Raw genomic sequence first — 1,153,433 nt, 5'->3', positions numbered from 1 at the left:
TTGGATAGCTTCACTAAGCGTAGAGTTAATTATTGACCAATTGTTTAAATGTTTAGCCATTTGCTTTGTCATTCCAATATTATCCAGGCTCCATAATTTCTAAGGAGAAGTTAGAAGTCAATCAAAGCCTTCTTCTCCTGTAATTAATGTGTATGTTTTCTCTAGCTGAGTTAAAGATTTTTTTTTTTTTTGGCTTTCAGCAGTTTAATTACAATGTGCTTAGGAATAGTTTTGTTTTAGTTCTGTTTGACATTCATTAAGTTTTCTGATTCTGAATTAAATGTTATATGCCAAATTTGGGGGAAATTCTGTAACTATTTTTTCAAAACATTTTCATGCTTGTTTCTGTCTCTTTTCCTTTGGGAATTGCAATTGCATATTGGATAGCCTGAGTGATACTCTTCCACAAGCCTCTCAGGCTGTATTATTTTTCTATCAATGTGTATCCTCTTTATTCTTCAAATTGGGTAATTTGTATTGATTTATCTTCAAGTTTACTCAACTTTACTCTGCCATCTCCAATCTGCTGAGTTGCTCTGGTAAATTATTAAAATTTATCAAATTTTTTGTTCTCAAATTTATAATTTTTCTATAAATTTATTTCTCTGGAGGTTCTCTTTGTATTGATTACATATTACTTTTTAAAATTATTTGAACACACTTATAATTGCTGCTGTTAACGTTTTGTCTGCTAAATCCAACATCTGTATCCATTGTGAATCAGTTTCTATTTATTGTTTGCTCCTGTATATGGCCTATACTATCCTGTTTCTCTACATGTCTAGTAATTTTGGGTTGTAAACTAGACATTGAAGATAATCCATTGTCATGACACTGAATTCTGTAATCATCTGAGAATTATTGCTCTGTTATTACAGTGTTTAATTAATTTGCCTGGACATTAATGCAATGTTTGTCTTCTCATTGGTGTGCAGCTGCTAATATATCTGGTCTGTTCATATAGCTCACAAATGCTACTTTTATTAGTCTGGCCTCCTAGAGGTTTCCCCTACACCCACGTAATTTGGCAACTGAGAATTTAGGCGAGAGTTTACTCCTATTTTGGGGTTCTCCCTTTCTATGGGTTCTTCTATGAATTTTCTTCTATATCCAGATGCTATGGACATAGCTGCAGGATCTCACTTCTGACACGGCAAAGTCCTGAAGCTTCAGCTTTGTGCTGCCTGAAGTTATGAGTACTGTTGTGGATTGAATTGTGCCTCCCCTCAAAAAAAAGTTGAAGTCATAATTTCCATTGTCTAACAATGTGAGCTTATTTGAAAATAAGGTCATTGCTGATGTAGTTAGTTAAGATTAGATCATACAGGAGTAAGCTGGGCCCCTAATCCAATCAGACTGGTGTTTTAAAGATGATAGCCATGTGAAGACAGAGACACACAGGGAGATGCATTGTGACAGTGAAGGCAGAGACCAGAGTTACATGCCACTGCAAGTCAAGGAAAGACAAAGATTTCCAGGAAACCACCAATATCTAGGAAAAGGTAAGAAAGAGTTTCTTTATAGGCTTCAGAAGAAATGTGCCCTGCTAAGCCCCTTATTTTGAACTTCTGGTCTGTAGAACTGTGCTGTGATATATTTGTTATTTTAAGCCATCCAATTTGTGGTACTTTTTTCAACAGCCCTAGGAAACTAATATAAGTACTATTGTTACATATACCCTTAGCAGGTTTTTTGTAAAGACAGTCATGCCTTTTAAAAAGTCTGGGATTTAAGAATGTAAAATGAAATCCTGGTGAGAATGATACATGCTTAAAATGTTCTAGGGATGTTTGGTTTTTCTTGCTATTTTCATTGAGTCATTTGTTTCATGTAATGGTTATGCCTATGGTTAACCATCATATTTACTATGAAGATAAATGGAAATAATTATTCAATCATTGAAAGAAAAAGTGAGGCTTAATTATACCAAATTATTGGTCCAGAGTCACATACTAAGCTCTTGGAAGAACTGGGGAAAAGAGAATCGTGTCATTTTCCACTCCTAGTTCATCCTCTAAACTACATCTGAGCTATTGACTATTAAATATCTGATATTTAACACTGATTCTTACCAATGAAAAAGTTCAGCATCTAAATAGGAATGGTTTGAATTCAGACAAGCCAGGGATTATATTTTAGAAACAAGCTACTTGTGTCCTATTCTTATTTTTGTAACAGTGCTATTTCCTATAGGTGGTCAAGGAAGCCCTCCCTCAGAAAGGTAACAATTAAATTCTAGAGTAATGTGAGGAAAGAAGTCCTGGGATATTCAGGGAAATAGTATCCAAGGGCAAAAGGAAACAACATATAAAATAGTACCGTAGGCCACATGCAGTGGCTCATGCTTGTAATCCTAGTTCTCTAGTTCTTAAGGAGGCAGAGGTGGGAGAACAGCTTGAGCCCAGTAGTTCGAGACTTGCCTAGGCAATATGGCAAGACCCCATTCTCCACAAAAAGGGGGAAAAAAAGACAAAATAATACCGTAGCAAGAACAAGCTTGACAAAGTAAGTTAGCATGGTGGGAGCAGAGTAACAATGAGAATGGTAGAAAAAGAGAAGTCACACCTTCTGAGCAGAAGTTGACAAACTGTAAAAAGCCAAAAAGTTAAACATAGTGTAGACTTTGCAGACCATAACGTCTGTGGATCAACAACTCAATTCTGTGTTTTAGTGTGAATGAAAGCAGCAACACACAATATATAAATGAGTAAACACGACAGTTTGGCAGTAAAACTTATTTATGCACACTGAAATTTGAATCCAATATAATTTTTGTGTGACAACACTGTAAAATTGGAAAAATTATTCCTAACCTGCAGGCCATACAGAAAAGGTAATTTGTCACCCCCTGCTGTGGGGGTTATTAGTACATAGGATACAATTATCTGCAGGAGAGGAAGTCACCAGTCAAGGTTTGAACTGAAGACTTTTTTTAAAAAAAAAAAGGATTGTTGTGACTGTTCTACGGAGAGTAGACTGTAGGGAAGAAACATGTGGCAGCAAGGAGAACAGTCAGGTGACTCCTATCAGATGTGATGAGGTCAGGACTAAGACTTTAGCTGTGGAAATAATGGGAAGAGGACAGACTTAGGGCATACTTTAGTAGTAGATCTGAAAGGTTCACTGGTGAATTGGGAATGATGTTTTTAACACACAGGTCAATAGGATAATGCTTTCTTTGGAAAAGATGGAGAGCAGGCAGACTGAGAAGATGCCAAGTTCAGAATGCCCAAAGTAGTATTCCAAGAAACATTTCAGGAATTGTTTTTATTGGAAAAGATTCTTATAAGTCACATGTGGAACAATTCCCTACTTTTATATTTCTAGAGCACTTTTTTTGTGAACACATTTGATGACATCCAGGTACATTATCCTGTATGTCTCTGATTTTGGGAGGGCAGTTGCTATATGCTCGCTCAAAACGAAGCAGATAGATGGAAAGAGATTACAGAATTTTCTCAGTAGCATTTCAGTGGGTTCCTGATGGTCTAATCTTATATCTCATGTCCCCTGAAACTTTGACCCAGGACCCTTTCTAACACACCAATCTGCCCATGTCTCACTCATATGGAAGGAGATATGTAAAACTGGTGAAGGTACTCACTTACCAAGGTCGCAATTATTGGCAGAATTGTTTGAGCTCATGTGTTGGACACTCAAAAAAAAAAAAAAAAAGTAATTTTCTATCCTCAGATCAAGTTTTCATGGTAGCATCATTATTTGGGAAGACAGGAATATTCAATTATATAATTTGAGGGCCTCTTTGTAGAAAACAAATATAATCAATCCTTCAGTAGGAGGACAAAGAACACGTCGTGCAGTAATTAAAACATTTTCCCCCAATTGTGTTCAATATACATCATCCTCATAGGTAATTTGAGGCTAAGAAGTGCTTCTAGTTACTTGTTAACACTTTGCTCAGGCCTTCTCTGTATTTTTTTTACACACAAACGGCTTAACTTTTAAGTAATGAACGCTTAAACTCTCAATTGTAAACAATTAAGATCATGGAGTGCATTTTTCTTTGAGTGGGCAGACATTTTCTTCCTTTTATTATTTTCTGTACTCCACTTTTAAGCTGTGTAACTCTTTCTTTTGTAATGGTTATTGACAACACCTTTTTATTTTGTATACCATCGCTTCCGAGCCATTTTGGCACCTGGTTCTGCTAAAGTTAACTGGAGACTGCTGCTTTCCACTGCAGAGACTGCTGGGTTTTTGTTCTCTTGAATACACATTCCAAGGCAAAGAGTTGGTTAGCACAGCTTAGTTAGGAGTAATTGACAGATATTCTGGGAAATTTCCTCAAACTCAAGAACATTCTGGGCAAATACCAGATAATTTCAACGTGTTTCAGTGTAATGCCATTTGTGTTTACAAGGAAAGATTATTTATCATTTTATATCTCTAATTTCTGATTTAACTTTAATCATAGAGCTCTTCCCCTCTGTGTCACCCCAAGTAGGTTCAGTCACATGGTATGAATTATTCAACATTATGTTTACTGTCGAGAAGATATTTGAGAGCTAAGTTTGCAGAGGCGAAGGGCTACTTGAATTTCAAGGCTGTCTTTTATTACCAAGCTGAGAATCTTAACAGTATTGTGATGTCTATTCACATCTGCTGGGAAAGGAGGATTTAATCCAAAAATCAGGAAAGGAGGTATCAAAGTAATGCCATCTGGCTGGGACCCTGACATCTGCATTTGGGTGGTAGTTATGTCCTTACCTTACTCTCCAATATCTTTAACCCAAAGATATTCAGGGTAAGTTAAAATCTGCACTAAATATACTTGTTGGCATGCAAGTTAAAAAAAAAAAAAATAGCATCAAATGCCCTAACAGATATCCAACTTCTTGGTGGGAAAATGTAAATTTATTTCTTATGGCATTTTCTGAATGTATAATATTTTTTAAATGAGAACCTTTGCATATTCTTCAATCATACTTTTTTTTTAATTTTTCAATACTGTGATTTTTCTATATTCCTTGTGTTCTTTCCTACAGAGTTAGCAAACTCTCAGTGTTGGCCCCATTCTGGCCTTTAATGTTTGGCTTCAAGGAACTTAACTGTTCTTCATTTTGTGAATGGTTCACTTAGTGACTAATACTGCTTTAAAAAGTGATCCTTTGGTAAGTCAGGTATTATAAGGACAAATAATGTAATTGAAATTATTCTTACGTAAAAAAATTCCAGAAATATAGGTAACTTAAAGCTATTATGTCTTTATTTCTATCACAGCCAACTCAGATATCTGTACAAATGCAGAAGGAGACGTAATTCAAACTAGTTAACCTACACATCATTTCTGTTGTTCTTCAAAATGGACAAATATATCATGAATAAAACCATGAGGCTGAGAACAGTGACCAGTCCACATTCTTAGCCTGGCCTCTGATTAGAAGTTTCAGCTACATGTCTGTAGCACATTCCATAAGATGGGGTTGCGGAGGAGGCATAAATGTATCATATTTTTAAATTAAGGTTATTGGAAAGAATGGAGAACTGAGAATACAATTCTGCCCACTCCAATACTGGTGTTGCCTTTGATTCAGAGAGTTTTTGCATGACAGCAAAAATACAATGGGTGGGGCCCAGAAGCGTTTCATCTCTCTGGTTTGCCTAAGTCATAGTCACAGCTAAGTAGGTAGAGAAAATAGAAACATCTGGTGGGCATTCAGTCACCCAGAATTTTGAAGCTAATCCCCTCTTAATTATAAACCTCATCAATAACATTTGCATCCTCACCCTGTCTTAGTTTTTTGACTGAGCAGTTTTCTAGGCCGAGTGCTGTTATGACCTAAGTACCCCTAAAAAATAAATAGGATTAAGAGCTCCACAGACTGTTTCTATATGACCCTTGAGCTAAGAATGATTTCACATTTTTAAGAGGGAAGAAAGGAAGGAAAGGAGAAAAAGAGAGAAAGATCAGATAAAAACTGTATGTGGCCTGAAACACCAAAAAAAAAAAAAAGTCATCATCTGGCCCTTTATAAAAAGAATTTGCCAGTTCATAAATGACATAGAAACTGGCGTTTAAAACAATGTAGCATAGGAATCTTTTCATTCCTGATGTTCCCCAAGGAAAATGGATCCCTCATATAATGGGGCAGTATATTATTTCTGTCCTCGGAATATCTGTAATACAATTTAGTGCTCTAGACATGAGATTATCCCTGAGGTGGTTTTGAGTCTCACTTCTTACTGTTGAGTCATTGGCAAGTATCAGTTGAAAACGTTGCCAGACACCAGATTCTATATAAACAGTTTTCTTACATACCCTTCCAGGAAAAAAGTTAGCCATCAGATTTGCTGTCTTTGTTTGAGAAAAATTAGGTTATGTGGCACAAAAATTGACTGTCAGTGGGAAAGCCAAGACTTGAATGGGAAAAAGCCATAGATTCCAATACTATTTAGTTCTCAGTTACATTACGAGTGTCCACCCACTGAAGGCTGGAATCTGGCCAATGAAAAGCTATATTTATTTGCTGAAGCTCACAACCCCAGTTAGGTATTTTCATCATTAAGTATATTACATATTTTAGATATTTGATTTGTGCCGATTGAAATTCAAACAAACATGTACCAGAAAATTCCTATTTCCAAAGGAAGAAGATAATGTACACGTTCCCCTTGATAGCATCTGACGCAGTTAGGGCATTAGTACATTTAATTTTGGATTGGAGAAAAAAATCAGTAATACATGATAAAACTCTCTCTAAATGTGCCTAAATCTAAAAATACAGTTATATAGTCATTAGAGGAAAATGATGTTTTGGTTGTATTTGGACTCACCATGACTATAGTATATGAGATCGTCCTAAATAAATTATTAAGTCAGAATGAAAGATGAAGCTACCCTTGCAGGGATTGTGGCTGTAAGAAGTCAGAAACTCATGGACACCCTTGAATGGGTCTTTATTTGGCCCCAGACATTTTTGGAAGCAGACCTCCATCATTTCTGGCTAGGAAAGTTTCAGTTTTAAAAGAATTCACAGCAAAGTCTAAATCACTGGAAGCAACTGAATATTTTTTCTGGTTTAGGAGCAATAACAAGGTAAAAACACAAAGAATAGGTTAAATTAATTGGTTTGGTTTGGTATGGCTTGGTAAAATTGGAAGGACTTCTAAATCTTTGACTTGTTCATGCTTCAATGTGCCCATCCCCACTCTTCTCCTGGCATGATCTTGCTAACAGGTCACTTGTCTGCTCTGATTTTTTTATATTGCTTCCTTTTTCCTCAAGTAAGGAATGCCTCGTAGAATCTGAGATAGATGGAGAATAAAGAAGTACCCTCTTTCTCCACCTTCTCATCTTTAATAGAGATGGTTCATCTAAACTAATTTTTTTTTGTTATTTTTTTGAGACGAAGTCTTGCTCTGTTGCCCAAGATGGAGTACAGAGGCACAATCTCAGGTCACTGCAACCTCCACCTCTCAGGTTCAAGTGATTCTCCTGCCTCAGCTTCCTGAGTAACGGGGACTACAGCTATACACCACCATGCCGGTTAATTTTTGTATTTTTAGTAGAGACGGGGTTTCACCATGTTGGCCTGGATGCTCCCGATCTCTTGACCTCGTGATCCACCCGCCTTGACCTCCCAGAGTGCTGGGATTACAGGCGTGAGCCACTGCGCCCAGCCCATCTAGACTAATTTTCAAAATACACAGAAGTTATGATGGAAATGAGATAAGTATCATGATGGTTTCATCACCTTTTCTATAATTCTCACCACTGAAAACAGGCAAAGAGCTCTGTTTTTTTCTAAAGTAGGGTCTGATTAAAAGCTGTGATTAAGAATATGAGCTCCGGAACCACACAGACCTCAGTTTAGGTTCTAGATCTACCAGGAGACTTTGAACAAGTCATTTAATATTTTAAAACTCAAGTTTATAGTCTTGGAAAGTGAAAATATTAATATCTTCCTCAATCATTCGTTATGTGGGATAAATTGCATAAAGTGTGCAATCCTGAAATGTGATGGTTTCTTCATAAATGGGAATTACTATTACTATTAGTCACAGTTTTACCCTTTTTACCTTTTTCTGTGCAAAGAAAACATAACTGTGCATTCAGTGTCTTAACCAAGCATCATCAAGCCTGACCTAGAGATTTAGCCTGATCACTCCTCCACATTTTGGCTAAGACCAAGTGGCAATTTAGCCTGGATCCCGGGATCTCACCTATGATTTCTGGTACTTAGAATCTTATTTATGAATGTGGACCTCACTGGGTCTTTGGAAATAATCATTCCTGGTTCTTTCTTCACCACATAGCTCAATGGTGTTTAATCTATTTAGAAGCAGAATCTTTCACTTAGTTAAGTCATATATGTAACCACAAAATACAAAACAGTCAAAAGAAGAGTGTTTCTATGAAAGCATGGGAGCCCAAAGCCTCATCCAACAGGCCTCTGAGTCATGTCTGAAGGACCTACGACCTCCATTAATCCCTCTAGAGGAGGACTGAAGCAGTGGATCCCCCTTAACTTAGCACAATAACCAGGTTTATTTGAGAGCCGGCTCCCTCTATCTAACAGAATCCCTTTCTCTGCACACAGCTACCCATAGCCCAAGCTCTCCTGACCCCCTGTGCAGCTCTCTCAATTTGAGGGTAATTCAGAGAAACATAGCAAACAATCTCTTAGTAAAAGCCTGGAGTTCTATGCACTGAAATACAGTCCTTAGTAGAATCACGGGGGGTTCACATGAGCTGTTCATATTTTCACAAATTTCCTAAGTGAGCAAGATGCTACCTAATTTGAGAATCATTGCTATAAAGGACATAGATGGTCACAGATTCCTAAACTCCCAAACTGAAGGAAACAAACTCACTCTTAAGCATTTGAAGATGGGTATGTAACAACTACCGTTGAAAGTGAGAATGGAAAAGGATAATTAAAAACTGTGTTATACAGAAAACTCAAAGTGCAAAGGGAATCATCAACATCCCAATAAATTGTTCTTGTGGAGATTGTTTTCTAAACATCACATTAGCTTGGTTTTCATCTCCAAACACCATAAATTTTATTTTAATTATTGTTTGCACCTCACTATCATTCACATGATAAAGAATCTTGCCCAGTGGTGGCAGGCACCTGTAATCCCAGCTACTCAGGAGGCTGAGGCAGGAGAATCACTTGAACCTGGGAGACGGAGGTTGCATTGAGCCGAGATCGCACCACTGCACTCCAGCTTGGTTGACAAGAGTGAGACTTCATCTCAGGAAAAAAAAAAAAAAAAAAAAGAATCTTGCCCAGTGTTTGTACTTTGAAAAAAGATTCGAGTGGACTGTTCTTCCCAGTTCCTTCTTATCGTTCAGACTAAGTAATCATATCCTTATAGAGACTTTCCTCAACCGCTGAAACTGGAGTAACTAACAAGTCACTTGCCGTCACATCAACGTGCTTTCTGTGTGCCATTTATTCCTATATGTTTTCATGTTTATTTGCATGCTTCATTTTTTGTTTATTACTTGTCTCCACTTCAAAATGTATTCCATAGCACAGGGAATTTCTTTGTCTTCTATCATGCACCTAGTATATGTTGGCCCCTAACAAATATTTATTAAATGAGTACATGAGCTAATTAAGTGAGCCCTCACTTTTATCTACCATAAAGAGACTTCTTTGGGGAAAGGCATGACAAGAAGAAAGTTCTCTCAACTCCAATTTAACTCCAAATCTCAGGTAATCAACTTCCCCACACTCCATTTCCCCCTTGAAGCTGGATTATTTTAGATTTGAAGATGGCATCCCACTCCCTGATAGTCTGAAAGAACTAAAAGTTGTGCCAGTAACTTGCCGTTTGAATGACATATGACACTATTGGAAAATTAAAAATTGGGTCAGCAAGACTTGGGAAGAAGAGAAAAGGAAACAATATCATTTCTTTGTCTTCACATCTCAATATTGTGTGTGATGACTTTTTTCCCTTTTAATTGTAAATTGTCGACTCAATTCTGTAGTTTGAGGGAAATCATGCAAATGTTACGCTTCATTTTCCCTCTAATAAGTCAAAATAATTATTCATTGGCAGAAACACAGGCTTAGCAGTACATGAAATAATACAGAATCAGGTCTCATTGCATATGTAGAAGGTCCAATTTAGGCAAAAGTTATTTCTAGCAATGCACGATTGTGAATCCTCAGTGGTCACATTTTGGATGTTCTTAAACTTAAGAATCATTTTCCTATCTCTTTAAGCAGATATAGGAGTTAGCGTGATAGAAATTGCTATAAGTAAGCGAACAATACTGATTTGCACGTACTCTCTGTGTCTGTGAGAAAGAGTGGTTTGCATCGTAAATGTCTTCCAGAAGATTCCATTTTAGAAATTGTTGATTATGTATTCATGCATTTCATTGCATGGGGAAAGATTCTATTAGGAGAATGGTTCAGAAATATCCCAATACATATGGTGTGATTTTTGCAACGTTATAGATTATTTTCAATGCATAAAATGTATAGGGTGTATATTTTGCTTAATGTTCAATCACAGATTTATATAAATCACTAATTTAAAATATGTGAAAAGTTGGTTAAGGAAGGTATTTACCAATCTAGGCTTTTATAACATGAATGTTCTGCTAATGTCAATAGGAGTTGGCTGCAAATGGTCAAATCAAGACAAGAAAGTCTGGGTTAAAGTGTTAAAAAGTTTCCTTCACTGTAAGACTTTCATGCAACCTTAACTATGCTAATAGGTATTGTAAATATTCAAGCCAAGTACAAAGTTTGCAACATTTATCAAACTTAAACCAAAGACAATTTTCTTTTTCAAACAATAGTGTATTGATTATGCTTTTTATTTTCTGTATTTTATGAGGCTTTGACATTTTGGATCATCTTACTGATCCTGGAGAGACTGTCCCTCCCAGAGCTAATTCCTACAGATAGTAAACAACTCGCCTGTGAACACACGTGCCTTACACAAACCAACCACTCCCAAGCTCACACCACCAGCCACTTCCTTCATCTAACTCACACAGCAAGGCAATATTTCCCTGCCCTAAATCGCTCCAGTGCCAGGTACTGGATGGCAAGGACACCTCCCCTGTCACTGTTTGATAGTTCAGAGTTCACTGAAATTATTCAAACTAGCCAGTTTTAAACCTGCTCAGCTGCTTCACCTGCCTGGCCCCTTCCTTCCCAAGAAAACACAATAAAGCCTCTGGACCCTGCTTTCTCCTCCCTTTTTCTGCCTCCTTAACGAGCCTGGTGCTTCCTCATGTGGCCAGTGTGTCCCCTTCTCTTGGAAACCATAAGTGGTAAAAACTTCGCTCAACGGCTTTTGCTTCTCCATGTTGCCTCTGTCACCTTTACAAGTTACAGTCTCACACATACAATCTAAACAAATGTTTGGTAAACAGTTCAGTCCACACTGGTAGAATACCAAAAAATAAAATAAATAAAATAAAGCACAAACTTGGGTTCAAATCGAACTCTGTTACTTAGGACCTAAAATATCTTGGGATGACCTCTCCAAGTATCTATGTCCTCATTTATTAAATGGAGAGAAAAACAATTCCTCTGAAAGCACTTTGACGATTTAACAGTAAGTTGGGCTAAGAGTAACACAGCTCCTGGTAGCACATAGGAGTCCACTGTGTATGTAAACACATGTTTAGTCTACAAATTGAGGAATGCACAAACCTAAGTGTGGGTGAAATGTCCTATTAGCCAATTATTATCCCCAAGATCTGAAAATGTCTCCTTTCTTTACCTATAATATAAAATTAACCAGTTTATTTAAGACAATTTTAAGATTGGTATCTGTGTTCTTACTTTTGCTTAACCTTAATTTAGCAGTGAAATAAAGACAGATCTCTCTATGATCAATTTTATTTTCTAAACTTTCTGTCAACCAGGCTGGTGTCCAGTCCAGTGAGAGACTGAAAGGAGGACTCTGAAAATGCAGCAAATTGAACAATGCAAAATATTCTATAAAGACGATCAGTTTACTCCTTAACGCTACAAGTTAAAAAATTGTACTCCTCTTGCAGAAAGTTTTCCTTCCTTCCTCCCTTCCTCTCTCATTTCTCTCTCTCTCATCTCTCTGTCATCTCGTCTGTCTCTCATCTCTCTCTCATCTCTCTCTCTCCTCTCTCTCTCTCATCTCTCTCTCCTCTCTCTCATCTCTCTCTCTCTCTCCCCGCTCACTTCCTCCCTCTCCTGTCTGTCTCTCTCCCCCTCTCTCCCTCTCCGGTGTATCTCTCGTCTGTCTTGTCTCTCTTTCTCTCTGTGTTGTCTCTCTATCTCATCTCTCTTGTCTCTCTCTCTCTCATCTCTCTCTCCTCTCTCACATCTCTCTCTCTCCCCCTCCCTCCCTCTCCCGTCTCTCTCTCTCTCTCCCCCTCTCTCGTGTCTCTCTCTCTCTCGTCTCTCTCTCTCCTCTCTCTCACATCTCTCTCTCTCCCCCTCCCTCTCTCGTCTCTCTCTCTCTCTCTCATCTCTCTCTCGTCTCTCTCTCATCTCTCTCTTTCGCTCTCTCCTCTCTCTCCTCTCCTCTCTCTCTCCTTGCTCTCTCATCTCCACTCTTGTCTTGCTCTGTCGCCCAGGCTGGAGTGCAGTGTTGCGATCTTGGCTCACTGCAACATCTGCCCCCTGGGTTCAAGCTATTCTCCTGCCTCAGCACCCCAAGTAGCTGGGACTACAGGCGCATGCCACCATGCCTAGTCAATTTTTGTATTTTTAGTAGAGATGGGGTTTCACCGTGTTAGCCAGGCTAGTCTTCAACTCCTGGCCTTAAGTGATCCACCTACCTCAGTCTCCCAAAGTGCTGGGATTACAGGCATGAGCCACCGCGCCCGGCCAGAGAGCTTTTCAACTAATGTACTGGTGACTTTTCACAAGTAGTGGGTGAGGAATACAAGCCTAGCCCCAGTCTGTGTGCAGCTGGTCATGTGTGCACATTTTAATAACCAAAAATGTTGATGTGACTTTCAATAGATGATGAACCTAAAAATTAAACATACCAAATAAAATACTATCAAATCACACAATGACATTCTTAATTAGCACATCTGATAAGTAGCCAGCATCTCCACCTTCCTGGGTATGGACTTTATTTTAAAATCCTGCATTCCATATCAACCCTGAAGAAGAGGGTATTTTCCAATGAAAATATCCCTTTTGTTGAATTTCTCTTTTCAGATGGCTTCTTGATAATGCTTTCTGAGCAGCCTGTACTTTATATCTCTTTATGTACTCTTTCTGATGCTACCAGGAATTGCCCTCTAGGGATGCTCTGACATTTTGCCGGGGCAGCCCAGTAATATTTTTTACATGATCTGCCAAGGGGATTGGCCTTACAGAAGAGTCAACTCCTCATTCATTGATTGATAATAGGTTCAATGACATTGCCTACCATTTCTGATCATTATTGCTAAGATAAAATTCATGTTGTTACAGTATAATCTTCATTAAAATGTTTAAGGCAGTGATGAGTAATGCCAAGGACCCGCAATTAGAAGGTGTGATCGTCCAGAGGTAACAGGTGTTCATAGCATTGTTCAACAGATGCTCTTCTCTAATAAACAGTTTTATCCATTTTTATTTTGGCATCCCATGTTAACCTTTTCCAATGTGGTTTGCAGTGGGAAGCACCTGTACATGTATAGACTTTTAAGCCCAGGATATTGCTTTTTGTCTCAAACAAGTCTTTAGGTAACATGTGTGAACAATCAGACAAATACATGCAAGGTTGGCATTCACAAAGCAATCCAATGGATAATTCCTCTTAAGAAATGTGAGGAAAGTGGTGTCATTTCTCATGCAGGGAGAGAAAATCATCTCTGTTCTATTTATGGCACTAGCAGCTTTATATTAACAATGTTCACAGAGCATCCACCTCATGAGATGTTATGAGGGTGAATACAACCATTTTTGCAGAATGCTTTGTGTTTATATAGCACCTCTTCCCAGAACACTCCGGGGAGGATTGCAGTGATTGTCACTGGGTTTAACTGTCTCTATCCTATGCGTTCCCAGAATAGGCATGAAAGTGCAAAACAGAGCCCTATAACATCATTATAATCAGGATAAATAGGAAGCTTACTTGTGTTAAAAATAATAACTGACAATTGCAATGTGGAGAAATACAGGAGAGGAAGTGACATCATCCCTGTATTCATCAAAGTTTGTGATCAGAAACTTTTACATTCTATCCTCAGCAGTCAGGTCAAGAAAGACCATTTTCCAGTGAGTTAATTGCATGCATCAGAACATGGAGTAGAATTAGAATCATGGAAACATAGAATAATGGCATTCAGATATTGAAGAAATGCTACAGCCTCTCCAGTAGTATGCTCTTTATTCTCCTGGAAATGTCAATGAGGCTCCAAGAGCCTGTGATAGACATGGAAGTGGTGGTCCTCATTCTCGAGCTTCCAAATCTGGACTGGAAAAAGCACTCAGGAAAACAATCAACAGATAATACAAACACCAGTAAAGAACTCCAACCTTTTCCTTTTCCTTTTCTCATTGATTAATTAAACCCACACAGGAACGCGAGTGCACACAGAAAGGCTTAGAAACTGGCCCCGTAATGATTTTAATACTGTGATTTAATTTATGATCTAGAGACAGCAACTGCTAAACATCAGAGCTCAAATGAGTCTTCTCTAATAACTTGTATTTTTTTGTCTTCATACAAAAGTAACTTTTACATTTTACACTATTGCATGCTATTTACTATTCGTTATACGGCAGGTTGAGTATTCCTTATCTGAAAAGCTTGGGACCCAATGTGCTTCAGATTTTTGGCCTTTTATTGTGGGGAGAGTTTTGGCATAATTGCATTATACTTTCCTGATTGAGCCCTCCAAACCTGAAAATTTGAAATCTGAAAAGCTCCAATGGGCATTTCCTTTGAGCGTCATGTCAGTAGTGATCAAAAACATTTTGAATTGTGGAGCATTTTGGATTTTCAGATTTGAAATGCTCAACCTGTATTGCATTTTGAAACGTAATCTAGATAAACATTCTGGGGTTTGTTGTTCTGGAGTTTGTACCCTAACTTAGGAAGCCATTGACATGGATTAAAAGCAAAAGGATCTAACAATGATGGAGAAGACTCAGTCCACTAAAGGCCAGGAAAGGCAAAAAGGGAGCAGAGAGGAATTACTATAAAAACCTCAAAGCAACAATTTGATATTTATGTTCCTATCCCATCTCTTCATTCCCCTAGTATAAAATTAAATGTCCCTGTTCATCGTATATGCCCAGGGATGTGTTTCATTTGCATAGAGAATGTAGAAGCATTTTATGCTGAAAGGCATCAGGACAAGTAGACAGGTTTCAGAACAGACATCTTGCTGGCTTCCCGTGATTTCTGTGATGCTCTCAGCAAATGGGGATGCTGCGATGTCTTTTGTCCTTTCAAGACAGCTCTTCTTGGATTGTATATTCTATTTTGTTACTATTATTATTAGATATTGGTTGCCAATGTTTTACTTATAGCACAGATGTAAAATTTAAATTATAGAATGGCCAAGTGGCCATGTCAGAGGTCAGAGCAGCATGAAGGCTGGGAGGTTATTTACAATCAAAAGCTTCCCTCTGTTAAGTTACGTCTCAGCCATTTACAAAGCCAGTGCAGCCTGGTTGATTTCGTCTTGCGTGGATTGGACTGGTTCTAAAGCTTTGTACCTTAGAACCCAGGAATTTTAAATCGAACACACTACAGTATGTTCTTCTGCGTTGTTAACTGTGGATAGTTTTACCCTGGCTTTTTCATGATTTCCATGACCCCATCCTTCCACTGGGTCTTACAACATCCCCTGTGAAAAGAAAGAAATGTTTTGGCTCTTTCCTCGCCTTTGGAAGTTTCATAACCAAAACCTTATACCTTGATGCATATTTGAGAAGATTGTGAAATAATACTAGACAATGTAGCTGGTAAATTCCAATGGAATTGTAAAGAAATAATATATCCACATTTAGACCAAATTAATGCATCATGATCAATGGTCTTAAAATGAATACCAAATGAATTAGTCATGGTGGTCTTTATGCTTAACCCTTTAAATGGTATAAAACTATATCTGTATCAAATAGTAGAACATAAGAATGACAAATTGAAGTTAGTAAGTGGTATTTGTAATACAAAGATTGCAAACTTTATCATTTTAGGGTTCTTTTGTTTAATAATGCATAATCATTACATAATCATTATGTGATCATTACATGATTGTTACATAAAAACGTAACAATGAAAGCCAATATATTACCCATTGAATGAGCTAATTTCAAGTCTGTGAGAAAACACAAATCCCCAAAGTAAAAATAAAACTGTCATGTTCTATCACCATAAAACATTAATTTTGATAAATCAAATGTAATCAACTTGATTTATAATTTATTTTGAAGTATTAGTTAAGGGTACATCCTTATCATATTGCCTTTTCAGTGCCATGTAATGGAGGTAGTAATCCCAATCCTTATTTGGAAATCAATATAGCAATGAAAACAAAGGACTGAACTAGGAAAGAGTTGAAAACATGAGTCAGAAAAATCAAACTTCAAATTCTAGGAAAGTTACTTGTTCTGTGACCTCATCAGATTCTTTAATTTCCCTATGTGTCAGTTTCCTCATGTGCAACAAATAAACTGAAAATACTTGCCTGATAGACTTGTGTTCAGGGACAGAGGAGTTGATTTGTGGAGAATGCTTAGCATACCTGGTACCTAGATGTATTGAATCTTTACTGAGTATTAGCTATAGCGTTTAAGCTACATAAACACTTTATGTGTCTTTGCTCACTTAGTCATATAGTTACTAATATCTTCCTCATTTTATAGACAAGAAACTAATGCACAAGGAGGCTAATTGCTCAAGAAATGGCAGGTATTATTAGTACTGTATGTCTACACTTTTATTCTCTTTTCTACTCTTTCTCAATGGAGATTTGTTTATATAATAATAGTATTAAGAAACATAACAGGTATATCCTCAAAAACTGATAATATTAATTTGACTTAGCAAATTAATGTAGATGTTAAACTGAAGTACATTCATTATCAAATCTTTCCATTCTTTTCCTTCAAGGTTTGAAAAACCATATAACCAAAGCAGGAAAGAGCTTGGGATCAAAATCCTGACTCCAAAACCCCCAACGGAGACACAAAGACAACATATCTAAACGTCCTCCTCTCCTGAAAGTGGCCAAATCTAGGATAGGGAATGGTGACGGTGGTCAGCTAAATTTCCCCCAAGCAAGGCTATGGAAAATCTTCCATCAAATATCAATGTAATCTCAGGGAACGCAGTTCCGATATGCCTCTCAAACACTCAGCCCTGTAAAGGGCCATCAAGAAGCTCCAGACATCTCACTGATGAATGTTTTCGCACCAGCTTTTCCACCAAAAAAAAGCACTTCCCATAACCCACACCCTACAGAACTTAATACTGAAGGATAATAATGATTCAACCTATCAAAAATGAAACCTCACTTCTCTAAAGGATTTTTCTTGGTCCAGATATGTTAGTCCTGTCATCATCTTCATCCAGAATGACAAACAGCCCTGGGATTTCCAAATTGTAACTGGAAGAGTGCAGGTATATTTGTAGCATAATGAGACTCTTCATCACTGATAATTTTAAAACTAGACCACATTTTTCAGTGTCAGCTCAGTCTAGTATTGATTGTTTTGGCAGTGTCTGATCATATTGTATTTTTCATGTTTCTTCATTTCTTAGTGTTATTTAATCATTTCAATTTGCTCTCCCATTTGTTCACATAACTCAATGAGTATACAGCGTATATTAGAAATGAATTCAATTTTGATTTTTAAATGTCAAAAATAGCAACTGCAGCTAAAGATGATTGCTTAGGCATGAGAGACCTATACTTTGGGGCAATGCTTTGGATTTTTAATATTCTGGAGCAATTTTATCATAAAGTAGTCCATTAATTATTTGAGAATGATGTGTGCCAATACATCCTGCATGGCCTGTCCTTAAAACAAAACGTGAGGAAAGTCAGCAAAATGGTAAGATTTTGGGTAGAGTTGACAATCTCAAGCAAACAACCTGATGAACTCTAGAATTTCAGAAAAGTAACTTTTCCATTCACGTTTTTAAATTAAAAATCTACAGGATTTTTACAGATTTAGGGGGAGGGTGGGTGGATTTATATGCATCATGCAGAAGGAACACCTATTTGTGTAACTTACAGAGATTCAGATGTCAGAGGGAAAGATCCAGAGTACTTCATGGCATGACTAACATAAACCTTTATTATTTATCTGAAACATCGTATTTGATTATTCTTCCAATAAAATTATCTGGGATGTCATGAGGAAAAATCACTCCTATCATGTCATAAACTAAAGGCTACTGAAATACTTTGAGTTGTTTATCATTTCTGAGACTGATGTCCATTTGTAACAGTAACAGGACTCTTTAGGCTTACCTAATTACCAGATGATAGAGTAGGCCAATTTTGCCTAAATTAGAAATAATCCTATTATTCAAAGAGATGGGAAATGAAAAACTACAGCTGGAAATTTGGTTTTAGGGCTTGCAAAATTGTCATGAGCAGAAATCACTGTTTTCCTTTATCACGTCACATCTGCCAAGTCTCCCTAATGTGATCCTGTGGAAAATGCCTTTGTCTGCACTGGAATGTCTTACTGTGGTTACTTTTTTGGACTTCATTCAGCCAAATGTACTAATGGGTATTCATTGCAGAGTCAAACCTGTCTGTGATGATTTTGGAGGAAAAGGGGTGTTTTTAAAGAAACAAAAGTGCCCTCTCTGTCATCCCAGAGATTATCATTTATAATCTAATCTGTCTGGTGGAGGTGGGGTGGAGCATGTGCACAGTAGGCTGGAAATTATTCACAGATATTAATGTAAACACAGGTACACACACATAAAATAGAGTAGGAAAAAAAGGGAAGAACATAGGGATATGTGAATACGTTACAAATTAGCATAAGGCCCTAGACTGGGAGTGGTCATTTCTTTCCCCACGTCTAAACCCTGTTAAGTAAACAGCCTTCTTCCCACGTGAATACCAAGATACAAAAAGTTGACCCAAATTGCCCAAGGGAATTAATAATGACTACTTGGGATTAAAGACAAGCTTCTATACAAATGGAAGAGTTTTACAGCCAGAGATATTTCACCTCCAAAAGATGATCAGTCAAACTACAAATGAGAAGGTCACATAAAAAAATACAGCATTAGAGGAGCAAATGGTATGAAGTTTTCACAAAATCAGTTACTGTTTCCCAGTGACTGTTGTAAGAAAACCACTACTGTTTAAATGTCTGTAGGGAAAGGGCTAAAGAAAACTTCAATCTGATCACAGCGAGAAAACCACTGATTCCTCCTCCTCTGAAGCAGCTTAGCTTCCTCAAGGTCAAGGTTAGAGGAACTCACTTGGCAAAGAGGTTTCCCTAGCAAAGCACACAAATGAGTCTAGGTACTTCAATCCAGCCCCTTTCACTGACATTAAAATCTATTCAATATATTTTATTCAGTGTGTTTCAAAAACTTCATCCAGACACACTGAATAGATGCAGAATCGTCTTGCACAGAAATTATACTTGTTTGCATAGCATATCCATTCTAAAATATGACTAAATGAGGTTTCCTGCCGCGTGTGCACTAGAAATAGTTTTGAATTCATTTGGTGCTCTTTGCCTCTTGCTCTTCAGTATCTTCAGGAAGATAATCTTCATTCTAACTGCTCTTACAAACATAAGCTGACAGCCTTGTGTTTTCCTAAATATGGGTGACTCCTGGACTGTATAGCTAATCTTAGGGTTTCCTCAGCTCAACTGCATGAAGTCCATTGTTCCAAACTGTTGGTATTGATTTTCTTACATTCGTGATGGAGCATTCATGAATCCTTTTAGAATGTGAATTCCTATCTCTAATCTCTGAAACAAAAAGTTTGTGTTGCCATTGTGCACATGTACCCTAGAACTTAAAGTATAATTTAAATAATAATAATAATAATAAAGACTTTGTCCCTCCATTGCTTACCCCACTGGCAAAACAAACGAGGGAGGCAAGAGGGAAGAAACAGATCTCACACCCCCCATTGGTCTAGTGCTGTGTTTCATAAAAAAAAAAAAAAAAAAAAAGTGTGTGTTGCATTCACTCCCAAAACCAGTGAAATCTTTGTGCTCACTTAAACAGCCAATTCAGTTAAGCCACATTGACAAAAGTGGTTCAACTAGCTGGTGCTAGTAACCAGTTAGTTGTCTATGTCTTTCTTGTCCTTACTTTCTCCACCACATCTAAAGAACATCTTTTTAAATGCATTTGTTGTTACATACAAGCCCAAATGATCATCTTTTCATAAACACTATCTTTTCATATACATGGGATCATTTTTTGCCAGGTCTTTTTTTCCTTTCTTCTTGAATCCCCCATCCTTCTCTTTCCCAATACTCTTCTTACCCCCTCTCCCTCCCTTCCTCTCACTTCTTGTGCTATTCCATTCTCCATCCCTTCCCAGTTAACACGATAATTTAGGATTCATTCTATTTTTAATTTTCCTCCATGTCAGAGACTAGTTATTGGTGATGACATATCACCAACATCATTAAGCACTTGACTGTACTTCTCTAAAAATCTCTGCAATTCATCCTCTGTCCTCTCCCACAACAGACATCCTCTGATCACATCTTCATCTCTAATCTGTTTGCACAACAGCTCAAATCTAGCCTTGCCCCTCTTTTCCATTCTCCTCAGAGCAGGAAATGAGTTCTTTAAACCAAGGTGATTAGTCTGTCTCTCCTTAAAACTCTTTAAAAAGCAAGCTGCAGTTGGAAAGCAGACAAAAGTATGGCAGTTCCTCCAAAAAATAAACCGTGGAACTACCATATGATCTAGCAGTTTCACTTCTGGTTACATAGCTAAAGGAATCGAAAGCAAGAAAGTGAAGAGAGATTTGTCCACCTGTGTTTACAGCAGCGTTATTCACAGTAACAAAAAGGTAGAAGCAACCCACGGGACCACCATAAACAAATTGTGATTTATCAATACAATGAAGTGTTAGTTACTGATATGGTTTGGCCGTGTCCCCACCCAAATCTCATCTTGAATTGTGGCTTCCATAATTCCCACATGTTGTGGGAAGGACCTGGTGGGAGATAATTGAATCATGGGGGCGGTTTCCCTCATACTGTTCTCATGGTAGTGAACAAGTCTCACAGGATCTGATGGTTTTATCAGGAGAAACCCCTTTTGCTTGGCACTCATTCTCTGTCTTGCCTGCAGCCACGTAAGACGTGCCTTTCACCTTCTGCCATGATTGAGGCCTCCCCAGCCACGTGGAACTGCAAGTCCATGAAACCTCTTTTTCTTTTCCTTTTCTTTTCTTTAAGTTCTAGGGTACATGTGCACAACATGCAGGTTTGTTATATATGTATACATGCGCCATGTTCGTGTGCTGCACCCATTAACTCGTCATTTACATTAGGTATATCTCCTCTTTTTCTTTATAAATTAGCCAGTCTCAGGTATGTCTTTATCAGCATCATGAGAATGAACTGATACCGTCACCCTCTAAAGGAACGACATTCTCACACATTATGAGAGGACATTATGCTAAGTGGAATAAGCCAATTACAAAATAACAAATACTGTATGATTTTTCTTAAATGAGGTACTAGAGTAGTCAAATTCATAGAAACAGAAAAGTAGAATGGTGATTGCCAGGGCCTGGGGAGAGGGAGAATGGATGGTTATGGGCAAATAGGTGCAGAGTTTCAGTTTTGCAAGACGGAAAAAGTTCTGGAGATGGATGGTGGAGGCCGCTCCTCAAAAGTGAGTGTACTTCATGTCACTAAACTGTATATACCTAAAAATGATTCAGATGGTAAATTTTATGTATACTTTAGCAAAATAAATAAATAAATAAATAAGTTTCATAGCCTTTAGCAAAAGCCCAAATTCTTTTTTTGTCTGTTTGGGTTTTGGGGGGGTTTCTGTTTATCTTTTTCTTGAGATGGAGTCTCACTCTGTTGCCCAGGCTGGAGTCCTGTGGCATGATCTAGGCTCACTGCAGCCTCCACTTCCCGGATTCAAGCAATTCTCCCACCTCAGCCTCCTGAGTAGCTGGGATTACAGATGCCTGACACCACATACAGCTAATTTTTATATTTTTTGTAGAGACAGGGTTTCACCATATTGGCCAGGCTGGTCTCAAACTCCTGACCTCAAGTGATCCACCCACCTCGGCCTCCCAAAGTGCTTGGATTACAGGCCTGAGCCACCACGCCCAGCTGCAAAAGCCCAAATTGTTTAACAAGCCATAGGCTGCTCTGTGCCCATCCCTTTGAGTCTGGATCATAATGTTGTTCTCTGCCTAGAAAGTACAATTTTGCCAATCTGCCTCTAACCTTCCCCTGACCATCCAAAGCAGAAGATGTGCTGTCTCCCTGGAGACTCCATGGTTCTTTGTTCTCAGGGCCCTGAAGTGTTTCCAAGGTAAAATCCCTGAGAAGTTTACACTAATGTCTCTCCCAAGAGAGGTTGACTGCCTCCAAAGCACAGCAGTCCTTGCCTGGCACGGAATGAATGCTTCACAAACATTGAATTAATGAATAAATTTCAGCCTGAACCATGTAGACCATGCCGCAGGAATCACTCTCTCTCCAGTTTACGATGTTGCCTTTTAAAGGAAGGGATGAAAAGGTAGCGGCCTCAAGATCAATGGAGCAGGATTTTCAAATACTGGAATTCAGAATGTTTTCCTGTAAAGTTGAATTTCTAATAACACATGGACATTTTCTTCTAGCAAGCTTTGTTACTGAATGGTAGAATATGAAGGATAACTCAACATCTTTGACTATTCCCACTCAGAGAAATGGCCATTCCGAGAAATACCAGGGCACATTACAAGTTCCCTTAATATTGTATAGCCAGTTGCTTTCCAATAAATCGTATTTTACACATGGGAAGAACAAGGCATAGGAAAACTGATTGATTTGTTCTAATTAACAAAAAGGAAAGCAATAAGTATATGATAGGGAGATTTGACATTTTCTTCCTCAGATCATTATTTTATACACATGTCAGACGCCCTCAGCATAATCTTCTATGGTGAAGCTCTTAAACCAATCGCAGAGGGTTTTTTTCAACATCTGTTCTGTGTTCCTCACTGTACCTGATCTTAGAGTTTCTCATCTAAATGCCATATTCACTATCAGAGGCCTCTATAAAAAAAAATATGATTAGACTCTGGGATTTGATGTCTCAGATAAAAATTAATAGGAATCCAACAAAAGATCCAAATTAAGCTAAACGACAGTAGAGAAAATCAAGCTAGGGTGGATTGGGATACCACTGCTTGGGCTATTTTAAGTTAATATTAACCTATAAGCAATTGAAGACTGAATTGAAAGTCCACTGTGTCCCATCAAAAATTTACCTCTTTGAGACCAGGCGTGGTGGCTCACGCCTGTAATCCCAGCACTTTGGGAGACTGAGGCAGGCGGATCACGAGGTCAGGAGATCGAGTCCATCCTGGCTAACACGGTGAAACGCTGTCTCTACTAAAAAAAAATGCAAACATCTAGCCAGGCGTGGTGGTGGGCACCTGTAGTCCCAGCTACTCAGGAGGCTGAGGCAGGAGAATGGCGTGAACCCGGGAGGCTGAGCTTGTAGTGAACCAAGATGATGTCACTGCACTCCAGCCTGGGCGACAGAGCGAGACTCCATCTCAAAAAAAAAAAAAAAAAAAAAAGACCCCTTTGTGAACAAGAACATCAGAAAGAGTTCATATTATGTATGAACATAATATGAACTGTCAGCCATATCTTTGAACAGTTCTCGGGCCTTACCATGGTGTATGTGGACAGGAGAATCGCTATTTGACATTGCCCCTTTACTAAGAACTAATGGAGAGCTTAAGGTTACTAAAGAAGACTCACGTAGAGGACCTCAAGGGTGCCTTAAGCATCATCCACACTTTCGTCCCTGTCCTCTGTACCTGAGCAGCCACAGGGTCCGCAGACAACCAGAATGCTCCACTGAATGCCTCTTGCTTTTTCCCTTCCTCAAAAGATAAAAATATCTGGCAGAATAAATAGTTACTTGCTGCCATCCATCAGCACTGCAATTAACGTGACTCTAATTGACCATTTTGTCCAACATTTAATGCACTGTGGACTGTGCCCAGGGAGACCTGGGCATTTCTCTTGCTTTGTTCTACAATGCTCCCTTCTGTTCCAGCAGCGTGAGCTCACTGGTGGTCATACTCTCTGAGGGCTGTAGGCGTTGTCACTCTATATCCATACGTACCAGAAAACATGGATGTAATTTAATTTAAAAGTGTATTTCTACTTATTAGAGTGATACTCCAACCTGTGTGGAAATATCCATTTGCCACTCTTTAAAGAGTGGCATTTAACATTTATTATAATGTAAGTAGTAGCGTTTTAGAGTCAGTTAGTGCCAGACTTCATGCTGATCACTTTACAGGCATTGATTCATTCTGTCCGTGGAAACTCTATCCCAATTTTGCTCATGTCCCCATTTGATGGCAAAGGAAACTAAAGCTTAGAGAGGTTAAGTGAGATTCCTAACGTCATGCAGGTCTTAAGCAGAAGAGCTTGAAGGAGACAAACTCAGATCTGTACAATCCTGATTGAACTTTTTTCTTTTTTTTAATTTAAGTTCTAGGGTACATGTGCACAACATGCAGATTTGTTACATATGTATACTTGTGCCATGTTGGTGTGCTGCACCCATCAACTCGTCAGCACCCATCAACTTGTCATTACATCAGGTATAACTCCCAATGCCATCCCTCCCCTCTCCCCACTCCCCATAATAGGCCCTGGTGTGTGATGTTCCCCTTCCAGAGTCCAAGTGATCTCATTGATCAATTCCCACCTATGAGTGAGAACATGCGGTGTCTGGTTTTCTGTTCTTGTGATAGTTTGCTGAGAATGATGGTTTCCAGCTGCATCCATGTGCCTACAAAGGACACAAACTCATCCTTTTTTATGGCTGCATAGTATTCCATGGTGTAATGTGCCACATTTTCTTAATCCAGTCTGTCACTGATGGACATTTGGGTTGATTCCAAGTCTTTGCTATTGTGAATAGTGCCGCAATAAACATACGTGTGCATGTGTCTTTATAGCAGCATGATTTATAATGCTTTGGGTATATACCCAGTAATGGGATGGCTGGGTCATATGGTACTTCTAGTTCTAGATCCTTGAGGAATCGCCATACTGTTTTCCACAATGGTTGAACTAGTTTACAATCCCACCAACAGTGTAAAAGTGTTCCTATTTCTCCACATCCTCTCCAAAACCACAATGAGACACAAACTCTTATAAGCCACCCTGTCTTTCTATGACAAGTCAAGTTACTTCATTCAGTAAATACTGTTGAAAGACCATTACATCTAAGCCTTCTTTTAGATGTCTCTCACATTTGTCTACTCATATCTATCATAAACACCTCCTTTAGAAGCTACCTTAATTTCTTGCCTGTACTACCATAGTAGTCGCCTTTTCTTGCTGCACACCTGATCTTCATAACTGGAAACGATCAAATCTTCCGATTGCTCTTAAAACCTCTCTGTTTTCATCTAACCTCCACATTCGCAGAGTCCTAGCGTGGAACCTGGCACACAATAGGTGCTTGACAGATACCTGTTGATAAATGCATAGGCATGAATGAAAAGATGGAGGGGCAGATGAATACAAATAAATAATGCGCAGTTCTTGCCCCTGAGGAGGTCACCAGACAGAAGAAAAGAAGACATACACACTTAGTCCTATAACATAAGCTAGAACCTGAAGTCCTTATGATAAACTGTATTGAAATTGTCTCTGTGTGAATATACACTGTACCCTTGCATCTCTTGCCCTATAGGACCTGGGGTGCTTAACACTCCTAACTACAGTCTCGGAAACCCATGACAAGTTTTAGGGCTGGAGAGGTTCATTGGAGGCAGGGTCAATAATGAAGGGAAGGAAGGTGGTGGAAGAAAGGATGGAGGAAAGGTATGTAAAAACAAGATGATCAGCTGGACGAAGTGGTTCATGCCTGTAATCCCAGCACTTTGGGAGGCCAAGGCGGGCAGATCACTTCAAGCCAGGAGTTTGAGATCAGCCTGGACAACATGGCAAAACTCTTTCTCTACTAAAAAATAAAAAAAATAGCTGAGTGAGGTGGCACACGCCTATAATCCCAAGGGAGGCTGAGGCAGGAGAATCACTTGAACTCAGGAGGCAGAGGTTGCAGCGAGCCGAGATCACTTTACTGCACTCCAGCTTGGGTGACAGAGCAACTGAACAAGACTCCGTCTTAAAAAAAAAAAAAAAAAAGACAGCACCAAGGTGAAACTTTAGGGAGATATCTATATTCATGAAGCCGAGGAAGAAAAAAGATCCAAGAAAGGAGAGGACACAACAGAGGAACAGAGGAACAGCAAAAATATTTACTGCATGTCGATTATGTGCCAGGCACTAGGTGCTGAAAATACAGCAATAGAACAACAGGAAAGACATGATTATCTGCCTACTGAACTCACAGCCTAGTGGAAGAGAAAGGCACTACCCAATGTATACCATATATGCTATCCCATAGACACCAATGAAAAGTGCTACGGGTTAAAAAGAAAACAGAAAAGGGAGAGATGAAGGGTCGGGGGTGAGGGTTTTTTGTGTCTAGATGGGTGGCCAGGGAAGGAGGAGCCAGCCACACGGCTGTCTGCAAGAGAGCGTTTTAGCCAGTGGGAAGCAAGGGCAAGGCCATGGAGCAGGGGTCTGCTGGGCATGTTCTACAAGGGCAAGGAGGCTGGTGTGACTGGGTCAGAGAAAAGGACGATGAATCATGACCAGAGGGCACCAATGCTATAAGCATTCTAAGGGCTGGTTTTTACTTCAGTGAGACAGGAAGCTGTGGGAGGGTTTTGAGCGAGGACATGACTGGACTGCCTTATCATTTAACATCTTCACTCTGGATTTTCTTTTGAGAATAAATAGACGAGGAGCGAAAGGAGAAACTGATGAGTAGAAACAGACTAGAAAGGAGACTATTGTAGCAACTCAGGCCAGAGGTGAAGGAGGGTCCCCAGAGAGTCGTGATGAGAGGTGGTAAGAAGTGCTCTAATTCTAGATCTATTTTGTGGAAGAGCAAGCAGGGTGCTTATGGACCAGTTGTGAAGAGGGAGAGAAAGAAGAGTCAAGGCCTACACCAAAGCATCTGGCCTGAACAAAAAGGAGATGAGGATGGCCGTGAATTGTGGAGAGGAAAGAGGCAGAAGGAGCCCATTTCAGGAGAATGTCAGCTCAGAAACGTGCCATCTGAAAAGCCAGTGCCCTATGCAGAGGCAGGTGACAAGTTAGACATTATGCAGACTCGGAGTAAGGAGAACCAGGAAGGGGAGGCTCAGAGATACTGGGGGAGGAGAGTTATACAAGGAAGGAAGTAGGTGATGGGGCCAAAACCTGCAGAATGGCTAACAGTGGTGAAAGTTGGTCAAGTCTCTTGGGTTTGATTAAGAGACAGCATTTTGAACTTGGCTCCTGGAGGCAGAACTCTGCCAGTGGTTAAGAAGATAGTAAGAGATGAGGTGGAAAGCATAGTGTAAGGAGACGAGTTAAATAAATGGGACCAGGTAAATAGAGCGCATCATGCCTTCCGAGATCACGACGTGGTGCCTTTTCAGCAAGTGTTATCTTGCAGGAACAGTCAAGCTTCGCCTTCCTCTAGCCTCTTCCCCATCATGGAGCTAACACAGAGTCACATTGCTGACAAACACAATGTAACAAGTCAAGCAAGTGTGTGCATTAAATCCACAGAAAATGAGGAAGTAGGGATTTGCAGCTAAAATGTGATTAACTCATTTCATGAAAAAGGACATTGACATGCAAAATAATGGAAAACAATTAATGGTCTCATTAAGATCTTTACAAATTAAAGAAGGACCACAGGGAGGTGGGGGAGAGTTGGAGACAGGAGAAAGGGGAGGACAAGCACACACTTGGGCATTTTTCCAGCTCTGTCTCATTCTCCTTCTGTAAAATCCAGATGGGAGAAGTCAAAGAGAGTCTGCATGGTCCCTGCCTGGCTCATTTACAACTACAGTCATCCACTGCTTATGAAATACTAGATCTTTCCCAAGCATTCTTTTTTTTCTTTTTTTGAGACAGAGTCTCACTGTGTTGCCCCGGCTGGAGTAAAATGGCATGATCTTGGCTCACTGCAACCTCTGTCTCCTGGGTTCAGGCGCGTGCCTCAGCCTCCCAAGTAGCTGGGAATACAGACATTTGCCACCTGCCAGGCTAATTTTTGTATTTTTACTAGAGATGAGGTTTCACCATGTTGGCCAGGCTGGTCTCAAACTTCTGGCTTCAAGTGATTCTTCTGTGTCAGCCGCCCAAAGTGCTGGGATTACAGGCCACCATGCCCAGTCATTCTACCAACGGGAGACTAATTATGTGTGAATTATTTTTGTTTTTATTGAATACAAGACATTCAAAAGGAGGGCTAAACTTACTGGTAATTCACATGTGATTATGTGATTATACACTGCTATGTTAAGTTTGCTTAGGAGTTAGTAGTGCAGTTTAAGTTGGGGCAGAGGAGGGAAAGAATGGCCATGTGGAGCTTTTAATGGGAAACAAGCTGAGATGATGTGCAGAAATAAGAATTCCTGGCCGGGTGCAGTGGCTCAGGCCTGTAATCCCAGCACTTTGGGAGGCCGAGGCGGGCAGATCACGAGGTCTAGAGTTCAAGACCAGCCTGGCCAACATAGTGAAACCCTATCTCTACTAAGAATACCAAAATTAGCCGGGCGTAGTGGTGCATGCCTGTAATCCCAACTACTCAGGAGTCTGAGGCAGGAGAATCGCTTGAACCCAGGAGATGGAGGTTGCAGTGAGCTGAGATCATGCTACTGCACTCCAGCCTGGGCAACAGAGCAAGACTCCATCTTGGGGAGAAAAAAACAAAGTCTGAAAACCATGGCCTAGGACAACAGAGACATATATAAAGTAAAGTCAGTCTTTTCACTTTTGCTAAGTATAAGCTCCATTAGAGCCTCACCACGTAAACTAGAACAGGGAACAGCATTTCAATAACATTTAAGTGAGTCATAGTAACTACACCCTGTATATCGAAGCTTCTAACTGTCTTAAGTCTCATTTGGGCACAAAATAAAAATGATGTGGCATTTTGAGGTAGGATCCATTTTACTTTATTCTTTGGAGAATTATTACTTACAATATTCCCATTTTTTAAGTTAAACTTTTTATTTAGAGATCATTGTAGATTCACAGACAGTTACAAGACATAATAGAGATGCCATATATTGCTACTAATTTTCCCCTAATAGTCACATCTCTCAAAACTATCATATCGTTTCAAAACTATATGATATGGTTTGGCTGTGTTTCCACCCAAATCTCATCCTCAGTCGTAGCTCCTACAATTCTCATGTGTTGTGGGAGGGACCTGGTGGGAGGTAATTGAATCATGGGGGAGGGTGTTGCCTGTGCTGTTCTCATGATTGTGAATAAGTCTCATGAGATCTGATGGTTTCATAAAGGGGAATTTCCCTGCACAAATTCTCTCTTGTCTGCAGCCACGTAACACATGTCTTTTGCCTTCCAACATGATGTGAGGCCTCCCCAGCCACGTGGAACTGTGAATCCGTTAAACTTCTTTTTCCTTATAAATCGCCTGGTATCAGGTAGGTCTTTATCAGCAGCATGAAAACGGACGAATACACTAGAGTACATCACCACAACTGGGATACTGACGTTGATACTGTCAAGATGTACATTTCCATCATCCACAAGACCCCTTATGTTGCCTTTTATTGTCCTACCCACTTGCCTCCTGCTCCGGCCTGCTTCTTAAGCCATGGCAGTCAGCAATCTGTTCTCCATTTCTATAATTTTGTCCTTTTTAGAGTCTTTTATAAGTGCCATCACGTAGTGTGTAACCTTTCAAGAAAGATAATTCTCTGGAGATTCTTCTAGGTTGTAGTGTGTTTCAATAGCTATTACTTATTGCTGTGTAGTATTCCATGGTACGGATGTGCCATAGTTGGTTTAACCATTTATGCATGGACAAACATCTGAGTGGTTTCTGGGTTGGAGCTATGATGAATTAAGCTGCTGTCAACATTCCTGTACAGTTTTTTGCATGAACATAGTTTTCATGTCTCTGGAGTGCAGTTGTTGAGTTACAGGGTATTTGCATGTTTAGTTTTTTAACAGTTTAGTTTTTCAGACTGTACCGTTTTACATTCCCCCAGCAATGTATGAGTGATCTAGTTTCTTTGAATCCTTACCAATATTTGAATTTGTCACTGCGTTTTACTTTAATTTTTCTGATAGTGTGTGTATTGGTAGTTCTTTGTGGTTTTAATTTGCGCTTTGCTATTTGCTAATGATGTTGCAAGTATTTTCAGGTGCTTACTTGCCACCTGTGTATCCTCTTTCATTAAATATCTTGTGCCTTTTGCCCACTTTATAATTAGATTTTGTTTCTTTTGTGTTTTTCCTGTTATGTTTTGAGAGTTTTGAATATGCTTTTTAGATGTATTTGAGTAGTATTTAAAGAGTTTTTTAGCAATTGAAAATGGTATTGTATTTTTAATTTTAATTTCCATGTGTTCATTGTTAGTATATACAAGTACAATTGATTTTTATATGTTTATCTTGTATCCTGCAGCTTTGCTGAACTCACTAATTCTAGCAGTTTTCCATAGGGTTTTGTATGTAGGCAGTCATATCACTGACAAATAGAACACTTTTATTTCTTTCATTCTGATTTGCAAGACTTTATTTCCTTTACTTAATGAACTGGCTAGAACTTTGAGTACTATGTTGAATAAGAGTGGTGAGAGCAGACATTTTTACCTTGTCCTTGATATTACAGTGAAAGCATTAAGACTTTCATGATGAAATACAATGTTTGCTGTAGGTTTTCTGTAATGTTTCAGCAAGCAAAGAAATTGTCCCCTATTCCTGTTTTTTTTCAAGAATTTTTATCATAAGTGATGGGCAAATGCTTTTTCTGTATCAACTGGTATTATCATTTGATTTTTCTTTTTTATTCTGCTGATATGGGAGATTGCATTAATTGATTTTTCAGTATTGAACCAGGTTGGCATCCTTGGAATAAACCCTGTTTAGTCTTGATATAAATTATTCATATATATTACTGAATTCTATTTGTAATGTTTTATTAAGGATTTTTGTGTCTGTTTCCCTGAGGGATATTGATTTGCAGTTTTTTGCTGTCAATGTGCTTGTTTGGTTTTGATATCATGGTAATATTAGCTTCATAAAAAGTATTGGTAGGTGTTTTCTCCTGTTTTGCGTTTTGGAAGAGATTGTGTAGAATTGGTGTTAGTTCTTATTAGATATTTAGTCTCGGTATTAGGGTCCCAAATTCCCCAGTGAAACCATCTGGGCCTGGATATTTCTTTTGAGTTTTTAAATTATGAATTTATTTTCTGAATGGTTACAGAGCTATGCAAACCATTTATTTCACATTGAGGGAATTGTGGTAGCTTTGTGTTTTTTGAGGAAGTGATTCATTTCATCAAATATGTCAAATATATGTGTACATGAATTTTCATAGTACATTATTTCCTTATTGCACTTTTGATATCTAGGGTCTGTAATAAGATACTTCATTTTATTCCCAGTAATGGCAATTTGCATATTCTTTTTTTCTTTGTCAGTCTTACTAGATGCTTGTCAGTTTTATTGAATTTAAATTTTTTTTTCAGGTGCTTATTTGACCTCCTTATTATTATTTGACCTGCTTATTTGACCTTGCTTATTATTGGAAATAGTTTTTCTTTTTCCAATTTTAATGATTTCTGCTCTTTATGATTTCTTTCCTTTTGCTTGCTTTGACTTTATTTTGCTCTGCTATTTTGAGGTTGTTGAGATGAGAAGTGACATTATTGATTTGAGACATTTCTTCATTTCTAATGTATTTAGTGCTTTCAGTTTCCTTCAGAATTGCGTTATCTGTATGCCCCAAAATTGTATTACATTATATATTCCTTATCATTCAGTTTAATGTTTTCTATTTCCCTTGAGACTTGCATTTTAACCCAAAGATTATGTAGAAGTGGGCTGTTTAGTTTCAATAGCTTAGAATATTTCCCTATCATTCTGAATTGATTTTAGTTGGATTGCATTGTGATTAGAGGACACACTACGCATGATTTCAGTTTTTTACATTTATTGAGATTTGTTTTATCCATGGGATATTAACTATCTTGGTAGGTGTTTTATGGGTACTTGACAGTAATTCATATTCTGCTCTTGCTGAGTGGGTTATTCTATAAATATTTGTTAGATCCTGTTGTTTGATGGTGGTAGTGTTGAGTTCTTGTGTATCCTTGCTAATTTTCTGTCTAGTTATTCTATTAATTGCAGAAAGCAGAATGTTAAAGTCTATAACTCTAATTGTGAATTTTTCTACATTTTTTCCAGTTCTAATTTTTGCAACTCTGTGCTTGATGTATACATACTTAGGATTGTTATATCTTCTTGGTAGATCTTTTGTCATCATGTAACCTCCATCTCTGCCTCTGATGTATTTATTTGCTTGGAAATCAGATATTAATATAGCCACTCCAGCTTTCCCTTGATTAATGTTTGTATGATATATCTTTTTCCATTATTTTACTTTCAAGCTGCTTATGTCATTATGTTTTAAGTGATTTTATGATGGATAGAATATAATTGGAATAGTTTTAAATTCACTCTGCCAATCTCTGTTTGTTACTGGAATATTTAGATCATTTACATTTAATTTAATTTACATTTAATGTAATAATATGTTATGACTTAAGTCTAACATTTCATTGTTTTATTGTATGTTTATACTCTGTTTTGCATTTCTGTTTTCTTTTTCTTTTCTTCCTGTGGATTACTTGAACAATTGTTAGATTTCCCTTTTGGTAAAAAAATCTATAGCATTTTCAAGTGTATCTCTGTGCATAGCATTTATAGTAGTCACTCTAAGTATTACATTATGTATTAAAAGCTTATCACAATCTGCTGGTATCATCATTTTACCAGTTTAGGTGAAGTATAGAAACCTTATCTTCCTCTATGTCCTCTTACAACACCCCTGTTTATAATATAATTGTCTTAAATATTTTCCTATATATATATTTAGATACACATAACGCATAATTTTCGCTTCAACCGTCCAACATGATTTTTAAAACTTAAGGAAATCCAGCTGTATTGTTGCTTACTGTGTAGTTGTTCCTTCTTGGTGTCCTGATGCGTATTCTTTTATGGTTTTCTTCCGTTTAGAAAACTTCCTTTAGCCGTTCTTTTAGGGTAAGTCTGCATGTGACAAATTCTCTTAGTTTCCCTTCAGTGAAGACTGTTCTCATTTTCCCCTTCATTCCTGAAGAATATTTTTATTGGATATAGGATTCTTGTTGACAGTTGTTTTCAGCATCTGAAAAATATTTTGTCACTTCCTTCTGGCTTCCATAGTTGCTGATGAGAAATTGATAGTCATTCTAATTGTTTTCACTATAGGTAAAGCATCATTTTTACTCTGGCTGCTTTCAAGATGTTTATCTGTCATTTTCAGAAGCTTAATTATGTGCCTTGGCAGAACTTTATTTGGATTTATCCTGTAGGTTTATGTCTCTTAATAGATTTGGGGTATTTTCCAGCATTATTTCTTTGAGTACTTTTTTACCACTACCCACCTCCTTCTTTCCATCTGAAATTCAAATGACATGAGAGTTAGATGTTTTTATTATAGCCCCATATGTCCCTGATACATTTCTGAATCCATGTTTTTGTTTCTTTTATCAGTGTATTTCTGTTGTTCAGAATATGTCATTTCTGTCATTCTGTATTTCAGTTCACTGATTTTTCTTCTGATCCCTTCATTCTGCTGAACACATGCACTGAGCTTTTTATTTTGGTTATCATATTTCTCATTTCCAAAGTTACCATTTGCTTCTTCTCTGTAACTTCTATTTCCTTGCTGAAGCTTTATTTTCTTTCCATTTGCTTCAAGTGTGTTTGTAATTGCTTGTTGAAGTATTTTTATCATGGCTGCTTTTAAAACCTTTGTCAGATAAGTCAAACATGTCTGTCATCAAGGTGTTGGCATCTATTGAATTTTTTCCTTCATTTTGAGATCTTCCTGGTTCTTTTTATGATGACTTGTTTTTTTAAATTAAAACCTAGATGTTTTTGTCTTATTATGAGACTACGAACCTTAATTAAAACTTTGGTTTCACTGGCTTTCTCTGACATGCCTATGTCAAGGAAACAAGAGATTTCCTAACAGGGGGTACTGCTTCATTAGTGCCAGGTAGAGATAGAGGTCCATGTTAACCACTTAACCTTCTTTAACACATAAATTGGGAGAGGGCTCCTTTTTTATTATAGGGCTAGGATATGATTTCTGCATCCTCAGGTAACCTCCACTGACACCATGGTGAGGGTCACTTTGTTACCACTGGATGAAAGTTCTGACTCTCCACCAGGCTACTTCTGATCCCAGCCCAGCAGAGCTGAGAAAAGACACCTTATTACTGCAAGTACACTTGGAAGTTCAGGCTCCTCAACATAGAGACCACTAACACCAAAGAGAAGAGGCAAAGGGAAAGGCGGACCTCATTACTGGTCAGTGGGGATTAAAGTTCTAGCTCTCTACTTGGCCTTCTTTGACACCACCCCACTGGGGCCTTGGAATACCTTGTCACAGCTTGGTGAGGGTAAAATTCTAGGTTCCCCACTCAGCCTCTGCTTCTATGAATATGACTGAAGTCATGAACTCATCTGTCATGATCCTCAGAAGTACAGCAGATAGTACCTGTTAGAACACTGCATAGAAGATAGTTTTATGTCTTGCTAGGCTCTTGCTTTTCTGGTCATTTGGGTAGGATAAAGAGAACAAACTTTTGTTGGGCTTTTAAAAATGTGCCTGTTGGTATTTCTGAATTGGCAAAGACTTCAGCTCTATATTTGGGAACTCATCACCATGTTATTTTCAGATGGCAAGTTCCCTAGATGCTCTACCACCTTCTTTCCACCTTTCAAAGTCTTGTGTTTGGTTTATATGTAATGTCCAGAGATTTGAGTTGTATGTAGACAAAGGAATAAGGGAAAGTGTGTCTACTCCATTTGCCCAGAAGCAGAAGTCGGTATTCTCTCATTATTTTTTAAAAGTTTTACTTATCCGCAAATTGTTATCTGCAACAGCAAAATGAAGAAAAATAATTTCCTCAGATTGTCCTGTTTCCTACTGAAAGTAGAAAAAAAAATCATTGGCGCTTATCTCTTGAGTCTCATGCTTTTGTTGGTTTGTTTGTTTGTTTTCACCAGTTCTCATCAAATCGTTAAGATGCTCCTGTGTGCGTGCGTGTGTGTGTCTGTGTCTGTGTCTGTGTCTATATATGTATGTGCTGATAAATTATTCCAACTCATTCTGAATTTCTGTTACCAGCTGGTTCTGGAATGAGTGAGGGTCCTAAAAAGGCTAATATTTAATGATCTTCAAGTATTATCAAATGACCACCAGAAAGATTGATGGAAATCAGTCTTCCCTGTCAAGGTACAACCACCATATCCACCTGCCCCATTCCACCCGTTGCCTACCCCAATCTGTTTTCCATTAAGAAAGAGCAGAGGCTCTAGAACTTGTAGGAATATAAACTTGAAAAGCAGGAGTTACAATCCTGGGCTCTGGAAGAATGCATAAACAATGCAGCTACTATCTACCACAGTTGTCCCACCTCCTGTGAATTTTTTTTTTTTTTTGAGACGGAGTCTCTTTTGTCCAGGCTGGAGTGCAGTGGTGCAATCTTGACTCACTGCAACCTCTTCTTCCTGGATTCTGCCTAAGCCTCCTGAGTAGCTGGGATTACAAGCAGGTACCACCACACCCAGCTAATTTTTGTATTTTTAGTAAAGACGGGGTTTCCCCATGTTGGCCAGGCTAATCTCAAACTCCTGACCTGAAGTGATCTGCCTGCCTCAGCCTCCCAAAGTGCTGGGATTACAGGTGTGAGCCACCGTGCCTGGCTACCTCCTGTGCATATTAAAGTCACGTTCCACAGTGGAGATCCAGGCAAAGGGTGTACTTTGTAGACCACATGATGGAGATTTGGGGCGTTTAGTTCTCAGTTCATAGGAATGGCCAGAAACCAATTCACTTCGTCATTTCAGCTGTGGCTGTCTTAGGTTTCAGGCACTTCAATGTAACGTTGACATGAGCCCTTCCTTTTCTTTCTTTTTTTTTTTTTTTTTTTTTTTTTTTTTTTTTTTTGAGGCGGAGTCTCGCTCTGTCGCCCGGACTGGAGTGCAGTGGCCAGATCTCAGCTCACTGCAAGCTCCGCCTCCTGGGTTTCCGCCATTCTCCTGCCTCAGCCTCCCAAGTAGCTGGGACTACAGGCGCCCGCCACCTCGCCGGCTAGTTTTTGTATTTTTAGTAGAGACGGGGTTTCACCGTATTAGCCAGGATGGTCTCGATCTCCTGACCTCGTGATCCGCCCGTCTCGGCCTCCCAAAGTGCTGGATTACAGGCTTGAGCCACCGCGCCCGGCCCCTTTTCTTTCTTTTTCATTTTTAATGAGTAGCCAGTTTTACTGAAAAACTGGCTGTTGTTACTTCCTTATTCTATGGAACTCTAAGTCAAAAGCATGAAAGACAGCATCTAAGCATATTTCATACTAACATCCGGAAATACTCATAGTACCTACATTTTGCGAAACAAAACGTCCACCGGCTTTTCGCTGATACTACCACCCGTGTCACAGGATTATTTGGTTTAGATTTTTTTTTCTTTCCAAGCAGCCCTGGAGGTAAATGAGCTACCTGGAAAAGATTGTTCTCAGAGGCTCAACAGGTCAGATACAAATGCAAAAAATCTACAAAATACTAAGGATTGAGACTGGGAGTTAGAAGCCCTAATAACTGTATATGTAGTCCAGAGGATAGTAGGGATTAGCATGATCCCACTAGCTACCTAGAAGGTAGAAAGGGGAGATACAAAATTTCCCAATCAGCACATCCTCAAACATGCATGGAAAAATTATGGTCAACTGAGAGACCAGGGTGGAAAGGAGAGGAATTTGTGGGAAGAGAGAGGGTGTGTTATATGGATGTGAAATTCTTCTGAATGTCTTTAAATTCAGTTTTTCTCCATCCAAATGAAAGCCGACTTTATAAAATAGCACTTTGGGGAGGAAGGTAGAGGGAGGAATCATGCTAAAAATGTTAGCACATTCTAAGAGATCAGATGTGATCTTTAATATTGAGAGCCCTCAAATTTAGTCATTGGAAAGAGTCAAGCCCTGTTCCAGGGCTAGCATCTAATTAGTTTACAGCTTCCTGAATCAATACCAAAAAAAGTGATGAAATAAAGTAGATAGACTAGCTTTCCATAGCATTTACCTTTATTTTCTGTGTGCTACCTAAGGTACCAGAGGAAAGAACATTTGCTAAAAATAAAATCAAAAATGAATAAGCCCAGAACAACTTGGGGATAGTATCTCCATCTTGGACTGGTTTATACTGGAACTCCTGGTAGGTGTCTGTGCTGTCTCTCACAGACAAAAAAAAATTCATGCTCCTTGCAACAGGCAGTCAAATTGTGCATCCTGCCTCCCACAGATAAGCCTTCATGGTTGTACCATGCTGTCTTGCAGGTAAAAGGAAAACCACTGACCCCACTGACCAACTCGCAGTACTACTTGAACATGGAAATACCAGATGGATTGAAAGTGACAGACCTAATAAGCAACTTCCAGAATCTGCATGAATCTAATTGCAGAAAATCCTTAGTGCAGCTGCTTCTATTTGCATCCTCAAATCCTTAAGCCAAACAACCTAGATCACAGTGTGTCAGCATGCTCTTGAATGGCCCAAGCCATCTGAAATGTCCTGTCGGATTTATCTAAATCCTGACTCCAATTAGGAATTATTCAGGGACTTTTCCCAATAGTTCACAGGGATAAATGTCAGTTAGGTATATTGGTTGTGTGTATGTCTTATTGATTAGATTTTCAATACTTCCCTCACCCAGATTTCTTAAACAGATGTATGTGAGTGTGCATGTGCATGTGTGTGTGTGTGTGTGTGTATATATATATATATATATTTTTTTTTTTTTTTTGAGATGGAGTCTCACTCTCTCACCAAGGCTATAGTGCAGTAGTGTGACCTTGGCTCACTGCAACCTCCACCTCCCAGGTTCAAGCAATTCTCTGTCTCAGCCTTTTGAGTAACTGGGATTGCAGGCACCCACCACCATGCCCAGCTAATTTTTGTATTTTTAGTAGAGACAGGTTTTCACCATCTTGGCCAGGCTGGTCTTGAACTCCTGACCTCATGATCCACTCACCTTGGCCTCCCAAAGTGCTGGGATTACAGGTGTGAGCCACCGTGCCTGGCCCAGATAAAACATCTTGAATCGCAAAGTAGCTAGATGGTTGGGTAAAGCTGAAACATACTTTTATTGAGAAATGTGTAATTCCTAAGAATCTGATGCAATCTAGGGTTGAAGGTTCTGTTTAACTTTATTTCCCATTGTTTTGCTTGCGTGCTGAATTTTCCTTCCGGTACTGGAAGAATCCGAATATGGATGTAAAGAGTTTCAAAGGACTGGATATTACTCTGTTGTCTCTGAGTAAACTGTCATGGCTCTGTTATACCTGCTTGTGATGCCGATATAGACTGAATGTTTATTTCCCCACAATATTTACGTGAAAATCCTCACCCCCAATGTAACAATATTAGGAAGTGGGAACTTCAGGAGGTGACAAAGTCATAAAGGTGGGACCCTTATGAATGGGATTAGTGCCCCAATCCCCAGACAGTCCATTTGCTCTTTCCACCAAATGAGACTACAGTGAGAACATAGGAATCTGACCTCATCAGGCACCAAATCTGTCAGCTTCTGAATCTTAAAATTCCCAGCATTCAGAACTGTGAGATTTACTTTTTTATTGTCTGTAAGCCACCTAATCTATTGTATTTTGTGATATCAGCCACAATGGACCAAGACATTATTCTACAGAATAAATCCCAGCCTGCGCCAGGAAGAAAGCCTATGACTCTGGAAAATAATCTGTGTCTCTGCTGCCATCCTTTGTCAAAGAGGCCCTTTGAGATTAGCCACACATACTGCAAACTCACTGCTTCAGTTTTGGTACGGTTTTGGAAAACTGAACAAGTGACCACTGTAGTCACTTTGCAGAAAACCTCTATAATACCTTGAGGGTGAATTCCTAGAGAACTCAAAGGATTAAGCATTTTCATTTTCCCCATCAACAAGCACAAGCATGAGTCAGGGGTGGAGGGGCCACCAGTGACCCTACATTGACCTTGCCAATGAACTGAATTGTGCTGTTTCTACAACCAAGGCCCAGTACCTGCAAAGGCACTTCTTCATGGCTGGGAGGGATTCTGGCTTCTGAACCTATCTGTTCTTGCCTGTGCATTGCATTGCTAGCCCTGCTCCTTTTTCCTTGGAAACAAATTATACTTATCCAACCCATAATTGGCTTTAATATTAATTTATTAGATCTCTCTTGGTTGAGGCTTCATTTTAGTGATGATCCCTCTGGATGGACATTTTATCATTAGATTCACTTCCTATTCACAAACGTCTAAGTGCTATTATCCTGAATGAAAATTAGATATTTTCACTAATGAAAAGTCATCTCTGTAATACTTGATTCAGAATGTGAGTGGCTTTTAGCCCCCTGCACAACTAGCTTCCTAGTAATAGAAGCATTTCATAACACTTCTTTTAGGTTGTGCTGTTTTTGTGGTCCGATCTAGTAAGTAAAAAACTGAACAGTGGGGGAATGAGAGGAGAGATGGCATAAAATAGCAATATCTTCTTGCATTTATCTTTGTCTTGCCAAAAGTTGAATCTCCCCCCAGGTAATATTTCATCAATATAGTTGTTCTCTCATTCATTCACTCATTCATTCATTCATCAATTACTTATTGGCATTGACAGTGTGCTTCAGGCTATGTTCTTATCACTGGGGTGCTGGCAGTGAACAAAATGGGTAATGCCCCTGTCCTCTTGGAGCTTATATTCTAATAGCTGTAGTGAAAACCAGCACATAGATAATTTGGTGTCAGATAGTGATAAGTGTCACGAAGAAAATAACTCAGGGAAGACGAGTGCTGGGCAGTGGATGGACCCTTCTGGATGATATCCACAAAGGTGATCTCTGAGCAGAAATCTAAATTTAAAACGGAATGAGCCTTACAAAGATCTGGGGTAAGAGTCTTCTAGATAGAGGGCATAGCAAATGCAAAAGGCTTGAAGGGAGAAGGAGCAAAGGTTGGTCCCAGAATATCAAGACCAGTGGCACTAAAGGGAAAAGGATAACGGAGTAAGGTGAGAGAGGAGCTCAGAGAGGTGGCAACAGCAGGCTGTGTGGGCCCCAGAGGCCTGCCTGGAGCTCGGATTTGGTTCTGCATGAGATGGAATGAGTGCCAGGGTTTTGAACTAGAGAGTTATATGATCTCTTTTACTTTCAAATATATGTATACAGGCTGGGCGTGGTGGCTCATATCTGTAATCCCAGCACTTTGGGAGGCCGAGGGGGATGGATCACCTGAGGTCAGGAGTTCAAGACCAGTCTGACCAACACGGCAAAACCCCGCCTCTACTAAAAAATATAAAAATTAGCTAGGCATGGTGGTGGGCACCTGTAATCCCAGCCACTGGGGAGGCTGAGGCAGGGAGAATTGCTTGAACCTGGGAGGTAGAGGTTTCAGTGAGCTGAGATCATGCCACTGCATTCCATCCTAGGTGACAGAGCAGGACTCCATCACAAAACTAACTAAATAAATAAATGCTGTATATATGTATCACACACACATATTTTTAATGTGTATATATATTTACATATGTGTGTGTGGATTATATTGACTGCTGTTTGGTGAATAAACTGTAAAGGAGAAAAGCAAAAATAAGAACAGGCAATGATAGTTAAGTAAATAAACTCAGCAGAGACCCTGGGACCTTTTGTCTTGAAGGCAGTACATGTCGTGGGTATCAGTACAGCTTCACAGCTGCCCACAGTTTGAATGTCACTTCTATTCTGAGATCTCGGATAAATTGTTTCAATCTATCTGCATCTCAGTTTCCTCAACTGTAAAATGTGAATAATATTACCTACTTCAGGAGTTGTTGTAAGAATCAGATGAATAAATACACACAAGCCACTTCAAACCACTGGCAGCACAGTAAGAACCATCAAGTCCTGCTACTCTTGTTTTCTTTATTGAGGCTAAAAATTTGCACTCATAGTCCTCCTTTTCAAATTGATTAAAAGATTTTTGAAATGCAAGAATGACATCTGTTTCTTCTTAGTAGTTAAAGAGCCAACACAAGATTGCAAATGTCAGACCTTCAACTGATATCTGTTGAATTGAATTATTGTAACCCCGGAACACAGGGATGTCAAAATCAGTCTATTGCAGAAGGACTATGAGAATCGGGCAAAGTATCCTTATTTTTCTCTCTGGGTATTTAATTTTTTATCAACTAATCAGCTCCTTGCTCCAGGGTATAAAGGAAACAAGTAAGTGAAGAGTTTGCTGTGGGTGAAATAGCATGCCTCCTCTTCACTCTGAAGCCTAGAGTGGGAACTCAGTCGATATCTGTGCTGCTAATGGCAGCATCTGTTGAGACAGGATTTGGAAGGCATGGCACCACATGTCAACAGTACCATACCATCACAACAGACAAGAATGAATTCTCTACTGCAGACGTACATGGAACACAAGACCTTGCTTCTGAGAAGCCCAGTCTAGGTACCTTTGGAACCCCTTTTTTTTTTTTTTTTTTGACACAGTCTTGCTTTGTCCCCTAGGCTGGAGTGCAGTGGCATGATGACTACATGACTGCTCACTGCAACCTCCGCCTTCCAGGTCAAGTGATTTTCCTGCCTCAGCCTCCTGAGGTTACAGGCATGTGCCACTAAGCCCGGCTAACTTTTTTTTTGTATTTTTAGTAGGGGCGGGGTTTCTCCATGTTGGCCAGGCCGGTCTGTAACTCCTGACCTCAAATGATCTGCCCACCTTAGCCTCCAAAAGTGCTGGGATTACAGGCATGAGCCACCACTCCTGGTCTAGAACTCTTAACAGGATCAGTTAAAGACTTTTTGGTTTCTGCTGTTTGGTCAGTTCCTCCCCTCCTGTTAAGCCACAGTTGTCTCTTTAGTTTCTCTACTGAATTTCCTTTGGCATCATCAGATTGAAAAATTAGCTATTAGGCCTAGTGGGTGGTCAAATCAATACCCTGGCCTCCACCCCAGGCTTAAAAGAAATGCTCTTGTGATGATTTTAACCCACTGCTTTATAAGAAGCTGCCTGTCCCCAGGTCAAGGTCCACAGTTCACTGATTCATTCAGTACCACAAAAAGGTGCCATGGTGGCTGTTTGCTGGTGACGCACAAGGCTGTTCGGATCACCTGCTCTTTCATTTAATGTTCTTGGTTATGCACAATGATAATAATCAGTGTCATTAAAGGATTCAATGTAAGCGTTAATAATGCACCAACTTCTGTGTATCTCAGTAGTTCACAGGACACTGGAGATTTTTTTCCCTTTTTTGCTGTCTTTTTCATTGTTATGAACATGCTGTGACATACTTAAGAAGTCATCTAACCCTATCAAATCTAGTAATCAAAGGGTGACAGCTGTCACAGCCACAGCCTCCTCCCATCTGGTTCGGCTAGACCTGATTTGTTGAAAGAGTAGCACTTCTTTTATCCTGATATGATCAGCTTACCAGGATCAGAAGATTTCCTTCTTTGATTTTCTATTTTAAGGCTTTTTAAAAAGGAAAATGAAGGCTATGAATCCATGAGAGTAACTACTTCTGTCCAGTTAAATATAACCCTCCTTCTTCATCCAATATAAACTGGGGAAGAGAAAAAATAACATAAACACCAAAAATAAGAGTAACAAGGAAACCTCATTTTATCCCAGGGCATATATATATATATATTTTTTAGTAGGGTTGCCCACATATAGTAGAAAGTTCAAATTACAGTAAAATATCCAAGATGATAAAATAATCCAAAAGCTGTATCTTAAATCTCTAAATTATAAAGCATTGACTTTTTTTAAAAAAAAGACTTTTAACTTTTGAAAATATAAACTCGCAGATTTCACTTACCATGTCGCATTCTGCATTAGACCCAAAGAAGGGACAAAAGCAATATATGTTAGCAAAGCCTGGTTCCCTCTCTAAGCAGAGTCTAGATCCCTCTCTTTTTTTTTTTTTTTTTTTTTTGAGACGGAGTCTCGCTCTGCCGCCCAGGCTGGAGTGCAGTGGCCGGATCTCAGCTCACTGCAAGCTCCGCCTCCTGGGTTTACGCCATTCTCCTGCCTCAGCCTCCCAAGCAGCTGGGACTACAGGCGCCCGCCATGTCGCCCGGCTAGTTTTTTGTATTTTTTAGTAGAGACGGGGTTTCACCATGTTAGCCAGGATGGTCTCGATCTCCTGACCTCGTGATCCGCCCGTCTCGGCCTCCCAAAGTGCTGGGATTACAGGCTTGAGCCACCGCGCCCGGCCAGATCCCTCTCTAAGCAAAGCCTAGATCACTCTCTGAGCAAAGCCTAGACCCTTCCTCTTGCCAGCAGTGGAAGAGAGCCTTCCACTTGCTCTTACTTACTCAACACCCTGGAGCTGTCCACTCTGGATAGATTGCTGACAGGTTTATTCATATTCTTTGCTAAGCACACAGAACTCCTGGGAGCTTTCCAAGATGTTATTCCCAGACCCTCAGGGAATATATGCTAATATGAAGTTCTTGATTTCAAATACTGTAGAATGAGAGATGGTATAACTCGGTTTAGAATATTATAAGTGAAGAAGTTTGCAGAGAGAATTGGTTGTAGAATGTAGCTAGTTATCCTAACTGATTGATTCATGGAATTTTATTTTTTAAATCAGTTGGCCAAGTATGTAACTGATCTACTGAGATGAATCCACTTAGTCGAATACTCCTTTTGATATGCATTAATAGTTATTAGGGAACATCTGTGGACTCAGCATAATTGAGGTGAGGTACAGAGTAAAGAAAATGAAAGCATGGTCCCTGATCAGCAGGAACTTACTTGAAGGATGTTAACACGTGAAACAGCAAGCACACAGCAGAATGTGATGAAGGGCTGGAAGCTTCCTGGCACTTCCTGAGGAAGGGCTTTGAGCCCTGGCCGAGAGCAGGAGCCTACAGGATAAGCCTGGGAGAGAGTGGGATGAGAACGTGGATTCAGATGTGGCAAGAGGAACGATTTTGTTATAGTGGCTGGTGTGGTTGGAAATAGTCGGTGGTGGATGGGGGTGTACCTTAAATCTCTAAAGATTTAAGAGATTTAAGGCATTGACAACAGAGGTGCTTTTAGGGACTCTTCTGAAGAAAATGAATAGCCAGAGATTGTTTAATCCATGGGTTAAACAGAGAACGAACAAATCAAGAGCATGAGTGTTAATTCCTAAAACCGCTATTGTGTCTCCATGTGGCATGATTCAAATTATTGCTCCCAGATCAATCTTACCATTCATCTCCTCATCAGCAAAATTGGAATAACCTCTGGATGCCTTGCAAAGCACAGCTAATTAACATTTATGACAAGTAAGGAGTTATATAACAGGTTATGTAAATGCATAATAGCAGCAAGGACTGAAATGTTTTGCCTGTGGCATTTGGATTTGAAAGGAGATCTCCAAATACAAGAACAAAGCTCCACCAAATAGGCAAAGAGCTACTAGGGACAGAGGGTCCTGAGCAGGTGACACACCCTCAGAGCTAACTCTGGGAACACTGAACTCTACAATGGCACCTGATCACCTTTTATCAACTTTATGCCAAGTTCTCACAATCAATTCTGTATGTGTAACGAAGCCAGAAGACACTAGCTGTGTAAACTCATGAAATCACACAATTCAGTTATGTGCTAAAACTGATCGTGTTCGTACAATGACATCTTCCCAAATCTACCACTGGAGTCATATCACGTGTCTTAATCATGTTGACTAAAGCTCATCCATTGGAGCTGAAATCTTTTCCATTACTATATAGTTTTCAAGCACTGGTATATAGTAGTTGAATATTTATATTTAATAATGAGGAAAAACAAACAAGATGCAGTCTGGTAAAAGACCGAGTGACCCTGAGAGAGCGAAAAGGATCATTTGAACTCAAAAGAATCCTTTTTAGCTCAGTGTCCCACTGCGACTCACTGATACTGTGTTATTAGCCCCATTAATGTCACTTGAAAGAAAGAAGGAAAAAAGTGTAGCCCAGAGGGAATCCATGACTCAAGGTCACAATGGAAGACAAGCCAAGTTGGAAAGATCAGGAGTCAGAAATAAGAGGTTGCCTCCTATATCGCCATTTAGTAGGCATGCAAACTTGGGTCAGGTGCTAAACCAGTTTCCTTCTCTGAGAAGTTGAGATGCCATATTTTATGGATCCTAAGATGCACATTATTTTTTGCATTGAATATCTCTGAAATGTGGAAACATCTTAATGATGGATGATGTCATTTAATTGGCAGGATTTTTCTTGCTTAGTCAAATGGTGCATTTAAAATTCACCGATTTTGGATTTGATAAGAGACGGTAGTAATAAACAGCTCAGGTGAGACGATGTCAGCGTACTACAATCATGGAAAGCAGACGCTGGACTGAGGAAATGATTCCAAGCAAAGAAACTCATTTGGTGACTGGTATTTGCTAGGCTGATAAAAAGCTAATTTGTTAAAAACAAAAAACAAACAAAAAAACCCTAGTCCTAACTTTTGGAATGCATGACAATCTTAAAATACCAGACTAGGGGTAGGCAATAGGCATCACTAAAAGTTAACTTGTTAAAAAAAAAAAAAAAAGAAAAAAAAAAACCCTAGTCCTAGCTTTTGGAATTTCTGACAATCTTAAAATACCAGACTAGGGATAGGCAGTAGGCATCGCTTGGTCAGTGCAAACAAAACAACCGGAAGGTTCGTGGAATGTATCTGAGAAGTCTATTATTTAAATCTGAATTCCATATTAGCTTGTCATCTTGATATTTTTGACAAGTGCATGTAAGGATTTTTGACACTAAGGAAGTTTCCAATACACTTTTACTATATAAAAAAAATGTAAAATACGTAACTATGTTGCTAAATTGCTACTGTTTATTTTAAGAAATAAAACATTCATCATCTTAAAATTCTGCACTTCTGTACACTGATTGCTATGTGGTAAGGGTGAGGGTAGCAGCAAATTATAGTCAATTCGGCAGCACAGATAAACTGCAGCTGTTTTTAGTTCTGTTTCTGCAACATCCATAGTGAAATTCAGAATTTACTGAGAGCTGGTTTTTCTCATTTTACTGGCAAAAGAATTGCTGGCTTAATTACCCTCGGGGGTCCTGTGTAAATTATGTCCATAGATCTGGAGAGAGAAGATGGCAGAAAATAAATATTCAGCATCATAAAAAAAAAAAAAAGCAAAAATCACCTTGGCTGAGTTTGAGTTCTCTCCCCACCCCTTGCCACCCAGGAAGTCTGGAAGGGGGAGACAAGTCCCTTTCAGTTCTTCTGGAAACTTACTCTTCTCAGACAATCCCTGTCAGCCTGGTGTCTTCCTTTCTCCATGGGCAAACCAGCCTGGCCTTAGAGGGCGGCACTCACCTCTTTTTTCTCCTTCTACAGCACAGCATGTACCCTCTTGAAGAAAACCATAGGATCCCACACATCACCCTCACTCGTTACTGGATGTTGAAGCTACTAGAAGAGCTGTGTGGAAATAGCAGTGCTTGAATTTATTAACTTTTTCCCATGAAAGAAGGACCAGCCACATATAATAATAACATTATTATTATTACTTTATGCAATTTATCTCATTGAGGCCCCTTACAATTACTGGAATCATAGACAGGCATGATTAGGGCTATTCTGAATTCAATCGCTATAGCTTGAGGAGGACTGAACTTTGACAAGAAGCTTTCCAAGCTGAGGGGGAACTGGCCTGAAGTGGTAAGAGGTGGCCTCAGTTTCCAACCAAACCCAGGCAGTCTGATCCTGGAGCCCACACTTCTAATCAGCATCCTTATGTTCCCCTTCCTGGTGTAAGAATTCTCAGTACAAGGGAGGAAAGGAAAACAGGGAGTTTGCCAACCCTTCACTGCCCTGACCCTGGTCAGCTCCGTTCATAACAAATAACAAATAACATCATCACAAATAGGATGTTTTAACATGTGTCTGTCTCCTGTCTCCTGTTCAGGGTGACACTCAGGGCCCATGTTCTATAACTGAAGCTTGGATCCCTTAGGGAAGTTCACTGGAGACATCTGCCCAGACTGATATCGGGTCTTAGGCGATTTTCCCTGCAGCATATGGGAAAGGTAGGCAGACAGTAGCGATCCGGGTGTAGCCTCACTAGGTGCCCAGATGCTGCCATAACTCTCAACAGGAGCTCTGAAGCTTGTCCAAAAGCAATCCCACTATGGCAATTATGTGGGAGAGATTTGCTCTTTGCAAAGAGCTGGCGATCCTGCTGAGGAATTATGTGGTTAATGTGCTAGAAAATCCTTTATAAAATGGCACTTCCTTTTCCGGCTTTCCAGTCTCCCACACCTGGGGCTTGCCAGTTTCTTATATAAATACAACGGCCTCCCTGGCACTGCTGGATTTCATTTCCATTGAAAAGGTGACAAACCACGTTACAACCACCCACCATCTTCTTGAAACCCACCCAGCTGTCTGGATGCCTCAGTCAGGCTTAGCATTTCCTGCGTGGCGCTAAGTCACCAGCTGGCTTCCTCAACAATAACCCTCAGCCCAACTTCTACCGTCAATCCACCAGTGATGTCGGCCTTTGCTGTACCTTCTTCATCTTTGTGTATTTCTCTAATGTAATTGAAGCTCTTCTGAGTTCAACTGTCCTAAGCCCTGCACTCTATCTGAAAATGGACTTGAGACAAATACTGAGCTTTCTTCAGCCCGAGCTCCACACAGTTGCATGTCTGCATTTTGTGTGGGACACTGAAATGGTGATAGAGGAAATAGACAGTAGATGGCCCGAGATTGTATTTCACCTTCCTGATTTGCCACTGTGTGGCATTTAACAAGCTGCTTAACCTGTCTGGGTTCTGGGTTCCTCATGGAGAGTGGAATGGGCCCTTTAGTATTATGATTCTGTAATCTCAAACACTACAAGAGTAGGAATTCTCTCTGATCATCTTAGCTGCAAAGTATTAACCAACATGCAGTAAAATTCTCAATTAAATACTAAGTGCCGATGCACCAAATCTGAAAGAAGCTAATGTTCTCAGGTAATAGTGGCACCAATTTTTTAATGGTGGACATCAGAGTAGACACAACGTACCACAAAATGATTTTTAAAAATGGCTTCATAGTCAAAGAAATACAAAGGGGCCACTTGTGAGGACATCCTATTGGTGACCCAGCTTCCGAAAGTGCAGAGGAGGATAAGTTGGCTGACGCCACCATCTAAGAAAATCAATTTATTCATATAATTGGGGCAGCACATTGCTGGGAGCTGAGGTGAGTCCAGTGGAGCTTTCTAAGCAGACAACAATTTGTCAGGACCTCAGACCAAAAAGAATCAGGAAGGGAATGAGTAAGAGCCAAATTTTAGGAAGAATAAACAGAATACCAGGAAGCCAATCAAAAAATAATGTAGGATGATCTGAGTCTCGATATGAATAACAATCTGAGGACAGACCAGTATGGATTTTCGGGGAGGTGATCCAAGCCGTAAGCTAGGAACAGAGTTTAGCAAAATGGAATGTGCTAAAGTGTCAGAACAGGAGTCGGGCAAGATGCTTGCCTGTCTGGGGCCAGGTTCTATGTGTTCACAAAGGGGAGTCCAAGCCGATCTCTGGAAATGATTGCTTTTCAAAGGGCCGGTCTCGGGAAGTTCCATTACAACAGTGACCTATAAATACTTTGAATACATCCTTTATGCAAATGATATGCCTAATATTAGGCTAAATCAAAGAAAGAATCCAGAATTTTAAAAAATGACATGACCCATGACGTTGTTTTTGACAGTTTTTGTGATGGCATAGAAGATGTGCGTGTGCTACTAACATTAAAGATAACATTACAGAAGCTTTGGAACCTCACAAGTCAACAACTAACTTGACTTCCTAGTGGTAGAAAAAGAAAAGAAAAATAGTCCTGACAGATGTATCCTGTGAAAGCCTAAATGCTGAAAATGGAAGAATGCCTGCAACGTCCCTGTCGGGTACCATTCTCCTCAAAGCTTTCTTAGAAGGAAACAGTTTCAGGTTGTTGTGTTTATGAAAACCGCCTCTGAGATGCTGAGCTAGGCCAAACCACAAGACTGGTCATGGGTTGAAAGACAAATGAAAATGGTGAGTTGGACCCTGTGAAGGTTGCTTTTACCTGCGTTTACCATTAAATCAGCCAACACTCAATTCAAGAGGCACATGACACGGGGAAGTGGTGAGGCTGTCTGTCTCCCTTGTTATTCAAAGAGTGCCAGAGGTGGTCTCACAGTTTTAGGAGACTAAGAAATCTCTCTGTTTAGATGAGCCCCAGACCTCCGGATGTTTATTCCATGTTGTAAGGTTCAGCTACAGAGAGGATGGCTGTCCTCCTGCCCAGCCTCCCTTATTGCCAGCCAAGGAAATCTGCGCCATGGTTCCTGACCTCAGTTTTCCATCTTCTTCTTCATAATGGGGTCTACTAAATCTTGCAATGCATCTGACCAGATAGTAGACTACCATGGAAGAATAAAACCTGCTTTGCATTTTTTAAGTGAAACATTAGATTGGGCCCTAGAACATTTTATAAAGATTTGTTAAAAGACCTATGGAGAAACTCAAAATTCTATAAATTTTTATGGATGCAAGAAAGGACAAGAAGAGCTGCTATGAAAGACCCTTTTATACCTGACCCTGGTTGAACATTCAATGATGTCAACAAAGGATACCACTGAAGACCCAAGGATGTCCAGAGCAAGAGGGCACCATGGCAAGCTGTCCAGCCTCCTGGGTTAGGGGTAGGTAGACTCTCCAGAAAATACTGTCATGCTTTAAATTTTGGGCTAAGCGTTGGATACCAGAAGAGCCAAATATTCCTGTTCTCCCAACACTTAAGAGCATGTCCTCGAGCTTCTACTCAGCTAGTGATTCAATGGAGAGCAAAACCCACGCTGAGCTTTGAGCTGCCAGAATGAAATGACATGTAAAGGGAAATGAGGGCACGCTGCTGAAGGCAAGGGCAAGAGAATAGGGCAGGCGTAATAGGGGAACAGCAGCCGGAAAGCCAAAGCACAATATGAGATGCAACCAGCGAGAGAAACAAAGGGCAGCCAGACGATATTTCACAAATACATTAGGAACAAGACAAAGGAGAGTGTAGACCCACTAATTAGTAGGGAGGGAAAACAAATAGCAGATGCATCAGAAGGCTTGAGCTTTTAATACCTATTATGCTCTAGGCTTCACAGAAATGGTTAGCTATCATCAGAAGCTGAATAGAAACCACAGTAATGAGCATATGGGGGGGAAAAAGGGGGAAGTTTAAATGGAAACCAAACAGATTAGTAACTACTTAGTCAAGCTGGATGGTTTCAAATCAGGTCCTGAGAAGACTCACAGTGCTATGGTAACCAAACTAGCTTATGAAATGCAAGTCCCTGTTAAAATTTCTGTTAAAGGAGTGGAAAGATTTCAGGTTGCTGAATCTGAGACAAGCAGGGTCAGCACTGAGCAAGAGGAAACAGAAGGTGGCTCGAAACAAGAGTGTTGACCATCAGAGGAGAAGCACAGGTATCCCCTGCTGTGTGATAGTAAAGGTGAATTAAAGAGAGGGAGTCGTTTGTCCCAGACTACAACCAGAGCTATGATGACTCAGTGAGCAAGGGTACCGCAGATCGACAAGGGTATGACATCCTGGAACTACCATATTCCAAAACAGAGCCACAATGTCTCAGTAAATATGTCAGGCACTTGACCAAAGAGGGCAGAATTGGGAGCCTCAGGATGCCTGGGAAGCTATTGAGGCACAGTCTTGGAAAGCTAAGTCAAGGTTCTGTGCCTTCGGTTTTCAGATTAATCATAGCAATTATTCTTTATTAATAGTAATTCAGATTAATAGCTAAAACAGTTTTCATCCCTCCCCCATGTCAAGCACTAGGCTAAGTACTTTAAATGCATGTTTGATTTAATTTTCTCGGTAAACTGCTGGATCCTATTATTACCTGTGTTTTTTAAGCTTTTAACTCCCTTGAGCCTCAGATCTTTCATGTAACTGGTCTGAAGAGGCAGAGCCAAAATGGTGAAAGAAAGGGGAGAGACTGCGTTGATCTGCTTGTTCACTTGCCAACGCTGAGCTGTAAAAATTGATACAACTTACTTGAGTTGTTAGCTAAAGCAAAGGACGTGACAGTTAATTTATTATTTGATTATTTTCACCAATGTGTAACTCCAAGGATTCTGTCAAAATGTCTGTGCTACTTTTTTTAAAGCCATAAGCAGATGTGTTACTTTAACAACTAAAAAGCGGGGAGCTCTACATACTCATCATAGCCTTCTCTAACTACCAGATAATGAGGATGGAATGAATGGGGGTAGCGGGGCTCTGCTGGGCCACACCTGGCTGCAGCTTATTAGCAGGGATGGCCATGGTCTAGCTGGGGTTTCAAGAAGTGGCATCTCCTGGTGAAGTCACCTTTATCGGGGGCAGGGATGACAACACCTTGCAACTTCCTCACATTTCCTGCACCCATGGCAAGTATTTCTAAATAATCCCAGTAATCTTTCACTTGGGGCCAAAATGGGACCCAAGAGCCCTTCTCCACATTTTGTTTGCAAAGATACTTAGAAGTATTCTATGAAGTAATTCTTCCTGTTATCAAGGTATCTAAAATAGCAGCCGACTGACCTTCCTGTTTTAAATTTTTATATCCATTCATCCAACCAACATGAGGAAATGTTGAACCTAAACAGACAAACGAGATGTCTCTGCCATCTCTTCTCAATCTTTGACATGCCGATTGGAATCGTGTTCATGAATACATGAAGTGTACACGAACATGGATTTCATATGCAATATTTTCTAAATGTAGGAATCACTGGAACCATATTCTCACAGAGCACGTGCCATCTACAGGGCACTCCAAGGTACATATTTTTGAAAAGTCAAGAGCACGTTCCTGGTTAAGAAACCAGAATGTGGTGGTGGTGGTGGTGATTGTTGTTGTCGTTTTTATTTGAGATGGAGTTTCACTCTTATTGCCCAGGCTGGAATACAGTGGCACAATCTTGGCTTACCGAGACCTCTACCTCCTGGGTTCAAGTAATTCTCTTGTCTCAGTCTCTTGAGTAGCTGGGATTACAGGCACATGCCACCACGCCTGGCTGATTTTTGTATTTTTAGTAGAAATGGGGTTTCATCATATTGCTCTGGCTGGCCTCAAACTCCTGACCTTAAGTGATCCACCTGTCTCAGCCTCCCAAAGTGCTGGGATTACAGGCATGAGTCACTGTGTCCGGCCATCAGAAAGTTACTATTTATCATATGTAATGTGCTTCATTGGAAGGCATTTAGCATGTGATCAGCCCTGGATTAAGTTCAGGACAGAGCCAAGCAAACAGAAAAGGTACTCAGAGTTGAGGTCCAGACCACAGAATTGGAACTCTTCCAGTTTCCCCTGCTACAAGTAAGGTTTGATTCTGGGACTTGGGCAGAATGGAGCCCACCTGTGGACTGTCAAATGTGCCTACCTCTGGAGAGATGAGTCAGGGAAGAGCTGGCAGTCTAAGATGACCCTACAGATCAACCTACCAGATTCTTATGATCTGAATTGAATTTCTCTCAATTCCTCTTGATAAGCTCCACACAGTGACTTCAAGCCATCGAGTTTCAATGTAAGTTAGGAGGTTGTGAGTTTCTTTAGCAACACTCTAGGCTTGACTATACCTATATCTTTCAATAGATGTAGATACTTCAGCTAAATTTATTTAAATGATTTTTTGAATGGGATATTATACAGATAGATGTTTACATTCATTGTACTTCAACTTTTATTGTATTAACAGTCAGGAGGTGACCTGTCACCAGAATTTGGAAGTATCTTACTATAGTGCCGTATACACTTACGGACATTATGACTGGGGAGGTGGTGAAACCTTGTAAGCTTACTATAAAACCAGAATGGAAGGATCCCTTAGACTCTCACTGAGGCTGAAATTTCCCAGAATCTAAATTAGAAGTTGATCCTTGCAACCGGGCTGGGGATGTCATGAAACCTTTCAAACTTCATTCAGCTCACTCCTTCCCTTAATAAATACTTATTGAACACATTTTCCATTACAACTAGGGATGAAACAACAAAAGCAGAGCATGGTTCTTGCCCTCACAGAGCTCATGATGAAGTGCAACGTCAGTGGTTGGGTTGTGCATGGGTGGGGAGAGCCTTCCATGTTGCAGCTGAAGAGTTACCAAGAGGGTTCATGTATTAAATGGAAGACCACATACTTTAGTCTGCTTGATCACTCAAAACAACGAGAGCATCTTACACCTGTGAATGGCACCATCCGCCTTCCAGTTCAAGTTCTTCAGCCAGCAACATTGCTACAACCTCAAATTTCTATGGATAAACTGTATGTGTTAATGATTTAGGCAGATTTAACGTCAATTAAACACAGAAGAATAGAAGTTGTACACAGAGATATGTAACCTGTGTGCTCCCACTTAGTAGGAAAGATTTTCAATGAAGTCTTCTATAGACAGGTGGTACCTAAAATAATAAGAAATAGGGAAAGATAAAAATCATAGCAAATGGAAGGAATAAGAAAGAAAACTAGGGTGGCAATGTCTAGTGAGTAGCATCAAGAGACATTTTCTCCTGAGGTAAACATGTTTCTAAGAGGGCAAATTTCATAGAAGTTTAAAAGATTATGTTCCTTCTGGGTTTATACACATGTGCACGTATCTCTTCATATTTGCGTACATACGTTTCACAGAAGAATCTAGGAGATTGATAGATCTTAAGGCTATAGTTAGGCCCTATCTAGTATGAACACAGGTGCACAGGCCTCTGAATAAGCATACAATCATTATTAACATAGGATTGAGGTAAGGGGACTGTGGCCATTTGTATGCTATTGCCACATGAAAACGGCCAAGTGCATTGAAAGCATTCCATGACCTTAATTTTAAGTTGCTTGAAAGGAGAGTTCACTTTCATAAATGAAAATTTGGAAGATAGGCTTTAGAATTGATGGAATTTCTCTCTCCAATACCTTCAAGAATGGGTAAGCACTTTTTAAAGGTTTTAAGCACTATCTTCTATTTTTATTTTATCACAGCAGTATTCAAATGATGCCTCACACTCTGATTGAACATGTTCTTTTGAGTGGATAAATTACCAAGGTCATTTTCAAACTTTGGATGAAATGAGTTTTTGTTTAGAAATATAGCACGTGTATTTCTGGAGGAGAGGGGCCCTATTCACCCTTTATTTCATGCCTGGAAGCCAAGAAAAGTCTCACGGAGACAGCAATTAAGTAAATGTGCATGTATGTATATATGTTTTCGATAATACTGCTCTGGCCCTAATGTAGAGGGTTCTTAGATGATAGTGTATACAGGTGTGTATATATAGGCATACACTGTCATCTTTCATTTTACTGTAGGTACTTTTGGGATACAATGCAATGTTTTGATATTTGCATACATTGTGGAATGATTAAATCAATCTAATTGGCATCACTTCACAAAGGTATCAGTTTTTTCGGTGAGAACAATTAAAATCTATGCTCTTAGCAATTTCAAGTATACCATACGTTATCATTAACTATAGTCACCATGCCATACAGTAGAGCTCGGCAACTCATTTCTCCTGCCTGACAGAAACGTTGTACCCCAAGCTTGTCCAACCCATGACCCACAGAAAGCACAGAACAGCTTTGAAGGCAGCTGACATAAGTTCATTAACTGTCTTAAAACCTGATGAGATTTGTTTGCAATTTTTTTAGCTCATCATCTATAGTCGGTGTATTTAATGTGTTGCCCGAGACAATTCTTCTTCCATTGTGGCTCAGGGAAGCCAAAAGATTGAACACCCCTGCCCTAGAGCAACATCGTTCTAATTCCCCTCTCCTTCTGACCCCTTGTAACCACCATTCTACCCTCTGCTTCTATGATTTCAACATTTTTTAGATTCTACTTGTAAGGGAGACCATGCAAAATTTGTCCTTCTGTGCCTGGCTTATTTTAGTTAATGTCCTCCAAGTTCCCCCGTGTTGTCACAAATGGAAGAATTTCCCTCTTCTTTGAGGCTGAATAGTATTGGATTTTGCATATAGACAACATTTTCTTTATGCATCCTCTGGTGGTCACTTAGGTTGATGGATTCCATATCTTGCCTGTTGTCTAAAATGATGCAGTAAACATGAGAATGCAGATAGAGCTCTTCCACATACTGATTGCATTTTCTTTGGATATATACCCAGTGGTGGATCATACTGGATCATATGATAGCTCTATTTTTAATTTTTTGACAAACTTCCATCCTGTTTTCCATAATGGCTGTACTAGTTTACATCCCCACCAACGATATACAATGGTTCTCTTTATTCTACATTCTGCCAACGTGTGTTGTCTTTTTGATTAGAGCCATTCTAACGGGTGCGAGGTGATAGCTCATTGTGGTTTTAATTTGCATCTCCCTGATGATTAGTGATGCTGGCATGTTTTTTTCACATACAGATGATGATGTATTTTTAAGTTGCTTAGCACTTTTAGAAAGTTAAAAACACTAGCTCAGTAGACCTGTTAGATTTTTATTCCAGTTTTCAACCAAGTGTCTATGCTTTTCTGCTCAAACTATCACTGCGAAGATATTATAGAATCAGAAATAATAGGCTGTCACATGAAAAACAATGTTCTAATAAAAAATTATGGATTTATTGCATAAACATTTCCCTGAAGATCTCTTTTCTAGAATTAAAACTTCAGATAAAGTCACATGGAATAACATCACAAGGAATGTTACAAAAGAGTGAGAGGGACCGGCTTTCTCACCTTTCTGGCGACTACTCAGCTTCTTCCAGACACCTTTGATTGTTGTCATTTAATAGGCTGCCCTCTGTCTTCCTTTGCCACCCCCTATAACCTGCCTGGGTGACCTTATACGCATCAGGTACTGATGGCTGTAAACCAGCCCTTAGGTCCAGACACGTAAACTCAACTCCCTGCTGGACTTCTCCAAGTCAACAGCCAACAGGCATCTCAAAGTCCACCTCATGCCCGTACTGAGCTCATCACCCACCAACTCCACCCTCTGCCACTTGCAACTCTTTTTCACTCAACAAATGTTTGTTGAATACACAAATAGATGATCTTCAAAAAGTGCTACAAAAGGAATGTCATGTAGAAGACAGCATTGATTTCTGTATCTAATGGCACTTAAAGAGGATGGGTCCTTTCTATAGAATGTTGATCCTTCTCTTTCTGGAGGTCACAGGCTGAACAACCACTCAGAGCTGGACTTCTGGACACTTAAGCAAAGAAGGAAGTCCTACCCTTGAACCACAGGAGGCTGCATTAAACTTGCACCACAGTTGTTTATAAATCAGCAGCAGCATTTTGAGCTACTCAAGCAAAATGTTATGGTTTTATTACAAGTGAAAATAATCCAGATGTTTTGATTTTTCTTTTTTCTTTTTTTTTTTTTTTTGCATAAACACATGAAAGAGGGTTAATATTCGGTTGATCTTCTTTCAGCACTGCAGTACTCGGATGTCACACCCTGTTTGAGGCTGAGGAGTTGACCTGCTCTTAATTAACCAGGCTGCCTGTGTGCAGTGGCTCACGCCTGTTATCCCAGCACTTTGGGAGGCCAAGGCAGGTGGATCACTTGAGGGCAGGAGTTCAAGACCAGTACGGCCAACATGACGAAACCCCGTCTCTAGTGAAAATACAGAAAAATTAATTGGGCATGGTGGCATGCACCTATAGTCCAAGCTACTCGGGAGGCTGAGGCAGGAGAATCATGCTTGAACCTGGGAGGTCGAGGTTGCAGTGAGCTAAGATCATGCCACTGCACTCCAGCCTAGATGACAGAGCAAAACTGTGTCTCCAAAAAAAAAAAAAATTAACCAGGCTATAGAGTTTAAAAATGAAAGTATTAATCATGGTGTTCCATTTAAAGATAACATACACCATGGAATATATTTGACTCTTCCAAATCAATCCAGTACTTGAGTTTTTCTAAGTGACGCTTGAATTCTGGTTGGAGGTCTTTACCTTATAACATGGCCTGGGCATTAGAGGATACACTGGAGACTCCAAGCCATCTCTAGCAGCAATTGAAGAACCAGTCATTGACTTCAATAGGTGACAATAGTTCTTTACATAGAAGAAAATACTGTTGCTTACATAGTTGTTCTCCTCTGGGGCTTTGACACCTTTGGAAGAAAGCACATAGACAGGGCCAAGCTTCAGTGAGGGACTCTCTAGATGCAATCATAAGAGACTGACACTTGTGTGTAATTCTAACTCAAGAAAGCTTTCATCTCAGGGAAACTAGCAGATTCATTGACATTTACACAGAGCTTTTCATTTCATTTTGAAAGGGCTTTTCCACACATTATCTCATTCAGTCCTCAGAGCATTGAAATGACCTGCCCAAGATCACACAGTTAGTAACTGGATGCCCTCAGATTAGAGCCCAAGCCTACAGATGTCTAACTCATCCTGCAGCATTCTTAACCAAACCAGCTCACCAGATGTGCTTTCAATTTACAGATGCCTGAATTTCCACAGTTGAAGATAGATTCCTGCTTTTTTTTTTTTTTTTGTAATTGTCATAAAGTTAATACAGTAGAAAGAAGTAGGTAAATTCTCCAAGCTTTCTGGGAGTAGATGAGAATAAGTCTGGAACACAGGAAGAACAAAAGGGACAGATTGCTGGGAGGGCAGAAAGAAGGCGAGTGTGAAGGCAGAGAAAGGGGATCTTGTTGCTGCAGACAACTTGGCCTTCTTGGACATCACCCTGGGGGCTGGTTGCTGTTGACATTTAATGCTATTGTGGAAGGTTTCCTGCAAAACAAACAGCATCTACATAACAAGAGGGAAGTCTCAAGCTTAGAGAACTGCCTCTTGACCCTAAAACATTAATATGTTAATCTACTCCCCCTAAATTAGCTGAAGACCACAGGGGTGAGCATGTACCCCACTTAAGAGTCTGCCTGCAGTGCTGACCTGCCTCTTTGCTCAACAGATCCCCAGCCCACACTTTGTGGTTCTTCCTCTTGCATTTACTGAGTGGTGATCATTTCTAGGACTGCTCATCCTCCGGAAGTGGTGTTGTGTCATTGTGTGCAGCAATACTTCTTTAAGATCTTTTATCACCAAGTAAGTGAAAGGAGAATGCAGATAATTCACTCATGACTCATTGTTATGGAAGGGACTTAAAGAAAAAAAGAGTTTATTTTGATCTTCAAAAGAAGAATTTGTCCTCTAAAACTTTATTATTATTAATATTAGTTTTATTTTGACATGAGTATTTACCAGGAGTCGCTATCATAGCACAGCCAAGAATGGTAATTGAATGAAGAATTGATTTTTATTTCAGCTATATAAAAGCAGTTCTTATGATTTTTTACAAATGACCGATAATTACAGTTGTCTGGAGAATGTCTTAGCCAGAGTGGGATAGAAATAAGCTAGATGTGCAATAGCACTTCCTTGTCTACAATTTAAATGTGTATGATTATTAATGGCAATTTAAATTAGCATTATAGCAAATGTAGTTTATATCGCTCTCCTGGGCAGAGTCTAGCAATGCAGACATGGCCTGTATTTCTGCACTGTAAAATTCAGAGGAACCTAGTGTGTTCTTTTTAGTCGATGGAGATTCTGTCACTCTTACCACACCAGTATTTGGCTAATAAACTCTTAAGCAGCTGTCGTGCAGCAGGAAGGAATGAGAATATCCTCCAAGCTTTCTGGGAGTAGATGATAATAAGCAACAAGACATAAAGAATGAAAGACACAGATTGCCAGGGCAGAAAGAAGGTGAGTGTGTTGGCCGGGCACGGTGGCTCACACCTATAATCCCAGCACTTTGGGAGGCCGAGGTGGGCAGATCACGAGGTTAGGAGTTGAAGACCAGCCTGGCCAACATGGTGAACCCCATCTCTACTAACATTACAAAAATTAGCTGGGTGTGGTGGTGCATGCCTGTAATCCCAGCTACTCGGGAGGCTGAGACAGAGAATTGCTTGAACCTGGGAGGTGGAGGTTGCAGTGAGCCAAGATCACACTACGGCACTATAGCCTTGGTGAGAGAGCAAGACTCCATCTAAAAAAAAAAAAAAGGCGAGTGTGAAGCACTCTTAAAGATTAGTCAATTATTTGCTAAAAGAAGATGAAACCTACCCCTGTCTTAGTCAGAACACTAAATAATTTTGGTATAAGGATGACAAAGATGTTCTACCCCAGAATCCACATCAGTGGCTCTGAACAGACTCCAAGGCAGTGCCAACGTCTTCAGGCTGTGGCTTAGCAAGAATTTAAGAACATTCCTTTGTTCTCAAGAGAATGCCCACGGCTTGCAGAAGATAAACAGTTTCTGCGGTTGCTCTGATGCCCAGATGGGAGATGAGAGGGGTGCTCATTGCCTTTCCCCGCTCATCATTCCCCTCCACACACCAATGTCACAGGAAAGGAGTTACAACCCAGACCCCAAAAGAGGGATCTGGATCTCATGCAAGAAAGAATTCAGGGCCAGGCGCGGTGGCTCACGCCTGTAATCCCAGCACTTTGGGAGGCTGAGACGGGCGGATCACGAGGTCAGGAGATCAAGACCATCCTGACTAACATGGTGAAACGCCGTCTCTACTAAAAAATAAAAAATACAAAAATCAGCCGGGCGCGGTGGTGGGCGCCTGTAGTCCCAGCTACACGGGAGGCTGAGGCAGGAGAATGGTGTGAACCCGGGAGGCGGAGCTTGCCCACTGCACTCCAGCCTGGGCAAGAGAGCGAGACTCCGTCTCGAAAAAAAAAAAAAAAAAAGAATTCAGGGTGAGTCTGCAGTGCAAAGCAAAAGGAAGGTTATTCAGCAAGTAAAGTGGTGAAAGAACAGCCACTCCATAGACAGAGTAGGACGTTCCCAAAAGTAAGAGGAGCAACGAGTCCACCCTAGGTACAATGCTTGTTTTTATACAGGATAAAAAGATCATGGGGAGATGTGCTCTGCTACAAGGGTTTGTGATAAAGGATTAATTTCTTAATTACTATAGTTTGCAAGAATCAATATTATTTTTTAAGCAAACTTAGGAATGCTTTTGTTGTCAAGATACTGAAATATTAGGCCACTCCCAAGTCTGGGTCTGTTTAGTAAATATTATCAATCTGTTCCCTTAACTATAAACATCTAGAAGATAGGAATGCCTAACTTTCTGGGAATACAGCCCAGCAAGTCGCAGCCTCATTTTCATAGCCCTCACCCAAGATGGAGTTGCTCTGGTTTGAATGCCTCTGACACAAATACACACGTGCAATCCAGGAGGACTCTTCCTCTGAGTGTCTGGAAGCCCTCTTTACTCTGGAGATTAAGAATTCAGGGAAGGAGAGGGGAAAGGAAGAGGAAATTATTCTGAGTTAACATAAAACTATCACGTATTGATACCTGGTTACCTACAAAGGTGTTTGAAAACAGTGAGGGCAGAGATGGGTCCTTTGAAAGAAGAAAGATTTCTAAAGCGGCCAATATGGCATGCTCTTCACTAATTCTTCTTAAAAATTATTTTCAATGTCATATCGGTACTTTTTAAATTTTAGATGCACAATAGAATGGTCTTTTTAATGCCGTGTCTTCAAATTACATAGGAGTAAACCAGAGGGTGGACCTCCACCTGCAGCTGGTGACTGCTTGTAATATTCATAATGCAAAATAGCTAATTAAGATGATGGTCAAGTGGTAGTTTTCTGCTGATATTAGCACAAAAAATCATGGTTGTGTCTCTCTGTGTTTTCACCCTGTTACAGTACCAGCAAGCTAAAAACCAATGCTTGATGTGAACGCTAGATCTTTCCAAAATAAACTAGCCACATCTTCTAAAGAAATATATTTGAATTGGCATTCACTTGTGGTCATACATCATTGCAATCTAAACTGATATTCCTTTAAAACCACAGTTTCTCAGGTGGGCCCTGGGGAGCACCTGTGTTGGAAACAAGTTCAGACATTTTTTAAGGTACAGATAACTTGACTGAACTCTGGACGTACTGAGTTAGGTTAGAGAACTCTGTATTGTAACAGCATTCCCCAGGTGATTTTAATCATGCTCTAAAACAAAATTGAGTAACTTGACCAAGGTCTTGTAGTATCCTTATGATAATAAAATAACCAATGATTTTATTAAACCATTCATAGGACAAACAGTTCTATGAAAGGAAAATAACGTTATGAGACTCGGATACCTGACCATATCCTCCAGTTCCTGACTTCACATCCCATTCTGAATCGCTCTCTTTGGACTCCAACATCAGCCCCTCTTGTATCTCCCACACTGAGCTGCTCTGCCCAGGTCAAGAGGTACTTCCTAAGCCAGGTGCACTCTTCACTTAGCATCCTGATCTGTGTGTGAATTCCACAGGAGGAAGAGGTGGGTGGTAAAGTCCGCAAGTTCACTTTCTCTTCTCACTTCTATTTTAGAACTTTTGAATCAGAATTAATCATCTTCACTAAAGTTACCTTTTAGACATTGTTTAATTGGAAACTCATTTTTAGAAAGAAAAGGCAATATCAATCCTGATGATAGTCAGCACTCTGTGGTCCCACAGACAGGAACAAATGGTATTGGGAGGAGGCTCTGGCCTGCCCTGGTGCTCCAGTCCCCCTCATGGTACTGCAGGTGCATTAATGGCTATATTGACTCTACCTTATAAGAAAAACAATAAGTAGAGGATTGACTGGGTGCTCAGACAGACTTAAACAATGGTGGCTGAGAGTGAGGAAAGTAGACATCATTTTAAGCCTCAAGTATTCCATATTTGACTAATGGCAATGCAGTGAAAGGTACTCAAGATCTTTCAAAAGACAGGCAAGCCTTTCTGTTACCATTAGGTTTGAGAAGTGCTCAAGTGGACAAAGTCTACTTAATAAAATTCATTTGGTGCTACTGTAAAACTCCTTGGCCACAAATTTGGAAAGTTTTTAGTAATCATTTGTTCCCAAGATTTAATTAAAATTTAAGCCACACATCTGTTTAAAAACATATCGGCAGAGATTGAGATGCTTATTCCTGGGATGATGATTGACAGGGAGGAACAGATTGAGTTGGCATATATGTAGAACTCATTAATCTTCTTCAAGTACATTCTGGGGAAACATGGAGTTCTCTCAACAAGCTGTTACCAAAGCAGCACTTTCCTTTGCACAGTTGGAACCCTAACAGTTTAAGTGGAAGTCACAAGTTCAGGGAGGAAGGCACAGTGTATTGTGATAAAGTTTTCTGTGATTATGTAATCTAATATTGAGAGCAGGAGAATATTAGTTAAATAATATCACAGCCTTGCTCCAGCTCCTATAGTCTTAATATCTAAATAGGATACAGCCGACTCTAAGGTCAATCTTAGATATCACTTGTTAAATGAGGATCATTGCCTGCTTGCGAATTTTGTATCTCTTTTAGGTATTATGTCTTTGTATTTCAAAAAGAATGCTAATTTATTCACTAGAGACCAGGGAGCCTTCTAAGCTACCTTGGTTTATCATTGGAAGATTAGATGTAAAATAATACAAGAAAAAAAAATAAAGGTGAAGCTATCATCTTCTCAAAAAAAGATAAATGAAAACAAAGCAAAAATGTAGAGCAGCCCCGCTCAAGAAGACACCTTGCAAATATTGGCGGGACAGTTGGGTTGATGGGAATTTTCATGAACTTAGCATTTCTGGCTTCGTGCTTTCTCTGAGTGCTGTCTCTGCAAATTTAAATCCATCTTATTTCAGAATGCTGGGTTTGTAACTGAGAAGAAATAGTGCAGATGGCTAAATTATGCTCACTTGTTCAAAACCATGACAACTTACCATAAGATAGATGTAAACACCTGAAATTAATTAGAGTACATTTAAATGTGGAGAGTATGATTTACAGTATGGGCTTAAATACAGAGATGTATTTTGGTTTCAAGTCATCACTTCTTATTTTACCTACAAATGTTGATCAAACAGACTTTGTTTTGTCTTTTAATGAAGATGATTTTGTAAGGGTCAAGGGGAGGAGCAGAGCCCAATATTCAGAGCACGTACATTTTAGAAGAACGAGTGTAAAATTTTCTTAACATTGTGATACAAACTTTTAATGATCGTTATGGGGACATAGGAAGGTACACTAATAGTTTTTAAATATCTACTATGGGTCACTAATTTTTTTACAAAAGTGCCTCCTGAACTTTATGGTAGGACTTTCAAGAGCTAAAACTAGGTCTTGTTTAATCTCTTTACCTCAGAGTAACTTGCAGAGGAAATAACCCAGTGTATGAGAGTCAGAGAAACTCCAATTTGAATCTGGACTTTGCAGCTGTCTGTATGTCCTTGGGCGAATGGCTTAATCACTTTGACAGAGAAGGAATCCTCGCACATGAGGGAGAAAGAATAAGAGAAAATGGACAAAGGCTTTGTCCAGACAAGGAGATCTCTTTTGGGGAAACAATAAGTTAAGGTCAAAGTATGTTGAATCTGAGATGCTAATGGGCCATCCAGGAAAAGATCGAAGGCAAGTAGTAGAGACCTGGAGTCCAGGAGAGAGCTGGGGCACGCAGATATCTACTTGGAAGTCACTGGCGGATAATATTTGAATTTCTGAAATTAAATGAGATCACTGAAGAAGAGAGTAGGAAGAAAACAAAATACCTCTAAGTAAATTCTTGAAAAACTTAAAGATCAATCAGCAATAAAAGAAACCAAGAAAGGAAAACCTGGAAATAGGAAGAAAATTAAGATACTACCTTGTCACAGGGTATTTTGAATAGGAGAAAATAGACCACAAGATCAAAAGCTTGAGAGTAATCAAAGAAGATAAGGAATAGAAAAAAATGAAAGGCAACTGTATTTGATTCTTCACGGGCATTCTCAGTAACATGGTAGAGACAGAAGCCAGATTCAAAGAGGTGAGGAGTAGTAAAAAAAAAAAAAAAAAAAAAAAAAAAAAACAGAGAGAGAGAGAAAGCAGGCATTAAGTAAAGAAAAAACACTTAAAAGAAGTTTGGGGTAAAAGGAGAGGTGAAAATAGCAAAATAATTTGAGGCAACTCAGAGAACGGCTTTGAAAGTGGGAAGACCAGAGTATGTTTGTTGATGGGGACAAAGAGGGCAGAGAGAGAAAGAAATTGATCAAGTGAGTTTCCGAGGAACCTAGGAGGAATAAGATGAGGAACACACAGAGTTGGGTTAACCTTGAAAAAGAGAGAATCTTCTTCCTCTGAGCCAGAGGGAGAAAGGATAAAGGGAGATACAGATAAATCTTATGATGGCTTACTAAATTGAAAATATGGACCTCATGCTCCAACTCAATTTCTCTTTCCTCACTTATCTGTAGTTCTACTCCTGCCTTCCCCCACTTATGAGATATCAAGTAAAATCCTATCTTGGAGAAGAAAAGGATGGATTCATTTTTAAGAAATAGTTAACTTGAGGCCACTGAGGTATTTCTTAGAATGAATCAAGAGGTCATCCTGATATATTATTATAGTCTAAAAGAATTGATGTGCTTTGAAAAAGGGAGCAGCTTAATCCTTTTCCCTAGTAGGATTAAGCATAAAGTAGACTACTTAATACTTGAAGAGACCTTTAAGGATCTTCTTTACAAACAGGATAATGTTAAATCTGTCTTTGTAAATATAATGAACTAATTAGATTAATACCACATAACTTTACTTCAAGTAAGAAAAAAATGAATTTTCTGTCATTAAAATCCCATTACCTCAGCCTTAGTATATATATGGAGGGATCTTATTTTACCTCCTGTTTTAATCATCTCTATTTACTCCATTGGAAAGACAGGAACCCCTTCCCTGGGGTGTTAGAGAAGTCGAAGCACACAATACACAATACTGGCAGACGAAATCAACACCACTTGATGAGTCATATGGACTCAGAGCCTGGGAGAGGAGAGCATGTCAGAATACACAGGACCACACAGTATGATTGCACTTGGGAACAGGATGAACACCCACAGCTGTGGAAGTCAGAACATGTAGTATCAAAAGGGTGAGATGCCCTCTGGTTCCCATAGCAGGCTGTGACTGGCTTGTTGGGATAATCCCACCGTTCAGCAGAGAACTGAAACCCACCACTTGGGGGAGCAGGAACTGTACCTTGTCCCTTCGATTAGGACGGTTTGTGCCGGGCACAGTGGCTCACGCCTGTAATCCCAGCACTTTGGGAGGCCAAGGTGGGTGGATCAGGATGTCAGGAGTTCAAGACCACCCTGGCCAAGATGGTGAAACCCCATCTCTACTAAAAATACAAAAGAGTTAGCTGGGCATGGTGGCAGGCACCTGTAATCCCAGCAACTCAGGAGGTTGAGGCAGAGAATCACTTCAACCCCGGAGGCAGAGGCTGCAGTGAGCCGAGATAGCGCCACTGCACTCCAACCTGGGCAACAGAGCGAGACTCTTTGTCTCCAAAAACAAACAACAACAAGAACAAAAATGAAGGTTTGGCTGGGGGGACTTTATCCACGGGAGCAGAATGGGGAGGGAACTTGTGGTTAGAACATTAGAGGCCCTCCCACTTTACTAAATATCAAGGTGGCACATAATGATGAGCCATAATTTTGGACTTCACACCACACAAAATGAGCAAATCTGTGGGATCAATAGCCATGATTCAATGGGACTGAGCTGTAACTAGTGTTAGCGTAAGCATTTTGCTGGTGTTCATAAGGGCAGGGGCTTCAAGAAAGCTTTTGGATTTTTTTTTTTTTTGAGACGGAATCTTGCTCTGTCACCAGGCTGGAGTGCAGTGGTGTGATCTCAGCTCATTGCAGTCTCCACCTCCCAACTTCAAGCGATCCTACTGCCTCAGCCTCTTGAGTAGCTGGGACTACAGGCACCTGCTACCACACCCAGCTAATTTTTGTATTTTTAGTAGAGAAGGGGTTTTGCCATGTTGGCCAGGATGGTATCAATCTCCTGAGCTTGTGATCTGCCCACCTCGGCCTCCCAAAGTGTTGGGATTACAGGCGTGAGCCACCGTGCCTAGAGAGCTTTTGGAATCTTACTGGAGTAATTCGCATTGTTACTTGATGTACTTTCCGCAAACACAGTTTGATGTAAATGAAAACACTGGTCACATAAATATCCCTAGTGCTTTTGATCTATTTTGAAATGGCATATGCTCTGTCAGCAAATATTCCTTCCCTAAGTGAAGTGTTTCTCGTGGAGGAAAATTGAACAAATCTCAAGACACTGATGAAGTATGTCCATTTTGTGGCTGGCAACTCTAGACCTTATAGTTGTATTTAATTGTGACCCCAAACAGGGTTTCTGGTTTGACTCTTGGTCCAGAATACCAACAAGTGTCCCAACAGGTAACAGATGTCACCATGAAGCAGAGTCTGTGAAAAGAGCTTGATGAGGATGCAGAGAGGGGCAGAAAAACACCAGTTATTTTAACAGAGAGAATTTAATACAAGGAAGTATTTACTGGGTAACTGAAAAGGTGAAGATAAATTCTTAATAATCACAGAGGACAAATGAGCTGCATGAAGCAGCTCAGGCTGGAGGAGCTATAGGCATCAGTCAGGATTATTAAAATGCAGAAGATGACAGATAGGACCTCGTGGACAAGAAGCAGACCTCTGAGGAGGGACTCCACTGGCTGGCGCTGCTGTTGTATGAGGAGACTTGTTTTGAAAGTTTTGGAAAACAAACAGCAATTTGGACAAGCTGGATTCACCTGCTGCTGCTGCTGCTGCTGCTGCTGCTTGAACAAAATGCCACTGCCGGAGTAAAATGGTAAGCTGCCATGATACACATAGGAACAAGAGGCAAACAAGAGGGAGAAAGCCTCCTCTTCCTCCAGCCTTGAAGTCTCCTTCTAGCATGGAAGGAGACTTAAGACTTAGCTCTTAAGAGACTTAAGACTTAGCTCTTAACCAAGAGCTCGTTGGCCATGCAAAGATAGAAACCAGCCCCAGAAACACAAAGGGATGGATAAGAGGTGAGTTTTGAAACTGACAGTCAGTAGCTTTATAATCAGCCCAGGAATATTTAGAAAACTGGAGACAGCATTAAGGGAAACTTGAAGAAACAATGTGAAGAATCCAGGGATATCAACCATGGGGTAGGGGATGCGGGAGTATCCTCAGGCCTGTTTCTAGCATTTGTTGGGCCCAGGGCAGGAGCCCAAATGGAGAACCACCTACCATAGGTCCATCTATTTAAAAGTTATAAGTAAAACTGTGAAATGAAGTACATTCCACCCACTTACCTTAACAAGTATTTCATAATGACCTGGAGGCTTGCTTTGAATTTGGAATACTAGGACTCCTTGGGGTGATCCTGGAAGTTTTTGGTGTTAGGAGAGGCAGCCCTCCTTGCCACTCAGCCACTGGCCCACACCCTCATGCCTGCTCCCACCTCCAGCCCTGTACCACCCCATGAGTGGGTCTCACATGAGTCTAGATAACCTAGCTCATGTATCCTAACTCAGATCCCAACACCCATAAACAGCTGACCTTTTCTTACCCCTTGAGCCTATGACTGAAAACATTATAGGTACATAATCGACCCAGCGTAAAGACAGACCTGACAGAAGCTGCAAGTAGGCTTGGAGCCATTTGGACAGAAGACTGGGGGATCTGTGGCCCTCGGAGCCTGATTAGGAAGGAGGCAGTGCATGTAGTCCAAGTGTGATGAACCCTTGTCCCCAAGGACTCTTCATGGAATGAGGAGGGTTATGGGCAAAAGGGGGAAAGCAGAGCCCACCAAAGCACAAGTCCTAAAGGCAGTGCAGCAGCCACCGTCACCCTCAGGCATAAAAGGGAAGGCAGTGGTCACCAGAGCATCCTGAGAGTTGCTGCAGGAGAGGTGCCCTGACAGACGCCATGGCCTTCAGTAGCGGAGTACTACAACTGCCAGTCCCCATTTGCCCAGTTGGGAGATAAGCTGACAATGACCGCCCCCACATCTCCTTCCTCCCTCTCTCTGGTCTGCCAGCATCTGCCATTGGCTGAACTCAACTGGAAACCAAAGGGCAAGAGAGCCCCAGTGCTGCATTCAATGGAACTCAGCCTCCTGGTCTGAGAGAGAGATGGAGAAGGGTGGACAGAGGATTGAAAGGGCCAACTAGAGGCTACACGGCGCACCTGCTGACCAAACTTGAATCTTTGCCACTCCCTATGCTTCATCTCAAGTGTCTGATTAAATCTCCTGCAGCTCCCTCTCTGTCTGCCCTCCTGGCTTGAAGCCATCATCTGTCCCTACAGTCTCCTGGTGTCAGCCTCATGTGTCCTCCCACCCCTACCCCCTGCCCAAACAACCCACCCTATTAGTATGGTCAGCTAGTCAATTTCCAGCCCCAAACATACTACAGAATGTGAGATGGGTAGCAGTTTGGTATTGAGACTGGAATAACTTTGGAACCGTGATGAGTGCTGAGCATGGAGAAATTACTGAAGGAAAGAAGAAATGTCAAGGAAAGGAGGCCACCGTACTGACCATATGTGACTGTTCTTTGTTACACCCATATGGTCTTATCTGCTAGAAGGAACCACGTTTTTCTCTTGCCCTCCTTACTAGTTCTGATTTTGATTAGTATTTTTTTCTTTATCTTTTTGTTTGAGTGGCATCCTTTGTTTAATCTTCCCCCAATTCTCTTAAGAGGGAAGTAGGACATAAATATATGTAGTAAAGAGCAGAAAAGTGAAAAGTGATACAGCTCAAAACTTCTCAGTGGTGGCCGGGTGCGGTTGCTCAAGCCTGTAATCCCAGCACTTTGGGAGGCGGAGACGGGCGGATCATGAGGTCAGGAGATAGAGACCATCCTGGCTAACACGGTAAAACCCCGTCTCTACTAAAAAATACAAAAAACTAGCCGGGCGAGGTGGTGGGCGCCTGTAGTCCCAGCTAGTCGGGAGGCTGAGGCAGGAGAATGGCGTAAACCTGGGAGGCAGAGCTTGCAGTGAGCTGAGATCCGGCCACTGCACTCCAGCCTGGGCGACAGAGCGAGACTCCGTCTCAAAAACAAAACAAAACAAAACAAAACAACAAAGAAAAAACTTCTCAGTGGTTAGATGGCCACCAACAGCAGAAACATCCAGATGCTTTATGAAATGCTGATTTCTGATCCACAATCTAGGCTTCTGGGCGTCAGCCCTAAAGAAATTCTTGAGAATCACTGATGAACTGGTTAAGAGTACAGATCTGGTTTTTTTTGTTGTTTTGTTATTTGAAACATGTATAGAGAAACATATTAGAAAATAATACAATCTTTTAACAATAGGTCTTTTAAGAGTCACTGGTTAAACCTAAAACAATTTCTTGAATGTCATTTAAAAATTAATAATTGAATGTTTTTCCATATCCTGAAGGAGAACTAAGTCTACATTAACCATAGTCAACAGGAACATCTATTATTTATCAGGTGTATTGGATGTTCCTATCAATCTTAAGAGTTATCGAGTAACTATGAGATTTAGAGAAGGTTTTGTCATCTGAGACTTATTTTCTTATCTGTACAAAGAAAAAGTAGCAGTACATATTCTATGGGCTTTCAGTCAGCAAAAGGGATAATTTAGGTGGGAGGACTTTGCACAATCTTTGTCTGTTACCATCAGAGACAACTGTTTCGTTTTTGCCCTTGGACTTTTGGGGATTGGCCCTTTGCTTAATTAAACTTAGGGAGAATCTCAAAGGCTTCCAAAGAACCAGCCCTCAACCCCCACCCCTGCCCCCACCTCTGTGCTGCTTTAGGAGTTTATTTGCCCATTAGGTTTTCACCCATCACTGATGCAGCTCACCCCACCCTACAGATGGCAAAAGTAAGGCACAGAAGGCCACATTGCCTGAACCAGGGTCCTGTGATACTTGGCTGCTGAAGCTAAACAGAAAACTCTAAAACTCCAACTCTTGAGATTACATTTATTCCTAAACGGTATTGCCACTGCTTTTACTCAGCTTACATTGAGAACGCCTCCCACTTAGAAATTGTACCACCAGGTATTAGGACTATGTGCAAAGTCCATCATTGAAAAAGGCTGAGGCATAATAGAACACATTTGAAATAGCACAGGAAATACACATGTTCAGTTACAGAGGCTTTCAAAGTAAATGACTTGGCTACTTGAAGCAGAAAGTAAGAAAATAAGCCAGGCAACATAGGGCATCTTTTCTAGATTTTTATTTCTTTTTCTCTTGGGTCCTCAGGGAAGACTGCCAGGGGTAGTTCTAGCGAATATTCAGGAACAAATTATTTCCATCGAGGTAAAGGGAGAATTGGACTTTGCTGGCTCCCTTATTTTTTAAACCCCACCTCTTTCCAAGAAAATACTTGAGGCACCTAATAACTCCTCTCACTCCAGTGTCTTGATTTTGAGTTCGTAGGAAGAACCTTGCACCCCCTCCTGCTAGGGACAGCCTTCTTCAGATGAAAAGGGACTTCAAGATGAAGTTTTAACAATGTCACACTCCAAGTTGTTTTATCGCAAAGTTTGAAAGGATGCATGTCAGCACACAGCATCATCCATCCATTCACAAACTAAAACCTCAAGGAATAGATTCGATTGAGCATGAAACACAGGTCCCTGGCTCCTAGCACCCTCATTATCCTTATCTCCTGCGCAGTCCTGGGCTCCAGGCTGCAAAATGAAGATCCTCTCAGGAACCTTTTGCTTTGGAGGCTGTTGCAACAGTCAGCAAGAGAAATCTCCTGGCTAGCCTACTTTCCAGTAGAAACATCTAAGCTGGGTCTGCCTTTTCACAGAGCAAAGGGGCTTTTTAAATTTTTAAGCTCCAGGTGACCTGGCTGCCCACGCGGTGGTTCATGACTACACAGGAGGTTGCAGAACAGCAGGGAGTGAAAGGTTCACTCTCCCAGGCCAAATCGGTGACTGTTACAAGTGATGAGATCATCAGATAACTTTCTGATGATCAGAAATAAGAACATCTGTGCAGGGAGCCCTGGATTGTTCAGGGAAAGTGAGGTCCCATCTACTTCTACCAATAATTAAAACCTATAAGGCTACCCAAACCATATCCACTGTGAACATTCCAGGTTCTTTAAGAGGATGGATTTTGTGGCGGCTGTGTTCTCTACACTCATGCCTTCTCCACAACTGCATGCCAATCCGAAGGAATTCAGTATCCTGACTGTCAACCCCCAGAAAGACCCACATACGCCCGGCGTGGTGGCTTAACGCCTGTAATCCCAGCACTTTGGGAGGCCGAGGAGGGCGGATCATGAGGTCGGGAGATCGAGACCATCCTGGCCAACACGGCGAAACCCCGTCTCTACTAAAAATACAAAAAATTAGCTGAACGTGGTGACAGGCACCTGTAGTCCCAGCTACTCCGGAGACTGAGGCAGGAGAATGGCGGGAACCCAGGAGGCAGAGCTTGCAGTGAGCCAAGATCCCACCACTGCACTTCAGCTTGGGTGACAGAGGGAGACCCCGCCTCAAAAAAAAAAAAAAAAAAGACCCCCCCACACATAAAGCCTTTCTGAAAGATTGCAAATGTCGTATTGTTACTGGAAAGGGGTTCCACATCTAGGCTTCAAGAGAGGGTTCTTGGACCTCATGCAAGAAGGAATTCAAGGCGAATCCATAGAGTAATGTGAAAGCAAGTTTATTAAGAAAGTAAAGGAAAAAGAATGGATACTCCACAGGCAGAGCAGCCCCAAAGGCTCTTGGTTGACGATTTTATGGCTATTTCTTGATTACATGCTAAACAAGGGGTGGGTTATTCATAAGTTTTCCAGGAAAGGGGTGGGCAATTCCCAGAACTGAGGGTTCCTCCCGCTTTTAGACCATATAGGGCAACTTCCTAATGTTGCCATGGTGTCTGTAAACTGGCATGGTGCTGATGGGAGTGTCTCTTAGCATGCTAATGCATTAGAATTAGTGTATAATGAGCAGTGAGAACAACCAGAGGTCACTTTCATTGCCATCTTGGTTTTGGTGGGTTTTCGGCGGTTTCTTTCCTGCATCCTGTTTCATCAGCAAGGTCTTGGTGACCTGTATCTTGTGCCAACCTATCTCATCCTATTACTTAGAATACCTAACCTCCTGGGAATGCAGCTCAATAGGTCTCAGCCTCCTTTGACCCAACTCCTATTCAAGATGGACTTGCTCTGGTTCAAACACCTATGATAATAGTTCCATGAATCTTCTTAGGCTAAGAAATTTTACTTGCTAATTGAAGTTCATTTGTGAGTAAATGCCAAGAGTTTCATGTACTGCCTCTCCCAGACAGAATTTGCATCTTAATAGGATATACACCTGATGATGCAGGTCAGCAGAGATGGTAATGGAACAATGAGCTTCATTCTGAAAAAGCTGATATAAATAGCTACCATCAGCATGCCAGTGTTCTAAATGCTTTGACGGGTATCACGTCACCTAACTCTCACATAGCTCTTGTGAGTCAAATCCAGTTATCCAGTGTTACAAATGGGAAAACTGAGAGATAGAGGGTTGAGTAACTCATCAAAGGCCACACAAGTGTTGATGCTTGTATTCAAACACAAGTTAGCATCCTTCTGGAGCCCACATAATTAACCCCCATACCACATGATAAGGAAAGAAAAAAAAACCACCAGGGCAAGTAGAAATAAATGAAAACCAACCAAAATGAAGACAGACAATGGGTACTCATTCAGAGCATGAAACTGCAAGGAAGGCAGCCACCATCTCTTGCTTTTTGGCAGAGACTCAAAGACGAGCAGAGGAGAGGGAAAGCTTTTCCACTGTAACACATAAAAAAGGGAAGGTATCAGATGTGTCCTGATTGGAGGCTGTTGGAATAGAGAAGCCTCACCGGAGAAGGGTACTTCCTGGATGATTAGTTAGAGGTACTGTATTTGGCTTTCTCTCATCTGTTTCTCAGGTTTCTTCCTAAGTGGGAAGCAAGGAAAAAAATTAGGGAAGCTGTGAGTCATTGATCAAGCCCTAGCCATTTTAGTCCAATTGTTACAGGGGTTATGATTTGACTTCCTGGATAATAATGCAAGATAGTATTCTGACTTCCTCCCAGTGAGATAAGTCTGAGTTATGGATAGCTGGCTTCTCTAGAGAATGTGTTGGTCTCCTGGGCTGGACGCTACAGACTGTGGGTCAGAGTTCTATTTTTATGTTAATATATGGCCTGGCCATTATCAGTCTGTATTTTCAGTCTCTCAGGCAAAAGAGTCCTTTGGAATCATTCAGCTACCCCTGTATGTTCAAAGGCATCCCTCTGGAGAAGAGTCCTCCCAGCTGACCGTGGATTCTTTTACTGGGTTCCAGCAGGTTTGTGAATTAGGTTGAAGACTTAGCTTCTAGCAAACAGATGTCTGTTGGGTCCCCTGGTGCTTATCTCTCCTATACTACTTAATATTTGCCTGGTGGTGGGGGGGGCAAGGGGTAGAGAAATGGTTGGTCTCATTCCTCATTGTGCCCCCAGAGTAACTTCAAAGATTGGCCAAGGTCACAGCTGCTAAAGAAGTGAAGAATGTTCTCTTTCCATTTCTCTGTCTAAACTAAAAAACCCAAGTCTCAAAATTCCCTCCTAAGTGAGCTGAAGGTTAACCTACCTGGTCAGCCTGCTTGATCCCATAGACTGAGGTCCTTTATAGGAGCTAGCGACCTGCACAGGGGCCTGTCAACTTTGATAAAGCTAACAGAAGTTTCTGCGTTTGAGAGGACCAGGTAAATCACAGAGAAACTCAGATATAAACAACACAGCTGGCTGTGCACCAGCTCTGTGCACATTATGATAAAAGTAGTAGAATAGGCTGGGTGCGTGCGGTGGGTCACACCGGTAATCTCAGCATTTTGGGTGGTCGAGGTGGGTGGACACCTGAGGTCAGGAGTTCGAGACCAGCCTGGCCAACGTGGAGAAATCCCATCTCTACTAAAAATACACAAATTAGCTGGGCGTGGTGGCGGGTGCCTGTAGTCCCAGCTACGTGGGAGGCTGAAGCTGGAGAATCCTTGAACCTGTGCAGTGAGCCGAGATCACGCCACTGCACACCAGCCTGGACAACAAGAGTGAAACTCCTTCTCAAAAAAAAAAAAAAGGCCGGGCGCGGTGGCTCAAGCCTGTAATCCCAGCACTTTGGGAGGCCGAGACGGGCGGATCACGAGGTCAGGAGATCGAGACCATCCTGGCTAACACGGTGAAACCCCGTCTCTACTAAAAAAATACAAAAAATTAGCCGGGCGAGATGGCGGGCGCCTGTAGTCCCAGCTACTCGGGAGGCTGAGGCGAGAGAATGGCGTAAACCCGGGAGGCGGAGCTTGCAGTGAGCTGAGATCTGGCCACTGCACTCCAGCCTGGGCGACAGAGCGAGACTCCGTCTCAAAAAAAAAAAAAAAAAAAAAGCAGTAGACTATAATGCCCCCTCTCCCACTTCGGAGGGTCCTATAGTCTTCTGTGTCAGGTACCATCTTGCATTGACTCTGGAGGATGATAAACAAATTCAGCGCTAAGTATCCAGTGAGTCTTGCCTTGAGAAATGCATGTGCCCCTAATGAGATATGGCTGAAGCTGTGATTGTATTGCCTCTTTCTAACACGCAGTTAACGTGAAAGCGCTTGCTTTGGGGGACCTGAATCAATTACGTCCCTAAAACAACTAAAGGCATATGTTCTAAAGATGTTAAGGGAGTAGAACACAGAATTAGAGGGATGCCAACATTCCACCTATGAACATTCTGTTGTAACAAATGCTGGTGACCTGTGTTGAAATTGGAATCTAACGTAAAATGAAACAGTGTCTCCTTTTGGCCACCAGGTGGGCACAAGCAGAGAGGCAAATTCCCTGTTGGCCATCCAGGTGAAACTCATAGAGTGGTTGGCCAAGGACTTGATCTTACTCCTCCCAGCAGGGAGCAATTGAAGACCAGAGAGAGTCACAGCAGGGCCGCTAGATTGGAGGAATATTTTGTCATGCACCACACAGCAAGAGTAAGGGTGCATTTGGGTGAACCTGGGTTCTAGCCTCAGTTACTACTTAGAGAAGTGACTTTGAACAAACAGCTTTTCTCTCTGCGCTTCAGTGGAAATAATACCTGCATATCTACATCGGTATTATATGTGATATTTTTGTATAAATTTGTCTATAGCCATATACAAGTGTTTTCAAGTAAAATTTTTCCATGTATAAAGCTATGAGTATACTACTACTAGCATTATCCATTAAAACGATGGCTGAATATAAGAAAAAGTGAGTGGAAGATTAAGAAAAGAATAAGCCTAAAATTTTGTGAGACATCATTATTATCAAGAAACATTCTTACCACTATTACCAACTTCCCACCGCAGAGTGTGGAGAGAGAGATGAGAGAGAATAGCATATTCCTCCAGGAAGCCACAAACGTAACAGAGAAGTGTGAGACATTGCTCGCTGATGAGAACTGAAAAGCGATCCGAACAACCCTCCAATAGCATATGTAAAAATCACTCCCTAATTTGATATTCTATTGGCAAAATAAACTCAGAAGTCTTTCTGGGACCCTTGAAGGAATGTCTGGGTTTCTACATCTAAAAGAAAATATTTTGTCCAAAGTCATCATTAAGATTCTTAAGCCTGAAGTGCCTGAATTCCTAATCACTGTAATACACACTTCTCAGTGGGTTTTCTGTTACACTTTGATACACGCGTAGGACTGAGCAATCAGCCCACGCAACTCCTCAGCTCTTACAGAACACTGATGAGTAAGACGAGGGACCACAATAAAACCCGTAAGATTACGCTTTCTATTTTTAATGTAAAGATGCCCATTTTTACCTTAAAGTATTCTTTTGTGATTTATTTTGAAAGCAAGACATGCTCTGTGGAGATGCGTGGAGGCAGTTGTATGTATGCGTGGAGGCAGTTGTATGTATGCGTGGAGGCAGTTGTATGTATGCGTGGAGGCAGTTGTATGTATGTATGCGTGGAGGCAGTTGTATGTATGTATGCGTGGAGGCAGTTGTATGTATGTATGCGTGGAGGCAGTTGTATGTATGTATGCATGGAGGCAGTTGTATGTATGTATGCGTGGAGGCACTTGTATGTATGTATGCGTGGAGGCAGTTGTATGTATGCGTGGAGGCAGTTGTATGTATGCGTGGAGGCAGTTGTATGTATGCGTGCTGGTATGTTGTCAGGAAGTGTAAGTCACATCCCCACTCGGGTTCCAACAGTTGCCCTGAGACATCAACATTCTATTTAACCTAGTATGGCTAATAATCCCGTCACTGGATTAACTGAATTTCTGCCTACAATCAAAAGAAACCCAAACAAGGCCTGCTTCAAAAGAAAGGACACCATGTACATTTCTCTAAGCAAGGAAAAGGACGTTTTAATTAATGAAAAAGATGCCCCTTCCATTAACAGTCGGTTAATTACCTACCACATTATTCTGGAAAATGCAGCCACAAGGCCACAAATAAAATGGTGCTTTATTCCATTTCCTGACTTCTAATAGTCTACCATAATATCTTATTGGGTTGCTCTTATCCTCAGAATAAATATCTAAAATACCTATAGGCACACACATACTAAAATATACTATACACACACATACGCAAATCTTTTTATGTTAAGAAAGAGTTAACCTTCAAATAGGAGATTATTTTTAAGAACAAAGAAGTTCAACACTTTCGGGATGAACGAGAGAGCAAAGCCACTCAGCGATATTTTGCAGTGAACTGAAAAATAATAGCAGCAACGTGAGTTCTGGCAGAAGCAGCCTTTAGATAAAGAGCATATCAAAATAAGGCCACGTCTATGCGTAAAAGCACCAAGACACGTGGGGATAGCTCCTCCTCAGAGGTGTTTAATTTTGGCTGTGTTCCTGGAGAAAGAGAACAATCAGGAGGGTGGTTCAGAGAACAGCCTTGTGCTAAAACCCCTCAGGATATAGGACGACACTGACAGCAATCAGGAAAAGAAATGTGACAAGCACTTAAAAAAAATTATTCCTATCTGAAACACCTGGCACCAGTAACCCGTTCAAAAGAGGTTTAGAAGCGCTGGGGTTACATATGCCTCAGTTATCTGCAATCAACACTGAAACCCTTCCTGCCGATAACCATACTGTGGGTGTGATGTTAATTCACGGTGCAGGATAATGTGGCAGTCATCACCAAATAATCTCTATGTTGCTCATTAAGCCCATTGAATTTTGATAAGGCATCTATAAATATCTTCACAGATGCTTTTGTTTAGAGTTCAGGTTGATCTCCTTTTCCAAAAAATAAAGCTGATTCTGATTTTGGTTAACTGGAACTAGTTAGTGCGGGTTTCCGGGAGACAGTTTTCATGGTCGTTGGTGAGTTTAAGTCTGGGACAGTCAGGTAGATTTACCCTGTGTCTTTCACATAAACCAACTGTATTATAAGGAGACTGGCTGTAGCTGCTTTCCTGAGTCAAAGCACAGGCCATTTCTACTCTGCGTGGACTTGTACTAAGTGTAATGAGCCAGCTCATTTGGACAATTACAGGTCATAGTTACTCTCTGGTCAAGAACACAATACTTTAGAATGGGTTTTATATGTTGTAGATGAATTATTTTCATGACTTTGGTGACGAAAGGACACTTGACACAATTCTCCCAAAAAAGTCAGGGAAAGGGAGAGAAAAATACCTGATAGACATTTTTTGTTTTCTGAACGATTTCTTAAAACTTCATATTTGGCCAGGTGCGGTGGCTCATGCCTGTAATCCCAGCACTTTAAGAGAATGAGGCAGGAGGATCATCTAAGGTCTGGAGTTCAAGACCAGCCTGACCAACATGGCGAAACCCCATCTCTACTAAAAATACAAAAATTAGCTGGGCATGGTGGCATGCACGTGTAATCCCAACTGTTTGTGGAGGATGACGCAGGAGAATCGCTTAAACCTGGGAGGCGGAGGTTGCAGTGAGTCAAGATCACACCACTGCACTCTAGCCTGTGCAACAGAGTGAGACTCTGTTTTTTAAAAAAAAAAAAAAAGACGAAATTGTTATTCAAGGAACTGTCTATTTAAAAAAATGACTGTGTAGGGAGGTCAGCATCTTGGGGAGACAACTGTTTTGAATCCTGGCCCTACCCAAAGACTTGCTTATCAAGAACTATCCATGACAAATTCCTCACTATTGTGCCCAAGCTGCAGCCCCCACTAGCCAGCCACCTGATCCGCGGTGCTGAACCCTCATTCCCACACCACATGGTAATGGCCTTAATTGGTTCTACACCTGTCAGAAATATGTTTGGAACAACAGGATTTTATTTCCACTGACTTTTCCTGTGACACAGTGAACAAGAGATGAATATTGGAATGCCTCTCAAATGGATAGCACAGGACATAGAAAGCAAAGCACAGAAACAAGAATTTCTGAACCTCGTATCTCAGTGCTGCCTTAATGTACATTTGATCATTCTTACATAGTCCAGTTGCCTCCAGGATCACCAGGTGTCACCTACCCACATGTGAGCCACTTGGTCTGTGTGGCAACATCACCACAACTCATTCCCTCCTCCACTAAATGTCACGGTCTTGTTCTTACAACACCAAAGAGTGCGTGTGTCTGTGTGTGTCAGCAATAAACTTGTAAATATCCATTTTACTGAAGACTTGACTCATCAAATAGGTAAAAGTATTGGGCTGGTTTTTATTCTCTAACTTCCATTGCTGAGCAAGATTTGCTCTGTTCTGTATCAAACATCAATCATCCTACCTTCTCAGAGCTAATGTTTTCCTTTGATATGGAATACGAGTCCAATGCACAGGTGAATACCATCACATCATGTGGAGAGGCATGCCATTCATAAAAGGTGTGGCTCTTTTAAAATGATTTTTAGATTTCATGTTATTTAGTTACCTTTTTATAAGCTCAGCTTCTAGAGAGAGACAAGGCAGCAAGTCAAAGGGGAAAGAGCCCTGAATTAACAGCCAGGGACCATTGGTTTCAGTCCTGGCTCTGGCACTAATGAGAATATGACCATGAACATATCGCTTAATCTTTCTTGGCCCCAGTTCCCTTGTCTCTTAAATGAAGGGGGTGCACCAGGGATATCCTGTGGTCCCTCCTAGCTCTACCAATCCTAAATCATTCATTGTCAAGCTCCCAACTTATAATTACTACAGCAAGCATGTATTCGATTGTTGTGTTGTTTCTTCCTGGAGGGCATTTGTCACAGTCTCAGCTTTAAAATCAACCTTATGCTCCCTAAACCCAAAGATATCCATACCGTGTAGAGAGGAATGAGTCTAGAGAGACGGATCTTAAGCTACTCTAAAAGGGTTTAGTTTTTATTTTAATTATGACTATATTCAACTAAATATCCTAATAGCAGGAATCATTTAGTATGTTTGACATTTTTGAACTCTGAAGACTCAAACTAGTTTATGGTTCTAGGAGTCACAGTATTTTACAAAATTAAATAGAAATAAAAATCTTCCAAGGTAGATCAATAATTTTCCCTTGGCTGAGATTAGATCATGATTTTATGGGTTTTTTTTTTTTTAGAAAATGCTTCAAGGTTTTCTTAATCTCTCTTTTGAGCTTTGTTTTAAGTTATATAATAGTTTTCATAAATAAATGTGTATTTTATATCCCATAATTATTTTTCATAAGTATTTTGCCTTGGATTTTAAAAGAATGTTTGGGGTGAGAAGAATATGCTATGTTTAATGATTGGTAGAGCAATAAATAGCAGTGTATGGCTAGCTCCTCTTGACCAACCCCAATTAAAAGGAGCCCTCATTCTAGACAAGGGTTAAATTATATTGAATATTAATTCAGTTCTCAGTATCTGGAGCGAGGGTTAATAGTGGCTGCAAAGGGCCGATCAGGCAGCAAAATCAAGTTTAGATTTCATCAGAAAGATCAGCTTTAGATCACAATTCTTTTCTTGCTGGCTCTCTGATCTTATGCAGATTACTTAACCTCTCTGGTTCTCATGTTCTCATTTACGAAATGCAGAGACACAGGTAGCTAGATAAGACGTCTTTGTGGTAAACTAGTTTGCTTGGGCTGCCATAATAAAATACCACCAACTGGATGGCTTAAACCATAGAGATTAATTTCCTCACCATTCTGGAGGCAGGAAGTCTGAGATCAAGGTGTCAGTAGGGTTGGCTTCTTCTTTTTGTTGTTGTTGTTTTTTTGAGACAGAGTCTTGCTCTGTCACCCAGGCTGGAGTGCAGTGGTGCAATCTTGGCCCATTGCAACCTCCGCCTCCTGTGCTCACGTGACTCTCCTGCCTTAGTCTCCCAAGTAGCTGAGACTACAGGCACCCACCACCACACCCAGCTAATTTTTGTATTTTTAGTAGAGACAGGGTTTTGCTATGTTGGCCAGGTTGGTCTCGAGCTCCAGACCTCAGGTAATCTGCTTGCCTTGGCCTCACAAAGTGCTGGGATTACAGGCATGAGACACCAAGCCCGGCCCCGGTTGGTCTCTTCTGCGGCCTCTTTTCGTGGCCTGCAAATGGTTGCCTTCTCACTATGTCTTCAAATATTCTTCCCTCTGTGCTTGTCTGTGTTCTCATCAACTCTTAAGATGGTGCCGGTCAAACTAGATTAGGGCCCACCCTAAAGACCTCACTTTAATGACCTCCCAGAAGAATGTATTTCTAAATACATCACATTCTGAGGTACTGAGGGTTAAGACTTCAACCTGTGAATTTTGAGGTGACACAATCCAGCTCATAAAAGTTTCCCCAGGAAACAGTCTGAGATGACTATTTGCACGCAGAAGACTTATTGTGCGGGGAAAGGAACGTGTCAGCGCTAAACCAATAAAGGGGTGAGGGAGGCAGGATTTGTCATGGGAGAACTTGAAACGCTATACACATTTGACCTTTGAACAATGTGGGGGTTAAGGTCACTGACTCCCTGCACAATTGAAAATCCATGTATAACTTGATGCTCCAAAGGCTATTAACAGCCTACTATTGACCAGAAGTCTTACCAATAACATAAACAGTGGATTAACACATATTTTAGGTTTTATGTATTATATAGTATATTCTAACAATAAAGTTAGTTAGAGAAAAGAAAATGTTACTGAACAAATCCTAAGGAAGGGAAAAATATATTCACTCATCTTTAAGTGGAAGCAGATCATCATAAAGGTCTTCATCCTCATCATCTTCACATTGAGTAGGCTGAGGATGCGGAGGAGGAAGAGAGGGGTTGGTCCTGCTGTCTCTGGGGTGGCAGAGAAGGAAGAAAATCTATGTATAAGTGGACCCACATGTTACAGAGTCATCAGTGGGCTCGCTGTCCAGGGTGCATGGAAACCACTACCATGGATAGCACAGGCTTTTGAGAAAATATAAGCTTTATTGCAAGTTGACTAGCAAGGAGACAGGAAGAAATGCTCACATCTGTCTCCCAGAGCTGAGGTTTGGGTTAGGTTTTAAAAGCACAGGGTAATGAGGCATGATCTCTGATTGGATCTTGCAGTGAAGTGATGCTGGAAAGCATGATCTGGCTGGATCCTGCCATATGGTGATGCCAAGACTCCATCTGATTGGATCCTGCATTCTGTCATGTGATATCTTTTTTTTTTTTTTTTTTTTTTCTGAGACGGAGTTTTGCTCTTGTCTCGGCTGGAGTGCAATGGTGCCATCTCAGCTCACTGCAACCTCTGCCTCCTGGGTTCAAGTGATTCTCGTGCCTCAGCCTCCCGAGTGGCTGGGATTACAGGCATTCATCACCATGCCTGGCTAATTTTGTATTTTTAGTAGAGATGAGGTTTCTCCATGTAAGTCAGGCTGGTCTCTAACTCCCGACCTCAGGTGATCCACCTGCCTTGGTGTCTCAAAGTGCTGGGATTATAGGCATGAGTCACCACTCCCAGCCATCTACTTCTTAATTCAGTCTGAATTCCTGGGTCTGAGCACTTTATTTCCACCCATGGTTACAGGCTTCATTGATCTGGGCATGCTCAGGTTATGTGACTGTCAATGTGGAGATCTGTGACAGTGGAAAAACAGCTCACAACTTAGTTACATTAAATTGGAACCAGATTAGTCTGGTGCTGTTACTCATGCAGCTCAAACCAGTGTTCTTCAAGGGTTAACTGTAGTCTTAAGAGGCCTCTATGACCCCACAGAGACCCCTGGAGCTAGGATGGCATTTTAGAGTTGTCCCTGATTAAGGCAAGAGGGACTGGATCAGTGCAGCTCAACACTAACCAGGCGTACCCCGGGGAGAGAAGGAAGCATATCCTTGGGCCAGGAGACTGTGCAGCTGAAGGAGACTCCCACGTAATGGTTCTGCTGTGAGCCTTTGGCCTGGCAGCTGGGGAGTTAAGTGCCCTGTCTTGAAGGGGAAACCAAGCAGAGCTGGACCCTCTACGCCACGTCTCCACTGGAGAAGTAAATGTCAATTTCACAATTTCATAGGATTTTTATACGGACTGGCTGAGAGAAGCAAATGTACTAATACTTAGGAGCTGGGATGTAGTGGGGGCTCTATTGATTTTAATTCCCTTGCACAGCCCCACTCTGCGCGTGTCCACTGAGGCCTTCGTTAGAGCGTTGTCCTTAGTCAGTGATCCAGGGCTCCCCGACAACTGTATTTTCGCTTAATGTATTTCCTCTGAAAAGGAGCAGGGTCCAGGAGCGCGGGTTTTCAGGTGCTTTCCAATGTTGATATTTAACTTCCCTGCCCTCTGACCCCTTCCTCTGTCATCCAGCTCACTCTGATCAGCAATACGGAGACCATCTGAACTCTTGATAAACAGAGCTCTTTCGGGAGCCGCATGCTGCTTCCCTACAAAGCTCTGTAATTTTCAGGGTGCTTTTTTCCCCCTATATTCCTTATGATTTTTAAATACCCTGCATTTAAAGTTTCACATCTGCAGCGCCCCAGAGAGGAGCACGTGGAACAGAATGCACAGTGTTTTGTGGAAGAAAACAAAAGAGGAGTGGGTGGTTTCAGACAAAGCGGTTGCCTTGTACCTCTGACACGAGGCTTTTGTTGTTCTTGTTGATCAGCGCAAATGAAAGTCCATTTGGAAGAGCCAGGTGCTTCTCCACACTGTAAAATAATGCTTCATGGCAGTGAGTCCTTGGGTTGAGGAACAGTTAGGCTTACAGGAGAGAAATTAAATGGCAGCCCATTGTTACAGAAAATTGTAACCTAGCAATGAATGGATGGGCAGAAAGAAAGAATTTTAAGTAAAGACAGGCAGTGTGTGGAGGTGAAAAAACACATACTATCCGTCTTGACTGCAGCTTTTCCTAATGGAGACTAGCAGAAAATAAATGGAAATTTGCCTGGTATATTTGTTCTCCCAAGGACAAAACCTCCTGTGGCTTGTCCTTCAGTACCTCCTGTGGGTGGATCCTATCTCCAGGTATAAACTCACATCCACCAGGCCAGGAAGGATAAAAAAAAGCTAAATGTTTCCTGCCATGAAATGAAACCATTCATTCTGACCTCAGGAGAACCTTCTGAGTGTTTTTGCGGGGGGCGGTGTGAAACAGGTTCATAGTCTGCATCATGGCTAGAGAGGAGAAAAGGTATTCCATAGAAAGTGGGTCAGAGATCAGAGAGATCCCATGGGGAGCATTTGGTATTGAGCTGCTGTTTCCTTTCTGATGTTGTTCATTCTTTAATTCTTCGTTTACTGAGTGCCTTCTATCTTAACTTTGGCTGCTACAGCAAAACACTGCAGACGGGGTGGCTTAAACAGACATTTATTTCTCATTGTTCTGGAGGTTGGAATGCTGCGAGGGCAGGGTCCCAGACAGTCAGACTCCTGATGAGGGTTCCCTTCCTGGCTTATAGATGGCTGCCTTCTTGCTGTGTTCTCTCAGCAAGGGGGCATGGGGAGATGAGGAGAGAGGGAGCGGAAGCTCTCTGGTGCCTTATATCAGTATGTTCTCATGCTGCTAATAAAGACATACCAAAGACGGGGTAATTTATAAGGGAAAGAGGTTTAATTGACTCTCAGTTCTGCAGGGCTCAGTAGGCCTCGGCAAACTTAAAATCATGGTGAAAGGGGAAGCAAACATGCTTTACATGGTGACAGGCAAGACAGCTTGGTTCAGGGGAACTCCCCTTTATAAGACCATCAGATCTCGTGAGACTTTACTATCACAAGAACAGCACAGGAAGACCTGGATTCAATTACCTGCCAGCGAGTCCCTCCCATGACACATGGGAATTACAGGGGCTGCAATTCAAGATGAGATTTGGAGACACAGCCAAACCATATAAAGCCTCTTCTTATAAGGGCACTATCTCATTATGAAGGCTCCCTCTTCCTGACCTCAATTAAAACCTAATCACTGCTCAAAGGCCCCATCTCCAAATATCATTGCATGGGGAGTTAGGGTTTTAACATATGTATTTGAGGAGCACAACTCATTCCACAGCACCTTCTATGCCAGAGACAGACAGACAAAGAGACAAAGGGAGACAGAGTCTCACACAGAGAGAGGAGATCTGGTCTCTGCTTTCCAGGATCAAGATGAGAGAGGGGTGACCTAGTCGGAAGTCAAAGAGGTCTTTCTCTGCAGAAGTGATGACTGAGCCAGTGTCTGAGTGATGAGCTGAAGTCAACTGTGAAAGAGGATGCACGGCTGTGAACACTGAGCAGAGGCCCTACAGCAGGAGGCAGACAAGTTCAAGGAGGTCACTATGAAGGAGGTCCCTGCTGGAGCAGAAAGAGCTTGGGGAAGCTCAGTGGTCAGGGTGGGTCAGACCAGACAGGGCCTCGCCAGCCCTGGGAGGAGCTGTGGTCACACCCAATGCCAAGTGAACCCTCAGAAGGAATTTACACAAAGTGGCAGCATGATCATAGTGACAATTTGAGAAGGCTGTCTTGGCCCTGAGGTGAAGAATAGACTAGAAAGTGGCAGGAATAGATGCAGATGGAGAATTGGGAGCCACTGTGTGATCCCAGCAGGAGAGGCCATGGCTTGGACTAATTGGTGATGTAGGAATGAGCATGTGTGAGCTGATTTAAGGTGGTGAGGGGGGAAAGTCAACAGGATTCAGCAATAGGTTAGATACTGGGGACAAAGAAGAGGGAATTCGTGACTTCCATTATCCTCAACACCTGGAAGAAGCATCCGGCCCAGATATATGCATAGCACATTTCAGATCTCATACTCCTCGCCCTTCACCCGAGCCACCCAGGTGTGCCTCCTGTATCAGCAGAGAGCATGCGTTCCTGTGGCCTTGGCGGGTCCTTGGCCTGCTTGCACTCAGATCTGATCATGTCCTTGTGTTCTGTTGTAATGACAGAAGTTGACGCCTGCCGTCTCTGTTTCCCAGGCCTACTTCCAGCTGTGTTTCATCATGGGGAGGCACTGTCAGTCATGGGGAGGCACTGTCAGTCATGGGGAGGCACTGTCTGTCATGGGGAGGCACTGTCAGTCATGGGGAGGCACTGTCAGTCATGGGGAGGCACTGTCAGTCATGGGGAGGCACTGTCAGTCATGGGGAGGCACTGTCTGTCAGTCAAGCGAGTACAGGGCAGAGAGAAGAGAGGAACCATCTTTCTTTTTGTTTCAGTTTGCAGCAGGAGCTCTGTCCTCTGTGGCTCCAGCTCCTCCTGCACAGGTCAGTCTTTGCTTCCAGCCTCCCTCTGGTGACCCTGGCTGCTGGTCCCAGGTGCATTATTTCTCCCAGTGGTCCCTCCATCCTTTTGAGTTCTCTCACTCTACCCTATTTGGCTTTTCAGCTCTTCCATCGTCTATGTAAATATTTCCCTGAATTAAGTTCACTGTGTTTGCCTGGATTGACCTTGTCTCATACAGTTTTCAAATTCATTAACTCCAGAAATGCATCCCTTCCAACCACGTTGCAATGCTTGAAACTCATTTCTTTCCCTCTACAGTGAAATATAAGGTGTAAGATGCAAATAATCCTAGAGATGTTACAAATTGCATTATACATAGAACGTGGTTTTTCCTCTAGAAAGCAGAGTGTCTATATTTGGTACAGGAAAAGAAGCATGATGCTGTGGGGTGGAGTTCCAGGGGCACTAAAAAGACTTACAAAGAGAAAGTCAAGTCACGAAGGGGTTAGAAAAAGAAAGGGAAATACACTAAAGATCAACTTCAAAAACTTGCCAAGGGCAAGCCATAGGGTGACACCATGGTTTTTTACAGACACATGAAAGAATGCCACCCAAAAGACAGAGGTGAGTCACCCCAAAGGATTATAAACAATGAGGCAACCAAGAGGAGAATCTTAAGAGGAATCACTGTAAAACTGCATTAGCAGAGAGAAACCTGTGAGGCCAGAAAGTCTTTTTTTTCTTTGTTTGTTTTAACTTTATCCACGGTAAAGTTAAAATAATGTCCACCTAAAGTCTATGGTAAGGCGTGGTGGCTGTTCAGTCTCCATTCTGTATCGAATACCATTTACAAGAAGAAACTGTGTCTGTATAATCTATATATCATTGCTAAAAACAGGCCTGGTGTACTAGGGCAGTAAATAAGATATTGGCAAACCCAAGTTATGTTTCTTTTTCAGAACTGGGACCCTTTTTATGCTCGTGAGGATAATTCTCATGTAAAACAAAATTGGATTTGCTCTGTTATAAACCTAACCTATACATTAACATTTTGTGCTGTGAATGACCCAGGTCGTGGCTTTGGTAAATAGTTGCATTTTTTGGTATTGCATACCAAAAATTGCATACCATACCTATTGCATACCCTGTACCATTTAGGACATTGAAGAAGTTGCAATCTACAGCCCCTTCACTTTCTCTTATGTGTACAACACATGCATACACACATGTGCACTTACACTCACAAACTCCTGCATCCCTCTTGCAAACACTCTTAAGATTTTAAAGTAAAGTTCAGTAAACTATGAAGAATGTCCTGCACATCAGAAGAGTCTCATCGGGCTCTTCACAGTTGCCCAGGCCCTAATTGTTTCTTTTCCAGACTTGCCAGAATTTAGGTGACTGTATGCAATCTTTTCTCTGGATAGATATGTATGTTACACACATATATATATGTAGTTTCCTATGTGTATATATAATACTTTACTGAACTTCAGTAATAGCCTGGATTTTTTCCACATTTTAAAACATTTTAATTATTATGGATACCTAATAGTTACCTATTTGTGGGATACATGTGATATTTTGATACAAGCACGCAATATGTAATGATCAATTCAGGGTAACTGGGATATCCATGGCCTCAAGTATTTGTCATTTCTTTGTGTTAGGAGCATTCCAATTCCACTCTTTTAGTTTAGTTTTGATGTTGTTGTTTATTTGTTTGTTTTGAGACGGAGTCTTGCTCTGTCACCAGGCTGGAGTGCAGTGGCAAGATCTCAGCTCACTGCAACCTCCACTTCTGGGGTTCAAGCGATTCTCCTGCCTCAGCCTCCCAAGTAGCTGGGATTATGGGTGTTCACCATCACGCCCAGCTAATTTTTGTATTATTAGTAGAGACAGGGTTTTACCATGTTGGCCAGGATGGTCTCAATCTCTTGACCTTGTGATCTGCCCACCTCGGCCTCCCAAAATGCTGGGATTACAGGTGTGAGCCACCACATCCAGCCTCTTTTAGTTATTTTTAGGTGTACAGCAAATTATTGTTAATTATTGTTGTCCTATTGTGCTGTTGAACATTAGATCTTATTTATTCTATATGACTGTATTTTTGTACTTGTTAACCATCCCCTCTTTATCCCCCTCATCCCACTACCCTTCCCAGTCTCTGGTAACCATCATTCGACTCTCTATTTCTATGAATTTAATTCTTTTTTAACTTTCATATATGAATGAGGACATGTGATGTTTTTCTTTCCATGCCAGGTTTATTTCTTTAAACATGATGTCTTCCAGTTCCATCCATGTTGTGGCAAATGACAGGAATGCATTCTTTTTGATGGCTGACTAATATTCCATTGTGTATATATTTTCTTATTCATCCATTGATGGACACATAAGTTGATTCTATATCTTGGTTGTTTTGAATAGTGGTGCAATAAAAATAGGAATGCAGATAAGTCTTTGATATACCGATTTCCTTTCTGTTGGATATATACCCAGCAGTGGGATTGCTGGAGCATATGGTAGTTATACTTTTAGTTTTTTGGAGAACTTCCATAATGATTCCCACAGTGGCTGCACTAATTTATATTCCCACCAGCAGCGTATGAGGGTTCCTCTCACTGCCTCCTCACCAGTATTCCTCATTGCCTGTCTTGTTTTATAAAAACCATTTTAACCAGGGTGACATGACATCTCCGTGTAATTGTGACTTGGATTTCTCTGATGATTAGTGATTTGGGCCTTTTTTTAAATTTTAATATACCTGTTGGCCTTGTGTGTGTTTTGAGCAATTTTTGTTTAGATCTGTTGCCTACTTTTTAATCCGGTTTTTTTTCTTTTTTTTTTTTTTCCTTGCCAGTTCTTTGAGCTCCTTATATATTCTGGTTATTAATCTTTTGTCATATGTGTGGTTGGAAAATATTTTCTCCCATTCTGTGGGTTGTCTCTTCATTTTGCTGCTTATTTATTTCTCTGTGCAGACACTTTTTGGCTTGATAGAATTCCATTTGTCCATTTTTGCTTTGGTTGCCTGTGCTTTTGAGGTCTTACACAAGAAATCTTTGCCCACACAGTGTCCTGAAGAGTTTCCCTAAAGTTTTCTTCTAGTATTTTCATAGGTTTGGATCTTAGATTTAAGTCTTTAATCTACTTTGATTTGATTTTTTTAATATGGTGAAATAGAGGGGTCTAGTTTCAGTCTTCTGCATATGAACATCCAATTTTCTCAGCATCATTTATTAGAGAGACTGTTGCTTCCCCAAAATATGTTCTTGCCACCTTTGTCAGTAAATGTGTGGATTTATTTCTGGGTTCTATTCTATTCCATTGGTCTATGTGTCTGTTTTTATGCCAGTACCGTGCTGTTTTGGGTCACTATAGATCTGTAGTATAATTTGAAGTCAGATAGTGTGATGCCTCCAGCTTTGTTCTTTCTGCTGAGAATGGTTTTGGCTATCCTGAGTCCTTTGTAGTTCCATATGAATTTTAGGATCATTTTAAAATTTCTGTGAAAAATGTCATTGGCTTTTGATAGGATTGTTTTGGGCAGTAGGAACATTTTTAGCAATATTCTTCCAATCCATGAACATGTAATATGTTTTTATTTTTTGTGTCCTCTTCAATTTTTTCATCAATGTTTCATAGTTTTCCTTATAAAGATCTCCCACTTATTTGATTAAGTATACTCCTAGGTATTTTACTTTACTTGCAGCTGTTGTAAATGAAATTACTTTCTCTTTTTCAGGTTGTTTGCTGTTGGCATATAGAAATGCTACTGATTTTTGTATGTTGCTTTTGTATCCTGCAATTTTACTGGTCAAATAGCTTTGTTGGTGTAATCTTTAGATTTTTATCAATACAAGACCATATTGTCTGCAAACAAGGATAATTTGACTTCTTCCTTTCCAGTTTGGAAGGGAATTTTTTCTTTTATCTAATTGCTGTAGCTAGGACTTCCAGTACTGTGTTGAATAAAATTGGTGAAAGTGTCCATCCTTGTCTTATTCCAGATCTTAAAGGAAAGGTTTTCAATTTTTCCCCATTCAGTAAGACAATAGCTGTGGGTAATAATCTGTACTTTAGTTAGTCCTTAAATGTACTAAATAAAATACTATGGTAAATAATCTTAAAACCATAAATTTTTTTCATAGATCATATCATTAGTGATGCAAATTTTCAAATCTTCATTCTTTTTCAGTTTTTAAGTTTTCATTTACTCATTCATACAGAAAGTATTCACATGCCAAATACTGAGAACCTACCATGTCATTTTGCTAGGTGCAAATCCTCACTTCATAACAGTGTATCCTGTGCTAAGACTTTTGTCACTGGGCACATGTGACTGAGTATGTTAAATGCGGCTAGTCTGAACAGAGATGTGCTAAAATTATAAAATGTACACTGGATTTCCAAGACATAGCATAAGAATAATATAAGAAGATCTCATTAATAATTTTTATATTAATGTTAAAGTGATCATATTTTAGATATATTAAATATACTTTAGAATTAATTTTAACTATTTCTTTTAAAAGTTTTATGTGGCTACTAGAAGATTTAAAAATACATGTGTTGCTGGTGTTTGTAGTTTTTATTGAGGGCATAGAGTGAGCAAATTTAAATAACCACCTGTCTTACAACAAACTGTAGTAAGTATCATAAAATTCAAATATTCTTCCTTCATCAGTATTAAGTATGTCTGATCTATGTTACTGGTGATGCGAAGAATTCCATGTTTTCTCCAGAATCATAAAATGTTGCAAAATAAAATGAATTTGGTACCCTTCTAGTTTTGAATCTCGTGCTCACTAGCCATGTGATCATAGGCAAGTTGTTAAACTCTCTTAATCTTAATTTCCTCATTAGTTCAACATCCCACAGAATATTACAAGGGTTCTGGGTAATCGATGTAAAGTGCCTAGCACAGCATTTGACATACACTAGCTGTTCAAAACATCAGCAAAGGTCTTCTTTTCATCATGTATGTATGGGCACAGGTGGGTAAGATAGTGCTGATGTTGCTGTGAGTGTCACCGTATTGACTTACGCACCAGCGGTGATACTAATTACATGGTAGAAATAATACACTGAAACAGACAGAAGAGAGGACATTACTATTTGGAAAGGGCCTTCTTGACCCTTTGATAATTGTAAGTCATCTACATCTCCAGTGCATTTAAATGGCCCATCTGAGAATTATAAGGTAGTGTTCATAGCAAATAACAAGAAAATGAGCAAAGCCCAATTCCCTTCATGCACATGTGGGCTGCTGTGCACCGCCTGCTGCATTCTCCCCATGTGACTGTGGCCTCCACAACCTTAGCCATGATTTTTACTAAGCAGCTCTAGGAGTATGAAAGTTGGCACTAAAATTGTTATTGAATGCAAATTTACCATTTGATGAAGATTTGGAAGTCTCTGATGACTCCCTGTACTTCTGTAGCATATATGGCAAAGCTGACTGTGCAGGGCTGGAGGCTGGCTTACCAACCAATTAGACTCAGTAAAAGAGGAAATTTGGAATGAGGGCTCAACGTCTCGAAATCCTCAGTCTGATTTAAATCTATTATGGCTCTGGACAGGCTTCCCAAACATAGATCAGCTTCCCAAGTATAGCTGCCCCTTAATAGTAGCCTACAGTCAAGTCGAAAAGGAAACTTGACTCTGAATTCATTCTTTCTAAGGTGTGTACGCCTCCTCTTCACTTTTCTTTCCCAAAAGGAAATACAGGTAAGCATAGATCAAATGCAGGCATATGAAAACATACATGCTTATTGTTGTTTGAAATGTAGAATGTAAGTTTTCATCTTGTGACAGTATTATGGATGGCTCCTGAAATATAATGAACTATTACTAACAGATTACCTAACCATCTAATGTTTCCATGGGAAAATAAGTCCAGAATGTGACTTTAGTATAGCTTTCTACCCTGGTAGGGTGAGGGGTAATATTCTCAGACCCATCCTACCCTGTATTTAATTCACTCACCTGTTCCTTCCACTTGTAATGATGTGCTGATCAGAGAGCACTTCTACATTGCTGGTGTGAATGTAAACTAGTACAGCCACTATGGAAAACAGTATGGAGATTCCTTAAAGAAATAAAAGTAGAACTACCATTTGATCCAGCAATCTCACTACGGGGTATCTACCCAGAGGGGAAAAAAAAGTCATTATTTGAAAAAGATACTTGTACACGCATGTTTATAGCAGCATAAGTCATGACTGCAAAATCGTGGAGCCAACCCAAATGCCCATCAATCAATGCGTGGATAAAGAAACTCTGGTATGTATATATGATGGAATACTACTCAGCCGTAAAAAGGAATGAATTAACAGCATTTTCAATGACCTGGATGAAATTAGATACTATTATTATAAGGGAAGTAACTCAGGAATGGAAAACTAAACATCATATGTTCTCCTGGATATGTAGGAGCTAAGCTATGAGGATGCAAAGTCATAAGAATGATACAATGGACTTTGGGACTTTGGGTGGCAAGAACAGGAGGGGGATGACAGATACAAACACAATAAATATGGTGCAGGGTATACTGCTCAGGTGACAGGTACACCAGGCTCTCAAAAATATCCACTAAGGTACTTATGTAACCAAATACTACCTCTACCTCTAAAAAAAAAAATTTCCTCATCTATTGAAAAAACACAAAAAGAATTTTTCAGCCTCATCTCCCTCTGCCAGACCCATGACTACTTACCCCCTCCCCTTTCTGGCCACACTGACCCAGCCCCAGGAGAAGACTAGTGGATATGACTGCTGAGCACTCCAGGACATTGACTGGGCTGGGCTTACTAGTTGCCTAAGCTCCTATGTGTTGGGACATACACAGTCATGCTCCACGTCCTTTCTTCCACTCCCTTCACTCAACAAATAGGTGTTAAGTACTTCAGTTGCTGAGATAGAGCAGTAAACAAAACAGAACAAAATCCCTTTCTTCATGGAGCTTACATTTTAGTCCTGAGTGATCCTCAATAAACAAGAGAATTAAGACATTAAGTATCTCGGATTTTGATGAGTGCTAAGGAGAAAAATAAGGAAGAGAAATGGAATGGGGAATTGTAGGTGTTGTATTTTAATGTGGGACAGATGGGGACAACATCACTGAGAAGGTGGCATTATAGCCACTCACCTCAGCCTCCCAAAGTGCTGGGGTTGGAGGTGGGAGCCACTGTGCCCAGTCTCAATCCTCCCTTTCCTTCATACACATCTGAGATCCTCCCACCCTACCCCTCGCCCAGGATCCTTCCAGGCTGGGTGTCTTCTAGGCAGGAGAGTGGTGGCAGCAACATCAGGAGAGGCAGAGAACAAGGTGAAATTTGGGAAGGTAAGCCTTTCTTTCTCCCCCAGGGTCTAGCTGCAGGTTCAGCCCCCCTGCTCCCACCTTCTCCTTGACTTCATTTCTTCATAAGACTGGCTAGAGGGTGGTGCAATACCAGGATTAAATTCTGCAAGGAAAATGTAAGCTTTGAGCTTCAATTCCATCCCTTGCCAGAGGGCTCCAACCCTACCAAGGTGACCAATCAACACTGCTGTTGGTTGCCTAGAGTTCCCTTAAGAACTTCCTTCAGTGGAGAGGTTATTAGGACAAGATTTTAGAATTGCTGGGTTTCCAGCTGTAATCACTCCAAAATAGCACGAAAACAACACACTCACCCTCTGGCATCACTTTTCTCTCCATCTCCACTAATCTCCTTGTGGAGATGAGAGGGAGGGCAGATTCTCCACATAAAACTGTGAATTATGACTTCTGCAGACAGGCTGGGTTTCCAGCTCAATGAAGAGCCAAAGGGATAGTTATGCACAATGAGCGGTGAATAATCCTAATCGCTTACATGTATTGATCATTTACTACGATATCTAAGAAATGTATGTGTATTGTCGTATTAATCTTCCCAATCGTTCTACGGCATTTGTGCTATAATTATCCACTTTTTAAACAGGATAAGAGTGAAGCATGAAGAGGTTAAGTAATTTGCAGAGAGTAGTGGCAGACTAAGCAGCCCGGCTCCGGAGAGTTTATGCTGTCCTTTCTAGCCACCTCACTGTGTCTCCCCTGAAAAACAGGAATGAAAGGACTTAGAAGGGAAGGTTCTCATTCCTGAAGTTACCCACACAAGCTTTGACCCCTCACAGTTCCTACTGCACTAGTCCTTTCCCTCCTCTGTCTTCCCGTCTTCTTCCGATTCCTTCCCTTTTACTTCCTTTCACTTCCGGGTCAGACACAGAGCCCACCTCCCTGCCTTCTACAGCCACATGCTCCGTCCAGCCAAGGACAATCTTTCTCAGGCTTGCCATGGGGCAGTAACTATTTCTAAGACAGCACAGAAACTTCAGGAAGTCTGAGGCATTTAAAAAAAAAAAAAAAAAAAAAAAACTAGGAACAAAGATAAAGGGACAGAATATGAAGACCTGGTCCTCGGGTCCTTCCTCCTCCCCGCCTTCTCCCTTCTTTTATTAAAACCTCTGGAGAATGACATGGCTGCCACGTAAATGTTCAGGAAGCAGCTTCCCTCTAGCCCCGTGAATGCCGTGGAATCTCTGCAGGAGAGGAAAGAGTCAGACAGAAGTCTTGAAGCCACTGGGGGAGAAAGAAAGGCTTGCCTTCCAAAATTTCACCCCTTGTTCTCTGTCTCTAGTGATGCTGCTGCCACCACTGTCCTGCCTAGAAGACACCCAGCCTGGAAGGATCCTGGGCAAGGGGTAGGGTGGGAGGATCTCAGATGTGTACGAAGGAAAGGGAGGATAGAGACTGGGTACAGTGGCTCCCACCTCAAATCCGAGCACTTTGGGAGGCCAAGGTGAGTGGATCACTTGAGGTCAGGAGTTCAAGACCAGCCTGGCCAACATGGCAAAACCCCGTCTCTACTAAAACTACAAAAATTGGCCAGGCATGGTGGTGCATGCCTGTAATCCCAGAATTGGAAGGTTGAGGCAGGAGAATCACTTGAACCCGGGAGACAGAGGTTGCAGTGAGCCAAGACTGCGCCACTGCACTCCAGCCTGGGCGCCATAGGGAGACTGTGTCTCAAAACAAACAAACAAACAAAAACAAAAAGAGTTGGGGGAGAGGACAGAGATTCTAAGAAACTGCTGATGGCAGGGAGGGATTCCTGTACTCACTGGTCATTTCTCATCACGCTTCAAATGGAAGAAACCTGAGGCTGTGTGTTATGTGAAGGCTCAGTCTACGTAATGTGTTTTCTGTGGACCTGCAGAAACACAAAGAACAAAACAGAGCCTCGCCTGCAGGGATCTCGCCATCTAAATAAGCCTCAGAATAAATTGCCCTAAAAATAGTTAACACTCACATTTGTTGAGATTTGTGAGAGATGAACTGAGAAGTGTTGATTTAAGTGAAATGTATCAAAGTGACACTTGGTTCAACAGGCAAGAGTGTGGCTCAGAGTTTGGGGCTTGATGCTATGCATCTTTGGTGTTTCTTTTCTCATTAAAAAGTGCAAGTAGAAGCATAATGTGTTAGGTTATTGTATTTGCATTAAAAAAAAAAAAAAAAAAACTTCCTCTCTCCCGTCCTTTGCTCCCTACCTTTTGCCTCTAGTGCCTCTGTGTGAAGTGTAAACCACTTCCAACACTTCCAAGCAAGTTAAACTTGAAGACCTACTTAGGTTCTCAGGCTCATTACCAAGGATTTAAAACCTCTCTATTCATTCGACGACAATGGTTTCCATGGCAATTACCGCAACACATGACATCCCCTGCAGCTCAGCTCAGAAATGCACCAGCAGAAATGGCGACACATCAACACATTTGCCCGGAAGAGCTGGGTGGAGTCCTTACTGGGATTTGGCATAAGGAATTAATTTGTATTTTTTAGCAAGCAAACATTTTGATTTCTTGGTGCACAATTGATTTTTCTCCTCCTTTTATTTCAACCCATCACACCTGTGAAGCTACGTTTTACAGCAAATCGCTGGAATTGTGACTATGTAAAAGTGACCAGGGACAGAAACAAAAGTGTTGATGACCATTTTCATCACCTCGTTACCCTTTTCATCTGTTTCTGACTCATTACACCTTGCCCTTTCCTCTTCTAAGACCAATATGTCTTGTTAATAGAATACACACAAGCACACACACATGCATACTCATTTTCTCCACAAAGGCAGCCAAGTGCCAAAATGCAAGCCCAGGCTGGGGTTCCACACTGCTGTAAACAATCTGCCCTTCCTACCTCCACCAAGAAAAGCAAATGGAAGGCACACTTAAACCACCTCCACAAGAAATCACTAGTCAAATAAATACACGGATAAAAGGGGTCCCCATTAATAAGCAACCTACAGTGTGCCAGGCACTGTGGTAAGAGCGCTGCATAAATCATTTCGTTATGACTCCATGAGATCAGGATTTTCACCTTTGTACAAATGAAGAAATGCATGCTCAAAGAAAAGTGTCCAGGATTATACAGCCAAGTGTGTCAGAAATGGAATTTTTAACCCAAATTGGCCTGGCTCCAGAGCCCACATTCTTTAATTAATTGATAAAGGGGCTTATTTTCTCACTCAGGTTCGAGAGAAGGTAGAGTGAGGAGAGGCATTCAGTCAAGTGGCCCAGGCTATTATCTGAGCACTTGAAGTCCCTGTACACTGGCTGGGACAACACTGAACAAGTCCCTTGCAGCCTTTTCTCCTTAATTTTTCCAGAAAATGTTAAGAGCAATGTTGACCTGCTTTCCTGGTTATGTAACAAGTGACTGAAATAATAAGTCAGAGTTCTGAAATACCAACCAGTGATGATGGCTCTCATAAACCCACAGGGATAGACCCCTGCAAAGGGGAGGCAGAGAGGAAACATGCAGAATAAAAATGCTTTCAAATGAATAGGAAGAGGGGCTTCCCCAAAAGAGAATGACTGGAAACTCTCATTATCCTTAATGTGTCTAGCCCTAAGCAGATGTGTTGGATGAGCAATGCAGCTCCTTATCCTAACTTTCGTAAGACTTGGCTCTAGAGGGTCAAAAGGCCTCCATGAGAAGATTCTCTGGGTCATTCCTGGATGCTTCTGGTGTAAGAATACGTAAGACTTTGGAAGACTTTGTGTGCGTTCATTAATTTCTCTGCAAGGAAGAATTTTGGACTTACAGACTTCCTTTTAATAAGCACAGTAATGCAAATATCTATTATCTTCAGCCTGAGAGCCTATTTGTATAATCATTAAATAAGGAGCTACATTAGCTTCATATTAAGGTAATAGCTATGCTTATCTAATTTTGCATTTACTTTATTTAGGCTCAGTCCTTAATGATGTATGATACCTTTAATTAAGGGTCAGCAATTAATGAGGCAGTGGAGGTTACCATACTTGACTTTATGCTTTAGTTAGCAGAAATTAAATCTGCTTCTAACTTTGCATCATTTTATCCTTTTCTTGCACTTCAGAAGCTATATAAAAGAGAACTTTGGAAATTACATGGAACTCTATTCCAAAGCATTCTAACCTCTATGTGTATTTATGTGGCTTTTATCCAACTCATGAGGACACAAAACAGAACCATGTATGGTCTTTACCCTCAAGGAACTCAGAGTCCAGGGATAAGCATATTAGGCTTTAATAGATGTCATTTTAAAAGAAGGCTCGGCCGGGCGCGGTGGCTCAAGCCTGTAATCCCAGCACTTTGGGAGGCCGAGACGGGCGGATCACGAGGTCAGGAGATCGAGACCATCCTGGCGAACACTGTGAAACCCCGTCTCTACTAAAAAATACAAAAAAACTAGCCGGGCGAGGTGGCGGGCGCCTGTAGTCCCAGCTACTCGGGAGGCTGAGGCAGGAGAATGGCATGAACCCGGGAGGCGGAGCTTGCAGTGAGCTGAGATCCGGCCACTGCACTCCAGCCCCGGCGACAGAGTGAGACTCCGTCTCAAAAAAAAAAAAAAAAAAAAAAGAAGGCTCTAGGGAAAATGCGAACCATAATCTCTCTAGATGGGATCAAACTGAGGTCCAAGGACCTCAGCACTTTGCAGGGCTTCCCATTCACTTATATGGCAAACATGCAGGAAAAAAATAATAATAATGTCTCAGTTGCCAGTGACTGTGCTGCTCTAGGTTCTTGCAAGGACCTTGCACGATAGCACAACAGAAAGGCACTTACGGATTTTAACTTTGAGGAAAAGATGAAACAGCCACCTTTTATAAACTCTCAGGTTGCCATCTTTTGTTCACAACATATGTAAATAGATTAGACCTGAATTCTATGTTGAGTCCAAAAGACTTCAGATTTTTTCAAGGCTATTATATTGCGATCTTATCAAAACACTGCTAGAGACTGTTTTGGCTTCTTGAAAATAAGTAACTATCCTAGAATGGGCCTCTTCCACCAATCTCTACTTAAATTTTTATATTTACTCAGATTATACAAACTGTAGCCAAAGAACATGCTTGGCATTTGGCTTTTAGAGACACACATATTTACCTCCACATATGCATAAATATACATATTTAAGTATTGGTCACATCTGTGAAGATAAAAGTGAAGTGGATGGTTATGCAGAAAAGGACAGTGTTCATTTAAGAAAAGACAGTCTGAATAAAATAAGAGCAAAATTTCCAGATAGACTTCTTTTAAATAATAGATATGAATAGATTCCGTGACTAAACATTTCCTTTATTGTTAAGTCAGTTTTAATGGTAGAGACACCTGAAGAAGGAATAGAAATAAAAGGAGTTTATTTTAAAACTAGAGAATCGTGTTACACTTCCAACAAACAGATCAGGAAAAGTGCATTGACTTTGAAATTCAAGTAGAGGTTAGTTTCAATCCTATGTTGCCATTTATAGATCAATTAAACTTCAGCAAGTGTCACAGGTTGGAGTCCTTGGGGAAGCTAGCTCTAAACTAGAGATTCAAGTATAGGAGGTTTATCTGGGAGTGCGCTTGGGATCAATACCCAAGGGAAGGGCAGGGAAGGAAGGGAGAGAAGCAGAATTGGGCAGGAAAATAAGCCAAGCTTTTATACAGTGAACAGAGGCTTCACCAGGCTACTAGGAGCTCTGAAGGTGGAGTGACCCTTCACAATTGGCCTGAGATGAGGCAAAGGGGGTCAAGCCTGTATATCTCCTACATTGATACCAAAATCCCAGAAAATGCTCAGGCATCGATGCCTGAGTCTTGACCAGTAATTAGCAACCTCCTACACTGGTCTTTCGCTGGATGGAGGCCTCCCCAGGAAGGGGCCATGACTTTGGGTGATGTGACCCCCTTGAGCAGAAATACTTCCAAAAAAGTCTACCTTCTGGCAGGACTCCCAGCAGCTGGGGAAATAAATCCTGGAGAGTAGATCTAGGCAGCATACCACAGTGTCTAAAACAGCATTTTGGATTCCTTCATTCATTCAACAGATATTTATAAAACTCCTACAATCCATATTAGGGTACCCAGTGATTAAGCAATGAACAAAGCTGACCACATCCTTACCCTCCTGGAACTCTCACTCTGGGGGAATAAGGTAGAGGGTATACAAAAAGGAAAAAAACAAAATAATTACAGGGTGTAAGTACTATAAAGCAAAAAGAGTGATAAGATAGGAATTAAAAGAAGGCAAAGCTGCTTTAAATAAAGTCCTTTCAAGTAGAAAGGATTAAAGAATAAATGAAGAAATTGAGAGAATGAGAGCAAACAACTCATTTGAAAGCATGGTATGGTAACTGCAGGCAGACATGATTCCAAAAAGATACTTGATATAGGTGTAAGATTATTTACAAGGCAGGTGATTAGAGAGGAAGGGGAGGATGAGTCAGGAGAAAAAAAAAGGTAAGTGAAGAGGAAAGGTCCCAGATCAGGGATCAGCAAATTACTGCCCGCAATTCGAGGGAGCATCCGTTTTGTAAATGAAGTTTACAGAAGCATAACCTCTTGGTTGCTTATTGCCTATGGCTACTTTCATGCCACATCTGCAGATTTGAGTCGTTGTGACGAAGAGCCTAACATTTTTGTTACTACCTGGACCTTTACCAGAAGAGTTTGCTCAACCTTCGTTTAGAGGAACCAAGATGTAATGGAATCTGGTGCAGATCAGGAGTTGTCTTTGCCTACAGCAATACTGGTACCCTTCTTGGATGTAACAGGAAGGCAAGCAAAAAAGTTCTGCACAGAGGCAGAGAAGTTTGTCGATGTGATGATAGAGAAAGAAAGGAGTTTCATTTTATTGCCTTTTATTTTCTTAGTGATAAATGTGAGTGATGAGGACTAGGGAGGGTTTAAAAAAGAAGGGAAAGGTTTTGAAGTTCTCAATTTGGAGAAAGAAAAAGCTGATTTACTACGGAAGTACAGTGGAACTGAAAGAGGTGGTCTTGAGTACCTATCGGAGCCTATGGCCCATAAATCTGAACTACACTCAATTTAAAGAAGCGACTACTAGTTACAATGTTGTAATAAATTTATGCTTTCATGCCATTCCTTCTCCTCCAACCTGTAGCAAGGAGAAATAAAATAGAAAGAAAGGCTAGATCGATGTTAGAAGATATCACTGTCATTTACTTGAAACAGAAGAGAAAACTATGGCAGTGGAAGAAAGGGAGCTGCTAATTATCAGTTCAAAAATCAGGCTTGATAACTGAGAATTTTCTGGGATTTGGTAAGTTTATTAGTCTGTTTTCCTGCTGCTGATAAAGGCATATCTGAGACTGGGTAATTTATAAAGAAAAAGAGGTTTAATGGACTCACAGTTCCACCTGGCTGGGGAGGCCTCGTCATCATGGGGGAAGGCAAGGGAAGGAGAAAGGCATGTCTAACCTGGCAGGAGGCAAAGAGAGAAAATGAGAACCAAGAGAAAGGGGTTTTCCCTTATTCCACCGTAAGATCTCATGAGACTTACTCACTACCACGAGAAAAGTGTGGAGGAAACCATCCTCATAATTTAATTATCTCCAACTGGGTCCCTCCCACAACACATGGGAATTATGGGAGCTACAATTCAAGATGAGATTTGGGTAGAGACACAGCCAAACCATATCAGTAAAGGATAAAGTATATTTTATCCCAGGCCCATTTGTGAAGCTAGGGTTAAGATGTGTATATCAGTTGGGTTGTGCAGAAGAAACAAAAAGCATCCTATACATTTTAAAGAGAGAGGAATTCAATGCAAAGAATCAGGTGCTTGCGGAAATCATTGGGAAGACTGAAGAAGCCGGTTCCAGGTAGACTTCTTGGAATGACTCCTGAAACACCATGAACCAGACACTGGGGAGCCACAACCTCAGTGGCTTTGGGAGCTATGTTGTCTTAGACTGATAGCTGCTGCCACAGTCATGGCAAACTCTGGACATCAGGAGAATGCTCACCAGAAACTGCTTCAGGAGAACTATGACCTTGCTACCAAGCAGAAACAAACAGAATCCTCAGGAAGATTGCCTCTGTCTTACTTGCTCCCAAATCTAATATGGATGTACCTCATTGGCAGAATGTAAATTATAACTGAAAGAGAGTGCATTGGCTTCCCGACCTCTCTAGATAACAGGAAGAAGAAAAGGTAGTTGAGAAACCAATCTAGTGCCTCCCACATTGCGGTATCACAACATGAGGCAGTTGCTCACCTGATACCTGGGGTCTTGCATATAGGGAGCTGTGGGTCTATAAGGGCATTGAGAGGAGCAGAGCAGCAATGCCTCAGGGTGAGAAGCCAAGTCAAACCCACCTCCTGGATCAGTCAGTGGCCTGAGGAGCCCTGAAGCACAATTGTAAGATTTGGTTCCACACTGTGCATCCCAGGAGCAGGGTGGAGGCAAGGAATGAGTTGAGATTAACAAAACGCAAGTGAGAGACAGAGAAAACAGAAAACCTCAGCTCAAGATGATCCTAACAACCAATATTGATTCTCAAGAAGCTAGCATTTAAGTCAACAAGCAAAACACAAATTCACCCCAGGTGAAAGGAATTTTATGTAAATATTTAGGATGTTCAAAGAGATAAATGAAAGAATAATATCAATTTTAAAAGATTACTAAAATGTAAAGAACAAGGCTAAAATGGGTGTATATGAAAGAGACCCACTTAGAAACCTAATAATTAAAGATGCTAAAATTTAAAATATCTGTATAAAACACATAAATATGTATATATTTGCCACAATATAAGATGCCATGATATAAAAGTAGCATAGCTAAGGAAAGAATTAGTAAGTGGGAAGACAGTACTGAGAAATTTACCTGGAACATTGATAAAGATATTAAAAGCGTGAATGAGAAGTTAGGAGATGTGGAGGATAGCTCAAGAAGCTTCAGCATATGTCTAAAGAGAGTTTCAGAAGAAGAGCATGCAGGAAATGGTTGGAAAACAATATTTGAAGACATTTCTGAGATTTTTGCAGGAAAAAAAAGATGAGTAGTTTTTTCGAGATTGAAAGTGCACTCTGAATACTAAGCTGGTTAAATAAAATCAAAGGCTCACTGAGATGAGTTGTAATTAAATAAAAGTACATCAAGGTTAATATTAAAATCTTAAGAGCTTCTAGAGAGAAAAGAAAGGTGACTTGAAAGAAACAGACAATTACATAACCATCAGCCTTTTCATCAGTCATAATTTAATACTTTCAGAAGCAAATGGCAGGCTAGCATCAGAGGACTGGAAAAACATTAAAAAGTGCGAGAATTAGATTGACTGGAATTTTGCAAAATGACAGAAAAGCAAAATATTCAGACAGTCGAAGACATTAGAGCATTTACCACCCACAGACATTTACTAAACCTATTAGTAAAGGATGTACTCCAGTCAGTAAAAAGCAGACACATTTGGTTGGTTGGCTGGCCTGGGATAAAGGAAGGCACTGCAAGAAAGATATTGATTAAAATGGTAAATATTATGGACTGTTGACAGTAATAAAATAAAGTGTATCCAGTCACCCAAATAATATGATATTTCTCCAGAACCTATGTATATTAAGCTGCTGAAGTATTGGCAAGTAGGCTTTCACCACATGAATTCAGGAGCAGGAGAGAAAGTCAAGTTTGGTGACAGTTTGTATCAAGCAGTAATAATACAAGCGACCATGGGTTGTAAATTGAACTATAAAGAAAGTGAAGGCATCTGAGCAGTTGTTAATAATGTGAAAATGACTGGAAGGGTACATGGGGCATCATTAGGAGGTCTTATGAGATCAAGGAAAGGTTGCTATCAGGATGCTTGTAAGGCTGAGTCAGACAGCAGATTCTTGCAGTAGATTTCAGGGGTATCTGATGGAGTGACTGTGGGTCATGAGATAAGCCAGAGCATAAAAATCTAGAAGTGAAGTATAGGCACGGTTAGAATTCTATCATTTCTCAGGATGAAATGAGAGTAGGAATGGGAGAGGACAGAGGGTCTGGAACTCAAGACTTTAATAAATAAAGAGAGGGAGGACATAGTCCGTCAGTGACAGGAATAAGAGGAGAGGGAGGTAGAACCAGCTGATGGGATTCACCTCAATGGGGAAGAGCATCTTATAAGAATGTGGCCGTGGCCGTGGCCGTGGAGAATAGCTTTAGAAAGTGTAACATTCTTTTCTACGCCTAATTAATGGCAACACGTGTGGTATTAGTCCCTGAGAGAGAGTCTGGGTCCATGACCTGCACTGCAGAATGGTTCTTTAAGAAGTCCCATTTGCAAGGTTTAAATTAAATACAAAGGGAATTCAGACTTTTTTTTTAAATCATTAAGAGCAGTGTATTGTCTATTGAAGTCCCTTGTTCTTTCTGGATATCTCTGTATTAAATCTTCTGACTTAATCCCAGGATTCAGGAAAGAGTTTTTGTTTGATTGGTTTTTTTCTTTTTTTAATTTTTCTTTTTATTTTAAGTTCTGGGGCACGTGTACAGGAGATGCAGGTTTGTTACATAGGTAAATGTGTGCCATGGTGGTTTGCTGCACCTATCAACCCGTCACCTGGGTATGAAACCAGCATGCATTAGCTGTTTTCCCTAATGCTCTCCTTCCCCCTTCCCACCTCTCCTGACAAACCCCAGTGTGTGTTGTTCCCTTCCCTGTGTCTATGTGTTCTCATTGTTCAGCTCCCACTTATAAGTCAGAACATGTGGTGTTTGGTTTTCCGTTCCTGCATTAGTTTGATGAGGATAATGCCATCCAGCTCCATCTGTGTCCCTGCAAAGAACATGGTATCATTCCTTTTTATGGCTGCATAGTATTCCATGGTATATATGTACCATATTTTCTTTATCCAGTCTATCATCGATGGGCAGTTGGGTTGTTTCCATGTCTTTGCTATTGTGAATAGCGCTGCAATGAATATACACATGCATGTATCTTTGTAATAGAATGATCTATATTCTTTTGGATATATACCCAGTAATGGGATTGCTGGGTCAAATGGTATTTCTGGTTTTAGGTCTTTGAGGAACCACCACACCATCTTCCACAATGGTTGAACTAATTTACATTCCCACCAGCAGTGTAAAAGCATTTCTGTTTCCCCACAACCTTGCCAGTATCTCTTGTTTCTTTTTAATCACCATTCTGACTGGTATAGCTCATTGTGATTTTGATTTGAATTTCTCTAATAATCAGTGTTGCTGAGTTTTTTTTAATGTGTTTGTTGGCTGCCTGAATGTCTTTTTAGAAGTGTAGGTTTATGTCCTTTGCTCACTTTCTAATGGGGTTGTTTGTTTTTATTTATGGTAACTGTGTTTAAGTTCCTTGTAGATTCTGGATATTGAACCTTTGTCAGATGGATAGATTGTAAAAAAATTTTTCCCATTCTGGTGGTTGCCTATTTACTCTGAGTGCAGAAGCTCTTTAATTAGATCCTGTTTGTCAATTTTTGCTTTTGTTGCAATTGCTTCTGGTGATTTCATCATGAAATCTTTGCCCTTACAGAAGAGTTTTTATACCTTGACTGCACTGACTTACAATTCCGTTCTGTGTCCAAGGGTTGAGTGGGACTGTATATTTTTCTTTGGGGTGGTAATCTGTACCAAAGAGATGCAGAATTCTTTCTCTCAAGAAGTTTCCAGTTTGATGAAATAAGAGCAGGAAATAGATCTTGTGAGTAGATGTACTCACAATGTTATTGCTTTTATTGATTATGTATTGGTTATAAATAAAATATGTAAACATCTTACATCTTATATCTATTTTTCTATAAATTAAAATCTGTAAATAAAGCTCAGATTAAATGAGAAATAGAATATTTTATTTGATCAAGTTTCAACATAGTCAAGTGTTTCAGCTTTTATGTGATTAAAAATAGTCAAACAAAAATATTCATTGAGATCCTTACACATTTAAAGTGATGATTTCAGTGTCACAGGTGATGCAAAGAAATATAAGACCAAGCCCCTACTTTTTAGAGTTTTCATTTGCTTATTTTTATTTATATATTATTCTGTGAAAGCCAATAAGTATTAAATGCCAAAGAGAAGTATTCTTCTGATTTAAAAAAAAAAAATTGTTCAGCATGTTCACAGTCAAGAAGGATCAATGTGATCTGATCTGGTCACAGAGGACCTCAGAAATTTTGTATTTTAAAGAGAAATCGGGAAGTTAAAAATGGCCTGAATACAAATTTGGGACTCGGAAGACATATTTCATAAAATCCACTCTCTTAAATAAAGGAGGGTTCTATGGGAATCATGGGAAATAAAGAGTAGATGGTAAAGAACTTTGAAAGCCAAGGACATTATCCCACAGGCACTGCAGACCAATAGAAGGCTTTTGAGCAGGTAAATGATATAGTGAAGGCAGCAGGACTGTCATCAGTAGGACCGACTGATGACAAAGTGGAAGAAGGATTGTGCAAGAAGCACACTGAAGACATGAAACTCTGCTAGTGGGGGCCGTACCATGCTGGGCAGGAGGAGATAAATGTCTACTCCACAGGTTAAGGAAAAAAGCGAAGAAGAAAAAGCTAAATGAAAAACGTGTTACCATCAACCAACCAACTTGTTTCGAATGATTAGTGGTGAGCTGGCAACAAGGGATAAATCAGGAATTCAAAGAGGTTTAACAAGAGTTCCATTTCGTTTACAAATTATGGGTCTTCTCATGAAAATAGTGGCAAATAGGAGAGAAAGCTGCTTTCGTTCAAAATAAGTATTCTTGTATTTGTGAATTATAATATGTTCAAACAACCCAAACATTGTAGCTGGCAGTATGTATGTTAATGTTTTTTGTTTGTTTGTTTTTGTTTTTGAGATGGAGTTTTACTCTTGTTACCCAGGCTGGAGTGCAATGGCGCGATCTCGGCTCACTGCAACCTCCGCCTTCTGGGCTCAAGCGATTCTTCTGCTTCAGCCTCCCGACTAGGATTACAGATGCCCGCCACCATGCCCAGCTAATTTTTTTTTCTCTTTGTATTTTTAGTAGAGACGGGGTTTCACCATGTTGGCCAGGCTGGTCTTGAACTCCTGACCTCAGGTGATCGACCTGCCTTGGCCTCTGAAAGTGCTGGCATTACAGCCATGAGCCACCGTGCCTGACCTGTGTTAATGTTTTTATTCAAGCAAATGACTTTTTATTTAGTTGTTCTTATTAAAAATGCTGGGTATACCTAATAACTTCAAGAAAAATAACCCAGCCTTCACAATGTAATAATAAATTTAAGCACAATTGATCACCATCCCATACATAAGGTGTTTCACTGAGCCTGTTTCTCCTAATAGCCACCAAAACATGAATGAAAGAATACAAGAGAACACATTACTTATTAACCCATTCTTGAAGGGTGTTAGATGTAGAATAAGGTCTAACTCATGGAAGGAGCCTGAGCTAATCCATGCTTTGCATTTAGGTTATCCGTTTTCCTTTATCAACCAAAGTTGTCCTTTGTCAATTGATGTTCTATATAAAGTGCCACAAAACTTGCTCTATGTTGCACATTTATCCTCCTAGAAATGTAAGAACTTTTCATTTGCAAAATACCTAATCCAGACAGGTTTTTCTTTTGTTGAGTGTGTTTTATGCAACATGTCAGGGTTTGAGTTTTTTGTTTTTCCAATTCATAACCTTTTCCACCACCACGTAAAAAGACGACTCTCTCACCATGTGGTTTCTCTGTCTGACTTAACATCAAATATGTGCAGTCTGTTCCAAGAATTGAAAGCTTAGCTTCCCTCTGGCTACTGAGGTCATGTGTTTAAATTTTTAGGTCAACACATCCAATTAAAACAGCTTCGGTGCAGAATAGACTATAAAAGGTAGAAGTGTTACAAAGAACAAGATATTCACTCAAGGAACATATAAATTAGGGGAAAAATGGAAATATACTATTGGTTCATGCTCAGAGTGTTGGACACTCTAGGTGAAATTCAACAACTGAAAAAAAACATTTTTAAAGATCGCATTAGAGGAATCCTTGACCCCTGGCAAGGTCCCAAATCATGAGCAGACATCATCTCTGGATTTGGAGGAGTAAATCATATCAAAGTAGATTTTAAATCAAATCAAAGTAGACATTTTAGCAGTCTCATGCACTAACATAAAAGATTTTGCATTCAGAATCTTTTGCAGAAGCTGTAAAACAGAACATTTCAGGCATCTGGCTGCTGCTTTATCTGGCTGGGCCTTTAGCCCCAGAGCTTTTCTGTTTCTCGTATGGCCAGGACTACAAGAGTTCTGCTTCATCCCTTTAGGGAGCTAGAGACCAAACTGGGGGGTACAGGTGTAAGAGAAGTTAAAGGACTAAGGGTCAAAGAACTGCAAAGAGCTGAGAGCTTCCTACCCATTACTCCTATGTAAAGTTAGTAGTTAATATGAAATAAAAGTCTGCCTAGATTAATTTTGGAGTTCTTTTTTTTAAATAAGATGCAGCCCAATGAGCATAAATACTCACTTTCTGAGGCACGTGTTTTGACATGTGATGAGCTCATGAAAGAAGAAATCAACCCCAGAGAAGGCTTGCAATGCTTCTAACTTAGTTCATATAGGAAGACTTCCCAGTGGATAGGTAAAGAAAGAGGAGCCTACTTTAACTTGCATTAAGAAGCCAATGGTTTTGCAACAATAAGTCTACTTTTGTGCAATTGCCTTAATTTTTCTTGGATGACTTGGATATTCCCACCATTGTACCTTTACCCATGCTATTTCTCTTATTTCAAATATCCGTTAACCATCTCTCTACCAAACTATAAAATGTAGCACAAAATTCACCTCTTTCAGGGTGCTTTCTCTGCCTCCCACAATTCTATCCATTCTGATCTTCTTTCATTCTTCATCCACTTCCCATTCACTTGTACAGTGTGTGGTACACTATCCAGAGTAACTGGCATAAAGTAAATAAACTAACAATGGGGTTATTCTTACCAGTGTAACGTTTAATTGTGTTGTACCAGAAATATGGTGCTGCTGAGGCCTATGTGAGTGAGAGATTTGCTTTCATTTAGGAAACCAAAGAGGAAGAGGCTATTCCAACCCCAGAGGGGTTTACATATCCACTCCCATTACCGCAGCAAGAAGGAAAACACTAATTACACAAAAGGGAATGCGGTCATCAAAATAGTGGGCTCAGAGCACAGCAGAGAAACTGACAGGCAGAATCTGTATCTTGAGAAAGTCCATAAGCAAAGACTAAGATAGGGACCCTGAAGCAAGAAGCAAACTGCATTGGACCCAGAGTAAATGATGAGAAAATCTCAGGACACACAGAAATAAATCTAGGCGGGACAAGAGCTGTTGACAGAGCTTCCATGGCCATGGGTTATTTGTTCCTCAGTAGGGAGGAATCAAAGGTTGGTAAATCACTTGATCACCTCTTCAGTTCCTGATAGGACTGAAAATCTGTGTATTCTAATTGTGGAATTTGGGCCCAGTTGTTCTCAACAAATCTTTTTATCAGCTTTCATGAGGTCCTCAGTTATTGTATATCAGAGGAATAATCTAAAGGAAGAACAGATTGGAATATTGATTTCCAAAGTGGGAAAAGGACCATGCAAGCATACCCCAGCCCCAAAATCTAATTATCTTACCCAAACTTGCATTTCTCAGGATATTCTACTTTCATTACATTGGCACTTTTCAACAGGATGACTTAGTTGCTTGTGTTTCATGGGTAGATTCAGTCCTTCCATGGGTCCACACCCTCTCTAGGCATTCACATCTTGACATTAATTCTTCCTATAAGAGCTAAGACTAATTTCCTTTTGCACCAATCATCCCAATGCTTGATACGCTTAAGTTTTTGATGCTAATATTAACTTTCATGTCTAATAGCTTCTTAGCTCATGCATGTTGGGACTCTTCAACTACATCATAAACTCCTGATCTAAGACACAGGAACTCTATTTCCTGCTTTTAAAATCTTCCAAAGCCTGATAGTTCTCTACACATAGTGTCTGTTTTTGTTTAGTAGCAAAACATATTTTTGTTCTCTACACAAGAACATGTTTTTGTTTAATTAATGCTTGAAGAAAAAAGGGTATAAAAGAACAAGTAAGTGCTGTAAAGGAATAACAAGTTCCTTTCAAGTTCTGATTTCTTGGAATTTCCAAATGGAGAAATAGTAAAATTCAAATCCCAATGAACTGCTTCAGGGGAGTGTTATGGATTTGCATCTTGGGGTTTACGAAGCCTGAAAATGCAGGATTGACGTTAATGGAGAAACATGTATGTATGAGCATCTTACTGTCTTTAGATGGTCTTCATGGTACTCATTGCCTTTCTCCAGAGGATGGAGGTTCTGTGATAAATAGGAACTGGATGCCTCACTTTGGTTTGGTCTGGATAGTTCCTCAAGGATTAATATAGGTTGTTAGCTCATTGTTTAAGACACATTTTTCACTGAGTTGCATTTGTTATTGGTCTTAGACCCTCGGGCTGTTATACACCATTGGAGTTAGGATATAGATAGATACAGATGTATAAATGTATATTTGTGGCCTAAAATAAAGTCTTCCCTCCACCTTGAAAATACAGCAAGAGGATAAACATAGAAAGTCTCATAATAGAGGCAATGTTATCCCAGAATAGTAAGCATATTCATCTTTTGGTACCATATTGTTACTTCAAAACACTTCGAAGAAATGTTTAATCTCCTCTAGGAAATATTAACTATTTGATATTATAGAATGCATAAAATTTCCAAATATCTGAGAAAGAAACAAAATTGTTTTAGAGTAGGAGCTGCAGAGCAAAAATAAATACACACACATACACACACACACACACACACACACACACGCATACACTCCCAAAACACAATGAAGTATTGATGTAATAGTTTATAAATAGAATGCTGATGGGGAAAAAATGAGATTTGACTTACAGGAACTGATAACAAAGAGTGTGAAATCTGGACTGGTGGGAATTCAAGAACACATCAAAAAAGATTACCATAAATTATCTTTTCCTTCTGCATAGCAATAATAGTGATGATGCAAGGAAAATGTATTTAAAGAAAGTTTTCCCCTTAAAATAATATTTTACAAAATATGTTTTCATATGAACACTAAAATGAGACCATGAGTTGGAAAGGTCAGACCATTCAAAAAGCTTATAATCACTTTTGGATTAATCAAGATGGGGGCAACCTTCTAAAGTACAACCTTTAGAAGAAAAGAGAAACTAGGGCAGGGGATCTATTCTCTCCCCCAATTCATACGTGCACTTTGCAAGAGAGAGTTTATTAAACTTTGCTATTAATCTCTTAACCATGCTGGCATCTAGAATTGTTCATTGAAAAGAAGACTCCAGATCCTATTTCTTCCATAGATTGACCCAGGAATGACTCTAAGAAATCCTTTTTTTACTCTTCTAAGCTCACAACCTATTCCTGTTTGCACCCTTAAATGATAGTATGGTTTACCAAGACCACTGGGCTAAGCATTCTGATCCCATACTAACCAACTGTGTGACCTTCGGCAAGCTCCTTAATTTTTCTGGGCCTCAGTTTCTTCATATTTAAAACAGAATGATTGAAACCCACAATTTTTAAAGTTCATGGCAGTTCTTTAATTATGATTTTAAGAAACAAATCCATGACATAGATTATGAAACATTAGAGAAAATAGAATCTAGATCATTGTATTTCCGTTTCAAGCTTTCTCCTCTTGGCAGTTCTGTCTCCTGAGAATCAGAGAAAAGGGAATCAAAGTGGCTTAACAAACTGTATTACATTGGATCAATAAATATTTACTATATGATTGAGTCAATGGGTGAATTGATCTCCTAGTGACTGTAAAATCCCTAAAGAAGCTAATAGAATTATCTGAAAATAAAGTGTGAGTGGTAAGGAATGATTTACATTTATAAATTTCTCTTTCTTGTCCATGAAAAGGTTACAATTGTAGAAAAATAGATCTATTTGGATCACAATTCCACTCTGTAGTGGAAGTGTAGTGTAGTCATTATTGCCTGTATGTTAGAGATAATGTGTTTTTATGTTTTAAATGTTGGTGAATTGCACATATGTGGATTCTCCTGACAAAGATAGGATGTCAGTGTTTGCACATAATAATTGATGTGAAATATATGTGTTGTTTACAAGCTAACAAATGAGTAGTATTCACAACTGAACAAAAGATGTGGCCCTATTCATTCAATTTGCTACTAGTTGCTCCCCAGATATTAGTTTAAGTACAACCTTTAGCTATAATTTGTATATTTAATTTTAGAAATAGCTGAATATTTGAATCAAGGAGCAATCTATGAAAGCTGCCGATTTCGATCCATTTTACTGTCAAGAGGGTATCTTTATGGGGAAGTCCAGAGTGCTAGAACTTGGATTGACCATTGCAAATAGGAGATGACAGTCCAAATGAGAGATGAGGAGAACTCTCTGGCAGGGTGGAGATTGTGTCAGTAGCACTCAGGAAAGCTGACAAACCGACACAAGTAACAGAAAAACAGTACAGCCTCTCCCACTCACATTCAGGTAAACCAGGGTAGTCACATGAGGCTCCAACAAGAAGAAAGAGTGAGCAGGAAACAAAATAATCCAGAGACTCATTCTATAAAGCCAGCTCCAAATTATTTTGAAAATCAAATAACTAATGTGATGATTTGGTAACCATTAAGATATCCACAAATACTTACATTAAGGTTAAAAGGGTCACATAGACCAGGCACAGTGGTTCACGCCTGTAATCCCAGCACTTTGGGAGGCCAAGATGGGTTAATCATGAGGTCAGGTATTTGAGACCATCCTGGCCAAAGTGGTAAAACCCCATGTCTACTAAAAATACAAAAATTAGCTGGGCATGATGGTGGGTGCCTGTAATCCCACTACTCAGGAAGCTGAGGCAGAATTGCTTGAACTCAGGAGGCACAGGTTGCAGTGAGCTGAGATCATGCCACTGCACTCCAGTCTGGGTGACAGAGCAAGACTCCATCTAAAAAAAAAAGGAGGGGAGGTCACATATTCTAACGGAAGCAAGATTTCCAAGATGTCCTTGTTCCTGTGAAAATTTGTCTGACTATGTATAATCTCACTAAGGACCCTTTCCTATCGTACTTTCCACTTGACCCAATTTTCCTGTATACTGGCCCACACTTGTGAATCCCTGCTCAGGGATATTTTAACTAGTTTATGTCACTATTTCTATAGCAAGCCCCTTACATTTTAAATGTTCTTTTTCAAAATTTAAATACACTGACGAAATCCATTGTTAGATACCTTTTGGATATGGGTCCTTTGTGAGGGTCTCATATTCCTAGATGGCTGAGATAGTTTTCTGAGATTATTTTTTTTGTAGAAATATGTAAGTTAAGAATAAAAAGGAAACTTAGCGATTATACAGTCAAGGCTTCTCACTTTATAGTTGAGCAAATTGTTCATCATCTAGATATTTTATTCTTACCAACCAGTTCTCCCAATCCTTTCCAATTTCAGTTAACAACCTTGTTATTGCATGTAATGTGTAATTTCCTCAGTCCTGCGTATTCTTTCTTAGACTTCCAATCAATCAATAAACATTTTTGAGTACTCTTCATAGTCTCTGAGCTATACTAGCTGGTCTAGGGAGCTCCTCTTATTTCATGATGTTTTTCCCTAAAAGCATAAAAATAATATAAAAATAAGGTGAAATAAAGGGAAGAATGGGAGCTCCCAGGTCATGACCTTCTTCTGTATTCTGCCAGTCTTTGCTTTCAATGGAAAAAAGTGGTGAAATCTCAAATTTGCGTCAGTACAAATACTATATGGAATTTAGAAAGGAGGAAGTGATGGTTTCTTTCTTTTCAAGGGCAGTCAACTCACATCTGGAATAAAACATTCAGTCTTGGACTTCTCAATTGAAGAGGAGTTGGATAAGCTGAAGTCCGTGCAGTAGATAATGAACGATTTCAAGACCACGTAGCATAAAGAAAGATGGAAGAAATAGTATAGACTTAAACCTAAAGAAGAAAGGGCATACGGGATAGTGAAATCTGTCTTCAAATATTCAAAGGCCTTGCACTGAAAGAGGATTATGATTGATATATAACGGTTTGTCTCTAGAATCACCAAACCAAGGGTACCAATGAGGTCCCATCAATACCTGGAATTTATTTATCTGCTCTTCCCCACTTTTATAACTGTAGGATTTGACACTTTATCAGGTTTATCCTTGTTTATGTCTGTGTGTCCTCAGGGCATTTTCTAGTTACTCATGATTTATCCCTCACATTTTTTTCTGTTCTCACCTACATTGTCCATGAGCCCCGTGGGGAAAGTAATTCAGGCTTCCCTGTGCTGTTGGCAAAAACATTATTTTCTACCAAGGAAGTGGTCTCAGTGCCCCAAAGCTTCAAAACCATTTTAATGCAAAAATCTATGGGTCCTCTAGGGTTAGCCTGAAGTTGCTGCCTGTATTTTGCTCTAGCTGGGGAGACAATCCTTTCTCCCAATAAAGCTTAAGACCAGTTTGCCGGGGGCAGGACTGGAGACCAGTTTCTCTCCCGTCACACCCAAAGCAGCTCACCAAAGTTTATTCTTTTCCAAAAGCCCTTTCCTTCTGTAGAATACACTTAGAGAACATGACATCTAGGAAAGAAAGACTGAGACTGGCACTATCCTCACACATCCGAAGTCGGAATTGAGCTGTGATCACACAAAACTAGAATCCAGGAGTAGAAGATACCAGGAGATGTTTCAACATAAGGAAAGATGAGGATCTAACTGGGGCTTTTATAAGATCAAATGTACAACCTTGAGTTTTGTCTCCATCACTGTTCCTGTTAGAGTATGTAGTCCAAGAGCCCTAGGTTGGAAAGGTGTCTAGAAAGGGTCCAAGCAGCAAATGAGTGGACTATATAACCCCAAAGATTCCTTCCAACCCCAAGACCAGAGGAGTCTAAGGCTGCCTACTCCCCTGGATAGAGACTTAGGATGTTGATAGAGCAATCAGCAGGTCTGTGATAACACAGTTATCACCACATACCTAAAAACAAGTGGGAAATAAGAGGTCAGGATGTCTTTAGCTCCTCTTCTATGTGTAGACTTTGCCCTGCTAAAAGAAAAACTTTGGCTGAATTAAATTTAGAGGAGTTTAGTTGAGCAATGAACGATTTGCGAACCAGGGAGTCCCCAGAATCATAGCAGATCCATAGAGACTCCAGCACAGCTACACAGTGGAAGAAGATTTACAGACAATAAAGGGGAAATGACGTACGGAAATTGAAGTGAGGTACAGAACTGCTGGATTGGTTACAGCTTGGCGTATGCCTTATTTGCACACAGTTTAAACACTCAGCAGTGTATGAATGGTTGAAGTGTGGCTGCTGGCATTGGCCAAGACTTAACTGTTGTTACAGGTGCATACTACTAAGTTAGATTTTCAGTTTTGTCTGCCTATTAAGCTGGTTACAGTTCATCCACAAGGACTCAAATATAGAAGTAGAGAGTCCTCCTCAGGACATATTTGTTAAAGCAAACATGCTTTAACAGCCCTGTTTCTCCAAGTTTAATGCATAGACACTGCATCTGAATCACTTGGGGAGCTTACTGAAAATATTGATTCTTGTAAGGAGAGCATTGGAACCATTGTCTTTAACACCATGTTTTCTAATAGAACTTTGTGAGATGATGAAAATATTCCTTGTCTGTGCTGTCCAATGCAGCAGCCACAAGAAAGCCACAGGAGCCTGTTGATCATTTCAAATGTGGCTTGTGAGACTAAGGAAATGAATTTTTAAGTTTTAGTGTTAAATTTACATAGCCCTAGGTGCCTGGAGGCTGCGATGTTGAACCAGGGCAGTTCTAAAGTCTGAGAAGGAGGAAACTTTGAGAGAAGTAAGTTTGATTTGCACAGGAGAAAGGGTGGATCACTAAAGAAAAATTACAGCAAGGATAGAGCAAGAATTAAAGAGAATTTTAACAGGAAGGGATCTTGGAGGTCATCTAGTAAAATAGCCATTAACCTTTCTGAGGTTTTGGAACCCTTTGAGAATGGCTGGAAGCAAATGAATATTCTCAGTAAGATGCTCCTACTAATTCATATATAATCAATTCATATGAGGTTTTAGTGGTGGAGGGTTAGAGAATTCCCAAAACCCATCCATGGTCTTCTTGCCAAACCACAAATCCCTGACTGGGAATTCTCAATAGAGCAAAATACCCCTAAGTGTGTGGATGAGAAAAATAAAACACAGAGTTTCAGGATTGGCCCACTGCCATTCATTTGTCATCAAACTTGGCTTCCATTATCTTCCCCTCCTGTCCTCTGTACACCTTTCTCTACTTCGGGTTATGGAGAAAGGAAACTTCATGACGTATATGGAGAGAAGAACCAGCTAAGCGCTAAGATTTATACACAAAAGTTGGGGTTTCAGCTGAGTGTGTTGGAATGAACACACTTGGATTTGTTTGGAAGTGCAGTATTCGTGCAACATTTAACCTTGTTCTGTTTTTGGAAATAAAGGCTCCATATTCCAAGTGCAGGAAGAACAACGAAGTGTTTTGGATTACCCTTCCTTTGTCATATAAGAATAAAATGTGGTTTAAATGAGTCAATAAAGAGAAGTCTCTCTCTTTGCCATTTGATTAGGGAATCTTTTAGGTAATTGATTTTCCAAGCTCTCAGTCATTTTGCAGAAGGATCCCAATACGTTTCAAGAGTATTAACTGTTAAAAACAGTTTTCAGTTGCTGGGTAAATACCAATTTGCAGCAACTGGGAAGAAAAATTTAGCATGACTGTTTACATACATTGTAGAGAGAATATTAACGTCACCTTGAGATATCTGTTGTTTGCCTGTATGTGTGAAGAGAGAAAAGAAAAGCCAATGCTTAATACAACATTTGGAACTCACATTTACTATTGTATGTTCATAAATATTAATCTGGAGAGATAATTAGCTCTATAAATTTTACAATTAGCCTTTCAGAAGAGAAGTGGATGCTAATAAAATAAGGCGTACTTTTAAGCTGCTCCACTGCAAATGTTTTTACTCTCACAACTCTGAGGCAGGGCCTGTCTTTGTTTAATCTTTTCCTGAAATAGGCTTGCTTTACACTTATTCTCTTTCTCCCTTGAGATGGGAACTTGCAATAGGGAAAATAGGTTTCTATTCTTAAAATTTGGTTACCATCTAGATTTTAATTTTTTTCTTTTTTCTCTGGAATATCCTGGAATAACACAAAGGCCATGTTCGACCCTCTAGGAGACTGTTCCAATTCAGGCCAAATGAAACTTACATGTTGCAGAGATTGCTTGGGTGAAATCAAAATGTTTATATTTGTATGCTCTTCTGTATGCATTGATTTTAAACACATACTCTAGTCCTTAAATCTGAGACTTATATCCTACAATTAATGTCATTTACAAATTAAAAAGATGTTCATGAAAAAGTGTATCATTTTCCCCTTTCAAGCTTGTCATTTTGGAAAGTTCAAGGGAAGCTAGGCTGTGTAGTGGGAATACTACTGGAAGCCAGCAATGCTGAGTTCTAATCTAATTATGCTCACTACCTGGGTGAACCTGGGCACACCACCTAATTTCTTTTTCCTTGATATTAGAAGGATCAGTTTGATCATTGGGTTCCTAACCTGAATATACATTAGAATTTGCTAAAATACTGATCTTGGGACCCCTCTCCAGCATTACTAAATCAGAATTTCTAAGGAGCAGGGCCAATGAATGTGCATTTTGAACACGTTTTCCTGGTGGTTCTCATAGTCAGGAGGAACCAAGTGGATTGTATATGGCAGCTAGTATACATAATGGCCTTTACTGTTTCTTCCTGCTCGGAAATGTCTAAGATCTAAACGTGCCAGTGGATTGATGCAGGGTGTAGGGAGGAGGCCTTTGGAAGAAAGGGGTTGCTAGGCTGGTTTCTGCAAACAAAGCACAAGACATGAGCAGAACCAGAGGTGCCCCTTTACAAACAATCAAAACTGAGGCCCAGAGACGGTTTGTCCTGGTATCCATGCTTTTAACCACTTTGTCATGCTACTATTTGGCGAAGGGAGAGAAAAAGGAACGAAAAGGAGTTCACATCGCCAAGTAGAAGAGAAAGCAACAGACCATCCTTGGGCAAAGTCCACATATTGTGTAGCCCGCATGAGGATTTATTAAAAATTCCATGCAACAAAATGTCAACAGGACATGCGTAATCCACTTGCTCCGTTGAATGATAACCATCCTGCTTCACTTATTTCACTCCTATATATTTTCCTGCTTGACCCCAAACGCATTTGCATTTGAAATCACCCTTAGCGCAACTAGGGAGGATCCCTTGAAACCTCTGCCAAACAACTTCAGGTGAACAGAAGAGGTGAGTCCTTGCTGCACAATTAAAGTGTTCAGAAGCCTTCCCAATTATTTTTACTCATCTGTCGTGGCAAAATAAACATCTTTCACATAGCAATAAACATAAAAATAGAATAACATAAAATAAACATCTTTAACATAACAATAAACATAAAAATACTTTTTTTTCGTAAGTAAATTGTAGGGATTTATCTATCCTTGTCCCTTTTCAAGTTAAGTCCTAGGAGCTAGAAGTACCAGAACCATCCAGGTTAGCCCTAAGGTTGCATTCTGAGAATTCCAGCTCAACTCTTTCCTTGTTCTTTGTTTGAATTCCCCTGGTGATTTTACTACTAAAGAACCTCACTTAGCCAAATTCAAGAGGAGAAATGAGGGCTTGACTACTATGTAAAACTAGCTTATGACTCTGTGGGCTTTATGAGGAAGATCCCAGGGCATGTTATAAATAGATACCTGCAGATTTGGGAAAAGGTTTACAAGACTTTCCGGCCCAAGCACATGTTAACTGCTCCCCCTCCGCCCACTCACCCAGAAGGAGGAAGTGGGAGAAAAGGTGAAGATGTAAATTTTTTTTTTTTTTACATAACATTTTAGCTGTCTTGAAGATGAAGACATGATCCCTTCTAACAGAATATGTGTTAAAGAAGCATAAATGTTTCCACCAACTGAGCCAGCAGGCCTAAAATTGTGCATGTTTGGCAAATGGCAATCTCTCAGATGCTGATGGCCCTGTGACCCATTACCCCAAATCCCAGGGCAACTTGAGACACCGTGGTGTCTTCAGGGGATTGGAATTTGGAATTTGGGGCCACAGGAGAGAAACTGCTTCCAGCTTGAAGAAAACTATTCCCTAACAGGAAGAAACAGGTCAATGAGACCAGTGACCCTTGCTCCAACCTTGTCCCACACTGGCTGAGAGACCCTAAAGCTGTCACTTACTCCCCTGAGCCTCAGATGAACCTGGCAGCTCTGGCATTCTGTGAACTTGAGGTTGGTCCAAAGGGCTGCTAAAAGGCATGTTGGGATTGTTCCACCCTGGGATACCCAGAAGCCTCTGGGGGCGCTCTCGCTGTCACCTCAGGATTTACCTCAGAGCAGCCATGCTCAATATGATGGTGGGGTGGGTCAGACTAGCAAGGAATCCCTCTTTGAGGGATTGTAGATGACCCAAGTTTGTTCCTGATAGTTAATGTACTCTGATATTTCAAGTAGCATTAAAGAAGCATATGAGATTTCCATTTTTACCAAAATGGATCATGGGTTTAAAAGGCTAAACAACGTTACAGCAAAGCTGTTAATAGAACAATGAACCCTAGAGCTATTCTCAAGGTATTCCAGAGTTGGAGCACTTGATTCAGAAACAGACTCCTCTATCCTATTCTGGTGTGGATGCCAGTATTCACAGAGTACCACCCACTTATGTTGAAATGTCAATTTAAACTCTCCGTGATGTTTTCATGCACATCAACTTACTCAGTCCTATAAACCAAAGAGTATCTGGGACAAATCTCAATTCACTTAGAAGTTTATTTTCCCAACATACCTGTGACACAGTCCCAGGGAGTACTAACGACATCTGCCCAAGCTGGTCAGGCAGCAACTTGGTTTTATACATTTTAGGGAGATGTGAGACATCAATTAATAGATGTAAGATGTACATTGGTTTGGTCCAGAAAGGCAGGAAAATTGGAAATGGGGGTCATAAGCAGATTCAAAGATTTTCTGATGGGCAATTTGTTGAGTTATTAGCTAAAGACCTGGAATCAATAGAAAGGAATGTCTGGATTAAGATACGGGTTTATGGAGACCAGGGTTATGGAGAGCAAGGCTGTATCATGCAGATGAAGCTTCCTACTTAAGAGAGAATAGATGGCAAATGTTTCTTATCAGAGTTAAAGGATCTGTTCTACCAGCCTTAAGGTCTGTGTTGATGTTAATGGTAATGAGGCATATCCAACTCTCCCTTTCCATTGTGGCCTCAACTAGTTTTTCAGGTTAACTTTGGAATGCCCTGGGCAGAGAGGAGACATCCATTCAGATGGCTGGGGGGCTTAGAATTTTAATTTTTGTTTACAATTCCTACACCTTTCCCCAGTCTGTGCTAGGTAGCTGTGGCTGGTGCTGTTAACCCCACTTGAGAGAATATGAAAATGAGACTTGCAGGGGCTTAGTGATTCATTCTAGTCCACCAAGTGAGTGCCTGGCCAAGCTGGGGGGCATGGACATGCATCCTTTCCATCACAAGAAAAGACATGAGTCACTGTCTTCACTGTTGGCATGAAAAAGTCACAAGACCCACAGAAATCAGGCAAATTCTCACACGTCATTCAGTGAGTGAATTGCAGAAAGGCTGGCTAGGATCCAGGTTATCTGACTCGGAGGTTTATAATCTTTCTTCTACATCATGCTGCTTCTAAAACCCTGGCTAAGGTCCTAGACTTCCTCAGATACCAGGAGCAGTGTCCTTAAAACAACCCTAAAGTAGTGATTCTGGGGTACCTACCTCTGCATAGCCCATTTTTCAGTCCTGGCAGGAAATCTGGGAAAGGCAGATGCAAGTCTCTGCCTGGGGAGCTCAGGAATCCTTCCATGGCTTTGTAAAGGTGAGGCCACTGTCTGGGGGTTTTATTTGCCTCCAGGGCTATAGAAACATGTGCTTCCCTAAGGTATGACATAGCAGGCATGTGAGTACATGCACATGCATACACACACACACACACACACACACACACACAAACACACAGGCTTTTATAATCTCCCTCTATTTGGGGTGCAGAGATGGGAAGAAACATCTTCTTAAAGTTAATTTGTTATTTTCTGTGGCAATGGGGTCAAGAAAAGATTGGCTATTTGAAATCCACAGATAATCCCCAGCCCTCCATTTTAGCCATTATTTTTTAACATTTCACAGAGGTGCTTATGAGCAAGGAAATGTGTAAAATACACCCTGAAGCCAGAAAAACAGGAGCCAGAACAATTCACAAACTGAATTATCAGCCCCAACTGGAGAGTAAGTTGTATAATAAAAGGCACAATTTTCAGTCCCAAATTGAGAGTAAGTGGTGTAATCAAAGGTGGAATCACACTGGCTATTTTATCTCTAATTCCCTTCTGATAACTTTCCTGCCCTTTACTACCACCAGCTGCAAAGGTACCCAGTGCCTCTGTGTTCCACCCTCAACAGCTCTGGACAGCCCACCTTGGCAGCCCAACAGGCCAAGCTCTGTCTTAGGTGTTCTCAGCTCAGTTTCATGTTAGATCTACCTGCAAAGCTTATAGAAAATGCCAAGGACTGGCCCCTCCCTCATCAGTTAAGTCAGAAACTTTATAAATTCCTCAACTGAAGCTTTTGCTACAACCTAGGCTCTGGGCATTTCTTTTTTTCTGCCCTTTGTCCATCAAAACTTACTTGTCTCTGTCTCATTCTTTTAAACCCTATTCCTCCAGGGCAAAATGCATGTGTTAAATTGCTATGGTAGATAAATAAAATTGTCTATCCCTACTAAGCACAAAATAAATGCAAATTAAAACAATAAAGTAGATCTTTTCACTTATCACATTGATGATATTTTAAAATATTTAATTCCTGGTGTTCACAAGACTATAAAACATATAGTTCTATTACCACTGAGTGATCATAAACTGATAGAATATATCCAAAAAAGTGATTTCATCATCTATGTTAAGACATAAAAGAGCTCAAACCCCATAACCTAGGAATTTCATTTAATTCATTCAAAGGAAATAGAAGATATATAGAAAATTAATTATGGGAACATTCAATATTGCATTATTTATAATATCAAAAAAGATTTTTTAATGAAATATTTAATAATGGGATGGTTAAAGATATAACAGTGTAACCACTCTGGAATAATATCAAAAGTTACATTTACAAATGTAGATAACATGGGTATATGCTTTCAATACATTAATATTAGTGAGAAAAATCACAAAGTTGGGCATATAGTAAGTATATATATATACAGATACATAAATATAGATATATACATTTAAAGAAAATGTGACATATTGAATGTTTATCTCTTGGTGGTGGGATTAAAGGCAATGTTTATTCTTTTCTTTTTTAGATTTCTTTAATTTGTAAGTGTTGTAACAGATGGTGTTACTTTTATAATCAGGAAAATCCAATGTATATTTTATTAAAAATTACTGTAGAAATGGAGGTTTGATCTGTTTCCCTTCCCTGGTAAGACGTTTGCACTTTTTCAGGAACCTGACTTTGATTAGAACAAAGGTTTTCAATGAATGGGAATCTGTGGCAATTAAGTTCCCAGCCACTCAGCACCCACCGCCAGGAGTGGCTTTGTCACCAGTAGCTCTGCTGTGCCCCATTCCCTGTGTATTTAGAATCCAAAGTCTCTCCTGCACTCACTGCAAGGCATATTATCCTGGCATAGTGTGTGTTTGCTACCTGGGAGTCTGTGTGTGTTCTCTCTCTCTCTCTCTCTCTCACACACACACACACACACACACACACACACACACACCGTCTTGTAATTGGATATATATTTGTTTCATTAAACTCACTCAGTCAGCAGTTTCTACACTAAACAGTCCCTGAGGCCAAAAGACAAAAAAAAAAAATCCGTAATCAACATACTACTTTCAAGTACGGAGTACCGACCTATTTATAAAAGGAAATTAAGTAAAACCGGTAATTATAACTAGCGTACAACCTTTCAACATAGTCAATGAGAAATTCAATTTGCTTAAAATAATGAGATACTCTGGCAGGAACAATCTGTTCATATGCTGTTCCCAAGAGCCTCAGGATGGAAACGAAGCCCTGGCTGACATTTGATACTATCTGTCAGTTTATCAACTCTGTCTCAGGGTGAGTTTTACGATGGCGCTAGGAGGTTTAGGATGGAAAAAGGAAAGAGGAAAATCTCTTTTTCTTTTTTCTACCCAGTTACAGGAAACCTGTTAGAAAATGGATTCCGATTTCTATTTTGAACGCTTGAACAAGTAAAATAATCGCCCTCAGATCTTACTTTCTGTGGTTTGCATTTAGCACCTTCCACTCCACAGTCAGCCAACCCAAAATGTTAAAGTCTCTGACGCACTGCTTTGCGGGCTACTCACGACTTCCTTTGACTAAAGCTCATCTGCATTTGTCTTTCAGAGTTCATATCTTATAAGATAAGACAAATATACTTAAAAGTTGAATTAAAGAGTGTCAAAACCAACTAATATCTACTGATTTGGGTGGGGGTGCTTTCCCTTACCTAGTTACAGACAACCTCCTCCTGATTTCATTCATTCACTCATTCATTTCCTCAGTCACTTAGCACATTTCATTGGCTACTGCTAAGTGCCAGCCACTCTGCTAAAGGTTGGGGGTGAAAGGGAAGAAAGCAGGAGGGTGCTGCGGTGTCCTTAAAACCCCCAGATCCTAGCAGGGGACTAGACCCATGAACAAGCCATTTGGAAGCGTGGTGATAGGGATTTTGAAAATGTTTAGAAAGGATACCTACCTAACCCAACATGAAGGGCCATAGGGAAAGGTTAGAAGAGAAGTGTCAAAGAAGAAATATAAGACAAAATCTAAACCAAGTAGCAAAGGATGAGTTCATGTTAACCAGGCTGAGATAAAGGGCATTCCCAGTGGATGGCTCAACGTGAGTAAAAGTAAAGAAGCCAGATCCACAGCCAACAAACGGAGTGCTATTGTTAGGAACTGAAGTGGTGAGCAAGGAGTGGAGAGACGTGATGGTAGGAGGGCCAGCTGATATATCAGTTGGATTTTGCTGTGTAACAAATCACCCCAAAACTTAGTGGCTTAACATAACCATTTTATTTACTTATGATAATATGAGTGATCTGGGGTATCTTTTTTGGTCTGGGCCGGGTTGGCCAAAGATGGAAGATCTAGAATGGCTTTGCTCATGCATCCAAGGTCTCTGGTAGAATGACTTGAGTGATTTCACTTGGTCTCTCATCCTCGGGAAAGTTCACCTCGGATTCATCATATGGAGATCAAAGGTTCTCAGAGAGCCATGAGAGTACAAACCCCAATGCCCAAGCATCTCCCAAGTCTTTTCTTGCTTTATACTTCCAAATGTCCCATTAGCCACAGCAAGTCACCAGGCCAAGCCCACACTCAATATGAGAGAAGACCTCAAGGGGTGGGCACAGGGAGGTGTGATAATACCACAGGCCAGTATTCTACCACAAAAGGGAAGACCACTGAGGGCCCTGAGCGATACACTAAGGAAACAGGACACTATTTAGGGCTTTTAAACATGAAGATTTGTATTTTAAATGGACCACCTAGGCAACTCTGATTTTCAGATAAATCATTGATTCTGTAATGAAAGCTCTGGAGATGGACAGAGCTGGATTTGAATCTTGGCTTCACCACATTCCACACATGAGACTTCGAGCAAGTTCTTTGACCTCTGCAAGCCTCAGTTTTCCCATCTGTCAAGTGTATACAATAACACCAAATGCATACCCCGTAGGGTTATAGTGAGAATTACATACGAGGAGGCACATAAAACACTTACACATAGTATAAAGCTGTGATGAGCACCCATGATGCGTTAGCCATCATGACTTCATTGTGATCATTATTATGGATTTGCAGATGATGGGCTGGGAGCAGTTAGGATCCAGATAAATAAATCCAAGTGAGAGATGATAAAGACCTGAAATGGGCAATAACCATGGAGGCAGAGAAGAGGCGATAGGTTTGAGAAATATTTTGAGGTTAGCATTGGCAAAACAGGAAAACTGATTGTACATGGAACTAAGAACAAAAGAGATGCAAGAGAAATCTCCAGATTTTCTAGCTTAGGTGACTGGGTGGACTATTTGCTTTCAACTGGTACAGTTAATGCAGGAGGAAAAGTTCATTTGGAAGGAAAAAATGATTATTTCTATGAGAGGTAAGTTTGAGATGCCTATAGGAATACAGGCTTATGGGCACCCATTGGACAGACACTGTGCATCCAGTTTGAGCCAACCTGTGCCCAGGCATGAGCTTGCACAATGCAAAACTCTGGCCATTCCATAAGAGGCCTCCATTAGAAGGGGCTAAGCTCAGAGAAGCGTTCAGAAGCAGAGAAAACCAAAATTAGCCAAACAAGGGAAAGAAGAACAGAATTCTGCTTCCTCTAGGAAGAAGCAGCAATTCAAGACTGATCCACACAAGGATATGTCAGAATCCCAATCATTACAAGAATCAAAGGTCATCAGGTAGGAAGAAAACAGAACCAAGAATTTGCTCAAGAGCCATAGAACTGTGACTGGGGGAGCGTTGGGTACTAAGTCAGTGCTTTTAGGAATTCTCTCAATCCTTAATTCTTAGGACTCTGGGGTCACCAAAAGAATTCATCTCTCTCCTTAGAAGAGGTCAGAAAGTCTTCCAGGCAGACGAGTTTCCAAAGGGTGGGCTGGTTAGGTTCTAAGTCAGTTCTTTCAGGACTTCTCTCAACCCTAACTCTCAGGACTCTGGGGTCACTAGAAGAGTTCATCTCTCTCCTTAGAAGAGGTCAGAAAGTCTTCCAGGCAGAAGAGATTCCAGAGGGTGGGCTGGTTGCTCATGCTAGGACATTTGAGGGACTGCCCCAAGACAACATAAACGTAGCTGCAACCTCTGACTTTGACCTTAGCCCATATAGAATAGACACACTAGTGTACAGGGCAAAGGATCTTGAAATAATGACCAACTAGGTCATTAATTCTTAAACTGATACCACAGACCATCTTGCCATGAAAATGTATGTTACATAAAATTATCTGTACAATTTCAGGACATGCACAGGCCTCTTAAAGGTGATCCATGGAAATCTAAAGGCCTGAAGACTCAAAGCTAAGAATGTGATATACAAAGGGAGTAGGAAGGAGTACCACAGTCACTAGGTAATAGAATCCTCACTCTGTAAGGCTGTGCTGGGACCAGGTCAGGGCAAGGATATACAAGGTACACACAATGTAACCATGGTGGTAGCCAGAATGACTCAGATTTGATAAGGACACACTGAAAGTGAGGTGGGAGGCAGGACTCGACTCCAGAGGTAGGGCTTAAACAGTGGACCAAATTGAGGACGTGCTGAAACAAGGATGGGGTGGAAGCAGCTTTCCGTAAGACAGAACTACTTGTGTGCCATGTCGGTTTACTACCGCCACAGCAACACCTGGGGGTTACTGTTCCTTTCCATGGCAGTGACCCAAGGACCCAGAAGTGACTACATTTTCCCTACAAATACCTACATAAACTGACCCTTAATCTTCGTGCAGTTAAAAGTAGGTATAATGGTGAAACCCCCATCTCTACAAAAAAATACAAAAATTAGCCAGGTATAGTAGCATGCACCTGTAGTCCCAGCTACTCAGGAGGCTGAGGTAGGCAAAGTGCTTGAGCCCAGGAGGCGGAGGTTGCAGTGAGGTGAGATGGCGCCACTGCACTCCAGCCTGGGTGACAGAGTGAGATTCCATCTTTACAAAAAGGTAAAAGAAAAAATAAATAAATAAAAAGATAGTAAACATATTACTGCAGAACAGCCCTGAGCTGCTATGCGCTGCCTATGGGGTCGCTGTGATCTGCAGAAGCAGTCGTGGAGCTGTAACAGTACTGCTTCAATAAAGCTGTTTTCTTCTACCCTGTCACTGGCTAGCTCACCCTTGAATTCTTTCCTGGGAGAAGCCAAGAACCCTTGTGGGCTAAGTCCCAGTTTGGGACTCACCTGTCCTATATCAAAAGTCGTTCTGAAAAATGATCATTACTGCTCCATTTTGGTGTAGTGGGTACTGAGATGAAGAGGGTTGAACATGGTGAGAAAACAAGGCTTTTGGAATTTGAAAAAGGATTCTAACTTCTACCTGTAAATTAAAAAAATAGCACAGCAGTACCACATTCAAGTCTTCATTATAATGTTTGCTTTGAAAAGGGGATTTAAGAAAGTTAATTTTCGCTTCCCTGGGTTTAGAATATGGTTGCAGAGCCATCCACCCACTCTCCACTTTGTCTCAGAATTGCACATGTGGCTTGGTGCCCTTTCAGAGAACACTACGTGCGTGGGCCTTGGGTCTGCTTTGCCATGGTGGGTGGATAGCAATCTGCAGGAGGAGACCCAGTTGCTACTGCAAAAACCATAGGTGGCCTAGGAGTAGCAGACAATTCTGCATTACAGAGCATGCAGGAACGTAGAGGATGGAGTTTGTGGTCTTCTGGAAACACTGAACAACCTCCTGCTTTAAACAACTGGAAGTCCTCTGGGGTGACTGCCTGCAGGGCACCTCTGGGCCCAGGCATTTGTCCTCTTGTCCTTCACCCAGTTCTCAGAAAGAAGGAAAGCCATGGCCTCAGCTGTCCTTTCTTCCTCCTCTTGAGTATTCTCCACCTTTTTCTCTTTCCAAGTTGAAACACGGCTCTGAAATCTGGGGGGGTGGCATGGAATTTGGGGATGTGGGTTTTCACCCTTGCTGTGAATGGAGATAGATTCTTCCTGTACTAACTCCCACTTCTCCTCAGACTCTTCTTTCTGACATTTCTTCCTCCTCCACCCAGAAAGCTATGGTGGTTCCTCAAGGGTCACTCAAGAGACCAACTTCTCTCATCTGCCAACCACTACCAAAACACCAGAGTGACACATGAGCCTTCCTTGTGACAGTCACCTGTGTGCTTACCCACAGGACACCCTCTATTCAGATGGGAGTCTTAAAAATAAAACTCCGTCCTCCCAACCTCAAGCCAAATATGAGTTTTCTAAGTGTGTTCATCAGGGATAGAAGATCTGTCTCCAGATACTTACATTTTGGAAGGAGACAGATGACTCAACCCAAGACACCCAATGAGTTAGAGAATTCACTCGTGTAAATTAAGCGTCTTGGAATCGGCCACATTAAACTGATTGATAGTACATTAGAAATGCCATTATGAGCAATAAGAATACTATAAGCCTTGAGAATATTGAGAATATTGTTCGCTTGTTTTTATGTCTCATGCACCACAACTTCTCAGACAGTAAATTCAAGTAGCACATTTCAGCATGCTGTAGACAGAGTCCTCGAAGTTTTGTGTTTCTTGAATAACAATGACAAGCCACCCTTCCAAGTCATTTCCAGGCAAGCGCAAATGTGGCATGAAAAAAAAATCAACTCTAATGACTAAGAGAACATTTTGAATAAATGACCTTTTGATATCACATAGGAATTATAACTAACTTTAAAGGACCGGCATCTGATACATAGTCTTGTAAAAAATCCTTATAGTTGATTCCAAGTTAATGGTAAGACTGGACAAATGAGCGCAGTAAAGTACAGCAACTTTAACAAAATCATGTTTCAAGTGCCTTGATCCCTTGGCCTCTCCTGCCGCTGCTCAAGGTTTTGCAATCTTTCTCAAGTGCTTTTTCTAATGACCCTAACACGTGACTATAGATAAAGCAACACATTTGTCCAATTAAATATTTTGTCTTAAATATTCCCCAGTGTATCCCAAAACAAAATGGTATCTAGGATTAACACATAAATACTACTTTTCAATAAGACCTAGGCATGAGCCCTTTAGTTTAATGAATCGAGTCTAAGGACACTACCTCTTTGTGCAAAAGGGATATCATTTATCAATGCAGTGTTTTCTAGTTAAAAAGGAATCCTTTGGTAACTGGGTTAAAAAGCATTTGAAATAATACTTTCTCCTATATTTATATGAATTGGTGTCCAGAAAGAGTTGGGGTCCTTCCTAAGGAGATAGAACACTTAGAAAATATTTCATTTCAGATCTTATGTTTCACCAAAATATTTCAGATGAGATGCTGTGATGGCCAAAGACTGTGCTCTGGAAACTCAGGTAGGCATGAATAAAGTACGAACATATTTATTACACGGGGACTCATTTCCTCCTCAGAAAAGGCTCTTGATAGATGTATGTCAGTCATCCTTCTTCTAGAGGGTCTTTGTTTTTTTTTTTCTTTTACCACAGTTGTTCAGGGAATGGGCAGTGGGTTCTGTACAAGGGCTGTGATCCATGCTGGGCAGCCGTATTAATCAGCATGGAAACCCAGAAGCCCCGCCACTGCAGCAGAAGTCTCACATTCTGCAACGGGGCGTGGCCAAGTCACCTGGGTTTCCGAACACGTAGTGCATTGATTGGTTAAGAGCCACCTTGTTCCGGTTACAGAGACAAAATATATATGCATGTAGTTATGAAGCTACCCATATCTGTGCAAACTATTGTGTGCATATTCAGAGAACACTATTTAGATTGGATAACTGAAACTAAAGAATTCAGACCTACTGAACAATCTATAGGATTTCACCAACATTTGAAAAAAAATCAAGGGCTGATTTTCTTCTTCTTCTTCTTCTTCTTTCTTTTTTTGAGACAGAGTCTCCCTCTGTCCCCAGGCTGGATTTCGGGATCTCGGCTCAAGGCAACTTGCGCCTCCCAGGTTCAAGCAATTCTCTGCCTCAGTCTCCTGACTAGCTGGGATTATAGGCAGGCACCACCACGCCTGGCTAATTTTTGTATTTTTAGTAGAGACGGGGTTTCACCATGTTGACCAGGCTGACTCAAACTCCTGACCTCATGATCCACCTGCCTCAGCCTCCCAAAGTGCTGGGATTACAGACGTGAGCCACCGCGCCCGACCAGGGCTGATTTTCTAATTTTTTAATAATTCAGCATTTTGTTTATCTTTCTTCCCTCATGCCCAATTGGGGGACAGATTTTTAAGCTTCCTGGTATATTGATGAGTATTATTAATTGGCATAAATTGAAAGAATACTATAGAGAAGTCATTGAGAGCAATGACTTTGAATGAGACTTAAATTGAAATTTTGGCTCTGCTTCTTATAAACTGTAACTAGAGCCTGTCACTTAATTGCCTTGAGATTCAAGTTCCTTGCCTGTAAAATGAAGATTAAAAGAACTATATTCCTCTAGATTTACTGAGAAGACTAAATGAGGGGATGCATTAAAAGGAACCAGCAAAATGCTTGGCTCAGAATAGGTACTCGGTAAATATTAACAATTTTTATACTTACTAGCAGTAGGCAAAGTCATATTAAAAAGAATTTATTCTCTTCCTGAATTCCAGTTGATAGCATAAAATGTGCCCATCAAGACTGTAAAAGTACAAGGAGTTGACAGTCAGAGAAACATTAGCTTTGAAGCTGATGAGCCTACAAAGGAGATAATGGAAAAATACGCCTTAAAAGGGTGAAAAGGTTATCACTGTGCTCTTTGCTGCCAAACCACCTGTGACGTGTTTTTTATTTTTTTTCTGTTGTCTTTATTGTTTCATTTCTGCCCCCTTTCTTTCTTTCTTCTTTTTTTTTTTAAGAGGGAATCTCACTCTGTCACCCAGGCTGGAGTGCAGTGGCGCGATCTCGGCTCACTGCAACCTCCTGGGTTCATGCCATTCTCCTGCCTCAGCCTCCTGAGTAGCTGGGACTACAGGTGCCCACCACCACACCCAGCTAATTTGTTATATTTTTAGCAGAGACGGGGTTTTACCATATTAGCCAGGATGGTCTCCATCTCCTGACCTCGTGATACGCCCACCTCAGCCTCCCAAAGTGCTGGGACCGCGCCCGGCCTCTGTTCCCTTTCTTTATATGTCTTAATGCTGACCTTCTGCACCAATGCACCACTATACCCTTACCAGTTATTACCAGCTAATAGGGTGGGAGCTAATGAACACTTACAACTCTGTCCAATCAGGCAAGTGCAGAGTAATTCATGCATCCCAGGAGGGAATGCTCCGACAGAGGAAGCTGGTGTGTGATTGGACAGTGTGGGCTTTTGCAAAGTAAGGTTTCATGGAAAAGAAGTGTTTTCTTGTCGGGTCTTTGAGTCAATTACCAAAGTCTATTTTTAAAACTTCTCCATATGAGCCCAATCCATCTCTGAAGTTGTTTTGGAGACCACAGGACTACTTGTAACATGTGCCACTGCCATTCTGCTTTTTATTCTTTTGATTGGAAGGACAAAAATGATTTTCACTTATAGTGTTTTTTAAAGATACAATTTGGATCAAAATAGAGACATGGAAGTTACCTTCATGGTGGTGATATTTGTAGCCACGGAAACAGAAGCCCAGAGTGGCAGAGGAAGCACAAAATCTGAGTATAGAACGTTGGGAAAAAGCTTTTATTCAGATGATGAATATAGGAAGAGAAGATAAATGTAATCATCTGAAATGTAGAGAAACCGATACATGTATTTAACAGGTGAAGCAAGGAGTGGGGAGGACAAAAGTTGAGCAGAAGTTTTTCAGTTTTTAAAAACACGGATCATCCTTTTCCAAAGAATTTTATGCCAAGCTCAATACATAAACTAATGAGCAAATGAGCGGAACATACTATATGGCACCACTGTGAACAATCTATTTAGAGTTGCTCATTTAAATCTTGTTCAACCCTGTGAAATGGGCACTATGTACTCATCCCATCTTACAGATGAGCAAACTGAGGCACAGAGAGGTGCAGTCATCTGCCCATGCCACATAGCCAGCAGGGATGTAACCAACATTTTCATCCAGAACGTCTGATTCCAGAGTTAGCAAGGTCTAAGGAAGACATCTTAGAGCAGGAAGAATAGGCCTTCCACAGGCGAGGGCAACAGCCAGACCAGAAGAAAGCAGAACCATAGCTTTTCCATAAAGAGATCTGTTGGCTCCAGAAAGCTCGACTAATATCCTAGCTCTTAGAACTCCTCTCATTCATTCTTCAGGACTGAATGGGGTTTTAACTTCCCTGCTAAAATCCTGAGAAAGATTATCTCAGCCCCTCCATACTGCTTCAACCCGGATATCAAAAGCCTTAAGGGGAGATGGAGGGGAAATAGAGAGAAAGTCACTTAAAGTCATTGTTGCAGTGGCAGAGAGAACACGGATGGGGACAGCAGCAAGAGGAGGTTAGAGGAAGATTTTAATGGTGTCATAAACATTGTCGTGGATCTCCAGTGAGGTTTTCAGGATTTAATCTGGAGACCTAAAGTACTTTTGATAACTTAAACCTAGAGCAGCACAAAATGTGGTTAAGTGGAAAAGAGATGCCATCCCTATAACTTTGGGCCAGGAAACTCCTTCTGAAATGGGGCACATTTAAACTGCAGTTGATTTTACTTCAAAACATCCTGCCTCTAACCTTTTAAATGGTAATTGACTGCATTATAAATTTAGAGAATGGCCCATCTGTGTTCTATTCTGTCTGAAAACAAACAAAAACAAACGTAGCAGCTATATTTGCATACCCTCAATCGCAGTTTAGCATAAGCATTTGGGGTCATTCTTTTTTTTTGTTTTTTTAATGTTAAGTTCCAGGGTACATGTGCAGGATGTGAAGGTTTGTTACACAGTTAAATGTGTGCCTTGGTGGATCTGCTGCACCTATCAACCCATCACCTAGGTATTAAGGCTAGCTTCCATTAGCTATGTTTCCTAATGCTTTCCCTCCCTCCCCCAACCCCACTCCTCAGCAGGCCCCAGTGTGTGTTATTCCCCTCCCTGTGTCCATGTGATCTCATTGTTCAGCTCCCACTTTTAAGTGAGAACATGCAGTGTTTGGTTTTTTTGTTCCAGTGTTAGTTTGCTGAGGATAATGGCTTCCAGCTTCATCCATGTCCCTGCAAACAACATGATCTCGTTCCTTTGTATGGCTGCATAGTATTCCATGGTATAAATGTACCACATTTTCTTTATCTAGTCTGTCATTGATGGGCATTTGGGTTGATTCCATGTCTTTGCTATTTGAATAGTGCTGAAGTGAACATATGTGTGCTTGTATCATTTTAATAGCATTTGGGTTCTTTCTTCCTATAAGTGACAGCTGCACCTACTGAGATAGGCTATGTACCTGGGCCTTCCTTGAATGTCTCAGACCCTTGCTGACCTTGTGCAATTTTGCAGTCTTTGAACCCTGGTTTCAAGTCTGGGGTCCTGAAATACTGGGGTTCACTCTTACTCATGTGTAGTCCCCCAAAACCATCAAATTTGTGCAAACAGTAGGGACTAGAACACTTTTTAATAGAATAGAACTGAATTGCCTGGAGTAGTAGCATGTTCTAGATAAGCTAATGAAAGCAGATTCTGTGATGTGACAATCCTTTATATTTAGGCAAAGTCATTTTCATTTCACAGATACTCATTGAGTGTCAACTGTGTACCAAACTCAGACGTGGTGATCAGATTTTTTAATATTAATAAATTTATTAAACTTTTGGCAGTGAGTCTCCCACTCCAAAGCTAGAGGGAGATATTTTTATCTTATTACCTATTTTTTATCTACTTTTCAACTGATCAAGACTTGATGAGCATACATGCATTTGTAAAAAGCGAGCAGGTTTTTAGAAATGCATGTATGCTTACCAAGTGCCACAGAACTTGAAAGCAACAGGAGCCGGTCTTCTGTTTTCAACAACTTGTCACGAATGAGCCACAAAATGGGTAAATCATGGGTGTATAATTCACAGATCCCTTTGTCTATCTTTTCCTAACTGGCATTCGTTGGGGTATTTGGAGTTGTCTCTAATACATGTGACTGTGCGTAGCAAGGCCCAAGGAAAGCACAAAGAGGGAAACTACATTATGTTTAGAAATATTTTGGATTTCATTTATATCTTTACCAACTAGTCATAAAACTGTTCTTAGACCAGTATTTTCAGCAAATCACACTGCAACCGTAAATCTTCAATTTCATTTTCTATTATTTCTAAGGAAAAGAAGAGTCAGATAAATGTGTGCATATTGAAACATCTGGTAGAGCTTTAATAGTGTACTGCTCTGTCGGATCGAGAATTGGAAATTCATTCGTGTAGGGAGACTTAAATCTGTTTTAAAGCAATGTTAAGTGCACCGAGAAGGCCCAAAATAGCTCCATGCAGCTTCAAAATGAGAAAAATAGCCATAAGGACAATGAACTGGAGGTAGAATTATTTTCCATATATTTTGCATTTCTAGGCAATGCATTCCTCGTTCAAACCACAAAATGAATGAACAGCTGAGGAAGCAGCCTGAGATGAAGGCTCAAATTGCTTTTACCTTGAGGCCACTGTCTTCTGCCTCTTGGGAAGCATTTCAATCTAAACTCTCTTCTTATTTTAGGACAGTGGAGAGAAAAGGGGGCTAATGATCACAAAAGTAGACTTTATCACTAATCTTATCACCAGAACTGCACCACTAACTTAAACAAGAATTTGGAATATTTTACATGAAAAAACTCATTCTCTCTCTGAATAAAATAAGGATAAATGCCTTTTCTATATTAGTCAGCTATTGAACCTGTAGGTCTCTAGTGTTATTACAGAAAGTAGTGAGATCTCTAAACAGAGACAGAGTAGGGAAGCAAAGTCTAGGATATTTACACATACACACACCCAGTACTTGAAAAGTAAACTGTAACTTACAAAATTCATACTATTCATAATATAAATGATAAAGGTTGGAATTCTTCAGAGATATAACTAAAACGCTGGTTAGAAGATTTACAAATAATAGCCAGGCATGGTGGCTCATGCCTGTAATCCCAGCATTTTGGGAGGCCAAGGTTGGAGGATCACTTGAGGTCAGGAGTTCAAGACCAGCCTGGCTAACACTGACGAAACCCATTCTCTACTAATAATGCAAAAAATTGCCAGGTGTAGTGATGGGTGCCTGTCGTCCCAGCTACCAGGGAGGCTGAGGCACAAGAATCGCTTGAACCTGGGAGGTGGAGGTTGCAGTGAGACAAGATGGCACTACTGTGTTCCAACCTGGGTGACAGAGTGAAACTGTGTCTCAAAAACAAAAAGAAGATTTACAAATAATAACTCATTCTCATAAGGGAACACAAATTAGCCTAAGGTATGATAGATTTTGCATTGTTGCTGTGGTTCACTGGGAATTAATGAATCACAGGTTCTAGTCAAAAAGAAGTTTGGTATTTACAAAGTATTGACCAAAAGGATAAAACCTGTTGAAGTCATTAGGTTCCATGGTTTGCCTCCTGGATATGGAGTAAAATGAATCTCTAAGATTCCTCATGGTAGTAGAAGTAATAATTCTCTGAATTATCATATAGGCTATGGTGAATAAGCCAAGAAACAAACATGAGTTTGTTAAAATATGTTGTTCAACATGAGTACTTAGGAAAACAAAATGTATGGAATTTACTTAGCTGTTTTTCCCATAGATTTTGCTAGAATTACCTACCTGTTCTAGCCAGCATCTAATCAGTGAGCAGCCCAGAGTCTCAATCAGATAATGGGAAAAAATAGTCAAATAAGCATGTCTTGCTTCTTCATTATTAATACAAACATTTTGTCCAAGTTAATTCTTCATGTGAATAACTTTACCCTTATATAAAAATTGAAATTTTTTGATGTCTATCCTTTGAATAAGTATATTCCATATCACTATTTTATTTCTATCTTCTTAAAAATAGTTACAAATAAAAATGCATAGCTCTGACCAAAGAAGCCCATTACTGGGTATGTACTCGAAGGAATGTGAATCATTCTGTTATAAAGATAGATGCACGTGTATGTTCATTGTAGCCCTATTCACAATAGCAAAGACATGGAATCAACCCAAATGTCCATCAGCGATAGACTGGATAAAGAACATGTGGTACATGTACACCATGGAATACTATGCAGCCATAAAAAAGAACTAGATCATGTCCTTTGCAAGGATATGGATGAAGCTGGAAGGCATCATCCTCATGAAACTAATGCAGGAAAAGAAAACCAAACACTGCATGTTCTCACTTATAAGTGGGACCTGAACAATGAGAACACATGGACACAGGGAGGGAAACAACACACGCTGGGGCTTGTTGGGGAGTGGGGTTGGGGGAGGAAGAGCATTAGGGAAAAGAGCTAATAGATGCTGGGCTTAATGCCTAGGTGATGGGTTGATCTGTGCAGCAAAGCACTAGGGCACACGTTTACATATGTAACAAACCTGCACATCCTACACGTGTACCCTGAAACTTAAAAATAGGAAATAATAAAAGAAAAAAATACATAACTCCTACTATCGAATAAGGCTGTAGATTTTCCATACTGTCAAGAAAACCTCTGTTGTTACAGCTGAATCACCACAAATACGATTACTCTTTTGGTTGACTTATTGGGCAAATCCGAGTGCATGGTTGAACCTGTGGTTTACCGCATAGTCAAACATGAAATCAGCTTAGAGCGTTGACTGGGCCTCGCCCTGGCCAATTTGATCATATTGTATATGCATGCTTAAGCTGCGAAGAGTCCAGGAAATGAAGATCATGTGTGTTTGCACAAATAGTCTGCGAAACCCTAGGCGAGAACAGAGGGTCACATCCGTCCTGTGAGAAACAGCGAAGTCATATATGCCCAGTGGCAGGCATGCTTTTGGGAAGCTTCGTTTAATCAGTCCAAAAAACTTAATTCGGAAAGCAAATACAATGAATTACTTGGAACTGTGATAGGGCCTAGGAAATTGCTAGTCTGTAATCACGAGCCAAAAACTATTTGCATCATGTGCCTGTAATGCATGATCTATGCTGAATGTTCTGCCAACATTTTCAGGGTGGTAAGTCATTTTACAACCCTGAATGTGACTCAGAACGTCGGAAAGCACTGGTGTTTTGTTTTGTTCTGTGTTCCTCCCCATTCCCTTCAGTCCCAACCCTTCTGTCTCCATTAATCCAAGTAAATACGGCCTTGGTTTTCAGAGGTAAACAAAGGGGCTAGAAGGATTCAGTGACTGCCTCCTGTAAGTCCTACGGCAAGTTAGAAACACATTTAATGCAGTATCTGCAGCACGAAGGTATCTGTGTTTTACTCAGAAAAACGTGATTGAGGAGGCTTGGCCAATTTCACTCCTCCAGGAGTCCTTAGAAGGATTTAGGCTGTAATGGAAAATTCACTGGACAGAGAATAAAAGACCTAAATCTTAATCGCAGTCCTGAAACTAAAGACAATTACATAAATTCCTTGAGAATGAACTTAAATTTAATTAATTAAAGTGGTGGGGCTGACTCATGGTTAGTTGAGGCTGAGCTTTAAATTGAAGATGGCTTAGTAGTGATAAACTGAGGAGAGGCAGTCACCACTGCCACTCTCGAGGCCCTTAGCGCATATTTTCACCAGTTACCAGTAGCTGTTATGGTCACAAAACTAGAAAATTAACTAGCATTGTGTGGGATTCAAATCAACAAACTTGGATCCTTGGAACATGTTCTAACCAACTGAGAGTTTTGCGAAACAAATTATGCTGGTCCGTTGAAGAGTTCTACCGTAAAGTTCTCTGGAGTCACTAGAGTAAAATTAGAATATTAAAATAATAATTGACTGTATGAAATTGGATGGGCCAACTACAGTAAAAGCAATTTCTTAAAAGGTCTGGGAAGGACTGCTTTCTCATTTATCTTGAAAAGTGTGGTTTTCTAGAAAGATGGAACGACTCAAAGATGGCAGATTAGGACTTAGACTAGGTATGTTAAGAACAGACTGTGTACCCTGTGTACCCTGCGGTAAGGTTACCCTCACCGTGTTCTGAAGTTCTTTCTAGAACTTTACAATTCCATGGCTATTATAATTAAAGGGAAAAAACAAAGAAAAATGTTGCTGAGACATTTAAACATCATTGTGGTATTATGTGCTCTCCATAAATATTCCAAAGCTATTTAATGCTAAAAGCTGATCCTTGACCAAGAACAATTTTGTTTCCTTACTCAGTTTATAACCTCAGTAATACTCCTAACACTGAAATATTCAATGAAGATTCCACATCAACCACTTGAAATGAATAATGTGAGTGCTCTTTGGTGCACCTCATCATGTGGTTTTCATTCAGGAATTTCATTTTTCACAGTGTTACATTTTATTTATGTTAAGAAAATGTTTTAAAAAAATAGGAAACAGCAACTAAATAAACTACCTGACAGCCTAACAAAACGCCTGCCATAGGAATTGTGACTCCCATTTGTTACCTGTAGGTTCAAACTACAAGTAGTTGAAATTACAGGTTTATTCTTTGATAGATCTCAAAGCCAAGTGTGTATAGAAACCCATTCTAAAAAAGCATCAGGTATTTTTCATTCATCCTGATTTCCCCCAAAACACAGTGGTATCAAAAGAAAAATACTGTAAGAACGGGATGGGAGGGGATAAGTCACTTTTTCTCTGTGAATTTTGGAACAAGGCCATAGATAAATATTCTTCTTCAAATGCAAGACTTCAGGAGAGAAATATAAAATGTAAAATCCTTCAAAACTAGTGAGTGAATCGTTTTCAATTAGATTCAGTGTTTGCCCAAGATCACTAAAAATGAGAATCCAGGTATTAAAGCAATACATGACTCTGTTTTGGGGCGATGTCTCCAAACAGAACTTCTAAATATGAGGCCAGGCATGGTGGTTCAGGCCTGTAATCCCAGTACTTTGGGAAGCAGAGGCAGGAGAATCACTTGAACCCGGAAGGTGGCAGGTGGATCACCTGAGGTTAGGAGTTTGAGACCAGCCTGACCAGCATAGTAAAACCCTCTCTTCTAAAACTACAAAAATTAGCCTGGTGTAATGGTGGGCACCTGTAATTCCAGCTACTTGGGAGGCTGAGGCAGGAGAATCACTTGAACCCAGGAGGTGGAGGTTGCAGTGAGCTGAGATCATGCTATTGCACTCCAGCCTGGGCAAATAAGAGCAAAACTCTTGTCAAAAAAAAAAGAGAGAGAAAAAGAAAAAAAAAAAACCTTCTAAATATCAATTGAGTGAGGCCAATCACATGTTGCAACCTTGGTTATATCATCCTGGAAAGCAATGGAATTACCCAGAAGATACCTGGTTTGGGGTTTCCAGCTTCAAGGAGCTACTTGATTGAGAAGAGAGAAAGCATTTTTGAACATCAGAAGTGTTTACCTGAAGACAACCAGATTAATACTGGCCTGAGGACCCAAAATCATTGATTCTTAGTGACTGTCCATTCCTTTAGGCGAAATAACATCCTGGACTGAGTGCGTCCCACAAGATCCTTAATTAGCTCCAAAGACAAGATTGGATGCTGCAGATGTCTCTGTTGTTTCCTTATAGAACCTGTGGGCTTGGACAGCTCTGGGAGCCAGACTGTTTTTTCATCTTTAATGGTTGTTCTTTAAGGAAAGATTTAAAACTCGATCCAGGTTGAATTACAGGCAAGGGACAAAGATATGGATGAAATGAAAGCAAATGAGGCCAGACCTCACAGACAGCATTCCACTCGTGTCCTATAATCAATACATTCCCAGCTCTCCGAGGTTCTCCCCAGCCCGGTCACTGAGACCAAACAGATGATGTTATTCAAGGAGTCTGAGGAAAGCTTCTACTCCGCCACTTATCTTTCTGTATTGTCTGGAATTCCTCTGTAAAGAGTAGTGATTCTTAATTAGAACTAGATATCTTAACTAGAACTACCTAGAACTAGAAGTACTTGTAAAAATATGGCATAGGGACCCCATGAATCAGTAGGCATAGTATTGGAAATTATAAATGCCCTGGAAATGGGGGCATGTGTCTGTGATTTGTGGCCAGGGTTGAGAACACTGGCCTCCATGGGCCAGAATGAAAAGCAACTTCCTCGCAAAAGTAATCTTCTCTGGGAGAACCATTGCTCTTTCCTGCCTTGATTGTCATGTCAATGACATTATTTTATTATTTTAGTGTAAGCAGTCTTAGTGTTCATCTAGTATACTGTGTCATGCCTATATTCCAGGTGAGAGAACTAAGTTCAGAGAGAAAAATTATATGTTAGCCAAGGCCACATGGGTTTGCTGGCCAAGTCTAAAGCTAGAATCCAGTTATTTTATTTCTGACTCAGTAAACATTCTGCTTTGCCGCCACCAGCACTACCATCATCAATTTGCTTATTTGGCATCTGATAGCATGTACATTATGACATAGCCTCCCATCCAATACGTCGTAGTGAGGCTGGAATAAGAAAATGGTGTGCAAAGTACCCAGAGTTATGCTTGCAACATAGAAAATGGTTAATAAATGTTTCTTTCATCAAGATTTCCCTAATGCCACCATGCACGCACAACACACATCTCCTTAGGAGCTGCACAGTAAAAGGTTTTGAACAGCTGATGAGAATGTCATGGATGGAAGCAAATGTGAAGGATAAGAGGGAGGGGAGGTGCTGAGAATAAGAAGTGCAGGGGTGGAAAAGTCAAGGCAAACTTTGCTGGGGCCAACTCTATTCCTCCTAATAGAATCAATAGATTCTTCTCACAAAGGAACAGATAATTGGCTTCCTAAGTCTCTTTAAGGAACAGATGGGATGTAGGAGTTGAGAACTCTATTTGGGGATTGCTGTAATCACATTAGATGCTATGGTTTTAGCCAACTCACCCAACTGGCTTGTGACTCAGTTCTCTCCATCTGCTAATGTGCTAAAATAATGGGCTGTGCCGTCGTCTGCATCTACTTGCCTCACAGATATGCTTGGAAGAGCAATATACAAACCCTCAAAGATAGTTTGTGTTGATTCAGAACTGCTCAAGGTACAAGAAATCCACTAATCACTGTGGTTAAGGAGAAATTAATTTTAACTTTTGTATTCAATGAATTTCTGAGGCCCATTCTAAATGTAAACATTATTTTCAAAAGGAAAATTGATCTGAAACCTATTTATATGAATCAATATATTTTGCTATGCATCATATCAATTAAGATAACTAGTTCAGGCTGAAATACCCTTTGATATTTTGATCAAACTTAACAGACAGCAACACATTGAGCCTTGCTTTTCTTCAGTCAGTTAAGTAAGATCTATCAAAATGAATATGCTACCAGCTTGATGGAATGTGCCCCAACCTCCAGCATTACTAATTGGGGCTGTATCCTTAAGATATTCATGGTTTGAAGAATTAAAATCCTCTTCCTACACAAGCAGAGAGTCATCTTCACATGCTCTCTCCCTCACTACTTCCTTAAAATGATGCCAACTCAAAAAATAAAATTTTTCATTCTGAATTTTAGAACATGTGTGAATATCATTTTATTCCATGAGTTACTTTAGAAAGTTTATGTAAGTTATAATTTGAGGCTGGTATTTTTTTTAGAAGTGACATGTTTGACGGTTCATTTAAAATGATTATTGCTCCAAGTTGTTTTTGCTAATGTGAGAGAACTTTAAAATCTTACATTTATCTTTAGACAGAGTTAGAAACTCTTGGAGATTGAAAGTCAGAAGTTTAAAGAAAGCAGATTTTCTTTAATTCAACTGCAGTTAACTCACAGGAAACTGTCCTTCCACGCTAATAAATGCTTTTGTCTCTATGATGCCCAGAAAGTCAACAGTGGATTCAGCACAGTCAATAAAAGTGGTCAAACTTGTTATTGACCAGGTATAAAGCAAACAACTTAATTGGCTCATTGTCTCACTTTTAGACCAGTAATAGTGGTTAGGGGGAGAAAATGACATAATTCTAAGTTGAGAAAAGAAAGATAAATCTGATAACAGTCAAAATGCATACTTTGCAAATCATTATTGTCCAAATAAAGACAGTTGGAAGTAAAATGACCCCATGTGGCCTGAGGACTGCATTACTTTCTGTCTTTTAGGATTGGAAAATGGGGATGAGGGTGACGAGTTTGGAGGAGGTGTTCTGTACGTTTTACTGTGACCCGACTATGATGTGAGTTGGAAGGGACTGACTGGAGAGCAACCCTGTAGTGGGCCATGTCACGTGTATTCCTCGGTATCTCCTGAGTTACTGTGTGGGTGGGAAAGAACTGCTGACCTTATGCAGATGCGGCCGGAAGCAAGCCGGCAACTGACTGTATGGAGTGACTTGGAGAGGAGCTCTGCAGCAGGTAAGCCCCTCTAAGGGCCAACGTGTCACAGGTCATAAAGAGCCATTGAAACCCAACACAGCAAGCACTGGACTTACCCTTTCTTCCCTATCTTACTTTATGAAAATTTTATATACCTCTTCATCATTCTATTTGACTTTTTCATTTTCAAGCTGCAAACCTGCCACCTCAGATAAATTTACCTTGGCAAAGCCCTTGAAAAGGTGGCCTCCTTTTTGCATTAGTTATGCCTTTTAGAACCCATAGGTCACCAACATGTTGAAATGACTACACAGTCGTAATATGCCATATTTGTAACAAAACATAACTGAGATCACTTCAAATTACTGCTAACAACCCTACAAATCCAACGTGATTGAAAATGCCCTTCCCTGAAAAGTCAATGTCATCTCTGTCCTTGTCTAATTTGATGTCCTGGTTTAGCTAGAGATTAATGAGTGAGGCAGAGACATATGAGGCCTGTTAATTACATACATATACTCAAATACGCACACACACCTCTCTCTATATGGAGAGACAGACAGATAGATACACGTATCAATATTGACGTATAAAATCTCATTTTATCTTTTTATTTTACAATGTGCTCAGGTAAGCTATTTGTCAAAAAGCAAAAGAGGCAAGAACTTAGCAGGGTCCATTATTACTAGGGAGAAGGAGGAGGCAGTGATTCATATCGATCCATACCATTGTCTAAACATTTAACAAGACTCCAAGGAGATCCATGATTTCAGCCTAATATGTAGTTAAATTTAGGAGAAAGAGGATCACCCTCTCTACTGGTTATGGTATTATGTGGCTCACACAATCATTTGGCAAAAGGAACATTTCCCTTCAAGTCTACTTATTGAAATATTTGGTAGACCCACCCATAGAAGTATGACAGTGGCTTTTATCCAAACAATGGTCAGTAGTATTTCCACTGGGTGGGGGAACTATGAAAAAATCTCATTGAGGAAAAAAAGAAAAGCCAGTTTGCTTTATGGGAAAACCAAATCCAATCATACATTCCATCTTTTGCTTTTGGTCAATTTCCCCAGGCAATGGTGAAATTATAAGCTTCACTATAGATTGTGTGGAAAGCAGGAAACCTGAAGTATAAAAGTGGAAAAACCACACACACAAATAAATCTTAGATCTGTTACTCATTAACTGTGAGCTTAAGCATCCCTTCACCAAATAATTGTTAAGAATTCTGTGCGTCAAGAATTCTGCTAGATACAGAAACATACAGGCCAGAGAAAATGAACCATTCTGATTAGCAGAGACACATTCTGGATGGAGGGAATAATATGTGCAAAGATACAGATGTTCTTTAGCAGAAGATGTTACAGGGAGTTAGAAGGAGGTTGAGTCATGACAGTATGCCTCTCAATTCCTCCAGGCGTGCATCACATCTTCAAAGTAATGGGTTTGTACTGGATACCCTTCTTTCTGCTAATCCTGTGATGCCCTTTGCTGTATTCCTTTGGGAGCTCCCGAGCTCCCGTTTGGAGCCACCACATCTGACCAATTTGCATGTCCCTTCAGAGCCAGATTCTTGAATATCAGACCCACCTAATTTAGCTAAGATGACTGATCACTTCATCCTGATGAGAAGCCAAGTTTTCTCCAAATTAAAGCATTCCACACAGTAAGAAAGATCTTACTTGGTGTCTGAATTGTAAGAATAGAGTCTTAGCTGGACATTTCAACCCATGGTTAGATGAGTGCAGTTGTTTTATTCATCCAGTTAGCATGAAGTGCCAGATTTTAAAAAGAGAAAATAAAGCTAGCATTAGAAGAAGTCAAGTAGTCTGAAGAAATGTTCAGCAGACACCCATTCAAGGTGTGAGCATTGGAAATCAAACTTTAATGGCTTTGAAACTCTTAGGTCAGTAACTTTTAAAAGTAGAGGTTTTTTTTCCCCCCAGTATTTTCTTTCCCACAAATCATGAAATAAATGTCAAGTGGAATTACAAAGGGAGTTTTTTCTCTTCGTCCTCAAAGAAAGGGTAAGCCATGTGGGGGAACGGAATATTACTGTTGCTTGACAACATTATGCCCAGAAAATACCAAAAAGCAGAGAGAGTTTAAAATGGGTATTTACATATAATATCCATGCATGTTTACATTTAATATCATATTGGATTTAATTTTATTACTTTCCGGAAGGCAATTGGGAGAAAAATAAACACAGTGGAATGTTATCTCATTGGCATGCGGAATCAATGTGATGATCGTATGGCTGATATAAACTCATAAGAGAATGCTTCTGACAGTTCATCGGGGCTTCTTAATTTAGTATTTACAATGTCTGTGTGAAATGTTATAGTAGTTTTATTGTTTAATTATGGAGATGGCAGAATGTAACAGATTCCTGACTTTTCCCCCTTCATTACAATTAACTTCCTCTCAAATTGTTGCATGCAAACACGTATCATCAGCTGGCCCTCTGTTAGGGTTGCCATGGTTTGTATTTGAAATAACTTCTAATCCCTCCTGAAAATGCTTTAAAAGAAAAAAGCTTTTCGTCTCCAATATGTGGACTTTTTTTATGTGTAATAATGTAACACAGGGGTATGATTATGGTGAGATAATCACAGTGTAAACTACAAACGGCACTTTGGAGTACCATAACCTCCCCAAAATTATTATTCATCTTACTGATGTCCCTTGGATTTATTGCTCCTTCCTGGAAGGTGATAAGCATTTTGGAAACAACGGTTGGATTTCTTTTTATTGCCCTCAATGTCTGTAATTTTTAAATGGCATTATTTGGACTAGCAAGTGTAGAATAAAGAGGATGAGTCAGAATGAGGAAATAAACAAATGCTTTGGCCCTCTCCCCAGCTAGTGGAGAATTCATGAGCGTGGGCAATAACCCAAGTAATGTTTGTGCAAAGGAGACTGGGCTTGTGTTTCTCGAATAATTTGGATTCCAGGATCTAGATTAGCCAATCTCGAAGGTTGATGAGGTTGACCAGATGTCTCCTTCCTCCCCCATTTTCCTTTTGGTAATTTTAGCCATTTTTATTATGCTCTTACATTGAACACCAATTAGATGTCTGCTAGCATTCCCGCTCTACCAGAGTGGTGGCAGACTGTCTCCCTCTCCCCACTTCCACCTCATTTTCCTCCACACAAGCAATTCTCCCAATCCCTATAAGGCCGCCTCTCACCCAGCCGCCACATCCAGAAGGCAGTTCTCTAAAGGAGTTGTTTTTCTGACTTTAAAGGTAGATTTATCTTATGGCAAATGGCTCCATTTAAACAAAACAAAACTAAACAAAAGTTATAAAATTCCACTGTCTTCAGACCTGATAGCGAGTGATTCACATTCCCTACCACTCCGCAGAGGCTGCCACCAGAAACTCGGCAAGAGAGGATTGATGGAGTCGCTTATTCACAAATAAAAATGAACAAGGTGCTAGACCTGTTGACAGGGAGAGAGATGGGCCCAGCCTTATCTTCATGTCACTGCCCTTGCCAATTGTTATCACGCGATTAAGATAAAACAGGTTATCCAGGTTTACAGGCCACTGATTGGAGGCTGGATAGTGAATTCAGGACTTTTTTTCTCTGCAAGTACTGTCCAGAGCCCAGGCGAAGGTGAGTTGGTAAATGAAAAATCTGTTCTTCAGGAAACAGACACAGGAAGGAGCAAAGCACTTAGGTACCAAGACACAGCTTGTCTACACATAACTCTTTTACAATGGTGGGAAGCAATCAAGTCATGGGAATTGACCAAGAGGCAAACTCTCAAGAGCATGATGGTGTCCTTGGGCTTAGTTTAGTAAAGGTACAATTTGGTCGGCCTGGCTTCCATCTCCCAATTCCCAGGAGCTGTCTTCCCATCAACCAAGGAGGCCTACTAAATTCTAGTCCCTGATACATAACTGAGCAACCTACTCACTGGTCTCTAATTTATAAAGCCATGAAGTAAGGCACAAATACTTAATCAAACTAGCGGGGAGATAAGATACGTATGAAAGTCCAGTTCATCTTCATTATTTGTGTCTTCCATATTTGCCAATTCACCTACTGTTTAAAATTTGTCACTGCAAAATCAATACTTGCAGCCCATTTGCTATCATTTATGGACATGCACAAAGCAGCAAAAAATTTGGGTCGTCAGATGGACGTATCCCCGCTGAGGTCCAGGAGGCCACACTCTGCCTTCCTGTTGCAGCTGTCAGGCTGTGAGCAGGTATCCTCTTCGCAGATTATTTACTGCCATGTTTTCCACATTTCTGCACTTCATGTTGGTGAAGAAGTTGCTATTTAAAATGGTCCCTAAGTGTCATGTTGGTATGGTTTGAATTTGTGTCCCTGTCCAAATATCATGTCGAATTGTAATCCCCAATGTTGGAGGAGGGACCTGGTGGCAGGTGATTGGATCACGGGGTTGGATTTCCCCTTTGCTGTTCTCAAGGTAGTGAATGAGTTCTCACAAGATCTGGTTGTTTAAAAGTGTGACACCTCCCCACTCTCTCTCTTCCTCCTGCTCCCACCATGTAAGATGTGCTTGCTTCCCCTTCACCTTCCACCTTCCATGATTGTAAGTTTCCTGAGGCCTCCCCAGAAGCCTGTACAGCCAGGCAGAAGCATGAGCCCAATTAAACTTCTTTTCTTTAAAAATTACCCAGTCCCAAATATGTATTTATAGCAGTGCAAGAATGAACTAATATAACTGGTGAAGGAAGTCTAATGTTCCTAAGAACAAGAAAGCTATGGTATGCATTATCAGGAAAATCTGTGTATTACATAAACCTCTTGCAAGCATGTGTTAGGATGCTGTTGGCTGGAGTTCAGTGTTAATACATCAACATTACATGTTTAATGAAGTTTAAACAGAAACATAAGATAAGGTGATTGGCGTATAAGATGACTGATGTATTGGCTGATTGATGTGTGACCAGAGGCTCACAGGAACCTAAGTTTGTATTTTTCCTAGCAGAAGTGGTTCAATGTTCCCTAGTTCAGTGTTTGTAGTGACTTTTACAGATTACAGCTACCACAAATAACAATAATTGACTATATTTTGGAAAATGAAAGCACTAGTACTCTCCAAGGTTTTGTTTGGGGTGTGTGTGTGTGTGTGTGTGTGTTTTGTTATCTAAAAGTTTTACAAAGCAAATTCAGAACCTGTTGGTTGGAGGAAGTGGCCTCCTGTTACAGAAAGAATTCTCTCAATTTTCCTGGGCATTGCTTTGTGTAGAGAATCAAGGGGTTATATGAAGACAGATTTCAGGTTCTGTATAAAATGCTTAACAAATAACCACTGGATGTATAAATGGGATTCTATAGAAATCGTAACATAAGAAATACTGCCATGTCAGTCTTGGCATTATGCACTCAAGACACTTTCATTTAGGCAGAGATGGGCTCTTACCTACTCACTGCCTCAAGAGTATGAGGGCAAGACATTGCCTCCTCCTTGCCCAAATTAGTGCGCGCGCGCGCGCGTGTGTGTGTGTGTGTGTGTGACAGAGAGAGAGAGAGAGAGAGAGAGAGAGAGAGAGAGAGAAGATCTTACTCTATCACTCAGGCTGGAGTGCAGTGGCATAATAATCATAGCTCACTGCAGCCTCAAACTCCTGGGCTCAAGCGATCCTCCCACCTAAGCCTCCCATGTAACTAGGACCACAGGCATGCACCATTACGCCCAGCTAAATCTTTTATTTTTTGTAGAGATGGAGTCTCACTATGTTGCCCAGGCTGGTCTCAAACTCCTAGGCTCAAGCAATTCTCCCACCTCAGCCTCCCAAAGTGCTGGGATTACAGGCATGAGCCACTGAACCCGATCCCCAAATTCTCTTTCTAAACTGAAAAAATTCCTGGATTGGCTAATATCAATTTTACCTACAGCAAATAGTTTCTCAGATCCCTGCCAGATACATCTCAAAGAATGAGAGTTGTAACAGAATGAAATGACAGCTTTGGGAATATGAGTTCACAAAATAGGGACAAGGGAAAGTCAGGCTTGTGTGGAATACCAGAATAATGGCTAACATGTATTGATCCCTCACCAGGGGCTAGACACCCTTCTTGGGGTGAGTCATGTAATATTCACAATACCACATTGTGAACCCCATTTTAAAGTGAAGCCAGCCGGGCACAAGAGGTTAGGTAACTTCCAAATGCTACGTGGCTATTAAGTGCTAACCTGAGGTTCACAGCTCAGGTTCAGCAGAGGAGTGACAGTATCAAATTTAGACTTTGAAAAGATCCTTCAAGCTGGATTCTAGATATTGGATTGGAAAGAGGCAGGCTTAGAGAGGGTGCCTAGCCCATTGTGAGGGATCAATACATCCTCACTCCCCTGCTTACCCTGGGCTCTGAACCCAGGTCATCTGACTGCAGATTCTTGGCTGTAACCCCTGGATACAGCAGCCCCCTGACTTTCCTCTTGGGGAGAATGAACATGGCAGAGACTCTAAAGGGCCTTAGGCTTTGAAAAGGGGGGAAATAAGTCCAAAAGAGAGAGAAGAAAATACAGGAAAGGGAAGCCAGAGAGAACCAAAGCATAAAGCTTTACTGGAAGTAAGTAACCACGCACCAGAGTACAGAGGCATTGCCAGAAAGGATGCACATCTAATTTACATTGACATTCCAATTCTATAGCACCTTATTTATTTTCCTAATCGGTACAACATTTTTATGCTGGAACCGGAAAGCACACGGTTCTGAAAAGCCCCCGGCCATCACTCTTGACTTCTTCCCTTCCCTCATTCCTTCCCTAAATCAGAGCAACCTTGAACTCTTATCAGCTTAATACTTCTCGACTCCGAGCAGCTCTCTCCACCCCCAGGGCTGTGACCTTCACTTAGCCCTCCATCATCTCATGCCTGGATTGCCGACACAGACAGCTTTTGCTTTCAAGCCTGCCTCTTTCCAATCCAGTATCTGGAATCCAGCCTGAAGGATCTTTTCAAAGTCTGAATTTGAGACCGTTGCTCCCCTGCTTAAAGTCAGTTGTTGGTTCCCTGACATCATAGGAATGAGCCCATTTCAAGGTGCACAGGGACCTGGCTGCTTCTTGCCACCCAGCCTCTTCCCTATTCTCCCCCTTCATCTCAATCCTCCATGCCTCTCCTTGAAAGAGCCTTGCTCCTTTATACCTCAGGGCCTTTGCACTTGCCAGATCCTCATACTAGCTTCAATATGAAATTTTTTCTGATGAAATCACACTTTTCTTCAGAGCATCAAAGTTATCATGTCATCCAGGAGATCAACTCCAGCCCATATAATTGAGTTCAGTGATCATACTGCAACTCAAAGCACCCCAACCTTCTCATGGCAGCTCTAACCGTGGGGCACTGAAATGGCCTCTCACTTGTCTCTTGGCCTCATGAGACTAAGTTCCCTGAGGGCAGAAACTCTGCCTTGTCTGTCATAGGATGACCAAGTCCTACTGAAGCAGCATCGTTTGTCTGGAGTAAATACCTGAAGGTCATTGCCTCATGCCAATGAAATCAAGGACATGGACACATACAAAGAGTGAGTTTAAAAGTAGAGGTTTAATAGGTGAGAGAAAGAGAAATGCTCTCTGTCTTGCAGAGAGAGAGTGGTTCCCAAATGGATCTTCTGGTTCCATGGTGAAATGCATGGGGTTCTATAGCTGAACTTGAGGAGATAGTGTCTGATTTACTTAGGGCACTAGAGATTCGTTGAACTAGGTGTGCTATTTGCATAGCATGTGAAGAAGCTGGCCATTTCACCCTAAACTTTTATTATGCAGATGGGGTCTCTCCCTGGCTGGTGCCATGTTGCCTGCCTTTTTACTGCACACATGGCAACAAAGAAGGAAGGGGGAACCTCCGTATTGAACATGCCTGTAGCCTTTTCCTATTGGTAGAGCTGCCAGCATTTACCTATGCGAGCTTCCAGCTTGCTTATTTATGTCTGCAGCTTGATTTTCAGGCTGCTCTTTGTTAGAAAAAGAAAGGATTTGGGGGCTGTTTTTATTAAAAGGGAGAGTCCTTACCAAGGACTCTCTTACCCTCACTAACTGCCTAGATAATTTCTTTTTAGCTCTGGTATCACTACCACAGGCATATAGTAGGTAGTGGTAGGTATTTGTTAAAGTGCTCTCCCACTTAGAGGCTATGTAAAAACCACTTGGACCTTGAGTCTTAGTTTAAATGTGTAGAAATAGAGCATAGAAATCTTTACAGAACAGCTCACACGTTGGTAGTCATTGGGCTGACTTTAGTCCACTGGTTTGTTGCGTTGGCAAACACACCATTGTTTCCAAAGATGGACGTGATGGTCTTTGGGTAGAGCTCTCCTCTTCAACCCCCTCAGGCTTCCATATTCCCTATGGTCTTACCCACCTGGTCTTTGCCTGCCCTGGAAGGCATTAGCATTTATGACTACTGAGTTACGGGGCTGTGTGGTGACAGGAATTTAGTGAGGCAGAAAACGTTGTGTTATCAACACAGTTGGTGCCAGAATCCTGAAGATAGGAGAACCTTGTTTGGAAAAACATCTTCCTATGGGTTTGAGGGTAGAAATTGAGACCCCATAGACTTATGTACATTTGGTGCCAAGGTTCTGGAGAAAAAGAATTGCTTTACATAGGAAGAAGGGGGTTTTGGCTTGTTGTGATGACAGGGATGGGGTACAGGGTTGAAGAAGAGACAAACCAAAGAGAAAGAACCCACTTGCCCTAAGAGGTAAAATGGCTTCTATGGCTAAACCTTATATGTAAGCACCCTTTAGCCAGGTATCATGAAAAATAAGGTATATTGCATAAGCTTCTCTAGGAGATGAAAGCAAATGGATTCTATATTAGAAAAAAAATGTTTCTAATACTTCCTATCAGATAGTTTTCTCTAAGGCAAGGTTGCCCATCTTGGACCCACAGGCCAAATTTGGCCCACTACCTGTTTTTGTTAATAAAGTTTTATTGGAATATAACCATACTCATTTATTTACATACAATCTAAGACGGCCTTCACAACAGCAGAGTTCAGCCAGGTGTGGTGGCTCATGCCTGGAACTCCAGCTACACAGGAGGCTGAGGTAGAGGAATCACCACCTCAGTTAAAAAGAGCACCTGAGGCTAAGGCAGGAGAATCGCTTGAACCCAGGAGGCCGAGGTTGCAGTGAGCCTAGGTGGCATCACTGCACTCCAGCCTGGGCGACAGAGCAAGGCTCCATCTCAAAACAAAACAAAAAAAAAATAAAGCAAAAAAAAAAAAAAAAAAAGGAAAGATTAGTACGTTTACCAGAAACCATATGGCCCACAAAGTGTAAAATAATTACTATCTGGCCCTATACAGAAAAAGTTTGCTGACCCCTGATCTAGGGAAATGGCCGGTGGACAATACCCTTCCCTTGTTAAATTGGCTCAGTCAAGGCCGGGCGCGGTGGCTCAGGCCTGTAATCCCAGCACTTTGGGAGGCTGAGGCGGGCGGATCACAAGGTCAGGAGATGGAGACCATCCTGGCTAACTCGGTGAAACCCCGTCTCTACTAAAAATACAAAAGCAAAGTTAGCCGGGCGAGGTGGTGGACGCCTGTAGTCCCCGCTACTGGGGAGGCTGAGGCAGAATGGCCTGAACCCGGGAGGCGGAGCTTGCAGTGAGCTGAGATCGCACCACCGCACTCCAGCCTGGGTGACAGAGCGAGACTCTATCTCAAAAAAGAAAAAAAGAAAAAAGAAAAAAAAAAAAAAAGAATGGCTCAATAGAATGATTCCGATCCAAAAACCTAATATGCAATTTAATGTGCAGTGTAAACATCAGAGCCTCCTTAATTCTTTGGGAAGAGCTAGTTTGTTCATGAAGCTTTTTTTGAGAATATTCCCTATGGCACATTTGAAGAACAGTTGAATTACATCCAGGACAAAGAAGCATAGCATAGGTCGCCACCCACAGAACTAGAGTTGAGACCGCTGTGAGAGCCTCAGCAGGCACAGAAATCCCTGAGAGGAATTGGTGAGGCTCTACACCTTGGTGGGGGGAGCTGAATCCAAAGTTACCCCCTTTCTGAAGGGTACCCACGTAAGTCACCTACCACGGTGCCTAGCACATAAGACATTCAGGAAACAGGAATTATTGTTATTCTCCGTTTCACTCTTCCTTTTAGAGTTGGGAAAACGAAGGAGCAGAGACAAGAAGCAACTCTGCCAATAATTTGAAGAAACAAGGAGATCTAGAACAAATGTATTTATTAAGAGATAGCAAACTCAAATCAAAAAAGAGAGGCTAGAAGATACTTGCCCTAAGAGGTAAAATGGCTTCTATGGCTGAACCTTACATGTGAGCGCCCTTCCGCCAGGTATCATGAAAAATAAGGAATATTGCATAAGTTTCTCTAGGAGATGAAAGCAAATGAATTCCATATTAGAAAAAAAATGTTTCCTTCAGCCCTAAATTCTAAAAGGAGTTTCTCACATAGGGCCTTGAGAATGTTTGGATTGGCAAGATGGAAAACGAAGTAATTCACAGCCCGAGGACACTTTGTCAAACCTGTGTGGGTTTTCAAAAGTAGCCACACCTAAGCCTTGTCCTCTCGTCCTGGCGGTCACTAGGGCTGAACCCCTGGGACCCTGTAAAAACATTGCTGGTGATTCTGAGACGCTGCCAGGGTAAAAGCACCACAAGGCCTGTGCAGTCAATGTTTTAGGTAATTTTAGAAGCAGGTCTCAAATGAGTGCTTTGGTTTTGAGACGGACTGTTAATGTAAGTCAGTGGAGGATTCATCACCTGCAAGGGTGGAGTGATTCTTCTAAGATGCCAAGGTTAGGCCAGGTGTGGTGGCTCATACTTGTCATCTCAGAACTTTTGGAGGCCAAGATGAGTGGATCACTTGAGCCCAGGAGTTCAAGACCAGTCTGGGTAACATAGTGAGACCCCATCACTATATATATATATATATATATATATAAAATATATGTGTATAGTGTATTTATAGTATATGTGTATATATGTATAGTATATATATGTATATATGTAGTGTGTATATATGTATATATGTAGTGTGTATATATGTATGTATGTGTATATATATAGAAAATAAAATAGGTCAGGAGCTGTGGTATGTACCCATAGTCCCAGCTACTCAGGAGACTGAGGTGGCAGGATTGCTTGAGCCCAGGAGGTCGAAGCTGCAGTGAGCCATGATTATACCATTGTACTCCAGCCTGGGTGACAGAATGAGACCCTGTGTCCAAAAAAAAAAAAAAATCACCGAGGTTATTGTCATCAATTGATCAATTGGAAAAAGAACTGAGATAAATATTAGTAACGAGGTGAAGGAGAGGAGTGCAGACAGGATGTGTGTTTGTGGACCTCGTTTTGGAAGCAGGTGATGTGGAGGCCTCCTTGAGGCCACACGATGCTTACCTTAAACCATACAATTGGATAAAATGCTGTCAGTTACACAGGACAGGCAGCCTGTGGAATCTGTGCCTGGGACTGGCAGTACAGCTGCCTCTCTTTGCTAGAATTTGAAACCTGTCTGCAGAGAGTTCCCAAAGGAGGCTCTTCTTGTTCTCCAGAGAGCAGCAAATGTGGGTCATCTGTGTAATAAACACGCATCCAAAAAGTGCTCCATAGTTTACTAAAAGTAAAAGAGCAGTTGGCAAGTTGATTGCAGAATTGCAGAATAATCATTTAATTTACTCCGAATTATCTCTCTTCATACTATATTCTGATTCTGCAAAGATGCTAATCTTAACAGTGGGAATTATATCACGCTGTCAGTATTTGAATGGCATGAAGTCTCTTTCCCTTAGGCAGAGTGGACTGTCACTCCATTTTCCCCAGTTATAGCAGTCCCCAAAGCCACTGCAGCAGGAGCTACTGTGGGGAAACAAGTTACTTGCATTAGTAGCTTCCAGTACTTAGGGGAAAGGATCGAAGAAGTATGTCTGAGCCTAGGCATTAAGAAGCAGCAGATGGCCCCACGATGGTTCAGAGACAGTGGAGGGGGAAGACACAGTGAAGTAATGACCATGATGAGGATGTTAAAAAGAGCTCACATTCACTGAACATTGATAAGGTGCCATTTACTTTCTCAGTGCTTTATATAATCTTATCTCATTTAATTCTTACCACAAATCTTTGAAGTAGGGTTTATTATACCCAACTTACAGATCAAGAAGTTGAGATGCAGAAGTGAACTGCCAGCCAATGGGTTAAATTGGTGAGCCTGGCCCAGAACCCAGGTAGTCTGACTGCAAAGATGATGTGCTCAGCCCTACACCCAAAAGGGGAGGGACCATCTGATAAGACTCTGATAAAACTGGATTCTGCAAGGCTTTCTGGATTGGCTCTTGTCTCTGCATTTCCAATTTTTTAAAAATTTATCTCTGTGGCTTGGAATGAGAAAGAACAGGATGTACCAGGCAGTGTGCACTAGGAAGAATATTCCCAAGGATGACAAACAGCTCCTTGTCTCCATGGCCTCCGCTTCATTCTTATCATCCCCCCTGCTTTAGTGACAGTTGACATGGATCATAGCTGAGTTTATGTACAAATTTCCACAATCCACGCCAGAAATCTGGTCTGTATCAATTTTTACAATCCTCAACTAGAAATGCCTTTCAGTATATTTAGCCTTTTGCCTTTGTTTCAGAACACGTGAGCCATACTAACAAGTACAATCATGCTTCCATAGCATCATCTGAGTCACTTAAAAAAACAAACAAACAAAATTTGGTCTGCGTCTACACAGTCAAAACGAATCAGGCTTTCAGTACAATCAGTAAGTCTAGCTACCTTCATCTGTTCACAGTTCACATCACATTTGGCCAATTTGGCTCACTGATGCATCATGGATTGTAAAAATGACCGAAATGAATGCTGCATCATTACAGGCGTGAGCCACCACACCCAGCATCATGTTTTCCGCACAGAAACCTAGTCCTGATGCTATTATATATGTTGATTGCAGAAAACCCTGGGAGATACAGTCTCAGATACCAACAGATCGAAAAATCTATAAATAGCACACTCTATTCAGATGTTTTCCTGGGATTTGACAAATTAAGACAGTCATCCCAGGTTCCAAGATTTTTGAGAGAAAGTCTGCACTGCTGAAATAACTCATGGATAATCATCTCTCTCCAGGGAATGAGGGGACAAGGAACAGATTCACAGGGACACAAAGAGGCAGATGGCAGGAGGAAAGGTCCTCGTGCTGCCACTTTTGCTGTTAACAATAAAATAAGATGTCACACGAAGCTGCTCGGCTCACACCTTTTATCACCGGTGTCACTGCCAAGCCTAAGTGGGCGGGAACATTTCTTCATGTTTACCAACACAATCAAATGCAAATTAAAATGAAAAACTCAGTCTTCACGCTGCCCTTTTGTGACTTATTTTTCCCTTAAAGTTTTTCCTGACTCGTTCTCAGTTTAATTAGATAGGAACTGTGTAAAAACGTAGGGAAGGTGGGAAATTTTCCCTAACCCTGCAGGTAGGGTGTTGATAGAAAAGACAAATTAAAGATAACCCCCATTTGGCTCTTAATCCACTCGCTCTACGATCTGAGGGCAATTCTCACTTTGGAAATACAGCAATCGTAACCACAAGGACAGCAGTAGCAACAGTCACTGACCTTGTACTACGGGCAGCTGCCATTATGTATTAATGCATTTGATGCTCATGGCAACCTTTTATAAGGTGCTTTAGTGGGTACTCATATTAATCCCATTTTGCACGGAAGGCAACATTGTGTATCTCTGAAGCACAGTCATAATGCCTTCTATTTTCGTGGAACAAAAGCCTCATGCCCTGCTGGATCAGCCGGGAACGTAGAAAAGTTTCAAAACTTCAAATCTCAAAGCCCTGAACAGCAAGGTTTTCCCCATAATGAAATAGCCTCAGGGCCAAAGTGAAAACTTCTTACTTGATCATTTATAACTCAGACTGGGTTTAGAAAGGAGCCTTGTAGGGCCAGCTTCCTTGAACTTCTCTTTCTTCACTGCATCCTTTCCCTTCAATCCTTAGCTGCAGCTCTCCATTCACGCTTCTTATCCATTCCTCATTGAAGAGGGGCAAAGGGCACAAGGACCCCATCACATGATCCAAAGCCCCAAAGGGACAGGGTCGATCTGAATGTTTGGGTCTCTCTGCACCGGCGTGATTGCTTCATTATCTTCAGTACGTTCCTTTGAATGCTGTGGTCATTGCATCTATTTCATGTGATTTTTTTTTTTTTCTAAAAATACCAAGTTGTCTGCTAACAACAGTCAAAAAATCTCGTGCGGTGCAGTGGAGTGTAACAACCCCACAGCCAGTTTCTCCTGCCACTTGTGGGCTTATGATGTGAAGAATTCTGCTTTGACCTAGAAAGAGAAAGACATTTTGGGATTTGCTCCCAACTTGCATCAAAATAAAAAGCGAATGGGGCCTTTTTCGCCTTGAACTTACTTTCATTAAGTTGGTATTCTTGAGGGCCTACGTCCAAGGCTGAAGCACATTCCATGCTTTACTGATTTTTAGTACATGGCAGGTCGGGAGCTACAGAATCACACATTTTCAAAACAACTGGGGAACTACACCTTCGAAAGGAAAGTGTTCCTTCCTTTGAAAGGAAAGAGTTATTTTCATGTCAAGACCTCCCCATGTATTCATGTTGGAATGAATTCGTGTTAGTGCTAGGTATGGAGTAAATGAGATAAGATGGATCTAAGGGGGTAAATCCGCCCATCCTAAATGAGTTTCTTATGCAGTTAACAGCATGTACATTTCCTAAACGTGATTAACAGTTTCTTGCATGTGAAACCTATCAGCTACTGATAAAGCTTTCATAAGGGAAAGAAAAAAAAAATTACAAATAAGCAGAGCTTGAATTCTCCCTCTAGCCTCTAGTCTTTTTGCTATAGGCTTTTATTCTAATTTTTCCCCTCATTTTAGAGCTTGATATTTAATACTTTTAAGTGTTCCCATATTATTGAATCGAAACAGAATTGTCCTTCAGTTGGCTGGCCCTGATCACAGGTTGCAGTGTGTTGTCTATTTGGTGTACTTCATTGACACCTTATTCAATGTGCTTTCTTCTGTGTATTAATTGTGGAGTCCTCAAATCCTGAAAATCAATCCTTAATCACGTGTTTACAATAGAATTTTAAGATGCTGAGTATTGTTCTCTGTTAGCACCTTAGCAACACTGACAACATTTCAAGTGTTACAGGGCTCAGAGGATTTTTGTTTCCAGCATTCCTTAAATCCTAGCATCAGGCAGGCCACGAGGCTTTGTGAAATAAGAACACATTGTTGGAGAATGTCTCCAATTCCAAACTCGATGTCTCTGGCACTTAAGAAGCCACTTCTAAGTGGCTGCCGTGAAAAAAGAAGAAATTTGCCAAAGAAATCAAAGTTCGTGGGCCATGTGATTAAAAATGTATAGTGAGGCTCTTGCATTGTGTAGCCCTCCAAAATACCCTCATTGTATTTATCCCTAAAAGGAGGTGAGCAAACGTCAGAGAGGTTCATAAGAGTTTATGTCTCAGACCCTCAAAATTTCCAGTAAGACCTCTGAATAAACGGATATACCTTCAAGAGGGAAGGGGTAAAGTGTAAAATTTTTGGCTCTCTAGAAATGATTAGAATTAAGGTGGCTATGTTTCAATGTTAATGACATTTTTAGCTACTTGTTGGCTAATATGAAATACCAAGTGGTCTCAGAACTGCCTCCTGGAGTCCTCCTGTACCAGGTCAGTTTACATCTGAGATCAGGGCAAGGAGAAAGACTTCAGGAGGTCACCTCTCTAGAATGCAGAGGGCTGAGGCAAAGCCCTAAAAACTAGGCGTCCCATTTCTTTCCAGCACCTTGTAGACAGTGCAGAACATGAGGAGGGAAAGAATCTATGGGGTCAGCTGAAGACACCACCTTGAACCCAGCAGACCCTCCTGGCTCTTTTGAGCACATTGAACACTGAAGCTTCTACACTTTTCATTAAACTTTCTACATAGCCTCTTAAAAATGAAACTCTTTTTCACTTTCTACCAGAAGATAAGCTCCATGAGAGGAGAAACATGCACATGTGGTTTGTTATGTTCCCAGTGTTTAACATGTTATTTGGAACCATGCAGATGCCTAATTCTTTTTTTTTTTTTTTTTTGAGATGGAGTCTCACTCTGTCGCCCAGGCTGCAGTGCAGTGGCATGATCTCAGCACACTGCAGCCTCTGCCTCCTGGGTTCAGGCAGTTCTCCTGCCTCAGCATCCCAAGTATCTGGGATTACAGGTGCCCGCCACCACACCCGGCTAATTTTTGTATTTTTAGTAGAGATGGGGATTTGCCATGTTGGCCAGGCTGGTCTCGAACTCCTGGCCTCAGGTGATCTACCTGCCTTGGCCTCCCAAAGTGCTGAGGTTACAGACGTGAGCCACCATGCCTGGCCCAGGTGCTTAATTCTTATCTAACCTCTTAAAAACAGTAAACCCTGAAAGGCAGAGTCAAAAAAATGTTATCAGGATCCTCTTGTCTCTAGATCCAAACATTTTATTATCATACAAACTTAGCTTCTCCCATTCAAGAAAAAGGAGACAGAAGGAGGGGAGAGAAAGAACTCATTTGTGGAACACCGACCATATGCCAATCGCGCTACTAGATCCTTCCTGTGTGTTTCCCTGATTCTCCCCCAAAATGTATGAAGTGGGGAGCAGGATCTCCATTTGGGAGATGAATGCATCAATTCCATGAAACATTAAGGATCCTATCTGCTGCCACGGGGTCAAGAGTGGCTGCAGGTATACTTACGTGTCTGATTATGAGACTTTCCTGCTTCCTCCATGTCCCCACAAAGGACATTAACTCATCCTTTTTTTATGGCTGCAGAGTATTCCATGGTGTACATGTGCCACATTTTCTTAATCCAGTCTATCATTGATGGACATTTGGGTTGGTTCCAAGTCTTTGCTATTGTGAATAGTGCTGCAATAAATGCAGCACACCAACATGGTACATGTATACATACGTAACAAACCTGCATGTTGTGCGCATGTACCCTAAAACTTAAAAGTATAATAAAAAATTTTTTTTAATTAAAAAAATTTAAAAATAAATAAATTTTAAAAAGACGTTCCTGTTGATCAGGCTGCCTTCCCATCAATTTGTGGCTAGAAAGAAAAGGATCCTGACTATAAATAAGGGGCACTTTCTAATTTTAACACCTCAAAGCTTCTGAAGAGCAGAGAGGACCCACATGGTTAATCCCATTGCATTAATAGACTGTGATAGAAAGACAGGGTATTCCATTCTCCCTAGAGAGTTCATTCATGTAGAGTCTCCTGGTTCCTGGATGAGGAGATTCCCAAACTTCTGTGTCCTAACTTTGGGCCTCTGCCCTGAATACTCCTTGGTGCTGTACTTCTAGGAGGTACAGATTTTTCCGTAATAAAACATCAGGTAAAACTTACTCATCCTGAGTATAAAGTTAGGAATTGCCCCAAACTTCTGCACCCCAACTTTGGGCCTCTGCTCTGAACATTCCCTGCTGTACTTGTCTGTTCTGTTGCTCAGGTTCACTTTCCTATCCCCTGAAAATAGCTTCAAGTTAAGAATTTTTTCCCATAGTTTGGAGGAAAATTGTGCTCACAAAATGCACGCCTATTCTGGAAGCCCGGCTTACTGGATGAGTGGTTCCATTTGCTTTACTGTGTTGGGATGTTACATTCTGTAGAAAATTGGCAAACTATATTTAACCTATTTTTAAAATTTTCACTTGCTTAAATTTTGTTAAGCCTCCCTTTACATCGTCTTAGATAAAGTCTATCATGCTTTCTTCAACATAAACTGCAAAATCATTATTACTTGAGCTACATTCTTTTTGGATTACATAAACTGAGATACTTCGGGAATAACAGTCTCTCTGACAAAAGACCCAGTGTGCTTAAAGATAGCGGGACTCTTCCAGTGAACTGTTTTCCGGCAAGAATGTTGGAGGGCCCAGTGTACTCCATTTCAAAATACTAATTGGAGGCATTTGGTTTAGGAATCTGGACACATTGCACATGATGTCATGTTATGTAGTAGTTTATGCCTAAGCAAACCATGCAAAGCACAGCTGAAGACCAAAAAAAAAAAAAAAAAAAAAAAAAAGAAGCATGCTTTTGTGAAGCTGTTAAACAATAGCCTATTAGATGTCTCACTCCTAAAGGAGTTTTACCTGATGTTTTATTACGGAAAAATCTGTACCTCCTATTATTCTGTGTTCTCCCACTTCAGAAGTTAGATAATAAAAGAATAATGGAGTAATATCTTGCCAAGCAAGACACTCCATCTGCTTTTGTTTGTTATTTTTTTTCCTCAACCCATCGCCCACTTTCCCCAAATGCTTCCTCTAATGCAATAATTTTCCTTTAACACAGACCTATGATTTTAATCAGCCCATCTGTGTGGCTTTGTCTGAGGGAAGGGATTAAGGAACGAATGTTTGTTCAGTTCACATTTAGAATGGAAGGGCATTTGCAAGCACAGAGCTACTTTCTGAAACTCAGAGTTAGCAATTGTGAAGACCGTCCAACAGTCCACAATCTTTACCGACTTTTTCTTTTTTACAGTGGGGGTTGTGTTAAGTCTTAGGCAAAGAATGCTGTGCCATCTGAGCAGACAGGCAATCCTTACACCCTCCATCTGGATCGGAGGCCACCGGGATCTCTATCTAATCTCTATCTGTAGTCCCCTTGCTGCAGAAAGGAGGCAAAATCATGAAGCGCCTTTCCTCGTTAGATTAACAGGACTCTAGTGACTACAGTTGAAACCAGACCCACTGGGTAGAGATTGTCACTAGATGCTGTAAAACATTTTGTAGCCACTAAACCAACAGCTCATAAAATCAGTGCATTTTGGACAAGCATAAACATAGTTACTATTAATAGCCCCAGAAGTTCTTAGCAATTGGAACAGAAATTAACGGCAATGGGAAGGATGAAATAGGAGGAGGAATTAACCAATTATCTGTATGGCCCTTATAGGGTCTGCAAATGCCTTAGAATTGCTGAATTATGAGAAGCGGAAAATATAGCTGCAAATAAAGAAAACTCCATAGGTGAAACATTACAGCTAAGAATTCAAAGAGATGGCTCCCAATCTCCCCTTAACTCTCATTCCCCATGCACATGAAGGAGCTGCAGAGTGCACAATGTACATTTTTATGCCTCATTAGATAAAATGTGATGTCACAGAGTGACAGTTGCCAGGGGAGCTCTAATTTGGAATTGCCAATGTTATACACCTTAAGATTCTCAACTACAGTGCGGCGTTAAAACTCTTCGCACTGAATTTCTTTAATAAAAAACACAGCTGTGAACATTCATTCAAACGCACCGATCGTGTTTTATTCCTATGAGTAATCACTTCCAGACTCAGCCTGACATGTGGAACTCTGTTTCTAAATGGAAGACTTTAGAATTAACAGAGGTACCTTTCCTCATTAGAAACAAAGCCAAACTCATGGTGAGTCTGAACAAACTAAACCAGGGCTAAAGAAAACGCTAGTTCAAAACCATGCCCATGTATTTGGAAATTGTCATATGGACCTCAAACTCTTCTCTGCATGCATGGGGGTGACCTCAAGGGCTTGAAACTAACTTTCCATCTCCAACCCAGAAACTACACTTCAAAGCTGTCTTTAGAGGTCATGAGAGTTTGAAAAATATTAGCTTGAGAAATTTCTAGAAGTTCTCAAAGAGCAGGGATAAAGAACATTTCATCCCACCACCAGCCATTGTGTTGAGAAATGACTTAAAACTTGACAGTAACACTACTTCCGGTATTTAATAAATAGGAAACATAAAACCTTATTGTATTTGAGGAAAAGATGAGGAAGCTGTTAATTCCTAAAATGTGAACGAGCGGTAATTTTAGCGGCCCACCCACTGGACATTTTCTTCTTTGGAAGAGCGTCCACATTTGACTTTGAGCTCCTTTTCTGAATTCTTAGCAGGAAAAATTTCCCTAGCATAGGTGAGATTATACTCACAATGGAAAAATAATATTCTAAAAAATGTGAGATAAGACAATGGGAAAAGTATTGAGTGGAGATACCAGTTAATGACCAAACCTCTGGTGCAGGGCAATTTACCAGAGGTAGGCTGGGAACTTGGTTCACCTCTAACCAGCTGCAAGGCTATATTTTTTGGAGTTGCAGTTTCTTCAAGCATAAAGTGGTATGAATAATGCATACTAATTAGTGTTGTGAAAAATAAACGTGAGGCCTGTGAAAGGCTTAGCCCAATGGCCAGCACACAGCAGGTGTCCCAATTTGCTCTCTTTGCTCCCACAAAGTGACCCATCTCCATCCCAAGCCTCCTCTTCCACTTTATTTTCAAATGCCAAAGTGCTTTAGGCTATAGTCTCATCACTAAAACTAGAGAAGCTGTGATTTCTGAATTCATTTCTAGATGTAAATCTGATCTAAAACTTTCACACACTGGAGTAAGGAATCCCTCATAGAGACACAGATGCAAAGGGTTGGGGAGCCGGAAGGGTGGCACTGGTTTTAAATCCATTGCCTCACCTCGTATGTAGTCACTTGAGTCATGCAGTGATTCCTTTGATGTTCACAGCTGACTATTTCTAGAAGCCTCATATTGCCAATACTATGCAAGCATAGCTCTGTTTCTAACTTCGTGCAGACACACACACACATACACACACACATACACACGTATAAGCTTCTACTTGAAAGAGTAGATAATCTAGACCTACTAGGAAAGGTGAAAGCAGAGGAGTGCTCTGTCATCTGACAGTTAGATCATTGTGAACAATAAACCCTCAAGGTCCAGTTTTTTTTTGTAGTTGTTAGAATTGTTAACACACTTAGGAAACCAGCCCGCTTCATAACATCTCAAAATCTTCTTTTGGTTTGTCTGTGTTTGCTAGTCTTTCTTTTAGAAAATATTTAAGTTATTTTAGTAGATGATAAAAACACATAGTATAAAATTAAGAAGGTAGAAAGGTATGTCCTCTTCTTTTCTCTGAACCTAGTATTCCAATTCCTATCCCTGGAGGCAATGGTGATCACCAAGGCTGTAGGATAAATTTCCAAAATAAGTGCACACACACACAGCTTCGAATATATACATCAATATTAGCATAAAGTGGCAACTGTTCTGAATCTGGGCTTTACATTTCACAGTTAACAGTACACCTTGTAGCTCACTTCGTATCAGTAAATACAGAGATGCCTCATTTTCTATAAAGACTGCATAGCATTCCATTGTATGAATGTCCATACCTTTCCTTAAACCAGCATTCTCTTGATGGGCATTGAAGTTATTTTTCAATATTATTACTATGATCATTATCGTCATCATTATTATTCATTATTATGGAAATGGGTTTTTGGACTACACTTAGACCTAACTCATTTCACCGTCCTGTGAGTGTATCTGTAAGACAGATTTATAAAAGTTAAACTAATAGTTCAAAAAATATGACATGGACATTGCCAAATTGTCCTCAAAAAGGTTTAATCAGTTGCACCATCAGAAATTCAAACAAATCCTTCTTTCCCTACATTCTCATCAACACTGCTTACAGGCTCTGGTTCTGATCTCTGCTAGTCTGTGGAAGTAATATCTCAGTGTGGTGTTTGTTTGCATTTCTCTTGTGTGGTATCTTTTTGGGTGTTTCCATTTCCAACTGTTTGTATCCATTGCTCATGTGCCTATTGGATTGTTGGTGTTTATATTGATTTATACAGATTTTTATGTTAAATGTAACTGACATGAGTTGCAAATATTTTTATAGTTTGTCATTGACTTTTTTATTTTGTCACTTTGTTGTCACATAGAAAATGAATATTTTTATGTGAATAAAATATCTTTTAAATCTCCTGAGCTTTGTATCACCTTAGAAAGACCTTTTGTACTTTGAGATTATTGAGTATATCTGTTTATTATAGTATTTTAATGATTTTACTTTAACCTTAAAAAATAAGACCCTTCTACTATTTATATTCCTGTAACGAGTGAGGTACAGATATATTTTTTGTGATAATTATTATTTATTGAAACTTTTCAAATTAATATATATTAAATCTTTGTTTGTATTTGGGTTTATGTCTAAATTTCTAACCTGTTGTAATTATATCGTGCCTATTCAACTACTGGAATTACTTATGTTAAATTATTATAGTTTTATTATATATTTTATTACATGTTAGAGCTTACTTGTTTCCAAGTAGTCTGCTTTCTTAGATTTTCCTGGAATTATTACTTTTACTTTACATATGTGCTCTAGAATAAGCTTTTCTTGATACTTTGAGTTACATGAAATTTACAAGTTCATTTAAGATTCTTAAATCTATATGATGCTATGTTTTTCTATCCATGAACATAGTACATTCTTTATTTCTTCAAGTTTTCTTTGAGTTACTTATTCATGTTTTAACATTTTCTTTATATATATTATGCAAATATCTCATGAATCTTTTTCCTGGGTATATTCTAAATTGGGGTTATGCCTAGAAATAGGCCCTTCTCTTCTATCACACCTTCATACTAACTGTTGGTTATATACATACGAGATTTATTTTGTATATTAATTTCCCACTAGGCATCTTACACCGTGTTTAGCAGTGTTTCAGCTGATTCTCATGTTTTGCAAGTAGCTAACACATCAGTTGCAGATATGCCTTTATTTAAATTAGCTCATATACAGTTGGCAAATAAATATTGTATATATTTTTGGTGTACAATGCAATATTCCTTTGTATTTTGCTTTCTAATCAGGGTAAGCTAGGTTGTGCAATAATGCTAAACATCCCCAAATTCTTAGAGGTTTAACACAATAGAAGTTCATTTCTTTTCATCTTTTTTTTTTTTTTTTTTGAAATGGAGTCTCGTGGCCAGGCGTGGTGGCTCACACCTGTAATCCCAGCACTTTGGGAGGCCGAGGTGGGCAGATCACGAGGTCAAGAGATCGAGACCATTCTGGCCTACGTGGTGAAACCCCGTCTCTACTAAAACAACTACAAAAATCAGCCGGGCGAGGTGGCGGGGGCCTGTAGTCCCAGCTACTCGGGAGCTGAGGCAGGAGAATCGGTTGAACCCGGGAGGCGGAGCTTGCAGTGAGCCAAGATCGCGCCACTACACTCCAGCCCGGGCGACAGAGCGAGACTCCGTCTCAAAAAAAAAAAAAGAGAGAGAGAAAAAAGAAATGGAGTCGCGCTCTGTAGCCCAGGCTGGAGTGCAGTGGCCGGATCTCCGCTCACTGCAAGCTCCGCCTCCCGGGTTCCTGCCGTTCTCCTGCCTCAGCCTCCCGAGTAGCTGGGACTACAGGCACGTGCCACCATGCCTGGCTAATTTTTTGTATATTTAGTAGAGATGGGGTCTCACCATGTTCACCAGGATGGCCGGAAGTTCATTTCTTATTGGCCAAAGTCTGCTGCGGGTCACGGTGATTTTGCAGGGCAGCGGTCCTCCCTGTGTTGGCTCAGCCCTCCAGGTTACATGACCCATACAGCGTAGACTGCCTGGAGGCCACACAGCAGAAGAGATGGACAAAGAGTGGCAAAACAGCAATTAAATCCCACAAGTGCTATGCATCACCTCTGCTTACATTTCATTTCTTAAAGCAAGTGACAGAGCCACCCTCAAACTCAAGGGGCAGGGACAGATAATTCTACTGCATCCCTGGAAGTAGGGATGACTCAGCCCACGACTGAGTTAGCACATCATTTTCCGGTTGCCCCCTAAGAAATTAGTTCTTTAATTCATTTATTATCCTGTACATTTTTAACAACTTACATATAAACAATTTAAAAATCATCTCACTTCTTGCAAAAAGAAACCCCTGATAAAGTCTAGTTCTCAAACATATCAGATAAATGGTTCCAAGCCCACTTTCCTTTTTCTGTGGAAGGTTCCATGCACCAGTTTAGCAGTTATTTTTATAGGCGGTCATTCCACTTTCTGATCATATCTCATTGTGGGGTTACCTCCTTGAATTTCTCTTTCATGTTTTATGACTTTAGATTAATTCTACGCCTCTTGGGTAGGGGGTGGCTATCTTTAATTAAGCCCCAAAGGTTATGTAAAATCTTTGTGTTTAAAAAATATATGTAGAAGGGGAAGGAATGTATGTAAATTCATGTATAAAAATACATGTTTCTTTACTTTTTCCATCAGCTCTCCTCAAGTAACAACATCAAAAATAAACATGTTCAGGTTGTCGCTAAATAATTATCAGAATTTAAAATAATGGCTGTAAGGGAAGTGATCCTGCATGCCTATGAAAAGATTTTTAGGCATTATTTCAAATTCTCTCCAAAACAAGGTAGTCACTTAATTATTAAAGAGACACTGTTCCTGTGATCTCCAAATGCTATTTCCTTAGTGCTTGGTGTGGCAACTGTGATAATGTAATTACTGACAACCCATGTTTTCTAAAGAATGCCTCTTACCCATTTACAAAAATCTTTCCTTCTTTCCCTGAACCTATTTGGTTCTATCTAAACAGAAATATATGCGATAAATATCATAAAGAAAAGATTATTAGGCAGAAATGAAATATATCAAATAACTTAAGGAATGAATTTTGAACTCTTCCAAAATGCCATTTTAATAGCCATGTAGTCAAAAGTTTTTATTTGAATTATTCCCTTCTGATCAATAATACATACACAAGAAATTATCTGTTTTAAATAATTCTCTGCATGATCAAAACAGTATGTAATTGCTGCTTCATTTGACTTACTTTGTAACAAAGCTAATATTTGGCTTTTCAACCCACAATAAATACTTTCCTCTCTATTCTCTTCTGATTGTGCCATAATTAACGTGAGTTTAACTATATATGACAGCTATTTATTTAAAATACCTTCTGCTGCATGTATTAACATTTTTCTCTCTACTTGTAAAGTAGCCTGGAGTTCAGCAATAAAATCAGATTCACATTTCTGTTATGTTAATGCTCTGTGCTAGAGCAGAATATATCATTTCAGAAGAAGTCAGTGAGCTACATCACAATAATTGTATGTTGACTGCATTGTGGAATTGAAATGGGGAAAATACTATGGAAATACACGGCATCTTCAATTTCCCCAGCCATCTCCAGATACAAACATAGGAGTCATCCAGGTAGACTAGCAAGAATCCCTCCCATGCATGCCTAATAGTCAGTTTCTCTCTAATTTCTGAGAACGTGGAAATCCTTATCACTTACCAGTTTTACCCTAGCATCATGGAGTCAATAATGTAAGTATTTCCGCTGTCAATGAGACCCTTCCATGTGAAGATGATCTGTAAGGGAGATTATGAAGGGGAGGGGTTCACCAAATTCTGGAAACCTAGAATTATAAAACATTTGCAAGTGTGTTAATGAAATTATTAGGATTAACAGAAACAAAAACTATTTTCATATTAAGATACAAGTTTTTAAATGTATCTCTTCCTAGGGATTATGTGAATGAAACACATAAATAAAATCAGCAAGCCAGATTTTCCAGGTAGAAAGTACTTGAGACATTTAGATTTCATGGTAATTATATATATGAGGGACCTTGAATTCAGAGAAATCTAACAGTCACGCAGCTCTTAGGTGATTGTGCTTGCCTTAGTAACTAGTCTTCCAACCCAGCTAGACTTGTTTTCCATTACATCATGTGAGTAATTGATTCTGGTACATTATCAAGAGAGAGCAAAAGTGTTGGAGTAAAATCCCCAAATATTTTGCAATCTACATCCTGAAGAGATTTACTATGTCCCCCACAAAACATACTTTAGTGTCCCAGACTCCCCAGACAGAGACATTCAGCTGAAAGCAACAAATTTATCTAGTAACAAGATTAGAACTCAAACCTCCACCTCTCTAGACCCTAGAACTCAGGCCACTGCAATTTGCTCTGCACTGTACTGTCTTCCGTAGCCTCCCAGGCAGAACTGCATCTTGCAGCCATCGTATTTGAGCTTGTGCCTTGCTCAGAGGCAGGGGAAACTTTTCACATCGGCACTGGCTCTGGTAACAGGAGATGAGGAAAGAGCCGGGTAGCCAGCATTCAAAAATTAGAGAATACGATGCTTTTCAAACTCTGGTACGCCATCACTTCCATACCTCAAAATGGGGAATTCCCAGCAAATGTGACTGTGCTAAAACCATATTCTTCCTTGGCAGGCACAGGATCCCAGTGGTCACCTGAAAAATTCTGAACTCACCTTTCAATGGGACACTGGGTCGCAGGTGATTTGAACTTGCTGTAGGATCTGTGCTCTGCTCAAGTTAACATGAATTGAGCATTGTCAGCCCTGTTTGGTTCTTCTCATCAAAATCTTACTTGTTGCAGCTGCACTAAATTCCACATCCAAATAGGGTTTAAGTAGAATTTCTGAGGTCCTTAAAAACAAGCATTATATTTACAATGTTCAGTGATAGTTTGAAATTGTACTTATTTAACAGAAGAAAAGAAAAATCATAAGGTTATTATATCCACAGAACTCAAGGCTATATATCTCTCCTTGAGTTCTGTGGATGAATAGTTCATCAAAAAAGAATCTTGAGAAATACTCACTTCAGTTGGGCATGCTGACATGGACAAAGTGGAGCATCATTTCATATTGTGAACAATGCTGCCAGTGTCTCTTTGGTACAGGAAATAAAACAGCACCCACAATGCTGTCATTTGTGCATATACATTAATGTCCCCAGGTGAGCATCCTTGACAATACTAAAAGGCATGGATTTAAAAAAATTCATGAGTCCTTTTGGTTTCTGTATCCCAAGTTCTGCTGAAGTATCCTCAGCTTGCTCCAAGCTCATGCTTATCCTCACCAACATGTCATTTATTAGTGAATTCCTACATGAACCCATTCATTCACTTATCCATCTATCCATCCGTCCATTCATTCATTCATTCATTCATGAACAGTGGGGAAATGGTCACATTGTGGGATAATCGGAGTGTGGAACTATGAACTAGTCCATACAGTATCTACTGGAAGATCACAGCTCTTATGAATAAATGAGTTGCAGATTCTTTTTTTGAGACATGAATGAAAAGGAAACATTGTAAAGAAACACCTATGTGGAGACAAATCCTGTTGTGTGATTTATTTTGGAAGGCACCCACTGGTAGCATGAAACATCTTGTTTTAGACGTGGGTGCTTACTAAAGAATGTGCTATTCTAAGTGTATAAGGAGCACAGGTCGTTAGCCACAGGTGCCTAAATCATGAAATCTGACTCAGGGCAAGGCCATAACTGTAGGCAAAGGACTTAAGTTTTCTACTCTTTTTAGACCAAATGTCTTCTCCAAATGCAGAACTCCCTTCCAGACCATGAAGAGTGGATTCCTATGTGGATTGAAATGAAATGTCAGTTTCCTATCAAACTTTTCCACCTCACCCTGACTGGCAAAGCAGAAATCTCATTCTAAAAGTCAATGAAACAGAGCTCCAGTAGATCCCCAGTCAGAGGAACCCTGCACAGACCACATTTTCTGTTCAATCACTACCCAATTGTCACATTCGTTTAATTAATATTTCTTCCTCTGTGACTCAATATTATTGTTGGTTTTGTTCTTTCTTAAAAAAAAAAAAAAAAAAAAACCCAGAGCTTTTAATATAAGATTCTGGCAACCACTTTATAATCATAAGAAAATAAAATATGTCCTAGAAATAAGTGCAATTGTTCTGCATTGTGTGATTGGCATTCACATGGTGAAATTTTTTCTAAGTAATTAAATACCCTGAGTGTCTTGAGTATTTTTAATAGCTAGTATTATTGTCAGCTTATGGCTTATGGTGCTATCAATTATGACAAAAGAAACTATTTTTCCAATCTGGATTATGCTGCAAACTGCACTGGAGCCCTTGAGATTTTCCTCTTTGAATATTAAAATAGTGGTTGCAATTTGCAGGACTTATGCCTCTTTGAAAATGTTTCTATCTTTTAAAATATTAAGTATAAGAATTAACAAGGAAATTTTATAAATGTTGGTGGAGATATCTGTCCTCACAAGGCACTGATGCAAATATTAAATTCACTTGTTTTAACCATCTCTACTTGGACTTTGTTCCAACTATACTTCCTAAATGACTCTGGTATAAGTAAATTTTAATTGCCCTGATATATATCTTTAAAATCCTTCAAACACATTACTGAAATGATGAAAGAGCTCTGGGAAGTCCCTGATCAACATCTAATAACGTCCTTTTTATGTTTTGTGTGGGCTCTTATGGGGGCAGATAATTACCAAATTTTAAAATAATTCTGTTTTATTTTGGCAATTAATTTTCCAAGAATTATATTTCATTGTGACACCCTGCCTGTCATCTTACCAAGCGAATAAGACTCACTAGGGACCGTCAATGAAAGAGAGACTGAAGGAAGAGATGCAATTCACATGGCCAGCACCATTCATTATTACTCTTTCTCTTCATGCTATGCTCCAACCCACAGAAACAGTCTCCACTCCTGGAGGAGGTCACACCTTCCTGTCCTTGTGTGTCCCTTGCTACCTGCAATGCCTTCCTCTAATACTACCTGTTGACAAAAGCTGGCACATGGTTCAAGCTCCATTTCAAATGTCACCTCCAAGAAGCCTTTCCCAATCCCTTCATGAATTCCCCTTTCTTCAGGACTCTCAGTGTGCTACATCCAGTCCTACTTAACACTGTTTTCTTTATGTCTTTAATTATGTATATATCTGTCTCACCAGTGAGATATTAAACACACCAAGGATGAAAACCCTGTCCTGTCTTTGCATCTGTGAGCCTCTAATAATGTTTTGACAAAATTGGATGTTGAGTGAAGACTTGGCTTCATTCAGTTTTGCAATACTGTGAAAACATTATTCTCCTTCTCTGCCTTTTTCATGTTGTCGTTCCTGCTATCTGGGATCCTTCCCCCAAGCACTACTCCCTTCTCTACTCAAATCTCTTAATCATGCATCAAGACTTTCCCAATTGTTATGCCCTCCTTGTGAGCCTTTTCCAATATCCTCTTTCCCCTCCTCCCACCACCAGGTGAGATGTGGGTCTTTGCTCTGTCCTTCCTTTGAAATCTTTATCTTCTTCAATAATGGTCTGATTCTGTAATGGTTTGTTGGCACAGTCGTCCTACTCTGTAGTCTTGTGAGTTTCTTGAAGGCAGAAATCATTTCTTGTATCTCTGAATTTCTAAGACCAGCATGTAGGCACTCAGTAAATATTTGTTGGATGGAGGGATGGATGTTAAAATGAAATTTGACATCTAAATCTGTGCACCTTGTTAGCATTCTCATACTATTTTCAAAAAAGAACAAAGAAAGAAAAAATATTTCTGTGACTTAACATGACAAAATCCTTGGTTTTATTTCTCGTCGTCCACTGCTCTTCATCACATGGCTGCACTGGCCCAGTTACAACAATGGATGGAAACTCCATTGGCCATCTTTGTTTCCCTCCACATTGCCTGTCACCTCATCTCATCTGCTTGGTTTTGAGGGCCAAAGAGATCCCTACCGGCTATGAGTCAATGAAATGAGTATGATAAACTCTCTTTAAGGAAGAAAAAAAGTTGACAAATCTCTGAACAGCATAACCTATGCTGTTGAGAGCGTGTGGCATGTCAGTCAGTCCTATCTTACTGACCATTCTGGATAACTCTAAAATTTCATCAGCTTCCTACAGTCTGAACTTGTCAACAACAATAACCATATTTTTATTTAGAAGGCAGCAAATGGTTGTGGGAATAATTATGGCCATGTACAGGCAAACCTCGGTTTACATTCTGTGGCTCCACTTCCTAATGCAACCTTCAGCACTTAACTTAGTCTCTGCTTCTGTATCTGTAAAGTGGAAATCACGCAGTACTTTGGCTGTGATCAGGAAGTAAACTTCATAATGTAGCTCTTTACTCGGCAAGGTATCTAGAATGTACTAAGTATTGTTTTTCTTCCCCTTATAGGTGTATTGCTACACAGGTTGTTTTGTTTTGTTTGTTTATATATTTATTTTGAGACGAGGTTTTGCTCTTCTTGCCCAGGCTAGAGTGCAATGGCGGGGTCTCTGCTCACTGCAATTTCTTGGGTTCAAGTGATTCTCCTGTCTCAGCCTCCCGAGTAGCTGGGATTACAGGCACCTGCCACCACACCCAGCTAATTTTTGTGTTTTTAATAGAGACGGGGTTTCACCAAGTTGGCCAGGCTGGTCTTGAACTCCTGACCTCAAGCAATCTGCCCACCTCAGCCTCCCAAAGTGCTGGGATTACAGGCGTGATCCACTGTGCCCAGGCTACGGAGGTTTTAAAACAAATTTATCATTGATTAACTCAGTTTGCTCTTGTGTTTCTCATCCCACACCCCATCATGTTTACATTAAAAATGGACAAAAATAAACATGAAAATTCAACTGGGTAACTCTTAGATTGCATTAATTCCCCCTCCTTTTCCTCTCCATGCACTCTTCATCTTTTGCTATTATATCATTCTTATGCTGAGTTTAATAAGCTTCCAAACTAGATCATGGACCCTTGAGATGAAGCGTACTGCTTCTATTCCTGATTCTGAGTGCCTAGTGAGTGAAGACCTGGTGGAAGCTAGTCAAGAAATGGATTCATTCACTCATTCAAAAAACAAGGCCATCCTGGGGGAAAGGAAGACAGGAAGCTTGCTGGATACAGCATGAAGAGCAGAGAGGGCCAGGTCCTTTTGCTTTTGCAAGGATATTTATAACAGTACCAAGACTGTTGGATTTTCTGTTATCTGAGGCAAATTCTTCCCCACTTTACACATTTATTGCCCACCCACTAGTTTGTCACTGTAGTGGTAAATCAAAAGGGATTCCAGACACGTCGCACCAACCATCACGCTCTCTCTGAATCACTTCTCCAGCAGAGTCCCAAAGCCAGGCTGGTTAGCTTAAAGTTCGTATTATCCAGCAGGCACAGAGTGTGGCAAGGTCACCTGCATTAAATAGTGATGTCACAGCCTGACGAGGAGGATGTCTTTTTAGCAAGGAGCAAGAGGAAAAATAAAGCAACTCCAGAGAGAAAATGTTTATTGAAATGCAAATGAATCTTGCATGCATGTGCTTTAGCTCTTTTGAAACAGAAAATCTGTAAGAAGATAGCTGCATTTTCCTTGCCCCCTTCCCTCCTTGCTTATCTCTGCAAATGTTACAGGGCACTCATAATATGAAAATATGGAGGAATTTTGGAGAGAAAACACTTATTTTAAAAATGCATGCTTCCCCTAAAAATAGCAAAAGGAATGAATAGTAAAAGTTCCCAGAAGAGTACACTGACATTGGCTCAAAATGATTCTTTTTCCCAATGGATCTGTGGACAGCAGTGAGTGCAGGTGGAGCCCTGCCCACTCCTTGGGTTGCACCAGCAGCCAGTGGTGGAGGCTGTGTGTTGATATCTGCAGGCCTGGCCTACCATCTGACCCTGATGTTGCCACTCCACATGGATTGCCTCTCAGCTAGCCTCTTCTCAGAGAACAAGGACATTCCTCATCTGTGTCCGTGGTAAACAGCAGTTGGGAGAATTGCAGCTGGCTCAGCCCTTTGAGTTCTGCAGATAAGAAAGTTCTGTTGAAATGTGAAATATTTTTAAACATTTTAACTGTCACATGGCTACACTCCCCATCATGCTGAACAGAGCCAGGAGAGGACAAACACACATTTAAACATTTTGCTGGAGTGAGCCCTTGGCAGGGTCAGGCTTCTGGCAATGATGTAGTTCTTGTAAAGGTAGTGATAGGGTTTGGCTGTGTCCCTGCACAAATCTCATCTTGAATTGTAGCTCCTATAACCCCTACATATCATGGGAGGGACCCAAGGGGAGGTAGTTGAGTTATTGAGACATGTTTTTCTCATGCTGTTCTCTTGGCAGTGAATGTGTCTCATGAGATCTTTATAAAGGGCAGTTCCCCTACACAGGCGCTCTCGCCTGCCTCCATGTAAGACATGGCTTTGCTCCACCTTTGCCTTCCACCATGATTGTGAGGCCTCCCCAGCCTTGTGGAACTGTGAGTCCGTTAAGCCTCTTTCCTTTCTAAATTACCCAGTCTCAGGTATATCCTTATAACAGTGTGAGAATGGATTAATAAAGGTAAATTTTTGAAAAGTTGGACCACAGAATTGTAAATATTTCCCAGGTTTAGATCTGATTCTTTTGTCTAACACTCTTTCATTTACAATGGATGTTATCGAACAACATCTAAATATTGACCTCTATAAGAGTTCTTCCTAGGTAAGAGGACAACAGGAGTTTCCTATAAATCTACCCAGCCTTCTCCTCAACCTGAAAGTGAACACCACTATTTTACTTTATGTCTTAACATAGCCTCTGAAAATTTTAAATTGTGTCAGTCTTAAGTGACAATTTCTTAACATCCATTTGCATGTTGAACCTTTGACACAGTTACAATTTAATGGGTTATAAATTGTAACCCATTAAATTAGTCAGTCAGAAATCATCTCTTTCTCCCCTGTCTTCCAAAAGTTAATTTCTTGGATGTTATCATAGCCCTAAAGTAAAAATGCAAGATTAAGGGCATCATCCTATCCTGGATCCTGAGCACCCCCCAAACCCTGACCTTGCCTTTGTTTTCTACCAGTTGACAAAAGAAGTTTACCTGTGGCTGAAAATATGAGGCTGCAGTTGAATCTTTCTTTACAGAATCATGTCTCCTGTCTGCTACCACGTGATAAATAGAATCTGTACTGCCTGACACTGGTGAACAATGGGTGAAATGGATATTAGAAAAATCTCATTTATCTTCTGCTTTATTTCTTGATAGGGGTCCTTGTCACTAGGACTATTGTGTGACCAGCTCTGGAAAGGGCATCTCATTAGTTTTTCTTATCAAGATAGCAAGGTCCTTTTAAACAGCAAAGCACTTACATTTTAGATTCAATTAGGAAACTGCATAGTGTGTGTTCTTCCGTGTGTGTGTGTGTGTGTGTGTGTTTTCACTTCAGAGCTTCTTCCTGGAGACAGAGTAGTGTCAGCTCAATTCTTATAGGTCTAGTTTTTACCATAGTTGAGCCCAGCAGCCACATCACAGTGAACCAAGCCCTGTGACTCAATATCCTCTGGCACAAAGGCAGCTGATAAACTCATCTTCATCTGCTTCCATGATTTTGTCTGAGACAGGATCAGTCTGGGCGAGGTATGGGAAGCTGCCAGGCATCTGTGTAGCAAGGGATGTCCGTGGATCTCTTTTCTGAGGTGGTTTGCTTCAAAAATGAAACAAAAGCCCTATTTTTGCCCCACTCGTGTCCAAAGTGTCTCCCCCCACATCCTGGGCTTCCTTGCACACAGCAGGCTCTTCTGGCAAATGCACTTTGGAGCAGTTCACAGTTGCCACCCAGACAACTGGGAGAATGTCAGCAAATCAGCGATGACTTAGAAAATGTCAGGTGGGGTTCAACTTTTCCACATCATCTTGAAAATCTCAGTGACAGGCGGATGAAGTGGGACAACTGTACGTCAGGGCACTGTGTGGAAAATTTCGCTGCTACACTGAAAGAAAGCGCCTCTCTCCCAGCAGCTGTGAAAACAAACCAAAAACGAAAATATCCTGCCAGGGTTCTGAATGGTCTCCTGGGGATATTGGCTTCTTTTGAAAGAACATGGATGCTTTCAGGACAGTAGGGCGCCATGTAGTTTGCTTGTTCAGGGGAGATGAGATGCCGTCGGTTGGCAAGATTGAATCCCCCCTTGTTGAGTTCTGTGGAATCCCCCCTTGTTGAATACACATTTCAGGGAGAAGTACCCTTCACTTTTAGTGGATGGCTGAGTTGTTGGCAATTCTGTACTCCACCCTGCTTACATAGACCAGTCTTAGAAGAGAGCCACTGCTCCTGATGTACTTTTAAACCCCTGTCACTATTGTGATTAAGAAAGTATTTGTGGCTGGGCGCAGGGACTCACGCCTGTAATCCCAGCACTTTGTGAGACTGAGGTGGGAAGATCACTTGAGCCTAGGAGTTTGCAACCGGCCTTGGCGACATAGTAAGACCTAGTCTCTACCAAAAAATAGAAAAATTAGCCAGGTATGGTAGCATGCACCTGTAGTCCCAGCTACTCAGCAGGCTGAGGCAGGAAAATCACTTGAGCCCAGAAGTTCAAGGCTGTAGTGAGCCATCATTGCACCACTGCACTTCAGCCTAGGTGACAGAGCAAGACTTTGTCTCAAAAAAATAAATATAAAAAATAAATTCGCTTGGTTAGTGGATGGATGACAAGCTTCCAGAGTGCAGGGAGAGTGTCCTGTTCACTGTACATCTCCTGTGCCTACAAAGTGCCTCGTGGGGAACAGGCACTCAAGTTTCTTTTCATATTGACAAATGATTGAATGCAAATAAGATATTCCTATCTAAAACCCTAGTCCCTGCATAGAAGCAACTCCAGTTTGTGATTCCATGAAAGCATGACATAGGGTAACTGGTTCTGGTTTTGTGCCTGGCTGGCTGAGACTGACATCAGGATGCTAACTTCCTGTGGCCTCAGTTTACTCTGAAGTGATGAAGAGTATTAACTAAGACCTTTCCAGATGCACTAATCCTAATCTTTTGGGTTAGGACACTGGAGAACTTGACATCTCCTTCTCCATTGAAGTTTCAGATAAGGTCTAATATGGGCTGATGCTAGGCAGTTAGGCATGTGTTGGTCTGTTTTTCTCATGGGCATCTGAGATCATCTAAGTGCTCTGAGCACCTACAGATAAAAAGCTACAAAGAGTGGAGTCTGGAATGGGGACAGAAAGGAAGGTAGAAAACCATCAAAACCAAAGTTCACCTACTTCACAGTTTCCTCAAGGACCAATCAGTAAACATCCATGAACAAAGGCAGAGTTATGTGTCTGGGAAAAATGGAAATCAACAAATCCATTTCAATGAAAGCCGCGGCTAATTGATGCTCATCCACAAATCTCTCATTAAACATTAGTTCATCAATTGTCACATCCTTCAAGCTTCGCTTGGTTTTTTGCACATCGTTTCTCAGCCCCTCACTTTGCCCCCTCACTGGTTAACCAAGTCTCATTCTGTTCCATTGCTACAACACTTGGTAGTGTTAAATATGATGGCAGTTACATCCACCTTCAGGCATAATTAAGAAATGGATTACATGTTTTGAAAATGACTGCAAAGATTTCTGAGGCTGGAATATCTATCCAAATCTAGTATTACTTCCTGAGTTTTGTTTCATGGAATATTTATGACAAGCTGTGAAGAAATACTGACCCAGGATGTTCTGACTAAGAACAGGTGCCACTGAGGTGCCACATCATTCTATGGAACTTGCATGGCATTTTATTTGCCAAGAGCCTTTCTCTAATACTTCAGCTTGGCTTGGCATTAACTTTGTCAGCTCCACAATTTTGTGCTAAGAGTGAAGAAATGAAGCCCAGAAGGGTGAACGATGTGCCTCATGCTAAATGATCTCTCCCTGCCCTTTGATGAGCATTGGACCACACAGCCTGGTCATGCCACTCCCCTGCAAGCCTACTTGGTGGCATGAGTGGATGATGAACTGAAGGATACATTGCATTTCCTGCCATCTAATATCTCTGTGACATTATAAACAGGGTCACATACTCCTCCTTTCCTTGGACTTAATTCTGATTTCTGAACATGATAACCAGAGTCTAAGTTAACTGCTCTGCCTTACATAACTCACAGCCTAGCCTTTGCCCCTGTCCTCCTGGTTCCCGTTTCCTTGACTCTCTTTTTATGTCAAACTCCTGTTTCCCCATTCCTCCTCCAGTCTCAACCCTATACCGGCTTCAGGACTTTGCTGAAGCATCACCTACTGCAAGAAAACTTTCTGATCCTTGTGATTTCCTGTCCTTTGAACCCACTGCCCACCTGTTCCACATGTGTGTATGCACACCCTCCCTGCCTTTACATAAAAGCCATTTTAGATTTGATCTCAACTCTCCCGGGTCTTTCTGACAAATGAAAGACAATTTGCAAATGCAAACATAAATGCAGATAACATATAGTCACCAAATTAAAGAGCCGTTGTTCCACAGCCAAAGGGCAGCTCTTGCTTAATAAGGACTTAGATGATTTATCAATAAATGATGAGGACAGATCATTAAGAGCACCATTTGGACAGCACTCTGCATTTTATATGGTGCCTCTGTGGACATCACTTTTCAAACTTTTCCTCTGTGATGTGATGGAGCATATCCCTGGGCCTTGGAGAAATAGTCCCCAACATCAGGCAAGCAAAAAATATTTTAAGTCTTGCTTTCTTTTAAAACTTCGTATGTATTTTTGTCTTCCATGATAAACATCATCATTTACAGTTTTAAAATGTTTTAATGGGCTTACCACTAAATAAACCTGCTATTCCAAAAAGATTCCATGGGCCTGTCACTGCAGTTTAGAAAACACTAGTTTGCCATTTAGCTGAATCCTGGTCACTGCTCTATGAGCTGCTTAGGACCAATCCATCGTTATGGGAGAGAAAATTACCTGCATCTTGATCCACTTCCTTCAGACACTGAATTAGTGATGGGGTTAGGATTCAGCTACAGGTGTGTTTAACTCCAAACTTCATGTACACATTTTTTTACCCTTCAAGAAATTTCCAGCTGTGCTATCCTCAGGATATATGAAAGTGTAAGATTTTATCTACTACCCACCACCTTGCAGCAATGTAAAGCAAAAACCCACTGCTCAGGCACAGTAGCACCTCATCCCCATGTTGACTTCATCTACCTGAAGCCCAGGACTCAGCTCTTGGATATGGCCTCTTCTATATCAACATCTAGCATCCATCCTAAAAACCCCAGGGAACCTATATCGGTATCCCTAGATAGTCATAAACCTAATTCCCTGAAGCACTTCCTTTCATCATATGTCTGTCTGTCTTTAGCAGGCTATAAAGTCCTTGAAGTAAAAGATCATCTTTGATACATCCCAGTCCATATGCCAGACTCAGCTCAGCGTCTGGTATCAAAAATACTCTTTCATACATACCTATCACTCACTGGTTTCCTAAAAGTGGACAGGAAGGGTTGCAGTAGGTAAAAGAAAGTACACTTTCCCCATCAGCCAAAGCAAAAGAATAACAGCAACAACTATTACATGGCATCACATTGAACCGTGTGAGTATATAGCCTTTCCTCTCGGCTCTGTGCCAAGATAGATCGTGTTCTGGAAGCAATGGTCTGTAGCTTAAATGGGTCGGGTGTATATTTTGATTTTCTCTTACTGCTTGTTGAAGAATATTTTATGGTTTGGTAATTTTGTTTCTTAATATCCAAAATGATTGACTGTGGTACCCAGCAGCCCAAAGGAAGACATCCTTAAATGTCATGATTATCCCAAAATATTAGAGCAAGCTTACTTGAAATTTGATCTTCTCAAAAGTATTACTATAACTGCATTCCATTGGGTTCAATAAGTGAAATGATGGGGAGGGGCACATCGCTTACAGACCATGCTGTTGGCTATTACCGCTCTTCTCCCCTCCTGAGAGCCACTGCATTGAAATGTTATGTGTTGCTCACCTTTCCTTATGATATATTGTAACTTCACAAGGCTGAAGATTTCAGTCCTGGATTTTCAGCTGCTAGAAGAAAACTGATTTCCCATCTATTCCCTTTTGAAACAGGTACTGTGTCTAAAGAAACCATTATCCTCTCATTTCTTCATGCTGGTGAAAGTCGCGATTCTCATAGATTATCCAGCAGACATTTACTTTCTCTTCATAGCCAAAAATGGTATGGTTTTTGTTATCTAAATGATCTAATAAAGAAAAGGCAACTACATTTTCTTAATGCATTTGCCTTGACCATCTCAGGGTGAAAACATAGGTCTGTTATTCTGTTGCAGAGGTCAAAAGTGGTGCTTAGATAGTGGGCTATGTTTTCTCTTTTATATATACTCAGGTCAATATTACCAAACTCAGGTCAACATTACCATACACAGGTCAGTATTATAATACTCAAGTTAATATTGCCAAACTGTTTCCTCTGAGGAAAAAAAAAAGTGGGTTGGATCATTCCCAAAACTGTTGTTCTATGTTTTACACAGAGATATATCTTAGGGATACATCTCATAGAAAGGGATGTGGTACCAGAAACAACACAGCTTATCTTAGTCAACGGCTTAAATTCACTGACATTACGTCTGTGTCATAGTAGACTTGCACAGCAGGTTTTAAGTTGAGTCTGGAGGTGTAAAAATTCCCTCATGCATCTAGAAGAGGCAAGTGAATTCCCATGACCCCAGATGTCTCTGGAGTTCCCAAAATACTGGTTCCTTGGGACAGGTGTCCCAACACTGCAGAAGGATGCACGTGCAGTGTAGGTAAACTGAAAACATCCAATTGTGCCCACTCGCTTTCGAGGACAGAGTGATGCCTGAGAGGCTGCACTCGGATTCCCCTGGAGTGTGGCTGTTCCTCTGCTCACTTCTGCCACCTTCACATCGATCTCTGCAGGGGAATGATTTAAGTGGCCGTTTAGATCAGTTCCCGAGACAGCGCAGCCAAGATATCCACCCGCCATAATCTGCTCATTCTGTAGGGACGGACTAGGGCTTTGCTCCAGGAATGCCAATCACATTGCAACCAGCAGAAAACGTTCAGACCATCTGATGCTCCGTGAATGCCTGTCTCACATCCAGGGAACGATAGAGGACAGTGCAAAGTCCGACCCGTCCCTTTGTAGTATTTCATTACAGCCCCATTTGAGATAATCGAGGGAAATTAAAAAGAAAAATAAAACAAAGCAGAACAAAAAGGCCCCAGTTGAAAGTATCATGAGGGTTGACTTGGATAGAAATGGCATGCAAAGCATAAGACATCTTAATAAAAGAATCAAAGTTATTTCAATGAAGCACATTTAAACTTTTGTTCTTGATCTTGCTTCCAAAGTAGTAAATCTTCCCATTTTACTTAAAATGTTAGTTAAAAAATGTTTTCCATAATTTTTCATAAAATTAAAGATATGCATACTCTATAACCCAGAAATTCCAATTCTAATTCTGTAGTTTAGAGAGACCCATGTAAAAGTGTACATCTTGAATTATTTATAAGAGCAAAAAAATGGAAACAGCCTAAGCATTTATTAATAAGAATAAATTTTTCACAAAATGAAATAATACACAGCATGAAAAAATGAAATAGCACCGCAATGAGATCCAACTTCATACCCTCTAGGATGGCTATCATGAAAAAGACAGAAAATAAGAAATGTGTGCAAGAATGTGGGGAAGATAGAACTGTCATATATTGCTTATTTTAAAAAAAGTAAAATGATCCAACCACTTTGGAAAAAGTTTTGGCATTCCTCAAAATATTTAACACAGAGTCACCATCTGACCCAGCAAGTCCACTCCTAAGTATATATCTAAGAGAAATGAAAACATGTGTCCACACAAAATAACTTATACCTGAATGTTAATAGCAGCATTGTTCATAATGGCCAGCAAGTGGAAACCATCCAAATATTCATCAGTGGATGAATGGATAAATTAAATGTTATGCATTCATATGGCAGAATATTATTCAGCAGATTGATAGAGGTTACAGCATGGTTGAACCTTGAAAAAATTCGGTTAAGTTAAAGAAGAAGTCAGACACAAAAGGCCAAATAATGTATGTGTCCATTTATTTGAAATGTTCTCAATACACATACGACACAGACAAAAAGTAGATGAGTGGCTGATTGCTTATGATTTGCTGGAGGAAGGGGACAGTGAGAGTAATTGTTGCTCGGTACCTGTTTTCTTTTTGGGAGTAATGAAGATGTTCTAAAATTAAATTGTGATGATGGCTGTGTAACCTTATGTATACAGTAAAAGTATATATTTTTAAAAGTATATATATATTTTTGCCATTAAAAGTAATGGCAAAAACCACAATTGATTTTGCACCAACCCAATACTTTAAATGGGTGAATTATATGGTACATGAATTGTATCTCAATAAAGCTTTTTTTTAAGTTACAAAATAACAAAATGAAGTAGAGGCAAAGTTAGCAACATAACTGATTCCCACAACATAATGTTGAATAAGAAAAAAGAATACATGTAATATGAATCCAATTATATAAAGTATATACCAAACAATACTACACATGCATTAAGGATCTACATACATATGTATTATATGTATTAAGGATCTACATACATATATTATTAAGGATCTACATACATATGTTATTAAGGAGGGGCCCAAGGATACGGGAAGGAGAGTATACTCCAGGACCATCCCACAGGGTTTTCCATTGTATTCGTGATATTTTATTTCTTAAGTTCAGTTAGGGATACAAGATGTTCATTATAATATGCTTTATGTCTTTTTAATATGTTGAGCTATTTCATAATCAAATAATAATCACCAAGAAGTACATGTATCCAGAAGTATCTGTTGAATTTTATTAAGGCTTGCTTTGCCCTATTATTAACTTTTACTTTTATTCAGGTTTATGCCGAGTTGTAAAATGAAAGAAAAGTTACAGTTCCTATGATTTTTGGTTGCAACCTTAACATCCCTCTATAAAACAGAGAGGAAAGTAGCAAACATGATTCCACACTTGGCCCATAAAACATCAAAGCTTGAAGCTATTGTCACTATTCCCGTTGAGAATGGTTACTTAAAAATTCCTGTCTGATGCAGTCTTTTCTAAAATGCAAATATTGAGTCTTTAAAAAACCCTAATACATTGGTTAGCTTGTGGACCATTAGGATTATTGTGATCCCTTCTTGCCCATTTATTTGTCCCAGTCCCTTGCTGTTCACGGCCTTGCGAGTGTTGAAATATTTGTTCTGTCTTAAACTGTCATACAATCACTTCATCATTTCTGTTCTAACCACATTCCCACTTTTGTAGATTACCTTACATTTCATATCTGAAATCCAAAGATAGTATTGACACTTTTATGGGTATTATCATCCATTAAGCAATGTAATGAGTATGCTTTGTCTACATTAAGATAAGTCAACATAAATCTATACATGCTGGATCTAAAACCAGATCTGCAGAATTTCTAAACAACCTCCTGCATCCATCTTCTAGGAAACCAAAATCTTGGCCAATTTGCTAACTTTTATAAATATGTTTTATCATCAAAGTATTTTAAGCCTGTTTTTCTGCACGTTTTTCCTAATTTTCTGGCATACAGAAAGACATCTTCTTTACCTAATAAAATACATTCTATGTTGTTGAACTGAATGTGTGAGTCTGTTCTGTGTAGCTCTTGTCTCTTCTGTTTTGAGTTAAGTCTTTAACATTTTAATTGGCCTGATAGAATTTGATCTTCACGCTCTTGGTGGTTATTATCTGGAATTTATCTTCTAAGACCGTGGACATCTTGCCTGGATAACACAGAGAAAATGCCTAGGTCTTTTTGAGAATGATGGAAACTCCAAGTGTGATGAAAGAGCTTTCTCTTTGGTGTGAAGGGCATTTGTCATCACTTACCCAGGGTTGAACTCATAAACAGATCTGCATAACTGGGGTGGTTAAAATAATAAATGTTCACCAGAAAAATGTTTAATAATTATTTGACTTCTGATTATTGGAAGAATCAAACAGAAGCTACCTAGGCCCTTGTAGAAATGCTGTTCAAATTACTTAATATAATACTAGCGACCTCAAGAGCCTGATAAAAATGGTTTTTGCTCCTTCGTTTTTCTTGATCCAACGAATCCCTCAATTTCATAAAGAAACAGGAGCATAAAGAGATCGTGACCTGTATACAAATAATTTGTCACTGTTTCCATAATGAGGGAATCTTCTTCCAATAAGGTTAGTCAGTGAATTGTTTGCTCTTTAATAAAATATTTATGTTATCAAGTCTAAAATGCCCTCAGTATTGCAATATTTAAAGGAATTTCAAAGTGAGTAATTGCCAGTGAGTGCCATGTAGGTTATTTTCCTTTAGCAATTACCTATTCTGTCAAAACTCTCTGAAAGCAAGAATCTCATGCTTCTCCCTCCCCTCCGCATCTTCTTGCTTCAAATCTCTTCTCTCATTATGGTGACAGAGGATGGACTCCATCTTGGGCATTGGTGAATTTTCTAGTTCATACCTTACCTGTCCTATCGCAATGGCGTCCTGGGTTCTCTGGCCTCACCTCCATTTCCCAGACCCTTCAAACCACGCTGCCTACCCTAAGCAGAATTGACTTCCAGATCTCAGCACAGATCTCAGGCTGTCAGCATGAGGACCCTTTAGTACCTTTGGTTCCAGCTCCCTCAGTGACAGGCAAGGCATTTCCCCAGCCCTACCTGGCCTCTCCTTCATTCAACAACTGTATCCTTCAGCTACTCAGATCCACCAGAATGGCTTCAAGATAACTAATATACATATTCTGGGTTTTGTTTTTGTTTTTGTTTGCATACGCTATTTTTTTGGTGGGGGAGGGGGGATTCCTTTTTTTTTTTTTTTTTTTTTAGAAATGGGATCTCACAAGTTGCCAAGTCTGGTCTTGAACTCCTGGTCCCAAGTGATCCTCCCTCCTGAGCCTCCTGAGCTGCTGGGATTATAGGCATGCCATCACACCTGGCTTACATTCTGTTGTAGTCTGAATTATGCTCCCTCCCCCAAAAATTTTCGTATCTAATCCCCAGAACTTGGAATGCATTACTCTCCATGTTAAAAGAGACTTAGCAGGGTTGATTAAGAGTCTTGAGATTGGGAGATTTTCTGGGATTATCCAGGTGCCCTCACTGTGATCACAGGGTTGTTGAGAGAGGCACAAGGGTCAGAGAGAGAGAGGTGGTGTGATGACAAAAGCAGAGAGTAAGTAGGAGATGTGACAGTAGAAGTTCAGAGAGAGCCGAATATGCTGCTGGCTTTGAAGACAGAGGAAGGGGCCATGAGCCAAGGAAGCCAGGCAACCTCTAGAAGCAGGAAATGGCAATAAAATGGAATATACCTTTAATTCCCCCAAATGAATTTCATCAGGAACCTTTTCTTGCTATTAAATTGGGTGGCTAATTGATAAACTGTTCATGGATGATCATGACTTAAATATGTCACCTTTCACAGAATAATAACAACAATAGCTATATATGATGTCATAGTAACATTGCAAGGTATGTTTTATCCCAGAGTAGAAATAGTAAAGTAGAGGCACAAAAAGGATAAGCAAATTGCCCAGGTGATAGTGTGTGTTGGAGCAAAGGTCTTAATTTTGGTGTACCTAAGTCTAGAGTGCATCTTTCAGCAAAACCATGCTGTCTCTGTGGCTGACTGATGCTGTGAGTGTTTATTCTAACCACCACTTCCTTTAGGAAGCTTTTCCTAGCACCCCCAGATGGATTTCTTCACCCGCTCCATTCAGCAGCTGCTGTGCCCAGTACAGCACTTCTGTTAGGCACTCCCAGTATTTTATTGCTGTAATAGTTACAATCAATTCCTTCACCTCATTCTTCAAGGCTGAGACAGCATTTATTTTTTCTTTATATTCCCTAGCCTCTAATTCAGTACCTGCAATGCCATAAGCAGAATAAAATGTGTGCTACAAGAAAAATGAATGATAGAACATTTTACATTTTTGCAAAGTGTCATCCAAAAGCATGACCTATATGACATTCATTTTATAAAGGAACCTGGAGAATCAACAATCTTTCTCTATCCCTTTCTCTAATCCAAAGTAAACTTAAAGTAAATTGAACCCAAATGGAAAAGTCTACACAACGATCACGCAGGGAGGCTAACATATTGCCACCAGTCACTGTCATCTGTGTCTGGGACTCTGAGATAACTTAGTCATAGTCCCTGTTCAACACAAGTGTGTGATCAAAATAAACAAAACTCAGAAAAAGATATTTTTTTACATCTGCTTTTTTTAAATTAAGGTATAATTTACATACAGTGAGATGATCAGCTCTTAAATGTGTTCTTCAATAAGTTTTGATGAATGCAAATCAAGACAGAATATTTCTCGAGTCCCAGAAACTCCTTCCTGCCCCTTTCCAGCCATTTCCACATCCTCTTGCAAAGTAATCACTGATTTGATTTTTATCACCGTGGATTACTCGTCTATGGTAGACTTTCATTTAAATTGAATCATATAGTGTCTCCTTTTTGCATCTGGTCTCAGCGAGATATCATTGAGATTCAACTATGGTTGCATGTATTCATAGCTCATGCTCTTTATTGCTGAGTTGGATTTGGTTTTATAAACACACCACAGTTTATGTTTATATTCTTCTGCTGATAGACACATCTACGTGGTTTCCAGGTTCTGGCTTGTATGAATAAAGGTGCTATCAACATTCTTGTCCAAGGCCTTTTGAGGATATATGTCCAAGGCCTTTTGAGTTCGTTTATCTTGGATGATATATACCTAGGAGTGGAATTGCTGGCAAATGTTGTAAACACCTGTCTGCATTTTAACAGATGAGGTATATACTTTTAAATTTTCAAATGTTAAATAGATATATAAGTGATGATAACTGTACTGTGAAAGTTAGAATGTCATCATAGTAGATTTAGTTACCACGTTTCTAGGGTCAAGTTCCCTTGAAGCAGAGGCTGAGACACTAATTCTTATGCAAGGAGTGAATTGAGGGAGTGCCCCAGCAGGAACATGTTAGGCAGAAAGGCAAGCAAGTAAAGCAAGGAATAGTTATGTAAGGAGGTGGTTACCTGAAATTCAGGTGAATTTCAGCCTCATTCTCATCCCACAGAAAGTTCTAGAGCATCTCATCTTAGGTAAGAGATCCAGGCCTTTGTATCTAAACATCAGTCAATCATTTGTTGAGGATAGCCTTGCTCCAGGGCTGTGGGGTTTGCAAGTAAGAAGTAACCTCCCAGGTACCTCTGGGATGAGGAGGCTCCTGGAGACTTGGGGGTGGAGGTCCAGGGAAAGTCCCTGGAGAGGAGAACAGCTGTGAGCCATTAACAGCCAGCACGCAGCACCAGGTACATGGGAACACCCGCTTGGTAAAAGGGTCTGAGTGGCCTCCAACCACATCCACTGTACCAGCTCAGCCACTAGGAGACATAAATTCTCTTCATATCACAATTTACCTGCATATGTCCAAGGTAGAACAATCTGTGCAAAGAAATGCACTCAGCAGACTTTACGCAGAAAGGTTCACCCTTCAGGGCCCAGATCCAGTGACTCCAGTAGACAGTTAGATATTTGCCCAGGCTTAAGATAAGACTAAAACTTGCATGACTTCTCAGTAAAGTTAAAAACCCAGCACTAGCTGCCACCATTGAACATCTGCCCGGTGACTCTGCACCTCAGAGACAATGCAAGCTGAGATCCTCCAGCACTGACCTGGTTCCCTGTAATGGCTTCTCACCCTGTATCCTGGCAGGTCAGTCACTACTGAATACAGAGATTTGCAGGCATAGTAGGCAGATGAGGAAGCACATGACAAAAGAGAAATTTAAGTGCCTAAGAAGTCTCATTCTGTAGTAAAACTGATCCCCTTCTCCATGACCCTGGTCTCTTTGGAGCAAGCAATGTCTTTTTTTGAGGAACATTTTAATGCTAAATTGACCAAAAAAAAAAAAAAATGCAGACAAACCAGCAATGGTGAAGGGAGAAATAGGCAAGAGCCTTGGAATCTACCAGATGATCTTTTGACATAGTAGCTTTGCTTTCTGATGTGTTAATTGGAGAGCATATTAACCACTTGCCGAAAAAGAGAAGTGTCACTACAACATCAAATGCTTCCATGGCAACTCAATGTCAAGATGTCTTTCCATGACCCCCGCAGCACTTGGCACGAACAAAGCCCCATTCCAGCTTCTTGGTCTGAACTCCACTGTTCTGAAGGGTCTTATTCACAGCAGTACAAGGAGCTATTGTTCCACTTCTAAGAAATAAGATGGTGGTGGAATGGAGAGCTGTTATTGCAAACTCATCATACTTTATGATTTCCATCAAAGGAAGAGAGGAAGTCCTCAGGCAGGCTTAGCTGAAATATTACAGGGGCTAAGAGGTGAACGTGAAAAACCTTTCATTTGAAGCATGCAGCAGCTGCTGTGTACACTCAAAATATTGTGAGGAGGAACTTGCCCAAGAACAACCATGAAATTGAGCAACATTTATTAATCTCTGGTTATTTCTCTGTGGTTGTTCAGAAGCAAGCTGCTACAAGTTAATATTTAGGATCGTTCAAGGGCAATCGCCTTGTAAGTTGCAGTTCCTCCCTAGTTTCCCCCAAAGAATAAAAGCACAAGAAAAATCCAGGATATTCATACACTGATAGAGAACGAGTTTCAAGAACTCTTAACTCGTTAAATTTTGATCATTCTCAAACTACTATGACATTGGTTTTGGCTATAAAAGCTATTCAATCCATTTGAAAACAGGTTCAAAGAATGTTTATGTCAGTAGCTAAACCAAGGTGAAAACAGGAAGAAATACTGAAAGTTCACTATTTCTCACATAATGCTCAGAAAAGAGAGTAAAACTATTTGTGGATGCTGGAAAATACAGGGTAAGATGATAAGAAGTGCTTCCATTGGCTGACCCATTGAAAAACGTGTTATGGCTGACTTTTTGTTTGTAGTTATTTATCACTGATATCAGGCTTTCATATCCCTGGCCCTGAATATCCACCTATTCTCTGCAAGATGAATCACAGCATGCAACAGAAATATTATTACATTTCTGACTCAACAGTAGCCACATGTTATGTAATTAAAGCCCAAATAGATTCTTCAGTGTGTCATCCTCAGTTTACTACCGGTAGTTAACCTATTGCAACAAAAGAAATCCACTTTGTTGTAAGTGACATTTTGAAAGAGAAATTGACTTTGAAAACAGATTTATTTAGCCTGCTAGAGCTTATCTTCAAGAACTTTGAACTCCCAAAATAAATTAGTTTAAGAATATAAACCACGGAGGATAAATGCATGTTAACATTCTCAGAGTCAAAAACCTATAAGCCTCTTCAAAACCTGGGTGAAAGATAGGTAGGCAAAAACACAAAAACACAGTTTTGGTGGTTCTGGCACATCATAAGCTGAAGATAGATTTTTTCAGCAACTAAAAATAATAGGCATATCAATATAATAATGGTTACAACAATATTTCTCTCTTCAGAATAATGTGGGATGATGCAAGAAGCAAAACCACTACTCCGTTCAAATATTCTTTGTATCATTCCTTTACCGCAATCACTTCAGGGCTCCAGTTTTTAAAAATGAATATAGAAATATAAACACAAAGTGATATTTTTAGAAACTTCTGTGCTGAAAGATTAATGATGATAGAGGTGTTTTCACCTGGAAAAGTGAAGCTAGAAAAATGCCCTCCTAGCCACCCTTGGATGTTTGAAGCAGTATCACAAAGAAGACACCATGTGAATTTCCTCTATACTTGCAAAGAAACAAACAAAAGAGAAAATGTGAAAGTAGAGTTTGGGTAGAAATTATGCATATACTTTTTAATTTCAACAACTAGGGTGGGCTATTAAGGAAGAGGGTGGGATCCTAGAGATCTTTAAAAATGGCTAGATAGAAATCAAGCTGGATAGAAAACCATTTGAACCATCTTCCTTCAGTTCTGCTAAACATACAAAAAAAAGTAAGAGAATTTTTGTGTTTGCCTTTACATTAGTAGCCCCGGCGTGTGGTTTAGGGGAATCTATCTTTGTGGGTGGATCTTCCATTTCCATTCCTTTTCCTCACAAAGACAGAAATGGGAAGTTTAAAAGATTACTGAAATAGTTAAGACATTTTTGCAATCACAGAGAGAGATTCACATTTACTGTTCGAATGAAAATTATCATTGCAACGAATCAAATATAACCAAGAAAAATAACAATACCAACAAATGAAGGCAGTGTGAAGCCACTCAACACCTTGCTACTGGATTAATCATGTTGCTCTTTGAGAATGCAAAGCTTTTAATCATGTAGTGTTGCCTTCTTTGGTTTAAAATTCGTGGGCACTTTACAGGTTTATTTGGACCCCAGAGCCCCTTCATTGTTCAATAAGTACAATGAAAACCAGTTGAGAATAAAGAAGAAAAATTAATGTCAAACTGAATAAAGGAGCTGAAAAGGTCAAATTGTGTTCCTACGGTCAAAGAATAGGCCCACAGGTGGAGAAGACCATGGAAATCAAAATCAAATACAGTGCTTATGCCCGCAAATTTGTGGAAGTAGCGAAATTGTCGGCAAATTGAGTTTCCAATAGTTCTGCATTACAAATCCATGATATGCATAAAGAATATTATGAATATATGTAAATGTATTCTTAAGCCAGAATTTATTTATTTTTTTCTTGCAATCTAAACATCTTGAATAACCTATTCAATGATCTCTTCTCACAATCGTGCAGGGTAGGCTGCCTCAGAGACTCGTTGTCCACCCTGGACATAGAAACCTACCAGCAGGTATTAAAATGTTGCTATTTCATGAGCACCCATTTTGTAGTTGAAAATAAAGTTAACAGAGTCCTAATAAAGAAAATATCCTGTTTATTGAAACCTGATTTCCATGCATCACAAATTAGTTTTAAAAGAAGGGTGATGCTACAATTTTACAAGTCGCTTATTAATAAACGCTAGGATGTAGGAATGCTTCAGGAGACGGAATTAGAAACACCAGATTCTGGGTATTCTTAAATGTTAAGGTCCACAAAGAATCATTTGGTAGAAGAAGGGCATAATGTTCTAAGAAAATGTTCCACAGAAACTACTATGCAAGCCTATCCCATACAATCGTCAGAAGTGGAAGGTCCAGGAATGAAGCCAAGGTCCCTGAAGCTTATAATAGGGTTTCACCTGCCATGCCAGGGCCCGGTGAATATGAAGAGTCAGAGACTTCCTCAGCAGGCTTCATCATTCTCACTGCTTGCAAAGCAGAGAAAATCCTTCTGTTGGCTCTGTTGCAGCCCTGGCTGGGTTTCCAGGTGTCTTAGCTTTTCTTTCTTTCATACTCATTTACTGGGTTTCCAAACCTACTCAACCTGAGAGTGCAAATTTCATTCTTTCCATTCATTGCCCCCAACAACTTTAACCTCTCCCTGTTCCAGATGAAAAGTCTCAGTCAAGAAACAGCTACTGAATGTGCAGCATTTGTCAGATTCCACTAGTCAGCTCAGTTCAGGTCGGGGAGCTGTGTTGGCTCCGTGTCTCTCAAGAGGAAGTAAGTCCGTGGGGGCAGGTTGTGGGTCAGTGCCTAGCATAGCATCAGGTGACCACATGCTGCTCCAGCTCCAACCTATTAATGATCTCAAGCACTTCACACCATTTCTGCCCTTAAGCTTAGTTGAAGAATCAAAGATGAGTCTCAAATTGGTAGGGGAAGTAGCAAACAAGGAAGGACAGAAGGCCCTGAAATCACTTATCTCAGAAACCAGCAAGATTCTTATCTAAGGAGGATGGTTGTGTGCCTGTAAGAAAGAAGCTGGTTTAACATTTAGCCTATTTTCAGGGTTTGGCTTGGTTTTGCATGCACATTCACACACACATACACGTACGTTCATGCACACACCTCAGCATACATTTACAAGCCAAAGGCCCTCCAAAATAAGTCAGTTGGGAATCATGATGGAGATGTGAATAATAGAAGAAAAAATGAATATGCATCTCGGGCAATCCAAAAGGTCCCTCTTCATTTGAAAATGTTTTAAGATGTCAGGGCTGAAAGGCACCATGCTCTTTGAATAAATGAATTGGTCTCCTGGCATTGTGTCTATGGAAGCTATAGTTATTACTACTCAAACAGCTGACTTTTTGTTTTAATTATGCAATAGAAACTGGAAAAATGTTTGGGGTCAACTTTCTATTTTAGTGACTGCCCATGTCAGTCGATGCTGTGAAAATCGACCACACGTTTGTTTTGGAAAAAATAATCTATTCAAAATGCATCCCTGCATTTAGCTCTTTCCAAATAAAAGAAAGCATGTATGTGACTGTGCGAGAGTGCTCTCAGGTGTCAACACATGGAAATGGAGATGTTTTTAAGCACAAAAGGCCACAGGAATAGCTGCCAGGCTGATCACGACTATAAATCGGTGTTGAAATATTTCCTATAACTTAAAGAGTAAGTAAACTGGAGTTTCTGAATTGGTCTCCCAAATTGCAAGGAGCTCCTTTATTTTTATCTGCAGGAGCAATATTATTCCCACTTTTGGATCTTGGAAATGTTCTCCCGTGTGTGGGCTTATGCAAATGAGATTTTGCAAAGGTACCTCTCTGTGCGCACAAATACCAGTCCCCAATCTGCTGGAACACAGGGAATAAAAGCACAATTTGGAATCAGAAGAAGATCAGATAGAAATAAACCGAGCCTTTCCACTCGCTAGGAGCATACTCCATGCCATTTTCCAGCCAGTATTATCCTGAGCTTCTCAGAATGGCAGTGCATTGTAGCTTTTTACCATGAAAACAAACCCCATGATTCTTTGCACATCCTCATCACTAGCAAAATTCCTTTGACTAAATTGACTGCTCAAATTTTGTGCCCCAAAGAGGCACAGATTCAAACAAGCACCCGTGCCAGCCCTGTAGTCTTCTCTACCATTAAAGAGTATGAAATGGATAAATCAGGCAAAACACCAGCCTAGAGGGAAAGACTTAGAGATCCAGAAATTTACAATGAGCATCCCTGTAGTTCTACGAATTGCTTTCACCATTGACATTTTTAACAGTTTTATGGCAATATAATTGACATGCAATAAACTGTACATATTTACAGTGTACAATGTAGTACTTTTTATCATGTGTAATCATCTATGAAATCATCACAAGTTATCATCCCAAATTCTCCTCAGGTCCCCTTTTAGTCTTCCCTCCCACTGCTCTGCATTCCCGGCCCCATCCTATAATTTAGGACATTGATCTGTAAAGCAGGCCAAGCAAGTCGTTCTGCCAGATGCCCCACCTTATGGATTTGACTGGCTGCTGCTTCATGGACCCTGTTAGCTTATTCCTCTGTCTTGCATGTTTGCATGAAAGGTACATTTCCATGATACAAGTTTCTGATGGATTCATGGTAAGGACTTTGGGCTAAATACAGCATACATATCTCACATTGCATCATGTCAAAGACACTTAATATCTTATTGACCCAACTGTCTCTGTTTTTACTCTCTCTGACACTAGGTTTTATTTGCTGTTTTATTATTCTTTGCTTTTATTTTGTTCTTAAAAGTTACATGTAGGCCAAGTGCAGTGGCTCATGCCTGTAATCCCAGCACTTTGGGAGGCCAAGATGAGGGGGATCATTTGAGGTCAGGAGTTCGAGACCAGCCTAGCCAACATGGTGAAACCTTGTCTCTACCAAAAATACAAAAATTAGTCGGGCATGGTGGTGTGTACCTGTAATCCCACCTACTCAGGAGGCTGAGGCAGGAAAATCGCTTGAACCCAAGAGACAGAGGTTGCAGTGAGCTGAGATCATGCCACTACACTCCAGCCTGGGCAACAGAGTAAGACCTTGACACAAAAAACAAACAAAAAGTTACATATAAAAAAAAAAATCTAGTTACACGACTGTGAATATCAGTTGGTTTGTCCTCAAGGGGGTTTTAACTTTATCACAAAATATTTTTATACCCACCCTTATTCACACCTTGCTGTGGAGAGAGGCAGCTCAGTAGTGGTTTGGTGGCAGGTGAGATTCTCAGGTTGAAAGCAGTGTGACCCTAGCTAATTGACTGTTCTTCTCTGAACTTCCATTTCTATGCCTACAAAACAGAGATTAAAATGTCAGCCAAAACATCTGAAAGGCTGGTTGTATAAATCAAAGAGAGAATATATGGGTTGATATTTTATGAAGAGTAAAGTCCTAGTCAAATAAAATGTTTTATTACGCTGATGTTTTTTGTGATAAGAAAGAACTCTAGCATTATACTGCACAGGTGGAAGAATTGAGACAGAGAGAGACCAGGTGACACTACAGAACTGGAGAGCAGATCATCAGCTTGGTTCCCACCTGACTGCATTGTCAAAAGCTAACTGGCATCATTTTATTCCCAAACTATTCATAGCACATTCTTTCTAAAGAAGATGTGCAGATTCGGATTCTAATATGTAATTTGCCATGACTTCCTGGGAGCCAGGACCCAAATGCATAAGGGGATAAAAGCCTACAGGTCTATCATCTGCTATCACTCCCTAAATGCAATCTACAGACCACCCCAGGTGGATTAGTCATTTTCACAAAACATCCTGTGCTTTACTGACACTGTTTATGCTCCCTCTTCACAACATCTTCGTTTATATTCACAAGATATTATTCTCTATCCCTCTGAATCCTGGAGAATTTTAATTTCTTAAAGAGCTTACATACTTTTCATAGCATTATTGCTTCTTGTGTTTGATTGCATGCTTCTTGTAGGAAGGGACTGAGTCTCTTATATGCCTGTTTTTATTTTTTTAATATTTATTTATTTATTTATTTTGAGATGGAGTTTTGCTCTTGTCACTCAGGTTGGAAGGCAATGGCATAATCTTGGCTCACTGCAATGTCTGCCTCCCAGGTTCAAGTGATTCTCCTGCCTCAGCCTCCCAAGTAGCTGGGATTACAAGCAAGCACCACCACGCCTGGCTAATTTTTGTATTTTTAGTAGAGACAGGGTTTCGCCATGTTGGTCTGGCTGGTCTCAAACTCCTGACCTCAGGTGACCCACCGGCCACCTTGGCCTCCCCAAGTGCCAACATTACAGGTGTGAGCCATCGCGCCTGGCCTCTTACATGCTTTAAACATAGCATATGCTCAACATATATTTGTTGAATTAAATTCAACTGACTTTCAGCCCCAATCTGAGTTTCTAACAAGAGTCATAACACTTTTATTGATGGTCCAGTCCAGGTGCAAACATCAAACAAAACATAACACTTAACAGTTGATCAAGTTCTGTTAAAAAATTGACGAAATGAAAATAAGGTTATTCGTACTTAACAATTAGACTTTTTTGAGATTTTATTTTTAGACCAGTTTTAGATTCACAACGCAATTGACAAAAAGGTACAAACAGTTCTCATATATCCCTGCCCCCCACATTTGCATAGCCTCCCACATTATCAGCACCCCCAACCCAAGTGGGACATTAATTACGCTCAGTGAACCTGGATTGACACATCATTATCACCCAGAGTTCGTAGTTTACATAAGGACTCACTCTTGGTATTGTACATTCTATGGATGTGGACACATGTATAATGACATGTACTCATCATTATAATATAAGTGGTTTCACTGGCCTAAAAATCTGTGATCTGCCTATTCATCTGTCCCTCCCCTCTAACCCTTGACAACCACGCTAATCTTTTTACTGTCTCCATAGTTTTGCCTTTTGCAGAATGTCATAGTTGAAATCATGCAGTCTGTAGCCTTTTCAAATTGGCTCCTTTCACTTAGAATTATACACTTATACCAGTGCAGTGGCTCATGCCTGTAACCCCAACATTGTCGGAGGCTGAGGCAGGTGGATCACTAGAGCTCAGAGTTTGAGACCAGCCTAGGCAACATAGCAAAACCCCATCTCGACAAAAAATAGAAACATTAGCCAGGCATGTACCTGCGCGCCCAGCCACTTGGGGGAGTAAGGTGGGAGGATTACCTGAGCCTGGGAGATTGGGGCCACAGTGAGCTGTGATTGCACCACTGCACTCCAGCCTGGGTGATACAGTGAGACCCTGTCTCAAAAGAAAAGAAAAAGAAAAGAATTATTTGTCTCGAAAAAACAAAAAAAAGAATTATGCACTTAGATTTGCTCCATCTCCTTCCATGGCTTGATAGCTCATTTTAGTACTAAATAGTTCTAAATAATTGTCTGGATGTCTCACAGTTTATTTATCCATTCACCTGCTGAAGGACATCTTGTTGCTTTTTGACAATTGTGAATAAAGCTACTATAAACATTTGTGTGCAAGTTTCTGTGTAGACAAGTTTTCAGCTCCTTTGAGTAAATTCCAAGGACTGTGATAGCTGGATCACATAGAAAGAATGTGTGTAGTTTTGCAGGAAACTGCCAAAATGTCTTCCCAAAAAAGCTATATTATGCTGCTTTCCCACTGGCAGTGAATGAGAGTTCCTGTTATTCACATCCTCACCAGCATTTGTGTGGTCGGTATTCCGAATTTTGGCCATTCTAATAGGTGTACAGTCCTATCTCCTTGTTGGTTTAATTTACATTTTTCTGATGACTTATGATGTGGTGAATCTTTTCAAATGCTTATTTGCCATCTGTATGTCTTTTTTTTTTTTTTTTAAATTGAGACAGAGTCTTGCTCTGTGGCCCAGGCTGGAGTGCAGTGGTGCAATCTCAGCTCACTGCAACCTCTGCCTCCTGGGTTCCAGTGATTCTCCTGCCTTAGCCTCCTGAGTAGCTGGGATTGCAGGCACACACTGCCACACTCGGCTAATTTTTGTATTTTTGGTAGAGATGGGCTTTCCCCATGTTGGCCAGGCTGGTCTTGAACTCCTGACCTTAAGTAATCCACCCACCTTGGCCTCCCGCAGTACTGGGATTACAGGCATGAGCCACCGCTCCCGGCCTGTATGTCTTCTTAAGTGAGGTGTCCATTCAGGCATTTGGCCTGCTTTTTAATTGGATTGTTTTCTTACTGTTTAGTTTTAAGAGTTCTTTATATATTTTATATAGTAATCCCTTATCAGATGTGTCTTTCGCAAATATTTATCGCCGTTCTGTGACTTGCCTTTTTATTATCTTTACAGTGTCATTTACAGAGCAGAAATATTTAATTTCAACGAAGTTCAGTTCATCTAGTATTTCATGGTTCCTGCCATTTGTGTCATACTCAAAAGGTCATTGTCAAATCCACGGTTATCTAGATTTTCTGCTATGTTATCTTCTGGGAGTTTTATAGTCATCTAGATTTTCTTCTATATTATCTTCTAGGAGTTTTATAATTTTGCATTTTGCATTTAGGTCTTTGATCCATTTTGAGTTTTTTTCTGTGAAGGGTATAAGGTCTGTATCTACATTCCTCTTTTTTTTTTCTTTTTTATTGCATATGGATGTCTAGTTGATCCAGCACAATTTGTTAAAAAGATTATGTCTTCTCCACCACATTGCCTTTGCTCCATTGTCAAAAATCAGTTGGCTATGTTTATGTAGGTCTATTTATGGAATCTGTCTTCTGGTCTATTGATCTCTTTGTTTATTATTTTACCAATACCATAGTCTTCTTTATTGTAGCTTTATAGTAAGTCTTGAAGTTTGTAGTGTCAGTCTCCAAACTTCGTTCTCGTTCTTCAATAATGTGTTGGCAATTCTGGGCATTTTTCCTATGTGTATAAACTTCAGAATCAGTTTGTCAATATCTATAAAATAACTTGCTGAGATTTTCATCATGTTTGCATTGAACCTATAAATCAAATTGGGAATAACTGACTTGCCAATATTGAGTCTTCCTATCCATGAATATGGAATATCTCTTCATGTATTTTATTATTATTTGATTTCTTTCAACAGTTTTGTAGTTTTCCTCATAAAGATCTTGTATGTATTTTGTTCGATTTATTCCTAAGCATGTTTTTTTTTGAGGGCCCTAATTTAAATGGTATTGTGTTTCTAATTTAAAATTCCACTTATTCATTGCCAGTATATAGGAAAATGATTGACTCCTCTCTATTCACTTTATATAACCTTGCCATAATAATCACTTACTAGTTTCAGGAGTTTGGGGTTCTGTTTTTGTTAATGTTTCAGATTTTGTACATAGACTACCATGTAATGTCCAAACAAAGTTGTCTTTGTTTCTCCTTTCTCAATCTGAATATATTTTTTTTCTTATTACACTAGCTGATATTTCCAGTACAATGTTGAAAAGCAGTGGTGACAGGGAATATCCTTGCCTTGTTCGTGATCTTAGTGAGATCTGCAGTAATAAACCCTTTTTCATTTCTGATACTGTAATTCGTGTTTTCTCTCTTTTTTTCCTTGGTTGGACTTACTAGGACCTTACCAATTTTATTATCTCTTCAGAGAAACAGCTTTTGGTTTTGTTGATTTTCTTTATTGAGTTTCTATTTTCAATTTCATTGACTTCTGCTCTAATTTTTATTATTTCTTTTATTCTAGTTACTTTGGATTTAATTTCCTCTTGTTTTCTTAGTTTCCTACAGTAGAAGCTGAGATAATTGATTTTAGATCTTTCTTCTTCTCTAACATATGCATTCAATGCTATAAATTCCCCTCATCAAAGAGTTGATTTCACTGCATCCCACACATTTTGATAAGCTGTGTTTCCATTTTCATTTGGCTCAAAATATTTTTTAAATTTCTCTTGGACCTATGTGTTTTACAGAAGTCTATTGTTTAATCTCCACATAGCTCATGATTTTCCAGCTCTCTTTTGTCATTGATTACTAATTTAACTCCACTGTGGCCTGACAGTAGACATTATGTGATTTCTGTCTTTGGATAATTGCTAAGCAGTGTTTTATCGCTCAGAATATTGTGTGTCTTCGTGAGTCTTCCATGTCAGCTTGAGAAGAATGTGTATTCTGCTGCTCTTGGATCAAGAAATTGATAGATGTCCATTATATCCAGTTGATTGACAGTATTGTTGAATTCAGCTTGTCCCTACTGATTGTATGCCTGCTGGATCTGTGAATTGCTTATAGAGGGGTATTAAAGTCTTTAACTATAATCATGGATTAATGTATTTCTCCTTGCAGTGCTATTGGTTTTGCCTGGTATATTTTCATGCCCTGATTTTAGGCACCTACACTTTAAGAACAATTGTCTTCTTAGAGAATTGATCCCTTTTCTGTTAGTTAATGTCCTTCATTGTCCTTGATAATCTTCCTTTGAAGTCTGTTCTTTTTGAAATTAATATAGGAACCCCTGCTTTCTTTTGATGAGTGGTAGCATGGTATATTGTTCTTTATCTGCTTACTTTTAATCTGTATATATCTTTATGTTTAAAGTGAGATTCTTATAGAAAACATGCAATTGAGTCTTGTTTTTTGATCCACTATAACAGTCTCTGTTTTCATCGCTGCATTTGGATCACTGGCATTCTAAATCATTATCAATATAATTGGATTGCTATCTACCATATTTGTTACTATTTCCTATTTGTTGCTGTTGTTCTTTGTTCCTACTTTTTCTTCCACTTCTTTTCTGTATTTTGTGGGTTTAATTGAGGATTTGACATGACTCTATTTTCTCTCCTTTCTTAGAATATTATACTTTTTTTCTTACTTTCTTAGTGGTTGCCTTAGAGTCATTAATTTCAAAAAGAACAACTAATTCAAACCCGCTTTCAAATAACACTATGCCACCTCAAAGGCAGTGAGATTACCTTATAATAACAAAATAATTCTAATTCCTTTCTCCCATTCCTTGTACCATTGCTGACGTTTATTTCACTTATATGTATATAGAAGCATACACACACAGAGGTACATACATACACACAAACACACACACAAGCATACATAGCTGAAATCATTGTTGCTGTGATTTTGAACATACTGTTACCTGTTAGATAAAAAAATAAGAATAATGTTTTTATTTTACCTTCTTCTTTTCTGATGTGTTCCCTGTTCCCTTTATGTATGCAGATCTGAGTTCTGACTTACGTTATTTTCTTTCTTTCTAAAGTAGTTCTTTTAATATCTCTTGCCCCTTGCAAGAGAGATCTACTAGCAACAAATTCCCTTAATTTTTGTTTTCCTGAGAAAGTCCTTATTTCTCCCTCACTACTGAAAAATAACTTCATAGGGTATAGGAGTCTAGGCTGCCAGTTTCTTTCTCTCAACGCCTTAGCTATTTCACTCCCCTCTTTTTTTGCTTGCACGGTTTCTGAGAAGTCAGAGGTGAGTCGTTTTCCTTCCATAGATAAGCTGGGTTTTTTTCCCCCCCTTTGACTTTCAGAATTTTCTTCTTTATCTTTGATTTTCTTTTGTTTGAAAATGAAAGGCCTAGGTGTAGTTCTCCTGGCATTTTTGTTGTTTAGTGTTCTCCGAGCTTCCCGGATCTGTGGTTTGGTGTCTGACATTAATTTAGGGAATTTTTTAGCTATTGTTTCAAGTATTTCTTTTTCTCTTTCTTCCCCTTCTTATATTCTCGTTACACATTTTATGTCTTTTTTTTTTTTAGTTTTCCTAGAGTTCTTGAATCTTCTGTTTTTATCAGTCTTTGTTCTCTTTGCTTTCAGTTCTGGAGGTTTTTATTAAGATATCCTCAAACTCAGAGATTGTTTCCTCAGCCATGTCGTGTCCACCAACAAGCCCATTAAAAGCATTCTTCCATTTCTGTTACTGTGTTTTTGATCTGTGGCATGTCTTTCAACTTCCTTCTTAGGATTTCCATCTCTTTTCTTACATTTTCCATCTGTCCTGGCATGCTATTTACTTTCTTACATAGCTTCGTTAGCATATTAATCACAGTTGTTTTAAATTCTCTCCCTGATAATTCCACCTTCCCAGTATGTTTGGTTCTAATGCTTACTGTATCTCTTCAAACTGTGATTTTGCCTTTTAGTATGACTTGTAATCTTTTCTTGGTAGCTACAGATAATGTACTGGGAAGAGGAACTGCTGTTGGTAGGCCTTTAATAATGTAGTGGTAAGGTGTGGGGGGAAGCGGAAGCATTCTGTGGCCTTATAATTAGGTCTCAGTCTTTCAGTGAGTTTGTGCCTCTGGACTGTGAACTTTCCAAGTGTTTCTCTTTTTATTTTTCCTTCCTTAGGTGAGACAGGATGACTGGAGTGGGCTAGAGTTGAGTTTTTCCCTTCTCCCACCGGAATGCCAGAGTGGGCTGGAACTGGGTATTTCCCTGTCCCATGGGGAAGGCCACACAGCTAGGTAGAGTTGAACTCTTTCCCTTTTCCTTTGTCAGTGAGGCTCTGATAAAACTCTAGCGTGTTAGACCGTGGTTAACTAGCTTTTCGTAAGGGTAGACTTTGTTTGAAAGAATAGAGTGATCTGGTGTGTTTCAAAAATGGTTCCTTGGCCCCTCCCCATGCCAGAAGCACTAAGAGATTTTTCTCTTATATGCACTGTGAGGACCTGGTCAAGCTCCTGCAGGTAAAATTCACAAAAGTGTGATGGGGTTCCCCTGGAGATTTTGGTTCTCAGGCTTGTTCACATCAAGCCTCCAGAGCATTGTCAATTACAGCTCCAGTTTTCCTACCCCAGCACTGGTTCCCATGGAGGTTTCTGCTCCTGTATGTTCTGATTTTTTTGTGTGTCTGCCTATGATGTGTTTCCAATTAGGAGGGCAGAGGTTTGTCCTGTGAACTTACTTCTTTTACACATCTAAGAAGAGCTGTTGTCCTGCATTGTTTTACTTGTTATTAGGATGCAGTGGCAGCTTCCAAGTTGCCTAAGTATGGAACCAGAAACAGAAAGTACTCTTAGACTCTTAATAACTAGGAATGCCAAATTTAAATTTGGGGAATTAAATTAAACCTGTCTTTACAATCGTTCATTATTCTAAGGGCTAGATGAACTAAATACTTAACCTTTAATTGCTTCCATTTATTAACAATATAAAGTCTTTTAATATGGTCCAAAAAAGCAGACCAGTTCAGCCCAGCTGCTCATGGTTTTACTTGACAGCTATAAAATAATGAGGGCTATAGCAATGTATAGTCTGCAGAGAGAGATCAGCCAAGATTACTCTCTGGGGACGTTAGAATATATAGTTACAGGATGTTAATAAAATACTTTGGAGGTTCACATCATTTACATAGAAACCAAGTAAGTACAATTTATACACTGGCCGAGTGGGTCTTATGGCTTGTGGACAGAGCCTTTGGCTACAACCTTTTCTACTGGGTCATAGAATTTATGGCTGGTAAAAGGTCCTCGCATAAGCCCATGAATTGAATGGTGACAGTAGAAACCAATGGCTTCTTTCGGAAACGTAAAAGCAGTTCTGACTGTTGAGGTTTGGACTACAGGGCAACTAAAGCTTTTGTATTTCTCTAAGATTCTCTGAGACTATCACAATCAAAATTATTTGGGCACTTATTGAAAAATGCACATCCCTGGGGCCCCAACACAGAATATTGAACCAGTATCTCTGGCATGGGACCCAGAAATCAGAGTACCTGCAAATTTCACTGAATGATTGTCGACACACATTAAGATTTGAGATCCTCCATTAGTGTAGCCAAGCTCTCCTTGAAACAACATGCGGTAGTGCCACCCAGTGGTTTGTTCTCTACAACTGTGCTCTTTGCTTGGAAGCAGCCTCATGTTATTGCTTTTATGTGCTCAAAGATGGCTGACTCAGGCTTTGGGGGAATCCCAGCTGTTATCTGCTAAGCAACGAAACAAGTTACCACAGGGTCAATTTGATTGAGTTGTTCAGTTGGCCAGAACAAGCCACTAATCAATGAGACTAGCCTGATTATTTAGGGCCATATGAACAATGGAATCAGATGAAGGCAGGTAATGCAATTGCCAGGAATTGACTTGTGACAGTCAATCTGGGTGACTTTTAAAAGACAATCACTTTATAACATGACCTAGTAAGTTACCGTCTTTAGTGTATACGTATGACTCTGTCTGAGCAAACTACTGGTGCAAGCCTGTGGCAAAACTCTCTGCTTCTTTGGCATGTTCTGACTTCTCTACTCAGTTAGCTATCTAGCCATCTTTATAATCTTTTTCTCTTTATTGCCTGTAAAATTACTTTATAGGAGGTACTTATGGATCCCAACATCTAGCAAAAATTGTTTCCAAATTGTGTTTTAGGTTTGTTTGATTGTTTTGAGGTCAAGAAATTATATCTGATATTTTAAGAAGTAAAACGAACATTTAAAATTGTTTTTGCCTTACTGTGGCTATATTACAGCATCTGTATTTCAGGCTGTAATCAGATTTGTCAGACAGTAAGCACTGGTGACTGCTAAAGTTCAATGATCTGGCTCTAAAGAATTATGCTATTTTGCTGCTGATCTTTCCTACCTGAAAGATGATGGTGGTATTTCCATGGAACAGCACTGCACATAGTACACATAGGGGGCTTGGTTACATCGTTGACCATCTGCAGGGCTGATCTTTGATTCCAGCCCCACCAAAGTCGATGTGTTAGTGCATAATCCAAGGTCCCCACAATGTAGATATGCAGTGGCAGCCGGAAGGCCAGAAACTGCACCAAATGCATCTCTGTGAGTGAAGGAGACTGACTGTTGATAGCATTGAATTTTGCTTGTGATCAATCCGTTAAAAACTGTTTACCTAAGCATACAGTATTCCCAGACCTTGGATAGGTGATTAAATACAGGGAGAGATCCCAGTTCCTGTTGATGGAGGAAGGTACAGGTCTCTGTTAGGATCCTTTTGGGATCTACTAGGGATCTGAGCATTTGAAGTCATTTAACCTGCACAGATGGGGTTTATGCTGCTACAATTAGGTCAAAATAAGATGAATCAAATACTCCATTCTAGGATACACATATAAGCAGTAGAACAGAATGTCTAAGTACCTAGCAAAGAGCAAATAAATCAAAACCAATATCCCCTCACATGACCAGGGGAATTGTGATTATGGTCCTTGAACAACTAAGCTAAAATAAAGGGATTTCAGAAGAGTTTTGTTTATCTCCACCCCCTACTTTAGCATGTTGTTGTAAACAGCTGAAACAATACTTGTTTACTTAAAAACTGATGGCTGTGATTTATCGAGAATGGTGGGAGATGGTGCAGGATGATATATCTCCAATTTGAATACATCTTACTGACTGCTCTCTTCACAAAAAAATAGGCAGTAGCCCCTGAGTAATGAGACTAAGGACAAAATGGTAAATTATTTTGTGTTTTGTTTTCTGTTTTTGTTTTTGTGACAAAGTCTCGATCTGTCTCCCAAGCTGGCGTGCAGTGGTGTGATCTTGGCTCACTGCAACATCCACCTCCCGGGTTCAAGCCATTCTCCCACCTCAGCCTCCCGAGTAGCTGGGACTACAGGTGCCCACCACCATGCCCAGCTAATTTTTGTATTTTTAGAAGACATGGGGTTTCACCATGATGGTCAGCCTGGTCTCAAACTCCTGACCTCAAGTGATCCGCCCACCTCAGCTTCCCAAAGTGCTGGGATTACAGGTGTGAGCCACCATGCCTGGCCCTATGTATTACTTTTAAAAACATTTTTATCATGAAAAAATTTGAACATACCCTAAAAGCACACCAGGATAATGAACCCTCATACATCCATCATTTAGTTTCCACAATTATCAGCACAATATTGACATTTGAAAATAAAACTGTTACTTATATTACTCTTTTAAAAGTATTCAGCAGATACACGGTACATGGTGATACACATCACTGTCCATTGAAAATTACAGGCTAAATACATGAATGTTACATTATTCCTTTTTCTCCTTCATCTTAGAATGGTAATCTCTGGTATAGTTGAATGCTTTAGTCGCTGCACTGAACATTGTGTGAATGTGTGTGAATATCTTGTTCCATGGAGAGCTTTTCCCTCTTTATTAAAATACTGACATATTATACATACAGAAGAGTATATAAAATGTATAGTTACGGTTAAGGAATAATGATACGTTAATACTCATTTAACCACCACCAGATCAAGAATTATTAGCATTCTAGAATCCACATGCTATCCAACCCCCCAAAAAATCTGCAAAACCCTGGTATCATGATTTCTATGTGTGTGTGTGTAAACAAATCAAAAAATGTATATATACTGCAGAGTTTTGGGGGTCCCCAAGACCACCCCCACTTCTGACATCAGTTGCAAGTTTAGGGATCCCCGAGACTACCTTCAGGTTTGACAATTTTCTAGAAAGATGACAAAACTCACAAAAGGGCTCATACTCAACAGTTTTGGTTTATCAAAGCGAAAGGACGCAGATTAAAATGAGCCAAGGGGAGGGGCACATGGGGCAAGATCCAGGACTGTTCTAAGTGCCAGGCTTCTAGTAATCCTCTCGCACTGGAGTTTTGCAGACAGTGCTTTCTTCTGCTAGAAACATGATGTATGACAATTTGTATGCTGTGGGCCAACCACAGAAGCCCACCAAGCTTGTTGTCCAGAGTTCTTATTGGGGCTCAGTTACATAAACACGGTTGACCATATGCAAGGCTGACCTTTGTCTCCAGCTTCACAAAAAATCAACCAAGGCCCCTAACATAAATCACAGTGTTAGCATAGCCTATCTGGTGCAGTCCAAGGGACCTGGGTGAACAGTGACACTCATATCAAAAAAGACACTCCAGGATGGTCTCGATCTCCTGACCTCGTGATCCGCCCGTCTCGGGCGCCTGTAGTCCCAGCTACTCGGGAGGCTGAGACAGGAGAATGGCGGGAACCCGGGAGGCGGAGCTTGCAGTGAGCTGAGATCCGGCCACTGCACTCCAGCCTGGGCGGCAGAGTAAGACTCCGTCTCAAAAAAAAAGACACTCCAAGGACTTAGCCATGATTTCCCAGGGCCAAGGGAAAAGATCAGAGCTCTCTTTTAGCAAGGTTAATTGTTCACTACGTATATATGAATAGGTATGTTTACGTGTTTATATCTTTTCGTTAAAAATACAGTTTGGTTGTGTCAATTTTTGAATTTCATATAAATGCGTAAGTATCATTTGTATAAGTCACACAAATATGTAGACCTTTTTAGCTTCATGTAAATTCCTCATGCAAATAATAATTAGATATATACTTAAATATTTTGATTTGCTTCTCTCAAGAGTTTTATTTATTCTGTATTGAATTAATGATCTAGATATTCTTATCAAATATTAAGAATAAAGTCTTATTATCAGGTAAAGAGTAGAAATGATGATTATCTAAAGTACAGCAATGAGTTCAGCCTAGGCCTTCCAGCACAGACAGCTAAGGACTCCATTTATTCATGTTTATACCCCTCGTAGTCTGCTCTGAGTGACCTACGGGCCCCAGGACAAAATATAGTTATTTTTATTTTAATGGTCTGAAGAGTTAGCGTTCACCTATCTTATTGATCAGCATCAGTTGTTAGGATCTAATCACATTATCTGCCCCAAACCTCCAACCGAGATGAAATCAGTGACTGCCCAGGTCAGGGGTTAGAACACTTTTCTAAAAGGACCAGATTGTAAATATTTTAAGATGTGCGGGTCATACCCTCTCCATTCCAAGTACTCACCTGCTGCCCTCATAGCATGGAAGAAGCCACAGACTTAAGTGCACATGGCTGTGCTCCAGAAAACCTTCATTGGTGCACAATGAAATTTTAATGTCATATAATTTTCACATGCCATGAAGTCGTGCTGTTCTTTTCTTTTCATGTGTGTTTTTTTTTTTTTTTTGAGACAGTCTTGCTCTGTCCCCCAGGCTGGAGTGCAGTGGTGCGATCTCGGCTCACTGCAAGCTCCGCCTCCCGGGTTCACGCCATTCTCCTGCCTCAGCCTCCCGAGTAGCTGGGACTACAGGCACCCGCCACCACACCTGGCTAATTTTTTTGTATTTTTAGTAGAGACGGGGTTTCACTGTGTTAGCCAGGATGGTCTTGATCTCCTGACCTCGTGATCCGCCTGCCTCAGCCTCCCAAAATCTTTTGATTTTTTTTAACCATTTAAAAAAGTAAAAATGATTCTTAGCTCACAAGTCATACGCTAACAGGCCAGATTTGGCCCATGGGCTACAGTTTGCCAAACCCTGGTCTAGGTTCATGAATTCAAGGATTCTAGAATGAAGTTCGGGTTTTTCATTTATAATAGAATATTCCTCACAGCTCCTAATTCATCAGTCTTACACCACTGACAACCATGAAAATGAATTATAACTCATTTAAAATCCATTTTGGAACCAAGTTTGTTTGTATTGCTTAGCTAAAAAATAAAAAAGGTTACATGTAGTAAATGGATTTCAGTAAACATCTGACCCAAACAACTGGCTAATGGTCTAGATCTTACCATCAAAGTAAAACAGATTAAGAGATTTCCATAATAATCCTCTGACATTAAGTCTGTAGACAGAATTTCTGTGACAGAAGAAGGGCTAGAAGTTTCTTCTTTATCTCTCATTCAGTTCATATGGTAAAATAGAAGGTAGCCAACAGGTATCAGAATCCTCAAGGTAATATGGACCAACCCAAGTAAAATCTTATTTGTGTAGATGTAGTAGAAATCAAAAAATCAATTAATGCAGCAATATTATTTTACTCTGATGGGGAACAGCAAGTCTTCCACAAGTAAATTTCACTTCTACGTTCACTGTAGGTCAGTGACCACAACGAAAAATTTACAAGAGCAAATGACACAAAATTAATCTCAGCTAGTTGTTACACATTGTTTCACCATTTTTCTTAAAGAACAATTTTTTTAAAATTACATGTTAGCATAGAGCATGTTTCACAAATTAGAGAACTTTGCTTCATGACTTCTATTTTCTTCATATTTAGGTCTACAGAGCTACACAAAGGAGTGATCCGGCCCATCAGGTAAGAGCTTGCTTCTTGCACAGACATAAGGTGTTCCGTTTGAAGAGTACCTGCTAGACAAGTACTGAGGTTGGTTGATTCGCTTGGCTTTAATTTTCTGCTTTTTGTCATTCCTGGAATATAAACATTTCTGTCGTTTCTCTTTGCGTTTTTTTTTCTTCTGGATTCAGTTTACCGTTGAATCTGATCCATTGTCTCTTTGGATCACATTTACATAACAGCCTACCTGTGGTTGGATATCAGCATTCCTGGATGACTGTTTGATTGCACATTTCTGTATTACGATTGCTTTTGTTCTATTGCTAGGTGTTTTCTTGTGTTTCCCCCAAGCGTCAGTTTCTTTGTAAAAAGTCTTTTGAATAACAGTTATCAGGAGACTGTTCAGAAACTGAATTCTATGGGTCTATTTTGAGAATGGAAGCAGCCGCTGTATATGAACTCCATCACTCCTGGATTGACAACATGGCCCAGCAAGCCCCCAGTGCCACCCTCACAGCACGCAGCAAGACCCTGTGAAAAGAGATCACACTTGCTTTGTCTTTTCTCTAGTTTCGAGTATCAAAATAGCACCCAAATTTAAGAGAATAATCAATTTGCCCTCTCAAATAATTTAACACAAGACATTTTGCCTACTATAGTATTTCAATATCCAGGGGCAAGAAGACTTATGAACAGCATGAAGGCAGCCAGAAGATACACAGAAACTGATCATCCATTTTCAAAACATTCTCACAGAAAGTCTGTTCAAAAGTTATTTTCCTCCTCCACTTCAGGTTTTAAATGTCATTGCAATTGAATGTTGAGCACTGCAAAATCCAGGGCATTGTTACTGATAAATAACTCCTATTAATAGCGATTTCATTCATTGGAGCTTTTAATTCATTTTGGTTTTGTTGATTTTCATGCTTATGTTTTCCATTCTTTTCAATACAGTCCATCTTTCTGTTTCTTTTCAATGTTTTCATCCAATTACCAGCCCCATAAACTCGTATTTGCCACATCTACAGTAGGTGCACTGAGCTGTGAGAGGAAGTGATTTCTGATTACAGACAGGCTCATTTTCAAGGGGCAAGAGGAATAACATGCAGTGAACTGAATAAAAGAATAATGGAAAATACCTTGTTAGGTGACATATGGCACAGTTTTAGAGCACAGATGGGAAAGAAAAAGTTACTTAATCCTAAAATGCATATGCATTGCGTGGATAGCAGTTGTAATGTAGATAATATACAATGGGCTTGGTTATGAAAGAAAAAAACCTTACAATTTCATTGCTCAAGAGTGTTCATTAATATTAGGATTAGCCTCTCTAACTGAGAAGGTGACAAAAAGCAATTTAGATTCTTTAAAACCCTAGAGTTTTGTCAACAGGAGGACCAAAGGCAAAAGTCATCAGGTAAGAGGGTCCCCAGGATCTCTGGATTTTCTATTTCTTCTCCTTTTCCCCTTTACTGATTCTCTTTCATTCCACTCCTTTTCAGAATTTCTACCTTTAGGGACCCCTACTGCCCCCAATACACAAAACAATCACACATACTTCCTGTACCTTTAGTTATTATTAATAACACCTTGGGGAATTACCTATGTTACAACTTTTACATATCAGAGGGATCCCTACCTCCGGATGAAGGGATGAAGCACGGATGATGGAGGACCGTGGTTATTTCAGTAGGAGTCAACAGATGGGCAGACATTCTAGGGAGTAATAGGACCTTCACAAATCCTCTAGCATCATCATCAGATTGCACCATGAATTGCATTGTTCCTCTATCAGTGTGCAAGTTGACATACGATTATCTAATTGTAGTCAGAGCCCAAACAAAGTGAGTTTGGAAACCAGATATTGCTGTTCTGCATCCCGCCTTCTTACCAGGCATTTGAGCAATGACTTTGGGGGAGGGGTCAGGATATGGAAAATGATTTCCATTGCCAGAAGGCTCAGTAAAACAAAGTTTTAATAGTAATAAATAATGAGCCAGGCACAGTGGCTCATGCCTGTAATCCCAGGACTTTGAGAGGTCAAGGCGGGTGGATAGCTTGAGTCCAGGAATTCAAGACCTAGCCTAGGCAACATTATGTGACCCGCGTGTTTACAAAACATAAACAAAATAAGCTGGGCATGAGGCAGGTGCCTGTGGTCCCAGCTACTCAGGAGGCTGAGGTGGGAGGGTCGCCTGAGTCCAGGAGGTTGAGCCTGCAGTGAGCCGAGATTACATGACTGCACTCCAACCTGGGTGACAGAGCAAGACCCTGTCTCAAAAAAAAAAAAAAAGCAATAAGAGCTTTGTCAAACTAGGACAGCTCCTATCCCAAGAATAGAACATCCTATTTTGAATCTCCTAAATCTGAAAAACAGGTGGACAGGCAACAAGGTTTTCAGAAAACCCTGCAGGCACATCCTATTCACAGCACTAGGAGCTAGTTCATTGAGCCTTTAAGCATTGAGAGTTAAGATTTCCCACATCTCAGTGGATTCTCTTTGTTGGAGCAAAACCAACAAAGACAGGAGGCTAAGTACAAACAATCACCAGAGACCAAAATATCAATTTCTTAGGCGTAATGAAGGGCTTCAAACGGTTGTCAGGGCAAGTTAAGTGCAGTGGTAACAAAGCAGGTAAACCCTATGCTTATTCTGTGCATGGTGTGGTTTTGATGATCCTCTAGGGACCAGGAGGCCAGAAGTATACAGAGTGGGTCAGATTTTGGTCTTTCTCTTCTTGGAGGCCAAAATGAACTAGACCGTCAATCTGCTTTCCAGTGGTTTTACGCAGCATCATTCAACTGTACTTAGTGACACAGCTTTACCCATTTCTTTCCGTTCTTTAGACAAACATTAAATCATAAAACTTTCCACAGTACTTAAGAGACATTTAGCTGCCAAATGATGAATCAAATGTGTGATTTAAACACTGAAATTCAAAGTTTAATGTCACTTTTATCATTTCATTTTATGATATACTATAAAATACAGAGCCGTAACCTACAATGACAATGGCAATTCTGTAGATTCACTTCTAATACTACCAGAATGTGTTTTAGACAGATTGCAAAGTCCATACACAACTAACACACAGGGCTTTTGACTTTGGTTTCGGAGGTTTTATACGGTGTCTCAAAGGTCAAGCCCTAAAAATTTGGGAGATGTTCTTTTGAATTCCACCTTAATATGAGGCTGATTTTATAGCCCAGGGCTCCTACTGAGAAAGAAGCCAGTTCCTTCTTTGCTGTGGGTTGAGACAAGTGTGAAAGAGTCTGTTTTCTAAGTAGACCACAGCCACTTTCATGAGCTAAATAGAGAGAAGAAACACACATAAGACTGTTAGTAGGGCGAAACTGACATTTAGAAGGTGTCTAATCTAGTTTTGTTTTCTGCATTGATCAAATTCACCAAGTAATTGTTTCCTAGTCCTCTTCCTTTATCTGAAGAATCGGGGAAAGAGGCCAGTTCAGAATGGTCATGGTGGCCTGGGAGTGGCTTGCCCTCCTTGATCTTTCATTGAGGGTAATCATAGCTACGCAAACTGCAGCTAATTTTTCAGGACCGTGCTGCTTAACATGACATGACATTTTATTTACAATTCAACAGCGTCAACATGGTGGTAATAATGTGAGGAGATGATTTCATTGTTGGCAAACAGATCCTTTCAACTGGTTGATAAAATTGGGAGAGTGTTGATAGGATTGCAGATTACCTGGGAAAAATGTTTGAAGTTATAACCTTGGAAGTCTAAACCAGGTAGCTTTACCTGGAAAGTTAACTGCTAAAATCTTTAATTTTATATGGGTTTGGGTTTTTGGATATTTTTTCGGGGGGTTGTGTTGTTTTTTTGTTTTTGTTTTTGTTTTGTTTTTTGGCAATCTCTTTTTTACTTGTTTTTTTCCAGTCAAACTGGGCAAAGTCCCCATTACGTTGGCAGGGTTGTGATCAACGCATCCCTGAGATCTTCCCTTCTGGAGCAGTGATATTGTTTGGCTTTGTGTCCCCACCCAAATCTCACCTTGAGTTGTAATAATCCCCAGGTGTCAAGGGTGGGGTGGGACCAGGTGGACATAACTGAATCATAGGATAGTTTCCCCTATACTGTCCTTGTGATAGTGAGTGAGTTCTCACGAGATCTTATGGTTTTGTAAGGGGCTCACCTCTTCACTTGGTTCTTGCTTCTCTTACCTGCCGCCATGTATGACATGCCTGTTTCACCTTCTGCCATGATTGTAAGTTTCCTGAGGCCTCCCTAGCCGTATGGAACTGTGAGTAAATTAAACATCTTTTCTTTATAAATTACCCAGTCTCAGATGTGTCTTCACAGCAGCATGAAAATAGACTGCTACCAGCAGGAAGTCAGATTTCTGCTACAAAAGACTCATTCCACTCTACTGGGTTGACTGGTCTCATGCCCAGTCTTACCTTGTTATATGTGGAACTCTGAGTCTGCCCTGGTCCCACCTTCTTGACGAAGTCTTACCTAGTGGTTTTCCTACCTAAATTCCTGATCTCTGGTCATTGTATGCTCCCTAACCCTCGTCTCAGGAACCAGCAGCACACGTTCGCTACCTGTTTCGATTCTGCTTTTCTATGCCCATGAAAACACCCTACACTTAAACTGTGGGGCTGGTTTTTCATTTCAGTATTTCACCAAGGAGTCCCTTGTGGAAGTGCTACACAGATGGGCACATGCAAAGTGCTGATACAGTGGACCTGAATTGTTTTTAATGGATACCGGTCACCTCTGCCCAAACAGGGTGCTATAGAAATACTAAAGGTTAACTTTCCTCCACCTCAGATTTGCTACTGACATTAACAGAACTCACTTGAGAGATGAATTTGCTCTTTAAAAATGTATTTCCTATGCATTTTCTCTTCCTGTAAATGGGAACCTGGGATCTCATAAAACTGAATTAAAATTATCAAATACTATTGAAGCAACCGAATGAAAATTTTAACCAAAAGTCATTGTAAATTAGGTATGTTCTATGCTGAGAACACAAGCCTTTGAAAAGTAGGTATTGTTCTTATGTAAACTCATGAATGGAGACTTCCTCGAATAAATTACTTCTTAATAACATCAGAGAGTCATTGGCTGGGTAAATATTTCCCTGGGGCACTCACTGAGATTCCTGAATTTAAATGTTCAATAGAACTTCATATTTGTCACCTTTACTAACGAATTTTTCTTTATGAAATCATTATTAGCGTGAAAAAGTTAAATTTTGTATCTAATTTCTAGAATTAATGCTGTTTAAAAGACCTCAAGGGGTTGAAAGTTTTCTTGCCGGGATGCAACATTTACATAATTTCTATTGCCCCGACGTTTACACTCTCCTACCCACTGTCAATTTGCTACCTGAGGCACGAGAAAGAAAAATGATCAGAACAGCCAGAATGTCTGGGAATTTCTGCAAATAGGAACAATGGATCTTCTCAAAAGAGCAGATAGCAAAATGATGTCTCCTAGTCTAACTTGTGATTCAAACATACAAAGCCTTACCATTGTTCTTTCTGCAGAACAGACTCGCAGCAAGGGCTACTACTGCTGCTACATTTATGATATTCGTGAACAAGTTTATCACCATGGTTAAACAATTCCCCAAGTTACAAGAAATCTGTTTTGTTATAGTCAGTCTGGAGTTTTTATTTTTGAATTTAGGATTTTACCTGCATTTCTTTCATTTGAACATGACAGCAGATGGACTACGTTCTCTCTTATCAAAGCAAGAACTGTAGGTCCTGTAACTGCAGCTTGAAACTATCAGTATATCTCACATTGCAGAACACTTTAAGGTAGGAGATATAGTGCTTGTTTATAAACAGATCTGGACTGCTTTTCCACATAGGGGATAGTGAAGCAATGCTATGACATTTCCAAGATGCCACTGCCTTGACCACAGTCAGAAAGAAAGACGCTAACAAATGATAACCACTGCCTTCCAGTGCTTCCCAGACCTGACCCAGCCCCCTTCAGTTTGTTTGTTTAACTAGACTCCCAAATTGATAAGTATCATTATGCACAATAGAGTAAGCCAATTGAATAGCTGATGCATGTCCAGTACAGAGACAGTCCTGGGTACAACAGAGGGACCTCAATGTAGTATATTCAAATACTAGTTTTCATTTTTCATGTTATGATTTTGTGAAATGATGATAGGATTGGTTGTATGAAAATAAATAGTACCAGTCACTTTTTTGGGGGGAGGCTGGGCTCAGTGGCTCACGCCTGTAATCCAAACACTTTGAGATGAGAGTGTCACTTGAAGCCAGGAGTTTGAGGCCAGCCTGAGCAACAAAACCAAACCCTGTGTATACCAAAAAACATGAATTAATTAATTGGGTGTGGTGATGCATGCCTGTAGTCCCAGCTACCTGGGAGGCTAAGGCAGGAGAATTGCTTGAGCCCAGGAATTCGAGGCATCAGTGAACGATGCTCACACCACTGCACCCCAGGATGGGCAACAGAACAAGACCCTATCGCTCTCTTAAAAAAAAAAAGTAGTAAAATTTAAATTTTAAAGAAGAAAAAAGGTACCATTTCTAAGTACCATAATTTTTGTTACCTTTTATATTAGGCCATCCTCATACTGCTCTAAAGAACTACCTGAGACTGGCTAACTTGTGAAGAAAAGAGGTTTAATTGGCTCACAGCTGCACAGGCGTAACAGGAAGCATTACCAGGAGACCTCAAGAAACTGACAATCATGATGGAGGGGGAGGGGGAAGAAAGAACCTTCTTCACATGGTGGCAGAAGAGAGAAAGAGTGAAGAGGGAAGTGCCACACGCTTCTAAACCATCAGATCTTGTGAGGACTCACTCACTATCATGAGAACAGCAAGGGGGAATATCTGCCCCCATGATCCAGTCACCTCCACAAGGTCCCTCTCCAATACTGAGGATTACAAATCAACATGAGATTTGGGTGGGGACACAGAGCTATACCATATCACCTTTGCAGTGTATCAGATTAAAAAGCACATTTCACAAAATCATAACATGAAAAATGAAAACTAGTATTTGAATATACTTCATAGCATTGTGAAATACTTTCAACATGCAGGCTAAAGACATGAACAGGAGTTACTCATGGATAGTTTATGACAATGAATTTACTCCTAAGCTAACACCAGAAAAGGCATTCAAATCACACGAACCAAAACAGATTCACTGAAGAACCTGGATTAGCAAATAACTGAGAGTGTACACCAACTTCCTCAAACAAAGCCCTCTATTTAGCCAAGGAATTTCAATAGAATTGAAAGTTCATTCCACATTATGCAACAAATTTAATGAAATATATACATGTGAACAAAATTCAATATCTGTACATAACATGTTCCTATTGCATTTGAGTAGAAATCAAACATGAAATCCCATAGAAGGCATTTCATTCAACAAGTATAGGTGGAGGACATTCCAAGCGCCAGTCAGATCTACATGCAGAGACTCCAGTGGCAGGTTTCAGGATATACAAGATTGAGAATGAGGTTAAAATGATGACCATCTCTGTGGAACAAAAGCTGTAATGTCCATATATGGGTGCTAGGAGCTATAGTCTCCAGTAATAGTGTTTCTCTTTGTATCACTTTTCTGAATTCTGACCCCTCTCCTCTTCTTCATTGGCTTCCAATACTATATAGGTTTCCTCCTTGCCAGAAGATTCTCTACCTCACATTAGAAATTCCCAGAACTTTGCACCTTTCTCTTTGTGACTGGTTCATTATGACACCTGAATTGCAAGTGTTACCCTCTGTCATATGATGTTCTCCAGACTGTAGCTTCCTTGAGTTAAAGGATTGAGTTTGCTTGAGCAAATCAAGCATGTTTCCTAGTCTATCAGCCTAGATGATTAAGATTATCTGTACATCTTACTAAGCGTTATCTTGTGTATGTGTGTGTATGCAAAAACATAGATTAAAATAATACACTGTATATGATACAGTGAGGGCTAAAATAAAAGTAGAGAATGAAGGCAAAAATGCCTACCACTCCCATCAAGCATCCCATCAGAACACAATCGTTGACAACATGCAGGACCAGAAGACAGACCACCTGCATGCAAAATGCCAGCTCATGGTGCACGCCTATAATCTCAGCACTTTGGGAGACTGAGGTGGGCAGATCACTTGAGGTCAGGGATTCAAGAACAGCGTGACCATGATGGTGAAATCCCATCTCTACTAAAAATACAAAAATTAACTGAGTGTGGTGATGCACGCCTATAATGCCGGCTACTCCGGAGGCTGAGGCAGGAGAATCACTTGATCCAGGGAGGCAGAGGTTACAATGAGCCAAGATCATGCCACTGCACTCCAGCATGGGTTACAGTGAGATTTTGTCTCACAAAAACAAACAAATACCAGCTCAACCTCCTTCAAGCTCTATGACCTTGAGAAACTTATTTTTCTTTCATTGTCTCAGTTTTCTTTTCAGAGAAATGGGAAATCACCATATTCCTAGGATTATGATGATTTTTAAGGTACATGTTTAAGGATTAGAAAAGAAAATATGTTTAAGATATTTGGTATCCTAATTAGCACATGTTATTATGATGATGTCCTGCTTTAGAAGGAGACCAAAAAAAGTGGGTGTCCTCCCATAGCAAACATCTGACCTGAGTTTGGGGTATGTTGAGCATAAAGCCTGAATATAGAGGGTAATAAATGAGAAGATGGAGACATGAACAAGGCTAGACGTTTGCAGTGGGACAGATGAATGGAGAATTAGTGATATGTTACCAAAGCAACTCTTGAATAACAAGCTGTTCATTGTCAATAAAGAGGGCCCCAGAAAACCCAGCTCATGAAGTAGGCACAAAAGCATTGCTTAAGGCCAGTGTGTAAGTTGGAAGCTGGACGGAGACCAGTCTGTGGGCATCGGTACGGTTGATATCTTAGTCTGTTCGGGCTGCTGTAACAAAATATGCTAGACTCGGGGTCTCCTAAGCTACAGAAATTGATTGCTCACAGTTCTTGAGGCTGGGAAGTCTGAGGTCAAGACACTGGCAGATGCGGCTCCTGGTGAGGAACCTCTTTCAGGTTGCAGACCCCCAATCAGTAGCTGCATCCTCACTTGGCAAAAGGATGCTAGCTCTCTCAGGTTTCTTTTATAAAGACATGAATCTCATTCTTGAGGGCCTCACCCTCATGACCTCATCACATTCCAAAGGATCCACCCCTAATACCATCACCTTGGATATTAGGTTTTTGGTTTGGTTTGGTTTGAGACAGGGTCTTGCTCTGTCACCCAGGCTGGAGTCCAGTGGCACAATCGGATCTCAGCTCACTGCAGCCTGCATCCCCTGGCTTCAGGGAATTCCCCCACCTCAGCCTCCTGAGTAGCTGGGATTACAGGTGCACGCCACCATGCCCAGCTAATTTTTGTATTTTTAGTAGAGACGGAGTTTCACCATGTTTGTCCAGGCTGGTCTCAAACTCCTGACCTCAGGTGATCTGCCTACTTCAGCCTCCTAAAGAAGAATATGTTTTAAACATATAAATTGGGGGGTGGGGCACACGCCTTCAGACCTTAGCAGTTGGTGTGTGATAACATCAAGCCCTATCTAAATAGCAGTCAGTTTATTTCATAGATCCTAAAAACGTGTCCAATATGACAGTAAATCTATGACAGAATATTCAATTTCACTATAAAATGGCTCCAGGAAAAGATCTGAAGCCAGTGGAATTGATTAATTGAGCTCAGATTGGTAGAACAGTCCCATAAATCAGGTGGTTCCTGTGACTTTATGCAGACGAATCTCCGCTTTGATTCCTCCATCTGAAACAAGTAAATAACAAAACCAACATCGCTCAGGATGCAGGGAGGATTAATAAGAAAGACAAAACCTATGAAAGTGCTTAGCAAAGTATTTGATATACATATGTAACGTTCTTTTCTTTGCTCTTCCTAATTTCATCTACAAAATTACATACCCATGTGTTTTCAGAATAATTCATCCAAGCCACAGACCAGCTGCCTTCTCAGTAAACTGCAGGTCTGGGTGAGGTGTGTATTTAATAGCTTGCTTGTGCAACCAACATGTTTTGGTCTCAGCTACTTCCCGGCTGACTTCTGCTTTATTCTCTCTCACTTTACAGAAAAGTCAGCAATGAAAGACTTCTCATAGCGGTCATCGATTTGCTATCACAAACAAATCATGAAAGACAGTACAAAAATTAAAGACCCATCTTTACATGCCAACACAAAAGGAAGGGTGTCTAGCAGCAGTCTTTTCAAAAACACCCACACACTGTCATCACCATCTTAATCATCACTCTTGATTATAAAATTCAGTAATGAATTCTGTCTTTGAAACTAGCTTGCAGTGTGGCTTTAGGTAAATATATAATATACTCGTAAGTGTGTACATATAATACATAATTATATAATATACTAGTAAATTAGTGTATATAAAAATACTTGTATAATATATAGTATCCATATACTAGTGTGTTACCTATGTATATTTATATAACATATATATTTGAATTTTCTCACAATAAAATACCTCAGCTTCCTCACAGAATTTTTTTGATGAACAAGTATAATAGTAGATGCAAAAGATGCTTTAAAAAATGAAATATTTCCCCAATTCTGTGCATTCATATCTGTATATATACACATACATATCAAATTTACAAAAGAAAATAATACACATTTTTGAGGACACCTCTAACTTACTTTCTTTCTGATAGTAAAGTAACAATCATGACAGTAATTATTCAATCAGGATTTCAATATAATCTGTGGGTCCCATAAGGACTTCTTTTTGTGCTTCCTGGGTCTGGCAGGTGGTAGAGATGGGGATATCAATGGTGAGGAATTCATATGCAGTTTTTGTCCTCATAGAGATGGATACTTAGACAGTTAGCAAATTATTGCAAATTGTCTCAGCACTGTATGGATAAGAACAGAGCAAATAAGCTATCATGAAAGCATTCCAGGAGGAAGTGACATTTGATCTGTCTGCATGGTGATTTGCAGTTATCTAGGTAGACAGATAGTGCGGGGGAATGGGGAGGAGGTGACTGGTGAGGACGCACCTCCCAGACAGAGGGGGTTGCCTGACTGCAGATGGCTTGTACATTTGAGGAACTGAAAGAAGACTGGAAAAGTGAGAGAGGCCAGGATTGCCAGAGAAGGCCGGACTTTGTTGGGGCCTTGCTGATCATTGTAAAGATTTCGGTCTTTCAGAGCCATGAAACCACTTCTGGCTTTTTAGTTGGAGTGAAGGGATTTGTGTTTCCTGAATGGTGTCTCTGGTGGCCTGTTGGGAAGAATAGAACAGCATCGTCGTGGTTTCCAGTTCTCACAGCCTTTTCCCTCCATCTTTATGGAGACTGCTCTGATCTGTGTAGCAGCCGCAGAGGCCCAGATACTGAAATGCTGGTATTTCAGCATTTCCGGAAAAAGCCTCGCCTCCACCTTAAGCTGCGAATTTCACCCCTACTAGGTAGCTGGAATTCCCAGACAAAAGGTTTACCCCTTTGGATTTCAGCCTTGTCCTTGTTCAAATGCTAAAAACATGCTGAGAAGTAACACAGAAACTCTGTACTTGCATTGCACCTCGATATGGATAAATCATTGAATTGTTGCCTGGGAAGAGGTTTTATTCAGGAAGAGGCGGAATGAGAGACCCAGTGCAGGAAGGCTGATCAGGAACATGAGCAACCCCAGGGAAGAGGGAAAAGAAGAAAGGGAAGCCCGAGGCTGGGTTCACAGACTCTGCAGTTCATTCCAGTCACTTCCTTTTGGGAGAACTGTTTGCATGCGGCCTCTGAAAGAGTGAAGGATGTGCCATCCCAGTATACACCAGATTGTTATATTGATTATTTTGAGTTGACCGCCTTCTAGAAATTGTAGAAATACAGGAAGGACCCGTCTCTTCCTGCATGCAGTATAGCATAAAGATTCCTCTGGGAGGGGCCTCATGCCTGTACCAAGGCGAGAAAACAACCCTCATCACCAGATACTGAGCACTGGGACCTCCAATGGACCTGAATTAATAGACTTCTCAAAGTAACGCTTACTTCTATTACTTTCACACTCCCTGCTCCCATATATCTCCTAGTGACTCCTGTAGAAATTGACTGCCCCTAGCCACATATTCTTTGTCCCATAATTTCTTCTCAAATTGATCATTCTTTGCCTAAAAAGTATAAAAGCAACTTCCTTTGGCTACTTCTTCATCTCTCTCTCTCTCGAGATCTCTATGTATGTGTAAAGCTAATACAATTTATATGCTTCTTTCTCGTTCATCAGCCTGGTGCCAGTTTGGTTGCTAGTTTCAGCCAAAGGGCTCACATAAGAGTTTCAGGGAGATTGGAGGTGACCTCTGACTCTCCTACACCTCCACCTACCAAGTTCTGGCTTTATCTTTTATTCTGCTGCACTTCAACTCAAGGACCCAACCTTGATGTCTCTCTCTGTCCTACTATAATAAGTATGAACAATAAAACCTGATTTATCAGTGGCCCTCAGGTATGGCAACTCACAACAACTCAAGGTGGCATTTGCATTTGTGCTGAAATGAAACATCCTGCATGCCCAGCCAGAGACAATGGCAGGAGGCTGCAGGGAGCTGGGAGGAAGAAGAACATCTTCCCCGAGTCCTGAGCCTAGGCAGAGGCTAATGTTTTCCCAACCTGCTCAGAAGGATTAGACAGAAAACACAGAAAGAGATGCAAATATCTCCAGGAACTAGGACAAGTATGAGCTCAGCTCCAAATGTCAATTACTGGAAGTCTCCAGAGCCTGGTTAAAAATAGATATGCAAGTTTCTTTGTTCACTTGTCAGAAAGGGTCATCCCATCACATCAGATTTCCATCACTCTGTTATCACCCAATAGCTGAGTTGTCAACCATTTGCAACTGTAAGTCTTGGTTACATTGCTGTCACAGGGTCCAAATTAGCACACGTCCTTTCTACTTTATCCAAATACCCCGGGCTCCAGGTTTCACAGGAAATGCGTGGAGAGGCTCATGAACATAATATGTGTAAGCATTACTATAACCAGGCTGTCGTTGTTGTTGTTTTTCAAATGCCTCTGTATGTTTGTGCAAAGACAGAGAAAGGATGGAAGCAGAGACCAGTGACAAATCGCCCATAAGCGAGATGGGTAACCAAGAGGTAGTGCAGGGTACAGCTGGGGAGAACCACATCCCATTTTCCATTTCTGCTGTTACCTCGCTTAGAGACGGTGAGAAAGTCCCTCATGCTGCAGCTTTCCTCTTCCCTGTAGTGAGATGAATCCCTAGCTACCCACCTTTGCCCAAGAAATACTGTACAAATGAATTAGATTTAGTCTGGATGTCTCATGAACTTCTCTTGCAAAAAGTGCTTAAATTTGCAGTCAACTCCAAATTAGACTTGGTAATTGAAGGAGCAGCGGTACCGATATTCCCAAATAACAGACAGTCTAAAAGTCATTTTGACTTGATTCTGGTATGCAGTGTCTGATTTTGGAGGGAGCAGTGGATTTGCTTCCCTAATTAGTTTTAGCTTAAGCTGGTATTAAACTTATATTCTATTCCATTCCGTGAGCCCCGCCTGGCTTGAAATAAAAAGAGGAGGAACAGGAAGGAGAGGGCCAAAATGTAAATGTTATCACTAAAAATGGGGAGAAGGGGGAAACAGTCACAAAACAAATGATTTACAAAATCTCAATCAATCTAGATTTAACTTTAGAAAGAGGAAGGTATGCTGAACTTCTGGTGGTACGCATACCTTCTTTCTTTTGGCTAGAGATTTCCTTTTCGCTTGACTGGCCCCTTTATGTCTCTGATCTATGAGTTTTGAAATTTAACCTTGCTAAAGAACTCCTCCCAGCCCGCCAGTCCAAATAAATCACTGTAGTTGTATCAACGTTTGGGCCACCTTAACCAAGCTTATTACATCTCTACAGTAAGTCCTCCCACAAATAAACAAGGATTTTAAGAATTTGCTGTCTCTCTAAAAACTATTGCAGACCCATTTTAGTTAACAAAATTTTATTAGAACTCAGGTGGACTTTTGAGACAGAGTCTCGCTCTGTCACCTGGGCTGGAGTGCCGTGGCACAATCTTGGCTCGCTGCAACCTCTGCCTCCCAGGTTTAAGTGATACTCCTGCCTCAGCCTCCTCAGTAGCTGGGATTACAGGTACCCGCCACTAGTCCCAGCTAATTTTTTGTATTTTTAGTAGAGACGGGTTTTTGCCATGTTGGCCACGCTGGTCTTGAACTCATGACCTTGTGGTTCACCCACCTAGGCCTCCCAAAGTGCTGGGATTACAGGCATAAGCCACCGTGCCAACCCCTTTTTAAAAATATAACAATTTTATTTCTCTGGCCCTTTCTTTATTTACGTTTTTCCCCCCAAAATAGCTACAAAAGCAGAGATCCTGCAGAATTGACTCTTTTAAAACCATTTACAGGGTTTACCCAAAGGGTCATCCCGTTCTCCTTGACAGCATCAGCAATTCCGTTATCTCTTCCAGACCCAACCCGACCTCTTCAGAACCTGCAGGCGTTGGAAAGCAGAACCTTCTGTTGGCTTTGACCTACAGATTCTATAAAATAGCAACTGACATTTATAGTTCTTACCATGTGCGGCGAACTGTTCTTCTAAGCACTTCATATGTATTAATTCCTTTAGTTACAACTCTACAGAGAGTTGTAATTGTCTGCTTTTTACAGATGAGGAAACCCGAGTAGGGAGATATTAAATAAATTTCAGAACATGACTCAGCTAGTCCGTGTTCGTGTGAGAATTCGCAGCCAGGCATGCTGATTCCAGGGCACAGGTTTCTACTCCACACCTCCCCCTAAATGGTGCAGGCCTGACTTAACCAACAGTGAGACTGTCTTTCTGTCCTGCCCAGGATCCAGATAGATCCTCCCCACTGGGGCTCTACGAAGGATACAGGATATAATACTGAGGATTGAACCTGAAAACATAACCCTTTCAACTATCAATGGTCTCGCACTGGCTCTCAATCATCAATTAAAGCAGAATGTCTAGAGATGCGGCACGATGTTTTAAAATAGCTCCCTAGATGGTTCTAATGTACAGCTAGGGTTGAGAACCATCCATCAACATGAATAGAAGGGAGAGGAGGAGAAGAGAATATAAAATGATGGCTAATAATAAAAATCGAGGTACATTACATTCTCAATCCCAACATTATCCCTGAGTATGAATCCCATTCAGCACACAAAAATGTGTAGCATTCTCTCAGACAAGGGAGAATTGCGTGCAACTAAGTTAGACCTCCTTGTTTCCCGAAGGTAGGATCACAGAACCCTAATCAATACAGCAGTGTAGTAGGCTGGGATACTAACTTATAACAATCTCTTCTGCCTTGAAAGATCTGTGATTTTATAGACAAAATATTCCAATATTGCTGAATGGCAGCCATACAATGGATTAAAATATCCTTTTACCTCTGTTTTTTCACTTTGCATTGACCGTGGAACTTCTATCATTCTCACTTCAGTACTCTGTAAGCCAGATAATTATTTGAAACCCCTGCAGTCCCCATGCCATGTCTGAGCAAAGATTTAATGTCTGAGTCCTAGAGTGAGATTTCTGATTACCAAGACTTCATTATCTTTATGAAACAAGCGACAGTACACTGACTGATGTACAGGGAAGTTTTATCATAGACTGTTAAGTCTGAACGACCATTGTCAAAACAAATAGAGGAAGCATATTGTGTGATTTACCTTCCTTGATTTTTTTTCCCTGTCTGTTTGCATACCCACTCATCTGCAAGACTGTAAGTCACAATGGGGCTCTCTGTCATTAGTCTGAATTAGGAAGTTTCTACTGTATTTTGGAAATCAAATTGAAGTCCTCAGGAGGTTGAAATGCTCGAAATTACCTAAATGATTTTCATTATTGTAGCTCAGATTTTTATTAAACATGTTACTGCTTTCCAGAAATAATGAACAGTAATATAATAATGAATAATCAAACATACATCAAGGAGTACTTCATTTCAAACTAAAAAATTAAAAGGCTGGTGATCAGCATCCCTGGCAGTCGAGTGGAGTCTCCCGTTTCGCTAGGAGACACATTAGCTGGGTAGTTAGGGCCTAGTTAACTCACAGGCAGGCACACTGCTTCCTCCCTCATCATGCTGTCTGAACATCTGTCTCCTGCATCATGTCTGTTCAGTCCTAGCACATGCTTCAGCCATGGAACTAGAAGTTTTAATTCCGTTCATAGTATTTGATAGCAAGAGAATGCCATCCCTGTTAAAATGCTCACCCACCCCAGCCCCAGATCAGGCAAGCAGGAATGCAAGAGATTATATAAGAATTTTTTTTTCCTTTTTTTTAATTTTTTTGGTTGGGCATGGTGGCTCATGCCTATAATCCAAACAAGTTGAGAAGCCAAGGTGGAAGAATCCCTTAAGACCAGGAATTCAAGATCAGCTTGGGCAATAAGGCGAGACCTGCTTTTTGCAGAAAATTTTAAAAGTAGCCAGCAGTGGTGGCACAAGCCTGTAATCCTAGCTACTCGGGCGTCTGAGGTCGGAAGACCGCTTGAGCCCAGGTGTGTGAGGCCACAGTGACCTGTGATCGTGCCACTGCACTCCAGCCTGGGCAACAGAGCTAGACCTTCACTCTAAAAGAAAAAAATAAGGAATTTTCTTCTCTCCTATTCATCCTACCCTACTTTTCTTCTAGATTATTCCACACATGAACATAGCCACAAAATAAATTTATGACGCTCTCAAACTCTGTGCATGTGTGAGTCCCATTTTCTTCTTTCTTCCCCCTCTCTCAGAAGTCAGCCTCCTTTCCTATTGAAAAAAAAAAACTCAGGGTGAGACTTTTCCTTAGCCATGGAGTAACTCTCAAAGTATTTGTGTTTAAATATTTAATTTCCTATGATGGGATGAAAGGCTGTGATTGAACTACAGGGAGAGAGAGGGAGTGGTGGAAGTGCAGGGTAAAGAAACTCCACCTAAAGTTATACGTAAAAATCTAGAGTGGAGCCTACAACTTGGTGTTTACTCATTTAACACTTAGGAGATCAGAAAAGAGCATAATGAGTTTGGGTTTGTATCATTCCCCCAAAAGCTTCTTGAATGTCCCCGTCACTGCGCTGCTAAAATCACGATAGAGTCCAGATTCTTTTTAACCCACTTAGATGATTGGATGTCCCCAGGTCCTAGTTCATGTATAACGTTTGGCAACCTCGTAACACAGGAGGCCCATTCACCTGTAGAAGCCTGTGTGGCCCAGTGTGACATGAACAATTCTAAATTATGCCACTCGGCCAGTGTAATCAGTCTTTGTGTTGCCCATTGCTCTCTAGAATGCACCAGATGATAAATCAGATGGTCATCTACTTATGATGTCCTTCACGGTCAGGCCCAGCCTCCACCCTGGTCTTCCTTCACTCACTGGTGCCACACTCTACATCCCAGCCAGACTAAGCTAACTTTGAACTATTTAAAATGTCTTTAACTTGCCAGTTACACAAGGTGTTCTCTGAGTCTGCAGCAGGTGTCTCGCCTTCCTCCCTCCCTTCCCACTCCATCCTTGACTATTTTAGTCTCATCTTTCAAGTTTCAGAGTATATGACGCTTCTTTCGGGAAGCCAAGACTAGCCAGGAGTCCCTTCTGCATGTACTTTTCTCAGTAGTACTTGATACATCATGTTGCTTTGATGAGATCCTCAAAGGATAGATCCTTATTCATCTAGCACCTAGGACAGCACTTGGCACTAAGTAGACACTCACCAAAACTTGCATTTCTTGAGTGAGTGGGTGAATAAATGAGTGAATGGCTGTCAGTGGTGCAGGGGAAGTTTGCATTAATTCATCTCCCTGTTCATATGACTACTCCTGGCCTGAATGTTCCTCCAGCCCAGAACCATGAGCATCCGCCATCAACATCCTCCACTTACGGTGTCTTAAGCCAGAGTGTCTCCAGAGTAAAGAAAGGCCTATGACCCTCAGGACACTCAAGGATGGGAAGAAAAGGGGTGAAAAGAAGTGAAATCCTCCAAATAGGAAAACATGATAGAATTCATGAGGTTTCACCCCATAAAATGGACAGCAAGGGCTCAAGTTTTCCAAAAAGCCAGCTATGAGCAGCATAGGGTATTAGAAAACGAAGACTTGAAGAACTCAAGTGAATTGTCAACAGTTACAGAGGGGTTAGTGGCAGAGTCAAGAAAAATACTCAGATTTCCAGATACAAAGTCCAGTGACCTTTCTTTGCCTAGATTTTACAACTTTAAACCCTTCCATTTTACCAAAACCTTAGGCAGATAGATTTACAAGCCATGCAAAGATATTACCATCTCTGTGCTCCTGCTGCTGCTTTGAAGAAGAGAAGATAAAGCCAATGAAAATATCAAACAGCTCAGAAGGCCTTTAATGTTACAAGCATGAACGTAACTATTCCAACAAGACTAGCCTACTACTCAGATTTCATCTTCCCAACGCCATCCCGACTCAGGAGTTTTTCAGTCCTAGGGGGTCATTGCTGAAGTCCTGAGCTCTGGCATTTGGGGGTTACTGGTTTTCCTTCAATGTATCAATCTGGGTTAAATATTCAAATTCATTTGAAATGCTGGCTCTTTGAGTGTGAGTACTCGAGTAAAACTATAAATAGCAAGTCAATTTTAGGGTGCTATTTTCAGATGCCAGATTTTACAATCACACAGTTTGACTTAGAAATTCTCCAGTTGGGACTATATCCTCAATCTCCAGATAATTTCTTAAATATCAGCAAAATCCTGGACACCTGATGCTCTGAGGAACTTTTTATTATGTCAAGCAGGGTAAAATATATATATATGTATATTTAGTTTGGGGTAGGAAAAATTGTGCACCCAAATGAAGTAAATGTCAGGTCGTGGTGAAACGATAGTTGTCACTAAATATTTGAATGGTGATGATGTTAGATGCCTTCCTTACTCATCTAGATGGCAAAATTAGAAAAATTGAATGAAGTATACGAAGACAGAAATTTGGTTCACATGAAGGAAACCATCCTTCCCTATCAGAGGTGGTCAACAATAAAAGAACCTGCCACAAGGATCTGTGATCAACTTGTCAGTGCTGAAGCAGAAGCAGACGAGGTGACCATCTGTCAAGGATGCTGAAGACAAGATTCCTGCATTGGGTGGCAGGCTCAACAAGATAATCTCCTTTTTGATAATTTACTTCTTACAGCAGGCATTGCACTACTGAGATCCTATAAACTGATTTTAATAAGGTTTGGATTATTCTTTTAAATCAACTATTACTAAGCATCTAAATTCACCCTTTGCTAAATTTTAATGTAGAGAGGACTTCAGGGACATTGGCCTAATCCCTACAAGGTGAAACACAAGCAGAAAAAAAAAGGAATAAATATAATTTTACGCATTAGATACTTCTTTAACATATATTATTAATGCAAGTTAAAATGGAACAACTTCAGAGAAGAGTGACATTTCACCAATTATTGGCAGTTATTATCGTCATATAAACAAAGGCTTTAGGAGCTGATTTGGGAGAGAATAGCCATAAAAACACCAAACATTTGAGGCAGGGAGCAAATTCAAAGGGCATAAAAGAAAAACATGAATACATTGTTAAATTAGTGTTTCCCATTGCGCAGTATTTCATTGCACTGGCCTAGTCCACAAGGTCAGAAACTCAGGATCATGTTTAGAAACTGTAAGCTCACAACCAGAAGACACTCTAGAATGCTACTGTCTGGCTTTACAGACAAGGAAATTGAGACCCAAGAAGGTGAATGGCTTCCCTGTAGTTCCTGAGATTCCACAGTGCTGAGAGACATTCGTACTCTTTCTGGTCAAAGTAATCAATTTATGTATGACTGGTACCTTGGAACACAGGACAATTACATTAAATGACCCTGAAAAAAACAAAAGCAAAAAAATTGGCTTGGCATGTATAAAATACCTCCAAATTAAAACTTAACAAATATAGCATCAGTGTGCAAAATGAATGGAAGGCAAGATAGTATTACAGTGCTTCATGATAAGAAAAGTCAGTGACTCAAGAAAGAAGACGAAATCATAGGTAAAGGGTTATAGATTTTTATAATTTAGAGCTATTTCTCTTCTCTTCCTCTCTTTTTATTAACAATAGCTCATGGTGAGATCTTGCCTTGGAATCTGATGGAAATAGCAGTATTGAGTGAAGGACAAAGTCTTCATATGTAATTGAAATAATATACTGGGAATGGTTGAAAATTATATGTAAGAAATAATAGCCTGGCCGGGCATGGTGGCTCACGCCTGTAATTCCAACACTTTTGGGAGGCCAAGATGAGTGGATCACGATGTCAGGAGATTGAGACCATCCTGGCTAACAAGGTGAAACCCCATTTCTTTTTTTTTTTTCTTTTTATTATACTTTAAGTTCTAGGGTACATGTGCATAACGTGCAGGTTTGTTACATATCTATACTTGTGCCATGTTGGTGTGCTGCACCCATCAACTCGTCAGCACCCATCAATTCGTCATTTATATCAGGTATAACTCCCAATGCAATCCCTCCCCCCCCCCCCCCCCATGATAGGCCCCGATGTGTGATGTTCCCCTTCCCGAGTCCAAGTGATCTCATTGTTCAGTTCCCACCTATGAGTGAGAACATGCGGTGTTTGGTTTTCTGTTCTTGTGATAGTTTGCTAAGAATGATGGTTTCCAGCTGCATCCATGTCCCTACAAAGGACGCAAACTCATCCTTTTTTATGGCTGCATAATATTCCATGGTGTATATGTGCCACATTTTCTTTTTTTTTTTTTTTTTTGAGACGGAGTCTCGCTCTGTCGTCCAGGCTAGAGTGCAGTGGCCGGATCTCAGCTCACTGCAAGCTCCGCCTCCCGGGTTTACGCCATTCTCCTGCCTCAGCCTCCCGAGTAGCTGGGACTACAGGCGCCCACCACCACGCCCGGCTAGCTTTTTGTATTTTTCAGTAGAGACGGGGTTTCACCGTGTTAGCCAGGATGGTCTCAAACTCCTGACCTCGTGATCCGCCCATCTCGGCCTCCCAAAGTGCTGGGATTACAGGCTTGAGCCACCGTGCCTGGCCGATGTGCCACATTTTCTTAATCCAGTCTGTCACAGATGGACATTTGGGTTGATTTCAAGTCTTTGCTATTGTGAATAGTGCCGCAATAAACATACGTGTGCATGTGTCTTTATAGCAGCATGATTTATAATCCTTTGGGTATATACCCAGTAATGGGATGGCTGGGTCATATGGTACATCTAGTTCTAGATCCTTGAGGAATCGCCATACTGTTTTCCATAATGATTGAACTAGTTTACAATCCCACCAACAGTGTAAAAGTGTTCCTATTTCTCCACATCCTCTCCAGCACCTGTTGTGAAACCCCATTTCTACTAAAAATATAAAAAATTAGCCAGGCGTGGTGGCGGGCACCTGTGGTCCCAGTTACTCGGGAAGCTGAGGCAAGAGAATGACGTGAACCCGGGAGGCAGAGCTTGCAGTGAGCTGAGATCGCGCCACTGCACTCCAGCCTGGGTGACAGAGCAAGACTCTGTCTCAAAAAAAAAAAAAGAAAAAAAATAATAACCCTCCGAGCGTGTTGTTAATCATCCTGACCCTTCCAAGTACACACACACACACACACACACACACACACGCACACACCATACGGGAACATGTACATACATCCAAACGGGCTAAATTTGTATCTAGAAAAATGAATGCATCATTATATAACCTACATAAAGGCAAATGCTATTTCTGGCCTGTGGTCTTTAAGCTGCCTGCCCTTGCAAGGTGTTATGTATGCAATATATGCTTAATAAATACTCATATATGAGAAGGATGATGATGATAACAACCTTTGCCAAATGCCAATTACAGGACATCCAGTCAACGCTTCATGGGTCAATACATCAGCAGAAAGGAAGCGGCAAATGGAATTAAAATAATGTATCTGTTTGTTCATTGTTAATGGCTGCTATGAATTTGAATTAGGCCAGTAATTGCTTCCCTGATATGAGGAGCAAAATGCCAAGGTAAAGACTGTAATTAACATTCAGAAGGAATGGAGGCCCGGAGAATGGGGACTTCTTTCAAAAGAAATCTCCAGTTTCTTCTTTCCTTCTTTCAAACCTCTTCCTAACTTCTTAGCATTCTTTTATTTCAAAATTGTTTTTGTTGTTGGTTTTTTATCTCCCTCCTGCCTCCCCACCCCCACCCTGCTTTTAACTGTTGTTCCCAACTTTGAAGCTAGCAAAATTCATGTTTTTAAAATAGCACTTCTTTTCTACGAAAGATTAGGGACTAGGAAGTAAACCAGCCAGCAATAATGGAAGTCCTGATGAGGAGAATATGTGAATTTGGATGAGACACAGAATTTTTCAAATAACATCGATTTTCCAAGCTACTCAGGATCCAAGGGGAAGTCTAAATGTTTCCTTTTTGTTATTTCTGATCATTGTTTAACAGGAAAAGGGTGAGGCAGTGGTCTAACATGTCCAAAAAAGACAACTTGTCTCGGTTACGTCCGTTAACAAATGAATAATGACAATTACGATCGATTTTGAAAATCCAGCACTCAGGTTTCTTTGATTTCCCTCGGCTGGCATCAATGCGCAATCTGTTACTTCTTTTACTGGCTTGGTATGTGAAATCGTAGCATGTGTTTGACCAACCAAAATCTCCCTACCAAGTAACACTGTTGTAGAAAGGGGAGCCATCTCCCCCAGGGCAGCTGATGGCTTGGTGCTTGTGCGAATAACACGGCGAAAAATATATGCTTCATTCTTTCCCTGGTGGTTCCTGGATCTGCCTGGATTCCAGGACCTCTAAAAAGATGTTTTGACTCAGGAGTCCACAATACAGTCATGAAAACTCACAGAACCCTGACTGCCACTTTGCAAGGACTCAAACTCCTATGGCACTAAAGGAATGCTTTAAATAGCAAACAAAACCCAATTTTCCCCACTAGAGCATGGGGCACACTGATAGTATGCTTGAAGCAAAATAAAGGGAGAAAAATGCATTTCTCAAAATAGGCAGGCTGTTGCCATCATAAAGTTGTTACCATGATAAAGTAGGGTAAAGAAGTGGACTTGAGACTCCATTTCTGGGGATAATTAGTATCCAGGCAAAAATTTCCTTACCAGAACTTCGTATCTCGAAGTAGGAATAATTACAGGGAAACCAGAAGCAGTTTAATCAGTGGGCATCGCTTTTTCAAGAAACGTGTATTAAGCACATGCTCCGTGAATGGTACCATTTTATAAGCATAACGAAATACGGCAGAAGTAGATTTTGATCCAGTAATATGATTAAGGAACAAATAGTTTGGTTGAAAATCAATTGCCCTGGCTATCCACTACCTGGTGAGCTTGAAATCTGATTTTTTTTTCAACTGTTGTTTCTCCCTTAGAATGACTTTAAAATGTCAGATTTTGTCTCAGAAGCAGTGGGGGTTCCATCTGCAATTCAGTGACACATAAAAACTTCACGAGAAATACTAAAATGCATTAATGGAATCAGTAGAAAGCTATGGGCATTTTTATGTACTTAAAATGTAATACCCTCCTCATTTTCTTTTTTAAAAGTGAAAGAAATGGCATACAACTGAGACGTTGATACTGGTTAGAGAAATGGCCTAACAGAAAAATAAACTAACAAGATTGTACTCTCAGCCCATTTTAAAATTAAAGTAAGTGCTAAGAATTAACTGTGGTTTTTAGAGTTTTTCTTTAGTTTTTCCTTTCTTCTTAATCAGAGTTTCTTAACCTTGATTGACACTGTTGATATTTTGGCCCAAAGAATTGTTTGCTGGGCTGTCCTGAGTGTCTGGGAAGGGTTGCAGTGGTCCTGGCCTCTACCTTCTGGATGCAACAGCAGCATCGTCCCAGTGTTAAAAGCAAAACTCTATCTCTAGACGTTGCCAAATCACCCCCTCCGTATAGAGAGCCATTGCTTTATATTGACACCTAAAACATAGTCAATTGTGTGACTTGCTATTGGCCATAAGAGTAAATTTGGAATTCAGTATATGACAGTTGCTGTCAGTTAAACCAAAAAACCACATAGGCCAGGAGCTATGATATTATAGAATTAATATTTGTATTGTGTTTCTTATGGGTTTCCTTTCTTAAGAAAAAAATGACAGGCTTTGTGATTGGCTGGTGTCAGGTTTGCATATCTGAGTCACAAGGATACTGGTTGCATTTGAGTCCCTGGGATACTGTGTTCATTGTCCAGTCTCCAAAGTCCATTCCTGACCTGCACAGGGCAGAGGTGACCTAGAGCAATTGCCCCAGTTTGTACATCTGGAGGTTAGTTATAAAAACTAACCATGTGCACCATGAAAATGGAGGTGGGGGTGAGCAGGCACGGAGGCTCACACCTGTAATCCTAGCATTTGGGGAGGCCGAGGCAGGCAGATCACTTGAGGTCAAGACTTTAAGACCAGCTTGGCCAATACGGTGAAACTCTGTCTCTGCTAAAAATACAAAAATTAGTCAGGTGTGGTGGTGCATCCCTGTAGTCCCAGGTACTCGGGAGGCTGAGGCAGCAGAATCACTTGAACCTGGAAGGTGGAGGTTGCAGTGAGCCGAGATCATGCCACTGCACTCCAGCCTGGGCCACAGAGTAAGACTCCATCTCAAAAAAAGAAAAAAGAGAAAATAGTGGGCAGAAGTGAATGTATTTGTTTCACTACCAGTTCACCTATTGGGAGGATGACTGTTTATGTCTGAATGTGCAAGGAAAAGGCTGAGCAGTTCACAGCATCCCAAGGCCATCATTTTCCTGTTTATAGAACAGTTTAGGGGCCCCTTTTTCCCTGACTTTCCTCATCTCAGAAGATTTTAGCATGTCTCCACAGATTCACTCTATACAGTCCCTTGGAAATTGGTAGGATAGAGACAAAAAAGAACTGGAATCTGTCAGAAAAGGGCAAGTTCATGGCCTTTGAATGGCAGGTCATCTGAGGCTTACAAGATAGATCACCACCCACGTCCATTTGTCAGAAAAGCTTTGGCTCCTCACAAGACACAGGAATGTTCAGCGTGTGCAGTTCTTACTTAGCATTTCAGTAGCACTTGTCATGGTTGACTACACGCTTTTCTAATCACTTTATTCTGTTGACTTCCATGATTTATATTTGCCTAGTTTCCCTACTACATCACGGGTTGTAGGCCATTTTTTTCTAAGCTCCTCTAATGGGCCCTCTGTTTTTAACCAAAGCTCTAAATATTGCAAGGTTTATAGGCCCTCCTTTCCTACCCTCTTCTGAGTGATGACATCTAGCCCTGTGACTTCAAATACAACCAGCAACAAAATATTTTCACAGCCTAGACCATTCTACTGAGACCTGTATTCAGACATCCAACTCCTACCTGGCATCTTCATCTGAAATGGGTATTTCAAACTTAACATGACCAAAGTACAGACTTTTGATTCTCCATATTCACTTCTACCCATTAGTTCACTCATGACCCCATCATCTCTCAGGCTATGAGTCATCCTTTCTTCACTTTGCTCTCCAAAATATATTCCAACTTCCACCACCACTCACCTTCTCCACTGTTAGTTACACCCTAGTGCACACCACCAGTATCTCTCTACTGGATGAATCCAATTGTCTTCCAAGTGTTGATCTGTCAACTGAGCAATCTTTCAAAAGCTTGAAATCATCTGCTCCCATGATACTTGAGCTAAGCTCCAGCTCTTGGTAAAATAGGCAAGGCCTCCAAACCCTGGCCCTCACCTCCACCATCCTTCCTGTCCCTCCCAACAAAACGGTCCCGATGGACCTTACTTCTGTTCTACAATACATTGTTTGCTTCCGTTGGAAAGCCTTTGCCTACTGTTCCTTTTATTTGTGACACCCTTTCCTAAATCCTTCCCGTATCCCCAATGGTCTTTCCTCAAGAGGCCTTCGTAACCTGCTAGAGCAGCCGCACCTCCTGTCACTCTAGTAGAACATTAACCTTTCTCTTACTCATAATGTATATTCCTGAAATTATCTTATTTGTTATGTATGCATTGCTTGTTCCTGTCACTGGAAGGCATGTCCCTTGTCAGTAGTGACTCTACGGTGTTCATTGCTGTGTCCCCAGAGCCTAGAACAGTGCCTGACACAGAGAACTTCAATAAACACTTGGGGCTGACTGTCTAAATGTCATCTAAACAATGGAAGAACCCCTCACAAGTTACATGCCACTGAGTAAGCCAATTGTCTGATTGTATCATGTGCCTGTCTACCCGCAGAGTGCTTTTATCCATCTTAAGAATTGCAGATAATCCCCTACAACCCTTCAGTGATTTTGATGTATTAACTATTCGGGTGAACTACTGTTCTGAGACAGCTTCAAATTCTGGTATGTCATGTAATTCTGCTTTCACATTTTTGATTACCTCTAAGACCTATTCACATGCAATTGAGTCAAGGACAGGGTAAACTGTTGTGAATGACGAACTAGCAACAAAAGAAAATATGGGGATAGGCCGGGCCCGGTGGTTCATGCCTGTATTCCCAGCACTTCAGGAGGTTGAGGCAGGTGGATCACTTGAGATCAGGAGTTCATGACCAGCCTGGCCAACATGGAGAAACCCCATCTCTACTAAAAATATGAAAATTAGCTGGGTGTGGTGGCGTGTGTGTGTACTCCTAGCTTCTCAGGAGACTGAAGCAGGAGAATAGCTTGAACCTGGGAGGCGAAGATTCCAGTGAGTGGAGATTGCATCACTGTGCTCCAGCCTGGGCAACAGTGTGAGACTCCATCTCAAAAAAAGAAAAGAAAAAGAAAAGATGGATATAGGTGGGCTTTGAGAGCAATAAGATCAACACGAAGACCCTACTTTCAGGTCGTCTTTAGATGGTGATTAAAAACATAGCCCCCCAAAATATCAAACAACTTTTGGCCACTAGAAAATGTGAAATTTCCCTCAAGAAAAGCCTTTAAATTTTGGCAACTTTCTGAAGCTCATTTTTTGCATCTATACCACTGTTATTTTGTCGGTAATTGCATGGTTGTTGCCAACATCATCAGCCTTTTCTTTGGTAAAAGAAATTTTCGTCTGAAAAAGTAAAGAAAGAATGCAATGCAATTACTAGTATTGACCTGGAATATAAAACAGGATGGTAGCTGAATTATAACTAATTAGAGGCTAGCCATCAGAATTAGGGAGCTCTGCCGGCTAGACATGTTCAGCTTCAAGAGGAAAAGAAAGTGTGAACTAGGGGGAAAAAATCACAGACTATCTTGCATCTTTCCACAGTTCAGCAATTAAATGAGATTCACACCAATTGAGATCAAGAGTGCCTGCAGGCCGACATAATAAAAGAAGGTTATATATGCCCCTACGACATGTTGACAGAATTACAATCATCTCAGTGTTAGGAGGTATGGGGGATTTTTGATGAGTTCTTTATAAAGGATACCGTTTCATCATAGGGAAAATAACTTCTCCAAAATGTAAAAGTGGGCATGCATCTTTTGGCATCCACATGCTTATCTCTGAATTGACAAATAATTATGTTAGCTAAGTTTGAAGAATGTATCCTCTGTCTTCTCATCCCTGCCCCAAACAAACTTGACACATTTAAGAAGCCCTATTTAAAAAATAATAATAATAATCTGACTTATTAGAAAGAGTTGTTATTACAAAGGCATTTTATTTCCACCATACAAAAGATTCATCACAGGGTGACTTTATTAAAGAGTTCTCCTGTGTTTTTAAGTGTTTGCTTAGAGATTATTATCAGACCTAGGTGACAGAAAGAAGGAGATTTAAAGTTCAAATTCTAGCAGCCATAACCAACTGAAGAGCTCCCAGAAATAAAAATAAAGCATCTCTGAAATCATTACATGAGTCAATAGCAAAGTATGTTAACATTTTAAGAACTTCATGGATCGTTTTAAAGCACAAAACCATGATATAAAATAAGGCGTTAGTAGTTAATATAGTTAATCAAAGGCCATGAAGGAGAGAAAATGCACCCTTTGCTTTTTCAGTAACTGGGGAAAAAAATTGTGTTTCTTACTAGCTCCATAGAATTTTCAACAGTCCATCTTCCTACCCCTAAGCTAGACAATCAAATTGTATAAATGAAATGTTTTAATTATAGTTCCTTTGTTTAGCATTCAGTATGTCCTTCTGCTTTCAAGTTGCTGAATCTTTGATCTTGGTCAAAAGTTATTTCCTATTCTTTCATGAGAGCATCTTTTTCCTTATTTACTGTTTACTACCTTTATAATTAAAAGAAAAAACTTAAATTATGATTCCTTTTATTGATTTATTTTACATAACATTGTGGGTTCAAATAACACAGATAGAATCATTGTAGGATTGTTCTACGAAATAAAACATTCCTAAGGCATTATCCGAAACCTCTTTGGTAGAAGAGTTGGTGACCAAGGATTTAGTTTTATTCCCCTTACACAACCATCATTTTCCCGGAGACTAAAATAACTCTTCTCTCTGCCTGCCATATAGGGTTGCTGTAAGGATAAGTTATCTGAAAACTCTCCGGGAAGCATAAATAGCTATGCACAAAGTTGCTAGAAATAGTGATATTTAAACTGGTATATCCTTTGCATTTATAAGGAACACATGACTAGGAAGTTCATTCCTGGCATCCGTGAAATATTGAACCTTTCTGCATATGCCCTCATTTGGGGCGACTTGTTCTTTTGACATCACCTGAGTTGAAGTAGTCCCAGTACAGTTCTCTCTGCATTTTAAAAACAAACTTCATTCCTCCTTAGTTAGAAAAATTCTATTTGAACATCAATGGAAACAATGTAGGAGAGAAGAATGGATGAATCCAACTGGCTTTCCTAGGTGGCCCCTGGATATACAATCATCCATGTAAATCCTGATACCATCAGCAATTGAGATCATTTTGATCAATGATACTCTTCTGTTAATATCCTAAACATACAAGTCAAATAGTTCATGAAAGTTCTAACATATAATACATACTTATTGTTTGTTAAAATCATTGAGGCTGGGCACAATGGCTCATGCCCATAATCCCAATACTTTGGGAGGCAGAAGCCAGCAGATGAGCCCAGGAGTTCGAGACCAGCCCAGGCAACATGGCAAAACCCTGCCTCTACTAAAACTATAAAAATTAGCCAGGCATGGTGGCACACGCCTGTAGTCCCAGCTACTGGGGAGGCTGAGGTGGGAGGATAGCTTGAGCCCAAGAGGTCGAGGCCGCAGTGAGCTGAGATCACACCATTGTACTCCAGCCTGGGTGACAAAGCAAAACTCAGTCTCAAAAAGGAAAAAAAAAAAAAATCATTGAGACTGAACGTTTAAACCTATTTCCTTTTTTGTTAGTTTGGCTTTTTGGAAGTGTAGATATAAAATTGAGTTAGTTAATGCTACTATCAGTTTATGGTCATGCTCCTTCCTTTGTTTTCATTCCAACCCCCGGTGCACACCATGTCTAAGTATCAGAGACCGAGATGATCAGTTTCAACACAAGCACTGGCAACCAAACTTTCCACCAAAGCAAAGATAACCTGCTATTGGAACATTCCAATACTTTCACTGCAATATTTTCAGTTTTTTTTTCTGCTTTTATTTCCATGCCCAAGTTTGTGCCTAAATTTCATGACCCAGATGCTTTAATTAAGCCTAACATAACTAATCAATACCAGTGAAATGCTCCTGTAATTTAATAGAGCAGATAAAGCCCAGATATCTAACAGTTAAGGATAAAGCATGTGGGCATGTGAATCAGTTTTTATCAGGGACTCAGTGGGATCATAATGTATTCTTTCAATCTGTACCAAAGGTAGTAGCAGGAAGCTATTTTATAGATTTCTTGGTAATCTGAGCTGATGTTATACCTGTTACAGGACTTTTCCAATAAAATAGAAACACAGCAGGATAAAAAAGATACAAATGGTGATTTTATAACAGTCAATAAAAGCATGACTCTATAGTAATGGAAAATTTGTTCATGAATCGTGAAGTAGCAGTGGCTCAGTTGGTGTGGTAGTAAAATAATTTGTACCCTGGCTTTGGAACTTTTTTTAATGTGCTAGCATGTATCTTTAATTTACTAGTTTTTTCTTTTCTTCAAGGAGTCACCAAAGGCAATGAAACTTATTAAAACAATAATGTATCTTAGTCAAATACAGACAACTAATCAAAACAGTCTCTTGAATGTCTTTTTAAACTACTTTATAGGCCATTCCTTTTATTCATGAAAGAATATTTCAGCGCATTATGTGAAAAAATAAATTGATATTTAGTTCTCTCTTCTCGCATAAATGGAAATGAAACATTTTATGTTTAAAATAGTTAACCTCATGCCTCCCAAATGAGTTATAGCTTTTCACTACCTTTTAAGTCACACGTTGGCTTATAGGAAGTATAATGCAGGAAGAATGTTTCACCATTGTATGTGGTAATATAAATGAACAACAAATCAAAAGCAAAGAAAAAAGAATTGGGGTCCTTTGGAGGAAGATGGCAGGAATTATGTGATGTTCTAATTGATTCAGAAAAATGTATCCTGTCCGGAATACTTCTCCCTACTTCTTTCAAAGGAAGATGCTATCCTCTAGGCTTCTGTTAGTGTCTTTGTGGGTATCAATTTTCTGGGAAAATTGTCTTTGTTCCTACCTTTTCCCCAGGATTCTTAAATTATTATAAATAATTAAAATAATGGCAGAATTCTGTTTCCTAGGGAGCATATACTGTCATATTCATGATCTAGAATTGTTTCACTCCAATGACAAGAGGCATTCATGTAGATTATATAACTTCATCTTTGGTGTTAAAAACAAAGAAGATAATTATTATCTCTGGAATATGGAACATGAAATCTTGAAAGGATGAAGCTACCTATAAAGGCTGTCTTGCCCAACAAACCAATTCAGTTTTCTTTAAACTTCTAAAATTTTGAATAAACACATCTTAGAGCCTTATTTCAAAGTGAGTGCCATCTTGCTCTTAATAGGAAAGCAAAGACCACTAGTAAGTTTGAACCAACAAGGCTTCTATTCTGTGCATTCCTTTACCCTTTCATAGACTTCCTCAATTCCCCACATACAAATACAAATCTATGATTTCTTGGCCAGGCACGGTGGCTCATGCCTGTATTCCCAGCACTTTGGGAGGCCAAGGCGGGTGGATCACCTGAGGTCAGGAGTTCAATTAGAACATGGTGAAATCCCCTCTCTACTAAAAATACAAAAATTAGCCGGGTGTGGTGGCAGGCCCCTGGGATTCCAGCTACTCGGGAGGCTGAGACAGGAGAATTGCTTGACCCCGGGAGGCAGTGGTTGCAGTGAACCAAGATCGCACCACTGCACTCTAGCCTGAGTGACAGAGTGAGACTCCGTCTCAAAAAAATGTTTGGCTGAAACCTAGGTGTCACTGTGGTGTCTCCTCCAGGAAACCAACCCAAGTTAAGCTACCAGACACCATGCTCTGTGCAGTTGTTGCTGCTGCATCCTCATCACACCCAGGGAAAGAGAAGAACCAGCAGGTTTCCTATAAATGGTGAGTGAACTTGTCACCTGCTGATAGGAAACCTGATTATCCTCTACACCAATTCCCCAGAGTTCTTGAGCCCAGATATTTTAAGCAGCAAAGATAAATAATTATTCAACTATTTCCATTGATTGTAAGAAAGCCAGACTATTTTTCTAAAATAGTTACTGGAAGCTTTATATTGCTTTATTATTCTCTCTTTTTTCATTTATTTATTATTTTTTTAAGACAGAGTCTCACTCTGTCACCCAGGCTGGAGTACAGGGGCACAATCCCAGGTTCAAGCAATTCTTCTGCCTCAGCTTCCTCAGTAGCTGGAATTACAGGCATGTACCTCCGCGCCCAGCCTATTATTGTTCTTTTTAATGAAACAGGGTCTCACTCTCTGGTCCAGGCTGGAGTAAAGTGGCGCAATCATAACTCACTGCAGCCTCAAAGTTCTGGGCTGAAGTGATTCTCTCACGTCGGCCTCCCAAGTAGCTGGGACTACAAGAATGTTCCACCAGACCTGGTTAATTTTTTTGCTGTTGTTTTTTGTAGAGGTGGGGTCTTGGTATACTGCACAGGCTGGTCTCTAACTCCTGGCCTCAAGCCATCTTCCCACCTAGGCCCCCCAAAGCACTGTCATTGTAAGAGTCAGCCACTGTGCACCCAGCCTACATTGATTGCTTTTGTATGTTGCATGATACCCTAGCCAAGCACTTTCCTCAGTTTCATGAACTGCATAATCACACTAGAGCCAATTACTCTTTGCTCCATTCCTGACCCTTCCAGTTCACCTTGCTGTGTGACCCTAACCTCTCTGTGCCTCATCTAATCTGTAGAGTAGGAATAAAAATGGGACCTGTCTACCCAATAGAGTTATTATAAAGCTCGAGAGGGGTAAAACCATTAGCAAAGCCTTCAGCACATAGTAAGCACTCAGCAAATGTTAGCTATTGATTCTGATTTTGGTGGTGGGGTTTAGAGCAATCCATAACCTAGTCTGAAGGAGACAAAAGCAGCTGTTTTCAGTTCAATGACAGCCATCCACGAAGTGTCAGGTTACAGACTTGTTAGTAACCATTTCATCTTTCTGAATATCATTTCTTCCTAATTTGGTCCTAAGTGAACAGAACTTAGCCCTATCTTGTGGATCCACTTGGGCTGCGTGTCATGAGGAGAGGAAGGACGGACAGTGGGGTGGTGGGAACTGAGTTGTCATCAGAAGCTCTGGGGCTCTACCCTTGGCGGGGCAGAATACATGGCAGGCAACTCATCTGTAAATAGGGACATTAAATCTACTTATCTCATAGGCTCATTGAATTAAATAAGTTTTTAAAATATGATAACATTTACTACAGAATACCAGGCAAAGGTAAAGGATTGTGGTCATCTTCAATAGCATGTTTCCTACCTACCATTGATCTGCTTCCTTTATACTTGCTCTTGAAGCTGCCCTTAGGTGGCTCTCACTGCCAGCACCGCCTTTGGGTGATCGTGTAAATGATTACATGTGATCACTTAGGAAAAGCAGCTACAAACAACAGGACAGTTTCTTCAGATGTGAGACCCCTCCCTAACTTATTTCTCCACCTTTATCTGTTGCCCTATGTTGGGAGACCCAATGGTACAGATTCTGGGGAGCAAGGATTTTTAGAAGAAAGCTGCCATGCCAAAGATTATATCATCACAGCCTGCAGCGAACGCTGACTAGATATTCTCCGTTTAAAAACATGAGAGAAATTTTAAGATAATACGACACTCTACAAAGTATCATTTAGGTCTGCCTATTTAATCCTCTGTATCCAAATCAACCCCAGTTAATCATGAGTCCAGTTTCTTGGTTTGGACCCAAGTCATCTTGATGAGCAACTGTTGCATGTAACCTAGCTGGGCTTGGCTGGGCTTTTGCCTGCGGTCAGGTCGCAAGCCTATTTTTGCCCTCTCCTTCCGCAATTGAATTCAGCCTATAAAGCACAATAAAGTAAGCAGAAATAAAATCTTAGGAAAGCCAGTTGGGGGAAAAATATGAATGCAAATCCTAGAACTATCATTTAAAACCCCACTGGATGTGAAACAAAATGTTCTGCCTAGTAACACAGATTAATAAAATAATTAAGCCACGTTAGACAGGTGATGTTTTAGTCAATTTCATGTGGGTAAAGCACTCTCACACAGATTGCAGCTTCTGCTCAGAAACTATAAACATTTGCATTTTATGAGTTTTAAAAAGCATATCTTATTTTAAATTCAAAACCTTAATGTCACATGCAACTGCTTTTGATGAAAAGTTATTCCTACACTATGTGGGGAGAGAAGCCAAATGCTGGGTTTGGGCAAGGGTTTTGAAGTAGGCTGAGGTCAATCTTTAAAAGTAGCCAAATAGATCTAGCTTGAAATATTAATCATTTGTTTACATATACTTAATGCATTTTACCCCTGTTCATCTACACGGAGATACCACTTGGAATTTAGAAGCATCGCTTCTCGGCCTTTTGGCTAAGATCAAGTGTGGAATTTAGAAGCAATCTATACCCAACCATCAAATATTGAGTGTCTCTTTAGGAAAAGTAATTGGTAAAATGCAAAGCTACTATTTGTTCTCTTTGATTAATGTTTACCAAGTGGAAGTTTTGGAACAAAATAATACTTTAGTGTTCAATACCTACTAATGCTTCCTTTCCTCATCAACACCTCAGCCCTTTCTTATGCTCTTTCCTACAGTCTTTTGAAAGTGGAGTGCAATGAACATTTTCTTGAATTAAATTTTAATTTTTAGGGAGGATTTGCATTTCCCCTGGACTATAGACATATCACCTCTTAAAAGTTCCCTCTAGGTAAACCACTGATATATCCACTACCCATCCCATACATGGCTTCTCTTCAGAATCACTAACCACAGTCAGTTACAGCACACAGGAGGTCTATGGAGCAGCATTTCTCCCCCTCTCGGCTCCTTTTGATCACATTACTCCAGAGGAATGCTTTCATCTCTGGGTAGATCCCAGAGCCTAGCATGTGCAATGGGTTCTGGGTTTGAGGAATGAATTAATGAGCATCTTCATCTGTAAATTGAGGGTCGTGAAGTCTATTACGCCCACTTAACAGGTTGTTTGAATGATTAGACAAGGCATAGTTCAGGAAAGCTTTTTAAATATAGTAAAATGGTATATAAACATAAAGTGTTGGCCAGGCATGGTGGCTCATGCCTGTAATCCCAGCACTTTGGGAGACGAAGGCAGGAGGATTGCTTGAGGCCAGGAGTGGGACCAGCCTGGGCAACAAAGTAAGATCCCAACTCTACAAAAAATAGCCAGGCCTGGTGGCACAAACCTGTAGTCCCAGCTACTTGGAGGCCAAGGCAGGAGGATTGGTTGAGCCGAGGAGTTGGAGGCTGTAGAGAGCTATGATTGTACCTGTGAATAGTCATAGAACTCCAGTCTGGGCAACAGAGCAAAACCCTCTTTCTAAAAAAAAACTTAAAACTTAAAAAATACACTCTTATTAAAATTACGTGTCTTTGAATACTGCCTGTTAAAAAATGTTTGAAAGAATTTCAGAGGTAAGAAATACCTGTAGACCCATAAGAATTTGCACTGCTTAAATAGCCTTGTTCCCTAAAATAAATTAAATAAGGGCAGTCTCCTTAAAGCCTGAATTGAAAAATTGAAAACACAACTGTCCTTTTTTCTTTTCTCCTCTCAACTCTTTGTCTGACAGCCAAACCCTTAGAACATTATTTTTATAATTAAAAACTTCTGCTGTTTTTCAGAATAGAATGTTACAGCTTATTGCTTAAAAAGCAGCAACATGTGACTTTCCACAGAGAAAGAGACTGCTGTGTATGAACCAGCAAAGACACTTGATTTTCTATGACCAGCCAGCCAGGAGTGATGGGAAAAACTAAGAATGACTCCTGTGAGTGATCTGAAAGTTCTCACTGTATTTCCAGAAGCTGACTTTAGCATTTCTTTTTAAAATAACCACCTTGATTATGTTGACAGGGGCGGAGTGACAGCAATACTGAGATTTGGGAAATGGGCAGGCTAAGAGAAAATAGAGCAAGGCCCTCCCTCTTATGACAAGGAAATGGCACCTCTCTTCCTTCATGTTGGATGTTGATATTAATCTTATTTGATTAAAAGGAAGTGTTAACATCTGCAAAATTGATTCCCCCCTCATCCATCATTAGGTACTATAATATTCATATGTTTTATATTTTCTCTGAGTTTTAATTCATTGGTGTCTATGAGAAACAAGGATTTTTGACCCAGTTGTAGTCAATCAGAAACATGAAATGTTCCCTAAATTCATCTTTTTTATGTACATGGCTGGAGTTCCCTCAGAACAGGTGGTGGTGTCGTTGTTGTTTTAATGGGAAGCATTGCGTTGTAAGTATATAAAAATGAGTCTAGCTGTGTAAAGTAAAGGTCAACTATTTCTTGACTTTTCATCATCTGAAATGGAAATTCTTTTGGTCTGAATTGTTTCTAAGCAATGTCTCCAGCATCCTGGAGAGGAAATTCTCAGGGTCTTCTAAAACAGATGCATTAACAGAGAGCTACCCTATTGAAGCCTAGTAAGGACTCATGAGTGTTTTGCAAATGTATCTTCAGTTCTTAGTTAATTTGAACAGTGTTTGAGAGGTTCTTCCAAAAATTCCAAATGCTTTACCAATTAGCTTTCGCCTTAAAATGTGAATCCATTTTTTGAATCTTGACCAAGACGTCCAAGGTACCCAGTGTACACAGTTCCTCATTTTTTAAAGCACAAAACTCCACTACTTGTATGGAAAAGGGAGTTGGTGATGTTTGAGAACAAAGGACTGAAGCATAGAGAATTTCTGGAAGTATCCTTGAGCCATTCTGGGAGGAAGAGAAAGGGGATTTTAGAGGAGGTGAAAATTTAAAGCACAATATGTGTTCCAAGAACAGCCAATGCATTTTGAAAATGATTTGTGAGCTTTATTTGAAGTCACATCTCACTGACAACATTCTTCACCTCTTTGATGGATGAGTGCCCCAAATATTACTGTAAGGGTAGTAAGAAGGCTAAGGGTTTAAAAAAAAAAAAATGCAACTATGATTATTTGATCTCCAATGGACCAGTAATCTTTCATATCAATCTGTTAAAGCACTTTAGAATCAATACACTGATATATTCAATAATGAAAAGTTGAATTCTTCACATTTATGTATCAAGCCTAGCTGACTTCAAGAAGCAGAAAGAGAGGCCCCCCTCTTGAACTCTGTAACTATTGTAAATCACCTCATCTCTGTACATTTTCCATACAAATTTCATTCTTTTATTTTGAGTGAAAACCAAAAAAAAAATAAAACTTTTGCATATTAACTGTGTCACATTTTTGTCCCGGAGCCTTCTCTTCTAGGATGGACAAATTTGGGATATTCATTTCACCTCCCTTGGTCTCAATTTCCTCATTGATAAAGTGAAGGCCTCTGGACTGTTAGAATCTTTTTGCTTTAAAAGTACAAGACTAGGCTGGGTGCAGTGACTCATGCCTGTAATCCCAGTATGGTGGCTCATGCCTGTAATTCCAGCATTTTCAGAGGCAGAGGCGGATGGATCATGAGGTCAGGAGTTCAAGACCAGCCTGGCCAACATGATGAAACCCCATCTCTACTAAAAATACAAAAAATTAGCCAGGCATGTTGGCAGGTGCCTGTAATCCCAGCTACTTGGGAGGCCGAGACAGGAGAATCACTTGAACCCAGGAGGCAGGGGCTGCAGTGAGCCAAGACCATGCTATTGCTCTCCAGCCTGGGCATCAGAGCAAGACTCCATCTCAAAAAAAAAAAAAAGTGCGAGATTATTCAGCAGACTAAGTATGTGGGTGTGATCACTTACACTCATCGGGCTTCAAACTGAAAAGGCACTAATAGTTCCTTTCTCTCGGGTCCTTACCTCCTGTAAATGATTCTGGCTCCTGCATTTCTTTAAAAATGGCTCAAAAAGGCTTTGTGGAATTGATTTAATTATTGTATCTGTTGAGATATTTACAAGTGATGGCGAATTTGACATAAATTCAGAAAGCTCTGAAGGGGGCATGATTTTTAGTTGAGTCGTAGAACCTAGAAGGTGGCAGCTACATAAAACATTTCATTCTGATTAGTATAACCATTTTTCAACACCTCTTTTATTCTGTTTTGAAAATGTGTTCAATGTTAGCACTAACTTTTGTGAATTACTTTGGGGTTTACTTTACCTTTTTACCAGTATTCCAATTCTTAGCTCCATTCTTGACTCTAATTTCCCTAAGGGTGGCTTGCTTTCTGTATTACTGACAAATCAATTTTTTTGTTTGTTTTTGGATACGAATTGAAAAGTGACTCTAATTAGCTAATAGTAATAATATAACTACATCAGTAAATGTTGATCTCTATACAGGGTATTCTTTCTGTCAAAGGAGGAGAGAGCACCTCTCTAGTTGGGCAGGGTGATAAACAGACTGAATCCAGGTCGTCGATTCCATCACCTGGGGTGAAATATAGTAGCTATTAAATAGTCCGCAGCAGTACGGGACTGTGACGGGTGAAGAACAAAAAGGATTTCTTCATTTATTGCCTGATGTGATATACACCCACGGCTGGTGCTCCTCCTTAGACTGCCAGAGAGAATCCTGACTTCCTTGTAATACATTTCAACTCTAGTAACTTGAGTTTCTACCTTGGATGTAGCCTTCAAGCCACATGTGGAAATGGAACAAACAGAGGCTGAGAGCCAGATGGACTTGTTTTCTAACCCCGTTTCTTCCTCATGGGAGCTTGTCAGCTTGGGCCAATAATACCAGCTTTGTGAGCAGCATTTTCTAGGTGTGGTAAATACAGGCTGTAGTAATGACTCTCTTGGTGAGATGTTATCGTCCCTAAATGAAGAACAATATTTGGGTGGCCTGGTATACTATTCAGTGCTCCACTTTGCTTCCTTCCTTCCTTTATTTATTATTTATTTTGCCATACCAATAGCTGGTTTTAGTTTTTTTTTTTTAAGAGAAAATACTGTAATTTAAAAAAAGAGTTCCAAAACATTTAACAGAATTTCCAGCAATGATTATTTCTGAAATGTAAAGATTTGAAACGTAATGTATACAAAACTAAAAGCCAGAAGGATTCATTCTGGCTTTTTCCTTTTTTAAAAAAAATCTGGACCATTTGTCACAAGAAAGTTCAGCATGTTATAGCAGCTGCAGCCTCAGTCACCCTCAGAATCGCTGTCCCTCCTCCTGGGGACACAGCGCCCCACTGAGGACACCAACACACCTTCAATTGGCTTCTTAGGGTTTTCCTCCAGGTCCATCTTAATGGCTCCAGATTCAGAATTTACTCCATGCCTAGGGGTGAAGCAGCGGGTTGGCATCCAGGGCTAAGAGGGTGGCACAGTTTTTTCCACTGTGTTTGACTGGTGTCCAGGGGTCATTGTCCACGTGTTTTCTGTCTTTCTAGATTGTGCTTCTCTTGGTCCTCTGGCTACACCGTGCAGCCGTTTCTGCTGACATGTTTTGTCTGCTCTCATTGGAGTTTCTAGGTTATCAGCTTCTAGAGTTCCCAATCAGGGAAATTTACTTAAGTCAAAAGGAAAACCCACAATATCGTTCACTGAGTCCCAAGGTACCTCACCGACCTGGCTTTGTCTCTCCCACTTTTAGAATCTTTCTGTGTTTGTTTCACTGTGTAGCGTTCAGGGTGCTTGGCTGCACTGAACAGGAGGAACAGGGAGAAATGTGTTGGCTCCACCTTCGTCGTGAACTGGGACTCAGATTTTCTGTAGTAATGTTTACTTCGGGGGGAAAATGTTTAAATATTGTCCTAGTTTCCTACCTTTATAAGCACCTACCTCAATTTAATCCTTTAGAATTAAGAATGATGCTATATGTACCATGATTACTATGTAGTACAGTAAGTGTATTAGTTCATTCTCACATTGCTATCAAGAAATGCGTGAGACTGGCTAATTTATAGAGAAAAGAGGTGTAATTGGCTCACGGTTCTGCAGGCTGTACAGAAAGCGTGGCTGGGAGGGCCTCAGGAAACTTTGACTCATGGCGGAAGGCAAAGCTGAAGCAGGTGCCTTCTCATAGCTGGAGTAGGAGGAAGAGAGAGGGGGAAGGCAGCACGCACTTTTAAACAACCAGATCTCAGGGGAACTCTGTCATGAGGACAGCACTGGGGGACGGTGCTAAACCGTTAGAAATCACCCATCATCATCTGGTCACCTCCTGCCAGGCCCCGCCTCTAATACTGGGATTACAGTTTAACATGAGATTTGTGTAGGGACACAGATCCAAACCCTATCAGGAGGTGTAAATGCTATTGGGGATGCTTTCCCATCATATGTCAAATTCTAGCAATCCCTTTCAGGGAAAAATAAGATCCCTCTAAGAGTTTCATCTGTTTGCTTCCATTTTCCTATGCTACTTTCTTTATGAAGCCATCTGTCCTAACTTTCTTAGATATTTTTTAAGTTCCTCCCAATATTTCCCACGTCATTTCTAAACCACTCCACCTTGTATTGATACTGAGCTAAACTCCAGACTGGCTTTATGTATCATCATCATCCACAACACAGAACATCTGCCCTTGATTGCATTATAAAGAAAGACAGGGTGCCATCTTAAAGATTCCTTTATGGTATACAATAACTTTGTCAAATAGAAAATATTTTATCTTTAATCCAATTCATTTTTATTGAGTGCTACAATAAGCCTGGTTCGGAGCTGCTGGGGACACAAAGATGAATAAGGTTCTCCCCGTGTTGCTTAGGGAAGAGTGAAGAGGCGGCCACATGCACTAGCCACACAGAGGTGTCATGACTCACGCTGACTTGGGTTGGGAGAAGACGGTTGGGGAAGTCTCTGTCTAGAGATGACCTTTGAGCTGGACTTTGAAAAATGAGAAGGACTTTTTTTTTTTTTTTCTGATAAGTATGGAGTAAAGAAAAAAAAAATGTGTCTGGGCACGGGGGCTCACACCCGTAATCCTAGCACTTTAGGAGACTGAGGTGGGTGGATCACGATGTCAGGAGTTTGAGACCAGCCTGACCAACATGGCAAAACCCCATCTCTACTAAAATTAAAAAAAAAAAAAAAATTAGCCAGGTGTGGTGGTGATCGCCTGTAATCCCAGCTACTCGGGAGGTTGAGGCAGGAGAATTGCTTGAACTCAGGAGGCAGAGGTTGCAGTGAGCCAAGATCATGCCACTGCCCTCCAGCCTGGGTGACAGAGTGAGACTCTATCTCAAAAAAAAAAAAAAAAGAGAGAGAGAGAAAATGTAAGCAAGGAAACAGGGGCAGGAAGGCACCCAGGAAAGCCTGGCATTTGGCACTGTGCCGGCTGCTCTGGAGGTTCTCAGAAGATGAATTTGCAGAGCTGATGATTATGATTACATGGTGAATAGGAGAGGGTGGGGGACAGCAGGAGGACTTCTGTAAAGCATTTCTTCTGTGTCATTTGCTATTTTATTGAATGTGTGCTCTGTTTTGTTTCTTTTCACCTGTCTCTGGTACACAGTGGTAATATGTGCACATTGTAAACTGCAGAGTGAGAATGTATTCTTTTAGGAAAGTATCCTAAAGGTAGGTTTCTGTCTCTCTCTCTCTGTTTAAGCCACAAGAACATGAACTGGTTAAATGATTTTACCGCCTCTAAATGTGGAATATACTTGAGTTCTGGAAGGGAAAAGAATTGATTGCCTTAACAAGGTCTACTGCTAAACTGAACATATGTTGCTCATAATGTCACTTTCTAAATCAATGAAATTATCATTGTAGAACATGTCGACAAATTAGACATGTAAAGTGCTGGCTGTATGTGGGAGAGATGTAATTTGGCTCCATAAAAAGAAAATTAAACAATAAAATATCAATGACAGATGTAGTTAGCTAAAGGTTTTGAGGTTTAAATACCAATTTGTGGGGGAAAACATTATGCAGACAAACTGAGAGGACCAGATAAAAATACCAGTTTTCACGGGAGAGGAAGGTTCAGTCTTTTGACCAGATGTTCTCAGACCTTAGCTGTGCCCTTTATTAAACAGGCAAATGCGCTAACAAGTTTCTAACTTTTCAAAATCCAAACAAAGTAGGTTAGTCATGGTAAGAGAAATACAGCCAATCAAATATTAATTCATGTCTTTTATTGGAAAGAGTATAGTAGATGAGGTGAGAATTGGTAAAGACATGTTTTTCCTCGCAGGGGCTCCTTCAAGGAGAATTTGTGTTATGTTTCTCAGAAGGCAACATGCTAAAAGCCACAAATTCCAAGATATTCCTAATTGTGGTTAATTATTCCTAATAATAACATCATGGCATTACATGAGACAAAGATAAGATAAGAAAAAGATTGCGCCACTACACTCCAGCCTGGGCAACAGAGCAAGACTCCATTTCCAAAACAAACAAAAAAATTAGCCGGTCCTGGTGGTGTGCACCTATAGTCCCAGCTACTTGGGAGACTGAGGCACAAGAATTGCTTGAATCTGGGAGGTGGAGGTTGCAGTGAGCCGAGATTGTGCCACTGAACTCCACCCTGGGCAACAAAGGGAGACTCTCTCAAAAAAAGAAAAAAAATGGGTCTTTTCATCATTGTGCCTCCTAGCATGTGGCACAGTAACTTGCACAACAAAATTATTGATGATATGCTTATTACTCTTGCAATGAAACCTATGTATGACTCCTAAGATATAAAATAAATGAAAATTAATCTTGTTCTGTACTTTAACTCTACCAGGTATTCTTAGTGGGTCTCAGGAATAACTGGTGAAGTAGTGAATTCTCTTCAGTTTTTAATTCTCTTTATAAATCTTCAGCATCTGTAGATTAATATAGAGAAAATGACACTATCCCGAGATTACAGAAGTTCTGGATAATCTCAACATCAATAAAATTTACTAGGGGACTTTTCCAATCTCTTGTAAATCCTCTAATTTTTTTTTTTCCTCCACTATGCTTACCAACATTGGGAATAAAAAGTAGGTCTTTTGGCTGGGCACAGTGGCTCACACCTGTAATCCCAGCTCTTTGGGAGGCCGAGTGGGTGGATCACTTGAGACCAGGAGTTTGAGACCATCCTGACCAAGATGGTGAAACCCTGTCTCTACTAAAAATACAAAAATTAGCTGGGCATGGTGCCACACATCCCTGCTACTCGGGAGGCTGAGGCAGGAGAATCGCTTGAACCTGGGAGGCAGAGGTTGCAGTGAGCCAAGATCGCGCCACTGCACTCCACCCTGGGTGACAGAGCAAGACTCTGTCTCAAAAAAAAAGTGGGTCTTTTCATCATTGTGTCTTCTAGCATGCAGCACAGTAACTTGCACCTACTAGTAACTGAAAACACCCATGTGGGAACATTGCACAGATGGATAGATGCAGAGATGAAAGAAGGAAAGCTAAAATATTCGCCATGTGAAAACCATGCATCCTGTTCAGAAACTAACTTTGCCTTCACGCCTTCCAGGAGCATGGGACGGGTGTCGTCCTGGCCCTTTTGTGGATGGGCGGGGGGGGGGGGTGGCCACGTGGTATTTCTACTGAGGAGTTGTGAGGGGAAGCACCCAGGTCACTTCCACGCTGGGCCAGCTCACTGCTAGTGGGAGATCCGGCAGAGTGTCCATCCCTCTCTCAGTGCTGACACCAGCTGCCCAGTTGGTCTCACTTCCAGGCTGATCATAATGAGCAGAGTCTACTGGGAGCTTGTGATAAAAATGCACGAGAGAGAAATAACCTATTGATATTGTCCTGAGTGGTGCTATAGGAGCAGATAGAGTGGCTACTAATATTTCCCAGGGAGCCTTGCTTTGTCTGTTAAAATGCCACATGTTATACCCAATGATCTTAACCTTCACAACCATCTTAACCTCTCTCCCAATCACCATCCCTTTCCCAAAGAGGTAAGTTTGATTGAACATTAAATATTACAGTAGTCCACATCTGAAGCTTTTCCTCCAGTCAAATCACTTTTTCCAAATTGGACTTATATGTTAAGGAAGCAAAGATCCTGCAGAAAACACACACAAACACACACACACACATACAAAGTAATTTTATTCATTGCCCATTTAGCCAAAATAGAAAAACATGGCTTGCTATAAGTAGCTGGATTACCATGGTCATTCAGGTAGAGTATTTTTTCTTGAATTTCCACGTCTAGTATTATTGAATTGATAATTTCATTGTATTGCACACAACATAATTAACAAAAAGAAATGACAATTGTATAAAATGGAAAGAAGCAAGAATCTAAATGAAATGACATTCCTTTCTGAAAGTTGTAGATAGAAAACTTCTCCAGCATCTGTTATGGGAATATGGAAACTGGTATTTTTAAATGCAGTGTGAAATGTAAAATAAGAGACAAAATGTGGTTAGTCCATATTTGAGGAGCCTTGCCTGTCAAAATAACACTTCTAGAAAGAAAATCATTTTGAAAGGGTACCCCTCAGAATACTGCTACTTTCAATCAATAGCATATTTAGTATCCATACAACCTTCAACACCACAACCCTACAACCCTAAGAGCACCAAATAGAAACAGAAGAAGGAATGTTCTGTTCAGTTTGAGATTGGGAAGGCCCATAGCAAACAAACAGGTAACCTCCAGTCTGTTGAAAAGCGAGGCAGGATAAGTAAGGTGAGGAGGCCCTATTGACTTGCCCCCCTGTGCAAAGCCCCGCGTGCTCCTTTCTCACCAGGCTCCTCATCCTTTGCACCCTCTTGAGTCAACACCTAACTCTTTTGCAAGATAAGCAACCCTACAAGATACTAGTAGACCACCAGATGGTTACAAGTTCCTGATACCCCATATGTCCTGGCCTGGAAAAGGGAACGAAAACCTCTAACTCATGATGTAGCTTCCCCAATCCCCAGCCAGTCAGCACCAAAACCCCAAGAAGCTGTTAGCTACAAACTCTTGACTTGGCAGGGAGGGCTGGGGACTTCTCTGTGGTCCCGCATGCACAGTTAGGCTCAAGGTTTAGCTTATCGTGACCTTTTTCTCATTTTAATAGTAAAAAAACACACCCCTAGACAGAGATTGTATATGCTAGTGATACATGCAATGCGTGTTAGAGCATGTGGACACTGAGCACACAAGCTCATTGCAGGTCCATGTTGCATCCTTGACCTCAGCAGTATTTTATGAATACGTTTGTGCAGTTTCCGTAAAGGGAATTCCTCTTAAAGCTCTAGGAGCTGCTTCTCCCTCTGAGCAACCCACTTTGCCTCTCAGAGTGGACGTTCACTTTGCAATAAAGTTCTTTGCCTACTCTTACTTTGGACTCACTCTCCATTTTTTTTTTTTTTTTTTTGAGATGAAGTCTCACTCTATTGCCCAGGCCAGAGTGTGGTGGTATATTCTCGACTCACTGCAACCTCTGTCTCCCGGGTTCAAGCACTTCTCCTGCCTCAGCCTCCCGAGTAACTGGGATTACAGGCACCCGCCACCACACCTGGCTAGTTTTTGTATTTTTAGTAGAGACAGGGTTTCACCATGCTGGCCAGGCTGGTCTTGAACTCCTGACCTCAAGTGACCTGCCTGCCTTAGCCTTCCAAAGTGCTGGGATTACAGGCCTGAGCCACTGCGCCCAGCCTCCAATTCTTTTTTGTGGAAAAGTCAGGAATCTGAACCTGTTCACCAACACACGAGGAGCCAGGTTTCAGCAGGCAGACTGGGACTGAGGAGCCCACCCTGAAACTCCCCAGGAAGATGAATCTCACTACTAACAGCTGCTGATGTGAACTTAAGAAGAAATCATCAAGCAGTGAGGAATGGGCTTCACATGGAGTACCTGTTCCCTGGGAGTAACTGCAGGACCATATTTTTAAAAATAACATCAGGGCACAATCTACTAACAGTCAATCAAGCAATGAAGACCACCCTTTTCAGGGAGAAGGAGTGTGCCTGCAGCTAACTTCGGCCCCCACATTCTACTTGTGTAGACAAGTAGAGTCTACACCTGCGCCATTGAAGTGCCCTCCTCTACCTGTCAGTTTCTCTAAGAGATGTGCTCTTCTTGTTTGAATCACATGGCTCAGACCCATAATCACATTGTATGAAGGTGCAGAAGATTACATTTTATTCTTCAAACTTTCCTTCTTTCTACCTGCCAGCAGCGATAAATGTTCCCACTGCAGTCATCAAAGAAACAAGCTTTAAGTATGTGGGAAATGGCAAGTGTGCCAGGAGGAGGTAGTGAAAAAAAAATGCTAAGGAACCAGCCTCAGCTGAGACTTTAAGGCCATCCAGGGACAGGCTCAAGTTTCATGGGGCCTTTATTAGTCTGTTTTCACACTGCTGATGAAGACATACGCGAGACTGAACAATTTACCAAAGAAAGAGGTTAAATGGACTCATAGTTCAGCGTGGCTGGGGAAGCCTCACAATTGTGGTGGATGGTGAAAGGCACATCTTACATGGTGGCAGACAAGAGAGAATGAGAACCAAGTGGAAGGAATTTCCCCTTATAAAACCATCAGATCTTGTGAGATGTATTCACTCCCATGAGAATAGTATGAGGGAACCGCCCCCATGATGCAATCATCTCCTACTGGGTCCCTCCCACAACATGAGGGAATTATGGGAACTACAATTCAAGATGAAATTTGGGTGGGGACACGGCCAAAGCCAAACCATATCAGGGCCTAAAACTTAAATTTAGCAGACCCTCTTTAAGAACGTAATACAAATTTACAAAAATGAAATCAGATTAAAAGTGAACACCTATTTAAAATGGGAAATAACAGGAAATTAAGCTTTTTATAAAACCTCAATAATCCTGAAATAGCATACATATATCAATTACTAATTGTTCAACAAACCTCAGTAAGACCCTTACTTCTACATGTTCTTATATTTTGGCTGCACAGTCTTTCATCACCTTTTAATACAACAATATTCTCTTCTTTTTTTTTTTTTTTTTTTTTTTGAGGCAGAGTCTTGCTCTGTCACCCGGACTGGAGTGCAGTGGCCGGATCTCAGCTCACTGCAAGCTCCGCCTCCCGGGTTCACGCCATTTTCCTGCCTCAGCCTCCCGAGTAGCTGGGACTACAGGCGCCCGCCACCTCGCCCAGCTAGTTTTTGTATTTTTAGTAGAGACGGGGTTTCACTGTGTTAGCCAGGATGGTCTCGATCTCCTGACCTCGTGATCCACCCGTCTCGGCCTCTCAAAGTGCTGGGATTACAGGCTTGAGCCACCGCGCCCGGCCTATTCTCTTCTTTTTTATGTGAAAAATGGAAAGGTAATTCAGCCTTCCAGAATGGTTGACCAGAAACTGACAGTTATAAATATTATTATTATGAGTTCTTCCAACTTCACAACATGCTATTGGTAATAGCATATATATTGAGGATTGTTGTTAAATTTGGGAAAACCTTTGCAAGTTTCATTTATGGGCTGTGAGAATTGGAAGATTTTTCTGCAGTAGGCCTCCTTGATTCACATATTTCACATCTTGTTTTCTCTCCACTGTCCATACACATCTGGTGCTGGGTTCTGTTAGGACGTATGTGTGACCTGATTGGACCCCTGCCCCCACATCTTCCTGTCACAGTGCTAGAGGGGTTGACCCTGTGGGCATAGGCAGAAGCCTGGATATCCTCTCTAACCCAGGACAGCTGGCAAACACTCAACTGTGCACAGAAGTAGCTATGAAACAACTAATTGCAACTCAAGCTTGCCTAGGCTGGAACCCAAGAATGTGTAGGGTTATTCCAGTAACCCTAGAGGAGGTAAGACAAAAGGGAAGGAAATAAGAGTGGAGAGAGGCGGCTGTCTTAATCTATTGTGGTCATAATACTTCACTTTAAATTTTTTTATAAGCATATGACCCTTTCTAATAGGCTGGCTAATTATCCCAGTTTGCCCAGGACAGTCCCAGTTTCAGCACTGAAAGCTCTGCATCCTGATAAACCTCTAAGTGGCCGGTAAACTGGGACAACTGGGTTCCCTGCTCTGTAAACAAATTTCAAGGGCATTTCCCAGGGCCTTAGAAGGGGACTCTGTGGATGAAGAGTCCTGAAGCTCAGACTTCTTCCGATTCTTGCCAAATCAAACTCTAGTTCCAAACCTTTTCCTGCCAGTTGTTAGGGTGGTATTTTGAGACATTTATCTTCTGCATTTCCTTCTCCTTTTACAGATATAAAATAGGGTTACTTGAAAGGATTCTATGGATTTGTAACTATAAAATGTCTTGCGCCAGATGAGAATGCAACCCTGAGGAATTATTGTTATAGGCCATTATTAACATCAGGACCCAAATGATTTCCTCAGGTACCTTGCTTCAATATTTTAATGTGAAGTTAGTGACAAAAATTTTTTAAAGCTAAATTCAGAATTTAATTCTGCAGTCAACTTTTAAGAAGTTAAATTCTGAATTTCACTTTGCAGTCAGCTTTTAAGAATCTCATCCGTGCCATATTTCATGGGCTATTCCTAGGCATCAGTATGTTGTGAAAAAAACTTCAGCATAAACACAGAAGCACAACAGCTAAATTAAGTTTTTATTAATTTTAGCACCTCAGAGACAGTAGCAATGATATGCTTTATACCAAAAGCAACCTTGGAACTAAAACTCTTAGAATTACTTGTTTAAAACAGGACGTTGAGAAACAAAAGGAATAAATTTGGGGGGAAACTAGAGTTGAAGACAGATGAATATCTATTTCAATGTATAATGCCAACGAATTTCCTCAATAATTTATTTTATTTTATTTTATTTTTTTTATTATACTTTAAGTTCTAGGGTACATGTGCATAACGTTTATATCATGTATAACTCCCCAATGCAATCCCTCCCTCCTCCCCCCTCCCCATGATAGGCCCCAGTGTGTGATGTTCCCCTTCCCGAGTCCAAGTGATCTCATTGTTCAGTTCCCACCTATGAGTGAGAACATGCGGTGTTTGGTTTCTCTTCTTGTGATAGTTTGCTAAGAATGATGGTTTCCAGCTGCATCCATGTCCCTACAAAGGATGCAAACTCATCCTTTTTTTATGGCTGCATAGTATTCCATGGTGTATATGTGCCACATTTTCTTAATCCAGTCTGTCACAGATGGACATTTGGGTTGATTCCAAGTCTTTGCTATTGTGAATAGTGCCGCAATAAACATACGTGTGCATGTGTCTTTATAGTAGCATGATTTATAATCCTTTGGGTATATACCCAGTAGTGGGATGGCTGGGTCATATGGTACATCTAGTTCTAGATCCTTGAGGAATCGCCATACTGTTTTCCATAATGGTTGAACTAGTTTACAATCCCACCAACAGTGTAAAAGTGTTCCTATTTCTCCACATCCTCTCCAACACCTGTTGTTTCCTGACTTCTTAATGATTGCCATTCTAACTGGTGTGAGATGGTATCTCATTGTGGTTTTGATTTGCATTTCTCTGATGGCGAGTGATGATGAGCATTTCTTCATGTGTCTGTTGGCTGTATGGATGTCTTCTTTTGAGAAATGTCTGTTCATATCCTTTCCCCACTTTTTGATGGGGTTGTTTGTTTTTTTCTTGTATATTTGTTTGAGTTCTTTGTAGATTCTGGATATTAGCCCTTTGTCAGATGAGTAGGTTGCAAAATTTTTCTCCCATTCTGTAGGTTGCCTGTTCACTCTGATGGTAGTTTCTTTAGCTGTGCAAAAGCTCTTTAGTTTAATTAGATCCCATGTGTCAATTTTGCTTTTGCTGCCGTTGCTTTTGGTGTTTTAGACATGAAGTCCTTGCCCATGCCTATGTCCTGAATGGTACTACCTAGATTTTCTTCTAGGGTTTTTATGGTATTAGGTCTAACATTTAAGTCTCTAATCCATCTTGAATTAATTTTCGTATAAGGGGTAAGGAAAGGATCCAGTTTCAGCTTTCTACTTATGGCTAGCCAATTTTCCCAGCACCATTTATTAAATAGGGAATCCTTTCCCCATTTCTTGTTTCTCTCAGGTTGTCAAAGATCAGATGGCTGTAGATGTGTGGTATTATTTCTGAGGACTCTGTTCTGTTCCATTGGTCTATATCTCTGTTGTGGTACCAGTACCATGCTGTTTTGGTTACTGTAGCCTTGTAGTATAGTTTGAAGTCAGGTAGCGTGACGCCTCCAGCTTTGTCCTTTTGACTTAGGATTGTCTTGGCAATGCGGGCTCTTTTTTGGTTCCATATGAACTTTAAAGCCGTTTTTTCCAATTCTGTGAAGAAACTCATTGGTAGCTTGATGGGGATGGCATTGAATCTATAAATAACCTTGGGCAGTATGGCCATTTTCACGATATTGATTCTTCCTATCCATGAGCATGGTATGTTCTTCCATTTGTTTGTGTCCTCTTTGATTTCACTGAGCAGTGGTTTGTAGTTCTCCTTGAAGAGGTCCTTTACATCCCTTGTAAGCTGGATTCCTAGGTATTTTATTCTCTTTGAAGCAATTGTGAATGGAAGTTCATTCCTGATTTGGCTCTCTGTTTGTCTGTTACTGGTGTATAAGAATGCTTGTGATTTTTGCACATTAATTTTGTATCCTGAGACTTTGCTGAAGTTGCTTATCAGCTTAAGGAGATTTTGGGCTGAGACGATGGGGTTTTCTAAATATACCATCATGTCATCTGCAAACAGGGACAATTTGACTTCTTCTTTTCCTAACTGGATACCCTTGATTTCTTTCTCTTGCCTGATTGCCCTAGCCAGAACTTCCAACACTATGTTGAATAGGAGTGGTGAGAGAGGGCATCCCTGTCTTGTGCCAGTTTTCAAAGGGAATTTTTCCAGTTTTTGCCCATTCAGTATGATATTAGCTGTGGGTTTGTCATAAATAGCTCTTATTATTTTGAGGTACGTTCCATCAATACCGAATTTATTGAGCGTTTTTAGCATAAAGGGCTGTTGAATTTTGTCAAAAGCCTTTTCTGCATCTATTGAGATAATCATGTGGTTCTTGTCTTTGGTTCTGTTTATATGCTGGATTACGTTTATTGATTTGCGAATGTTGAACCAGCCTTGCATCCCAGGGATGAAGCCCACTTGATCATGGTGGATAAGCTTTTTGATGTGCTGCTGAATCCGGTTTGCCAGTATTTTATTGAGAATTTTTGCATCGATGTTCATCAGGGATATTGGTCTAAAATTCTCTTTTTTTGTTGTGTCTCTGCCAGGCTTTGGTATCAGGATGATGTTGGCCTCATAAAAAGAGTTAGGGAGGATTCCCTCTTTTTCTATTGATTGGAATAGTTTCAGAAGGAATGGTACCAGCTCCTCCTTGTACCTCTGGTAGAATTCAGCTGTGAATCCATCTGGTCCTGGACTTTTTTGGTGGGTAGGCTATTAATTGTTGCCTCAATTTCAGAGCCTGCTATTGGTCTATTCAGGGATTCAACTTCTTCCTGGTTTAGTCTTGGAAGAGTGTAAGTGTCCAGGAAATTATCCATTTCTTCTAGATTTTCTAGTTGACTTGCGTAGAGGCATTTATAGTATTCTCTGATGGTTGTTTGTATTTCTGTGGGGTCGGTGGTGATATCCCCTTTATCATTTTTTATTGCATCTATTTGATTCCTCTCTCTTTTCTTCTTTATTAGTCTAGCTAGCGGTCTGTCAATTTTGTTGATCTTTTCAAAAAACCAACTCCTGGATTCATTGATTTTTTGGAGGGTTTTTTGTGTCTCTATCTCCTTCAGTTCTGCTCTGATCTTAGTTATTTCTTGCCTTCTGCTAGCTTTTGAATGTGTTTGCTCTTGCCTCTCTAGTTCTTTTAATTGTGATGTTAGAGTGTCAATTTAGATCTTTCCTGCTTTCTCTTGTGGGCATTTAGTGCTATAAATTTCCCTCTACACACTGCTTTAAATGTGTCCCAGAGATTCTGGTATGTTGTATCTTTGTTCTCATGGTTTCAAAGAACATCTTTATTTCTGCTTTCATTTCATTATGTACCCAGTAGTCATTCAGGAGCAGGTTGTTCAGTTTCCATGTAGTTGAGCGGTTTTGATTGAGTTTCTTAGTCCTGAGTTCTAGTTTGATTGCACTGTGGTCTGAGAGACAGTTTGTTATCATTTCTGTTCTTGTACATTTGCTGAGGAGTGCTTTACTTCCAATTATGTGGTCAATTTGGAATAAGTGCGATGTGGTGCTGAGAAGAATGTATATTCTGTTGATTTGGGGTGGAGAGTTCTATAGATGTCTATTAGGTCCGCTTGGTGCAGAGCTGAGTTCAATTCCTGGATATCCTTGTTAACTTTCTGTCTCGTTGATCTGTCTAATGTTGACAGTGGAGTGTTGAAGTCTCCCATTATTATTGTATGGGAGTCTAAGTCTCTTTGTAGGTCTCTAAGGACTTGTTTTATGAATCTGGGTGCTCCTGTATTGGGTGCATATATATTTAGGAGAGTTAGCTCTTCCTGTTGAATTGATCCCTTTACCATTATGTAATGGCCTTCTTTGTCTCTTTTGATCTTTGATGGTTTAAAGTCTGTTTTATCAGAGACTAGGATTGCAACCCCTGCTTTTTTTTGTTCTCCATTTGCTTGGTAGATCTTCCTCCATCCCTTTATTTTGAGCCTATGTATGTCTCTGCATGTGAGATGGGTCTCCTGAATACAGCAGACTGATGGGTCTTGACTCTTTATCCAGTTTGCCAGTCTGTGTCTTTTAATTGGAGCATTTAGTCCATTTACATTGAAGGTTAATATTGTTATGTGTGAACTTGATCCTGTCATTATGATATTAACTGGTTATTTTGCTCGTTAGTTGATGCAGTTTCTTCCTAGCCTCGATGGTCTTTACATTTTGGCATGTTTTTGCAATGGCTGGTACCGGTTGTTCCTTTCCATGTTTAGGGCTTCCTTCAGGGTCTCTTGTAAGGCAGGCCTGGTGGTGACAAAATCTCTAAGCATTTGCTTATCTGTAAAGTATTTTATTTCTCCTTCACTTATGAAACTTAGTTTGGCTGGATATGAAATTCTGGGTTGAAAATTCTTTTCTTTAAGAATGTTGAATATTGGCCCCCACTCTCTTCTGGCTTGTAGAGTTTCTGCTGAGAGATCTGCTGTTAGTCTGATGGGCTTCCCTTTGTGGGTAACCCGACCTTTCTCTCTGGCTGCCCTTAAGATTTTTTCCTTCATTTCAACTTTGGTGAATCTGGCAATTATGTGTCTTGGAGTTGCTCTTCTGGAGGAGTATCTTTGTGGCGTTCTCTGTATTTCCTGAATTTGAATGTTGGCCTGCCCTACTAGGTTGGGGAAGTTCTCCTGGATGATATCCTGAAGAGTGTTTTCCAACTTGGTTCCATTTTCCCCCTCACTTTCAGGCACCCCAATCAGACGTAGATTTGGTCTTTTTACATAATCCCATACTTCTTGCAGGCTTTGTTCATTTCTTTTTCTTCTTTTTTCTTTTGGTTTCTCTTCTCACTTCATTTCATTCATTTGATCCTCAATCGCTGATACTCTTTCTTCCAGTTGATCGAGTCGGTTACTGAAGCTTGTGCATTTGTCACGTATTTCTCGTGTCATGGTTTTCATCTCTGTCATTTCATTTATGATCTTCTCTGCATTAATTAGTCTAGCTGTCAATTCTTCCACTCTTTTTCAAGATTTTTAGTTTCTTTGCGCTGGGTACGTAATTCCTCCTTTAGCTCTGAGAGGTTGGATGGACTGAAGCCTTCTTCTCTCATCTCGTCAAAGTCATTCTCTGACCAGCTTAGATCCGTTGCTGGCGATGGGCTGTGCTCCTTTGCAGGGGGAGATGTGCTCTTATTTTTTGAATTTCCAGCTTTTCTGCCCTGCTTCTTCCCCATCTTTGTGGTTTTATCTGTCTCTGGTCTTTGATGATGGTGACGTACTGATGGGGTTTTGGTATAGGTGTCCTTCCTGTTTGATAGTTTTCCGTCTGACAGTCAGAAGGACTGTCTGTTGGTCTGTTGGAGATTGCTTGAGGTCCACTCCAGAACCTGTTTGCCTGGGTATCAGCAGCAGAGGTTGCCGAAGATAGAATATTGCTGAACAGCGAGTGTACCTGTCTGATTCTTCCTTTGGAAGTTTCCTCTCAGGGGTGACTCCACCCTGTGAGGTGTGGGGTGTCAGACTGCCCCTAGTGGGGGATGTCTCCCAGCTAGGCTACTCAGGGGTCAGGGACCCACCTGAGCAGGCAGTCTGTCTGTTCTCAGATCTCAACCTCCACGTTAGGAGATCCACGGCTCTCCCCAAAGCTGTCAGACAGAGACGTTCGCATCTGCACCGCCCCGCTGCTTCCCCTGTTGGGCTGCAGCTGTGCGCTGTCTGCAGAGGTAGAGTCTACAGAGACAGGCAGGCTTCCTTGAGCTGCTGTGAGCTCCACCCAGTTCGAGCTTCCCAGCGGCTTTGTTTACCTACTTAAGCCTCAGCAATGGCGGGCGCCCCTCCCCCAGCCTCGCTGCTGCCTTGCGGATGGATCGCGGCAGACTGCTGTGTTAGCAGTGAGGGAGCCTCCATGGGCGTGGGACCCTCCTGGCCACGTGTGGGATATATTCTCCTGGTGTGCCTGTTTCCTTAAAGCGCAGTATTGGGGTGGGAGTTACCCGATTTTCCAGGTGTTGTGTGTCTCAGTTCCCCTGGCTAGGAAAACGGATTTCCTTCCCCCTTGCGCTTCCAGGTGAGGCGATGCCTCGCCCTGCTTCAGCTCTCGCTGGTCAGGCTGCAGCAGCTGACCAGCACCGATTGTCCGGCACTCCCTAGAGAGATGACTCCAGTACCTCAGTTGAAAATGCAGAAATCACCGGTGTTCTGTGTCGCTCGCGCTGGGAGTTGGAGACTGGAGCTGTTCCTATTCGGCCATCTTGCTCCACCCCTTCCTCAATAATTTAAATGCATCATCCCCATGACATTAAAGGAGTAGCTTCTTATTTTTGCCTTAATTCTATTTTTCTGTAAAAGAGACCCATTTGTTCCTTTTTGCATGGCTATGGTGATAATAAGTGGTCAGGATCTTCCTAGGATATTTAATATATTTGTGAGCAATTATTCCCCCTAACCCTTCCTAGAGTAAGTTAAACAACATTGTGTATTTTCAGCATTTATTAGAGCAGCAAGGGGACATTCTGAATATGAGCACCATGACAGATTACTAGCCACTGTGTCTTCGGCACCTAAAATTCAGGAACACTCAGTATATAGCCAGTGAACACCTGCTCAATGAATCACCCTGTACTAACTCGATGTATGAATTTGGATAAGTCACCAAACCTCAATGGATTTAATTCTTTCCATCTTTAAAATAAGGAAATGGGACTAGATCTTATTGAGTACCCAGTCTAGTTCTGAAAATTCTCTCAAAATAGAACTTATTTTTCATGCTTTACCCTAGATTCTTTCTGGGCAGCCAAAGCAAGATACAAACCCTGAGAAGAGCTTGGTCCCATATATTCTCATGTCTTTTGTTATTGTCTTACAATTGCTCATTAAAGTCTTCTTGCTTTTAAAACGAAGGTGCTAGGAATGTGGCCAACTCTCCAGTTTAGGTGTTTTTGTTTCGGTTTGTTTTTGGCTTGTAGGGTTTGTTTGTTTTTCTGCTAAACTTATTTCTATTCTTTCTTTCTTTCTTTTCTTTTCTTTTTTTTTTTTTTTTTTTTGCCCATTTCCTCGTTGGTTTGTATACTTGATTACAGAGAGGTATCACATATGTCAGATAGGCAAAATATTGGATATTTGTAGATCAACATCTCCTAAAATACCCTTTATATTGTTATGAATGAATAAGACAACTTAAGAGAAGTATGTTGGGAATTTTTGTTTGTTTGCCTGTTTGTTTGTTGACATGTTTGTTTGCTTGCTGGGTTGGTTGTTTTGATTCACAAAACAGTTCTTTTATGGCAAGATGATTGAGTTAAGAGGAAAATAAAGAAAAAAAATGTCAGAGCTAATGTTTGTAGCCTTCCTAGTAGCTAAAATGTGTTGACCATCAATTTTGCAGGACTCAGATACCAAGAGCTTTTACAAATAACACACAGAAATGAGAGCACCAATGCCAATCTGTTTAAGAAGTTTCATATAAATATTGATTGTTTGGATCATGATGATTGGTACCCTGACATACAAGTTCCTCATACTATAGGGATTGAAAGAGTCAATATGCCTCCCAAATGGCGCAACTTAATCTCACAGAAAATTACTCAAGCAGGATGAGCTGGCCCTATCTGCGTAATTATAAATTATAAATAAGTAATTAAAGATTAATTCTAAATCTCAGCAGGCCCTGTGACGGATGAGCCATCTGGTAGTTTCTGAGATATTTCAGGAACCTTGGTACTTATATGTCCTAATCAATGGCAAGAGGAAAACAGTGTAAGTCTTGGCAATTTCTACTTTAATGTGTTTGTTGGTCTCATCTAATTATCCGTTAAATGTTTGAAATGTTATCTGGTAGGTCTGTTTAATGGTTCGTATACTGTCCCTATAATTCTCTTTAATTCCTATTTTTGAAAAGCTATGAAGTTTTAGGGGATTCTAGTACTTTATATCAGCCTTTTATCATCCCAAGTGTGATCAACATCTTTGCATGAGGAATTACTAAGTCATACCAGAAGATATATCTAGTATCTCATAGAGAATAATCTCTAAACAGCTCTTTCCTGGGCTACCTTATGTTCTCCTTATCTTGGGTAATACATTTTTTCTGCCAAGATTCAAAACTAGCAGAAAATTGCCTGGGAATTATGACTTTCCTCTCCTGGTTGCTTCTCAATGCCCATACTATGGACAGCAGGCAAGATGGAATTCATTTGCAAAGTCATTTGGAAAGCCTTCAGCAAGTGGGGAGGCTTTTCCTATTTTCTTCCTTGTTCTATCCCCTGCCTGAAACCCCTTTGCTCTGAATAAATCATCTTGTCTCTTCCTCTTCTGTTTCCAGCCCCACCTTCTGGGTTTCCTCACTTGATGGCATGCTAGATTGGCATAAGAAAGCTTGGCAGTTTCCTTGCCATACTGCCTTCTTATTTTGACAACCTCTGAGTCAAGGTCAAAAGAAACACCCAGCTATGATCTAAGGGATTATTTTAAGAAGTGAAGACACAGTGCAAATCCCAGAAAGTAGGTCAGACCTCTCCCCAGCTAATGGACTTCCAATGGCCTCCCACGATACTGAGAAGAAAAGGCAAACTCTTTGCACACCTGGCTCTCTGCCCATCACTGCAACATCATATGACATCATGCTCAACTGCTCCAACCACACACAGGGGATATAAAGAAATAGAATACTCTCATCCAGGTCTGCCACAGGTGGGAATGGGTTTGCATGGAGTTCCTGGGGGTCCATTTGACACTACAGGTCAAATTCCCTGCTTTACGTATACTGTGACCCAAAGGTTTCACTTTTGCTTTTTATCCTAAAGAAATAATCAGTGGTTTGTGAAGAGATAGATAAACTAGGTTCATCTATCAGTTTAAAACCATCTACCAGTTTAAAACCCTCTAGATGTTTAACAAAAAAGAAATTTGTTAAATACACTGCCATACATTCATATTTCTGTAGCCATTAAAATAGTGTCTTTAAATGCAGGATTATGGTATGAACAAAATGGCGAAAGAGTGACTTTACAGCAGAGTAACCTGACAAACACTCCCTTGCAGGTGGTCAACATCAGTATCAGCACTGATGAGTCATGCCAGGGCATGTACCCTTAGTAAGACATGATGAGAATGCCACTTTATCTTTGTGCTCTCTCTCTGCAAGCCTCACCACCCCAGTCTTTTCTTTCCAGCTTTATTGACCAATAAAAGTCGTATATATTTAAGACATACAACCTGAGGTTTTAAGCCATTCTCTTAGTCTTACCTTGAGAAAGACATCAGACAAATTCCAATAGGGGACCATCCTACAAAATGCCTGACTAGTTCTTCTTAAAATCGTCAAGGTCATCAAACATAGGTGAAGTCCAAGAAACTGTCAAAGTCTAGAGGAGTTTAGGGAGACATGATGACTAAATGTGACATCTTGGATGGGATCCTGGAAGGGAAAAAGGACATTTGATGAAAACTAAGGAAATCTGAACAAACTGTGGACTTTAGTTAATAATAATGTATCAACATTTATTCACTAATTACAACAAATGTACCATACTAGTGTAAGATTGTAACAGGAGAGACTGGGCATGGGGCATATGGGAATTCTGTGACATATGGCTATACTGTCAACTTTTCTGTAAATCTACAACTCTTCTAAAAATTAAAGTCTATTTAAAATCACAGAATCGAGACTATAGGTGTATATGTATTTATACAAAATATGTTACCAACTTATTTTTAAGTGAAACACATCACCAAATAGAATCTGACAATAACAAAAATGATATATGTTTATATGTATTCATATTACATATTAATAGATGCATATATATGTCTATAGAAAACTCAGGACAAATGAATATTAACAAAACAGTGAGATTATAAGGTTTTTATGCTTATTTTATAACGTTTGACAATGATTATTTACATAATAAAATTTGTTTAATTGGTTTTTGGTTGATGTTTCATTGAAATCTTCCAAATGTTTAAGTATATGAGTGCTAATCAAGGATCAGTTGGAGACATGGAAATTGCAACAGACATTATTGCACCATATATTCCATTTTTTGGCATTTTAATGTTGAAATAATTTTAGACTTACAGAAAAGTTGCAAAAAATGGTAGAGTTCCCATATACCCATCATCTAGCTTCCCATAATGTTAGTATCTTACATAATTATAGTGAAATGATCAAAGCTGGAAAATTAACATTGATAAAATACTATCATTCAAACTATCATCCAAAAAAATACTCGTATTTCACCCATTTTTCCACTGTTGACCTTTTCTCCTCCAGAAAGCAATCCAGGATCCCACACTGCATTTAGCTCTTACATCTCCTTAGTTTCCCCCAATTTTTGTAACAGTTCCTTAGCCTTTCCTTGTCTTTTAAGAACTTGACAATTTCAATCATAGCTACCCTAACAGTTGTGAGGTGGTATCTCGTTGTGGTTTTCAGTTGCATTTCCGTGATGATTAGCAATGTTGAGCACCTTTTCTAGACTGTTGGTCATTTTTATGTCTTCTTTGGAAGTATGTCTATTTAGGTCCTTTGCCCCCTTTTAATCAGGTTATTTGTTTTTGTTACTTTTTATTTGTTGTTTGTTTATTTGCTATTTAGCTGTGTGAGTTCCTGACATATTTTGGATATTAAGCACTTATCAGATACATGGTTTGCAAATATTTTCTCTCAACCCATAGGCTGTCTTTTCATTGTGTTGATTGTTTCCTTTGCTCTGCAGAAGTTTCTTTAGTTTAATGTGTTCCCATTTGTTTCTTTTTGCTTTTGTTGACTGTGGGTTTTTTGTTTTTGTTTTTTTGTTTTGTTTTGTTTTATTTGCCTATCCAAAAAGTCATTGCCAAGGCCAATATCAAGGAGCTCTTCCCCTGTGTTTCCTTCTAGTAGTTCTGCAATTTCAAGTCTTATCTTTAGGTCTTTAATTTATTTCCAAATGATTTTTGTATAAGATATAAGACAAAGGTCCAGTTTCATTCTTTTGCATGTGGCCATCCAGTTTTCCCAACACCACTTACTGAACAGTCCCTCACTCAAGAAGAAAGGAAATAACAAGTGTTGACCAGGGTGTAGATAAAGGGGGCCCTCATATGCAGTTGGTAGGAGTGTAAATTGGTATAGCCATTATGGAAAATGATATGGAGGTTCCTCAAAAAATTGAAAACAGAACTGTCATGGTCATCCAGCAATACCACTTCCGGTACATCCCCACTCCATGCACCTGCCCTCCCAAACAAAAGAAGTCAGCATCTTGCAGAGATATATGTATTCCTTTGTTCTTTGTTACATGATTTACAATAGTCAAGATGTGGCAACAACCTAGAGGCCCACTGTTGAATAAATGGATAAAGAAATACATGTATGTATATATCATACACACGCAATGGAGTATTCATCAACCTTTAAAAAGAGATACTGCCATTTGTGAGAACATAGATGAAACTGGAAGACATTATGCTAAGTGGAATAAGCCACAGAAAGAAAAATACTGCATGATCTCACTTAAATATGCAGGATTCTTTTTAAAGTCAATTACGTAGAAACAGAGTAGAACACTGATGACCAGGGTTGGAGAAGGCAGGTAATGAAGGGACATTGGTCACCAGGTACAAAGGTTTACTAAGGTAGAATTAATAATTCTAGAGATCTAATACACAGCAGGAGGGCTATAGTTAATAATGCTGTATTGCATACTAATAATTTTTGCTAAGAATACTGTATTGCATACTAATAATTTTTGCTAATAATACTGTATTGCATATTAATAATTTGATAAGAAACTAGATTTTAGATGCTCTTACCACTAAAAAAAAGTTAGCTATACAAAGTAACAGATATGTTCATTTGTTTACCTGTAGGAACATTTCACTGTGCATATGTATACGAGAACATCATGTTGTATACCTTAAATACAAACAATAAAATCAATTATGTAAAAAAAGAGGCCAGGTGCGGTGGCTTACACCTGTCACCCCAGCACTTTGGAAGGCCAAAGCAGGTAGATCATGAGGTCAAGAGATCGAGACCATCCTGGCCAACATGGTGAAACCCCATCTCTACTAAAAATACAAAAATTAGCCGGGCGTGGGTGGCAGGCACCTGTAGTCCCAGCTACTCAGGATGCTGAGGAAGGAGAATCGCTTGAACCTGGGAGCCAGAGGTGCACCACTGCACTCCAGCCTGGCAACAGAGCGAGACTCCATCTCAGAAAAAAAAAAAAAAAAAGAACTTGACATTTTTGGAGAATACTCATCAGTTGTTTTGTAGTATGACCCTAATTTAGAGTTTGTCTGATGTGCTCTCCTGATTAGAAGAAAGCTATGTGTTTTGGCAAGAATAGCATAGAAAGGATGCTGCCTTCTCAGTGCTTGAAATCAGTGTTCAACAGGCCAATATGTCTTATTATTAGTGAAGTTAACTTTGGTCACTTGGCTAAGGCCTTATCCACTCAGTATCTCCACTTAGAAAGTTACTATTTTTCTCTTGAAATTATTTGTCATAGGGAAAATAGACTATGCAAGTATCCTGATTCCTCCTCACAGTTTTGCCAACTAATTTTAGCAACCATTGGGTGCTCCTGTCCACAACAATTGTTACTGTGTTGTCTAATGGTGATTTTTCTATTTCATTCTTTCTATAGTTATTAATTGAAATTCTTAAAAGATGTTCCTTCTCCCTTTTCAATGCATTTATGACAGTATGAACCCATGCTGTTCTGTGTATTATCTAATACTACCATTATTTATTTTATTGCTGAAACTATTCCAGCCTTCCCCTGAACAATTTCCTCATTTAAGGTAATTGATAGGTTCTTGGGAACAGCAACTTGAAGTGAAATGTCACGTCCTTAGACGATAACTTAGTTTCATTCAATGTCATTTCATTATACTTTTAATGAGAAAAAAAATTGGTTTCGTTATACAGTGTTTCACATAAAGTCATAGTTTCCAAGAACCTATTAACAAGGTTAAATGAGGACTTGGCCGGGCGCGGTGGCTCAAGCCTGTAATCCCAGCACTTTGGGAGGCCGAGACGGGTGGATTGCGAGGTCAGGAGATCGAGACCAACCTAGCTAACACGGCGAAACCCCGTCTCTACTAAAAAAATACAAAAAACTAGCCGGGCGAGGTGGCGGCGCCTGTAGTCCCAGCTACTTGGGAGGCTGAGGCAGGAGAATGGCATAAACCCGGGAGGCGGAGCTTGCAGTGAGCTGAGATTCGGCCACTGCACTCCAGCCTGGGCGACAGAGTGAGACTCCGTCTCAAAAAAAAAAAAAAAAAAAAAAAAAATGAGGACTTACTGTGTAGTCAAATTTGTCCACACACCCTTTTCTCCACCATCTCCTTACAAGACTCTTTTAGGTGAGTGCTGTGGTTCATGCCTATAATCCCAGTATTTTGGGAGGCTTAAGTGGGCAGACTGCTTGAGCTCAGGAGTTCAAGAACAGCCTCAGCAACATGGCAAAACCTCGTCTTTACAAAAAATACAAAAGTTGGCCAGGCATGGTGATACATGCTGGTGGTTCCAGCTGCTCAGGAGGTTAAGGTGAGATGATCTAAGATAGCACCACAACACTACAGCTGAGCAACAGAGCAAGACCTTGTCTCAAAAAAAATAAATAAATAAAAATAAAAAATAAAAAATTTGACTCAGGTGAAATTAACTTGGAATAAATCAAATTAGAAGAAAGGTGATAAACGTTTTCAACTTGAAATTGTTAGAGGTAAGGCCAGTGCCAGTGCTTACTGTGGCTCACGGCATGGTTTGGTCTCTGCCTGGCTGGCTAGCCTCACCTTTTGACAATCAGGGCAATTTTCTCCACCCTAGCTAGGACCTTGTACCTCACTGGAAATGTGCATTAAGGGAGGATTTACGATTTCTACTAACAGAAGAAGAGAGTGGCATCTCCTTGAGATGGAGAAATTCATATTCTTTGAACTGAGGTTGGATTCTCAAGTTCATGGAGAAACCTTTTGTAAGTTACATATAGGCATTTCTGTCTTTGATTTCCTGGTATATTTCCTCATTGCTATATTCATTTATTCATTGACTTAACACTTTCTCAGCATCTACTATGTGCCTAAGACTGTTCCCATTTGTGGGTAAATGATGAAGAAAATGATATCAGATCCCACAGAGTTTACTTTATTGTACCAAAGTTATTTCCCCACTGCAGATACTCCTCTGATCTCATAGTGTGTTCTTTTTTATCCAAAAGAAAGTCTACCTGATTTTGGAAATCATCCATGGATGCTCACTATGATTTAGTGTGTGAAATATAGCTGGTGGTCTCTACTGAAATGAGAGGTGGTCTTTAGAAGTGAAGCAAGTTTCTTTGGACTGAAAGACATCATAGCAGTTTTGACAAGAAGCAGAAATGACAAGTTACAGATACACACAATAATACAGTTTTCTGAAAAGTGTTTCATGCTATGCAGCTAGATCAAGGATTGCCCTTTGAGAAACTGAGAATAGCTCTAATCTCTGAATGGCTGCATTTAGAATTGGGCCATGATCATCCCTGATGAGAAGACACCATCTGGCCAAACTCATATTTGAGGATTCCCTCACTGATAGGCAACTTCTGAGTGCAAGAACATTTTAATTGGAAAAGACAATGTTCCATTTTGTCTATTTCCCACTCATTTATTTAACACGTGGGCAGCATCTTGGTTTTAGTGATATTTTGTTTTTGTTGTTTATTCCACACTCGATGTCATAATCCTCTTTGTGACACCTTCATAAGTGGTTGCTATACAAATTATTAGAATATCACTCAGCAAGGATGATTACCTTTAGAGGCTACCATCAGACCACATGAACTCTTAAAGACACTACTTTAGGCAATTGTTCCTAAACAAAATAGGAATCCAAAATCCAAAAACAGACTTCTGGAAACACATATTGATACAAGTAAAATGATTCTTGTAGGCCACTCTAGTCCAGCAAACTTGCTCATCTTTGATAACTCCTGGGTATGGTATATAAACATAAAATATTCTTAGTAACTTCTTTTTCTTCTTTATGTTAACTGTGTTCTACCTGGATATTTTAAACATTGAATTGTTTTTAAGCTAATTTTTTCCTCCAAACACTCAGATAAGACTGTTTTTACGAAGATCTAAAATGGTGAAGTTAATCCAAAGTTGCTCAAAGAAGCTCTGAAATCTCAAGCCCATATATACGAGTGCAAATATTATCAGCCCACCTATATGTTGGGAATAACATTAGAAGCCACACTGTCTTCTGCACACGAATTTCTCCTCTCTGAGTTTAAAAAAATACCAGTGTTATTTCGCATCCTAAATCACTCAAATGCATATAATTTCAGTGCCTGGAGATATTAGGTGTAATTATTATCTTTAGGTCATAAATTAACAGTAATGGTACATGTAATTTAGTACTTATTTGTATTTAGTACATTTCCAAAGTGTTTAAAGAGTGCTTTTATAAGCAATTTCCTATGACATCTAATTCCCCAGTAAGAATAAGTTAGCTCCAGTGATGGTTTCTATGTCATGCCAACCATTTCCAGCTACTCTGGGTAGTACACAAACCTCATCCCATCCAGCCCAGTGTGTCCTGCCCAACATTCAAAGCAATTAGAATACGTTGGCAAATCCCAACATTCAAAGCAATTAGAATACGTTGCTTTTTGTCTTAAATATGCATTTGCATCTGTGATTCTTATACTAGCAAAAATGATTCTGCTTTTTTTTTTTCCAGCAAGCACCCATTGAGTATGTACTGTGAGATGAGCCCTTTCTAGTGTGACATTTAATTGGTCAGTTGTTACTAATTTTGTTTTACCCTCAGACTCTGACTACAGGATCAAAATTTGCAAGTCAGAAAGAGGCTCTCCAGGAGGAGGGAGATTTTCCTACCCAGATCCCCTCTACACCGAAAATGGAAGCCAATTACCAACTCTCCATTTTACCAATCTTTCCTGGTGGATGGGGTTTGTATACGGAGTTCTCAAAACAGCACACATAGCCAGCCTTCCAGTATATAACCAGAGCTTTAAGGCTCAGGAAGCCTGACTCGAAGGCATGAATATGAGTTTATTCCTGCTGGAAACATTTCTTCCATGAAAGATAGGCAGAAAGTGGCTGCCATCAAATCCATCAAAACCATGCCACGTTAAAAAAAAATTTTTTAATTTGTATATATATAAAAATAAATAAATAAACTATAATAAAAACTGAAGAGACATTTGAAAAGAGGCCTGTTTCGTGGACATGGCCTACTTGTGATTTTCTGCTTCTTCCATCATCGCTCGGCAAGCAAGCAGAAAAGTTACAGAACTGGGGTCAGACCTCGTGCAAAATAACATGTATTGGTCACAGCTGCTGCTTCATCACCTTGATTTCTTACTAAATTATTTTCCTTTCATTACTCGTATCTCCTTTTATAGTTTTCAAGGCAATTTTCTAGTCCATGTGAATTTGTTCAATCTCTCTTCCTAGATTCATGTAAACATTTTCACATATTCATCCAAATTCTTCTCTCCTTCCACACCCCTGGTGAGCTCTCTTTGAAGTCGAGAGCTTGGCAGATCCTTCCCAACAGAGCAGCCTGTCTCCTCCTGGGGCTTCGAGTTGTGTGTTGTGTTTAACCTCCTCCTAACTGGCCTGCTTGCCAAGAGTTAGTATAATTTTAAACCAGTTCCATTTCCCTCCATTGGGTACAACCATCCCTACAAACACTGCCTATCTTCGTTCTGCCTCCCTAGTGATGGATTTTTTCCTGCCGGTCTCTGCCTAATGGAGGGTGACCCCTCTAAAATGACCATGGAACCAGCTGACCATCAAGCCTCCCTATCTTTAACCTTAACGTAGGTATCTTTGGGTAAGTCGTATCACTGTTGGGAATTTCTCAGTATCTCTGTACTTGAGCAGGGATGATAATCGGGTCTTCCCATCTGCGTTATGCAATGTGCAGGCAAAACATTTTTGATGCTACCTGGATCATGTTGATATTATTTCCTGCCTGTCATTTGGTTTTGATGGCATAGGGATGGAAATGAACACTTAGTGTCCTTATTTTGCATTTTTGCCTGGTTATTAATATCTCCAACTGCTTAGCTTCTGCCTTTGTCATTTCTCATTTTAATTAGATGGCCAGTCTAGGGCATGAATTCTCCAGTCCCCTGAATCTTAACCATTCATCTAACACAGATCAGCTGCCTCACCTCCTTGCTTTTCACAGCTTTCTTTCACTGCTTTCTGCTTTTAAATCTTGTAGCAGGATTTGTTATTATGAAGATGGAATAGTCTGCATTCTTTGACAGCAACAAGTAATATCTGCAGAAAACCCGGATAACAGACAACATAGACAATATTGACACAGACATTAAAAGTCAGATATTTAATATTCAATTATGCATTCATTCACCAAAATTTGTTACAGTCATCCCGTTTGCTTACAGGGAATGTAAGAATTTGATTAGTGCTGTCAGCCTCTTGGAGAGATGCTATGTCAAATGAGCTTAGACGAAAAAGAGACCCGGATTTCAGATTGATTAGCCATTTTATACAGAGTTTGAATTCAAAATTTTTAGAAGCTTAAGGAAATCATTTTAACTTTAACTTCTGAAGGAGGCCAAGCCTGAAAATTGAGTTCTAATACATGTTGTAAAAGAATTCTCATTATCCTTTTGACCTCCCTCTGCTTAAGACTGAACAGAAACCAACACTGTGAAGCCATTTCTTGATTTTATGGGAACCTGTTACTAGTCTCATAGACCTCAAATTGGAGGTTTTGGTGGTATTGATTTTAGAGTTGCTATTCTTAATAACTATTAATATAATAAAATCATTATACTTTTAAATTATTAAATTAGAAATGTAAATATCTTGAATGTACCAAAAATAGATAACTGTTTAGGTTGGTTTTGCACCAACCTAATACCACATCACTGCTAAATCATATGCCTTAACAGTTTTCCAAAGCATCACCTTTGCTGCCTGGTATCACCATGTGTTAGACAGAGAAGTATGGGAGATAGAAACTGTTACCTTAATTTCTAACTGAGAGCTGGATGGTATCTGAGAAAAGCATCTACCTAGGCTCTGGCTTCCTTGAAGTAAGTCCTTAGGAAATATTGGTTGAATTTATTAAACAGCCATCAAGATTTGTTCAAGGATAGGATTCTCTTGGGGAGTTTAGAAAAATATTAAAATTGAGCCTGATGTTGTCTAGGTAAGAGGTCCATCCTTTAAAAGTCTGCAAGTTGGTGGAGCTGGAAATGGAGACTGTTCTAAAAAAAATCATCCCTGCCCACCCTGGGTCAATAGAATTTAAGGACTCTTTCAATAAATATTTCTCCAAGGTTTCTTGTGTGCCGAGCATTGTCCTAGACACTGTGTGTAAAACCCACAAAAAATTAAATAGGTAGGATGGCCATTGCTTTCTTGGAATTTTCAGTCTAGTGAAGGAGACAAATAATAAGCTAATAAAGAAATGCACTTGCAAATTGTGTCAAGTGCAATGAAGGAAAGGGGAAGGGTGCATTGCTAGATGGTGTCTGGAGGCTGATGGAAGGCGGCAGGCACTTGAACCTGGAGTGTAAGAAAGATTCTGTTTCAGAAGAGCAGCTGAGGGAAAGGGGGGATCATCAGGGATACAGAGCTAAAAAGGACAGCCTCAGAGGATGCTCTGAGAATGGAAAATACTGGCAAAATTACAGGATGTAAAAAAGGGCTAATGGCAGGGGCCAGCACCTTTTAAGCCATGCTAATAGTCTGGTTTTTTTGTTTTGTTTTATTTTGTTTGTTTTGAGACAGAGTCTCATTCTGTCGCCCAGGCTGGAGTGCAATGGCATGATCTCAGCTCACTGCAAGCTCCACCTCCCAGATTCATGTCATTCTCCTGCCTCAGCCTCCCAAGTAGCTGGGACTACAGGTCCCCGCCACCACGTCCGGCTAATTTTTTTTATTATTATTATTTTAGTAGAGATGGAGTTTCACTGTGTTAGCCAGGATAATCTTGATGTCCTGACCTCATGATCCACCTGCCTCAGCCTCCCAAAGTTCTGGGATTACAGGCATGAGTCATGCACCCAGCTGGGTTTGCATTTTATTAGAAGTGCCAAATGCATGGAAAGACAAATACTGCATATTCTCACCCACAGGTGGAAGCTTAAAACGTTGGTCTCATGCAGGAAGAGTGTAGAGTGATACCAGAGGCTGGGAAGGCTGGCTGTGTGGGGTGGGGGGAATAAACAGAGGTTGGTTAATGGGTATGAACATATAGTGAAATAGAAGAAATAAGTTCCAATGTTCAACAGCAGAGTAGGGTGACTATAATTAACAACGTGTTGTATATTTCAAAACAGCTAAAACAGAGGACTTGAAATGTTCCCAACACAAAGAAATGATAAATAGTTGAGGTGATGGATACCTTAAATACCCTGACTGGATCATTGCACAGTCTATGCGTGGAACAAAATATCATGTGTACCCCCAAAATATGCACAAATATGATTTGTCTCTAAATAATATTTAAAAGTGCTAAGTGCAAATTATGTTGCTTTCAAGAGAGGAGGGACAGGATCCCATGTATATATTCAACAACTCTCTGGGGCCGGGTGCAGTGGCTCACGCCTGTAATCCTAGCACTTTGGGAGGCCAAGGCTGGCAGATCACAAGGTCAGGATATCGAGACCATCCGGGCTAGCACAGTGAAACCCTGTCTCTACTGAAAATACAAAAAATTAGCCGGGCATGGTGGCAGGTGCCTGTAGTCCCAGCTGCTCAGGAGGCTGAGGCAGGAGAATGGCGTGAACCCAGGAGGCAGAGCTGACAGTGAGCCGAGATCATGCCACTGCACTCCATCCTGGGTGACAGAGCGAGACTCCATCTCAAAAAAATTTTAAAAAAATAAAAAAATAAAGAATTTTCGTGAAACCCCGTCTCTACTAAAAATACAAAAAAAACTAGCTGGGCGAGGTGGCGGGCGCCTGTAGTCCCAGCTACTCGGGAGGCTGAGGCAGGAGAATGGCGTAAACCCGGGAGGCGGAGCTTGCAGTGAGCTGAGATCCGGCCACTGCACTCCAGTCCGGGAGACATAGCGAGACTCCGCCTCAAAAAAAAAAAAAAGAATTTTCTCTGGAAGAGGTCGATGGCAGGACAGGGGAGTCCAGGGAAAAGGATAGCAATGAGCTGGTGGTGACTTGGATCAGGTGGTGGTTGTGGAGATAAATAGATGTGGGCGAATTGGAAGCAGAGTCTGTAAAGGAAGCAATCGGGTTTGCTGTGTTCAGTAAGGGACATGAGAATGTCAAAGATGATTCATCCTTCCAGTTTGCCAAACCAGTATGATTGGTTCAGTTTACTGAGATGGGGAGAAGGGAGAGAGTCAGGTAGTATTTTTGCTTTATGGGAGATTCATAGCAGGAATTAAGAGTTCACTGTACAAAAGTGTTGAGTTTGAAATGCTTGCAAGACAACAGAGTGAAATGTCAACTGGATACTTGTATTATTCATGTAGAAATGCTTATTTAATGTCTACCATGTGTCACGTATTGTTGTGCTGTTATAGAAGACTCATGGTTCTGGATCTAGGGGATATTTGGGCAGGATATAAAATCAACTTAAAGCTGCTATGAGCATGGGCTTCATTACAGAAGGCGTATCACCTTCTATTTCCTCTATAATAGGCCACGGCATGGGAAACAAGCTGAGAGGTACTAAGTGTGTCTAGAGATCTAAATTACAGCTTTATGTGCTAGCCATCAAAATTGTGGATTAAATGGCACCTGAGTGACAGAAATCTGCCAACAATGTTTACTAAGCATCATGTGCAAACATTATTATTTATTTAAAATAACAAAATACTGATACAATCTGAATGTCTCACACAGGAGGAAGGGTGAATAGTATAGAGTCATAAAATGGAATGTTAAGCACCATTGCAAATTATATTTTTAAAATATTTAATGGCATAAGATACTATTTTAAATGTATACATGAAAAGAAGACTACTCAGATGCATTTGTAGTGTGATCCCAACTTTATTTGAAGACTGTGAGTAATATTTGTCAAGACAAAAAGACTGGAAGCAACATAGTAAAAATGTTCATGATTGTTATCGATAAATGATAGGATTTAAGGTAATTTTCATATTTCTCTGTGCTTTTAAGCATTTTCAGAATGTTTTATGATGAACCAATCTGACTGTTCTAAATTGAGGCTAGTGGTAATTAGCAAAGAGAAAAGGACACCTTGGTAAGAACCTAGGGGAAATAAGAGGAACAAGTGGATAGGATCCCTATCCTCAATTCAAATGTATAGAATGGATTTATGAACAGCAATGCCACTAATTCTCTATCACTGAAAGGATCAGTACTACTATTTTTTATAGCGAATGTAGCATTTGGTTAGGGCTATTGGGGAAAATGCAAAAAATCAGAGAAAGATTCTCAACCAGGAAAGGCAAATGAAATTGTTATGGTTAACTAACATTTATTGTGAACTGATAAGGTCAGGCACTCTTTTAAGTATTTTAACATTTAAGAAAGACAACTGAAGCATGTGAAATTGACACCCAATTAATTTGGGTTAAATACTGTCCATTTCCCTGTCAGATGCTCTGATATAAAACCAGAAACTGAAAAAATTTAACAAATAGATTTATTCATGCAAATACATATGTGTGTATATGTGTGTTCCATCTTAAAGTTAATTAAGCAAGAGAAAGCTAAAGTTTAATTAAAACTTTTGTCACTAGTTCTAGCCCTAGTGATAAGGTGGAAGAATAGAACGACTGTCACCTCTTGATTTCTCATTAATTAAATCCCAGCTGACAAAGGCATCCTGGAAACTCAAGTTGTGAGACCCTGCTGAAATGTAGTTGCCGTGGGTGCAGATTGAGGTCCCTGGAGTCACTAAATGTATTCCATTCTTATTCCAACTTAGACACTAGCATCTATGAAATCCAAATCCCTTTGTTAAAGATGGTATAAAGACCTACAGAAATAACAAACATTCCTTCTTAAAATAATTGTTTGAGGATTTTGAACGTGTATCATCATGTCTAGAAACCACTGAATATTCCTGTGCTCTTTTTAGAATCCAGCAGGCTTAAGAAGATCATAGTGTGCTAACAATAGCTCCTTTTCTGAGAAATATTGGAGTGTTGAGCCTGTGGGAGCGAAATCTTTCCATGATCTTGGTTTGGGGGTGCATTTCTAAATCATATTTTCTGGTATCTCTTTGTCCTTTTCTGAAAAATAAGTATCACTGCCCTACAAGCCTTTATGCCAAATGGAGAGAGAATTCACTGTGTTCCATGAGGAAGTTTGCTTTCCAAACAGTCAGCTGACTGTAGTCTGGAAGTAGAGACATAAATGTCCTGGAAAGTAAAAGAACGTAGTCCCAATTCAGCTATAATTCCAAGTCTGACAAAGAATCATGTCTGTATCTGAAGGGCACAGAATGATAACTCCTTAAGGGGCAAAATAGACAGCCATAGATAGTTGTTACATATGCCAGCCATATTGTGATTCCATTAATTTCACCCAGATGGTGTTTTTTGCCTTTTTTCTCATAGTTCCATTAAGGAGAACTTCATGCTGATGAGGTAGGGCATTGCATTGAGTCTCAATGTTGACCGGTCATGTTACCTTCCTTCTATGGCTATAAACTCAATGACTAAACTTTGTTCATTGCTAACCCCTGGTCACAAAAGATTAAGTTGATGGTGGAGGTGGATCGGCACAAATCTCGTACTGCTTAGGGAAAAAAAATAAGATTAATATTATGATTTAACGAGTAGTTAAATTAGGTGTGTTTCTGAAATACATCATATTTCCAATTTGCGAATGGAAGTTTTTACATTGAGAAATTAAACAATCGAGTGTGGTTTCTGCTACTAATGATTCTCATGTTGCATAGCTCTCCTGACCTGGCTCTTTGATTAGAGTTTAAAATATATCCACAGATATAACAGACCCATGAACTCAAATATTCTTGCTGAGAAAAGATGTGTTAGTAACAACAAGTTATGACCTGCTTCGGTCACTGAATTGACGAAGGGGAGGTTTTACCTAATCCACTGGTGTTCTCACTGAAAACACGCAAGAGGTCACAGACACGAAGGTCGTTTCTCAGCATTCACAGCAGGGCATGGGCCAAACCCAGAGGGTGGTTCCATTTGGCTTGTACTCCTCCCAGGAGAGAGTCAGGCCTGGGATCTTGCCCGTGGACACTACCTGGAGGGTTTCTGTCATTGTCACTATTAACCATGGCTAAAGTACCCATCACATTGCAGAACCCTCCTTATGTCTAAGATGCCACTAGTAGCAAGTAGATAGCTGTGGCTTTTAAATAAAGCTGGCTCTAGAAATATGACAGAGCACTGTGACTTGGCAGGACATGACGTTTTGTTACATTTCAAGATATTCCAGGCCGGGCGTGGTGGCTCACGCCTGTAATCCCAGCACTTTGGGGGACCAAGGCAGGCAGATCATGAGGTCAGGAGATCGAGACCATCCTGACCAACATGGTGAAACCCCATCTCTACTAAAATACAAAAAAATTAGCCAGGTGTGGTGGTGCACGCCTGTAATCCCAGCTACTCGGGAGGCTGAGGCAGGGGAATCTGTTGAATCCGGGAGGTGGAGGTTGCAGTGAGCCGAGATTACACCACTGCACTCCAGCCTGGTAACAGAGCAAGACTCCGTCTCAAAAAAAAAAAAAAAAAAGATATTCCAGAATTCAGGCAAAATAATTTACTGGTATTACACATGGGAGCAAAACACTGGTAGTTAAAAAAAAAAAAAAATTCTACCGTGATAGGCATTAAGAGTGGGATTCTGAGTCTCAGATTTATTCTCTTTCTGATCCCTGGTTCAGGAGAATCTTAGTTCAAACATTCACAAACCAATATTGTGCGTGTTTACATACATTACCTTTGTTTCCAAACATCACATAATGTACTTAAAGACAGTGTTTTCCAACTGACGTGACCCCTTGGTGAATTGTAAAATCAACGTTGTGGGTTGCAACTTCCCTTTTTCATTTTTAAATGAAAGACATAGAATAAATAATTCTCTGAGTGCATTGAATATTAAAAAGGTAAGCAATGCTTAGTGAAATGTTTGTTTTAGTTTGTGTGTATTTGGTGGGTGTATATCTTAAGTCACACCGTGAAACAGAATTTAAGGCCAATATCATAGGAAGTTTATGTCTCTTTAATTATCAAGGGTCACATTTTTGAAAAATTCTTCTCTAAAAATGAAATCCAGTTCCAAAGCTCTGTGTGTGTATGTGTGTGTAAGATCAAGAGTGTGTATGGGATTTTACTTATCTATGTGTGCGTGTGTGTAGCTCTGCAACAGAGTAATTCACAAAAAAATACATACTTTAGCTCAAAGTTGCAATGCCTTCTGCCATCACTTCCAATCCGATCCACTTAAAAAGAGAACATCCTCTTGTGCTCACTGGTGTCATTATGGGTATGAATGGTGTCATGAAAAGTGAGCCCCGTCCCAGACAAGAAAAGTATCCGAGGATCGGAAAACACACTACCATGTTCATCAGTTGATTATATAGCTTTCTTCTTGGACAACTTAACTAAAATAGCATTTCTCTTTCTTATATAAAAAAAAATCGCAAGCCTTTTGAGAGAATTTATAAGATGAACAGTTGACTTTTGAAACAGTAAAATTCTTCCTAATTTTCCTACCTTAGGGATTTGGTCACATGCACCTGACTTTGCCAACTAAAACTAAAGTTTATGCATTGAACTATACAGCAAACATGGCCCCTTCTTGAGGTTATACAGGTAATTCCGGAGCAAAACCTATGACATCTAGAAAACAGGCCACATTGCTTAATGTGGATGCTTTTAATTTGTCTTTTCAATGTGTGTTCATAGTTGAGGGTTTATTAGGAACACGATGTTCAACAGATCAAATGCATTGATGCAATTAGGTTGCTGCTTGTGGAGACATGTTTTATAGCTCTTATTAAAAGTAAATATAAATAAAGGTTGTTTGGAGATTTGTACATGCTGAGGTGGGTTTTTGTTTTTTTTTTTAGAATTTGATTAGAAAAGCATTTGAAATTACTTAAGTGATGAAGCACAGCACACTTTTTTTCTTTTTCTTTTTCTTTTCTTTCTTTTTTTTTTTTTTGAGACAAGGTCTTGCTCTGTTACTCAGGCTAGAGTGCAGCAGCACAATCATGGCTCACTGCAGCCTCCAACTCTTAGGCTAAAATGATCCTCCCACCTCTGCCTCCCAAGTAGCTGGCACCGTAAGCACGTGCCTCGATGCCTGGCCAGTATTTTTTTATTTTATTTTTTGTAGAAATTGATTTTTGCCAGGTTTCCCAGGCTTGTCTCAAACTCCAGGATTCGAGCAGTCCTCCTGCCTCACCTTCCAAAGTGCTGGGATTCCAGGCATGAGCAACCACGCTGACCAAACAGAAACACTCCTAATTGTGTTCTTTAAGAAACTAGAGGAGACACTAGACAGCTTCAAATGATGAATGCAAGGAAGCATGATCAGGAAGAAGTGGCTTCTAAGTGAACTCTGCTGTCTTAGAATTTGATGATATAAAGGTGTTTAGCCCCAGGTCTATTTTTGTTGTTCACAGTTTAAGTCTAGATTATTTAGATCTCTTTGATTAGGTTTCAACCATTTGGCCAAACTTAAAACACCAGTAATATGGTACCAAAAATACCAATAACTTGACCGCTAGCTCTCTAGCCTCAGCTCTTTTTCATAGGTTTGAATTCTACGTGTTCTCTGAAGCCCAGAGCAAGTCTCCATGCTCCATGGCCTCTCCTAATTACCCAAACCTTAAGTAGCAACTCCTTATGATAACACCTGCATGAATTTCTCAGCCGCAAGCCATCAGCATCCATCAATAGACAAGGAGAATATACTTTGTGAATTATTATTGCTTTTTAAAACTTAGATGTTTTGTTTCCCTCAATAAGTAGATCGTTTGCTTCCTGTGGGCAGAAACCATCTTCACTGGCTTCCAAGGTGATACAAATTGGTAACTTTAAATATATTCCAAGGTTATGCTTATGAAAGACAAATGCCAGGATGAAACTTAAAAGGGAAAGGGAGGAAAAATAAGAGGTGGTAAAATGCAGGCTTGTAATCTCAGAATGTCATAAAAATCTCTATCTTAGTTAGATGCAAAGAATTCCTAGGTAATTAACAGATAATTGACATAACCTCGTATCGTTTTACACCAGATATTTGGAATGACAGAGTGAGAACTTGAGTTTCTTCCTCTCTCATATTCATATTTATCTTCTACTGGCTCTTCTTTACAGTGCATTAAAATTCTAACCATATCGTTCTGGGCAGTTTGGGTGGCAAGTAACAGAAAACCCAGTTCAAATTGACTTCAACAATAAGGGCATTTACTTGCCAGACACAGGGGAAATTCAGGGCTGAGACAGTCTTCAGGATCGCCTCCATCTACTGGCTCTGCTCCGTTTTCACACAGTCTCTGTGGCTCTGACCTCCTGCGTCTGCTGCTTCATCCTCAGATTGGTTTTGACACAGCACCAGTCACTCTATGACAGGTGCACAGGACAAACAGTCCAAAGGGAAAAGAGGAAGAGATGTCTTTGTAACCCTTCTCAGAAGAGTGAGGAACATCTTTCCTAAAAAGACCCTGCCTGTGATGGCCATGCTCCCTCATACCACGTTATATCACGTGATCCTTCCTATGCTGGATCTTAGCACGTTCACTCTTCAACCACAGGTGGGATCAGATTCACAAGACACCTAAACTGAGTGGAAAATCAGCCAGTACATTAATACGACTGGCATTTTCTTGGGAAGAAGAAATGAGAGAATAGATATCAGACACACAACCAAAAACAACCCAAATTGCAACTTGCCAAAAATTCTTTTTTACCCAAATAGAGCCAAAGCATACCATCCTAATGACCATCGCTCTGTTGTTCAGTATTTACTCATGTTGGTTTTATTAAATATAAAATACTGCCTGGTCGAGGAATCTATGTTTTTCACAATAATTTAATAGACATAGTGTTAGGGGGAAATGTAAATAATTATTTATTTTGAAAGAATCCGTTTCATGTAACACCAAGATTCATATTCTTCTGTATTCTGCACACCTGAAATAGTACAGGAACCATGGTGGCTTGCCAAAAATACTGATACTATTTCTTTCCATTTCTATATATTTTCCTTTGGCAGATGACTATTAGACTTTTCAGGACATTTAATATTCTCATGCAGCAGACCTTTCAATAGTTCTGTCTGTATTTAAATGTGTTTAAGAAAATTTATATTGCTGATTATTAAAAGTAATGGTAAAAAACACAATTACTTTTGCACCAACCTAATAAATATTTGGATAGTCATTCTGTTTGGGATAGAGTTGGGATTTTTACTTGAAAATAAAACACTCTCATAGTTTTCAACTGGCATTTTTATTTTTACTTTTTCTAAAGTAAAGCTGCATTAAATGTTAATTTATAAAATCTATGCCATATCGTTTATTTTATTTCATATTTGTTGAGTAATTTTTCACTGAGCATCAGGAACCCCTTAGATTCCCATTGACTAGGTCTCTGATATGTTGACTTTTAATGATGCAATTGTATTTAAACTAACTTTTGATAATAATTTTATTGATTCCTTTATTTTTCTTTTCTTGAACTACCATTCTATTCCATTCATTTGTGATCAGTAATTTTCTAGGAACCATTGTCTTAGAACAGTGCAAATATAAAGATTAAAAATCAGATTGACTTAAAGAAGTAGTAATTTTTGCTATTTACTGGACAAAAATGGCAATATCCATTAAAAAATAACTATGGGGGCCAGGCGCAGTGGCTCACACCTGTAATCTCAGCACTTTGTGAGGCTGAGGCAGGCGGATCATGAGGTCAGGAGTTCAAGACCAGCCTGACCAATATGGTGAAACCCTGTCTCTACTAGAAATGCAAAAATTAGCTGGCCGTGGTGGCAGGCACCTGTAGTCCCAGCTACTCGGGAGGCTGAGGCAGGAGAATTACTTGAACCCTGGAGGCGGAGGTTGCATATGCCAAGATCACATCACTGCATTCCAGCCTGGGTGACAGAGGAGGACTCTGTCTCAAAAACAAAACAAACAAAAAACTAGGGGCCAGATGCAATGGCTCACACCTGTAATCTCAGTACTTTGGGAGGTCGAGGTAGGAAGATCACTTGAGGCCAGGATTCCAAGACCAGCCTGGGCAACAAAGCGAGAACTCTTCTCCACAAAAAATAAAATAATTCGATGGGTGTGGTGGTGTGCACCTGTAGTCCCAGCTACTCGGGAGACTGAGATAGGAGGATCACTTGAGCCCAGGAGTTAGAGGCTGCAATGGGAATTATCACACCATTGCACTGTCTCTGTCTCTTAAAACAGTAAAATAAAAAATAAAATAGGATAAAATAGACTAATTCTGTGAATTCTTGGAATTCAACAATGACAATGACACACATGCACACACACATGTATGTATGTATACAATCTAAAAGGCAAATTACTAAAAGAGAAACTTTTAAGAAACATATGAAAAGATACCAGCCTAAATATAAAAAGAGATACAAATGAAATCAACTACAGACTTTCTCCCAAAAATATAAGAATAAACTACTTGTCTTTAAATACATAGTTTGAAGAAGTTGGATCTACACCTGTGACTTAATAAAACATTATGGGAAAAACTTCCCTTTCTTTAGCAATGTAGAGTAAGAGGGGGGAAAAGGAAGATACAGTTTCTGCCCTTGTTATCCGGCTACTGAATTTGTTACGAGAGAGTTGAATTTAATAGTTTAAAACTTGTAAAGAGTCTTTCAATAATGAAGAAGCAGAGTTTGTAAACTCGGCCCCTACAGAACCACATTATTTGAGCCCCGGGACCTTCTCTCTGTTTGTGGTTGGGTTCAGGGCCCTACACTCTGTCTACAGGTATCACAGATAAAATGTTAGCAGCTGAATGATATTGACAGAGCTATCAGCAATCTGCAGATTTTCATTTTGAACGGTGGCATCCTGAAATAAGTTGAAGCAGAAATAACATCTCTGTATTGAGAGATTTCAAATTCATTTTATTGATAGGTGAACTACAGCACTAGATATAACTAAGTGAAGCATGCCTGGAGAGGGCAGAAATAACACGTGGACTGATGACGGCCATTGTGGAAGGGCAAAACAAGAGGACAGAAAGGCGTCCAGCTATTCTCTGTGCTGCTTGGTGTAACAGATTAAGCTTCAGTGCGTCTTGGGCTCTTTTCATCGGGTTTGCCTGTCACCTTTACACGCTTCAGCATTCTAGAAGGAATTATCAGCACTACAACTCTTTGGCAGTCTTAGTGGGAAACCCTGGGAGGTCAGGAATATGGCCAGTGAACTGACATCTTCCTGCCTGGTTCAAAGATAGCATTCATCATCATTTAGGCAGATGCACGATGCTGCTAGGCAAAATGCCAGCCATGGATCCCATCGGTGTCCTATTACAGAGCCCACGCTGTCCCAGTGTCTACATGGAGTAGAAATCTCAAGGCTGGATACTGAGAGCCTTCCTGGAACTTCAGGGAAAATGAATGTACTCAATCAGTTGGCTAATTATCTGTATCATTGACCTTGGTGCCTTAATGGAAAAATATGGTTCAGACATTACATGGCTAAAAACAAAGAATTATAGGTAGCATCCAGTGCATAATTGACAGATTTGAGTGCATTTAATAGCGTGCAATGAAATAAGCCATCCCGACCAAAACAAATGCCTTTTTTCTTGGTTCCATACATTTCTTGTTTGCCTGACATATGCCTCACTGTGTTTCTTTAAGATCAATACTATGTGTCTTCTAACTTCATTTGTCTTTTGATTAAAACTGCCTGTTGAACGAAGCTGCTAGGAGAGCTTCCCTATCCCCTCATTGTCAGAGAGTCCTCTCAATTTTTTTAACCTTCCCAAAAGCTGATGTTCAGCTTCATTGGCACAGATCCTTGCTTCACAGAGATATGAGATATCGAATATCGAATCAATGATGGCTTTGTAACACGGTTTGCCATCCATTCCGTGGCCCCGAGCATAGCATGCAAATTCATCACTGAACAAATCCCAAAGGCATAAGACTGTATGAAAGGAAGGTAAAATAGGAACACATAGATGGAGATGCCAGGCCTAACTCATCCACCCTACATAAAGGAGGCATCTGTGAGTATTGGCTGGATTCACTAGAAGTTCAGTGCCCATTTTTCTTTCTTTTTTTTTTTTGAGATGAAGTCTCACTCTTGTCCCCCAGGCTGGAGCACAATGGCGCGATCTTGGCTCACTGCAACCTCCACCTCCTGAGTTCAAGCGATTCTCCTACCTCAGCCTCCTGAGTAGCTGGGATTACAGGCACCAGACATGGTGGCAGGTGTATTTTTCTATTTTTAGTAGAGATGGGGTTTCACCATGTTGGCCAGGTTGGTCTCGAACTCCTGATCTCAGGTGATCCCCCACCTTGGCCTCCCAAAGTGCTGGGATTACAGGTGTGAGCTACCGCGCCCAACCTAGTGCCCATTTCTCGAATCAGCCAACCATGGCTCACTTTGGGCCCAATGCTTGAGGCTTCGTGGCCCAAACAACACATAGAAGAATCACCATTGTCATAGAAGTTTCTCCCAGCAGTTTTATAAGTCTGAATTCTCATCCTCCTCTCCCTGCCAGAAGATAAGAGAACCAGACTCCAAGTATTTCCTGAATATGTAGGCTTGTTGCAAAATCATACAGAGAAGACAAATTATATTCTTGAAAAGACGGTGCTATTCCTATACAGAAATAGTAGTTAAGATAGCCAGGTTCTTAAAATCTTTTTCTCTCTCTCTCTCTCTTTTTTTTTTTTTTAGACAGATTTTCGCTCTTGTTCCCCAGGCTGGAGTGCAGTGATACGAACTTGGCTCACTCCAACCTCCGCCTCCCAGGTTCAAGCGATTCTCCTGCCTCCGTCTCCTGCGTAGCTGGGAATATAGTCATGTGCCACCATGTCTGGCTAATTTTTAGTAGAGTCAGGGTTTCATCATGTTGGCCAGGCTGGTCTCAAACTCCTGACCTCAGCTGATCCACCCACCTCAGGCTCCCAAAGTGCTGGGATTATAGAAGTGAGCCACCATGTCCAGCTAAAATCATTTTTACCACTGTTGTCTTGACTCTTACCTTTCCTGCCTGGTATACCTAGACCTCTCTGTCCTACCCCAGTCCCCCTCTTTATCCTGAGAATGCCTGAGTCTAGTAGTGTTCTGCTGTTGCTCTCGAATGCTCCATGTGACCCAGATTGGCACCTGGAAGGAAGAGAGACTCTGCTACTGTGACTTGGTTGTAGCAATAGCCAGCTATCTCAGCAGTTCTTTGATCGCATTCATTCATTTATTCTCTGAATTATTATTCATGTATTTACTTAACTCAGAAGATGCAAGCAAGTCACATGGATACAGTTGACCATCTTGTGTGGGAGACGGGCAATAAATAGAATTCCAGAAGCAGTGAATGGGTGATGTGTATAATGAGAGATGTGATAGAGGGGAGGAAGGAGATCAGCATGCAAGGAGGACACATGCGCCTAAGCAGGAGACTTGGGAAGATTTCCCAGTGAAATGACATGTCCGCTGAAGCCTAGAGGTCAAATAGAACATGTCCAAGCAAACGAGGAAAAAAGGCCAACAGTGTTTCTCATAGAAAGGAAAGGATTTGTAAAAGTGTTGTGGAAAGAGAGCGCTCTATGAGTGGGAGGAACTAAGAAAAAACTCCTGGCAGGGCTCAGGGAAGGAGAGAGATCGACAAGGCTAATGATGTCAGCAAAGGTCACATCACGCAAGGCTTTGTAGGCCTCATTAAGGAGTTTGGACTTTATCTTAGCAGCAATGGGAAGTCACAGAAGGATTTTAAGCTGGGTGGTGACATGGTCTAAGTGTATTTTAAAAGGTCACTCACTGCTTTTTGGAGCATAGATATGGTATTGTTCCATGGACATCTATAGAACATAGAAGTCTACAGATTATTGTGGTCAACAATTCCAGGAAAAAAAAAAAATCTTAACAACTTGAATTAAGTAACAACAGAAATCAAAGGAAATCAACAGCTTCAGCAAATACCTCAAAATGGGTGTTGGCTGGAATTGATGACTTGAGGGGCGGTAGGAGGAGGAGTATAAAAGATGTCTCTCAGGTTCTCACATAAGAAGTTGAATGGGTTGTGTCATTTTATAGTTTTCAGGAATACCTGAGGAAGAAATAAATTTGAAGAAAAAGATTATACAATGAGTTTGTGACAGGTTAAATTTGAGGGACCTGTAAGAAATCAAGGTAGACATGGTTGAATAGGTTGGTAGAGGTGTAAGTGCATGAAAAATGTATGTTGATTAAGTTTATGTGTCAACTCCACTGGGCCACAGGGTACCCAGATATTTGGTCAAATATTATTCTGGGTGTTCCTGTGAGTGTTTTGGAATGAGATTAATGTCTGAATCAGTAGACTGAATAAAGCAGTCGCTCTCTCAAATGTGGGTGGACCTCACCCAATCAGTTGAAGGACTGAATACAACACAAAGGCCAACCTCCCCCAACACAAGAGAGAACCTCCTGCCTGACTGATTGGGCTGGGACACTGGTCTTTTCCTAGCTTCAGATGCAAACTGAAACATTAGCTCTGGGTCTTGAACCTGCTGGCTTCCAGACTAGAACTCACACCATCAGCACTACTGGTTTTCAGGCCTTCAGACTTGGACTGGAGGTAAACCACGGGCTCCTGGGTCTCCAGCTTGCCACCTACAGATCTTGGGACTTCTCAACTTCTCTAATTACATGAGACAATTCCTTATAATAAACCGTGTGTGTGTGTGTGTGTGTATGTGTGTGTGTAGACAGATAGGTAGATTATCTCCTATTGGTTCTGTTTCTCTGGAGAGCCCTGACTTAGACGAAAAGTATTTAATTGATAACATGAGTTTGAAAACCTGAGCATATACATTACAAATGAATTCATTAGAACAGATGAGATGTTCTAAACTTGGGAGAGAGAGAGAAGAGATCCTAAAACTGAGCCCTTATGCATTCCAACATCAGAGATGAAGGAGAGAAGGATGACCCAACAAACAAGACAGACAAGAAATGACCAGAGAGGTAAGAGGCAACCCAGGAGACTTTGGTAGGAGGAGAGTGCTGCAGGAAGAATGGATGTCCACTCTGGGAAATGTAAGAAGAGGACAGGGCAGTACTCAGGGACCTGAGTAACAGGAAATTCAGTGCTGTAGCAGCATTTAATTATGGATTGTGCTAGCAGAAGCTAAATGGAAGTCATTTGAGGCATGACTTGGAGGTGAAGTAGAGATCTGAGTAGGAAAATCATCTGAGAATTTGGTGGAAGAGGGAAAAAGAGTAGATTACAGAGACACCCGTGGTCCTGGAAGGGGAGTCACCTATGCCAGATGTTTACACGTAGATTGAATTCAAACTAACACTCAGGAACTGAGACAACATTCCATTTGGGGGTAGTTCTCAGGTCTCAGGCTTCTGGGACTCACACTCAATATCTATGCCAGTGTGCTTTAATATGAGTACAAGCACTTACCCTCTATGGCGAGCAGTTCCAGAAGGATACAGCAAAGAAAGATTTGAAAAAAAATGAGGCCAGCTGTGGTGGCTCACGCCTATAATTGCAGCATGTTGAGAGGCCAAGGCAGGTGGATTGCTTCAGCCCAGGAGTTCGAGACCAGCCTGGGAAACATAGCAAGACCCCGTCTCTACAAAATATTTAAAAATTGCCCACTGCACTCCAGCCTGGGTGACAGAGCAAGACTCTGTTCATAAAATAAAATAAATTATAAAAGATTTGAGAAAAGCCAACCACATTTTGAGAGTTGTAGCCTCTAGTTAGTACTAGAAGTTCATGTTAGCAGTCCTAGGTTGTAATCCAAGATTTCTACATGCGATCCCTGCTTAGCCTGTCTGAGCTTCAATTTGCTCATTTTACAAAACATACATGATGATGCTTGACTTTTGGAACTTGGACAGTAGCTGTGGGAATAAATGAGATAACGTGTGTGAAAAGTATCACTAAGTGCAAAATGCTGGTCCAATTTGTATTGATGGAGCACCTGTTTTTCCTTTATGCAAAAGAGGTCATTTGAGCAGTTCCAACATTAGGCGGAAGCTTTTTCACCCCCGACTCATTGCACACGAGAGCAACCGTATCCCTCGTCATGAGCCTTGTGATGTGGCTTGTGACATCCATTTGATAATGGACTTGGAAGTTGAGATCCCTAAGTCTGTAATTACGAGACGGAGGCCCTCCAACTCACACAACCTGGAAACACTGCACCGGTCAGGAAAACCCACCCTGGATGGTCATGGAACTAACCAGCCCATTGATAAAGGGTCTGTACCTTCCGCGGAGCTGCCCTGAGTATGTGAGAGGAGGAAGATGCAGAAACGTGGAAAATGGCAGGTAAAACCAACATATAAACCATGTTTCTCTTGTGGCTTGTTTTTGCCATCGCGTGGTTATTCAAACAGTGCTGTTTGAAATAGAATGAGGCATGAACACGGGAACAGAGGGCCCATGTATTTTCACTAGACAAAAACACAACATCCACCTGGAAAGACAATGTCAGAACATGGAGAGGGATGGGGGGAGATTCAAAATGCAAAACCGGAAGAGCCTGTCTCCTGTAGTATTTGTTTGTGACAAGTAAAGCCATTCATCATATCACCTGAACCGTGGAGAATTGTGCTATTGTATTAATTACTCTCTTTAGTGACTCTCTGAGCTTTGGACTATTTAAATTCCAGGATGAGAAAGTGCTAATGGATATGGTATTGTAGATGGAGTGAATTAGTATTTCACGCTGTGCGGCTGTCTGAAAGAGTTTTAAATGGTAACCCACAGACTAGCAGCGTTCCACGCTTTTGGTGTTCATTCAGCCATTTGTTCTTCTTAGTAACAGAGCCACTCTGGGGTCACGCAAAAATTCAGATGGGAAGAAAAGGAAAGGAGATGTCAGTTGGGATACTTTGGGGAGACTAATGTGTTTCTCTGTGAGGCTGTTTATGATACACTTTATTGTGTGCATTGACAAAACCCCGATAATTCATATTTGAAAGGGAAATCATATGTCCTTTAAAATTTTCAGATCAAAGCTGCTGTGAATGAAATTGTTTACAAAAAAGCATACTTTCCACAAAAATTCCGTCTGGGAACCTGGCACCGATCTCATGCTATGCCTTCACCCTTAGCCATTTTTATCTGCCTCACCTGAGTTTCCACATGCAGAAGAGGTATAAAGAAATACGATGGAGCACTTCAGAATTCTACACGACCGCCCATGCAAACTGAATCAGACAACAGAGAGGCTCTGCATGCCACACAAGGTGTCTTCTGAGAAGAGACAGAGCCAAGTTCTCCAAGAGGAATGGGCCTGGAGGATCAGTGTGTCTGGAAGAGTAAGCTCCAAGGCAGGTGTTAATGTCACATATAAAACACATTTAAAGGGTCACCCTTTGACCCTGTCATGTCTCAGAATCTTAATTTCCCATTCCTTCTAATGCCTTTTTAATAATCTTATAAATCATCCTGCCAATACTTTACTTTGACAATTGGAAGCCAATACTTTGACCACTGGAAGTAACAGAATGAAGATGAAAAGAAGTCTCCCTCGCTTTCCAGGCTCTTGTACCCCACCTCCACTCTCTGCTAAGCATCTGCCTGTACATCTTCTGCAGCAGTTAAACCTCTCCACTTCACATCTCTGCATTCTTACATGAATTCTGCCTTGGCCAGCCTCCCCAGAAAGCAAAGCCTGAGGCAAAACTCATGTGCAGTATTTTATTAGGGAGTGCACTCCCAGGAAAGCAGGATTAAGGGAAAAGAGGAATGAAAAGAGAGAGAAGCTAGAGCCAACGCAAGGGCAGGCTACTAGTATCACCTTTGGGGGTGGAGGGTCACCCATGGCTTGATCTTGTGGGGCTGACGTCCAAGGATCCAGACAAATGACTGTGAACTTCAGACAGTGTGTCCAGGGCAGGAAGACCTTATCTGCCAGCTCCCATTTCCCATTGGTCCCATTTTTCACTTTGTGGAAAAATTGCCCCACGCTTCTGAATTGCACAAGGGTGGCCTTGAACCAGTCCCGAGGTACCTCTTGCTTCAATTCTTACAAAAGTAGAAGGCGCAGGGCACGAGGTGAGAGATGTTTGGTGTGACGGCATTAGATGCTATTGAGTTCTGCCTGCAGGAAGCTGGCCAGAATCCAAGCAGAGCCGGCCCTACAGCAGGGGCCAGGCCAGAGCAAGGAGCCCTGGACCAGGAGGTGAATGAGGCTGAGAGGACCTGAAGACCCATCTGCCACCCTTACCTGTGCCCTTGCATTGTATTGACTCTCTGAGCACAACTGGGCTTTACTGCTGTGAGAACAACGAGAACAACATGCCCTAAGAGGAAATATGAAACCAATCAGTCACAGAGTGCCCCCTTCAAAGCGACGGCCAGGCTCGATCTCTGAGAAAGCCTTAAGTTAAAAGGTTGAGGAAACAACCGACCGCAGCTGGTCTTGAGGTCAGGATGGATGCTCATCCTCCACTACCTGTTCTAGAGTTTGAACATGCTCAGCCAGCACCCTGGCTTGTCCATTGCTCATCTGAAGGGCGGATCCAGACCTCTCTCCATGAAGACTGAGTGTCTTTTCTTTGTTGGGCTGCAGTTGGTGCAATTTCCATCTCTCATCATCATCAGTCATCTCAGAAGCACCAAGAGACTGCAGAGGAAATGCCCTGGATCCCAGACACAAGCTCACTGGGCCAGATACAAGCGCACTGGCCCAAGGCGCAAGCGCACTGGCCCAGACACAAGTGTACTGGGCCAGGCACAAGTGCACTGGCCAAAACACAAGCACACTGGCCCAGGCACAAGCACACTGGGCCAGACATAAGTGCACTGGGCTGCCCTCCCAGCTCCTTGGGAGAGTCAGGACCAAGCTACCAATTTACAAAAGCTGCTGTCTTGGCCTCTGGTGCCCCAACCTGAGAAACCAAGTGGAAGTGTCCCATCCACCCAGCCTGGAAACCAGAACTTCTAACTTGGTGGAAACTAAGATTGCATAGACAGGAAGTGCAAATGCCGTTATTTGGTGATTGGGTGATGGATGGTGAGAGGAGCCAATCCTAATTCTCTCCCCTTGGTTCCTAGACTCATACATCCTGGCTGAGATTTTCCCTGAGCTGTGCCTTAGCTGAATCCTTCACAGGCCAGCTGTTCTGGGTGATGAGGCACATGGAATAATGAGGAAATTATGTTGCTATCTGCCTGCCACTGTTACACTTCCTTTGTCATAAAATGTGTCTGAGATGACTTTATATGGAGTAGATCAGTAGGTAGAGATCCGCAGACAAGGAAAGGAGAGCCATATTTGGAGAAGATGTGTGTTCCGGAAAGACACATTGCTGTCTCCATCAGGAGGGAAGGGTCTGGTGTAAGGTAGCTGCCACGAGTGTCTGAGTGGACCCTGGGAAATGGAGCCAGGGGAGGTCTCAGCCTTGGTCTCCACTGCTGGAGGCTGGGTATTCAGCAGCAGCAGGGGCTAGATGAGCCTTGGGGAGAGGGAACCTGTGCTGTTGGGCTCAGGTTTAACTTTCACCCCTGCGGCCATGGCCACTCTATTCATGAGCCTGCTATGTGTGCACTAGGGTTGCCCAAAGCAGAGGCTGAGTGACATGCACAGAATGTGACCCCTGCCCCTGTGGGGTTTTAGAGCTGCTACTTCAATGGTGATTCCTCGGTGGGCACGACCATAAGACACGGAAGTCTGCATGCTTTGCACCCACTCGCACATGTCTTCCTTGGATGAACTTGTCCCTGATCTTCCAAACTTTCTCCTTCTAAGCCCCTAGTGGAGCAGCAATTCATTTCCCACTGCCAACAGTCCATATATATTCATACCTCAAGCCACTTCTCTGTCAGTGGAACAGGACAGGTGAATGTGTGGCTGGAAGTTCTGTGGAGTTAGGACATTTTCCTTCATCACCATCTTTTGGGGCTATCCTGGAACTGAAATGCAGCAATAACCCAATTTCTGCTAGTACCCGTGTATCATGCCGACCGGTCTTTGAACCATAAACCAGTCCCAAGTCATTTGGTTGATCATAAATCACCCCAACACCAACAGTACCATCACCGCCACCGCCACTGCCATGATGCCATAACTGTGAGCTCAAGGACAGTTTTCACTACCTCCAAAGTAGATGACAAGGTACACTGGGCCTCCTGTTCATGTGCTGATTTATGTCTTCCAGATCTGCTGAGGCCTGAGTCAAATTAGGTGCCTCCAGCATGTCATCCTGAGAGTATGTTTTCAAGAGCCTGATACCAACGGTGTCAGCCTAAGTCCCTCAGGAAATGGAGCCTGGAACTTAAAAAATAATAAAATGAATAAAATCTATATGTTACTCCTGTATTAGGGAGTCCGTTAGAAGGGAAGCAGGGTAAGGGAAAGGGTGTGAGCAGAGAAAGAGAGGGAGAGTTTGCAGAGGGTGTTGGTAAAGAGACCAATGCTTGGTATACAATGGGGTTCATTACTCAGTCTCATGGGATTATCTCCCAAGGGGCCATATGAATCACTTCACCTTCAGACAAGCCAACTGTGGAACGTAGGCGGTAAAAATATATTTGCCAGCCCCTGCATCCAATTGGTCAAAGATTTGCCCCATGCCGTGGTTACTGACCTATCTTTCTGAGTTGTATAGATGTGAGTCCTTGAATGTATCTAAATAGCATCTCAGACGCCAGCATTACGAGCAAAGCCCAGTGTGGGATGAGTGATAATGTGGCAGGAGCACAAGGCAAAGTGTTCACAGGTTACAGCTCCATGAGTTTGGTTGGAGCCCAGGCAGAGTTGGTTTCTACAGTAGCTACTGGGCAGAAATAAGTATCCCAAGGCCCTGGAAAGAGCTAAGGTCAAGAAGATTTGAAGAAGGTGACTGCCTGAAACAGACTTTCCACCTCTGTCACTTTCCTTCTCCAGATCCCACTTTTTCTTTCTTTTTCTATTTTTTTTCTTCTTTTTTGAGATGGAGTGTCACTCTGTTGCCCAGACTAGAGTGCAGTGATGTGATCTCAGCTCACTGCAACTTCCGCCTGCTGGGTTCAAGCGACTCTCCTGCCTCAGGCTCCCAAGTACCGGGGCATGCAGGTGCCCACCACCATGCCTGGCTAATTTTTGTATTTTTTGTAGATACGAGGTTTCACCATGTTTTCAAGGCTGGTCTCGAACTCCTGACCTCAAGTGATCCACCTGCCTAGGCCTCCCAAAGTGCTGAGATTACAGGCGTGAGCCACCGCACCCAGGCTTCTTTCTTAATTTTTATTGTTCTACTAGAGTATGTAGCTAGTAGCTGTTATTTGCAGTGCTGGTAATGCATGCTCCCTCTGTCCTTCCTTCTACCTGCCAAATATATTATCTACCAAAAACAAAATTATAAGCGAAGAGAGTTTTTGTTCTCTTCTCATTTCCTATTTTTCTTTCTTCTCTTCGTCGTTTTGAGATTGTCTCCCCAAGATAGGTCTCAGCTCAGTACAACAGATATTTATTATATGCTTTTTATGAACTTGGTACTGTGCTACAGAATAAGAATGCAGAGATTAAAGATGTGGCCCTTTTCCTGATAAACTCAAAGTCTATCAGGAGAGAGAAAACAAAAGTGGGCATTTCTCCCATCCATGTTTTCCTGTCTTAAAGAATGAGTAGAGATTGGTCCATCAATGAATGATGGGAAAGGCCTTCCAAGTAGAGAGAATCACCTGATGGAGGGACAGGGGCTAGAGCAGTGAATGGAGAGAACTGCAGTCAGTTCTGGGTTACTTGCATAAAACGTTCTGCAGCGAGAGGTTAGTGGCTGGTAGATCACATGGGATTTTTCATATCATAATAAGAAATCAGCTCTGTAGGCCAGACATGGCGACTCATGCCTATAATCCCAGCACTTTGGGAGGCTGAGGCGGGCCACCTGAGGTCTGGAGTTCAAGACCAGCCTGGCCAACATAGTGAAACCCCATCTCTACTAAAAAATACACAAATTAGCCAGGCAGTGGTGCATGCCTGTAGTCCCAGATACTCGGGGGGCTGAGGCAGGAGAATCGCTTCAACCCAGGAGGTGGAGGTTACAGTGAGCTGAGATCACACCACTGCACTCCAGCCTGGGCAACAAAGCAAGACTCCAACTCCAAAAAAAAAAAAAAAAAAATCATCTCTTTATTCAGTAGGTGATGCTAATTCACTTTAAAATTTTAAACAGAAAGGATAAGTTAGAATTACCTCCTAAATACATGACTCTGGCTAAAAAGTAGAAGATCAGTTTATAGCAGTAGAGAGACTAGACTTAATTGCTGTACCACTGGAGTTGTCCAACCAAAGGATGATGAAGGTCTGAACAAGTTACATGGTGATGAGGGGTAGAAAGAAATAGTTTAGAGATATTGTAAGTACATGGGGACATAAGTAGGATTTCGTAGTCAATTGGATATAGAGATTGATGTCAACAGGGGTTTATTAGAAAACTGGAAGGTTTCTGATGAGAGCTTCTAGGTGAATGTGGTGTGATTAGCTGGCATTGAGGATACAAGAGGAGGTATAGAGCCTTGGCAGAAAAGATGGCATGATTAGTTTTGGATATTCAAGTGGACCTGGAAGGCGGAAGGTGCAGTGAGCCCAGGTCGTACCACTGCCACTCCAGCCTGGGCGACAGAGCGAGACTCCATCTCTTTTTCTTTTTTTTTTTTTGCCTCAATTTCGTTTTTTTGTTATTATTATTATACTTTAAGTTCTAGGGTACATGTGCACAATGTGCAGGTTTTTTACATATGTATACATGTGCCATGTTGGTGTGCTGCACCCATTAACTCATCATTTACATTAGATATATCTCCTAATGCTATCCCTTCCCGCCCCTCCCCACAATAGGACCCGATGTGTGATGATCCCTTTCCTGTGTCCAAGTGATCTCATTGTTCAGTTCCCACCTATGAGTGAGAACATGCGGTATTTGGTTTTCTGTTCTTGTGATAGTTTGCTGAGAATGATGGTTTCCAGCTGAATCCATAACCCTACAAAGGACATGAATTCCTCCTTTTTGTGGCTGCATAGTATTCCATGGTGTATATGTGCCACATTTCTTAATCTAGTCTGTCACTGATGGACATTTGGGTTGATTCCAAGTCTTTGCTATTGTGAATAGTGCCACAATAAACATACGTGTGCATGTGTCTTTATAGCACTATGACTTATAATCCTTTGGGTATATCCCCAGTAATGGGATGGCTGGGTCAAATGGTATTTCTAGTTCTAGATCCTTGAGGAATCGCCACATTGTTTTCCACAGTGGTTGTACTAGTTTACAGTCCCACCAACAGTGTAAAAGTGTTCCTATTTCTCCACATCCTCTCCAGCACCTGTTGTTTCCTGATTTTTTAGTGATTGCCATTCTAACTGGTGTGAGATGGTATCTCATTGTGGTTTTGATTTGCATATCTCTGATGGCGAGTGATGATGAGCATTTTTTCATGTGTCTGTTGGCTGTATGAATGTCTTCTTTTAAGAAGTGTCTGTTCATATCCTTTGCCCACTTTTTGATGGGGTTGTTTTTTTCTTGTAAATTTGACTGAGTTCTTTATAGGTTCTGGATATTAGCCCTGTGTCAGATGAGTAGATGGCAAAAATTTTCTCCCATTCTGTAGGTTGCCTGTTCACTCTGATGGTAGTTTCTTTTGCTGTGCAGAAGCTCTTTAGTTTAATTAGATCCCATTTGTCAATTTTGGCTTTTGTTGCCATTGCTTTTGGTGTTTTAGACATGAAGTCCTTGCCCATGCCTATGTCCTGAATGGTATTACCTAGATTTTCTTCTAGGGTTTTTATGGTTTTAGGTCTAATATTTAAGGCGAGACTCCATCTCAATCAATCAATCAATCAAACAGCCAGCAAGCAGGAGGGGAGAAGGCCAACTGTCGGACTGACCTGGGCTGAGGTCTGCTGGAGTGGAGGCACTGGGAGAATGAGGTTGCAGGGTATTTGAAGCAGCTGGGGGAGAGGGCCAGCAGAAAATTAGAGCAAACTCAGGAATCATGAACTAGTAGTATGAGACTGAAGGGAAATTATTAAATAGGAAGGAGGAATCTGAGAGAGGTGGAATCATAGATTGTGGCCAGAAAGTAAAATATGAGGTTCAGATTACTCTTAACTGCACAGAGCCCTCACTGCAATGCCACCCCACCCCCCACTCCCTACCCCAGAGCCCATTTAGTACCAGCCCCAATTCCTCTTTTCTTCCTCATCAAATTGTATTCATTCTATATCTCATGATTTTAAAATCCTGCTAAGTGAATTCGGCTAATCTGTTTAATTCCCAAGATGTTGATGACTGATGAATGCTTGATATGTTATCCATCCCAGAAAATAGACTCCTAATGATAATTACTTAAAACAGTTTTCTTATCTAGGGATGTGTCAGAGTCACCTGTGGTGCTGTTTAAATACTAAGCCTCTCTGGGCTTCACCTTATGAAATCCTGATTCAGAGACCCTGGAATGAGCACTGGGCATTTGTATTTTTGCAGATTCTTCCGTTAAAGAGACAGCTCCATGGGAAAGAGATGAGGGAGTAGATGAGTGTTCTTCCAGTTGCTCAAATCAATAACTTCCATATATAATTGACGTTGGCAATTACTGCTTTTGCCTGTCCCTGAAGCTTTTCCACTCCCCATATTTTGATTTTGCATCCATCCCTGACCCAACTTGCAATATCCCTAGGCAGCCAAGGTGACCTTTCCCTCTGGACCCAGTGGGAGACATGACCTAAGCAGAGTCAACTGGAGACTTTCTCTGAGATTGAGAAATAGATCTGGAAGCCATAGTTTACGGTGATATTGCCAGTGTGATGTAAAGCTCAGGTTAGTGGTGCCATCTTCCCAGATGCTGGTAGAAGCCTGTCTGCAGAACAAAGCCAAGCAGAGGTAAGCAAGCATGGCATAAGTGCCTGGTTGAGTCCCTGTCCCTGATTCTGGTTTCTGAGGTTCTTCCTTCAATCCTGCTGATACAGTTTGGCTGTGTCCCCACCCAAATTTTGAATTGTGCTCCCATAATTCCTATGTATTGTGGGAGGGACCTGGTGAGAGATAATTGAATCATTGGGGCAGTTTCTCCCATACTGTTCTCGTGGTAGTGAATAAGTCTCACGAGATTTGAAGGTTTTATCAGGGGTTTCTGCTTTTGCGTCTTCCTCATTCTCTCTTTGCCTGCTGCCTTCCACATGAGAAGGGACTTGCTCCTCCTTGCCTTCCACCATGACTTCCACCATGACTGTGAGGTTTCTCCAGCCACATGGAAACTATAAGTCCAATTAAACCTCTTTCTTTTGTAAATTGCCAGGAGTTGGGTATGTCTTTATCAGCAGTGTGAAAACGGACTAATACACCTGCACACTGTCCCAGTATCCTTTCCAGCTATCAGAGGCAACAACATAGATTTCAGTCACAACTGAAAAAGTTCTGATTAATATAAAGACATCAGGCAAGTTTTTCCTGAGTACATCAACCTGCTATTCATTTCTCTAGGTTCATTCATCTGAATGTATATGAAAACCTTAGGCAATTCCATGCCTTAGACGATAGTAGAATGGAGTAGAGCTTCATTACCATGCCTATTGTACAGAAAGACCAGTTTGATTTAGAGAAAAAATGTAGATTATAGAATGTACCTTAGCAGAAGTATTATATTCAAGGAAAAAAAATGAACTGGCTTAAGACTGTTCTGAGGACCTGTTTTTCTTGTTTGTTTGTTTTTTTTTTTTTTCTTTTCTTTTTTTTTTTTTTTTTGATTCAGAGTCTCGCTCTCTCACCCAGGCTGGAGTGAGTGCAGTGGCACAATCTCGGTTCACTGCAAGCTCCACCTCCCGGGTTCACACCATTCTCCTGCCTCAGTCTCCTGAGTAGCTGGGACTACAGGCGCCCGCCACCATGCCCAGCTAATTTTTTGTATTTTTAGTAGAGACAGGGTTTCATCATGTCTGCCAGGATGGTCTCAATCTCCTGACCTTGTGATCCACCCTCCTCGGCCTCCCAAAGGGCTGGGATTACAGGTGTGAGCCACCGCACCTGACCAAGGACCTGTTTTTAATAGAGTTCAGAAGGTAGAGGCACACGGGAGGGAATTTGGACTTGCAGTCTAACCGTAGTCTTGACACTGTTCAGCTATATGATCTTGAGGTGAATCTTTTGAGCTCTCTAAGCCTAGTTTCAACTGTAAAGTGTAGATTTTGTGACTCTAGATTTTTAAAAATCAACTTTCAGTTGTTCAGCGTAAGTGGATACTTTTTCAAATGTTTCAAGTTACCTAAAGTTTGTTGGTTTCCATTTAAACGCTGTGTCTTCTACTTTTTCATAATTTTTAAGTTGCTAAGCAAACCTTTTCGATAAACACTGCTGCCTAGTTGCAAGGTGAATATTTGCAAGTTAGGGTCTGAGTCACTGAGCTTGGGATGTGCCCAAGTGAACAGGTGGGCTTGGTGCTATCACAGAGCGAACGGTGAGAAAGCTCCATCAACAGCCAAAAGCTGTAGGTTCACCATTTCTTCTTATTCCTCCTTAAGGCAGAGCTATGGAGGAGAAACTCAAGATTTCCCTTTAAATTGTCCCCATGAGATAATGAAATACAGATCCTTTATTTCCTAGGCGGCTCCCATGTGGGTAAAAGATGTGAAAGATCAAGGCAACATATGTGAAAATGTGTCAAGTAAAAAGAAAACTCACTTATTTGAACATCTTTAAAAATCACCATAAAAAAGAGAATACCATGGGAGTCATAAAATCTGAGCTCTAGGCCAGAGAAATGTTGCTTTTAATTTCTATACAGTAGAAGAAAATTTAGTGCATGAATAACACTTCATTTAAATGTATACCTTTAAAGATGTATGTTGTCACATTTGAATTGGGGGGACAGCATAAGTTAATTTCAACTCCCTGACATGCTGATGTAGCACTTACTCAGTAAACAGGATCTGCCACTTGGAGTAAAAATATATAGGACATCTCTTTAAACACAAATATGGTGTTGATTTCTAAGGAGGGGTATGAAACAGGGGAGGGAAAAATAACCCCCCACCTTTTATATGGACCCACCTTTTAAGATTTTTCAAGGGGATTATTGTGTTACATGTGCCCAAGCATGACTGTCTAAATATCCCATCACTGTAGGCATCGATATAGACACAAACAAAAAGCTTTGAAAACTGAAAATGAGAAATTCTTCTGTAACTTTTCAAACCTAAACACGTCAACTGAAATCCTTTTGCTTCAGGTTGTGGTTTAGGCTCCAACATTATTTGCAGTGGTTTGATTTAATTATAACGTTCAAAATTCCTATAGGCATTTATACGTATATTAGCACAGTCCTTTGATTTAAAGCTTAGCATGTTGTATGGGTAAAAATAAGCCACTGGAAAAGAATATAAGACTGACTATTTGACACACATGCTGAGCTTTAACTGGGTATATCTGACTACATTTGTTCTTTGATTTGAGTGGTATTTCAACCCTGGCTGTAAGTTAGAATTACCTGCGGGACTTTTCTAGAAATGCAAATCCTTTAGACCAGATAAACTGGAAACTCTGGGGGTATTTTTCAAAGCCCAGTCCTCCTTGCTCCACAGTTCTGGGATTTTTTAATCTCTCAACCTTGACCTTTTCCCTGTCTCTGAAGGTTCTCCCTTCCCTTCCTTCTTCCCATGGCCCAGACCCACTGCTCCTTCCTTTTAATTTGCTAAGCAAACCTTTGCGATAAACACTGCTGCCTAGTTGCAATGTGAATATTTGCAAGTTAGGGTCTGAGTCAATGAGTGAGAGGTTCGTCATTATCCTCCCATCATTATCTTCCCAATATTCACAGCAAAACAATCCCCCACCACTTCCATACTTGATATTTTCTACTGTCATGGAGAGAAAAGGCCAGGATTGTTGCTGCTGGAGACTCGTCCCAAATCTGAATCAGGCCCTTTATGCTGCCTGGTGACTTCCTTAAGAGATTTCTGTAAAGGATTTCTTTCCATCAGCAGAGAAATATGTATTGAGCATTCACTCATCAGTGTTCTAGGTACTGGAAATACAATTCCAAACACGAGAGATGGGGCCCTTGACTTCAAGGAGCCTTCATGGATAGAGGGAAGCACATGGCAAACAGAGACAAATCAGTGAATGTGCACATGTATGGGCAGCCGTGCACTATGAAGAAGCTAAAACAGGGTGGTATGGGGGATATGGTTTGGATCTGCGTTTCCACCCAAACCTCATGTTCAGTTGTAATCCCCAATGTTGGAGGTGGGACCTGGTGGGAGGTGAATGGATCATGGGGGTGGATCCTTCGTGAATGGTTCAGCACCATCCCTTTGGTGCCATTCTCATGATAGAGTTCTCATGAGATCTGGCTGTTTAAAAGTGTGTGGCACCTTCCTTCCCCCCTGCCCTGCTCGCTCCTGCCTTATGAGATGTGCTGGCTTCCCCTTGCCTTCCGCGATGATTGTAAGTTTCCCGTGGCCTCCCCAGAAGCCAAGCAGATGGCCCAGTGCTTCCCGCACAGCCTGAGGAACCCTGAGCCAATTAAACTTCTTTTATTTATAAACGGTGCAGCCTCAGGTATTTCGTTATGGCAGTGTGAGAATGAACTAATACAAATAGGATGGTGTGGTGAGAAGGGACCAGCAGGTTTAGGGCACTGGTAGCATTTTCTCTAGAATGCCCAGGGAAGGCCTCTCTCAGAAGAGGTGATATTTATTTATTTATTTTATTAATTTAAATTTAATTTAATTTCTTTTTTCTTTTTTTTTTTTTTTTTTTTTGAGTCAGAGTCTCACTCTGTTACCCAAGCTGGAGTGCAGTGGTGCCATCTTGGCTAACTGCAACCTCCACCTACCAGGTTCAAGCAATTCTCCTGCCTCAGCCTTCTGAGTAGCTGGGATCACAGGTGTGCACCACCATGCCAGCTAATTTTTGTATTTTTAGTAGAGACAGGTTTCACCATGTTGGCTAGGCTAGGCTGTTCTTGGTCTCCTGATCTCAGGTGACCCACCTGCCTCGGCCTCCCAAAGTACTGGGATTACAGGTGTGAGCCACTGTGCCCAGGGTGAGGTTTTTGTTTGTTTGTTTGTTTGAGATAGAGTCTCGCTCTGTCACCCAAGCTGGAGTGCAGTGCAGTGCAATGGCGCGATCTTGGCTCACTGCAAGCTCCGCCTCCCAGGTTCACGCCATTTTCCAGCCTCAGCCTCCCAAGTATCTGGGACTACAGGCACTCGCCACCACACCTGGCTATTTTTTGTATTTTTAGTAGAGATGGGGTTTCACCATGTTAGACAGGATGGTCTTGATCTCCGGACCTCATGGTCTGCCTGCCTCGGCCTCCCAAAGGAGGTCATTTTTTAGTTAAGACCTGGAATATGAGGAGAGGGTCTTGGAAATATCTGGGGAAAGGAACAGCCACTGCAAAGTCCCTGACAGAGGAACAACCTTGGCCTGTCTGAGGCACAGCAAGAAGGCACTGGGGCTCTGGGATGGTACAGAGAGAAAGTAGGAGATAGAGGCCAGGTGCGGCGGCTCACACCTGTAATCCCAGCAGTTTGCAAGGCCGAGGCAGGTGATCACTGGAGATCAGGAATTTATGACCAGCCTGGCCAAGATGGTAAAACCCAGTCTCTACTAAAAATACAAAAATTAGCTGGGCATGTGCACACCTGTAAATCCCAACTTGGAAGACTGAGACAGGAGAATCGCTTGAACCCAGCAGGCAGAGGCTGCAGTGAGCTGAGATGGTGCCACTGCATGACAGGGAGAGACTCTGTCTCAAAAAAAAAAAAAAAAAAAAAAAAAAAAAGGAGGGGACAGAGACATAGAAACAGACCGGGGGCAGAGTATCTGGGGCCTCCTAGGGCATGGTAAGAATTCCTAATTAGATTCTAAACATCGAATCGGAGATAGGAGAACAATGAGGAGTGTTTTTATGCTAATAAAAACAATCTTTAATAACCTTGTAAAGAGATCATTCTGCTTTCCATGTACGTCTGCTTTAACTGATGGTGACTGAAGGATGGAAATGTTCTTTTTCTAACCTGATACCCATTCATTATAACTTAAGCTAGTCCTAGTTTCTTACAAATCCCTTATTTCCTTGGATTTCTCCACTGCGCCCTCACTGTGTTGCCTTGTCACTTATAAACTGGGCCTGCCCAGTGTGTTTACAAAGCGTCTCTTCAGAAATATACCAGATGTGCTCGACAGAGGCATCATTAATAGAGACCTGCACTTCAAAACATCATATGAAGAGCCAGCAATCGGCCCTCCAATGTAAATACCTCCCATTTCACAGTATTACAGAAAGAGTGCAGTTTACTAACCATGCCTTCCTTACAGGAAATTCAGTAGCTATAAAAATTTTTGTTCAGTGTCAAATGTTTCACTGCTTATTAATTCCAAAGATCAGAGCACCATGTCATTGTGGCATTTGGGGAGCTTAGCATACTCAGGAGAGAAGCTGTGCTTATGATGGAGTGAGTTGGATCATACTTCTATAGAAACTTGCTGGAAAATGCAGAATGATTGGAGAAACGGTGAAAAACTTCCGTGAAGATGTAAATGGTACTCCGTCACCCAGTTGTTCTCAGTGTGTTAGGAGCCTTGCTTTACCCTGGTCAGGGGTTTCCAAAGGCGTTCCTTTCAAGCGTGGAAAAATCCATTCATCCCCAGATTACGTATAATATTTGTTAAGGTCTAAGCAATGAGAACACGGAAGAAGGAATGCTGAGTAAGACAATAGGAGCCCAACGCATGTGTCAGCCACAGGCTCTGGCTGTTCACTACATGGGTGTTTGGATTCACTTCACTGCAGGCCACCCCAGCATTCACGTTTACTCCATGTCCTCACTCCCAGCTGCATGCATAGAGCAAGACCACCCTGGCAGCAACAGCTCCCATTGCCTCATGCCCTTGGCCTTCTAGCCCTCAGCTTGTGGAAGCCCAGGGAGGAGTTCTAAGCAGGGACACTAAATGATCTGAAGGCAGCTTCTTCAGGCCTTATTTTACCTGTTGGCCAGCAGCCACCTGGCTTCCTGCTGTCACTCTTGACCTACAAAGGTCAACATGTCCTCTGGGAGGCCACGCCCTCTGCATTCTCTTCACACCTCATCTATGCCATGTGGCCCACTCACTCACTCCCTTCTTTTATAAATATTCTCTTTCCTGGAGTTCCATGGTCTCCATCTCTCCAGGTTTTCATTCACATGCCCCACCCACTTCCCGATTGCAGCATCTCTTGTGTGGCCTTTCTTGTCCATGCACCCCCTGTGGTCAGCGTATCTCTCAGCATTGTGTTCTTGGAGCTAACTTCTCCTGACTTTACACTCTGACCACACCAGGGAAACCTCTTCCACTCCACTGGCTTTAGATACACCTCTGCCCGATTGATCCCCACATTGTCACCTCCGTCCAGATCTCTGTCCCATGCTCTGGGCCTATGTATAACCTTGGCCCTGGTGCATCCTCACACGCATGTCCCAGGTGCTACAAATTCAACAAATACTTTCCAGACTGAATTCATAATCATCTTGTGAAAGCAGCTTCCCCTTATCTGCTTTCTGTTTTGAACGATGCAATCACATGTTACAAGCTATCCAAGCTGGAATCCTAGCTAGCATGCCTCACCCCTCTCTCTCCTTCATCCTCAACATCCCATCAGCCACTCAGTCCAGCCTTTGCGATATCTTTCTGTTCACTCTTCTCTCCTCTTCTCCTGCCCCTGCCTTGACTCAGATCCTTTCTCCTCTGCTGCTTGGGTCAAAGCCTTGGTCAACTTGTCTCCCCACCTCCAGTTTTTCTTCATTCTAGTCTATGTTTCCAGTGCAGCCAGGGTGATGTTTCTACACTGCAAATAATTATTTGCTCCTCTGCTGAAATCTGTATGTGGTCCTCTATGCTAGCCCCCTTTGCTTTGAGGATGAACTGAAATCCCAAACCTGACTCCATAGCTCTTCACGATCTGGCCCTTACCTACCTCTCTCTCCAAACGGATTTCTTATCACTACCTGGCCCTTACCCTAAACCCAACCCTAATAAACTCTCAGCAGCTTCTTACCCACCTTGCTCTCACTTCCTGCAGAGCTGTTCTCTCTGCCTCTGCAGCAGTTCTTCAGCCGCACCCCTTTTCTACTTGACAACTTCAAGTCTCATCCTAGAGTTACCTCCTGCAAGAACTCTTAAAAACAAACAAACAAATCATGTCTCCTGTTAAGTACAGACACTGGTTCAGTTTGGTTCAGGAGATGGGGGCCCTGTACACCATATTTTGGAAAGAGTCCAGTGTCATGACAACAAAACTGTAGTTGAATTTAAAAGTCCAGAAATGGAACGAAGGATGTTGGAAGGCCCACTTTCTTGGGCATAGTGAAGGTGGGGAAGATTTGACAGGGATCTTAATACAGATCTGATGACCCAAGAGAGGGACCTTTATAACCTGGAGGGGCCAGATTAGCAAGGATATGAAGCATCTCAGTGCCTTTCTGCATGGATGTCTAAGCAGATGCATGCATTGTGCAGAGGGCTCAAATATCCATTGACTCTCCTGCCTACAAAACCTTGGCAAATTGATATGTTCCCAGAACTTAGGCCAAGCCATGGAAAAGAGAGAAAAATGATGACTTAACTGAGAAATAACTGAACTTCCCTGGTGACATGGGAGCTAAATAAAGTCAAACTGAAGAAAAATAGAGATGTATTACTTAGACTTCAGAGTTGTGAACTGAGATTTATATTGCCCCGCTTATTACCCTGAAGAGTCATCACCTGTTTACCTGTCTGCCTCTAAGGAGACTCTCTAAGTGCCTTATGGTGATATACTTTCTGCTGGCTAATAGCATTGATTCTGGTTAATAATGAATGATCGATAAATATATGTAAAAAATGAATACATTTTTAAGACCAAAAATTTGCCATAATTAAGGACTCTGAGAATCTCAGTCTGCTGGGCACAGGTAATTAGGGAATAGTGGGTTGCAGTCCAGGTACATATATGGTGCAACGGGACTGCAGGAAGAAACAACTAAAATTTGCAGTGGGAGTCTAGGAAGGCATGGAGGATGTGACATTTGAACTTAGATGTGGAGGTAGACAGCAGGTCGTGACACCCATTTGGATCCCGCAATCGGGCGTAACTAATGAATTGATGCACGATCTCCGCTGAAGGCCAACAGAAAAAGAACAAAAATGGGGACCTTCGGGGAAGGTATTTACAAAGAACCTAACAGGTAGTGGGCATTTGACCAAGTGTGAGTTGGTCTTTTCCCATTCGCCCTTTCCCGCCTCCTTATCATCTCTCCATGACTTACGTTTGCAGAATGGATTACAGCTCACACACTGTGTTCATTTGACCCTCTTACGTAACAGCATATCTCCAAGGTTTAAAGAATAGTTTCAAGACTCAGGAGCCAGAAATTTCAAGCTAGCTTTACCCTACTTTCCCTAACACAGGCTTGTTGTGCACCATCACTTAATGCAACATATGGTTGGTGTGGTGTAAGGGCAAAATATGAGGACCCTGCACTTTGCACATGTAAAATCCTTACTCAAGCCAGGGCCTGATCAGAGGAGCAGCAAATGTCTTCTTTCTTGGGCCACAATGATTGCACCTTGACAAACCTTCCTGATTCTCCACCCTTCCTTCTCCTTCCTCTTTTTTTTTTTTCTCTTCCTTTTCTCCTTTCTCCTGGCTCCATCTCCCTCACTCTCTATGGCTGTGGAAAACTTTCTAGCTATCGAACATTAGCTCTAGTTCTGATGACCATGAACACCCAGCAAAGGGTTTTTCTGCCTCGATCTGCATCATATTCATCTGAGGAGATATTTTTTAAAGGAGACGCTCATGGCCTCATCTCAAGAGATCTGAAATCAAATATTCTGGGATGCAGCCCAGGCACTGGTATTTTTAAAATGCTTCCCCAAGAAATTCTAAAGTGCAGTCAGTATTGAGAATCACAGATCTAAATATCCCCTCCATATCTTAATTTCTTTTTCTATAAAATGAACTCATTGGCCTGAAAGCTATTTAAAAAAAAAAAAAAACTTTCTAGGTATGAAATGTCTCCCAGAGACCTAAAGACATATCAGATCAGTGGATGGATCACTGTAGAAAGGTTTGGGTGGGACTGGGAGTTCAAAGTGATGGGGGTTAGGGATGTATTGCAGGTAACATGGAAAGGGAGAGATAGACTAGTAGGTTCTAATAACTCTTCTGTTCACTTTAAGTTCTGATATTTCTGACAGTAGAGAGTTTTGTGTTGTGTATTATTGTGTTTTTCCTAACAGGAATAGCCCACACTTTCTTTGAAAAAAGTACATTTTCAATCATATACTTGGACATCTGATATGATTCGAATTCTCTGGTTGTTTTGTATTGTTTTAATATGCAGTCAGAGCTAAATAACCATTTTATAGAGCTTCCCAATCTCCCTCAATTCTGTGCATATGACTATTTGGCAAGAATAAGAATTAAGGATTCCTGGAGGCACTTAATCTAGGCATTTTAAAGAAGAAGATAAGTGCTCAGTGCTTCTTGGTGTTGCCAGATTAGCAGTACATCCTGGTAAATTCAAGAGACCCCTTTCCATCCTAATCTGTGACAGTGATAACAGAGGGAAACACTTCTTTGTTTGTTTGTTTGTTTGTTTGTTTTGAGACGGAGCCTCGCTCTGTCTCCAGGCTGGAGTGCAGTGGCACTATCTCAGCTCACTGCAACCTCCACCTCCTGGGTTCAAGCGATTCTCCTGCCTCAGCCTCCCGAGTAGCTGGGATTACAGGCACCTGCCACCACGCCCAGCTAATTTTTGTATTTTTAGTAGAGACGGAGTTTCACCACGTTGTCCAGGATGGTCTCGATTGCTTGACCTTGTGATCCACCTGCCTTGGCCTCCCAAAGCACTGGGATTACAGGCATGAACCACCGCGCCTGGCAAACAGAGGAAAACACTTCTAAAGCCAAGGGGCTTGTATAGTTACAGCCTCTGGTATTTGCAGGGGTTTGTATTTGACATCATTGTCTAGAATCCTACACATCAGCACAAGTCTAATTAGCATGCCAATGAGTATTAAGTTGGGAAGTTGGGTTTATTACAGACTGAGCAACTACTTCACTTGGGGCTCAGTGGGTTTCAAAAAGCAACATGCCTTGTTGATAAAACATTCTACTCTTTTTAAGTCATCGCAGAAATGCTAAGAAAGCAAATAATTGCACAACGAAAGCACGTTGTAAAAATGAACCCACTTACCAACAAAGCAGTAGTCTTCAGCGTCTGTATTAATCAGTGATATCCAGTGAAAGAGAAGCGGTAGTACATACAGTCATGCACCACATAATAGCATTTTGGTCAACAACAGACCACATATATGAGTGACCCCAACACATTAAAATGCCGTGTTTTTACCTTTTCTATGTTTAAATACATTTAGATACACATATACTTAGCATTGTGTTACAGTTGCCTATAGTATTTGGTACAGTAACATTTTATACAGGTTGTAGCTGTATTAGTCTGTTCTCATGCAGCAAATAAAGACATACCCAAGACTGGGTAATTTATAAAAGAAAGAAGGTTTTATGGACTCACAGTTCCACATGGCTGGAGAGGCCTCACAATCATGGCAGAAGGTGAAGGAGGAGCAAAGGCACATCTTACATGGAGGCATGGAGGCTGGAGAGTGTGTGCAGGGGAACTGCCCTTTATAAAACCATCAGATCTCATGAGACTTACTCACTATCATGAGAACAGCACAAGAAAAAGCTGCCTCCATGATTCAGTTACCTCCCACCAGGCCCCTCCCATGACACATGGGGATTATGGGAACTACAATTCAAGATGAGATTTGGGTGGGGACACAACCAAACCATATCAGTAGCCTAGGTGTGTATTAGGCTCTACCATCTAGGTTTGTGTAAGTATTCTCTGTGCTGGTCCCACAGTGATGAAATCACGTACAGACACCCTTCTCAGAACGTATCCCCATCATTAAGTGACACATGCCTGTATACAGTCACCTCTCTGTATGCATACTACAACTGTGGATTCAACCAACCATGAATCAAAAACATTCTAATGATTAAAATAAAAAGTAATAACACAGCAATAAAAATAATATACATTTTAAAAGCAATAGTTTAGCAACTATTTACATAGCATTTACATTGTATTCAGTATTTTAAGTAATTGAGAGATGATTTAAAGTATAAGGGAGGATTACGTAACTTATATGAAAATATTATGCCATTTTACGGAAGGAATTTCAGCATCCTCCAGTTTTGGTATTCATGGGGGTCCTGGAACTAATCCCCCGTGGATCCCAAGGGACAACTGTATATAGGAAGAGATTTATTATGAGAAATTGGTTAATGCAATTACAAAGACAGAAAAGTCCCAAGATCTGCCAGCAGTGAGCTGGCATCCCAGGAATGCTGGTGGTTTTGAGGAAAGTTAAATTCAGTTTGAGGACAGAGAACCTGGGAGAGCTGTTGGTATAAATCCCAGTGTGTGGCAGAAGAGGAGATGAGATGTCCCAGCTCAATCAGTGAGGCAGAAAGAAAGGAGGCAAATTCCTCCTTCCTCTGCCTTTTTGTTCTAGTCGGGCCTTCGATGGACTGGATGATGAGCATATACATTGGGGAGGGCCATCTGCTTTGAATCAAGTTTACTCATTCAAATGCTAAGCTCATCTGGAAACACCTTCACAAATGTACCCAAAACAACGTTTAAGCTGGGCGCCCCATAGCCCAGTCTAGTTAACACAAAATTAACCCTCACAGTGTCCTTTCCCCACTTGCCAATAAACAATCTTTATGGGAAGCCCACCAAGTGGTAGCATTGCGTTTTCCTTTCTTCCTCAGCATCTCATCCTGAATGTGCCACTTTCTGAAGGAGGATTTATTCACCTTCCTTTGCTTTCTTGTGAGCAGACCTTTCAGGTTCTTTGTGATGTCAGCTAGGTTAGTCTGAGGTTTCTCAGCCATCGTGCCCCCTGGTCTGTGATGAGTCAGACTGGACTGCTCATTTATTTGGGAAGAGCAGTAAACATGAATGGGATTGTATGACTAAAGTTCAGCCATGGACTCACCCTTATGAATGTGACCTCAAAGTGTCCAATTAAACGTTCTGACTATAAATGTATTTAGTAGATTTGAAAGGCTACTATGAGGATCATGAATGTGTTTTATAGTCTGTAAAATCCTATATAGGTTTAAGGTAGGATGTATCTCTTTTATCAGAAACCTTAAGAAAGTTCCTCTCATGAGGAAGGGTTTTCACTCTTCCTGGTTAGTCCTGAATTCTTTCGAGTGGCAGAAAAGATTTGTTATGGGCTGAAATGAGTACTCCAGGATGCTATTGAGTCCTAACTCACAGTATCTGTGAATGTGACCTTATTTGAAATAGAGTCTTTGCAGATGCACGAGTTGAGGTTATTAGGATGAGCCCTAATCCAATATGACTGTGTCCTTAGCAAAAGGGAGAATTTGAACACAGAGGCAGGTACAGGCACAGGAAGATACAAAGGGAAAGTACAGAGGGAGAACCCATGGAGGAGATGACCATCTACAAACCAAGGGATGTTTGAGGCTACCGGAAGCTCAGAGAATGGCAGAACAGATTCTCCCTCACAGCCTCAGAAGGAACCGATCTTGCCAATACCGACACCTTGATCTTAGACTTCCAGCCTCCAGAACTATGAGACAGTAAAATTCAGTTTTCAAGGCAATCAGTTTGTGGGACTTTGTGACAGCGGCCCCAGGAAATGAATGCAATATTATTTCCAGAAATCCTGAATGTTCTGCAGTTGAAGTTCTAAGCAACAATCTTCAGGCTCCAAGCAGGGGTGCTCTCAAACAAAATAAGAACTGCAGGTCATGGGGCTGGGCGCAGTGGCTCATGCCTGTCATCCCAGCACTTTGGGAGGCCGAAGTGGGCGGATCACGGCGTCAAGAGATTGAGACCATCCTGGCAACATGGTGAAACCCTGTCTCTACTAAAAATATGAAAAAAAAGTAGCTGGGCATGGTGGCACACACCTCTAGTCCCAGCTACTCAGGTTGCTGAGGCAGGAGAATCGCTTAAACCCAGGAGGCGGAGCTTGTAGTGTGCCAAGATTGGGCCACTGCACTCCAGCCTGGCAACACAGCAAGACTCCGTCTCAAAAAAAAAAAAAAAAAAAAAAAAGAACTGGAGGTCATGACCTCTAATTTGCTGACTTTGAGTCAATTGGAGTTTTATTTCTTAAGTTTAGATGGCTCTAGATAGATTCAACTAAACACATTTCAACCCATCTCACTGAAACGGGAGAGTTCCCTGAACCCTCTTGCAGGATGAGCAACGGATGTGGCTCATTTGTTCTGGCGCTGTGTGTGCTTAAACGCCTTGCAGGTTCGGGAGCACACGGATGGGCAGGTGTAAGAGCCGGGATGAGCACCCCTGGTTCCAGCCCCAGGGCAGCATCTAGGGGTGGGTGTCTATGACTCCCGAAGCCCCAGTGGGTGTGTTACAGTGCTAGCCGTGTTGTCCATGAACAGCTTAAGTGTTAACCAGCTCAGTGCCCTCTTGATACCCAAGTCCTTGTCCAGCATCCAGGAAGAATCAGGTCACACACAGACTTGATGAACAATGAATATAAGGTTTTATTGAGTGGTGGAGTTGGCTCTTGGTGAGATGGATGGGGAGCTGGAAGGGGGATGGAGTGGGAAAACAATCTTTCCCTCCAGTGTGACCGTCTAGCAGCTAATCTCCTTTCTGCCCATCCCCAGCCAAACTCTTGTCAACATTCAGACACTCCTTCTCTTCTCTCTGCCACATGACTGTGCTGTTATTCTGCTCTTTTTTTGGTGTCTCCTAGTGGAACCAGCAGTTTGGGGTTTATATAAGGACAGGATAGGGAGGTGTGGTGGGTCAAAAGGCAACTTTTGGGCACAAAAACAGGAATGCCTGTTCCCATTTAGGGCCACAGGATTCCTGTTTTGAGGGTGGGGCCTTTGCTGGGTAACTGCCCTCTTCTACCTGGTATTTCCCTATCTCCTGTCCATATCATCACCTGTACAGGAGGCTGACAGAGTTTGCAACCTGCCTTCCACATGGCCTCACCTCTACTGCCAGACTTCACATAGGTAGGCTTGGATCCATGAATATCTACAATCAAAGTGCTCACTTACAATAGAAAATGCTACAGTTGAAAGTGCCTAATTATATAGTTTTACCTTTTACAAGTCAAATTCCACTACATTTGCATTATGAAAGATTACTGTCAAATGTAAGATGAATATGTATAAAATTCCATCCATATGCATTTCACCCAAGTTTGAGTTACAGCCAATCCTCATCTTGATTCTTCATGGTGATCAATAAGGAATAAGGAATGCATGTAATGCGGTGGCACTCAACCCACCCTTTACATCAGCATCACCTGGAAGTTTTAAATAATACTGATGTCTGGGTGCCAGCCTCTGAGATTGATTCCCAATATTGTCTGGAGTGTGCCATGGATATTGGAATTTTAAAAGCTCCCAGCCCAGACAGCATTATGATATGATCCAGCAATCCCACTACTGGGTATATATCCAAAGGAAATAAAATCAATATGTTGAAGAGAGATCTGCTCTCCCATGTTCATTTCAGCTCAATGCACAATAGTCAAGATAAGGAGTCAACCTCAATGTCAGACAGCAGATAAATGGATTTTTAAAATGTGGCATACACACACACACACACACACACACACACACACGGGAATACTATTTAATGTTAAAAAAAGAAGGAGATCCTGTCCTTTGTGACAACATGGATGAACCTGGAGGACATTATGTTAAGTGAAGTAAGCCAGCACAGAAAGACACTGCATGGTCTCCCTTATATGTGGAACCCACAGAAAGAAGCAGAGAGTAGAAGGGTGGTTACTAGAGAATGGGAGGGATGGGGGAAGAAATTGGAGAGAAGTTCGTCAAAGGACACAAAACTGCAGTTAGGAGAAAGAAGTTCAAGAGGTTCATTGCACAACGTGGTGACTATAGTAAATGTATTCAATGTACCTTACACTTGAAAATTTCAGAGAGTGTAGGATTTAAGTGTTCTCACCATAAAAGAATGCAAAGCATGTGAGGCAATAGATATGTTAATGGGCTTGATTTAGCCATTCCACAATGCATACATATATCAAAACATCAGGATGTACGTCATAAATATATATCATGTTTATTTGTCAATTAGAAAAAAAAACTAATATAAAAAGAAATGTTTTCTGCAAGTGGAACCTCCAAAACTGGAAAAATAAATAAATAAAACAAAAGCTCTAGACCAAGATTGAAAACCTCTGGTAAAGCACTGGCTCTGGAGCGAGCCACACAGGAGCTGGAATTGCTCACAATTGCGCCGCCGCCTACCAGCAGGGCTACTTTAGCTATGTGTTCATTTCCTCAGTGACAATACATGCCTCATCGTGCTTCTGCGAGCATTACATGAGATAATGCCCGCGTTAAGGGTTATCATGAAGAGAAATCTCCTTTGGACTCTCTATACCTATAGATTTCTGGTCTTGAGTATCTACAGGAGGCAATAAAAAATGACCCTGGGCTACCATATCAGAAAGGCACCCAATAGGCCAATCATAATACAGATCAGGATCACCTTGTGATCCATTGGAAAAAAAAAAGAATTCCTAGAAAGGGTTAATTCTTTCAAAAGGAAGTTATAAACCAGAAACCCTTGAAATAGTTCCATATTTCTCAATCTGCTATTACAAGTTTGCTACATTCTGTGATTCAACTCAAAGAAGGGAAATCAAGGGAGAAAATAAACAGCCTCACCTTATTTGCAGGAGGTCACAGGGAAGAAGAGAAAGGGGTGAAGAAATACATTTCCATCCTGAGGTGGTCTGCCATCTCACTGGAAGAGGTGCCACAGGAATAAGAAGTGTTCTAGAATTAAGCAAAGTGAAAATTTGAAAGACAGTGAATTTAACCATTCTCTACCTCCTGCCTCTACAGGAAATATTTACCGTCTACTCCTTTTGATCTTTATTTGCCTATAAGGATTATGTTATGAAAACACACACGTAGACATACACACACACACACACACATACACACAGGAGTGGAGGGAAGGAAAAGCTACAGGACAGCGGGTCATATCCCTGTTTTCATAGTGAACTCATCTCAGAAAATTATATTGAGTTTTCACATGAATGATTTGAGATACCCACTTCAGAGACAATCTCAGACAAAAATTACGTGGCGTGTGTTAGAACTTTAATACGTGTTAAATATTCAGTTACAAAAAGTTCCTCCTTTGCATTTGTAATTATAAAGTGACATATTCATTGAAACATTGTCAACTAGAAATCAGAATTCTCACTTTTTAATGCTTCAGTGGGAAGAAAGCCCTTAAGGTTTGATATCACACACACATACACACACACACACACACACAAATTCTTATTTTAAAGGCTATATCAAGCCTTTTTTGAAACTGAATTATAATGTTTTCTGGTCCAGTAATGCTGGCCTAATAGCTAGGATACAGTTGTTTTTGTGCTATCATCACCCATTTTTGTTTTTAATTTAATACTTTTAAAAACAGAACATGCTTAGAGTAAAACAGAGAAATTAGAAAAAACAACGGCTAGTTAAAAGTGAACTCAGGCTTTTCTCTCTGGTTTCCCAAATTTCATGAAATGCAAGCTTTATAAACAGGAGAGAAATGGTCAGAACAAGCTTGTTTTTCAGGAAACCTTAGCCTTTAAATAGAAGACACCCGGAGGCGGAGGTATATAAAGATTATTGTCCACGTACAGCAGTGCTTCTGTAATTAATTCATTTTGAGCTTTGTGAAAAGCATTCTTTGTCCCTACATAAAGACAGGGCTCTGCAGTTTGTCCCAGTTATTTTATCATTACCCTCAATCAGCTGAGCTTGTTACATTCTTTTTTCCTAGATGGAGTACTGCACTGGTTGGCTACATTCTATATTCCCCTTTCTTTTCTTAATCCCCATTTGTAAGGTGACTATCCAGAGGAGCATGTGTCCCAGAGATGGCATGGCAGTGCTAGCGTAAACCTTAAAGCCTTCTTTTCTGCTTCTAAAGCCATGCTGGTTCAAATCATTATGGGATGTCCTAATATTTTATATAATAAAAAACACTTTGGCCAGTGAACTGTCAAAATCATATCATCAATATACTCTACCACTAGATTAGAAAGTTGCTTAACATCACCTGGAAATACTTGAGGACAGTAGATATGATTTGCTGAAAACGAGGCCAAAAATGATTAGTGCAAGCCATAAGGGAGAAAAATTAGACACATGTTTGAAGCCCTGCTTTTCAAAGAACCTTCAGGCGAGTAAGAAATGTTTGTACAAATAACAGCAGTCTATAAGAATGTAGCTGTGTGGATATATTTCAAAATAGAAGGTCAAAGGCAAACTTCAAAATAGGAACTTTTTTTTTCTAAAACTACTTTGTACCTCCTAAAAGGGTGACTAAATAGAATATGAGGATGGTCCTGGTTTTCTGATTATAGAAAGAAATATATGGAAAGAACTTAGTAAATAAGGAAAGGTATAAAGAAAATAAAATTAAATGATTGACATTGTACCAATCATTGTATCACTTTTGTATATTTCTTTCCATCTTTTTTTTTTTTTTTTTTTTTAGACAGATTCTCACTTTGTCACCCGGGCTGGAGTGCAATGCTGCAGTCTTGGCTCACTGCAACCTCTGCCTCGAAGATTTAAGCGATTCTCGTGCCTCACCTTCCCGAGTAGCTGGGATCACAGGCACACACCACCACGCCCGGCTAATTTTTCTATTTTTAGTACAGATGGGGTTTCCCCACGTTGGCCAGGCTGATCTCGAACTCCTGACCTCAGGTGATCTGCCCGCCTTAGCCTCCCAAGTGCTAGGATTACAGGCATGAGCCATGCCGCCCGGCCTCTTTCCAGTATTTTTTTCCATTTGCACATATAAGTATGAATGTTGGAAGTCAAAAACTGCGTTTTGTCTGGGCTCCGGTCTGCGGTGGCATGGAAAAATTGGAGCTGGGTTAGGGCCCCTATCTTCGGAGAGCTCCTCTCTCCTCTTGCCACACCCACCCCTACTTGCCCTTTGTTGGTACTGAGTTGTCTTGCCAGTTATTATGCTGTCTTACCCTAGAGATTTTCCTGTGGCTGGTCTTCAATTAGAGTGAGAGGAAAGAAATATGGGTGGTGTGGGGAGGAAAGATCATTGCAAAAGAGAAAGCTAGACCAAGAAGGCTGAATGTTTCTAGAAAAGCAAGAGAAAAAAATACTGTTGCATTTTAATAGACAACTTCCCTGTCCACAGTACCTCTATGGTTCCTCCCCGGGGACTATGGGCAGTTGAGTTTGCAGTCCTGGTAGCAATACAAAATATTGATACCACATTCTGTGTACCATTTTGTGCCCTTTGATCAGTTATTTCATTTCAAAAGTCTTTTAAAGTCATTCCACCAAAACATGTTTTTGATTGTTCCATAATATCCAGTTTTATGGATATGTCATATGCATATATATTTAACCCACATTAAATTATTTGACATTAAGTCGCTTCTGATAGGTTATTAATATAATTAATACTACTATGAATATCTTGCACATAAACCTTTAAGAAGAAAACTTTTAGAAATAAAAATCCTGTGTCAAATATAACGTTGCCTTTAATTTTTGATACATGCTACCAAACTGCTTTCTGGACAGCAATTGAAACATACACCAGCCACATATGAGTGGGCCTATTTCATTGTACCTCATTGTGTCATTACATATAATCAGTTAAAGGCATTTACCAGTTTGATGGGTAAAATGCTATATTGCGTTTTGTTTTAACTTACATTTCTTGATTCTTACAGAGATAGTTTTTATATGCATTGTTTCATTTGAATTTCTTCCTCCATACATTTTCTGACTTGGGCTTTTGCATACATATTATCCATTATTGTATCCACAGGGTTTTGCTCGTTAACAGATCCATATATATTTCTTAATTTGTCTTTCATTTTTACTGTTATATATGATGTTTTTGATAAACGGATTTTTATGAACTCAAATATGAACTTTTCTTTATATTTTTAATAATTGCATTTTATTTAAAATTGTAATTTATAAATGCTTTCACATAAAAAAAGCAAGAAAAGAAATTATCAAGACAAAAATTTGCCTTCCTTATGTTTTTCTCTAATTGTCTATGGCTTCACTTTGTCTATTTAACTTTTCTGTCTGTTATTTATTTTGGTTTTGAATATGAATTGAAGATCTAATCCTTTTACCTCCACAGCATTCTCATAATATTTCATATGACATTAGTTGACTACTTATTCCAGTTTCTCTGTTAGAGTTTTTTAAAATCATCGATTAGATTTTATATTCAAGAATATATTTTATATTCAAGTTTTTATATTCCCGTTATGTATTTGTTAAAGTTTATGCTAACAGAACCCTACTACAATTATTGTGGTCTAGCTCTGTCCTTTACCCCTTGGGAATGTCTCCCTCATAATAGTACTTATATGTATGTAGGCTTTGATTTATATATGACAATACTCATCCTTCTCTAGATTCTGGAAATGCTTGCATAGTTTCTTTTGCCTACACCTGAAAAACCATTGATCTTTTTATAAATTCTGATAGAGTATATTACATGATGCATATATGAGAGCTAAAGTGGGAATTATTTTCCTTTATAAAGGACAAATTAGGGATGGACGTTTACAAAGCACAGTATGACGGCAAACAAGTGGTCATGATATTACTATAGCTGTCTTGCTCAAAGGACAGAGATTTGGTTTTTAAAAGGAGGGGTGAATGGTGAAAGGATTACCAATGAATCTTCAGTGATCTAAGGTTAAACCTATAGTTTCTGCCGTCTACCATGTTCTATGAATTAAATATGTTCGTGGAAAATATTTATTTAAATCACAGTGTTCATTCAATTGTCCAACTGAATGATCCGTATGATTCTAAAGATGCTTTCTTTATCCTTCTTTCTGATTGTCAGTTAGAAGATGCCCTTTCTGTAAAGAATTAAGTAGGACTCTCAAGCTAGATCTCCTGGCTTCAAATTTGGCCTCTGACACCCACAAACTACAATCATCCTTTACCCTCTCTGTGCTTAGTTTCCTCACCTATAAAATGAAGATTAAAATAGAGCATACCTCAGAGATTGTTATGAGTATTTAATGGGCTAGTTTTTGTAAAGCCTTTAGAACACACCCTGATACATACTAAATTTTGTGTGTTCATTTAATAAAATTCTCTATTTTCATTTTAGATCCTTCTACTTACAACTCCATCTCAATTGTTTAGTGATCTAAAAAAACGTTGAAGTACAATAGCAGAAATTATGTTAGAAACACTCTGAAATATTTTATAGTCTACATAGCTTTCTGGGGGAGGTCATTGAGATTTTTACAGATTGAGATACCTTAAAGTGTGGTTAACTAGCAGGTGAGATTTGCTTTCCTCTCTTTAATGTGGCAAAAAAAAAAAAAAAAAATAGGAATTCAAGAAACCAGTTGGAGCCGGAGCACAGCTACCAATTTCCAACTTTGCCGGTAAACAAAGATGTATTTTCAATGGACTCATGTCCCAACTTTTAAATCATTCATGTAATTATGAATGAGTTTTAAATTTCTCATTAAGTTATGACTTTAGAAATGTTTGGTATCAAGTGACTACTGAGATCATTGAGGTAAACTTTTCATTTTTTACTAGAATAGTGTATTTTTTTCTTTTCATCAATAGTATAAATGGATATAGTTTCTGTTCACCTTAGATTATAAAGCTTCTAGTTCAGTATAGATCCTAAAAGTACTCTTTAAACATCTCTGTGAATTGTTTTCTTATTGTTGGGGAATACGTTTTATCAGGGCTCCCCAGGGTGTCGAAAGGAGACCAGCGCTGGTCTGTGGATTGTTTGTTACAGTTTACGATGATTAGGAGTAAGAATTTGGAAATGCATAGCAATTTGACAGTAATTTTATGGCTGTTAATCCAATACTTTTCTTAATGGGGTTTGTATTGTTTTTCTAATAGCTCGATTTTATTTGTATTTAACAAAAGTACTGGTCTACAATGAATCAAAAACTTTGAAGGAAAGAAGGAAGGAGAGAAGGAGGAAGGGAAGGGAGAAGGAAAGGAGAAGGAAGGGAGAAGGAAAGGAGGAAGGGAGAAGGAAGGAGGGAAAGGGAGGAAGGAGGGAGGAAGGAAGGAGGGAGGGAGAGAGGGAGGGAAGAAGGAAGGAAGAAAGGAAGGAAGGAAGGAGGAAGGCAGGGAAGAAGGAAGGAAGAAAGGAAAGAAGGGAGGGAGGGAGGAAGGAGGGAGGGAAGAAGGAAGGAAGAAAGGAAGGAAGGGAGGGAGACAGGGAGGGAGGAAGGAGAGAGGGAGGGAAGAAGGAAGGAAGAAAGGAAGTAAGGGAGGGAGGAAGGATGGAGGGAGGGAGGGAAGAAAGAAGGAAGAAAGGAAGTAAGGGAGGGAGGAAGGACGGAGAGAGGGAGGGAAGAAGGAAGGAAGAAAGGAAGGAAGGGAGGGAGGAAGGAGGGAGCGGGGGAGAGAGGTTTCTCACCACAGTGGGAAGTACTGCCTTACCTGTAGCCAAGTCGGAAAATGTTTTGACATGCTAAATGGATCATTTGATTGCTCAACAAATGCTTTATGTAATCAATCAATAATCAATCAATATTTGTGTGCAGCAGTTACCACCTTGAATTAAATTAACAAGTGAGTTTTTAGATCTGTCTTCAAGGGAATTTGTCGTACATTTTAACTTTACTTAGGTCTGCTGGAGTTTTTGCGGGGGAGTGGGGAGTGGGTAATAATAGAAGGCTTACATTTTTCTCATAGTAATTCAAGGGCAATATTCCGGGTTAGGAATTCCATCCTATAAGCAGGTGTTGACATTGTTTCTTTGACTGGCAACTTGGCAACTGTATTTGGCTTTCCTTGAAAACTCAGATTTCCCTCTTAAAAACAGATGAGGAGTCTTGTTTGTAAGCATACAAAAACCAGAACTGTCTGAAGCTGCCATTCAAAGAAAAACAAAACCAAAAAAGACTGTAAGATCAATGTTTCAGGTTTGATTCCCTGGCCTATGATATGGAGACTATCTGAGCCACACATTTTTCCTTTGGGCATTTCCTTTGTCCCTGTGGGTGTGAGCCCTGTGTGCTAACAAAGGCAGACTGGAAATTAAAAGAAGAACATGATGCAGCTTTGAAAATCTCATCTCCCATGGCAGTATAGGAGTTAAAGCTCTTCCCCCCACCCCCCCCAACTGTAGGTACCAAATTTGGCCTGTGATTCCTTTGAATGGTATGAAAAGCAGCTGGCTGGGTGTGAGTCTCCTTCCTCTCTTCCTTTCTCACTTTAAAATATGCCTGGCAGAGATCCAACATTCCCCTTCCCCTGGCTTTAATCCATTTTACCCTCCTGTTCAGCTGACCAAGATTCCAAATGAAAAAAGCATTCCTTCCCAATTGTTAGGAGAGCCTTAGCACCAGCAGAATGTCAGACACGTATGTGGACCCCGAATAATGCATTTGGCCTTTCGCATGTATGTAGCATGTTTTGAAGCTGTCTCTTTAGAGGCCCTTCAGAATATTTTTTTTTAAGCTTACCAAATGACACATAATAGCAATTCCTAAGTCATTGATGAAGGACCAAAACACATATCTTTGTTCATAGACTTTTCATTGTATCAGGTTTTGTGAGCAAAACATGAAAGCACTTGAAATTCCATTAAAGTTACATTCATTTTTCTAAAAAAGAGAAAGAAAAAAGCCATCTTTGGAAGTCTGTCTCTATAGACATCATTAAAGTAAGGATATGTACAAAACATATTTTACGTAACTCAAGATTAATGGCTTACTATTCAGGTGCAGATTTTTTACAGTGGGAGCTGATGCTTGGGAAAAAAGAATAAGAAAACATAGCCACTACATTAACTGCCAAGTTACTGTGCATAAAATAAATATAATATAGACATGCCCCCATGTTTGACAAAACATCAGTTTCAATGCTTCTCAACACATCAATATTACCAACACTTAAAAATGCGTTCAACTAGCCAATCTTAGGACAAGAAGACTGTGGAATTCCCTAATTTTCAATATTTGAAGAAACAGACATATTTTGATCCTATCACTGCTTTGTTCAAAAAGCAACCTCAAAAAGGCCTGTTTTATGTTTGGCTTATAATAACTAAAACAATATAAAGCTTGAAGAACAAATAAATTTATTTTGATGTCTAGTCAATAAAGTCAAAGGTACCATTACCCACCTGCATAAATAAAAAATAATCACCACAGTGATGTTGGTAATTTTTATTTAAAAGTCCATTTAGCAGAGGATTGCCAGATTTAGAAAATAAAAACAGAGGAACACAAAGTAGACTTGCAGATAAAAAGACAATGATTTTTTTTATTTTTATTTTTATTTATTTATTTTTTTGGTATAAGTATATCCCATGCAATGGTTAGGGCCATACTTATACTAAAAAATTATTTGTCGTTTCTCTGAAATCTGATGTACACTGGGTGTGCTGTATTTTATCTTGGAACCCTTGCCTATCATTGTTGCCACACTGTGGTTTGCTATGAAAAGCGTGGAAAGCCGGGTCCTATTTCTGGGGTCCAGGGCAAGTGCTGGGGTTTCTTAGCTCACTCCATCTGCTAACCTTAAAATTTTGGCATGTTGACAAGATCGGGAAATCTTCTTTTGCAGCAGTAGAATGCATTTATTAGTCATTTCACTTTCTTCAGAGAGAGAGAGAGAGCCTACCCACCTGAGAAGACAGTAAGAGCCGGCAAAAATAAGAAGAGGAAAAAAAAAAAAAAAAAAAAACTAAGAAAACCAGAAAGGAAAAGAATTTTAACCAGGAAGTAACATAATTACAAATAAATAAGTTTAAAGCAAGCTTCTCCAAAACAACAACAAAAACAAAAAATGTTTAGGATAATCAGATCCTTAGCAAGAAAACTGTAGTTTATAAGAAACGGAGACACCCATAGAAAGACAAATGAAAAAAATGACAAAGAAAATGTTGTATTTCTTCCCTAACAAACCAGTTGTTGTTTTTGATATAAGTCCCTATCAGGAAGTTAGACATTTTGTGGGACAGCAACTTACTAAGACACCACGTCTGTCTTTCCAGAGCCTGATTAAATGGTTGGCTTTACCTACAGTTGATGGTGAATGCCTTTTTCCTTGTTTGGCTTACTCATGCCACGAGGCCCATCCTACTCTTCTGCTAAAATAAGATGAGCTTCCATGGTTTTTCACCTTTGGTGCTAATGATATTATCCTCAACCACATGAACACCCACCTGAGATACTGTATAACCAGGAGAGACGTTCTCCTGACCTTCTATATCTGCATTTCCCAGGGCACTCTCTGCCAAGGTCTGATAGAAATGCAGATTCCTCGGCTCCTAGTGTTGCTTCCTGACTGATACTCCACATTTTCCCACACTTCCCTCATGGCTCTAACCTCAGTACATGTGGAAACCACAGGCTCAGAGGGTTGGGCTTGCTTGGATGAAGGAGGTACAAACAGTGGGCTTTATTTTTGTTTGGAATTGGGTTGTGGTTTTGGCTTCTCTACTGAAGAAACCAAAGGAAGGGGGAAGGAGATCACAGAAATGTTAGCTCTATGAAAAGGAAAGTGACGAGCCTTGTTGCTGGTACTATCAGGACAATCATGAATGTTGCGTTACATGGATTAAACTTTTTTTTTTTTAACAGATAGGGAACTCTCAGGAGAGGTGACTCTAAGAATCATTACGAAAGCAAAAAAAAAAAAAAATTTTTTTGATGTAAAGGAGTAACTGTATCAAAATTGTGAAAAAGAAGACAAAGAGAATGAACTCTTACAGTTGATAGACTGACGTGGTGGAGACCTATAATTGAGGGCCAAAGTTGATTAAGGCTGAACTTAACTCTTATTTTTATAAGTAGAAAATGTACTGTTGCCTTTCTGTGTTACAGATAAATAGTTGGCCCAGTTTTGAACAAGATGACATTTCTGTTTGTTTGTTTGTTTTTAGGAAGCACCCTCATTGTTGAAGATGAATTAATCATCTTGATGGCCTATTTCTTAGTAGGAAACAGATCCATTAGGTGTGTGATCCATTGAAATCAGGAATGAAATACTTAGGGAAAAGGAAAAAAGAAATTTGCAGCATGTGATAGCATGGAATTAATCTCCAGTATATGTAAACATAAACACACACCTGGACCTTGAAATTAAGAAAAAGAAAAAGGCAAAATATTCTGCCCTTCTTGGACTCAACACATCCTTTAAAAGTTAATTTTGGCCGGGTGTGGTGTCTCTAACCTGTAATCCCAGCACTTTGGGAGGCCGAGAAGGGCGGATCACGAGGTCAGGAGATCGAGACCATCCTGGCTAAAACGGTGAAACCCCGTCTCTACTAAAAAAAAATACAAAAAACTAGCTGGGCGAGGTGGCGGGCGCCTGTAGTCCCAGCTACTCAGGAGGCTGAGGCAGGAGAATGGCGGGAACCCGGGAGGTGGAGCTTGCAGTGAGCTGAGATCCAGCCACTGTACTCCAGCCTGGGCGACAGAGCAAGACTCCGTCTCAGAAAAAAAAAAAAAAAAAAAGTTAATTTCTCTCCTTCCTCTCTAAATACTTTTGGGAAGTGGGTTCCAAACGTTATCCTCCTAAACTCTAGGGTTTCTCTATAGGGTCTTAGGAGTGAATCTGTGAGACTCAGGGGATTCCTCTTACCCATCCCTATCCTGAGTCTAACCCCAATCCCATCCCCACCCATGTCTGGACATAACAATAATTGTTTTATTTTAGTTGTTCCCTGCAGTTGCCTTCTACCAAAGACCAGTGAAGCTGATTTTCCATTTATGGAAATGACTTTAAAAATCCCTTTGAAGAAAGAAGTGCTGTGTGGCGGTTACTCGCCAGGTCCACAGGCATCCCTCCTAAGTTCAGTGCCCTGAGAGCTCTGACCATTTCCTTAATTTCTCCACACCTAAATGTCTTCATTTACATTAACAAATGGGGAGTACAACTCATAACTTACCTCGTAAACAGGTTGGTTATGAGGAGTGAATGAGTCAACACACCTAATGAAATTAGAACTGTTCCTAGTCCCTAATAATGAACTTTAGCTACTACTGTATCTGTTTCTGTACTTGGGCTTGGTACAAGATTTTATTTGAGGGAACATTCTACTGACTACCTTTAAAAAGTTTTTGAAAAGACAACTGCTTTAAAATGGTATTTCATAATTTACGAAAATGGGTTTCTCCTTTTGTCCTTTGGCCAGAAGTCAAATCCCACCCCCTTTCCTCCATTAACCCTGAACTCTAAGCGTTAAGAACTCATTTCCCTCCCTTCCCCAGACCTGAATCTCCATGGTGCCAAGGGATAAGGATGAGGATGATGTCATTATAGTTGTAGAAACTATTTCATTATTATCTTTTGTTACTCTCTTGCTAATTTCTAAAGGGTAAAACATTTCATTAATTATCAAAGCGCCCGGAACCCTTTGGGAGGTACAACTCCATATAAATTGAGTTATTATCACCCACATTTGGTGAAGTATTTGGGGATTAAAAGTGTTATGTAAATGTTTACACATGATTATGCTGTGGTCTAAGATTCATGGTGGGACAACATAGACAGCCCAGGAAGAAGCTTGAAGTCCCAGAAAGGCAATGATTTTTCTACAAGGTATGAAATTCTCTTTTAATTTTAGTCTAAAGACAGTTGCACTTCTCAAGAAAGTCATTCACAGCCATTAAGGAACGTGTCCATGACTGCTAAAGAGAAAACAAATCTAAACAGAGAGTTAGCTGCATATTTTAAGATCCACGGGTCCATGGAGAACAGGGTGGTAAGAAAGGGATTTAAAATGCTGGGATAGGCGTTTGGAGTGGCAAAAACTTTCTGACAGTAAAAGCAACCTGCTTCCAAAAGCTGTGGGAGCATCTTCCCCTCAGGAAAGAACAGAGACTCCCTTTCTTAGAAGGCTCTGCTTGAAGGGACGAAGTTGGGACCCTTCCTCCGGGCTGATGCTTTCAAGTAACAAGGACATGACAAAGCACTGAACCACAACATGTTTCCTTGCAGTCTTCCCTCTTCCTTCTCAGAGAAGTCTTTGGCTGGAGCAGGTATGTTCTTAACACTCTTAACATTGCATAAACTCTCTTTGCAACACAGAGGGAAAAAAAAAGACCTAAATCAGAGCCTTTAGCTGGTCTTAGTGTCTGGGCATAATAGTAATTGTTTTATTTTACTTATTCCCTGCATTTGCCTTCTACCAAAGACCAGTGAAGCTGATTTTCCATTTATGGGAATGACTTTAAAAATCCCTTTTAAAATAAGTGTAAGAAAAAGAGGAATTTCATATAAAGAAAGACGATCAAGTAAAGCTCGTGTTGCAGGCAGCTGCAGTAGAAATCTTGACGGACTGGCCAGCCAAGGTCCGGAAGCCACTGGACCAGATGATTTCAAGGGCGGCTCCTTCCAGGATCCTGAGGACAGGAGGAAGAGCTTCAGCTGCAGAGGTCTTAGTTCCAACCAGGACCCTCCAAGCCTAGAAGCCTCTGCTTAAGAGGCAATACTTATGAAAATAAGAAATCAGTACAGTCCCAAAGAACCCATAGAAGAGAAGAGGGATAAGGAGACAAACTATGAACAAACAGTACAGGAAAGCAATACTGCCCAGATATTTTAAAACATCTCTCATGTACAATTTCAAATAATTATTGGAAGGATGTTTGGTTTTCAATAAATGACAAAAGATACACAAGGTGGTGGGGGGTGGGTTGGGGGAAGCCCCTACCCTTTTCTCTTCATGTTTAAAGAGATTCTGCATTTCCTCCTTCATGTTATTTAAAAACACAAGAAAGCCAGCAAAGGGTGGGGGAGCAGTGTAGCAAAAAATCTCTGCCAGAAAACACACAGTAAAGTCTAGCTTGTTAGCAGCCCTGTTCCAAATTATTTTTAAAAAACAAATCCTAACAGTAACGTAGTTACAGCCTCTGAGGGTAGCTCTAAGCCCAATGTCAGAGTCCCAGAGCCTAAGCCACGAAAAAAGGAGGAAAGAAACCTAACCAGTCTCCTGCCAGGAATAAGAAAAGCAAAATCTCCGAGGCAGGAGAAATACCCCCAAGGAGGCGAAGGCTGCAGCTTGCAGTAATCTGTGAATGATTGCTGGTAAAGTCCAGAGGCTTCAGGCTTGATCTGTGTTTGTTCCCAGAGAAAGCCGAGGAGGACGGTGTTAATAAAGAGAGATTTAAGTGAGAGCTGTGCTTGGAATAAAGTGGGCTACAAAAAGGTCAAATTTGATCAGTTGGAGCAGATTACCGGGGCTTTAAAAGGTGGTGTGGAGCTGGGGTGTGGAGCTGGGAGTCGGGTGTGGGACGGAGGAGAGCGCAGGATTGATTTGCGGGGTGGAGAGAAGTCAGGAAAAGTGCGTGTCAGCCCGGGAAGGAGGGAGCCGCGGGGCGCCAGGGCCCGGCCTGGGTCCAGAATCCTCCGTCTATTCCCCAGCACCCCATCCCCGCCTCCTCCTCTCCGGACTCTCCCTCAGCCGGCTCCTAGACAATGGTTTCCTTGGTCTCTGACTTGGATCCTCTGAAAAACTGGAAAGTTTTAAGGTAGGCCTGCTTTGCTTTCTCTCGCATCCTGGTTTGAGTTCATAGCCAAGGCCCTGCCCCCGCCCTACCCCGTGCAGAAGTGGTTGGGATTGCTTGAAGTGCACCTTGTGGGGTTCAGGCATGAGCAGATCTGCTAGTGGGAAGACTGTTCGGAGGCAGATGTGTAAGGAGTGGCCTGTGAACGTGAGGTCCTCCAGTTTCACCCCAGGAGGGAGGTGGGGATGCCTTGGCAATGAGGGAGGACAGTCTTATTTAAATGACACCCGCCAACTCACTGGAAGGAGTCCTCATATTGAATTTTGGGGTTTCAGAGGGGCATTAAAGGTGTGAGATGGAATGTGGTCAACTTTCTGGGACTTCAGATAGAAAAGTGAAATTTGGCCAGGTGTGGTGGCTCACGTCTATAATCCCAGCACTTTGGGAGGCCGAGGTGGATGGATCCCTTTGAGGTCAGGAGTTCGAGACCAGCCTGGCCAACATGGCAAAAACCCTGTCTCTACTAAGAATACAGAAATTAGCCAGGCGTGGTGGTGGGTGCCTATAGTCCCAGCTACTTGGGAGGCTGAGTCAGAAGAATCGCTTGAACCTGGGAAGTGGAGGTTGCAATGAGCAGAGATCACACCAGTGCACTCCAGCCTGGGCAACAGAGTAAGACTCCATCTCAAAAAATTTAAAAAAAGAAAAAAAGAAAAGAAAAGAAAACTTTTCCAGAAAGCCTTATTAGGGTCCTTGAAGGGTCAAGGGAAACTTGGTCTCCTCCTCTGACCTCTCCCCTACCCCCACCCCCACCCCCAGTCCTCACCTAATGGTGAAACTGAATGGGCAGAATGTGTGACATAAACTCTTTCTCTGAATGCTCCTAAAAAAAGTGAACTCTGACCTCCTCATCTCTCAGAGGCCCAGAAAAATTAGAACACAAGGAACTAGAAAGGGCAAAGTTCATGCATCTTCTCTAAACTGACACCCTTGGCAGAGTTAATTCTTGGGCTTCACTGACTCTAAATGGTATTTCCTAGCAAAAGCATTTTTGGCAATTTTTGAAATATGAAAATGTTCAATTGAGGGATTTTTTTACAAAGTGGTTCTGCACAGTGTCATGTCTTCCAAATACCTACCCCAAAACATGGCTTCATAGGAGCTAGATCCGAACCCAAATAAGAAATACAAATGAGGAGAAATGTGCAGATGTTACTGGAACTTCTTTTTCCTGACATTTATGTTGTATTAATTTGCTAAGCTTTTATTTCCTATTCATGACTTCTGTCTTCATGTTTGTCTGATTCTGTTACTTTTAAGAACAATTATAGAAAAGAGCAAATTTAAAATTGCCAATATCCATCTTAATTATTCTGTTTTTAAAAAGTACTGCATGTCATTTTCTAGAACTTTCCACGGATGCTTTTTGCACATCAGGTAGTATGTGCTACTTTATAATCTGCTGTTTCCAGCTAACATATCAAACATGTTTTCATGTTTCCGCCTAACTTTCATAACCACCATTTTAATGGCTAAATAAAGCACCATAATATTAATGTAAAATTTTTTTGAGATGGAGTCCCGCTCTGTTGCCCAGGCTGAAGTGCAATGGCATGATCTCTGCTCACTGCAACCTCCACCTCCCAGGTTCAAGCAATTCTCCTACCTCAGCCTCCCAAGTAACTGGGATTACGGGTGCACACCATCACACCTGGCTAATTTTTTGTATTTTTAGTAGAGATGGGGTTTCACCATGTTTCCCAGGCTGGTCTCAAACTCCTGACCTCAGGTGATACACCCTCTTTGTTGAAAATTTAGATTGTTTCCACTCCTTAATTCGTACTAACAACAACATAATGAACATCTTTGTGTACCCAGCTTTTTACTTTCATTAAATAATTGCCAGGATTTCTTGATGAAAGTTACCTTTTCATGAGTCCTACAGTGATTTTTTTTCTGTTTGCATTTTTAAACTTTAATTATTGAAAAATGGTAAAGTACTTCTGTAAGTGTTCTTAGGATACATCTATTATAATAAATTATGCTTTCCTTTTTTTTTTTTTAACTGGATTACTAACCTGTCTCTAAAACTGAAACACTTCCTACAAGTGCTTTCAAACAATTTTTCTCAGGCGATTAACTGAATATTATTACACCAGTGGATAAGGCAGGCTCTAGCTCTAAGAATGTATATGACTATGGTTATAGACTTTGAAACATGTATCCCCCCAAAGGCCTTTTTAGATAATGATCTCAAGTCTTAACTCATTTTTAAAAAATCAGTGAGAATGTTGTCTTTCCCCTAAACGTGCCCCAAATTTAAGTGAAGCTTAGTTAAGTGAAGAGTAAGTGAACTTTCAGAAACTTGGACTGGCGAGACCTGGAAAAGAGAAACATTTTTACATTGACTCCTTTGGCTATACCAAGTTCATTCTGTCCACACCTCTTCTTGGCAAGCATTATCCCACTGGCTTTTTAACTGTGTGTAATCCTTTTCTAAAGTCAGGAACCATAAAGGGATAGAATTTATAAATTGCATTTTAAATTCCTTAATTGTTTACAACAAGGCATCCTTTTGGCTAATTTTGCTTCACTGAACGGTTTACGCACCATCAATAAGTCTCTGCCTATAATATGTGGAAGAAGCAAAAATAAAACACAACCTGATAAATGGGTGATCTAGCAGGAGAATGAGGTGTGTACTCTAACGCCACATAGCAGGATTGTCTGTGATCTGAGTTATGTCAATAAAATGCTTTAGAAATCCAGAGAATAAAGTGAGAGGCCACGTTCTGGTAAAGAGAAAGAGCAGTCACTGTCCTCATCTGATTAACAAATGAGAAGAACATTTGATATGTAAAGCATATTACGAGGCAAAAAGGCCTTTAAACCTGCATAACCCAGAATATCTTCATGTGTTTGGTCCAGGAGCTCAGCCTAGAGTTCTGCCAAACTTGTTGCTCCTAAAAAGTCATCACAAGGCACGATTTTAAAACCTGCTTACACCACAATATAGTGTTTTAGGAGATGGTCTGTTTGCAGGGCACAATTTCAGGTTATAAGTGTTTTTCAAGAACTTTCTATTTGAAATCACTCCATCCTTATTCCATTTTGTTACATGGAGAAACCAAGGGTGGTCGTAGTGCTACTGCCTGTGTTTTAATGACTATCTAACCCGAGGGACATAAAAGAAACCTAATTTTCACCAAAAGACATGCCAATAATTTTCAACATTCTCCCATTTGACCCCTGGGAAAGTACAAACACTCCAGCTGCATTCAAAGAAAAAAATGCAAAAGTTAAATAAAGTATTCTTGGTACACAGAAGAAAAAAGTGGACACTGTATTAGACCTATGACTAAAAGAATAAAATAGGCCGGGTGCGGTGGCTCATGCCTTAATCTCAGCACTTTGGGAGGCCGAGGCGGGCGGATCATGAGGTCAAGAGATCGAGGCCATCCTGGCTAACATGGGGGAACCCTGTCTCTACTAAAAATGCAAAAGTTAGCTGGGTGTGGTGGCACGCACCTGTAGTCCCAGCTACTCGGGAGGCTAAGGTAGGAGAATTGCTTGAACCTGGGAGACAGAGGTTGCAGTGAGCTGAGATCGTGTCACTACACTCCAGCCTGGGTGACACAGTGAGACTGCGTCTCAAAAAAAAAAAAAAAAAAACAAGAATAAACTTGAAAATATGCTGAGTGCAAGATGAGATGTTTATAGGTATGACTTGAGAGTAAAAAAGTTGATAGGAAGATTAAGCAGGGAGTGGGATCCAGAATATCTGTTGTCTCCTTTACCCATGCATAAGCCCTAAGTCACCTCTGGGGAAGGATTAAAAACCCCCAAATCGAGTTTAACTCTTCCATTTAGAGATAAGAGAATCGACGAATTGACTAAAAGAAGTCACAGAACTCATTAGCCGTGCAAGCTATTGCCAACTCCTCTTCCAACTCTGTCCTCTCTCCTGAGGAATGTCCTTCCCCACCTCCACTTCTGTTTCCCTTTCTCCTTCAGCTTTCAGACAGCTCAGCCCAGTTGCATGCCTTAAAGATGTCAAAAGCTCAACGGGTTGTAAACTCTATCTATAATGTCCCCCCAAGAACTCATTGGTCTCCAGCTCTAGTAGGTTTATGAATCACAGTGATCTAGCCAGGTACTCAAACTGGAAAGATAGTCTCCCTAATCCCCCATTTTCCCTCTTAATTTACATTCAAACTATTGCCAGCTCCTACTGAGTTCGACTCCTAAGCACCTAGGGACTCTCTCTCCACTTTTTTCCACCTTCCATTGATAACATCTCGTTTTGCTAAGAATGCTACCCCCTAACCAGTCTCCCTGCTTCACTCTTGCTCTCTTAAACAATTTCGCATGTGGAGGAATGAAAGCATTACAAATGCCATAAATCAGATCCTGTGACTTCCCTACTAAAACTTCCCCTTTACTCTCAGAGTCAAAGCCGGTATCCTTATTTTAACCTGCAAGGCCCCATCTGGCCTGACCCTTATGAACCTCTCCGCCTGAATCTCCTCCCTCTCTCCCCACAGCTCACATTGCTCCAGCCCTGCTGGTCTTTCTCTTTCTCAGTTATGCAGCCAGGCTATTTTGGCTTGATTTTCATTAGCTACTCCCTCTCCCTGCCTGGCAATCTTTCCTTAGCTATTGGCGGGGCAGAGGCTGCTCCTCATTCAAGCCTTAGCTCCCATGTCATCTCCTCAGTGAGCCCTTCCCTGACCTCCTAGTTTAAAGCCAAAAATCAATCTCTAGCACATCTCCCTGATAGACTGAATCATAGGCAACAGCCAGTATTCAACTATGTTTGACTTATAAAAACGTTCACTTCATATGGTTCAGCTAATATTCTCATCACAGCATTGCTAGTATCTGCCATCTGCATATATATTTGTTTACTGATTATCTCTCTCTCGTATTAGAATGCATGGTTTGTGTATTTAACTGTTATATACCCAGTATCTAAAAGATTTCCTAGCACATGACAATGAATGAATGAATGAATGAGTGAAGGAGTCACTCTTTGTCTCTCTTATCCTACTTTATACTCACTCCATGGGGCCAGGGGCTTTGTATATTTCATTCACATCCCACCCCTAGTATTTACCACTGTGATACTATGTTATTATGTGGAATGAATGAATTAACTGATGAATTAATGACTCCTAACACCTAGTTGAGTAATTCTATCTTCAGTTGCTTATTTCTGTGCCAATCAGAAAAGTGTTTAATATGGTAACATGGAAAATTCTAAAATCCTCTCTGAGAATCTGATCTATATGTAGTATTCAGGTGGAATTTATTCTTTCTAAACAAGAGAATGATCCAGAACAGATGTTGACAAATTTCTTCATCAAGGGCCAGATGAGGAATATATCAGGTTTTGCTAACCATATAGTTTCTGTCACAACTCTACAACTTTGCTATGTTAGCCTGAGAGCAGCCATAGATGGTGTGTGAACAGCTTGGCTGTGACATAATAAGACTTTATTTAAACAGACTTTCTTTAAACAGTGGGCTGGATATGGCCCAGGGCCCATAGTCTAACGTGGTCCATGATCTCGACTAATGATCTGAGCAGCAGGAAAAAAGAAGTGGCTTTCACAGATAGTCAGAGGGATGCTTTCAAATCTCGTATGACAAGGCAAATATCAAAAACTAGTCTTGCTATTAGGAAAAAACTTCAGAGGAGCCTTGGTGATATTTCAAAGGTCAGAGATGTTTTGGGTTATGAGCACTTGATCTCACAAAGATGATGAATGTCTGGGGAAAATGTATGGTTTACTGCATCCCTTAAACGTTCGAATGAGCCTTAAAGCTATAACAAACTACACGTTTGCCTGTTCCCTTACGAAGTATGTGAGAACCTCCCATTAATTAAAACAGCACACGTTGACGGGAAACATAGAACAGACCCTGAAATGTAAGTCACTGCTTGGCCTTGGTTCTTTCTTTTTCATTGCTGTCTCTAGCTCATTTAGTGTATGTTTCTCTTGCACATGCCTGGGACATCTCCTAAGACACATCCCAGATTCACAGAGGAGAGCATGCTGTGTAAGTTTGGAGGAATGTCATGTGTAGATACCCTTCGGTTCATGTCACACGACGTCTTAAAGATGTATAGAGCCAGAAAAGGTTGCATGGATGCTCTGCTGGTATTTCTTGTGGGCAGTCTGGCCATCTGAAGATCAGAAATTTATATTCTTAGATGATAATATAGAAGAATTATTAGTGCTTTCTACAGGCCATGCATTATGCTAAGTGTTTTTCATATAATTTCTCATTTTATCTTTGTAATAGCCCTGTGAAGTAGGTAGTGGTTCTTTCGCCTTTATTTAGAAGAAAGCGATACTTAAAAAGTTCCAGTCACTTATCCAAACACACACATACAGTAGGTGTGGAACCCCAGTGTGGATTTGGGTATTGCTAACCCTGAGCTAGAGCAATTAAACAGTGACGCCACATACTTTTCTGATCTAGTTACTACTTTTCCTTGATAAATTGATAAGCATCGCAAAGTGTGTTATCTTTACTACACCTCTGAGAGGAAAAATTTGCACCACGTAATTTTTCTTTTTCCCTTAGGGATGTTTGAAGAATCATGACTCAGTTACTACTCAGTACTTAAAAAATTTTTTTTGCAAAGCAGCAGGAAGAGGTGTTGGCTGGAATGCATTGTCAATTCTTTTGGCAGCCTGGAGCTTTCCAAAACAGGCACTTGAAGGGGAATGGAATGGGGTTACCCTAGGGATGTGGCCTTGAGCTGTTAGAAACTATGTCAGTGTTTCTTCAAGTTTTTTAATGAGGGGGGAGATGGATGGATGAAATCATTTGTGTTGAGTTTGTAAGTTTTATAGCTCAAGGTAGAGGCCTAGTTGAGAAGAACTCAGAGGAGCCGGCTGGAGTTTGATCATAGAGTCTTTATGAGTCCTCTTCTTGCTCAAGGAAAAAAGAGACAGTGTACATTGCTTTGAACAATCTAAGTCCATTTTCCATTTGATCGCCTTGTGTTCATTAAGGACCAGCTAAACCATCTGTTGAGACTTGGTAGTCGAGGACATCTGCTGGATGGGGGAGCCATCAGGCATTTAATGAGGGGCCTTTCTATGGAAACAAAAAGAAAAATCAAAAGTAACGGTTGGAGCTGACTATAAACTCAGTGTCTGAGGCCAGAGGACAGTCACTTGAGAAGATCTCTGGACACTGAGCTCTAAGCATCTTTAGATGGTGAAGCGAGAAGGGCAATGGCAGTCAGACAGATTTCCTGGTTTATGGTCTGGCTTTTTGTCATGATGGTCTAGACATTAATGTCACCACCAAGAGTATTTCCTGGAGGAGAGCATGGGAGACACAGGGGTTCAAGTGTTTCTTCTTCTTCTTCTTCTTCTTCTTCTTTCTTCTTTCTTCTTTCTTCTTTCTTCTTCTTTCTTCTTCTTCCTCTCCTCCTCCTCCTCCTCCTCCTCCTTCTTCTTCTTCTTCTTCTCTTCTTCTTCCTCCTCCTCCTCCTCCTCCTCTCCTCCTCCTTCTTCTTCTTCTTCTCCTTCTTCTTCCTCCTTCTTCTTCCTCCTTCTTCTTCTTCTTCCCCTTCTCCCTTCTCCCTTCTTCTCCCTTCTTCTCTCTTCTTCTCCCTTCTTCTCCTTTCCTCTTCTTTCCTCTTCTTTCCTCTTCTCCCTCCTCTTCCTCTTCTTCTTCTTCTTCTTTCTTCAGATGGAGTCTCACTCTGTTGCTAGGCTGGAGTGCAGTAGCATGATCTTGGTTCACTGCAACCTCTGACTCCCTGATTCAAGCGATTCTCCTGCCTCAGCTTCCCAAGTAGCTGGGATTACAGGCATGTGTCACCACGCCCAGCTAATTTTTGTAGTTTTAGTAGAAACAGGCTTCACCACTTTGGCCAGGATGGTCTCGATCTCTCTGATCTCGTCATCCATCTGCCTTGGCCCCCCAAAGTTTTGGGATTACAGGCATAAGCCACCACGCCCAGCCTCCAGTGGACTTTCTGAGTGGCCCTGATAGCAGCAGCTCTGGGTGTAATGGTTGCTCCTACATGATTTATTGTGGTAATGACTTTCTTGACGTGTAGATCCACTTGTCTGGCTTCAGTGTGCAGGACTGTATCAGATCATGGGGCCAAACAGCAGCTACAAGACAACACTGAGTCACGATAAGGATCTTGGCCATCAGGTTTTAGTTCTCATTGATGACAAGCCAGGTGGAAGGGAGAAAAAAATGAAAACATTAACTTGGAGAGTTACAGTCACCCATTGAGGAAAACTAGAAGAGTATTTGGTAAGGGGTGACCGTATGTGTAAGATGGAAGGATCCAGTCCAGTTTATAGGTAAATGATATAAATCCCCCAAAACAAGGAACAGGACTAGAATCTGATCACCCACAAGGATATGTTACAGTTTTCTATTGAAACCTAAGATTTCTGTCCACAGTTATCCCCCTTTTTGATCAAACTTTTTGATCAAAGACTATTCTTGTTTGAAAAATGTTTCTTGTCTCATTAAACTGGGCCAGATGATATTTATATAAGTACAGCAAAAATACTAATTGAGCACATAGACCTTTTTAAGTTTGCTTTGCTAGAAAATGAAGAATCTCCTGTTGAACTTTTAAAAGCCTCCACATTTCTAGCAAGCCAAGCCAAGCCAAGAATTTGCCATCAGACTTCACCTTCAATACCTGTAGGTTTGGGTAAATTCCTTTTCTTTTGAGGTCCCCAAAATATTTTAATGTTCTTAGGCTTGCCAGGACATGACCATTCTTACTCACCTATATGTCTGGAAATCCTGTAAGCCAGGTATCAGCCTAGTTCTTCCAAGAGGGATTTGTACACATTTACTCCATAATGTCCACCTTGGATCCTTAAACATGTCTGGTCATATCAGATTTTATGTGTCATTCTCAAATAGGCCATTCCATTCAAAGCCTTAAACATATAAACCAATGTTTCCAATTATGTTCTATTATAATGGAGACAGAATTTTTTTGCACCTGTGCAAATAACTATTGTCATGCAAATAAGAATACCCAAGAACAAATTCTGAATTCTCAAGAGATCAGGTAGGGAAAAAAAGATAAATGTTTCTGTTTTGTTTACGAAAGTATAATTTAGTAGATTTTTTTGGATGGTAGATGGCTTAAGACGAAAGGAAAAGGAATTTCCTGCTATCCAGAAAATAGAGTATTAAAGAGCCAGCAATATTCCAAACAAAAGCCACAAAACATAATAATCATTCCTTATCACTTTACCAAGTCCACTATATTAAATAATTAATTTTGTTCTGCTTGATCTTGAGTTAGCAGTTTTGTAAAGCTGTCAGCTTCTCTGCTAGAGTTACGGAAAACCTGACTCAGTTCATTAGGACGGTATCAAGGTTATGTAAGCAATGACATCAGAAGCTTGCACCCCAGAGTACCTGTCACAGACAGTTTTTTCCATAGGTCTCTGAGACAGTTTCTTTTTGTTAAAGACAAAGTTATTTGGCTTGAGCTGTTTGCATGAGCAGAGTAAAACAGTCACTATTTCTGGATGACAAAATACTGAAGATGGCCGTGGTTAACGATCTGATGGGCGTTCATGATAAAAATAACACCATTGACAAGAAAATGTGGTTGTTTCTGTGACATAAAACATTTTAAAATAATTGCTGGGATTATGACTGATGACATTACACTATTGTTGTCTAATATCAGGCAAAGCAGCATTGAGATAGATCCTGGACACTAAGGGCATTGACAAATTTCTAGGAACTTCTGTAACTTTTGAAATATCGCATTTACCTGTACAAATATAACCTGGGGAAGGTTCAAGATTTCTTTTTATTAAATAATGCTTTTCATGAATTTCCACCTCGCAAGTAAATTCAGTGATTTTAACATCTCTTTTTTTAACCAGGTGAAAGAACAAACCCTTTGAGATTTTTCAGAGGCCCTTGGGAAATCTCAAAGTCAGTTTGAGATCATGAAGGCTTCATTTAGAGTTTGATTTTAGGAAGGCAAAGCTGTCAAATATGTCAAAAGGTTTGATTACTTGACAAAATAGGATCACAGGTCACTGTGAAACAATCCTTAGTTAAGTATCTAACCAATGTGACAATGAAAGAATTTAAAGTAAATATAGGAGGTAAGATCATTGTTTTAAAAACCTGAGTTCTTTTTAAAGTGAGAAGACATGGTTCTCTTGACAAATCAGAGACATGGTAAAGGCAACACAAAACACAGAAAATTATTTTTATGAGATGCAGAATCTTTCTCTCCTAGGAAGATTACTAAAAAGTAGAGAAAAACCTTTTACAGTCTCTTATCAAGAGCATACCACTAATTCAAGAAACATTCTCATTTTCAGAAAGAGAAAACCAAACCAAACTAGTTTTGAATCAATACACTATTGATATTGAAACTCATTTTTTAAAATTTTATGCATAAATCCATTTAATCTTAGCAAGTCTTGACATTTACTGTGAACTGAAATGTGTCTCTCCGAAATTCACATGTTGAGGCCCTAACCCCCAATATGGTGGTATTTGGAGATGAGCCATGGGGAAATAATTAGGTTTAGATGAATTTACGGAAGTGAGGCCAACGTGATGGGATTAGTGTCCTTAAAAAGAAGAGATGCCATAGCTCACTCATGCTTGTGCATTCTCTTTCTCTCCCTCTCTGCCTCACTCTCTTTCTCTCTGTCTCTCTGTCTCTGTCTCTATCATGTAAGGGCACAGCAAGAAGGTGCTCACTGCAAGCCAGGAAGAAAGCCCTCATTAGAACCATGCTGGGACTTTGTTCTCAGACTTCTAGCTTCCAGAATTGTGAGAAAATACATTTCTACTGTTTAAGCCATTCAGTCTGTGGTATTTCATTACGGTGGTCTGAGCAGACTAATCACAACATAATATTCCTTTCCTTAAACTTTCTATGACTTTCTACTTCCATTCAGGTTTCATCTTATACTTTCCATCTTTCTCATTCTGGAACAACCAGTCACTTTAGGACAAAATTACTCTTCTCTTTTCCTTAGCAGACCCTAACAATCTTCAGCCACTCTGCACCATATGACAATAAGTCAAACGTATATAAACTTAAGCTAACGTTTAATAATTAATGTTTTAGTAATTTATCTTATTTGAAAATTATTTAGATATTTAATGAATATCAATTATTTAATTTAGCATACTTCTAAGTTTGCAAGTAACTGAAAAGATTTTGGAAGCTCTTCTTAGGCAAACATTATGAAACAATTATTGTTGAACTAAGGTTTGTCAAAATAATGATTTAATTTACTTCAAATCAAATTATCATTTTTATAATCTTAAATATCTAGAAAATATTAGTTTATGTGACTAGTAAACTCAAGAAAAACAAAAATTTATTCTCACATTATATTTAATGTTGACAATTCTGAAAATGTACCTTTTTTATTAAACCGACAATATTAAACTAATCTTACCAAGAATTTGTTCAAATTACATAAACATTTGAGTTGGTTTCTATATTTCTGACAGTTTTAGAAATATTTAATTTACATAAGTGCATATTTCTCTCTAAGCCAATTAGGATAGAACCCTTTTAAAGGATTTGGTAAATTAATTTGGCAATGCCATCTGGAGGGAGGGTATCTAACATACATACATAAACACACAGATAGACATAAATAGAAACCTATGGCTTTCATTTTTAATATTAGCCATGAGTCAGGCATAAATACAATAATACAAAATTCAATCGTGTATGGAAGAGTTAGTTCTCATCTTTACTCCATTTGTTTTTTTTAATCCAATTTGTGTTTCTGGCAGATGGAGCAGCTAACATTCACCTGCTGAATGTGAAAGCTAAAATTTACCACTAATATTTGTGGACGAGGCCTTTGAGAATGTTTTACCTTGATAGATCATCTCATGGGGGAGGTGAACTGAATATCTGTTTCCAATTAGTTTTTCTTTTCGGCCTCAGGTAGCTGCTTTTGGGATCCCTAAGTCCCTTAAGAGTCCCCCAGCAGGGGCAGCTGGCCTCAGGTTTCAGTAACTGTCAGTAATTGAGGGGCTGGAATGGGAAGGGAAGGTTTCAGCAGAGGTGAAGAGAGAAGAGGAGGAGCCAGGGGCTGAAAGGGGCTTATATCAAAGAATGCGGGGGAGTGGAAGGGAAGATGGAGACTGGTGGAAGGAGGAAGGAGGTAAAGGAGGGGAGAAGTCTTAGAGGAGCCAGTTTAGGGAGACCCTGTTTCCCAAACAAACCACTAAAGTTCCCAATCATCTTTCATCAAGTCATGCCAACAAGAAGTGGGCAGAGTGAGTGCCATCATGGTGGAACTCACAGTCAGCAGGAGTTCGAAAAGGGGCTTTCAGATGACTGAGAAGTTCCTATGGGATGGGCAGGAAGAAAAATGATTTCCAACTCAGGCATCAGGGAGTGAATCCCCACTCAGAATAAGGATCTCAGTGGATCAACACTCAGAAGAAACACTTGCAGCCCAGAAGGTCTCCTTTGAAAGAAGCCTGGGACTCTCTTCCAGCTTCAGAGAGTATGTGCAGAGCCATCAGTATCAAAGTGTCTCCTCGCTGTGCTCCCACTGACATGCATTCGGAGCCTTGGATCAGGAGAGTCAGGCTCACACCAAAGACCCAGAGGACACAAAAGTCTCTGTGCAGGCAGAGTTGTCCTGTTCAAGGGTCTCATGGCAGCAGATCCAGATCTGAGTCACAGCACCAGATAGTGGTCAAATATAAAGTTTTCTTTTTCTATAAATTAAGTGGTCAGGACAGATTTTAATTACCAATAAATTATTGCAGTAGGGATGCACTTCCAGCATCCACAGGGCTCAGCTTTATAGAGATGACCAGGTTTTTCAAAGGGAGAATGGAGTGGAAGGCCAGAAAGCAGGGGCGCCAGGGAGTCAGGAAGTGAAAAATTGCAAATGTGGGCAATGTGATTAGGCAGCTGGGTGTGTGCACTGCCGGCTGTAGATGTTAGGACTCAGTTATTCCACAGAGATGGGAGGACAGGGGCCCTGGTCTTCCTCGTGGTCACATTGTAAAGAAACAGCTTTCAGGTCCTTGAGAAAGACCATCCTGAGTTGTAGGGGATACATGCACATCTCAAAGAGATGGAGGAAGGGATCACCATTATAAGCTCTATGTGTTCAATGACCTAATAAAGGGAGGGCAGGGGCCTGTGTCAGCTGTTGGCTGGAACACGGGGTCAATTCTTTTAGCAGCCTGGAGCTTTCTGAGGCAGGCACTTTAAGGAGAATGGGATCACCCTGGGGATATGGCCTTGAGCTGTTAGAAACTATGTCTTCAATGGCTCAAGCCTGTAATCCCAGCACTTTGGGAGGCCGAGACGGGCGGATCACGAGGTCAGGAGATCGAGACCATCCTGGCTAACACGGTGAAACCCCGTCTCTACTAAAAAATACAAAAAACTAGCCGGGCGAGGTAGCGGGCGCCTGTAGTCCCAGCTACTCGGGAGGCTGAGGCAGGAGAATGGCGTAAACCCGGGAGGCGGAGCTTGCAGTGAGCTGAGATCCGGCCACTGCACTCCAGCCCGGGCGACAGAGCTAGACTCCGTCTCAAAAAAAAAAAAAAAAAAAAAGAAACTATGTCTTCAAATGTGTCATGAGGGACTGATGAAATCATTTGTGTTAAGTCTGTGGTTTTTATAGCTCAAGGTGGAGACCTGGTTGAGAAGAGGGCTGTAAGGAGTTTGGTCCCAGAGAGAGTGTTGTTAGGAAACAGAAAATCACCATGTGCCGCTCATCTCCCCTCCTGTCCCCAGATAATGTGTTTTGGCTAAAAGTCCCAGAATCCTAGGATCATATACTGTCCAGTCCACAGTAAAGAGAATAATCCGCAGGCAGGGTCCTGTCTGTTCTCATGCAGAGCTGCTGTATTTCCCACCTGTATTAGTCCATTCTCATGCTGCTGACCAAGACGTACCTGAGACTGGGTGAGTTATAAAGAAAAATAGGTTTAATGAACTCACAGTTCCATGGGGCTGAGAAGGCCTCACAATCATGGCAGAAGGCAAAAGCATGTCTTACATGGTGGCAGGCAAGAGAGAATGAGAGCCAAGCAAAAGGGGAATCTCCTTATAAAACCATCGGATCTCTTGAGACTTACACACTATCATGAGAACAGTGTGGGTGAAACTGCCCCCATGATTCAATTACCTCCCACTGAGTCCTTCCCACAACATGTGGGAATTATGGGAGCTACACATGAAGATGAGATTTGGGTAAGGACACAACCAAACCTATCACCACCACTCTCGACTTTAGTGTAACAGAGAGCGCACCTGAGAGATCAATTTTTTGGTGATCTCTTCATGTCTATGTAAAAATAAGTCTCCACTCCCCAAACATCATATTATTTAGGAGGATAGGGACTGTCTGTTCAGCACTGTGTCCTCAGCAGTGCCTGGTCCTATATTCAGAACCCAGGTTTCATGCTTTCTAATTTTACCTGAGAACTTCTCACTAAGCCCCCTCCCTGCCTGTCCACCCTCAAGTGGAAATAAGATTTTCTTCTTCTGAATGTTCATAGCACTGAATCTAAACCTCAGATCCACAAATGCATATTTTCTACCTTGTAGTGTTTGTGTAGTAATTCCATTAAAAGGGTGTCAATGTCTGGAAGATAGGTAGGGTCACTGTCTGATTAAACCTGATGTCCTCTTGTATCCCTTATATCATCAGGCACTGCGTTTATCTGAGTGTTTGGATGGAAACCCACATATTCCTCATTTCTATGATGAGATATTGAACCAGGATTGCCCACCTATAAAACTGTATGATTGATGTAAGATAGAACAGGGAAGTACCTTCCCATCGGATCCCGAATCCCACCTCTGAGTGATATCATGAATCCATCTCCTATACTGCCAAGTTTTTCTCACAGCAAAGCAATTCTCTTTATATTGATCCTCACTTTCTTTCAAGGCTCTTTTATTCCCACTCCTTCTGTAGAGCTGATGGACGAAACTACAAATCTGTTTTCAGATGTGCTGTCTCTGAGCTGGAGCTCTAATGTGAATCAGCTGTTCAGGGATGAGTTCTGCTGACACAGACTGACATTAGCGATCATGTGACTGGTCCTGCAGGGCTGAAGATTGCAGTCCATCCAGGGTGCAGGTGTTTCAGTTAACCATGCTGTAGAACTCCATTCTGGTTTTGCGTTGTACTAGCTTTTCATTCTTACAGATGCAAATGTCCAAGCCAGAAAGAATTGTAAGAGGACTGTGGAAATGGCAGTTTTATACATTTGATCATATTTCCTGGTGGCTAAAGTGAAAGATTTTGTGCACTGGAAAGATGTGGCCCTCACTGAGGTTTGTTATTTGTAAATAGCATGTAATGACAGCTCTGAGACTTTGCACGTGTCCTTCATTGGCTGCCATTATTATTGTCGTTATTGAACATAACATATATTATCGAGTTCTCCAAACCTGGGATGCTTTTCCCTTTCTCCATCGTAGCACATGGTCTTTATTTAAAAGGTTTATTCCAGTAAATCTTCCTTTAAACTCTATTTAAACAGTTTATTCCAAATGGCTGTATTCCAATAAAACTTACAGTTTTATAAAAACAGGCGTTGGGCTGGATTTGGGCCATGGGCCATGGTTTACTAACTCCATTGAGTTTTAGAAACTTTGAGATCCACGGTAACTTTGATAGCAACAGGGAGACTGAACCACAAGAAGGATCAAGAGAGAATATGCTTCCCCTGGCACTGTGTGCTGAGCTAAGCTGTCCTGGGCTTTAGCTCCTGGGAAAAAGAGTGTACAAGAGATGAGAGAGAGTGAGCTGGGTTTTTTCAGACCCAGGATCTCCTTTCAGTTTGGCTATATGGAGGCAAAACAGCAATGCACACTTTGTCTTTTAAGGAAGGCTCAGCACCTCTACTCTCTAGCAAATATACATTTCAATGACCTGGAGCCACATCCTTCCATAGCAGGCACTTATCCCTTTGGAGAAGGACGACAGATCATGAAATATGAAATGGGACCAAGAGAAGGAAGAAAGGGAAAGAAGATTCCTTAAAAAAAAAAAAACAAAAAACAGTTGCCCTAAAGGGACTGTAGGACTCTGGGAAGAAAGGCAGCTGGGATCATTTGTTGCCCAAAAGAGCCAGAAGATGACTTGAGAAGAAAGAGAACTTGACTCTATTTGCCTTGGTCTGTGTCCACGATTGCTGTCTTCATCGCCACAAAATCCAACCTCTTCTTTTGGATGTGGCCACCCCACATTTTATTTTTAAACAAAAATAAAGTTCACTCATGGCTTGGATGCTAGATTGAATGCAGGCATGATCAGGCCTTCAGGCAAGCACAGCAGCACCGTAGCATCCCAGAGAAGCCCACATTTCCCACTTCCAACTCGTGCCTCTTGGGCCCCTCCAGGACAGGCCATGCATCTCCAACACTAGAGAATGAGAACACTGTTTTTGAAGAGATTTAAGATTTTGAGCTGGCCCTGGGCCAAATGAGGTAACATGGCCCTCCAGTTTCCTCCTGTAGTGAGGCTCTTCAGAGAGCTCAATCAGTTACAGCTTACCTTGAAGTTAAATCCAGGTATTATGATGTCAGGGGATTTGCATTTTAGGAACTATCTCCAATTATGCAACATGAGATGGGAGGTGGGAACAGAAGAACTCAGGAATTCGAAGTTTGGTGAGGCTTTCAGTATCCCTGAAATCAAACACCATAGGTTCCGTCTAGAGCGCCTGGGGCGTGGAGACCTGAGTTGGGTTGAGTTCCTTCCTGATTAGGATAGCTCTCTCCCCTCTTCCTTAATAAATTACCACTTCACAATCAATTGCCCTTCAATTACTAGATTGAAAGTGTCAGTCTGCCTTGTCAAAGAGCGAGAATTATACAAGAATGGGGCTTTGAGAAGATCACTGGAGAAGGAAGCGGTTTGAGGCAGAATTTCTCTTAAAGATTTAATTGCATTTATGACTTCTTCCTGGTGGGTGTAAAACCCTCTGGAGCCCCTGCCCTGGCCCAGATTCTAATCGGGTTTCCTCCCAGCGTGTCACCAGTGTACTCTTCTTTGCTCCTCTCTCCCCGTATAGAGCAGGAGGTAGATTTTACCTTTGGGCAACTGGCCTCATGCCGACGGTGGCAGGAAAGAACAGTGCTGCTTAAGGCATAATTTGCTCCATTAATATTTCTGCAGGAAACGAGGAAAGGGTATTATTTATATCGTTGAAAGAGGGGAGCGTTTGAGAAAATCAGCCCCTGAGAACTTGGGTTTTGTTTCCTAAAAACTAGTAACTGAGTTAGAGAATAAAACCTGTTTGCCTAGTTCCCAGACTAGCCCTGTTCTGCTACTTCCCTCATTACAGAAGACAGTCAGCAAATGTGGTTTTCCATTTATTGAGCATATCTTGGGCAAAGCCCTTCTAACAAAACTAGTTTGTTGTGCTTTGCAATCCTGGTTTTAAGCTCTGTCTGCAATCAAGCAGCTCTCTCCAGAGGATAAAACTATATTAAGCTGTAATTCTCTAGTTAATTTTTTTGGTAGCCATGAAATTAGCTTCCTTGTCTTTTGCATACTCTCTGTGGCTCACCATTCAGTAAATGAGCAGACCCAGAACACCCTCAGTCAGCCTGTTAGTTAGATGGGAAACAGAGCTAAACATTTTGCATATAAACTTCAAACACCATAGAGAAAGTGAGAGTAAGAGGATTTGCAGTCCTTGACTCTACTTGACACTATATTTCATAGCTTGGGGTTTGGTGTGGTCTTTTTTTTGCCCCATAAATTGGCCTAAATCCCTTTTGATCATCGTTTCTTATTTTTTGGCAATGTTTTCTCTTTGTGAGAACAGTGAATGTTTTCTAACTTGTGGTAACACCATCCTCCCACGTAGACCTTTTACTTTTATTGACCCTTGCAATTGTATTTGGTCTCAACTTTAATCTCCAACCTGTAACATGTAAGTTTAAATCACATCTTGAGACCATAAGTTTCTATATTTGTCGTTGGTAAGCACAGAAGATTTTAGTAAAGAGAGTTCAGACAAGAGTCAAATCAGCTAGTCCTGGAAAGTGGCTGAAGAGACCCTGTGTTCCATCAATCCATTGATTTACATTTTTATTTCTCTTTATATCTGATTTTTAAAAAATAATCAAAGGCACATTCAGTTAACTTTGTGTTACAGGGTGATTCTAGGAGCTGCCTTCTGCTTCTGACTTTAGATAAACCTCTGTAAAAAAGTATTTGCTGATAATCTAATCTACCTGATTACAGCAATCAAGATGTTTTGGGTATATTGAGTGTATTTTGCTAATGCATAGTTTAATTGTGACATTCTCTGTGTCCTTTTTCCTATAATTATTTTTATCTGTATTATGTACATACTGAATAGCCATAGAGCTGTAAGAAGAAAGATGAATACGTGGAAAATTAAATGTCCGGTTAACTGGAGACATGCTTCTGTGCAGATATGGAAAACAAGTCATATCTTAAAAATACAATCCATTCTTCAGAGGTAAACAAATTTAGTATTACTCAAGCTAATCATGTGGTACTAATTTGCTTCCTTGCTTTGCCATTAAATTCTCCACAGGTGATTCCAACTAACAATTTGGTTTAGTATGGTCCAGGTTCAGGTAATGGATTAAAGTTAAGCAGATACTCTTTTAAAAAGACAGCTTGTAACCGTAGGCTGTACTGGAGTCTTCAACATGAAAACCTCTTGTATATGAAAGATAAAATATGCAAATATGCACTACTCTGATCCTTCCTTAAGAAAGAAAATTACTGGAAGTTGGAAAAGAAAATTAGGAACCTACAGGTCAGATGATGGGGTGTCAGCTATTCCGACAGCTGACTTGGAAGCTGAGCCTGGAAGTTTCTAGATGATACACAACCAACATGGCAGGCAGTGGAGGATGAGAGAGTGTGCGAGAGACTTGATGCTTTACATGGAATCAAAGTGAGAAGAAAAGGAATAGACACATCTGTCTATATTAGGCTTTCATTGTCCTGAGTTTAGGGCATTAACATTTTTTTTTTCTGTTTTAAATTTTGTGGGTACATAGTAGGTGTACATATTTATGAGGTACATGAGATGATCTGATACAGGCATGCAATGTATAATCACATCCCCTCAAACATTTACCCTTTGAGTTACAAACAAGCCAATAGCACTCTTTAAATTATTTTAAAATGTACAATTCAGTTATTGTTGACTCTAGTCATTCTCGCTGTGCTACCAAGTAGTAGGTCTTACTCATTCTTTCTATTTTTTGGTGACATTAACCATCCCCACCTTCCCCCTATCCCCCTATTATGCTTCTCAGCCTCTGGTAACCATCCTTCTACTCTCTTTGTCCATGAGTTCAATTGTTTTGATTTTTAGATCCCACCAGTAAGTGAGAATATATGGTGTTTGTCTTCCTGTGCCTGGCTTACTTCACTTAACGTTATCTTACTTCACTTATCTCCAGTTCCATCCATGTTGTTGCAAACAACAGGATCTCAGTTTTTATGGCTGAATAGTACTCCATCGTGTATACGTACCACGTTTTCTTTTTTTTTTTTTTATGAGACGGAGTCTCACTCTGTCGCCCAGGCTGGAGTGCAGCGGCCAGATCTCAGCTCACTGCAAGCTCCGCCTCCTGGGTTTACGCCATTCTCCTGCCTCAGCCTCCCGAGTAGCTGGGACTACAGGTGCCCGCCACCTCGCCCGGCTAGTTTTACGTATTTTTTAGTAGAGATGGGGTTTCACCGTGTTAGCCAGGATGGTCTTGCTCTCCTGACCTCGTGATCCGCCCGTCTCGGCCTCCCACGTACCACATTTTCTTTATCCATTCACCTGTTGATGAACAGTTAGGTGGCTTCCAAATCTTAGCTATTGTAAACAGTGCTGCAACAAACACAGAGGCAATAACATTATTACGTGGTAAAGTAATAAGGTTACTGAACTCGCTCCCTTACTACCATTGCTTGATCTAATTTGTGTTTGAGGCCCAGTGAATAGTAAGACAGTTGGCTTTTGTGCAAAATAGACCTGAATTCAAATCCAGTCTGCCACTTCATAACTGTAGGACCTTAGGTAAGTATTGGATCTCTGAGGTAGCCGACCTTGCAAAGCACCTAGCACATAGTACTCACCACCCACTCATTAAACAAACTGATGTTGCTGCTAATATCACTTGTACATAAAGCCAAATATTTCTGATCCCCGAGGGTATTTAATTGGGGTCAATAAAATTATCTAGGCAGCATCTATTCAGAAACTATATTTTGGGGCTATAATCTCTAAGAGGTACTATATGCCCTTGGTTTTTGTGTCAGTACACATTCACGAGACCTCCAGGAACTCCTCTGGTGATCTACCCATCTTTTCTGCCAGGACAAGATAGCTCTGTGGCTGGCATGAGTGTATCAGTCACATGCACCAAACTCCAAAAGCAGAGGACCCAAGCAGATCCAGCTATCTAGCCACTGAAGTAGTAAAATCCAAAATAAAGTTTTTTTTCATTAGATGACGTTCTGCTTCCATTAGAGAAGTGATCATAATTACAGATCCCGGTTGTATGACCTCACTTACAGAAGCTGATAAGGAAAAAGCAGACAGCCTCATTTCTGGGGGCCAAAGCTCTCAGCCTTCAGTGGTTCCAACAAGCAGCATTAAATATTTCCTTTTTTTTTTTTTTTTTTCTTGAGACAGAGTCTCACTCTCTGTCACCCAGGCTGGAGTGCAGTGGTGCAGTCTCAGCTCACTGCAGCCTCCACCTCCCAGGTTCAAGTGATTGTCATGCCTCAACCTCCTGAGTAGCTGGGATTACAGGTGCACGCCATTATGCCTTGCCAATTTTTGTATTTTTTAGTAGAGATGGGGTTTCACCATATTGGCCAGGCTGGTCTCAAACTCCTAACCTCAAATAATCTGCCTGCCTTGGCCTCCCAAAGGGGTGGGATTACAGGCGTGAGTCACCATGCCCAGACAGCGTGGCATACTTCCTACAGAAAGTTGAATGTCTGAGCCACTCTTAACTGGGCTTCTTGGGTGTGTGTGTCCTGTAGCAGAGGTATGGGCAGCTGAAACTGAATAGTATCTCACCAAGTAGACTAACCAGGAAGCACTTGGCACAGACATGGGATGAGCCCAGACTTGGGCTGATTGTAATTGCATTTACCTGGTTATTAATTCTGGGTCAATTCTTGACCCGCCTGAGTTTCTGTAGTCTCGTCTCTATAATGGGAATGATAGCTGTTCAGTATACCTCTCACGGTGTTGGGTATTTGAATTATGAAACTATAAAGCCTATGCTAAGTTATCCTTGCTTTAATGTAGTTTTAGTTATGTTTTAATTTTATTTTAATTAAAAAGATAACATTTAAGGGGAATGTGAGATACTGATATTGATGGAAAGGGAACCTGAGTCAACTAAGGTCAGACACAGTGCTCTGGAATAACCCTAGTTGAAGAGGAAGCGCTGAAATCAACCTGGTTTTAGAGCCAGAAACTACGAATTTTAGCATGAGTTTAGTGTGAAACTGCTTTTGCCAAGGTTACCAATGCCAAATCTTAATAACCAGATCCAGTGGCCTACTTTTAACCCTCATTGTTCTGAAACTCTCAAAACATTGACATTGTTGACTCACCCCTTTCTCTTTGAGAAGCTTCCTCTCATAGCTTTCATGAGACTGGAGAGAGAACGTCCACCGGTTCTCTCCTACATCTGTGCTCACTCCTCCTTCCCCTCTGCCACCTCCCCCTCTCATATCTAGGCCTTTATCTTTGACCTTCTTTTCCTCTGCTCTCCAAGATGTCAAGCATCTCTCCTAGAGGGCTGACTGTAGCTTGCAGAAGTGTTTTGTTTTGCTAATAGAATGTCTTGGGTTGGGTCTGATTTTGCACGCACCTTCAGTTCTCACCTATTGTCAACTGCCTCAGACTTTACCATTTCACGGCCTCCCTTATTGTACCTTATCTGGGTGGTCCCTATAGGCATTTGAGCTTGCATCCCTTCTCTGTACCTGATACTGTTTGGCTTTGTCCCCACCAAATCTCAACTTGAATTATATCTCCCAGAATTCCCATGTATTGTGGGAGGGATCCAGGGGAGGGCAGTAATTGAATCATGGGAGCCAGTCTTTCCTGTGCTATTCTTGTGATAGCAAATAAGTGTCATGGAATCTGATGGGTTTCTAGGGGGTTTCCACTTTTGCTTCCTCCTCATTTTTCTCTTGCCACCGCCATGTAAGAAGTGCCTTTCGCCTCCTGCGGTGATTCTGAGGCCTCGCCAGCCATGTGGAACTCTAAGTTCAATTAAATCTCTTTTTGTTCCCAGTTTTGGGTATGTCTTTATCAGCAGCATTCAAATGAACTAATACAGTACACTTTTCTATGGGTATCCTCTAGAAATCATTTTAAAGGGGAAAAAGCTGTAACTTGTCCTGAACAGAATTCATTGCTCCAACTCTCTGCATCGTCCAACTCTTCTCAACTTTGATCAGTGACTTCCTCCATCTCCCCGTTCTTCCATGTTAGAAACCATGGACTTATTCCATCTGTTGTTATTCAAGTATTTATTGAGTATCTAATATGTGCCAGGAGGAGAATTCATTGGTGAGTATAAACAGGCATGGCCCCTGCCTCATGGAATTTACTGCCTAGTCAGAAAAACATTAGTGAAATAACACAAAAATAAATACAAAATCACACCTGTGCTAAGGGGTGGACAGAGAGGTACCGAGTGCTGTGAGGACAACACACAGATCTCTCATTCAGGGAAATCAAGAAAGGAGCTGCTGAGGAATCGCTGATCACACTGAGATCAGAGCACCATATGGGAGTCAACCAGTGAGGACGGGAAAGAGGATTAAGCCACATTCAAGGCCGCATTGAAGATTTGGTTCTCTCATTGTAAGAGCATTGGAAACTGTTTATACCTTCAATCAGAAGGAGCACCACTAAGACATCTGCGTTTCTGGAGACAAAGCACCGCTAAGACATCTGCGTTTCTGGAGACAGAGCACCGCTAAGACGTCTGCGTTTCTGGAGACAGAGCACCGCTAAGACGTCTGCGTTTCTGGAGACAGAGCACCGCTAAGACGTCTGCGTTTCTGGAGACAGAGCACCGCTAAGACGTCTGCGTTTCTGGAGACAGAGCACCGCTAAGACGTCTGCGTTTCTGGAGACAGAGCACCGCTAAGACGTCTGCGTTTCTGGAGACAGAGCACCGCTAAGACATCTGCATTTCTGGAAGTTCATTCTGACAACAGTAGGGAGGATGCCTTTGAAGGGAAGCAGAGTGACTGTGGGGGAGCATTCTGGGGGTGATTGAAGATGTCCCGGCCAGAGATGACAGTAGTTTGGGTTGCGACAAGAGCAATAAGGCTAGAGAAAGTGGACAGAATCAAATGATATCAAGGAAGGCAAACCTAAGTGACTGGAGTGACTGGTTGTGGGGCTGCGGGGAAAGAAAGTGTCCAGGAGGCTGCCGAGATTTCTGATATAGCGGGGGTGGGGGGGACGGTGTCATTTACTTGGATTGAATCCTGCCAGGCAACCAGGTTTGGGGTTGACTTTGGACATCTTGTGTCCAGGCTACCTCGAATATGTCAAAGAGAGCTTCCAGGTGACTGTCTGGCTCTGGAATTCCAAGGGAATGGCTGGAGAAATCTTTCTAGACCTCACGTGTGTAGAGGAGGCTGCTGTAGGCACACTTGGAAGCTGGGTGCATGTGTGTGGGCGGGCACGGAGCCGAGCCACTGGTTCTTGGCATGGAAAAGGGCAGAGTACCAGGGACAGAGGTGTGAAGTCACCAATGGGTCAGCACCTCTCCCTGCCATGGGTATTTAATTATCATTAAGTTATTTCATGTTCTCCTTGGAAACCCCTCCAGGGTTAAAGTCCGTCTTGTCTTCCTGCTTACGCCTGGCTTGAGGCCTCCATCATTCCACTGCAATGTCCTGAAAGCCTCTAACAGGGCTTCCCGACCCTCTCTTCCAGCTCCAGGGCCTACCACAGTTGCTACAGGGGTTTCCTTATTTTTTTTGTTTGTTTTTTTAAGGATTGGGTCTTGCTCTGTTGCCCAGGCTGGAGTGGCACGATCATAGCTCACTGCAGCCTCATGCTGCCAGACTCAAGCAATCCTCTTGCCTCAGCCTCCTGAGTAGGTGGGACTACGTGGTGATGCACCATGCCCAGCTAATTTTTTATTTATTTTTTTTGTAGAAATGAGGTCTTGCTTTGTGGACCAGGCTGATCTCAAATTCTGGGGCTCAAGCAATCCTCCTGCCTTGGCCTTCCAAAGTGTTGGGAGCCACCATGCCCTGCTGGGGATTACTTTATTAAAAGGCAAGGATGATTTTGTTTCTCCCTTACTGAGAAGACTTGGGGCATCTGTGGCCAGTGGGAAGTGGACAGTTTGAGCTGGCACACAGACTACACACAATACAGCCACTCCTTCCCTTTCTGTTCTATCACAACTACCTGTTGATGTGGACGCCTGGCAGGTAGCACGTTGTGCTGTGGCTGCTTGTTCTGGAGCCTGTGTTTCCTCTGCAGCTGTGACGCAGTGTGCTCTGGACTGGATGTTGCCACCTCTGCGTCCCCAAAGCCTGGAAGGGGACCAGTCTGCAGGGGCCATGCCGCCCTGTGACCTCAGCTGCTATCTGGCTGTTTCTGCCTTCCTTTGCTTCTGTACAAATGTATTAATAGACAGAAAGTCATTGCCTCTTGGCTATCTCAGAGGCAATTTCTGCAGTAAAGGGAGAGATTTCCCTGCACCAAGGAGAGGAGTTACTTAAACAGTGCTTAGAAGAAATAATAGTAATGCATATGCAGTCATGTGTTTATAAGTCGGCAAAGCTGCTTCACTAGTTGAGGCATGATATTATTTTTACTCAAAATAAAATGCCCTCAAAACCCCTTGGATTGCATTCCACAGATTAATTATATGTGTTCAGCCAGAAGTTCAACCTTCAGTTTGAAGAACCTCCAGGGAAAAGATGTCTTTTTAAGCAATTAACTACCTGCACTTTTAATATATAGACCTGATTTTCTATTTTTCTCCTACTTAGGTTCTTTGCTTACTTTCTTTTCATATGTCAGAAACAGAGAGAAAGAGGGGGGAGAAAAGGAGAGAGAGAACATGTTTTTGAACATGTTTCAAAACCTAGACATTTGGAGTAAAGAAAATTGGATTATTTACTTATTATAGATTTTATACTTCTTGTCTTGATTGGAAAGCAGCTGGCTGGCCCTAACAGCTTACCCAGGACTAGTGCATTCCAAAGAATCTACTTATAAAGACCATTTCTGTACAGATCTAAAATTTTCACTTGTGAGGCAAGGTTAAATTGATCAGATTAAGTCCAAAATCGATTTTGTAGAAATAGTTTACTTATTTTATTAGGTGTTTGGATATATGTGGGTTATTGAGAATACAATATTTTCTTGAAATGGAGCAAAAAAGACCCTTAAAATGGCATATGTAATTTAATTCTTCTGTAGTTCTCTTTTTGAAAAAAATCACGATTAGAAAGGACTTTTTAAGAAGCTTTTTTATGTGCATAGAAAGAAACAGAGAAAAAATATAGGTATGGCCTGTACCTTCTAGTGCTCTAGTTATAAATGCATAGTGAGTCTGTAGTTGAATATCACATATTAATTAAGTAAAAATTCAGTATCTGAACACTGTCTCACAGCATCTTGGTTGCTGACTCTGCATTTGCAGGCATTCCCAGGGTTATGGGATGAGCTGAGAGTAAAGATCTGGGCACTCGCAGGAATGGAAATTGGGATCTGGCTGTAGGAATGGCAATTCCTTACACACTGTGTGACCTTTCAAGTTCAAGGATTCCCTCAAATTGGCATACAATGCTTTTTAAACTGTAGCAGAGAGAAAAAACATAAGGGCTTTTGTTATCTGAGCTGTGTCTGTATGTGTATCTGTGTATGCATGTTTTTCTACAGACAAAAAAAAATGGAATGACTGAATTATGTTAAATGTAAAAACCATCAAAATAATTTTTATTCATTTAAAATACTAAGCTAAATGTGGCAGAGATAATAGTATTAATAAATTTTTATAAGTATGATCTCACCTGCTATTTAAATAATCATTGCAAGCCAAGCAATGTTCTAAACATTTGACATCCATGAGCTTAATTCTTGCAACAACCCTGCAAAGCAAGTATTGTGCTTATACCCATTTTATATATGAGAAAAAGCACAAAGCTTGTTTAAACACACCATTAATGTTTATGTATGATTGTTTCAGATCATGTGTGTGTGTGTGTAGATAGATGGGTAGATAGCTGAATGGACGAATGGATAGATAGATCTAGCAGATGATAGAGAGAGAGAGAGACATAGATAGACAGATAGATAGATGGATAGATAGATAGATAGATAGATGATAGATAAGAGAGAGAGATGTTTGTTTTACAGGAGGTAGAATCAAAGCTAGCCACAACTGAGAGATAAAAGTTCATTTTCCCTTCTAATACCATTCGGAATTTGTTTCTATTATACAACAAATTTTAGCCATTAAAGTTTAAGAATAGAAAGTCTGGTATATTAAAATCTATGCAAGAACTTTACGAAAGCCCTCTGTTTTCTCTTCCAAATAATGAGCTGTGTTGTCTGAGCCAACCATACCCAAGAATGCTATTAATAGTGTGTGATTTTTAAAATTTATTTATTTATTTGGCCAGCAAAGACAGAGTTTCCTAGAATTTTCCATTTGTCTCATCTCACAGTACCTCTCGCCTCTCAGTTTTATCCAAAAAAAATCCCCCCAAATTCAAATGCATATCTGGAACCTGACATCTTCAACCAAGACTCTGCAGAGAAAAGAATAAAATGAAATAAAACTTGACGATGTTTGAGATCTTTGTCAAACCATCCTTCAGTGCCCACCTGAGATTTTCCCCTTTCCTTACCCCCATGGCTCTTGGATCATAATTATGCACATTCTCTAACTGGAGCTTTAACCCTATCAGTGTTGAGCCATACTTTTGGTAAGAATGCAAAGTGTAAACCCACTTAAAGTGACTCCTTTCTTTTTTTTTTTTTTTTGTTTTATATTTTTTTATAAAGTGACTCCTTTCTTAAGCAATGTCAGAAATATTTAGTCTCTGTTGCCGCACAGACTGTGCATGAATTGCAGCCAGAGGTCAGCTCAGATATGCACTTGCACGCTCAAGCTGCCAAAAAACATAAGAAATATTTAGAACAACGAATTGTTAAGTTGAAGCTTTCAACTCTCATGGAACGTTAACTCTCCAGCACTCATTGACACCTCTTTTAGCCTCTGATTAAGAAGGAAAACCAGGGAAATAACATGGACCTGGGCCACCTAATGGAAATATTTCATCAGGCAGTGACCTTTATGTTTGTCATTGTTTGTCCTCTCTGTTTCCCGGGGCATACTGTTTTAATAAGCGTTTGTAATTATAATCTACACAAGCATCTTAATAGTTTCCAAAGATATTTGGAGACTCATTGGGGCTGTTTCACAATGGGAAATTGTTGTTTATTTGGAGATGACTATAGTAGGATCCTGGGCTCCAGCCTCCCTGTCTGATTTGAGTGGGGTTTTGGAGGGAAGGATACCAATTTTTTTTTTTTTTTTGGACGGAGTCTCGCTCTATCACCCAGGCTGGAGTGCAGTGGTGCGATCTCAGCTCACTGCAAGCTCCACCTCCCAGGTTCATGCCGTTTTCCTGCTTCAGCCTCCCGAGGAGCTGGGAATACAGGAGCCCACAACCACGCCCGGCTAATTTTTTGTATTTTTTAGTAGAGACAGGGTTTCATCATGTTATCCAGGATGGTCTCGATCTCCTGACCTTGTGATCCATCCACCTCATCCTCCCAAAGTGCTGGGATTATAGGAATGAGCCACCGCACCCAACTGGATACCGGTATTTTAAGTGTCCAATGGTGATAGCAAGATTCCTGTGTTCCCATAAACTTTCATAGTGGTAAAGCTAATATTTGCACACATGCTTAAATGTGCCTGGCATTTTTGCTTTGTTGGGGTCAGTCTTTTCTGGATTGGGTCAGCAGCCATCTAGGTATCTGGAGTGTTGGTGGACTTCTTTGCAAAGTAATACAGCAGCAAAGAGCCCTGAGCCTCCCAGGCTGTGTCCCCACCTGCCTAGAGGACTCTGAGTAAATTCCTTTCTCTCCCAAGGCCTCAGTTTCCTTATCTGTAAAATGATAAAATTAGACCAGATTGTCTCTCAGATCTGAAGCTGTGATTAAAAGATGCTTGTGAAGCCATCTCCAAAGATTATCTTCATGAGTGGGTTACTCAGACATAGATCTTTAAAGAATAACAATAATATTATCTGTATCCAATGCGTGTATACTCTCTGCCAGGAGCTGTACTAAGACTTTAAATCTCTGATATTAATCCTTACAGCGGGACTAGGAACAGAGTCAGATAAAGGGGCTGTAGAGCCAAACAAATGCCAGGGTAATCAAACCATCAGAAGGTTGAATTCTAATATATTATTCCTATTTTCGCTAAATAAATATCATGCCAATATTTGGCTAATAATGATTAGACGGGGCAAAAAACAAAAATCCTTAGTTTTTCCAGGATGCCCATTTCTCTGGATATGGCTCTCCTTTGAATATTATTCGCATTCAGCTGATGAGTAAATCAAGGATCATGGAGGCTGTGTAACCTGCTGTTATTCATCTAGCTGTGGTCAAGACGGACTTCACATTCACATATACCAGTGTCCATGACTCATAGTCTCAGACACAATGGTCTATCACTAGGGTTCTGGGATTTATCAAATAAAAATACAGGACATCCAGTTAAATTTGAATTTCAGATAAACAATGAATAATTATTGAGTGTAAGTATGTCTCAAATATTGCATGGGCCAGGCTTATACTAAAAAAAAAAAAAAAAAAATTACTTGTCATTTATCTGAAACTCAAATGTAACTGGGCATCCTGTATTTTTATCTAACAGTACTGTCTATGACAGAACCCAGTGATGGAAGCTGCATCTCTGTGCTTTACTAAATACTGTGAGTGGGCAGAAGGTCCTATCTCTGAGAAGTTTGAAATCCAGATGATGAAATTGAAACAGTAGATACAGTGAAAATGGAAGTACCCATGAGAACGCCTGAGTCGCCTTTGAAGTTAAAGAATGCTTTGTTCTAGGGACTCTATTTTGCATTTTTGTCTCTGGGGTCCAGAATTTGCATTGCTGTTTGTGCAAAGTAATCAAGAGAAGCAGAATTATAGAATTTCCATGTAGGGCAGTGGGTGGACTTTAGAATCTAGAGATGTAGATGTCTTAATATACAGATGAGGAGATGAGGATGTGAACTGTGCACAGAGTCATGATTGGTTGGGACTAAAATTTAGTGATGTGACTTCCTTCCCTGGGATCTTTCAGGGAATGAGGTGTGAAGGAATGCTCTAGATAGGATAGAATTAATCAGGTAGGACTAAGTAATCCTGGAAATTTTATTGAGATCAAAGAGTTTTTGGGGGTTTTTTGTTGTTGTTGTTGTTGTTTTTGCAGTAGTTAAGAAGGAAATTCTGATATTTTGACCCAGATCGCTGGGGTACTGAAGGACTTATTCTTCTGCATTTTACAAATATTTTCACGTCCCCATGAGCACATGATAGTCTCCACCCAAGAGTATGCAGAAGGTAAACATCTCAATAATGGGTTACTCAGGAATTTTTGTCTGTCCTCTTTCATTTTATTAACTCTGTTAAGAATTATTTCACTGCTAACACTCTCACCTCTTCATCATGTCTCCTTCTGAGGATAGGTAGGGAAAATAGGAAAAATATAAAATGCAAATAATTTATCTTTGCAACCTGAGAACAGACTACTTCGGAAAAGCATCAGGGAAGAAAAAAGAGTGTAAAGACATAGCGAAACAGGGTTCATCCATCGACTTTCAGTAATTGATCATATACTTCACCCTAGCTACCAAGGATGACCTAGAGTAGACTAATTATATTAGTCCCTCCTCTAGCCTTGGAAAGTATTCATATTCCCTAAGGTGTCACCAGGGAGCTGAATTATGCTTGTGATTCAGGTGTCCAGGATAGTTACTCCCTACAACACTTCTTAAAAGTACTTGTGTGTCATATCTGGCATTGACTTGATTTTTCTCTATGCAAAGAATATCGTTAGACAGACATGTATGTGTAGGAGAGAGAAAGCATGTGTGTTTCATTACAAAAATAAAATAAAGCAAATAATGCAAATCTTGAGTGGAGAAGTGTAAGTTATAAATCTCATTTTTCACTAGAGAGTAGAATAAAACACCTTCTTTAAAAATGAAACTAATTTGGATTAGGGAATCAATCAAAACCACAAATGAATGCAAATCAAAACTGCAAGATACCACCTCACACCCATCAAGATGGCTAGTCTTAAAAAAAAAGAAAAAAAGCAGAAAATAACAAGTTTTGGTACAGTGTTGGTGGGAATGTGAAACAGTGCAGTTGCTATAGAAAACAGTATGATGGTTTCTCAAAAAACTGCGAACAGAATTACCATGTGATCCAGCAATTCTACTTCTGGGTACGTACCCAGAGGAATTAAAAGCTGGGTCTCAAAGAGGTGTTTGTACACCAGTGTTCACAGCAGCATTATTCACGACAGCCAAAAGTCAGAGGCAACTCAAGTAGCCATTGACAACTGAATAGATAAACAAAATGGGGAATATACGTATAATGGAATATTATTCAACCTCAAAAAAGAGGAGAATTCTCACTCATGCCACAGCATGGATGGACCTTGTGAGCATTATAGTAAGTGAAAGGAGCCAGTCAATAAAAAGACAAACACTGTATCATTGCACTTATGTGAGGTACTCGGGATAGTCAGATTCTTAAAGACAGAAAGTAGAGTGGTGACGGTCAGGCACTGTGTGTGGGGAGAATGGGGAGCTGTTTAATGGGGACAGAATTTCAGTTTGGGATGAAAAGAGTTCTGAAGATTAGTTACACAACAGTGTGAATGTACTTAATGATACTGAACTATGCACTTAAAATGGTTTCAATGGTCATTTTTATGTTATGTTTATTATCATAATTACAAAGAAATCAACAGATAAAATTGATTTGATCACTCATTTATAAAACCAATATTTATGTTCCAAATAGTATGTTACACCAAGAATGTCCAGGGCTAAGACTGATATTCTGAAATACTTTAGTAGGCATTCAAAAAATATTCGTGGAAGGACAGGAATGAATTGAATAAGGAATGGGTGAAGGAATGCATGATCCCACTGAAAGTGACGCTGAGGCTGGTTGGTCATTTCTGTCACAGGCAAAAGGAGAAGTAGCGACACTTGCTGCAAATTGACCTTCCAAAATTGTCCACCAAAACACAAAATGAAAAACAGCACATGTGTCCAAGATCAGAGTTTAGAAGAGGGGATCAAATGGAAAAGAGAAAATGTGTAATATAGATTTAGAAGTTATAATACGCAGAATAAACCCACAAAGATGATCTCCTGTGTTGAGGAATGGTTTATTATCATCAATCTTGTCCTCTCACCATTGTTACCTTGTCTGTGTCCTATGGACTGATATGTTTCTTGAATTTTGACTTGCACACCTGTCCCTCTTGTCCACTTTTGGTCCCTTTCTGGTGAAAGCTGAAATAGGCAAAGCATGATATGATACAGGAAAACACGCACAATTATTCATATATTAAAAACAGAATAGCTTAAAAGTACTTTTGATTAGAAATCAATCCATAATCCAGGAGTTAGGAACCCTGCATCTTTCTTCCAACCCAACCTAAATTGTTAACAAGCTGTGGACCTTGACTGGCTATATCAGCCCCTGAGACTCATGATCTATTATGTATCTAGACTTCAGAGAAGGGTCTTTCCAAGGATGACTTCCTATAAATTTATGAATTTGAGATTCTGATCAATTCAATCAATTTGTGCCATAATTTTATGGAATCATTCTATGGAATTTGGACTTAAATATCTTTATTCCTTCCCAGGCGTTATTCCAAGGGAATTGCTCTATCAGATTTGTAGGCACAGCAGGCTTTGGGACATAAGGTGCAAGGTTTTCTTTCTGAGTTCCTTTCTAGTGAAAGCTTTAGCATGTTCTTCTCCCTCTAGGCCTCAAGCCAGCCAACACCCCCAGAGATAAGAAGCAAAACAGGATGGGGTGACTGGGACACACCCAGTGGCCTGGCCGAACTGAGATGGTGACTCTCAGCTCGTCCAGGGGTTGACTTCTGTGTTACGGGGTGCATATGTTCTAAGGGAGCTTCTCAATGTTTCAGCAGTTTGCTAATTTTTAGAACTCATGTCATCTCATTTTTAGCACACAACTACCTTTTCTAAAATCCAGGCAGGAGCAACCTATAACCCCCTGGCCAAGTTCCCCCACCAACCCCACCATCACCATTTCTTCAATCCTCTGTGATATTTACCTCTTTGCCTACCTGGCATGACTGTATCCATGTAGAAAGGTTAAACAATAGCCAGTCAAGGGTCAAGAGGCAGCAATTTCTGTTGAAAAGTTTTATAAGACTCCTCTTTGAAAGTGCCTGGCTGGTGTACTGTAATGAAAGTTTCCCCACTTAGCTCTCTATAAGCAATTGTTTAGGCTGTGAAAAGATTTCCAAAGGGCAATACAAACCGTGAGCTATTGAATGCCATGGAGTTCCTTTAAAAAAAAAAAAAAAAAAGAAGCCAACAGAAGGATACTGTAGAATTATAGTAATAATTCAAACAGTATTTATAGCAGATTGTTAGAATCTGAGTTGCAATGTAATCATAGCTATTTCATAGCAATAGTCTTTACCTTAATACCAGTCTATTTCCTAAAAGCTTAAAAAATATAACGTAGTTCGTATAATATGTCACCTCATAATGAAGCCAAGTTTGATTCCTCTTTTTGTGTTACTCTTCCTTAGGTCCTTGGAGGATTTAAAAAAAATTAATAACTTACAATTCACTCCCTTCTTTTCCTTTTGCAAATCTTCCTACTCCTTACCCTGTGGGAAAGACTAAGGAAAGAAAATGAAAGGGCTGTGGGAGAGAAGTCAGTCAAAAACAAGCCCACGAAACTCAAGGGGCTGTATTTCTTTATTTTTTTTTTTTCCTTTTACACAGAGAGCATTCATGTAAAGAAAATAAGAGATTTATAATTTCCATAATTTGGCTGGAAGAAGCACACAACTGCATACTTCTCGTGTGTTAGTCATGTTTGGTTGCCTAGCTGCAAAACACAAATATATTGCAAAACTGTGTTTTTATCACAGTGGTACACATCTGTCAATGAATCCACTCTTGTAACTTTTTGTCCAATGCATTAAAAACAATAGATGTCACCATATCCAATGCCCCATTTCTGATTACTTCAGCCTTGCTTAACTCTGCATTTGATCTTCACACACAAACCCATTCTTGAATGTTGGGTTTGTGTGAGACTGGAAGAGAGAGTTGCCTACATTAAACCAAAAAGTGCTGGAAATGGGAAATGGTGGAATCATAGAACTTTTTGTTTTCTTCCTGAAGCCCGTAGAACAAAGAAAGGAGTGCTCTTACATTCTGAAGTGAATTGGATTTCCAGTTGGGCGTTTCAAGTATGTTAGCATTAAATAACCACGAGTCACCCAGTGTTGACTTCAGATGGTGTCATGAGTGTTCTGAGACACTTGAATATGACCCCAGATTTCCTGGTGTTTACTCCCTCAGGGTTGGCTGAAGGTTGTGACTCACACTAAGGGCAGCTAGGACACTTCTGGAACAAGGTTTCCAAAGCCACGCTTCCCTTCCTACATCAGACTGTTGTGTATCAGCTTCCTATGAAGGCCCTCAGCCTAAACAGGTGAGCCAATAGATCCTCAGGGAATGTGTTGAGAACAGGGATGAGAATGTGATAGCAAGATCAATGTTTCTGGACTTGTCCCCAGAGACATGAGACAGCCATCATTCTACTATGGACAAGGGGGCCCCTGACATCAACTTGCAGCCTTATCTCTACCTGATCAACCTGTTCCCAACTCAATGTTCCCCTAAGGGAAACCAGTACAATGTCTGGTACATGGTAGGCATTTAATAAATATTTACTACAGTCGAGCAAGGTGGCTCATGCCTATAAACCCAGCACTTTGGGAGGCCAAGATGGGTGGATCACTTGAGGTTAGGAGTTTGAGACCAGCCTGGCCAACATGGTGAAACCCTGTCTCTACTAAAAATATTAAAATTACCCAGGTGTGGTGGTATGCACCTGTAATCCCAGCTACTGGGGAGGCTGAGGCATGAGAATCGCTTGAACCTGGGAGGCAGAGGTTGCAGTGAACTGAGATTGCACTAGTGCACTCCAGCCTGGGTGACAGAGCGAGACTCCATCTCAAAAAAATAAGGCCAGACGTGGTGGCTCACACCTATAATTTCAGCACTTTGAGAGGCTGAGGCAGGCGGATTGCCTGAGGTCAGGAGTTCGAGACTATCCTGGCCAATGTGGTAAAACCCTGTATCTATTAAAAATACAAAAATTAGCCGAGAGTGGTGGTGGGTGCCTGTAGTCCCAGCCAATCGGGAGGCTGAGGCAGGAGAATCACTTGGACCCAGGAGGCAGAGGTTCCAGTGAGCCAAGATCATGCCACTGCACTCCAGCCTGAGCAACAGAGTGAGACTCCATCTCAAAAAAATAAAAATAAAAATAAATAAATAAGAAAATAAGTAAATATTTGCCAAGAGAACAATTTGGAGAACTTTGTGGAAATGGTCTTAACACAGATATTCTAGAGCTACTCACAGGTAGAACTGAATATCCCCAGGGCCTGTCTGAAGATCCCAGATATAGAAACAAGTAGGATCACCCACAGTACAAGAATCACTTTTAAAAGCCAGGAAATAGTCCAGGTTCTGCTGCATTTCACACTGGACCTCAACTTCTGGACAAGTGCCATGTTTATAGTAGCACAAAGGAGAGAATAACCCTTTCGAAGAGTGATTATAGCTTTGTGAAGGGTGTGCAGGTGAGTTGGTTCAATAAAACATTGATGATCAAATCAATTGACTAAACCGTCATGATTCAGGGTGGAAATCCCATCCTGGATCCATTTACAGGACCTTTTCCCTAGGGTCCTTAGTGGTAGTCTCAAAGTTGCTTCTCTCTTCCCCAGTGTCTTGTTTTTAAAATGGAAATACTTGCATAAATAACCCCTGAGAACATGCATTCATTACACTGGAATCGGAGGGGAGAGAAGATAAAATGCAAAATTGGCCTATCGCTACAAGCAGTAGAGAATAAGATGCTTCTGCTATGAAAACCGGCTTTCTCAGATATCCAGGAATCACCCTAGGACAGCGTTTTAGAGCTCTGAATGCCAGGTGTACTAACCGGCAATTTTTGAAGTTTTCTGAACCTCCTGCAGACACAGAAGACTGTGTGTGTATGTGTGTGTGATTGTGTGCACACATGTGTATGTTTGTGTATTTTTAAAGTGAGCTCTATGAAGGAAAAAATGTAGCACAGAGAAAGGAGGTCATTTCTTACCTTTCAGACTTTTGAGGATTCATTCTCATGCATACAACTTTTGTGACAACGCCTTGTGTTTATGGCTTATCGTTTCTCCAAAGAGCTTTATGCCCTGTTAGCATTATGGCACATAGCCCATTCTCATCAACCTGGTTAATGTAAATGGAGCAATAGCAGGTTCAGTTCAAAACCACAGGTAATGTTCAAAGGCACCTATGCTTGATTTGGGAATGTACCTGGTATTTTTCCTTACCAATTGTGTTCATTAAACTGATGCTTAAGGTGAACTCCTTTTCTATAGCACACACTAATTGACAGTACAGAGAAGCTGTCTGATATCTCCTTGGGTCAGGGTGAGGCCAGGCCAAGAGTAAGACCTTACCACAAATCATCTAGAAAGTAGATAATTAGCGGCAGACAGCATTATCTCATTTATTCCCACGCTGTGCCTTGAAACTAGGTTGGAATATAATCAAGGATTGTGAATCGTGGTGATAAGAACAGTGTGTGCACAGCCCCATGTTAGAAATGATGAGGAATTTAAAAGTGGACATGAACACGAGCTTTTCAAAAGAAGACATACATGCAGCCAACAAGCATATGGGAAAAAAAGCTCAGCATCGCTGATCACTAGAGAAATGCAAATCAAAATCACAGTGAGATACCATCTCGCACCAGTCAGAATGGCTATTATTAAAAAGTCAAAAAATAACAGATGCTGGTGAGGTTGCAGAGAAAAGGGAATGTCTGTACACTTTTGGTGGAAGTATAAATTAGCTCAATCATTGTGGAAAACAGTGTGGAAATTCCTAAAAGACTTAAAAACAGAACTACCATTCAACCTAGCAATCCCATTCCTGGGTATATACCCAAAAGAATGTAAATCATTCTACCATGAAGACACTTCCACGTGTATGTTCATCGCAGCACTGTTCACAATAGCAAAGACATGGAATCAACCTAAATGTCCATCAGGGGTGGACTGGATAAAGAAAATGTGGTACGTATACACCGTGGAATACTATGCAGCCATAAAAAATGAGATGGTGTCCTTTGCAGGGACATAGGTGGAGCTGGAGGCCATCATCCTTAGTGAACTAACTCAGAAACAGAAAACCAAATACTGCATGTTCTCATGTATAAGTGGGAGCTAAATGATGAGAACACAAGGACACATAGAGGGGAACAGCACACACTGGGGCCTGTCGGAGGGTGGAAGGTGGGAGGAGAGAGAGCCTCGGGAAAAATAACTAATGGGTACTAGGCTTAACACCTGGATGATGAAATAATCTGTACAATAAACCCCCATAACACAAGTTTACCTATATAGCAAACCTGCACAGGTACCCCTGAACTGAAAAAAAAAAAGAATGAGGGGTGAGCTGGGCTCAAAAACACAGGACAGACACCAGCCCAGACCAGACCATGTGTATTCCCTAGAATTCTCACAACTGCGTGAAGTAGTTATTCCCATTTTACAGGAGATTCCAAGATTGCAGAGGTTAATGACCATTGTTATGAGAGATGCCTAGCAGGGACCATCCTGCATGTCAAACCCAATTTTTCACCTGACCCCAAAAGCCTTTCCTCTGCATAACAATGAGGAACCTCACCAGAAATCAACATCCCACTTCAGACAAAACTTTGATTTGATGTGATAGAAAATAAAATTATAAAAGTCATTAACAGCACGAGAGGAAGCCAGACTCATGTATGGCACAGGCTCCCAGCAGGCAGCCTTCATGGTGCTTGTCCGATGCTGCCTCTCCCGGCTCGCCTTTCTCAGTGATTTGTGGATCTGTCTCCCCAAGCTCCACACCTTTGAACCATCTTTGTTCCCTCTCCTCTCCCCTCTCCTTTCTTATCAAAGCAGTAACAAAATACTGTCTCTCCTACCTTCTTAATGTCTCTCACATTTGTGCCCTTTCTACCTCCCATTTTTCTTACATAGGAGGCTGGAGTATAAATTAGGGACATGGTGCCTGACTGGACCATTAGCCTCCTCACTAAGCTTTGCATCTTGAAACTGCCAGTACACCTTGTGGCCAGATGGAATTTTTTAATGTATTGTTATTTTTAGAGACAAGGATCTCCCTCTGTCTTACAGGACGGAGTGTGGTAGTGCAATCCTAGCTCACTTCAGCCTCTGTGCTCGGCTAATTATTTTTTATTATTATTGTAAAGATGTGGTCTTGCCATGTTGCGCTGGCTGACCTCGAACTCCTGGCCTCAAGTAGCCCTGTGGCCTCAGTCTTCCGAGTAGCTGGGATTACAGGCTCCAGCAGATTGATTTTTTTTTTTTTTTTTTTTCCTGATACGAAATTTTACTCTGTCACGCAGGCTAGAGTGCAGTGGTGCGATCTCGGTATACTACAACCTCTCCTCCCAGGTTCGAGTGATTCTCCTCCCTCAGCCTTCTCAGTAGCTGGGACTACAGATGCCCATCACCACACACAGCTAATTTTTGTATTTTTAGCAGACATAGGGGGTTTCACCATGTTGGCCAGACTGGTCTCAAACTCCTGACCTCAGGTGATCCGCCCCCTTCAGCCTCCTATACTGCTGGGATTACAGGTGTGAGCCACCACGCCCAGCCCAGCAGATTGATTTTTAAATGTCCACATGGTTATTGTGTATCAGCCCCTGAGTTTGTGTGCCACAGTAGGAAAAGAGGCATAGCTTATCCTTCTGGAGTTGATGATCTCGTGGGAGACATAGATGAAAATGTGTGAAGAAATGCATAACGGTCAGACCACAGAGCTGGATTGGATGGTGGGGTGTGGGGACAGTAAGGCCAAGGGCAGAATCAAGGATGACTTTTAGTTTTCTGTACGGAACTAAGTAGCACCATTTAGGAAAAATGTGAAAGATTAGGGGATGATTTGAAGTGGAGGGAGGGGAAGTTGAAAGTCCAATTTTGGACATGTCAGCGTTGAGATAGTTCTTCCATAATTCTTAGACATCCAAGAATAGGTGTCCCGTAGACATCTGTATCTGTAAGAGTGGAACTTAGAGAAGAATTCTGGGCTTGACATATAAATTGTGGAATAAAAAAATCAAACTGATGGAAATAGACCAAGCCATGGGGATAAATGAGGTCAACTAGGGAGAAACATAGGAAAAGAAAAGGAGAAAGGAGGAGGAGGGACCTGAAGAACCACATCACCTAGAGGGTGGAGAGAGAAAGAAGAACCAGCCAAAAGAAGAGTAGCCAGAGAGAGAAGGGGAAAATCCAGGAAGGGTGGTGTTACAGACACTGATAGAAAACATTGTTTCAAGGGAAAGCAATCGATAGCAGTGTTAAATTCAGCTGAGAGACTAGAGATAAAACTACAAGTGTATCTATTTGATATGACAACACTGAAGTAGATAACAATAACAACCAATGCATTGGTGGCCAGGCTGATGAAGCCTTTCTGGATTGGACTGAAAGGGAGAGAGGCAATGTATGCAGGCAAATCACTACTCGAAATTTTTATTTAATTCTGTGATTTTCTTACTGAGAAATTATAGAAGACTCCCTTTTGCCTGTCACATAGAATCTAGCCTTATTTTCATTTTTATTTATTTGTTTATTTATTTATTTATTTATTTATTTGAGCTGGAGTCTCTCTGTTGCCCAGGCTGGAGTGCAATGACATGATCTTGGCTCACTGCAGCCTCCGCCTCCCAGGTTCAATTGATCTCCTGCTTCAGCTTCCCGAGTAACTGGGACTACAGGCATGTGTCACCATGCTTGGCTAATTTTTTTGTATTTTTAATAGAGATGGGTTTCACCGTGTTAGGATGGTCTTGACCTCCTGACCTCGTGATTCACCTGCCTTGTCCTCCCAAAGTGCTGATATTACAGGCTTCAGCCACCACGTCTGGCCTGTAGCCTCAATTTTAACTTGACCATATGAATACACTGGTTTGGTTAAATTGAACTAATCCTAAATATTTCTTACCTCTGCACCTTTGCCTACAAGAACCGTTACACCAGGAATTCTCCACTCACTCGTTTGTGCCCCACTCCTACATTGTCATTCATGACTGCTGATATGGCTTGGCTGTGTCCCCACCCAAATCTCATTTTGAATTATAGCTCCCATCATTCCCACATGTTGTGGGAGGGACCTGGTGGGAGATAATTGAATCATGGGTGTGGTTTCCTCCATACTGTTCTGGTGGTTGTGAACAAGTCTCATGAGATCTAATGATATTTTTAAAGGGTTTCCCCTTTCACTTGGCTCTCATTTTCTCTCTTGCCTGTTGCCATGTAAGACATGCCTTTCACCTTTTGCATGATTGTGAGGCCTCCCCAGCCTTGTGGAACCATGAGTCCATTAAACCTCTTTTTCTTTATAAATGACCCAGTCTCAGGTGTATCTTTATCAGCAGTGTGAAAACAGACTAATACAACTGCTGTGATCTTTTCATCCTCAAAATTTTTATTGTACCTTCCATCACCCCTGTAGTGGCATTTATGAGATACTGCTTTTATTCGTGTATCTTTCATGTCTCAATGAAGGTTAGACTATAACGGACCTTATACTTGGCATTTTCCCAACACGAAATCTTATGCATATTAGTTCAAAGTATTAACGTCTGACTAGTGGTGACATTCTCTGCTCAATTATTCCCAGCTTCGGAGTCATTGTCAAGGAAAACAGACCCCTCAGACACCTCCCTAAATGCCATCCCCAGGAAAAGTACTGGCAGAGTGCAAGATCCTGACCCAATGGTCATGTTTTGTTTTGCTTTTAGACTTTTTTTTTCCACTTTAGAATAGTTGTAGATTTACAGAAAAGTGGAAAAGATAGCAGAGAGAATTTCTATCAACCCCACATCCAATTTCCCCTATTGCTAATATCTTGTGTTAGTATAGTATATTTATCACAATTAATGAACCAATATTGATACAATATTAATTACCCAATATCTATACAGTATTCTGTTTTCCTTACTTTTTACCTGATGTCCTTTTTCCATTCCCGATCCCATCCAGGATGTCACACTACATTTAGTGTCATATTTCCTTAGGTTCTTCTTGGTTGGGACAGTTGCTTATATCTCCCTTGCTTTTGATGACCTTGATAGTTTTGAGCAGGACTGCTTAGATATTTTGTCAAATGCTCCTCAATTGGGATTTGTCTGATGTTTCTCTCATGACTAGACTGGGATTATGGGTTTAGGGGAGGAAGAGCACAGAGGTGAAGGACCACCATTCCCATCCCATTATATCGAGTGTACATACTATCAACATGGCTTCTCATGGTTGACATCCACCTTGGTCATCTGGTATTGATCACATTTCTCCACTGCAAAGTTATTCTTTCTCCCACCTCTTCCCATACTGCACTTTTTGGGAAGAAGTCACAATGTGCAGCCAACACTTAAGGACTGGGGAATTATGCTCCACCTACTTAAAGGCAGGATATCTACAAGAAGTATTTGGAATTCTTCTGCATGGAAGCTTTGTCTCTTATTTCCCATTTGTTTTGGTATTAAATTATTTATTTATATCAGATGGACTCACAAATTTATATTAATTTCATACTTTGGATTGTAATTCATTACTCCTTAATTGTGTTGCTTGAATTGTTCTGTCGTTGGCCATGGGATGCTCTCGTTCAGTTGTCTCCTATGTATGTGTCCTTTGACACATTCTCATGTGAATTTTATTTGTTTTGTTATATTTTGACTACTTACCTGCTCAAAAACAAGATGTTTGATGCACATCTTGTATTTTTCTTTCCCCTGTCCTAGAATCAGCCATTTCTCTAGGGAGTCTTGGTTCTATTTATTAGAAAATAGGCCAGGCGTGGTGGCTCATGCCTGTAATCCCAGCACTTTGGGAGGCCAAGGCAGGCAGATCACGAGGTCAGGAGATCGAGATCATCCTGACTAACACAGTGAAAACTCGTCTCTACTAAAAAAAAAAAAAAAATACAAAAATACAAAAATATTAGCTGGGTGTGGTGGTGGGTGCCTGTAGTCCCAGCTACTCAGTAGGCTGAGGCAGGATAATTGCTTAAACCGGGAGGCAGATGTTGCAGTGAGCCGACGTCATGCCACTGCACTCCAGCATGGGCAACAGAGCAAGACTTGTCTCAAAAAACAAAAATTATGTTAGAAACCAAGACCTGGACACGAGGTGTGCTCATTGCTACTGGGTTGTCATTGCATCTAGGCCCTCTCAGCTGACAGAGCAAGGAAATATTTGTATATATTAACCCATGCGTATACATGTATCCCTAAATATCTCTACATGTAACCCTCTGTATCAATAGTAAGCTAACATAAGTCCATACTGATGTCTTCTGCTCTATTCCATTACCTTCTCTCCCTGTTATCTGGAAACTCCCACTCTAACAGTGAGACACCTGGCTCTCACTTTATGCCATCCATTTACGTAGACATTCAATTTCACATGTATAGTGGTTTCAGAATGTTAAGTCATACCTACACCCCACTGAGAAACAACTTTATCAACTAGAGTGCAGTGCTAGGTGCAGCGTCTTTAGTCCTTGGTCTTACATGTTTCACTTGTTTCAAAAGTTACTTGAGTAAGAGTACTTTTCCTTCATACGCTTTGGTGAGGTTGTTTCAAATGTTTGTAATAGAGTCAGACTTTTCTTTTGACATTCTGAAATCCACCCTGGGATTCCTAGACCTTATGAATTATGTTTTTTGAAATTTGCACAAATTAAGGTTCACTCTTTGTGCTACAAGGCTCTAAGGGTTTGAATGACAAATGCAATGGCACATGTCCACCATTATATTATCACAGAGAATAGTTTCACTGCCCTAAAAATTCCTCTGTGCTTTACCTATTCAAGCTCTTTGCCCTAAACTCTGGCAACCACTGATATATTTAACTGTTGTTGTAATTTTGGTTTATGCAGAATGTGATATATGTGGAATCATCTAGTATGTAGCCTTTTCAGGGTGGCTTCTACTTCACGGAGTTTTATCTATGTATTTGCATGGCTAGATAGTTCATTCCTTTCTACCACTGAATAGTGTTCCTTTGTCTGGATGTACTAGTTTGTTGGTTCCTTCATTCACCTATTGAAGGACATCTTGGTTGCTTCCAGTTTTGGCAATTATGAATAAATCTGCTATAAATATTCATGCACAGGTTTTTGTGTGGGCATAAGTTTTCAAATCAGTTGGGTAAATAACCCAGGAGCCTGATTGCTGTGGCATAAGTTAAGACTCTGTTTAGCTTTGTGAGAAACTGGCAAACTATCTTCCAAAGTGGGTATATTATTTTGTGTTTCACCAGCAGTGAATGAGAGTTTTTGTTGCTCTGCATCCTCACCAGCAATTAGCATTGCCAATTTTTTTATGTAAGTCATTCTGGTAGATATTTAGTGGTATCTCATTGTTGTTTAAATAGTCATTTCCCAAGTGACAAATGATATTGGATATCTTTTTATATACTTACTTGCCATGCATGTATCTTCTTTTATATCATTCAGATATTTTGCCTATTTTTTAATTGGCTTGTTTTATTGCTGAGTTGTAAGAGTTCTTTGTATATTTTGGATCCAAGTTCTTTATCAGATACATATTTTGCAAATGTATTTTTTCCAGACTGTGGCTTATCTTTTTGATTCTCTCTCTTTTTTAAAATTTTACTTTAAGTTCCGGAATACACATGCAAAACATAGAGATTTGTTACATAGGTATACATGTGCCATGGTGGTTTGCTGCATCCATCAACCTGTCATATAGGTTTTAAGCCCTGCATGCATTAGGTATTTGTCCTAATTCTCTCCCTCCCCTTGTCCCTCAACCCCCAACAGGCCCCGGCGTGTGATGTTCCCCTCCCTGTGTCCATATGTTCTCATTGTTCAGTGCCCACTTATGAGTGGGAACATGCTTAGTTTGGTTTTCTGTTCCTGTGTTAGTTTGCTGAGAATGATGGCTTCCAGCTTCATCCATGTCCCTGCAAGGGACATGAACTCATTCTTTTTTATGACTGCATAGTATTCCATGTTGTATATATGCCACATTTTCTTTATCCAGTCTATCATTGATGGGCATTTGGGTTGATTCCAAGTCTTTGATACTGTAAATAGTGCTGCAATAAACATACATGTGCATGTGTCTTTATAGTAGCATGATTTATAATCTTTTATATATATATCCAGTAATGGGATTGCTGGGTCAAATGGTATTTCTGGTTCTGATTCTCTTAAAAGTGTCTTTCTCAAAACTAAGCTTTTAATTCTAAAAGGTCCAAATTGTCAATTTTTTTCTTTCACATATCATGTTCTTTCCCTATTGAATTGCCTTTGCACCTTTTTTTTTTTTTGATACAGTATAAAAATCCTCTTCATCACCAAACCCAAAGTTATATATAGATTTTCTTTGGAAGTTTCATAGTTTTATATTTGAGTTAATTTTATGGAAGGTGTAAGTCTGTGTCTAGGTTCATTTTTATGTATATGGATATCCAATTGTTAGAGCACTGTTTGTTGAAAAGACCATTCTTTCCCTATTGAATTGCCTTTGCACCTTTTTTTTTCTTTTTTGATCTATGGCCTCTATTTGTGTTTCTCCATATTTGTGCTTTGTATTCTGATACGTTGATCTTTATGTCTATTCTTTGACTGTCTTGATCATTATGAGTATAGCTTAATAGTAAGTCTTGAATTTAGGTAGTGTGAATCCTCCACATTTGTTTTTCCTCTTCAGTATTGTTTTGGCTCTTCTTGGTCTCTTGTGTTTACATTTAAATTTGAGAATCAGTTTGCTGATATCCACAAAATAACTTTGCTGATACCCACAAAATAACTTGCTGGGATTCTTACCGAGATTGCATTGAATCTATAAATCAAATTGGGAACAACTGACATTTTAACAATATTAAGACTTTCGAAATGAGCCCAGACTATTTCCCGTATCTATTTCTCATTTTTTCTGATACGATTGTAAATGGTATTTTTCATTTCAAATGGGAAGATTCCAATTGTTCATTGCTGTATATGGTGAAAAATTAACTTGTATATTGACTTTGTGTCTTGTAATCTTGCTACAGTTACTGATTAGTTCCAGCATATTTTTGTAGATTCTTTATTATTTCTACATTGCCAATGATGTCATCTAAAATAAAGACAGTTGTATTTCTTTTGCTCCACTCTGTATAGCTTTTACTTCTTTTTCTTGTATTTTTTTTCTATTAAGTAGGACTTCCAGTATGATGCTGAATCAGAGTGATAAGAAAGGACATCTTTGCCTTATTCGTGATCTTAGGGGGAAAGTGTTCAAGATTATCACTAATAAGAATGGTAATAGCAATAGATTTTAAAATATATGTTCTTTATCAAATTGAGGACGTTTCTGTGCATTCCTTTTTTGAGAGTTTTTTTTTCTTATGAATGGGTGTTAGAATTTTTCAAATGCCTTTTCTGCATCAATTGATATGGTCATATGAGTTTCCTGCTTTAGCCTGTTGATGTGGTAGATTACATTAATTCATTTTTTAATGTCAAACTAGCCTTGCATACTTGGAATAAATCCTACTTGATCATAGTATATAATATTTTTTTACAGATTATTGAATTGTATTTGCTAATATTTTGTTGAGGATTTTTACATATATGTTCATGAGAGATATTAGACTGTCATTTTCCTTTCTTATAATGTGTTCATTTGGCTTTGATATTAGAATAATGCTGGCCTCATAGAATGATTTAGGAAGCACTCCTTTTGCTTCTATTTTCTGGAAGAAAATGTGGAGAACTGGCATTATTCCTTTAGTAAATTGTTGGTGGATTCACCAGCGGAACCATCTCTGCCTGGTACACTTCTCTGGGAGGTGGGGGGAGAAAGGTTAATTATTAATTTCTATAATAAATATAGGGCTATTCAGATTATCTTTTTCTCCTGTAAGTTTTGGTAGTTTGTGTTTTTTAAGGAGTCAGTCCATTTCATCTAAGTAATCCAGTTTGTAGTTATAAGGTTGTTCATGTCCTTTCAACGTCCGTAGGATTAGTAATAATGACCCAGGTTTCATATCTGGTATCAGCAATTTGTGTCTCCACAAAGAAAAACAACAGGAAAACAACAAAGAAAATCAATACAACAAAAAGGTAGTTATTCATGTTTTCAAATAACCGGCTTTTTGTTTTATTGATTTTTTTTGTTGTTTTTCTGTTTTCAATCATTGGCTTCTCCTCTAATTCTTTATTTCTTTCTTCTACCTGTATCAGGTTGAAATTGTTCTTTTTTAAGTTTAATTTCATAAGCTACAATCAGATTATTGATCTTTCTTCTTTTCTAATATATGCAGATAATGCTACGTATTTCCCTCTAAGCACTGCTTTTGCTGCATGTCACAGATTTTTCCAGCTATCTTTCTGTTATTGACCTACAATTATTTTATGGCCTGAAAACATACTTTGTATGGTCTCCATTTGTTGAAATTTTTGAAGTGTGTTTTATGGCTCATAATGGGGTCCATCTTGGGAGTGTTCAATGGGATCTTGAGAAAAATGTATATTCTGCTGTGTTTGGGTGAAGTATTCTATATATTCAGTTACATAAAGTTGACCATGCTGTTCAGATCATTGATATCCTTACTGATGTTCTGCCTACTTGATCTACTGATAGAAGGGTATTAAAGCAGTGGCGACATTTTGACCTTTGAAACAAAATCACCCCCCAACACCGAATACGTTCTGGATCTGCCCCAGCTGTCCTTTTGCAAATTATGAAAGTGGGTATCCTTGAAAACTGACGGTAGTAAATGTCTTAGAATTACTAAGAGTTTTTTTTCATTAGTGGTATGAAAAAGATTGAGAAACCACTTATGTAAGATATTATGGAAGGGAATCATGAATAAGGGGAAAATGAGTTAAATGATTCCTAAGATCCTTTGACCTCTGGGAATCTGTCCTACCTCGGTTGCTTCTGAATTCTCTTGGTGATATTTTTTACTTGACTTTTCTACTTCCTTGCTCCTGTCTTTGTTACCGCCTCACAGTCCTGCTATTTTTGTCCTCACAAATAGAGCTTATCTGTTAAATAAGACCTAATTTGTGACCTCTGACCAATATATAAGAGTATACTTAATGGGGAACCTATTGTGTCAAATGTCTTTCCTGAAATCATCCTGTCCCATGAAGTTCCTTTCTCAAAACATTCAGACCAAGGGGAAAGCAATCTCTACCCCTTGTGAGCCAGATAAAGTACTGAGTCTGAAAAAGCTGGAGAAAAATAAGGAGTATTTATTAATACTTCTGGCCAAAACAGTGATTCTTTTGCTGCCTTCCCCTGGAATAAAATCGTAAGGAAAAAAAAAAATGAACTCTTTAAGACACATGAACTTGGATAGTACTGAAGATTCCTCTAAGTGGGGAGAGAGAGTCCAGGAAGGGCTTGCTGTCCTGCTATTTGCCGTCTTATCCCAGAAAAATGAAGAGTGTGGGGAAACTAACAAAGGGCTCTTTTCTGACGTTTGTAAATCCATCATGCAAATTAACAAATGCCTTATGCTAATACTAAAGAAATTACTTAAGCCTTTTCTCTCTAGTGAGTCTTTGAGTTTTCTTGGGATTCTCTAACTTCAGGAGGTTTTAACTGTGTCTGAGGACCATGAGAAAGGGGTTTTGATTGGGATTAGCAGAGAAACCTGGCAAAAAGATTGACATACGCCCTGGGAAAGGAACAGAAAATTTGAAATCAGAATTATCAGGGAAAACTCAGGAAAGAATATCTGCTGTTTATTCCTCACCTCTTCCACAAGGATCTCCCTTCATCTGCTGTTTATTCCTCACCTCTTCCACAAGGATCTCCCTTTATCTGCTGTTTATTCCTCACCTCTTCCACAAGGATCTCCCTTTATCTGCTGTTTATTCCTCACCTCTTCCACAAGGATCTCCCTTTATCTGCTGTTTATTCCTCACCTCTTCCACAAGGATCTCCCTTTGAGAAAGAACCTTGTAACTATTCATGCGCTCTCAGAGCTTCGTGTGAGATGGATGAATGACCAGCATTTTCATTCCATTTTTGTAGAAAAGTGTGAGAAACAGCAAAGTTTTAATTATTTGCTCAAGGACAGGAATGGGCTTCTAATTCCGGTTCCTATTCACTGCCTGAGCAGTTTCACAGCCTGTAATATTTAAATTACTGCTTAAATGTTGTATTTAATGATGAATGGCTTTTGCCATCATAGATGAGAAATTGCTGTGGCCATTTTCTTGCTTGAGTAATCAGTGTCTCTGAGATGGTAGGCTTATTCTTCGAGGGCCTCAAATGGGAGATCTGTATTAAGCATGTTTCCAAAGGCAAATTTCTTAAAGGGAGAAATAAAGAAAATACAGTCTGTTTCCTGTCCGTTAGGCTTCAGTTCATTGCTCCAAAAAAAAAAAAAAAAAAACTAGGAGCTGTTTTGGCAAATAACCCTATGTCCCTATGTTCTTGGGATAGTATCTGTGGAAACTCCCTAAAACTTTACAATAAAACAGAAAATGTAATAAAACAATAAAGCAAAACAAAACACATACACACACTCTCTGTGTGTGTCTTCTAGTCATAGCTAGAAGTCTGCAAGGCATTTCTGAGCTATCTCTTCCAAGAAAAAGACAGTATCTGTGCAAAGACATCAAAGAGAGATTCTGAAAGCAGAAGATAAAATTCAGTATTATCTGGTTAGGATAATTAGCTTAATTTAATCATTTCACATTGCATACATGTCTCAGAATATCACATGTATATCACATGCATCTACAATTTTTATGTATCAGTTATACGAAAAAATAAGATTCATTACCAAACTGTTGTACATGCTGTTTAAATAAGATCTGAGCACTTTCATGTGACAGCAGGTTTGGGTTTTCTGTCTGGAATGCCCTCTTTCAATTCCCCATACCTGCTGGATTAAGATTAAGAAAGATAGATATATCTGATATGATTTCTTTTATTAAAGCTGAAAAACAAAAGGAAACTAAGAAAAAAACTCAGTATTATGTAACTATTTGGTTCCATAATGAGCAAATTATTAATTCAGTTACAAATTATTAATATATAATGAGCACATTATTAATTCAATTACATCAAGACGTAAGTGCGTCTGTGTGTCTCAGCTTCAGCATCTATAAAATGACTCATTCACCTGTGAACCCCCTTTCATTGTAGACTTTTGTGATTTGATCAGATCCTTCTGTACTCCCAGAGTTCAAACAGGAACAAGCATTTCCTTTGATGATATTTGGGAACCTAACTATTCGCAGTAAGGAATCCATCCCTTCCTCCCCTTCTGCTAAGACTTGGCATTTTTGTGATTAATTATATACGATATGGCATTCTCATATGCTAGGTTTCAGTGTTTTTTCCAAGCTCCTTCATGCTTCCCAGGGCCTGGTTTTTCCTAAAGCTTTATTTTTGCTGACAATGAAACCTTCCCCGTCACTGCCCAGAATCTTTCACAGATGTTCCCTCTATCAACAGAGCAGCAGCTGCTGCCTGGACACTGAGAGCCTGAGGAATCCACTGGTGTCTTTTCATCTTGACAAACAATATTGAAATAAGCAAATAACTTTCAAAAAAAATCCCAGAAGAATCTATGTATGTGATCCTTTCCCTGTCACTTTCTTTTCAAGAACTTGTCTTCATTTTGATGTTTTTATCACCAGGGATAAAGATTTAGAAGGGTTCCATAAATTGCAAGAGAAAGCAGTAATTGCCTTTTGAGTTGAGCACACCATGCAAAGCCAATGTGAAGCATGGAATGGCTCAGATCTGTAAGGGATGCTTTCTACCTAGAGTTCACATTTAACGCTGAGCGGAACGATGCCCTTGCTGGTATGCCTGCAAGCAGAGTGCAGCACATCTGAATCTGGAAATCGAGCTCCATTTTGCTGAAATGAGGTCAGAAAACCATCTAAGGAAAAGTTATGTTTTCCAAAAATAAAAATTGAGTTTGGTACCAATCTATTGTACATGCTGTTTAAATAAGATTTGAACACTTTCATGTGATTGCAGGTTTTGGTTTTCTGTTTGTAATTCCTTTTTGCAATTTTCTCATACCTGTCGGCCTAAGGTTAAGAAAGATAGATGTCTCTGATGTGATGTCTTTTATTACTTACAGACTTGATATGTAATTTTGATAGAGCTAAGCCCATTATTAACCTTGAAGAGGGTACTGTAAAATAAGTTAAGCAGTAGCTTAATATTTTTATTTGCAGGAAACACACATAAAATTAGAGGATATAGTAACATCTATTTATATTAGGTATATATATATACAATAGGTAATGTATAATATGTAAGTTTTATATATATGCATATATATACACACACATCTATAAACAAAAGTGGAGGATGAAATGGCCTACATTAGGTGCAAAGAAACCTGTATTCTTGTCCTGTATCAAAGATAATTTTAGAATGTCATTTCCATTCTCCCTGTTTCTTTGTCAATCTGTAAAACAGTGATGATATCATCTGACCTACTTCCTTTATAGCTTCAAATGTGAAAATGCTATAGGAAGAAGAATTTAAATATAAAGTCCGGGTGGCTCCCGTGCGATGCACATGCATGAAAAAATGCATGCTCGTTCTGCATCAGACCTCCTCACTCTGTAAACATTCACACGATTGGAGGCAAGCACAATGCATAACAATTCAGATTCATGTCCTCCCATGAGGAAGGGTGGCTTTCTTGCCTGAAAAGCATCATTACAGAATGACTTTCAATAGCAAGTTCTAGTGTATTTTAAAAGGTTTCTGTTTGCAAGAACATGTTTATTGTGCAGAGCAGAGTGTCTGTTTTAAAGCAGTGGCTCTCAGCTCTCATTGTTCTGCAGAATCACCTGGGCCCTACCCCAGAGCTTCTGATTCATTTGGTCTGAGATGAGGCTTAGCTGCGGTTTTGGTTTTAAGCTCCCTGGAGATTCTAATGGACAGCCAGATTTTAGAACATTATCTGTAAATGTGAAGGTACAACATTGGCTGCACACACAGCAAAAATGACTGTATTTGAATGACTACATCCAAGAACATACTGTGAGTTAAAGTACATTTAATTTCACCATACAGGAGATTATCAAAGCACACATAGAAGATGGTCTCCCTTCTCTTTTTTTCCCCTCCCTCTTCCCCTCTCTCCTTTCTCTTCCCCTCAAGGTCTACAAGTCCATCAGATAACTGGAGATGACAATTTCCCGCTATATTGTGCATATCAGTTCAGACTAAATCCTCTGGAGGAAATTTCATTTCCTTTTCCTATAAGAAATTGGCCTTTAAACAAGTACATTTTAGGTAAAAGCTCTTCTAGTTGATGTGTTCAGTACCCCTTTATCGCAATAAAAATTGTGTGGTCTTGAATAAGTTTGAAAGCTCTTGACTTAGGGAGTAGAGCTGTTTTACCCATCTAAAGTTTATGCTGGCTGCTTTCCCCTGTTTGTACTTTAGCCTTGAAAAATGGCAACAGTGCCTTGAACATGGGCGTGGCATCATTTTATGGATCCCACTCTTTAAAAGCATGACCCGTGAAACTTAAAAAACTGCTAAAGCTTAGGAACATTGCTTTTGACCAGAAGACCACTTCTTGGGAAATTAAAGATGGGTTTATGTTTATGAATGGAATTAAGACAGAACTCTTTAAAGTAGTTCAGAGCCACCCATAACAGAAGGCTCGTGCCCCTGAGGGCTCTCATGATTTTGTGGAGTTGTGCTGATATCTTCCCTTTCAGCTTCAGAGGGGAAATGTTTGTTTTGGCTCTTGTGGGGCCCTGGATCTTTCTCCCAGGTCAGGGTGGGATGTGAAGAAGGGACATCAACAGAAGGGGTTCCGATCGCTGCCTCTAACCATGAAATATGGTAACGTTTCTTCAACCATCTAGAAAACGGATATTAGAGCACAGGGTTGTAAGGGGAGTCTGCTAGGGGATGCTGCCATGTTTTAGGTGGGATTGGAGTCCCATGTTGAAGGAACATCTCCCTTCTAAAGCCCATGACTATTGGCTGTTCTCACATGGTCCAGGTACCAGGGTGAAGGGGAAAAAAAATCAGACAACAGCCTCTCTCACTATCCTGGACTCCCCTATCCTTCTTCTGAAATCATAAGCTTCTTAATTACAAATAATAAAATCCATTTTGGCTAATTTTCTTTATCTTTCTTTTTTTTAGTTATTTCAAACTTGTAGAAAAACTGTAAGAACAGGTTGGGCACGGTGGCTCACGTCTGTAATTCTAGCAGTTTGGAAGGCTGTGGCAGGCAGATCACTTGAAGTCAGGAGTTCGAGACCAGCCTGGCCAAAATGGTGAAACCCTCTCTCTACTACTAAAAATACAAAAAAAAAAAAAAAATTAGCTAGGCATGGCAGCAGCTGTAGTCCCTGTACTACAGGCAGGACCTGTAGTCCCAGCTACTTTGGAGGACAAGGCAGAAGAATCACGAACCAGGAGGTGGAGGTTGCAGCGAGCAGAGATCATGCCACTGCACTCCAGACTGGGCGACAGAGCAAGACTCCATATCCAAAAAGAAAAAGAAAAGAAAAGAAAAGATAAGGAAACTGTAAGAGCAATGCAACGAAAAGAATACTATATACTCTTTCCCCAGATTTCCTGTTCTCAACATTTTGCCATGTTTGCTTCATCATTCTTTCCATACATATTACCTTCTGAATCATTTGAGACTAAGTTACAGATCTGATGCCCCTTTATTTATGCCTAAGTTCTTAGGTGTATGTTTCCTAAAAACAAGGATATTCCCTTACATAATGACAGTACAATTATCAAAATCAGGAAATTAACATGTTATGGTATTATGACACAATCTAGCTCGCTCTCCAATTGTCTTGATAATGTATTTTATCATACATGTGTGTGTACATATCATGACAAAATAGTTTCTATATGTGTGCACGTGTATATGATTATGGATAAAAATTTATTCAGTTAGGATATACACAAGCAATTGCTTTTAAAAACAATTGGCTGGCCAGGTGTGGTGGCTCATGCCTGTAATCCCAGTACTTTGGGAGGCCAAGGTGGGCGGATTACAAGGTCAGGAGTTGGAGACCAGCCTGACTAAAATAGTAAAACCCCATCTCTATTAAAAATACAAAAAAAAAAAAAATTAGCCAGGAATGGTGGTGGGTGCCTGTAGTCTCAGCTACTTGGCAGGCTGAGGCAAGGAGTATTGCTTGAACCTGGGAGGCGGAGGTTGCAGTGAGCTGAGATCGTGCCACTGCACTCCAACCAGGTAACAGTGGGAGACTCCCTCTCAAACATAAAAAATAAATTGGCCAATATAAGTGGCACAGGAAATTATTAAATTATATTTGGTAGTTTAATAATCTCCAGAAAGGCTAGACAGCAACACAACACTCTGAAGCTACACAACTAGAAAAAATGCCCAAACATGTGGCAGGATTTTCTCCAGTAAGAAGGTGATATCACTGCATGGTACCTATGTCAGCTGGGACCAAATCCTAACACTCGACCACTGCTGAGTCTCACAGTTCTTTGGAAGAATGAATTGCCGAGACATGGCCCTCAAGTATTGCTCATTTCTGAATCCAAGGCTTTCAGAGCTATGCCGATTGGGAACCTAGGACACACATGCCTCTACTTTAACTACAAAGAATCTGGAAATGCAAGTGTTCCAGCTTCCTCCTTGGATCTCATAATACGAGAAATTATCAGACTGTAGGAAGGCTGTTTGAATATGTTGGAGAGCCACAAAAGATAATAGTAGCAACATCAGTTGCAAACAGTAACAGATAACATTTATTGATCACGCCTTATGCGTTAGGCATTCTTTTAAATACTTTTATTAATGCTTTTAATCTTCACAATAACCTAATGGGGTGCACAATATTGTTGTCCCAAGTTTACCAATAAGGAAACTGAGACATAGATATTTATTTATTTATTTTTAGTTTTAGTTTTTGAGATACAGTCTCCGCTCTGTCACCCAGGCTAGAGTGCAGTGGCGTGATCTCGGCTCACTGCTACCTCTGCCTCCTGGGTTCAAGTGATTCTCCTGCCTCATCCTCCTGAAGAGCTGGGATTACAGGTGCCCACCACCATGCCTGGCTAATTTTTGTATTTTTAGTAGAGACGGGGTTTCGCCATGTTGGCCAGGCTGGTCTCAAACTCCTGACTTCAAGTGATTCACCTGCCTTGGCCTCCCAAAGTGCTGGGATTACAGGTGTGAACCACTGTGCCCGGCAAGAAACTGAGACATAGATATTTTGTAAGTTGTCCACGATGACTAACAAGGAAGAAGCAGAGGCAGAATCCATATGAGTTCTTAACTCTTACGTCTTTCTTTTTCAAAACACATGTTGGAAAATAGTTTGGCCATTTCTTATGAAATTAAGCAATTACATTCTTGGGCATTTATCCCAGAGAACACTTCATTTCTCACAACAAATGTTCGGAGCAGCTTTTTGGTACTAGACTTGCCCTCCCACCATAAACAACAAATGATGATGGAACAATTAGACATCCATCTGCAAAAACATTAACTTCGATTCTCACACCATCTTTTAAAAATTAACTCGGCAAGATTACAGACCTAAATATAAAACTTAAAACTATAAAACTTTTAGAAGAAAGCACAAGAGAAAATGTTTGTGACCTTGTGTAGGCAAAGATTTCATAGCTATGAAGCTAATACTGTGATCCAAAAGTTGGTAAATTGGACCTCATGGAAACAAAACATCAAACAAAAAAAATGTGTTTTCTCTGTGAAAGACATCATTAAAAGAATGAAAAGACAACCCACAGACTGGGAGAAAATAGTTATAAATCCTATCTGTGATCAATGAATTGTATCCAGAATACATACAAAGAAGCCTCATAACTCAATAATAGGAAAGCAAACTAGCCAATTTTCTTTAAGTGAGCAACAGATTTGAGCAGGCTTATTACCAAAGAAGGCATCTAGATGACCAATAAGTGTATAAAGAGATTCCTAACCACATCAGTCATTACAGAAATGAAAATGGAAACTAGAGCGAGCTATTCCTGCACACCTATTACAATGGCTAAAATTAAACAACTGACTATATCAAGTGTTGACAAGCATGGGGAGGGACTGGAAAGCTCATACACTGCTGGTGGGAATGTAAAATGCTGCAGTTACTTTAGAAAACAGTTTTACAATTTCTCAAAAAGTTAAATAGGTGTCTATCATATGATGTAACCGTTTAACTACTTGGTGTCTACTCAAGACAGAAGAATTTGTATTTCTATACAAATATGTGTATAGTATGTCCATAGAGCGTTATCTCTATTAGCCCAAACTGGAAGCAACCCGGATGTCCTTCAGCAGGTGGATGGTTACACCAGTGTGGTACATCCATACAATGGATTACTACTCAGCAACGAGGAAACAAAGTACTGATTTATGCGACAGTAGTCTTGGATGGATCTCAGGGGGATTATACTGAATGAAGAAAAGCCAATTCCAAAAGCTTATGTGCTATATGACTTCATTCATAGAAAATTGTTGAAATGACAAAGTTATTTATTAAAACAGAGAATGGATCAGTAGTTGCTGGAGTTGGGGATGGAAGGGGCATGGGAGAAAGGTGTGTGGTTACACAAGGACAGCATGAGGAATGCTTGTGGTAGTAGAATTGTTGCGTATCTTGACTGGGTGGTAGATACACAACCCTACACATGTGATAAAATTGCAAGGATGTAAACACACACAGGCACCACTGAAAGCATACAAAACTGGGGAGATCTGAATAAGATCCATGGATTGAATCAATGTTAACATCATGGTTGTGATATCATACTGGAACACTTTTGCAAGATGTTACCCTTAGGAGAGATGGGCAAAGCATTCACATGATCTGTCTGTGTTATCTCCTTTAATTCAATGTGAATATACAGTTGTCTCAAAAAGAAAACTTTAAACACACACACACCAAGACAACAGCGTGAGATAAGATGCCCTTATTAATTTTCAGAAGCTGAATTTGGAGGCAGAACAGGAGAATCATAATTTATTTTTATGTGTGCCTTTTAGAACACAGGATTAACATTCAATCTTCCTTGAGCGTGGTAGGATTTCTGTATATATTATTCAACTATTAGTCATTATTATTATTATTATTGACACAGAGTCTTGCTCTGTCACTTAGGCTGGAGTGCAGTGGTGCAGTCTCGGCTCACTACAGCCTCCACCTCCTGGGTTTAAGTGAGTTTCCTGCCTCTGCCTCCCGAGTCACTGAAACTACAGGTGCACACCACCATGCCTGGCTAATTTTTTTGTATTTTTATTAGAGATAGGGTTTCACCATGTTGGCCAGGCTGGTCCTGAACTCCTGACCTGAGTCAATCTGCCCACCGTGGCCTCCGAAAGTGCTGGGATTATAGGTGTGAGCCACTGCACCCAGCCTATTAATCATTATTTTAACTTTGTCTTTTCCAAGTTTGTCTGTCCAGGATTCTTGGTTGCTATAATAACTGGCTCAATTAGCAGGCTACTATAAGAAAAAAAAAAAAAGATGGGGGCGGTTGGGGAGGAGTGGTGCACTTAGTGAAAAAATCTAGGAAATTCAGAGAATCCTCTGGAAGGTTAGAAACCAGTTTTGGAAATGAACATAAAGAAGAGCATCTCTTGAGGTCTAGGAAACATTAGTAGAATGGTCTCCTGGTAGGAACAGGAGGCTGGGGAAACATGGTGGCTGGGAATAATGTACACCAACCATTTTTTGGTGTTAATGTCACTTGCTCATGAGTGAAAGTCCAATAGAAAAAAAAAAGCCCTCTCATTGCGAGACTTAGGTCACCTGCCTTCCTCCTGGCCACATGGAGATCTTGAGAGTGAGGAGCTGGCCTCTTGGTTCTTCTCGGTGTGAGGCAGATGCCAGATGTGAGCATCACACTGAACTACACGCAGTGTAGGAGGGGTGGGCTCCTCCAGGAAAATCAGGAAGCCACTAGAAAGGGGCAGTGGATGTCGGCTGGCCAGGTGACGATGAATGTCCACCTAAACAAGGAAATTAAAAGGGAGAGCAAGACTTTGCAAGTACAAAAGTCAAGGAGTGTGGTGTTTAAAGAGTGCTCCGGACTCAACTTTTCTACCCCCATATACCTTCTTTGTGTAGTTTCTCCAATTCCATCGTCTAGAAATATTTTCCTGTTAAACATGAACTCTCATTGGAGAGTCCATTTAAAATGCACATTTTCCTGGTGTAAATATGTATATTACACCTTACTTGCAAAATGCCAAGTCATGAATACCTAAATATGAATATCAGATATGTCTGGAGGACACTCATGAGGACTCTGTGTCAACATAAGAATCGAACCTGGAATATGGAAGGAGCCTGTGTCTGCTCTAGTTTTTCCTAGAGCTGAACCAACCTAAGGAACGATTTGGGGGTAGGGTGTTTATTGCAGTTGTTGTCGGCCCCAAGCTGTGAAAAGTGGCAAAGGCAGGCAGAATGAGAAGTCAAGTTATGTATGTGGTGTGACCACAAGCAAGAGGTTTCGCCAAACCTACCAAGGTCTCCTTCTGAATGGCCGTTTATTCTCAAAGTGAGTTTACAGGCATCTGTCAGCTCAGTGGTCACAGATAAGACAGTGATTCTATTCCGCCATGACCTGACCCGAGGAACCCAGTCCAGGATCCAAAAATAATTTCTGGCACAAATGATTCCAGCTTTATTGGTATTTCCCAAAACAGGATTAACTGAACTGTGTTCAGTTCACAACCCACAGCATTCCCCCAAATCTCTCTTTCCCCATTTCTCTGCTTACTGCCTCTCCAGCACACAGCAAAACTGTAAGCTCCCTCTGTCTTCCTCCAAATTCCAACTCGCAATCCAAAATTCTCACCCCTGTCTTGTGGTAAACTAATTGTTTTCACTTATATGTATAAATATTAAAATATCTGAATGCAGGGACCCCTCTCCAAGTCGCCATCGTTCTCCCCCCCCCTGTTCTAACCCCCTAGCTGATTGAGTCATACCAGGATTGAATCCACCCAAGCGAGCAGAAAGTGGGCTCCAGGGGAGGAAAATCTGAGCCAGCATCCACCTGTCAAGCCTGGATGAGCAAGTTCAGATTTCCAACACGATGAGGGTGTAACTCTGCCCAACACACAGAAGTCAGTCAAAGTCAATCTTCACCTGCTGGGAACTTCATCTTTGGGTCACTGCCAAGCACTGGGTCCACCTGCCTCTCTCTGGTTCCTGGATTGTCACCACTTTGTGCCATTGGGTTCCAGTCCCATTGAGAATCTGCATGGGACACACAAGCTTGGTCAGTCTTCTCAGTGCTCACACTGGGGGTCTGCAGGCCCCTCTGCATGTCAAGATGTCCATCTGGCACCTCATCCTGCTGTCACTCCCTCCAGTCTTGCAACTCAGAGGTGCTTCTGGCATTCCCATCCGCAAGTGTGATCAGGTGTAAAAGAGGATGTGGTACCAAAGTGACACTGCTGTCACCTAGGATGGGCTTCCTGCAGCTGACATGTGTACACACAACAGTGAGGCCCAGCCTGCATGTCTAAATCCATTGGCACTGGTGTGAAAACCAAGGACAGAGGCTCTGATAACAGAAATACAGTGCCCTGTCACCAAAGGCTAGCGGAGCATAGACAGATTTAATCCTTTCATATCACTGGCACATAAATCCTACACAGATTGTGACTTTAAAAGGCTTAGCTACCAGACTTATTTTACAGCCTGTTTCTGACATCTACAAAGAAAGAGTTTCCCATTCACTCTGCTGCAGAAGGTCTCAACAGTGAAGAAGAGGATCAGGGTAGTGAACTTAAACCAATTTTTTCTCCATGATAGCAGTTCCCAAAATGTGTGCTATGGAATACGAGGATCCTTGGAGGTATTCATAGGTACTCATAGTCAGCATTAATTCCAACATAAGTAATATTTATTGGGTATCTACTATGTGCCAGTAAAACCGGCACTGGTTTTGCAACCTTCCAGCACGTAGTGGATGTTAGGTATGTAACATAGTAGATACTCGGTATCTACTATGTGCTATGATTCTAGGCCCGAGAGACCCCACAATGACAAAAGAAATAAAAAGCAAGAAAGGCAGCAAAGAGATGTCAGTTTGGGGAAACCAGATCTAAGATCTAGGAAAGGTATTTGGGAAAAAAAGAACTAAATTTATTATACTTTTCATGGATGGTGTCTTATGTTTTCTTCCTAGTTGATCTTTCCAGAGAACTTAAAAATGTGTAAGTGGAAGACTGAATGAGCCAGAGCTTCTACTTCCTTGGAAGGAGAAAATAAGGAAGTTGGTATTTCAGTCACAACCGTGGCTGGCATATTAACTATATTTTACTTTAATCCTGACACTAACTCTGTTATGTAGTTACTAATTGCATTTTCAGACAAGATTGCTTTGTTTTCCTGAGTGGAAAACAATATAATGCAAATGTTTAATTTTTAAAAACTTGACCAGCACCAAAACCCAGAATTCATCCACAATGACTCACTCACATGTAATATTTTTTAAAATGTTTGATCTCTCTGGATATGGAAATCCTCAAATAAAACCTCTGCAAAGTAGAACGGAGAGATCAAATATTTAAAGACTTGTAATTTTGGAGGAAAAAAATGACTGCATTTTGGCCAAAGGTAACGAACAAATGCTTTATCATATTCTTCTGCTTACTGAAATCATTTGATCAGATAATAAACAATGGAAGAAATAGTCTTCCCATTGCATAATAGTTTTTACTTTATTATTCTGTCTTCATTAGCATCTTTGTTAAATGCTGAGTCACTAGACACAATTCCCATTCTCCTAAATAATGCCAAGCCTTCTACTCATGCACTCATTTACATCCGTTCTCATGTTCTCAAAGGATTTACTTCCAAAATATCATTTCTCATAAGCGTCACCAGACTTATCTAGTTGATTGGGTGATTCCCATTGGCTTTTAACATTGCTGTAGTATCTTCCATCTTCAAACAAACAGAAATTAATCTTCTGAACTTTCACTTTCATACTTGATAGGGAAATTAGTACCGGTCTTTCTTTCCCACCATTAACGACTAGGCAGTTGGACAAAATGCATGAAACAAGTTTGTTGGGACATAGGACAACAAGGAAGCATAGAATTCTGATCTTTTAGAGAAAGGAAATAAGTGAGGTAAGTTCCATAATCGTCCCAGCTTTCTGATACTTTCTGGACAATAGCAAAGGAAGGGGAAACCCAAGCAGAGAACAATAGTTTGCTAATGAGTTGAGTAGATCAAGATTTGAGTTTGGAGAAGCTGGAGTAGCTTTGCAGAGAAAGAGCTCCAGAAATTTATGACATTGCCTTGGTCATTGACTGACGGCTTAGCTTCTCATGCACTGGGTGCATCTTCACAAGTGCGGGAAAAGAACAACCAGGGATTCTACAAGCTAAAAAGCTTCCAGAGCTTTCAGAGAGGTGGGAGAAGATTCACTTCCAACCAGATGCAGTGAAAAGATCTTATCGAACAGCAGACCAGTTAGTAGAGACCGCAAAAGAGTTACTTCTCAGTAGTGGGACTAAACTAGCCTTGGAGTAAAGGCTAATGTAGAATCACCCCAACAAAGCTTAAAAATAAATCTCAGAAGGCTCAAGCTGCCCCACAAGTAACTTAACTGCCTGCCAAAGCACTCATTAAAGGAAGGCAACAATGTGATATTTAAAATGTCAAATACTCAGCCAAACATTACTGGATGTACTGAACTGTACATTTTAAAATTATAAAGATGGTGAACTATCTATATATATGGTAAACTACATGTATATAGTGTCCGTGTGTGTGTATGTGTGTGTGTGTGTGTGTGTGTATGTCGTTACCTCAATAAAACAAAAAAAATGCTAGATGTACAAAGAAGCAGGAAAATGTAATCCATATCCAAAAGAAAAATCAGTCAATAGAAAAAGACCCAGTAATGAGTCATGATGAAATTAGTAAAAAAAAAATGACTTTAAAACAGCAATTAGAAATATACACAAGCATTTAAAGGTAAACATGAACACACAATGAAGTAATAGAAATATAAAACAAAACCATAGGGAATTTGTAAAATTTGTACATACCCTAAATTTTAGTCACTAGATGGGCTTAACAGCAGTTTAGAAACTGCAGAGTGAATATCAATGAATAGAAATTATCTAAATTATCTGAAGTCAGAAATTCAGAGATAATAAAAGTGGAAAAAGAAATGAACACAGCTCCAATAAGCAATAGGCTAAATTTTAGTGGCTTTAAACGTGATTTAGAGTCCCAGAAAGGTTTAAGGACAGAATAAATAGTTACTGAAATAATGACCAAAGTTTATCAAAATATGATGAAAACTACAAACCCACAGGTCCAAGAATTTCACAAACACCAAGCAGGGATGGAAAACGTTGCCTGAGGGATGCCTGAGGCCTCTCTGTGGCCTCTCATCACCCAGTGTAGTAGTCCTGCTTTATTTACATGTTAAAAGGAGTACCGAGAGAGAATACCCCAATGTCTAACTACTTTTCATGACTGCTTCTGTCCTATTTTCTTTTTTTTTTTTTTTTTTTTTGAGGCAGAGTCTCGCTCTGTCGCCCAGGCTGGAGTGCAGTGACCGGATCTTGGCTCACTGCAAGCTCCGCCTGCCGGGTTTACGCCATTCTCCTGCCTCAGCCTCCGGAGTAGCTGGGACTACAGGCGCCCGCCACCTCGGCCGGCTAGTTTTTTGCATTTTTTAGTAGATACAGAGTTTCACCGTGTTAGCCAGGATGGTCTCGATCTCCTGACCTCGTGATCCGCCCGTCTCGGCCTCCCAAAGTGCTGGGATTACAGGCTTGAGCCACCGCGCCCGGCCCTGTCCTATTTTCTAATGTTCCAGTGGCATAGCACGTCACATGACCTAGGCCAGATTCAGAGAGACAGGCATAATGAGATAGAAAGAATGTGTGACCATTTGTAACCTACCCATCAGAGAAGTCTTATTGATCATCCTATCTAAATACCCCTTTCCACATCCCATCACACTTTATATTCTTGTTTTATTTTTCTTCCTACCTTCAATAAGTACTTGAGTTCTATTAAATGTTAATGTATCTACTCCATTAGAATATAAAATTCATGAAATTCTCCCTTTTGCAGTCCATTCATTATTCAGTGCCAGCACATAGTACTTGATCAGTAAATTGTTGAATGAATGAAAGTATGTTGTTGAATGAATGAAAGTATCCAGGAATAGATGAATTTCCTAAAAAAAAAATCTAGGAAACATGCACATTTTCAGTAGAACAATTAAATAACATTATTCCTTTGGTGTATTCAGAAGATTCGGAAAGTCAGAAGAGTTTGAAAAGTAAGGAGGATTTTAACTTTTCTCACAACTCTTGATAAAGCACTATGTACACAGGTATAAATTAACACTAGGACAATGTGGTCTCTTTATCTTTTGTACAATTTTTAGATACCCACAATTGGTTCAACAACTAGAAGATGATAATAAGTACATATTTTTCTTTGAAGGACTGACTTTCAGAGGACAAATTCGAAATGATTAGTAGCTGCTGTAAGAACTAAACTTTTTCAAAGTATTCGTATTAATGATTTTTGGTTTTGTTTTCCTTTCTTGCATTCTTATTCACTTGTTTCTGGTTAATGATGTAATTATAAAGACCTGAAAACAAGTCATTAAACAATAAAAAAAAAAAAAGTGCTCATTCCCTCAAAACTTAATCAGACCAAGGCTTGGTTGAAGGCTCAGGTTGATCAAGATAGTTAATTTTTATTATCCTAATTAGAATCTAATTTCAGGACTTCTTAATCAAAAGTGATTCATTTTGTTGGTTAAGAAGAGGCTAAATGAAGTGAGTCTTAACAATCCTTCAGAACAGAAAGATCTGATTTTTTTCTTGTATTGCTTATTTTCCTAAGCAAACAAAGTAATGGGAAATAGCCACCACAGTATGACTGTTAACTGGTGAAAAGAGGGGAGAAGAGAGATTTAGATAGAACATAACTGGATTTTCAATTAATAGTATTTCACGTAGAAAAAAAGTTTTCCTGTTAATCTGTCATCGTATTAAATAATCACACACACACATGCACACAAACCTTTTTATAGTAGCTGGAGTTTTGATTCAAAGAGTTTCAAATAACTGATTTATTCGAAGATATAGCAGTCAGGCCACACATTATGCCACTAGGTTTTCTGACTCTTACTAGAATTTTTGAGATTTGAAGCAAAATGTAGATTTAGAAGCTTTAGTTTTCAGTGTACCTAGGAACACCTACTTATATCAATATAAATGATATAGTTATCATCAGTAAAATAAAGTTTATTTCCTCAGATAAATTCCTAGCCTGGCAGTTCTCCAATGTTTTGGTGTTGGTCCTCTTTTACATTTTTTTTTTTAAATTGGGGATATCAAAGAGTGTTTGTTTATATGTTTTAGGTCTATCAATATTTGCCTTAGAAAATAAAACTGGGAAAAATACATATTAATTCACTAAATGTAATAAATCCATTATATGTTAACGTACCTTTTTATGAAAGTGTATCATTTATTAATAATTTTATAAGATAGCTACATAGAACCAAAAAATAGAGAAGTGCCATTAGTTTACACTTTTGTAAATCATTTTAATATCTCATATAATGGGAGAGCTGGGTTCTCACGTATACTTGTGCATTGGATCTGTGCAATATCTCACACCATCCAGCCTCTAGAAAACTCCACAGTGCCTTCGAGAGAACAGGATTAAAAATGGTGAATAATGTCATAACGTCATTTGAAAATAGTTTTGACTTCACAGACCTCCTGAAAGGGTCTCTGGGACTCACAGGCGTCCACAGGCCACCAATGTGCCCCAGATGTCCTCAGGCCACCTGTGGGTCAGAATTCCTGTCCTAACTTGTGTGAATAACTCTCTCTGACTAGAGTCATCTGATGGAAATTCTATGACTCATTAAAATGCAAAGTTATCATAAGTATAAGAGAAAAAAGTCAATGTCACTTCATTTTTTCCCATGGCAAAACTCAATTTTAATTCAGTCAATAACTTTTTATACAATGATATTCGATGCTGCTAAAAGGAAAACGTTAGACAAATTAACTTTAGCAGAGTTTGTTTAAGCAAAGAACAATTTATGAATCGAGCAGCACTCACAACCAGGAGAGGGTTACAGAGCTTCACCCAACAACATGGCAGGCAGTATTTATAGACAAGAAAAGGAAGTGACGTACAGAGACAGCTTGATTGGTTACAGCTATGAGTTTGCCTTATTTGGTTATGGTATGATGAGGTATTTGCCGTATATGATCATGGTCTGATTAGTTGACAGCCTGTGATTTGCTAAAAGCTTGGCTGCTGTGATTGCCTGAGACTCAGCTACTTGTTACAAGAATGTATTATATATGTATGTATATATATATGTATATATGTGTGTGTATATATGTATATATATGTGTGTGTATATATGTGTCTATATATACACACACACACACACATATATATATATATGACTGTAATCTCACTATGTTACCCAGCCTGGAGGACAGTGGCTCTTCATTGCACACTACAGCCTTGAACTCCTGGGCTCAAGCAGTCTTCCTGCCTCAGCCCCTTGAGAAGATGGGACTCCAGGTGTACCCTACCATACCCAGCTAAGAATGGTTGTTTGTTTGTTTGTTTGTTTGAGACAAGATCTCACTCTGTCACCCAGGCTGGAGTAGCACAATCTCAGCTCACTGCAACCTCTGCCTCGGGCTCAAGTGATCCTCCCATCTCAATATCCCAAGTAGCTTGGACTACAGGTGCATCCCAGCACACTCAGCTAGTTTTTTTAACTTCTTGTAGAGATGGAATCTCACTATATTGCCCAGGCTTGTCTCAAACTCCTGGGCTCAAGTGATCCTCCTGCCTCAACTTCCCAAAGCACTAAGATTACAGGCATGAACCACGGTGCCTGGCCAAAAATATATTCTTAAATTAGGTTGCAGTGGATTTACTTACTAAGTTAGGTTGCATTTTGCTACATAGAAACTCGTAGGATGGAGGCAGCCTCAGAAAAATTAGTTTAACAACACATTTCTTTTAAGTGAAAATATATTTACATTGTTTTATAAAAATGAATGATCCCTAGACAATTTCTCATCTGTGAAAGGGGCTTTCGGTAAATCCAGCAGAGGAGTTAACTTCCAGCCATTTTAACCACCACCCAACAACTCTATGCCTTTCCAACCCCACTCCTAAATTGTACATTTTAAATGTCTTTCAAGAATTGGATATTCCTGTTTTAGAAATCATTTTAAATTTTTTTAAGTAAAAGTGTTCAAAGTTTATCTCTTAAAAATTCTGATTCCCCTAGATGATATGATTAAGGCAGATAAAAATTATTCACATCCTTGAGTTTGTGAAACTAAGACAGAAGATAATTAATATGCTCAAAGTTAGACGAAGGCCCTTGACTTTCTAACCATTATATAATTAGAAATAATCTTTTAAAAACAATAGTTCTAATAAAAGGCAATGGCAGAGTCAACCTATTTTCTTTTTTATTCCCATTGTGTCCAGCTCTCCAAAATGCTTACAGGCAAGGTTCTTGGGGGCATTTAAATGGAAATGAATCTAGCTCTTTGTATTAACATATGACTGTTACCTCTGAAAGTAAACTTCTTTAGAAATATTAATGTATCATTTGCAAGGCTGTAAGTTAAACCAGATGGTAATGAATAGAAGACATTACAGTATGTAGAGGCCCTAATGTCCATGTGTCGTGGTTACTGGCTGTGTAACAAATTATCACCAAGCCCAGTGGCTTAAAACAGTCCTTTTATTTTGCTTACACTTTTGTAGGTCAGGCATTCAATAAGGACGTGGCTGGGCGGTTGTCACTTAGGGTCTCTCATGTAGTTGCAGTCACATGTGGGCTGGGCTGCAATGATCTGAAGGCTCTACTGGGGTGTGTTTTCAATTTGGCTCACTCTCCTGGTTGGTGGTTGATGCTGGTTGTCAGCTGGAACTCAGTTGGGCTGTCAATCATAATGCCTGTATGTGGACTTTCCAATATGACCACTTCAAGCTTCTTAGGTGGCACCTGATTTGTCCACCCCAGAATAAACATTGTAGCAGAGTTAGGCAGAAGCTACTTGGCCACTTTTGAGCCAGCCTCAGAAGTTATTCAACATCACTTCCATTGTAATCTGATGGTTACAAGTGTGTCATTATGGTCAGCCCAGATTCAAGAGGAAGGCACATGGGACCTGCCTTTCAAAAGGAGCCGTGTTCAATCATTTGCAGACATGCTTTAAAATCAACATACCATGTAATGTTGAGAATACCTGCTTTTATATTTTCAAATGCAGAAAAACTGTTTTCCGTGAAGACTATGGAATATCAGTAAAATTCATTATATCTCTATTCTAATTAAAAATATTCATGATGACACAAAAACAGTTTATATTCAAAATTCTTCTTTTAATTCTCTCAGTAGGGTTCTGCTCTCTGTGGGAATAGGAATAAAGGCAGAGTGAGTGGCAACATGGAGTAAAGGAGGTGATCAGACAAGATCTGCAGAGCCAGGGGGTTGGATGTGTCATCTACAGAGACGTCACATTTCCTTAAAATGATGGCAACAGTTGAAGAACCAAAACATGATTCCACCAGTTGTGCTAAGAGGCTGGTGTAGCCAGAGGCTGCAAGCCTCATGGAAGCAAAAAGCTTACAGTGGTCTGGAGGAAGCAGGGATGAACAGGAAAGACCCCTAGTCCTCCTCCCCGCTACGCTGCCCAGGCTAAGAGAGATCATTTTCTTTATTAGAGTCCCTAGGAGCATTCATTCCATTATCACATTAATCCTCAAATTAACCCTATGAGAAAGGTATCATTAAAATTATACAAGGTGTATGTTTTCATATGTGTGTGTAGCACGTGAGAAGGCACTAGAGATCCTACCAATCAACACTCATTTACTATTTAATTTCTTCCAAGCGCTTTTACATTTGTTATCTATCAAAAACATTGTTTCAAGTTTCTGGGTCCAAAACCCAGCTCTGCTGTTGACGAGCTATATGACCTTGGGCAAAGTTAGCAAATCTCTCTAAACCTTGGTTGTCTCATCTATCAAATGGGACTAGGGTGTTGAAAGGATAAAATAATTCATGGAAACGCTTTTAAAGTATTAGGTTGATGCAAAAGAAATTGCAGATTTTGCTGTTACTTCTAATGGCAAAAACCGCAGTTACTTTTGCACCCAATCTCTCTAAACCTTGGTTGTCTCATCTATCAAATGGGACTAGGGGGTTGTAAGGATAAAATAATTCATAGAAACATTTTCAAAGTATTAGGTTGATGCAAAAATAATTGCAGTTTTTTGCCGTTACTTTTAATGGAGACCAGGCCTGAAGATTCCCTGGTTGACAAAGCCAATCAGTCCTCATAAGTGTCTTAAACCTTTCGTTATATGCAAACGTAAGTGAAACTTAGCTTGAGCCATTTCTTATAAGCGCCTGTATTGAAGAAAAACAGGACTTACCCTCTGGTTGAAAGCAGCCAACTAACTTACTTAACTAGGACTTTCCAGCAGGACAAACCAAATAAGGCAAATTTATAACCGTAACCAATCAAATACTTTGTTTGTATTACTTTCACATTAGCTCTATAAAAGCTTGTCCCTTAAGCTGCTTTGATAGAACCCCAAACCACTTCTAGTTTGGAGCTTCCTAATTCATGAAGTGCTGCTTGTTCGAACAAACTTTTTAAAATTTATTGTGCCTCAGTTTATGGTTTTACCATGATTATTATAATTAGCATATAATAGGGGCTTAGTAAAAATGCACTGAGTGAATGACTTAAAAATATACATATATGGACATACACACATAAAATGTCAGTTAATATCCCAGCTCTGCCACCAAACAACTTTTGACCCTAAGCAAATCACTTTAACATCAGGCCTTTTTTTTTTTTTTTTTTTCGTCTCTTCACCTATTGAATCTCAGGAAAAAAACTACATTATTTCTCCAGTGCATGCCATTAGCAACCCAGGCATATCCCTGTGATAGTACTTATCTTACCAAAATCTTCAGTATATTTCTTTGCCACTCTTGACTGAGCTCTTTGAAGGCAGGGACTATGTATTAATTAGCTCAGGCTGCCATAACAAAATACCACAGGCTAAGTGGCTTAAACAGCGGACAGTTATCTCTCACAGTTCTGGAAGTCCAAGATCAAGGTATCTATTGATTCAGTTCCAGGTGAGGGCTCTCTTGCTGGTTTGCAGAAGGCTACCTTCTGGGGGAAGCATTCTGGCTCAGATCTCTCTTCTTATAAGGGCACTGATTCCATCGTAAGAACTCCACTCTCCTTACCTCTTCTAAACCTAATCATCTCTCAAAGGATCCATCTCCAAATATAATTGTCTTAGATGTTAGAGCTCCAAGATATGAATGTTAGAGAGACACAAACATTCAGTTCATAACTGACCAGCTTTCATCCCCATATTCACACTACTTCATGTGTCATTTTTCCTTCAGGAAAGGCTTGTTGAAATTGTAAAACCCCTTGTCCCCAAATACTATCATCTAGAGATAATGAAATATATATATATATATATCTCCACAATATAAGAGTTTCACCTCATATGAAAGAAAAGAACCTTGGGTATTTTCAAAATCTTGTGGTATGTTGTTGTTTGGATACAGCAGACTTAATTTGCTGTATCACTGTATATTCATTTAAAAATCTATCTTAGTGCCCTTGGAAGGAAAAATGAGGAAAATTATTTTTTCCAGTTAGATAAGTTTCATTCACTAAACAGAATCACCGTTAAACAGAATTCACCACTCGCGTCACTTTTCTCCTGCTCTCAGTAGGAAATATGGTCTGCTTCCTATTGTATTTAATGAAAAGTATGGAAGGAAACCATCTAGTGACTACCATAACACCTGCAAATGCCTAATGGGATTATCTCTGAAGCCACCAGGATAAAAAATGTCACAAAACAGAGTTCAAGTGGTGTGGAGGTTTCGTTAGTGCTTTTTCTTCTCGTAAAAATATCAACCTGTGTTTCAACACTAGTTATTACATATTCATCTTTTAGAATTTTCCCCAAAATAAAATACATGAATGTGCTCCTGTTTAATAAAAACAGACCAAGCCAATATGCTTCTAATTATAATGAAGCCTTTTAAGTCTATGTTGTAATTCTGAGAGTGAGTCACAACGAGTTTTATTAGCCTTATAGTCACATCTAAGTCATTCTCAGTTTTTATTGCCTGAATGGAAAAAAAATTAATATAGTTCATTATACTAAGTAACAGCTTCAAATTCTCAGATTTGCTCTGCCTAGCAGGTAAAAATTGTGTGTCTTATTTCAAACCCACTAGGTTGAAATCCTCTGAGGATTAGATTTTCATTCATATTCCCAGTAACCTTCCCTTTCTGTTGTGCTGTTCATCCATTTTTGTTACTATTCAAAGCAAAATGAGAGAGAAAGAAGAATGCAGGCACTATGTGAACACTTAACTGGAAAAAAAAAAAAAAGATTTTTTTTCTTGAAGTGGCAGGATAAACCTGTCTGAGCCCTAGATCATTAATAAAGCAGTTACATCATTGGGCAAATTGGGGAGGTTAAATAATTTTGTTCTAAGTGATCAATTATTTAGCACCATTTCCAGTGACAGTGTTATACTGTTTGTAAAGTAACAGCAGAAGGGAGGTGTGTGTTTTGGGGTAGATTCCTGGTCCTTGGGCTTTCATGCGTTGTTGGTAGGCGTATTCACACTGGTCCAGGAAGAGCTGCGGCCTGTCTTCCATTTCTCTTTCCCTCAAGCTCACCAAGAAGCGAGGTCAAAGTGCACCCGCTTTTCCCTCTCAGAATAATCAATTCACTTGTACTCCTTTCTTCCATTCCATACGTCTGGACAAGGCCTACATCTTCACACCACTGACTTCAGCTTGTTTTGTTGCCTTTTTCCTTCTGTCTTGGAATGCCCTGGTGTAGGGAAAGGGGAGCTATGAGTCTTTACAAGTAAGAAATCACTTACTGTGCCAGGTGCAATGGCTTATGCCTGTAATCTCAGCACTTTGGGAGGCTGAGGCAGGCGGATCTCTTGAGGCCAGGAGTTTGAGACCAGCCGGGCCAACATGGTGAAACCCCATCCCTACTAAAAATACAAAAATTAGCCAGGCGTAGTGACACATGCCTGTAGTCCCAATTATGCTGGACACTGAGGGAGCAGAATCGCTTGAACCCAGGAGGTGGAAATTGCAGTGAGCCGAAATCATGCCACTGCACTCCAGCCTGGGCGATGGAGCAAGACTCTTTTGTCTCAAAAAAAAAAAAAAGAAAAGAAATCACTTACTGTGAATCCAGCAAATCAGGTTTTATGCAGCTAATAAAAGTGTGGTGAGGGCGGGGCATGGTGGCTCATGCCTGTAATTCCAGCACTTTGGGAGGCCAAGCTGGGCAGATCACCTGAGGTCAGGAGTTTGAGACCAGCCTGGCCAACATGGTAAAACCCCATCTCTACTAAAAAGACAAAAAATTAGCTGGGCATGATGGCAAGCACCTGTAATCCCAGCTATCCGGGAGGCTGAGGCAGGAGAATTGCTTGAACCCGTGAGGCAGAGGTTGCAGTGAGCTGAGATCGCACCATTGCACTCCAACCTGGTTGACAAGAGCGAAACTCCTTCTCAAAAAAAAAAAAAAAAGTGTGGTAAAATACTCTTCTTTTGTGTCCTTTGGATGTAATTATGCAGATTAAGGCATAAGTAAATACATCTATATTGATAAGAAATGGACAAAATTAAATTATCTTACTGATTGTAAATAAAGTATAGGGAGATTGTAGGTGGTGGTGTGCTGATAAATGTTCAACAACCTACTCTCTGGGAAACAAAGGCTCTGATTTATACTGTCTGCATATTTCTGTGGCGTAAGTATTTCTACCATGGCCAACTTCCAGTTACCAACATAACGTCACTGAGTGCAGATATGGAAAAAGGTGCGCACAGTGGGCTCCCTCAGGTGGGTGTGAGCCAGCTCCAACACACCAATGAGTGTGGACAGATACTCAGTCTCACCCTCCATTGTGAACCATCTTCCCAACCAGAGATTTCACAAATTACTGGCAAGTGGAAATACTAACTGATTTATTAAATTAGGTTTTAAATATTTTCTAGGTAAAACTCTTAATTACTAGTGATGTCATAAAAAGATGCAAACACATCAACGGATTCTGTAATATTCTGTTTTTGGAGCACAACCTATCTCTCCAGCTTTCTCATTCTCTTTTTTCATATTGCTAATCTTATTGGCCTCAAACTTCTGCATCTATTTTTTCTTTCATTTCTTTCATTTCTATTATCACACCTCTCCCAGCTTTACTTTCTTTCCCTGCACAGGCCAAAACCCATGGGCCATGCCTTCAGCTCCAGTCTACCAGAACCCACAGCTATCTCATTCTCTCTTCCTTCCTCATCTACTCTTTAAACCTGCAATGCAAGATCAATCCATTCATATTCTTTGTCTTCTCTTGACTTGCATAACCGAGCACAGATGGAGAAAATCCCAGCCCCAGGCAGATGGTATTCTTCAGATTTACAGCTTAAGCATCAGCATGGCCTTCAAGTATGTAGTGACCTTTTTACTGGATTCTGTCTTCATTTCCACATATCCGATAGTCCCAATATTTGTCCCTTTCTTAAACCTACTCTCCCATCCTTCTTTCTTTCTTACCAAATGATATTGTATCCAGATTCTCACCTATAATTTCCCACCCATACAATCTGAAAATATATCTACTATCTTGCTTATTCTTGTATCTTTTCTGCCTTCCTCCTCTATCCAAAAGTCACATTCCTAGATCTCTGTTTTGGTACCTGTCCCAGTTATCTGTTCCTGTTTAGCGTACCACCCCCAGAATCAGTGGCTGTAAAATGATAATTGATGATCTCTCATGGTTCTGTGCATTGACTGGGCTCAGGTGGACATTTCTTACTGGGCTCTCTTGAGCACTTGAAGTCAGATGTTGGCTAGGGCTGTAGTTATGGCCTTGACTGGACCAGAGATACAAGATGGCTCACACGCAAGGTTGGAAGTTGATGCTGGCTGGGAGCTCAGGTGGGTGTGACTAGAATACCTACACAAGGCCCCTCAGTGTGGCTTGGGTTTATTAAAGGGCATACTGAGAACAAATACTCCAAGAGGCAGGAAGAAGGTCCCAAGCCAGTTAAAGATTTGTGCCAAGAAATGGCAAGGTTTCATGTCTGCTATATTCTATGGTCAAAGCAATTACAGAGCCTAACCAGGTGCCAGTGGGTAAAGAAATAAACTCTAGCCCTGGGTGGGGGAGTAGAAAGGTCACATGGCAGAAGAGCAGATGGGATGGGAGATATTGCAGCTGTCTTTGGGATCTACCGTCTGCCACCGACATGCGGAAACTCTCCTAGTTTTCATCTCCTTCCTTCCTACTGGCTGCTCTCTTGCTTTAACCTGTGAGCATGTTCTTGTCACTGTGTTGTTCAAAGAAAAAGGTATAGAAATCAGTGGATGTATCATTTGTGATATGTATACTTTTTTCTATGTATATTATAGTTCAATAAAAAGTTTAAACGTGGTAGAAAAAGGGAAGAATTTGTGGCTCACTGCTACCAAATATGTAGGTCTTCATAGAATTTATTTTTGATGCTAATTTCAATGGTAGGTATGTCCCCAATCCTAGCACATTTCTTTCTCGACTAGAGAACTAATTAATGTGTACCACACATGTAAAAGAATGTTATAGTAACACGTGCTAATATTAGGACAAACCGAACTAATGCGTATATCTATTTCTATCTATCTGTCTAGAAAGCAAAAACTTGTTTTTCCATGTCTTACTTTTTTTAATAGCAAAATGATGTAATAAACTGGGCTCTTAACTTGGATACTGGAGGGATTAGATAGGTCTAAAAAAAGTCTTGAGTTGTCAGAAGAGAAAAAGTCCATGTAAATATCACGTATTTGATTTCTATTATCCTTCCAATGAAGTTAGGTTAAATAATATCTCTTAGAAACTAAAATAACAGGTGGGGCGCATGGCTCATGTCTGTAATCCCAGCACTTTGGGAGGCCAAGGTGGGCAGATCACAAAGTCAGGAGTTCGAGACCAGCCTGGCCAACATGGTAAAATCCCACCTCTACTAAAAATACAAAAATTAGCTGGGTGTGGTGGCGCATGTCTGTAATCCCAGCTACTTGGGAGGCTGAGGCAGGAGAATCCCTTGAACCCAGAAGGTGGAGGTTGCAGTGAACCAAGATCACCATGCCACCACACTCCAGCCTGGGTGACAGAGTGAGACTTCGTTTGGGGGAAAAAAAAAAAATGGAAACAACGAAAGTCCTGCATGTATATTTTAGGATAGGATTTCTGCTCTGTCCCAACAACTAAGACACAACATTTTCTAATCCCTGGTTTTATGAAAAATTACAAAATAGGCAGCCTTTGAGATCCTCCAACTTCACTTTCGTATGGTGTCTACTTCCTCTGCACCCCTCTGCCGTGTTGCATTCTCTCCTCACACCTTATCAACATAAGGAGTCATTTAGAAAATCAGCCATGAGTCATTACAAAAATTAAATAACTGAGTGCAGTGGCGTGCTTCTTTGGTCCCAGCTACTCTAGAGGCTGAGAGGATTGCTTGAGCCCGGGAGTCTGAGGATCAGTCACAGCGACAGTGAGACCTTATCTCAAAAAAAAAGCAATGCCCAATTGTAAATGGTTTATTATATTGCCATTGTGATTACCTATATCTTATATTATGCCAGACCTCAGCCCTATCTACTATGTTAAAATCTAAAATTTAAGAACTTACTTGCCGAGAAATAGGAGATGGTTAACATAATATTAACCAAGAAACCACAATATTCATGTATTTTTATGAATTCTTAAGAAAAATCAGGAATGACATCTATCTTTAACGTTTTTATTAAAGGTTACTTCAAGAAAAGGAATAGAATTTAATAAATATACTTTAAAAGATACGTACATTAAATTTAGGGACATTTGGTATATTAAAAGGCCATAAGTCATTGAAATTATTTCACTTTGACATGTAAATGTATTGCGTATCTCGGGGTATATGTATTTAAATCTTCTCAATAATTATACAGTAGTTTTATTTATTTTTTTTCCATGTTGAACCAATTTGGACAGCAGGGACAGGGGCTGAGTCTCCACAGCAAATACTCACCCTCATAGAAATACCGGTGTGGCTCTCCAAGTGACTCTGTGCTCCAGTGATTTCCAAAATGCCAGTAAATAGCAAAACCTTTCAGGAAGTCAGCCCTCTGAGACCCAGAGCTGGGTCTTCTGACTCTCAACGTGAAGCTATTATGACACTGAGTCTGTGAATTAGGACCAAAAATGGGAAGCAGAAGTCTCCAATTAGTAAAATCCCTAGTTACACATTCTTGCGTTTCTTCTTATTTCCATTTTTAAAACATCAACCTTAAATCCGTGTGGTCTTTAACCCACTGCCCACCCAGCCTTCTGCGGTCAGGCATCAGTGCACATCTGCCACGTTCCAGGCAGTACCAGAGCACGGTGGCAGTCGCACTGGCCTGAGCACAGTCTCCAAACAGTAAAAAGTGATTTACTGCCTCTTTTTCGTTAATATATCTTGGTTGCCTCCAGCCTTGTTATTTTCTCTAGACATTACTGGACTCACTAACACAGTGGCCTGAAGTAGACAAGAGGCAGTGTACACTCCCACCCCCACCCCCCAACTTGCAGAGAAGAGCAACTCCCTGCTATTGCGCCATAAATAATTGAACAGTCTCTTCCAGGCAACACAGTCAAGATGCAGATTTAATTTATTCCCTGGGAGAACTAAAGGTGGCTATGTAGACCCGGTTCACAGTCAAGCTGAGCTGGGGACACTGGTACTTTCAAAATGTGTCAAACTTACAGAGCGCATGCCCCGGGGTCCAGTGTCAAATGCCATTGCAAAGAAGGATTCTTTTCTTTTTAGCTTTGTTCTGTTTCCCTGAGCATTCCTCATTAGGAAAAGAAACTTCATTCCACAACAGAAAGGGAAGTGATACTGGTGTAACTGGCTGGCATTTTGCATATCTCTAAATTCACTAAAAATCTATGTGCCAAATCTAATGTCATGGTTTCTACCTTGTTTATTTTCTTCAGAAGATTTCTTTTTTAAAGCCACCTGTGACTTGATGTCTGGAGTTGTTTTGCATCACACAGTCTGTAAAGGAAACCTCGTAGACGCTACCACTTCTTTGCTTGTGCTAGAAACTTAGCAGGGAAACAGAATGGAAAAAGGGGAAGGAGGAAAAGGAGGAGGGAAGGAAGGAAGAAAAGAAAGAAATCCCAAATCGGGTGCTTCAAAAGACTTCTAGGAAGAACTTTCCGGGTGGAACTAGGGGATGTAAAAGAACCTGAGACCACCAGCAGCACGAGGATCCAGGAGCAAGGGGAGAAATGGGCTTTCCAGCGGCCACTGATAGCTGAAGGAGAGAGGAAGTAGTGAAAAGAGGCAAACATCGCCAGAAACTTGGTAACTCAGCCCACACCAATACAGTGCTGAAACACGCAAACACATACTCAGGTCCCTAAGTCTCCTATTATAGGAACTTTGATATTGAGTACATTGATTTTCACATATTATCTTCCATTGTCTATTTGACAAAAATTTCTATTTTGCATTTCAAAGAAGCTTATATCTTAAAATTATTCCATTCTGTCTTTTATTACTCATTTAACAAAATGCTTGATGTTTTCCATGTGAAATATTTCCTTTGGAAAGCTCCTCTCCTTCCCTTTCTCTCTCCCTCAATTTTCCCTACATGGGTATTTGCAAACTATGTAGACTATGGCTGGAATCTCTTTGGCAAGTGCTTAATCAGACTCCAGCTTTGTTTTCAAGTCTGAGTTGCTATGATTGTATCCCTAAGGAAGTTGGTTACGTTTTGGAAAGACTATGTAATGCAGAGGCCAGAGCTGTCTTTCTGACCTGGGAGGTGATCTGAGGAAATGACCTCAACAAATTAACTTCTCACTTGTTTCTAAATGACTTTGAGATACAAAGGAGGAAAAAAAAAATCAGCCACTGCTGAAGTTCAAAGAAACGACATTCTACTGAGTGCTTTACGGACTTTTTTAAGTACAATTTTCCAAATAATAGAAAAACATTCCAAATCATGGTGTTGCCTGATTCACTGCACACAGCTGTTAGCTGATCCCAAACATTTATGCTTCCCATTAAAAGCTTGGAGACATTATCCTGAAGATCTTTTTATCCTGATGTCACCTGATGTCCAGTATCTTATTTCACTCATTATTTTTACTGGAACTTCTGGCCAAGAACCCCGATTTTAGTGGAAGGAACCTAAACAGGTAAGTCTGCTTAACCTGGCTCTAAATCTTAGCTTTGCCATTTATTCGCTGCATAACTTTACATTTATTTTGTTGTGGGTCCATATTGCTTATATAAGTAAATTTGATTTTCAGAATTTCACACAGCACTGGAAGAAATTGGACATTGACTTATTTTACCAATGTATTAAGACACCGCACATTACCACTTTTGTAGTCCTTAATAGATTGTAATGTCATACATTGTTTTTAAGGTACCCTTTTCCCATTCTTCTCTAGAACAAAGATCATGTCTTGTTCATCTTTGTAACCACCTTAGTGCCTCATGCATGGTTCCTAATACATCATGACTGTGCAATAAATGTCAGAATGAAAAAAAAAAAAAAAGCCTGGAGAAAATCAGGTAAGGGTGACCTCTAGTCCATCTAGATAGATAACAACGCAAGGCTATGCAGACTGTAATATAAACATGTAAAATAACACAGAAGCAAAACAAAACAAAACACACAAACAAACAAAACTGCAAAAATGTTAAAGGCTCTCCCGTAGCCTGGTGACTTTTATTGAATTTTTTTCTTTTTCTTTTTTTTTTTTTTTTGCACCCGTGGGGTGAGGAAGAGGAGAATTTTGTCCTTCTGGTGAAACCTCTTGCCATAGACTTGAAACCTGTAAAATTGTCTGGTTTATGGAGCAGTGTTTTGTGCCTTGAATTCCATATGCAGAATCTGGGGAAAGGACACACGTGGTGAGGGTCTGAGGTCTTGTCTCATGGGACACTGGTTCCACGACTTTTTTTCTGGGTGACCTTTCTTGGTGGTTAAAATAAAACATGAACTTTCACCGTTCAAGTTTCTCCCTTGCATGCCTTATATCAGCTTTCCTCACTCACTCACATTTGGGTAAATGTACACACATCCTTGTATCGGCTTATGTACGCACATATATCGTACCAAGCTGGCCAATGCAATATTTATGTTTGTACTTTGAGCTACCTAAGATTTTGTCGTGAAATCTAAGGCTGCTGTAGGGGAAAGAGTGCATAAAACTTTCATGACTAGTATAAAAAATACAAAATGTTATCATTAATATTTAATAAAATTTGCAGCAGTCAATGAGCAAAATCAATGTTTTTTAATTAAGTTGTTCATTTGTAACACAAGCTGTACCTTGTTGTGCATTAGGGTGGAATTTAGAATGTTGAACTTAAAATAAATAAATAAACCTAATTTTAGCCCTCGGGGTTATAGTATTAGTGATAAAACTATTAATTGATTGCCTTTGTTTTGATAAGCAAACAGGGTTTCTTTAGTGACAACATCTTTTATCCCAAAGAGCTTTCTGAGTCTCAAGCTGGATTCTGTCCAAGGTGTTTAGTAAGATGAATTGCGGTTCATACTGTTGATAACAGGCACATCAGTGCCCCGAGCATATCGTTAGCTCCTACCAAGGCTCTCCTATTCGAAATTGGGGCTGTTGAAGGGCGGAAGTTTACACAACTTGAATGGGTTTTTAACCAAGGTTGCAGAGTCATCCTATATTAATGAAATTAGCAATAAATCGAAGGTCTGTTCATCTCTCCAACTCATCTTTGTTCTGGAATTTATTTTTCCAACCCGTCCTCACTATCTGGTTCTCCCTGTCCCTTCTCTGAGTCCTCCTTGTCGGTTTCCAGACCTTCACCCCTTTGTCCAGTCTTCTTTCTGGGGGTGTGGAGGAAACAGCTTCCTGTAAGCAAAGCTGATGTGGACAGGTGGCACATTGCTCTTCCTTAGAGCCATTTAAAAATACAGCTTTGATTGGGATGCTGCTAACTTAGTCTCTGTATTTGCCCTAAATCTAGTTGATGTAAATAATGTGCTGAAATTGTGTATTAAAATGATTCTGGTCAGGTGCAGCGGCTCACGCCTATAATCCCAGCACTTCAGGAGGCAGAGGCAGCCAGGCTCGCTTGAGCCCGGGAGTTTGACATCAGCCAGGCCAATGTAGCAAGACCCTGCCTCTCAAAAAAAAATGTTTTTGTAAATTAGCCAGACATGGCGGCACATGCCTTAATCCTAACTACTTGGGAGGCTGAGGCAGGAGAAGTGCTTGAGCCCAGGAGTTCAAGATTGCAGTGGGCCATGATTGCACCACTGCACTTCAGCCTGAGTGACCTGAGTAGTGACAAAGTGACTCTGTCTCTTAAAGAGTAGTGACAAAGAGACTCTGTCTCAAGGAAGAAAGGAAAGGGAAGGGAAGGGAAGGGAAGGAAAGGGAAGGAAAGGGAAGGAAGAGAACCCACTATATTTACAAAACACTTTACCCAGATTCCAGGGAAAATGGTAAAAAAGAAAAACATTGATTGTACTGTACAGGGTGTCCATACTAGCTGATAACTGTAAGTTAAAAATTTATAAATAGATCTCTAAGGACTTCTGATGCAAGATATTCAAAGTTGAGAGAAGAAAGCCGTTTTTCTCATCAACCCTAATTATCAAACAAATTGTTAGTGTGATTCGTAAATGCAAAAAATGTAAGCACATTTCATTATATATATTGATGCTGGTTAAATTTACCTAATGCGGAGTCGTGAAATTCCTGAAGTCTCAACTCAAACAAAATAATTTAATACAAATAATATATATTGGAAAAATGGAGTATGTAGAATCCAGGATTAAGTTGGTCACTTCTGAGGGATATGCAGAATGACACAAGCATTTCAATACCTGGTCTAGATTCACTAATAGTATGAAGTTGAAGGTATAAGGGAAACAGTCTATTCAGCAGGGCGACCACAGGAAAAGGATTTAATTTTGATCTGTTTTAAGAATCTCTAGAAATAAATATAAATGTAAACCAGATTTAATTAAAATTGGCCAAAGATGATTTCCTTATCCAAATTATCAAGAATAGTTAATATAGACCCTTTGGGGGTTTAGGAGAATGTAGGAAAAAGCTGTACTAGCTTATATTATGCTCAGCTTCTTTTAGTTGTTTATTGAAATGTGTCAACTTTATTGTTAATATCTCACTGATGGTCCGTTCTTCATCTCTCCAATATGGAATTCAATTTAAAATACAATCCGATATTCCGTCTGAAAATTTCAATTCCCACCAGAAGGATAATTCAATTAAGTTCCAAATATTTCTTTTAAAAAATACAAAATAAAATCATTCTCTCTACATATGCTATTTCTGCTCAGTTCCAAAAGGATAAAAAACTGCATTTGTTTAGTTTTGGTTCATCTATCACTTTGTACATTTTTATGGATTTTTACGTGTAATCACATTTTCAGAGGGGATTTTATATAGTCTGCTCCATTTCTGCAGAGTTATTATCTTTCAGCCTTAAAATTATAAAAATTGATACACAATCTTGGGTTTCTCTCTCCCTAGGAAAGTGATGGGTAGCCATTCATCATTCACTGTGACGGGCTGAACTCGCTTTGTTTACTGGAGTGGAGGAAGATTGTTTCTCCTCTTCCCCCTTTCTTACTAACAATGGTGGTGGTGATCACAGTGGCTTTCCTGCCTGTGCTGGGGTGGGAGGATGAGGGATAAGCACCTTACTTGTAAGCCTAGAAAAGAATCTGCATTTTTTTTTTCTCTAAAAGCTTGATAAGGTACAGTATGTTATTTCAAAGGAACTTGCAACTTCCGTCTCCCTCTCCTGTTGAGGTTACTCTCCATATATCTCTTCCCCCTGCCTCTCTCTACCAATGTGCTGTTTGCAAGATGACTGCTCTATCAGACATAAAATGCTGCCTTTTCTCTTAACTATGCAACAACTGCTCTCTGTACTTCTAGGGCAGCCTTAATGGTGCATTTATATTCCATTCAAACTTGAACACAGCAAGAGAAAACCTGCCTACAGGGATCGTAAGTACTGATGGCATTTGCCACCATCTGAAAGCCTTGCATATGGCGTTATATGTACCTGAGCCATTCCAAAGTGTTATCTTTAAAACACAATTGTGCCTTACAGGTGTCAGCTGGGCAGAGGTGACGTTTAGAATCATTTTTTATGCTCCTTCCCTATGGCTTATGTTGAGGCTTATTCTAATCCCTGGGTTTGTGCAAAGGACCACATAAAAACGCTACAAACCCAATGTCAGCTTCCATTTGAATACCAACTGGGGAAATACCTTCTCCTGTAAATATGTTAGGAAAATGAGAGGTGGGAAGAAGCAGAGTTGTGTTTAGGAGGAAGAGAGCTTTCCCATTGTTCTATGCTCTTGTCAGGGAGCATTCCACTCTCACAGTTAAGTTTGGGTTAACCTTATGTTTAACCTGCACTTCTGTGCTAAACTGCCATTGTCTTCTCAGACACAAAGAATCCAAAAATGCCCTGCCACTGATCAGAATTATGTACATAATATATGACCTCTTTGCCTCTTTACTCTCACCTGCCAGAGACTCTCACACACTTGGACAAGTGTGTCTTCTAATGAGATGTAGTGAACAGTGCTGCATTTTAGGAGGCCGATTACTTTTAATGCAGTGTGACGGCTCTGATTTTTTGATGTCTGCAGGACAAAGATGTGCAACGTGGAAATGCCTCTTCACTGACCCCTACTCTCCCTATATGTGTTGGTTTTCCTGCTCTCCAGAATGCCTCTCCACTTATGGGATTATGTCTCTTATGTTCTCCTTTCTCCTGTCTTTAAAACCAAGACAGCATCATCATGCTCTCCTTCAGATGAGAGTGACATTTCAGATAAAAATTAAGAGATGCTTGTTTAAATGGAGCAACGTTTGTGCACATGCAATGTGTGTGGTCTGTGTGTGTGTGTGTGCGCACATATGGTTGCATGTATGTAGGATGGAGATTCAGATCCATACCTGGAATTCCTAAGCTCACATTTCCTCAGCTGAATGCCACCCAGAAGGCTTATTTGTACTCCTCTAGAGTACTGGCAGTGTTAGCTTCCTTCTACAAGAGTCCCATTGCAGGAGGCATCTAAAGATGTGGCTCCATAAAGGTAAGCAACTAATGTAGACTTGCCTTAAACAAGTAGAGGCCACTGCGGTGATCTGGGCAAGCAGTAATTCAACTTTCCTTCAACTTAATCATCAGGGCATTATGACTGACAGTTTCCTGTGTGAACCCCAAATATCTGAGACAGCTCTCAGTTGATTTAGATAATTTGTTTTGCCAACGTCGAAGACACACACCTGTGACACAGCCTCAGGAGGCCCTGATGACACGTGCCCAAGGTGGTCAGAGCACAGTTTGGTTTTATACATTTTAGGGAGGCATGAGACATCAATCATCATAGGTAAGATGAACATTGGTTCAGCCCGGAAAGGCGGGACAACTAGAAATGGGGAGAGCGCTTCCAGCTCATAGGTAGATTCAAGACAAATGGTTGCATTCTTTTGTTTCCAATGAGCCTCTCCAAAGGAGGCAATCAGATATGCATTTATGCCAGTGAGCAGGGGAGTGACTTTGAGTAGAATGAAAGGCAGTTTTGCCCTGAGCAGTTCCCTGCTTGACTTTTTTCTTTAGCTTAGTGATTTGGGGTCCCCAAGATTTATTTTCCTTTCACAATTGAATCGATGAAAGATTTTTCTCAGCAACCTGAAATTTGGAGAAAGAATTGATAAGGCTGCAAGATAATGAGTGAGTAGGACGAGTTGGGTGGGAGGGAACCATTTTACTGCCATCCTTAGAGGAGGCTGAATACATTCCTTCTTTCCTTCCTTTCTTCCTTCCTTTATTTATTCAATAATTCTACTTCTTGCATATTATATTCAGCAGGCCTGGCGTAGCCTCTGACCTCCTGTAGTTGACAGCATACATCTCTTTTATTCATTCATCCAGGTAGGATCTAATTTTCTAGCAGCCTAACCCAGAACAAGCCAATGAAGACGCACTCTTCCAACTCTTCCAAAAAAGAAAGTTCATAAACCAAGTGGGAGACGGCTGATAGAAAAAAGACCAATGGAGGGGGCAAGTGGACCTCCCTGCCTCTACCAGAAGCTGAGGCAATTAAAAAGCTTGGGATTGCTCACCTGCCAGCAGGAATTTCCCAGCTAGACCAGGAAATGAGCACCACCCACTACACCTTCCAACGTGAGGATCCCAGAGGCCACAATATGACTCTAATAGAATCCTTCACTCTCCACTAGAAGGAAAGGTATTGATTCCAGTGTCAACTAGCTTGGACCCAAGGGCCACTCTTTCCTTTGCTCGGTTGAGGGGCCATCTCCCTGAGTGAATCTGGTGACCAACCTCAGATGGGAAAAAACAAACAGGCCTTTCTGTGAGTCTCTGAGCACAGGGGGTTACTTTCCTGAACAAGACACAGAGCAAACACTTGCTTTGTGTGTGAACCCTGTTTTCTTCCATGAAACCTTGGGTTTAACCTGCGCTTCTGTGCCACGATGCCACTGTCTGCTCACTTCCTCAAGCCTGAGACTGGGGGGCTTCTGTCTGCTCTTTGAATAAGATGGTAGGTAAAGATCTGGTATACGCATGTCCAAGTGGGCAAGCCTAGACAAGGGGTCATACAAATGCCCTCCACTTCAGCCCCAGTCCTCTCAAGTTGGTCATTTGTGCTGAGAAATCTGTCCTCATCTTAGTGGGTGGAGGATTTTCTGAGTGACAATGCATCACTGCTTGTGAAGGAGACAGTGTTTGTTTCCAATTCAAATTGAGATCACATAATTGTTTGCGACAGAAACATGATTTTCTTTTCCACAAACACACAGAAGAAAGCAGCTGTCCTCATGACAGCGTTGTTCCAGCATCTTCTCGTCTCCGCCACGCTCTGGGTGAAGATCAGGGTCAGGGGAAATGAAGAACTATGACTGCTTTGCGGTTGACTCTCTCCCACCTCCCTCAGATGCATTGTCTAGAAAATTAAACTAAGATTTTATCCTTTACTTTTCACACTCCTCACTCCCAGGGCCGTTCCTGTTCCTTTTTTGTCTTTGCTGGGATGCACAAGGGGCCATTAATTACCTGTCTCTTTGTATCCAGGAGAATAACTGGGATGACTATACTCACATCCCAGGGAGTTATACTTTAGGTAATCAAATGAAAACAGTTAATTCCAAGCCTGCACGGCAATGTACTTTCTCATAATGGAAAGTAAACACTGTGTCACTTTCATAACACATTTAAACAAGGGGCCTGGTGAATGCAATTCATTGCATTTGACAAAGACAGAAAACCTCCCTGGCTGCTCCTGTGTCTCCCAGAGCGCCCACTCCTGGACATTTCTCCAACGTATACAATGTGCAGTGCCACGCACTGGCTAGTATTTTCAAACGCAACCTGGTTAAATCCACACTAAAGACTTGATACAGAACTTGACTCCAGCCAATGTATTTTTTAAATACAAGAAAATCAAATTGTTCAGAGTTGTTGCAAAGCTCACGTTTGATGTTGTTCATACCACACATTCTCAGAATTACAAATAAAATACAGTGTTGAATTTACGCATACCTTCCCAGAAAGCCCTATGATTAAAACATTTGGAAGGGATAGATAGAAATTTCATTTTGAAAGCTCTCTAGAAAAAGAGTCTACAGGGCCCCTGTCTAAATCGTTTAACACTGAATTAAGAAATCCTTCCTTCGGCCCCATCAAATGTAATTGTTACCTAGTATGATTGTGCCTTCCACGTGAAATAAATGCTTTCTCTCTCCAGCGCACCTTGCTATCCCGCCATCCTGTTCTTAATCCTTCTCTTCCTTGGGTGGAATAATTCCAGTATTTTCAAATAGTTTCGCTGCTCCCCCAACTCCACACCTGCCACTCACCACATACACTTTCTGAATCTTCTTGTCTAGTCTGACGGTAATGGCATCACGGAGGTGACCATCTTCCTAATTATAAAACCTGACATCTACCCTCTTGAGTAATCTACAGGGTGAACTCAAGCAGTTCAATTTTCAAGTTTAAATCCATTTAGCAAATATTTATTCAACCTTCTAAGTAGAAGAAAATGTGCCCAATCTAATGGGAATCAGGAACGGTAAGAAATGGTTTCTGTCTTCACGGAGCATAAATCTTAACTCTGGAATTCACTAAATAAAAGAACACAGCCATGATTTGAGAGATAGCACAAGAGGAGACTGTTCCTTGTTTCTTGACAAAAGATTGGTTCCTGCAAATCCTACAGAAACTGTGAGGGGCTGGGTCTACCAGGGAGGAGAAACATGAAATTTGGGCTTGGGAAGACTTAGATATTTTTCCCATGCCTGCTGTTATGAGGCCTATGTTATAGTTTCTGCTGTCTTTGAACTTACAAGTTGCTGAAAAGATAAATGTATCATGATTTGGAGGCCTGAATATTCTGAGCAGAAAGAAAATAGGAGTGATCAGTGTACTCTGAAATTCTCTGACTTCGTTCCTTAGGATAGTCAAACAGGGAAGGGTGCTAAGGAGCCTTAACCACATCCTTTTAGGACTGACTCTCACCTGAGAATCCTTCAAGTGAGATTTGGGGTGTTAAGGATACTGGCTTCAGCCTCTATGACTAAAATATGTTGAGCATATGGATTTTACAGGAAGACATAATTTCTGAAGCTAAGAAGCGAACAGACTGGGAAACACAAAAAGGAAAGACCAAGTAACTAGGCCAAAGCCAGCGGAAGTAGAATAAGCGTCTCTGTTTAGACAGAGTGAAGTGGAAGCAAATTTCTTGAAAGAGGACATTTTTTGTCTTAACCAAAATAGTTGAGCTAATTTCTGCCATATTTTGTACATTCTATGTTTGTGCCTTTTTCCAGAATTCTTTGTCTTATTTTCTGCTTTTATTTTTCCCGGTGATGAGGAAGGTATACTTCTGAAAGGTAAAAAAGTAGTCTTGTGTACTCAAATGACTTGATTCAAGGACCACCATTTTTTATTCTTCCTTATTTTTAGTGAGAAATTTAGGGCATTTTATTTTCCCCACCCACCTTCTGACTAATCTTTGTGTCACATAGAATTCCAGACCCTGATGATTGCTACAGTAAATAGATTCTTCCAAAAACTATTGTTTAACATGCATGTTTAACTTTGCAACTTCACTTACAACTGTTACTAGGACGTGATTCTGTGGGCTCACCTTGGTCAGTTGCTCACCATTGTCCTTTTGTCCTTAGACTTGCCTGCCATGCGTAAGTTCTTGCCTTTGATTCATCTCACTTATCACTGGAATATATTTACATACATTTTCAGAACTAGCACATGGATGGTATATTTTGAGAGACCTCGCATGTCCAAGCAAGACTTACAGTTGCCTTAAAATCTGAAAGCCATCTGGCTGCGTACGGAATTCATGAGTAACTACCTATTTCCTTCAGAATAAAAAGAAATTTTTAACTTCATTTTTTTCTGAAGTTTAAAGCTGTGAAAGAGAGTCTGGCTAGGGAAACCAGCTGTTAGTAAAATATGACATATTTCAAACTTAATGCCTCTGTCCAAAGATTGGGAGCATTAGACAAAGGTAAACCCACCATCAAGATTTAGCATCATGAAACATTTTTCATATGTAACTCAGATCACTTTTCTTTTTTTTTCTAAGAAATGAAATGTTACAAGTCAGCTAAATTCCCAATCTGACTTTTGATGAGAATATTTTGCTTTAGTCTTGACGTTTTTAAAGTCTTGATATGTGTATAGGTATGTGTCTTATACTGAAAGAGTCATCTCTCAGAGTCCACCCGGTGCTGCTAGAATCCCTTTTTTCAGATGTGGAACTTAAGAGCAAGTTGTTATGCAGATGCCAGACAAAACTGCTGCTGCCTAACAGTCATTCACCCAACATTATTCCACTTGTCAAGTTTCCGAAGTCTAGGCATGACTGGATATTATTCCGTCTTCAATATGATACATCTTGTTTTGAGATGGGGGCAATTTCTCTCAAATATTAGTAATATTTCAACTGACACTTTCTTATGTAGTATTACTGCCCTTTGGCATCTTTTAACATGTTTTTAAGGACACTTCAGGAGAAATGGGCAGAAAGTGAATCTGGCAAAGCCAGCAGATTGCCATCGTAACTCTGAAAATGCCATCATTACCATATCCATGTATTTGGCTGGTTTTCCCATTTCCCACAGAATGCTTATCAACACTGTTTAGATGGCTATTGGCTTGCATCTTGTGACTCATGATTTCATTCTTATAACATGATGCAATTGACAAGAAAAGTGAAGTCGAAAGACCTCAATGAAGAAAGGAAGTAAGGGAAGAAGAAAGCAAGCAGGGAATCCCCAGAGTGGCCTCCTCTGGCTTAAATTGCCATCCAAGAGCAGAAGTGAAATGTGGTTTCCCTCATAGTTTGTTTTCTTAAATGTATCTCCATTCTGTCATGACTTGGCCACAAAGGGAAAGTGTTCTGTTGTCACTATATTACTTGTCTGAACAGGGAAGGAAGTTTCTGTTGGTTTAATCCTCATTCATAGCTATGAAAATGTAGCCTGTCTTTCTCATGAAACTCAATTCATTATTGGAAAATCCCTCTGCTAACATGAACAAATGAATTATTCCATGGGGTTTTATTGCTCTAAAAAGCAATTCCTTCATTGATGAGAGAAACTCTATATTAAGAGAGGGAAAATATCATACTTAATGACAATTTGCCTCGTGTGAATTTTCTCCCTTAAGGTTTTCTTGTGATTTGGGCCCTTGATAAATAAGGTGCATTTTATTATTTTACTCCTATTATTTTATCCTATTATTCCAAAATTTAAAATATCATATTTTAAAAAATCAACTTCTGGGTACATTGGTAACCTTTGATCTCTTTGCCTGTCCCCATAAAGCACCCTCAGACTAGGAGTCTTCTGTTATAATAATATGATCTTGTCATGACTAAATAGTAAAGTTCACTTTCCCCTGGTTTATAAGCTCTGGGCATGATAAGATGGCAAAGGGGCTTATTGTCATTCTTCCTGTCTCTTGAAATGTTAGTTCCACACTTATTAATTAAGATAAGGTAGCACCAAGAGCAAGACTAATAGTTTACTTTCATTGCTATTGTATTTTAACAGGCCATTACACAATACTCAACAGTACTCTGTCATTCTGCTAATCTAGTAACAGACCCATGTATATCCATTTTACTTTTCAAGAGAAATATCTTTATAGATCTTGGCAAATTAACACATTGACTAGAGGAGCAAATATGTACATGTTTAAAAACCTACAGAAAAATAATGAGGCTAAATGTTAACTGAGCTGCATTGTATTTACTTTTAGCTTTAAAATTCCTTACATAAATTGAGCATTTAAGCAATAACATTTGAGAAGTACAGCATTTTTCATGTTCCAAAATTTTCTATCCTGTATAAGGAAAAGAATGTTTTATTCAAGCAGTCATGTTGCAATCCAATAGCAGCTCTAACAGATTCTTCATTTAAATGTGTGTTCTCTACAGAAACTGCCCTCTTGATTTTTTCGCTCTATGATCCCAACAGTCATCATGGATGCTGCCACCCGGAATGGCATTTTTAGGTTATGGGGAGTGTAGCTGTGTGCTCCTCATGCTGTCCCTGGCCAAAGTGATGTTGTGAAGGGGACAGGATCCACGGCCAGTGCTCTTGTTGGACTCATCTGCTGTACCAAGATGGTGCGGAGTCCTGCAGTTATGAGGAGAAACTCATCTCAAGCATGGAAAGAGGGGGAGAAAGACGGGTACCAAGGCCACTTGCTAATATTTGACCATATTTACCCACAGAAATGGCAGTTTCATATGGTTTTGCCTAATGCGTTTCCCTCCTGCTACTAGTATTGAACAGATGATGAGGGCTAGGCATTCTCGTAATTTCTTTTTTCCTCCTTCCCTTCTTCCTCTTCCTCCTCCTTCTCCTCCTCCTCCTCATCCTCTTTATCTCCTCCTTCTTACTCTTGTCCTTCTCTCTCTACACCTCTTCCTTCTCCTCCCCTCCCTCCTACTCTTCCTCTTTGTCTTCCTCCTCCTTGTCAGGAGCTGTTTGGGAATATGATTTAGGAATCCACAAGGAACCTCGCAATCTTCTTTCTTGCTCTCCTTTTGTTTGCATTTAAATGGAAAGAAAAAAGAACACTACCACCACTAAATAAAAACAGCCAAGAGTGAGTAAACAATCATCTTGAAGGTCTTTTTCCAGTTTCAAAGCCCTGTAACAGTGACTCTTTGAAGAACAGCTGTAACTAAATGGGGTTTTCCTAAATGAGGGAGCTGTGTATTTTCTAGAGCCTGGCTTTGGGAAAGTAGAACCTGTGCCTGCCAGCCACTGTCAGAAGTGGTTTGGACAATCTGGAAGGTATTGTGTGATGTTTCTCACCCCAATTTTGAACTTAACCATTTCCCATTGCTAAGCCTGCTTTTAAATGTCAAAAGTCAAAGTATTAGTTCACACAAACCTGAATGACAATGCACTCCTAGATTTCCCTAATTTTTTATTTCATTATATACAAAAGAAAGTCCACATTCTTTAACAGGACTTTTAAAACTATGAACAGAACTTATCCTACCCTTTATGTGTTTCATGTGTACTGCTCTTTTGCCTACCCATACATTCAAGACCCAGACACACTCATACACTGTGCTTGAACCATCCTTGACTTCTTGCCATTTCTAGAATATGTCTTATACTTACATGACCACAATTCCTTACTCATACTGTTTTCCTGAACTTGAGGAAATCTGAACAAACTAGGGCCCAGATGAAATTCTGTTTTATTTATTGAGAAGGATTTCTCAATAAATATCATCTGTCCAAGCCTTTGCACTTCTATACAGTGCCACTGTGTATGACTTTGGGCCACTTGGTCTTTTTGTGTTGAGTGATTATTCTGTGTACATGCATGCTCATTATGGCATGTTTAGTGTGGCCTTCTCTGCAATGGCACTTATCTAGCACATGCTAAGCACTTCGTAAGTGATTTTTAAGATTAAATGATAGGTTGGCTGGGCATGGTGGCTCACGCCTGTAATCCTAGCACTTTGGGAGGCTGAGGACGGTGCATCGTGAGGTCAGGAGTTTGAGACTAGCCTAGCCAACATGGTGAAACCCTGTCTCTACTAAAGATACAAAAAATTAGCTGAGCTTGGTGGTGTTTGTCTGTAATCCCAGCTACTCGGGAGGCTGAGGCAGGAGAATCGCTTGGTGAAGGTTGCAGTGAGCCAACATTGTGCCATTGTACTCCAACCTGGGTGACAGGGTGAGACTCTGTCTCAAAAAAAAAAAAAAAAAGATAAAACGATAAGTCTTTACAGACTGTATGTAGGTATGTGCTTCACACTAGTGTATATGCTGGAGAAATATGCTTTCTAGAAGAAAAGTTATCAAATGGTAGATGGTTGTTCTTAAAAATTGCATGAGAAATATAAGTGCAGTTCTAGTCTAAATCTAGAATCTAGGCTTGTAGATTAACAGGAAACAAGCAGAAGACAAGAATTTTATCTTGATGAACTGTATAACAAACCTCCTCTGACTTCCTGAAGTTTATAAAAATGCTTACATGAAGCAAGCTCACAGAACAGTTTTTTTAAAAATTACACAAAAATGTCTCCATAGGCCCCTGGTAAACAAAATGGAAATCTTATGTAATACTTTCCTGTTGCTGCTGTAACCAATTGCTGCAAATGTAGTGACATGAAACAGCATAAATTTATTATCTTATGGTTCAGGATTTCTTCCAGAAGTCCTAGAAAGAATTCATTGATGTGTCTCTCCCAGCTTCCACAGGTCACCTGCACTCCTTGGCTCCCAGCCTCTTCTTCCATCTTCAAAGCCAGCAGTGTAACATTCAGATCTCTTCTTTTTGACCTCTGCTTCCCATCTCCTGTCTCCCAGTCTCCTCCACTGACCCTCACTCTCCTGCCTCCCTCTTTCTCTTATAAAGATTTTTGTGCATACATTGGGTTCACCTGGATAATGCAGGATATTCTCTCCAGTTTAAGATCCTTAATTTAATCACATCTGCAAACCCCTTTGGCCATATAAAATAATATTTTCACAAGTTCCAGGGATTAAACTGTGGATGTTTTTGGAAGAACATGAGTCTGCCTACCACATCTCATGATAGCAGAAAGAACTCATCTTTCCCAGGTATTCTAATAATCTGGATGGGTGGTCTTTTATATTTTAAATTAATGTTCTATCCAGGGTCATTTTCTTTCCTTGCTTCATTCTTGCCTTCCTTCATTCCTACCCTTCCCTCCTTCCTTCCCTCCTTCCTTCCCTCCTTCCTTCCCTCCCTCCTTCCTTCCTTCCTTCCTTCCTTCCTTCCTTCCTTCCTTCCTTCCTCTCTTTTTGTAAGTTTTTACTGAGTCTGTGTATCAGGCACTGTTTTTAGCCCGTTAGTTATACCTGCATAACTCACTTGACCATCTATTACCCCTTTAGCTGTTGCTTCAAGACAAAGCTATTGGGAGAAGACCGTCACCCAAAATGATAATATAATATAATATAACAGCCTTTCAAGTATAAACAAGTTTGAGCCTCATTATTTTAGAACTCTCACCGAACACTGAGACATGCAGAATATAGGCAACATGCCAACAGAGGGGCTGCCCTCCAGATATTTACGTTTTTGACAAATGAGACTGTTGCACAGATACACGAAGAAGAGTCTAACAACTGAACAACAGCCTGAACGTGTATGTGCATTAAAAAAGGAAATGAAGCTGGGCATGGTGACTCATGCCTGTAATCGCAGCCCTTTAGGAGGCCAAAGCAGGAGGATGGCTTGAGCCCAGAAGTTCAAGACCAGCCTAGGCAATATAGTGAGACACCATCTGTGCAAAAAATAAAAAATTAGCCAAGCATGTGGGTGCACGCCTGTGGTCCCAGCTACCTGGAAAGCTGAGGTAAGAAGATTTCTTGAGCCTGGGAGGTCAAGGTGGCAGGGAGCTGTGATCACACCACTGCACTCCAACCTGGATGACAGAGTGAGACCATGTCTCAGAAAAAAACAAAAAACAAAATTAATGAGCGAGATGCTGACATTTATAAGCTGTTTTTGGTATGCCAAGCAAGGGACTCTCACAGAAATTGCATTTCTAGATGCGGCGAGGTTTGGGGAGTAGGGTGGGAGGGGGAGACAGATTTTTGCCTGGGTGTCACAGCCTCCTGAATTTGCAGTTTCAAATGGCTGCCTTGGCAGTCTCTCATACATTCACTCCCTGTCGCCAGGTCTAAAATAACCAGGGACTGGCAGAAGCCTGGAGCTATTCCTTCCCAGATTTGTAGCATTGTTATTTTTTTTTTCCTAAGCTCCACTTGTAGAATGTTGAATGCCAATCCAACTTGCAAAGCCATCTGATACAGGCACATCATCCCGTAAGCATTTCTGACAGTCAGTGTCACTATGCATCTTTTTTATCACCCTCCTTTTTACAAGGTATCACAGATAGCACGCGAAGTTCAACTATGATTAATAGGACTCTTTCACCATTGACTTCACTGGGCTGCAGCCTACTAAGAAAAATGCAGTCGCTGATAAATCTCATGTGATAAGAACCATGTTATGTAAGCAGTTCGGGCAGGCGTTTCAGTGCATATTATTATGACAGGGTGATAGTTTGCAAAGTTCATTTGAATCGACTAGGCCGCTTGTCCAATTGATTTTGCTTCTGTTGAGTGGGGAAAACAAATACTAATAGTACCAAAACCCATGTTTGCATGATAGAGATTATCTGTTTGGTTGTTGGTCTATTTTTTATAACCACTTTTAGAATATTATGCATACTTGGAAAAAAATTGTCTAGTTGTCTTTTCTTTCCTTAGAAATTCATACATCAAAGCTTCTGGTGGAACACTGAAACAAAACACTTAAAATTGTCTGGGAAACTTTGAAGAGGGAAGAGGAAAATGCAATTGTTCCATGTAGACCTTTTTTTTTTTTTTTTTTTTTTGAGACAGATTCTCACTCTGTCACCAGGCTGGAGTGCAATGCCACAATCTCGGCTCACTGCAACCTCTGCCTCCCAAGTTCAAGCGATTCTCCTGCCTCAATCTCCTGAGTAGCTGGAATTACTGGCATACGCCACCATGTCTGGGTAATTTTTTGTATTTTTAGTAGAGATGGGGTTTCACTATGTTGGCAAGGCTGGTCTCAAACCCCTGACCTCTGGTTGCCTTGGCTTTTTAAAGTGCTGTGCTGGGATTACAGGCGTGAGCCACCACACCCAGCCTTTGTAGACTTTTGATGCACAAACTGTACGTGGGGAAGGGTTTAGGATGTCAAGATGTACATGTGCATAAGATTTATGAATAACATAGCAAATGATTTACATTACTGAATTTCTAAATGACAGGAGATGTAAATGGTGAAAAATCACCTTGGGTTAGATGGGAGCAGAAAGAACGTAGACATTCCTTCCAGGTATGACTTGCTTACTGGACACATTCCGAAGGAAATTTAAATGTGTGCGCACGTGGGAAGAGCATGGCGCAGGCACCCCTGTAGACTGAATTCTCTTGGGGGATGAGTTGGGGGAACAGTTTCATCTCACACCATAACTTTAAGCATAGCTAAAAATTACCATGTGGTTATAGAGCAGTATTCAATTATAAGGACCCGTGAGATCAGTGAATTTGGATATTTCTGAAACTAACAAATGGAAAACAGAGACTCTGTTTTACATAAAAGATTGTTTGTGGGTAAAGAAAAAAGCAAGACATACCTTGTCCAGCCTCATTCAGAAACTCTGTGTTCCGTGAGCCTAGGGCTGAAGCCTTCTGGGAAAGTCTGCATGCCCCAGGCTTGAGCAATGTTTTCATACCTCCATGCCTTCACCTGATCTATTCTCTCTACCTCAAACACTCTTTTTTTCTAGTAACCTCGGGCTTGCCCTTCAAGACCCAGAGCAAACAGTTGTTACCATCTCTCACCAAAATTAGTGAGTGACTTCTTTTCTGAAACCTTTCAGCACCTTGTACATGTATCTTTTATAACTGATTCGTTATTTATCTACAACGCGGTCTGTCTCCTCCAGTAGATAAGAGGCTTCTTGGAGTGGGGACCATATCCCTCTCATCTTTGTCTTCCTGCCCTACCCAAGCAAATCATAGATTCTTAGTGCTTATTAAATAATTGAATGAATTTGTGCCCAGAGAAGGGACACCAACCAGTCCAAGAGACACCCACCACCCTCCTTTTCTTTCTTCTCTTGTCAAACATGCAAAACTCTTAATGCAAAACCTTCTGTGATGAAGAAAGCAGAAGAGGTTGTGAAACTTAAAATCCTGTAATATAAAATGGTCTTGTGGGTAGATCCAACAGAGAAGAAACTAAGCCTAAGGGATTTTCACTCTGAAATCCATGGATTTGCTTTCTTGTTGTTTTCACCTCTTCCCAGTAATGCCATGTGATGGAGGCATTTCACAGGGGTTAACCTACACCTAATGAAGTTTCAAAGAAATCATATACTGTACTCCACTTATGGGGCTCTGAGGTTTTTCTTTTCTAGGCAGCATGATACAAAACAGTGATAAATAGGCTGATGTTTGTCACTGAAGGTAATACCTTTTAAAATAAAATTTTTTTGCTGTCCCTAAGCAAGTATATATTATTGTGAGTAGTTTCTTCATTAAAATCAGAGGTTTTGCACATACTCTATCAGAACTGGAGAATGTCTGATCACCAGAAACATGCAAGATTCAGGTGATACATTTTCTCTCAAAAGACCTCTAGCAGTCTCTGGCCCATGTCAGTCTGACTTTTGCTTTGTAACAAAACTCATGAGCAAATGTGCAGATCTAGCCTGGCTTGAGCACTGATATTAAGAACTTAATTCTGCCACCTCCAAGCATATACGTGCTGGTCAAGAAAACATAAAGTATCCTTCCTCCTGCCCCGGCCCTAGGAGGGGAGCATTACACAAGAGTATTGCATAGGAGAGTCTTCCAAAGTAGCACTCTGATTCTAAGAAAAGTCATAGCCCATCTGGAATCTTCAGGGACCATTTCTCTTCCTGGAAGAGTGTACAGTCTTTCCTGTGCATGATAAATGTGGGGAATGTACACGAGGAGAGTCCTATACCAATGTGGATCACCATTCATCTTTATCTTCTATGCTAAAATCAAAAGTATACAGTTTCCTGAGATGGAAACAATGGGGTCAGGGTCACAAGGAGGAGGGTTTTTTTCCCCCAAACTGCAACTGATAGAATTTTAGTGGCACGTGGATATGGTGAGTTCTCATGACTTTTTTCTCTTTAGTTCAAAGTAAGAGTAAAATCAACAGCCAAAGAGAAGGAGAATAATGACCTGTCAGGTTTGAAGGTGATCTACACAGGTATTGGCCAGCTTTCTGGAAATCAGGGGTATTTCCATATAGCTTTATATCTAGGCATGGATTGCTCAAGGGTGAATTGTCTACATCACGGACAGTAAGGTAGAAAGGAAGGTCCACAGACTCGGAATTAAGGACATGGGAATGCGTGCCCCCTCCACCCCTCACCAGCCGCTGGTCTAGACCAACTTACAAGAGTGACTGAGCTTTGCAAAATGTCATGGCAAAAAAATCCTTTGTCAACTACAAAGCATAGTATAAAATTCAGTTGTGCGTTATTACAATTATTGAAATGATTACTTTATAATTTTACTGATTTTCCCCATAGTCTGATGGACATGGATGAAATTTAGGGTTGTTTAGGATTTGCCCATTTCTTGAAAGTAAACTTTGTGTGAACCACTAAGCACCTCTCTGCCTTGGAAGGTAGCACTTTCGCTGAGAGGTGAAGCTGGTTTTAGTTGTTCTCCATATCTGTGTGCAAAGTGTTTCTTCCATTTCCACAACAGAGAAGAGATGGGAAAGTGATTAAAGAGACCAGCATAGGCTGGGCACTGTGGCTCACACCTGTAATCCCAGCACTTTGGGAGGCCAAAGTGGGCAGATCGCCTGAGGTCAGGAGTTCAAGACTAGCCTGACCAACATGGTGAAACCCCTTCTTTACTAAAAATACAAAAATCAGCTGGGCATGATGGCAGTGCCTGTAATTCCAGCTACTCGGGAGGCTGAGGCAGAAGAATCGCTTGAACCTGGGAGGTAGAGATTGCAGTGAGACGAAATTGCGGCATTGTACTCCAGCCTGGGAGACAAGAAGGAGACTTCATCTCAAAAAAACAGCATAGTATTCAGTGTAATTTTTTTCATATGTTTAAAGTTATTTCCAGATGATTAGACATATAGACTCCAGGTGAGAACAAATGTAAGTAATTTTTGGATTATCTGTTTAGGATTATTTGTACTGCCTTCCCGTATATTAATGTAAGCAACTGGGAATAGACTGCTGTTCACTCTCTCTCATATAAATCCTTAGCCAAATAAGGGCATCTGGGGAGCAAGCAACACTAACTTACCCTGATAGGCAAACTCTATGGAAGAAATGCTGTTCCTTCCTCCAAGACAAAGTTGAAAGAATAGCTCTTATTATTGTACATACCAAAATCGCAAAGATTTCTCTGTCATCATCATCATTATTGTCATCATCAGTAGCAGCACCTTTTACTGAATTTCTTCTCTGTGCCAGATGGAACACTAAATACTTACAAACATTAGAGCTTATAATTTCATCCTTGCAAAAACCCTGAGAGGTATGTGTCATATTTCTCATTTTTCAAATGAACAAACAGCTGCTCAGATGTTGACATGACTCAGACATGAGCTTTTAAGAGGCAGAGCTGGACTTCAACCCAGACTTGACTTCAGGCCTTGGTTCATTCCGTGACTCAATGTAGCTGCTTCACTGTTTATTAGCTGCACGGGCAGACAGGATGGATTTACAGAGCAACAGGCCTCAAGGTCAGATCACCTCTGGCTTCTGGTCTCAATTCTGTCACTTATTACCTCTGTGATCTTGGAAGAGTCTGTTAATCACTCTAAGTCTGTTGTCTCATCTGTAAAGTGTTAAATTGGGCCGTCAATCCTCGCAGGATCATTGGGAGGAGCAAATGACACAGTATATATTGAGTGCTAGAAAAATCTAACGTCTGACAACCATTCCCTCTTGAGCGGCACTGCTTGCAAGGCTTATTCTTTAAAATATGTTTGCCTTAATGATTTTCTATTATTTCAAGACATAAACATTCATCAAGTAGCACAAGCAATGATATGCAAAAAAAAAAAAAAAAACCTTTATATAATTAGAGCCCACATAAATAGAAACTCTTGTTTCAGGTTGCTTTCTTGAACTCCACTTTTGAGAGCAAGAAATAATTAAGAAAGTAAGACATAAGTAAGAAAAGAAGCATAGAGGTAAGCATAGATTTGCTAAAAACCCAAACATTGTCTAGAATATTTTAGGGTCACAATCAGGTTTAGGCAGGAAGCTTCCTTAGAGACTAGAGATGTCCAGTTACTTAGCCAAGGTCACTCACCCACCCGGGCCCAAGTTCCGATGCTCTACCCTGTGGTTGGTCTTTCTACCTCATCCCCCAGAGCTCCTCATCTCCTTGGCCTGATCTGGAGCACACATTCATGTTAAGCAAAAGAGTTCTTCAGATTGCCTCCATCCACAAACGGAAGGCACCTTTTTTTGTTCCTGTAGACTGAGCCGACTCAGTGAATTGCTTCACACATAAGAGTTTCAACCACAAAGGCTACAAATAGAAATCTCCGTTTATCAAAATGTCCCATTCTGCATTCATTCTCATTAGGGAAGCTTTCATTGTTGTTATTTGCCTTCTGTAGTAATGGAAAATAAGTTCCCATTGTGATTTGAACTATCTGGGACATGCAGTGAACTTGGACAATGTGTCAGGTCTACTGCCAGGCTCTACATGTTGTTCCAATTCACTGGAAAACTTCCAGCCTCACTCCTAAGTTTTGTAAATCTACCATGGAGGAAGACATTGGGTATTGACACAGAGGAGAAAAAGCACATAGAGATGATTTTTGTTGTTATTGTGTAAAGCTAACTCAGGAAAATGTGTTTGTCAAGGAGGATGGAGCTTGGTTATTCCTTACATTTGGGTGGAGGTGATAGGACTTGAAAGTCAAACGAAGAAAGAGGAAAATGTTGATATCTTTTTTTTTGTCATCCTTCTTTTCTTACGGTTGTTTTCTCTTCATTTATCCTTCCTAACACTGGCTCCTTGTGGACTCCCTGGATAACTTTAGAGCAGAACGTTCTAACACTTTGCTTTGAAGCGAGAATTGGAATTAACTGCCCTTTAAAATACAGCAAGAAATTAATCCAGCCCAAATCCCAATGAGGGCGGTCAATAAAATTCTTCTTATTTTACAGAGGCAGGGCATTTCACACAGAGACACAAGAGAGGGTGGATTACTCACTCAAGGCCACACAGCAAGTTACTAAGCAGCTGGACTGTAATTACACATAGAGAAAGAACTTAATTATCTGAGCCCTAAGATTATCGAAGTGCCATTATACATGAGGCTTCCAACAGTTCCTTTGCCATCCAAGTGGTTCCCAGATCAACTCTCATGAGGTCAACAGCTTAAACCCAGGAGTCAGGCAGGAGTAGGATGCAAGATTTACAAGTCACCACTGTGGACTTGCGTGGGGCTGCAGGACCTAAAACTATGGCCTTGTCTACTGTACAAGGTTCCCAGAGCAAACCCAGTCTAGGAAGGTGTATTCATCCGTACCCACATTGCTATAAAGAAATACCTGAGACTGGGTAATTTATAAAGAAAAGTGGTATAATTGGCTCATGGTTCTCCAGGCTGTATGGGAATCATAGTGGCTTCTGCTTCCGAGAAGACCTTAGGAAGCTTTCAATCATGGCAGAAGGCAAAAAGGGAGCGGGACACCTCACAAGGTGGAAGCAGGAGCAAGAGATAGATGAGGGAGGTGGTATACACTTTTAAACAACCAGATCTCATGAGAGCTCACTCACTATCACAAGAACAGCAGCAAGGGGATGGTGCTAAACCATTCATGAGAAACCTCCCCCATGATCTAATCACCTCCCACCAGGCCCCACCTCCAACACTGGGGATTACAACTGAACATGAGATTTGGGTGGGGACACGGATCCAAACCATATCAGAAGGCAAGCACTGGGTGCTCTTCATGGTTTCTGGAATCAGAGTTCTTGAAGCAGAATGACTGTGTTAACCATAACAGAAATGAACGTGAGACATTTTTAATGACAACAGACAATTACAATAACAAAAAAAGTTTTTAACCTGATTCTTATAGGCCAAAAAAAAAAAAAAAAAAAAAAAAAAAAAAAAGCCAAGTGATAGATTTTTCATTTTGGGCAAAAAAAGAGTTGGAAGTAATCTCAGAAGTTTACCACTTTGGGCAAGAGGCCAACATTTGAAGTGCAGAGAGGAGGTATAATGTGAACTTTAAAATGAATTATAAAGAGTCAAATAGAATAAAATTGGGGTCTGGGAGTTGGTAACATGTTACTGGATTTCTGATGATGAATCCTCTCACCAGCTCAAGGGCACCAACTTGATGGTTTTAATGTAATGTCTAAAATGACTAAGCTTTGATATTGTAAGTAGCCTGACCACATCGTGAGATGAGATTCTGAGTAACTTGATTTGTCTGACATTGTTCTGAAGTGGATCCACTTTATCAAAGCCACAGATACAAGGCACAGTTGAAAAGATAATGTGAAAATTCCTTTAGCACACAGACATTCCAGGCCCTGGTTTCAATCACACCAGTAAGATGGAATTTTAGGCAGTTGATAATAAAATTTGTCTGAACTTAGGAAATGTACAATTAACTGGAAAGAGGGGTCTACTATGATTGACTATAAAATGTGCCACCTGAAAGAAAAAAAAATGAATTGAGCACAGGCAGCCTGTCAGGCATCATATTTATAAATGGTGCTAATCCCATTCGCAAACTTAGAGCGCAGGGCAGTAGGTTTCTACCTTGTGGTGAATTCACTCTGTTGATGGGCACACCAGAAATCTAATATGATTTCATACTCTGTTTATAAACTGGAAAATGTCCTTTTAAAACTCCCAGTACTGTGTTTGCAAATACTTTCTCTTACATTGCTCCACTTGTGGTCTCCAGGTAATATTATGAAGTGAAACTTATAATAATATGAGTCCGTATTCAATAAGAATCAAATGTGCTAGCTACTATATGCCTGGCACTGTACTGAGTGATATCACATTAAATCCTTACAAGAGTCCAGATTTATCTGCATTTCACAGAGGAGATACTGAGATGCAAAGGTGACATAACCTGGCTGAAGTTGCACAGCTGATTGATGTGTTAGAGAACCAAGATTTGGACCCAGGATATCAAACCCCTGAGCCCAGCTGCCTCCTGATGTCCTTTATGGACTTACTCCATAAAGATATTTTCCCAAGAAAGAAATATTCACCATCTTGATGTGAATTTGACTGTATTATCCACCCTATACATTTTTGACCTTACCTGGAATTGAGCAGAAGATGTAGCTTAAATGCATTCTAGGGTTTGGTGGAAAGTAGAAATTGTGAGCAACAAACCTGAGAATCTAGCTGAAGAGATTTCCGAGAAAAAATGTAGAAAGTATGGCCTGTTTTCACCTTGTTGCTTATAACAAAATGAGAGCAGAAACAGAAAAAATGAGGAAGAACTATGAAACAAAGAAGGACCAGTAGTTGATTTGGAAAATTTTCAACCTATTCAGATAATATGCTCCAGACAATGTGGCCAAGGGTGTGGCTGGACAAATCTTTTCCAGTTCAAGAAAATTTCAATTTCACAATTTATTTTCCAGTCCCAAAAAATTCAACTGCAGGGTATCTGCTTCTGACCTAGATGGAGTATCATGGACTAGATTTATTCTCCTGTCTGATGAAAAACCAAAAACATGAGCAAAATATATTAAATACATTTTTAACATATATTAATAAATTATGCTTTTGGGAAAAAAATTGTTTGCAAGGCACTCGATGACAGGCAATGAAGGGCAGTGATCTTTCAGAGATGGGAAACAAATGGGATGAACTCTAAGCTCCCCAGGCTTGCTGCTTTGGGAGAATTTCCAGGCTATGGCTTAAGGTATTTGGAAGGGGAAGAAGGAAGCTGGTAGACTCCATTAGTTAAGGAAACAAAGCAGAGAGTGCAAGAAGATTAAGGTGGCTAGAATTCACAGGAGAGTACTAGAGAGCTGAGAGCTATGTAGTGTGAAAACTTCAGAGATCTGTAGAAAGTCCCCCTTTAGGACTTAGCTTCGTACTGACTGATGTATGTATGTAAAGAAACTACTGGAAGCTGGGGAGATAACCACTTGAAAGGATTAAAGTTAACAGTGACTGCTAGTCACACAGGGCTGAAAATAGTGCCCATTCCCATCAGTGAGACAGGAGCACCTCGATATCCACAGGGCAGTGGGTACAGCACATAGAAGGGTCTTGTGTCCACAATGGAGGTCATAAGCCATTAATTAAGCAAGATCCAATTATATGCTGCTTGCAAGAAGTGCACTGCCAATATAAAAATATAAACAGATTACAAGGGAAAGGATAAAAAAAGATATACTATGTGTACTGGGTTGAATAGTGTCTGTGAAGAATTCATGTCTACCCAGAATCTCGAATATGACCTTATTTGGAAATAGGGTCTTTGGAGATATAATTAGTTAAGATAGGGGCACACTAGATTAGGATGGGCCCTAAATCCAATATGGCTGGTATTCTTATAAGAAGAAAAGAGGAGACACAGAGGCACAGACAACACACATAAAAGGACAGGTGACAACAGAGGCAGAGACTCTAGAGATGAAGCTGCCAGCCAAGGAATACCAAGGGTTCTCAGCAAACACCAGAAGGAAGGAAGAGGCAAGATGTTACTCCCTGGAATCTTCAGACCAGAGGATGACCCTACCAACATTCAATCTCAAACTTTAAGCTTCTAGAATTGTGAGGGAATAAATTTCTGTTGTTTAAAGGCACTTTGTTTCTGGTACAGATGCCCCTTGACTTAGGACAGGGTTCCATCCTGATTAACCCATTCTGAAGTTGAACAATTGTAAGTTGAACCACCATCAGACTGGGACCATCTGTAATTAGCAATGATAGTCTTAGGAAACTAATGTTGATTTTTGTACTGGGAAATGGGGTGCTATTGTGCAAATACCTCATAATGTGAAAGTGGCTGTGAAATTGGGTAATGGGTAAAGGCTGGAAGAATTTTAAGATACCATGAGAGAAAAAGACCAGAATTCCTTGAAGAGATTGTTGGTAGAAATACAGGCACTAAAAATGTTTCTGGTGAAGGCTCAGTAAGAAGTGAAGACCATGGTAGAGAAAGCATCTGTCATTTTAGAGAATGCCTATATCATCATGAACAGATTGTTGGTAGAAATTAGAATATTTCAGGTGCTTCTGGTGAGGTCTCAAAAGAAATATGTTATCAGGCATGAGAGGAAAGGAGATGCTTTTTAGAAAGTGATAGAAAATGTAGCTGAATTGCCTTCTAGGGTCTGGTGGAAAGTAGAAATTGTAGCAACAAACTTGGGAATTTAGCTGAAGAGATTTCCAAGAAAAATGTAGAAAATGTGGGCTGTTTTCTCCTTATTGCTTATGGCAGAATGAGAGAGAATGGAAAAAATTATTGAGGGAGTAACTATTAAACAAAGAAGGACGGCACTTGATTTGGAAAATTCTCAACCTATCCAGAAAATATGCTCGAGACAATGTGGCCAAGGGTGTGGCTGGACAAACCTTTGCTGAGGAGATGAGGCCTATGACTCATGGACCTAAGCAACCATCTCAGCAGAGGCCAGCAATAGAGATGGGTCATCCAGGAAGGATCCGTGCAGAATCTTCTTGTGTAATGGTATGGATCTCACAGCAGGCACAGGAGAGCAACAAGCTTTGAGAACATTATATCAGCAGAAACACTGACTGCTTGTACTGAAGGGAACAGAGCAGAATGAAATGAAAGAAGGAGGTTGAACTTGTAGGTTTCTACAGGCAGAAAACAGGCTGATAGAACTGCTCAACTACAAACATGTTCTACCTTTCTAGAAAAAGAAAAGAAAGACATCCAGAGGCAGAGGCCAGAAAAGTGGACATAGATGAGAGGCCAATGTAGTCTCCATAGGTCCAGAAACAGTGACTGGTTCAGTCTTCGTGGGCTTAGAGGGTGGATCAAGCCGCAAAGAATATTATCTGGCCCTAAAGATTAATGGAACCTTCTCTGTTGGGTTTCAAACCTACTTTAGACCAGTAACCCCTTATTTCTTCAATTTTCTCCCTTTTAGAATGGGAAAGTCTATTGTATGCCTGACCCACCATTGTATGTTGGAAGCAGATAACTTGTTTTCTAGTATCACAGGTCCACAGACAGACAAGAATTTTCCCACTTTGGATCATACACATTGTCTCACCAAAACTTATTTATGTGAATTATATGATGCTATTTGGAACCTTTTGAGCTGATGCTCTTCAGAGGGAGCATGTGTAGGCCAATAGCTTGATTTTGGACTTCTGGCCTCCAGAAATTTGAGAGAATAAATTCATATTGCTTAAGCCACCTATTTTCTGATAATTTCTTATATCAGTCTTAAGAAACTAATACCCAAATCAAAAGTAAGCTTGAGTGGCTCTATTAGTAGTAGACAAAGTTAATTTCAGAGCAAAGACTATTTCCAGGGATAAAGAGGGTCATCTGATAATCATAAAATGGTCAGTTCATCAGCTAATCAAGAATATATCATCATTCTAAATTATAGTGCCTCTAATAACATATTTTCAAAATACGTGAAACAAACACTGATAGGAGAAACAGAAAAATCCACAATAGTCAGAGTTTTCAACATTCCTCTTCAATAATTGATAGAACAAATAGACAGGAAATCAGTAAGGATATAAAAGATTTGAACAACCCGTGAAACAACCTGACCTAATTGACATTTATAAAGCATCACACCCAACAACAGAATTCACATTCTTTTTAAGTGCACATAGAACATTTAGCAGAATAGTTCATACCCTGGCCCGTAAAACAAGTCTCAATGAATTTAAAAATATTAAAGTGATGCAAGATATGTAAATGATAAAAATATTGAATTATAAATCACTAGGACGTCTCCAAATATTTGAAGCTAAAATAAAACATTTCTGCATAATGAATGGGTCAAATACATCAAATGGTCATTAGAAATTATTTTAACTGAATAGATAAAGAAATACAGCACAGCCAAAGAATGCCCCTAAAGCAGTATTGTGGGGGACCTGTTAGCTCTAAACCTCTATGGTTAGAAACAAAAAGTCTCAAATCAATTACTTCAGCTTCCACATTAAGAAACTACAAAAAGAAGAGCTAATTAAACAGAAAATAAGTGAAAGAAAGGATATAATGAAAGTCAAAGTGGAACTGAAAACAGAAAACCAACAAAGAAAATTGATGAAACTAAATGCTGATTCTTTGAGAAGACTGATAAAATTGCCAAACAGATTTATGGGTGGGGTGGGGGGAAAAAAGCACAGTTTATGAATATAGAAAATGAAAGAGGTGATATCATTAGAGATTATACGGGCATTAAAAAGATAATCATGGGTATTATGACAACTTTATGCCAATAGATTTGACAGCCTAGATCAGGGATGAATAAGCTTTGTCTGTAGAGGACTAGATAGTATTTTTGGCTTTTACGACCACAAGTGGTCTATGTCGTGTTTTTTTTCTCCCAACCTTTAAAAATGTAAAAAACATTCTTAGCTTACAGACTGTACTAGTCCTTTCTCACACTGCTGTAAAGAAATACCTGAGACTGGGTAATTTATAAAGAAAAGAGGTTTAATTGGCTCATGCTTCTGCAGACTGTACAGGAAGCATAGCTGGGGAGGCCCCAGCTAACTTATGGTTATGGTAGAAAGTGACCGGGAAGCTAGAGCAGGAGGAAGAGGAGGTGGGGAGGTGCTACACACTTTTAAAGAACCAAATCTCACAATAACCCACTCACTATCACGAGAACAGCACTAAAGGGAAATCTGCCCCTGTGATCCAGTCACCTCCCACCAGGCTCTACCTCCAACATTGGGGATTACAATTTGATGTGAGATTTGGGTGGGGACACAGACCAAAACCATGTCCCGGACTAAGAGCCAACCCTTGTCTTAAATGAAATAGACAAATTCCTTGTAAGATACAAGTTTTCAGAACTCACTCAACAAGAAATATATAACCTGACTTTCCATATCTAATAAGAAATTGAATTTTAAATTTTCTCACAAAGGAAACTACAAACCAGAGTATTTCACTGATAAATTCTACAAATATTTGAAAAAAGAAATGATACCAATTCTACACAAACTCCTCCAGAAAATTAAAAGAGAGAATGCTTTCCAATTCATTCTATGAGATAAGCATCACCCTGTTAGCACAAGCAAAGGTGCTACAAGAAAAGAAAGCTAAAGATCAGTATCCCTGGTGAACATAGATGTAAAATTCTAAACAAAAGTTTAGTAAATTGAATCCAACAATTTATAGAAAGTGACATTCATCATAATCATTAGAGGTCTGATTTGTATAACATTCCAAAAGCAATTTATATAATTTATCACATTAATAAGCTAACGGAGAAAACCCACATAATCATCTCAATAGATGGAGAAAAGGATTTGACAAAACTCTACATTCATTCGTGATAAAAATTATCAGCAAACTAGCAATAGAAGGGAAAGTTCTCAACCTGAAACTTCCTTAATCTAGTAGCAGAAAATTTCCTGCTGCTATAGAGTTTATTAGGGAAAGACTGAGTCTTTTTTCTCCAAGATCAGGAACAAGACAATGAGTCTGCCCTCTCCACTCCCATTCAATATTCTATTGCAGGTTGTAGCCAGCACGGTCAGAAAGAATGCAATATAAAATACGACATAAAAGACACTTACATTGAAAAGAAAGAAATTAAACTGTCTTTCTGCAGACAACATGATTGTCGATGTAGAAAATTGAAAAAAAATCTTAATAAAAAAGCTACTAGAACTAATAAGTTAAGTTTCACAAGTTGGCAAGGTACAAGATATATAAATGGAAGTAAATAGTATTTCTGTATACTGTACCTGTTATTCCTTCAAAAGTATTAAGTATTGGGGGATAAATCTGACAAAAGAGGTGAAAATCTGTACACTGAAAACACAAAACATTGGAGAGAAATTAGAGAAGACCTAAATAAATGGACACACTGAATTTATGGGTCAGAAGACTCAATAGTGTTAACACATGAATTCTCCACAAAAAAAGGATCTATAGATTGAATGCAATACCGGTCAACACCCCAAGGACGTTTTGGTAGAATTTTCTGATAAATTCATGTGGACATAGGACCTAAAATAATCAAATAGCTTTGACAGAGAAGAACAAAGTTGGGAGGCTAACAGTGTATGATTTCAAGATGTTTTATCAAGTTGCAGTGATCAGGACAGTGTGGTCTTGACACAAAGATAGATTAATCAAGGCAACAGAATAGAAAACGTACATGTATCAAGCAAAGAGACCTTACATATCTGGACAACTGATTTCCCACAAAGGTGCAAAGCCAATGAAGTGGGAAAAGAACGAATTTTTCAACATATGACAGTGAACCAATTAGACATCCACATACAAATAAACTTTAATCCTTGCATCACTTTAATATTAACTCAATATGGCCACAGACCTAATATAAGGCTTCACATTATAAAACATTTAGAAGAAAACATTGGAGAAAAATGTTTGTGACTTTGAGTAGGCAAAGAGTTCTCAGATACAGCTCTAAAAGCGTGATTCAACAGCTAGTGCACTGGACTTCACTAAAGTTTTTTAAAACTCATTTTATTTGAGAGACATCAATAAGAGAACGAAAAGAGAAGTTACAGACTAGGAGAAAATATTATTACATTTATATATCCGATGAAGGAATTGTGTCCAGAACATGTTAGGTTTGTGCTAAAATAATTGCAGTTTTTGCCTTTACTTTCAATGTATAAAGAATCCTTTCGACTACATGTATAAGGGTTTTTGCCATTACTTTCAATGTATAAAGAATACTTTCAGCTATAAAGAATCCCTGACAATTCAACAATAAGAAAACAAGCAACCCATTTTTTTGTAATTGGGCAAAAGATTTGAATAGGCGTTTCACCAAAGAAGATACACAAATGTCAAATAAACACGCAGAAAGATTCTCAATATCATTAGTTATTAGTAAAATGTAGATTAAATGTACAGTGAGCTACCACTATCCCCAGTTTTGAATGACTAAAATTAAAAATACCAAGTCATAGTGAGAGCGGAAGTACTAGAATTCTCATATACTCTGACACACTGTTGGTAGGAATGTAAAATAGTACACTCTCACTTTTGCTTTAGAAAACGGTTTAGCTGTTTCTTAAAAAGTTAAATACACATCTACCGTTTGATACAGCTATTCTACTCCTAGATGTTTACTCAAAAGCAAGGAAATAATACAGTTTTGATAGATGTGTACATGAATGTTCATAGCAACTCTATTTGTAAGAGTCAACAAAAAGGAACCCACACGTTCCTCAAGAAAAATATCGACACATAAGCCTCATGGTCTACTCATACAATTGAATGCTACTCAGCAATGAAAGGTAATGAGCTATGTATACAGGCAACACCATGCGTGAATCCTGTAATAACTGTGCTAAGTAAAAGAAGCCAGGCCAAAAAATGGGTATGTACCATAGGATTCTATTTATATACAATTCCAGGAAATGGAAACTTACTGAGAGTGAAGGAAGGCAGATCAGTGGTTACTTGGGGACAGGGAAGGGATGGGAGGAAAGGATTACAAAGGGGCAGAAGGAAACCTTTGGAGTTGTTAGGTGTGTTTACTATGTTGGTTATGGCAATAGCTTCATGGGTGTAAATTTATGAAGTCCTGTACGTTAAGTGGGTGTAGTTGATCATCTGTCAGTTATACCTTAGTAAAGCTCAGGAAAGGAGGGAGGGTGGGGAGGGGAAGAGAGGAAGTGAGGAAGGAAGGAGAGGAAGGGAAGATGGAGAGGAGAGAGAGAAAGAAAGGGAGGGAGGAGAGGAAAGAAGAAGAGGAAGCGAATATGGACAGGAGAGAGAGGGAAGAAGGGAGGGAGGGAAAAGAGGTAGGGAGGGAGAAGAGGGAAAGAAGGAGGGAAGAAGGAAGGAAGGGAGGGAGGGAAGATAAGAAGAAGGGAGGGAGAAAGGAGAGGAAAGAGAGGAAGAAAGAAAGGAGAGAATGCGAAAGAAGGGAAATTTCAGCTATCAGAGAACTGGTCTAGGAGCTTAGGTTAGTGAGAGGAAAGTAAGATTTCTTTGGAGCTCCTCAACACCATTTCCTAATCTCAGTAAGACTGGCCCTGACTATGCATATCAGCTAAGTGACATGTTCCACCGGAATACTAGCTCACATTATTCCATTTCCATTTATTTTGTATAATGTCCCTGCGATATCTGTGAGACATGAGGATTCTACCAGTCCACCGTCCCAGAAAAATCTGACCTATCTGCTCCCAGATGTCAGATGAAAACGGTGATGGCTATATACAACTCAGCCACATTTGTCATCTAGGACTGAGTTTTTGTTAGTACACATACCTCCTTACTTTCTACTTACCCCTCACTGTGGAGAATTCTATTAATGATGGAACTTTCCAATAAGCAAACCCAATTGATGAAAATACAAATGTATAAAACAGATAAAGAAGAAATGGATCATATTTCTTACAAAAAGAGTCCAAAAGGGCCACTTGAAGTAAGAAAGCTTCTATAGGGAGTCTAAAGATGAGTCAATGTGTAAAAATTGACTGTACATATTTCAGGAATCTAACTACATACTATTAGGCCAACCTGACCAAGTGAAATGAGTTTTATAAACTGCCCTTGTTTTCAGAAGGGCCTCCATGGTGCTGAGTATCCACCCTGTACTAAACCCCCATTTCCTGCTGGTGGTGAGTGAAGGGCGTCAGGGATAGTGGAGTGCTGCTGTGCTTAGGAATGATGCAGAGCCACCTGCACAGGCGCTTCAGGCTTTTCTGTAGTGCCCCTAGAGGACAGGAGGCCCACATGCAGTCATTGGGGAAGCCGGCTGATTCCCAGGTCATGCATGCCTGCATAGCATAAAAGACTCACTGATGTGGCTGGACCTGGCCCGGCTATGGGTGTGGTGAGTTAAGGGCGTCCCTGGTGCTAGTGCCTGGGATAGGAGGCACCCAGCACTCTGTGCAGCCACCTGCCGTCTCCTCTCTACAGAGTCCGCCACGGATCACGCTGCTGTGTTCCCTTCCAGGACCGTTGCCATCCATGTCCAGACTTAAATGTACCCATGGAATATTTTATTTATCTGTGTCTTTTATTTTTAAACACAAACATCCTTAAACTAAACCATATTATTCTGTATCTTATTATTTCTGTCAATCAACATGCCTTGTAATTCTATCTATTTTTAATTGTTTTTGTTTAGAGACGGGGTCTCCTACTGTCACCCAGGCTAGAGTGCAGTGGTGTGATCATAGCTCCCTGAAGCCTGCATCTCCTGGGCTCAAGCAATCCTCCCACCTCTACCTCCCAAGTAGCTGGGACTACCGGCATGTGTCACCATGCCTGGATAATATTTTTATTTTTTGTAAAGACAGAGTCTCAATATGTTGCCCGGGCTGGTCATGAACTCCTGGCCTCAAGCCATCTTCCCACCTCAGCCTCCCAAAGTGTTGGGATCATGGGTATGAGCCACTGTGTCCATCCCGCTCTATATTAGAATACGGAAGTCTACCTCATTCTTTCTAACCACTCCCTAGATTGCACACAACATCCGTAGCACAGTTTACGTAGCCAGGGGCTTATTCGTGGGCATTTAGGTTGTTTCTGTTGCAGACATCGCTGTGATTAATGTCCATGCACTTGCCTTTGGTACAGTTGGGGAGGGTTTAAACTGAACTTTAGCCCCATACTCCTGAGAAATACAGTTTCACCCCCATACCCTTGATAAATACCATTTTACCACATAACTGCTTTCAAAACTTCTAATATGTGTATATACACCTTTGTCATAGAAAGCATCAATTCCTGAGAAGCAGTTGGAAAAACACTTCAGGATCAACAAGTAAAATTGGGGAGTGGGACTTTTTTCTTAGATCCCTGCTTCTCTCATTTCAGCCTTTAGATAAGGATCCACCCAGATTATCATCCTGTTTGGATGTCTCTTGATCATGATTAGCTATGTTTTGTTTCATTTGCTTGTTTTAACTGTTCACGTTAGACTTGGACAGGCCTGGGTTCAAACTGATTTGACTTCTCTGAGCCTCAAGTTTCTGTATCTGAAGAATGGACATGATAATTAATAACTAACAGTGTTGTCGACCTATGGAATGTATGTGAAGTGCTAAGCAAAATGATTAAAACATAATATGTAATAATTGGTGGCTGTTACGGAATAATTGGTAAAGTTTACAAAATAAAGTATATCCAGTAATTTCAGTATTTTGAATATTGAGGGTATTTTAAGCAACAGCATTTTTTTGGTATATTCGTATCTTTGTCACTCATTGTCTTTCCTAGGAATGAAAGTACTATTTATTCACTGCCACACAATTACACATACCCATTTTAACCTTTTTTAAATTGCCATTTGAGTTTAGTCTAAGTTTGATAAATTACTAGTAATCTAAAATTTGAGGCTGGGCATGGTAGCTCACACCCATAATCCCAGCACTTAGGGAAGCCAACATGGGAGGATCACTTGAGGCCAGGAGTTCAAGACCAGCCTTGTCAACATGGTGAAACCCCATCCCTACTAAAAAAAGAAAAAAAAGACTTAGCTGGGTGTGGTGGCATGCACCTGTAGTCCCAGCTATTGGGGCGCCTGAGGCAGGAGAATTGCTTCAACTCAAGAGGCGGAAGTTGCAGTGAGCTCAGATGGTGCCACTGCACTCCAGCCTGGGCGATAGAGCCAGACTGTCTCAAAAAAAAGATGAAAGTTGTAAAAGATCTTAAAAGATGATCTGTCCCAACTCCTCATTCCCAACATGCGTAGGCTGTCTCACCATTTATTTCCCAGGTCTGCTAATTCAACAGGATACATGGTGAAAATATTCTTAATTTCCAGAGTTGTACTACCTAATTTTCTTCTATCTTCAAAATCATTCAGGTGATAAAATTTTTAATTATCCCCAACATAACTGGGAAAGACCTGAAAAAAAGCTGTCTTTGCTGATGCAATGTGTTCAATTTACCCAGCACTTTGCACCAGCCACTCACTGTCCTAAGTGTTCATGATGGAGATGTTACAAAAGCACCCAAGCTGCTGCCCTCATGGAATCTACAGTCCAGCACAGGAGACAAGCAGGAATGAAGTAGCATTGAGTCAGAATCTAGATTATGAGAAGGTAGCATTTCACTAGTCCTAAGTAAGCTGATATTGACCATGTGCTCCATAAACTGCTAAACTGAGAGGCAAACCTGTCACAATCCAGGGACTTCTTAGTTTTGATGCTATAAAAATATACAGTAAATAAACAAAGAGGGTAGAGTGTTTTGTAATAGGTAAAGCAGAGAACATACCAGAACATACCTTTCTTTTTCCTTTTCTTTTTCTTTTTCTTTTTTTTTTTGAAATGGAGTCTTGCTCTGTCGTCAGGCTGGAGTGCAGTGGCGCAATCTCGGCTCACTGCAACCTCCACCTCCTGGGTTCAAGTGATTCTCCTGCCTCAGCCTTCTGAGTAGCTGGGACTACAGGCACATGACACCATACCCAGCTAATTTTTGTATTTTTAGTAGAGATGGGGTTTCACCATGTTGGCCAGGATAGTCTAGATTTCTTGACCTCGTGATCCACCCTCCTCAGCCTCCCAGAGTGCTGGGATTACAGGCGTGAGCCACGAGAACATATCTTTCTTACATAAGAAATCTTTTCCGAAAATCTTGATCAAGAAAACATACTCTACAAATATAGCATTTCCTTTTTGTTCAAAGACACACATACACACACACACACATACACACGCATGCACACACGTAACTAGAAGGGAAAAAATTCATACAGCTTGCAGCAGGCCCTAGAGATTTAAATACCGAAACCTTTAATTTGTACCGATAATTCATATACAGCTATATGGGGTGAAAAAGGTTAATGATGGAATTTTTTTAAGTATGTTTCATTGACTATAAATGGCAGATTTGACAGTTAAAATGAAAATTGTTCCAGAAGAAACTTTAGTCAAACTAATTATTTGAGACGTTATAAGGATGTATAATTATATTCTTCACCTTTTAAAAAAAGTTTTATTACAAATGTGCTTTTAAAGAACAGGAGAAATAAAAGCTGTAATTGTTCTTAATTATAGCTAACTGTAATTGCACTCAATTGCAATATGCTGAATATCACCAATGGCTAAAGAAATCCTGGCATGCAGGCAGTGCACCCACACTCATGAGATGAGGTATCGTTTTATGAATATTCTGTTATCTATAATTTAGCTCTTTTACTGTTGATTCCACTTCTGTTGGTTTTATTTTAATTTTTTAGTGATTATAGAGATATAATTGTCATCTGTGAATGTATTGAAGGTTGTAAATTTTATCTGGGGTTGGTTCAAAATTCCCATTGCTACAGAGAAAAGATATATTGGAGATTGTTAAAATGAGAGATTTGGACATGACCCCATCATGGTTGAATACACTGAATACCCAGATTTGCATTTTCAGAGGTAGTGATGAATACCACATTTAATTTGCCCAGCATGGTCCAAGAAGCAACCTGGAAAATTTGAAGGGTCTAAACTAGCATGAGCTACCCCTCTGCAGAAAGCTCTCAGAGTAGTGTTACTTCAAATGGGTAAAATGCCCCATGAACGGAAAAATGTTCATCTCGCTCTCTCTCCTTCATGCTCAGGACTCAAATCAAGTTCTGTTTCTGCCCATACTGCTGCTGCCCAGCCTGCCCATACCGTCAGAGGGTGGATGTTTGGCTCTGAGTTGCCTTCTGACCCTCAGGGAACCTCACTTTGCTACTTTGCAAAATGAGGGCTGATAACACTACCCTGTTCCTTGTCAAAGACTGTATGAGGGGATATTTTTAAACATAAATAAATACGCTGTTGGAGAAAGGAAATAGGTTCTTTAGCTTCAGGAGAAAGAAGCATTTTATTATGTGTTTATAGCCGTTGTTCAGAAAATTAAAAAATAAAAACCAACGTTAACAACAACAACAAAAAGATTCTTTCAAATCATATCAGAACAACCTTTATTTCTTTGCTATTTCCATAAGTGGCTGCTAAGAGTTTTCAACCTCATAGCCAGAGATAGCTTTGATGCAATTGCTGGTTTGTTTTTTTTTTTTTTTTGAGATGGAGTCTCGCTCTGTCACCCAGCCTGGAGTGCAGTGGCGCCATCTTGGCTCACTTCACCATCCACGTCCCGGAGTCAGTTGATTCTCCTGCCTCAGCCTCCCAAAGTGCTAGAATTACAGGCAAGAGCCACCGTGCCTGCCCACTGGTACATTTTTTAAAGAGAAAAATAATGCATTTAACTGAGGGGAGCCCCATGTTCTGACTGTAGGTTGGAGGTAGGCCCAGGGAGAGGGAGGTCCTCTGAGGGGCTGTGCTTTTGACCAAGGTCACCACAGCCACACTGCTCCCTAAATGGGAGCAAATCTGTTCCTTACTTCACGGTCTCTGGGGGAGGCAAGAGAGGCTGTGTCCTTAGAAATGGCTTGTGTCCGTCAAAGTCTTCATAGTACCTGGTAGGAGGAAATAATGTGGCCCCTACTTCATCACAGGCAGCAGAAGTCCAGGGGCTAGGGTAGCTTATCTCTTCATCGTTTCCATCAAACCACTTCATCCTGGATGGAGTCTTTCTGTGGCTATCACAAAGCTGCTTGTTCTTCTCCCTGGTTTCTCTCTCCACCAGAACCTCCCGTGTTCCTTCTGCCCTGGTAGCTCTCACACAGACTCCTCTTTGAAGGCCGTCGCTTTTGCGTTTTCCATTCTCAGAAACAGAAGGAGCATCTCTGAGACAAAAATCTTCTTCCTCTTGTCCATGTTATCTCCTTTTTCAGTCACCAATATTGGCATTGGCTGTTAGGTGAATGAAGTCCCTTGATACTTGTTTCAGCAAAAACTCCCTTTCTTCCCTCCCCGAAAGGGAATCAGTGGGATGAGGTAGATAAAAATCTCCTCCCATGACTTATCATTATGTATTCATTTGTGTAAGTATTTGTGGCTGTGTCTTCCCCAGGAGACAGACAGCCTCATGAAAGAGGGAGCTCGTGTTTATAAAGCTTCCTGTCTAATTTCCAGCATGTAGAGATGGACACACAGTAGGAAGTATAGAAATGTGTGTTGAACAAATGAATACATGCTAATGGATTCAATACCAGTACTTGGTGGTTGATGGATTAGACCATTAGTCAAACATCACAATTCAGGCTGGTATTTGCAGATCCCTCTTTGATCCAGAAATTATCAAGAGTAGAGAAGATTTTCTCCAATTAAGAGGACTTATTAGTGGTATTATGCCCCTGGGAACTAATAGAGAAAAATTAGGCATTATTGCAAAATAGGCATCCTTTTAAACAAACTTACATAAAATTTTTACTTTTGATTAATAATTATTTTGGTGTGTTTTTCCTTAAGAAGCCGTGTATGAATTGCAGTGCAGTTTAGAGCACAATAATTCAACAATATTAACTGCAGAGTTCTTTAATAAACTGATCTTCTCCCACTTGCACAAGCATAAGACTTAAAAAAAAATACACTTGTTTTGGTTTGTTTTGGAGAGATATCATTTTGTTCACAAAGCTTTAAAGAAACACAGGCCAGTGCAGTGGTTCATGCCTGTAATCCGAACACTTTGAGAGGCCAAGGTGGGCAGATGATTTGAGTTCATGCGTTTGAGACCAGCCTGGCCAACATAGTGAAACCCCGTCTCTACTAAAAAATACAAAAATTAGCCAGGCATGGTGGCATGCATCTGTAATCTCAGCTAGCTACCTGGGAGGCCAAGGCAAGTGAATCGCTTGAACCTGGGAGGCAGAGGTTGTAGTGAGCTGAGATCGCACCACTGCACTCTAGCCTGGGCTACAGAGTGAGAATCTGTCTCAAAAAAAAAAAAAAGAAAAAAAGAAAAAGATACACAAGTATATATCTCACATGGGCATTGTCTGTTTTTTTTTTATTTTTGCTTTGACTTTTGCTTTTTGTTTCTGGGAGTACAAGTTGGTAAATGAAACTTCATGTGACATTTCTAGGCTCTGAGACTGTCTTCAAGAGCTGGTTACATTTGCAACTGCTAAAGTCTGAATGAGTGACTTTCAATGAGCAGGAATTGTTACTAACAGCCAAGTCAGTGGCTCACGTTATTTAACTGCGGTAGAATTACAGAGCATAAAGTGTATGATGATTAACATGCAACCCCAAGCCTGCATGGGGAACATCCTCATAATGCTACTAGCAGTGTCCAAGACAGGCCTCCTCTTCTTGGGTGGATTTCTGAGTTGCGTCTGAAGAGCACATTTCTGAAAGAAAAGCAAACAGAAGCCCTTCACACTATCTCGAAATGATGGAAGGGATACCAGTGCCATGTGCACACTGGCTTCCCTTGCAGACGCCAGCCAGGACCAGATGGGCTCCTCTGCGGAGGTGATTAAGAGAAACCTTTGGCAGTTTGATTTTCGAGGCATTTGAGCACAAGGGCAGGGACAAAGGCACACACTTGTGGCTCTTTTATAGAAAGAATACTAAAATAATACGAGTAAATTGTGAGCCAAATAAAATCATAGCAAGGACTCTGAACAGGACTCCCCAAGGGAAAATGAAAGATGATCAGGAAGAGGCTGTATGTGTCGGTGATTAGATTCAATGAATCTCAACTGCAGCGATGCCTCTGACAACTCAGACTGCAGACCTGCCTACTAGCAGATGGAAGTGGCTTGTTCTGAGCACCGTGCAGTGCATTCCTGAGTGTTGACTAAGGGATTTGTGCATGGAAGACCGGTTTCCCCATGGCAGCGCCTCTCCGCAAGCCTGGCCCTGGGGCCTGTCCGGACCTCCATCCAGGCAGTGAAATCCCAAGAGTGTATGGAGTGATTTAAAGCGAAACTCCACCTCCTGGACTTTATCTTGGAACCTGAGAGTTGGAGAAAGGTTCGTTCCTATGAACGCAGGCTAGGCAGAAGGAACTTAGAGGAGCGCTCTTGGGAAGCTGTTCTGAAAGCAGAACCACATCTGTGAATGTAGCTGGCTCATATTGCAATCATTTCCACCCAGGAGTAGATCTGAGAGGCTGGCCTCTGTAGTGATGTAAAGTATCTCTTGTCGAACCCTACGGTTTTCTAAGTGATGTGGTAAGTTTATTTAAGGCATTTTGAATGTACAAACATGGGATGCCCATCTTTTCTCTTAAATTACAACAATAGCTAGTATCACCTGCCTCATACAGCAGGTACCCCATAAATCTTGAGAAGAAGAAAGAAATATAGTAGTGCAAAGGAAATAAATGAGCATAAGAAAAGGAGGTGGGGATGGAAGCAGTTGCATTTAATGCAATCACATATTCACAGAGTCACCTCATCAGAGAGGTCTTCCAGGACCACCCTGTATAAAATTACAGCCTCTCACCCCGCTACCTTGCTTCATCCTTCGTAACATATACTATGTAATGTAGGAATCAATATTCATTTGCTTGTTTGGTTTTTGTCTGTCTCCCACTTCTAGAATGTGAAGTTCCTAACAATGGGGCTTTTTTTTTTCTTTTTGAGATGCTCTGTTGCCAGGCTGGAGTGCAGTGGCATGATATTGGCTCACTACAACCTCCACCTCCTGGGTTCAAGCAATTCTCCTGCTTCAGCCTCCCAAGTAGCTGGGACTACAGGTGTGCACCACTATGTCGAGCTAATTTTTGTATTTTTAGTAGAGATGGGGTTTCATCATATTGGCCAGGAGGTTCTCGATCTCTTGACCTTGTGATCTGCCTGCCTTGGCCTCCCAAAGTGCTGGGATTATAGGTGTGCACCACTGCACCCAGCCAATGGGGCTTTTTTTTGTTGCTGTGGTTCATTTGCTGTAGCAGAAGCCAGAAGGGGTGCACGAGTATACGGCATAGATAATGTATCTGTGGCTTATGCATACTCCTCTGTTGTTCACATCCTAATGAAAAGCATGGGCTCCAGAGGCAGGATGCTTGGGCTGTGTTCAAATCCTGACTCTATCTGTCATTGCCTGCACGGCCTTGGGAAGTTACATAACATTTTTTTGTCTCATTTTTCTCATCCTAACCATGGTTTAGTGACAATAACTACTTCGTGAGGCTTTTATAAGGATTAAGTGAGTGGATGCCTGTAAATGGCCTGGAATAGTGGCTTGTGTTAAAGAAGATTCCGGTTGGTGTGAACAGTTACACGAATGTGTGCAATTGTAGATGTCACCGTGTAAGAATAATTACTTGTGTTTGTATACAGATACACACACACACACACACACACACACACATTTTGATGTTTTAATCATGTGAGTGAAAATCAAGAAGGAATAAAAGTAGGAGAGAAGACATAAAGGCCAAAAAGCATGAAAACAGCGATGAATGACTGGAGGGAAAATCAGAGTGAGGGGAAAGAACAGTGTCTTTAGATTTTGTTTAATAGAGAAGAAACTTTTATCTCTAAGGTGTTTGGGATTTTCCAGTGCTAAGCTTTACCACACAAGAAAAAATTAACTGTCCTGAATCAATATATGCCTTTGTAATGATGTCTTTTTTTTTTTTTTTTTTTTTGGAAATGGAGTCTCGCTCTTTTCGCCCAGGCTGGAGAGCAGTGGTGCGATCTCAGCTTACTGCAACCTCTGCCTCCCGGGTTCAAGCAATTCTCCTGCCTCAGCCTCCCAAATGGCTGAGATTACAGGCAGGCACCACTACGTCCAGCTAATTTTTGTATTTTCAGTAGAGATGGGTTTTCACCGTGTTGGCCAGGCTGGTCTCGAACTCCTGACCTCAGGTGATCCACCCGCCTCAGGCCACCAAAGTGTTGTGATTACAGGTGTGAACCACCGCACCCGGCCTGTAATGATTCTTTAACCTAAGTTCTTGTTTATGTTTTATTTGAAAATGGATCCAAATTAAAAATGTCCACTGTTTGCCTCAAGCTGACAAAAGAGAGAAAGAGCGAAGCAGAGAAGGAGAGAGATAAAGAGAGAAAGAGAGGGAGGGAAGGAGGGGAGGAAGGAGGGAGGGAGGGAAGGAAGGAAGGGAGGGAGGGAGGATGGAAGGAAAAAGGGAAGGGGAAGGGAGGGGAGGGGAAAAATCTGCTTGGTTGTAATACTTTCACTCTTAATTACAATAAAGAAAACCTCACACCTACAACTAGAACATTAAATCATTTGTAGGACAGACAATAAAAATAAAATCTATTTTACCTTTTTTTTTAAAAAAAGGTCTCTGTACTTTTAGGGGAAAAAATTAAAGATACCATTGCAGAAAAACGTTCCAGGTCTTAAAAATATTTATCTTGCTGACACACAATTAGCATGGGGACTCATGTCTTCTGTTTTACAGTTGTCAGCTAATTTTGGAAACTGGCAGCTGCACAGAAATAGATGGTGTGCTCTTGCTTCAACACTTCCTAAAAAAAGAACTGTTCGCATAGTTCAGGAACGGGGAAGGACAGGAGATGACGAGGGAATGTTACTGCAGACAGCTGATAAAAGCTGGCATCACACTATGCACTGATGAATACTCTACATATTTAAAATTAAATGATTTTTTTAAGGAATGCTAAATAATCTACCAAAACTGTGTCAGACACAGGGGACACTTGTCTGCTATCTTTTCTGGGAATTTTTCCCTTCAATAAAACTGAATTTATGCTGCAACTTCAAACTTGCGGAGAGCTTTCCTGTTGGTTCAGGCTGATGATCACATCAATGATGGTGTGGTGTTACTTTGACATCTGGGACACAGAGACCCTGAAGAGGTCAAATGACTTGCCCAAGGATACACAACTTATCAGAACCAGCACCTCCCATCACCTCAGTCTACTTCTTAGTTGCTGGGACAGTTCTTTTTCTCTGAACATATAATTGCACTTTGTAGTTTTTTGCATCCTTGTTTTCATTCAATTTTTAGTGATCTGAGCCAGGCGTGATAGCTCACACCTCTCATCCCAGCACTTTGGGAGGCTGAGGCGGGTGGATCACCTCAGGTCAAGAGTTGGAGACCAGCCTGACCAACATGGTGAAACCGTGTCTCTACGAAAAAATACAAAAAAAATTAGCAGAGTGTGGTGGCACATGCCTGTAATCGCAGCTACTCGGGAGACTGAGGCAAGAGAAATGCTTGATCCTGGGAGGCGGAGGTTGCAGTGAGCCAAGATCACGCCATTGCACTCTAGCCTGGGTGACAGGGTGAGACTTCATTTAAAAAATAAATAAATAAATAAAAGACTTTTTCGTGTTCTGCTTTTCACTTGAAATCAGATTATCTTCGTAATGATCACTAAGGAAAGGAAATTAGTACAATTAAACTCCAAATACTGCTATAACTATATCAGGCATTTTTTGAAAATGAACTTAAGAGAGTAGAATTACCAGCCAGTAGAAAATGTCTATTACACTCATATTTATTGAGTGTTTGGTGTGTGCCAGGCACTGAGTATTCAAAATTATATACGAGATGTGATCTTTGACTTAGAGTAGCCTTTTCTGTTGTTGTTTTTGACATAAGATCTTGCTCTGTCACCCAGGCTGGAGAGCAGTAGAAGGAACATAGCTCACTGCAACCGTGAGCCCCTGGGCTGAAGTCCTTCTCCCACCTCAGCCTCCAACGTAGCTAGGATTATAGGTGCATGTTACCATGCCCACCTCATCTGTTTTGTTTTTTGTTTGTTTGTTTGTAGGAATGGGGTCTTGCTGTGTGGCCTAGACTGGTTTTGTACTCCTAGGCTCAAGCAATCCTCCTACCTCAGCCTCCCAAAGTGCTGGGATTATAGGCGTACCCGGCCCTTAGGGGAGTTTTCAATAGTAGAAAAATGAAACATATTCATTACTTGGTACCTTATACAGTTACAGTTTCTTTCACTGGAATGTAAACACTTGGCAAGAAGGATCAGGATCTAAATTCATCTTAGTGCCTCTCAAAACATCCAGCATCGCCTGGGCTGAACGTAGATTACGTGCTAATGAATATGTTGCATGAATAAACATCAGTCAGCAAATAAAGATGATTTACACTTAGGAAGCAATGCTAATAATGGACATTGTGCCTATAAAAGTTCAATGAAGAATGCATGGTCTTTACGTCACCTGCTTTAAATCCCCTCAACTGACTTATGACAGCATAATCTAGAAGAAGCATGGGATATTCTGCTCAATTTATTCCGCTCAAGGGTTTCTTTACAAAAGGTATAAATTCATGAAAACATGTGACTAATTCAGATGACTGTTTAACAGGAGTAAACAGATAAAAACAAATAAATGGTCACCTGAAAAGCTCCAGTGTTTGTCGATTTGCTGATCTAAAGAAGGGTGACTGGATGACGAGTCCTAGCTACATTACTGCAGACAGATACAGTGGGGTTTTTTCTTTGTTTTGTCTTGTTAACTCTTAGAGCTACATGCGCCAATGAAGTCATCAGGTTTTCAGTAATCATGGACATCAAGTAATATCTGTAACTCTCGTGTAAGTTTTTAGCACATGACTGTGTAAGGCATAGTTTTCTCCTGCTGGAACTTAATACGTGATGAACATGACTTTCCCCTAGCATCTGTCTTTTGCTTTCAAGGTAGGGCCAACACCTTTGTCTTTGAATGTGTGCTTCACTGAATAAAGTTCTGCGTTGTCTTTTGTGCATAAATCCACCCATACTCCACTATTTGGAATTTCATTTTTTTGTTGTTGTTGTTTAGAGACAGAGTTTTGCTCAGTTGTCCAGAGTGGAATGCAGTGGCACTATCACTGCTTACTGCAACCTTTGCCTCCCTGGTTCAAACAATTCTCCTGCCTCAGCCTCCCAAATAGCTGGGATTACAGGCGCCTACCACCACACCTGGCTAATTTTTGTATTTTTAGTAGAGATGGGGTTTGACCATACTGGTCAGGCTGGTCTTGGACTCCCGGCCTCAAGTGATCCACCCGCCTCAGCCTCCCAAAGTGCTGGGATTATAGTCATGAGCCACTGCACCTGGACTGGAATTTCCTTCTTCTTCTTTTTTTTTTTTTTTTTTAAGGAAAAAGAACTTCGAGACATTTGTATCTAATTCAACATCAGTTTTTCTTAAGCGACTTGTCATGTTTTATCTTTTCAAAGTTTCCAACTTAGTTTTTACAGAAACAAGAATTTTTCCACACTTGTATTTCATCAATTTTAAATCATGCTTAATTAAATTTAAACATTACAGTGATTACCAGTACCATAAGCGGGTTGGGGAACGAACACAACATACTCTTGCTAAGCTTGGAGACTTAAGCAGCTGGAGCCAAAGGAAAGGAGGTGCTCTTAGGAGGCTTCAGCCTCTGTGTTTTCCCATGCGAGTAAAGGATGTTGGTCAATCAAGCAAGCTTTGGAAACAGAGGTCAATTGTGGACATTTCTATTGCAGTGGATTGTTGTTTTGTTTTGTTTTGTTTTTAAGAGAGAATGTCACTCTGTTGCCCAGATGGAGTGGAGTGGTGTGGCACAATCATGACTCACTATAGCCTTGACCTCTTGGGCCCAAGCAGTCCTCCCGCTTCAGCCTCCCAAGTAGCTAGGATTACAAGCAGGCACCATGATACCCAGCTAATTTTTTAAATGTTTGGTAGAGACAGGGTCTCACTGTGTTGCCCTGGCTGGTCTCAAACTCCTGGGCTCAAGCCATCCTCCTGCCTCAGCCTCCCAAAGTGCTAGGATCACAGGTATAAGCCGCTGTGCTTGACCTTACTGCAGTGGTCTCAGTTGATGACAGCTTTGTCACCAGAGGACATTTAGCATTGTCTGAGGACATGTTTGGGAGTTACAATGGGGCGGGTGGGGAGTGGTACTACCAGCATCAGTGGGTAGATGACAGGGGTGCTATTAAACATTTCTCAATGTCCAAGGTAAAACAATGTCCAAAACAAAAGATTATCTAGCTCAAAATAATGTCAAGGTTGAGAAATGCTGCTCCACTGTGATTTAAATGGATTTATTATAATGTATGAACAACATCGTTTTAAAAGATACCAGGGGACTCATCATATTAAAATATGTATAGTCTGGAAAGCAAAAATAAAAAGTTAAAAGATTAGACTAAAAGAAATTTAGTTGTATCTTAACTCTGTGCTGTTAGTGTTACTATGATCAAGCTGTAAACATGAATCTCACCCTCAAGGTCAATGAGGCCAGAAAAGTTCATTCATTCCTGATAGGATTAATAAATATTTATTGAGTATATATGTTGGTCTCAAATGACAGAAAGATAAAGGATAAAACAAACGTTTAAAAGATACTTCTGTTGTAATAAATGTCCTAAGGGAAGGCTAAAGGGAGGGTTGTTTTTTAGCTGGGGTATCCACAATTCCAGATTGTTTGGAAAGAAAAATTTTTTATGTAGACACTAAATTCTTCAAAGAGATGAACGTGTGTGACCTTTCAGTGGCATAGTGGACAATGCCTTCAACTCTGGTTTTGCTGAAGGAATGAAAACTTTCTCCCCAAAGCCGATTTTTATAGCAATAAAACCTGATTGTTTAATATGATTACTTAGGAAATAATATTTTTATAGAAACTAAACTTATTCATTTCTTAAGGAAGTATGGCTCTGTGGGAACCACCACTTCTCCAAAGTACCCAGGTGTTTTCACAGGGAGTAAATAGGAAGAGCGAGTTCTAATAGCTGGGAGGGTCAGGGAATGTCCTTTGTTGAGAAGGAAGTCCTTTGTTTGAATTGACACAGTAGGAAAAGAAAATGTTCATTTAAAGCTGAGGCTCTTAACCAGGATTGACACATTAGATTCAGGAGGCTGATGAACCATCTGCAAGTGTGTACCACAGTGTGTGTGTATGTATGTATTGTTATTTTCTCTATATAAGGTGTTTGTATCTTTCATGAGATTCTTAAAGGAGTTATATGACACTAAGGAGATTTTACACCATTGTTGCTAAGAATTACACCTTTAATCCTTTGGTCTAAAGTTGAGCCCTTGTCTCTTTTCAAAGGAGTTCAACATAAAGCCTCTATCTCCTCCTTCTACTCATTGTTCCCTTCTCTTTCCACAAATACATTTCTGATTGAAAGAAAAGAGATGGGCTGGGTGCGGTGGTTCAAATCCCAGCACTTTGGTAGGCTGTCAGATCACTTGAGGTCAGGAGCTCAAGACTAGCCTGGCCAACATGGAGAAACCCCATCTCTACTAAAAATACAAAAGTTAGTTGGACATGGTGGCACACACCTGTAATCCCAGCTACTGAGGAGGCTGAGGCATGAGAATCACTGGAACCCAGGAGGCAGAGGTTGCAGTGAGCCGAGATCACGCCAGTGTACTGCAGCCTGGGCAACAGAGAGAGACACTGTCTGGAAAATAAAAAGAGAAAACGAAAGACAAGAGATGGCAATTAGGACAAAGTTAGTTCTGAAATTTGTCCCTGGTCATTTTTATTAATATGCTATAGAGTCTTTCTTTAGTGACTTTTCTTTTGTGCCATTTGAATTATAGTATCTACCTTCAACAGTCCCCAATGGTAGAACTTTATAACAAAGAAATGAAAAACAGCAATTTGCTGCTAAAAGAATTCCATTTTGTGCTGTCCGTGTTCCTTCATAAGCTTTGGGTGACAGAGGTCAACATGAAGCAACATCCCAAAAGGAATACGTTTCTCAGAGATTCTTGGAGAGAGATCATGGGTGCTTTGTTTAACATGTAAATGTCTACAAGGTGGTTTGGGATTTGTTTCTCCTTCTATTATCCTTCTGAATGTTGTACATTTTTACATTTTAATGTTTTGAACTCAGTTGCATTCAACTACCAGAAAGTAGAGGAAGATATTTTGCACGTGTATAAAATTTCCATTGAAAGTAACCATTGGAATGATTAATGGGAATTAACCAGAAATGCAATTAGTCAATTTTAACTTTCTAACCACCTGCATGTATGGTATCTTCTTTATACCTGGTACCATAATACTTATTATGTGATTAAATATATTTTTGTAATTCACCAAAATGAACTGAATCACGCTTAATCTTCTTTTTCTCCTTCCTGCAGAGAGACGGCCACAGAGTTAGCTGGGAGTCTACCAAGGTGAGCACGCTGGCTTTACTTATTCTATGCCTGATTTCTTATAACCACAAAGAGAAGTACTGTGCCATGTCCTCTGTAAGAGGTCTTCTCATTTTGTCTTCCTTGTGTCAGATTTTGATACCTCATACATCACTATGTAAATACCAAAAATTATGCATGAGTCACAAATACATGATGTAACCAAGAAGTAATGAGGCTCATGTTCATAAATGACTTAGAGAGATTATTCATATTCCTTTGAAGTCATATAGTATATTTGGAGATGTATATATGAGCTAGATATGCCATAGAAATCATAAACATGCTGCTTCCTTTATTATGCTCACGGGAATTGGCAATCGAAAAACATATTGAATTGATTTTTTATTCAATATATTCATTACTGTTACTGTGTTCGGGGACTTAGAGATTTATGAAAGAATCCCGAGCTTCCCCTGAAGAGCTCACATCATAGTATTGATGGCATAAGTGCGGTGGAATTCTCATTGTCATCGAAATAAATACTTAGTAATATTATATCATAGAAAGAAATTAATATGCAATTGATCAATGTGTTTTATATGTAATGTATTAATGTGGTTTATATGTTTTTGATATTTATGTCAATAATTACTCAAGACATGATTAACAGAATGCAAGCTCTAGATAACTAGCCATCAAGGATGATTACCAGCATTTAATGGAAGAGAGGGAGAAATAGAGAAAAGAAGGAAGGAAAGAGGAAGGGAGGACAGGAGAGGAGATGGGAGTAAGACTGGGAAGACAGGAAGAAAGGACGAAGGAAGAGAGGAAGGGAGGGAGAGGGGATGGGAGAGGGAAGACTTGGGAGGGAAGAAGAAAGGAAGAAAGGGAGGGAGGGAGGGAGGGAGAGAGGAACGGGCAATAATTTAAGAGGTATTTTACTGGGCATTGCATGTATCTAGAATCTCTCCTGAGCACCAAGGATCATGCCTTTGTTTGTTGTTGTTGTTGTTGTTGTTGTTGTTGTTGTTATTTTTTGAGACACAATCTCGCTCTGTCACCCAGGCTGGTGTGCAGTGGTGCAGTCTCAACTCACTGCAACCCCCGCCTCCCAGGTTCAAGTGATTCTCCTGCCTCAGCCTTCTGGGTAGCTGGGATTACAGGAGACTGCCACCGCACCTGGCTAATTTTTGTACTTTTAGTAGAGATGGGGTTTTGCCATGTTGACCAGGCTGGTCTCATTCCTGACCTCAGGTGATCCACCTGTCTTAGCCTCCCAAAATGCTAGGATTACAGGCATGAACCACTGTGCCCAGCCAGGTGTTTCTCTGTTTTTTGTTTGTTTTTGTTTGTTTGTTTTAGCTGGAGTCTCCTTCTGTCACCCAGGCTGGAGCACAGTGGCATGATCTTGGCTCACTGCAAATTCCGCCGCTGGGTTCAAGCGATTCTCCTGCCTTAGCCTCCTGAATAGCTGGGATTACAGGCGTGCACCACCACGCCTGGCTAATTTTTGTATTTTTAGTAGAGATGGGGTTTCACCATGTTGGCCAGCTGGTCTCAAACTCCTGACCTCAGGTAATCCACCTGCTTCGGCCTCCCAAAGTGCTGGGATTACAAGTGTGAGCCACCGTGCCCAGCCAGGTCGGATGTTTCTTAAAGAGAGGAGAAACTTACTCATCTACATGCGTACAAGACATCAGGAGAGGGGGGAAGGAGGTGGAGTCCTTGAGAAGCAAGAGGGCACGGGATCCAGGGCACAGACAGGATTAGCCTGAGAGGAGAGCTCAGGCTTCCATCTGAACAAGGATGGAAGCAGGAAAGGGCTGCGTGGATTCAGAGTGGTGTGTGGGACTGGGGCCTCAGGGAGTCTTAGACCTTCTACCTAAGCATGGATGGGATTACAGGCGTGAGCCCCCGCGCCTGTCTCGCGCTTTAGTTTTTGAAGGTACTCGATAATCATGCGTGAATGTATTAATATGCCCTAGGATATTGCCTAGAAACTGTTGGAAGTAGAAATCGAGAGAATCTCAAGAACACGAAAAGCAGAGTGAGCACAGTGTTGTCATGAACAGCGCTGGAGAACAGGGGAAAGTACAAATTGTTGCCATCTGTTACCGGAGATAAGCACATTTGGTTGCTTTTTTTATGTAAAGAAAATCTTTGCTTATAGGATCATGATTAATATTGCCAAAAAAAACTGTTTACTGTGATCCAAATATTTAAATTACTGTATGTCTTCATTCTTTGGATAACGTCCCAAAGAAACATTTCCATGGTGTGCCAGTTTTCAGGGTTAAAACTGTCCGAGTGTTCTGGTCTGTGTCTCCCTGCTGAGTTTGTTTGTCTTTGTGCTTTCACTCTGGAAAAAGTCCACCCTGAAGACCTGAGCATCCCATCATGTGTGGGGAGAGAGAGTGTTGTGTGTCTACCCACGTTTGTGCTGAGGAAGTTAATCCTGAAATAATGGAATGAGGAATGACTTCCAAACTTTTGTAGAGCAGCTAAGGAGTGGACCACCTCTGTGTTGTCAGAAGAGACCCACTCCATGCTATAATCACACAGATGAAAATTACTCAGATGTCTGAGAAATCACCGTCAACACCCAGAATTCTATTAAGTAGCGCTGTATTTTGAATACCAAGCAGCAATGCGTTTATTCCCCAGGAACGATCTTTTGTAGCTGGTTTATTACTCAAGGGAGAGGCTGCTCTCTCCTTAAGTTTGGTGGGTGGTATTTTGGTAATGAGCCTACTTATTTTTCTTCAGGAATTTTTGTTATTCTAATGTCGAGTCATGTAGAAAATAAACAACATGCCAACATGCCCATTCTAACTGCAATTTGCAGTCACCGCACTGCCTGGCAATAAAGAAGTGAGAAATATACGTCAGTGATTTCGCAACCGTGCTTCTAATATACAGCTTCAAGTATTCTTTTGACTTCTCCAGGGGCAGTTTGAGATGCAGCCATTGATAGGTATTTCCCTTCCCCACATTAACATGAAATAATGTGATTATTTGATGATGAATCCTTCCCTTGCGTCCAGATTATTTCTTTTGCTAGTGTTTGTTTGTTTGTACAGTCTCGTAGAATTCCATCAGTTGTTTCAGCTTTCAGCCTTTTTTCAGATTTCTTCAGCCTGTCACAAGGAAAGTACAAATTAGCCCCGAAATACCTCGGTGCTGTGGAAAACAAGGCACCTGTAGTTATTTTGTGTGTTTGTAGGCTAATGATTAGTGGAACATGACACTTTGAGTTTTTTCTGCATTTAGTCATAAAAGTGCGCTTACGCTGTGACGTCTAGGAAAAATGGAAAATTGCAACTCAGGCAACGGCTAACTAGTGATATGTGGCTGTGAAGGAAGACGGTGGCATTTGAGAACAGTTTTATGGTTTGGTTTTCATTGTCCATGACTGTCTTGAAATGTTCTGAAAGGCCATTTACACTGGTTGCATAAGGGTGGAGTATTTCCACTATCATTACCTTACATGGTACTAATTTAGAGTACCCTGGCCACTGGTGGATAATATTCTGTGAAAATGTGCACATCCTGTAGCAGTGGATTGCGTCTGGGTAGTTAAAAATGCTTTGAAGTCTAAATGAGATATGTGCCCAAGGTGCTTGAACAGGCACTAGGTTTGTTTTTCATTACTAATGATAACCTAAATGTGTTTTTGAATTCTTGCCATTGCTGAAATTAAAGCCTGGTAGTAATAAGTCACCAGAAAAAAATTGGATTATATGAGCAACATGCACTAAGCATTGTAATTATATTATAAATATTAAAACCAATGATCTTGTCAGGATTAAAACAAACACTTAAACTGGCTACATGTACTATTCATGCCGATCTCTTTATCTTGAAGTGTCCTGGAAACGGGATGTATGGAACCATTTCTTGAACTGTGAAAACAATCATTTTCAATCTTATAAATGACTCCTTGCTTTTATTTTTGCTTGTAGCAAAGGACAATTTAGCAATCTGAGCAATTGTTTTCCCCATTACAATCATGTTTTTCAAGATCTGGTTTTTAGGATGAAGACAGTTGCGTTTCAGTAGATGTGTTTTAATTAAATCGTGGTGAAACCCAACGTGTTCAAATGGAATGAGGTTTCAATGTAAATGCCTATAAAGAGAGAAAATTTTATTTTGGATAGCAGAGTAAATATATAAACAAGGTTTATATCAACAGAGGTTGATATAACAGAGGTTTTACTGTTTTACTGTGAGCTGCTGTTTTTGGTAAAAAGGGAGCATTTTAATTCCTTGTTAACAGAGTCTACTGTTATTCAACATAAACTAAACAGTTTAGAAAATGAAGGGATATAACAGACCTTAACAGAAGTATCTTAAGTACTGCAGTAGAGATTCACATGCTGATTCTTATACACAACACCAAAAAGTCAGGATGTTCTCTGAGGACCATGAAGTATTCGTCAATGAAGCTTAAAATAATTCGGAATATAAATCAGATGTCATCTTGTACTAGATTTTAGTATAAACCAGTGAAAGCAGGGGCCAAAAGTTAAAGTAAAGTTACGAAAGAAAAATTTAGACTTTTCCCTTGTATATTAATCCAGTAACTTGATCTCTTTTTTTGCCTTCTGTGAGGCGGTTAGGAAACAATTCAATCTAAGCAATTGGGGAGCCCCCAATACCTAGAACACTGGCGTATACCATAGGATCACTGTTTGAGAGCCTCTACCAAGAAGACAGAACTGCCTGGTTTGCATGACTGTCAGAGACAAAAGCCATTATACTGTCGTTTTGCATGAGAAATTCTGGTCTTAAGTCATAGATCTTTGTTATCTGAAATTTGAACTGAACAGTTCCCGTTTAATGGACAGGCGAGACTTACCTCTCCAGTTGACCATATATTTCTCAGTCATGGATGTGACAGATCAGGGAGCAATAGGCAGAAACAGTGGAAGCAAAGAGAATTCAGATCATCTCTGAGAGCTCACCTTTCTACATGGAGGGCTTTGATAGGTAACAAGACCTCCTATTTCTCGCTGTCCTCGGTACACAGTGCCATCTTCTGAAAGACTTTCAGAAATTGGGAGATAAATACGCTGGTACTTCCAGGCCAACCTCTAGAGTCATCTAGAGTCGATGGATGGATACTTCCTGTCTTCTTTATAATCCCTAAGAAACAGCAGCTCCCCCAGCTCTCCTGGGGCCCATGCCTGGCACTGTTCCGTATTGACATAGTTCGTCCTCTATCGTTAATTCAACCAAGATACAGCATGCAGTAAGTATATGCCAAGCATGGTTGTAGGCTTAGCATATACTTAGTACGTGCTGTACCTTGGTTGTGAGAGAAAACAGACAGGACACCATCTCTTCTCTGAAGTGGTTCAGTGGCATGAAGAAGGTAGCGATCATCCCAGTGCTATGGGGAAGGGTTTAACCCATAAAGAACTAGGAAAACATCAAAGCAAACAAAAAACCCAAAGGATTTCAGCAGCGAGATGGGCTAGTTCTGATCAGAGGCAGTAAGGACAGCATCCTGAACCAACCTTCTGAGCAGGACTGGAGTGGGTAGGTCAGAGTGGGTGAGCACAGGTCAGGGGATAGCCCATGGAGTCCCCAGACCTTGCCACCCTCCAAACCCTCTTCTTTCAGATTCACTACCTGGCTCACAATACTAAACAAACACACTGGCTTACGTGGCTGGTTTCCATACCTTTCACAACCCAACTTTCTCCTCCCAGTGCCCAACCATCACATGGTACCCAGACTCTGTGATCACAGCTGCAGGTGGTGAGGTGTGCTGTCTCTTCCTCCCTGCCCCAGCCCCTACTTCCTCACCTTTTCTAATGCATCTACCACTCATAGTCTGTGCTGCACAAACCTTTCTCTTACAATGTCCTTCTTTATTATTTTCCTCAGGTTGAATCCATTGAAAAGACTCTGTAGTTATAGCAGGCTAAAAATGCAGGTTGAGTTTGTAGCTGTGGTTCAAGAGGTCAGAGAAGGCCCAGGGCGAATTCAGAGCCTCATTGGTCTGAAGGTGTCCCCCAGAATTCATGTGCTGAAAGCCTAATCCTCAATGTAACTCTGGGGTGGTGGGAATGAATGGGAGGTGGTGAGGTCATGAGGGCTCTGAATGGGAGGTGGTGAGGTCATGAGGGCTCTGACGTCATGAGCAGATCAATGCCACTGTGAAAAGGGCTTGTAGGGGCAGATTCACTCCCTTTATCACTCTTCTGCCACGTGAGGACCCAATGTTTGTCTTCTCTTGCTCTTCTGCCATCTGCCATGTGGGGACACCGTAAGAAGACTCACACCGATGTTGGTGTTTTGAGCTTGGACTTCCCAGCCTCCAGAACTGTGAGAAATGAATCTGTGTTCTTTGTCAATTACTCAGTCTGTGTGATTCTGTTATAACAGCACAAAATGGACTACAGCCAGCACCCTGGTATACCGTCTGCCATCTTCATCATGTTGATAACGTGCACCTCATGCTCACAGCAACTCCAGCCATCACATGGGGACCACGTCCAACTTCTTCCATGGGACTGTTTTTTAGGGGAGGAATCCCTTTTCCATGCCTGATCCCTTAGGGAGGGGACATTGGATTTCTGGGATTCTCAGCCTTTGTAATGGAAGGCCTGTTCTGTCAGCAAGGAGAAAGGTAGGAGTCAGGGTAAGGGGAGAATCGATTGTAAGTGCTTAAAGAATGGCATCCATGTCAGGTAGGTGCTCTTCTTCTCCGTCTGGGTAAACCCAATAGCCATTTAGCTGTGATCCTATTTAGCCCCTCAGCCGCATTCAACCTAGGGACGACTTCCTCCTCCATGAAGTGCTCTCTTCATTGTAGAGACATCAAGCCCTCCAGGTTTCCCTCCTCTCTCGCTGGCCATTCTCCATCAGTCTTCTGTTATTCCTTGCCAGCTTGACTGGCCTCTGCAGGTTGAGGTGTGCCAGGGTGCCCTGGGCATTGCTCTGTTCCCCTGTGGGAAGGGAGTGGACAGAGATTTCATCTAGCTCCGTGATTTTAAAGATCATCTTTATGCAGATGGTTCTCATTTGTAGATCTCTAGCCCTGACTTCTTCCTTGAGCTTCAAAGCTGAATACCCAGCTGCGAATGTGACTCTCTACTTGGAAGCGTAACCTTAAACTTGATGTGGCTGGAAAAGAACTCTTGAACCCTACTTCAGCCCACCTTATCATCATATACCCAACACTCAAAGGAGAACCTAGGGACATTTAAAAAAATAAACAAACACCACCTTTTTCTGTTTTCAGACTTAGCAGATAACTTGTTAGCTCAGCTTCCAAAATGTATCTTTATTTATTTATTTTTTTTGAAATGGGTCTCACTCTGTTGCCCAGATGAAAGTTCAGTAGCATGATCATAGCACACTGCAGCCTCCAACTCCTGGGCTCAAGTGATCATCCTGCCTCAGACTCCCAAGTAGCTGGGACCACAGGTGCACATCACCACACTGGGCTAATTTTGAACATTTTTTGTGGAGATGCAGTCTTGGTATGTTACCCAAGCTGGTCTCAAACTCTGGGCCTCAAGCAGCTCTCCCATCTTGGCCTCCTAAAATGCTGGGATTACAGGCATGGGGTACCATGCCCAGCCTAAAATTTATCTTCAATTTGTCTACTTTCTCTATCTCTTTCCAAGCTACTGTAAACTCCCACCTGAACTGTTAAACGGCCTTCCAAATGGTCCTTCCCACTTCCTCTTTTGCAATTCATTCTCTACATAGAAGTCCAAATGATCTCTGAAAAGTCATCCATCAAAATATTGTTTTTTTCATAAAATCATGTAAGAGTTTCCTATTGCTTAGAATAAAATCAGCACAATGTACTTTGGTTCCAAGGGCTGCTTTTATCTACCTCTGCAGCCTCATTGCCTGCTACTTTCTTTCTCATTTACTTTGCTTCTGACACACTGGCCTTTCTCCCCACTTACTTCCACAGAAAATTCTCCTTTCACCACCCTATGAAGTAACCCCCCAATACACTTCTTGTCATATTTATTGTCATCTGTTTTTATTCATTGATTTATATATGATCTGTTCCCTTCCCCTTAGCTCCAGAACAATGTTTCCCTTGCCTGTCTGGTTTATTCCTGTATTTGTAGGCCCCTGAACAGAACTGGCAGTCAATAAATGTTTTGAATGACTGTATGAGCCTCCATTCCAGAGATAAGAAAACTGACATCTGTTCTCCTAGACTTTGCACGTGTTCTTCCTTCTATTTCGAAGTGCTGTGTCATCTCTCTGCTCTTTTTCTCCCCTATCAAATTCTCTACCACTTTTTCTTCTAGATCCAGATTTCTTCTAGATCCAGCCATAACATCTATTTATGTGTTGTCTGTACCATTTTTGTGCTATAACATCACAGTTGAGTGGTTATGGCAGAGATGGTATAGCCCCCAAACTGAAAATATTTACTGTTTACTTTTATAGAAAGATTTGCTGACCACTGTTCTAGACACATCCTAGGTTTCTTTGATACCTTCTCTGCCCTGAAGAGTTTTATGTTCCTTCTGTTGGTTCCCAAAGACCCCAGTTTTAGCCCCATCCTACCATCTGTGTCACCCAATAATGTAATTGACTAGAGGACTTTTACACCTTCTCCACTAAGTAGGAAACACACTAAAACCTTATTACTATTCATTTTTTGTCCCCAGTGCCTAGCAGTGCCTGGAACATAGTAGGCACTGAATAAATATTTGCATAAGTGTTTGACCATCTGAATAGATGTTTAAATGAATTAATAAGTGTTTGAGTGGATTAATAAATGTTTGAATCAATGAATAAATGTTTGAATTAGGAAAGGAGGGAGGAAGGATTGAGGAAACCTTCTCCTAAAGAACCAGGGGTAGACAAGATGTATGATTTCTGCCTTCTCTCACCCTTCTCACTCTTCTCACTGCTCCGTAGATTTTTGCACCTGGAAAAATTCATCTAATTGGCTGGAAAGCTATTAACCTAAATCCGGTTGTTGCCAAGCTGCACAGAGGTGTTGCTTTCGAGGCCATGTTAACCTGGAGGCTAAGAGGTCAGGCTTTGGGCTCAGAAATACTTGAATCTTGTGTCTGCCATTTCTTAATCATGTGAACTTAAACAAGTTATTATAGTTATTCTCTCTGCCTCAGTTTTTCATTTATAACATTGGAAGGATTATAATACCCATCTCATAGTATCACTGTGTGGAGATAACCCATGTAAAGTATTTAGCTCAATGCCTGCCACATAGCAATCAATACATGGTAGCTGTTATCTCAGTTTGCTGAAAGAGAGGATTATGCTAATTATTTTACCAGTGCTTAGGTGTGTTCAAATCTAAGAAAAGATACTGTATTACATTATAAGGAGCAGCCCAGCAAAGTGATGCAATGCATATGATCTAGAGCCAAACTCCGGCTTATGTTAAAATCCCAGTTCAGCCACTTACTTGGTCTTTGACCTTGTGCAAGTTTCTTCGCCTCTGTCTGCCTCAGTTTCTTCATCTGTAAAATGGGTAATCATAGGGTCAGCTGTTCTGAGAAGTAAGTGACATGATACATGTAAAGTGCTTAAAACAGTGTTTGCTGTTTATCTTATTATAAGGAAATTAAAGTTACCTGTTAGTTGAAATTTGAGGTGGAGATGAGAGTGCATCAAGCCATCGGGCATATAACCCTGTAATTCAGATTTTAATTATGCAGTGCCTAGATTGTTGCCTTGCTATGAGTTATTGTTGATGATTTAAAAGAGAATACCCAAAGCATTAAATGTAAAAGTCCCCTGACCTTGCTGTAAAACATGAAAATAACAATCGCTTAAAGGAAGTATATATGCAAATACTGCCCACCTATCACGGGCAGTTCCATCGCAAATGTGCTGTTCATTAATTCTCCAAATTCTTTACAGATGCATATAAGAATCCGTAGTGAGTGAATTAAATTACACTTGTTTTGTAATATAGTGCTCTGGTGTGTAACAGACTATCAAAGGAATGATCTTTACGAGGAAAACTTTAGAATATTGTTAAGTTACTCGCTGTGTGACCTATTTAGACTTCTCAGATTCTTCTTGTGGTAGACTGCATAATTAAATTTTAAATGGAACATGATAAAGAAATTATACTGGTGATCTCCAGAGATTCGGCTACCCTATTTGGCTCTTTATAAGAGTATAGCAAAGACATACTTTAAAAATTAATAAAGGCCTGCCCTAATTTTTTTTTCCTTTTAGATTTTCCTTATCTGCTCTGTAATTCAAAGCTATGTTGCATGATCCACAAGTGTTTCCTGAAATAAATGATCAAAATAAAAATTCTTAAAAGCACATTTATCCCAATTTGAGAATTCCATTATTTGTGCATGAGAGCTTTTGTGCAGCAGTGGAGCTTCTTTAAGATAAAACCTGCCATTTTCTGGATTTGTCACCATAGAGAACTGGAGATTTATTCATTCTGTTTGTGGAGGCATTCATATCTTCGGAGTTTATAGAGCAAAGGGGTAGAAAATAGCTTCCATGGAAGATACAGTTTTGCGGTTAGAATTCTTCATTTGCTACCTAAATGTTACTGGTCCCTTGGTTGAATAATTGTTTTCCATAACCTTTTGCTATTCATTTTCTTCTGTATTTAAGGGGGCATTTCCAAGATATAATAACATTCTATATTAAACACAATATTCTCCTCTTTAATAACTTTTGTAACATAAAGCACACCCATGTTAGTTTAAAAGCCTTTCTTTTTCCTCTAAAGGATTTCAGATTTTGCTGTCCAATGAGCTTTGACAAAAACAAAACAGGTTGGAGAGTTTCTGTGCCTGCCCAAGGTTGATTTGCTTTTTATACCTTCTTAAATATTGGCTTCCACTGATGTTTGGGATTGTCAAGCTACCAAGAACATATAAATTAATAAAATTTATTCGTATGTATACGTAGATAGTTTTAAACGTTGTAAACCTTTCTTTTCGGATTAGATTTTGTAAATGTTTCTATTATGTATTTTCCTTTTCCTTCTTTCTGGCAAATACGCAGTTTTCTTTTTGGACTCAAACCACTCAAGCATCCTATATTGTGTTCATTTTTCAAATAAGCAACATTAGACTCACAAAACACTATATAAAACCAAGCTGAGGCAGTGACATGAGCCAACAGAGAAAATAAATTCCCCATTAGACCTGACTATTCATCCTTAAACCTCTACTTGTCATGCTGGCTGGGGGTGGGGAGTGTAGCTTTAAGGAATAGCACCAGGCTCCATAAAGGATTCTGAAGAGAAACTCATATTGGAAACATGATTATCTGGTGAGTAAGTGGAAATTCTGTTTACCACCACAGTACAGAATTTGAGACCCTCCCTCACCCAGATCCCAACCTGGGGAACTCAGGCTAACATCGACATAGTGACACCTGGTGGCCCCTAATTCATCACTGGGCACCACGGCACCCCTTCCAAAGTAAAGAAAATTTATTTCCAAATTAGGCTTTCAATGTAATAGGTTTCTGCATATGGTTTATAAGTTTTTAAAATATATACCTAATTAATAATGGAGATGCTTACGGACACCACAATGAAACCTTAAAATGAATCTCTTGATAATAGCAGTACATTAGTCTTTTCTCACGCTGCTAATAAAGGCATACCCACAATGGAGTAATTTATAAAGAAAAGAGGTTTAATGGACTCACAGTTCCACATGGCTGGGGAGGCCTCACAACTATGGCAGAAGGTGAATGAGAATCAAAGTCACGTCTTACATGGTGGCCAGCAAGAGAACTTGCAAAGGGGAACTGCCCTTTATAAAACCATCACATCTCATGAATCGTATTCACTATCATGAGAACAGCATGGGAAAGACCTGACCCCATGATTCAGTTACCTCCCACCAGGTCCCTCCCACAACGTGTGGGAGTTCAAGATGAGATTTGGGTGGGGACACAGCCAAAACATATCAGGCAGTATCATTACTAATGACATCTTTGATCAAGGAAATATATGAGGTCCTATGGGGGATGCAAGGTACAATGATCCCTGCCCTTAAGAACCAAAAGATTCTACTAAAAAAAAAAATCAAACTCATAGAAGCAGAGTAGCATGGGGGCTGGACAAAGGATGCAGTTGGGAGTGGGGAGATGTTGGTCAAAGGGTACAGAATTTCACTGGACAGGAGGAATGACTTTGGGAGGTCTATTGTACAGCATGATGACTACAATTAATGTATGTGTACTGGAAAATTGCTAGGAAGGTAGATTTTAAATGTTCTCATCACAAAAAAAAATGATCAATATGTGAAGTGATAAATATGTAATTATTTGATTTAAACATTCCACAGTGTATGTATATGTACATCAAGACATCACAATGTACCCCATAAATATGGGAAAGTTTTACCTTGTCAATTAAAAATTAAACTAATAAATTAATTAATTAAATAAAAGAACCAAATGGTTCTAAAAGTAGGAATCAATTTTAGTAGGGGAAAGCATGTTCTTTCTTAGCAAAATGTCTCTTATGTGACAAAGTACATATATATATATATATATATGTATAAAATACATTAAGTAACATATACCTGGACTAAACAATTAAGTTCAGAGAAGAGAGAACATTTTTCATATGGCAAATGAAAGAATATCATTGGAGGGAATATTCCTTCTGCAGCCAGAAAGGTCAAAAATAAAGCAGAGTGCAAGGAAAGTAGAGTGTCTTGAGATGGAGACCCAGCCAGCTGGTTTCACCCAGATGGTTTGTTAAGAGAATAATGAAATATGAATTAGAGAAGTAGATAGAAGCCAGATTGTAAAGCTTTAGAATTATAGAAGTGGTTTACTTTTTAAAAAAAAAATTGACCCAAGGCCAGGTGCAGTGGCTCATGCCTGTAATCCCAGCACTTTGAGAGGCTGAGGCAGGAGGGATGCTTGAGCCCGGGAGTTCAAGACCAGCCTGGACAACATGGCAAAACCAAGTCTCTATAAAAAAAAAAAAAAGTACAAAAGTTAGCCAGGCATGGTGGCACACGACTGTAGTCCCAGCTACTCAGGAGGCTGAGGTGGGAGGATCGCTTGAACCTGGGAGGTTGAGGCTGCGGTGAGTCATGATGGCACCACTGCACTCCAGCCTAGGTGACAGATTATAACCATATATACAACAAATTTTGACACATAATAGTTATACATATTTATGTGGTACAGTATGATATTTCTACACCTGAATACATTGTGCAAAAATCAAATCAGGGTATTTAGCATATCTGTCATCTCATACAATTATCATTTCTTTGTTGTGAGAGCATTTAAAATTACCTGTTTTGAAACATATAACATATTGTAATTTTATATTATTATAACCACAGTCACCCTATTATACAATAGAGCAACAGAGCTTAGTATCTAATGGTAACTTTATAATCATTGACCTTCTCTCCCAGTGCCCTCCTCTCATCCCCACCCCACCCCATCCCCTGGTAACCACTATTCTGCTCTCTACTTCTATCATATCAACCTCTTTAGATTCCACATATGAGTAAGGTGATACGGTATTTGTCTTTCTGTGCCTAGCTTATCTCAGTTGGCATAATGTTCTTCAAGTTCATCCATATTTTTGAAAATGACAGATTTTGACTTTTTTATGGCCAAAGAGTATTCTATTGTGTATATATGCCACATTTTCTTTATCTGTTCATCTGTGGATGGACGCTTAGGTTGATTCCATATCTTGGCTATTGTGGATAACGGTGCCATAAACACAGGAGTGCAGATATGTCCTGACATATTGATTTTAATTCCTTTGCATGTATACCCAATAGTGGGATTGCTACATCATATGGCAGTTCTATTTTTAGATTTTTGGGGAACTTCCATACTGATTTCTGTAATGGCTATGCTAATGTGAATTCCCACAAACAGTATATAAGAGTTCCCTTTCTCCAGTCAGTGCCAGCATTTCTTATTTTGTGTCTTTTTGACAATAGCCATTTTAATTGGGGTGAGGTGATACCTCATTGTGATTTGCTTTGTTTTGTTTTCACTACCAGTAGGGGTATTGGAACAGGGTTAAAAATATAATTCAAAGAGCATGTTAGCAGGGTTAATCTGACGGTAATCTGTAAAATCTATTATGGTGGGAAGAGCCAGCAGCTTGTAAACTCCTCGAGGAGTGGCCCCACGTCTACTGTGCTCACCTTTCTATCCTCAACACCTAGCATAGTGCCTCCAGCACACAACAGGTGTTCAAATATGCATCAGATGAACTCATGAGTAAATGGGAGCTAAGAATCTTTCTGAATGGTGGAAGTGAGCATAACAGGTGCATGAACTAGACTGATCATTGTAGAAACAAAAACGAAATAGTTGATTACAGAAAATATTGGGAAAAACTAATCAATATTATTTGCTTAAACTCAGGCAACGAAGGAGGGAGCGAGCAGTCCACATGATTCTCACGTTTCCAGTTTAGGAATGTCATAGTATCATGAACAAAAACGAGGGATGTCTGGAGGAAGAGGCATTCATTGGAAATGCAGAGCTAGAACGAGGGTTGTTTTGTACTGAGTTTGAGAGGGTGAGGGTTGAAGGGCAGTTATGCACATAGAACTCAACGTTTGGGTGTTTAGTAAGAAAGCGTCTTGTACGTTGTTTGCATGGAGTTTTAGTTTAAGCCATTTTGCACACCCTAAAGGATTTTGCTGTTGTCTTATCCTGGTGACATTCCTTGCTAAATTAGACAAGATGCAAATTTGATAGAGATTCCTTAAGAACAAATAATATTACTGCAAAGATAAATGCAATACTCAAAAGGATTTTAATTTCTTCTAGTAATTTCTCGGGAGTAAAAGGAAAAAGGACTTCTCTGGGGTGACTTTGTCATAGACTGTGCTTCTCTTTTGACCACCCACCTCAACTGGCATTTTTGCTGACATTCACTATGAAAATTTGGTGCACAACACTGTTAGGGGAGATCTGTTGGCAACAGAATCGTGTACGCTGCTTGTTCTCATCTGGCCTTTCACATCTTGGCCTGGTATTCCTTGGCTTATTTTGTCATGTCTGGAGTTTCATCTTTTCTGGGTTCTTGCCTGAAGCTCTGGCAGATGACAGTGTTCAGCTGAGAAAGTCCTATCCAACTTCAACTTCCATAATGCAAGAATTTCTCTTGACTACCAGGGTGAATGGAAACCCAAGATTCATGAGACATTGTAGCTATTCATTTTGTCACCTTTCTTCAGTATGGCCTAAGTATCCTAAATTAGAATTTCCTATAAAAGAGCAGAGATGAGTTTGAGACAGTGCTTTGAGAGAAACTTAGGCATAACATGTAAGGGAAAATAGGTCATACAGTGGCTGGTAGCTAATATGGTATATCATCCCAAGGGTTGTTGAGCCTCAGGGATTTCCCTTTTTTTTTTTTGAGACGGAGTTTTGCTCTGTCGCCTGGGCTGGAGTGCAGTGGCCGGATCTCAGCTCGGCCGGCTAGTTTTTTGTATTTTTTTAGTAGAGATGGGGTTTCACCGTGTTAGCCAGGATGGTCTCGATCTCCTGACCTCGTGATCCGCCCGTCTCGGCCTCCCAAAGTGCTGGGATTACAGGCTTTAGCCACCACGCCCGGCCGAGCCACAAGGATTTCACATTTTGTTTGTTAATGTGTGTGGCCACTCAAACATCATGCAGGGATGCCTGGGAGGTTAACAAAGATATGTTCCCATTTCTAGCAGTAATAAAGAACAATCCTACTTTATAATTGGGAAATGAAACACTGCAAAAGAAATTAAGCTCTGGAGAGCAAGATGGGGTCACATTGGTTTTTAGGAATTCTCATAATCCAGTGTTTCTGCAAATATTTCTTATGTTCTTCATCCTTTCTCTCTTCCACTCTCTCATAGATGTTTTCCCTTCTCTGATTTGCATGTGCCTTCTAGTTGACTTTTGTAAAGTGGAAAGAAATAATAAGTTCTTGGATCACGCCTGTAATCCCAACACTTTGGGAGGCCGAGGCAGGTGGATCACCTGAGGTCAGGAGGTCAAGATCAGCCTGGCTAACATGGTGAAACCCTGTCTCTACTAAAAATACAGAAAAAAAAAAAAATAGCCAGGCATGGTGGCACACACCTGTAGTCCCAGCTACTCAGGAGGCTGAGGTGAGATAATCACTTAAACCCAGGAGGCAGAGGTTGCAGTGAGCCAAGATTGTGCCACTGCACTCCAGCCTGAGTGACAGAGTGAGACGCCATCTCACCAAAAAAAAAAAAAAAAAAAAAGAGAGAGAAGAAAGAAACAATAAGTCCTGCAGAGGTTAGAAAGAAGGTAAAGAAATGGCTACTTTCAATGGAGCAATAATCACATTTTGACATAAAGATTGTCCAAGATCACAAAGTAATTTGCATAACTGTGCAAAATTTCTCATGTTACGCGACTGTTCTCCCTGCAGTATATAATCAGCCTATTAGTTTTTTTTTTAATCTATAATCCTAGTAGAACCTTAGAGCTCCATGGAATCTGTTTTGCGCTATCTCCTTGTTCTACAGCTGAATAGGCTGAAGATCGGACAATGAAAAGCAAGTCCTCATGACAACACTATGTGGGATCACTGGACAAGCTAACATTTGTTGGGTTGGATGGAGTCCAGTTATCATTGCAGGGCCTGTTCTTGGGGGCAGAAGAGTCAGGAACCCTTTTAACTACATTCTGGTTGTCTGTACCTTTTCTTGCCACTTCTTTGGTAACTTGCATCCCCCATCCCTGGGGAAAGAATCTTCATTTCTAGTGTTTTCCACCATAACCGTGTTCTGGTGCTGAAACAAGCAAAAGCAAAGTGCTGAAACAAGTGTTGATACTGGCATATCACAGCGTAGAAAGCTGCTCCTCAAATTTAGGTGGCCCATGGAAGTGACCTGAGGATTGCGTTTAAATGCATATTCTGATTCAGCTGGTCTGGGGTGAAACCTGAAATTCTGCATTTCTGACAAGCTCCCACAGGGTTTCTGAGGATTCTGGTCCTCAGACCATCCTTTGAGGAGCAAACGACTACACAGCCACCAGTCTCATCTTTGAAAGAAGTAACTGACACTTGCCAAGTCTCTCATCCAGAGCTTTAAGAATATAATGCTTAGGCTTTAATTACATCTCAATAAAATTGAATGAATGAATGTGATGTTTTTATTTATTCTACCTTCATTATCTTTCTTTCTTTCTTTTTTTTTTTTGAGACGGAGTCTCTCTCTGTTACCCAGGCTGGACTGCAGTGGTGCATTCTTGGCTCGCTGCAACCTCTACCTCCCAAGTTCAAGTGATTCTTTTGCCTCAGCCTCCCAAGTAGCTGGGATTATAGGCAAGTGCCACCATGCCTGGCTGATTTTTATATTTTTAGCAGAGACGGGGTTTCCCATGTTGACCAGGCTGGTCTCAAACCCCTGACCTCAGGTGATCCGCCCGCCTTGGCCTCCCAAAGTCCTGGATTACAGGTGTGAGCCACCACGCCTGGCCAATTCTACCTTATTTCTGATTGGCTTCTTCCAATTTGCTTTTTGAGAAGATGCTACAAAGCATTTTGGAAACTGGTACTGCAGGAAAAATTTCTCTTCAAACTCTGGATGACCAGAAAACAGCTGTGGAAGCCTGTGGATTGAAAAGAACTTGAAAAAGGTAATATTCTGTTATTGAGCTTAGGATACAGCATCATATGAGCTTCGGATATAATATCAATCAAGATCTGACTTTCAATTCTGAGTTTGTGATGAGTAGCTATAATTGACGGAATGAAAGTAGTTTTTGTATTAGAAAGTGTTTATTTTACCAATATGAAGTGTTATTTGTGTCAAGTAATTGAGTTCCTAGATGTTCTCATTCTGTATCAGTGGCTGCAGACAGTGTAAGTCTAGGTAGCATGATAGTGTGTGAATGTATATCTAGAGAGAGGGAGAGAAAGAGGGACTATGAATTAACCATAGTTTTGAAATTGATTCCTGGAAACTGACATTTATTGACTGCATGGTGTTAAAATTGTCTTTTTGTTTTATTTACCCCATATGAACTGAAAAGTATTAGAGAAGCAAAATTCTTCTCTACTTTTGACTCTATTCCCATTCAGTCTATCCCCTCCACTAAAGTAAACTGAGGTGTCTTAGATATAGAAATCTAATTTGGAATAATTCAAGAGAGATAGAGGGAAGATAGGTAATACTGAATATGCAGAATTCAATCATAGAAAACTAATCACTTTAGTGAAAAGCCAGCTGTTCTTTGTTTTCTAATGGGCATGTGATGTTGATGGAAAATAACATTCAAGTAAAGTTTACCAAGTACAATTGGTTTGATTCAAGGTATTATGTTATTTTGCAGTATAGGAAATGTTATTTAGAGTTAACAAAGAGCTGAACGGAGCAGCCAGTCCAAAGACCCAAATACCAAAGGATTATCTTTAAGTTTAGAGAATGAGAAATGCGAGAGCATTGTATTTTGGGCATCAGATAATAATTATTTCAGAGAATATGCCTGGGTTTTCCACGTCCTTCAAATTTCATTTGAATGAACACTTTATGGATTTTTGTGATACTGAGGGATATGTTAAAATACCATTGCAAACATGTCAGGCAACTCGGGTTTAGAGGATTCTCAACTTGAATTATTTTAGCATTCTGCTATTTGAATTACTTGGGGGAAAACAGGAGTTGATGACAATTTGGAGGTCCTTTTCTTTGTCTCCCGAGTGAGTTTGTAGGTTCACTGGATTTCCCCAAAGAAGATCCTAAGACAAGAATTTGAGTCTAAGGACATGAGGGAGGGAGATGTGAGACAGGAATGGGGGAGGTCAGCAAAGCTGAGTGTAGGTGGGTTAGTGCCTGGGCAACTCGGGTTTGAGCCCACTGGGGACCCCGTAAAGCATTGTCCCACCGAGGGACGAAGAAACTGCTGTCTTTTTCCATCTGTCCTGCCTCTCGCTAGTTGAAGTCACCCCAGGGGTGTTTGCTCTTGTGTACATCTGTCTTTCTCCATGCCTAGGCCAAGCACTCCTGCAGCAGGAAAAGCCCTCCCTGAAAGTCAGAAAGCCTGAGATCCACAGGCTTCTTGGGGAGGGTTCTGAAGGCGACCTTCAGGGCAGGCTGAGGTCATACAGGCAGGGCCCTGACAGTCTCCACCTTATCAGTGTGGCCACTGTTGTAACCTCCTCACCTGGGCTGTAGTGCTTGATAATTAGCAAGTTCTTTTGTGGTGGTGGTGGTGGTGGTGTTCTTTTTGAGACAGAGTCTTGCCTGTTACCCAGGCTGGAGTGCAGTAGTGTGATCTCGGCTCACTGCAACCTCTCCCTCCCGGGTTCAAGCGATTCTCCTGCCTCAGCCTCCCGGGTAGCTGGGATTACAGGTATGACCCACCATGCCTAGCTATTTTTTATATTTTTAGAAGAGATGGGGTTTCACCATGTTGGCCAGGCTGATCTCAAACTCCTGATTGCAGGTGATCCACCCACCTTGGCCTCCCAGACTGCTGGGATTACAGGTGTGAGCCACCCTACTCAGCTGATAATTAGCAAATTCTTAATAAGTGTTTATTCAATGAAGGGAGGGAGGGAGAAAAATGAATGACTCAAATAGAATCAGAAAAGCCAGCATTGGCAACATGTCAGGCAGCATCCATAGACAGATCAACGATTAGAGATAGTTTTTGAAAATAGCATTTTACTTCTGATTTAGGTCCCCAACCTAATATCTAAATTTTATGCTTGCCAGATGTATTATGCATGCAGAGGTGGGAAAATAAACAGAAGGGTTGGCATGAGAGAGCACATAGCCCTATATGTCAACTACCTTAACTCTAAAGGGTGGCACTTGGGGGAATTACACTTTTGACATCAATAGTTATACCTGGATTTTTTGTTTTGTTTTGTTCTGTTTGTTTTTTACAAGATTAGCAGTATGTTTATCTTTGATTATTCAAGATAAATCAGTTCCCAGCATTCTGGGCAGTTCACAGTTCTCAATGAATCATTGAAGAACTGTAGATAATCCCTGCTAAGTCCCACAAAGGCAGCTCACTTGCTCCTTTGTCATGTGGGGAAAGGAGTAGTGTGGACTGAGGAGTGCAGGTTTGAGGTAAGGACGATGTCCAGCATCCAGACAAAAATGAAAAAATTGCTTTAGTCACTTGGACATTTACAGGTATCAAGAGGTTCCGTTTCATACAAATGACTCTGTTTATATTCTACTAACATATTTGAATGAAGTATACAAAATTCAGTAACTCATGGATATTTTAAATGCATGGCACTAAACATAGAAATATCTAGGAATCGCATCGGATTGCTTTCATTTATTATTCTGGTAGTTCTCATTATGTAGATAGTAGTTGTAACCTGAGAGTGTGCCTGTCTGGCCAAGTATAAATCTCAATGTGTTTGTATGTGAAGTGTATGTATGTGTGGCATGAAGGGTAGGGAGAAGAAGGGTTGCAGAGAGCTGTTCCTTCCAAAAATATGTATATTTTTGGCTTATTTGCTGGTTTTGATCATCTGTAACTTTTGTGGCAATCACGATTTCTACATGATTCAGTGAATGACCCTATAGTACTAATGTAAAACCTCAAAAGGGCCATTTATCTAGCAAACATCTAAGTATGCCAACTGTGTTAACTTCAGGACTTATAGTCAGGGTGATCTTTTGTCTTCTTCACGGGGTCCTGAGGGATGTTGTTCTAGAGAAACAACACTAGAGGGAAAAGGGGCTCACAGAAAAGCAGCATTGAGCATGCAGAAATGGAAAGTATCTGCAAAGGGTTAATAAGTTAGAAATACATATTCCCTGCAAGAAACAAGAGCAGAAGGAGCTTGGCAATGATTACTTTCTCTTTTTTTCTGGAGGAGTTAAGAAATGTGCTACGGAGACACCATAGCCAACTTGGACCAAGAGTGCTGGAGTGTTTTCCTGCCCCCAGTGTCCTGATGCCATACCCCTCTCTAGGCCTCCCATGACCCTGGAACTGGGTGGCAGGCCAGCTACAGAGGAGTGTGGGAATTCAGTCCATAAACCCTTGGTTTCTTCTAGCAGGACTCCCAGCTCCTCTTGACAATTTCCTCATACTGATTTATTGCTTTAATTTCTGGTTGGCAGTGGTAGTAGTTATAAAGTAAATTTACCCTAGGAAAACAAGATATTTTGGGAATTCACTAATGCTAACACTGCACTTGGATCCTAGAGCCACTTTGCATCTGCCCAAATCAGCTAGAGAAAACAACAGCCAAGTGACACCCAGCAAGCAACAAAGACTTGTTTCTTCCATTTACTCAGTTGGGATGGTAGTAATGGAAGGATATGCGTGTTACTTTCCTCTTAATAGTTAACCTTAGAAATCAAAAGTCGACCAGGCGCAGTGGCTCACACCTATAATCCCAGCACTTTGGGAGGCCTAGGAGGGTGGATCACTTGAGGTCAGGAGTTTGAGACCAGGCTGGCCAACATAGTGAAACTCCCTTTTCTACTAAAAATACAAAAATTGGGAGGCCGAGGCGGGTGGATCACAAGGTCAGGAGATTGAGACCATCCTGGCTAACACGGTGAAACCCCATCTCTACTAAAAAATACAAAAAATTAGCTGGGCGAGGTGGCGGGCGCCTGTAGTCCCAGCTACTCAGGAGGCTGAGGCAGGAGAATGGCCTGAACCCGGGAGGCGGAGCTTGCAGTGAGCTGAGATTATGCCACTGTACTCCAGCCTGAGCAACAGAGTGAGACTCCATCTCAAAAACAAAAAACAAAACAAAACAAAAATTAGCCAGGTGTGGTGGCAGGTGCCTGTAATCCCAGCCACTGGGGAGGCTAGGGCAGAAGGGTTGATTGAACCCAGGAAGTAGAGGTTGTGGTGAACCACGATCACACCACTTCACTCCAGCCTGGGTGACAGAGTGAGACTCTGTCTCAAAAAAAAAAAAAAATCAAAAGTCAATAATCTTCATAACATCATGATCCTTATCATGTATCATGCTTAAATTTGAACAACGTAGTTTTCTGTCTTCATTTTGATTTGGGCCTTAGGAAAAAAAATCTCTTGGATGTGATTCTTTACTCTTGGATCATGCGAAAGGGTTAGCTTAGAAGCAATATTGGTTATATGTTTATGTATTAAAATGATTCCAAAAGTTAGCTGCTTGAAACAACAGACATTTGTTATCTCGGTTTCTTGGGGTCAGGAAATTGGGCACAGCTTTGGTGGGCACTTGTGTCTCACTGCCTCTCACAAAGCTGCAGTCAACGGGGCTGCAATCTCATATGAAAACTTGATTGTGGATGGATCTGCTTTCAGGCTCACTTGTATGGTTGTTGGAAGGATTCCATTTCTTATGGGCTGTTGGACTGAGGGCCTTAGTCCCTGCCTTTCTGTTGCCTGGAACCACCATCACTTCTTTGCCATGTGGGTCTTTCCATAGGAAAGCTGGCTTCTATTGTAGCAAACAAGAGAGAGAATAAGATCCAGCCACAAGATGGAAGTCACAGTCATTTTACAACCCAATCTACTGACATGCCATCCCTGTTACTGTACTCTCTTCATTATAAATGAGTCATGAGGTTCAGCCCATACCCAAAGGAGAGATTATCCAAGGACATGAATACCAAGAGGTAGGGATCACTGGGGACCATTTTAAATGCTTTATATGTAGATTTGATTCTGAAATTGCTATATGATGGAGAGTTATTTTGATGCAATACACGCTATGTTCTAGGACAAATTCTTAATTCTTTGTGGTGATGTGGACTAATACCTTGAGAATGAAGACTAAATCATAGGGTCAAGAAAATATGATCAGATTAACTATTTCTTGGATAATTGGAAACTGTCCCATTGTGGCCAAAAACAAACCAGAGTTCAAGCCAAGTGGAAGCTCAGCGCAGGATCCACAAGTATTGAACCATTTTCCAACAAGCTGGGGTGCCCATAGAACTGAAGCTGCAGAAACTTATATTTGTACAATGAAATGCACCTGCTGCCTGTTAACCAACTCCTCTTCCTTGCCCCTCCTGCTGTCCTTCCTGGCTATATAAACCATTAACTTTGTCACTGTGGAGGGGAGAGATTTGGGGTTTGTCTCCCATCTCTCCAACTGATGTCACCTGAATAAGGTCTTCTTCCTGGCGATACTTGTCTCAGTGATTGGCTTTCTGTGCAGCCAGCAATGAAACCTAGACTGAACCTCTGGCATTTGGTAAGAGTATCCCTATCAAGTTGCTACCTGTGAGGGGCAGAAATCCCACATGGGGCCGAAGGAAGAGTGAGTTAGTTGAGCTCTGAAAGGAAAAAGTCACGTGGACCCGAGAGCTACATACAATGGGAGGAGTAGAAACTCAAGTGCATATTTCTTACAAGGACGAGCAGATTAGGGTAGGGAATCAGTCTTACGATCTAGGCATGTGCTAGGAAAGATTGAGATGCTCTAGAAGGACTCTGGAGCCTGAGGCAAAACACTGTTCTTGAAGAACTAGCTATATCAGCTACCCAACATTGCTCTTTTCCTTTTTTTTTTTTTTTTTTTTTTTGAGACAGAGTCCCACTCTGTCACCCAGACTGGAGTGCAGTGGCATGATCTCAGCTCACTGCAACCTCTACTTCCCAGGTTCAAGTGATTCTCCTGCCTCAGCCTCCCGAGTAGCTGGGATTACAGGTGTGCACCACCACACCTGAGTATTTTTTTGTATTTTTAGTAGAAAAGGGGTTTTGCCATGTTGGCCAGGCTGGTCTTGAACAGCTGACCTCAGGTGAGCCACCTGCCTCGGCCTCCCAAACTGCTGGAATTATAGGCATGCGTCCCTGCACCCAGCCAGATGTTTCTTAAAGAGAGGAGAAACTTACTCATCTAAATACATAGAAGGCACCAGGAGAGGGGGGAAGGGGGCAGAGTCCCTGAGAAGGCAAGAGGGCATGGGATCCAGGGCACAGACGGGATCAGCCTGAGAGGATCACCCTGAACAAGGATGGAAGCAGGAAAGCAGTGTGTGGATTCAGAGCGGTGTGTGAGACTGGGACATCAGAAAGTCTTAGACATTCAGCCTAAGAACGGATGGGAGCAGTAGGTGCTAACCCAGGAGTGGGAACGCTGCCAGGGGACCCAGCATAGACGCAGGGGGAACAAGGTTATTTGGTGGAGGGGTAAGCTGACAGCATTTCCCTCCTTCGGCCTCATGCAGTAGCCTTGGGCCTCGGCAGATGAGCAGGTCTTAGGTATCATGGGAGGGAGGAAAGCAGGTAACTTGCCCTGAGTACCTGCTCTTGACCAGACCCCAGCCTATGTCACCTAGAGGCACCACAGCATTTTGTTCGGGAAGTGACAAACCCCACCTGCAGTCTTCCAGCTTGTAAGAGGAAGAGCCAGCCCTGCACCAAGGCCCATCTGATTTCCAGTTTACACCACGCTGTGTGCCCAGGACCGGAGACAAGCCAAGAGCTACCTGGGCCTGACTTAGGTGGGCTTGCCAGCGCAGCTTTGAAGGTGAAATCCAGGTTTAGCTGCCTAGTCAGTATCAGGGAGCCTGGGAATGTCACTGGGGCTCAGTGGAGGCGGTCAGAGCTCCGGGAGTCCCTCTCTGGGTGTATTTGAGCAGTGAATGGTGTCACTGGCAGTCACTGGCATGAACCCTGCGGTGCCGTTGATCCCACACACCTAATGTCCTGGAGGAGTCACAGCGAAGGCCCATCAGCAGCCACTCCAGGATAGAAGCCCCGGGAAAGGGGCTGTTAATGATGTTGACAAATTTCTGGCTGGGCTATTATGGGATGTTAATGCATACCCTCAAACAATATGTTTCCACCTCCCACGTTTTCCCCCTGCTGCTTTGATTGAGAAAACCATAGCGACCAAAAGTGCAAGATTTATACAAATTGTGTAGCAGGGGATTGGGCTGTAGGCAGGGGAGCCCCCCTGGGGAGGAATTTACCTTTTCAAAGTAGAGGGGAACAGGTGCTCTGGAACTGGCACGTAGCTGTGAGAGGGTGGGGATGGCATTCCTGAAGGGAAAGGTTACCCAGATTAACAACACTCCACTGAAAACCATGCCATCCTGGCTCTGTCATTAAAACAGGTGGCTGTCATTATGGCCTCTGGCTCATAATGGGAAGATAATACAGGCTGGGAGAGATTTATATAGGCCCCAGAAAGATGAAATTGCACATCAAGAAGGAAACAAGGCATAAAGAGGACCAATTTGGGAAATTTCTCTCCCCACAGGAACGCACGTGATACTCATTAAGGGTGTAGAAATTGTGCCATTCTATCCAGAGGGTTAAATTATCTACAGAGCTTTCATTTATTCGGGTTTTATTTAAGTAGCCTTTGGGGAAGACTCCTTTTTCCCGCTTCGGATGTTTTCCTTCAGTTTAAGAGAGTAGTAAGCATAAAAATGTACTGTATATGATAAAACTTTCCTGCAAATAATGTTGGCCTCTCAGTAGACTGTTGGAAATCAAAAGGTAGGGGGATATATGTTCTCTTTTCCTAAAGAGATAAAGTTTTAGATTTTTTTTTTTTAATTTAATAAACAGTCACATGGTGACTGCCAGGCACTATTCTAAGCCCCTTACAAATGTTAATTCATATAATACAATAATACTTCTAAGGTAAGTTATTTTATTGACTCCATTTAGAGAAGAGGTATAGAGAAGTACGAACCCTCTGTACTTACCTAAGTTCATACAACTAGGACCTCATGCGCTTGGGGTTGCCACCCATGCAGATTTGCTCCAGAGACTATGTTCTTAGCTGTCACAGTCCTCTGACTATACTGCGTCCGTTTCCATTTTAACAGGCATTTAAATGATCCGTGTGTCCCATCTTTGAGTCTGTCTTCTGAGAAGAACACATTTTAAAATCTCTGCCCATGAGGAGTTGTTGAATTAAGGTCGATAAGATGGAAGAACGGCAGCTGTGCTGGAGCAGACAGTGGTGTTTTCCATTGCACAGGCATCTTTAGAATGTGCAAAGCATGTCACAGGCAGGCCTGGAAGGCTTTGCTGTCCTTGCTGTAGGATCAGAGAAGGCAAGGAAACCTTTCAGTCCGTTAGAAGCGCACAGACTCATTTTCAAACACTAAAGCTCAGCGCACACTTACTCTAGCCAGTCCCTTACCTGCTGCAAGAAATCCTACCTTTCCATGCATGGTTTGGAAGGACATTTCTCTGGCGATCCTGAGTGCATTTTTTCCTGAAGATTTAGAGCTGATTGGGCACAGATGGGAGGCAGGGTTATTTACCATTTTCCTCCCCCTCCCTGCTCACCATTTGACACAAGAAATGAACAGCTCTTTTGCCTTACAAGGCATAGCCAGATTGCTAAGTAATTACCTTGATTTATGAAGGCAGGAATAGAAGGTAGCATGAAACATCATTTGTAACTGGGGATGGTCAGATTACCATTTCCCGAATTTGTCGATTATTTCATGTTGTGTTGAATTCCTAACAAGCATACGAAAGAGGGAAATGGTGTCCTATTACCTCTGTGTCCTCAGTGCCTAGAACAGTCCCTGGCTTTCAAGTTTATAGAATCAAGAAATGTATGAGGGAGTGAGCACCTGCTGTGTAGTCTCCGCTAGACACCCGAATACCTTCAGCTTTCTGCTTTCAAGGTCATGAGTAGCGTAAGAAGACAAATACACACATCTTCACCACAAAAGAAAAATACGGCATTTGAGGAGAGAGAAAAATGCTTCCAGTTTGGGGCCATAGGAAAGTTTTCATGAAGAGTGTATTGGAGCAAGCCAGCAAAGGAGAGGTGGGACCCTGTAGGAGTTTGAGGCAAGAACGTCCAAGTATGGTAGAAAAATCACAAAGAATTGCCCTTGGGGTGTGAGATATGTACAGATCATGCAAGGGAATGAGAAAGCTAGATGTAGGGTTGGACACATTGTATGGGTGCCCACTTTTCTTAATTCAGAAAGTCAAACATTCCAGAGGGTCTGGGCCTCTGTGTTTTGCCAGAAACCTGGGCTCAGCAGATCACACAGCTAGACAGTGGGCAAGTGCACCTGGATGGAGAGATGGATGGAAACCACTTCCATAATACAGCCTGGTCTGCACCTTCTTCACCCACAGTCCTCCAGTTCTGTATTCTTGGTCCTCTATTCAATATCTCAGCACAAACCTTGCTTCCCACCTGACCTCACGCTGCACCTTCTGCAGCCCAGGAGATGCCCTCTGGGAGTTTACATCCAGCCCTTACATGTCTCTCGTAGCCAGGGGAGTAGCAGAAAAATAGCTAGCCTCAGGAGCATGCCCTGCGAGCTAGGCCCAGAGCGTCCTGCACCAGAAGGAAAGGTTTGGATGGCTTCTAAATTTGGGGGCTGCTGTCCAAGTCACACCCTGTCTTGCGATGACACCTTCTGTGTTGGGCCTAGGACTTGATGTTCTTCTGTTTGATCAAGCTTTATATAAATTTGTGGTCTTCAATTTAACCTTTGGCTAAATTGGTTGTTTCCTGAACATTTTAGAAGGATTTGAGAATGTTCAGGAAGCCAAGGCTACATGAAGCCCCCAGGGCGGAGGGTGCTTCTCTGCATGAAGCTCCATAGCTTCCTTTCTGCACAGTAGTCAGAACCTCTGAGCACTTCCTCTTCATTCTCTACCTATCCACATCCCTAGGATGGGCAGACCCTCTTGCACAGGGGCTGTCCTGTTTTTACATTCTAAATCTTAGGGTCTTTCAAACTCTCCAGGGTCCTTCTTAGCATGATCAAACCCCTGTCTGAATTCCTCCGCTGCTGGCATTGGCTGGCTCTGGCTTCCTGCAAAAACGCTTACCTGTCTCTGTACCCATCTAAAAGGTGAGTTTCCTGCTCCTGACTGTGGAGAAGGAGGAGCAACTCCTTCACGTGTTCCAGACACTGCCTGGACACAGGTTCCCCCAAATGAACATGCACACACAAACAGCAGGTGACAGGAGTATTTACTCAGAGAGAATTGGAGGAGGTGAGGGGACCTCTGAGGGAGAGAAGGGAAATTTAGGGTGAAAATATTTGCATGTGAAGTCTCACTTCATGGAGTTTGAGGGGGTCCTCTATACATGTGTTCCCTCGTTCTCCAGGGCCACCCCCTCTCAGCTTTCTCCATCGCATCCCCTTCCCATATTCTCTCTCCTTTCATCCCTGTGCCACTCCCAAAGCCCCTGTACTTTCTAGAGCAACGTATCAGTCCCCAGACCCCACTCATGTCATGTGGATGACACGTCTCTAGGCGATCTCCCCAGGCCTGGCATCACCACTGTGGATAAGAGAGATGGGACACCCAGTGCCATGGTGGAGGCCATCATGCCACAGAGGAGGGTGGCAGAAACTTCTCAAGCAGGAATGCATTAAGTTTTGTTTTGTCTTTTAAAAACCTCACCCAGAGGCCAGGCGCGGTGGTTCATGCCTGTAATCTCAGCACTTTGGGAGGCCAAGGCAGGTGGATCACTTGAGGCCAGGAGTTCAAGACCAGCCTGGCCAACACAGCAAAACCCCATCTCTACTAAAAAATACCAAAAAAAAAAAAAAATTAGCCAGGCTTGGTGGCAGGCACCTGCAGTCCCAGCTACTTGGGAGGCTGAGGCATGAGAACCATTTGAAGCTGGGAGGCAGAGGTTGCATTGAGCCAAGATCACACCACTGCATTCCAACCTGGGTGACAGAGTGAGACTGTGTCTCAAAACAAAACAAAACACACACACACACACACACACACACACATATACACATACAAGCTCACCTACAAATTCAGACTCACTTTACATGACTTGGATCAGTTTTGGCTGAAAACCCTTATTTTGCTTACCTGAGACATTCACATTCTTTTCAGGTTGATGAGACTTTGCCTTTTTCAATGCTAAAAGGGCACAGCATCCCTTTTCTAACACTTGGTTGCTTGACAGTCTTCTCTGATTACCTTGGCAATGTCTGGGGCCATATATCACCACACCTTCCTCTCTTGCTTCCTGAGTTTATCCCCTGGCTGCAGGAGGTGAGTTGAGGGTGTGCAGCTTCCCTGGGTTCTCTACCTTGACCTTGCCTTCTTGAAGAGAGGCAGGAAGTTTGCACTGGGAAAGGGCCAGGGCCTGAACTGTGGTTCTGAGCATTTCTGAATCTTGGAGTTGCTAGAGTCCCAGAGGTCATTACTAAGAAGAACTCAGGCCGGGCGCGGTGGCTCACACCTGTAATCCCAGCATTTTGGGAGGCTGAGGCGGGTGGATCACGAGGTCAGGAGATCGAGACGAGGGCATCCTGGTTAACATGGTGAAACCTCATCTCTACTAAAAATACAAAAAATTAGCCAGGCGTGGTGGTGGGTACCTGTAGTCCCAGCTACTCGGGAGGCTGAGGCAGAATGGCATGAACCCGGGAGGCGGAGCTTGCAGTGAGCCGAGATCGTGCCACCGCACTCCAGCCTGGGCAACAGAGCAAGACTCTGTCAAAAAAAAAAAAAAAAAAGGGAAGAAGAAGAAGAACCCAGTGCAGTATATGTGTCTGAGGACGGGAGGTGCAGGTGAGAGAATGGCCACTCTCATAGGCTTCTCTCTGTGGTCCCAGCACAGGCTGGGTCTGAACAAACGAATAGGGCAAAAGGCTCCAAAGAGTCAGGATTTCACATGGGGACCTGGATAAAGACAAAGGAAATGTGTGATGGTCTCATAAACAGTGATAACTGCAGGAAGAAGTGATACCGTTCTTAATGTTCATTTTATTCTGTGTGTGTGAGGGGATACGTATGAGTTCTTTAATAGCACCTTACCATGGGACTGCCTCACTCAGGGACGTATAGAAGAATGGCAGAATTGCAAGGATTTCATGAGGGTCACATGAAGAGGGACTCTGGGGACCATGATTCCCCATTGCTGCTGCTATCTTTTGGAAATTAGATATCATTTACTTATTTATCATTTTTGCACATCACATTGCAACTTTCCTGATTAAATTGCCTCAGGGCACAAGTACAAAATATGAAAGTTCAGTTAAAGTGTCTAAGACAGAACAGCAGCGGCTATCAGCACGTATTAAATACGCCTCTACTGCAAAAAAGTGTGTCATGCGTGGCATCCGGAAATCTAGGCCTGTGCCAAGCCAAAGGAGAATTTCCACGGAAAACACCTTGGCAGTCAAAGTTGAGAACAGTCAGATTTGAGCATTGTGGTGTGTGTATGTTGCAGTGGCTATTCTCTCATGATAGGATTGTGGTAACTCATGAAAATAGCTCCTGTCCCAATTTCAAACCCCTCTATTTCATGATCTGTTATTTAGCTAGATACTTGGTGTCTACAAAAACCAGCTACCAAAGTCATCAGAACAAATTCTTCAAACCACTGGGAATTCAACTTCAGCACCATCCTCCTTTCTTTTTTCTTTTTAGAGATGGGGTCTCACTCTGTTGCCCAGGTTGGAGGTATGATCATAGTTCTCAGCAGCCTTGATCTTTTGGCCTCAAGCCATCTTCCCACCTTGGCTCTCTGAGTAGCTGGGACCATGGGCACGTACCACCACACCCAACTATATTTTTGTAGGGACAGGGTTCTTGCCACATTGCCCAGGCTAATCTTGAACTCCTGGACTCAAGTGATCCACCTGCTTTGGCCTCCTGAAGCACTGGGATTACAGTCATGAGTTACTGCACCTGGCCCTTCTCCAACACACACAAAAAAAGATTTTTATAGTATCAAATATTCAAGCCCTTCATTGTAAAACGTTTCTGTTTGGTGAACAGACACCAGCAAAGGGGAAGGGTGATTGAGTGGCTGAGGGTGGCTCCATGCCATTTTACTCCTCCAAGGACACTAACTTTAAAGGTTGAAAACCACAGCCCTCCCAATTCACCCGGTGTTCAGTCTTTCCACTTCGCCTAGTATCTGCCCCTTAGAGCCAGCCCTTGAGTAAAGAGGAAAGAAAAAGCTTCATGCTTTTCCATTTAAATCAAACTCTACTCACCTAGAAAGACAGGAGAAGAAATAAAGAGATGCCTTGTGTTCTATCCACCTACCCAACCCAGGCCCAGCCTTTCTCCTCCTATGGGCCCACCAGTCCAAACATAATGAAGTCAGCATCAAGCTGGCACAAGAGGGGAAGAGGCATTCCGGGTGAAGAGACCTCTGGATCCCATCTCCAAAATGCCAGGCGCCTCCTACACTGACCAATGGCTCCCGGGTCTTCTGCATGCTGAGCTGCTGGAATTGGCTGACAGGCCACAGAACACCTCGGAATCTATGATCCCAGAGAGGGAGGAGAGTGGAGTCCAGGTGGCACCCCCTATGAGCACCATGTTCAGTGGCTACCCTGAGTCATCAACTGAAGCCCCAGAGCTGCTCTGCAGGCATCCAAGGGGCGTATCTTCAGCTCTTTTGAAATGTCAGAAAATGGCAACCGGGAATTACTATGCCAGTATTAGCACCTTGGTTGTACGATCTAAGAAAAGAACCACGTCACGGCTCACGCCTGTAATCCCAGCACTTTGGGAGGCCGAGGCAGGCGGATCATGAGGTCAGGAGATCCAGACCATCCTGCTAACACGGTGAAACCCCGTCTCTACTAAAAATACAAAAAATTAGCCGGGCGAGGTGGCGGCGCCTGTAGTTCCAGCTGCTCAGGAGGCTGAGGCGGGAGAATGGCGTGAACCCGGGAGGCGGAGCTTGCGGTGAGCCGAGATGGCGCCCCTGCACTCCAGCCTGGGCGGCAGAGCTAGACTCCGTCCCAAAAAAAAAAAAGAACCACGTCACAACAAACTCATTACCCTTCCTCGCTGAAGTTCCACACCCATGATGCGCTTTTCTCATCACAGCTCCGTGATCCAGACCAACTCTGAAAAGAGCCGAACTCTTATGTCTTTGAAAAATGGGGTATTGGACCAAACTCCAAAGACAGGAGCTACAGTTGTGCATGGCTTCAGGGTGGGAGCCTCTTGAGGTGGAGGATGAAATTATGAAAAGAGAAGAAAGGCAGTGAGAGGGGAAGGAAGTCAGGAATGAAGGCTTCCAGCCACTGGACTCAGGAGAGGAAGTTAGCACAGAATAGATTCCTGGAGAGTGGCTTTTCCTGGGAAGTCCCAGAGTCTCCACAGGGTGTTTCCTTCTCTACACAAATAGATACTTTAACATCTGTGCGTGTCTATGTCTATCTACATATATTTATTTACAGAGAATTAATGAGTATGAGATGGTCCAGAAAAAAAAGAGAGAGACGGGGGGTTGTAGTTAAATAAGTAGCTGCTTTAACGTTATTTTTAATCAGGCATTTGTATAATGTAATTATGGCCAATGAGCTTATAGGAGAAAACGGCAGTTGAAAAAGGAAATTAAACAAAGATAGGATAGATAAATGATGCCTGACTGTTTTTCACCATTTGGTCCGTATGTAATTAATTTTCCTCATTCCTCCCGTAATCAGGCATCCAGAATTATCTCTACATTTTTAAAGGGCTCAGGTTTGCTACTAGTAAAAGATGATGCTTCAGAACAGATTGGTGAGTTGGTTCAGATGTCTCCATAATGGAAACACAGTCGTAAAAATGCCATCACCTTCACATTGTGAGAAGATAAAATGCAATGCTCATCACGGATGAATGGTTACTCTCGTTCTGTCCTCGAGCCACAATCAATTGTACATCATTAAAAAGACACAAAATCTTTACTAATTAGCTTTTATGATTATATTGTTATTGCATTGAGGCTTTTAAAGCATTCGAAATCAAGGAGATAGGATGCCCACAGAAGAGAATTCTGTGGCAAGGGAGGAAAATACAGTCCATCACTCATGTCATCTTCAGAAACTTTCACTCTATACCATCTATAATTACCATCTATAATTTTTAGCTCAATTCACTGTTCAAATTAATATTTTTGGTTAATGAGTGACAACTGGTAAGGAGAGGGAGAAGAATATTGAGTGTGCTTTCACACCCGAAAGAAATTTAGCTGTTGAAGTTATCTAACAAGAATAATTGTTCATTTTCTCTTTGCTTGAAATCTTCAAGACTGCTGTTATAAATCCTACCTACACTTCCTTGTATATTGTTCTTCTCTAAGTGTAAAAAAATACAATACATCCAGTTAAAAAGAAGTTAGAGCCATACCTTCCACCAGGATGAATTTCAAATGGATCAAATGCTTAAATAAAAAATACAAAATAATAAATTTATCAGAAGGAACCATGGGAGAATTCTTTTATGATATCAGAGTGGGGAAGACTTTTTGAAACCATCAGACAAAACCCAAAAGCCGTAAGAGAAAAATTAGATAAATTCAACTACATTTTGAAAAATTCTGCTTGGCAAACTAACATACAGAACAAAAACACCATAAGCAAAGTAAAAAAATAAATGACAAACTAGAAAAAAACATTTGTAGTTCATTTCATAGGCCTGCTATTGAAAATATATCAAGAGTTGCTATAAATCAAAATGACAAAGACTAGTAGACCAATAGAGAAACAGGCAAAGGGTATGAATAATCATTTTACTGGAAAAGGTATTGAAATTATTTTAAAACATGTGAAAAGATGCATCGCACACTCCTAATAAAGCAAATGCAAATTAAACTCCACCGTGATACCGCTTTTTGATGATCAGATTGGCCAAAGTCAGAAAATTCGACAACAGATTGTGCCAATGATGGGGTGAGAAACAGCCTCCCCTCTTCCATTGTGGATAGGAGCATAAATTGGCACAAAATCTATAGAGGGCAATTTGCCAATTTATTTATTTATTTATTTTGAGATGGAGTCTTGCTCTGTCACCCAAGCTGGAGTGCAGTGGCATGATCTTGGCTCACTGCACCCTCCGCCTTCCTGGTTCAAGGAATTGTCCTGCCTCAGCCTCCTGAATAGCTGGAATTACAGGCGCATGCCACCATACCCAGCTAATGTTAGTATTTTTTTTAGTAGAGGCGAGATTTCGCCATGTTGGTCAGGCAGGTCCCAAACTCCTGACCTTGTGATCTGCCTGCTTCAGCCTCCCAAAGAGCTGGGATTATAGGCGTGAGCCACTGCACCTGGTCAATTTGGCAATTTCTAGCTAAATGTCAAATGTACCATTTTCCTGATCCAGCAGTTCCGCTTCTAGGAATTTATCTTACAGACGCATTTGTTCAAAAAAACTTATTTAAAAGTTATCTATTCCTGCCCTGTTTGTAGAAGCAAATGGTAGAAAACATCTTCAACACCTGTCAATAAGGAACTTGTTAAATTATGAACCATCAATTCAGTGGAATACTATAATTTTGTAAAGTAAAAATAATGATGTTCTTTACTGATTTGAAAAAATTCCACAAGATATATGATTGAGTTTTTTTAAAAAGCAGCATATAGCAAAGAACACATAAATATGCTATATATTTTGTTCCAAAGGGATAAAGAAAATATCCTCATGCATTTGTTGTTTTAAAAAGATAAATCATAATCCACAGTTCTTAGAAGATCAACTGTCTATTTCAAAGGTTCCAAATAGCCTAGCAGTTTTATTTCTGTGATCTTTCCTTCTGGTTTGAGCAATCTGTGTAAGGTTAAATATATATTTTTTAAAGTATCATTTATTGATTGCCTGCTAGGACTTTAAATTTGTCATTCACCTCTCTCTAAACCTCACAACAACTGCCAGAAAGATGGTGTTCTCTCCATGTCATTGATGAGAAAACAAACTCAGAGGCAGTAAGTAACTTGGTCAAGGCCACATGGCTAAGAAATTGCAAAGCCGGTATTTGAACTCATGTCTTTCTGGAACTAAAGTGTGTGTGCTTCCCGCTCAACCACACAGTGCGAGTATGCCTCGCCTGCCTTTGGGGGCCTCATGTGAACTGATAACTGGCATTTTCACCTCTAGTTGTGCATCAGGGACTTTGCAGCTTCCTGAGACTCAACCCAGATCTCTTGAATCTGGCCCCATGAAATAGAGCTTTTGCACGTGGCTTTCTCAGAGCTCCTTGAGAGAGCCTGAAACACAGTTCAGAACCACTGCTACCTAGTGAAGCCGTAATAGCACACACTCTCGACATATGAACTCATTCAACCGTCAGCCACCGGTGTGGAGTAGGTACTGTGGCTATAACCATTTCATGGATGCAGGAGCTCAGGCTTAGAGAGTCTGAATACTGTGCCCAGGTCACACAGCAAGTAAAGTGAGCTGGGGCTGAAATTTAAGCCCAGATAGTCTGCCCCCCAGGACCGTGATTCATCATACTGTATTTTTAGCCACCCACTCTGCGCATATACAGCAATTTCAATAATAAGACAAGAACCAGACACTAGGATATTGTCGTAGGAAGATTCTGTGTTCATACAGGTTGAGGTCAAAGGCATCACAGGGGTCCCTTCAAGTCACTCAGGAGGAAACGGAAGCTCCAAGAGGCGAAGCGACTTGCTAGCATCCCATGCAAGACCACAATCGTTTAAACGCTCACCTGAGTCTCCCCGGTTCCCGCTAGGTCCCTCGCTGCAAATCAAGTCATCACTGGGAATCGTTCAGACCTAAGTTAGGAAAGATTACACTTGTTACAAAGAAATGGAGAAGAAAGGGCAACCGAGAATCCATTTGCCCTCGCTTTTCAATTCATCTGATACGGATGGGTCTGTTTACAGATATTTTTATAGCAACATCCTTCTTCTGTTTCTCCTCTAAGTTTGATGGGGAGCTTACTGAGCGTCGATACTGAGTTATTTTCCTTTATTGCTGCCACAAAACTACCCTTAATAAGAAGTGAAAGAAAGAAGAATGGAAGCTTATGGCGTCTCTGCTCTATTTCTTCAAGAGAGCACCATAATCAAAATGTAAGGGCTTTAAAACACTTTTCTGGAGAAAATGCTTTCCTGTGACGAGTGGGAAGTGTTCCAGGTGCTTTATTGACTTGCATATTTGTCTCCCTTTTTAGCAGTTATTTTATCCTGGATGGAGGCCATCAGATGGCCACAATTTTGGAAGCAGCCCAGACTTGGATCTAATCCTGTTTCTGCTGCCTTTAAGCAATGTGACCCAAAGCACTTTCTTACCTTTTCTGAACCTCACTGTTAACTTCTCTACCATAGTGTTAAATAATATCCGCTAGACAGGTCTTTGAGGTGATTCAGGGAACCAAATGCAAAAGAACCCATGAAAGTGGGTTCCTGGTCGGGCACAGTGGTTCAAGCTTATAATCCCAGTGCTTTAGGAGGCCAAGTAGGAGGATTGCTTGAAGCCAGGAGTTCAAAACCAGCTTGGGCAACATAGCAAGATCTCTGTCTCTACAAAAAGAAAAAAAAAATTTAATTAGCTGGGGTGTAGTGGTGTGCACCTGTAGTCCCAGCTATTTGGGAGGCTGAGGCTGGAGGATCACTTGAGCCCAGGAGGTCAAGGCTGCAGTGAGCTTTGATTGCACCGCAGCACTCCAGCCTGGGCAGTAGACAAGACACCGTCGAAAGAGAGAGAGAGAGAGAGAGAGAGAGAAAGAAAGAGAAAGAGAAAGAGAAAGAGAGAGAGAGAGAGAGAGAGAGAGAGAAAGAGAGAAAGAGAGAGAGAAAGAAAGAAAAGAAAGAAAGAAAAGTGATATGCTTAAAGTGTGTTGCCCTTGATTTCAGGTCCTCTTAGAATGAGCCTAACTCTGCCTTCCTATAACCTCCATGAGTGGCCCCCCCTCTGCCATCTAAGCACTTCAGGATTACGTGTAGACTCTTGCACAAGGCAGCTCTGGAAGTATTTAGAGACAGCTACCTTCTCCCCTAATCCTCTCTTTGCTGTGCCTCTCTGGAGTTCCTGACATTTCCACAAATAAGTCTTAGTCTCTTTACCATTTAACCAGTTTCCCACTAATTCACTCAAACTGATTTATGTATTTAGATATGACCTCAGGTGCCAGTAAAGTTATTGAAAGAAGTACATTACAGGTAATGGTACATTAGCGCTGTGATCGAATTAACATTCTTTTTGTGCCTGTGTCTCCTCTGGGATTCATTCACTCTCGCTGAAGAATGATCCCAGATGCTTTCTGTTTGAATGTAAGAGGATGAATTGATTCACCTGTGAGGCGATGTGAGTTAAGGCCAGAAGAAACCCTACTGGAATTAACTAGGGTCTACTTTAAACAACCATCAGGCCACCAGGCATTTGTTCCATTGATTGCTTCAGTCCTTCTTTCTCCCTATCCCTCCTCTCTCCCTAGATAGAGGGCAGACAGGTCAAAGTCAGTGGGCGACCTCTTATCTGAAGAACACGTTCAGGATCACTTCTGCACTCCTGACATAGTAAAATGACTAATAATTGGCCAAATTCTCCAGCTTCTCCTTGCTCACATGTCTTCAAAAGAGTTGGTAGCTGGTGAACAGAAACTGGTTTGAAAGTCAGGACAAACACAGGCCCTTTAGCTCACAAACCACGTTTTTCGTTGGTTTTCCCCATCCTCCTGATTGGGATCGCATTCTCTGCTACATCCTCTCACCATCCCATGGTGAGATGATATGAAACTAAGCACTCGAATCACTTCAAGTTGTTATGAAGAAAATCATTTTATGTCACCATTTTTGTTACGTGTTTCAGGGGAGCGCTATGACTTAAGGAACATGTGTGACGTCTTCACCAGGTTGGGGGTGAAGTAAGCAGACGAAGTGTGAGTGATTCTTTAGGAGTAACTGAGTCTAGCGGAAAGCCCTATTTCATCAAAGAAATGTTTAGACTCAAAAAAGCGTGTGTTGGTCTCTTCTCTGTCCATCTGTCTAGAGAGAAGGGTGGATAAAGGGAATCTGACAGGTTTCAACAAGAAAGGAAAACTTGCTCCAGCATGAGGGTTTTGCTGAAATCTGTGTTTGGCTTTTTCCCAGAAATATCACTTTTCCTGGGCTTTGCAGCTGAATTCTCTGGGATCTATCCTCAGAAGTCCTGTGTGTCCCAATTCATCTGCTTTTAGAATGAACCACATTTTAAAAGGGGAAAATAGAACACACGGTGGAGTCAAGGAGATGGAAGTGAGAAACCCAGCCATCTGCCCAAGATATTTTGCACCCCAACTTGGGATTCTCCAGAGCTAGCACATGGAATGTGGAGCATTATGGAGAAACAGTGACAGAGGGCCTCTGAGTTGGAAAGCTGCCGCTCTGCCCTCATTTGGAGGCATCCTCTCGTGTTCTGCCTCTCAACTCTGTTAGAAAACCAACAAAGATGGCTGGGCATGGTGGCTCAGAGCTTTGAGAGGCCAAGGCAGGAGGATCCCTTGAGCCCAGGCATTCAAGACCAGCCTGGGCAACAGAGCAAGACCTCATCTCTAGAAATTTTTTAAAAATTAGCCAGGCATGGTGGTATGTGCCTGTCAGTCCCAGCTACTCAGGAGGCTTAGGCAGGAGAATAGCTTGAGCCCAGGAGTTTGAGGCTGCAGTGAGCTATGATCACACCACTGCACTCCAGCCTGGGTAACACAGCAAGACCTAGTCTCAAAAAAAATAAAAGACAAAATGAAGAATAGGGCCACAACAACACCGCAAGCTACGTATGTATAGCGCTTTGGTTGACATTTACAAGACAAGGCAAAACATTGTTTCAGTCTCAAGAAGTCTTGGATCCAGGCTGGGCATGGTGGCTCACACCTGTAATCCCAGCACTTTGGGAGGCCGAGGTGGGCAGATCATTTGAGGTCAGGAGTTCAAGACTAGCCTGACCAACATGATGAAACCCCGTTCTACTAAAAATACAAAAAAATTAGCCGAGCGTGTTCGCAGGCACCCGTAGTCTCAACTACTCGGGAGGCTGAGGCAGGAGAATCACTTGAACCTGGGAGGCAGAGATTGCAGTGAGGCGACAGAGCCTGGGCAACAGAGCGAGACTCCAACTCAGAGAAAAAAAAATAGTCTTGGATCCATTTTAATACCTTTTGTGGCACTTCACATGAAGAATCTGTGCTTATCAGTTATCAAAGTAAGGAAGACTTTATTATGACCCACTAGCTTCAATATATGGTGTACTCCCTTTAATGAGAGACTGATCATCTTCCACAAGTGTTTACTCAGCATTTTAAACACTTTGAGTTCCACTCAGAAGAAAACAATTTAAAAAACAAAAAAGTGTTCCATGCATTTTCCAAGGGAGAAAGATAAGGTTTCAACTGGACGACTTGTCCAACATGGAAAACCAAACATGGATGGCAGGGATGTTCTCAAATCTCCAGCCCATGTTGGTTAGTACAGCCCTACTTCCAAAGCATGGAATATGCTTTCAGAAAGCATATTCTATTTTTCCTCCTTGCATCTTTCTAGTCCATCCGCAGAAGGTGCTGTCACCATGTAAGTATTGCCTGGCCTCTTCAGAGACACGTAATGTCCCATACCCCAGAGGAAATGACCTTAGATTATTTCCCTTTGTGACAAATGTGTCTGCTTGAAAATGTCTTCTGGATGAGAAAGCATGGGGTAGGTGTGAACTGTTACAACATTGAATTATCGTTTTCCTTTTCAATTAGCACCAGTCCCCACCACCTTGTGTGACCAACACTGAAAAAAGATTTGCATCAACATGCTTTTATTCCAGCACTGTGGTTATCAATATAAGCATGAGTTTTCAGAGTTCCTGCTACAGGCTTTCAAACTCTCCAGCCACTCAGGATGGCATTACATTGCCATTGGGATGTTACAGCCAGATAGTACGCTTCCTAGGCGACCATTCATTGGTGGTAGACCCCTCCCTGGGGACACTGGAACTCAAAAGGGATCCGCTCATTACAGCTGGTGAGCTTTCTATTAACAGTGCTGCAGGAACAGAGGTGGAGGCATTGAAGCAACTTGTGCTTCTCTCTTCATCACAACCCACCCTTGTGGCAGGAAAAGTCTTCTTGATCATTCAAACCATTTGAAGACAGCACTCTTCTTGAGGAATTGAACTGAATGTGCTGCCATCCTAGGGCAAAAACTCCCAACGGACCGGTATTCACATTTTTGGTCCAGTACCCCTCCTGTAGAAACATTATACTGTTAAAGCTAGTTTTTAGAACATTCTGTCAGATGGAACCTTTATTAATTGATATAACCATGCTTCACTGGGCATAGTGAAAATTGAGGTTCATAAGGGTGACCTGGAGCCCATAAAAAATTCTGAAATGTCTTGACTCATCAGACAAAGATTAAAATATGTTCAGTGTTGTTTTAGTGTTAAGTGTATTTTGTTGTATTGCATACCTGGCAAATTGGTAATGCATACCCAGTATTTTTGATAATACTGTATTAAACAGTATTTGATTTGACACGACATCCCATTTCCTAACAGAGCAGAACAGTAGAGACTTCTTATTAGAGCTGGCTGGTTGTTCAGCTCAAGGCAGAGTTGGGTGATTCTTATATGTTATGGCGAACCTAATAGGTATGCGTTAGCATCTGCCTCCTTTTTCCTTTTTAATTGGGGATTAGCTTTGTACATTTCAACGTCATAGGCACATTTAGAGGCACATTGTAACTAGTCGTGCCCCTAGACGCCTCTCTGCTCCTAAATTTCTCAAAGTCTGGCATTCTCTTTGGCTAAAAGGTTAAAGAGGACATGAGGATGAGACGGCTGTCATTGCTCTAATATTTCTGCCTATTTCATTAGCACAGCCCCCAGCTGCCCAATGCACTTTGTATTCTGATATGGTCTTCTTACAAGTAATATTTTTTAGGTCAGAAAAGGCCAAAGAATTAATTTGAAATTGGAAGGCATCTGTTGTTCTTTTTCCTAAAAAAAAGAGAAGTGGTAAGTTCTTTAAGTAGGTGAGGGGATTTGGAGTAGGAAGATGCAGTAATGATTTCAAGTTTATAGGAGACCCAAAGGAAAGCTGACCTCATTTTATTGGCAGAAGATTACACTGTGTATTTATAGTTTGTGATATTGACTTCCTGAAGAGAAAAACTAAAAATGTATTGTGAAATGTTACCATATTAAAGTAAGGAGTGGGTGATATTCTCATCCAGGTGAATTTCTTTGTTTGACAAATTTAAACAATGGTCTCAGTAACATGGAAGGTTTTGTTTAAAAAATGTAGGCCAGGCGCGGTGGCTCAAGCCTGTAATCCCAGCCCTTTGGGAGGCCGAGACGGGCGGATCACGAGGTCAGGAGATCGAGACCATCCTGGCTAACACAGTGAAACCCCGTCTCTACTAAAAAATACAAAAAAAAAAAAAAACTAGCCGGGCGTGGTGGCAGGCGCCTGTAGTCCCAGCTACTCGGGAGGCTGAGGCAGGAGAATGGCGTAAACCCAGGAGGCGGAGCTTGCAGTGAGCTGAGATCCGGCCACTGCACTCCAGCCTGGGCAACAGAGCGAGACTCCGTCTCAAAAAAAAAAAAAAAATGTTTGTAGGCCAGGTGCAGTGGCTCATGCCTGTAATCCCAGCCCTTTGGGAGGCCAAGTTGAGCAGATCACTTGAGGTCAGGAGTAAAATACCAGCCTGGGCAACATGGCAAAACTCCATCTTTACTAAAAATACAAAATTAGCTAAGCATGGTAGTGGGCACCTATAATCCCAGCTACTCAGGAGGCTGAGACATGAGAATGGCTTGAACCCAAGAGACAGGGCAGAGCTTGCAGTGAGCCAAGATGGCACCACTGCACTGCACCCTGAGCAACAGAGCGAGACTGTGTGTCAAAAAATAACAATAAAAAATTTAAAAAGAAAGTTTGAAATCTTTCCCACATTATTTAACTTTGGCTTCTGAAGTTAATCTTTCATTGTCTTCCTGAGTATACATTTTCCTTTTCCTTCCCTCAGATCTTTTTTTCCCACCTAAGTATGAATGAAAACCAAAAAACTAATCTCAAGTTAACAAAGGCTGTCCTCTTACGGCCAGGTGTGGTGACTCATGCTTGTAATGCAGTACTTTGGGAGGCCAAGGCAGGAGGATCACTTGAGGCCAGGAGTTCAGGACCAGCCTGAGCAACATTATAGGAGACCCCGTCTCTACCAAAAAAGAAAAGCAGGAGGGAATGAGGGAAGGAGGGAAGGAGGGAGGGAGGGAGGGAAAAAAGAGAGAGAGGGAAGGATGGAAAGAAGAGATGAGAAGGGAGGAGAGTGGGAGGGAGAGGAGGAAGAGAAAAGAAAAGAAAAAAGAGGGAGGCTCTCCTCTCTCATTTCTAACCCACAGGTGCCATAGCACCGCATGGCAGAGGTTTCAGACAAAACCAAATGGGATTCCGGGTACAGCACCATCTCCCTGCCCTGTCTCCTCTGCTTTCTGTGGCCACTCACAAAGCCTTGAAGGTCTCTTAGAACCACTATTTGTTTTAGGATAAGACCAAAATTCTGCCCTAAGGGGCTTTTGTGCTTGAAGTATCAAACAAAGTATACTGTAACAAGAAATTTCCTCTTCAGCTAGGCATAGTGGCTCACACACATAATCCCAGCACTTTGGGAGGCCAAGGCTGGATAATTGCTTAAGGCCAGAAGTTCAAGACCAGCCTGAGCAGCAGAGCAAGACCCTATCTCTACAAATAAAAAATATTAACCAGGCGTGGTGGTGCACACACCTGTAGTCCCAGCTACTTGGGAGGCTGAGGTGGGAAGATGGTGTGAGCCTGGGAGTCTAAAGCTTCAGTGAGTCATGACTGGGCTGCTTCATTCCAGCCTGGGTGATAGAGCAAGACACTGTCTCTAAAGAAATTAAATGTCTTTTTCAACAACTAAAGAGAGGAAATGAAGGAAGAAGGGAGGTGATAGGGAAAAACTAGGAGAAAAAATGTGATATTTCTTCCAGCCTTCCAATGGTCACTCAAACCCTCAGCCGATGCTGAAGTCAATTCCATTTTGCTACGTGGCCATTTATTGCTTATGCTTTAGGGGTCATGTTTTCATCAAACGTGCAATACCATCTTGGTAAGTCAAATGGGTTGTACTTCCCTATAAGGAAATTCTGTTTTGTTTTGTTTTGTTTTGTTTGTTTTGTTTTGTTTTGTTTTGAAATGCAGTCTTGCTCTGTTGCCCAGGCTGGAGTGCAGTGGCATAATCTCAACTCCCTGCACCCTTCGCCTCCGGGGTTCAAGCAACTCTCCTGCCTCAGCCTCCCGAGAAGCTGGGATTACAGGCACATGCCACCATGCTTAGCTAATTTTTGTACTTTTTAGTAGAGATGAGGTTTCACCATGTTGGCCAGGCTGGTCTTGAACTCCTGACCTCAAGTGATCCACCCACCTTGGCCTCCCAAAGTACTGGGATTACAGGCATGAGCCACCGTACCCAGCCAGGCCATTGTTTTATTCAACACCGAAAAAAATATTATCTTCTCTTTCACACTTGAGGCTGTCATCTTTAACTCTGTCTTCTTAATGGTGCTTTTAACATCTCTCACCACTGACGGTTAGAGCTTTTCCTGGAAATTTGTCAGAGTGCGTGTACAAACAATCCACATGGCTAAAAACTAGAGAAATGTACGTGAAGAACTGGAGGAGAACGCACGCTGCCCTGCTTTCACCTGACAGTGTGAAGCCTTTCCATAACTCCCCTGTGCATGAGCCTGTATTGATGTGTCCGTCCTGCCATGTATTTGATATCTATAAAATGAAAAAGCAGCGCGTTAACTGGATTTCATTTACGGCTTTTGAGCAAAAGTACCAAATTGAAGTCAGAGTTAAGGTCCTTCATAGTTAAAGCCACCCTGTAAGGAGAAGGGGCTTATCCTCCTGAAATGGTCAGTGTGGCCATGTTGATCCAAATCTAGATGTAGCAATGGATTTTCAACCCGTTCCCATTCCAGTGTATCTATGTCCTCAATGGAGATGCCTCGGGAACACATTTCCTGAGTTCTCTCCATACTCACAGCTGTCTAAAAAGATTCAGAAGGATTCTTTCATAAACTTGAATCTAAATCTAATACCGTGTGCTCCCACTCAGTCTGAAAACTTAAATCTGAATCAGAGAGACATTAGAGTAGATATTATATTAGTACAATATTAGCATTATAAAGCATGGTCAATAAAAAAGGAAGAGCAGAGCACTATTCAGATAATATTATTTTGCAATTATTGGACAAGTTTGTAGTTAAAACCTCCTTTGAAAGCCATGGGGTTCCTTTACCTTACAAGAGAAGTTCTGGAATCTTTTTCTCAGGCTCCTCTTTTTCACCCTCAGCATGGTGTTAAGGGTGAATTTGATCATGCCTCTAAAAGTGTTTATGTTTATCAGACTCTAGCACTCAAGAAATTGAAGCTATTTGGACTGATGTGATCAGTGATTAAGGGGGTAAACTGACCACTTTTTGAAGGTGTTTTAACACTTTCAGACCTTTAAGATATCATTTCGTGCCTTCAAAAAGGTAATTTGCTAAATGGTACTTTTGTAACTTAAAAGAATTAGTGACCTCCCAAAGTGAGCAAATTATTTTCTTTTTCACTTTAAGGTCAGGCCTATGGAATTGTAAGTGAGGCCATCCACCTTTCAAAGAGATTTTATTTTATGTCATCTTAGCAACTTAAAAAATATCATTTTGAGAGCAGAAGAAAGCCTGGGGCTTTTGATTTTCTGTTGTGCATTTCCAGATACATCTACAGAAGAAATAAGAAAACAGATTTTCTAAAGTTTTAAACTGAATGTGAACCTTCTCATAGTGCCACTTTAGAACGAACAAAATCCTGAAAGCTCTCATGCAGAAGCAGTGCAGCTCTTTAAACCAAGCAATAATAATAATAGCAAACATCTACCTTTTATATAACATTTTAAACTTGGAAGATGGAAAATGCTTTCACATCCCACGATCTTATGGTGCCAATTATGAATTAGCTATGAAGAGCTTTCTTCTGGTCAATGGGAAAAGATTTCAGCTGGACATGAAAAAAACTCTTAGCTCTCACAGTAGTAATACTAGCGTGGCTTAATGAGAAAAACCATGCAGTCATTGTCTCTGATGTTTAAAACAGCATATTTACATATACAATTCAATTTACTCCAACCCACTTCTTAGAGTCCGGGTAAAAGGGGCTTTTCCCTCTCATTTCTCATTTGCTAGAAGAGTATCTTGCCTTTCCATCAATATTATTTATTTGTTAGGCAAATGTTGAATCATGTCTGAATTGATAGAGGCCGATGAATATAGCCCTCTCTCTTGAATATCCTATGGTACGGTTTGATTGGTACAAAGTTAATTACTTATGTCCTGTCAGTTTTCTGTTAATTTCATGTGCGTCAGCTTCCCCAAAGTGCTTGAAAATTCTTAAAGACAAAACTCATTCTTGAAGCTATTTTTGGATTCTCCCCAGGGACCATTACGTATAGGACACTTAAAACAGCTTTAATTGATCCGTAATTGACATAATTCCTGTTCTAAATATAGTAGATACATTCGATCCCAAACTTGAGTATGGATTAGAATCACCTAGACACCTTGTTGAAATTCAATTCTGGGCCTGAACCCCAGAGTTTCTGATGTAGTAATATGGGATGAGGCTGAAATCTGCATTGCTAATGATTCCCAGGTGATGCTAATACACTTTGAGAATCATTAGAACAAATAAATATTTAGTCCCCTCCAAATTTTATTTGATGATATTTAAGATTTCTATCCATTTTAAACTGGGATATAAGAGCACAAAATATTATTCATAAAACCAAATACAGTTAAGGAACTCAACGCTAAACCCACAAGTTAAAAGACCTAAAAGAACCCAAGCTGAGCTCCAAATATATCAGGCTATGAGTGAATAACTCTAATTGATTAATGAGAATACTAATAATTTTCTAAATGAGGCTGTATCCCACATCATTAGCACAGTTATTACCTAACTTATGAATGGATCATATTCCACAGTATATTTGGAATCTGATGTTTGGAACTCAAGTGTGTTTTGCCATACATAGAAAGATTGTGACAAGCAATGATCACAAGTGTCTCCCTAACACAAAATACTTCTAATAGTGCCGCAGACCCTACTTACTGTGCTTCCAAAGGGAAAACTTTAGGATTTACTGCTATCCAGCACCACCCACTAAGGTGGGGTACCCAGATAGGAAAGCTGGGATGGAGAAGATGGTGAGTTGGGTTTGCACACCTTACATTTGAGTTTCCTTTGCATATCCAGGCAGCGTCCATGTGCAGCACTCTGAGGATGTGTATCTTGCATACTCCTGCCTCCTACAAAGCCCAGTCAGACATTCCCTTTGCCCTCTCCCTTCATTAGCCAGTGACTGGGGAGACTCCAATGCTGCTTTTCTTCCAGAGTTGGGTCAATGAGTGTAGTACAGTGGAGCTGAAGAGCTTAGGGACAGCTGTGTGCCCTGTGATATAAATGGCTGAGGATATTTTTGATCTCTTTCTCTATTAATCCCTTTTCTTGCTTCTGGAGTTCTAGGCATGGACAGGCCTGCTTGGATATTTTAACTTTCGGCAGCAACAGCTTTGCTCCCTCTCTCATCTTCTCCTCTGGGCTTCCTACTATACTCCAACCCTACCATTTTCCTCTTTTATGAAGATTTGCAAAGGATTCGTAGCTGATAAAGATGGTGCTTGGGACACCCATTTTCCTACCTTTCTGGGGAAAATCTAAACGCCTGGAGCTGAGCAGGTGTTCCACGTCGAGAAAGAGAAGAATATCTGGGGATAGGGCATTAAATGATGAGAGGACCATGACAAGGACACCAGAGGCTGGCCTGAATCACTGCAGTAAGTCAGTGAGTTCCCAGCAGTCCTGTATCCCCGTGACCGCAGGAACCAGCCAGGGCTGCCCCAGAGCCCAGGTCACCAGTAAGGTCTCTACCATTGTGGGGTAAGGGAAAGGTGAAGAAAGCAATCATTACCGGCAAACCAGAAAGTAAAACTAATTGCTGTAGCCGCTTGACTGGAATAGTCTGGGATGAACCAGAAGAGCTATTCGAAGTGATATGCCTGAATGGATTTCATTGATTACCAATTCATACCATTGTTAAAAGAAAAATTCAAGACAAATTAAATTTAACAGAGTTTAATTGAGCAAAGAACAATTTGAGAACCGGGTAGCCCCACGAACCAAAGTAGGGTCACAGAGACTCCAGTGCCACTATGTGGTCAGAGGGTGTTTATGGACAGAAAAAGGAAAATGACCTACAGAACATGGAAGGGAGGCACAGAGACAGCTGGGCGTTTGCTTTGTTTGAACACTGAACAGGTGGCTGCCTGGGATTGGCTGAAACTCAATGATTGGTACAAGAGTAGGTTCCAGTCTGTTTACACATCTGGTTAGGTTAGAGGTCACTATATAGGAGAAACCTTTAGGCTGAACTTAAAATATATAAGGAGGCCACTTTAGGCTAGGCTTGACTGCACACCTTCCTACTCCTGATTTTTGCATAGAATTACAGAGTGTGTTAGTCCTGGTACTTTGAGAAGTAGGCATCGAGAGGGAAATAAACACGCAGTGGATTGCATTCAGGGGAGATGCCTATATGAGAAAATGCGCCGGGCGCAGTGGCTCAAGCCTGTAATCCCAGCACTTTGGGAGGCCGAGACGGGCGGATCACGAGGTCAGGAGATCGAGACCATCCTGGCTAACACAGTGAAACCCCGTCTCTACCAAAATACAAAAAACTAGCTGGGCGAGGTGGCGGGCGCCTGTAGTCCCAGCTGCTCGGGAGGCTGAGGCAGGAGAATGGCATAAACCCGGGAGGCGGAGCTTGCAGTGAGCTGAGATCCGGCCACTGCACTCCAGCCTGGGCGACAGAGCGAGACTCCGTCTCAAAAAAAAAGAGAGAGAGAAAATGGGGTGGGAGTCCGAAAAGGCAGGGAGAGTGGTCAGGCCACAATACATGTTGTGACCCTGAGTGCAGGAAGGTGGGCGCCAGCCTCCTAGTTTGCAGTGCAGTCTAAGAAACATAGAGCAAGGCTGCTGGAGGGGCCTCGGGCTGAACAGTCCTGCCTTAGTGTTCCTGCCACCTGTAATCAATGGCTGGGAGCTCCCAATAGGAAGCAAGGCCTGGGAGCAAATGCCCTGATGGATTTCAGAGCTCAGCAGCTGGGGCCCTGGGTCAGCCATGCCTCCAGTAGCTGGAGTTCGGCCAAGGGTATGTCCTCCACATAGACAGAGAGCTGAAGTGTCTTGGGACAAATGTAAACTGAACAGTTGTACTTTGCAATGGGGATGCTGTAATATGAGTTATTAAAGTAAACACACACACACACACACACACACACACCCCATTTTATTATCTCTAGTGCTTAGAGAGAAGAAAGTGTAAGTCATTAAAATCCAACAGGACCTGAAAGCTGTACTTTAAGCCTACAATTTCAACCCAGCCCCTCTAGATTTGTTTTAAGGACTGTGAAGGAGCAACAGGAACTGTCTAGTCCTCACTTTTTTCTCAGAGGTTATAGAAAGGTCAACAAAATGCCACAGGGTTGGCCACCAGAGTTGATAAGGGAGGGCTGGGAAAGAGCTCCGACTTAATCATCACTGCTAAATCATCAAGAATTGACAGCACGTCTTTTTGGGTTTTTGTTTTGTTTTGTTTTACTTTTTCCGGATTCATGATAATTTTCTTTTTTTTTTTCTTTTTTTTATTATTATACTTTAAATTCTAGGGTACATGTGCACAGCGTGCAGGTTTATTACATATGTATACTTATGCCATGTTGGTGTGCTGCACCCATCAACTCGTCAGCACCCATCATCAACTTGTCATTTACTTCAGGTATAACTCCCAATGCAATCCCTCCCCCCACCCCCATAATAGGCCCCGGTGTGTGATGTTCCCCTTTCCAAGTCCAAGTGATCTCATTGTTCAGTTCCCACGTATGAGTGAGAACATGCGGTGTTTGGTTTTCTGTTCTTGCGATAGTTTGCTGAGAATGATGGTTTCCAGCTGCATCCATGTCCCTACAAAGGACACAAACTCATCCTTTTTTACGGCTGCATAGTATTCCATGGTGTATATGGACAGCACATCTTTTTGTTGTTGTTGTTGTTCATGATTGCCAAAAGGTTTATTGTTTTGACCCAGAAAAAAATTCTTGGCTTGTAAATTTAGAGCACCTAGTTTTTCATTTTCTATAAACAATCTGTATTCCATTCCACTGGGTGGAATGCGTGATGATGTTTACAATACCAGCTGCCACCTAGCCATGTTCCCAAAGTTAAATATGCATATATCATGCTGTATTTTCAATTATGTAAATAATTTGCTTTCTGTTTCTTCTGATGTCAAAATGGAGAAATGAGCACTTATTGTTTCTAAAACCCAATGAGTATTGTATATTTTATTGTTGTCTGTGAGAGGTGGGAGTGTACAGGGAGCAGAGTTTCTTTTAGATGACTTTTGAAAAGCATAACTAATGTAAAGATTCCAGTGAGGACATATGTGTGTTGTATTCTAATTGTATTGCACTTCACTCTGTGTTCTTCTGGGCTTAAACTAGTGTATAACAAAGTTGAGAGTATATTAATGGATTTTACTAAAAGTGGTGAAAAGAAAAAAAAAACATTCATTTATCAGGGGTGGTACCATTGCTTCATGCTCAATATTACTTTTCCTGGTAAAGAATCCATAGACTAAAGGTCAAACCATTATGGTTACTGATAAAGTTGTTATTCATGATGTTTAAGGAGATACATTTCTAATGACAAGAGCAAAAATGAATAATAAGATATAATGACTCTAAGAATAAAAAGCCTTTTTTTCTTGTTCAAAATGAAAATGCATTAACTAGTTCTAATAATGTGCAAATGGGATGAACAAAGACCTTGCTTTTTCTGATAGGGATAACAGCTAAGATTATGATTGTGATGATGATTATGATAAGAGTATCTGGGGACAACTTCAAAATGTGGGACTTGGAATACAAAAATTAGCTGGGTGTGGTGATATGTGCCTGTAGTCCCAGCTACTTAGGAGTCTGAGGCAAGAGAATCACTTGAACCTGGGAGATGGCGGTTGCAATGAGCCAAGATTGTGCCATTGCACTCCAGCCTGGGCAACAGAGCAAGACTTTAAACAGTCTGAAAAAAAAATGGGATTTAGGCAAACCCCAAAAAGTATGGAATGAATTCCACTAAGTCACACATTGGGGGTAGGCATTAAAGAGAAACAGCAGGGGTGAGTGATCTCTAAGAATTCTGACTAGGGGGGGCTTCCAGTAGATGGAGAAGGCATATTTTGTCACATGAAATGGAGACTTAGCCCTTAAGCAGATTAATTGTAGATTAGTCTATCTCTTTAGTTTACATACCAGTAGCAAATAAACTATAAACATTCCCGTTGTGCTACGCACACAAAGATGCAGGCAATACTGCATTCCCTCTCCCTCTTTCTCTCTATCTCCTTTTCCCTCCCCTCCCTCTCCACTTCCCCATTCTCTGTCACTGTGCACACTTATTTATTCATGCACTACACATAAAGGAAGGAATGGTCTTGATGCTTCTTTGCCTCAGAATATACATCCAATACAGATGCATTCCCTAAAAGAATAGATCTAAAGTCATGTGTGGTTACTTGAGCTCTATTTCCATCCGAGCCTTTCCCACATAAATAAAGGTGGTTATCTCTCATGTCTGTGGCAATTAAAGAGATGTAGATTTAATGGTCCTGCTCCATCTATAGGAAGTTGGCTGGTGATGGTGTCATATGTTACCAATGTACTACCTAGTACTTGTTTAAACACTTAATTTGGGATGGGGAGGAACTTTCTCTTTCTGGTGGGGTAGACAGGGATGCTTCACCAAGCCATGGAGAGGGCCAGCTTCTAATGGAAACAACTACAGTGACATCTTTAGAACTGGGTAATTTCCATTTGTGTGTGTGGTTTTTTTTTTCCCTTGAGACAGGGTCTCACTGTGTCATCCAGGCTGGAGTGCAGTGGTGCAATTTCGGCTCACTACAACCTCCTTCTTGCAGGGTGAAGCAATTCTTTTGCCCCAGTCTCCCGAGTAGCTGGGATTACAGGTGTGTACCACCTTGCCTGGCTAATTTTTGCTTTTAAGAGATACGGTGTTTCACCATGTTGGCCAAGCTGGTCTTGAACTCTTGGCCTCAAGGGATCCGCCCACCTTGGCCTCCCAAAGTGCTGGGCTTACAGGTGTAAGCCACCATGCCCAGCCAGTGTGATTTTTTTTCTTTTAAATATGATTGGCTGAAGGATTAAAGTGGAATGTTAAAGAGGAAAACCACTGAAAAGCTTGTGTTGATGCAGCCTGCTTAGAACAGAAATGTTCTGTAGAAATGTCCTTTGGATGCATCTAAATCCTAGTATTCACACTTGTTCCAAAACCAAGAGATGGCTAGTGAGTTCTTGCTTTGAATTGCACAGTCATGCAAAACCTTTAAAATAATTGTTTCTAAAATATTACCCAAAGCACTGATTATTTCACATCTTTAAATGGTAAACAGTAATCACTGATAACAATTCTCATTTTCTTTCCAGATTCTGGTCTTGTAGAAATCCTTGACTCAATTCTTCATTCCAAATTAGCAAAATGAACAACATGTAATTTTTTTTATCTACAAGATTTGGGTTTGTTCTGGCTTGTCTAATTACTCTTCAATTCACCAAAAGTAGACTACGTGTTTCATTAGTCTCCTTTTCTTTCTTTAATAGAAAAAGAAAACTTTGTTTTCTTTTCTTTGTGTAAGTTGACATATAGAGAGTCAAGTAATTTTAAAATAAAAAAAAAAAAATCCCATAGTCAATTAGACATCCTCTCCCATGGAACTGATGACATTCAATGAAGGGAGAACTAGAATAGCTGAAAGTGAAAAGTGCTAGAATTCCAATCCTAAATACTCTTTTTGGGGTGTACTCTGTTTTTTAGCCTCTCAACTCCTTTTCTTCGGGTTCCCATCCCTCTGGAGTGGCTTTCATTCCCTGCCTACTTCTCACCTCTGCTTCTCTGGCTGCTCCTTCCTGGTCCAAGTCAAAGGCCGCCTTTTGGAAGGAGCTCTGTCCTGTCCTCCCAACTAGTGTGAAGCCCTTGCTCCTCTGAGACAGTCACTCATAGACAGTCACTTTATTTTTATACATGCACACCCCATGTTCTGTCTTACTCTTGGTTCCTCTCCATAGCTTCAGTGCCTCTGTTGAGCACCTACCCTTCCACCTCATCCCCCCTCACCTTATATATTTTTGGCTTTTCTTTCTCTCGCTCGCTCACTTGCTTTTTCTATCCAGCATATAAATGTGCACAATGCTCTGCCAATCCTAAGATGTCCAATTCATGCTGCACCCACCCTAGTTACCAGCCTATGCGCTTGGTAATGCAAGTTTCTGGAAAGAGTCATCCACATGTATAGTTTTGTTATTGTTGTTGTTTGTTTGTTTTTGTTGTTTTGTTTTGTTTTGAGATGGAGTCTCGCTCTGTCGCCCAGGTTGGAGTGCAGTGGTGTGATTTCAGTTCACTACAACCTGTGCCTCCCGGGTTCACGCCATTCTCCTGCCTCAGCCTCCCAAGTAGCTGGGACTACAGGCACCCGCCACCATGCCCGGCTAATTTTTGTATTTTTAGTAAAGATGGGGTTTCACCATGTTGGTCAGGCTGGACTCGAACTCCTGACCTCAGGTGATCCACCCACCTCGATCTCCCAAAGTGCTGGGATTACAGGCGTGAGCCACCATGCCCAACCCATGCATGGCTTTTACATCTTCTTTTCTTTTTGTTTTTTATTGACATATAATTGAAAAATAAAATCGGTATATAATTAAGCTATATGACACGATGTTTTGATACACATATACCATCCTCATTTCTTCTTAGTGAACTGTTGCTCTTCTTCAGTCCGCTGGTCTTTACTACTCCACTGAAACAGTACTGGTTGATAGAGGTAATTCAGTGTCTTGGCAATTGTCAAACTTTAACCTTTATGGAGTCCTCATATACTGGATTTCTCTGTGGCGCTGATCTCACAGACAATTTCCTATTCAGGGAAACTCACTACCTAGGTTATCCGAAAGCATGCACCAAAGAACACAACTTTTGAAGGATATGAATAGATTTTATAGAAAATGAAGAGTTCTGTGGTTAAATGATTTTAGGAAGCTCTACATATGATCATCCCCTGTAAAAATTCACAATAGAAATTAGCAAGCTGTTTTGCTTTAACCTGGAAAACTCATCTTATCTAAAACTATGAATACCCTCTGGGAAATGCTGCTCTTCCAACTTGATTTCCCCATCCCTCTCGTCTCCTGGTTCTCCCTCTATGTCTGTCCTTGTAATTCTCCTTTCTCTTGATATTGCTCAGCTTTCTGCTTTGACCCACTGCTCTTCTTTCCATGTATTCGCTCCCTAGGTGAGCTCATCTCTGTTATGGGTTCAACCATCTCCTACATATTGATGATTCTCAGTCCCAGTCTCCATGCCTGACTTTGCTGTGTCCTTCAGGTGCACATATCTAGTTTTCTCCTCTGCCTCCTCACCTGGCTGCTCCTGGGGCACTTCAAACTCAACGAGCCTCCAACTCACAAGGTCATGTCCACTCACACTCTTCCTTTTTGATCTGTTTCTATTCCGAAATACACAGTATCCATGAGTGGCCCTCAGAGAGCCACCTTCCCCAGAAAGCATGAGGACATGATAGATTTTGCCTGTGTCTTCCCTCCCTGCATCATCAGCACTGCAACGAAGGCACAATGGGATGCTTACATGATAGACGGAAAGATGTGAAGGGAGCGTGGAGATGTTTTTAATGGCAAAGAATGTGGAACCCTGAGGAGATAATTAAAGAAAGCAGAAGGCGGCTGGACGCGGTGGCTCACGCCTGTAATCTCAGCACTTTGGGAGGCCTAGGTGGGCGGATCACTCACAGTCAGGAATTTGAGACCAGCCTGGCCAACATGTCAAAACCTCATCTCTGCTAAAAATACAAAAATTAGCCAGACTTGGTGGCATGTGCCTGTAGTCTGGGAGGCTGAGGCAGGAGAATCACTTGAGCCCGGGAGGCAGAGGTTGCAGTGAGCCAAGACCACACCACTGCACTCCAGCTTGGGGGAGAGAGGGAGCCTCTGTTTCAAAACAACAAAAAACAAACAAAAAAAGAAAGCAGAGGGCAGCAGCACATACTCTTGGGGGATGTGACTCCTGGGCCCCAGCCCCCCATGCCTGACATCCCACCTCAGCAGAGAGAAGATTCCACTAAGTGTAAGAGCTTTGTGACATTTTTAGAGTGTTATACCCCTCACGCCCACCCATGCCAGGTTCTTGTGCAGACCACGCTTAAAAGCCTGCCTACTCACCATGTGGAAGAGGCAGGGTGTGAGTGGGAGGACCAGTTGCCAGCTCTTTAAAGATAGCCTTGATGTAATATATGACAGCATGACCCAGAAAGTCTCACTCAGTTGCCCAGGCTGGACTGCAGTAGTTCAATCATACCTCACTGCAGCCTCTACCTCCCAGGTTTAAGCCATCCTCCTGCCTCAGCCTCCTGAGTAGTAACAGGCATGTGCCACCACACCTGGCTAATTTTTTAATGTTTTGTAGAGATGACATCTCACTATGTTGCCTGGGCTGGTCTTGAACTTCTGTCACCCAACTACCCTCCCCCGCTCAGTCTCCCAAAGTGCTGGGATTACAGGCATTAGCCACGCTGCCTTGCCAATGTGACTCGGGTTTTCCTTTGAGCCCCAGGATCCTGCTGCCTTCCTGATTTGGGGTTTTACTTTCCAGCTCCATTTTTTGGTACCTTTCCTCCACATCATTCTAATTTTTCTAATTAGATATACAGTAACTTCAGGGAAGCATAGATAAATGGAACATGGATGTTGGGGTCAGACACATGTATACCAGAATCTCAGCTCTCCCACTTTAGCTAGGGTGACTTTGGACCTGGCATTTAGAATCCTCTGTACACTGAGTGTAGGAATATCTACCTTATAAGGGAGCTGGGAGGATTGAATGAGATAATTTATGATGCGTGCCGAGCACACAGTAGTTATTTAATAAATGGTGGTTAATGTCATTTTTTTATGTTAGATTCGTCTGTTCTCTAGACCCATTCCTTCACTAGTATTAGCAGATCAATATATATAAAAGATACAGTGAATTTATCCCAGCAAAAGATTCTCATCTTAATTAAAAGTTTTCACATAATTTTCTCTCTAACTGTAGTTAGAGCAAGGTGTTAGAAACAGTAAGCCTGAAATTCAATACTTAGATAAATAAAAAGGACAAGGTATTTAGTGTCTCCATAAGATAGACTGGATTTGGGTTCTAAAGCCTCATTTGAGTCTCTTACATAATAAAAAATCTATGAAATGTAATTGATCAAACTCAAGGAGATGAAGAGTCATGCACTGACTCTGCCGGGATTAGAACTTGAGGTTTTAAACAGCCTAGGCTAGCAAACCTGAAGCTTACTTCACTAAGCTATCCCCTCTAGCTATGTGATTATGTACAGCAATTTACTATCAATGAAAGGAGAAGAAATGCTTGCTGGCTGTATTGCTGTTTTTCCCAGCCCCACCTCTCAACTATGGTAACAAAATTAAGTATATACTATCTTAGACACATTGAGCCCTGCCTGGTCAAATTCTTGTGAACCAAGACTAAAATTAATTTTCAGTACACAATGCAGAGGTGAACTTCTGTTTTTACCACAAAGGAAGGCAAACCATAGAGTGATTTTATAGTGTTTTGACTCAAAAACCTATCTTCCCATATTGGCAGACCAGCATGGTGATATTTGTCTGCAAATGAATGGTCCCTTGTAATCAACAGTAGATAAAGGCTGAAGAAGAATGGCATTAATTCTTAGTTTTCAGGGATGTAGCCTCAGAAGCCCAGGTTTTAGATTTGGATAGTCCTAGTGTCAAATGCTGTCTCTCACCTCCTTTGTGGCTATGTAACTTGGAACACATTTTTCCTCCTGAGGCGTGGTCTTGCTCTGTCACCCAGTCTGCAGTGCAATGGTGCAATCATGGCATACTGCAGCTTCCACCTCCCAGATTCAAGCAGTCCTCCTGCAGCAGCCTCTAGAGTAGCTGGGACCACAGGCATGAGCCACTGTGCCCTGCTAACTTTTATTTTTTAGTAGAGATGGAGTCTTACTGTGTTGCTTAGGCTGGTGTCAAACTCCTGTGCTCAAGTAATCCTCCTGCCTCAATCCTCCCACCTTGGTCTCCCTCAAAGTGTTGGGATTACAGGGATGAGCCACTGCACCTGGCCAACACATTGTTTAAATGATTGATTTTCCTTGATGAAAGATCCAGGGATCAGAAGTTCAAATACTTAATTTCCACTGTCAGGTCCACAAACTGACCACTCAGTTTTAATCTTCCTTACTTCTACAATGGGACCATCTAATTCATGGAGATCTTAGTTCTTGCATTTGTAATATTCACAGACACTTGTAGGTGGTTAAGAGGAATCTGATTATCATTTTAAGCTAATATTTTTGCCTAGCTTCTAAGTGCTAAGCACATTCACATATATGGTGGGAGGCCGATGCTGATGATGCAGGACTGTGAACCCCAAAACTGAGCTTAAGCCAGGAGGGTTCTTGGCTTCATTCAGGAAAGAAATCAAGGGCAAGCCCATGGTGTGAGAGAGCAATCTTTTATTGAACAGTGCTGCTCCTCGGAGAGCACAGCTAATTCATAGGCAACACACCAAGTCCTACTTGGCAACTGTATTTGTACTCATGTAAACCCACTTTCAGTTACATGCAAATTAAGGGGTGGGTCAATGCAAATTGAGGGGCAGGTTGTTTAGAGCTTTCTGGGAAAGGGGTGGTAACTTCTAGGTTGTTTTGCCCTGGAAAGGGGTGGTAATTTCTGGGTCTTTGCCTTGACATTTGTAAACTGTCATGGTGCTGGTGGGAGTGTCTTACGCTAATAAGCAATGAGAGCATCTAGGGATGCCTTTTGTCACGTCTGCTGGTTCCCACTATTTTCTTAGCTTCATCCCATTTTATCCAGATACTGTTTTGGTCAGCAGGGTTGTGACCAGAAAACAGGTCCTGCACATTTCCTACCTCACTATCGCTCCAATTCTGCAGATCAGGAAACTGGAGCTTGGATATATTCAATGACATTGTCAAAGTTACACAGTGGGCGACTTGTTGAGCCAAGCCTAGAATGTGGGTCTTTTGACTGCATCACATGCTTGTTCTTAGAACCACAGGGTTCTGTTGTAGACAGAGTTGCTATCTGTGTATATCTTCATGAAATTAGTATGTCTTACCTCATGTCAGGCTTGGTCTTTTTTTTTTTTTTTATGTTAAGCCATTTTACCCTACTCTTTTTTTCATGCCTTTAGTTTCAGAGAGGAGACCTTAAGATCACCTTTCATTTTGCTCCTTTTTCTTGTCTTCCCTTTTCTGGGTTCAAGATCTGGTTCCACTTCTGAGTCTCAGGTTCCTAATCAGTTAAAATGATACAATGCACCTAAAAAGGCTTTGGAAATTGCAAAATGCTTATAAAGTATTGATATTCATTATTATGACTAAGCTTGCAATTCAAACCACGATTCTGTATTTGTTCATATTCAGTGTCATTTCCTTCACCTTTTAGGGTCTGACTTCCTGACATTTCCCCTCTCTTCCCTCGAAGTAACTCAAAATGAGACTCACTTGCACCACGGGGCATCTCTCCTGGCCCCTGTCATGTGTCGTTTTTGTCATTGTGCATTTCCAGATAACCCTTCTTCTGCCTAAATGGCTCAAGCACAGACTTTTCTGCTGTCCACATCACTGACTTATTTTTGAGTACAGATTCCACCTATATGACTGTGGCCCAGAAAGAAATTCTGAAACCTAAAACAGTTCCTGCTGGTTAATATCTTTCTGTCAGGAGCTCTGCCCTGATTTAGACCAATTCTTGACAGCTTCCCAAGGGCAAACACCTGCAAAAAAAACTGCCAGTAGCCACAGGTGGATTCCAGAACCTGAAGCTGATCTGAGTTTGAGAGCTCATGGATTCTTCCTGAAATTGTTTTGGAAAAGTGAGGGGAACATCAGTTCCCTGCAAGTCATTTTGTTATTCCGAGGGAACAAGAATTCAGAACATCTGTTGTTTCAGAGGTGTTTACACAGACACTTAGCGATGCTGCAGGTCCATGATGTTTGCCAGTTATTTCCAAATACTATATCAGCAAGAAGTATCTTTAGTCTTTGGGGGATATTGTACATGGCAGACACATTGTTGACATCTGGCAAGTTCATATGCAGCCACTGAGATCTTTCAAAACAAAACTGTTGCAAAGGATATTTAAACCCAGAATGTCAGTTGGGAATAAAATGTTCCCTTCTTTGACTGTCTTTCCTGGTGTGAAATGTGCAAATTTTAAAGATTAGGAATGAGTCAATTTAGATATTCTGAAACACAGAAAGAGAAAGAAAGCATTTTTCTGAATGTCATCCCCTTCTAAAATTATGGGGAAATCTTTGCAGTTTCTTTAAAGGAAAATGGAAGAATTTGGTACATTTTGTACATTCTCTTCACTGGATTCATTCTGGTACATAACTGCCTTGCTGGCAGTTCACTGTCATGTGCCCCGGAATTGGATTAGGCTCAAATTCTGGATTCACAGCTGTGTGGTTCTGAGCAGTGTGTTTAACAATTTGGGGCTCACAGTAAAAGGGCATCTTGACTGTCCCCATCTCCTGGGATTGTTTTGAAAAATAAGCATAATATCCACAGGAAGTTGAAACCAGTGCCTGGCACAGTAAATGTTAGCTGCTCTTGTGTTATTATGTAGAAGTAATATAGGAAGAAGAAAAGTATTATATGTGTTTTGGGTTTGGTTTTTTTTTTTTTTTCAGAGAAAGGTGGTTAACATTAGGCAATTCTTTTCAGAAGTTGATCACAGATTTACAGGAATGTATCTATGAAATTACTGTACTTGACTCATCCTGAAATTACGTGATTCAAAAATCAAAGCAAAGCGACTGCTCTTCTAGACTTCCCAAGACACTGGTTTTATGCTATTGTTCAGTTACGCAGAAAATGAATATCCAGTTTTAGCCTAATGCTTTGTACAATCCATCTCTGTTTAACACTTTCGCTGCCCCTTACAGTTCTAATAATGTAAGTCTTGGTGGAGAAAGGAAAACTATTCAACTGTGAATCCATCATTAAAAAGTGGTGTTAAGAGCTAGGGCTAGCTCAAGAGTTTTCATTTACATTTATGCTTTTACTGATGTCTTTGATTGGTAACCCATTAAGATGGCAAGAACAGACAAATCCTTCATAGTGCTTAGGTCTCTGATGTGGTTTGTGTCTTTTAAAGACATTAAGGTAATAGGAGATTGGCAACTACATGTTAATCAGTGTCCAGAATAATTGGTAATGAACACACAAAAGTTGTACTGCACATGACAAGAAAGTAATAAAAACAACTTGAACTATTGTAGGGGGATACTGAAGCCATATCTCACAGTCACTAAGGTAAGTGTAGGGAGAAAACTCAATTGGCGAGAATCAACCACTACAGATTATACAGTAGGCTAGCACCCTCAGTTGCAAGACTGAATATGAAGAGGGGAGAAAACAGGAGATTTTTGAAAACCTTGTGTCAAAACAATGTCAGTATTACTGATGAATATTAAGAAAATTCACAAAAATACTCATAAGCAAGGGATCGCTTGATGGAAGCATATCCCATGCCTTTTTAGAAGTTAATAGCTAGATATTAGCCCTTTGTCAGATGAGTAGGTCCAGAATCTACAAAGAACTCAAACAAATATACAAGAAAAAAACAAACAACCCCATCAAAAAGTGGGGAAAGGATATGAACAGACATTTCTCAAAAGAAGACATTCATACAGCCAACAGACACATGAAAAAATGCTCATCATCACTCGCCATCAGAGAAATGCAAATCAAAACACAATGAGATACCATCTCACACCAGTTAGAATGGCAGTCATAAGAAGTCAGGAAACAACAGGTGTTGGAGAGGATGTGGAGAAATAGGAACACTTTTACACTGTTGGTGGGATTGTAAACTAGTTCAACCATTATGGAAAACAGTATGGCAATTCCTCAAGGATCTAGAACTAGATGTACCATATGACCCAGCCATCCCCTACTGGGTATATACCCAAAGGATTATAAATTACTCTACTACAAAGACACATGCACACGTAGTTTATTGCGGCACTATTCGCAATAGCAAAGACTTGGAATCAACCCAAATGTCCATCTGTGACAGACTGGATTAAGAAAATGTGGCACATATACACCATGGAATACTATGCAGCCATAAAAAAGGATGAGTTTGCGTCCTTTGTAGGGACATGGATGCAGCTGGAAACCATCATTCTTAGCAAACTATCACAAGAAGAGAAAACCAAACACCGCATGTTCTCACTCATAGGTGGGAACTGAACAATGAGATCACTTGGACTCGGGAAGGGGAACATCACACACTGGGGCCTATCATGGGGAGGGGGGAGGAGGGAGGGATTGCATTGGGGAGTTATACATGATATAAATGATGAATTGATGGGTGCTGACGAGTTGATGGGTGCAGCACACCAACATGGTATAAGTATACATATGTAACAAACTGCACGTTATGCACATGTACCTAGAACTTAAAGTATAATAATAAATAAATAAATAATAAAATAAAAAAAAGAAGTTAATAGCTAGAGAGTTTTGGGTCCTTGGCAGGACCCAGTTCTGTGTTGATCTTGTAGCCCATTTGCGGGATTTCAGACTTCTTATTTCTAAAATTCTGAGAAGTGTTCACCAAGCCTCCAGTTTCAGGGCCAGTTCTCTGCTCTTGGAGAATTCCGCCCCCGCCTCTCACTCTCTGAGCCCAGGTTTGGCCACCATTTTCCGGGAGAGAAAGTGATTGAAAGGAAGCCCGAGAACAAGGAAAGAGGAAGGGTATCTGGAGCCCCTCCCGCACACCCACGTTTTTGTATCATGAGTGGTAACATTTCTGTTCTCTTGACGCCAGGCCTGTGCCTTCTAACCACACAGCTGGGAGCCCACAAGAGTCGCTGATTGGCAAACCTCAGATTGTAAATCTAAGAAGGAATGACAGGGGAGAGCGGTGGAAATTTCTTAAATAATGATGAGTGATAATAATTCTAATAAAGATTACATCAGAAGCCTGACGCCACGCCTCATGCCTGTAATCCCAGCACTTTGGGAAGCCTAGGCCAGTAGACAGCTGGAGTCCAGGAGTTCAAGAGCAGCCTGGGCAACATGGTGAAACCCTGTCTCTACAAAAAATACAAAAATTAGCTGGGCGTGATGGTGCATACCTGTAGTCTCAGCTACGCAGGGGGCTGAGGTGGGAGGATGGTTTCAGCCTGGGAGGTGGAGGTTGCAGTAAGCCAAGATCGTGCCACTGCACTCCATCCTGGGCGATAGAGCCAGACCTTGTCTCCAAAAAAAACAAAAAAACAAACAAACAAAAAAAAACCCCAAAAAAATTCCATTGGCTTATAACCTTACAATTTACAAAGGATTCTAGCTAAGGAGCAAATCAAAGTTGACAATGCCCATAAGAGCAGACCTCAGTGAGAACATAGCTGGTAAAACATCTGAGATGGCGGGGAATGAAATGCTGATCACAGTCAAGTGAAAGAGGAAAACTATGTAATTGCAAGGATTGTGGTAACTGTTTCTCCTGTCCCTTTTTGATAAGGACAGATTCTCTTTTGGTAGCATGTTTATTTTAAGAAAGTCAAGGGCATAGTTTTTAGGGAGAATGTTGACAGCACTTGCAGAAGCAAAATGAAAGGTGAGGAAGAAGGCAGCGTGAGGTCGGCACACATAATCCAATTCAGAGTCATCAGACTTCATTTTTTCCCTAAAAAGTTGCTGAAAACAGAGGAAGAAGGAAGAACGCAAGGAACAAGAAAGAAAAACCACCAGAGCTTTAAATGTCAAAGAATAATAAACACACTGGAGCAGATCATTCCGGCAGTCATCCTTGGCTTCATTTCTTCCATTTCTTTTCTCCTGTCTTCAGCGTCTCTGCTGGTGCTCCACTTTGTCATGTACAGTTTTTCTTCCAAGATCACACAGTTTCATCTTTACAGATGTTCCTGTTTATTTAAAAGAAGTTATGTCACTTTTCTTTTCCCTCCTGAGATGGTACTCACTTTATCGTAGAAGGAATGTTATCTTCGAAGCCCTTCTCACCTCTTAGACTCTGCCATGCCTCTGTTTTAAGATGCAAACGTCCACGTTCTCATGGCCTCCTTCTCTTGCTTTCCGCACTCTGCTCAGCTCACTGTGCTTCTGCTGGGTTGGCCTTCTTTTTTTTTTTTTTTTTTTTTTTGAGACGGAGTCTCGCTCTGTCGCCCAGGCTGGAGTGCAGTGGCCGGATCTCAGCTCACTGCAAGCTCCGCCTCCCGGGTTCACGCCATTCTCCTGCCTCCGCCTCCCGAGCAGCTGGGACTACAGGCGCCCACCACCACGCCCGGCTAGTTTTTTGTATTTTTTTAGTAGAGACGGGGTTTCACTGTGTTAGCCAGGATGGTCTCGATCTCCTGACCTCGTGATCCGCCCGTCTCGGCCTCCCAAAGTGCTGGGATTACAGGCTTGAGCCACCGCGCCCGGCCTGGGTTGGCCTTCTTGCTATTTCTTAAAAACCTCCTGTTTCTTGCATTTAATGGCAATCACTTTTGCATCAACCTAATAGATTCTGTCTTGGGAGTCTTTGCACCTGCTCTTTCCACTAACTGGGATGCCTTTCTGAGGACTCACATGGTCTCCTAACGGTCTCTCTCACCTGCACAGGTTATTCGAGTATCTGCTCAGATGTCACTTTATCAGAAAGGCCTTCTTTGACCAACATCTATAAAATATCCCTTAATGCAGCTCCATCCCCTCTACCTTCTTTCCCTTCCTTTATTTTTCTTTCTTTTTTCCCCTGAAGATGGGTTCTTGCTATGTTGCCCTGGCTGCTCTTGAACTCCTGGTCTCCAGCGATCCTCCCACCTTGGCCTCCCATTGTGCTGGGATTACAGGCATGAACCACCACACATAGCCCCTTTTATTTATTTTGATAGCACCACTCATTACCTGGCATGAGAGCACACATTAATTTGTGTACATTTTATAATGAAGTTATCACAAAATCCTAAACTGCTAGCACAGGGGGCTATGCATTAGGGGCTCCAGAGAGAGCCCTTTTGCCCTTGGGTGCCATGCCCACTGAAGTCCCAGAGTCTGTATAGAGTAGGTGCCCAATAAATATTACTGAATGAGTGAAGGTTTCTCACTTATTTCATTCCTTTCTTTGCACTTGGATTCCACTTCATTATAGAGACTTCTATTCAGTACCTGTAATCAAAGGGCTTTCTTTTCAGTTTGAACTATGTGATTTGTTGAAAGGCTGAGTAGGGAATGAGCTTACTAAACCGTACCTCCCTGTCAAAACATTTATTGGCTTTTACCACACACTTAGTGAGACCCTATGGATGCTGCATTTTGAGAGCACTAAAAACTAATAAGCCAGAAGAAGTGGCCAGCATATATGGTCTAATAGATTCAAGGTTGAAGAATCTGCAGCGACAGTAATTTGTACAAGTCAATAAGTACTTCCTAGATTGTCTATATTTTTTAAAATACACAGTTTTTATACCTAGTTTAGAAACAACAAAAGTATATACTTAGTGTTCTATCATCCATGCAGGCTTTATTTTCAGTGAAACTCAGAGGAAATAGGTCTTTCCAACAGTGTTTGCCATAGTTACACCCTTTTCTAGGGCTCTGCTCATTTTATTACATTTCACACTCATCCTTTTCTGTTAAGAACCTATAGAAATAATGCAAGTAAGTAACATTTGTTGTGCACTTTCTATGTGCCAGGCTTTGTGCCAAGCCCTTTTCATGCATTTCCTCATTTAATTCCTCTACTTACTTAGGCAGGTAAAATGACATAATCCTCATTTTAAAGATGAGGCTTGGAAAGGCTACACAGTCAGGATATAAACCCAGGTCTGTCCGATTTCCAAGCTTCCACTTCTAACTACCTGGTAGACCCTCTCTTCTACTTCCTTTTCCTTTTTTAAAAAAATTTTATTTTATTATTATTATTATTATTTTTGACGGAGTCTCACTCTAGGAGCCCAGGCTGGAGTGCAATGGCACAATCTCGGCCCACTGCAGCCTCTACTTCCCGGGTTCAGGCAATTCTCCTGCCTCAGCCTCCCAAGTAGCTGGGATTATGGGTGCCCACCACCATGGCTGGCTAATTTTTATATTTTTAGTAGAGACATGTTTTCACCATGTTGGCCAGGCTAGTCTCGAACTCCTGACCTCAGGTGATCCACCCACCTTAGCCTCCCAAACTGCTGGGATTACAGGTATGAGCCACCATGCTCAGCTGACCCTCTCTTCTACTTCCTGGCACCCATACAATCAAAATCCTCTGGCACCCGGAGCCAGATAGAAATGATAGGTGGCGGTGTAGAAGTCTCACAATTACCCCAAAACCCACAGAGGCCTGTCCTCAATAATAATGTTTTTAAACCGACAAAAGAAAACTAGCTTTCAGAATAACATGGAAAATGAATTAGCTGCTATAAAAATTTAGGAATCTGGAGATCTTGGGGACACAGATGAGGTTAACGAAGCAGCATCTGGGTCCCAGCCCAGGCTCCAGGCCCCAGAGGAAGGAGGTGAGAGCAGAGCAAGCAGGAATGAGGTCCAGGAAAGAGCTCCTTCTCAGATCCCAGGATTTTAAAGAAAGTCTGCTGAGTGTTTTCTTCCTATTACCCTGTAGTTCCAGCTTTGATCTGAAGGGAAGAAGTTGCTTCCCTTCTAAACTAGATTTGTTTTATGACCTAAGGCATGTGCATTTGGGCAACGTGAGTATGACATTTTTCTCCCACCCTTGTTAAGTCTAATTAATTTATCAAGCACTTGCCGGTTTTCCCGTTCTTGCCCATAACTACCCTCAAATCTTCCACTTTTAAAGTGAATTTGGTTTTGAAGTTACTTGCATTTCTTGTGGTCTACTAGAAATTTTCTGGTGTTTTTTTCATGTTTGATTTTTCTAAGACTACTGTGCTTTTGTATTCATTTAAATTGTCAAAAAGGATGTTGTCAAGATGTGCTGAGGGAGTCCCTTCCTGCAGAAATGTTGCCATATTAATTGGAAATTAGCCCTTTACTGACTTGAAGCTTGCATCTTCTCAATCCAGTAATTAGCTGAAGTGCTACATTTTTAAAAATAATTTAAGCTCTTCTTTCATTATATTTTTTCGATTTTTCAGAAGGCAAGTTTAGACACATACTTTATACAAGATGAAAATATTACATAAAAATCATGATACATCTGAATTATGTATTTCAAACATTTTTACTTAAATACCACACATGTCCACATAGCAATATTTACACACATTTTGGTAAAACAGGCTGAGGGCATTTGGGGGTACGGTATTGAGTTAGTGACCTGTATCTAAGTTGACACATCTCCCTTAAACTGTTTACTTGATTGAATTGATTAGGGACTATTATAAAATTATCCTTGAGAAGCAAAGAGTAAACACATATATAACATAGTTCTAGTTCTTGTACTGGACTCAATTCAGTCTGTAATTTTTACTGAGTCCTGATAAAGGTCTTGTGCTGTGATGGGTGCTACTGAAGATATATCTGGAGTCTTTTTGTTGTTGTTTTTTGTTTTTATTTTTTTGAGACAGAGTCTCACTCTGTTGCCCAGGTTAGAGTGCAGTGGCACAATCTTGACTCACTGTAACTTCCACCTCCCAGGTTCAAGCGATTCTCCTGTCAGCCTCACAAGTAACTGGGATTATAGGCACTTGCCACCACACCTGGCTAATTTTTGTATTTTTAGTAAAAACGGGATTTCACCATGTTGGCCAGGCTGGTCTTGAACTCCTGACAGGTGATCCGCCCGCCTCAACCTCCCAAAGTGCTGGGATTACAGACATGAGCCACCACACCCAGCTGATATATCTGTTATTAATGTAGGTTTTGATGCTTGCCCTCAAGGATTTAAAAGACAGCATTGTAATTTGCAGGTAACCTCTGAGTTGAACCACTGAACTATTAAGTTGCGAATGGAAGACTTACAACCACACATGTGAATCTGCCAATTTTTTAAGGACTTCGGTGTTGAAAAGATCATATGGAACAATAGCTAGTATTTATTAAGTGTCTATTATGTGCCAGGTTCAAAGTATCTGTTAATTTATTTTACCTTTGTGATATTCAGGAAAGGTATGCGTTATCCCCACTTCACAGATGAGGAAATAGGTTCCTAAAAGAAACTTGCTGAAGGACACACAGATGGTCGAGTCAGAGATCCACTCCAAGCCCTATCTTACTCTAAAAGCCATCTTCTTTTTACTTCCCATCCCATCATAAAATATAAAACTAAATGAAGTGTTGATGGTTGTTTAATGCGAGCAATGCAGGCAGCCAAGTAGGACAATTAAGACTCTGAAATAGCTATTTTGCTTTGACTACTTGGCTTATTTAACTATCTACAGTTACTAGCTAGATGGATAATTGTACAGCCTCTCAATTACTTTAGGTTATGTGGACATAAGCCTGGTGCTGTTTGATTCTGACTCTAATAATATTTGATTTCTTATTCCTAATAGCTCCTTGTCTAGTGAGTATCCTACAGGATGGGGAAAGGTACACTTTGAGGATGACCTCAGTTGCGTGTACTCAAGTGGTCTTCAGGTAGCACACGCGCCCTCCCTTTAAAGAAACTCGGTGCAGGAAAGTCAGGCTGACAAACAGATATACTAGTACATCATGGTTTCACTATAGAATGACTCTCTTTTAAGGGGATTCACCACCATTTTTGTCTCCTTAGCAAGACTCACTAGCATATTTAAAATATTATTTTAATATATGAATATGAATTATACCTGTTTTTGGAGATATGTCTGTTAAGTGAAGCATAGTCATACCTTGAATTGATTAAACGTTTGTCCTTATACAGAGTACAAAATGCTTCCTTCTCATTCATTCTTTCAATAATTGTAAAAGCAAACAGGGACTGGAGCGGTGAAGAAGAGAAACAGACGTGTGAGTGTGGTCAGTGGAGTCTATTCTATTGACGAATGTTTCACATTTTCTCAAATTTTTCGAGGAAATGTAAAAATATGTTGCCCCAGCTTCCTTTCCAATTTCCGAAGGAACATTTTGGCTGGGAATTAGGAAAACTTCGTTCTATGTATAACATCTATGAAGATGTTTAAACTGTAATTGCATGTCATCTCAAGAAAATGTTCATTCGGTACAGTGAAGACTGACCTACTTGGGAATATTAAAATGTACAGGGGTTCACATTTTTGTGATAATATTTTATCATTTTGAAAACTTATTCTTAATAGAGTCCCACATTACATTTTAGTAAAGTGGTTTCATTTTCTTTAACACCCATTAATAGCTATTAGAAGTTAAAAAAAAATATAAGGTTTTATATAGATCCTTAAACTTCACTTAAGTAATTTGTAATTGACAATTAAATCAGCATGGCAATGCATTATCATAAGCTTGATAGATCTGCCTTTCTTAAAATCCTGAGAAGAAAGGGCCCTTTTGTAAGACACCCACTACAGACTATTCTTGCATTTTAATTGACCACAAAGCACACATTGTCTCCATGTAAGTGCTTGGTAATCATCTTTTACAAGTTTCCTTTTGTTGAAGATTTTGATGCTGCCTATGGTAGTCTGGTTCATGCTAGAAACACTGTCCTTAGTTGAAATGTGGGATTAGCCACAGCCGTACTTAAATGATTGACCTTGCCATGGTCATAATATAAAAAATAGAGTTAAAGCTTTTCACTTTGAAAGCCCGGGTTTTTCATTCTCTCCTTCCCTCTCTTGTTTCTTCTTCTCGCTAAAGACCCATGAATGTGTGCTCACAAAGCTGGGTCTGCATGTGGGCCTGATGACAGTCACACTGATGATGACCCCATTCCTGGGCAGCTGATGGGCGTTGGAGTCACCTGTCCAACCATAGAATAGGCGTGTGAGCTATGTTTGTAAACTCTGGACTCTTTTCTCATCCCTAGGAAATCTGTAGACTCACTGTATAGAAATGCCAGTTAAAATAGTTATATGTTGTGATCAAAATAGCGAAACACTGAATTTGAGAGAGAATTCTAACCATTCATTTATCTGTCTCCCAAGCAGCTTCTGAAAATTCCGTAGTTGATTAGATTAATTTCCAGTTTTGTCCACTTCCCTACATCCTACACTAACAATAGCACTTATCTATATAGTACAAACCTTTTTTTAAAAAAGTGTATTCTCTGTATTTCAAACTATTAAAATTGCAAAAAATTCAAAGGATTGATTTTCATATAATTTGCTAGAATCTGGGATAAATCAAAATACCAACAGAGTTTTTTTTTTTCCTCTAATATCTAAGAACACTGTTTTATAACATGGACATAATCAAGTTTCCTGTGAGTCTGATTAATCTCATAAAGAATTCTCTCCTTTACTACATCTTCATTCTATTGTTTAACCCTGATTTTGTGGGTTTGCATATGAGATAAATGCATTACATTAAAGGTGAAAACGTGTGATAGGTGTTTTTAAGTAGCTTGTAAAGTGTGGAAGTTACTTAGGTATTGATACCCAATTAGTAGAAATTAAAATTGTAATCTGGGAAGAAGAAAGGAGTATCGTATAATCAGATGATGAAGTATCTTTACATTGGAATATAGTTCCATGTGCGTGACAGCTGCTTGGTGATGTTTTTAAAATTAAATTGAATTAATAAATTCAAGGGGATCAAACCACACTTAAAGTGATGATGGCATGAATCCTTCTATGGGGCAATGTCTGCCACACTGCAGTATGGCCAGGCTAACAGGGAGGAATGCATGAGATAAACATTAGCATCAGCACTACAAGGTCATGAGTTCTCACTGCCAAACATAATGGGTTGATATGACTATTTAAAAGAAGGGAAGAAGGCCCCCAGCCCTGAGGACTTTCAGTGGCAGGAGGAAGGCACAGTCCAAGCAGTAACTGATGAAAATGTGGAGTCTGCTGTACAAGTGTATAAATTGTTTATTTTATGGGAAGAAAAGTCATCAAGAGATTTTTCCGAAAGTCAGGCATGGATAGACTAGCTGGCAGGAGTCGTCTTTACCTTTAGTCCTGCCGTCTCAATTGCATCCTACTGCTTGAATCATGTCACAAGGTATTAATGGAAGAAATTAAGACTGGTGAGACAGCAGAGACTCTCAATTCCAAAACTCCAACAGCAAAAGAATTGATCATTTTAGAATACCTTGTAAGTCAGTAGTGAAAACATTGTAACAGCTCTCCAGAGATCTTTTTTCTTCATTTCTGGCATTGCTCTGAAACCTCACTAATTCGGAACAGTTTTTCCTAAAATTGGAGAATTTCCCAAATGTAAGCTATTTTTGTAAATATTATCATAAACTAAGGCATATATATATGTGTGTGCGTGTATATATATATATATATACACGCACACACATATACTGCTTAGTTGAATGAAAATAAATGTGTCACAACAGGGCTGTATTAAATGTTTCCTAAACTTTAAAATATCAAGATATATTGTTCACTTTTTAACTTTTTACTCAAAAAAAAAAAAAGGTGCATATTCTTTGGGACTTCTAGTTAAGATTGTGTTTTAACTTAGGGCCCTTGATGTAGTTCAGAGATAGAGCACATTAAAAGAATTATACTCCACAATCAATTGTAGTTTGTTTGAAAATAAAAAGATGTTCTAGTTTATAATATTAATATACTATAACATATCACCTCATTAGAGCAATAAAAAAAATCTCAATAGGAACTCAATAATGACAGCCAGAATCTTTATAAGGAACTCAAACAAATCAGCAAGAAAAAAAAATCCCATCAAAAAGTATGCAAAGAACATGAATAGACAATGTATGAAAACATGCGCAACATCACTGATTATCAGGGAAATACAAATTAAAACTACACTGAGATACCACCTTACTGCTGCAAGAATGGCCATAACTAAAAAGTCAAAAAACAGTAGATGTTGGCACGGATGTGGTGAAAAGGGAACACTTTACACCGGCTGGTAGGAATGTAAATTAGTACAATCACTATGGAAAAGTATGGGGATTCCTTAAAGAATTAAAAGTGGATCTACCATTTGATCCAGCAATCCCAGAGGAAAGGAAGTCATCATATGAAAAAGACATTTGCACACACATGTTTACAGCAGCACAATTCGCAATTGCCAAGACATGGAACCAACCTAAGTGCCCATCAACCAATGAATGGATAAAGAAAATGTGAGATATATATACACACACACACATACATATACATATACATATATATTTATATATCATGGAATACTACTCAACCTTAAAAAGAAACAAAATAATGTCTTTTACAGCAACTTGGGTGGAGCTGGAGGCCATTATTCTAAGTGAAGTAACTCAGGAATGGAAAACCAAGTATCATACATTCTCACTTATAAGTAGGAGCTAAGCTATGAGGATACAAAGGCATAAGAACGATCTAAAGGACTTTGGGGACTTGGTGGGGAGAGTTGGGAGGGGGGTGAGGGATAAAAGACCACATACTAGGCACAGTGTAGACTGCTTGGGTGATGGGTCCACTCAAATCTCAGAAATCACCACTAAATAACTTATCCAAGTAACCAAAACCCAACTATACCCCAAAAACTATTGAAGTAAAAATATAAAAACTATTAAGCCCTTATTCCTAAGGGACTAAAGAAACTCTTAAAAAATGAGGAATACAAAGGTACTTTTAAAATTTCATAAAAGACAGCTATCTTAAACCGACAATTGGGTAAGAGATGAGCAAGGGCACAATTTGTCAACATTCACAATATAATGTACTGGAAGTTCTGATCATAGCAATAAATCATGGAACCCAAATAAACAGATACATTCATTAGAAACACAAAAGATCCAAATTTCGTCATTTGCAAGAAAGATAAATATAAACATAAAAAGTGAAAAACCTAAAAATCTGTATGAATTTAAGAGCTGTGTGAATTTAAGGACAGTGTACTGAAGAAAACTTTTAAGCAACAGCTTTACCTTAACTCGGTAGTTAACACGTGGGAACTGTCTGAAGAAAACATTAAGTCCTCTCAGAGAGAAAATGTTAGGATTTCAATAAATTTAGAGTTAGCCTATACTTCTAGATGGAAAGAGCTAGTGCTCTAAATACATTAAATTTTTCCCGGATAAATCCAAGGGTTTAGAACAAATACCAATAAAAATTTCAGTAGCATTTTTTAAATTGATTTGAATTTATTCTAAATCTCAGCTTGAAGTTCCCTTTGAAAAGGAAGCATAATGCTAAGAGTAACTTGCCGTACCAGGTGTTAGAAAGCATAGCTACCAGTTTTTCACCATTAAAGCAACATGGTACCAACCTAACAAATGACGGATGGATTCAGTAGCATGAAATCTGATATGTAGACATACACATCTTACCCCAAAACCCCAGGGAAGAGGATTGTGTCATAAATGATATTGGTTAAACTTCCCACGTGAAAAAAAGAAATAATTCACATTGCATCTTCACCTTCCACCGTGCACCAAAATAAATCCTGAATGGATCAAATAGCAAAAAAGGAAAACAAAAAAAACCACAAAGGTAAAAATCTACTCTCAGGGTAGGTAAGACTTTTTATGTTAAATAGAATAAGCAAATTATTGAAATCTTTGGCTATATGAAAATTTGTAAATTCAGTACCAAAACATTTTTACTCATTAAAAGTAAATGATGATTTGGGGGAAAAAAAATTCTTTTTTTAGATATTAAAATACACAAATAAATATAGAACGATTTCAACTTGATTAAAAAAACAATTTATGACTAAAGCACATAAACTGACGATAAAAGTAGACAAACGACAATAAACATTGGGAGGAATATTTATCTTCACTAGTATTCAGAGACATGCAAATAAAACAGTGAAGTAACAGGTCATCACTCATCATATGTACAAAGTTAAAATTAACGGTGCACTTGAGAATAGCAAGCCACTCTTTTATATGGGGGGAATGTCCATTGCAAATCTGCAAAGCAATTTAGTAATTTATGTTAAGATGTAAAACAGTTATCTTCTCTCTGAAGAAAATCAAAATTATCCACACACTTTCATAAGAATTTTCATCTCAATGCTATATATAAAAGTAAAAATTTACAAATGCCATTAATATCTAATCTTAGAGGAATGGTTAAATAAATTATGGGATATTTATAAAATGAAATAATATATAATCCTTTGAAAATATTTTCAATAGTAATTACTTTTGCGAGAAAAATATATCATGTTGTGTAGAAAGGATTAAAAATTCTGATCAATACAACCACAGTTTTATATAAAGAGATAAACTATATGGATTGAAAATGACTAAAAGGAAATATTACCAAAAGTTAAACAATTTTGTATCTAGTGAGATTGAGGTGTAGATAATTTTTCTTCTTTATACTTATCTGTGTTTCTGAGCATTACCATGAGCATGAATTGCTTTTGTAATCATTAAAAACAAGAAATGTTATTTTAAAGAGAATCACATTCTGTGTCCAAATTATCACTAAATCTGAGTTAATGGCATCTAAATGAAGAGTCTTTCAATGGTAAAGTTTTAGTAGTATAATAGTATAATATACGCTCAGTGGGAATTCAGTGTATTTCCTAGATAAGTTTCATTTGTAGCAGGATGCTAAATATAGGCTAAAACATGGAATGATCTTCCAGAGATTCGTAGATAAATAATTGTTATAAAACAAGTCTTGTTTCTGCCCTAGATAGCCTAGAAAGAGGATTGAATAAGATGCTCAGAAATGCTCCAACTGACATTTTATTAAGTCAACATGGTTTCGGTATCATTTGGGGCAAGATCTGTTCTCAGTGGCTTTGCACAGCCCTCAGAATAATTTTGCAGGCATTTTGGCATTGAGCCTTCATTTAAAGAATGAAAATGAAATGCACTCCAGTGCTTGCAGCATCTTTTTGAGTTTCTTCTGCGTCTGTGTGTGTGCGCGCGTGTGTATGTGTTGTTTTGTTTGTGTGAGTTTTTCTCCCCCCAATAAAGTATTCCTTTTGAAGTTCAGAGCTTAGGCAGAGAAAGGCTGAGTTTGGCGGGTATAACTTTTGGATGCATAAAACAGCAGCTTTAATCTCAGGTTATGATTGACACCAAACAAAATGCAGACTCTCTCTTTGTTCTCCAAAACGCAGTGGAATCCTTGCAGGTATTTGTGGTGTTGGGTGTGCATGTGTGCACACTTGTATATGTGTGTGCTGTTTGTTCAAGGTAAGAAAAAGGTTTGCAAAGTTCAGCTGACAACAGCTAATGAATTTGGCATGCTTCAAGCTGTCTCCTAAGAAGCAATTCTGATGACAGACCTATGAGGCACACACTAAGGGGATGTGACAAGAGTCTCAGTGGGGATGATCCTGCTGAGAAGACTGACAAATGCACTGCAGAGACCTCTGGTAACCAGGCTAAGAGCTGGGAGAGCTTCAGATGTGATGTCACACCTGCCTGTCCCCAACAAATCCACTGGTGCATCCATGGGGTGATAAACTGCCCATATCAAATTAGACTGTTACACTGAGACAAGGTTATCTGAAGAAAAATAGGAAAGTTTTACTTCTCAGGGATTTTGTTTTCTCAATTTTTTTTGAAGGAGTTTGAGGCTTTTCATCTTTCATCAATTTCTCTAATATTGCTACAGAAAGGCACTGCAGCTGCCCCCAAAGACTTGAAAGAGGGAAGGAAATGCTCTTCAAAGATTACTGGAATCACATGGAGCCCCTGTGGCCTCTTGAAAAAAGTAGACAACATTTTATCCCATAATTGTGCACAGATCCCATTATGTTTATTACTTGATTCCAGACTTACTCCCTATTTCCATCCTACACACATGTATCAGTTTCTCCTTTGTAAAACACCCCTGTGCCGTGCCTTTCTCCACTATAGTTCTTCAATCATTTGGTCATTTTTTACTCTATTATGCAACCAACATTTATTGAGTACCTACTGTGTGTCAGGTATCTTAATAGGCATTGGGAAATATGGAAATTCTCGTCATGGTACCTGAGTTCAAGGAGCCAACACTCTAATGGGGGCCCAGACAAGAAGACAAATTTCCTAGTCATTTGCTGCAATAAGGCCACATACAAATTATCCCACAGTGCAGTGGTTTGCAGCAGTAAACGTTTATTCTTACACTTATGAATCTACAGATCAACAATGGTTTGGCAGATCTAGGCTAGGTGGCTCTCTTTCAAACTGTGAGTCAGCTGAGGTTGGCTTTCAACTGTGAGCTGGGCCCAACTCTCCACATGTGTTTATTCTGGGACCCAGGGGGAAGGAACAGTAGATTCCCCAGGCATGCTTTTCTCATGTCAGAGAAAAACCCAAACACACAAGCACATTTAACCTAATGTTGGGCAACATGTTAATGATGAAAGCAAGTCACATTATGAAGCTCAATGTCAGCAGAGTGGGGACATATATATGCCACTCACTCTATCATACTAGAAGGTCATATGATCAAAGGAGGGCACTAAGAATTGGCAAAATAATCCATGTAACACAAAATTTGTGACAATGAAGTATAATAAATGATACAAGAGAAGTATATTCGAGGTTTAGATGAAGTACAGGGAAATATTTCAGAAGAGGGGTGTATTAGTCAGGGTTCAGCCAAAGAAACAGAACTAGCAGGATCGATAGATGATGGATATATAGGTAGGCAGATGATCTGATAGTTAAATAGAAAGGTGGATGAATAGGTAATTCAATGATAGGTGATAAATGGATATTTGTTACAGGAATTTGACAACACAGTTGCGGCAGTAGGTTAAACAGTCTCTGTAAGGTTTTTTTCTCTATATCCAGTGCTGGAACTTGAAGACTGTAGACCAAATAGTTAACAAGGAAAGATGGTACAGTGGAGGAGATCAAGGGCAGGCTAAAGCCCACAACCACAGCTTGAACTGCTTGAGGATGTGCTGAAATACTTATATGTTCTTGTTGTCTCTGTCTCAGTAAGATTCATTGACCTTGGTGAGAGAGCTAAACACATGCCTGGCCCAGAGTTAGAGAAACTGAGGGCGGAGGATCCAGGTCAAGGTAGAACAATTGCAGGACCAGTTGCTGCTTCCCACCAAAGAGGCGAGTCAGCAGATCAGTAACAAGGTGTATGAGCTACAAAATAACTGTTGCTTCCCTTCTGTCCTGCAGATCTCCCAAGAATCTTGTGTCTCACCCTAACTAGAAATATTTTTAAATTAATTTTGGGAAATGTAGTTTGGCCTGGCCAAACTACATTTGACTCGTTACAAAGGCTTTGACTCGTTTCAAAGCCATCATGAGAGGCATCTAATTGAAACTACTAGAGAAAGTAAATTAGGAAACACTTTCAGGGTAGATGATATATGAACTGCAACTGTAAGGATGAGCAGGAGTTAACTGGGAAGGGGAAATGCCAATTTAGGCAGACACCAAGCATGAGAAAGGCAAGCCTCAGGAATATGGAAGATCCTGGTATAGAAGTCTGACAGCCTAAGCCACTGGGAACACACTTGTAGTCAAAGCTGTATTTACATAATTGTGGCAGCAAAAGAGAATGCATGCCAAGAGTATGACAGGAGAACTTGGAAAAAGAAAGTTGGAAGGAGCTTTTTGTAGACATAGGGCTTGTGCTGCATGATTCTAATGGGGTTTTCAGGAACTGGAGAACAGTCCTGTATTGGATGTTTTCAGAAAGCATTGGATATCATTATGGACTCAACTGTTTTCTCCCTAAAATTTGTATGTTGAAGTCCTAACCCTGGTGCCTGGAAATGTGATTGTATTTGGAGATAGAACCTTTCAGGAAGTAATTACAGTCATAGGTGTGGGGCCCCAATCGAATAGGACTGGTATCCTTATCAGGAAAAAAAAAAGACACTAGAGATGTGCAGGCATAGGGAGAAGGCTGTTGGCAAGCCAAGGAAGGAGATGAGCCTCATGAGAAACCAAACCTGCTGTCACCTTGATCTTGACTTCCAGCCTCCAGAACTGTGAGAAATAAATTTCTGTTGCTTAAGCCACTGAGTTTGTGGTATATTATCACAGCAGCCCTAGCTGACTAACACAAATATCTTGGTAGTTTTTATGTAGACAACAGGAAGATTAAAGAAGGACTAGAGTTGTCACTGGTAAAGAAGCAATTGGAAGAAGGGGATATTTCATTACTTTTATGTTTGCAGCATGGCTGTTTCTTTCTCTTGTTCCACCATGATCTCAAATTCTGATTATTTTTATATTATGTGAGTGCTGTTAATGTTTAGTTGGGAACATCATGATCTACCTGTCAACTGCTCACCACCAAAACTGTCTTTCACTTTCTCATTGACATATTCAGAGAGGATTCTCATTTACTGATCCAGAAATTACACGGAATCTCCGTTGTTTACTATGTTGAGTGCAGATTCCTTTGCCTGATTTACAATAGGGGTCCCCAGCCCTGTTAGGAACAGGGCCACACAGCAGGAGGTGAGTGGCGGGTGAGCCAGCTAAGCTGCATCTGTATTTACAGCTGCTCCTCATTGCTTGCATTACCACCTGAGCTCTGCCTCCTGTCAGATCAGCAGTGGCATTCTATTCTCAAAGGAGCACAAACCCTATTGTGAACATCACATGCAAGGGATCTAGGTTGTGTGCTCCTTATGAGAATCTAATGCCTGATGATCTGAGGTGGAACAGTTTCATCCCAAAACCATCATCCCCCCTCCCACCCCCACACTCCACCCTCCCGGGTGCCAAAAAGGTTGGGGACTGCTGATGTATAAGATTCACAGTTCAGCCTCATTCTTCCTAGTGTCTGTTTCTCCACCTTCTTCAAGGCAAGCTCTTCTATTTGGCCTTGTTTTTACCATCCCTCATGTAATCTGCCTCAGGCTAGTCTTCTCTGCAGGACTATCTCAGACTTTCCCTTCATATCCTACCCCAGTGAAGGCACACCCTTCAAGAGTCTCCCAAGTCTTGTCTCTCTGCAAAAGTCTCCCTGGTGACTCCAGCACAATCTTAGCACCTGCCCTTCCTTGGAGCTCTTGTGGCCCATAAAATCCCACAGTAGTAGACACTGCATTCGTCTTTGTTTCCCAAATTAAGCTGTGTCTTTCTAACTTGGTTATAAGTTCCTTGAGGGCAGGAGCCATGCCCCGTGCCTCTTTTGAATCCTCCTTAGAGGAATTCAACTTTAGATAACTAACACTGTAGTCCTTCAGAAAAAGAAATGTGTGGCTCACGTAGCTCATCAGTTTTTTTATTTTTATTTTTTGAAACTGGGACCATATTATGACATCTTTGTATCTCCTTTTCTCCTGAGATGATGTCATTGAATTAATCATATATTCAGCCAGCCAGTATTTTTGAGCGCCTATTTTTATGCTTGGTGCTTTGATATTTAAGCTCAGTCCTGAAGGATACACAGAAATAAACCCAGTCACAGGGTGGGGATCACTGGAGAGTTTTGCATTGGTAGAAAACAGCACGAATGAAAGCACAGACACAAGAGAAATTGTGTATTTGAGGAATTGAAAGAAGTTCAGGTGTGCCAAGTGAGCATACCTGAGAGATGAGTTGGAGACATAGGTGGGTCTCATGGGTTGGACTTCATCTTAGGGCAGGGGACACCTTCAAAGTGTTCTAAACAGGAGACAGCTGTGAGCATATTTCAGAATTAAATAACTCTGGCTGAAATGTGTAGCATGGATCAGAGCCAGAGAGACTAGGGACAGGGAGATTCCTTAAGAGGTCTGATGGGCTCAACTAACGTAGTAGAAATGGGAGGAAGTAAGTGCTTCTAGAGAAAGTGTTGATCAACGGATTCTCGTTGTGTCTCTGACAATGTAAACTCATGGGCATTCTAGTTTCTATATATTTATGTTCATCAAATTATGCATTGGTTCTGGAATTAAAAATGGACATAAGGCTTTTTTGACCTGGGTGCTAATTGCATGGATATGTTCAGTCTGTGAATATTCCATGAGCTAAACACTTATGTGAACTTTCCTGTAAGTATATAATACTTTTTACTAAAAAAATTTAAAGTATAAAACAATTGGCCCAGGACGTTTTATGCAAGTCTAGAGTTTCTAATTTTTTATAATTTTTTGGAGTCCTTATCTTGCCAAATTCAAAGACATCTTCAGAATCAACTTGTGCTGTTGCTTTTCTGGAAATATTGGACCCAACTGGCCTACTGGAAGCATAAGAGCTTGTTCTGCTCCTTTGCTTGTCTATTCAGAAAGTGGGGTGCAGTGCCCCTAGCCCAGTCCTGCAGCCCTGTTATTTTTTAATTATACGTTAAAGGAGATGGTGATGAATAGCAGAGCACTTATGATTCTATTTCAGAAATCAGGGCAAGGAGCTGAAGGTTTGGCTAGAGTCAGTGAAGGCAAGGATTTTATCTGACCTCTAGGATCTACCTCTGTCCTCGCCTCCTTTCTCAGGGCATGTGCAGGCCCAGAAGTAGCCTGCTTTGTTTTAAAAGTAGGCTGCCTTCGTGGGTTACTGCCCCAGTTCCCAACTGGTTTCTGAAACTTTCTGCATGTTCCTGCCTCTTATTTGTACTGCCTTGTTTTTTTTTATTTAGCATTCAAATAAATAATTCATGAGCTCATCTATGGCAAGGTAACTCATAACTTTGTATGTGTATATTTTCTCACTCCAACTAGGTTTCAACCCTTTTGTAATGCATTTGGTCTTCTCTTTTGCTGGAACATCCTCCTTTGTCTCCGCTGTCAAGTTTGGATTTGTCCCGGGGTTCTAGTCCTCCTCTACATCCCTTTTTTTTTTTTTTTTTTTCCTCAACTTTCTTCTGGGCTGGTCTCTTCCACTGCAGTATTTCTAACTTCCTCCTCCCCTGGGAGGTGCTGCCCACAAGCTTCTCAAGCTCAGCGTATTCTCAGCAGAGTAACTTATCTTCCCCAATGACCCTGTTTTACCTTTTTTGGTTGCCTTTGGTCAACAGTACCATCATTTGCCAAATTGTCCATGTTGGAAACATCAGAATTATCTTCAAATCCTTGGTTTTCTTCATTCCACCCACTCAGTTGTTCACATTGTGATTCGACTGCTAAAATATGCTTTGGCCCCTCTCCTCTCTCTACAGCTGCTGCCTGGCAACATGGAATAGTGATGCCCACCCCTTCCGCGTACTGCGTGTGTCAGCTTGGGCCATTCTTAATCTCCCAGGCCCTTGCGTTTCCTCATCTGTGTCATGTGGGTGATAATGCAGATTTACGGGATGGCTCTGATAGCTGAGTGATGCAAGCCTTTGTGCCACCGCACTCTAGCCTGGGCAACAGAGCAAGACACCATCTCTGAAAAAGTATAAAAAATTAAAAAGAGCTGTGGATGTGTTATGATAGTTTCAAACTCATCTTCCCTAGACCATCTGGGTTTCTCTTGCATTTCCATCATGTGATCATATGAATCACCATATTGGTGTCACCTTCCAGGAAGGAAGGCTGATCCACGCCACTGTGGTCTTTATTAAGCTTGTGCGGTTTACTTCTTAGGATTCCCTGGAATCAAAACCACCAGGAAAGGAAGATCCCCAAGTGTACCAAACACCACATTTACATTTTGGATGCCTGGATAATGGTTGAGTTACGTAGTTTCTCTGACCTAGCATTTTGAGCAAGAAGAAAGGGAGTTGCTTGTGCCTTTGCCGCCTCTAAATATTGCAAGAACAAACTTGGTCCCTCTTCCACATAAATGTTATATGCATCTTGCACAAGCTGGACAAGTAGGCAGTGGTTGACGAAGAGAAGAACCTCCCTCACAGGCCTCATAGTCTCTCACTTGTACGGTGGTCTTCCCACTGCCCTTCCCTCCTGTCTCTAGATTCTTCCAAGTTCTGAGTCCATGCTTCATGCTTGATATGGTTTGGCTCTGTATCCCCACCCAAATCTCACCTTGAATTGTAATAATCCCCACATGTCATGGGAGGGACCTGGTGGGGGGTAATTGAATCATGGGGGCTGGATTTTCTCATGCTGTTCTCATGATAGTGACTAAGTCTCATGAGATCTGATGGTTTTATAAAGGGGAGTTCCTCTGCACACGCTCTCTTGCCTGCTGCCATGTAAGATGTGACTTTGCTCCTTATTCACCTTCCACCATGAGATTGTGAGGCCTCCCCAGCCATGTGAAACTATGAGTCAATTAAGCCTCTTTCCTTTATAAAGTACCTAATCTCAGGTATGTCTTCATTAGCAGTGTGAGAACAGGCTAATACAATGCTGAGTTATCTTTCTAGAGCCTCAAACCTTTCATGGCTTCCTATTGGCAGAGTCTTCAGTGTGAAATGCAATGTCCTTCCTCACTCAGCCCTAGGCTACTTTCTGCCTTGTCTTCACTGTCACTTTGGCCTCTAGAAACCTGCCAGGGACTTTCTTTTGGAGCTCATAACTTAGTTATGTGCTTAGAGCATTTGTCATATTTACAAGGACTAGGAAAGTAAAAGTAATGCTTACTTTCTACCACTGCAATGTAAAATAAAATTTAATGCACTTTAAAAAGTGAGGCTATATCTCATTAGGAACTGATTTAAGGAAATGTGTGGGGCCTTTAAAAGCTTCCAGTGAATTGTTTTTAATAGTAGGCAGAGGATAGAACTCATAAGAGTAATTTGCTGTTGATCTCTGGGGGATCTCAGTGAGGTGGGAGGTCAGCAGGGTGCAGACTGACCTGGGAAGAAATGAGGTGACACCAGCTCCTGGGGCTGCGGCACAGTCAACTGAAGCATTAAATACAAAAAGTAGGCCTACTCCTGAAAATGAATGAAGCAAAAATTACACTGACTTCTGATTCTTGTTCCTTGCCCACAGGACACTTGCTTTTGCCAAGCCACCACAAAAATCTCCCTCCTGCTCCCGTTGCCCTTAATTCTGAAAGTCTTGTCTTCCAATCTCATCTTCAATGCCCAGTTTACCTGCCTACAGTTTATGAACTCCCAAACTTTAGCATTTATGGAAAGTAATGAAGGAAATATACAGTTTTATCACTTCATTTTCAATGTACCCACATAAATGGTGCTTTAGAATTCAAAAACAATTATGAAAACATCAAGTTTATCATTCCATCTCAAAGAATGTATCAAATCCTTAAAGTTATGAACAGGCCCTTCCTAATCTTTTTGTCTCTCTCCGTTCTAGCTGAATAACTTAATGACTCCTCCTCATAGAGCGTGGTATTTCACAAATTGTGTGATATAGCTGCAAGCCACCGAGACTAGGTAACGCACAAGAAGAATGCTTCACGAAGAAATCCATCCTCCGAACAAATGTTTCCTAAGTGTCTACCACATACCACATGTTGTTCTAAAGTGGGGATAAAACGGGGAAACTCCCTGTTTTGATGGAACTTAGGTTCACATGGAGGAAACAGATAATAAACAAGTTAATAAGTAAATAACTTAATTTCAGAGGATGATATAGAAAGAAAGGTAACATTGAAAGCACCTGAGTATTATACGAGAGCTATGCGTGGCGCGTGGAAGCATGCACTTGTAGTCCTACCTACTTGGGAGGCTGAGGTGGGAGGAACACTTGAGCCCAGGAGTTCAAGGCCGCAGGGAGCTATGATTGTGCCACTGCACTCCAGCCTGGGAAACAGAGCAAGACACTATCTCTGAAAAAGTTTAAACAATTAAAAAGAGCTGTGGATGTGTTATGATAGTTTCAAACTCATCTTCCCTAGACCATCTGGGTTTCTCTTGCATTTCCATCATGTGATCATATGAATCACCATATTGGTGTCACCTTCCAGGAAGGAAGGCTGATCCACACCACTGTGGTCTTTATTAAGCTTGTGCGATTTACTTCTTAGGATTTCCTGGAATCAAAACCACTAGGAAAGGAAGATCCCCAAGTGCACCAAAGGTCATATTCATGTTTGGATGCCTGGATAATGGTCGAGTTACATAGTTTATCTGACCTGGTACTTTGAGCAGGAAGAAAAGGAGTTGCTTGTGCCTTTGCCTCCTCTAAAAATAGCAAGAATAAACTTGGTCCATTTTCCACATAACTGTTAAATGCCTAACTGATGAATATTCACCTGTGGCCTTCTTAACATTTCCCACCTGCCTGAAAGTGGTGCTTGGCAAAACGTTAGACCAAAAATGACCGCTCCATTGTGAACATGTTGTCTGCTAAGTTGTAAGATTTCACAAACCAAAGATAATTTTTGTTTGTTTGTTTTTTATCAACTACGCTATCCATGATAGTTTATTTTAATGGGAAATCCTTACCTCTCTTCTTCTTGTCTTCAATGGACCTTTCTTTACCTACACAGACATAGTCCTCCGAATTTACAGCAGAGAGTCATGATTACTCTTTAGAACAATACCTCTTAAATTTATCTAGTATCTATTTTCAAGTGGCTTCTTGGAATTCCAAGTGCTTTATGGTTTATTATTTATACATTTGTATTGATAACTATGACACTTTCTCATGATAAGGGGCTTTACAATTAGTCTTGCTCGTTAATCATTCCTGTGCCCTGCTCATCCTGGCAAAGAGGTCCATTTTGAAAATGAGCAAAGAGTCTTTGTGGGAGGAATTTCCATTTGGAATTTAGGGCCCTTGGATTTGTCACTGGGATGGCCACCTCCTGCTTCCACAGTGTGACTGACAGGTCATTTTTGAGTTGCTCAAGTGAAAGCAACTCATGTGAACAAGTTCCCAAGATACTATCAAACCCTTTCTTTAGCAATGCTACTGGGGTCTTACTTTAAACCCACTGTCAGTTTTATGTTTCAGGCAGTGAATTGTGATACTTGGGTCTTTTATGCTTTGAAAGTTTTTTTCTCCCGCAAGGCAGAGCGGGGAACTGGGGTCTAGAAGGATTGCACCATATTCCATCAGTTTCTGGCCTCTGTCCCCAGTACTGATCTGGGCTCCCCCACTATTTGCAGATGTCACTGCTTTGCCTCTATTGCACCCATAGAGAAAGACTCTTCTTCTGAAGGTGATAAATTGGGGTCAGAGGAGCTTTGTGTCTTCAGCGTGACATCAGCAGAATAGAAGAACGTTCATCCATTTGCATGTGTATTTATCAACTTCACTGAGCTCCTACTATGTATCATACACTTGGTACACTGAAAATCCATTTCTTTTAGACCTTGATCATTGCTTCATATTTACTTAACAAATTTTCTACGTATTCTTTCCATCTTCCAGAGCAATATGGGATGTTTCTTAATTAAACTTGGCAGTTCTCAGTATCTGAAACTAGCAGCTAAATAGATTTAATGTCCTTGGTGCCTCCACATTCCTGGATTGTTCTTTTAGGATTTGAGAGGCAGGCTAGATTTGTGTGCTGTCCCATTCTTATCAAAGAGGGAATCTGTTCTGTCAGGCTCTAGCATATTTCATATTAACACTTCCATTGAAATGATACTTTCTATTACTTTTGCAATGTAAATGCCAAAATGCAAAGACAAGGCACAGAAAGCAGAAAAAACTTAGAGTCATTAAATTGTGTCTGGAAATTTAGTTCTTTCTTCTGGAAATTACCTATAACAGAAATAAATGCACCTATAATTTCACCTTTTAAAATTTTTTAGAAAGCTCAAATCTGGAAAGGCCAAGAAGCTGGCTGATTCTTAGCTCACTGCCAATATTCTCACATTGCAGTACTTTTCTAGTTTTTTTCTTCATCAAGTTTGCATTATTAGCTACAAATGTAATTTCTATAACAAAAACATCTTTTTGGATATACAGGGCATGAGAACAATCTAAGATTTTCTTATTGTTGTTCTTTGTTAATTACTGCTTTTTTTTTTTTGGAAAAATATTCCCTACCAGCCAAATATAGTAATAATCAGGATTGTTAAAAATTGGCTCCTACTGCAGATGATCTCAAAAAATATGAATAATTTGCCCCCAAAAGTTGTTCGTCTGTCTAGGCTTAACTCAGCCTTCATTTGGAGTAAGTTTGAAAGGAATTGCTTTGATACTAGTATCCAAGTCAGAACCTCTTACACAATTTTTCATTAACTTACTATCTATCTGTATTAGTCCATTTTCACACTGCTGATACAGACATACCCGGGACTGGGGAATTTATAGAGAAAAAGAGGTTTAATGGACTCACAGTTCCACATGGATGGGCAGGACTCACAATCATGGCGGAAGGCAAAAGTCACATGTTACATGGCAACAGGCAAGAGAGAAAATGAGAGCCAAGTGAAAGAGGAACTCCCTTATAAAACCAACAGATCCCATAAGACTTATTCACTACCACGAGAACAGTATGGAGGAAACCGCCCGCATGATTCAGCTATCTCCCACCGCGTCCCTCCTACAACACGTGGGAATTTTGGGAGCTACAATTCAAGATGAAATTTGGGTGAGGACACAAAGCCAAACCGTATCACTATCCTCTAAGGTTATTACTATCACATTAGGAAAGTGTAAGTTTCATTACACTAAGCACTCCTTAAAAACTCTGCTTTGCTGGGGTGCATATTTGGATCTCTGTGCACAGTGGGGGCACTGAGTTACGTGTGGTGCTCTAGAAAGGCGCAGGCCCAGCAGTTGGTAGAATGAGCTCCTAAGCTCTGTCATTATTGCATCTTCTCTGGGTAAGTCACTCCAGTCACTTCCTACACTTGAATTTCTGCAACTAAGGGGGTTAAGGAACCAGCTCTGCCTGCCCACTATGTTGTCGTGGGGATTAAATGAACTGCTAAATGTGAAAAGGTCTTGAAATGTAAAACACAATAGCATGAAAGGAATATCTCAGTGTAGTCATCTATGCTGACCAGTGCCTGAATTAGAATACAAAATATCAAGGTTATTTTTTTTTCCACATATTTGTTAAAGAAATGGCATTTAAAATTTTTTTGAAAATAAAATAGTTCTCTCCTCACATTTCCAGTGGTTAAAAATAAATTCATTCCTTTATTTAACAAATATGTATTAATTACCAGATAAGGGAAAAATATTCTATTGGGTGCGTTACAAAGTGCAAAGATTAATTTAATGTGGAGTTGGGGAGGCCAAAGATACATACACTAAGTACATGGTATAAACCACATCCTTTCTTCCTATGTACTCATCTTTATAACCCAGGTTTAGCACATGGTGGATGTAAAGCCCTCAATCTGTCATCTTAGTGGCATTTAGACAGGTACTCAACTCTACCTCAATAGCATTCTCATTATTTACGTCCGTACACTAAAAACGAAGTGGAGAGAGTACAAAATATTGAATGGCTTGGTCCAGTTCCAGTCCTTACTACCATGGATCCACAATTTATTTCACTGTAGGAACAGCCCCACATATTACAACATGGGCTTCCAATGCTAAGAATTTACCTTTGGATAAGCAACTGCATTACTGTTGTGTGTTAGTGCTTGCCTCATAGTTTAGCCCTGATTAGAAACTGTATGGAAATATGCAGAAAAGGGCTTCGTGTCTGAGCAGTATGTTTTTATTTTTCTCTAATGGACAAAACCCGTGGCTGGTATCAGTCCAGTTATCCCACTTTTATTAATATTTGGACACCCAGTTTCACTACAGGCTCTTCACATGCTTTAAAATAAATTAGCATTTGTTGCCCCCATTTAACCGCTGGAGTAAAGAGAGTCACAGAGGAGTGAAGAGACTTCTGCCCCAGCGTCGAGCACAAGTCACAAGGCAAATGGGCTCAAACTCTTTCTCCCTAAGATCTCTCTGGTTCCAGGCTCATTTACATGATGCTTTTCTTACTTCAAAAGAACATCTTAGATTTTATATGATATCATTCGCTGGCAAGGTTGTTCATTTTTATATATTCACTGTAACTTTCATATGTTAGAATGAAGCAAGAATATGTACAAAAAAATGGGGTTGTTTTAGGGACAAGGCTCTCATTTCATGATCTGATTTTTGTCAAGTGACTCATCACGCCTTCTTGTTGCCCTCTAGAAATAGGGATGGTGAGTGCTATCCTTCGCTTACTTGCCATAGTCCAGCCGATACATCATGCAAGATTGCTGTGCAGTGGAGATTTAAAAGCCTTCGTCTCCCCCTGCCCAGAGAACATGTTCATTTTTCTAGCTGTGGATCAAGACCAAGTTCAGAGGTCAGAGACCTAGCAAGAAATTGGAGTGTGTTCCAGATCTTCAAATAGGTGGGGAACAGAGTCCACCATTACTTTCCTTCTCTATTATTCTCCCCACTGATGCTTGGAGTCCAGATTATACTGAGGTGCATGTTGGTACTGATGGAGAATGGGAGTGGGACCAGGCTTCAGTGACCCACGTCTGTTTGAGGCTGTTCTATGTTGTTCCATCCAAGCTGAGCGCATTCTTGGCTTCAGGTCAGCACACACCTCCTGGAACAGTGCCTTAGCTTGCACTTTTGATGACGGATTGCTCAGTCCTTAGCATCTCTTCTTTCCTGTGTGTGTGTGTATGTGTTTAACTTGTTATTTTACTTGGCTAATCTGCATAGAATTTTTCTAATTCCAATAAACAGAAGTACAATGTGTATTTCCCTGCTTAACTGTACATGCGAAGCCCGGTAGGGAAGCAGATTTTTCTTATTTTAGAAAAGAGCAACTCATTGGTCTTTTGCAGATGATGCTCCTGTGTTGATGAAGACTCCAGTGCCACCAAACAATCTTTGCATTGCCTGCCTCCTTTAGATACCCTCCTCCAGGTGAATGACGCTCTGATTTATGAGAACGCTGGTGTGCACGGAGTTAAAATATTTCCAGATCCTTGATCTCTATCCTATGCATCTATGACCCAGGGTGGGGCTAAGGGTCTTAACCTTGTCACTCTTCCTGAGGACAAGACAAGAGGAGCAGATGAATCCAACTGTGAATGCAGTATCCCAGGAAAGAGAGGCAGAAATCCTTTTTAGCACACTGACCCGTCCCAATCTGTGGTTAGTCATCTGCGATGCTTGCTTGTAGTTTTGATAGCAAAAGGCAACTGGGAAATTGATTTTGTTATTAAATGTATAAGAAAAAGGTGAATGAGTTCCTTGGTTTTTTTGTTTTTGTTTTTGTTTTTTTTCCAGTTTTTAAAGATGGTAACTAGGAGAACTAACACCAGCCAGGCTTGAGTGAATGCAGACAAGACCCCTATAGGCAGCAGAGTGTATTCGTGTAATAATATGCATAGACAACATAACTTGTCAGAGAGGATTATTTCTACTTAGTGAATCGGCAGGAGCCCCTTTGCTCTACTATTCAGCATTTGACTAGGGAAGAGAGTGGGAAGAGAGAGAGAGAGAGAGAGGGAGAGAGAGAGAGAGAGAGAGAGGGAGGAGAGGGCGCGTTAGTGAGCAGCGACTGTGGCATTGATGTTTGAGCGTACTTCTGAACTGGCTTTTGTTGAGACTATCAGTATAGAAGCATGCGCTGTCCCAAATCCGCTGTTACTATGAGAAATGAAGAGCTGCTTTTAAGGTATGTTGTTGTGTCCTTTGTTTTTAATGCACGCTTTTCTAGTTTCTAGAGCTGGCTGAGACAATAATTATGCTCTGAATCAAGTAGCTTCCTTACCTTAGAAGAGAAGGGGGGAAAAAGAATCTAAAGAGAGAGAGGGAGATGAAATCGAGACCCAGAGATTGGGAGAAAGAGAGAGCCAGCGAGAGAAAGGCGGAGGACTGCCGTGAGTTCTATTTGTACTAGTTGCCTTTTGAAAGCATATCATGTATTTGCTCACTGCTATTTGTGAGTGGCCAGTGGATAATTTTAAGGGCTCTGAATCTGGCTCTTGGTTCATCTTTTCCTTTGCAATGTCTAAGCCTCTTTCATTTTTATGCACTCTGCATGGAATAATCACCGAAAAAGGAGCTGAGGAGACTCCATATTAGACTTGCGTTCCAAATACCGCTCTAATCTGGACTTAGCCTACCTAAATAGTCCTCCTGTGTTACCAGGTTTGGATCACTTTATCCTGTTTGCCAAAATGTGTACCCGTTTGGAGACCTCTTTCATGCATGGCGTCCTGGGTCCCCATGTATTGAAAGCAAATATTTGTTTCCTGCCTCTGTGTTGGGGGTTCTCTCACATACCAGGAAGGAGGCACCACTGACCTTTTGGGAAGCAGAGGGAGAATTATGATAGAATTGGCGTCCTGCTTTGAAAAATGTAGTCTTTTGTTTATTTGCTAGCAGACATTGTAGCACTGAATACATCTTTGGGTCTGACAATGGGACCGGTTGAACAATGGAGCTGTCAAACTAGCTTAATGCATGTCTGGGGCTTTATTTTTTTTCTTTTTCAACACCCTTTTTATCTCCTATAATCTTGTTTGTATAGACTATCAGAATGAAGAGCTTTTGCAACTGCTTGTTTGTGGTTTTGTGCTTTTAAAAAATTTAGTATCTACCGTTCATAGAGCTTTTTGCATTCTGCCGCTATGTTGGTTGGATTAAGTTAGAGATTTATTGCTTACCTCTCTGTTAACTACTGAAAGAAAACTTATTGATTGAGAATGCTTGTAATACCATTATCAGTCTGGCAAATGCCTTGTGATCAGACCTGCCTCTATGGTATTTAAAACTTGGGGATTTTTAATTTGCTCATTTGGTGAACTTATGAAACATAGCATGAAAAAGAGTTAAGAGGAATATTTTTGATGTTTACGTAAATTACAATTTTTAGTCTCTGCTTCTCCCTTTGGCATCTATGTACATAAACAATTTAGAAATTCAAGGACAAGTGAGAACTTTTGCCCTTACAATTTTGGTCACAAACTATTATTACATAGCCTATTAAGTTGTGAAGTTCAAGGTCTCTGTGGAATATATTGATTTTTGATTTACGCTTATGTCCTCATAAAATGCCTTTTTATGCAGGGCAAACATTTCTCACATCTTCAAATATCTTTCATTTTACCAGATAAGCATTGGTTTCTAAGGTAAGAACAGTGAAGCTTTCGACAGAGAAAATGGAAAAATCTGTTTCAAACTTCTCAAATAATGAAACCATTTATATTGCCACATAAGAAATAAAAGAATTGACCCTACAGTAGTGAATTATAATTGATTTACATGAAAATCATTTTACTAAGGTTGACTTCTGTGAAGAATATATCTTATCTAACATTCTAATGTGTTGCTTAATTAGTTGTTTGTGCCACAGCAATATATCAGAATATATTAGTACATTTATGGAGAGAGTTTAAGGACCTCATTTTAAAAAAACAGAGGGGAAATCATTTTAAAGGGTAATTTTTTAAACTTTAGTTGTAAATATTCCCTATTGGATTATATTTTGGTTTAAATTTGTGATGTTCTCAGTAAATAAGAAACAAGATGTATTACTTAGGAAAACAGTTATGAAACATGAGCTATTTTTTAGAATTTGGACATGAATTTCAATCTTTTCAATTGAAGTTGAAATGTTTTAAAAAATTTTAATACAGAATTATTAAAATAAATGTTACCGGATAAACAGAATTGCCTTCTGAAGTAGAGATTTTTCTATGGACAATATTTTCAGAGTAGGGACACTCAAAATGTATGTGCAGCATAATAATATTTTTTAAGTTATCGGTTGTGAATAGAGTGGATTTTAAATGCGTGCTTGTGATGTTGTCTTACTTGCAATGAGATTCGAACTGCTCATTCCATCAAGTATACCAATAACTGTTTTCAAGATGAGCTCATAAAAGGTAATTGGTGAAGCTTTATATCTGAAGCTGGCACACTGTTTACGGCACACTCAGATTCTGCTTCCATGGGAAATGTTTAATCCAAAACAAAGGTTGCAAGTCAATTTTGTGTGGGTTGGGAGGCAAGTAGCCTTCTGTGCTCCCTAGCTGCTTGTCTGTGGCCTGCTTAAAGAAACGACTTGGAAACCCCCACGTTGAATTTTTGACTAAATTACCAATTATTTGTCTGTGATCTAGTCACTGTAATTCCTGGGTAGTCACAGTTAGGTCCAGGAATGAGGGAACTTTCTTCTCACTTTGTTTGCTTTTCCAGTGGCTGGATTATTACCAGCTCCCAGAATTTGGAGGCTGCCCCCATTCCAGCATCCGACATACATATGTCTTTTCCTTTCACCTGATGGGGATGGTGTGAGGTTGCCCGAAGCTGGCAAACTTGTCTACATCTATTTCCACAACAGGAACGGGATACGTAATCTGTATCCTTCCATAAGCCTCTACATGTAATAATTCCCAAGGTAGTGACTTCCACAAATGTTAGGAAAATTTAATTCTAAGCCCAGACATGCAGAAAAATGAAGAGCAAAAGATTCGAACTGGGAAAATGACTTCTTTCCATAGAAAGTAAATATTGCACCCTAAGCCCTTCTGCCATGAGCTTTGGGAATATTCGTATAGATGTGTACTGAGATCTCTAACCCCTGTGTATGAATATTCCTTGATTTGTTAAAATGAAACCAGACGGTTTTGCTTTTTTAAAAATAAGAGGGTATACAGTTGCAAAAATCTCCTTTTGGGGTTGAAAAACAAATGCGAGCATTTGATTAATATTCATATCTAGAACTTTGTAGCAAATGCAGATTGTGCTAGAAGACTGAGGAAGTCATTCAAAGAGTGAATCAATACTAATTATTGTAATCAGGGGGGTTAATTAGGTGAAAACGTGGCTGATAAAAAGTTCATTGAGCACAGCCATGAAAACACGCAGATTGATGGAAAGAAAGTAAAATGCACAAGGAAGAGTGTTACGTGGGGATGATCATTCTGTATTTAAGGTGTCAGAATTCGTAGACGAAAAGCATACCTTGATTTTGTCATCATGGTAGTGAGTAATTAGTGGGTATTAGAAATATCCCACTTAGATTTCTTTGTATAGAGATTTCTGTAACTGTCGTTAACAGAATGCAGTTTGTTTTGTGGCATCATCTTCTTCATGGCATTGATCTGTACTTCCTGGAACAGTAAGGATCACAAGTCCATTCAGTGGCAATAATGCCTTTTTGGGTCACCTTTATTAGCCTTCACTGAATTTCTTTGCATATTTTGATAATTCCTGGGGAATCTGGGGTGGGGAGAATTCCTGATTCATAAAGCTATTGATTGCTTCTGTAATTGTTACTGGATATAGGAGTCTTTTTCTGAACTAACAGTGACTTTTGTTTGGTAGGAAAGACGAGGCAATGGTTTGGAGAGGATTAAAATTTGTGGCATTTGACTTGGCTGACATTGGAAAGAGAGTGTCCAAGGAGGGACAGGATGCATGAGGTTTTAATGGTGTAGCCCATTCAGAATTGAAATGAAGTGTCCTAGAGCTGAAGCACCTTTCTGATTAAATGGCACCAATTCATAGAGATCGGACTAAGATGGAAGTTGTGTGTGTGTGTGTGTGTGTGTGTGTGTGTGTGTGTCGGAACCTCCATTCAACTCAGAGATGTTGCTGGTTAACCCTGATTTTCGATGAGGTACACTTTGTTCCCAGACACACCATTCTGCTTCATGGAATGTCGTCAGCAATTATCATGTACAGGTGTGTTTATCTCCACCCCACCCCCACCCCCCGCCCACACACACACACAGCTTTCTTCTGTGTGACTGATCCAGCACATTTTCTTGTATGTCAAGACCATCAAAGTTAATAGGAAATGGCATCTGTGGAGAGAGGGTGACACCAGCCCTCAGTGACATGTATTACGAGGGCAGATTGAACTCCTGCTACTTTAGCCCATTCCAGGTTGACCCGCCCATGATTGGCTGTTCAGGATCGTGATGCATCACTAGAGTTTAGGGAGCAGGATTGGCAGCATGTCCTCAGAAAAAGATAAAAACTAGAGTTTCCCTGCAAGACTATTTAGTTCCACAAAGTTGGTTGTCATGGAAAGGGAGAGCTTGAGGTTTCAAGTTATGATGCTGATACACCTTCGATATGCATGGCTGTTTTCATCCCTTTCTTCAGAAGGCCTGCAGCTGCAATCAGTAGAAAACTCTGTGTTGAAGCTTACTGGCAGCATCACGGGCTTCTAGCAGGTCTATGAACTGACTAGCTTGGGCACAGTTGTGCCTTTATGTGGAAATTGATGAGTTGCTTTTCATCCTTCCAGTAGGGCTGTCCATCTCAGTCCCACCAGGACAACAGGCCCTGCAATGTTGCTCATGCCTTGCTTTGTGAACAACCTGGGCTGAGAGTCCAGCTCTCCTCTGGGCTCGATGAGAAGGCTGACCTGCTCATTCGGAGATGCCTTTAAGGTATCATGTCTGTAAATGAAAACTCATGTTGACCTTGTTTTTGAAAACCGATTTGATAAAAAGGGATGGAGACCTCATTCCAAGCCTCAGGATGTTTGGTGCCTGCTCTCCAGAAACGATAACCTCCCTCTTCCCTCTGGGTCTGGCTACAGGCCTTAGAAGTATCAGTGAAAACCTCAGTGCTAAAAGAACAATCGAATCAGGATTGGCTTTCTCTCTTCCTTTCCAACTGCCCATTGTAGGTTTTAACAAAGATAGGGGTGGGGGTGTTATAATAGAAATAAGGAGTAAAAATGAAATTAACAATCTACTGTATACCTGGCACTACACTAACTGGTTACTTTTATCTTGTACAATTTAATCCTCAGATATACAAGAGTTAATGGTAGTTGTTATTCCCATTTCAAAGATGGAAAAACTGAGCCCAAGAGAGAGAGGTAAAGGAACAGACCCATAGATACAGTGGGAGGAACTGTGACTCTGTATTCAGCCAAACACCTCACATGAGCCACCTTGACAGTATAACTATTTAATAGTTGACATTTTAAAGACATTTCTTTCTCTGGTGCTGTGGTTCCACTGTAGACGTTGATTTGTGTCTCCTGGCTTTAACTAGTGGGGAAGTTGTACAATTCAGCGAGGAACCGTCATGTAGGATCTGAGGTCAAATCCCTGGTCACTGTTTATAGTTTCAGCTGCTCAGCCCTTCCTAAATTACAGCTCTTTTAAACTTACCTTCCAGTGCCAATTTTGGGAATGGCATAGGACTGAAGAAATGGAGCACGGTGCTCATGCAGAAAGCATCTAGCAAGTAAGGAAGGAAACATTTTTGAAAGTAGCAATGTAGATTCTAACAACTCTCTCTTCTATACCCTCATTTGTTCACCTTACAGTTGAGGAGGTCTTTGAATTAAAGCATCCCATGCCTCACTTCTCTTAGGCTTGAATCTGTATAACGGGAACAGATATTGGAAGGAACAATAGACAATTTTAAAGCATTATGAAATTTAAAAGTGAATTTTTATGCTTCTAGGGGACCAAAATAGGTCACACTGCAATGAAAACCAATCAAGCAATAAACATACATGGAGTGCTCAATGAAAGACATCGTCTGGGGCCTCAAGCAGCTCACAACACTCATAGAAGAAAGCGTAGACAGTGGATGAGGAGGGATCAAGTGGCGCAACGCAGAGACAGGGGAGTTGAGTTGGGCCCTGAAAGATGGGCAGATGGAGGTGGGTGAGGGGGAGAGGGAAGATGTCGTTAGGACACCCTGAATTCCTTTTTACTATTAAAGACAGCAAAATACAATCCTTAGCTTCATCCCCTTTCTTCCTCAGACCCTAAAGTCATTTACATCTCTCCTCTTCTCTTACCTGCCCTATTCCTATGAAACAGGGCAAATATGTAGCTATTTACATATTTGTATACAAATATGTAAATTCATATACAGAGGAAATTGAGAGGTGAAGTGATTAGGTCACATGACACTTTGTATTCAGCAATAGTGGTAGGACAAGATAGAACATACTCCACTCAGCTTGACTAGATAGCCATACCACTTTTTCCTGAAGGTTTTGGGTAGTTCTTTTAAGAGAAAGAAAAAAAAATTCCCCTAATGGACTTCATGGGAATTAGCATCAAAAGCAAAGTTAAATAGAAAGTCATTTGGGATTTTCAGAAACCTCTATCCTTGGCTAAAAATGGCTGGAGATTTGAACCATATTATAGGAAAAAAATAAATTTCCTGTGCTCAAAACCTTAATGTATTTTCAACCTACATGTCACTTTAATAGCTTGGTTATATAATTGCTGTAGTGATAATTAGGTTAACACATTGTACTTCTTATCTGAGGATCACGGTAGGCTTTGATTTTTCAGCCATTCATCTCTATTAGGAAGTACGGAATGGCCACACTTAAGAGAAAGGTCTAGCTGATGAATCAGAAAATTAAATGACTCATTCCCGGTGTCAGTCAACTCTTTGACAGAATGAAATGCTGAATCCAACAGGTCTGGTTCTTAAGCCTCACAATGTCTTCACTCAGTCTGAAAGTAACGCTTGCCCCGAAGATTCTGATCTGCATGTACTGGATCAGATATCTTCTCATCCCAGTGACCATGAGCTCTTAGGGAGGGATCAGTTACCATAGTGAGTCAAGTAGATTCATGTGCTTCATTTTAACAGAAACCAAAGCTTTGGCTCTCTTAATCCTCACGCTTTTTTCAAGATGTATTTGTTCAGAAAAAGGACAGACATTCAGGCACATGGGGCTGTCATGCCCAGAGAGATTCCCTCTGAAGTAGAGAATTTGATTCCTGCCAAGATCCGTCTCAGACAACCCCACCCTCAAGCTTACCACGTCCATTTCTCTTCCTTTCACCCCACCTGTTGCTGCCTTCTCTGGGACCGAATGTTACGCCCGCAACTGTGTCCTCCCAGCTGTTGCTGTTCAGCTGTTGTAGTTTGTCAAGCGGTAATTTCTCCTTTTTCTAAAATTTAACACCATGTGACAGTAAGATAAGAACTCCTGGCCAATTGGGGAAAACATGTTGTCGGGGTGGGGGTGGTGAGGGGCAGACTGGGAAGGAATGAAAACCTCATTCTGATAAGTGTAAATTTTGTTCCTACCGCCAGGCTGGCACCAGATAAGGGCACTTGGTATAGTTTGACAAATCTCGGCATCTTCAAGAGGGCACTGGGACATTTCTTCAAAGGATTTTTTTTCTCTCTCTGAGTGCCTGCCATGTGCAAATCACAGTGCTAGACAAGGAAGCCGTTTTCTTCTCCCCACCCCTTCCCCAGACGTCTCCTTCCCAATTTTCACATCCTATTGACTCCCTTCACAGTGGACAGTCTTCCATCCTCCCCGCTCCTCTTCCTGGTAATGTCTGGAAAGGAATCTCAGTGCTTACTGCGAAGACAGCTGTTCCTAGTTCAGAAATCAACCTTGGTCAAGGCAAGTCAAATGTGATTTCTCTGGCAGACGAGCTACCCAAGGCTCCTCTCTTCACTTTGGTAGCCACCTACCTTCTCAGACACGCAGCTGGAGAGGAAGTTTCTGCCATTGTCTGGCTCCTATTTGAGAGAGAGGAGGAGAAAAGGGAGAAAGAGAAAGCTAAGAAAGAAAGAAAGAAAAAGGCCTGCAATCTTGGTACAATGGAGAAAGGAGAAAAAGGAAAGGGCAAGTTAGAGAGGGAAGTGATGAGATGGTTGGGCTCTGGGTGCGAGAGATCCACAGTGCTAACATTTCATTCCCTTGGACTGGAAGCTGCAGAACACGCTAGTGGGGTGCCTCCTTTGCGAGTGAGAAGGTATGTATCCAAGGAACCGTCTTCAGCTTGAAGGCCCCTTCACAAGGGAGATAAATTCACCATGATGTATTTTGGCTCTATGAAAAACAGCCTCAGAAAAACACAAGATTGCAAAAAATAAAAATAAATAGAAACCAGTAGAAGCTATTCTCAAGCAACGGTGACTACTTACTATTCCCTGAAAAAATGTAAAATGAGCTTAATAACGATTTCATCTTTATTGGCATTTACTTTTACTTAAATCACCTTAGAAATGTGATAATGTCACCGTTACAGAAGTTATCAAGATAGAGCGAAAATAAGTGATCATTTAAAACTTATAATTGGCGATATAAATATTTATTGTTTAAGTGATATCATTATGGAACCAAGAAGAGATAGGCTTACAATATATCACTTAAGGATATGTTTGGGGTTTTTGTTAACACATTAAAAAAATGTTTATTTTTGCAAGTTGCTAATGAAACTGCAGTAAGCCAAGAACAAACACATGGTCACAAAGTCAGATACTCTCTCAGGTACTTAAAATTCATGTGGATTTCAAATGTATTGCCTGGCAATGGTGGGAAATCCCCTCACAGGGCCTGTATTGCTTGCTCCAAATGGCTGTGAGCACACTGGACTTGTTTTTTGTTTCTTTGCTGTTGCTGTTAACTAAAACAGCTATGCTAATAAAATTTGAATTTGCAAATGTGATAGAGGAAAGATGTTTTGCATCCTGGTTTGTCATGACGAGCCAGAAATGAGAAGGAAAAAGAAATCCTGCAGTAAAGGTGGCTTTTTGAGTTAACTGAACAATGCTAGTACATCTTTGGTCTGTAGTTGCAGGGCTGATAGCTACTGTCTTTTAAGTGATGCTACCATGGGAAGCTCTGTATGGGAATAATAAAAAATAGAAATGTCACAAGATATACAGGGTTGTCTGTAGGAGCAGAAAATTAACTGTTGGGTTATAAACATGGGTCACGATATATCGAGTACCAGTCCCTAAATTATAGTAGCAACTTTGTACAAAAATGTTGAAAGATCTCTAGTCAGGGGACTGTATTCTGGTTCATTGATTGAGTGAGGTGGCAGAAAAAGGGTTTGTATTCCAAGTCAAGCAGTTTGTACTCTGTGTACAAATGCATTTATTAGCACTGTTTCTATTGAGTGTTGTTTTTTTTTCTTAATGCCAGTGATAATTCAGTGTTCAGACAATGACCTGTGGACAAAACTCTGTATGAGATGAGGTTCCAAGAGGGAAGTGGAGCTGAAACGGCACAGTGCTTTCCCTTGCCTGGGAAGGCCTCATATAAAATGAGGTCATTCAGAAACTTTCCCTTGAAGTGCTTCCAATTCTTGAATTGCCTTTTGTTTGGGAAATGAATAGCAAGTTGATTAAAAAAAGGAGACAATTAGGGAAGGTAGGGGGATGGGGTGAGAGAAGAGCTCAAGGTTTTTCTACAATGCAGTTAAAACTATGAGGAAACTTCATTGTTCAGGACAGCCTGGTCCCCAGTGATGGCAACACAGGGTAGTGTCACCAACCGGTTCACATCCACAGGTGGGGCCAGCTGATGGCGTCGTCCCCTCCACTGCTGTCGATAAGATCCTTGGCTATAAAATAGCTTCATTGAACCTGAGCGTTCAACAGCGACCCCATAGAGCTGTCTGCCAAATAACTCCACCTGCCAAAACATGATACCTGATGGCTCGTTACTGCATGAAAATTAAAAAAGGGGCCCTGTTGAGTTGTTTTTAGATTTTTTTTTTTCTTCCTACCAAAGCAGTGAAATGAGAAATTGAAGCTTTTCATCGGGTGGTATTTGGTTGGGTGTTCTTGTTTTGTTTTCTCAAGAGCTTTTGAAATTTGTATTTTTACAAATGGCTTTTGTGTATGTGCTGTGATCATGGAAACCGACTCGATATTAGAAATGAAAGCTACAAATGGAAGACTGTTGTAAATAACCTATGATGGGGGTGATGTGTGTGAGTATTTTATTTCCCTCTGTTACCTACCTCAAGTGCCTATGCAATCACTACATTATTTATGTATTTGGCAGCCAAAGTATTTAAACTCAGATACACCCCATAAGCTCTCCTCGGTTCACATCACCGTATCCCATGTAGAGTGAGTTTTCTTTTATATTTGACCCTGGTTTTGCTTATATCTTTAAACTGCAAAAGCAAATGTGCTTTGAAAACTATGTTACACAGTAGTTAAATAAGGCAGTAACCTATGCACTTGGAATTCTCTCTCTATGACCTACTTACATACTACTTCACCCTCCTCATAGTATGATTAAAAGCTGCTTTGAATCCACTATTGCCTCAGGGGATTTGAGGCTAGACTTTAACAAACTGCTGAGAAGGTTTAAGTCAGTAAGAGGGCTTCCTTACAGCTTCTTCCAACTAATTCACATGCAATTAAAGAGAAAATAAATATTTGAGAAGCGTACATGTTAATGAAACATGTTCTACCTTATAGAATGTAGATATATATGGAACTTTATGCTATGGCTGATCAGAAAATATTTTTCATTTTGATTAATGCAGTTGTGTGTTGCTTCTGTTTTGGAGGCCAGTTCTGCTCCTTAAAATAATTTTTATATAGTCAGCTCATTATATATTATATGTATACATTATTTATGCAAATAACATATGGAAAACCAAGAACTGTCAAGGTTTGTCTTCATTTATCCAGCTAATTATTAAGATAATTGAAAGACCAACTAAAATCCTGTAATTTCAAAGGCAGAACAGTAGCTGGGGAATAAATGTAGCTTAGTAGTCTGAGGTCAAGTTTGGCCCTTTGGGAGTATAAAAATTCACTCGATTGCAACCATTTCTCAGTTCCTTAGGAGCCTAGACCTGGTTCCTCCAGTAAGGTAGTATTTAAAAAATTAAGGTTAGTTTAGCCCTACATCTAACGATCTTGGAAATCGAAGGTCAAAAGCCAGATATATTGTTCAGCTGAAGAAGGCAACCAAGTCCATTAAGCACATGTGGACTTAATTGACTATCCCAGGTCTGATACTTTATATTGCTCAATGCATCAAACCTGGATTTAAAAATTGGTTTGTAAGTATCCATTTGCCTTCATAACCTCTAGTTAGCTGTCATCACACAAGAAACTGGTGAGAAAAAATTAAAATCATATTTTCTCTAGGTCATGTCTGATACATTTAACTACTTGTGACTTGGTTGTTTACCCCTCTGGTCTGTGTGATGGTATCCTCAGGCATAATTTGTGAGGAGAAAGCCCAGCTTCCTAGCACAGTTGTGATTTTTAGAAAAACAAAGACTGAAAATTACGTATTTCAAACAAAACCATAATGTGTGTGTGCATGCATGTTTGTCTAGGTATATAGCATATAGCTGTATAGACACATACATTGCCCTTAAAGTTGAAGATGTCATTACAAAATCCAGTCATGGTTTCCCTAAGAGGTAAACTAAACTTTTCGTATGCAATTTATGATATTGATTCAGAATGTGAAATATGCCACGAAGTCTTACATACTTCTGACTACACTGTGAAAAGTTTGCTACCCAAATAATCAACTAAACAATGAGAACGATCAATTAGAATGTCACCTTAGAAACGAATTAATTTTCCAGAATTTATGCACATCACTTAAAAATTAAACTCGCCAGCTTCTCTGTTTTTTTTTCTAAGAGTTTGGCCATGTTTCTCAATTCTTGTTAGTAAATCAGTCACAAATCTTAAGTGGGTATTTAAGCTTCATGGCCCTGACATTACAGACCTAACACTCGTGAATTCACTCAGCTGGTTTCTAATTATTGTGTTAAATACTAGGAAATGGCAGATTCATGATTTATCGTTTGTGTAGAAAACGTGATTTATGACTATTTTCAGCCGCTTATACTTCTTAGTGTTTGCAAGATGACAGAAGAGGCAGTGCCATCGTGCAGAGGCAGGTTTGTCTTCCTTAGAGCACTGCGATAAGTCCCTAAATGTCACTTGGGTCATATATCTGATCTTTACTTCGCCTAAACCTCCTATACCTTTTCGGTGATCGCCGTTAGCTCCTGCCCGGGCAGGCACACCACACCGAGGAGCATCGAAGCGAACCCTCAGGCTGCTCGCCTCCCGCCGCTGGGCTCTGGGAGCGCGGCTTGAGTCTGGAAGTGGAGCGGGCTTTGGCGCCCGGGTGGCCCTAAACCTACTGCGAGCGGCCACGGCGGCCTCTTGCCAGGGACCCCCGGGCGGGGGAGCAGAGCCAGGCGGGGAGCGGGTTTGCCTTCGGGGGCCCGGGGGACCCTGAGAAGTCTGCCCGTGCCCCGGCGGTGAGCGCGGCGGCGGCGGCCCGCCCTGGGTCCCCGCGGGGCGGGGCCGGGTTCGGGGCCGCGCTCTGGGCCGGCGGGCCCGCAGGGGTTAAGCGGCGGCGGGCGCCCCGCGAGCTCCGCCCCCGCCCGCCGCACCTGGCGCTCGGCAGCCGGCCGCCCCGGCGCTGGATTTCGGAGGGGATTGGCGGAGCGCGAGGAGAGAATGTGACAAGTGCCGGCTCGGCGGCCGCCGGGGGAGGCCGCGCGCACCTGTCCCTGCCCGTCTCGCGCCGCCCGCGGCCGCTCGGACGCGCGCAGAGCCGCCCCCCGCCGCCGCCGCCGCGTGCGCCCGCGAACATGACTTCTGCCTTCAAGCTGGATTTCCTCCCGGACATGATGGTCGAGAGCCGCCTGCTCGTTCCTGACAGAATGTGAGTGGCGCCGCGTCCCGAGGCCGGGCGAGCGGGCGTCCTCCCCTCAGAGTCGGCGGCGCGAAGGGGACGGGCGGCGCCCGCGGCTCCCGGGCGCGACTTGGCCGCTTCGGAGCCGCCGCCTCCCTCGGCCTTCGGAGGCCGGCGCGGGACGCGGGAGGAGGGAGCGGGTGCGGACGAGCAGCGCCGGCGGTGCGGGGCGCGGGGCTTGCCGGAGGGGCGAGCGGGGCGCGGCGTCTCGGGGACCGGGCGGGGTCCGCGAGTCCGAGTGAGGACCAGCGGGTGGGGCGCGGCTTCCCGGGTCCCCGCGGGGTGAGTGGGGGACGGGCGGGGTCCGCGGGGCCGGGGTGAGCGGGGCGCGGCGTCCCGGGTCTCCGCGGGTGAGTGAACGGGCGGGGTCCACGGGCCGGGGCGAGGACCCGCGAGCTGGGTGAGCCTGGCGCGACGTCCCGGGGTCCGGGCGGGGTCCCTGGGTCCGAGTGGGGACCGGCTAGCCGGGCGCGGAGTCCCGGGGTCCGGTGGGGCGGGCGGGGACCGGGTGGGGTCCAGGGGTCCGGGTGAGGACTGAGCGGGGCGCGGCGTGACGGGGACCGGCGAGCGGGCACGGGGTCCGGGCGAGGTGCGCGCGTGCGAGTGTGCACGCTCGTGTCATTTGAAATGCGGGGCTGACGGAGCTCTCGTGGCCCGGGGAAAGAGCTTTCTTACCAAATTACCCGCTCATCTGACTTGATATTTGCAAAGATCCTTTCCTAAGGTGGGAGAGGGGAAGCGGAGACAAGGAAGGGCGGGGGGATAATTATAAAGCTTGAAACTAGTCAGGTGTACTTTATTGCAGAAATTAGAGGTAATTTTTACGTAACCATGGTTTGTCTGATATGCAGTCTGTAATTTAATAATTAATGTGATTCTGGTTGTTTTACATGTCGTCAAACTAGGATAGAGCGTTTATTGGAAGAAGTAGAGAGCTGGGATTCCTGAAGAAACGAAAGTATGTCTAATTTTTAGCTGGCTTGATAGGAAAGTTTTAATTAGCTCAGGGAGGGTCAGCAGGATCTATTTGTATTTCAGGCATGCTAGGAAAAGGAAACCTAAAAAGAAAGGATTGCCAGAGCGGGACCAAAAGGTCTGTGTCCTTTTTAGACATTTTAAATTCTCTCTCATCAGGCAAGAAATTGGATAGCGGATCTAAGCTGTAATTAATCTAATCTAGTGGGGGAAAAAAGGATTTCTATGGTAAGAGTGCGTGTAAAATGTTTCCCGTTCTACCCACTGTAGGACTTAACATCCATATTCTTTCTGGCACCTTATGGTACTCTGCAGTATTGAGGTTATTCCAGGCTTTATGATCCATTTCCCTGGCAACTAACTTTCCCCTGCCATGCTAGATTCTTTTTCTAGCATGTTAAGTGTTACGAGTTAAGAGATTCTTGAGAAACTCTGCAATAGCCAATTATTTGAGCTGCAAGAACCAAAAGAAAGGGGGGAGGGCGGAGGAGGGGGATGATAGAATCTGTCATGCAAATTGTCTTTTGAGTCAATATTAAGAGTGTTAACTTGCTTGTACATGATCAGGTTCATCTTTTCAATATTCCTTTTTGGTAGTTTTCTCCGAGATATGAATCATGGTTAGTAACATTTCCACGACATTTGTTTTAAGAGACCTCTCTCCTGTCCCCCATCGTAAAATAGATATCTGTATAGACACGTAATACATGTTTGCACATGAGCTAGTGTGAAAGTTTTATGCGTTTTCTCCTCTAGAGGCTAGAGGGTCCAGGCTGAACTGAAGAATTCACCTAATCGTGATTTTGAATTTATGGTCACCTACTACTTAAGTGACCATAATATAGCTAAGCTGATGAATTCTCTATGAATTTAAAGTGTTAATGGCCTCAGAAAGATGCAGTTTCTTGTCAATTAAATTATGAGTTATGAAATTTTAATTTATCTTTTTCATTTGGTGGATGAATGTGGCCTGTTCAAGCGATTTGCTCTGAACTGAGCCCTTGTGCCTTAGCCATGGAGTCTCTCTTAACATGACTTCTACCTCACTTCTCTTCCAAATGTTAGTTATTTCCAAATGATAGCCTTTGGAATCAAACCCAAATTGTTCTCAGCGTTTGTCAGCTGTTGCTTAATTGAACTAAAGGAAGAAAAGAGGATTTGTAAATGATAGTTTTATTATTTGTTTCCAAAATAGCTATTGTGTGTCTCCATAGCCCTGAGAACACTATGGCATGCTTTTACATATCGTTGATAATTAACTCATGTTAGATACTGTACCTGGGGGTAGAGGTGTGTGTGGGGGAATATGACAAGTTGAAAATGCCTGAAATCCGCCTAAGTTGTAAGTTTTATTGCCATATTCACGCAGTTGAGAAGCTAGCCACGCGGATGTATTGTTTTTGGGACTGGTTGTCATGTGTGGTATATTGCCATTTGGACTAAATTGCAATCAGCTAGATATTGGCCTATTCCTAAAAGGAACTTAAAGCATAGGGGCTTTTCTACTGTTGATTTTTCCAAAGCAGTAGAACATTTTCAATGGCGTTTTCCCACAAGAATATATTAGATAAGTTTGCAAGATGTAATATGTTTGAGTCCTCAAGGCAGATGAACAAATAGCTTTTGAGATGAATTATTACGCTTGATGGCCCCACGAGCTATCCACTGTTTAAAGAGCCCAGATCGTTTAAGGCTCTGCAGTGGTGTAGAATTGCTGCAATATATGCTTAAAAGTTTTAGGGTTTTAAACATTCAGTATCAAAACTAGAAATGGAAATGGACATTTTAAATAATCATGGCTATTAAAGTTTCATTGTCTTTGTGTTACTATAGAATATCATCTACAATATTAGCAACACAGCATAATGAAAACAGGCACTGATTCTTTAAAAATTAGATTTTAAACTGACAGTTGGTTTTCGATTAGGATGGAGGGGGGAGTGTTTCCTCCTTTGATTTGCCTTTTTAATGACCATATACTTGCATTTAGGGTTTGTAAATGGTCTTGAATTTTTAAACACAAACTAATAAATGATGTCTCAGAAATGAGAAATTACAGTTAGACTGACAAACACAGCTTAAAAAACATTAGGTGTTAGAATAAGACACTGAGAAGAGTCTACCAATAAATTAAAAATAAATCTTAATTTTTTTTACAGTTGGTAGGTAACGTTCTTGAAAATGAGAAAAGTTATGTTGATTGTAAATTCATCAGCTTAATGAACTAGCTTTTGGTTAAGTCCTTTCAAGTTAGGATAACTGGCAAAGTACCTGTCAGTGTATAATTAAACTGAAGGGTGGTTCTAAGGACATCATTGTTAAAGCTGAAAAGGGCTTTAGAGACCATCTCATCAGACCTCATTTTATAGATTAAGAAACTGTTAGAGGGGCAGTGTGACTAGTCCAAGAAGTAATGACTGCCTCCCCGCAAAATAAGGAAACGTGAGTTGTTGGTTGAGTGCCTGCCGTGCCCCAGGATAGTTGATTCACACTGTCTATAATCTGCAGGGTGGACATTGCCCACATTTTACAGATGAGGCTTAAAGAGGTGACCTGCTTGCCCCTGCCACATAGGCAGTAAATGGCAAAGCCGTGGTTTTCAAGTAAGCGAACACATATGGGGTTGGCGTGTCATGTTCATGGGTTGATGCAGAGAAGAACACTGAATTAAAGGATATAACATAGCATTTTATCAAAATCAAAACTGTGCCACGTGAGAATGAACGTAAGAAATAAGTATGTCACCCCATCGGGATTGATGTATGTGACGCATCATTGTATACTTTCTAATTTGATTCTAATTCAGTTATTCCATGTATCTATTAACTAAGCAGAATATATTTTAATTAAAAATCTTTTTGGTTTACAAGGTTCCAGCAAGATGAAGATCAAAAGCAGTGGGGTTCTGTTTTTCTTCTCCATGGGCATTTAAAGTCTATTTAGAAAATACAGTTATAAATAATACGGAGATAACTGGCATTTATCACCTGATACTATGATGCTCATGAAAGGAAATTAAAATAAGAAAAGTCTAAAGAAAAGGTTTTGCATATGATTCTTTGAGGAACATTTTTAAAGTATTTTTTTCAGTTGAGATTGCTCAGTTAACAGCACATATTATCAGCTGCTTTCCGAGACGAAGAATTCATCCCACACTGGCTTTTTAGAACACTGATGTTATCTTTGACCTGGGCAGAGGTATTATTTTAATTGTTAAATCTTGCTGTTTAATTGTAATTTGCCGGGTTGAGATAACTTTGGCATCTGTTGATGAGATGCAGTGAGCTGGGGAAACAAGACCCTTGAAAGACAAGATAAAAAGGTGATGGGATTTTTAGATATGAACCTAGTAATTAAGATTTCATGGGATCATTTAGAGTGTTTTCCACCTCTCAGTGTTTGTTTCTTTTTCCTCCCCTAACAGCTATAACAACACTATATTTGGCCTGTGGTAAAAGACTGCAATATCCTTTCCTTTTTTACATAAATCCCCAAACTTCATTTCTTTTTACCCCTTCCTTGCTTTTATTAAAAGTTAAACACTCGTTTACTTAGCATAAAAAGACAGGTTATGTTTGGCATGCAAAGTGATCTGATACAGTTGAGTGTAACACAACCAGCACCCAATATGACCCAGCTCTTGGGCAAAAAAATCAGGGTAGCGATCATTGTTGAGGCTTATATGTAGATTATCACAGGAATATGATGTCATTGTTGCATTTTTTTGTAGAAACCAACAAACATGAAAACAAACTCTCATAAATGTTAAGCAATACTATAAGCATTCCGTATCTAATTTACATTTAAATGGAAAATGTTATATTTTCAACATGATTCAAGGAGCAAAATTAATAAGTCATCAATGTTGTTTATGTTCAATGCTGCACTTTACCCAAACTTAATAGGTCCTTATTTCCACTTTAGAATATTACTGTTTGGGAGATTTTGTTTCTTCAGGGGAGGGTCACATTTTTGCTTTTTGTTTTCAGATTAGGACATCACAAAGAGTTAGATGTTTGTCAGTGTAATGTTTGTTTTAGAGAACCACAGAAGGGAGGGTTTGGAAACTACTAATGATTTCCAGTTCATTAGCACCTACAAGTTCTCATGCATCCTGTTTCCTCCACCAGGGAGGTGCCAAGTCATATAATGAAGCCAGTATCAGTGGTGTGCTACTTGTGTAGCAGTGCAGAAAATGTATTTTTATTTTTCCTTAAGAAACATCTCTTGCTAAACCTAAGAGAAATGGAGCTGCACATTCCTGGGAAAAAACCTATGTGGGAAACAAAAACTAATTAGAGCAGCAAATGTGATGCTCTCAGGTAATTGTAAAATAATTATTCCCCTTTAGCATCATCACCGTGTAATTGTTCCATCCAATATCCTCATGCTCTGAATCCAGATGTGAAGGGATGGAAACCACCTCCTCCTCCTGGGAATGTCTTTTTCATTTAGTGAGAGCTTTAGACTCCTTCTAAAGGACTTTTAAAAGAAAGGGGGGAGACATTGAGGGAGATTTTGAACAGCTTCACTCTCCCCATTTGTTCTAAATCATGACAGAAAGTGATTACTCCAACTGTTTTTATAGAAATACAATTCCAGTTATGTGGCTGAAATGCCTTGTGAGTGTATTTGAGATTTACGCATTTGCTGTGCCAACCTGGAGTTTTATGAACGGTCTCTTTTATGAACTACAGATTGTATGTTATATTCAGATACTAAGAGTGATGGTTTAAAATCAGCTGATAATTTAAAATGTAATGCTAGTAAGTGTGTAATCCTGTGGCTTTCAAAATGATGTATGAGTACAAATTCAGATTTTGGTTACATTTTGTTTACTCCATTTGAATGAATGCCTCAGAGCCAACTTAACCAGCAAATTATTAGACCCATTTTTTTTCCTCCTAAAGATTTATGTAAATTAAGTTTAAGCGGTATTTAAACTATCAGGTCGGCTTTATTATTCTGTATTTTTCTATCAGGCTACGTGGCCTTTTACTTAAGGTGGGGTTTTAAATGAAGAAATGTATGCTGAAGAGATCTTCATTTAAACAGTCTGTGTCATCTAGATCAGCAGCCCACGACTAACCTAGGTAGTTGACCAATTTACCAGGATTCCTCTCATAGTAATAGTGCTTTAAAGGTAGGAGTTAGATATAATATTTTGATTTTAAATCTCAATAATTAAAGAAGTCAGCCAGGCACGGTCGCTCACACCTGTAATCCCAGCACGTTGGGAGGCCGAGGCAAGCGGATCACTTGAGGTCAGGAGTTCAAGACCAGCCTGGCCAATATGGCAAAACCTGTGTCTACTAAAAATACAAAAATTAGTTTGCTGTGGTTTCGCATGCCTGTAGTCCCACTTACTTGGGAGGCTGAGGGAGGAGAATCGCCTGAACCTGGGAGGTGGAGGTTGCAGTGAGCTGAGATCGCAGCATGACACTCCAGCGTGGGCGACAGAGCAAGACTCTGTCTTCTTCTAATAATAATAATAACGAAGAAGTCCCAGAAGTTTGTCTCTTCAGTGAGACTGTGTGGTGCTGTCATAACCATGGAAATCCAGTCCCCCCAGCGCCACGGCTGCTTTGTCTGACACTTACAAGCTCCAATAGGACTGAAGATTTCCTGCATTCACAGATGAAGGTGGTGACTCACTACTCAGGGAGAATGAAATTCAGGTCAGCTGATTTGTTTGACATCTTGACATAGCTTTTGGACAGCTTAAATTGTTTTTGGTGCCGTAACAGTATACTCCTAAGTACTTCAATTTACATACTAAGTCTAAAATTATGTGCTTTTATGCTGAAAGTCTTGATTTTATGCTTTTTCTAAAGTTCACAGTTTGACTATAACTCATTAAATTTTAAGGTGGTATTTTATATCCTTTTCCCCAAATTATGTCTTCCTTTCTCCTAGTAGCAGGAAAGTTGAATCTCATTTATTTGACACAAAGACCATCGGTTGGTCCTTCAGGCTAAAATAGTAAAATAATTTGTTACTTACTTGAATATGGTCAGTAGGCCTAAAATATGTGTGTGGGGCATATGTATATATATGTGACTATGTATCTGGAAAGTCATCTTATTGGACATACGGTTAGGCTTTGTGTCCTCACCCAGATCTTATCTTGAATTGTAGTCACCATAATCCCCACGTGTCAAGGGAGAGAGCAGGTGAAGGTAATTGGATTACAGGGTTTCCCATGTGCTGTCCTCGTGGTAGTGAGTTCTCACAAGATCTGATGGTTTTATAAGGGGCCCTTCCCCCTTTGTTCAGTGCTTTCCCTTGTTGCCACTTTGTGATGAAGGTGCCTTGCTTCACCTTACCTTTCTGCCATGACTGTAAGTTTCCTGAAGTCTCCCCAGCCATGCTGAACTGTGAGTCAATTAAAACTATTTTCTTTATAAATTACCCAGGCTCAGGCAGTTCTTAATAGCAGTATGAAATGGACTAATACAGCATAGTTCTTCGCTTTCTTAAAATATTTGCCATGAAATGGTCTTTGGTTACAAAAGTCATGGTACTTGTGTTTTTGGATTATTACCATTGTAACTGAAAGATTTTATGTTCAGAAAAGTTTCACATTGTGACCAGAGATGTACTGCAAATGAGTGATACTGCTAGAAAAAAGTCTCGCGACTGTATTTCGACTCTCCTTCCCAGAACTTTGGATTAACTCCCATGAAGGGTGAAGACAACCTCACTCTGGCAATCCTGCCATGTTACTGGGTGAAAAGCTGAGACTCTTTCCCTTTTGAGGGCCTCTTTTCTCCTCACTGCTGAGTCCTTGGATCTGGGCGCTTCTTCTGTTTCTCAGTGGCAATTGAGATGTTGCTACTCCTGAGGTCTTTTCAGAGTGAGAGTAGGAAGAAAAACAGACCCTTCACAGAGAAATCTGGACAGCTGGGCCTTTGCGGATGTTGTCTTATTGCACAGATACTTACGGTCCTCCACGGACCACACCCCCCTACCTCGTGCCTCTTGGCTGCTGCTGCCATTTTATATGATCCATGTCATGATCCCATGGCCGCCTGTTGCTGCTGAAAGGGGTCCTTGAAATTTGTATTGTCTAGTGGGAGTCCAGCACATAAAGTGAACACTTAAAAAAGATGAATGTTACAGCAGATTCACAAGCCTGGAAGGGGGTAAATTAGTGTAAACCAACTTAAATATCCCCCTCTCCGCGTGCGCGCGCGCGCGCACACACACACACACACACACACACACCCAGGTGTTTTCTCTTTGGAACTCGGGGGAAGACATTGGATATCAAGTGAAACAGGGTCGAAATCATTTGGTCCTTGAAAACTCTTAGGGGAATAATGGAAAGATGATACCCAAAAGCATGAAGACAGAAAGCATTTGGTAGAGGACTAATGTGGATTTACTTTGTTGTTTTGCTCTTCACTCCTGAGTCTCTGTACCCTGGCCTAGATTCAGTGTGGTCATAAACAGTACAGCTTTTTCCGAAGTTTTCTTGTTGCCTTTCTTATGTTTTCCTGATTTGTGTATATTTTTTAAAAAATCTCCTCTAATGCCCGTTTTATTATCCTTTTCCTGAGCGGCTTCCTAAGTTTCAGGAGAAGGGGCCACATCCGTCCGGTATTTAGTTCTGAGGGTTGGAGCCTTGGGAGGAGAGCAGTATCCAAATACCTAGCTCATCACTTATAAATTCCACTGGAGCAGCTGCTTGTTTCTGCGCATTGAACTGTATTTTGACTTCCTACATTATAGGAGGAGTGTTGAGTTTTCGGGTTGAGCATAAGGGTGGCATGTTTCGGAATGATTAACTTTATGAATGTCTTTGTCTGGACCAGCTATATTTGGCTATGCTGCAGCTGTGTTTGCCTTCTCAAAATTGTCACCAGGAGGCCTCCAACTGCAATTACTCACTTCAGTCCATGCTGGTAACATCTTTGCTCGTGACTCCCATTGTCCAGCCAGCCATCTTTTCTCGGTGTCAGGATTGAGGGAGAACGCAGGAATCGTTTGAGAAGCCCAGATGCTGCTGAATGCTGCTGGCAGCTCTGTCTCAAAGCAGTTTCTTAATATTAAGCCGTCCTTACATTGCTTCCTCATGCATTTGGGATTCTTCTTTCTTTTCACCACAAGCTCATGTTTTCCTGTCTCCTTGTTCCCTCTTTTCTTTCACGCTTTGATGTCCAAAAGCTGCCACCAGCATCAAATGGACGGTGTTTCTTCCTCTTCTGGGTACCTAGAGCACTTGGGAATGTGTTTTTACTTCTGGTGTCTTCGAGTCCTCTTACATAAGGGCCTCTCTCCTGTGTTGGAGAGGAGACTGAAAGGCAAGGACTTTTTTTTCTTCCCCTTGGTTGAGTACTTGTTGCAGAATTTACCTTTCTCTTGGGAGGAATTGAGGAAATACTTTTTCTTACTACAAAGACCATTTGAATTCCATTGGCTATGTGTGCCTTTTAATTTTTCATGGGAGTAACTTCTTGGATTGTTCGACTTGCCCTGTATGTCATAAAATGGAACCACTGGGGACATGGCATCAGGGCCTTTCCCAGCACCAGAGTGGAAGAGTGTCCTTCAAGGCTGGGCGTCCTTTGCCACCATCTTATGAGAATGCCTGGCCTGCCTTCTAATCTGTTCCATGCCTACTTCAAGTCTCAGTTGACTTGTCAAGATTCCTCATCTAGAAAATAAGGACAATAAAATATGCTGCTTACCTGTCCCACAGTGTTACTGTCAGACTAATGTTGGGAAAGAAATGATAACCTAAATATTTTATAGCTTCCTGGCACTTTAAAACTGGCCACAAGTTCCCCTGCATTTCCCAGGAGAATCAACTCTAATGGAACTTCATTACAACCAAAGAGTAAATGTTTTCTTCTTCAGAACCTTCATGCTTTGAAGTCTCAGGCAAAGACCCATAAAGCATTATTGCTCCCAAGTGAACTTTCAGAAAACGCACAGTCCCCAGGACAATATCATGAAGACTGATTTTTTTCTTCCCCTCGCCTTTCTGCGTGATGGTTGAGAAGTAGAATGAAGTTCATGTTCTCTCTGTGAACTAGTGGTCAGACCTTTCCATTCTGGGATGGGGTGAAGCAAAGGCAATATCTCCACGTGATCCTTGTGAAAAAAGCCCTTCTCTAGACCAGCTGAAATAGATTTTGATTTTCTTATGGGAAGAGAATCAGCCACACAATATGAAGGCTGGTTCTGACATCATGGGAATCACAACCCTTGCAGAAACCCAGCCATTAAGGAAACGATTTTTTCCTTTCTTCTTTTTTTTTTTTTTTTTTTTGAGATGGAGTTTCGCATTGTCACCCAGGCTGGAGTGCAGTGGCTCCATCTCAGCTCCCTGCAACCTCTGCCTCCCAGGTTCAAGCGATTCTCTTGCCTCAGTCTCCCAAGTAGCTGGGATTACAGGTGCCCGCCACCATGCCCGGCTAATTTTTTCTATTTTTAGTAAAGACGGAGTTTCACCATGTTGGCCAGGATGGTCTCAAACTCCTGACCTCGTGATCCGCCTGCCTTGGCCTCCCAAAATGCTGGGATTACAGGTGTGAGCCACCGTACCCGGGGTTTTTTTTTTTTGGAGATGGAATCTTGCTCTATTGCCCAGGCTAGAGTGCAGTGGTACAATCTTGGTTCACTGCAACCTCCGCCTCCTGGTTCAAGTGATTCTCCTGCCTCAGTCTTTGGAGTAACTGAGATTACAGGCCCCCACCTGACTAATTGTTCTGAACTTTTACTAGAGACGGGGTTTCACCCTATTGGCCAAGCTAGTCTCGAACTCCTGACCTCACGTGTTGAGTCCACCTTGGCCTTCCAAAGTGTTGGGATTACAGGTGTGAGCCACTGCGCCTGGCCAAGGACACGATTTTGATAATATGAACATGGAGCAGGGAGGACTGTAGATCCTGCAGCCTTGGGTGGCCTCATTATGTGCTCAGGTCGCAGAATGCCTGGAGGATGCCAATGGAGAGAGTCCTTGGGGAAATGACCTAGACACGGAATTGGTGATTTTTTTGCCTTATGTGGTGGTGTAGGGTTAAGACAAGGGGTTTGGTGTGTGGGTTATCTGCAGCATCTATGTGGTATCCAGCTGCAGGGTGTGTCCTAGTTATTTTGGTGGTTAATAAACAGGCACTTCTTCTGATGTCGATGATAGGGTCTTTGGAGTGCTAAGAGATCAGAGCCTCCACAGAATATAACAGTTTGCTCCCAGTGCTGCAATGACTTGATGCCCTAGATCAGACAGCACAGATTCTGTTTGGAAGCCTAAAGCCTCGGTGTGTGAAGCCATTGTTGAGGAATATCCTCCATGACGGGCCAGGGGAATATTTGGCACCTACTGTAGCTGAGAGTGTGATATTGACTGTGGAGAAATTCTCCAGGCTGTGAATGTGACCTCCAAAATGCAGACTCTTGCCTCTCGTCACACAGCATTTCGCATTAGGGTGAACCAGGGGACTTCGCTGGGGGCAGGGGAGCCTTTGGCAATATCAAAGATGACTGTTGTTGCTGAGATTGTTGGGAAGGGAAAACTAGGTCTGTGGTTGAAAGCTGGCGAAATCTTTGGAGAAGGGGGCCAGCCACACAGATACTACAAATGTTTCTGTACAAATTAATTGGCACTTTGTAATTAGCACTTTTTCTCTTATCAATGTCAAAGAAATCTGATTAACTTTATAGGCAGACTTTCCGTTGGGCCAACGGTTTTAAATCTGCCTGTTGTAAAAAGTGACCAAGATTGGACTTTCGTCACCTCAGAAGCCACGTGATTGGCCACACTTTTATCTTGCCTCTCTCTGTCTCGTTTTTCAGGTCTCCTAAGGACATGCTACTTTTGATCCAGATTTGTTTCCAGATCCCTGCTCAAGTAGTAATCGTGCAGACCCCAGAAGCCAGAAAATGTTTTCTAATGTCAACCAAACTAATTCCTTGCCAATGATATGCTGCTTTTTGGTGTGTGTTTCTTTTAATTCTGATTACTGATACTTTAAGGGATGCTGCCTTCCTGTGGTTACATTTTCTGAACTATTTTATGAGATTAGTTGTTCTTGATTTAGGATATACCATGAGCCAGCCATCAGGCTAAGGAGTTTATATTTTATCAATCCTCAGAAAAATTTTCCTCAGTAATTTGTGTCATTTCCATCTCACAAATGAGGATATTGAGGTTCTGAAAGGTGGTGGTACTGAAAACCCCAAAATGCACCTGTGTTCCTCGTTTCCAAAGCCTGAGGTTGCACCTGTGTTCCTCGTTTCCAAAGCCTGAGGTTGCACCTGTGTTCCTCGTTTCCAAAGCCTGAGGTTGCACCTCTGTTCCTCCTTTCCAAAGCTTGAGGTTGCGGCTCTGTTTCTCGTTTCTATAGCCTGAGGTTGCAGCTCCCTTTCTCGTTTCTGTAGCCTGAGGTTGCAGCTCCCTTTCTCGTTTCCGAAGCCTGAGGTTGCACCTCTGTTTCTTGTTTCCGAAGCCTGAGGTTAAAACACCTCTGTTTCTCGTTTCTGAAACCTGAGGTTGCCTGCAAGTCTCCTGAGGATTTTTTGATGTAAACAGGTTGAGGTTCTAGGTAGGTGAGCACATTGACTGCTGAATATGTGGGTTTTGAGTGTGAAATACAGGTTCTTAGCTATGACCCAACAATCTTCTGCTTTTTGGGTGCTCTTCCACATAAACTGCTTTTCCTTGATTGTATTTCATAGAGCAATTTCTGAGGCTGGAACACAAGAGCATTGTAAGAGACGTGTCAGTGGATGGGGACACCCAACTGGTGTCAAGATCTCTTAATGCCTGAGGCAGATTCTCACTGCCGAGATAAGGAAGCAATTAACATGGAATGCTAAGGTGGACACTTATTCTTCATTTATGATAATGGTATGTTTTATGATGAGGTTTCTTTGGAGGATTTCATTAGACATCTGGCATTTTCCCCCATTAACTTCCAACTTTAAAATTTTTGCATATGACTTAGATGAATGTTTGGCCTTCTCAGGTGGCGCCATGCCTTCTTGTGAATTAGAAAATGGTTCTCAGGTGGCATTTTGTCACCACAGCCCACCTCAGTTGATGAACTTATGCAGTATCCTTTCTACAGTAACATCCGTTTTTACCCCCTCCTTCTTAAGGAGGCCTCTGAAGTAGGCAATAGAATAAATGAGTCTCTATGCAAGATAATGATGGAGTTTCAATGATGGACAGCTGTGGCCAGCGGACATGTGGTACCTGGTCCTTTTCAAGGATCGTTACACTTTCAGCTACTCCACAGCTTTGTGTTCAAGTGCATAAACATTTGATGGGATTCTGTGTTTTCAGCAAATCATAAATTTCTGTCTACTTTTAAACACCCAAAGTAAAGGAAGGGATAATAGAAAAGTTAGAGTAGAATTCATGCATGGGTTGGTCTAACCCACAAACCATTTCATACTGAACATTAGCTTGTCAAAATGCCTTTACTCTTGGCAGGACACAAGCGCCATAACCTAAGAGGATGTGATTTCAGTGAAGTTTTCATGCCCTGTGTGCTTATTGTATTCTTGCTACTGATGCAAACATTATCTATAATTACATTTTCAAGTGACTGAAAATTGCAGGCTTTGTGGAACAAAAATACAGCCAAAGAATGGAATGTATATCCACTCCACCCTCATTATAAGGCTTTGAGAAATCAGACTATAAGGCTCAATACTGTGGCTCTCAACTACATGATACTAACTCCGTTCTCGGATGTTTGAACACTTTGTCAAAATGCTGGGTTTCCAATGATGATCATATAATTTGGGGAAAATGCTATTACTCTTTCGGCGCTTCATTTGCTCCATCGTTGACTCAATCACAGTGGCACCTCCTCACACGAGTCCTCTATTTCCACCCTGTGAAACAAGCACAATTTGATTTGGATCGAAGCATGATAGGCAAAGTTGAGAAAGTTGGTTGAGGTGCATGCCTTCTTGGGGCAGATATGATTGCATCCCTGGGACATTATGTGTATCATCTTTACATCCCCCAACTCCACATAGGTCTCAGCCAAAAAAAAAAAAAAAATGCTTCCGGGGGCACCCACTCCATCGTGGGCTCTTTCTTTGTCCTTAGAACCTGGCTGTGGTACCAGAAAACCATCCTGATCAATTTTGCTCTGTAGACACAAGGTGAGACCCAATTTCTAATTTCAGCAAGAGCTTAAAACCCTTGAAATTTTTAAAGAGGATTTAGCTGAATGGGATGGTTCAGTGCCTTTAATCCCAGCTGCTCAGGAGGCTGAGGTGGGGGGATTGCTTGAGGCCAGGAGTTTGAGGCCAGCCTGTCCCTAAAAAAATAAATAAAAAAGAATCTGACATGTTATAGCTTAGTATTTTGTTCATTGTTGAGTCACATATGAAATCTAGGGGACTGTTTAATGAAATAGATGTTCCTTGGTTTTGGGTGGAAAACTAATGAGAGGAAGAATTTATGATGGCATCGTTGTTTTGTTTTTAAGGCATGAAATTTATAATCTACGTGGTATCTCACAATGTTGTAACTCACTTTCCAGGCCCCGGTAGAGTCCAAACTCTTGGAAAATTTAAAGAAAAATTATAGTGATGGCTTTATCCAAAATAGAAGCAGAGTAAATAATTGATGAAGATTGCTCTGAAAACCTATAGACCATTCCTGATTCTCTGGTGTCTGTGTCTGACAGGACAATATGTCACCAAAGAAATGTTTATTGGGTCATAATTAAATTGTGAACAGTTAATGTATATATAGTGAATTAGATGTTCCCCAATATGTATGTTTTGTGTTACCTTTTCTAACATAAATGATAAACTCAAATATATGTTGAGTTTTGGACAGACTGTTTTGTACTGTAATACGAAGGTTACCAATTAGATATTGTTAACATTCTTGGAGTTAAAATAACTTTGGGGTCCAAGTGAAAAGCTTTTGAGTAATACAGTGCATGGACAAGGGTTTTTTCATTGTTTATGTCAATGATTGTTACAGCTTTTGAAGCAAAACCTCTACACTGAAAATTCAGAGGCATAGACATTCCTCATCAAATAATATCACTGTCTAATGGTGAGGTGTGAGGGCAACTCCATTTGTACATTTCATGAATTCTTTCTGTGAATCACAAATGCTGTCTCAATGTTCAGGGCATTTTTTTTTTTAAGACAGTTTTGCTCTTGTTGCCCAGGCTGGAGTGCATTGGGCAACCTCCACTTCCCAAGTTCAAGCGATTCTCCTGCCTCAACCTCCCAAGTAGCTGGGATTACAGGCATGCGCCACCACACGTGGCTACTTTTGTGTTTTTAGTCGAGTTGGGGTTTCTCCATGTTGGTCAGGCTGATCTCGACCTCCTGACCTCAGGTGATCTGCCCCCTTCAGCCTCCCAAAGTGCTGGGATTACAGGCGTGAGTCACCACCCCCGGCTTCGGTATTTAATTGATGGGTTATTTGTTGATGCCTCTGACTAACTGCCTGGGCTTTTGGTAGCATGGATTCTTAGCCAATCAGCAAAACTTATTTTAAGAAAGGTAATTACCCTAGAACCAAAGTAAATATAGCTTTTAAAGTTATCTAATTCTCAGGGTTTCTTGTGAGCCCCTACAGTAGCATACTGATTCCACTGTGGTGTTGTAAATACAATGTAAGTCAGAAAATACATTGCAATTGTACAGTCTGTACAGCAGATCGAATAGTTAATAATAACTTGAAATTAAGTTGTACAGCTGAGGAATTGAGGACGTGTGAGTCACAAGCGACCCATTATTGTTGGACTGAACTGATGAGTTGTTTTGTTGTCACTTGGAAACCTCAACATTTCTGTACCATCTATCTGTTCCCTTTTTCTAAGTCTGAAATGTCTGCCAGTGAACAAGAGTTGCAGTTTTGCATTGTTAACACAAATATTTAGTCTCTAAGTCTCATATAATGTGCTAGGTGGCTGCTGGCGTAGGTTCTAGGTATCACAAAAATTTTATAAAGTATGACAGTAGTTCTTAGATTACAAGCTTAAATATTTGATGACTCTAGACTTTTGTCCTGTTAACTTTACCTGTATTTTCTTGAAGGAAACACAAGTTTAAAACGAAGAAAGAGCTGTAGTTTTGTGTTGTTTTGGGTCTATGTTGGATTAATAAAGGAATTTCTTGTTGAGATACAAGAAATTAACCAATGTAACATCCTAAGACCTTCATTCCTTATTCTGTAGATCAGGTGAGGTAAATATTATAATAGGGCCTCAGCTTTATTTTTTACTTTTTTGCTGCGTCTAGATTCCTCCTAGATGCATTAAACATATTTCAAGTGTTCTTTATTACTGAGAACACTGGAAGAAACAGTTGATTGGTGGAAACGTGCGTATACTTTAGTACTACTAGGGCTTCTGTGATCTTGGCCATTTGGACTGTAGCATCCAGTTAGCTTGTGATGGAGGAAAATCAGCATTAATCAAAACTGGTGATGTGGCAGTTCTTTCCCATTCAAAAAAGCTGCAGTGGTGGTGGTGCATTGCTCCGTTAGGTCAGACTGAATCTGGTATGATCCATGGAATTAATTGTGTAAGCAGTAGCATCTAGATTTTTATCGAGCCTATCCTTTTGCTCCCTAAACTTCTGTAGCAGAGCTCTGTAGTTTACTCTGGATTGGGAATCTTGAGAAAAAGTAGGTGAGGATCAGTGAAATTAAGAGGATGGGATTGCAGCCACTTAATTGACATTCTAGATCCAACCTGAGGCTCTGTTTTGTGCCCTTGGTACTCAAGAGGGTGCTGACCTGGTTTGCTGGGATACTCCCAGCTTCCATCTGTTGCCCTAGCATCATCATTAATAGTATCCTCCTTTGAATTAAAAGTGTCCAAGTTTGGATAATAAATTATGTGGTCCCGTTTCTCTTGTCTGGTCCTTATCACTGCCTTTCTTAAATACTAATGTGTGGCAGTGTTTAAAAGTCTTTGCATAGGATTAACCCAAACTTTTCCACCAAAATGGTTAAGACTTTAAAACCTTAAGGAAAAAAAAAGTCTAACCTCTCTTTCTCCAAGCTATCTTCTTACCTAAATCCTTATACATAGAAAAGGTATTTAAAATTTAATACAAGTTTATTTGGTGCTTCTAATGCAGCAGCGGCCTACTGGGAGATGCCTATCTACACCCTTCCCTGGTGCCTGGGTTTAATGTGGAGGACCCTAAGATGAGGCATTTGGGGAAGCCTTCCCATTCAGTGCTGTGAATAACTTTTCCCCATTCTAGAAAGCTCGGAGTGGCAGCTCAGATGCTTCAGATGACTCAGCCAAAGCATGACCACAGCCAGAAAACGGTCTGATGATACTGCCTTTGTTTGTTCTCACACTGCCCTTTGGGAAAGAGTCACGGGAGAGCTCAGCCCAGATTTAATGGCCCCAGGGTGCCTAGGTATATTTTTGAATTTTAATCCGAGATACTTTTTCACTCTGTAAGGCTAATTGCTCTTTCTCCTACAGTGCTGGAATTTCAGAGGATTTTTGAATGATGTGTGTTTGAAATTGGTTTGAACTGATTTTTACATTTATACCCAGCTGTTTGTTATTCCGTTCAGCCATCAGCCTCTGAGTCTCAATGGACCATGTAATGTGCAGCTGTAGCCAGATGTAATGCTTCCTCTCCCTAAATGTTTCTGTTAGAAGCTGAGAGAGGCAGGCTAAAGACTGCTGATAACCGTTTTGCCTGCATTAATATACCCTCTGGAGCTACACAAATTCTGCCTGGCAATTTTATTTCATGACCAACAAGCAAAGCAATGTTTGTGATCTCCATCCCTGGTAGTAATGTTGACACTGTATATATCAAGTATATCTGCACTGATATGAGAGGTACTTGTACAGCTAATTCAGACTGCAGGAAGCTGTCTGATCTGCATGCATAAATACTCTGAAAGCCAGGTTGTACTTAAACGTCAACCAGGATTCAAGTCAGACCTTTGCCAAGATTAAAACAGGTCCATAAACTGACTCTTGAATAGAGAATTTCTTAGGAAGGATAACTTTAGGATCATTTCTTTACAGCTTATAGACAAACCTTGTTCCTAATTTGCATTTATTATTCAAATCTGTGTTTCCTTTTGTGTTTGTATGATTTAACTTTGTTTAGTGGCTACAGCTTCTACTGAATTTAATTACTTTGCTTCGAGGCTTTAAATTGAGGGCAGCTTCTATTAATCGTTAATTACTTTCTTCAGCCATTGACTCAGTAAAGGTACAGTTACTAATCGAGGGTATGTTCTATACAATGGTAACAGGCTGCTTCAGTCTCAATATTTACTTTCTGTGGGGACCGATTATTTCTCTAATCTTATCTTTTGCTAAACATGAAAGTAGACATTTCATTGACATACTGGGCATTCCTGTGAGCCAATGTTGTTACAGATCCTAGGTAAATAAATGGGAATCATACTTGGCTCTGGGTTGCCACCTGGTGGTGTCTTGATCTCTTTGAGCCTCCTCAGACCAGTCTCCTGTGGGAAGATGATATCCCTGGATCTACTGTTCCATTGCTAGTTTTACTCTGAGAGCCCGCTGAAGCTTTACAGATAGCCTTCTTCCTCATGGGTGACTGTGGGAGGAAGCATCAGTATGGCCTGGTGTTGGTTGTTTTTTTAATGTCATTAAAGTATGTATTCCATGCCTTTGATGTATCTGGCAATTTGTCTCCTTAAAATTCGTGTTGGCCTGTGTGACATGTGATGCCTTTTCTGATTGTCCTTCATTACCCCTCCATGCCTCCTTTCTTCCAGCCTCCTGACTGTGGGCGTCTTGCCCTTCTCACTCTTTTGCTCTCACCTTGTCCTTCTCATCCTTTCCTTTTTAGAGAGTTTCTATCTTCACCCGCTATATTAGTCCGTTCTCACACTGCTAATAAAGACGTACCCAAGACTGAGTAATTTATAAGGGAAAGAGGTTTAATGGACTCACAGTTCCACATGGCTGGGGAGACCTCAATCATGGTGGAAGATGAAGGAGGAGCAAAGGGTTATCTTACATGGTGCAAGTAAGAGAGCATGTGCAGGGGAGCCCTCTTTTATAAAACCATCAGATCTCATGAGACTGACTGTCGTAAGAACAGCGTGGGGAAAACCCACCCCCGTGATTCAGTTACCTCCCACCGGGTCCCTCCCGTGAGATACGGGAGTCATTACAATTCAAGGTGAGATTTGTGTGGGGACACAGCCAAGCCATATAGACCACCGTATCTTAGCTGATTGGGGTGGAGGTAGGGGGAAGCTGTTTTTCAACTTGTGATCTTTGATTTTTATCTGGATTTTTCCTGGTGAGCTCTTTCTCAGTCTCAGTAGCCTGGGCTTTGAGTCAACCATGGTAGATAGTGGAGTCTCTCTGCTTGGTAATGGACACGTGCTGAATGCTCAAGTTGGCCACAGCCCCATTTCAACCGTTTATTAAAAGTGTAACAAACCCCACTAATGTTTCTGTAATTTACTGAAAGAACAGTGAGAGTTGTTTATTCATCCTTTTATTAGACTCAGTATTGTACAAGATGAAGGTTCCTCATGTCCTACACTTCAGTCTCCACTTTGAAATGGATTTTCCATGATATTTCTGTGTCATGATGTGCTCCTAGTTCATGGTCCTACGTTTTTAAATTTAAGTTTTAAAACATGTATAAAGGTAGAGAGCAAGATAGAATCGGATTATAGGTTGAATGAATGAGCAGTGGCAAAGTGAAAAGCCTGAGATTTCTTTGTTTTGGGGAAGACAAGATTTATGGAAAAAAACAGTGATTTTAGTATATAGTTTCTGTAAGACTTTGTAGAAATGCTCTTTACTGCCTGGAACTCTAGTAGGTAGCCATGTTAAGTTATAAACCTGTCGTTGCTGCTGGTGATAACAGGCAGAGGAGCTGAAGCTAGCATGGGAAATGCTTTGTGTCCCACTGTTCCCTGGAGGTGGCTGCCTCAGAGGACCCAGCAACACCAGCAATGAGGAGCTGAAGTCAGTGTTCCAGGGGTGAATGTTTTAGCCTCATTTGAGAAATGACTTACTTTTTTTCCATCTGTAGCCTGGCTTCCCTTTGTGGAGTCCTCTTGCCTAGCCTCTGGCCTATATTCTTAAGAGAAAAAATGCTTCTAAGAGTGCCTCTAAAGTGGTTTGTGCTGCATTAAATCACCAAGTTGTACTGGTAGAGGTATGTGGTGTGTGAAATTGAATGGTATTTCAAATGGTAGTGCTTATTAAGTTAATCGATACAGGTTGGTTGTTGACTTAGGCAAGGTGTGAAGTTAATCCTATTAGAAAGTGATTACTCTTCTACCAAAACACATCAAAAGAGTAGAAGTTATGGTACTGGGACAGTAGGAATTCTGACAGGATTTCTATTAATCAACTACTATGCAGTACACCACTATAAAAATGAATTCTGAAAGGAAAATTTGAATATCCATTTCAGCACTGGTTGCATACACATTACACATATATATTTATAAATCATACACATGTTACAAAAGAAGGTAGGATAAAACTCAAGGATTATTATTTTAAATGGTGCTCTAACATTAGTATAAATGTCTCACATAAAACCATTTAAATATGTGGAACCCCACAGATGGGCTTTAAACTATGATAATTATTTTAAATTATACCGATTGGATTCATTTTTATTAAAACCCTTCTGGCATCAATGAAAAGTTACTAAACATGCGTTTGGAGTTAAAAATGGAAAGTTTTACAGATTCTACTGGGGCAGGGCCTCCTGTAGAAAGCCAGCAGTCTTCTTGTTTCATCCCCCCAACCATCCACCACCCTAAGCCAAGTGCACCTGAGCTTCCACAGTATCCTGGACATGTGTGCACGCGCGCTGGATCCACACCACTCTCGTGGCATCGACCGTGGAACGGCGACGTCAGCTGAGTCCTGTGTCAGCTCTCCCATTAGCCTGGAGGACACTGAGCGCAGAAACCGTGATGCAAGGAGCATTCTGCCCACAACCCTTCATGCTCTCCAGAGTGGGTCAAACACATCAAATGAGATCGGAAGGAAAGTGGAGAGTGCACTTTGCTGATGCTGAGATGAACTGAGCCAGTTCTCAAGGGACACCTCCCATGCCAGAATTTGGGATGTAAACTCATCCCGAATGTAGCCCATCAAAGCTATTAAATAACAGTACTTTTTGGATTATTCCTCCAGCCTATTTCTTATGCTGGTTTTGTGAATTCATACTATTAGCGTGGTGAGCTATGTAGTCACGGTCACAGTGTGTACTCAAAGTACCTTAAAACGAGTTCAGAGTTAATTATTTACTTCACAAGACACTGCTTGTTCTGTATTTGCCCACGTACACATTTTATTCCTTTTGTAAGCTTTACAAGCTTCCAATGCCTGTTACTGAAGACAAGTTCTTGAGTCACAGTTTAAAGTTCCATTTAAAGCCACTCAATGGAAGATAGCTTAAGTGTGCTTCATAATTTTGGTCATTGAACCAGAAACATCATGTACCAGTTTTTAAGGCTAGTTTCATTTAGGAAAAAAAGATAATTATATATCTATTACATCTTACATTTTTGTAAATTCCATTGCCACTGGAGGAAACCATGGGCCAGAGTAACCTAAAGAAGCATGTTGGTATATATTTTAATTCCAGGTAACATTGGAATGTGGTATGTGTTGGGGATGGGATCTTCCTGTTTGTTTTCGTCAAGCTAATATTATTTACAGAAACCATCCCAAGGACTGAAGGAGCAAAATGTATTGATTATCTTTATGTGGACTGTGATAAATTGATTTTTTAATTGAGACTTCCTGTTTTCAGGGAGTTCAGTGTCTGGTAGGAAAATAGTAAATTTTGAAAAACTTTAAAATTTTCATGCCACTAATCGACTACATTGTTGATGGTAAGGGAAGGCAGGACAGGAGGAAGTTCAGGAATTCTCAGGGCAGTCCAAAGCAGAAGGAAAGGGTGGCCTTTCATTTGTGTGTCTGCCGTCTTCACTGTGTTCTCTAAATTGCCTCCAACAATACGGAGATAATTCAAAACAAGCATTAATAAGATATAGACAGTGTTTTGGAGAAGAAACAAAATAAGGTTTCTTTTGTAAACACACTGTCTTGTGTTTGATGCTTAATAAGTTCTTAATCTGCTGTAATAACATCTTTACAGCTATTAAACTGCATCATATAATAAAAGTAACAATAGTTTATGGAAACTTGAAAGGTATAATTTGTATGGACTTTTAATTATGGAGTCTAGAACTCTGAGCCACCAGGAGAAACCTATTTAATGTTGTATTTTCTATGTAGCGACTCACTTCCTAGCAGTTCCTTGTTGTTCTCGTCTGGTTGGTCACTCCGTTTTCCCTATGTAATGGTTTTTGTTGTTGTTCCTTGGTTCAGCAAATCCTTTTAAATGCCTGCTTATGTGCCCGTTACCATCCTAGGTGTGGGGAAAAGTCTGCATCCTCAAAGTTATAACCCCATTCATGGAAATGATCATTTTTTATTTTCCTTTGATTTTGTAAGTTCTCTTCCAACTGATTTCACCTTCCTTTCAAGGTTTTCCATTACTCAGGGCTGCATTAAGTCTCTGTTAAGCTCCATCTCTGTGATAGGTTGTTCTCTGGCCAGCTGCTGTTCTATGTCCTCCTGCCACAAATATCTTACTTTGGTTGGGCTGCTGTAGCAAAATGCCATAGACTGGATGACTTAAACAATTGATGTTTATCTCTCAAGGTTTTGGAGACGAGGAAGTCCAAGATCAAGGTGCTGGCACATTTGGTTCTTGGTGAGAACTCCCTTCCTGGCTTGGAGAGGGCTGCCTTCTCGCTGTACCCTCACATGGTTGGAAAAACTTGTAGTGTCCTTTTTTCTTCTTACAAGAGCATTAATCCCATCACACGGGCTCTGCCCTTGTGACTACAACTCAATCTAACTACTTCCCGAAGGCCCCACCTCCGAACACATTCACATTGGGGGTTAGAACTTTAGCATATGCATTTTAGGGGGACACAGTCCATAACAAACAGTGGTGGTATCAAGATATAGAATAAGATCCCGAGAGAGAGGTGGAGGCACTACCTAAGGCAAGACTTATGGAAATGGTAGTACAGTATCGAAACCCACTAGCTATGAATAATGGTGTTGGTGTCTAAACACACATGCCTCAGGATTCCTCTTTTAAACTCTGAGCAGGTTCAAAGTCATACCAGGGGAAGTTCTCAAGCCGTCTTTTGTAATGAGGCTGAAAAAATAAAGTGCAGATATAGATGGTATCGGGGTGGTAAGACTTCATATTAACAGTACGATTTCTATTTCTTAGTTCTCAACTCGTTTGTAATTTCTGATGAGTCAGGTTACATGAACTTTTCTCATTGTGTTTTCAGACCATTTTCCTGTGACAGTTATATAAAGAGATGGGTCCACTGTCATGCTGTGAACCCAGTGGGATCTCTGACCCTTCCATTGGGACATAACATTAATCCTTGTGGAATTAAATGTATCCTGGAGAGTTTACAATCTGTAAGCTGATATAGTTGGATGTCCTCACAGACCCTGTTACTATATCTAAGAAAGAATTGTCAGGATTATTGGGATTTTCGTATATTTGGTGCATACTTCTTTCTAGATAACTGTGATTAGTTCCATTGTCATGTATGTGAATTGTACTAAAATGGTATGATCTACCCATTTGGAGGCATAATTATGGGTACATAGCTATAGGTAGACTTAGGTGGATAGACTAGAACATTTGTGTTGAACTATTTTTGCGTGATGAAAATTTTGGTAATAACATGAAAAGGAAAGCTGGGGGCTTAGCACTGTATTGGTTTGTCAGGAGATTACCAAGAGGTTGGTTTTCTCTTGTGATAGAAGGAAACTTACATTTATCTCCTTCCCTTTCAAATTTGTTATTATTTGACAGTAGACAGTATATTTAATCCAGAGCTTCTTAAAGCCTGGCAGCACTGTTTTATGTTGAATAACTTTAAACCAGGCAGTCAAAGGTTAGAGTTCTTTGGAAGCAGAGGTCAGAGTAAAGGTGGAAGTGAGAATACAATTGGTGGACATCTTGGTTATCCCTGCGTACAGATGATTGAACAGTCTCTCTTGCCTTTGAAGACTCACATTGATGTTTCTTCTAACATCATAGACTCACATTGATGTTTATTCTGACAACGTAAGATTTTAACCTGGTGCATCTTTTCTTTTTATCTGAGAAGCTGTGCCTGACTGTGGCTGTCTGTCACATACCATGAAAGCTAGTCACCCTTCTAAAATCTTCAGTTCAGTGGTTTTTATCATATGCACAAAGTTGTGCAGCCATCACCACTGTCTTTTTCAGGACAATTTCATCACCCAAAAAAGAAAACCCGTACACCTTAAGGGTCACCTCCCCCACCCCAATTTCCCCTAGCCTCAAGCAACTCTTGAACTCCTTTCTGTGTTAACTGGATTTGCCTGTTATGTGTGCCTTTCACAGAAATGTAATCGTATAATATGTGGCCTCTTGTGTCTGGCTTTTGTTAAACTTATGATGTTTTCAGAGGTTTATCCATGTCACAGTGTATCTAAGGACCTCATTTTTATGGCTGAATATTTCATTATGTATAAGTGCCACAATTCATTCCTCAGTTGATGGACATTTAAGATGGTTTGACTATTAGGAATAATGCTGCTATGAATATTCAAGTACAAGTTTTTGTGTGAAAACTTATTTTTAATCCTCTTGTATATATGCCTAGGAGTGAAGTTGCTTGGTCGTGCGATAATTTTTGAGGAACTGTCAAACTGTTTGTCTAAAGTGGCTGCAGCATTTTACCTTCCCACCAGCAGTGTATAAGGTTCCAATCTCACTGCATCCTCAGCAACACTTGTTACTGCCTGTCCCAGGATCACGGTCAGTTATATTTGCTTTTGTAATGAGAAGGGTAGGACACAGAAAGTAAGAACTAAGCCTGGAGGGTCTTAGGCAGGGCCAGGGCTAGTAGAATTCGTATCTCCTGACTCACCCTCACCATTCACTGCAACATTGCATTTCAGGAAAGCTGGTTGAAGAAAAAACACGTGAGAAAATAATAATTGTTCTGGAATTACTTATTTTCATTTTTTCCATTAGAAGGAATGGAGCAGTTGGTTTCCATGATCTCTGATGCAGTCCAGTTTTGTGTCTCTAGCCTCAACCTTGCCCTGAACACCAGACTTGAATATCCCGCTCCTGGCTGGACTCTCTCTACCTGGATGCCTACATGGTTGCGTTGCAGACTTCCATGTCCCGAATCAAGTTCCTCATCCCGCCTCCTTCCTTTCTCCATCTCACTAAATGGTAGGCAGCTGCTCCAGGCAGATCCCCAGAGGCTTTGCTTCTCCCACAGTCTCCACATCCAGGACATCCACAACCTTGTGGGTTCCATGTCCACCCGCAGTCGCTCCTGCTCTGGCCACTGCTTTCCTCACGCCCCCGACTGAGCACACATGTTTCCCATCTGGGCTGGTCACCCAGCCATCATCTCTCACCTGGACTTGCAATTGTGCTCAGATCCCCCAATGGCTTCCTCACATACCTAGAAAGCAAGCCAGCATCCTTAAAACATCCCACCGCCTCTGACCGCCTGCCGCTCGCAGTTCCAGCATCTTCTTGCTCTGCTCCACCCACCTGGGCTTCTTCACTGTCCTGTGGTGTTGCCAGCATGTCCTCTTGAGGTTGTCCGTGCTCGCTCTTCCCTCTGCCGTGAACCCTCTTCCCTCAGTTGTTGGTACAGCCTTGCATCCTCACTTCAAGATTCTGCTTAGGTCGCCTCTTCCGAAGGTGGTCCCTGACCACCCTCTCAAATAGAGTGTCCCATCACTTTCTGTCCTCTTACCTTACTTTATCCCCTTCATGGCATTTTTTACCGTTTAACAAAATGTTCCATACTTATTTGCTTATGTGTTGCTTTTCCATGTTGTCTACTGGGATGGGAGCCCCGAAATAGCAGGGGCTTGGTCTCTTGAGCCTACTGTTGTATCTGCATAGCCTGGAGCTGTTCTTAGCACAAAACAGGAAGTCAGTAAATTACTGTTAAATGAACAGGTTATTTTATTCTTCCTTTTGGCATCACTCAGTCTTTTTGTTGTCAACCTATTTTGGGTGAGCTTTAAATTTTTTTTTACATCTTGCAAAAGACTTCTATCTATATGTACCAATTTGTGTGAATCTCCGTAGCACAGTTCCTTCATATATAAATTAGCAATAATTCTGGGCAGGTGCTTTGAGACCTCATTTGAAAAATGTTTCCCCCCACCACGTACCCGAGATTATGATGGTAATATTGTCATTTTTATTACTCAATCTGGTTTTGATACATTATAACAGTATGGACCCTATTAGCCAAGTACACGATAATAGTCTTTTATTACAATACCCTAGGATATAATACTGTAATGTTATAATATCTTATTATTGTGGTTCTAATGAGGATCTCACTTATATACACATACAGCTCTTGTAGTTTTATAATATCCAAGGATGAGACTCTGGTGTTGAGAATCTTACCTAAACCATGATACCACAGTACCAAAAGGGATATTGACAAAATATGTCCATGTATTAGAATTGCACCTTCGTAGTTTAATTTCTTCTTACTGTGCAGCACGTTGTTACCTCAAATTCCAGATTGTTCAAGTGCCTTCCAGGCCTCTACTCGCCTGTTTATTCCATTTAATAGAAGAGCCAAAAATAAGTAAGGCTAATATTAACTTTGGTGAAGATAATGTTCAAGGGCCTTCCAGTACCCTAAACAATTCAAGAGGATGTGATGCAGTGACTAAGAACTTGGGTTCTGCAGTCAGGATTACCTAAGGCTGAGTCTTAACTTTATTTTTATTCTGGAGGTAGGATCTCACTCTGTTGCCCAGGCTGGAGTGCATTGGCATGATAATGGCTCACGGCAGCCTCAAGCTCCTGAGCTCAGGCTAAGAGCTGGATTAGTTTTTTATGTTTTCCTGTGGAGACAGGGGTCTCATTAGGTTGCTCATGCTGGTCTCGAACTCCTGGCCTCAAGCAGTCCTCCCGCTTCAAGCTCCTAAAGCACTAGGATTACAGGAGTGAGCCACTGTACTCAGCCATTAACTTTATACCTTAACATAGCATGTCACTGTGAGACTTTACCTTCCAATCTTCAATGTCCTCACCTGTAAAATGGGATGAATAAGTGTAGCTACCCTCTAAGTTTGTATGAGAATTCAATGAGATGATTCCTATAAAATACCTGGTACCTAATGAAATGCTCAATAAATGTTAACTGTACTTATTACTGTTAAAACATTTGAACACTATGTGTGATGAAATATTCTTTGGCAAAGGGAGGCTGGAATGACTCGCAGGTAAAGAGTAGTTAAAAGGGTTATAAGTAGAGCAATAAAATGCAAATATGTGACCTCTGCTTCCTTCCCCAGAGCTGTAGATCATTCCATTTGTTGAAAAAGAGAATGGAGCCTACTGCTGAACTCAATATAACAAATATAACACAGAGACCCCCTTAAGGTGCCATATCTGTTTATAGCCTATTTAAAGAACAAAAATAGATCTTTCTGTGGCACTTAATCTGGCCAGGGCACTCACAGTACCCGTTAGAATGTGTGCTCATTTCATTGTTACAATAATGGGAGTTCACTTATGTTCTCTGCTCTTTTCACTGAAGCCTCTAGGGGTAGAGGTGAAAGAAAGGAAACAAAATTTTAAATGCTCAGGGTTTGTTTTTAAAGGCAACAACTGGCTCATTAAGAGTTTGAACATTCAGGGAGATCAGCTGACATTGAGCTGTCTGCACCTTCCAGCTCCTTTTTATTTGCTGCTGTTGAATGTTTTCCTGCTTCCTCAACGAGGCTGCATGCCAGTGGTTCTCAAAATCATGGCACAGCTTGTCTAACAACCCCGAACGCTGGGCCCATCCCCAGACATTCCGATTCAGCGGGTCCAAGGTGGGGCTGAGAATTTGCATTTCTGACGAGTTCCCAGGTGATTGTGATGCCTGTGTCCATGTGCCGGTCAGAAAATCACAGATTGCCAACTGCTGCTGGGTGCCATTTGGATCTCCCCAGAGACTTGGCCCAGAGTTGGGCACAGAGTATGCACTCAATAAATACTTGTTTTTTCACTGCCTCTGATGACACCAAAATAAAATACAAAGGAAAGATAAAGTATATCAAGGTTCTCATTAGGCATACTGCCTGATTCTCATTAAGACTGTCCTGATTTCTTTTATGTCCTGGGCATGTGGGCTCAGTGCTAATTTTCATGGCTTCTGTGGTCCCTGAAGTAGGAGCTTTTTCATAGACTCCAAGGTTCTCCTCATTTACCCTTTCTTTTCCTAACTCATTTCAGACAGACGCTTAATAAGAGCCTGCAGAACCCTCAGGACTCATACGGGAATGAGGACTCTCATCCCTCCCAAAGAGTTTGTGTAAATCCCATGTCTTTAATCTCATTTCACTCTTTCTCAACACCCCGTTAACACAAAGCTTAAGCCCTTGGCTTGTTGCTTTATTTTCTAAAATTTTAAATTTGATCGAAACTGCCTCCACTAAGCTAACATTTGATTGAATCACTGGGGAGAAGAAAATTTCCAGAGACGTGATAGAAAACAAATTGGGCTTGTAGAGGAAGGATTGTTTGGAATTATTATATTGTCAGACCCGTTGTTTATTTGCCTCACATTTTCCTAGGTCTGAGCTCTGGGGTATTTCTTCACCGGAAAAGAATTTTGGAGGGGTGGGAGGTTGTTTTGCACATCCTTTAAACTCTTCCTGTTTAAGCATTTTAGAGGAAAATGATGTTTTCCTTCATGGAAACAGATAAAAACAATCTCTGAGTTTCCATTTCCACTGAGTTCTTGCTACTTAGCAGGGAATACAGTCCTATCCAAAGAGATTAAAGACCTGTAACTATCTTTTCCACCAAATTTCTGAGTATAATTTTAGTGCTTTACTCACAGCCAAGCCGTGAGTTCAGTTTTGAGATGAGTGTTTTTCAAAGTAGAGTCCCTGGAGGACACTAAGAGGATGTTCTGTGAATGAAAATTACTCTCTGGCAAAAAGAACACAAGCTTAGTGAGGTCAGATTTCAGCAACATAAGCAGGTATCATTAATTCAGGACTGTCAGAATCTTCAATATGGCTGTGGCGCGTTGTGGATGTGGAAGAGAGAGATTTTGAGAGTCTCTGACCGTGGACTCTTCGGATGCTGCTGTTCTGCAGAACAGATTTTGAGAAGTACCGTGTGAAAATCCCTTATGGTACAGCAGCATCATTTATTCCTAAAGAAGCCGCAGAGGTATTAAAGCTGCTCTTTTCTGTGTAGATTCAATAGGCAAAATTTCAGCTCCTTTTTGAAGCAAAAAAAATTTATTTTTAGAAGATTTAAAGTCGTGATGAGATCTTGTTTATTCAGTGGTTCTTTCACCACTGAAGACCTCAGTGCCTTTCCCGAATACTGATTCCAGGCTAAATTTTTCTGGGATATAGACATTTTCGTTCTTACATTGCCTATATTTAGACAAAAGTTTATTTGTCTAATTCATCCAGCATGTTACTGTTGCCACATGCACTTCTAAAGTGAAATACTTTGGGACAAACCTGAAGTTTTTTTCTCTTCTGGATGTCAACTTTCAGAATTATGGAAAAATCAACCAAATACCAGTTTAAAGATTCACTCCTTCATAATTTAAACAAGCCCCTAGAGCCCTGTCTCCAAATGTAGGAATTGTTCCCTGCCAGTTTTATCTCTCCTAAGATTCATTGTTTGGCCCACACCTCGTCCCCTCAACACTCCCCAAGGCTGTATTCCAGTTAGCCATCCTCTGCCTGCAATGTAGCTTTTCTCAGTCACTAGAAAATGTCAAGAAAGTATAGTTTGAACTGTGGAGGTTATTAATCTCTACGACACTGTCAAAGGAAAGAGGGAGAGTTTTATAGCTGCAGGTTATTAACACTCTTGACAATAGAAAAGTTGACCTTTTTTTCCCCATAGGCATTTAGGCTCTTGCCTCTGCTTTAGAAACTGGCAGTGAACAGAATATGCGGTTTTAGCTTTCTCAGTATTGTGTATATAAAAGTAGTGAGAGATGAACCAGGCATATACTTGATAATCCAATTGTTGGGTTCCTGAACCTAGGGTATTGTAGTTTAACTTTTAATTCCAGGGTAGTTATTTGTGACAGTAAATGTTTCCGTGCCACCAATCCTTGTTTTCTGTTTTATCCCACCTCTACTTCCCATGTAAGGAATATATTGACACCTGGGAAGAGTCAGATCCACCCTCATTTTGACAGCACCATTACGCTGGGTAAGATACACTAAGCTGTGAAAACGCATTCATAAAACACCTAAGGTAGAATCTAAGAACACAGTCTTCCTCTTTTCTTGAGGGGCAATCCAAACTTATAAACTTGATACATTACAGAGCAGTGTCGTTTTCTGTTTCAGCCAATCTGGTTCTTATTCACTGACTGTAATTACAAATGTAGGTGTATGAATTAGTTGGTTAAAACCTCCCAAAGTGTGTGTGCATATAAGTGCATTACATGTAACTACTCTGAGTGCAGAATACCTAATTTAAATGAGTGACGGGAAGCACAACATCGTTGGAATTGTCAGGGAAACAGAAATTAGGTGTTTTACAGTCCTGTCTTTGTCTCTGGATGCTGCCTTCATGTATTAGAAGCCAGAGGAGCTTCAAAATATGTACAGAATTGAGTGGGATCTTGGGTGTAACCTATTACCATGAGAAATTGGCAAGAAGGAAATCACTTGTTTTCTGCGTGTTCTTATGTAACCTTGAACAAACTGTTCTGTTAAAAAAAAAAACAAAAAACTTTACTTTTTTCTTGCTTAAAAAAGTGAGTTTAGCTTTCCAGATATTTTTGATAGCTGCGCTCGTTAGTATACCATCTTTTTTTTTAAACTGCCTCTCTGCTTTCTTTCTCCTTCCAACTTCCTAAGTTAAACCTCAAGTGAGAATCTCAGCAAATTGACTTTTAGTAATATTTTAATTACTGAGATGACTACAGGGTGGTCCAGTGTGGTGAATCCCGCAGTCATTTTACTCGTGTATTCTAATGTCAACAGGATTGTGCTAGTTTAGATGCCCTATTTGTGTCTAATCATTTTATGTGGAAAATAGATGGGGAAGAGGTCAAGGACATAGTCTGTGAAAACGGTGTGAACCCGGACCTCTGATCTTCATTCCTGTTCCCTTTTTCTCCCAACTTATTTGTTCCTATCTCTTTCTTTAGTAGAAAAAAAAAAAAAGTACTAATTATTTTTTTCTCAAAATGTTATTTTGTTTCTGTATCTCCCCTTTTCTGTACTACCTCATGCTTCCAGTACATACTAAGAGAATTTGGACTACAAAGGGCCATAGAGATACAGTTACTCATAATGACTTGCCTGCCTCCTTAGAGTGGTTATTTTTTTTTTTTTTTTAAATGTGTACTCTGGGTATTTTGGGGCGGGGAGTGCGAAATGTAACAGTGCTTACAAAACACAGTTGTGAGGAGGAGAACACGGTGTCATTCATGCATCCTCAGAACATCACCACTGTGGAGGTCTGGCAATGTCCTTCGGGGCCCCCTTTCCCCATGTGCATTCTCAGGGGCACCATGAACACTTGCTGCTGGTTCCACATGCCACCTGCTGGTTCCATGTGCCACCTACTGTTTCCACATGCCACCTGTGGCCTGTCAGGTGCTCAGAGGGCCTGTGGGGGCAGGCAGTGTTTATAATAAATAGTTTCATCAGGATGTGCGGCTCAGCTGGGCAGCTCCAACTTTCTTGCTCCCTTTGGGTTTCCTGACAAACTGGCCTCCTGCTAAGGGCAGGGAACTGAATGGCACTGAGAAGAATTAATGAGCCACAGAAAATGTGGCATTCTAAGAAGAGAACAGTGTTAGTGTCCTGAACTCTTTGTCTCTGAAGTGTTCAGAGAGAAATCCAGTGTAATGGGCTTAAAAACATCCTGCTTGCACTGATCTCTTTTAAATGGTAAAAGAAAATGCAACATTTAAAAATCATTAAACTACATTGTCTGGACATTATTTGGGCTTGGGTTTCAGATACTTCTGAGACATGCATGAGATGAACGACACTGCTAAGAGGCAGAAGTCATGGAGAGCGAAGACATTCGTATTACTGGAACCTGGCCCCGCTTGAACTTGGAGTGTTGGTTCTAATTTGGTTCTGCTGGACTGTAGCAGCTCCTGCTGCTGGTGGGGAGCCAGTCCTCTTGGATTCACAGCTACATGCAGACGCTTTCTGAGCATTCTTACTCCTTGCATATTGGGTTGAGCACTTAGTTCTGTAGGGCCTGTTTCCATGATCTCCCATCAGTCCTTGTCTTTCCATTCCAACATCACTACTCTGTCTCCAGATGATCATACAGCCTCCTGTCTCTGTCACCAATCCCTTCCACCCTGCATTGCCAGACAGCTCTTAAGGCCTGTCTGATAGGTTTGTGCCTCTTCTCAATACCCAGAGGCTGCCCTTCCCTGCCTGGCATGCAGAGCTCTGCAGACTATGCTTGTGCACAGGCCCTCTCCTCCCCTACCCTTCACTCACCCAATGGGCCTCTTATTTACCTGCCTCCCTGCTTTCCTCCTGAATCCTCCTCCATCAAGCTTCCACTGTGAGGAAAAGAGCGATAATAAAACCCCAAACCCTGAGAGAACCTTGCATGTTTTCCAGGACTAGTTCTATATTTAGTAGCTAGATCAAGACGTATGAAAGCTGACAGATCTAATGTTGCCTTCTTGAAAGCATGGGGACACTTCTTCCCTGTGGGAGGGGACAGGTCTAGGAGGAGTAAAGATTGTGAGCTCAATCTCTATAGTCTTTGGTTTCTAGGTTTTCTTAGAAAGATAACCTTTCTTGAAAAGGTTAGCTTTTTAGTTCTTTCTTGGAAGAAAAGTTGTATTGGAGCCAGACAGTGATACGGATGCTATCTTGAAAACATCTTTTACTGCATTTCACGTGAAATGCTTCCTTACATGTTAAATACTGAAAACAGCTGAAACATAGACAGTTCTTTTTTGATTATCCACCTATGTATTTATGGAAAATATTTTGAATCTGGCAGTATCCTTAGCCTATATTCCTTTGAGTTTGCCTCTCTTGCTGGTCTGGCTTACGTAAAATGTAACAACAACCTAGACAGCCCATGTTTATAAAACTCAGCCCAATGCCTCCCCAATCAAGTATTGCATTGGATTTATTCATTTAGAGTATGTTGAACACCTAAGTGCCAGGCACCAAACTGTGCTAAGGTTTCCTAACATATATGGTGACTGCCTCCATGGAACTCCAATTTGAGAGGGAGACAGATGTTAATCAGATAATCACACAAAGATACAATTACAAGCTAGTTTAAAATATATGCACATGGGACTTGATTTGACTGGTGGTGGAGCTGGTCAAGGAAGGCTTCACTGAAGATGAAATGTTTGAGCTTCATGTAAAATACCTTCATATTGCCCACTATGTGGGATTAACCATAGAGTCTAATGATCTTAACTGCTTCCTAGACTTCGGCAGTTTTTATTTTTTTGTGTGTATGTGTTGTTAATACTTTTTTTTTTTTTTTTTTGAGACAGAGTCTCTGTGGCCCAGGCTGGAGTACAGTGGTGCAATCTTGGCTCACTGCAACCTCCACCTACCAGGCTCAAGCAATCCTCCCACCTCAGCCTCCCAAGTGGCTGGGGCTACAGGTGCGCAACACCATGTCCAGCTAATTAGGTATTTTACGGTCTTGTCATGGGCCCTAAAATGTCTAATTAGCTGGTCATGGTGTTAGCCATGTTGTCTAGGCTGGTCTTGAATTCCTGGGCTCAAGCGATCTGCTCATCTCAGCCTCCCAAACTGTGGAGATGACATGCATGAGCCACCATTCTAGGATGTTGTTGTTAATACCTTCTTTTGCTAAATTGCGTCTGTAGAGAACATTGAGGGGAAGTCTGAGAAAACAACCAGTAGAGATCATTACCTTTTTTCAAAGACATTGCCAAAGTTAGTTCAGATAACCCATTTTTTAGCTACTCTGATTCAATGTTGCTTGATGCAGACACCTGAGATTGAAGCTTCTTTATCCTGTTACTGACCTGTAGGTTGTTTGGGCTCAGACGCTGATGCTTGTTTCCTTAGATGATCATTGTTGCACGGTCCTTGGGTGATATCCTGTGGGTTGGAAGATGAACTTTTGTCCTGTTCAGAACCAAGCAGTTCCATTTTGAAAAATGAAAAGCTAACTGCAGTGTGGTAAACTAGGCTTTTCTTTACATCCTTCAATAGTTTTGTGTTCAGTTGGCACTATCTGTGGATCCTTAACACATTTCTCTGACAGTAACCTTGTATGATTTTATCCTTTCCAACGAAAGCTCTTTTTTGTTCATTATCTTGTTTGATCCAAGCAGTAACTCTGCAAGTAGATGGCCCCATTATTATGATGGAATGTATAGGATGATACCATATCCTGGGAAGAGGAAGGAAGCGGATTCAGGCGCTGGAACCAGTAAATCATGTAGTAGAGGGCTTCTCAGGTCAAAATGTGGTGTTTTTCCCACAATATCACACAACTGGTCCATACTAACTTTTCAGAGCTTCTTGTCCTTAGAGTGAAATGTCATGTTATTCTCTTTAACTTCCCTCTTAATTAGAGCCTGAGGGTTTTTTTTTTAATGTTTTCTTCTTTAATCTTGTAGTATTGGTTCATTACTTTAAAATTTATTTTCTAGAAAACCAAGGTTATAGCAAAGTAAGTTGTATTCTTACAGGGTAAAGGAGACCAGAAGAATCCAATTCTTTTATGCCTTTAAATTATCAACCATAAACACTGTAATTATGTGACACATTCTCTGGACATTTGTTTTATTATTATTACAGTCACTTTCCCAACAAAATGTCACATAGCAGCATTCTTTTGTTCCTTGGATCAGCTGTTAATTAGTTTTCCCTCAACAGACCGTATCTTCAGTGAAGTAGACAGAATACTCTGATCTCTCTTGGTGTTTTCTAGTGCATGAATCCTCTACTTCCTCTTGCCATTGGTCCTTTCACCTGAGAGACATATCTAAGGAATCAAAATGCATTCAAACACAGTCATAATCAATTTCAAGTATGTGTTGGGAATGGATTAGGAGGAAATATCTTTTTCTCTTTAACTCTTCCATTTTTAGGCGAAAAGAATTTTTGCATCAACAAATTTGTTATTGTTCCAAGAAACACATTAAAAAAAAAAAGATTGAATTTATTTGGGCATTCGTAGGCATACTCTGATATTTCTTGAATGTACCTTTGTCAGTTCTGTTTATAGTTTTTGTTAATGATATTATTACCAGTAATAAAACTATATTTGCTTATTGTGGAAAATACCCCATTTTTGATACTATCTAAATATAGCCAAAATGAATTTTGATGTATAATTTCCAGCATCTTTAGTAAGCAACAAATAATTCAGTTTACAGCCTCAAGCTGTGGCAAGTGAGATGGTGTTCATAAAACAGTAAAAAGCCTGGCATATACAAAGTACAGAATAAATGCTCTATTATTACTACGAAGTTGATGCCTGTTTGTATAGTGGTAGTTACAGGATACACAGCCATGTCTTTTATTTCATTATCTTTGCTTCACCAAAGCTTTGATCTTTCATCTTTCCCTTATTGTATCATCCCATAGTTACTGTGGTCTCATGAGGAAGAGGCGGTTGATATTTAGGGCAATGGTTCCTAGACTTGGAGGAACATATATAAGGTGCTAAGATTTTATTTTGGCAAGGATATTTTTAAAAATCTATCATCAGCTTTCATAATTTTTTAAGGAAGTAGAAGACAACTGTGTGTGTGTGTGTGTGTTAATAGGACTGTCTTTTAACTAGATGCCAATTTATGAAGAATCAACCTTGTCTTTATCACATTTCATGGTGGCCTGCTCCAGGACACTCTGGTGGACCTATAGTCTGTGGATTGGCACTGACTGATGTGAAACATGAAGGTCAAATGAAAGTCAGGACAGGAGAGTTAAGACTTAAGATTGTTAAGGGGAAAAAAAACATTTATTTTCTGATGGTTTTTTTTTTTTTTTTTTTGGAGTCTCACTCTGTCACCAAGACTGAAGTGCAGTGTGCGATCTTGGCTCACTGCAACATCTGCCTCCTGGGTTCAAGCGATTCTCCTGCCTCAGCCTCCTGAGTAGCTGGGATTACAGGCACCCGCCACGAAGCCCAGCTACTTTTTGTGTTTTTAGTAGAAATGAGATTTCTTCATATTGGCCAGGCTGGTCTTGAACTCCTGACCTCAGATGATCCACCTGCCTCAGCCTCCCAAAGTGCTAGGATTACAGGTTTGAGCTACTGCACCCGGCTTCTAGTGTATTCTTTTAGAGAAAGTTTTGAGCTGTTGTAGATTTTGAAAACTGACTGAATTATAGACGTTACTGTAATGCTTATAACCTGTGTTTCGTGTGTTAATATATCATTCATGCGTATTTCCAGTTGTCCAGAATAACTAGAAAACAAGTTGATGGGACAGATATTAACTGAGACTTCACATGCATTTTCTCCTGGTGTACTTCATCAGGTGAAAGACAAATATACATTAACCCAAAGCAGATAGGTAGACTATACCTTTGTAGAATGCCTTTACAAGTCTACATTGATACCCATTATTCTGTATCTAGTACTACAGTTTCCTCAGAATCTGGGTTTTATGAACAAGATCAGATTCCTGTTTGTGTTTCTGAGTCAGAATGACTGAGAGAAAGAATAATAAAGGGAACTATTTGGCTGACCGAGTATCATTTTCCTGGAAATAGTTTTAATGGAGACGCAGATGCCACAGGCGCTTACAGGTGCATTCCTCCTTTCAGAATGTTTCCTCATCCCTGTGCCCTCATACTTCATGCACTTGTGAGTGACTGGGATAGATGTGCTTGGCTTAGGTGGTTTTTAAGATTCGTTCTAGGCTAACCCAGTGAAACTCCGTCTCTACTAAAAAATACAAAACAAAATAAATAAATAAATAAATAAAACTAGCCGGGTGAGGTGGCGGCGCCTGTAGTCCCAGCTACTCGGGAGGCTGAGGCTGGAGAACGGCGGGAACCCGGGAGGCGGAGCTTGCAGTGAGCTGAGATCCGGCCACTGCACTCCAGCCTGGGCGGCAGAGCGAGACTCCGTCTCAAAAAAAAAAAAAAGATTGTTCTAAACCTGATATTCTGTGCAAGGGTTTCTGAAGTAGAAAGACGTTCTTTGCTAAATGTGACCTAATTTTGATCCTGATTGCTCCCCCAAACTCTTGATAGCGTCTGGAAGGCATGGCCGACTATTCCATAGGACGAGTGCAAGTGCTGTGGCCGCCATCTTGAAAGCTCTTACATGTGAGTCTTGCCTTCCTTTCCCTCTCCCCATCTGGAGTATCCCCCATCTAGCCATTTCTAAAGGTTCCTTTTCAGTCCCAACTGCTGTATTATTTAAATCCCATCTACAGCACTCACTACAAGCAATGCTTAAATCTGCTTTTGTATTTGAAAACAAAGCTTTAAAAGCAGCTAGGGGAGCCACAGAGAAGAGTAGTGATTTTGTGACAATGGCCTAAATCCAAGAAGTGGATTTAGAAAGTGCATTTGTTTGTTTTAAGCAGAATTGGTTTCAGCCTGTTTGTCGGTTGAAAATGGGAATACTGAGCCCATGTATAGATAAACCCTCTGATGGAAGCTGGAGATTTTTGTTACAGGTAGAACTGTCTGTGCAATGTGGGACCCTATATTCCACAGTTCTATGAAGCTGTTTAAAATGCATTCATAATTGTTCGAATAATTCATTCTGCATATAGAATATGCCCTCTCACAGTCATATTTGTGGGGTTATTCCTTAAATGGGGCTTTGTTGTTCCTGTAGGAAATGAGTGGTTAGATGTTTTTATAAGTCACTTCTGCCTTTTCTAAGATGCAGAGCTAGGAATAGGTGCCTAATAGCTTGCTCTGTAGTTGGTAATCAATCAGATAATAACTTATTACACTTGCATGAGCTTTTCAACACTGATAGTTTCACTGTAAGATAAAGTGAAGGCCGGGCACGGTGGCTCAAGCCTGTAATCCCAGCACTTTGGGAGGCCGAGAGGGGCAGATCACGAGGTCAGGAGATCGAGACCAGCCTGGCTAACACCGTGAAACCCCGTCTCTACTAAAAAAATACAAAAAAAAAAAAAAAATCTAGACGGGCGAGGTGGCGGGTGCCTGTAGTCCCAGTTACTTGGGAGGCTGAGGCAGGAGAATGGCGTAGACCCGGGAGGCGGAGCTTGCAGTGAGCTGAGATCCGGCCACTGCACTCCTGCCTGGGCGACAGAGCGAGACTCCGTCTCAAAAAAAAAAAAAAAAAAAAAAGATAAAGAGAATTGTAAGATGCAATTATAAGCATACTTTCCATAAAATGCACTGAGGCAGAGAGCAAGAAAGATGGATGTGCTTGGATCTTGAAGGAATTCTTGTGCAGGAAGGGAAGGTATTTGAATTGTGTAAGAAGGGAGTCAAGAATTATAAATTTTACGAGTAGGAATGAAATGTTTACAAAGAATATTGTTTTATTTCTTGGTAGAAAGAAGCCTTGTGAAACATCTAAAATGAAGCAGGATTGAAGGTTGCATTTTCATGAAGATAGTAGGACCACTTATCTTAGAAGAGGTGAAGAAGATACTAAGAGCCAGTGTCAGAAGCAAATCTGATCAGGCATTCTAATCAAAGTCTGAAAAGGTGTCCAGTAGCAATAACTCTGCAAACTTAGGCCAGAAAAAGAAGTCATAGTACTGGGGGAAGTCTGTGCAGGGAAGGGCAGGGCCGACAGGAGGAAAATCCGACGCCACGTTCAACCTGCTAATAACCACATGCTTCTGGGGGATGGGTGTGTAAGAACAGCCGCGTGAGGTGTCCAGTCACCTGCTCTCAAATGAATTCCAGATTGTAGGGCTGTGGGGAGAGGCTGTGCTGGGGCAATTAGTGAGCAGCTGTGCCTGGAGGCCTTGGTACCATCTGTGTAACAGAGAAACAGTTTGCCCTGATGAAAAGTCAATCTCCAGAGGCAGCAGATACAACCCCTGAAAGAACAAGAAGTCCCAGACCCGACTGCCATGAGATGCCACAGAAGCTAATGAGTCGGTGTCGGTCATACAAGGTGCGCCTGGTTGTGACAGCAGTGCCTGGGCCTCTAGAGGGGTAGGGGATGTATGGGGTGGGGCGTGGTCCAGCCCAACTAACACATGCTTTTGCTCAACTAGCATGACCCTTGCCAGAGGAAACAGTAATTTTAAGAATGCCTTGAAATACAGCCAGGTAAACACCTGGAGGCGATTTTCATTCTGCTAAATGTTAATCTCTAGAGAAAACAGGAGAAAAAGGAAAACAAGTTCGTGGCCTGATATAAACAACTTCTCACCGTGGAACTCTCACAAAAGAGCCTCAGCTATGGCCTTGTGGGGGAGGATACCATTTGAATAAGTGTTGATCCAAAGAGAATGTTTGGCCTTTATGGATACAAACACTGATTATACGCCCAAAGCCACTGACGTAGTATGTTTTCTCTCTTTTCCCCCGATGAAGTACTTGAAGCTGGCTTTTTAAGCATGAGGATATAATGTAGGGATGGTGATTGTCAGATTATGACTTTGGGAATGCAGGAGTCACAAAATGTTTTTGGTTAACAGCCTGTTTCCCCAAACCCCAGCATCATCCCTTTAACCCATATTACCAGAAAAAGATGCATTTTAAGATACTGCATTCAACAAGATTCTGACATTTGCTAGTGGTCTACCACAAAGAACAATTACATTTAGCAAGAGAAGTTCTACTTTTTACTGTTAGCAGGACATGTTAAATTAAATAGAAGCTTTTTCTTCTTTCTCTTAATTATTAGTCTAGCTTTTCGATTGCCTGAAAAGAAAAAAAAGAGGCTAAGCAAAATGGAAATACTTTACTCTCAACCAAATGGGAACAGATTATCTGAAGAGGAAAAGAAAAATGCAATCTAATGTTAAAACCCCCTCTTCTGGAACCAGTGGAGAATCTGGCATGTTCCAGTCGAGTTGCAGTATTTAATGCAAACAAGTAGGCATAAAATACTAAACAAGTTTAACTTGAGCTCAGCCATGTAGTGACATGTTAAGTACTGTCTGAATTGTTCTGTAGGCTGCCTGTATACAGTTGTCACTGTTCTGGTGTATGCTTCTAATGGAAAAGAGTAATTTTAAGGAGTTACACTATATTTGCTTCCCACTTCACTTCTACTGGCTTTAAGAGCTCTATTTTAACTTACTGTGTTAAAGTGTAACATGTTATTTTTCAGCAACCTATAAAAGCAAATTAGGTGAGGTACTGTTTACTTTTTTTTTTCTTTTTTTAAGATGGAGTCTTGCTCTGTCACCCAGGCTAGAGTGCAGTGGTGTGATCTCAACTCACTGCAACCTCCACCTCCTGGGTTCAAGTGATTCTCCTGCCTCAGCCTCCTGAGTAGCTGGGATTACAGGCATGCGCCACCACGCCTGGCTAATTTTTGTATTTTTAGTAGAGAAAGGGTTTTGCCATTTTGGCCAGGCTGGTCTCAAACCTCTGACCTCAGGAGATCCACCGACCTTGGCCTCCTAAAGTGCTGGGATTACAGACGTGACCCACCATGCCCGGGCTTTTTTTTTTTTGATAGTATGCCACTTTGTTGCCCACGCTGGGGTGCAGTAGCACAATCATAGCTGACTACCACCTTGAGTTCCTGGCCTCAAACGATCCTTCTGCCACAGTCTCCCGAGTAGCTGGGATAACAAGCATTTATCACCATGTCTGGCTGATTTTTAATTTTTTTTGTTGTTGAGACGGGGAGTTTCGCCATCTTGTGTAGGCTGGTCTCAAACTCCTGGGCTCAAGCAATGCTTCTGCCTCGGCCTCACAAAATGCTGGGATTATAGCCGTGAACCATTGCCTGTGTCCTTCTATTTTATGTATGAGTCAAGCTACAGACAAGGTTAACAAACCACTCCTTCAGTGCCCTACGCTAGTAAACAGAACCACCGCTAGAACGCAGGCTTTCTGACTCACTTCACCATGGCTCACCACATAATGGTGCCGTTTTCATCAGTCAGCTCACATACACATTCTATTCCTTCATCCCTGGCTTTTTGCCTCGATTTGACTAGACTTGCATTGTCTGTTTTAGGGTGGAAAGCCTATGCTTGAATATATTTGTCTTTATACTGTACCTAAAAATTTGGCCTGGTAATTTGGGAGGGTTTGAGCCATTTTACTAAGGTGGGGAGCAAACTTAAGACCATTTACTAAGCTGGTTCTCAGGAAAAATGGACCCCTTTCTCACCATGAGGAAAGTGTTTTGTTTACCTAGTGTGGTCTCTTTTAAGGCTAAGGCCGATTGAAGGAGAATTCTGGTGAGATGGTGAAAACATATCCCATGTGACTGCTCTTGTTTCTGTGCATCAAAGATATTAAACCTTGAAGAGAAGGCTTGGAGTCCAGAGAGAGTTGTGCTATTGCAATAAGCCCATAGCCTTGCAGACTCCGAGACAGCAGCTGTCAGGACAGAGTATGGAAAATGCAGTGATTTGTATCAGCCAGAGGGAAACGCAGCCTCAGGCACTGGAAGAGTGAAGAGTAGTGCTTTCACTTAAGGAAACTGAACTTTTGAAGGACTCCCCCACACTCATTTTTTTGAGTATCTGAAGTCCCTGGAATGCGCAAGTTTTGATCTCCTAACAGTGCACCTGAAGGAGGGAATAGAGCCTTTGCCTTTAAATTGCTGGAGTTTATCTGATTAGGATAGGTTGCAACTTTCCCATGCTTAAGCTTAGCACAGAGTAGATGCTCAAAAGCCGTTGAATTGGTCATAGTTCTTTTTCTTGGATAAAAGTGTATCAGAAACACTCATCTTTGAAATCAGAGGCTTGTGCTCAAAATGCAAGAGGAAGAGAAGTCGAGTAAGAGAGTTGCTGGTGCTTTTGACTCCCTTCGGAATGGAGATCACAGTATTTGAAGAGTTGGAGCTTAGTTTGTCTCACCAAGTCATTGAACAGTCCCATGATCTCAGAGGTACCAGCGGCATTTTACTGCATTCTCATACCTGAAAGAACATGGAATACGCTTTGTCATTGAATACATTTCCTAGTGTTCACCCTAGGAAATGGGTGAACACTCACAACTCTGCCTGGATAGGACAGCTCTGCGTGCCCCATTCCTGGCATAGTCAGTGGTGCCTTCATGATTCAGGGGCATTTTGTACTTCTGAAGAGTAAGGTACAGGTATATCAGATTCTCTCATTACAATGAAATCATTAATTACAGGAAAAGTGTAATTGGGGTATGTGAAATATTTTATATGGTGGAGTTTCTTAATGTTAACGATGTTCCTGCATTGCATACCCTCAATGCTACTGCCTTTAACTCTCCTTGGCTGCTCTTAGAAGTACAGTGTCATCAGCCTTTGATGTGCTTGGAGATAGAATACAGGTGTACCTTGTTTAATTGCACTTCACCTGAGTGTACTTTTCAGATACTGCCTTTTCCCCCCTTTTTAACAAATCGGAGGTTTTGTGGCGACGCTGTGTCCGTCTGAAACTGTTGGTGCTATTTCCCAACAGCATTTTCCCAATAATGTGCTCAGTTTGCATCTCTGTTTCACACTTAGGTAATTTTTACAATATTTCAAGCTTTGTTATAACTGTTAACGGTGATCTGTGATCCATGACCTTTGGTGTTACTCTTGTAATTGTTTCGGGGTGCATGGAACAGTACCCATAGAAGACAGCTTAATCAAAGTTGCGTGTGAAGTTCTGCCATTCCCCGTCTCTCTCCCTCCACTTGGGCTTTTCTGTACCCCAAATTTCAACTGAAATTAACTGAAATCATGTCAGTTAATAACCCTACAATGGCCTGTAACTGTTCAAGTGAAAGAGTAAAGAATCAAAAACTTGAAATGATTAATTAAAGCTCGGTGAGAAAGGCATGTCAAAAGCTGAGAAAGGCTGAAAGCTGGGTCTCTTGCACCAAGCAGGTATCCAAGCTGTAAATGCAAAGGAAGAGTTCTTGAAGATTGAAAGTGCTGTTCCCATGAACAGTGATAAAGTGGAATGGCCTTATTGCTGATACGGAGAAAATTGAAGTGGTCTGGATAGAAAATCAAACCAGCCACAACAATTCCTTAAGCCAAAGCTTAATCCAGAGCAAGGCCCTAACTCTTCAAATCTGTGAAGATGAGATTGGTGAGGAAGCTGCAAAAGAGAAGTTTGAAGCTAGCAGAGGGTGGTTGGTGAGGTTGAAGGAAAGAAGCCGTCTCTGTAACATAAAAGTACAAGGTGAAGCAGCAAATGCTAATGGAGAAGCTGCAGTAAGTTATCCAGAAGACTTAGCGAGATCATTGATGAAGGTGGCAACACTAAACAACAGATTTGTCAAGGTAGATGAAACAGCCTTGTGCTGGAAGATACCATCGAGAAGTTTCATAGCCAAAGAGGAGAAGTCAATGCCTGGCTTCAAAGGACAGATTGATTATCTTATTAGGGACTAATACAACTGGTGAATTTCAGTTAAGCCGTTATTCATTTACTACTCCAAAAATCCTTGAACCCTCAAGAATTATACTAAACTTACTCTTCCAGTGCTCTATAAATGGAACAACAAAGCCTGGATGACAGCACATCTGTTTACAGCATGGTTTACTGAAATTTTTTTTTTTAATTGAGATGGAGTATCACTCTGTCACCCAGGCTGGAGTGCAGTGGCATGATCTCGGCTCACTGCAACCTTTGCCTCCTAGGCTCAAGCAGTTCTCCTGCCTCGGCCTTCTGAGTAGCTGGGACTGTAGGCATCTGCCACCAAGCCCAGTAAGTTTTGTATTTTTAGTAGCGACGGGGTTTCACCATGTTGGCCAGGCTGGTCTCCAACTCCTGACTTCAGGTGATCTGCCTTCCTCAGCCTCCCAAAGTGCTGGGATTACAGGCGTGAGCCACCATGCCTGGCCAGTTTACTGAATTTTTTATGCCCACTGTTGAGACCTACTGTACAGAAAAAAAAAAAAAAGAAAATTCCTTTCCAGATATTAGTGCTCATTGACAATGTACTTTGTCATCCGAAAACTTTTCATGAGATGTACAAAGAGATTAATGTTGTTTTCATGCCTACTAATGCAGCATCCATTCTGCAGCCCATGGAGAAGAAGTAAGTTCCACATTGAAGTCTTATTTAAGAAATATTGACCGGGCATGATGGCTCACTCCTGTAATCCCAGCACTTTGGGAGGCCAAGGTGGGTGGATCACGAGGTCGGGAGATTGAGACCATCCTGGCGAACATGATGAAACCCCATCTCTACTAAAAATATGAAAAAAATTAGCCGGGCATGGTGGCGGGAGCCTGTAGTCCCAGCTACTCGGGAGGCTGAGGCAGGAAAATGGCGTGAACCCAGGAGGCGGAGCTTGCAGTGAGTGGAGATCGTGCCACTGCACTCCAGCCTGGGGGACAGCAAGATTCCAACTCAATAAAATAAAAAGAAACATTTCGTAAAGCCATGGGTGCTATAGATTGTGATTCCTTTAATGGATCTGTGCAAAGCAAATTGAAAACCTTCTGGAAAGGATTTGCCGTATTAGAGATCATTAAGAATGCTCATGATTCGTGGGAGAAGGTCACAATATCAATATTAACAGGAATTTGGAAGAAGTGGATTTCAGTCCTCATGGATAATTTTGAGGGGTTCAAGGATTCATTGGAGGAAGTCACTGCAGGTAGGGTGGAGAGAGCAAAGAATGAGAATTCAAGGTGGAGTCTGGAGATGGTACTGAATTGCTGCAGTGTCATGATCAAACCTGACAGATGAGCAGTTGCTTCGTATGGATGAGCAAAGAAATCGGTTTCTGGAGGACACCTAGTGAAGATGTTGTGTACATTGTTGAAATGACAAAGGATTCATAATATTCCATAAACTTTATTAATCAAGTAGTAGCAGGGTTTGTGAGGATTGACTCCAATTTTAAAAGACTTTCTCACATGGGCAGCATGCTATCAAACAGCATGGCATGCTGCAGAAAAATTTTCCGAGTCAATCAAAGCAGCACACTTCACGGTTGTCCTGTTTTAAGAAATTGCCACGTCCTTCAGCAGCTGCCTCCCTGATCAGTCAGTAGCCATCAGCATCGAGGCAGAACCCTCCAGACCAGCAAAATGATTGCAGCCAGCTGAAGACTCAGATGACAGCAAGTTTTAGCAATGACGTATTTTAATATTAAGATACGTAGTTTTTTGAAGATGTAATGCGGCACACTTCATAGGTTTACTACAGTGTAGTGTAAACATGATTTCTGTATGCCCTGGGAAACGAAACAATTCGTGTGACTTGCTTCATTGAAATACTAGCTTTATTTTGCTGGTCGGGAACCAAACCTGCAGTATCTTCAAGGTATGCCTGTATTTAGGAACATGGTACATACAAAAGGGGGCTACCTGTGAAATACTTATTCCCCATTTGATATCTGAAGTGATTTGAAATCGTTGAAAGATGCTGATTTAAGATGGTCAGGCAACTACTACCAAACGTTCATGACTTGTCTATAAAATCTCCACATGGAAACACGTACATGTCAATATTGAAATGAGAGAATTTTACTTGCCAATTTTTATTTGAAACCATCTCTGTGTGCTAAGTGCTGTGCATAGCATTTTTTTATTTCAAAGTAATTTGGGGTCACATTTTAAGTTAAAGCATCATAAATAAAAGGTTTATTTCTTCATACTCAATAAAATGTCTTAGAATGTAGTTACAGATTTTAAATGTGAGATTTAAATATCAGATCCTTTTGAATTGTTACAGAAGTGTGGCTGCTGTCTTCACAACTTTTTTTTTTTTTGCTTTTATTAGTAATGTAGATAAGACATATTAAAATGTTTAGATTTAACAACTCAGTATTGTATTGATCGGTGTGTTGTTGTTGTTGTTGTTGTTGTTCCACACATTAGAGTCACCTGAATAATTCTTTAGAGACACTTGTGCCTAGGTCTGTCTCTGACCTATTAAATCGGACTCTCTAAAGTGTGACCCTGAGCATCTTTGGTTTTTGCCTCCAGAGGGAAGTGGATTCATGCCTTTTGCGTTCTGCATGGATAGTTTCAAGTTTTATAGCTCCTGGAGTGTGCTGTTTATCAGTGGAGTTACATTCACTCAGTTGAACTACAGGAAACTAATTCCTGAGTGCCTTCAGCAGATACTTTAAGGGTCTGCTGTGTATCAGGCATGATTCCCAGCATCTACTGGGGAGAGACTTGATCCCCTCCTTCTGGAGTTTATGCTTTTTGTTTTGGGCAAAAGCTTGAGTCTTCTCAAAGTCTAAATGCACCATTAACAGGATCATCTCATTTCATTGACAGATTTAACCTGATTCTTAGCTCTGGCCTAGGTTTTCACAGTGCTTGATGCTTTTTCTGATTTGTGGATTGGGTTTCTCTTTAACTACATTCCACATTTAGATTAGTTGACTATTTTCAGCAGGCCAGTCCTACCAGCACTCCCTTCAGAGTGGTCTGTGGTTATTCAACCAAGGAATTATTTTTGTTCATTTGCCTATTATGATGAAAGAAACAATACATTGCTTTTCTTTTTTCTAGAACAGTAACCTTCAAATTTAAAATCAAACAGCATTTCTTGTTAAGGGAGAAAAAGTGTTTAACACTGTGGAAGAAGTAATAGCTAAGCAATTAGTGTCAATTAAACCGTAGTGAACCCATCATTTAAGAATGAAAGATTTAAGATTATTCAGGTATTTTGACCTGTTCTGCTTCAAATAGAGTATAAATGTCACAATCCCCTTTTGCTTCCTCATACCAGTCCCTTCCCCACCCCCCAAATATGATTTAAAATCTTGATATATAGAGCAGGAGCATCAGGAATAAAAGGCACATTCAATTAGGGAGAGACTCTTTACTGACCTAAATAACAGTTCATTCATGAGATAATGTGACCTGCAGTCAGAGAGAAAAATCTGTTGCTTGAGCTGGGATAAACCTGGCATAGTACAAACCCTCCGGTAGTCAGGGAATCATCTAAAATTAGACCAGGTAGAAAAATACTGCACAAGCTTTGCAGGCCCGGTCTCCATTTCAGGAATGTTTCTTTCTCAAGATGTGTGTGTCATTTGTCACCTAGACTATCCCTGGTAATCCTGTAATGCACATCTCTATTAGTGTAACGTGCTTGCTATCGAACTGAAGTTCCTTGCTATCAAAGGAATCAAGAAGCGCAAGCAGTTAAGCAATTTATGTATCTTAAGGGTGAGTTTCCTTTGGTAACTTAAGGAGCTCATCTTCTGTTAAACAAAGTCTCCTCTTTGGAGAGGTGGTCAATGTATCTTGGGATTTTCTGGTGGCCACGAGTTTGACAATGATTCCCATGATCAAAACATCAATACCTGTTCTAGAAATTATTGCATGGTGTTGTGTATGCAAGTATTTGTCTTACAGTGATGCATATTCAAAAATGTGAGATTATCATCTTGTTTCCTCAGATTTCTTTCAGTAGACCTGACGGTAAATTCTTGAACTGCTAAAGGGAAATTCCTTACTACTGAAATGATCTCAGATTCTTTTTGGAAAGAGAAGGGTGGAAATAAGTGCAATACACAAATTAGTTTGCTATCCACTGAACCATCTAGTATAATGGTTAGAGGTTTCTTGGGTCATTGGCATTATAAGGAGTTCCAGTCACTGTTTTTGATTTATCCATGTCAGAATGGGGCGGGGAGAAAAACCCACAAGGATGTGGTTTTCCTTTTTGAACCAATAGGGAAAAACTTAAATCTAAAATATGAAGTTCGGACTTTATTCCTTCAAAGCATGTTTATGGAGCTTCAGTGAACAAGACAGACAGACCCTGCCCCCCACCCTTGTGGGTGTGCACTCTAGTGAGGCAGGCAGATGCTATAAATAAAACAACTTACTTAGAAGGTTCTATGGTCAGGGGTGGGGATAGGAATAGAGCAGGGCAAAGAGAACTAGGAGCTCCAGATTTGGAGGGCCCCAGGGAAGGTTGCAGTTTTAAATAGGACATCAGGGTGGGCTTTATCCAGAAGGAGCAATTGAAAGAAAAGCAGGAAGCCGCTGCGGGATTTGGCCACATGCTTATGCAGGGTAGAGCAGTCCAGGCAGAAGGCAGTTGCACTGGAAGTGCCCCGTAAAGCTGGAGGGCACCTGACGTGTTGGAGGAACCCTAAGGCCATTGTGGCTGCTGACAGGGCTTGGGGAGGAGGAAAAAGGAGATCAGGCCACAGGAAGTGCAGTCCCGGCCACACAGGGCCTTGTCAGCAGTTAGGTTTTCCATGACACTGGGAGTAAAGCTTTGAAGGGATTTGAGCAGAATGAGCTGGCTTCATTATGTGTCTTGACATTCATCAGGTGTTTGATAACTACTTTTTTTTTCCTTAAATTTCATATCTTTTCTGGAACCACACCATTTTTTTTTCCTTCTCTGAAAATTGTAACAGCAATAGCTCATACTTGCTGTGGTGGGTATGCTGCCAGTCACTGTGCATTGATTAACCCTGAGACCCTTCACAGCCGCTTTAAACAGTACATGTTATCACCTTCGTTTTATAGGCGAGGACACGGAGACTCGGAGAGCATAAATGACTCACCTGAGGACCTTGGGTCACTCAAGGGCAGAGTCAGTATTTGAGCCGGGGCAGTGGGCTCTTAACTCTTAACCACAGTAGTGAAACACTTATGCCGTCCCACCCTAAGACTTTCCCAGACCCCCATGAGCATCTCACTCATCAGCCTCAGGCCCTTTAACTCTTCCACTTCACATACGTAGTTGCCCAAAGGATGATACTGTGTCAGCTGGGGTGTGCATATGGGTTGCACTGTGTGGATTGAGGTGTGTCTGTCAGGGATAAGGAGGAGAAGTGGTTGCTGCTTGTTGGGGACTCATCTGTAGGACTTACCAATTACCATCTCCCAATTACAGCATGGTTTCCTATGCGCCAGGATGGGGAGGGAGCTAAGAGACTTGCATGTGTATATCGAAGCAAGAACCCCAGCTCCTGCTGCATCTCCTCCCTCACCCTGAGACGGCTGGTGTAGGTGCTGTCAGGGTGACATTGCTTGACTATGTAATTACTGTCATGTGGCATGATAGAACTCTTGCCTTCAGGTAGAAATTATGATAAGGGACCTGAATTTGCAACTTTGACTTCACTCTTAATTCCCTCCATCATCCAGTTATTAGTCCTTTAATGTCACTCTAGCTTTTTTATGTCTTTTAATGATGTCATCTCATGATTTTGCTGTTGGATTTTGAAAGGAGGAACCTCAGCTTGTAATAGAAATGTATGAAGTGAAATGAGTTCTAAGGAGGAAGCCATTATAACTTCTTAAAAGAATACATAAATGTGTACGTATTTGACAGATTAAAAACACTGAGCTTACGTTAAGTCGTGATATTGTATGGCAACAAGCATTCTGATAGCCAGTGGAAATATATTTTTGAAGTGCTGGTAAAAGACAGATCCTCCATTAGGGAACTTTATTTCTGAATTTGCTAAGTAAAACTTGCCTGCAAATGTGTAATATCTGCAGCACACTGCTCTTATTAATACATTGGAGCTGACTTCCTGTTGTCCAATGAAAATGAGAATGCTTCTAAGTGCCTGTGTGCATATATTCTACTTTTAAATAAGATTCTGTACACAAGGCAAGGACAGTATAAGCCCTTTAGAAAAAAAAAAAAAAAACCCATGCAAGACAGAACAATTCTAAATATTGATTTAAATTGGATCATAGCTCTTTAGACAACACCTCTTAGTGCCCACTGTTTCCCAAGCAAGAAACTCTGTGTTCTGGATAGTTGTAAAAGAAATAGAACATGCTTCCCTTGTGTGTTTCAGTGGATGAAGTAGAAAGAACACAGGTTGGAGTCAGATCAGGCATGAATTTAAATCTCTTTTCCTGTTTATTTGTTCTGAGACCTTGGGCAAGTTATTTAACCTTCCAAATCCCACTTTCCCATCTGTAAAGTGAAAATGGAATAGTCAGTTTGCAAGATTTTTGAGAATTCAAACAGAACATTGAACGTAGACCACCTTATCCCGGTAGGTACTTAGTAAATATTTCCTTCACTGTTGACAAGGATCACACAGTAGGGAATGGGGGGAGGATTAAAATATGTTAACAATCTCTTAGGAAAAAATTCTGAAGCAATAGTGGGCAATTCTTACCCATTATGACAGTTATTTCACATAGTGTGGAGACAGAACCAAATTTAGACTCGTTTCCCCAAGGCCCTTGTTGAGAACCTACTGTGTGCCATGTCCGATTCCAGATGCTGAGGAAACACAGTCTGTACACTAATTTAAAGTTTATTGAGAGAGCAGACATTGACCAAATACTCACACTAATCAGACCAACAAATGTCAGATTGCAAGTGTGTTAGTGCTATGAGAGAGAAGAAAATGTTACGACACGGCATACTAGGGAAGTTTGACCTAATCAGGAAGATCCAGAAAATCTTCCCTGAAAAGGATGGCTACAGCACCAGTATCTTCAAAGGTGGGGAGGTGTCTGCAACCCTCAGTATACCATCAGGGTCTCTTGGACCCCATTTTAATTTTGGAGTTTCTTTTATGAGATGCCTTAAGGGCTTTAATGGATGGCTGTTGCATAAATTTAATCTTTCCTAGAGGTCTTTCAGGCAACAAACAGAACATTATTTCTTTTAAGGCGAAACAAAACAAAAAAAAACACCTCATTCTGTCTTAGCATTACCACTAGCTCTGTTGGACCTCTTGTACACCTAAGACACATGGTAACATCTTAGTGGTCTTTTCTGTATCTTGAAACATTTTCCTATTTCATCATCTGAGGAATTTGTTCATCCTTGCTTATTAATTATTCCCAACCATACTAAAATAAATGTTAGAAAAGCAGTGAGTGATGGAATCAACTCTAAGGCTGATGCAATAGTGAAGTGTTATTATATTATCCTTGAGTTTTCTTACTGCATGAGCCCACAGTTTTTTGTATCTTTCAAGCAGGTATAAAAGAAGTCAGGAAATACTTTTATCTAAATTAAAAATCTCTGGTTGAACAGACTTGAGAATTGAGAATTTTCTGCCATGATAGCAAAGAAGAGGAAACTGATGAGGACCTCTCACGATTACTCCATGATTCAGAAGATAAATGCCAAAAGACAGAAGTTCTCTAGACTCTAATGATGATGGTGAAATTGATTGTGTAAGTGAAATCTCAGATTCTTCAGATGAAGATATTCCAGATGAATTTTCCTCAGCTCAGGAATCATGTGAGTCAGTAATGCATTTCAAAGGATGGAAAGGAAATACAGTATTCATATCTAGTTTGTCATTCATTAGGGAGTACTTCATCACACAACATTTTGCAGCAAAAACCTGGAGCATTCTGTTTTTGCTAGAAGGATACGTGACAAGTTCTTTCATCTTTTAAGATGTTTGTGTACTGAAAATGTACTTCATATGATTTATAAGTGGACAAATGCAGGTGTGTGTACAGAGGTGGTTCGAAGGAATATATGATGTAGAAATGAAAAGAATTATTGGCTTGTCACTCTAATTGATTGCACTAAATCCAGAAATGAAAGTGTTTTGTATTTAAGCCAGGAACATGACTGTCCTTTCATCAGCAAAATTATGAGCCATCACATGTTAAGATACTGCGTTTTGATGGTGCAACTACAGAAAAGAACCGGAAGTAATGATGAGGTAGAACCTATTAGAGCTACTTTCAAACCTAGTTAGCGTTTGTAAGGTGGATATATTCCAGCTTCATTCAGGACAGTCGAAAAGCAGTTAGTTGCATTCAAAGGATGTTACCTATTCTGAGTATCTGTAGCTTCAAAGCCAGGAAAATTGGTGTAAAAATTTGGGTTTGCTGTTTAAGTTATTGCTAATGTATCCAATTATGTTCGTCCTCTTGTTTTATTCTCTAAATCCTTCTTTAAATTCATTCAAAAAGTTAAAAAATAAATAAAAGAGGTCCATTGGTGATGACCCTTTTTCTTAGTATACAGTGGGTTTAGCAGGCAAAAGGAGGGAAGAGAATTTCAGGTAGAGGGAACAGCACATGCAAAGGACTCAGTAGGAGAGAGAGGATTTGCTTGAACTAAGTGTAGGCTCAGGTGGTAGGAATGCGGAGAGCACCAACAGTGGGGTGAGGCTGGAGAGGACATGGGCACCCATGATCCAGGGACCTGTATACATGAGGAGGATTTTTGCCCTGTCCTAAGAGCAAGGGAGGCCATCTAAGGGAATTAAGTGGAGGACAGGCATTATCACACTTGGATTTTAAAAAGTGATGATGGCATTTGAGGTGATTTTGAGTCAGGCACTTGTGCATACAGGACTGGGCCTGGCAAGAGATTTCCGGCTGGAGGTGTGGAGTTAAGGTTCATCTGCGTGCAGTTCAGGTGAACATCTTGAGCCATGAAAATCTTGAGCAAAGATGAAATCATCTAGGGGGAGGGGTATAAGGTAAGAACATCTAAGTCCCAGTGTCTGGGACCAATAATACTTTGGGGCCTGAAGAGACAATGAATTTGTGAAGGAGATGGAGGAAGAACAGTGGCATAGAAGAAAACATGGTATCGTGTGAAGGAAGACAGAGGAGGCGAATGTTCCGGGAAGGGTGTATAGCATCAGTTGCTGCTAAGGGGTCTAATAAGAGGAAGACTAAAGAACAAAAGTTTTTGAATTTAGCGACATAAAGATACTTGGTAACCTTAGTGGGAGATACTCCAGTAAAATGATGAGATTATAGGCTGGATTGGAACCAGACAGCTATGGAATGAAGGTAAGGAAAAAGGGGATAGTATATAGATGACTATTTTGAGAAATTTGGCTATTTAAAGGTGGCGGAGAGTAAAGACACAGTAATATCAAATGGCCAGATAAATACAGCAGTGAACCTATTTATTTTAATCTTGTTTATGTTTTATTTATCGAGGCTAATTCTCCTGTAATTTAGATCAGTTTTCTACCTTCACGAGCGACTTAAGAGCTGCTGATCTGTTTGAATTGTTGTGCTTCCTTTAGTTCCACTTGGCCTGCGTTTTGTAGCAAGCCTCCAGCTGGGACATGCACCGGTTCTTGTGAGCAAGCTCAGGGGCATGACATTTTATTGCGCCAGGCATGCAACATGTCTTAGCTTATTCTTCACAACAACTGTATGAGGTTGGTTTCATTACCTCCATTTTACAGATGATAAAACTAAGATTCAGAGGAGGCTACTTCCCTGCCAAAGTCGAAAATCTAGGAAGAGGGAGAACCGGGTTTCAAACCCAGGTGACTCAGGCTACACATTTCCTGATTTATCTTCGACACAAAGATAACATCACAATTGAAATAAACTGCCTTTCACAAGAGATTTTTCCACTCAAAACCCAGATTTGGGGGCTTATTTTTATTGCTTTTATTCATACAATCTGTCAGTACACAGCCAATTCAAGATCAGCTCCCCTTCTTCCCCACTGTTGCCTCATCCAGCGTGTCTCTTAACTGTCTTGCTGCTGGAAGTAGTTCTGAGAAATGAAAATAATAAAACCAGTTTATTTCCCAGAGGCTTCGGAAACACGTACAGGATTTTGTTCCTGGTGCTTCTCCAACCCACTGATTGTAATCTCAGTTCTTACCTGGGACCCCACGCAGGAACAAAACGGATCTGAATCCTTTCATATCTCACCTCTATTAAGTCCTGAGTCAATGGGGTCAAGTTGGTGACATGTTTGGACATGTATAGAAGGAAAACTGAATGGATGGAAGTCGTCATCAGCATTGTGACCATGGCAAGTTGATCCCACGTTAAAATAGGTATGTCGAATTGGCGGCGACACCGTGGGTTTGGAGGTTGCCTTTTGGGTTATGTCCGTAGGATTTCACAGCATGGTCAAGTGGTCCAAGATGTGGACAGCTGGATGGGCTCGGTGGCTCACGCCTGTAATCCCAGCACTTTGGGAGGCCGAGGTGGGTGGATCATCTGAGGTTGGGAGCTTGAGATCAGCCTGACCAATATGATGAAACCTCATCTCTACTAAAAATACAAAATTAGCCTGGCATGGTGGCACATGCCTGTAATCCCAGCTACCTAGGAGGCTGAGGCAGGAGAATCTCTTGAACCTGGGAGGTGGAGGTTGCAATGAGCCGAAGTCACGCCATTGCACTCCAGCCTGGGCAACAAGAGAGAAACTCCATCTGGAAAAAAAAAAAAAAAAAGATGTGGACAGCTGAGTTACACATTCCAAGTGAAACAGAGGAAAGTTGATGGAGGTGAGGTCGAGCAATGTTCTTTTGTCGTTTTTTTCTTTAGGATCAAAGTCCCCATTTAATAGATGTTTTCAGCCCATGGAAGACCCTAATTTGAGAGAATTATGTATTTTTCTCTCCTAGGGTTTTGTTCCTTCTCTGCATCTCTCTAATGTTAACTTATAGAATGTCTGTTAAGTGCATGTGACAAGTTGTTTTTTTGCATTGAGGGAAAGATTTTGATGTCACTATGTGAGACTCAAGTCTTTGATGTTTAATTGTATTTTACCCAGATGACAGTGAATGGTTGGAAATTGTTTCCTGCATGTTGCTAAGACCATGACATAGTGGAGCCTCTACAGTCTGTGCTCACTTTGTGAGGCTAGAGTGTGACCACTGGCCCCTGGGAGGCCACAGCAGCCACACCCCATTCTTTGACAGCCTCTGTGAGCATAAGGGACTCTGGGTAACATACCAGATTCTGGGCTCTGGGACAAGACAGCATTATTGCCTGAGCTGATTTCACTCCCTCTGAATTTTAAAACGGAAGATACAGAGAGGCAGCCCCAACCGTAGGAGCACAAGAGTATCTCCCACCCCTATGGAGTCTGTAGATGGTGATGCTTAAGTTTGCTAACACCTCGGGTTCACAGGTATTGCTTGAGTTGTGGAATATCCATTTGTTACTCATTTAGGTGAATCCTGATTTCCCTTTCTTTTTACATTATAAAACAGAGGTATGCTAACTGAGGATAGGAAGCAGATATCCCTGAAATATAATAAAATTGGTTTTTAAAACAAAACATTTTTAATAACTATATTAAAATGTTAATATTATACTAATAACTATATTAATATCCCATTACATTATATGTTATTACACAAATCATACTCTTATTATACAACATACTAATACAAGTTATATTTTAGAAATAGAATTATGATAAATATAAGTACCGTTAATATTATTATACCAAAATATTAACATGTCAGATCTTAGCAATAATGCTTGAATTATGAAACATTCACAAATCTGGACAGAACAGAGTGTAACACTGGCTAGTGACTCAGTGGGCCTCCTGTACTGCCCTCATTGTAGAAGAAAGTATCCCTTAAGTTTTGACAATTCACTTTCAAATTATGTAGCATTTTCCTCTAGGAAGGCTTTTTATTACATTTTGGTGGCACTTAAGCCCTCCAGCTGCAACACCCCTTACCCTAATGGTTTCGTCTTTTCGGTTAACGATTTCTAGGAATATCGACACGTTTATTTAAAGAAGAGGAATGGCGGTAGCAGCAGGAACTGAAACATGCCGGTATCTTTAGCAGTAGTCACCGCAACATACAGTGGTATGAGAGTCTGGAATTTAGTTCATATCCAGGCTTAATGAATTACTGGCTTGTGAAAGTTATAAAAATAGGCAAATTTGCTGGCACCTACTATATGTCAGGCACTGTGCCTGAAGACTTTGTGTGGACTCTTTGGTTTCAAGTGGAATGATTTTTATTTCACTCAACAGTGCTTCACTGGTTAACGGTGACCATGGCATCAGAATGGCCTTGGGCCTCACAGAGTGCTGATCTTACTAACGCCGACTGAGGAGAAGCCAGGTCTCCCTGGGGTGCTGCTAACGTAAGGTGGTGGCTGCAGGCTGGTGGCTGGGAAACCCACAGATGTCCTTCGTGTTTTACCTAGTGCTGTGAAGCAGAGTGAGGGTTTAATTCACAATTTCCTTATGTGCGTGATTTTGGTTATACATTTTTAAGTAGTTTTCAAATGTAAAATAATTGAGAATATTCTTGTCATGGCCGTAGAACTTGGAAGCTTGGAATTTGGAAACCTACCTTAGATAAGTGGTTTCTAGCCTTGGTGCCACAGCCCTCCAGGGGCTGTAGTTGTTGTCAGAAGTTCTAAATCCTTGGACACATCAAGTTCTGTCTACAGGCTAAAGCATATGTGAGTCTGTGTGTCTTACAACATCTGTTCAACCTATTTTGTTGCTTTTTTGATCAGCAAAATACCAATTTCAAAACACATTACCAAATTCAAACTAGCTTTGAGTTGATATCCTTTTGTATTTTTCTCAGTCATTGGATACCAGAAGTTCAACTATTATCCCATGAGGGGACTAAAATGTTTTTTAAAAAATATATTCATTCGGGTTGGGAATGACTGTTCTGTTGCTCAAGGGATTTTTTTAAAACAGCCCAAGATTGCAAGTTACTTAGTGACTGTCGCTTCCAGCCTAGGTCTATTCTTAGAAAATGTGTCAGCTTATCCTAAAGAAAAATTTCATCACTGAATTGAACCCTTCCATTTTCCAAATATCTTAGTACTGCCTTAGAAGTACCGTGGGGTAAAAGGGAAAGATTTATAGCCCGTGCCTGATTGCCATTGGTTTGCCTAATTAATATTCACTATGGGATAAATTATCTGCTGCTATTTGAAATTTGCTAAAAGATGCCCCTCATTCATGTCTGCCACTATGTGTGGACTGGTATTATTGGCAGCACTTGTGTGAGCAGAGACAGTAGATACGGTGCAAAAAAATACATCCAGTACAGCTGAGAGCATGGTGGCAATTCTGAGTGTCACAAAAGGTGTAAGTCATGTATGGCAGCTCTGAGCACGTGGACACACAGCTCTATTCCAGCCTCTACCTGGGAAAATATCTATTTCCTTTGTATGTACTCCCTGGTCTTGCCCAGCCATAGAACTATGTGTTATTCTTCTGTTGAAATAGCTAAAGCAAATGAATTTGGTCTCCACATAACAAATTAGTCAAAAGTTCACTTTCAACTAGTCACTGGAATTTGGGGACATATTTTCTCATAGACCTGGTTTGCATGTAGGTTCCCCGTTGGGCTGCAAGAACGACCTCTTTGACTCAGAATGGAATTGAAAGATGCTTTTGATTCTCGTTTCCTCTTGTCACTATGGGAAGATGCTGCTCTGTCCTAATCACCTTGGCCCTGAAAGTGAATGGTCTTGTCGCTTGTCAACTGTGGCTTGATGGTCGTCGTCTTCCTTGGCTGGCTGAGTGGGAAAGGCATGGAGTTGCCCCACTCTGTGGCTCGTTCATTTGTAAGGGATGTTCAGGAGTCATCAGAAGGCATGTTGGTATTTCTTTTACCAATAGCAAAAGCATAATGCACTCTTCCCTGCCCTTTCAGCGTCCCTCTTCTCTCCCTGCCCCCGTCTCTTCTAAAACAGAAAAACGAAAATGAAGGTTAATGGAAGAACTGCCCAGTAAAAAGATTATATTCTATTTTACAGCCTTATTTATTCAGTAAGGTGTGGATAGCAGTCCTGATACATAGATCATGGACGATGTGATAAAGTTTGTGAGATGCTAATTGGATTCCCAAAACCGGTAGTTTGAAGGTGTTTTATTCTATCTGCAAAGAGCGCTAAGAAACTCAAAAGAAGGCTGCTGTGTAAATTAAGTGGATTAATGCTATGAACGTATGTATGGACTTAAATATCCAGGGTCTACAGTGAATGTTGGTTTAGCACTCCCTCAGAGGCTTGTCTTTGGGGGATAAAATGCTTGCAGCAAAGCGGGTGACGTTGAGAATGAAATGGGGGTGACCAGCCATCAGGGTTCTTAGGAAGGAAGAGTGATTCCTAAAGGATCCAGGCAAGCAGGTGCTATGGAATGATGGTTGGAAACGTTGTAGGCAAGAAAAAACCATCAGTATTAGGGCAAAATACTAGTAATCTGATTAATCTCAATTAACTAAAACGTTTAATAAACTGCCAACATCAGCATCTCAGAATGAGTGAAATAAAAAGCTTTCCTTTTTCTTCCTGGTTTTGTTAGAAGTTATTTGAAAAATGATACATCAGCATACTTTTTTAGTGTGAGAAAATACCAATTAAGAACGTTAGTTTGTTTTAAGTCTCTCTTGAATTATTTAGAAGGAAAACCAAGTCAGATCCATTGTGGGTTTTTGTTGTTGTTGGTTTTTTAAAGTGCAGGTAGACATGAACAAGCAGAAGTTAAAAGAGCAAATGGAATATTGATGATCATACATGGGGGAAGCTTGTTAACAGCACTGGCCTGGTGGACAGATGCCCAGCTTAACTCAGGTCAACTTTACTCCTGCTCAAGAAAGGTTATTGGAGGATAAGGAGGATACTATATGGAACTTTGTCTTAGAATTGTAAGTAATGGTCAAAGAGCCCAAATTAAGCAGCAAGCAAAAAGGGACAGTGTAGAAAAAGGCATTTGCTGTGGGGGTGCATTAGCATTGCAAGGACATAGTCTTGATATGTTATACCACAAGAGCTGGATAAACGTGGCCTGAGGGCTTTAAATGCGCACTGCTAACTTTAATATCTGTGGACAGATCCAGATCCAGGGCTACTTGTCAATGCTCGAATGTTTTTTCAGGTGAAAGCCTCTAAGAATGCTTTACAGCCCAGAATTAAGTACTGATTGCTAACTCAAATTCCCCTTGTTACCACTGTAACACATAGCACCTGGCATTGCCTTTTTAAAACAATGCTGGCTGTAGGTGAAATTGTATGTTTAACCTCTCCTTTGGTGCATCCTAAAATAATGTGGATTCATTAAGTAAAAGTTTATAGTCGAAGAAGCCTCGGGTGGATCTATGGACTTAGGTCTGTTTTTAGCTTCCTTAGCCTTAGGAAAATTTAAATCACCTGGTTTTAGCTCTGCACATCAAGGCTTTGGTAGTCAGTAGTATAATTTTAGGCTTACAAGGGATTGACTGTAGGGGAACTTGTCTTGCAGATGTAACTTGGTTATTGATAACACATAACTTTTGAAAAAAGCAGGTTACAATAAACTAGAGAGGTTATGAACGAAGTATTGGACTTGTGGATAATACTTAGCTTTGAGTTCTTGCTCTGTCATCGACTGCTTAGTAACCTTAGGCAAGTCACTTTATTTTTCTGGGCTTCAATTTCCTCCCCTATAAAATGGTGATTTCCCAAGTCCTTTGCCGTTTGGGAAACCATTAACTCTGAGACAAGTTAATGTCTCCATGGTGATAGTAGTTCACACAGTGCCGAGGGTTATCATTATAAATACCAGATTTTCAGTGTACAGAGGGGTTGTAAGAACAAAGTGTGTACTTTGGGAGTAATGTGTGCCAACACCGGAACAAACCCCAGCAAAAGGCTTTGAGTGTGCGTGCTTTTATAATGACTACCATGGCCAGTCATTTCTCTCTTAAAGCCAAGTACAGAGAAAGTGAGGAAACACTACTCTGGAAACATCTGAAATAATCCCAAGTGGGTCAGTTCTGATGAGTCCTGTACTGTGAAGGTATTGTAAGGCTTTTATAACCAGAGACTTGATGCCCTAAATGTGATCAAAACACCAGAAGTAATGAGGTCAATGTGCTGGCGTTAGAAACTTCTGTCTTCCAAATACTGAGCCTTGAATATGTATGCTTTTGTCTTCTGGAAAATGATGCAAATCCTCTGAGCCTTGTAAAAATACCTATTACTAGTTTTATCAGCAAAATTTAAAGCTGAAACCAGAAAGCAATTAGGTTGAAACTTAGCGTTTATCGTTGTGTGAAACATTTCATTGCCCTGTAAGTGAGATACATTGAAGTACGGGGGTGAGCCTCTTGACAGATGAATTATGAACAATTCACCCATAATCAAAACCATACAGTGCACATCAACATAACATTAATTTCACTCTTATGGACTCTAGTCCCACAGCTTGAGAAATTGTTATGCGAGTAGAAGAAAAATATGTAGGACAAAGACAGTAGTCTGACTTTCAAACTGCTACATCAGGATTTAGACATACAGTAACACCTGTAAAAGCATATTAGGAGTTCTGCAACTAAAGCCCAAAATAATCCTTGAGAAAAGCATACCAAAGGGAATGCAAAATAGAAATGCGAGCTGGGAAGTGACCTGCGGAGGTAGGCTGAAGCAGACCATTTGCTGCTGGTTTGAGATAATTCCCTCCGACTGTTCGTGTTTCATCCATTTCGTTTTGAATGCTTTCCCTTGGAGGACAATCCCATAGTCTAATATATACAGATACTTGAGAGCTTCCTTAAGACATTCAGTCTATTTTAAAAAAATAAATCCTCTTCCAGTTGCTGTGTAATTGTTCTTCTTTGTATTATCCTGAAGGAAGTGCTGGGGGTAATGTATGCAATGTGATGGGAAATCGAGTTCAACATTTCTCTCTTGGGTGCTACAGATTTCACCTTTCATAAACTTATGCTTTGCTCAGAGAAAATGATTACCAAGGGAAGGGAATGAATTCACTGCTTTTCCAGAGCTGAACGAGTTCTGTCTATAATAACAGGTGCCCATAGAGAATAACACAATCCCAAGTTGAAATAATCCTTAAATGTGTTTTTCCTTGGCTTCATTTTACTGCTTGACCCATTTCTAGAGTCACTGGTTTCATTCATCCAGAACCTTGTTCATCTCCAAATTCTCTACCTTCCAAAGTCTATCCGTACTCCCTACAAACTAACTACTCAGAAAAGCTAGGTAGAGATGTAACACTGGACTTATTTAAAAGCATAATGGGTGAATGAATAATTATGTCAGATTACAAAAAGGTGGGCGGTTCTTTCTCTTCATGCACGACTTGCAGAAAATATAAAAGAATCCGAGGCTGCCACTCTGTATTCTCTTACCTATTATGTATTCTTGGCCTGTGCAAGAAAAGACTCTAAACCTTTGGCTGCCCAGTGGATGCTGTCTGGGAGTGATGGCGGTGTTGGGTACGTCCATTGCTTTGCTTTGGAGAATCATGCTGCTCCCTTCTTCAGCATAATGTGATGTGATGAAAGAATTAAGCAAGTGCTGTTGGACTCAAAGAGATTTGTTTTACAATTGATTAAGTCACTTGAGCAGCTCCCATTTTCTGTTGCTATTGCTATTTGGAGTTGGTGTGTACAGTTGGGGTGTGTTGGGGTGTATCTCCTTCATGTACTGAAAGTATAAACATACTTACTCCTCTGTTTTACTCTTACTCCCTACCCTCTCTGGAGTTTTAAGGGAACTCCTTACATTTATTTGGCCTAGAAGTAAAACTGAAAACATTCTCAAACTTGCTGAGAGTGACAAGAGAGGGGTATCTTCGAAAATGTCTGAATTTCATACGTTTTTAGTACTTAACCTGAACTAAAGTCCTCTCACCTAAATGAACTCTTATTCAAAAACAGCTTTATGTTCCCATCTGTAGACCTTGGTTTTAGCAGATACCCATCTTTTAAGTTGAAGTACAACTGTCACCTCAACAAAAACGTGCGGAAAACGCAGAAGGCCCATGGTACGGTTTGGCTCTGTGTCCCCACCCAGCTCTTGCCTTGAATTGTAATAATCCCTGCATGTCAAGGGTGGGGCCAGGTGAAGATGATTGAATTATGGGGGATCGGGAATTTCCCCCAGGCTGCTGTTGTGGTAGTTCTCAGGAGATGTGATGGTTTTATAAGGGGCTTCCTCCTTCACTTGGCACTCATTCTCACTCCTGCCTCCCTATGAAGAGGTTCCTTCCACCATGATTGTAAGTTTCCTGAGGCTTCCGCAGTGATGCAGAACTGTAAGTCAATTAAACCTCTTTTCTTTATAAATTACTCAGTCTTGGGTATTTCTTCATAGCAGTGTGAGAATGAACGAATACAGTCCCCACTTTTTTAGGCCATGGAATCTAGCAATTCAAGATGGAAAGAGAAGTTGTCACTCAGCTTTCCCTCTTGCGTCAACTTCTGCCATCACCTAGCAGTGTCATCACATATGATCAGAGTTACCACAGTACAGTGCAAACAGTAATAGCATTTAATAATAAAAAAGCAAGATGACTTTGGGATTTGTTAGCTGATGACCATTTTTACTACTTATAGCGCTAAGAAAAAATGAAACTGAACCATCCAGATTATAAACTGTTGTGAATTGCTCTCCAGTTTGTATATATTTTAGCCGTATTTATGAGAGTCAGTAAAGTAGAGAGGAAAGAGCTTTGCACTTGACAGATACTAGTTCAAATGCTGATTTTGCTACTGAGGGTCACCTTGAGCAAATCATTTAACCTCTCACAGCCTCAATTTCTTCATTTTAAAAAAGGAAATAACAGAGGTTTATTGTGAGAATTAAGTGAGGTCATATAAAAGATCTAAGTAGAGACCCCATTAATGTTAGTTCCCCTTGCTTTTTCTTTGTTTAAATGAACTGTATTTTTACAAGTCTTTTAAAGTCATGAATGGATAATTTTTTAGTAAGCGTCTAGTTCCTGGACCATGCTAGGTTCTTAGTAAACATTCATGGAATGAGCAGGTGGGCGAGTACATATGTTTGGTGGGATGTGGCTATTATTAGTCCCTCTATTAAGACTAGGAACATACAGTTTACAGTTTACCTGTGATTACTCAGAAAATGGATTCACTGACTACCTGGACATCTATAAAAATAAGTAGACTTTGTAAATTTCAGGCAAAGCCAGTGTTGGACATGAAAGTTTCTGTCTACATTAACCATTACCTTTATCTACCAGACAGTCATTCTGTGAGAATATAACTGGTGCATCATACTGACTTGGATATTGAAGGGCATTTTTGTTGTATGTTGTAGAGAGAACCTCATCTGGGTGGTTAATTTAAGACTTCTGTGATAAGCCCCTCTTCCGGAGGTGGAAGAGGACGCTGGACGGGCTTTGCAGGGACAGTCTTTAATTTCAGTCAGTCCTAATAGTCACTTAATGAAAAGAAAATTGTATGAACCACAAGTTGATCCAAGTCTGTTGGCATTAGAATTAAGTTGAGCCAGCTGCCAGTTTCTAGAGGCAGGCTAGGGCTGTCTGTCTCAGCCTCCTTCCCGTTTTTACTTTCTGAGTAGGCCCAGTCAGATGAATTAGCCTGGTGTTCCTTTGAAAAGCAAGTGTTGGTTGAATTTCTCAGATGTTGCTTCTAGCATCCATTTCATAGAAATCAAACTTAGAAAAAAATGTTCTTTAAATGGTGCTTATTTGGGGACGGGGGCAATTCCAGCCTTATAATAAATTCATTGGTGAAGTGAAGACTTACTCATGGACATTGTTTCTAACAGATAAGGACTTTTATAAAATGGGACATGTTCTCAAGTTAATAGCATCAGCTAGTTTTTGAAGAAGCTTTTACAAAGGGATTTTCTGTTACCCAGGTTGGCAAAAAGACCAGCCTAGAGGGAAGGAAGAAAGAAGCCTTCAGGAGTTGGTGTCTAAATCCCAGTCTCATAATTGAAAGGGTGCTTCTTGAAAACTCAAGTTTAACATCCAAGTTCCCTAAGTCATACCTGGGACAATTCAGGTTTGAAAAAACTGACTGAACAACCAGGGAAAGAGCATTCCTGTTTCTGATAGAATATTTTTCCCAGGGAAGATGGAAATTCTACTTGAGGAGCCTGCTTCACTGTTTTGGCACTGAGGGATCTGATACCAGCCAGAACCTGGAAGAGTTGAGATAGAAAAAAATAAAGAATAGGAGATTTCATTAAATTGACATGTTGGAACCTCTGAAAGGGTTCTCATGGGAGACGGATTCAGAAATAGATGAAAATTTGTACAAGGAGTTTTTGACTGATTTGTTTTTTCTCTGGCATACTTGACACATTCTTTTGCCCACTCTGGTAAATAAGTATTGGCAAAGGGTTGCTAGTGTGTATCAGCTGGGCTTCCTTGATATTCTTTCCCTTAAGAAAGTAAGATTTTCAGGACACATTCGTCACTTAGGGATGCATTTTCCCCGGACTCTGATGTCCCCATTATATTGGTGCTGTTTTCCATGCATTTTTAAGTCATGGAGAATCAAATAAAACAAGCTTTATTCTGGGTCTGATAACACATCACCCTGGCCTAGTTTTCATTCTCTGGAGAGACTTGCGGATTTGCCTGTCACTTTGGCCAATTTATCACAGAGTGGCCCGTGTTCCCATGGCCTGAGGCTGGGGGCTGCATCCCTTACTTCTGTTTGGACCCAGAGTCCTGTGGAGGGCAGGAGTAAAGAAGGTGACACCCCCGTCCACCCTCACACAGCCCCATCTCTGCTCTACCTCCAGGGGCTCTCTCAGAATCCAAATCTGTTAAAACTCCAAGAAAACAGCAAAAAAATGATATCCTGCTTCTAGCTCCTTCCAACAGAGGACCCTAAAGAGAGTCCGTTTAGTTGCAGCCAATGGGTGAACTTTGCTTCGTTGCAGTGATAAGGATGAGCTGTATGACCTGCCCAGGTGCTGGTATTTATCTCCAAACTCTCTTCTCACTAGTTTTTCCATATTTCCAGATCACTCAGCTGTTTGTTCAACAGGAAGGTACTGATGACTGGCCTGGGCGAGGCACTGTGCTAGGTCACCCTGCAGGGCAGAAACTGAGTCCTTAGGAGGCATAAAATTGGTTCCAGATCCTACTTTGCTCTGAGTGGAGAGTAACTATGTAAATCACTTCTCTTCTGCGGCTCTCAATTCTCTGATCTGTAAAATGAGGGGATTACTTAGATGAGCTCTGAGATCCCTTCCAGTCCTAAAAATGCTATGATTTTCAGATTACAGATCTCTGGAGTCAGTGTTTCACATTTCCAAATTTAAGATGAAAACCACATTCTTTGAGCTCTTGGCATGAAGTGCATGCTATCTGTGAATAAGCCGTGCTTCATGGCCTGCTTGCTTCATCCGTGGTAGAAACAATCTGTTGACTGTAAGATACTTCTTGTAGATGGAGAAAGCCACGCTTGAGCAAATTGGTCTGAGCTTGTTGTCCTTCAGATGGTGTGTGTGGAGCAGCCCCTTGGCATGCAAAGACTAGCTGTAATATCACTAGTGTCTTACATTTAGAATGGAATGAGGTGAAGTTACTTTTTCCTAATATCTCTAAGCTGAATAAATAGATGTCAGATAAAAAATTCCGTTCATATAAGAATAGTATACCTCCTCTCCCTTCATGAAGGAGTCAGCCATGAGGATGGATTGTAACCCCTGGGTCCCATCCCAGGACACAGTGCATCCTTTGGCTGTGATTGTTATCTTATCCTGACTGGCAGTGAGGTGAGGGGTCAGGGTGACCTTTCTGTTCATACCACGGAATCTGTTGACAGCTGACACCTCTGTTGGGAAAATAAAAATGAACTGGGGAAAGGAGTGAAAGGACCATTATCACTTTGACAGATGCCCATGATTGGAGACCATGCCAACTGGTGAATTCCTAATAACAGGAAACAAATGTGTATTTTTTAGCTTCTTGACTGCTCTGTGAAAGGGGCTTCTAGGAAGGAACCCTTAAAATGTACATGTAATTGAGTTTAAATAACAGGGATGGGAAGAGGCCGCAGCCAGCTGGCCTAGGAGTGGTGTGGGGATGGTGGTATCTAGTTCTGTCGTGGAGGGGTGTCAGGGCCCCAAATGACAAGCCTATCAAGGATGGAAAGTAGCTTGGGTCTTCCATGAAAGTTTGTACTAAGATAGTGTTAGGCACCCTCTCTGGAACCTCAGTTTAACCCTCCGCTTTGACCTGCTTTCTCTTTTGCATATTCCATATTTCCCCTTTTCCTTCAATGGCTGATTCATGTAGTTAATTGCTGCCCCCTCTCACAGAGCTGAGTGGTTGAGAGCAAGGACTCGGGAGTCTGACAGCTTGAATTGGACTCTGGGTTCCACCACTGACTTGGGCAAGCCAGTAGACCTCTCCATACCCCAGTGTCTTCATCATCAGAAAGGGGATGATGATGCCATTTTCATTTAGTAATAAGGGAGAATTAGATCAGAAAGTGCACAGAGAGGGCCTTGAAACCAAGGCTGACGTGTACTGACCACGTCTTCGCTCTGTGCTTCCTGTTGCCAGTCTCAGCAACCACGGCATGGACTGTTTCAGACACGACTTACTGCTCCCTCAATCCGGGGGGCCAAATCCCACTATCGAAGGTTCGCAGCTGTTACCAGCCCACTGTGAAGATCCGGTCCACACGGGTTGCCGGTGATCTGAGCAAGTAATGTTTTGGCAAGGAAAGGAAACTGTCACTTGGAAGATGCATTTTCCTCCAGAAGAATTTCCTTTCTGGTTTTCCGATTGGATGTAACCCCAAGAAGGAAAATAACTCAGTTCCACAGCTTAGGTTGAGTAACAACTTTGTTGATAGTGTGTGCCGGATATGGTAATGGAAACAAACGCAAGCGAAGATGTAGTTCTTGTGTTCAGGGTCCTGTTGGCAGCCAGAGGAATCCATGGACATGAGATTGGCTGTAGTTTTGAACAAATGTGGGTTAGAGGTAGATGCTGTGCTTAGGTCCTTAGTGGGTTGAAAGAAGGTGTGCATCAGTGCACAGTTAAGTGTGGTGTACAAAATGCTACATTTGAGATAGAAAGACTTTGGGGTGCTGAGTGATTAATGTCATTTGGAAAGGCTAAAGATGATGTCTCAGATTTTCACTTGGGCTTAAAGAAAGATGGATAGTATATTAACAGGCAGAGTCAAGGGTGGAGTTGGGTGAGAAAAATGATAGTCATGCACTTAAATGCGCAATTGGTATAATTCCCAAAGACTCATTTCTGCTTTTAAATTGAAAATGAAAATACTGCTTTAAAAAACTAGTCAATTTACTATTGATAAAGAAATCTAAGATTCTACCTGACTAGCAACAAGACCCTAGGAAAGAGAATAAAAGAAAAAAAAAAAAAAAACCACGATGTTATTTTCTAAGGTCAGCCAAGAGAATGTGAAAATTACCGTCTAGAGAATACAAACCCCACAACGAAGAGGTCATTATCGTCAAACTGCTAAGGTCATCAGTATCTATGCTTTTAAATAAACCCAATGATCCTCTTAATATCATTGTGGAAATTCTAGGCGCTAACATATTAAAAGTATCCTATTGGGATGTTGTGCTATTACTGTATTTTTCAAAGGCTTTGGTTTCTGAAAATTTTTACAAATACTCTGTGGCCTTATTAGTTGATAAAACAATGATATTCTCAGTATTTGAATTTACTTGTTTGGCTTTCCTTTCATTTATGTAAAATGTTGAGAATATGGCGGTGATTTTATATTTAATTATCATGTTGTTCTTCCCCCTAAGGTAACAAAAAAGAAGAAGTATAACCTTAAGGTTTAGTAGATACTGTCATTGAAGACATTGGAAGTCATTTTCCAGTTCTTTATAGACGAGAAAACTAGACCCAAAGTAATAAAGTGCCGTGGTCAGCAGCACACCATTGCTCAGTGACTGGTCTGGGTCTAGAAGCCAGACCTTTTGACTCCTAATTTGGTGTTCACCTTTTTGTACCATAATCCTGTTTATTGAAAAACATTGGGAACCTATATATTTGAGCCCGCATATTAGAACACCAGGAATGAAGAGTCCAGAAGATTGTCAAATACATTTTGATTGGCAAATTGTTATTTGGCAATAACAACAATAGCTAACATTTACGAAGGTCTCCTAAGCGCTTTCACGTGTATTAATTCATTAAATCCATCACAATGACCTTGTTATTGGTACTGTTGCTTTCCCCAGCTTACAGCTGGGCCGTTGAGGCACAGAGAGTTGACAGAAGCTGCCTAAAGTTACATATTGGAGATTCAAAAGCAGACAGTCTAGTTCAGGGCCTGCATCTGCTTCCCCAAGATGGGATCTAGTCATTGGGAGTTTTTTTGTCGCCACCTCCCCATCTGCCTTGTGTCAGAAGCAGTTTTTATAATGTCATATTAACCACACAGTTAATAAAATAGACCATACCACCGTTTGAATCCTGGGTTGCCGCTCCATTTCCAGAAATGCATAGAGCATAGCACTGTCCTGCATTAATCCAGACCTTCACAACAATCCAGACCTTGTCTGTCAACTCTCTGTGCCTCAACGGCCCATCTGTAAACTGGGGAAATAGTACCAATAACAATGCCATTGTGATGGATTTAATGAATTAATACACGTGAAAGTGTTTAGGAGAACTTCGTAAAGGTTAGCTATTGTTGTTATTGCCAAATAACAATTTGCAGTCAAAATGTATTTGACAATCTCCTGGACTCTTCATTCCCGGTGTTCTAATCCATGACTCAAATCTGTAGGTACCCACTGTTTTTCAATGAACAGGCTTATGCAGTACCATCTGGAAGAGCCATACAGCTGTAGGGCAGCTCCACTGAGGAGAGAGCGGAATCTCCCCAGTTGAGCAGGTGATTTAAACTCCCCTGGCATTCGCAGCGATAACAGCCGTATTTTTCCCTCCGCCTGGCCTGTGTCTTGACTTTGGACAGGAGTCCAAAGTGAGCTGCGTCTTTGTGTCTGCTCCCTGCACTTCGGAGGGTGTGAGCTGCACACTCCCTACCCAGTTCTGATAGGGAATGGGGATTAGACTCCAACATTCCAACGTCATTATGTAAAGGAAAATGGCATCATTCAGAGAGGTGGGGCTGAGCAGTCCAAAATATTTGATAACACTGAAACAGCGTTTTTCCTCTTCCACGATGAATCCATGTCTCCATTTGCATTTGTTTAAAAAAAAGAAAAAACTCCTGACAGCACCAACAACACAACAAGAGAGATGCACAGCCTGAGCAATAAATCTCTCGAGGCATTCAGCAAGTGCCACAGGGCTCATTAATCTTGATTATTTCCCGTAATAGATAACTTCACAAATCAGCTATTATTCCTAATCACGCACATAAAGATAATGGATGGGTAATAGCTTCCTGCATGGTTAGACCAAAATAAAATTTCATGTAAAAATGTATTTCTACAAATTCCAGGGAAAGGTGTTTTCTTGCTTTCTTAAAGGGGCAGGAGGAGATGGGGGAGGAACCACTGAGGGCAAAATTGATCCTTGAGGATTGGGTTTGAAGGAAGAATTAGGTCTCTCTGATTTTCTTGGAGACATTCACTGGCTTGTGTGCCACCCTGTCGCTGTCAGGTGGTTTTGAGAGACTTGGGGTCACAGGAGGCTACAGAATTGTGCAGTTCCAGCCTCTAGATGGTGTTTGGGAAGACCGCTCCTCCCAAAATACAAAGCACTGTGACGTCAGTGCTGTCTTCCATCTTCTAAGGATGGCATTGGTGTTGGGAATGTTTGCTGAGTTTGAATTCCATTATCTTCCCAGGGTTTGTGGATGACCCCAGGAATGCTCTTCATATACCAGCTCCCGAACTGAATGAACAATGAAAAAAGATGAATAGGTGACGAGAGATGTGTTTCGTACATATTGGGATGGGGCGTGGATGATAAAGTGTTGGTGTTGTAAGCAGGTGACACTAGACGAGAGTAAACCTAAAGAGTCCTAGGACTCCCAGGTCTTTTTCAAGGAGCAAAAACCTATGTCTGTGGAGTGCCTGAAAGAGTTCTAACTGAAACTGCCCAGGTGAAGGGAAGTAGCAACTGGCTTCTGCTTTTAAATTATGCCCTTCTGACCGCACCTCGACTGACATAGAAGATGGTGCTGTTATCACACAGCAGCGAGCTGCAGCTGTCTATCATTTTCTTCTCAAAATGCCAGTGCGTTAAAGTAAGGCCTAGAATGAGATGCATCACATTTATGACGGGATTTGACTCCATATTATTCAGTCAGTCAGAATAATCAGCCTATCACAACAACACATACCTACAGAAACATCGTCTCATAACACGCGCCTTTGAACCCCTTGCATTGCTGGATAGTACTAGCAAGTGTCTGTTCTTCTATAGCCTTTTCTCCAGGCACCTAAAGTCAAAATTTCACTTCAGACTTCTCTTTTTACCTGCGGTGAAGTAGTTAGGCTTTATCAGAACTTCCAAAGGAGAAGGAGGGCTGGTCTGCTTCTCAGGACCTCGCATACTATACACGTTTCTTAAATATTGGAGTAGAAGATGATTAACTTTTTTCCTGCCCATGAAGTCTGTTCTTCTGATACGTTCTCCACCGTGGCAGAATCACCGAATGCCCTTTAGGTGGAAGGCAGTGTGTTAGGCATTGGGAACACAGGTGTTAAGATGTGATTTGAGCCTTTAATGAACGTTGTGGTTCGGTAGAGGAGGTAAGATGCAGAAGCAAATGCCCACAGGCGAGCAAAGGTGACGTGTGCCAGAAAGGAGGCAAGAGCAATGCTGAAGACGTTCAGGTGAGGCAGGGCTATGCATTAAAGGAGGCACGAGTTTGTACCCATCACTGTGAGAGGAAAAGACATGAGAGGCAAAGAGTGAACAGCATGAGTGAGGCATATGCACAGAAACACTTTGGACATCTTTAGAGGGCAGTGACCAATCCAACCAGATGGGAACATCATCAGTGGAAAATGAGAGATAAGGCAGAGAATGTGATAGGCTGAATTTTAGAGAACTTTGCATGCTGGGCTAAGGGGTTGGACATTGTTCTCCAGACATTAGAGATCTAGTAAAGGGTTTATAGCAGGGCATGGCATGGTTAGACCTGTGGTTTAAGAAGATGAATTCAGTAATCTATAGAATGGACTAGAGGAGGAGGAAGAGCCTAGCAGAGCCGGCGTGCATACCCCTGCTCACCTTGATTTCTCAAATGATGATGCTTCTCAGCCATGTGAATGGATGTGCAGAAACACACGTCTTAGGCAGAGGGAGCCAGGAAGAACTGGTGGTTTTGTTGGGTGTGGCGGGTACTGCAGTATAACACATCATCCCAAACTTAGTGGCATAGAACCTCTTCCTTATGAACTCTGTAGATTAGGACTTTGGACAGGGCACAGAGGTGGTGGATGGCCTGTCTCTGTCTGACAGTGTCTGGGAGCCTCAGCTGGAAGGATTCAAATGGCAGGTGACTCAGCTGGCTGAGGACTGGAGTCATCTGGAGGTGTCCTCGCTAGCACATCTGACACACATGGGAGGTGTTACTGGAAAGCTGGGCTCATCTGGAGCTGTTGACTGAAGCACATGCGAGCTTCTCCTGTGCATTGGGCTGCCATTGGCACAGCTGCTGGGTTTGAGAGAGGCAAGCTTCTGTAGCCGGGAGCCTTCCAGTAGAACCAGGAGAAAGCTGTATGATCCTTGAGAGAGGCGAGCTTCTGTAGTGGGGAGCCTTCTAGTGGAACCAGGAGAAAGCTGTGCAGTCCTTTTCAGCCTAGCCTCAAAAGTTGAACAGTGCCACTTCTGCCACATACTGTTGGTGACAAGAGTCCTAAGAGCCAGCCCAGATTCAAGAGGAGAGGATTGGACTCCCACTGTCAGTGGGGATGGCAGGGTCACATTGCAGAAGAGCGTGTGGGATGGGAATAATTTCCGGAGCCGTCTTTGAAAGACACAGTAGACCACAGTGGAGGTTGGCAGCTGACGGCGGCAAAGATGACTAATTCAGTTAACACTTGCTGAGTTTGAGGTGCGCATAGGATTTTGAAGGTGAAAAAGACGTAGTAACTGAAGACACAGGAGTTACACACCAGTCTAGAGACATGGAAGACTTTTAAGAAGGGAGATAAAAGCAAACAAGGTAGCCAGAGATAAGCGTAACTGCTGCAGGCATCTCGACACTTAGAAGACCAGGATGAGGAACCCAAGAAGGGGAGGGACAGGCTGAGGAGCATTTGAGCCACAGTGGCTAGATGAATGAAGGGCGTGAAGAAAGGAGTGTCAGTGTATGGTCTTTGAAAGAGGTTTCAGTGACTGGTAGAAGCAGAAGCCAGATGGCAAGTGCTTAAGGAATAACGAGGTAGAGAGAAGGCAGAAGCCATGAGAAGTAGTCATCCTACCAAAAAGATACATGCCCCCATATGTTCATCACAGCACTGTTCACAATAGCGAAGACATGGAGTCAGCCCAGGTGCCCATCAGCTCAATAGTAGGCCTAGGGAGCACCTTGAACGCTATGAAGGGAGACAAGGGGTAAAAGAAGTAGCTGTGGAAGACTTAGGAAAAGAGAGAATTTTTGTATATGTATGTATTTAAAAGAATAAATGGTAGTTTTTTCCTCCCAGATTGAAGGACTTCTTATTTTTGACCTTCAGAAAATACGGAGTACATCGTGTCTGAATCTGGATATGCCTCTTTTACGTATTTCTTTCCCCCCTCCCAATTAATAAAAAAAATCAAATGAATTTCTGTTTTCTAGTGTTTAATCATTGGAAAAGGATTTTATAGGTTACAATACTCAGGCATTTTTACAGACTCACTTGAGAGAACACTGAAAGATTGATTTGTAATTTGGAAATGTACATATTGAAATTATAGTATTATATATAATCTTGAAAAATTAGAGGCAGCCTAAATATCCAGCCATAAGTGAATAGGTAAAGATCCTATGGTATATCTACATAGTAGAATACTTTATAGGGATTTAACATTAGAATGGTAAGGAAAAAGGCTAATATTTACTGATTATTTTCTATTCTCTAGCGCTGGGCTGGGATAGAAGTGATCTAATGTAATTCCTGAAGAGTTTTAAGAGGGTTAGATCATACTATCATCAATGTTTAGGTGAAAATTGATACCTAAGTTAATCATATGTACATATGCAAACAACTTGTTAATAAAAATACGGGCTAGAAATAACTGGTGGTTATACTGGAAGAATAAATCTGTATGTTTTCTTCTGTCACCTAAATGATGTTGTTTTTTAAAAACAGGTAATCATTGTATTGAATATCATACTTTTATAATCCTTAATGTGTTCAAGATCATGTGTAGACTAAAACATCAATTATGAGTTACCTTCTGAAATTCCTTTTGAATAGGATGATTTCAAGAAAAAAGATGTAAAGCAGTAAGCCTATGGTATGAATGTTTGATTCTCCTTTTTTGTCTAACCAGCTTCCTAACATAACACGTTAGGACACAGCTGCTCCTCCCAGTCCTTGACAAACACCACATTCAGGTTTCATCATTTTCATAAGTAGCCATTGAGTCAGCTCAGTAGAAGACATTAAGTGAAATTGCTGGTCTCCCAGGACAGGGGAGGTAAGGCTGTTCTCCCTGGGGAACCGTTCAGCAAAGGAATGAACATTTTTGTGAGAAACGTGGCCTCCTTTATAGAAGTTAATCAAGCTGTTTGGGGCTTGAAAAAATATTGACCTCTATGCGTAGGACCTAAAAGAGATGAGACCTTGAGTACATGGCACATCCCTTAAAGAAAGTTCATGTGCTTTGCCTTTTCTTTCAATGCCTTTCCTCATTTTTTAAGGACAGGGTAAACTAGACTTGTGAGGAAATACTACATTGCAGGCTTCCTCAGTCAAATGAGAATGTTCTCTGCTGATTGACAGCAATACAAGGAAAGGTTACATCGAAGATGGAGGTGAACCCGAATTTTTTCCCCTACCAGCCTAGTAGCTTCTGAACTCATTTTGTGAAATGAAACTGGGAGAAAAATTTAACCCACAGAAAAATGGGGAAAGGCAAGCAATAAAATTGCCCTGAATGACTGGAAATGAACTTACCACTGTCAAAATCTTCTCCAAGTTAAGAACGTGACTCTCAATCAGATACAGAATGGACAATTGTCAGAGATGTAACTCATTCACGATGAAACCAGTAAGATGGTAATGTTGGCTTAAAGAGCATTTGCAGAACCTGATATTTATAGGCATTTAGAAATGCATCGTTTCAACTAGACATACATGATCGTTTCAACTATACATACATCTAGAATTTAATCTATAATTTCTGATCCAAGGCCAAATAGCAAAATCAGAGATAGATCCTCCTTCTGAGAGAATGAAATAATCCCTGTACAGGACTCTGAAGGGCCCCAGTATGACAGTGGAAGGGTACGGTCTACCACTACCACCTTACCTTATTCGTAGGTGTTACTTATTCTTAACATCACACAATTTTTGCTTTTCCCCATCAACTTTTAAACACGTTTTAGGAAATATGGTACAACTTTCAGCTTCCTTTATTAGAATAATGATGCTGATCAAAACACAAACAAGAGGTTGTTTGCAGATACCACTTTAGCCTTGATCTCAGGCCTTGGCCCCCTTATTCCAGGCATTGTAGGGGAGAAGACATTTCTCACCCACTGCAAGATTCATAGCTGAGACCCTCATAACAAAAGATTAAGAAGAGAGAAGCAGACAGATTTACTTACCGTTACATGGGCACCTTCAGAAGGAAATGAAGAGCCAAAGAAACAGGGAGAACTGTGTTTCTAACGGTCGTGCAGAAGTGTGATTGGAGGAAAGAAGGGTAGAACTCATGGTTTTGAACTAAGGAGACTTAACAAGGCTTGTTTGTTCAACTTCTCTGTGTTCCTGTTTCTTCAGAGATAAGGAGGTTCTTTTACGAGGCCAGAAAATTATTTCCAGGTTTTGTGATCACTTCAGGGAAGAAGGCAAGAGTTGGCCCTCTTACCTGTGCTGTTTTCACAAATGCCAAGATGCCACAGTTGGGGATAGCATGGCCTGAACCCCACCAGCATTGTGGACTGATAAATGAACACTCAGTCCACAGCTGAGTGAATCCATCCACCCATAGGAACCAGATATCTTACTTTATCACCTCTAAATTTGCAGCCCAATGTTTCTTTGCACTTCTCTGTTGGGGGATAACTTTCCTGGCATTTCAGATGCTATCCAGGGCAATTCTATCCACTCCACTGTGTAATAGGCTGTGTGTCTTGATTGGCATCAGTCTTAATTTCTTACTCTGTCAGGCACTTAGCATGCCGATAGATGCAAAGTGATGCGGTTACTTGTAATTGTCTCCTCCAGCTTTTTTGCATCCACTGTTGACTTCTACAGAAGAAGAAGTAGTTCATGCTGCTGTCAATCATTTGTGGGACATTTGGTCTGTTCCCTCTTCAGACAGTGCTTTTCGGGCCACAGTTTGGTGTTTGGGAATTAATGTGAAAATTCCAGTGGACTCTTCCCAGGGTTCAGGCTTAGTCTTGAAAGTCCTAACACCCAACATTATTTTAGCTACATCTCAGGGTGTTTCTGTCTTCGCAAAGGGTATTGTGAAATTTAAAGTAATAATACTTTTTATTTATGTAAGTAAATCTGTGGCATGCAAACGAGGGATGTGGAGAAGGATGGAAAAGAGGAGGAAGAAGTGTAAGAAAGGTGTTACCAAATCAAATCAATAACACTGTGCATATCCCAGCTCCATCATTTCAGCAAATTACTACCTTCAAGTCATCAAATTGAGTGTCGTAGTGAAACTGTTCCTATATGTCAAGCAAAGCTTTAAACAAACTTGATATAATCTACAACTATAAAACAGTTCACCAATTTTGATTCATCAGGGAGCGGTTTTTTTTACTTGCCTTCTCCAGGCCCTTTTTACAACTGAATCAGCCAGTCAAGTCCGTTAACATGGCCTGAATTGTCTGTAATCTCAGCCTACCACTTATTTTTCGATCTCTGTTTTACAGTTAGAACCCCAGCATGGCTGACTAAGAAGGTCAACCTGTGATATAATTATGATGGCTTCAGATTGTATCTCTACCACTCAGATGAAATTAACTCTTCTAAGGTTGAGTCAGTGTTTTCCATCATTGTCATGGACAATTAGTAGCCACTTACAATTGGTTACAGTTCGTTTCTGCTAATGGCATTACAGATGAGATCAGACCAACCACAGGACAGTCGACGTGAGTTCTCAGAGATCGGATGTCCACATGGTACTGGAAGCCGTTCCATTTTTCAGGCCAGTTTATAAAGCCACTTTCTGTGTATTGCAGTGCTTTATTTGCCCTGGTGTTTATGAAATGTGTCTTTGTGGCAAATTAACTTGCTGGCAACCTAGCTGCCTAACCGAATTGAATTGCAGAACATTAACTTTACACTAAGTACACAACAGTGACAAGAACTGTGTATTATTTTAGAGACAAAATAATCTGCTATTTTTCTAAAATGCCATCAGTTGTAAGCATAGCATTGGAAGAAAAGTTTGTCCAAATTAGCCATGGTTATAGAGGTTCTGGTTACTAGGATATGCAGTCCACTTATGGGCAAAGTGCTGCATTGTTTCTCTGAAACTACCTTGTCTGTCTCTTCTTCCTCATTCTTATTATAATGAACTTGGGAATGTTTAGTAAATCAGGTGACTTGAAATGGTTGAATGTTTTCCAGCCTTCTCATACTGAAGTGGTGGACAATAAAACTTCCATAGCAGCCAGCTTTTTCCTGACAACAATTTCTTTGGAAGGGGAAAAAAAAAGCAAAAGGGAAGTGAGAGCCGTGTCTATATGTTAAATACATCTGCTGATTTATTTTTAAAGGTAGAACAGAGTGTTTTAAGCACTCCGGGAAGGAGACTGCCCATCATGTGTCCATGTCAGAGTGTCTGTCATTTGGTTTCTGAATCTTCATGAGGAAGAATATGTCCCTGACATACAAAATACCTTAGCCATCGGATGAGCACACATGAGACTGCTTGGTGTCCTCCCCTCAGTAGGGGACATTGACGAGAACTCTAGTGCAAAACCTTGAAGGATACACTGTACTTGTTTTAATTGCATATCATTTGCTATGTTAATTAATGTGTCCATTCTGCTTTCCCAAAATGGCAAATAATGATGTGTGAAAACAGTATAATTACATTTTGATATTTTTGGTAGAGTAATAACTGGATTCGATTTGCTTTTGATCTTGAAAGTTGTTTATCATTCCTGTCAGTCATCCATCCCTTTTAATTATATTGATGTTCGTTGTCGGTTTTTATTTTTAACGAGGCACCCAGATCAGCAATGGCCTTGATGCGTGGCCCCCATGATACTTTGCACAGGAAGTTTACAAAACAAAGTTTCTTCCTGTGATTGTTAGCAAAATGCTTTGAGATTCTCTCTTTCTGAGAGAAGCATGCACATGTAACACACGTCAGCAGGCTACTAAGCAGAGTTTGTGACTTCATTAGAATGAGCGTCCTTGCATTTGGGTGGAAGTAGCACGATAGCTGGCGGTTGTGTGCTGCATCATCCCAGAATGTGTCATTTGGGTGGACGTCACTGAGGACCGTGGCAGAGTCCCGTCCGTGACTCTATGTAGCCGTCTCAGTGCCCCCGCATTCGGCATGTTTTCTGCAGTAGCTCGTGAGTTTACCTGGAGCTAAGATGAAGCTAAGAGATGTTTTTAAATCCACGACCTGCAGGGGGAGGGCAGCTGAGATGTAACAGGCATGTAAGCTTGCATACCTTTTGCCCATATTTTTAACTGTAACAATGGAGTTGTCACTGGGAAACAGCATCCCAGCCTGGGAAAAGGCCTGTTGCCTTTCAACTTGAAAGAGGTTGTGGTAGAATTTTTGTTTGGCGACCAGAAAAAGACTGATGGAGGCAGGCACGCAGCACTCCCCACTAGGAGAAGGTGGCGTTGGCGTTCATCATCATGACAGGAGACACTTCGAAATGAAATTCTCACAAATTATGAGGCCAACACATAGAATCAGGAAGAAAGTGATGAAACTACTTGCGAAACTCTCTTGTGAAAAAGGATGCATTTATTTTAGCTGATTTTTAAAGCAAAGCTATCTTTTAAAAAAACATATCCTTAGAATTTATAGTGTAACATTTTGCCGTATTTATTATACATTATCATGAAAGTGTGTCTGGACACCTACTTCGCATCCATAGGTATTAACAGCTCCTTCTACCTCCTTCAGCCTTTGTACTGGTATCTGATTTTGCAAAAACAAACAAGTAGCCTCATGTTGACCTGCATTTATTTGAAACGCATTATGCACCAATGCAGAGGAAATGCATTTACTTCTACCTCTGAACAACTAGAGCTTAAGTAATGCATTTCAGGAAGGTAATCTATTAGAATAGCCCTCTTGAGAAGTGCCATGTTATGAATGGATTCTGCATTTAAAATATCCATTTTGTTGCCTCCCTCCTGCTAATTACTTCTTTCTTTGTCTTACCTCTAATTTGCATGACTTGAGCAGAACAGAGGGAATGGAGTCCGCTGTTTCCCCTTCACGAATCCTTACACTTAGTGGCAACTGAAATGTTGACTTAAGCTCGTTTCTATGGAAGGGAAACTGCATTGCCAAGGAAAAGATAATCGCTAATCACTATATCTAACTACAAAGAAGAGTAAATCACTAAAAACAAATTAAGTATCTTAAATAAAAATAGAAAATAAAAGCAATTAAGAATCGAGGAAACCGCTGCAATCTCTCAAGTCTGTGTTGCGGAGCTAACTGAAAACAGCCTGTGTTGGGATGTACGGCCAGACTGGGCATGGGCAAAGCTTTTCTCCATGGAACCAAAATGACAAAACCAAACCAAACAAGAACCTTGGCTTGGAAGCAATTCTGAGTATCTTTTGGTTGTAATTTAGGAAGCATCAGGTCGCTCTCTCTGTGTGGCCCTGCAGACCTGCTCGCTTGTCCTCTGTCTACTAGGATGATGGCGGTTACTTCAAATCACCAGAGCCCAAATTTAAATGAACTGGAAACTCATGAGACTTCTATACTTGACCTTAATCTGATGAGGTCTGATGGAAGCTTCTTACTAACTCACTCCTCCTCCTCTCCCTCCTTCCTTTATATATTGCTAGTTCCTTATGTCTTTAAATGTGTGCCAGTCTAACGGAAGTGAAAAACAATAGGAAACGAAGAGTTTTTTATCACTGATTCAGAAAATGTGGCTGGAAGAGTAGTGCTCGGAATTCCTCACAAAGTTCTCCTGATCAGGTTTTCCCTGGGCAATTTCCAAATCGTTTTTTAGTTAATGCAATTTAGTGCTTTATTGTATTTCCCATAAGTATCTCAACTAAAAGTAGAACTGCCCATCACGTTCATTTTCATGGTATGTTTGTAGCAATAATTAAGAAAACAAAGATAGGAGAGGTTTTTCATTGAACCATTCACATTAAAAACTTGCCTTTAAAAATATTTATATAGTCTTCCCTTGGAGTAGTTAATCATAAAATGTTTCCATTTGCTTTTCAAGCCCTTTTTCCAGTCTTGTTATGAAGATTGAAAGGTGAATTTCTGAGTTGGGAGGATTTAGGAGAAGACATATGCATGAGAGATGGAAACGCAGTCTGGGAAAATGAAATACCCAATGAGAGCACCTTTTGGTGCTATCTCTGCCTTGAGCCACTTTGGTTATAATAAGGTTCTGGTCTACCCTGACTTTGGGACCAGGGAATTGAGTGCTCCAGTATAGTAATAGGTAGCTGGGCACCATCACTAACTGTCTTTGACCTTGTACTTCTGAAAACCAAGTTTTTGTCTCTATTCTTTGTCACCAAGTGTCCTTGTATGGCATATTCTGTTCTTCCCTTCCTGGTTTTAGGATCCTCCTGGGTACCTGAGTTTCTATAGGGTTTTCCTCACTCTGTACTCAGCCTGATAGGGACATCCCCAAATGGTAGATCTCTTTGGTCAACCAGCTGCGGTCATCGTCATCTCCCCTGATCAGGGACTTCCCAGTTGGGCTGGAGCTGGGTCTCTCCTCCAGGCCTGGCCTCCTGGGGTTTAACCCATGTGGCCACTGACCACATGCCATCTCACACATGGCGTCAGGGAGCACTGGATGCTGCCCTGTGGGGACTGTGTTCCAGTCACAGCCAGACAAACAGTGAGCACTCACCACAGGCTGTGAGACCTCATCACCGAACCAGGGCTGTCCCTAGGTACTCACCAGAAAAGCAAATTCAGGATGATGTTGGAAAGAAAGTCACGTGACTAACGAAGGTTGAGCATGTTGTGTGTGTGAAGGATGAGGTGTGCTTCATATGCCCGTATTTTGGATTGGATGGACCGGGTGAAGGACAGTCTTAGGATGGGGACAAAGAGACTGAGGAGTACGATGTTCTGGGCCGTGAGTAGCGACCGGCACTCGGCAGCCCTCGTCTTGTCTTCTGTGAAGATCCAGGAGTCAGTGTGTTCTTTCCCCTGGTTCAGCCGAGAGCAATAGATCCTGTCTCCAAGCTGTGGCAAGTAGAGGCAGGTGTCTAATTCTCCCTCCTGCTCAGCTCCATTTGCCCTTAGGTCAGGAGTGTTGACATGAGCTCAAACCCCCATGTACTGCAGAGGGATAACAATTCTTCAGCCTTAAAAAAGGGATCACAGAGGAAGGGGCACTTAGGGAAGAAATGAGGGAAAAAATGGATAAGGAAGAGGGCCGACAAAGAGGTAACAGACACTGAAATCATCACATATTCCTTTAGAAAGCCACAGTGAGCACGCTCATTTTTTTCCGTTTTAGACAAATAATACATGATAAGTATAAATGTGTCATGAGCACACCGTTTTCTCTGTAGAAATAACAAAGGCCCTGGATACAGTAGAATCTCTGGCCATACTTTTCTGTAAACTGCTGCCACTTTGTCCTGTATCTGTGTGGTTAATTTCTGTGAACTGCTGGACAGCTGATTTGACCGAGGCTTGGCTCTGCACCGGGTGATAATTCTACCTGGGCAGCAGGCCACGCGTGAGAGCAGCCTCCCCAAACCTCTCTCGTTCCCTCAGTTTGGGCACAGTCCAGCAGGAGAATATTTAAAACTGGGTTTGGTTTAAAATGCAGATAACAGACAAATGCAAATAAGCTTTGCCATAAATGCACAGATGACTTCAGATAAAAGTTTGGCCAGAGAGTGAATTAGGACTGTCATCCTGGAGGCCGTGAGACAGCCCTTCGCCCCACACAGCATCCCATCTTTCAGGACCAGCAAAATACGTGAGTCAGTTGGAAGGAACTATTTGAAAAACCAAGGGATACATGAAATGTGATTTTATGAGGAAATGAATGTACTCTTAGAATACCTTCACCTTTTTTTAATACCAGTGTGTGTTGCATAGGCTGTTCTGCTCTTCAGTAAAAGTGATTAATAGCCCCCATCCATCACATTGTACAGTATGGTACATCCGAGTAGCAGAGAGCTTATAAAATACACTTGGCAATAAGTCACAAAAACATTCGTATTTTTTAATAACATTTTTGAAGGAGAAAAATCTGTTTTTCAATAAATTCTGGCATGGTTTCCCTCCAGATTTTATTTCTCATTTAAAATTACCTTGGGCTCGATTTTTTTCTTCTTCTGTTCATTGGCTCTTTACTAGGTCTTTGCCTTAGACAAACACATTTTAGAGATGGATTAAAAAGGAGACTAGCTCCTGAGCATAGAATTCCAGATTTCCTTCTGTTTCCACTTCTGATGAGTTGCGACACCGTTAACACCAGTGTAACTTAATTTCACAGAAATTTTGTAGTTGGTGCTACTCACAATCAGGTAGAATTATTCCTCAACAAATTTCTTTGTTACTCTTACATATTTGGCTTTTCTTTGTGGAATATTTTCTTTCTATACGTTACTGTGTAAATTGCAGAATCTTTCTTGTAAAGTGGTAGGTTGCTACTATTTTTATTGGTAAAACTCTGAATTTATTGTACATTACATAGTTATCCCTATTATTGGAAACTCTTGTTTCTACATAACAGAAAAAACAGCTTAAGTTGGGTGCGGTGGCTCATGCCCATAATCCCAGCACTTTGGGAGACTGAGATGGGCAGATCTCCTGAGGTCAGAAGTTTGAGATCAGCCTAGCCAACATGGCGAAACCCCATCCCTACTGAAAAATACAAAAAATACCTGGGCATCGTGGTGGGCTCCTCTAAAATCCCAGTTGCCTAGGAGGCTGAGGCAGAAGAATCACTTGGACCCAGGAGGCGGAGGTTGCAGTGAGCCGAGATGGCGCCACTGCACTCCAGCCTGGGTGACAGAGCGAGATTCTGTCTCAAAATAAATAAATAAATAATAAAGTTTATAATGCATAGTCACCCAAGGCGAACAAGTTTATGCTGTGGAGTGTCAGTTAAGGGTGATGCTAATTTTAGGAAATCCTTTTGGCCGTTTTCTGTTCCTAGGAAGTCCACATACTGTTTTTTTTATTTTTAGATTTTTACTCCAGTAGTTTTTGGGGTACAGGTTGTTTTGGTTACATGGATAAGTTCTTAACATACGTTATTCATAAGTTAGAGGACACCTGCATTCAAGACCACATGTGAGTTCCTAATAAATATGAATGGATTATACCCTCCAGGAAGTGAAAAGGGAACTTTTAGAAGTCTGTGCAATTCATTCTTATGTTGGAAAGAAAAGAAAATACTCAACCCATCTGGCACAGTTCATACCACTTCCCACCATTCAAACATTAAGTCCATGAATGAAATAATGTGCAGGGTTTTTCGTATCCACAAAGAGTTCCCATAGCATTTTATAATATGAGGTGTTTTTAAAGCACAGAAAAATGTTTAACATTGCAAACCCAATGAACAGGTACCTTGGAGGCAGGAAAAGCAAAGTAACTCTCTTTCCGTGTTTATTGTCAAGGGAGGTCTCACATACCAGCTGTCTGATTTTCTTCTCTTACTTCCGTGAATTGGAAGGTTTCATTCAGTGAAACAAAATCCACGTTAGGATGCAGATGGCAAAATGTTGAAACACCAGGCAAAGAGGTGTTTATTCCACTAAACACCTTTGAGGCTATCTAGTTAGATTTTGAGACTTGGCTGTTTCTAAAATATTTTGTTTCTGAATCCTGTTTCTTTTATTGGGTGTTTGAGAGAGATTTAGAAGGGGAAATCAATAGGATATCGTGATGGATTGGATATGGAGGGTGAGAGATGATGGTATAAACGATGACTCTTGGATTTCTTACTGGTGTTCTTGAATGAATGGTGGTGGTAAAGGGCTAGTTGCTGAAAGGGAATCAGGTTTGGAGGAAATGATCAGCAACATTAGGCTTCAGATATGTGGAGTGAGTTACAATACTTCTGAGACATCCAAATGGAAGTGTCGAGTAGAAAAAAATAGGATGCACAGATTCCTAAGTCATAAGAAAGGTCTTGGTTGAACATGTGAATTGTGACTGTATATAGGTGTAATTTCCGCCATGGGTGTGAATGAGATTGCTTAGTGATTCTTGAGCTGGGTAGAGGAAGATGAGACTGTGAAGAAGTTAGAGAGGAATAGCTCTCAAGACATAGAGCACCAGGAGAGTGTTAATGTCAAAGAACCCAAGACATGAGAGGGTTTCAAGGTCAGAGAAGTTGACAGCCTGGGTAATACCATAAGTGACTTTGTCCACTAATTCAGGTACAGTCAGGTGTTGGCAACATCATGATCTAAAACTACGTTGTAGAAAATTGACTGTGCTTTCTACATACAAGGATCCACCCTTACTAACTGGCTGACTGGTAGTTTTTTACCACTGTAGCACAATGGAAACACTTGTAACCTCTGCATACCAAGCATCATTTCTCCCTTGCCTGGAATAATTTTCCTTTAATATCATCCTGTGGGAAATGTATCCAGTTTACTGCTCCATTCTTTGTATCTTATATGGAATTATAATGATCTGCACTTTTGTTGACAATTTCGATAATGACAGGAAAATATCATTATTGCTGAGGTATCCTGGTTTAAAGCAATTTCCTGGGAGAAAGCATCAAATTCCCATAATAAAGTTATAGTCCAAATTGTAAAAATGTGTTTTTAAGGGTGTTTTTTTTTCTTTCATATAGAAGCATCATGGGCCTTTACTGAACTAATTAGCATGGTAGAGCTCTTGATAAGCCACTGTGGTTGACCAGTATAATAGTGTCCCTGTCAATTTTACTTAGCACATTGACAGGTGCACAGTTTTGAATTTGACACTCTTAGACCAGACTGTAATGCAGTGAATCCATTACCTAAGCAAAAATAAATTCATAGAAGTAGCAGTAGCTTTTACTTAAGCCTTCCTTCCAGTCCATGGCAAAAATAGGACTTCAGTGGATTTCAAGATCCTTGCCTGACTGTGCCAATTCTAAAGTAATCAATTAAAAGAAAAAGGCATTACTTGGTTCTTCTTTGTGTAAGAAACAAATTTAAACATCTAAGCAATTCAGTTGATAAGGTAACTTTTCCTGTATAAACAGTTTCTGCTATAGCTGAAGATAGAACAAATGCATATGCTATTGATTCTTTTAGTAAGTTACATGGCTCCAAAATTGGACTTCTCTTCAGGCATCGCAAGCAGACCATTGTCTGTAGCTTCCGTGGAGATGTATGTGATTTGTCCTTGAAACTCGGGGCCCTGTTCTCCCACTACCAAGTTCAGCCATGCTGGTGGCTTCAGGCAGCATCCTTAGGACTCTTGACTTTTACATCCTTATCTCAAGCCCTACTTTTTTCTTGAATGCCAGTAATTTTGGATTGGAAATCTCCTCCTAGGCAACCAAATTCAATATAAAATAGAACTCATTTCCCCCTTTAAGTAATTTTGTTTATCCGTGGAAGTCTTATAAAACCCACCCAAGCATGCCTCGGAATCATGCCTCACTCCTTTTCCTCTCTCTCTCCCCGCAGCTCGTGAAACCCTCAGCCCTGTCAGTTTTTTCTTCCTCAGTTTAAAAATGTTCCCTTCTCTTCATCGTCTATGGACAGACCACCTCTCCCTTGCACAGTTGGAACAGCCTCTTCAGCCACCAGCTACCTCTACACGAAAGTTACTGTTGTTTGTAAAACCTGAGTCTCATCGTGTTACTCCCTATTCAGAATTCTCCAGTGCCTCTCTTTTGCCTAACGGGTGATGCGTCAACTTCTCAGCAAGTGCTAAGGGTGCCCCACAATGTGGCTGCCATCTGCCTTTTCCAACCTCTTGTCGAGTGATTCCTGTACACTCTTCACCCCAGTTAGTCACCCATTTATCAGTATTTGAAAAAAATCCACACTTTGCCACAGCCAACCGCACACCATGCTTACATCTCTCAAGATTCAACTTGAAAGAGCTTCTTTTCATCATTCAAGATTCAACTCAGGTGTAATTTTTACCCTGATGCTTTCTTGTACATTATGGATTTTTCTTTTTTGCTTTTTTTATTCCCATAACATTATAGAAGCTTATATTTTCATTTACATTTTTATTAACATTTTACAAGAGGCTGCATGGCCTAGTGCTCTTTTTAAAAAGCATAGGCTTCTGAATCCAATAAACCTGTGTTTGTAGCCTGATTTTTTTTTTTAACTGTGAACTGTGAAACCAAGTTACTTGACTTCTCTGAACCTCAATTTTCTCATATGTAAAGGGGGGAATTGGAACAGTGCCTTTCTCAAAGGGTTGTCATGATTATCTGAGATAAACCACATGCAACTCTCGACACGTTCAATTAAACGTTGTGCCTGGCTCATGTTTGATTTATTGTTGCACGGGTGGTATTGGTTATATTTGTCTTTCCCTCAAGATTGAGTTCTGATTACTGGTTCCTTGTAGAAGCCTAGTAAATACTGAATAAATAGCTAACAAGTGGGTGAATTCATATATAGATGTAGTTAGGTAGCCCAAAAGATTAGAGTAAAAACTCTTCTGAGACATAATACTGTTATTGGGATGGGAAGGCTAAAATTATGCATATTTTACAATTTGGAAGTAGAATTTACTGACTCCTAAATTTACCCTTTCTTGAAATGGGAGAAATGCAGGTAATAATTTTATGGTCAGTTGTTCTGTTTTTATTCAGCAAAGCATGAAAACTATTCATTTAACGAAATAGACTGACACTACCCTTTTGCTCTTAGTATTTGGTCTCCAGCATTAATCTGATTATCACTGATATTGACTGCTGTTCTTATTAAACCATGTTTAATATACCACAAATTATGTCAAATTATACAAGTCTATATATTTGGAGGAAGGTAATTTTTTCTTTTTTTTCTTTGGAGACGGATTCTCACTTTTAGCCCAGGCTGGAGTGCCGTGGCGCGATCTCGGCTCACTGCAAGCTCCATCTCCCGGGTTCACGCCATTCTTCTGCCTCAGCCTCCTGGAGTAGCTGGGACTACAGGCACCTGCCACCACGCCCGGCTAATTTTTGTATTTTTAGTAGAGATGGGGTTTCACTGTGTTAGGATTGTCTCGATCTCCTAACCTCGTGATCCACCCGCCTTGGCTTCCCAAAGTGCTGGGGTTACAGGTGTGAGCCACTGTGCCTGGCCAGAGGAAGGTGATTTTTAAAGAATGTTAGCCAGATATATTTACTTGCATTCTGATTTATTTGCTTGCATTTTTTTATGTGCCAGAATCTATTATAATCGTCTATCAGGTGATCAAACTCTATAATGAGATTTTTAAAATATGAGTTTCAACTTCCAGCAAATAACATATGAAATACTCTGATGAAATTGACTTTACGAACCTAAGTATTTCCCAGGGTTACTGGGCCATAAAAAATACCCTTGAGCCAACCACAGTGGCTTACACCTGTTATCCTAACACTTTGGAAGGCCAAGGCAGGAGGATCGCATGAGGCCAGGAGCTCAAGACCAGCCTGGGTAATAGCTTGTCCCTACAAAAAGTACAAAAATGAGCCAGGTGTGTGGTGTGTGCCTATAGACCCAGCTACCAGGGAGGCTGAGGTGGGAAGATGGATTGAGCCTGGGAGGTTGAGACTGCACTAAGACGTGATCGTGCCACTGCAATCCAGCCTAGGTGACAGAATGAGACCCTGTCTCCAAAAAAACAAAATACTCTTGAACTAAGAAAAATGTTCACTAAATGCACTAAAGTAAAACGTTATTGAAAGCAAGATACAATTCATTTTCTAATAATATTCTTTGGAGTTGATAAGAATAGAAATCATCTGGGAAAACAATGGCATGTTCAGAGACTCGGCATCAATGCGTATAGGTGGTACATAGTTCGGCTCCCTATAGCATGTGGCAGGCAGAGGGTGACCTCTTGAGTGTGAAAAGTGAGCTGCAGGAGCAGCTCCCAATTACAGTTGTGTAATCACCTTCTCTGAAGCTGGTCCACTGTCACAGAATGAAAACCCTGGTTCAGCTGCGATGTAGTTTTGGCCAAGCATCTTTTTTTCCCAACCCTGTGATTTCCTGATTAGCAAAACTGAAACAGTGATTCAAAACATACCAGTTGGGTTATCCAATGGGAAATAAAACTTTAAGTCCAGATTAAACAGAGTATCTCCTGATTTTTCACTAAGCGAAAAAACAAATATAGTAGTGCTTTTTTTTTTACCACCTGCAGTCCTGATTGAAAGTAATGATTCTGGAGCCAGCCTGGCTGGGTTGGAATCTACCTCACTTCCTGGTTGTGTGGTTTTGAATTCACCAGTTTGCTTTCTGTGCTTTAAATTCATCAGTTTGTTTAGTTTCCTCATCCGTAAAATGGAATAATTAAGTTACCTATCCCAAAGTGGTGTTATGGAGACTAAGGGAGGTTTTGTTTGTAAAATCATAGAACAGATCCCAGAGCAGAATAAGACATACCCACTGCTCTTGCTCTTACCCTTCCAGAAGAGTTGGCCATGACTTGATTATCTCCAAGGCAATGGTGACTCCTGGATGTGTCTGCAGCCCCTGCCTTTTGTGACTTCATTTGAATTTTTCAGTTGCCCACTGGAGGTGGCCACTGGGTTTCCATTTGGGGTTGCGTATACCTAACCTAATTCCTTCTCTGATTCCCCCAGCTCACTGTAAATGTTCTCCCCATCTCGTGTTCTCTTAACCAGGTCACTCTGCAGCTTTCTGCTCTGGCACCCTGGCTGCTCGTCAGACACCTTCAGACATCTCTGCTCTGGGATCCTCCCTATGCTTTTCCCCGCTGCGTGTCCACAGAGCTTGGAGGCTCCCCCGCCTGATGGAGATTCTACTCTAGTATCCACTACTGCCCAGTCACACTCCACCTCATACCCTTCTTTAGATTTCTTCATGGCACTTATCTGCCTGTATATAGTGTGTGGTTCACTTACAGATTCTTTGTAGTGAGAACAAAAAATCAAAGCTATGCAATTATTCACTTGGCTCTTCTGATAGAATGTGGTTACTGGGTACCGGGGCTTCATATTGCAGAGAAATGATGAAGAGTTTGTACCGTTCCCACACGGACCTGTTATCAGATATACCTTGATCATTTTTCGAAGGTATTACCCACTTTACAGACAAGCTTAAGCCAGAAAACATCCAAAACCAGAACTTACTCATCTTGGCACTTTTATTGTATTTATTTATTTATTTTTGAGATGGAGTCTCACTGTGTCACCTAGGCTGAACAGTGCAGTGGCATGATCTCTACTCACTGCAGCCTCTGCCTCCGGGGTTCAAGCCATTCTCCTGCCTCGGTCTCCCAGGTAGCTGGGATTACAGACATGCGCCACCAGACCCAGCTATTTCTTGTATTTTTAGTAGAGATAAGGTTTTGCCATGTTGGCCAGGCTGGTCTCGAACTCCTGACCTCAAGTGATCTGCCCGCCTCAGCCTCCCAAAGTGCTGGGATTATCGGTGTGAGCCACTGCGCCCAGTCCATCTTGCCACTCTTAATATTAGCCTTGAAACGGGAACAATATGTTCATTTCTGTAGAACTATGAAATGGGGACAAGGACCCAGCACCCTCCAGGGTGGAATTCCCTGAGCATTTGAAGGAGATATTTTAAGCAAGGATGAAAAATTAACATAAAGAGAACAATGAATACTCCATGGAGTAAACAGTCATCACTTGGACTTGTGGCCTTTATGGAAGGAGCTAACAGCTGAGATGGAAACAGGCATTGCAGTTGTGGTTCTGTTTACACACACAGCATGGGATTTTGAGTGGTGTAGTCCTTGGGGACAGTGACGCGTCAGTGTGCAGGCTGCTTCTCAGCTTAGGCTTACTGTCTAAACCTCCCTACAGTAAGGCTGTCGGGGCACCTCCTGTGCCTGCAGAAGAGAGCTCCAGGACTTCCCTTCCCTGCCTCATTATCCCCTGCCGGCACCCAGCAGATTGCAGAGGGAGCCCAGCCCTTCCAGACCTCCCGCTTGAACTGGGCTTATGGCTGATATTAAAACAAAAACAAAGAAATAAAACTTAACGTGATTTATACTCAGGGAGCTGTGTGGATACTGGTTTCCTCAGCGGCACAGGAGGCTGCCTAGCTAGCTGTCCCCACCCAGCAATGAGTGTTTGGCAGCAGGAGCAAGGCGGCCAACTCAGGTGTCCCTGAGGCCTGGTGAGCAGTGCTGGTTTTGGGGAGAGGACTTGGAGGGCTGTGGCAAACCTGCCACACCTGCCTCTCCTAGGGGGGCAGCTCCAGGCTAAACTGGCATGTGGGCCCCGAATTCTTTGGTTTTACCAGAGAAGTGGATTCCAGGTGTGTGTGTGTGTGTGTGTGTGTGTTGATATGGACACCACACACTTGTGAGCTTCTGGGAAGGAATCCTATCATCCACCAATAGCCACCTCCATGTTTTGGAGTGCAGTCTGTAGAGTTTGGCCGCTTAGGTGCTACCCTTCAGAAGACTGGAGGAATGGCAGCATTGTCCACAGGATGATTAGTTGTAGTTTGAATTCACACTTATGCAGTCCCAAGTATTTGACAAATACTTGGGGATTGAATACCATGCTATATTTTAATCAAACGTATTTCTAGAAGTTAAGATACCTCACTTCAGTTTTAAAGTCTTATACTCTAATGTTTGGCTTCTGAACCCTTAATCCAGTCCACGTGTCACTTCTGAAAAGAAGCAGTCAAGCCAGTTCTCCCCTTCTTCCTTCAATCATTCCTGGATCCTTTCTCTCATTCCCCTTTTCTCTTCATCTCATTCTTCCTTCCCCCTTTCCCCTCCTCCCTCCCCTTCCCCCCCTTCTCCCCATCCCTTCTCTCATCTCCTCCCTTCTCCCATTCTCTCTGCTTCCTGTCCCCCATTCCCTCTCTTTGCCCTTCTTTCATCCCCTCCCCACTTCTCTCCCTCCCCCTCCCCTTCTTCCCCTCCTGTTACCCACTCCCCCCCTTCCCTCTCCCCCCTTCCCTCTCCACCCTTCCCTCTCCACCCTTCCCTTTCCCCCCTCCCCTCTCCGCCTTCCCTCTTCCCCCTCCTTCCCCCTCCCCACTCCCCCTCCCCCCTCCCCCCACTCCCCCCACTCCCCTCCCCACTCCCCCTCCCCCCTCCCCCCACTCCCCCCACTCCCTCCCCACTCCCCCTCCTCCCTCTCCCCACCCCCCTCCTCCCTCCCCCCCGTCCCCCTCTCCCCGGTCCCCGTCTCCCCCGTCCCCGTCTCCCCCGTCCCCGTCTCCCCCGTCCCCGTCTCTCCCATCCCCGTCTCCCCCCTCCCCATCTCCCCGTCTCCCCTCTCCCCCCTCCCCCTCTCCCCCCTCCTTCCTGCCTCCTGCAGATGTGCAGTGCTGATTGGCATAATTCTCCCCCTCAGTCCATGCGAGGATGCTCATTTTGTTTTCCCCACAGCCCGTACTCCCTGCTCATTCCCTTCACAGGTTACCATTAGGGTGTGTCAACCCTTTGTTTAGGTGTGTATGTATCCTGGAAAATTAGATACTTGCATGAATTAGTTTTATAATCTACTTGAATGGGATTGTAGATTCTGGTTCACTGTTTGATTTTTTTTTTTTTTTTCAGCCTATACTGTCTTCAGAACTGCCTGTGTTGCTAGGTGTGCATCTTACTCCTTGCTTCTGACTGCTGCGTGGGTCCTATAACATAGATCACCCACATGTTACCTGTTCCTTCCCCTGGTAACAGCACCCTCAGCTTCCTCCCAGTCCCAGATACTTCCCATAGTACTGCAGTGAACTCACTTATCCCCTTAGGGCTTGGCAGGAGGGTTTGTCTGGTTCTGTTCTCAGGCCGCGGGGCACAAGCACACTTAACTTCACCAAGTGTAGGAGATCCTTCCTGGGATGACTGGACCCATTCATACTCCCAGGAGCTGTGAATGAAGTTTCCTATTTCCCCACGTCTCCACTTGGTGTTGACTTTCTCATTCTAATCTGATAGCTGTATCATTGTCATTTTCATTTACATTTCTCTGATTACTGGTTAGATTGAGCTTTTCTTTATAAACTTCTTCGCCATTTGGATTCATTTCCCTTTTCTCGATTACCTGTTCATATCACACATTTTTCTATTGGGTTTCTTGTCTTTTTTGTTGATCTCTTCTATAGTCTGGATATTAATCCTCTGTTCACTTTTAGATGTGGCACACATCTTCCAATTTCATCTACTCTGTCCTTTGTAGGTGGATCTGTCAATGTGTACTCCTTGATGACTTAAAGCATGTTTAAGAAATTATTCCTCATCCCAAGCTATCAAGGATATTTTCTCCAGCACTTAATTCTGTTAGCTGTATAGGTATACCTCATATGTAAACGTTTATAGCCCTCAGAAGGGAGGGATTTTTGTGTTTCTGTTGTTGCTTTTGTGGCAGTAAGTTATGGATCCAGCATTTTCTCTCAATAGTAAGCTGGTTTTTACAGTACCATATCCTAAGTATTCCATCTGCTTTCCTCTAATGTGTATTGCTACCTTTATATATTTAACAAGTTGGCACATATCCATGAATCTGTTTTAGGACCCTGATTTTGTTTCTGGAATAGCAAACAGACTTGGGCATCATGGGTAAAGGCCTCCAAGAAAGCAGTGATACCAGGACTCACTGGAGCCTCATGTACATGGTGAATGGACTTGAGTTTCTAGCTAGAATTCGAAAGCTGCAAGAAAGGGCCTTTAAATCATGCCTGCCCCATGTTATCATTTTCACACGAATAATCTGAAAGTTAAAGAGAGATCACAGTGCCCATAGCCACATACCAATGACAGACATAGGACTGTGGCCCAGGTTTCCTCCGACACAGCTAGGCACTCTCTGCATTCATTGCCCTGGGCTGTCTCTTTCCTTTCCCAGGTTAGAGCAAGTGATTTTTTCAGTCTTTCTACCCCTCACAATCTGTTCCTGCCTATGGAGGTTTTGTGAGTTTCTCCTTACTTCTCTTTAACCTTGTTGAAGGAGCAACGCTTGTGCTCTGCAGGCCGGTTATTTAACTCCTGCATGCGCATGTTTTATGTTTTCCCTTTCTTCCTCCCCGCCCCCCGACTTTGTAGCAAAAGGAAATTTATTCACAGCAGTTTAGTCCGTAGTGGGAGTTGAGGCAGGTAAGAGAACAGTGTGACGGGAGTGGACTCTTGATGGTTCGTATTTTAATCTGTGTCTCAAAAAATGAACCCGGGCTGGGAGCAGTGGCTCATGCTTGTAATCCCAGCACTTTGAGAGGCTGAGGCAGGAGGATGGCTTGAGCTCAGGAGTTTGAGACCAGCTTGGGCAACACAGCAAGACCTCATTGCTACTAAAAATTTTTAAAAATTAGCTAGGCATGGTGGCATGTTCCTGTAGTCCCAGCTACTTTGAGGAGGGGAGGGCAGCTGCTGAAGTGAGAGGATCACTTGAGCCTGAGAGGTCAAAGCTGCAGGGAACCCTGAACGTCCTACTGCACTCCAGCCTGGGCAACAGAGCAAGACCATGTCTTAAAAAAAATTAATCTGCTTTTTGTTCTTTTCTAGGTACATTACATCTTTAGATGCATTACCTAGAGTATGTTTTTCTGTGTGAGTGTTCATCCCCGTCATTGAATGGAACAGAAAAAATGTGAAACAAATGATGAAGTTTTAGGAAGGCATCCAATGCTTAGTACTTCTTTTCCCATCTCCTACTACCTAAGTCGGGACCAGGCTTCTGTTTATTATTCTGTTTGGTGTACACCGCTAGGTTGACGAAATACATTAACACATGGAGTAGAAACAGAGGAGCTTTAATGGAGATGATGTCCCTAGGCAGAGCATCAGAGAGGAGAAGAGAGGAGGAGGCCTGGGTGGCATTTTGTTTGCTGTTTGGTGAGTGGGGAGAAGGCAGTGAGACAGCCAGTGTAACGTTGAGAGTGCTCTCTGGGGTCGTTGGCATTCTCAGCAGTGCACCAACAAAGGCCCCTTTCTTCTGGAATTCCAGATTACAGTGTGCCCACGGGAGGCCTCATCCGGGGGCAGTTTCTGCTTGTCAAGGAACTGCAAGCCTGACCTTAACCACCACCTCATTTCATGCCTGAGAGCTTAGAAGCCTAGACCCTACTAACAAGGAGCAAGGCCCTTGGAAACGCAGCACTGCAATGAGCATTTTATTGAGTTCTTTCAAAACTGTGGAAACTACAGAACGTCTAGCAAGGCCCTTTGGGGAGAAGGGTTGTAAGGTTGGAAGATAATCAGCTCAGCCTCTCCCACTCTGAGTACCATTCGGTTAGGATGTACTCTCCACCCTTTTCCATTCTGCTGCCTGCCTCTGAAATGGAAGCTGTCATTTGGAAGGGATTTGGAATACTTGGATGAGATAATAATATGTAGCATTTGTTAATGGAGTACTTTTTAAATCAAGGGCTCAGAGACTTGTTGGGCTTTCTAATGTGTTAATCTCCATCTTCTTCCCACTGGATGGTTTTACTTATTTTTAAAAACTTCTGTGATTAAGATAGGCAAATCAACCAAACAAAACTGTTGAACAACCTCCCTATTCACTGGGTAGGTCATCTAGTGATATTTTAAAGTAAAGTAGCTTCATAGAGTGGATTCTTTTGCCAGGCCTTTGTTACTGATCAGTGTTTGTCAGATGTAGTTAAAAATGATTCGTAAGAAAAAGCTTAGTTTTTCTTTGATCTGCATTCAATAAAATCTGTCTCATAGACTGAGAAATTTTCTTTCCTCCCAGCATAGCCTGCCAGTTCTAGAGGAAGCCTATTGTCAGTCACAAAGAGGATTTATGTTTCTTTTTTTTCCTTAATGGGTAACTGTTGTTGGGTATGGATTGAAGAGGATTCTAAATGCTTGTCTGTCTGATACAAAGCCAGTCTCTCTTTTCACATAGGCAATGTGCCCTATGTCGTAGAGGTTAGAGATGAAATATGATTGAAATCATGTGGATACATCTTCCTGTGCTGTGTCTGTCCTACAGGCAAAGTGCCCCAAGTTCATGTTGGATGCGCTGAAACTCAGTGTGTTTCCACAGGCAATTTGAGAACAAGTCAATACCTCAGACAGTAATACGTCTTAGAGATTTCTCATATAAGCAGTGGAAGTTTGATCTTTTGAATTTGGTTGACTTATAATAATCAAATGTTTGGAGGAGAGACCTATTCTTTTGACCGTATGACCTGTGTGCTCAGCCTGATTTTTGTGTGGAAAACAGACTACATATTTGATGGATAACTCAGAGTAACTTTTCAAATCTACTTACTGACTTATTTCTGGTCTCCAGGTTGGGCTTTTGAGGAGACATCTTTGATATTTGTACCTTTACATGTACATGGAATAGTACAGCAGAACTTTATCAATGGCCTGTGTCTGTGCAGACCCCGAACTGATGCTCTTGTACGTACCACATTTTACTAGGTGCAAATGTCTTTCAAGAAAGTCCTGCTTTATAGGCTCTTGCGTATTATACTTCATCTCAGCCTTGGGAATAGTGAGCTTTTTCCTTTCTTTAAGATGTATCTCGGGAGTAGAAAGCACCATCAAGATCACATTTACTAGGACACTTGAAGAATTTGAGATGATGTGTTATGCAGTACAGGAAAGGGAGTCAGAAACTGCAGGCGTTGGAGAAAGACAAGGACACGTTGACATTCCTAATGATAGATATGTACACATACGCACGGCACACAAGCATGTGTCACCTCTTATTACGCACATTCACGTGAGAGGGACTAGAACCGTTGGTCAGGCTCGGAGTGGTGCTTCAGCCTTCCAACTGGTAATGAAAGTGAAGGGTTGATAGCTGGCTGTATCTATCGCTTTTTCATTGCTGTGTTTTCTGGTAGCAAAGGAAGAAGTAGATGTGGTGGATAGCGAAAGATGTCTTGATGTTTATTTAGGAGAAGAAATTCAAGTGGCAATAAAATGTAGACAACGATATTTATGGGAAAAGCAATAGTAATGATCAATTTTAATGCAAGCATCTGTGAGACGAGAAGTTGGGGCAACACAAATGATGTTTAGACAAGGGTATGGCAAGTGCAAACTAATTTATGAAGGGAGCTATCTTTGAAACGGAACCGTGAGTAAACGCAATGCATTTCCATATGCATAGCCCATATCCAAAGCTTGTGTCCTGACTTCAGAAACACTTTGTCTTACTACCAGTATTGGGAAAGCCAATGAACAAGGAAACACAGTTTTCAATTACTGAGTGAATCCGTATCTTCTTATTTTAAAATATAGGTGGCTTTCACTTGCATTCTAACCTGGAGGTCGCAGTGATTCTTGCCAAGATAATATATAAGCACTTCGTTTTTTATGTTTCCAACAGGAAAATCAAGATTGTGTTTTATTCACTGTTAAACTGGCCTTTTTGGGTGTTTTAAATTCACTGAGGATAGCATCATCAGCATCATCATTGCTATTAATGTCATTATTATCACCACTAGATGGTGTATGGGGAATTGGGGGCACCGAATGTTATAGGAGGCGTTTTCCTCTATGCTATCACTAATTGGTTGTTAAGGGAATATAGAAACATATCGGAGGGTGGAGGAAAGGGGATGATAAAATATGATGGACTTTTCTCACTAATTAAAACTATGCTGGAGATATGGTGGTGGAAATAGGTCTGGCTGGAGAGGTCTTCTATGTTTGCCCCTTTAAATATACATGGGATGTGAAAGTAGAATTTTATAAATGCCCTGTATCAGAAGCAAGCATTCCTTAAATTGGAGAAAGGCCTCTGGTGTTCTGGTGGGGCTAGGTTCTTGAGAATCCCTTATTAAATACGACAGTCTGCCTAGACCTGGGTTCCCAGCGGGTCTGCCTGTATGGATTTGCATGAGTTGGGGTCCTGGCTGGTCTCCTCTGTGCAACCAGCCTAGGAACATAAGAAGCAAAAGCAAGGTTCTTGATTTGACAGGTGACATTTTTGAGGACCATCACTTCTTGATTTTTTCTTTCTTCTGTTCATTTTGATAAACTTTAGGGAGTCTCTGCTGTCAGAAAATGTGCTGGCTTCTGGCTTCATATATGATTTGTGTCTAGCTTCCTGTAGACTAAAAATATCAGCAGAAGGAATTGTGGATGGTTCAATTAAAGTAGTAATTGGGCAAAAACAGCTCATAACAAATCCAATTCTGGAAAACGCTTCTGTGCTTTGATTATTACATTCCTCCCTATTTCTCCCTCTGCTTACCTTTTTAAAGTTTGATATAATAGCTCATTTTAGGGTTTCCTCGTTCTCATTTGTCTCTCTCATTTTAAAACCTAAGAAAGGGCCTGGTGCTCAAAATAGAGTAAAAACAATCAATGAAATGAGTAATGATCAAAAATACTTTAAGAAATGTTTTGAACATAGAAATAATAATTTCTTAATATGCACAAGCATAATAGGTCAATAGTATTTATGTACAATGCCAGTACAAAACAAATGTGAAAGAGCATTAATGAATGAAACTGGTATAATAGTAAAGACATAGTATCGAAGAAAACTTAACAGTTCTGGATGCTGTGTCATGTCTTTTTATAACACCAAATACGGATTTGTCACAAGCCACTTAATGACCCTTTAAAAGTTGCTAATGTTCTTACTTACACTCTCATCAAGTCATAAATCAAAAGAGGATTTGAAGTTAAGGCCCATGGTTGGAATTTCAGTGCAGTCTCAGTGCAATTTCAGTGTTCTCTGTTTGCGGTTGAGTGAGTGGATGATGATGGTGAATTTGAGAAAGAAAGAGTTCTTACTAAGTGATTGTTGCGTTGCAATGGGTTGGCCAAGCCCTTTAATTTTTTGACTTGAGAAATTGAAATGTATCCTAATGTATTAAACTTCACAAAGATGTTTATACTCTGAAAAGATCAGTACCTCTTTTTCAGCACCCACTACAGAAGATGCGATAATGTATCACACGATGTTGGGTTCTGATCAGCCAAAACGTCACAATTGTATTTTCTTTTTTAGAGATCATCAGTTCAGTAGATAGCTGATTTTCTGTATGTAATTCTGTCCCTTTAGTATCCCCATTGGCTTCCCAACATGTAGTGTATATACCTTCTGGCACACAGTAGGGCCTCAATAAACATTTTTGCAAGAATGAATTCAAATTGAATTTGAAGAATCAATACTGGAACAATAAAATTGGCCCCACATGAATGTGTGGGGATCTACTTGTTGCAAACGGTCCAGGATGCAGATTAATATGCAGTATGCACGTGAATATCTGGAAGTCAGCAAGATACAGTAGTGAGATGTACACCTCTACACAAATTGATTTTTTCAGCTTCATTTGATTGGTAACATTGATTCAAATGTAGTCATAAGACTCACACTAATGGCTCTTTTAAGAGATAAAAAGGAATGTGTGTTTTCACCAGCATTTTATATCTGGCCGGGCAGCTGCAAAGAACCTGATGCTACAGGCGTTTAACATACTCTCCTTGGATTGTTGAAAAGGGGAAAGGAAGAAGGGGGTCATTAGAAATTCTTGCCCTTGCTTGTGGGGAAAAGAAAGGGCTTGCTTGTAGTAGGAGGGAGTTGTATTTGTGAGTCATAGGGATCCATTATCCATATCTGCTGAAGGGCTGTCAGATACGAAGTAAATTTAGAGACCTGCTTGTCCCTTTAGCTGTTCATCACTGTTGATCGGTGCCAGTGGCAGGCAGCAGTATTTTTAGAGAAGCGAATGATACGGAATTTCTTCATGTACAGAACATTGGCTGATCCCATTACTCAAAGCTATTCAAAAAGTCACGGCTGACGCTTGATAGAGTTGCAGAGGAAAAACAATAGACCTAAGAAGCAAAATACTGAAATGCATGATGAAAACATAGGGAGATTGAAGTTACTCATCACCACTTTTAATCCAGTTTGGTGCTGCTGGTTGTCAGTGGTATTAAAAATATAATTTTCACAGGAATCGATTTTATGCATGTCTCTTGGCCCTATCATAGAGTGAAAAATAGGCTGATTTTTCACATCTTATACCACCTTCCTTTGAAATATATCTGACATTGATGCTTTGACAATGAGTATGTGAAGAAGAAACACGAAGGACCTTTTTCTGTGTAGCAGCCAGCATGGTGCTGTATCTTGGTTTCCAAATGATAAATGCAGGAAAACAGCAAACAGTTTAAAAAATGGCCTTAATCCTGCAGGACAGTATTCCTAATTTCTAGATAAAATCCTTTTAATTTAATATTCTAAATTAATATTTTGAATCGCTTCTCTGCAAGAACACTAGATCGCAGAAATGTACAAACCATCCTTCAGAAGACTAAAAGACTAAGCCATCTGCAGTTGTCACTGTCAGTGAATGGCCAAGACTTATCCACAGTGGAGCCTTTTCAACACTCTATTCTTAGACTTAATTTTTGAAATCTAATCACCAAAGGTGCCTGAGTCTGTTGACTTAGTTCAACAAGAAATCTGTGCATGTTCACAAACTTACATGTTCAAGAAGCCAGTGCATGTTCACACACTTAACACGTAGGAGAAGTCTGCATGTTCACTAACTTAAATGTATGAGAAGTCAGCACATGTTCACTAACATACACATGAGGCCTGGAGGCTAAGCAGAAACTGACCAGCAAGGCTTCAGGTCTCAGGTCTTGAGCGCTAGTGCTGCAACTGGGTGTGCTGATGATTTGGCAAAATCAGTTGGTGGTTTTCAAGCTATGGAGAGAAGAGTGCCTGGGGAGTTCAGCGAAGCAAGTTGGATGTCCAGTGATGGTAGCTTCACTTGTTACATTCAATGAAGAAAACGAGACCCTGTGCTCCTTTTGATGACACAGCCAAGAAAATTATCAGAATTTGTCAAAAGAAATTTTGAACCAGGGTATTAGGGTGGTGTCTATTAAAAATTCATCAGTAAGTTGTTTATGTCAGTTGGAGAAGTACACTCATCATAGTAGAATAATGTATTCATTGTTAACCAACACGCACACAACACTTAAACTAGGGCAGATACTATTTTGAATGGCTTACAGATATATTTAATCCACGTGACAGTCATATGATTTAAGTAGTATGATCACACTCTTTTTAGAGATAAGGAAACTTGGGCATGGTTAAGTCTTGGGCCCAGGATCACACAGCTGGTAACGGCAGAACTTGTATGTGAACCTGAGAGGTCTGGCTTCAGAAGGCACGTTCAATCCACTATGCTACTCTGCTTCTGAGTAATACAAGGCAATGATTTGTAAATCACAGTGATAACCTATTTTATTCCTTTGTATCATCCTACTCTGCTCACCTCTTTTAGGTTCATTAAAGGATTTAGTTGAATGCCAAATGTATGGACTTAGAAGAACGGGCTTTGAGTTCTGACATTGGCTGTGTGGCTTTGGAAGAGTCACTTTTCTGAGTTGCTTTCTTCATTCAATGGGTGTGACAATATCAATCCTGCTGATTTCACAAAAGTCAAAATGTTTTGCCCTGTAGAAATTCATTAGGTATCATTCGAAAAAGCCAGTGGCTCTCCGAGGATGAGGATGCTTAAAGAGGTCTTGCTGTCTACCTGTGTTTCCAGCTTTCCCATTCTCTGCAGCAGCTCTAGAGGCCCCTCCTTGAGACCTGGGTCCGCCTTGAGGTGTTGTTACATAATATGTATGATAAAATAAAAAACCACGTGTGTGATGGTATCATGACATGAACTTGAGCCTTGCTGACATTAAAATGGAGCTGGTGGTCTCCATTCCTAGGTGAAGAATAACAAGATCACACAAGTGTTTTTAAAATGTGTGACTCTTCAGAGAGGGTACCTTTGAGTGGCTCTTCCACTGACCCCAGAACTTCCAAAGCATCAGGCTTAGGTCGAATAGGATTCATCTGAGCTTCTGGTTCTGATCTTGTAAAAGCTAACTCATGCATGCACAACATGATAGGCCCTGTCACGCCTCACAGCCTTTTTCTGCGCTATCCTTTTATACATTTTTTATAAGGCAGAGTGCATTCAAAGCATTCTGCCTCAAAAGGCATTTTGCTCTAATGGCTGTGTGGAAATGTTTGTTCTCTGCGTCTATGTTTTTAAAAAACAAAAGGGTAATCAGAAGCATTTAATTGTCTTAGATGCTCAACAAATAATAATTAAAAGCTATTTTTTTTTTTTTAGTTTTGCAGAAGTATAAGCATGTCTGTGAATTAAATAAGGCCCTGTGTCAAGCCTGATTTGCACAGCGAAGGTGATATATTTTAGTAGTGCCAACTGAGGGCTCATTGCCCAATTGCGTGATAAGGAAACCCCATTTGATAAGCAAACCCCACTTGAATGGGTGTTGATTGTTCATCCTGGTTCTCTGTAGTCCGAACTCAAGGCTCAGTGTACTGTTTTCAGTAGGTCGCCTCCACTTGATCTTTGTTTTCCTCTTAAGTGGCATGCTGAAAAACCATATTCATATGAATGTGAGAGAGATGGGGAGTCTCTCCATGTTGCCCAGGCTGGTCTTGAACTCCTGGTCTCAAGTGATTCTCAGGCCTCAGCCTCCCAAAGTTCTCTGGGAGTGTGAGCACAAAGTGTGAGCCACCATGCACCTTGCCCCCAAAACTTTGAGTAACAATACTCAAAAATATGTCACTTCTGTGAAAAGATTAGTATATTCTGGCCAGGCACGGTGGCTCACACCTGTAATCCCAGCACTTTGGGAGGCCGAGGCGGGCGGATCACGAGGTCAGGAGATCAAGACCATCCTGGCTAACATGGTGAAACCCTGTCTCTACTAAAAAAAATTTTTTTTTAAATTAGCTGGGTGCGGTGGTGGGTGCCTGTAGTCCCAGCTACTCGGGAGGCTGAGGCAGGAGAATCGCTTGAACCTGGGAGGCGCAGCTTGCAGTGAGCCGAGATCATGCCACTGCATTCCAGCCTGGGCGACAGAGTGAGACTCCATTTAAAAAAAGAAAAAGAAAATAAAAAAGATTAGCATATTCAGTAAGTAGTTCTTAATGTCTCCATTTTGTAGAGAGAAGAACTGAGGTACAGTGACTTCAGATTTTTGCGTAAGGTTGTAACTAGTCAGCAGAAAAGCTGAAGTTACTGACTTTGGGGTTCTTGGCCTTGGATTTTCCCCACCAGTTCAACAGCTTCTTATTTGTATGTTGAAGAGAAATGTTAAAGCAAGTAAACGTCTTAGCTCATCCTGTGCAAGGATGAGAAAATCAAAAGCCTGTAGTGTTATTTTACAGCTCAGGAGTCACTTCTCTTGTCCTTGAATCATTTGAGCAGGAGATGAAGAGGTCAGCAACCCCCAGTTCTATTTTGGTCCTGACCGATGACTGCTTGTGTGACCTTTTGCAAGTCACTTAACTCCTGTGTCACTCTCTGTGAAACGAGGATGGAGGAGCCCTGCTCCCCTGCCTGTCTCCAATGGTGACTTCATCAGGAAAGGTGAGTGGAGATGCTCGGACAGAATGGCCTGCTTATGGCACTTTTTCAAGCCACCACCCAGTTGACCAGATACATGAACAAGGCTGAAACTAGATCAGGACTGATGAATCTTCAACAAGAAGAGGCACCAGAAAGGCGGTGCCACCACGTCACCTTCTGTGTCCCTGTAGTAACAAAGGCAGGAGGGTCCGAAGGCATATTTTTCCCCCTGAAACTTGAGACTTCTTGCGTAAACTTGAGCATATTTAAGAGAGGTTGATAAAATAGAGCAATAAATTTAGTTGGTGAAATTCAGTAGATAGGCAACCTAAAAGTCACATGTTACTTTGGTACAATCCTGTGTCCTCAGGACAGTAGATGTCCACTATCAATACCTCCAAAGAAAGCTGGGGAGTTGCCTGGGATTCAGGATAGCGGACCTAACTTCTTTCATAGCACTTTAAACAAAATTGTAAACAGAAAAATAATGTCTTATAGTAATCACATTTATGGTTTTCTCTAGCATAGGCTTATCCGTTAATAACTTATTTAATCAATTCCAGAAGAAATGTGTCATTCAGAAATGTCATGTTTGTACTATAAATCTTTAGTTCCTTTTTACCAACAAATTGACTATTTTTAATATTTAAACTTTCACAAATTACTTTAAAAAATCAAAAACCCTAGGAAAAAAAATGGGTGAGGGATACAAACATACAAATAGGCTTTTCACAGAAAAAGAAATAGAAGTTGTAAATGTACACATGAAAAAGCCTTTATTCTTCTCCCCAGTAATGATCAAGGGACTAGAACACCACAGTGACGAAGATGATGGAGATATCTGGGTTCAAATCCTAAGGGCACTGTTGATTTGCCTGGCTGCTTGATTTTTCCCCCTCTTTTTGGTTTATTGACATATTGTTTGCATATAATAGAATTCATCGTTTCATGGGTACACTTTGAATTTTGATAATCGTAAATAATTGTGCAGCTTCCGCCCCAACCCATTTAGTTACTTGTTTATGCTTCCATTTCCCAGCTGTTAATTTTCCTGACATAAGCAGAATTTGGTTGGATCAATGCTGATACTCCAGGTGAAAGGAGAAGTTCATTTGAGTCAGCAGGCATCCTCTGAGCATGTCGTGTGTGTCAAGCACCTTCGCCAGGTGTGGGGGGATACTGTCTTCAGAATTCATGTACCAGAAGGATAGATATTTGCTCACAAATGTATGCATATTTAGCCAAAGGAGCAAATATTCCCCAAATAGTTGGTAGCAAATAGCAAAACTGTGCCATTCCCTGTGCTCCCTCCCCCTAGAAGCAAAGAAAAAAGCTTTGCTGTGTTTCGCTCCTTAGTTTTTAATGTTCTAACAGGGTTGCATTTCACCTGTTTCTATCATTGTTGAATAACAGAAAATGAACCAAGAGAGCATCGGATTTCAAGCTTACTTCTTGTTATTATTTAGAGACATGCTAACAACCCACACCATCTATGCAATTGAAATTTCTGCGTCTCCAAAGACCCTTTCCCCGCCCTGCCAGAAGTTACCAGCTGCCACTCAGAGAGCATTGTTGCCCTTCAGAAATCCCAAGGAGAATCTAGGACAGCTGCATTCAGCTGTGAAACCCTGAAAGAGCCTTTGCCGTCACCTTTGCTGCATCTAGGGAGTGCTTAATTTCTCCTCCAGCTTCCCCACCCCTCACCAACTCTTGCAACCCATCCACGCTGTGGCTGGTTTGGGCCCTTGATTTCCTAGATTACTACCTGAAATCAGAAAAGGGCCATAGTGAGACTTACCGCAGCACTACAGATAGCGCTGAGGCTCTTACAAATACTTTTTTAGTGCTCCTGCCTGAAGCTTGGAGTCCTTGAAGTGCAGAATTACTGCAGGTGCAGCTCAAACAGTGCACGGATTGGCCACCCCATACCTCTCAAATCAACAGCTTTTAAGCGCGTCCATTTGCAGACGTGCCAGGAGCTTGAAAGGAGGTGTGTAGCCTGTAAATGAGCCCAGTGTCTACAGTTTCCATTATTTAGACCCCAAGACATGTTATTGTCGGGGACAGAAATCACCACCTTAGACCTGTATCTTGCCTGTGACGTTTATAAGTCTGTGCAATTGGACTTTTCAACTACATACTATTTTGCAAATTCAGAAATAATAAAATTCCCACCAATTTCCAGGCATAGAAAACCAATTTCTTCCTTGATGGGTCCAATTGCATGGTTGATATAAAATTTTAAGACCTATCTTAGTGTTTTCAGAGGCTAGCCAGTCTCTGTGGCCTTGTGAATAAATAGCACACGTAAGATACTGGAGTCTTTGTAAGTCTGGACTGTTTGCTTGAAAGAAATTAGGCAAATTCTTCTAATGCCAAGCCATTAAGCAGCATTTTCTGTTTTGCAGTACCCTTTGTTTTTGCCTTCGTTCCTCTGTCCCTCTCCCCTTGCTGCCCCTTCCTTCTTTCCTTTCTTCTCATCTTCCCTTAACAAATATTTGAGGCCCTGTGGCCTTTACTATGTGGTTGATACCTTGTTGGTACCGTGTTGTGCTGGGGACACAGTGATGAACAAAACAAATGGTTGATGCCCTTCAGGAGCTCCTGGTCAAATAGCGACACAGATGTTAATGAAACGCAAAAATAAATGTAAGTTAATATTCTGGTTAGTGCAATCAAGTAAGTTTGTCTAGTGCTGAGAGGCTAGTATGGTTTTTTTTTTTACTGTCCTTGACTTTCATTTGTGGGGAAAAAAATGGTTTTGCTATGTCTGTTCCTTCATGAAGGATGCTCCATAGTGTTTCTTGCAGAAACTCTCTTTCAGGAGGTCTTATTCTCAATACATGGAACCCAGCATGCTCAAAGAAATGCTCTGATGACAGAGGAGAGTAGAGATGATGTACATTTAACTGAGGAAATGTGCTCCTAAAGAAAGCGCTCAGTGTAGACTGATGAGGGACTTTATTTTGTCTCTGTGTGCCAGATAACCGCATAGCCCAGGATGATGGCAGATTATGAGTTCATCTTAAAGAATCTGGAATGCTCCACACCCAGGTCGGGTACACTAGGTAATTAAGGCATCTCTGGCAAATCTCAGTTTCTATCCTGCCTTCCATTGTGTTTTTAAGAAGCTGTTGAATGGAACATTCTTTTTCTAATGCATAGCACTATTCATGATTTGGACCAGTGTTTTTTTGAAAATGGATCTCTGCAGCAAGGCCTTGGCTCTATCCCTGGATCCTTTCTTAATATGACAGCCTGTCATCCCCCCAAACTATGCAGAACAGCCTTGCTCTGCAACCTCACTCGTGCACTTTTTAAAAATTCGCAATAATGATGACAACCATTAAGATGATAGAAACCACTTACTAATCAGTTTGGTAACCAAGGACATCCGCTTTACATAATACAGAGCCATATTAAAAAGGCTTTTATGATGTTCAGAAATTGTCAAAGTTAAAAAACCTAATGGTAAAATCAGTTGATTCTTTGTGCTGCTTTTCAAACAGCTTTACCCTTCAAACAGTGACTGTAGAGAGCCACCTATTTGTGTTGATTCAAAATGTCTTGAGAAAGTAAGCCCTTCATAGAGCATATTCCAAAAGCCTTCCTCACTTGATAAACAGTGATTAGGATTTGAGGTCCTTTCCCCCTCCTTTTAGATTTGTTCCTTTAACACTAGGAGATACAGGCCTCTTACAACAAGCAGTCGTGAAAGAATTTCTTATGCGTAACTTTAAAGTTTTATTGATGCATATCAAGTATTTAAATCATAGCCAAGCTCAGTTTTTCTCCTCAGGAAACTTACCTTCTTGGACAGAAACCTAGGAAATTATTTTCAAGTTTGCAGTTGCTGTTGTGGAGATCAACAGCAGATCTGTGGGAATATGTGTCGGGCACCAGGTCTACCATAGAGTGGGACCAGGGCTTGAGAGAAGCTCCCTGGAGGAGGCGGGAGAGCATCTCTCTGAAGATCTAGTCATGCAGTTGCAGTATCTGGGAGTACAGTTTACAGTTTGGAATATAAGTCCCCGAAAGTAGCAGAAAGAAGAAAAATAAGGGCAGAAGCATTGCACATCCAGAGTTTTCCAGTTCCTCCCGGTCCCTCAGTCTCCTAGCTCTCCAGTTGTGTGTCTGGAGTAAAATCCTAGATGTGATGGGAGGAAGCACTTTTCACAACCGTGAAGATTTGTGATTTCTGAAGTCCTTGCTTACAAGGACACTGTTTGGAGATCCCAATTCTGAGGCAGGGTATGTTTTTTGTTTTGTTTTTTATTTCTATTTTTTTTTTAGACACAGAAGCTTGCTGTGTCGCCCAGGCTGAAATACCATGACACAATCATAGCTCACTGCAGCCTCAAACTTCTGGACTCAAGAGATCCTCCTGCCTCAGCCTCCTGAGTTGCTGAGACTACAGGCACACGCCACCACCCCTGGCTAATTTATTTTATTTTTTGTAGAGACAGGGTCTAGCTGTGTTCCCCAGGCTGGTCTCAAACTCCTGGGCTCAAGAGACCCTCCCACCTCAGCCTTCCAAAGTGCTGGGATTATAGGTGTGAGCCACCATGCCTGGCTGAGGCAAGGTTTTGATAGGTGGTGAGGGTTAAGAGTTGGGTGATAATCCTCTGTGATGTTAGTGAGTCTCTGAGGCTGAACACCATGTTGGGACAGTTCCTTAGCATGAGACATTTGCTCTTCGCAGAAAAGAGCCTGCTACCCCCATCCTGCTGTGCAGTGGCCATCACTTCTCTAGTGATGAGCACATTGATAAGGCACAATCCAGTGAAGTCCTGCTAAGATGAAAGACAAGGAAAAAATATTAGGCTGATATGTACGGAAACGTGAAGACCTGTACCTTTTGTTTTTCTTACTGTCTCTTGTTTCTTATGTCCCTGTCTCTTTGTATTGGTCAGTTCTCATGCTGCTAATAAAGACATACCCACGACTGGGTAATTTATAAAGAAAAAGAGAGGTTCAGTGGACTCATAGTTCCACGTGGCTGCGGAGGCCTCACAATCACGGCTGAAAGTGAATGAGGAGCAAAGTCACGTCTTACATGGCGGCAGGCAGGAGAGCTTGTGCAGGGGAATTCCTGTGTATAAAACCGTCAGATCTCATGAGACTTACTCTCATGAGAACAGTATGGGAGAACTGCCACATGATTCATTTACCGCCACCTGGTGCTGCCCTTGGCACATGGGAATCATTACGATTCAAGGTGAGATTTGGGTAGAGACACAGCCAAACCATGTTGCTCTCTCTCTCTCTCTCTTGATAATGAAAGATTAGAGATCAGTGTACATATACATACCTACACACTCAATGTAGTCGCTGTTATTATTCTTGATGACGTTCCTATGAAATGAGATTGATTCCACCTGTTCATGAGCCTTTTTTGAGAAAAGGACAATATCCCTTAGCTTCTTAATTCCTAACAAAGATGGACATGGGATGGGATAAAGGTTGCTCCATTGAAAATAAATTGCAATACAAAGATGAATGTAATAAACTTGACGTTTTTTAGATCTAAAACAAACTGATTCAGCATTTTAAAATGTAACATGAAATGGCAATGTTTTAAATTTTTCAGAAATTGGAGATCGTTTGTGTCAGGTGAATGGGAAGTTCAGCAAGGCGTTATCATTTCGTTATTCAGTCATCTGCCCCACATGCATCTGTTAAGTACCTACCATGTGCCAGGCACTGCAATAAGTTCAGAGTGTACATTGGTACGCACAGCTTTCATGGTCCCTGATCTCATGGAGCTTATAGTCTGTCATACGTGAAATTTCCAAAGATGCTGAAAAGATTAAAAATTCCTTTGGTACATACTCATAAATTCTTATACTTTCTATGGCTTATGGACAGCATATTTCCCTTTGATTCGTGCATGCTTATATATATTTTTTTATAGTGTGAGGTTTTTTTCTTACAGACCAGGATGGGAGAGAAAAAATGCTGACTGAGATTTTCTTTCCTGGAGCAACAGGTAGATTACCAACAGGCATAAGGCAGAATTTGCCCCCAATATTGTGTGACATTGTTTTACTCATTACTTCAATCTATGTGGCTTCCTTTCTAATGGGAACCACTTAGCTGGACCATTAAGTATGATGGTTTCAGGTTCAACAGGCTGTCTTTTGAAATTGACCCAATCAGTGGTGGAAATGGCCAAGAACTTACACAGATGTAGTGTGAGGACCTCTGGGCCCAGTTGAGTGCAGATCATTCAACAGCAGGGGCCGCCCAAACCAAACTCTCGAGCAGGCTTAGGCCCAGGGCTCAGGGAGTGAAAGAATAGTCAGTTCTCTTGTTGGTTGTTAATTTGGATGTAAATCTAAACTTTTGAGAGCTAGGAATCTGGATTATTCAATGGCCTTTGTTATTTGTAATGTGGCCATAGGGTGAAAGCCCTTGGATATGCTCCATTGATAAAGAGAGGTAGGTTTAGGGTGGTAATTGGATAAAAATATGAGAGTTTCACACAAGCAACCAGTGGCTCAGAAGGGAGAGCTCAACCATAACAACTAAATTTTGAAAATACTTCTCTCTTGAGGGGATTAAGTCTCTCAATTCACTCCCTTTAAAAAAATAAATAAATAAACCAATGATCTATTATAACATGCTTTCTTCATTTTAATTCACTTCACAATGGTGCAGTGGTCCAGGGTTTATGCTGTTAGAGCGGTGATGGTAGCATTTTGCCTCACTGCTGTCACCTCTCAGTTTTGCTGTCCTGCCCACTTACTTTGTCACTACAGCCTTAAATCCCTACTGCCCACATTAAAGTGTCTACTTGTCTCCTAAAACTCATTTATACTGTTTGTTCTTGATGTCTTCCTTGGCAACTTAATTTATATGTCTGCTGTTTTTCAAACGGAGTAATACTCTGCGCTTACTCTAAATTTTGTGTTTTTAAAACCACAGCTTTTGAGTTTGTGTGGCTTCTACCAATGTAAACCACTCATCTCATTTTTCTGTCAACACACGCTTATAGTTTTCTGTGTATTTCCTCAAATTTTCTTCCCATCTGTCAAAATAAGGTCTTTCTGTCCACTTGACATGAAATACTATGTCCTGCAACTATGGTGACTTGAGCTACTTTACACCTCCTTTGAGTAGTCAAGATGTGCTGTCTGGAAAAAAATGACCCAGTAAGGACAGTTCATTTTTGATGATTAGTGTTTTCCTAAGTTTCCAGTTCTTTGTGTTTTTATTTTTAATTTTCCACCTTTCACAGCACTTTCGGCAATAACCAAGGAATCCTGAATCATTTCAGAACCATTTTTCGCTTCTGTTATCTGCTAACCATTTCTTGCCTTTTCCCTCACATATGTCTACTCACATTTCAAGGTGCCAAAAATGGACCCGTATACCTACAAAAATATAAACACAACCCTTGCAAGGTGGACTACACTATTAAGCAAACTAGGAATAAGAGATTTGACAAATCTCTAGACGTTTCCAAGATGGCATTTATCATACATACAAGTATACATATATGTGTGTGTATTTATAGTTACATCAGAATACAGCGATCATATTTTCAAAAATTCCCCCAAAATGCAGACATTGTTGATGTAGGTAAAAATTGCCTTTCCCGTGGTTCACTCTGGCTGCAGCTAATTAATATACAGAGCTGTGTCCAAAAATACAATGTATTCAAGAATATAGAATAAAACAGTCATATCTGTGGATAACAGAGTAAGTCTTTGATATTTCATAAATTTCATAATATATACATTTCTGGTAGTTAGCATTTTATATTTCCTACTGCCTTGTGATAATCGGAGCATTTGCCTTCATGGTTTAGTACATGCCCCAGGGGATATAGTTGCCCTTCAGCCATCTGTGGTCATTCATACTTTTTTTTTTTAGTTCATTTTCAGCCTCTTTATTGTCTTTTTTTTTTTTTTTTTTAATACTTTAAGTTCTAGGGTACGTATGCACAACGTGCAGGTTTGTTACATAGGTATACATGTGCCATGTTGGTTTGCTGCACTCATAAACTCATCATCTACATTAGGTATCTCTCATAATGCCATCCGTCTCCCAGCCCCCTGCCCCATGACAGGCCCCAGTATGTGATGTTCCCTGCCCTGTGTCCATGTATTCTCATTGTTCAGTTCCCACCTATGAGTGAGAACATGTGGTGTTTGGTTTTCTGTCCTCATGATAGTTTGCTCAGAATGATGGTTTCCAGCTGCATCCATGTCCCTGCAAAGGACATAAATTCATCCTTTTTTGTGGCTACATAATACTCCATGGTGTATATGTGCCATATTTTCCCAATCCAGTCTATCATTAATGGACATCTGGGTTGGTTCCAAGTCTTTACTATTGTGAATAGTGCCGCAATAAACATACGTGTGCATGTGCCTTCATAGTAGCATGATTTATAATCCTTTGGGTATATACCCAGTAATGGGATGACTGGGTCAAATGGTTCTAGATCCTTGAGGAATCGCCACATTGTCTTCCACAATGGTTGAACTAGTTTACACTCCCACCAACAGTGTAAAAGCATTCCTATTTTTTCACATCCTCTTCAGCATCTGTTGTTTACTGACTTCTTAATGATTGCCATTCTGACTGGGGTGTGAGATGGTATATCATTGTAGTTTTGATTTGTGTTTTTCTGATGACCAGTAATGAGTATTTTTTCATGTCTGTTGGCTGCATAAATGTCTTCTTTTGAGAATTGTCTGTTCATATCCTTTGCCCACTTTTTCATGGGTTTTTTTTTTGTCTTGGAAATTTATTTAAGTTCTTCGTAGATTCTGGATATTAGTCCTTTGTCAGATACCCATTTTTGGGTATCTTTGCAATCTTTGTAGATTGCAAAAATTTTCTCCCATTCTGTAGGTTGTCTGTTCACTCTGATAGTAGTTTCTTTTGCTGTACAGAAGCTCTTTAGTTTAATTAGATCCCATTTGTCTATTTTGGCTTTTGTTGCCATTGCTTTTGGTGTTTTAGTCATGAAGTCTTTGCTCATGACTATGTTCTGAATGGTATTGCTTAGGTTTTCTTCTAGGGTTTTTATGGTTTTAGGTCCTACATTTAAGTCTTCAATGCATCTTGAATTAATTTTTGTACAAAGTATAAGGAAGGGATGCAGTTTCAGCTTTCTACATATGGCTAGCCGGTTTTCCCAGCACCGTTTATTAAATAGGGAATCCTTTCTCCATTTCTTGTTTTTGTCAGGTTTGTCAAAGATCAGATGGTTGTAGATGTATGATGTTATTTCTGAGGGCTCTGTTCTGTTCCATTGGTCTATATCTCTGTTTTGGTACCAGTACCATGCTGTTTTGGTTACTGTAGCCTTGTAGTATAGTTTGAAGTCACATAGCATGATGCCTCCAGCTTTGTTCATTTTGCTTAGGATTGTCTTGGCAATGTGGGCTCTTTTTTGGTTCTGTGTGAACTTTAAAGTAGTTTTTTTTCCAGTTCTGTGAAGAAAGTCATTGGTAGCTTGATGGGGATGGCATTGAATCTGTAAATTACCTTGGGCAGTATGGCCATTTTCACAATATTGATCCTTCCTATCCATGAGCATGGAATGTTCTTCTGTTTGTTTGTGTCCTCTTTTATTTCATTGAGCAGTGGTTTGTAGTTCTCCCTAAAGAGGTCCTTCACATCCCTTGTAAGTTGGATTCCTAGGTATTTTATTCTCTTTGAAGCAATTGTGAATGGGAGTTCACTCATGATTTGGCTCTCTGTTTGTCTGTTACTGGTGTATAGGAATGCTTGTGATTTTTGCACGTTGATTTTGTATCCTGAGACTTTGCTGAAGTTATCAGCTTAAGGAGATTTTGACCTGAGATGATGGGGTTTTCTAAATATACAATCATGTCATCTGCAAACAGGGACAATTTGACTTCCTCTTTTCCTAATTGAATACCTTTTATTGCTTTCTCTCGCCTGATTGCCCTGGCCAGAACTTCCAACACTATGTTGAATAGGAGTGGTGAGAGAGGACATCCCTGTCTTGTGCCAGTTTTCAAAAGGAATGCTTCCAGTTTTTGCCCATTCAGTATGATATTGGCTGTGGGTTTGTCATAAATAGCTCTTGTTATTTTGAGATATGTTCCATCAATACCTAGCTTATTGGGAGTTTTTAGCATGAAGGGCTGTTGAATATTGTCAAAGGCCTTTTCTGCATCTATTGAGATAATCTTGTGATTTTTGTCATTGGTTCTGTTTATGTGATGGATTACATTTTTTGATGTGCGTATGTTGAACCAGGGATGCGTATGTTGCATCCCAGGGATGAAGCTGACTTGATCGTGGTGGATAAGCTTTTTGATGTGCTGCTGGATTCGGTTTGCCAGTAGTTTGTTGAGGATTTTTGCATCGATGTTCATCAGGGATATTGGTCTAAAATTCTCTTTTTTGGTTGTGTCTCTGCCAGGCTTTGGTATCAGGATGATGCTGGCCTCATAAAATGAGTTAGGGAGGATTCCCTCTTTTTCTATTGATTGGAATAGTTTCAGAAAGAATGGTACCAGCTCTTCTTTGTACCTTTGGTAGAATTCGGCTGTGAATCCATCTGGTCCTGGACTTTTTTTGGTTGGTAGGCTATTAATTATTGCCTCAATTTCAGAGCCTGCTATTGGTCTTTTCAGAGATTCAGCTTCTTCCTGGTTTAGTCTTGCGAGGGTGTATGTGTCCAGGAATTTATCCATTTCTTCTAGATTTTCTAGCTTATTTGCATAGAGGTGTTTATAGTATTCTCTGATGGTAGTTTGTATTTCTGTGGGGTTGGTGGTGATATTCGTGTTATCATTTTTTATTGCGTCTATTTGATTCTTCTCTCTTTTCTTCTTTATTAGTCTTGCTAGAGGTTTACCAATTTTGTTGATCTTTTCAAAAAACCAGCTCCTGGATTCATTGATTTTTGGAAGGGTTTTTTGTGTCTCTATCTCCTTCAGTTCTACTCTGATCTTAGTTATTTCTTGCCTTCTGCTAGCTTTTGAATGTGTTTGCTCTTGCTTTTCTAGTTCTTTTAATTGTGATGTTGGGATGTTGATTTTAGATCTTTCCTGCTTTCTCTTGTGGGCATTTAATGCTGTAAATTTCCCTTGACACACTGCTTTAAATGTGTCCCAGAGATTCTGGAACATTGTGTCTTGGTTCTCACTAGTTTCAAAGAACATCTTTATTTCTACCTTCATTTCATTATTTCATTATTTACCCAGTGGTCATTCAGGAGCAGGTTGTTCAGTTTCTAGGTAATTGTGTGGTTTTGAGCGAGTTTCTTAATCCTGAGCTCTAATTTGATTGCATTGCGGTCTGAGAAACAGTTTGTTGTGATTTCTGTTTAAACTGTTCATTCGGCAGGCACTTACTTTGTTCCAGCATTGTTATAATTCACCATTTGCCTAATGCTAAACCCTTAGAGTCCCAAAACTGTCTCACAAGTTCCCTGAGCAGGTAGGGGCTGGCCTCCACCAAGTCTTCACATGTTGCGCCTGCTTGCACCCCAGGGTGGAAGTTTGGTTTTCTTGCTGGGATGCCCCATAGCACTTTATTCTTATAAGGCATTTATCACTCTCTGCTTTGCACTAAAAGTGCTCTGTTGAGATCTGAAGAGTATTTGTGATGTGTGTATATAATACGTATTTGTATTAATGGCTTCGAGTTCTAAAGTGTAAATGTTTTTCCCATTTCTAACCAGATGACACGTTTTTGAAAGCACAATCTATCTGATTTATTACCGACAGCTAGTAATGTTGTGGGGAATTTAAAAATACACTTTAAAATGTATACTTAAAAAATAGTATATGCTAAGCCAATAATTGTTGGGTAAATGAAGATTATTGAAACATAATCTGTTATTAGCCCACTAAATGTGAGAATTCCTTTTTCTGCTCCACTTTTCATTACCAGTTTATACACAACAGATGTGGGAACTTCACTACTAGTTTATAATACAATTAGATGAAGAGAAAGCCAGTCCCTCCAAAGTTAGAGATATGAGAATCCCCTGAAAGTAGATTTTAGTGCATTTGCATATTAACAAAGAGATGCTCATCGAAACATCCAATATGAATCCAACATCCAACCGCTGTTACATACGTTGTGGTTGTTAACCACAAAATCATGTAAAATAAATTCAAATAACTGGCATTACATTGAAGTTCCACTGAAAATACTTGAAAGTAATACACCTCAAAGTTTGAATATTTGATTTCTTCAAAACACTTGGCAGGACAGTAATTGAATTGGGGGTGGTTTTGATTGTTTAAAAGCCTAACAAGGAGAAGGCATTTTCCAGGATGACAGTGGCCTTAAGAGTGTCATGCAGGAAACTGGCTGTCATGTGTTTAGCTTTGGGGAGAATACGCTGGAGCAAGAAGCACGAGGACTCCTGGGACTCACTGTGGACACTGTGTACTTAGTCACTTGAGGAAAGATGCCGTGACGTTTTTGTAGGACTTCTGCCCAATTGTAAGATCTGGGATTCATTATCCTAGCTGAAGAGTCATGTTAGTTGTTGGGGTTATCCTGGACTTGATAAACCTGTTATGAAAGCTGACTTTGACCTCAGTCTTCATAACTGGTTTGTAAGGTCCAAAGACACTAAACAGCCAGCACACGTTTTGTGCGCTAAGGATCTTTCACATCTATCAATCGTGGGCCACTTCCCCTCGCATATTTATGTGCTACGTTAGTATGGATCCATGGAGGAAGGTGACATGCTCCCGTCTATGTTGTGACAGTAGCCATGGGCTGCTGTTGCAATGACTGGGAAGTATAAACTGTGATCCGTAGGATATACTTTGCAGCTAGTTGCAGCTCACAATATAAGTTGGCTTTGGTGACTTTTTTTCGGGCAAAGAGAGGGTTCGGTGGTGAAAGAAACATCATTAAAAGGTTGACCCAGAGGTCTAGTATTGCAGCTGGTTAGAGATAAAAGCCAGCATTCCTGAATTACAACATGTAATGAAAGAGTTGAGTTTCTGTTAATTCATAGAGAAAACTCATAGCAGACTTGGAGTGATACTCTGAGTGTATATTAAGTCCTGCATTCATCAACAAAATTCTTAATTTTATAAAAGTGGAAGACTTGTGAATATTCAAGCATTTTTGGCAGAAAGTACACTTTATATCTGTGCACATGTGTGCCCAGTTTAACTCTCTCCTCAGGTTATCCCCTCACGTCACCCAGATCCCTTACTTCCTTCCCTTATGCGTTGTTTGTAAGAATTTTGCTGCCAATTAAACATGTCAACCAGTGTGTAGTCAAGAGCAAAGAAGATAAAACAAAGATCATTAGCATTATTTCTTGCAAAATACTTACTTTTTTGGGAGGCTGAGGCAGGAGAATGGCATAAACCCAGGAGGCGGAGCTTGCAGTGAGCTGAGATCTGGCCACTGCAGTCCAGCCTGGGCGACAGAGCGAGACTCCGTCTCAAAAAAAAAAATTACTTACTTTTTGCTAAAGATCGCATACTTAAAATGAGTTTCTAGGTGGGTTTTAATTATTGTTATTTCTCTATTTGTCCCAGTTTTTACAAGGTAGGTTGTCCTTTCAGGAGGGTAAAAGCCTAGCATATAAGAGAGTAGAATATCAAGGGGAGGAAATACAGACATATTTTCATCACAGCAAAGGCTAAATTAGCTCGAGAGCACAACCAAGGGATACAAATTAAGAACCTTCATAATTCAGCAAATGTGGGCAATAAAAGTAGAATCCTAGAAATCAGCCTGATCCTAAATACTCAGGGGATTGTATATTAAACAAGACAGGGCCGAATGAAATTGTCTTTGTGTTATAAATTTTCAATTGCAGAAAGTTACAGCTCATTCAAGACCTAATATCCATAATGCAGTCTGACAGCAGCAAAATCACTCCACCAGCAAAAGACTTAAATGAAAAGCAATGCTAAATGCCTGCCTAGGAGAAAAAGTGACACAGTGTTACATAATCACATGTCCAAAGGGTGTCATAGAAAGCAAAACAGGGCCACCAAATGGACCCTTAGGCCTTTGCTCATGATGCACCCAAAATATTAGTTATTTGTGCAGTGAAATGGCTTTGTTTTAGGCACCAGTAGAGTTCTTGACCTCGAAACAGGGTAAATAAGGATTCAGGATAATCTAAGAGGTGATGGTGGTGGTGATCTGTATCAGAAGCTACACTAATATGAGCAGGGATGGCAGCAGTGTTTGGTCGAATTGAATCATGAAAATTCCTTTGATTAAATACTGCTGTTATGTTTGAAAATATGAAACTATAAAGAGCTTAAAGACAGCTGTAGTACATGTGTCCTCTACTTTAGAATGCTAGTATCATTCCGTCATAAAATGGGAAAGCAGAAAATATAAAAGTCTAGAAAAGAAGACAAACACAGCTAATTTCTCCCGAAGAGATCTTTGAATCTTCAAGGAACCATTAAAGAAGAGGACAGCCAGCTAAAGTAACAAATAGTTAGAGCCTTGAGTTGAAGATGTCCGGAACCTAGGTTTCTTACTTTAGAATAGAATTCTTTAAACAGTGAGAATCCTGAAAGCTAGAGACATTCAAATACTGCCCTCTCTCCCGTTGAATTATTGATCTTTTTGATCCAACAGCACATCCAAAACATTCGAGGTGGTTTATTACTTTTCACAGTTTAGAGGCCTGTGCAGTGCTCCTGCAACTAATGGTGGTAATAACTGTGATCACTGTAAAGGCAAAGTTGTACGTATGTATACAAGATAGAGAATGTGTTACTAATGTCTGAACAAAATCACAAACGTCAATACTTAAAAATAAAGGGGGAATAGTACACATTAAGCCTAATCTGATACATATAATCTCGTTTAATCCTCACTACAAGTCAGTATCACTCAGCTTTGTAGAGGAAATCTGAATCTGAAAACAGCTGAGTAAATTCCTGCCGAGGCCCTTCCCAACCTTGCACACCTATCACCTTGGCCTGACTTTGGGGTCTCTGCTCACCCAGACTCTCTTCCCTGGAGTTCTAATAACAGGTACAGCTTCTTACAGAAGAAGGTAATTCCTTTGGAATGAACCTGCAAAGGACTTTGAACTCTGAAGACTGCCCCCTCCCCAGCTTAGCAGATGCTAAGCAGAGGCTGAAACTGTCGACCCTTAGCCAGCAAATTTGGTTGTATTTTTTTACAGTTGTCTTTCCTCTGTCACAAATAGGTTCTCTTTGTATTTTTGGCTGGAATTCTATATTATTCTATACTTTGTGTAGACTGTAAATACCTAGCATAGTGATATTTACATATTTTACTAATAATATAATTATACTGTTCTAAAGAGACGAGTATCACCATCATTCCCTTCCTTGTGCCTGAATGAATCCCCAGCAAAGACCTGTTGCAGCAAAGCTAAGGGATTAGAGGAGATAAATAACACAGTGGCAGCATCCGCCTGAGGGGGCACAGGGGTGCCCTGCAGGAGGGACACTGGCCTCTCCCCCTTTTTTGTGAATCTAATGCTACTACTTAGAGAGGTGAGTTTGGATCCCATGGTTGCACATCCTCACGGTAAAAAGTGGCGGATTTGCTAAGGGCACATGGAGTGTGGCCTCAGAAGACTCATCCCCCTGGGAACCTTCAGTAGCCACAGGGAAGGCTTGAATAGAATTAGGTCTTCCCTGATCGAAGCCTTGGAGCTGCTGGGTGATTGGACGTGGCCACTGTGTTCTCCCTGGGCATCTTGTGCTTGTCCTTCCAGTGCTGCTTGTCCTCAGAGGTGCCCGTAGGTGACTGTCTTCCATACCAGAGCTGTTATGTGAAGCCACAGACTGTGTGCCTCTCTGTTAGCTCTGTCTCCAGCACCTTGAAGGGTGCATCTGCTGCTTACTGACCTTCGGTAAGTTCTTGCCTTGTGAATGAACACACACTTGTTTGTAAGGATTAGGGCTTCTGTTGGCAGTGGGATTTGAAAAGCAGGGCACGAGGAGAGAGCCAGGAACACCCGGGATCCTACCCTTCCTCAGCCTCCACCATTTTAGAGTTCCTCCTGGTAAGAAGTGGCGGGGAAATGCAGTGAACCTAAGGAGGGGCACCTGTCTGTGATTCTGATTGAAACACTTTCTTTTCTATAATTGAAATAGCTGTGGCCACTGACTTGAGAAAATATCCACTACCTTGCAGTACGTCCATGCACTGTATCAATGCTGTTTGAAATCTTAGGTCTTCGCATGGCCCTCAAATACCAGTGTCTGCACCTTCACAAAATCCTTAAAGGTTAGTCTTGTCGATGGGTGTTACGTTGACTTGATGCTCTGAGAGGCTGAGCGACACCCTGAGGAAAAAGATGATGCTCTGGTCCCAACTCCCTGTGTTTTTCCTCCTGAGAAGTCTGTGGTCCTGACCAGCCCTGGCATCATGTGCCGATGCTGTTTTATGCTCTCTCTTAACTTAAAATATTGCCGTGGGATTCTCCAGCAGTGCCATTGATGTCTCAGTAGTTGTTTTATAATAATTTATATGCAGCCTCTGTATTAACCTGCACACCTCTTTTTAGCAATTTCTCCCTTCCCTGAAAAGTCTTTTTTCACACATGACATGAAATAGTGGAGGGCAGAGGCCCAGGCCAAGTGCATGGCTCATGCATTGTGTTTCTTTTGGTTTGTCGAAAAACCATTGAACGTCTGTGAAACGTGCATTTTCTCTAAACTCCCCGCTAGTTCAACACTTAGCAAACAGATTTTCTAAAAACTAAAGCAGTTGTACCAATGCCTATGAAGTAGACTACAAGAAAGACCCTTGCCTTTCTGTGAAATATTGTCTTCCGAATAGCCACCGTCATTTGTGCCTTCTGCTCAAGAGAGGGATGCCAATTTTGAGTCCTAGAGCGAGGGGTACTCTGAGTTACACTTCGTCCTTTTCTCATCTTGTCTGTATGAAATCCATCATTACTGCTCCCCTACATTTTGGGCAAATTGCATGGCAGCCCTGACCAATGAATTTTTCCTGTCCTAGAGGCAAAGGGATAGGGCTAGCACTTCTCAAAGTATGGTCTGAGGTCTGTAAGTATCTGTATTCCCTGGTCGGTAGCGGGGGAGGGTACAGATTCTAACATCTCACTCTAGGCCTGCTGAATCAGACTCTGTGGGGTGGAGCCTAGGATTGGCGCTTGGACCACGCTCCTGAGTAACTCATGACCCTTTGAGAATAGTTACATCCATTCAGCACATATTTATTGATGGACTACAATAGACAGGCACTTGGCTAGATGGTGGCAAATAAAGGGATGTACAAAAATAGATGTGGAACCTGAATATGCTGAAAGATGACTGAAAACCTGGGACTGACATTTCCAGTCAACTAGCCAAAGAGCAAATATTTATTCAGTTCTTAGGGGAAAGATACTGTGCTGAGTACTTGAGATGATAGACAGTATAGCATGGTTCCTGGGCTCTGAGGATCTTACATTCTGCCTGGGAAAACGGCATTTGAAAAGTTAAACTTGGCCGGGCCTGGTAGCTCGTGCCTGTAATCCCAGCACTTTGGGAGGCTGAAGGGGGTGGATCGCTTGAGGTCAGGAGTTGAGATCGGCCTGCCCAATGTGGCAAAACCCCATCTCTACTAAAACTAAAAAATATTAGCCAGGCAGGGTGGCAGGCACCTGTAATCCCAGTTACTTAGGAGGCCGAGACAAGAGAATTGCTTGAACTTGGGAGGCGGAGGTTACAGTGAGCTGAGATCGCTCCACTGCATTCCAGCCTGGGCAACAAGAGTGAAACTCCATCAAATAAATAAATAATAAATAAATAAATAAATAAATAAAAGTTAAATGATAGCAGACAAATCTGGTTAATTGCTAAGTGAAAAGGCTAACAATAACTGTCAGTGTTCTGGGTGTTACTAGCTCTTTACCGAACATCTCCTTCCACCTCAGTTTTCCTGCATCCTGATTCCATCCTACTTCTAGTATTTTGTTATTTTAATATTTATAATTTAAACATCACCGTTAGGATGTTACAATTTGCTACCGTAAGGTATTTGGAATTTTTGAAACACAGGCCACCTCTGCTTCAGATGGTTTATCATTCTACTGACTTAATGTTATCCCAACCATAAAGCAAAGGTGAATTTCTAATTACATAGAAATATATTCAGTTAAAATAAACTTTTTTCCTTTATCAAAATGCTATCTAATTTGAATACATACGTATATGTATATATGTGACTGGGGCATATATGTAAGAGTATATATGTATATACTTATGTGTGTACCACATGTACCTGTGAAAAGTGTATAACTTGGAAAATACAATGTGATATCAGAATAAAGCAAGGAAAAGTTACAGTATAAGAGCTTTTCAGATCATTTGAGATGTTAGAGATTGCTGTAGGTTGGCTTTCCAAAGTAGACCAGAGATCCTTGCTTGGGAATTCTGGAGTCAATAGAGTAGAGTTAGAAATGTTCTATTTAATACTTTTCAGTAGCTCTTCTGGAGTTAGCACTCTATGACTAAAATACTTGGAAATTAAGGCATATTCTTTGGGAGCTGGATGCGTATGAATTCCAGAGGGTGGAGGCCATGTTAGTACAATGCTGTGGGTGAGAGCTTTGGTTTTAGAGTCAGATGGTTTTGTGTTCTTGTCTATACTCTGTGACTTTATTGTGTGGCCACAGGACTTAAATTTCTTAGACTCAGTTTTCTCTTCTATAAAATGGCCTGAGTAATGGTACTTACCTGATAGGGATATAGAAAATGTTAAATAGATGTTAAGCACTTACCCAAAGTCTGGCATACAATAAACACTCCAATATTGACTCTCCTTACACCATCATCGTTTTCTCAGTTCAAAGATCCTACTGTGTGAAGAGTAAGACAAATTCACCTCCACAAAATAACTTACTGTCCTTTTTAAATACCATTTCTGTGTGTATCTCAGCAATTGTGTAAACGTTTAAAAACAATTATCCATATTCTTTCAGTGATTCAAAATTATAGAATTTGGAGCCAAGCTTCAAGTGTTCCCTTGTAATGTGTACCCAGAGGGGAGAATCTGACTGTACATTGTTTAGTCATTCATAGCATGTGTACCAACCAGTGTTTGTTCAATTTAGGATGGTAAAAATAATTTGAACGGTTTGTTAATTGTACCCCAATAAAAATGGGGGAAAAACAGATTTAGATGGTAGATGAATTTTGGCTTGGAATGTAGGCCTAATTAATTATATTTTTTAGACACAAATTTAAAGTTATTTCTAGCACATTAAAATAATAAACAAAATTAGCACAATGTGAAACTATATGGAAACAGAATATAGCAATTTCCGTAAGAGACTTTGAAATACTGACAGTAATGATTAGAGAATTTTCATTTCCCAGCAGCTGCTGTTTCTTAGAGATGTTTACATATTAAATATTAGATCATTTCTAAAAAATAAACTGAGACACGTAAATGGAATTATTTTTTATCCTCAGGCTCAGACTAAAGTCCCAGAGTGTGACATTTCCTGGGCATTTTCTCTGTAGCTCTCAACTGTCCCGGCCTTTGGTTGCAGCACAGAGAGCTTCTGAGTGGCCGCTGCTCTTCAAGACGGTACAGTTTTTCTGTGCTTGTCCTGGGTCTCTTCCTTGACAGACTTATTTTATTCGTTCTTATTTTATTGGTTTACATACGGACAGCTATGACACACATAGGATTGGAATACTCTGCTGGGTGCTATGGTGCAGACTCTCAAAGAATTTATCATTGAACAGTAAAGATTAGCCTGAAGACATACTGCCATATTTTTATTTTTAGAAGATTGGGGGCAGGTGTCATGAACTGGCTTTGTTTATTGTATTTCAAACCCTCTTTTCTTTAAAGAAACCAAGGTGCTAAAATGAATGGCATGTGTTCAGGAGGAAATCGTCTCTTGAGTGTGTTGAACAGAGCAGTGTTCTCCCTCCTAAACAATTTATAATGATGTAAGATGGAACCTTGGGTGCTGTGACTGAAAATGGCCATAAATTATCAAATGTAAGTGGGAAAGTTGGTGCTTACCATTTAACTTGAGCCTGGAACATAACGAAGGCATTAAGTGCAGTGGTATGTGACTGAACTGATGGGAGTTAATATGTAATTACTGTTTTGTACAGTACAGTTATGGCGATTATATTCTATTTTTTTTGGAAAGTACATATAATGTAATTATAATTAATAACTGCAAAGATAGGCTCAATTACTTAAGTCATGAAAGTGAATTACCATAATCATATTGAGAATTTTTCAGCCATCCTGTATAAAGAATATCTATACAAACAGTAATGCTCTGGAGAATGTTACTTGTAAGGAAAGCGAAATAAATAAATGTGGAGTTTATGCTGAAATGAGTAGTTTTAAGCAATGAAGAAAACTCAGAATTTAATAGCTTGCTACTATCTTTAAATCCTTTTTTATATTGCATGAATCACCACACTTTCATTGTCAATTTAGAATTTTAAATGAAATTTCAATAAACTTTGTCTTTGCAAAACAGTTTTAAGTAGTTTAAAAGAGTGAGGAAATAAATTCTGTTAAAATTCAGGATTATTTTTGAGCCGTTGATTGACTTTTGAGGAACGTTTTAAACTGACTGGAAAGCTTTGCATTAATATTTATATGGTATTATGCGCTAAATAAAAGGGGCCATATCAATGTTTTCTTATAAATATTTTAGTTATTTTGTGGGGATAAAACTTCCATATAGATTATGTGCTTTTTATGTAAAAATGTAACCTACAAGGAAGGTTATCGCTCAAGCTTGTGAGTTGAGTGCAATTAATGTATACATCTTTCCTTTATTCATCTATTTTAGGTAAAACCTTTAAAGATTTTTAACTCTTCCTTCTTACCTACCACCTGCTATCTGATGACTTGCCTTGTCCTCCTTCTAAATTTTAGTTGCACAAATACCCATTCTTTACCCCTCCCCGTTTCCTTTCCCAGTACCCTAAAGTAGACCACATCATTTAGTTGTTTGTTTTGTTTTCTTATTCAGCAAACACCCCCTCAAGTCATCTCAACAAACCTCTCAATTCTGCCTCTCTCATTGGCTCATTTCTCTTTCTCTTCGTCTCCACTGTTATATGGTAGAGTAAGCCATCTTCAGTTTCTCACCTGCATTAGTTTCCAGGAGGTGCAAACCAGAAACAGTTTCATGGGATTTCACTTAGAGTAAAATACACCTTTTTAGTTTTTGAGAGATGGTGAGCCAACTTTTATCTTTTGAGAAACTGCTTCTGCTTAATCAGATAGTCCGAAGTACCTAACAGTAACTAAATTTGCCTTAAAAGAAATCTGGTTAGTATGTTTTTACTCTTCCCCAATTATAGGTACCCAAAAGGGCAAGAATTATATTAGATTTCATCTTTTGATGTTGGTTTTTGTTTTTGTTTTGTTTAGGAGATGGGCTCTCAATCTATCGCCCAGGTTCGGTGCAGTGGCGCAATTATAGCTCACTGCAGCCTTGAACTCCTGGGCTCTGGTGGTCCTTCCATCTCACCCTCCCAAGTAGCTGGGATTACAGGAGTGAGTCACTGTGCCCAACTCCATCTTTAGACATTTAAGTACCCCATTTCAACGATCCAGTATGTTTCTCTGTGAAATACTGTAGGTGTGCAATAGTCTCCCATCCATCCACCTTTAGTGTCATGTAGCTCTTCTGTGTTTGTATTTATGTAGACAAGACTTACTGCATTTTATGAGCATGTAAATTTTTAATTATGAAAAAGTTTTGGTATGTTGGAAAAAAGTTCAAAATACTGTATTTGCTTTGTCACTTATAAATTTCGGTATTTAATACCCTCACATTTGTTAAATTAGAATAATATTTAGGATAGTGCCAATCACTTATTTGTATTAAAAATAAGGGCTAGGCACAGTGACTCACTCCTGTAATCCCAGCACTTTGGGAGACCAAGGTGGGAGGACTGCTTGAGCCCAAGAGTTCAAGACCAGTCTGGGCAACACAGTGAGAACCCATCTCTACAAAATTTAAAAAATTAGCCAGGCATGATGGAGTGTACCTGTAGTTCCAGCTACTTAGGAGACTGACATGGGAAGGTCGTTTGAGCCGGGGAGGGGGGGGTTGAGGCTACAGTGAGCCGTGATCACACCACTGCTCTCCAGCCTGGGTGACAGAGGAAGACACCCTATCTTTAAAAATTAAACTATAGTTGCTAACTTTTCTTCATTTATTCATAGAGTCATTCATTGAATACAATTTTTCGAACACTCACCACATGCCGGGCGCTGTGCTAAGTGGGAGTGAAACTGAGTGCTTGACTCCTTTGTTGGGAAACTCTTGTCTAAGTCATTATGGGGAGCTAAGGTTCCTAGCACGGTGCCTCCTAACCTATGCTGGGGTTACTGGATGGAGCAGAATAGTTCCCTGAGAAGTGTTGTGAAGTTAAATAGGATTTGGCAAAATGAATAAAGGCAAGGGGCAGTCCCCCACGATGGAGGACATTGGAAGGATGAGTTCAGCACATTCGAGGACCAGTGGGCAGAGCAGTCAGGAGCAGAGACTCAGAGGGGTAGCGTGGGAAGACTGAGGCTGTAAAATAATCCACAAGACAGCCCCTGAAAAGCCTTCCTTATTCTGAAAGGCTTGAAGAGTACCTGCAGGAGCTTTAAAAGATTTTAAGGACCTGGTGCAACAGAAGCAGATTGACATTCTTGGAAGATTTTTTCTGGGGGAGACAGTGGAAAACGCATTTGTGTGGTCTAGACTAGGCAACCTGGGGTGGGGAAGAATACAAAAGCAACAGTCCTCAGTTCCTCGGGCCCTTCACTGTTGACTTTGAAGTGCGGACTAATCAATCATTGCATGTTTATTTAGTTCCTGTTTCATGGTAATGTGCCTTGATAGATAAGGTTGAAAATTCAGAGAACTGTTAGACCTGGTTCCTGCCCTCAAGACATTTAGTCTAGTTGGGAGGAAAGATAAAAACATAATGTATGGTATATAGCGTTTCAATAGCATGCACAGTAGTTTCACATACAGTATCTGTTTTAATCCTTGAAACAGCTGTAATCTATCATGTTATTGTGGCTGACATTATTAATGAGAGACTGTAGCTTAGATGAAGCCATGTCCTGTAGCCCTCTTTATGAGTGATGAAGATACAACTGCAGACAAGGTCTTTGGACTCCCCGGCAAGAGGTCTTGCCACTACATCATACTTTCCCACTTGTTAAATAATAATACCGTAACTAGGTAGCTGCCCAAGATGAAAACATGTGAGATTGCATAAAATGTGACTGCCCATCAGATGGCTTACATAGACAACAATGTGGTACGTTGGAGAAGAATTGATCACTGTACTTGAATGATAACTTGTTTCTTGATGGGGGCAAATTCTGATTTGGAAACTAATTCTAGGGTGCAAAAGTGAATGAAGTGTCCAGAGGCAGACAACAGGGTCGAAGAGTTGGTGCCCTAGGGTTCTTGGGGTGGGTTGAGGGGGGTGGAAATAAGGTAAGAACTGGAGCTATCAGTTGGATCCAATGGTGAAGAACTTTAGAATGACAATTAGAAGTGGGAGGGCTGGGCCGGGCGCGGTGGCTCACACCTGTAATCCCAGCACTTTGGGAGGCCAAGGCAGGTGGATCACGAGGTCAGGAGATCAAAACCATCCTGGCTAACACGGTGAACCCCCGTCTCTACTAAAAATACAAAAAATAGCCGGGCGTGGTGGAGGGCACCTGTAGTCCCAGCTACTCGGGAGGCTGAGGCAGGAGAATGGCGTGAACCCGGGAGGCGGAGCTTGCAGTGAGCCGAGATTAGGCCACTGCACTCCAGCCTGGGTGACAGAGTGAGACTCTATCTCAAAAAAATAAAAATATAAAAAACAGGGTGGCCTGTCGTAAAGAGATTAGTGACCACAGGATCCAAGAAATACACACATGTAGGTAGGAAAAAGAACTCTGCAGTGGTGCATGGAATGAATGGGAAGGTAAGACATCAGGTAGTTAGGAAGAGATTCTTGTAGAGCCAAGATCTGTCCTCCCTCCACTGGGAGACTCACTCCCCTAGTGATTCTTCTGTTCTTCATCCACTGGGGAATCGCACTCCCCTCGTGCTTCTTCCTCTCTTCCTGTTGTCCTCTTTTTCCTTTGTGTGCCTGTAATGGACACTTTTCCATCCCGCATCTCTTGGGTTTTGGAGATGGTAAAAATGTTCTTCCTTAGCCCACCAATTCTTAATAAGCTTCTGTCACCTTTTCACAGTTCTAATATCCAGTTTAATGAAATATCTTGTCGTTCTTTAATCATCATGATTCTGGTTTGTTGGAAATCAGCAAACCCTTGAAATGCTGGAGACTTGTAGAAAAACAAATTCACTTTCTTTCGGGCCCTACAGACTCCACCATTGCAGCTTAAGATCACCATGCGTGTGCTTCCTCTCACTTCAAGTTCTGGTTTTGTCTGACTGACTGACCCTTCCAGGCCAGACAGTTCTTGCCATTCCTGACTTCCTGACTCCATCTGCATTTGGAATGATTTTCACCCCAGAAGAATTAGTTGGATGTTTTCTACTATGCATACCATTGCTTTCCTCTTACCTTATTTGTAGTTTCTTGCATATCTCACATTGAGAACTTCAGGCCCCCACGCAGTTTAACATGCCCTGCAATATTTTATGCTCATTTCACTATTTCAAAATCCCTACCAAAGGCACCCGTCTTACTATAGACCTTGCATTAACCTTTTCAATGCTCTGCCGAGCATCTACGTTAGAAAGTCTCTAGACATATATTTGCATTTATTCTCATCTTTTATTAAAATACATTTCTTTTCAAAGTTTATACCTGACTTAAATCGTTTTTCAGAGTGGTAAATGTCTTCACTTTATTCTTCAAAAAGGAAACAAATAAAATGCACAGACCTGAAGGAGACACCTCTTTAAATATTGTATATTCCCAGCACTGTTGTGTATCAGTGCTGCCACTCAGTTGGCTGAGAAAGCTGCTTGGCATTTCTGCAGTTAATGCTTTGCTAGTGGTACGTTTTCTTGTCATTTTTGGGTTCACTCTCTAGGCCTCTGGTTGGTGTGCTTAATATGGACATTATCTAGTGAAAATGCCACATTTCATAATGTTAGAACAAAGTTTCACAGTAATTGCCTTTGAAAGACATTTGCAGCTCTGCATTTACAACTTACTCTCTCGCTAATGCATGGCAAGGTCAGAAAAGCAGCAGCCTTATGAGTAAGAAGAAAAAGCCGTCCCTCTTGCTCATAATGATTTAGGTAGTTGGGCAATTAGGCAAAATACACAAATAGTAGCTCGATATTGTATTAATTGATTTAGCCATGGGCTATAAAGTCATAGGGAATGTCATCTGCTGGGGGCGAAACACAGTGCCAGGTGCAGAATGTACTGTACGCGTCTACACAACAGACCGTATGTAGTTTCCAGCAGAATTATCGTGCTTATTTAACTTGGCTCTCCAATGCTCCTGTGTTGAATTGGTGTTGGGAAAGCAGGTTAGAAAATGTTACGTGAAGGAAAGAAACTTCAGGAACAAACTTCCAAAAACATAGACTGTATTATTCAAACAAAGAATGAAAAATAAAAGCACCCCCAAGGCCAGGCACGGTGGCTCACACCTGTAATCTCAGCACTTTGGGAGGCCGAGGCCAGAGGATCACTTGAGCCCAGGAGTTCAAGACCACTCTGGGCAACATGAGGAGACCCCATCCCTTCAAGACAAAAAAAATCAGCCACGCGTGGTGGTGCACGCCGGTAGTACCAGCTACCCAGGAGGCTGAAGTGGGAGAATGTCTTGAGCCCAGGAGGTTGAGGCTGCAGTGAGCCATGACTGTGTCACTGCACTTCAGCCTGGGTAACAGAGGGAGACCCTGTCTCAGGAAACAGGAAAAAAAAAAAAAAAGCACCCCTCGCCAAGCCCTGATTGGGAAGTAGAGAGTTGAAAATACATGAAGCAGTAAAACTTTCTTGTTTATTTCTACGTCGAAGGCAAGGCAGCTTAATAGAATTTGAATATAACTAAATCCATCCACTTAGCGTAACTGTGTTCCTCCCTATAATGCCGTAGCCAAAGGTAATCTGCTTGTTATGCACTTTCTTTTATGATCCCAGCAAGTCCCACATTCTGGAAGCAAATGTTACATTTACCATAATCCATGAAAGGAAAAAGCCCGGGCTAAAAATACAGAACAGAACAAATGTAAAACACTACTGCTGCTCAAGGTTTGTAATTGCTCTATAAGTGAGTCTCAGGCATCTGTGTGGCAGAGATACTTTTATGTGTTGTTGAAAGAGCTGGCTGAGCTTCAGATGGGTTTGCAGGAGTGTCAGGATTCAGGAGCGTCTCTGAAATGTGCTTTGTGCTGACCCAGCAAAGAGCAGGTTGTATGCAGGACTCCCACGTTTGAAAACATGACTGCCTGGTGAGTGATTGCGTTTAATATGGGAATCAGGTAAAATTGTCCGCACAGAACCAGTTGGTGGGGTGGAGATAGTAAAGGATAGAATTGTTCTGGGAAATCTATATTCTCAAATCAGCTACTCAAAGAGGGTGGAGACGCTGAAGGCAGGAAGTGGAGAGCGGAAGTGAGCTGTGGGTGACTGCAGAGAGATTTTAACACTCTGTGCAGGGCTCCCTTCAAGCTGAGTGTAGAACCACTGCACATAAACCAGACATGCTTTAGAAAATCCAGCCAGGCCTCTGTGGTAGATACGAAGTTGCTTCATTTATTTTTCTTTTTTAGTGTCATTACCAGTACTGGTTGCACTACTGTAGCGTTCTGGGTGCTGGGGATCAGGTTAGGCCAGGTAGCTTCTGTTTAAAATGTGGATTTTATATACGTTGTTTACATTGTATGAGAAACAATTATTCCTTATGTATACTTTTTTCTTTTTCTTTTTCTAACTACTACTTAAAATCCAAGAACATTGTGAGAATACCTACCTGTACTCTCCTCTGGTACTTCTAGACGTGTAAAACATTCCACTGAATCCTTACAACAGCACAGAGAGGTGGGTCTCCTTGTGCTCGTTCTGTTGCTGGAGGATCTGGCACTCTGATCTCAACCCAGGATTGCACTCTGATCCCAGCGCAGGACTGCATAGCAAGAAAGCTTCAAGAGCTGGGATTTGAACTTGGGTCTGAAGCATCAAAACCCTCCCTCTTTTCCATTTACTACACTTCCTACAAATGTTTTGTAGTATTTTACAGAGATTCATTTTAATGAATGAATGAATTAGTCAAATAATGATACTTATTAGCAGTATTTTCCACACGTTCATGTGAGGGTTTTCCAAAAGGACCCAAAGTGTCATTAATCAAGCTTTCTACCAGGGTATCTTGTCGAACATACGGAATATATCTGTATCTCTACACGTATCCTAAAAAATGGATAAAATAATATGTAAGCATAGCTGTGTTTCAGGTCCAAACAATCCAACTTCTGTAATGAAGAAATATTTTTGTTATAATCTAAACAAGCAACTTTGTTTTGCCTTTCCATTTTATTACTCCTTGTGTGGCCTGTGTGTGGTCATGCTTAGTTGGTAGAAGGGAATTATTCACAAAGTGTATTGGAGAAGAATATCGGGGGGTCACTAAGCCACATTCCATCATTCCCCAATGGCCACACGCTCATGCGCTCTGTTGGTGATTTGTTACTATATACCATTGCTAAATAATGGAATCTTTCTCATAATCTAAGAGGACTTTTCAGGATTCTCTCCATATGAGGCCGGAGGCACCTTGACTCTCCCTGTCATCAGATAAGCCCATCTTGCATTTGCAACCCATAGCCCCATCCCCAAGTGTGTTTATCCACAGTGTTATCTTTGCCTGGACTTCCTGATAGCATGGGTGAAAAGTAAGGCAGTTCAGCGGCCACTCTGTAGCCATGGCGTGTGATATCAGAAAGGTTGTGTTTATTTGAAAGAAGAAGATGGAGCTGATTTGGTCAATGTAGTTCTCTAAACTGACATTCGGATTGCATGATGCCTTAATAAAAATTACTGGAAGTCATTAGAATGAGATCAGTGCCTGGACTAAGAGACACATTACTATGTCCTGTTTATTTATCCGATCAATCTGTGATCCGTCCACCCACCCACTCCCTGGTACATGCCAGGCTCTCTGCTTGGGTGCCAGGATACACAGCAAATGAAAAAGGGGTGATGGATTCAAGAAAAACTGCTACTTGGTATTTTCAGGGTTTTGTTTTTGTGAAGGACGGTACTTTGGGAAGAAGAATCATAGCTTTTCATTTGCTCTGGCTTTGCACTGTTGGTGAGAAATTGTGATGCCAGCAGTAGTGGTACTGACGCAAAAGCAGTGTCTGGACAAGTCAAATGGGTCGCATTTTAGTTTGATTCTAAATGTTTAAAGAACACTTACTTTAAGATTGTTAGATTTAGAGGAAGAAGTAGTTAAAAACCAACGCTGCTTTCCCCCTTTTTTGTTTCTTTTAATACCATGAACTCCAGGAGCTTCTGTGGTCATTAAAAAGTAAAATGGTTGTGCAAAGCTTGTCCCCATAAGCTTTTTGGAGTGTGGCTCTTATGCATATAAACCAGGATGCCTTTGTTAAGTAGGGTGAGTCTTTTAAAGTGATTTGGTTCAGTGTTTCATAATCACATGGCAGTGTATGCAAGGCAAGTGGATTCCTCTTGTATTTAGTGCAGCATTTAAGTTACAGAAACACACATAATCACGGTTTGCCAATTTTGTTAGGAGGAAATTGTCCTGATGATAATTATCTCCACGGCATAGAGTTGAGATTTCATATTACTGTATCACTTGCAAATCCATTTTTGTGAACACCTGACCACAGGTCTGTAAAACTGCCAAGCAGAGCCTTGCCTGGGCTCACACACAAGGCAAGATTTCCTGCCTCCCAGCAGGAGGCATGGCACAGTGGCAGCAAAGAGGCTTCTCTGTCCCTTAGAGGGCCACAGGGCAGAAGGAGGAAGGTATGCATAGTATCCGTATGCAAGATAGATTTTACATTAAAAGAGTACAAGAGTGCTGCTTGTTTATTTGCATAAATGAACAGCCATGAAAGTGACCCCAGTATGGCAAGAAGAGCATGGCTTGATAAGGAAGGGGCTCCTCTGTTTTTTTCTAAATGTGTGGATTAAGGTTCATTGTATTACCGTTGAGAGAGTAAAAGTTATTTCCGCCACACTAAATTGGTATTGTGGGCAACAGTGAGAACCCTATGCTGTGGGCATTGCTCATTGTTCAGATTTTGCCAGCGGAGGCCCATGGCTGCCTTCACACAGCACGGAATGGAAGGTATTGCTTTTGCCGACTGGTCTGGAATAGGCCAAGTGTAAATATTAGTAGTGAGTTTTGCCCAATATGCTTCTTTCTCCTGTCTTTAACCAACAGAAATACAGGGCTGTAAATAATTGAAGCTGAGACTCATCCAGTGTTAGAGACATATATGAATTTTAATCATAGTCAAGGGCAGTTTGATACTCTCGCCGTCTGCTGGCAAAGCGATCCACCTTTTATATCTTGGGTCACAATAACATTGTGTCCTTTCTCATTCTTGAGATGCCTGGCTTCCTAAAATGACCATCTTTATTTAGATTAAGGACCCATTTAGAGTAGTTTTAATAATGTATGGTTTCATACATAAGTGGTTCCATAATTTATTTCACCATTACTCTTCTCTGTCAGGGTTCTGGAATGTTTTTGTTAATTAAGGGGGGAAAGAGCAGTATCTGCCTCCAGCCAGCCAAGCTCGTTGCCCCTGTTGTTATCGATTATTATCTTAAAAACAAACCAAAAAAAAAAAAAAACCACACACACACAGACAAAACAAGCCCAGTAGCCTGTCAATAAAGGTCACTTAGTGTATTAAAAATTGCCTCAATAAACCTCATCACTCTGGTATCACTAGGGACCTGGCTCTGAGCTGGAACGCATTTGTCTTGAGTTATAACCCATTTAGGAGAGTAACCTCCTTGTGAGTGCTCCCCAGTCCCTGCCACCACACTGGCATTATTGACAGATTTTTTTTTTTTCTTTCCCAAGTCAGAGTCTCCTTCTGTCACCCAGGCTGGAGTGCGGTGGTGCGATCTTCGGTCACTGCAACTTCCACCTCCTGTGTTCAAGCGATTCTCGTGCCTCAGCCTCCTAAGTGGCTGGGACTAAAGGTGTGTGCCACCACACCCAGCTAAGATTTGTGTTTTTAGTGGAGACAGGGTTTTGCCATGTTGGCCAAACTGGTCTTGAATCTAACCTCGGGCGAGCTACCTGCCTCAGCCTCTCAAAGTGCTGGGATAACAGGCATGAGCCACCACGTCTGACCTATTGACACGTATGTTAAGGAAATGTCCCCATCCTCATCAGCTGATGCAGTTTTACTTTCCACACAGCTGAATGCCCAGATCTGTGGGTTTCGTGTAATCTAGGTGAAAATTCCTCAAGAAGAAATATTTTATATAAAGTAAATATGAGCCCCGTGGCCAGAGGAGGTGGGATTTCCAGAAGCAGCGTACTAAATAAACCCGAGGCTTTGTGCTTTGTGAGGGGGGCTTTGGGAAACATTTAGTGTTCCTCTTACTGCTGCATCTCCCGTGCTCTGCTCTCACTGACTGTCTTTGGCTTCTCATGTTCCTGTGTGCTGAGGTAGAACGTTTCCAAGCTGTCCACAGAGATCACGATTCTTCGGGTTGCTAATGAAACCTCTGAATGGAAGCCTCTAAAACAAGCTGATCGCTAAGTGTGTGTGTCATTATAAGCCCATAATTAGGAAGCTACCTCATCATCTTGCATCTGCCCCGATGGAAATATACTGTCTTCAGATATTTAGCACTTGTCAGCTGATCTCCAAAAACCCTAATGCCTTTCCCCTGTTAAATACATCCCTGATAATACGGACACAGAAAAGCTCACAGTTAAATTTCCCAGGGGAAATGTGGTTTCCAAAATTGATACCGTATGACCCTGGGAGGGGAATTAAAATTGTTTTTGTGTTAATATGGGTTATTTTTAATATTTTTGTATCATCCTGTCCTGTCCTTGGTGAGTTTTTAGCTTTCAACATCAGTGATATCTGTTTCGTTGTTGTCTTTATCAACATAAGACACAAATCTTTCCAAGTAGTTCTGTTTTCCCTAAATCAGTCATCTGGAAAATACACACACATTGTGATTTTCAGAGAAAACATAGAGCTGAAGGAAAGAGCACAGGTGTCACGCTTTTTATGGTTTATAATCTTTATTTTGACCTAGTTTCTTCGTGATGCCCCTCCCAGCATAGTAAGTGTGTGCATTGCTATCTAAACATGAGCCCTGCAGGCCGTATCTTAGAGGAACTTGCGATCCACCTCGTTTTGGAAAGACTTCCTTCATAGTCATACTTGAATGACTTCATTGATTTGGGAATTCCCATTCAGTTTCTTTTGTTTGATTGACCTTATAAAATGGTCTGCAAGAACAAATATACAAACCTAAAATCTGAAAGATACTTTTGACACCATTCAAAGTGGAGATTATGGTTGAACCAGCAGCGGCTGCACTGAGCTCTGGCTTTCAGATCAGCAGTTGAGCTGCCTTTGTGTACCCAGACCTCCCCACGTCAACCAGCAGGAAGAAAACAGAACACCTGGGCAGCCATTTGTTTTCAGCTTTCGCTTTTGCATTTGCTTTTGAAGCTGTGCTGTGCAACGCTTAAATCATAATCTGTTTATTTATCTCACATATGTAACTCCCGTCTCTCCAAGGAGTTTATTTAGCAAATATTATGAATTCAGGAAAATTATGATTAATTTTGGGGCCCCACTCTAGACCTGTCATTTTAACACTGAAGAACTACAGTTAGATCTTTTGTGTGGTTATTAAAAAGAACAGTAATTATTTCAGTAGTGTAAAAATATCAACAATGATTACAGGTGACTTTTTGGCTTAAATATTCAACTCCCTAACACCTTTCAAGAATATTGTGAGATCATAAAAATTTCAGGAGCAAAATAAAGAATACTAATTAAGGAAGAATGAGGCTATTTAACTGGTTAGACTTGTTGATGAGAAAGGCATGCTGTTTGTAGTCTGTTTCCATGACCACAGCTGTTTCCCCACCCAGTTTTTAGTAGTATAATATTAAGCCTTAATTTACAACTGAAAGATTTCCATCTCCGGTCCCATAGTTCAAATCAAGTTATTAAATTTAAACCTTATGGCTTTTCCTGTATATTCACTGGATTCAGATTACCACTTCGGCCCCTATTAAAGAATCATATTGCCAGTATCCCAGGCTTTGTGTGTGCTTGAATTGTTTTTTCTTCTGTATCTTTTCCATGGATAGGATAACCAGGAAAGAGACCTGGGAGTGTGAGAGTCAGTGATCATATTGTAGGATTTTGCTGTTGTCGACAGTTTATGGATTATTTGTTTTGTATTGTTTTTATTTTGTCCTTTGGCAAGGCTATGTTCCTTCCAGTTGAGTGAGGCGGATAGAGTTTTGAACTCTGGACTCTTCCATCACCTTATTCCTGCAGATGTATCAGTACCGTATACACAGGGGACCCTATGTATGGCCATGAGCCTTGGTGTAGAACCTATGGCTCCAGAGAGCCACCTGGCCACAGAGAGCAAAAGATCATTTTAGTCTTGAACTAAAAGGAGGAATGAGGTTGTTGTTTCTGGACCAAACCCTAGCTTGAGTCCCTGGATCTTTACATCTCATGGTGAATTGAGTCAAGGAAAAAAAATATGTAAGTAAGGGCTTTTAGGAAACAGAATATTCTTTCTCCTAAAAACAAAGGTGTCTGGTTTAAGCCATTTGTTCTTTTCCCACTCTGCCCTGAGTCTCAATGTGGTCATGCTCCATCTTGCAACATGGGAGAAGTAGCCCCATCTCTGAGTAAGAGGCAGGCCTGGGACAGTCTACACAAGCCTTACAGAGTTAGAAGAGAGCTTTATAAAGAGAAAAAGAAATGCTGTCCAGGGAACAAGAATTTCTGTAGTTTCTTCAAAAGCTACACTGAAAGTCCTGTCCCTAGCACCATGGCCCAGTTAAATCCTAGACCTTGGGTTTGACTCCTGTAAATTTTCCTCTTGAAGAATGGGCTTGGCGGGGAGTCAGGTAGGAGTGAGTGGATTGGAGAAGACTGGGGCTGTTCCACATGCAGGGGTGCAGCCAAAAGAGTTGTCATGCCCGGTGAAAACGTACTCATGTAGTCACTGCAAAACTAGACCAAGCTTGGACAGAGAGAAAATAACTTTGTGACACCTCATTCAAGACCTTGAACATTAGGTTGTACAAGCTACTAAACAATGAGGAATATAAGAGCAGTGACAACGCATTGTTCGTCATTGTGTTCAGAACACAGTACGTGACACCAAGTAGGTTCTCAGGAAACAGTTGTTAAATGAAGAAAAAATCTGGTGGGAAGGATTAAATAATGGGACTATAGCAAGATGTCAAATAGCATTAACTATGCGAGTCTGTGTTGTCTTTCTGGAGAGACTGTGACTTGCAAAATTATCCTTTTAACTTCCCACCCTTTTAATTGTCACTTTTTAACCTTTTAACTCAGAATCCTAAAGGATGTACTTGAACAAAAAATTAAAATCTGCTGTATTCCTTAGTAATCTTTTCTCCCAAAAAAGGAAATTTTTCCTTCAGTTACTTTCTGTAGCATCTTTCCTTGAACTGTGCTGTAGTTCGCAATTCCATAGTCTCATCTTGTGTCTTCAGAATGTATCAAACTTACGTAACTCTTGTCACAGTTGTCAGTTTCTCTGACCTACTAAAATTTCAGTAGCACCTGTTTGGCTGTGGAATAGGCAAGGATGGCTGTGGACTCTGGCAATCCCATTAGAGTTATCCAGCAACCTAGCACCGAGGGAGGTGGTGGGCTCCGTTAATACAGGTACCATGAGGTTGGCTGTGGCACTGATTTCTCTAAAGCTCCTAATCATCCACGGTCAGACTTAGCGAGTAGAGCTCTTAGTTTCCAGAAACAAAAACAGATTCCCTGGACCACATTACAAGAACAACTTTTATGACCAAGTGAAGTCAGGTATTTCTGAATGTCAGCTAAAGCCTCATTTAGAGCCGTTGGCTCGTGCCTAATTTTCCCAAGAAACTGGCAATTTAATTTTTTTGTCGTTGCTCAGGTTGACCCACCACATTTAAGCCATTCTAGAGGGGGCTTTCACCTGTCCCCTCTTAAATATAGATAGATATTTTTGAATATTCTCTTCCAGGTATTTTTTTGACAGGTTATACATATGCTAATAGAAAATAGGCTTATTATTTGAAGCACAGAGCTGCTTGTCACCGAAGCTTCATTAACACCGTTATCACCGTCTGACATTTATCTTATAATTTTCTAGAGCTGACTGTTGGGTCTCCATGGAAACCCAAATTGCAATTGAAACAAGTAGGATAATAAAGGCATCCACCAAGATTGACAGCATGCAAAGCCCAGCTCCATTTGTTTATAGTTCCTTCAGTAGCTACAGCTAGAGACAGAGAACACGCGCTTTGTGCCTTTAGAATTAACTCTCGTGTCACAGGTCGTACCTGACTCTGCTTATATGACAAGTTTACCCTAATGCCCTTGGTTCTATTGTTACTAATGGAGATGCTAATTTTTCCTGGAATTATCTCATCTGAAGGCATTACGAATATTGGATGTACAATTAACCGTGATCATATTTGGATCCAAGAGGAAAAATTCTTCCTGGGTGATTTTGACACTGTGAAATGTTGATCAGTCCCTGAACTGGCATCTTGTGGTACCTGAATGGATTTCTTTTTGGGTAGGGGGAGCAACCGCAGAATTGTACAGCTTTTTTCTCTTGATATCGAGGAACCTGTGCTCTTTCAAGTTGATGACTTCACATCAATTTGGTTGCTGCCTCAAAGCAAAGAGTCATGAAACTGGAGTGGGTCCAGAGTGAATTAATCTGAAATTAATTTGAGTCTGAAAGACTCCATCTGGCTGTGTTTGGGAAAGGCGGTTAGACAGATATATAAACACGTGATCATCTGTATTCATTGTGTCAGATGTAGTGTCAAAAAATGAAGAAATGGCTTTAAAAAAATCAACTATGGGGAATTTTGATGTAATGATATTCAGCTTCTTCGTATAACAGCCATTAAAATTTAGCACATAATTCTACTTTTACTCTTACTTGTTTAGGGGGTTATATCTGATGGTGTGTGTTTTAAGAAATAAGCAAATTAAGTGTCAAAACCTATTTTAATTGGTGATTTAAGAGGATAAATGGAATTTATGACTTGCTGAGAGAGAGAAGCAGCAAAGAGACAGGATCTATAGATTTCCAAATCAAAATGTAGTATTTGGTACTGATTTCATCTTAAGGTAGAATTTAGGGATTTAAAAACCAGCGAAGTAGAATGTCATTTGGACTTTGCCTTTTGAGATGTGGTTTTGTAGCATGACAGACCAGCATATTTGCATGGAAGGGAAACGTGCAGGATGAGGTGGCCTGCAGAGAACTCTGGAAGTCTTCTTGCAAATTGCTTTGAGACTGTCAGAGAGGCGCATGTTTTGAACTGCTGTCGAGGAATTCAGTGCAGTCACTGTAGTGCATCTGATTGCTTTTTGTTGTGACCGGACGGGAAAATTGTAGGAAATGTATGCTCATCCCTTTAGTGGTATCAGTCATCTCTTGGGGGCATTTTATATCCAATTTTTAAACCTCACCAATCATCTTTTGTGATGTGTTGAAGAGAAAGACCTAAAGTTTACTTCTGGATTCATGATACATTATTGACTGAAAAAACAAACTCCCAAAAGGGAACAACTTATTGATCCCATGTACTCCACCTATCGCCCTTATTTCTCCCGGACAAAAACGACAAAAACAATCACAGGTAGAGAAAAACCCAGCAGAATACTTAGTCAGTATTAACCCAAACAAAGCCGAAGAGTTTAGGCAGAGTCAGTTGTTGCATTTAATGACAGCAAATTATGTGGTACAGGAATCTCAACATTTGATACGCCGCTGTGTGAAAACCAGAGTAACATCTCAGCTCATCCCTGAGTAATGAGTCAGTCTGATTAACTAAGTTTGCAGTACAGTTGAAAGCTTCTCCTTTAAGGCACCCATTCTCTTTGTTGTCTCATTTTGAAGGAACGCTTCTTACAATAAATTATATATTTCCCAGCCTCCTTAAGCAGAATTTATTGAGCTTAATGTGACCCCTTAGATGAAACAAGCTTGTCATTATACAAGTGAATAATTCCACTGTGCTGCTGTCCTTAAGAGTGGCTCGGGAACACATCTGAGTCCCTGCTACGGGTGGGCTTTCCACCCCAAGGCAATTTCAGACCCCGGTGTCTGTCCCCACCAGCACCTGGGCCTGCCTGTTGCAGAGCCTCCCTTTCATTTGCTCCTTGTGTTCTGTGGGTTTGAAATGCAGGTGATCAGGCTGTGGAAAACCAGCGTGAGAGATCTTGGAGGAGTGGGTTGAAGAGTTCTCCAAAGACCTCAAAGTGCACGAGCATCCGGATGGGAACTTTGTGACATAACGTTTCTGGCTGCTCTAAGATCATTTTTTTTTTCTTTATGCTGACTGTTCACAAATATTGGAGTTTGAAGGCATTTTTGGGAAAAAGAAAATACACTTGAATGTAATAAATACATATCTGTCTTCACAAGTGGGTTCTGTTTTCTTTCTAAACTACTGTCATTAATATGACGTAATTATAGCCCATGGACTGTCAACTTTTGATTTCCCAGATCAGTGGAAGGAGACAGTGGCGTCCGAAATCTCCAGTGCGTTCACATCAAACCTCACACTGCTGGCTGCCTTCCTTAGCCTGGCATTTCATTTCAGTTGTATTCCTTGATTACACATCATTTACGACCGAGACAGGCCAAAAGCAGGTTGAGGAGAGACCAGGCTTAGATTAAATTCTGCCATTGAGAGATGATAAAATGAATAATGAATGGGCAGATAATCAACATTTAACAGGAAAGTAGGTGGAGTTCTGGATGCCGGGCAAGCACAAAGGTCAGTGACGCCTTTGTCCTTTAGTCCAAATTAGGAAAGCCCACCAAACAGTTTTATATGAATAATAATGTAGTGAGAACAAGAGGATAGCCAGAATCAGGACAGTGGCTGTGCAGGAACAAGTGGACCCAGCGGGCATTTGGAGAAAAATAGGCATGACTCAGTAACTGACTAGTAATAGGTGTATTGACTCTCGAATTTAACAGAACAGCACTGGACGGGATAATGAGGCTCTTAATAATAGTGGCAACGGATCACATGACATGTGATTTGACTTTACAACTTTGAAGACTTCTGGCTTGCTGTATTAAATCTATTCATTCAGTAAACGCGTGTTGAGGATGTGCTGAGACTATCCTCACCTTCCAGATGAGGCCTTCCCTGACCACCTTATTTAATATTGCAACCCTCTTATTTAATACCCAGCAACCCCCTCCCCTGCAGATTTTATTTTTCTCTGTCAAAACGGTCTTTTTAATCTATAAGACTTACAGTTATTTGCCTATTTCATGCCCACTCTAGAATATAACTCCATAAAGACTGTTTTACCCCCACTTTAGTCATTGCGGTATCCCCAGCTCCTTGAATTTGTCAGAGTCGCTTCATAAATATTGATTAAGTGAATGATTGAATGAGACATCCCTGTCTTCAGGATTTCACGCTTCCACCATGCCCTTGATGGGGGTTCCATGAATAGCTGCTTCTGAGGTTCCTCAGTCAGAGAAGGGAAAGGCCAGAGCAAGCAGCCAGTCCGCATTATGCGTATGTTCTGTGTGCAGCACCATTTCCAGTCATGGATTGTTGGTTGGGAAGGGAGTTTGAGCCAGTATGAAAGACAGAGAAGAGTGAGCCTAAAAGCTAATTGGAGGAAAAGAAGACAGGAAGAGATCAACTTTAGGTATCCTGAATTTGAGGTGGTGCCAGAGTGTGCTGTTAGATTAGAGTTTAATGGTCAGGATGAGGGCAGTTATTTTCAAATACTTGAGAATAAGTGACCTCTCCACAGGATTCCCACTGCGTGTGAGAGTGAAGGGTGGAAATGGAAGGGCCTTTGCGGGACAGGCTCTGGGGGTGACATTTCAAGTGCAGGTTAGGGGATAAGGCTGTGTCCCCTGTGCAAGGTGAGCCATGCACCTGATCGCCGTCGGCGCCAGGCTCTTTGCTGGTGCTTCCGCGCCTCTCACACATATGGTTGGAGAGGAACTGTGCCCTGGGGCCGCGTTTCCCACCTTCCCAGCTCCCTTCCTTGTTAGAGCCACGTTTTTCTCCCCAATTTTTTTGTTTTGTTTCAATCTGATTGCCAACTAAGTGAAATGGTACAGCCCGTCATCTTTTGGCTTTGATATCAGCCACCCACCGCACCCCCCTGCAAAATTTCACTTAAACATTGCTCACAGGGATGCAGTGTGGTTTAGAATGCCAAATGCCCAATCCCCTTGGCTTAATGAGTCACTTGTTTCTACCTTACTCCAGGCCTTTATTTATTGCTCTATTATAGGCCTTATCACATTGGTTTTGGTTTTATGTTGTGTCCATATCTGTCTCTTCTAACTGGCCATGAGCAGCAGAAGGACATCAACGACCTATTTTTCAGCTCTCTCACCTTCAAACCTAGCACTGTGCCTGACATAAAGCAAATATTCAGTAACTGAGAATGAGAAGGAAAGAAAAGGACTCAGGGTAAACCTCAGTTGTGTTTAAGATTCTGCAAAGGGGAATAATTGGCTTTCGCCACCCACATTTCTGAAGCACGTGGAGAGGGTTGTGAATCCGCACTGACCGTGTTCTCTTGCATAAATAAGTCCAGGCAAAGTATCTTCAGTGGTAAAAACAGAAGTTGCCTGCCTGGAAAAGCACAGTCACTGCAACCTAGTCTGCAGGGAATCAGATGTCATGTCTCTTTGGTTTGCCCCTCTTGATGTGGGTCCCTTACTTTAATCATTTGTTGTTGGACTGTGGATGCAGGGGGACATTTGTGTTAAAAATCATTCTTCATCTTGGGAAGCGCCGGCCCCTCTTGAGTTTCCCCCTACATTTGTTTTCATCTTATCATTTTACAAGGATTCTCTTTGTAGTTAACTGGTGGCCAAACCAGTCTGCTGTCAAACATCCAAAGAGCCACTTTCAATTAGTTGCCCATAGCCAACAGGTGGCTTCAGAAGCATCAAGCCATTGGCAGGTAAGTCAGACTGGAAGGATACCCTAGACCTACCACAGAAGCAGGGGCTCCTGGAATAATTTCCTGTCTGTAAAGTGAGGGGCAGTCACACTGAGCTCAGCCGCAGGAGAGAGGATTCATTGGTGTGTACCCCTAAAGCACTTTGGGAATGTGAAGCCCTCAATAAATCTTCCTTGTGGTGATTATTTCCCTGTTGCCATTTCTAAAAGTTCATCTAAAACACCTACCTCTCCCTGTGCAAATGCCTCCTACTTGGCCCTGAAGTCCACTGAACTATTTCTGGTAAATCACAGAAGGGAATGAGTTGCCTGGGTGAGGGCTGTCTTAAGCTGCCGCCTTGCTCCCTTGGCAGGGAGGGTTATTGTCTGTTCAGCCATCAGGTACCCCCTAGATGTCTCCAAATTTACTTCTTTGTGGGAGTTCTTCAGCTTTCTGCCTTTTACTAGCAGTCACATTGAGATAAGGTAATAAGGTTTCCCTTTTACTTGGTGAGTCCAAATGCCTATGTTCTGTGACCTTTTCTGCAGGAATAGTTCTCTCCAAGTCTTGGGTGCATTTTACTCTGGCAAGCATTTGAGACCCCCAACCGAACACAGTTCAGCAGTACCTTTGGTAATCCAGCAGAATGCCTGTCCCCAAGAACACAAATGTATTATTTCTTAGTTGTCTGTGAATAACAATGATGTCCTGTACATTCTTAAGAAACTATGTTTTTAATTTTGTCAAAGTGCAGGATTGATCATAAGGTATACATGTATATGTACATACGGGAAGCCTGAACCTTTTCTTCAGAGGAGCTCAAGCTATTTAATGACAATCTGACCATTTGGAGAAGGGCTTTGGCTTTGTAACGTTGAGGGTATTTGCTCTGGTTAATTTTCCGTGTGAATTCACTAGCCAATGTGTGGCCATCTCAGAGATGACTTGGGGCCTCATTCCATAATATATGTGGCATTGACTCAAAAGGTTTTGCTGCACATGATAAATAGTAACAATACCTTCCACGTAAATAGGGGAGTGTCATTATTTTCACATCTTTTTGGTGGTGTAACTGATAAACAAAACATTTTGTTAAATTTACCCAAAGTTTCCAGCGACCCCAGATGCCACTACAGTTAAGACATAGCTGCGTCAGAATGGTGGCAAACTCTGCCCTGCCGAAAAGCAGTCACGGAAGACAGACGCTTTTTTCATGATGACTGTAAAGCAGTGCATTTTAAAAGGGAGTTGCAATTCACAGAGCTCCAGGTTGGATGACCACTGACTCCTCTTCCTAAATAGAAAGGCTGCACTAAGTTTAGCGTGGACAGGGAGCCTCCCGGGGGTGGGGCCTGAGTTTCTGATGTGTTCTCCAGCATGCAGTGTGGGAAGGAGCTGATGCTTAGACCTTAGTGGCCCCACTGCCAGTCTGTTGGGAAGAGATTTCTCGTCTTAAATAATGGCAACACCAAAATGGACAATGTAGAGATTGTTAATATTAATGAATTGCATGTCTGTCCTGTTACCCGCCAGAGGCACCAGGCCCATCGCCAGGTTCTTTTTGCTTTTGCCTTAAGCAGCTGAGTCTTGGACAGTTTCCTGTAATAACCAAACAAAGCCTGTTTCTTCGTGTGCTATTAAGTACAAGTGATATTTAAAAATGATTCCTGAGCCCTCTGAAAAAGTGGCTTGTTAGCTACAGAAATGATGGGACTGAAGTTAGGAAATTAGGAAGAACATTAGCATGCCTGGAGAGATACGGGGCTCTGGCAGCACCCCAATTAAGCGGCCACTCAGTGGCCTGTCGGAGCCTCCAGGCTGCTCTCCACAGTGCCAGTGACACCTTGTCAGCTCTCCAGCCTGCAGTCTGTGTCACCTGTGAGCCAGAGGGACTGAATTGGACACAGGCAAGGAATCACACCAAGATTTCAGGCAGCTGGTTATATTATCTAAATTATCTTTTCCATGAATCTCTGGGTCCAGACCATAGCCATAGGATTATAGAAATGAAGAGCCAAATGGGGCCTATCCTCTTGCTTTGTTTTACAAGTGAGAAAACTGAGGCACAACAGGGTGGTTATATGATTAGCCTCAGATCCCAGAATTAAGCGGTTGCTGAGCCAGGATAAGAACTCAGGCCTGCTGGCCCACTGTTCCCTGACCTACTGTTGAGGGTCTCAAGCACTGATGGGGCTTTCCTGGCCGCATATTCTTGCGTTTCCAAAGCAAACCTCCCATGCAATGATGTTTAGATAAATCTCAACTCTGATCAGTAAAAACCAAGCAAAGGACAAGTATATTTGCATCTACAACTATACAAAGGTAAACTGAAGTAGGTAAACTGAAGGTAAATAAAGGTAAACTGAAGTTAAATTAAAACTTCAGTAGGTAAACTGTAGGTACCTACAGCAGGTAAACTGAAGTTAAATAAAAATGCAGTTCCTTAGTTGCATTAGCCACATGAAGCTAGTGGCCACCATATTGGACTGTGCAAATACAGAACATTTCCATCATGACACCAGGTTGGGTAGCACTGATGTGGATTACCCCAAGGATCAAAGGAAAAAAAAGTGTTGGAGTAATAATAACTACCAGGCCAATTTTCTATCTTTACACACAATTTTTCTAAGACAAGGCATTTTTTGTGTACTTCTTGATTTAGTATGCATTCTGAAGATGACATTTTATGTCTTTTAGCATTAGTATAATAATTTATAGCCATTTGGCAATTCTCGTAGCCATTTTGTAAGTTTGTTCTTTTTATATCAATGAAGGAAATACAACACAGAAAGCCGCCCACAGAACAAGATAAAAGAATAGAAATTTCCATTCTTTTGTTTGCATTCTTCCACAGGAAGCCTGCAAATCACTGGTCCTTATAAAAGCTTGTTGTCCTGAAACTAGTAAAGATAATAATATGTTGAATCAATTATTATAATAGTCCACTGCTTAGAGGAACCTCAGAAGATTTTGCATATACTCTGTTAATCTAGTTCTTTTTCCTCTAAAACAGGGAAGTAGGTCAGTGCCTGGGTTAAAACTAAAAAGTAAGCACTCATCGTTTTTCTGAACATGATTTCATTTTCATCTTGTCTGACACTGAGAATACCACTGCCCACTGGCGTAGTGCTTGCAGACTTGCGGTCTTGTTGTGTATGGCGTCTGTCTTAGAGGAGCCTTCTAGCTGGCTCCTTGCCAAGGGTACTAACAGAATTGGCACTCAGGATCTCATTGCAGTTTGTAGGCAAGGTGCCAGCAGAGATGTGTGCGCATGTGTCCGGGGACTGTGAGTGGTCACCGAGTTGGGAAGCGTCAACCTGGAGAAACCCAACTCACAGAACATGAAGCAAAGACAGCTGACCTTCACCTCTCACTGCATCCACCTTCTCTAGGCACCTTTTATGTGACACTGGAAAAGTCAGTGTATCTCTGTGACTCTCACTGGATTCATCTCCAAAACAGATAATGATTCCAATGGGAACCGTTGAAGAGTATTGTATATCGAGTACTTGGCAAAGGTTTCTGGCAAAGAGGAGCCCCTCAATAAATATTATTTGAATTTGGACATAAATTCTTGGACTGTAAGAGGCACCGTACTGGGTGTTAAGAATGGCTAGGGAGTGAAGAGAAGCAAGCTAGTCTGATTTTCTAAGCCCGAGATGAGGTTCTTGTAACTATGAGATCTTCTCAAGGGTCTTGCTGAGATTTGGGGTGTCTATTCCTGTAATTAATTCTCTTTGAAGAGCACATTGGCTTTCCATAGTTTCGAGCAGGTCCCTCCAAAGGTTTAACTGTTGAACACATAATTTCTGGCTTGCTTAGAAGTGTCAGTGCTACAGCCCCATGAGGATGAAAGAATTCAGTGAGTCTCCACTAAAAGGGAGCATCAGCCAGGGAGAGAGTTGGGAGTCCAGAGCAGGATTCGGTTGGGTGGATGAGAAGGGAGTAAACCAAGCTGCTGCAGCACTGTCGGGGTTCATGGCACGCGATTCAGCAGCGCCAGGAGAGTGGTCAATGGGACAGGACCACCCATTTTGGCAGCGCCAGGAGAGAAGTTGGTGGGACAGAACCACCTATTTCGGCAGTGCCAGGAGAGTGGTCAATGGGACAGGATCACCTATTTCGGCAGTGCCAGGAGAGAGGTTGGTGGGACAGGACCATCTATTTCAGCAGCGCCAGGAGAGTGGTTGATGGGATAGGACCACCTATTTTGCTTTTGATCAGGAAGGTGTGGGGGTGGTAATATTTTAACTTGTACAACAAGTGGACATCATTGGATTTACTTAAGGAACGGATTGTTCTGGCCTTAGAACTTGATGCAAATCTTTGGAAAAGTTACTTCTGAAAGGGCAGGTAGTTTGGCAAGGATGTAGAGAGAGATGAGAGGTGCTCACGGGTAGCTCTGTAGGACTAGAGAAGAAGGCAGTCTGCGGAGATGGAGACACACTATGTGACTGAGTAAATGTGGGTTTCAAAGTAGCCTAAAGGCGGTGGGCGGCGGTTGAAAAAAATGTAAAGTACCTATCACAATATTTGCTATATAAGTGATGACTAAAATACACATATTATTATTATTTAGGATAGGAATTGTGTTTGAGTCTATACTATAAAAATTTTTTAATTGAAAAGTAGATTTTTGATGGTCATGCATTTCAGATGCTTCACAGATGCAAAGAATGAATTAACAGTAGGAATAGCTGACACTGACAGAGCCCTTATTTTGTGCCATGTCTTGTGTTAAGCACATGAGTCTAAGAGATGGAGTCCGCTATCCCTGTTTAACAGATGAAGAGTCTGAAGCCCAGAGTAGCACATTTAGGATGGGGTGCTGCCAGAACTCACAGCCCCTGTACCACACTGCCTCTAGATGAGAGGTCTCCAGGCATCAGTGAAGCATGGCTCATGGGAGGAAATACATATGTACACTAGCCACATACAGCCCAGAGGCATGAGGCATTGGCTAGCTCCTCTATTTCCCTTACTTGATGCATCTTGGTGAGTTTATATTTTTCAAGAAAGGATAAATGGCCTCTTATTTGCAGAAGCATTGATGACTGCTTGCTCTAGAATTCTGAGTTCAGACACTAGAACTAGTACAGTGCCACTCCGTTCTCCATTGTGTTACATTCTGCACTCCGCAGATGAGGTGCAGCAGCCCAATTTTTTGAGCTTCTCTTTTCTGTTAGCCGAGACCCGTGGCAATACTCTCCTCTTTTCATTCTAGCTGGTTGTCAACAGCAGTAACCACAAGTCTTTCCTGTCCCAGAAATAAGTCTTGCCACACTCTCAACCCCCGACAGGGTGTGAACATGACATGCCGTACTGCAAGGGGCTCCTCCGCCTCCGCCCCACCGCAGCCACAGACCCACAGGGTTCAAGTGTTGATTGAATTCTCAAAGAGCGATTTAAAAAGGATAGGTGCACAAGAACTAGATAAACAATCTAGCTCTAACATAAACAAGCATTACATTACACCAAAATTGTTGAGAGAAGATTTTGTACTCAATATTTTATTCAGCAGAACATTTTTTATAACAATAAGGTTGATTAGAGCAAGCTCTGAAAGTGCTTCAAGTTAGACAGTCTGATTGTTTATTTCAAGAATAAAAAATAAAGTGGTAAAATAGGGGGATGTGAAGAAATAGAAATTGAAGCCAGGACCTAGTGAAGAGTATTTGACATCACTTTGCTCTCTAGGTTCAATCTCATTCAGGATTTTTCCTTACCATAGGGTTTTGGCTTTTTAGCCACGAGTATCTTGTTTTTAGAGGCTTAGGACCATCCTAGACCCACAGCAGATTTAAAGTGCTCTGATGGTATATTTGTCTGATGGTTCATTTTAACCAAGTAAGTAGCTCTCTGTAAGATCTTTGTCTACCTTGTTAGTAGTACCAGGAAGCTACGGTGAAATCATGTCTGGCCCTTGCAGTTTAGTATTAGTTAGCATGTCCCCTTTCTGACCTCTCTGCTTCTTGGGGTGGCGGTACTCATGGAGGAGGCTCTGTAGGGGCAGCGTCTGCCTGCTTTGTTTCGGCGCCTTCTATTTTCACAGGCTGAGAAGCTGGAGCAAGCGCGCAGTGCTGCAAATGAGTGCTGCCGAGAGGCATTCAGCCTTGTCACTTGGCAGAGTAGCTGGGTTCAGGGTATATTTGGGGCGGGGGTGGGGAGCACAAAAAGGGTATGTGGTTTTGCTTTACTATTTATTCCTGCTCAAGGGGGTGGGGGCAAGTAAAAAAAGACATGTCTTCATCATCGTATTACTCGATGGTGACTAGACGTGCAGGCTGTATACAGCATTCTCTTCCAAATGGGGATTTGGGAAACAGCGTTGAGGAGGACTGATATGCAAAAGCTTATGGTTGTGCTCTCTGTCAGCCCCAAATATTTACTGAAGCTGGGAGAAGAAAAGGCAGACTTTCTTTTTTTCTCTCCCAAATGTGTGATTGTTTAGAACTCAAGTGCAACATCTGGAAGTCAGATATACAGAGAACAATTTATGGAGTGTGAGAGATTTGAAATATTCAGTGTCTTTTAGTGGGAACTCAACTTTCTGGGGCTGCTTTTTTTTTTTTTTTTTTAACCCAGCACAAAGCAGGCAATTCTGAGATCTCCTTTGCCTCTCTGAATTAAACCCTTTGTGCCTGGGTCCCATAAACAATGTGCTTTTTAAAGGGGAGCCCCCTCCCAGCTCCGGCCTTTTTCTCCGGCGTGGGCAGCCAATCAGCTGCGCAGAGCTGCATAGCTGGACCGCTTTCCATTCTGAGTAGCAACAACGTACTAATTTGATGCACACATGGATGCCTCGCGCACTCTGCAAATTCATCACCCGCATCTTGCATTAGTCATCTGACGGACTGCCAAGTGTTTCATTTTCTTTCCATGTGACTTTATTATTACCACCTCTCTCCTCTCTTCCAAAAACCTCCCAAAAAGGGCGGCGGGGTGGGGGGCGGGGCAGGGAGAGGGCGAGAAATCCAGCAGACATCTAGCTCTGCTTTCTTTCCCAGCCACAGACAGGGAAGGGCTGATAATGCACTGATGCGTTGATGGCAGCCTTGCAGAGCTAGACCTACACTTAACTTGCAGCTGCCTCCCGAGCCTCCAAGATGTCCACGCCCTGGGTGACAGGCGGCGGGGCGCTGCCCTGTGCTCCCCCGGCTCCGCTCGACAGCAGCACGCAGTGAGAGCCTCGCCGCCGCCGAGGAGCAACTCATGGTGCCTCTGCTTTGTTTTAGTTCATCAAATTTCTACGACTCATTAGGCACTTTGCCACTGCTCTTCTTCCTCCTCCTTCCGCCTCCCCGCCCCCCCGCCCCCCAACCCCCACTATTTTTTTCTTCCTGTCCCTCATCGTGCCGCCCTAACTCTAGCTCCCGGTTCCGTTTTTGACAGTAACGGCACAGCCAACAAGATGAACGGAGCTTTGGATCACTCAGACCAACCAGACCCAGATGCCATTAAGATGTTTGTCGGACAGATCCCCAGGTCGTGGTCGGAAAAGGAGCTGAAAGAACTTTTTGAGCCTTACGGAGCCGTCTACCAGATCAACGTCCTCCGGGATCGGAGTCAGAACCCTCCGCAGAGTAAAGGTACAGAGCGCGGGGCGGGGGTCGCCAGGCGTCCAGGTGGGCGTCGCGGGGCGCTGGGGCAGCCCGAGCTCCCAGCCTGCTGGAGGGAGGGCGGGCAGGCAGGAGGGCTGGAAGCAGCCGGTGCTGGCGGCCCCTGTGCTCCAGGGGCTGCTCCCGGCTCCTCCCCGCACCCCCGCCCGCCCGCCCGCCCGCTGGGACAGGTTGGAGGCGGGAGGGAGGGACCGAGGCAGGGCGGGAGCGCAGAGGCTCGGTCCAGGCGCGTGATCGCTCCCGGGAGGTCACTTTCTAGGCAGCGCAGCCTCTGCTTGGGCGGGGTGGCTGCTTCTCCGAGGAATCGCGTTTCTCAGCCTTGTATTTCAGGACCTAACTCTTCCCACCCTTACGTTCCCAGGATTGCCCATGTAATTACAATTGCATTTCGCTTTTCCATAGCCTGTGGGGACCTCGAAGTACCTTATAAACAGTTAATGATGCCACTGGTGCGAGGGAGAAAAGGCTCCCTTGAAGGAGGGACACCCATTCCTGGGGGTCAGGTGGGGACCATGAGGTAAATCTGCCTTTTGGAGCTGGGAGCAGCACCCTAGTGGCCTGACATAGTTAGGACACCTTCACAAATGCTTAGTGTTACACCCTTATCAGTGTTGAGATGAAGGTATAGGATCTGGTAGTTGTGAACTGCCTCCATTTTAGGATGACGGTGATGGGGGTCAGTGGGTGCCGTTAATGAAATAAAGACCCAGAAACCATTGTGAGGAGGGGTGCTCCTGTGCCCGGGAGTCCTACTTTGTAAGCTCTCCGCAGACCGAATTTAATGTATCTACTCTGCTGCTGCCACTTGGTCTCTGTTGCCGTTTTAACCTTCTTGCTTTAGTAAATTTTTTTCTTTCTCTGTTCTTGATCTCTCAGTCTCTCTGGTGAGGAGTCCTCTGTTGTTCTGTGGGCCTCACGGTTTCTTTTGCTCTGTGCCTTGGTGTTTCCGTCTGGCATGTTATTTTATTTCTATGTTGCTTCTCCTAAGACCTCTGAAAGCATCACTTGGCTTGTATATACACTTTGGTTGGGTAATGAACATTGGCACATACTTTTTTCTCTAAGCTTTTTCCTTACTGGCAAGGTGAAAGGATAGAACTAGGAAATCTTTAAGACTGACATTCTGTGACTCTGAGAAATGTTGGGCTGTTCCTCTTGTTCCCTGTTGTTGCCAGGGTCTGGCAGGGCTTTGGAAGCCTCTTAAGGAACTGAGGAGCCCCTGGCCAGTACTCCTTTTAGGAAGGTGGACATGCGTGTCTTCAGAGTGTGTTTGTAACACTCTAGTTTTCCAAACATAGTAGCAAGGTTGTTACAAAAAGCACATAGAATATTGTCACCACAGACTTGATTGTCCCATTATATGAAACAGAGAAAAATCAGATAACTGAAAATCTGCAGATTTTTAAACTTCACAAATGAGAGCAATATTAAATACCTTTATTGGACATATTCTGATGCTGGTTACCTACATGTTTGCCAAATGGAGATGACTAGAGTTTGTTTTAATACTTCCATGGTATGCTATTGAGGAAAGACGATAGACTAGACCTAAAAAAATTAATAAATTTTAAAATCACCAAATAAGGGCTCTCTCAGCAGCCAGAATGTCACCTAGGGAAAATTAGATCAGAGGTAGTAAACTGTGCTTTAGAGAAATAACCACAACTTATCCTTGACCAGGAAAATGCGACTCCAAATGTTGGTTTATCAGCATTTTTTAAAATTACCTTTGACAGAGTGTCAGAGCTCACTTACTGTTACGGTGCCTGCTTCCGGGACTTTCAGCCGTGGAATACATGTATCTTACCTTAGCCAAAAAGGCCTTTTTCCCAGTCAAGTATGTACCTGTGTGTGGCCTAGTTATTCTCTCGTTGTCTCTCTCTTGCCCAGATGTTCCTATGAGCAGCAGTTTCTACCAGCCTATATTTGAGACTATACATTTTGTTGACTTCTATTCACTGTATCTGATTACTAATTTGGTGAAAATAGTTTACAGAGGCCCACGGCCTGCAGAAGGAGAAGGGAGGCCCGATGAGGAAAGTTTTTTTGAGTACATGCCGTATATCTCAGACCCTTTGTCAGGAGCTTTACATGTGTTCTCATTTTGTCATTACCAAAATCCAGAAGGTAGGTGGTGGTAGTCACATTTTACAGATGAGGAAACTGAGGCTCATAAGAAGTTAAGAAACACAGCCCTGTTTGCCCAGCTGTGAAGTGACAGAGTGGAGATTTGGACACGGTCCTTCTGTCTGCATGGACTACACCATTTTGTGTCTCCATGAGGTGACACTGCAGAGCAGCCCTGGTGTGCTGTGTTGCAGGGCTGGGTCAGGGGCAGTCTCCTTTACTTAAGTGTTCCCCAAGTGAAAGGAAGACATTTCATTCTTTAAGAATGAGTTGATTTCATTTGTGTCTTTGTGTTTAGTTTCTATACTCAGGGGTTTAGATTGTACATCAGTCCCACCTCATGATATCATGGGGTAGGAGTTAGAGATGAAATCATTTAAATCTTACCTTTGGAAATACAGGTCAATTCCCATTACTGTGAACTCCAAGTCTCACATCAAATATTGCTTAAAGTATGTGGGCTGTCAGCCAAAGCCTGAAAGAGCTTTTGTTATACAGACATCTCTGTTGTCAAGGTATTTGTCGTGATGGGATTTGAGCTGTATAATGACATTGCTCTCGGAGGATTACAGCCCTTAGCCGCTTACCTAGAGAGAGCGACAGCCCCCACTTTCTTCATGTTGATATGTATGCATGCCATTATTATTTTGCCTGTTTACATGTAAAGTAAGACCTCACATTTACTTTGATTCAGACTTTGTCAGCAGAGTACAATTATCATGTTTTCACAGAGCTGATGTCAGAGTCTCAAAAACTAGAATTACTGGAGGTGGTTTGGGTTATGTGAGTAAGGCTTTTGGAGGGGCCTTGATTCATGGCCTTTCCCATGTTGATGGTCCCAGGCAAAGAGACAGTTAGGCTGTTACCTAATCCTGGTGAATTAAATTTTCCCCCTCACTTTCCATTTCGTCTTCTGTTTGGTTGTGAGGCACAAAAACTTGGTCATACTTGTGAAATCATCCTTTCAGGGTTCAAGCCTGAGATCCCTATATTCTCACTATAGGGGCATGTATTGACCAAGCAGGCTAAGTAACTCTGGGGACTCTGGCTCAGTAAACTCTCTCCCCCTTGAGGACTTTAGAAGAGTGTGTTTTATTCAGGGTTCATCTGTTTCATCTATAGATGGTGAGCAATACCACAGAGAGTTAAGAACATGGCTTCTGAAATTGGAGAACCCTAAATTTAATTTCTGGCTCTGCTGCTTCCTTGTTACGGGCCTTGGGCATGTTACTTAATCACCTCTTAAAGTAGAGGCAGTCCTTGTAATGTTGCTGTGTGATCAGGTGATGTGATCTCCACAGAACTAGGATACAATAAGAGCTTGTTAGGGCGGTCATGATGATCATAGTTGTTGTTATCTTCATCAATGTCTCTAAGAAAAAAACTCATAACAGGGACAAGAAGGCATGTCCACAGGTAACTCTCATACAAAAGAACAGCAGCTAAGAGTAAATGAGTAAGAAAGAGATGGGCTTACTGGAGCCATGGAAATTGAGCGAAGAAATGAATAATTCGCAGCTTATGGGAGAAGAAAAAGATGGCATCTTTACCAAATCTTGAAAACAATAGTAGGATTTCAATAAGTAGTCATGATGAACATTACAAATGGATGGACTGGCCTGCTTCAGGCATGCAGGTGCGGAAGTGCAGGGCAAGTTCTGGGAACTGTGAATTCTCCCACAGTTCAGAGGAAATGGGAAATACATGACATGAAATAGAGGAAGGGAAGGTCACGAAGCCTAGAGCTATAGGCTAGAGCAGCTCTTAGCAGGCCTTCATTCTCAGGCTGAAGGATTTAAAATTCCCTTGTTAGACACTCAAGACTCGAGGAATATTTTCGCAGTAAGAGGCTCAGAGGCTGGTGCAGTGTGTGACTTGGGTTGAGGTCAGGATGTCTTCTGTCATGGGAATGGAAGGGGAGGCTGAGGGACAGATGTGACAGTGGAAGGAGGAGGACTTGATAACTAAATTGGGTCAGTGATGACCAGGAGGCTTTGGCTTAACTGGGAGAATTGGGAGCACAGTCATCAGTGGTGGGAATGGAGGAGAGGAGCATTACGTTCAGTTTTTTATTGTGTTGAGCCTGCAGTATCACAGAAGAGTCAAGGATGCCGCCCTAGAAAAACCGTGGGATTTGGTGATTGGGAGGACCCGAGAGCATTTCAGAAGAAGGGTAGAGGTTGTGGGGAAAGGAAATGCATGGATATATGTGTGGGTTGTGAGTGTAGATGTGCCTTTCTAGTAGTCTGGCATGAAAGGAGAGGAAGCTTAGACATGCAGTTTGTTTGTTCAGCAAATGATAAGTTGTACAGCAAAGGAGATTGTGAAAATGTGAGGTAGCCATGACTCTGCCTCAGGCCTGTGAAAGGGTGGAAAGATACTTCATTTGAGACAGAGGGGCATTCAGGAGGAAGTAACAACACAAAGTTTCAGAAATAGGAGACACTTCATACAGGCACCCGCCCTCAGTCTTCTCAGTAAATCGGAAATTTCTGAAGTCTCAGTGAATTAAAGACTTAAAAGGAATGGAAAAGGTTGAAAATGACTGCTTTGGGAAATTGGGTGGAGAGTGGTAGAACTGTTGAAGAGCAGGGAGAGGCCGGTCGCACTTAGATCATGTCCATCTGGAGTGGGCCCTGATGGTTGTGGTTCTGGGACTGTTTATCCCTGAGTGAGGAAAGAAACAGAGTCATAGAGAACCGGGAGTTGGAGCTGATCAATGCAGACATCGTAGAAGGCCGGGAAGGGTAGCAGATGTGCTAGAATGTTCTCTCGAAGGTCTGAAGTAGGGAAGCTGATAATGCTGAAAGATAGCTTCTGGTCCAGGAGGAGGAGGAGGAGGAGTTGAAGGGTTGGCAGTTGAGGTTCAATGGGAGAAGTTGGCAGATAAGGAAATTGTGTTCCAGCGAGACCATACTTGGAACCTAGAATCAGTAGATAAATTATGTGCTTTGGATCATCGCTCTCTTAATGTGTTAGTTAATCAAAGTTACAATCCGAGATCATAGCACCCTGAGAAAGCGTGTTCTATAATGAACACTGTTTAAATTTTTCTAAACTTAAATGGTTAGATACTGTCATTCTGATTTTATGGAAATGAAAACTGAGTGATTTAAATCATTTGGCATTTGAGATTAGAAGGTAGGAACAGCACCTTAGACCTAACCAAATGTCTTGTTGATCACATTTTACTGGGCTCTCTTCTGGCAACTTCTCAGCTCAAAAAGAAATAGAAAAGGGAAGTGGCTTTTGTTGACTATCACTACGTACCAAAGGAAAAAACTTCCTTTTTTCTTGCAGTGTGTTGGGAGGTCATGGCATAACTGCTGTGCACCTGCAGCCCAACAGTGCTGCAAGCCAGAGTTTTCTGGATAGAACAGAAATTGCGTTCATGAATCCTTTGGGAAGTGTTATTACCTTAAGTTTCACAAGAGCAGCCTTTGTGGGGATTATGATGCTCTTGTTGTTTCAGCCTCGTCTTGGTCAGGCTGCAGTGAGGGTTACACTGGGGCTGGCCCAACTGATCTTAGAATAGGGTGATTCGTTGTTTCTCTCCATCTTAAATGCTTTACTTCAGTTTTCAGGAGGTCATTAGTAAAGTCTTAATTTGTCTCAATCTCTGTCTAGTTCAGTACAATGGAAAAGTTTCTCGAGAATCAGACTAGACTGCTGGGGAATGAACAGGACAAAGGAAACAGGAACAGGAGAAGCATAAAGACACCAAAGACTAACTTTACTTATTTCAGAATTGGGCCGAGGGCAGCCCTAAATCCAGAAGTTTCTTCTGTGCGATGGTAGAGTGAGGGTAGGCCCTGGAGAAAAGGACTTAGTACTGATACTTATCATGGCCATCTTGTGCAGAGAATGAGCCTTGCTTTCTTTATCCATGAAGTAGAAATAATACCCACTTCCCAAGTTGCTTTACATGTTCACTAAGATAACAAATGTGTGAGTGCTGCTGGCATGGTCTAAAGAGGGTTGATTATCTTATAAACCATTTGTTTCTTCTTTAAAATTTTAAAGGTTTGTAGGGAACTCCCTTGGCCGCTTTATGGAGGACTGGAGTGGGGAGGGTCATTTTCATGTTTCACACCTTTCCTTTCTTCCTAAAAACATGTCGGAAACTTCACTTAAGTAATAGAAGGACCTGCGAGCCTGTTTATTTAAGCAATGTTATCTTGAAATCAGGAATTAAGAAAGAATTGAAACTGCAGGAAGAGGAACCTACACTGCATTTTAATGCATACAAGTAGGGAATAGGATTTCTGTCCTACATTTCTCGAAAACCAGGGTCACTGCCCTAGATTTTCTGGGACAGCCCCAGTTTTGGTGCTGCCTCAATGGCCCACAGGAAGGGCATCTCATCCTGAATTAATGTTACGTTAACAGAAGGCTCTGTGTCACTTACTGTGACATCCTTTCATTGTTGGCTGACCGACTTATGGGACAAACATAAAATGCAGTCAGAGTTTTTATATTCATGCGAGCGGAGGATCCTTATCGCATCCTTGTGAAAGGTGGCTTCACTGCCTACATCATACATCTATACTAAAAGATATAACAATTCATTTTATGAAATGCAATTTTAAAATATTTTGACTGATACTGACTCTAGCCATTGTGCTGACTGAGATAAAGCCAGGGACAAAGGTTAAATAAGCCTCCTTTAAGTTACAGGAAGAAGGATTCCCTTTAAATGCCCCATACTCTGGTGATGCCGAGACTGTGCCCGTCAGTCACAGTGCTGAATTTCTGTGACTTCTATCAAAGGGCAGCGTCTAACCTGGCAGATAATACCTCTCATGGGTACATTTTGATCCTTACATCTCTGGAGAGAAGAGGAGGAAGAAGGGGAAGGAGGGAGACAAAAAAGACCGACAGAGCGAGCTAATATCAAAGAAGAAAAGAAATTGCTCATGGCTGCTTTTAACCATTTTGTTTTCTTCTCTTCTGTCTGGGACATTAAGACTTCATCTAGTCCCCAGTCATCTTTTCCCCGGTAGCGTTGCTTTTCTGGAATTAAAGTAGCAGAAGAATAAAGAAAACAGGCACTGGATGAAAGGAGAACAGACTTCTTTGGTAGAAATGTGACATGAAAAGAAAACCCAGGGTTTCGCGGCTTCTGTTTGAATCCCTCCAGCACGTATTGCAGGTTGATTGAAAAAGTAAAGTCTAGGTGATCTCACAATTTGCATTTGCCACTGAGTGCATGTCTAGGTTGCCTGTCTAGAAGCCTCACTTGCCTTTTTATTTGCACCCAGCAAGAAAAAGATAGGTCCCCACTAGAGATGCCTTACCATCACTCACCCAGTTGTACCACTCTGGCTACCATACCGTGGGACACTAGGCAGCTAGTCCTTTGGAGAGGACAAGTCCAGTTTCCTGGCCAGAAGGAGAGGTGCTCTCAACAGGGTGATGCTGTTAGTTGCTCTGAAGCACACACACATTGCCTCAGAGCTGCCTTAGCATGACCTACCTGCCCTTCCTCGCTTTCGCTCCAGAGACCCCAGATAATCAGGCGTTGGGGTTGAAGGGTTTACTTGCTGCCTCCTTCATGCTCTACTTCTAATGAAAGTTTAAAATTAACCATAGTTAAGTTATATTTTAGAAACGTTCAGAATTCTAGCATTAATTAAAAAATCATGACATACCTTTTGAAGAAGTTTATTATCTTGAATAATTCCAACCATGGTGAAATGTAAAACACTACTAGTATAATTAGTACCGCTTTTTGTATCTTATGTTAGTAGATTCTTAAAAGACTGAATTTTCGTCCTTGGACGTACAGCCCCAGATTCTAACCTCATCATAATTTCACTGATTCTGAGGCCATCCATTCTCCTGCTTCATTATCTAATATTGGGTGGGCCAAACCTTTTGCAAGAACAGCTCACAGGCATGCGAGGGTGTGCAGCCATGAATAAGTACAGAATAATCATTATGATCTTCGAAACCATCAGAACCTAAGAAGAAATGGAAAGATAATTGACCAAAAGGGAAAAAGTGGAAACTAGGCTAAAATAAGATGATTTAGCGACACATTGACATGGGTTTATATATTCTGAAAATAGAAATGATGACGGTAATGTGTTGGGTTCTGAGACAGGAGAATTGAAGATGTTCCGACCCATACTGAGAGATTCCATGGGGAATCAATCAACCATAAGGTTATCTGAGTGATGTATATTAGGTATAACACTAAGGAAATTTGTAGTGAACTAGACCTCTTACCTATATTAAAGAATCAAGGTCTTCGAATATGTCTTCAAATATTTCTACATTATTCCTTGATGAGTTGTTGTTACAGGGAAAGGAATGCAAGAAGAAAAAGGTGTGTGTGAGCTGGTGGATTAGGCTGTACAGGAGTTTCTCAAAGCCTGAGTCACATAGACAAACACAGATGGCAAGCAGAGAAGTGAGTTTTGCTGTAAATGGAAAAAGGGGCTAGTTAGCTACACAGGGGAGTGCTGCAGTGGTAAAGCCAGTGGGTCAGATAGTGAGGATGGCCTTGGAAACACTGCGAGGCCATGTTTTTTGGATCAGCATTTTTTTTTCATTCTGTATGTAAGTGACAGACATGTTTCTAATCCGGTATCCACATTCCAATAGTAATTGACACTGGAGAAACCCATAAGATACACTGTGGATAGTGATCAGTTTGAAGAATAAAGGAATATAATTTCTCTATTTCTACTGGAAGATCATAAATAGAAATTAGGGAGAAGAATCAAAGGGCCGAGAGAATATTCACTCACCACACGATTTAACTGAGCCAGCGTTTGATCATTATCAAATATGTTGAGCTATGTTGGCTTTATTGCTTGTGTAGGACAAATTCTGCAGCTTTACCCACATGTGGGTCAAGACCTGTCTCTTCATAGTAGTCTTCCAGCATCGTCTGCATTTACTAAGTTCATGAATTGCTGCTATTTTGTTGCCTTTTTAGCTTTAGGTGAAAAAATGCTTCAAGGAAACATGGCCTTTTTAGCTTTAGGTGAAAAAATGCTTCAAGGAAACATGGCCTTCAACAAGCTAATGGTCAGAACTGCCCCCCTCAAATGCTAAACGTTCCCAATGATGCATCAGACACCAAGTGTTATGGAACAGGTAATCTGCCACTTTTCACAGAAAGCTTTTTAGCTCCTAACTAGGCCACTGTGCCTGATACTCAGAAACGTTGTTGAAGGATATCAAGGAGATGGAGGGAGTTCCAAAGGAGAGCAGCATGAATCGCAAAGGTCCGGGAAGGTGAGCCCACATGGAAAGGTCTAGGAGGTTAACTTAAAAGACCTGAGAGCATTGAGTCATGAGAATGAAAAGGGGGAAAGGCTGTAGCAAGACATTAAAAGGAGGGATTGTGTTCTCAAAAAAAAAAAAAAAAGAGAGAATATGATTGAAGTTTTGAAGACGCTAAAGTGCAGAGTGAAGCTATATATAGATAAGCTCTTTCAATTAATGCTAAACCCTGGGATACTGCTGCTGATGTTTAAAACGTTGGAACGGCAGGCAACATGTAGAGTTTGAGCCAAACTTTTACAGAGAAGAGGTGGTGAACTTAGAGCACGTTACGAAAGTTAAGGAGATGGTGAGGCAGCTCCCTCAGCAGTCCCCAGGAGGGGGCCTCTGGCCAGCTCTCGCATAGGCTTAATGCAGAGCCCTTTTGTAACGAGTTAAGGTGAGGGTAGCCTTCAAAGCCCTGGGTCCCTTTTAATGTTGAACTGAATATAGAACAGAAACGATGAAAAATGTGGGGCCGGCAGCTGACACAGTGTTTACCAAAGCACCAGTCATGGGGCAGTAGACGCTTCTGGGTGCCTACGGTGTGTGAGGCATCATTCTTAGTGCTGAGAACATAAAGATGAGCAGACCATGTTCTTTGCCCCAGAAGGAGAGAAAGAATTGTCTGTAGTAAAGAGAGGAGAGCCACAATTACCTTGAAATGTAAAACCGGCTTCAGGTTAGCCATGTCCGTTGCACACATGCACGTGTGTTTTTTGTTTAGCAGAGAATGCGCTAGAGAGCATGACCATCCTGTGCTGTTCATATAATAAAGATGAAGTGAGAGAACATTAGAGGAACCAAAGCCATGTGATGGTACGCGTCTGACGTTTTTCCTTTCAGCGACATGCCGGAATCTCCTCTTTCCCCTTTTTCCCCTTTTTCTTCATTTGATTCCCCTCCCTATAGGGAGTTTAGGACAAGAAGAGGCTAAAGTTGCGCTGAGCCTTTCTGAAGGTTCTCCATTAAATGCCAGGAAAGAAAGTGTGCAGGTCTCTTATTAGCATAATGAAGGCATCAGCATTGCATCAGGCTGGTCCTCGTACCCTCTTCCTTGTAATAGTGTTTGGTGTAGGGTCCTGAGGAAGAGCCGCCAGCCCCTACCTGATGGATCCACATCCCCTTGGCACCAGGGAGTGACCGATAGTGTTAACCATCATAGGAGGCATGTATGTGTGTGTGTAGAACTCTCACATGTATTTTAAACTTTGCAATAGCCCAAAGTTAGTTTGTTTCTTTGCCATTTGCTTATAAAATGTTGAATGTATGTTGCCTAGGATGGTGCCTGGCCTATAGTGGAAATGGAATAAAGGCTGCTAGGTGGTATAGACTGGATAGACTAGAAAACTGTACAGATGCAGACACTTTCAGATGTTCTCTTTGCCACAGAGAGACCTTTCTGTGTGCTTTGTTCAAAGTTGACAGTGTGATTAAACTACCATCAACAAGACATTACTTTTGGGTAATTTTTTCAGTGTTTATCCCGATTCCTTTATCCTCTTTTCCATAGCCTCTTTTACTGCAAGCTACAGTCAGTCTGAAAGATGGTGGGTTGGCGTTAGAGTGGTGTTCTATGGCCAGTGGAGGACGAAGCTTGCTCACTTTAATGCAGGATCTCTAAGCATCCTGTGCTAACTATTGGCAGGTAGGTTATTTCAGTGAGACGCTGGTTCCTTCTCACCCCTGCACCCTACCTGGAATCACCCCTGGTTGCAGAAGCCTACATAGAGTAGCTCATTTGGACAAAGTATTGTTAAGATGGTTATTAGAAGACTCGTAACTTAGGAAAGGAAATAAACATGTTAATACTAGCTTTCATAAATACTCCTCTCGAAAAAACACTGCTTTCTAAAAAATTCAGATTACTAAGGCATCCCCTACACAGAATGTTTAGTAGGGAGGTGCTAAAACTAATAGCAATTCTGAGTACGTTTCTTCTCATGTAGTTAATGCAACATAATGAAAGAAATAAAAGTCCTTATTTTTTTACTTTCTGTGCTGCTTCTTAAATATTCTCCTTCAAGTCAGGTTAGCTTACCTTGGGTGTTTGTATTTTGTTGACTTATGTTTGCATGTGTGAATTTAAAAAAAAAAAAGAATATTAGGTTATTAAAAGGAGGATATGAACCAAAATGATGGCATGAATTAAGAAACATCAGTGAAGAACCATTGTTTAATTTGTACACTTCCCTGCAGTGCTGGAAATGAACTTTTCCTTCGCATTCCCATGAGGTAGGGAGAAACAGACCAGCGTGGTTTCACTTTCCAGACAGAATGAAATAGCAAAGAAGGAAATAGGGGCCTTGGTTTTTTAATCCTCTGTAAGATAGTCAAGGCTTGTCCAGTAGAAAGTTAGGTTTTGTAATAAGGGACCATTTTGCCCTTTCTGTTTAGGATTCAACAATCGCTTGTTGAGTTGGGGTGAAGATGCCGTGAACTCAGAAACAGCTGAGGAGGGCCTTTCTCTGCCTGCCCTACCCAGAGCATTCTCCCTAACCACGTGGTGGAGGCTGTGGAGAGGGTTGTAGGCAGTTGCAGTGCCCGTCACTCTCTGGGTGACGCCAGTACGTCCTGGTGGTGGCCTTAGAAGACAGCCCTTGTGAGGCTCAGTAAGCCGCAGCCTAGATTGGAACAACGTGACTGCCGGGTAGGAGAAAGGAGACGACATCTGAAAGGAGGGTTTAAGGTGTTTGCAGAGGGGTCAGATTCCTGCACACAAAACACTGCGGTCACAGCTGCTGCCATGCTACCTGCCACATGCCCTGGCCTGTGTAAGCATGATGGAGTCGGCAACCTGGTTAGACGCAAAGAGGAGATGCGCATTCTGTGCCCAGTCCTCGCTCCCCTTTGCCAACCGGGCTGCTGAGTATGATGCTCCCTTTGTGAAGTGGACATCTGTCTAATGGGAACTGGACGGTGACCACCAGTCCCTTTTACACAGGCCACCATACAGCTGCCAGGTGGCGCTGGCTCTTAGCTGTTCTGCAAGTCCAGCACGGGGTGTATTCAGCTCTAGAGGTGGCAAACCCAGGGCCCTTCCACCAGGCCCACTCCCTGCAAAGTAAGTGCTTCCGAGAGCCAAGACTTTGCTCTAACCTCTGTGAAGGAAGAAAAAGACTTAGGGAAAGGTAATGTGAAGGAAAAAAATTAAAGACACACTTTTGTAATTGTATATTTTAGGCTTTCCTCTCTACCTAATTGTGCTCTAATCTGTACTTAGGAGTACGGTTTTTTAAGTGGGACATGTCAGGCTTTTATGCCACAGCTTAAACTCCAAGGCATATATATGTGTGACAGCTTAAGAGGCGAAAAGAAGAGTCTTCGTCAAATGGCAGAGTTTGATTGTTTAACCTAGGCTAATCAGTCTTTGGAGGGCCTGCCACGTGTCTTCCAGACGGCTAGAATGCTCAGGAGATAAGAGTGGGCCTATCGCTCTGTGGCTTTCTCCCCCTGCATTAGCCGCAGAGCTGCGTGAGTCTATGAAAACCCATTGGTTGGGCTGCCCTAGCAACACAGAATGCTGTGCTGACACATACTCCATCACATGTTTGCGATGAAAATGCTGTATTTTTAGAACACTTTAAAGTCAGGAAGCCGTTAAACCACACTGCATCCTCTCTTGCCCTCTGGCCACTTCCTCCACACCCCCAGGAACATTGCCCCCATTTCACAGAAAAGGAGCCTGAGACAAAGATTAAGTGATATTTTAAGCAAAGCTGATAACTCCAGGGAAAATTGCTGATCGAGTCTCGAAATCCAGCACATCCTTTGTAGTAATTTTTAATGCTTTCGCATCTTTTACCTAAGCCATGTGTCTTCCATATGACCTTAAATCTAAGCCCTAATATTGTATATGGAGTTCAGAAGACAACTTAGTCTCCCATTTTCTTTCCTGGCATTCATTCAAATAAAAATAGGCACATAATACTGTTCTGTTAAAAAAAAAAAAAAATCAAAACTTCATGCACACCTTGAAAATCTTTTAGAATTTATGGCACTTACTTTCTTAAGTATCTTTATGCAAATAAAGATCAAAAGTCCTTTGAGTTTATATCGCTTGCTGAAGGACTATATCTTTTGTATCTCTGAAATTCATGTGCCTAGCTCGGTGCCTGGCATGGAATAGCCTTTGAAAATTAGCCGCAGATTGAATGAATCAAGTAAATGCTACCTCTCTCTGATTCACCACTAACTCACCCATTTTTACAGAGTTACTGTTCTGTGGAGCAGAGACATCCTTTTATTCATTTTTAGGACATGTGTTGAGAGCCCTATGTGCCACACAGTGTGCAGCGTCCCAGGGGTACAAAGATGACTATTAGGACATGATGGAGTGGAGTGGGGAACATGAGGGTATGTGTGTGCCTGTGTTGGGGAGACAGCCTGTGACCGTCTTCTTTTCTTTCCTCCCTGCCGAAAGCTCTGTGATCCTGTCAAGGTTAAGAACAACTGCATTGTACAAACGGGGGAAGGAGGGTCAGAGTTGTCCAGCTCATATAGCGTGTTGCCAGGTGCCTGCTGAAAATCAGGTCTTAAAGTAGCAAAGCTTACGTGGTGTCAGGTAACAGTCGCACTCACCTCTAGTTCTCAAAATAGTCCTAAACCAAAAAATGTTCACTCGGCCTCCCAGCCCCCTAGTCTTCTCTATCGGCAGACCCAAGTATATAAGGCTGAGGTGTTTGTTAGCCTTATATGTGAGCTTCTGTTAGCCTATTGGTACTCCTCAGTCACTTGGGGCCAAAGAGGAAAACATAATAAAAAGAGTGCAAGAGTTTCTGAATTGTAAAACTCCACACCCATCTGAGCCATGATGTCTGGTTCTGTGCGTTTCCTGGTTTCAGTGAATCTCCATGTCTTGGTTAGCTTTTGTTTACCCTTTGGCTACCAGATCAAATGCCACCTTCCCAGAAGGCAGCAACGGGAGTGAAAGGCAGTGAACCTGAAAGGCAGTATGGGGTGGTGGTTGAAAACAGGGCCTTGGAGACTGGGTGCCTCTCCAGATCCCTCCTCCACCACCGCTTCTGTGACCAGACTAGGAATTGACTTCCCGACGCCTCTGCTTCCTCATCTGCAGGATGAACAGGGCTGTTGAGCAGAACCGTTGAGGTCGTGGAAGCAGAGCAGTGACAACGATGTCTGGACTTGGTAAAACCGAGACCATACTCAGGCTCCTCCTGATGAGGAAACCCGAGTCCAGAAGTGTGAAGGGGGCCCTTCCAGGCTGACACTATCTCCCAGTGACTGCTCTGGGTATAACCTGCCATCCGAACAAATTAGCCTTTCAGTGAAAGCAGGAGCAGTTCTCACTAGTATTGACAATCATAGTAATAACTAGTATTTCTCTGGAGTATTCGCCATGGGCTAGGTCCTGTACATTTATCTTGTTAAAATATATCCTCACAATAATCCTGTGAGATTAATACTACTTATGGTGCCCATTTTACAGAGAAGAAAACTGAAACTTAGCAAAGTAACACATCTAAGTATGTGGCAGACATGGGATGGATGGATGGATGGATGGATGGATGGATGGATGCATGCATGCATGCATGCATGCATGCATGCATTTATTTATTTATTATTTATTTAGATACCAAGTCTTGCTCTGTTGCCCATGCTGGAGTGCAATGACACGATCTCGGCTCACTGCAAGTTCTGCTTCCGGGGTTCAAGCAATTCTTCTGCCTCAGCCTCCCTAACAACTGGGACTACAGGCAGCCGTCAGTACGCCCCGCTAATTTTTGTGTTTTTAGTAGAGGCAGAGTTTCGCCATGTTGGCCTGGCTGGTCTTGAACTCCTGACCTCAAGTGATCAGCCCACCTTGGCCTCCCAGAGTGCTGGGATTACAGGGGTGAGCCATTGTACCCCTAAACCTAAATATTTTGTTGGTAGCATCCCCACTTGTAGCCATGACATTGTCCTTGTTCTGGTTCCAGGGTTTCTGTAGTATGGAGCTGGGCACATCTCTCTGCTTGCTGTGATTGTCACACTGACGTAACTTACCTCTCTCATTTCAAAATGAATACTCTTCTCAACTGTCAGTTGTCATTGATGTCTCTATTCGTACCAGTTAGCACAGTGTGCGGTAACCAATGGGTGCTTAATGTTTGTTGAAGTGCATTGAATTATTCCTTCAACGCTCCTTGGATTTCTTGCTCCCATGCCTGAGTCTTGCCATTTCCTCTCCCTAGAGGTGTCATTTCTTCTTCCTGGTTCTGGTGGTTTCCATTCTGGTCTTTCAGCATCCATTGCATGTGCCTTGCATCCATAATGGCTCTTCCTCCTGGACACCCCAGCAGAGTCATGGCCCGCTCTGCTGAAATTCCGGTGACACTGTGTACCCCCGTCACTGTGGACAGTACTTTGTGCCATTCTGCAGTTGCATACGCATTTGTCATCTCCAGCTCTAAGCTTCTTGCACTGGGGCTATTTTAGTCCATTGGTATACATTATAGGACCTCATCGAACTTATTACAGTGCCTTAAAACAGTGAAGAACATTTGCTGATGGAGAGAATGCATAGCATTCGAGAGAAAGGGACATTATTTTCCCACCAGCCTGTATCCTGCCTTGTTCTTCTTTTCCTTTTCATGGCACGTTGACATAGAACACCCCGTTGCATTCCTGGTTTTGAATCAGCTGGTGGGCACTCCATGGAGCATGAAAAAATATTGTTTCAGCTGAAGCAATGGAAGTAAGAGAATCATTTTAGGGTGTCACTGTAGTGTGAAAAGCTTTGACATTTAAAATAAAATAAGGAAGGAGAAAAACAGTTCACTCTGTCATTGGAGTCTCTTGCCAGCAAGGGCTCCAAGCCCTCTGAGCAGCGTGCTCACCTGAAACCCCGCCAGACTTACAGATGTTTCCTTTGGCTCCACTGTGAAGAACCACACTGCAGTTCGCAGGAACAATTCCATTCTGGCAGGAACTGATGTAACTGGGGAGCGGGGCAGCAAACAGAAATGACTTCATAGGTCCTATCCCTGTCTACTTTCCTAGATCCCGTAGTGCACACTGCCCTTTTCCTTTGAGTTTTCATCCATCACTTTATTCACTTAGTGCCAAGACATACAACCCTTTTATGAGGCTACGAAAACTCCACTTAGCCAAGTGCGTGTTTGGAACTCTAAGACAATAATATACTTTGCCCCTAGTTGTGATCCTAGAGCTTCCCTGAAGGTCGTGTGTAGGTGAATGGAACTCTTCCAGACTTGGATTTTCTTCCTTTGAGGACTTGGATTATAACATGGAGGAAAATTTATTTTTAGGGATCAGAGAAGAATTCGAGTCGAGGATAATGAGGAAGAGGTATGAAGAGAAAATTAGAGTGGAGGTTCCAAAGGCCAGTGTTTCTCACCTCTCCCGTACCACCCCCCGTTTTAAGTTGCCCCTTTTAATTAGACATTCTGCCAGCATACAGCTTGTCCAAAACCAAACGCATTATCTGCTCTTTGGTTGGCCCTATTGTGTTAACAGAACAGTGTTCCTTATTGTCGCCCAGTCTCAAAATCTCAGCATTATCCCTGACTGCTGCCTTTCCTTTCTTTCACATCCAAATCTTGTGAACTTGAGTTTTTTTAATACCACTGTTTTGTCCATTTGCTATTGTCGTCACCATTGGTGCCACTTCGAATATCAAAGGGTTTTTTTTAACAGCTCTGTGGAGACATAAGTGATATGCGGTAAACTTCACGTACTTAAAAGTATACAATTCGATACATCTTAACATATGTATACACCTATGAAACCATCACCACAATCAAAATAACAAACACATCTATCACCCCTGAAAGCTTCCTCCGCGCCTTGGCAATCCCTTCGGTCCTGGCTGCCCCATGCCTCAATTACTGACCTACTCTCTGTTGTATGTGGTTTCCATTTCCTAGAATGTTACATAACTGCAGCCATACAGCATGTGCTTTCTTGGATCTGGCTTCCTTTGCTTAACCTGATTCATCCATGTCATTCGTTGATTCCTTTTGATTGCTGAGTAGCATTCCATAGAATGGAGGTAGCTCAGCTCATCACCTCTCCTCTTGATGAGCATTTGGGTTATTGTCAATTTCTGAATATTTTAAACAAAAAACTGCTGTGAACATTCATGTACAAGTATTTGTGAAGTCACGTGCTTTTGTTGCTCAGCTAGACACCTTAAGAGTGGAATGGCTGTATCATAGAGTAGGTTTATATTGAACTTCTTAAGAAGTTGCCTGTTTTCTAAAGGGATTGTACCATTTTACTTTCCTACCAGCAGTATCTGAGAGTTTCATTCCCTCCACATTCCCGCCAACACTTGGTGTAATCAGTATTCCTAATTTTACCCCCTCTAATCTGTGTGTAGTGGTATGTCATTATGGTCTTAATTTTACTTTGCCTGATGGCTAACGATGCTAAGCATCTTTTGATATGTTTGATTCCTGTATATCTATCTTCAGTTCAGATCTTTTGCTCATTTTTTACTTGGGTTATTGCCTTACTGTTGAGTATTGAGACTTCTGGATATGCTCTTTATCAAAATACTTCCCTAGATACACGTTTTGCAAATATTTACTGCTAGTTTGCTTCTTGTTATCTCCTCATATTTTTTAAAAAGCAGTTTCTAATTTTGATGAAGCCTTATTTATAAATTCCTTCTTTTACTGATTGTGCTTTTGGTTTTATATCAAAGAAAACCTAACCCAAGGTCATAAAGTTTTTTTCTATATTTTCTTCTGGAAGTGTTATAGTTTTCGGCTTTACATTTTAGTCTTTGATCTATTTTGAGTTAATTTTTATGTTCAGCATGAGTTATTTATTGAAGTTCATCTTTTTGCATGTGGATATTCAATTGTTCCAGCACCATTTGTCCTTTCTCCACTGATTGCTTTTGTACCAAATGTGTCAAAAATCAGTTGTCTGTATATGTGTCAGTTTATTTAAAGACAGTCTGACCTGCTCCAGTGATCTTACTTGTCTGTCTTTGCATCAGTATTACATGGCATTAGTTACTGCAACTTTATCACAAGCCTTGAAGTCAGATACTGTTAGTCTTCCAACTTTGTTCCTCATTTTCAAAGTTGTTTTGGCTATTCTGGAGTCTTTGTATCTCCCCATTAATTTTAGGATCAGTTGGACAGTTTTTACAATAAAAGCCTACTACAGTTTTTATAGGAAATGCATTGGATCTGTTCATCAATTTGGAGAAATTTGTCGTCTTAGCAATATTGAGGCTTCAAAACCTTGAAGTGTTGTATTTCTCCACTTATTTAGGTCTTCTTTGATTTCTCTCACAAATGTTTTGTGGTTTGCCATGAACAGGACTTTCCATATCCCTTATCAGATTTATCCCTAGGTGTTTTGTATTTTCCATGGTCTTCTAAATAATTTTATTCTATTTCCTATTTCCAATTGTTTGTTGCTAGCATATAGAAATACAGTTGATTTTTGTGTATTGATTATGTATCCTACAACCTTGCTGAACTCATTCTAGTAGCTTTTGTAAACAGTCTGTTAGATTTTCTATGTGGATGGTCATGTCATTTGCACATAAAGACAGTTCCACTTCTTTTCCCATCTAGGTATTGTCTTTTCTTGCCTGCTTGCACTGGCCAAAACTTCCAGTATGGAAGTGAATAGAAATAGTGAGAGCAGACATTATTATCACGTTCTTGATGTTAGGGGAAGACTGGTTTTTACACTGAAAAGTGTGATGTAATGTATAGGGTTTCACAGATGCCCTTTATCAAGGACATTGCTTTGTCTTCCTATTTTGCTGAGAATTGTCATCAGGAATGGATATTAGATTTTTTTTTATGTTTTTTTCTGAGTCTATTGAGATGATCATACAGGGTTTTTTGTCTGTTTGTAAATATGGTAAATCACTTTTTTTTTTTTTTTCCAGACAGGGTCTCGCTCTGTTGCCCATGCTAGTGTGAAGTGACGCAGTCACAGCTCACTGCAGCCTCGAACTCCTGGGCTCAAGTGATCCTCTTGTCTTAGCCTCCCAAAGTGCTGGGATTACAGGTGCACGTCACCACACCCAGCTGTATTGACTGATTTGGATATTGAGCCAACCTTGAATTGCTGGGATAAGTCCTACTTGGTCATGATGATTCCCTTCCCCCACCCCCACCCCTCCCTGAGATGGAGTTTCATTCTTATTGCCCAGGCTGGAGTTCAATGGCACAATCTCGGCTCCCCGCAACCTCCGCCTCCCGGGTTCAAACGAGTCTCCTTCTCAGCCTCTGGAGTAGCTGGGATTACAGCCATGGGCCACCATACCTGGCTGATTTTGCATTTTTAGTGGAGATGGGGTTTCTCCATGTTGGTCAAGCTGGTGTCGAACTCCTGACCTCAGGTGATCCGCCCACCTCGGCCTCCCAAAGTACTGGGATTACAAGCATGAGCCGCCACGCCTGGCTGGTCATGATGATTTTGTTGGATTCTGTTTGCTGAAATTTTGTTTAGAATTTTTACATCTATGTTCAGGAAGAATATTTTTCTGTAGTTCGTTTATAACTTCTTTGGCTGGTTTTGGTATAAAGGCAATCCAGATCTCAAGGAATGAATTGGAAAGTGTTCTCTCCTCTTCAGTTTCCTGGAAAACTGTGTATAAAGTATTATTTCCTTAGTTGTATGGTAGAATTCGTCACATAATAAGCCATCCAGGCTTCAAGTTACCTATGTAAGGAGGTTTTTTAACTACAAATTGAATTTCTTTAGTATCTATAAGAATATTTAAGTTCTCTCTTTTTCCTTGAGTGCGTTTCTCCTTTCAAATCATATGTCCATTTACCCTAAGTTGTCAAATTTATTGTCATAAAACTGTGTATAATCCCTTAATATCCTTTTAATGTCTGCAAAATCTACACATAAAGACAGTTCTATTTGTCATCTCTCCTGATACTCCTGATACTGTTAATTTGTGCCTGCCTCCCTTTTTCCTTTGTCTCAAAGTTCTCAGTTTTATTTGTCTGCTAAAGAACTACACTTTGGTTTTGTTGCTTTCCTTTTTTTTTTTTTTTTTTTTCTCTATCTCTTTGGCTTTCACTTTAATTTTTATTGTTTCCATTCTTTTGTTTATTTGGGGTCTAACTTGCTTTTATTTTTCTAATTTTTAAGGTGAAAGCTGAGGTTACTGATTTGAAATCTTTTTTTGTTTCCAAATGAAAGTATTTAATGGTATATAATTCCTCCTAAGTACCATTTTACCTATATCTACAAATTCTGATATGCTGTGGTTTCATTTTCATTCAGTTGAAAATACTTTCTAATTTCTCTTTTGATTTCTTCTTTGACCCATGGGTTATTCAGAATATGTCATTTAATTTCCAAATACAGATTGAGCATCCCTAATCCAAAAATCCAAACTTTGAAATGCTCTAAAACCTGAAATTTTTTCAGTACTGATATGATGTTCAAAGGAAATGTTCATTAGAGCATTTTGGATCAGTTTGGGAATGCTCAACCAGTAAATATAATGCAAATATTCAAAAATCTGAAAGCAAAAATCCAAAACATTTATGGGCCCAAGCATTTTTGAGTAAAGGCTCTCAACCTGTATTTGAGGAGGGGGTTTGGGAATTTTTTCTGTTACTGATCTCTAGTTAAATTTCCTTGTGGTCAAGGAATATGCCTTGTATGGCTTGAGAACTCTTAAATTCGTTGAGACTTTTTTGATGCCCCATAATATGACTTATCTTGGTAAACAGTCCATGTGCATCTCAGAAGAAGAGGTATCCTGTTGTTCTTGGACTGAGTATTCTACAAAACTGAGTTTGATTGAATAGTGTTCCACAAATCTTCAGTATCTTTACTGATTTTCCGTATATTAATACTTGTTCTATCAATTATTGAGAAAAGTTATTGAAATCTCTTATATATTTGTGTATTTCTCCTTTGAGTTCTATCTTTTTGCCTTAAGTATTTTGAAGTTCTGGTTTTTGATGAATAGATATTGAGAATTTTTTGTTCTCTTTGTGAATTGACTCCTTGGTTGTTTTGAAATGACCTTTATTTCTGGGTTTGTCCCTTGATTTGAAATTACTATGAGATTCGTATAGCCACTTCAGCTTTCTTTGACTCCTGTTAAATAATACATATTTTTACATTCTCTCTCTTCATATACATGTATCTTTCTAATTAAAGCGCATTTATTGTACACAGCAGGTGGTTGGATCTTAATTTTTTTGAATCCACTCAGACGAGCTCTACCTTTTACTTGGAGTGTTTAGGTAATTAACATATAATGTAATTGCTGATAAAGTTTGGTTTAGGTCTCCAATCTCACTGTTCCCCCCCTCCCCCACCATCTGTTCTTCCCTTTTGCTTCTTCTTATAACTTTAAATTACTTTTTCATTTTACCTCCTTTATTGGCTTATTAGTTATAGCTCTTTTTTATTGTTTTAGAGTATTTGTTACAAATCTTTATCATTCAAGTGATAGTATGCAACTTCATGTATAGCATGAGAATCTGCTTCCATTTCTCCCTTCGCAGACTTTATGCTGTTGCTGTTTTACATGTTAAAGTATGTCCACAATGCCTTGTTACAATTTTGTTTAATTGGCCAAATTTCTTTTGTAGATATTTCAGTCTTAAGAAAACTGTCTCACCTGTTTATGCTCGTAGTTACTACTGCCGTGCTTTGTTCCTTTGTATAGATCCGTATTTCCTTCTGGTATCATTTTCCTTCTGCCTGAAGGACTTCTTTTAATATTTCTTGGGCAGCCGGTCATCTGGTGGTAAATCCTTTCACCTTTTTTGTGTCTTTCACCTTTTGCATTTTGCCCCTTTTTGGAAGTATGTATCTAGATCTAGATATTTTGAGACAGAGTTTCGCTCTTGTTGCCCAGGCTGGCATGCAATGGCGGGATCTCAGCTCACCGCAACCTCCGCCTCCTGGGTTCAAGCAATTCTTCTGCCTCAGCCTCCCGAGTAGCTGGGATTACAGGCATGTGCCACCACACCCAGCTAATTTTATATTTTTAATAGAGACGGGGTTTCTCCATGTTAGTCAGGGTGGTATTGAACTCCCAACCTCAGGTGATCCGCCCGCTTCAGCCTCCCAAAGTGCTGGGATTACAGGCGTCAGTCACCACACCCAGCCTGAAGTATATTTTTAGTGGCTATAGATTTCTAGGTGGATAGGATTTTTCTTTTCTTTCAGTATGTTAAAGACATTGCTTCATGGTCTTCTCACTTGTATTGTTTCTGATGTCATCCTTCTCTTTCTGTTTTTTTCCCTCAGTCTGCTTTTAACGTTTTCTCTTTGTGTGATTGGGTTTGAGTAATTTGATTATGATGTGCCTTGGTTTGGTTTTCTTCATATTTCTTGTACTTGGAGTTCATTGAGATTTTTGAACATGTGAGCTTAAAATTTTCATCAAATTTGGAAAACTTTCATCCATTTCTTTTGTCAGATATGTTTAATGTCCCCTTTCTCTCTACTCTCCTTGGAGACTGAAATTACTTGTATATTTGGCCATTTGAAGTTGCCTTAGAGCTCACTAGTGTGTTTTTTTGTTCCTTTTTTAAAGTCTCTGTTTCTCTATTCCATTTTGAAACACAGTTCACTCGTCTTGTCTTCACTGTTTAATCTGCCGTTAATCCCATCCAGTGTTTTCTTCATGTCAGACCTTGTAGTTTTTAATCTCTGGAAGTCTGTTTCAGATCTTTCTTAGATCTTCCAAGTCTCTGCTTATCTTGTAGAGCACACCAAATACAGAGATAAATAACTTTTTGAAGTCCTTGTCTGCTAATTCTAGCATCTATATGATTATTTTCTACTTCTAAAGTGAGGCCTCTCCTGGTCCTCTACCCAAGACCATGAATTGTGAGTATTTTCAGTCTGGCTGGTAAGGACAGGCACTATTCCAAGCCTTTCATCTTTTTGGAGGGCTCTTTGTCTGGTAGTTTCTTCACTCACGTGCGTTGATCAACACTGGATACTCAAGAGGGACCTCTGCAGATCCCTGGGGTTCTCTCTTTGTAGCTCCTCCCTCTTTGCTACTCTTTCCAGTGAATTCTAATGTACCCCGCTCTCTCAGCTCGGGGAGTATACTGGGCCCTGCCTGGCATCCAGCACCCTGTGCTGTGGCCTGAAAACTCTTTCAGGCCATGAGCTATTTTCAGGCAGGAGGGCTGTCCATCTAGGCCAGAGGCAGAAGTCTGCAACTCTTAATTGTATTTCCTGTCCCTGGTTCTTTTCTCACAGTGCCTTCTATTTATCCAGAGGAATTCCAGCACCAGTGATGGTATGCAAACCTTTAGTGGCATATGTTGACTCGGAAATACAGCCCAGATTCCTTGGCCTTGCTTTCCAGGTCTTCCGTAAACCATCCTGTTTGTTCTCCTCTCATTCCCTTCATAACCTTCATTTCCGTTCCTACAGATTTGTTAACTGGAATTTCTATACTTCCATCTCTTTTTGTCGACAGCTTGTCTTTCTTCAGGTTCTCCATTTCCTGCACATTTTTAACACATGTGCAAGTGGGAAATTATCTTCTTTCTGCAAACTCCTGTAAAGATTTATGTGCACCTCTTTGATTCAAGCCTTCACTTTCTACCTTATATTAACTTATTTATGCACGTGTCTTATCTCCTCCAACCACTTATAAATCCCTTGAGGATAGGATTCATGTCTCATTTACGTGCTCTTAGACATTTACAGTGTGTACACAGCAGGCAATCCATACGTGCCCATTCAGTACGCATTTACTGGCAATCTTGGGAATGCACACCAAATTAGGTATTGATGAAATTTGGGCCCAATGATAAAGAATATCTTAGACTAAAAGCAATGGGGAAATTAAATTGTTTGCAGGATGTTTCAGTACTACTCTCTACTTAGCTAGATTTATCTCCTCTTTCTTCTCTGTGTCTCAGTTTGCAAACAAGAACTGCCCTTTTCTCTTTGAAAAAAATGAACACTAAAGGTAGAGATTTTCATTTGGCTCTCTTTGTATTCCTACGACCAAGCATGGTACCTGGTTCAAGAAATGGCTGTTTAATCACAGCAGTAACTCCCAGTAGGAAGGATTCTCAAAGGAATTGTTCTTTTAAAAAAGAAATTTCACAAAGTAGGCTATACCCTGAAAGTGCTAAGGAGAGCTTCTGTCCTCGAAAATCTCCCTGAAATACTGAAAGCATACAAAAAAGGAGAAAGCTCTAAACTAAATTCTGACTCTCAGTCACTGGGTTTTGTATCTCTTTTCTTTAAAAAAAAATCTATTGAAATGATTCCACTTATGAGGTACCTGGAGCAGTCAAATTCAAAATGACAGAAAATAGGTTGGTGGTTGCCAGGGGCTAGAGCGGGAGAGAATAGGGAGTAAGAGTTTAAGGGGGATGGAGGTTTAGTTTGGGGAGATGTGAAAGTTCTGGAGATGGACAGTGATTTACAGTTGCACAGTAGCATCGAGGTATTTAATGCTGCTGGCCTCCATGGACATCCTGGCCATGTGTACAGAAAACTTAGAAGTAAATTGGGGTTTAAATTCCAGTTCCCTGAGTTTGGGCAAGCTGCTGGTCCTCTCTGAATCTGTTTTCTCATCTGTAAATAGGGCCTGATGTATTGAAAGGCACCTGGCTCAGTGCCTGTAACAATGGACACTCATAGACATTCATCTAGTTCTGTCCCTTTTCAGCTTTAGAGAGAGACTTTCTACTTAAATGGTTCTCTCCAGCTATGGGACTTGAAGAGTAAAGGGGCAGGAGTGGGAGCATGGGAAGGGGCAGCGCTCTGTTTGTCTCAGCCAGTTGAAGCTGATGCCTCTGTCCTGGTGTTTAAAGGGGCTCCATCACACGTGTACCCTTCCTCCATCATGTGGGAGGTACCCCAGGCAATGAAACAGAGAGGTGTCTCCTGGTGTTGTAGTGGGGAGGAGACTTGTGGACCAGGACTTGCTGTGGGGCGTCAGCTACCAAGCCTGTGGTCTCAGGAAAGTGACCCATCAAGGGAGCATACGACAGGGATACCACCTTGAAATCTGAAGTCACTGAGTAGCAGGGGAAGTGGGAGCCTGGGGCGCCCCTTGGCCTGCCGTTGGGTTTCATTTAACTATGGCCTCCCAGGATGTTACACACCCTGGCCTCCTCCCTGCAGAAGATGAGGCTTGTTCCCATTTGGCAGACTGAACTTCTTCATAAGTGAAAAATAGTTATGTAATGCTTATCTCATTGGTGTTTAGATTTCTGAACAAAGCGATGATCCAAAGTCTGTGGAGAAACGGATACCCAGTGAAGGAGGAGGGAGGGGCCGTGTGCACGCTCATGCTGTTTATCCCAAGCCTGTTCTCTACCCTCCCTGCCCTCCCATGCGGAGGCCCCTGCCCTGTATTGAGTCTACTTCTTAGGAACCTGACAACCCAGGGAATTTTCCTGACAAGTCAGTGTCTTTTATGGGTTATTACTGTTTTCCCAGAATAGCCAGTTAGTATTGAGGGAGTATCACCTGCTCTTCTCCATATTCAGCCCCTTCCTGAGCACGCTCATCAGGTTTAAGGAGCCAGCTGTCCCACCTGCTTGGCTGTACAGCCCCGCAGGCTGGGATCTTGTCAGATTCATGCCTACTGAGGAGGGTGCTTGCGTTCGGTCATGGTTAAGATGGGGATCTTCCAGCACAGCCCCAAAATACTTCAAGAGGTGCAGAGGAAGCTCAACCTCCCAAGGGAGCATCCCCTTGATCCCAGCAAGGCTGGAGGGAGGCAGCGCTGTGGTTATTTGGAGGGACCAAAGGCATGGCCTGCTTTATTCTAGTGTCATTCAAGGGCACCAGCTGTTTTGACTTCCAGGAAGCCGTTTTTCCCATGCTGAGTAGTCTCATGGCACCATGTGCCACCACAGTGCTGCCCAGCCCTGCCACCCTGGACCGACCGATGGAGGGGAGACCACAGCGTCAGCTGCTCACATGGAAGGACTTGGTTGTGCAAGAGCTGGATTTTCTTGGAAGTCAGACACCCTGCTCCTTCACCTCCCCATAACAGCTGTCCCCATGGCAGCCTCATGACAGTAACAAGCCAGCCTTGCTATTTTGGAAAGCAGTCAGGGATGTGGAGATCCGATCTGGACAGTATTCATCTCCTGTGTGACCTGGGTGAGCTGCCCACCCTCGCAGAGCTCTTTTCACTGAGTTCACATGGGACTCAAATGGAATGCTGTGGTTTTAACCCCTTGCGTGCATTAGAATCACCTAGAGGAACTGAAACACAGAAATACCAGTGTCCCGACCCCACCATGAGGAATTTAGATTTAATTCCCCTGCTGGGGCCCAGGTGGCACCTGAAGGTATTGAGGTGATGCTGACGTGCAGCGGGGGTTGAGAAGGACCGAGCTGGACATCGCAAGAGTGCTCTGGTAAATTTCGTTTGGTGTTACTGTCATTACATTCTTCACTCACTTTGGCAGTGTCTGTGAATTTTAACGTTTTTCATGTAAAGATATTTGACTTTTTTTTCTTAACATTGTTTCCAACAACTACCCCAGGTCATTTAGCAAGAATTAGTCATGGTAGTTCACAGTCCTGAACCCAAACACCCCCAGATCTTCAGCCTCGCGCAGGGATTCCGGTGACTTCATGGAATGTCATCATAGTCCTTCCTTTGGAGAGCGGGGTTTTCTCGGGCGCCATGAGGATCTGGGCCAAGCTTCTCCAGGGCTGTCGTTGCTTCCTGGTTGGAAAACCCCTAGGTGCCAAATGCAAGAGGAGAAAGAGTGAAATTAACCACCTTGCCCCTCAAAAGCAGTCTCAAAAACCGTAGAATTGGGAGTCTGTAAGAAATCACACGTTTCTGTGAATGTGTAGAGAATAACTCAAAAGTTTCACCATGACAAGTGCAGAAATTACATTTAAATGAGTACAGAAGAAAATTTCGCCATGAACTGTTAGCCAAAGAAGGTTCTGTACAATGGGATGTACATGAATTAAGGGTAAGTTCTGTGTTCCTGCTGATGCCCTCCCTGCTCCATCTTGGGCTGGGGCTATCTTGAGCCCAGAATTCCTATTCGTTCCACCTGAGGACTCCAGTGGGTGGGAAGGAGGGAGAGACGTAAACCCACCTAGGGGCAGGTGTACAGCAGAAGGATAGTACCCTTTGAGAGGCCAATATAGGTTTTGTAGTGAGAACATTAATAATGCAGGTTTAACCAAAGGAATGTGATCTTTGAAGACACTGTTTGATCTTATGCATGGTTTTAGTATTTTCTAAATGGAATAGCTTTTCCAAGAAATTCTGAAATGTGCACCTATGATGCTTCATGTTTATAGATTTATGAAGTATTGTTTCTCAATATAACCTGGGAGAGAGGCTGAGAGAGGTCTAGTCATCATTTTCCAATGAGATGACTGAGATTATAGTTTAAAGAGTCGTCACATTGCTGGGAATTTGCTAGTTCAAGGACAAGACTTACAATCTTAAAACTCTCATTTTGATGCGTTTCATGTTTTAGAATATTTCACATTATTTTTACGTTTAAAAAAATTTTATTTTTTTTTGTGACAGAGTCTCGCTCTGTCACCAGGCCAGAGTATAGTGGCATGATGTCAGCTCACTGCACCCTCCACCTCCCGGGTTCAAGCGGTTCTCCTGCCTCAGCCTCCTGAGTAGCTGGGACCACAGACACACGCCACCACGCCCAGCTAATTTTTGTATTTTTAGTAAAGACAGGGTTTCATCATCTTGGCCAGGATGGTCTCAATCTCTTGACCTTGTGATCCACCTGCCTCGGCCTCCCAGAGTGCTGGGATTACAGGCGTGAGTCACGACACCTGGTCTATTGTTATTTTTTAAATTGAGTTTTCATTTTGAAATGAAAAATGAGAAAGCTCAAAATTTTGAAATGCAAAAATTGGTCTTTGCCCAATAATGAAAATGTGTGCACCTTTGCATTCATACAGTCCTGTAGAACCAGTAAGTCATTTCCCTGCAAAGGTGTCCTGAACATTCAGAGTCCAAACATTGACCACTGAAGGGTAGGAGGAAAGGCAAGGCAAGCGACGCAAAGGGAAAATGGCCTGTAGCCTTCAAATGCGCTCTTGCTAGCCCTCCCCGCTTTGGTTATTATCAGCAAAGATCAGTGACATGTTAATATATTAGGCTGTTTTACTGTGAATATAATGGTAAATTGTAATAGAAATTGAGTCAGATAGCAGTTTCTGAATCTGAAAAATAGTGACATTGCTTGCGAATGCTCACAGTAGCACTTAACAGTGTGAAGTTCAACTCAATTTTTATTTGCTGTTTCACAGAAAGCAATAATCCGTCATATTTTATAGTACCATCTGGGTTACAAAAATCCCGATGAGTCTTTGTTGGACAAACCAGAATCTGAGGAAGGAGTAGAGGGGAGCTTCATCTCAGGGGCTTCTGTTCTGAATTCGAATTTTTTTTTTTTTTTTTTTTGAGACGGAGTCTCGCTCTGTCGCCCAGGCTGGAGTGCAGTGGCCGGATCTCAGCTCACTGCAAGCTCCGCCTCCCGGGTTTACGCCATTCTCCTGCCTCAGCCTCCCGAGTAGCTGGGACTACAGGTGCCCGCCTCGTCGCCTGGCTAGTTTTTTGTATTTTTTAGTAGAGACGGGGTTTCACCGTGTTAGCCAGGATGGTCTCGATCTCCTGACCTCATGATCCGCCCGTCTCGGCCTCCCAAAGTGCTGGGATTACAGGCTTGAGCCACCGCGCCCGGCCTGAATTCGAATTTTTAACAGTCAGCTTTTAAGCATCCTGTGGCACTAGTCCCATCTCAGTGTAGCTAGACGGTAATCGCTTTCCCTCCATGTTGGAGAAGGGGCTTTTGAATGCCCTTTTGGAAGCTATAGAAATCTATGATAGTCATGGTCAGTGTTCGACCATGAACTTAAACTCCTATCACACCTCTAGGTGTGATAATATTTCTCCTTCTGCTACAACTGAGTAATGTCACACTTGGCACTTTTACTGTCCTCTTCCGAGAATATCCTCCAAATGCTGTCTGAGAGTGTTAACTGCTATTTGGCTCATTTTTCTGCGCCAAGGAGAACAGAAACACAGCAGGCACCAAGAGGAGGTTTAGTGTGCAGTGGGTTGTTCTGAAAGGCAGTGAGTAAAATGAGGTATTTCCTGACTTCTGCTTTTGCTACATGAGGTCATGAGGTCCTCGAAGCCAGGTTTAGGTACCGTTTCTTTTATCCCTTGCTAGTTTCTAATCATGGACACAAACCTTCCACATCTATCCCGGTGGATAGCAATGCTTATGGAAAGCAATGTCACTGAGGCAGTGTCACTGAGGAAAACAGGACAGGGCCACAATTGTGTTCAGAGTTTTGAGTGGCATCTGGTTGGAATTAGAAGGAAGATTATTTTGTCCTAACCTAGGTACCGTGACCCAGGCTCTTTTGGCAGACCTTGATGTCAGACACCGTATGCTTGCTGAAGAAGGGAAAAGGAGAGTCGCAGCCACTGAGTTGAGGCTGTGGCCCGCCTGGTGGTGTTTCATAGGAACTGGCACAGGGAAGCTGCATGTCCTTTGTTTTCTGAGGCCTTGTTCCACATGGCCTCCCACTTGAGGCCAGGAATATTGCAGCAGTGCCAAAGAGTGGGTGGACAAATAGCCTTATTATTAACCTAAGTTGGAAACATGGCTTGTTGAGTGTCTTCATTCACAGATGCAGTCACAAAATATTAATACTCTTTTTTGAACATTGCAAAACAAAGTCTTCAGTTAAACCTCCTTTGTCCACGTCCCTGGTGAAAGAGCACCTCGTGGGGGAGGAAAAAAAAAAAACTGGTCCCTTGAGAATTACTTTATCCTTTGCATTTGCATATAGTTTGAATTCATAATTAGGCTATTTTTATTGGCTAGCAGCTGTATTATCATATAAATCCCTGAATATGTAATTTGGAGTCATTTAGACCAGTCGTCCTACAGTAACCCTGGGAAGCACGTGAGCAGTGTCAGTGTCTTTCTCGAGGAAGAAAATGAGGATTGGGAGTAACTTGCTGCAGGCCCTAGGCTCCTGCTGTGGTGGATTGGGTTTTTACACTAAAAAACATAGATACCTGTTCAAGAATAACCTACGTGTGCATATAATTCCTCTGCTGACAGGGCATTTTGAGGCCCGACGTGGCGGCTCACACCTGTAATCCCAGCACTTTGGGAGACCAAGGCTGGAAGATCACTTAAGCCTAGGAGTTCAAGACCAGCCTGGGCAATATTATAGCAAGACCCCCATCTCTACAAAAAACTAACAGAATTAGCCAGGCATGACTGTTCATGCCTGTGGTCCCAGCTACTCAGGAGACTGAGGAGGGAGGATGGCATGGGCCCAGGAGTTTGTGGTTATATTGCACTCCAGCCTGGGCAACAGAGCAAGACCCTCTCTCTTAAAAAAAAAAAAAAAAAAAAAAACACACACAGACACACACACAGAGCCAGGCACAGTGGCTCACACCTGTAATCCCAGCACTTTGGGAGGCTGAGGCGGGTGGATCACGAGGTCAGGAGTTCAAGACCAGCCAGACCAACACGGTGAAACCCCGTCTCTACTAAAAATGCAAAAATTAGCCAGGCGTGGTGGCAGCCGCCTGTGATCCCAGCTACTCGTGGGGCTGAGGCAGGAGAATGGCTTGAACCCAGGAGGCGGAGGTTGCAGTTAGCCAAGATCAAGCCACTGCACTCCAACCTGGGCAACAGTGAGACTCCGTCTCAAAAAAAAAGAAAGGCAGGTTCCCATTGTTTCTTGCGTTCATTGTCTGCATTGGCTGAGTCAGTAGGCAGGGTAGGGATGAGCGTCTTCATTTTACACAGAAAAGAAATCTCTGGTTGAAGGTGGTCAGTGACTTGCTTCAGCTGGGACTAAAGCAGCCCTCTGTGACTGTACACTCTGTCTGTGATACCAGGGAACTGGTGAATCCAGGAGCCTCCCGTTGTGATGCTCACTCCTTCCTCTCCTGTCCATTCATGGGGGTAAAAAAAGGTTTTGTGGCTTAGGTAGCATCCAGTTTCATCTCAAGTTTCAATTCCCATAAAATAAACAGATACCAGGGTAGCAAATGGTCCCTTATTAAATGTCACAGGGGAAAAAGAGAACAAAAATCACTTTCTGTACTCTCCGGAATGTGGTGGAGTGTCCAGATCGCCTCATACCTCCAGTGAGAGCAGCAGCAGCATTTATGGGCTGTCTCAATGAGCCACTTTTCTGTTAAACAATCCACCACCAGAGTAACGCAGGCTGTCCTTTGGGCTCCGCCGCCTGATCCGCTGAACAGAATCTCACTTCTGTTTGACTTGCACGGTCAGTGGCAGAGGGAGGAGGGAGAAACTCTTCCATCTTTATTCCCAGATGGGGATCTCATTTTGGGTGCATGTACACAAAATCTGTTCCGTTTCCTCATGCTTAGTGTGCTGCTGTATATTTACTGCTGACATCATTTCTTTAGGAGGCTCTTCTGTAGCATTTTGATACTGACAATTTTATGAAGGCTATTTCTTGATATTTGTTTATTACTCCTCTAAAAATGTATTTTTTGTGGCAACTTCAAAGCAATTGCAAGGTAGTGTATTTTTCAATAGAGAAGTTGGATTAAAACTTACAGTAACTGTTACCTGGTAACCAGACCCCATATAACTATGTCAACATTCACCAGTGATTTATTGTTTTAAATTGGAATCAGCTGATTCGTGGTTCCACAGATTTTTAACGCTGCAGGGTTAATCTGGAACCCACTGGTGCACATGAAATAGTTGTTTTATCTGCTGTTCTAAGACTGATGAAATGTTTAAAAGGATAGCTGTGTAATCAGTCCATTATCTCCTGGTGTTCCAGCTTATTCTGTACCATGTGGCAGTGTACAATCTCAAAAATAATTATTCTGCTGTCGTTAACATGGGAGCCGAATGCAGTGACTGATAAAAACTGCATTCAGCAAGCCCTTTCCCAAATTGGGTAGTTCTGTTTTGTTATCTTCTGAAGGGAAAACATGGATTGTGATGGTCAGACCTCTTAGGAGCCTGGAAGTTTAGAGCAGGCCCTGGGAGGCAGAACACTTAATCTGTTGCCAACATCTTTTTCTGTTTAATATTTTGAATTTTTCATTTGTAGGTAAACTTGTTTAGACTACACTTTCACGTACTCATCTGAACATAGGTAGACCCCTTGAAAATAAGGATGTTGATGCTTATAGTTTTCTTTTGTTCTAAAAGCAATCAGAACCTAGCCACAGTTACAGAATGTGGGTTTTAAAACGCAGTCTAGACCAGTGTCCATTTCTTAGCGTCCTACTTTGACAGCCAACTGTTGAAGGAGACCCAGAAGGTCATGGCCAAGTGGTTTGCTTCAGACCTGCATTCTGTACAAAGCTCATCCGAAAGAAAAGCATTGTAGACTTTTTGTCATAGACTAGGTAGTCTCTAGGGATAATTATTCTTGTTTACAAAGATGTTCTTGACAATCTATAGACTGTTAGTGATGTTTTGAGGAAGACCCAAGGCTCAAAATCTTATATAGAAAGGATTGCCCATTAAATCACAGTCTGTCTTCAAACTGTAAGTAGAACATGAGCTTTCCAGTTAATAGGGAAAACATAAAACAGTGGATTTTATTGCAGGGCAGTCCTGGTCTTGTATGGACCAACAGTAGTTGACTTACCAGGTAACCATAGATATCTTAGGAGGAGGGGTTGGTAGGACCTGAGAGGAGGATGGCATACCATTGTATGACTATTCTCTAGTAGTGAGAGATTGTCAAGGAAGAAATGAACAGTTTTATTGTAACCCAAGACCATGATCCCTGGGACCAACGTCTGTAATTGGAGACTTGTTAGAAGCCGTTCGGTTAAGAAGATAGTGTGAGATGCATCACCTTGTTTCTGCAATCTTCTACTCCCCGATTCGGTTGCCGGTTCTTTCTTCGGCCTGCTTTTCCTGCCTCTTGAACGTGGAGCTAATAACTTTCAAACAAATCTTGAGCCCTCTAGGCAGACACTCTGTTGTTCCTTGAGCCCGGGCCATCCTTGCTATCACTACCTGACCACAAGTACCGGGAGTAGATGTCACGCCTGCGAGTAGAGAAGGCTCGCAGGTTGGGTACAGTCTGTGTAGAGTCTGAATCAGAAGGGTCTGGGCTGGTCAGATGTTGCCCTCTATCACCACCCCTTGCCCCGAGTGTGCCATTTCTTGAAAAATGTGGTAAATTCCATGGAATTCATTTCTAGTCACAGTTAAGAGCAGTCCCTCCAGACTCCACTCGGCTCCACTCGGCTTGTCTGTTAGGAGGAAAAAGCCATCAATATTTTAAAAGCTGCTGACAGGTAAGAAGTTAGCCTTGGTGGCTGGAAATTCAGAATTTTTTTTTTTCTATTCTATGCAGAATCTATCCATTGTTTCTCCAAAGCAGCAGGGCTGAGGGAAAGCTTAGCCTAGAACAGGGATGTGATGAAGACTAATAAGACTAATAAGATAAAACCAATCAGAGTGTTTAAGCTAGAGGTAACCTGGAAATGTCCTAATTGGATGGCCTAAATTTCTCACCCGGGAGTTTTCCAGAGCAGTTAACACCCAGATTTGCCCCGGCATTGATGTCACAAAACTGGGTCATGGGAGGGTGCTCCAGAGAATAGATTTTAGTCTTCCAGGGACAGATATTTTTGACAACACCGTCTGGATTTCTAGTCGTGGCTGAGAATGAATGATGTGAAAATTTACCCAAACTTTCCAGAGATCAACTTAATGGGAAGAAAAGAGGTTTGGGGGAGTATATTAACTCTTTTGGCCACTAGAGGAGTTTAACTGACAGTTTTCAAGAACCTGTTTGCCCACATAATTTTCAGTCTGCCTACGAAATTGTTAGGGGTTGCATTCACATTTATAGGTAGGTATCTCACATTCAGCCTCACCTTTGCCTCCATTCTATTAATTTTTCTTTGTTCCCGTACCAAAATGCTAAAAGGCTAAGAGCATCTTCTTACAGCAAAGATATGAAATCCCAACCAAGGGAGATGAAGAAGTGAATTGGTTAAATGTATTGAATACCAGTTCTCTGTCTTTTCATGGCACATCCCTTTGATATTTCTTAAATTCTGCTGAATGTGGACATGTGCTTATTTTCACGAATCCTTTGAAAGCATTTTAAATGATGGCAGTTCTACCTGGGTACCAAGAGGATTTAAACGCCACTTGGTGGCTCATGACTTACCCAGGAACATGGTGCAAGTCTCCCTCTTTTCCTTGCCCAGTGGGCGCAGACTTCTGCAAGACATTTCCAGGTCTTCTTTGCCCCACTTCTTGTCCCAGAGGGACTTCTTTGCCCCTCTGCACAGGCCTGCCTGTCATTGGATGCTGCTGGTAGGTTGGAGAAGCAGTCCAAGGGGGTGGAGATAAGCCTCAGCTACCGGGTCACCGTTTTGAAACCTACTAACAAAAGGAAGGGAGAAAAGGTTGAGAAAAGACAGAAATCAACTTCTGTGTTGTCGTGGGCTGAATCAAACCGTACAAGTTGTTTTCCCTGTGAGCAAATGAAATTTGAGAATTGTTCATCAATGAGGATGAAATGTCAGGTATTCTTGTCGGGAAGTATATTCCCTTCTCACACTGGTCAGTTTTACCAAGTGGTTTGCTCAAAAAAGTGTTCTCATCAAGAAAGTGTAAATGTAGGTTTCAATGCTTCACTGGCTTTATCTACCTGACTTCTTTACAGTATTTCACCAACTTCTAATTTTCCAAAATGAAATTCTAAAACATACTCACTTTGATCCTCCTGGTACATTTTTCTTGTAGCTGTTTTGGGTAGTCCCCTGAAGTGTGAGGCAGAGACAGCACTGATGTGGGCACAATTGTTACTGTTTCACCTGTATTTTCCTTGTGTGTGTGTTTTAATCTCTAGGTGTTATATTAGGATAGGTTTAACTGTCAGAATTTTTGTAGACCCAAAAATATATTAGGATTTTTAAACACAGAACCCTTATGGATATTGGTGTGTGGCTTTCCTCCATGATCCAGGCTTCTCCATCTGGTGGCTCTACCATCTCTTTGGTTTTTGTGTGTGTGTGTTTGTTTTGTTACTTTTTTGGTCAACTGCATCTATTCAAAAGGAAAAGAAAGAAAATATGGAGGACTCATAGCTGCTCTGTTAAAAGCTCTGGCCCTTAAGCAGCACAGGTCACTTCCACTTGTGTTTCTTTAGGAAGCCTTTAGTCATGCGGCAAGGGGCAAATGTGATTTCACCATGAGCTTTGCTCTGGTGCTGGCCCTGAGGAAGGAGAGGATGGACTTCGGTGGACACTGGTAGTCTCTGCAACAGGTGTCCTTTGCTATGTTGTTTCCCAGGCTTCCAGGAGGATAAGCATCCCGGGGAACACTGCCCTATATGTGACCAAGGCCTTTCCTCTGGAAAGCCTGAGCCAAAGGGCATGGCTTGGTTCCAGGAATCCATGTTTTTGCCAATGCCCCAGGCGATTATCATCTTCAGGAACATTTGGGAAACACTATTGTAAGAGGTAATTAGATTGTAGAAAGGTATTTGGTACCTTTGGTGCAGTTTTCTGCTGAGAATCCTGTGTTGTAAGGAACGGTGATGGACTCGGTGGTGAAACGTAACTCCTGGCACCCGTGCTTAACTCTCTTCAGTCTTAATTTGGCCTCACTGCATAGAAAAGATTATGACTGTACCATGTGACACTAAGACATCTGTTCCTACCTGAATTTTTCTTGGATTAGCAGATTGTTTCATTGAGTTGACCAAGTTTACCACTCATTTTGACAGATGGTGATTTTATGGTTTGTATCAACTACTTGGAATTTATCATCTAATGACAGCTGTTTAACACATAGGTCAGTGTATAAGATTGACTAGTAATGAAATCTTCGGGGCATTTTTTTCACTTCCTGTCATAATGTTGAATCTTTGGGAAACCTACCACCTTGGAAATTAAAAGCTTATAAATATATTGGATGAACAGCAGCTGAATTATCTATGTGACAAAAAATTCTTTATCATCCCAAAAAGAAAGGATGGAAAACTTGTCCCCGATGGTGTCTGAAGCTGCAAGGAGATGGACACAGTATGTGGAATATCTGTCGAGCTTTTCATAGCAAATTTGGATCCTAGACTTCCTAGACTGCCCTCTCTGATCTACCCAGTAGTCAGTCACATGGGCCAAGTCCTTTTCCACAGTTTGGAATGTGCTCAGGGAATCAAACCGACTTTAATATGAACCTGTGACAGTTCTATTGAGGGAGCTAAGACTTCCTCTCACTAACATCGAAAGCGTTCCAGCACATGTTGGAAAAGTGTTCGGGGTAGTCGCTGTTTAGACTTGCCTGAGTTATTGATCTTCTTGTTATCAAATATAATTTAGAACTAGCGGTGAGACCCTTAGTGGTGGAAGAATATTATTATCATTTGTTATCTGCACAATTAGGAAGTAGGAGAGTGCAGTAGAGGCATTATCGTATAAACAATCTCATTGCCTAGAGCATTTTAGCTCCTTGCAGAGTGGTCTACCACATGCCTGCCTTCCCACCACCCGCATCCTCTGTGTGTGTGTCTCTGCGTGTGTGTGTGTGTGTGTGTGTCTAATCCAAACAGGCAGTGGCCCTACAGTCCAAAGGGCTAAAAAGACTCAGAAATCCATCCTCATCCAGTCATCCAGGGAAGAAATAGGAGCCTGCAGGATGTTTCTTTGCTTTTTTCTGAAGGTTTAATAGAAGAATCAGTGTCATTGGCAGTGATTGAGAAAAATGAAAGTTTTTAGATCAAATACTGCTCCATCGTGCATGCAGCATGGGAACGATTGATGGGCCGTGTGCTCTTCCTCAGACAAAACCCAGTGGCTGCTCATCAGTGAATGGTGTGGAGAGTTTTTTGTTATCCTGAAATCAAGGAAATATTTTACTTTTCCCTCTGTGGTGTTCCAGAGAAAGATTCTTGAGCAAAGAAGATAAATCCTCTTCCTACCGGCTAATGAGTGAGCAGCTGAATTTCAAGCACACCAAGTACAAAGACCATGTGTTACATTTTTTTGAGTGTGCATAATCAGGTACACTTATTTAATTTTCTGAAAAATGGAAAGCCACACGTTCTCTTTGGTTAGAGATGTGGAGCAGTGAAGAAGCAGGGCAGTGTTTGGCAAGATGAGTCCACCTAACTGGAATCAGGCCAGGCTTTATCAGGAACCAGAGGGGCGACTCTGCCAAGACACCCCCTCTCCATGCCTCCGCTTCTTTAACCGGAGGCAAGCACTTATACCAGATGGTTGCTAAGACCTTTTTTCTCTCTTCAGTCTGGCGTTTAAAGTTGATCACTGTCAAATCCAAAATGGACCGTTTTCAGAATTACAATGTCACTGAAGTTTGTCACTTTCTCCCCAGCCATCCCCATTTTGGGGATCATCCTTCTTCTTTTAGGACCTTCCCTCTTGCCTCATGACCCACGTTCTCACTATGGAAACTCTTATCAATCCCAGGAGCCATAAGATTCACTGATACTACAGCATAAATGGTTGGGAAATGGATTGCAGTGTTGTGTCTTCTGAGGAATTTTTATTTTAATATGAATCTGAGCCCTCAACTGAAAGGATGAAGCTCAGAGGCTGAGTGAAAAGACGGGGGAGAGGACAGAAGAGGAGGGGTGTGGAGGCTTTGCCCACATCAGCCCCATGTTCTGCCGTTGTCCCACAATCATCATTAACATTATCCCCTCTGCTTTCAAAAGGGTCCCCACTTGGAGAATGGATTATTTGATCACCCTGGTTATCAAGAAACCCTTCGTACTGCCCCTAAAATTGTACAGTAGAAGGAAGAAAAAAAGCTAACCTCTGTTCGTTATTTTCTTTGTGCCAGATTCTGGGCTTGGCACTGTATATACATTATTTTACTAAATGGATCAAACAGAATCTATTTTACCGAGCCATTAAACCACATCTCTCGTAGGCTAGAAGTCCAGAGTCATTTCACAGGAAATGGGCTGGAGAGTGTTGCATGGACTATTTTTACCCGTAGGAACCTGAATCAGAAAGGCTCATGGAACTCGAAATCAAAAAGAAAACCGTGTTGCTATAGGGGAAGGGCGTGTGAAAATGCCCCGGGGAGAGTCAACCCCTGAGTATATAGTAGGAACCTCCAGTGCCTAGCACCACGCTGTGCCGTGTGGGGCCCAGTGGGAGGACCCAGGAAGCCTAAGAGGTAGCAGCTGCCCGCAGAGAGCTGCCTTCCTTAGGAGAAGGGGAGCGTGGCAGCAGAACCACAGTCAGACAGCAGTGATCTCCTGCACCTGATCCCGGTGTGATGGAAACTCTCAAAATGAAATCCAGCTGCTGGAAACCCCATGGCCAAGAGGTGCCCGACACCCATGGTGGTCTGTGTCCCCAAGCTTCCGCCGGACATCTCCCCCTCCCTGTCCTCGTGGCAGGCGTTTAGGACATCACATCCTCTTGCGAAGCGCAGCGTTACTGCTTTTGTTTTTTCTTCCGCTATTGTTGCTCAAATAAAGGGAAGTGACAAATCTGTGGTTAAACTCGTATAGTAGTGAAACCTGGGTGTGCTCCTTAGCCGTAGGTTTTATTTTAAATAACAAACTGTTTGAGGGATTTTTTGCCTCTTGAGGGCATATCATAGAACATACGGTTGGGGAAAATTTTGTTGTACCCTGAATAAGAAAGTCATGAAAATGATTACATTAAAATTGATTGACTATTTAGAGGCCATGTAAATGGATGTTCAGAGTATTCAAAGGCCATGCGAGTGGGTGAATTCTGCTAGTTCCAAGTAATTACTTCAGAAAGCAAGACAACACAATCAATTCTAAGCCCTATTAAAGGGCTCATGGTCATCACTTAGAAAAGCAGCTTCCCTACCCTCCCTACCCTCCCTTCCTCCCAGGGATGCACAACGGCATCGCAGCCTGCAGCAGGCCTGTCGCGGCTGCATTTCCCTATTGCAAAGCTCCCTATCCCTTACCTGCCTCAAAGAGAGCCTGCATAGTGTCTGTTAGGGCTCAGGGCTCTGTGGAGAAACATGTTAAATTTAAAGTGGACAATAGCTGCTAACACTTACTAAGCACTCTTCTTTACATGCCAGGAACTGTGTTAAACATTTTCATACGTTGTTTGGCTTAATGTGGTACATCTATAATATAGCTGTCACTAACCCCATGTTATTAAGAACCAGAGGCTTAGGGAGGTGAGGTCATCAGCCTGTGATGCTAATCAGAAATGACCGTACCAGCCTCACCAACAAAGATTATGAATGAGCATGAGAAGACTATCCAGCATCTCTTTGAAAACTGTCATGGTGTCTGCCATGAGAACTCAGGGACCACCTTGGCCCCAGAAGTGAATTTTTTAAATGATTTCCGCTGTTCCAGGCAGTATGGAGAAACATCTCCCTCTCTGATCCGCATACACATGAAATGCGGCTCAGTTATTGCCGGAGTGGGGTGGAGACGGTTATAGTGGCCATAAATATTAGTTCTCCAGCATCATATCCAACAATAAAAAAAATCTGTAATAAGTACAAATGTTTACTTCAGCCTAGCCTTGGATTTCTATAGCCAACTATAGCCAAAGGGTTTGCCTGTCCATTTCACTTTGACTATAAAGACCAGAGTGAGGAAGTAGATAATGACTTCCTCATTCCGTTTCCAGAAAAAAATACCTTTGGTCTGCTTTGGATTGCAAATAACCCTTTTGAAAGTTCAGAGGCACCTAGAACACTTGAGTAATAAGTTAGAATACCACTGATAGGTGCTCAGGAACAGAGCTGAGCTGTATTTTATTCAGGCTAACAATAAGGGGCCTGTGTTCTTAGTCCAGGGAATTCAAGCTGATGCACTGTGGAAGCAAGGCAGTGAAGTGGAGACTTGAGAGATCCGCCTGGCCTGGAAGCATCTAATAGCCCAGTGTGCTGTGAATTGAGAATCGTAGGAAAATACATGTGATTCTAACCTACCTCTCATTGCCACTAGCCTCCTAATTATAATGCTATCCTATTCTCTAGAGAAACTATTCTATGAAATAACCTTATATTAGAAACTTTAATGAGGCCCCTCAGTACTTTAGAAACTAAATCCTCTTTAGTTGGGATTCAAGACCTTATACCGACCATGTTTAACCCCGTGATGCCTCCTTGGTGTATGGGACGTGATCTTGGTTTGGTGAGTCTGAAGGCCTCCCCACCACTGAGCCACTGGTCTCCACCTTACCGGGAGGACTCCGGGGAGACCAGCCGACCAGGGAGTTGGGCCGATTACACCCACTTTAGGGAAGCCAGACCCTCTAGTTGGCTTGTTATGTTCAACTTGAAGTTTTTCATTCTTCCTTACCTTCAGAGAAAAATACAGTTCTCCTCACTACTTTGGAATTAGTATTGGAAAAATACAAAGCGTAATCGATTCTATGGCTAGCTTATTATCTTTCATTCCAATAGTCAAGTGACCCTTTCTCTAACAAAGGAGACTCCTTGCTTTCTTCACGTCACCCCCTGGGGGCCTCGACAAATGCACACATCACCCTACCTCTGCTCAGAGCAGAGTGGGAGAGTTCACAAAACAGCTGAACACGATGATTGTCCCATCAGGGAAAAAACGATGATGCTGAAATTCTTCCAATACTTTCATAGCTATTAGACAATTGAAATGGTTTAACATAAGTGGCTTATTTCAAAGAACCAGAGAAGGGGAAAAGCAGATTCCAGCAATTTTGCCCTTGATACCTTTTCTATCTGTGTTGTGCTTTGGTGGAATTTACATAATCGTGGGTGAGGAACTGTTACAGTACACACGTAGCTGTGCACATTAGGCTGCACTTGCTTTCCCAAGAGGCTTGAAAATGCAGTTGATTTAATCTAGGTCAAAAGGAAAGAAAGAGACTCCATTTTCCTCACAGAAAACACAGGGAACTTGCCAGTCTTCATAGGGTCATGGAAATAACAGAAGATGGTTCCTCCAGGGGAAGTCCCCAGGGCAACAGGAGACTGCCAGGGGCCTGGATCTCATGGCCAGTTGACAGAAAGGTGGTCATAGTGTGTTAGGTGGAGAGTTGGAGGACAGATGTGGGGTTGCCAGGGAGCCCAGTGAGATCATCATTCTCTCCCGGGCTGAAAAGGTGGCTCAGATTTGCTGTCTGCAAGGAATCTTGCTGGGAAAGTGAGGAAGGATGTTGGTGGAGCATCGTACGACTGCCTCAGGCGGCCAGAGAGCAGTGCGGGTCCCATGCTGCCAGTGGAAGTTTCCCAGGGGAATTCCTGGGATGGCGCTTGGTAATCCAAACCGTGGAGTCCACATAACTCACATACGGAAGGCCCGATGGCAGTGTCGCCTGTCAGCTTCCTAGGCAGTGGCCAGATGGTGATACTGCTGACATCAGGGTGCCAATTATATCAAACTCTGTAAAACTAAGCTAATTGGATACAGTTTCCTTAAAAGTTGATTTGTACAGGATGAGGTGTTCGTGTTTGCGTAGCTGCTACTCTAGCTATGGAATTCCCACTTTTAGGTGGGACAAAAGGGTCGTCTTAGGTGACTGTTGGAGAGACATTTCAGATGAGAGGTTTTGGTTATAAAGAGACATTTTAGGTGACATGAACAGTGCGTGAAGCAGATCTTTCAGAGTGAGGCGGACCCCATCAGAGGTGGTTCCGGGACATTCTCCCTGTGAGAGGCATAGACTTTGAGGGGTGCTCATTGACCCGTGGTTGCTGGGATGGTTTTGGCTTTGCTCTTGGCTTCTGCTGTGACTTGGGGGCAGCCTGCTAACCTGTGGACTGGCGTTTTCTCATCTGTAAAATGGGAGGGTGTGAGGGGTTAGGCTGGTAGAACTAGTGTAGGGGCCAAGAGAAAACCTCCCCTTGGCCCTATGAAGGTTCACTAAGAATCCCTGACAAGAGGCAGATCCGAAGGAGAAAAGGCACATGGGTTTATGAGATCACAAATTTTTTTTTTTTTTTTTTTTTTTTTTTGAGACGGAGTCTTGCTCTGTCGCCCGGGCTGGAGTGCAGTGGCCGGATCTCAGCTCACTGCAAGCTCCGCCCCCCGGGTTTACGCCATTCTCCTGCCTCAGCCTCCAGAGTAGCTGGGACTACAGGCTCCCGCCACGTCGCCTGGCTAGTTTTTTTGTATTTTTAGTAGAGACGGGGTTTCACCATGTTAGCCAGGATGGTCTCGATCTCCTGACCTCGTGATCCACCCGTCTCGGCCTCCCAAAGTGCTGGATTACAGGCTTGAGCCACCGCGCCCGGCCGAGATCACAATTTTTGTGACACAGGCGCCTTCGGAATGCAGACCCAAAGATACAGGGGAAATGGTATGCTTAGGTCCAACAAAGTGTGCCTAGGCTCCTTTGCATGCTTAGGTTCCACAAAGTAGGGTCAGCCATGTAGTAATGTGATTGGACAAAAATGACGTAATGTAACACTAATAGACTGAGCAGGGACGCTCGGCAAAGCCTGCCTGTCCACATTCTCCCTGGCCTCTCTGAGCAGGATTCTTCCTTCTGGGTGTGGGAAGGACCTTCCCTGGAATGGGGGTCTTATGACCTACAGTCAAACAAGGTAGGTCGGAGAATTTGTTTCTGGCCAGTTTTATACAGAACAACAGAAGGAAAGTTAGAGCAGTATTTTTAAGTTTTATGGCTGGCTTTGGGGAAAGGGGATTCTGGCTTCTGTGACCTGCTATGGGAAAGAGAGGGATTCCAGTTTCTGTGGCTGGGCTTAGGGGAGGCTGGGACTGAGAGACAGGAGGGCAAGAGGAGGTCAGAGAGATACTTTTTCGTGTGAGGCCTTTATGTTGGAGTACTGCTTCCCGATTCCCAACATTTGCTACTTGTAAAATTCTGTGATTCTACAGGAAAGGCATGGAAGCCATGAGAAGGCAACGCTACCTTGACTTCTTCTCATTTTATTTTTTATAGTGTTGAGTTTAAAGTCGTAAAAGGCTGGAGGAGCAGTACAACACAGATATGTCTGATCTTCCTGGAGGGTCTCCCTTTAGCTAACTTTTGCTGTGATTGGGTACTTTTTTCAGGCCTCTGGTTCCTATATCTCAGGTGATGTCATTACAGCCATCCGCCTTCAGCATCAAGTACAGTGGAGCCACGATCATGAAATTACAGGCATGACTACATAAGAAAGCTGAGAGGCAAGGGGACTGGGTTTCAGACGGAGCTCGTGAAATCGGTGGCATCACTTGTTCACTTGTATCTAGCACTCCTAGAAAGCGGGCACTGCGTGGAGGTCCAGCCACAGGAATTCACGCCGGGGGCCCAGCACCATGGGGCCCAGAGTCGGTCATAGTGTCCTGATGTGACTGTTTCTTAGCAGTGCCAGTTCTTCTTGGTAGTTGGATTTTGGGCTAAAAAAAGGAGGGGGCTACATAGGTGACCCTCTAGGGTCTCATATCATGTCCTGAGGCCTCCTTGTACTTTCTAAGAATGGCATTTTGTCATTGCCTTTTGCCTCAAGATGCTAGGGTTATAAATCACCTTCTACCACGGAGAAAGGACTCCTCTTTTTTTTTTGTTTTGTTTTTTTTTTTAAGGTTAATGCTAAGTTGTCTTGAAATTTTTAATTCAGGGGATTTTTGATGGTTTTTGTTTTTTTGTTGTTGTTGTTTTACCTTTAACTGCCTTGTAGAAAGTGAAAGTAGGGTGTCCTGGCAGGGGCAAAGCCAGTGACTGAGAGTTGAAACCATAACTCATGGCAGATTCGCTTGAGCACAAAATGTCCCTCTTAGATCCATAACCTTTGGACTATGAAAAAAAATATTAAATTCTCCTCCAAGTGGCTAAGGTTGAGGGAGAAAATAGATGGCAATGGAAATCAAGTATGAGGAGTATGTCCTCTTTTGACTTAAACTGGCTTGCATGCTACTGACTTGACAAGAAGCCAAGATCCCAATTGCAGTTCGACTTGTGTGAAGCAGGCACCTGCTTTGCTTGCAAATGCACATACAAAAGAGCGCTTCATTCACAGAAAGGAAAAAAAAAATAGCGAGTTCACTAATTTAGCCTTCCAGGGCCTTCGTCCCTTGATCTGTCAGCCCCTTAGAATTCAAAGGCAGCCTGTAAAGGAATTTCCTACTTAAAACATGATGAGTTTTTTGATGTCCTGAATTCAAATATAACTCGAGTTGAAGTTGTCTGCTAGGGCTATTACTTTGTTGTTTAATAAAAAAAATAAAATACGGGGTTCAGTCATCAGATAATCAGTCTGAGGTTGCTTTCAAGTGTTTATGTGCTTAGATTTAGAAAACAGTAGGTTTTCATATATGTAAAATGTTGAATGGCCTTGAAGATGTGGACAGGCCCATCTTGACCCTGGGGCAGAGTCCACTTAGGGGAGGGAGACAGCTGTTCTCATGCCCAACCCCGTAAGCTCCGAAATGGACATACTTTTTATTTGACCACTTTTGCCGCAGAATTGCAGGAAACCATTTTTCACTTTCTCTCCTTAGCCCTCAAGTTGTATAGTTATTTTGTATTCCAGAAAATGCTCCACAATTCCCTGTAATAAGATGTTACTGAAGGGTAGTATCAGAAAAGAATTAGCAGTTAGAACTAGTTAGAACTAGTTCTAGTTAGAACTAGAACTTTCCGGAAAGGTCCCTCCTGCCATGGTAGAGAACACCTTTCACAGGGGAGTTTCTCCTCGCTTCAGGCTGGTGGCTGCAGAAGAGTCATGGGGAATGCCTCACTAAAACCAGCCTTGCTACGCGGGGTCAGCTCCTGCCTTTGGCAGTGTGACTCGCTGGCATGTGATCTGGAGTTCCTGCCCTGCAGCTGGCGAGCCACTGTTTCAATAATTAAAAACAGCTCAAGTCACTGTCCTCCTGCCTTGGATTTGATCATTGCACTTTGCATGTATGTATCAAAATACCACATGTACCCCATAAATATGTACAAAGATTATGTGTCAACAAAAAACAAATTAAAATCCCAATTTTTAAAAGAAAACATGAATGCTCAGTGGCTCATGCCTGTCATTGTAGCACTTTGGGAGGCCAAGGCAGGAGGACCACTTGAGGCCAGGCGTTTGAGAACAGCCTGGGCAACATAGCATGACCCAGTCTCTACTAAATAACTTAAAAATGAGCCTGGCGTCACGGCACGTGCCTGCAGTCCTGGATACTCAGCAGCCTACGGTGGAGAAGATGACTTTAGCTCAGGAGTTCGAAGTTACAGTGAACTACGATTGCACCACTGCACTCTAACCTGGGGAACAGAGCGAGATCCTGTCTCTTAGAACAAAAATTGCCTTGTCCATATATGAGAGTCAAGGGATTTAAAGAAAACTGCCTTTTTTAAAACAGTGTCTCAGAGCATCAAACCTTGGTTTAGAAACCTCGGAGGAAGTTTCTTTAACGAATGTGGTGTCAAATTTCCTAAGGGCAGAATGAGTTTTAAAATCTGACCTCATGATATCGTTGTCTAGGGTGGTGTCTACATTACCTCCACACTGAAAAATGTTAATACATTATTGCTCTTTGATTCACAGCAAACCATGATATAAACTGGTTATCTTTATATATCAGTACATTTTTTTTTCTTGTGGGTATTATTACCCAGAGTTTCCAAGTAAAGATTTTCAAGGGAAACAGCTGTGGTTTGAAAAGGTCTGTGATAATCCAGATGGTTTCTTTGAGGATAAGTCTACTTGATCATTTAAAATTAAAGTCTTTCAGTACAGTTGAGTGTTTCTTTATGATTTTAGATACACTACTGTGTGTGAGTGTGTATGTGTGTGTGTGAGAGAGAGGAGAATGTGTGTGTGGTTACCACTGGCCTTTGTTGGGGCTTTATCTTTGGAAACAGCAAAAATCTCATACCAGTGTCTCAAATTATCGAGCAGTTAAGCAGGCAAAATACCTGAGGGAACTCTTCCTGACAGCAGAAACTATTAGTGAAAAAATATAGCGAGACACCAGCTACCCTGTGTGGAGTATGTGGCACTCAGCCGCTCTGGGAATTGCCACTCTCCACTTCTGATCCATGATGGCATAATCATAGCTCGCAATTATAATACTGATTACAGATTGCTTTCCAAGCTGAACAGAGGCAACTATATTGCTAAACTTACCAATTTCTGGGAATCGGGGCGTCAAAAGCATCCACATTCCCGCAGCAGGCCTCTGGGGCGGTAGGCAGGGTGACAGGTGGGAAATGGGAAACCAGGGCTTTCCGTACCTGTCTCCTTCCCTCGGTGTCCAGGGTCTTCTTGCTGCTGCATGGTCACCCGAGATGCTCCCTGTGAGGCCCCCCTGGGCCTGCCTTCACAGGCTCTGTGCCCCTGGACCTTTCCTCTGTGCTGGTTCTGTCTTACGTTCCCTTCCTAGGGGCCCTGCTAGATGTTGACAGTGAACAGCAGAATCACAGGGACGTTATTAGTGGCCAGTAAGATCTAGTGTATTTCCCCTCTGAGTTACAGACACTCGGCACAGTGTTTTTGTAGTCACCAGAAGAAGCCATCTCTAGTGGGACTGCTAGGCTCTGTATGGACCTGAGACTGCGATATTTGGTTCTGGGATCACCTGTCCCGAGTTTTCCATTGGCCCTGATGGACCTGTGAATTTTAAAAGTCCTGGTGAGGAGTCGTGGCCGGGGCTCGATAAACTGGCACATGAGGGAGGATGGCGTTGTTTTGTGTTTTGGGGTTTTTCTTTTTCGCTTCAAGGACCAAAGCTTTTATTATTACAATGAATTGTTGAGGTCGTTGAAACGAGGGATATCCTGAAGTCACCTGGGTGTGGAACACCATGTTTGTCTTTTCTAACTAGGCGGCTGCCACTGGCAGAAGCTCCTGAATGAGTAGATAAGCAGTGGCATGAATCGTCCCGTGCAGATGCTTATTAGATAGTGTCAAATGAGCAAAGTGGAAAAAGGTGAAGCAGCAGAAATTTACCAGCATTAAGCAGCAGTGGGAGGGCTGAGACCTGCAGAAGCACCTGGTTCATCAGACTGCGTCAGCCTGTGCTGATCCCCAGAGCCGAGCCCCCTGACTGGTCACCTCTAACATGGAGAGAGGCCTTTCTCTCCACTCCATGGACAGTAGGGAAAGGGGGGTTCAGAGAATGAATTCTGAAGCCCAAGGGACTGTCCCCTGTGATGTATGGTGCAACTACCGACCATCGAAGAGCCCCTGGATATTGTAGATGTGTGAGTACCCACCTTACACTGATGTGATGTTGGAAACAGAGCCTGCAGGGGTGGAGCCTTGCCCCTGAATCAGACTGCTGAGCCATCTGGTGCTGCAGCTGACCTGGAAAGGAATCCAGTACATTTCAGACCTGAGTTACAGCTGGCATGGGGAAATCTAGGAGACAGGTGGTTCCCTTAACAGCTGTATATTTGGTTAGGGCTGACAAGAAAGAAAATTTCATCCTTGTTGAGCCTTCATGAGTTTTCAGGGATCTGTAGTAGCTCTTTGACCTTTTGCCATAATAATTGCCATTTCAGGGAAAATAATGGTATTTCTCTCTTTGTTGAAATATTGTCTGCAGGTCGGTTATCTAAGATTTTTACAGGAGCATATTAAGTGATAGGTAGATAAAAAGACTATGGTTGTTAACTAGGAGAAACTCGTAGAAAGTCTTTCAAACACATTCCAGTATTTGGAAAGGTACACACTAAAGTCCTGCTGGGGAAAAACACTAAGTGCTGCATCTAAGCTGACTGTTTGAATTTGGAGGTCTGTATTTATCCTGCAAATTTTAATAAAAACCAAACACTGTACTTGTGAAGTGAACCATTACAATGGCATGCTGAACAAAGTGTAAGACTTCCTTTAGTCTAATAGAAGTAAAGAATGCTTTTGACCCCTTTTTTGGTCCTGAATGAAAGACTTTGCCTTCATCGGATCACAAGGTCAGGAGTTCGAGACCATCCTGGTTCACACGGTGAAACCCCGTCTCTACTAAAAAAATACAAAAAGCTAGCCGGGCGAGGTGGTGGGCGCCTGTAGTCCCAGCTACTCCGGAGGCTGAGGCAGGAGAATAGCATGAACCCGGGAGGCGGAGCTTGCAGTGAGCTGAGATCCGGCCACTGCACTCCAGCCCAGGCGACAGAGCGAGACTCCGTCTCAAAAAAAAAAAAAATCCAGGCTGGGACGGGCTTATCAAGCCATGGACTTGGAGCAAGGAGCTCTGCCCACCTGGAGATGGGATCCCCTTTTGGAATCGGGACAAAGGCTCCAGGCTTCCCTGCCAAACACGGCACCTGTGGAGCTGTGCTGGGGCTCGGCTCTCGGGTCACACAGATGAGCAGTAAGGCATGTTAGCAGTGTTGCCTAAGATATCCTCCTGTGTGTCACACTGGAACTAGAGCTGCTCTTGGCATGATCTTAAAGAATACTTGTTTAGATGAGTATACACTTTTAACTGAAACATTTAAGAGCTATGGGTAGTTGGAAGAAGATCTGTAGTGATAAGTTGCTGACTTCATAGTACTAGTTGTAAAGGCAGGGTGAACCTTGGATGAAACTAGAAAGCATTTGAGATCTTGGGGATCTTCCCATCTGCTCTTCTGTATGTTCGAGTGCTTTCATCCTTCCTTTCTCCTATTCAACTGCCATCCCACCCTGCTCAGATACCAGCTTCAATCTCTCCCTTTCTGAAAAACAAAGCCACCCACCTTCTTTTCACTAAGAACTTTGTTCAAGAGGAAGACCCTTTAAAGTAGCTAAAATCACACTAAGCTGTAATAACTGTGAACAATGAAATGTCTCCTTCCTCAAGGGTCATGTTTTAATATGTAAACAGCAAATGGACTATACTTTCCTGGTGGACTCTCAGGCAACGGGCCATGGCAGGGATTTTGCTTGGGTGTCTGAGGCAGGAGTGCTCCCTTTATCCCTGAGACCGCTGTACGTTGGTCAAAACTCTCCACAGCTGCTCACACAGAAGTACACACAATTCACTCCGTTTACATCATCGTTGTTCCTTGTTGCTTTTATCTTAGCATTGTTTAGTACTCTATTTTCATGTTCCCTGTCATACCACTGTTCTTCCAGGCCAACCTAAACTCTTCATTCTTGGCTCTGGCGTGGCCAAACTGGCATCGGTTTTTCATCTCCTGAACTTACTCTTTCATAATTTCCTTTATTTCAGCCAGTAAACTGCTGCATCCCTAAATCTTCTCTTTTTAAACATCTCAGCCCCAAAAGTTACCTGCCTAAAAGTATCAGATTCTGCTTTTTTTTTTTTTTGAAACTGTGATTATTAAATGAGGTGGTATTTCAGAACTTCCCCATTGCTTCCTTATCCAGAAACTAATGCCATAAGCCCAGGACGGGGAAAGGAGAACTCACTGAGACCATGTTTGCTAGAAGCATTTAGGAAGGCTTGTCCTGTTTTTCTTTGTATACCAAGCCTGATGAGACATGGTTGGTATTTTTCTTCTAAACGTGGTTACTGGAAGCTGGGATGTTAGTTTCTTATTGGAAATTATTCCTTGGCATGAAGCAGTTCCTATGGCTTTTCTGAGGCTTACCTCGCACCAGTGAAGCTGAACTCACTAGTGAAGTTGATGGGTTCACTAAAAAATCTGCCATCAAGAAGCAGAGCCAAGTGGATTATGGGCAAAGACCTCAAAGGAGCTGAAATAAGATGCTCGTGAAAATGGTCAGTCTCAGGCCGGGCGCGGTGGCTCAAGCCTGTAATCCCAGCACTTTGGGAGGCCGAGACGGGTGGATCACGAGGTCAGGAGATCGAGACCATCCTGGCTAACACGGTGAAACCCCGTCTCTACTAAAAATACAAAAAACTAGCCGGGCGACGTGGCGGCGCCTGTAGTCCCGGCTGCTCGGGAGGCTGAGGCAGGAGAATGGCGTGAACCCGGGAGGCGGAGCTTGCAGTGAGCTGAGATCCGGCCACTGCACTCCAGCCTGGGCGACAGAGCGAGACTCCGCCTCAAAAAAAAAAAAAAAAGAAAGAAAATGGTCAGTCTCTTCAGCTTGATTCTTTAAAGAAATGTCATAATGTTCAGTTCCCTTCATTCAAGTGATACATTTGAAGAGTTTCTGATCCTTGGATGCATGGAGTTTTTCAAATGCCAAGATGCTATGGTCATAGTCTACCCTGTCCAAAAGGCAAAGGTTTTGTATATATTGACCGTCAGTAGACTCTAACTAAATCAAGTGTGAAATGACGAGGTTCCAAATTTCTCTTCCAAATGAGGAAGAATCTTGGATGTCTTTCATAATCTTGTATGAATGAGATTATACTTTATTTTCCCCCTGGAATGGGAGCACCTCTCAAAGCTCTTCTGGCCCCTGTCTGGCTCCGTGCATTATGTTCCTTTAGTAAAACCAAGATAAAATACCTACAGTCTTGGTGAGTGTATCACTTTACTTTTTTCCTCAACCACTCACCAAAGACATTCCAGATCAAAGATTAGCATCTTTGTTTCTTAAACTTCAGAATTTTTTGTCCTACCCTCTTTTCCCAAACTTACTGTGCTGAGAAACTGTATATTGATGAACAAATAGCCAGTATCTTTATCTACAAGTTGAAGAAGGTGCAAGCCCTCCTCCAGGACGCAGAGGGAATGGTGTAGGATTTCCATACCATTTTCTTTGGTGGAGGAGGTTGGTTGGAAAAGGATATATGCTGGCCTGCCCGGAAGGGCCGGGGACTCCCACAGGCTCTTGGAAAGGAGGAATCTAAATGTTGCCAGTTTGTATGCCACAGCCATATGTAATGTATGGGCCAGAGTCCACTAACATCTGTTTGGACATGTACCCACCTGTATTGTAGCTTAATTTCTAAACCAGTTAAAATACAGTCTTCCATTTTGGCAAACGAGTATTGAGGGTCATATGTACAGAACTTTGCATCATGTAATGTGGTAGAGATAAAGAAGAATGCACTGTCCCAGCTTTTAAGAAGCTTATAATCCAGTTGTCTGAACCTTTAAGTTTAGAAAGTCTTTCAAAAGCCTGATGTTCTGGAGATACACTTTAAGAAAATTATAATTAATGTAAGCTTGTGCTGTTGTTATTGTGATTAAATACTTCTTTTCACGTAGGCGCTATAACACAGGCCCCTTTCACAGCTCACCCATTCCTCCACCACCTCCCACCCTCATTCCTGAATAGCTGTATTTCAGTGATGTGAGGCATGGAGTCAGGAATTGATCTCCAACGTGGGTAAAGCTAATAAATATGATTTAGGATGAAAAGGTACTGTGTAAATGCTTGAGATGTTGTTATTGCTGTTCTCATACGCTTTATTATTTTTAAATTGTGCATCCTTTTAAGTAGATTATTTGTTCGCCACAGTCTCCATTATATCTAAGCAAAGCATTCACAGAAATTTCTAAAACCTTTTCATTTCTCTCTGTAGGTTGTTGTTTCGTAACATTTTATACAAGAAAAGCTGCACTTGAGGCCCAGAATGCACTGCACAATATTAAAACTTTACCTGGGGTGAGTCGGTTTACTTTTGTACCAGAATCACTTTATTGCTTGAAAATGGTCCTTTCAACTGAAGGTTCTAGTTATGGGCTCTTAGTGCCAAAAATGACTTTGGTCTTTTGAGGAGTGTGTGCTGACCCCCTAGTTCCCTGCAGCAGCCACACCAGCTGGCCAGCCCATAAAGGAGCGCTGGCGTTAACCCTGACGGGAGGCATTGTCCAATAGTGCGTCCCCTGGTTAGAAAATCAGAGTGACCCCACTGGGCAGCCGCGGCTGCCAAAGAGTATTGGGTGGGCTAAGATTTTAAAAGGAAAAAAAAAAAAAAACCCAACACACACAAGAGAAGCAAATGGAAAAGAAAAAGCTTTTATTCACCAGGAGCTCCTTTTCAAATTTTGTCTTTAGATTTTCTTTTGAAAGGACAAAATGTACCCTGTACAGCCATAATATTAAGCCTCCTAATGGTTTCTAAACAGTCAATGGTGGTTAACAAAGTCAATGTTTTAATGCCCAATTTGTGGCTTCATGTTGATACAGGACAGAAAATACAAAGCTGACAATTTTTTCTCCGTTTCCTTCCCAGTAATATTTGATAGTTGGCACAGTTCACCAGAAATGAACCGATGTTGCATGTAGGAACACCAGAATACTGTTTTTCTGAAGGATTATCTGGCACTTTTATATATTTCATGCTATTAGCAATTTCCTGATGCTGTTTGAATGTTTTCCCCATTGACCCACATATCAGTGATGAGTTCATTCAAGATCATAATGACATGCATTTGTTATAATGAAGCACCTGTGGTAACCAGTGCAAGGATAATAATTTTATTGAAACCTGGTTTGATAAGAATAAGAGAAAGATAAGATAATGTCCCTAATGTTTTCAGGGTATAATTCTACCTTTGTGTCATTTACTTGTCTCTGAATGCATACATAAACACCTGTGTGTCTATACACATCCACACATGCAAACATAACCATTGAACCCCCGCAGGCCCCCAGAAAAGATTGCATTTGTTTGATTCATCCTAGACTCATCCATAATACGAGATTGTAGTGGCAAAAAGCTCAGCAAAAGATTCTCACAACATGAACTTCTTCATCACCCAAAAGTCATAAATTATGAACCTTGATCTCGAATCATACTGCTTTGGTATTCCCCTTCGTATGCGAGGAAATCAAAGAATAGAAGGTTCGAAAAAGCAGGTGTGTGGGCCCACAATGGTCCCGCCCAGTTTCACTGCTTCTCTCTGAAACCACTAAGGTGATTCTTAGTAAAGCTGCTTTTATTGAGTCTAAGTGCTTTGCTCAGTGACTTTAAAAAATAGTATTATTTTATCTGTATTCTTCATGTAAATGATTTTTTTAACACAGATTCTAGTAGATTGCAGTGTTGGGTCACGTTATGGAATGAAAGAGCCAAGGAAAATATTTACTGACTCAGCCAATAATAGATGAAAATAATTTTTATTTCCCAGGCTCTTAATCAGACCCAAAGACCACTTTGTATTTCTTCTTTTAAAAAGAAATGCTTTCCAGTAATTAGCATGCAGAATCCCTTCTAGGTGTGTTTTTTAAAATTACTTGAGATGGTGAGCTGTTGTTTATTTAGCATTTAAGGTATAGTGTAGTTTGATGCCAAGTCACATCATACTTTAAATGAATGCAGAGCTTAGTGAATAGGTATTTATCCCTCTACTAGAAACACAGCTCCCAGCATGTGAACTTCATAGTCGAGGATGCGCTCAAGAAACCCAGAGTGAATATAATGAATGGGGCATGTTGAAATGCGTAAAAGTGACTTATGAGTATGCTTCTGTTTGGTATTCTTACACTGACTCTTAGAAAACAACACGTTTTATAGTTTTTAAATGTTATACCTATGTTACTTCTTTTCTTCCTAAAAATTCTGCATGTAGAAATCAGGGGAGGTGACGTTACAGACCCACTGTCAAGGACGACCCACTGTCAAGGGAGTTAGAAAAGTTGGTCAGTGGATTATTTTTGGTTTTCTCCTTATCTAGTTTCATACGCCAAATTACTTGAGGCAGGTTGAAGGAAAATTTGAAAAGTCAGATCTGATTTGTAAGGCTGATAGCCTTTCCAGTGCACACACTTGCTACATTTGCCATCTCAAATATGGTAAATGAGGAAAGAGTTTCACATCTTGTGTTTGTGTACAGCTTTGTCCAGTACACATTACCCCTAACAGCTATAGGAAAAACATGAAAGTGTTTCCTTTTTAGCTGTGTGAGTCTTTGGTGGACAGAAAGAAATGAGACCAGACATAAAAGATTAATGCATGTTCTTGGAAGAAAAAAATATTACAGGGTACCTTGCTGTTTGATTGCAAGCCTTGGAATTAGTCAACATTTCCATAATTCTAAACCAATATACACCTGTTTTCCCACTGTGCTGTGAAGGCACAACTTAATTTAACAGAGACCCTGCTGCGCTAAATCTCTCATTAAATACCAAGTGAGTTCGGTAATTTAAAGTTGTACACTACTATTTTAACTGGTTGCCTTCATATTATGAAATTAATAAGAAATTAATGATGCACTTTGCCATATGCCTTCAATTTCTTTCTGAATAAAAATAAAAGGGATAAAGAAAAAATGCATCACCAGCTGACACTTTAAAGCTTTTCTGGTTGTAATCATTTTCCTGTGGATAAAATCCATTAAAAAGTCACTTGCTGCCTTTTTTCTAAAGTGTCCAAAACTTTCTATTTAAAATAAGATCAAATAATGCTAGGGTTTTTTCCTATGTAATTTTCTTTTGCAGTTGATGTTTTGTTTCATAGGGAACTTTTATTATGCAGCCAAGCTTGATTGATGTTGGGAGTTTGCTTTCCTCTGTATGCACCATCTTTCTTTCTTGAGGGAAACAAAGAACTTGGTCAGTCAGGAGGCAGAAACAAGTTGATAGGACAGTCTGTTGTGCAATCCAATGTGTCGGCCATAAGATTTTGATTTAAAGGCACCCTCCTTTACATGCCAGGAATGAATTTTGGAAACCCTTTACATGGGGCTGGGGGAACGACTCCCAGATTGAGGTGAAGGATCAGGGCTCTTACTGAGCAGTGCAAAATCATTCAAGACACGTTTCTCAAACTTGCCTCTTACTGAGCAACCAAAGAAGACACTCTGTTTTACATCCCCTGAAATTCTCAGCATACACCCTAGAAATACAATGGCAGTCATAAAGGAAGCAAATTCAACAGTTCAACACAGAGCAAGGGTTGAGCCTGGGAGTCATTCCCTTGGTTTGATCATGCATCTCCTCTAGAGCGCTTGCTGGATGCTTCAGCAGCAGATGAAATTTTAGGTACAGTGCCTTATGAATTACTGACAGCTCATGAGATTAGTCCCAAATGATCATGGAGTACCTACAGTGTGCTTAGCTCTAAGCTAGATATTGGCAGGAAGTAGCAGGGATTGAGCCCAAGGGGGCCTCTAGCTAATCTAGCTGGAAGAGTGGACAGTAGACAGGTAATGAATACTTACATGGTTCGTGTTTTCACGCTTTTCTGCTGCAGACGGAATACCCATTCCACCACACACACACATCCTTGAGATCCCTAGTAAGTAGAGCCTTTTGTAGCCTGAAGAGAATATTGTGAGTGTATCTGCACAGGCTGGGCTACCTGAGAAGCCTTTGGATTTGGTGCCTTGTTAGGCTGACTTTTCCCACTGCTGGACCTTTTAAGTTTTTGGACTAATTTTGGTTGCCCCTGCTTTGAAGATATGTCAGCTTGTGGTTAAAGATAGCATCCCTTCTTGAGGGTTTTATCGAGGCACAACCTAACTGGTAGTTTCTTCAGTAGAAATGTCATTATCTGCCATTGTGTTTCCCAGAGGGACATCCTTATCAAGGCAACTTGCAAGATTTTCATTTTGTTTTTGTTGACCTAATTTAGCTCAATTAAAAAAGTAAAATAGAGACTTAACTGAGGCCCAGAAAAACTACCAAGATCTTTTCAATAATCACATGTCAGGGCCAAATATCCTTGTGCTGGTGGTGTCAGCAGTGTGCTGGGTGCCATTCTCTCTTCAAGGTCTTAACACATATTGTCTCTAGTAATAAGACTTTTGGATTGAAATCCACAGCAGTATCATTAGAGCATTCACTGTATAAATTAATTTAATTAAGGATGTAATAACAGAGAGGAATACAGTTTTGAAAAACCTCTTAAATTTTAACAGCAAGGAGGAAACTGTGGAATCTAAATGTCTTGTAAAATATTAATTGCAAATTTCTTCCAGACATCTTCTCTGAATATGCCTTACCCATTTCTTTGTACAATCACCACCAGTTTTATTAAATGCAGTTTATATTAAGCAGTTACTGCCCTAAGAGAACATTTGTTTAGAGTGCTCCATTTTAGCAGCAGCGTGCCGAAAGATGTTTTATGATGACCCATGCAAGGTGAGCGAGGACTGCCGGAGATCTGGGGTAGAAAAACAAATGAGCCTGATCCCATCGGAGGAGGCGGAAGGGAAATGGCCTCCTGGGACAAGTGTGTTCACCCAGGTGGAGTGAATGGGCCCCTTCCTGGCCTGCCTTGGAAGAGATAATGGACCCGTGTGGGTAGGTACCTTCCTCCCAGGCAGGCTTCACTCCGCTCTCCGTGGAATCGTCCCCTGTATTCCTTCCTAGTGGAGTGCTGCCGTTTGTTACTCTCTTCAGTAAAAAAGCTTGGCTCTGGGGCCAAATGTCGCTTGCCCATTATAATGCATTTTGAGGTGTTCATTTTCTTTGAACCACCTCTCCTACTTACTGAGAGGTATTAATGCCTTTGTTGTCAGAGCCATGATTATCATCATTTTATCATTGTCATCATCATTATTACTTTTGCCATAAAATCTCTCAAACCTCATCTCATTGTGTCAGAGAAATTTCTCCTGAAACCATCCCATTGGAATCAAAGCCTAAGTGGACCAAGTTGGAGTATTTTTTCTCAGATGACTTTGGTTTAAATGTATCATGGAAAACAACGGAAACATCTGTATGAACAGATTTGAGTCCTTGAAGTCTTGTGCCATGTGGGGCACACAGAGCGTTGACACATTTCTTTATTCAGCAACCACGTATTGAACGTTTATTGTTTGCCAGGTATTGTTCTAGATACCAGGGAATACTGTAGTAGCAGCCATGCCCTTTATAACCAAATCACCAAAACACGAAGCCTGCCACCATGTTCACACGTGGTACGTGTTTAGTAAGTAGCTCTTACATATTGAATGCCCGAATAAGTTAGTTTTTATAATGAAATATTTCCAAAGGCCTACAGTTTTATTTTCTTAAAAAAGATAATTATGCCTAAAAGTATTTCAAATGTTCCAAAATATAAGTGAATGTAGACATGTGATCACATGTATGGGCATTTAGTGATACAAATTGTTAACACGGATCTATATCTGTCTGTATGCCTGTAAACATACCTTCCACACATACACCTGTGAATGTCAGTCCAAATAAATGCAGGAAGAGGGAACTTCAAGTCCTCCCCGTTCTCTCTGCGGCCTCCCAGCCTCGTCTCAATGACTTTGTAGTGAACTTTCTTATTTGAGGCTTCACCAACGATCTCAGTTCCTTGGTATAATTATAATTCTTTGTTTATGGGTGCTTTGAGTCTGGATCATGGCAGATTCATGGTGCGTGTTAGAGAGGGTGCTTGAGAAACGGCCGTGCAGTGATGGTGAGCCCTGCTTCCCAGCATCCTCACCATCGGCGCTGAGCAGGGCACTGCCTGAGGAGCCTCCTGAGCTCTGAGGAAACATGCCTCACAAGGCACTGTGTCTGCCTCATCATTTGTGTAGGTGTGAACTCTCCTTGTGGAGTGCCCCAACATGTAAACGTGTGGAACATACAAGTATTCCACACATGTATTCTGTGGAATGTGTCAGTCGGGGCATCCATTAGGTGCAGATGCTTCAGATTTCCATTTGCAGAATTTGGCCTGAGCTGAGAAATTTGGCCTCATGGGACTGCCTAGGAGGAGCCATTTCCCTGCCATCTGCGTTTTCAGATAATACTCAAATCTCATACAAATAGAAGCCAAACAAACGAAATAAGGACTTTGTTTCTCTTGGAGATGACCTTTTAAGGACTGTGACAGAGAGTAGCAGGGGGAGCTCCGGAGGAGTCCTTGGGGGTACAGACGCCCCTTCCCCCTGCAGGAGCCATAGCAGTATGCCCAGCCCCAAGTCAGGCTCGGCCAGGTGCAACAGGATGGCTCCCAGCTCAGCGGTGTAGACCCAGGAGAGGAAGTTGGAGAGTGGAAGGAAATCCTGGACCCAGTGAGTTCGAGTCTGCAAGCCCAGGCCCCAGGGAAATGGAAAAGTATATTTTAATACTTAATAAAAGGCCATTACAAATTGTCTATTTCACCCGCCATAAAGTTTTACACCCTACCTGAATAGCGGGTTGTTTTGCTTTTGGCTGGCAGTCTGTTGATTCAGTAATGTTGATGGGCAGTTATTTACGTACGGCTTTGACTAAAATAAAAAACGAGTTACTTTTCAAGCATCGCCTCCTCAGTATAAGGAATTGTATGAGAGAAAATGTATGATTCTTCAGTGGTGCACAGTTGAAAATGCCAGCACAGGATTACAGCGGGGAATCGCCACACCATTTTTGGCCTCAGAACCCAGTGGAAGGCAATGTTTAGTTCTGCAAACAACATAGTCTCAGCTATATCCCTAATTAATAGGACTGTTGCCAGGGCTTGTGTGAGAGAGTGTGTTAACGCGCTGGCACTGGTGCCTGATCAGATTTGTAAAAGTGCCTCATGTCATTGCTTGAGGGATACTGGTATCTCGTTATTATCTCGTGAGGGGATGGTAGGATGGTACAATGGCAAAATGAAGCCATAGTTAGATTTCAGAGATAATCATTTCTCTACGACAGCACAAGATTAAACTGGGAATATGCAGTTCACTTACGTAGTTCCCCAAAGGTTGACAGGATTTCAAAAGAAGATTGTGAGGGAGGCGGGGGATCCATGAATTTGATTAAAGGTCTGCATGGAATTACAGAGGAAGGAGTGAGCTACGATAATCAAATGATGGAAGGAAAAGTTTGAAATACACCTAGAAAGTTATCCAAATTCTGTCGCTAGCGTGTAGGGTTTCCATGAGAACTCCTCTCTGAGAATGTCCTATCAGGCTGGACAGATCTTTAATCTTTGACATCAGCTGAGCGCAACTTAGGAGACGACATCCAGGTGAAATGTGCTCCTGAGTTTGGAGCATAGAACTTTAGGCCACACAAAAAGTGTACGGCATGGATAGGTGTGGAGAGAGTTCTCCCAGGAACACCAAGGTTCTTCCCCCCATACACTAGGAAATAGAGAATGGCTGAGCCTGGGGAGAGCCGAGGCCAGGATCAGAGGGAGTCAGGGCTCTGCCAGATGTGGTCTGGTTTGTGCAGGGAAGTGCGCTGGACAGTTACAGGAGGGCGGTGTGGGGAGGGAAAGAAGCTTCGTCTGTCCCTCGTTTCAGCCGTAAATGGTCATGGCACACAGGTGCCTGGGAAGTCTCATTAGTATTATGACATAAGCTGTTGAAGTTGGTTTGATAATGAAGGAATATTTCAGGGCCATACCCTCACAGCTCACTGCCCGCCGGCCACAGAGATGAAAGGATAGACAGTAAACAGCGCGTGTGGAGATCGCACAAAGGCACACTGTGGCAAAGGCTCTCTTTCACGTTCCTCATTGTCCCTGCCTGTCGTTACTTCCTGTTAACACTCAAAACACACATTTGTGCTGCCATCACCTCCTCCTCTAGCCTTAAAAGCGCTTGAAATGCCTTCTGTACTTGATCTGCAAAACACAATGGTTGCACCGAGTGGCTCTTTCCAATCTTGCAAAACTGTGCTGTCCATGTCCTATTTAACAAAAATCTCTATACTGTGATTTGACTTGGTTCTGTGATGGGTTAGTCATTTTAGAGGACTTTACATAAACAAATCTGGATTATTCTGTGGTTGAGAACCGACAGGAAGCTTAGTACTCAGAATTTTTCCACCGGGAAACAGAAAAGAGAGGGCAAGGGGATGGACTCGGACGAGTCCGTTTATTTCCTTGTTTGTAGCCCTGGTTTGACAAGAAAGGGTGTTTAGCCTAATGAGGTTTCAGGATTACTGGTGGATTTTTTCTCTCTGTTTGATTCCTGTCCTCGGCTAACATGGGTAGGTGACTCCTCTGTGTTTGTAAATGGCCTTATGGGGTTGTTTATTTGTTATCCCTTCTAAAAATATTTCAGGTGATGTATCGATAGCATTCACCTTGTTATACTGAGGACATCTCTGAAGTGCCAGAGATTAAATTAACTCATTCTCTGAGCTCCCTTAGCAAAGCAGTGATGGAACTGGAATTAGAAGTCGTCGTTTCTAGGATTCCCGGGTTGGGTTGGCCTTGTGGTGGTGGATTTAGGTGTCTTGCTCACTGCATTGCAGGGCGGGATGGGCGTGGCTTAAGAGGCCAGCACAGCACAACAGGAATGGTCACCGTCAAGGAAGTAGCTCCTCTTTACGGCTTGCCACGGGGAGGCTCCATGGCTGTGGTTTAATTTTCACAACTCCACAGGACACTTGCTGTATACCCTGTTTTACTGACAAGGAAGCTGAAACTCAAAGATGAGTAACTTGTTTAGGGTTATACACCTGGCACCTGACTTTACAGGCAGTTGGGTAGAACCAGTATGTCTGGACTGTAAGCCAAGGAACTTTCCATTCTGCTGTGTGTTGGGTGCAGGCTTGCCGGTCCCGGCAAGTGGTCCTGGCAGGTGGAGAGCCTCAGAAGGACCACATTTGCCCCTTGGGCACTATCACAAGATAAATCTAAATCCTCAGTCCTGCCCCACTGCTGCAGCTCATCATGGATGTGGAAAGGCAGGACCATGACAATTGTGGCTGTGTCAGATGGCACGGACCTGCAGACAGGGTGCAGCAGCATGAACCTAGAAGTCAGCGGGCAGGCAGTGGCCACACACACACACACACACACACACACACACACGAGCTGGCCCTGCCACAGCAGGAGCATCAGGGCCCCTGGTTGCAGCTCTGCCCGAAACGGGAAGCCATGTTCCCTTGCACAGGCACAGGTCCTGAACAGCGTTCAGCAAGCGAAGCAGGGTGTTTGCTAGAGACTTTTGGATGTGAGGTTACTAACATGAAGCTTTCTAAGAGAAAGCAGTACATCAAAGACAGTCATTACTGTAAGAGGTACTGCTTTGTGAAAGTGATTATAAATGCACCATCTTTCTTCAGAGGAGTGTAGCTTTACCAGCATCATCTCATTGACATTCATGTTATTAGGGTGCATTTCTTTATCTGCATCCACAGACCTTCAGTCCCAATCCACAATCTGCATTTTAATGCCCATCTCCCTCCAGCTGTCCTCACCATTGCTTTTGCTTCCGTGTTCCACAGACAGGGGAAGGGCAGAGTATGGAGGCTCACCCTGGAAGAGTGAGCAGGACTCTGTTACCTGCAACCCCAAGCATTAGGCAGCAGGACAAGGGACCGAGGTTGTGAAACAAATGGAAACCTCAGCCTGCCTGCCATGGTCACACCCTGCTGCCCTGAAAACACCTGGATGCCTTTAGAAAGTAACTCTTCTATCCTATTGTTTTATTAATGAGGACGTGATGGTCCAAGCAGTCAAGTCTGCATAACCATCTAAGCTTCTGAATCTGCTGCTGCCGACAAGGGGCCAGACTCGCCACCACAAACCAGGGCACTGAGAGGTAGAACCAGGCAGCCCATGCCACAGATGGCGCAGCAGGATGAATATGGCCTCATGAGACAGTGCTGCTGCTCTCTCCATCACGGCAAAGTCAAGGCAAAGGAGGACAGGTTCCAGGGGTGCCTCTGCATGAAGTGCTGGAAGCTTGGACATTCCTAGGCCAGTTAGGATCAAAGGCTGAGCACTGACCGGGATGTTAGGGCCAGTTCTGGGTTGGTTCTGTCTAGCCATCACATCGTGCTTTTTGCTGTTATCTGCTGTTAGATTCTGCTGGAATCTAAATGATAGATGTATCATGAGCCGGAAGCTCAGACTACCTCTATCTTAGTTACAACAGTCAGAGCTAACGATGTCACGGTGGCTGCTGGCAGTTAAACCAGGTAGTTCTCTGCCATCTCTAGGCGGGCACTTTCTACAACACTGTCACCCATCAGGGACAGGGGGTATCAAGTGAGAACAAAGGGATAGGCTCCTGCAAACTCATCTCCTCTCCTGGAGGCTTAACTGAGTGACTGTGGGCCACCGGTTGTATTTTAATCAGTGACATTCCACACTTTGTGTGCTTGCCAGCATATAGACGGTATCATCGTTTCCTCAGAAGAGTGTGTATTTAAATACATGCCAGGAAACTGTGCAGGTAGTTCACGTTAAGTAGCATATGGGGCTCAGTGTAGTCAAGAAGTCACAGGGATTCAGAAAGAGAAAATGAATTGCTATCATTGCGTATATGTTATATGCTAAGTAAATATCAGAACAGTAGTCACAGAATCTCAGGATGTTTCTAGCATATTTTGGCTTATAAATGTTTTGTCTACATAATGGATATCTGTCAGTGGCTTTCAGAATTCAAATAATTTTAATAACACTAAATGTTCAAGTATTAAAAGTAGTACTAACAGTTAACAGCTCTTGAGTGTTTACTGTGTCCTCAGAACTATGCCAAGAACTTTATATATACTTGATCTCATGTAAAAAAAAAAAAATAAGGTAGTAATTAGTTTTCCTAACCTGGTTGCCTTTTCAACTAGAAGTCTGTTCTACTTTTAAGAGAGTTAAAGTGGCTACACCTCTGAGAGGACATGTCTCTATTGATAAATCAGTGAGCATCTTTTCTGGGTAATAATTTACCTACTTAACTAGATACAGGTATGGTAAGAAAGAGACCTGTCACTTGATGGAAGCTAAGCTCATCCTGTCTTCCTTACATTGCTAATACCTGACTTAGGGTTTACTAATATTTGTAAGGTATCATTTAAGTAGGTGTGGGAGCATTAGCCTAGGTTTTGACTAGTTCTTTGGTGTCTTCTGCAGCTCACAGAGGCACTAGAATCACAACCCCCACCCACACCCCCTGCAAAAAAAAAAAAAAAACTTGGAACCATCATTTTATCATTTGAGAATCTCAATCACTGAGTTAACCTAAATCACTCCTAAGGCAGAGTTACCCAGATTTTAAAAACTCTGTAAGTCTCTAACAAAAACTAAATGTCATCAGTAAGGAAAATACTTAAGAGAGACTCAAAAGCCCAGGAAATCATGTCGCTGATTTCAGTCGGCTCCTGTTTCTTTGAATGTTATGTGGGTCAACAGAGGAAGAAAGGACGTGTGCAGGAAGGTAGGCCAGATGGAATTATAGATCACAGACTGTAGAAGCATGTCCTGTCCAAGCTCCTCACTTGGTAGATGAGGAAACTGGAGCCCAGAAAGGTGGGAGGAGGTGAGATGCTGAAGGTCACGCCAGTCAATGCTGGGGTGAGCGCAGATCACATCTCCTAACCCCGAGCCTGTTGCTCTTTTCAGCAAACCAGGCCCCCATGATTTCTCTGCAAGATATGCCAAGCATTTCGCCTTAAAGAATCAGAAATCCAGAATCAAATTTCCAGCCTGTCCATAGCATTTCACTCCGTGACCCGAGGCTGTTGAAGTTGGTGTTTTCCTTTTCTAATTTCCATTCTCTGGGAAAGACCCAGAAACCTAATAATAACATTCTTCTTGGCCATTTACCCAAAATGATATGTGAAATAGATGAATTTATAAAGAACCGATGAAGACCGAGGAAAGCAGTCCTCAGTACTTCAGTCTATTTGCATGTAAAATGGGGCCATGACTCGCAGCCTCAGCTGCTCAGGAATAGAATCCCTTGGGAGCTTTTAAAACTACTTATGCCTGGGCCACACCACAGCCAAATAAGACTCGCTTGGGATGAGAGTCTGGCATCAGTATTTTTTTTTCTTTTTTTTTTTTTTTGAGACAGAGTCTCGCTCTGTTGGCTGGAGTGCAGCAGCGTAATCTCAACTCACTGCAACCTCCACCTCCCCAGTTCACACGATTCTCCTGCCTCAGCCTCCCAAGTATCTGGGATTATAGGCACGTGCCACCACATCCAGCTAATTTTTATATTTTTAGCAGAGACGGGGTTTTGCCATGTTGGCCAGGCTAGTCTTGAACTCCTAACCTCAAGCGATCCACCCACCTCAGCCTCCCAAACAGCTGGGATTACAGGCATGAGCCACCATGGCCGGCCTAGTATTTTTACAGCTCCCCAAATGATTCCCGTGTGCAGGCAAGGTTTAGAACGTCTGTTAAGAGAATGAATCATCATTGACCCCAGGGGCTAGGTGGTGGTGACATAACTTGTTTTCATCTTCCACTGTTCATCTGGATGTACAGGTACTCACTCTGACCTGGTGATCATCTTCCCACAGGTACACCAGAGTCTTGGTACTCAAGCAGCAGTCGTCACATCATCTGAGAAAGTGTTCGAAATGCAGCCTTGCAGGCCCTCCCCCAAGACCTGCATTTGAACTAGATCCCCGGGTCTTACATGTTCACACAGAGATAATCACGTGAGGTGACAGATACGTTAACTAGCTTGATTGTGATCATCATTTCACAGTGCGTCTGTGTCAGGACCTCACTCTGAAAAACTAAAATTTAAAATTTCTTTTTAAATTGAAAACACTAAATCCTGGGTGACATGGGTACACAGCAAAGTTTGAGAAGTGCCGCTCTGGAGAACAAGGCCTCTCCGATGCTCTTTTCCCGGGAGTCCCTCACAGGGTACACTGTAGGGCAGCCCCGTTGGTGTGTGCACGCACACTTCCCGCAAGTATGGGTTGCTGTGTTCCCTCCTCTGAGTACCTAAGTCAAGAGAGATCCTCTGGAGAGGCTGCCACCCTCCCTGTTTCCTTCTGGACATTCTGAAGGTGGGGTGGAGTGGGGCAGCCTGACTGCAGGACAGGAGGTGAGAAAGTTATCGGAGATGTGAGGACGTGCTGGGTTTTCCAGCATCCTCAATTGAGCAACTGGATTTTTCCCTCCCAACCACCCTCTAAATTGTGGGAAATCTCTGAATGGGACTTAATGTAGAATTAATATGTGTCAGACTGTAAGGGGATGAATGGAAATGCTGCTATTTTAAGCACAGTTTTTCTGGCCAGAATAAGCTAATTCTAAAGCATGAGGAACAATTTTCTGCCACAAAGAGTTAATCTGTAATACTCAGCAGCTCATTTCCACCTTGCAGAAACCATTGGAGTGTAGAGTCCCACTGTTTCATCATTCACAGACTTGAAATTCCTTACCAGGAAAACAAAGCATTTATTACCCTGTGTCTCTTGCTATCCACAGCTTGAGAGACTTTTGCTGACAAAGAAAATCTAACTACCACATGAATGCTAGAGTGGAATATACTATTGCATAATGAGGGATGCTGGGTCTATGTATGTTTTTGCAATTTGGGAGGCTTAAAAAGAATGTCATCTGCCCTAAACAGTGTAAGATTTCCCCTTGAATGAGTTCTGAGTTCCTGTTTTTTCATTCTTCTTTCTTGTGAATCTGGAGAAGTTTTTCACATTGTGGGTTACTCCTAATTATTGTAGGTACAACAAACATCCTGGGTTGTAGTCTGTAAGGACAAAAATCATTTGTTGCTGCATAAAACCTGAACTTACCATGTTAAGCGTTTGCCTAAATCAGCAGCTGCTACTTACAGACCAGCATCAGAGAGTGAGCTGCAGTTGGTCGACCAAAGAAGAAACGAAGTGATGAGAAGATCCTTGTGGAACTGGAAGCAGAGTGGGGCAAGACAAGAGGGAGCATATACCCGGAGGAGGAGACAAGCTAGGGTATCATTTCAGCTTGATGGAGTATCAGCCCTGAGCAGAGAAGGGGATCCAGAGGAGTATGTGGGCTGGAAGATAAAAAGGACCAGGGTTCCTGCAGAACTTACAGAAGCACACACATTGTGTCTATTTTTCCAAATCATTGCAACCAAATGATTAACTCTTCAGGAAAAAAAAAAAAATCCTGTCTACTTAGTTTGTATATGGTTGCTGTCTTTCATGCTCACATTCCTGTATTCGTTTCTGTTGTTTCAGTATCAGATTAGAGCTGAGTTAATATAGTTGAAGCTAAAAAATAGCTTCTGTCTCTCAGTGACACATTTTTGGAGACTCATAAACCTCATTGTTTTTTCATCAGTGACAACTGTGTCTCTGAGTCAGCTGACTTGAGTCTCCTTCACCCTTGGTCTTGGGGGAAAAAAATAGAATCAGAAGTGAGTAACTCACACAGCCACAGGACCGAGTGGTCACAATCACAACATCCACTCATTAGTGGAAATGAGCTCTGGACTCAGTCCAGTTGACAAATGGTAAAATCTCCTATGGCTTAGAAAGAAAGGAAAGAGCAGTGCTGAAGATACTTCAGTTCTTGGGGTGATCTTTGTAGTTCCTCCTGAGATGTGCCTTGATGATGTTGGTGAAGTGCATGGTATGGATTTCAAGGACACACTGTGCTGTGTATTTTTACATAATCTGCTTCATAGGAGATAGCCCACATTCATGGATAGGAGATGGCCCACATTCATGGATGGGAGAAGAAAGATGGCAGGGCATGCTGCATATGTGGTGGGACTGTCGTGAGGCTGTCAGAGTCAATTATGCCAGTTTCCCAATTCCCACAGCAGTATCCCGGCGTCTTGTTTAATCCTGATCTTCAGCCTCTTGACAGCATTTGGTTAATAGATGCTATAGCTTGGACTCCTTGGATGTGTTCATAGGCATTTTATCTTGACTCTGTTCTCTAAACATGGCACACTCTTTAAGTTTCATTGTAATTTGGCTATTAAACATGTCCAGTGTACATTAAGCTTTACCGGGAAAGAAAACCTTCCTAGAATTCAGTAAAATTCTAAGTAATGAAAGAGTAAATTCACCAGCTATCCAGGCCCAACATTGATTTTTGAAAGGGCAGAGTGGGCCTGGGCTACAGCTCAGAATGCTGAAGAGGCTGGATTGGAGCAGAACTGAGGGAAAAAGAGAAATAGACACCTTGAGCCATGTGCCTTCATACACAGGAGAAATGAACACTTTCTCCTCAGTTACAGGAACTTGGGTGTACTTTTTTAGAGATTGCAAGCAAAGGATGTGATCAAATACTGCCCTTTAAATGCTGACATGCCCCGGGTTCTGTTTTCACTGCTTTCTTCTCACGCCGCATGGTTTCTTTAGATCCCAGTGATCCCTTCTCCAGGCTTCCGCTACCTCTACAGGCTGCTGCCTGCCAAATGTTTATCTGAAAATTGGACTTCTCTGCTAAGTCCCAGACTTAGATATCCAGTATCTGCTGTTGAACAGATCCATTCAAATGGTCTACAGGAAGTCCCAGTACTAAAATGACTGTTAACCAGGTCTTCCTCTTGTATTGCCCATCTTGAGTGAATTGGTGGGTCAGCCAAGGCTAAAAGCAAGAAATGGTCTTCCTCATCCCCTCTTCCTACATACACCTCAACTTTCCACCCTGCCACTTCCAACAGCAAAGATATCCAGGATGCTACCTTAATGGCACCTCTAGAATTCCTCCCTCTTTATCAAGTTGGGACTCACCAGTTGTCATTAGGGGTAATAAAGGCACAGCAAGGGTGAGGGGATTTGGGAGGTTATCCCTGTAATCACCATGCTTGCTGGTGTTCTAGATCTCTAGAATGGGAGAGGTGGGTGTACCAGAATTCTACATCACCCCCCACACTCACAGGCTTATGTGAACATTGCTGCATCTTGTGTCAGAAAAATCAGATGTGGCTGCTGAGTTTAAAGGGTGAGATCCCCACACCATACTGTGCCGCTACCTTTTTCTTCAGCTTCTGGGACATTTTTGCTCATACACTGTGTCCCAGCTGTATGATACCACACACGTGTTTGGTGTTTTATCCTGGGAAGGTGGAGGTGAGCATTGCTTCATTGTAATCTACTGTGTCACCCACTTCAGTTTATCCTGTCACCTGCTGTTCTTCATTCCCCTCCATTGCTGACGTCTCAGCTGCTCCTGTTCTGAGGTCCAAACTCCTTGAGAGGGAACATTGTCAGAGCCCGGCTTAATGCCTCATACCATAGATGGTGCTGGACAAATGTTTGCTGAATAGATGAACTCTCAAGAACAGCTTTTATTCATAGATACTCTTTCAACATAAAAAAAATTCAAGTTTTTTACAAACTGTTGAGTGGGGGTGAGAGGAGGGAGGGAGGTCTCGATCCCCTCATCCCCATCGCAATCCTTTCCATTAGGTAGATCCGCCCTCCACACACAACAAACAGTAGAGATTGGAAGCCATGCAGAGTTAAAAAGGCACTTTTTACTCTAATTATAATCCTTAAGTGAATGAAGAAGAGAGTTGACAATCCTATAGCACTTTACAGTTGACTGTGTATTTTCATATATATTTTGATTCAGTCCTCACAACGATGCAGTGAGTTTTCTGATACAATCCCTGCTTCAAACATGAGTTTACCAGGTTTTAACGAGGTCAGGTGACTTGACTGACATACTTACAATGGGCAGAGTCAAAATTCGAACTCAGACCTTACGATTCTGTGATGTTCTTTCCACTACAAAGCGAACATAAAGAGCCAAGCTTCGCAAGTCCCCATTAAATGCTACATGTCCACAGTTGTTAGAAATTATGAAAGTAGAAGCTATGTCACCACAGGTCAAGTGCTGTCGATAAAGGGTTCTCGCTTTACTCCTTAACATAAAATCTCTCCCACATGCTTGTCTCACATTCCTCGTCTGCGTTACCTTTGCCATTTCACTTTCAGTTCCATGCAGTAGTTATCTGAAGGCCTAAGCCTTGCATTTACTCTTTAAAAGATTGAACTTGAGGATAAAGCATATTTATAGAACAATTGCACTGAGTCATAATTTCCCTCAGCTCTACCAACCAGTAATTTCCAAAGCTGGTGAACGACCTCATACATTAGAGTAGAAGGTAGAAATCAAAATGAGTGAAATTAAACTCAAACTCATGAAGACTGAACAACACTGGAGGAGAGCTCTTTCTTTAGCAAAATACCAAGCAAAGTTAGTACTGCTGTAGAAGAGGAGATGAATAAATGTAGCTGCTGAAAACAGTATCTGATGTCTTGCTCAGATGTTTAATGGATTCGCATTTTAAACAGGGCTAATAAGAAATAGCCCTTAAGGCATTTTGTAAAACTTGCCATTTATTTTTAGGAGAGAATTTTTTTGGGGTGTGGGGGAGGCAGCCTCATTTGTTTAAAAGGAAAAAAAAAAACCAGATATTTAATCATTTTTGCTTAGACGTGAGTAAGAATGGGAAATTACCCTAGTTATCTGTTTTCATTCACTCAGTACAACTCCCAAAGGCCATGGAAGTAAATGAATGGAAAAGAATGCCAAGTGAGGTATGGTATTTATGTGTCTGTTGTAAATGAAGTTGTCATTCCTAAACCAATCAAATCATACATTTTTTATGAGAGGTTGCAACTTGCAGAGAGGTGGAAATGTTAGACACTAATTAATAAACGTGGCTGGCAAAGCAACTCAGACAACTCAGGACTCACAAACTAAGCTATGGGAGGATCATTAGAATACGAAATTCAGTAGTGCTTTTCCATTGATTTCATGAAATGCCTGTATCCTGTCAGAAGGTTCAAGAGAAAATACAGTCGGCTTAAATTTTCCAAGTTAGTTTTGAACCAGAGATTTTAAGGATTTGCTTGTTAGAGGGGTATTTTTGTGGTGGCTTTAGATTGTCTTAAAGTTCAAAGAAAACTAGAGATTACTGGATAAGCATCAATAACATTAACAGAGCATTGAAGCTGCCTGGAGTGGATGGAGGATGCCTTGCATTGTACACCAAACAGTCATCAATTCCATGGTTGGTTTAGAGGGTAGTGTTGTTTTAAGTCATCAAGTCACTGTTTAATTTAACTTGAATTGAAACTAGTAAATACTGCAGATGAATTACTGGATAGCTCTCCAAACCTTAAAAAAGAAAGAGTCTACAAAAATGGAACTTTTTGGACCTTTTAATGAGTTCTCTGAAAAAGAAGAGAATGTGGTTTCATTGGTATGCAGCATATAAGGTTGAACCATATGAAACGGTCACTATTAACCCATGTTTTAAAACTACAAAAACAGCAATTTCACAACAATTACTCAACCTAACTATAAGTATAGATGTTTCTGTGTAATAAACATAGAACAGTTATATTGGCAAAGGAAATATGTGTGTACATGCATGAAAAGGGTCATTGTGCCATTGTGTGGATAAACACACAGCAGAAGTTCATGGACTGGGGGTTTGCCTGATTCCACTAGAAGAGAGTATGGTGGAATAATGCGTAACAAGCCTGGAAAGGGAGCTGAGGGTCAAAGCATAGAATTCCCTGAAATACATGCCAAGAAGCTGGATATTAATTTGGCAGATGAGTAAAAGTTTTTGAGTGGGGGAGAAAAATTTCTAGACTCAGTTTTAGACAGATTAAAAAGTCAGTGGTGTAGAAGATGGAAGGCCATTTAATGACCAGAACTGGTGAGGAGGCTGTTTTGGGGATCTAGGTGAGCAGGAATGAAAACCTCACTAGGGCTGTAGCCGTGGAAATAGAAAAGTCTATGAGAAGGAAAGAAATTAGCAGAGAGAGCTAAACTGATGATTTCAAGGGGTAGAAAATTAAGCAAATTTAGAGCCACACCAGAGTGTTAGGTGAGAGGTCTGAGAAGCTGGAAAAGAGCATCCCCCATCCTGGGGCTGATGCCCCATAAGCCATGGTCTCTGTCCAGCTTCTCAGGTTCTCTGTGGGGTACCCAGATTCAGGTCATTTCCTATGGGGTGAGGCAGAGGTGTGGCTGGAAGAGTCTGAGTAGTAGGGTCATCCTGGGAAGCAGTGTGAGAGATCAGCCCCGAGAGAGCCCAGCCCTGCAGAGAGGCTCAGAAGATCTAGGTGAGGAGACTTGTTCCCGATTTGAGGCCAGCACGGGTACCAAGTCCTCAAGGAGAAAATGGGCACTAGGGACCCAGGTGCAAGGGCTGCTTCAGCCCCACAAGCATGTCCACGCTGGGTGAGGATTACAAGGGAGGCTGGGGGTCAGCCTCTCACTGGCTTTTGGGGCTTTGTTCATCCCGATTCCCAGGATGTCGAGAAGTGAGTCACAGTGAGCCCCACCTGACGACAGCTGGCACTGGGGAGGACACCAAAGGCTGATTGAGCACTGAGGCCACAGGCAGCATCACAGGCAGAGACAAATGTCACAAGGATGATTTCTTGTTAAAGCAGACTCGTTTCTCTTAAAATAGGAGAGAATACTAGTTGTTGGCATCTATTATTGAAAGTAATGGTAAAAATCACAATCACTTTTGTACCAACGTAATAGAATCTAGGATTGGAAATGTAAATGAACCGCCAGCTCATTAAACCACACCTTTAGTCGCCTTTAATGGCCAGGTCAGGCATTATCATTTCAGTGTGTATTTTGCATTGGTCAGTTAGGCAGCTTGTCTAGTTTAGCGCCTGGGCAAGATCTGGAGAACATCTGGAAGAATGAGTATTGGAGTGTCCATCACTGACTTCGGAAGACAGTTCCACAAGTCAGAAAGGAATCATGGCTGAGAAGATGTCAGTGTATTTCCCATTTAGTGATAAGGGAAAATTATTACCTACCTTTCTCTTAATTTGAGCTCATTAATCAGTAGTGATTGTGATCTTCTGAGTGTCGCACACAATTTTCGTGGTCTTTCGTTGTAATTGTAGCTGTCATCGTGCAGCCTTAGCAGCATTATAATCCTACAAGGCTTTTCTTACGTTGAATCTTTCCATTTATCTCCATTTTTAAAATTGTTTTATACCCTCTAGTTTTTTGTTATTAAAACATATAGATGTAAGCAGAGGACTCTAGACAAACCTAGGTATAAACTTTTAAATAAAGCTAGTTTTGCTTTGCATTTATGTGGGAGCTCACCTGACTGGATTCGTTGTTTCTTATATCACAAAGGTGCAGTGGCATAGAGGGAAGAACTACAGTATTATCAAAGAAATTTCCTGTTCACAATGACATTGCTGAACACAGTGACAACAATACCTTCTACTGAGATAATAGCTGGTTGGGTGCCACATTGAATGGGAAGGTTAAAAAACGGCATCAGTTTATTCACCTTTATCACTAATATAGTGAAAGTGTTTCTAAGAAAAATTATACTAAGAAAAGATTGCCATGTTTTTGAGTAGCAGTGCTTCTGAAAGCGGCACACTCACGCTTTGATCATAGCCGTTATTTTTCATTCATGGTCCATGCCTCCTATTTTAAGCCATTCATTTTTCTTCTAATTTGAACATTCGGTAAAGGAAAATGAAAGCTTGCGTTATTATTTAGGATGAAAACACAGAACCTCATCACAGCTGATGAGTGTCGTAAGCGCTAGGCTGTACCTTCTCCGGTTTGGTATGTGTTTTATATACAGAAGGTAATACAGGCTGAGTAGGATGCCAAGTTTCAGATGGGGATGTGGAAGGCTGTCTGACAGCCGATGAGAGTCATCTGTCAGAAATGATGACTTCATCACCATAACAGACTCCACATTCCCTCACAGAAGTCCACCCAGAGTCATCTAGTTTTCCTGCAATATTTTATTTTATTTTATTTTTTGCCAGAACTGAATGGCGATATTGCTGGTTTTTCCCCGTTTGGTGTACGATTTCAATGGAAATGTAAATAGGTGGTAACTTTACAGCACAAAGGCTGATTTGGAGCCTGATAAGCCCAAATCAGATACGGGGGTCTGTAGTTTTTCTCCACCGCTGGATTATTAGCATATAGAGTTGAGCACTGCTAGCTGTATATATCCCAGGTGACCGAGAAAGGCCATTCTTTCCAGTGTGTTCTCTTAGCTTTCAGTTGGGACCTTTTCTCCCTCCCCTCAGGGAAACTCCTATGTGATCCAAACTAATAATGAAGACGAGGACGATGACAACTGCAGTGGGCACTTACTGTGCCTTCAGTGTTTTAAGCGTGTCACACGTATCATGGCTATCAGGAAAAAGTTGTAATTTATTTCCACTGTAGCTTTTTTGCCCTGGTTGGGAGAAGGGGATATGAGAGAAGGATCACTTAAGTTTCTTTGTTGTTATCAGATTAAAACCTGCTTTTTTCTTTTTTTTCTGGCTTAGATCACTTTTATAAAATTATGTCAGCAAATGGTGACTGGAAGTTTTCTGACCAGGCACAGTGGCTCATGCCTGTAATCCCAGCACTTTGGGGAGGCCAAGGCGGGTGGATCATCTTAGGTGGGGAGTTCGAGACCAACCTGGCCAACATGGTGAAACCCCGTCTCTACTAAAAATACAAAAACTTAGCCAGGTGTGGTGGTGGGTGCCTGTAATCCCAGCTACTCAGGAGGCTGAGGCAGGAGAATCACTTGAACTCGAGAGGCAGAGGTTGCAGTGAGCCAAGATCGCACCATTGCACTCCAGCCTGGGCAACGTGGAGTTTCTGAGAGTGAAACTCCATCTCAAAAAAAAAAAAAAAAAAAAAAAAAAGTTTGCTGTATGCCTCCTGTGTTAAACATAAAAGAACAACTTGAAATAGCGCTGATACTCCGAGGTTAGGTAAATGCCATGTATTCTGCCTCCATCATGGAATTGGCATCTTCAGAGGGTAACAGTGTTTTCCCGAATTTCCAAATCAGATAAATAGACCTTGCATAATCAAGGCAGTTAACACAAAGCCACATAGTAGGGCCTTTGGACATGAATGTTGGCTCACTCAACAATGAGTGGTCTTCGCTTTGATTGGTTTTATAGATTCCAGTGTATTTTTTGCAGTGTCAGTTGGTGAATACACCACAGAATGTAAGATCATTAATGTCAGTAATTCACAACCATTATTTCCTCTCACAGAAGGACTGATCCTAATCTTGTTTCTCTTCAGTTTGCTTCGCAGCATCTGTGTAGAACATTTCAGACAGCTGGCCCTGTGAAAGACACCTCAGAGTCTAATCCACTGTGTTGAGTTTTGAACCTCTGGATTCGAGCAGAGATTTAACTCCGTCCTTGTTAGTCAAATGGCAAATTGGCCAGGGCTACACTTTCCTGGCCTGACTCTAAAACTATTTATTTTTTTATTTTCATTGCATGTTTTTAAGCTTTCTTTCCTGCCCTTTTCATAAGACCCAAACAATAATTTTTGTTCTTGAGCCCATTGTTAAAACATTGTATGTGTATATGAAAACACATAGGTTAACGACACACACATATAAAGTATGAGTTTCTCGTTGGAAAGAAGCCTGTAAATTGAGGCAGTCTTCCTGTGTAGTGTGGAAAAGAGAAATTATGGTAATGTTACAGATTTTTAGAAACCCCAAACTTGCTTGTACCACAACCATGTGGATGCACATGAGAGGCGGCATGGGGTAGAGGCCTCGGGCTTGCGCTCCCACCTGACAGACCTGGGTTCAAATCCCTGCTCTGCCACCTGCTTGCTGTCTGACTCAGCCAAGTTATTTAGCCTGTCTCTGCCTTGGTTCCTCATAGGTGCCGATTTCTGGGGCTCTTGTCAGAATTCAGTTAATTACCATGCGTAAAGAGTCTGTAGAGTGAAGGTGCTTCAAGAATGAAGGTGAAGAGAGGCTTCCTCTGTGTTAACAGCAATTGTCGAAAGGCTCCATTCTACTTATCAGAAATAGTTATGACCTCCAGATGCAGTTTTTGTCCCAGTGATAAAAACTGCTTGTTATTTATTTTTTGAAACAGGGTCTTGCCCTTTTACCCAGGCTGGAGTGCAGTGGCACAATTTCAGCTCACTGCCACTGCAACCTCTTCCTCCCTGGTTCAAGCGATTCTCCTGCCTCAGCCTCCCAAGTAGCTGAGATTTCAGGTGCGTGCCACCATGCCCAGCTAATTTTTGTATTTTTAGTAGAGATGGAGTTTTGCCATATTAACCAGGCTGGTCTCAACCTCCTGACCTGAAGTGATCCACCCACCTTGGCCTCCCAAAGTGCTGGGATTACAGGCATGAACCACCCTGCTGGGCCAGCTGCTTGTTATTGATCTGACAGATTATTTTTGTCATCTGTATTCTTTCAGAGATGTCCTTCTAGTAAAGATATCTTAGCAAGTTTACCATAGTGTTACTTTTTTTTTCTTTTTCGAATGTGAAATTTCTTGTTTAGTGGTCATTAATGTTAACTAAGTCACCATCCCTAAAGCTGTTTTTCATGATTCCCCATCTCTGCTATCAGGAGCATAATAGAACAGTGACTGGAATTAGAGTCACTCATGAAGGAGACAGGCAAACCTGTGTGGCTTGGGGGGCGCCTTCCTATGTAATAGAAGGTCTCGTGGCGGGGCACGCTCTCTTTCATTTGAGGGGATGATGGGCCTCCCGTCGGTGGCAAATCTTTTGAAACTTGTTTTTAGCATTCCCAAATTTTTTTAGAGAGATTCAGAAAGTACAGGTGCCTTTGGCAGTTCATAGCTAATATACAAGCGAGACACGAGTATTCTCCATGGATGATTTTTGTGTTGTCATGGAATGAAAGAAAAATACCAGTGGGTCTTTACTGGCCAGAATATTTTCATTTTCTCACTTGGCACATAGCTCTTTCACGAATTCACTTCTTTCCATCCCTTTCTCTACTTTTAAATATTTTATGGGCAATAGGCTTATAATATGTGCTAGCACGGCTGCTCTCTCAAGGGGTCAGCATGGGTTTAATAATGAGATGCGTAACAGTAACTCTGTAAAAACCCAGTTCAGGTTAAAAATGTTTTATTGAATCTCAGGTTAAAGGTGGTTAACTCATCAGTTGGTGATGGCTGGGGTTAAACAAGTTCCAACATGAGTTCTCCTGTGTGAGGAACCAGCTGTACCCCTGCCCACAGACGCTTCCTTCCCCCAGGACTCTGTCTCCAGACTAGGTCTGTGTTGGCTCAGAATCCTCCCTTTCTGCAGCCGAGACCCACCAAGGCAGAGGGCTTCAGAGAGCCCCATGAGACTGTGTCCATAGCAGCGACTCCGGAGAGCGTGGCTGCTGAGTGCGGCTGCTCCGTGGCCAGCTTCGCGATGGCACCAGGTGGTGACAGCTGTTGGCAGAGCTGTGTGCAGCGCTCTGTGTATGCACTTACCCCTCAGACTTGAGAAATGGCTTTGCTCCAAAGTCGTACTCTCATTTTCATTTTCATGAGTCACAGCTGGGCCCTTGTGTGAAGAATCGAAGGTCAGCGTACTCAGGAGTGAGAGGCATTAGGCCCAGTCATAGGCTAACCAGGGTGAAGACCAGGGTGGACCACTCAACTCCGGGACCCTGTGTGTGTAGGAAGGGAGAAGAGGTGGGAGGACCAAGAGCCGCTTATCCCCAGGAGGTGGGACGAAGGGGGACTCCTGATGCTGGGAATGTGTGGTCTGCCAGCAACAGATGGCTCCTACCAGGGCGACAGGGATAGAGGCGTCAGTGGCAACTGGTGCTGGGTAACAACCGAGCCACCGTGTGCAGTCGTGGGTGCAAAAGCTTAGCTTTGGGGTAGAAGGGACAGTGAGACAGGGGCCTGTCCTCAAGAACCTCCAGCTCACCGAAAGCCCAAGCAGACCCCTGAAGGACCATACCTCCGTGTAGCGAGATGCTCCTCTCCACGGGCCCCACCTTCACTGTGCACAGGACACCGACACAGGAGCAACAGAGCTTCAGCAGATGCCTTCTCAGGACCACACTTAACTCTAGTCCCTTCTCCCTGGGAGGAAGGAAGAGAAGGAGCCCTTGAAATTTCCCCTTTTGCTATGTTTCATTGGTTTTTAAACAAATAGGGTTAAATAGAGACCAAGACATTAGCCAGTACCTTAACGTGCAGCTTTGGGCAACGTGTTACTCTGGGGAAAAGAAAAAAAAAAAACTTCTAAAAATTCATGTACCATCAAGGAAATCTTCAAATGAGTGGGTTTAGAAGCCTTTCTTGAGAGCAATGTGAACTTGAAGAAACGTGTGAAGTCCCATTTACTCCTGTCAACAAGATCTGTTTCCAAACTCATGCTCCTGCCGTATCCCTGCAAGCATGCTGCAGCCTCGCGTGAGAGGACCAGAGATCTCCTGTCACCTTACAAGCTTGCTGCAAGTGCAACTGAGATGAACAGACATAATAGACCTATTAATTCTTTCATCACGACTCAGGATAACCACTCTGTAAAGTCAGAGGCTGGTGTCTGTAAAATTCTTAGACTCATCGAACAGTATAGATAGCTCATGACAACACAGACCACTGAAGATTTTTTTAGGCACAGCCCATACTGTGTCTAAAAAATACTCCTGAATTAAAACTTCGCATTCTGTGCGGCCAGAGATGCAGCCTCAGTTTAATTAGCACACATCTCTTCAGAGACTCCTTGCAAAAATTCTGGAAGATCGTGTGCTCCCTTGTCGTAGACAGAGGAAGGAGGTAGTCCCTGGGAACTAGCCTCAGCCCTGACCCTAGCCACACAGTAGGTAGATTGAATTAGTGACCACCACATCACCTGGGCCTTCCCCTGGTCTCCTGCTGTCTACTGGGACCTGCAGGCATGTGCAGGGCACAACATGAGATCCTGCCTCCAGCCCCATCTAACTCTGGCAGCGGGGAGGGCCAGGGTCCCTAGTCATGGGGAAGCAGTTGAGAAGCAGTGGCTCTGACCCCACCGATTTCATCATTAGCTCTTGAGAAGGGTGCTGAGGGTGTGGCCGCTGGCTGCCTGTCCCAGCACCTAGGGTGGTTTTAATTAAGGAGTGAGTAGATGGGCATTGTTTTCTTTTTACTTGAAATTGTCCAGCCCATGAACATATCCCTCACTGTTAGTCTTGTGCTTTAGGTGTCTTGTTTTCAGTGAATGTTCTTTTTAACACCTTCCATTGGCCAGGCACCATGGCTCATGCCTGTAATCCCAGTACTTTGGGAAGCAAAGGCGGGAGGATCACGAGGTCAGGAGATTGAGACCATCCTGGCTAACACGGTGAACCCCCCCATCTCTACTAAAAATACAAAAAAAATAGCCAGACGTGGTAGCGGGCACCTGTAGTCCCAGTTACTTGGGAGGCTGAGACAGGAGAATGGCTTGAACCCGGGAGGCGGAGCTTGCAGTGAGCTGACATCGCGCCACTGCACTCCAGCCTGAGCGACAGAGTGAGACTCCGTCTCAACAAACAAAAAAAAACAGCTTCCGTTGCTTCCTGTGTTGGTTAGGATATCATATCATTGTTCTTGATCAACAGTAGGGCCTATTTTCTCTTATTCTGTGCCTCCAAATAAACTGTTCTTTTCCCTGAAATGTCCTTTCCACATCTTCTGGTTAACATGAGGATCCTTTGAGAATGAACGCAGACATAGCTTCATGTGAGACGCCTTCCCCAGCGTGTCCTTCCTCCATCTGTGCCTGGTGTCTCTTCGAGTTCGCACCCTACAGCTCTTAGCATGCCTCTTATCACGATGCAGGAAGTAGTTGCTGTATCTGTCCCTTCTACCACACTGCAAGCTCCATCACCATGAGAACCCCTTCTCATCCTCCTCTTCCCAGCATCTAACATGGAGTGTCCGGTGCAAACGAACACGTGAATAGACGAGCAATCATACTGGGTCAAATCATTGAAACCATTTCTGTTACAGAGGAAGAATTCTTTTTCCATCCTTATACTTTAAAACTTTCAACTACAATGTCTACTCTTTTATAATAACTTTACTATTCAAGAAATCTCCCGAAGTTCTAGGAGTCAGAAGATTTTGAGGAAGTGAAACAGCATTATGAGAATGACTCCTCCCACCCATTTTTTTTTTTTTTGTCTTCCTTGACATTTACATCTTGTATGTGATCAGAAATCTGTAACTCAAATGAACTGTTCATGGTAATGAGCCATTATTAATACAGTCCTGATTGAACACCTTTCTCTAAGAACGTCACAGTGCTTTGCATACATTATCTAGCTTATCTGCAGAACATACCTGAAGTGGGGTGACCATCTATTCAGAATTCACCATGGTCTGACCATCCACAGCTCTGCAAAGTTGATTTTTCCCCTGCTGAGCCCAGGAAAGAACAAAACAAAGTTCAGGTGTGCAGTGGCAGTAGCTGAGTTATTACCACTGCTGCTTTGCTGAGCCTTCTGCAGAGTCTTAGGGCAGCACAAGCCAATTCTCTGAGCAGCTGCATGAATGCTAAGCGTGCAGTCTTGGTGTCATGTGAGTCATGCAGCTACAGAGATCAGGTCCTACAGGAGTTAGGGGGAAGGGAAGATTACTTTCCCTTAAGGGGATATCGCAGGTGCCTTCGAACGAGTGTGTGTCTGCCCCCTTCAGTGAGTGAAGCATCCCGTTCTTAATCGAAGGCTCCTATGGCCAAGTCCCACATGGGACATTTTATGGAGAAGCAGTGTGGTTTAAGGGAGGCATCACCAGATGAAGAGTGGAGATATTAGATTTGTGTGATCCCAGGTCTGTCATTAACCACCTGTGTCTATGCAGTCACTTATTCCCTTCATACCTGTCAGCCGAGAGTACTGACTGCCTGACTTCCAGGGTCCTTTACAGCTTTAGAGTACAGGGGTTCTGTTTTTGCTGCTCCCAAATTTCCACCTCCCATCATCCACACATTTCACAGATGCATCTGAATGCTCGCAGCGCTCTGTTTGCACTCCTCTTCTGTTTGTCCCTGTTTTTTATGTGGACGCGTATCAACCCCCATGATGGACTGCACGCTCCCTGCGGGCAGGAGCCATGTTCGTTTCATTTTTGTGTCCCATGCATAATGTTGGTGCACTCACCTCGTCTGTCCCATATCTTGAACCTGTGAATCTCATCGGACTCTTCTCAGCAGATAAACCTGTACAAGTCTTTCCTGTCTTGAAAGGATGGATGGGTGGCCCCCATCCTCCACTGAGCTTCCTGTTGAACCCCCTTTGCAGGTGATCTCAAAATAGAAGAAGACCTCATTCACCATATCCACTGTTACCCTCCTCCTTTCCCCTCCACTTCCCATGACCAGGTGTTCTCTGCCACTCCACAGAACCTACTTCTGATAAATCCCCTGAAGAATTTTTTATTGTCAAATGCAAATTCTTTGGCCTCTCACAGTGTTTGCTGTGGCCAGCCACTCCCTCATTCTGGAAACTCCTCTCTTCTCGTGGCTGCCATGGGCCCAGTTGCTCCTGCAGCTCCTCCTGCCCCTTGCTCTGCCCTCCTTGGACTCCTCTTTCCTGGTATTCTCTGCAGTTCTGTCCTCGGCTCTCAGCTCTTTGCACCCTTCTTTCCCTCGCTGACAGCTTTGCGCATACCTGTGGCTTCACTGCCACGCTAAGGAACATTCTCTGTTGCCCTGGCCCCTCTCTCGAGCCTGAGCCCCATGATTACAACTTCTGTGTGCACCCCACAGTCACATCAACCTTAGCATGTCCAGACCTGCGCTCTTCAGCCGCCTCTGAAACTCTTTGCTGTGTTTTCCCCATTCGGGCAATCATCCCACCGTCACCTGGTTGTACAGACCTGGAGTTCCCCTTCTCCATCATGCCCACGACCAGCCAGTCACCATGGAGTTCAGCCTCTACCCGTTTTCCCTGGCCTGCGGCAGCAGCTTCTTAACTGTCCTCCCTGCCTGTGTCTCTCTTCTATAATCCATCCTCCACGCTGCAGCCAAAATGGCTTTTCTAGAACTTTGATCGTGTTGCCTTTGTTACTTCTTCTGTACCTGACCACATACTTTCAGACAAAATTTCAGTTCCTTATCTTGCAAGACCCTCTGAGAGCTGGGCGTTGCCCACCTTCACAGCCCTTCCCATGGTCCTCCATGGTCCTCCATGCTCACACTGGGAGCTCCCTGTGAGAGGGAACTGTCACCCTCCCACTTACTGGGTCACTGCAGGGCTACCCCATGGGTTTCACATGGCGGTCCCCTTTCGCTGCTGGCACGTCCAAGGACTCAGCCCAGATGCCGCCTTGCCTTTCCTCACCAGGCAGGATTAAGTCCCACATCCCTGGACTTCTGTGGACTCTGTCCTGCCTCTCCCCACGCGCCTGCCAGGGTGCTTACTGGCTGAGGGCTCAGCATCTCTCCCGCCATCCCACCCCCGCCATTCTCCGCCCGCCTTCCCACCCCCACCACACTGAGCACCTGAAGGGAGGACCTTCTTCACTGGCCTTTGTTCCTGGTTTTTGGCCTAGAGCCTGACAAACGGTAGCTGTTTGCTCCATACTTGTTGGACAACCAGACAGATGCATGCTGGAAGGACCGCTTGCTCAAAGACTGCCCATCTCCCCCTGGCATGTTACTGGTCCTTCTCTCCATTACTGTAGGATAGAGGTCACATTCCTCAGCCCAACTCATGGCTTTCCACAGGTGACTTGTCCTGCTTTTGAAGAGGCAGCTCCCTTAGCCTCTTTCTTCTCCCTCCTCTTCTGTTCTGAAGACCTGGGCCGGCATTAGGTGCACGTGATCCTGACTGCCTGATAATAATTTCCCATGATGAAAGTAGCAGAGCCAAGTGCCATTTCCCTTTCATTTGAATTAGATAAAACCCAGAACTGTGGCTTGCAAGCGATGGAAGTCCACTGGGGAAATGAAAGGTTCAGAGAGAATGGTACCCGTTATAATAAAAGCATTTGCACAGCCAGTGATTCCATCCACCCTGTGGCTTCTGTGTTCCTTGGAGTGCAATGAAATGTAAAGCAGGAGGACCTTTTGGAGGTGGTTTGAGGAATGGATTCTAATTGGAAATGGTGGCGGCATTCTGTACTTGGAGCACGCTCTGTAGACGGGGCACCGGGTGTGATGGGCACTTTATGAAGAGCCATAGGACCCCCGGGTCTGCTGTAGCTCAGGACCTCGGCCCCGCTGTCTCAAGTCCTTTCCACTCCGGTCATGTACTGGACATGATGGGAAGGGGCGCGTCGCCCTCCCTTCCGCCCTCCTCCTCTCCATCCTTCCTTCCATCATTCCATTCTTCAGTGGTTCTGTGTTCCTATTCTGTATTTGTATTAGCATTTAATAAAAATTATATACTGGCACTGATGTCAGTCAACTGCTAGATCTTCAAATTACTCATGAGACCTAAGAAAAACCTATGTGACAAACATAGGCTGGCCAGAAAATCCCGCATGATTTAATTTTACAATAATCTTTATAATGATACAATAACAATAGCTAAGTTATTTTCAACACATCTTAGCCTCTACTTATGAAGCACTTTACATGTATTTTCTCGTTTACTTCTGACAGCCTTACAATTCAGGTGTTATCTCCATCTCACAGATGAGGAGACCGAAACTCAGAGAAGTTAAGACACTTGCTTGAGACTGCATAGCTGTAATAAATGGCAGAAGCAGAATTGTCTATAACATAGAGGCAGAAACCATATTGAGTGGCAGAACCAGGTTTCAAACTGAGGTCTGACAGCAGAGCCCAAGCTTTTAAATATGTTCTGTGTTACAGGGTCCCGTGACTTAAAAGGGTTTGATTCCTGAACAGAAAACACAGGCTTGCTTTTTAACATGGTTAATATTACCTGGGAGAAGTCTTGTTATTACTTATGAGCCCTTAAAAACAGTGTCAGTAATTGAATTGCTTCAGATTTCTGAGAGTATTTTTACAGTTGTTCAATCTGCCTTTACTTTCTCACTTTTGTGTTTTTAGATGCATCATCCCATTCAGATGAAACCTGCAGATAGTGAAAAGTCAAACGGTAGGTGGTAACCAACTGTCTTGTTTAATAATATCTGCTGCTTTAAATTACAAAGTCAGTTGGGGGCGGGAGAAGCTGGCCCGGCTGCTTTTCTCTCTAGAAGGCAGAGAGCGCTGCGCCAGGAACCTTCTCTGTGACCTGGATGTCTGAAGGAATGCACTCTCCACTCTCCTCTCTCCTGTCCCGTTGATCTCTGGCGTAAAGATGTATGTTACAAGCAGTGGCTTTCTGTGTCCTTCTGTTGGGGACTTGCCCTGTATAGGGACCCTGTAGCATTTGGCTCCTGTCTCCTCCAACAAAGCAGTACAGGGGCATCTCATGGAGATCCAGAGGACATCTGCAGGAAGGGAGTTGCCCATGAAGAATTAGGCTATCTTTCTGTGGGTGGGGAGTGGGGTTGGTTTTTGTTTTTTCACCTTTTGCATGTGTTTTTTGGACTTGGAGACTGCCTTATGGTACTCTTCTCTAAATTGCACTGATGCATTTGCATCCAGATTCAGAGTGCAGTCTGCTGATTAAATCAACGTACACTTGGTGCAAAAATCTGCATTTGATGAGGTCCATAAATAATTGGGTTTTGCCACTTCAAGACACGAGAGAGTTGATAGCCACATTTCCCTCTTTAAGTTTTTGTTTCATTTCTACGAACCTTCTGTCCCTGTTTTGTTCTTTTAATTTACTGAAATGTATGTTAAAAGAATCTTCTACCATCCTAGACTGGAGAGCAGCTCTGTCCCATAAGACTGACATAATCAGCACTGTTTCCTTCCAACAGGCAGTTTTGCACCTCATTAATTAGTAATCAGGGCAGAAGCCATGCACTTAGAGATCTGCATATCTGCAAATGGAAATTATGATTGGGTTCTAAATCTCTCCACAAGGTATTTTTTGCTAATTGTAGTGCATTCCATTTTCTGGCTTCTCCACAGACTAGAAAGTTTTGAAGAAAATTCCAAGTCATAGCATGGTGCTGCCAGCACCCGGCTTGTCGGAGCTTTCTTCTCTCGGCTCTCAGCAGAACACTGTGGCCCACACCTGTAGTCGAAGCTGCTCAGGAGGCCAAGGCAGGAGGATCCCTTGAGCCCAGGAGTTCAAGGCCAGCCTAGGCAACATAGATATATAAATAAAGAAAATTTTAAAATAGCTTTTCTCTCTCTAGGAGGGGGCTTTGGTGCTTTAACCACTGTCGTCTCCTCAGCCCTGCACTTTACTTAGGGGTAATTCTTTTTTTTTCTCTACTGCTTTATCACAAACATGACACTTAGCACCAGAAGTTGTCCAGTCCACTGCTGCTCTGTGGCCCCTTGAGCGAGCTGTGCCGCTCCTGCAGCCACCAGTTGTTCATTCATCAGTTACCGTGTGCCAGGCATGTTGCTAGGGGCCGGGGCTGCAGCACTCAATAGGAAAAGGAAGAATAAAAGACCCCAAGAGACTGTGCCTCAGATCTTGTAGAACTGACATTAAGTCTACTGATTTTAGTATCCAGAAGTCACTTAAACACTGAACCTGAATCTCCACATGTGTAAACATGGAATTAATGGTAACTGTCTCACCTAAGTTGGCTTCCCCCCAGCCCAAGACTCCAATAAGATGTTTGTAACACTCTCTGTAATGATTGAATGCTCCTACGAAATGTTGATTCCTGTTGACACCCAGAGGTGGTCTCCTGGCCTCTGCAGGCTCTCCACGGAGTGTGCTGCCCTGGGAGGATGACCACTTCACCCGGGCGGGCTCCTCTCAGCCCTTGTGCTCCGGAGGTGTGTGCTTGCAGTCTGACTTCCTTGGTGGGAGAGAGGAGAGATGACCCTTGTATATTGGGATGAATCCTGTTGGTGCAGGTCATCTCAGAGAGTGTGGCCACCGAGAAACGTTCCCTGCCTTTGGCTCCATAATACTCTAAACGATGTCAGGACAAGGACCATGGAGTGAAAGTCTGTGGAAAAGGTTTTGTCTCATTTCTGAACCTTTGGTTGTAGTTGTAGAAACTTGAGAAATTAGCTGAACTGAAAACATTTGACCTGAAAAATCCCAGTACTAAAACACAAAGGGATATTTTTCTTTTGCATTTTCTGCTGTGCAGGTATTCATCTGCCTCAGAGAACCCTTTCTACAGGCAGCTGCCAGGAGTTTGCAGAGTGTTTTGTTGCTCTTTCTGTCCAGCATCCACCCTGGTCCCTGAGAATCATGTTTGCTTTGGGTCTAGAATCACAGCACATAATAAAACTGTCATGGGCACACCCAATGTTGCATGATCACAGAAGCCGAGGAGGACCGGGCACCGTTATTTTAGGATGAGACAGTTATGTGAAAATGCTGTTTTTCCAGCAGCAGCCTGGGGTAGCGGTTACGAACTGTTTGGAGAAGCCTGGATTTGACCCCTGACTCCACGCTTGTTGGTTTTGTCCTCGGGCAAGTTATTTAACCATAGTCAGCATCAGTGTCTCTTCAGCTGTGAGAGGGGGCTACAGTGGTGTCATCTGAACACTTGTTGTAATGCCCATCTTACAAGGTTATTTGAGGTTTACATAAGTCAACATCTGTAAAGAGCTCAGCATAGCACCCGGCACATAGTAAGCATCCAGTGTGCTAAGTTCTGCTAAGTTAACACCGTTATTCCACTCACCGAGGCAGCCTTTTCCGTGCATTCTGAGCGGCAGAGGCTGGCCTGTCCAGGCCTGGGCTGTTTATACCAAAACATAGCTCTGTATGTACAAATGAAAACCCCCAAGCCTTCTAGTTGAGCCAGTTCTCCCTTTGCTTTGTGGATGGACCTTCATTTTCTGAATTTTCAGTAAGAAAAGTCCAAAAATATAAATGTGCTGAAGGCTGCTTTGAAAGGCTTTTCTATGTAGAGGCCCAAATGGAACCTCACCTTGCACAGACATGAACAGTTTCAAGGTCCTCTTTGGACCTGATTGAGGAATCAGGAGGAATATGTAGTTTTCTAAAGCGAGTGATGAAAGCTGCAAGCCTTTTCTCATTTCACATGGCATTTTTGACAGGTAAGCATAGCTTCTAAAGCTCAAAGAGCACAAAGATTTCTTTGGCTCAGTTGCTCTAAATAGCTCCTATAGTTTTGAAAGAAGTATAACGAGCGCTAATTGCACTTTTATTGAGTTTGCTGACATTTATGGATAGCACAAAGGACTCATCACAGTTAGACACTTACTGTCTTCATTATCACTGTGTTCAGATTTCTAAAACTTTGTATTTGCTGAGCAAGAAGGAGCTGCTAATCATGGATTAATTCGTGATGGACAGGTGAACTCCAGAAAAGCAGTCACCCTTGGCAGCTTTTGTCCATCCAGCGATTCTGAGAGAGGAAACCTCTAGGGTGAGCCCCGAAACGTTAGGTTGCACTCAGATCTGCCCTGCACTTTGAGATTTCACTGAGCAGACTCCCCGAGTCTCCATGGCTTATAACCTGCCCTTTAGTTGGCTCTGATTTAAGCTGCAGCCTCTGGCACACCGCTGGAAGCTCGCGGCATTGTGTTTCCTGTCCACGTGCTCCCACAGGGCCAGGTTGTCCAGAAGGAAAATAATCCCACTCTGGAGAAGCAAAAACTCCTGGGACTGCTAAGAGGAGCACACTGAGGAAACTACCCACCTTTCAACAGAATCCGCCTTTTTTGTTATTTTTCCATTGCAGAAAGTCAAATGGTGGGACAGGCAGGGTATGTGAGGAGGTGCGGATTTCACGCACCATCATAAACAAGCAGAAACGTACTTACTCTCTTCCATTCTCTGTGCCATCCAGCTTTTGATCCTCTGTTGCTGTGCCCAACGAGGTACCAGCTGTGCAGTACTGAAAGTCACAAGCAGTTGCTGAAGTTAGGCTGGCAGTGAGTGATACAGACAGAAGCTGCTTTCTTTCTGGTTCTGGGTCTCAGAGGCTGGAGCTGTGCTCATCTGATGTCTTTGCCTCTTGCCACAAGGGGAGTTGTTTGTTGTCTTTACTCTACATACAGAGCGTTAAATCCATCCATCCCGCTTTTACCCTCCAATCTCACAATTTGCTGGGGCTCCTTAACGCCTAGAACCCAGAAGTGTCGCTTAAGCCTGCTGTGTGTGTGTCTCTCTTAAGGCCTCCAAAACCTCCAGTGTCCATGTGTCAAGTTCAGAGCTAGCAGGAGTCAAGATAACTAAATATTGTCAGCAGAGGGTGCAGACCTGCAAAGCCTCCATTAAAAATAGGGATCATGGAGTGGCTCCATCCAGTCAGTTTCTGATTCACTGGAAGATGAAGAAATAATTTTGAAATTCAAAGTGGAGAGACTCACAGATTTGGAGGCACTAATTAAATGCCATATGTTAGCACTAACACATTGAAAAGTTGTTAATTAATTCAGGCAGCCCCAAATCCAGGTGCGACTTTGACAGATTGTACACCCGGGTGTTAGCACAGACTTAAATTAGGGATTTTTTTTTTAAAATGAAGTTTCTATTCCCCTAACTTAAAAAAGTCACCCCATGTATTTAAAGTATTAACCCATTCTCATCGTATCATAGAAGGTAGACTTCAGATGGCTGCTGGTGTGGAACCCCTTTTGACTGTGGTCATCGTTACTAATCCGGGGGGACCCCACCTGTGCAGCACTTCATGTGTAAAAGCATTTCCCTGCACTTATTCAGTGTCTGTCATGGAAAATGACTTTGCCCCTAGAGGGCAGGGACCTTTTTAAGTGTTTTTGTTTTGTTTTTGTTTTTTTAATTCCTTAAAGCACCTAGCAGAACACTGTGAACACAGTACATTTCATTTGAACAGCTGACTTTCCTGTAGGTTGAAAAAATAAGTGAGACACTTAGTGCCCATGGATACTCAGGAAAAACTCACCAAGATGGTCATCAAAAGTTGATAAAAAAGTTAAGTGAACTCAAAATAACTGTGTTCTTGTAGAATGTTTACAGAGCTGTTAGGGACCCTCAGAATGGGAATTCAGGGGCTGAATTGTATGACTAACTTGTCCCTGGAAAACCAAAAAAAAGAAAAACAACAACTCAGAAGAAAGCTGGGCATGCTCACTATTCCCCATTTTGCCTTTAAAGCAAACACAGCCCAACTGTTGAAACCACGGAGCAACATTGGCTGGTGAGAGACTCCCAAAGCCCAGCACTTCACACACCACACACACAGATGGAAGTTAACGTTTTGATAACATGGTGACGGAGGTTTCCATTTTTTTTTCTTGGCTAATACTTGCTATTTTTAGAAGTGGGACTTATCTTCCTTCTTGCTGCCTGGCCGAGTTGACCTTGAGTGATGGCTAGGAAGTCAGCATTTCTTCATGAGTAGTTTCCATTTTCTTCATATTCGTCTTAGGAAAAAAATCATTTTTAAGCTTACCCAGGAGCTGCATGTTTAATTTACTGTGGCATCCCCCTGAAGCTCAAAACCTACAAATTGTTGTAGCTAAATACCATAATTACTGGTTTACCCGTGAAACCAAGGATTTGGTGGGAATTTTTCATTTGCCTTTGTTTAGAAGAACTAAAACCAGATTGTTCAGGGTAAAAAGAAACATAACAGGAATTTTATTTTTACTCACAAAAATGCCAGCCATAGTTTGCTGGGGGTAGGAGTCTCAGAGATGAGAGGGAGGGAGTCCTGGTGATTTTTCTCGCTATTCTACCCCCTTTCCATCTCATCTCTCCCCTTCCTGTCTGATCTCTCCCCTTTGCATTCATGGGAATGCCACATTTCCACAGGGCCTCTGCCACCAGAATCCTCACATGTTAGTGAGCACAGGCAGTGTAGACAGCCTGCAGCAGGTGGTGTGGATGGCCTGCAGGTGAGCTCCTTGCCCAGGGTATCTGGTGTCTCTCTGGCTTCATTGTTGGGCCTGTGCTGCCCATGACTGACCAGGCCTCACCAGTTCACAGCGGATCCATGCTACTTCGCCTTCTCTGAAGGGAGGAAAAAGAACTTGAATTGGAAGTTTTCCATTGGCATACAGGAGGTCAGGTCCTCAGCGGTCTCCTTCCCAGGGATTAGATCCCGGGGTGCCTGTTGCCCGTGTCTCCTCTGAGTCTGAACACAAGCAGTGGCTCAGGCCAGCTAATGCTTTCTTCGCTGAGCTCCTTCTCTGCACATGAGGCTGAAGATGGGACGTGCCATCCTGAGGTCAGGCTGCTTTCCTCCATCCACCCAAACCAAGTCCCTACTACTCCACAATCCACACCTTGCCTGATTAGGACCTCGTTCTCTCCCACCTCCAGTCTCTCCAGACCCTTCATCCAGCTTGAATTCCACATCCCCCAGCGAGCCTTTCTCAAACACTTGGGTGCACAATTCATAGTTTACAAGTATCGTGGAATTGTGCTTTTCAACTTGTATTCCTTGGTGCACTAGGGTTTCTGAGGTGTTGCAGGAGCTGTCAGTGGGGAGAGAGCTGGGTGGAAGGGATTCTGACCCCCCGCTCACCGTCCCCGCCTCAGGAACCCCGGTCAGCCCAAGTATGACATGGGCCGCCTTCTCTCCATTTCTGGGAGAGAGGAGAGTTTAAACCTTCATTCCACATATGACAAACCAGAGGTCCTCAGAGGTCAGCCTGTTTTCCAAGGACACATGTCAAACTAATGGCAGCACTGGACCTAGAACCTTGATCGCCTAATCACGGCCATTGTTCACCCCTGCAAGCCTCCTCTCCTTCTCTGAACTTGGAGGAGACACAGCAGGGGAAGGAATCCTGGGCTAGGAGGAGGACTCCAGGCTGTGGGCCAGGCTGGTCCCTCCCACACTGGACCTTGGGAGATCTTTTGGAGACAGACAGAAGCTCCCTTAGGTCTCTTCCTTCCACTCTGGGATTCTATGAAGAGGAGCCTTTAGCTGTCTCCTCTAGGCCCTTCAGGGCTGTGCTGGCAATGGAGCAATTGTGATGGAGCAATCATGTGTGGCACTTTAATTAAAAGTACGTTTTAGAAAAGCACTTCCTCAATCACACCAGTCCCTTTAAGTGCTCAGCAGCCACACTGTGTCAGCAGCACTGCAGTAGAGGAACCCACCTGTTACCAGTACACCTGCCCCAGCCGCTTTGCAGCACAGACAGGTGCTTTAGCATCCAGAAGGAACTGGCTCCAGTAAGTCTGGGATAACTGCTTATTGGTTAAATGAAAATGAGACACTTCCTGTCGAGGGGAGGCATAAAAGAGAAAAGCCAATTAAATAGGAATGACGAGATAACACAGATTCAAAAGAAACATTTATGCACAAGTGACTTAAGGCAGAGCCCTCTAGGCCAGGACATCCTTCAGTGTGGTTGCAGCTGGCTAGATTTTTTTTTTTTTCCTAAGAAATAGATTGAAATGAAACGATGGAAAAGAAGCAGGACTTGTCCCCATGGGTGTCTGTGATGTCCTAAAAAAAAAAAAAAGGCACCTCTCCTAAAAAGGACTCCAAACGCTGTCTTGAAATCAGTTTTAACCTCGCCTTTCAGGCTGAAAGTAGTTCACATGTCCTGAGCACAAGCTTGGAGATTTCGAGGAAAATCTCCCGGGTCCCATGAGGTACAACGTCTTGTCTTCCCCACCGTCAGGTGCCCGGGCTAGAATTTGCGTGTCATCCTCATAATCCCCAAATGCACTTTCATTCCCCGAGAATCTTGCCTTCGGTGGTTAGCACAGTATTGTTTCCTTCTTGATCGTTTGTGAAGGGCTGGAAGTTCAGGACCGTCCAAGGTGTTTCTCCAGCAGCAGCAGCGCCGTTCTCCTCTCTAGAATCGGCTTCTTGTTGAGCCGTAACTAAGCTGGCTGCTTAGAACTAGGTGCGGGACCTGATGGGCACTGCATCACCAGTGTCGCGGGAAGGAGGTACTTTCCTAGCTCCGCAGAGCCGTGAGAATCTCTGATCTCTTATTCTTGTCTAGATCAGCAGGGATGAAGCATTTTGAAACAGAAACATGTTTTCTTCCCTCGAATGCTTTGTGACAAGTTTCAGGCGCTGTTTCGCTCCAGCTGTCTTTCCTCTGTTGTCTTTCCTCCCCTGACCTTTCTCTGTCCCTGTCGTTCAGGTTAAAAGAACATCTACAAAAAACCCAGAATAAAATCTGTATCCAAAAGTATCCCCAGGGAATGGTAGTTGTTGAACAGTTATACAAGTACTTTGGAATTTTAGCACATTACCATTAATTTCTGAATCGGAGAAAAGAACTTAACAGCATTCCATGTCATATTAAAACATTTTATTAGTAAGCACAAGCGCACAGGGGGATGGGTTCAGGAAGCGCCAGGTGGGAGGGAGTGGCAGGGTGGGCACATGGAGGGAGGAGGACAGCTGGACATCTGCAGAGTTGGCCTTGGGACACGTGCCTGGTCTCACATGGCTGGGGCCCGGTTTGATGGGGTAATGAAGCATTGATTACAAGAAAAAAAGATGAAATGGCCTTTGCTCATTCCTCACTTTTATCTCCTAGCTGTGGAAGACAGAAAATTGTTCATAGGAATGGTTTCGAAGAAGTGTAATGAAAACGACATCAGGGTGATGTTCTCTCCATTTGGCCAGATAGAAGAATGCCGGATCCTCCGGGGACCCGATGGGCTGAGTCGAGGTGAGTGTGCTGTCTGGAAAGCCTCTCCCCTTCAGTGCTCATTGGAGCTGTGTGTCACAGTCGAGACAGATGTAGGCACCGCACACGGCAAGAGGTCACCCTGTAATACATCCCGTGTGATAAAGTTATCCAACCTGAACTTTTCACCATAGCTGAAATGATCACCTTTGATTTCTCCCATTCAGAAGGCCTTGGTGCCACCATATTAGCTCAAGTTATCACTGTCAGGTGTGCAGCCAACAGGCCGCCCTACTGCTAGGCATCCTTTTCAATCTCAAACGGAAGTGGATTTGGTGGGGGGAGGTGCAAGAAGGAGAGGGAGAAAATGAGAAAGGATATTTGTTGTGTTCCTCTTAGTCCTCGGGCTTCCTGCCTGTGCCTGAAAGAAATGTTAAGAGTATGTTAAGAGTACAGTGACACAAACCAGGAAAAAAGTGTGTCAGTGTTCACAGGTAGTACAGAGCAGATAGGGACGCAGGGTAACTGGGCCTGTCTTGGGGTATTAGAGTTTTATTTCAAAGAATAAGACTGGAGTCCTGAGCCAGGGGAACTCTTTAAGTGACAGAAAAGTGACTTTACCCTGAAGAAGATTGTAGGCTCTTCTTTGCCACCGTGATAGAAACAAAAGCTGTAGCTCAGAGCCTTGACGATAAGCCGGTGTTTACCAAATAGTTGGAAATCACTGTTGTCTTCCCTGTTTGCCTCTCCCTTGACAATGCTGCACACCTCCTTCCTGAAAACACTCATGAAGGCTGATGCTGGAGGTTGACATTCATCTGATCGCAGTTCCCTGAATCAGTCCGAGGTGGAAATGTATATATACAATATGTTTTTCACTTCTTTTTGCTCTGTCGCCAGGCCAGAGTGCAGTGGCGCAATCTCAGCTCACTGCAGCCTCTGCCTCCCGGGTTCGAGCTATTTCCCTGCCTCAGCCTCCCAAGCAGCTGGGACGACAGGCACGCGCCACCTTGCCAGGCTAATTTTTGTATTTTAGTAGACACGGGGTTTCAACACATTGGCCAGGATGGTCTCCATCTCCTGACCTCGTGATCCACCCACCTCGGCCTCCCAAAGTGCTGGGATTACAGGCATGAGCCACCGCACCCAGCCTGTTTTTCACTTCTTACAAGAAATCCGTATCTTTAGGAACATGGAGAGGTTTTCATTCTCTCATTACTGAAGTTACCAGTGCAGTTTCTGTGGGGCAAATGAGGAACTTGATTTCATTCTCAATCTCTGGCTCTGGGCCAGCACTGGCACCCCAAACCACATGTTGAAAGAAAAGATTGGCTCATGAGGATGAAAGCACTAGTCTTCACCCTTCTCACTAGTTTAACCTGACTTCAGCACCACGTGAGGAAGAACATTTGCTCTTTTGATTTTTAAACATAAAGCTTAATGATGTCAGCTGGTAGAATGGAAGACCGACAGAACAAAAGTTCCCACCTACAGCCGCCTCCAGAGCGCCAGTGTGGAGGTGGTCTACAGGAAAACTAGGAGGAGGTGGAACCACGCCAAGCTTTTGATTCATGTGTTTTCTTCTGAAGGTGGTTTAAAAAAAAAAAAAAAGGCGGCATGGAAATCACAGTTTATGCATTCTCTAACAATTCTGAAATGTTGTTATGTAACACTCACTTAGAAGATGTGATTCTCTAAAAGCTGAACTCGTCCTTGTATTGAGTGTGATCCTGGAATAGCAGATCCAGTATCCGGGGCTCCTCTGCAGCTTTTCACCTGTGCCATCGTCAGGGGCAAGCAAAGCCATCCATCGCTGTGACAGACCGCATCACCTCTGGCTCCTAAACAGCCTCACCAGCGAAGGGATACTAGCATGTCCTCCTAGCGGCTCAAACCAGCCAACCTTCTGATCACACCTGGTGGTCCATTTCTTCATCATATGTATCTCCACTGAAGCAGACAAACCAGGAGATAGAATACCGTGGGAAAAGACAGTGTGGCTAAATTAAGAATAAAATATGTAGAAAGATGTGATCATATTTTTGTAATTCCTTTTCTGGTGCCAATTTAGTAATTAGAATCCCTATTATCTCCTGTTATTCTCAGTCACACTTCAGTGTTACCATTGGAATTTTCATTCTCCAAGATATGGAGACACGGCACAAATTAAATTAATCATAATGAAATATATAATGGCTTAGGGGCCAATGACCCCAAGTTCCAATCCCACAACTTCTACTGAAATGAAATAGAACTTTAGTCACTTTATTTTCTTACCTCTGTCCTGAGGTTTCCCCATTTGTAATGACAGCGGTAAATATACCTGCCCTGCTTCTCTTGCAGGGGGTCATTCATGACTGGGGTGGTAGCTTTTCGCCTGAGCATACCATCTGCATGGGTTAGTGGAGAGACCCCGGGTAGGCAATATGTGTGCTTGATTTCTGCTCCCCCTCTGCTGGCCTGGCTGATCTAGGCAGTGACTCTGGCACGCTTTCTCTGTCCGTCCACTGGGGACAGTAATGAACAGCATTGCTGCCTGCAGCGTTCAGAGCTCCTTGAGCATACATCAGTTATTTCTGCAGATCAGGTTTTAAAGCAGCCAGAACCTCCATGGGAAAGAGCAGGACACACAGTACTTAACAAGAGAACTTAGCTAATTTGATCTGCCATTCGGTTGATTAACCAGCACTTGACACCAGAAGCAGGCTGTTCCTGCAACAGGTGACAGGGAGCGTTCTCATCAATATTTTATGCAAATGCTGGCTCAGTGGAAAGAGGAGAAAACTTTTCCCTCCCCATCATTTTTTTTTTTTTTTTAACAGCAGAAAAGTAATTTCTGGTGAACTGATGAGAATTCCCTATTGCAAAAAAAAAAAAAAAAAAATACTCATTTATAACCATTTATTCTGAGAATGAAAGACAGACAGTGGTATGTTTTTCAATTAGCAGGACCCAGGGCCTCCTGGCTACAGGGGCCTGCTCCTGAATCACTGTATTTGTTAAAAGCACAATTCACTTTCGTGCTACCGTTTTGCTCTCATTAAAGAATTGCAGTTTTCAATCAAATATGAATAGGTGTCTCCCATTAGTGGCACTGCAGATAAAGGGCATTCAGCATTTCTGTTCTCAGTGTCTATTGCTGGCTCAGCTGTTCACAAATAAATAAAAATTAAGTGAAACCAAAGCTTGGCTGCTCTGCCCAGTACCTTCTAACACAAAAGCAGGCTATACCCTCTTCTGTGAGAAAGCTTTAAAATCAGACTCTTGGAGCATGGTGAAGGAGAGGTGCAGCTGAGCGGTTCACTTTTCTTTTTCTGCTTTTGCCCAGTTCACCTAGGAGGATGAAGACAAAGGAGGCAACTAGTCTAGCTGACTCTTGCGGATTTCTGATATCTTTTCTTCCCTGCCACATCAGTAGTTTCAGGTCCTCCCTAAAAGGCGTTACACTGAGGTTTCGCCAGCCTGGCTGACCCAATACCCCCGCCGTGTCAGAGAGGCACACTGCCCTGACCCACAGCTGTGCCCATCGAGCCGTGCTATACTTTCCGTTAGCATCACTGCCTTTTTTTTTTTTTTTTAAGTCATGATCTACCTTTTGGCAAGAAAAAAATATATTTTTAAAATCCCATCTTACTCACTGGCCCCAGCCCACGTTCCAGGGCAGACACCCTTAAGAAGTTGTCACAGCTCTCTACGTGGAAAGCACCTAACACCTGCCAAGCACCTGGAGCCTCTCGAAGATCCGAGGACTCTTCCTGGCTTGAGGCAGCGTGGCCGTATCTCAGTATGCGTTTCTCCCTTTGGGGGAGTGACCCATTCTGCCATCCTCTCTAACGTGGAAAACACTGAGATGCTTTCAAGCAACTATAGGATGCTCGGCACCTTCCGCGGCGGCTGCTCAGCCTCTCCAGGCCTGCTGTAGAGCCTTCATGGAGAAAAGGAGCAGGATGCCATGGGCCCACATGGGGCAATTCAAATGAGGTGTTTGCTCTCAGAAGCAGAGCCTGAAGTTTCTAAGCCAAATGTACTTAAGCGACAGCATCACCCTAGCATGTTATTTCCTAAAATACACATGCTCTCACTTACCCACAATCCCACAGTCAGCCTGGGCTATTTAGGTACAGGGTTTTCTGCTCTGTGGCAGTTGAGTATCTGTAACCCAGAGACAGTAAAAGAGTTTATTTCATTCCCCCCGCCCCGCACAAACTGTAGGCAAATCTTCACTGCCATTTAAGGTAACTTTCTGCTTGTTTAAGAATATTCCAGCTGTGTTTATGGTGTTCCAACATTCCCCTGCCAAAACCCTTGACAAATGAATTGGCAATATTTTCAGGGATGTTGGCAAGTACAGACTGGATTTAGCTATTAAATCCTCATTTGTTTTTGTCACATCTGATCAGAATACAGGGATGGGCTTTTGACTATTACAACATGTACACAGTGCTTGGGAGGCTGACGCAGGAGGACCACTTGAGCCTGGGAGTTCAAGACCCGCCTGGGCAAACACAGCGAGATGCTGTCTCAGAACAACAACAACAACAACCATGTCCACAGCAATGAGTCAGTTTTCACACATTGTAGCTCTGCCCACACAGTACCTAAACATTCAGATGTGTAGGAACTTTGGCGACATGCCCCCTTGACTCCTGACTGCATTTGCCATCTTGTTCCAAATACAGACTTCCTATCTTATCTCAGGGATGAGATTTTGCCAGCTATGAAGCAGGTCCTAGTCTGTACCCAGCCTCACATGCCATAAATGAGTGATGTCTCTGTGCCAGTTTTAAATAAAGTAACCCAGCATCAGGGATGGCGCATCAGAGTATTAATTCTTAGGCCCCAATATTATATTGATAGCGTATGTTTAATGTTGCCACTGCTAAAAAGATACAAGGAAGATTGGCTGCATTAAGATCTTTCTTTGGTTGACTAGGGACTTCTAAAGAAGTTTTCCATAGGTTAAAATCTCCTTCGTCCTACACAAGTTAAGTTATACTTCTTTCACTTGAAGTATAGTGGGCGCTACACGTACTCTTTCAAAGAAGTAACAAAAGCAAAAGGCCCTGGCATTGTTCATGCTTTTAAAAGTGCCTGTCCTTTTTTTTTTTTTCTTTTTGGTGCAGAGCAAGAATTCATCTAGTTCTCAATTCTCTTGCAGCTGAGAAAAAAAGGTGGAACACCTGAGTTAAGATATCCTTTCAATTGAAATGACAAGTGTAATAGATGTGTTCCAAAATCTTCTCTGTGACAGGGCTACGTGCTTTCCTTAGATCTTGTCTGTAGGAGGAAATTACTTTGAGAAACCTTTCCCCAGTCAATCATTTATCTGTTTTAGCAGCAAGAAAGTAACCTCACTGAAATGAGAGGAATGCAGCTCCTTTCATTTCTGTTAGCAATCCCTAACATTCTGAAAGTAGAGATAATAAATAATTGCAAAGGTAAAATTGCAGGTTGGCCACATTTACAGTTGGATTTTTTTTGCTACTATATACGTGGAGGTTTTCAGACAGTAATACACATGTTGTCTTACCAAAACGCCCTCCCCACCAAAAAAGAAAGAAGTATGGCTTCATTATTTTGATACCTGTATATTTTTCCCCCAGCCTTGTTTCTCCGGCATTTTGGTCAGTAACCAGAGAGCTGATTGCTGAGACCTGACATTGAACAGTCTAGAAGAGTTAAGGGCTGATCCTACAGGATCGGAGCAGTTGTCCTGTAAAGACCCAGTGAACACCACTGCACCCAGAAGCTCATTTTTAGTAGAAAGGGGATAGTTACAACCCAAGTTATTTCTGTCCAACGGAAAGCCTTCTGGTTGGCTTGAGAGAAAAAGCCAGCAGCCAGTCTTAATGGTAGGGACTTATGTGATGCTGTGTTAGTATAAACCCATACATTGGAGGCCTAATCCTAAAGCCACCTGTGTGTTTTTAGTGATGTTGAAATGACAACTAAAATGTATCCATAGGATTTCTGTGACCTCCTGTTTTAGAGAAATGGCAATGGTTAACAAGCTACCATTGTAAGAAACAGTTGACTCTGAAGTTGCTTGACTTCATCCAGAGTGACACAGAGTGACATTTTTCAACAGGCACTCCCACTTTATAAATGACACCGTAATTTTTTTCTCAGGTAATTGAACACAGCACATAATGCAGAACTTGACAGAAACCCCTAAGGAGACAGCTTCTCTCTTACTGCACCACTGCCAATAGAATTAAAAGGTTAAAGAAGTCCTCAGATGTGTCAGACCATTTTTTTGGGTGGGGTAAGGATTGTATAATTAGAAGCATCAGTCAGGCTTTTAATTGCATGGTTGTTAGAGGAAAGGGCAATGATTTGAGTTTATAGAAACAGAATTGTATTGTTCTATTGGTAATACTTCTGAAGCCCGACTATTGCTGTATCTTTCTCACTAAGTAACTTTAAAAAGTTCTGCATCTATGAAATTGTGGCAAATGCATAAACTGTGCCTTATTGATTTTTGTTGACATTTTACATGTTTCTTATTCATTTTTACCCTCCATTTGGAAACTGTCAGCTTGGCACATGGTACTGGATAATAAGAGCAAATGAAGTGAATGCAGCAATCTTCCTGACTATTAAAAGCAGAATTAGCCCAGCCTCCGCTTGGTTTCAAATCTGTCTCCAGTAGATGATTTGCCTTTTCCTCCATTGTAGTTTCAACACAAGAAGTGGGAAAATAAAAATCTCTTAGTGTTATTTCCTCTGTTAATAATGCCAGGGATGATGAAAATGCTTCTGAAGAGATGTTACTTGGAAACAGATGGTAAATTTGGATCATCTCAGAGCTCAGCATCACATGGAAGCCAGTGGAGGTCCTGTGCTCTGTCCCACACTTACATCATCTAGCTGCCTTAGAGAAGGCCACTAAATTGCTTTTATTGATGACAGAAGCTACAGTCAGTCTTAGTACAGCTAGCGTGTTCAGATAGTAAGCTTCGTCTGCTGCCGTGCTGTCAGAGAACCACATGAGACAGCCCGGCATTCACCGTGAGCTGGACTTCATTCCGGCTTCTTCAAGCCAGCTTAGCCGGGAGGCGAATGTGAGATGAGTTTCTCATGTACTCAGAGTTTTTGTGTATTAAAAATTATAGCATGATGCAAAAAAAAATGCATTGACTTATTTTCATGACTGGATGTCGTTGTGCTTTGGGGATAACAGGCAGGCATTGCTTTCTCTTATTGCTGTTTGATTAAAAGGTGCCACTACAGTATTGACTTGATAATCTCACCAGGTACTCGTGCAGAGCAAAAGAAGAAACTATATTTTATGGCTCACAAGTTGATTTACATCAACCAAACAATCTGCTGGTTGTTTGAATGCAGAATGTTCTATTTTGCTTATTGGCCACAGGGGCAACAATCTCGCATTGTTGACGCCAGAATCCCACTTTTCACGCATTCGCTCCGAAATGGCAATAGACTTCAGCCTCTCAGTGTTCAGATCTGCTTCATTTGGAAATCTTTTAAGTAGTAATAAAAATGTTTTGAGGAAATTGAGTGGAACACTGAATTATTCTCTGATACCTAAGTTCAAACTGTGCAAGGCTGAAGAAGCTGAAAATCAAGGCACTTTTAAAGTCATTAGAGATCATAAGTGAAATAAGTCTGTTGCTTTAGCTAACCTTTTAGTGTGCTGTGGTTTTATTATAAAATCAGCCTGAATCTGCATTAATTTCACAGTCTTTTTCTCTAAGAAGCCCAAGGGTGCATGATGAATAAAATGTAAATTTGAGAAGGCAGTGTTTTTATTAGTGAAAAGGGCAATGAGCCGTGTAGTTGGAGCGGTGACCTGCATGGTGGCCAAGGCTGGTACAAGAAGCAGAAACAGGCACTGCAGAGTCTATTCTTTTACAGCACAAGAAAAAATAGGCACGGAAAGTTTCACTGGTCTCCCGGCAGATATTCAGAGAAATGTACATTGTCTAGTGTATGTTAGACTTAAGGTCAAATCTTTGATACGTTTCAGAAATTGACAAGTCTCAAAAGTCTTGAAGATTTTATGCAAATAAATGACAATGCACATTTTTTACATTTTATAGCAGTATTGAATATTCTCGGAGTAATGGAGCATTTGTTTTTATTAAAATTAAAAATTACTAAATAGTTTGTAACAGATTTGGTATGTTTGTATTTGCATAGCAACAATTTATATTTATACATACATATATATATATTTTTTAACTACCTGGAAGGGATTTAGATACATTAGTTTGCTGACATTTTGAGCTCTTAAAATTTATTTGCTAATTTGCCCTTGGTGTGAGGATTTTCTTATTTGCCCCTTCAAACATCAATGATAAAATTTGAAATACAAAGCCTTCATGTGTGGATGCCCTCAGTAAAGATCACCAGTCAAGGAGAAAATGGAAAATAGCAAGTTTTTATTTTAGAAAATGCAAACTAGATCTTGCTGATTTTCAAACCCTGTGGCTAAAAACAGCACCCAACTTCCTCCCCTAGTTTCCATTTAAAAAATAAACTAATACATACATAAATCTTTCTGCTTTGGTCAGATTAGCAAGTCAGCACTGTGAATAAAAAGCAAAATAAGATAAAACCAAGAGAGAAGTTGTTTTATTTTTATGTACTACTGAGAACAGTGTCGTCTTGTGGCAGTTCTCGTAGACCGTGTTGGTTTAACAAGCGTCCAACCCTTTTGTCTTGTTGTTTTTTGTCTTTTCTGCTCCCTGTCCCCTTGTTTCCCACAGGCTGTGCGTTTGTCACATTTTCTACAAGGGCAATGGCACAGAATGCAATCAAAGCCATGCATCAGTCTCAGACCATGGAGGTACTGTATCATCTGCCCTTTCTTTGTTTTCTTTGTGCAAATGATGGGGAATGGTAAAGCAATTCTCTCCTGCGTGGATTGTTCACATGACAATCACAGATGTAGACTTTCACCATCTCAGTTTTCATTCATTCATTCTCATTCTCTCCTCCTCTCTCTCTCTCTTTCTCTATGCATTTTTCCCCTAATGACTTGAAATGCATTTAGTAAAACCTTCCACTTGCTCTCCAGTTCTCTCTTTGAGCCTTTTATTGCAGTGGCATCGGTCCTGCGATGTAAAATTGTGAGCACTTGAAGCCAAGTGTCATTCCGGACCCAAAGGATCAAATACATTCCCCACCCCGGGGTCGGTGTGGATGAAACAGTAACAGCCTCCCACCCCAAATTACTGCTTGCCCTGTGCTAAGTCCCAGGGTTCTTTCTTTTGTACAGGGTCACGTTATCTTCCATCTAGTCAAACAGCCTTGTGGTTTTACATCAAGATTGTTGGAGAAAGTTAATATTTATCCCACTGCATTTAACATTGAAAATGCAAATTTGGAAAATAGGATTTGTCTCCTTCCTTAAAAAAAAAAAAAAAAAAAAAGAGAGAGCAATAACAAAGAAACATAATAAAGGCTCAAATGTGGTCTCCTAATGAGAGATCCTGGCTTTAGGAGAAGGTAAATACCCTGGTGTGGATGTACACCTACGAACCTAGTTAGATGGCTCTGTACTTTTAGTCTGTGATTTGGGTCATGGCCTTTCAGAATTTTGCACAAAAGCATTCCAAGAGTGATATGCCGTTACTTCTTCTGTATTGTCTGATAGAATCATTTGGGAGTGCATGTTCTGCTGTATTATGTATACTGTATCTTTGTGTACGGGTGATCTTTTCTGGAGGTGGCCTTGTGGTGTTATCTGAAGCTGTTTTCACATTTTGAAAAAAGAATATTTTCAATTTTATTTAATATGCAAAAAACTTTTTTCTTGATTGAGCTTCTGTTTCCCCCCATTTTCGTGGGGTTTTATTTTTTGTTTGTTTTTGTTTGTTTTTTGCAATGCTGCCTCTCCCAAAGCATGCTGGGAGCTAAGTGATCATTATACGTCATGTTTTGTGGCAACTCTTTTATAGTGAATCGAAAGGTGGGTGCAGAGGGGGAAGGAGTGTGCATGGCATTGTCATTCAGTGTTTACTGTACTTTTCTGACTTGTGATACCAGCATTGCAAAGCCTATTGTCTTTTTCAAACATTGATCTTGACTTTGATATTCCTAACGTATCTTATATAATCACTGTGTTTTCCTTTCAGTGCAATGCATTTTTAAGACACTCACAACCCCCTACCTGACGGCAAGCTCAGGTGAAAATCGGGCATGATAGGAGATAATGAGCAGGATTTGGAATGTCTAGGAAGCTAATCTTGTCTGACACGCAGTTACACATGTGATGATGTTTTGCTTCCCTCTTTCTGTTACCGAGACTGCTCCATTCCTGTGGATTAGCCTGATTTCCAGCCACATTTTAATCTTCAATTCAGTTTGAAGATTAAAATGAAAGTGCTGTTAGAAGCAAAAAAAAAAAAAAGTCTTGTATTTATCTTCCATATACGCGTTTCATTCTTACTTTTATTTCTTGTAATTTAGTGATTTGTACCCAAATTGGTCTCACCTGAGATAATTTGGAACCTCAATTCTTCAGTGTTTCTGTTAGAACCATTGCGATCCCCATCCCTTCCCTTGGAGCCCCCCAGTAATGCTCAGAGAGCCACGGAGAACCCACGGGAGACCATGTAACCCTGTGTTCCTGTAGGAGGAGGACTCAGGACCATAAAGCAGAACTGGGCATGAACCAGGCTGAGAAACAGTAGGTTCCCATCATGGAAAGAGTTGGTTTGACCACTGGGGCATATTTATTCCTAAGCCCTTGATCCTTTATTATTAATATCTCTATTATTTAAAAACCAAATTTGGTGTACTTGTTTTTAAAACCGGACATTCATGCTTACACAGAGGGGCCCTCTGACACTTAAATTTCTTGTTTAGTTTTTTTTTAATTGGCATTTAAATAGGAGGTTATACATTATGCAGTCACATTATAATTGTTTGGCTAACGTTGTTTATTTTTTAGCTAATTACATTATTTCCAGGACTCTGGCATATGTCTTTAACCAAGATGCATTACCTAATTCACAATAATGTGAATGTTGAAAGAACAATGTCTTAAAAACAATTAATTTTATATCATATATTTTATTTCTCCACTTGCCTTCACCCTATCCCTGCCCTGTGTTTCATGGTTTAAAAATTATTTTTTAAGCTATAATCATTGGCCTAATTTTCTGCTTTTATATCATTTTTTACTATTTAAGGAAGAAAAAAATAGATGTTCTGTTAGGAGAGATGCTATAATTTGTTATGGAACAAATTTGATGGAACAATGACAACCCTTTTCCATGCAAAACCCCCTCTCTACATAATCTTCAAAGTATGTTGCTCTCTTTTAAGTGAAGTACTGAAACATGGAACAGATACAGAAAAATGAATTACAAATTTTTTTTAAATGATGGAAATACTATTTTTGTGCAATTTACTGACATTTAACATTCTGTACCATGACTCGGCCTACCAGAGCTGAAGACCAGTAGGCTGGACGTTTAACACTGACATATTCATCTCATTTTTCTCACTTTTTTTATTAACAGACATTATATCCTCATGTATTCAGAACTGCACCCCAATAACTACTCAAGGTGATAAGGAAAAAAATAAATGCGTTTGTTTTCCAGAAAAGAGCAACATGACCCAAAGGGAATGGAACAGAGAATCTCATTTAAATAGGAATATAACATTTCTGAGAGGAGAGAGAGAGAGAGAGGTCTATTATCATGCTGAGTTTCAATAAAAGTTTTTATTTTAATCACTTGGGTAGAATTATTTCTGTATACCTCAGCAAAATTGAACAGCTTTAATTGTGATGAAATGTGTAGGCAAGCCACACAAAGGAGAAGAAGAGGCTGGGGAAGGAGGTGGAGACTTCTGCTGAGTTACTTACCAAGTGGCAAATGTTGCAAAGGTGCTTTGGAAAGGAGGTCTTCATGCTTGGAGTGTTAGGCCCTTATTATCCCTGATGATTTTATCTAGCTCAGAAGTGAATTCTGTGACCTTTGGCCATTTCTTTCTCGCTACCCCTACTCCTTGCCTTTTAAAGGAAATTAAAACTGAAAGAAGCTGCTAGAATGGTGAGGTTCATTAGAGAAAGAAGCCAAGTGGACTCCTCCGTCTGCTGTTCACGGTCTATCTCCTTTGGCTAGAACGTGCTTCTGTTTTTTCGGTTTGCACCAGCTCCAGGGATGGCGGGTAGAGGGTAGAGCAGGTGTGCTGAGGGAAGAGGACTCTCTGAAAACGTGAACGGTTACTTTGGAGAATGCCTGTGTTCTCTGAATATCTCCTGCCCTCATCCACATAACTAAAATGAAGCCCTTTTCCCTATGATTGCTGGGTCGCTAGGATTTTCACAATCCCAAAGTTCACAGGTACATAACTGAAAATGGGAAAGAGTAAAAGATAAATGAATGAGAGACATGGCCATTCCCATTACAGATTGTCCCCTTTGTCCTCTGTCCATCTGTGGACACGGGCAGACACACAAAGCCAAGTCTGTCTTTAAGACGAGCAAACCGTGAAGCTCAATTAAAGAACCTTGGAAGGGTCTGTTGTCTGTAAGGAGGTCCTGCGAGGTTGAAGGAAGACACAGGAAGAGAGAAGGAGAGGCAGTTACTAATCAGAGCAAGAAAGCAAGTGACTTCACCGACCACCAGATCCCCCAGAGAAACCACTGGCAGTATCTGGAATTTTCTGTTGATGGTACTGTTCAGAGAAGAAGGAGGAATATCAAACCATTTTAAACCATTTCAGCCCATTCCATGTGCTCCAGCCTAGTGCAGAAAGGTAGCTCCGGTGCTGAGTGTCGTGAGCGGATTCCGCCAGCCTGTAACCCCCTCTCCACTTTCCAATGTGTCTGACCACAGGGCTGCTCTTCACCTATCGTGGTGAAGTTTGCTGACACTCAGAAGGACAAAGAGCAAAGGCGCCTCCAGCAGCAGCTCGCTCAGCAGATGCAGCAGCTCAACACTGCCACCTGGGGGAACCTGACGGGGCTGGGTGGACTGACCCCGCAGTATCTGGCGGTAAGTGCTGGGCAATGCCAGTGTGGTCCTCACCCGCGGAAACTCTGCAAACTGACTTTTCCCCTCCCTATGCTGAGGCATTCGTTTTCAGTACATTTTCAGTCTCGGGGAATTATTGAAATCAGCATTTATGCAGGATATTTTTCCAAGTTAGAATGATTCTGTTAAGAACAGGAGTAATTGAATTCCTGCCTGATGTAGGCTGGGCAAAGTCCCACAGGTTAAACTTCTAACCCGTGTTTGAAAGGTACCCCAACGCCCTGAGTTAGAAGATACGCAGCTGATGATGTAACGGGAGGGAGGCCACTGGGCTGGTGGGCTCATCCCTGTCAGGTCAGGGTCTGCCGCAGCAGGACATGAGGTGGAATCTCCCAGAACTTCCATTCCACGATCCTGGCTTTTCGCAGTGGAACCGGGTTGATGAAATCAAGTGTTTCTTACTTCATCTATTTGAAACCAACAAAATTCTGTTATATTTCAAGCCCCAACAGACCCAGTTCTTTCAGCCCTTCCTTACATCTCATGGTGTCTGAACTTGAGCTTTCTGGTTGTTTACTCATGCTCTCCGTTCCACTTTGTCAGTATCTTTATTGAAACACAGTGACCAGAATTTAAGACAGTCCCCACAGCGAGATCTGAACAGGACAGAGTAGTAACCCCTAGTGTGGACCTGAGGGCGTCTGACTGGAGCTTGAGAGCGGCATTTGTAGTAACCATGGCAGATGCGGGCTGGAAGGCAGCCAGTACTCCAAAGATTTTATTTTTATGTGAATAACTGCTAAATTGTGCTCTTCTACCCCATTTTTCTGCTTTGGAACATAAGTGTTGGACTTCACATTTATTAATATAATTTCATATTATGAGTTGGGGCCTTTTATTCCAGCCTCAGGGGTGTGTGTGTGTGTGTGTGTGTGTACCCTACATGTATTGGGTCCTCATTCTGTCATTTTACATTTTAACTATCCCTCTTGGGATCCTGTCACCCATTAGCTTTACTTTGTAGCAGAAGTGGTGCTATTGCGTCAAATTATCCCCCCTATTCCACCTTGGAAGGTGAGATTACCCAGCTTGTAGGACAGATGAAGAAAGGGAGACTCAAAGACGTTACATAACATTACCCAGAATCAACCAGCTGCTAGTGGCCGATGGGGCTTCAGCCCTGCATGTCCCGCTGGCTGGCCATACCGCCTCTTTGAGGACTCTGGGTGCTGCTGTGGGTCACCTTCATCTTTTTAGCTGCCCCACCCCCAGTGCCCAGTGGGGTCTGGTATATATATATATATATATATATATAACTCTTCAGTACATATTTGATGAATGAATGAGAAGCATCCTTTTCCTGTCTTCCTCTGTGCTGTTAGCAAAAGCGTTGGCTCAAGTTCCCATCACTTTCTGTCCATTTCTCTACCTTGTCCATGAAGATACCATGAGAGATTTTGTCAGCTGTCTTGCTAAAATCTGTTGGCTCGGCCATTTTTTTCTTGATTTATCAGTCTAAAATTTGCTTTTAAAAAAGAAATGAGTCTAGCTTGACATTTCTTTTCCACAAATGTGTGCTGTTCAGATGCTCACAGACGATTCTGTGTACCAGAATTTTTGTCTGAGGCTGACATCATGCTCATTCACCTTCCTGTACTTTCTAAGAGTCCGGCTTCCCCCATCCACCATTTCTGAAAACTGAGACACATGTCCACTTTGTCTTCTAGCACATCCCCTGTGCCCCCACGGCTCACAGAAATCTTGGGCACAATTCTGGGACCACATCTGCAAATTGTTTGTGTACGTGAAGGAGAGTAAATCCCAGCCTCGTTTATAGAAACATGTTGTTAGAAGCTCTCACTACGTTCCCCTCTGCCATGGGGATTCTTTCTTCGCCATGTTTGTTCTACTGCCTTTCAGCTGAAAAGCCTTTCTCTCAAAGAGCCCTTAGCTACCTTGAGTGGTAGATTCTGACCCTCGCTCCCCAGAGGTTGGTTATCCATGGCAGTAATCCTGGGTGGTGGTTTAATGACACTCCAGGTATTTCCACTTACCTCAATAGGTGTTTTTAACTCCTCTAAACATCTTCAAGGCTAGCTTAATTTTTAAAACTTAAAATCATTGACTATGAGGAGGACATTGGAGTTGATAAGTGCAAGAGAGTGAGAAACCCAACAGATGAAACCAAAATAAGGCCTTACTATTACAATGGACAGTCCCTAGCTTTTCCCACCCCCTCTTCCCTGCTCTCTTCCTCTTTCTGTGTGTGTAAGAGTATGTGTGTGGGCAAGGAATGGAGAGGAATGACTCAACACAGACTTTTCTTGGTTTTAGTACCTGACGGTATGAAGTCCCATATCATTGTACCTGAGGCTTGAGTTGAATCAGCCAAAGGTCCCCAACCGCTGGGCTGAGTACCGGTACCAGTCCCCAGCCTGTTAGGAACCAGACTGCCCAGCAGGAGGGGAGCGGCAGGCAAGTGAGCATTACTGCCCGAGTCCCACCTCCCATCAGGTCAGCAGCAGCCTCAGAATCTCCTAGGAGCACGAACCTGTTCTAAAGTACACATGCCGAGGGGCCTAGATTGCGTGCTCCTTATGAGAATCTAATGCCCAATGAGCTGAGGTGGAGCAGTTTCAAAACCTTCCCCTCAACCCCTGGTCTGTGGGAAAATTGTCTTCCACGAAACTTGTCCCCGGTGCCAAAAAGGTTGGGGACTGCTGGAATCAGCCACTGATAATTCCACACTGCTTGGTGCTGTTACCTCAATTAGGATCCATTTTCGAGCCATATCCATGTGTAGGGTTTTTCGTATCAAACTGGAAAGACCTGGACTTCCCCAGAGGAACAGTGTTCTAGCTTGTTTCACAGAGCCCCAAATCAACTCTGAAAGCTTTTTTTTTTTTTTTTTTGAGACAGAGTCTCGCTCTGTTGCTCAGGTTGGAGTGTTGTGGCACCATCTCTGCTCACTGCAGCCTCTGTCTCCCAGGCTCAAGCAGTTCTCATGCCTCAGCTTCCTAAGAAGCTGAGATTACAGGCATGTGCAACCACACCTGGCTAATTTTTGTAATTTAACTGGAGATGGGGGTTTCGCCATGTTGGCCAGGCTAGTCTCGAACTCTTAACCTCAAGTGATCCCCCCCATCTTGGCCTCCCAAAGTCCTGGGATTACAGATGTGTGCCACCACACTTGGCTCTGAAAGCTGTTTTTAAAACAGTGAATTAATCTTGTTCCTCCTAAGTACACAGTGTGACAACAATATTTCAGTAATAAATGTGGTAAATCTATGTTTCTGGTATCCAAGTACATTTGAATATAGGAGATAACTATATGCTTGGCGCCACTGCTAACTGTGTCTGTACTGGTCTACCTTACCAAAAAGAAGATCCGTAAGTTCAGCCCAACACTCAGTCTTTCACTAAGTTAACCTGCGGTTCAGCTGAGTTGGACAAGTCCAGCAGCACCCCAGGGGCTCCATGCCTTTATCTCATGGCACCCACTCATTCTGCGCGGCAGGAAAAATGCAGCCCTGAAGGCACTAGTAGAAAATGCAGACTTCCTCACAGGTATATTAATGTTTTTAAAGATTGACATTTACAATGCGTGACTTCGACGCACATAGCACCAGATAGTTCTAAGTTTTGACGAGCTGTATGTTTCACTCTGCAGCGAGGACTTTTAAAACGGCTGCCCATTTGCTTGGTCATGTAGTGGTGGCTGCAGCTGTACAGCTGTGAATAGATGCATTCATGTTCGTAGTTACCATGATGATCTTTATGTTGGCACCATGTGCCAACATAAAGTCAGTGAACTCATGTGCTTCTGATGAAGGATGAAGAAAGCTGAACAGTGCTGGAAAGTAGAAGAGAGGGAGGGAATGGACCCTGATTGACAGAGATGAGTTATGGTAACTGCTAGACTACAGAGAGAAATAATTAGTCACGCTATGTTGGTTTCAATAGATTTAACACCTGGTTGTTAAAAACAGTAAATTGATTAATTGTTTAAAGGCAGCAGTGTTAGTGAGTTTCCCCAGTGCCTGTGTTTCTTAATAGAGATTAGACATGAATATGGATTTACAGCCCCAGCTCTGGGGACCTTCAGTCCATCAATAGGCAATAGCAACCAACCCTGCAAATGCAAAGTAAACTGAATTTGTCCCCAGTTTAATGAGGGAGTTACTTTGCTCTCACCTTCTCCACCGAGCCCTGACTCTGTCCTTGTGCATTCATCCGCAGCTCCTGCAGCAGGCCACCTCCTCCAGCAACCTGGGCGCGTTCAGCGGCATTCAACAAATGGCAGGTAAGTCAGGAAGCACGCCTCTCTTTTTGACTATGCCATTGTCAGAATTTGGCGTTGGTTCCTAGGACAAAGAAGAAGCAGGGGAAGAGAACCGAGAGCGGTGATCAGACTTGTTAGCTTTTTGTCTGATGTTAACGTTGGAACAGCCTGCTCTGAAATGTCTCTGCTACCTCTTAGATTACCCACCCACCTTCACTGTGCATGACAGCTATAGAATGAAGGGGCTGAGAAATCCTGCTTGGCATCTATATCAACAAATGACTAGTCATTTGTTGTTCTTATAAATAAGATTGATTACTGGGGGGCTTTCCATCCAGATCCCTATATCTAGGGCAGCCAAATGATTGACACCCCTCTCAAATTTTAATAATAGACAGTCAATAAAAATGTTCTGACCTCCGTGATGAAACCCAGGATTGCAGGCCTATCTTTGATGCGGTTTGCAGCCCCTTGATAACGACAGACAATTAACAGGGTGGCTCTTTTACTGTAGTGCCCCAGTTGACAGAATCGTGCATCAGAAGCTTTTATGCGAAAGTAGAATCTTTGTTCTCGAGAAAATCAAAGTGTGACTGCATTTGAAAGCCAGCTCGTTGAAGGATTCCTTCTTCTAATGAGCTGCGCCAGTAGTAACTGAGGTGCGGTGATTAGCGAAAGGTCACTCCTGCCGTGCCACCTTCCATGCCGATTTCCCTCCTAACATGAGGCCAGGGGAGGTAGGGACCGAGGCAGCAAGTGCAATAAATCAGAACACAGGTGCCCATTAACCTGCCGTGAGGAATGGTCAGAGAGCCTCTTCCTTGTTTCATTCCAAAAAGGTGTGGGGAGAGGGCAAGGAGAAGAGCAGGTTTTTGGCATATTAGAACCAGGCATGGTTTGTTTTAACCAAGGACACCCTGAATCAGTGCGATGAAACCTGCATGTGCAGAACGAAGTGTTTTTTCCTTGTCACCATGAAAACTCCTTTTTTCCATATTGCTGTTTCTTTTTTTAAATATGTGTCCTTGGGTTTTGTTGGTTTGTTTTTTCTTGTTTCACTTTGAATGAATCTGGAAAAACTTTCAAGGGTGCTTCTCCCTGGGCGTGGTGTGTGATTGGCAGCCCAGCCGTTGTGGCCCGTGGCTCCTGGAAACTCATCAGCTGATGGTCTTCCTTGACCCGCAGTAAAAACACTACGGAATTCATCGTTGGGCTTTAAATCCATCGGCACCACCACCTGGTTCCTTGTAACATAGCTTTTGGATTATTAGAAATAACACATAACTTGAAATGATAGTTAAATCATTCAGCAGTGTCTACCAATATGGTTCAGGAAGCTGGCCTTGGAGCTAAGAATCACATTGAATGGTTAATTTATTTTTAATTCTATGAAAGGAGCTGGAGAGAGATAAGTAAAATATTCAGGGGATTTTCTGTGTTTTAAAAGAGAAAACCTCCTGATTGCAAGCTCTAAAATAAATGCTAAGGTTTGTCACACTTTCAGCCCATGGGAGATTTGCTTTTCTCGCATAGTATGGACTCCCCGGGATCTGAAATTAGGGGCTTTCCTTAGAGGTGGCCTCAGGCTTTTCTACTCCCACAGTTGAATTATGCAGAGAAGGTCACTGGGTCCTGAGGCTGCTGCCGAGCGTGGTGTCCCGGGTGCACAGCGTGCCCTGTCATCTTTCATTAGGATGTGTGTGCCTGTGCCGCACCAGCCGCAGGTCAGGATGCCAGCCCCCGCATGCTCTGCCTGCTCATTTGAAAACTGAGGATATCTGGGAGTCACCTTACAAGGTGCCGAGGAGCAGATGGCTAATTTAAAGGCAATCCGTATGTGCTCTGAGCCTCCCAAATTATCAATTTCTTGAATCCTCAATGTGTGAAATTCAGCACGCTAAGTCCACATAGGCTAGGAAATCAACCGCTGGACAGGCCATTCCCTACCATCATGTGGAGTATTCAGAGTCTTTGGAATATTCATCGTCTTCAAGGTGTAGCTGTCGGGCTCGGTGAAGGATACCTTGCATTTATAGGGATCGTCAGGTCTCCTCTTCCTGCATATTTGAAGTATTATGGTTTGGAGTACTTTTTCCACCAGTGAAGAAAAGTTTATATGGCCTCTCCTACTCTCTTGTCTTGTCCCAGAAGTGGGGCTTACCTCTGCCCTTGCCATGAGTCTGTGCCCATGTTATGGAGTGATCATGGTGAATGGGCGATAGAGGTTCCTTCCTGGGAGAAGCTTTCCCAGCTCCCCCAAATGTGAGAGGGGCGCCTCTCTCCCGAATTCCCCAGAGCCCTTTGCTTCCTTCCCTCTGCCCTCACCTCCCTGGATGCGTCAGGATACTCTGTGGATACTCTTCGGTGCTCCAGGAGAGCATGACCCAGTGGCCGGCAGACTCAGCTCTCACCCCTCTAAGAGCTGCTCATGAGTGTCCTCGAGTGGATGAGTGAATAGATTTCTAATTCAACAGACATAAATCCCCAGTGGAGCCTAAGTTAAATGCCCGGTTTTTAAATTAAGAAATATGACTTCAGCAATATGTATAGACCAAAGGAACGTTAAACTAATGATAGTATGTTTACAAATGAGTTGTTGAGGATTGGGGAATAGTTTGTATAACATAAAACATAACAAATACAATAGAAAGCCTATGGTAGTGGGACTGAAGAAAGCCGAGAGGTTATTTATCCCAGACACCACCTGATGTTACAGTACTTACTGAGTGACTGATGTTGTGTCCTACTTAGAGTGGGCGCATCAACAATTCACATGTAATTTTTCTGTATTACATTGACGTATGTATAATGATCTCTGCATCTAAAATACAAGCAGTCCAGCCTGGAATACTGTCACCAGAAAGCGAAAACCGATTTCAGAAATGAATAATATTTTGTTGTGAACAACCCTCAGACATCCCGGTGTGTCCTTCAGGAGATAAGGCTTATAGCTAGAGTGTAATATGCCACATTTATATGGGTAAAACATTTTCAGTTTCAGGAGAAAATAAAACCAAAAAAAAAAAAAAAAAGAGAAATTTGAGATGACTGGTTCCTAAGTAGTTGCATCAATAAAATTGAATGAGACGTCAGCTATACTTTCTTTCCCAAAAAATCTTACCATTTTTCCCCTCAAACTAAAAATAACTTCAGGTGTGCTTTATGGTTTTTATCAAAGAGAACCTTTACGAAATACGGAATTTAGAAGCAGAAAATGGAAAAGGAACATACCTTGATAAACTGACGGCTTTTATATCTACTTTTTTACCTGCTTGGAGTTGGTTGGTTTTTATTTTCCCTCTTAAAATTTGTAATAAAAACGTGTCCATTTCTCACTCAGCAGTGATACTTGTTCAGTGAATTTCTGAAATCTCAGAAGCTTGGGGTCTGAGTTTGGCCTGAGAGCTTGGATTTTTCTTGAAAGAGAAAAGGAATACGAGAAAGTGTCTTCTCTGCCTTTAATTTGTTTGTAACAACTATCAACTCAAAAGAGCATCATAGAAAAACGAGGGGTAGTGTTTTACCATTTTGCTTTGAACAAAGCTCCTTTTAAAAATCATGCCGCTATCCTCATAGCAAGCTGAGGACATGACTACCACTTTGTTACTACGTTACAATTGGAAAAAGGGAAGATGAAAAGGTTAAATGAGTAATGTGAGACCACAGCAGTAGTCAGTGACCTTACAAGGGTTAGGATATAGAATTCCCTAATACCCAACAACCGGATGAAGTAGGGACTCTAGCCCACTGCACGACTGGGCAACTGAAGCTGAAAGGTTAGCAGACTTGTCCGAAGGCACTAAGCTAGTAGGTGGCAGGACCAAGCTTCAGGTCCCGTTCACCGGTGCAAACCCAGGCTGGCAAACCGTGCTGTGTGTCTCAGCACCTTCAGGTGAGTTTCACGGCCCCACACTGTTAGGAAGCACTTCAGAGATGGTTACAGGAAAGCTGCCTCCCTCCATCCTGGAAAACATCTCAAGTTTATCACGAGTGAGTTTTTCTTTGTTAGGGGGATTTTTTTCTCTAGGATAAAGAGTTGTTACTAAACCAGTTACAGAGGTTGTGACGCTGCGGTGGAAGTGTCTTTTGATGAACAGGAGGAAATGGCTTCGTTTCAATTCTGATTCTGAGTAAAGCAAGTAGTAATTCCCTTCCAGAATATCTGGTCTAAGTTTTGAAGGTAACAATAAAATGGTAGAGTGCAAAGATTTGCTTAAAACCGTGAAGCAGCTCTTTTATCATCCTGAGATCTGTTCTCTTAGAAGACTGTCTTGGTGTCTGGCATAAGTGGAGAGGAGGGAAGACATTTGCAAAAACAGTGTATCAGAGGTCTGAGAATGTCAAATTGGAGGCGCTCCCGGAGTTGTGAAGTGTGCTTGGTACATCCACAGAGACCCACGCAGAACTTGGTTCCTCCCCAAGCTGAGTCTCCAGCAGTCCGCACTGCAGACGCTTCCTGCGAATGTGCTAATAGGCCTTATGAGAACATTCTATAACCACCCATCTGTCACTTTTTAACAGACCTGATTGGCAAGCACTTGTAACAACTGACATCTGTTCATGCTTATTGATATGCAGATTTATGGTAATTGCTATGAACAATAAGACAAAATTACCTAAGGTGAACATTAAATTAAATTTTCATGCCCTTCTCCTTATAAATTTTTTTTTAATCTTAAATTTCAAGTAGGCATATTGCGCATCTGTTTGGTACATAATTTCTTCGTTTTGAGGGGGATTTTTTTCCCCAAATATTGAATGAAAAGTTGAATCCCTGTATTCTCAACTTTCTTTGCCATCTTCGTAGCCCGTTTAGAGTTCCTAAAACTTACCTAAATGTTTTGCATGTTCAGTCACCCGGATTATTGCCCCTGGTTCGAGAGGTGCCCATCTGAGCAGAGGGCGTCATAAAGTCAAATGCGGTTTTTCTTCTCGGAGAGGAACCATTTGCCAAGCGTGTGCCCGTGCCTCTCCGTCTGGTACCCTTTCAGGATGAGCGTGTGGGAGAAAGTGTGACTTGGGGTGCAGACTGAGGAGGCGCCGGGGAGAGGGGCTGAGACAGGGAAAGGACGGGGCACCCACGTACCTCAGAAAAAAGAGCAACAGAGGAACCAGAAAGACGACTTCCAGATGAGCCGAAGTGAAGCCCGCTGTTAGCTCTGGGGAGGAATAAGGGGAGTTTCAGGAGAGGCCCCGCACCCCATCCAGGAGCAGGCCTGCGTCTGACGCCTGTGCCCGAGAAGCCTGGTCAGGCTGCGGAGGGAGAGGGAACCTCTGTCTTCACCCAGCTGCCCTGGCTGGTGTCTGCACATCGAGCCGGTGCCTTTCCCCAAAACCGCTTCTCCCCAACGTAGGAGGGGAAGGCGGGCAGGAGAGATGACCACGTTCCAGGTGATGGCGTTGTGGCTGTGGATCCATCTGTGGCGGGAGGAACCAAGACATCAGCCACCGGGGATGTGCATCGTTGCCAGGGAAGGGCCTGGGAATACCAGGGCCAAGACAGTCCCCACGCTCTTCTCACCTCGGGTTATTACTGTGGTGTGACAGAGCGTGAGACGGTCAGTAGCGCCTATAAGATCGGTAGGTGCGGGGATGTCCATGGGACAGGACAGACAGAGAACACATGGGCCACAGCCCTGCTCTGGGCGGGGGAAACGGTGTCCTCACTGCCCTCCAGCCTCAGTCCTGGTTGGAGTGAGATGCGCAGGCGGCAGGGGAAGTCCTAGGGATCTCAAGGGCTATTCTCTGGGGCTTCCTGGATCCAGCCTCCACTGGGTCTTCCCCCATTGTCACCTGTGCCCAGGAAGGTAGCTAAGACTAGAGGATCTCGGGCTCACCTGGCTGCTGCTTATGCTGGTGTGCGTATGCGTGTGCGTGCCTGGGTGCACAAGTGTATGTGTATGTGTTCAGACTGGGAGGAGGCACTGTCTCCCTCATCCTCCCTCTTCTCTGTGTCCTCACTCCTCAGCTCTCATTTCTTCCTGACGGTCCAGGTCGCTGCTGCACCCCCAGGCTCTCACGCAGTGATTTTCCACTACACTCGTATCTCTTTCAGATTGTCTAAAGAGGTCAGACATTCTTCAGCTGTTGAGGATCTGTCACCAAAAACGTTTTGCATGCACATCACACACATACTTTTTCATAAGATTTCAGAGAGTTTGTAGAGACCCTAAACCCTGTCAGGGGCCTCAGCCTCAGAAGCACCAAGTTTAGAGGCCTGATGTGGAGTAGACGAAGAACACGATGAAGAGCGCTGAGGCAGCAGCGGACGATGGTCTGTCTGGTCACTGAGGCAGCTAGAGCCAGTGGTCTGTAATATCTGGGATTCTGGCGATGAATGCAGAAGAAAAGCACGTTAAGAAATTAGGCCAGGTGTGGCGGCTCACACCTGTAGTGCCAGCACTTTGGGAGGCATAAGCAGGCAAGGATCTCTTGAGCCCAGGAGTTCCAGACCAGCCTGGACAACATAGCAAAACCCTTCTCTACAAAAATTAGCTGGGTGTGGTAGCAAGCACCTGTAGTCCCAGCTACTCAGGAGGCTGAGGTGGGAGAATCGTTTGAACCTGGGAGATGATGGCTGCAGTGAGCCATAATTTCACTCCTGCCCTGGTGACATAGCAAGACCCTGTCTCAAAACATAGATATGTGTGTTAATTGCCAAATTGATTGAGAGAGCAAAGTGTAGTACATAGTTAAGTCGTTAGTGGTTAAGTGGTTAACCTAGTTCTTAGCTACAAATGAAGACAAGATCACAAGTTCATTCCCAGCCCTCTGGCATTCAGGCGGCAGGCACGAAATTCGTATTGGCCCCAATGTTCTTGGACCCTGGGGCAGGAAGCGGCATTGCCTGGTGAAGCAGCACTAGCCTGGAAGCCACCCCAGCTCTCACATCTGTTCAGACTGTGGTGGGGCGAGCAAGGCCACTCCCAGCAGATATGGGGACCTGGGGAGTGGAGTTCACTTCTGGGCCCCTGCCACACTGCCTTTCGAAACCCTGTGCTGGACCAGCCCTTTCCTTCCTCTTCCTCCCTCCCTATCCCTCCCTCCCTATCCCTTCTAAACTTCTCTCAGAGGCAAAGTGTAAGGAATAAAACGGATGCCAAAGCACAGGAGGAGAAGGAAGAAGAGGTCAGAAGAGCTCCAGATGGGGACCGAGAGGGCAAAGGGTAGCTCATGGGCAGGCCAGGCTGGCAGGGAGAGGACAGGCACCCAGGGAAAGGGTGGGGCTCTCCTTTCAGGGAGCGACCCTTGGAGAATGGCTCATGGTGTTTTCACTTCTTCACGCCCGTTTCCTCTGTAACATGTACAAGGGTCACAGTGCCCACACCACGGGGTGTGTTAGGAACCCTAGTAGCAGAGCACAGGTAAAGAATGGAGGAGCTTGCCTGGCGTGCACTTTGTTCTTGCTTCTGTTGTCATCATCGTTTAGGACAGAATTATTGCAGTTATTAGTCTGAGAGCTTCTTTTTTGAGCTTAACTCTACACTAGGCATTGTTGTTTGAGCTTTCTGTGTGTTGACCCATTTAATCTCTTAATCCTCAAGAGGTGGGTTCTACTTCAGTCGCACTTTATAGTTGAAAACCCCAAACAGGTAACTAGCTTGCTCCAGGTAACAGGCTGGCGGTAGGTGAGGCAGAGCCAGCTTTCAGCCCAGGTTGTGTGAGAGCAGGGCCTGAGCTCTTCTTGACCAGCCTGCACTGCCTTCTGGAGGTGGTGGTGATTGCTGCTGTTGTCCGTGGTGTCACCAGTAGAGCTTGTGTTCCAAGAAGCGTGAGCAGGTAAGCTGCCCTGCTCACCCCTGGTATACGAGCACTTCTCTTTTCTTTAGGAGATGGGGTCTCACTCTGTTGCCCAGGCTGGACTGGGCCTGAGTGATCCTTTAGCCTCAGCCTCCTGAGTAGCTGGAACTATAGGCACATGCTAGCATACCTGGCTCATGAGCACTTCGTTTTGAAAATAAGAGTAGGGAGGACCATGAAAGCCTCATGGGTCAGCATACAAGGACTAGGAGAGGGATAGGCTGGAAGGGATGACATCTCCTGCAGCTCCTCAGCTGGGCTGGGCTTTCCTATGCTCCTCTACCATCCCCATCAAATCAAAGACTTCAGGGAGGATTTCATTCTGAATCTGGGCCTATTTCAAGAAACTGATGAACTGGCAGGATTTCTTCCCCACTCCCTGACATCCTTCTGCTCTGATATCCAGCAATCTGCTCAGGTACACGGACTATCATGTTTTTTACTTTATCCTCAGTGTCTTGCACAGGGTCTAGCCCATCATGACCACTCAGTAACTACTGCATGGATGGATGGACGGATGGATGGATGGATGGATGGATGGATGGATGGATGGACGGACGGACGGACGGATGGATGGATGGATGGACGGATGGATGGATGGACGGATGGATGGACGGATGGATGGATGGATGGATGAGTAGATGATGGGTGAGTGAGTGGTTGGATAATGGATGGATGGGTGATGATGGATGGATGGTGAACGGATAGATGGGTGGATGATGGGTGGGTGGGTAGATGGATGGGTGAGTAGATGATGGATGGGGGGTGAATAATGGATGAGTGGGTGGGTGGATGCATGGTTGATGGACATTGGGTGGATAATGGGTGGGTGGATGATGGATGGATGGGTGGGTCAGATATGTCCTGGAGGGGGACCCCCTGGCCTGAGCCTAGAATGGTGGCTCTGCTTGTCATTAATCAGTGCCAGATCATAGTTGGATGTGGAGTAGATGATGAGTGGATGGGTGGATGGTGGGTGGATGATGGATGGAGTGGATGAGGGATGACTGGTGTGTGGATGATGGATGGAGGGGTGGGTGGATGACGGATGAGTGTGTGATAGGTGGATGATGGATGAGTGTGTGGTGGGTGGATGATGGATGGATGGGTGGGAGCATGATGGACGGAGGGGTGGGTGGATGATGGATGGATAATTGGATGGGTGGATGATGGATAGATGGTGGGTGAATGATGATGGATGGATGGGTGGGAGGATCCATACCACAATGAGGGATGGATGGGTGTGTTGATGAAGGATGAGTGGCTGTGTGGATGATGGATGGATGGGTGGGAGGATAATGGATGGATGGATGGATGGATGGATGGGAGGATGGATGGATAGTTGGGTAGATATGTGGGTGGGTGGATGGATGGATGGTGGGTGGATGGATGGATGGATGATGGATGGATGGGTGGGAGGATGATGGATGGATGGGTGGGAGGATAATGGATGGGTGGGAGGGTAATGGATGGATGGGTGTGAGGATGGATGGATAGTTGGGTAGATATGTAGGTGGGTGGATGGATGGTGGGTGGATGGATGGTGGATGGATGATGGATGGATGGGTGGGAGAATAATGGATGGATAGGTGGATGATAGGTGTGTGGATAGATGGGTGGGAGCATTTATCCCACAATGAGGGATGGATGGGTGTGTGGATGAGAGATGGATGGGTGTGTGGATGATGGATGGGGTAGATGGATGATGGATGGGTGGGAGGATAATGGATCTGTGGATGGATAGTTAGGTGGATGGATGGATAGTTGGACGGATGGATGGGTGGGTGGGTGGATGATGGATATATGGATGGATGAATGGGTGGATGGATGGACGAGCAAATATGGATCCTCTTCCTTGATTGGTTCTGACTAACTCTTCTCTCCTTTGGTCCTCAGATCCCTCAGATGCTAGGGATCACAGTGTCCCCTCCTTTCCACTCTTCATCTAAGATTCCTTGACCCGTAGTTTTTCCTTTCCTTGCAGTCTGGCTGTTGAGCAGTGTTAGCCATGCCTCAGTGTGGTGCCTCAGAGACTCAGCCACCTGCCCTGGACTTCCCAGGCAGCAGCAGGGAAGGGCTTAGCAGAATGTCAGAAACTCTGTTGGGTGGTAAAGTGTATGGAGGAGAAATGTAGAGGAGGACACACAGGCCCTCAGCCCTGGATCGTAAAGGAGCGGGCAGTGGAGAGAACCTGAGTGCTGTCGGCTCAGTTCCAGGACCTTTAGTGAATGTCAGTGGGTGAGAGAAGGACTAAACATGGGCCCTATTAAGTATTTGCACAGTGGATTAGTTAATGATTGAGAGGAAACAGCCAATATTTGATGCTGTTGTAAATACCAACGAACTAATAAAGAATGGGGAAAACTAAAACCTTGGCTAGCTCTATATAGGCAATACTCTTTAGAGCAATTTATGTAAATGTCAAAGTGTCTGATACCCTGTTTGTCTTACATAGATTTGCTTATCACATACTATATATATTCAACTGTGCGCACATGTGTGTGTGTTTACATGGACTTGAAAATGAGTAAGACAAAATTTTTGTCCTAAAGGAACTTGATATCTGGTTGGGAGGGCAAGAAATACACACAAATAATGTCAACGTAGGGTATGATGTGAGCCACAAAAGAGTTGTAAACAAACATATAAAGAAACTTGCAGCTAACAAAAAGTATGTGCATTAAATGTAAACCATATCTCCTTAGGAAGAGGCTATGGGATGGGGGCAGAAGGCTCTGCCCAGGCCCAGGAGGGTCTCCTCCTTGGCTGTGAGGCCTTGGCCAGGGACCTGATGTCTCTGACCCAAGTGGGCCAGCTGAGCCAGGCCATCAACACAGCTCCATCACTGAGGCTTCCACCTGGAAGGAACATATTATGTCCTGGAGGGGGACCCGCTGGCCTCAGCCTACAGTGGGAGCTCTGCCTGTCGTTAATCGGTGCCAGATGCATATTGTAGGCTTTGATTTTGGTGCTAAGCTCTGTTCTTGTGTGCTCAGCCATATGTTGGTGGTGTGGTCTGGTCATGGTTCAGGTTAGAGGAAGCACACATCGTGAGAGAGCCAGAGGGCAAGGACAGACGTGCGTGAACGTACCTCACTCCTTGCAAGACCTCACACAGCCTTGGTGCTCCCTCACGTTCAAGTCACACATGTATTCGTGTGTTCGTAGGAAACAGAGCCCCTTGCTGGGACCATGTTGGTCTGCAGTAGGGCCAGGCAGCTTGCGTATTTCCTCCGTTTTCCCAAAGTAAAACTGAAAAATGAGACCAGGGCCTCTCAGCACCCACGTTCTCATGAATATGGCACTGTGTGACCCTTGATGAGAGAAAACCAGGGAGTGCTTTCTTCCAATTGTGTTCACTTGATAAAGCAGGGTTGCCGGAAGTCTGCCCTTGTCTTGCAGAAATTCACAGGATTACAGATACTTCTGTCCTGCTTTCAAGCATCCCTGTGAAATAAGTAAGTTTTGAAAAGCAGGTGCTTGGCTTTCAACCTAAGCCAAAAGGCCTAGATGTCTCCTGGAAGGAGATAGAGTATCACTTTGGACAAAATGCGAATCCATTTGGCAACCAAGACAGCAGGAACTTTTTTCTAAGTGGAAATGCACCCTGGTTGAGGAGGCCAGGGCAGAGGGTCAGAAGGGTGCTGTCTAGAGCACTCAGCAGCCAGGCACTGAGCTGCCCCCGTGGCTGGGGGCTTACAGATATATGTTGCTAGAACATTCATCCCTCCACCAACGCCCCTACACACATTACAGAAGCAGCTGTCAGGGCATTCTCCCTAAAGAAGACTAAATTTGCTCCATAGATACTGATTAAGTATCTGGACTTAATGCCGGAGAAGAAGGTAAAATTAAGCTGAAGCCCACCATCTTTCTATCTGCAGTTCCTCTGTGCAGTGACAGAACCATTGCTTCATGCTTCTCTTTTTTTTTTTTTTTTTTTGAGACGGAGTCTCGCTCTGTTGCCTAGGCTGCAGTGCAGTGGCCGGATCTCAGCTCACTGCAAGCTCCGCCTCCCGGGTTTACGCCATTCTCCTGCCTCAGCCTCCCGAGTAGCTGGGACTACAGGCGCCCGCCACCACGCCCGGCTAGTTTTTTGTATTTTTTAGTAGAGATGGGGTTTCACTGTGTTAGCCAGGATGGTCTCGATCTCCTGACCTCGTGATCCGCCCGTCTCGGCCTCCCAAAGTGCTGGGGTTACAGGCTTGAGCCACCGCACCCGGCCCGTTTCATGCTTCTCACATGTGCAGTCTTCCAGTGAAGTGAATCACGGAAAAGTAATCTGACCATTCAGAGAACCTTTGGACTGAGAGATGGAAGTGGGCTACAGGGAGAAAAGACAGTTAAACTAACTATCCAGTGCAGGCACCAGGGCTGAGCCTACCCCTAGATTGTTGCCCCAAATCTCTCGGCTAATCCCACTCTTATGTTCATGCTAATTTTCATTTCTATTTTTTTCATTATTTTCATGAGTCACACATTTATTCTAGTTAAAGTCCCTCTTTAAAATATAAATGCCTTTAAAAGGTAAATACAAATATTTTACAAATAAAACTATTAAGGTACAGCCATTTCTATTCAGTCATTCTATTCATCAAATATGAAATTTGAGCTCCCTATGGACACATTTTAGGGTTCATGCTTAAATCCGGAGAGAGAAGTTCAGTGGCAACAGCAATAACAAAAATAAAAGGTGACATTCATTGAGCACTTATATAGTGCCAAAGTCATTTGCTTTCATCATCTTACTTAATCTGCACAACAACCCTTTGAGGTGGGGTTCAGTTAATGCTGCCACTCACTGTCAAGAAATAGTTTAACAGGCTTAGAACCCATACCAGTTCAGCTTCCAATAAAATGTAGTTTCTTCTGGAATACCTCATTTTGAGGGATTGAGTTTACCTTGAAGCCCTTCCTCCAGCTGTTGCCACAGCTCACCATGTCTTGGCAGCTATGTCATAGAAGCTGCCAGTCCGACACAAGGCCCTACTCTGGCCAGTCAGCACCGAAATCTCTCCTCTTTTCCACTTATCTCTACAGCATGGCAGGAGGGCCATGGGCTGAGAATACTGGTTAGCGAGGGAGAAGTACAGGCTCTGCCAGGGAGTACTACGGGGTGGGATTCAGGAGCCCTTTCTGGGTATGTGGTCTCTAGGAAGAGCGATTGCATCAGAGAGAACTGAAGGAGAGGTAGCCTTGGAGGAGAGGGCTAGAGAACCCAGCTCCTACCCAGGCAGGTGACCATGCACAGGGTCGTCTGCTCTCATCATGTGTCCTGACGATTTGATGAGCCCTCTCTTGTTTGGAAACTGTAGAAGTGTGAGGCCTGTTGCTACAAGTAGCTTTCTCTTCTCTCCACAGGCATGAATGCTTTACAGTTGCAGAACCTGGCGACGCTGGCTGCTGCTGCAGCTGCGGCCCAGACCTCAGCCACCAGCACCAATGCAAACCCTCTCTCTACCACGAGCAGCGCCCTGGGAGCCCTCACGAGTCCCGGTGAGTGAGGGGGGCTCTTCCCTTGCAGGTGATGCAGCAGGAGTGGCAGGTAGGTCTACGTGCCTCCAGGTACAAAGGGCGAGGCTAGACGTGTCCAGGATGGAGCCGGGAAACTATACTGGGCCGCTTTATGTCATTGGGTTATTTTATTTTTTAAAATGATCAAAGTTCGAATTTGTCTTTTATTTTCCATGGATAATACGAAAAAAAGTTTTCAGTGAGAGAATCCACCATGCAAGCCGTTCTCTCACATTCACTCTGTTTTAAACACTAGTCCATTCAACACTAGTTAAGTTGTGACCACTATGAAGAGCCTCCGTCTCTTAATCTTTCTTTGTCCTGTCCTTTTTTTAAAAAAAAATGTAAGAATTCTCTTTCAAAATTCCTAATCATTCTCATGTTACATTTCACACCAACTCCATCCATCACACTTGATTTTAAAATCCACAGTCCAGCAAGGAACATCTTGGCTCATTCCTGGTCAGGCTCTGGGCTGTGTCATTTAAAGTCTTTTTTTCTTCACAAATTTTGTTGCCTTATTCAAAAGCAGACGCCAGTTGTCTTTTCATACAAGCCAGATAGAATGTGATTGCTTAGATACCACAATTTGAGTTGTTTTTTTTTTTTTTTTAAACTTAAAAAAGTCAAATATTTCACTGACTTTCCTTCTCTGAGTTTTCCAGGCATAGATAGATGATAGCCTCCTTTTCTGTTACATGAAGGAGGCGGCCTGGACAGTCTCCAAGCTTCCTTCTAACTTTCAAACTCCCGTGACCCTCTATCAGCTGTGCCCCAAAGATTAAGTGTTGAAAAAACTTTAATGAAAAAATAGCATGTGTGTTTTCAGGAAACACACATCGAAAGCTACAGCCCGCTCCACACTGGCTGTTTTAGGGCTTCTGACTTGAGGGAGGAATGAGGCACATCCCTAGAACCGGCAGTTCTCGAAAGAGCAGTCGCCCTTCGTCTCTGCGTAAAACATTATGTATCTAAGACGTTTCACCTGGAGGACGGTTTTGAGAGAGAAGTCTGAGAGATGTTTAGGAGAAGCTGGTGGATTTCCCCATAATGTGCTGAAATCTCGTGGCAGGTGTATTGAGTTCACTGCGTACAGTGTCTTCAAAAACATACCATTACTAGATGAGGGCCTCATCTTATATAATAAACACTATTCCTGAAAAATCAACTTTATCACCCTTAATTTCAGGAAATTAAGTGATAGCTTCAGTGCAACACATCAACTTAGTAAATCCTGTAATGATCCCTTTTGAGAAATAAACATTTTTAACATGATGGATTTTCCCTTTATAAAAATAAGTCCTTTAAAAAAAAAATGAAAATTCGACCCTCTCAACTTAGATTTCATAAATCAGATTAAAATGTATTTTCTTAAGTGAGATTTTTTCCTCTCCTGTGGGCACTATGATAACCCCAAAATAGCACGGAGTACTGTGAATGCATTGTGGTGCATCTTCAGTCCGAAGGAGGCCTGTCAGTTTAAGAAGTCAAATGCAGAAGCAGCTGTCAGCTGATCAGTGTAGATAATGTAACTCAAAAATCATATCCCGGAAGTGCTGTGTGGTGTGGGCAAGACAGACGCGCTGCCGACTTCCATGAGCCCTTCAGTCCATCAGAGACTTGGACAAGAAGCAAAGCAATGAGTGCAAGATCCGTGACAGAATCCCACTGAAAAAGGGGGAAGGGGACTGGAGGAGGTGACCCCTCTCTCAAAAGGCGACCTTTGAGCAGAGACCTGAGTTCCGTAATGGAAGCCACGGTGTGTGTTGAGGCAGAGGACAGAGCCAGTGGGCGGGGGAGAGTGGAGTGAGGGCTCCAGGGCGGACTGCATCTGTTCCAGCTGACGTTGGGAGGAGTAGTGAGCTTGTTGCAACCTTCTTAAAACGTGGGCTACTCAGGCGGCCTAGGGCGGCGGCGTAGGTGTTGGTCAGAAAGGAATTTTAGACATATGTAACTATTCTCAGTTTTTTCTTGAGACCGCAGTGAAGGAAAATGTGTTGTGAGATGAGCCTTCCTCCCTGCTGGAGTCAAAGCCACACCAGTGCCGCGTCCTTGCCTTAACTGCTCTGGAAGAGGCTTCCTGCCCTTCAGAACGCGCCACTCACTTAGGTGTCACTGAGAGCGATTTTTCTCTTCTCTACTGAGGAATGCTTTGCATAATAACTGAAAGTATTTTATTAGAATCCTGAAGTGCAGCAGCAGCAGTGATTGAAATCTACATTTCAATTATTTTTCTTAAGTGTAACTAAAAAATCTGGTGTTTAAGTGAAAGTAAATTATTTGTCTAATTTCCATCAGGGACTTTTCAAAGTCACAGAAAATGTGGTTAGTAGAATTCATGAATCTCTGCTTCATCAAGGCAATTTCCTAGAAAGTAAAAGGGGTTGAAAGCCATTCCCAAGGCCATTGCCATTATTTGCTTTTTAAATAATAATAAACTGGGCATACTGTTTGGACCATGAGCCAGTTCACTCGCACCGTGAGATGAAAGGACACTTCATCCCATCTCCCTCCACAGGCCTGGGGTTTACCCTGTGTTTAAACGTGTCTCTTAAGCTTCAGACAAATTCATGTAGAAAGCAAAGGGACAATTCAATCCCCCAAACTATTAATTTTTTTAATAATTGTAAATTTGTCATTTCAGTTTTGCATACCCCGGAAAAGTCTCCCTACAGCATTATTATAAATGATTTTGAACAGTCTTGGCTTTAAAACATGAAAGATTAAGCTTTAATTTTTGTTAAAAAAAAATCCCCTTAGGCAATAAATAGTTTCCTTTGTCTCATGGCCTTGAGATAAAAATTAAAATAGTTTAAATTGCCCATGGTTAGAATAAGTGTTTCATGCAATTATCAGATGGTAGTGAATAAAATTAGAAATTAAATCATGAAAGAATAAAAACCAGGTAAGTGCATATTACGCCTTTTATGAGTTTCTCACGGGTCTTTTGAAGCCTAATTTAATCATGTTTCTTGTCTTTTATTTTGATATGATAATTTTTCCTTTGTTTACCTCAGTCTCCTTTTTAGTTAATTAATTCTTGGATCATTTATTGTTACCCAGTTTTTAACCTGTTTTTGAGGACTGTGACTCTGTTTATGTAAGAGGCAAATTGTCTAGAAGGGGTGTAGCTAGGTATTAAGATAATGTTTGTCTTCCGTTCAGCTTGCAGATTTGATTTTGTCTGGTAATTTTGAGAGCTTGAAGAGACTGTTATTGTTACCACACATGAATTTTGTTGGTATTTTTTTGGTCTAAAATATATTGCATTCACATACCATGTTATTCCACTGAACTTCTTCTGTCTTCTTCGTTTAAAGAAAAGGATGCTATAAAATTCTCCAAATGCTTCTGTAAGTGCAGACTTGACCAAGTACCCATTCCAGGATCATGGACTGGTTCTTCCCACAGTACCAGGCATTCGAAAGTGCTAGGAGGCATTTTTTCATTCCCACCATTGGCTCTTCAAAGAGTTATCACTTTGAATTCTGGGTAGTAGTTTCCCATCTTGAAGGCATCCCCAGCTTTCTTGAAGGCTGTGACAAACACAAATCTTCAAGGAAGTGGGGACACCTCCTCTTTGACTCTCTGAGGGTAACAGAGATAACAGAGATTGGAGGTGTTTGGACATTGTTCAGGCATTCCCTACTGCGTCACATAGTCATGACCGACGGACAGTGACTGTTGTTCTTGCACACCTGTGTCACCAGAGCAGCTGAATGAGCAGTGGCAAACGAGAAACCACCCTTGAAGTTATCCTGTGGCCCTTCCATTGACAGGAGGCTTTGTCGCCACCTTCAATATATGTCTGCATTTGCATTAGAGGAGAACTTGCATTATGCTAAGAAGTGTGATGCATAAGCTGCTTTAACCCATATTTGTGAGCTTTCTAGTTCATGCAGAGCAAATACATAAAAATGAGTTGGGGCCTGCACTGCCTCCTCCAAGTGGTGACATGCACAAGGCAGTATCACAAGATGGGAAAGAGTGGGGGCAGGAGGAAGGGACAGACAGGTGGACAAAATGGCCATCTGCCCAAGACTGCTGCAGTGGTCCCACAACCTCAGAGTGGAGAGCTCAACTTACCCCACAGACCTTCCCGCTGCCTGCCCCGCCCTGCTAAATGGATTGTCCCAGTGCTTGATGTGATTTGGTCACTGATCGCTGCAGCTGGCCCCTGGCTCAGCTGCATGCCTCATCAGCCCGCCTCCTCAGCCCCTCAGTTCTCCCTGTGAAGCATCTTTTCCCTCCCAGGCAACAGGAGCCTGGAAGAGACCCTCATCTTCTCTCCCCTTGTCCTATTAGAACAGCCTCCAACTCGGCCCCTTGCCTCTGTCTGTCTTGCATGCTACTGGCAATCGTGGTGTAGACTGGAGTGACAAACTCCTGAGCGTGGTGTTCGGGGTCCGCCTGCTTCCCTCCAGAATCTGGGCAGCACACACTCGCCCAGATCAGGCCACCCCCCATACCCCAGCCCCGCCGTCAGCCTTTCCACCATTATTCTTGCAGGCTTCTCTACCTAGAACATCTCCCCCATTTCCTCCCACAAAAATCTAATACGTCACTCATGTGTTGCAGTGCTCGTTCTTGAGAAGAATAGTGTGGGTGGGTATAAAAGCGTTTCTATTGCACATTATAAAAAAGTATAGTTGATGCTGCTTCTGTAATTGAAACTGTGGTAACATTTTTGGTGTAATTGGTAAAAACTGTTTTCAGTAACCTACTACTTTTATGAATCAATGCAAATGCCACCTCTACCATGAATCCTTGTAGTTAGGATTGATCACTTCCACACTATTGCTGAGTAAAGACCTAGCTCATTGTAGACCTGGGGCAGTGCAGACGGTTCCTGAGGAGCTGTTGGGCTCCTTGAGGCCAGGGACAGAGAGGGCTGGAGTGTCGGTGCTGGCCAGGCGTTTTGCAGACGCCACCCCTCTCCTGTGCTCCCAGGGCGTGCTCGGCCTCCCTCCACTAACGCTGACCCTGTTGTCTGCAGGACAGTGATGTGGGCACTCGCTTTCTGTCTCGCCCTCCAGCCACTGAGTTCTTTTAAAGTAGGGACGGTGTGTTATTTACTTGTAATTTCCCCTTGCATCTGGACCAGCACGTCAGACACAGGCCCTCAAGTGTTTTGTTTCTGTTTTTGTTTTTTTTAATTCAGTGGAATAGTGAAACAAAAATTGTCAAAGACAAATGTTTAAGGGCCATCTGTTCAGTCTAGTACAGCTCACATATCTCTAAGACAGCTGAGTCCCTCAGGGTGACGCTGGCAGGGTCAGCACACCCACCCAGTTCACCTGTAAGGCATGCCTCTGCCTGGATCCCTCAAGAACCAAACCCACAGTTTGGTTTCACCTTACAGGTGAATACTCAGGTCCAACAGGTTTCTGAAGAATAAATCTAATACTAACTTATACCAAAACAATCATATGAAGCAGTCTTTTCATTACAGGAGCAGTTTATTTTACAAATAGTGGCTTTCAAAATGTTCTGATGTCATGATATAGGATAAGTACAAGTCTGGTATCCGAGAAGGGCATTTCATCTTCGGAAGAACCACCTACTCTAATGTGTGCTTTTGAAAGATAACATCACGGCAGATCATCCTCAGAAAGTGCCTGTTAACTTTGTGTGCACCGCTAACCCCACGTCGTCTTCCAGTGCCTGCCCACACTGCTTACATAAAGCAAGGTCCCGTCTAGCTTTGCAGAGTATTTTTTACTTATACCACACTTTCGAAACACAGGGCGTTTTATAAGTGCAGGGACCAGTTACTCCTGTGAAGATGGCCTGAGACTTTACCGTCCTCTTTTTCTCCTTACCCCCATCTTTGGTCGTTGTTTATTCTTAGGAGAAAGAAGGAAATCTCAAGGCAGACCATTCTTCCCTCCATAGCAGCCAAGTGTCTCAGTCAGGCAGCGTCAAGCCAGTTGGTAAAATGGGCTGTCTCATTTGTGGGTTTCAATCTGTCAAACGGCCAAGCACGGTGGCTCATGCCTGTAATCCCAACACTTTGGGAGGCCGAGGCAGGTGGATCACGAGAGGTCAGGAGTTCAAGACCAGCCTGGCCAAGATGGTGAAACCCAGTCTGGACTAAAACTACAGAAATTAGTCAGGTGCAGTGGCAGGTGCCTGTAATCCCGGCTACTCTGGAGGCTAAGGCAGGAGAATCACTTGAACCTGAGAGGCTCAGGCAGGAGAATCACTTGAACCCGGGCAGCATAGGCTGCAGTGACCAAGATTGCACCACTGAACTCCAGCCTGGGCGACAGAGTGAGACTTTCTCAACAACAGTAACAACAAAAAATCTGTCAGACGTCTTTTTATTTTTTATTTAAGCTTTCCTATGGTGTTGACAGTCAAACTTCTTTACACTCTTATTGCTACAGTGGAAAGAGCATTGACCTCCCATTCTTTGCTCATTTCCTGCAAGTTTCAACATTTTACACTGCTCATTTCCTGCAAGTTTCAACATTTTACACTGCTCTTCTGAAAATTGTCTTGTTTGCTCTTGACATTATGGTGCTCACTGGATTTTCATTAATGTTAATGGAGTCACACATTACATAACATGTTCTGTAAATAAAATGACTCTGTAGTGACTGTCACCTCTTGATAGATTTTCATTCATTCAACAAATATGTGTCAAGCATCTGTGTGCCTGGGACTGTTCCAGCACTGGAGACACATCAGTAGACAAAGCTGATGAAGATTCCTACCTGCATGTCCTTTCTCTTCTAGCATCAGCTTTCAAAAAAAGTGTCATTTTACTGAATTCACACCATGGTAAAAACAATTTGAATAGCCTTTAAGTATAAATTGTAACTTCTATACTCTTAAAACATCATAACCAATATTTTGCATATCTTACGTTAAATTTTGTGAATGAGACCAAGAGTGGGAGAGGGAAGCTCTTTTCTCTCCTTTCTTCCTCTCCTTTGAGCTGTACCATCTTTCTTTGTGTTTAGTGCAACAGAGAGCTGGGAGTAGGGCCCCCCTTAGGGTAGAACTGCAAGTGACCAAACCAGAAAGCGAGAGTTCAGCACTCGGCCCTGCTGCTCGGGCTGCTCTGTGGCTTCTCGACAGAAGCACGACATGAAAGCCAAGTGGTTTGAAAGTTCTTAGGCATGTAAGACTCATATTGTTGGGGAAAAGAGTAGTTGGGAATAGTATGTCTGCCTAGTAAATGTCCTTTATTTGGCATTGATCATCTTGCTTCTAAAGGAGACAGCATGCAGACCCCTCCCACCCAGAGGGGTTTTGAGGGCCCTGTGTGTGCTGGGAGTTTGGGTCTGGAATAAACTTCTGCCCAGTGAGTGGATGGACATTCCAGGCGATTTGTGTGATGCCCCAATCTGGAGCAGGCTGGAGTCTCTTAATAGTCTGTAACCAATTTAAAGCTTAAAGCCGCATAGCTGTGGGGGTAGAAATATTTACGGTTCACCACAGAGCCCACGCTGGGATTTATCCAAGTAGATTCCACCTGTGCCCTGAGCTGTCCTTGGCAGGTGCCTTCGTCCCCGGGGTGGACAGATCCTCACGTGCATCATAGGGCTGCCACTCACCAAGCGTATTGTTCCTTGTTTTGAGTGGGCTTTTTAATATGTGCAGACATCAACTCTAATTCTTCATGTATTTGCTTTTTGCTGTTGGTGGCGCTGGACTCTGTGCTAAGTGTTAGTGATTTGTTTTTAAATATTGCTTTGCACCGTCATCTGTATTGTGGCAAATCCACATCAGATCCCCTTGTGCTGTTTGAGCTCAGGCTGAGATTTTTATTCCCACTAAATTATCTGTGATCTTGTATGATATAAACATGTTATCACCACTAGCACTGGTGAAAAGCATGTGTTGCTTAATTGTGTTATATTAGGTGGGAAAATAAGCAAAGCTTTATTCTAGTCACAACTTCCTAGAAGTGTATGTACTAAGTTCCATTTCTTCAGACTTGAAAGCAATAAAATGGAAATTTTTAGTTCAGATATGGTTTAATCCTGAGAACCAGTCCCCATCAACTAGATGCAGTGGCCACCTACAGACATAAGCAAAATGCACCAACCTGTAAAGCACAGGTGGAGAGCAGGAAGGCAGGTAAGGTACAGGGGTCAGTGATGGGAGAGGTTCTGCCCCAAGGGAGGACGGGAAATTTTAGTAGAAGAGTTGACATTTGAGCCAAAATGTTCAGGGTAGGTAGGATTTTTAAAAGTAGAAACAGAATGGAAGATACATCAAATGTGTGAAAATGCAGAAATAGCATTTAATCAGCAAATGGAAGTTCATCTCATTTTTCACAAGCATGGACATATGGAAAAGGAGGCCCACGGAGGACCCTGAAAGCCAGGGCGAAGGAGCTGGGACTTTTCCTGTCAGCAGTGAAGAGCCATTTCAGGACTTTAGGCCCAAGAATGATGGACTTCTTGTGAGACTGGACTGAGGCCCCCATTTGATGTGAGGGAGAACAAAAGGGAAGGAGGAAAGATGGTGTTGGTGTGTTGGGCCTGCGTGGCCAGTGGAGCACTGTGTTCAGTTCTGGGAGTTGAGGAGGAAGCTGTCATACAAAATGACAGGACGTGACACATGCAGAGCTCAAGGGCACATGAACGGACATTCCGTGAAATGTGTCCAGCAGCAGTCGAATGTGTGACCAGGCTGACCGGAGCCCTGAGCGGCAGAGTGGATTGAGACTGGCCTGCTGAGGCCAGGCGGGCTGCCCTAAGCCCAGGGAGGGGTGAGGCCAGGCGGGCTGCCCTAAGCCCAGGGAGGGGTGAGGCCAGGCGGGCTGCCCTAAGCCCAGGGAGGGGTGAGGCCAGGCCGGCTGCCCTACGCCCAGGGAGGGGTGAGGCCAGGCGGGCTGCCCTAAGCCCAGGGAGGGGTGAGGTTATCAGGCCAAAATCACCAGCAACGCAAGACGGGGACCAGACGCAGAAAGCCTTGGGGGATGTGCCTGTGGAACACAGGGACCCAGGGGATGGAAAGGGAGCTTTCTGGGTAGCAGTGTCAGAGAGGCCGAACACGACGGGGCTGGAGGAAGAAAAGGCAGAAAGAGCTGACTCAAGTTCGACTTGGGGAGTGGGTTCTCCCCAGAGTGGCTGCTTCACTGCAGTGGTTGACAGTTTCGCAGGCAGTGAGAGAGGACACAATTCTGTGTGACACATTCATGAAATGTGAATATTTTTAAAAATCCATAATGGGGCTGGTCATGGCAGTTCACACCTGTAATCCCAGCACTTTGGGAGGCTGAGGCAGGAGTTCCTTGAGGAACTCCTTGAGGCCAGGAGTTCGAGACCATCCTGACCAACATGGTGAAATCCTGTCTGTACTGAAAATACAAAAATTAGCTGAGCATGGCGGTGCACACCTGTAGTTGCCAGCTACTCGGGAGGCTGAGGCAGGGGAATCACTTGAACCCAGGAGGTGGAGGTTGCAGTGAGCCGAGATCACGTCACTGCACTCCAGCCCAGGTGACAAGGCTCCATCCCAAAAAAACAAAAGAAAACAAAAAATCCGTAAAAGTACTGGGGTCACTAGGAGGAAGAAGTTTTTATGTTTTTGTTTTAAGATGGAGAAAACATAAACATATTTGTAGACCAAAGAGAAGAACCAGAACAAAGGGAACCAGGAATAGGCCAATGAGAGCTGAAAGCTGGACTAGAGTCGGAGGGCTGACTGGAGGGGGATGCTGCCTGCTGAGGGGTCACGTGTCATCGCCCCCTGGGAGGAGCCCCCGCAGCAGCACCCTGCCTTGTGGTGCCATCTCAACCTGGTACTAGCACATAAGCCCACAGGCACGAACCCAAATCAGGGCTGAGTCAGCAGGTGGTGCAGCCTGAGGCAGGGAACACCGGCCTCTGTCGGGATTGGGGAGGATGCCAACAATTGAGGACAGAAGGGCACTTATATCACATATGGGCCAAGAGCTGATACATCTGGGGCTGGAAACAAAAACTCATACCGGGCCAGAGGTTTAAGAAGAAGTCAGCCTACAGGATGTAATAGAGGATTTCTAATTTTACTTGTCTTTCTGGAGTATGTAGACATCTTGATCAAGAGTCACTGGAGCAAGTAATGTAATCTTTCTTTAACTTTCTCAGTTGTGAAATAGAATTAATTGCTAATATTCACTTATGGAAACATTTAGGTTTATATATACACGCATATTTATATTTATATAACTGTATACTGGTGCTTTTTTAAAAAGGTGATCTTTAAGTATCATATAGGAAAAATTGTTTCATTATTTTGGAGTGATATGAAATACCACAGCCCTAGAGAACAGAAGACTAGGTTAAAACTAGAATGAGGGCTGATGATGTTTAACTGGGTTAAAACTAGAATAAGGTCCGATGATACTTTTCTCTGAATCTCTTGCCTTTGGAAAGCAAGTGTCTTCCCCACCTTTCCTTTAAAACTTAGGACGTAAATACAGGGAGAAGAGAGTTTCCTCACTCCTTTCTGCTTTTGTGCTCTGCGGTTAAAGGGAACGGTGAACTTTCTACCTACCACAAATGCCACTTGAGTTCCTAGAACCAACATCCCCTCCTTACCAAATATAAAATGGTATGACTGGGTTAAACAGAGCAAGACTGCTGCGTCCAGACAGGATTTCCGCACTGAGGGTCAGGCCTGAGGCCCTTGGGGATTTGTTGGTTTGTATCTCGGGCCACACAGCAGGTGGCATGTGCTCTGCGCCAGGCCTTTGCAGAGGCAGCAGTCCTACGGAGTTCACGTGGCGCCCCAGCCAGCCTGCAGCCCTGCTGTGATGACCCCGGGCTGTACAGGTGACCTCTTGCCCCCTGCCACCCTTGGGGTCATGTTGCCCAGAGGAAAATCTGCCTCCCAGAAATGTTCTCTCCATCTGGACAAGCTGCCCCCAATCCCCCACAGGAAGGCCAGACTTCAGACGGGCTGTCAGTGACACGGTGACACGGGCCTGCTTTCCTGAGAAGCCCCGTCCTCGCCCTTTCTCTCTAGAGGCCTGAGCTGCTGTATCCAACTGCCTCTTTGTGATCCATGTGAGGAAACAGAGGCCTGCAAGTGTCAGTGGTTTGCCCAGGATGTTAGTGACAGGTGAAATGACAGCTCCACCGCACCACGAGAGAGTCCATATTCTAAGCGGGAACTGCTGGGATCCCAGAACCGTATTTCTGGGTTTCTCCACTTACACATTGTCACCCTTGTAAGGAGATCACCAACATTTTTTTTCAGTCATGTGTAAAAACACACATCTGGGGCCAGCTAAAGGGAAAGTATATGCTTTTGTTTCAGTAAATCATAGGCAAAATATCATTGGCAGGGAAAAGAGGTTTGATTGTCCCTCTCATTTGCCCTGTTCTTAGGAGATCCCTGTGTATTGCGAGTATGAATGGACTCTTCCAAACTCATGGCCCCACACTGCCTTTATGAGTGCCCGTCTTCACGGGACTGGGGAAGATGCTAAAAATTAGGCCAGGTAGGAAGGCACCCTGGTTTATTGACAACCCATGAAGTAGACTTCTTAGATCCACTAGAGAGAGCTTCCACAAGCCTTTGGGAATGAACATTAAAGCAATGAAAACAGGACAGCTGCTCTGGACATGAGGAGCAGGTGCTGGCCCCTCACTTCCTCGCCTTCCACATGTGCGCCACCAGGGAATAAAACCTCAACAGTCCTTCTGAGTCCAGACCCGGCCCTCTAGGCTGAGTTTTCCTCTTCCCAGTCTTCCTGAGAACCAGTAGTGATGACTCTTGCCCAGCACTGCACCAAGTCAGGTGGCATCAGCTTCCTTGGGAAGCAGAACTGGCAGCAGAAGAGAGGGACACCGACGTCTCTGGGGAAGGTGCCCTCTTCCAGGCTGGGAGTGTGAGGTCACACCTCACCACTGCGGCGCCCAGCGTCACTTTCCAACCCCACCTCCTCTTCCTCAGTCACCCCGCCCCTCCTGTCACCCCGCCCCTCCTCAGTCACCCCGCCACTCCTGTCACCCCGCCCCTCCTCAGTCACCCCGCCCCTCAGTCACCCCCGCTCCTCCTCAGTCACCCTGCCCCTCCGTCACCCCACCCCTCCTCAGTCACCCCGCCACTCAGTCACCCCGCCCCTCCTCAGTCACCCCGCCACTCAGTCACCCCGCCCCTCCTGTCACCCCGCCCCTCCTCAGTCACCCCGCCCCTCCTCAGTCACCCCGCCCCTCCTCAATCATCCCGCCCCTCCTCAGTCACCTGCCCCTCCTCAATCACCCCGCCCCTCAGTCACCCCCGCTCCTCCTCAGTCACCCCGCCCCTCCTCAGTCACCCCGCCCCTCCTCAGTCACCCCGCCCCTCCCTGCCCAAACAATCTTTGAGGGACTAAATTAAAATGAAAGGTGTGGTTATTGTGGAATAATTAGGCCCCATGGGAGGAGAGGCGTGTTGTATTAATGCCCCAGGGTTGTGATTAGCTAATAATGCTAGTGCCTGTGTCATGCCTTAATTATCTTGCTTCCTCACAATCTTTTCCTGCCCAGTTGGAATTCAGCATCCAAGCTCTTTTGAGGCAAAACGGCAACCGTGGGCTCCAGTGTCCTGAGTATGTTTGGTCAATGCAGGCAATTTTCTCTGTGTTTACAATGATTTTATTTCCTAAACCACAAAGCCACTGTGCTTTCACTGTCTAATTGTTCTATGAAAAGTGTTTAATGAGTGCACCGAAGGCAAATTCTTGCTGTCTTCTGTTAATGTTTTCTTGTAGCTTAAAAAAAAAAAAACTATTTTGCTATCCAGGAAAAGTGGGAAGTAGGGTTAATATGGGAACATTAACGCATGTGTTCCTGGAAAGCAAGCTGGTTTCTGCGACAGACTTATGCTAGACATGCCCTGCAGATACGCTGATACCAGACGAGGGGGAAGGGGAACATTCATGTGGGAAGTATCTTTTAAATAAAAAACTGGCAAGTGTGAGAGATGGATAAGCCCCTCATTGCCATTTTTCTGGAATCTTTAGAAGGATGGAGGAATACCCAAGTTCCTCAGCAGGCAGCCTCACCCCAAATCAAAAGTCTTGTTCACCATCCCACCTTCTACAAAGAAGAAGAAGCCCACGGGAGCCCCTCTGCAGGCACTGCTGGCGCTCCCCACCCCGCTCCTGCTCCGGGGAGGGGAGGTGGGCTTCTCCAGGACGGGCTTGGGCTGGGCCTCCGCTCCTGCCTGCGCAGAGTGGCGGCCTGGGAGCTGAGCGTGGCCCTCGGCGGCCCTGCTTCTGAGCTGCCTCAGAGGAACGGAGGGGTTCTCTGGCCCTGGCCCAGTCGTACCATGGCAGCAACTGGCTTTACCCACTCTGTTTCTGAAGCTCTTCCCATTTCTTCTGGCACATAAGCAGAAGGGACGACAACTCTGACCAAATGGCCTGCAGAGCATCCGCAGCCCAGCGCCCTGGGCCAGAGGGAGTTGATACCACACAACTGCACTTTTTCTTGGTGACTTTCTCTGTGATCTGGTCATTCAGGATCGAACCAGGTGTGCTTGGTGTGGCAGCTGCTGTATAGGTTTCCCTGGGAGAGGGAGTAAAAGCGGTTTCCATTTTAAGCTTAATGGGGCTTGTATTTATGTAGATCCTTTGTTCTGGGGTCTCTAAATTGACATGGGATTTTCACATTGTTCCGCTGTGCTGCGGGCATTGGAAGTTGGAGCCTTCACCAGAGTTCTGCCTGGAAGCATTAGAATCCTGCCTTCACGGAGTCCTCTCTTTCTCTGCCAGGAGATGAGGCCGGAGTGTGTTTGGCACAACAATAAGAGCTTTTCAAAAGTTGGCTTTTTAGACCTTGTGGCCATCAAGCCTAGCCTTAGGGTCTGCAGGAACCCCTTGATATACGTCGGAGGCATCTGCTTTCTCACCCCACAAACAGGGCCTCGAGTACCTCAGAGGCGGCGCAGCTCGCTGCAGAAGACTTCTCTTCACTAGCCGGCCCCCCTCTGTATCGAACTAAAATCTACCTTTGAACAGCTTCCACCCACTGATCCTAATTTTGATCTCTTGAGCTGCGAAGAATATCTTTCTCACGTCAAGACCTAAGACTGTTTCTTGCCTTAGTCTTCGCCTCTCTAGGCTCAGTTTTACTCTTATCAGCTCACTCTCTTTCAACTCAGCTTTCATGTCTTGTCACCCTCCTCGGGACGCTCTCAAAACTGTACACACAGACTGACCTTCCTGATGGCCAGACTAATGAGAAAGGCTGCAAAATTAGTCATCATCCATCCAGTCGCCTCTCTGGGGAGGAAGATGTTCAGTCTTCATTGCAAGTGCTGTCAAATGAAGTGAAAAGATGCAGTTCCTCTTTTGAGGACAGAATACCCGGATTCTCCTTCTTCAGATGTAGACTGAACACACGTTTATTGATCACCCGCTGTGTATCACACATCAGTGCCGCCTTCTCGGACCGTCACACCCGTCCGCAGAGGCAGTGCACGTTACTCCCATTTCGTGCATAAATACTAAGTCTCAGCTGAATGGAGCAGATGGCCCAAGGTCTCACAGACTGGAAGGGACACAGCCAAAAAATTAAAGGCAAATCTGAGTGAGTGCAAGTTCACTGCTTCCGCAAGTAAATCTCTGCAGTAGCCACTAGATAGATGTAAGAGGCGACATAGAATCTTAACTTCCACTTCAACATCATGCTGACTCTGCAGCCAGACCCCTGGGTTTAAATTCTGGCTCTGCCACTGAGACTTGTGTGACCTTCTGCATGCCACTTCACTTCACAGGATAACTGTAAAGGACTTAAGGGGCTAAGGCGCGTGACGTGCTTTCGGCAATGAGCAGCATGTGGCAGGCGCTCACACCTTCGCTGTGCTCACTGTTAGCGTTCTTCCCAGTACGGTGGAGCTGGAGAATGTTAGTTTCCTGTTGCTGAAATGACAAGTTACCACCAACCTCATGGCTTGAAACAACACATATTTATTATGTTGCAGTTCTGTAGATGAGGAACCCAGCAGACTCACTGGGCTGGGGTCAAGGTGTCAGCAGGGTGTGTTCCTTCTGGAGGTTCTTGGGGTAAATCCATTTCCTTCCCCAGCTTCTGCAGGCCACCAGCTTTACTTGGCTCATGGTCCCTTCCTCCATCTTCAGAGCCAGCAAGTCCTCATGCTGTCATCTCTGAGTTTTTTCTCTTTTCATTCCTTCTTCAATTTACAAGAACCCACCCAGACCATCCACAGTAATCTCCCCCATCTCAAGGTCTGCTGATCAGCAAGCTTCCTAGTCCATTTTCTGTGGCTTATAACAGAGGACCTGAAAGTAGATAACTTATTTTAAAAAGGAATTATTTCTTACAGCTCTGGAGACTGAGAAGTCCAAGGTCAAGGCAGTGCATCTGGTGAGGGACTCTGCAGTCCTGAGGCAGTGCAGGGCATCACATGGCCGGGGGCTGAGTGTGCTAACATGCTTGCTTAGGACTCTCTTCCTCTTCTTAGAAAGCCCCACTTCCACTCCTGTTACATAACCCATGAATTCCTTAACCTATTAATTCATGAATGGATTAATCCATTCATAAAGGCAGAGCCCTCGCAATCCAGTCACCTCTGAAAGGCCCTGCCACATTGGGGATAAAGTTTCCAACACATGGAATTTGGGGAATGCACAGTGAAACCACAGCACATTCCATCTACAATTTTAATTTCTCTTGGCTGTGTAACCTAACATATTCACAGGTTCCAGAAATTAGGACATGGATGTCTTGGGTTGGCTGGGGGATGAACAGAGAACATAATAGTAATTATTAGCTCCCTCTCCAAACATAGCCCTTAGGCCCCAGATAAGCTTAATCTACCTATCCAGGAATGGCGCTGTTGGAACAGAGAGAGAAGAGAGAACAGGAACACCTTTGTCAAACACATGTTGGCATCTTCTGGTTCAACTCGGTGCCCCTCCCCCAGCCCTGGCCCGGTGGATGCAGGTCCTTCCCAGTTCTACCAGTCTGATTAGTCACCCCTCCTCCCATAGGAAATCCAAGGCTGGTGAGGGGTTAGGGGGAGGTGGTCCAAGAAAAGAACTTTTTCCTAGAAAGTGGACTCAGGTCCTTGCCTCTCTGGAAATGTATTTGCGTTGGTTTGAGAGAGCTTCCAAACAGCCCTTCCTCCACAGCTGCTGTATCCCTAAGTGGCAAAGGCCACTGGCCTCCTTGTGGAGTCCTCATGGCCACACCTGGGTGCTGGCGCCCACCCTGCATCCCTCACGGGTACACCAGGGCCAGTCTCATCAGCACTCTGGGCCTCTGCTTCTTCATCTTTCACGCACAGGAAAGACTCTAGTTCACAGTTTGCCTGGGAGCATCCCACTGCAGTAAAAGATCTGTCTGAAAGATGTACTATTACCTGTTATTGTCAGTGGGATTAAGAAGAGAATGAAGGCCCTGCACTGGTTGGGGGGTCCAGCCCTCAGCTCTGTTGGAGATACTATACGGGAGTTATTCAAGGTGATCTTCTAGCACCTAATGACCTAGGCACTCGGTCTCGGACCTACAGTGTTAACCTAAGACAAGAATCTCTTCTGGGTGTAGTGTTCATCCCAGACCTAGCACAGCTCTGAGGAGAAGGAACCTATCCTGTCCCCTCAGTTGGGATTAGTGTTTGGGATTACTCAATTTGTAGTTTTCCAACAGTGAGCTTATCTGGTCAAACAAGCAAAGAACTTCTGTGGCCAGGGCCAAGGTGGGGCATATCCTCACCATCGGGGCCTCTGGACCACCTCACTTTTCCTGTTCTCCACACCCCACCCTACCCCACAAACAGTTTTCACAAAACGCCACAGACTTTGCCACATGAGCTGATAAAATCAAGGCCGTCCTTGACTGCTCGACCATTTTCTTTCCTGGCAAGCCATCTGGCCTGAACGTCCATTGCCTGATTGATAGGTTTTAACCAGTGGTACAACAGGCTTAAAATGTGACGTATACAAGTTATTGCAGCCACTGTGCAAGCAAGGTGAGGTGCACTTTGCAGCCTCCGTCTGAGATCCTCTTGGCTTTGTTCTGCCTCCTCCTGCTTGGATGGTGCAGCCTCTGCTTGAAGAGGTGCTCTGGGAGATTATGAGCCAACATTTATAGACCGCGCCTCTCCTGAGATGCTCCTTTGGCATTTTGTAAAACTTTTAAGTGAGAAAGCGTAGGGTACAGTTCTCAGCACAGACTGAAAGAATTTAAGGTGGGAAGAAGGCAGATGGTGGTCCGAGGCAGCATCTTGCCAGTCTGCCAGCACAGAAATGGAGAGTCTGGGTGTTGGTGGCACCACGTGTGTCTCTGTCTAGGACCTCTCTCGATTGTGCATCTGCTGAATGGTCAGTCTTTAAGTACTTGATCAAGTTTGGCTGTGTGACAAATTGGAGTTTTTCTTATGCTTTAAATAGATTGTTAACATTCAAAAGGTTCTTAAAGGTGGCTAGATGTGCAATAAAACCATTCTCTTACAACTGAGATGCCAGTTGGGGTGAATTTTCAAAGTATTGTCCAGTGATGTAGAGTGCACAGGGCATCTTTCCACTTTAAGGCAAGTCATCTAGTTAATTTTTCTTAGTCTCATGTTTGATTCTTCTCCCTCCTTTTCTTCACCTTCTCTCCATCTTTCTACTGGGACTGCCTAAGAACAGCGTAGTAGGCCGGGCGCGGTGGCTCAAGCCTGTAATCCCAGCACTTTGGGAGGCTGAGACGGGCGGATCACGAGGTCGGGAGATCGAGACCATCCTGGCTAACACGGTGAAACCCCGTCTCTAATAAAAAATACAAAAAGCTAGCCGGGCGAGGTGGCGGGCGCCTGTAGTCCCAGCTACTTGGGAGGCTGAGGCAGGAGAATGGCGTAAACCTGGGAGGCGGAGCTTGCAGTGAGCTGAGATCCGGCCACTGCACTCCAGCCCGGGCGACAGAGCGAGACTCCGTCTCAAAAAAAAAAAAAAAAAAAAAAAAAAAAAAAAAGAACAGCGTAGTAAGAAGTGAGAAATTATGTCCAGTTCACTGTAGCCAGCCTCCCAGTTTTTAAATAGGAAGCCAGGGTATAAGATCTAATTTGCATATCGATTCATTGTCATCAGTAACAAAAGTGGCCCAGGGAGTTTCTAGGCCGCCTCCACCTCTCCTGTGGCCCCCTGAGCTAGGCTTCCCCCGTGCCCATAGGCTATGTGCGTGTCTGTGCCTATGGAGCTCTCTATCCAACTCACTGTTTGCCATCACCACTGGGAGCCATCCACACAAGAGCAGTGTGTGGCATCAACACACCTGTTTGCAGACCCACCTTGGAGACTGGGAGGATTTGAGAAGTCATCCCTGAGCACAAGATGAGCCAGGCCTGGCGTCCTCCAGCACCTCTTCTCCCTTGCCCTGGGGCGAAGCACTCTCTAGAAGCAGGCTCTGACAGGCCCTACTCTGGATGCCCGTGGATGGGGCACAGCAGGCAGCATCTCTGGGCCAGCAATTCACAGTTGTGGATGTCATAGGAAGGGAAAGGTTACAGCCTGGCATACAGGGTCCTCCCTGTGATTTCCTGCAAGGTGGAAGAAGGTCCTCTAACAGAAGCCAGACCAGTGGCTGTGCAGTCATCAACAGTTGGAGATGTTTAGATGCAAGTGGAGAAAAGTGTTACCTGCTTTCGTTGTTTCATAAAATAGATCCTATATCATTTTGTCTGTTCAGTTCAACCTCTGCCTAATAACTGATGATCTAAAAATGGTGCCAAATACAGTGCCAAATTCATTACATAGATTATTTGATCTTTACAACAACCCAGTGAATTAGGTACCCTTCTTCCTCCGTTTAAATACAATGAAACAGAAGCTTGGGGAGATAAGGGAAGAGATTGAGTCCAAGGCAGGCTTAATGAAACCCCATTTTGCCTCCAGTTTTTTTGTGTTTTGTTTTTAAGATTCCAGTGAAAAGAGCTGATGAAACTATAGAGTTGTGTTCTTTATTAAAATTTATAGTTTCATTTTTCAGTAGCAATGGGGCTGAGCTAGGACCCTTTTTCCTGCTTTTCTCAGTGATACCCCATGCCAGCCAACTTCCATGATCCTTCCCCTGCTCACCACAGAGGCAGGTGACCATCCCCAGTTACAGTGCAAAAAGGTGGAGACTGGTGAAGTCTGTGCTGTAAGATGACGTTCTGCATGGTGCAAGCTGCAGAGACTAAAAGCAACAGCCTGTCTTGTGTTTTGTGTCTTGTGTTTTGCTGGATATAAGATTCTGAGTTAATAGGCTTTTTCTTTTTAGCACTTTTAATATGTCATCTTACTAACTTCTGGTCCACTGTTTCTGCTGAGAAGTCAGCTGTTAATCTTACTGGGATCCATGATGAATCATTTTTCTCTTGCTCCATTCAAGATTTTCTCTTAAACTTTCAACATATTTCTGTTACGTGCGTGGGTATAGATTTCCTTACGTTTATCCTACTTGGAGTTTATTTTCTTGCATGTGTAGATTAATGTCTTTCATCAGATTTGGGAAATTGTCAGCCATTATGTCTTGCAGTCTTTTTTTTTTCCAGTCTTTATCTTTGGTACATGCATTACACACTTTACATGTGTGTTAATGTGCTTAATGATGTGCCATATTTCTATGAGGCTCTGTTCATTTCTCCATTCTTTTTTCTTTCTCTCCTTTAGATTGTAAAATCTCTGTCAATATATCTTCAGGTTCACTTATTCTTCTGCCAACTCAAAGCAACTGTGGGGCCCTGTGGTGAATTTTTCATTTTGGTTCTTTACTTTTCAGCCCCAGAATTTCCATTTTTTAAATCAGGACACAAGTAAATTACGTATAGCCCATTAAAACTTGTCAGTTCAATTCAGGTCACATTTATTTACTAAAGTTTTATAGGTATTTTGCAGATTATTTCACTGCAGTTACCCTCATTTAAAATTGTTTTTGTATGGTGAACTGTCTAGGCTAATTTTTATTTCCATCACTTTCCTACTGAAAGTTAGATTTTAAAATGCTGCCATTTGCCATTTGCCTGGTAGATGTCTATCACATGCTAGGCAGTATGATTTTCTTAAAATTGCCAGTGGCCTCTGTCCTATTTACTGGCACTTACTGTGTTGATTTATGAATGTTGAAGGAAATAAATTTACTTTGTAAAATAATTTCCAATTTTTTTTTATAATTCCAGCCTTTTGTTGACATTCTTTATTTGATGAAACATTGTAATTACACTTTTAATCCTTTAGGCATGGTTTTTTAGATTGTTATCCTATTTATAATTGCTGCTTTCATGTCTTTGTCCAGTAAGTCTAACATCTGGGCCCTCTTACACGCAGTTTCTCTTGTGTGCTGTCTGCTTTTTCCCGTGTACGGATTGCATGTTCTTGTTCTCTTGCACATATCATAGCTTTCTCTTAACAACAGGACACTGTAGATGTTACAGCACTTCTGGGTGCTGATCCTCCTTACCCACTGCACATCACCCCTTCCCCACTGGCTTCTCATTTGTGTTTATTTCCTTATTGATTTAGCAAGAATAATTCAGTGAAGTCTGTTCCCCTGTGGTGCACCTCTGCTGTCACTCCTCAGAGGCCACAGCCTTGAGCTATGAGTGACATTCCTATTTTTCCTTTGTTAAATTACAAAATTCTTCCAGACAGCTCCCTTTCACTGCCTCTTTGCCTGATCTCTGTTAAGTTTCTGGCTGCTGTGTCTCTGTTGTTTTCACTTCCAGCTGTTAGCCTCCACCAATCTTCAATTGTTTGCGCTATTATTTTTGGCCCTGGAGCATAAATTGTCCCCACAGTCTGCTCTGATTGCGGTTGGGCCCTTTCGTAGGAGTGCTCTTTCAGGCAGTCCCTGAGGCCTGCTGTGACCCCAGGAGGACTCTTTCTGGCTGTCCCTTTCCCTGTCCTCTCTGCTAAGCTTTCAGCTGGTCTACTTTGCCATTGTGGAGCTACTGCCTACTCTTAATTGCTCATCAACAAAATTTCTCTTGTTTCTGACAGTGCCTTAGGCTTGAACTTTCCCATACTCTGTTCCAAATAATTAGTTATCCCTAGGGAAAGTTACAGAGCCCTTTGTTCTTGTGACCTCTCTCTCCCTGCTCTGGAGGTGGTGCAGGGACAGTGGCCTGCTTTTCTGTGAATGACACCTCTGGTCTACAAGAAGAGTGCTGTGTGAGCATAGGAGCAACTGGTCTTCTCTCCTTGCCTCCTTGCCTTTTCCAGCATAAAACCTCCACCCAGTGAGTGAGATGGGGTGGGCTGAATGGGACCTAGTACTCTCAGAATGCTACGCCTGGTGTAGAGCTTCCACTCCATGAGTAAAGGCTGGGCTGAGGAAGGGACCCCTCTGCTTCTTGGCCTAGAATAGAGATTCTGCCACAGAGCTGGCAGGGGTGGGAGCTGTGAATTGTCAATGTTGGTAGTCACTCCCTCCCTGGGAGAAACCATAACCCTGTGTGTTTGGAGCTGTGGGAAGAGGGAGCCCCATCTTCTTGGCCATACCCGCCCAGGGTAGAGCGTCCTTTATGCTGAGCTTCAGAGGAGGGGATTTGTACCAGGAAAGGGAGCAGGTTGTGGGTTGTAGCTCACATGCCACGGATTCTTTTTTTTTTTTTTTTTTTTTGAGACGGAGTCTCGCTCTGTCGCCCAAACTGGAGTGCAGTGGCCAGATCTCTGCTCACTGCAAGCTCCGCCCTTCAGGTTCACGCCATTCTCCTGCCTCAGCCTCCCAAGTAGCTGGGACTACAGGCGCCCGCCACCTCGCCCAGCTAGGTTTTTTTTTTGTAATTTTTAGTAGAGATGGGGTTTCACCAGGTTAGCCAGGATGGTCTCGATCTCCTGACCTTGTGATCCACCCGTCTCGGCCTCCCAAAGTGCTGGGATTACAGGCTTGAGCCACCGCGCCCGGCCCACATGCCACGGATTCTTGCTGTTCTTGCTGATGTTTGATAAATCTTCTGGGGAAAAACTATTTCTTCATGTATGTACTTAGGACAATTTCCAGAGACTTTAAGTGGTTGGTTTTTATCATTTTATCTGTTGTGGTTGTTTCACTGGAAAGAGGGCCCACGGATATCCTTATTTTAAAAGTACTTCCCTCGTGTTCCCTAAAATTGTATGAAAATGTTCAGGCCTTTTTTGCTGGTTTAGAATTCAAACATATACTAGGGATGGTCTTTAACACTCTACTTACTAGCACAGCAATCTGGCAAGGACCATCACATGTAGACTGACATCAGATGCAGTCCCTAGGAAATACCCCAAAGAGGAGAGACTTCTGTTTCTGGCAGTTAGGCAGACTAGATTGCTGGAAGGACCCTCCCACCGGGAAAAACCCTGAAATGTATAGTAAGATTTTTAAAAATATATTTAATGACATCAGTAGTCAATTAGCAAAAAATACTCATAAATCAATGACTAAGTGAAAGAGGAAACTCAGAGAAGCGGCAGCATATTGAATGTGGCCTTCCCCTTAAGGATATTTGGTGAACTGAATAAATTCGAGTATCTGTTCGCACAGCTTTCCCAACCATAAGGAATACAAGAAAGTCCAAGGCTTCTGTGCAGTATCTAATAGGAGACCCTTTCCATACGAGCTTGAAACCCCAAAAGGCTAAACTCTCAGTGTAAAGATGAACAAAAAATGTTCTCCCTTAGAAAACGACAAGGAAAACTGCCTATCTCAACACATAGAGCTAGGTAGGGCCGGGGGAATTTCCCTCTGACAATTCATAGCAGTAAACCGTCCCTCACGTGAGATTACAACCCAATTTGATTGTGTCTGAGTGGCCCAAAACCCTAAGCCATGAGGTTAAAGAATCCCCAGCTTGCAGTTTCCTCCAGCACCTTGTAGAGTCAAATGTTAAGTCGTTCTTGAAGCAACCCGTCTTCAATCCAGACCTCAAATTATTCCTAGAAATAAAGTTCCAAGATAGTGAAGCTCACAACCAAAACATCCCACAAAATAGACAAGTAAACCAAGCACCAAGAGTGAGGAATAACAGGGACATTATTAGATACCACCATTATTAGACCTCAGATATTAGCATTATTAGCACACAACAGAAAGGAAGTATAGCTAATACGTTTACGTATTAAAAGAATTTGAAAAGTGAGGCCGGGCGCGGTGGCTCAAGCCTGTAATCCCAGCACTTTGGGAGGCCGAGACGGGCGGATCACGAGGTCAGGAGATCGAGACCATCCTGGCTAATACGGTGAAATCCCGTCTCTACTAAAAAAAAAATACAAAAAACTAGCCGGGCGAGGTGGCGGCGCCTGTGGTCCCAGCTACTCGGGAGGCTGAGGCAGGAGAATGGCGGGAACCCGGGAGGCAGAGCTTGCAGTGAGCTGAGATCCGGCCACTGCACTCCAGCCCGGGCGACAGAGCGAGACTCCATCTCAAAAAAAAAACGAAAAGTGAAAAAGTAACTGATTATGAAAAATGATCCAGCATGTTGATAACATTCTAGAAATGAAAAAATATAACCAAAATGTAAAATTTGGAGATGTAAGTTTAACAGAACATTACATACAATTGAAAGAGAATGTGGTGAGCTGGAACACAGATTTTGGAGTTGATGCCCAACTGAGAAACAGAACATGAGAGGTTAAGTGACATGGACTAGATCTAACTAAGGTCTAGCTAAATTCCTAGTGGAAAGGAGAAAGAGGATGGGGGAAAGTCAATATAAGAGCAGCTAATAACCGAGAACTTTCCAGAACTGATAAAAGGTAGAAACAAAAATCCACATATTCAGGGATCCAGATGAATTCCAAGCAGGGAAAATAAAAATCAATCTAAACTTGGAAGCACCATAGTGATAAATGCAGAACACCAAAGACAAGGAGAAGATCTTGAAAACAGAGAGAAAAACCACCCTCCAAGAAACAAAATCTCAGTGCCTGACATCTCAACAGTAATAATGGAAGTCAGAAGTCCATAAAATGTGCTTAGAAAAACCTGTCAATCTCAAATATCCAGGAAAGAAATATTTCATGAACTAGGATAAAGACGTAATTTTCACACAAACTAAAGCTAAAAGACTTTTTCACCAATAGACCCTCAAAAAATAAAGCTGTATTGGATATAACTTCAAACTAAAGGATAAATAACCCAGATGAAAGAAGAATGAATAATAAGCAAAGGAAGTGGTAAATATGTGGGCAAATCTAAATGTGTGCTGTGAAGAATAAGTGCTGAATAAAAATCTGAAAACCAAGCTACAAGTAAAATGCATGAATATCCCACACCTGGGTTCAGAGGGGGCTCCTCTGCCTTAAAGTATTCTCAGATCCTTGAATTGTTCTGGCAAAGAGCAAAGATAAGTAACTTTGCTTTTCATAAGTTAAAGATGACTTAGTTTTTATGACCATATACAAGAGAGTAGAAATACTATGCATGACTTCCAAAGTAGTAGAGAGGGGAAATGGAATTGAAAGACAAACCTAGCTGGCTTGGTGGCTCACACCTCTAATCCCAGCACTTTGGGAGGCCGAGGCGGGCGGATTACGAGGTCAAGAGATCAAGGCCATCCTGGCCAACATGGTGAAACCCCATCTCTAATAAAAATACAAAAATTAGCCAGGCATGGTTGCAGGCGCCTGTAGTCCCAGTTACTCGGGAGGCTGAGGCAGGAGAATCACTTGAACCTGGGAGGTGGAGGTTGCAGTGAGCCAAGATCATGCCACTGCACTCCAGCCTGGGCGACAGAGCAAGACTCCATCTCAAAGGACAGCAAGAAAGGAGAGAAAAAAAATGTAATATTAGCAGAACAAATAGGACAAAATCTAAATGCCCCTACTAAAAGACTTAAATTATAAGGCTGTGTTTTTTTAAACCTGTCTATATATTAGAGATGTAGCCAAAATATAAACAGATAAGTGAAAAGATGGCAAAAGATATCCAGTGCAAAAACCCAAAAAAGCTGGTGCTTTCTTACACCAAACATCATACAAAACAGACTTCAGGGAAAAATTAGAAACAAAAGCTTGCCCCAAAAAGGTTTATTTCACCAGAAGATAGGATCATTTCCAAATCGATGCAAGTAGGAATCTCTTGCATAGAAATATACCTTCAAGATACATTTCCAAAAATAAGCATGTTTACATGGAGTTGGAGTGACAGACGTTCATATGCTTCTTCCAGTAACTGACAGATCAGGCAGACTAAGAAATGTCTTACATTTAAATGTTTTCCATTTTGAAAGTTTACTGAAGATATTATGAATAACTTTATACCAGTATATAGTTGAAAACAAAATACAGCAATTTCTAGAAAGCAGCAACTTAATAAAACGGATTCAGGAACGAAAAGAAAAATTCAGTCATCCTATTTATTAGGGAAATTTAATCGTTATTTCAAAATATTCCCATGAAGAAATAGAAAGTCCAGAACATTTAATTGGCACGTGCTACCGCAAACTTAAATGACAATTAATTTTAATCTTACAGAGTCTATTCCAGAGAACAGAAAAATAGGAACCCTCTCCCAGTCATTGTATGAGGTTAGCAAAACCTTGGTAGCAAAACTAAAGACAGTACAAGAAGGAAAAATAAAGGCCCATCTTACTCTTGCACATAGGTTTAAAAAAAAAAAACTAAGCAAGATATTGTCCAATAATGAAGCCAAAGAATGATTGCCAACTTCGTTATGTATAAATCTGGCTGGGCAGGCCTCCCATTCACAGATTTCCCCACCATCCAGCAGTGAGTGTATTTGCTATATTGGCAAAACAGTGCTATGATGATTTTTTTTTAACCACCAAATCTGTCAAAATTGCCACAAGGACAATTCCCTATGTCCTTTACCCAAAGCCTCAAGCACGGCTCCTCACCTCCGTCCAATGAGATGATGACAGAAGGATTTCCAGTCTTCTTGGCTGTCACTCACCTCATGTCTTTTCTCCCCTTTCCTCTGTCTTCCTTTTGTTTTTCAGTGGCTGCTTCAACCCCAAACTCCACTGCTGGTGCAGCCATGAACTCCTTGACCTCTCTTGGGACTCTGCAAGGACTGGCTGGAGCCACTGTTGGACTGAATAATATTAATGCACTAGCAGGTACCATCAACAGTGAGTATTTGCTGCTCTGGTGGACAGCCTTCCCCCAAATTCTCCACAGAAAGTGGTCAGCCAGAAATGACCCGAAAAAGGATATGCCACGGGGAGAACTAAAACTTGGGATGGAGGAGCACATGCTTTGATAGGCAAAAGCTGCCTACACTCATTTTGCCTCAGAAAACCCCTGACCACTCTCCACCCCCAGATTCTCTTCAGTGGGTAGCACCACGCGTGTGCTCATCCATGGGCTTCTGTGGCTGGCAGCTATTTTCAGGTTTCCAGCAGTTTGGTTTGGTTTGCTTTGGTTTCGGTCGGTTCTGTCCTGCGAGGCAGGGTGTTACAGTGGGAAAAGTTAATGGACTGGAAGGCTGGAAGCCTGAACCCAGCTCTGCTGCCAGGCAGCTGTGGGAAGTCAGGCAGACGCTGCTCCCTCTCTGGGCTTGGGAGTCTCCATTTGAGAATGGAAAGTTCTGGATCAGATGATTCTTAAAGGTAGCCTCCAGCTCCAAAGTCCAAAGATTCATGACAATTAAATACGGGAGAAAATTAGGCCTTGGAAAGAAGCAGATGAAACTGAGGGGAGAGGAGTCACTGCCGGAACTGATGTGATCAGAATCTTTATTAAGCACCCACAGGTATGGGTCACTCTACATCAGGGACCATCCAGAGGGACAGCGTTTAGCTGTGGCAGGTTGAAATAGGCTGGAGGCAAATCACTTAGAAAATTGTACTTGGTTCCGAAACATACGGATGGACTCACCAGAGAATTCCTGGTTCTGTCCTCCGCAGGCCACCCGTTCCTGTCATTCTCGGTTGATGGGGGAACGGTGTGCTGGCCAGAGGATAAGTCATGTTTTAGACTCCTGCTCGGTATGGGTTCCTGCAGTGGGGAAACTGATCCTCAGCCCACAGAGGGGACACGAAATTTCCCTGTCCCTCCGTTTCGGACTCCCTGCTTGCCTGAGAGTAGCCAAGCCCAGCAGATCCACGACAGCCAACAGAGCTGCTGATACTGGAGCCCAGTTAGCTACCATGCAGCCCGGGCACCCCGGCACCTGCCCGTTCTCATTTTTCGTAAAGGAGTCCTTGACAGTTGTTGCCCTATTTTAAGGCATGCTTCAATAAGTGGACTGTTTTGAAAGGGTGACCAGGCAGTATAATTTTTTAAAGCAAAATAATCCCAGTAATTTCATACTGTAAAAGCTCAGAATACCTTGCACTGGACTTGGTAGAAAATGAACCTAAAATTTATCCAAATAAAAATTAACCTTTTTAATCCTGAGAAAATAGATCACTTTTAGAATTGGGACATTTTTCAGGTTTTAGTACATCCTTGTATGCAGCAGCTCTAGGAGAAGCAAAAGCGTGGACCGAGCTTTAGCTGACCATACCTCCCAAATGGGATGGCTCGTGGTTAGCATGGAGCCCGTGAACTGGTAGCCGCGCGGCGGCTGCAATGTTGTATTCCAGTTAGAACCGCCTCCAGCTTTGACTTTTCCAGCAGCCAAGTAGGAGCCTCACTGCCTTGACCCCCGTTTCCGGTACAGCTCCTCGCTCTGACCTTGTCCTTCACCTAGGTCGAGGACGCGTGTGCTTGCACACATCCCCTCATGCTGCTTCTCTTGCCCCAGGACCTAGTTCCCCTAAAACAAGGACTTTGATTTGACCGCCTGCCTGTCCTTGGTCTGCAGAGTAACAGGCCAGTGGGAATGGTTGTCCTCCTCAGCACGTGCTCATGACTGGTGTGTGTGTCCTCTCGTCCATGTCCCGCCCTGTCCACGCTGCTCTGCTCTGCATTGCTGAGATTTTGCCATCGTTCTCGTCAGGGACTGCAGAGGGGCTGTGTTGAATGGCAGAGAAACCATGAGTAGTTCTTGTGTGGGGTCTTGTGTGATACACATTTTGCTTCTGGCAAGGACAACAAGTTTAAATTGTTTTGCTTTTTAAAATTCTTTGCTATTGGGTTAATATCAGTCTGTACAGTTCATAGAAAATGAAGAAAGAATGTCATTTCACATAACCCCTACTAGATAGTATGAACCAAGAAAATGTTTAATTAAACCAAAACCAGGCACAAATGAAAATACATTCCTTGTGCCTGGGAAGTGTTACTAATGCAGAGCTGTTTTACAATCTCCAGCACTGACCTAGAGCTACTATTTGCTGCTTGTCTCAAAATATCAACAGAAAACCTTCCAAGACAGAGTATCCTCTTTCAGACCATTCCCTCTCAACAGAGATGATTATGCTAGCGGTTCCACTGGATAATTCCTAAAGAAAGTCATCAAGCAGTGGTTACCTGGACAGAGTCAGCTTCTCAAATAGTTGACAGCAGCTTCCGTAGCACCGCTGTTAATCCCACCCCACTGCAGCAGCCGTTATCTGTTTCCATATGGAGAGTATTCAGGTGTTCTGAATAGAGCCAACTCTCTCCCACTGACGCAGCAGCCAGCCAGAAAGCAGGTAGATGACTCACCAGAGCCTACATTTTACCCTCTTTCCTGCTCAAGAGCCCAACACCTCTCCCAAAAAATGAAGTTTTTAGTCAGTAGACAAGTAGCTAAATTATACTGTTTTGAGTTGGATGTCCTTTTTATTCCCTTATACATTAATGAATCGAAGGGCTAAAAAACAGTACAGCACCCTAAAAATGTAAGAATCATCAAGATCAGAAGGAAGACATGTGATTCACCATCAGAGTGTTCACCTCTGGATTTTTTCAGGGTTCCCTGAGCATGTTTTATATATTAACATCTGAACTAAGGTGAAGAACATACTTTTTCCACCCAAGAGTCTGTATCTGATTTTATGTGTTTCAGTGTATGTCAAGTGGCATCTTTATTTTTCCTTGTTTTATCGCATAATTCGAATGGCTTCCAAATGGCTTACCATATAGTGCTTAAAATTATGATTGTTTTAATAAAACCAGCTGCAGATGCCTGGTGAAAAGCGTCTATGGAAATATTTTCCGTGAGAAGATGCTCCGGGCATATTTTTGTGGCTTGGCACTACTTGCATTGTGAAATGACTATTTTAATCTGTATTCCTAATATTTATAGTTTCCACAGCCCCACACAATGTGTGTGCCCTTAATAACACAGGCAGGTATATAAGTGACACCCAGTGTACACAGAGACATCTTCATCTACCCTGGTTCTAGACATTTTATATTTAGCTTCTCATTTATCAGCTTGTAGCGTAGAAGGATCATCTGTCATCTATACAAAAGAAAACTTACCCCAGTGAAGTGGTTACAAATCTGTGAGAATATTAAGACCTTCTCCCTTTTTCTTTGATTTGGGATAAAGCCTAGCAGGGCAGCTTGCAGTCAGTGTGGTCTGCTATGGCACTTGGCTTGTGATTCTCCTTTTCAGTGTCATTTCCTTAGTGCCCCCAACAAAAAACATTCATGCTCATGTTTATGGGTTAGTCCTTCTGTGCCATGTTAACAGATTCAGCATCTCCCACCTCCTGGGTCTCTGTCGTAGCCTGAGGGCCTCTGGAGAGGAATGAGGCAGAAGGCACTCCGTTGTCAGGCTGCGTGCCGGCCCTCCCGACGGGCCAGGTGCAGAGGCCTCCCTGCCGAGCACTGCCACACCTGTCACTTGCTTCCAGCCTTCCTCGTCTAACTAGCATGCATGGGAATGGAGATGATGATAATAAATGAGAGGAAATGGCTGATCCATTGGGCCATTTCAAGGAAAAGCCCTATTCTTTTAAGTGGAAGCATTTTATTCAACTTAACTGTCTTCACAGCTCTGCTTCTGTTATCCAGAGGTTTTTAGAGGAAATCAGGTACCCACAGCTGGGTTGACAAACACTGTCTTTGATACAATTAACCCAGAATAACATCAGGTCACTCACAGGAACTATTCTCAGAGGTGGAATGCTGCCTCTGATTGTTCTTCAAATCCTACCATGTTTTCAGCTGCTTTTCCCCCCTGGACCTAGGAACCACCCTTCCAGATTTTCCATGATAGTTGTAGTTTAAAATATTCTCAGTGTGCTGGTACTTATTAGAACTTTTTTGTTCACATGGATGTTTATACCATGGAGGAGGCGAGCCCCTGGCTGGAGAGGCCAAACCCTCCCCGTGTCCCCTGACTCGTCCCCCTTGAGCATCTGCATCCCTTGCTCATGGTACCGCCTCTGCCACCCCCCACCTTCCCCAGGAAAATAGGGCCGGCCACAGCTGTCTCCTACATGCACAGCACCAGCAGAAGTAAAAACGACCCTTCCGGAAAGCAGATTAGCTCTGAGGTGTAGTCCAGAGACACAGCCAGCCTTTGTGAAGTGGAACCAGGAAAGAAGGGTGTGGCTGGAACGTCACTGGCTGGAGCTCCAAGCCTCACAATGCCCTCTGAAACATCCATCCAGTATTTCAAGAGCAGGAGCTGCATTCTGCTTCTGCGTTGTAAGAGAAAAACATTTTTGGCAAAAGAGATTTGGATAATTTTTCTGACCTGGAAATTAAAAAACAGTTGTGTAGAGAGAAGGGAGTTGGGTCCCAGTGACCACCGCCATAAAATGCCTCATGTGTATCTGGCGCTCTGGAGAAGCCAAATCATGGAGGCTGCAAATCGCAGGAAGGAGCCCCTGTGGGTCTCACATGACAGGGCCTGAAAACTCCCACCCTCAGCAGACAAGGCATCATGGCAGTGCGATGCTCCCCACCCCTCCATGGGAACCTGGAGGCATCCATCAGAGAGGAGCTGCTGTCTACAGCCCGTCCTCGTCTGGCAGCAAGGCGCCTTTGGCAGCAAGGCCCCGCGTGGCTTCGCAGGCTGCAAGTCACACCCAGAACCTCATGCCTTGAGATGCAAGCAGCGTGGCGAGTTGCCACTCTTCTCCTGTCAGAATTTCCTCCACACAGGCATCTGCATTTCTAAAGGACTGTGCCCAGAGCTCAATCATCTATAATCCACAGCACCTGTTAACAGCCTGGCCAAAGGGAGACCAACAGAATTTATCAGCAGTGTCCAGCCCTTCCCGAGTTATTGTACATACCCCTCTCACCTACCTCAAAAACATGGAAGTTCCTTTGCATCACACAAATAAATAGTGGGAGATGAGGATGAAATAAGAGCACTGGAGGAAGAGAGAGATGACTCTCCAGCCCTCTGGTGGCCACAGTAACAGGGACAGAGGGGAGCACAGTGGCAGGGTGGTGGCTGTGATATGCCAGTGTCCGAGGGGTCATTTAGAGTAATTAGGACAGTCTGCATCCAAGCTCTTTGGACAGCTTTTACTTGCATGACCCAAAGAAAACATTAATGGAAACATTAATGAAAATCTCAATGATTTTCTTGATAGACCCCTTCATAAAAAGAAACAAAAGTAGACACAGCAGGGCCTCAGCTGGCAACACCTCTGAGCTGAGCCTGCACTCGGGAGGGTGCTACTCCATTCTCACGCCATTCACACTCACCTCGCCACCCCTGCTCGGTGTCTGTTCTGAGAAGCACAGGAATACCCGAGGTGAGGCACAATGACAGTCCTCCACTGTTAAGCCATGGCCTAATTCATATCTTACACGTGTCCTTTTAATTGAAGAGGCGAAGTTGGCCAAATAGAAGCACAAGTGGAGTAAACAGAACATTCCCCACCTGCTCCGTTGGGGCAGGAGCATGCTGGGCGTGTGGAGGTCACTCTACTGCCGGATTCCCTGGTGTTTCCAGGCAGCCTTACCTTAGTTGTCCTCCATTCTCATTAGACTTACCTATGTTTTCAGTTAGCCATTCTTGCTGTTTTCGTATATCCAATCTGTAGCCCTACTTTCACTGAGATTTTCATTCATGTTTTCAGTAAGTTCTTCTCAGAAACAGATCTTTTCTTAAAGAATTGTGATCATAAAGGGACCCAGAGGCAATTGTGATTGTCCCCTCTTCCATTTCCTGAGTTGATATGAAAGTTAGCACTCTATAAAGTGTTGCTGGCTTTGACTCAGTATTCAGGGAGAATGTGACAGTCAGCAACCCCAGTAGAGCCAAAGAGCAGCCAGGATACAAGGGGAGAAATCGAGTCTACTGGCCACCATCCCGTTCCCATCAGGTGATAGCCAAGGTCCGGCCTGTAGACACGCCGCTGTCTCCGGCTGACTGAAAAACAGGACCTGGAGTTTCCAGTGGCCGAAACCCCATTGCCACTTGGGCGTGGGTGCACGCACAGAATAACTAATTGCTGCTGAAAACTGAACCACTTTGATACTGAATGAGTAGCTTCAGCTCTCTGCGACTGTGGGAAAGGTCCACATTTCTTCTTTGCCTCAATTCTTCATCAGCCAGGCTACTTATTCCTAAGGTCGTAGTCCCTGGCATCATCATTCAGCTGTTTAGAAAGCCCGTTTTCCCACACTGTAACTCCCGGAACTGCAGGTCCACTGATTGAGAGTATAGAACTTGTCCTCTCCACCATTTCCTCATCACACAGCCTAAAGGAAAAAAGTTTTATTTCATCTTTTCCTCCTCAGCCCTGCAAGCCATCCCATAGTTCCTTAAAAAGCCCAATAAATGGATTTCAGTGTACATATTTTACAGGCCTCTGCTACTAAGGTTTTTTTTTTTTTTAACATGCTCCTAAGTTCCCAGAAGCAAAAGGCGTTTACTTCCAAAAGATAACGGTACTTGCCAGTAGCACGCTGCATGGCATTGAGCTGTCTCGTCTCACTCGTGCCACAGTGCATTTGGATCACTGGCCTAGGGAGTGAGGGTTCTCATGGCTTAGGTCATTTTCCCCCATTGTCATGATTGATTTCTTCATGGTTTCATTTTGAGTTTCCTGTCGGTGTAATTGTGTGCTAGCTGCATGTACTTGCTGTTGTATTGTGTCAAATGATTCTCTAACTTCCTTTGGAAAGCACTAATGAATAAGTGCTGTTTCTCTTCTCTATTGTTGGGTTTTTTGTAAAGTTGCTCAAATGCTCTCAGGTATGGCGGCTCTGAATGGAGGACTTGGCGCCACAGGCTTGACGAATGGCACGGCTGGCACCATGGACGCCCTCACCCAGGCCTACTCAGGAATTCAGCAGTACGCAGCCGCCGCGCTGCCCACTCTGTACAGCCAGAGCCTGCTGCAGCAGCAGAGCGCTGCGGGCAGCCAGAAGGAAGGTAGGTGCCCAGGCAGGGCCCAGCCCAGCTGGCAGCACTGGCCTCTAGAGCACGGTTAGAAGGTATCGGATTGAACCCATGTCACAACAGAAAGCAGCTGTTGTATGTGTTATTCGTGATTAACAAAAAACCTGAAAGCTGGGCATGGTGGCATACACCTGTAGTCCCAGCTACTTGGGAGGTTGAGATGGGAGGATCGCTTGAGCCCAGGAGCTGAGGCTGCAGTGAGCCATGGTCATGCCTGTGACTAGCCACTGCACTCCAGTCGGGGAACACAGACCCCTCTCTCTCAAACAGCAGCAAAATCCTATTTATTTCAGTCTTTCTCACTTGGTCTTATAGTTACCTTCTAATTTAATGTTTCATCCATCTCTTTAGATGAAGTTCTTGTCCATTGTACATTTATATACCAGTCTGGCTTTGTAGATAAATGGCTTTAATTTTTTCCCCCAGCTACATCTTCTGAAGGGTTATGGCATCTCTGCAGATCTAAGTCCAGGAAAGTTGACCACCTTTCTTGGAATCCCCAAATATCCTATCACTGCTTACCCCCCTCCCATAATTAAGTTCTATAAACTATTAATTTCCCATCAACTACTTAATATTTGCTGCCTATAAAAAATTCCCAGGGACTTCCCTTTCCCAAGTCAGCACAGACATCACCTTTTCCCCTTACACAGAAACTACTTGGTGGTGGAAGAGGATGGATGGCCACTGGCTTCTGTGGGTGGAACACTCTGTCCTGTGTTTGCCAGGGTTTTCGAGTCCACACATCCTTTGAGTGTGTGGCTGCCTCTCAGTAGGTGATGGTTTTCAGGCGAATGATAAAATCCACAGTTAGGATTGCCTTGGTCTTTGTTTAACTGGGGGTCTTCAGGGAAAGCAAGTAAGTGATCGATTGCCTTGCTTCTCTGCCAGTAAAGCAAAATAAACTCCAGGAAGTTAATGGTAAGAATAAATTAAAGCTAATTATGAAATGGTTCATGAGTAAGACCAAATAGGATCATTGGTCATTCTTCCTTTTGATTCCTTCTTCCTTAATTGAAGCTCCTTTAGAGCAAAATCTGCTAAATGATATTTTTTTCTGACTTGGTTAGATATGGAATAAAAAGCCAGAATAGAGAAGCACTAAGGGAGATTTTTTTAAGTTTCTTTCCCTTCTCTGTTACCCTCACCCCATAGTTCCAAACTGCTTTGTCTGAAGTGGGTTTTAAGAGAACACAGCTTAAAAGATACTTATGTATTTTTTTTTTTTTTTGGAAAAGGAAAGAAAAGGTTTTTTATTTGTATGAATAACATGGAGATCACTTTTAAAATGAAAAATATATGAAAGTCCAAGTTACTTTTCATTATGTCAACTTTCTCTTTACTCTTAGCTGTGACTACTATTATAGGCTTTTGAAACATGCACAGGTGTTCAGACAGCTGTGGTTCCCCAGGCTTGTGAAAGAACACCTACATCATAAACATCACTTGTCTTCCCCAAGAAAGGCCTGTGTGTGTTCCTTTGTCTGTGGTCTGAGTACCATGGTGACAAATGAGGGTAGAGAGCAGGACCCTGTAGGACGATGATATCCTCGCACACAGGCCAGAAGGCCAGTTCCCCACATGGTGGTCACCTCTCCATTACAGAGCAGGACCCTCCAGTAAACTATAGAGCGGTTTAGGGATAAAGTCTGGGCCATGAAACAACATGTTTCCGAGGTTTCACCTGAGTTCACTGCCCTCAACTTTCTCACCTTGAGTTTTAGGGGTTACTGCTTAGCGCAGTAATTCCCCTTCTGAGATTAAGATAAAATTGCCCAAAATAACCACTGTCCACTCCTGATTTAAGAGTGTGCGTTTTCAGTAGCATGCTTTCGGGGTTTTGATTTGTTCATTGTTTCTTTGGAATCATCTCCCACCTTCTCATACCTCTCTTCTGATCCCCTTCTCTCCCAGTTAATACGTGCTCAAGAAATTTAAACCATCTTCATATTACTTTAAGTAAAACATAAATTTAAAAGCAAATGATGTCAGGCAGAGCAAAAAAATAATAACAACGATGAATTCCAGATTTTCTACTCCACAGTTCTGTCCGAGGTTGCAAGACCTGGTGTGTTTTTCCCCAGACAGGAAGTGAGCCTCTGACGGCCCGCCTCTGTCCATTACCTGCAGGAGGCGAGTCCCGTGAGGAATGGGGACGCTGGTGTACTCGTACAGCTTTGTTCCTACAAACGTCCCCAGTGCTTTATGCCAGATCAAGTGCCCTGTGAGAAAGATAAAACATGAACACCCCAACAACCAGGACCAGTAGTGAGTGTAACAGAGAATCTAACAAGTGACAGTAACGTGCACCGGGAGAAATCTGATGAAGGGGTGACTTGTGAACAGGTGTTTCCCACTTCTAGAGGAAGAGCGATGACACACAGGTAGAATCCCATTTTTAAAAAAGGTGTTTTGTGTTTTCCTCTTCATCTCAGCCACCTTAGTTGCATACAAGGGAGGTTTTCCATATGAAATTTTTTTTTCCATTTTAGTATTAAAAACTCAGGGCATATACAAAACCAAACTGTTTCTTGGTGATGGAAAAATTGGGGGATCTATTTCAAGAGATGCTGCTGACATTTTTTCTCGGGAAGATCAGGAGCAAAAGGACAAAACCTACTTGTGTTTGTTTACTGGTCTCTTTGCTGGGCATAGACACATTCAGCATGAGCAACGTTCTAGAAAGCTAGGATTGCTCAGGCATGCCCCGTCATCTGTCATGTGCACTGAAACTCTATTTTCTCCCCGGCTTCAGGAGGTGAGATGTACTTCACAGTTCCAACTGGGGCCCAGTAACCCTCATTCATGCATTTGGATCTTTTGTGCAGTAGCAACATGAAAGCTGGTAGCACCAAATCTGACCAGCAAACATATCACCAAGGATGTGCACACACAGCAGCACTCAGAACATCCCTTTCCAGTATTTGGGTTTTGCATCTTTTCATGTTAAATTTTGATTCTCTTAAAACCAGAAAACATCTGGGGACCCAAGGCCCCCTACAATCGTGTCCCTTTAAAATAGACTCCTTCCCATGCTCTAGAATATGGATATGTCCAAGGAAATGGAAGCAGTATGGGAAGTTAGAGTAGTCACGAAGACACACTTTTAAATGAGAAAGGAATACTTCATTTCTGTGGCTTCCATAGTTTGCCTCAAGAAGTTTTCTTTGCAAAACAGATTATGAGACAGGGGAAAGAGGAATGTAATATATTAGTGTGTGTGTGTATATATATATATATAATATTTATATTAGTACATATTAATACTACAGAGAAATTAAATTAGAAATCAAAAATAAATCAACAAGAGAATCCACAAATGTCTGGAAATTAAGCAACATATTTCCACATAACTCATGTTAAGAAAGAACTCACAATGAAAATTAGAAAACAGTTTGTAATCCCACCACTTTCATAATCTGTTTTGCCAGGATGGTAGACAAGCTTCTGAACTCTGTTGGACATAAAATAATGTGCACATTAAATAAATTTGTATGCCATACCTTCTTTCCTTGTCTTGACTCATTGCCAGTCATTTATAATAAAGATGATTATTAGACTGTGTGTTAAGAGATTTGGCAAATCAAAACTGGCTGGATAACTAGGCAAATGATAGAGAAATCTAAGCAGCATTACTGCTACATCCATTCTAAATTGTTACAATTTGCTTAGAATGCACAGAGCACCACCCTTTTTTTCTTCTCAGAGTCTGTCTGTACCTGAGAAAATCTGGCCACCCAGGAAAAACCCATGCCAACATTATCTGCCCCCATTCTGCCCACTGTCACCTTCATCCCCATGAAGAGGTGACTGAAATGCATGCCAAGGGGCAGTAGTACCTGTGACTCACAGAAGACCGTCAGTGAAAAGGAAGCTATTCGTAGCCAGCATCTCTGGAAATCAGGAAAATCTGAAGGATGATTGCTTTCCTGAAAGGCACTCCAGCACTTGACATTTATCCATCTGTTTGTTCTTTGTAGGAAAGAAAGCTAAATGCTTAGCCTACCTGTTGTTAAAGTATTCCTAAGAAGGGACTTTGGAAACTAAGACTCAAGGGATACCTTACTCTGACTTTTTTTTTCCTCCTTAGGTCCAGAGGGGGCAAACCTCTTTATTTACCACCTTCCACAGGAATTTGGAGACCAGGACATTCTGCAGATGTTCATGCCTTTTGGAAATGTTATCTCTGCTAAAGTCTTCATTGACAAACAGACCAATCTGAGCAAGTGCTTTGGTATGCAAAAGAAACTAAGCTAGAATATTGCAGTAGGTTCCCAAGTGAAGAGTCATGGGAAGGAAAATGTGAGACAATTTCAGTCAGGATAGGGCCTTCCCCACGTGGTGGTGGGCTCTGATTTTCTGGATCCTTGTAAGCAGATTTGGGCAAAGAAAGGAAGGCTCTGGGAAATTAAAGTCGATGCCCATACATTAGGTAGTCTTACTATACTATTAAGGAATCAAACCACATTTAGCTGATCTTTCCCACTAATTCCTTACCCCTCTGGGTTTAGTGCAATTCAGACACCATGGTGGTGGGCAACACCATATTGAGGGCTTATTGGCCTTGATGTAACACGCACACAGACATTTTCACAGCCAGCCGGCCATTCATCAGCACCCACACACCCAGGTGTTCAGGCTGCTGCATGATCGCAGCTCCATGTGCCCAGGATGAGCGGCTGACAGATCTCACAGTTATGTAGCGTGCTGCATGACGGGACCTGAAGGGCCACAGTCGGGGAGTGGGAATGGATGTGGAGTCCAGGGGCTGGGGCGGGGGCTGTGGGAATGAATGTGAAGTCCAGAGGTGTGCAGCTGTTATCAGAGCCTGAGCTGCCATGCCCCTTTCCTCAAGCAGTCCGGACTCTGCCTCCTGTGGTGTTTTTCGCTCCCTTAGGGAGTAAGGGATGCTCGCAGAGTGGACGGATGTTTTACACCAGGACAACAGCATTCATTAAATATATTCCTTCCTTCATTTTTCAAACCCTATTGGCCCCCAAAGCAGTTTACAGGCCAGGATGTTCAGAGTGTATATTACTTGGCAAGCTCAGGGCCCAGTTTGAGTTAGAATATTCACTTTAATCACTCCTGCGATTTAATAATTCATGCCGATGGGAAATAGTAACAGCATAAAACCCAGTTAGTTAGGTGAGGGCTGGAGGAAACACACAGAATTGCGTGCTATAAAGGAAAATAGCAAAGGGGGAGGGTGGTTCTCAAACTTAACACTGGCTGGCAATGAGGAACCAGTTCAAAGAGAATGTTTTGGCTTCTAAAACTCTATTATCATAAGGTCTAATTTGTGCTATCACCCAGGAAGGTCTGAAGGCACCGTTAAAGGACTCCGCATGTCAGCCACTTACAGGCACCACGCTACCCTAGCGGCAAGGCTGTCAGCCGGAACCCATTAGGCTGCTGCTGTGGCAACTGTATAAACTCCTCTGTGACAGTTCAGTAGAGAGGGATATGCAAATCAAATCATTATAGGGGGGTGTGTGTTTGAGCAGGAGCCTACTTTAGGGAGGCTCCCCTACATGGTTTACAAGGCTTTGAGGCAGACTTTTGTGTTTTTCACAGCTAAACAATATTCTAGGTTTATTTGGAAGGGAATTCTGCTTCATGATTTGATTTGAGAAAATATTTACTTCCTTGAAAACAGATTGTTTATCAGCCTACAACCTCCTTAACCATGTGCTCATACTGATGTAAACCATAGCTGTTAGTGTCAGCAGATGATTCTTGAGCATGATGGACTGGTTTCCATTTTTGTGAAATGCTATGGCACCCAGGTTGCTGGGTGAGCCAACCGCATTTCTTAGGGCTGCCAGTCATAAGGTGGTGCCCTGTTCCTTCCTATTTCTTGGCCGGGTTTTGTTATCCATCTCACCTTTGTCCACTTCCATTCTGTAACTATCTTGCTGTTCTTTGATAAAGACCCAGAGGGAAAGGAAAGAGCAAAACTCTTGGATCCCAGATCACATTTATTGGGAATGAGACTTAATAAAAATGTAAACAGCCACTTTGCAATCCAGCCTGCCTCTGAAGAGCTGCTCAGTGTTATGCCACATGCCCATTTTTATCAGCTGAGAACTGTGCAGAAAAGTCATGTCCTCTTCTTCCTCCTCTAGTTTGTAAAGGAATTTTCTCTTTAACTTTAATAGCAGATGGATAGAGGTGCTCAGTATAGAGCCTTCTGAACAGCTGACGTTTAGACCTACATGTAAATCAGGACAATAGCTTCCTGTCACCACTTCCATCAGCACCCTTTACAGCCTTGCCGTACCTCTGCTGCCGCCTCCCCCAGTGCTGGAACAGACTCTGGGACTGAGAGCCTCTTGTCACTGGGTCTTTGCAGTTCTTTTTCAAAAGCTTGCCCTCCCTGCTGTTTTTGGTGGCGGTCGTTGCCACAGAGTAAGAACTGGGGAATTCTCTTCAGATGATGAAGCTCTAAGCCGTTGACTGTGTATCCCCGAGACTCTGGGAGATGCCAGGGAGCAATTTCCTTTCTGCTGAATTTACCGGAGCTTTGGAAATGGAAAGGAGATAAGGAGAAAGGCCCAGCACTTCCCTAGTCTCCTTGGTAATAACTCCAAGTGGGTAATAATCAAGTATGAGTTATTCTAGGGTTTATTTGCTAATTGACCCATCCTCCAGCCAAACAGGTGTAGGTTCTGTGTGACGGACGATGGAGAGCTGGAGTGAGAGGCCGGGGCTTGGCAGTATCCGCTGTTCCCCAGCCCTTCCCTTCCCGAGCCTGCCTGTTGGCCTCACCTGGCTGGGACACGTGAGCCCCTAGGGGCCCCCACAGCCCTTAAATGTTTACACCACTGCTTGTATGAGTAGCATGTATGGACCTGGGGTTCTTTTGGAGAGATACTAAAGGACTTGAATCACAATGATTTGAGCGAGTTCAATAAGTGGAACTGAATTCAGCCAAACAACTGAGGTTTCAGTGTTCTGGGGAGGGGTGTGTGCTCCATGATGCCACAGTTCCAGTCCAGCCAGCTGCTCCACAGCTGCTCAGTGGGCACGTTCCATCAGCCATTCATGGTGGACTCACCATCAGTTCGGCGGAGCTGTGCTGGGCCCGTGGGGGCTGGCGCCTCATGCTGGCTCTTCAGCCCTCCCTAGAGCCCCCGCCCCCTTTTCTGGTTTCTGCTGGGCTGCCTCTCCAGCCTGACTCCCTGTTCTCGGTATTTTCCAGGTTTTGTTAGCTACGACAATCCAGTCTCTGCACAAGCTGCTATCCAGGCTATGAATGGCTTTCAGATCGGCATGAAACGCTTGAAGGTGCAGCTGAAGCGTTCCAAAAACGACAGCAAACCTTACTGATCCTAACCCCAGAGGCTCCCTGCTCTCATTTTAGCTTTCTTAGGGTAAGTCCCACGAGCCAGCCTGTCTCAACAGGGAAGGCAGAGGAGGACCACATTGCCAACTTTTACCAAGAGAGACGGTTATTTTTACAATAAGGCCTCCATGTCCCCACCCACTTCCCCTACCCAGTTTGCCATAATTAAAACTTGGGCTACCTTGTTTCTATTGAGTAAATTCCTCCTCCAGTTGTGCCACTGTATTCTCCTTTGTTTTGCAATTTGAATCTCCTTTTACCTTTTTTTTTTATTTTTGCTTTTTTAAAGAGAAGCATATAACAAATAAATGGCATCTTGATAATTTAAAAGGCAAACAAACGCTAATGTGCAATTCTAACTCTGAAACCACTGGTGCCCCGAGAGCACTGCCTGGAGAATTCACCCCTCCTTGCCCGGCGCCCGCCCCCGGAGGGAGGGCCCGGTGCTTAGAGGTTAACGTGGTGGCCTAGGAGAGGGAGAAGCCAGGAGAAGCACTTACTCCAACCACACGTCTTTCCACTACATCGGCTTGTTTTACTAAGTAGGATTTTATTTTAGGGTTCAAAGAAACATGTCATTTATTGGTCAAATGATTACACTGGTTGTCTATTTTGTTATTTTATTTTAGTTTTTAGAAAGGATTAATGTACAAAAAGATTTAGAGATCTGTTTCTTAAAGCTACAGGGTTTAAAAATAAAAATGAGTGAAAATACTTGATGTTTCTTGAAAGATAAATTTAATAATAATAAATAAATACATAAATACATAAATAAAAAAGAAAGCCACAGGCCTGTAAATTTTATTTGTAAAAAAGCATTTCTATTTTTATACAAAATTTTTACTGCCTCAGAAATAATGGAAGTTATTTATTGCCTATTGTTAACTTATTGGGTACCTAAAGAGCAGTTCTCTGTCTAGCTAGAACCTTCTGAAGTAGTCTCTAGAGGAATTGTTCTAGGAATGGGCTTTTTTTCACCGTTGAACCCTAGACCTAAAGTTCATGCTTGATCCTCTCGTTGTTTGTATCTGTCTGATGATTTTGTTTGTAACTTCCATTATCTAGTTTACAGTTCAGTCGTCTGACTTTCCCCGTATGTCACATTTGTTGAAACTGGACCCTCTCCCCCTGTCCCTCACCCCAAAACACCCGGAATCCATCCCCTTTCACTCTCTCCAGATGGATTCTCTTGGGGTTTCATTGTGCTGTGGATAAAGAGTGTAAGAAATGCAAATTATGTGAATGGCTCGGAGACTCCCTAATGACCTAAGATTTGCATTAGTTTTTCTCCTGCACCCTTAAAAGTGATTTTGTTGCTGCTGCATAGATTCTGTGTAACTTTTTACTCTTCCTTGTTTTTTCCCTAGACATCTTCATGCCCGTTAGTTCATCGTTTGCCTAGCATGTCCCTGTGGCGTCTCAAAAAAAAGTTTCATCGTCCCGTCATTGTTTCTGATGTCTTTCTGACCTCACATCATATTTGGTTCTCCTACTGACCTTTGATCTAGTTTGACCTTTGAAATTTGCATGTGACCTCATCTAGCTATGAATTCTGGGAAGTCAATGTGAAAAACATTGCTGCATTCATGCAAGACTGAAATTTATTATTAGACAAATTCATTATAGAAAAAAAACCTGTGGCAAAAACGTTTCTTTCTTTTTTTTTTTTTTTCTTTTCCTAAAACAGACTTGAAAGTATTATACAGGGATTGGCATTCTTCCCGGTCACTGGTAACAATAGCAATATGTGTCCAGGGACACAGAATGTTGGTTTCTAACAGACTACTTCCAAAAACAGTTTGAGAAAAAAACTGTCTGATTTTAAGTCTCTAGAGGTCTGTAATAGTTTTTACATTTTTCAGGCAGTGTAAAGTTTTTTGATAAGGCCATTTTAGGTGGCTCACTTTCTCATTAAGATATATATATAGAACCACTTTTTGTAGATTAGTATAAGAAAAATATTTACCCTGTTTTGGGGCAAATGCTACCTATTTGTGTCACCTTTTGCTGAACTCACAGTTAGACAATCCATGGTTTAATGCACATGAAATTACCTATATTTTATACTGTTTCAATGTACAGGAGAAAGGTTACTGTAAACTGTGTTATGTTGGTGCTTCTGTGAATTAAGTTGTGGTTTCATCATGAGTCTTAATGTTCTTTGTTGATAAGACAAGTTTAGAATTGGTTTACTTAATACAAAAAAAAAAAGAATTTCAAAAAAAAAAAGTTGTTTGCTTAAAAAAAATTTCATGTGAGGGAAAAAAAAAAAAACCTATTCCAGAATAAGTTTTGTGTTGGCTTGTGAAGCATTGATGTCATTTTTTTTTAATTGTGGACTATTTAGATGTGTTTGTGTTCAGCAAAATGTGATCTGTTTTTTTCTTTTAAAGAAAAAAAGTGAAAATATATAGTGCCAAATTCCAAAGGTACTTCCTTCCTAGAGCTTCAGTGTGTTTCTTGTGAGAAGTAATTTGATAACATGGGTATTTTATTATGTGTTTTGTATAAATCCCTAATATTTAAAAAAACAAAAAACAAAAAAAGGTTAAAAAGTTTGTTAACTTGCTATCCTGTGGTCTTGTTGCCTGAAATTGTTATTGTTTGTTATTTCTCTCTGATGTTTTTTGTAAGACATTGTATAAGTGCCCATGTCCCACTTTTTTAACCACTCCGCACATCAGTGCTGTGAAGGCAACCTCACCATGTATTTTCTTCATAATCTATGGAAACCTCTAAGGTGAGAAAGTTTTGAACTTTTAACCCTTTCTACCCAGAGCTATCTGGAATGTTGATAACTTTTTATACCATCATGATTTGAGTTTGTTTTGGGGTGTTTCCAATTTGGATTTTTTTCCCCTGCATCTATCCTCTTAAGTTGTTTCGGTTTGACTACTTTGTTCTTTGGTTAAGATCCAAAAGAAAACAATTCCACGAGGCCAATCTAAAGGGAAATTTTGATTATTTCTCATTTTTGGGAACAGAATTCCTAATGTGCTACTAGAATTCCTTCTTCAGTTTTAATGAGTAATTGGACAAACCCTGAGGGAAAACGGAGGTAGATTCAGCACCTAACAATCCTGTATGCTTTTTAGTGCTATGTCCTCCTAGTCTAGGATATTTTCATATACCTTGCAGTAAAACGGACTTTGTGGCAGGATAGTCTTTTGAGGGGTTTTGTTTCTGTTTCTTAAATACTCCTAAACAATATTTCTAATCGGCCATTATGCTGGGGCATCTCCGACCCCGGTAGGTACCACTGAATAGACCAGGTGTCTGGAGTGAGAAGCCCATAGCCCTTTCCCAGCCTTTTTGGGTTTTTTTAATTGAACACTTTTAAAGGGGACTGACCATCTAAGTTAGGCTCAGTTCTTTATCACAACGTACTGACCAAATACCTAGCACCAGTTCCAGTACCTAGCACCAGTTCCTGCTGCCACTTTTTAAAGTGCCATATGACTTTCTATGAACAGGTACCTTGCTGTCTTGACAAATCCTAATGTCACGCCTACACCCCCAACACAAGCTCCAGCCTTCCTCTTCGGTATGCCCTGGAAGCTTCTTGGCCTCAGCTCCCCTTCCCCGCTCAGCACCCTGTTAGGATCAGTGTGTGTGGATGGGATAGCCCTGGGATAGAAAGGACTAGCCTCTACTGATGCAAAAAACAAAAAGCAACACAAACGTTTCCTTCTTATAGCACATGCACTTACAGTGACATGATTTGTATTATCCTCACATGTGTTTACTACTGCTGGGGCCTTCCTTCATCCTCTGAGGGCTATTTTGTACTTCCTGCAGCAATCAGCTTAGTAACAACCGTTATTGCACCTGTCTCTCTCCAAGAACACGGTGTGTCTCGACACACACATGGAAACACAAGAGCCCACCACTTGAATTTCTAAGACCGTTTCATCCAGAAACTCTTTATCAATTACCTAAATCTCAATGAAAAACAATTCTGATTTCTTTCCTGAAGCAGACTCCCCTCCCCATTTCCCTCTCAACTCACCTGCATGCATCTCCCCCAGAGGAAACACTGAGGGCAGGGGATAGGAGGCTCAGGACGGGCCCTCTGAGTCGAGTGTTCCTTCTTCACAAGTCACCCAGAGAGGACATGAGGGGGAAAGCCCTTTTTTGCCCTTCTCCAAAAAAAAAACCTTTCACAGAGACAAACTGTCCTTCTATCCACTTTATCTTTTACTATCAAAAGGAAATAGCTGCAAGGGTGCAAAGGGCCTGTGCCAGAAGAAAACACACACAGGGAAACCGCTTTTTTTAATCAAGTGTAGAGAAGAGTCATTTTTAATCTAAATTAGAGAATTGTGATACAATGGCAGTCCTCAAAGGCGTAACCAGTTCATCTTTCTTTCACCGTAGGGGTTCTAGTTGGCTTGTGCTACTCTGGAATCATTTTACTGTTTGTTTTTATTATCTTAAGTGCTAATTAAAAAAAAAATAAAATTTTAAAAAAACCTGTAGTTTCATTACCTTTTTGAATAATGTCATACAAAAAATGTATGTTTTTTTGTGCTGTGAGAATTGATGTTTGTAGATTAATAATCATTTTGTTTAGAATTACAAAATAGTTTTTAAATATTGTCTGAGAAAAGCCAAAGTTAATGCAACCTAGTGGAAACTGTAAGACCATTTGAGTATTGTTTGTTTTATTGATGCATTTGGATTTTGTTGTTTGATGGAATTTGAGCCAAAAAAAACATACGCAGGCTTTCCTATTTCTACAACTGATTGTACTTATGCATTTTGTACCAGTGGAACTTTTTATACTGGAGATTAAAAAAAAAATGGAAATTTTTGTGGCTTGCTCTGGTGGGCCCCTGACAATGACTGATTTCAAGTTTGATTTCGGGTTGATAGAAAGAAAGTTGCTTTTCTTTTGAGAATTAAAAACTTTGGCTTGATTTCTTTTTTCCCTTTGCTTATACCTAGCATTAGAATTTTGTCTTAAAATAACAGCGGTAAGTTTCACTTTTTATTCTGTATTGTGCAGTTACACAATAAGGTAATTAGATTTAGAAGTACTCAGTCACTTTAAGTGGATAAATGTATTAGTTAAAACTTTAGGGTTTGCTTTTTTGCTGTTTAGATCAAAGTTTTTTCTGATTCTTCTGTCCTCATTGTGAACATAACCGTGTAGTTGAAACAGTCAAACTTATTTTTGTAATGTATGTTATTGTGTGATGCAGTTTTTTGCTTCTGTCTCCAATATTAAACCATTTTCCTAATACTTGTTTCTCTCTCTGCGTGTTGTATTGTTGGTAGTCATTGTATGTTGGTGATGCATCTGCACACCTCACTGTTTCACGTATCTGTTTTTTTCTCTATGTTGTGTAAAAAGATACAGTCGATTCCACTTAAGTGAATATCTGATTTGGTAAAGAGGAAACTGCACACCAGCCACCTTTGATTTATGTACAACTGCCCACGTGAACTCCTGCTTCCAAGATTTATACACTTTTTTCCTACGGTTCACCTCAGTAACTGCCTTCGGGGTTGGATTTGCCAAGGTGTTTTACGGTCTTTTGACCACACAGGTTAATTTCCCCTTCTCTCCCCGCCCCCATGAGTCTATCCACACAGTTCTTAACATACATTCCAAACTGCTGCTGGGGTTTCCTCTGTACACCCACGAGGCAAAACCCACATCATTACAGTCCTACTCTTCTTAGACACCAATCACCTTTCTAAAAGAGGTGAGTTCTCCAGGGAAGAAAAATAAACTTAGCCGGTGAAAAGGGTTAAATTTAAGTCTATTTGTTGCTATCAGTCAAAAGATATGTATAGAAAAGTCATTTAAATTATTTATTTCTACAAGCTAATTGAATCCAGGAGCAGCTTTAATTATTAACACTAACGGAAGAGAAAAGAAGTATTTCCAAGGGCTCAGATGGAAGCTGTACTCAGTCCGGTGGAGGCAGGGGGAGGTAAAGTTTCTCACACTCAAGTCGTCTTCATAGTTTACTGTCCTTTTCCAAACAAAAGCTAATAATGCCATACGCATCCACACGCTCCCTCCTGGATGAACCTAAGTCTCCTCCCCACTGTCACCCCAAGGCCAGTTATCAAAAACTGTTCCTTCTCTGCCCTCAAAGACTGAAGCCGCAGGCCCTGTTCTGCCTCTGCTCAGGAATCTGATTGCTCTTAAAGTGCTCTTACAAGATTCCGTCGATGTTTGCTCCCTCTGTCTTATCTCTCCTTCCAGTATTTTCAGACGCACAAGCTCTGACTCAGGCCACCCAGCACCTGGCAGCCTTCCTCTGGGTGCCAGTGAAATCTCTCCCAGTAGGTGCTCAGGCTCTTCACCCTCTCGTTGCAGCAGCCCCTCTGGCCCGAGATTGTATTTTCTAGTCTGCTCAACAACAGAGGGGCCTGGCGAGGTGGAGGAAGGGAGGCTCCCTCCCCGGGGCTGGCTGCCTCAGTGATGGTGATGCCACCAGCTCCAGCCTGCACGGATGGAGCTCACTTCCTGCCACCACTTCTGCTTTCAGTCTCCTCATAGCCTTCGGCAGTCTCCTCTGAAAACACACTGCCTATGTTAGTGGGAAAGGATGGCTAAGGGTGTGAATTCTTTTTATTAGGGAGGTGGGAGGGGATGTTGGGAGGTATGGGGGGTGATTAAATTATTTCCAAGGTGCAAGTGTTTATTTTTCAAATCTATAAGTACATAGATCCACCATTTTGGCACAAGACAAAATACTCATGCTAAGCAAAGGAAGAGAAAGACAAAGCCAGTTTTTGTTGCTTTTCTAAAGCAACAAATAATTCTCCAAAGAAGGGGATGAAAATGCTAGTTCCTTTAAGCACTTATGACTATAAAGTTGGTCCCTGCTTAAATTCATACCCATAGTTTTGAGTCGGTATGACCCCGCTGCAGTGTGAGCAAGGTGAATCCGTGTGCCATGCAAGGACCACCTTGGGATACTGCAGCACCATCAACATCTGCCTTGCTGATGGAAGCCACACACGCTGCCCAGCCCACAGCAGTTGCACGCACCCGATGGGCTCGGACTCTTAGCTGGCAGGCTAGGACACACAGTGAACATAAATGTACTGTGAATCGTTCCTGATAAGTGAATAAAACATTGTGACCAAACAATCAGCTTATTCACTTATCAGGAATCGACTGTTCTGCTAATTTGCTGTTGTTGTTTTTCATCTCTGTTGTAGTTCACTATTTTTGCTGTGTTCTGTTCTCTCATGCTTGGGCAAATCACTGGGAATATTATCTTCATGTGACCATGAAACGTTTCTATTGAGTGAAAATGATATCTTAACAAAATCTATGCACTTGCTATCAGGAACACAATACTGGATGTGTCTTATATATATTGAACTATATAGTACTCGATTTCTTAAATAAAGCTTAAGAAAGGACTCTGTTGTGTGTAAAGTTAATGTGATTATTTTTCAAAGCAGTGTTTCTAAGGGGTATTTTTGTTCTTTTAAGTCTTGAGTGATACAGGATATTTTTCATTAAAATTATATCACTGGCTTTATGACTTAATATTCAATAAATTGACTTTGGAAACAAAAGTTCTCCGGAGTGCATTTGAGCCAAGAGACCTCTGGAAGTCCACCCCCTGCCTCATGACCACAGCGAGTCTCTACCCACGCACCGTGGGGGGCAGAACAAAGCAGTCCCTTCATGGCCAAAAAGCCCACTAGGAGGCACCCAGAATCCGCCCCAACCTACAAAACCTGACTGCCTTCCTGGATGTGATCTCTTTAGGCCCAGAAGAAAGGGGACCAAAGAGAAAGGCAGATCCAGGAATAATGCTGGTTTGTGTCAATACTTTGCCAGAATGATGTGGCAGTGAAAGCATGCCCTGCTGGAGAACAATAGCCGCCCTATTCAGGACCGCAGAATGAGAGGCAGCAAGAGAAGGCATTTGATCATGCAGGATGAGAAGGGTAATGTTTCAAAGCGGTATGTGAGAGAGACATCCTATAACAGTTGCAGCGCTTAAACGGGAGGCCTGCTGCTTGGTCCTTTGAAGGAATATTTTTGAAATTTTTCCTGCAGGCCATACGTTTGAACAGAATGGCATTTTCTGTTGGATTCCTTTTTTGCTTCAGGGTTTTATGTTGGATTTGTTTTTCTAGCTTAATGTTTGATTCTGAGAAAAACTCCTGAACTTCTACTTGCAAAATGGCACAAGCATCCTGATCCTTTATGAAGCAAATCTTATTCATCCCTGGTAATGAGGGACAGAAAGAGCAGCTAATGAAAACCCACAGATAATCCAGAATAATTCTTCCATTCTCTGCCTTCTCCCACCACAAACCTCCGCCTATTCATAAATTTCTCACAGAAAAAGAAGCTTCTAATGAAAGTGAGGGAGCAGAGAAAGAGCCAAGAAGCAGGAAAAGGTAGCCAAAGCCAAGGGCCTGGAGAGGGGGCACCTGCTGGTGCTGCGCAGTCACCTGGGAAGCGCTTAACATTGGGAGACCCACGGTTCGTGAGACCTGGGTGCGGGTGCTGAAGAGCTGCCTGCATGTGAGGAGCCCTTCACAGTCCTCCCTTGCCAGTCAGGCACCCAGCTAGCACACACCCCTTCTGTAAAGGGCACACAGCCGAGGGCATCATGGGTAGGAGGGCACTGAGTCAGGGAAGGAGGAATAAGACCAACACGTTCCCCTGTTGGTGTGCAGCCCTGATTCCAGAGTCCCCCATGTCTCCCTAAGCAGGGGCTGCCCGCTGGGAGACCAGCACAGAGTGACAGGTCGAGGCAGCTGGAAGTCATCTGCCGGGCAGGAGCTGCTTTCTGAGGAACACTCCATGTCTTGTAACCTGTCTCTACTGGTCAGCAAAGCACCCTGGCACCAGCTTCCACGTGCCTGCATCAGGAGGGTGTTTAATACAAACTGCACACACACAGTGTTCTCCAACTGGTCACTTACAGCAGAAGCCGCACATAAGAATCCCCAGTTGTGAGACACTGGAGGATCCTTCGCTCATGAAGCTGCTGTGCCCTGTATAGAAAGTTCTCAGGTGCATTCTCTGGGAGGCCAGACTGCCTCAAAGTGAATGCCAGCTCTACCACTAATTACCCAGGGAACCTCTGTGCCTGAATTTCCTCATTAGCACAAGGAGGGTAAAAATAATACCTAACGCATGGGGTTGTCATGAGGATCAACTGAGCCAATACACGGAAAATGATGTGCTCAGGGTCCATGGCGCTGTGAGCTCGAGGCCGGGCCGCAGGTGAATCGGAGCAACCACACCTACACACAGGGCAGCGGAACTCGCCTCTACTGGCCTGGCCTCTCACCTCCCAGCAGGTGTCCGCTTAGCCACCTGCAGAGAGCCCCACAGAGCTCCCCGGGTTCCCTGGGGAACTACAGGCAAGGTCTGACCAGAAAGTACAGTTCTTCCAGCAGAGCTCTCTGCACCAACAAGTCCCAGAACAGGCCTTTCCCCTTCAGAGACACTGTCCACTCTAGTGGCACCTCCCCTTACAGGCTCACACACCACAGAGCTCCAGGAAGTCACCAATTCATCCCACGCTAGGAAAAGGAAATGATTCCTCACTCGAATCCACCCCTTCCTACCTGTATTATATTTAGGCATCACTTCCCCAAAAGAAAAGCCTAGCTGTCCAGTTTGGGCCCAAGGCAGGAGTGACAAGGTCACCTGTAGATTTGTCTATAACAAGCCTGTAGGTTCCAGGCCCTTCCAAGGCAAAGTGGTGCTCAACAGCAACCTGAATGGGTATATGACCACCTCGGGGAGAGCAGAAGCCGGACTTCTGAAACAAGGGCAGGCACACAGATGCAGCCAGGCAGAGAGCACTCGACCCCCACCCCCCATCCTCACTCTGCTCCCAATTCACCACAGGCGCTATGCTTTGTTTTCTTTATTTGGTGATCCACGCAGAAGTTTAGAAAAATTATTTTGCTACTAAAAGCACAAAAATGAAAAGTAATTGCTTTAGCAGAGGGTGACTCTTAAGAGAGACTCGCCATTACCTAAGCCCTGTGGCAAACTGTTACAGTCTCCAGAGTCATTCTCCCCTTCCCTCCTCTCTGCACTCCTTTCTATCTTCCCACATTCTTTGCGATGCAGCAGAGCATTCGCTATATATGGTGTGCTGTTTCCATGTCACATGTGTCTGTCTCCTCAGCTAGACCATGAGCCCTCTGAAGGAAGTGACTGTATCTCATCCATCACTGGATCCCCCGTGCCTTGCACAGTACCTGCCATCTAGTCAGGGTTCAAACATGCTGGCTGGTTGAGGAGACTCTGGGAGGCAGCAGTGAGCATGCCGGGGCTGGGGACAAGGCTTCCTTATTCAACTGTGGATGGACTCAGGAGGGTGGAAACTGGAGACCTCCTGGCAAAAGTCAGGAGCCACAATGGCAGGGGTGCCTAGGGCGTGAGTGAGAATGAGGGAGAACCACTGCGGCGAGCCCCCTATGCAAGCTCTACCTGGTGGCCCCAAAGCTCCTCAGCTGAGAGGCCCCCAAGTGGAAGACTTGCCTGCTATGAGGTCAAGCCACCTCAGATGTCCTATCATCTCTTTCTGCACCCACTTGGGAACATTTTCTATCTAGGGACTGCCCCTCAACAGAAGTATAACATCTCAGAGATCAGAAGGGCCATAGAACTAAGTCCACATGAACAGAAACCATGGAGACAGGGGCCTGACTCAGGCATTCCTGAGAAGCGGATCCACTCCCTTTCCCCCATCTCCCGCAGCAGCTCCTGTTGGGCCTGGCAAGTGAGTGCCTGGGGCAGGATGGGGCCGACACCAGCTCCCGCCCTGCACAGCACAACCGAGCCATTCATACAGACTTGGACAGGCGCAAGGTCCCTGTTGCTGCAGGGATGCCATTTGGCGGCAGGCATGCAGGACACGGGCTTGGATCCTAGTTCTGTGTCCCAACACATCAATAGCTACCACGGAGCGAGGGCGTACGCCAGTAATCATTCATTTGCCCAAAACACGCATTAAAGAGCTACCTATGGCAGGCATTCCGGTAGGGCCGTGGGTACAGACAGTTAACACATCATACCCCTCCCTCTAAGAGTTTGGCCACAACTAGCTTCTCTGCCAAATAAGGGAAAACAGGTAAGCAAGTGGATGGTCCAGGCAAACCTCTCTCCCTGCACAGCAGACACTGCATCCCAGGGCACCCACACAGATTACGTGCTCAGAGAGACAGTTCTGTCTGTGGGACTCTCTGCCTTAGCTGAGCTCACTGTTGCTCAGACTCAGCATCGCCCTGCTGGAGCTTAAACGGCTGTCCTGGGGGAGGATGAAAGACAAGGGGAGACAGGGCAAGAAGCTCCCTAAAGCTTCTACACAACAATGTCTTTACTGAGCTGACCAAAGTGGCCCAAGTGCTCCCAAGTCACGCTTCCCAACCACCCAACTATGACACATTCTTCCCCATCTAGAAAATGGGATCCAACCAACAGCTTCACACCTTTAGAAACTATGAACCGAAACAAATGCCGGGCGCCTTCCCCTCAAGGAACACAATGAGGCTGGGTAGGTGGGTAGGGAGATGTAAGGGAGGACAGGGCCGCTGTGGCCTGAGGGCAGGGCTCTGGCAAGAGAAGAATGCCCTGCTGCGCTGACGCTGCAGTCACCACCCACCTGGAGCTCCACGACCCCATGCCCCACCGGCCCAGCTCTGCCCGCTTTCTATCCGCCACTGACTGCATCCCCCCGGAGGTGCCCCTTCAGCCTCTCCCACAGTGTCAGCACACCCCCTTTCGCAGCCTCAACTTCTGCCCAGTAGCAATAAAATGTTGGTACTCTCTTGCCTGCATTCCCTGGCACACAACGCTCTGCAGAGCAGGTGTCAGAGAAGGGGAGGTTCCCAACTCAACTCCCCTGGCCCTGAGATGAGAGGGCCAGGCAAGCAGCCCCTCAGGTTGGCCAGACAAGGAAATATTGGCGATCTGTCATTCATGAACGTGATTATAAATATATGTCATACACCTCTATAATTAAAACCATCCAGGTTAAAATTTGAATAACTCACAAACTTACAGTGTGGTATGAATTTGGAAACATTGATCTGAAGTAATGTTTTCCAAATTCTATTCTACAGACATTACCCTGCAAGATAATCTATGGGAAAAATAAGTTCGGCAGCTAAGAAGGTGTGAGGAGTGCTGTTAACCCAATCCTCCTGGAAGCTGCCCAGGTGCAGTCACTTAGAAAAGCTCTGGGACAGCTCTGCACCCTGCAGCAAAGACCTACCTAGTTCACCTTGTTCAGCCCAGTGCAAGGTGTGCTTTCATTTCTTGAAACTGTCATCCTATGATACCTCTTAACCAGAGAGATGATGCAGTGCGGTAGGGAAGCACGCGGACTTTGGAACAAGGCTGCCTGGGTTGACCGTGGCTCTGCCACTTACTAGCTTGAACCTTGAGCAAGTTCCTCAATTTTATCTGTGAAACACAGGACACCAACAGCAGCACCTACCTATGTGCGAACTATTCCTAACAGCATTTATAACACAATAAGCTCTAGAGAGGTGTTTATGAACAGCCAGCAGAACTAGTGTCCTAAGACACACGTTGGGAAACACTAATAGAGAACTGGAAGCCCTATAGAATTCTAGAGATGTCGTCTCTCCATAAGATTACAGACTGGTAGGAGAAAGGGTATGTAATTATGACTCAACACGCTAAGTCACCACCAAGGAGTATGTGCGGACTTTGGAACCCAAAGAAGGGAAGGAACTGCATTTCTAATGGTGAGGAAGGTTACAGGAAAGAATCTACAGCCAAACTGACAGAAATCCCAAAACACGAGCAGGATTTCTCCAAGCAGAAAAGTAGAGGATGACTGTGGCAAATAAAAAGTAGGTGCACAGTATGGCTGGGGACAGCGAGAAACCCAATTTGACTAGAGTGGACAGGAGCCGAAAGACGGGACAACGCACTTCACTGGAAATGCACTGACGCTAGGTTGTTACAGGCCCCGGTTTCCAAATTAGGGAGCTTGGGATCTCAGTCTACAGGGAAATAAGGAGTACCAACGTCAAAAACAACCAGCCAACCAAGGAAGGATCAGAGTCGCAAGTGAACCGAGTAGAAGAGGAAAAGACTAGGGGCAAGGAGACATGTTTCAAGGAAATTAAACCAGTTCAGGTAAGCAGACATGAAAGAGGCAATCAGACCAGAGAAGAGGAAAAAGGGCTGAGAGGTATTTCAAACACAGCAAAATATTGGGTGTGACATTTAGAGAAAGCTTAGATATGACCCCCCCCCAAAAAAAAGGGGGGATAGGTCAGCATTCGGAGTGAGGAATGGAGAAAACCACGGTTGTAGCAAAGGTCCTCGAGATGGACACAGCAGTAGCAGCAGCATGTCCTGGGAAGCGGTGGGTGATAACTTGGGTTCATGTCAGGTTCAAATCCATCCTGGTCTTCTTCCCAGGTGGGGCCAGCTAAGACATGAGCAATTTGAGTAACTGGGCGGGAAGCAGTTATGGGAATGCTGGGCCCGCCCTGCAAGACTGTCAGAGCGGGAAAGGGCTTGGACCGAGCATCACTTCTAGTAAGATCCAGGCTGATGGCATTTTATTTCTCCCCTCCCAGAAAGGACTCCACAGGGGTACTCTGGATGAGCTGAGACGTTAACATCGGGAGTCCAGATCCCTTTCAGGAGCTCATTTTGCCCCCCGGAGACCTTCCTCCTCTTCCCCACTTGCTGACAGATGCCTGGGTTGTCTATCCAAAGGAGACGGTTTAGTCCCTTCTCTCTCTTCCACACGGGCCACAGAATTGCCAAGCTCCATCTGCACCCACGAAACTACATTGTGACATGGCCGCTTGACTTGAGAATATAGTGACATAGCCAAATTTATAGGCTAGTGTGTTTTCAACATTTATTTTCTTACCAGCAATGATGCTCAAATACTCTCACCCTATCTCTAACGCCCCTCATGCTCTTAATCACATCCTCAGCCTAATCACATCCTTGGGCTTCACTCAGGGATAAGGATAAAGTTCAGAGATGCATTTTGGGCCAGCACAGTCCACTGTACACATTACCTGAAAATTAAAAAAATAAATTCTTTTTTCTTGTTGTCCTATGTCAGGATGGCTGCAACAAAACCAAAACAAAATTTCCTACCCCAGGCTGTGATTCTTTCCATCTCCACCTGGGTCAGCCAAATCTCCAGGTAGTATTAGCTCATCTAATTAGCTGCCTTTCCTCTCTTGCAGCTGAAAGCCACACCCAGAGCACATCAGTCATGTCCGGCCCTGTGTGAAAGCCCCGTTCTCTTCCTGCTGACGTTCCACTTTGAAGCTAATTGCCCTGGCCAAGAACACATACCTGCCAGTGTGACCCTGAAGTACGCTGCTACCTGGTGTTTTGCCCGACAGCTCCCGGCATCCAGGCGTTTCCTGGTCAACTACTGGAGACACCTGAGCACCACCCTGTGCCGGCAGCAGGGCCCAGACCAGTGTTGTGCCACCTCGCTCTCTCAGGCTGCACCTGCCATCCGCTATGATCCTCAAAACCGGGAAGGGCTCTCTGCTCCAAAAACTTCCTTCCTAACAAGCTCCACTGATAAATTAAAGGCTTCATTCCCCCATCAGATAAAAAGCTAAAACGCAACGAATGATCCCAGAAAAAGTTAAATAACCGTTCCGCCTGGAAACTGGAACGGCCCTTCTTGGCAAGCTGATTTTAATCCAACAGAATTAGGAGACACAGAGAGCCTGGCAGAGGGAAGTGGGAGGATGTGGTCGGGGACTTCCCAGAGACAAATCACTTCTACCACGCTGGCATATGGCGCCTTTGCTATGTGCCAGGCACGGCGCTGGATGGGCTCTTTGTGCATCATTTACGCAGCAGAGTGACCCAGTGAAATGGGCATTATTTCCATTTTGTAGGAGAGCAAACGAGTTCAGATGTGAAGTATCGGTCTAAGGCCAAACAGCCACTAATCGGCACAGCATAAGCGTTATGTTCCACAAGTTCCCTGACGGCCATCTGGGCGCACAGGTGGTGACAGCCTGGGTCATCCCACTCCCACTGGATGCGCCCTGGTAGCGACCGGAGCACAGCCCACTGTCAGGTCGATGGGAAAGCCTGCTTGGCAAGGAGGCTCCCCCATGGGCGCAGGACACGGGGTAGGGCTGGTCACAGCCATTAGTTCGTTGACCTTGGCCTCAAATGCTAGCTGCAACCCCCGTGAGCCGGGGACACCCTGGCGGAGTGCATGCACGCGTCGTGGCCTCCCCGCGCTACCTGGGCGCGTGTGACTGTCTAATGGGGCCGGCGCCAGCGTCCCACACCGCGAACTCAGACGAACGAGGACAGAAACGGTTTCTCCACTCACAACCGCTCCTTTGCACTCACATCCCGTCGGTTTGGGTGTCCCCGAGTTGGGACATTAGGTTCTGTTGGTCCCGCTTTCCTCAGGCCTGGCCTTAAGCGTCGGCGGGAGGTGGGGGAGTGGGGCGCGGGTGGTGCGTGGCTTACCTGGCGTTAGATTGGGATCCCGCGCGGCCGACTCCCTCTTCCCCTTCCCGGCAGCGTCCTCGTGCTGCTTCTCAGTGGGTGGGCCCTAGCCTCTACCCTTGACCCTCGACCCCGGCAGAGGTGGAGTTGGTCCCACCACACCTAGGGGCGCCCCTCGAGGGCAGCACACGCCTGCTTCCGGCCTGGAGCACCTGCGAGGCCGCGAGGAACTCTGGGACATCCGGTTGCTGGCGCACAGCTCTCTGGGACCAGACGCAGGTGAGATGGAGTGGGCGGAACCGCTCAAAGCCACGCCCACGTCCTGCTCCCACGCCCTGGCTGTCGGCACCTGCGGAGTCTATTGCCCTCTATCCCTCCTGCTGCAGCTAGCTGAGGCAAGAGGGGCAGAGAGCAGCTACGGTCACCATAGCTACTTTCTAATGCACTCCAGAACTTTTCCCATCCCAGGCAGAAAAATAAAACCCAGCAAGAATTCTTTCCACTATTTCCTGTTTTACACTAGACTACAATTCTTAAACTTGGAAGCCACGTATTTAGTCCTTCGGATTTTTTGGTCTTTTTGGCTTCACCCTCCTTTGGGGTAGAGATGCCAGAGAAAATACAGGGCGCTCAGTCGCAGGAAAACAATAAACGTAAATATTGTCCATGCAATATTTGGGACATACTGAAACTGTTGTTTATCTGTTATTTTTAAATGTATCTAGGCATCCTCTGGTTTTATTTGCTAAATCTGGCAACCCTCCTTTGGGGAAACAGAGGCCACTCTGGTACCCTCAATCAGGGTAGTGTCACGGGGTAGAAGGCATGTGTTTGTCCCTGGGAGGTAAGTAATTACCTTGATAATTCACGCTCATCTCCTCACATGCCAAAAAGGCACCCCTCCCATGACCGTTTTTAAAGGAAGCATAATAGGGGCATTTTATCTGCCAAACCCACGGAGTTGTATCCTCTCAAGTATTTATTTGGAACAAATAAAGCTGTCATATATTACATAAGATAGAATGCACATGTTTCCATAAATAGCATTGATGCAGGGCAGGCAAGCCCCAAAACTGCTTGACTTTGTCCAGGAAAGAATTCAAGAGTGAGCCCCTGGTGTTAGCAATCTATTATTGAACCATACTGCTCCTTGCCAGGCTAACTCATAGGCAGTGTGCCCAGAGCTGCACTTGTGGGCTCTTAGCAACTGCATTTATATCCACTTGTGCCCACTTTCAATCACATGCAAATTGAGGGTTGGGTTATTCAGAACTTTCTAGGAAAGAAGAAATAACTTCCGAGTCACTGCCTTATAGGTAGCTTCCTGTTGTTGCCATGACGTTGGTAAACTGAAATGGCACTGATGGGAGTGTCTTATGTGAATGAGCAATGAGGGCGGCCAGGCACCTGGTTTTGTCACCATCTGCTGGTTCCTGCTGGTTTTTTCACTTCATCCTGTGGAGATAGGGAGGTAAGTCCTGCTGGTCTCCTCCCTCATTTCCCTCTCAAAGATTAGATATTGCTCCTTACTCTTAAGGGGACAGGAGAAGAGCAGAGGTCTTTCTTCTGTAACCACTTCTTCCTGATTTTATGGGCATAGGCCCTGCCTAGTGTTGGAGGAGTAAAATCTCTGGACCTGATCTAAGGGGCCCCATAGCAGGATGTTTGTATTCTCCGAGTCAGACGACTGGATGGGTGGGAAGCCTTGCGCAGCATCATCTTCACGTGGAATTGTCATAGTCTAGAAGACACAGACTTTACTAAGAAGTTAAACGGCGGTCAGGAGCGGTGGCTCAGGCCTGTAATCCCAGCATTTTGGGAGGCCAAGACAGATGGATCACCTGAGCTCGGGAGTTTGAGACCAGCCTGACCAACATGGAGAAACCCCATCTCTACTAAAAATACAAAATTAGCCAGGCATGGTGGTGCATGCCTATAATCCCAGTTACTCAGGAGGCTGAGGCAGGAGAATCACTTGAACCCAGGAGGCACAGGTTGCGGTGAGTCGAGATCGCACCATTGCACTCCAGCCTGGGCAATAAGAGCGAAACTCTGTCTCAGGAAAAAAAAAAAAAAAAAAAGAAGAAGTTAAGCAAGGGTCAAAAATTAGTAATAATAAAATAGCTGTCAGAGGTCTCAGGAAAGGTTAAAAAAAAAAAAAAGTGAGAATAATAGGTGTGGTTTATTATTGCATACACTCTTCCTTGTCATGTTATTTATTGGTGCATTTGTGAAACAGCAGCTTTAAGTCTTCTAGGGGTTCACAAGTGTGAGTCATGGTGTCCTCCTCTTATACCTGTGGGGACTTAAGAGAAACAGGTTTCATCCCGGACAGGTGTACCCAGCTAGTGATTCCCTGAAGTTTAATAGCAGTGAGGACACTTTACAATACCTGATAAGTGGTCATTGATCCAGCAGTGGGGGAGTCCTTTTTTAAAAATTTTCAGTAAGGCAAAGCTGCTGGTTGAATAGGGGAAGCTATTCTTTTCTTCTGTGGGAAAGGGCAATCCTTTATTTTCATTATGTTGAAAGACCATTTGCACCTTGCCTAAATTTCAAGGGGAGGCACAGTGAGGCATGTCCAACCCCCTATTTCCTGTCATTGCCTGAGTTTTTCAGCTTTCTTTGGGATTCTCTTTAGCCAAGGGATTTACAGCCAACTAAACATTCTAGGCCAAACAGGAATGGAGGTAGGCAGGCATTCATTAGCCCTTAAAACCCTTTTAAGCAATATAAGAGTCAAAACCTAAAAGCCAAAAATAAGCCTATACATCAAGGAAAAACCAAGAGTACAGATTCAAGTTATACCAGGGGAAAACATGGCTTTTAAAGGCCTGTAAGATAAAATATTTTAGCATCAGGCCATAACAACAGTGGGAACCAGAGGAAACAATATTAAAGGCACTGATGAAAAAGCTAAAGGAGACAGTTATCATTGCAGGCCTTCTCAAACAGGGACAGCACCAAAAGCAGCCTGACACAACAGTTGAACTTTTGAGTTAGGAATCTGTATTAGCCCGTTTTCATGCTACCGATAAAGACATACCCAAGACTGGGCAATTTACCAAAGAAAGAGGTTTAATGGACTTACAGTTCCACGTGGCTGGGGAGGCCTCACAATCATGGTGGAAGGCAAGGAGGAGCAAGTCACACCTTACATGGATGGCAGCAGGCAAAAAGGGAGCTTGTTCAGGGAAACTCCCATTTTTAAAACTGCCAGATCTCATGAGACTTATTCACTATCACAGGAACAGCACAGGAAAGACCCACCCCCATGATTCAATTACCTCCCACTGGGCTCCTCCCATGACATGTGGGAACTGTGGGAGCTACAATTCAAGATTTGATGGGGGACGTGGCCTAAACATATCAGAATCTGTGAAGTTTTTCAAAGAAACAAGTTATAGAATTGAAAAGCAAACATTTTTGTAATTTTATTAACAGCAAATCTATACCTTAGGAAAACCTTGTTTTAACATGGGACTGTTCTCTAGAAAGACTATTAGAAACAATTCTCTTTTAATGACAGCCAAATTAATTACACACAAAATTCCTTTATAAATACCCCTTTACGAACCTTATCACAACTTAGACCACCTCTGACACGCTTGGACTTTCTGACTTGTCTAATACTACTGCTTATTTAAATAATCAGTCATTCTGCCCTAGGACAAGAATTTATCATATAAGATCTTTTTTACAGAAAATTACTCTTTAATATCCTTCCTTACCAATAACTTTTTTTTACATCTCTCTTTTCTACTTACTGGTGTCTTTATATTTTGAACTTCCTTTTTAATAACTTCTGACTTAGACAAAAACTATTCTTTTTCCCAATAAAGGATACATCTTCTTTGGCATATTTTATATAAACCTAGGAAGCAAGAAATCCTAAACTGTCTATCAGATATTGAGACTTTATAGATAAGGAACCATTCCATAATTTTAAGACTTTAAACCACACGAAAAGCTCATCATTTAAAGCCATTTTAATCATTCTAAAGCCTACAAATATCAGCGGTTTACCTAGATAAAAATTTTAAAGTTAAATTTTAGAAGATGCAATATTCCCTTTAAACTAATAAGTTTAGATTAGTCTTATGTGTTTAATTTATGAGTGATCTTTTACTTATAAGCCAATTTGATAGCACACTAGACACAACACACATCACACAAAGTGACCTATCCAAGACCGCTGGATCCAAGTTATTTGCAACATTGGGTCCTGTCTACCTGGCCAAATTTTGTTTGCCCTGATAGGTATGGAAAACAGGGAGAGTCAAGGAAGTGGATCCCCTAGAAGGGAGGGAGCAAACCCCATTGCTCAAGGAGAGACCTGAGCCAGCAGAGAGTCCACTCAGCAGCAGAGACACCAAAGAGAAACACTCAGTTGACCACTTGTCTACCACAGAGGGAAAATGTCTGTCAGTCAGGTCAAGGGCCCAGGACCCCCAGTAATTTTACTTGAGCGAGGCAGCTGGTTGGGAGTGAATGGAAGAAGGTTAGCTCTAGTATTGACGGGTAGCTTTCTCCCTACCCTCTTTCACCAGGATGGTTAGAACATTCTCATTGACAATGGCCCTCTTGCTTATAGTAGGCACGCTGATTCCAGCCCAGGGACCAGCCAGTCAGGGGCTTTCATCTGGGTATCCCAGATGCTGATCTAGTGATACTTTCTTGGGATAGGTAACCCTGAGGGGGCAGATGGTTTAAAGCATTCACTAGCAATTGTGCTTTTTGACTATGTCTTTTGGGTCTCTCTGCCCGCTTTGCCCTGTCCCTATTGTAAACTCTAAGGACCAGGTCCAAGAGTTGGCTCATCGGGGTTTGGGGTCCCACTGCTGCTTTTTATAGCTTCCTTCTAATGTCAGAGGCAGACTGAGTCATAAAATGCATACCCAAGACAACTTCCCCTGCTGGGGTGTCTGGATTTACCTTAGTATATTTCCTAAGTGCCTCAACCAAACAGCCCTGAAACAGAATGGGATTTTCATTTTTCCCTAAGTTACTTTGTTAACATTGTTAGGATTAACTGGCTTAACCACACACCTTTTTCTCTGCTTCTTCTCCGCAGCACAGAAAGTGGATGACAATACTTACAAGTCATGCCAAGTTAAATCAAAGAACATGGTCAATTTAATAAACTCTTCTTTAAACTTTCCTGGATTCTCTAAGAACTGGCCAGATTTTTCCTTGCATGAAGCCAAGCCAGGCATAGAAAAAGGTGCATGTACTCTAATTATTCCTTTATTCCTGTTGGCTACCTCCCACAATGGATGCAGATTTGATTTCAGGGGCTGATACAGGACTCCACTTTTGGTGGTACTGGTTGGGTTTACTTCCTCAGGCAGTCGGGGGGATAGGCTGGGGATAGTTGGATAAGGGGGAGGGGTTCCTGATGACCTTAGGGTGGAATCCTGTGTTACAGACCTGGTGGGAACCCTCCCCCTGAACTGGGGGTGCTGAGGAGACTCTGGGGGAGGGTGTAGGCCTTCTAGGGGAACAGCTAGGAGGGAATGCCTTAGGCATGACTTCCTGGTGCCTGGAAGTAGCATAGGCCAGTAAAGGGCCATAAAAGCCTGTACCTAAGGGACCTCTTCCCATTTTCCTTTTTTATTGAGACTCTGCTCTGTCACGCAGGCTGGAGTGCAGTGGCACAATCACAGCTCACTGCAGCCTCCAACCCTTGGGCTCAAATGATCCTCCTGCCTCGACCTCCCAGAGTAGCTAGGACTACAGGTGCATATCACCATGCCCAGCTATTTTGTTTTTTAATTTTTTATAGAGATGGGGTATTGCTATGTTGCCCAGACTGGTCTTGAACTCCTAGCCTCAAGCTATCCTCCCTCCTCGACCTCCCAAAGTGCTGGGATTAAAGGCATGAGCCACTGCACCTGGCCCTTCCTTTTTTTAAAAAAACCAAGTAAGTCCAGTTATAAAATAGCCTTATGGTATAAAGAACCACGTTTAAGCCACATCTCTTGGTTTTCTAATTTTTATTGGGCGCAAATGACGCTGTAATAGAAAACGAGTTTCTTTTTAAGTCGAATTTCAATTTTCACCAAAAGCCTTAAAGACACCCTGCTGGCAAGTCTTTTAGGATGCTCGCCATTGTCCCCTTGTCTAAGAAGGATCTTCACCAGACAAAGAAGTTTTTCTAAGGCTAGTGAGAGGGAAAGCAACTGGGCCCTTGCAGCTCTTCCTTTCAGATTCCGACTTCCTGTAGAGAAGGTGTACATACAGATAGCAAGGTGTTACAAAAGTAGATTATAAGTGTTTGCCAGTGAATTAAACACTACGAAAGTATTTTTATTATGCAAAGTGCAGAAGGGAAAGTGTAAATAAAGTAACAATAAGACACGAAAATGCTTCTATGGAAAATGAGAACTTTAGGGCAGAAAAAAAGAAAAGGCAAGACTAAGACTCCCCTAGGGTGGGCCTCCAACCCACAATGCTAGAGGGAATGTCAATGCTGAAAACCCCAGAGCATCTTGGGGGCAGCCAACAATACCAAATGTCAAAAAACCCAGAGTACCCAAGTATCAGCCAATGAGGATCCCGCCACCAAATGCCAAAAGCCCTAGAGCACCCAAGAAGCCAGAAAACAGCGAACCCCAAAGGCTAGGTAGGGCCACAGAACAAGGTGATTCTGGTGTCCCAGAATCAACACACCAGGAGACCTCTCCAACCAAGTGTCCTGCCTTAAGCAATACCCAAACACAGTTAGAAAGGAACCAAAGCAAAAACTACAAACGAAATATGCATTTCAGGCTGGGCATGGTGGCTCACACCTATAATCCCAACACTTTGGGAGGCCAAGCCAGGCGGAACACTTGAGGTCAGGGTTTCAAGACCAGGCTGGACAACATGACGAAACCCCCTCTCTACTAAAAGTACAACAATTAGCCAGGTATAGTGGTACACTACTGCAGTCCCAGCTACTTGGGAGGCTGAGGCATGAGAATTGCTTAAACCCAGGAGGCGGTGGATGCAGTGAGCCAAGATCACGCCACTACACTCTAGCCTAGGCTGCAGAGAGAGACTCCATCTCAAAAAAAAAAAAAAAATGTATTTCAAGGTGGAAAATAAAATGAAATAGCCAATAGAAAAATTATGTGGATGGCATTAGAGGAGAAACAGTGGAGAGAAAGGGTGACAAGGATATGGCAGGTCAGGTGTGCCCCTGTCCAGGGCAACCAAATAGCGGGGGGGCTTTGAATTGACTCCCTAGCCAAAGGCCTCATTTCCTGGCTCACCTGATACTGTTGGGGGTAGGGGATGCAAAGGGGACACTTACCTGTTTGCAGAAGCCACAGTGGTGCCAACCACTCTCTAACATGGCGTTCACGTGAAGATCTCCTCCCCAGGTTTCCCCAGCTTGGGAGGACTTGGCTGCTGTGATGTGACCAGCATGCAGGCCAGTGTCCAGTCAATCAGGGTAGTGGGTCTCACACGAGGCAGTGCTTGGCCACTCACCCATCCACTCAGTTCTGCCTCCACCACCTGCAGGAAAGACCATGGCTTTCAAAAGGCATGTGGCTAGTGTTCCAGCTCTCTGCAGTGCCAACAGCTCTCCACAGCTTTGCCACATCACCAACCACCAACTGCTGCCTTTTGCCATCTCGCCATCTTGCCATCTCGCCATCTTGCCATCTCAACAATCACGGACTGTTACCTCGTACCGTCCCACAGGTCACAGTTTTGCTATCTTGCTGTCTCTCACCATTGCTGTGTCTCACTGTCTGGCTTCTTCCCTCTGTGGTTTCCAGGATGATGCAGGAAGGTGAGCCCCCAAATTGGGGCTTAACCCAGGAGGGATTTTGGCTTTATGCAGGAAAGAATTCAAGGGCCAGCCAGCATTGTTAGATAACAAGCTTTATTGAAGGGCACTGCTGCTTGCAGGGGAGAGCTAACTCCAAGGCAGTGCCCTGCCCCCAGAGCCACACCTGTGGGCTGCTGGCAACTGCATTTATATCCACTTATACCCACTTTCAATTACGTGCAAATTAAAGGCCAGGTGAATGCAAACCGAGGGACAGGTTATTCAGAACTTTCCAGGAAATGGGCAGTATCTTCCAGGTCCTTGCCATGGAAAGGGGCAGTCACTTTTGGATTGTTGCCATGGCGTTTGTAAACTGTCATGGTGCTGTTGGGACTGCCTTATGCTAATGAGCAGTGAGGGCAGTGAGGGATCCCTTTCGTTCCGTCTGCCTGTTTCTGCCAGTTTTTTCACTTCATCCTTTGAGGATCAGGAAATAAGTCCTGCAGGTCTCCTTCCTCAGAGTGACAGCAACCTCAGCCTGCTCTCATGACTGTGTTTCAGTCACAGTCAGACCATATGGATACAAGGGAATTCACCTGAGGTGCAGTGAAGCCCCCAAGATCCCTCCTCACACACACACTGATGCTTGCTGAAAGAAGCAGAATGGCAAAATGCTCTGCCGACACTCTGGTTGGTGTGAACTTACTCTCGGTGTGAACCTACATGGGTTACTTCATATCTCTATGCCTCAGGAAAGGACTGGCATGGAAATAAACACACTATAACGTAAACTTGGGAGTCAGAACGGATGACTGCACTGATGTAGGACATGCGCCACTTTATAACTAATTTAGATCCATTGAGAAAAAGAAATTAACTAAAGTTATTCACCCTTCTCAAAATGTCCACCAGTGAAAGTGATTAAGATGGAACAACATGTCATCAGGTTATTCATAAAAGCAAAACATCAGTGTTTGGGAAGACCGAAGCTTTCCTCGTGTTTGTCTTTTGCTACCATGTCCTTAGTTCCAGAGGCACCACTGCCCTAGGACTGTGCCTCTGCACAGAAAAGTGGGGTTCTGCACTTTGGCAGGAACCAGCAGATAGCAGGAAAGCATCCCTAGCTGCCCTCATTGCTTATTAGTATAAGACACTCCAACCAGCACCATGACAGTTTACAAATGCCATGGCAATGACCTGGAAGTTACCGCTCCTTTCTGTGCCAGTGACCAGGAAGTTACTGCCCATTTTCTAGAAGGTTCGGAAGGGCATTTTCTAGAAAGAAAATGTGCAGAGCACATGTGGCAGCAAAGGTATATGATTTGCCTTTCCCCTGATATGCTCAGAACTTTCTAGAAAATGACTTTTAAAGCCTATTTTCCCTCACGATGAGGATATTCTCTGCAGTGAGAAGTGGGAGACTTGAAAGACATCATTTGCCTTTTTCCTGATATGCTCAGAGCCAACCATGCCCAACTGTCTTATATCCTCTGGCCCCGCCCATCCTTTCCCCAGCATCCTCCCTCCAGCGTCCTGATAATATTCCTTCCATTTCATTCTTCTCTCTCGGGATGGAAGTTGCCATACTCACAAGCAGCTACCCCCTCTGGTAACACTGTGACCACTCACCCACTAACCTGAACCTCCAAACTCATTTTTGTACTCTTTATCCTTTCTTAAGAGAGTGTGTGTGTGTGTGTGCACGCGTGCACGCGCCTGTGTACAAGAATTTGAGAAAGTAAATTAATTTGGTGTTGAGAGAAAGGTTGAATTTTTCTTAGTCCCCGTGGGCTCTTTCTTCCAGTAGCACTGGAATGACCAGGGACAATCCCAGGTTTGAGTTTCTCCTGCTGACAAAGAGGCTCATATACAAAAGGGCCTTAATCTGGCTCTGGGCTTTAGACCTGGGCCCAGGTCCCCTGGGCAGTAAAGTACAACAGCAAGACATTGTGGCATCTGTTCTCACCTAGGGCCTCTGTGGCTCTGATCTCTTTGCATAGAGGGTCACAGGTCCCCACACCTCCCCCTCTGCCAATGTTCTTTCCTGATGAAGAAAAAGAAAATAGAACCAAATCCCCTGAAGGCTCTTCTAAGAAGGATTCAAAATACTCCATTTTTTTTTTTTGGCAACAGATCTTGCTCTGTTGCCCAGGCTGGAGTACAGTGGCATAATCTCGGCTCACTGCAACCTCCACCTCCCAGGTTCAAGCAAGACTCCTGCCTCAGCCTCCCGAGTAGCTGGGACTACAGGTGCATACCACCATGCCTGACTAACTTTTTGTACTTTTAGTAGAGATGGGATTTCGCCATGTTGGCCCGGCTGGTCTTGAACTCCTGGACTCAAGTGATCTGCTCACCTTGGCCTCCCAGAGTGCTGGGATAACAGGTGTGAGCCACCATGGCCGGCCTTCATTCTATTCTCTCTGGAGTCATAGACACTCAAAAATTGACCATATTCACCCAAGGTTGTGCCTTTTTAAGCCTATCTTCCCTCACTAAGAGGATGTTCTTTAGGTATGTCATCATAACGGCCCGAACAATCAGTGGATGAAGTACTTCTTCAGCTTCTCATATGTGCCTAGAATTGTTCTAGGAATCGCAGGCTGACAAAAGGAGCAGGAGTGACACCTGCTTTCAAAGACCTTAGAGCACTGGACAGTCCTGAGCGGACTGTCCCACCTGAGGAAATGGATCTACTTAGTCACGGGGCTCACACCACATCAGTCCCATCACTGCGGCCACCTTGTGGCTCGGACTGGGATGCTTGGGGCAGAAAAGGCCTCAGTCAGAGAAGCCTCTGAGCAGTTAAGTACTTGACATTGGCAGCAGAGTTAGGTGAGGGAAATTTTACAGGATCGGCACCCTGTTTCTCCTTTGGCCATATGAATTTCCACTGCACTTCTTCTGGGGCTCCAATTACTCCAATGATCCTTTCTCTTATTCTAACTATCCTTTCTTTTACCCCTCAGCTTTTTTCATCTCTCCCAAAGGATGACAGGCCTCCAAATCAGGTTTAGAGGTCAGGAAGGGGACAAAGAAAAAAGGAACACTTACGCCAAGTCCTGTGTTGTTTCTATCCAAGACTCTTGACTTTAAAGAGCTCCAAGGATTGGGGAGAAGGGAAGGGGTATATATTAATAGGAGTCATTAAGTCAAAAGGCATCTGATTGAACCTCCTTCTTCTGTCCTGCTCAGAACGATGAGATAAAGCCAAGGTCAAAAGCAAGGCCAGGTTGGAAGGATTATTAGAAAAGTCATGAGGGAAAAAGCAGTTCACTCTCCTTAAACAAATGAGAAATACACTTCCTATGGCAATAAATAATCATGCAGGATGGGGCGTACATACTGTAAACACCTTTAATACAATTCTGATTTTCTCTTTGCTTCAAGAGCCGCAGATTGTTATGGCAACAAAACAGAAAAACAGATCACAGTATTAATTTGATATCTCAGCTTCATTTGTTCCACATTTGCAATACAGCACTTGCATAATAAACAGCCTAGGCTGAGCCAAAGCACGGAAAACACCAGCGCCACAGAAGGCCAGCGTGGGGCACCCTCTCAACCTCGAGTTCTGTTAAATAAAAAATAAATAATAATTTTCTACAAAGAATAGCTGTTCGGCTTCCCACACAATTTGATATTTGATTGATAACACTTGACAAGCAGATAATTCTATTCTTGTCCGCACAATGCCGATATAATGGAAAACATCAAAAGGCGGTATCGTGCTGCAGGGACAGTTCTCCACTGCAAGTTTTCAGCGAAAGAAACTTGCCTGGCCCGGCTCTTAACTCTCCATTTGCCTGGGCCCTTCCTGCATTCCCCCTCATTCCTCCACGTGAGAACGGATGAATACAGGCTTGTATTAGCTTCCTATTGCTGCTATAACAAATTACCCTCAATTTAGCAGCTTGACAACACAAATTTATGATGTTACAATTTTGGAGGTCAGAAGTGTAAAATAGGGCTCACTGGGCTGAAATTGAGATGTAGGCATACTTTGCAACTAATCTTTTCAAAACAAAAATCTGATTATTTAATGTAGAGAAAAAGAAAGTCTTAAACTTCTGATGGAAGAATAAACTGCTAAGATATTCCTTGGATAGAAACTTGGCACCACTTAGTAAAGCTGGATATTCTCTTACTTCTATTTTTTATATAATTTCCATAATTTAAAGATACCTTTTAGGCCAGGTACGGTGGCTCATGCCTGTAATCCCAGCACCTTGGGAGGCCAAAGCAGGCGGATCACTTGAGGCCAGGAGTTTGAGACCCACCTGGCCAACATAGAGAAACCCCATTTCTACTAAAAATACCAAAATTAGCCAGGTGTGGTGGCAGGCACCTGTAGTCCCAGCTACTCAGGAGTCTGAAGCACAAGAATCGCCTGAACCCAGGAGGTAGAGGTTGCAGTGAGCAGAGATCGTGCCACTGCACTCCAGCCTGGGTGACAGAGAGAGATTCTGTCTCAAAAAAAATAAAGAAAGAAAGGTAGGTACTTTTTAATGCCAATTTCTTAAAAAAAAAAAATGTCTAAGATTGTTCACTGCACTGCTGTTTATAATAGCAAAAAACTGGAAACAAGATTGTTCATTGTAGGCCAGGTGTGGTGGCTAATGCCTGTACATGCTTTGGAAGGCTGAGGTGGGAGGATTGCTTGAGGCTGGGAGTTCAAGATCAACCTGGGCAACATAGTGAGACCCTGTCCCTACAAAAGAAAATAAAAATAAAAACCGAAAATGGTGGCGCAGGCCTGTAGCTAAGACAAGAGGATCACTTGAGTCCAAGAAATCAAAGCTGCAGTGAGCTATGATAGCACCACTGCACTCTAGCCTGGGGGACAGAGCAAGACCCTAAGTCTCTAAATAAAACAAACAAATAAGAGCCACCTCTTCAACATACACAAATTCCAAGAACAGTGTTGAGCCAAGAATCAAGTGGCACAGTGATACATACAGTATGTTGTCCTTCACTTAAAGTTTGAAAAGCCTATTTAAACAAAAAACCAATACCACATAATATACATATGGACCCACAAATATGTAGTAAATATATAAAAACAGAAGAAAGTAAATAAAATATGACAGCAAGAGAGATCGTACTTGCCTAGGGCTGGTGGTTAGAGAACGTTTTCTGTGGAGATGCTTGAATGACAGGAAAGGGCTGGGGGTGCAGGGATAGGGGCAGGAGCTGAGGCCCCTGTACTCCCTGGGACTGCAGAGCACAGCTGCAGGGCTAGACTACTTGGAACCAAATCCTGCACTGCCGTGTAACCTATATGTGACCCTGGGCAAGTGACAGAACCTCTCTGCCATGTCTACAGCAGCATAATAATGGCATCTGCCTCATAGGGGTGCTGGAGGATGAAATAGGTGGCCTGAATAAGTGATAGCAATGCCTGGCATGCAATGAGGACCCTGTCAATGTTTGCTCTTATTTATATTCCAGGGAGAGGAAACTGTAAAGTCAAAGACTAGGTTGGGGGAGGAAGGATAAGCAGAAAAACACTGAGAATTTATATACTGGCAAGAAACCCAGGTGACTGGAACAAAGCAAGCCAGCAGCGAACGGATGGCATTGAGGCTGGAGAGCCAGGCAGGGGTCAAAGTCCCCTTGCAAGGAGCTTGGCTATCATTCCATGGGCTACTGGAGAGACAGAAGCCGTGGAGCAATGGGATCCAATGTTAACTTGAAAGAGATCACTCTTACTCACCAATGCAATTGAGTGAACTACTGACGTGCTCAGCCATTTAATGGATCTAAAGGGAATTATGCAGACTGAAAAAAGCCAATCCCAAAAGGTAATATATGGCATGATTCCATTTATACGACACTGGTGAAATGCCATCACAGAAATGAAGAACGGATTAGTGGTTGCTGGTAGTTAAAGAGGGGTAGAAGCACCTGGACAGTGGTTATGAAAAGCCAACATAGGAATCCCTGTGATAACAGAACCGTTCTGTATCTTCCTTGACTTTGTCAATGTCAATATCCTGGGTATGATCCTGTACCATTGTTTTGCAATTACCACTGGGGGAACTGGTTAAAGGGTACACTCTTCATATTATTTCTTGAAACTGCATGTAAACCTATAGTTATCTCAAGAAAATTTAACAGGAATACAAAAAAGAAAAAAAGAAAAAAAAGCCAACTCTCCATAGAAAATAATTTGGAAATCATGTAAGACAGAAGCTCCAAAATTCCACTCCAGAGAGCAGGGATACGGTCATTTTAGCCTGGAAAAAGTTGAAGGCATATCTAATCAAAAGATACTCTCAGACTGTTGAAACAAAGCACCCAGAGAATATCCAGCTTTGAGAACTGCTGCTTCCTGGTATACTCTCCAAAATTATCTTGCTGCAAAATGTAGCTGAAGTCACAAAGAAAGCAACTTCCATGACAAGGAAGTAGCTAGGACAGTGAGAGCGGGACCTCCAGGGACCTCCTGTCTAGAGCTGCAGATGACATCTGCATACGTGATCCAAGGTGTCCTACTTAAAAAAAAAGACAGAACCAACATCTCTATAGTCTCAATGGCTGTGTCCTCCAAAACTCATATGTTGAAATTCTAACCCCCGAGATGATAGCATTAGGAGATGGGGCCTTTTGGAGAAGATTAGGTCATGAAGGTAGAGCCCTCAAGAATAAGATTAGTGTCCTCAGAAAAGGGGCCCCAGAGAGCTGACTCACCCCTTCTGCCATGCGAGGATATGGTGAGAAGATGACCATGTACAAACCAGGAAATGGGCCCTCACCAGATGCCCAGGCTGCCAGTGTCTTGATCTTGGACTTCCCAGCCCCCAGAACTGTGAGCAATAAAGGTCTGTGGCTTATAAGCTACTCAGTCTGTGGCATTTTGTTGTAGCAGCTCAAATAGCTGAAGACGAACATAACAGCCATAAAACAGGATTTTTCTGGCTCCCTCTCATCTGCTCTTCCAGGGCCTCAGCATCAACTAGCAGCTTACCCTGCCCCTGAGGATAGCTCACCTCGGCGTGTGGGCATGTCTTCCGAGACACCATGACAGACCATTCTCTGCCTCCCCTGCTCCGGCTCCCTGCCAACTGCCACCAAGGGTCTGATGTTTGTGCCAAGGCCTCTGCTGCTTTACAACCCCCATTTGTCACCCCATGGGGCTCTGTAGTGGCTTCCTCTCCCAATTCCCACTCTGCCTACTGCTCCCAGGAACTCCAACAGTAACCTTCACTGGAAAAGTGACTGCTGAGGGGCCACAGAGTCTCCCAGTGAGATTGCCTTTTCATGTTCTACTTGAAGCCCCTGTTCTCCAGAATGGGGGCACAAATCCAAGAGGACTTGATTGAGAACAGATCTCTGCATCTCCAAGTGGGAGGCACTAGCTCCAAATCTAGCCTGTGGCCTTGGTTCTCTCTTCTTTGTTGATTTGTTTTCCTCCTTAGTTCCTCAGCCAAACAGACCCTTGGGAATCATTCTATGAAAGATGGGAAGGGGAGAGGAGGGAGAAGGAGAGTGAAAGCAGGCAGCCTCTAAGTTTGGAAAAAACTTGCCCAGCCACGCTGGCCAGCACATGCTCCAGGGAAAATGGAAGACAGAATGAACCTCAGAGGGTAGAGCTGCACAGAAGCAGCATGGACCTGCTAGGAGAGTGTGGTCCAGGCATGGGTGCAACTGAGGGGTCAGAAGTGAAGACACTGGGCTGAGTCAGAGGGACTTGTAGGAAAGAGATGAATGTAAGACTCCAGGTCTCAGGCTGGAGACTGTGTCTCCAGTACTGTGACAAGCAGCTTGGAGTTCACAACAAATTCAGTTCTAGGAATCTCTCCAACACCCCTATTCACACATGTCCTGTGATAGCTGTACTTCAGGGCTGGTTCATCTACCATTCCAGCCATGATCTTCCTTGTCTTCCCCTACAGCTGAGCCTATAAAATGATACCTATCTACAGCCAGCTTCCTTTAAGTCTCGGGTGGCCATGTGCATGGTCTGGCCATTTCAGTAGAAACAGTCCCTGCAAAGGGGGTTTTCCTCCATCCTCCCCACCCCCCCTACCCTCACCCATACAAATGCAATGTCACAAAAGAAGAAAGTGTTTGGCTTGACTCTTACCTTTGGGCATCTTCCTTCCTGGCTGGAATGCAGGCACAGCCAAGATGTGGCACAAGATGTGGCAGCTGTCTCGTGACCAGGAGGACCAAGCCACACCCTAGGAGGGCAGAACAGAAAGAGGCTGCTTCCTTCCTAACGTCTGTTGGCGGTAGCCCCAGCCCTGGACTGTCTACCTGCAGATGTCCTGTTACCCTGACGAGAAGGAAGGACAGAAGGGAGGTGGGAAGGAAGGAAGATCCAAGGACGGAGGGAAGAATTATGTTGAAAGATTATAATTGGGTTGTTTATTACTTGCAGGAAAATGCATTGCCAGACACTGTAGGATCATTTGTAATATCAAAAAAATTGGAGGACTGGTGTGGTGGCTCATGCCTGTAATCCCAACACTTTGGGAGGCTAAGGTAGGCAGATCACTTGAGATCAGGAGTTCGAGGCCAGCCTGGCCAACGTGGCAAAACTCCATCTCTACTAAAAATACCAAAAATTAGCCAGATGTGGTGTCAGGTGCCTGTAATCCAAGCTACCAGGAGGCTGAGGCAGGAGAATCACTTGAACCCAGGAGGCGGAGGTTGCAGTGAGCTGAGATCATGCCACTGCACTCCAGCCTGGGCAACAGAGCGGGACTCCATCTCAAAAACAAATTTGGGAATAATTGATACGGAAGTAGTAACATAAATTATGAGCCATCCACAATATAAAATACTATGTAGTGGTGAAGTACACACACATATGTAGTGACATGGAAAGATCCCTGGGTCACATTGTCAAGTGAAACAAGCCAGTCAACAGAACAATCCAGGTGCTCCTTGACTAACAGGGGCTGTGTCCCAATAAACATGTTGCAAGTTGAAAATATTGTAAGTTGAAAATACATTAATCCCAGCACTTTGGGAGGCCGAGACGGGCGGATCACGAGGTCAGGAGATCCAGACCATCCTGGCTAACACAGTGAAACCCCGTCTCTACTAAAAATACAAAAAACTAGCCGGGCGAGGTGGCGGCGCCTGTAGTCCCAGCTACCCGGGAGGCTGAGGCAGGAGAATGGCATGAACCCGGGAGGTGGAGCTTGCAGTGAGCTGAGATCTGGCCACTGCACTCCAGCCTGGGTGACAGAGCGAGACTCCGTCTCAAAAAAAAAAAAAGAAAATACATTTAGTCCGCCTAATCTACTGAACATCTCAGCCTGGTCTACCTTAAACATGCTCAGAACACTCACATATTAGCCTATGGTGGGGCAAAATCATCTCGTACAAAGCCTATTTCATACTAAAATATTGAATATCTCATGGAATTTGTTGAACAGCGTAATGTAAGTGAAAGCAGAATGGGTGTTGGAAGTATGGTTTCTATGAAATGGGTATCACTTTTATACCATCGTAAAATAAAAACACTGTAAGCTGGGGAACATCTGTGTATAGTAGGGACCAGCTTATGGGATTTTTCAAATTATGTGTGTACATATATATCCCTATGCATCTAACTATGCATCTAGATAAAAGGAGAAGTATATATACCAACTGTTAACAATGGTTATTTCTGGGATTGAGGAAGGGCAGGGATGGGCTGGGGTGAAGAGGGCTTTCATGAAAACTACAGAGTGAAAAACTCTATCGTTCTGAGGGAAAAGCAATTAAAAAGCATGGTGTCGGTTTCCTCCCCTCCCCTTTGATAAGTGATTTCTTCTGATCCTGAACAGCAGAGGATGTCTTAGGAGATCATCCTCTAGGTGCCTTTGACTCTAGACTTCCAAACACCCACCTTCCACCATAGAAAGCAAGACCCACAGCTGTGTGGACAGGGAACCCATTTGAACTGCCACATTGATGCCATTAACGCTGGGCTTCTGCCCTTCCTTCTGGAAACCTAGAAATGGAGATCTTACACTTCAATCAAACAAGCAATTGAGCCATTCAAATAACTGCTTTTATGATACCCCAAACCCAGCCAAACATTCTCACCCCATTCTGGTGTGTGACTCTCCATCGCCCTAGCAAACCTGGCCCACACACCCTGCTACCAATAACGTTGGGAGAAACTTTTCTTGGACCCCAGCTCTCTCTTCCTCTCCTGAAAGGGAGTCTAAGTCAAGGATATTCCCTATCACTTCTCCGCAGCACCAGGAAGGGACCTGGGGGGAGGAATGTGCCTGGCTTTTTGGGCCCTGCTAAGTGTGGGTCTGCCTGATGCCATGAGTGGGCCGAATGGACATGGCCTAAGCATTACACAGCTGCTTGAAGGGATCACTGCTGTGTAATTCACGCCACAGTGGGCACAAGGGAGAGCATTTTCAAAAGTGGCTCCAATTAATGACGGTCCAGGGACATTCACAAGGCACAGGTCCTGAGCACAGCGCCCTGGCTGGCATGGTGAGGTCCCACGGTGGTGAGACCACTGCAGACTCCCACTGAGGGGAAAGGATCCACACAGACACTCATGGCTGCAGCTAAATGAAACGCTTCAGAAGCATTATGTTAAAGAAGTGCAAATTATTATTATTATTATTATTATATTATTATTAAGACAGAGTTTCCCTCTTGTCGCCCAGGCTGGAGTGCAGTGGTACAATCTCACCTCACTGCAACCTCTGCCTCCTGGGTTCAAGTGATTCTCCTGCCTCAACCTCCTGAGTAGCTAGGATTACAGGCACCAGCCATGAAGCCTGGCTAATTTTTTGTGTTTTTAGTAGAGATGGAATTTCGTCATGTTGGCCAGGCTGGTCTCGAACTCCTGACAACAGGTGATCCACCCACCTCGGCTCCCAAAGTGCTGGGATTACAGGTGTGAGCCACCATGCCCAGCCATAGGAAGTGCAAATTAATAATGGTGCACAGAAGTTGAAGACAGGCGAGGGAGCAGACAAGTTTTCATTTCAAAGTCAGCACGAGGACCTGTGAGAGAAGGACAGAACTGAGGTGGCCCCTGCACAGCAATCTCAGAGGCATGGGGACAGCCTCTGGGTAATCACTCTCAGCCTGGAACTCACCAGAGAATGAGGGGACACCACACAGTCCCCTCTCAGTGGATTTCCTGCATCTTACAGCCAAGTCCCACTTCAGCCCAATACTCCATCCAGGAAGCCTTTACTAGCTACCTACTGTGCAAAACCTTGAGGTAGGAGATACAGAGGGCTCCTTGGTGCCTGTGCCAATGGGCAAGGGGCACTGCTGAGCCCTGCAGCAGCCCTGGGGGAGCTGTCACCAGCAGAGCAACTGCAAGGACCAGGGAGCTCTGCATAGAAGAATGACAATGCCACAAACAATAACTGAGCACAGGCACAGCATGACCAGGGAGAGCGCAAATGCTGGCGCAGGAAGGCTGCACTCAGGACAGCCCTCTCCAGCTTCACGTTGTCAGGGTTACGGATACACCCGGGGCTGGTGGTCACAGCAAGCACCCTCCACCCTCCACTCTGCTCCTAAGGGCCCCTTCTGATGTCTGGCCTGGGGCCCTTTGCAAGGCCAGAGCCAAGGGGTCCGTGGGAAGCATGTGATGGGGTGGGGCAGAGGGTGGGGGCGTGGGTGGAGTTCAACACAGGAGGCGAGTCACAGTTGGGGCGTTGTTATGTGTGGCCTCATGTGTGTTATGTGTCACGCATAGTGTTGTGCATGGTGTAGGAGCTGAGTTGCGGCGGACTGTGGAGTGTGGTGCAGGAGCTGAGTTGCGGCGGACTGTGGAGTGTGGTGCAGGAGCTGAGTTGCGGCGGACCTGTGGAGTGTGGTGCAGGAGCTGAGTTGCGGCGGACTGTGGAGTGTGGTGCAGGAGCTGAGTTGCGGCGGACTGTGGAGTGTGGTGCAGGAGCTGTGTTGTAGTGAGATGGAGCATGAACCCCCCGTTAAGGGCATGCTGGGTACACCCTCCCCACACCCAAGCATGGACATTTTTAAAAATCTTAGGCCTGGCACGGTGGCTCACATCTGTAATCCCAGCACTTTGGGAGGTCAAGGCAAGTGAATCACCTGAGGTCAGAAGTTCAAGACCAGCCTGACCAACATGGTGAAACCTCATCTCTACTAAATACAAAAAATTCACTGGGTGTGGTGGCGGGCGCCTGTAATCCCAGCTACTCAGGAGGCTGAGGCAGGAGAATTGCTTGAACCCAGGAGGCAGAGGTTGCATTGAGCGGAGATTGTACCATTGCACTCCAGCCTGGGAGACAGCGCAAGACTCCATCTAAAAAAAAAAAAAAAAAAAACCTTACATTCCTTCAAGAAAAATTTCAGGTATCTAGCTGGCCCTAAAAAATAAACAAACAACTTAAAATTCCAGGTACCCAGCTAACCTTAAAAAATTAACAATTTAATAAACAAGAAGGTAATCGTGGCTTAAAAAAATGGCCAAAAAAGTTAGAGTCAAAAAATGTTTGTGGTTCGCTATAGAGACTAAACATCTTAACATATGTCCCTGAGTTGTTTTACAGAAACCCAGACCCCCACCAAGCAGACTCACTAGCACACAGACCTCAGATAAGGGGAGCAGAGGACGCAGCTCTGATCCCTGTTCTTTGTTCTAAATTCCTTCCCGAGGGGCCATGAACTGGAGCTAACATTCTTTTCTGTTGATCTGAAATTTTTATTTTTCTTTTTGAAATGGAGTCTCAGGCTGTCTCCCAGGCTGGAGTGCAGCGGCACAATCTTGGCTCACTGCAACCTCTGCCTCTCAGGTTCCAGCGATTCTCCTGCCTCAGCCTCCCAAGTAGCTGCGATGACAGGCGTGCCCCACCACACCCAGCTAATTTTTTGTATTTTTAGTAGAGAGGGGGATTGCACCATGTTGGCCGGGCTGGTCTCTAACCCCTGACCTCAGGTGATCCTCCCGCCTCGGCCTCACACATTGCTGGGATTACAGGCGTGAGCCATCGCACCTGGCTGGTCTGAAATTTTTAGGCAAAACTTTGTCTCCCTAACCAATTGCAAATCAGAAAATCCTTAAATCCCACCTGTGGGCTGTAGGCTCCGCTGCCTGGAGATGTCCCCACTTTTTAGTTCAGTGCAATGGATAGCTTCCTTGTACTGATTTATGACTTTGCCTATAACCTCTGCCTCCCTGCCTTTAAAAAGTCTTACCTGTAAGCCTTCTGGGAGGCTGGGACTTAAGTGTGAGTTGCCTGGTCCTCCTTGCTTGGCACCCAGAAAAAAAAAGAGGCTTCCTTTCTCCTGCTGCAAACCTCGGTGTAGATATCTGGTTTTACTGCACTGGGGCAAGGTATAACAGGAGTGCAGTGTTGTGTATGGGGTAGGAGCTATATTGTAGTGTAGTGTTGTGTGTCTTGTAGGAGCTTAGTCGTGGTGTAGGGTCATGCGCGGATTAGGAGCTGAGTTGTAGTATAAAGTCATGCATGAATTAGGAGCTGAGTTGTGCTGTAAAGTCATGCATGGATTAGGAGCTGAGTTGTGGTGTAAAGTCATGCATGGATTAGGAGCTGAGTTGTGCTGTAAAGTCATGCATGGATTAGGAGCTGAGTTGTGCTGTAAAGTCATGCATGGATTAGGAGCTGAGTTGTGATGTAAGATCATGCATGGATTAGGAGCTGAGTTGTGGTGTACGGTTGTGCATGGATTAGGAGCTGAGTTGTGATGTAAGATCATGCATGGATTAGGAGCTGAGTTGTGATGTAGGGTCATGCATGGATTAAGAGCTGAGTTGTGGTGTAGGATTATGCATGGATTAGGAGCTGAGTCGTGGTGTAGGGTTATGCATGGATTAGGAGCTGAGTTGTGGTGTAGGATCATGCATGGATTAAGAGCTGAGTTGTGGTGTAAAGTCACGCATGGATTAAGAGCTGAGTTGTGGTGTAAAGTCATGCATGGATTAGGAGCTGAGTCGTGGTGTGGTTGGGTGGAGTATGGTTGCCGTTGCATTACACTATATCATGGTGATCCCAGAGCTGCCTAGGAATGCCATTCCCCTCCCCCTTCTCCTACCAACTCCTGCCCCACCTCCAACCCCCTCCCCAACTCTGGGAGGCTGCAGTGATGCTATTTGCTAAGGGCGGTTGGAGAGCCATTCAAACATGGGACTGAGGGGGCCACACAGATCTCCCTCCCTCATCTTGGGCTACTTCTCCTGTCTTGGAGCCCCGAGGAAGCTGAACTCACCCATCAGTCTCTCTCGTCCCTTGGCCACCTGCTGTCCCCACCCAGCCATCCAACTGGTGCTTTTAATGGAATCAGCTTTAAAAAGAAAAAAATCCTCCAAGTAACAAAGCATCCTATAATTACTCTGCAGCTCCTTGTCCTCGGTAATTTCAGGCTTGTGCTGCTATCATTACACATTACATGGAGTTAGGGAGTCACAGCTCTTGTGTGGCCGATCAGCCACACATCTGCAGGATTTCCAAATGGAAGGGAAAGTCCAGGCGCATCCTGGTGGACGGGCTGATGGGGCCTTCATGACTGCAGCTTCTCCAGACCCCAGGCACGGACAGGAGTGCCGGTGCCTCCAGAGAGGGCCAGCAGGAGGCGCTGGGGACAAGCGTGCACTCAGTGCCCACAGGGTGCCAGGCCCTTGTTTATTCAAGAGCACATAGGGGGCTCAGTGTGTGGAACCCCACTCCCCTCCCCACACTTCCAGTCTCAGCCTCCCATCCATGCTCACCTCTGCAAATGGCTCCGATCCCTCCAGCTTCTCCTCATCTCCATCAAGCTTGCTGTCTACCCAGGCCTCCCCAGGACCCCGACCCAGCCCTCCCCTGGCCTGCCATGGTCATCTGTCCTCCTCGCGAGCTTCTGATGATTTTTATAGAGGCGAATCTGCTAATACCACCTCCTGCTCAGTGTTCCTCACCAGCTTACCATTGCCTTCAGGAGAAAATTCTGAATCCCTGCAGAGGGGATTTGCTGCCCATCGTGCTCCTCCTGACTTCATCAGGAGGGCAGGAGGGATAGAAGGGTGCAGTGAAGTTGGGACTCCCCAGGGAGGAAGGCTGGGGAAGGGAGGCAGATGCTGGAGCTGGCCCAAGCCCAGGCTACCATCACCACAACATGTACCCAGGGCCCGGGCCTCTTTCCCTGGCAGGAGGTGGGGGAGCTGCCTTAGGTAGCTTAGATGGGGCTCGAGACTTCTCAGCCCTGCCTGCTTCCTCACTTCCTCACTTCTTCACTCCTTTTTCAACAATCAAGAAACAACCGTAAGCATTCTCCACTGAGCAGCCCATGATGCTGCTCTGCCTACGGAGTAGCTGTGCCTTTTGCTTCTTTGTTTTCCTTACAAACTAGCTTTCACTTTATGGGCTTGCCCCCAAGTCTTTCTTGCATGAAATCCAAGAATCCACTCTTGGGGTCTGGATCAGGGCCCCTTTCCGGTAACAAACCCATGACACCTACTATGTGCAACATCATGCCGGATGTTTATCTATGTCACCCAATCAACTTTGAGTCATGGTTCTTATCTTCAATATTCGACAGGGCAACTGAGGCTTGAAGAGACTGAGTAATCCCCGAGACCACACAAGTGCTGGGTCTGTCACCAGCATCTTGCTCACCTTACTCCACTGTGCTGTCGCTAAAATGTAGTCCTTCCCAGGATGGTGTCCACAGCAGTGGAAATGGCCCAAGCTCTGCCCATGAGCCTTGTCCAGAGTCTGTGTCTGAATTGGGGGAAGGGGAGGGTACAGCCTAAATGACTGAATATTATATAAACCTGGATGACAGTGAAAGAAATCAAAACATTTTCTACTCCAAAATATATTTCTTTGACATATTTTGAGATAGCTGTCAGAGGGCCAGCTCAATGAAGCAGCCCTGCAAAGCTGTCTTTTGTGGGGAAAATGTGCATCTGTAGAAAAGTCTGCACTGATGCAGCCAGACCTTCCCTTGTCCAGAACTAGGAAAGATGAACTGAGAGACTGAGATCTTTAAACGTCGGAAAGAAACATTTCCCATCTATTCTCTCTGGGGGCTGCTACCTGCGAGCCTTCATCTACATAACAAGACTGCCTTTGCTAGCCAGGCCTTTACTTCTCTCCCTTCCATAACCATCTGGCCACTAGAACCTGATTTACCACCATAACCTATTTTTGACCATACTCTGAGCCCACGTTCCTTCTGTAACTTCAAGATGGTATACAAGCCTCTGAATTGGGGATGGTCTCCAAGGTGGTATACAAGCTTCTGAATTGGGGATGATCTCCAAGATGGTATACAAGCTTCTGCATTGGGGGTGGTCTTCCAGATGGTATATGAGCTTCTGCGTGGGGATGGTCTTCAAGATGGTATACAAGCCTCTGCATTGGAGGTGGTCTTCATTCTGAAGGCTCCTGTGCACATGTTGACAATAAATGTATATGCCTTTTCTCCCATTAACTTGCTTTTTGTGAGCTGATTTTTCAGCAAACCTTCTGAGAGTGAAGGAGAGGACTTCCTTTTGCCCTTACAACAGAAAGCAGAAACCACAGGGAAGCCGGCTGCAAGAGTCAGACCTCCTCTGCTAGCTAGGTAGAATAAAGTCCATGGCAAAGTCGTGGCCACAAAGGTCTTGTCTTTGTAGAGGCTGGAGGCAAAGAGAGAGCATTTTCAAAGGGTTCTCTTCATTCAAACCACCACTGAGCTCAACCCTGTGCAGGGCACTGTTTTGAGTCCTGGTTTTAAGAAAAAGCACATGGCCTTGGATCTTTAAAGAGGGGTCAGTCCTCTGGCTGCAATATGGAGAACAGATTTACAGAACAATAGAGGACATCAATCCTGCCCTCAAAGACTTGGTGCAGAAATACAAGCCGGGCGCGGTGGCTCACGCCTGTAATCCCAACACTTTGGGAGGCGGAGGCGGGCAGATCACTGGAGCTCAGGAGTTCAAGACCAGCCTGGGCAACATGATGAAACCCCTGTCTCTACAAAAAAACTACAGAAAATTAGCCAGGAGTGGTGTTATACTTGTAGTGCCAGCTACTTGGGAGGCTGAGGTCGGGGATCACCTGAGTCCAGCCTGAGCCACACAACGTAGACCCTGTCTCAAAAAAAAACAACAATAAAAAAAAAAATTACGGCTATGTCCTCATGGAAAGAGAAACAACGGTGGTTCTCGGGGAGCATCCTGGCCATAGGGACCACACAGAAGGAAAATGGGCCTAGACTAGAGCTCTCTCGCCATGTGAATGAACCTCAAAGACAAAAGCTAACAGCATAGTTGGCCCAGAGAAAATCCAGTGACAGAAGGCGTCAGGCAACTTATTAAGCATCCCCACTCCTCATCTGCCATCTTGGGGTTCACTTCGAGGGTGAATACCATGGTCTTTGATGGGAGAATTAAAAGTGGTTCTCCATGACTGCAGCCTGGAGAATGCCGCTGCACGTGGCTGATCTCAGGTGTGTGCAATGAGGTCAGGGGCTCAGGATCTACCTGCAAAGGTGTGAGGGAGACCTGGGCTGCTGGAGAGAACAGCCTGCAGGGAGGGTCCCCAGATAAGAAGGTGGGACCACCACGCAGCCTCGTTCCTTGGGTTCAATGCTAGAGTCCCTACTGTTCTCTTGAAGAAGCCACACACCACCTCCTACATTTCCCAAGGAACAAAGGGAGGACATGGTTTGCCCAACCAGGAAGCCATAGCCAGGAGCCTATGGGTGCTGTCTGTAAGGTGACTCAGGTATTAGGTGAGATGAGGGTTGGGGAATCTACGGGTCTTCCCTGAGACTTTCCTCAGAAAGCCAAAGACATTCTTCTTTATTTTTTATTTTATTTTATTATTATTTTTTTTAGAGAGGATTTCACTCTTGTTGCCCAGACTGGAGTGCAGTGGTGCGATCTCAGCTCTCTGCAACCTCTGCCTCCCAAGTTCAAGCGATTCTCCTGCCTCAGCCTCCTCAGAAGCTGGGATTACCTGTACCTGGCACCATGCCCAGCTAATTTTTGTATTTTTAGTAGAGACGGGGTTTCACCATGTTGGCCAGGCTGGTCTAGAACTCCTGATCTCAGGTGATCCACCTGCCTCACTCAGCCTCCCAAAGTGCTGGGATTACAGGTGTGAGCCACTGCACCTGGCCTGACCTAGATTTTGAATTATGATTTCCAATGGTTTCTACTTAGACTTTAAAATCACTTCTTTCTTCCTTATCTGGTCATTCATTTCCTGTCCCCTTTGTGGGCACCTTTGATCTTCTCTGTTTCCAAACACTGGCAACCCCAGGACTCAGTCCTCAATGTTCCTCCACACTCCACTGGTACCCATTCCTCTGAAGAGTTAAAAATCACCCACAGATAGACAACTCCTGGCTGGTACCTTTTTCTTTCTTTTTTTTTTTTTTTTTCTTTTTTTTTCTTTTTTGAGACAGGGTCTTGCTCTGTTGCCCAGCTGGAGTATGGTGGTACCATCACAGTTCATTGCAGCCTTCACCTCAAGCGATCCTCCCACCCCAGCCTCCCAAGTAGCTGGGACTACAGACATGTGCCACTACATTGTTAATTTTTAATTTTTTTGTAGAGACAAGGTCTTGTTAAGTTGGCCAGGATGGTTTTGAACTCTGGACCTCAAGCAATCCTCCCACCTTGGTGGGATAATCCCAAAGTGCTGGGATTATAGGCATCTGCCCCCATGTCCAGCCAGATCTCTCTTCGAAAGTCCAGACTTGAATGTCCAACTCCTCATCAACATCTTCACTAGGATTTCGGCCACCTTTCAAACTTCTGTCAAAACTCGATATCTGATCCTTCCTTTTAGTTAATAACAACAGGCTGGGCATGGTGGTTCACACCTGTAATCCCAGCACTTTGGGAGGCCAAGGCGGGCATATCACTTGAAGCCAGGCGTCTGAGACCAATCTGGCCAACGTGGCAAAACCCCCTATCTACTAAAACTACAAAAATTAGCCAGGTGCGGTGGTGCACACCTATAATCCCAGCTACTGAGGAGGCTGAGGCACAAGAATTGCTTGCACCCGGGAGGCGGAGGTTGCAGTGAGCCAAGTTCGCGCCACTGCCCTCCAGCCTTGGCGACAGAGCAAGACTCTATCTCAAAATTAAAAAGCCAACCTCCTCCCTCTAGTTACTAAGCCCAAACAGCTGAGCACATGACTCCTTTTCTCCCAGCTGCCATCTGATGTGTCACCATGTCACACTGGTGCCACCAGTGTTACCACTGTGCACAGAGTAGCCATCATTTCATGCCTGGACTCCTGCCATAGCCTCTGAGCAGCGTCCCCGCCTCCCCTCCTGCCAGGGCTTCACCTGGTCTGCACCATCCACGGTCCTGGTCTCCTGTCCCTGTCCTTGCTGCTCCTCCAGCAGTCCAACACCTCCCACCGCCACTGCTCCCTCCGCAGGGAACACCCTTTGCCCTGGAAGCCATGGGCTCACCCCACCCTCCTTCAATTCTTTGTTCAGGTGTCACGTTCTCAAGAAGACCTGCCAGACCCGTCTTCCAAAAATTGAAACACAGCACTCCGCATCCCTGATGGCAGTGGTGTGCTGGTGAATGTTTAACAACCAGCTCCCAGTGGGGAACCCTGAGGGGTAGCCACGGCTGATCTCTCTGGGGTAAGCACTCCCATCACCCATCACGGCAGATTTCCAGTGACCAACATGAGCTCACCACAAAGAGATGTGCACAGCCGGCACCAGCTGCTGAACCTGCTATGTTTCTCTATACCACGATCTCACCTTCTCCCAGACGCAGAATTTACTTATTGATTATATTATTGCTTATTGTCTGCCTTCCCCCACTTGAATATAAACTCCACAGAGACTGGCTAATTGAGCTTGGTTTTGGTTTTTATTCCCTGATAGGTCCCAGGTACCTAGAGCAAGAGTTAGCAAACTCCAGCTGGAGGTCAAATCTGGCCTGTAACCTGTTCAGGGGGGTTTTGGTTAAAAGAGACAGAGTCTTGCAATGTTGCCCAGGCTGGTCTCAAATTCCCAGGCCCAAAGGAGTGGAAGACATGGATCCCACCCTCTAAGACTTGGCACAGATATACAGGGAGAGACGCAGAGATGGTGACGAGCAAATATGCCAAAACGGCCCAAAATGAGAACTCAGTCCTTGCGGGAAGAGGAGCACAGTGGTTCTTTGGGAGGTTTCCAGGGTAGGATCCTCCCCAGATCAGCCTCCCAGGTAGCTGGGACTACAGGCATGCACCACTGCGCAGACTTGCAGCCTGTTTTCATAAACAAAGTCTTGTTGAAGGAAGCCACACTTACTTGTTTATGTGGTGTCCATGTTGCTGTGCATTACAACGGCAGCAGGGTTTTGTGATGGGTACCATATGGCCAGCACCCTAAATACTCACCACCTGGCCCCTTACAGAAAAAACATGCTAACCCCTGACTTGGAGGAGTGCCGGGTACAAAGTAGGCTCGCAATAAATATTTGTTGTATAAATGGCTAAAAGTCACACAGAAAACCAATGTAGAGACTTTTCTCCTCAAATTATGCTTGTCCTAGTGTGTTCAAGCTGCTATCACAGAATACCAGTCAGGTGTGGTGGCATGCAGCTGTGGTCTCAGCTACTTAGGAGGCTGAGACGGGAGGATCGCTTGAGCCCAGGAGTTCGAGGTTGTAGTGAGTGAGCTGTGATCACATCTGTGAATTGCCACTGAGCTCCAGCCTGGATGACAGAGCAGTATGCAAGACCTTGTCTTCCAAAAAAAAAAAAAAAAAAGAATGCCATAGACTGGGTGGCTTGTGGCTTATAAACAGCAGAAATTTACTTCTTCCAGTTCTGGTGGCTGGGAAACCCAAGATTAAGGCACCAGCAAATCTGGGGTCTGATGAGGGCTCACATGGATAGCGATCTCCCTGCGTCCTCACACAGTGGCAGGGGTGAGGAGCTTCCTGGGTCCTCTCTTATAAACTCACTAGTCCCATCATGAAAGCTCTGCCCTCTCATTACCTAGTTACCTCTCAAAAAACCCTCCTCCTACCTCCATCACCTTGAGGGCAAGGATTTTAGTGGATGAATTTCAGGAGGACACAAACATTCACCCACAGCAATGCTGTACCCAGTATTCCTACCACCTGCCTCAAGAACAAGACATTGTTCATCACGTTACACATGGAGACATTACACCTGCTTGATTCTCCTACTGAGGACATGCTGGGACCAGATGAGGACACAGCTGTGACCTCCCCTGAGAGCTTTTGAGGGGAGCTGTTCCATCTCCTCCTCCTCCTCCTGAGTCATCAAAGCTGGAGACATTGCATGTCCATCACTGTCTTCTCGCAAAGTCCTTGCAAGGTAGATCATTTCATCCCCATTCTACGGAGAGCAGACAGAGGTTTCAGAAGTTTAAGTCTCATCTCAAAGGTCCTATGGCTAGTCAATGGCCGATGTGGGATATGAACCCAAGCCTTTGGACTCCAGAGTTCTTATGTGTGCATTTCTGCCATCTGTGACATACTCCTCCCCAATAGGGTGCACGTGCCCAAGGGTTGGAAATAATGGGACAGAATATTCCACGGGACTCATTTCTTCATGAGGTGTCATGAATTGCTTTTCCAAAAAAAAAAAAAATCTCTTGCAGATTTTCAATTCATCACAGCCATAACGGTAGCATGAGTTGCTAAAGAGATGGAGGGTAGGGGGTCGGGGAAGGGAGGCAGCTCCACGCCGGCTGGCTGGGGAAATCAGCGCCGGCCCACGCAGCACGTGCAGCTGCGAATCTCTGTGGAGGAGGCAGCCTGCTCTCTAACAGATGAGGAGAAGGCATGAGAGGGAAACTGGTGTCTCCATTTGCCAAGGGCAAGAATAAAATAAAAATCTCCAGGACCAAGAATAGAATAAAAATCTCCTGACCCCAAGCCCTGGCATTCATGTAATAGTTACTCCACCTCCACCATTCCACTCTCAAAGTTGATTTTTTTTTTTTTTTTTTTTTTTTTGAGACGGAGTCTCACTCACTCTGTTGCCAGGCTGGAGTGCAGTGGTGTGATCTCAACTCACTGCAACCTCCACCTGCTGGGTTCAAGCAATCCTCCCACCTCAGCCTCCCAAGTAGCTGGGATTACAGGCATCCGCCACCACACCTGGTTAATTTTTGTATTTTTAATACAGACAGAGTTTCACCATGTTGGCCAGGCTGGTCTCAAACTCCCGGCCTCAAGTGATCTGCCTGCCTCGGCCTCCCAAAGTGCTGGGATTACAGGTGTGAGCCACTGTACCTGGCCTCAAAGTTGATTTTAATTCAATGTGAGGTTGGATCGTACAAATTAGATCAAGTCTGGAATGAGAGTAGACACTCAAATGTATTCTAATGACACAGACGTTCAGAGGTGGAGGGGGGCCCTGGGGATTGCCTGGGCTGGGGGATCCAGGCTGGGGTGCACATCACATTCCTCACTCCCACGAGCTGTGAGAAGGTGGCAGCAGCCCCTTGGGCTGAGTCGATCGGTCTCGGGTGGGCCTGGGTATTGATGTCTTTTAAAAACTTCCCCAAATGTTTGTCAGGTGCAGCTGGACTTGAGAATCCCTGATCTAATTCAACCCCCTGATTTTACAGACGAGAAATCCAGCCCTGGGACTTTTAAAGGGTTTTCCTCCATTCACCGAGAGCTGTGCAGGGACCAACTCGGAGACAGCGGCAGGTCCCAGGCCACTGTCTGGACCATGCTCCATCCCCGCCAGGCAACCCAATGGCAGAGGAATCATCATTGAGGCTGGGAAAACTGAGGATATTTGGAATTTTTGCCAGAGTCTTTAAGTCCACTGAGGCCTCAGAGCATCTGTGTCGGGGAGGATGGAAACCGGCACTATTGCCCCATGGTACTGATTTGGAAAACGGCAGAGCTGCAAGCAGAAGTCTTGAAGGCAGTGTAACCCAGTATTAGGAGCCCTTGCTGTAGACTCAGATCCAGCTCTGCATGCACTACCTGTGCATCCGTGGGCCAATTACTGAAACTCTCTGAGCTTCAGGTTCGTCGTTTATTAAGTGGGGTTGACAAGAGTGGGTGACTCTTGGCAGGGCTGTATTAAAGGGTCTGGCCCAAATTGAGCACAAAGTAGAATCTATTATTATGAACAAGTGCTCCCACATCGCTCTGGCAGTTCCTGTACAGCCAGGATAGAAACACAGATGACCACAAATGAATAAGCTGAGAATCAAAGAGGTCAAACCACTTGTCCAAGATCCCACAGCAAGTCAGAGATGTGCCTGGGCCTAAAACATAGACCCCAGGGCTCTCACTCAGCCTGTGGGCTTCCCACACACAAACACCCAGTTTCCCCGGGGACCCCAGGTCAGCAGATTCCTCCCCCAGACCTTGTTGGCTCTAATGTGCTGCGTTTTTTTTTTTCTTGGTTTTGTTTTGTTTTTGAGATGGAGTATTTTTCTGTGGCCCAGGCTGGAGTACAGTGGTAGGATCTCGGCTCACTGCAACCTCTGCCTCCCAGGTTCAAGCAATTCTCCTGCCTCAGCCTCCCCAGTCGCTGGGATTACAGGTGCGCATCACCACACCTGGCTAATTTTGTATTTTTAGTAGACACGGGGCTTCATCATGTTGGCCAGGCTGGCCTTGAACTCCTGACCTCGTGATCCACCCGCCTCAGCCTCCCAAAGTGCTGGGATTACAGGCGTGAGCCACTGTGCCCAGCCCGTGCTGCTTTTAATGAGAGTGCAAAATCAACTCCTTGTGAGAACTCCTACTGGGGGAGCACATAAAAGGGAAGAGGGAACCCACTGTCCCTGCCGCCTCCACAATCAACCCTGAAAGAGGAGTAATTAGGGCCATGGATCCTGGGCCACCTCCTCCTTTAAGAGGGGCACTGCCAGCATGGCCCTGCACAACCCTCTCCACGGGGCCACAGGACACAGAAGAGCTGGATTTTTTGCAAATGAGTGCAGATTGCTGAGCTTTGGATTCACTGCCTGATGAGGGGCCACGCATCCCGCTTATGGGGGAGACGACCACCCACCATCCCCAGAGCAGCAGCCAGGGACACTTCAGAAAGCAGGTCCCACCACCAGCCAGGCCTCTGGACAGGCCGTATTGGGACTGTCTCTGGAATCAGCTAGAAGAGAGGGAAAGGCCACTGGGAGACGGCGAGAAATCCTCTCCCTATTCTCCAAGGGTCTCTTGTTTCAACAAGATTCACTCATTCCAGAATCATTTCTCATTTACGCCCAGTGTTCCATTATTGGAACGCTAAGCATGCGGGAGTTATTTATATCCTACTGCTCAAGGTCATTGCCAGGGTCTGATTGCAAACATCCAAAAAATTGCAACCTCAGACATAAATGGGTTAAAAGAGACAACCACAAAAAGTCAGGAGGAAATGAATCCACCAAGCGGCACTTGTGACACAGGCCACTCTGTGCCCAGCACTGACAGAGATTCAAGAGTCACCCACAGCAGAGGGGCGGGGTGTGACCCCCACTCTCCCAATTCAGGGAAGTCTGTGCTCAGTAGCCACTGGCTGTGTGACCTGAACCACGCTCCTTGCCCTCTCTGGGCCTCAGCAACTCCTTTATAGAGTGACCAGCTCACACGAAGCTCTGACATTCCATGACGCTTGGGCCCATGGGAAACGAACCAGGCAGGGCTGGTAGCCAGGGAAGCCAAGTAAGGGAGTCAGCTGTTCAGGGCGGGGTCGAGTAGGGGAGTCAGCTGTTCAGGGCGGGGCCGAGTAGGGGAGTCAGCTGTTCAGGGCGGGGCCGAGTAGGGGAGTCAGCTGTTCAGGGCGGGGCCGAGTAGGGGAGTCAGCTGTTCAGGGCGGGGCCGAGTAGGGGAGTCAGCTGTTCAGGGCGGGGCTGTGCCTGGATGGACGCCAGCACAATGGCAGCACGGGAGGTGGTCCCCACAGCCTCCACCCAGCCCCTAGAGGTTTGAGGAAGAGCATGCTCTGTCCGCTTGGGAAATGTCTCTTTAGAAACTGGAATTATTTTGACCTGGAAGAGAAGAATGCCACCGGGACCTTGGATATCAGCGTAGGGTATTTAGATTCTACTCTACTGGGATTTGGGGGCTCTATGGGATTTTTGAGAGCAGGGAAATAATCCACCCAGGGTTTAAAATGATTGCAGGCTGGAAAACCAGAGGAGAGAGTCTAGCCTGGGTGCTGCCCAAAGGTGGGGGTGGGGGCCTCTTTGGAGGCGCTCCATCCAGCCAGATACATTCCCATTAAATTAGAAAATTGGAGCCCATCTAAAGGCTTTTTTCCCCCAAACATTTTCTAAGGACTTGGAGGCAGCAAGAGAGCACGAAAACGTGCATCCGGCCAGAGGGAGCTCCATTTGCCAACCTGAAATCTCTGCTTCTCATTAATTAGAGGAGCTGAGAAATCATCCTTCAAAAACTGGCTTTCCAACCAGAAATTCCAGCGACTCCACCTTTTGTGGGAACAGTGCTGCTGGCCACCTCTGGAGCCCGAGCCCCAGATGGCAAAGTGCCCTGGCCACGCAATTGAGATAGCCGCTTGGTGCCATCTTTGCTTGTTAATGGCCGTGTGGAGAGCCATCCACTCACGACCTCTTTATCTGCCTGCTTCATGAGCCATCCCCTGCCCAGCACTCCTCCCCGGAGCCCCGCTGGCCGAGATGCCAATCGGGATGCCAGGCACTGGCCGCGGCCTCCTCTCCTGCTTCCGGCAGCAGCATCTGCATCTTTGTTCGACTCCAGCCTCACTCCCTGGCTGGCTGCACTCCTGGCCTGGCAGGAGCAGCTTGGGGGGCTGCGGTGGCAGGTGGTGACAGCTCCCTACATCAGGCTCCCAGCGCTGTCGCCTCTTTCCTGCTCAGCCACACGTGGCCGCCTGAAAGCAGAGGGCAGGGCAATGTGCCCACTGAAGGGACGCATGCAATCCGGTGTGCTCTGAGCCTGCCAGACAACACCTGGATCTCAGCCCCACAAATGGACAGGGAAGATGTGTCACCAAAAAAATCCATCCTTGGTCTCTGTCCCCTGGTTCCTGGCACAGAGCTCCTAAAACCCTTAACATTTCCTGAATGACAGAAGTACTAAGCACATCCCTGGTTCTAATATTTGGTCTTTGACCCCAGTCTCTGACACAGAGCTCCTAAACTCTTTGGAAGGATAGGAGCATCTTTTGTTCTAATGAGCAATTCTTGGTGGGCTCCTGGGTGGGGACTGGTCACCAGAAAGACCAAACCAGGATTAGAAGATTAGAACTTTCAAAACTTCCACGCCCATCCTCAGGGAGGGGAGAAGGGCTGGAGATTGAATTAATAGTAGAGAATGCCAGCCAGGTGCATTACAGCTCACGCCTGTAATGCCAACACTTTGGGAGGCTAACGTGGGAAGACCACTTGAGCCCAGGAGTTTGAGATCAGCCTGGGCAACCTAGTAAAACCTCATCTCTACAAAAAATTTAAAACTTAGCCAGGCATGATGGCACATGCCTGCAGACCCAGGTACTGGGGAGGCTGAAGAAGGAGGATTGTTTGAGCCCTGGAGGTCAAGCCTGCACCACTGTACTCCAGCCTGGACAACAGAGAAAGATCCTGTCCCCCTCCAAGAAAAGAATAATCCATCATGCCTAAGCCTCACAAAATCCCTAGAAGACAAGGTCTGGAGAGCCTCTGGGTTAATGAGCATTCCTACCAGCCAGCAAAGTGGGAGACCCCGACTCCACGGGGAAGAAGTTCCTGTGCCCCAGACCCTTCTGGACCTCACCCTGTGCGCTCTTCATCTGGCCGCCCATTGGCATCCTCTATCATATCTTTCATAAGAAATCAGTCAAAGTTTTCTGCCTCCTGTCAGTCATCATAGCAAATGATCCAACCTGAGGATGGGGTTATGGGAACCCCTGATTTGTAGCCAAGTCAAATAGAAGTGTGGGTGACCTGGGGGCTCACTGCTGTAACAGGCGTCTGACACGGGGTGGGGGCAGTCTCGTGGCACTGAGCCCTTCGCCTGTGGGGCCCACACTAATCCAGTTGGTCAGTGTCATAGCTGCATTGGAGACACCCAGGTGGTGTCCAGAGAGTTGGAGAATGGGTGGGTGTGGGAAAAGCTCCCACACATCTGGTGGGAGGCACAGAGAAAGCAGTGTGCTTCTCCTATTTAGAAGGGGGCGCCCCCGGAGCATACGTGCAGAGCCCTGAGGCTTCCCACGAGGGAGGGGGACAGGGAGGAGAGAAGGCAGAGAGACAGACGGCCACTTCCCGGGACCACTGCTATCAGGGCAGGAGGGTACTGACTCTGAGAGGAAGAACCAGGACCTCGGGGTGGAAACCACAGAGAGACTAATTGCATTTCCACGAAGGAAAGACGTGTTCAGCAAAGGTGTGTGGGCTGCCTCTGGAGATGACATCTGTCCCAGCAAAGTATTGGAGTGGAGGCCAGGAGCCAACCGTGAGAGCCACTGAAGGCTGGACTCCACCTCAACCCATGCCTCCAAGGCAGCCCAGGAAGTGTGCATCAATCTGCAACCTCCAAGAGGAGATCAACTCCACCCCCAATTCTTCCACACCTTTGTGGACAGTGGGATTCAGCAAGTCACCTAACCTCTCGAAGCCTCAGGCTTCTTGTCTGTAAAGTGACAGGTCTCAGAGAAGGCCACCTCTCAGTTACCTCCATTTTTTTTTTAAGACAGGGAGGGTCTCACTCTCTCACTCAGGCTGGAGTGCAGTGGTGAGATCATAGCTCACGGCAGCCTCGACCTCCCAGGATCAAGTGATCCTCCTGCCCCAGCCTCCTGAGTAGGAGAGACTACAGGCATGCACCACCATGCCCAGATAATTTTTGTACTTTACAGAAACAGTCTTGCTAGGTTGCCCAGGCTGGTCTTAAACTCCTGGGCCCAAGTGACCCTCCCACCTCAGCCTCCCAAAGTGCTAGGATTGCAGGTGTGCGCCACCGTACCTGGCCTCCAATCTCAAGTGTGGCAGCACAACCAAGCCCCCACTCTCTCCCCTCTCCTGTGGCCAGAGATGCTAGGCCTGGGACCCCTTAGAGCTGACTCGGAGGATGAAGGTGCTTTGAGGTAACCCAGTCAGAAGGCAGTGCTGGGGGCGGGGGCTGTGGAGGACTTCCTATTGCATAATAAGGTTGGTATTAGGCTAGCAGGGAGGCTCTGAATCTCAAATGTAAAACCAGTGAGGACTTTTGGCAGAAACAACCCCTTGCAACGTAAGATGTATCTGACTGATGTTAGGAACTTAAAGTAAATTAAGAGAAAAAATGGGCAATTGCCACTGAGAGCAGAAAATCCCCACCGCCACCCCTGTCATCCACCAGGCAGCAGAACAGATGGTGTACCTGGCTCGTGACTGTCTCCAGAGGTGAGGAAAGCTTACAAAACAGCAGAAGAAACTAGAAACTTCTCAAATTCCAGGGTAGTCTGAGGGTGGAGGTGGGGCAGAGGAGAAGGGGAGTCGGGGAAAAGGAAGTTCAAAGGGCAGAAAAACTGGGTGGGAAGGAAATAGTAAGGCAGAGAGGGCACCACACACCGGGGCCATCCCAAAGGCTGAGCCCAGAGGGCCATGCTCTCCGATAGTAAAACGGACACAAGGTCGCTAGACCACGACAAGGCACGGGAGGAGTGTCTATTGCTTGACTTTTCTCCTCTTCCCACCCCTACCTCTGAAGCTTAGACTTCTCACCAAAGACCTTAAGATCTATGTGAGCACCCTGGTCTCTCCTGTGCTCATGTGTGTGTTTACTTTAAGGGGATAGTGGCCAAGCTGGTCACCAGCTACAGGCATAGACTAAGCCCCAACGCCAGCTCCAGCCAACCCAGGCAAGAAAATCATCTTTAGCATGGGCTATGAGCCCCCTTCAATGGCTGAAAAAATTAGGCTGTCTTCTCCCACTCTTAGCTCACATCCTGGGCAAAAAGATATGGAGCCTGTTGCATGGGCTATAGGAGAAAAGGAGGAAAGGCTACCATCTTGGATCTCCAAACCTTGAAGCAAAGCTGTGCCGGAATCACATCTGGGGTCCCACGGAGTCAGAGCCGAGTCCTGCCACACTGCAGAGCTGTCTGGCATCCAGAGCCAAGGTTACGGAGATTGGAATCGCCTCTCAAAGCAAGAAGGACTTGGAATGGGCAGCTGGGAACTTGGCTCTGGAATCTTCTTAGGAGGTGGTGTGAACACTCCTCTTCTGCCACAGAATTTTCTTTTCTTCCTTCTCGTTTTTTTTAAAGAGGAGATCTTGCTATGTTGCCAATGCTGGATTCAAATTCCTGGGCTCAAGAGATCCTCCCACGTCAGTTTCTCAAACAGCTGGAACTGCAAGTATGCCATCATGCCAGGCTAATAGTTTCTTTTTTTCCTTGTAAAGGCAGGAGTCCAGGCTGATCTCAAATTCCTGGCCTCATGCAATCCTCCTGTCTCAGCCTCCCAAAGTGCTGGGATTCCAGGCATGCACCACAGTGCCCAGCTCTGGCACAAAATGTTCAAACATAGATGATGTCTTAGCTTGGGGAGCTATAACAGAACACCATAAACCAGTGGCTTATGCAACATTTATATATGATGGTTCTGAAGGCTGGGAAGTCCAAGATAAGGTACCAGCTGATTCGGTTCCTGGTGAGGGCTCTCTTCCTGGTTTACAGATGCCACCTGCTTGCTATAGCCTCACATGATGGAGACAGAGATCATCTCTCTTGTGTCTCTGATAAGGGCACTAATCCCATTGATCAGGGTTCCACTGTCAGGACCCAATCACCTCCCAAAGGCCCCACCTCCAAATACCATCACCTTGGGGGTTAAGGCTTCCACAAATGAACTTTGAGGGAACACGAACATTGTCCATATCATATAGCTTCCTGAAAGAGGAGGCAGATCTGCTGGAATAAAGAGTTCTGGGAGAATTTGGGAAAAGTTAAGTTTCTCAGTGCCTGGAGGAAAGAGGGTGAAGAGATTCATGATTAGGAGTGAGATTGAAGGGAGCTGTGGCAAGGCAGTGGAGAAGGAGGCAAAGACGGCAGGAAACCTAGCACGACACAGCCAGAAGTCTGCCTGGAAAAACTGACAGTTCACAAACACCTCAGGCTCTGTGAACAGCCTGAGGGCCTTCCAGAAGCTTCATGATTAGCCCCAGTGGAAGAGGAGAAAGTGGAGGCCATAGAAATTTTAAAGAAAGAGAATACTACTGCAAGCTCAAGTCTTAGGGAGGAAAAAAGAAATCGTTACAGAGAGAGAGGTTAGCAGCTGTCGCAAACAGAGTGGGAATGGGGAGTCCACCCTCCTCCTAGGACAGGGAGCCTGAGGTCCAACTCAAGGCTTCACCCTCCCATGTTAGTTACTACTGTCCAGCAGGATGGTAGAAAAGATGGGCTGCATATGTCCTATGGAATATTCCTCGGTGGTGAAGATGTGGATCATTCAGAAAATAGGTTAGGGTCATAGATTAGAGCCGCTGGGCTCTTTGGCCCTCACTGAGGACCAAAGCTGCCCCTTGGCTTTTGGCCCCCACCCCCTGACTGGTGGGGTCAGAGGTGAGACAAGTGCAAATTCAAGACAGGCAGGCATCCCTCCCGGCTGTGCCAGGGATCAGTGCATTAGTCTGTTCTCATACTGCTGATAAACCCAAGACCAGGTAATTTGTAAAGAAAAAGAGATTTAATGGACTCACAGTTCCACGTGGCTGGGGAGACCGCACAACCATGGTGGAAGGCAAAAGGCACATTTAAGCAGCGGCAGAGAAGAGAGAATGAAAACCGAGCAAAAGGGGTTTCCCCTTATAAAACCATCAGATCTCGTGAGACTTATTCACTTCCCCAAGAACAGTATGGGAGAAACCACCCCCACGATTCAATGATCTTCAACCAGGTCCCTCCCACAACACATGGGAATAATGGGAGCTGCAATTCAAGATGAGATTTGGGTGGGGACACAGGCAAACCCTATCAGTCAGGTAATAAGTCCATGCTCCTTCCTGGTGCTATCCAAGCCACGTCTCACACACATCCTACTGCAGGGCAGACAGCGCCAGGCTTTGGACACAAGGTGACAACAGAGCCTCTCTCAGGTGCTTGTCATGAGCCATGAATTCCCGAGGTGGCGTGAGGATGGAAGAAGTTGTGCCCCACCCTTAGGGCCTGGCAAAGTGGCCCAGGTTAGTGGGACAAATCTGACCCCATTCCAGGTGTCAGCCCATTATTTCCAGCAACCTGCTTGAATCAACAGCCAGTCCCTATGGCTACTGGTGCACACCTTCGCAGAGCCTGGCAAGTAAGGCTGCAGTTTCCAGCTCTGCGCAGCAGGTGGGGAAGAACTCAGAGAACAGAGCCCAGTGGACAAGACTCTGACAGTGTCCCATACTTTGCCCTCCAAGAATGGTACGTGAGAGGGGTTAGTAGCTCCCCCAAACAGGGTGGGGACGGGGGGGGCTCCACCCTCTTCCCAGGACTGGGAGTCTGAGGTCCAACCCAGGACTCCACCTCCCATGTCAGTTACACCCTCCCATGTACAGTAGGGTAATAGCAAAAGTGGGTTCACTTTTGCTGTGAGAAGGGGAGTGGTCTCCAGTTACAAGACCCTGGAGAGCCCTAGAGATTGAAGAACACCCATGACCAGCATTATGTGGGGTGAGCGCATACCCAGCTGGCTAAAAAGGAGAAAAGGGGCAGGAGGGGAGGTTCAGAAGCCCCGTGGATGTCAGACTGCAGGGGGCCTTGCACACCATGCTGAGAGGTGTGGACTTTTCTTGAAGCAACAGGAAGACTGTCGAGCCAGGCAGGAGGGCAAAGCATTTAGGGCCCATTTGTGTCTTTGTAGCTCCCTCTTACTTCCCCGGAGTGGTCTCCCTTCCGGTTCTGTCTCCACCAGACCAGTGCTGGCATTGAGGAGACTGCAAGGAATTTCCTGAACTAATTAAAGACAGTGGGAGATGCGGATTCAGAGGGAGGGCATCTAATGAGTGTTAAATGCGATGTAACATTGAGAAAACCTCAATGCTTTGTCAATGACAGGTTTTACCGATTAAAACCTCAATAACGAAGAAGAGCAGTTCATTCAATTATTGCTCTTAGGCAAAGGAGAGAAATATTTTGATCCATCCCTGATGCTGAGTGACCTATTTCTATATCAAAGATAATCATGAAACTGCCTTTTATGGAAAGTGGATCTGGTTCACCCGGCAGCTCTGTGTTGTGCTGTGGTCCATACTGGGTTTTTGTGCAAGTCCAGGAGCTGAGACAAAGGGTTTCACTCTGCATAAAAGAAGAGAGGACAGCCACCTAGGTTAGGTACTTCCTGGGGACAGGGAGTAGAAACACACTCAGAGAAAAGATTTTAGAGAAACAAAACATCTTTTTTTTTTTTTTTTAAGATGGAGTCTCACCCTGTCGCTCAGGCTGGAGTGCAGTGGTGTGATCTCAGCTCACTGCAACCTCCGCCTCCCCAGTGCAAGTGATTCTAATGCCTTAGCCTCCCGAGTAGCTGGGATTACAGGCACGTACAACCATACCTGGCTAATTTTTGTATTTTTAGTGGAGACCGGGTTTTGCCATGTCGGCCAGGCTGGTCTCGAATTCCTGACCTCAGGTGATCTACTCCCCATCAGCTTCCCAAAGTGCTGAGATGACAGGCATGAGGCCACCGCACCCGGCCGAGAAACAAAACATCTAAAATGCATCCTGAACTAGCTTGCTGTGGCGTGATCCCCTGTAACTGTCTCCCCTATGAGATCTGTAAATTCTCACCAATTGTTCACTCCTGCTATCGCGGGAGGGGATGCTTTTTGAGTTCTGTGCCCGCATAGGTGCAGGATAAAGACAGAGGATATTCTCATGGCGCTGGGGCCAGAGGATGAGGGTTGGCAGACATGTGGCTCCAGCGGATGGATTATGAATCATCCAGCACTGAGTGTAGCCTGCCGGGTCCTGAGACACCCCTTAGGAGGCTATGGGGCTGGGAGGTGCTGGGAGAGGCAGGGTGGACAAACTGACCGGCGTGTCCTGGGGACAGTGGGAGGAACCCACCAGCACGCTGATCTGTGACCTGCCTTTTCTCTCCATTTGTGGGATAGGCTTTGATTCTCATACCCCAGCAGGGATGCGGGGAGGGCAGGAAACCAACACAACAAAAACCCAGAGGAAGTTTGTCATGGAAAAAAAAAAATTAATAATAATAGGCTTTCACGCCAAGCCCTGCTCTGACAGTCTGTTCACCCTGTATGTTAAGTGAAGGCTCAGAAAAAAAGAATATATCTATATATAAAGGCAATAGAAATCCTCCCAGAAAGAAGCCTTCCCTGCCTGTCTCTCCAGCCCTCACGTCACCCTATGGCTCTCCCGAGCTTGATACAACTTGCAATCGAAATGGAAGGCTGTAATTACAGCGAGACTGGCGGAAGCCGCTGTTCAAATTAAACTCCTTTAAAAAAAATTCCTTTTCAATAAAGAGAGGCTAAACTCAGCATGCTTTAGTCATTACTGTAGCACTTTTCTCCCAGGAGGATTAACAAATATGAAGTATGGGACCTAGAAATTTTGATCAAGCAAAGTATTTTAAAGGGTTTTCTTCTCTCCCTCTGTCATTAAACTTGCACTACTGTGATTCAATTCCGTATCTAATGTAGACACACACACGCGTGCTGTGTCACTTCTACCCGTGGAGGACAGTGAGACCTTCTGCAGGAATCAGTCTCTCTGTTAGGGGGGAAATGCTGTGCCTCTAAAATATACATAGAAGTGACCCCATATAGAAACAGGTAAAAACAAGTGTGTGTTTTCGTTGCTAGGGTGGTGGTTTTGAACTTGGGCACACAAGACAAAGATATTTATCAGCTCAAAGAAGTAGATCTCGGTTTGGGAAGGTGATTTACAGGAAACCAAACAAAAAACCTACCAGGCCTGGCCAAGCCTACAGGGGAGGCCTCTCTCCACACCTCGGAAGAGGAAAGCAGTGGAACTCAGCACCTACAAGCAGCCCGGGAGGGGACAGCCCATCTCTGCTGCCTGGGCCTGTCTGTTCCTGGCACTGACCCTTTAGACTCATGACTGGAAAGAAAGGGAAGGAAATGGAGGCAGGGGAGAAGAGAGGGAAGGCAGGAGAGAGACAAAAAGAAGATGGAGGGACAGAAGGGAGGTGGCCAGGGACTTTTGGTCATATTGAAAGAAACCAACTAGGCCGGGCGCAGTGGCTCACGCCTGTAATCCCAGCACTTTGGGAGGCCAAGGCGGGTGGATTACCTGAGGTCAGGAGTTCGAGACCAGCCTGACCAACATGGTGAAAAGACGTTTCTACTAAAAATACAGAAAATTAACTGGGCATGATGGAGGGCATCTGTAATCCCAGCTACTCAGGAGGCTGAGGCAGGAGAATCACTTGAACCCAGGAGGCGGAGGTTGCAGTGAGCCAAGATCGTGCCACTGCACTCCAGTCTGGGTGACAAGAACAAAACTCCATCTCAAAAAAATTAATAAATAAATAAAAATTAAAAGAAACCAACTCAAGCCAGCTTAGGAGAAAAGAGGTACATACGATAAAGCCAGAGGGGGTAACTCAGGAAATTCACGCAGGTAGGCCTCCAGAAAGTCCTGGAAGAAGGAACTAGAAAATCTTCAGAAACCCAGGCCATTCTCGGTCTCTTCCTCCCCTCTTCCCCCACCTCTGCCTCATTCCCCGTCCGACAGCCCAGTGCTCCACTTCTCAGTCCACGTGGCTATGCACGAAGACCCTGCAGTTCTTGGGGTTCTTCGAACTGGATGCACATTTCCCATCATCCAGCTGCCTGCAGGGGCCTCCTGGCCATTCCTGAGTCCCAGAGCGAGAATGTGGTCGGTCCACACGCCCTCCTCCATCCAACACCGGCAGGAAGTGGTCGCATGATGCCAGCCTGGCCAGAGCCTGCCCCTGGAGGAGCATGCCTGGGCTAGGGATGGCGCAGAAGATGAGGTAAGAGACGATTCAGGAAGAGGGGAAGGGAAAATGTGGAAAGGAGCAAAGGGGAAGAGAAGCCTTTTATCTTCCTGTTATCAGGAAGCTTGGGGTCTCCTGCACCCTCAGTTTGAAAAGACGAAAAAGCAGTGCAGGAAGAAATGGTCTAAACACACATACACTGAGGTGTGTGTCATGGAAGCCTCTGGAATCCTCCCCTCCACATCCCTGCCTCACTCAGGAGCTACTGACAGGAGCAGGCTGTTGGACCCTCCTTATCTAGGGAGACCCTGGAGGAAAATGGACCCTGAGTGAGGACAGTCTCCACACCACAACCTTCCTTCCTGACAGCCTCTCGCTACCTCTCCAAACTTCACCTCCCACCGTGAACACCTTCCTCTTACCTGTCCTTCTCCAAATAGGCCTCATTAAAGAGGCCACATAGGATCTGATCACCGAATCCACACACCATTCTTCTTAATGATATTCTCAAATCTTCCTTTCACTTCCATTTGTTCCTGAACAATCAGCAGTGAAAAGGAAATAGACAAGATCTAGGAATCAAGGTTCCCATTGCCTTTGTTGGGGCTCAGAAAATGACACCCCAAAATGAAGGTCTCAGAAGCAGCATCAGACGCAAAAGTTTTCTCTTTTTACCTTCTCTTGCCCTCCTGTCTCTCAGACCCATTCTCCTCCAAAGCTAGTCATAGAAACTGGAATCTCTCTTCCACAAGCGGGTCATAGACTCTAGAACCCCTTGTCCCCAAAGCCAGCCATAAATCCTCACAATCCACTCTAACTATCCCTCTGCATTTCTTTGTAAAAGCAGACCATAAAGAAATTCTCTGAGCTACTGTGTCTGACTGTAGGTCATAAGATCTCCATTCCAGAGAGGGTCCTGCTCACACCCAGAAGGAAGGAACGTGGCTCGGAGAGGCCATGAAGAATCTAGAGAGAGAGGCTTTGCTAGGTGTCCTCACTCTGTCTACTAGCATTAAATCAGACCCTTTTCATCTGATCATACTTTCACGTGGCTCTCCATATTTTGTTGAACATAAGCATAAAAACAGATACTTCCCCCTGTATCTTGGGCTCTTCATTCTGAAGACTCGCGTGTGAACACACTGATCATACATTTGTATGTCTTTTCTCCTATTAATCTACCTCTTGCTAGTAATTTTCAATGAACCTTCAGAGGGTGAAGGGGAAGTTATTCCTTGGTCCCTACGTCTCCCTCACCAGAACTCAACAGTTGGGCTCCAATTCTGTGGTCAACGCAGCCTGCACGAAGTGGGTGGTCTTCCAGCTCCAAGGATCTTCCTGGATGTTTCCAATGCTGCCCACTGGTTTCCTCAGTCAGTCACGCATATATAGTGCCTGGAAGATTCCAGACAGCAGGAATGTGTGAGGCACTGAGATACAGCCATCAGCACTAGCACCAGTTTCTACTTTCACAGAACCTCAAAGACTTGCAAGGAACCCAGACACTGAAGAAGTGATTCCACACATACGAAGTGTTGCAGTGGGAGCTAAAAATAAAAACAATGGAGACAGAGAGCAGCAGAATGGTTCCCAGAGGCTGGGAAGGGTGGGAGGTGGGGCAGGAAGTGAGGACAGTCCGTGAGGGGTGGGAAGTAGGGATGGTTAATAGGTACAAAAAATGGAAAGAATAAGACCTAGTATTTGATAGCACAACAGGGTAACTAGAGTCAAAAACGATTTAATTCTATGTTTAAAAACAACTAAAAGCAGCTGGGCACAGTGGCTCATGCCTGTAATCCCAGCATTTTGGGAGGCTGAGACAGGCAGATCACTTGAGGTCAGGAGTTCAAGACCAGCCTGGACAATATGGTGAAACCCTTTGTCTACTAAAAATACAAAAATTAGCTGGCCGTGGTGGCACATGCCTGTAGTCCCAGCTACTCAGGAGGCTGAGGCACAAGAATAGCTTGAACCTGAGAGGCGGAGGTTGCAGTGAGCCAAGATCACACCACTGCACTTCAGCCTAGGTGACAGAGTGAGACTCTGTGTCAAAAATAAAATAAGAAAATAAAGGAGTGTCATTGGATTGTTTGTAACATGAAGGATAAAAGCTTGAGGGGAGCTGGATACCCCATCTTCCATGATGTGATCATTACAAATTGCAAGCCTGTATCAAAACATCTCATGTACCCCATAAATATGTATACACCTAATATCTACCCACAAATAATTAAAACTTTTTAAAAAAGAAGAGCTGAAAAAGGGAAGTCAAGCGTGTGGAGAGAAAGAAGTCCTCCTGGACGAGGTGAAATGTAAAAAGCCTACATCTTAGTTTGCTTGGGCTGCAGTAACAAAATACCACAGATGGGCAGCTTCAACAACACAAATGCATTTTCTCGCAATGATCTTGGAGGCTGGAAGTCCAAGGTCAAGGTGTCGGCAGGGCTGGTTCTTCTGAGACCTCTCTCCTTGGCTTGGAGATGCCATCCCCTCCCTGTATCCCCACATGGTTTATCTCTATGCATGTCTATGTCTTCATCTCCCCTTTTAGAAGGACACCAGTCCTACTGGATTCACTTAATGACCTCACTTTAACTTCATCATCTCTTTAAAGACCCTCTCTCCAAATAGAGTCCCATTCTGAGATGCTGTGGGTTAGGACTTCAACCTATAAATTTTGGGAGGGACACAAATAGCCTATAAGGCTATTAGTTGTTACCCAGGTAACGGATCCTGAAAAAAATGTTATATTAGTCCATTTTCACACTGCTGTTATATACCCAAGACTGGGTAATTCATAAAGGAAAAAAGGTTTTACGGACTCACAGTTCCATGTGACTGGGGGGAACTCACAACCATGGCTGAAGGTGAAAGTCACGTCTTACATGGTAGCAGGCAAGAGAGAATGAGAGTCAAACAAAAGAGGAAACCTCTTATAAAACCATCCGATCTTGGCAGGGCGCGGTGGCTCATGCCTGTAATCCCAGCACTTTGGGAGGCTGAGGCGGGCAGATCACCTAAGGTCAGGAGTTTGAGACCAGCCTGGCCAACATGGTGAAACCCCATCTGTACTAAAAATATGAAAATTATCCAGGCATGGTGGCAGGCACCTGTAATTGCAGCTACTTGGGAGGCTGAGGCAGGAGAATCACTTGAACCTGGGAGGCAGAGGTTGCAGTGAGCAGAGATCGCAGCATTGCACTCCAGCCTGGGCAACAAGAGTGAAACTCCATCTCAAGATAAAAAATAAAAATAAATAAAAACAGAAAAACATCCAATCTTGTAAGACTTATCCACTACCACGAGAACAGTATGGGGGAAACCACTCCCACGATTCAATTGTCTCCCACCAGCACCCTCCCACAACATGTGAGAATTACAGCAGCCACAATTCAAGATGAGATTTGGGTGGGGACACAACCAAACCACATCAAATGTTCTAGAAAGAAAAAAATAGCTGGAGAAGAGCGGACTGTGGTCGTGAAGGGTCTGGTAAAGTCTGAAATATTTCACCTGACTTATCTTAATGGTGACTCTAAAATCGTTGAAGGGTTTCCAGCAGAAGAGTGACATGAGAAACTGCATTGTAGAAAGGCCCTTCTATTTACATGGTAGGGAAAGAGCTGGGGGGGGCGGGCACGGCAGGTGCCGTGAGACCAAGTGCTGCGGGCACTTGACGGGGGCCGGAGAGAGCACTGCACCCTGTGTGGTGGGAGGACTGGACGCACAAGAGAGAATCTCGGGACTGGAATCTGTTGCTGTGAGTTACTGAGTGGATGGCAGGCATGGAGGCCAGAAACGGAAAAGTTCAGCGGGGATTTGGGAAGAAGACAGGAAACCATGATGGGGATGGAGATGCTGATCTTTGGAGATGGCAAGAGAAATGCAAAATTTGACAGACTCAAATGGAGATACCAAAATAGATCACTGGGGAGGAGAGGGAGACCTGGGGAGAGGCTGTCGTTGGGGTGATGTTGGGACACGAATGGAAACTGCAGCCCTAGCGATGTGGAGAGGAAGAGACTAGACAGAGCCCCAGGGAGCACGGGACTGAAGGGCTGAGAAGAGACGTCAGGAAGGAGCCGCCAGAGAGGCAGAAACCCAGAGAGTGTGGCGCCTCCGGAGGCAGGGGACGGAGAATCCCCAGAGAGGAGTAGTCACTGCAGAGGTGTGGCCACCGGAGGAAGGGAACGCCTGTGGCCTGCGTCTATACAGGGGGCACTGGTGGTCTGGGTGAAAGTCATTTCAGGGTCATGTAGGATTGAAAGCCAGACTTTCATGGGAAGAGGAGGTAGGGAACAATCCTGGCTGGAAATGGGAGGAGAGAGGAGACATAACGGGAGAAGTTAGGAATCCTGAAGGAACTTTTATGAGAGAAAAGACATGAACACACATGAAAGGCACAGAAGGCCAGGCTCGGTGGTGAAAGGAGGGGCCAGCTGGGCTTCCTGGGTGGAGTAGGAGCTCAGAAAGCTGTGAGACTCACTCATTTCCCGCATCAGGACTTCCTTCGGTCCTGGATGGATAATATTGAAGATATATGCTTAAAATATTCCTAACACCAGGATTTGTGCATGTGTTTGCTTCCCCAAGAAAGCTATAAACAGTGAAAATGTTGCTGTAAGTTTCCCTGTGTCCTTTCTCCCTCTATCCCTTCCCCCTCCCCCGAAACTAAAGTAAAATAAATGTTAATTGCCTGTTTTTCTGTGACCAGCAGGCCTTATCTCTACTCCCAATTCCAATTCCTTGTGAACATACTTTGTACAGTCCTGTGAGATGCTGTCTCCTTTACCACGCCGCTGCAAGGTCATAAAGCAGATAAAACCTAAGTTTCAATTCTGGTTTTCCTCAAAATCTAAGACATGTCACAAAATAATTTACTGCCTTTGGTTCTCGCTCTGGTAACATCTTCCCGCCACACGTATTTCCCACCTTATAGAGTTTAAAAGGCAATCGCCCAAGACCAACAGTGGCTATCCGTTCGGGACCCCTTCCACGCTGTGGAAGCTTTGCACTTTCACTCTGCTCAATAAAGCCTGCAGCTTTTTCTCTCTACTGGTCTGTGTCTCTGTGAGTCGCTGCAGGCGGCCACCACACCAATTCTTCGGCGAGGCTAAGGCAAGAATCTTTGGCGTTCCAGTGGCTCACACTTATAATCCCAGCGCTTCAGGAGGCGGAGGCAGACGGATCACTTGAGATCAGGAGTTCGAGACCAACCTGGCCAACATGGTAAAATCCTGTTTCTACTAAAAACACAAATATTAGCTAGGCATGGTGGTGCATGCCGGTAATCCCAGCTACTCAGGAGGCTGAGGCACAAGAATCGCTTAAACCCGGGAGGCAGAGGTTGCAGCAGTGAGCCGAGATTGCATCACGGCACTCCAGCCTGGACGACTGCATAAGACTCTGTCTCAAAAAAAAAAAAAAAAAAAAAATAGGATGCACCAATAGTGACAGAGCCATGGATCCTGAGGAAGTGACAGGGAACACAGGCTTCAGGGACAAGAAGGGACAGCCCTTCCCTCAACAAGAGCAACCAGAGCTCATAATCGGAGCCATGGAACTCCCTTAGAGGGTGGGTAGGGGAAATGCTTAGAGGGATCTTTTATGTAGATCCTGAGTCTAGGTTGAATGAATGAATTCATAAATGAACGAATGAATGAAAACCCAACATGTTTGGCAATAGACATCCAAATCCGGTCTGTTACTTTTTATGAGATTTGTCCTAAGATGGCCACCCATGCCCCGTGGCTACTTGGTATCTAGAGCAGCAGACAGGAACCATCTATTACTTCATGGAAACAGGCCACCGAGTTACCCACAGGCAAGCCAGAGTTTTCCTCCAGAACACGTTAAATTAACTGTAAGAGCTGGAGGAGTGTCATTAACACCCCTGAGCTGCTGCCTGGACCTGGGTAATTGGAAGGAGATTGTTATGAGCAAAACCAACAGGAAGCTGCCTTAGTGCAGAGTCTCTCCCTCACTGCCTCTGGGCCTCCCAGCACTGTGTCCCCGTGCCCCCAGCACCACTCTAATGTCTGACTACAACAAGACACCCCCTCTGTGGGCACTGGGATCCAGATTAAAGCCCACTAGAATACCTGGGCCATTGACTTTCAGATTACATCACACCCACAGGTCCTTCTCTCTCCAGGTCCTGGACTCATTAGGGCTCAGACCATAGAACATCTCCTCCCGCTAATGGCCCATGAGAAAGTTTAGAAGGGAAAGTGACCCCTCTACTACTTCACTAAACGGAAATGGGGAGGAAAAGGCCACCGACTAAAGCCACCAAGTTTTTAGTGTTTTGAGAGAACTTTCTCCTGACCATGGGAGATCCAGAGCATGAAGACTGGACTCAGGGGGACATGCCTGTAAACAGAACATTCATTCATTCATGCATTCCAGAGACCAAAGCTCAGAGTTCCAGAATCTATCATTCCAGAAGATTCCATCACTCATCCCACTTGTAGACAAGGGCATGTGAGACCTCTGGAATCAGAAGAGGCTTGTAGAAGGTAGGTGGGGGTCAGGGAGCTGCTGGCCAGGAAAGTAAAGTCTGCCAGGAGTTGCCTGGTTTATGTAGACTCGTACCACAGAACCACGGGTTCTGGATGAGGTTCCCCTCTCCAGGGGCGGTGAAGAATGTTGACAGTGACTGGACGACTGGAAAAATGCAAGTTTATCAAGATGCTCCCAGTACAGCCCTGTGTGCAAGGCCTGGCCCCACATATCTGCAGCCACTGGCTGTCCTCAGGGGCAGATATCATCCCGGCTGCCTGCAGAGATCCAGGCACAGTCAGCTCAGGAGAACGGTGGCCGAGCAGACCCTCCATCTATTCACTGGAGTCCTGCATATGAATGCCATCTTTCTCTTGGTGGGTGTGGTGTCCCACTCCAAGGTCAGACGTGGGGACTAGCCTCTCTGGACCTCAGTGCCTCAGCCAGCTCCCTTCCTGACGTGCTCACAATTCCATAGCCACGCGGTTAGCTCCACTTGACTCAACAAACCTGCACAGGCCCCTGAGGCAGCAGGTGCTGGGGAAGCAGGTGAGAAATCTCCCAATCTCCCCTTCCCAGAGCTCTCAGTTGCTGCAGGAGACAGAGAACGGCTGGCTGTGCCACGGGAGAAACTTGGGACAGGTGGTGGGAGCCAGGTTCTGGTCCGGGTCTGCCCTCTGACAGGCCGTGGGACCTCCAGCCTCAATTTCCCACTTGCAGAATGAGGGAAATGGACTGAAGTCTCTGGATTCAAGCTGTGTTTTGAGGGCGTCCCCTCCTTCCCCCCAGGATTCGAAGACGGGTCTATGTGCCTGAGGGTGACAGAGTGGACCTGGTTTCACGCATGTTCAGAGCCTGAACTGCCACTGCAGGCAACAGCCAAGGCCCACGAGTCAATGCCATGGCAGGCAGGGGACTGAGTCTACCAAGCCACTCCACGTGTCTCTGTGTTACAAAGTTTCAGGAAGGACCTGCAGCTCTGGAAGGCCTGTGATTGGACTGGATGCTTTCTGGTCTTTCTGGCTAGGGAAGGCTAGAGGCCCCTGTCTCCTCATTGCACCCCGACTTGATGGCCACAGAGCCAGGGAGCCTCAGTGGGCCACCTCGGACCGGCTGGCCTGGAGGGAGCTGCCTGATATCACAGTACTGAGACAATTCCAAGATGCTGAAAGGCATCCTGTTAAAATTAGGAGAGACCTCAGGGATAGCTAACTTGGACAGCACCCCCTACCCAAAGTCACGTGGCCAGCCTGAGCAGGGCCAGCCCTGACCCCTGACACCCAGCCAGGCCCACACCATGAGTGTGTGGCTCAGCCCTGCAGCCTCACTCACTCTGACCCCTTCATGAGCCATTCTGCCTTGAGTTGGATAAGAACACATGGGCAGGGAGGCCCCCAGCACCCCCTAGTCCTGCCCACCAGCAGCCGTCACCCCAGCCTCCTGGTCCCCAGTGGTGAGGATATGGCCAGGAGCTCCAGAAACCTGTGTCAGCACAGCCTGGGGTTCTGCTCTGGGCCTCCACACTGGGACACAGCTTGGAGTAGCGTGCTGTCTGCAGATGCCCCTCCGAAAACTGATATGAAAAAGCAAATTCAATGACAACAGTATCCGACGGAGGCTGTGGAGGGAGCTTAACAGGCGCAATGCAATCACGCAGGTTGGAATGAATCCAAGACTCTGATGCTCCCAGGGAGGCCACTTGCGCTCAGTAGCAGTTGTATAAAATGACATCCGAGACGGCCCAGCTTCCCAAAATCAGAACAGAGAGGGGATTCCGAAAGTGGCATGTGACCGCGTCCCTGGCTCCTGGGCCTTCTCATGTCATGCTCCCCACCTGACCTCTCTCCACCAACTGTACCTTCTCCGCGGGTTCCCAGGCAAGATGTACGCAGCCATCCGTTTCACCACCCGAGCCTGGCCCCCACCAGCAGCCAGCACAGAGGCGCTCATCTTCTGAGACCACAGAGTAGCATGTGAGGGACCCAGAAAATGCCTCAGTGGGAAGGGCCTTTGGGATCATTTTGATCCAAGGTCCTCAATGCACTTGACTTTGAGAAAGGGAGTCAGAAGCCACAGCTCAGGGGACCACAGAAACAGCTCAGGGTCTCAATTCTGGTGAGCCTCTCCCTGACCATGTGGGAGGGGGGCAAGCTTCAGACCTCATTGGGGCACGTTTTCCACAGTGTCTATCCCTGGCTGTCCTCACCTGCCAGGGGAAAGAGGGTCATAATCCACAGCCTTCCTGTGTGGAAGACTCTCAGCTCCTGCATGGACCCTACCCTGGTGGCACACCCAGCCCCGGGGACAAGGGACTAAACACAAGCCACTGAAATGCAAGTCAGACTGCACGGAACAGGAGGCCTGAGCGAGGTGCCTGGGGAGCCCAGAGGAAGGAATGACTGCCTCTGCCTGGGAGGGAACTGGGAGGATTCACAGAGTGGATGACATTGGAGCTGGAAGTATTGAACAGATCATTAAGAGTTGGCAGGCAATCTTCCCAGCTGGGCTGAGAACATTTCTCAGCTCCCCAAGGGCAGAGGAGCTTGCCCGCAGTCAGGGCCTAGCTCCATGGGAACCTGAGTCATGCCAGGCCACACTCTCGGCAGAGGCCTGAAGGGCGGATGTCCAGGGCTTGGACTCAACGGTGCCTCATCCTCGACTTCATGCCCTGGACCCAGCTCTGCTTCATTAATCTTTCCCTTCTAGAAATGCTTCCTCATGCACTACTTTTCCAGCCTCACTGCAGCAACATTACCTCTCCACTTGATGCCCTTGGTAAAACATACACAGAAACAGAAAAAAGAACCCAGGGAACTTCTATCACCCAAAGTCAACAATTTCCAACTCATGGCCACCCTTGTTTCATCCATAATGATGAAACATTTCACTTCCCCAACCTCCACCCCAGACACCATATCGTTTCATCCATAAATATTTATAAATGCATCTGGAAAAGATCAGAGTTTTCTTAATACATATCCACAATACCATTATCATCCCTTTAAAAATGATATCCATCTCTTGCTGGGCCCGGTGGCACTCGCCTGTAATCCCAACACTTTGCAAGGCCAAGGCAGGCGGATCACTTGAGGTCAAGAGTTCGAGACCAGCCTGGCCAACATGGTGAAACCCTATGTCTACTAAAAATACAAAAATTAGCTGGGCATGGTGGTGCAGGCTTGTAGTCCCAGCTACTCGGGAGGCTGAGGCAGGAGAATCACTTGAGCCCGGGAGGTGGAGGTTGAAGTGAGCTGAGATCATGCCACTGCACTCCAGCCTGGTCGACAGAGGGAGACTCTGTCTCAAAAAAATAAATAAAAATGATATCCATTTCTGAATATTATCAAGTATCCAGTCAGTGATCCTGCAGTCTGGCCTTTGCTGATGTCATCCCCAAGATGCCATTTAAGATGTTCCTTGGTCCCTTGAATTTCTGGTAAATTAATGTGTAACTCTAGAGGCTTCATCTGATTTGGTCAAGACTCTTTTTGTCAAGGAACTTCAAAGGTGATGATGTTCCTTCCATGGGGTGGTGCATAGTATTTGATCAGCTCTTGTGTTATCACTAGACATCGATGATCATTGCCCAGATCTATTCATTCATTTGAGGTTGTCAAATGGTGTTGATCTTACCCTACAATTCCTTCCTCCTTGATTAGCTAGAGTGCTTCTAAAAGACAGACACTTGGAGATACGTAATATTTATTCCATAATGGAAAAAGCAGAAGGAATGTTTGATTCTTTCTCTTCTTATACCAGTTCCCCAAAGACTGAATGGTTTTCCCAACATTTTCCAAAAGCGATCGATGTGGGTGCCATTTTTAGTGCCATTATCAAGGCTTGAATTTCAACACATCTGATGCAACGTATCAATTGTAACCAATATATCCACTGTAACCAATCCCTTGCAGCTACAGTCCTCACTGGTGCTTGAATCGCCTCATCTTCAGCCAGTAGGAACTATTTCGGCTCCAGCGTCCACTTTGGTAGCCTCCTTGCTTTTCTGGTGTGACAAGATGCTCCAGGCTTCTCTTGCACATTCATCTCGCTTTTGTTTATTTCAACAGCAGGTCCCCTGACCCTAGCCTCCAAGCTGTCTGCATCCTTGCTATAGCTAGATTAATCTTTCTCTAAATTAATTTTAGCTCTGTTTCTCTTCTCAGGAGGGAGAGAACATGCACAAGCTTCAGAACTGGGAGAGCTGAGTTTGAAAACTGGCTGAACCCATGACAACTTATGTAACCCTGGCCAGTTACATCACCTTTCTCAGCTTCAGTAAACTCGTGTAAAAATAGGAGTAATAATGTCTCACCTTACAGGACTGTGGTAAAGATGAAACAAATCATCTTTTCTCCCATCCTATAAAGTCCTCCCTGGGCACACGCACTCTGTTGCAGCCATTTTCATAAATGCCTACTAAAGTATCCAGCTTAGAAACTAACAAACAGTAAGAGCATGGCAGTAGGCATTCCTTTTCTTCTTCTTCTCTTTCCAAGAAAGATCAGTGGCTCCTAATGTCCATCCCATCACCCAAACCCTTAGGCCCCCTTTGGTCTGGCCCCATCTTACCCCCCTAGTCTTGTGTCTGGACTGTCCTCCTATGCATCTTCCACCCCAGCCCAGCCAGCCTGCTCTCACCTGAGTTACGAACTTCCTCATCAACCATCACTTCCACAGCCCCCGTTGTCTTAACAGCCTCATGCTGCTTCTGTTTATTCCAATCCCACCTAAGACCCAGCTCAGATCCTTCCATTTCCCTGACCTCTTCAGACCTCATCTCCTTCCCATCCCATCAAAACCTGCCCGGGCACCCATACTTTGTTACAGCCATTTTCACGAACACCCACTCACCTGGGGAGAAGACACTTCAGGAACTGCTGTTTCAGAAGCTGCAATGGTCAGCATACGGACCCTGGGTACCCATCTATGTGCATAACAGTGGCTGTGGCAGAGCGGGCTTCCGGGTGTGTTTATGTGTGCAGACCTGGTGCACACGTACACGTCTTTATATTTGTGTGCATATGTGTATCTGTGGGTGCACGTGTACCTGGGTGTGCATGCATGTTTGTGCATATAGGGATCATATAGGTACATATGCATGTGTGCATGTATGTGTCCATGTGTGCATACTGGCATCTGTGTGTGCACAAGCATTTATGTGTTCTCGCACATGTATGTGTATGCACGTCCATAGTCATAGATGTGTGACTGTGTGCACATGCGACCAACACCCTGCAGGGGGCCAGTCTCCCAGCCTGTCCTCTCTGACTTAGAATCACTCAGCATTCCTAAGGCTCTGCCCCTCCCTGAGACTTCAGCCAGAACATGGGAGGACGACTGGACCCTGATATTTGTAGAGAGCCCATGGTGGTCTCCCTGGGGTTCTCGGCTTTCTAAACCAGATGTGGCCCCCATCTGGCACAAAGAGAAAGCCATTAAGTGACTAGAGAAAGCTCCCCACCCAGATGTGGCAGTCAGGCCGGCAATCGAAGCTGACCTCAGTGCAGAACTTTACGGTCAAAGAACCAGCCCACGGGCAGCAACGAGGGTAAACCCTCAGCAGGGATGGCCTCTGCTCCCCGGAAAAGGACAGCCCCGCTCAGCCACAGGGCACCACAAAACCCAGAGAGGCAACCGAGGCACAATGCCCACCCACAGCCCTCCCTGGCTCCCTCCCCAGGGCCTGTCTCCAGGCTGAGTCCACAGGCAGTGGCCAGTGACTACTGTGCAGAAAGGAAAACGAACTGCCTTCCAAACAAAGCCCAACTGCCGGCTCTCCTGGGAGGTGACAAAATTGAGCTTCAGGGTGGGCGATCTTTTGTTTTGGGGAAAAGGGGGCTTTCTCGGGCTTTTGATAGGCTTTCTTGGGTCTTTTGGGTTTAAAAGACATGCCTGCCCCTCCCCACAAACACCTCACCCAGATAAAAGGGGTTCAGTCAAAGCAGGGTTGAAAGGCTCCGTGTAAAGAACTGCAATTCAAGCAGCAAGACTTGGATCTTTCCCTGGCGGACCGGGAAGCAGGGTGCTGGAATGAAGAAAAGGAATCAGGACGGCACCCCAAGAAGAGGGGCTCCTGAGGACATAGACGGCTGTATTTCCAGTCGTCTCCATCAGCACGGCAATGAATTCCCCTCTGAAGTCAGCAGGAAGAGGCCCTGGCCCGTGTGCTTCAGGGGACGAAGAAGTGGGCCACATCCCAGGGCTCTGGCCACACAGGAACTGAGGCGGGAGGAGCCTCAGAAAAGGAGGCTGCAGCGTGGATCGTGGAAGGGTGGGGAGTCGATCCCCTGTTATTCTAGAGGAAAGCACCTCGCACCTCGAATGCCTGGGGAGGGGCTGTGCTCTCTCTCCAGCTGAGTGTCAATGGGGTCTCAGTTTGCTTTACAGGACGTTAAAGGAACAGTCACCCTCCCTCCAAAATGTATATTCAACTTGGGAACATACTGATGACAAAGATACTTTGCTTGGCTAAACTGTAATCAGGCTGCTGAACCTTCTCCGAGGCCCATCTGTGCACCTCCTTACAAAATCCAGTCTCAGAAAGAACCCCCCACCCGGACATCTGATCACCCTCGAGATCTGATCAGGGTCCTTCCTCATCCTCCACCACCCCCTAGGTGATGCGTGATCACCCTGGCCTGCTTTCGGCAAGAGCCCTGCAAGACCTAAGTGTCCATCAACAGATGAACAGATCAGATGGAGACACTGTGGTACCTATACACAATGGAGTACTATTCAGCCATGAAAAAGAATGAGATCCTGTCATTTGCAACATTGTGCACGGAACTGGAGGTCATCATGTCAAGTGAATTAAGCCAAGCACAGAAAGACAAATACCACATGTGCTCACTTACTTGTGGGATCTAAAAATCAAAACGGTTGAATTCAAGGAGATAGAGAGTCGAAGGACGGTTACCAGAGGCTGGAAAGGGTAGTAAGGAGGTGCAGGGGGAAGATGAGGATGGTTAATAGTTACAAAAAAATAGGAGAATGAATAAGGTCTACTTAATAGCACAACAGGGTAACTATAGTCAATAACAACTGTACATTTAAAAATAAAGCATCACTGGATTGTTTATAACACAAAGGATAAAAGCTTGAAGGGATAGATATCCCATTTTTCTTGATGTAATGATTATGCATTGCATGCCAGTATAAAAACATCTCATGTATCCCATAAATCTTGTGGGCACACCTACTAAGTACCCACAAAAATCAAATCAAAAAAGAATCCTGCTAGGTGGGTTTGGCCAGAATCCCCCTTCCCTCTGATGTTCCTCTTACTAATGCTCCGTCCACTGACGCCCACTCCCCTTACGCTGCTCCGTGACTGTAAACGCCACTGGCCCAGGCTGCATTCAGAGGTGAGCCCGATCTCTCTGCCCCATGGCACGACCCCACTGCGGCAGTCTCCGTGTCTGTCACCACATCCTGAATGAAGACTTCCTTCCTGTGCTTGACCAAATGTCACCGAATCATTTTTTTTCTTTAACACTGGGGCAGACAATTGGAGTGCAGGTGTTTACTGATTAAAGGAAGTGGCCACTGGGGAAGAGGCTCTTTGGAACCGGCTGATGCGTGGCCCGGCACTGATCTTCCATAATGGGTTAACCACTCCCCAGGCTTGGTGGGGCTGAGAGCAGGAGGAGGTTCCCAGCAAGGATGCAGCATGAAACAGAGTCAACTCCTGATAACACTAACTACTGCGCAGCCCCAGGTCACATGCTAATGCCGGCCCCTGCTCCTTCACGGGCTCCTGAGAGCGCCAGCACTCCCCCAGGTGCCAGCCCCACCACTCCAGAGACCCCCGCACCCAGTCCCTCATGGCCCTGAGGCTCAGTTTCCCCACTGGTACAAGGGAGTCTTGCCCTCACCCCACCCTGCAGGGAACAGACCTGACTGTGACAGATGTTGGTACACATGTCCTGAAAACACACGACAGTCACCTTGATTTCAACGTATAAATACAACGGGCTTTGTGCTTCTTGCCAGAGCAACTGACATAGACAGGCTCACCTCGCACAGTGCTCCCTACCAGGCATCTCAGCTGCGGCACCCGAGCAACTGCAAAGAGGCAGGTGCCACCCAAGCCAGGCCTCCCAGGAGGCTCTGACTGCAGAATTCTTAGAGCATTCCTTCCCACTGAGCGCCGTGGAAATCCAGGCTCAGAACGGCCAGCTGAGGTTGCTCCCGCTGGAGCCCCAGGAGACTCTTTATCGTCAGCTTGCTGGTTTACTCCAATTATTTTGAAACGAGCCAAGGGCCGAGATCCTCTCCAGTGTTCTCAGGAAGGCTGCCATTGTCCATAGGAACAGAGCTTACTGAGTTTTCACATCCAGACTCTTCATCCACACCAAGGCACACTCAGAGGACCCCAGAAAGCATCACCAGACCAGGGCAGGCCAGTGACAAGGGCAGGCCAGTGACAAGGGCAGACCAGTGACAAGGGCAGGCCAGTGAGGTGTTCCGGGTACAAACATGAGGGGCTATGCAAGTCTCAAGCTAGTCTGGGGGTCTCCTCAGATTGTGCACCTGGACACCTGGCCTAACTCACCTAGACCCAGCCCTGCTTGGAAATAATCCTTTCCTTTTCTTATTTTTTGGAGACAGAGTCTGGAGTGCAGTGATGCAAACATAGCTCACTGCAGCCTCAATCTCCCAGGCTCAAGTGATCCTCCTACCTCAGCCTCCCCAGTAGCTGGGACTACAGGTAGCACCACTATGCCTGGCTGTTTTCTCATTTCCTGTAGACGTGGGATCTCACTATGCTGCCCAGGCTGTTAATCCTTTCTTGTGTTGGATAATTTGTAGGTTCTGGGAGTCTTCCCTACACTCATCCTAAATTCTTCTGCTTCTAACTGAACAAAGTTTGCAGTTCACACTGAGAGAGAGACAGAGAAGAGAGACAGAGAATGACAGAGATACAGAGAGACACTACTGGACACCCCATGAGATGCCCTCTGTATCATGCTTAGGTAGCTCTCTCCTCAATCTTACCTTCACTCCTTACTCTTCGCAGCCTCACCTCTCCGAATCCGCTAGCAGGGTTCACTCCATGAGACTTCATGCCAGCACCTCCCTCCATCCTGAAGGGTTTCATTGTCCTTAGTGCTGTTTCATCCTGTGCATCCCTTCACTCATTCTGTGGCTAGTGTTTCTGTGCCTAGTGGCTGCAAAGCTCTGAATGGGGCACTGAGGACAGCAGGGTCACGGCAGATGATGGCTGCCCCATGACCTTCATGAGCCCTTCCTCCAAAAAGAATGAAAATAGTTCATGACTGTGTTGGTATAAAGACAAACGTATAAATATTATTATTTTTGAGACAGAGTCTCGCTGTCTTGGCCAGGCTGTAGTGCACTGCTTCCCAGGTTCAAGTGAGTCTCCTGCCTCAGCCTCCAAGTAGCTGGGATTACAGACGCCTGCAGCCACGCCAGGCTAATTTTTGTATTTTTGATAGAGACGGGGTTTCACCATGTCGGCCAGGCTGGTCTCAAACTCCTGACTTCAAGTGATCCGGCCTCCCAAAGTACTGGGATTACAGGTGTGAGCCACTGCACCCAGCCTAAGACAAATGTAAAAATATTAGCTATGACATTTTCTTCATCCTAAAAGTTCATTCTTTTCTTCTGATTAAAAAAAAAAAAAATGGAGATTAAAATATTTCTGTGATCCCTTCCAAGTATCAGGACTTCTAGGTACTGTGCCCTGGCAAAGGCAGCTGGCCTTGGGGAGGCCATGTTCTCGGCACTGACTGCACATTACGAGGTCCTGGGAGCTTTTAAAAACCATATAACCCAAGTGGTACTCAAATCATGACATCAGAACCTCAGGGGATGGGACCCAAATGTCAGTAATGTTTATAGCTCTTCAGTTGAGTTAAGTGTGTGGTCAAGGTCAACAATCAGTGGTCAGATGATGCCACCCTGGAAAGAGACAAAGGGATTGGGAGACGTGGCCTGTGTGGGGTGGGGGCACTCAGTGAACAGCCAGCAGGCCTGGTGCAAAAGCCCTCCCAGGGCGGACTCGGGTGTGATTCTCCCTCTGGGCCAGGATCCTTGGCCATCGCTGGGGTTTGCAGGCATTTCATCACCACTCCAGCTTCCAAGTTAAGCACAAGCTGCTAGACTAGAGACATCTCCACAGCAGCACGGACCCTTAGAGGACATATGTTGTCTCTTTAAAAATTACACTACATTACATCAGAACCATTTTTAAGCGTATAGCTCAGTGGCGGTATAGTTTGGCTGAGTCCCCACTCAAATCTCACCTTGAATTGTGATAATCCCCACGTGTCAAGGGCAGGGCCAGGTGGAGATAATCAAATCATGGGGGAGGTTTCCCCCATACTGTTCTCGTGGTAGTAAGTCTCACGAGATCTGATGGTTTTATAAATGGAAGTTTCCCTGCACATGCCCTCTTGCCTGCTGCCATGTAAAACATCCCTTTGCTCTTCCTTTGTCTTCCACCATGATTGTGAGGCCTCCCCAGCCATGTGAAACTGTGAGTCCATTAAACCTCTTGCCTCTATAAATTACCCAGTCTTGGGTATGTCTTTATTAGCAGCATGAGAACAGACTAATACAAGGGGCATGAAGCATATTCACCTTGTTATGCAACCATCATTGTCATCCACCTCCAGAACTGTTTCGTCTTCTCAAACTGAAACTCCTGCACCCATTAACCAACTCCTCATCCCCTCTCCTTCCAGCCCTCTGCACCCACGATTATTCTACTTTCTGTCTCTATGGTGTTGGACTACTCTAGGGGACTCATGTAAGGAGAATTATACAGTATTTATCCTTTTATGTCTAGCTTGTTTCACTTAGTATAATGTCTTCAAGGTGCATCTATGTTGTAGCATGGGCAGAATTTCCTTCCTTTTTAAGGCTTAATAATATCCCATTGCATGGATAGACCATGTTTTGTTTCTCCAAGAGTCTTGGTCTTTTTTATCCACTGCCATATTGCAGCAGCTAGAATGGTGCCAGCACACAGCAGGTGTCCAAGCGTGGGCTAAAGGAATGATAGAAATGGAATAATCCACGTGAAATGCATCTTTTAGGCACATAGTGAGCCTTCCAGTCATACTAGCCATTGCTGTGATCAGCCACCTGGATTCCACTCACCGTGTAAATGGGTTCACACACAGAGAGCGGGTCTCAAATGGGTTCACACACAGAGAGCGGGTCTCAAATGGGTTCACACACACAGAGTGGGTCTCAAATGGGTTCACACACAGAGAGCGGGTCTCAAATGGGTCACACACACAGAGCGGGTCTCAAATGGGTTCACACACACAGAGCGGTCTCAATGGTTCACACACAGAGAGCGGTCTCAAATGGGTTCACACACAGAGAGCGGGTCTCAAATGGGTTCACACACAGAGAGCGGTCTCAAATGGTTCACACACAGAGAGCGGGTCTCAAATGGTTCACCACCAGAGAGCGGGTCTCAAATGGGTTCACACACAGAGAGCGGGTCTCAATGGGTTCACACACACAGAGCTGTGTCTCAAATGGGTTCACACACACAGAGCGGTCTCAAATTGGTTCACACACAGAGAGCGGTTCTCAATGGGTTCACACACCAGAGAGCGGTCTCAAATGGTTCACACACAGAGAGCGGGTCTCAAATGGGTTCACACACACAAGCGGGTCTCAAATGGGTTCACACACACAGAGAGCGTCTCAAATGGTTTCAACACACAGAGAGAGCGTTCTCAATTGGTTCACACACACAGAGCGGTTCTCAATGGGTTCACACACACAGAGCGGGTCTCAAATGGGTTCACACCCAGAGAGCGGGTCTCAAATGGGTTCACAACAGAGAGCGGGTCTCAAATGGGTTCACACACACAGAGCGGGTCTCAAAGGTTCACACACACAGAGCGGGTCTCAAATGGGTTCACACACAGAGAGCGGGTCTCAAATGGTTCACACACAGAGATCGTGTCTCAAATGGGTTCACACACAGAGAGCGGTCTCAAATGGGTTCACACACAGAGAGCGGGTCTCAAATGGGTTCACACACAGAGAGCGGGTCTCAAATGGGTTCACACACACAGAGCGGGTCTCAAATGGGTTCACACACACAGAGCGGGTCTCAAATGGGTTCACACACAGAGAGCGGGTCTCAAATGGGTTCACACACAGAGAGCGGGTCTCAAATGGGTTCACACACAGAGAGCGGGTCTCAAATGGGTTCACACACAGAGAGCGGGTCTCAAATGGGTTCACACACAGAGCGGGTCTCAGCATCGCCAGGAAGCCACTGCACTTCCTCCAGGCCATGCTGCTGTGCACACAGAGTGGGGCAGGAGAAGTGACAGGGTGGAATTTAATGTCACTGGTGCTTTTGAAATTGGACCTGGAAGTTCTACCAGCTCCTCCCAGAGGAGCTGCTTCTTGGAGACAGGCTGATCCCTCCCACTTTGGTGACCTCTTTCTGGAGACCCACTGCCCTCAGCCACCCTTGGCCTAACTCGGGGACCCCTACTACTTCCTCACAGATGAATCAACCCTTCCAAGAAGGGCAGGTGCAACAGGAACCACACCAGGGGTGCATCATGAGCTACATGAGAAGGACGTGGTATAGGGGTCAAAGGATGGCCCTTGGCCCTCCCTTTATTTATTTTTATTTTTATTCTTTTAGAGACAGGCTCTTGTTCTGTCACCTGGGCTGGAGTATAGCAGCATGATCATAGCTCACTGAAGCCTGAAACTCCTGGGCTCAGATGATCCTCCCAGCGTAGCCCCTGGAATAGCTGGGACTATAGGCACGCAGCACCACACCCAACTAATTTTTAGATGTTTTGTAGAGATGGGATTATGCTATGCTGCCCAGGCTGGTCTCAAACTCCTATCCTCAAGCTATCTGCCCACCTAAACCTCTCAGAGTGCTGGGATTACAGGTGTGAGCCACCATGGCTGACCTAAGTTTTAAATATTTTGTAGAGATTGGGTTTTGCTATTTTACCTGGGCTGGTCTTGAACTCCTGTCCTCAAGCAATCTGCCCACCTAAGCCTCCCAGAGTGCTGAGATTACAGGTGTGAGCCACCACACTCAACCTTGTTTTTAAATTTTTTATAGAGATGGGTTCTTGCTATGCTGCCCAGGCTGGTCTCAAATTCCTGTCCTCAACCAACCCTCCTGTCTCGGCCTTTGTCTCTCCCTTTTGACACCTGCAGAAAGCCTGGGTTTTATATAGGTCATTTTTCATGACAGGGAGCGAGAAGCCATTTCCAATTCCTTTTTGAACAAATCCCAGGATATTAAGCTTCTCTGTCCCAAAGACGGTCAGCAGGCAGCCTGTCTTCCTTATCACACTGTCATGGTGCAGAGCCAGGCACCAAGACAGTGCCAGCATCGAAGGTGACGCTGCAGGCTGGTGAGGTCCCGCATGGGAGGCTGCTGCCAGGGAGCACAGGAAAGAGGATGTTATGTCTTTCCACAGAAAACTCCAGAACCTTTAACCCCCTGCCAGAGCCTCATGGCCCAGAGATTGACAGGGGCTGCTCTGTCTTCTGTTGTCAGTTGGACAGCTCAGTACAGCAACCTTTTGACACAAAGTAATAATTGTCAGAAGAGGGTCAGGGCTTTACCCGCTGAGAAAATGTGAGAGTGTCCCGAAGAGGAAAGTAGGTTCTGCCCATTAGTGGGTCAGGGAACCTTCCCTGGCTGACATTTGCGTCGTTGCTGCCTCATCAAGAAACTTGACGTTGGTGACAATCCCTGTGCAGTCACCTTGATGGGTGGGGAGGTGATGCACCCAGCTCTCCTGCAGAGAGGCACTTGGCAGATGATTTTAAATGCCATCATCATCATAACAGCAATAATAATAATAATAAAAGGCACTCCACAGTTATTTTTGTCTTAATACAAAAGAAACAAAGACTCATAGAAATGGAGACAAATGCAAATCACACAGATGGGATAAACGGTCGATAATTTCAGAGCGCTGCTACCGCTGTGATATAGAATTTTCCAGTCTTTGTCAATGCATACATATGCATGTGTGTATACCTGTGTACATGTATGCAGTGATGTTTTCATGAGAAAACACTTTGTTTATAACAGAAGGCAATCACCAATATAAGAAAAGAGGCTACAAGATCACAAACATTTTAATATTTAAAATTTTTAAAAGGTCATTTATAAACATCTTTCATACCTTTCTCTAGCAGCATTTTCTAAACTGTGTTGCACAAGACAAACTAATTAAAGCAAAAGCTGAGAAATGCTGCACACCATAGAGAGATTCACAGTGCATGCAAACACATTGCATGCAAACGCAGTGCATGCAAACGCAATGCATGCAAAGTCCAGCAGTAAAGAAACCCCTTAGATGTTGGTTCCCCAGCACTGGAGTCCAGGGACCCTTGTTTTCACCATAGATAGATGTGTGCTAAAATGCAAAAAATACAGGAAATTGTATTTTCTCATGTCCTTTTCTTAAGCCAAGATACAAATCCTTTCTAGTTCTCCCGAACCCGAGGAGAGGCCAACCCATTGTCCCTGGGAGAATTTTGAGAGCAAGGAGAGGGAAGGTGGCCGATTAGTATTTATGACTTGCAATTTTAGGTAACTACACACATTCCACCTAACTCTTCCTGGATAAGGGATGAGGCAGATGACAAGAAAGGAGTGAAAATCATCAGTTCTCTAATACATAAAGTGACTATCCCTCAAGACCTTTCTCTCACTAAGTAAGGAGAAAAAATGGAAGGAGGTAAAAGGCAGGGGGAGAGGGGAACACATTCAGGAATCTATTTGTTTGTTAACAAAGAGCTTTACTATTTTTTATAAAATACCATCACCACACCCAAGGTAATGTGACACAAATTCTAGGTTTTCATGGACCGGAAGACAATATTGTTAAAATTTCCATGCAACCCAAAGCAATCTACCAATTCAATGCGATCCCCATCAAGATCCCAATGGCATCTTTTACAGAAATGGAAAACAATCCTAAAATGTATATGAAACCACAGAAGACTAAGAATAGCCAAAATGATCTTGAGAAAAAAGAATGAAGCTGGAGGCATCACACTTCCAGATTTCAAAATATATTACAAAGCTGTAGTAATCAAAACAGCATGACACTGGCATACAGACAGATGTACTGACCCACTGAAATAAAATGGCCCAAAAATAAACCCATGCATACACAGTCAACTGATTTTCAACAGGGTGCCAGGAGTATACAATGGGGAAAGGACAGTCTCTTCAACACTACACTTGAGAAAACTGGATATTCACATGCAAAAGAATGATATTGGATCCCTATCTTTCAACATACACAAAACCAACTCAAAATCAATTAAAGATTTAAATGTAAGACATGAAACTATAAAACTCCTAGAAGAAAAGATAAGGGGACAACTTCTTGACACTGGTCTTGGCAATAATTTCTTGGATATGACAACAAAAGGACAGGCAACAAAGGCAAAAAAATAGACAAGTAGAACTACATCAGGCCAGGCATGGTGGCTCACACCTGTATTCCCAGCACTTTGAGAGGTCAAGGCAAGTGGATCACTTGAGGTCAGGAGTTCAAGATCAGCCTGGCCAACATGGCAAAACCCCATCTCTATTAAAAATACAAAAATTAGTCAGGCAAGGTGGTGGGTGCCTCTCAAATCCCAGCTATTTGAGAGGCTGAGGTAGGAGAATTACTTGAACCCAGGAGGCAGAGGTTGTAGTGAGCTGAGATTGCACCACTGCACTCCAGCCTGAGTGACAGAGCAAGACTCTATCTCTAAAAAAAAAAAAAAACCTACATCAAACTAGAAAATACAATCAAAGGAAATAACAGAATGAAAAGTAACCTATAGAATGGGAAACATATATTCACAAACCATATATCTGATAAGGAGCTGATATTTAAATACATGAAAAACTCCAACTCAATGAAAAAAAAACCAAAAATTAAAAAATCAAAAACCCAAATAACTTGATTTAAAAATTGGGAAAGGACTTGAATAAACATTTCTCCAAAGAAGATATACAATGGCCACAAGGTTTATGAAAATGTGTTCAGTGTCACCAATCATCGGGGAAATGCAAATTAAATAGTCTTCTACAACACAATTTTTAATTATTTCATATTATTCTATTTGATGGATAAATACTGTGATTTTTTTTTTTTTTTTTTTTTACCCAGTGTTCCAGTTATCAATGTATTGCCTGTTGACTCCAAATTCATCCTTCAGTACCTGCTCTGCAAGAATTGGGTGGATGAAGCATTTCTCCTTTAGAGTAAGTGCAATGTTAAATTTTGTCAGTAGAGGGTGAGAGAACATTACAAGCAGAGGTAGATTTCTAATCCTCATTTCAGTGTGCTGGGTTTTGCTTTTTTTTCCTCCCTCCAGTTGCATTGCTGGTCAGTGGTGTATGTGTGTGTTGAACAGCTGGGGGACATCCAGTGGCACCCTGCCCTAGCACAAGGAGCCTCAGAGCCCTGGCCCCACCTGGTGACCCCTGGGCTCCAGGCCCCTCAATGCAGACACTGGTGAGCTCCAGGACTCATGTTGGCAGCAGTCCCCTGACCCCTCTGGAAGCCTCCCCATTGCTCCTGCTCACCTTTGTCCTGGAGGGCTCTTCCCGCTGCCTGGAAACATGAGCTGGCTCTAACCAGGTTAACCCAGTGGACTTCTGTGCCATCCAGTAATCTTCAGCCACAACTTCTTCCATGCCTGCCCCCTCTCCAAGCCTGCCATCCATTGGGTATTCTCCCTTCAGCCCTAGGAGACTTGCTAGAATTCTCTTTCCATCTTTGTGGTCACTCTCCTATCACTGCATAATAGTTGTCTATGTTTGTCTTCCCTTGTTCTAACTATTCTGTGATTTCAGTCTCCTGATTGGACCCAGACTGAAACATCCAGAGAGAGTTGTAAGCATTATTGCAAGTGTTTTAACTTGCGGTTGTGCATAAGGGAAGGCTAGAGTGAAGTATGTATTCATTGAAACAGCAAATATTTAACAAGCAGCTCAAATAGGGTGATTAGCTCACAGAGATAGGCAATCCGATAAATAGAAACAGTAACATTTACTAAACACCGGTTATGAGTACTCTTGTTTTTTGAGCCTGGGTCTCGCTCTGTTTTCCAGGGTGGAGTGCAGTGGCAAGTTCTCAGCTCACTGCAACCTCTCCCTCCTGGCTTCAAGCGATCCTCCTGCCTCAGCCTCCTGAGTAGCTGGGATTACAGATGCCTGACTACGAGTACTCACTCATTTAATCATCACAGTGGTCTCAAGAGCAGGAGCTGTCATAGCCCCCATTTGGTAGAGGAGTACCTGAGGCAGAGAGTGAGCCCCCGAGGTCCCACAGGAGGTGAGAGATGGTGCCTTGCAGAATTTACCCCTGGGCTGTGCATCTCTTCCTGCAGCCTCCCTGAGATGGGACAAGCGTTTCATGTATTCTCCCAAACCATTTCCAAACATGACTGCCAAGATGTGTCTCCGCCAGTGATTACTGGAATTCTCTTATGACAGATATAGAGAAAAAGGAGGATTCAGAGGGGAGAAAATGATGGCCTCAGAGAATTCAGAAACAGGACCTAACAGATGATCTTATGGAGCAGAGCTGCCTGTGTCCCTGAACTCCCTCTGGACTGGCAGCCTGTCCAGTGACAACCCCAGCAGGGAAAATCGATTGAGTATGGGTTGAGGTGGGTAGGGAACTCACCACCCACTCAGTTATAGGCTGCCAGACCATGGGGAGCCTGATGGGAAAGATGGTGCACCACTCGGAAATCCTGGGCACTTGGCTGGATGAGTAACTGGATGGGCCTTGGGGCTGTGCCTTGTGGAAAGTGGGGAGTGGGGAGTGTGATCTCTGTGTGGGAAGAAACATTTGCCTGGATTAATTGCGTGGCCAGGGGGACTGACTGAGCCAGAGGCTGCTAATGATCACACAGGATCAATTCTCTATTCTCATCTTCCCCCTTTTAGTAATAGGACCTCTTCCCACCAAGTTTCAGCTGGGCACACTTCTAGATTCCCTTGCAATTCACGTCCCTTGCAATTTAATGCCACTATGTGATGAAGTGTTGGCCAGTGGGATATAAGCAGAAGAATGTGTGCAACTTCCAGATCATGTTTTACTTTTTTTTTTTTTTTTTTTTGAGACAGAGTCTCATTCTGTCGCCTAGGCTGGAGTGCAATGGTGCAATCTCAGCTCACTGCAACCTCTGCCTCCCAGGTTCAAGTGATTCTCCTGCCTCAGCCTCCTGAGTAGCTGGGATGACAGACGTGCACCACCACACCCAGCTAATTTTGTATTTTTAGTAGAGACAAGGTTTTGCCATGTTGGCCAGGCTGGTCTCGAACTCCTGACCTCATGGTCCACCTGCCTCAGCCTCCCAAAGTGCTGGGATTACAGGCGTGAGCCACCGCACCCGGCCCAGATCATGTTTTTTTTTTTTTTTTTAATACTTTAAGTTCTAGGGTACATGTGCATAATGTGCAGGTTTGTTACATACGCATACTTGTGCCATGTTGGTGTGCTGCACCCATCAACTCGTCATTTACATCAGGTATAACTCCCAATAGTTTGTTTGTTTTTAACAGAAATTGCTTGCCCTTGGCTTCCTCTCTTTCTTCCTCCCTGTGGACTGGAACTTGAATGTGATAGTACACATAACCCTCAAACCAGGCAAAGACCACAGCCTAGAGGATGCCATAGCAAGGAGAGAGAAGGAAGCTGGCTTCCTGTTCATCCCTGGAATGTCATCTGAGAAAGAAACAAGACCTTAACTCATTGGAGCCACCGTATTTTGAGGCCTCCTCATCACAGTAGCTTAGCCTGAACACTAACTGATAAACCAGAGATCCCCAGGACTGTAGATGGCATTTACCATGGAGAAAGAGCTAGAAGTCCGGAGGTTTAAATCCTCACCTTTCTCCATTGCTAATGCCCGTTGTAATTTTGGACAAGTCACTGACCCTCTCAACCTCGGTTTTCTGCCCTGAAAATGAGGATAAGAAATTGTCCTGGCTCACAGAGCGCTGTGAGCCTTACATAAAACTATCACTGTGAAGGCTCGTTGAAAAATAAAGAAATGTTACAAAGGTAGAGTTAACAGTCACCAGGAACTTAGCGCACTAAGATCACAGGGTGGATTTCTGTGAAATCTTTGTTCTCTGCCGCAGAGCTCTGTGTTCCTGACTTTGATCCAAGGGCAAAGTGCTGCTCAGGAGAAACTGCCCAAAAATGCAAACCAGCAGACGGGTCTTCTGTCTGTCCTTCAGTTCCATTTTAGGGGAAATCATTCTGAAGTTAGCGGGTTTAAGTCCCCTTCCCCATCTGTCTCAAAACACTTGCCAGAGACCAGAGAACCTTGGAGCTGCTCACCTAAGTGCATGCTGGGTAAATCTCTCACAAAAGCACTGCTCCCCTCTATGCCACTGTGGGCCGCTTTTCCCGAGGGAGTGGCGCAGTGCTGGCTCCAACATGTGGGATTTGCTGTCATTCTGCCCTGGCTTCAAACCCCACTCCCACTGGTTCTGTGCTCTGGGAAAGTCATGTATGTTCACTGAGCCTTAATTTCCTGCATTTTGTAAAAGGAGGCCACTGGCACCTTCCATATGGAATTCAGTGGGTTCTAAATAAAGCATTTAGCACAATGCCTGACATCAGTGGGCACAGCGCCACAACTTACAAGGGCAGAAACCCATGCACCTAACACTCCACAGGCACCAGTGGCAGGTGGGAACCTGATCTCACAGGCAAACTGCTGCAAGCTCAGCGTGGACCACCCTGAGATTAAAACTCCAGGGGAACCCAGCCATAGGGAGCTCCCACACTTCTGTGGATTTTACCTCCAGGAGCTCAACCAGGTTCTCACAGCAAATATTGGAGAAAAATTATTTCCTGCTTCCGACAGTAGGAGTGGGAAAGGAACTATTCTGGAAAATGCTAGAGTATTCTGTTCTTCTCACTAAGGACTGCCCCCCAGGAGAAACTACAGATGTCCCCCACTTAAGATGGTTTGACTTAACAAGTTTTGTTTTATTGTTTTTTTGGTTTCTTGGGGTTGTTTGTTTTTTGAGATGTAGTCTTGCTCTGTCACCCAGGCTGGAGTGCAGTGGCATGATCTTGGCTCACTGCAACCTCTGCCTCCAGGGTTCCAGAGATTCTCCTGCCTCAGCCTCCCAAGTAGCTGGGATTACAGACACCAACCAACATGCCTGACTGCCTGACTACTTTTTGTGTTTTTACTAGAGACGGGACTTTACCATGTTGGTCAGGCTGGTCTCGAACTCTTGACTGCAGGTGATCCACCCGCCTCAGCCTCCCAAAGTGCTGGGATTACAGGTGTGAGCCACCACGACCGGCCCCACTTAACAATTTTCAAGCTGATGTGGGAGCATTCAGCAGAAACTGTACTTCCAGCACCCATACAACCATTCTGTTTTTCACTTTCTATACAGTTTTCAATAAATTGCATGAGATATTCAACATTTTATTATAAAACAGATTTTGTGTGAGATGATTTCCCAACTGTAGGAGAATACAAGTGTTCTGAGCAGGTTTAAGGCAGGCTAGGCTACGATGCAGTAGATTAGGTGTATTAAATGCATTCTCACCTCTCTGATGGATTTCTCGGGATCTAACCAAAGCCTAACCTACTGGGGTTTTATCAGAGCCTAACCAAGCTAAGGGAAGAGAAATACCCAACTCCAATCCACTTAAGCCATCCTATCTCACCTAAGTGAGGGGAACTCAAAAGCACTTGTGAAGCTCACAGCCCAGGGGCCTAGGCTCACTCAAAACCTGAGACTTAATCATAGGACTACAGCCCATTTGCCTTCCCACCACACCCTGCCTCCTACCACATTCCCAATGGCCTATTTACCACAGTTCCTCATACCTCGTACATCACATCTGGCTATCAAGAAAAAATTACAAGGCATACTAATATGCAAAAATACAGTTTTGAAGAAACAGAGCAAGTATTGGAGCCAGACTCAGATATGGCAGGAATGTTGGAATTATCAGACCAGAAACTTTAAACCACTATGTGCTAAGGAGCCCAGGAATGTAAAACAATTATGATTAAGATGCTAAGGGGCTGAGTGCAGTGGCTCACATCTGTAATCCCAGCATTTTGGGAGGCTGAGGTGGGTGGATCACTTGATGTCAGGAGTTCAAGACCAGCCTGCCCAACATGGTGAAATCCCGTCTCTACTGGAAAAAAAAAAAAAAGCAAAATTATCCGGGCATGGTGGCAGGTGCCTATAATCCTAGCTACTTGGGAGGCTGAGGCAGGAGAATCGCTTGAACCCAGGAGGCAGGGGTTGTGGCTTACACCATTGCACTACAGCCTGGGCAATAGAGCGAGACTCCATCTCAAAAAAAAAGAAAAAAGAAAAAAGATGTTAAGGACACTAATGGATCAAGTAGACAGCATTAGGAACAGATATCCAATGTCAGCAGAGAGATAGACATGCTAAGACTGAACCCAAATAAATGCTGTACTCTGCAAAATCATCCTTGAAAAGTGAAGGAGAAACAGATTTTCTCAAACAAAAATTGAGGGAATTTGTTGCCAGTAGACCTGTCTTGCAAGAAATGTTAAAAGCAGCTGTTTAAAGAGAAGGAAAACAGGCCGGGCGCAGTGGCTCAAGCCTGTAATCCCAGCACTTTGGGAGGCCGACACGGGCGGATCACGAGGTCAGGAGATCGAGACCATCCTGGCTAACACAGTGAAACCCCGTCTCTACTAAAAAATACAAAAAAACTAGCCGGGCGAGGTGGTGGGCGCCTGTAGTCCCAGCTACTCCGGAGGCTGAGGCAGGAGAATGGCGTGAACCTGGGAGGCGGAGCTTGCAGTGAGCTGAGATCCGGCCACTGCACTCCAGCCTGGGCGACAGAGTGAGACTCCATCTCAAAAAAAAAAAGAAGGAAAACAATATAGGTCAGAAACTAGGAACTATGTAAAGAAAGAAATAGCACTGGAGGAGAAATAAGTGATGGTAAAATTAAAACATCTTTTTTTTTTGAGATGGACTTTTGCTCTTGTTGCTTAGGCTGGAGTGCAATGATACAATCTCGGCTCACTGCAACCTCCCCGCCACCCAGGTTCAAGCGATTCTCCTGCCTCAGCCTCCGGAGTAGCTGGGACTACAAGTGCCCACCACCACAGCCAGCTAATTTTTTATATTTTTAGTAGAGACAGGGTTTTACCATGTTGGCCAGGCTGGTCTTGAAATCCTGACCTCAGGTGATCCACCCATCTCGGCCTCCCAGAGTGTTGGGATTACAGGCATGAACCACCACATCTGACTGGTAAAATAAAAACTCTTTATTTTTCTTTGAGATGGAGTTTCACTCTTGTTGCCCAAGCTAGAGTGCAATGGTGTGATCTTGGCTCACTGCAACCTCCACCTACCAGGTTCAAGCGATTCTCCTGCCTCAGCTTCCCGAGTAGCTGGGATTACAGGTGCCCATCACCATGCCCAGCTAATTTTTTGTATTTATAGTAGAGACGGGGTTTCACCATGTTGGCCAGGCTGGTCTCGAACTCCTGACCTCAGGTGATCTGCCCACCTTGGCCTCAAAGGGCTGGGATTACAGGCGTGAGCCACCGCGACCAACCAAACTTTTAGTTTTCTTACTTTTAGTTGACCTAATAGATAATAGTTTGTCCAAAATAATAACAGCAATAACAGATTTGATCATGGATGCTTGTGTGTATATATACACACTAATATAGATTTTTATGTAAGAAAAATTAACAACAGCAATGACACAAGGGACAGGAGGGAGGAATTAGGATTTTTTGTTATTTTAGTGGACTCACACTAACTGTGAAACAGTATAATGTTGTTTGGAAGTGGACTTAGGTTAGTTCAGTAAGAAAATGAAATCATAGAAAATACTTAAAACAACAAAAGGCAGAAAAACAGTGGAAGACAAAAATAGTAACAAAACACAAGAGCAACAAATAGAAAACAACAACAAATGGGTTAATATTAGTCCAAGTGTATCTGTAACCACTCTGAACATCAATGGTCTAAATGCACCAATTAAAAGACAAAGATCATCAGAACAGATAAAACAAAACCCAATTATATGTTGTCTACATGAACCCCACTTTTTATCAGCTTTCATTTTAGATTTGGGGGGTACATATGCAGGTTTGTTATAAGAGGATATTGCATGCTGCTGAGGTTGAGTATGATTGAACCTGTCACTCAGATAGTGAGCACAGGACCCAACAGGTGGTTTCTGAACCCTGGTCCTCCTCCCTCTCTCTCCCCTTTTGTAGTCCCAAGTGTTTATTGTTCTCATCTTCATGTCCATGTGTACCCAGAGTTTAGCTCCCACTTATAAATGAAAACACGCAGAATTTTGTTTTCTGTTTCTGTGTTAATATGCTTAGGATAGTGGCTTCCAGCTGCATCCATGTTGCTGCAAAGGACATGATTTTGTTTATTTTTCATGGCTGCATAGTATTCCATGGGGTATATATACCACATTTTCTTTATCCAGTCCCGTGTTGATGGGCACCTAGGTAGACTCCACGTCTTTGCTTTTGTGAAATGCTGCAATGAACATACAGTTGTATGTGTCTTTTGGGTAGAACAATTTATTTTCCTTTGGAAATCCACTTTAAATATAGAGATATATCTGATTAAAAGTAAATGGATAGAGAAAGTTATACCATGTTAATACTAATCAAAAGGAAGCAGGAGTAGCTCTATTAATTTCAGACAGAGCAGACTTTACAGCAAGGAAAGTTATTAGGGATAAAAAAGGGTATCATAATAATAAAGAAATAAATTCTTCAGGAAGATAAAATAATTCTTAATATGTATATGCCTAACAGCAGAACATTAAAATATGTGAGGCAAAACCTGATAGAGCCATAGAAAAAAATAGAGAAATTCACTATAATAGTTGGAGACTTCAACACCTCTCTTTCAGAAACTGACAGATCCAGCAGGCAGAAAATCATCTAGAACACAGTTGAACTCAACACTACCACCAAATAAGTGGATATAATGGACAGCTATGGAGTACTCCATCTAACAAGAGCACTCCATTCATTCTTCTAAAGCTTACATGGAATATTCACCAAGATAGACCATATGCTGGGCCATAAAACACAGCTTAATAAATTTAAAATAACAGAAATCATACAATGTCTGTTCCTAAGCCACAATGGGATTACACTGGAAATTGATGACAGAAATATAGAAAAACCCAAAATACTTGGGGATTAAACAACACACTGCTAAATAACACATGGGTCAAAGCAGAAATTTCAATATTTCCAGGAGTAATTCAAAATTTCAAGGAACAAATTGAAAAATATTTTAAATTAAATAAAATGAAAATATAACATCAGAATTTATAGAATGCAGTGAAAGCAGCACTTAGAGGGAAATTCATAGCACTGAATGCATATATTACAAAAGAAGAAAGCTCCATGATCAGTCATCCAAGCATCCACACTAGAAAACTGAAACAAGAAGAGTAAATTTCAAAATCCTAAATAAGCAGAGGAAAGCAAGTAATAAAAATTAGAGCAGAAATCAATGAAATCAGAATAGCAATAGAGAAAATAAAATCAAAGTTGTTTTTTAAAAAAGATCGATGACATTGTTAATCTACTAAGCTAACTAAGAAAGAAGGAGAACACAAATTACTAATATCAGAAATTAAAGAAGTATCATCACTACAGATTCATGGACATTTAAGGATAATTGAGGAATAGTATGAACAACTCTATGCCCACAAATGTGATAACCTAGATGAAATGAACCAATTCCTTGAAAGACACAATCTGCCAAAATTGATACAGGAAGAAATAGACGATATGAATAGATCTATATCTATTAAAAATTCAGTCAATAACTAACAACCAATATAAAAGGCACAAGGCCCAGATGGGCTCACTCTTGAATCCTCCCAAATATTTACAGAAGAAAGTATATAAATTCTCTACAATCTCTTTCAGAAGATAGAAGCAGAAGGAGTACTTCCTAACTCCTTCTATGAGGCCAGCACTACCCTAATACAAACAAAAAACAAAGATATTACAATAAAAAGAAAACTACAGAATATATTTCATGAACATAGTTGTAAAAATCCTCAACAAAATATTAGCACATTAAATCCAACTAGGTATAAAAAGATTTATACACAACCAAGTGTGATATATCCTGGCATTGTAAGGCTGGTTTAACATTAAAAAGAATCAAATACCACATCAACAAGCTAAATAATTAAAATCACATAATAATATCGTTAGATGCAGAAAAAGCAGTTGACAAAGTCTAGCACCCATCCTTAATAAAAACTATCAGTAAACTAGGAATAGAGGAGAACTTCCTCGGCTTGATAAAGAATATCAACAAAAACCTACAGCTAACATTATACTTAATGATGAGAAACTTGAAGTATTCCCACTAAGATCAGGAACAAGGCAAGGACGTCACCTGTCACCACTCATTTCAACACTGTGCTGGAAGTCCGCGAATGCAATAAGATGAGGAAATAAAAGGTATACAGACCAGGAAAGAAAAAATAAAATTGTCCTTTTCTACAGATGAAATGATTATCTATGTAGAAAATCTGAGATAATTTAAATCAACTTTTGGAACTAACAAGGTTATTGGAAAGTTGTAGAACACAAGGTTAATATATGAAAGGCAGGTGGATCACGAGGTCAGGAGTTTAAGACCAGCCTGACCAACATGGTGAAACCTCGTCTCTACTAAAAATACAAAAATTATCCAGGCAAGGTGGCGCATGCCTGTAATTCCAGCTACTCAGGAGGCTGAGGCAGGAGAATTGCTTGAACCTGGGAGGTGGAGGTTGCGGTGAGCCCAGATCGTGCCACTGCACTACAGTATGGGTGACAGAGTGAGACTCCGTCTCAAAACAAACAAACAAACAAACAAACAAAAACAAGTCAATTGCTTTCCTATGTACCAGCAATAAGCAAGTGGAATTTGAAATTAAAGACTCATTATCATTTACATTAGCACCCTCAAAAATGAAATATCTAGGTAGAAATCTAACAAAATACATAAGATATCCCTGAAGTAAACTATGAAACTCTGATGAATGGAATCAAAGAAGCACTAATTAAATGGAAGGTATTTCATGTTTATGGATAGGAGGACTCAATATCTGTCAAGGTGTCAGTTCTTTCTAACTTGGTCTATAGATTCAATCCAATCCCAACCAAAATCCCAGCAAGTGATTTTGTGGATATCAACAAACTGATTCTAGGCCACATGCAGTGGCTCTCACTTGTAATCACAGCACTTTGGGAAGCTGAGGCAGGAGGATCACTTGAGCTCAGGAGTTTGAGACCAGCCTGGGCAACATAGTGAGATCTCATCTCTGTAAAAAATTTAAAAATGAGCTGAGTGTGGTGGCACCTGCCTGTAGTCCCAGCTACTCAGGAGGCTGAGGCAGAGGGGGTCACTTGAGGCCAAGAGATTGAGGCTACAGTGAGCCATGATCATGTCACTGCACTCCAGCCTAGGTGACAGAGCAAGACTCCATCTCAAAAAAAAAAAGAAAAAGAAAGAAAGCCATGAAAAATGGTTGACTCCTTTCATTCTCTTATATACCAGTTTTCAAAATAATGTGTAAGTAGAAACGAGTATTTCTGTGGCCCTGTATTCTTACTGACACTCAGAAAAGTCGCCTCTTGGAAGGGGAGGCCCCTTTGGTTTGGTTCCTGAGTGCTTCTGATGTGGTGTCAGCATCTTCGATACCATCCTTGCTTTTCGGTATGACAGGAGAGTCTGAGCTCATTCTAAACACATTCCAACCCAAACTCGGAACCAATGCTGCTTCCTATTGTTGGGAGATGGTTTTAGATATTTAGACACCCCAGTCTGAGTTCTGGGGGTGTTCATTGCTACTGAGTTAATCGTTGTTTCTAAGCCTCTCTATCGGACAAAGCCATGAAAAGTTTTTCAAGATAAAATGCATGATGACTTCCTAATAAAACTTCCTATTTCGGTTCAGGCCCTACAGGGTTTTTATTTAACTAATTAGTTGCGCATCTGTCCTTCCTTCCATGCCAAATCATACAGTTCTCAATAATGCCAACAAATGAACTCATTTGCTTTATTTCACAATATATACAACATTGTTTCAGAATGAAAATGCCTAACACTATCACACACAATAGTATTATTGGATACAGTGTTTTTTTAAAAATTTTACAGTTTCCTCAAAATCCAGCCCAGTTAGGAATGTAGTAACAAATTACTGTTTTAAAATCCCTTGAAATAATAGCCCTTGAAATGGTTCATCCCTAGGTGGTTATGTGGCCAACTCGATAATCAGTTCATTTGTTTCATTTTGCTTTTGACATTTAGGGATCATTCTTTAAATTCTAATTCTTGTTCTTACTTCTATAAAACATATACATGATTCTGAAGTCAAATATACAAAAACCAGGGGAACTGAGGAGACCGACCTTCACATCTGTAGGTCCTGGAATAAAGTCACAGATGACCATTCCCTGCGTGTACATGTATTCAAAAGTTACTAAATGAACCAACAGGTTCTTTTTTTTTTTTGGAGACAGGGTCTTGCTGTGTTGCCCAGGCTGGAGTGCAATGGTACAATCTTGGCTCACTGCAACCTCCATCTCCCAGGTTCAGGCGATTCTTGTGCCTCCAGCCTCCAGAGTAGCTGGGACCACAGGCATGTGCCACCACTCACAGCTAATTCTTATATTTTTAGTAGAGACGGGGTTTCACTATGTTGGTCAGGCTGGTCTCAAACTCCTGACCTCAAGTGTATCTACCTGCCTCAGCCTCCCAAAGTGCTGGGATTACAGGCATAAGCAACAACGCCTGGCCCCAACAGGTTCTTGACTAGAAAATGTCCTGTCCTCCTACTTACATAAACACTTCACATCAGCATGGAAGACCAGTTTCCAGTTTTGAATTCTTGGGTCTTTAGAATCCCACGTTGGAACATGAGGGCATGGAGAGCACCAGTCTTCCTCTCCCTCTTCTATTCTCATTCCTCACGCCTCCCACACCCCCCGGTGCCTCACACACACCTGTGTGGACGTGTCAGCCCTCGGGTCTGAGGCCATGCCCACCTATCGTGCTCTTCACCCTCAGGAGGAAGGACCCACCATGAGTCCTGCCTGGTCCTAGCCCTGGACTTGGGCCTTCTGGGCAGGGAATGCCGGAGTCCGTGTTCTAGAAGGGAAGGCATCACCTCCATATCCCCCGGCCCCGTGGATCCCTCATCCCAGAGGAAAGATGGTGCCGGAGGCAGGCTAGGACAGGCGCTGCGCTTACCCAGGCCCAAGGGTGCCCCAACAGAGAAGAGATCTAGCTTCTCTCCTGTCCCCTCCGTAAGTACAATTTTGGGGCTCCATTCCATTTTATAAATACAAGCAAACACACACACACAGAGACTTTGTATTCTGTGGTCGGGGATGGGAAGGAGGGAACAGAAAACATGACCACATAGCCAGCCTCGCCAGGGCTGAGCAGGTGTCAAACAGACCCAACAGCCACAATGAGCCCGGCCAGCGGGAAGTGAGCACGGGAGCACAGTTTCCTATCACCTTGAGGTGATTCTGTCAAAGGCAGCAAATACGACTTAATGTACGCTAACCAGTGGGAAAATACAGTCTTCCTGATGCATCAAAATAAGCCAGATTGCCTAGGAGAGAAACAGACGCAATTCAGGTGCCTGAAAGAACATTCTAGAACCCTGAATGGACAGGCTGGCAAGACCAACTTGTCTTTCCCTGGAAAAGACCTGGCCATGCTCATGCCCCAGCCCTTCTAGAAGGAGGGAAGAGCCCCCCCACCACATCCGAGGCAGCGCTGTGTGCAGCCCACAGCCATGTCTACAGACAGCATCCTCGGCTCCTTGATGTTTCATGTTGATCTCGCCCCATTGTCTCCACTTTTGGAATTTGCTTTATTTGCTTCAGCTCCATTTGCCACCAGCTCTTATCTGGGGGAGGAGTGGTGCTTCACGGCCCTGCAAATTGCCAGCTCTCTGCTGAAACGACGCACCCTAGGCTGTCAGGGAGAGAAGCTTCAGCTCTTCCTGCTGAATGATGATGAAGGAGCAAATCAAAGGCTCGGTCAAGTGAGGAGGATGGAATCAGAAAAACAAAAATCAGAATTCTGGGCAAGCCAGGCTGAGCCACACAAATCAGCTGATGTGTCTATCACTAAAGAAACGCTCCATTTGTCAAGGACATCCTAGAGGAAATCCCAGTTCCCTCTGGACGTCATGATGCATGCGGTGGCCACTAGGTGGCCTGCAGTGTCTAAGGGACAGCCCCTTTCCAGCTTCCAAAGCTGGGAAAATTGGAAAACTTAGGAGCCAGCTAATAGTTCTTTAAAAAAAAAAAAAAAAAAAAAAAGATATAAATAAATACATATATTATTTGAAACTTACCAAAGGTTTTATTTATGAGACTATAGTGTCAACTTACTAAAAACTCCACCTCTTATAAATTGCTACCTAACTTCATCTGGGGTGGCAAAATATTTCTGAATTATTTGCAGTTTTGGAAATGGCAGGAACAATATTCACCCTGTATTAGGTCTTCTCTCCATCAGCCTTACATGAAAGAGGCCTCCCTAACCAATAATTAACAGAGAAAAGAAAAAGCCCCTCCGTAATGGGCTCTTATCCCTCACTCCTTTGTTTCTTTTCATTTGTATAATTAAAAAAAAAAAATCTACCTAGAAGCAGAGCAGCCAGGCCTCCCCTGGCCTCCATCCAATCAGGAATAAAGTTCACCTCAGTTACCATGGGCAACCACCACTTGTCCCTCTGCTCTCTAAGGCCTTCCTAAAAACAAACACTTCACTGGTATTGAAAAGACACTCTTTGTTAAGCAGGACTCCCCTCCTCAAGCCTTCAACTTCATCCTGAAACCTCAGGCCCACCTGCTTTCTTTCCTTTCCAAGTACGCACACATTTTGAAGGGAACAGCTGGTGGATATACGGTATTCAGCAGGTTTCTCTACACTGGCAAGCCAAGGTCAGACCACAGGGTTGCTCAGCTGGGATGCTAATAATGTCACTGGCAGAAGCAATTTTGTTTACACAGGACAGCCGATGAAAAGACCCTGTTTGCTCTTAAGATGATATCATGAACGCATCTCTGTCTAAAATATAGGCATACATTGGAGACACTGAAGATTGCATCCCACTCTGTCACAATAATGTGGATATTGCAATAAAACGAATCACACAAATTTTTTGGTTTCCCAATGCATATAGAAATTACGTTTACACTGTTTTGTAATCTCTTAAGTGGGCAGTAGCATTATGCATAAAAATGTTCATGCAGTAATTCAAAATGACTTTATTGCTAAAAAACAAAAACAAAAACAAAAAAATCCTGACACAGAGCAAGCACATGCGGTTGGGAAAATGGTGCTGACAGACTTGCTCAACACAAGGTCGCCACGAACCTTCAATTTGTAAAAAAACCAAAAACAAAAAACCACAATATCTGCAAAGTACAATAAAAGCAGAGCACAGTAAAGTGAAGTGCATCTGTATCCTACACGAAGATGTGAGTCTCTGTATTACTCTGTTCTCACACTAATAAAGACATACTTGAGACTGGGCAACTATAAAAGAAGGAGGTTTAACTAACTCATGATTCTACATGGCTGAGGATTGGATTCCACCATTCCACATGGCCTCACAATCACGGTGGAAGGCAACGAGGAGCAAGGCACATCTTACATGGCAGCAGGCAACAGAAAGCGTGGGCAGGGAAACTGCCCTCTATAAAACCATCAGATCGCATGGGACTTACTCACTATCACAAGAACAGCACAGAAAAGATCTGTCCCCACGATTCAATTACCTCTCACTGGGTCCCTCTCACAACATCTGGGAATTATCTGAGCTACAATTCAAGATGAGATTTGGGTGGGGACACAGCCAAACCATATTAGTTTCAAAGATAAGTTCAGGCAAGCCACCTGCTAACTGCCCACATGACATCCATCTGTCCTTTTCCCCATTACGTCCAGTGGCCACACACCCAGTGCCAGATAATGAATCATGACAATCCTCTTCCTTGCTGTCCCAACTTCTCTTGCAACTAGAAGTGGCCATATAACCCACTTCCGGCCATGAAACCAAATGGAAGTTGGTTGAGGACACTCCTGGGAAAACATTTGCTTTCCTTATTAAAGGGATAGACATAGCTGGTTCTACTCCCACCTCCCTTCTTTCTGCCTTCAACCCAGATGTGATGTCTGGAGCTGTAGCACCTATTTTGCCACCATGAAGCAAATAAAGCCCTTGGATAAGTGTCTTAGTCTGTTCAGGCTGCCAAACAAAATACCGTAAATCAGGTGGTTTATAAACAACATAAATTTATATCTCACAGTCTGGAGGCCAGGAGTCCAAGGTCAAGGCATCAACAGATCTGGTGTCTGGGGAGGGCCCATTCTTGATTCATAGATGCCATCTTCTCACTGTGTCCTCACACGACAGAAGGGGAGAGGGAGCTCCCTGCAGTCTTTTTTTTTTCCCTTAAGATGGCATCTCCCTCTGTTGTCCACACTGGAGTACAGTGGTGCAATCTTGGCTCACCACAACCTCTGCCTCCCAGGTTCAAACGATTCTCCTGCCTCAGCCTCCTGAGTAGGTGGGATTACAGGCACCTGCCACCACGCCCAGCTAATTTTTGTATTTTTATTGGAGACAGGGTTTCACCATGTTGGCCAGGCTGATCTCAATCTCCTGACCACAGGTGATCCACCCGCCTCGGCCTCCCAAAGTGCTGGGATTACAGGCATGAGCCACCGCGCCCAGCCTCTATGGTCTTTTTTTTTTTTTTAAGGGCACTAATCACACACAAGAGAATTCTGCACTCATGACCTCATCACCTCCCAAAGCCCCCACCTTCTCACCCCATCACATTGGAGCTAAGGTTTTAACATATGAATTCAGGGGACACACAAACATTTGGTAGAGAGCAGTTTGCACTGCAGACTAAAGGAACCAGTGATAGGTAACAAATGTCTACCTTGAACATCTGGTTGTATGAGAAATATAAACCTGTATGTGTTCCAGCCATTTAACTGGGCTGTGACTTGAGTCTCAATCTAATTCTCAATGAGCACCATGCTGGCACACCTTTCATCAACTCTGCTGTCTCCGACGGGAAGTAGAGTAGAAGTAGAATCTGCACCCACCTCCACGCTCCACCGACTCTCCTTTGTAGGACAAACACAAAGAACCCAAACTGGGCAGATGGTGACAGTTTCCAACTGGACCCAGGGATTGCCGTAATGACTGACACCCAACAAGAGCCACTGAGCATCATGGACCAGAAGGTGGTGAAGGGCCAGCCCCTTCCAGAGCCAGGACACCTGCATCTGGGAGGGAGCAACCCTCCCAGCAGCCAGAAATGCAGCCCAACCAGTCACCTTCATCAGGGGCTGGAAGGACTTTACTGGCCTGTGGAACTGCGGAACTGAAGAAAGGGTCAGGCTGAACAATGGGGTACTGAGGGCTTTCCATTTCTTACAGCTCCAGGTCTCTGATGGTTCCACTGCACTGGATCCATCTAGACAGATGGGGTGACAAGCTCTCAGCCCTAGAACTGAATGCTTCTCGCTCATAACCCCAGCAGAAAGATGCAGCCCAATTGTGTCTTCATAACCTGTGGTCTAAATAATCAGCTCAATTCAACCACATCCAATATGCAACAAGGGAGAGGGAGATTGGGGACTATAATTTCTTTGAAGAGTTAATGTCTGAAAAGGAGAGAGAGTAAATTTGGACCTTTATTTTTTTGTAATGAAGGGAGGAACAAACCTCTCAAAGTCCAGGCAGAAGGTCCATGGTTATTTTTGTTTTGTTTTGTTTTGTTTTTTGAAACAGAGTCATGCTCTATCACCCAGGCTGGAGTACAGTAGTGCAGTCTTGACTCACTGCAACTTCTACCTCTCAGGTTCAAAGCAATTCTCCTGTCTCAGTCCCCTGAGTAGCTGGGACTACAGGCACGCACCACCACGCATGGCTAATTTTTATATTTCTAGTAGAGACAGGGTGTCGCCATGTTGGCCAGGCTGGTCTCAAACTCCTGGCCTCAAGTGATCCACCTGCCTCAGCCTCCCAAAGTGCTGGAATTATAGATGTAAGCCACTGTGCCCAGCCTGCCATGGTTAATTTGAATCAGGAAAATTTAATGTAAAGAACCATCAGCTAAAACAGTAGGAGGTAGGTAACTAACTACTCGAGGGGGTGAATGAGGACTTCCCGGGATCTGTAGGCAGCAGGTGCTACCTCTGGGCTGAGGGAGAACGGATAGGAAAGGAGCTAAGGAAGAGAAGGTGGACCCCGTTCCCATCTCAAGGCTGATTCAGAGCTCTTCAAAGAGATCCAGGGAAGAGACCAAAGTCAATGAGGAACTTGAAGAAGTTTGTTAGAGGGCACGGCTGGTCTCAGTTCTCATCCTGGAAAAACAGCTATAGACATGCAGCTGAACCATAGCTGGTTCTGCTCCCACCTCCCTTCTTTCTGTCTTCAACCCAGATGTGACATCTGGAACGATAGCATCTATTTTACCCCCATAAAGCAAAGAAAGCACTTGGATTTGAGAATCCAAGAACGTTGGACCAGAACCCAAAAGGGAAGTGCCTTCTGCAGTTATCGCCTTGTGGGGTCACCTATTGCCTTCCACAGACAAAGCTGGCAAAGAAGAAATGTTTACAGGGTCCAGCTCCAAGGTCACAGGCAGAGCCATGAAGAATGGATGTGCAGCTCGGAGATGACAAATCAATCACAGGCTCAGGGAATTTCATTTGTTGGGTCTTTCTCTGATGAAACAAAAATGGGAGGGGTGATGTTTTTCTGGTGCTATATTTGGGTGATGTTGTCAAATGATCACTGTGTCACTCTCTGGTAAGCCAGTGGACAAGGGAGCTTGGGGACATGAATTTTGGCCTAAAGTATGTTCTTGGCTTTAACGAATGCCCCATTCTGATCTATGAGGGGCACAAGAACTGAATGAATGTCCATGTCCATAATCTTGCAAGGATATAAGGGACTGGCAGAGTAATAAGCAGGAGGAAGGACTGTTGCTCTCCACCCACTATTCCAGGGGGAACGGAGGATAAGGAATTTCCACCATGTCTCATGCAGCACGAGAATGAGCTGCATTTGCTGGTGGGTGAGTCACCGTTCATTTGGAGGAAACGCAGGGGCAATATGTTTCAGTCTCTGGTGAAACAGGGTTGATAGCTGAGCCCGGCCACTGTGATCTTTTCTCCTTCCTGTCAATGTACCTCAGTGTGGTTGGCCTTGGTCTCCAGCACTGGGCAGCAGGTCAGAGGGTGGGAAGATCCTGTTTCAGGGCTGTGGCTACAGGGGAAAGAGGGAAGCTGCTGTAGGACCCATCCAGTTCCAGGAGATAAACCTGCACAGTGGTGTCATGCACTGGCCCAACTAATGTGAAAGTGGCACCTGGTTTCCCATCTGCTCCTGTTTCTCACGCTCATAGCTCCCTTGAAACTTGACAGGCAGGACTGGGCCAAGACAGGGTTGCCCATTCCCAAGCTCCCTTCACCTGATCGTCTTGACGACAGTCACCCTGTGCTAGAGACTGAATGTCTGTGTCCCTCTGAAATTCACATGCTGATGCCTAGGACCCAAGGTGATGGGGTCACCTTTGGGCGTGATGAATCAGGAGAGGAGAGCCCTTGGGGATGGGATCAGTGCATTAAAAGGGGCTAAAGAGACCAGCATCCCCACTTCCACCACGTGACCACACAGCAAGACGATGGCTGTTTGTGAGGAGGAGGCCTTCACCAGCCCCCAACCATGCTGGCATGCTAGTCTCGGACTTCCAGCCTCCAGAACTGTGAGAAATACATTTTTGTTGTTTATAAGCCCCCCAGTCTATGGTTCTGTGTTCTAGAGGTCCAAATGGACTAAGACACCTTGAGTCCCACCACAGGCATTCAGCAGGTCTGCTGCCAACAGAGTCAGTCTGGAGTCTGACAGTCCGACCAGGCCAGGCCAGGGAGGACTTGCATCATCACGTGAAGGATGCAGACATCGGCCTCCATGCCGCAGTCATGAAGGACTGGAAAGGATTCCTTTCCAATCATGGAGTTCTCAGAGAGGCACTGGAGCTGCTGGCTTCAGTATGACAAATCACAAGAACATAGCACCAGCCCAGCACTGAGGGCAGCACAGAGGGGGTCCCGGGGAGGTTGTGCACAGATGCACAAAGCCACAAACGTCCAAGAGAGCTGGTGGCACTGGAGCACGGAGCGCACACACCTGGGCTGTGCCAGAGCTCTCCGTGGAAGACGGCGATCTCACCCTTCATTCATCATCCAGGCAGAAGGCAAGCGGATCACTTCCCCAAGCAGCACTTCTCTCCAACAAGCAGTGGTCATAAAAGCAGAGGCTCCGAAACTTTAAGAGGCCATAAAGCCATTGGCAACGACACAGGGCTCTGAGAACACACGCATGAATAAATAAAACCCCAAACCCTGCCCCTGAGACATTGCTACATCCAGAAGGACCCAGAGCAACAGATGCAGAGAAAAGCAACATGAAGCACCACGGCCCGACAGCAGGTCCCACGGGCCCAGGGGCGGCCGCTCACCAGGTACCCCATTTCCAGAAGCCCTGAGCAAAGTCAGCAGCTCCCAGAAGCTTGCATACAGCCACAAAATTGAAGCCATTGATTGCTAAACCAGATAGCAACCTCACTGAAGGGCTTGCAGGCCAGTGGACACTCCTCTGAAGAGAGAAAGGACAAGCAGCCGTGTCTGGGGACAGAGATACACCAGGCCCTCCACACCAAGCTCACATTCAGCCACAGGACAAAGTGCTTCGAGGCAAAAAGGATCATTTGTCCGGGCTGTGTGTTCAGTGATGCTCACGGGGAGGCTTTACCCTGGGACAGTCTGGTTTTGAAAGCTGATTTCTCTATCGAGAGCTGGCTAAAATGACCCCACAGTCCCCGCAGCCCGCTTGTAACTGAGGTTCTGTCCTCGATTTAAAACCCTTCTTTTCCCATTGGACCTTTAGACAGGAACAGTAAAGAATTGCAATAAGGCCCTTGATGTGGGGCAGAATTAATCTGACTCGCTTCTCTTGCTGAACCTGATATTTCGCTGGAGACACAGACTCTCCCACCAGCCCCTCCTTTCCCAGGGCTGCCCATCAAGGCTATGGCTCAGTGAAACTTCAGGAAGCATTTGCAATAGAATTAGAGTTGAATTTGCATTTGAGGGTGGTTTTCTTTTTTCATTTGCAAGGACTCCTTTCCAATTAAGTGCCCAAACACGCATTTCATCAGGACCTGGAGGAGGCTGAGCAGACAGAGGCATGATGGAAGCCGCTGGAAGGAGGCAGAGCTTGGCAAACGGGAACTTCTGCTTCAATTTCAGCAGCAGTTGGGCAAGGGAGAGACGTAACAACACGAAGGCAGGATGAGAAATGAGCCACGCAGAGTCATTCCAGGTTTCCTGAGCACTTCCTATGTGCTGGTGCCACACTGGGTGAGGGAGGCGGACGCCGTTCAGGAGCAAAGGAAAAGACAACTGAGGAAGCCTTTGGAACTATGAACTGTTATCCTCAGAAGGGCCCAGCTGGGGACAAGCCTAATCCTTCACCTCCCATGTAAAGAAACTGAGGCATAGACACAATAAATCAAATGTAGCCAGCTGGGCGCAGTGGCTTATGCCTGTAATCCCAGCACTTTGGGAGGCCAAGTCAAGAGGATCCTTTGAGCCCAGGAATTCCAGACTAGCCTGGGCAACACAGTGAGATCCCATCTCTACAAAAAATTAAAATTAAAAATTAGCCAGGTGTGATGGTGTATGCCTGTAGTCCCACCTGCTTGGGAAGCCAAGTGGGGAGCATTGCTTGAACCCAGGAATTCAAGGCTGCAGGGAGCCATGACCACACCACTGCACTCCACCCTGGGTGACAGAACGAGATTCCATCTCTATAAAAACTAACGTAATAAAACTGGGCATGGTGGTGCACACCTGTAATCTCACTACTTGGGAGGCTGAGACAGGAGGATTGCTTAAGCTCAAGAGGTTGAAGCTGCAGTAAGCCATGATCGTGCCACTGTACTCTAGCCTGGACAACAAACTGAGACCCCCGTCCCTAAAAAATAATAAATAAATCCATGCAGCATTTTCAAAAAATGATAACATCTTGTGACTGGTCCTAAATCACAGGAATATTGTGTCAGGAAGCCGCTGGTTTTATCTGGGTTCAAATTCACCATAGGAACAAAGCAAGCCACGTGGCCTGAGGACTGCCTGATAGCAGACTGTGGGGAGGGAGGCGGCTTGCATTGCTGTCTAGTTAGGGAGGCATAGAAGTTTGGGGCTCCTGCAATATCTTTTTTTTTTTTTTTTTTTTTTTTTTGAGACAGTCTCGCTCTGTAGCCCAGGCTGGAGTGCAGTGGTGCGATCTCGGCTCACTGCAACCTCCAACTCCCAGGTCCCAGTTCAAGCAATTCTCTTGCCTCAGCCTCTCAAGTAGCTGGGATTACAGGCACGCACCACCATGCTCAGCTAATTTTTGTATTTTTAGTAGAGACAGGGTTTCACTATGTTGACCAGGCTGGTCTTGAACAACTGCCCTCATGATCCACCAGCTTCGGCCTCCCAAAGTGCTGGTACTACAGGCGTGAGCCACCATGCCAGGCCTGCAATATCTTTTCCTACATCAAGCTAACAGAGACAAGCTATCCAATTTTTTTCTCACACCCATCAACCCTACCTTTTCCCAAATAAAAACTTTTCTTCCTAAATAAGGACACTTACATTTTTGGACATCTTTGGTTTGTTGAACAGAGCACCCCTCGTAGGAGGCCAGGCACAGTGGGGCGCACCTGTAATCCTAGCACTTTGGGAGGCTGAGGTGGGAGGATCGCTTGAGCCAAGGAATTCAAGACCAGACTGGACAACATAGTGAGACCTCATCTCTAAAATAAATACAAAAATTAGCTGGGCATGGTGGTGGTGCACACCTGTAGTCTCAGCTACTTGAGAGGTTGAAGTGGGAGGATCACTTGAGCCCAGGAGTTTGAGGCTACAGTGAGCCATGGTCGCCACTGCACTGCAGACTGGAAGAGCAAGACGGTGTCCCTAAAAAATTAAAGTTTAAATTTTTCAAAAGCCCTCATAGGTTTACTGGCTGCACACCAGCAGGCTGCCACGTTTTCTTCCATGAGGGCAGCAGCAGATAGTGCAAATGAGCAACCACCACCTCACTGGCCCTCTCTGGACACAAGTCTTCTCAGAGACAGGAGAGATGGGGCCAGGGTGCAGGGGTTACTCCCTTCTGCAGACAGGAAGGGGCAGGAAGCTGGTTTCCAGCAGAGCCATGAGGGGCTTGAGCCAGCCCCCTCTAACTGCCACACACAGAGGTGGCTCAGGCCATGGGGCTCCAAGGACCACAGCAATGGAGCGGAAAGGGCTGAGGTGGCCGTGGTGGCAGCAGCTGTGGCCTCTGGGATGTCACAGGCTTCTCCCAAGCACCTGGACTCAGGTTTGGATGGGGACAGAGTCCCCTCAGAGCTCCTGGTCGTTCACACTCATCAGACAGAATGCCCCTGGTGTTTGCACGAATTTGTTGGGAATGCATACAATGTACTCTTAAATTCCTGACCCACAGAGACTGTGCACTGCTTCAGGCCACTAAGTTTGGGGATAATCTGTCACATGGCCATAGATAACTATTACAGTGTCTAAATGACCACATCAAATATTCTGTGCAATTAATGACTGGTAGAAACAGTAAGATGGTTCCAAGAGCACTTAAGGAACTTGATATTTTTAGGTAAGTGAATAAAGGACTGTCAGAACCTGAGTGCTACATTAATACCAAATAACCCAAACTGGCTAATGTTCTGCAGAGTAATAAACCGTGACCTTTGGGGTTATCTTTTCTACCAGACAGAAATTCTTTTCATCTCTATTGCTCAAACATCTAGAGTTCACCAAAAACTTCTGGGACCTTAAATTAGTAGAAAGCAGGGAGTGGAATAATGTGTGGCTGTGGGGGCCTGTCCTGGATGATGTCCCATGACCCCTGAAATGTTTAGCAGCATCTCTACTGACTTTCCACTAGTGGTCAGCAGCATCCCTGCCCCAGCCATGATCATCAAAAATGTCTTCTGACATCGCAGACATCCCTTGGGGGACCCAGGGTTGCAAACCATTGCCTGAGATAATTAAATAAACCTCAGGCAGACCTACTGAACAATGCCCATTTTGACACTGAAATTATTGCAGGACTTTCTTCTCAGTTCAGCTAAAAACCAGGCTCTTGGCACACGACCAGGAAAGATTAGGCTTGTGGACACATAGAAGGGTGAAAAAAAATGGAATGTATTGCGTAAAAAAGGAAAAAGAGAAAAAATTTCAGCAGAGCAAGAGGGACCAGCTCCCACCCCACCACACAGAGACTCAAGAAGCTGAGACCCTCCCCTCTGCAAACAGCGTGAACTTATGTGGCTCCACTCCATTCTTCCATTGCTCAGGCCAGTTGGAGATTCTCTGGACTGGCAGTCCAGTTTTTCAGCCTTTAGGCTGTTTTAGGCTTGAAGGCAAGGCTTCACGAGGAGCGGGGGCAGTGGGAAGGGGCCTTGGCTGCCTCTTGTCTCTATCAAAATGACACACCATCAAAGGAGTGAAGGATGTACCATCCCAAAATATGCAGATTGGCACCTTGATTATTTGAGTCAAACCCACTGGAGAAACTGTCATTTCAGAAAGGGTGAGCTGACCTGTCTCTCCCTACATGCAGTGAGCCATGAAGAGTCCTCCAGGAAGAGTACCCTTGCTAGAGTAGGGCAAGAAAACAGCCCTTATCACCATAGCCTGGGCACTGGGGGCTGAATAAGGAAGATGAATAAATGTACTTCCCATGGTAACCCTTATCTTCCACTAGTTTTACACCATCTCCCGTAGATCTCCTAGTGACTCCCCTGGGAATGTACTTCCCTGAGCCAGATCCTGTTTGTCCTAGTGAAATGGCCTGGGGTCACACCCGACGTTCTTGGTCTCACAGCTGAGGAAATCAAGGACGCAGACACACCAAGGGTGAGGTCAGAGCAGAAGCAGTTTGATAGGCGAAAAAGAGAACAGCCCTCTGTTGCAGAGAGGGGTCCCAGAAAGGGTTGCCATTCAGCAGTGAAATGCAAGGCTTTTTATCAGTGAGCTAGTGGGGAGGCGGTATCTTATCCATATAGAATGCAAAAAACCGGTTAGGAACAGGTGTGCTGGCTGCAGAGCACACAAATCTCTGGGAGGTCCCACCCCAACCTTTTATCATGCAGGTGGGTCCTTTGCCTGAGCAACTCCATGTTGCTTCCTACTGTGCATGTGCAAAAGAAGGGCAGTGGAGCCCTCATGGTGGATGTGCCTGGCCCCAGGGAGCCCTTTCTATCTGTGCAGTTGCAGGCATCCCCTCCCCTGTCCCTGTGCAAGCTTCCAAAAAAGGGAAGGAATGTCCACTGTGCTTACTGAGATCCACAGCATATGAAGCTTGCTGAGGACCCAGGAGCTCCCACTCTGTGTAGAGCTGCTTCCTTATCTACATGTGTAGCCTGGTCTTCCAGGCTGCTGTTTGTTAGAAAAGAAGTAATTTATTGGGCTGCTTTTTGTTAGAAGGGAAGTTCTGCTAAAGACTCTGCCCTAACTATCTACCTAGCTCTTTCTTTGTACCTCCTCTCTCACGAGCATCTCTTGTCAAATGTACCTTTTTTTTTTTTTTTTGTCTTAAAAGCATCTTGCTCTGGCCACTTCTTCAGACTTCAGTCTCTCACGAAGATCCTCGTATATGTGTAAAACCACTGAAACGTGCATGCTTCTCCCTTGTCAATCAGCCTGATGTCAGCTTGGTTTCTAGATCCAGCTGAAGAGCCCCCTAGGAGTTAGGCAAGGTTGGAGGTAGCCTCTGGCTCCCCATAACACCCGCGTTTTTATCTCCTTGCTTTTTGAAATGGAGTCTCACTCTGTTGCCCAGGCTGGAGTGCAGCGGCATGATCTCGGCTCACAGTAACCTTTGCCTCCCGGTTCAAGTGATTCAACCTCGGTCTCCTAAATAGGTAGGATTCCAGGCACGCACCACCATGCCCAACACATTTTTTGTATTCTTATTAGAGATGGGGGTCTCACCATGTTGGCCAGCCTGATCTCAAACTCCTGACCTCAGGGGATCCACTACCTCGGCCTCCCAAAGTGTTGGGATTACAGGTGGGAGCCACTGCACCTGGCCCTCCTTTCTCTTAATAAGCCAGAAACTGAGGAAGGCAGCCCTCTTACATGACTGACAGCTTTCCAGGAGAGGGGGTCCCTGCAGCTGACTCCCTAGCTCAGACTCTGCTTGTGTGAGGTGGACCCTTTAACCTCCAACTCAGGGGAGACAGAAATGAACAAGAAAAGAGGAAAACAGGGTTGTGAGATGCTGGGAAAGTGGCAGGAAGAAGGGCAGTGCACAGCTAAGGAGACAAACAGATGCTTCACTATTAATACAACTCCAAGCCCTAAGGTTTTCAGTTTGTGTTTTCTTAAAAGTTATTTAGAACCTGCAAGCAGTATTTATCTAAGAAAAAGAAAGAAATAAGAAAAAGAAGAAATGTGAATTTACCTCTGGGGCAGACGGATGCTTTGTTCCGAGAAGAACACCAAAACTGGTCTTTGTTTCGAGAAGAATGCCAAAATTGGTCTTTGATTGCTAAGTGTACAGCAAACAGCCACTGTGGTTCTAGACACCACTGGTCTGAAGGCGGCTGTTTTAGCCTGGGAAGCTATACCTTCTGTGTGGAGCAAATGGCAGAATCAGAACTGTTTCTGAAAAAAAAATATGTTACTTGGTTTATAACTCGTTATATTCATTAAGGGGCTCAAAAATATCTCTTATCTCGGGTGGATCTGCAGTGGCTGCCCCCAAACAGCATGTTTCTGGGGTGCAGGGTGCGTGCTCGCTCCTTTGAATGGGCATCTGCAGGAGACCAGGGCCGGGGTGGAGAATCCATGACAAGGGAAGGAGGCCCTGTCCTCTCCTTGGCCCTGCACAGGGGACTGGGTAGGGCTGCCTGTGTCTCATGGGTGGAGAAGGCTGTGCCCTGAGCCTGCTGCCTCCTCAGGCTGGAGTCCCAGCGGGCACCCATTATGTTCCGAGGGACCAACAGCAAGTGAGCAGCCCCCAGGCTGAGGCAGGGTGCCCGTCCAGCACAGTGAGCATTTCTGCCACCCAGGGAGAGGCTGGTCCTGGGACAGGAAATGCAGACGTGGAGCCCAGCCCCTCAGGCTGGAGCCATGGCTCCTACTCGGGGCCTCCCGGCAGCTGGGCTGGACCCCGGGTCAGGGACAACACAAAGCTCTCCTTGGAAAGGGAGGAGGGAGGGGCCATTCCTTCACATAAGGGCCACCTGGAGGCCAGGTGGGGTCCCTTGCAGGGATCCTCAAGGACAGACCTTCCTGGAAACTCTGACAGCCACATCCAGGAGACCTCTGTGTTACCCGAGCCCACCTCCCTTCCCTTCTCCGTGCCTCGCCTCCAGGAGGCTGTGGTTTCAGCCATGGCGTGGGAATGTCAGGGAAGCCAGTCCTGCACTCGAAATGCAGTGTCGGGTGCCACAGCCAGCGTGTGGCCGGGGCAGCAGCCTAAGCCAGGGATGGCTGTACCACCGAGACACCCACACTGCCAACTCAGACTCCCGAGAGAGCTCAGGAGGGCTGAGACCTGGGTGAGGAGGGGGACCCAGGATGGACAATTCACAGGATTAAAGAGTGGCTGAGGGATTCATGGAGAGATGACACATGGTTTAGGTGCAGTCACAGACCGGCGAGGCCTGGATGTACAAGCCATGGATGAATGAGACAGATGATTGGCTGGTGGGTGGGTGGGTGGATGGATGGATAGAGAAAACAGAGATACAAGTATAGCATGGATGGAGAGAGAGATAAGTATAGGGTGGATAAATAGATAATAGAAAAGAGAGATATAGGATGAATGAATAGATAGGAATACAGGTATAGGATGGATGGATGAGTGGATGCAGAAAGACATAATATAGGGTAAATGGATAGAAAGCTTAGGGGTATAGGATGGATGGGTAGATATATAGGTATAGAATGAATGGAGGTATAGGAAGAATCGATAGAAATAGAGGTATAGGATTGATGGATGAATGTGTTCCCAGACCAAACCGACAGGTCGGGCTGCTTATTCTTGTGGCCTAAAAACAAGATGCAGATGAACTGGGAAAGAAGAGAGTTGATTTCTGTAACCAGGTACAGGGAGAAGGCCTGGAAATTATCACTAGAACCAACTCAAAATTACGAAGTTTTCCAGAGCTTACACACCTTCTAAGCTATACGTCTATGTGTAATTGTGCATTCTTCTAAACACTTACGCGATTAACTTCTTCTAATCTATAACTAAGGTCTGAGTCCTGACAACCTTCCTCTGGAGCCTCAGTAAATTTATTTAATCTAAATGGGTCCAGGTGCTGGGGTGATTACCCTTATCTTGTCTCCTGCTAAATCATGGAAGTCTGGGGAGTTTCTTCAGACCCCAGTAAGCTTGCTTAATCCTAAACAGGTCCTGTTAAGAATTCCTTTGTTATCTTGTCACGCTTCAAGGCCCAGGAAAGGCCTGGGCAAAACTCTTGGTGGGCTTTTGTTACATTCCAGCCTTCGCATAAGGGCGCTGGGTCTATCGGCTTTTAATGTTTAAGTTAACCACATATTCGGTGCTGAAACAGTTTTTATGGAAGCCTGTGTGAGTGAGACCTGGCTTGCCACAAATGAATGGAGAAAGACTTAAATATAGGATGAATGGAAAGACACAAAACATATAGAGATACAGGATGGATGGGTAGACACATATAGGTATAGAATGAATAAATAGAGGTATAGGATGGGTGAACAGGTGATTGATTGATAGATATAAAGGCACAGGACAGATGATGAGTAGATAGAGATATATAGGGTAAAATGAATGGACATTTTTATTATCTTCCTAAAATGTGGACAAGGGGCAGACAAAGGACAGAAAAACATGAATGCATGAGAACCTCAGAACACGGAGTATCCACTTTTGCTCTTTACACTCCAGAAGAAGGAGTTTTAGAAGCAAGTTCAATGGCTCCCAGCTTCCGTCTTGAGATACCCGTGATAGATACATCTCTAGCCACGTCACCCGGCACCAACTGGGAAGCAAACGCTGACATAAACTAGAACTCCAAGAACCAAACAGTGTGCTGTCTCTGTCCCCCACGGCGACACACAGAACATAAGAGGCGGCCGTTGGCCCACGGGCCAGCCCTGAGCTTCTCCTACACCCCTCACAGCTGAGCGCGTCCTTCCAATGTGGCTCCTTTGCCCCTCACCTTCCTCAAACAGAAAGAGAAGGGGGTCATGCCTACTTCCCTAACTGTGTCAAGCGACCCAAACAGCAGCTATTCTAAAGAATGTGGCTATTTGGGGATGAAAGATCCTATGGAGAGCCAACCATTATCAATAACAGTGCCAGTCCCCCAGAAATGTGAGTGCCAGACGGATTCTGCTGGAGGGCAGGAGACACTTTTGTGGTGAAATGGAGCCTGGTGGGACTTTCAGTCCTCATCCTGTGTGAAAGTTCCAAAGGCAGATCCGGCCCCCCATATACAACAAGCGCTGCTTTCTATACATAAAGCTGGTTACCCGCTAGTACCTGGAACCGAAAACCAGCTCGTTTTGGAAAGTTTTTTTTTTTTTTTTGGCTTCCTTCCTGTTAGAGTATATTGAAACAGAGTGACTATCTTGCTTGTATAAGGGCTGGGTAAAATGAGGCTGAGACCTACTGGGCTGCACTCCCAGAGGGCTGGGCATTCTTAGTCACAGGAAGGATGAGACAGAAGGTGGGCACAAGATACAGGCCACAAAGACGCCACAGGATGCAGTCAAAGGTGGACCAAAACCCACCAAACCAAGGTGATGACGGAAGTGCCCTCTGGTCATCCTCACTGCTCAGTAAACACTAATAATGATGCCTTAGCATGCCGAAGACGCTCCCAGCAGCACCTGGAGTTGCAAACGCCGTGGCAACGCGGGGAAGTTACCCCACGGAGTCTACAAAGGGGAGAGATCCTCAGTTCTGGGAAATCCCCACCCCTTTGCCCGGAAACCTCAGGAATAATCCAATCCACCCCTTGTTCAGCATATCATCAAGAAATACCTTTAAGCAGAAGCAGTCCACCAGCCCACGCTGCCGCTCTGTTTGGAGAGCAGCCGTTTTTTATTCCTTTACCTTCTTATTAAACTTGCTTTCACTTTGCTGTATGGACTCAGCCCCAGTTCTTTCCTGCATGAGGTCCAGGAACTCTCTTGGGGTCTGATTCCAGCCCCTTTCCGGTAATACCCCTACACGGCCCATTCATAGTGATAACGAGGAAGTAAGAACACGCTGTTGGAGAGCAGCGGGCTAGATCAGAACACCACCCACGTCTCAGGAGGAGGTGGGCGAGAGGGACCTACCTTTAAAGAACTCCAATTAAAGCAATTACCATTGTTACAGAAATGACTGTTTTTAAAGGACTGAAGTCTTCTATCAGAGAACACTTCAGAGAGGAGGAGGAAAAAACCGCCCACGTGAGCTGCGCCATTAGAAAGCAAAACCCAAGCAGTGTTCAACGATGTGCTTCCATCCTCCCAGGCCTCCTCCTTTTGTGGGCAGCCACCCTTCCCAAAAGCCCGTCATGCTTTCTGAGGTTTTCACAGAGCTGTCAGCCGGAGACTCGGGGCCCGGGAGGGGACAGACACGTGAGGGGGCTGCACACGGTGTCAGGTGACGGCTGTCCCTTCATCCTCCTCTGAAGCTCTCTCCAGACAAGTTCCAGATGCTTGGATCCTTGTCATGGATGATCCTCTGCGAGAAACAAGGACCTGAGAATCCACACTCACGCGACAATTACAGGGGAAGAAGCCGTAATAGGCAGCAATGGATGCTGCGGAGGTCGGGGTACTGGACGTCAGGGAACCAGGAGTCTGGGATGACCTGCGTCCTCTGAGCCTAATGCTTCAAAGATCCCACGGGAGGTTTGATGTTGGTGGGGACATTCTCAAATGATGAGGGGAAGGGCGCATCCTCTACTTACAATGGGGTTCTGTCCTGATAAACTCACTGTGGGCTGAAAATACCTTAAGTCAAAAATGAATTAAATGCCTAACCCACCCAACATCAAAGCCCCACCTGGTCTACCCGAAGCATGCACTAAACACTCCCATTAGCCTGCCTTCGGGTCAAATCAGCTCACACAAAGCCTGTTTTATAATAAACTGTTGAATAGCTTATGGAATGTGTTGAATACTGAGAGTGGAAAACAGAACGGTTCTTGGGTACTCAAAGTAGTTTCTGCTGAATGCGTTATCGCTTTCTACGTATTTGATCTTCCAGTTCTCTTACATACATCTCTTGAAATCCTTGGAATCTCCAAGGCAATATCTTCTGTATGTGAATGATGGGCTGCTGGCTGGCAGCCCCTAGGTATTAAGAAGGCTTTGGGATGCGGCTGCCCACAAGAAAGACCAAGGCAGGATTAGGGGCGGGAGTGCTGGAAGTCCCAGCCTCTGTCATTGCGGGGGCTGAAGGTGATCGCCAGTGGTCAATAGTTTAAAAGTCCCCAAAAGGACAAGGTTCGGAGAGTTTTGAGATACTTGAAAACGCTGAGGTTTCTGGAGGGCGGCGCCCCATGGGAGGGCATGGAAGCTCCGCCCCTTCCCCCATACTTTGCCCTAGACATCTCTTCATCACCATCCTTTGTAATTTCCTTTATCGTAAACCAGCAACAATAAGTGAGGGCTGCCCTGAGTTCTGTGAGCCACTCTAGCAAATTAAACCGAACCCAAGAAGGGAGTCGTGGGAACCTCGACTTATAGCCGGTCACTCAGAAGCACAGGTAAAGCCATGCGGCTTGCGATCAGCAGCAGGAGTGGGAGCAGTCTTCTGGACTGAGTCCTCAGTCTGTGGGATCTGACGCTACCTCCGGCTAGTGTCAATAGCGTCAGAATTGAATCGGATTGCAGGACACCCAGCCGGTGTCTGCTGCAGAGCTGACAGCTCCCTCACTGGCAGGCAGAAAGCCCCACCCACCCAGAGGCCTTCTGTGTTGATCATTGTGGTGTGAGAGCAAAGAAACAGTCTGAACAGTCTGAGTTTTTTGGACTCACATTAGCACCATCATCAAGTCAGGCACCACCTACATTTTCAGAGTGTTGCAAACAGATTTTTTTGTTAAAGAACTCAAAACATTAATTTCTAGGAAAACAAGATTCATAAAACAAAAAAATGCAACCCCCCCCTACTTTATGATTTGGTTAAAAAATATGAAAATTACTCTGCCAAATGCTTTAAAAGTTCTCAAAAGCGTACACTCAATTTCTGAACTTACCTCTTCGCAGACGTGTAACAGGCAGTCCCCCAGGTGGCCCAGGTCACGGGCCACGCGTTGAGTGGCTCTAAGACATGTTATCACCGGAGCACCCTTCACCCAAGAAGACCATGGAAACACGGGTCAGTCAAATAAGGTGTGGAAAACACCAGGTACCCTTTTGGCCGTGCGCAGCGAGGTGGCATATTGAAGGCGCTGACAAGTCCTGTTTAAAACAAAAACGGAAATCTGCTCATCTTTGCTTTGCTCAATTTCCAAATTTGTCATTTTTTCTTTCCCTTTTTGTGTTTACTCATTATTTTTATGTAACACTGTAACATTTGCCAAACCCCATTCCACCAAGAAATGCTTGCCTGGCCTCATGGGACCCCGCTCAGCCTGGCAGAAGGAAGTCGATAATTCTGAAACCTAAGGTCCGGGTCAGGCCCGAGGTGGCGATGCCTGGTGCCGGGCGCACCAAGCAGTGCCGGAAATCGCTTCAGGTGAAACTCAGTTTCCTCTTTATTTGCTTAGCTGCAATGAATAAGAACCCCAGCTGTTACTGTTACTGCAATTTGGCCACTGCCTGGCACGTGGGGGCCGCGTGGCTGTTAGGAAAAGTCTCCGCACAGAATAAACTCAGTTCAGTGTAAGGAGACCACGTGCTGCATCAGACAGCTCCAGCGCACCAGGAAGCTACATGGTTTGTCCCACCCCCGGCTGCGGAGTGGGTTTTCCTAATGAGCAGGCAGGGGGCGAGTATCTCACCGCGCAGCTGCCTTACCCGAGGCTTTGAACGCCGCCTGGAAGTATATTTGAATCCCCAGGCCCGCCGATCCCCCTCTAATGAAACAGCTCCCTTTAGTCCAGCTTCTGCACATGGAGCACCCCACCCCACATCACGTCCTTGACGCTGAGGCTGTGGAAGGAGGCTCTGCCGGCCGGGTCTCCACTCACCCTGTGCTGGGCCAGTCGTGCTGCTTCTGGCTTGAGAGTTCACCCAGGACACCTGCGTCCTTCCAAGGCCTGTGTTTTCTGCCGCTGTATCCCCAAACCAAAGGCAAACCGAAGTCAAGGCCATTGTCTTGTCTAGGGCTCCATCTCCTGACTGTTTCCTCCTTCCTAACACGACTGGGCATTCCTGGGGGGCAGAGGGCGGTGATGACTGCTACAGTCTTGGTGGATCCACGCCATCCCCACTACAGACAACAAGGCGGTTTCCCTGGTGGCCATGTAGCTGCAGGCCAGCCATCCCCAAGTCAGTCATGACTGCCATCCCCCAGGCATGCCCCAACACCCAGCACCAAGGGCCAGCACTGGCAGGCGCCTGGAGACTTTCCAGTGAGGAGGTCTCCAGACTGTGTCACAGTTGTCTGTGGGTAGACAACATGTCAGCAAATTCTTTTGATTTGGCTCCCAGAAGAAGGGCGAGTCTCTGTCCCACATCCCTGAATGGGGACCAGCTGTGGGTGCTGGCCTCTAACAAGGGGACTGCAAGGCAGAGACGCCGGCTCCTCTTAGCGGATCAGGGAAGCAAAGGGAGGCTGCCTCCCCCTGGCTGGCTCGCTCTCCCGGGGACTCAGCTTAAAACCCTGAGCCACCAGGTGAGCAGGGTGGCTATACTGAAGACGCCACTCTGGGAAGATCCCACCACAGAAGACGCACAGAGAAACACCCCAAGATGAGGAGGCCAGGGGTCCTGGTCCCCACCTCCAAACTCACCTACTCCCTTCCCAGCCCCAGCCCCACTCCAGCCTCACCCCCCAGCCCCCCATCCCTGCCTCCTGCACACCCAGCTTCCTCCCCCAACACTCACCTCCCCACCCCGCTCCCTCTCCCCCACAACTGAATGCGCACACCCAGCTCCACCACTCCCCTCAGGGTTGCTGTCTCTCCCCTCTTTCTGTCTGGAAGCTTCTACTTAGGAAGCCCAGGGGGTCCCCTGGTGCCCACCTTGGACATCTCTGTTCTCCAGGTGCATTCGGCTCAGCTCTCCCCGCGGCTGTGCATCTGGAGGGTGGCCGCATTCCATCCCTGAGCACCCCGGTCACCTGCGTCACCTCCCCCACGGGCAGGGTGAGTGCCTCCAGGTTGCTCACTGCTGGCTGACTCCCGGGAGTGCTGACCGAGCAGGGCGAGCTTGCAGAGCAGAACAAAGGGGCAGACCTCCAATGTCCACTGCTGCTCAGCAGGACGATAACTCACACCTTCACGAACAGTGAGGAGCCAGCCCCGACCGGGAAATCGTATGGTTAGAACAGAAAAGGTAAACAGGCAAGATCTATTTTTTTGTTGCATGAGGCCTGGTAAGACTGTGAATGGGCAAAACGACCAATTTTCTTATTTCTCAAATAGAGAAGATAGTAATGCTGTTGTAAGGGTCAAATGGGATGATTTGTATGGAATGTTTTCCATAGTGCCTGGCATACAGGAGCCTCATAAATGTGGGCGGTTTTTGTTTGTTTGTTTGTTTGTTTGTTTGTTTTGAGACAGGGTCTCACTCTGTCGCCCAGGCTGGAGTGCAGTGGCGCAATCATGCCTCACTGCAGCTTTGACTTCCAGGGCTCAGGTGATCCTCCCACCTCAGCCTCCTAAGTAGCTGGGACCACAAGTGCACACCACCATGCCCAGCTAATTTTTTAAAAAAATTTTGTAGAGAGGGAGTTTCGCTATGTTGCACAGGCTGGTCTTGAACTCCTGGGCTCAGCAATCCACCTGCCTCACCTCCCAAAGTGCTGGGATTACAGGCGTGAGCCACCGCACCTGGCCTATGTGGACTATTCCTATTCTCATTAGGCGTCATCTCGAGTGTAACATGTCCCGTGCTGCACTCCTGACACCCCCTGCTGCTCCCATCTTCCCAGGCCAGTGAATGGTACCTTATCACTTCTACTTGTTCAGCCAAACAAACCCCAAAACCCAAAAAGCCTCCTCCCCACAGTCTACATCCAGCCCAGTGGCAACGTTTTTGCTTCTATCTTCAACCTATAGCCAGTTTTGACCACGTTCCCCATTTCACCACCATTGCCCTGACCCAGCTGTCATCCACTCCCTTGGTTTGCAGCCAAGACTTCGCACCCCTCGCACGTCCACGCACGCCCACGCACTCCAACCACCCTAGTCCTCTCAACCAGCAGCCAGACGAGCTGTGTTTGCACAGAAGTCACATCAGTGTTTTGCTCGGAATCCCCCAGCGGCTTCCCGTGTTTCTCAGGTTAAAGCCCAGTCCTCTCCTGATCTCATGACCTAGTGGTCTGTTCCCTGCGTCAGAGTCTCTTTGCTCCTCTATTCCCTATTTCCTTCCCATGGTGGCCTGGGCTCGCTGGCCTGCGGGCTCTTTCTGGAACTCACCAGGCCCACACCTGCCTCAGAACAGGTGCACTTGCTATTCCTACTGCCTGAATCTTCTCCAAATATCTAGATGGGTTCCAGTCTCTTCTCAAAGGTCAGCTTCTCAGGGAGGTCTTCCCTGACCACTGTAATTAAAGTCACCACCCATCCCCAGCATTCTCCATGCTTCCTCTGTCTGGGATGGTTCCCTCAGCCCTCACCATGGTCTAACTGGCTTTGGGCTCCCTTTGCCTTGTTTCCCTAAGATCTGCAAGGGTGTGGCATGTACCGCTGTATCCGCAGTGCCTAGAATCAGTGCCAAACAGAGCAAATGTGGAGTGAATGTTGAGGGAGGGAGGCAGGGAGGGAGGTAGGGAAGGAGGGAACGAAGGAAGGAGGGAAGGAAGAGAGGGAGGGAGGGAGCTGGCACACTATTTTGCCTCAAATGACTGGAAAAAAATCCAAGCTGATCATGTACCCTCGCTTGGTTTCCAAGCTAAAACGGAGGGACCTTTGGTGCCTCCCCAGTGGGGAGGGAAGTGTGCTCACTCCCAGCTGGCCCTGCCTTCATCTTCCATTTAGTGGGGGTGCAGTGGGGTCACCATTAGTACATGGCTCATGCTTCCTCTGATCTTAGACATTGATCGTCCGCATGGTCAAGTGAGAACAGAGATAACCTCTTTGGATAAAGATATTTGCCCAAGGTGAGCGAGGTTGGAGGTCAAGTCTTCCTTCTGGAATGCCAGTTCATTGGGAGGCTCCTTGGCATGTCAGGGGCAGGTCTCCTACCTAACTCACCACCACCACCACTTGCTCACAGCAGGGCAAATGTATGGCCCAGATGTACCAACAGCCTGCAGATTAGAATCGCATGAAGCTGGAGGTTCCAGGGTAAGGTTTTAGTCCAGACTCTGGTATCAACCAGAGCCTCAAACTCTGCAACCTGAAGGAGGCCACTGTGACCCCAAAGAGTGAGCTACCATCCCCTTCTCGGGAGGGCGCTATTACAGGTGTTTTGGCTGCACCCCTGATGCATGTTTAGGGAAAGAGCCTTAAGCAGCTCAATAACTTTCCTCCTCGCTTCTGTTTTCACTCATGGATTCACTCAGCACATGCTACTGAAATCCCATCTAGATTCCAAAGATAAATGTGCATGGAGCTTATCCCCCAGGGCCCTCCTTTCTTCCCTGAACCCCTTCTTTCTTTCTCTTGGAGCTCTGTACCCTCTTCTGTGGGTGGCTCCCTGGGGTGAAGCTTAGGGCCTCCAAGGCAAGGCAGATGTCCCTTCCTGGGCAGACAGTCAGCACACATGTTCTCCTGGGGGAAGTCAGGGCCCTCCCAAGGCCCAGCTGAGGTCTGCTGGCTGCCCTGAACGTTCTGTCACCCCACAGGCATGAGAAATGAGGGGGGCAGCCTGGCTCCACGTGGCCTTTACAAAGTCCCGGGGAGATGCAGTGGGGAGAGCAGGGGAGCGGCGAGTCAAGACTGGCAGGAGTGCTGGGTTCTGCAGGGAGGGGCTTGTCGGAGCTGGCACTGCCACATGGCACCAAGCCCAGGCATAGCAGGTGGCACCGACGCAGCCTTAATTGATAGCTTAATTAAGGAATTAGGTAGGTTATAACTTCCAACCTACAGCTTGCTTAAGCTAAATTTCATTATCTCCCTTTGCTGTGGAACTGCACATCGTGCAGTAAACGAGAAGTGGGTGTTGTCCGCCCAAGAACAGTCGCTAAAATGCTGTGGCCTATCTGCATGCAAGAAGGGAAGAAAAGTGAGGTGTTAGGGCGCAAATGTCAACAGGTGCTACATCCCCTCACTGGAAGCTGCTCCAGGAAACCCCCAAAGGCAGTGATTTACCCTTTTCCCCCCAAGACTTGCTAAATAGCCTTCTGAGGATGAGAAGCATCATCTCCAACAGCCAGACCAGAGCCTTCAAAGGTTCTAGGCCTGTGAAATAAATGAAGTCTGCTGGGACATGGAGGAAGACAGCTACTGTCTCATGCATGTCCGCGAGCTCTGCGAAGGATGCCACTCTGTGCTCTGGGAACTGTGGTCTGCAGTTGCCTCTTCATCTGGGGCCTCTGCCCTGCTCACTAGGGCCCGGGGTGGGGCTGGCGAACTTGAACTTCTTCCTGACTGCTCTTCCGGGGAGTCTGGCATTGATCCTTCTCGCTCACAGTGTGGTCCCTAGAGTTGCAGCATCAACTGCACCCGGGAGCTTATGAGAAATACAGTCTCCAAGCAAATCACACACCTACGGGATCAGAATTCACATTGGAGCAAGGTCCCCAGGTGATTTGTGTGCACACTGAAGTTTCAGAATCGGTGAGCTGGGTAATAGCATAGTTTCACTTCCAGTTCAAATGAACCCTTTCCTAAAATATTCTGTGTAACCTGAAACTGGGTAAGAAGAGTTTTATGAAAAACCTTGGCCACTGGAGAGAGATCCATATGTGAGATCTGACACCCTTATTTAAATGGAAATATGATGCTGGAGTTTGCAAGATAAGTGGTACAAGGTGGTGAGAGTCTTAGATTTGGGACGGGAGTACACAGCAACAGAGGAGAGAGACAGGACGCAGAAACACTTGTGGCGAACCATGCCTTGTACCTCTGCCCATAGGCAGGTGGGTGGTGTACTTTGTGCGCACTGGCAAGGTCCTCTTCCCACTGCAGGGCAGGCACGGCGGGGTCTGGAACATGGATCAAGCTTTTGAAAATACACCCAGGAAAACCTGTAACTCACAAGGCTAGGAGTCCAGCTGTTCCTCTTGGCTGGTCTCTTAAGCCAGTAAAGCTCCTTATTTGCATAGAAACTTCCAATTTCACTACCCCCAAACTCGCCACCTTCAAGTCATTTCCAAGGAGGCCCGAGGGCCCCAGGCAGCAGACACAGAAAAACCCCACTGCAAAGAAGGTTCACGACTGATATCTCAACGGCCTCAGAAGCCAGGTGGAACGAGTGGTGCATATTTAATTTGATGGCCAGGGCAACTGCTGAAGGTTTCTAAGCGGGAAAATGACATAACCCAAATTGGGTTTTAAGGGTAACATTTGAGATAGACTGAGTATAAATTTATTGAAATCATCTAAGCAAGTGTTAACTGAAGGCTTCCACTAGGGTCTTGGTTTTTGTTTTTGGGTTTTTTTTTTTTTGGTTTTGGTTTTGTTTTTGAGATGGAGTCTTGCTCTATTGCCCAGGCTGGAATGCAGCAGCATGATCTTGGCTCACTGTAACCTCCACTTCCCGGTTTCAAGTGATTCTCCTGCCTCAGCCTCCTGAGTAGCTGGGATTACAGGCACCTGCCACCACCCCAGGCTAATTTTTGTATTTTTAGTACAGATGAGGTTTCACCATGTTGACCAGGTCTTGAACTCCTGACCTCAGGTGATGCACCTGCCTGCCTCCCAAAGTGCTGGGATTACAGGCATGAGCCACCACGTCCAGCCTAGGGTCTTGTTTAGGAGCCTAGTGAACAAAATTTAACTTTATTCTGCTGGACACTCACTGGTACATGGTAGATGGTCCATGACGTTACAGTCAATGAACAAATGTGTGACATGGGGACGTCATCAAACATATGCTGTATACAGCAATGCATTGAGATCTAAGTTTTGTTGGGTTGTTTTTACCCATATTGTGGGCCAAAATATCATTTTTTGAATATTCCTGACTGGGTTCGTTGGTTGGTTTTGCATTTTTATAACTATTACTTTTGCACCAACCTAGTAACTCGCCTCTGTCCTCTTCTGTCACTCAGGTTGTGGGCTGTCTGGCTGCAGGCAAGGTGTATGCATAGTGTCGGCTGTTTCTTCATTGGTCGCCTTTAGTCGGCTTTGGGGTGGAGCAGGAGTTGGGAAGGGTGAAGTCTGGTCCCGCTGAGTCATGAGATCACAGACAAGGGTGAGGTCCGGTCCCGCTGAGTCATGAGACCACAGACAGGTCAGTAGATGCTGCTGGACTGTGTCTTCATTGGTCACCTGCCAATCACACACGAGTTCTCAGGATTGCACTGAGACATGCAGAAGCCTCCTGGCACCGGGTGTGATGGGGACGTCCTGAGGGTCCATGGACAGCCAGCCTTTCACTCTGCCACCCTGTGTGTGGGACACTGGTCAGGTGAGGCCAAAGGCTCAGGCGAAGCTGGCCAGGTGACTGGATTCTAGACGGGTCCATTGTCCCCACTGCTGCCACCACATTTTATCGTAAAAGAACTTCTGGGCTTCCCTGCGTTTGTCATTTCTTTTTTTTTTGAGACGGAGTCTCGCTCTGTCGCCCAGGCTGGAGTACAGTGGCCGGATCTCAGCTCACTGCAAGCTCCGCCTCCCAGGTTCACGCCATTCTCCTGCCTCAGCCTCCCAAGTAGCTGGGACTACAGGCGCCGCCACCTCGCCCGGCTAGTTTTCTGTATTTTTTAGTAGAGACGGGGTTTCACCGTGTTAGCCAGGATGGTCTCGATCTCCTGACCTCGTGATCCGCCCGTCTCGGCCTCCCAAAGTGCTGGGTCATTTCTTATCTCAGCTTCTTCTAAGTTCTTGATTCTTCCCATACTTCCTTTGGCTTCTCTAAGGCCTAACTCAGAGATGATAGTGAATTTTTAAGAATACATTGTGCAGTTCCCTTTTCAGGAGGCTGATTAAACTCACACTCCATCTGGTGCTGCAAAAGTTGTTTCAAGCCTGGATTACTTCTCTGAGGTTACTTTCAAAAATTAATAGTTACAGTATGTTTATTACTTTCCAGGACTTCTAATAGTAAATTGATTCTGGGCAGAAGCTTTAGCAGCTGGTTTGGCTAAAGAATTTAATTTTCTACAAACCACACACTCTAATCATATCATCTGGTATTGAAACACACAAGTTCAGAGGCCCTCAGATGCTCGTGTGTGGACAGCACCAGTCCATTGAATTGTTCCCAGTTTGCAACGAGGGGAAGAAAAATAGGTCAGTAAAGAGGATTTTTTTTAAAGGGTAAATATGTTCAATGTAAGGACTGCTTTTGAGTTTATGGTCTTCTTCTTTCTTCTCTGTTGTATATTTTTAATTTTTTTTAATTATTATTATTTTTTGAGATGGAGTCTTGCTCTGTCGCCCAGGCTGGAGTGTAGTGGTGCGATCTTGGCTCACTGCAACCTCCACCTCCCAGGTTCCAGCAATTCTCCTGCCTCAGCCTCCTGAGTAGCGCCCGCCACCACGCTCGACTAATTTTTTGGCATTTTTAGTAGAGACAGGGTTTCACAGTAAATACTCTTGACAAAGTAAGAGTGGACAACTGTGACAACACCCCACATCTCAGCATTTTAGCAACTCATGGAATCCAAAAGAACAGGCTCTCCTGGACTAGCAGATCACCCAGTGATTTTAAAAAGGTGGGTCAATTGGAGGTTCAAACCTCCTCCACCTCCTTTCTGGTATCAGTAAACACTTTCTCATTGTTTCTGATCAGGGTTGGCCACTTCCCATGCTTTAAAAAAGAAATCTTTAAGTCCAGCATCGATTTATTCAGCAGGAAGGGAACAGGAGGTGTCTGATCTGAGGTTCCCTCCACGTTTTGAGGGCTTCCCATCTCTGCGATATCTGCCTTTCAAAAACTAGGATTATTGCTTGTTGAGCTTTCACACTCACAGCATCATTTTGACCTTCAGCTTCAGTGGTGGACACAGTGAAGCGCCCTCCTCTTCCAGCCGCCCTGGCCGTGGGCACTCCATGTGCTTCTGGTGGTGTCCCGTGGCTTCCAGGACTCCCGGGCCTCTGACCACCAGCTGGTGTCAGGGCAACCCCGGTCACCGCTCTGATTTTTCTCACCCCTTCCTCCTCCCCAGACGGAAAGAACAAGACTGTGGAAGAGGGAATAGCCCTGTGAGACCCTCCCTGGGGACCAAGCTGGCTGAGTTCCACCCACAGCTCTCAGTGCTGGTATGGCTCTGTCACCTGAGTGGTGCCCAGGTGGGGACTGTGCATCCTGTCCCACTCCCATCTGTTCCCACCTACCTGGGCCCTGCCCCCTTTCTCCCCTCCACAGCTCCCTGCCATACTTCACTGTGGCTGATTCTCACATCCCAGGTGCCTGACCATCAGTCCTGAGATCTTCATGTCCCAGGAGGCCCTCCAGTCTTCATGCAGACAAAGCTCTCACACACCTCCTGATGGCCCAGAAGAACCTCAAGCTCATGTCAACGACTCCCCTCTCCTGTCCAGCTGGCACTGTAATGCTCCAAGCCTGGTCAGAGGTCATCAGGATGGATAGGCAGGGGAGGCAGAGGCCGTCAGGATGGATAGGCAGGGGAGGCAGAGGCCGTCAGGATGGATATGCAGGGGAGGCAGATGTGAACACTGTAGCTCTTCTTCACTTGGTGATAAATGAGAGATTTCTTTCCATGCCAGTACATAGAAAGCGACCTACAAGTTTTCACAGGGTGAATGGTTTTCTTCTACGTGGATGTACCATAATTTAACCTGTCCTCTACTGACATTCATCTTATTTCCAGTTTTTCTCTATTAAAAAAAAAAAGTGCAACACGAGAATCGTTTGAACCCAGGAGGCGGAGGTTGCTGTGAGCTGAGACTGAGCCACTGCACTCCAGCCTGGACAGCAGAGCAAGACTCTGTCTCAAAAAAAAGAAAAGGTGCAAAAAACATCCTTTTACATGTATCTTTTCTCACTCACATTTCTGTTCATAGGAGTAGGATTGCTGGACCAAACAATATTCATATAAATTCTGAGGCTAAAAAGTGGTGCATTTTTGGAATGCAGTTTTTTTCTCCCTAGCAGGGCGTGAACAACCTTATTTTTGCCAATCATTGTTTCAACTTCAGTTTAATGATGATGTGGTACATGTTTAGTAACTTTGCACTTCTACATTTTCCTTTACTGTTCTTGGCCCATATTTCATTTGGGGGCACTTTATAAGTCTAAAGGGAAGAAAGGCCTTTTAAATATGAATAGCATTCGCCCTTCCCCATGCGAACATTTAAACTCATCCTTTAGCCCTCCTTTTTTTTTTATTTTTTTATTTTTTATTTTTTATTTTTTTTTTTGAGACGGAGTCTCGATCTGCCGCCCAGGCTGGAGTGCAGTGGCCAGATCTCAGCTCACTGCAAGCTCCGCCTCCCGGGTTCACGCCATTCTCCTGCCTCAGCCTCCCGAGTAGCTGGGACTATAGGCGCCCGCCACGTCGCCCGGCTAGTTTTTTTTTTGTATTTTTAGTACAGACGGGGTTTCACCATGTTAGCCAGGATCGTCTCGATCTCCTGACCTCGTGATCCGCCCGTCTCGGCCTCCCAAAGTGCTGGGATTACAGGCTTGAGCCACCGCGCCCGGCCCCTTTAGCCCTCCTTGAGCGTCCGTTCCAGGCACCGAAGACATGTCCATCATCTCGGTGAAGCCTTGGAGCAGCCTGCAGGGAAGGACTCGTTTTCCCTGTCTCTATTCCTGAGCCTGATGTCTGATGCAGTTTAGTAGAGAAGCTGAGACTTGTCTCCAAATTGTTTTCAAGCCTGTGTTCTTTCCACGGTCCCACTCAAAACCTCTAAGTAAAAAATCTAGTATCATTTTAAGGTATTTTCTGGTAGTAATAGAAGATATGGGAGTCAGAAGAATCAAGAAAGATGACTGGGCATGGTGGTTCATGCCTATAATCCCAGCACTTTGGGAGGCTGGGGCGGGAGAAGTGCTTGAGCCCAGAGTTCAAGACCAGCCTGGGCAACATACCAAGACCCTATCACTACAATTAAAAAAAAAAAATTAGCTGGGTTTGGTGGCTCATGTCTGTAGTTCCAGCTACTCAGGAGGCTGGGGAAGGAGGATCGCTTTAGCCCAGGAGTCTGGGGCTGCAGTGAGCTATGATCATGCCACTGCACTCCAGCCTGGGTAGCAAAGTAAGAGCTTCTCTCTAAAAAAACCAAAAAACAAAACAAGTGATTCGATGTAGTTGGTCTTGGGTGGGCCTGAACATCAGTATTTTTAGCAGCACTTCAGGGGATTCTTCTTTGCAGCAGGGTTGAGGTCCACTGTCCCTTCCAGCTCTGTTGCCCAGGCATGATGCAATGGCGTGATCTCGGCTCGCTGCAACCTGCACCTCCGGGGTTCAAGTGATCCTCCTGCCTCAGCCTCCTGAGTAGGCTGGATTACAAGTGTGCGCCACCATGCCAGGTTAGTTTTTTGTATTTAGTAGAGCTGGGTTTTGCTTAGGCTGCTTTCAAACTCCTGACCTGAGGTGATCCACCAGCCTCAGCCTCCCAAAGTGCTGGGATTACAGGCATGAGCCGCTGTGCTTGGCCCCCCCATATGCTATTTCTAAATCACATCTCCTCTTTGTTTACATGTAGAGCAGAATTTAAATCACTGCTCGACGAAGTCAATGATGTTCACATACGTAGAAGTTTCTCAGTGCTGTCTGCTTTCCTCCAAATGACAAATCTGAATTACAGAAAATTTAGTAATTGGTGTTTAATACTTATGAATACATAAAGCAACAAACTGGAATAAAACCAAGGGATGCTTTGTGGAAGTACTTGAGAATTCTAAAGTCCAACCTATTGCTAATTCGCATTATTTTTCCATGTAAATGCATGCACCCTCCCAATCCCTAATGTAACACATCCTTTGCTCCAGCTATGAGGCAATCGCTGCACATCCCATCTCATCCAAACCCTGGAGAGCTGCATCACTTCCCACTTGTGCCTGCGGCCACTGCAGTCTGATTCTGACTCTAGGAATGACAGCAGGTGACAGCAGAGAGCTCCTCATTGTCAAGTCCAAGTGGACTTTCCAGGCCTCCCTCATTGGACCCTCCTGCTGCATGTCCAGCGTGCCTCCTTCCTGGAGCCCCTGCTCCTCCAGCCATGGCACCGTCTCCTCAGATTGCCCTGCCTGTGCCTCCTCTCTCATGGGTCACATGTGACCTTACTGCGTCTTTACCTCTGGACACTCACTAGACTCGGCTCCACATCGCTCCTGGTCACTGAAACCTAGCACTGCGGTGACGTGTGACTATCCCTAACATTCCAAATCATTCTTGAGTGACAAAGCTGTGTGGACATTTCAGAGATTAACTCAATCTTCATGACTCTATGAAATAAAAACTATAATCTTCATTTCATAGGTGAGGAAATGGATCAGAACATAAGCCCCATGAGGACAGGGACTTTGTTGTCCTGTTACATGATGATCTCAATGGGACCTGGAACAGTGGCTGGCCATGGATGCAAAGTTGAAACCTCAGCCAGTCTGACTCCCATCCCTGGACACTCAAACACTGCGCCATCAGCTGCAACTGCCCCTGCAAGTCCTTCAGAGGCTCCTTTCCCTCTGGCACCTCTTAAATGCCCACACCTTACAGCAGAGCAAAGTGAGGCCCAGAAGAGGAGTGTGTGTGGTCCAAGGTCACATTGCTAATGTGTGGCACACTCAGACTACAGTGCAGACTTGACAACCTCCAGTCCCCTCTACCAGACTGACAAATGCACAGGGATGTCGATGTCTTTTCAAAGATAACTTTGCTAAATGGTAGTATCTGTGATGCAGACGTGGCTGATAACTTAACAAATGTCTTCGTGTTTGCGGCTCAGCTGTGCTGTCGTCCCAGGTGCCCCGCCTCAGCTGGCATATCTCCCGGGCCAGCACTCTCGTGACTCTGCCCCCTACATGCTGGGGAGTCCCCATCTCTCTCTGGGACACCCAACCACCTGTCAGACATCATCTGTCAATCTTCTAATCCTCAAACTCTACATGTCAAAACAGAAGTCCTTTTCCCACTAAACCTAAACCAGCACCTTCTGAATTCCTTTTATGAGATGGTGGCCCCACTCTTCACCCTACCGCCCAACCCAGGAACTGCAGAAATCCATCTTGACCCTTCCTCTCCCCATAACAGTGAAGCGTGGTATTTCAGAGCACAGGCTCTGAAGAAAACAGCTCCATTCACAAGAGAAAGTAGTAATAATTTTAACCATAGAAGTACAAGACATAGTCTGGTATTATACAACACTGCTGAGAGAAATTAAAGATCAAAATAAATGGAGAGGCATTCCATGTTTATAGACTGGAAGACCCAATACTGTGTTTTTTTGTTTTGTTTTGTTTTGTTTTTGAGACAGAGTCTCGCTCTGTGGCCCAGGCTAGAGTGCAGTGGCCGGATCTCAGCTCACTGCAAGCTCCGCCTCCTGGGTTTACGCCATTCTCCTGCCTCAGCCTCCCGAGTAGCTGGGACTACAGGCGCCCGCCACCTCGCCCGACTAGGTTTTTTTTTTTTTTTTTTTTGTATTTTTTAGTAGAGATGGGGTTTTACCGTGTTAGCCAGGATGGTCTTGATCTCCTGACCTCGTGATCCACCCGTCTCGGCCTCCCAAAGTGCTGGGATTACAGGCTTGAGCCACCGCGCCCGGCCCCAATGCTGTTAAGATGGCATTTCTTCCTTGACTGATCTGCAGATTCAAAACATTCCCTATCGAAATCCCAGCAGGCCTCTTGCAAAAACTAACAAGCAGACCTGGTAAGTTATACAGAAATGCAGAGGACCCAGATTAGCCAAAATAATGTGAAAAAGAATGGAGAATGTCTATGTCCCAATTTCAAAATTTAACTCTTACATATATGTTCAGTTGATTTTTGACAGGGCCACAGTGGAGAAAAGGAGTCCCTTTAACACATCGTGCTAAGACCATTGAATATCCATAGGAATTTAGATCTTTACCTCACACCATACATAAAAATTCATTTAAAACAGCTCATAAGCCCAAATTTAAGACCTAAAACTATAAAACTTCCACGACAAAACACAGGAGAAAATCTTTGTGACTTTGAGTTAGGCAGAGAGATACAGTACTAAAAGCATGACTCGTATAAGGAAACTAATAAATTGGACTTCATTAAAATTAAAAACAAGGACATTTCAAAAGACACCATTAGGAAAAGATAAGTCAGACTGGGAGAAAATATTTGAAAATCATGTCTTAAAAGGACTTGTATCCAGAATATATTAAGAACTCTTAGTATTTAGTAAGAAAAAAAAAACTCAACTGAAAAGTGAGCAAAAGATTTAAATAGACATTTCACCAAAGACGATATATAAATGGCCCATAAGCACATGAAAAATGCTCAACATCATCAGCTATCAAGGAAATGTAAATCAAAGCCACAATGAGTTACCATTTCACATCCACTAGGATGGCTATCATTTTAAAAGGCACATAATCACAAGTGTTGGTGAGGATGTGGCGATATTGGAACCCTCCTACATTGCTGGTGCAAATGTAAAATGGTGCAGCTTCTTTGGATAACAGTTTGGCAATTTCCTAAAAAGTTAAACGTATGTCTGCACAAAGACTTGTACACAAATGGTCACAGCAGCATGAAAACAATCTATCAACGGATCAATTAACAATCTGACACAGCCATACAATGGAATAGCATTCAGCAATAGAGATGAAAGCAATTACTGCAGATGCCACGACAGAAACATTACTGAGTGAAAGAAGCCAGACACAAAAGACCACGTCTGATTCCATGTACAGGAAATGTTCAGAAACGGCAAACCTGAAGGACACAAAGTTGCTGTGTGGAAATGGAAATGAGGCTTAATTGCAAACGGGGAAGACTTTCTTTTGAGTTGTTCTAACATTGGTTGTGATAGCTGCACAACTCTATAAACTTACTAAAAAATCATCTAAGTATAAACCTAAAATGGGTAAATTTTGTGGCAGGTAAATTGTTATCTCCTTAAAACTGTTAGGGGAGAGAGGGAGGCACAGTCCTCGCCCTTTTACTTATCCACTGTGTCGCTTGGGGCGAGTTAAACTTTGCGCCTTAGTTTTTGTCTGTAAACTGGCAATTATAGTAGTACATAATTCATCGTTATTGTGAGGATTAAATCGGTTAATACCAGTAAAATGTCTAGCAGACTGCCAAACACACAGCCAGCATTCAGTGTTAGCTGTTGTCTCATTATGATCATTCGGATTACACTCACCCAGTTAGGTCTTGCCAGTTTCCCTTGGTAATTAGTTCTCAATCACCTTTTCTTCTTACCTTTTTCCCTGGCCTTAAGCTCTGTACCACCTTTTAGATGAAAGGTTTGTCCCGTCTCCCTCACTGTCCCCAGGGTTGTTCCCTCACATTTCACCTCCACAGCGTGGAGAGACCACACCAGGCCAAAACCAACTACAGGATCAAGTTCAATTGCACACAAAACTGCCTCCACCATCCTGTCTCTGTGGACCCCCTCACCCCTCTCCACCCCCATGCCTACCCCACATACACATCCCAGTGGCAGATCTCCTCACATATCCCATGCAGCTGCTCTTGCTCCCCTCTGCAGAATGCCCTGCTCTCTCTCCCTCTTGTCCTTCTACATGCCTGTCCTGTCAGGCTCAGCTGAGGCAAATCCTTCATAAGACTTCCCTGAACCTCTTGGGCTGGGATCACTATTTGGCCTTTATATATGTCTATAATATGCCTATAATAGCCTGTGCATATCTCCAACACTGATTGAGAGACAGATTACAAAATACATTGTCAGATCAGAACACACATCTCACATCTGGAAGCATGAACCTAGCACAATGCAGGTGCTCGACAGAATGTTGGCTGGCCAAATGAAGGACCAGACAGGCAGCACTTTCTCAGCTCCTCATATACTGAAAATGCTCGCAGACTTCCACACAGCTTAGGACTTTGTCTAGGAACATGGAAATCTTAGGGAGGCTCTCCCTCTGTTGAGGACTGTTGTAAGCAGCACCTGAGTGGAACGACAGGGCCTGCCATCTTCCGTTTGATGCCGTAACTGTCAGCAGTTCATGAGCATTTGCAGATATGGCTGGTAATGTTAATTTTGCTGGTGGAATTTTTCCTAACTTGCCCAACATTCGAGTTTCTAACCTCTGAAACTCTTGGTCTGTTAAGAATCTTTTAGGTATCTCATAGTGGGAATATAAAACAATCAACTTTAGGAGGATTTAAGAGCTTAATGACTGAACTTTAAATTATGCGGGAAAATACAATAACCTGATGTCTGGATTCCATCCAAGATATTCTGATTTAAGTGGTCTGGGATGTAACCTATGCAGACAAATTTTTTTAAAGTTCATGCAATAATTCTAAAGAATTATAGTTATTCTCAAGACCCAGCAAGGGTCAAGGTCTGCTCTTTATATTAGTTCCTGTCATCTTCTCATGCATAAATGGTAGCAGTTATGCTTAGATTTATGGATAACTGAAAGTCCTTCTGAAAATAAAATGCATAAATGTTAATCAGATTGCTTTTTCCTATTCTCATGACTTTGGGTCATCTTAAAAGTAAAGTTAGGGCTGGGCACAGTGGCTCACACCTGTAATCCCAGCACTTTGGGAGGCCAAGGCAGGTGGATCACTTGAGGTCAGGAGTTTGAGACCAGCCTAGTCAACACGGTGAAACCCTGTCTCTACTAAAAATACAAAAAAAAAAAAAAAAAAGCCAGGTGTGATGGTGGACACCTTTAATCCCAGCTACATGGGAGGCTGAGACAGGAGAACCGCTTGAACTTGGGAGGCAGAGGTTGCAGCAAGCTGAGATGTAGCCACTGTACTCCAGTCTGGGCGACAGAGCAAAATTCCATCTCAAAAAAAAGTTTCACTTCTTAAAATCCACTTGGCCAATAAGCATTAATACCCACGTTAGATACAGACATTTAAAATCCATTAAAGAACAATTTAAAATAAAAGACAAAAAATAAAAGAAATCCTAAAACCATCATCTTAAAACTCATAATCAAGTGCATACTAAGATAAAGGACTGATTCCAAAACATCATCAAGACTAATCTTCAATCCAGAAGATGAAGCTGTAGGTCCTCCCTGAAGAGATCCCTACTGGTAGGCATGGCATGCTTTTCTCGCATCATGACAGCGAAGAGAAAGGGGTTTTGCTGGTCAGGTGTCTGTTCTTGTGCTTGCATCCTAAGGGCACCCGAGGCAGAGACTTGAAGTGACCGCAACTATGAAAGTCGACTTGAAAAGTACCACGGGGTATGGCGACATTTAGTACTGGAATCTTCTTACGATGGAAAAACAAAGGTGAAACAATCGTGTCCTATAAACATCTGTTTTGCTTCTCCAGAGATGTCCTCTTGGTTGAATCTCTTTTCACTTTTTTGAGATGGAATCTTGCTCTGTTGCCGGGCTGGAGTGCAGTGGCATGATGTCGGCTCACCGCAACCTCTGACTCCCTGGTTCAAGAGATTCTCCTGCCTCAGCCTCCCGAGTAGCTGGGATTACAGGCACACGCCACTACACCCAACTCATTTGTGTACTTTTAGTAGAGACGGGGTTTCACCATGCTGGCCAGGATGGTCTCGATTTCCTGACCTCAGGTGATCCGCCCGCCTCAGCCTCCCAGAGTGCTGGGATCACAGGCGTGAGCCACTGCGCCCGGCCTCTTTTCATTCTCTCAGTGAAACAGTCTATTATTGATAATGAAACCTGAATTTATACACATCTCTGAGCTTTAAAAAGATGTTCATTTAAAAAAAAATCCTATTAATAAACAAACATATGAAACGTCAAAGTTTTAAAACTTTTGAGATCTTAGGTCTAGCTTAACTTCTCAGACTAAATATTGTATAAAATAGAAACTATGCCAAAGCGCTTTCTGAGGCAAAATTGCCATGAATGAAAGACTTAATGACAAAATACACAATGTACAAGCAGTTACAGGGTAAAATCAGTCTTTGCACTATGAAAATCTGTACTAAATGGGTTTTTCATAAATATACTTTACCAATCTCTTTATCTTTTATCATTATTTCATTACCTCTTATTAAAAAATAAACTTGAAAAAGTAAAACTGTATGGTGGCAAGGTAATTTCAAATTACATTTTCCTACTTAGAAAACAGAGATGAGGAAGACTAGAAATGCTGCCTTATTGCTATTAACAATGTCATACTAAATAAAATAAGGAAAGGTTATGTAGTTTTAAATATAGTCTTACTGGAAATTAGTAAAGCATTAAACATAGAACCGTGACATATACAAGGTAACACAGGTGAATACTAGGCAACAGTTACTCAATTAGAAGAGAATTAGCCTTCAAAGCATCAGGGGGTGCACCATTTTTGCCGTATGAAAAAAATGCACATAAAGACACAAAACAAAATATACTTATTACTTTTAGCATGTTAAAAAACAATCACATCAAAAAAAGTATACAGATAAAAAATGTCATAAATGACATAAGAAAATAGTGCTTGTGTGTATATATATATTTTTTGCATATATATATATATAAATCTACAGTATTTACCACTGTTGATATATATATTTTTGAGCAGCTCAGATACTGCTATTATAAACTAAATTGTACAGCTTGGTTTATGACAAGTCACAGAATCATGGTTTTAAAATGGGAATTAATATCCTCAGCTACATATTTATATACATTTATTTCTCAGCTTCCACCTAATCTGAATCAAGAGCCCAGTTATTTCATCAGAATTTTGTTTGCGTTTCAATGTAGTGTTTAGCTTTAATACACTGCATTTGTTCTGCTATTTAATAACATCATTACCGCGTTGATTAAAATTACATTAGACTCATTATATACATAAAAAATATTGTCACATTCACTAGCTAAACAAATGTTACTTTCATTTTAAAAGACATACTATTGTACCTTGAAAGCTTAAAGCCCCACCTTGCAACAGGAAGAAAATCAATGTCGGGTTTTCTACTATTCAAATATAAGCAATGTTGAAAGCAAGTTCCCCGATTAAACGCGAAGTCCCACCCTCTTGGAGCGCCGTGCCTTCGGCAGTGCTTTGGCGGCTGCAGAGTAACAGAGTGTTTAAAACAAGTTCCCCGATTAAACGCGAAGCCCCACCCTCTTGGGGCGCCGTGCCTTCGGCAGTGCGTTGGCGGCTGCAGAGTGACAGAGTGTTGAAAGACATCACTAATTTCTTTTTAAACCAGGAGCCTGAATTTGTTTCAATGAAACATTTTCAAAAGCATGAAATCACACTGTGTTTTAAAAAGATCAAAATCCTAGGCTCCTATGAAAAACTAGGATCATTTCTATAATTTTAACATGGACAATGTAATGGCCTGATGAGGTGCAGCAACATCCGTCGACTATATTCCCTAAAGAGGTCAGAAACGGATTGTGTGAATGGCCACCCTGGGACTTTCATGGGGAGAAGCTACGTGAGTCGGGGCAGAAGTGAGAAGTAACCACACTGCTAATCCAGTTAGTTTGGCTGCCCCACACGAGTACTGTGAGCACTGAGGGATCAGTAAGCTGCAACTTCTCCCGCTCTGAGATTCCCAAGAGTCAGACCAGAACAAAGGGCATAAACGCACTAAGACTGATCTCTTAGGAAATGGATACGATAAGCACTGCTGCACCTTTGGCCGTAAACTTATTTTAACTGCCCCAATTTTTAAGCACCATTAAGTGGTTAGCCTTTCTCTCCAATGTCTTTAATTTTCAGATTGAAAGAAAATGGCAACAGCTGAAGGAGAATGATGAGCATTCTGTGAGATTGCAATTAATAAAGTCAAGACAAACTCTTCAGTCAGTTTAGGACCCAGGTTAAAAATATGAGAGGGAAAAAGAAAAACTGGACTAAAAGACAAGGAAAACAAGAATTACATATTATTCCATGGATCTGGATTAAAAGTAGTTTTTTTAAAAATGTTTCTTTAGCTCCGTGTTCAAACGTGTATGAATAGATGCCTGTTATCTATTAAAAGACACATACACTACATATAGCGTTAAAAATATCTATTCTACAGTTTTTTCAGTACTTTGTAACATTAGTCAAAATAGAATGAGTCAACAGAGTAAAAATGTTCAGGTTTTGGAGAAAAACATAAACGGAACTGAGTAATAAATTACCATTGTGCGTGCATCCCTAAATGCTATTGCTATGTTTCCGGGTTAAATTCTAACAGGTCAGTGATGATGCAATTTAAATGCTCATCTTAAGCAGCATCTACGTGGGGCTGAAGACATTTCCCTGTATCCTTACTACTCACAGACAGGAGAGATGTGCAAGCTGTTTACAATAGTATAAATACTGCTTTGGCAACTATGAACATAGCAATGTTGGTTTCACGGGGTTTCTCTCTTGTCTTTAGCAAGTACACATCAAATCTCACAGCAACACTGACTCTTGCATGGAAAGCCCGTCCCGATTCCTGTAGTGGTAGGCTGGAGGCGGGGGCCCTGAATATGGATACCCAGATGGACTGGCCTCTTCTGCGGCCGGTGACGTTTTATACCGCACGGGACTATCTACGGAAACTGCAGGGAGGCCATGGTCCTGAAAGGGTGCGTGCTGAAAGGCTGAGTATTTTGGTAAATTGTCACGGCTAGCATCTCGGGTCCATGATTGTCCCTGCGTCTCAGGTCTGTATGCATAACTAACTTCTGACCGTGTTCTGTTATCTGGCAAATAATCCACTGGCGGAATGATCAATTTTCCATTCTTTGGTGACCCTGAATTGCCCGAATATCCCCCAGCACCAATGTCAACAGGGAGGACTTCTATTCGACTAGATGGCAGTACAAGGGGACTTGGGCGGCTGTAAGATTTCTCCGGAGAAGCACTGATGGAAAGAGTAGAACCATGAGGTCTCCTGGAAGGATTCAGTTGAGTCCCAGGGCTAAACTGTGGAGAAGCAAAGCTGCTGTTGGCAGTAGGGAAGTGTTTGGGTGAGTTTCCGTGGTAAATGGGGGGATTGCTGTAGGAGGGGGGATGAGCTAGCCCTCGGGCTTCCCCGTCTAGCTGGGACGGATATCGTGCATGACTTGGAGTCTGTACTTTAAAAGTAAACTTGCTGGATACTTTTGATGGACTAGAACTTGGCTCAGCGGGCTTTCTCGGGCTGGGAGGGTACAGGGCCTGCCGTGGGCTCTGGGAGTAAGCCCTTTCCAGTGCCTCCTCCACGGAAGCACCGCTGTCCAGCTCCGGGCCCGGCACGTTGTCGTACTGCGATGCAGTGGAGCCCCGCTTCCCGTCCTCAGCATCCAGGGCCTTCAGCTTTGGCCGCGCGTTTGCCACCCGTACCTCGGCAGGGCCTGGGGCGGTGACTGCGAGCGTGGGGTGCGCTGCTCGACCTTTGCTTTCCATGGTGTATTTGGCAGTTCTCTCCGTAGCTGAGACGTCTGATGGTTTATTCCATTTGGGCACAAATTCCTTCCTGATATTTGAAGTGGCGTTGCTATTTTGGTTGGCAGCTGCGTGATTATATTGCCTGGAACTGTCCTGTGGACCCGATGGGAGTTTTCTTTGAAAATCTACCTCATCTTTAAGCTTTTTGCTCTCCTCCTCCACCGATTTCCGTCTTGGTGGCTGTGCCCTCTCGGGTGTCCCGGTCCTGCTCTGGGGGTGCGGGGAGTGCTCGCGCCTCCTGTGGGGCGCCGCGCTCTCCCTCCTGCCACTGACCTGCGGGCTCGGCCGGCCCACGCTCCTCTGTCCGTTGCTCAGATGATGGACGCCCCCAGACTGAAGTTCAGGCGGAAGCTGTCCCAAGGGCTTCTTTGGATATTCATCCTCTTTACCTGAAAAGAAAGAGAAAGGCTAAGAAAGATAATACACGAGGATACACGAGGAAACAGTACCCAATAGAAGCAATCCATTCATAATAATGTCATGCTTTTCATCTGTGCGCAGATACACGCTGACATACCACACACTTTATACCACACACACACTGTTTATACCACAGAAGGCTGGTGGCTGATGAGAGGTGTTTTTTAGAGACTGAGACTAAAACATACCAACACTCACAATTATATTAGGCCCAATGTATTGTGGGTGGGAATATTTTGTAATTTTATGCGTAAGTTTCATACGATTGTATATAACACGATTCTTATATTTTGCTGACAAGTTGTTAATGCTTTTTCAAGCCTGCAAAGCTGATACTCTCATTTCTATTCCTAACAGGCAGGTTAGTAGTTCAGTGTCTCAATACTATATTACTTTCACTTTAACCTTCCTCAGCTATGATGGTTTTGAAATCTCAGTTCAACTTCTATCAATGCCAAGCAGGTCTGCAAAATTTAAAACTCAACTGATGACTAACTGTGGTCTCAAAGTTGTCCTCAAATAGATGATTATTATTAAATACTCCCACAGTGCGATTTCCTGATCAAAAGAAAAAGTACTCTCTATCTGAAATCTAACATTCTAAAAGAATCCTACTTTAAATGCAAAAAAGAAAAGGAATTTAAAAAAAAGAAAGTCGTATTGGATACTATCTGTTTTGTATTTTAAATAATTAGCAGAAACTTCACGAGGAATTAAAGGAAGGTGTAACAGATTGGCCATTTAACAAACAGTGTTTAAAAATTATCTTTTATAATATGTGTATCTAATAAACATCATCTTGAAGAAACAACAGACTTCACTTAAAATTCCATGTTTTTCACCTGTTTTTACAAAATAATGTACTGTCATTTAAAAATGCATTTTTGCTCTTTTCAAATATCCACCCATCCACCCATCTAGAAATATTTACTGAGTAAGCCTGTTGGAGTGTCAGGCACTGTGCTGAGTGGTAGGAATAAGACGTGGTCTTTTTTTTCACGTAGCTTACAGTCTTGATGATGATAATTTTGTCACTTATGCACATTATAATTTTCTTTAGGATATTTCCAAAAAATATTCAGTGATCTTTTTGGCGTGAGAGGAGGGAACGGAGAATTATGAAGAAACAATATCCTTTAAATAATTAAGCTATCAGGATCAGAATAATTGAGCTAAAACAACTTTTGTGCTCTTCTGATTCAGTAGTTTTTAAATAAAAAGCAGACTCTTTTTTTTTAAGCCAAATTTCATATGAAACCCCCATATAGAAAAGAAAATATACTCAAAACTGCTGTAGTTAAAAGTTGGGGTTGGGTAGGACCAGGGCTCCTCCCAGTGAAACCTCTTTTCCTCCATTTTCCTCTTCCCTCTTCTGGGCAGCTCTGAAGGGCCGGAGGGTTCCAGAAACATCGAGTCCTCCCTGCGTTTTCTACAGGGAAAGCAGAGTCTAGGAGAAGCCAAGTGATCTCACAGTGGCAGGAACCCAGTGAAAACCCAGTGTTTTCATTCTCAGTTCACTCTTCTCTTCCCCTGTGCCGTTTTCATGAAGTGCCAGAGAAATTTTTGATGGTTTCAATGGAAATTTACTTTGACAATGTTTATGCAAGCTCCTTATTTTATACATATGAAAGAATAAAAAGTGTTAGAATTGGCAATTACAGTTTGTTTCAACTCATTCATCCATTCAGCAAAGACACAAAGCAACTACTATGCAGCAGACACTGTTCTGGTTGTCCGCAACACAGGGATGGAATGAGAAAAGTGATGTCCCTGTCCTTCTGGAGCCTATATTCTAGTTATACAAAGTGCCCTGAAGAAAATTAAACTGGGAAAAAGGAACTAAAATGATTGGGAACTGGACAGGGCAGAGCAGCAGAGTGCCAGCAAGGAGGCGGCCCTCTGAGCATGGGCCTTGAGTTGGGGACAGGCAGGCACACATGGGGCCTTGAAGAATGCGGCGAGGAATTTGGATTTTATTCCAAGTTAACTATAAAATACTAGAGGCTTTTCAGCAGAATTACACGATCTCATGTTTATCTTAGATCACTTTAATGGTGGCTGGGATTTCGATTGTGGTAATACTGATTGATGATGACACTAATGGCTGATACTCACTAGGCACTCACTGTGTGCTGGCCTCTGCTCAGAAAGCTGTACCTGTAAGGCCTGTGGTAGGCAGAGAGTGCAGGGCTTTACAATTTTCCCATATTTTAATGGAAAATGGAGGCAGAAACTAACTTGCTCAAAGGCTCACCACTAGCAAGTCACAGGTCCAGAATTCAAACCCTGAGCTGACTGCAGCACCTCTGCTCCTCCTCCTACACTATACCACCATGGAGGCAGTGAGAAGAAGTTGCTTCCTGGGTAATTGTTCAGGCAGTGTCTGCACACCTGCTCCATGGGTTAGATGCGAACTGTGAAAGAGCAAGCAGCGCACAGCATGACTCCTGGCCTGAGACAGCCACAGGCAGATCCTATTCTGGAACAGCTGGCAGAACCCACTGTTGTTCTTAAACCTTTTAGTAAGAAATATATTTTATAATATGTGGACCAATTATTTTCATTGACAACCCAAACTTTAAAATGCTTGTAATTCAGAAAAGTTTTATTTGCTTTATGAATGTATATGTGAAATAAACTTGAAATGCCACGAATGGAGAAAGCAGACTTGAAATACTAGCAAGTCAAGAATACTCCAAGTAGTTATTCAGCACATCAGGTTAAAAAGCAGCAATAAAAATTAAATTAAAATCTATCCAGAATCCTCCAAAAGTTTTTTCCTATCAGCTCTACAAATAGTCATCCATTTACTCCCAAATATATGAATGCCTTCTTCCCTGTAGGCAAATAATCCCAACAAACACAAATTATCAGTAAGATATAAAGACATATATCATAGAAAAACTGAATTTATGAAGTGTCCTCTGGTCCCCACTGTCTGACAATTTCCTACGGGCAGAACACAGTAATCTGATTGGCTAACTCAGTGGCTGGATGATATTCCATTAGATAATATCAGCCAATCATCAAAACATCCTTCTCAGGTTAGTAAGAAGAAATGTGATGACAAACATAACCATTAAAGAAAAGGGAAACGGTGACGCCCAGAGTGGTGAATGCACGCCTGAAGATGCGCTGTCACAGGGGGCAAAACTGGATTCACTGCAGAGACTGTCACACTGAGCCCTGGAAGCTTCTCCACCACTCACTGGCTTTTGGCAGCCTGCAGAGAGCCACCAACTTTTTAGCTCACACGAAATAATTTACAATGTCTTTCAAGATTCTCCATAGCAGTATTTAAAAAACAAACAAAACCAAAAAAGGAAGAGATTCCCATCTGGTCTGCTGCTGCTGCTGCGCCTGCGTGCGCTCTCCCCAACATCGCGCTGGCAGTGGAAGCACCCAAGCTGCTCTCAGCGCTGCCTGCAGGTGCCCAGATTCTGATTTCCATGTTTCAGTCTGCATGAATTCTCAATTAGTGAAAACTCAATTCACCTGACATGCGGCATTTCGAAGGGCAGCTACCCGTAGCTCTATAACCCCACTCTCAAAACTGGATTGTTTTAAATAAATTCTAGGGACTGCCTTTTTCTGTTAGCAAAAACTCACCTACTTCATTATTTGTGATCATTTGCTTTCATGGTCCTAGCACATTTTCAATGTCAATAATGTAATGAAACAAATTACAGTGATTATAATAAAACGTTTTTTATACAACCCCATCAAAAAAAACTGGGCAAAGCAAATGTGGAAGGTAGACACAGGCAGTAACAACCCTATAGGAGAATTTAGAGTTCCAATACTTTGCAGATTTCTGTATGTAGTTTTCTATGTCTTGTGGTAACCAATTTATTCCTGAGAATGGTTAACGTGGGTTTGACTTCCAAAGTTTTTTCCCTAGACACTCAGCTATTGCTATTTATTGATGATGATCAAGTACAATAGTACCCCTTTTAAGTGTGGTAACCCAGAATTTAAGCCATATTCTAGGTTTGAACTAACTAAGATGGCTTATTACTTCCCTTATCCTGAACACTGTAGTGGAAAGTGTAGAGCTGTCTGGCAGTCACACTGTACTACCCTTCCTTTAGAGATAACGTTTCCCAAATGTTAAGCTGTATGTCTCCAAGGCACAGTGGAAACAGCAGGGCCAACAGGAACAAGTGACCTGAATCTGAATCTGTCACAATAAGCTGTATGAACTTGGGAGTCTCAGAATTCTCACTATATAAAGAAAACTCTAGCATATTTCCTGACATATAGAAGATGCTTAGGAACTGGTAGCTGCTATTATTCTATACAGTCATGCATCACTTAATGACAGGCATATGTTCTGAGAAATCAGTTGTCAGGCAATTTCATCATCATGTGAACATCAGAGTGCAGCGGGGGAACCCGCCCCCAGTATTTCAATGTAGGTTCTTTCTAGTTTCCATACGTGTCAGCTGGCTGAGAAATAAAGAGAAAGAGTACAAAGAGAGGAATTTTACAGCTGGGTCACCGGGGGTGACATCACATATTGGTAGGACCGTGATGCCCACCTGAGCCTCAAAACCAGCAGGTTTTTATTAAGGATTTCAAAAGAGGAGGGGATGTACAAACAGGGAGTAGGTCACAAAGATCACATGCTTCAAAGGGCAAAAAGCAGAACAAAGATCACATGCTTCTGAGGAAATAGGACAAAGGGCAAAAGGCAGAACTTCTGATAAGGGTCTATGTTCAGCAGTGCACATACTGTCTTGATAAACATCTTAACAGAAAACAGAGTTCGAGAGCAGAGAACTGGTCTGACCAAAAATTTACCAGGATGGAGTTTCCCAATCCTAGTAAGCCTGAGGGTACTGCAGGAGACCAGGGCGTATCTCAGTCCTTATCTCAACCATATAGGACAGACATTCCCAGAGCGGCCGTTTATAGACCTCCCCCTAGGAATGAATTCCTTTCCCAGAGTATTAATACTAACATTCCTTGCTAGGAAAAGAATTTAGTGGTATCTTCCCTACTTGCACATCTGTTTATAGGCTCTCTGCAAGAAGAAAAATACGGTTCTTTTTGCCCACCCCACAGGCAGTCAGACCTTATGGTTGTCTTCCCTTGTTCCCTAAAAATCGCTGTTATTCTGTTCTTTTTTAAGGTGCACTGATTTCATATTGTTCAAACACACGTGTTTTACAATCAATTTGTACAGTTAACACAATTATCACAGTGGTCCTGAGGTGACATACATCCTCAGCTTACAAAGATAACAGGATTAAGACATTGAAGTAAGACAGGCCTAAGAAATTATAAAAGTATTATTTGGGAACTGATAAATGTCCATGAAATCTTCACAATTTATGTTCCTCTGCCGTGGCTCCAGTCGGTCCCTCCGTTCGAGGTCCCTGACTTCCTGCAACAAGAGTGCATTTATACAAACCTAGATGGCACAACCTACTGCACACCGAGGCTCTATGATACAGCCTAGTACTCCTCCTCAGCTACAAACACATATAGCATGTTACTGTACTCAATACTGCAGGGTCACTGGAACATAATGGTAGGTATTTGTGTATCTAAAGATAGAAACAGGACAGTGAAAATATGGTATTTTCGTCTCATAGGGCCAGCATCCTGTATGTAGTCCACTGTTGACTGAAGTTCATTATGCACCTCATGAGGGTAGCTGTTTTTAGACAGGTTCAAAGTGCTTTATATTGATTCCTATCTCAGTTTATCTTATTTAGACTCATCATTTCAATCTGGGATCTCCCTGGAATTTTACATTAATTATACCTCCCCATGTGATGCCATCCACAAATCTGAACACCATGCTACCAATGCTTTCATCCAAGTGACTGGTAACAAGTACTGAACACTCAGAGTAAGAACAAAAATGGAGCACCCTAACTTCTCTAAAAGGTAAAGAACTCTCAAAGGAAATGGAGGATGCCCTATATAGAAAATTAAATAAAGAATATGAAAAGGAAACTCAAAGAAGAAAAGAGCAGGTAAATATATCACAAGTAATCAGAAAAATGCAAATTAAAATACTTCTAAATTGGTATATCTCACTACTGTGGGCTTGGAGAAACAAATTCTTCAATTTGACATACTGAGTATTTTTGATCTAGGAATTCCACCTCTGAGAATTTATCCTAAGATAATTAAGGGATATGCAAAATGTGTGCTATAAGGATGTTCAAAACTGCATTCTTTTAGAAAAGTTATATCCTCAACATAGAGGATTTGTGAAATTCAGTAACAATTATGAAACAAAAATATGGTGAAATAAGGTATAGAATATAAACTTGTAGCAGTCTACTGCCATATTAATGTATTTTTAACATTAGTTAAAAGAAAGTTATAAACAATATGTGTAGTATAATCTCATTTACTATGAATGACATACAGACATAAATCAATATATATGTCTACAAAAATGACTAAAAAAAATAAACACTAGTGGGGTTAATACAGTTTTTAAATGCTCTTAGACTGAATTATTATTTTTCCTTAAGTACTACATATTTTTTCTGCTGAGTGTTAATCTGAGTAACAGAGAAGTATAAAGTTTAAAAGCACAGAATACTGTTCTACAGGTAGGATGATATTAATCTGCAGTTTTGCTGTATGACTTGTAAGAAATATTTTTAGCTTATCCAAAAAAGTATTTTAAGACTTTGCCAAACACTTTACTTTTACCTATGTATACTAGGTTGATGGCATTCTTCCAATTCATTAAGTGAGCAATCTTACCAAAAACAAAGTCAGATTAATCACGTATGGCATTGCTTGATGGAGTCAGATTAGTGATCACCTTCTTTGCTTTCTGAGTTCTCAAAACTCCATTTTTAATTAATCCATTTATTGATTCTTGCCTCAGACAGACATCATGTTTACTTGTCTGTGATTTACATTATTCAACTTTTATCCTCTGTAAAAAGTGGAACTACATGTTTCTTATCGCTGTCCTTCAAGCACTTGTTTGGCTCCACAGTTTTTCCCAGATGACTATCAATCACAGTTCGCTCAGTCGAATGGTATGTTCCAGGATCTCTTAGTCACAGCTTGGCCTCACTTGGCTTCAAGTTCGTCCTATCAATACTTATTCAAATGTTCTCATTCTAAAACCTCTTTTTTACTGAAAACATGGAAGTGAAACATTACCGGATTCGTGCCTACATCCCTTGCTCAGAGGAGTGGTCCTATCCTTCCCCTAGTTCTCATTTAAATACAGAAAGTCCCTTGCTGGTGTTACAAGGACAGGGTAGGGAAGAGAGGTCAAGGACAGCAGCAAGACGGTTTCATAAAATACCAGTGTGGTGCAGGAGACAACAAACTGTAGAGTGGGAGTGGAAGGGAGGAGGTGTGGGAAAAAAAGCTGAATACCTTTGAGGAAAATGTTGCCATGGCATGGTCTACTCCTATGTTGTGATATTCACAGATTTTCATTCTGGAATCCTTTAGACACATAGGAGGCACATATCAGTAAAGACTGAGCTGGACACATAGTAAAATGTAGAATTACCAATATAAGGCATGTGTTTCTTAGGAGAAATAAGAAACCAACTGAGAAGTAATGGAAAGACTGAAGTGGTAACTTCAGGCACAAAACAAAATGCAAAGGTATGTGCCTTACATACGTAGGAGATTTTATTGTTTAATATAAGGAGTAAGAAAAATATTTACCTTATAATTAATTCTACTTTATATTCCAGTCAACACAGAAATGTCCCTGTCTAAGGAAGAGTGCCTAATAGTCTATATATCATACATCTATGCATCATATTAGAATTAAAGGAAAAGTTTAACACGCTCCATTTACTGAATGGGCAAGAGGCCAAAATGCACACTGGGAAAAAAATCTGTGACTGCTCTGAAATGTCCAAAAAGTAGCATCTTAAAGTTCTTTCATGGTAGTCCCTAACATATTTTCCCTCCCCCAGTAGACTATAATCTTACTGCTTTTGTATTCCTTCCCATAATATCTAAAATCATAATACAATCACAAGGAAGGTGTTGACAAATGTTCGTTCATTCAAATATTCATGAGTTAGAGTAATGACACACTGTCCATATACACAGGCAGAAACCTGAGGGTTATAAATATCCAAGATCCACATGGCTGAGAAACTAGATGTAGCAGGGTTTGGGGAAAAACAAATCCAGTACAGACAAAATAACACTGCCTCTAATCAATTCCTAAATGATAACCTCTCTTTAGGAACTACTGTTTAAGAGGAATATGGCAAATACCTCGACTGTATAAAAACATTTAGAGATTATGGCCTCTTTGCTCTGCCGAGATTCTCAATAAGGATGCAAAAGGCAGTAGACAAGGATACAAGAAAGCCTTTCAAATACAGGTGCTGAAAATCCCATTCCTCCACATTTTAAAGACAATAAAGCAAGTGAGGCTGGAGGCCCCACACAGTGGGTGAAGGGTATTCCCAGGTGCCTGGACCAGACTACGGGGCTGGGGTTTGCTTCACTTTACGCAGTGCCAGCTCACTCCTGCTTTCTAAAGTGATCCATGGCCAGGGAGCAGGCTCAATACTAACAAGTGTAGCCCGTGCACGCTCATGATACCTGTACCAGTGTCCATCTCCCATGAACATTTGCTAATGCTAACGCTGCAATTATGCCATCTACACATTTCTCCCACAGCTGCCTAACCTCTGAATAGTGTAATAGTCTCAGAAATTCCACAATGAGCAGTGTATATACAGCTTACATTTCAAGGGAGGCCCTCAGGCCCCTGGGGCAGCACTGCAGAGGTGGTAACACTGTGCCTCTTGTGAGGAGGAGAAGCGAGAAGGGGCGGAGACAGCAAAGGAGAGGTGGGGAAGAAGGAAGAGGTGGCGGGGAGGTCACAGAAAGCGAGTAATGGAGAGGACCAGAGAAGCAGCCAGGAGTGCAGAGGGTGTGAGGATGGAGAAGGTGGAGGATGGAGGCAGCCACAGGAAACTTCATGGAAGGCCTACGGGGACTCACTGGCTTTTCACAACCTCTGTAGGGACATAGGCCTCAGCTCCACCAGCGATACGGAACCCAAGGACGCCATGCCAGGATCTGACCTCTACCATGATGAAGAGGAAAATCTCCTTGACTTCATTACAGAGGTGGTTCCTTTCTAGCGATTAATTATTCAACCTCCACTGAACTGAAAACACATCATGTAGACCCTGTAAGAAGGACGAATGCCATCACCAGTAACATTTTTATATGCCAATTAGTATTCTCTACTCTTCTTCACAGAAGTACGTCCAAATAAAGCATCCTACATTTTGGTGTGATCTATTTTCAGAGCTATCTCAGCCTGCTTGAACTACCACCCCTAGCCCCACCACACAAACACTGCTTTACTTGTCGTTGTTTGGTTTAAATAACTCCTTTCACCCCTAAGCAACTAACTGTAACTAAAAGATTCAAGCATAATTGATGTCAAAACAGAAAGCTATATATAGGCAACAAGCGTTCATATTTATTATCCATGCTTGCATTCTGGGCTTCTTTTCAATAGACAGAATCATGTTTTTGCTCACTCCAGTACAGCCTCGTGCCTAAAATTTTATTTCTCCTTTCTTCTCCCTAAAAACACAGGAATTGGAGGCCAGGCGTGGTGGCTCATGCCTGTAATCCCAGCACTTTGGGAGGCCAAGGCGGGTGGATTACAAGGTCAGGAGATCGAGACCATCCTGGCTAATATGGTGAAACCCCGTCTCTACTAAAAATACAAAAATCAGCCGGGCGTGGTGGCAGGCACCTGTAGTCCAGCTACTTGGGAGGCTGAGGCAGGAGAATGGCGTGAACCCGGGAGGCAGAGCTTGCAGTGAGCCGAGATCGCGCCACTGCACTCCAGCCTGGGCGACAGAGCGAGACTCCGTCACAAAAAACAAACAAAAAAACACACAGGAATTGGAATAAAGACTTACTGCCCTACTCCTTAAAAAGTAAGGAGGCACCACAACTCCTAACAGATACAGTAGGGAATACTTTTGTGAAAATACTGCGTTATTGATATTTCTCACTGGTGTTTGCCTAAGTGGTATTTTTATGGCAGTGCTAACAATTAGAATAATCTGCTCCAACAAAAAGGAATGTAACTTGACACTTTTTAGAAAAAGGCAAAAATGTTTATTATTTTCTTAAGTAACATTTTTTTTTTTTAAAGAAGCCAACAAAAGAATATTCTAATAGTCCCTAAAAAGGGAGAGTCCCTCTCAGGCCCTTCAGGCTTGTCCCTGCTTGATTATTACACTGGTCTCTGTCACCCCCCAGTGGACGCCACACTCAACTACAAGCCTCGCCCATCAAGAGGCGTTAGCAGGTTTTCACACCCAACAACCGGCGCATCATTGCAGCAAAGCGCTTTAAGTGCTTGCTCCGTGACCAGCATTCTACCTTTACGCTTTCAGTAGCAGAATACACATACTCTGACTGTTCTAACAGTTTTCGGGAAGAATCGGTGGGGGGTCACTCTCAGGAAAATAATTCTGTTATTCTAGGAAAGAGTTATCCCCTTTCAGATCAAACAGTAAGTCCAATTACCGGAAAAATCAAATGACATTATTTCTGTTTAATGTAATATTATCCAAAATATACAATTCAAACACTTGTAGCTTTCAATAACGTGATGAAAAGAAACAGAATTTGCTTTCTAAATTATGGCTGTAATTTTTTTTTAAGTTCAAAAAATTTTTATAGTTAGGTTCCTAGGCTTGACTTTTTTTTCCCAGCAGATTAAACTTGAAAGGTAAAGGAAAAAGAGCCTATTATGTAAACACACATCTCTCACTATACACCTATTTAATGCCACACAAATGCAAGAGGTCTCTGTTAAGTAACTTTAAAACCCTACGCTTTGTTTCCTAGAGTTTCAATTTTTACACACATGAAAAACGTTTAAGTGTAGTATCATTTTACATTATATGAAAAAATAAAAGTGAAAACCCACTCCAATCCTCAAAAAGTGGGGCAATTTCTAAACTGGCATCCAATAAAACTGCTTCGCTTCTATGTGCATGCAGTCAAGCTAGAGAATGGTTTCCTACGCCCAAAAAACTGCCTCATGCTAACCTTTTGTAGACAGTTTATTACCTAAAACATACATTAGGATTTCATTTATTCAATAGAAGTACCTAATACAGCCACAGCTACAGCCACACAGTGTTATTAGGTGCTGGTGAGGCAGGAGCCGGTCACTGTCCCAGGGAACTTTCTGTCTAACAGAGACACGTCTGACAGAGGCACTGAAAGTGTGAGGACAAAAGCATGTGTAGTGGATGGGCCAGGCACAAAACAGGTGCAGGTGATCAACTTCTGTGGGTTTGGGGAGGCTGGGGACCCGCTGAGAAGGCTTCAGGCGATGCTTAAACCAAGTGGTGACATTCGGCAGAATGGATGAGGACAGAGGCATTTGAGGAATGGTCGGGGCACTCTTGGAGGAGGAGCGTATTCCAATGCAAAGTGCAAAGTATTCCAATGCAAAGTATTGCAAATTATGCAAAGTATTGCAAAAAATTATGCAGAGTATTGCAAAAAATGCAAAGTATTCCAATGCAAAGTGAAAGAGCAGGCTTGTTAGAGTGGTGAGCGGCAATGCGAGGGGCCAGGTGGGTGTAATGCACAGCTCTGGAGTCAGCTGACAGAACTCTCATTCCCAACTGTCTGACCTCGGGCAGGTACCCTGAAGCCCAAGTTTCCTCATCAGTAAGCTACTAATAATAATACTGATGGCAAACTCCCCATGAAAACTATTCAAAATTAAAATAAATACCAGTTAATTACAAATGATTGACCTACTAAAGCAGGAACAAATGAAAAGAATAGAGGATTCCATCAGGTTCAAAGATCTCTAAAAGTAAAAAGTCAAGATCTTCTGGGTGGAAAGGGGCAGACCATGAGGAGAAGGAAGAATGAGGTGGTGGACGAACAGGGTCTTAGGAATCCGGACTATGTGACAAAGTCATCTCGTGGACACCACTGTTGAGATAATGAAGGCGGTGCTGCCCGATGGAACTCACTCACAGTTCCGGCTCATGATTCAGCTGACTGAGAAAGCACACCCCAAATTTACCTGGGAAAAAAGTCTTCATTCCTGAAAATCTAGAAATAAATGCCAAAGCTTAACAGAATCAAACGTGATTAATTCTGTAGTTTTTTGCATTAAGGAATCTGTTTGCATTTAGAATTTTCTGTGTTTCACATATTTATATTTCAGAGAATCTGGCCAAGTTGGCCTTCTTATGCCAATTTTAAAATATGCAAATGAGTCACTGATTTGAACTTTTGATTATTTAAACTTATAAACAGTATATTGAAACAATTAAGAGACTTAAGGTTCAGCATATTCTTAAGGCTGAATTAATTAGATTTGTACGTTTTTTAGAACTAGGAAACATTTTATTTTTAAATTGAAATTTGATACATTTAAAGGAAACTGGATATATTACATTTATAAAGGGAATTAAAAACGTTTGTAGGAGTTTATAAGTGAAACCAAACATTAACTAAAGTTCCATTAGACGAGAATGTTAAAATTTGCCAGATTTAAAAATACTATACTAACTTCTGTAAACTGAATTAATATAAGGAAGAAAAACATTTCTTAATTTGTAACTTTAATAAATACTAATTTTTAAAACCTAAATAATCATGTGCATAGAAAATTTGTCCTTGAGTTAAGGATTTTTTTTAAAAACTTGCATCAACAAATGCCTCCTGCAAAGGGCTGCTGGAAAATAATAAGTTAATATGTGAATACAAAGCATTTAGCAAAAGTCGATCATAGAAGACTCAGAGTTTGCTGTTATCATTACTATTAGGTGACTCAAAAGTGGCCGGGGAGGCGGGATGTGAAGTGTAGAAGCCACAGACAGGAGAGAAAGTGTGTCACACTAAGGAGTGTGGATGTTCTCCCGTAAGCACTGAAGTACCCCAAAGGCTCTGGCCATTTACTAAGACTAAAATGGCTCTGTTAACTATTCTGAGAAAAATCTTCTTTGATTCTTCTATCTAGGTCATAAACTATAAATCTGGCTAAACTGGCAGACACAGTGGATTAAAACAGGCTTTCTAACCAGAACGACTTTCGTTAATCGACGAAAGTGCTGCCAAATGGCTTCATCTGAATAGAAGACAGCATAGGGGAAAACCAGTGAACAGAAAAACAGTACGCATTTATTCCGCCTTTTCAGTAGTAACTATATTTTAAGGTAACCAAAGAGTTACATTTAAGGTAACTCTCTTGACAAGGGAGGAAAAGCTCTTTGTTACAGAAGAAAGTTTGCCCAAAAAAAAAAAAATGTAAAAGAGGCTGGGCGCGGTTGCTGACGCCTGTAGTCCTAGCACTTTGGGATCACCCGAGGTCAGGAGTTTGAGACCAGCCTGACCAACACAGAGAAATCCCATCTCTACTTAAAAAAAAATACAAAATTAGCCAGAAGTGGTGGCACATGCCTGTAATCCCAGCTATTTGGGAGGCTGAGGCAGAAGAATTGCTTGAACCTGGGAGGCAGAGCGTGCAGTGAGCCGAGATCGCGCCACAGCACTCCAGCCTGGGCAACAAGAGCAAAACTCTGTCTCAAAAAAAAAAAAAAAAAAGAAAGAAATCACTGAATTTGAAAATCACTATTTTGCAACCTCTGAAGAAATTTGATATAGGCAAGGATTATCAACGGAAGCTAAAAAGCATGAGGGAGAGTGTTAAAGGGAAACTGGACACCTCCATACAGTGTCAAGACATCATCCACAGATTACCTGCTAATTGAAAAGATTTTTTTTTAGTTAAAATAACTTTTATTTTAAATCAAAAAGATATGATTATCATCACCAAACTCAGCATCTCCAATATTAAGAAAACAGTAGTCACTGTGGGACTCCTGTCTAATCTAAATCTTATTAAACTGCTACATCTAGCTTCTAGTACACCAGGAAAGAAAAACCAGACAACTACTGAGTGTGGGACATTCCACGGAAGAGCGGGACTACGCTCTTCAGCAGGTCAGTGTCATTCACAGGAAAACAAAAGGGGGGTTAAAGAGGGGGGAAGAGGAAAGGAGTACTGCTCCCTGACAAGTGACTTAAGCCCGTGAGACAAATACAAAATGTAGCCCTGACTAAGTGCTGGTAAGAAAAACAGCTTAAAAGGCAGCCTAAGGGACAACTGGAAATATTCCCACATGGAGCTGGCATGAGATCATGCTGAGGACTCACACTGTAGTCACACTGTTACACTTGTTAGTGGAGCAATGGCATTGTGGCTGGCTGGGGAAGGTCCTTGTTTCTTGGCTACAGAGACAAGTATTTGAGGTGAAGTATCCCGATGTCCTTATTTTCACTTTAAAATTGTTCAATAAGCTGGGCAATGGGTACCTGGAAGGAGGTCATTATACATTTCCTTACTTCTGAATATGTTCAAAAAGCTTCACAATAAAAAAGTTTTAAAAAATGTTTCAACAGCAACTACAAAACACACAGAGATAAAATAAAGGTACAAAAATGCTAACAGTTAAATCTATGAGGTGGCATGTGGGTAATCATTTGTAATTTTTTAATCATATGTCTCTGTATTTTTGATAGCTTTCCTAAGTAAAGTTAAAAGACGCCAAACCCACACACAAAAACCCCCACAAAACTCCTTCTCACACAAATCTAGTTAATAAAAACCAAAAATTTAAATGGTAGACACTGTAGACTATAACAATGATAAAAAACTACACGTCAAAAAAACATAGACATGAATACAGCAAAAGAAAAGTCATGCCTTTCAACACTTTCACAAACCACCCCCATACTATGAAATAAATAAGCATTTGACTTTTATTATTATTATTTTTTTTTTTTCAAGATGGAATCTTGCTCTGTCACCCAGGCTGGAGTACAGTGGTGCAATCTTGACTCACTGCAACCTCCGCCTCCTGGGTTCAAGCAATCCTTCTGCCTCAGCCTCCCGAGTAGCTGGGATTACAGGCACCTGCCACCACGCCCCACTAATTTTTGTATTTTTAGTAGAGACAGGGTTTCATCATGTTGGCCAGGCTGGTCTCGAGCTCCTAACCTCAAGTGATCTGCCTGCCTCGGACTTCCAAAGTGCTGGTATTACAGGTGTGAGCCACCGCACCCAGCCAAGCATTCGACTTTATGGAAAAAAGAAGAAATAAACTAAGAAAATCAGAATTAACTAATTCAAGAGTTGATTCTTGATACAATCCTGGATAATTTTATCAAAGAGCGGGAGAAGGTACAAAGAAAGTGAGAAATGAAAATGTAGGACTGTTACAGATATATGATAAAAGAACCATAAGATACTTTGCAAAACCTTACATAAATATATTAAGAAACTAGAAATGAACAGCTTTCTAGGAAAACATAAATCATCAAATGACCCACATTGACCTTAGAAGACAAAACAAATCAAAACATTAACCCCCAAAACAATTATATTAGACGGAAATAGTTTCACAAATGTATTTTTGAGTTGTTAAGGAATAATTTTAATACTATGTTAAAGTTCCAGAACACAGAGAAAGAAGGAAAGCTTCCAAATTATGAGCACAGCATAACCTGACAACACACAGCCATTTTGGTTAACTGCAATGAAATCTCAGGAATAACCACTTTAAGTGTTAAGTAAAATATTAGAGAGTATAAATCAGCAGTATTATAAAGGAATAACTTGTAACAACTAAGTGAAGTTTATCCAAGAATTGCAATGAATGGTTCACCACTAGAAAGTATATTAACAAAATGATTCATGTAAAAAGGTTTTAAAGTAAAAAAATAATTAACTCATTTGTGTTCAAAAGGCATTCAAAAAAACTGAACATGCACTTTGATTTTTCAAGAAAACTTAAAAACAGTAATAGCTGAATACTTTCTAGCTATTTCCTAAAAAAGAGATAGGATGCATGAATACTGAACAGGAAGAGGAAGAACGATTATTTGTTGACGATAAGACTGTATATCTTAAATCTTAGAAAATCTAAGATAATTGATCAAATATATTGGCTACAAAAATAATATTAAAAGGATACGGAGAGTTTTCCAAACCAGTTAGAAAGAAATGGAAGAAAAGCCTCAACTTGCAATAGCAATAAAAGATACAACTATCCCCCGTAGGACTTGGCACCCCTGCCTTCACTGTTGGGGTCTCTTCTGCAGAGCCCCTGCTTAGGCTCCAACGCCAGTGGCAGCGGTAACGTCCACACACCTGATCCTGTGGGGAAATGGCAGGTCTGCAGCACACCTGGGGTTGTCCAGTGACCACCTGCTGACAGCCACGTTTTATATGGTACATGAGTGGGAGGCGGAATGTGAGACCAGAAATGTCTCACAGTCACATGAAGAAAACAAACCTCGACTGCAAAATAAAAGCTTTTACTTAGAAAAACTCAATTTTTAAAATACCAGTTTTCTCTCAAAAATCCTTAATTTCAGTGCAATCTCAATACTAATAAAATAATATATCTGAATAACACTAAAATAGTAGTGGATTCTTTTTTATAACTTGACAAAATAATACAAAATAATGACGGAACATCTGCCCTAACAGATATTCAAAGGGTAACTGGAGGCCGGATACTCCTGTAATCCTAGCACTTTCGGAGGTTGAGGTGGGCATATTGCTTGAGTCCAGGAGTCTGAGACCTGGGCAACACGGCAAAACCCTGTCTCTACAAAAACTACAAAAATTACCCAGGAGTGGTGGCATGCGCCTGTAGTCCCAGCTACCTGGGGAGACTCAGGTGGGAGGATCACTTGAGCCGGTGAAGTCAAGGCTGTAGTGAGCCATGATTGTGCCATTACACTTCAGCCTGGGCAACAGAGTGAGACCCTGTCTCATATTTAAAAAGTGTAATTGGAAAAGCAGAGAGCAGTGGAACAGAATAGAGTGCCAAAATGTCATTTAATAAATGCCACTAATCCACATGACTAATGGTTTGGAAAATAAGCAGAGCTGAGTTCTTACTCCATAACAAAAAGTAAATTCTAGATGAGCTAAAGATTTAATCATACTCAATTATATCTCAATGAAGTTGTACCCATAAGCATTAAAAATAATAAATGTTAGAAGAGAAATATGGGTGCTTAAGAAAAAACACTTCATCCAGCATGTGGAAAATTCTTTACAAAAAACACAAAAGCAAGAAGCCATAGGGAACGCTGTATGGAAGATGCCTGCAACACATAATAAACTGGCCAGTCTCCTTAACAAGAGCCTGTATGAACAGACCAATAGAAAAATGAGCAACATGGCCGGGCGCGGTGGCTCAAGCCTGTAATCCCAGCACTTTGGGAGGCCGAGACGGGCGGATCACGAGGTCAGGAGATCGAGACCATCCTGGCTAACACGGTGAAACCCCGTCTCTACTAAAAATACAAAAACTAGCCGGGCGAGGTGGCGGGCGCCTGTAGTCCCAGCTACTCGGGAGGCTGAGGCAGGAGAATGGCGGGAACCCGGGAGGCGGAGCTTGCAGTGAGCTGAGATCCGGCCACTGCACTCCAGCCTGGGCGACAGAGCGAGACTCCGTCTCAGAAAAAAAAAAAAAGAAAAAGAAAAATGGGCAACAGATGAACAGGGAAGTTCACAGAAAAAGAAAGAAGGATGCCCCAAAGATATCTAAGAAAGATACTCAAAGAACTACCAAACGAACAACAATGGAAGACTCTATTCAATCAGCAAACATTTTAAAACATAACAGCGCCATGTTTTCATGTGGGCATAGGAAAACAGGCGTCATCGCACATGACTCAGGGGAGTTCACACTGCCACAGTTATGTAAGGAGTCAAAAGGAAGTGGCATGTTCATGTAGGGTATTTATTTATTTATTTGTTTGTTTGTTTGTTTGTTTGAGTCGGAGTCTCGCTGTGTCGCCCAGGCTGGAGTGCAGTGGCCATCTAGCTCACTACAAGCTCCGCCTCCCGGGTTCACGCCATTCTCCTGCCTCAGCCTCCCAAGTAGCTGGGACTACAGGCACCGCCATCACGCCTGGCTAATTTGTTATATTTTTAGTTGAGATGGGGTTTCACTGTGATAGCCAGGATGGTCTCGATCTCCTGACCTCGTGATCCGCCCTCCTCGGCCTTCCAAACTGTTGGGATTACAGGCGTGAGCCACTGTGCCCGGCCTTATGTAGGTTTTTAAAAGGATAGATGTGCCAAGGAAATTTCTTGGTATGATGTTCATTTAATTATCTTAGTGTTCCATATACAGTTCACAACAATTTAAAGAGAATGACAAGCAAGCGATGAAAGGCAGATGGTCGTGCTACAAAATGTAGAGATGCCTTATCCATTCTACCTTCACTGCCAGTAGGATCAGAGCATGATTCTGCTATTATTTATTCCTCCTCTTTTCTCCCCTGCCCCATTCTCTGTCCCCATTCTATCATTTCCTGGTAAAACGATCTTACAGACTACTACTACTAGGTTTCCCTATCTGCACAATGTAGATGAGCACTTTTATGAGTTATTTTTAGAGATTAAATGAGACAGCACCTGTGGTATGTGACACACAGTAAACATCCAATAAATATTGGCTGCTAATTAGATGCTAAGTCACCACCATCGCAATCCATGACACAGGTTTTGAATTATCTCATGTTTAAATAGTTCTATATTTTTTCTTCTACATTTGACTTTTACTAAAATTTGCCTTGAACTCTTTTTAGGAGGCAAGATATTTAAAAATAAATGATAGAATAAAATAAATAAATAAAAATAAATGATAGTAGAAAACGGACGTCATTACACTGAACAGGAGAGGGCTGACCTCACTTAACAAAGGCAACGGCTCCACAAGGCCTAGGCCCACACCCCATTACTGCTGTGAGGGATGCTTCCTAGGAACCTGAATGTCCTTGAGCAAACCTCGGAGCAGCGCTGATTAGACCCTTCTCAATTAAGTAAATAAAAGCAAGCATCTTGGTTTTTATCAAAAGTACTTTCATAGTTTATCCATGAAAGTACTGCCTTGTCCTTCTGTACAGACATAGCCAACCTGACACACTGATTGGGAAACGCCAAATTCACCTCTACCTGAAGGCATACATAACTGACTTTCTTTACTTTTCATCTCTCGCCCATGACCTTCCACCTCCCTAGCCTCTTACTACACCCATCCACTAAAACAAAGGTAAGAAAGAAGAAAAGCAAAAGTAACTTTTTCTCAAGACATACATGGTCAAGTACTATCTGGTCGAAACTGTGAAAGTTACTCCTCCTGTGATCTTTTGACATTTTCATTTTCTTCCCTGCACTCCCCTTCCTGCACTCCCCTTCCTCCCTTCCTCTGCCCCTCTCCCATTTACCCTGCAGCTAGCTCTAGTAATGCCCCATTTACCCTCTGTTATCATTCTCATACATTCTAGCTCTCCAGTGCACACCCTGAGAGCTTGCTCTCATCTTTCTCTTCAGTTCTTAAATCCCCAGCAAAGTAGTACCTAGCAGAAAACCTATTAGTAGGTGCTGAAAAATGTCTTACAGTAAGGGAATAAAATATATTATCTATACTGCAGCATACTGCAAAGAGCCCTGGGCTAGTAGTCAGAAAAACTGGCCTCCAGTCTCAGTAATGCTATTTGGTGGTTCTGTGGCTTCATATTTAAGGCACTTAAGTATCCATTTCCTCATCTATAAGATGGGGCTTTTACTTGCTCTACTTACTATTATATATAGTTTCACAAAATGAGATGAAGAAAGCAAAAAAAGCTTATTGTTATGCTAGTTTAAAGCACCATGGCTACTTCTGTTGAACAATAGTATTTGCCAACCAAATTTCTAAATGTAAGCAGGAATAGTACAGTCATCTAATTAGGAGAGGCAGATATAATTAATATGTTTACTTGCCTTTTCCTAAAATAAGAAAAAAGCCAAAGCAGCTGAGCTGGTAAGGCTCATCCAGGTTATGTCATCACAAGTATAATGCTTATGCTGTGGGCAAGAAACAGCCCATGTTAATTGTGCCATGTCTTCCAATCTTAATTACAATGTAGATATAAAGTATTGGGGTAATTCTTACCAGGTTCTGGAAGGTCTAACTTTGCCCGCTTTAGTTCTGCCATAGAAATCTGAAGTTGCTCTATCACAAAATCATCTTCAAAGAAAAAATCCTTTGCCAGGGTCTCCTGAAAAAATTCTACAAGTTCTTCCATGGACAATTTCATTAGATGTTCTAAGAAAGGATAAGAGAAATGAAAATGCCAAGTCAATACTTTAGGTGGGAAGATATTCTGTTATATTCAGGTGTACTGTAAAAGGGCATTAAAAAGGGTACAAACAGCATACAACTTACATATGGCATTGAGGATATCATTAAAACTCAGTAAGACAAAAATACTGCCTGATATTAAAGCAGCCACACAGAAAAGTAGGAAAGTTCACTGAGAGAAAGGAAAGGAGGAGAATACTGCCTAATACTTACTCATTGGAATAACTACACCTAGGCATTAGTATTACCCCAGGGCAAGAGCTTCTTAGAGACAGAGACAGAAAGACTATCTCAGCCCACATGAGGCCTTTCTTTTATTGATATGGAGCTCCAACTGCTATACGCAAGCCCCATTTTAAGTCTGTACTTCTTACTGCTTCAGAATTTCCCAGAACATCTGGATTTTAATTTTGTGAGTTTTATTTCTACTTATGAAATTCATTTTGTTGGAAAAAGACATTCAAATTAAATATGAACACAAAGCAGAAAGTAAAAATCTGCTAAGATCTCATTACATAATACCCTACAGATAGATCCGGGTATTTACAAGTGTTTATGTATATCAATTGAAGAATCCAAATTATACTTTTCAAGTTATTCCCCTTTTTGCTTTTTTTCCCATTTAATAATGTATCGCTGATACCTCATTTCAACAAATACGATTTTACATCATCATTAACAGCTGTAGAAGAGTGTACTATATGTATGCATTATAATTGACTTAATTAGTCTTCTAGTAATGGCCATTTAGGTGGTTTTTATTTTTTATTATTTAAAACCACTGTGATGAACCTCTAGTAACAACATATTTTTAAGACAATCAGTAAGAAAAAAAAGAAAAAGGAAGGAAAAAACTTATTATGAGCTTTAGCTAACTATTGATTAATATGCCCAGAGTTTTTCTTTTTTTTTTAATTGGCTAATGACAAATTGTATATATCTGTGGTAGACAATATGTTTTGATATATGTATACACTGTGGAATGACTAAATCAAGCTAATTGACACATCATTACCTCACATACTTATCTTTTTGTAGTGAGAACATTTAAGCTCTCAGCAATTTTCAAGTATACGGTATATTATTATAAATTATAGTCACCATGCTGTACGATAGCTCTCCAGAACTTATTCTTCCTGTCTAACTGAAACTTGAACCAGCATCTCCTCCCATCCCGCAGCTATCCTTCCATTTCGGAAGCTTTATATGGTGGGGATGGAACTTCACTTGAGCTTTGTCTCTCTAACCAAGAAAAATACACAGCAGCAGACAGATTTGTCCACAGCTCATTCAGTCCAATGATATGGTAGAACGTAAAGTAGTTGCTATGCTTAACGTTTATTTACAAGGGTGAAGAAACTTTTTACGTGTCAGAATTAATCAAGGGTCATATAAGTAACAGCTTAAGAAGGAGATGAGAGCTACAAAGAAATACATTATGTTTTGACTTCCTCATTCTTGAGGGAACATTAAGCTAATATCTCTTAATTAAAATGTACTTCTGTTCTCTATTTTGATCCATTAACAATCCAGAAAGAAAGTCGGAGGGAGGACAGGGACAGAGAGAGGGAGAGAGGGGGACAGGAAGAGAGGGGAAGAGGGGCAGGGAGGCGAAAGGCAGTGTAGGGGGCAGGTGCAGGGAGGAAGGAAAAGAGATTTCACAAGATCAGATGACAGACTTGAATCCTGGAAGATAATTCATAGTCAATTGTTTTGTTTTGGTGCACTAGTTGGGGAAAGAAGAACTGAGTATAAGGGAAGTGAACCACAACAATTCTGAGTCCTTTTCTTGAAAAAACTAAACATAACAAAAGTGCTTTTAAAGGGCATTTTCATTCCTCTCTAAAGTATGGATAATCTGGCACTCCTACAGTCCATGCTTTTCAAGTAAGCAACCAAACAATCTTATAGTAAAGTCCGTAACACGTACTTAGAACAATGCCAAGCACAGCAGAGAGAAAAACTACAAACAAGACCCTGTGCACTCAATTAGTTTATAATTTAGTTGGGAAGTGGGACAGATCATTCAAGAATAACATAAGAGAGTTGAGTGTACAATGAACATGAAACTATGTGGTATGACCTAGATTAGAGGTACGTACTATATGAAGCTCTAGAGCTTTCAATGGTTTTCTTTTCTGCATAGCTACAAGAGAAGTCACATAATTTTTAAGGCTGAATTGAGACTGTAAAGATGAATAAGGTTCTTCATGAAAAAAAACCTCATGTCTTTATTTTAAAGTAAGGCATAACATATCAAATTTATAGAGCCCTTAAAATATTGCAACTGAAGACTAAAAATTTTCCAATTTTTTTTTTTTAAACCTTGCTGCATTTATCTGCCTATAGACACTGGCTGAACTTGCCCCAGAGGCCATAATGCACTCAGGCAGAGAAATGGGTCTGTGTGCTCCTACCCACAGTTCAGAGCTGGGTGCTCTTCTCCCTGGATGAAGGAAACAGTAATAGAAAATGTTTTCTCCAGCCCTTTGAACTAAGGGACCTGGTTTCTTTGGTCTTCCTTCTCTTACTGCAAACTTGAGATTCAGACTGATGAAAAGAACAAGGGGTCCCAGTGGAAACAAATACTTGACGAAAAATATTACTAATGAAACCAACTAACTGCACTCTATAAAAAGTGTGAAAATGACACTGATATAAACAGAAAAGAACCAAAGACCTTTGCAGTGAAGTAAGCTTCTAGTCATGAGAAAGAACTTATAAAAGTATGTGACCAATTGATGATAATTTCTCCAGTGATTTTCAAAAAAAATTTAAACCACTATTAAAAAACAATGAATTTGAAGTAGGGTGCGGAATGAGAAATCAAGGTTAAATAAGCCTCAATTTTTTATGAAATTTTAGAGTTTAAGCATTTTCTTACTTTTGTGTAATTTTAAGATTGTGTAAGACATAGCAGTAAGAACTCGTTCTCCTTCAAAGATGTAGATATCCCATATTCTGAGGTTTAGTGTAAAGGGAGTCTATAATTAAAAGCAAAACAAAACAAAAATAAGGTTAACAGCTTCCCCTCACCTTGTATTTATAATTTTATGACAGAGTTTTGTAAATAAATACTTACACGATCAAGGAAACACTGAAAAAACCACTTCATTGTGTAAAAACTTGTGTAGATTTCTTGAGAATCCTGAAAAAACAAAAAGCTCACAATTTCCGGATTGTAGTAAACTAAATTTAACAAAATAATACGAAGTTACGAAGGCTGTTGGATGCAGCTATCAAAGCTAAATATATTTACTTCTCAAAATCACTCCAAGAATAAATTCCTCTTATGATGGGACTCTAATACAACACTTAGATTCTCTTTAATATATTTTACAGTGAGCTATCTTTCTTTTACTAAACTACTGTGTTTTATAGTAAGGCATACATATAGTTCACTAACAATGAGTTTCTGTGACCCTGAAAAAAATACTTTATAATGAAAAAACCTCCAAAACAACAGGGAGATCTTGTATCTTTAAATTATCACATTGTTTGTATTACTAGCTTCAAAGAAATTCAAATCCCTCAGTAGGAACTGTGATAGCCTATCAATATTAAATTTTACAAATCTAATGTTTTGTAAACAACTGGGAATTATAACTGCATAGTAAATGAAATGCATGACACTATAAATTAATAAGGTAATTGGGACCAAAGACAATTTAATATCCCAGCTTTTGGGGGGGTGGGTAGGTGGGTGTAAGTCAGTGTCACATCTACCTACCAAGTGTTGCTTAAGCTTGGACAGAAATTTGTTCAGTATTTTTTCATGATGTTCTTGAAACCTTAAGAGTTTAGGAAACCCTTGGACAAAAAAGCCTAGAATACAAACATAAAAACAACACTTCATAAACAATACCAACAAAACCCTCCAATCTTAAAATGCAACATATTTCTTTCATTTGTAACTGTCAAAAATAAAAAGAAACATCTAGTAGTTACCAAAATATTTTTTCTCCCCACCCAGGAAGTAACTGTATATAAGCTTTCGGTAATGAAACTTTGAGCCTAGGATTTGTTTGCTAAAGATCTTCTATAACTTTGTATTTTTGAATTTAAAGGGAAACCTTAAAAAAAAAAAAAAAGGACACTGAAGCCATTTATCAAGATTATCTGTTCTTTTAAGATATTGGGCCATATCTTAAATGCATATATTTTTAATATTTTATTCCAACCCTGACTAGTTATTTTGTTTTACTCTTAATACGCTAACCATTTATTACTTTTTTCAGGCTTACTCTAAGAATTTCATTAGTATAACATTTCCAAAGTTTTAAATCGCCTTTTAATCCTTTCCGAAAAAGCTGTATTTAATATCTGCTAAAAATACAGGTGCTAGATGATCAATGTTATATCAAAAATGGTATTTTATCCCGAGTGACTACACAATATAATCTATATCTAAGAAGTAACAAATTACAAATGGTTAGCATTAATTTTGTATATTTAACTCACTGAACTTTACATGTATTTTTCTTCCTGGTATTCTATATAATCCATTAAAAAGAAAGTCCACTCAACAGACTTGATGATTCTTCTACATTAGGGTTTTCTAACCGAGGTTCCATGCAACTTTGAAAGATGTTAATAGACGTTCTACGCTTTTGAAAAAGAAACCAGAGGACACATTTATATCCTTCTTAGATATTCATGAGGCATTTTAGCTTATTAATCTTCTTGCCTTTTAGACTTAATGAAACTTGTTTTTCTTTCACTCAGTCTCCCACACTTATGTGATTTTGGAGGCCACATTCCCCCTAGAAAGTCTGTTGCCCCAAAATGAAACTCTGTTCCACCAAGAACCTGAGGCACACGCTATTGGGCAGTGGTGCTTTACAATCTACTGGGCAGGATTATTTCTTAACTAGTTCTCAGTTTTCTAGGGTGTGTGTAAAAATTTCCAGAGACAGACAGAGGTTCTACTCCTACTTTAGTAGTATTTTTCAGTGAAATTGTTTCATTAAAAGAAAAAAAAAAATCCATCTCTATCAGTGCTACTTTCATGGCCAATTTGGTAGGATAGGATAGGAAGTCTGATTTTGAAAAAGTCAATACAGTTCAGTAATAACTAGCTCAAGAATGCTAAAAAGCCTAACATTTCTTCATTTTCCACTGATGTTCCAGATCTCATATTTTATATTTCCAGCCTTAGCTTCAATTCCATACATTTATAAGTGAAACCACCGTGTTCACACTGGAAATGCAAAGTACTGAGGTAACTTTAGTTATCAAATCTCACAGGCAGACACAGAAACAAACATCTCTGAGTATAAACTTACCCTTAATAACGAGCCAAACTGCATTCTAAGTGTAAATGTTAGGATAGTAGAATTAATATTATTTTATAGATTAGTCTAGTGACAATAATTGCTGAAGGTAAGCTATCAAATAGGTTTAAATGACCATTTCCTAAAATTGGACAGTCTTGCACATAATTACATACCACTTAAATCTGCATTCTATTGTACCTCAAGACAGATCAGCAACACAACCCCATGGGAAAGCAAAATAAAGACTGACAGGGAAGACCAGCTTTCTTCAAGATGCCTTTTGGAATGATACTACCTACTGGAAGGTAACTCAATATAATAACATGTCTTACTTTTAAAAAGAGTCTATTTACTAGATGCAAAGTGCCCAGACCCAGTTACCATGCAGATGATATTTGTTAAGTAATTGGCAAGGAACACTAAGGGAGAAAGTTAAATGCAAACACATACATACCCCCCTCACTCTTCCACACACACATAATATCCTCACATGGTCAGAGTGTGAGATTTCAGTAACAATGAGCTATAGAAAGTCATAATTTTGAAAATATTAAAACAGTATTTTGAATATATAGCAGGTTCCCCACCACACAAAGCTTATTCACAAACTGAACTTGGAAGATTCATTTTTAGAATAGCTAGTGTTAAAATTATTTTAAATTTGATATTAACTTAGAATAACTAGTGTTAAAATTATTTAAATTTGATGGCACTGGGAAAATAATTTTGCATTATATGAACAAATGCCACTTTTATTTCCAAGACAAGTTTTGATCTAAGGGCGGGGGCTGTGGCTCACACCTGTAATCCCAGTATTTTGAGAGGCTGAGGTGGGAGGTTCACTTGAGTCCAGGAGACTGAGACCAGCCTAGTCAACATAAGGAGACCTCATCTCTACAAAAAGTTAAAAAATTAGCCAGGCATGGAGGCACATGCCTGTGTGGTTCCAGAATCTAGAGAGGCTAATGAGGCGGGAGGATGGCTTGATCCCAGGAGGTCAAGACTGCAGTAAGTCACAATCATGCCACTGCACTCCAGCTTGGGTGACAGAGCAAGACCCTGTCTCAACAGTTGTAATCTAAATTCTCCAAAATAAAGTCTATTGCTTAATTTGGCAAAAACAAAGAAAAAGTTATTATAAACAGTGTTAACTTGAAAACCAAAAAATCAGCAGGTTCTGAGATATTAAATAATCGAGTGCCTAGAACATGTTATCAACCTTTTAAGTGGAACCAATTTTATGCAAAAAAACTAAAAACTACACTTGAAATATAAAACTACTTAATTATTACCTTTCCTTTAAAAACCTAAGTGCCATTTCTCAATGACTGTTTTTTTGACAAGGTGTTATACATCACAATATCGGGTCAATGGTAAACATTTCACTGAAATGATAATTTCATGGGCACCTAAAAGTTCTGATTAAAAGGCATCTTTTATTTCTCCCAATAATATACCTGTTCTTAAATTCCTCCAATCCTAAATTAGTTTCTTTTGACCAAGGGCAAGTAAGAAAGAATTTCAAAATGCCAACAATATACTTTGGAATAAAGACAAAGGAAAATAAATGTAAACATTTTAGAAAAGTTCAATAATGAAAAATGAAAGAAGAAACTAGTAACAAATACTAATGAACTCAACGAGCCCTGAGACATTAAATTTGTTGTATGTAACTCTTGCAAGCATCTTTGGTTTTGTTTTAATCTACCTTTTTCCCTACCTTGATTGTTTAGATAAAGCACAGGGTTTTCTTACCATGCATGGCATGTTTAGGGCCTGAGAAGAGTTTGACCAGGGCCCAGAAGGCGTCTTCCTCGTTCATATACATGAGGAGTAAAGCTGTGATCTGGCTCATCCCCTGACAATACCCGACTTCCTGGGGAGCAAAGAGGAACACAGAAGCTGGGGAGTTTAGCCGAATTACATACATATGTACAGAGAAAAAGTTACTCTATAAAAACCAGAAAATTCCTACACACATCGTTTAATAGTCCATTCTAGAGACAAATACTATACTCTTTACAGTATTATGCCACATAAGATAATAAAATTGTGCTCAAAAATAAATGTACAGGTACAAAGTATAAATTGCTACATACTTTTATTGGACTCTGTTCAACACTGTCACACTTTCTTTAAAGAGTGTTAATATTTATTTCACTTTATGTATGATTCTTAGCTCACTATATCTCTTCTTTGCTCAGTGGCTGGCAAAGTCTCTCCTCCTACAATACCCAGTATGCTGTCCTGTCTCCTCTAGATTTCTGAACCCTTAAGCAGACACACTTTGGGATGCCCATGCACAGTCTATGCCTCCTCTCTAAGAAATACCCACTCTCCCCATAGTCCCTGCTTATGATGTGGCCTTAGGGATTCATGCTTGTGCCACAGGAACCACAGCTAATGGACCAGAAGAGGAGAGCTGACCCCAGGGGAAGAGTTAGTTGGTTGCACTGACTCATCAGACACTCTCTCTAGGAAATGTGAACAAAGCCAGAGACTGTAATCAGATGGGGCTATGTACTGGAACAGAATGCTCACACTGAGTCTGTGGGTGCAATTTGAGCCAAAGAGTAAGTGGCCAGTAGGCAAAGGAAGCCACCTGGACAGAGAAACAGTGAACTGAACAGTTAGGCAAAGGAAGCCACCTGGAGAGAGAAACAGTGAACTGAACAGTTCACAGAGATCATCTGGGATACTGAGCAACCCCAGAATGAGAGAAATGGAAGGTGCAGTTTTCCTTCTCACCAGACGCTTCCCACCTTCCAGCTCCAATTCCAATGAGGCCTAACTAGTGCTTCCTTCTTATGAGATGTCCCTTTAATAACCCCTTTTTAACTTTTCCTAGTTTGAGTGAATTTCTGTTCTTATAATTTAAAGGTTTTAACTACAATAGAAATTATACATCCCAAGGTTCAAAGGTCCTCCCTGGGACCTAGTCCGCAAGTATTCATTTAACACCCACATTAAGTCCAACACGAATTAATCTATCCCAGATTATCTTCTTCCCCAACAATGCTGAATGCCTTAAGAAGAGCATGTCTATTACCAAAGAGTTTAGCCTCCTCCGGGGTATAGCCAGTAAGGGCTCAGTTATCTTGTTTGGACCTCACCTAACAGATAAATGTGATTGTGAAAGGTAACCTCCCAAGAGCAAAGAGAGTTATAAAAAGTCAAACAAAAATTAACCAAGCCACCCACTTCCTGTCCTTCTACCCTGCATGTCTGCTTAAAAATAAAAACAAAACAACACAAAACATTACCAAGCAAAACAATATGGAGGGAAAGAGGAAAGGTGAGACTCACTGGCATACTGGGGTCATATCTAGGTTCTCCCACTTCAGAATCAGCTCTGCTCTAAGGCCCTGGGGCTATCGCAGCGTTTCAGCTTAAAAAGATCCATAGAGCTAAAGAGACTGTGGAACCACCTAGCTCTGAGACACAGAAATGTGCCCACAGGGCCCTGTTAGGTAGGGAGGGCCTCAGAATACAAATCAAAGACCTTGGGCAGGCAGGCCCCAACTTACCGTATTATAAATAGAATAGGCAGCAAGAACATGGAATAAGGATTGTTGCCTAGAGAAAAAATATTTACATTAAATACAATATAGTAATTTCACATATTTTAAACATGACAAACTTAAAAAAATAAAGACTGAAAACAGATAATCCAGATAAAATTAGTAATGTAATAAATTATCCCAAGTTCAAATTCAAAGACTCTAAAAAGTCTAAATTCAAGACTAGATAATATTCATTCTGAAAGGATTTATACCAAGAAAACACAAAAGACCTCAAAATTCATTAAATGTGCTGCCCTCTTTTGCTGATCTATCTCACTTTGAGACCCTTCTGACAGAAGCAGCTGGCTTGACAGAATGGTGGAACGTCCTTTTGAGGGCTCAGTGACACTGCCAGCAAGGTACAATACCCTGCAGGGCTGGGGCGATGTCCTTGGGATGCTGAATATGCTCCATACCAGGCTCCAATACGAGGTGCTGTTTTTCCCAAAGCCAGGATTCAGGGGTCCAAGATTCAAAGGCTGGAAGTAGGAGTGGCTCCACTCATCATTCTCGCTAAAGATCCACTAGCAAAGCATTTGCTTCTTGCCCCTTCAAGCTTGAGTTCTGCTGGTCTAGAGATCTTAGTTCCAAAAGGAAGAATGCTTCCACCATGAGACCTAACAGTGATTCCACTGACCTGGAAGCTGAAACCGCCACCCAACCACTTTGGGCTCCTTATGCCTCTGAACCAACAGGCAAAGAAGGACGTGGCTGTGCGGGCTGGGGGGATTCTCCTGATTACTAAGGGGAACATGGGCTGTTATGACACAACAGACACAAGGAGGAGTACATTTGGAATGCAGAAGATTTGGGGCATCTCTTACTAGTATTACTGAGCCCTGTGATGAAAGTCAATGGAAAACTACCAATTCAGGCAGAACCGCTAAGTCCAGATTTTCAGGAAGGAAGGTTTGAGCCATCCCTCTAGGTAAAGAACCACAACCATCTAAGGTGCTTGCTGAGGGCAAAGGGAATATGGAATGGGCAGTGAAATGGGCCATTAAAAATACCACCTGTGGCCACAGGACCAGTCACAGAAATGATCACTACAATTGTTATAAGTGTTTCTTCCTTATTTTGGTGTAAATATGTTTGTATATATACCAACAAATATTTTCTTCTTCCTTCTCTTTTCCCTTATCATCTAACATAAGGTATCTTAATAATAGTCAACTTTATACCACAGTGTGTAAGTTACAGGATACTAAAGCAGAAGTGTGATCATCTCCCAAGGACTTGGCATCCTCATGTGGGGAAAGAATTCGAACATTTCAGTTGTGAGCAGAATAGTGGTATCATGTTAGGTGGAAGGAAGACTTGGTTACTATCTTACCTGGAAATTTTTTAAGGTGGTGTGTGTGAGTGCCAAGTTGCCAAGGCTGGACTGCAGTGGTTGGCTCTGGGTGTCAACTTGGCTAAACAACAATCCCCAGATATCCAAAACACTAATCTAGGTGTCACTGGGAACGTATTTTGTAGATTGATAAAAATCCATGATCTGTTAACTTTAAGTAGGAGAGATTATCCTAGAAGATCCGGGCAGGCCTCATTCAATCCGTTGAAAGGCCATACATGGGGCAGATTTGAGGCTTTTCTGAAGGGGCATCTCTGCCTGTGGCCAGCAGCTGCAGCTCAGGCCCGAGGCCCAGGCTGCCCTTTCCGATGGCCTGCCCTGTGGATTTTGGCCTTGCCTAATCACCCCCGACAGCTGGAGAAGTCAATACCTTGCAATGTCCTAACATATATCTCCTACTGGTTTCTGTTTCCTGGTGAGACTCTCTGACTGACATAGAGATCAGCAAAAACTGTACTTTTCATTTATAAGTTGTCATAGCAATGATATATCAATTCATTAATTTCTCATTTCATTTCATTTCCCTTTTTTTAAAAAAAGTTTCATTTATGCGTGGGGGTCAAGGTTATAGAGATACATTTATCACTGACGAAGTTTTTACACACTGTCATTCTTCTATGACTTCTAATCAAAGTATCTACTAAATTTCTAAGAATTCCCAGATTATAAAATGAGTCTTTACCAATTTTATAGCACGTGCTGTGTCAAAGGTTAAAAATTTTAAGTTAAATTAGATCTTAAGTTTCACACAACATGGACGCAAATGATCTGCAAAAGCTTAAACCTTTAGGACCTAAATCGAAATCACAGTCTATAAAGGCACTCTAATTTTAAGTTAATAAAGACTATTTATAAATGCAATTAACATTTCATAATATTAAACTTTGCTTACTTAACACCGTATCTGTCTCTAAACATAATGTGGTCCCGAAACGTGCGGTTGACATCCAGGTCTATTTGTCTGATGTCAGGTGAACAGCCCCGTGCTCTGTGTTTTAATTTCTGAAGAAAAAAAGAGAGAGGAGAACAGATTTTTATGGAAATTAGTTGTTGAAAAGTCTATGACAAATAATAAAATAATTCTCATTAAAAAGTTTTTGGTTTAAAAAAATCATTCAATGGTTAAAAAAATCAAAACTATATATATAAAAAGGTACAGAATAGAAACTTTCCCTCCCCTCCATTCCCCCATTTCTCCTACTCCCTGCTTCTCCTTCTTCCCCTACCTTCCTTCTCTTCCATCCTATCTAGTTAGATTTTAATTTAGGATAGAGAACTTATCAGAGTTTGCACTACTGAACTACGTGCCAGCTCTTCATGGCTAAGCCATGCAGTCTGTTATGATTTCTTGTTTCTTTCCATGATGATGCTTTTGTTTCCCTTAAAGCTAATCATTGCCTTGTTTCTCAATGTGCTTCGTTTCCCAGCTAATTCAATCCCAAGCTCACTATAAATGGTATAATCTCCTCAGGTGATGTTCAAGTAGAGTAGGTGTTCCACCAGCTTCATCTTGCTGTCTGCTGCTCCTGCCTGTGCGGCCTGACCTCTGGGCCTGCTGCACAGCCTAGGTCCTGGAGCCTCCCTTCTCCACCTGCTGGGGTGGTTATCTCCCATGTTGGGCCCCCTGTTTCCTGATCTCATATCTTTTTTTCTCAGGTTCTTCCCTTGCTCTGCAGGAACACATTCTTCAGTAGCTCCTGTGAAAGGCTGTATGGAAGATCAAGTTTTTGAAACTTTGAATATCTGATCATTCTACCCTCTTACTTAACTGTTTGGCTGTTTTAGAATTCTAAGCTGGAAAATATTTTTGCTCAAAAGGCACAGCTTCACTGTCTTCTGGCTTCCAGTGTTGCTATTCTAATTTGTTTCTTTACGTGCAATCTGCTTTTTCTCTCTAGAAGCTTGAAGGAGTTTCTATCTCATGTTTTGAAACTTCACATTTCAGTACTGGGTTTGGATCTATTTTTATCCACAGGGTTGGGCACTTAGTGAATCCTTCCAATTTTAAAAACTCCTACCTACATCTTTCAGCTCTCAGACATCTTCAACAATTCATTTGTCAATTTCTTCATCTTCCCCTCCCTCTATTCCCATTTTCTTTTTCTGAAACTCTTATTATTACAGTCTGGGAACTCCTAGGCTATCATCTACTTTTCTTGTATTTTTCTGTATTATTTTGTATCTCTTTGCTTTTATAACTGATATTCTGGGAATTTCCTCAATTGTCATTTTCAATTAAGTTTTTCGTTTCTAGTATTTTTGTATTCATAAGCTCTGTTGTTTTTGAGTGTTCCTTTTCATAGTATTCTATACTTGTTTTATGGATGCAGTATCTATTTTTCTCTGAAGATATTAAAAATAGTTTTTTAGGGCCGGGCGCGGTGGCTCAAGCCTGTAATCCCAGCACTTTGGGAGGCCGACACGGGTGGATCACGAGGTCAGGAGATCGAGACCATCCTGGCTAACACGGTGAAACCCCGTCTCTACTAAAAAATACAAAAAACTAGCCGGGTGAGGTGGCAGGCGCCTGTAGTCCCCGCTACTCGGGAGGCTGAGGCAGGAGAATGGCGTAAACCCGGGAGGCGGAGCTTGCAGTGCACTGAGATCCGGCCACTGTACTCCAGCCTGGGCGACAGAGCGAGACTTCATCTCAAAAAAAAAAAAAAAATAGTTTTTTAGGCCAGGCGCAGTGGCTCATGCCTGTAATCCCAGCACTTTGGGAGGCTGAGGCAGGCGGATCACAAGGTCAGGAGAAGGAGAACATCCTGGTTAATACAGTGAAACCTCGTCTCTACTAAAAATACAAAAAATTAGCCAGGCATGGTGGCAGGCGCCTGTAGTCCCAGCTACTTGGGAGGCTGAGCCAGGAGAATGGCATGAGCCTGGGAGGCGGAGCTTGCAGTGAGCCGAGATCGCGCCACTGCACTCCAGCGTGGGCAACAGAGCGAGACTCTGTCTTCAAAAAAAAAAAAAAAAATTTGTTTTTTAGTTTCTCTTCTTTACACTATAATCTGTTTCTTATAAGCTGCTTTCTTCGTTTGCTTCAGCTTGTCTTTCACGTTAGCTCCTTCTTCAAATGAATGGCGATACTTCGTTTTCTGCTTTTATTTAAAAGTGGGACACAAAAAAGCTGCATGCCTGGGTAAGGCTTCCTGACTGTGATCCTGCTTGTGGAGGGATCTGGCCAGGCAGCTGGACTAGGGTCCCCTGAAATCAGTACCTTTGAGCTTATTTTCTTATGCTGATCACATCCCCCAGAGAAGGCTCTTCCAGTCTCCTGTCAGGAAGACAAGCACCTGGCTGCCAGTGATCTGGGAGGTGAGTTGAGGAAAAAGGCTGGACTGTCCAAAATCTAAACTACTCAACTCCTCTGCTTTCATGACAGCAGTTCACCCGCAGCAAGGTCTGTGTTTTCCCCAGTCCAGAGGCCCTCTGTTTCATCCTGGCCAAATAACAAACCTCCAGTCTTGGGCCAGCACTGAGGGGCCTAAGGAGCTCTAAATGCTTCGGAAACAGACTTTCAACCACTTCTGTGTTTAGCTTCACCTCCACTTCCAGAGTTTCCTGCAGTTGGCAATTACCAAGCCTTATGGAGATTCTGAGCTGTTAATCAGGTTGCTCCTCCAATTCCCACTGCCAGCCTAGGACTGAGCTTCCTCAGGTTTGCTAAGTTTACTAAATGTCTGTCTGCAATCTCGTTTTCCAAAACTGGTAGCTGTTAAGCATCTCCCATTTTCTCATTTCTGTGGGTTTGCCTTTTTATGATAAAAACTCTGTCAATTTAGTGGCATTTCAAGGGAAAGGGAGCTAAATGAGTATCTTGAATCTCCCATGTTTACACAGATGGGAGATTAAAATTTAACCGTGATTAATATAAATAAGAATTTATATACTATGTTATATTGACCCATTTACTATGTACTGGTAATATGGACTTCTGCTTGAATCAATTCCAATAAATATATATAAAGACATAACTGTTCCTGACTTCAGCTAGAAGTGGAAAGAAGGCTATCTGGGCATGTCTAGAATAAGTATGTGTGTGTTAAGTGTTTTATGAGTCTGTGTATTTTTGTGTATTGAAGTTCAGAGAAGGGGCTTCTGCAGCTTTTTAAAACAGGAAGAGCAGCCACAGTATGCTTTAGAATTCTCAAGAGAGAAGAAGACATTTAGAGTATTGTATTAGAATCATACGGCCACTAAAACATCATCGTATGTTATTTCTGAAAAAGGTAATCAGAAGATATTATAAAAATTTAGCTTGAAAAATAAATCTGTACATATTTGTTCTCTTCCATCTTTTTTTTTTTTTTTAAAGATAATGGGCAAGGCCAGGCACAGTGGCTCACGCCTGTAATCCCAGCACTTTGGGAGGCCGAGACGGGGGAATCACAAGGTCAGGAGATCAACACCATCCTGGCTAACACGGTGAAACCCTGTCTCTACTAAAAATATAAAAAAAACAAAAAAATAGCTTGGCATGGTGGCAGGCACCTGTAGTCCCAGCTACTCAGGAAGCTGAGGCAGGAGAATGGCATGAACCCAGGAGGCGGAGCTTGCAGTGAGCCAAGATAGAGCCACAGCACTACAGCCTGGGCGACAGAGCAAGACTGTCTCAAAAAAAAAAAAAAGATAATGGGCAAGTAAAGAGGTTTCAATTATTGTTCTACAGGCCTCCTTGTAAAAGATGGGATGTCAAAGAAGAAAATGTTTGACAAGACATGATAAAAGAAAATGTCTTAAAAGTTAACAGGAAGGCAGAAAAGATGCAAACGCATCTATAATATCAGTTCCTCCAGAGGACAAGAAAATCTATCATAAAAAAGGCCTCGTGATGGAAGAAAATCCTGGGTAAGTATGTAAAAAACAACAGGTCAGAAATAAGCTAATGCATGGAATGCAGGAATCAAACATATTTTTTTACTCCTGAATGAAAAGAGGTAAACAGTTTCTAGTTACCTCTGAGATTAGGTGGGTTGAGATCTATGAGTGTCACAGTAATATAAAAATAAAATTTTATTTTAAAAATTGAGATCAAATGAACCCATAAACCTGAGGGCAGAAGTACAGTAGAAAGCATTTAGATAAAAAATTAGCATTATTGGCCAGGCACGGTGGCTCACGCCTGTAATCCCAGCACTTTGGGAGGCCAAGGCGGGTGGATCACGAGGTCAGGGAGTTCAAGACTAGCCTGGCCAGCATGGTGAAACCCCATCTCTACTAAAAATACAAAAATTAGCAGGGCATGGTGGTGGGCACCTGTAATCCCAACTACTCAGTAGGTTGAAGCAGAGAACTGCTTGAACCCAGGAGGTGGAGGCTGCAGTGAGCCGAGATCACACCACTGCACTCCAGCCTGGGCAACAGAGTGACACTCCGTCTCAAAAAAAAATATATATATATATATATAGCATTATCATTGTGAGTTTGGTCTACGAGATTACTGAGCCACACTAAGGCTGTGGATAAGGCTGTTTTCCACTATGGTCTGATCCTATACCACCTGTAAGTTACACTGCTAAATGCAAGAGAGAAAAATAAAAATGAGATAAAAGAAGAGAAAAACATATTAGATGAGAGCAGCCAAGACAACTTCGATCATAAATCCTACCCCTGCCACTTGCTAACCCTGGGGTGAAAAGTCACTTAGCCTCGCTAAGCTCAGTTTCCTCATGTGTAAGATAAATACAATAATAATGACAAAACCTGCATCTTGGCATTGTTGTAGGAATTAAATGAGGTAATTCCCATAGAGCACTTAGACATAAAAGTACTCAAACAATGTCAGCTCTCCTCATGGTAAAGTAGGTACTTTATTTTTAAAATACGGCAACATGAAGCCTCAAGTTAAAACTAATCAGATCCAAGTTGGAGGGAGGAGATCAGGGAAGGTCTTTGCAATGTGCTTTGAAACTCACTAATCTTCTTCCTGCCTGTGGGAAACAAAGCCCCACCAAGACACCTCCTACTCCATGAAGTCTTCTTCCTGGATCATAAAGGTGATTTCTTTTTTACCTTCTTTTCCACTCCTACTTTTACAGTATTTATCACAGACTATTATTAAATATTTCTATGCAACCACGACTCCTCCAACCTAGAAGAAAAGATTCTTGCCACTGTACCTATTCATCTTCAAACGTTCTTCAATAGCACCCACAGAGCTTTATGGGGACAAGAAAGGACAAACAGGCCACCGGGGAACTTGAAGGACTGAATGCTCATAATATGCTGGGTCCAAATAATTTCACCCATCTGAGAAAAGGCTCGGCAGATTAAGAGAAGGTCGTAGTTTTATTCCTACTGAAGTTCCAGTTCATGGAGGATGTGTGGAGAGAGAGAGAAAGAGTGGATGAGAAAGGAGAAAAAAGTTGGCTAAATAATGATGCTGGGGGAAACTCAAATAGTAAAAATAATATTGATGAGTGTTGAAAATTACAGGCTTGAAGGCACCAGCAGGCAAGTCATTCTTTTGTTGTAGTTGCTGTCAGTTTTTACTAAATGGTTCTCCCGTATTAACTGGCCATCTGATAATTTTACTCTACATAGAAAAAGTCTAAAATATAACATGAAAACTAGAGTCCTATTAGCAGGCAAGCTGGGTTGAATAGTATCCCTCCAAAACTCATGTCTACCAAGAACCTGTGAATGTGACCTCATCTGGAAATAGGGCTTCTGCCGGGGTAATCAAGTTAAGATGAGGTCATCCTGGATAAGGGTGGACCCTACGTGCAGTAACTATTGTCCCTATCAGGAAAGACAGACACACACTCATAGAAGGGAGCACGGCCAGCTGGTAAGGAAGACAGGGACAGAGTGATACCAAGATGCACTCAGGATGGCAGGCCACCACTGGAGGCTGGAAGAGGCCAGGAAGGACGCCTCCTTAGAGCCCTGAAAGTGTTGTGCTGCTGACACCTTAATTTTGGACTTCTGTCCTTGAAAACTGTGAGAGAGACAGTTCTGTTGTTTTAAGCCACTTAGTTTGTGGTACTTGGTTACAGCAGCCCTAGGAAATGAATACAACATGTAAATTGCTTTTTCTTTCATCTTCTACTTTCATTATTTAAACAAATACTAACAGAGCACCTACCATATGCTATGCACACTGTAGTAGGTGCTGGGGTTATATTTCATATTATGTTCTCTCAGACATCATTTTGAACACTGTAAAACTATGACACTAAGAGCAAATAGCTAATCAACAGTCTAAAATAATTTGGAATGCTAAAATCCTGAAATATAAACTCTGTGTAGGGTCTGAATGGCTACATTTAAAATGAATTAACTCTTTAAATTATCCAGGTTTCCTTGTCATCTGGATGAAATTTTACCTGAATGCATACACACACACACACACCACACACACACACACACACACACAATTTTATATATATATATGAAAAAGCAATCAAAAGAGCACCAAAGCACCTTTTAGAATAGGCTTTAGGTTTAAACCATAAATAATTTTTTTTTTTTTTTTGAGACGGAGTCTTGCTCTGTCGCCCAGGCTGGAGTGCAGTGGCCGGATCTCAGCTCACTGCAAGCTCCGCCTCCCGGGTTTACGCCATTCTCCTGCCTCAGCCTCCGGAGTAGCTGGGACTACAGGCGCCCGCCACCTCGCCCGGCTAGTTTTTGTATTTTTAGTAGAGATGGGGTTTCACCGTGTTAGCCAGGATGGTCTCGATCTCCTGACCTTGTGATCCGCCCGTCTCGGCCTCCCAAAGTGCTGGGATTACAGGCTTGAGCCACCGCGCCCGGCCTAACCATAAATAATTTTTATTTCTGGATATAGGATCATGTTATCTGCAAACAAAAGTAATTTAACTTCCTCTCTTCCTACTTGAATATCCTTGATTTCTTTCTCTTGCCTGATTGCCCTGGTCAGAACTTTCAGAGGATGTTCCAGAACATCCTTGTCTTGTGCCAGTTTTCAAGGGGAATGCTTCCAGCTTTTGCCCATTCAGTATGATATCGGCTGTGGGTTTGTCATATATTTTGAGGTATGTTCCTTTAGTGCCGAGTTTATTGAGAGTTTTTAACATGAAGGGATGCTGAATTTTATCAAAGGCCTTTTCTGCATCTATTGAGATAATCAAGTGATTTTTGTCTTTAGTTCTGTTTATGTGATGAATCACATTTATTGATCCATGTATGTATGTTGAACCAATCTTGCATCCCAAGGATGAAGCCAACTGGACTGTGGTGCTGGATTCAGTTTGCCAGTACTTCATTGAGAGTTTTGGCACTGATCAAGGATATTGGCCTGAAGTTTTCTTTGTTGGTTGTATCGATGCCAGGTTTTGGTATTGGATGATGCTAGCCTCACAGAATAAGTCAAGGAGGAATCCCTCCTTTTTCATTTTTTAGAATAGTTTTAGTAGAAATGGTACCAGGTCTTCTTTGTACCTCTGGTAGAATTCAGCTGTGCATCCGTCTGGTCCTGGGCTTTTATTGGTTCGTAGGCTAGTTATTACTATCTCAATTTCAGAACTCATTATTTGCCTATTCAGAGATTCAATTTCTTCCTGGTTCAGTCTTGGGAGGATGTATGTGTCCAAGGATATATCCATTTCTTCTAGATCTTCTAGTTTATGTGCACAGAGGTGTTTCTAACATTCTCTGGTGGTTGGTTGTATTTCTGTGGGGTCAGTGGTGATATCTTCCTTATCATTTCTGATTGTATTTGATTCTTCTCTCTTTTCTTCTTTATTAGTCTAGCTAGTGGTCTATTTTATTACTTTTTTCAACAAACCAGCTCCTGGATTCATTGATTTTTTGAAGAGTTTTACATATCTCTGTCTTGTTCAGTTCAGCTCTGATCTTGGTTATTTCTTGTCTTCTGCTAGCTTTGGGGTTTGTTTGCTCTTGATTCTCTAGTTCTTTTAGTTGAGATGTTAAGTTGTTAACTTGAGATCCCCCAAAAGCTTCTTTAGATGATAAGCAACTTCAGCAAAGTCTCAGGATATAAAAATCAGTGCGCAAAAACCACTAGCACTCCTATATACCAACAACAGGCAAGCAGAGAGCCAAATCATGAATGAATTCCCATTCACAATTGCTACAAAAAGAGTAAAATACCTAGGAATACAGTTAACAAGCAAGTTAAGGAACTCTTCAAGGAGAACTACAAACCACTGCTCAAAGAAATCAGAGAGGAACAAACAAAAGGAGAAACATTCCATGCTCACGGATAAGAAGAGTCAATATCGTGAAAATGGCCATACTGCCTGAGTAATTTATAGATTCAATGCTATTCCTATTAAACTACCACTGATATTCTTAATAGAATTAAAAGATATATATTTTAATTCATATGGAACAATAACAAAAAAGCCCGAAAAGTCAAGACAATCCTAAGGAAAAAGAACAAAGCTGGAGGCATCACACTACCCGACTTCAAACTTTACTACAAGGCTACAATAACCGAAACAGCATGGTACTGGTATAAGAACAGACACACAGACCAATGGAACAGAACAGAGAACTCAAATATAAGACCACACACCTACAACCATCTGATCTTTGACAAACTTGACAAAAACGAGCAATGGGGAAAGGACTCCCTATTTAACAAATGGTGCTGGGATTAATTGGCTAGCAATGTGCAGAAAACTGAAACTGGATCCCCTTCCTTATACTATATACATTTTTATATAAAAACTATATAAAAATTAACTCAAGATGGATTAAAGACTTAAATGTAAAACCCAAAACTATAAAAACTCTAGAAGAAAATCTAGGCAATACCTTTCAGGACATAGACACAGGCAAAGTTTTCATGACGAAAACACCAAAAGCAATTGCAACAAAAGCAAAAATTGTCAAATGGGATCTAATTAAACCAAAGCACTTCTGCACAGCAAAAGAAACTATCATCAGAGTGAACAGAGAGCCTACAGAATGGGAGACAATTTTTGCAATCTATCCATTTGACAAGTCTAATATCCAAAGTCCACAGGGAACTTAAACAAATTTACAAGAAAAAAAAAATACCATTAAAAAAGAGGGCAAAGGACATAAACAGATGCTTCTCAAAGGAAGACATACATGAGGCCAACAAACATATGAAACAAAACTCAACAACACTGATTAGAGAAATGCAAATCAAAACCACAAGATACCATCTTTGATGGCGATTATTCAAAAGTAAAAAAACAACAGATACTGGCAAGGTTGCAGAAAAAAAAGGAATGCTTTAACGCTGTTGGTGGGAGCATAAATTAGTTCACCCATTGTGGAGATAGTGTGACGACTCCTCAAAGACCTAGAGGCAGAAATATCATTTGACTCAGCAATCTCATTACTGGATACATACCCACAGGAATATAAATCATTCTGTTATAAAGATACATGCACGCACACATTCACTATTTACAATAGCAAAGACATGGACTCAACCTAAATGCCCATCAATGATAGACAGATAGACTGAATAAAGAAAATGTGGTACATAGACATCACGGAATACTACGCAGCCATAAAAAGGAACAAGATCATGTCCTTTGCCAGGACATGGATGGAGTTGGAAGCCATTATCCTCAGCAAACCAACACAAGAACAGAAAACCAGATACTGCATGTTCTCGCTTATAAATGGGAGCTGAATGATGAGACTACACGGGCACATGAGGAAGAACAAAACACAGTGGGGCCTGTCAGCAAGGGGTGGTGGTGGGAGGGAAGAGCATCAGGAAGAATAGCCAATGGGTGCTAAGGCTGAATACCTAGGTGATGGGATGATCTACACAGCAAACCACCATGGCACACATTTACCCATGTAACAAATCTGCAAGTCTCGCACAGGTGTACCCCTGAACTTAAAATAAAAGTTGAAGAAAAAAAAAGTGTTGACCCTCCCAAAAAGATAGCAATTTTTCTTTTTTCCCATTTATTCCATATTAATTTTTTTGTACATATTTCCTAAGGAACATATTTCAAAATCTATGAGTCTAAGATTCTTAGATGTAAATCTTTTACTCCTTTCAAAGGTTAACAGAAAATTTAGGTTCAGAAAGGGTATAGCTGCAAGATGACAAGGAGATAACATTTAATGCATTACCTAATTTAAGAAAAAAATTATTACTCACTCAAAAGTTTAACAACCTAGAGATACCCTAATAATCTTGGGGCAGAGTCATCTTTTTTTCATGCTAGAAGAAAAGTATCGTACACAGCAGGTGTTGGTTAAACTGAACTCTGCTGCTGTTTCCCACAAACTCTCAAAGTGATGCCGCAAATCACTTCATTAACACCATGTGGCAAACAAGCAGCTATAATCAGGTGTTAGTCCATTTTCCATGCAATCATGTCCCAACATTGATCATTTAATTACTTTAATTGATTTATGTATTTGAAAAGCACTTGATACTTACTGATACAAACAATAACATTTTTACTGAAGTATCTATTTAAAATTTAAGAAGTATTCTGCAATCCAGAAAACAAACAGACCTCCAAAACCTCCAATGCAATTTAATTTTAATATAATTTTAAGTGATCATATGAATATCTCATGTCACCTTGAATGCTAAAAGAAATGGATTTTACTTTTTAATTTCAAAATAACAAGTTAGCTTTAGCTACTCACACTATACAGGTCCCTTGTTTCTTCTTTCATTTTAGGGATCTCAAGAAGGAGGGCCCAGACCTCGCCTCTGAGCTGGAGTGGAATTCCTTTGTAAATTCGCCTGTGAAACTTATTAAAAGAAAAAGAAATTGAAGGTTACAAACTGACAAAAACTTAGACTAGTCTCTATAGTCAATCTTGCTAATATTTGTTAACATTGTATTTCCAAAGCATTTATGGCAATTAATTAATACATTTCAACATGGCACACTGAGATACTGTCATCTCTATTTTTAAGATTCTAACAGGGAGACACAGACAAAGAGGGAGAGAGTATAACAAGACAATGTTAAGAATGCCCAATGCATGAGCATGTTGAGGCCATTACGGAAGTGTCCCTTAAGTGGTACGAAAGTAGTCACTGCTCTTTTTAAAGGTGTGAACATCTGATTTACACATTCCCTGATGGTATAATTAACTTCTTACACACTTTATTCCTTTTATCCCACACACCTAAAAGATGCTCCAAACAGCAAAAGGGTTACCTTGTCCCCAAAATGTCTTCATGGAACGTAGAGTGCTGTCTAACTCCTAATCTCTTTCCTACCACCTTCTCACTGGTCTCTCTAGAAGATACCAAGCTTCTCCTCATCTATCTGAAACCTCAGTTAATCCTATCGGCAATCTTCAGTGTTCTCTCTCAGACACTCTCATTCCCCCCTCCCCCCCACACACACACACCTCCCCCCCCCACCGCCGGCTGCCCTTTCTCCTTCTTTTCTCTCCTCTTTTCAGTTCTTGCTATTTCTTCAGGAAAACCTTTTTCTTTTTCTTAAATTACACTGATGCTATCTGATAAGACAAAAATGATAAATCTCCATAAAGACATTACTTTTTAATGAAATTAGGCATAAAATAACAGTATCATCAACTCCCTCCATCCTTGAAAGTGTACTGCTATTGCCCTAAGAATCTTAAGTTCAATATACCTCTCCATCTTCTTGTAATTAATTTTTTCCTCAAGTCTAATTACTCAGAATAACATAAAACCTATTACGGTCATCACAATGTTATGCATAACACTTTGAAACTTAAAAATAGATGTCCAAACAGGGAAGTAATTAAATAAATTACAGCAGAAGCCCTTCAGGTAAGCATTGGTACTCTTATTATCACCATAACATAGTTGAATGTTATGGCTCAGAAAATAAGATGCCAGTTCTAATAACTGAAATATTGAAGAGCTACAATAACCAGTACACAAGGCTTTAACTTCTATTACACTACTTAGATTTTTTTAAACTAAAGCTTTAGTGACTAAGTCATCAGGCAGCTTTAAGAAACTTCAATCACGTGGTTGAAGGTGAGTGACAAAGTCGAACAACTTTTATTAAAAAACAGTGAATACTGTAAAGTTGATTCAAATAAGGACTTAGAAAATTTGTTTTGTTCTTTTGTTACAAATACAGTATGCTTCAAATTTGAAATTTCAGCTGATAGTGACTACAGTCATATAAATTTTAATCCCAGGTGATCACTTTAACTGGAGGAGTGTGTACAGGAAGGCTTCATGCTGATGATAAAACTAGACTCGCAACATTTGCCACGTGCTCGACATTTACAACCATTAATTGCAAACTGAGTGTGGTTAAAAACAAGTGAATTTAAGACTTGTTTTCCCAAAGGAAGTTTATGAATCTATACCACTTCACAATTATAGTAAACTGTGATTTTAAAGTAACATCATCCACAAAAAGTCACTTCAAATTATCTTCTAAATTTCTAGAGTAAAGATGTCATACCACAGGCAACTGATTTGAGTATCAGAAAGTGTAGAAATCACTGCAAATGCTAAAAGTAAAATTTAATAGGAAAGCGTAATATGACCGAACAAGTAAAATGACATTTTTAATGAGTAACATAAGAGCTCTGACACTTCTTAAGCTATATTACTTGAAAAGCCTTCAGAAAGAAGAAAAGAGAGAGGAATCAAATAGACGCAATAAAAAATGATAAAGGGGATATCACCACCGACCCCACAGAAATACAAACAACCATCAGAGAATACTATAAACGCCTCTACGCAAGTCAACTAGAAAATCTAGAAGAAATGGATAATTTCCTGGACACTTACACTCTTCCAAGACTAAACCAGGAAGAAGTTGAATCCCTGAATAGACCAATAGCAGGCTCTGAAATTGAGGCAACAATTAATAGCCTACCCACCAAAAAAAGTCCAGGACCAGATGGATTCACAGCTGAATTCTACCAGAGGTACAAGGAGGAGCTGGTACCATTCCTTCTGAAACTATTCCAATCAATAGAAAAAGAGGGAATCCTCCCTAACTCTTTTTATGAGGCCAACATCATCCTGATACCAAGCCTGGCAGAGACACAACAAAAAAAGAGAATTTTAGACCAATATCCCTGATGAACATCGATGCAAAAATTCTCAATAAAATACTGGCAAACCGGATTCAGCAGCACATCAAAAAGCTTATCCACCATGATCAAGTGGGCTTCATCCCTGGGATGCAAGGCTGGTTCAACATTCGCAAATCAATAAACGTAATCCAGCATATAAACAGAACCAAAGACAAGAACCACATGATTATCTCAATAGATGCAGAAAAGGCTTTTGACAAAATTCAACAGCCCTTTATGCTAAAAACCTCAATAAATTCGGTATTGATGGAACGTACCTCAAAATAATAAGAGCTATTTATGACAAACCCACAGCTAATATCATACTGAATGGGCAAAAACTGGAAAAATTCCCTTTGAAAACTGGCACAAGACAGGGATGCCCTCTCTCACCACTCCTATTCAACATAGTGTTGGAAGTTCTGGCTAGGGCAATCAGGCAAGAGAAAGAAATCAAGGGTATCCAGTTAGGAAAAGAAGAAGTCAAATTGTCCCTGTTTGCAGATGACATGATTGTATATTTAGAAAACCCCATTGTCTCAGCCCAAAATCTCCTTAAGCTGATAAGCAACTTCAGCAAAGTCTCAGGATACAAAATTAATGTGCAAAAATCACAAGCATTCTTATACACCAGTAACAGACAAGCAGAGAGCCAAATCAGGAATCAACTTCCATTCACAATTGCTTCAAAGAGAATAAAATACCTAGGAATCCAGCTTACAAGGGATGTAAAGGACCCCTTCAAGGAGAACTACAAACCACTGCCCAGTGAAATAAAAGAGGACACAAACAAATGGAAGAACATACCATGCTCATGGATAGGAAGAATCAATATCATGAAAATGGCCATACTGCCCAAGATTATTTATAGATTCAATGCCATCCCCATCAAGCTACCAATGAGTTTCTTCACAGAATTGGAAAAAACTGCTTTAAAGTTCATATGGAACCAAAAAAGAGCCCGCATTGCCAAGACAATCCTAAGTCAAAAGGACAAAGCTGGAGGCGTCACGCTACCTGACTTCAAACTATACTACAAGGCTACAGTAACCAAAACAGCATGGTACTGGTACCACAACAGAGATATAGACCAATGGAACAGAACAGAGTCCTCAGAAATAATACCACACATCTACAGCCATCTGATCTTTGACAAACCTGAGAGAAACAAGAAATGGGGAAAGGATTCCCTATTTAATAAATGGTGCTGGGAAAATTGGCTAGCCATAAGTAGAAAGCTGAAACTGGATCCTTTCCTTACCCCTTATACGAAAATTAATTCAAGATGGATTAGAGACTTAAATGTTAGACCTAATACCATAAAAACCCTAGAAGAAAATCTAGGTAGTACCATTCAGGACATAGGCATGGGCAAGGACTTCATGTCTAAAACACCAAAAGCAACGGCAGCAAAAGCCAAAATTGACACATGGGATCTCATTAAACTAAAGAGCTTTTGCACAGCAAAAGAAACTACCATCAGAGTGAACAGGCAACCTACAGAATGGGAGAAAATTTTTGCAACCTACTCATCTGACAAAGGGCTAATATCCAGAATCTACAAAGAATTCAAACAAATATACAAGAAAAAAACAAACAACCCCATCAAAAAGTGGGGAAAGGATATGAACAGACATTTCTCAAAAGAAGACATCCATACAGCCAACAGACACATGAAAAAATGCTCATCATCACTCGCCATCAGAGAAATGCAAATCAAAACCACAATGAGATACCATCTCACACCAGTTAGAATGGCAATCATTAAGAAGTCAGGAAACAACAGGTGTTGGAGAGGATGTGGAGAAATAGGAACACTTTTACACTGTTGGTGGGATTGTAAACTAGTTCAACCATTATGGAAATCAGTATGGCAATTCCTCAAGGATCTAGAACTAGATGTACCATATGACCCAGCCATCCCACTACTGGGTATATACCCAAAGGATTATAAATTACTCTACTACAAAGACACATGCACACGTATGTTTATTGCGGCACTATTCACAATAGCAAAGACTTGGAATCAACCCAAATGTCCATCTGTGACAGACTGGATTAAGAAAATGTGGCACATATACACCATGGAATACTATGCAGCCATCAAAAAGGATGAGTTTGCGTCCTTTGTAGGGACATGGATGCAGCTGGAAACCATCATTCTTAGCAAACTATCACAGGAAGAGAAAACCAAACACCGCATGTTCTCACTCATAGGTGGGAAATGAGCAATGAGATCACTTGGACTCGGGAAGGGGAACATCACACACTGGGGCCTATCATGGGGAGGGGGGAGGAGGGAGGGATTGCATTAGGGAGTTATACATGATATAAACGTTATGCACATGTACCCTAGAACTTAAAGTATAATTAATTAATTAATTAATTAATAGAAAAGCCTTCAGACATTATTCTGTTGCTATTGCTCAATTCTGTACTCAATAATTGCACCTAAGTTACTGTCCACCATTTATCCTAAAGTTAAATCTAGATTTAGGGAAAAAACTCCATCAAATAGATGTGATTACATTAAAAAGTAGGAGATTTGGGGGTAGAAATAAAAAATTAATGGTCCCTATACTAGTACAGAGCTAAAATTAAAAATCAAGCACATATGGGAAAGGCTAAGAAAAAAACACTGATACAGTGTCATTATTATCACCCACGGCAACAATTAACCCAAACTTTTACTGGGCATTTACCATGCACAAGAAACTATTTTAAGAAACTATTTAACAACTATTAGAAACTATTTAACAACCATTTAAATAAGAAACTATTTAACTAGTTAAACTTTTATTTTATCCCATCCCTTTAAGCTATTTATGGATATTTACCTCATTTAATTATACCAACAATTCTATAACTTTTATTATACCAACAACTCAATTTTACCGATGGAGAAAGTGAATCACAAAGAGGTTAAATAACTTGCCCAAAAGTAATAAGCATAAGATGTTATAAAAGATGACTGATTTTACAGTTCATAAAAAAACAAGGACCATCTCCCAATGTCCATGGCACATGGAACAAAGACCATCTCCCTGTGTCCATGGCACATGGAACAAAGATCATCTCCCTGTGTACATGGTACATGGTTTTGCCCCACTGGACTTACTGAAATACATGGAATAGTGAACAGGAAAGTGTTAAGAAAGCCCAAGAGCAGAAAGCACTAAAATAATGATAATATAATTACACCAAAAACTTAAAAGGAATATAAAAAGGATGTCTTTGGAATCCAAGCAGTAGGAGGTGACAAAACAAAATATGTACACAAAATCACATATAGCAGAAAAAGAAATTATAAGACCCTAAAATAAAAATTTTCTAATTATGCTGATTGTTTTTCAAATACTTGTACTATTACTAACTTATTACAGTTACACATCTTTCTTCACAAATTTTCAACTATCATAGAAGCACAACAGTTTGGATGAAATCTGCTTATTCCTCAGAACAGTAGTCCAGTTCACAGTTGTTGATAATCCTTCAACTACAGAGCGGCATTTCATCTTCTCCACATCAGCCCTATAATATAGGTTCAGTGCACAGGTTCCACTTACAATGGAAGTAAAACAAGATACAGAAGAAAAGTATCTGCCCTAGGTCAAAAAGTTCCATCTTATTACAAATTCGGGGACTTTCTGCCAAATCACACTGTCTTCTAAAAATTACTGCTTTATTAAAGTGGCAGAATTTATCAGTAAAAAGTGATAGCTGGTTGTCTGTCCTCAACTCATAAACGAACGTCATTCATTCATTCTAAAATGATACTTATAATGAATGCCTGCTTTGCGGCCAGCGCTTACGAGGTCCTGTGGCTACAAACATGAAAAAGATCTGTGGAGCTCACAGTGTAGTGGGAAGAGAAATACATAAGCTGATAATTTAACTTAAACAGAGAATCTTTTATCATAAAATACAGTCACATGCATGAACTGCTAATAGTGCTGACGGGGGAGGTGGTGGTAGAGACAGACTCCCCAGTGAGCCTGAGTGTTCAAAGAAGAATGGTGGGCATCACACTGTCTGGATCTGCGAGAGAAGCTATCAGGGAGTGGCTAGCCCTTCTACAAAAGGATACATACAATTCTAAGAGAGAACTAGAAAAAGGTTAGGGACAAAGTTGCTGTGGTGAGTGCCATGAATCTGCTGTGATGATCACTTCTTATGGGTCCAACACAGGCACTGTCATCCTGAGCCTATCGTAGAGATAACAGAAGAAAGGAGGAACTAATCCTGTGAGAGGTGGAAAGGATTTCCTTTAGAGAAAATGACAATAAACTCAAAACTGAATAAGAATGTGCCAGGAAGGGAAAAGTGGGGGTGGGAGCAGGGATGTGGATAATGATGAGTCCAACAGTAATAATAACAATAGTTAAAGAACACTTTATTTATTATGAGCTGACACTATGCTATGTGTTTCTAAATTAATTTATTCATTGTAATATTACTGCATCCCTAAAGAGGTAGGTACTATTATTTACATATCCATTTCACAAATGAAAAAATTAAGACATAGAAAGGTTAGGTAACTAGCTCAAAAGAAACTGTATCACAAGGACTCAAATTCAGTCTGAGTCTGACTTCAGAATCCATACTCTTAACAACCATGATAAAGAACTTCTACATATTGAATTGTAACAACATTTCAGTATTCCAATTTGAAAAGTATTACTTTTAAGATTCTTCTACAAATTTATTTCATAGATATGATACATAAAATCTTTAAAAAGTCTACAGTAGTCTCCCAGAAACATTTAAAAATCTATCAACTTAAAAAAAAATTCCAACAAATGACTAATGTTTTCAGTACCTTTTTCTAAACTTTGGTGATTCAGTGACAAGTGTGCAATCCACATCATTATGGCTGCCAGTGAGTAAACTTTTCAGCCCAGCAAGTCTGGCTGAGTTTTGTGCGAGTGTGCGCCATGAAACAGAGGCTCACTCGAGCTGCTTATGCCTTTTACTGCCTCTCCATTTTCTCTAATCATCCCTGCTCCACTGGCTCCTTTGTTTCTGCCTTCAAACAGCAACAAGTCTCCCAAATCTGCATCTAAAAAAGTTTTAAACCATCCACAAGGCCCTACTGTGTTAACTACATTCTACTTCCCTGACAGACACCAAAAGGGAAATCTGGCATAAAAGATGGTACAGTTAAATAAGTTCTAAGACTGGACATTCTTTTGCTTGTTGCTAACAAGCTGTGTAACCTTAAGAAATTTATTTCTAAGCAATATGCCTCCATTTCAAGTATATCATGACCAGTTAAATCATAATGGTCTCCACTTAACAGAGATAAATTCACTTCATAGACTGTATTTTTAAAATACAGGCTGGGCACAGTGGCTCCTGCCTGTAATTCCAATGCTTTTGGAGGCTGAGGCAGGATAATCATTTGACGCCAGGAATTTGAGACCGGCTTGAGCAACAAAGCAAGACTCTGTCTCCACAAAACAAACAAACAAACAAAAAACATTTTTTTTTTTTCCAATTAGCAGGCATGGTGGTTCTTGCCTATGGTCCCAGCTACTTGGGAGGCTGAGGTAGGACAATCACTTAAGCCCAGGAGCTGCAGGCTGCAGAGAACTGTAATTGCGCAACTGCACCCCAGCCTGGGCAACAGAGACCCTGTCTCTCAAAAACAAACAAACAAACAAACAAAAAATTAACAATACAATACTACTGTACATAGGGAGGCAGTCACTGTGAGAACAGAGGTAACATAAACAACCTTAATGGAATTTTTTTTTTTTTTTCATTAAAGCTTGGGTTCTAAAAATCCAAATATTCCCTACCAGAGCTATATTTTTATTTCAAATGTTTTAAGAATTTCTCTGTATTACTACTATATAAGTAAGTAATCTGTGGAGAGAAAACACACTTCTCCTTGAAAGACAAGAAAAAAAATGCTAGTTTTTTTACTTGAATGCAATTTAAAACTAGGTGTGAATTGAAAGCAGTAATTCTTTTAGAAGGTTCATTCTGTTTCACACCAAATTGGGCCATATACATCATCAAATGATTCTAGCATTATAGTTATGGGAGAGTGCTTCAAAATTATACTTCAAAGAAATGGCACTGCTAAAATCTCTCTTAATGGGAACTGCATTAGCCAGAGTTGCTGTCAGAATAATAGCCCAGTAGAATTGCTCATTTTTAGAGAGGCTTACATACTTTCATAGGCATATGTATACCAGAGAAGAACATAAAGCCATATAATTCTACAAATATTTTATTAGAATGAATGTGAGATTAAAGGATAGGTGCAATGCATTGAAATCTACCCTGTAATTACCACTTGAGCAATCTTTCCACAAAGATGTAAAGTAGTTGTCAAATGTAGGCCAATGTGAGACTGCAAAATATTAAACAAGAGAACAGATGTTGTAACTAATATTCTACTTTGAACCCAGTCCTTAGAAACATCCTGAGTTCAAACCTTATGCTAATAACAGCCAGTTAATAAAATCAACAACCCCAAATGAACTCACTCCTGATGAAAATAAAGTAATGTAAGAGCCTGACTAAGGATATTTGGTATGCTCAAAAAGAAAAGGTTCATTAGCTCTGTAAGATACCCATGTCAAAAAGATTCCCATGGTTAAGTTTCATGTGATTTAAGATCCCTTTTAAAAATTCATACCTCATATTAAAGACCAAATAATCCTACAGTAAAGAAAGAAATGTCGCTTAATTTTGTTTAGCTCAAGTTTTCCCAACTTTATTTAACCAGAGAGCCCTTTCCTCATTTAATAATAAGCAACACATACTGACTGCATACTAAGTGCCTAGCACTATTCTATGCTCTACATAAACTAATTTATTTAATCCTCACAACAAGCCTAATGGGGTAGGTAGTAGAGCAGAAAAAAGTTAAATGCCTTTCCCAATGTCACGTGGCTAGGAAGTAGCAGAGCTGGGGTTTGACCCGTGATAGTCTGCCTCTAGAATTTGCCTCTTCACCATCAGGCTATACTACTGCTTCTGTTGAACTAGCAGAACCCAAGAAACTCATGCTCCTTGGAATTCTTATTGGCAAATGTTGACATAAGATAATTTGTACCTATACAAAAAGGGAAAAGAAAGGATTGCATTGAAAAAAGTGTGAGGAAATGGACAAAAATCCCAACAGTTAACTCAGTTGTGTTTTGCTGGCAGGACTAAGTAAGATTTCTTTTTTTCCTTTAAAATGTTTTTATTGTTCAGCCCTTCCTTCGAGAAATTAATAGGGGTAGTTAACATTTACTGAATGCTTATTCTATGTAAGGTACAATGCTAAGTGCTTTACATGCATTAAATCATGAAATTTTTTTTGTCCCTTTGAAATGGGACACTATTATCTCCATTCTGCAGATGAGGAAACTGAGGCTTAGATGTCAGTGTTAAAATATAGCCCATGAAATAAAAACGATTTTCATAATAAAACTATTTCTTTTTACAGTGCTGGCTTTCGCACTGATCATAAAAAAGCTATGGTGAAACTTTTGCACTGATCATAGAAAAGCTATGGTGGTAAAAACTGCCAGCTCTTGGCACAAATGAAGGCAGCAGTAATGCTGTACTATAGAATCAGTGATTCCCCACTCCATGTTTTAAAAAATCAGTTTAAATTAAGAATGCCCTCGATGATGCAGTAAAAAGTGTTAACTTGATTAAATATCAACCTTTGATAGAGGTCTCATTAACATAACGAGGAATGATGACACGGGAGGTGCATATGGAGCTCTGTGCTGCACAACCAAGTGCAATGATTGTCTCAAGAAAAAGCGCTTACGATGAAATTGTTTGAATCATGAACATTTTCACAAAACACTGTTATTACTTGAATAACTAAGCAACTGTCACTCAGCATTAGGTATTTGGCAGGCATTTTCTCAAAAATATCTTAAATGAGCCTGTCACTTGAAGGAAGATAACTGATAAGAGTACTTACTGCCACGGATGATATCTGACCTTTCAAATAAAACTTACAGCTTTGGAAAACTTCCACCACCAGGAGCTTGACATCTTCCCACTGTTTAAAGACTTTTCTGATGAGACGCCTGGTGATATTAATATATGTCAGTAATTTTCTCTAATTAACTTAGCACAAACTCAATGCAAGGCAGAAAGATTAAAAGGGAGGTTTGCTAGAAGCTTTTGAAAAAGAAGATTGCTTCTACTTGAGGGAATGCTTCCAAAGGCTAACCCTCTCTCTTTCTGAGCAGTATGACCTGTGGATATAACGCCTGGAAGTGCTCCAGTGATTCTGACCTCAAAGGGAAGCCAACCTCAAGATGGAGCTGACAGTGCAGAAGGCAGAGAAGAGATGGAAGAAATTATGGCACAGGCAACTTCAATAAGCAGCTGAATTAAATCACTCCTGAAACCCATCCCACCTCTGAACCATCCAATACACACTCTCAAATGTTGAAACCAATTTGAATCGGTATTATGCTACTTACAATATAAAAACTCCTAATTTGAGGCATACTGCTAAATTAAACCAAAATTTCAAAACCAAATATGAATGTAATACTCTTATAATTAAAGAATAACTTCTACTAGGAAAATCCACATTGAGTTTATATAGTTTCATATGGAAATAACATTATTTTAAATTACCTTTTCAGTGTTCTTGTATTTTTCCCATCCTTTCAGCATTTTCAGCCATTTGGTAGTTCTTTCAATTTCCAGGTGCTTTTGCTAAAATAAAATTGAAATTCATTGTTGTGGTTTGTTTCTTTACTTACAAATTATAAAACACTTCAAAGAAAATGCTGCTAAAAAAAGAACTAAAAAGTTATGCTATATTAGCAGATACCCTATCTAACTTTTAAAAAGTTGGATAATCTCAGAACTGTATCAATACTAGTCCATAGCTAAAGTTAAGATTAATAGGAAATGCTCTATCTAGGTAAAAAGATAAAGATATTATTTAAATTTTCCAAGACTTTAAAAGTAACCAAAATATTGTGTATTCTACAAATTTAAACAAAAAAAATTTTTTAATGTTTTGAAATATTTTACAAAGGAACAAAAACACAACTTTGAAATTTAATTCTCTATCTTATTTTACTGAATTCTAGTATATTGATGTTTTTAGTGAGAGTTAGTTTTTTAAAAGCAAAAGTGGTGGTTTATTTATTTATGGAAAGATTAATGTGTAACGAGCCTTATGCTAAAGGCAAACTATTAAAAAAATACTAAGTACTAGTTGCTCCCCTAAGGAAATTTGACCAGGTGCTAAGGACAATGGACAAGGAACACACTGCATTGTAGCAGGCACTGGTACTGGCAGGAAGGGCCACGCAGAAGGGGCAGGCAAATCCACCTAGGCATGCCAGAGAAAATGATCCCAAAACGAGGAACAGAGAGATTATTAGGGTTTTTAATCAAATGCAATGTGCGAAAGAATGTTCTAGGCGGCCATGAGAATGCGTGTTATTTTTGAGACAGCAGGGGCTGACAGCAGCTCCAAACGGTTTACAAAAGCATCAGGACACCAGGCTGCCAAAGTTGGGGGAGGTCTTTTGTGTGCCCACTCAAGTGAAATTCAGGGGCAAGGCTGGGGAATGGGGAAAGTGAGATGGAAAATGCTCGCTCTTCACTTCTTTGGCTTCCAAGAGAAGGAATATTTTTTCCTAAATGCCTGGGCCCAAGAGTGTAGTAAGTATATGAATAAAAAGCAATGGAAATACAAGTCTACCCAGAAAAGGAAATCATTTTATGCTCAAGGATGCACGCTCACTGCCACCCCACGAGGTAGGTATGATCGTCACCATTGTACAATGAGGAAACAGAGGCACAAAGGGCTTAAGGGATTTGTCCCAAGTCACCCCTCTAGTAAGTGGTAGAAGACGGATTCAAAGCCAGACAGCCTGGCTCCAGGACATACACTCCGAGCCACCACATCTCTGGCTCCCATCCTGTCCTCTGCCCTAGTTCAGGCAATCATCATTCCTGGATGGAAGCAGCAGCTCCTTACTGACTGTCTGCAATCCAGCCTCAAACAGGCAGGCATTATGCTGGCAGATGGCATATATGCCTCACCACTAATATTTTTAGACCTAAAAGCAGCAGAAAATTCCAAAGAAAATCCTGAATTTAGGAAAAGTATCTCACCAATGAGAACATTTTTATAGAATTTCAATTTTAGGCATATTCTTAAAACTCTTAAATTATCTCTTTTTTACAATTTTTTATGGGTTTCTCACAAAAGATAAGCACTCATGAGCAAAAGATATTATTTTATAATTCACATTTTTCAAAAGGCTAAGCATATTCCTCATTATATTATTAGTGATAAAATGTTGCAGATGGTTCCAGAAATATGTTTAATTTTAAAACTCAGTGGGGCACTGAAATCTAATTAATGTTTCTGCTAAATGTGACTTTAGAGAAGGCCAAGCTGTGAAAAATTAAGATTGATCTAAATTGCCATTTGGTATTTTTTGTTCTTCTGCACTTTCTCCCCTGACTTCTTCAAAGCATAATCCTTTTTTCCACCAACAGGAAAACACCAAATAGTTCAAGCCAACCCAAGAGTATAATAACATACACTTTGCCAGGAACAACCCTGCTGAGATCTTGTAGGTCTCTTGCTATCCTTCATTTCTATGACCATGAATTATCAATGAATAACTTTAGGAAGTAGTCATTTTTTTAAAGGCACACTTTTGCATTCTGATGATTATCATATATACAGATTACTTTAAATGCTATACATTCCCACACTGCAAGAACAAAACACACACATACAAAAAAAAAATTTAAGGATCATTAAGTATGCTTTCTTTCCCCTACAGGAAAAAAATAAAATAAAATAATATATATTTTTATATATTATATAATATATAATACATATTACATATAATATCTAATTATATATTATATAATTGTATCTTACATATTATATATAATTGTATATATCTTATATAAAATATATGATATAATATAATATATAAAATATATATTATATATATACACACACACCCCTTGGGAAGCTACAGAATTCTAAAATTATGTATCAGTATTCAATCAAATTTAAGTGTTAACTCCATAATGTTGTCCATTTAACAATACCAAACTTGAATGCACATGACAGTCTTTTTCCCCCAACCATGAATCTATAATTCATAGATGAAATATACTTTCTCACCAAAGATGTTGAAGCCAACTATTCTAGCAACTATTTTGAAGAAGTAACTGAAAACATATTTACATGTGACAAATGTGAACTTAAGTGCCCCAGAAAAATAAGCTAAGGAATGTCATCTTGCCACAGACTCAATCACAACAAGACAAAACTGGAATATAATAGCGTATTAGAAACTCCACTTCAAGTTCAACAGAGACTTTAAAGTCGACAGTAACTGAAACTATTTTCCCAAACATGCTGCTAGTATGCTTCTGTCCCTGACATGAACTAACACCATCACTACCCAATAAGTCCTCCTTTTCTCTCACGTCCCACCCCCAAATGACACTCTGCTGGGTCCATGTTGTGTCTCCTGCTTCCATCCTGTCCTCTGCCCCGTTCAGGTAATCAGAGTTCCTGGATGAAAACAGAAACTCCCTGCTGGGATCCTTGTCTTCACTCCGGCTTCCACACTGCTACCACAACCCTTCACACATGTCCCACAGCCCTTCAATGGCTACCCATTTTCTAGAAGTAAAGTTCAAATTTCTTAGCATAGCACATATGAGTAGCCTTTCAGAATGTAGCCCCAATTTACCTTCTAGTTCTACCTCCTGCTACTTCTGTGATCTGGCCACCCTGAACTATTTGTCATTCCCATACACAATGCATTTTCAGCTTTTGTGACAAATGTTTCCTATTTGTCTCCCTGTGATTTTCTCACCATCATTTGGTAAAATCCTACGCATCCTCTCAAGACCTAGGTCAAATGTCCAATGCCTGGAACCTTTCCCAGTTCTCTCCATGTTCCAAGCATGTTCCAAGGAACAAAACCAACTGTTCCCTTAGCATTCCATGGCATGGATTCAAGACCCAGACGACCTGGGTTCAAATCTGAGTTCTGTCCCATGCTGTTTCATTTGGGGGCAAACTACTTAATCATTCTGCACCTTAATTGTCTCATCTATAAAATGAGAATTATTTTGATCATTGTTACAGCACCTAACATCTGTGTTCTAGTTGGCCTAAATGCCCAAACTGTATTATCAATGTATGAACTCCTTGACTATAGAGACTGGGTATGTTTGTGTTTTTATCACCTAATACAGTGGTTGTTATATAAGAAAAGTTAAACATTTAAAAATTAAACAGAATTTACATAAGAAAAAAAAACTGAACACTATGAAGGAATTAATAACATTCTGTGGTCTCAAGGTGGAGGGGTGGGAAGTAGAATGAATTTGAACAGACAGATTGAAGCCAGAATGTTATTTCTGATAGCAATGTGATCGCTGTAATACAGAAGTAACCAGAAGTTAATAATATCCCATATGTGGCAGAACAGTAGAAATGGAATTATTCCATCATGTGGGTAACACTTTTCAAAGTGTTGCCAAAAGGCAGAGCTGCTGATGTTAACAGCCTATGTGAAACTGATATTAAATAATTCTGTTGGCTTCACACACAAACATCTTGCTTCTCTCAATTTGTATTTTGAAGTATTTCAAACCTACAGAAAAGTTGAGAGAATAGCACGTCACATACTTATAAATGCTTCATGAGATTCACAGATTATTAACCTTTTGCTAGATTTCATTTATACTGTTTGGGTTTTTAGGGGTAACTGATCATTAGAAAATCACGACATGAAGTTCATCCCTAAATATTTCAAGTACGTATTGCCTAAGAACGAAAACACATTATCCTACATGATTCCAGTACCATTATACCCAAGAAATTTAAAACTGATTATTACCTCATAAAGAGCCCATACACCAAATTCCCCACTTGTCCCAAGACTGTCCTTTACAGTAAGCTGTTTTTTTCTGTGGTGTGGGCAACTCGGAATCCAATCATGCATTCTGCATTGCCTTTGCTGCCATGTCCCCAAAGTGCCCTGGCCTTTGTCTTCGATGACACTGACGTTTTGAAGAGTCCAGGCCACACTATCTGGCGTGGTGTGACTGGCTCCTCTGGATTTTAGCAGGATTATCACCCAATTATGTTGTCTTTCCCACCACATCATATCAGATGCACATGATGCCAAGCTGTACCACTTTCAATGATGATGCTACAGTTTCATCATTCAGTAAAGGTATTTGCCCGATTTTTCCATTAATAGAGAAATTCCCTTTTGTAGCTAATAAATAATCCATGTGATATACTTTGAGACAGGGTGCATGTCGTGTTCCTTAACAACTCTACCCAATGGTCTCATCATCCATTGATGATCCCTACCTGAATCAATTATGACTGTGACGATGGTAAAATGGTGTTTGGGTTTTTTTTCTATCACTCCTTCTATATTAGTGACATTATTAACTTTGGACATTAAAAAGTTTCTTTTCTAGCTTCTCCCCTTTCAATATCGCTATAGTCTAAAGAATTATTTGATTTCATGTATTATAATCCATTATCATTATTATTCTTTTTGAACCTCAAACTGTCCCCTGGGAGGTGGGTTAGACTACTTCCCGTCTGAGTGGTAATTTCTCCCCTTCAAATTTGTCCTTTTGATATGCCCTATCTGTCTTTTATCATTTCTTAGTGTTCTGGTACAAAATGATTTTTGGCCCACCTTATACTCTCCCTATCTCAACCTGGAATCAGCCATCAGTTCAAGAATCTGGGATTCCCTTTAGTGGAGAGGATGTTCAAAACTAAATTTTGCGCACTGGATGTGCTTCTCACCAATGAAATTTTTAAAATTGTATAGAAGATCCTGACATAAGAAAGTTCTACTTCTCTCAGAATGTCAGAGCTAACACGCAGCCAAGGAAAATAATGCAAAGGCCATCATCTCCACCTCTACTCCCTCTGCTATCTCTCCATTACCTCTTCTGGCTAAGAACATGCTACACTGCTGTATACTTTTCTTCCCATGAGCTGATTCCAGGGAAGAGCTAAACTTCTGTTTAAAGTTTATGATATCATACCCTATTGTCTTAAGTTGATGCTGCCTCTAAGTCAGAACTGGCCTCTCCTACTGGGGCAAGGAGGGTGGAAGGATTAAAACTGGGACCAATATCTTCTTTGTTACCTCTCAACCTCCAGTGACCTGAAACTACATTTTCAACGCTGTACAGGACCAGCTGAACAGTAAGTACTCAATAATCGTTTGTTGAATCATCTGCATAGCTTTGTCTTCTATCTGGTCCCAGGCCCTTCCCACTATTAACATGGCTAATAATTCAGATAGTAAAGGCTAGGCACATACACAATTCATGGATGGATATTACATAGCCTTCTCTGTAGAATAAGAAATCTTGGGATTTGCTCAGATTCAAGTCTTCAGATGCTTTAATGGCTCTATTTGAACATTAGTGTGTACTGCGATATAATAAGAACTATATGATCTCTACCCCAGTTCCCTCTTGGAGGTCGTGGGAACCTCTAATTTATAGCCCCTCACAGGTGATAACCTGAGGCTTTCAACTGGCTTCGGATGTGACAGGCAATCTTATGGAAGTGAGCTCTTAACCTGGGAGGTCTGCACCTACTCTGGTTAGTGGCAGAATTGAGTTAAATTGTAGAAAATACATTTATGTACACTTGGGGAAAAACCAACACATATCTTGGTAACCAGAAGTATTCTGTGCTGTGTGAAGTATGAGAGTAGGAAAAACAGTTTGGTTTTTCCCTATCTTACAGTTTGTTTTTCGTTTCAGTTAGGACTCGTGAGTGAGGACAAAGTTGATGGGAGTCAGGCATGCCTAGACCTCACCAGCAGAGGTCAGAAGAAGACAGGAAGCACAAAAAGAAATGTGTCTGCTTTTACAGAACACCCTGACATTGGAAAGTCTGTCAGTCACGTATCTTGAATAAGATTTCATACTACATTAAGATTTTTTAAAGATATAAATAAGTTCCAATATTCTATACACAATGCAAAAGATTGCACTACATGAAGGGATAGCTGAATCTATGAAAATACATAGTTTTACGTATCTGTTCCTCCTTATTAAAATCATCAATAAGCTCAATGAAACAATATAATCCATTATTAATACTGTTCTCTACAGAGTAAATATAATGTTTGTTTATGTGCTTAAGTGCCTGTTTGGGGGAAACCAAAGCACTTAGTAAACACCAATACTAATCCTCTTAGGAAGGACTGTACACTACTCTTCTTATTTTAAACAGAGAACTGCCTTATGTAAAATAACACATTGGCAAAGCTGGAAGGAAAGCTGTGATTACCCGACTATGTACTAGTGTACAAGTCTTCCCCAATGGAAATAAGAGCATGCTTCAAGAGCATACACTTGAATGCAGCAAGACTATCATTTCTAGATTTTATTCCATTTTTAAAATGTAAACTTTTTTATTATTCATTTCCTGGAAATAGTAGAACTTGGCTACTAGGACTAGGCAGTCACCATAGAACACAAGAACTTAACTCAAACCTGAAGAACTTGGGGGAAATCCTGATAAACTAAGAGGTTTCCAGTCTTAGACTGTTTTGCATGTGGCTAAGTTCTCATTCCACTTTAAAGAAACCGAAATTGTAAAAGGCAGTATGTCATATTAGTGCAGTTTCCATACAAAAGGCCTTAGGGAAACCCAATCAACAGCCTCTGAATCCTGTCCCCACCCCCAAATAAAAGATTGATAAGTGAATATAAAGTTATATCTTATTTTAAAATAAATTACGAAGGTATGCATAGATCATTTTTTAGTGATTCCTCATTAAATTAAACTTTTTGGAGAAAACAATCAATTAATTATAAGCCTAACTGCATTAAGAGGTCATTTACTGTATAGGCACGTCTCTTAAAAAACTAATAAAAAATTTTGAAAAACAATATTCCTCAAGCTTGCATCCTTCTGTGTCCGGTATTTCTTCTTTTCTTTACCGCCCCATTTATTGAATCATTTAAATCACTGATCTGAAGACTTTCAAACTTTCTGGACCAGGAAATCACAAAAGGGGGAGGGGAGTGTTGGAGAGAGAAGTCAATACTGGATTGCCAGATTTTTATTTTGCCAAATGTGGATATCTTTTGTTAAAGATATCTTCCAACTCTTCCTGATTTCTCAAATAAAAGACACTGTAACACTTGAAGGGACAATCTCTGGCAGTCTTTATGTCAATATATTTAGTTTTATAAAGAATTCATTACATTAATTCAGCCCAAAAGAGAGATCACAGTCAGAGGGTGGAAACAAATCCTTATGTTCCTATTCAAGGTGGACTGCCACAAAGTTCACAGGGGCAGCATTACTAAGTTCTCACCCTTAGTCATTACTTCCTTCTCAGTCATTCCTCAGCAACAAAGAATCTGCCTTTCCCCTCCACCTGCACTACCACTGCATTTCACATATACTATGGCCCCACCAAGCCACCAGTCATCTCCTACCTGTTGTCATACTGGATCTTCCTGTAGTCACTGGATGTGAGCTTCTCCAAGGCAGAAACTATGTCTTATTTAATCCTAGCATTCTATGCAGAACTAGGCCAGTGCTTGATACATAGTTGCTATTCAATAATGTAGATATTAAAAGAAAGATATTCATTTGCTGAAACCTCTAGGTTATGATACTGAGAGAGAACCAAGCAGTCACAAAAGAATTCAACTGCAGGTCTGCCTATAGGGTTCTCTATATACGAAAAATGGCAATTTCATCTACATCTTAAGGTTTTGCTACAGTTTTGATTTTCAGAAAAGTTTGATATCAGGAAGATTTTCTAAAATATTTTTCAAATTCCAATTCCAATTTCACCTTCATTATCTGAAATTCAGCCCCTTGTCCTCATCAAACATATATGAACTGATAAAAATCCCAGTCAATACCCCCACTTTCATTCTACAGTTCATTTTTTGGTACAGAAAAAGTGGGGAGGAGAAGGGAGATTTCAAGCAACCTTAAAACATTCCGTCACTACTTCAAAGGCATGCCTGGGTGTGAAACCAGTTCCTTGCTATGTATAACAAGGAAAGATTTTAAAATGTTGACAAGTTTACTATGTAACACTTCTCTAAGTACTTAAAATACTAAAATACTGACCCACAGAAAATGATTTTGGTTCTTGTAAGAAATTTACTAAAATCTCATGGAACAGTCATGTTTCAAAGAGCTGCTGGTCTAGAATGGTGCTTTATTTGCCACAGGGTACATGAGAATCACTTGTGAAGCCTTTAAAAATTACCTACCAAGAGGCTCCTCCCCAGAGAGGCTGATTTCATAGACTGAGGGGGGACCTGGCCAGCTGTGCCCTCAAAGCCTCTCTGTTCTGAAGCACACCTAGATTGGGACCTGCCAGTCTAGAATGAAGTCTTTCAAGCACCTATCAGAATCTCCTAAAATCTCCTAAAATTATTTCACCATTATTACTATCTTACAGTGACATAATGAGGTCCAAAATCTAACAATGACTGTACCATTTCCATATAATATGGCACTTAAAATCACAAACGTGGTCAATTCTATTCTTCTAACAAAGGCAATTCACCAGTAACTGTAAATAAATCAAGAGCAGGACTTACCCGTTCCACAGCTGCATTATGATCTGGGAGCGCCTCCTCACTGCAGAGGAAAAACAGTATTATATGAAATTGTTGAAATCAAAACAAACTTTTAAAAGCTCATACACTTATAGGTATATAAGATATACAATACTTATTTGTCATCACAAGAGGTACATAAGTTTCCATTCGCTGAATTCAATATGAAACAATAGCTACTCTAGAACCGCAGGGCACCCCATCTTCAAAATCCAGCCCTGAACTGTCAAATACAGTAGCCACAAGACACATTTATTAATAAAACAAAAAATTCACATTAAAATTTAATTTACTTTAACACTGAGTTAGTCTCACTAGGCACAGTTCAAGTGCATGAATGTCATGTAGCTAAAAGCTACCATATTGAACAGTACAGATATAGAACATTTCCATCACTGCAGAAAGGTCCACTGGACAGCAATGCTCCACACTAGGAGTGAGCAAACTTCTTCCAGCAGGATAAATATTTAAACAGTAAGTATTTGAGGCTTTCTGGGCCATACCATCTTTTTCACAACTATTCAGCTCTGATGTCATAGTACAAAAGCAACCACAGACACTACGTAAATCAAGTGTGGCCCTGTTCCCACAAAACTTTTACAAAAATAGGTGGTGAGCTGGATCTGGTTCACAGGCCACAGCTTGCCACCCTCTGCTTTAGACCACCACCTCCACTCTTGGTTCAAACTACGGTCTATAATCAATGATTGTTTAAAAAAATAGCATAAGGAACAAACTGCCTCCAATAGACTTGTGAATTTAAAGAGAAAACTTTATTCAGTACAATAAAGAATGCTTGGCTGGGTGTGGTGGCTCACACCTGTAATCCCAACACTTTGGGAGGCTGAGGCAGGCGGATCACTTGAGGTCAGAAGTTCAAGACCAACCTGCCCAACATGGTGAAACACCATCCCTGCTAAAAATACAAAAATTAAACAGGCATGGTGGCAGGTACCTGTAATCCCAGCTACCTGGGAGGCTGAGACAGGAGAATCGCTTGAACCCGGAAGGTGGAGGTTGCAGTGAGCTGAGACCGCACACACTGCACTCCAGCCTGGGCAAGAAGAGCAAAATTCGATCTCCAAAAAAAAAAGGGAGAAGAACGCTTCACTGTCAAAATTTCAAGAGATTATTTTTTAAATATACACTAAAAGATCAAATTCATTTCTGATATATTTGTGATATTATCTCTAATATAAAATATTCTGAGATTCTTGTATTAACTGTCAGTAATATAAAAACCACATGCTATTCATAAACAAAGCTATGCACTTTGAGTAGCCTTCTCAGTAGTACTGTTTTGGCAACACTATGTTTATATTCTTGCCTTAGTTTCTCGTGAGATCAAATAATATACTATCTTGAAGAGCATGATAGAGCAGTATTCACCAGTTCGGTATTTTCAAAGGCATTCTTTTTCTACTACGAGGAGTCCTTAGGTGAACGATTACAACTGCCACAAAACTAACAAAAAAGAGTAACAGCCAAAAGAGATCTTAGAGAGTCCAAATCTCTCATTTCACAGATAATAAAACTAATATTTTCACTTAGTCATTCAGCCTAACAGAGAGATGTTTAGCACTAATTCAGTGGGTTCAACTTCAGACAGACAAGATCTTAGACCATGCAGAAGTATATGAAGAAAAGGGATGGAGGCTGAGAAAACAATTCTCAAGAAGAAACAAAACTGATTAAAAATAAAAAAGTCTTCAGACCTCATAGATGGATGACAGAGTAAGTATGTGGTCCAGCTTTCCTATATAGATGTTCTGGCATGATTTCTCCATGTCTAAAACTTTTCGTGGAGAATCTGCTATGTGCATACCAATCTCCACAGAGCTTTTCCCCCTCAAGTCTCTGTGCCAGCACAGGCTTAACTTTCACATCCTTCTGAGGACGACACTGCTGCTGCTTACCAAGAGCTCAATGTAATGTCCAGAACACGCACGTTGGCATGCGGGAAGAGCTCAGTAAATGGTGCTGAATGAAGGTATGAACAGGAGGATGAACACATGCCTGCAGGCATGGATGCATCCTTACCGTGCCTCCTAAATATCCTTCAAGTGGAGGAGAAAAAAGAAGGACCACAATCTGGGCAAATGCACAGAATTCCTTTAGGTCAGCAAACTATGGTGCATAGGCCAAATCTGGACCACTGTGTGTTTTTGTAAAGTTTTAATGGAACGTTGTCACATTCGGCCATGAATGTGTTGTCTCTGGTTGTTTTCATGCTGCAACAGCAGAGTTGAGCAGTTGTGACAAAGACTGTATGACCTACAAAGCCAAAGATTCTTCATATCTGGCTCTTTACAGAAAATGTTTGACAAACCCTGCCTTAGAGAACAAGAGCTTAAGGGTACCTAAAGGCTGCTTTAAGAAAACACCAAGCTGATAGCAAGTACCTATATCTCACAGAAATACAAAAAACTAGCCGGGCGAGGTGGCGGGCGCCTGTAGTCCCAGCTACTCGGGAGGCTGAGGCAGGAGAATGGCGTGAACCCGGGAGGTGGAGCTTGCAGTGAGCTGAGATCCGGCCACTGCACTCCAGCCCGGGTGACAGAGCGAGACTCCGTCTCTTAAAAAAAAAAAAAAAAAAAAGAAATACAGTAAGGGAAAACCATAAGACAGTCATCCCTAGAAAGAGAGAGACCTTAACTAGATACATTGTTTATCTACTCTTAAACTTTGAAAGTATTACTAATTAGAGTTTACGTGCCTATAAGCTCTCAACAGCTAGGTGGAGTATTCATGTTAACTATAAGATGAACTTTCATTGGGAAACATAAAAGTTAACTTGTTAAAATTAATAAGTTGACTATATTGACTAAATTTTATTTTTGTTTTTAAAGTAAATTTTATCTAAGTTTAAATTTAACCCAGTCAAAATGTTTAGGATTGGTAGAAAGAGTTCTCAAGTCTTTGTAATCAAAATTTTATATATATATATATATATATATATATATTTTTTTTTTTTTTTTTTTTTTTTAGACGGAGCCTTGCTCTGTCACCCAGGCTGGAGTGCAATGGTGCGATCTCCGCTCACCACAACCTCCATCTCCTGGGTTCATGTGACTCTCCTGCCTCAGCCTTCCAAGTAGCTGGGATTACAAGCGTGCGCCACCACGCCCGGCTAATTTTTTGTATTTTTAGTAGAGACGGGGTTTCACCATGTTGGCCAGGCTGGTCTCGAACTCCTGATCTTGTGATCTGCCTGCCTTAGCCTCCCAAAGTGCTGGGATCACAGGCGTGAGTCACCGTGCCTGGCTAATGATATTCTTTAAAAACAAAACACATCTTTATTCTGAATATCATATACAGTCATTTTATACAGTCATAGTAAACTACATTTATATTTTATAAATATACACATTTTGATAAGTAGCTGAAAACCTGAAGTTTGGTATTAATTTTTATCTTCTTTATTTCTGGTATGACTTCCTTCTAATTCTTCTATTAATAATTTGTGATCTAAATACATTATCTTTCATCATCCAAATACCAAACATTCTTTGTTAAGTAGACTAGCAGTGACTATTTCTGATTAAAATGTTAGTTCTCCAACTTCTTCCTTAAACAAGCTCTGTTTCTCCATTCTCCAGCTTTACCTCCATCATGGCACACACTGGGGAGAACGCCTCACTGTTGAGTACTAAATAAACAGGTTGCTCATCTAGCAGAGCTCAGTTGGTTTGGTAACAGCCTTCATATTTATTGTGTAATCTATTCCAAAACCAAGTTGTTCTATATTTGTTAATTACTGTCACTCCACATATAACAACAGGTAATTTAAGCTTCTAAAACTGTAATTAGATATAAACTCAGGCAACAAAGATTACAAAGTTATTTTTGCCATTTTATTGTATTAACATTGACACTTAAAACCCAATTTCATTGCAGAATGAATCAAAAAGTCCAAAGAACTAAGACAGTAGAAAAAAAATGCTCTTTTGATCAAGGTGTGACAGGGAATAATATCTAAACGCTTACACCAAGTGATTTTATTCAATAGTGCATAAAACTCCAGTCTGTGGTGACAAGCAATAAAAACCACTAGTAACAGTATCTGGAGAAAATGTTTTACTTAAACGACTCATTGTACTAAAAATCACTGATTTTGGTGAAATGTATTAAGGCTTGATATTACCCTAATATCTATTTCTATGCTTCATTATGTTCATTTGTGTTGCCTGTTTTAGGACCACATCATGGAGTAAATAAAATTAGTGTGATAGTATGAGAACGAGTACCAATCTACTTTATTTTTTAAAAAGCAGTGAGCTTAGCTATCTTAGTGCATATCTCAATAGCAGTGTTCATTTCAAACAGCATCCTTCTCTTTGGGTCCTCGTTTTCCCCCTTTAACTTTCTTTCTAGGAATTTCAAAGCACTTGTTCTGTATTTCTCTTATTTAAAATACAAGAAAGCAGCAACAGGCAGCATACTGTAGCAGTTCAGAACGCAAGCTCTGCAGGAAGACTGCCAAGGTCCACACCCTAGAGCTGACACTCACTGTCAATACAACGTGGGCAAGTTACTTGAACTCTGTGCTTCAGTTTCATCACCTAAAAAGAGGAAGACAGAAATAGTACCTACCCCAAAGAGCTTTTCAGGGGAATAACTAAATTATTCCATGTAAAGAGCATAGAACAGTGCTCAGCACACGGTAAGTGTACAATAAATATTAGCACTTTTTCCCCACTAGACCCAAATGGACCTTAGCACAGACAGTGAAAAAACAATACAAAAGAACTGACTGCAATATTCAGATTGCCAAATACAGACTAGGCTCCTGGGTCAGAACCACTTATTTCACGGTTGTAATAGTTCAAATACGGTTTTATACCCAGAAATGCTTCTCAGTAGACAAGAGTCAGAGAGACTGGATGCTTTCACTGGGGAATGTCTTCCCACCCAACTATCACAAGTGTGGGCAAATCAGTGGATCCACATTTGCAGGCATATTTCATGAAATTTCGCTGGCACCTATATTCATTATCTTACAATTTCATTTTTGTATGCCTTTCAGATTTGTGAATGCAGTTTTTTCTTAAAATTCATTTTAACTTGATGGTATGTTTTCAATTCCCCCAAATTAATGGACTGTGTATGTGTGATCACATGGGTGTGTTTAAACGTTAATAATGTACTTGTGCAATTAGAATTTTACATTGGAATCCAGAATGCTAAAAAGCCAAATACAGCATTCCCCAGTTTAAAAAAAAAAAAAAAAAACTACCTCTTGTTTCTAGGGCCCAGCTCATGTTGTTTTAAGCAATTAAGAAAAGAAAATTTAGGTAATTAATAGATCCTTTTTGGAATGCACAGGTTTCCATATGTATTTTAAACCATACTGGACCATCTTATGATTTAAAAAATAAAAATAAAAAATCTGGTATAGTTGTTCATTCCCAACAAAATCACTTGGGAAGGTCAAAATCAGCTGAGGTGTCTCCTATCTTTTGAATCAAAATCTAGGAAAGACCTGGAAATCTATTTAAACAATTTCTCAGCTGATTCTAATGTGCAGGCAAGTCTGGGACCCACTGGTGTTACTAGTCTTAACGCTTAAATTGTCTTCATACCCCAGATCTGCACACTAACCCACACAAATATGCAATCATTTCTTGTCACATTTGTAGCCAAGTTTGATTTTTTAAAAAAGTAGGGGTGGAGGTTTAATTTAAGAACAGAATTTCCATCACAGTTAAATATTGCTGTTAGTCTAGTGAAGTTCAAAGCCTTCTGATTATAGAGGTGGGAGGATTGCTTGAGGCCAGGAGTTTGAGAAACAGAGCGAGACCTGTCTCTACAAAAACAAAACAAAGTTTTCTGATTATAACTACTCAGAAGAACATTTCAGATAGCTAATGTCATTAGGTATAATAACACTTAATATTTGTCCAGAACTTTATAAAGTATTCTTATATTTTACTTTTTCAAAGCCTCAAGTACACCTGAAGGTACTTAAAAAAAGGTATATAAACTAATTCCTGTTTTAAAAATGAAGCACAAAATGGCTACATGACCAGAAAACAGTAAAGCCACAAGAAGAGCACACATTCTCCAGCTCCAGGAACTGTTTCTGTTTGTTGGCTGGTTGGTTTTACTGTCAGAAAAACATAACACAACAAAATAAATTCTAGACTCAAAGAAAAAAAAAAAAAGGAGAAACTAAGGTCAGAGGACTGTACATTACTGTGAACTATACAAAAAAATGAATGTTTTTCCTTCAAATTTTAATCATGTAGTATAAAATAAGCAGCCCTGGCTTTTTTTTCCTATTGATAATAAATGAAATTAGAAAAGAGCACAGTTGAATGAAAATTTAGTTAATCCTTAAATTGTATGGAACCAAAGCATAAAGATGACTAGAAGTCTCTAGCCTGTAGGAATCTGATTAAACAATACCAGAATCAGAACAGACAGATTCATATCATGTGCAGGATGTTTTTAAGGATCCAAATTATTTTAACTGCTTTCCTTTATGTGATCTAGGCCTCTCTCAACTCTTTATACAACATATGCAGGATGAATGGAATTAATTATGAGAAGCAATATTATGAATACATTTATAACTATAAGGAAGGTGAATGGCATTTCTTTACAAGGCTAATTTTTAGGCTGCATAACACTAAAGTTTGAATTGCTATTTATTTTTAAAATGCACTGGTACAGAATGAAATGTTTTATAATTATTTTTAAATACAAATTATCCATTTGCATTTAACTCTGTTGAATTATTAATATCATCTACTGCACTTAATGTTCTTACTAAATTGCAAAAAATATTAAAAATTATATTCTTAAACACAGTTAAATTTTAATCACAGAGTTGTTAAAAAACCCAGGAATTTAGTACCAAAAAGCATATTGTAAGACTATTCCTTATTCACAGCAATTATATTAAAAATAAAGAAAATCAGTATAATAGGTGACCACAGAAACATTATAATCAAAAAAGCAAGCTTTCAATCTATGCGACTTACTGTAAAAAGCCAAATCTATCTGTGACTTTGTAAACAAGGTAATCAGCATCTTCCCAAGGTTCAATCTCTGCACCTTCTCGTCCCTAAAATAAGGCACAAAAATAGGTGTTAATCAGTTTACAAAACTGTATAATTTTTTAAAATAAAAGGATGAAGAAATAAGAGCTATTTTTAACGTATTATGAAAAATAAGAGTTGGAAGTGAGGCATTACAAGCCTTAACTTTTTTCCCCCCTTTAAACCCAACTATTTTTGACAAGATAAACACTATTTCCTAGTTATGACTCTGGAAGGTGCTGTGTGTCAGCAGCAGCTGATGCGTAGCTGAGCCCAGGGTTCCTTGGGGAAGCTGATGAGGAAAGAAGAGCGATGGGGATAAGAAGGCACTCAAGAAGAAACTGCCGAACCTTACGGTTCTAGACCAAACGTCTCAGAAAAAGAGATTTTTTTTTTTTTTGGCCTTTTTATGTAAACTCCTCAGAGAAGCAGGCAGAGAAGCTCCTCGTCTATTTCTTTACTTCACAGCTATGCCAGCCTGAAACTACTCTTGCCAAGGTCAAAAATGACCTTCCAGCTGTCAGATCTGCTGGACGCTCTTCAAGCCTCATCTAATGGATCTCTGAAGCGTACTTGTCAGTGTCGCTCACTCCCTCTTCCCAACTCCTGTGACGTCGTACTCTCACAGTCTCCTCGTGCCCCGCCAACTCTTCTAATGGCTTTTTCATGGGTAACTCATCATTGATGGTGTGCTCAGAGTTCGGTCCACAGCCTGCTGCTCTTCTTAATCTAGGTATCATTTACTCTTAGACTATTAACTAACACTGATCAGTGCAGAAACCCCAAATATAACTATCTATACAAGTCCCTCAAATTTCAGACTCAAACTCCCAACTGTCTTGTGGACACCTCCATCTGTCTGCTTGTGTGTTCTCCTCTCAGTACACTGTGAGCATCCTGTAGGCAAGGCAAGGAGTGCTGCCACTCACTTCTATGAATCCCCAAGGCCTAGCATGATGCCTGGCCTGTGTTAACTGTGTGGGGAAAAAACTGCACACAAGCATTTGAATGAGAGTGACACTGGTTCTAAATGAGTGAAGCAGTTAAATAAGTTAACTAAGTTTTTCATGGACTAAAATAAAACCTCATCACAATGAAGGAAACTGTGTTTGATGTTCCAAAAATGAACTCTGGGAACATAACTGCTGAGCACCACCTGTATGCCTCATGGAAGCAGGGCACAGTGCAGGTGGCTTTCTATGATTTAATCTCCTGTTATCCTCACAAATAATCAAAAGGAACAGATATATAATTACAAGCAAGTGAAACAAATACAAAACATGACATTTATAAATCACTGCTAGGACTCATTATAAACCTCAGGAGGTAAGTTATAAGGAGGTATGTCAATTGTCAATAACTGTGATTTTCTATAATATCAAAAAACAGATTCCATACCAACATAAGGATAAAATGCTAAAGGAAATTCTACATGCTTGTATAAATCTAAGATCCATGGCAAATTTATAATAGATGTAAATTATGAACGCAATGGATATGTAATTCCACACACTTAACTTAGTCAAGTATTTATTGAGTGCCTAGTGTAAATCAGGTAATGTCCTGGGCATTTAGGATACAAAAGTAAATCAAACAAAAGAAATTCCTGCCTAGAATGTAGAGTCTCGGCAGGTGTACAGAGTGCTGGGGTTCCGGGGCATTAAACAGGGAGGTGGGAGGTCAGAGATCTCAGTAAGACAGTAGCATCTGGGTGAAGATCCGAAAGATGTGAGGCAATGAGGTATGAGGATATCTGGGACACAAGTGTCAGAGGCAGAGGCAATAGCCAGTGCAAAGGCCTTGAGGCAGGAGGAGCAAGCCTGGTGTGCTGGAGGAACAGCAACAGACTGAAGTGGAAAAAGGTGGAAGAAAGGAGATGAAGTCAGAGAAGAAAGATGACTTCTATGTCCCCATGAAGTAAACAAACTGCTTCTGTAATTTAAGCTCTCCAAAAAGCAAATCCATTTCTATTTATATGGTTTTTCTAATAAAACTCACTCAAAGTGTAAATATGGATACTTACTCTGTCATATTTAGCAACTATTTCAGCTCGCTCCTGGGCAAGTTTGAGTGCTACATCCTGGTCTGAATCTGCAGAGAAGACATCAAATTTAGATGAACTGTTATTGAAAGAATCATAAAGCTAATTAATTATGAAACTAAGACATAATAAAAATAAAACAAAAAATGAATACTGCCTAAAATGACAAATCAACAAAATCAAATAAAAGGATGAGTTAAGTATTTGTAACTACAACTTTGTAATAGCAATACATGTAATAATATTCAATAAAAAAGCAAGTTTATTAAGGCAAACTTAGCACACGATAAATCTTATCCTTCATGAATCAATGCTGGATCTAAAATTTCATAGAAATTGATGTTAAGTAGAAACTGAAACTGAAAGCTCTAAATTTTCAGATGAAGCCCACTTGGGTAGAAGAGACGAACATTCAAAAAGGCTTTTAAAAAGTAAAGGAACTTGGATCGCCACAAAATAAACTAGCACAAGATACAATATTTATTTTACATGAATCAAATATGTCTTTGTTTGGCCTTTTAGTTCTCTTTATCAACAGCCTCAACTGCTATAACAATCTCCTAACCGGTCTCTAGGCCTCTGGTTTTATCATACATATGTGTGTGTACACACAGACACACACACACACCCTTCATCCTTATTAACACTAGGAGACTTTCAAAAACATAAATCTGACAACAAAAGTCTAGATCATAACATGAAATAGTATGAATATATACCATAAGCTTTTTTAAAAGATCAATAACAGACTACATAAAAGGCATCTCTTACCAAAAAAAAAAAAAAGCATTCTAAGAGAAAATTAGGCAAAGGTTATGAGCAAGAAATTCCCAAAAGTAGCAACAGCAGTAACAACTGTAGCAACTATATTGCATTCTTATTAAGTGCCTGGTAGACAGTAAGATGCTGCCAGGCGGCAAATACTGTGCTAAGCACTTTACCCTGCCTTATCACATGACACTCTAAGGTAGGCATCATTATGAATCCTACACCAATGATAAAAAAGAGACTTAGAGATTTTAAGCAACTTGTCCACAGGCATACAGCTAGTAAACAGCAAAGACAGTTTTCAAATCCAGACAGTCTTGACTCCACAGCCCACAATTTTAATTACTACTTTATAAATATGATTACTAAAGACATGAAAAAGGACTTCCAGTTACAGATGGCAGATGGAACACATGCTTTTACCTCCATTTCTCCTAAAACCCCACTAAAATGGCAACTATAGGGATTCTTGAAATCCCCTCCTCAAAGCAAATGGTGGTTCCTAAGGAGAGGTGGGGTTAAAACCAAGGGAGCTGAGTAAAGGAAGTCAAATCCCTTAAAGTTGAAGGGACATGCACGTGTGTAGCAGAGCCAGGTGCAGGGTGGAAAACCAAATCCTCATTCTCCAAAGCAGGAAACCAACAGAAATGCCAAAAACAGAAGATGCACAAAGCAGCAATACCGGCATGTTACCTAGTGCAATGGAGGCACACAGGAAAAGAATCAGCCAGGGCAGTGGAGAGTGCTTACTTCTATGGAGCAGGCAGTGAAAAATACAGGAGTCTGCTATTTTCAAAGTAAGTCTTACAGATTGCTGAATCTTTAAGCCAAATATCGGTCTGACAAAAATAAAATCTAAAATGAAATCAAGACATAGAAAAAAAAATCAACCTCATTAATAACTAAAGAAATACAAGTTTCAAAATATCACTTTGCACCTATTCAGACTAACCAAAAAATGCACTGATAATACTCAATGTTGACAACAATGTGAGGACATCGCAGTTCCTTACAATGAAGATAAACATATAAATATATAAAATCTTTCTGGAAAGTAATTTGATAAGTATAAAAAAATCTGAAAACAGACATATCCTTAAGCCAGCACTACCGCCTCTATAGATTTATGCCAATGAGATGATCAAACAAGCACAAGGTTGTTTATAATAGCAAAAATAGCAGAGTGGGAAGTTGTAAATTTGTAAAAGCTTATTTGAAAAAAAAATGTTTATGTCACTGCTTTTCCCAGTTAAACTACAAAATGTGAATATGCTTTCCTTTGGGGGGATATGTGGATAACTAAACAGAGTGATTCAGTAAAATAAAAATACAGATGAGTTATTCAGATTTTCACTGTGAATTAATGCAAACAGAAGTCTGAGATAATCGACTCAATTACATACACATTCACTATCCTACTTTAGACTTACAAGCCTTTGTCAATTCCTTTTTTCCTCTTCTGTTGCCCAATTTTAAAACATGATACTCACACATCTACCAAAGCATAGGGAAAGCAAATTAACAGAAATTAAAATCAAGCTGGGTGTGGTGGCTCACACCTGTAATCCCATGGCAGGGAGAACACTTGAGGCCAGGAGTTTGAGACCAGCCTGGCCTACATGGCGAAACCTCGTCTCTACTAAAAATACAAAAATTAGCTGGGCATAGTGATGCCTGCCTGTGGTCCCAGCTAGTTGGGAGGCTGAAGCAGGAGAATCGCCTGAACCCAGAAGGCAGAGGTTGCAATGAGCTGAGATCGAGCCACTGCACTCCAGCCTGGGTGACAGAATGAAACCCTGTCTCAAAAAAAAAAAAAATTAAATTCAAATTAAGAGAATCTGACTACTTATGAAACTCCATTTCTATTATCAGAACTGCAAAGCATTAATTTCTTTGGTAATTAGGCCAAATTCAATAGATGAATGCTTTACTGAAATGTCTTTTATACCAGTCTCCTATTCCTGCTACCAGTCCTAGGCATCACAAGTATATTTCCAACATAACAATGAAAAGTTTAAAAGTGTAAAGGCAAGGGCTAGGCTTGGGAGGTGAAGACACAACATATCCCGAGAAAATGTCATTGTGGCAAACTATAAAATATAAAGCTTTACACAGATCACTGTCAGTCTATAGAGACTTCCGGAAATACTGGACTTCTTATTGCAATCGGATGAAATTGTATCCTGATTTTTTGGGAGAAGTATGATGTACTTTAAAATGATCAGAACAGTTAACTCTAAATCAAATAAATAAATTCTCAATCTTTAAACTCCCTTAGAAATTTCTTATCCCTGAGTTTCCCCACGGGGAGAAAATTTTATAATATTAATGTATGTATTCTAAAAGGAGAGTGAATTTAAAGCCAAATGCAGTTTAGAAAATATAGCCAAATCTGTTTCTTTGAGGAAACTAAATGAAAATGTTAATCTTAGCCAATATTCAGTTTAGAGACATTATTTTAAAATCTGCATTGCAAGGCACACAGTAATAAGCAATATCCTTAGGTATGGTTTGCTATAATCATGGCTTATACTATCTGGTCTGAAGTTTATTAAGAATTACACTAGAATACTTCCTTTGGTTTCATTCTGATTACTTATTTAGAAATTCTGTTGAAAGAGTCAACAGTGTGCCCCAAAACAGTGACTGCAAATGACTATCAACAGCTGTCTTGTGTCTGTGTGCAAACGTGAACAAAGTTCCAGGTACCTATAAACAACGGCAGCTGTGTTGGTTGGTACTTACGTCACATCATTATCAAATAAAAATTTAATCAGGACATTATCCCAACAATTCACACCCCATGTTTATGCTCTCCTTGTATGATAAATCCATAAATAAAAGTTTGTATGATAAATCCATAAATAAAAGTTTACTTGGAAAAATGTGGTTTGAAATACAATACCACTTGTTGCCAAAATATTACAGTAATTAAAGAGTAACGAGTGTTAAAATAATTGTAGCTGAAGAAAAAGTTCCTACTATTAAAAATAAAACCATGTGCAAAAATATGTAGATCAACTACTTTATTTTTTTCTTTTTTCTTTTTTCTTTTCTCACTCTGTTACCCAGACTGGAATGCAGTGGTATGATCTCAGCTCACTGCAACCTCCACCTCCCGGGTTCAAGCGATTCTCCTGCCTCAGCCTCTCAAGTAGCTGGGACTACAGGCGTGAGCCACTCACCTAGCTAATTTTTGTATTTTTAGTAGACATGGGGTTTCACCATGTTGGCCAGGCTGGTCTCAAGCTCTTGACCTCAGGTGATCCACCCACCTCAGCCTCCCAAAGTGCCGAGATTACTGGAGTGAGCCACCGCACCCGGCTTAGATTAACTGCTTTAAATATCAGTCCCCTCATTTCACCAGGATGTTAAAAAAAAAAAAAAAATTACATTATCCAAGCCAAATTAAATCAAAATATTTTTATGATTTCTATATGTAATGTAACAAAGTTTCAAAGTAAAAGAGGCATATTTTAAGCAATAAGGATCAGAAGATACTTGGATACTCAAATGTGCAGGAAATACTCAAGTATACAGGAAAATATCTCAGCACAATTTATCGGAGAAAATAATCACATTTTTTAAGCATTTTTAAAATTCACAACTATACAATTCTAATATGACCTCTTTTTCCATTTAATCTGCCAACAACTTTTAAGAATCCAGTATCCTCCTGAATTATATGCTTTAAAAGCAGGCATTGTATCTTAATGTCACTAAATTAACACCAAAGTTGCAATGAAAAAATTCATACAAAGTTACTAAAGTTCATTTCCAATAAAACAAAATTTACAGCAGACCATTTTTCCTAGAGTACATTTTGACAGATGAATGTTAAAAATATAAACAACATCAATTTTTAAAGTACTTTACCCTTTGTGAGATAATCAGTCTGGCCCTGGGAGTTAACAACAGCTTCAGTCCTCATAGAGTAACTTATCTATTCCAAGATTTCATTATTATTTTATAGTTCTCGAACACACCAAGAGTGCTGCTAGGTGGTACCTCACACATTCTGCAACTAACTAAAACAAAGAAAGGCAGAGGCAGCTCTACTTTAAACTATCTGTGAAACAAGCACAAGAAGAAAAAGTTTGAGATGCATTCTGTCTTCTTCTAAGGGAGAAAAAAAACCTTGCTGTGGTTACACAGACTATATATTTTCAAACAAAGCTGATCATTGTTGAGGGTGAAAATACGCCTTTCAGGCTACATCCCAACTATGAGGCACACCAGCCTACATCAGCATTCCATCTGATAACAAACAGCGGCTTGAAACAAGCAGCTTCATAATGTGCCTTCATCTTGTGTCTCAATATTAGCCACTTTCTTATTTCTTATTAAAAATAAAACCTGTCATAGAGCAACAAAAAAATTTTATTTAAAACATTAAACTAAAGCTAACCAGAAATGCTCCTCTCCTCAAATACACTTTATATCTTAATGTAATTTTTAATAATAATTCTTAATGTGAAAATTGTAGCCTCTGTTTCAGCCCTTATTTCGGACAGGAAGCAAAATACATGCTAAAGTAGTGGTTTTGGACATTTTTAACAAACCACACACACATACAAGTAAAACAAATGTTTCATGAAACAATACGTACTACAAGTACTGGAAGATGGCACTATGAATTTTTCCATTCTGTTTTATTTATTCCTTTCCTTCTTCCTTTCATTGTTTCTCCCTTTCTCTTAAATGGGTAGGAACCTATAATTTGGAAACCATTTTGCAAAAGTAACATCCCCGTTAGAGGCATGCCTATGAACGTTAATCACACTTAACTGGACACTAATAAATTAAGTTTATGCTCAGCTTAAGCCAGGTGTAACATTCAACTAAAGCAAAAGATCTCAGAAGTTTAGAGGGGGAAAATTTCTCAAGCCATATAACAAGGAATAAGAATTAGACTGGTGTCAAACTTCTAATCAGTTAGAAGATAATGAAACACTATTTCCAAAGTTACGAGCAAAAAATTATGTACTTGGAATTCTATACCAATCATGAGAAAAAATTTAAAAAAATTTAGATATCACAAGGTGTGGTAGCTGAAGACTGACCTGCCCCGCCAAGGATGTCCGCATCCTAACCCTGGAATCCTGTAAATGTTGCCTCAGATTGCAAAAGTGATTACAGATATAATTCAGCTAAGGATCTTGAGTTTAGGAGATTGCCCTGGATCATGCAAGTGGGCCCAGTGTGGTCACAAGAATCCTTCTGAACAGGAAGCAAGACGGTTAAAGGAGGGAGCAGGCCGTGTGATGGTGGAAGCAAGACGTCACCAGCTAAGGAAAGCAGGCAGCCTTCAGAAGCAAGAAAAGGCAAGGAAATGGATTTTCCCCTAGCGGCTCCAGAAGGAACCAGCCCTGCTGACTTTGGCCCAGAGTAACTTGATTTCAGACTTCTGACCTCCAGAACCCATTAAATGATACATCTGTGTTGTTTAAGCCACCGAGTTTGTAGTAAGCTGTTACAGCGGCAGGAAAACACAAGGATTCAAGTTTATTGCCCATGAAATGTCTCTTTGAAAAAGAATTTGAGAGTTTCTATAGAAAAACAAAACAGCAACAGGAAGAACTAACAAAGACGCTCCTTGACCAAACTTTGGGCAGGCTCCTTTGAGCCCTCTTCTTGACTAGGCCTCTACCTCACCCTTGTCCTGTCTTCAGCCTGCCTAGCCCAGCTGTAGCAAGAATCCTGCTAAGTCAGTTTAGCAAGAATCCCCCCACCCTTCATATCTGATTAGCCTAGATATCTGAACAGATTCCTCATCCCTCACCCTTGATATCTGGTCACCCTGGCCGGTCTTCAGCAAGAATCTCGTTATGTCGGTTGAGCCAGAATCCCCCTACACTTGACGTCTCTCCTCTTAGTGATTTTCCATCACTTACCTTCTTGCTCCGCCCACTGGCTATCCATCTCCACTTGTCCTTGGTGTGTGCAGAGTTGAGCCTGATCTCTCCACTATTTTAATAGTCCTGATACCGACTGTAATGGTCCTGAATAAAGTCCACTTTCTCTTTTCAGCAAGAGTCAGAATAATTCTTTTAAACAAAATAAGAAAGAGAGGCAAAAACAGGATCTGTAACATTGCCGCAGGCCAAAATTAGACATTTCCAAATGCCAACTGTGTAGCTGCATAGAGAGCAACCTGTCTACATTAGAACAAGAAACATAAGGTGTCTTAGAAGAAAGTGGATTCCAGGCAACACATAGATCATGGGTATAGCAGTGATACAGTAAAAGCTTACATATAAAGACATCAAACAGAGTGTAAGGGGGCTATTAGAAATCTGAAGACAAGCAATTAATAGAGTGAGAAAAGTCAGTGTGATATGACATAAAATATACAAAGGGGCATGGCTGTGACCTTGATAGTATATGAGAAAAGTGAATTCATTTGACCTTGACATCTTCAACATTAGGATTATGTTTCCTTCCCTACATACCTCATCATAATACTTGAAATTTAAGTAAATGATATTGACACTATTATGATTATGTAAGAATTGTATTGGCTATTAATGTTCACAATAAAATATAGACAATGTCTAAAACTGAACCCTGATCTGCACACACACTCCCCACTCCAAACCTAAGCCCCCACTTTCTAGAAGCAATCACTGTTAGCTGCCAAAAATATTCTCCACACTATTCAAGAATCTGCATGTATTCATGAACACCCACAAATATTAAATCTTCCATTTTATTAAAAAACTAGGATCATTCTAAAATATACACCTCTTTTTCACTCAACAGTATATCTTGTACTGTTAACACCTATAGATCTACCCGGCAGTGCCCCTGAAAGTTAACAACCATTTCTGCAGGAAGAGGCAGAGACAATGGGCCCCATTTGTGGCATCTGCAGATTTCCATGTGGCAAATACTCATGCTATGGTGGCCAGTTTCCAAGCTGCCAAAGTGATGTCACTGAACGCAGTTTCTCCAGTACTCCAGTGGATCTACCCCAACCTTTTCCACAGCTTTACAGCATCCTAAAGTATTAGTATAATTTATTCAATGAGCCCTTCTCTGTGGGAATGAACTAAGAGAAACTTAAAAAATGGATCAATCTGCAATGGAAGTGAAAGACGAAGCGCCATGCAATGAAGGGCTTAATAGACAATGATGACCAAAGGTAAGCTGAGAAAATGAGGAAGCAAAAACTACCAGTAAGCAGAGAAAAGTAGCTGGTACAAAGAAGGAAACAGCACCTGAGATGCAGAACAAAGCAGTCACCACCAGAGACCTTTTAGCCCAAAAGAGACTGAATAGCCCACCCCGAAGCTGCTTCATGCTTCAGTTCCTGATGGTTTTCATTTCTAGTATAATGGATTCAGACAGCAAATGTTCTTCCTTCCTCTTAAAATAATCTGAATAAGTTATTTGTGTCTTTCAACCAAATTCACTGGTGCCTCTTAGTTATGGTTTTAGTTGTGATCACTTTCTCACTGAACCACGGACTAAGATACATCAAGAAAAAAGATTATTTTTAAATGTTGAAATCTTAATAAACATATTTGTGATCACTTCTTCACTGTACCATAGACTAAGATATATTAAGAATAAAGATTATTTTACATTTGGAAATCTTAATAAACACCATTGATAAAAATGTCATTCTAATTTTGCCATGCTCTAAATCCAAGGCTGGAAGGAATGCTCAGAGGAGGAATGAGCAGCGAAGCAAATTAACATCAAAGCACAACTAAAAACACAAAAAATAAAGGAAGGTACATCTGTAACAAGAGTCTGAAATACCACTTACTCTGACTGGTCACTCTGGTCAAGATGAAATATGGGAACCTAAAGGCTACATATACCAGCTCTCCCCCTAAAACAGCTTGTTCTGAAATAGCACCCTCAGATAGCCTAAGCCACCCTATCACTGGTGGCCCCGCGGGGAGAAGTGCTCCAGTACCTCCTCCTGACCCCTTTATTTCCCTTTATTGGGAGATCACCTGGAATCCTAAGAAAAATAGCCTGGAGCAGTCTGAGCTCTGTGAGGTCCACAAAATCTATCAGGCCCAGAGAGATGTGCCTATGGGACTTCAGTTATGGAACCTGCCATGCCTGGGGAAAACCATTGACGGGCATTTTGTGCCTGGCTAGCTGCCTTCCACTATCTTCATGTTCTTGGAATTTGTGACACAAAGCACAAGGTTTAGACAATCAATAGCTTATGTTATTTTGATGCAAATTCTTGGTAAAATCTTAGAAATGGTCCCTTCTTTTTTTCTTAAAAACCTGCTTGTAACTGTTGCTAATTGGAGTGTGTATTCACAACTTGAATCTATGCACCCGGGTGGCCATCCTCAAGCTCTGGACTCAAATTAACTCTATTTAATCATATTTCCGTTATTTAAGGTTGACAGTCCAATCCTATACTTCCCTGTGGTCCAACCCAATCCCACTTGCATCTCTCATAACTACATTAATTCCACATTAAACAAATGTCTCTTCAAAAACTGCACAACCTCAAAAACCCATTTATCTCCCTCTTGCTCCCCCTATTAGCATATAATCTTAGAAAAATCATTTGGCTTCCTTTCCTCTTTCTTATGTTTACTTGGGAACAAGAAAAGAGACAGAACATAGCCACAATTATAGAACAGTATAAATAATCACCATCAAGGAACAAGGAAAGGGACAGCCAGTGAAAGCAATATACATGAAAGACACAGTGCCATCAACCCATAAAGTCCTCAAAAATGCCCAGAGTTTCTCTTCAAAGAGCCACACAAGTTCCACATATATCTTCATATTCCTCCAGGCTTTGTTTTTAGGGGGTTTTGTTTTGAGACTGTCTCACTCAGCCACCCCAACTGGAGTGCAGTAGCACAACCACAGTTCACTGTAGCGTCAATCTCCCAGGGCTCAGGTGATCCTCCCACCACAGCCTCCTGAGTCCTAAGTAGCTGGGACTACAGGTGCACGCCACCATGTCTAGCTAATATTTGTATTTTTTGTTGAGACAGGATTTTGCCACGTTGCCCTGGATGGTCTTGAACTCCTGGGCTGGGGCAACCCACCCGCCTTGGCCTCCCAAAGTGCTAGGATTATAGGCATGAGTCACAAAGCCCGGCCTCCTCCTCCAGTTTAAGTATGCATTATCTGATACAATAAAAGTGTTCAAAAGAAATAAACCTAAATGTTCTTCAATTTTAACTTTTCATTATCAGCACAAATATGATTTATACCTTCCCACTCAAAGTATTTCTTACATCGTCAATAGCATTATTACCATTATTTCCACTGTATCATGCTTCAAAGTAATACTTTTTTATTTTTTTCATTAAATTTCCAGAATACATTCTTCAAACAAATTCCATAAATGCCCAATTGCCAAGCAAGTAGGGTGAATGGGGCTGCGGAGGATGCAGCAAAGCTCTGCTAGCTTGGCCTCCCCTTTCCCTATGGTGAGCATTGCCGGGGTGGAAGGACCAGGCACACACACTGCACCTGCCGGCCTCTGGGTGTGCCCACTTGTAATGCTATTGCCCAAATAACTTCCCTTCCCAGTTGCCACTCAGCCTCCCTTCAGGGAGTCCCCATGATTCTCCATGGCTTGCCCCTGATTCTGCAAATAAAAAGATCAACAGTGTCTATATAATTGGTAGGTTGTTTTGTTTTGTAAGCACATATTTTCAAGATCATTGGGAACAGGACAAATTGCCAGTCTTTTATACATAGAGCACCTTGCATCAGGGAGATACTTAATATTTCTATAACTAATAAAATATTTAAATTATGGTTTTAATTAAGTTAAAATTTTTTCTCACACCAAATCCTAGGTAGGCTTCTATTACTTGCTTCCTAATTTCTAGAAAGATAGGAAACAAAACAATTTTAAAGTCCTAGAAACAAATGCTGACAAGATTTCATTGTAACAGAGAAGATTTTTTTCCCCAAATTTAATCAAAACTAGAATTGTAGACTGCTTGTATATGCCCCATCTTACCACCAGTAAGCCAGAACTAGCCACTGCTGCTTCTGACCTACTGTATTTCCACATCTGTTATCTGTAATTCTTTACTGAATATATGTATTACATGTCTCTTCTACTAAACTATGATTTCCATGAAAAGAGGACAGTTTCTCATCCATCCTGGTATCTCTGGTATCTATCAGTGCCTAGCCCACGGTAGATGCTCATTAAATATTTCTTGAAAAGCATTAAAAAATTACTAAAAATTAATTACTAAAGTGAATTATCCAACCAATTAAAAATTTATCAATGTATGCTGAAAATCAGACTCACAAGCTAATTTCCATATACACCTTCACTACAAAAAAGTATACTTTTGCTGAAGATTCTTAGCTTTCTCTTACATATTTATTCCATTTATTCCATTTCAAGATAGCATTTAAATTTTTATGAAGACTAAAATTCAAACATGAGAAGTCACAATCTATCTAAATTTGTGCTTCTGGTTATCTAAAAGTCCTTCACCTGCATTTTAAATAATATAGAGGGCTCCGGGAAGACGAAGGGCTCAAGAGACTCGTCTGCCATGTTTAGCGTGCTCCAACCCTCTCTTCACTCTGCTCTTCATCTCTCCTTCTACTAGCAGAGTTGCACAGGCTCCCTTTCATTGTGGAAAGGCTCTGCTCATGTGGCTGGGTGTGCTTCCATCACGCTTCAAGTCACATGGAGGAAATGCAGCGAGGGCAGTGCTCCTGAACTCTCCAACTCTCCTCTCCAAGGTGCCGAAGGACATGTAGGGGTCAATGCTCTGAAAGAAGCACCTGGGCAAGACAGGATCACCTCCTGCTCTCTCTCAACCCCTGTCCCTGGGTGCAGCCTTCTGTCCCTGGGTGTCCCCTGGTCTGCTCTCTCTAAAGGGCTCTCCATGGAGGAAGGTGCCCTTTGACACCCAGGCTTGTTGGCTGTGTCAGTCACCCAGTGGGCAGGTCTAAGTCAAGCAGGCTAATAAGCCCTTTTCACTCCAGATCTGACGCCATGTCCTCCAATCAGCCAACAGAGGAGACAATTTGATCTCCATGTGCCTTACTTCTCAAGGAAAAGAAACAGTATCAGTGACTCCCTGGAATCCCCCAAATCAGACTAGTAACTCCTACATTTATGTGTAAGATGAGTCACAGCTTAAAAGGATATGAAGTGATGTAACAATATTTAAAATACCATTACTACTGAAGAGAAACATAATTACTAGCTGTTGCATATGAGTGCAATCCCACATTTGGGGACAGGGTTGAATGACAAAATTGCCAACAACAGATATTTAGAACCAAGACAAACATAATGAGTCATTTTACTCACTTCAACCCGCCTACAGTTGCTGACAAAGTCAAGACTATATTTTAGCTGCTTTTGCAGCAGTATAATTGTTTCAACAGATGACACAAGACTGGTTTGTAACAACTCCTTGCTTATGGATATTTTATAAACTCTTTATTGAGAGGTTACTATGTGCCAGACACTGTGCTGAGCATTTAACATGCATAATAAACCTCACAAAAGCCTATGTTAGTTTTATGACTATCCCCACTTTATATACGTGGAGACTGAGGTATGGAAAGGTTAAGCAATTCAGACCACATGGGAAGTAAATGACAAAGCAGGACTTAAAAGCCAGGCTGTCCAATTTCAACTTCAAAGCCATGTTTCTAACCACCAAGCGCTTTTGTTGAAGTGTAAGTATTAATAGATGATCTTACTACATTTCTGCTCACTTCTGCTAGTCCTTACATTTCTTCCCACAGAAACAAATCTATGTGATTCCTGTGAATTCTTAACAGCTGTATTTTCTGGATTCTAGTAGTCTTCTAATCTCATGACATGAAATTGTCAATCATGTGTGTTAAATGGAGATGAATGGTGTTTTGAAGAATCCAAGAACAATTTATATGAAATATTCTTTGTTTTCATAAGCAACTGGACCTGCTATATTATGTTTTAAGTTGTGTGTTTTAGGATAATAACAAGAAATGATCAAGAAATATGTAAAAATTTGACACAATAATCACCAAATGATACTGAACTTTACTAAAACGCTTTATGCTTTAGTGTTACTAAAGCAGCTGCCTTCACGATTACTTCCCATGATTATGGAAAGGGCTCTACTGAATCTACTTTATTCACTTAGTTTTAACAGCTTTTTTCCCAGCTCATTCAGAATTGCAAGTATGTGCAGTTATGTGCACTACAATAAAAGTTTGTGTTGAATTTGGCCCAATAGGCATTAACAAGAAATGTTCTAATTACAACATATTCTTGCAGACCAGATACAAGAAGATAACTCATATACTGCCCACTCTGATGATTAATAACTAATGCCACAGACAGTGATAATGGTCAACCCAATGGTAACATTGCTACCCTTTAAATAAAAAATGATGTGCAAAAGCCAAACTGTGCCTAAAATGACACTCAAAAACAAGAACGAGGTATTGCCTAGAACAACTGAGAAGCACACAGGAAGAACTCTATTATCATCTTTTGAGTTATGTAAGTAATACTGGGTCCCTGAATGGCCCTTAGGTTCAAATTTGACCACAAGGCCATCAAAAGCCAGCAATTTGGTAACACTGAATGGGATTTAAGTAAAAGTGCTCATATCACATTAAAACTGTCATTCATTCAATTTTTTTTTTAAAGTACCCTAAACTCCAAGCACAAAATCACAGAATTCTCACAAGACACAGTTGCATTCCACACATTTCACTTAACAAATCCTAAACGGCATTATATGTAAATAGCTCATGTACGCATATGTGTTTAATATATATTCCTTACATTCTGTTACTGTTATTGTGCTAATAATGTTGTGTTAGGGTAACATACAATAAGATTCATTTTATATAACAAACATCAATAGTTCTATATATATATGGTAGTCACTCTTCAGGCAATCAGATGAATTAAGTAGCAACTAAGAACCCGACTCATAAGTAGTAACTAGCATTTATTCTGTACAATCTAAATGCTTTATGTATATTATCTCATTTATTCTCCCCACATCAAAACTATGAGGTAGGTATCATTATTGCTCATCAAACAAATGAGAACATTGGTAGGTTAACTGCAAAGATCACACAGTTCTTCAGTTAGAGAAGTGGCACTTGGAACAATGCAAGAAGGCTTTGAATAAATAAAATGACAAGCAAACGAACAAAAGCTTATCAAGATAATCTGTCAACAAGGATCCTCTAGCATTAAAAAAGGGCAAGAGGCAAGGAAATGCCTTCAAGTCAATAGAAAGCCATCCGTGTTTCACCACTGTAAGACACAGCAACCTCCCTAGATGTGCACAGATCTGAAATAATGCATTTCACCAGAACTGCGCCATGTGAAGCCTAAAGTTACTCCAATACCAAACAATAAATCATCTATCTACTGTGGAAAACAAAACAAAATTAAACAACAAAAGCCACAGAAAGAAGAAACACTGGAATGAAATGCACTAAAGACAGATGACACTGACACTGTAAGTTAGAAAAAAAATTTTTTTTTAATTTTCCAAATACATTTTACCTTTTCTATAACACAGTATTGTGACTAGAAAGGAAAACTTCCTCCTCAGTGGTCTTATAAGGTTTCAGATGGAAAGCTGTAGGACAATTTTTAAAGAAAATTATATAATCAAAATAATACTGCCCCATCTCTATGGATACCTAAAAGTCCCACTTGGAATACCAAGTAGCCAATCATTAAGTGAATGACAATCAGATGAATAATATAAAAACCAGCTTTTCCTTGGAGAAATAAGATGAATTAAACTTTCTAATATTCATTAATTCAGAAAGTACTGAACACCATTTACTGCCACTGTACCTAGCTATCAATACAAACACAGATAAAACAGTTTCTCAAAAAGATCACATTCTTGAGGGAATCAGACACATAAAGACCAACTGTAAATAATGTGATAAATGCTCTTTAATAGATGTGCTTTTTAAATGCTACAAAAAAGCTGATAGAAAAAAAGCAAAGTCAGAAAAAAGTTTTAGGTACAAAATGACATTTGATCTAGGTCCTAAAAGCATGGTAGCAGCTGGGCACAGTGGCTCATGCCTGTAATCCCAGCACTTTGGGAGGCCAAGGCAGGTGGATCACTTAAGGCCAGGAGTTTGAGACCAGCATAGCCAACATGGCGAAACTCCGTGTCTACTAAAAATACAAAAGTTAGCCAGGCATGGTGATGGGTGCCTGTAGTCCCAGTTAGTCAGGAGGCAGAGGCAGGAGAACTGCTTGAACCCAGAAGACTGAGGTTGCAAGGAGCCAACATCAGGCCACTGCACTCCAGCCTGGACAACAGAATGAGACTCTTGTCTCAAAAAATAGTAATAATAAAACAAAAGCATGGTAGAAACTCACCATGTGGACAAGGAGAGAAAGCTACAATGTCACAATAAATAGCCAGAGGCTCCCAGCAACAGGAACGGCTATTTCAACAGCAGCTACATCAACAGTAACGTGGTGTAGCAAAGACAGGGCCCCAAACTTCTAACATATCTCCTTCACCTCCTTTTTCACAATACTCACCCCCAACAACTGGATAATCCACCCCAGAAGCAGAAGTATATATAGGAAAACAAGAAAAATATTTAGAGATTAGAAATTAGTTTGAGGTCATCAAGAAAGCTAAATAACTTAGTAAAAGTTTAATTAATATTTGGATACTACTAATGTATCATTATTACCTAGGTATTCAATCATTATTACCTAGGTCATTCATATTTCAATGACCAAAATAAGGGTAACTGTAAGCTTTTTTTAATTATGCAAATTTTACTCAAAAAGCGAATTTTAAAACCAAATCTAATCACATCCAAATACTTATTTCTTCAATATTAAGAAACATCTATATCATTGGCCAGGCACAGTGGCTCATGCCTGTAATCCCACCACTTTGGGAGGCCAAGGCGGGTGGAGCATGAGGTCAGGAGATCTAGACCATCCTGGCTAACACAGTGAAACCCCGTCTCTACTAAAAAACACAAAAAATTAGCCAGGCGTGACGGCGGGCACCTGTAGTCCCAGCTACTCGGGAGGTTGAGGCAGGAGAATGGCGTGAACCTGGGAGGCGGAGCTTGCAGTGAGCTGAGATCGTGCTTAGCCGACAGAGCGAGACTCCATCTCAAAAAATAAAAAAATAAAAATTTAAAAATTTAAAAAAGAAACATTTATGTAATCTACCAAATATATATTACCCTCCTAATAGTGAATATATATGAGAAAAATAACAGTAGTAGAATGTGAATTTCCAGAGAAACTTGCACAATCACGTTCCAGATATTAAAAGAAACAATACTCTTAAATACAACTGATTCGTGAGAAAAAGGGAAAGGGGCTGCTACTGGGCTCCAGGTAACATATTGTCTGGGGGATCCTGAAAAATACTTAGGTTTCTTTACTGTAACCCAACCCAATGTCCCACCCTCAATTCACCTGGCCAAAACCTTAAACACAAGTTCAATCAGATCATAAATGGATTTTTTAGATAGCAGTCAAAGAGTTAAACTCTATTAAGAAGTCACAAGGAGAGGGGAGCCTCTTCCCCAATGCTGCCCTTTATGATTTATGACAATTTCCACATAAAATACCAACACACTCAATGGAGACTGACTATAAAAACATTTTACATGAAAGATCTGCCATCCTTCTCACTGTGGAAAATATTTCTTAGAAAGCATTATCTTGAAGTCATTCAGTAAACTACCTGAAATTACAGAATCCATTTATAACAGTAATCCAAATTTTCTCTTTGTGTGTGTGTGTGTGTGTGTGTGTGTGTGTGTGTAACAGAATTTCACTCTTGTCACCCAGGCTGAAGTGTAGCTGCACGATCTTGGCTCACTGCAACCTCGGCCTCCCAGGTTCAAGCCATTCTCCTGCCTCAGCCTCCCAAGTAGCTGGGATTACAGGCACCTGCCACCATACCTGGCTAATCTTTTGTATTTTTAGTAGAGATGGGGTTTCACCATGTTGGCCAGGCTGGTCTCGAACTCCTGACCTCAGGTGATCCGCCTACCTCAGCCTCCCAAAGTGCTGGGATTACAGGTGTGAGCCACTGCGCCTGGCCAGTAATCTAAATTTTCTAAGTAGGTAAGCAGGACCAACTTCACAATGCAGCATAAAAGTCCATCAATTCAGTTATTAAAAATCATGAAGCAAAATTATATGTACCGATTTCGATTAGTCTCCAAGATATATTGTAAGCAAAAACTAAACTAAACTAAACAAAAAACACAGGGCGAGACTCAGAATAGTCACACACAGTTAACAGTGGTTGTCCTGGGGAGATTAAATCAAGGCGGCTGAACAGCAAGGACACTTATTTTTCACTCTATCATATTTAGTACACCTTGAACTTTTTGTTATGTACACATACCACCTTGTCAGAATACAAACATAAATTTTTTAACAATTGTAAATATAATTAACATTAGCAAAAAAAATCCCTCCTAAGGAAAAGACCACTGCAACACAGCTTCTCCCACACAGGCAAATCCTCCCTTCTCTGCCCCACCCTCCCTCAGCCTCCAGTGATCTGACAGTCGGGAGCTTTTGGGGTAAGGTCCCCTCAGCCTTTCTGGGGAGAAGGTCCTCTAGCTTCTTCACTGCTCTAGAAGAAAAGTTATCCAAAGAGCTAATACTACTCTCCTGTGGCCAAAAGAAAACTAATTAACACTTTCTCCCCCAGCAGGCCATGCAAGTAGGGGTGCTGAGCGAAAAGAGGTGAAGCTGCCGTGTTCCACCTTTTCCACACGTGAATAGCAGACCAGCCCAGAGAAACATACTCTTTCCCACCACAGTCATCTGTAAAAGGGTCAGCATTTTGCTGAGAGCTGCAAAACTTAAATCAAGGATCATACAAACGCTAAAGGCATTACATTTTATGCTTTCCAGAACTGGCTCAAATATCTTTAAAAATATAAATACAAGTAACAAAACGTACAGAAGAATCTGCCTCAGTAGACCATACTACAACTTTCCTGATCAATGTACCTATCAGATGAGTTTTTTTATTGCTAACAAATCTGGACTGTTTTGAAATGAACGTCTTGTAGGACGTTCATTTATTGTGTTTTTAAAAATGCTTGTAAAGCCTCTTAGAGGGTATCTTCTCCTGTGAACTTGTATTTGAATATGACACTGATCTTGCTCACTATACTTTTGCCAGCGACACTTTGCCCAATAGTCCTTTTCAAGAACATAACTTCCAAGATTGGTGAGGGATTAACATACACAAAAGACTTTAATAAACTTACTGACAAACTGCTTACATTACTATCCTTGTGAACAGTAAATTACTTTAATTGACCATTTTTAATACCATCGATCGGGTAGATCCTTTGCTTTCCACTAAAACCATCAACGCTTTACAATTTCACAAACTCTCTATGTGCAAGGCTCTTTTTAAGTACTGAGAAACAGTTTATCAAGACAAGATATGCCTTCAAGATGCTTATAACCTTGCAAATGAATTTTTAAATCCTTACCATAAGAGATGTGTTCACCACAGGACCATATGAGCAGTGAGAGAAAGGTAAACTGCAAACTGTTTCTAACATGAATAGAAAACTAAAGAGCAATTAATGACTTAATTAGAAAAGGTGATTATCTGAAGTAAGGACAGAATTTCAGCAAGATCATTCTTTGTTTATTGTAATATCATAAATAAAAGCCAATCTGTATTTTTATTTTATTTTATTTTTTTGAGACAGAGTCTTACTGTGTCGCCTAGGCTGAAGTGAAGTGGCACAATCTAGGCTCACTGCAACCTCCGCTTTCCAGGTTCAAGCGATTCTTCTGCCTCAGCTTCCCAAGTAGCTGGGACTACAGGAGGGTGCCACCACACCGGACTATTTATTGTTTGTTCGTTTAGTAAAGACGGGGTTTCATCATATTGCCCAGGCTGGTCTCGAACACCTAACCTCATGATCCGTCCAGTTAGGCCTCCCAAAGCAATTTGGATTTTTCTTAAAGGACTTGCCTTCAGTTGGCTTTCTGTTCTTCTAGAAATCTAACCATATCTAGAAATCAGAAGCTTAAACTGCCTGGCAAGTATGATGGAATGCAAACAGAAGCCAAAGTTAATTGTCTACTTCCTTTTAAACACTATAAAGCACCAAAAATCTTTTGGAAAATGTGGTTTCTTTATTGATATATGCTTTAGAAACAACTTTTCTAACAAATTATGTCTGGAATGTGTGGATATCTGTAAACACATGCAAACTTTAGCTTTCCCGAAACCAACAGTCAATAATTTCACAATCTGACTGATTCATTTAACAAATCAATACTGTTTCACAAAATTATTCCATATACCATTAACTTTACTCCATTTTGTTTTTGTTTGATTCAAAAGAATTCCTAATAACTTCTCTACCACTTATTATTGATGTAAACTTGGGCACGTCACAACCTGCACAAGTTTCAGTCTCATCATCTAAAAAAGAAACATGATGACAACATAATAAGAGCATGAACTCACAGGGGCTCAATGTCCACTGAGTCAGGCACTGTTTGGAGCAGGTTGGAGTGTTCTAAGCATATTTTCTCAAGCATATTATCATAAGTAAACTCAAACAACCCTATGGTGTAGTCACTATTATTGTTGCCAAATTACAGATGAGGATAGGGAGGCGCCCTGAAGTTTCCAAATGTCTCACAGCAGGCGGCAGAGTGGGATGTGAACACAGTTGGGATCCAGAACCCATTCTCAAAATCATTATGCTACAGCTGCCTGAGAATTATAAAATACTTCCTGCCCAGCTCATAAAATTCTTGTGAAGATCACATTTAATCAAGCTCATAAAGCATTTTAAAACTTTTAAGTGCTCTATAAATATAAGGTATTTGTTAGGAGTAAAGTCTTAAGGACAAGACTGACTGGATTTTTAAAAAGTTAAAGTTAAAAAATAATTTTAAAAATTAATTTTTAAAAAGTTAAAAAATTGGAAGGAAACTTAAAGCTCAACCTCTCATAAATGATGATGTCCCCTCAATAACATCTCTTAATAAGTCGTCACTCAATTTCTCCTTAAGGCTTCCAGAAATGAAAATCTCGCAAGTCAACTCATTCCAGCTTGAAGTGTTCTAATTATTTTTAGAAATGTCTTCCTTTTAGTTCTAAACAAAATCAGGCTTTTCCACGTGAGAGGCCTGTAAATACAAATCTCTTACATATTCACACTGTCCAACACATGACATTTACTAAAATCCCCTTTGAAATTTGATGCCCCAAATTCAACATGATACCCCAGAAAAAGTTTGGTGGGAGAACAGCAGCACTATTACCTCCTTTGATCTGCAAATATCCACTTTTATTTTCTGGCTGTTAAGTCAACTTAATGAGTTCATATTAGCATACACTTAATTAAAATCTCTCACACCTCTCTTAGAAGCTTTCTCAATCTCAATACAGAACTTGATATTTTATTATTTTTAATTAACTCATTTTTCATTTTGGTCCATGACTATCCTATAAAGATATTTGTAAATCTTAATTTCATAACCTTACTTTAGCTATCTCTATCAACTTTGTACCTTTCTCCTTCCCTTCATAAATCCAATAACTGTAACTAAATTTTCACCCTAGCCACTGAAAAACTGCTGAATAAGCTAAGATCCTAGGACCCACCGGCAAAGACTCATTCTGATAAACATCAACAAATTAGTTTAACTATGGTCTATCAATCAATTATAAAATCTAAATTCTCCAACCATCATTTCTTCTTCTAGTCTATGGTAGGATCATAGAAGACATAAATACCTTTCTAATACCCAAATAAAACTTATCTCCATGCTTCTCTTCGGAGTCTTGTCTTCTGGTACCTTTTCCATGTTTTACTACCCTTAAAAGACTATTAAATTACTCCAAAATAGACAGTCTAAGACAACAGCTCATCTAATCCTAAAGACCTAAATTTAAATGGTTTATAATCTCCTAACCGACCTTGAGCTTCAATGACCTCTCATTTCTGTCCATTCTCTTTTCTGTTTATAATTCTACTATAAAAAGAACAACAGCAACAACAAAAACAGATGGAAGCAAAACAGTCCAGGATATATATGCTTTCTTTATGTTTACATTATATGATATGTTCCAAACAGCAAGCCTATCTAGTTATTACTGCTCTGTAGAATCCAAAATAAGCTTTTGAAGGTGTTTTATCAGACTCCACACTATTCACAGATGTCAACTCATTCAGTCTTGACTTTTCCTGATGCTATGTTCAAGTGTCTAATACTTTTTTCACTCCCTGTTCATGATAAGCATTTTCTCCCACTTTTCACCCAGACTCTTTTTAAATGTGAACTCAAAGAGCACCCTAAGCAACTACTTTATTTTATGTACAGTTCTTTACCTTTTCTTTCTCATGAGTATAAGTAGTTGCTGCAGATTTTTCTTCTATCGATCCAAATTTCCTTTCAGTCTGTGGTAATCAAGCTTACATTTAATATGCTAAAGTAAATCACATATCACTAACTGGGTATGAAATTTTCTTCCTTTACAAGTAGAAATACTAGGAAGATACCTAGAATTTCTACTTGTAGATACCATCTCTTCTACTTTACCAACACATACCTCTTTATTAGTTAGAATTAGCCCCCAAAAGCAGTTCCCTTCATTATTGCCGCAACCTCCTAAAATATATAGTACTCAACAGTGAGATTATAAAATGGATTTATTTATATTTGAATAAGCTCTGTTGTTGCCCTTAGATTCTTGCTGAAAAAATAATGGTTACAAATGATAGCAAGATTTCATAGGCTCAAAGTTGTCAACATAATTGAAGGGGGAAAAGATAGTCTTTTAAACAAATGGTGCTGAAATAACTAGGTATCTATATGGTATCTATATCTATATTAAACCTTGGCCTTTACCTCAACAGTATTCAAAAATTAACTTGAAATAAACCACAAACACATATGAAAGTGTAAAAACTATTTAGAAGAAAATATAGGAGATGGCCGGGCGCGGTGGCTCAAGCCTGTAATCCCAGCACTTTGGGAGGCCGAGACGGGCGGATCACGAGGTCAGAAGATCGAGACCATCCTGGCTAACACGGTGAAATCCCGTCTCTACTAAAAAAAAATACAAAAAACTAGCCGGGCGTGGTGGCAGCGCCTGTAGTCCCAGCTACTCGGGAGGCTGAGGCGGGAGAATGGCGTAAACCTGGGAGGTGGAGCTTGCAGTGAGCTGAGATCCGGCCACTGCACTCCAGCCTGGGCGACAGAGCGAGACTCCGTCTCAAAAAAAAAAAAAAAAAGAAAGAAAATATAGGAGATAATCTCAATGATACTGTGTTAGCCAAATATTTGTTTTAACCAAAAATAAGCACAAACTAGAAAAGCTGACAAAAATGAGCTCATCAAAATTAAAACTCTTGCTCTTCAAGGGATATAAATAAGAAAATGAAAAGGCAAGACTGGGAGAAAAATCTGTAAAATATGTATCGGACAGAAGGTTTATATCCAGATTAAAGAATTCTTACAACTCAGTAAGAAGAAAACAAACAGCCTGTTTTTTGTTTTTTATTTAAAAAAAAAAAAAAAAAAGAGCAAAAGAGGCCGGGTGCTGTGGCTCACGCCTGTAATCCCAGCACTTTGGGAGGCCAAGGTGGGCAGCTCACCTGAGGTCAGGAGTTCAAGACCAGCCAGCCAACATGGTGAAACCCCATCTCTACTAAAAATACAAAAAGTAGCCAGGCGTGGTGGCACACACCTGTAGTCCCAGCTACTCAGGGAGGCTGAGGCAGGAGAATCCCCTGAACCTTGGAGGCGGAGATGCAGTGAGCTGTGATTGCACCACTGCACTCCAGCCTAGGCAACAGAGTGAGACTCTGTCTCCAAAAAAAAAAAAAACAGGCAAGAGATTTAAACAGACACTTCAGAAAAGACACATGGATATATGAACGGCCAAAAAATACACTAAAAGATGCCCAAAACCACTAATAATTAGAGAATGCACTCCAGCCTGGGCAACAGAGCAAGACTCTGTCTCAAAAAAAAAAAAAAAAACAGGCAAGAGATTTGAATAGACACTTCACAAAAGACACATGGATATATGAATGGCCAGAAAATACACTACAAGATGCCCAAAACCACTAATGATTAGAGAAATGTAAATTAAAATCACACTGAGATACCAAGACTGAGGTACCACTATGGTCAAAGTTAAAAATACTGAAAACATCAAGTGCTGCTAAGGATATGGAACATCTAGAACTCTCCTGCAGCATGCATGAAAATACAAAATGGTACAGCCATGTTAGAAAAGAGAGCATGTGTGTTATAAAGCTAGATATAAAACTGTATCATACTGACCAGCAATCTCACACCCAGGTATTTACCCAAAAGAAACAAAAACATTTATTTATAAAAATTTTTATGTGAAAGTTCACATGGCTCAAAACTAGAAACAACCTAAATATCCAGCAATTGGTGAAAAGGTAAGCAAATTTTGGTTAATTCATACTTTGGAATACTATTCAATAACAAAAAGGAAAAAGCTGCTGATAACACGGAACAATGTAAATAAAAGAAGTCAAACATAAAAGACCTCATACTGTAGAACTTCATTTATATGAAATGCTAGAAAATATATGTTTGCTTACTTGCTTATTTTGGTCCACTGGACCCACAGATCAGTCCATGTCATTTTATTTTCCACTGTAACCAGTGCTCAGGATAGTGCCTGACACCTAATTGGTAGTTCGATAAACTTACTAAAAGACTGAATGAACAAGAATTGTCTAGTTTAATCCTAATCACAACCGTAGTGATATAGATACCGTCACAGCATGAGAAAACTGAGACTTAGAGAGATCAATGTTGGCCCAAGATTATATGGCTACTGAGTAGGGGTGCCACAGATCAAACTCAGGCCTCTCTGACTCCAAGTCCTGTTCACTTAACTATGTTTAATGTCTATATAGTGAAGCAAAGCTCACTGACATTCTACAACTTAAGTTGATTCACCTAGGATCTTAAGTTAGTGGTCAGATTCCATCATAAATTTTCAGGACTATTCCAATTATTTCACTGTCATTTTTTATCAAATAATTCTTTGGAATAGTTGGGTCAGCTCAATTGTTTTGTTAAGCAGAGATAGTTACTAGGCCTGATGGTACTTCCTAAAATGGGCTTTAGTTGGTTGGTTACAACTAAATTTATAGCACATACCTAAATAACAGGTGCATATTTCCACTAAAGTAAACAATACAGTATTTATATATTCATCTTATTAACAAGAAAGTCTGCTGTTTCACTACTCTTAAACATTACTAACTCTCACTATGCTATACTTCCTGCCAAGACTAAACATTGAAGTGACAGCCATCTTTAGTAAAAGATTTGAATGTGCTTAGAGGCGTGGCATACACACACCAATTAAGAAAAAACAAAGGTTATATTCAGCATGTGAGACTTACTACAATAATTCTATTCATTGGGGAAAAAAATGAAAACCAGAAAAAGAAAAGCAGAATGAAAGAGCTTCTGAATGACAGTGAACTTAAACAAGTGAGTCAGGATAGTGAGTCATCTTTCAGTGCATGCCTCAAAAATGTGAACAGATACTACCCTAAGTCCTACAATGTTAATGATAATCCTTTTCAAAATCAGGAAATAAAGCTGCTTTATATTGAATTCCTGTTTTCAATGCGGTCACAGTTTTGCCACATGCATAATAATTGATAAGTGGTTTTAAGATTAGTCCTTGAAATCCTGCCCATGGATGGGGTGGCTGTGGAACGTGTAAGAGTGTAACTAACTGCAACCACAGGTTTCGTGAAGTTCTATAACATCCTTTAGGGTGCGAATAAGATCAAGGAAACTCTTTTATATTGGTGTAACACAATTCACATTTTGCAGAAGATTCATACGCACCAATGGGAAACATGTCCACTAAACATATTCTTAGCTTTAAGTAATGAAACACTTATTTCCTTACAAGGAACCCCTTTCTAATTTACCTATTTCTACCAACACCATCACACTATCTCAGGCCTTAACTTCAAAAGCTTTGCAGCTTTATAATTTTTTTTTATAGATTTGGCGGGGGGGGGGGGGGGGGGCGGCGGTTGAAGCACAGTTTTGTTACATGGATATATTGTGCAGTGGTGAAGTCTGGGCTTTTGGTGTATGCTTTACCCCAGTAAAGGACACTGTATCCAACAGGTAACTTTCAAACCTCACCCCCTCCCACCTCCCACCTTTTGGAGTCTCCAATGTCTGTTCCACTCAGTATGTCCATGTGTACCTATTATTTCACTCCTACTTATAAATGAGAACATTGGCATCATTTTTAACACTTTATCTTTCCTTCACCCCTCTACCTGTAATTTCTCACTAAGTTTTTAATATTCTTTTCAATCATCCCTTCCTTTTTCATTTCCTCCACTACCACATTAGTCCACAACCATATTTTAGCTACTGCATTGTTGAATGAAAAGAAAAAGCTGTTTTAAGACAGTGTACAATAATCCCAAGTGTGGTCTATTGGGATCATTTGGTAGCCATGTCACAAGTAACTTGCTAATAATGACAACTAACAACACTGAAATTCAAATCTTTCTCTAAAATAATACTCCTCTCACTAACTTCAGCTTCCACGTTTCCTTGTACAGATGACATTTCAGCAAGTATACCAGAAATAATATATAATTCACTCATGAGACTATTCACTCAGGTGACCTGTTATGTATGCCACAACTAAATAAATGGCTAAAAATCAATGTTCCTTCACATATTATGGGAATATATACTTACATCCATTCATTGAACCCCCACTCCATTCATCAGTATTAGATTTGTCTCAGTATAACAAAAAACAGAAAGACTAGGCCGGGCACGGTGGCTCACACCTGTAATCCCAGTACTTGAGGAGGCCGAGGTGGGTGGATCATCTGAGGTCAGGAGTTTGAGAGCAGCCTGATCAACATGATGAAACCCCGTCTCTACTAAAAATACAGAAATTAGCCAGGCGTGGTGGTGGGTGTCTGTAATCCCAACGACTCAGGAGGCTGAGGCAAGAGAATCACTCGAACTCGGGAGGCAGAGGTTGCAGTGAGCCGAGATCATGCCATTGCACTCCAGCCTGGGTGACAGAGTGAGACTCCATCCCAAAAAAAAAAAAAAAAAGGCAAGATTAAAACAAGACAAGATGTTTATGTCTCTCCTGATGTCTAAGAAATCTAGATGCAATTCATCCAGGTCTGATATGGGGACTCTAGAGTCTACGAAGATCTAGGCTCCTTCCATCTTTCTTCTCCTCTATCCTCTTGAAGGCCTCCATTCTTAAAGCCACCTCATTAGGTAAAGGCAGTTGCTGGTTCTCCAGCCATCACATTTGTACTGCAGACAGCAGGAGTGAAGGAAGGCGGGTGCAAGAGAGCAGAGTACACACAGAAGAAAGAGCAACGATGCTGCCCCAAAAAGAAACTGCTCAGAGGAAGTAAATTCAAGAGTTTTCAGTTTCACATGGCTGGGAGACAAAACTAGAGCTCAGGGCACAAAGCATGAGGGACCAAGATCCCACAGAGAAAGAAACCAGAACCCAAAATCTGAGCCCCTTAACTCCTCAAAGCATCTGCCCATTCACAAGCATCACAGACTGAGAGAAACCAGGCAGAAAGTAGCAACAAAAAATGTAAAAGCTAAACAGAACTTCTGACAGTCCTGAGAAAATAAAAATCAGAGTTCAAGATCCACTAAAGGGGCAGGAATCTGGTAAGCACCCAGACTCCAGTTCAAGCCCCTGAATGACTATGCCCTAGGATCAACAGAGAACCAGAAATAAGCAAAGCCTTATAAATACTGAAATTCAGACAGCTCAAACATGATTGGACTAAGTTGTTTTGCCTTTTATTTTGCTACCTGCAAGAAGTTAACAGCTTATCCAAAACCTCTACAAGTTTTTCATATGTACTAGCCGATGTTCAAGAAAATATTACTGGGCATATGAAGACATAATGCCAAGAAGAAAAAGAAAAAGAAAAAAGGATACAGAGATAGACCCACAAGGTAAGATAGCTTTTTTTTTTTTTTTTTTTTTTTTTGAGACGGAGTCTCGCTCTGTCGCCCAGGCTGGAGTGCAGTGGCGCGATCTCGGTTCACTGCAAGCTCCGCCTCCCGGGTTCCCGCCATTCTCCTGCCTCAGCCTCCCGAGTAGCTGGGACTACAGGCGCCCGCCATCTCGCCCGGCTAATTTTTTGTATTTTTTTAGTAGAGACGGGGTTTCACCGTGTTAGCCAGGATGGTCTCGATCTCCTGACCTCGTGATCCACCCGTCTCGGCCTCCCAGAGTGCTGGGATTATAGGCTTGAGCCACCGCGCCCGGCCAGCTTTTTTTTTTTGAGGCAGAATCTCGCTCCGTCGCCCAGGCTGGAGTGTAGTGGCGTGATCTCCACTCACTGCAAGCTCCGCCTCCCCAGTTCACGCTATTCTCCTGCCTCAGCCTCCCCAGTAGCTGGGACTACAGGCACCCGCCACCACGCCCGGCTAATTTTTTTTTTGTATTTTTAGTAGAGACAGGGTTTCACCATGTTAGCCAGGATGGTCTTGACCTCCTGACCCGCCCGCCTTGGCCTCCCAAAGTGCTGTGATTACAGTCATGAGCCACTGCACGGGGCCTGGTTTTTTTTTTTTTTTAAGAATCATATGAGGCCAGGTGCTGTGGCCCACGGCTGTAATCCCAGCACTTTGGGAGGCCAAGGAGGGTGGATCACCAGTTTGAGACCAGCCTGGCCAAGATGGCGAAACCCCATCTCTACTAAAAGTACAAAAGATTAGCTGGGCCTGGTGGCAGGCACCTGTAATCCCAGCTACTCAGGAGGCTGAGGCAGGAGAATAGATTGAACACAGGAAGTGGAGGTTGCAGTAAGCCGAGATTGTGCCACTGCACTCCAGCCTGGGGCAACAAGAGCGAAACTCGGTCTTGGAAAAAAAAAAAAAATATATATATATATATATATACACACACACACACACACAGAGAAGAGGAATAAAAGATAGAAAATACATGAAAAAGCTTAGGCGACATATGAAACACAAGGAAATGGTCTAATGTACATGCAGTTAAGAGTCCTAGAAAGAGAGGACAGACAGACTGGTACAGAAGCAGATCCGGAACAGCTAATAAGCAAGAAGGGGAGCTCACCAGTTCAAGAGGCACAACAAACCCCAAGCAGAATATAAGAAAAACGCACCTGGACATGTCAGAGTAAAACTTCCTAAAATTAAAAACAAAGAAGAAATCTTAAAATAGCAGTCCGAGAAAAAGACAACCTTCAAATGGGCAGCAGTAAGATCAACTGCAAATTTCTAAACAGAAACTTTGAGAGTCAGAAGATAATGAAATTACACTCTTAAAATGCTAAAATAACCAGCAACTTAGGATTTCAAGACATTCTGAAAGTTTCCTTCAAAACTGAAGGCAAAAATAAAGACATTTCCAGATAGTGCCTGAGATATTTAATGGTGAGTACACATACAATAAAATAATAAAAGGGCTCTATGAGAAGAAAGACATGAGCACTGATGGACAGACAGACAGTCATGAAGGAAGAAATAGAGAGAAATGGAAAGGGGTAAATGCAGGGATACTGAACACATGGGGTTTACTATCTACATACAATTAAAACATAAAGCAACAACAACCCTAGGCAGACAGGGCACAAATAGAGTTAACCACCTTGAGGTTCTTACATTTTTCTGGAAAACAGATATCAGTACTAATTTGTTATAAAGGGATTAATAATGTAATCTAGGGTAACACTAAATAATAACAAAATGATTATAACAGGTATGAGAATACATAATAAAAACTATTCTAATAATCCAAAAGATGACAAGAAATTACAGGAGAAAAAGAATTTAAAACATGTAGAAAGATAAACACAGAAAGTCAGATTTAGACCCAAACATGACAATAACATATGTAAATAGACTAAACACACCAAGTAAAAGACAAAGGCAATCAGATTAAACGTAAAAAAATACACTTATGCTATTTAGAAAAGAGATCATAAATACAATCACTCAGCAAATTTGAAAGTAAAAGAATGGGAAAGATATATACCAAGTAAGCATGAAACTAAAGAGATCTGATAACACTGTACTTAGAAAAAGCAGACTTAGGCAATAATCATTATAAGACATATAAAGCAACATTTTATTGCAACAAAACAATCAACCCATGAGGAAGACCTAAGTATGGACCCAGTAACACAGTTTCAACACACATAAAGCAAAAATTGGCAAAATTAAAAGAAAAAGTAGACAAGTTCATACCATAATGGGAGATTGTAATATATAGAGAAGTCAGAGAGACACTTAGACCTCTAACAACAAATCAATCACATCCAATCTTTTCAGTCTATCAATCTGGCTCTCAATTTCAAGGGTACCAGCCAACTGAGGACCTGTTTTTTTTGTATTCCTTGATGCACAGACGAAAAGCCCACCGACCACTTCGCTTTGGATCACAGAGAATTTCAGAAGAAGTCTAGAACAACTCCATATCCTCAAAAGCATTTTTAATAGATCACTAAAAGCTAAAGCATACAATTTATTATTAATTATAAATATCATTAATTATACATCAGATTAACTTTGCTGGATATTTTGTTGTCTAAACCTCTAAATTTCTACATGCTGTTTTCATACTCAATCAGCTCATTCAATCACAATTTTATTCAACATATTAGAGAACTTGAAACTGTCTGCTTAATTAAAACTAGATAACTTCTTATTAATAGAAAGGATTAAGGGTAAGTCATAAAAAGAGACAAATAGAGCCCAACACAGCAAAGGAAGCAAGTACAATACCCAACAGTTAATAGCAATTAAGATTTGTTACCATTTTTAGTGCCTTTTTATGATAAAACCACAACTACAGATGGACAGTAGGATCTACGTATTTTTCCAAATATACTTACCACAGAAAGCAGTGTGAATAACATACTTTAGTTCAAAGATTACATGATTTTAAGCGCAAATTTTAAATTGGATTATCTCCAACATTAAATCAGAGTCATGGGGCTGAAACCTGACTAGAGTGGATTTACAGGACAATGGAAGAGAAAGAATTGGAGTGAGTATAGACAACTCCTTGAAGAAACAATATTGCAAAGGGGAGAAGACAAATCAAATAGTGGCTGACAAGGGAAGTAGGGTCCAATGAAGTATTTTTATTTTATGGGAGAAATAACAGCATTTTGCATAATGACAGGAATGACCCATTAGGGGAGAACACTGATGACACAAAAGGAAGCAGGGTCCAATGAAGTATTTTTATATTTTATGAGAGAAATAACAGCATTTTGTATAATGATAGGAATGACCCATTGGGGAGAACACTGATGACACAAAAGAAAGAACGAGACAGCTGAGTAAGCAATGTTCATGAGGGCATGAGAGCACAGAGACTCTAGTGCACGAGGAAAGAGGCTGGCGCCACAAAGGGCAGTGCACACACGGGATACTACACGGGCGGGCTCAACTGTAGCTGGAACAGGTAGAATACATGGGTTCGGTTGATGAAACGCAGGGAGCTCCAACAGTATTAGTCTGCTGGTCCATGAGGCCACTGGCTTCAAGTTTCTCCATACAGAAGCAAGATAACCAGCTGAGAATAGGTATGGAGAAGAAACGCTGAAGGTCTGAGAAAAAAGGGAAAACTGAAACAGTCATCTAAATGAATGAAGTATACAGTATGACTGTCAGGTAGCATCAAAAGCCTACCTGAGGTTCACAATCTCGAATTTAAAGGAAGGTTGTAGAGAATTCTCCAGCCACATTCACATGCACAGGTACAAAGCGGCTGTAAAGTTGACAAGACCCTATTTGAGAAGCGACAGGTGGCTCCAAAACACCTTTAGAGCCCTAGCCTCTTCTTCCCTGCTTCTTTGACTCCCAACTAAATGCCACTCCTACAAGTATGTGCAACAAGTATACACACTAATCTCCAAAATGCCCATGACACCATCATCTCAGGACCATCATTCCACAGCAATATTCCGAAGTTCTGGCCCTTACTAAAAAGAGTTCCTCCAGTTTTCTCTCCTTGTCAACAAGTTCTCCCATGAGTGATTACATCCATTCCCAAAATGGTGAATCCTTTATCTATTTAATATGTCCCTCTACCCTTATATTCCCTGACTGCTAATCTGGATGGCTACACCTGAATACCTACAGGATAAATCCAAATGTGTCAAAACAACCCTTGATGGTCTGGCCCTCATTCGTGGTTGCAGAATTCCAAACATACCTCCTACCACTGCCCATCCATGGAACCCATAATCAAACCACACTGTACTTTTTCCTCAAACACACTTGGCTCCTTAAAACCTCCATGCCTCTAAAGATTATCACATCTATTTACCTCAATATAAACTATATCCATTTAATCCTAATCAAATTTAAAGTAAACTCATACTGAAATTACATATAAATATCTAAAGAACTCAAACAGATCCATCCCTCCTTTGCTACAAAGAGCAAATACAGGGACTTTTTTTTCCTGGAGTTTTTGACAATGCCAATATGGAAGTATAATAACAACTAGCCATAGTTTACTTTGCTTAATATTAGTACATATTTGGTAACTGCCTAGATGATATATTTAGATTAACTGCTAACAATTTTTAACCTACTTTTGAAAAACAAAACATTGAAAAGCAGTATAAGCCATTAAGTCCAGTTTGGTTACAGATTTCTATAATCATGACAATACAATTTTCAAAATATCAGAAATGAGACCCTGCAAAATTCTCTAAGCTACAGGTCCAGGTTGTGTAACAGAGCAACAAAGGTAAGTCTTTTCTAAAACCAGGTAGGGGTGTGTGTGTACCCAGCTACTACATATGCAGTATATATGATATACAAACTAGTTTCTCCAGGAGGTTCTGAAGATTATAAATAAATGTGTAAATGCTTTAGGATGTTTAAAGGTAATATTTATTGACCTAAATAACAATTTCTACTTCTCACCTTGAAGTCATATAAACAGAAAAATTAGAATTTCAAAAATATCATAAAAATAAGGATGTAGTCTACTTCGTCCTTTTTTAGTACAAACAAAACAGCAACTTTAAGATCACTTTCCAAACTATTAAGTGATTTAACACCCAAAATTTACACGCAGGGTACCCACGCACACTAGTAAGACAGTATAGCTTGGAGAGTTATAATCACTTTAGGATAGTATATAGTCTCATTTGACCTTTATTATTGAAATTTAGCATTTATGGAGCTCCAAACATATACATACATAAAATCTAAGTAACATTATACTACAGTAATAAATGGAAAAGCAATGCACTAAGCCCAAACCTACTTCGCTTTCTTAAACAATCACAAAGTACAACCTAAGCCTGGATCTAACATCTTCCAAACATAAATTGTTGTTAACTGATCATGGAGATAGATGGCTGCTTTCAACTCCTTGGGAAGGAGTGTCCCGTTTTGTTCCAATGGTGCATGCTGATGATGACTACTAGTCCTACAACTTGTTAACTCTTTGACCTTAACTTCTCTAAGCTTCATTTACCCTATTTACAAAACTGGGATACCATCACACCATATAAGTCTTGTTTTAAGGATTTAGGTTGGAGGCTATACAGCAAGTACTATTTGTACATGAAAAAAAGATTGATCAGGCAATAAAATATTAACAGAGGTCTTCTCTGAATAAGGCGATTATAAAGGATTTTTTTTAAAAATCTCAACCTTACTTGCTCTATGATGTCCAAGTTTTCTACACTGAGAATAATAATTCCATAAAAATAAAATAATAAAGTCTCATTTCATTCAAAAAAGCACAATACATTGCAAATTCCTAATTTCCCATTATCTTCTATAATAATAGTCACTGAGTACTTGCTCTATGCCGGATATATTACATAAACTATCTCCACTTAATGTTCATAGCAATTTCTGAAAGTGCCATCTAGGCAATTATAAAACACGTACGAATATTAAGCAAAATAAGCTTTTAAACATAAGAAAACCAAGGATCAGAAACGTCACTCAGCAGGTACAAGACGACACCAGGATTCAAATCCCAGTCTAACTTGCATGCTTTACACACCACATTACTCAGGGTTAATGACCAACTTGTCAGCAAAGTCAAGAATCATCTTACTACTAAGGAGCAGAATATTTTAAGGCTCAGGGCTTTTTTTTTCTTATATAACTCTCGCCTAAAACACGCTACCCCTCCTTTCCTTAGTACCATAAAAAATTTCTCTAAAAGACGAAGCAACACTTTTGGGTTATCTGTTTTTAAAAGATTCCTAGATTTGGCAATACATCACTGACTCAAGTAACTAAAACACAGATGAGACTCAAAAGTAAACAAAGAAGGAAAAAAGGCCTCTAAACAGTAAAATATATATATATATATATATTCAAACAACAATAAAGTTCATTATTTTATCCATAATCAAGTCTCTCAAAATCTTTACTCAGAACTAATTTATCCTGTTTTTATTAAGAACAATTTTTAGACACAATTAAAACCAGGTTGATGGTTGCTTCATTCCCAAGTCAAGGAAGACTAGAAGCAGAAAATTTGAAATAGGAAAAGAGCTATTAAAAGCAGATACACTAATAATGTACAAGAAGTAACTGCCAACCTAAGGAGTAAGAAAGTTTAAAGAAATGTATATAGGAAGAATTAAAATAGTTAATCTACATCTATTTTGAGCACACTCAAGCAGCCCTGAATATCTCATTAGGCCCTGAGTTGCAAAGAAAAAACATTTAGTATACTCTAAATCATAAGACGGTAAAATTACATTTTAAGTAGCTTCATGCAGAATAGCTAAAACATGTTTGTGCTTTATACATCCAAAAAAATTCACATTGTAGAATACCTCATTTCCTAACTGAACACTTATTACATGCTTATAAAATATTCAAGCAATACAGAAACGCATTAAGAAAAGTGAACTCTCTTCCTCTACACCCCTTCCCAAATGAACTCTCTAATGTTAACTTTTTTGGTGTGTTTCCATAAAGTCTTTCTCCTCTGCACATTCTAAAACAGATTTAATCATGCCATACACATACACATGTGCATACATGCACAAGAACATACATGAACACACACGTATTTATAAGAGGGCACGCAACAGAACCATACTATGCACATTGTTTTGCAATTATTTTTCTACTCAAATATATTTCATAGATTTTTTTCAGGTCTTTTCAGATAAATCAAGCTTATTCTTTTTAATACTATTATACTTCACCATATGGATTTGCCATAATGTACCAACCTTTCTTCTACTGACAGGTAAGTTCTACTGGTTTGGGTATTGTAAACAATGCTACAGTGAAGATCTTTGTGCATGTTATCTTTTGCCCAGGTGCAGAAATGGTATTTCTATAGAACACTGACTTGCAGACTAGAATTAGTAGGCCAGATGAAACACAACTTTTAATTTTGATAAAGAATACCTATTTGTTCTCTTACCAACAATGTGTGAGCACCTTTTTCATCACACTGAACATTGGTCCCATTTATTAATTTTAGCCAGTTTTGAAACAGTATTTCATTATTGCTTATATATGCATTCTCAAACAATGTAAGTTCCTATCCAGTATTCGCTCATCTTCCTAAGAGAATGCCAGATCTTTTTAGCAAAAATGTTCTAAGTACAAAAAAAAAAAAAAAAAATGCATTCCCAGGACCGCTTGCAGCTAGCAGCAGCCATGTGACACAGTTCCAGCTGATGGCTTAAGGAAAAGCTTTTGATTTCCTTACACAGGTGACACCCATTTCAGATTTCCCCTTTTCCTTTTTCTTCTGGCTTGGCTCTTAGACCTAAGGATGAAGATGCAGCCGTCATCACGTATCTTTGAGGACAAGGACTAAGTGTGGCTGAGGAGAAAAGTGAGAAGAGCTGGATCACTCAAGACATTGCTTGGCCACCGTGACTACTCTTGAGTCTAGCTAGCCTGGACTGTTTCAGCCACTCAGCCAGGTTTTAAATTACTTGCATCTAAATGTAATTCTAACACTAAACAGTTCTCTGATTATTTATGACACTCAACATTCATATGTTATTAGCCATTTGCATTTCTGTGTCTTGTCTATTTCATCTGCCAAATTTTCACTTGTTTCTTGATCTAAAAGCATGGAATTCCACACAGTACAATCATATGTGAATTGACTAATTTCTCAGTATTCTAGTTTTATTAGGCATTAGTAAATAAGTTTTGGAAGAATAACAGTAAGGGTCTTTTGGTAGTTTCTTGAAAAAGTAGACATCCATTTATCATGCAATCTACGAATCACATTCCTGGGTATCTATCCCAGAGAAATAAAAATTTCTATTTATGTCTACACAAAAATCTCAATGTTCATAGTAGCTTTATTTGTAATAGTAAAAAAAATAAAAAATAAAATAAATAAATAAAAAACCTGAAACAATCCAAATATCCTTCAGTGTGTAAATGGTTAAACCAACTGGGTACATCTATACTGTGGAATACTACTAATCAATAAAAAAGAGACAAACCATTGATATATGAAACAATGTCATGGATACTAAGTTTTTAAAAATCCCCAAAGATAATATAATCTATGATTCCATTTATATAGCATTCTCAAGATGATAAAATTAAAGAGATGGAGAACAAATTGGTTGCAAGGGGTTAGGGAAGGACAGGGAGGTGTGGGGAAAGGTATGATAGAAAGGGCGTAGCGTTAGGGAAACCTGGGGTGATGAAACTGTTCTGTAACCTTGGCTCTGATGATGGTTACACAAATCTACACATAAAATTGCTGAGGACCCACCACACACACACACACATGCACACATGCCTGTCACACACACACCACACACATGCATGTAAAACTAATGAAATCTGAATAAAGTCTGTGGATTGTACCAATGTCAATATCCTGGTTTGATATTTAACTAAAAGTTATGTAAAAATGGAGGAAACTGAGTATAAAGTACATGGGATCTCTCTGTACTGTTTTGCAACTTCCTATGAATCCATAATTATTTCAAAATACGTTTTTCTAAAAAGTACTTGGTGCTGTTTTCAAAAAACCCATAATTTATATACCCATTCTCTGCTTTTCAACTTGCTCCCTGCAGAGTCTAGGTAAAGTTTTTCCTTCTTTTCAGCTCAACTCCAGTCCCACATTTCCAAGGCAAGGCTTAACATGATAATCAGAAGTGCAAGAGAACCACTGCCTCCATCGATTCGGCACAGACGACTCCCAGTCCCTGAGCATGCAGCCCTCAGGAAGCTGGGATTACCAAGGACAGCCATTCCAAAACAGCATTTTGTTGGCATTTTGGATTGTTCACATTACAGAAAGATAAGGGCTTTCTCACAATTATATAAAACTTAAGGGAATATTCAAATGTTCTTAGGTAGCCATTTAGATTAGTCCAAGCCAGATTTTCAAAGCACAGCATGTATATTTTGTTAGATGTATCTGTTAACTGCTGTCATGAATCCAGCAGATGTTCAGGTAACAGTCATTAAAGGCTCTCCATGACTAAGTAGCATAATGACCTTTTATTAATCACTGCATATGGTGTCTGCCAAATGGGAGAGCAACAATACTCAGCAGCCTTTTGTTAAGGAGTGACAAGTTATCTGAATGAAGATACTTCAGCACATTTAAATTACATTTAAATTATATCAAGATAGTGGTATAAACATTTAATTCCAAGTAGCATTCTCAATGAAATAACTCATTGCAAACCTAATTGTTCTCTAGAGAACATTCATAATGTTTACTGGGCAGTCTGTTTCAGTAATAATACAAAGCAAGAATTGAATCCTCTCAGTAATTAGGTAACTGATTAAATTAATCAATTATATACTATCTGTTATCTCACTTAGATGATAAGCCATACAGAAACAAATACCAGGCAAGCTCATGAACCACCAAATTCTTCAGAATTATTCACTTTTCTCCAAAATGATGAATAAATTGCAGTCCCTGCCCTCAAGAAGCTGGCAGCTTAATAAAGGGTACAACCCTCTAGAAAATAATCATATACACATATGCTGTAAGATAGCAAGTAAAGATACATTCAAAGAGCTACTCTAAATCATTTCCAAGTGGAACTTAGTACCTCTGCTCTACCAGTTCCCAGCTATTCCCTATGATACTTCTAAAAAATATGAGAAAGCAACACAAGATATTGCATCAGTGTCTGAGAATACTAAGTACCTTCAATTACACTGCAGGACCACATATAAATTTGATTCATATTGCTGATTTTATAGTATCCACTCTTTTCTCCATTATCATGATACAAGGTAACTTGCACAACATATATTTGGGATAGTACATGCAATCCAAAATGCAGCTCTTGCTACTGACTAATTACGGATTTGCCACTTGTACTGCCGTTTATTAAGCAACTCACAGTAACAAGTAGAGAAGCAGTATGATCTTACTACACCACAAATAGACATCATTTTACAGGAGTTAACGTTTCTACAGTTTTTTTCTCATGTGAAGTTAATAGCTCATTTAAAGTGAAAAATAACCTAAATCATACCTGGATGTCATTATCACAGAAACATAAAAACTATGTTTTGCTTCTTATATTAGGTGGTATTTTTTCTTTTAACACTATTTTTCCTTTGTTAAACATATGCGATACGCACTTGAGTATACCCAGGAAGACCGCAGAAAGAAGCAACATGGAGCAAATCAAAGAACATGGGAGATAATTTAAAGAAGCAAGAAACCAAGATAAAATCAGCATTCTTTAAGAATGTATCATCCAGGACAGGCGCGGTGGCTCATGCCTGTAATCCCAGTACTTTGGGAGGCCGAGACGGGCAGATCACGAGGTCAGGAGATCGACACCATCCTGGCTAACATGGTGAAACCCCATCTCTATTACATATACAGAAAAATGAGCCGGGCTTGGTGGCCAGTGCCTGTAGTCCCAGTTACTTGGGAGCCCGAGACAGGAGAATGGCATCAACCCAGGAGGCGGAACTTGCAGTGAGCCGAGATCGTGCCACTGTACTCCAGCCTGGGCGACAGAGCAAGACTTCGTCTCAAAAAAAAAAAAAAAAAAAGAGAATGTATCATCCAGAAAGCATCTGCAATGGTGATTTACATGTCACCACGGTGTAGGGTAGCAAACTGCAGTGATCAGAGCTACTATCCAGCCCCTCACCATTGAGGCCACTATGCACAGAAGTGGAGAGGCTGGTAAGGAGTAGCACATTTCTGATGCTGACATCACAGATGGCAGAATGGGTTTTGGATTCCCTTTACTTCAGAGATTACTTGAACAAATGTAGTTTTGATATTAATAGCAATACTGATTGCAATTCAAATATTGAAGAGTCTTTTCTTCAACCAGCATATGTCGAGCATTTATCATATGCACAGATAATAACGCTCCACATGCCACGAGAGTTTATATGCCATTGTAAGAGATGGTCATCACCATTAAATATTTTTAACAACAAAGGCAGTGATTAATGGAAGAATAAAACACAGGGCTAGAGCCGGATAGCTGCGAAAATGAGCTGGGAAGGGCAGGCTGTACTCTTCGAGACGCCTGATGAAGTAGGCTGTGTTTCACCCTGAAAGCAGTGAGCATTCATAATACATTTTTAAGCTAGAGTGCGTGGCAGAAACATGAGTCTAAATTGTGGTAAAAGAGAAATATGAAAAATGCATTCAGCAGGTTGGCATATATAAATAGTTTCTCAAAGGGCAATAAAAGATACAGAAAGGACAAAAAAATTCAGTACACCTACAAAGCATAATAAATCTGAACACCACACACATTTGTTTATTTACCAAACACCACATATTTACCGTGTGCTTAAATGGGGGCCATTCTAAGCACTTTACAAATGCTGCCTCCTTTAATCCACATTCACAAACTTATGAGAACTTTTGTCTGAGGTTATTAATCCAATTTTACATATGAGGAAACTGAGGCACAGAGAAACTAAATTGCTCAAGGTCATAAGACTAGTAAGTAGTGGATTCGAGAGCTGAACTCAGGCAATCTGGCTACACAATCTATCCAATACTGTCTGATAGAGCTTGCTGCAATGTGGTTATGGAGCACTTAATATGTGGCTAGAATGAGGAACTAAATTTTTTATTTTACTTAATGTTAATTATTCAACCACATGTGGCTACTGGCCACCATGCTGGAGAGTTCAGACCATATTCTTACTTAATATACAGTCCTGCTTTACTAAGAGACTCAGTGACAAGCAAGAGAGGAATGGTGCGGGGCATAGTGGCTCATGCCTGTAATTCCAAAACTTTGGGAGGCCAAGGCAGGAGGACTGCTTGAACTCAGGCATTTGAGACCAGCCCGGGCAACACAGTAAGACTTCATCTCTACCAAATATAAAAAAGAGTTAGCCAGGCATGGTGGCACAGGCCTGTAGTCCCAGCTACTTGGGAGGCCAAGGCAGGAGAATCACTTGAGCCCAGGAGTTCAAGGCTGCAGTGAGCTGTGACCTCACCACTGTACTCCAGCCTGGCTGACAGAGCCTGACCTTGTCTCAAAAATTTAAAAATGGGGGAGGGGAAGGAATGGTGCTTAAATAGTCCATTGTAGTCAATTTTATTCTTTAAATTTCATTGTATTTTTAATTGACAAATAATTGTATATGTTTACAAATTTAATGGTTTAAACAATTCAAAGAAAACCTTTCAAGGTCATTTCAAGTTTCAAGTAACAAGTGACTATAAAATTTACCAACTTACTTCAAAAACTCCTTTCCATAGTTAAGACAATGGTACACTGGGCCAACGAGCTAAATAAAATGGACTCAGTTTTCTTTAAAACATTATTAAACTAATTACAATCTGTACTAAACATATCTCCTCACTAAAACAAAGTCCTGACAAAACTTTCATCAACTCTACCCACAATACACACACAATTTTGACTTCAAATATGACATATCTAAATTTAAGGAATAAATACACTGCTTATAGTTTTCCAAGTACAAATGAGGGAACACTGTTATAAAAATTAACAAACATCACTATATTGAAGCAGACTGCTATCCACAGAGCCCTGTATTCTGTTCCAGACATAAACACCTACAAACAAATTATTAGCCATCTAAGAGGTCAGAAGAGCAACATCAGCAACAGAATAACAACAATAATAAAAATAACAAAAACATCAACAGCAGCTTACCTTTATTCCTTACAGTGTGGTAGGCATCGTGTGAGTCCCTCATACACATGATCTCACACAGCCCTTATAACGCCTGGGGAAATACACACTATTATTATCTCTACTTTTCAGATAAAGAATCTAGTGCACAGGGAAGTTCCATAACTTGCTCAAGGTTACACAGCAAATGAGTGAGCAAATCCAGGATCAAGACCTCTGATTAACGCCCACACTCTTAGCTAACCACCTCTTGCTGCCTTTCCTCTTCATTAAATCACTCACGTAACTGTGGATCAGCCTAGTGGTCACGTGAAAATCTCTAAAAGCTAGTCATAACTAAGTCGAATGCACAACTTTCTAAGACTACTGTTACCTGATGTATCAATGTGTATGTCGGGGGGTAGTTGTGTGTGCGTGTGTGTGTGTGCGTGTGCGCGCTTGTATGCAAAGAGTAAAAACATAGGTAGGCATTATGAATTGACATTGTAATTCAAGAGGTTACCATAAAAAACAAAAATGGCTTCAAGAAACTAATTAGAATATGAATGTCAATGTTCTGTAAGATCTTAGAGAACATCTAATCACGTAATAGATAGTAAACACCATGACACAAAGACATTCACTGACTTACTTAAAGTCATATGGTAGTAAAACTAGATCGCAGGTCTTCCAGCTCCTACATCAATATCCCTCTCAGCACATTCTAATAGCCATATCCATGTTTCACCTTAGGATATATGCTGCTTCTAAATAAGACTGCCAAATCCCAGTACAGAACAAAGTACTTTGTAACAGTGTTTAAGTTATATATTTAAATGACATGCTTTTACTTCTAGTCTTATTCTTTATCACATTAGATACCATACTAGTGAGGATCAGTTTGACTACAAGTAACAGGCCAAAAAAGTCTAAAGGTAACTAGGGGTTGGTACAAATGTTCCTTAGTGTCACTGGTGTCACAAAAGACTAGCCTTCTCTATTTCTTCTACCCCATATTGCTTTTGTCCTTATGGTCACATCATGGCTGCTATAACTCCACGAATCGCACTCACATTCCAGGTAGAAAGAAGGATGTAACAGAAAAGCAGAGGTGACAACTGTCTCAGAAGGTAAAACCTTTCCAGAAATCCTCAGCGGGCTTTTGCTTACATCTTAAGAAAGAGAGTTCATTTGCTGGTTTGTTTTTTAACTGAGGGCACCAACACTCTAAACGAGAGAATGGAGATTGGGTGGACAATGAACACTGTCACAAGCAGCCACTTCTCAAGTTCTCATTCAATAATTCTTGTCGTGGTATCTTCTTTTTTGGTCAAGTGCATGAAACCTTTGTAAATCATAAAGAACTACAAACCTACAACTAAATAAATTAGATGTTATAACTTTAGTTTCATAAGCTTAAATTGTCAACATATATAGCAAAATGAGTACATTTTAAATACAAGCTGAAAACGATTATCCATCTATAAAATATCTGATATATCTGAAATATCTACAAAATAATCTGAAAGGGTTCATTTATGTATTTATCTGTCCATTGCTTAAGTTACTAGTTACAATATTTTGCTTATCTAAGACCATATTATGACAATCTTAACCATCTAAAACACAACTAAAAAAACAGAATGGAAGTAGAAATGTTCAGTAAGTCAAACCAACAAATGTATTGCAATGAACATTTATTGATCAATTTAATAAATATAATCTTCATGTATAGAATTTTTAAAGTGTAGTAATAGAAGCAAAAGCAAAAATGCTAAGAGAATATAAAGAAAGAAATGATTAAATCTAACCCAGAGAAGTGAGGGGAGAACAAGTCAGGGAACATGCTTTTTGGCAGGTGTGGTACTGGAACCTGAAGGCTGATCTGATAAGGAGTGTGACTGCTGGAGAAGGAGGGAAAAACTCGCCATCCAGATGGAGCAGCACATTTGGGAAGCAGCAAGTATTCTGATGTAGCTGGCACAGAGGATGCATGGAGAGATTTAGTGATACAGCCAGAAATACCACATAGGTTAAGCCCAAATTCTAGGTTTTATAGCAAATTGTTTCAGAAAGCTATTTCAGACAGCAGTGGAAGGGTGGCACACAGAGTTAAATGATCAGGCTTCTTCACGCATCCTCCCCCATCACTGTAAGAGGATTCTTCACGTTTGCGCACCTCCTTCACCTATTTTCTTGCCGTAAGTAACAATTTGCAGTTTCCCAACACTTTGTGCCCTCTCTTACCTTCATGACTCTTCCTTCAGCATGCTCACACAAACTCTCTTTTTCCCTACGCTAGCTAGCCTTTATGCATGCCTTCAGACTTGGCTCAACTGACAGCATCAGTCACCTCAACGAACAATTTAATTCCTTCAGTCCTCTCATCACCAAATGAGGGAAAGTTAAGAGGGTCAGTTAAGGACCTCCCCGCTCGAGGTTCCATAACCTTGTCTATTACAACGCCTGTCATACCACTGTAATCACTGACTTTTGTCTCTGACCACTTGCATCTGAGCTCCTTGAGGATACATCTCTACATCCTTGAATCTAAGATGTGGCAAGTATTCAATGATATGTTTATTGAATAAAATGAATGGGGAGGCTACTGTCATAATCTAAAGGAAAAGTATGAAGGAATGAACATGGGAATGAAAAGGTCAGGACAGATACCAAAGCTCGTATGTCTTAATAACAAGAAAGACCTTCAAGGCCCTTATTCAAAATCTACTCTTACTTTAGAATTAATTTTAATAACCTTGGTCATCAAGTTCTCTAACCTACAAAAAGTGCAAAATGAAGAATTTGAATTATTAAGAAAAATTCAATCATATTCAGCACACTTATGTTTAACAAGATAGAGAAACATGTACTGTTTTTCAAAAGTTTTTTTAATTCAAATAAACATGAGGCTTTTAAAGGAGAAAACCAGGATCTTTAGTAACACACAGCTCTTATGCTTACACTTACGCCTTATACACATCTGAAGAGATGGTGCAGCTTTACTTTTCAGTCGGCTCAGTGGTGTCTCACCTTGCCCATCTAGTGGAGCGTGGCCCTAGAGATGCAGGCCAGTGAGGACATTCGAAGGGAAAACTGTGAAAGTTTGTTTTTCCAATTTGCATAGTTATCACTCATCCCATCCTTTTCCCTGGTCCACCAGGTTACATTGTCTTAACTCTGCCCATGACAGCCTCATGTCAAAACACACTAACCCACTAGACTATGTTGCCTAACTACACAAACACTTATTAGACAAGACTGTCTTAACGAACGCATGGTACACCATTCATCTATTCTTTCATTCATTTTATAATTTCCCTCCCTACCCAAAATATATATATATATATATATATATATTTTTTTTTTTTTTTGAGACAAAGTTTCACTCTTCTGCCCAGGCTGGAATACAATGGTGCAATCTCAGCTCACGGCAACCTCTGCCTCCCGGGTTCAAGCAGTTCTCCCGCCTCAGCCTCCCAAGTAGCTGGGATTACAGGCATGCACCACCACACCCGGCTAATTTTGTATTTTTTTTTAGTAGAGACATAGTTTGTTCATGTTGGTCAGGCTGGTCTCGAACTCCCGACCTCAGGTGATCTGCCTACCTCAGCCTCCCAAAGTGCTGGGATTACAGGCATGAGCCACCGCACCTGGCCCCCAAAATAATTTTTAACCATATCCTTGACTCTTACTTAGCATAAGTTTGTTTCTATCTCATACCAAGGAAAACTATTTGATAAAAACTTCTCTCAAACCATTTATCGTAATTTTATCCCAAACTTTGATACTTCTAGGATAATTTTCTCTTCACAAATAAATTTCATACTATTTATAATATTAATATGAATACAATACTTAGAAATGCTGCATTCTCTCTACATCCATCCAAATTCATATTATATTTTAAATAACTGATTAAAAAAAACTCTCTTCTTAGGGGTCAGTGTTTTATATTTGTCTGAATGACTTTGTTTTTTTCAAGGAGTCTGTCAATATGAAAAATTGGTAAAATGTAACAATATTCTGCAAAAGGATAAAATAGTAAATTGGTTAATGATTAAGAACACTATAAAAAGAGGTTTGAAAAAGCAAGCTTCTAAGAAAAAAATTTATGTATATACTTCCTGCTTGTCACAAAAAAAAATTATGTCTGAAAAATTTTAAACAAAAGTCTGGGAACAAAAGCCATTCTACTACTTTAATATACTGCTACTACTACTTTAATATAAGCTATAAGTATCTTATTTAATATATAAGTATCTTTTGGTAGTATTTTTTATATCTCATGTTTCCTGTAATATATGAGATATATCTATATATGTGCACTTGAAAAGGCACAAAAAATATTCTTCTTCTCCCTGGGTATATTCCAAGTAACTGTGATTGTGAATGAAAACAAAAACTAAAAAAAATTTCCAATAAAAAATTCTGACTGTAAAGGTCAAACTACATAAATCTGACATTTTCAAACAGATGGGATTAAATTAACTAATTTATATTCTCCTGAAATAGTAAAAGCAGTATTGTCTTTAGACACCTAATAGTTAGAATCCTGCTACTTAGAGACAGGAATGTAGTTTTCTATTTCAGAAGGGGAGCAGAAATAAAGTAGAAAGCAGGAGGTAAATAACTGTAAAGTATCCTAAATAATACTGCCACATTTTTAAAGGTAAATGACAACAGCCTCTCTTTTTGAGATGCATATCTGTTCAATCATTAAATACCACATTCTTCCACAAAATGAAAAAAAAAAAAAAAGACGAGATGCTAAGATTTCTTTCAGCTCTAATATTCTTTATATGGTTGACTATTTTATGTATCACAATTCATACTGTCATGCTAAATCATTTTACATAAGACTTATGGAATCTCATAAGCTTTACTTTAAAACAAAGATTATATCACATTAAAGAAAAAATATAAAATAATCTACATTTTATATCATCTGAGTTATATGTACACTCTTCAAATCATAAAAAGATAGAACGTTTAATACACGTGCTTACATGTGAAAAGGCTGATATATCAATTTACCAACTGATTTTAAACCATAATTTAGTGAAATTGCCAATATAATCAACTGAGTTGATGGCCTGTGATTTTTGAAAATCAATTCCTAATTATCATTTTAGAAATGTACTATTTCAAATGCTTAAGAAGTAAAATATACAAGTCTATCTTTAAAGATGTATCTACATTAGCTCATTTAAGATCTGTAAGTTAGACATGCAATTTTAAAATGTTTTCAAAAATGTATTTCAGCACATTCTAGACACATGCTATGAACATAAGACTGTTTTTAATATAAATAACATTGATTAAGCATATAATCATAAACAGAATTATTTACTAAAAAAGGCAATAAAATCTACTTTTCACTGGCTAAATTCATATTTATAACTATTATTTTTTCAGCTATTCACACAAATAAAAATCATGTAGTTCTTATGTTCTGCCATAGGCAGAATCCTAGCTTGTTCTCTTCTGATGTCTGCTATGAATATTTATATTTTAAAATTAAAAGAAATGAGGATTACAAAAATTATTCTTCAACCTCCAAAATACATAATGCAAGAGGATCTTTACAACGTGAAAAGTACTATTACAGCAGCAATGCAATAACCTCTCCTTACTCTCTGTACCTCTTAATAATATGCCCCTAATTTTTGTTCAAAAACAGTAATAATGAGGCATGTTAACAATTATGCCATTACCTGATCCTTTTCAGATACCATAATATATCAGAAACGCAAAACCCCTTTTTATAGCACATCCTTAGGTCGATACTTAGCAAAATCTGAGTGCCTTGAAAGTGCTTGATTGTTCATTCTGCTAACGATCCTACCTTCCTTCACTGTGGCTGCTTTTTGCCTTGATGGTGTCACCAGCTCCTTTACAATCTGCAAGACTTGAATCATTGCTAGTTAACAAGCCAAAGACTCCAGCTGCTTCCTCTAGAAATCCAACAGGTTTCATCACCAGAAGCTCATTTCTGCTTTCAGAAAGCTCAAGCACGAACACAGTTGAACTTCAGAGAAATGAATGCTTTGCCTAGCTATCCACGAAGGTTCTGAAGCAGTTAATAAGAAACAACGAAAGGATAGGCTGTATCTTCTTGAGATGATGGATTCAAAGTGATTTCAGCACATGTGAAAGCCCCATCCTCAAAGTCCAAAATGTATTACTATGCACAGCCTTAACTAGTTATAAACAAAACAAAACAAAATGTGGGTAAATCTTCCGTAAATCACTAAGCAAAGTGAAAACATTTTCTCACAAAAGCCATGACAGAAAAAATAAAGTGCTCTGCTATAAATTCTCACACAGTGCATCACAGATGCTATGTGCAAGTTTTTAAGTAGTCAACCAAAATACCCTGCACTGTCGAAAGCCTTAATACTTTTTTCCAATTTCTCAAAAACCTTATATTTGAAACAGAAAATAAAATGTGGATAAAAATAAAATCTATCTTGCTAACTCTAAGCTCCCAGATTTGCATAAAAGATATGGTGCCTCAAAAATATCCTATAAATTCCTTGTCCTCCTCCTCACATATACACCTCTGACATCCCAGTCCATGAATAGAAGTCTAAATTCACATGCATACTAGAAATTCCCATAAGAGTCTGTAAATTCAATGGTCTCAACATCCAGCGGCATGGACCAGATAATTTCAAAACAAGTATAACCACTAATCCTTCCATATGATTTTTAATAGCCAAGTTTTAACAAATGATGAATTAATATTTAATACTTTTGTTATATGTTCTATTTATCCCACAGCAGCCCTTCTCAAAGTAAACCTACAGAGTTAACTAAAAGAGAAAAATGATATTCAGGTGAACATTGCTAAATGCTATGTTTATTAAACTGATTCTCCACCAGCAATTTGTTCCTCTTACTGTACTGCCAATTTTCCTCTCCTATTTTTCTTTCCTTCCCATGAATTATTTTGACATTTTTAACATATCATAAAATATTAGATCCCAGAGTAAGTCAGAGGCAGTTCCTTTGCCTTCAGACAGTTAAAGGCTTATTTGTTATTTTCCCATTTTTCAGCTGGACAACTGAGCACAGTGAATCAACCAAGGTTACAAGAAAACTGATCCAAAACTCAGCCTTCTGCTTTCTCTCCAGCAAGCGCCCACTGTACAAATGTCTAGTTTTAAAATTCAAGGTGACGTTTTCAGCTCTTCAGACACGACATGCTACAACATGTACATATATATCACCCATAATGTATGCTCCATATGGGTGTTAGGTTCAGAAATCAGTGCTCCAAGCCATGACAGTGAGAAAACACTTGGAAAGGGAGGACAAAAAAAGACCACTCTCCTAATTCCCTATTATCTTTAAAGAACATGTTTGTACTCACAACCTAAATCGAAGTAAGAGTTCAGATGGGTCAAAGACCAAGTTTTAAACCTCAAGCCAAAACTGTGATCTTGAATGAATCCCTCTGAAGATGTAAATTTAAACAAATAAAGGTGGAAATCTAACTCCTCAATTCAAGTTTCCCCAATTCTTTCTGTGCCTCATCCCAATTCCTAGGGCAGTTTGGGACACGTAGTAAGTGTTAAGCATCTGCTGCCTTTGTTTTCCAATCATGTTTCCAGCTCTTGAGAAATTACTTCCTCTCTTCTGGAGAAGATCTTCAGAAGGTACTGTTTTGACAGGTAACTTTCCATTAGCTTTCCCCTCTCCCAGTCTCTCTGGTTCCGCAAGGAAGGAGGTATGCAGGACAACTTTTCCTCCATACCTGGCCAGGCATGGAGGCATATCTAAATTCATGTCTCATAAATTTCAATCATCATCTTCCTTATCTCACTGGTATTATCTCACTGGTTTTGAAAATGAAAATCACATAGCAATCACTTTGAACACACTGGTTCACTACTGTCAATGCTTAGCTTCTGCTAAGCAATCAATAGCTTTTTCTTGTTTCTTTCCTCATTCTTCATCACACATTGCATTAGTAAAAATATTTGATCACATACTCTGATACATATAACTGAGCTGAACTCTTTAAAATGCCAAAGTCATAGAAGACAAAGACAGACTGAGGAAATGTTACAGGTTAGAGGAGAGTCGAGTCAGGATAACAAAATGCAACACAAGATCCCAGATTACATAGTGGCCAAAAAGGGTTGAGGGGAAATATGGGACATTTTGGGAGAAGTGGTGAAATATGAACATGGTCTATAGATTTATCAGTTAATTTCCTGATTATGACCACTGCACTGTAGTTATGTAACAGAACATTTTGGATTTTAGGATCTATACTCTAAAACAGTTAAGGGTAAATACTTCAACTCACTAACACTTCAGAAAAAAAAAAAAAAGGCAATACTATTAACACAGGATGAGAAAACAAATGTCATAAAATGTTAACACTGGGGAAATCCAGGTAAAAGAATATGAGAATTGTCTATACTATTCTTGCAACATTTTCTTAAGTCGGAAATTATTTCAAAATAAAAAATTAGATCCTGACTCACTCACTCTATGGAATGTATCCATCCAAAGGAGGCACGGTGGAGCTGGGGGACAACATAGGTGGGTCTTCTCACTTCAATATATCCCACTGGTCAATTTCCTCCATGCCACGATCTGAATATCTAAGTTCCCCCAAAATTCTGTGTTAAACCTAACTTACCCCAAGGTGATGGTATCATGAAGCAGGGCCTTTGAGAGTTGATTAAATCATGGGGGCACAGCTTTCATTAATGGGCTTAGTGCCCTTATAAGAGATAATCCCACAGAGCTGCTCTGCCTTTCCACCACGTGAGAAGCCAGAAGGCACCATCTATGAACCAGAAAGCAGGCCCCCAACAGACATTAAATCTGCCTTATCTTGGACTTCCCAGCTCCAGAACTGTAAAAAAAATAAATTTCTATTGTTTGTAAGCCATCCAGCTTATGATATTTCGTTAGAGCAGCCCAAATAGAATAACACAAGTGCTACATCCCATTGGTTAATTTGACTGTAACTTCATAATAAGTCCTGATATCTGACAGAAAAAAAATCCTCCCTCTCTGATATTATTTGGAAATGTCCTAGCTACTTTTGGCTCTTTACCTTTCCATTCTTTCCATATAAAATTTAAAATCACCTAATAAGTTCCCTAGTAAGCCTGACTGTGATACGATTTGAATTTCATTGGTCTTGTATGTCAACTAGGGAGAAATGATATTTTTCTGATACAAAGTTTTCCTGTACAAAAACATGGCATATTTCCCTATTTCTAGGTCCTCCTAATATCCTTTTTTAAAACTATATGATTTTCCCTTAGCATTCTTTTTTGTTTGTTTGTTTTCTTTTTGAGATAGAGTCTCGCTCTGTCGCCCAGGCTGGAGTACAGCTGCGCGATCTCAGCTCACTGCAAGCTCCGCCTCCCGGGTTCACGCCCTTCTCCTGCCTCAGCCTCCCAGGTAGCTGGGACTACCGGCGCCCACAACCACGCCAGGCTGATTTTTTTGTATTTTTAGTAGAGACGAGGTTTCACCATGTTAGTCAGGATGGTCTCGATCTCCTGACCTCGTGATCCACCCACCTCGGCCTCCCAAAGTGCTGGGATTACAGGCGTAAACCACCACGCCCAGCTTAGAATTCTTACATATCTTTCCTTAGATTTATTTCTATTTTTTCTGATACTATTGAAAACGGAGTCTCTTAATTACTTTTAACTGCTGATAGATAAGCATGCAACTAACTTCTGTACATTAGTTGTTTTTTTGTTTGTTTGTCTTGCGGGGGGACAGAGTCTCCCTCTGTCAGCCAAGCTGGGGGGCGATGGCACGATCTCAGCTCACCGCAACCTCTGCCTCCTGGGTTCAAGCAATTCTCCTGCCTCAGCCTCTCGAGTAGCTGGGATTACAGGTGCCTTGCCACCACACCTAATCTTTGTATTTTTAGTAAAGACAGGGTTTCACCATGTTGGTTGGCCAGGCTGGTCTCAAACTCCTGACCTCAGGTGATCCACCCGCCTCCGCCCCCCAAATTACTGGGATTACAGGTGTGAGCCACCAGGCCAAAGTGCTGAGGTCACAGGCGTGAGCCACCGTGCCTGGCCTTGTACCTTAGTACCTGTAGCTACACTGTTAACATCTTCCTTATTTCTAACAATTTATCTGTAAATTCTTCTGGTTTTCTCTACCTAATAATAATATCATTTGTATTTTTTTTTTCTTTTTTATTTTCTGTCGCCCAGGCTAGAGTGCCGTGGCACAATCCTCACTGCAATCTCTGCCTCCTAGGCTCAAGTGATCCTCCCACCTCAGCCTCCCAAGTAGCTGGGACCACCAGCTACTCAGGGTGTGCCACCACGCACAGCTAATTTTTTATATTCTTTATAGAGACAGGGTTTCACTATGTTGCTGAGGCTGGTCTCGAACCCCTGAGCTCAAGCAATCCGCCCACCTTAGCCTCCCAAAGTGCTGGGATTATAAGCATGAGCCACCATACCCAACCTCATCTGAAATGAACACTTCATTTCCTCCTTCCAATCCTTATACTCCTAATCCATTTTTCTTGTTTTACTGCACTGGCTAAGACCATCAATACAATATTTAATAGAAGTGGTTCTAACCAGCATACTCTTCTACTTTTTTAACTTTAAAGGGATGCTTTCAACATTTTCCAATTTAAGATGATGACTGCTTTAAGCCTTTTATAGATACTCTATCAGGCCACTCAAGAGGCTAAGGCGGAAGGATCCCTTGAGCCCAGGAGTTTGAGTCTACAATGAGCTATGATTGTACCACTGCACTCCAGCTCTAGCCTGGGCAACAGAGTGAGACTTCATCTCTTAAAAAAAAAAAAAAAAAGTTAGCATTTTTAAAGAATTCAGATATAGATACCCTTCATCAGGTTAGGGAAATCCCCTTCCATTCCTGATTTAGAAGAGTGATTTGAGAATATTACTTTGAAATGTCAATACTTACAATATATGAAAATATCATCCTTTGTAACTACAGAATTCAAAACTTACAATAAAAATCTTTCTATTTCCACTTAAAAACGCAAGGGATCACTTCATCTCATTTTACTAGGTACTTGCTAGGTACATGCAGTGATGAGCTACATCTCGTTTGTACCATCTCACTGGTAGCTTGAAGTTTTAAAATTGGCTGTGGTGGATGTTTTTATACCACAGAAATTAGCAAACACTACAATCAGGGTTTTCTCCCTCCCACACTGCCCAGCAGCTGGTTGTTAAACGTTTACCGGCACAAGGCTAGGTGCAGGGGCAGAAAGAGTCTGAAGATCCTGTAAGTAATATTTACATTCATTCGACAAGCATTCATTGAATATTTACTATGTGCTAGGTAGGCACTGGGAATTAGAGACTTAAGACGCTCATAACCAAGAAGAATGTGCTAAGTAGCAAAGTAGCGCTAAAACCAATTTTGAGTTGGCAGGGCAGGTTTCAATAGAGCATCAGGAACCAGGGAATGTAACATCAGAATACCATATGAAAAAATCTTTCCAATCACAAATTGATAATCACTCCCCTGTCTAAAAACATTAATAGCTTTCCATTTGCACACAGATAAGTCTAAATTCCTTAGCATAGAGTATAGCCTCATTTATAATTTAGTCCCCATCTATCACTGCAGATACGATTCCTGAAGTTTCTTGCCAGTACTACTTCAGTTACACGCAGTGGGCGCATGACACTTTCCTCCATTCCCTGAATACACCACCATTGCCTTTGTATATTCCATGCCCCCTGCCTACAGGAACTTCCCCATTTTTCTCTACTCAGATTTTCAAGACCTAATTTTTGTTATCTCCTTAGAGAGGTCTTCCCAATCTTCTCAGGGCATTAACTAGCTGTTCCCTCTCTTCCCATACCTACAACACCCTATACATACCTAAATCTATCAGAACCCTTATCCCAGTGAATTTTAGCTATTTACAAGTTACTTTCCTGCCCCAGACCATGTCCCTCATGGGGGAGATAGACTGGATCTATGGTCTGCAAACATTTTCTATAAAAGCTAGATAGTAAATGTTTTCTATTTTGTAAGCCATCATGTGGTCACTGTTGTAACTACTCAACTCTGCTATTGTACAATACACACAGACAATACACATGTGAATGTGTGTCCAAATATGACCCACAGGCTGTAGTTTGCAGACTACAAACCACCAGTGGGGGTTGGGGAGGCGGCAATGTCTAAAGACATTTTTGATTGTCACAAGAGGAGGTGGAATACTATGGCATCTAGTGCATAGAAGCCAAAGACGCTGGCTAACATCCTACAATTTATAGAACAACCTCCACAAGAATTATCTAGTCCCAAAAGTCAGTAGTGATGAGTTGACAAACCCTGCCCCAGACCATGTTCCTCATGGATAGTGACCTTGTCTTAAGTAACATCTGAAGCTTTCCTATTATAGCTTTAGACTCATTAGTTGTTATTTAATAAATATTTGGGTATATCAATAAACAACAGAATTTCTAAAAATTTCCGAATTAGACAAATCAAAATCATGATATCCATTGTGGCAGAAAGAATCAAAAGCCTTAACCTTTTGCATACTATCTGAACAGCAATATTATGACAGGAATTTTATATTAACAAATATAGTCATGCACACAAATTTAGTTACAAGGATGTTTGCAATGTGTATTGTTTGTAATTGCAAAAAAAAAAAAAAAGGGAAATAATCGAAAAGTCCGACAATAAGAACTTAATGAAGTTTCAGTGAGTGCACACCATGGAATACTAGATAGCATTAAAAAAACTGGACTCTAGACAAGTGATTGTCAATCTGCAGTGAAATCACCTGGGGAGTTTCAAAGAGGACTTGATGCCTGAACCCATCCACAGGGACTGTGACTGCATTGTCCTAGGGTGCAGCCTGGGCACCACAAAGTTTAAAAGCTTCCCTAAATGATCCTTCAGCCATGGTTCAGAACCACCGTTCTAGAAGAATGACATAGGAAAAGCTAACTATAAATGACTATGTGAACATGAACGGTATAAAATATCATGATTTCACTCTTGTCGGATGGATGGATCGATGATGGAGGGATGAATGGATGAATGACAAACGGATAGATGATGGATGGATGGATGGATGGCTGGGGGAGGCACACAAAGGAAAAATATCAAAATCTTGTTTGGCCCTAAATATAAAAAGTACAAGAGAACTGGTATAATTCTAAAGCAAAATTATACTGCTATTCAGAGCAAATAATGTTATAAGTAATTCAAACCAACACCCTAGACTCTTAAAGAATTACAAACTAATAGGTCTCTATTTTCTTCTTTTTGTCAATACACATCTTTAATAGTTTTTCTTATTATTATAATAATAATGCATGTTCAGTATAGAAAAACAAGAATCTAAAACTAAGCCAAAAGAAAATAAAAATCTGTCTTAGGTCCCACACATAGAGATAAGCACTACTGACAATCTTTTAGACTTACTTTGTACTTTTTGGTTACTGATTTTACAAAAATGAGGTACTATTATGCATATTTTTTGGAACTAACATGTTTTCGCACTTTCATATGTGTCATCAACATCATTTTTATGCAAAAAACATAGAGAAGAATATTTGGACTGTGCTCGAAGCCTACAAATTCTTTTGATCATACGAATAACAACCCAGCAGCATCTTTTCATTCTTGGCAATGATTCAGACTTTTTTTAACCCACTTTTCAGAAAACTTTTTTGGCTTTCCTGGAAATACATTTCAGAATTGAACTACTGTCATCCTTTTCAGAACATGGAGATAAATGAGATGAAAAAAACGTGAGAGATAATTTTATTGTGACAAACATAATCTGTAAATATTCAAGATGTCCACTGGCCTGAAAATATAAAAAGACTGTAGGATATTAAACTATAAACCATTTCTAACTCTTCTCTCTTTTTTGGGTTAAGAAATCAGCTTCCTTCATTTATTTGTCATTCTACTTAAGTTTGGTTTGTTTTTGAGTTGTTTTGTTTTGTTTTGTTTTGTGTTTTTTTGAGACAGAGTCTCACTCTGTCGCCCAGGCTGGAGTGCGGTGGCTCGATCTCAGCTCATGCAACCTCCGCTTCCCAGGTTCAAGCAACCTTCCCTGCCTCAGCCTCCCCAGTAGATGGGATTACAGGCGCCCGCCACCATGCCCGGCTAATTTTTGGTGGTGGTTGCTGTTGTTGTTGTTGTTGCTGTTTTTGAGATGGAGTTTCGCTCTTGTCTCCCAAGCTGGAGTACAGTGGCGCAATCTCGGCTCACTGCAACCTCCGCCTCCTGGGTTCAAGCAACTGTCCTGCCTCCTGAGTAGCTGGAATTACAGGTGCCCGCCACCATGCCCAGCTAATTTTTGTATTTTTGGTAGAGACAGGGTTTCACCATGTTGGCCAGGTTGTTCTCCAACTCCTGACCTCAAGTGATCCGCCTGCCTCGGCCTCCCAAAGTGGTGGGATTACAGGCAGGAGCCAACACGCCCAGACAATTTTTGTATTTTTAATAGAGACAGGGTTTCGCCACGTTGGCCAGGTTAGTCTCGAACTCTGGACCTCAGGTGATCGGCCCGCCTCAGTCTCCCAAAGTGCTGGAATTACAGGTGTGAGCCACCACACCCAGCCTCTACTTAAGTTTTAAAGGAGGAAAAATACAGTCACTTCATTCTAGAATGTAGAAAATCAACCTCTACAAACTTCTACAATATAAAACACAGCACATTATTACAAAAAATAAAAACTCATTGACAACTTGAAATTGGCAGATGTGGAAAGAGCCACAGAATATGTGTTTGTGGATGGCAACATTATCCTTCTCTCATATAATTTCAAGGCAGATTATATGATAGTAATTGTTTTTGAACAGAAGTATTTGTATTAATAGAATTAACTTAGCAATTCATTGAAAATCAGTCTTTAAAAATACTTTATCAAATGATAATTCATTTTGCTTATAAACAGCAGACAAGAAATTAGCTCAGTGGACACTACCATAAACATGTACAAAGCTTTCACAAACATGGGAAATAAAAATATATTATTATTCCAATTCATCTTCACAACATTGAGAAACTCTTAATCTACTGACTATACAAAGTGTATTCTAAAGGCAATAAAATCCTGTTCATTCCTACAAGGTTTCTTATGTATCTAGTATGTAAGAGGTACCATGTCAACTGCTGTTCTACAGGGGTAATCAACCTGCTTCCATTCTACAAAGAGAAACTGGCATTAAATAAATAATTACAAAATTAATGATTAAATTACAATTGAGGTGACTCTTGCAAGTAAAGGATGACAGGAGAGTTGTGCCCTTACATGGAAAAACAGTGTTAATTAAAAGCCATACATAATATACTATAACTGAACATATTCTAATTTACACATTACATTTTCAATTTTTTAAGGAAGTCTCCCGTTGCGTAGAACTGACTTTTCTTTTAACTTTGCAAAGCCACGTGCAAATGGACACAGAAATATGGAAGAAAAGAGATTTAGTCATAATATGGAAATTTAAATATGACTTCATTTTCAAAATCAAAAATTCAAGAAAACAGAGCATTCAACTAATTTTGACCTACTCTAGATTCCAACAAAGCTATCAAATAACATTATTAGTTTTAAAAAATTCATTATTGGCCAGGCACAGTGACTCACGCCTGTAATCCCAGTACTTTGGGAGGCTGAAGCGGGCAGATCCCCTGAGGTCAGGAGTTTGAGACCAGCCTGGCCAACATGGCAAAACCCCGGAAACTACTAAAATTACAAAAACCAGCCAAGTGTGGTGGCGGGTGCCTGTAGTCCCAGCTACTCAGGAGGCTGAGGTGGGAGGATCACTGCTTGAGCCCAGGAGGAATTTCAGTGAGCCAAGACCACGCCCCTGCACTCCCGCCTGGGTGACAGAGCAAGACCCTGTCTCCAAAAAAACACATTTAGCTCTATGTGTATAGCCTTGGAATAAATGTTAATTCAACATAACATCACATTTAAGATAAAAGGTTCATATGTGCACATACACATAAAACACGTAAATATAAAGACAAACGTATTGCCAAAGAATTCACAGAAGCACTTGAGTATTTAAACACAGATGTCCCCTCTAACATTCAAAGAGATTTTTGTAGAGATTTCCCCCAGTATGAAATCTGTAATCAACATGACACATTAATTACAACAGTGATGGAAGGCTGCCAACAGTGTCCTTGACAGAACAGTACCTTAGGCAAAACTCATCTTTGGTACTTATTATTCTCCATTCTTCCTCCCTTTCTGAAACCTTTTACTACTTCTGCTTTTTTGGTATATTATACATTATCTCTCCTTTGACCATCACAAAATGGTCCATGTCTCAAAATAAAACCATATGAGGCTGGGCACAGCAGCTCACAAACTGTAATCCCAGCACTCTGGGAGGCCGAGGTGGGCAGATCACTTGAGCCCAGGAGTTCAAGACCAGCCTGGCCAACACGGCAAAACCCCACCTCTACAAAAAAAGACAAAAATTGGCCGGGTGTGGTGGAACACACCTGTAGTCCCAGCTACACGAGAGGCTAAGGTGGGAGAATCGCTTGAGCCCGGGAGGCAGAGGCTGTAGTGAGCCAAGATTGTGCCACTGCACTCCAGCCTGGATGACACAGCAAGACCCCTGTCTCAAAAAATCAAAGAAACAAACAAAAAACCATATGAAACTCCAGTAAATATATAAAAGCTACACTGCTTCATAATAAAATTTTTGGAAGGTGCAAAAGAAGCATTCAAAGTTAAAATCTGTGACTTTTCAATAATCATTTCGGAAGAAAAGACTGTTTTAGAAGGATATGATGAAAGAGAAAATGTAAACAGTGAGTCCATGAAAAAGTTACCTTGTATAACAAGGAAATACCACCTCACTAGGATGGCTACTATCAATGAAACAGAAAATAATAAGGGCTAGGAAGATGTGGAGAAAATGGAATCCTTGCACAATGTAAGCTGGTACAACCGCTATGGAAAACAGTATGGCAGTTTCTTGCAAAATTACAAAAAGAGTTACCATATGATCCATCAACTCCACTTCTTGGTATAGACTCAGAAGAATTGAAAGCAGGGTTCCGAAGACGTATTTGTACACCCCTGTTCACAGCAGCATAATTCACAACAGCCAAAAGGTGGAAGCAACCCAAGTGTCCACTGACAGGAGCATGGATAAACAAAACGTGTTCTAGACATACAAGGGAATATTACTCCGCCTTAAAAAGGAAGGCGATTCTGACACATGCTACAACATGGATGAACCTTGAAGACATTGTGCTGAGTTAAATAAACCAGTTACAAAAATACAAACACTGAATTATTCCACTTGTATGAGGTACCTAGAGTAGTAAGAGGCCGGGAAGAGGAAGAAATAAGAGCATTTAGTGTTTAATGGGTACACAGCCTCCAGTTTTTCAAAATGAAAGGAGGTGAAGAGATTCAAGGTTGCACAACAATATGAATGTACTTAACACTACTGAACTACACACTTAAAAATGGCTAAGACGGTAAATGGTATGTGTATTTTACCATAATTTTTTAAGTTATCCTGTCTAGAAATCAAATAATACAACAGATAGCAACTATGTGATGTCATTTTGAGCCTACTAGGCTAGTTATGGTGAAACTGATATCCTTGTATACAATTACCAGAGTAATTGTAAATGGGTGCAATCTTTTCCAGAAAGGCAAAAGAATTAGGCATAAAAAGTTCTACATTATAAATCTAGCCTATGGAATTAATTCCAGTTTAATGAAAAAACGGCAAATTCATCAGTGACACTCATTCTATAAACATTTTTAAAAACTGAGCCATCTTAAATGACCAAAAAAGAAAAGGAAATGGTTAAATAAGTTATGATGCATCATTACCTTTAAGGAATATAATTGTGAATTCTAACCATGAAAACAATAAGAAATCTGTTTAAATACAATTCAATGTTAGAAAGCCAAACATAAAATTGCATATACACTATGAATGTGATTATATAAAAAAAAAAAAACTAAACAGTACTAGAAGATCATAAGCAGAAATGTAAATGGTTTCTTTAACATACTGAGATTACCAGTAATCTTTTTCCCCCATTTTCAAAATATATTTATTTTAATGTTGTGGTTAACAACAAGAAAAGGGGGTTGTGGAAAATGAAGAAAACTGATTAGTTTAAATGAATTTAGACAAAAGTATAAATAGAGGCAAGAGGGGAGTGCTTACCTAAACTAAACTTAAAACCCCCTCTAACCCACCTGTTCTCCCAATACCAAGCTTTCCCTAATTTCTTAATGTCAGTCTCAATCTCTCAATGCTGGGTCTTCACATACGTTCTTCTTTCTGTTTAGAACACTCTCCTCTTCCTCTTCACTAGGTCTCAGCTGGAACATTTCCTTAAAGTGTTCCTCCCAATCTCCCTGTGAGGACAGATTCCCTTGCTCCTGTAGGAGCAAAGACTCCCTGGATGTCCCTTTTGGTATTACTAAGAATATACTACCTGCTGAATGTCTGGCCTCCCCACCGGTTCTATGCTATACAAGGCCACGGGCCCTGTCTGTCTTGTTCTTGGCTGTATCATCAGAGACCACCACAGAAGCAGTGCATACATAAAGGGGCTCATTAAGTATCTGTTCATACTAAAACTAAAACAATTATTATAGGCCGGGCGCGGTGGCTCAAGCCTGTAATTCCAGCACTTTGGGAGGCCGAGACGGGCGGATCACGAGGTCAGGAGATCGAGACCATCCTGGCTGACACGGTGAAACCCTGTCTCTATTAAAAATACAAAAAATTAGCCGGGCGAGGTGGCGGGCGCCTGTAGTCCCAGCTACTTGGGAGGCTGAGGCAGGGGAATGGCGTGAACCTGGGAGATCGCGCCACTGCACTCCAGCCTGGGCAACAGAGTGAGACTCCGCCTCAAAAAAAAAAAAAAAAAAGTATTATTTATTCAAAATTACAATTTTCTTCCTTAAAACGTGTTTTAAAATCAAAGATTCAAACACTATGACCCCTAAAATATTTTAAGAAATTAATTTATAGTATCATGTGTCTCAAAGTTGTCTAACTTTGAATTTCCTATCCTTTGCAATATTCCAAGTTAATCTTCTAGCTTTCACTATACCTTGCAATTATTAAACTTTTAACAGTCATAACTATAAGATGATAAGTATTCTGACATTTCATATTAAAATCTAATATGACCCATAAATCTCTACAGCCTAATGAGAATCAGAGTCCTGAAATGTTCATTTATTCTATTTTTGGCTAAAGAAAATTTATCAGGACAAAAGAGGCACCAGGTTATGAGAACAGCTCATCTCTAGTGAAGCAATCTCGATTTATATATGAATAGCTATAGCTGTTTTATTATTATAAAACAATTAAATTCAATACTGCTATACTTTATACCTTCATTGTATGTGTTCAGTAGCATCTTGAGATTTTATCAGATAATTCAGAACAGGAATTCTGCTACAAAGGGATCTCTCCATAAAAGGCAAAGGCTGTCTCATTTCACGGCCATCTCATATTCTAGAAAAGATTTCATTATCATTTTTTTTCTCAAGCCTTTGTAATAAAAGTAAAATAGAAACTAGTAAAGCAGAACAATAAATCCTGTACTTATGCAAGAGATTTGAATCCTATTTCAATTCAAGTAGAAATGGGGAATTTTCTACTAAACAGCTAAATGTGAAGGAAATCTAGAGATCACCAAGCAGTCTTCCTTTCTCTTCAAGGCAGGCTTCCTGACAGAATGTCCCCTAACCAGTCACACCTGTTAGGTCAGATCCCATTACAGGAACCCTCCATCATCCATCATCTGAGGAACAGTCTATAAAACAACTGGTCTGGTGTCTTCAAAAACATCCATATCACAAAAGGTAAAGAAAATCTGAGGAACTATTCCAGATTAGAGGAGATTAAAGAGACTGGAAGACTAAAGGCAATGTGTGAATAACACTCAGCTGAATCCTGTATCGGAGGAGCAAAATGCTGTAAAGCACATCATTGGGGAAACTGTCGACACTGGAATAAAGATCATATATTAGATAAGTCTAATTCATTTATGTGATTATTTTACTGTGGTTATGCAAGAGAATGGCATTGTTTTTCGGAACCACACACTGAAGTACATACGGGAAAAGGAGCTTGATACATGCAACCTACTCTCAAATTGTTCAAAAATAAATCAGTGATATTTTTAAATACATTATCAGAAATAATATTTAAAAATAAAGAATTGATACTACTGAAAAAATAAAGTTGGACTGGTTGGCAAGGAGTAGATGTAAGAATTTCATCTGCTGAGAAGAGATACACACTAATGAAAGAAAAAATAATGAAGGAAAACTGTAGATCTAGACATTGTTATATTTCATCAGAATGCAGCCAGCACTGAGCTAGAAAAGCGTATCTTTTCAGTTAGAATAAAATGTGTGGTGTCTAACAATTTTTACATCACACTGTGGGGAAAAGAGTAATAACTCCATTTTTATAATACAAATCAAACATTTTTAAGTAGCTTTCGTTTTTAAGCACAGAGATACTGCTAAGGAATCGTGTAAGAATCAAATTCCTTTTAACAAAGTCAGTTTAGATACCCAGATAGTAGAAGTAGAGTTTTTCTTCTGTTTTGTGCAAAGACCCCCACGTACAGATGTATATAATATACCTATAGGTACAAAGTTTATATACAAGGTCTCATTAAGACTGATTTTTTAAAAAACTACAATGGCCCCATTGCCCCCATGTATGGAAACCCGGATAAGATAATGGCAATGGAGAAGCGCCTTTTCTTATCCAGAGGAGACACTGTAACAGCAGTAAAGGTTTCCCATTAGCAGTAAGACAACCTGCTTTACATAGCTTCTAGGTCACATCTATCAGCAGAAATATTTTTTATAATAAAGCATGCCAAAAAAATACATTCTAGTAGTCATATTATAGTGGCCTGAATTAACCACTTAGCATGTAAATTGCTGTTATGTTAGTTAAAACAACAAATTTAAGCAGGTTTGAAAATTAAATTCAATCTCTGCTGTACCATAATTGTCAAAAGTAAATAGTTTGCAATGCTCTTCCAACACTGGTAATAGCTGGTTCCTCCTCTTCTAATCCTGAACACTTCACACATCACCTGCATCACATATCATAGAAAGACAATAATGTATAATTGTTACCAAAAGAAAACACACAAGACCAACAATTATAATTTACATAAAAACTTAATACATATATACATGTTAGCTTTTACAAATTTCTCTCAAGTTATAATCAAGCAAATATATTCTCCCTTACCTTGCAAGTGCTAGAACATAACAAGGTTTACCAGTGAAGAGATCATGGTGCTTTACTGTACAGTGTCCAAACCTTTACTAATGCATTCTATAAATTCCATTTCTATTCCATTCATTTAACATCTAAAACAGGCAACTGTATTTTTAAAAAGACATTGTGACTCCATATGCCCCACAACTTAATATAAATGTTAATGAATATCTATTAGTCACTGACTATAATCTTTTTATATTTTATTGTTTAAAGTTTAACACCTGAATGGTACTAATGTGTGAGAACAAAATCAAACCAGTGCCGCTCCAGGTACCAAGGCGATGCCAGGGGAAGTCAGTTTCTAAAGTCAGAGGGAAAAGACAGCACTCTACTACCAACTGCCTGTACAACGACCACTATCTCTGAACATGAATAAGAATAACCCATAGGAGAAGTTTTCATTTTCACCTGACCTCCTGACTTCTGGGCCACATTCATGATACAAACATACAATGCATTTCAGTTTTAAAAAAGAATTAATTTATGGCTCAGTGCTTAAAAGTAGGAGTGGGAGACTGGGATTGGGGAGGAACTGGGAAGGTATTTTCACTCTAGGTCTGACCTTTCTAACCCACAGCTTTAAAGAGAAGCTGAAAAGAATTACTTTCACCGTCACCTTGTCTATCTCCAAAGAAAAGTCACATCAAAATACTATTTTAGATCAATTCTGAGGAAGAGAGACAGAGGCTTGAAAATTTCTAATATCAATTTCTCACTCCAGGAAATGAGATTTCTGTACAATGGCACCCATCACATACACTGATAGCCTCAAATTCCCTTAGTAGAAGACGTCTATTTGTGTTTAATGCAAAACATGGTAATATATAGTTGTCCCGACACCACTGCAAAAACTGGATGTTAATTATGTGGAATTTTATTCAGACCATGTAACAAACCTCACTAAGCTGTGCTTTCCACTACATCTTTTCACAAATAAAAAATATTTAAAATCATACATATAATATTTTCATATAGAAATCCAGTTTTGGAGAAGTTAATGTAAAAGAGATACAGATTTTTTTCCAACCGGTACATCAATTCTAATAACACAGATTCAAGAAGAAAACTGTAAAAATCAAACTCTATTTTCTAAAATTAATGAAAGAGATAACAAGACGAATATTTAAGAGCATTAATTTGAAACATAATTCCCCTCTGAACTCTGGCTGCCAGGAGAACAAGCAGAAGGAAGCAGAGAACACGCGCCTGCATTTGGAATGATGGTACTTCGGAAAATCCGACTCAGAGCAACATAGCAGGCCCCCAAACCCTGAAAAGTGCGTTTCTTGTAATTTAGGATATTGCATAACTAATACAGGAATTCCTTGTTTTACCCAATAGATGTACGCCTATAAGGCAAAATAAGAAATGAAAATTTTCTCACTGACTTAACAGTAAATTTTAAGAGTCAGAAGAAGGCTTCCAGATGATCTATCTGGTACCTACATTTACAAATGAGTAAAGGATGTGTGGGGAGGCGGTTAAAGAAGTCAAGCCACTGGCCATACATAATAACGTGGCTACCAGCAGCAAAGCCAGGGTTCCAACTCAAGTCTCTGGGACTCTGGGAACATAAAGAGGCCTGCCATTGGAAAACTTACTGCTTTCAGAATGGAATTCTAAATAGTTCTCTTAAGAATGGAGTATCTTGAAACTATTATAAAGAAGTCATTTGGAGCACTCTGATTTGTGTTGTACTAAAAAAATTTCATTAAAGTTGATTTACATATAAAATTTATCTATATTATGCAATACATTGTAGATTTAAAAGAAAATGTTTAATAACAGGTCTATAAAAACTAGATAGATATAGCTTTTGAAGAATAAAAATATAATAGTAGGTATATAATTTGAAATTTTAAGATTTAACTAGTAAAAATAATTTAGAAGCTTTACTAAGCTTATACTACTACAGTAATTTACATTTATGCAAAAAAAATCACTTAATAAAAGGAAAACAGACTTTCACAGAAAATGTTTTGTTTAAACATTTTAATTTCTTTTTTTTTTCTTTTTTTTGAGACGGAGTCTCGCTCTGTCGCCCGGGCTGGAGTGCAGTGGCCGGATCTCAGCTCACTGCAAGCTCCGCCTCCCGGGTTTACGCCCTTCTCCTGCCTCAGCCTCCCAAGTAGCTGGGACTACAGGCGCCCGCCACCTCGCCCGGCTAGTTTTCTGTATTTTTTAGTAGAGACGGGGTTTCACCGTGTCAGCCAGGATGTTCTCGATCTCCTGACCTCGTGATCCGCCCGTCTCGGCCTCCCAAAGTGCTGGGATTACAGGCTTGAGCCACCGCGCCCGGCCTTTTAATTTCTTGATAGAGATGTGTGTGAGAGAGGGAAAGGGAGAGGGAAAATCAAATGGGCAAAATGTAAATATTTGATAAATCTGACCAAAAGGTATGTGGAAATTTGGAGTACTATTTTTACAACTTTTCTTGTTGTAAGTTTGAAAAAATATCAAAAGAAAATATATAAGAAAAAATGTAGGCCGGGCGCGGTGGCTCAAGCCTGTAATCCCAGCACTTTGGGAGGCCGAGACGGGCGGATCACGAGGTCAGGAGATCAAGACCATCCTGGCTAACACGGTGAAACCCCGTCTCTACTAAAAAATACAAAAAACTAGCCGGGGGAGGTGGCGGGCGCCTGTAGTCCCAGCTACTCGGGAGGCTGAGGCAGGAGAATGGCATGAACCCGGGTGGCGGAGCTTGCAGTGAGCTGAGATCCGGCCACTGCACTCCAGCCCCGGCGACAGAGCGAGACTCCGTCTCAAAAAAAAAAAAAGAAAAGAAAAAATGTAAACCACCTCCCAAAAAGTTTTAACTTAAAATATTAAAATATACTCTATAAATAAGAAAAGCCTATATTAAATTCATATTTAGTTTCCCATAGTATCAAACCAAGAATCACTCTTTTTATTTTTTTGAGACAGTCTCACTCTGTCACCTGGGCTGGAGTGCAGTGGCTCAATCTCAGCTCACTGCAACCTCCACCTCCCTGGTTCAAGCGATTCTCCTGCCTCAGCCTCCCGAGTTGTTGAAATTACAGGCACCTGCCACCATGCCCAGCTAATTTTTTAGTATTTTTAGTAGAGACGGGGTTTCACCATGTTGGCCAGGCTGGTCTTGAACTCGTGACCTCAGGTGATCCGCCCACCTCAGCCTCCCAAAGTGCTGGGATTACAGCCATGAGCCACCACACTCGGCCTCAGAATTACTTTTCTACAGCAAGTGGTCAAAAGAAGATAAATTAGCTAAAAACACAGTATATTCCACTTTAAATAGTCAGTATTAACAACAACGAAATTCACTAAACTAAGAAATTGATCACACACATTTTCTGAGAAGCAATTTCTGCTGGCATCCTTCACCAACTGACTACAGTTGAAGGCTGTCACAGGTCTGACAGTGACCCCGGCCCACTAAATGCCATCAGGTTCCCCAGTAACTGTCAGCCACAAAGTCTCCATACATTTCCAAATCCCTCTCCTCCACTAAGAAACACTGTTTATATATACATTTTAAGAATAACTAACATTTAGAACTTTATATTCCCAAATCTAAATTTATCAAACATAAATGAGTCTTAATATAACAAAAGGATACCCGTTAAACTTTGTAAAGGGATTTAAGATTCCATTAAATAACAGACATGCTGGCATTTCAAATACAATTCAACTTAAATTTTCTTTTAACTTCTACCCAACTTCGGAAGCACACAGCTATTCCACAGTTTATCTACCTAGATAGGCTACTGTCCTAGAGAGTTTTAGCCAGTACTTATGGGAAGTTTTCTGCTACTTGGAGCACAATTTTTTTACTTAGTAAGACTCAAAAGGATCCTTCTACTACCACCGAGAGATTTAGTAATCTATTCAATAATTTATAATATTATCTGCTCTAACAAATGTTCAAACAAATTGTTCTTCACTTCAGCATGAACGCTTAGTTCCCTGCTCCAGTGAATGAAGATCTTTACTCCTATACTACTAGAAAACCACAAATACACTACCCCACAAATTACTCACTGCCATTACTCTTCCTCAGGTGAAAGAGAAACATTTCATATCGAAAAATGACCTCAAAAAACTCATTTCATTATTCAGAACAAAGGGCAGAATCAAACACCTCCAATGTCATAGATTCACTCCTGTATTACCTAGCCAGAAGAGAAAAACTCTTAGGAAACCTATCACGTAATTAGTCGCAGAGCAAAACTTGCCTGAAGAAACTGAAATAAAATACAGAACATTAAAATTTTAAAACAGAGCAAATAAGCTAGTTAAGTATTGTTTTTGTTTTGTTTTTGGTTTTTGTTTTTACTTAAAGCTTTGGAAAAGGAAATTAAGTAATACTCTAATTACTTTTGTGTTGTGGTGTTTTCACTTAGTTTTTTTTTTTTTTTTTTTAACATATTCTACCAAAATAATCACTACTTTGTGCCTGGCGTACAAGTTTCTCTTGTGACCCTTTATATTATGGATCCTGAGAGCTCCTTTTCAAATCATAGTCACAGTCTGAGTATAACAACTTAATTTAATATTTGGTACCATCTGAGAAAAACAAAATAGGCAAGTATGATAAATGTTAAATATGCAAATACAGAAAAACAACAAAAATTTATGTACTAAAAATCAAAAGGCTTTTTGTGGATTGTAACTAAGTACAATCCACAATGAAATACACATCATAATAGCATCATACAGTACATTTTCCAAAAATAGATATTCAGCCTCAGAACATGATAGCCTATATAACCACCAGAATAAAAGCTGAAAAACATCATGAAGATTCTAGATAGGGCATTCCAACTACTGTGCCAAGAGGGTGCCATGGCAGCAAGCCATGCCTGGCTGCCTGGGCTGAGACATTAGAGCCAGGTGCCTCTACACCCTAAACAGTTTCTTCAGTTTATCCCACACGATGTATAGCTATGACCATGTTCCAGCTCTTGATAACATGGAAAGGGCTGGGAAATACTGCATAGATAAACCTACCCAGACACACAAATATCCAATCTTTATTTTAATCTCCAGAAAAATATTGGGGGAAAAAAGTTAACCCATCATTCCCACCCAAATCTAAGTTTGGAAATTCTATCTAAACTTCAATGACATATATTGCTATTTTTTAGCCTGTACCATGCATCCATAATTTTTTTTTTTCAAAAACAAGAACTCTGACACACTTGATCACGACCATTTGGAAGACTTACAACCCCCTAGAAACTGCAGCACAAGACAGATCGCTCTAATACTCCCTACCCTTTGGTACAGTGGTCTACTCAAGAACAATTTCTTTTGCTGGAGAAAATCATCAAATTGACAAGAAAAAGAAATGTAACTCAGTCTGATTCAAAGGGAACTTGGAAAGAACTGAAAACTAAGAACAAGGCAAGAAAGGGTGAATACTGTCTGTGCAACCAATCTTTTTAACTGACATCTAACAAAATATGTTTGTCAGGGTAATTTTTTCCAGAATGAAAACTCATTAAGTTGCTCCTCTAACTGAAATCCTTTAATAGCTCCTTCAGCCCTATAGGATCAAGTCCAAACTTCCTAGAACGTAAATGACCTGGACCCCAATTTCGTCTCCTCCACCTTTACAATCCCCCTTCCTATCTCTAGACTCCAGAATGTTCAATTCGCTAGCAACACCTATGTGGAGTCAGAACATCACACCTTTCTCACACTGCTCCACCAGCCTGGAATGCTTTGTCTCAGGCGAAACTCTACACATACACTCTTCTCATGGCAACAGCTCTAATTTCACCTAAAAATAATAATAATAAAACATAATATAAAAACAATAATAATAAAACACAGAATAGCTCCTGCATACTAAGGACATTACTTACAAACACCCAAGGTAGTGCAATATTTATTGAACACCTATTAAGTGCCAGGAACAGTGTTTGGCTCTAGGAATGAAATCATCTTTGCCCCTCCAGGAGCACACAGATTAGAGAAAGATACAAGCAAATAAGCAGATGATTTGAATACAGCTTCATGGGTCCCAGAACGAGGCAGGCAGAGTGCTATGGAGAAGCAGCACACAGGGCTCACCTACCAGCTGGAGTGCTGTGTGGGTGACAGGCAGTGGCTCTAGGAACTAGCAGACTACTTAGAAGCTGATTTTTTTTAAAAAGAATCTGAAGTGTGAAGTAAGGTGTTAAGTCCCCAATGGCATTGTTCTTTCTCTGTAGCTTCCCCTTCTTCACACAAACACACAGAAATAACAGATGAAAGAGAAGCACAAGTCACTAAAATGGCATAGCTATGCCCCAAACATCTCCACAGTTCAGAAATCTAACAGGAACATAAAGTGTGAGGCACACTGAAGGCACAAGGTCAGCCGGACTCTGGGCCCAGAGTAGGACAAAGCAGCAGGAAGTTTTGTCCTGTGGGGTAACTGTAAAGAAAAGATTTCCCTAGGAATCAGGGTCAAGAGTCAGGCTCTGTGCCTCAAGCCAGAGACTGGGGTGGCACTCTTCCTTAATTATGAAACTAGATTGAAAATGTTTCTGCTAACTGTGCTGAGGCTACGGCTTACAGGAAGTTGCTGACCTAATGCCAGCTGACTGAGTGACTGAATCTGTGATGTCCCTAACGTCACCATGAGACCAGGGCTCTGACCCACTAACACAGACCTGATTCTGATCTGGGAACTCCAAAGCCAGGCAGAGACAACTGTGAATCTGCTAGACTAGCAGGAAAAAAACAAAAATCACAAAAAGAGAGAGAGACATAGGAGCAAAAAAACTTCCATTGGAATGTGCCTGCAAATTACAAAACATGATGAAAACATCAACAATCACAACATAAATTCACCGAAGACAAAATTTTTAAATTATCAAATGATCTGAAAAAGACTTTAAAATAAGCATGTAAAAGATCCACAAAGAGATAGAAGAATGACAGAACCAATTGTTTTAAGTAGAAATGGAAAATTATTAGTGGATATAAAGAAGAACCAGTTAAAAATCTTGCAAATAAAATATAAACATTGTAATTTAAAGATGAAAAACGTTATGTGGTTCAAATACTATTAGCTGCTTGACAAGCCGCTCCTCCCCTCTGCCTTCATCCTCACAGGACTGTGATCTTTATTTTGTAGGGTAAGCAGTGTACAAGACACTGTCAAACACCGAGATTCAAACATGAAAGGCACAGGCTACCTGTCTTCAAAAAAACTTGCATCTGCAACACTGATCCTAACAGAACTCAAAAATTGCAAAGTAGAAGGAAATTCATTTTACTTTCCAAAAATGTAAGCGTTTTTAAGTTAAAATGCTTGCCATTTATTTTAATTTTTGTGAAGTAATTATCATCTTCAATAGAGTTAGCACTTTACATTAGATAAACATTCTCACAAAATGTCATGATGGAAGCTGAAACAACAAAAGCTCTTTCTTGGCCGGGCGCAGTGGCTCACACCTGTAATCCTAGCACTATGGGAGGCAGGGGTGGGCGGATCACCAGGTCAGGAGATCGAGAGCATCCTGACTAACACGTGAAACCCCGTATCTACTAAAAATACAAAAAAAAATTAGTTGGGTGTGGTGGCGGGCGCCTGTAGTCCCAGCTACTTGCAAGGCTGAGGCAGGAGAATGGCATGAATCTGGGAGGCGGAGCTTGCAGTGAGCAGAGATGGCACCATTGCACTCCAGCCTGGGCAGCAGAGCGCGACTCCCTCTCAAAAACAAACAAAAAAAAACTCTTTCTTAATCTGTATTGAATGCATCTAGCCACTATCCTTGTTTCTTCAAAGTACACTACCAAAAAGTATAGCACTGAAAAGTCGAAAATCAAAGACCTTACGATATTATTCTTAGTAGAAAGCACTCCAAGATTTTACAATAGCAGCTTCATTTTCACTTATCAACTGCCTAATTATTTGAACTGTTGATGAGAAAAGCTGCCCTATTTCATATTAAGGTAAATATAATCAATACAAATAATATGTGAAAACATTTAAACTCTAATATTATCTTCCAATAAGAAAATGCTCATTCCATCCCAAAGATTCCATAGTCAGGAAATCTGTACTTCAAACCTCCATATAATCCCAGTTAGGGTAAAATCTCAATTCTTTTCCCACCCTCTAAAAGGAAACAGTTAACACAAAAAAATAAAATCCAGTTCTCTTATTCACAAGCAGAAGTATAGAGGAATAGAGAGAAAATATTATACATACTATCCCCTTACAACTAAGAAGATAAAATTATCAAATGTGGTTAAGCCCAGGATAGCCTTGGTTCTTTGTTCTATCAGAGACATTGATAGATTGTTAGAGAGTTTTTTTTTCCCTTAAATACAATGTAACCCATGTTACTCAATGATTACATTTCACACAATAAAACCTCTACTAATTATGGTCAGCTGCAATGTTCACTATAAAACCTCTACTAATTATGGTCAACTGCAATGTTCCCTATTCATATTTCTGAAGAACCATTTTCCAATGGCAAGTCAATATAAAATTTTAGATAACAGAACTAAATCAGCCAAGGAGTTAATGACCAGATTTCCTCATCACATGAAACTTGTTAGAATAAATCAAACATCAGAAAGTATCTCCTTGTCTTAATACACATAAGCGCAGAGTGCTGAGTGGAACCAGATTATTCAATCTCTGAATAAGTGACATAATTCCAATTTATTCAGTAACCGTTTTTCTTTTCTAAGCACAATACTGCAAACGCTCCTGAGATGGCTGGAAGGAAAGGAAGCAGCGCACTTACTCATGACTGGAAATGGCGCTGAATGTTGTCCCAATCAGATATTAAACCAAAATCTGCTGTCCAAGGTTTCTCAGAGGAATACATGTCCTAGTCAGGAAACAAAGAGAAAGAAATAGTATTTTCTATAGGTCAATATTTAAAATAAAGTTTTCTTAAAGAAAATAAAGAAAATCATTTTGTTTCAAAAATGTTCTACTATTTCCAAAAGAACTCCTGTGATCACCTATTAAATATAAAAGATCATTAATCAACCTCTAGAACATCCTGTTGAATTCATGTTTTCCTTTTTTGAAATAAGTTACTTCAAATGTAAACGATACGTATTAAGTAATCATCACAGAGAAACTTACTAACAGGTGTCCTTTGTCTTCAACACTAAAAACAGTTCTTCCCCATTCCCAACTAAATCATAGGTAGAAAGCAATCCATCTAGGGTAAATACAGCCCACATCATCCCTGCTGAGTATATTTTGATTGCACATAAATGATTAATGTAAGACATCAAATAAGGATCAGCAAAGTTATTGCTATAGACTTTCTCTAGTAATGAATATTTTCTTCATTATAAAAGTAGTATGGGTTCATTGTTTAAAAAAAAAGAATAACAATAAGGTAAACTTCTCTCATAATACATTACCCTTACCCCTACATCTACCCAATCATTTGGGACATATTTCCTTTCAAGCCATTTTTTTCTAAGTATTTTAAAAATATACTTGATACTACATATAAAATTTTGTACTTGTTCCTTTCCACTTAAGAGTAAAACATAAAACATCAACTTGTGTTAGTATTAATACAAACTTAACCCTTTGCTAAGATTTACATTATAAATCTTCTTCTCTTAATTACTGTATTTCTAAAATATCAATATAGGCATAAATATTAATGCTATATTTAAACAACCATGGATGCACAAATGCCTACCTAAATCTAACAAAAATTCCACAGATAAGATCCGACTCAATACAAAATGTACACCTGTGCTACCTCATATGTAGCTTCATAAACAAATAAGCTACTTCTTCCAATCACAATAGGTAATGGTTATTTTCTAAATCAATTAAGAAAACAGTATACTGGCAGGGCGCGGTGGCTCAAGCCTGTAATCCCAGCACTTTGGGAGGCCGAGACGGGCGGATCACGAGGTCAGGAGATCGAGAACATCCTGGCTAACACGGTGAAACCCCGTCTCTACTAAAAAAAAATAACAGAAAACTAGCCGGGCGAGGTGGCGGGTGCCTGTAGTCCCAGCTACTCGGGAGGCTGAGGCAGGAGAATGGCGTAAACCCGGGAGGCGGAGCTTGCAGTGAGCTGAGATCCGGCCACTGCACTCCAGCCTGGGTGAAGAGCGAAACTCCGTCTCAAAAGAAAACAGTATACTACTACTAGAGACCTCTGCTTTAGAGTCAAAGTTAGGGAAATACTTTTTGAAGAAATACTGCTTGCCACATCTATATACCGTACTTGTGTCATGTAATTTACCTGAGAAGTATTTCATTTGCAGAATGAACACAGATTGTATCAGCACTTATGTGCGCAGCATGGCCCGCACACTGTAATTGGCATGACATAGAATCACAGTGCTGCCATGTAATACCCTGGACCCCATTCCACATGCTTTCCTCTTTATCTGTCCACTTAAGTGATTTCCATTTCCAGAAAATGCAATTATCCCAAAGGAAATGAGAAGTTGTATGGAAAATCTAAAACATATAACCCACATGTTAGTTTTAGAATACATGATGAAAGTTTCTCACAAGAAATATACTTTCTTAATGATGCTTAACTGACTCTATTTAGATTTGTTTTCCTGCCTAGGAAACTCTGAGGTAGGACATGTGGACCCGGAGCATGCTGACCGCTGACAAGGAAAGACAGTACTGTGTTACAAATAAAGCAGGATTAAATGTTCACATATGACCCTAGAGTCCACTTAAATTTATACTTGTAGAGTCTAGTCTCTTTGACCAGGGACTTTTCTCCTTATGTTTATATAAATTTTTTTAATCTTAAATTTAAAACTCCTAAATGGTAACATTAAAGCACCTTGTGCTATGTAGCACCCTGCCTCCTGCCTATAACCAAAAGGAGCCAAAGAAATACTTATTCAAGGATTTCAGCTCTTAAGACATCAAGAGTTTTCTCAGCACCAAAAATAGCAACCTCAAAAACACCAGTATAATAAAACCTACAAACACTAGACTTATAATCTTACCATCTGAGGTAATAAATGTACACAAATTTTATAGTTTACAAAACTATACAGTTATATGAATGTTTTGGAATTAATGTCATGGAGTAGTTCTTAGAAACATTTATAAATGACATAACTGAAGTCACACGTTCAGGATTCTTTATTTACACTAATCATAGCTTTAAAATGTAGATCCTCTGACCTTCTCTTTTTTTTTTTTTGAGACAGAGTCTTGCTCTGTCACCCAGGCTGGAGTACAGTGGCGCCATCTCTGCTCACTGCAAGCTCCACCTCCCGGGTTCACGCCATTCCCCTGCCTCAGCCTCCCAATTAGCTGGGACTACAGGCACCTGCCACCAAGCCTGGCTAATTTTCTGTATTTTTCGTAGAGACAGCGTTTCACCATGTTAGCCAGAATGGTCTCAATCTCCTGACCTCGTGATCTGCCCGCCTCGGCCTCCCAAAGTGCTGGGATTACAGGCATGAGCCACCACGCCCGGCCCCTCCGACCTACTTTCAAAGTAAGGAGTCTACCAATTCTATATGCAACAAGGTAGTTGAGCAGCACACAGGATAAGATGTTCAGACTCCCTCTCTCCTCCCCTAAATGCTACCTTTGCACTAAACATACAAAAGTGAAAGAAGAAAAACCTTACTTTCTGTTTTTCACACCATCCAACAGGGAAAAAGTAATGTCTTAAACCCACAATTTCACATCAAATTATACTGGGATATTTCTGCAAAAACTGGCCTTTCATCTCATTTTCCAGTTACTCTAAGAGCGTGGCCTCTGACTTGCTGGAATGGTTCTAACTGGAGGCTTGAGGAGCACTGAGGCAACCTGCCTTCCCTTGTGCACCTACGTGCAGCACAAGAAACATATGCCCCAGGTAGCGGTGGTCCACAATGAATAAATACCTGACATGTAACTGAAGCCAACCTGCAGCTTACAGTCAAACCCAGCCAAACTCAACAGAGTGCAGACCCATGAGCTAGAAAGAAACATCTGTTGTGCGCTGAAAGTTTGCAGTCGTTACACAGCATTATTACAGCCAAAGATGACTAATACAGACAGTAAAGATAGTAATTTTAAATCCAAATTTAAAAATTTTCAAGTTAAAAAGACTGTATTTTAAAAGCCTAGCCACATTTCATAAGAAATACACCTAAATCAGCAGAACACATAAAGGCACAAAATAAGCATTAAAAATGTTTATCAGGCGGGGCACGGTGGCTCACGCCTGTAATCCCAGCACTTTGGGAGGCCGAGGCAGGCGGATCACAAGGTCAGGAGTTCAAGACCAGCCTGGCCAACATGGTGAAACTCTGTCTCTACTAAAAATATAAAAATTAGCTGGGTGTGGTGGCGGGCGTCTGTAATGACAACCACTAGCGGGGCTGAGGCAAGAGAATCGCTTCAGCCTGGGACCCGGTGGAGGCTGCAGTGAGCCAAGATCACGCCACTGCACTCCAGCTTGGGCGACAGAGCAAGACTCCATCTCAAAAAAAAAAAAAAAGGCTTATCAGGCAAACACTAACCAAAGGAGAGATATGTGGCTACAGAAAGTCTTTCATGTGTGCTAAGATATATACTGAAAAATGTTTATAGCAATGCTATTCATAATATCAAGAAAACCGAAATTTCCATCAACAAAAGGGTAGGTAATGATATCATGTTTATACAATCAAGTATTATGAAGCGGTGAAATAAATGAAATATGGGTATGCACATCAACAAATATCACAAGTATTGACATATTATATATACTGTACACACATATATATACACACATGTAAAGATACCACTTACATAACTGTCCAAAATATGTAAAATTAACAATATGTTGTTAAGAGATATACACATATGTAATGTGTGTCCCATTACACATTGCTTCTGGTCCCAAGTATTTTAGGTAAGAGATACTCAACCTGTCATATCTTCTCATTAGAAATGACTTCAGTTAACATTAAAGTCATTATTCACTAAGACAGAAAGTCTCAACACTGTACTTTCACAGTTCTTATGCTTTCCCTGAAGAATGCTCTTGCTGCAACACCGTGAAACACAACCTCACATTTCTACAGCTTTAAGTATTTTCTCTGCACAAAAGTAAAGCAAATCTTCTGTCATTGCTGGAGAGAAAGGAGGTTTGTTTATCCTACTCACTAAATCAACAAAGTACTTCCTGCTAATAAGATCAAAGAATGAGATGGGCCTAAGAGCAAAATGAGCAATCATTTGGTTTCATCAGTTTCTTTACACTTGTATGTTAATGAGTCATGAGATAAGAATGAGGTCAAATTTCCCCTTCCACAGGTAGGTTTCCAGACAGACTTATCAAATTCTAGTAGGTTTATACTGGTCAACATGACAACTTCCAGGTATTTAGGAAAACAAATGTCCATTCAAAGTCTTCCCTACTTCCATCAGAGTCAGGGCCTTTCAAAAATGACCTATAATTTGTTTACATGGTATATGTGTCTAATGTACTTGATCCATCATATCAGAACTGCACATAATGCCTGTGCTCTACAGATAAAAGTTAAAATGAAGGATACAATATATCTGGTTTTCAGGAGTCCGACATCATTTTAAAAGTCAGTTAAAAATTCCAGACTGCCAACCATAACAATAAGCACTACAGCAGACACCATGAAGAATTATAAAGAAAAGAGTAAAAAATCCAGGCCCTATCTTCAAAAATCTATATCTAATTGGATTCTAAATACAAGAATGTATTCATCTATTCATTTAATAGATATTAATTCAGCTCCGCAACATGCAAAAACTGCTCAAGGGCCTTGGGATAAAACAATCAAGACAAGCTTGGTTCCAGCCATGTGTAACTAACAGAATATATTCAGAATAAAAGTGCTAAGGGCAACCAGAGTGACAGCCAAGGCTATAGCTCATTCAAAGGCCCTGTGCTTAGTGAAAATGGGAAAACTCATGGACCAAGAGGTGTAAATACACACAGGTGAGAGGAAAATTCCTGTAGGATGTCAATAAAACTGGAATTCAGCAATACAATGGTGGACTATAAACCTTGCAGGGAAATCACTCACCACATAGGAAGTCCTCAATGTAAATGTGTTACAACTCTGCCATTAACCAGCTCTAGGAATTCAGACCAAGACACTTCACTTCCCTGACCCTCAGTTTCTTTGTGTGTAAAATGAGAGTTAAAATTTTCAGCCTACCTACCACTCAGAGTTGCTGTAGAATTATGCATAAAAGAGTGTGTTGGTAAACTAAATATCTTAATTGGTTCACACATGCTCGTACTGATCCATTTTTGGTCTCATAAAATAAGAAAACGGAAACACAATTTTTAAGTTCTCTTTCTAGCACTGTATGATTTATTATCTTAAAACTAATTTTAATTCAATGGGTAACTTAGATTCTAATTTCCTTAGCGGTATAAGTAATATCAACCTAAATCATTACAGTAAACCAGCTAAAACAAGCTGGTATAAAATGTTGGTTATATGTATTTTTTAATGGAGCAGATCCAACTATCACTTAAAAGAATGTCAAAGTGACTGCTGACAGTGAAATAGTCACAGGTAACCCTTAGTTTCAGGGGAGAATCTGGATGGCATTCTTTTGGCAAGCCTCACTTGAGGGCAAATCATCAACTCTTGGAGGAAAAAACTTTTTTGTAGTAGTCAGATAAAATGTTTCCCAAGCAAGTCTGGTGAATGAGCTCAGAATTCAAACTGATAATAAAACACTGGATCAAAACGTGATATAAATTGATAAGGCATATAACTCAGTATCTCAAAAAAAAAAGTCTAAAAAAATCCCAGAAATTTATCTTCAGCAATCAGAACAACAGAATCTTAGCACTACTTTGAAAACTTATTCTAAAATTCTGCTTTAAAAATTAGTGTACTGCTTCACAATCAGACCCTTCTACCTAAGAGATAAATAATAACTAATAAAATAATTATAATAATATGCTGTAGCCGGTTGCAGTGGCTCACGCCTATAATCCCAGCCCTTTGGGAGGCCGAGGCGGGTGGATCACCTGAGGTCAGGAGTTTGAGACCAGCCTGATCAACATGGAGAAACCCCATCTCTACTAAAAAAATACAAAATTAGCTGGGCGTGGTGGCACATGCCTATAATCCCAGCTACTAGGGAGGCTGAGGCAGGAGAATTGCTTGAACCTGGGAGGCAGAGGTTGCAATGAGCCGAGATTGTGCCATTGCACTCCAGCCTGGGCAACAAAAGTGAAACTCCATCTCAAAAAAAATAAAATAAAATAAAATAAAATAAATAATAATATGCTGTAATAAAAGGTAGTCTCTCTGTCTCTCAAAATATCTTCTCATACTATATTGCAGTAACTGAAACCAAGGAAAGTGAAACTGCAGATAAGGAGGACTACTGTATGTTATGTGAGTGATTACACAGTCAATTACATTTATAAAAATTCTTCAGAGTATACACTTAAAATTAGTGTACATTATATTTGTATTCCTTATTTAATAAAAGGAGGAAGATAACAAGACAGTGAGAAATTACCAGCCACCATCCAAAGAAAAGACAGAAATCTGAACTAGAAAGCAAGGCACCTTGGGGCTTCTTCAGGTAAATGTTTGCCTAATCAAAGAGGTGCCTAAGAGTCTAAACTGCACTTTGGCAGCCTTGAAGGCTAGGAAGACAAAATGTCAGAGTACAAGATCCACCAAGGGAGCCATCTCTGCTTCAGAATAAGCAAAAAACTGAATCCCATGAGAAAGAAAAACGTAGAAGTAAACTAAACCAATTCTTGCATAGACTCTCGACTTTTTATTTAAATAAAAGTGATCCCAAGTGTCTGGCAAAAGCAATGAAAAAAATCCTTGCCTAACCTAAAATGACTGCTATAAACACTTTTTGAAACACAATGACCAGCACAAAATCAAAGATAAGCAGGCATACAAGGAGATGAAACTCCTTGAGAAATAAAACAGACCATAAAAATGTTATAACACTCTGGGGTATAGTCACTATGCTTACTGCATCCAAAGAAATATACGCAAAATCTAAAACTTTTGATAGGGAACTAGAAACTAGAAAAGTGGCAAAGCGTATCTGAAAAATAACTAAATTGAAAGTCTAAATAAAAATGAAAAATCTAATAACGAAAATTTAAAACCCAGGGAATACAGATTAAAACCCAGGGAAGAACAGATTAGAAATGAAGACTAACTTAGTTCTGGAAGGTAGCCTGAAGAAAATATTCAGAACCAAAAAGATACAAAAAGATGAAAAAAACACCAGAGAGGCAAAATACACAGAGGATTCAGGGAGAAAATCTAACGTTGTGTAACTGAGCTCCCAGAAAGATTAAGCAAGAGAATAGGGAAAAGCAGTATCTGAAGAGAGAGTAGCAGAGAACTTGTCAAAACTGACTAAAGACATCAAGTCACAGTATGAAAATGCCCTATATACCCCAAACAAGAAATGGTGCAAGAGGAAGAGAAGGAGGAAAATAGAAACAGAAAGAGACAGACAATCATCTAAAAGCCAAAGACAAAATGAAAACCATAAAAACAGCCTGAGAAAGGAACAAATGACCAACAAAGAAGGAATAAACTGCAGCTGACTTCTGAATAGAAACAAGCCAAAATATTAAAGGATCTCTCCAGAAAACTTATCTACAATTCTACATCCAGCAAAATATATCTTTCAAGAATGTAGGTGAAATAAAGATACTCTCAAACAAACAAGTTAGAAAACTTGTCAATACTAGATCCACTCTGAAGAAATACTAAATGGTATCTTTAGGCAGAAAGATAATTATTCCAGATGGAAGGTCAGGTAATGTAAGAAAATATGAGGAAAATGAAATGCAGTAAGTCTAATTAAATAATAACAGCATAAAACAACAGAAATACATCTGTGGGGTTTAAAATACACATGCATCTTAAAACAAGGCAATAATGAAATAAGAAAGGAAATTGAATGTAAATGTTTTTAAAGGTCTTGCATTATTTATTGCATTATCTAGAAAAAGGGTGAAAGTCTCAACATTACACTTTGATAAATCAAGAATATATACTGAAATTTAAGTAAACACTAAAGGAATAGTACAAGAATATGTAATCCCAAGCTAAAAAATGAAAAAACAGAAAACTTATTTTTAAGAAATCAATTCAAAATAAAGCTAAAAAATTAAAAAACGAACATAGAAGAGGTGACGACAAATAGATTTTGAAATTTTTTTTTTTTTTTTTTGACACAGAGTTTGCTCCGTTGCCAGGCTGGAGTGCAGTGGCACGATCTCAGCTCAGTGCAACCTCCACTTTCCGAGTTCAAGTGATTCTTGTGCCTCAGCCTCCGGAGTAACTGGGACCACAGGCGTATACCACCATGCCCCACTAATTTTTGCATTTCTGGTAGACATGCGGTTTCACCAAGTTGGCCAGGCTGGCCTCAAACTCCTGGCTTCATGTGATCTACCCACCTGGGCCTCAAAGTGCTGGGATTATAGGAGTGAGCTATTACACCTGGCCAAAATTAATTTTTAAGAACTACTGTCAATAAAGAGTTATTATAAGCCAATTCATTAATTTTTAATATGGGCAACAGGGAAATACACAAAAAACATCTAGCTCATACATATATACCTAACTTTTATAAATTTTAGCCTGCACATCTATTCATGGTGGCACATGCCTGTAGTCCCAGTTACTTGGGAGGCTGAGGTGGGAGAATTGCTTGAGCCTGGAAAGCGAAGGCTGCAGTGAGCTGAGACTGCTCTACTGCAGGCCAACCTGGGTGACAGGGCGAAACCCTGTCTCAGGAAAAGGAAAAAATAATAATAATAATAATTTGCCATCACTGATCTACATAACATTACTAACAGCAAAACTAATACATTAAGAAGATCAAAAATAATATTCTTTCATTTAGTTCATTTAAAATGTTAATTTAAATTTTTAATTCACTGGCTGACTCAATGAAAGGAAAATTCCAGGATAATATTGTAAGTTTTTCTACACTCATGTCAGCAAGACCCAGGTGCAATGTGTACCTCTATCACAGAATAACTAAATAATCTCTTTAGAGCTAAGAACACTTAAAACCAACATATGAAACTCCAGAGTAACTCTTGATCTTTCTGTAGGCAAATGAAAATTACCTGCCACTTACTGAAGATTTGTATTTTAGGGTAGATTGCTACTACAGTTTTGTGAGAGGTGGTCCAAGCTCTTCAAAGAGAAAATAGAATCAAAATGAAACCAAGACTATCCTGATATTACAAAGCATACCTGTAAGTAAATCAAAGAATATTTCATTTAACATTTAATCCCAGTCTTACAGCTATCGAAACTAACAAGTAATCCAATGTAGAGTTACAAAAGTGGACATCAAAGTGTGTCAAGAGTCACTTGCAGGTCTGGTATGGACACAGAGAAGTAGAATGACTCCCCTTCTCTAATGGCTATGGAACAAAGCTGAGCTGCTTCATTCAGATGATCCAAGAACAGTCCCAAGAGCCTTCTCTACATAACCAACAGCGACTGCTCATGTGCTATGGAGGGAACTCATACAGAAGCATCTTATTTAACCTTCCCAATCTCTTCAGAGACTGTGATGTGAGCAAGTTCTTCCACCACCCTCAAAGATTCCCACACACCTGCCTCTTTTTTTCAGCCAGCTATCTCCTCCTCATCTTCAGGTCTTACAAGTCGCTTCCTCAGGGAACTTGCCCTGACTCCCTCAAAACCAAGTCAGGTTCCCTAGGTATGGGTTTTATAGCTCCCTGTACTTCACATCAAAGGACTCATCCCACGTGTTGAAAACGAAGTACCTAACACAAAGTCCTGGGGTACACAGAAGGCACTCAAAAAATAATGGTTGACTAAACATGTTTGAATTTACGATCCTCCCCAATTTTACAAAGAAATGAGCTTTTAAAAATTGAGTCATTTGCATGAGGTGATACAACCTGAAACTGGCATAGACCAGCTGGGAATCCAAGTCTCTGTGGCTCCAATTTCCATGCTTAAATCTCATGTACTACATGGACGTGGGCTACAAGTTGGATGTCTTTCCAAATATTATTCTTATAGTGACTTCCACTGTAAATACAGGCATCATCTTTTCAGGGGAAAAATGAGTCTCTCAATATAATGAAATCATATCTGACAATGAACTATGCTTTTTTTTTTTTTTCTTTTTTTTGAGACAGAGTCTCACTCTGTCGCCCAGGCTGGAGTGCAGTGGCGCAATCTCCACTCACTGCAGCATCTGCCGCCCAGGCTCAAATGATTCTCCTGTCTCAGCCCCCGGGTAGCTGGAATTACAGTCATGCACCACTACCGCCCAGCTAATTTTTGTATTTTTAGTAGAAACAGGGGTTTCAGCATATTGGCCAGGTTGGTCTTGAACTCCTGACCTCAAATGATCCACCCGCCTCGGCCTCCAAAAGTGCTGAGATTACAGGCATGAGCCACTGCAACCCGCCAGTCTATGCTTTCCGAAAATCACATTGGAGGAACAAACTATAACTTTCTGGTAATTAGAGGTCTGCATTGCACTGGTTACAAAGAAAGAATGGTTAAAAAAAAAAAAAATCGTTACAGTGAAATTGTGAACATAAACCAGAATTGTAATCACTTGTCTCGTTCTCTCTACCTAAAGTAGCAATTCCCAAAGCTATCTTATTCTACCACATTAACATTCCTCACACTTTCCAATCAGAGTAATTTTGTTTGTTTTCAATTTGCTACTAGCTTGAACTCATTGGCCTCTTTTTCACCCATCTTAGCTAGCTACAAAATGTAACAAGAACTTGACACAGATGTGCACACAGTGGCAAAGATGGACCAAGGCAACCCTTGCTTGGCACTGGAGACTCAGGTTGGATCTGCTGGGGTGGATAGTTCTCTTGGTTCCCTATAATGCTAGAAGATGATTAAACAAAACAGACAGTGCCAAATCTGACACTTCTACTTACTGGCTTGTTTAACCAAAGTCAGTCCCCAGTAGGAGCTATTTGCATGTCAAAACACTATTAAAACTGGTAATGGACTAGTCTTACCAGAAACCAATACAACAGAAAGTCTGGCTGCATAGCTAAAAACTAAGTAGGCACCAAAACTGAGGCTCAGGGCCTAAATTCTTAATATTTGGCAAACGATGTTTCTTTGAGTGCCTTTGCAACAACTCATTGTTTATATATATATATAGATATAGATTATATATATATAATCATTATATATATAATCAGCAAAGGAATTTCTCTTAACTAAGGATACTTGTACTTGCAATTAGCATTTCTTCCTTGAAAAGTTAACTTATACTTTCATTAGTGTAATTTTTTTTTCTATTTGGACATATTTTAATTGCCTATGTAGAATACAACATGGCATCAACATCCATTTTAAGTAATGAACTACACTATGTTTACAAATGTTGTTATAAAAGAATGACAAGCCAGGAAATATTTTTGTTAATTTTAGGGTATGACTGAACCAAAAATAAAAGCAAACAAACCACCGTTCACTTGCTGTTGGCTAATTTATTCCTATTAAGATGACTTCAGGAAAGAAAAAAGCACACTGACTTCCCCCTGAAGGAACTTCCCAGAGACTCAATATGGGAGGGAGTTGGCCAGGGTGATCTCTAAAGTTCTGTGTAACTTTCCTAAGCTATGAAATATTAAATATCCCAAAGATGTAATTATTTTTATAAAAGGATTAATATAGGATTGAAACCATTTTCTTCCAACAAGCAACATACTTAAGACGGCGTCCTCACTTTTTTTTTCCATTCGTCTTGCATTATTTCCAATGACTAGGTATGGCCCCAGTTCAACAAGCCTTCCCCCCAGTCCAAAGGAAGCATGCTGAAGTCTACTGTCTAAAAAGCATCTATCTGCGGATTAAATGTCAGGAAAGAAAGGGATAAGGGTGGGGGGTGGGGAAAAACAACATTTTCAAATTACAGAAACGTGCACCCATGGATTCATACGCTTCCCGCATTTTCTGGCAGTAAAACACCTGCGAGGAACTGTTCTCACGCAGTACAAATGCCGCACCAGCCTAGGGTTGTGAGCGCCAAACTATTTTGCAAACTTTGCAAAGGCGCACGGATTTTCAAGACTTGCAAACCCCTCATTCGCCCCATTCTCCCCTCGCCTGGTCCAAACAAAGTTCCGCGGCATCAAGGCAGTCATTTAAAGGCACGAAGTTTGCTCGGATCCTGCCCACTGGGGCTCGGGAGACGCGACTGAAACTTGCGAGGGAGACGCGCCTGGCCGGGACCGCGGCTCGCTCTGGGAGGCCGTCGCCGGGTTCCACCCCCGGGCCGCCCCACACCCTGCGCGGCGCCCCCAGCCCGCCCATCGCCCCGCGGACCCCACGCTCCGGGCGCGGGGACACACGGGCAGCCCCCGCACTGTGCCCGAGCCGCCCCCCAGGGCCGAGCCGCGAACCGCAGCCGCGTCCCCTCCTCCCGGGGCCGGGAATGGCGGCGTCCGGCTCCCCGGGGCCAACTCCGAGTCCCGGCCCGGGGAGGACGCCCGCGGAGCCCGCCGCCGCCGCCAGCCCCTCGCGGCGGGAGCTGAGGAATGGAAGTTACCTCAGTACGGTCCCGACTGCGAGGCTGTAGGCAGCGGGCAGAGCGGGAGGTCCCGGGCGGCCGAGCAGGTCCAGCGCGGCGGCGGCGGCGGCTACCGCAGTGCCCTCCGCCCCATTGTTTCCCTTCCAAGAGGATCCCGGCGAAGCCGAGCCCGGGAACCAGGAAGTTCCCCGGCGCGACACCTCCTGCCGCCGCTATGGAAACGGCCCCCGCCTCCCAGGGCGGCTCGCCCGGGACCCCGCCTCCGCGTCGCCGGCCCCGCCCGCCTCACCGGCCGCCGCCAACCGTCACCACAGCGGCCGCGGCCGCCGCCATCTTGGCGCGGCCCCTTCCTGGCGGCACGTGCGCGCCGCTCCCGCGCTCCCGCCGTGCGCGCTCCCGCCCGCCTCGGGGACGCGCTCCCAGGACTGCAGGTGCCCGGAGCCCCTCGGCGGGAAGCGGGCGCTGGAAGCCCGGGAGCCAAAGCGGGGTTTCGAGGCACGCAAACGAGCGACATTGGCGTGCCCAGCCGGCAGGTCAGAGGATAGCAGAGACGTAGGGAGGTCAGCTGAGTAGGGAGCGACAGGATGGTCTGCGGAGCCAGCCTGGCATTTTTTTTTTTTTTTCATTTCTGACTCAACTGCTTACCAGGTGTCAGCCCTTGGACACGTTTCTCTATGCCTCAGTTTCTTCATCTGTAAAGTGGAATGATAATAGGACCTGCTTCATGGGGCTGTCCTGGAACAAGCGAGTGCTTGGTAGTAAGTGCAAAGCAATCATCTGCTCAGTAAAGTGCCATTGCTACGGACACAGGTCACACTGCTGTCATTTTTCAGGAACTTAGGCTAAGCGTTCACATCAGCACTACTTTAAGTAGGCTACTGTGTAGATCCCATTGCTGCTTCAAGCTTCTCAAATGTTCATCACTGTCCCATCTTTCTGTAGGTCAACTTTCCTTTTTTACATCGTGGAAATTGTCAAGAGTTTTAATCTCCAAAGCCTCCCATTAAGGGGTGCCATAAAAAGATATATGATGTAAACTTCCCAAAGCCGTAATTAGCTGACAGTTAAATGATTGATTCAATCGAAGCTAGAAAAGTTAGGGTGTGCAAGTAACTAAAAGGCTTCCTGTCCTTGATTCCAGGAACTAGAATTACTGAACCTGGCAACCCTGCACTGTGCCTTTTCTCTCTCTTTTCCAGCTGGTGAAAACTGACACGAAGACACTGAATGCTGTGCCCAGTATCTCACAGGAGGGGTGGAAGGAGGAGACAGGGTCACAGGCCCTTTGCTAGCACCCAAACTTTAGGAACTGTGACTCAGATTAGGTTTTAGTTGGTCTCTAAGGCTCCTTCTAGCTCTCAAGTGTGGTAAACTTGACCACAGGGATACCCAGCAATACAGTCTAAGAAATTCTTCCTTAGGCAATTTCGTCATTGTGTGAACATCATAGAGTACATTTACACAAACCTAGATAGTAAAGCCTCCTACACACCTAGGCTATAAGGTGTGACTTATCGCTCCTGGGCTACAAACCTGTTCAGCATGTGACTATACTGAATACTGTAGGCAAGTGCAACACAATGGGAAGAATTTGTGTATTTCAACATAGACAAGGTAACACATTGGGCTATAATGTTACAATGGCTATGACATCACTAGGCCATAGGAATTGTTCAGCTCCATTATAACCTTGTGGGACCACCATTGTATGTGCAGTCCATCGTTGATCAAAACGTTGTGACATGGCACATGGCTGTGTATATGCTGTTTACGAAAATACAAATGTATACTTCCCTTTGGGGCTTCTTTCATTCATTTAAAGCGGGTTTGTAAAGACTAGTATTTATTTTTATGATCCTGATACAAAAATGGCATAACTCATTTAACATATGAATTGAGGGGCTAAAAGCAGACTAGTTATTTTCAACAACCAAATACTTTCCAAAAGTTATAGGACTCCCAGGTTAGCAGTCACCTAGATTGGACTATTCTCAATTCCTGACAGGAAAGAGCCCTCACTCGTATCTCTTTGTAGCCCCTGCTGGACCCAGCAGATTGCTTTGCACATAGAAAGTCCTCAGCAAATGCTTACTGAATGAAATTGCTATGATTGTGGTCTCCCATCACTAAAGGAGACCTTGGAACCACAGAGATGCTCAAGAGACATCAATCTTGGGAGGCCAAGGTGGGCGGATCACTTGAGGTCAGGAGTTCAAGACCAGCCTGGACAACATGGCGAAACCCCGTCTCTACCAAAAAATACAAAAATTAGCTGGGGGTGGTGATGTGTCCCTGTAGTCCCAGCTACTCAGGAGGCTGTGATGGGAGAATCACTTGAACCTGGGAGGCAGAGGCTACAGTGCAGTGAGCTGAGATCACACCCCTGCACGCCAGCCTGAGTGACAGAGAGAGACCCTGTCTCAAAAATAAAAAAAAAGACATCAGTCAAGGGACACAATTGCAAACATCATGGATGAGAACCCCAACAACCCTGGCCCCAGGCTTTCTTGGCAAAATAAACTGGAAATTTTGGATACATTTTTTCCATAAATTATATGGCTAATTTTAAAAACACTGTTTTGGACTTCATTATGAGCACCCCTGTCTCAATTTTATACTTTCATAATAGCACTCTGACTCTATGGTATTATTACATATTCAGAAATACCCCAATTTTTTTCCCCAAGTCAAAGTGTCAACAGTGTCACCTCACTTGTACTTCGTCAATCCCTGCTCTAAACAATTATAGCTAGATTATATTCACTCTCTGATTATATTTACTCTAACATGACATGCCAGATATTAAAATACCCTTCAGCTGAAGGGAGGGTGAAAGCTGTATAGCAGGAACGTACCAAAAAGTAAAAAGAAGTGTGGTCTAATGATTTGTGTTACCATTTAAAATATTTCACAATACCAAAGGTTAGGACCACCTCTCATCCATCATCATGGAATAAGAGAGATGGATATTTGCATTTCATTTTTGCAAAAGTTATGTGTTATGCTAATGACAATATTTAAAATGTTGCCAGTGGTAAAAGTACAGGTTTAAATCCCCCACAGGCTCCCATAATAACTAAGGCCAGAAGTACAATTTGTGGTGAGGACATACGAACATAGAACATGGAGGAAAAAAATTCTCCAAAGCAAATTATCCATATCCTTCACTGTCATCTTCAAAATATGGATGAAAGGGTCAGTTCTTTGAGTCTCCTGTAAATTGAGACTTTGAAATGTGAATCCATGGCCATTTGATCCATTTAATTTTTTAAAGAGAGGTAGTTCCCTAAGGGAGGGATTTTTTTATTTTAAATAAGGCTGTGGAAAGCATTGCAATGCTCGTATTCATGCTCACCAGCCATGGTAAATTCTGAAATCTCATGAGAAGCCAGTGCTCTTCTATTGACTAGAAAAGTCAGCTCCAATGACACTGCATATAACTATTCTTTAAGGTTAAAAAAAAAAGATCAGTCAACATCTGTGTATAAGTGAAAAAACAATGGGTAACCAATAGCCACATCCACACTGCTCATACACAAAGCTTTTTGGGGTTTTGGGGGTTTTTGTTTGTTTCTTTTAATAGAGTCTCGCTCTGTCACCCAGGCTGGAGTGCAGTGGCACAATCTGGGCACATTGCAACCTCCGCCTCCTGAGTTCAAGCGATTCTCCTGTTTCAGCCTCCCAAGTAGCTGAGACTACAGGCATGTGCCATCCTGCCTGGCTAATTTTTTGTATTTTTAGTAGAGACAGAGTTTCACTATGTTGGCTAGGCTGGTCTGGAACTCCTGACCTCAGGTGATTCATCCACCTCGGCCTCCCAAAGTGCTGGGATTACAGGCGTGAGACACCGCGCCTGGCCCAAAGCCTTTAGTTTAAAAGAGACGTTATTGATTGCAGTGTGAAAAAGAGGAACCGTGAAGAACTGTGAACCCCATAACATTGTAAATAACACAGTTTGTTACCTGTAACTCTGAGGTTGTATTATTTATTGGTGTGCTGGGTTTCTTTCTGACTCCTGTCTTTAGAATGTACATTCCAGGAGACTGGGAAGCTTATCTGTCTTCTGCCCTTCTCTAGTCCTTGGTCCAGATCAGTATCTAATACAGAATTAGCTCCCTATAAATATTTCTAGAAAAAATGAAAGGAAGGAAAGTGAAAGGGAGGGAAAGAAGGAAGGAGGGAGGAAAGAATGACTGAAAAAAGAAAAGAACAAAAATATGCAAACATGTATGTTTTCTAGGCAGAAAGTTCCTAACTTTTTCATATGCTCAGAGGGGTCTGTGACTCAAAAAAAAAAAAAAGGACTGACTGCTTTTCAACTACAAAAGCTGCCTGTCGTGATCTCCTCTGCTCTTTTGCTCACAAGACACCCTGTTCCTGATTACATACCAAAATAGTCATCATGGTTTGCCAGAAATCTGTAATGATGTTGTATCGTTTAAAAAGTGTCTCCGTATGTTTTTACAGCTTTAGAGGATTTCTTCTGCCTGCTCAACTTACAGTTACCATTCTACAACCATCCATTTGGCCGTCTCTTAGACGTCATGCCATTTATTTATTTTTTGTTAAGTCTAATCAAGCAGAGTTGTACTAAAAAGTATTACAAGATACTTTAAAAATGAAGTAGAAGTTCATGGCATTTTTGTCTCTGTTTTAGAGGGATAAAACTCTTGCCTCTGTATATATGACCTTTGAATTAACCTTGAAACCCTTGTGCTCATAAGTCTTTATAAATTGTGTGGCAACAGTTTTCACGGATGGCCTCCCAGTGAACTGTGCCTTCCAATATTCACCCCCTTTTACATCACCCTCCTCTTGAATCTGGGCCAGCTCTGCGACTCATTTTTCACAAGATTGTGGGGGAAGCGATGCTGAGTGATTTCTAAGGCTAGATCCTAAGTTTTGCGGCTTCCACCTGGGCCTCTGAAACACTTAGCGCACTCACTCCAGCAACTCAGGTGCCATACTGAAAGAAGCCCAAGTCACATGGAGAAGCCACATGTAGCTGGTCTGGATGACAACCTCAGCTGAGTCCTCAGCCAACAACCAGCATTCACTGCTGTTGGGCATCCTGAATGTCCAGCACAATTAAGTCTTCAGATACCTCAAGCCCCAGCTGTGTGACCCCATGAGAAATCCCAAGTGAGGATGTCTCAGGTGAGCCCAGTCAACCCCGTGGAACCATGAATGTCATAATAAATTGCCGTGTGAGGCTTTTGAGCTTAGGGTGGTTTGTTACACACCTGTAGACAACTGGAATGCACTGATTAAAAATACAATGCTAAGGCCTTTAGCATGGTTTAGCTAAAACTTTAGTAAATAATTTAATCAAAATTAACAGAAGTGATGTATAAAAATGTCAAGTTATAGAAGAATGGAGTGAACTGTAGCAGATCCTAGGGTATTCAAGGGCATTTTTTTCCCACTAAATTGCTACTTTTGTCTAAGTCTTTTCTTTGAGGGGGTCAACACTTTGTGAAACAACATAATGACTTCCATCTCTTGGAGTCTGTAAAGTAAATATACTTGAAATTGCATTTGACTTCGATATGAAGTAAGTCCTTGCCCACATACTTTGGCTAAAAAAGGGAAAGAAGTGGTGGTCACAAGTAGCCAGGCTAAAGAATCAATGAAAATGAGACAATAGATGAGAATATATATATGCATAGGTATATGCTCAGCTTTGCTTTTCTGTTTGTTTACACTTCACAAAAATGACAGGTCCGCAATTCCTCATCCACAAAACTCTGAAAACCAAAAGTGTTTTTCATAAGTTGGGCACCTAAACTCTTTTGGTAGCAATGGAACTTTCCTTTGGCTATTTAGGGTCTTTATCTTATTTAATATGAACACCCATTTTGTTGCAGAAGTCTTTGTTTCATGACAAGGCGCTGGCACAGATCCCACTTATGACACCTGTAAACAGTATACAGTGCATGTGCTGTGTCGCCCTTCTAAAAATCAAAACTTCTGATATCTGAGACACTTCTGGTTTAGACCTAAAGAAGACTCTATCATAGACCTGAAGTGAACTTTATTGTACAGGGAGGACAGTAGAGTGTAGAGTAATCAAGCAGTCTCTGGAATTAGACCACCAGAGTTGAAATCCTGGATCTGCAGTTTGCCAGCTCTGACCCTTGGATTGGCTGCAAAACCCTCTACCTCAGTTTATTCTTCTGCAAAATAGAGTAAAAGAAATGACTTCATAGGGTTCTTATGAGAACCAAATGAGATTATGCATATAAAATGCTTAGCGCAATAACTAATAGTTAGTAAACATTCAACAAACATTATTATCGTATTATTATTAAAATGTCAGTTGTTCATTTTTGTTTTTGTTTTTGCTTTTAGAGACATGGTCTCACTCTGTTGCCCTGACTGGAGTACACTGAAGCTCACTGTCATCTCAAACTCCTGGGCTCAAACAATCCTCCTGCCTCAGCCTGCCAAGTAGCTAGGAGTACAGGTGTGTGCCACCATGCCTGGCAATTTATTTATTTATTTTTATTTTTATTTTTATTTTATTTTTGTAGAAATTGGGTCTTGCTTTATTGCTCAGGCTAGTCTCAAACTCCTGGCCTCAAGCAGTCTTCCCACTTTGGCCGCCCAAAGTGCTAGGATTACAAGAATGAGCCAATGGACGCAGAAGAAATGTCAGTATTTTGTAAATTCAATGAAACAAATAATATTTAAATGAGAGTTCAGACAGGAAAAAAGAAAAACTACTCAAGGCATCACCAACAGGAAGATATTCAATATAGGGAATCAGATGTATACAAAGTATTTGGAAGGAGTGAATAAGCAAAATTGAGAAGGTAGCACTACTAATTTCAGGTTATTCCACATCAGCTGTGGAGCCAATGTCAGGAAGCTGCTGTACCCAGAGATCAGAAATTGCAATAAATGACAGGTAATCAATAACTGTCCATGTCACAACTGCTCTCCTTGCAGCTCAGAAGCTGGGGACAGCCAGGGATGGTTTTTGGGGTCTAGCCTCACTACCAAAGTTTATATTGGTTGTTTAGGCTCGGTGGCTCATGCCTGTAATCCTAGCACTTTCACAAGCCAAGGTGGGCAGA

General features: G+C 41.8%; 2 protein-coding genes, 3 long non-coding RNA genes and 3 pseudogenes across 30 annotated transcripts; 2 read left to right on the top strand and 6 right to left on the bottom strand.

Moving 5' to 3' along the window:
• Positions 1-302,803: 302,803 nt before the first annotated feature.
• Positions 302,804-309,394, bottom strand: LOC117082799 (annotated as a pseudogene).
• Positions 309,395-325,878: 16,484 nt separating this feature from the next.
• On the top strand, positions 325,879-866,160 carry CELF2 (CUGBP Elav-like family member 2). Of its 25 annotated transcripts, none has more exons than XM_033209726.1 (15): positions 325,879-326,064; positions 448,859-448,894; positions 696,542-696,738; positions 748,447-748,529; positions 779,212-779,260; positions 787,669-787,803; positions 796,494-796,573; positions 800,583-800,741; positions 804,960-805,023; positions 818,164-818,298; positions 844,168-844,287; positions 851,214-851,393; positions 855,511-855,654; positions 858,625-858,796; positions 860,136-866,160. In XM_033209726.1, exons 1-14 carry the CDS (start codon positions 326,012-326,014, stop codon positions 858,750-858,752), a joined length of 1,563 nt encoding a protein of 520 aa, XP_033065617.1. In that variant the 5' UTR covers positions 325,879-326,011; the 3' UTR covers positions 858,753-858,796; positions 860,136-866,160. The 25 variants fall into 25 exon arrangements, with proteins under 25 accessions (XP_033065617.1, XP_033065610.1, XP_033065613.1 ...); XM_033209719.1 differs by having other exon boundaries at positions 851,196-851,393; XM_033209722.1 differs by having other exon boundaries at positions 844,168-844,299.
• On the bottom strand, positions 605,521-628,977 carry LOC117082752. Its single transcript, XR_004436758.1, has 3 exons — positions 628,542-628,977; positions 622,384-622,516; positions 605,521-606,249 (listed from the first exon to the last, which is right to left on the bottom strand). It is a non-coding gene; the product is annotated as an uncharacterized LOC117082752 (long non-coding RNA).
• On the bottom strand, positions 771,633-783,183 carry LOC117082753. Its single transcript, XR_004436759.1, has 3 exons — positions 782,992-783,183; positions 773,179-773,303; positions 771,633-772,879 (listed from the first exon to the last, which is right to left on the bottom strand). It is a non-coding gene; the product is annotated as an uncharacterized LOC117082753 (long non-coding RNA).
• On the bottom strand, positions 848,427-849,886 carry LOC117082751 (annotated as a pseudogene).
• Positions 866,161-880,337: 14,177 nt separating the features above from the next.
• Positions 880,338-897,652, bottom strand: LOC117082616. Its single transcript, XR_004436708.1, has 4 exons — positions 897,554-897,652; positions 890,074-890,170; positions 881,520-881,725; positions 880,338-880,442 (listed from the first exon to the last, which is right to left on the bottom strand). It is a non-coding gene; the product is annotated as an uncharacterized LOC117082616 (long non-coding RNA).
• A 91,478-nt stretch (positions 897,653-989,130) lies between these two features.
• USP6NL (USP6 N-terminal like) lies at positions 989,131-1,146,547 on the bottom strand. 2 transcript variants are annotated; one of them, XM_033210007.1, is made up of 15 exons: positions 1,146,373-1,146,547; positions 1,133,594-1,133,680; positions 1,063,638-1,063,705; positions 1,061,558-1,061,640; positions 1,054,554-1,054,593; positions 1,045,551-1,045,631; positions 1,034,538-1,034,645; positions 1,023,844-1,023,953; positions 1,021,562-1,021,610; positions 1,019,790-1,019,910; positions 1,016,489-1,016,583; positions 1,015,841-1,015,906; positions 1,015,643-1,015,742; positions 1,012,570-1,012,722; positions 990,739-992,535 (listed from the first exon to the last, which is right to left on the bottom strand). In XM_033210007.1, exons 2-15 carry the CDS (start codon positions 1,133,595-1,133,597, stop codon positions 991,127-991,129), a joined length of 2,487 nt encoding a protein of 828 aa, XP_033065898.1. In that variant the 5' UTR covers positions 1,133,598-1,133,680; positions 1,146,373-1,146,547; the 3' UTR covers positions 990,739-991,126. The 2 variants fall into 2 exon arrangements, with proteins under 2 accessions (XP_033065897.1, XP_033065898.1); XM_033210006.1 differs by lacking the exons at positions 1,133,594-1,133,680; positions 1,146,373-1,146,547 and adding an exon at positions 1,068,300-1,068,577 and having other exon boundaries at positions 989,131-992,535.
• LOC117082870 lies at positions 1,146,259-1,147,164 on the top strand (annotated as a pseudogene).
• Positions 1,147,165-1,153,433: the final 6,269 nt, after the last annotated feature.

Source organism: Trachypithecus francoisi, unplaced genomic scaffold, assembly GCF_009764315.1.
Source record: "Trachypithecus francoisi isolate TF-2019V2 unplaced genomic scaffold, Tfra_2.0 Lachesis_group9, whole genome shotgun sequence".
NCBI classification, from domain to species: Eukaryota; Metazoa; Chordata; class Mammalia; order Primates; family Cercopithecidae; genus Trachypithecus; species Trachypithecus francoisi.
The sequence above is the reverse complement of the archived record's forward strand: the minus strand, read 5'-3'. Positions and strand labels throughout refer to the sequence as shown.

Coding starts and splice junctions, on each gene's coding strand:
- USP6NL (XM_033210006.1), bottom strand. CDS start 1,068,354: ATGAGGACTGAAGCTGTTGTTAACTCCCAGGGCCAGACTGATTATCTC. Junction 1,015,907..1,016,488: donor CCAAGCTTAAGCAACACTTG/GTAGGTAGATGT, acceptor TTGTTTTTTCAG/GATTCTCAAGAAATCTACAC. Junction 1,015,743..1,015,840: donor TTCAGTGTTTCCTTGATCGT/GTAAGTATTTAT, acceptor TTTTAATTATAG/ACTCCCTTTACACTAAACCT.
- CELF2 (XM_033209717.1), top strand. CDS start 326,012: ATGGTTTCCTTGGTCTCTGACTTGGATCCTCTGAAAAACTGGAAAGTT. Junction 326,065..448,858: donor AAAAACTGGAAAGTTTTAAG/GTAGGCCTGCTT, acceptor TCCTTCCTGCAG/AGAGACGGCCACAGAGTTAG. Junction 787,804..796,493: donor ACCCGATGGGCTGAGTCGAG/GTGAGTGTGCTG, acceptor TGTTTCCCACAG/GCTGTGCGTTTGTCACATTT.